General features: G+C 44.0%; 2 protein-coding genes and 11 long non-coding RNA genes across 24 annotated transcripts; 7 read left to right on the forward strand and 6 right to left on the reverse strand.

The window, feature by feature from the left end:
• Positions 1-106784: 106784 nt before the first annotated feature.
• On the reverse strand, positions 106785-829348 carry LOC140701209 (trafficking protein particle complex subunit 9-like). Of its 5 annotated transcripts, XM_072976650.1 has the most exons (13): positions 829152-829348; positions 827588-827757; positions 807523-807614; positions 807287-807427; positions 806592-806735; positions 805836-805957; positions 805339-805399; positions 804585-804815; positions 798346-798545; positions 797916-798042; positions 768366-768571; positions 748766-748909; positions 242150-242307 (listed from the first exon to the last, which is right to left on the reverse strand). In XM_072976650.1, exons 9-12 carry the CDS (start codon positions 798351-798353, stop codon positions 748906-748908), a joined length of 345 nt encoding a protein of 114 aa, XP_072832751.1. In that variant the 5' UTR covers positions 798354-798545; positions 804585-804815; positions 805339-805399; positions 805836-805957; positions 806592-806735; positions 807287-807427; positions 807523-807614; positions 827588-827757; positions 829152-829348; the 3' UTR covers positions 242150-242307; positions 748766-748905. The 5 variants fall into 5 exon arrangements, with proteins under 5 accessions (XP_072832752.1, XP_072832755.1, XP_072832751.1 ...); XM_072976651.1 differs by lacking the exons at positions 242150-242307; positions 748766-748909; positions 768366-768571; ... (8 more) ...; positions 827588-827757; positions 829152-829348 and adding exons at positions 106785-107307; positions 120480-120550; positions 124268-124447; XM_072976654.1 differs by lacking the exons at positions 242150-242307; positions 748766-748909; positions 768366-768571; ... (8 more) ...; positions 827588-827757; positions 829152-829348 and adding exons at positions 106785-107307; positions 120480-120565; positions 124268-124395.
• Positions 223184-284151, forward strand: LOC140701223 (uncharacterized). The gene is made up of 2 exons (XR_012080185.1): positions 223184-223298; positions 284091-284151. It is a non-coding gene; the product is annotated as an uncharacterized lncRNA (long non-coding RNA).
• LOC140701228 (uncharacterized) lies at positions 350284-353129 on the reverse strand. Its single transcript, XR_012080190.1, has 3 exons — positions 353011-353129; positions 351954-352062; positions 350284-350558 (listed from the first exon to the last, which is right to left on the reverse strand). It is a non-coding gene; the product is annotated as an uncharacterized lncRNA (long non-coding RNA).
• On the reverse strand, positions 362302-364709 carry LOC140701230 (uncharacterized). Its single transcript, XR_012080192.1, has 3 exons — positions 364585-364709; positions 362877-362993; positions 362302-362457 (listed from the first exon to the last, which is right to left on the reverse strand). It is a non-coding gene; the product is annotated as an uncharacterized lncRNA (long non-coding RNA).
• LOC140701221 (uncharacterized) lies at positions 367692-372125 on the forward strand. Its single transcript, XR_012080183.1, has 3 exons — positions 367692-367713; positions 369098-369348; positions 371859-372125. It is a non-coding gene; the product is annotated as an uncharacterized lncRNA (long non-coding RNA).
• Positions 393273-406057, forward strand: LOC140701217 (uncharacterized). Its single transcript, XR_012080179.1, has 5 exons — positions 393273-393441; positions 402684-402809; positions 404063-404121; positions 404842-405006; positions 405783-406057. It is a non-coding gene; the product is annotated as an uncharacterized lncRNA (long non-coding RNA).
• LOC140701234 (uncharacterized) lies at positions 442417-456550 on the forward strand. The gene is made up of 3 exons (XR_012080197.1): positions 442417-442558; positions 442735-442832; positions 456294-456550. It is a non-coding gene; the product is annotated as an uncharacterized lncRNA (long non-coding RNA).
• LOC140701224 (uncharacterized) lies at positions 785682-846641 on the forward strand. Its single transcript, XR_012080186.1, has 2 exons — positions 785682-785796; positions 846581-846641. It is a non-coding gene; the product is annotated as an uncharacterized lncRNA (long non-coding RNA).
• Positions 846642-864431: 17790 nt separating this feature from the next.
• On the reverse strand, positions 864432-905257 carry LOC140701212 (uncharacterized). Of its 8 annotated transcripts, XM_072976658.1 has the most exons (8): positions 905098-905257; positions 901740-901913; positions 871366-871518; positions 870706-870829; positions 866074-866133; positions 865818-865911; positions 865418-865538; positions 864432-864706 (listed from the first exon to the last, which is right to left on the reverse strand). In XM_072976658.1, the coding sequence occupies exons 2-7, from the start codon at positions 901895-901897 to the stop codon at positions 865444-865446; spliced, it is 684 nt and encodes a 227-aa protein (XP_072832759.1). In that variant the 5' UTR covers positions 901898-901913; positions 905098-905257; the 3' UTR covers positions 864432-864706; positions 865418-865443. The 8 variants fall into 8 exon arrangements, 1 of the variants encoding a protein (XP_072832759.1); XR_012080173.1 differs by lacking the exons at positions 866074-866133; positions 870706-870829; positions 871366-871518; positions 905098-905257 and having other exon boundaries at positions 865818-865915; positions 901740-901891; XR_012080174.1 differs by lacking the exons at positions 866074-866133; positions 870706-870829; positions 871366-871518; positions 901740-901913; positions 905098-905257 and adding an exon at positions 900822-900867.
• Positions 905258-912782: 7525 nt separating this feature from the next.
• On the reverse strand, positions 912783-916839 carry LOC140701235 (uncharacterized). Its single transcript, XR_012080198.1, has 4 exons — positions 916802-916839; positions 916331-916527; positions 914453-914561; positions 912783-913057 (listed from the first exon to the last, which is right to left on the reverse strand). It is a non-coding gene; the product is annotated as an uncharacterized lncRNA (long non-coding RNA).
• Positions 916840-919663: 2824 nt separating this feature from the next.
• Positions 919664-921341, reverse strand: LOC140685513 (uncharacterized). Its single transcript, XR_012058762.1, has 3 exons — positions 921255-921341; positions 920761-920920; positions 919664-919880 (listed from the first exon to the last, which is right to left on the reverse strand). It is a non-coding gene; the product is annotated as an uncharacterized lncRNA (long non-coding RNA).
• A 34421-nt stretch (positions 921342-955762) lies between these two features.
• On the forward strand, positions 955763-968454 carry LOC140701236 (uncharacterized). Its single transcript, XR_012080199.1, has 4 exons — positions 955763-955931; positions 965173-965298; positions 967331-967495; positions 968272-968454. It is a non-coding gene; the product is annotated as an uncharacterized lncRNA (long non-coding RNA).
• LOC140701237 (uncharacterized) lies at positions 968455-1004908 on the forward strand. Its single transcript, XR_012080200.1, has 5 exons — positions 968455-968558; positions 971110-971224; positions 976157-976241; positions 999267-999342; positions 1004865-1004908. It is a non-coding gene; the product is annotated as an uncharacterized lncRNA (long non-coding RNA).
• Positions 1004909-1153433: the final 148525 nt, after the last annotated feature.

The following is a 1153433-nucleotide window of genomic DNA, read 5'->3' on the forward strand; positions in this document are numbered from 1 at the left end:
AGGCCCCCTTTGCCAGGGAATCTGACCTCTTCCTATGTTCTGGGGATAAGGACATAGACATATTGGGGGGGAACATTTTTCTACCTACCACACTAACCATTTTAAGATAATTTCTGGCTTTGAGTTTCTGTTTTCATGAAACTGTTGAACTCTCTTCTGTCTTGCCTTCCACACAAGCATTCTGCTCCTGGTCAACCTAACTGCAGAGCTCGCCCCTCTCTGTGGTGTCCCCCAAAACCACTTACACAAGCAGGTCTTACTGTTGTTTGGAGAATGGGGGAGAAACTCAAACAACTTGAATTTTGAAATAAAAAACCTCCATCATTTTAAAATCTTCCATGCCACTATAAAAATATTTATTTTTTTAAATTTGCTTTTTAATTTTTAAACTATTTTAAAATTTGTAACTTTTTTAAACTTTATTTTTTTCTTATCATCCTTCATTGTAGGCTCCAGAAACCTGCTCTTCTGCCCACCGCATCCAAGTTCCCTTTCATTGTTTCTCCTCCCTTCACTAACCTTCCTTCTCTCGCGCTTATTACCAAGTTTCTGTCCATTCTCTTTATAGGGCAGTTAAATTATTCTTTCTTTCTTTCTTTCTTTCTTTCTTTCTTTCTTTCTTTCTTTCTTTCTTTCTTTCTTTCTTTCTTTCTTTCTTTCTTTCTTTCTTTCTTTCTTTCTTTCTTTCTTTCTTTCTTTCTGTTTTTGCAGAGTGAACACTTTTGCGTGTCAGTGTGTCATTCCACATTTCTTCATAATGGCTTCATCTTTCAGCTTCAGTATGGATTACTGGGGTCTGTCTCAAAACAAAGACATTTCCCTTGTCCCCCAGCTCACCACGCCCCTCAAAAAAAGATTCTGATCTTCGCTGTGAAATGAATCTTCTTTTTCCCTACTGTGCAGTAGACAATCCGTACCCTGAGCTCACAGTCAGATATTTCCAGAGAAGTAAAAGTAGGTCATGTGCAAATAATACTACTTTTCTCTGTGAAAAGAAATACAGCAGATAGAGGAAATACTTAACTCAGATTACTCAAAAGCATTTCCTGAAGGAAATAAGTAAATTATTTAACAATAAATTTTGTTGAATCTGGTTATCTGTGAGCTATTTTTACCAATCAAGGAGGATATATTTCCTAAACTGGTACTGAGCAATTCATGTGAAATGAAACTTGCTCACATGAACTAGTTTAAAGTAAAGGATGGATTATAGTATCTGTGGTCTGTTTATACCTTCGCTTAAGTAAGCACATTGTTCTAGGTTCCAGTGAGCTGAACTTTGCCTCCATGTATTTCTACTATGGGCTAAAATATTTAGGGAATTTATTTTGAATTTTGTTTCCCTTTTTTGAAAACCAGGAATTCTGAATTGTAGCCAAGTTCAAGGGTGGCTTTTTTTTCCCTCACTGCCTCTTCTCTTTGTATAAGTGCAGTTTCCTTCTTAATTTTTCATATAAAATCCTAACATACCAAAGATCTATCAATTACTCTTGCTGCACCAAAACTATACCCATCCTCAAAAATACATAGGAAGGGAAAAGAAAACTTATCAAAATTAGCTACTATTTTCATGCTATTTAAATATGTCTAAAGGAACATAATGAAATGAATTTCACCATATCTCACCTGCCTCCACCCCCCAATCCCATGTGGGGTTCTTGAGTAGGATTCTGGGAGCAAATGAAGGAAAGTGATGCCGTGATCCAGGCTCCCTCTGGGGTCTCCCCAGCACTTGGATTGGCACTGGTATAAAATAGGTCTCAGTCCGAGCCAGCTGAGTGAGTGAGTGACTCACAGGCATCGAATGCGTAAAATCAGTGAATTAACAGCATTCTTTGTAGGACTCAGAGAATAAGCTGAGTGCCCTGTGGCCTTCCCACCCTCACAAACTATTTTGATGTTGGGGTCATTTCTGGGAATGTTATTCTGTACTGGACAAAAGGCTAGTACAATTCCAGGGTTAAGCAACTTTCCTAGGGAAATTTTATGATAAAATATTAAGAAAAATAGTTAAATGCCCCAAATGACATAGCATTGTCCTTTGGTGTTTAGATAATGTATGGCTGTAATTTTCTTACTTTATATGTTTTCTACATTTTCCACTGTGTGTATGCACTACTATATAATAAGAAAAACAAATGTTTAAAAGAGAAAATCTCTCTTCTCCAGATATGATTTGGTTAGAGGATGAGTCACATACATATAATAAGAGAATCTTAATTACATGTGTCCATAATTCACTCTTTAAATTCAGGAACAGGAAACTCAGGAATGAAAGAGATTAAGAGAATCAAAGATACTTGTATTCAAGATTAGCAAGTAGGAGTGTCCTCAACAGAAAAGGTGATAATCAATAATGCAGGGATTAAATGTGATAATGAAGGTACAAAGACAACATGAAGTAGAAAATGCCACGTGGCAAGCACAGAGTAAAGGGCAATTTACTATGATTATGCCAATATGTGTGGTCAATTCCCAAGCAAATGATTGTGTAACCCCTGCTAGAGGGAGAAAGCTTCCAGCCTTGGCTGGAGAGGGGGGAGGATCCAGTGTCTGTATTTTTTAAAATGTCTACAGTTGCTTCTCATTTGCAAATTGATATCCCTGCACGAGAACCTTAAACCAACAGAAAGCCCAAAAGACCGTGGACAATGATGGGTAAACGACAGCCCAAGCTTTTCTGCCACAGATGAGTGGTTCCACTCAGGAACACTGAGCAAGAGACTCAGAGTCTTAACTAAGGACAAGCAAGTTGGGACTTCTAATATTACCTAATGCCACCGACGTGGGAGGGCAGTTCAGCACAAGAAGGAAGCGACAGGTGAGTTAACATGGAAGTTTCATCATGGATCCAAACCGTGATGGATTTGGGTCACGGAGGGTAAAAGCCCTTCTTCCCTGGGGCATGGACTGGATTCCACAAGTGGCTGAGACAGGAAGTATGAGGCAGAGAAAAATTCCCCCAGGAGAATCCCGAGTCTGGGTGCCAGGGAGGGTGATGGACGAGCGCGGTCCCAGCGCCATCCGCACCGCAGGGCTCCGAGGGGCTGTGGAGTTGCGCGCCCCTGGCCGGACCACAGACCTGCCTGCAGCGCTCCGGGCTGCGGCCTGGGGAGCGGCTTCAGCAGCAGGCTGGCCCCGTCATTCTCGTAGGTGCTGCAGTGACCCCCACCCCTGTGGCCACGGTGATCCCAAGCCAAGGGTCTAAGTGACTTCAACCCTATTTACAGGTGACCACAGCCGGATAGCCAGTGCTGCTCAAAAGGAAGATCCCACATGGGGTCTTGCTGTGTCAGGGGGGTTGCTAATACCTGGCCTGCTTTGAATCGTTTCATCGTGACAGCAGTCTGGGCAGTGGAAGTTTCATCTCTCAATTTTATTTCAACTTTTTTTGTTGAAAGTATAGTTGGTTTACAATATTGTGCTAATTCTTGGTGTACAGCATAGTGGCTCATATATATATATATATATTCCTTGTCATATACTTTTCCACTAAAGGCTATTAAAAGTTATTGAGTGTAGTTCCCTGTGCTATACAGAAGGATCTTGTTGTTTGAAACAAAAATTACTAAACAAAGTAACAAAGTAAGCAGACTAAACCTAGCCATGTATATGACACAGCTGAGTTTATCTAAGGATTTAAATGTGGTTTTGATCTCCAGGATCTCTTTATCCAAGTATCATATGTAAAGTGCCTGTGGAACACTTCTCAGAAAAATGTTTTAAAATCATAATATATAGAGAATAAAGAAGAAAGATAATTATACTGAAAAGCAGATATCAAAATATAGAAATGGGCATTTGTGATACAGTAATATCTGAAATATTGGAAGAACGTGTTGAATAAGAGGATCCAGTGGTGAGTCTACTAACCGCAACATTCTGCCATAGCAGTGAGTGTAAATCATCTTCTGAGATCTGCAACAATTGCATTTTGAATGTAAATAAAGTTAAATAACAAATAAGCCATGAAGTGTGGATTCAGATTCAGGGGTATCTCGAGTCCATATCCCCAGCATTTCCCAGGGCTCCCTGCTCTTCCCCTAATGTCATTGAAAGAAGTGGGGAACGTTTGTGAAGCGAAGGGCATGTTCCATTGCAAAGAAATCTCGTAGCAAACCTGGGAGCATGGCCAGTGAAAGGTTAATGCTGAAATTAGAGGCCGTGGGAAACCAAGCAGAGGCAGCTCTTTACAAGTCACATCATATGCTCTGTGTGTGTCTACGTGTGTATGCATACAGACGTGTGGGCATGTATGATGTATACACCTGCCTTTCGTGTGAAGCCGCCTCACTGTCCAAATTTGAAATCCGTCCAAACATGCAGTGCAGTCAGCCGAAACTCAGCCAGATGCTAAGTTGTCTGTTGTTGCTCTGTCTCTTCTGCTGAACTCCACGAGTAAACCACGCGCCAGCTGTTGCTTTCAGGGACAACAGCTCTGTAGGCTACAGGTCCATGCCTTGTTTCACTGCCAACTCTGATTTCCTTTCAGGATAAATTGCCATTTGAAAAGGGGGAAGCATTCAGTTGGCCCACAAGCCTCTGAGTGAGGAAAAAACATAACTTTAGAGACAGCTCTGTGGGACAGCATCCAGAAGGGGACAGAGCATTGGGCTGGGAGTCGAGGCTGTGTTTCTTTCAAGCTCTGCACTGAATTTGAGGTGGCATGTCACTTCTTTGTCCCTTGATTTGTTCAGCTTATATTAGGGTCTTGGACCTGTTCTATCCAACATTAGAGTATCACATTTTTGCTCGGTGACCCTCCATGGCTCTGCAATTCCTTCAAAGGGAAAAATGCCCACATCCTCACGGCAGACTCTAAGGCTCCACCCCCAAAACCACCACTTATTTCCTATTCGCTGTGGCCCACACCAGTCTCCATGCTGTCTGTCCAGCGTGAGGGACCTCCAGGCCTGTGATCACTGTTTCCTCTGCCCCTCCTCTGCCCACCCCTTTGCTTCAGTCTTTGCCTTATTCAAAGGTCACTGCCCCATCCCCACTCCTCCCTAGCACACATTCTTCGCTCTCCTTTATTTTCCTCCACAGCACTTATCACCAGCTCACAGAACCTGTATTTCTTTCTTTTACTTATTTTCTCTGACGACTTTCAGACTGGAAAGGCCATGGTGGATAATAGGAGAGAAGTGGGGGTAAAAAAGACAAATGAGGGAAGGCATCTTCTAAAAGCTAAAATGCCCACCTGAAAAGGAGGTAGGAGATAAAGTAGTAGTAGTCGTTACACTTTTGGTAAACCCAAGGCACGTAGTCAGGACTAGTTTTCACAATATTTGAGGGTAGGGAGGCAGCAATAAAAAGAAATTTATCCTGAAAACAAGAAATTAAATTCTTGGGAAGATGATGTGTTCAGCTTGAGATATCAGTAATACCTTTATGACCTTGGTCTGATAATATCCTGCCTTATAATTTGATCTGTTTGACAGCTGGATCATGAATCTAATGATGCCACAGTTTTGGGAGCAGAACAGACCAACCCACGATGGGAACAGGAAAACCATCTGTATCCCATGGGCAAACTGGGGTTATTTTATGAATACCCTGAACTGAGTAAGTCATCAATGGAGATTTCTGTGCTGTCGGTTATACTAGAGTATGCTTTGGGTCTCAGAAGCATTGGTTACCGAGCCAAACAATGTCCTAGCATACCGAAACGGAGCCCGCTTTTCTCCATTAGATGCAATTATGCAGTCAGGCTTTCAAATAGGGTGCCTGTGTGTATCTTTGTCAATATTTATGTTGCACAAAGCTGAAGATTTACTGCCAAGGAATGAAATGGAATACTCATTCAGATACGTCTCCTCCATTGATTTTCAGATCCTTCTGGTCATGTCGTCTAAGGATGAACTCAGAACCGTTACTAGATGTGACTCAGCTCAGGCTGTAGCCCGTGTGGCACAGCTGTTGGCTGATATCCTTCTAAATAGAGTCATGTGAGCCAGCCAGCCTGTGCAGAAAGCCCGCAAGCACATCCTGCCTCATTGCAGCAAGGTTCACAGGGCCACCCCTTCCACATCTCACACCTGCCTTTGATATTGTTCCTATTTCTTCTGGCTCATGGTTTCTGCCTGATTCCTTGAGTGACATCATGTCACATCACTGGCTTGAATTCAGGATGAATTTGCTGATCTGGAGTATCGGTAGAACACAGATCCCCTCCTTCTCCAATGACTTTGTCCATTTCTGTACATTTGCTTGGGCTCTGTTCCTCTTTGGTTGAACTTGGTTTTGAGCTCTCAGTTGCCTTTAAATTGTTGAATCTCAAAATAGATTTCCATAGGAAACGTTATCTTTTCTATTATGCATGGCGCACTTTTATCTACTAGAAGGCTGATGATGTGCACGTTTTGTATCTGAGCCCTTTCAGCTCACCACTGCCTTGAAGTAGTTTGTTTTTTTTTAAGCTTAGGAGACAGGAAAGGATTTTTGTCAGTACGCTTTGCATTTATGCATGCAGGTTCTTGTTGGCAAAGGCACCCCTTTGTGCTTCCTGTTTATAAGTCTACAGATGGAGTTTTCTTTTTCCTAAATTGCATTCTATATATAAAATAATTGCTTTTAACAATATACATTATACATAGAAACGCATCTGGTTCCCTCGGTGAATGAAAGGTCATCTTGTGGCATCTTCAGTCAGCTATGCTTTGTGGCCTGGTGTCTGATTTGAGTTTCATCTTTGCTTTTGTTGTGTTTAGTGACCAGGTTCCATTAAGGGTGCAGCTGCTGTCCCTGGTGTAGAAATTATGTTCGTTTATTCTTCTTATTTTCAAAAGGACTTTAAACCAATGACCTGTTATTCCAAAATGAGTCATAATTGTAAATATGTCTTATTGGGGCTATTATCAGTATGAATAATAACAACAACATTCTGGGGGCAGCATATCATTAGGTATTTTAATACACACAAAAAAAGCCTTGGAAAAAAGTTATTCTAATTAAGTCAAATAAATGTCATGAAAGGAAAAGCTGTACGCTTTTGGGAGAAATTGATAAGGCTTTTAGAAATTTATAGTCTCATTAAAATATCAATTAAATAATTCAGCCTAACTCTACCCTACATAACAGGATGGAGTAACAGCTATTCTAGAGAGATTGTTCAGATTTATTCGTTTTCCTATTATCTAAATAATCCCTGATGAATTAGAAAATTCAATCCATTTCTGAGAGTAGGCAGTCTGTTATTCTGTATTCAACGCTGGAGTGAAACTTATTTTGTGTTCTTTTCGTTCATGGGAGATAGAATTTCCAAGTGCTTTTTGAATTATTTTTGTTCCTCTAAAATAAATTGCCTTTGGTGGTGATCTCCTGACCTCAATTTCCTCCTCCCAGTTTTCCCCATGATCATTAATGACACCCCACCTGCCGTTTTAGTTATGCCTCTTAGCTGCTGAAGGGGAACAGCTACTGACAGATGACCCTGGAGCCCTCCACCCGTGCTTCGTTAGGCCTTGCACCCAGCCACCAACCCTAGTCTCCTTCGCCTGAATTATATTTCTCTGCTTTTGTGCCTGGAAGGACACTTGCCAAGCCTTGGCAGGGACCCCTCCACTATTTAGAGATTATCTGCTCTCCTGTCTAGGCATGAATTGCACTTGATTCTTGTCTTGATGGTGTGTGATCGTGTCCATGTCCATTGTACTCCCCGACTGGACTGATCCTGTTGGAGGCAGTAGTCAGGCTTTTCATCTTCCCGTCCATGTCTGGAGCACCACAGCCTGGACCCTGGTTCTCCTACTTGTTTAAGTGACTTGAGCTTGGAGTTTCAACACACTCAAATAAAACTGTTAGATGAGGTGGCGGTAACATTGCCCCCAATGCCCCCACAAAGTTCTATATGACATATGGTTTTTTCTGAGTGAAATTTCTCTTTTATTTGTTTTCATGAATTCCCCACTGTCCTTTGAGATTATTAGAGTAACCCTGAGTTGTTAACCACAATATCTCTCCCCCCACCAGCGAATGATCCTGCTGCCTGAGAACTCAGACATGGGACATAAGAGAAATTATCTATCAGTCTTAAAATCTGGAAGCCATAAGATACCGTTTTGTACTTAGAGCACCCACAGCACAAACACCAGTCTCTCAAGAATTTGACACTGCCTTCACAGAGGGCAGGTGCCATAAGTGAAATGCTGTGAGGGATGAAGTGGGAGCTCTTCATCTCTGGTACTGCCTTTTCCACCCTTGCTTTGTTAACTTGATTTTCCCTTCATATATTATGTTCTCCATTTAATTTACTGCATTTAATATCAGTTGTTCTTCAACATCTCCTTGCACCCGCCCCCTCCATTCCCTCTCTCTCCAGTGCTCTCCCACCCACGCCTATCCTGCGCTCTCCAGGACCAGGCCTGTCTCCCCCACGCCCTCACCACTGTTCTGTCTGCCCACCACCTGCACTCACATTTCCTTAACTCCGCAGAATGAACTTCCCAAAATGGCAGCTGAGTAACTGGGGGCGATTGTAGACCTCTCATCTCTTTACTGATTCATTCATTTATCCAACCAACAAACATTGAGCACTGCTATGCCAAACACTGTATCAACTGCTGGGGAGACCAAAACAGGTAAGACTTGGTGTCTGCACTCCCCAGGCTAGGCGAGGCATGGCGAGTAGTTGATGGATTGCTAAGCAGGTGAACACAAATTGGACTCCCTAGAGCTGGAAATATTTGAACTGAATCTTGAAAGGTGAAAGGAAGTTAGCTCTCTATTTTGTGGTAGAGGGAGTGGACACTTCATGCAGAGAGGTGGGGACATATATGTGTACACAGCATGAAGTGGCTTGGCCAGACTGAAGAACAACAAGTAGGGCTAGAACAAAGGATCCATAGGTGGGAATGTCAGGTGCACAAGGCCTCTGTCACGATGGGCCTTGTGTGCTTAGACTTCAATGTATCCTTAAGGAAGCAGGGATATATTGGATTATTTGTAAGTAAGAGAATTGCATAATGTTTATGTTGCAGAATATCTGGTTTTTCTGGCAGCAGAATGGAAGATACTATTTTAGGGGGAGAGGCCCATATTTTGGGGGAAAGGATATTTTGGGGACCAACGCAGGTAACCCAGACAACAAGTGGCACACGCCTGCTGAGAGGCCGTGGGCAGAAAGAGAGAGACATGGGCAGCAGAAGTGGTGACTGCTGCAGTGGGGATTGGAGGGCCGGGGCGGCGGGCCGCAGAGCTGCTGAGGTGACTTTCCAGTGACCCATCCGGAGAGCAGATCTGCAGGGGGAGTGTAAGGAGAGGAGCTGGTTTCGAGGAGATGGTTCTGTGTGTGACATTTTGAGTGCGAAGTGTCTATGGGACATATAAGGAGTGATGTCCGTTGTTAAGCTGGATTCACCAGTCAGGAGCTCAGAGGAGCTGTGGGTGAGGCCGTGGGGGCGATTCAGTCCTGCCAGGTGGAGGACTGAAGATGAGGCCCTGGGGAAAAGGGCCATGTACATGGCAAATGGGAGAAGAGAGGTCCACCAAGAGAAAGAAGAATAGCAGTGCAGTTGAGAGAAAATGATTTGAGGCAACACAGAGAAGGCTGTAACCTGGCTTAAGAGGAATTTGAACACTGACTAAAAGGAGCGAAGTGAGAAAGGGGGGTGTGTGGGGCATAAAAGCAAGGGCTAAAGCCCACCTTTAATTGTCTAAACTGAGGAAAAGGCGGAGTTGGACTACACTAATGTAGCCTTTAAAAAACAGATCTGTGTGTATCTGTGTGTGTGCATATGTGCACACACACTTTTCTGCCTGGGCTTTTAAAATTTATTTAAGTAAAACAAAAATGAAGGGGGGAAAATATTCCACTGAAAGGAAAATATTTGTCCACGGCAAAAGCTACCTGGTAATCAAATAAACAGGAGCTGAGAATGCCCACTGGTTTGAAACACGCAGCCACCGGCAGTGCAACTCCTGTATCAGTGCCGTGGTGGGGCTGTGGGGGATGCAGGGCTCTGAGCCCTGGAGGAGTCATCAGCGCAGGCACTTCTCCAAGAAACTGGACTTTAAAGGGAAGAAGAAAGTATAGAAAGTATCAGAGAGCAATACAGGTCCGTGAGAGAGGGTTGGGCGAGGGTCAGCTTTGTTTTACAGGGGGCGTTTCTGGCCTTGCTGAGTTGCTAGGCCTTTGCTCTTGTTGGTCTTTGTTCCAAAAGCTTTTTTGAAAGTTCTTCTCGCTTGAATATCTGAACAGATTAAATCATGTTGGGTTATTTCTAGTGTTTTATTTTTAATTAAAAATTTTCTGGAATTTATTTTAATGTCAAAATTGAGGACAGTGTACCAGGCCTTCTAATGATTTAGCTAATTACACCAGTACCTGAATCCACTGATTTTAAGTGTCAGTTTTATAATATTTCTAAAATCTCTTAAATATCCACGTCTATTCTTGAAATGTATTCTATTTCATTCATTCTCTCAGTGCACTATTTCTATACTGTTTCCATGACCATAGATTAATATCTCCTACAGTTGGTCCTATTTTATCCTTTTCCAGAATGTCCCTAATATTACAAATTCAAACATCCCTCCTCATTATTTTATTTGTATATTTGTGTATATTTCTGGAAGAAATTTAGGATCACCTTTCAGAATTTTTTCTTAAATCCATTCAGGATTATTAACTAAATTTGCATTCAGATACTAAATTTATTTTGGAGAAAAAATGTTCAAGTCCCCCAAATTTGAGTCTGCCAACTGAAGAGGATGGTGCATTCTACTGTTCATTCAATTATCATTTTTTTCTTTTTTTAAGTCATTTATCAGAATCATTTTAACATTTTTCATTAATTTATTTCTGAATAGTCTGTGCCTTTGTTGTCATTATAAATGATATCTTTTCTGGGTTTGAAGAGGGATGATTGCTAATGAAGTCTTAATTTCTGGTTTCTCTTGAATAAGAAAGGGATCTGACAGTGTGGGGCCCTCTTTCCAATATGGTGACTGTGAGCAGTGCATTTCATTAAGATGTCCACTTGCCAATTTGCCAGTGGCTGCACCCACTCCACATATTTCTGCTACTTACCTGCCCCCTGTAGGCAGATGTGCTCATGTAGGGTTAGGTGGGTTATGGAAACATATGCTGATATCACTGCTGCCACGCTGCTGACCCTGTGGCATCACTAACTCTGGTTCTTTCTCTGTGACCTCCCTGAATATGACAGCTCCTTTTAGGCTGTGGACATGAGGCTTCTTTCCAGCACTGTCGGTTTTTCTGCAACACACCCCTGCCTCTCAGGTCAGAAGCAAATGTCAGCTCCTCCTACCCATCCACCCAATCCACTGTCTTGCCATTCCTGGCCAGAGTGGTCCCTATCCCTTGACTGAGCAGTAACACTGAAGGGACTACAAACTTGCCTCTCATCCACTGTCTTAGTTACATACCTGTGCTAGTTTACTTAAAAGTCTGCCAGTTAGGGTCTAAAAGTCTTTAAGATCACTGGCCTTATCATTTCTAACTGCTCCCCCACCCCATGGAACAGCTTACCGCAGATCTCTGCTGCCCCATCTGTAGCAATGTCCTGTAAATTACAGACAGAGAGAAAAGAACTTCTAAGCCACCACCATAACTTTGACTTCCTGTGACCACACAGACCATAGAAATATCAAGATAAAAATTCCTGAAGAAGGATATTTTGCTTAGGAAGACACTTTAATTGCATACCTTTCTGTGACTTGTAATAACTTCATAGACTCTCTGAATGTGCTGCACTCACCTTCCCAGACTCAAGGGAGCTTGCTCACTTGCCTATTTTCAGTTCATTTCCTCCAACATTCTCTATGCAGAGCTTTCCCAAAAGTACATTCCTTATTCCTTTTTAAATTCTTATATACAACCACAGTATTCTTTTTCTTAATCCTCAATGACAAATCATCTTCCAAGATTGTATTATCAACACTGAGAGTGAATAATATGCTTCAAGATTCCCAAGTTTATTACCAGCAAATAACTATGATTGGTTGAAGATTTTTAAGTATGTTATTCCTACTAAGGTTATATACGTGAAAGAAACAGTTTGTAATGAGTCTTCTTCCGAGAGATTTTATATTTGCCTTTTGTTTGGATTCTTTCACTGTTGAATATTATTATTACCATGAATGTCTTTTCTCTTTGGGATTTAGTTCACCATTTGCCCCTCTCTCTTTACAGGAGTAGAGGAATTGTTGTTGTCCTTCCATCCATCCACCACTCCATGTTGTGTGTCCATTCCTTCAACAGGTATTCAGTTTGGGTTCACCACCTTATCTGTGGCCTCTTTCCAGTGGCCCCTCCGTTGGCTCTGGAGAACAATATATTGCAAATCAGAGTGGGTATGTGGAAACTTGACTACCCAGTATAGACGCATGGTGCCAGAAAAAGCCCAGGACATCGCAGCGTGGCAGCCCACCATGCAAGGAACAGCAATTCTGGCTGTGGTGGACCAATGTGAGTAAAAAGGCCTCATGGGCTGAAGACTTTGAAAAGTCCAAACATGCATTGGCATTGCTTCCTAAGGAATCCAGTGTTGGGTATTGTTTAATATGAGAGGGAGATGCTAACACTATCATCGCTATAAACAACATATTTGTTGTAACTGTAATTGTTATTATTTTAATATATTTTCTTTATAATTTTTATTTGTGACTTACAAGAGCTCTTACAGAGGCAGTTGTTAAGAAGCGTGGCCATTATACTGTTGCTGAAATGTTAATTCAGTAGAAGCATGGTAATAGTATTAATAAGTACTCACTCGTTTGATCCTCACATGGCTCTAAAGGTTACCCAGCAGTGCTTGTATAATGGAGATAGAAATCCATCCGTTTAAGTGTTTGCAGAACCTAAAATAAGAGCAGTCATTCCACCGTATTTTACCATATATTCCAGACTATCATTTTAAAGTAGGAACTACCTGATGAGGCCATATAAACCCTTTGTGAATCCCCAATCATTCATTACATTCCTGGACCCTGGGGCAGAGGTTCTTCTAGAAGGTGGTCCCATCTCTCCTCCCCACCCCACTCTTGGGCTTTGCTACCCACTGTTGGTCATTAGCTAAGCATCCTCATGTCCTGCATGTGTCTGAGCTGTGAGGGAACAGACCTCAGCTCTTTACAAACTGTAGTGACTTTGACCAGTCTGAACAGTCTCTCTCCTTCCCTGCCCACTCCCACACAGGGCAACAGGGGGCTCACAACCACAGCGATTCCCATGCCAGCCCATTAGGGAGCCTTCTTCCCTAGAAATGTTCTTACAACCAGGGCTGTTTCCTCCCTTACTTCACTGACAGTTTCACTCCCAGCTTACAGTCCCCAACAAAAGTCTATCCCAGTTTGAATTCCTTAATCAAGTCATATTTACGCTAAGTCCATGGCACTTTCCCATGAGCACTCATAGAAACAGAACAGGGCCTGGCAGTGGCTGTGGGCCAGGTTCCTGAGTGAGGGGACTTGCTGGGCCCTTCAGGTTCTGTAGTCTGGCCCGAGCTTAGTTCCCAGCCTGGCATCTTCCCATCTGCATGATTTCGGGCAAGGTTTCAACACTTTAGAGCTTCATTTTATCTCTGCTTCATATTTTAAGACTGTTATGTACCAAAAAGTGTGCTTAGGGAATTCAGTGAGTCAATGAATGGATGTCACATAAGATGGTCCTCAGGGAAGGTTAGTTATTTTCATTATGCACCATCGATAAAATTGGCTGCACAGACTTGGCCAGGTATCACAGCTACAGGCACAAGAATTTGACAATGTGTCACTGTGGATCATAGTCACTATTTTACACAGTAAAACAGCTACCTGAGACCACCCAGCTGTCAGCCCACCTGACTCCCCACCCCACGATCCCTGAATTTATCTGATTTGCTTGCTACCCCTACTTTTTGGAGAAAGTTGGCAAATCACACACAGTCAATGACTGCTAGGTTATGTCCATTCCCATTCACTCAATTTGCCCCATTTTCAGTATCCACTGTGCTGCAAAACATAGACTAATATTCAGAATATGACAGCAAGGCCTTTCCCATTCCACAGTCAGAGAAGCATAAATCTGTCATGTTTAATATGGCATATGACACTAAGCAAGGCAGGAAAACAGGCTCCTGTGCTTTAAGAACATTTTTAATAATGACGTTTGAAACTAAAAGTGTTTTTGTTTGACCTTCAGCAAACCAGAAAATTCAATTGACTCCTATTACCCATTCCTCAGATGTCCTGATTTGATTGTATTAGGCACTTTTTCCTCATCTCCCCAGCATGACTTTGCTCCATCAGCACAGATGGAGTGTCTCCAAGGCTGCTCCGTGTGCATGGGCATGTGTGTGCACACATGTGCCCCCACTGGTTGGTGCCACTGATTCATATCCAGGGGTTGTTCTGTCTTATAACTCAGGCATTGCTTTATTATATCCTAGAAAACTGCTTTTAGATCTTTGATTGAACTATAGACCATCCTCTTGCCCACATTAGGAAGTGACGTCTTCCAAGACACAGGTCCTCTGTGCTTGTATTTATGTATAAATAAGAATTAAATATGCATGTCATCCCCTCATATATTTAATTTGTGCCTTCCCAATTGAATGTGCACAGTAAGGGCTAACTCCATAACAGGAGAACTTTTAGGAAGAAAGAAGAAGGAATTAGCCACAAGGGAGAAGACAGGACATCAAGCAGGAGTTTGGTATAAAGTCATTTACTCTAAAGCTGCTCTGGCTCAATAAATAAGTGGAATTGACATTGTTGTATCATGCCAGAGCATCTGCTGTTGAAGACCGATTTTAATTTACTTTGATATAACTGGAAAATTGTGTTGGAACAACATGGGAAATGAAGCACACTGCATCAATCTGTACTCCTGAAGTGTGTCTCACAGCTACTTAGTTTTGAAGAAAAGTATCTTGTCTGGAGACAATACAATTATTTTCATTGTTGGAATTTTTCTGGCTTCCAGAAGCACATCTGCAGGTGATTCTGTAAAAGTCTAGATTTGACTTAAATAGCAGGAAATTTTAGCCTATTGAAATCAGGAGAAGTGAAATATTTTTGCCTACCACCACCACCACCACCAGGCAAGCACGTGTACACCCAGAGAGATTTCACATCAGATGGAACGACAAAGCTGGTTCTGTTACCGAGGCCAAACTTGTTCTGCTCACTACACAACAGTGATACAAAAATAAATCAGGAGACAAGGTTTTGGAGCAAGGTATAGTAACTTTATTCAGAAAGCTGGCAGACCAAGAAGATGGGGGACTAATGTCCTGGAGAATCATCTTGCCCAAGTCAGAATTCAGGCCCCTTTTAAGCTAAAAAGGGGAGGGAGTGTGGTTGGCTGTGCAAACTTCTTGCTGCAGGCATTCTTTGTTCTTGCAGTCATCCATGTGGGTCAGGCTGTGGTGTCCCTTTAAACCTCCAACAAAACAAAGGTTATTCTCTATTTTGCAACTTGCCATCCTTGCATAAGTGCAGAAGTGCTAACATCATTAAAGGTCAGAGCCCCGAGAATAGGCTTTCCTGTAGGTTTTAGGCTAAAGGCAACGTTGTTTTACAAAAGGTGCAGAGCCAGCAAGTTTAAGCCTGGAAAACAGGGCACAGTGCTTCAAACTAAAGGAACAGATCCAATGTGGTGTCAGATTTGTTCTCTATTACAGTTCGATTTAGGGGAAATTTTGCAGTAGAAAGTCCCCTCAGTTTTTTTTCTTGCTTTACCTGACATCTTGTTTGTTGGCTTGTGGTCTCATGGTGTCTAAACCGTATGTTCAGATGAATAATATTAAAATCATATGGTGCAGAAAACATATCTGTTCCGCTTCAAAAAATGACTGAAACATTTAGCTTTGTTTATTCCCATAGAATTTGGATTGAATCATTTCTCGACTTTCTTCTTCCTTCAAACCAGTATTTTATTGGAGGGTTTAAAGCCCAAATTAAAGAATTTTGCAGGGAAATATACACAAAATGTTATGATAACTCACAGAGAAAAAATGTGATAATGAGTGTGTATATGTCCATGAATGACTGAAAAATTGTGCTGAACACTGGAATTAGACACAACATTGTAAAATGATTATAAATCAATAAAAAATGTTTAAAAAAAGAATTTTGGAGAAGACTCATGTAATTCATAACAGCTTTACATCCGAATTTAAGGCTGACCCATATTTATACTTTTAATCAAGGAACACAATAAACTTTCTTAGTGGATCATTTATGGAGTTTTTAACTTTGTCCATGTAATCGTTTGGAAGTTAAGAGGCCTAGACAGCTGATCTAACAAAACAGGAATCATTGCTTGACTCTGTGAATGAAAGAATCCCAGTATAGTTTCCTGCAAGTATATTTTATTAAAAATAATAAGGAATTCTTGCTCTCTAATAAAGCAACAGACAGAAGAACATTCTGAGTGTTTAAAATAAATCAGACTATGGGTTAACTTATCTAAACAAGTCAAGATAGTTTAGGGAAAAAAGTATGAACTTGAAGGAAAATACATACTGTGTAATTAATATCCTATTTTTAAGAAGCAAATGATAAAAAAACCCAAAATTTAATCATTTATTTAAAAAGTAGTTATATAAAGCCAACTTATTTTCATAAGTTACATAAATAAGAGGGCTATCAAAATCTACATTATTAAAGATTAAATTATACCAAATAGATCACCAAGGTTGATTGATTTTCATGATATAAATAATTTTTGAAAATATAACTTACATATAACATATCCAAGCAGCCCTTCAGTTATCCACAGTACCCTAGTCTACAGTTGTTCTTACTGTACTTAAAACAATTAATAGGCAAGGTTCAGGCCCTTTCATTTGAACTGCCACTGGAATTCTGGATATTCCCTTAGTTTAAAGACCAAAAGCAAAGTAACAATTCTAGTTTAAAGCAGTTGCTAAAAGACTATAAAACATTCACTATCTATATCCAGTTACAGGAAAGAATTAAGTTTTCTGAACCATAAAAAAAGAAATCTGCTGAAAATGAAATTCTGTCATGTATGCTGACCATAACTATACAGGCTCTTAATTAATGCTCCCTTTACTGTTTTAATACCAACATAGGTCATTATAATCGCTTTCAAATTCCACTTATGCTAGATGAACGAACGCCTCTCCACATGCTCAATTCTGACAGCTGAGTGTGTGTGAAAGCCGTCAATCACCTAGCTAGTTGGGAACACACAGTTTCTTTTCAGTGGGAAAACACACGACATAAATATATATGGGGAGGTACTAGCTCCAACTCGGTTTAACAGAGAAAAGTGCATGAACTTGAAACTGACACTAAGAAGCATACTGAGAAATCACATTAAGTGTTTCTATGGCTCCTCAATCCCTTTATGCTACATTAACGAACGCGTCTCCACATGCTCAATTCTGAGAGTTGAATGTGCGTGTAATCGGTCAATGACCTATCTTGTTGTGAACACACAGTTTCTTTAGAGTGTGGAACTAAAGTACATATATATATATGGATAGGTAGTAGCTCCAACATGGTTTTACACTGAAAACTGCATGAACTTTAAACCGGCACTAGAAAACATATGTACAAATCGCAGTAAGTGTTTCTAAAGTTACAAAATCCATTTATGCTACATGAACGAAAGCCTCTACACATGTTCAATTCTGAGAGTTGAATGTGTGTGAAAGCCATCAAACAACTAGCTTGTTGGGAAAACACAGTTTCTTTTCTATTGGAAACTACACAATATCTATATGGTGAGATACTAGCAACAACCTGGTTTTACAGAGGAAATTGCATGAAATTCAAACCGGACTTTGGAAAAATAATGAGAAACCAGACTAAGTGTTTCTACTGCAACCCATTGCCCTCATCCTAGATGAATGAACGCCTCTCTCCATGCTCAGTTCTGAGAGATGAATGTGTTCAAAAGCCTTCTATCGGTTAGCTTGTAGGGAACACACAGATTCTTTTGAGTGGGGAAAAACAATACATACATATATGTGGGAGGTAATATTTCCAAGTCGACTTTACAGTGAAAAGTGCATGAAATTCAAACCAGCACTAGGAACGAAACTGAGAAACCAGAGTAAGTGTTTCTAATGCAACCCATTCCCTTTATGGTAGATGAATGAACGTATCTTAAAATGCTCTATTCTGAGACTTAAGTGTGCGTGAAAGCCATCAATCACCTAGCTTTTTGGGAACACACAGTTTCTTTTGAGTTGGGAATAACACTATATAAATATATATGGGGAGGTACTAGCTCCAACTCTGTTTCACAGTGAAAAATGCATGAAATTCAAACTGGCATGAGGAAATATACTGAGAAACCATAGTAAGTGTTTCTACGGCAAATCATTCCCTTCATCCTAGATGAACGAACGTCTCTCCACAGGCTCAGTTCTGAGGGTTGAATGTGTGCAAAATCATCTATCACTAGTCTTGTAGGGAACACACAGTTTCTTTTGACTGGGGAACTACACTACATACATATATATGGGGAGGTACTAGCTCCAAGTCGATTTTACAGTGAAAACTGCATGAAATTCAAACCGGCACTAGGAAATATACTGAGAAATCAGAGTAAGTGTTTCTTATGCTACCCATTCCCTTTATGCTAGATGAACGAACCAGACTCCACATGCTCAATTCTGAGAGTTAAGTGTGTGTGAAAGCCGACAGTCAACTAGCTTGTTGGAAACAAACATATTCTTTTGAGTGGAAAACTACAATACATTCGTATATATGGAGAGGTACTAGGTCCAACTGTACTAGGTCCAACTGTTTCACCGTGAAACCTGCAGCAAATTTACCGACACTAGGAAACATACTAAGAAACAAGAGTAATTATTTCTAGTGCAAACCATTCCCTTTATACTAGACGAACGAAAGCCTGTCCACATGCTCTGTTCTGAGTTTAATGCTAGTGAATACCATCTATCACTTAGCTTGTAGGGAACACAGTTTCTTTTGAGTGCCGAACTAACTACATACATATATATGGGGAGGTACTAGCCCGAAGTCAATTTTACAATGAAAACTGAATGAACTTCAAACTGGCACTAGGAAACATAACTGAAAATCCAGATAAGTGTTTCAACTGCAACCCATTCCCTTCATCCTAGATGAACTAACGCTTCACCCCATGCTCAGTTCTGAGAGTTAACTCTGTGTGAAAGCCATCTATCACTTAGCTTGTAGGGAACACACAGTTACTTTTGATTGGGGAAATACACTACATACGTATAAATGAGGAGGTACTAGTTCCAAGTCGGTTCAAAAGTGCAAAATGCATGAAGTTCAGACCGGCACTAGTTAATATACTGAGAAACCAGAGTAAGTGTTTCTATTGCTAACTATTCCCTTTATGCTATATGAATGAATGTCTCTACACATGCTCAATTCTGAGAGTTAAATGAGTATAAAATCCGTTAGTAAGCTAACTTTTTGGGAACACACAAATTCTTTTCAGTGGGAAACAACACTAAATACCTATATATGGGGAGGTACTAGTTCCAAATCGGTTTTACAGTTAAAACTGCATGAACTTCAAACCCAAAATAGGAAACATACTGAGAAAACAGAGAAAGTGTTTCTACTGCAAATCATTCCCTTTAAGCTAGTTGAAAGAATGCCTCTCCACATGCTCAGTTCTGAGTGTTGAATATGTTCGAATGTAAACTGTAACTTAGCTTGTAGGGAAAACATAGTTTCCTTTGAGTGGGGAAATACACTACATATATCTATATTGGAAGGTAATAGCTCCAAGTCGTTTTTACACTGAAAACTGCATGAATTTCAAACCGCCACTAGGAAACATACTGAGAAACCAGAGTAGTTATTTCAAGTGTTACCTCTTCTCTTTATGCTAGATGAAAGAACGTATCTTAACATGCTCAATTCTGAGAGTAAGTGAGTGTGAAAGCCATCAAACACCTAGCTTGTTGGGGAAACACAATCTTTTTCATGGGGAAAATACATGACATGATTTTATATGGGGAGGTACTAGCCTCAACACGGTTTTACGGTGAGAACTGCATGAACTTCAAACCGGCACGATGAAACAGACTGAGAAACCCGTGTAAGTGTTTCAACAGCAAACAATTCCCTTTATCCTAATTGAATGAAAGCCTCTACACATGCTCAGTTTTGAGGGATGAATGTGTGCATATGTAAAACATAACTTAGCTTGTAGGGAAAACATAGTTTCTAAAGAGTGCAGAACAACACTACATATACATATATATATATATATTGGGGTAATACCTCCAACTCGGGTTTACAGTGAAAAATACATGAACTTTAAACGGAAACTAAGAAACATCCTGACAAACCAGGGTAGTTCTTTCTACTGCAAACCATTATCTTTTGGCTAAAAGAACGAACGTCTCTCCACATGCTCAATTCTGAGAATTAATTGTGTGTGAAAGCCGTCAATCATCTAGCAACTTGGGAACACACACATTCTATCCAGTGGGAAACTACTCTCTTTCTATATATATATATATATATATATATATATATATATATATATAGGGAGGTACAAGCTCCAACTCGTGTCTAAAGTGAAAAGTGTATGAACTTCAAAACGGCAATAGGAAACATACTGAGAAACCAGAGTAAATGTTTCAACTGCAACACATTCCCTTCATGTTAGATGAAAAAACGTCACAACTCAAGCTCAATTCTGAGATTTAAGAGTGTGTGAAAGCCGTCAACCAACTATCTTGTTTGGAACACACACTTCCTTTACACTGGAAAACTACACCATATAAATATATATGGGGAGGTAATATTTCCAACTCGGTTTTACAGTGAAAACTGCATGAAATTCAAACCATCACTAGGAAACATACTGAGAAACCAAGTTAGCGTTTCTACTACAAACCATTCCCTTTAGGTTAGATGAACTAAACTCTATCCACATGCTAAATTCTGAGATTTAGGTCAGTGTAAAAGTCATCAATTACCTAGCTTTTTGGGAAAACAAAGTTTTATTGAGTGGGAAACTACACTGTATATATATATATATATATGGGATCATACTAGCTCCAACTCAGTTTTACAGTGAAAAATGCATCAATTTGAAACCAGAATAAGGAAACATACTCAGACCCCACAGTAAGTGTATATACAGCAATCCATTCTGTTTAGTGTAGATGAACGAATCCCTCCTCATATAGTCAGTTTCAAAAATTGAATGTGTGTGAAAGCCGAAAATCAAAAATCTTATCGGGATCACATAGTTTGTTTACAGTGAGGAACACACTACATAAATATATATCGGCAGGTACATTTTCCAACTAGGTTTTACAGTGAAAACTTCATGAAGTTCAAACCAAAAATATTAAAAATACAGCGAAACCAGAGTATGAGTTTCTAGTGGCACCTACTCTTTTTATGCTATATGAACAAATGTCTCTCCACTTGCTAAGTACTGAGAGTTCAGACGGTGTGGAAGCCATCAAAAAAATAGCATGAAGGGAACACAGACTTTCATTCAGTGGGAAAACAATCTACATACATAAATAGGGGGGTAATAGCTCAACTCGGTTTTACAGTGAAAATTGCATGAACTTCAAGTTGACACTAAAAAACATACTGAGAAAACAGAGTAAGTGAATCTACTGCAACCCATTCACTTTCGGTTAGATGAATGGACGACTGTTCACATACTGAACTCCGACAATAAAGTTTGTGTGAAATCCGTGATAACCTAGCTTGTTGGGAACATATAGTTCTTTCTACTGGAAAAAAACTATATACATATATATGGGGAGGTAAAAGTCAAACTCGATTTAACACTGAAAACTGCATGAACATCTAAGCAGCTCTAGGAAACATAATGAGAAAAAAGAGTAAGTGTTATAACTGACACCCATTCACTTAATGATAGATAGACGAACGACACTACACATGCTCAAATATGACAGAGAAGTGTGTGTGAAAACCAACAATCACCAAGCATTTTGGGAACACAAAGATTCTTTTCATTTGGAAACCACATTACAATCATATATATGGGGAGGACTATGCTACAACTCTGTTTATATTCAAAATTGCAGGAAATTAAAATCAGAAATAGGAAACAGACTGAGAAACCAGGTTGAGGGTTCTAACAGAAACGAGTTTCAATTGTGCTAGATGAAAAAAAGTCTCTCCAAATGTGAAACGTTAAACTGAAAAGAAAGTTTGTGTTCCCAAAAAGCTAGTTGAAGGACGGCTTTCACACACACTTATTTCTCAGAACTGAGCATGTGGAGAGACGTTCGCTCTCCAAGAACAAAGAAATGGGTTAGGAGAAACACTTACTCTGGTTTCTTAGTCTGTTTCCTAGTGCCAGTTAGAAATACCTGAACATTTCACTGTAAACCAGAGTTGGAACATGTACTTCCACATAAATATATATGTAGTGGAGTTTGCAACTGAAAATGAATATTGCGTTCCCACAAGCTAGGTGAAGGACCGTTTACACACATTACCTCTCAGAAATGAGCATGTGGATAGACGTTCATTCATCAAGAACCAAGGGAAAGTGTTGCAGGAGAAACACATACTCAGGTTTCTCAGTCAGTTTCCTACTGCCGTTTATAAGTTCCTGCAATATTCAGTCTAAAAAAGGGTTAGAGAATGTACCTAGCCATATATAAGTATGCAGTGGGGTTTGATAGTGAAAAGAAACCCTGTGTTCCCAACAAGCTGGATGAAGGATGAGTTTCACATACACTTATCTCCCAGAATTGAGTATGAGGAGAGATGTTCGTTCATCCAGCACCAAGGGAACGGGTTGCAGGAGAAACACTTACTCTGGTTTCTCAGTCTGTATCCTAGTGCCGGTTTGAAGTGCCTGTCGTTTTCACTGTAAAATCGAGTTGGAGGTTGTACCTCCCCATATATATGTATGGAGTGGAGTTGGCAACTGAAAAGAAACTTTGTGTTCCCTTCAAGCTAGGTGAAGGACGGCTTTCACACACACGTATCTCTCAGAACTGAGCATGTGGAGAGACGATCGATCATCCAGCACCAAGGGAACGGGTTGCAGGAGAAACACTTACTCTGGTTTCTCAGTCTGTTTCCTAGTGCCGGTTTGAAGTGCCTGCCGTTTTCACTGTAAAACCGAGTTGGAGCTTGTACCTCCCCATATATATGTATGGAGTGCAGTTGGCAACTGAAAAGAAACTTTGTGTTCCCTTCAAGCTAGGTGAAAGACGGCTTTCACACACATTTATCTCTCAGAACTGAGCATGTGGAGAGACGTTCGTTCATCCAGCACCAAGGGAACGGGTTGCAGGGGAAACACTTACTCTGGTTTCTGAGTCTGTTTCCTAGTGCCTGTTTGAAGTGCCTGCCGTTTTCACTGTAAAACCGAGTTGGAGCTTGTACCTCCCCATATATATGTATGGAGTGGAGTTGGCAACTGAAAAGAAACTTTGTGTTCCCTTCAAGCTAGGTGAAGGACGGCTTTCACACACACTTATCTCTCAGAACTGAGCATGTGGAGAGACGTTCGTTCATCCAGCACCAAGGGAACGGGTTGCAGGAGAAACACTTACTCTGGTTTCTCAGTATGTTTCCTAGTCCCGGGTTGAAGTGCCTGCCGTTTTCACTGTAAAACCGAGTTGGAGCTTGTACCTCCCCATATATATGTATGGAGTGGAGTTGGCAACTGAAAAGAAACTTTGTGTTCCCTTCAATCTAGGTGAAGGACGGCTTTCACACAGACATTTCTCTCAGAATTGAGCATGAGGAGAGACGTTCGTTCATCCAGCACCAAGGGAACGGGTTGCAGGAGAAACACTTACTCTGGTTTCTGAGTCTGTTTCCTAGTGCCGGTTTGAAGTGCCTGCCGTTTTCACTGTAAAACCGAGTTGGAGCTTGTACCTCCCCATATATATGTATAGAGTGGAGTTGGCAAATGAAAAGAAACTTTGTGTTCCCTTCAAGCTTGGTGAAGGACGGCTTTAACACACACTTATCTCTCAGAACTGAGCATGTGGAGAGACGTTCGTTCATCGAGCACCAAGGGAACGGGTTGCAGGAGAAACAGTTACTCTGGTTTCTCAGTCTGTTTCCTACTGCCGGTTTGAAGTGCCTGCCGTTTTCACTGTAAAACCGAGTTGGAGCTTGTACCTCCCCATATATATGTATGGAGTGGAGTTGGCAACTGAAAAGAAACTTTGTGTTCCCTTCAAGCTAGGTGAAGGACGGCTTTTACACTCACTTATCTCTCAGAACTGAGCATGTGGAGAGACGTTCGTTCATCCAGCACCAAGGGAACGGATTGCAGGAGAAACACTTACTCTGGTTTCTGAGTCTGTTTCCTAGTGCCGGTTTGAATTGCCTGCAGTTTTCACTGTAAAACCGAGTTGGAGCTTGTACCACCCCATATATATGTATGGAGTGGAGTTGGTAACTGAAAAGAAACTTTGTGTTCCCTTCAAGCTAGGTGAAGGACGGCTTTCACACACACATATCTCTCAGAACTGAGCATGTGGAGAGACGTTCGTTCATCCAGGACCAAGGGAATGCGTTGCATTAGAAACAATTACTCTGTTTTCTGATTCTGTTTCCTAGTGCCGGTTTGAAGTGCCTGCCTTTTTCACTGTAAAATCGAGTTGGAGCTTGTACCTCCCCATATATATGTATGGAGTGGATTTGGAAACTGAAAAGAAATTTTGTGTTCCCTTCAAGCTAGGTGAAGGACGGCTTTCACACACACTTATCTCTCAGAACTGAGCATGTGGAGAGACGTTCGTTCATCCAGCACCAAGGGAACGGGTTACAGGAGAAACACTTAGTCGGATTTCTGAGTCTGTTTCATAGTGCCGGTTAGAAGTGCCTGCCGTTTTCACTGTAAAACCGAGTTGGAGCTTGTACCTCCCCATATATATGTATGGAGTGGAGTTGGCAACTGAAAAGAAACTTTGTGTTCCCTTCAAGCTAGGTGAAGGACGGCTTTCACACACAATTATCTCTCAGAACTGAGCATGTGGAGAGACGTTCGTTCATCCAGCACCAAGGGATCGGTTTGCAGGAGAAACAGTTACTCTGGTTTCTGAGTCTGTTTCCTAGTGCCGGTTTGAAGTGCCTGCCGTTTTCACTGTAAAACCGAGTTTGGGCTTGTACCTCCCCATATATATGTATGGAGTGGAGTTGGCAACTGAAAAGAAACTTTGTGTTCCCTTCAAGCTAGGTGAAGGAAGGCTTTCACACACACTTATCTCTCAGAACTGAGCATGTGGAGAGACGTTCGTTCATCCAGCACCAAGGGAACGGGTTGCCGGAGAAACACTTACTCTGGTTTCTCAGTCTGTTTCGTAGTGCCGGTTTGAAGTGCCTGCCGTTTTCACTGTAAAACCGAGTTGGAGATTGTACCTCCCCATATATATGTATGGAGTGGATTTGGCAACTGAAAAGAAACTTTGTGTTCCCTTCAAGCTAGGTGAAGGACGGCTTTCACACACACTTTTCTCTCAGAACTGAGCATGTGGAGAGACGTTCGTTCATCCAGCACCAAGGGAACGGGTTGCAGGAGAAACAATTCCTCTGGTTTCTCAGTCTGTTTCTTAGTGCCGGTTTGAAGTGCCTGCCGTTTTCACTGTAAAACCGAGTTGGAGCTTGTACCTCCCTATATATATGTATGGAGTGGAGTTGGCAACTGAAAAGAAACTTTGTGTTCCCTTCAAGCTAGGTGAAGGACGGCTTTCACACACACTTATCTCTCAGAACTGAGCATGTGGAAAGACGTTCGTTCATCCAGCACCAAGGGAACGGGTTGCAGGAGAAACACTTACTCTGGTTTCTCAGTCTGTTTCCTATTTCCGGTTTGAAGTGCCTGCCGTTTTCACTGTAAAACCGAGTTGGAGGTTGTACCTCCCCATATACATATATGGAGTGGAGTTGGCAACTGAAAAGAAACTTTATGTTCCCTTCAAGCTAGGTGAAGGACGGCTTTCACACACAGTTATCTCTCAGAACTGAGCATGTGGAGAGACGTTCGTTCATCCAGCACCAAGGGAACGGGTTGCAGGTGAAACACTTACTCTGGTTTCTGTGTCTGTTTCCTAGTGCCGGTTTGAAGTGCCTGCAGTTTTCACTGTAAAACAGAGTTTGAGCTTGTACCTCCCCATATATATGTATGGAGTGGAGTTGGCAACTGAAAAGAAACTTTGTGTTCCCTTCAAGCTAGGTGAAGGACGGCTTTCACACACACTTATCTCTCAGAACAGAGCATGTGGAGAGACGTTCGTTCATCCAGCACCAAGGGAACGGGATGCAGGAGAAACACTTTCTCTGGTTTCTCAGTCTGTTTCCTAGTGCCGGTTTGAAGTGCCTGCCGTTTTCACTGTAAAACCGAGTTGGAGCTTGTACCTCCCCATATATATGTATGGAGTGGAGTTGCCAACTGAAAAGAAACTTTGTGTTCCCTTCAAGCTAGGTGAAGGACGGCTTTCACACACACTTATCTCTCAGAACTGAGCATGTGGAGAGACGTTCGTTCATCCAGCACCAATGGAACGGGTTGCAGGAGAAACACTTCCTCTGGTTTCTCAGTCTGTTTCCTAGTGCCGGTTTGAAGTGCCTGCCGTTTTCACTGTAAATCCGAGTTGGATCTTGTACCTCCCCATATATATGTATGGAGTGGAGTTGGCAACTGAAAAGAAACTTTGTGTTCCCTTCAAGCTAGGTGAAGGACGGCTTTCACACACACTTATATCTCAGAACTTAGCATGTGGAGTGACGTTCGTTCATCCAGCACCAAGGGAACGGGTTGCAGGAGAAACACTTACTCTGGTTTCTCAGTCTGTTTCCTAGTGCCGGTTTGAAGTGCCTGCCGTTTTCACTGTAAAACCGAGTTGGAGCTTGTACCTCCCCATATATATGTATGGAGTGGAGTTGGCAACTGAAAAGAAACTTTGTGTTCCCTTCAAGCTAGGTGAAGGACGGCTTTCACACACACTTATCTCTTAGAACTGAGCATGTGGAGAGACGTTCGTTCATCCAGCACCAAGGGAACGGGTTGCAGGAGAAACACTTACTCTGGTTTCTGAGTCTGTTTCCTAGTGCCGGTTTGAAGTTCCTGCCGTTTTCACTGAAAACGAGTTGGAGCTTGTACCTCCCCATATATATGTATGGAGTGGAGTTGGCAACTGAAAAGAAACTTTGTGTTCCCTTCAAGCTAGGTGAAGGACGGCTTTCACACACACATATCTCTCAGAACTGAGCATGTGGAGAGACGTTCGTTCATCCAGGACCAAGGAAATGCGTTGCATTAGAAACAATTACTCTGTTTTCTGAGTCTGTTTCCTAGTGCCGGTTTGAAGTGCCTGCCGTTTTCACTGTAAAATCGAGTTGGAGCTTGTACCTCCCCATATATATGTATGGAGTGGATTTGGAAACTGAAAAGAAATTTTGTGTTCCCTTCAAGCTAGGTGAAGGACGGCTTTCACACACACTTATCTCTCAGAACTGAGCATGTGGAGAGACGTTCGTTCATCCAGCACCAAGGGAACGGGTTGCAGGAGAAACAATTCCTCTGGTTTCTCAGTCTGTTTCTTAGTGCCGGTTTGAAGTGCCTGCCGTTTTCACTGTAAAACCGAGTTGGAGCTTGTACCTCCCCATATATATGTATGGAGTGGAGTTGGCAACTGAAAAGAAACTTTGTGTTCCCTTCAAGCTAGGTGAAGGACGGCTTTCACACACAATTATCTCTCAGAACTGAGCATGTGGAGAGACGTTCGTTCATCCAGCACCAAGGGATCGGTTTGCAGGAGAAACAGTTACTCTGGTTTCTGAGTCTGTTTCCTAGTGCCGGTTTGAAGTGCCTACCGTTTTCACTGTAAAACCGAGTTTGGGCTTGTACCTCCCCATATATATGTATGGAGTGGAGTTGGCAACTGAAAAGAAACTTTGTGTTCCCTTCAAGCTAGGTGAAGGAAGGCTTTCACACACACTTATCTCTCAGAACTGAGCATGTGGAGAGACGTTCGTTCATCCAGCACCAAGGGAACGGGTTGCCGGAGAAACACTTACTCTGGTTTCTCAGTCTGTTTCGTAGTGCCGGTTTGAAGTGCCTGCCGTTTTCACTGTAAAACCGAGTTGGAGCTTGTACCTCCCCATATATATGTATGGAGTGGATTTGGCAAATGAAAAGAAACTTTGTGTTCCCTTCAAGCTAGGTGAAGGACGGCTTTCACACACACTTATCTCTCAGAACTGAGCATGTGGAGAGACGTTCGTTCATCCAGCACCAAGGGAACGGGTTGCAGGAGAAACACTTACTCTGGTTTCTCAGTCTGTTTCTTAGTGCCGGTTTGAAGTGCCTGCCGTTTTCACTGTAAAACCGAGTTGGAGCTTGTACCTCCCCATATATATGTATGGAGTGGAGTTGGCAACTGAAAAGAAACTTTGTGTTCCCTTCAAGCTAGGTGAAGGACGGCTTTCACACACACTTATCTCTCAGAACTGAGCATGTGGAGAGACGTTCGTTCATCCAGCACCAAGGGAACGGGTTGCAGGAGAAACACTTCCTCTGGTTTCTCAGTCTGTTTCCTAGTGCCGGTTTGAAGTGCCTGCCGTTTTCACTGTAAATCCGAGTTGGATCTTGTACCTCCCCATATATATGTATGGAGTGGAGTTGGCAACTGAAAAGAAACTTTGTGTTCCCTTCAAGCTAGGTGAAGGACGGCTTTCACACACACTTATATCTCAGAACTTAGCATGTGGAGTGACGTTCGTTCATCCAGCACCAAGGAACGGGTTGCAGGAGAAACACTTACTCTGGTTTCTGAGTCTGTTTCCTAGTGCCGGTTTGAAGTTCCTGCCGTTTTCACTGTAAAACGAGTTGGAGCTTGTACCTCCCCATATATATGTATGGAGTGGAGTTGGCAACTGAAAAGAAACTTTGTGTTCCCTTCAAGCTAGGTGAAGGACGGCTTTTACACACACTTATCTCTCAGAACTGAGCATGTGGAGAGAAGTTCGTTCATCCAGCACCAAGGGAATGGGTTGCAGGAGAAACACTTACTATGGTTTCTCAGTCTGTTTCCTAGTGCCGGTTTGAAGTGCCTGCCGTTTTCACTGTAAAACCGAGTTGGAGCTTGTACCTCCCCATATATATGTATGGAGTGGAGTTGGCAACTGAAAAGAAACTTTGTGTTCCCTTCAAGCTAGTTTAAGGACGGCTTTCACACACACTTATCTCTCAGAACTGAGCATGTGGAGAGACGTTCATTCATCCAGCACCAAGGGAACGGGTTGCAGGAGAAACACTTCCTCTGGTTTCTCAGTCTGTTTCCTAGTGCCGGTTTGAAGTGCCTGCCGTTTTCACTGTAAATCCGAGTTGGAGCTTGTACCTCCCCATATATATGTATAGAGTGGATTTGGCAACTGAAATGAAACTTTGTGTTCCCTTCAAGCTAGGTGAAGGGCGGCTTTCACACACACTTATCTCTCAGAACTGAGCATGTGGAGAGACGTTCGTTCATCCAGCACCAAGGGAACGGGTTGCAGGAGAAACAGTTACTCTGGTTTCTCAGTCTGTTTCCTAGTGCCGGTTTGAAGTGCCTGCCGTTTTCACTGTAAAACCGAGTTGGAGCTTGTACCTCCCCATATATATGTATGGAGTGGAGTTGGCAACTGAAAAGAAACTTTGTGTTCCCTTCAAGCTAGGTGAAGGACGGCTTTCACACACAATTATCTCTCAGAACTGAGCATGTGGAGAGACGTTCGTTCATCCAGCACCAAGGGAACGGGTTGCAAGAGAAACACTTACTCTGGTTTCTCAGTCTGTTTCCTAGTGCCGGTTTGAATTGCCTGACGTTTTCACTGTAAAACCGAGTTGGAGCTTGTACCTCCCCATATATATGTATGGTGTGGAGTTGGCAACTGAAAAGAAACTTTGTGTTCCCTTCAAGCTAGGTGAAGGATGGCTTTCACACACACTTATCTCTCAGAACTGAGCATGTGGAGAGACGTTCGTTCATCCAGCACCAAGGGAATGGTTTGCATTAGAAACACTTACTCTGTTTTCTGAGTCTGTTTCCTAGTGCCGGTTTGAAGTGCCTGCCGTTTTCACTGTAAAACCGTGTTGGAGCTTGTACCTCCCCATATATATGTATGGAGTGGAGTTGGAAACTGAAATGAAATTTTGTGTTCCCTTCAAGCTAGGTGAAGGACGGCTTTCAAACACACTTATCTCTCAGAACTGAGCATGTGGAGAGACGTTCGTTCATCCAGTACCAAGGGAACGGGTTGCAGGAGAAACACTTACTCTGGTTTCTCAGTCTGTTTCCTAGTGCCGGTTTGAAGTGTCTGCCGTTTTCACTGTAAAACCGAGTTGGAGATTGTACCTCCCCATATACATATATGGAGTGGAGTTGGCAACTGAAAAGAAACTTTATGTTCCCTTCAAGCTAGGTGAAGGACGGCTTTCACACACACTTATCTCTCAGAACTGAGCATGTGGAGAGACCTTCGTTCATCCAGCACCAAGGGAACCGGTTGCAGGAGAAACACTTACTCTGGTTTCTCAGTCTGTTTCCTAGTGCCGGTTTGAAGTGCCTGCCGTTTTCACTGTAAAACCGAGTTGGAGCTTGTACCTCCCCATATATATGTATGCAGTGGAGTTGGCAACTGAAAAGAAACTTTGTTTTCCCTTCAAGCTAGGTGAAGGACGGCTTTCACACACACTTATCTCTCAGAACTGAGCATGTGGAGAGACGTTCGTTCATCCAGCACCAAGGGAACGGGTTGCAAGGGAAACACTTACTCTGGTTTCTCAGTCTGTTTCCTAGTGCCGGTTTGAAGTGCCTGCCGTTTTCACTGTAAAACCGAGTTGGATCTTGTACCTCCCCATATATATGTATGGAGTGGAGTTGGCAACTGAAAAGAAACTTTGTGTTCCCTTCAAGCTAGGTGAAGGATGGCTTTCACACACACATATCTCTCAGAACTGAGCATGTGGAGAGAAGTTCGTTCATCCAGCACCAAGGGAATGGGTTGCAGGAGAAACACTTACTTTGATTTCTGAGTCTGTTTCCTAGTGCCGGTTTGAAGTGCCTGCCGTTTTCACTGTAAAACCGAGTTGGAGCTTGTACCTCCCCATATATATGTATGGAGGGGAGTTGGCAACTGAAAAGAAACTTTGTGTTCCCTTCAAGCTAGGTGAAGGACGGCTTTCACACACAATTATCTCTCAGAACTGAGCATGTGGAGAGACGTTCGTTCATCCAGCACCAAGGGAACGGGTTGCAGGAGAAACACTTACTCTGGTTTCTGAGTCTGTTTCCTAGTGCCGGTTTGAAGTGCCTGCCGTTTTCACTGTAAAACCGAGTTGGAGCTTGTACCACCCCATATATTTGTATGGAGTGGAGTTGGCAACTGAAAAGAAACTTTGTGTTCCCTTCAAGCTAGGTGAAGGACGGCTTTCACACACACTTATCTCTCAGAACTGAGCATGTGGAGTGACGTTCGTTCATCCAGCACCAAGGGAACGGTTTGCCGAGAAACACTTACTCTGGTTTCTCAGTCTGTTTCCTAGTGCCGGTTTGAAGTGCCTGCCGTTTTCACTGTAAAACCGAGTTGGAGCTTGTACCTCCCCATATATATGTATGGAGTGGAGTTGGCAACTGAAAAGAAACTTTGTGTTCCCTTCAAGCTAGGTGAAGGACGGCTTTCACACACACTTATCTCTCAAAACTGAGCATGTGGAGAGACGTTCGTTCATCCAGCACCAAGGGAACGGTTGCAGGAGAAACACTTACTCTGGTTTCTCAGTCTGTTTCCTAGTGCCGGTTTGAAGTGCCTGCCGTTTTCACTGTAAAACCGAATTGGAGCTTGTACCACCCCATATATATGTATGGAGTGTAGGTGGCAACTGAAAAGAATCTTTGTGTTCCCTTCAAGCTAGGTGAAGGACGGCTTTCACACACACTTATCTCTCAGAACTGAGCATGTGGAGAGACGTTCGTTCATCCAGCACCAAGGGAACGGGTTGCAGGAGAAACACTTACTCTGGTTTCTGAGTCTGTTTCCTAGTGCCGGTTTGAAGTGCCTGCCGTTTTCACTGTAAAACCGAGTTGGAGCTTGTACCTCCCCATATATATGTATGGAGGGGAGTTGGCAACTGAAAAGAAACTTTGTGTTCCCTTCAAGTTAGGTGAAGGACGGCTTTCACACACAATTATCTCTCAGAACTGAGCATGTGGAGAGACGTTCGTTCATCCAGCACCAAGGGAACGGGTTGCAGGAGAAACACTTACTCTGGTTTCTGAGTCTGTTTCCTAGTGCCGGTTTGAAGTGCCTGCCGTTTTCACTGTAAAACCGAGTTGGAGCTTGTACCACCCCATATATTTGTATGGAGTGGAGTTGGCAACTGAAAAGAAACTTTGTGTTCCCTTCAAGCTAGGTGAAGGACGGCTTTCACACACACTTATCTCTCAGAACTGAGAATGTGGAGTGACGTTCGTTCATCCAGCACCAAGGGAACGGTTTGCCGAGAAACACTTACTCTGCTTTCTCAGTCTGTTTCCTAGTGCCGGTTTGAAGTGCCTGCCGTTTTCACTGTAAAACCGAGTTGGAGCTTGTACCTCCCCATATATATGTATGGAGTGGAGTTGGCAACTGAAAAGAAACTTTGTGTTCCCTTCAAGCTAGGTGAAGGACGGCTTTCACACACACTTATCTCTCAGAACTGAGCATGTGGAGAGACGTTCGTTCATCCAGCACCAAGGGAACGGTTGCAGGAGAAACACTTACTCTGGTTTCTCAGTCTGTTTCCTAATGCCGGTTTGAAGTGCCTGCCGTTTTCACTGTAAAACCGAATTGGAGCTTGTACCACCCCATATATATGTATGGAGTGTAGGTGGCAACTGAAAAGAAACTTTGTGTTCCCTTCAAGCTAGGTGAAGGACGGCTTTCACACACACTTATCTCTCAGAACTGAGCATGTGGAGAGACGTTCGTTCATCCAGCACAAAGGGAACGGGTTGCAGGAGAAACACTTACTCTGGTTTCTCAGTCTGTTTCCTAGTGCCGGTTTGAAGTGCCTGCCGTTTTCACTGTAAAACCGAGTTGGAGCTTGTACATCCCCATATATATGTATGGAGTGGAGTTGGCAACTGAAAAGAAACTTTGTGTTCGCTTCAAGCTAGGTGAAGGACGGCTTTCACACACACTTATCTCTCAGAACTGAGCATGTGGAGAGACGTTCGTTCATCCAGCACCGAGGGAACGGGTTGCAGGAGAAACACTTCCTCTGGTTTCTCAGTCTGTTTCCTAGTGCCGGTTTGAAGTGCCTGCCGTTTTCACTGTAAATCAGAGTTGGATCTTGTACCTCCCCATATATATGTATGAAGTGGAGTTGGCAACTGAAAGAAACTTTGTGTTCCCTTCAAGCTAGGTGAAGGACGGCTTTCACACACACTTATCTCTCAGAACTTAGCATGTGGAGTGACGTTCGTTCATCCAGCACCAAGGGAACGGTTTGTAGGAGAAACACTTACTCTGGTTTCTCAGTCTGTTTCCTAGTGCCGGTTTGAAGTGCCTGCCGTTTTCACTGTAAAACCGAGTTGGAGCTTGTACCTCCCCATATATATATATGGAGTGGAGTTGGCAACTGAAAAGAAACATTGTGTTCCCTTCAAGCTAGGTGAAGGACGGCTTTCACACACACTTATCTCTCAGAACTGAGCATGTGGAGAGACGTTCGTTCATCCAGCACCAAGGGAACGGGTTGCAGGAGAAACACTTACTCTGGTTTCTCAGTCTGTTTCCTAGTGCCGGTTTGAAGTGCCTGCCGTTTTCACTGTAAATCCGAGTTGGATCTTGTACCTCCCCATATATATGTATGGAGTGGAGTTGCCAACTGAAAAGAAACTTTGTGTTCCCTTCAAGCTAGGTGAAGGACGGCTTTCACACACAATTATCTCTCAGAACTGAGCATGTGGTGTGACGTTCGTTCATCCAGCACCAAGGGAACGGGTTGCAGGAGAAACACTTACTCTGGTTTCTCAGTCTGTTTCCTAGTGCCGGTTTAAAGTGCCTGCCGTTTTCACTGTAAAACCGAGTTGGAGGTTGTACCTCCCCATATATATGTATGGAGTGGATTTGGAAACTGAAAAGAAATTTTGTGTTCCCTTCAAGCTAGGTGAAGGACGGCTTTCACACACACTTATCTCTCAGAACTGAGCATGTGGAGAGACGTTCGTTCATCCAGCTCCAAGGGAACGGGTTGCAGGAGAAACACTTACTCTGGTTTCTGAGTCTGTTTCCTAGTGCCGGTTTGAAGTGCCTGCCGTTTTCACTGTAAAACCGAGTTGGAGCTTGTACTTCCCCATATATTTGTATGGAGTGGAGTTGGCAAGTGAAAAGAAACTTTGTGTTCCCTTCAAGCTAGGTGAAGGACGGCTTTCACACACACTTATCTCTCAGAACTGAGCATGTGGAGTGACGTTCGTTCATCCACACCAAGGGAACGGTTGCAGGAGAAACACTTACTCTGGTTTCTCAGTCTGTTTCCTAGTGCCGGTTTGAAGTGCCTGCCGTTTTCACTGTAAAACCGAGTTGGAGCTTGTACCTCCCCATATATATGTATGGAGTGTAGTTGGCAACTGAAAAGAAACTTTGTGTTCCCTTCAAGCTAGGTGAAGGACGGCTTTCACACACACTTTTCTCTCAGAACTGAGCATGTGGAGAGACGTTCGTTCATCCAGCACCAAGGGAACGGGTTGCAGGAGAAACACTTACTCTGGTTTCTCAGTCTGTTTCCTAGTGCCGGTTTGAAGTGCCTGCCGTTTTCACTGTAAAACCGAGTTTGGGCTTGTACCTCCCCATATACATATATGGAGTGGAGTTGGCAACTGAAAAGAAACTTTATGTTCCCTTCAAGCTAGGTGAAGGACGGCTTTCACACACAATTATCTCTCAGAACTGAGCATGTGGAGAGACGTTCGTTCATCCAGCACCAAGGGAACGGGTTGCAGGAGAAACACTTACTCTGGTTTCTCAGTCTGTTTCCTAGTGCCGGTTTGAGGTGCTTGCCGTTTTCACTGTAAAACCGTGTTGGAGCTTGTACCTCCCCATATATATGTATGGAGTGGAGTTGGCAACTGAAAAGAAACTTTGTGTTCCCATCAAGCTAGGTGAAGGACGGCTTTCACACACACTTATCTCTCAGGAATGAGCATGTGGAGAGACGTTCGTTCATCCAGCACCAAGGGATCGGGTTGCAGGAGGAACAGTAACTCTGGTTTCTGAGTCTGTTTCCTAGTGCCGGTTTAAAGTGCCTGCCTTTTTCACTGTAAAACCGAGTTTGGGCTTGTACCTCCCCATATATATGTATGGAGTGGAGTTGGCAACTGAAAAGAAACTTTGTGTTCCCTTCAAGCTAGGTGAAGGACGGCTTTCACACACACTTATCTCTCAGAACTGAGCATGTGGAGAGACGTTCCTTCATCCAGCACCAAGGGAACGGGTTGCAGGAGAAACAGTTACTCTGGTTTCTCAGTCTGTTTCCTAGTGCCGGTTTGAAGTGCCTGCCGTTTTCACTGTAAAACCGAGTTGGAGCTTGTACCTCCCCATATATATGTATGGAGTGGAGTTGGCAACTGAAAAGAAACTTTGTGTTCCCTTCAAGCTAGGTGAAGGACGGCTTTCACACACACTTTTCTCTCAGAACTGAGCATGTGGAGAGACGTTCGTTCATCCAGCACCAAGGGAACGGGTTGCAGGAGAAACACTTACTCTGGTTTCTGAGTCTGTTTCCGAGTGCCGGTTTGAAGTGCCTGCCGTTTTCACTGTAAAACCGAGTTTGGGCTTGTACCTCCCCATATACATATATGGAGTGGAGTTGGCAACTGAAAAGAAACTTTATGTTCCCTTCAAGCAAGGTGAAGGACGGCTTTCACACACACTTATCTCTCAGAACTGAGCATGTGGAGAGACTTTCGTTCATGCAGCACCAAGGGAACGGGTTGCAGGAGAAACACTTACTCTGGTTTCTGAGTTTGTTTCCTAGTGCCGGTTTGAGGTGCCTGCCGTTTTCACTGTAAAACCGTGTTGGAGCTTGTACCTCCCCATATATATGTATGGAGTGGAGTTGGCAACTGAAAAGAAACTTTGTGTTCCCTTCAATCTAGGTGAAGGACGGCTTTCACACACACTTATCTCTCAGAACTGAGCATGTGGAGAGACGTTCGTTCATCCAACACCATGGGATCGGGTTGCAGGAGAAACAGTAACTCTGGTTTCTGAGTCTGTTTCCTAGTGCCGGTTTGAAGTACCTGCCGTTTTCACTGTAAAACCGAGTTTGGGCTTGTACCTCCCCATATATATGTATGGAGTGGAGTTGGCAACTGAAAAGAAACTTTGTGTTCCCTTCAAGCTAGGTGAAGGACGGCTTTCACACACACTTATCTCTCAGAACTGAGCATGTGGAGAGACGTTCTTTCATCCAGCAAAAAGGGAAAGGGTTGCAGGAGAAACACTTACTCTGGTTTCTGAGTCTGTTTCCTAGTGCCGGTTTGAAGTGCCTGCCGTTTTCACTGTAAAACCGAGTTGGAGCTTGTACCTCCCCATATATATGTATGGAGTGGAGTTGGCAACTGAAAAGAAACTTTGTGTTCCCTTCAAGCTAGGTGAAGGACGGCTTTCACACACACTTTTCTCTCAGAACTGAGCATGTGGAGAGACGTTCGTTCATCCAGCAACAAGGGAACGGGTTGCAGGAGAAACACTTACTCTGGTTTCTCAGTCTGTTTCCTAGTGCCGGTTTGAAGTGCCTGCCGTTTTCACTGTAAAACCGAGTTTGGGCTTGTACCTCCCCATATATATATATGGAGTGGAGTTGGCAACTGAAAAGAAACTTTATGTTCCCTTCAAGCTAGGTGAAGGACGGCTTTCACACACACTTATCTCTCAGAACTGAGCATGTGGAGAGACGTTCGTTCATCCAGCACCAAGGGAACGGGTTGCAGGAGAAACACTTACTCTGGTTTCTGAGTCTGTTTCCTAGTGTCGGTTTGAAGTGCCTGCCGATTTCACTGTAAAACCGAGTTGGAGCTTGTACCTCCCCATATATATGTATGGAGTGGAGTTGGCCACTGAAAAGAAACTTTGTGTTCCCTTCAAGCTAGGTGAAGAACGGCTTTCACACACACTTATCTCTCAGAACTGAGCATGTGGAGAGACGTTCGTTCATCCAGCACCAAGGGAACGGGTTGCAGGAGAAACACTTACTCTGGTTTCTCAGTCTGTTTCCTAGTGCCGGTTTGAAGTGCCTGCCGTTTTCACTGTAAAACCGAGTTGGAGCTTGTACCTCCCCATATATATGTATGGAGTTGAGTTGGCAACTGAAAAGAAACTTTGTGTTCCCTTCAAGCTAGGTGAAGGACGGCTTTAACACACACTTATCTCTCAGAACTGAGCATGTGGAGAGACGTTCGTTCATCCAGCACCAAGGGAACGGGTTGCAGGAGAAACACTTACTCTGGTTTCTCAGTCTGTTTCCTAGTGCCGGTTTGAAGTGCCTGCCGTTTTCACTGTAAAACCGAGTTGGAGCTTGTACCTCCCCATATATATGTATGGAGTGGAGTTGGCAACTGAAAAGAAACTTTGTTTTCCCTTCAAGCTAGGTGAAGGACGGCTTTCACACACACTTATCTCTCAGAACTGAGCATGTGGAGAGACGTTCGTTCATCCAGCACCAAGGGAACGGGTTGCAAGGGAAACACTTACTCTGGTTTCTCAGTCTGTTTCCTAGTGCCGGTTTGAAGTGCCTGCCGTTTTCACTGTAAAACCGAGTTGGATCTTGTACCTCCCCATATATATGTATGGAGTGGAGTTGGCAACTGAAAAGAAACTTTGTGTTCCCTTCAAGCTAGGTGAAGGATGGCTTTCACACACACATATCTCTCAGAACTGAGCATGTGGAGAGACGTTGTTTCATCCAGCACCAAGGGAATGGGTTGCAGGAGAAACACTTACTTTGATTTCTGAGTCTGTTTCCTAGTGCCGGTTTGAAGTGCCTGCCGTTTTCACTGTAAAACCGAGTTGGAGCTTGTACCTCCCCATATATATGTATGGAGGGGAGTTGGCAACTGAAAAGAAACTTTGTGTTCCCTTCAAGCTAGGTGAAGGACGGCTTTCACACACAATTATCTCTCAGAACTGAGCATGTGGAGAGACGTTCGTTCATCCAGCACCAAGGGAACGGGTTGCAGGAGAAACACTTACTCTGGTTTCTGAGTCTGTTTCCTAGTGCCGGTTTGAAGTGCCTGCCGTTTTCACTGTAAAACCGAGTTGGAGCTTGTACCACCCCATATATTTGTATGGAGTGGAGTTGGCAACTGAAAAGAAACTTTGTGTTCCCTTCAAGCTAGGTGAAGGACGGCTTTCACACACACTTATCTCTCAGAACTGAGCATGTGGAGTGACGTTCGTTCATCCAGCACCAAGGGAACGGTTTGCCGAGAAACACTTACTCTGGTTTCTCAGTCTGTTTCCTAGTGCCAGTTTGAAGTGCCTGCCGTTTTCAATGTAAAACCGAGTTGGAGCTTGTACCTCCCCATATATATGTATGGAGTGGAGTTGGCAAATGAAAAGAAACTTTGTGTTCCCTTCAAGCTAGGTGAAGGACGGCTTTCACACACACTTATCTCTCAAAACTGAGCATGTGGAGAGACGTTCGTTCATCCAGTACCAAGGGAACGGTTGCAGGAGAAACACTTACTCTGGTTTCTCAGTCTGTTTCCTAGTGCCGGTTTGAAGTCCCTGCCTTTTTCACTGTAAAACCGAATTGGAGCTTGTACCACCCCATATATATGTATGGAGTGTAGGTGGCAACTGAAAAGAAACTTTGTGTTCCCTTCAAGCTAGGTGAAGGACGGCTTTCACACACACTTATCTCTCAGAACTGAGCATGTGGAGAGACGTTCGTTCATCCAGCACCAAGGGAACGGGTTGCAGGAGAAACACTTCCTCTGGTTTCTCAGTCTGTTTCCTATTGCCGGTTTGAAGTGCCTGCCGTTTTCACTGTAAAACCGAGTTGGAGCTTGTACATCCCCATATATATGTATGGAGTGGAGTTGGCAACTGAAAAGAAACTTTGTGTTCCCTTCAAGCTAGGTGAAGGACGGCTTTCACACACACTTATCTCTCAGAACTGAGCATGTGGAGAGACGTTCGTTCATCCATCACCAAGGGAACGGGTTGCAGGACAAACGCTTACTCTGGTTTCTCAGTCTGTTTCCTAGTGCCGGTTTGAAGTGCCTGCCGTTTTCACTGTAAAACCGAGTTGGAGCTTGTACCTCCCCATATACATGTATGGAGTGGAGTTGGCAACTGAAAAGAAACATTGTGTTCCCTTCAAGCTAGGTGAAGGACGGCTTTCACACACACTTATCTCTCAGAACTGAGCATGTGGAGAGACTTTCGTTCATCCAGCACCAAGGGAACGGTTGCAGGAGAAACACTTACTCTGGTTTCTGACTCTGTTTCCTAGTGCCGGTTTGAAGTGAATGCCGTTTTCACTGTAAAACCGAGTTGGAGCTTGTACCTCCCCATATATATGTATGGAGTGTAGGTGGCAACTGAAAAGAAACTTTGTGTTCCCTTCAAGCTACGTGAAGGACGGCTTTCACACACACTTATCTCTCAGAAATGAGAATGTGGAGAGACTTTCGTTCATCCAGCACCAAGGGAACGGGTTGCAGGAGAAACACTTCCTCTGGTTTCTCAGTCTGTTTCCTAGTGCCGGTTTGAAGTGCCTGCCGTTTTCACTGTAAAACCGAGTTGGAGCTTGTACCTCCCCATATATATGTATGGAGTGGAGTTGGCAACTGAAAAGAAACTTTGTGTTCCCTTCAAGCTAGGTGAAGGACGGCTTTCACACACAATTATCTCTCAGAACTGAGCATGTGGAGAGACCTTCGTTCATCCAGCACCAAGGGAACGGGTTGCAAGAGAAACACTTACTCTGGTTTCTCAGTCTGTTTCCTAGTGCCGGTTTGAAGTGCCTGCCGTTTTCACTGTAAAACCGAGTTGGAGCTTGTACCTTCCCATATATATGTATGGTTTGGAGTTGGCAACTGAAAAGAAACTTTGTGTTCCCTTCAAGCTAGGTGAAGGATGGCTTTCACACACAGTTATCTCTCAGAACTGAGCATGTGGAGAGACGTTCGTTCATCCAGCACCAAGGGAATGGGTTGCATTAGAAACACTTACTCTGTTTTCTGAGTCTGTTTCCTAGTGCCGGTTTAAAGTGCCTGCCGTTTTCACTGTAAAACCGATTTGGAGGTTGTACCTCCCCATATATATGTATGGAGTGGATTTGGAAACTGAAAAGAAATTTTGTGTTCCCTTCAAGCTAGGTGAAGGACGGCTTTCACACACACTTATCTCTCAGAACTGAGCATGTGGAGAGACGTTCGTTCATCCAGCTCCAAGGGAACGGGTTGCAGGAGAAACACTTACTCTGGTTTCTGAGTCTGTTTCCTAGTGCCGGTTTGAAGTGCCTGCCGTTTTCACTGTAAAACCGAGTTGGAGCTTGTACTTCCCCATATATTTGTATGGAGTGGAGTTGGCAACTGAAAAGAAACTTTGTGTTCCCTTCAAGCTAGGTGAAGGACGGCTTTCACACACACTTATCTCTCAGAACTGAGCATGTGGAGTGACGTTCGTTCATCCAACACCAAGGGAACGGTTGCAGGAGAAACACTTACTCTGGTTTCTCAGTCTGTTTCCTAGTGCCGGTTTGAAGTGCCTGCCGTTTTCACTGTAAAACCGAGTTGGAGCTTGTACCTCCCCATATATATGTATGGAGTGTAGTTGGCAACTGAAAAGAAACTTTGTGTTCCCTTCAAGCTAGGTGAAGGACGGCTTTCACACACACTTTTCTCTCAGAACTGAGCATGTGGAGAGAGGTTCGTTCATCCAGCACCAAGGGAACGGGTTGCAGGAGAAACACTTACTCTGGTTTCTCAGTCTGTTTCCTAGTGCCTGTTTGAAGTGTCTGCCGTTTTCACTGTAAAACCGAGTTTGGGCTTGTACCTCCCCATATACATATATGGAGTGGAGTTGGCAACTGAAAAGAAACTTTATGTTCCCTTCAAGCTAGGTGAAGGGCGGCTTTCACACACAATTATCTCTCAGAACTGAGCATGTGGAGAGACGTTCGTTCATCCAGCACCAAGGGAACGGGTTGCAGGAGAAACACTTACTCTGGTTTCTCAGTCTGTTTCCTAGTGCCGGTTTGAGGTGCCTGCCGTTTTCACTGTAAAATCGTGTTGGAGCTTGTACCTCCCCATATATATGTATGGAGTGGAGTTGGCAACTGAAAAGAAACTTTGTGTTCCCATCAAGCTAGGTGAAGGACGGCTTTCACACACACTTATCTCTCAGGAATGAGCATGTGGAGAGACGTTCGTTCATCAGGCACCAAGGGATCGGGTTGCAGGAGGAACAGTAACTCTGGTTTCTGAGTCTGTTTCCTAGTGCCGGTTTAAAGTGCCTGCCTTTTTCACTGTAAAACCGAGTTTGGGCTTGTACCTCCCCATATATATGTATGGAGTGGAGTTGGCAACTGAAAAGAAACTTTGTGTTCCCTTCAAGCTAGGTGAAGGACGGCTTTCACACACACTTATCTCTCAGAACTGAGCATGTGGAGAGACGTTCCTTCATCCAGCACCAAGGGAACGGGTTGCAGGAGAAACAGTTACTCTGGTTTCTCAGTCTGTTTCCTAGTGCCGGTTTGAAGTGCCTGCCGTTTTCACTGTAAAACCGAGTTGGAGCTTGTACCTCCCCATATATATGTATGGAGTGGAGTTGGCAACTGAAAAGAAACTTTGTGTTCCCTTCAAGCTAAGTGAAGGACGGTTTTCACACACACTTTTCTCTCAGAACTGAGCATGTGGAGAGACGTTCGTTCATCCAGCACCAAGGGAACGGGTTGCAGGAGAAACACTTACTCTGGTTTCTCAGTCTGTTTCCTAGTGCCGGTTTGAAGTGCCTGCCGTTTTCACTGTAAAACCGAGTTTGGGCTTGTACCTCCCCATATATATATATGGAGTGGAGTTGGCAACTGAAAAGAAACTTTATGTTCCCTTCAAGCTAGGTGAAGGACGGCTTTCACACACACTTATCTCTCAGAACTGAGCATGTGGAGAGACGTTCGTTCATCCAGCACCAAGGGAACGGGTTGCAGGAGAAACACTTACTCTGGTTTCTGAGTCTGTTTCCTAGTGTCGGTTTGAAGTGCCTGCCGATTTCACTGTAAAACCGAGTTGGAGCTTGTACCTCCCCATATATATGTATGGAGTGGAGTTGGCCACTGAAAAGAAACTTTGTGTTCCCTTCAAGCTAGGTGAAGAACGGCTTTCACACACACTTATCTCTCAGAACTGAGCATGTGGAGAGACGTTCGTTCATCCAGCACCAAGGGAACGGGTTGCAGGAGAAACACTTACTCTGGTTTCTCAGTCTGTTTCCTAGTGCCGGTTTGAAGTGCCTGCCGTTTTCACTGTAAAACCAAGTTGGAGCTTGTACCTCCCCATATATATGTATGGAGTTGAGTTGGCAACTGAAAAGAAACTTTGTGTTCCCTTCAAGCTAGGTGAAGGACGGCTTTAACACACACTTATCTCTCAGAACTGAGCATGTGGAGAGACGTTCGTTCATCCAGCACCAAGGGAACGGGTTGCAGGAGAAACACTTACTCTGGTTTCTCAGTCTGTTTCCTAGTGCCGGTTTGAAGTGCCTGCCGTTTTCACTGTAAAACCGAGTTGGAGCTTGTACCTCCCCATATATATGTATGGAGTGGAGTTGGCAACTGAAAAGAAACTTTGTTTTCCCTTCAAGCTAGGTGAAGGACGGCTTTCACACACACTTATCTCTCAGAACTGAGCATGTGGAGAGACGTTCGTTCATCCAGCACCAAGGGAACGGGTTGCAAGGGAAACACTTACTCTGGTTTCTCAGTCTGTTTCCTAGTGCCGGTTTGAAGTGCCTGCCGTTTTCACTGTAAAACCGAGTTGGATCTTGTACCTCCCCATATATATGTATGGAGTGGAGTTGGCAACTGAAAAGAAACTTTGTGTTCCCTTCAAGCTAGGTGAAGGATGGCTTTCACACACACATATCTCTCAGAACTGAGCATGTGGAGAGACGTTGTTTCATCCAGCACCAAGGGAATGGGTTGCAGGAGAAACACTTACTTTGATTTCTGAGTCTGTTTCCTAGTGCCGGTTTGAAGTGCCTGCCGTTTTCACTGTAAAACCGAGTTGGAGCTTGTACCTCCCCATATATATGTATGGAGGGGAGTTGGCAACTGAAAAGAAACTTTGTGTTCCCTTCAAGCTAGGTGAAGGACGGCTTTCACACACAATTATCTCTCAGAACTGAGCATGTGGAGAGACGTTCGTTCATCCAGCACCAAGGGAACGGGTTGCAGGAGAAACACTTACTCTGGTTTCTGAGTCTGTTTCCTAGTGCCGGTTTGAAGTGCCTGCCGTTTTCACTGTAAAACCGAGTTGGAGCTTGTACCACCCCATATATTTGTATGGAGTGGAGTTGGCAACTGAAAAGAAACTTTGTGTTCCCTTCAAGCTAGGTGAAGGACGGCTTTCACACACACTTATCTCTCAGAACTGAGCATGTGGAGTGACGTTCGTTCATCCAGCACCAAGGGAACGGTTTGCCGAGAAACACTTACTCTGGTTTCTCAGTCTGTTTCCTAGTGCCAGTTTGAAGTGCCTGCCGTTTTCAATGTAAAACCGAGTTGGAGCTTGTACCTCCCCATATATATGTATGGAGTGGAGTTGGCAAATGAAAAGAAACTTTGTGTTCCCTTCAAGCTAGGTGAAGGACGGCTTTCACACACACTTATCTCTCAAAACTGAGCATGTGGAGAGACGTTCGTTCATCCAGTACCAAGGGAACGGTTGCAGGAGAAACACTTACTCTGGTTTCTCAGTCTGTTTCCTAGTGCCGGTTTGAAGTCCCTGCCTTTTTCACTGTAAAACCGAATTGGAGCTTGTACCACCCCATATATATGTATGGAGTGTAGGTGGCAACTGAAAAGAAACTTTGTGTTCCCTTCAAGCTAGGTGAAGGACGGCTTTCACACACACTTATCTCTCAGAACTGAGCATGTGGAGAGACGTTCGTTCATCCAGCACCAAGGGAACGGGTTGCAGGAGAAACACTTCCTCTGGTTTCTCAGTCTGTTTCCTATTGCCGGTTTGAAGTGCCTGCCGTTTTCACTGTAAAACCGAGTTGGAGCTTGTACATCCCCATATATATGTATGGAGTGGAGTTGGCAACTGAAAAGAAACTTTGTGTTCCCTTCAAGCTATGTGAAGGACGGCTTTCACACACACATATCTCTCAGAACTGAGCATGTGGAGAGACGTTCGTTCATCCATCACCAAGGGAACCGGTTGCAGGACAAACGCTTACTCTGGTTTCTCAGTCTGTTTCCTAGTGCCGGTTTGAAGTGCCTGCCGTTTTCACTGTAAAACCGAGTTGGAGCTTGTACCTCCCCATATACATGTATGGAGTGGAGTTGGCAACTGAAAAGAAACATTGTGTTCCCTTCAAGCTAGGTGAAGGACGGCTTTCACACACACTTATCTCTCAGAACTGAGCATGTGGAGAGACTTTCGTTCATCCAGCACCAAGGGAACGGTTGCAGGAGAAACACTTACTCTGGTTTCTGAGTCTGTTTCCTAGTGCCGGTTTGAAGTGAATGCCGTTTTCACTGTAAAACCGAGTTGGAGCTTGTACCTCCCCATATATATGTATGGAGTGTAGGTGGCAACTGAAAAGAAACTTTGTGTTCCCTTCAAGCTACGTGAAGGACGGCTTTCACACACACTTATCTCTCAGAAATGAGAATGTGGAGAGACTTTCGTTCATCCAGCACCAAGGGAACGGGTTGCAGGAGAAACACTTCCTCTGGTTTCTCAGTCTGTTTCCTAGTGCCGGTTTGAAGTGCCTGCCGTTTTCACTGTAAAACCGAGTTGGAGCTTGTACCTCCCCATATATATGTATGGAGTGGAGTTGGCAACTGAAAAGAAACTTTGTGTTCCCTTCAAGCTAGGTGAAGGACGGCTTTCACACACAATTATCTCTCAGAACTGAGCATGTGGAGAGACCTTCGTTCATCCAGCACCAAGGGAACGGGTTGCAAGAGAAACACTTACTCTGGTTTCTCAGTCTGTTTCCTAGTGCCGGTTTGAAGTGCCTGCCGTTTTCACTGTAAAACCGAGTTGGAGCTTGTACCTTCCCATATATATGTATGGTTTGGAGTTGGCAACTGAAAAGAAACTTTGTGTTCCCTTCAAGCTAGGTGAAGGATGGCTTTCACACACAGTTATCTCTCAGAACTGAGCATGTGGAGAGACGTTCGTTCATCCAGCACCAAGGGAATGGGTTGCATTAGAAACACTTACTCTGTTTTCTGAGTCTGTTTCCTAGTGCCGGTTTAAAGTGCCTGCCGTTTTCACTGTAAAACCGATTTGGAGGTTGTACCTCCCCATATATATGTATGGAGTGGATTTGGAAACTGAAAAGAAATTTTGTGTTCCCTTCAAGCTAGGTGAAGGACGGCTTTCACACACACTTATCTCTCAGAACTGAGCATGTGGAGAGACGTTCGTTCATCCAGCTCCAAGGGAACGGGTTGCAGGAGAAACACTTACTCTGGTTTCTGAGTCTGTTTCCTAGTGCCGGTTTGAAGTGCCTGCCGTTTTCACTGTAAAACCGAGTTGGAGCTTGTACTTCCCCATATATTTGTATGGAGTGGAGTTGGCAACTGAAAAGAAACTTTGTGTTCCCTTCAAGCTAGGTGAAGGACGGCTTTCACACACACTTATCTCTCAGAACTGAGCATGTGGAGTGACGTTCGTTCATCCAACACCAAGGGAACGGTTGCAGGAGAAACACTTACTCTGGTTTCTCAGTCTGTTTCCTAGTGCCGGTTTGAAGTGCCTGCCGTTTTCACTGTAAAAGCGAGTTGGAGCTTGTACCTCCCCATATATATGTATGGAGTGTAGTTGGCAACTGAAAAGAAACTTTGTGTTCCCTTCAAGCTAGGTGAAGGACGGCTTTCACACACACTTTTCTCTCAGAACTGAGCATGTGGAGAGAGGTTCGTTCATCCAGCACCAAGGGAACGGGTTGCAGGAGAAACACTTACTCTGGTTTCTCAGTCTGTTTCCTAGTGCCTGTTTGAAGTGTCTGCCGTTTTCACTGTAAAACCGAGTTTGGGCTTGTACCTCCCCATATACATATATGGAGTGGAGTTGGCAACTGAAAAGAAACTTTATGTTCCCTTCAAGCTAGGTGAAGGGCGGCTTTCACACACAATTATCTCTCAGAACTGAGCATGTGGAGAGACGTTCGTTCATCCAGCACCAAGGGAACGGGTTGCAGGAGAAACACTTACTCTGGTTTCTCAGTCTGTTTCCTAGTGCCGGTTTGAGGTGCCTGCCCTTTTCACTGTAAAATCGTGTTGGAGCTTGTACCTCCCCATATATATGTATGGAGTGGAGTTGGCAACTGAAAAGAAACTTTGTGTTCCCATCAAGCTAGGTGAAGGACGGCTTTCACACACACTTATCTCTCAGGAATGAGCATGTGGAGAGACGTTCGTTCATCAGGCACCAAGGGATCGGGTTGCAGGAGGAACAGTAACTCTGGTTTCTGAGTCTGTTTCCTAGTGCCGGTTTAAAGTGCCTGCCTTTTTCACTGTAAAACCGAGTTTGGGCTTGTACCTCCCCATATATATGTATGGAGTGGAGTTGGCAACTGAAAAGAAACTTTGTGTTCCCTTCAAGCTAGGTGAAGGACGGCTTTCACACACACTTATCTCTCAGAACTGAGCATGTGGAGAGACGTTCCTTCATCCAGCACCAAGGGAACGGGTTGCAGGAGAAACAGTTACTCTGGTTTCTCAGTCTGTTTCCTAGTGCCGGTTTGAAGTGCCTGCCGTTTTCACTGTAAAACCGAGTTGGAGCTTGTACCTCCCCATATATATGTATGGAGTGGAGTTGGCAACTGAAAAGAAACTTTGTGTTCCCTTCAAGCTAAGTGAAGGACGGTTTTCACACACACTTTTCTCTCAGAACTGAGCATGTGGAGAGACGTTCGTTCATCCAGCACCAAGGGAACGGGTTGCAGGAGAAACACTTACTCTGGTTTCTCAGTCTGTTTCCTAGTGCCGGTTTGAAGTGCCTGCCGTTTTCACTGTAAAACCGAGTTTGGGCTTGTACCTCCCCATATATATATATATGGAGTGGAGTTGGCAACTGAAAAGAAACTTTATGTTCCCTTCAAGCTAGGTGAAGGACGGCTTTCACACACACTTATCTCTCAGAACTGAGCATGTGGAGAGACGTTCGTTCATCCAGCACCAAGGGAACGGGTTGCAGGAGAAACACTTACTCTGGTTTCTGAGTCTGTTTCCTAGTGTCGGTTTGAAGTGCCTGCCGATTTCACTGTAAAACCGAGTTGGAGCTTGTACCTCCCCATATATATGTATGGAGTGGAGTTGGCCACTGAAAAGAAACTTTGTGTTCCCTTCAAGCTAGGTGAAGGACGGCTTTCACACACACTTATCTCTCAGAACTGAGCATGTGGAGAGACGTTCGTTCATCCAGCACCAAGGGAACGGGTTGCAGGAGAAACAATTACTCTGGTTTCTCAGTCTGTTTCCTAGTGCCGGTTTGAAGTGCCTGCCGTTTTCACTGTAAAACCGAGTTGGAGCTTGTACCTCCCCATATATATGTATGGAGTGGAGTTGGCAACTGAAAAGAAACTTGGTGTTCCCTTCAAGCTAGGTGAAGGACGGCTTTCACACACACTTATCTCTCAGAACTGAGCATGTGGAGAGACGTTCGTTCATCCAGCACCAAGGGAACGGGTTGCAGGAGAAACAGTTACTCTGGTTTCTGAGTCTGTTTCCTAGTGCCGGTTTGAAGTGCCTGCCGTTATCACTGTAAAACCGAGTTTGGGCTTGTACCTCCCCATATATTTGTATGGAGTGGAGTTGGCAACTGAAAAGAAACTTTGTGTTCCCTTCAAGCTAGGTGAAGGACGGCTTTCACACACACTTATCTCTCAGAACTGAGCATGTGGAGAGACGTTCGTTCATCCAGCACCAAGGGAACGGGTTGCAGGAGAAACACTTACTCTGGTTTCTCAGTCTGTTTCATAGTGCCGGTTTGAAGTGCCTGCCGTTTTCACTGTAAAACCGAGTTGGAGCTTGTACCTCCCCATATATATGTATGGAGTGGAGTTGGCAACTGAAAAGAAACTTTGTTTTCCCTTCAAGATAGGTGAAGGCCGGCTTTCACACCCACTTATCTCTCAGAACTGAGCATGTGGAGAGACGTTCGTTCATCCAGCACCAAGGGAACGGGTTGCAAGGGAAACACTTACTCTGGTTTCTCAGTCTGTTTCCTAGTGCCGGTTTGAAGTGCCTGCTGTTTTCACTGTAAAACCGAGTTGGATCTTGTACCACCCCATATATATGTATGGAGTGGAGTTGGCAACTGAAAAGAAACTTTGTGTTCCCTTCAAACTAGGTGAAGGATGGCTTTCACACACACATATCTCTCAGAACTGAGCATGTGGAGAGACGTTGTTTCATCCAGCACCAAGGGAATGGGTTGCAGGAGAAACACTTACTTTGATTTCTGAGTCTGTTTCCTAGAGCCGGTTTGAAGTGCCTGCCCTTTTCACTGTAAAACCGAGTTGGAGCTTGTACCTCCCCATATATATGTATGGAGGGGAGTTGGCAACTGAAAAGAAACTTTGTGTTCCCTTCAAGCTAGGTGAAGGACGGCTTTCACACACAATTATCTCTCAGAACTGAGCATGTGGAGAGACGTTCGTTCATCCAGCACCAAGGGAACGGGTTGCAGGAGAAACACATACTCTGGTTTCTGAGTCTGTTTCCTAGTGCCGGTTTGAAGTGCCTGCCGTTTTCACTGTAAAACCGAGTTGGAGCTTGTACCACCCCATATATTTGTATGGAGTGGAGTTGGCAACTGAAAAGAAACTTTGTGTTCCCTTCAAGCTAGGTGAAGGACGGCTTTCACACACACTTATCTCTCAGAACTGAGCATGTGGAGTGACGTTCGTTCATCCAGCACCAAGGGAACGGTTTGCCGAGAAACACTTACTCTGGTTTCTCAGTCTGTTTCCTAGTGCCGGTTTGAAGTGCCTGCCGTTTTCACTGTAAACCCGAGTTGGAGCTTGTACCTCCCCATATATATGTATGGAGTGGAGTTGGCAACTGAAAAGAAACTTTGTGTTCCCTTCAAGCTAGGTGAAGGACGGCTTTCACACACACTTATCTCTCAAAACTGAGCATGTGGAGAGACGTTCGTTCATCCAGCACCAAGGGAACGGTTGCAGGAGAAACACTTACTCTGGTTTCTCAGTCTGTTTCCTAGTGCCGGTTTGAAGTGCCTGCCGTTTTCACTGTAAAACCGAGTTGGATCTTGTACCTCCCCATATACATGTATGGAGTGGAGTTGGCAACTGAAAAGAAACTTTGTGTTCCCTTCAAACTAGGTTAAGGATGGCTTTCACACACACATATCTCTCAGAACTGAGCATGTGGAGAGACGTTGTTTCATCCAGCACCAAGGGAATGGGTTGCAGGAGAAACACTTACTTTGATTTCTGAGTCTGTTTCCTAGTGCCGGTTTGAAGTGCCTGCCGTTTTCACTGTAAAACCGAGTTGGAGCTTGTACCTCCCCATATATATGTATGGAGGGGAGTTGGCAACTGAAAAGAAACTTTGTGTTCCCTTCAAGCTTGGTGAAGGACGGCTTTCACACACAATTATCTCTCAGAACTGAGCATGTGGAGAGACGTTCGTTCATCCAGCACCAAGGGAACGGGTTGCAGGAGAAACACTTACTCTGGTTTCTGAGTCTGTTTCCTAGTGCCGGTTTGAAGTGCCTGCCGTTTTCACTGTAAAACCGAGTTGGAGCTTGTACCACCCCATATATTTGTATGGAGTGGAGTTGGCAACTGAAAAGAAACTTTGTGTTCCCTTCAAGCTAGGTGAAGGACGGCTTTCACACACACTTATCTCTCAGAACTGAGCATGTGGAGTGACGTTCGTTCATCCAGCACCAAGGGAACGGTTTGCCGAGAAACACTTACTCTGGTTTCTCAGTCTGTTTCCTAGTGCCGGTTTGAAGTGCCTGCCGTTTTCACTGTAAAACCGAGTTGGAGCTTGTACCTCCCCATATATATGTATGGAGTGGAGTTGGCAACTGAAAAGAAACTTTGTGTTCCCTTCAAGCTAGGTGAAGGACGGCTTTCACACACACTTATCTCTCAAAACTCAGCATGTGGAGAGACGTTCGTTCATCCAGCACCAAGGGAACGGGTTGCAGGAGAAACACTTACTCTGGTTTCTCAGTCTGTTTCCTAGTGCCGGTTTGAAGTGCCTGCCGTTTTCACTGTAAAACCGAGTTGGAGCTTGTACATCCCCATATATATGTATGGAGTGGAGTTGGCAACTGAAAAGAAACTTTGTGTTCCCGTCAAGCTAGGTGAAGTACGGCTTTCACACACACTTATCTCTCAGAACTGAGCATGTGGAGAGACGTTCGTTCATCCATCACCAAGGGAACGGGTTGCAGGACAAACGCTTACTCTGGTTTCTCAGTCTGTTTCCTAGTGCCGGTTTGAAGTGCCTGCCGTTTTCACTGTAAAACCGAGTTGGAGCTTGTACCACCCCATATATTTGTATGGAGTGGAGTTGGCAACTGAAAAGAAACTTTGTGTTCCCTTCAAGCTAGGTGAAGGACGGCTTTCACACACACTTATCTCTCAGAACTGAGCATGTGGAGTGACGTTCGTTCATCCAGCACCAAGGGAACGGTTTGCCGAGAAACACTTACTCTGGTTTCTCAGTCTGTTTCCTAGTGCCGGTTTGAAGTGCCTGCCGTTTTCACTGTAAACCCGAGTTGGAGCTTGTACCTCCCCATATATATGTATGGAGTGGAGTTGGCAACTGAAAAGAAACTTTGTGTTCCCTTCAAGCTAGGTGAAGGACGGCTTTCACACACACTTATCTCTCAAAACTGAGCATGTGGAGAGACGTTCGTTCATCCAGCACCAAGGGAACGGTTGCAGGAGAAACACTTACTCTGGTTTCTCAGTCTGTTTCCTAGTGCCGGTTTGAAGTGCCTGCCGTTTTCACTGTAAAACCGAGTTGGATCTTGTACCTCCCCATATACATGTATGGAGTGAAGTTGGCAACTGAAAAGAAACTTTGTGTTCCCTTCAAACTAGGTTAAGGATGGCTTTCACACACACATATCTCTCAGAACTGAGCATGTGGAGAGACGTTGTTTCATCCAGCACCAAGGGAATGGGTTGCAGGAGAAACACTTACTTTGATTTCTGAGTCTGTTTCCTAGTGCCGGTTTGAAGTGCCTGCCGTTTTCACTGTAAAACCGAGTTGGAGCTTGTACCTCCCCATATATATGTATGGAGGGGAGTTGGCAACTGAAAAGAAACTTTGTGTTCCCTTCAAGCTAGGTGAAGGACGGCTTTCACACACAATTATCTCTCAGAACTGAGCATGTGGAGAGACGTTCGTTCATCCAGCACCAAGGGAACGGGTTGCAGGAGAAACACTTACTCTGGTTTCTGAGTCTGTTTCCTAGTGCCGGTTTGAAGTGCCTGCCGTTTTCACTGTAAAACCGAGTTGGAGCTTGTACCACCCCATATATTTTTATGGAGTGGAGTTGGCAACTGAAAAGAAACTTTGTGTTCCCTTCAAGCTAGGTGAAGGACGGCTTTCACACACACTTATCTCTCAGAACTGAGCATGTGGAGTGACGTTCGTTCATCCAGCACCAAGGGAACGGTTTGCCGAGAAACACTTACTCTGGTTTCTCAGTCTGTTTCCTAGTGCCGGTTTGAAGTGCCTGCCGTTTTCACTGTAAAACCGAGTTGGAGCTTGTACCTCCCCATATATATGTATGGAGTGGAGTTGGCAACTGAAAAGAAACTTTGTGTTCCCTTCAAGCTAGGTGAAGGACGGCTTTCACACACACTTATCTCTCAAAACTGAGCATGTGGAGAGACGTTCGTTCATCCAGCACCAAGGGAACGGGTTGCAGGAGAAACACTTACTCTGGTTTCTCAGTCTGTTTCCTAGTGCCGGTTTGAAGTGCCTGCCGTTTTCACTGTAAAACCGAGTTGGAGCTTGTACATCCCCATATATATGTATGGAGTGGAGTTGGCAACTGAAAAGAAACTTTGTGTTCCCGTCAAGCTAGGTGAAGTACGGCTTTCACACACACTTATCTCTCAGAACTGAGCATGTGGAGAGACGTTCGTTCATCCATCACCAAGGGAACGGGTTGCAGGACAAACGCTTACTCTGGTTTCTCAGTCTGTTTCCTAGTGCCGGTTTGAAGTGCCTGCCGTTTTCACTGTAAAACCGAGTTGGAGCTTGTACCTCCCCATATACATGTATGGAGTGGAGTTGGCAACTGAAAAGAAACATTGTGTTCCCTTCAAGCTAGGTGAAGGACGGCTTTCACACACACTTATCTCTCAGAACTGAGCATGTGGAGAGACTTTCGTTCATCCAGCACCAAGGGAACGGTTGCAGGAGAAACACTTACTCTGGTTTCTGAGTCTGTTTCCTATTGCCGGTTTGAAGTGAATGCCGTTTTCACTGTAAAACCGAGTTGGAGCTTGTACCTCCCCATATATATGTATGGAGTGTAGGTGGCAACTGAAAAGAAACTTTGTGTTCCCTTCAAGCTACGTGAAGGACGGCTTTCACACACACTTATCTCTCAGAACTGAGAATGTGGAGAGACTTTCGTTGATCCAGCACCAAGGGAACGGGTTGCAGGAGAAACACTTCCTCTGGTTTCTCAGTCTGTTTCCTAGTGCCGGTTTGAAGTGCCTGCCGTTTTCACTGTAAAACCGAGTTGGAGCTTGTACCTCCCCATATATATGTATGGAGTGGAGTTGGCAACTGAAAAGAAACTTTGTGTTCCCTTCAAGCTAGGTGAAGGACGGCTTTCACACACACTTAATCTCTCAGAACTGAGCATGTGGAGAGACGTTCGTTCATCCAGCACCAAGGGAACGGGTTGCAGGAGAAACACTTACTCTGGTTTCTCATTCTGTTTCCTAGTGCCGGTTTGAAGTGCCTGCCGTTTTCACTGTAAACCGAGTTGGAGCTTGTACCTCCCCATATACATATATGGAGTGGAGTTGGCAACTGAAAAGAAACTATATGTTCCCTTCAAGCTAGGTGAAGGACGGCTTTCACACACACTTATCTCTCAGAAATGAGCATGTGGAGAGACGTTCGTTCATCCAGCACCAAGGGATCGGGTTGCAGGAGAAACAGTAACTCTGGTTTCTGAGTCTGTTTCCTAGTGCCGGTTTGAAGTGCCTGCCGTTTTCACTGTAAAACCGAGTTTGGGCATGTACCTCCCCATATATATGTATGGAGTGGAGTTGGCAACTGAAAAGAAACTTTGTGTTCCCTTCAAGCTAGGTGAAGGACGGTTTTCACACACACTTATCTCTCAGAACTGAGCATGTGGAGAGACGTTCGTTCATCCAGCACCAAGGGATCGGTTTGCAGGAGAAACAGTTACTCTGGTTTCTGAGTCTGTTTCCTAGTGCCGGTTTGACGTGCCTGCCATTTTCACTGTAAAACCGAGTTTGGACTTGTACATCCCCATATATATGTATGGAGTTGGGTTGGCAACTGAAAAGAAACTTTGTGTTCCCTTCAAGCTAGGTGAAGGAAGGCTTTCACACACACTTATCTCTCAGAACTGAGCATGTGGAGAGACGTTCTTTCATCCAGCACCAAGGGAACGGGTTGCCGGAGAAACACTTACTCTGGTTTCTCAGTCTGTTTCCTAGTGCCGGTTTGAAGTGCCTGCCGTTTACACTGTAAAACCGAGTTGGAGCTTGTACCTCCCCATATATATGTATGGAGTGGAGTTGGCAACTGAAAAGAAACTTTGTGTTCCCTTCAAGCTAGGTGAAGGACGGCTTTCACACACACTTATCTCTCAGAACTGAGCATGTGGAGAGACGTTCGTTCATCCAGCACCAAGGGAACGGGTTGCAGGAGAAACACTTACTCTGGTTTCTCAGTCTGTTTCCTAGTGCCGGTTTGAAGTGCCTGCCGTTTTCACTGTAAAACCGAGTTGGAGCTTGTACCTCCCCATACATATGTATGGAGTGGAGTTGGCAACTGAAAAGAAACTTTGTGTTCCCTTCAAGCTAGGTGAAGGACGGCTTTCACACACACTTATCTCTCAGAACTGAGCATGTGGAGAGACGTTCGTTCATCCAGCACCAAGGGAACGGTTTGCAGGAGAAACACTTACTCTGGTTTCTCAGTCTGTTTCCTAGTGCCTGTTTGAAGTGCCTGCCGTTTTCACTGTAAAACCGAGTTGGCGCTTTTACCTCCCCATATACATATATGGAGTGGAGTTGGCAACTGAAAAGAAACTTTATGTTCCCTTCAAGCTAGGTGAAGGACGGCTTTCACACACACTTATCTCTCAGAACTGAGCATGTGGAGAGACGTTCGTTCATCCAGCACCAAGGGAACGGGTTGCAGGAGAAACACTTACTCTGGTTTCTGAGTCTGTTTCCTAGTGCCGGTTTGAAGTGCCTGCCGTTTTCACTGTAAAACCGAGTTGGAGCTTGTACCTCCCCATATATATGTATGGAGTGGAGTTGGCAACTGAAAAGAAACTTTGTGTTCCCTACAAGCTAGGTGAAGGACGGCTTTCACACACACTTATCTCTCAGAACTGAGCATGTGGAGAGACGTTCGTTCATCCAGCACCAAGGGAACGGGTTGCAGGAGAAACACTTACTCTGGTTTCTCAGTCTGTTTCCTAGTGCCGGTTTGAAGTGCCTGGCGTTTTCACTGTAATACCGAGTTGGAGTTTGTACTTCCCCATATATATGTATGGAGTGGTGTTGGCAAGTTAAAAGAAACTTTGTGTTCCCTTCAAGCTAGGTGAAGGACGGCTTTCACACACACTTATCTCTCAGAACTGAGCATGTGGAGTGACGTTCGTTCATCCAGCACCAAGGGAACGGTTTGCCGAGAAACACTTACTCTGGTTTCTCAGTCTGTTTCCTAGTGCCGGTTTGAAGTGCCTGCCGTTTTCACTGTAAAATCGCGTTGGAGCTTGTACCTCCCCATATATATGTATGGAGTGGAGTTGGCAACTGAAAAGAAACTTTGTGTTCCCTTCAAGCTAGGTGAAGTACGGCTTTTACACACACTTATCTCTCAGAACTGGGCATGTGGAGAGACTTTCGTTCATCCAGCACCAAGGGAACGGGTTGCCGGAGAAACACTTACACTGGTTTCTGTGTCTGTTTCCTAGTGCCGGTTTGAAGTGCCTGCAGTTTTCACTGTAAAACCGAGTTGGAGCTTGTACCTCCCCATATATATGTATGGAGTGGAGTTGGCAACTGAAAAGAAACTTTGTGTTCCCTTCAAGCTAGGTGAAGGACGGCTTTCACACACACATATCTCTCAGAACTGAGCATGTGGAGAGACGTTGTTTCATCCAGCACCAAGGGAATGGTTTGCAGGAGAAACACTTACTTTGATTTCTGAGTCTGTTTCCTAGTGCCGGTTTGAAGTGCCTGCCGTTTTCACTGTAAAACCGAGTTGGAGCTTGTACCTCCCCATATATATGTATGGAGGGGAGTTGGCAACTGAAAAGAAACTTTGTGTTCCCTTCAAGCTAGGTGAAGGACGGCTTTCACACACAATTATCTCTCAGAACTGAGCATGTGGAGAGACGTTCGTTCATCCAGCACCAAGGGAACGGGTTGCAGGAGAAACACTTACTCTGGTTTCTGAGTCTGTTTCCTAGTGCCGGTTTGAAGTGCCTGCCGTTTTCACTGTAAAACCGAGTTGGAGCTTGTACCACCCCATATATTTGTATGGAGTGGAGTTGGCAACTGAAAAGAAACTTTGTGTTCCCTTCAAGCTAGGTGAAGGACGGCTTTCACACACACTTATCTCTCAGAACTGAGCATGTGGAGTGACGTTCGTTCATCCAGCACCAAGGGAACGGTTTGCCGAGAAACACTTACTCTGGTTTCTCAGTCTGTTTCCTAGTGCCGGTTTGAAGTGCCTGCCGTTTTCACTGTAAAACCGAGTTGGAGCTTGTACCTCCCCATATATATTTATGGAGTGGAGTTGGCAACTGTAAAGAAACTTTGTGTTCCCTTCAAGCTAGGTGAAGGACGGCTTTCACACACACTTATCTCTCAAAACTGAGCATGTGGAGAGACGTTCGTTCATCCAGCACCAAGGGAACGGTTGCAGGAGAAACACTTACTCTGGTTTCTGAGTCTGTTTCCTAGTGCCGGTTTGAAGTGAATGCCGTTTTCACTGTAAAACCGAGTTGGAGCTTGTACCTCCCCATATATATGTATGGAGTGTAGGTGGCAACTGAAAAGAAACTTTGTGTTCCCTTCAAGCTACGTGAAGGACGGCTTTCACACACACTTATCTCTCAGAACTGAGAATGTGGAGAGACTTTCGTTGATCCAGCACCAAGGGAACGGGTTGCAGGAGAAACACTTCCTCTGGTTTCTCAGTCTGTTTCCTAGTGCCGGTTTGAAGTGCCTGCCGTTTTCACTGTAAAACCGAGTTGGAGCTTGTACCTCCCCATATATATGTATGGAGTGGAGTTGGCAACTGAAAAGAAACTTTGTGTTCCCTTCAAGCTAGGTGAAGGACGGCTTTCACACACACTTAATCTCTCAGAACTGAGCATGTGGAGAGACGTTCGTTCATCCAGCACCAAGGGAACGGGTTGCAGGAGAAACACTTACTCTGGTTTCTCATTCTGTTTCCTAGTGCCGGTTTGAAGTGCCTGCCGTTTTAACTGTAAACCGAGTTGGAGCTTGTACCTCCCCATATACATATATGGAGTGGAGTTGGCAACTGAAAACAAACTAAATGTTCCCTTCAAGCTAGGTGAAGGACGGCTTTCACACACACTTATCTTTCAGAAATGAGCATGTGGAGAGACGTTCGTTCATCCAGCACCAAGGGATCGGGTTGCAGGAGAAACAGTAACTCTGGTTTCTGAGTCTGTTTCCTAGTGCCGGTTTGAAGTGCCTGCCGTTTTCACTATAAAACCGAGTTTGGGCATGTACCTCCCCATATATATGTATGGAGTGGAGTTGGCAACTGAAAAGAAACTTTGTGTTCCCTTCAAGCTAGGTGAAGGACGGTTTTCACACACACTTATCTCTCAGAACTGAGCATGTGGAGAGACGTTCGTTCATCCAGCACCAAGGGATCGGTTTGCAGGAGAAACAGTTACTCTGGTTTCTGAGTCTGTTTCCTAGTGCCGGTTTGACGTGCCTGCCATTTTCACTGTAAAACCGAGTTTGGGCTTGTACATCCCCATATATATGTATGGAGTTGGGTTGGCAACTGAAAAGAAACTTTGTGTTCCCTTCAAGCTAGGTGAAGGAAGGCTTTCACACACACTTATCTCTCAGAACTGAGCATGTGGAGAGACGTTCTTTCATCCAGCACCAAGGGAACGGGTTGCCGGAGAAACACTTACTCTGGTTTCTGAGTCTGTTTCCTAGTGCCGGTTTGAAGTGCCTGCCGTTTTCACTGTAAAACCGAGTTGGAGCTTGTACCACCCCATATATTTGTATGGAGTGGAGTTGGCAACTGAAAAGAAACTTTGTGTTCCCTTCAAGCTACGTGAAGGACGGCTTTCACACACACTTATCTCTCAGAACTGAGCATGTGGAGTGACGTTCGTTCATCCAGCACCAAGGGAACGGTTTGCCGAGAAACACTTACTCTGGTTTCTCAGTCTGTTTCCTAGTGCCGGTTTGAAGTGCCTGCCGTTTTCACTGTAAAACCGAGTTGGAGCTTGTACCTCCCCATATATATGTATGGAGTGGAGTTGGCAACTGAAAAGAAACTTTGTGTTCCCTTCAAGCTAGGTGAAGGACGGCTTTCACACACACTTATCTCTCAAAACTGAGCATGTGGAGAGACGTTCGTTCATCCAGCACCAAGGGAACGGTTGCAGGAGAAACACTTACTCTGGTTTCTGAGTCTGTTTCCTAGTGCCGGTTTGAAGTGCCTGCCGTTTTCACTGTAAAACCGAATTGGAGCTTGTACCACCCCATATATATGTATGAAGTGTAGGTGGCAACTGAAAAGAAACTTTGTGTTCCCTTCAAGCTAGGTGAAGGACGGCTTTCACACACACTTATCTCTCAGAACTGAGCATGTGGAGAGACGTTCGTTCATCCAGCACAAAGGGAACGGGTTGCAGGAGAAACACTTACTCTGGTTTCTCAGTCTGTTTCCTAGTGCCGGTTTGAAGTGCCTGCCGTTTTCACTGTAAAACCGAGTTGGAGCTTGTACATCCCCATATATATGTATGGAGTGGAGTTGGCAACTGAAAAGAAACTTTGTGTTCCCTTCAAGCTAGGTGAAGGACGGCTTTCACACACACTTATCTCTCAGAACTGAGCATGTGGAGAGACGTTCGTTCATCCAGCACCAAGGGAACGGGTTGCAGGACAAACGCTTACTCTGGTTTCTCAGTCTGTTTCCTAGTGCCGGTTTGAAGTGCCTGCCGTTTTCACTGTAAAACCGAGTTGGAGCTTGTACCTCCCCATATACATGTATGGAGTGGAGTTGGCAACTGAAAAGAAACATTGTGTTCCCTTCAAGCTAGGTGAAGGACGGCTTTCACACACACTTATCTCTCAGAACTGAGCATGTGGAGAGACGTTCGTTCATCCAGCACCAAGGGAACGGGTTGCAGGAGAAACACTTACTCTGGTTTCTCAGTCTGTTTCCTAGTGCCGGTTTGAAGTGCCTGCCGTTTTCACTGTAAAACCGAGTTGGAGCTTGTACCTCCCCATACATATGTATGGAGTGGAGTTGGCAACTGAAAAGAAACTTTGTGTTCCCTTCAAGCTAGGTGAAGGACGGCTTTCACACACACTTATCTCTCAGAACTGAGCATGTGGAGAGACGTTCGTTCATCCAGCACCAAGGGAACGGTTTGCAGGAGAAACACTTACTCTGGTTTCTCAGTCTGTTTCCTAGTGCCTGTTTGAAGTGCCTGCCGTTTTCACTGTAAAACCGAGTTGGCGCTTTTACCTCCCCATATACATATATGGAGTGGAGTTGGCAACTGAAAAGAAACTTTATGTTCCCTTCAAGCTAGGTGAAGGACGGCTTTCACACACACTTATCTCTCAGAACTGAGCATGTGGAGAGACGTTCGTTCATCCAGCACCAAGGGAACGGGTTGCAGGAGAAACACTTACTCTGGTTTCTGAGTCTGTTTCCTAGTGCCGGTTTGAAGTGCCTGCCGTTTTCACTGTAAAACCGAGTTGGAGCTTGTACCTCCCCATATATATGTATGGAGTGGAGTTGGCAACTGAAAAGAAACTTTGTGTTCCCTACAAGCTAGGTGAAGGACGGCTTTCACACACACTTATCTCTCAGAACTGAGCATGTGGAGAGACGTTCGTTCATCCAGCACCAAGGGAACGGGTTGCAGGAGAAACACTTACTCTGGTTTCTCAGTCTGTTTCCTAGTGCCGGTTTGAAGTGCCTGCCGTTTTCACTGTAATACCGAGTTGGAGTTTGTACTTCCCCATATATATGTATGGAGTGGTGTTGGCAAGTTAAAAGAAACTTTGTGTTCCCTTCAAGCTAGGTGAAGGACGGCTTTCACACACACTTATCTCTCAGAACTGAGCATGTGGAGTGACGTTCGTTCATCCAGCACCAAGGGAACGGTTTGCCGAGAAACACTTACTCTGGTTTCTCAGTCTGTTTCCTAGTGCCGGTTTGAAGTGCCTGCCGTTTTCACTGTAAAACCGAGTTGGAGCTTCTACCTCTCCATATATATGTATGGATTGGAGTTGGCAACTGAAAAGAAACTTTGTGTTCCCTTCAAGCTTGGTGAAGGACGGCTTTCACACACACTTATCTCTCAGAACTGAGCATGTGGAGAGACGTTCGTTCATCCAGCACCAAGGGAAAGGTTGCAGGAGAAACACTTACTCTGTTCTCTGAGTCTGTTTCCTAGTGCCGGTTTGAATTGCCTGCCGTTTTCACTGTAAAACCGAGATGGAGCTTGTACCTCCCCATATATATGTATGGAGTGTAGGTGGCAACTGAAAAGAAACTTTGTGTTCCCTTCAAGCTAGGTGAAGGACGGCTTTCACACACAATTATCTCTCAGAACTGAGCATGTGGAGAGACGTTCGTTCATCCAGCACCAAGGGAACGGGTTGCATTAGAAACAATTACTCTGTTTTCTGAGTCTGTTTCCTTGTGCCGGTTTGAAGTGCCTGCCGTTTTCACTGTAAAACCGAGTTGGAGCTTGTACCTCCCCATATATATGTATGGAGTGGAGTTGGCAACTGAAAAGAAACTTTGTGTTCCCTTCAAGCTAGGTGAAGTACGGCTTTTACACACACTTATCTCTCAGAACTGAGCATGTGGAGAGACGTTCGTTCATCCAGCACCAAGGGAACGGGTTGCAGGAGAAACACTTACTCTGGTTTCTCATTCTGTTTCCTAGTGCCGGTTTGAAGTGCCTGCCGTTTTCACTGTAAAATCGCGTTGGAGCTTTACCTCCCCATATATATGTATGGAGTGGAGTTGGCAACTGAAAAGAAACTTGGTGTTCCCTTCAAGCTAGGTGAAGTACGGCTTTTACACACACTTATCTCTCAGAACTGAGCATGTGGAGAGACGTTCGTTCATCCAGCACCAAGGGAACGGGTTGCCGGAGAAACACTTACACTGGTTTCTGTGTCTGTTTCCTAGTGCCGGTTTGAAGTGCCTGCAGTTTTCACTGGAAAAGCGAGTTGGAGCTTGTACCTCCCCATATATATGTATGGAGTGGAGTTGGCAACTGAAAAGAAACTTTGTGTTCCCTTCAAGCTAGGTGAAGGTTGGCTTTCACACACACATATCTCTCAGAACTGAGCATGAGGAGAGACGTTGTTTCATCCAGCACCAAGGGAATGGGTTGCAGGAGAAACACTTACTTTGATTTCTGAGTCTGTTTCCTAGTGCCGGTTTGAAGTGCCTGCCGTTTTCACTGTAAAACCGAGTTGGAGCTTGTACCTCCCCATATATATGTATGGAGGGGAGTTGGCAACTGAAAAGAAACTTTGTGTTCCCTTCAAGCTAGGTGAAGGACGGCTTTCACACACAATTATCTCTCAGAACTGAGCATGTGGAGAGACGTTCGTTCATCCAGCACCAAGGGAACGGGTTGCAGGAGAAACACTTACTCTGGTTTCTGAGTCTGTTTCCTAGTGCCGGTTTGAAGTGCCTGCCGTTTTCACTGTAAAACCGAGTTGGAGCTTGTACCACCCCATATATTTGTATGGAGTGGAGTTGGCAACTGAAAAGAAACTTTGTGTTCCCTTCAAGCTAGGTGAAGGACGGCTTTCACACACACTTATCTCTCAGAACTGAGCATGTGGAGTGACGTTCGTTCATCCAGCACCAAGGGAACGGTTTGCCGAGAAACACTTACTCTGGTTTCTCAGTCTGTTTCCTAGTGCCGGTTTGAAGTGCCTGCCGTTTTCACTGTAAAACCGAGTTGGAGCTTGTACCTCCCCATATATATGTATGGAGTGGAGTTGGCAACTGAAAAGAAACTTTGTGTTCCCTTCAAGCTAGGTGAAGGACGGCTTTCACACACACTTATCTCTCAAAACTGAGCATGTGGAGAGACGTTCGTTCATCCAGCACCAAGGGAACGGTTGCAGGAGAAACACTTACTCTGGTTTCTCAGTCTGTTTCCTAGTGCCGGTTTGAAGTGCCTGCCGTTTTCACTGTAAAACCGAATTGGAGCTTGTACCACCCCATATATATGTATGGAGTGTAGGTGGCAACTGAAAAGAAACTTTGTGTTCCCTTCAAGCTAGGTGAAGGACGGCTTTCACACACACTTATCTCTCAGAACTGAGCATGTGGAGAGACGTTCGTTCATCCAGCACAAAGGGAACGGGTTGCAGGAGAAACACTTACTCTGGTTTCTCAGTCTGTTTCCTAGTGCCGGTTTGAAGTGCCTGCCGTTTTCACTGTAAAACCGAGTTGGAGCTTGTACATCCCCATATATATGTATGGAGTGGAGTTGGCAACTGAAAAGAAACTTTGTGTTCCCTTCAAGCTATGTGAAGGACGGCTTTCACACACACATATCTCTCAGAACTGAGCATGTGGAGAGACGTTCGTTCATCCATCACCAAGGGAACCGGTTGCAGGACAAACGCTTACTCTGGTTTCTCAGTCTGTTTCCTAGTGCCGGTTTGAAGTGCCTGCCGTTTTCACTGTAAAACCGAGTTGGAGCTTGTACCTCCCCATATACATGTATGGAGTGGAGTTGGCAACTGAAAAGAAACATTGTGTTCCCTTCAAGCTAGGTGAAGGACGGCTTTCACACACACTTATCTCTCAGAACTGAGCATGTGGAGAGACTTTCGTTCATCAAGCACCAAGGGAACGGTTGCAGGAGAAACACTTACTCTGGTTTCTGAGTCTGTTTCCTAGTGCCGGTTTGAAGTGAATGCCGTTTTCACTGTAAAACCGAGTTGGAGCTTGTACCTCCCCATATATATGTATGGAGTGTAGGTGGCAACTGAAAAGAAACTTTGTGTTCCCTTCAAGCTACGTGAAGGACGGCTTTCACACACACTAATCTCTCAGAACTGAGAATGTGGAGAGACTTTCGTTGATCCAGCAGCAAGGGAAAGGGTTGCAGGAGAAACACTTCCTCTGGTTTCTCAGTCTGTTTCCTAGTGCCGGTTTGAGGTGCCTGCCGTTTTCACTGTAAAACCGAGTTGGAGCTTGTACCTCCCCATATATATGTATGGAGTGGAGTTGGCAACTGAAAAGAAACTTTGTGTTCCCTTCAAGCTAGGTGAAGGACGGCTTTCACACACACTTAATCTATCAGAACTGAGCATGTGGAGAGACGTTCGTTCATCCAGCACCAAGGGAACGGGTTGCAGGAGAAACACTTACTCTGGTTTCTCATTCTGTTTCCTAGTGCCGGTTTGAAGTGCCTGCCGTTTTCACTGTAAACCGAGTTGGAGCTTGTACCTCCCCATATACATATATGGAGTGGAGTTGGCAACTGAAAAGAAACTATATGTTCCCTTCAAGCTAGGTGAAGGACGGCTTTCACACACACTTATCTCTCAGAAATGAGCATGTGGAGAGACGTTCGTTCATCCAGCACCAAGGGATCGGGTTGCAGGAGAAACAGTAACTCTGGTTTCTGAGTCTGTTTCCTAGTGCCGGTTTGAAGTGCCTGCCGTTTTCACTGTAAAACCGAGTTTGGGCATGTACCTCCCCATATATATGTATGGAGTGGAGTTGGCAACTGAAAAGAAACTTTGTGTTCCCTTCAAGCTAGGTGAAGGACGGTTTTCACACACACTTATCTCTCAGAACTGAGCATGTGGAGAGACGTTCGTTCATCCAGCACCAAGGGAACGGGTTGCAGGAGAAACACTTACTCTGGTTTCTCAGTCTGTTTCCTAGTGCCGGTTTGAAGTGCCTGCCGTTTTCACTGTAAAACCGAGTTGGAGCTTGTACCTCCCCATACATATGTATGGAGTGGAGTTGGCAACTGAAAAGAAACTTTGTGTTCCCTTCAAGCTAGGTGAAGGACGGCTTTCACACACACTTATCTCTCAGAACTGAGCATGTGGAGAGACGTTCGTTCATCCAGCACCAAGGGAACGTTTTGCAGGAGAAACACTTACTCTGGTTTCTCAGTCTGTTTCCTAGTGCCTGTTTGATGTGCCTGCCGTTTTCACTGTAAAACCGAGTTGGCGCTTTTACCTCCCCATATACATATATGGAGTGGAGTTGGCAACTGAAAAGAAACTTTGTGTTCCCTTCAAGCTAGGTGAAGGACGGCTTTCACACACACTTATCTCTCAGAACTGAGCATGTGGAGAGACGTTCGTTCATCCAGCACCAAGGGAACGGGTTGCAGGAGAAACACTTACTCTGGTTTCTCAGTCTGTTTCCTAGTGCCGGTTTGAAGTGCCTGCCGTTTTCACTGTAAAACCGAGTTGGAGCTTGTACCTCCCCATACATATGTATGGAGTGGAGTTGGCAACTGAAAAGAAACTTTGTGTTCCCTTCAAGCTAGGTGAAGGACGGCTTTCACACACACTTATCTCTCAGAACTGAGCATGTGGAGAGACGTTCGTTCATCCAGCACCAAGGGAACGGTTTGCAGGAGAAACACTTACTCTGGTTTCTCAGTCTGTTTCCTAGTGCCTGTTTGAAGTGCCTGCCGTTTTCACTGTAAACCCGAGTTGGCGCTTTTACCTCCCCATATACATATATGGAGTGGAGTTGGCAACTGAAAAGAAACTTTATGTTCCCTTCAAGTTAGGTGAAGGACGGCTTTCACACACACTTATCTCTCAGAACTGAGCATGTGGAGAGACGTTCGTTCATCCAGCACCAAGGGAACGGGTTGCAGGAGAAACACTTACTCTGGTTTCTGAGTCTGTTTCCTAGTGCCGGTTTGAAGTGCCTGCCGTTTTCACTGTAAAACCGAGTTGGAGCTTGTACCTCCCCATATATATGTATGGAGTGGAGTTGGCAACTGAAAAGAAACTTTGTGTTCCCTACAAGCTAGGTGAAGGACGGCTTTCACACACACTTATCTCTCAGAACTGAGCATGTGGAGAGACGTTCGTTCATCCAGCACCAAGGGAACGGGTTGCAGGAGAAACACTTACTCTGGTTTCTCAGTCTGTTTCCTAGTGCCGGTTTGAAGTGCCTGGCGTTTTCACTGTAATACCGAGTTGGAGTTTGTACTTCCCCATATATATGTATGGAGTGGTGTTGGCAAGTTAAAAGAAACTTTGTGTTCCCTTCAAGCTAGGTGAAGGACGGCTTTCACACACACTTATCTCTCAGAACTGAGCATGTGGAGTGACGTTCGTTCATCCAGCACCAAGGGAACGGTTTGCCGAGAAACACTTACTCTGGTTTCTCAGTCTGTTTCCTAGTGCCGGTTTGAAGTGCCTGCCGTTTTCACTGTAAAACCGAGTTGGAGCTTCTACCTCTCCATATATATGTATGGAGTGGAGTTGGCAACTGAAAAGAAACTTTGTGTTCCCTTCAAGCTTGGTGAAGGACGGCTTTCACACACACATATCTCTCAGAACTGAGCATGTGGAGAGACGTTCGTTCATCCAGCACCAAGGGAAAGGTTGCAGGAGAAACACTTACTCTGTTCTCTGAGTCTGTTTCCTAGTGCCGGTTTGAATTGCCTGCCGTTTTCACTGTAAAACCGAGTTGGAGCTTGTACCTCCCCATATATATGTATGGAGTGTAGGTGGCAACTGAAAAGAAACTTTGTGTTCCCTTCAAGCTAGGTGAAGGACGGCTTTCACACACAATTATCTCTCAGAACTGAGCATGTGGAGAGACGTTCGTTCATCCAGCACCAAGGGAACGGGTTGCATTAGAAACAATTACTCTGTTTTCTGAGTCTGTTTCCTTGTGCCGGTTTGAAGTGCCTGCCGTTTTCACTGTAAAACCGAGTTGGAGCTTGTACCTCCCCATATATATGTATGGAGTGGAGTTGGCAACTGAAAAGAAACTTTGTGTTCCCTTCAAGCTAGGTGAAGGAAGGCTTTCACACACACTTATCTCTCAGAACTGAGCATGTGGAGAGACGTTCTTTCATCCAGCACCAAGGGAACGGGTTGCCGGAGAAACACTTACTCTGGATTCTCAGTCTGTTTCCTAGTGCCGGTTTGAAGTGCCTGCCGTTTACACTGTAAAACCGAGTTGGAGCTTGTACCTCCCCATATATATGTATGGAGTGGAGTTGGCAACTGAAAAGAAACTTTGTGTTCCCTTCAAGCTAGGTGAAGTACGGCTTTTACACACACTTATATCTCAGAACTGAGCATGTGGAGAGACGTTCGTTCATCCAGCACCAAGGGAACGTGTTGCCGGAGAAACACTTACACTGGTTTCTGTGTCTGTTTCCTAGTGCCGGTTTGAAGTGCCTGCAGTTTTCACTGTAAAAGCGAGTTGGAGCTTGTACCTCCCCATATATATGTATGGAGTGGAGTTGGCAACTGAAAAGAAACTTTGTGTTCCCTTCAAGCTAGGTGAAGGTTGGCTTTCACACACACATATCTCTCAGAACTGAGCATGTGGAGAGACGTTGTTTCATCCAGCACCAAGGGAATGGGTTGCAGGAGAAACACTTACTTTGATTTCTGAGTCTGTTTCCTAGTGCCGGTTTGAAGTGCCTGCCGTTTTCACTGTAAAACCGAGTTGGAGCTTGTACCTCCCCATATATATGTATGGAGGGGAGTTGGCAACTGAAAAGAAACTTTGTGTTCCCTTCAAGCTAGGTGAAGGACGGCTTTCACACACAATAATCTCTCAGAACTGAGCATGTGGAGAGACGTTCGTTCATCCAGCACCAAGGGAACGGGTTGCAGGAGAAACACTTACTCTGGTTTCTGAGTCTGTTTCCTAGTGCCGGTTTGAAGTGCCTGCCGTTTTCACTGTAAAACCGAGTTGGAGCTTGTACCACCCCATATATTTGTATGGAGTGGAGTTGGCAACTGAAAAGAAACTTTGTGTTCCCTTCAAGCTAGGTGAAGGACGGCTTTCACACACACTTATCTCTCAGAACTGAGCATGTGGAGTGACGTTCGTTCATCCAGCACCAAGGGAACGGTTTGCCGAGAAACACTTACTCTGGTTTCTCAGTCTGTTTCCTAGTGCCGGTTTGAAGTGCCTGCCGTTTTCACTGTAAAACCGAGTTGGAGCTTGTACCTCCCCATATATATGTATGGAGTGGAGTTGGCAACTGAAAAGAAACTTTGTGTTCCCTTCAAGCTAGGTGAAGGACGGCTTTCACACACACTTATCTCTCAAAACTGAGCATGTGGAGAGACGTTCGTTCATCCAGCACCAAGGGAACGGTTGCAGGAGAAACACTTACTCTGGTTTCTGTGTCTGTTTCCTAGTGCCGGTATGAAGTGCCTGCCGTTTTCACTGTAAAACCGAATTGGAGCTTGTGCCACCCCATATGTATATATGGAGTGTAGGTGGCAACTGAAAAGAAACTTTGTGTTCCCTTCAAGCTAGGTGAAGGACGGCTTTCACACACACTTATCTCTCAGAACTGAGCATGTGGAGAGACGTTCGTTCATCCAGCACAAAGGGAACGGTTTGCAGGAGAAACACTTACTCTGGTTTCTCAGTCTGTTTCCTAGTGCCGGTTTGAAGTGCCTGCCGTTTTCACTGTAAAACCGAGTTGGAGCTTGTACATCCCCATATATATGTATGGAGTGGAGTTGGCAACTGAAAAGAAACTTTGTGTTCCCTTCAAGCTATGTGAAGGACGGCTTTCACACACACTTATCTCTCAGAACTGAGCATGTGGAGAGACGTTCGTTCATCCATCACCAAGGGAACCGGTTGCAGGACAAACGCTTACTCTGGTTTCTCAGTCTGTTTCCTAGTGCCGGTTTGAAGTGCCTGCCGTTTTCACTGTAAAACCGAGTTGGAGCTTGTACCTCCCCATATACATGTATGGAGTGGAGTTGGCAACTGAAAAGAAACATTGTGTTCCCTTCAAGCTAGGTGAAGGACGGCTTTCACACACACTTATCTCTCAGAACTGAGCATGTGGAGAGACTTTCGTTCATCCAGCACCAAGGGAACGGTTGCAGGAGAAACACTTACTCTGGTTTCTGTGTCTGTTTCCTAGTGCCGGTTTGAAGTGAATGCCGTTTTCACTGTAAAACCGAGTTGGAGCTTGTACCTCCCCATATATATGTATGGAGTGTAGGTGGCAACTGAAAAGAAACTTTGTGTTCCCTTCAAGCTACGTGAAGGACGGCTTTCACACACACTTATCTCTCAGAACTGAGAATGTGGAGAGACTTTCGTTGATCCAGCAGCAAGGGAACGGGTTGCAGGAGAAACACTTCCTCTGGTTTCTCAGTCTGTTTCCTAGTGCCGGTTTGAGGTGCCTGCCGTTTTCACTGTAAAACCGAGTTGGAGCTTGTACCTCCCCATATATATGTATGGAGTGGAGTTGGCAACTGAAAAGAAACTTTGTGTTCCCTTCAAGCTAGGTGAAGGACGGCTTTCACACACACTTAATCTCTCAGAACTGAGCATGTGGAGAGACGTTCGTTCATCCAGCACAAAGGGAACGGGTTGCAGGAGAAACACTTACTCTGGTTTCTCATTCTGTTTCCTAGTGCCGGTTTGAAGTGCCTGCCGTTTTCACTGTAAACCGAGTTGGAGCTTGTACCTCCCCATATACATATATGGAGTGGAGTTGGCAACTGAAAAGAAACTATATGTTCCCTTCAAGCTAGGTGAAGGACGGCTTTCACACACACTTATCTCTCAGAAATGAGCATGTGGAGAGACGTTCGTTCATCCAGCACCAAGGGATCGGGTTGCAGGAGAAACAGTAACTCTGGTTTCTGAGTCTGTTTCCTAGTGCCGGTTTGAAGTGCCTGCCGTTTTCACTGTAAAACCGAGTTTGGGCATGTACCTCCCCATATATATGTATGGAGTGGAGTTGGCAACTGAAAAGAAACTTTGTGTTCCCTTCAAGCTAGGTGAAGGACGGCTTTCACACACAATTATCTCTCAGAACTGAGCATGTGGAGAGACGTTCGTTCATCCAGCACCAAGGGAACGGGTTGCAGGAGAAACACTTACTCTGGTTTCTCAGTCTGTTTCCTAGTGCCGGTTTGAAGTGCCTGCCGTTTTCACTGTAAAACCGAGTTGGAGCTTGTACCTCCCCATACATATGTATGGAGTGGAGTTGGCAACTGAAAAGAAACTTTGTGTTCCCTTCAAGCTAGGTGAAGGACGGCTTTCACACACACTTATCTCTCAGAACTGAGCATGTGGAGAGACGTTCGTTCATCCAGCACCAAGGGAACGGTTTGCAGGAGAAACACTTACTCTGGTTTCTCAGTCTGTTTCCTAGTGCCTGTTTGATGTGCCTGCCGTTTTCACTGTAAAACCGAGTTGGCGCTTTTACCTCCCCATATACATATATGGAGTGGAGTTGGCAACTGAAAAGAAACTTTGTGTTCCCTTCAAGCTAGGTGAAGGACGGCTTTCACACACACTTATCTCTCAGAACTGAGCATGTGGAGAGACGTTCGTTCATCCAGCACCAAGGGAACGGGTTGCAGGAGAAACACTTACTCTGGTTTCTCAGTCTGTTTCCTAGTGCCGGTTTGAAGTGCCTGCCGTTTTCACTGTAAAACCGAGTTGGAGCTTGTACCTCCCCATACATATGTATGGAGTGGAGTTGGCAACTGAAAAGAAACTTTGTGTTCCCTTCAAGCTAGGTGAAGGACGGCTTTCACACACACTTATCTCTCAGAACTGAGCATGTGGAGAGACGTTCGTTCATCCAGCACCAAGGGAACGGTTTGCAGGAGAAACACTTACTCTGGTTTCTCAGTCTGTTTCCTAGTGCCTGTTTGAAGTGCCTGCCGTTTTCACTGTAAAACCGAGTTGGCGCTTTTACCTCCCCATATACATATATGGAGTGGAGTTGGCAACTGAAAAGAAACTTTATGTTCCCTTCAAGCTAGGTGAAGGACGGCTTTCACACACACTTATCTCTCAGAACTGAGCATGTGGAGAGACGTTCGTTCATCCAGCACCAAGGGAACGGGTTGCAGGAGAAACACTTACTCTGGTTTCTGAGTCTGTTTCCTAGTGCCGGTTTGAAGTGCCTGCCGTTTTCACTGTAAAACCGAGTTGGAGCTTGTACCTCCCCATATATATGTATGGAGTGGAGTTGGCAACTGAAAAGAAACTTTGTGTTCCCTACAAGCTAGGTGAAGGACGGCTTTCACACACACTTATCTCTCAGAACTGAGCATGTGGAGAGACGTTCGTTCATCCAGCACCAAGGGAACGGGTTGCAGGAGAAACACTTACTCTGGTTTCTCAGTCTGTTTCCTAGTGCCGGTTTGAAGTGCCTGGCGTTTTCACTGTAATACCGAGTTGGAGTTTGTACTTCCCCATATATATGTATGGAGTGGTGTTGGCAAGTTAAAAGAAACTTTGTGTTCCCTTCAAGCTAGGTGAAGGACGGCTTTCACACACACTTATCTCTCAGAACTGAGCATGTGGAGTGACGTTCGTTCATCCAGCACCAAGGGAACGGTTTGCCGAGAAACTCTTACTCTGGTTTCTCAGTCTGTTTCCTAGTGCCGGTTTGAAGTGCCTGCCGTTTTCACTGTAAAACCGAGTTGGAGCTTCTACCTCTCCATATATATGTATGGAGTGGAGTTGGCAACTGAAAAGAAACTTTGTGTTCCCTTCAAGCTTGGTGAAGGACGGCTTTCACACACACTTATCTCTCAGAACTGAGCATGTGGAGAGACGTTCGTTCATCCAGCACCAAGGGAAAGGTTGCAGGAGAAACACTTACTCTGTTCTCTGAGTCTGTTTCCTAGTGCCGGTTTGAATTGCCTGCCGTTTTCACTGTAAAACCGAGTTGGAGCTTGTACCTCCCCATATATATGTATGGAGTGTAGGTGGCAACTGAAAAGAAACTTTGTGTTCCCTTCAAGCTAGGTGAAGGACGGCTTTCACACACAATTATCTCTCAGAACTGAGCATGTGGAGAGACGTTCGTTCATCCAGCACCAAGGGAACGGGTTGCATTAGAAACAATTACTCTGTTTTCTGAGTCTGTTTCCTTGTGCCGGTTTGAAGTGCCTGCCGTTTTCACTGTAAAACCGAGTTGGAGCTTGTACCTCCCCATATATATGTATGGAGTGGAGTTGGCAACTGAAAAGAAACTTTGTGTTCCCTTCAAGCTAGGTGAAGGAAGGCTTTCACACACACTTATCTCTCAGAACTGAGCATGTGGAGAGACGTTCTTTCATCCAGCACCAAGGGAACGGGTTGCCGGAGAAACACTTACTCTGGTTTCTCAGTCTGTTTCCTAGTGCCGGTTTGAAGTGCCTGCCGTTTACACTGTAAAACCGAGTTGGAGCTTGTACCTCCCCATATATATGTATGGAGTGGAGTTGGCAACTGAAAAGAAACTTTGTGTTCCCTTCAAGCTAGGTGAAGTACGGCTTTTACACACACTTATATCTCAGAACTGAGCATGTGGAGAGACGTTCGTTCATCCAGCACCAAGGGAACGTGTTGCCGGAGAAACACTTACACTGGTTTCTGTGTCTGTTTCCTAGTGCCGGTTTGAAGTGCCTGCAGTTTTCACTGTAAAAGCGAGTTGGAGCTTGTACCTCCCCATATATATGTATGGAGTGGAGTTGGCAACTGAAAAGAAACTTTGTGTTCCCTTCAAGATAGGTGAAGGTTGGCTTTCACACACACATATCTCTCAGAACTGAGCATGTGGAGAGACGTTGTTTCATCCAGCACCAAGGGAATGGGTTGCAGGAGAAACACTTACTTTGATTTCTGAGTCTGTTTCCTAGTGCCGGTTTGAAGTGCCTGCCGTTTTCACTGTAAAACCGAGTTGGAGCTTGTACCTCCCCATATATATGTATGGAGGGGAGTTGGCAACTGAAAAGAAACTTTGTGTTCCCTTCAAGCTAGGTGAAGGACGGCTTTCACACACAATTATCTCTCAGAACTGAGCATGTGGAGAGACGTTCGTTCATCCAGCACCAAGGGAACGGGTTGCAGGAGAAACACTTACTCTGGTTTCTGAGTCTGTTTCCTAGTGCCGGTTTGAAGTGCCTGCCGTTTTCACTGTAAAACCGAGTTGGAGCTTGTACCACCCCATATATTTGTATGGAGTGGAGTTGGCAACTGAAAAGAAACTTTGTGTTCCCTTCAAGCTAGGTGAAGGACGGCTTTCACACACACTTATCTCTCAGAACTGAGCATGTGGAGTGACGTTCGTTCATCCAGCACCAAGGGAACGGTTTGCCGAGAAACACTTACTCTGGTTTCTCAGTCTGTTTCCTAGTGCCGGTTTGAAGTGCCTGCCGTTTTCACTGTAAAACCGAGTTGGAGCTTGTACCTCCCCATATATATGTATGGAGTGGAGTTGGCAACTGAAAAGAAACTTTGTGTTCCCTTCAAGCTAGGTGAAGGACGGCTTTCACACACACTTATCTCTCAAAACTGAGCATGTGGAGAGACGTTCGTTCATCCAGCACCAAGGGAACGGTTGCAGGAGAAACACTTACTCTGGTTTCTCAGTCTGTTTCCTAGTGCCGGTTTGAAGTGCCTGCCGTTTTCACTGTAAAACCGAATTGGAGCTTGTGCCACCCCATATGTATATATGGAGTGTAGGTGGCAACTGAAAAGAAACTTTGTGTTCCCTTCAAGCTAGGTGAAGGACGGCTTTCACACACACTTAATCTCTCAGAACTGAGCATGTGGAGAGACGTTCGTTCATCCAGCACCAAGGGAACGGGTTGCAGGAGAAACACTTACTCTGGTTTCTCATTCTGTTTCCTAGTGCCGGTTTGAAGTGCCTGCCGTTTTCACTGTAAACCGAGTTGGAGCTTGTACCTCCCCATATACATATATGGAGTGGAGTTGGCAACTGAAAAGAAACTATATGTTCCCTTCAAGCTAGGTGAAGGACGGCTTTCACACACACTTATCTCTCAGAAATGAGCATGTGGAGAGACGTTCGTTCATCCAGCACCAAGGGATCGGGTTGCAGGAGAAACAGTAACTCTGGTTTCTGAGTCTGTTTCCTAGTGCCGGTTTGAAGTGCCTGCCGTTTTCACTGTAAAACCGAGTTTGGGCATGTACCTCCCCATATATATGTATGGAGTGGAGTTGGCAACTGAAAAGAAACTTTGTGTTCCCTTCAAGCTAGGTGAAGGACGGCTTTCACACACAATTATCTCTCAGAACTGAGCATGTGGAGAGACGTTCGTTCATCCAGCACCAAGGGAACGGGTTGCAGGAGAAACACTTACTCTGGTTTCTCAGTCTGTTTCCTAGTGCCGGTTTGAAGTGCCTGCCGTTTTCACTGTAAAACCGAGTTGGAGCTTGTACCTCCCCATACATATGTATGGAGTGGAGTTGGCAACTGAAAAGAAACTTTGTGTTCCCTTCAAGCTAGGTGAAGGACGGCTTTCACACACACTTATCTCTCAGAACTGAGCATGTGGAGAGACGTTCGTTCATCCAGCACCAAGGGAACGGTTTGCAGGAGAAACACTTACTCTGGTTTCTCAGTCTGTTTCCTAGTGCCTGTTTGATGTGCCTGCCGTTTTCACTGTAAAACCGAGTTGGCGCTTTTACCTCCCCATATACATATATGGAGTGGAGTTGGCAACTGAAAAGAAACTTTGTGTTCCCTTCAAGCTAGGTGAAGGACGGCTTTCACACACACTTATCTCTCAGAACTGAGCATGTGGAGAGACGTTCGTTCATCCAGCACCAAGGGAACGGGTTGCAGGAGAAACACTTACTCTGGTTTCTCAGTCTGTTTCCTAGTGCCGGTTTGAATTGCCTGCCGTTTTCACTGTAAAACCGAGTTGGAGCTTGTACCTCCCCATACATATGTATGGAGTGGAGTTGGCAACTGAAAAGAAACTTTGTGTTCCCTTCAAGCTAGGTGAAGGACGGCTTTCACACACACTTATCTCTCAGAACTGAGCATGTGGAGAGACGTTCGTTCATCCAGCACCAAGGGAACGGTTTGCAGGAGAAACACTTACTCTGGTTTCTCAGTCTGTTTCCTAGTGCCTGTTTGAAGTGCCTGCCGTTTTCACTGTAAAACCGAGTTGGCGCTTTTACCTCCCCATATACATATATGGAGTGGAGTTGGCAACTGAAAAGAAACTTTATGTTCCCTTCAAGCTAGGTGAAGGACGGCTTTCACACACACTTATCTCTCAGAACTGAGCATGTGGAGAGACGTTCGTTCATCCAGCACCAAGGGAACGGGTTGCAGGAGAAACACTTACTCTGGTTTCTGAGTCTGTTTCCTAGTGCCGGTTTGAAGTGCCTGCCGTTTTCACTGTAAAACCGAGTTGGAGCTTGTACCTCCCCATATATATGTATGGAGTGGAGTTGGCAACTGAAAAGAAACTTTGTGTTCCCTACAAGCTAGGTGAAGGACGGCTTTCACACACACTTATCTCTCAGAACTGAGCATGTGGAGAGACGTTCGTTCATCCAGCACCAAGGGAACGGTTTGCCGAGAAACACTTACTCTGGTTTCTCAGTCTGTTTCCTAGTGCCGGTTTGAAGTGCCTGCCGTTTTCACTGTAAAACCGAGTTGGAGCTTCTACCTCTCCATATATATGTATGGATTGGAGTTGGCAACTGAAAAGAAACTTTGTGTTCCATTCAAGCTTGGTGAAGGACGGCTTACACACACACTTATCTCTCAGAACTGAGCATGTGGAGAGACGTTCGTTCATCCAGCACCAAGGGAAAGGTTGCAGGAGAAACACTTACTCTGTTCTCTGAGTCTGTTTCCTAGTGCCGGTTTGAATTGCCTGCCGTTTTCACTGTAAAACCGAGTTGGAGCTTGTACCTCCCCATATATATGTATGGAGTGTAGGTGGCAACTGAAAAGAAACTTTGTGTTCCCTTCAAGCTAGGTGAAGGACGGCTTTCACACACAATTATCTCTCAGAACTGAGCATGTGGAGAGACGTTCGTTCATCCAGCACCAAGGGAACGGGTTGCATTAGAAACAATTACTCTGTTTTCTGAGTCTGTTTCCTTGTGCCGGTTTGAAGTGCCTGCCGTTTTCACTGTAAAACCGAGTTGGAGCTTGTACCTCCCCATATATATGTATGGAGTGGAGTTGGCAACTGAAAAGAAACTTTGTGTTCCCTTCAAGCTAGGTGAAGGAAGGCTTTCACACACACTTATCTCTCAGAACTGAGCATGTGGAGAGACGTTCTTTCATCCAGCACCAAGGGAACGGGTTGCCGGAGAAACACTTACTCTGGTTTCTCAGTCTGTTTCCTAGTGCCGGTTTGAAGTGCCTGCCGTTTACACTGTAAAACCGAGTTGGAGCTTGTACCTCCCCATATATATGTATGGAGTGGAGTTGGCAACTGAAAAGAAACTTTGTGTTCCCTTCAAGCTAGGTGAAGGACGGCTTTCACACACACTTATCTCTCAGAACTGAGCATGTGGAGAGACGTTCGTTCATCCAGCACCAAGGGAACGGGTTGCAGGAGAAACACTTACTCTGGTTTCTCAGTCTGTTTCCTAGTGCCGGTTTGAAGTGCCTGCCGTTTTCACTGTAAAACCGAGTTGGAGCTTGTACCTCCCCATACATATGTATGGAGTGGAGTTGGCAACTGAAAAGAAACTTTGTGTTCCCTTCAAGCTAGGTGAAGGACGGCTTTCACACACACTTAATCTCTCAGAACTGAGCATGTGGAGAGACGTTCGTTCATCCAGCACCAAGGGAACGGTTTGCAGGAGAAACACTTACTCTGGTTTCTCAGTCTGTTTCCTAGTGCCTGTTTGAAGTGCCTGCCGTTTTCACTGTAAAACCGAGTTGGCGCTTTTACCTCCCCATATACATATATGGAGTGGAGTTGGCAACTGAAAAGAAACTTTATGTTCCCTTCAAGCTAGGTGAAGGACGGCTTTCACACACACTTATCTCTCAGAACTGAGCATGTGGAGAGACGTTCGTTCATCCAGCACCAAGGGAACGGGTTGCAGGAGAAACACTTACTCTGGTTTCTGAGTCTGTTTCCTAGTGCCGGTTTGAAGTGCCTGCCGTTTTCACTGTAAAACCGAGTTGGAGCTTGTACCTCCCCATATATATGTATGGAGTGGAGTTGGCAACTGAAAAGAAACTTTGTGTTCCCTACAAGCTAGGTGAAGGACGGCTTTCACACACACTTATCTCTCAGAACTGAGCATGTGGAGAGACGTTCGTTCATCCAGCACCAAGGGTACGGGTTGCAGGAGAAACACTTACTCTGGTTTCTCAGTCTGTTTCCTAGTGCCGGTTTGAAGTGCCTGGCGTTTTCACTGTAATACCGAGTTGGAGTTTGTACTTCCCCATATATATGTATGGAGTGGTGTTGGCAAGTTAAAAGAAACTTTGTGTTCCCTTCAAGCTAGGTGAAGGACGGCTTTCACACACACTTATCTCTCAGAACTGAGCATGTGGAGTGACGTTCGTTCATCCAGCACCAAGGGAACGGTTTGCCGAGAAACACTTACTCTGGTTTCTCAGTCTGTTTCCTAGTGCCGGTTTGAAGTGCCTGCCGTTTTCACTGTAAAACCGAGTTGGAGCTTCTACCTCTCCATATATATGTATGGAGTGGAGTTGGCAACTGAAAAGAAACTTTGTGTTCCCTTCAAGCTTGGTGAAGGACGGCTTTCACACACACTTATCTCTCAGAACTGAGCATGTGGAGAGACGTTCGTTCATCCAGCACCAAGGGAAAGGTTGCAGGAGAAACACTTACTCTGTTCTCTGAGTCTGTTTCCTAGTGCCGGTTTGAATTGCCTGCCGTTTTCACTGTAAAACCGAGTTGGAGCTTGTACCTCCCCATATATATGTATGGAGTGTAGGTGGCAACTGAAAAGAAACTTTGTGTTCCCTTCAAGCTAGGTGAAGGACGGCTTTCACACACAATTATCTCTCAGAACTGAGCATGTGGAGAGACGTTCGTTCATCCAGCACCAAGGGAACGGGTTGCATTAGAAAAAATTACTCTGTTTTCTGAGTCTGTTTCCTTGTGCCGGTTTGAAGTGCCTGCTGTTTTCACTGTAAAACCGAGTTGGAGCTTTTACCTCCCCATATATATGTATGGAGTGGAGTTGGCAACTGAAAAGAAACTTGGTGTTCCCTTCAAGCTAGGTGAAGGACGGCTTTCACACACACTTATCTCTCAGAACTGAGCATGTGGAGAGACGTTCGTTCATCCAGCACCAAGGGAACGGGTTGCAGGAGAAACACTTACTCTGGTTTCTCATTCTGTTTCCTAGTGCCGGTTTGAAGTGCCTGCCGTTTTCACTGTAAAATCGCGTTGGAGATTGTACCTCCCCATATATATGTATGGAGTGGAGTTGGCAACTGAAAAGAAAATTTTTGTTCCCTTCAAGCTAGGTGAAGTACGGCTTTTACACACACTTATCTCTCAGAACTGAGCATGTGGAGAGACGTTCGTTCATCCAGCACCAAGGGAACGGGTTGCCGGAGAAACACTTACACTGGTTTCTGTGTCTGTATCCTAGTGCCGGTTTGAAGTGCCTGCAGTTTTCACTGTAAAACCGAGTTGGAGCTTGTACCTCCCCATATATATGTATGGAGTGGAGTTGGCAACTGAAAAGAAACTTTGTGTTCGCTTCAAGCTAGGTGAAGGACGGCTTTCACACACACTTATCTCTCAGAACTGAGCATGTGGAGAGACGTTCGTTCATCCACCCCCGAAGGAACGGGTTGCAGGAGAAACACTTCCTCTGGTTTCTCAGTCTGTTTCCTAGTGCCGGTTTGAAGTGCCTGCCGTTTTCACTGTAAAATCGCGTTGGAGCTTGTACCTCCCCATATATATGTATGGAGTGGAGTTGGCAACTGAAAAGAAACTTTGTGTTCCCTTCAAGCTAGGTGAATGAGGCTTTTACACACACTTATCTCTCAGAACTGAGCATGTGGAGAGACGTTCGTTCATCCAGCACCAAGGGAACGGGTTGCAGGAGAAACACTTACTCTGGTTTCTCAGTCTGATTCCTAGTGCCGGTTTGAAGTGCCTGCCGTTTTCACTGTAAAATCGCGTTGGAGCTTGTACCTCCCCATATATATGTATGGAGTGGAGTTGGCAACTGTAAAGAAACTTTGTGTTCCCTTCAAGCTAGGTGAAGGACGGCTTTCACACACAATTATCTCTCAGAACTGAGCATGTGGAGAGACGTTCGTTCATCCAGCACCAAGGGAACGGTTTGCAGGGGAAACATTTCCTCTGGTTTCTCAGTCTGTTTCCTAGTGCCGGTTTGAAGTGCCTGCCGTTTTCACTGTAAATCCAAGTTGGAGCTTGTACCTCCCCATATATATGTATGGAGTGGAATTGGCAACTGAAATGAAACTTTGTGTTCCCTTCAAGCTAGGTGAAGGACGGCTTTCACACACACTTATCTCTCAGAAATGAGCATGTGGAGAGACGTTCGTTCATCCAGCACCAAGGGAACGGGTTGCAGGGGAAATACTTACTCTGGTTTCTGAGTCTGTTTCCTAGTGTCGGTTTAAAGTGCCTGCCGTTTTCACTGTAAAACCGAGTTTGGGCTTGTACCTCCCCATATATATGTATGGAGTGGAGTTGGCAACTGAAAAGAAACTTTGTGTTCCCTTCAAGCTAGGTGAAGGAAGGCTTTCACACACACTTATCTCTCAGAACTGAGCATGTGGAGAGACGTTCGTTCATCCAGCACCAAGGGATCGGCTTGCAGGAGAAACAATTTCTCTGGGTTCTGAGTCTGTTTCCGAGTGCCGGTTTGAAGTGCCTACCTTTTTCACTGTAAAACCGATTTGGAGCTTGTACCTCCCCATATATATGTATGGATTGGAGTTGGCAACTAAAAAGAAACTTTGTGTTCCCTTCAAGCTAGGTGAAAGACGGCTTTCACACACACTAATCTCTCAGAACTGAGCATGTGGAGAGACGTTCGTTTATCCAGCACCAAGGGATCGGGTTACAGAAGAAACAGTAACTCTGGTTTCTGAGTCTGTTTCCTAGTGCCGGTTTGAAGTGCCTGCCGTTTTCACTGTAAAACCGAGTTTGGGCTTGTACCTCCCCATATATATGTATGGAGTGGAGTTGGCAACTGAAAAGAAACTTTGTGTTCCCTTCAAGCTAGGTGAAGGAAGGCTTTCACACACACTTATCTCTCAGAACTGAGCATGTGGAGAGACGTTCGTTCATCCAGCACCAAGGGAACGGGTTGCAGGAGAAACACTTACTCTGGTTTCTCAGTCTGTTTCCTAGTGCCGGTTTGAAGTGCCTGCCGTTTTCACTGTAAAACCGAGTTGGAGCTTGTACCTCCCCATATATATGTATGGAGTGGAGTTGGCAACTGAAAAGAAACTTTGTGTTCCCTTCAAGATAGGTGAAGGAAGGCTTTCACACACAATTATCTCTCAGAACTGAGTATGTGGAGAGACCTTCGTTCATCCAGCACCAAGGGAACGGGTTGCAAGAGAAACAATTACTCTGGTTTCTCAGTCTGTTTCCTAGTGCCGGTTTGAAGTGCCTGCCGTTTTCACTGTAAAACCGAGTTGGAGCTTGTACCTTCCCATATATATGTATGGTTTGGAGTTGGCAACTGAAAAGAAACTTTGTGTTCCCTTCAAGCTAGGTGAAGGATGGCTTTCACACACAGTTATCTCTCAGAACTGAGCATGTGGAGAGACGTTCGTTCATCCAGCACCAAGGGAATGGGTTGCATTAGAAACACTTACTCTGTTTTCTGAGTCTGTTTCCTAGTGCCGGTTTAAAGTGCCTGCCGTTTTCACTGTAAAACCGAGTTGGAGGTTGTACCTCCCCATATATATGTATGGAGTGGATTTGGAAACTGAAAAGAAATTTTGTGTTCCCTTCAAGCTAGGTGAAGGACGGCTTTCACACACACTTATCTCTCAGAACTGAGCATGTGGAGAGACGTTCGTTCATCCAGCTCCAAGGGAACGGGTTGCAGGAGAAACACTTACTCTGGTTTCTGAGTCTGTTTCCTAGTGCCGGTTTGAAGTGCCTGCCGTTTTCACTGTAAAACCGAGTTGGAGCTTGTACTTCCCCATATATTTGTATGGAGTGCAGTTGGCAACTGAAAAGAAACTTTGTGTTCCCTTCAAGCTAGGTGAAGGACGGCTTTCACACACACTTATCTCTCAGAACTGAGCATGTGGAGTGACGTTCGTTCATCCAACACCAAGGGAACGGTTGCAGGAGAAACACTTACTCTGGTTTCTCAGTCTGTTTCCTAGTGCCGGTTTGAAGTGCCTGCCGTTTTCACTGTAAAACCGAGTTGGAGCTTGTACCTCCCCATATATATGTATGGAGTGTAGTTGGCAACTGAAAAGAAACTTTGTGTTCCCTTCAAGCTAGGTGAAGGACGGCTTTCACACACACTTTTCTCTCAGAACTGAGCATGTGGAGAGACGTTCGTTCATCCAGCACCAAGGGAACGGGTTGCAGGAGAAACACTTACTCTGGTTTCTCAGTCTGTTTCCTAGTGCCTGTTTGAAGTGCCTGCCGTTTTCACTGTAAAACCGAGTTTGGGCTTGTACCTCCCCATATACATATATGGAGTGGAGTTGGCAACTGAAAAGAAACTATGTGTTCCCTTCAAGCTAGGTGAAGGACGGCTTTCACACACAATTATCTCTCAGAACTGAGCATGTGGAGAGACGTTCGTTCATCCAGCACCAAGGGAACGGGTTGCAGGAGAAACACTTACTCTGGTTTCTCAGTCTGTTTCCTAGTGCCGGTTTGAGGTGCCTGCAGTTTTCACTGTAAAACCGTGTTGAAGCTTGTACCTCCCCATATATATGTATGGAGTGGAGTTGGCAACTGAAAAGAAACTTTGTGTTCCCATCAAGCTAGGTGATGGACGGCTTTCACACACACTTATCTCTCAGAACTGAGCATGTGGAGAGACGTTCCTTCATCCAGCACCAAGGGAACGGGTTGCAGGAGAAACAGTTACTCTGGTTTCTCAGTCTGTTTCCTAGTGCCGGTTTGAAGTGCCTGCCGTTTTCACTGTAAAACCGAGTTGGAGCTTGTACCTCCCCATATATATGTATGGAGTGGAGTTGGCAACTGAAAAGAAACTTTGTGTTCCCTTCAAGCTAGGTGAAGGACGGCTTTCACACACACTTTTCTCTCAGAACTGAGCATGTGGAGAGACGTTCGTTCATCCAGCACCAAGGGAACGGGTTGCAGGAGAAACACTTACTCTGGTTTCTGAGTCTGTTTCCGAGTGCCGGTATGAAGTGCCTGCCGTTTTCACTGTAAAACCGAGTTTGGGCTTGTACCTCCCCATATACATATATGGAGTGGAGTTGGCAACTGAAAAGAAACTTTATGTTCCCTTCAAGCTAGGTGAAGGACGGCTTTTACACACACTTATCTCTCAGAACTGAGCATGTGGAGAGACTTTCGTTCATCCAGCACCAAGGGAACGGGTTGCAGGAGAAACACTTACTCTGGTTTCTCAGTCTGTTTCCTAGTGCCGGTTTGAAGTGCCTGCCGTTTTCACTGTAAAACCGAGTTGGAGCTTGTACCTCCCCATATATATGTATGGAGTGTAGTTGGCAACTGAAAAGAAACTTTGTGTTCCCTTCAAGCTAGGTGAAGGACGGCTTTCACACACACTTTTCTCTCAGAACTGAGCATGTGGAGAGACGTTCGTTCATCCAGCACCAAGGGAACGGGTTGCAGGAGAAACACTTACTCTGGTTTCTCAGTCTGTTTCCTAGTGCCTGTTTGAAGTGCCTGCCGTTTTCACTGTAAAACCGAGTTTGGGCTTGTACCTCCCCATATACATATATGGAGTGGAGTTGGCAACTGAAAAGAAACTATGTGTTCCCTTCAAGCTAGGTGAAGGACGGCTTTCACACACAATTATCTCTCAGAACTGAGCATGTGGAGAGAAGTTCGTTCATCCAGCACCAAGGGAACGGGTTGCAGGAGAAACACTTACTCTGGTTTCTCAGTCTGTTTCCTAGTGCCGGTTTGAGGTGCCTGCCGTTTTCACTGTAAAACCGTGTTGAAGCTTGTACCTCCCCATATATATGTATGGAGTGGAGTTGGCAACTGAAAAGAAACTTTGTGTTCCCATCAAGCTAGGTGAAGGACGGCTTTCACACACACTTATCTCTCAGGAATGAGCATGTGGAGAGACGTTCGTTCATCCAGCACCAAGGGATCGGGTTGCAGGAGGAACAGTAACTCTGGTTTCTGAGTCTGTTTCCTAGTGCCGGTTTAAAGTGCCTGCCTTTTTCACTGTAAAACCGAGTTTGGACTTGTACCTCCCCATATATATGTATGGAGTGGAGTTGGCAACTGAAAAGAAACTTTGTGTTCCCTTCAAGCTAGGTGAAGGACGGCTTTCACACACACTTATCTCTCAGAACTGAGCATGTGGAGAGACGTTCCTTCATCCAGCACCAAGGGAACGGGTTGCAGGAGAAACAGTTACTCTGGTTTCTCAGTCTGTTTCCTAGTGCCGGTTTGAAGTGCCTGCCGTTTTCACTGTAAAACCGAGTTGGAGCTTGTACCTCCCCATATATATGTATGGAGTGGAGTTGGCAACTGAAAAGAAACTTTGTGTTCCCTTCAAGCTAGGTGAAGGACGGCTTTCACACACACTTTTCTCTCAGAACTGAGCATGTGGAGAGACGTTCGTTCATCCAGCACCAAGGGAACGGGTTGCAGGAGAAACACTTACTCTGGTTTCTGAGTCTGTTTCCGAGTGCCGGTTTGAAGTGCCTGCCGTTTTCACTGTAAAACCGAGTTTGGGCTTTTACCTCCTCATATACATATATGGAGTGGAGTTGGCAACTGAAAAGAAACTTTATGTTCCCTTCAAGCTAGGTGAAGGACGGCTTTTACACACACTTATCTCTCAGATCTGAGCATGTGGAGAGACTTTCGTTCATCCAGCACCAAGGGAACGGGTTGCAGGAGAAACACTTACTCTGGTTTCTGAGTTTGTTTCCTAGTGCCGGTTTGAGGTGTCTGCCGTTTTCACTGTAAAACCGTGTTGGCGCTTGTACCTCCCCATATATATGTATGGAGTGGAGTTGGCAACTGAAAAGAAACTTTGTGTTCCCTTCAAGCTAGGTGAAGGACGGCTTTCACACACACTTATCTCTCAGAACTGAGCATGTGGAGAGACGTTCGTTCATCCAGCACCAAGGGATCGGGTTGCAGGAGAAACAGTAACTCTGGTTTCTGAGACTGTTTCCTAGTGCCGGTTTGAAGTACCTGCCGTTTTCACTGTAAAACCGAGTTTGGGCTTGTACCTCCCCATATATATGTATGGAGTGGAGTTGGCAACTGAAAAGAAACTTTGTGTTCCCTTCAAGCTAGGTGAAGGAAGGCTTTCACACACACTTATCTCTCAGAACTGAGCATGTGGAGAGACGTTCGTTCATCCAGCACCAAGGGAACGGGTTGCAGGAGAAACACTTACTCTGGTTTCTGAGTCTGTTTCCTAGTGCCGGTTTGAAGTGCCTGCCGTTTTCACTGTAAAACCGAGTTGGAGCTTGTACCTCCCCATATATATGTATGGAGTGGAGTTGGCAACTGAAAAGAAACTTTGTGTTCCCTTCAAGCTAGGTGAAGGACGGCTTTCACACACAATTATCTCTCAGAACTGAGCATGTGGAGAGACCTTCGTTCATCCAGCACCAAGGGAACGGGTTGCAAGAGAAACAATTACTCTGGTTTCTCAGTCTGTTTCCTAGTGCCGGTTTGAAGTGCCTGCCGTTTTCACTGTAAAACCGAGTTGGAGCTTGTACCTTCCCATATATATGTATGGTTTGGAGTTGGCAACTGAAAAGAAACTTTGTGTTCCCTTCAAGCTAGGTGAAGGATGGCTTTCACACACAGTTATCTCTCAGAACTGAGCATGTGGAGAGACGTTCGTTCATCCAGCACCAAGGGAATGGGTTGCATTAGAAACACTTACTCGGTTTTCTGAGTCTGTTTCCTAGTGCCGGTTTGAAGTGCCTGCCGTTTTCACTGTAAAACCGAGTTGGAGCTTGTACTTCCCCATATATTTGTATGGAGTGCAGTTGGCAACTGAAAAGAAACTTTGTGTTCCCTTCAAGCTAGGTGAAGGACGGCTTTCACACACACTTATCTCTCAGAACTGAGCATGTGGAGTGACGTTCGTTCATCCAACACCAAGGGAACGGTTGCAGGAGAAACACTTACTCTGGTTTCTCAGTCTGTTTCCTAGTGCCGGTTTGAAGTGCCTGCCGTTTTCACTGTAAAACCGAGTTGGAGCTTGTACCTCCCCATATATATGTATGGAGTGTAGTTGGCAACTGAAAAGAAACTTTGTGTTCCCTTCAAGCTAGGTGAAGGACGGCTTTCACACACACTTTTCTCTCAGAACTGAGCATGTGGAGAGACGTTCGTTCATCCAGCACCAAGGGAACGGGTTGCAGGAGAAACACTTACTCTGGTTTCTCAGTCTGTTTCCTAGTGCCTGTTTGAAGTGCCTGCCGTTTTCACTGTAAAACCGAGTTTGGGCTTGTACCTCCCCATATACATATATGGAGTGGAGTTGGCAACTGAAAAGAAACTATGTGTTCCCTTCAAGCTAGGTGAAGGACGGCTTTCACACACAATTATCTCTCAGAACTGAGCATGTGGAGAGACGTTCGTTCATCCAGCACCAAGGGAACGGGTTGCAGGAGAAACACTTACTCTGGTTTCTCAGTCTGTTTCCTAGTGCCGGTTTGAGGTGCCTGCATTTTTCACTGTAAAACCGTGTTGAAGCTTGTACCTCCCCATATATATGTATGGAGTGGAGTTGGCAACTGAAAAGAAACTTTGTGTTCCCATCAAGCTAGGTGATGGACGGCTTTCACACACACTTATCTCTCAGGAATGAGCATGTGGAGAGACGTTCGTTCATCCAGCACCCAGGGATCGGGTTGCAGGAGGAACAGTAACTCTGGTTTCTGAGTCTGTTTCCTAGTGCCGGTTTAAAGTGCCTGCCTTTTTCACTGTAAAACCGAGTTTGGGCTTGTACCTCCCCATATATATGTATGGAGTGGAGTTGGCAACTGAAAAGAAACTTTGTGTTCCCTTCAAGCTAGGTGAAGGACGGCTTTCACACACACTTATCTCTCAGAACTGAGCATGTGGAGAGACGTTCCTTCATCCAGCACCAAGGGAACGGGTTGCAGGAGAAACAGTTACTCTGGTTTCTCAGTCTGTTTCCTAGTGCCGGTTTGAAGTGCCTGCCGTTATCACTGTAAAACCGAGTTGGAGCTTGTACCTCCCCATATATATGTATGGAGTGGAGTTGGCAACTGAAAAGAAACTTTGTGTTCCCTTCAAGCTAGGTGAAGGACGGCTTTCACACACACTTTTCTCTCAGAACTGAGCATGTGGAGAGACGTTCGTTCATCCAGCACCAAGGGAACGGGTTGCAGGAGAAACACTTACTCTGGTTTCTGAGTCTGTTTCCGAGTGCCGGTTTGAAGTGCCTGCCGTTTTCACTGTAAAACCGAGTTTGGGCTTGTACCTCCCCATATACATATATGGAGTGGAGATGGCAACTGAAAAGAAACTTTATGTTCCCTTCAAGCTAGGTGAAGGACGGCTTTTACACACACTTATCTCTCAGAACTGAGCATGTGGAGAGACTTTCGTTCATCCAGCACCAAGGGAACGGGTTGCAGGAGAAACACTTACTCTGGTTTCTGAGTCTGTTTCCTAGTGCCGGTTTGAAGTGCCTGCCGTTTTCACTGTAAAACCGAGTTGGAGCTTGTACCTCCCCATATATATGTATGGAGTGTAGTTGGCAACTGAAAAGAAACTTTGTGTTCCCTTCAAGCTAGGTGAAGGACGGCTTTCACACACACTTTTCTCTCAGAACTGAGCATGTGGAGAGACGTTCGTTCATCCAGCACCAAGGGAACGGGTTGCAGGAGAAACACTTACTCTGGTTTCTCAGTCTGTTTCCTAGTGCCTGTTTGAAGTGCCTGCCGTTTTCACTGTAAAACCGAGTTTGGGCTTGTACCTCCCCATATACATATATGGAGTGGAGTTGGCAACTGAAAAGAAACTATGTGTTCCCTTCAAGCTAGGTGAAGGACGGCTTTCACACACAATTATCTCTCAGAACTGAGCATGTGGAGAGAAGTTCGTTCATCCAGCACCAAGGGAACGGGTTGCAGGAGAAACACTTACTCTGGTTTCTCAGTCTGTTTCCTAGTGCCGGTTTGAGGTGCCTGCCGTTTTCACTGTAAAACCGTGTTGAAGCTTGTACCTCCCCATATATATGTATGGAGTGGAGTTGGCAACTGAAAAGAAACTTTGTGTTCCCATCAAGCTAGGTGAAGGACGGCTTTCACACACACTTATCTCTCAGGAATGAGCATGTGGAGAGACGTTCGTTCATCCAGCACCAAGGGATCGGGTTGCAGGAGGAACAGTAACTCTGGTTTCTGAGTCTGTTTCCTAGTGCCGGTTTAAAGTGCCTGCCTTTTTCACTGTAAAACCGAGTTTGGACTTGTACCTCCCCATATATATGTATGGAGTGGAGTTGGCAACTGAAAAGAAACTTTGTGTTCCCTTCAAGCTAGGTGAAGGACGGCTTTCACACACACTTATCTCTCAGAACTGAGCATGTGGAGAGACGTTCCTTCATCCAGCACCAAGGGAACGGGTTGCAGGAGAAACAGTTACTCTGGTTTCTCAGTCTGTTTCCTAGTGCCGGTTTGAAGTGCCTGCCGTTTTCACTGTAAAACCGAGTTGGAGCTTGTACCTCCCCATATATATGTATGGAGTGGAGTTGGCAACTGAAAAGAAACTTTGTGTTCCCTTCAAGCTAGGTGAAGGACGGCTTTCACACACACTTTTCTCTCAGAACTGAGCATGTGGAGAGACGTTCGTTCATCCAGCACCAAGGGAACGGGTTGCAGGAGAAACACTTACTCTGGTTTCTGAGTCTGTTTCCGAGTGCCGGTTTGAAGTGCCTGCCGTTTTCACTGTAAAACCGAGTTTGGGCTTTTACCTCCTCATATACATATATGGAGTAGAGTTGGCAACTGAAAATAAACTTTATGTTCCCTTCAAGCTAGGTGAAGGACGGCTTTTACACACACTTATCTCTCAGATCTGAGCATGTGGAGAGACTTTCGTTCATCCAGCACCAAGGGAACGGGTTGCAGGAGAAACACTTACTCTGGTTTCTGAGTTTGTTTCCTAGTGCCGGTTTGAGGTGTCTGCCGTTTTCACTGTAAAACCGTGTTGGCGCTTGTACCTCCCCATATATATGTATGGAGTGGAGTTGGCAACTGAAAAGAAACTTTGTGTTCCCTTCAAGCTAGGTGAAGGACGGCTTTCACACACACTTATCTCTCAGAACTGAGCATGTGGAGAGACGTTCGTTCATCCAGCACCAAGGGATCGGGTTGCAGGGAAACAGTAACTCTGGTTTCTGAGACTGTTTCCTAGTGCCGGTTTGAAGTACCTGCCGTTTTCACTGTAAAACCGAGTTTGGGCTTGTACCTCCCCATATATATGTATGGAGTGGAGTTGGCAACTGAAAAGAAACTTTGTGTTCCCTTCAAGCTAGGTGAAGGACGGCTTTCACACACACTTATCTCTCAGAACTGAGCATGTGGAGAGACGTTCTTTCATCCAGCAAAAAGGGAAAGGTTTGCAGGAGAAACACTTACTCTGGTTTCTGAGTCTGTTTCCTAGTGTCGGTTTGAAGTGCCTGCCGATTTCACTGTAAAACAAAGTTGGAGCTTGTACCTCCCCATATATATGTATGGAGTGGAGTTGGCCACTGAAAAGAAACTTTGTGTTCCCTTCAAGCTAGGTGAAGAACGGCTTTCACACACACTTATCTCTCAGAACTGAGCATGTGGAGAGACGTTCGTTCATCCAGCACCAAGGGAACGGGTTGCAGGAGAAACACTTACTCTGGTTTCTCAGTCTGTTTCCTAGTGCCGGTTTGAAGTGCCTGCCGTTTTCACTGTAAAACCGAGTTGGAGCTTGTACCTCCCCATATATATGTATGGAGTTGAGTTGGCAACTGAAAAGAAACTTTGTGTTCCCTTCAAGCTAGGTGAAGGACGGCTTTAACACACACTTATCTCTCAGAACTGAGCATGTGGAGAGACGTTCGTTCATCCAGCACCAAGGGAACGGGTTGCAGGAGAAACAGTTACTCTGGTTTCTGAGTCTGTTTCCTAGTGCCGGTTTGAAGTGCCTGCCGTTTTCACTGTAAAACCGAGTTTGGGCTTGTACCTCCCCATATATATGTATGGAGTGGAGTTGGCAACTGAAAAGAAACTTTGTGTTCCCTTCAAGCTAGGTGAAGGAAGGCTTTCACACACACTTATCTCTCAGAACTGGGCATGTGGATAGACGTTCGTTCATCCAGCACCAAGGGAACGGGTTGCAGGAGAAACACTTACTCTGGTTTCTCAGTCTGTTTCCTAGTGCCGGTTTGAAGTGCCTGCCGTTTTCACTGTAAAACCGAGTTGGAGCTTGTACCTCAACATATATATGTATGGAGTGGAGTTGGCAACTGAAAAGAAACTTTGTTTTCCCTTCAAGCTAGGTGAAGGACGGCTTTCACACACACTTATCTCTCAGAACTGAGCATGTGGAGAGACGTTCGTTCATCCAGCACCAAGGGAACGGGTTGCAATGGAAACACTTACTCTGGTTTCTCAGTCTGTTTCCTAGTGCCGGTTTGAAGTGCCTGCCGTTTTCACTGTAAAACCGAGTTGGATCTTGTACCTCCCCATATATATGTATGGAGTGGAGTTGGCAACTGAAAAGAAACTTTGTGTTCCCTTCAAGCTAGTTGAAGGATGGCTTTCACACACACATATCTCTCAGAACTGAGCATGTGGAGAGACGTTGTTTCATCCAGCACCAAGGGAATGGGTTGCAGGAGAAACACTTACTTTGATTTCTGAGTCTGTTTCCTAGTGCCGGTTTGAAGTGCCTGCCGTTTTCACTGTAAAACCGAGTTGGAGCTTGTACCTCCCCATATATATGTATGGAGGGGAGTTGGCAACTGAAAAGAAACTTTGTGTTCCCTTCAAGCTAGGTGAAGGACGGCTTTCACACACAATTATCTCTCAGAACTGAGCATGTGGAGAGACGTTCGTTCATCCAGCACCAAGGGAACGGGTTGCAGGAGAAACACTTACTCTGGTTTCTGAGTCTGTTTCCTAGTGCCGGTTTGAAGTGCCTGCCGTTTTCACTGTAAAACCGAGTTGGAGCTTGTACCACCCCATATATTTGTATGGAGTGGAGTTGGCAACTGAAAAGAAACTTTGTGTTCCCTTCAAGCTAGGTGAAGGACGGCTTTCACACACACTTATCTCTCAGAACTGAGCATGTGGAGTGACGTTCGTTCATCCAGCACCAAGTGAACGGTTTGCCGAGAAACACTTACTCTGGTTTCTCAGTCTGTTTCCTAGTGCCGGTTTGAAGTGCCTGCCGTTTTCACTGTAAAACCGAGTTGGAGCTTGTACCTCCCCATATATATGTATGGAGTGGAGTTGGCAACTGAAAAGAAACTTTGTGTTCCCTTCAAGCTAGGTGAAGGACGGCTTTCACACACACTTATCTCTCAAAACAGAGCATGTGGAGAGACGTTCGTTCATCCAGCACCAAGGGAACGGTTGCAGGAGAAACACTTACTCTGGTTTCTCAGTCTGTTTCCTAGTGCCGGTTTGAAGTGCCTGCCGTTTTCACTGTAAAACCGAATTGGAGCTTGTACCACCCCATATATATGTATGGAGTGTAGGTGGCAACTGAAAAGAAACTTTGTGTTCCCTTCAAGCTAGGTGAAGGACGGCTTTCACACACACTTATCTCTCAGAACTGAGCATGTGGAGAGACGTTCATTCATCCAGCACAAAGGGAACGGGTTGCAGGAGAAACACTTACTCTGGTTTCTCAGTCTGTTTCCTAGTGCCGGTTTGAAGTGCCTGCCGTTTTCACTGTAAAACCGAGTTGGAGCTTGTACATCCCCATATATATGTATGGAGTGAAGTTGGCAACTGAAAAGAAACTTTGTGTTCCCTTCAAGCTAGGTGAAGGACGGCTTTCACACACACTTATCTCTCAGAACTGAGCATGTGGAGAGACGTTCGTTCATCCATCACCAAGGGAACGGGTCGCAGGACAAACGCTTACTCTGGTTTCTCAGTCTGTTTCCTAGTGCCGGTTTGAAGTGCCTGCCGTTTTCACTGTAAAACCGAGTTGGAGCTTGTACCTCCCCATATATATGTATGGAGTGGAGTTGGCAACTGAAAAGAAACTTTGTGTTCCCTTCAAGCTAGGTGAAGGACGTCTTTCACACACACTTATCTCTCAGAATTGAGCATGTGGAGAGACGTTCGTTCATCCAGCACCAAGGGAACGGGTTGCAGGAGAAACACTTACTCTGGTTTCTGAGTCTGTTTCCTAGTGTCGGTTTGAAGTGCCTGCCGATTTCACTGTAAAACCGAGTTGGAGCTTGTAACACCCCATATATATGTATGGAGTGGAGTTGGCCACTGAAAAGAAACTTTGTGTTCCCTTCAAGCTAGGTGAAGGACGGCTTTCACACACACTTATCTCTCAGAACTGAGCATGTGGAGAGACGTTCGTTCATCCAGCACCAAGGGAACGGGTTGCAGGAGAAACACTTACTCTGGTTTCTCAGTCTGTTTCCTAGTGCCGGTTTGAAGTGCCTGCCGTTTTCACTGTAAAACCGAGTTGGAGCTTGTACCTCCCCATATATATGTATGGAGTGGAGTTGGCAACTGAAAAGAAACTTTGTGTTCCCTTCAAGCTAGGTGAAGGACGGCTTTCACACACACTTATCTCTCAGAACTGAGCATGTGGAGAGACGTTCGTTCATCCAGCTCCAAGGGAACGGGTTGCAAGGGAAACACTTACTCTGGTTTCTCAGTCTGTTTCCTAGTGCCGGTTTGAAGTGCCTGCCGTTTTCACTGTAAAACCGAGTTGGAGCTTGTACCTCCCCATATATATGTATGGAGTGGAGTTGGCAACTGAAAAGAAACTTTGTGTTCCCTTCAAGCTAGGTGAAGGACGGCTTTCACTGACACTTATCTCTCAGAACTGAGCATGTGGAGAGACGTTCGTTCATCCAGCACCAAGGGATCGGTTTGCAGGAGAAACTGTAACTCTGGTTTCTGAGTCTGTTTCCTAGTGCCGGTTTGAAGTGCCTGCCGTTTTCACTGTAAAACCGAGTTTGGGCTTGTACCTCCCATATATATGTATGGAGTGGAGTTGGCAACTGAAAAGAAACTTTGTGTTCCCTCAAGCTAGGTGAAGGAAGGCTTTCACACACACTTATCTCTCAGAACTGAGCATGTGGAGAGACGTTCGTTCATCCAGCACCAAGGGAATGGGTTGCAGGAGAAACACTTACTCTGTTTTCTGAGTCTGTTTCCTAGTGCCGGTTTGAAGTGCCTGCCGTTTTCACTGTAAATCCGAGTTGGAGCTTGTACCTCCCCATATATATGTATGGAGTGGAGTTGGCAACTGAAAAGAAACTTTGTGTTCCCTTCAAGCTAGGTGAAGGACGGCTTTCACACACACTTATCTCTCAGAACTGAGCATGTGGAGAGACGTTCGTTCATCCAGCACCAAGGGAACGGGTTGCAGGGGAAACACTTCCTCTGGTTTCTCAGTCTGTTTCCTAGTGCCGGTTTGAAGTGCCTGCCGTTTTCACTGTAAATGCGAGTTGGATCTTGTACCTCCCCATATATATGTATGGAATGGAGTTGTCAACTGAAAAGAAACTTTGTGTACCCTTCAAGCTAGGTGAAGGACGGCTTTCACACACACTTATCTCTCAGAACTGAGCATGTGGAGAGACGTTCATTCATCCAGCACCAAGGGAACGGGTTGCAGGAGAAACACTTACTCTGGTTTCTGAGTCTGTTTCCTAGTGCCGGTTTGAAGTGCCTGCCGTTTTCACTGTTAAACCGAGTTTGAGCTTGTACCTCCCCACATATATGTATGGAGTGGAGTTGGCAACTGAAAAGAAACTTTGTGTTCCCTTCAAGCTAGGTGAAGGACGGCTTTAACACACACTTATCTCTCAGAACTGAGCATGTGGAGAGACGTTCGTTCATCCAGCACCAAGGGAACGGGTTGCAGGAGAAACACTTACTATGGTTTCTCAGTCTGTTTCCTAGTGCCGGTTTGAATTGCCTGCCGTTTTCACTGTAAAATCGCGTTGGAGCTTGTACCTCCCCATATATATGTATGGAGTGGAGTTGGCAACTGAAAAGAAACTTTGTGTTCCCTTCAAGCTAGGTGAAGGACGGCTTTCACACACATTTATCTCTCAGAACTGAGCATGTGGAGAGACGTTCGTTAATCCAGCACGAAGGGATCGGGTTACAGGAGAAACAGTAACTCTGGTTTCTGAGTCTGTTTCCTAGTGCCGGTTTGAAGTGCCTGCCGTTTTCACTGTAAAACCGAGTTTGGGCTTGTACCTCCCCATATATATGTATGGAGTGGAGTTGGCAACTGAAAAGAAACTTTGTGTTCCCTTCAAGCTAGGTGAAGGAAGGCTTTCACACACACTTATCTCTCAGAACTGAGCATGTGGAGAGACGTTCGTTCATCCAGCACCAAGGGAACGGGTTGCAGGAGAAACACTTACTCTGGTTTCTCAGTCTGTTTCCTAGTGCCGGTTTGAAGTGCCTGCCGTTTTCACTGTAAAACCGAGTTGGAGCTTGTACCTCCCCATATATATGTATGGAGTGGAGTTGGCAACGGAAAAGAAACTTTGTGTTCCCTTCAAGCTAGGTGAAGGACGGCTTTCACACACACTTGTCTCTCAGAACTGAGCATGTGGAGAGACGTTCGTTCATCCAGCACCAAGGGAACGGGTTGCAGGAGAAACACTTACTCTGGTTTCTCAGTCTGTTTCCTACTGCCGGTTTGAATTACCTGCCGTTTTCACTGTAAAACCGAGTTGGAGCTTGTACCACCCCATATATATGTATATTGTGGAGTTGGCAACTGAAAAGAAACTTTGTGTTCCCTTCAAGTTAGGTGAAGGATGGCTTTCACACACACTTATCTCTCAGAACTGAGCATGTGGAGAGACGTTCGTTCATCCAGCACCAAGGGAATGGGTTGCATTAGAAACACTTACTCTGTTTTCTGAGTCTGTTTCCTAGTGCCGGTTTGAAGTGCCTGCCGTTTTCACTGTAAAACCGAGTTGGAGCTTGTACCTCCCCTTATATATGTATGGAGTGGAGATGGAAACTGAAAAGAAATTTTGTGTTCCCTTCAAGCTAGGTGAAGGACGGCTTTCACACACACTTATCTCTCAGAAATGAGCATGTGGAGAGACGTTCGTTCATCCAGCACCAAGGGAACGGTTTGCAGGAGAAACACTTACTCTGGTTTCTGAGTCTGTTTCCTAGTGCCGGTTTGAAGTGCATGCCTTTTTCACTGTAAAACCGAGTTGGAGATTGTACCTCCCCATATACATATATGGAGTGGACTTGGCAACTGAAAAGAAACTTTATGTTCCCTTCAAGCTAGGTGAAGGACGGCTTTCACACACACTTATCTCTCAGAACTGAGCATGTGGAGAGACGTTCGTTCATCCAGCACCAAGGGAACCGGTTGCAGGAGAAACACTTACTCTGGTTTCACAGTCTGTTTCCTAGTGCCGGTTTGAAGTGCCTGCCGTTTTCACTGTAAAACCGAGTTGGAGCTTGTACCTCCCCATATATATGTATGGAGTGGAGTTGGCAACTGAAAAGAAACTTTGTGTTCCCTTCAAGCTAGGTGAAGGACGGCTTTCACACACACTTATCTCTCAGAACTGAGCATGTGGAGAGACGTTCGTTTATCCAGCACCAAGGGAACGGGTTGCAGGGGAAACACTTCCTCTGGTTTCTCAGTCTGTTTCCTAGTGCCGGTTTGAAGTGCCTGCCGTTTTCACTGTAAATCCGAGTTGGATCTTGTACCTCCCCATATATATGTATGGAATGGAGTTGTCAACTGAAAAGAAACTTTGTGTACCCTTCAGGCTAGGTGAAGGACGGCTTTCACACACACTTATCTCTCAGAACTGAGCATGTGGAGAGACGTTCGTTCATCCAGCACCAAGGGAACGGGTTGCAGGAGAAACACTTACTCTGGTTTCTGAGTCTGTTTCCTAGTGCCGGTTTGAAGTGCCTGCCGTTTTCACTGTTAAACCGAGTTGGAGCTTGTACCTCCCCATATATATGTATGGAGTGGAGTTGGCAACTGAAAAGAAACTTTGTGTTCCCTTCAAGCTAGGTGAAGGACGGCTTTAACACACACTTATCTCTCAGAACTGAGCATGTGGAGAGACGTTCGTTCATCCAGCACCAAGGGAACGGGTTGCAGGAGAAACACTTACTATGGTTTCTCAGTCTGTTTCCTAGTGCCGGTTTGAATTGCCTGCCGTTTTCACTGTAAAATCGCGTTGGAGCTTGTACCTCCCCATATATATGTATGGAGTGGAGTTGGCAACTGAAAAGAAACTTTGTGTTCCCTTCAAGCTAGGTGAAGGACGGCTTTCACACACACTTATCTCTCAGAACTGAGCATGTGGAGAGACGTTCGTTAATCCAGCACGAAGGGATCGGGTTACAGGAGAAACAGTAACTCTGGTTTCTGAGTCTGTTTCCTAGTGCCGGTTTGAAGTGCCTGCCGTTTTCACTGTAAAACCGAGTTTGGGCTTGTACCTCCCCATATATATGTATGGAGTGGAGTTGGCAACTGAAAAGAAACTTTGTGTTCCCTTCAAGCTAGGTGAAGGAAGGCTTTCACACACACTTATCTCTCAGAACTGAGCATGTGGAGAGACGTTCGTTCATCCAGCACCAAGGGAACGGGTTGCAGGAGAAACACTTACTCTGGTTTCTCAGTCTGTTTCCTAGTGCCGGTTTGAAGTGCCTGCCGTTTTCACTGTAAATCCGAGTTGGAGCTTGTACCTCCCCATATATATGTATGGAGTGGAGTTGGCAACGGAAAAGAAACTTTGTGTTCCCTTCAAGCTAGGTGAAGGACGGCTTTCACACACACTTGTCTCTCAGAACTGAGCATGTGGAGAGACGTTCGTTCATCCAGCACCAAGGGAACGGGTTGCAGGAGAAACACTTACTCTGGTTTCTCAGTCTGTTTCCTACTGCCGGTTTGAATTGCCTGCCGTTTTCACTGTAAAACCGAGTTGGAGCTTGTACCACCCCATATATATGTATGGTGTGGAGTTGGCAACTGAAAAGAAACTTTGTGTTCCCTTCAAGTTAGGTGAAGGATGGCTTTCACACACACTTATCTCTCAGAACTGAGCATGTGGAGAGACGTTCGTTCATCCAGCACCAAGGGAATGGGTTGCATTAGAAACACTTACTCTGTTTTCTGAGTCTGTTTCCTAGTGCCGGTTTGAAGTGCCTGCCGTTTTCACTGTAAAACCGAGTTGGAGCTTGTACCTCCCCATATATATGTATGGAGTGGTGATGGAAACTGAAAAGAAATTTTGTGTTCCCTTCAAGCTAGGTGAAGGACGGCTTTCACACACACTTATATCTCAGAAATGAGCATGTGGAGAGACGTTCGTTCATCCAGCACCAAGGGAACGGGTTGCAGGAGAAACAGTAACTCTGGTTTCTGAGTCTGTTTCCTAGTGCCGGTTTGAAGTGCATGCCTTTTTCACTGTAAAATCGAGTTGGAGATTGTACCTCCCCATATACATATATGGAGTGGAGTTGGCAACTGAAAAGAAACTTTATGTTCCCTTCAAGCTAGGTGAAGGACGGCTTTCACACACACTTATCTCTCAGAACTGAGCATGTGGAGAGACGTTCGTTCATCCAGCACCAAGGGAACGGGTTGCAGGAGAAACACTTACTCTGGTTTCACAGTCTGTTTCCTAGTGCCGGTTTGAAGTGCCTGCCGTTTTCACTGTAAAACCGAGTTGGAGCTTGTACCTCCCCATATATATGTATGGAGTGGAGTTGGCAACTGAAAAGAAACTTTGTGTTCCCTTCAAGCTAGGTGAAGGACGGCTTTCACACACACTTATCTCTCAGAACTGAGCATGTGGAGAGACGTTCGTTCATCCAGCACCAAGGGAACGGGTTGCAGGTGAAACAGTAACTATGATTTCTGAGTCTGTTTCCTAGTGCCGGTTTGAAGTGCCTGCCGTTTTCACTGTAAAACCGAGTTTGGGCTTGTACCTCCCCATATATATGTATGGAGTGGAGTTGGTAACTGAAAAGAAACTTTGTGTTCCCTTCAAGCTAGGTGAAGGAAGGCTTTCACACACAATTATCTCTCAGAACTGAGCATGTGGAGAGACGTTCGTTCATCCAGCACCAAGGGAACGGGTTGCAGGAGAAACACTTACTATGGTTTCTCAGTCTGTTTCCTAGTGCCGGTTTGAAGTGCCTGCCGTTTTCACTGTAAAACCGAGTTGGAGCTTGTACCTCCCCATATATATGTATGGAGTGGAGTTGGCAACTGAAAAGAAACTTTGTGTTCCCTTCAAGCTAGGTGAAGGACGGCTTTCACACACACTTATCTCTCAGAACTGAGCATGTGGAGAGACGTTCGTTCATCCAGCACCAAGGGAACGGGTTGCAGGAGAAACACTTACTCTGGTTTCTCAGTCTGTTTCCTAGTGCCGGGTTGAAGTGCCTGCCGTTTTCACTGTAAAACCGAGTTGGAGCTTGTACCTCCCCATATACATATATGGAGTGGAGTTGGCAACTGAAAAGAAACTTTGTGTTCCCTTCAAGCTAGGTGAAGGACGGCTTTCACACACACTTATCTCTCAGAACTGAGCATGTGGAGAGACGTTCCTTCATCCAGCACCAAGGGAACGGGTTGCAGGAGAAACACTTACTCTGGTTTCTCAGTCTGTTTCCTAGTGCCGGTTTGAAGTGCCTGCCGTTTTCACTGTAAAACCTTGTTGGAGCTTGTACCTCCCCATATATATGTATGGATTGGAGTTGGAAATTGAAAAGAAATTTTGTGTTCCCTTCAAGCTAGGTGAAGGACGGCTTTCACACACACTTATCTCTCAGAATTGAGCATGTGGAGAGACGTTCGTTCATCCAGCACCAAGGGAACGGGTTGCAGGAGAAACTCTTACTTTGGTTTCTGAGTCTGTTTCCTAGTGCCGGTTTGAAGTGCCTGCCGTTTTCACTGTAAATCCGAGTTGGAGCTTGTACCTCCCCATATATATGTATGGAGTGGAGTTGGCAACTGAAAAGAAACTTTGTGTTCCCTTCAAGCTAGGTGTAGGACGGCTTTCACACACACTTATCTCTCAGAACTGAGCATGTGGAGAGACGTTCGTTCATCCAGCACCAAGGGAACGGTTTGCAGGGGAAACACTTACTCTGGTTTTTCAGTCTGTTTCCTAGTACCGGTTTGAAGTGCCTGCCGTTTTCACTGTAAAACCGAGTTGGAGCTTGTACCTCCCCATATATATGTATGGAGTGGAGCTGGCAACTGAAAAGAAACTTTATTTTCCCTTCAAGCTAGGTGAAGGACGGCTTTCACACACACTTATCTCTCAGAACTGAGCATGTGGAGAGACGTTCGTTCATCCAGCACCAAGGGATCGGGTTGCAGGAGAAACAGTTACTCTGGTTTCTGAGTCTGTTTCCTAGTGCCGGTTTGAAGTGCCTGCCGTTTTCACTGTAAAACCGAGTTTGGGCTTGTACCTCCCCATTTACATTTATGGAGTGGAGTTGGCAACTGAAAAGAAACTTTGTGTTCCCTTCAAGCTAGGTGAAGGAAGGCTTTCACACACACTTATCTCTCAGAACTGAGCATGTGGAGAGACGTTCGTTCATCCAGCACCAATGGAACGGGTTGCAGGAGAAACATTTACTCTGGTTTCTCACTCTGTTCCCTAGTGCCGGTTTGAAGTGCCTGCCGTTTTCACTGTAAAGCCGAGTTGGAGCTTGTACCTCCCCATATATATGTATGGAGTGGAGTTGGCAACTGAAAAGAAGCTTTGTGTTCCCTTCAAGCTAGGTGAAGGACGGCTTTCACTCACACTTATCTCTCAGAACTGAGCATGTGGAGAGACGTTCGTTCATCCAGCACCAAGGGATCGGGGTGCAGGAGAAACAGTAACTCTGGTTTCTGAGTCTGATTCCTAGTGCCGGTTTGAAGTGCCTGCCGTTTTCACTGTAAAACCGAGTTTGGGCTTGTACCTCCCATATATATGTATGGAGTGGAGTTGGCAACTGAAAAGAAACTTTGTGTTCCCTTCAAGCTAGGTGAAGGAAGGCTTTCACACACACTTATCTCTCAGAACTGAGCATGTGGAGAGACGTTCGTTCATCCAGCACCAAGGGAATGGGTTGCAGGAGAAACACTTACTCTGTTTTCTGAGTCTGTTTCCTAGTGCCGGTATGAAGTGCCTGCCGTTTTCACTGTAAAACCGAGTTGGAGCTTGTACCTCCCCATATATATGTATGGAGTGGAGTTGGAAATTGAAAAGAAATTTTGTGTTCCCTTCAAGCTAGGTGAAGGACGGCTTTCACACACACTTATCTCTCAGAACTGAGCATGTGGAGAGACGTTCGTTCATCCAGCACCAAGGGAACGGGTTGCAGGAGAAACACTTACTCTGGTTTCTCAGTCTGTTTCCTAGTGCCGGTTTGAAGTGCCTGCCGTTTTCACTGTAAATCCGAGTTGGAGCTTGTACCTCCCCATATATATGTATGGAGTGGAGTTGGCAACTGAAAAGAAACTTTATGTTCCCTTCAAGCTAGGTGAAGGACGGCTTTCACACACACTTATCTCTCAGAACTGAGCATGTGGAGAGACGTTCGTTCATCCAGCACCAAGGGATCGGGTTGCAGGAGAAACAGTTACTCTGATTTCTGAGTCTGTTTCCTAGTGCCGGTTTGAAGTGCCTGCCGTTTTCACTGTAAAACCGAGTTTGGGCTTGTACCTCCCATATATATTTATGGAGTGGAGTTGGCAACTGAAAAGAAACTTTGTGTTCCCTTCAAGCTAGGTGAAGGAAGGCTTTCACACACACTTATCTCTCAGAACTGAGCATGTGGAGAGACGTTCGTTCATCGAGCACCAAGGGAACGGGTTGCAGGAGAAACACTTACTCTGGTTTCTGAGTCTGTTTCCTAGTGCCGGTTTGAAGTGCCTGCCGTTTTCACTGTAAATCCGAGTTGGAGCTTGTACCTCCCCATATATATGTATGGAGTGGAGTTGGCAACTGAAAAGAAACTTTGTGTTCCCTTCAAGCTAGGTGAAGGACGGCTTTTACACACACTTATCTCTCAGAACTGAGCATGTGGAGAGACGTTCGTTCATCCAGCACCAAGGGAACGGGTTGCAGGAGAAACACTTACTATGGTTTCTCAGTCTGTTTCCTAGTGCCGGTTTGAAGTGCCTGCCGTTTTCACTGTAAAACCGAGTTGGAGCTTGTACCTCCCCATATATATGTATGGAGTGGAGTTGGCAACTGAAAAGAAACTTTGTGTTCCCTTCAAGCTAGGTGAAGGACGGCTTTCACACACACTTATCTCTCAGAACTGAGCATGTGGAGAGACGTTCGTTCATCCAGCACCAAGGGAACGGGTTGCAGGAGAAACACTTACTCTGGTTTCTGAGTCTGTTTCCTAGTGCCGGTTTGAAGTGCCTGCCGTTTTCAATGTAAAACCGAGTTGGAGCTTGTACCTCCCCATTTACATGTATGGAGTGGAGTTGGCAACTGAAAAGAAACTTTGTGTTCCCTTCAAGCTAGGTGAAGGAAGGCTTTCACACACACTTATCTCTCAGAACTGAGCATGTGGAGAGACGTTCGTTCATCCAGCACCAAGGGAACGGGTTGCAGGAGAAACACTTACTCTGGTTTCTCAGTCTGTTTCCTAGTGCCGGTTTGAAGTGCCTGCCATTTTCACTGTAATACCGAGTTGGAGCTTGTACCTCCCCATATATATGTATGGAGTGGAGTTGGCAACTGAAAAGAAACTTTGTGTTCCCTTCAAGCTAGGTGAAGGACGGCTTTCACACACACTTATCTCTCAGAACTGAGCATGTGGAGAGACGTTCGTTCATCCAGCACCAAGGGAACGGGTTGCAGGAGAAACACTTACTATGGTTTCTCAGTCTGTTTCCTAGTGCCGGTTTGAAGTGCCTGCCGTTTTCATTGTAAAACCGAGTTGGAGCTTGTACCTCCCCATATATATGTATGGAGTGGATTTGGCAACTGAAAAGAAACTTTGTGTTCCCTTCAAGCCAAGTGAAGGACGGCATTCACACACACTTATCTCTCAGAACTGAGCATGTGGAGAGACGTTCGTTCATCCAGCACCAAGGGATCGGGTTGCAGGGAAACATTAACTCTGGTTTCTGAGTCTGTTTCCTAGTGCCGGTTTGAAGTGCCTGCCGTTTTCAGTGTAAAACCGAGTTTGGGCTTGTACCTCCCCATATATATGTATGGATTGGAGTTGGCCACTGAAAAGAAACTTTGTGTTCCCTTCAAGCTAGGTGAAGGACGGCTTTCACACACACTTATCTCTCAGAACTGAGCATGTGGAGAGACGTTCGTTCATCCAGCACCAAGGGAACGGGTTGCAGGAGAAACACTTACTCTGGTTTCTGAGTCTGTTTCCTAGTGCCGGTTTGAAGTGCCTGCCGTTTTCACTGTAAACCCGATTTGGAGCTTGTAGTTCCGCATATATATGTATGGAGTAGATTTGGCAACTGAAAAGAAATTTTGTGTTCCCTTCAAGCTAGGTGAAGGACGGCTTTCACACACACTTATCTCCCAGAACTGAGCATGTGGAGAGACTTTCTTTCATCCAGCACCAAGGGATCGGGTTGCAGGAGAAACAGTTACTCTGGTTTCTGAGTCTGTTTCTTAGTGCCGGTTTGAAGTGCCTGCCGTTTTCACTGTAAAACCGAGTTTGGGCTTGTACCTCCCCTTATGTATGTATGAATTGGAGTTGGCAACTGAAAAGAAAATTTGTGTTCCCTTCAAGCTAGGTGAAGGAAGGCTTTCACACACACTTATCTCTCAGAACCGAGCATGTGGAGAGACGTTCGTTCATCCAGCACCAAGGGAACGGGTTGCAGGAGAAACAGTTACTCTGGTTTCTCAGTCTGTTTCCTAGTGCCGGTTTGAAGTGCCTGCCGTTTTCACTGTAAAACCGAGTTGGAGCTCGTACCTCCCCATATATATGTATGGAGTGTAGTTGGCAACTGAAAAGAAACTTTGTGTTCCCTTCAAGCTAGGTGAAGGACGGCTTTAACACACACTTATCTCTCAGAACTGAGCATGTGGAGAGACGTTCGTTCATCCAGCACCAAGGGAACGGGTTGCAGGAGAAACACTTACTCTGGTTTCTGAGTCTGTTTCCTAGTGCCGGTTTGAAGTGCCTGCCGTTTTCACTGTAAAACCGAGTTGGAGCTTGTACCTCCACATATATATGTATGGAGTGGAGTTGGCAACTGAAAAGAAACTTTGTGTTCCCTTCAAGCTAGGTGAAGGACGGCTTTCACACACACTTATCTCTCAGAACTGAGCATGTGGAGAGACGTTCGTTCATCCAGCACCAAGGGAACGGGTTGCAGGAGAAACACTTACTCTGGTTTCTCAGTCTGTTTCCTAGTGCCGGTATGAAGTGCCTGCCGATTTCACTGTAAAACCGAGTTGGAGCTTGTACCTCCCCATATACATATATGGAGTGGATTTGGCAACTGAAAAGAAACTTTATGTTCCCTTCAAGCTAGGTGAAGGACGGCTTTCACACTCACTTATCTCTCAGAACTGAGCATGTGGAGAGACGTTCGTTCATCCAGCACCAAGGGATCGGGTTGCAGGGAAACATTAACTCTGGTTTCTGAGTCTGTTTCCTAGTGCCGGTTTGAAGTGCCTGCCGTTTTCAGTGTAAAACCGAGTTTGGGCTTGTACCTCCCCATATATATGTATGGATTGGAGTTGGCCACTGAAAAGAAACTTTGTGTTCCCTTCAAGCTAGGTGAAGGACGGCTTTCACACACCCTTATCTCTCAGAACTGAGCATGTGGAGAGACGTTCGTTCATCCAGCACCAAGGGAACGGGTTGCAGGAGAAACACTTACTCTGGTTTCTGAGTCTGTTTCCTAGTGCCGGTTTTATGTGCCTGCCGTTTTCACTGTAAACCCGAGTTGGAGCTTGTAGCTCCGCATATATATGTATGGAGTAGAGTTGGCAACTGAAAAGAAACTTTGTGTTCCCTTCAAGCTAGGTGAAGGACGGCTTTCACACACACTTATCTCCCAGAACTGAGCATGTGGAGAGACGTTCTTTCATCCAGCACCAAGGGATCGGGTTGCAGGAGAAACAGTTACTCTGGTTTCTCAGTCTGTTTCTTAGTGCCGGTTTGAAGTGCCTGCCGTTTTCACTGTAAAACCGAGTTTGGGCTTGTACCTCCCCTTATGTATGTATGAATTGGAGTTGGCAACTGAAAAGAAAATTTGTGTTCCCTTCAAGCTAGGTGAAGGAAGGCTTTCACACACACTTATCTCTCAGAACTGATCATGTGGAGAGACGTTCGTTCATCCAGCACCAAGGGAACTGGTTGCAGGAGAAACACTTCCTCTGGTTTCTCAGTCTGTTTCCTAGTGCCGGTTTGAAGTGCCTGCCGTTTTCACTGTAAAACCGATTTGGAGCTTGTACCTCCCCATATATATGTATGGAGTGGAGTTGGCAACTGAAAAGAAACTTTGTGTTCCCTTCAAGCTCGGTGAAGTACGGCTTTCACACACACTTATCTCTCAGAACTGAGCATGTGGAGAGAATCTCGTTCATCCAGCACCAAGGGAACGGGTTGCAGGAGAAACACTTTCTCTGGTTTCTCAGTCTGTTTCCTAGTGCCGGTTTGAAGTGCCTGCCGTTTTCACTGTAAAACCGAGTTGGAGCTTGTACCTCCCCATATATATGTATGGAGTGGTGTTGGCAACTGAAAACAAACTTTGTGTTCCCTTCAAGCTAGGTGAAGGACGGCTTTCACACACACTTATCTCTCAGAACTGAGCATGTGGAGAGACGTTCGTTCATCCAGCACCAAGGGAACGGGTTGCAGGAGGAACACTTACTCTGCTTTCTGAGTCTGTTTCCTAGTGCCGGTTTGAAGTGCCTGCCGTTTTCACTGTAAAACCGAGTTGGAGCTTGTACCTCCCCATATACATATATGGAGTGGATTTGGCAACTGGAAGAAACTTTATGTTCCCTTCAAGCTAGGTGAAGGACGGCTTTCACACACACTTATCTCTCAGAACTGAGCATGTGGAGAGACGTTCCTTCATCCAGCACCAACGGAACGGGTTGCAGGAGAAACACTTACTCTGGTTTCTCAGTCTGTTTCCTAGTGCCGGTTTGAAGTGCCTGCCGTTTTCACTGTAAAACCGAGTTGGAGCTTGTACCTCCCCATATATATGTATGGAGTGGAGTTGGCAACTGAAAAGAAACTTTGTGTTCCCTTCAAGCTAGGTGAAGGACGGCTTTCACACACACTTATCTCTCAGAACTGAGCATGTGGAGAGACGTTCGTTCATCCAGCACCAAGGGAACGGGTTGCAGGAGAAACACTTACTCTGGTTTCTCAGTCTGTTTCCTAGTGCCGTTTTGAAGTGCCTGCCGTTTTCACTGTAAAACCGAGTTGGAGCTTGTACCTCCCCATATACATATATGGAGTGGAGTTGGCAACTGAAAAGAAACTTTATGTTCCCTTCAAGCTAGGTGAAGGACGGCTTTCACACACACTTATCTCTCAGAACTGAGCATGTGGAGAGACGTTCTTTCATCCAGCACCAAGGGAACGGGTTGCAGGAGATACACTTACTGTGGTTTCTGAGTCTGTTTCCTAGTGCCGGTTTGAAGTGCCTGCCGTTTTCACTGTAAAACCGAGTTGGAGCTTGTACCTCCCCATATATATGTATGGAGTGGAGTTGGCAACTGAAAAGAAACTTTGTGTTCCCTTCAAGCTAGGTGAAGGACGGCTTTCACACTCACTTATCTCTCAGAACTGAGCATGTGGAGAGACGTTCGTTCATCCAGCACCAAGGGATCGGTTTGCAGGAGAAACATTAACTCTGGTTTCTGAGTCTGTTTCCTAGTGCCGGTTTGAAGTGCCTGCCGTTTTCACTGTAAAACCGTGTTTGGGCTTGTACCTCCCCATATATATGTATGGAGTGGAGTTGGCAACTGAAAAGAAACTTTGTGTTCCCTTTAAGCTAGGTGAAGGAAGGCTTTCACACACACTTATCTCTCAGAACTGAGCATGTGGAGAGACTTTCGTTCATCCAGCTCCAAGGGAACGCGTTGCAGGAGAAATACTTACTCTGGTTTCTCAGTCTGTTTCCTAGTGCCAGTTTGAAGTGCCTGCCGTTTTCACTGTAAGTCCAGTTTGGAGTTTATACCTCCCCAGATATTTGTATGGAGTGGATTTTGCAACTGAAAATATTTTGTGTTCTCTTCAATCTAGGTGAAGGACGACTTTCACACACACTTATCTCTCAGTACTGAGCATGTGGAGGGACGTTCGTTCATCCATCACAAAAGAAACTGGTTGCAGGGAAACACTTACTCTGGTTTCTCAGTCTGTTTCCTAGTGCCGGTTTGAAGTGCCTGCCTTTTTCACTGTAAAACCGCATTGGAGCTTGTACCTCCCCATATATATGTATGGACCATAGGCCGACACAAAAGAAGAGATTATAGAAAATATATAGAGCCTGAAATCATTGTCTGGAAAACCTAGCTAAGTTTCCTAAATGGCCCAACTTAACTAACCACAGGACTGCCACATCAATTATGGGGCAAATTGTTCCTAGTGGATTTTTTTTAATAAATAAATAATGATCAACTTCCTATCACAGGGAATTATGATAAGACTGAGTATATGTTCTAACAACAAATAGTGTAGAATTTATAATTTCTACTTTATTCAAACTGCTTCTTCTATAAAATTTTGAATCTTTTTTCTTAAGACTGATTTGTTCTATATGACCTCGTGATAAAATTTTCAACAGGTTTTATTAAAAAATTTCACCATAGTGAGATTTTATTACATCAACTATTCCTTTATGGGAAACCCATGTGCCTTGTCACTCTCTTTCATAAGATTTCCTGTGGAAAATTCAATCCTTCATTCAGAATAATGCTGAGCAATATATCTCATGGAAAACCGTCATAAACTGCCACACAAGAAAATGAAAATGACACTGAGCAGCCCGTGAACCCGTCAGACACACACAGTTCACTGCTGTGTTCCCGCCTCGAATTTCTGTAACCAGCAGGGAAATGTGCATCTCTAGAAATAGACATAAACAATTTTCAGTACCTAAGCACACAATTTCCCTTTCAGGGTTTAGTGGGCTTCCATTTAATTCTATGAGAAATGTTTAAAACAACCGAACAACAGCTGAGATAGGGTTTAAAGTAACTTTTATGTCAGTGAAAATAAAGCCAACTGACAGTTATCATTTTTACTTTATTTGATCTCACTCTCTTACTTTACCTCCCCGACCTCCTCCACAAAATGATGGTGAACATCCCCTCCTGGGTCAGAAATCTAAGTAGAAATTACCAATCACATTGAGGTGTGCTTTGTTGTTTTATTTTTCAAAACAACACAGTTTCATTCATATGATTTAATAATTAAGATCAGAAACAAAGTCTAATCAATAAATGGTAGACAACACATGTCGTCATATCTGCTCATCAGGTTTGGCCCCACGTTACACACTTTTACATGGACATGTGCCATGTGCTGTCATGGGAAACGGTGAGTGGGGACAGGGCCTCTGCTCTCACAGGGCACACAGCCTGGTGGGGCAGGCGGTGTTCAATCATTGCCCTTTTCTCTTTAATGTACTTACAAATTATGGGAAATGCTATTTAAAAAGAACAAAATGAGTCAATGAAAGTGAAAAATACAAGGACAGTATTTAGGCTGAGGGAAGACAGGGAATCTCTTTGAATATCTGACACTCCACTGAGACCCAAAGGACAACTCTGGCACTGCAGGTGAAGGGCAGGGACACACTGATAAAGGGCTGAAATCCGGAATATACCAAAATTTCTTTACACTCAACAAGAAGGATGAATAACCTGATTAAAAAATGAGCAAAATGCCTGAACACACACCTCATCAAAGAAGAAATCTAGATGCCAAAGAAGCCTTTGGAAAGATGCTCCACAGCACCTGTCATCAAGGGGATGCAGACTGAAACAGCGAGATACCACTGCACACCTGTCAGAACTGCCAAAATGCAGAACACTGACAGCACCGAATGCTGGTGAGGATGTGGAGCACCAGAAATTATAATGCATTGTTGGTGGGAATGAAAAATGGCCCAGGTACATTGGAAGACGGTCTGGCAAATTTTTACAGAGCTAGACGTAATTCTAACATATGATCCGGCAACTGTGCTCCTTGGTGTTTACTCGATGAAATTGAAACTTATGTTCACACACAAATCTGCATACAGATGTTAATAGCAGCTTTATTCATACTCAACAGAATTCAGAAGCAACTAAGCTCTTCTTCAGTAGGTGAATGGATAAATAAACTGTGGTCCCGCCAGAAAATGGACTATTATTTGGTGCTAAAATGAAATGAGTTATCAAGGAATGGAAAGACATGGAGGAACCTTAAATGCATATTACCAAGTGAAAGAAGCCAATCTGGGAAGTTTCAGCAACTGTCTGATTCCAAATGTATGGTGTTCTGGGAAATGGAAAAACACAGAGACTGAAAGATCAGTGGCTGCCAGAGGCTAGAGGGGAAAGAGCAATGAATGTGGTGCAGCACGGAGCATTTTAAGGTCACTAAGACAGACGACTCTGTATGATGCTGTGATGGTGGATACATGTCATTGTACATCTGTCCAAACCCACAGAGTGCACAACACAATGTGTAAATCCTAGTGTCAACTGTGGGCTATGGGTGATGATGACGTGTCAGTGTAGGTTCACCCATTGTCACAAATGTACACTCTGGTGCAGGTGTCAATATTGAGGAGGCTGTGGGGACAAACTGCAGTTCATACACCCAATCCAGCCCCAGCCACCGCTGTTAATAAAGCTCTATGGGTGTGTGGACTGTCTGGCTGTTCTGGCATCTAAACAGCAGAGCTGAGCAGCTGCACCAGAGATCAGGAGGTTTTCAGACCCTGAAATATTTACCCCCAAGCCCTTGAAAGGAAAAGTCTGCTGAGCCCTGTTCTAAATGAATCAAAATTCACCCTGATGAGGCAGGACAGCAGGGCCCAAACCAGGCATGGTTAATGGGGCTGAAGCAATGTTTTAGTTCCAACACATTTGCTGAAGTCCTGCAGGTCCAGCGACAGACTGTAGCCAGGAAGCATCTGCAGGAGGAGTCGGGAGCAGGCCTTCCCGCCAGGCTCTGGGATGCCGGGGGCCGCGTGCCGCACGGGGGCCACCCGCTTGAAGAAGGTGGACTTGCAGTGGAAGCCGATCAACTCGTAGAGCTCGGAGAGGATGCTGCACGGCTGAATTCTCTCCTCGGAACGCTGAAGCACAGGGAGAAAAGCAACAAGCATCTGAATGAAACACGTAAGTGAAAAAAGACCCATAAAAATGGTTTTCCCTTAAAACAGAGACCCGATGACACAGGAAGGAAGAGGAAGGCTGACTTAGTGCACTGATGGGACCGGATGCAGAAACGCAGGGAAGCAGCACTGTGCAGACACTCCAGACCCCCTCTGGGCCCCACCTCTCCGCATTCCACCTGTCCCTTTACTAGAAAAGCCCGTATTCCCTGAAATAGAGGAATCTGCTACCTAAACATGGGACACAGAGAAGGGAAAGAGGAAAAGGAAGGGAAAGTAAAAGAACAACAGTTCATCTAGACCCTAGGGTCTGGGCGGGACTTTCACCAAACACACAACTTCTCAAAGCACAGAGCGCACAGGGAGAGGCTGACAGAGTGACTGCGACTTCTGCTCCTAAAGCACCCAGCTACCTGTCAGCACACGCTGCGCCCGTTACTGAATCATTACAATCATCTCAGAAACAACTACTACCCCGGCTCACAGGCAAGGAAATCTGAAACTCGGGGAGGAATTATTATCATCCTGGACAAAGTCCCACAGCCCAGTAGTCTCAGAGCCTCCGGCAGACCCTGGGCTAAAATGCTCCTCATCACCACGGGCCCTGAGACTCAGGCTGAGGCCACGTCAGGTCTGCACGGGCCCAGAGCACAGTCTGTGGGACAGGGAATGCTCCCACTCGAAGTGCCAGGTCAAGGCCCTCAGGAACTTGTGTAATGAAACCAAATCCCCAAACTCATTTCCAACCCACTGCCCTGTCCGGGAGGACTGCTCGGCACAACTGCGCTGTCACCTGTGCACAGGCTGAGCAAGGGGCCCAGACAGTGATGTGACATCCCAGTGGAAGTGGCTCGGAGACCACTTCATCACAGGACAGATTCTCCCGGCTTCCAACGTTAACTCTCCATTCCATTTCCAACTGGAAAGTAAGTTTAGACTTGTTTTCCTCTCTTAGAAACAAAGAGAGCAGTAACATCAGAGGGAAACTCAAGACTGAGGAAGAGTCTCCTGGTCATTTGCAAGGATAGGCTGGGGAGGGAACAGAGACAGGGATCAGAAAGACCCGTGTTCCAGTCCAAAGTCTGCATGTCACTCGCTTTGACAGTTTCCTTTTTAATACAGGTGATAAAATCTAATTATGATTGTTGGGAAAACTAAATGAAATAACGTATTCCACTAGCATAGGTGTAAAATCCTCCATGAGTGTTCCAGAAATGGACGTGATCGTGGTTAGTTACTGTCTGCCAATTCTTGTGTTCTCAGCTCACATCACCCAACCAGAGATGTGCGAGAGAATGCCTCACCAGCCAGCAGCCTTCTCCAACTTGGAAACTTACAGTGTCCGAAGAGCAGGCAGTGTTGGATGCTTTGCGGCACTCTGGAGGTAGCACTCCAGTGATGACTTTAAAAAGCTGGGGAGAATTTAGGGGACCATACAGTTCAAATACAGAGTACTCATTCCATGTCTACAAATATTCATCTCTAGCCATGATGATTAAGAGAGGAAATACATATTCAAACATACATCATTTTCCCACATAAGTGCATCAAAACAATTTGGAAAGAGTGTAACTTTCTTCTCTAGATCACACAGCGGGGATTACAAGGTTTGTACTGACAGCCCTACTTGTAAATCATCTGCAAACGTAACTGGGTCCACTATCAGTCATCATAATTTGAAGGGAATGTTAGAAAAGAAAAAAGCCAAGCTAATACTCTCCAGTCTTTTGTTTGGTTACGATGTCACAGAGGAGATGGACAGCTCAATAAGGAACCACTCTGCCGTGATCACGGAGCCGGGGAGCGGGATGTGCGGCAAGATGTATGACGCAGCCGCAACTGTGCCCATGCTTCTAGGCAGGTACCCAAAGTCACCTTGACAAGGTGTGAAACGTTTATGCCCACTTCCTCATAACCTGACATGTATTAAAGAGAAATGGAAACTTATAAACGGCCAATACCCTTGGTGGATACACCGTCCAAAGAGCAAAGTCACAGTTTGACAACTGGCCATCCCGGTACCTTGGGATTCATTCTTGAAGAACCTTAAAAACCACTCCTCTGTACTCAAGAAGTGCTGCCTACTAGTCCTATCTTTGGCTCATGGATACCGCATGTTGAAGTGAACTTCAATGTCTGCACAGATTTGACTGTCTTTCTCCAGGTTCACTTGTCCATTCTGAAGAGGCCTGAGTTAAGTCCAAATTCCTTAAGATTAATTCCCTCCAGTGACAACTCAACGAGCCTGTAATTACAAGCCAACTGAACAGGACTGTCCTCAGCGAAAAATGTCACCAACCCTTCACTGCTTTCTTAAACTCCTCTCCTGGTTAATTGCAATATACTAACACCACCCTCCACCAAGTTCCCCAACTATGTCAAATAGAAAGTAAGGTCCATAAAAGAGGAGACAACTCCATAGTCACCTTTGAATTCCTAGCATAAAGTAATGTCAATAAATAGAACTATGATTATGGCTTCTTTCCTTTAAAACCTTTCTGGTTATTTAAGTGAGACCATGGAAGGGAGGTGTTTGAGTCCAGTATCTTGATCCAGAAGACTCTGGAGGCCTTTTTCAGAATGGCTGTCCACTGATTCATTCAAAACACACCTTCTCTTTCCGGGAGGAGCTGTGATTTTCTGCCATGGGTTTGTGGTCACTCTCATGCCAGAACAGCTTTAAACTAAATCCTTACTTTGGATATGTTATTTTTTCCCGCTTCCAAAAAATTTTACTTTCCTTACTTCCTTGCCTTGAGGAATGCTTTTATTCTTTTCTTTCTAATTCAACCTTTTATAAAGCAGGATTCTCAGGATGTGCTTGGCCTTACATAAGAACAGCCATCCAACTCCCAGTGTGAGAGGCCACAGGCTCACCTCCTGCCCTCCTGCCAGGGCAACTGAAACTCAGTTCAGGAGCCAACCGGCACCCCAGGGCTTCTAAGGCTCACGTATCTCCCAGAATCCCTGCTTTCTGGTTTGTCTTGGCTTCTGAGAATTTCCCCTCACTTTCTTGACAATTAGCTGTGCAGCTTGAAAGATGAGGAAGGAAGGTTTTATTTCTTAATCAGAATTTAAAGGAACTTATGTAATGAAGCTTTTCACGAGTTTCTAGAACCCTCCATTGCTGAGACAGAAAACACACAAGATATTTTCTAAATTTAGCTATCATGTGCATTTTTCTTTGCTTTTGTTTTGTTAACTGCTAATAGACATTTTTTAATTAAAAAATAAAATAAGGTCCCAAATAAGATAGAAAATTGAAGGGGCAAACAAAATTAAAGAGCAAAGACAGAAAAATGATAAGTACTCTACAAAGTTAATAGAATAAATACACTATGGATCAGACCAGCAATTCTCAGTAACAGCTAATTGAAACCTGACCATGAGGTAAAACGTCTCTCCTGTCAGGAGATGACCAACAGAAAATAGAATTAAATCAACAACCTAAAATTCTAAGTCTGGTGAGGTATAGAAGTCTACCAGCTAAATGTGTCTTCTTCTGGAAAAGAGGGAGACTCACCAGCTCTTTTCTGTGGAGCCTGAGCCCAGGAGAGGACAGTGAAGTGTGTTCTGTAAGTACCCAATTAGCAATGTGAGTGATGAATAAAGAGATGTGAGCTTTGATGAGAGATGATACTACTATTCACTTGTCCTGTAAAGTATGCCTTCGCGTTCAGAGATCAATATCTCGGCAGGAAAATGCACAGCCCGGGACCAGACCACTTCTGTGATTGTGACACTGCACTTAGATGTCTCAAGGGCACCTCCAACTCCACCTGCAAAGAGCTAACTTCACGGTGTTCCTCCCATAGCCATCCTGCCCAGGGCCCCTGGTCGGGGGCAAGGTCTCCCTGCCTCTCCCAGCTCAGGCCAATCACTCACAGATGTGACAAGACCCCTCCTTCAGGGACAAATTTCCTCAGTCAACGAGATCCACCACCCACACCTGTCCTACCAGGTACTCACTGGCACTCCCTCAGCACTGACTCTGTGCTGGGGACCATGCTGCACACTGTGCACACGTTATCTCACTGGATCTACACAGCAGCCCTGGGAGTTCGGTACATCACTGCTTCTATTGATTAGATAAATTGTTTCACTTCCTTGGGTGTGTCATCCAAAGTGACACGGCTACTGAGCCACAAACCTGGGACTGAAAATCACTTGAAAATTGAACACTGCTACACCTCGCAGCCACCCTACTCTGACTCATCACATCACCTCCTGCCGAGCCTTCTAAATGTTTCTAAGCATTCTACAAGACAAAAGTGATCTACGAGAGCACCGCACTAGCCTACTTAAAATCTGTCATTGACGGTCCACTGCTCTTAGGAGAAAGCCCCACCGGGCCTGAGCACAGCCCAACGGCCCGGCATCCGCTTTCCCTGCGCGGCCGCGCCGCCTCACCCACCACGCAGCTCTACACGTGCAGCGTCCAGGACAGGGATGCTGACTCCGTACAACCCGGGACTCGTCTCACTCATACAATGATCACCCTCTTCAGTGGTTACCTTCTTCAATACTGAATCTCAGAAAAATATTTTCTCTGGATGAATCAATATCTTTTTCCTTACAACTTCCCATCATTGATAATGAGCTCCCCCCAAAAGAGAGAAGACCTAATCCTCAGTCTTCTTATCTGTAAAGTGCAAATAACAGGGAAATATGAGAGGTTTTATTAGAAGTAATATTCATGTGAGGCTGAGGGACAATTCCCAACATACAGTAAGTACTCAATATGTGCTTACTTAATAGTAATAAGAATAGATTACATTCCAGCAACCTTAAATCAATGCTTTATGGCTTTGTCTAAAAGACTACTGACAAACTGTTGGACGAACTGTTTTGAGCAGATCAGCACAAGTGTACTGGGCGAGGTAAGCGCTGACTCCAGTTACAGCTGCAACCAACCAGCACTACGGGGCGGGAGCAGTTTGCTCAAACTCTTACATGTTGCTTGAGGATTTAGTTGTAGTTATTGAATGAAGACAGGTATTATTTACTCAAAGCTCCTGAAACATAAATCTTCAAAGATTGATGCAAATTATGTTCCAAGTACAACACTCTCACTAGAAATTACTTGAAAATTATAGTCTTAGCTCCTCCGCACATCAAAAGAGCATTTTCCTAATGTATCTGACTATATACTCTGAAAGGATTGTTTAAAAGAAATTAAGATGAAGCCATCCTGAATAAGATCTCAGTATCATCTACACAAACCCCACCCAAAGGTCTCATTTCTCACTTCCACATAGGTGTTCAGATGGCTTAAGCTGGGTCTTGGTTTCTTATGACACGGGGGTGGGAAGAATTGTGGATAGATCAATGTAGCAAATATAAACCTAGTGTATTTGCTATGTAGGAATCCTAGAAATAAATAAATTGATATATATAGCCCCACCCTTATGAAGCTAAGCCTTTCCATTTACAACAGCATAAAAAATAAAATGAGAGATACATTTAACAAAAGTTTACAAGGTTTGTACATTGAATATTTTGAAGTATCACCAAAAAAAATTTAAAATATCTTCATATATGGAAGGCATCAAATGATCATGCAATGGTAGAAAATATTGTTAAAAATGTTAAGACTTCCCAAAGTAATCTACATATTTAATGAATTTCCTATCAAAATTCCAGCTGACTTCTTTGCAAAAATTGAAAAACTGATCCCAAAATTCATATTGAAAGCAAGGGACCCAGGTCAGCCAAAACAATCTTGAAAAAGAAGAGCAAATTTGGAGGACTCACTCAAAGGTTACAGCAAATCTATAGCACTCAAGTCATTATGCTTCTGTCATAAGTTTGGATGCAGAAATCTATGAGACACAATAAAAAATCCTGGGGGGAAACTTACATTTACAGTTAGTTTTCCAGAAATGTGCCAACAACACTCCATTGAAAGTATAGTCTATTCAACAAATGGAGCAGAGACACCTGGGTATCTGAAGGCAAAAGAATGTATCTGGAATCTGGACCCCGTATTTTATATAACAAATATTAATTCAAAATGGATCACAGACAGAAACGTAAAAACTAAATGTATGAACTTTCTAAAAGAAGACATAGTATGAATCTTTGTGGTCATAGGATAGGCTATGGCTTCCTAGATACAATACCAAGAGCACAAGTGATAAAACAAAATAGATAAAATGGACTTCATCAAATTAAAATCATTTGTTACAAAGGACATCATCAAGAGTGTGAAATGAAAGGGGAAAGGGGTAGCTCAAATGATAGAGTGCGTGCTAAGGAAGAAAAACAAAATGAATAAATCTAATTGCCCCCCCTATAAAGAAATTGTTTTAATGTTTAAAAAAATTAAAGTGAAATGACAATCTGCAGAATAGGAGAAAAATCTTGCAAAGCATATATCTAATAAGAGACTAGTATCCAGGATATAAAACAAATGCTTACAACTGAACAATACAAAGAAAATCGACCCAATTTTTTAATTTGCCAAGGATTTAAATAGATACACAATTGGCCAATAAGCATCTGAAAAGATGCTCAGCATCACTAGCGAAATCAAAATCAAAATGAGATCTCATTTTAAACTCACTAGGATGGTTATAATCAAAACATGGACAATAACAAGTGTCAGTCAGGAGGCAGAGAAATGGATACCCTCAATATGCAGCCGTTGGAAAGGGGCAATGGTGCAGCTTCTTTGGAAAAGCCCGATGTTTCCTCAAAAGGTTAGAGTTATGTGGCTGAGCAATTCCACTCCTACATGTAGAGTCATCCTTCAGTGTCCTCGGGGGGTTGGTTTCAGGAACCCCCCACCCTGGATACCATAATCCAAGGATGATCAAGTCCCTTTGCAATCAGCCATCTGGATCCATGAAGTGGAAACTACAGATATGGTGGGCCAACTGTACAGCCAACAGAATGGAAATGTATTCTCACAAAAACTTGCACATCAATATTCATAGCAGTATCATTCAGAGTAGCTAAAAGTCACTAAAAATATCCATCCATCAATGAATGGATAAACAAAATTACCAAGAATAGTCCCACAAACTTTTGGTAATTGAATCTTTGACAAAGGAGGTGAGAACATACAATGGAGTAAAGACAGCCTCTTCAGCAAATGGTGCAGGGAAAACTGCACAGCTGCATGTAAATCAATGAAGTTAGACTACCCCCTCACAACATACAAAAAAATGAATTCAAAATGGCTTAAAGACTTAAAATTGTAGACAAGACACTATAAACCTCTTAGAAGAAGACATAGGCAAAACATCTGACATATATCTCAACAATGTTTTCCAAGAGCAGTCTACTCAAGCAATAGAAATACAAGCAAAAATATACAAGTGGGTTCTAATTAAACTTACAAGCTTTTGCACAGAAAAGAAAACAAAAATTAAAGCAAAAAGACAACCTATGGAATGGGAGAAAATAGTTGCATTAAATGAAAGTGACAAGGGCTTAATTCCCAGAATATGTAAACAGCTTTTACACTTGATAAAAAAGAAAAACAAACAATTCAATCCAAAAATGGGCAGAAGACCTAAAGAAACATTTCTCCAATGAAGACATACAAATGGCCAATAGGCACATGAAAAAATGCTCAATATCATTATCAGAGAAATGCAAATCAAAACTGCAATCAAGTATCACCTTTCACCAGTCAGAATAGCCATCATTCATAAGTTCATAGACACTAAATGCTGGAGAGGCTGTGGAGAATTTGGAACACTCCTACACTGTGGTGGGAATGCAGTTTGGTGGAGCCATTGTGGAAAACTGTATAGAGGTTCCTCAAAAGACAAAACCTTGGGGGCCCAGATGACACAGCAATCCCACTCCAGGGCATATATCCGTAAGGAACCGTAATTCAAAAAGACACTTTCACCCCAATGTTCACAGCAGCACTATTTACAATATCAAGACATGGAAACAACCTAAATGTCCACTGACAGACGACTGGATAAAGAGGTTGTAGTATATATGTCCAATAGACTACTATTCAGCAATAAAATAATAATAAAATAATGCCATTTGCAGCAATATGAATGGACCAGGAGAATGTGATTCTAAGTGAAATAAGCCAGAAAGAGAAAGAAAAATACCATATGAGATCGCTCACATGTGGAATCTAAAACAAACAAAAACAAAAACAAAAACAAAGAAACAAAAAGATAAACTTATCTACGGAACAGAAACAGACACAGAGACATAGAACCCAAACTATGGTTACCAGAGGGGAGAGGGTGTGGAAGGAATAAATTGGGAGTTCAAGAATTGCAGGTGCTGAGTATGTATACAATAAACAGCAAGTTTATACTGTATAGCACAGGAGAATATATTTAATAACTTATAGTAACTTATGTTTAAAAAGAATATGAAAATGAATACAGGTATGTTCCTATTTAACTGAAGTTTTGTGCTGTATACAAGAAACTGACGCAACACTATAAACTGACTAGACTTCAATGAAAATATTTTTAAATAGACCAAAAATGAAAAAAAAGGAAAAGGATATTATCAAACAAAAAGAATAAAGTACTGATTCAGGCTACAATATGAATGAACCTTGAAAATTTATGCTAAAATAAGCCCGTCACAAAAGGGCAAATAGTGCCCTTTAAGGTGAACTGTATCTAAGCATTTATTGTACTACTCCTGTAAATTTTCCGGAGTTTTGAAGTCTATCAATATCAAAATAAAATGTATTATACATTAAAAACTTAAAACGCTTCCTCACAGGAGGGCTTTAATTATTAAATGCAGAAAAGCATGTAAAACTCTTGGAACAACAATTTTCACGTCCACACACAGTCACTGCTGTCACTGCCACTCAGAGTGTGGTGCCAGCGCTGATGAGAGCTGCCTCCACTCGCTCCCCTGCAGACAGGAGTGAAGGCCTGAGCTTTGACAGGCAGGGTTTGCGTGAACCTGGGTCAGCCACAGCCACGTCCCAGACTCTGCGTTACCCAAATTTCTTATACAAACTGCAACATGTAATGTAAACACTCTAGAGGGATGTATCTTACAACACAGGGAATACAGACAATGTTTTACAGTAACTATAAATGGAGCATCTATTGTACACCTGAAACATATATTTTAAATCAGCTATGTCTGTATAAAAAATTAAAAAATAATTTAAAAATGTTATCCCTTTAATATTCAATTTGGTTTTTAATTAACTACTAAACAGCTTAGAATATATAAAAGCATTTAAGTGTGATGTTTGTTTACATATTTATTTACTTCAGCCTCCTGCTAAAAGAGAAATTAAACAATTTTTTAAACACAGCTTAACAACCATAACAACAAAAAGGCAAAACTGAGAGTGAAGAGAAAATGGAGATTCAATACTTAAATGAAACCAGGGGGAGGTAAACTCATAAAAATGGATTCCATGAAGTCAGGGCAAGTGTTAAAGGCCGACTAGAAATTCAGCTGTAAGATTCTTCGCAGCTAAACCAAAAAGAAAAAGATGATGGGGCAGGTGGTAGAGCGTGTGCTTAGTGTGCACGGGGTCCTGGGTTCAAGCCCCAGGGCCTCCACTAACAGATAAATATACCTAATTACCTACCCCCCAAAAGAGCCCCAAAGAAAAGAAAAAGAGAAATTTCTTTCCAAAAAAATCCTGATATTAAATTTGGATTAAATACTTTAAAAAAAAAAGAAAAATAGAAAAGATGAGTGACACTGTGAACAAAAACCCCAGCTGGGCTAACAAGCTAAGTCACAAATCTAAGTGTGATACGTGTCGGTTTACTGATCTAAGTTTTGCTGGGCTAACTCCTAAATCTGAAGTTCAGTGTCAGTTTACTGGGCTAACATGCTAACTCGTAAATCCAAGGTCAACAATTGTCAGTAACGTGATCTGTTCCAAATTGATAAGCTTCAGTGTACTGATTCCTTGCTTTTTGTTGTTTGAGCCTTATTGGCTAAAAGCCCCATACTTGTAATTAACCCTATAAAACCTCATGTGCACGTCTTGGAGGTAGGTGCTCAGGGCTTGGGAACAGAAGCCCCTCTGAGCCCGCTGGCATAATAAATCTCAGTACTCCCACCCTCTGAGTGGTGCTTATTTCTTGGCTGGCCTGTTTTTTCCGTAACAACACAAGCGATAATGCCCGTGAGATAAATCTGCGATGGCTGCTGGCAGGTCCCCATGTCTCATGTGGGAAAATCTGAAACATTTCTCACCACTCAGAGTCATCCTCAGCCCACCCCACATCTCCCGCTGTTAAATGCAGGAACACACGCAGGGCCCGGCCTTTGCTCTCTCTGTGTCATCACAGTGAGACAGGATGGAAGGGGGCAGAGCAAGCCATTCAAGAAAGACCACAGCAATTAACATCAAAATGGTGAAGAATTCAACCCCCAATAGGTCTTGAGGCTCAGGATGAAGAGATTTAACTTCTAGCAGATCTTGAGCTTCATTATACACCCATTGTAATAGTAACATGGTGAATAACACGGCCCCAGGCACCATGGCAGTCACAAGGCTAGCCACAAAATGTCAAAGGGTGGGAAATGGCCAACTCCCTGGAATCCCAGTCCCTTGCCCTAAGGCTGGTCCTTCTACTTATTAGCATATGAAACCACGAAGCCCAAGAAAAGGAGCAACACAGAGCCACCTCCCAGGAACCCCTCTCTCTACCTCTTCGGAGAAGGCCCACACTATTTCTGTGGAGTGTGTGCCTACTTTTAATCTGAGCATCAAACCCCCATACTTCGTGACGTTTCTCATGCCTGTCAATGTATCTCTCTGAATAAATCTACCTTTACTCAACACTGGCTTGTTCTTGAATTCTTTACTGCATGAAGCCAAGGAACAAAATCTGGTGGGGCACATCCCAGGGGCTCAACGGAAGCCTGGGACACAGCCCTTCTCATGCCCCACATATTTTTTCTTGTATCAAGAGGACTGGGATATGAAGTGAGGTCTGAGGCCCCAGCTAAGGGACAGAAGCAGCCTCCAGGTCTCCAATTGGTGGGCAGCCTCTCCCCCATCAGGGGCCATGGGGTCTGCCCGGTTCTCTGTGTTTTTTTGTTGTGCTGACTCCCCAGTCAGAGAGATTTCTCCTTAGGCCTGGCTCCACAAAACCCTTCTCTCCAAAATACAAGCACATCATGTCACAATCCTCTTGTTCAACCATGAATTGTTCAGCCAACTTTTTCCTTCCCCAGTTAAGTACCTAAATGTCCTCCCTGCCATCCCACCACTTCTTTCTTTTTGAGAACTCTGCACTCCCCACACACCATCCTGAACGCAGGTGACTTGCTGGCTGGGACCGAGATGTTTCAGTCTCAAACATCCTGAGTCCTTTCTCTTTCCACTTTCTAACTTAAAAAGGCCTTCCTGTGTCTCCCACCGCTCTGATTCTGAACGTCAAAAAATGCTCAGGTTACATTCACTATGGGAATACCTCCCAGGTTTTGGCTAGGTTTCCTTCCCAAGATCTTCATTAAGGAGCTGCATCAAGAAGTTTAAAGGGGCTATTCTTACATTTGAGTGGAGGAGCCTGCAAGAAATTTAAATGGCTTTGAAGAGAGAGTTAAGCAGGGACAGAGAGGTCGCAGGTCCTAGTCAACAGTGTCATGAGGCAAAATGTTCTTCAAAGGCTCAGAGTGGCTTCTGAACACGGAGTCCTCAGGGAGGAGGTGACAGGCAGTGAGTGGGGTGAGTGACACAGGGTACGGTCCCCCAGCAGGGGAAGAATTGGTTATTTTCTAGTTTTGCAATTTCTTACTAACTTTTTCTCTTATTGTCACATACCATTTCCTACGAATTAAGCATATCAATGTCAGTCATTTGGGCCACTTGGGAGAAGCTACACGATGCCATTCACAAGGCTGGGACATGACAGCCACACCAGTCTAGGTTGAAAGACCAGTGGGGGTATATCCATGGTAATCAGGGGCATGCAGCAAACTCCCCAGATTCAAAGACCTCCTCTCAAAGTTGGCGCCAATAAAACTACCAAGCAAAATGCGTGATGATTATGGCCAACATCTGTTTATTAGTTAAGTGCCTGTGACACCTGCCACTTAATAGGGAATGAGTACGATCAACGAGGCCCTGTCTACCTGGCCACACGCGCCCTGCCTTCCTGCCTTGGTGCAGCAGCAGAGCTTGTTTAGCTGAGATGAGAACCCCCAGAGCAGCCCCGATGGGAAAGCTCCCAGCTCTGCACGGCCAGACGTGTTCCTTTCCTTCTTAGAGCTGATCACAATTTGCTGTCATCTATTTTTATGTTTATCCCTTTTGTAACTGCCTCTCCTCCGGAGATTTTGCTCAAGCAGCACAGGACCAGGTGTGTCTTGTGGCCTGCCGGATATTCTGGGCTGGGAAACAGCCGAGCCCACATCTGGCTCTGGTGCTGAACGGAGAGAGCAGAAGGCCCAGGAGCCCATGCTGAAACGAGGCCCCTGCACACAAAATTATGGTCTGACTTTGGGCAAATTACAGTCTTTTTTAACCTGAGATTCCTCATCTGTCCATAAAAATAACTGCCCATGGCACACAGAGTTACAAGTATTAAAGGAAATCACCAAATTCACAAACTAGCCAAGGGGCTACCAGTGCATCCTAAACAGACACATGCTGCCTTTAAGGCTCTGACACACACCAAGCGTGGTGGTCGAACAAAGTGTACACTGCTAAGTGTCAGTGTGTTAAGTGCTTCATGTGTGCTATAATAATCTTCAGAACTTACAACAATCCCAGGAAGTAACGAATATTATCATGCCCATTTCACAGATTCACCATCAGTTTAAGAGAGGTTACATTCAAGTCCAAGGCGCTATGGTGAGTAAATGGCGATTTCAACGTGAATATGGCCCCAGGCCTGGGCTCCATCTCTGTCCCATACACCTGACCACTGCCTATGAATTCCACCTGTCCAATACCCAAGTTGAAGCCAGCCAGCTCTTAAATGCAATGTGTGTAACCGTTTGTCAATGTTGGTTCATTACCATAAACAGTTCTCAGAAAGCACTTCAGAAAGGAAAGTTGGACTCACATACCTGCCCACAAAGAAGAGGAATTCTGCCTTGCCTTCTCCTGTAACGTGCAGAAACCCTTCCCATTCACTACCGAATCCTTTTGTATGCTTCCTCCGTGTTCATGTTTACACATGGCTTATTAAAGTAGAAGTTACCTGCAGTAATTCCATCTCGGTTCCATTCCAAGCTTCCAGATTATCCATAATCAGGGTAATATCATAATTTTCTGTGAATGAAATTACTACAAATTGAATGAAAATATTGCAACCATGTCACTAAACAAAGAATGCTGAAAACAAGTCATCAGCGGCTGCCGCCACCCCCCAGTGAAGACAGGCCTGCAGCCACTCACAACGGTGCCCTCTGAGCAGACTCAGAATAAGAAAGGACAGATTACTGGCCCTAGATAGCTAGGTGCTTGTCTAAAGTATATATTCAGTCAGCCCAAATGTTGGCTTCCTTCCATATATTGAAAAGCATTAAATTCATGAACTTGAGATACCTGGCTTTCTTTAGATAACAAGCAATGTTTTATTGTTCCGACTACCTGGTCTTTGTTGTAAAGCTCCTATATAATCCTAGCTTCTCCCTTACTCTTGGGAGCAGTCCCTCAGAGTGTTCCGAGAGGCGGTCATCCTGGCTCGAGTCCTCCTGACAAATAAAACATAACTCTTAACATTCAGGCTGCACGTTTATTCCAATCAAGTCCCAGAATAGACACAACTCATCAATTCTGTAATGGGACACACTGGATCAGGAGCCAAAAGAGTGTAGTAGTCCCGAAGAACTACGGCTCCCTCTTTCTTCCTGTCATTATACAATCCCACCAGAACTCATTACTTTGCTGTCTGCTCCTCTGGCAACCAAACTCAGAGAAGAGTCAACTCAGCAGAGCGTCCTGCTGGGGAGAACCCCCGCAGCAGCACTGCAGGCTGCCTGCCCTCCCGCACGCTCTGACGACCGCTAGTGTCCTCCGTGGAAACCAGGCCAACAGAGCTGTTCCCTACAGCTACAAAGTCCCAAATATTAAATAAAACCTTTCATTTTATACTATATGTTACATATATACCCATCTCTGAAAACAGCTTTGCCAGAAGCCCAAATCTTCAACATTAATCTGCAAAGGCAAATCAGGTCCCCAAGGGAAAACAAGTCTTAAGACGATGCTAAGACCTCCAAAGTCCTCTCCACGACCATAAACCAAACTGCCTGTAGGTCTGCAGCTGCAGGAGGCTACATGTCTGCTTTTAAGCAACCCCTTCCTGCCCTCGGGTGCTACAATGCCCTTCTACGCCCTCCCATCTCAGGGTAAGAGCAGCCACTGCAGAACCTTGCAGGGCAGCACTGACAGGACTGGACAAAGAGGATCAGAGCTAAACTAAGCCTTCTGATGACACGAGTTGTCACTCTGTCACTTTACAGATGAAGATATATATAGAGAGTGGTGGGGTGATATTTTTCAAAGTCACACAGATAAAAAGTGACAAAGTCTATAACTCTGCTCCTCCCACTGGTGTGACGCCCCAACTGGGACAACCACAGGGTTCTCTTGTGCCTGCCTGACCAGTTCCTTCCTATCACTCATGACCCACCACAGGGTCTGAAATTAGCCTGCATTTGCAGCATCTTTTCCCTCCAGTTTCTCAGGAACAAGGCTGTTCGGGCCACTTTATGACTTCCAGGTCCCCGAAATCTCCGTGCTCAGGCTGCTCTTGCCTGTGCATCCGGCCCGCTGCTCAGAGGCTCTTCCTCCCCTGCAGGAGGACGTTTCTACTCTTCACAGGGACACTCCTTTAGGGGATCCCTCCTCTCGCCCTCAGCATGGCAGGTGTCCCAGGCCACATCGCGAGATGCCCCAATAGGACTGCATCTGCCCAGGTCTGCTAGTCAGACCAGCAGCCTCAGAGCCAGGGATTATGCCCAGGTCACACTGCAAACCTACTGCCCGCCTCACAGCCCCCAGCCAGCAGGTCACCTGGAAGTCACAGCAAGTGCCCCACCCAATCCAGAAGCCTCTTCATTTCCCAGCACCACTGATGACTGGTTTCCAAACTTTGGTCAGTTTCGCACAAAACAACACCTTCTACTGTGAAGCGGGTGGTTTTCACTTCTGCGCCCCATTCTTACTGAAAACGTTAAGGGAAACCAAAAAGCCTCTTCTCAACCCTTTTCTGATGATACCCTCCCACCCACAATATACATATGCTCAAGAGATTTGGATCCACGTGATTTTGTTTCCCTTACGGTAAGTGGCTCAAAACACTGCGGGATTATTTCTCCTTTGAGGGTATTAGGACTCAGTTTCTCGGCTTTAATCTGTTTTTGTCTCTGTCTTCTTTGTTCCTAGCAGTTGCCACCTCTTACTCCCTTCAGCAGCCTCCCTCCCAACTTCTAGTCTAGGAAATCAGCTGTGATGAGGGGCCCGGGGGCATTCACAGAAGATGCAACAAAGGCAAAGAGAGGCTACATAATTTGCCAAAGATATCACCTTCAACCCCCAACAGAGTGTGTCATGTCCCTGTGTTTAACTCTTATTCTAAGCAAGTTAACTTTTTGTAGATTATGTTTATAAACAGATGAGAAATCAAAATACATACAAGGACACACATCAACTCTAAGATATTCATTAACTCCACTATTTTGTTTCTATTTATTTTATTTGTATTAAAAAATTAAGAACCCCTGCAATCAATATAGCAAAATGTTACTGGGTTTTAAATACAGAATATAGAGGGGTTAAGTGTGTCATTACTCATCCTTATATGTATGTTCACAAGATAAAATTATTTGAGTCTCTCTCCCCACTCCCTACTCACTACTGGCTCTCACCTGATCTCCCAGACCACACATCTAACAACCTTTCACTTTACCCACAGCTGAACTCATCAGTTTTCCCCCAGAAATCCCTCTGCAGCTTTCCCTCCTTAGAACACAGCAGGACCATCATTTAACTCATTAATCCACCCAGAAACCTGGGCCTTACTCCATCCTACCTTCACAGACAGCTTTAATTCTTTCTTTTTACCATCTAAACATGCCTTCAATCTGTTCGCTTTTACCCACTATCCTACCGCTCAAGTGGAAGCCACCAACACTGCCCACCTGGACTCACGAGTCTCCCAAGTGGCCCCACAGCCACTCTCCCCTACTTGAGACAAATGGGATTGTGTCACTCCCACGCTTTTTGGGCTCTTTTCAGACCCACTGTTCATAGAAGAAACTCCAATTTCTTCACCTGGTGAAGGTGTTTGCCATGAAACTGTCAGCTCATGGAGGGCAGGGCACGCCCTCTCCCCTCAACCCCACTCTCTGGCAGAGCATCAGCTTGGGAGGACCTGCTGAGCTACATCAGCCTGTATCCTAAACCTGGTCTTGAGTTCTTAGCAAACTGCTTCACTTATCCATACATATCCAAGGTAGATAAGAAAGATTTTGGATGTTGAGCTAGGCTATTCATTTGGGGATTTTGCACTGGCAACCTGCAAGTATATGTTCTAATGATTGTGTCTTGTTAAAAACACACCCAGATTAAAGGAGTATTTGTGGAATGTCTTTGGAGTAAAAGGGTTCTGTACTTTTACAGATATTATGTTTTATAACATGAATAACCCGGACAGGGTCACAAATGGAACCGCCTCACAAGTGACAGAAGACAGGTGAGACGCATATAGCAACAGGTCACAAAGATGGTAAGAGCAAAGTTGTTTCTCCAAACCCCCAAAAAATTCCTCCAAGAACAGAAAACTCAGAATTTTGAAAGTAAAATACTATCATATAAGGAAAGAAAATAAATAATCCTCTTCATCAGGGTTTCAAGATCTGACTGCAGAGTTATTAGCAGGCTATACTGAATCCTAGCACAGAAAAATCAGATGGACTAGTGGTGAGTAAGTTCCAGGAAAATGGCAGTAATTCCTCCACTTGAAAGAGGACACACACTCACTTGTTCAAGGTGATTGTAAACAACATTCTGCAGAAATTCAGAATATTCAGGCACCGCTTCTAGATGGTGATGACATGGAAGGATGGCTTGGATGCATGCTTCTAACTGAGTCACCGGCATTCTTACACTGCAGGGGGAAACGGAGGCCCTCAGCCAAGAGCAGAGATGTTCCTGTCATGTATCCCAGGCCGTGCCTCGGGGACTCAGTGTCCTGTAGCAGTCCGGGCCCAGGCGAGGACCAGCAGCGTGGCCCACCCAAGCAGGAAGGGCACTGTGCTTGAGAAAGCCCACACCAGATGGGAGCAAGAGTGGTTGGTGGGGTTTTGTGAACCTATGAATGCTCATAGAAAAACACCTGCATACATTCAAGTGATACAATTAACAGTAGCATTCTTTTTAACAAAATTTCAAATGTCAGTGTTAATTTTACCATTCCTTTTCTCTTGTCCCCTGCACTCTGAGACAGGCTTACGCTCTCTCACACTTGCAGCTCTGATGCAATAGTTGTGAATTTATTTTACTTTACTGCAAGTGTTTTCGCTCCCAGTGTCGCTGTGACTGTCGTCTCTTAACACAGTCAGATGTCTTCCTGGATCTCTCCATGAGTTCCTTGCTCCTCCTTCTCAGATCCTGAGATAAAGAACAGGTGAAGGCACATGACTGGAAAAGTCAATGTGGACTTGAGCAAAGTCCTCAGTGACCCCCTAGGTGAGTGTTGACCACCCCTTAGCTTCGATTCTCAAAGTTCTGCCCAGGGTGACATCCAGACAGGAGGGAGTCCTGGGCCCAATTCAAAGCTGTGTGGCTTGGGTGCGGGGAAAGGTGCAGGAGCTGGTTCCGTAGCCGGGACCCTCCACACCTCTGCTCCTCTCTCTCCCGAGGCCCCGTTGCCAAGCCCCCAGGTTCCCTGATCTTCTGTCCTTCTCTTCTACTCTACTTCAAGCCCTTTTCCTCTTCCTTTATTCCCTGATTATCCCCAGCTGGAGTGATTTTTCCATCACAAAATCTGAAAAAATTTCCTGCAGCTGAAAAAGAGGTCTCCAGAGGTCAATGCCCATATGGTGGTTCCTGAAGAGAGCCCCTGGTTAGGGGGACCCTCACCAACACTCACGGGACATCAGGCATGTTGCAGGGTCGACCACCCCCAACAAGAGTTTGCTGTGACCCCAAGGCACGCACAGCATCCCTGCTCACTAAAGTGTAGTTGTAATCCGTTATTAAGAAGCAAAAATAAAAAAAATTTCTCATGTTTCTTACTAAAATTATTTATGAGTTAGAAAAAGAAATTGTAATAGAAAAGGACAAATTTGACTCCATGTTAGATGTGTTCGTTTGGCTTTAAACCTGTACCTTGTTTTCTAGGCTCCGACTTGCTATCTCTGCACCTTTTGTAAAAAAGTTGCCTTTAGCCTGAAATATCCAGGACAGCCTATTCTCCGGGCTCTGATCTTTAAGGATATTAGCTCTTCTACACTTATGTACAGATGGCAAGTTGCAAAATAGAGAATAACCTTTCTTTTATTTGGAGGTTTTAAGGGGGCACCTTAAGTTGACCCACATGGACAGCTGCAGGAACAAAGGATTACAAGGACAAACAATTCATACAGCGAGAAGTTTGCAACAACCAACCACATCCCCGTCGCTTTTTTGTATAAAAGGAGACTGAATTCTGCTTTGGGGAAGAGAGTTCTACTGGATATCAATATGCCATTTTCTGGGTCTGCCAGATTTTCAAATAAAGTCACTATTCCTTACTCCAACATCTCATCTCCCCATTTTTTGGCCTGTCATGCAGCAAGCAGAACGAGTTTGGACTTGGTAACAAAATGACTGCATTAGAGGTAGTATGTCTCCACTGTTTCCTCATTTCCAGTATGTCACAACCTATCAATTTTATATGCTGTTTAACAACATGACAAAAAACCTATTATACGGAATTGATTCCACAGAAATAAAATTATTTCTACTCCCTCAAAACTTTTTTCTTTTCTATTTTATTTTGTTTTGCTTATTGACAAGAAAATAAAAGTCAAATCATTTTATTTCACGTATTTTTTATAGCAACATAATGTAAATACTACAAAAATATTAAAATTGCAATAAAAATTGTTCATATATTTGTATAAAGATATATAAACAATCAATGCAGATTAGGAAAGGAGTAGATATTTACTAAAAATCCACTGCACATCCAGTCTTTTACAAGCATATCCTGGAATATAAGCTCTATTATCCAGGGGTCCCCCACCCCCATTCTCACTGCTGATTCCCTAAGTAATCAACTACCAAGGCACCAGCATAGAACCATGTGATCACTATTTTAGGTATAAATGAAGGAATTAGCTCATTCAATTCTAAAACAGAAACCTTAAAATAAATACTGAACTTATTTACAGATAAACATATTTGGACACAAAAAAGTACAGTTTCTCCCCAAGACACAAAGATAATAATTGGTGAAGGCAAGATTTGAACTAATCTGCCTGATTATAAAGCTAAGGTGGAAATCCCCTTCAACTGTGTAGGTCCAGCAGCACAGCCCATCACCCTATCTTTGTTCAGATCTGGCTTTAGACAGCCTGAGACAGCACCCCATTCCTATGGAACTCGAGGGCAAACAATAACAATAAGGATTTTATATTCAGTAGTTTCTTAGGTCTCAATTATATAAAGTGTCAGCAGGTCAGCAGAAAACTCTGGGAAATATGAGTGGGTCCAGAGCTTTTCGCTGATAAGAAACTGGATCTATCAGGACAGAGTGACCTTCCCATGAGTGGCCTCATGAACATAAACTAAAGGCAGCTGAAATGAAAACTAGCAAGAACACGGAAGTGAAGCAGGAAGGATCCCTACTATCCCCTGCCCAGTTGCCTCTTCACCTGCGTGGACAAGATGGCAGAAGACCCAGGTTCTTGTCCAAGTTACAACATCATGGATTCTCACCCATAAAATTTTGCGACTCTATGCTGTCTTAAGTCCTTTACAACTAAAATATGATGACACCAATATCTCAGCGGAATGTCTAGGTCTCCACTTTCTCTCTTCTATTAGGAGACTATATGGCCACAAACAGAAATTCAATTAAAAACACCATGCACGAAGCCTGGTGAAAGTCTGTGTAAGAGACATTGTTCTCACACTCTGTGAATGAAAACTCAGAAAAAGTGGACCTTCTCCCTCTGCAAGTGGGAGGTAGACTGATTTTGTGTGTGTGTGTGTTTGCACGCACATGTGTGTGTGTAAATCAAATAAAATATATTCTGGGATGTGCACAGTTTTTTTTTTATGATACTATCATTTCATGAGGATGAGCCAACCTTTAAAGTAATTTGAACCTACTTTTCTGAGAGGCTCTTTTGGTGGAGGATGGGAAAGTGGAAAGGAAAGGAGGAAAGAAGTAAATGAAGCAAAGCTGTAAGAGTACTGCTAGGGAAAGGCAAGACATTAATTTTGTTCCTACTTGCATCACACACAAATTAGGGACTGGCTTTCCCCCATGTCTTGTCAAGCACTGAGCTGCAGAAGAACAGGCGACAGCCCATTTCTCACTGAGCTTGTGACTGTACGTGGCATCTTATAGACACAAATCATTTACCCTGATCAAACACTCTAGCAGCAGGCTGTAATTCTCCTAATTTGAGAGACAAGAAAACAGGAAGTGAAAGAGGGTATATAGCTTGACCAAAGTCAGAGGACAAGTAAACTAAAGAGGATGAATTCAAACTCAGATCTGAATGCAGAGTCTGATATTCCCACTCCCAGGGCTGGAAAATCCTTAACACAAGGCTCCCCAGCTCCTCTGCATTGTTCCTGGCACCAAGCATTTCCCATGGCGATGGTCTCCAGTTCTCAGACACAGTGCTCTGTGCAGCCAATAACCTCCATTCGACCTTGATCATCTACCTGCCACGCCTACCAGGCTTCACCATACAGGCAGGAAAGCTGGATTTCAAGTGCATACAAAGCCACCCTGGTTTAAGCTGGACTGTTTATCAGCTTTTCCAGCATAAAGGCAGCCATGAAAGGGCTCACAGTTTGTACATGAGCCACACTACCTCTCTCCATCTGTCTCCCCACCTATACTACTTAGCTATGACCATTTTGAGAATCTTGGAAACAAATTTTTAAAAACAGAAAAGAAAGGATTCTGTAACAAGTACTTAATACTTACAATTTTAAATGAGAAGTTACAAAGTGAGTATTTACAAACCGAATCTGCCTTCCTAGGTGTCAGTTTTAACAGTTAAAAAATATAATAGCAAAAATTTCTCACTTAAAAAATTAACAAAAACATCAACAATAATCTGGAATAAACTCAAAAACAATGCCCATGTTGTACATGGAGAAAGTACAGGACTGTACTGAGGGGTAAAGTAAGAAGTGTGAAAGTAGAGACATCAACATATTGTATGGAGGAAAGCAGTTTTAAAGATGTACGTTCTCCTAAAGATAATTCAAAATTACTAAAAAATCCCATGACAACACTTATCTGTTTTTTTTTAACTTGAAAAAATTATATTAGAATTCTTCAGGAATAATAAAAGTCATAATACAAGCCAAGAAATTTAGGGATCGAAAAAAGAATCAAAAAATTCACACTGTAATATATTAAATAAATTTTTACAATATGTAAGATATAGTGCTAGAGTAAGAAAGTAAGATTGACAGAAATAAATCATGAGCTCAAAAAGAGACTCTAGTGTACATAAGTATTTTTTACAGGTGGGATTTCAAATTAAAAAAACAAAGTATGAATTTAATAATTGTCTTGTTACAATCAGAGAATACCTGGAAAAAACAAATTCTATTCCAGTCAAAATGACCGCAAGAAAAATTAGAGAAAGTGATGTAAATATTAGAAAGTACTAATAAGAGCAAATACAACTCTTTGCTCATATCAATTCAGCTTCTCCTCACTGTAACAAGTACCATTATCATCTCCATCTTAGAGATTAAAAAACCTACAGAAGAAATTTATACCATTATAAGAAAGCATTTCTAAGAATAAAACCCAAAAAGAAGACATTTACTATCTTAAGATTATTTTGGGCCACAACAGTAATGAACCTACTGAACAAAATGAAAGGCAAGAAATGACAAGTAAAAGCTCTCTGATACATGTTGATGAAGACAAGGGGTTAATGTTCATAATATACATTGAGCTGTCACAAAGCAACAAGAAGCTCCCCCACTTAAATGTTTGCAAAGGACAAAAGGGATCATTCACTTTTTAAAAGTCAGATGGCTAATGAGTGAAAAATGCTCAAAACCTCACTGGTCATCAAGTGCAAACTAAAATAATGAAAATCATTTTGCTCGTCATATTGGCAAATATGTTTAAAAGATATTATAGCTAGTGTCCATCTTTGAGACAACAAACTGTGAGCGATCTTTTGGAGGATGACATGTCAATGGATATGTAAACTCTGAAAAACGTGTGTGCACACAGGCTGAACTCCACTTTTAGGAATCGTTACATTTAGAAAAAATCAGTTCAAAAAGATGTACTCATCAGAACATTTACACAGCACTGTTTACATTGGTGGGAAGAAAAGCTGAAGTGAAATCATATCCAGTGATATAGAATTGGTTACATAATTTATTCCACATCTTTTCATTCCCCACAGGAGAAGGAATTTCTAGATTCACTTGAAAGGATCCTGTGATGTATGAAGTTGTCACATCCAAGGACTAAATTTCCAGAAACCTTAGCTAAAGGAATACTCATACAAGATCACAGGAATGTTTGTACAAGAAGGATTCCAGTCAAACACCCTTTCTGACAGTGAAAAATGGAGAAAACTTAAGTGTTCACCATCAAGACAATGATGCGGTAAATCACGGCGAGCTGTGGGCACTAAAGTTGCGGCGTTTCGGCATGGTCCAAGGCCTTGTCCACAGTACTCTCCCACGAAAGGTGTCGTTACACAAGAGACCAAACCTGCACATCAGGGGACCCCTTTACTCTATCTGAAAGGACCGGGTGAGTCTGGAGGGGGAGGACGTCTATGATATATACGTTAGTGAATAAACCGAGCTGCAGAAAACATATAGTATGGCCTTATTTTTCAATAAAGCATATATACACACACATATACATAGATTTCTCATATACGTGTATGTATGTATGTATATATATATGACAAAGGCATAAAGGTCATGAAATATATACTCCACATTGTCAGCAGCTTTTACACTCAGGAAAAAAGGGGAAGGGAAGTAGGGGACTTTCGGTACCACCACAGTTCTCTTTTCAGAATTTCAATTAAGTATACTTGGAATTTAAAAGTTTACTTAAGTACAAAGTAAAATGGACGATGCCTCCACAAAACAGAATGCTATACTGGTCATTAAAAATCATGTCAGGGGAGATAGAATATTGTAGAAAAATGTGTAATAAGCCGAATGTAAAATGGAGGTCTCCACACAGTAAACAGGCACACAGTGCTCGCTGGTTTTTATGACAGAGCTGATACACACTGATGAAAAGAACAGAAAATAGATGTTAAAGTGTTAATTATTATCTCTGAGTACTGGGACCAGGATAGACCCTTTTGACTCTTTTTTCAGACTTTTATATTAAATACACATTATTTTTCATCTGAAAAATGCATTTTTAGATGTCTAGTACCACACATTGGAAAAAATACATGAGTAGTTACAGAAACAAATAACTAGGAGACACCGCAGCACCGTCACACAGTGTAGAAAGGGCGATCCTGAATAACCCCACGCAGTTACATAAGGACCCACAAAGTGAGAGCACCCACTATAACAGGCCGCGGCTCCCTTCTATTTGTCAGTTGTGTCTTCAGGGCTGAGGCATTTCTGAGCACGGCCAGTGTCAGTGCTGGTGTCTGGATGGATGCCACTGGAGGTGAGGGCACCTGCAAGCCGAGAGGAAGAACAGAAATCATCCTCTGCTTTTTCTGTCTTGTTTCTTTGTTACTTTTAAAGAGAGGCGTAAATAAGTTAAACTGAATCTTCCTTACTGAAATTTCAGTAATGAAGCCATTTTTAAAGTGTTCACAACTTATATTCTGCCTATAACTGTCTTTTCAAAAAAGCCTCATATTTATTAAATGTTAATTAACTCAGTTAATTAACTACCTGTTGAAACCTTTTAAAAAACATGAAATGAACTATGTGAAAGCACCACACATGCAGTGACTAGCTCAGCTGTCTTTACGGCAGTGCAGTCAGCCCCCACCATCCCGAGACACTGAGCTCCTGATGCTGGGAAGAGAGCATGCTGCTTCCTCAGATGGAGAGAAATGGTAAAAGCATTTTCTGAAATCTACAGCACTGACAAAACATAACTGACAAATCCCAGGCTCCTTTGAGGCTGTCATTTTCCGTTTCTGGCCAACACCCGTCAATGAGCAGAACCACCCCATTCCCGAGTCATGGGACTCACGTGAGCAGCAGTTTTGGAGAAATTTCCAGTTATAGAATGTTAACCAACTATACATAAAACTCTGAAAAAGAAAAGATGAAATACTCAGATTTTGGAAGACACTCAAAATATTCTCCTAAGTCTTAGTAGTTGGAAAGGCTGGGCTTCTCCTAAGCCACTTATTTATTTCACAGCCAGTGAGCATCTCCCACAAACCCTGCTTCCCTGTGTGTGCTGGGAGCCTCAGGCACATTGATGCTGTCTATCTTATAAGTCACAAGGCAGAGGCGTGTGTCTCACGCCTGCAACTCTCACACAGGCTCAACCCTGAGCCTCAATTTGTGAACTTGGCCCCATTTTCTCACCTGTTTATTTGGTATCTGTTCTTCTGTACGCTGCCTGAAGTGCTTCTCGGAACAAGTTAGAAGAATGAGTGGGTAGAGAAATGGACAGATGGACAGGTGAGAGATGGGCAGACAAACAGGGAGACTCCAAGAGAAGGGGAGCAAACAAAATTTCCTATGCAAAACCCTCTTCTAGTCAAGGAAGAAAACCATCACGAAGAAGTGTGAAGAGGCAGGTGGCTTAGGACTGTTTCCTGGATTCCATCAAAAGTCACACCACGTGATGAGAGGGTAGAAGTATAAATAATAAAAGAAAAAAAAGCATGCATGTTTGAAAAATATATCTACATTATGTACTTTCTAAAGAATAGATTTATATCAGCAAGGCTCAATAACACAATCTTTGGGTATTTACAGAAGTGAGAATCCCATCTCCAATCCGCAAGACATCCCTTCGGAGCACTGAGAGTCTACAAGGTGCGATCATAAAGCCGTCACCGCAAAAGCTGTGCTATCCTGCACTTACGAGGAACGGGCAGCTGTGCTCGGCCTGCCCACGCGCGTCATTTACAACCCACAGCACCTCTACGGGGGAGGGATGACTAGCGAGCCCTGTCTCTGCAGGACAGAAAAAAAGTCCGGGAGAGGCTAAGCCAACCTACAAGTTCTCCATCTCACAGGACTTGTCACTCCAGACCCGGACTCGAACTCGGCCCACGTTTGTAACCACAGTACTACCGTACTTTATGTGCTTTTTGTGTGTATAATACATTTGTTTCTGGCATGAAAGGGTATTTAATAAATGATCGGTTGTCTTGTATATTTCATTAGCTCACAATTTTTATATTTTTGAATTGTACTCTTCCCCTGGAGAAATGAACAGAAAGAGCAGTGGTCAGAATGAGGTGGGGCTCCATTCTTTATCTGTTACCTCATCTCATCCAAGTCCCCAAGCAGGGAGAAGGAGCAAATGTTCTCTTCATCTTTTAAAGAGAGGGCTCCAGTGATGGTGATTTACTCAACTCCAAAACTAAGTCTGGGGGAAGGGCACATGCAGCAACGAGAGCAGTATCACCTGTAGGAAGGCGAAAAGAGCTCAGGGGATGGCTCAATGGGTCAGCCTGATTTAATTTCAATTGATAATTCAATAACACACTCTAAAAATACTAGCATGCAATGGATTTGCTCTTTCTTGACATCTAGCAAGTTTCCACAGCCGACATGTAACATTATCATGAACTAGTGAAAGGAAGAGTCCACAGACAAGGAAAATCAATGCCACAGGCAGGCTGAAACCCAGGCTGGAGGAAAGGAAGAGAAAGGGCATATTTAAGAAGAGGGGAAAGTCTGGGAAAAAGACATCATCACAAGGACTCTCAAGCATCATCCAGCAATCATATAATCATTCTTTCAAGAGAGAGTTACTTAGGTCCTATTTTGTGCGAGATTTTACAAAGGGCAAAGAGAGACCGCAGCGTCCATGGTGGCAGCAAGTTGTGGGGCTATATTACAATTCTAATCCTGGTAACTTGCACAGTTGTCCTCAGTATAAAGGCAAAAATTAAAGTAAAATAATACTATGTAAACCATACACATTGCTGAAATAAATTAAAGAAGACCTAAATACCTGGAAAGAAAAACCACGCAAATTCCTGGATCAGATGACAATATTCTTGGGATGGCAGTGCTCCCCAGAGTGAAGCACACATACAACGTGGTCTCGATCACAATCCCAGTGGGCTCCTCTGCAATAACTGACTAGCTTCTGCTACAATTTATATGGGAATTCGAGGGTCTCAGTAACCAAAACGTACTTGAAAGAGTAGAACAAAGTGAGAGGACTTGTAATTCTCAATTTCAAACTTTACAACTGTATCTACAAGTGAGATTAGAGGCCATTTTTAAGTTATTATTGTGTTTATCCTTATTTTCTAAATTCTGTACAACGAATATACCTGTTAGAATAAGAAAAATAAAAAGTAAGGTATCTTTTAAAACATGCACACCGATTCATTCATTGGGGAAAAATTATTTTAACTATAAAGAGGTAAACAAATATCTAGTGAAAAAGGACTACTTAAAAACAAGTGTGCATTTACAATTTTCATAAATTCAAAACTGAAAAGCACAAACACATCAAGTTTCTAGGGAGACTGATGAAACATATTAATAATTATTTTCAAAAATTCTAATTGCACAATGAAAACACAAGAAAGGGAAAATCGTGATTGACAGGAAACTGCGAACACGTGGAGAGCAAAGGCCTTGAAATCACTGTTCCTTTAACTCTGCTACTAGCTCAATAGGAGAGGAAATTCCTCACTGAGGGGACAGTGGAATCCCATGCATAAGATAGGATACACAGTACAAACTGCAGTAGTATCGGGAGTGAATATGTTAGAAGAATTCTGAAGTTACAACATTGCTGAAAAACTATAAAAACACTGACAGACAGATTAAAACACACAGTCATACATATTATATAGAAACATGAACTCTGCTCCCATGTTGCATAGAAATACAAACATATTTGTTCATTTATGGGCACTGATTACTTTATCCCAGGTAGAATATTTCAACTAAAACAAATAATCAATATTACACTCCTATTGTCAAATGTACTTGATAAGTTACTCTGCTATGTAACCATATGTGTCTAAGATAGATCTAAAATTAGTGAAAAAGAGCTTTGTATGGTTTCTTGAATTCTTCTCAAAATTCCAAGCTTAATTTTGAAATAGATCTGAGCAGTATTTCTATATTATCTTTTCCCTTGTGAAATGAACAACACAGTCTGTTGTCAAAATTCTGTCCTTACAATGATTCACGAGCACCGTATCCTCACAAAACTGCTGGACAGCAAGTCACTATCCAGACACTGTGACCAAATAAATGAAACAGAAGGAAGACAGTGACCCTATTCTGGAGGGCTTATAGTCTGTGTCAACACTGGGGTTTTTACTTGATTGGTTTGATTGGGTAGCAAAATAAAATCAATCAAGTACTTTCTTTGAGCATTCTATAAGTCATGACTGTTTTTAGTGTCATTAGCAGGAAAGACTTAAGCATGACTTGGTTAGGTCAACTAACAACAATCATCACTGGAGAGTGAGTAATAAAGAAGTTAACTGATAGCAATGCTTCTGCCTACATGAGACCTAAAATAAATCTACACTGATATCCGAAAGGAAAATAAGGAGATGAGGTCCCCAATGAGAAAACAAGCAAACAAGAAATCAAAAAATGAAAGTCATTTTCATTAACGATTCCAGGCAGTAGTGGAGCATGGTGGTGAAGATCACAAATGCTGGGGACAAACATGAGGGTCTGAAATCCCACAGCACTAGGTAGATGTGACACTGATATTTCAGTGAAATTTTCTGCATCTCAGTCTCCTATCCATAGACTGGGGACAACAACTGCACCCATCTCCTATAACGGTCCTAAGAATTAAGTTATTTTATATATAAAAGCTTAAATAAAATACCTCAGAGTTTAAATAATACCCCAAAAGCACAAGAAACAAAGAAAACAGAGACAAATTGCAGTTCATCAAAATTTAAAACTTTGCTTCAAAGGGCACCATCCAGAAAGTGAAACAACAACACAGAGGAGAAAATTTTTTCAAATCACTTATCTGGTAAGGAATTTGTATCTCAAAATGAAAAAAAAAAATACCCTACAACTCAACAATAAAAAGGCAACTCAATTAAAAGGTTAATAAAGTATCTGAAAAGGTATTTTTCAAGGAAAATATACAAATGTCCATAAAGCACAATGTAATGATGTTCAATAGCATTAGCTGTAAGGGAAATCAAGTCAAAACCACTAGGAGAAACCGCTTCACACTCACTACAATAGGGTATAATAAAAAAAAAAGGGTAACAATCACTAAAGAGGACACAGAGGAAGTGGAGCACGCAGCCCTTGCTGGTGAGGATGTAACACAGCGTGGCCACTTTGGAAAACAGCCTGGCAGGGCCTCAGAGAGCTGAACATTTCATTTCTGACTTACCCAGCAATTCTGCTCCCTGGGCACACACGTAAGAGAACTGAAAACAAATATCCACATAAATAATACCACATGAGTGTTCACGGCGACATTACTCATCACAGCCAAAAACAGAAACAACCCAAATGCGTATCACCTGATGAATGGGTAAACAGTGGGGCCCAGCCATAGAGTGGAATGTTATTCAGCAATAGCATAGCATAGAACAGTGAATAAGGCCACAACATGAGCAAACATTGAAAACGTTACTCAGTGTGAAAGAAGTCAGTCACAATAGACGTTTCCACTTATATGAAGTGACTCGATTTACATGAAATGTCCAGCACAGGCAAATCCACAGAGAGAAAAGTGGCTCCTTGGGGCTGGGGGAGGATGAGGAAGATGGGAATGTCTGTTTATGCGTACGGGGCTTCCTGTTGGGGGGATGAAAATATTCTAAGATTGAATGGGATGCACAATTCTGGGCATAGAGTAAAAACCGCTGTACTTTTTAATGGGTGAATTGTATTAAAACTCTTAAGAACAAAAGGACCTTGGGCCAGTATCTTCCATAGTAAATGCAAATTGCTAACTTTTATTAGAGGAAAAAGAAACTGCTCTCAGCATGAAAGCAGGAGATTAGCAAATGTGAGTTAACCGAAATTGGACAAGAGCATTTCACTTGAAACAATTGCTGAGTGTACACGAAATATTCAGAAATAGGAAAATCACCTTGACATCACGAGGAAGCATTCTGTTTCAAATACAGATCAAGGATTCGGCAAGCCCAGCTGCCAGAAATGACCAGAGAAGAATCCTGGTTTATAAAACTAGCACCAGAGACAACAAGGAATGGTGATGAGGAAAGCAGGCAGCGAATATCTGGAACAGTTCGCTACAAATAATTTCTCCACCAAAAATTGAAAAATAAAATGAAAGTGATGAAATGCTCTGTTGACCTCTCGAGAATGGGCTTCCTTCGGTGCTCGACTGTTCTGTAACCCCGATTGAGAGACTCAGGAGAATCAGCATGGCTCCTGGGGGTCCCCAAAGGACTGCCCACCAGCACGCTGACCACCATCACATCTGCCAGGTTTGAATTGCAGAGAAGAGACCAAGTTCTGAAAGGCACAGGAAATATTGACAAGGGAAGAAAACGCTGAGGTCAGTCCTGGGACAGAGGCCCTCTGAGCAGAGGCCAGAAGGCTGCAGGTGAACTGCAGTAGACCTGGGGCAGGAAGGGATCACGGGGGAGCATATCTCAATTCTCTTCTGTCTCTGCCTCCGGTAGGAGAGATAAAGCCTGCATCCTTCTCACCTGGAACTGTGGGTTCTGGCTGGCAGAAGTCTTACTGACACGGAATGATTATTCAAGACTCTGTGGAAAAAGTCAAGAAATCGAGAGGGAGTAGGGAGCCATCTCCATGAGCCTCTCAAATGCTCCCATATTTATAGGGTATAATCAAAGGAAAACTTCGTTAACAGTTGTGAGATAGTAAGGAGGAAATTCGGGAAAGACAGGATGAGGCAGAGATTGTAGAATACACAATGAGTACAAAGGATTAGTGTATCTTTAGGGAAGTCATGGGGTGAGGGGAACAAGATACATTTTTAGATATGTTCATTAAAAAGCAGACCACCAGACCAGCCAGGTCCTTGTTTTGGGGATAATACACTATCTAACAACACACAAGCCCAGCGTTTATAGCTGAGGGTCTCGGTCCTTGCTTTACAACCAGCAGAGTGCTATCTAAAACCTCAACTACACAAGCAAAGCATTGTCTCTGCTTTTTAAGGCAAGGAGTCTGCAGTGAGGATGCACAGGAACTTGCTTGTAAAGCAGTATCAAAGCATATTTTTTCTTCTTAAAATTCAGAGGCGACTGGGGTGTGTTACAATTTGTTAACCCAATCATCTGCTTCCACATGGAACCATTATGGAGGACACCCTAGGATGAAAATCCTGGATGTGGTTCTTTTCCTGCCATCTTCAGCCACTCTATCAGTGTCTAGGCACATCCGTGAATAACGATCCTACAGTACCACTCACTCTCTTAACTCCTGGTGCTTGAAACTTAATTTTAGCTCTACACAGCTTAACGTAGAAAAGTTTCAGCAATAAAATATATAATATTCCATTTATATCTCATCATATTACTGATTTTCTGATTGCTCTAAGCTGCTTCTACTTGGTAAAGCACCTCATTCTGAAGCTGAATTCAGTAATTTCCATTGTGCATTTCTAGCCAGTTTGGGCTCGTTAACTTCTTTTGGTCAAATATCGATACACTTATTTGATTTCCTTGTTTATCAATTTCAGCCAGGAGGAGAGGGAGTGTCACTCGTTTCCTCAGCCCACCCTCAACTCTTTTCCCATCAACTCAGGCCTCCTGAAAACAAAACAAAGTATTTTTTTCCCTTCTACTCTTTCCACAAACCCAACAGGAAAAATCAGCCTGGAGAAAGAATTCAACACAAATGTTAAAACAAAAATCTATAAACCTGAAACAATACCATCTCCGAATCATGATACACAATGACATGAGAGTAAGTGTGTCAGGCACAAAGCATGCGGGAGCCTGACTACTGATTTCTATTCTTCAAAGGAAGGAAGGTTTTCGTATTTTTTATTATCATTCTTGGTCATTGTTTCTGATTATGCCAAAAAATAATTTATGAAATAATTATGCACTGCAATAACTGATTTTTATTGTATCAATTTTAGAAGGCATTCAGAGGGGATAGGAAAACCCACCTCTGTAAAAAATGCAAAATTTCTTCCCCTGTTAAGAACACGTATACAAAATGCAACAGAGAATTCAAATTCTTGTGGAGAGGAGCAAAAGCCACAGAATCAAATCAAAGTCATTACAATGAGTCAATTTAAAATTCACTGGACAAACATGCTCAATGCATACAAATAATTTTAAAGGCACACTGCAAACCATTCACTTAATGATCTGCAGGCTAGAGGAAGAATTTCACTCTTTAACAGACAACAGAAATCAATAGGGTGCCCCACCAAACAAGGAGCAGTGAACAATCAGGTTTTTAACAGTTCTGATAAATCAGCATGTTCTAAAGATCAAAATCCAGAAATTTTAAACATTCATTCAAACCACAATGAAAAAAGCACTTAAAGAAAAAAAAAAGAACGTAAGCACATAGATCATTTCAACAGAACAATGAGAATTTCTTGTACTGCTGGAAGAAAGAACAGGCTATAGCCCTTTACTTGAAAAGAGACTACTTTTAAAAATAACTGCTAAAACACATTTCATCATTCATGTTGCCTTTAAAAATCTGAGGTACATGTATCTGATTAGAAAAGCAGTTCTGAGTAATAGTATGTTACAATTCAGTGCCAGTTTGCTTTAGAAGAAAAGAGAAAATTTACTGTTTCTAATTCTGCACAAAGTTTAAAGAACCTCCCTGCCTCTATCTCCTCCCATTTCCTAAGCTCATGCTCCCTAACCCTTCTGAAACAAGTATGAGAAAGTCTTATTCCCAATATGCCAAATGACAACTGAATATCAATTTGTTAGTGTAAATATATGCCAACACCTTGAAATGGAGGAGAAAGGTATCAGAAGTCTATATGGAATTTCTTTCTACCTTCCTGAAATCACACACACCAACGTTCACACAGACACAGACACAGACACAGACACATACCCCCTGGATTACTGGGCACTTCACAAGCTTAGTACTTACAACTTGTAGAAGGTAACTTTGTAGTTACTTTAAAATACAAAACTGTCAGCTTTTGAAAGCCTTCATCATCTGCTAAACCATCCAAATATCAAAGAGACCCAATTAGCCTTCTCTGTAGAATGTAATTTTCCTTGATGGCAAAACAGACTCTAAGAAGTACTGGATCAAAGATTCGTGTTTATCACTACCTATGATCGTTTTTAAGCACATTAACAGATTCAGAAATGTATGTCTCAAAAACATTTATTCCTATTGAAATAGTATACGTGTTCAATTGTCTATACAGTGACTAGGTCCCATGATGGTGTTTAAGAGCTATTTTGTGTATAGCAATATTTACTTTCAAGTACAGAAAAGGAGGGTATGTATTACTCAGTTGTAGAGCACCTGCTTAGCATGCACAATGTCCTGGCTTCAGTCCCCAGTACCTCCAAAAAAAATAAATAAAAATAAGTGCATATTTAAAAATAAGAATAAAGTTATAAAAAATGCAGACTAAAAACCACTGCAATCTAGGTGCTACAATTATACTACAAAAACAAGTGTTTCTATCAAATATTAACTATATGCCAATCACAGAGACAACCACAAGTCACACCTGAAGCATCACGTGTGATTCTCAGCAACCCTACTAAGTAGACACGGATGAGAAACCCGGCTCTGCGGATGAGGAGACGGAGCTCGGAGGAGCCGGGGACGCGGACCGTCCTGCTCCCCGTGACACAGCGTCAGCCCAGGGCAAGCGATGACAGAGCTGCACTGAGGGGACACCCAGCTGCATGGAACCTTGGGGTACTGGGGAGCCCCAGAAAACACTAAAAACTTTTCAGTGAAAAACCAGCTAAAATATATTACACTGTGCTGCATCCTTTAAACAGGGAAAGTGACTGAGACCTTTTTGATGCCTCCGTGTCCTTTCTGCCATTATCAGTTACTTGCCCTCACAGTGCGACCAGTGATGATCTGGACCCCATATGAAGTGCACTCAGATGGCAGAGCTTTTAAAGCTGTTTTATGAAGTTTGTAAGACTCTGTCTATGCTTCACAGTGGCGGTCATCCATCACTTCTCACCAGTGTGGACGTACCACCTGAAATCATTCCTTTCTGCTTTTTAAAATCCCTTCATCTACTCCAGAATTTTCAACAGCAAAGAAGCAGCTCAACCACAGACACTGGATAGCTTTTCACCAAATGGACTCGAACAGCCCATCTGACTACCTGGAAGCCCTTGTCTTCTATTAAACCCACTTCCAGGTACTTCATCATTTTCTGATTGGTGGACTCGGCCTCTGACTGGCCTACTCAGAGAGCTCCCAACCTCACATCCAGGGGTGGGAGAGGACCCTGCTGTTGGGGAAAATCAGTGAGGAAGGTGGAAATACTTCAGCCACGTCTGCACGGGTAGAAGTGCCACAGCGTGCTCAGAAATTATACCGTCATCACCCCTGGGCTCCCATGGACTGGTTTCACATTAACCAAACTCATGAGACACTGATGCAAGAAAACCAGAAACTTAGCTTATTAATGTAACAGAAGACGTGAATCTATGAACCAGACTGAAATATCAGAGTTCAACCATGAGTACATTTTCTCCTCCACGGCCCAATCACGGGCAGGCAGTCACATGGCAAGCATGGACAGAAACGGAGCAGGAAGGGTTTCTAGATTAATTCAATATTTCTATTATATGAACAGATCTACTGCCCAGAAGTCAATTAACGCCAATCACGGTGCACTCTCCGTGGACAGTGGCCAAGACATGACTATGAGCTCCTGTGTAACACTCCTTTCCCTGTCCTTTCTAGGCTAACTGATGCACAGAGGTACAAAGATTCAGGGATGCCGATAACGCTAAACACCCAAAGCCCATCTCTGGGAACCTCAAAACCAGACAGCCAGGGTTTAAATACCAGCTCTGCCAATTACTAGTTCTGTGATTTTGCCAACTTACTTACCCTCTGTGTGCCTCAATTTCCACACTGTAAAACTGGGATAACAATCAAACCTTCCTTACTCGCTTGTTGAGAAGATTGAAGGATTCATTTCTGTAAACCTCTCTGAAAAGAATGTAGCACATTTTGGGTGTTCAACAAATGTCAACTTAATATCAAATTGTTTTACAAGTCTCCCCTCTAATCATCTTATGTGTTTCCTGGCTAGCCTAAGTCCCAAATAACATCCTTATTTCTCCTTTTATACACTCTTGGGGAGCACCCTTATGTTCCATCCAACCACCTGTTTAAACTGAGGGAGTGGATGTCTCCTAACCACTCCTCTGGGCCATGGAGGGTGCTTCTCCCTTCACACTCCTGGCCCCCTGGCCCACAGTTAGCACTCATTACACTAACAGAGTGAGGTGTGAGTCCGGGGAGACAAGTGGGGCATGTGAAACCCTTCCTTTCACTCCAGTGTTGGTCACCATTGGGAAGCACACGGGATGCTCAGCTCCATGGCAGGAAAGCCCTGTGCATGAAAGGGCAGGTCTTCTCAAGGAAAGGCTCGCTGTGGCCCAGAGCTACATGGGACAGGGTGATTCTGTATTTCTGGAACACAGTATCATGACACGCATTTTCCCACAGCCTTGAAGTTCATGGAGAATGTGGCTTCATCAGTAACAAAGAAGACATTTATTGCCTGTCTACTCTTTTGTGTCATCTCTCAGTAGGCTGCTGGAGACAACATGTGTATAAGTATTGGGTCTCCTTAAACCCCAAAATATATGAAGTAACAAATAATCCTGTGGCTTAACGTTGGTTTAGGGCGACTGTGTAACAGTTCTGACTCTGCTGATGCTAAATTATGGGTATAGGAACTATGGAACCTCCTCATATATCTTTCATCATAAAACCATCTCTTCTTATTTTCCTGTTTCTTAGTAATTGCCAAAGACTCTCAAATGATGGCTTCACACAAAACAGCAGCTAAAGTTTAAGAGCCCTCTTGACATACACACTGTGGTAAACACTGCACATAATTTCTAATTCTCCCAATTCTACAAATCAGAAATGAATGTCCCCATCTCACAGATGAGGGAAAATCTCAAAACGAACTGACTCAGGCTCAAGTGGCTCAGTGGCAGCGCGTGCAGTCAAACCATATCAAAAACTACACCCCTTCGTATATGTACCAAATCTCCTACCACCAATTAACACACAGCGGCGGGGTCAAAACTCAGGGAACTCAATACACTTTTCACCTTTAAGGTCCTCCAGATGCCGCTTCTAGCTGTTTTATAAAATCCCGGCTCACTGGTTTCTAACACTAGAAGAAAAGCCCGATTTTGCTATTGTTTGCACAGCAAGTCTGAAATGTTCACAGTGAGATGACAGAATAAATCTAAGATATAAGCAGAATAACTTTTCCAGTTAGACAGACATAATGGACATTGGGCGATTCTGAAGCATTAAGTAAAGTAATCAAAATAAAATAACGTTGTTTAAGCCTTCTTTTACAAACAGGAAAGTTAAGACTGTAAGAAGGTGCAACAGTGCCACCTATAGCTAAAATGACCTTCCAGGTTACCGGGAAAGATGCAACACAAAAATTGCCTGTAGGATCAGTAACGAGAATCAGATAAATAAAACTTATGTAGCACATGCTGCACTTTGATTCGGGGGAAAGGAGGGATATTCAGTATTTAATCTGATATTGCTAATACTCCTGAATATAAACAGAAGACATAGGCTCATGGAAACTCATCTTAGAAGAGGAAAGAATCCAGTTCAGCCACTTCATTTTACAGGAGGGGAAACTGAGACATGGGATCTGTCCTCCTGGCAATCAGCAGCAAAGCTCTCCTATGCCTCATGTCTTGCACTGTAGCAAAAACCAACAGATCTGTACTAGGCCTATATTCATAAAATTCACGTTTGTATTTTTCCAACAGTAGGTTATCTAAGTATCTTGCAAAATACTAAAAGAGCCAGGATATCATACAATTTTATTGCCATACAAAAACATTTATTTACATAATAAAACAGCATGAGCTTTATTCTCTCTATTAAAAAAGTGACATGTCAAATCAATGTTTTGATATTTTAAACCTGTTAAGAATGTAGAAAAAAATCAAAATTTTCTTTAATCACAAAATAGAGGAGCTTATTCCCTGAAAATGATCAATATGGATTTTACTAAACTTAACGGATCTGGTCAGAATCCCACGAATTTAAATGTCTGAGTGGATGGTTACACGGCAACATAAATTCTGATTTGTAACAATACGTATTCTGTGTAAATAATCTTCAAGGTCATCTGATTAAGGCAATTTAACTAGTCCCTGTCTCACTAGAATGATACAGATTTCATTAAAACTTCATACTACACCAAAAAAAAAAATGAATCCTTGTTACTTTAAACCATATTCAAATATATCATAAAATACATATTGAATATGTATCAGAAATAAGCGACACTCTTTAGTATTCAGAGTTGATCCTTCTAAAATATCTGTCATTGTGACAGCACACTTTTATTAAGCACCTCTTGGGTTCTTTGTATACAAGGCATCTACCTCTCACAGTCAGACAAATTAAACGATATTACTCAAATTTCACAAGTGAGGAAATGTACTTAAGCCATGAAAATAACGTACATATTCATCAACAGGAAAGAAAAGAGTAAAGACTTTTCTTACAATATTCACTGACAATCTTTTCTTCCATATTAAAACTACATAAAACCAATTCAGTCTTTGTAAGTATTTCTGTCAAAAAGGGCCACAAGAGAAAAACAAGCAACATCATTAGCAGTGGTTAGACTTTAAGAGCTCACTTCTCTTTTGCACTATAATTATTTTTAATGTTTTGTTTTTAGTGCTTACAGAGCACTAAAATAAAAAAAATAACTTTTTATGTAATTACCTGAGAATTAAAAATTTGTGAAAATGAACAATTTTAATTTCTGTCACTCTGTCTCAACTTCTCAATGGTGTCTCTCCTTTCAAGGCCTCATCAGTCTGAGATCACTAAACTCGGCCATTTATGGAGTCACAGGTGTTCGGGTAACCACTTAACGGGAGGCTGATAAGAGGAGCAATTAAGAATGCATTCTGTGCAGCCTGGGTTCCAGCACCGAGCTAGCCACAGCCTGCTGCGTGTAATTTGGGACAAGCTGCCCCATCTCTCAATCCCTCAGCTGCAAAAAAGGAGACACTGATACCTACAATCAAACACCTGCTATGAAGTAAAACATGAGGAAAGCATTTTAGCCTTAGGTAGGTGTCCACTCACAGAGAGTTTGGTCATTATGATGATGAGGATGGCTGTTAACAAATTAAGCCAGACCAAACAGGAGAAATCACCTTAAAGGAGAAATATTTTAAGTCAATGAGCATTTCCTTTTGGATGAATTGCAGAATATTCTAATGATTTTTTAATAAACCAAATTTTGTCCATTAATTATAGATTTACAGGTTCATGGACAAGTCTCCAGAAAAAGAATTAGAGGCCTCTTACCTCTGTAAACTAAGAAAGTAAATTTTAAAAAAAATCACGGAGGAGATTATACCTCATTTGGGAGAGTATGTGCTTAGCATGCATGAGGCACTCAGTTCAGTCCCCATTAACTCCATTTAAAAACATTGTTTTTTAGGAAATGGAAAATTAAAGCAAAAAGATGGAGGAATACAGAATTTTTTAGAGACTCATCTCAGATTTAAGATGGGGAAGAAACCATCCATTTCTCAGAAGAAATCTTGAGGACTATGTAAACTGGATCTGAGATGTCTAGTCCTTTAACATTATTCAAGAATTCATATTACCAAGTCTTAAAATTACCTGATAACGCACAGTGGTGATACTGATCATAACAGCTGCCATCACGGATCGAGCTCCGGCTAGGACTGCTCTGTTCTGACATCTCTGCCCCTCAGGCCTCACCAGGCTGAGAGCACTAAATTCGGTCATTCAAGAGCATCTTTTGTAAGTCCTCCATTTGTGCTTCTCACTCTCCCCTCACCAGCTCCTCTGAGGGAAGCACTGTTATCATCTTCCCCACTCACAGATAAGGCCACTGAGGCACAGAGACTAAACCCATTCCAGGTCACATTGGCATTAAAGGACGTCTGTATTTCTGCTGTTTGCTTTTGACAAAGGAATCTGAGATATCAATTCAAGGCAGACTGTTAAATAATCAAGTCTGTCAGGTCTTCACCTCAAAGAGCAGATACTATAAATTCCTGATGTAGGATGAGGCTGCCGCCACAAACTGACTCAGCTTGAAATTAATATCCAAGATGAAGCAGCGGATACACGTAAATATTCACAATTGTCAACTCTGCTCACGGGTCTGGGCCCTTCACTGCCTGAACGGGGGTGGAATCCCCACCCGTGTCTGGGAGAGAAGCGCGGCTCTTCCCCGGCTCACCCAGGCTTCACGGGGTATTTCCCCCCACAGACTGGCCTCAACGATTAAAAGATCTCAAGATTTTTACACCATGCAAATCTAAAAGACATTTCTGCAGATGGAGCACTTTCTCAGGCTTAAATCTTTTTTGCCTACACTCAGCCAGGGGGAAAAAAGAAACATGACTCTACAAAGTCTCTGACCTGCACCACTCACAGGAATAGAACGGCCACAGCAGAAGATGGTTATTCACATTGCAGGATGAGAAAAAAATAAAGATGCCCCGACAACAGGCACTCCCAGAGACAGTGCTTAGCAGTCTTCTGCACACTCACGGTTGTGCAGCCCTAATCACCTTCTATATCCAGAACACTTCACCAGCCCAAAAGAATCCCCCTATCACTAGCAGTCACTCCCTAATCCCCCTCCAACCAGCTCCTTCCAACCATCACCTGCTCTCTGCCTCTGCATGTGCCTATGCTGGGCTTTTCATATCACTGAAATCTACAATATGTGGCCATTTGTTTCTGCTTCCTTTCAATTAACATGCTATCAAGTCTTGTATATTTTGAAGTGGTATCAGCATCTCTTTCTTTTTTTTTTTTTGAAAACTTTAAAGATTATTAGAAGGTGGTAAGTACTATCAAAAAGAGTAGAGTGGAGCATAAGTGATTGGGTTTCAAAGGGAAAAGTGTGGGTTGAACAGTCAAAGTGGACTTCCCAAAACAGGTGGCATTTTTCATTTTCCTCTTCTTTTTTGTCTTTTTTATTCACTCTTACATGTGAATAATGTTCCACTACATGGAGATACTACATTCTGTTCATCCATTCAGCAGCTATTTATTGACGAGGCCAGAAAAATGAGTGTAAGAGGTGACTAGCATGGATGGCATTTAAGCAAAGGGCAAAATGTGCTTTCAAAAAAATCCAACAAAGAGAGGCACAAGGAAATTCAGTGTGTTTCTGAGCAAAGTGCTTGCTTGCTTCGGCAGGACTACCGTGCACGGCTGGGGTGGATATTGGCAGGAGTCACGGTGAGGGAGTCAACTAAGACTCCCCACTGCAAGCAGCTCAGCCAATCCTCCTCCCTCATCCTGTATTGTTAGAGAAATGTTTCTAGGTTACTCTTATTTCAAGTAATAGCATTTGAACTGCACATCTGTTCATCTCCATCAGACCACATTATCTCCAAGCCACAGAAAATCATTCACTGACCGGAGCAGCTCCAAGACATAAAGGTGAATGATCAGGGAGTCCTGCAGCATTCCAGCCTGCAGGCACAAACCCCACATGTGCCCTGGTGATGTCCAGAAAATAAAATGCATGGAAATTTCTCACTGCTGGTACACGACATCTGCCCTCAAATTGCCCCAAAATCATGCTGGCAAAGCACTACTCAACCCTCTCACTATAAAAATCCAAAAAGCTAAGAAGGCAAATTTAGGCTCTTCCATTGAAAACCAGCAACCATCACTGCCAGTATCTGAGCAGGAATGCTCCTGACTTCGAAAACCACTGCGCAGATACTTTTCAAACGTGAAACTCATATATGTATTCCAAATAGATGATATTGCAGTAGGATTTTTCTTTTCAAAATTTCCACTTGCAACATTAGCACAAGAAAATTTATGTTTAGGCTTTAAAAAAATCATTTATCCTCCACTTTCTTAGTTTTGAACTTATTATTATTTTATAAATGGAGTTATGCTGTGTATTATAAACCGTTTGATTTCTGAAAACAAGACCTTTATGACCTCACTATTTCAGAGCAAACTTTAACGATTCTTTGAGAGGTGGGACCTGGGGCGCTCACTAACAGCTCTTTAAATACTGACAAGGATGTGCTATTAAGTAATGCAAAGTCTCTAACTCCACATTAGCTCAGAAAGCAAAGAAACTACACCAAAGACTTCCTTAAATATTTTATATATTCGTATTCTTTTGAATATTAAAATTCTTAAAAGATGATTTTTTTTGAAAAAGAAAACAGCTGTATTAAATTTCCTCTCACCAAGAAAGCAATCTTTATGAAGAAAAACACCCCTATGGAAATCGAAATGACAGGACGTTTCTAGCTAAGTGAACATCCAGATCTGAACACAACCCTAAATCCAATCAGATCTCACTCGAACGAGCTCAACAAAGTCCTGGGCAACCCTGGAAACTAGCTCTTTTGTTCCAAATGTTGGCTGAGCTAAGATCATCAAACAAGGAAGGGAAAGAGAGAAGACGAAAGTCCACCTGGCAGCCTCCATCAGTTTTCTTCCAGCCACAAGGTGCCTCTAGGGCGGCCCCGCTAACAAGCCCCCCATAAAGAAAGCCGGCATCCACACTGCCCCTGCCGTCCCCAAGTAGCCCCAATGCCCATATTCCAGCCTGTGAATGGTCTTCTAATGATCCCCCAGTTGGTGGCACCCACCCCCTCATTCCCGCTACACACACAGAGCCACGGCAGCCTTCCCAATTCACAAATTTGATTACATCAACCCCACTTCAAATGCTTCAGAGGCTCCCTGTTAGAGTTCTAGCCCCACCCCAGACCCTGCTTGCCCAGCCTCACCTCAGTACACAGGTTCCCAGTGACCTCATGGGTCCCCTGACATGCTCCTACATCTCACTTGCCTCCAGGCTCATTTTGACTGTTTCCCAAGGAAGCCTTCCCTCCCTCCAACCTCCACAATTTGTTCCTCTCTTCCTAGAGCTTTCCAGGCTAAGTCAACTTCTGACAATGCTAAGCTCTCAAGAAGCAAATACATTTTGCTTATTATCGTGGCTACACCCTCTCTCCCCTATACTCACAGAAGTGCACGTGTTATGAATAAATGAATGACGGGTTGGATCTCAAAGGGACAGACATACCTGCTCTCACCCATCCCGATCCTTCTGTCTGTAGAATATCAGAAGCAAAACCTGAAGTACCTTTCCTGAGGGTCACTTTCTGTTGACACCCTTCACTGCCTACTGTGTCAGTTCTAGTAAAACTCAACTTATTCCAAAGCCCTACACCCCAGACTCTCTCCAGTGTCCTCCCCAGCAGGGGCTCCCTCCACCCTGGACTGCACAGGGCACTCTCCCCGGGTCCCCACGCCAAAAGCCTCCAGGCCTCTGCCCGGGCTGCACCTGCGACCTGAGCCACATTCTTGACTCCTTCTCCTGGCTGACTCTTACTCTGTCCTCACAACTGAATTTAGAGCCCATTTCTTCCAGGAAGTCCTCTCTGAAAATGTCCTTAAGTCTTGTCTGGGCTCTATCTATAGCAGCAATATATGGAGACCAACTGGGTGCCTGCTCCTAATAAGACCACAAACCCTTGTGGGCCACGTGGGAAGGAGTGAGAGATTACAAGACGGGTGGGGGAATCAAAAAGCAAAAATCACAGCCCAAGTCCCAAATTCAAGGATACATTCTGAGAAAAAAGTATAAACTATTTCACACGTGTCCAATTTGGCTACTATTTTTGTGGCTTGTGGACAGCAAGGACTTGGTGTTCTAGTCCAAAACCTAGGTTACATGCAAAGAAATGTATATATTCATATCCAAAGGAAACCAGAGCTGCTCAACAACAGTTTGCAGTTAGAACTGAAAGGAAATTTGATAAAGGCAATCTCTCTCTCTCTCTTCTTTCTTTTCTGGAATCATATAATTTTAGAAGTATTTGCGTGACTAACAGATGGCTACAGCCCGTGATTTTGCACAGGAGTGTATGGGGCTTAAGAAGCCCAGATTAGATTCACTCTGTAAATGAAATCACACCAACAAACTGATAGGTGCCGTGGTGGTGGAGCTGATGTTCCAAAGCAGGCAACCTTATTCTGTAAGAGAACTCTAAATAGAAAGCAAGAAATGCAATGTCTTATACTGAAATTCATTTGCTATATGGGTCATTAACTGATCGTATATCTTGACTAATGGAACCCAAAAATAAGTTGTCAACGTCGGTTTTCTTCATCTGACCGTTTTATGCTAACTTTGGATATTAAACACTCACTCCATACGGAAAGCTCAGGCTTACGCTGCAGCACAGTTACATCCCGCGGAAGAAAGCTGACCAAGGGAGAACTGGAGAGTTTCCGTTCAGAAGCTGCAAAGTCTGGTTTTGCACCTGTACATCATTTGCAACCACGTCATCTTCAAAGGAGTTAGACGTTACCTCTGTGGGGCGAAAAGCACTGCGTGCTTCAGAATCATCAAAGAACGCTGAGCTTTGTGAAACAGTCCTGAGGCACTTAAATCATACTTTTTCTGAAAGGCTCCAAAACTGACCCACTTCACCATTCCAGGTTTAACAGGCAAGTACTGGAAAGAGTAGAGAGAACATGCCCTTGAAGTCTGACAAGGTCCTGCTTGAATCCTGCTACAGCATTTACTAGCCGCTAAACAGACCAATTCCTTAACCCCTCTGAGAAGGCTTCCCAATCTGCAAAAGGGGGCTGCCACCGCCCACCTGGGAGTCATGGATGTGAATGAAATACGCAAGTAGGGCGGCCGATGGTACCTGACACGGGGCCTGGCTAGTTTCCCTCCGCTGCCCTTCTCCCCATTTAAACTTGCACTGTTCCCCCGGTAACGATCAAGCCCCCAGAACAGACTACCCGTATCTTCTGTGTATCCCTGGATACATTCCTTACCCTTAGGAGGCCAGAAAAACAACTGCCTCCTCCCAAGTCACTAACAATGTTCTTAAGAGTCTGGGTATTTTTAACTCTAATTTTCAGGGAGACTACTCCAGAACTTTCCAAGCACCATTCTCCAGGTTGGCTCCCCTCCCTTTGCCCATCCCTTCTCACCTCAGATCCTCAGTCTGACTGCCTTCTGTTCATGGGAAAGAGAGTCCAGTAAGGTGGGGACTCCCTAGGCCTCCCTCCCTCCCTCCCTCACAGGTGACTGTGACTACATTCTCCCCACTCCCCACTCCAACTTCAGCTTCTGAGGACTCTACCCTCCCAGACCCTGCAGCCTCTGCACCTTCCCAAGACGCACATGTGGCCACGATCCTCCCTGCAGATTTCTTCCTGGCTAGCCCTGCCCACACCCCGGCCCCTTAAGGATAAATAGCATTGCTCTGAAAATGGCAAACTCCGCTAACTGACACACCAAAGCTGCATGGTCTGGGCTTTCCTCCAACCCAGGCACAGCCCTGCCCCCCTCAGCCTCAGTCTGCAGCCCTCAAGATGATCTAATTCACATGCAAGGCTGTGAACACCAGCTAAGAATGACGACTCCCAACGTGTATCTCAAGTCCGGCTCCTTCACTTGAGCCCCAGTCTCATAGAGCCGAGTGCCTCTTTGAAGTCCTAACTTGGATGAAAAATGGCATCTTAAAAATGCCTCATGTCCACCATTTACTCTGGAATTTGATTCCTGGCAGGTATCTCCCAGACTCCCATTTTAGCAACAGCCCCAGCACCCACCTAGTTGTCTGAGGTCACATTCAAATTCCACTCTTCCCTCCCCCCGGCCCTGCCCTGCAATCAGTCCTGTTATTTATGACAATAAGTCCATCTCAAGTGTGGTTCTGCAGGGACCATGGCCAGAACCCCAAAAGCTCACAGCATGGTGCACTGAATAACAGTCCTCCGTAGGGTGCTCCCTGGAGGGGGAGGCATCTCCTGCCACTGGCCACCTCAGAAGGCACTGGATTCTCACACAGGAGGCCCAGGAGAAGGGACTGAAGGTTCTCCCGTGGTCTGAGTTTGAAGGGCCCGAGGTCTTGGGGAGCTCCTATTTAGCAGACACACTTGAAAGTGAGCAGATGAGGATGTGGGAACCCAGGCAAGGCTGTTCTCACTCCAACTCCTGGGCTCATGGGAGCCACGGGAAAGGCCTGTGTCCAGGGTACAGCCCGGCCATCACAGATCCCAGCCTGCAATTGCCAACCCGGACAGCCTAGACTCCATCTACTTGTGACATTTACTTCTGTTCTGTTCACCACCCAGAATGTGATGGACTCATTCAGATATTCTGGCCTGTCTCAAGTGAGACAAATTCAGTGAAAAATTAAGTGTCCACATTTGGACCAGAGCATGAAAGGAGAAACAAGGCCTCATGTTCAGCATGATGGTGGTGGCCACACCCTTTCACCGGGTGAGATGAACCATGGTGAGGGTGAGAATCCAAGGTCCTAGGTCGGCCAAATCATCTTCCTTCACGGTTGTCTGGGGTGTTGGAGACTGACTACCACAAACTAATGACACGGCCGTCAGTGGTGGACGTCAGCTGCAACAGAAACGGATTCAGCTATTTACTACCAACATGGGTTAAAAGTAAATCCCTGGGTAGGGAGGTCTGCACGGCTGCTGAGGCAAACCACAGACCCAGCTCTGAATGCCCACTGGCTGAAGCAGAGAGGAAGCTGTGGCCCTTTTAGCTGTCCCTGTGTCCAACAGATCCAGGTGAGCCAGCTACTTAGGAGAAGGCCATGTTGTCCTGATACTCAGAAAAACCAGCCTCGTAAAGGGAACAAAATAGTGGCATGGATTTTAGACACAATTTGGCCCCTTTATGAAGGCAAAGTAAAGTAAATGGCACGGGGAAGTTGAATGCAAAAAAAAAAAAAATTAAAGAACCAAACGGTGACTGCTTCCTCCAACAGCGTCCCCTGCAGATGCTCACCCCCGAGCCGGCCACTTCCTCACCAGTGACCGCCGGCCAGGAAGCGCCGTCACGCACGTCACACAGCGACAGCCAGGAACCGCGTGCCGAGCACGTTTGTATAAAAGCAGGAATCGTGCAAGTTGCCGCAGAATTTGACTTTACAAGTTTAAATACTCCATGAAAAGAATCCCTCAGCAGCTGCCTAAATCAATTCGCATCTCACTTCTTCAAAACAATGAAACAAATTTAATAAGGGCGCATTTGTCACCAAATAAAAGTAGGACCAAACAGGTTCCTCAAAGCAAGGATTTTAACAGGTATCAAAAACCAGTGGGTAATGTGCAAACAAAGTAAATATTCCAAAAATTAAGAAAATACAAAATGACGAGGATAATACATGGATCAAGACAGCTGTTAAGTTTTTGCTTTTTAAAACGATTGAGACAGCACGGATGGCAATCTGGCTATTTCCAATGCAGGATGTGCACAGCCCACATTTTCAGATGCAACAACATGCTCACTGGGCAGTACAAGTGAAAAAGGAATAAAGAAAAAGAAAAGATGAAGACGAGAAAATTAGAAACACACAAGAACAAAAATGATTTTGACAGCATGTACAAGAATTTACGTGAGTGTGTGAGGCCAGGGACGCGGGGATGGTGAAACCCACCCTCACCTCTTGCTCCAGGGAAAGCAGGGGCCTGAGGGGAGCAGTGCTGCCGGACGACCCCAACGTGGTCAGCACCCCTAACCCAAATTCCACCTACAAGCGTCTAGGCAGATTTTGAGCTACAAATTGTGGTCGCATTTCATTCTGGACCGTTTTACTCACTTCCACCAAGAGTAGCAGGAGAGAATTAGGCTCTGCTCCTGCACCAAAGCATTGTTTAAAAAACTAATGACTGTGCAATACTAAAAGCAACAATGGGGTAAAAGTGACTGGAGGAGAATGTGCTTGACCCGAGCTCACTGGCCGCGTTATCTCACTGACGTTCAGATGCTGGCTGAGCTCTTATGGTACCAGGACAGACAGACCCAAGAGGAGGGAGGTTTAATGCGCTGCTGTATTTTGATGCCGGGAGCCATGCCTGGTACATGAGGTTCTGGGTAATCAATGGTGACAGTGTCAAACACTGTGGACTAAGTACACATTCGGCTACTCCGCCAAGTCCCAAGGGCAGACTTTAAAAGACAAAAACAAGGTGGCATTCTTTGGTGGCTCTGCAGACACAGAGACAAGCGTTTGTTGAGTAAAAATGTCACCAGTGACTCCTATGACAAAAGAGGAGGCACTGGCGTGGGGGCTGGGGCAGGGCTCAAGGCTTCCACTGCTCACTCACCAGTCTGTCCAGGGGGAGAAGGTGGTCCCTGCTTACGTTGCACCGATGCACCTACCTTGACTAATGCCTGGGGCCTCAGCAGGTGTTGACAGGTGAGGTGAACAGAGCCAGACTCGGTGTAGCACGGTGCTGGGAGCTATGCCCTCAGCAGTGCCCAGGCTCCTAAACATACCAGCACATCCCCAAGAAGCAGAAGGGGAGTGCGGGCATGTAGATCACAGGGCCCTGTGAGGACAAGCACAGATCATGGCCACGAGAAGCCTCTCCCCTTCCTTAAGCCATACAGGTATATCTGGAAGGAACAGTAAATTCATCCAGAGACCGCTAGGTGGGCTCTAGCAGGTGGGACTCGGGTCCACTTCTCTTCTCACTCACAGGGCTGGTCTAGACATTCTTTTTATCAATTCTCTAGAATCTTCTCCTCCAACTTACCAACAACCAGAAAGTAGGATCTGATCTTAGGTAAGTTCAAGAATCACAGAGCACTGCCTTCACGGCGGGCCCAGCAGCATGTGCCAGGTTCTCTGACCGTCACCTGTGGGACCACCATGAGACCTCTCCAGACTCAAGGACAGAGGCCGTAGGACGGGGGGACACAGCTTCCCTCACTCTCCCCAGCAAAGGGGGACCACTTCTAGGCAAAGACATCTCACCCTCTTCTGCCTGAGAGACAGCACGATAGATACACCGGGAAACAGAGCAGAAGGTGGGGGGGTAGGCAGCCCAAAAGAGCTCGTCTGTACTTCCTAGGCAAAGTGGGGCCTTTGACTTAATCACAGGGACAAACTGAGATTGAACATTTCCCTGCTCTGTCCCATACACCGTGATACGCCTTTCCCTGCATAAGGAGTTCATTCGGAAGTCCCTGGCGGTGTTTCTGATGTCCTAACTTGACATGGTGGCTGTCGGGCAAGAAGAGAGGGCCTGAGCCGAACAGGTGCTGGGCCTGGGAGGCAGGAGACACCGGCTCCAGCCCCAGCTCAACCAGCGCCTCGTTCCGCCTCTCGGGGTTAAGCATCTCATCCAAAAGCAAAGGGATGAGACTGTCCCAGGACAGGCTGCCCAACAGAAATGAAATGAGAGCCATGTAAAGAAAGTTTCCCAGTTGCCACGTTTAAAATAGTAAACAAAGAAACAAACCAACAAACAAAAAACAAATACTAGAAACTGATTTTAAGAACAGATATTACTTAATCAACTGTATGTAAAATACTATCATTTTGACATGTAATCAATGTAGGAAGTAAAGAGATAGTTTACATACTTTTGCTAGACAAGCCTCAGCGTCTGATGTGCATTTGACCTACAGCATATCTCAGCTCAGTCCAGCCTCCTCCCCAGTGCTCCTAGCATCAGTGGCTTTGGCTAATTTATTGGACAGCAATTCCAGGGTTCCCACCATGGTCCTGGCTGTAAAGCGGGAGTAAGTGTCCACACTAACACTAAAAGGATCTCTCTGAAACAAAGGCGGATTCACTTTGAAATGTCTGTAAACCAGCGGGCTGCACCTCCCTCCCCCCTTGGCTACAAGACAGACTTCTTCCTTGCTGATCCCTTTCTGGATGTAGGGAAGAAATCCGGCACACAGCCAGGGTGGGCTGGCCTCCAGGTAAACTTACCTGCTGTCTGTGTCCAGTCCCATGATGTCCTCCTTCTCAAACGGGATGCAGAGGAGGGGAATCTTGCCCCAAAATTCTTGTGGCCACCATCCAGCCACTTGGACTTGAGCAAGATGAAGAGTGACTCAGTGAAGTTCTCGATCCTCTTCTCCACCACCCTGCAGTCCTCGTAGATTGAAGGACACGTCGGTGAACGGCTGCTCGGCTACCTCCCCATGCAGCACAAAGACAAAAAGCTGAGAGTCATTAAGCGCGGTGCCATACAGCCCCTCTGCACGTGCAGCTTCTCCAAGGCCTTGGCAGAGAGAGAGTTGGTAATGGTGACAAGGCCCACGACTTTGCGGTGTGTCTGGAAGACGCTCCACCCATTCTCGGGCACATAGTGGTGCCTGTAGTGGATACAGAATGTCCACTGGGAGCCGCATGGGGTGGCTCACCGAGGTGAGTAGCTGATAGATGCAAAAGAAATTCTCCTCTGAGATGATCTCCATTGGTTGGACCACAACGGGAAGTGTCTGGTGGTCCTCAGCACACTGCACGTAGTCAGGGATGCTCATGTTGCTGGCCCTGCTGAGAAGGGTGAGGAGATCAAGGTACATAATCTGCTGTGTGCTACGGGCCCATCTGGGTTGCTGTGACCTGGTGTGTACCAGCCAGAAGGCAAGGGAAGCCAAAGCAAATCCGGGGGTACAGTTTGTCCTCAGAGTCTGCACATGGCTAATGTATCTCAGATCATATTACCCAGCTTTTGGTCTAGGCTTCCTGCCTCTGCAGAGAAGGGTCATTTCTTATTTTCTATTTCCAAGCACCTAGCAAGGCCCTGATGCAAAGTCACTGCTCAAAAATGCTGAATAAAAAATGAACAAAGAAAATGCTTTCCCCAAACCCCCTCAGCAGAATATAAAGAAAAGGACCACAGTAGGATTAAAAGATCTGGATTTCTATCCAAATTATTTGAACCCCTAAGCTTCATAATAATGGATAAGAAAACTTGCCTAGGGGAAGAGGATACAGTTCAGTGGTACAGCACATGTTTACCATGTACGAGGTCCTGGGTTCAAAACCCAGTACCTCATTTTAAAAAATGAAACAAATAAATACACCTAATTACCCTCCTGAAAAAGTATTTTTTAATTCAAAAGTCAAAAAACACCTTGCAATTGACACAACATTGTAAACTGGACTATACTTCAATTAAAAAAAAAATCCTTGCCTTACAAGAATATATCTGAATTACGGATGTTTGCAAATGTAAAATGTCTAGGGTACCACCTGCATAAAAAGAGGTGACTGTACAAATGTACTATCCCTCCTTAATGAGCTATACTTCCTTTGGGGGGGTTATAACCTCTCAGAGCTAATTTTCTCAGATTAAAAAATATAAACATTGCCTGATTCTCAGTAGTGATGAATAATCAGATAAGCCAAAGAAAGCATATGACCCACAGAGTTTACTCAATAAATGTTTGTTGAATGAATGAATAAACAAGCAAGTGAATGCTGCTCCCTGCCACAGACCACCATAATGGTACTGCCTGGAAATCCCAAGCCCACGTTCACCCAACTCTGCACTAACAAAGTGGGTGACCTGGGTAGGCCTGTGTGCTTCTCTAAGCCCCAGTTTAATCATGAATAGAAATGAGGGCAATAACACAAACCTCAAATTGTTAGTGAGTCAGTAATGAATTGTACCTCACCATTGCAAGATGGAACCATGAAGGAAAACTGGGCAAAAGGATCCATAAGCCCTTTCCATATAATCTCTTACTACCACATGGGAATCAACATTACATCTCAAAATAAATAGTCTAACTTTTTAAAGAGGTTATTGAGGTTAGTTGAGCTCACTCTCTCAAATTAGGAACACACAGTACAAATAGGTCAATGCCCAGCCCATGAGATACACTCAGTTATCATTCCCACTGAACCCACTGGTACCTCCAACTTCAGAGCAAGAGAATGGGTCCTCGTGGCAACACGCCACAGCACCTGAAGCTAACAAAGCTAATGGTGTCCATTTCAAAGAGCCCCTGAAACCACCCTTGTTCTAAATTACTATTTGTAATTTTTTTCCTTTTCATTAAATAGAAACTCCCAATTCCATAGAATTCTTACCAGATATCATGATGGCAGCCCTTCAAAGCCTGACCAAAGAGATCATGATGGCAGAACTTCTTGGTGAAACAATAAAATGAAAAGCTATTTCCACAAGACCTCTGAGTAAATCTACAAGGGAACTTCATCCTGGACTGAGGAAGAGGACTGGGGAGGAGGGGTTAATCTGGGGCACAGAGAACTATGGGCCACCTGTCCCACGATGGGCTTTAGACTCACCCTCACCCTCCAGGAACTTAAAATACACACAGACAGTCTGCTATGGACAAGATTTTTTTTAAACAAATCCCTGAATCCCTAGCAGGTCTTGTTTCTACCGAGACACAAATGGCTTATGTGTATAATGTTTCACAAAAGCCTTAAAATATTATCACCCCAACTTGACCCATCAAGAAACTGAGGTAGAGAAGTTTATCACATTCTACAAGATTAGAGAGAGTCCACGTCAGTCACCATATTTAAATCCAAGCCCCTGCTCCAGTGCTCACACTAGAAAATGTGACATAATGCCCCTTTCCTGCCCTCTCCCTGCAATCAATCTCTGAAGAGTCTTTTCTGTATCACCTGGGATCACAATCACATTCATTTTCCACAAAGAGCTATGTCACTCCTTGGAGGACTTATCAAAATCTAAAGGGTTGGGCTGAGAGGAGAGATTTGCATTTTCTGTTTCTCAAAGGAAACATGGCTTTAAAAGAAACTGAAAAGTACTTATCTAGTCTAAGCCCTCATTGTGCAGAGAAAGGACCGGAGGCTCAGATGAGAAGAGGAAAGGGCCTTATTAACAAATACTGCCTCAGCGCAGCACCAAGCCAGCCCTGGGCCCTTCTGGGGGAGGATCTGGGAGGCCCAGGAGAATGAGTGTAATAAAACAGAAAGAGAAGAAGCATACAAGGCCCTGTCTCTACACCACCATACCATGAATTTCCACCAAATTACCCAGTATGGGTGCAGCCAATATTAAGGTTGTCTAAACAGGTTATGGAACCCTGGAATTCTCAACCATAGTTGAAATTCCAAAATTTACTGTGCCTTTTTCCCAGTTCAAGCATCAATTCAGTGGGCACTCTGTACCAGGGACTACAGAGGCCTGAATTTCTCCCAAATACAGATCTCTATTACCACGTGTGCAAGCCACATAAAGGCCACCAGAATAAAAGCACCCACAGATAAGATGAAATTACTGAAACTGAAAGCAGCCAAAGAGCATATATTACTAGGAAAAACGGTGCTCCTAGAAATGGACTCATGGACATAGAAAGCAAACTGTGTTTAGCAGGCAGGAAAGGGGGGATGAACAGATACAAATTAGTAAATATAAAATAAATGACAAGGACCTGCTGTATAACACAGGGAACTATATTCAATTTCTTGTAATGAGTTATACTAAAAACAATCTAAAACATATATATACATATGCATATGTTTATAACTGAATCTCTGCTGTACACCTGAAACTAACATTGTAAATTGACTACACTTAAATAAAAATAATTTAAAAAAATAAGTAAAAATAAAAGCAACGCCATTAAGAAAAAATAAAAGAACACTCTAATCCCCTTAACTGTATGTGGTGGAGAATTCTGGTTGCAAGCACCAAGTCCACTAGATCACTTCAGCACTGGCTGTCACTCTTTCTTACCATCAGAGAGTCACTTGCTTCACTGAGGTTACTTTTCTCTTCTGTGAAAGGCTACATTTGCAACTAACGATGTATAGAATCTCATCATTCACAAATACAACATGTAGTGAGGACTTCCCATGGGCCAGGCACTGGACAGATGAAAAGATAGGGTCCCAGATATATTCATGGGTAGAAGAAGTTTATGCCATAAAGACATTAATTCTTCCAGTTTTGATAGACAGATTCATTGCAATTCTGATTAGAATTCCTACCAGATTTTTCTTGGAATGTAACAAGTTAATTTATGATCATGAATAGCCAAGAAATTTCTTTAGAACCACCACTGGGGAGGGGTGGATAGGTCATTCATTTCCACTGGTCTTTCTGAAGTGATGAAAACGTTCTGGAATAATAATGGTTGCACCACTGTGAATATGCTAAAAGCTGCTGAATTGTCCCATTTAAATGGATGGAATTCATGGTGTGTGAACTATATCACAATAACACTGTTACATGAAGAAATATTCCTTGACAATTATTTTTCTGTTTATACCACTAGTCTATCACACAATTTAAGAAAAACAAAAAACCAAAACAAACCAAACTGTGCCAGGAGCTCTTTAGGACTGCAATATCCCTGGGTCTCCAAGGCCTCTGGTGGTGCTGTTCCTCTTAACACACACTAGCTGGGCTGGGCTAGTTAGGGACTGTAACTATCTTTTTAAAATCGAGGATCACTCCTTTCACCCTGGGAGAGGGAAGGAAGGAGGATGTCACAGCCTCATGCCTTCAGCTCATTTTTAACAGAACCAAGCCCTGCTTTCACCACTGTAATCACTCTCACTATAAAAACACGTGACATCAACAAGCACAGCCATGATAACACCTGAAAGTGTTAAAAGTACTTACCTGCAGCAGAAAAACTGAGGGAGGAGACAGAAGCTCGCTCAGCACTGAGGCTCCCTTTTCCCGACTCCAACTGGAGAAGCAGGGCGTTACAGCCGGAGGTTCTCAGCCCAGGGAACAGTGCCCAGGCCACTGAGCTGGTGCTCCGGGAGCGGGAAAGGGAGAGGAGGGCTTTCCCGGGGGGGAGGGAAAGGGGAGGGACGCGGGCTGCAGCCCTGCTCGGAGGCCAGCCCCAGCCTCAGCCCCAGCCCCCCGCCCCGTCCGGGTCCGCAGTCCCCGCCCACCCGGACACAGCCCTCCCAGGGACGTGAACAGGCCGGCGGCCAAGGAGAGGAAGCCAGGGAGGGGAGGACTCGCGGGCGGGAGAGGGGAAGGGGACGCCAGCCGCGGACTGAGGGGATCCCGGCTGGGTGAGAGGTGGCAGGTGCACACCTGGCCCTTGGCAGCTGTGGCCGGGGCGCCGGGGCAGGTGGCGCGGGTAGAGGGGTCTGGACTGAGCAATTCATCTGAACACGGGCTGACTGGCGCCCTTGGGGACTGTGACAGGCGGACCGCCCTCCCGCAACCGCCTGACCACTTTTCCGGGAGCCCCCCACCTTGCACTTCCACAGCCAGAGGCCCCGGCCCCAGACAGGAACCAAAGGCCTACCGGGCGACAGAGTTGAGAAAACTTTGGGCCCGATCCCCGGCTAGGATATGGAGCTTCCAACCAGCGGACCACTTGGCACTGACTGCGCATGCGCAGGAGGGCCAGCGATCCTCTCTGGGTTCTGTGAGAGAAGGTGGGACAGGGAGGGAGGGAGAAGATGGGAGCGGGTGGAGAGGACGGGAAAATTGGAGAGATACAGATGGACACGATGAGCAGAGAGAAGGGAGGGATCTGGAGAGGGGAGGGTCTTAGCGGAGTTGGAGAGAAAAAGCTTTAACTCTGGGGCAGCCCTAGGCGGCAGACCCGCCTCTGTACCCTTCTGTAACCCTTCAAGTCCCGCAGCTCAAGTTTTACCTCCCTGATCCAGCCCTCCATCATATGCTTCTGCAGAAACCCTATGGGGATCACACCCATTGCCCCCACGCGGACCTGGGTTTCCTCTTGCTCTGAGAACCAAGCACCCGCAGGTGTTGTCGCTCAGAACTACCTTGGGAAAGGTACATAATCCCCTTTTACACGCTGGGAAACAGACAGGCAGGATCACTGCCTTAGCTCCACTGTCCCAGGTGTTGGGCTGGCGGGGAGCGGGATGGTACAAGATCAGAGCCCCAGACAGAGCAGACTGCCTGAGTGTTGGTGCATAGTCCCCATCCCTCCTGGGTAAACCATACCCCACCCTAGTGGAAACATCAAGGGCTCACAGTAGTTCCCTGGGTGTGGGAGAGCTGTCCCCATGTGAAGGAAAAGTCCAGCTGGGCTAACAAGCTAAGTCACAAATCTAAGTGTGATTAGTGTCGGTTTAATGATCTAAATTCTGCTGGGCTATCTCATATATCTGAAGTTTAGTGTCAGTTTATTGGGCTAACAACCTAACTCGTAATTCCAAGCTCAACAAGTGTCAGTAATGTGATCTACTACAAATTGATAAGCTCCAGTGTACTGATTCCTTGCTTTTTGTTCTTTGAGCCTTATTGGCTAATTCCCCCTTACTTGTAATTAAGCCTTTAAAACCTCATGTGCACGTCTTGGAGGTGCTCAGAACTTCGGAGCAGGAGCCCCTCTGAGCCCACCGGCATAATACTCCTGAGTACACCAACACCCCGATTGGTGCTTTTCTTGGCTGGCCTGTTTCCATAACACTCAGCTCCAGTGCCCAGCTTTCTAGGTAGATAGGAGTGTTACCAAGTCGAAATTCTTTCTCCTCAGTGCAGAACAGGACAATAAATTGGGAGACCAGATGTTGGGGCATGGAATAGCAAGTTTCTGTAGGCCTAGATGGCAAAATAATGTCCTGGAAAACCATCTCCCCAAGTCACAATTCAGGCTCCTTTCCTATGTGCTTGGTTGTTGCAATCTTCTTAGTGTAGGAATTCCTTCTTGTTAGAATCCTTTCTTCTTGCAGCTATCTGCGTGGGTCAGATCCCTGCAAACCTCCAACAAAACAAACGTTATTTTCTATTCTGTAATTTGCTATCTTTAAATGAATGAAAAAGTGTTAAATATCCTTAAAGGTCAGAGGCTTCAGAATACAGCAGCCATGGAATCACTGAGTCATCACTTTTGATTTAAGCCAGAAAACATTTATTGACTCTCTCCAATGTGCAGTCGTGTTTTAAGAATTCTTTTAATATAATTATTATTATTATTATTACTACTACTACTGCTACTACTATTAATATTAATATTATTACTATTATTTTATGAAATAATAACACGGTTTTTCTCACCCCTGCCCATGGCTGGTGAAAAACCAACTGAGTTTTTCTTGAGTTGTTTTCCAAGGAGTAGAGATGAGTTTATAAACAGAACACATCTTCAGGGTAAAACAGGCAGAGTCCTTTTCCAGCAGACCAGACAGCTATGAAGGATTTTCAACAGAGGCGCCCAGAAGCTGAGAGAGAAAGCCTCCAGGACACTACAAAAAGCTGCCCAAACTGCCTTCTCCATGGCACTACTGAAATAGGAAAGAACAAATCTGACTCCATATTTGATCTGTACCTTTGACTTTAACAAAGCCAAGTTAATATGCTCCGGTCTTTTCATGGGTTATGATGTCACAGAGGAGATGGACAGGTCAACAAGGAACCACTCTACCGTGATTACAGAGCCGGAAAAAGGGATGGGCTGCAAGATGTATGACGCAGCTGCAACTGTGCCTGTGCTTGTAGGCAGGTATCCAAAATCGCCTCGACAATGTGTCAAACACTTGTGCCCACGTCCTCATCAACAGACATGTATTAAAGACAAATGGAACCATATAAAAGGCCAATACCCTTGCTGGGTACACCGTCCAAAGAACAAAGTCTCAGTTTGACAACTGGCCATCTCGGTTCCCTGGGATTCATTCTTGAAGAACCTTAAAAACCACTCCTCTGTCCTCAAGAAGTGCTGCATATTTGTCCTATCTTTGGCTCAGGGATGGAACACGTTCAAATGAACTTTAATGTCTGCACAGATTTGACTGTCTTTCTCCAGGTTCACTTGTCCATTCCAAAGAGGCCTGAGCTAAGTCCATCCTCCGTAAGATCTATGAGTGACAGCTCATTGAGCCTGCAATTAAAAGCCAAGTGAACAAGACTGTCCTCAGCTAAAAAGTTCACCCACCCTTCACTGTTTTCTTAATATCCTCTCCTGGCTAATTGCAACAGACTAACCCCTCCCTCCACCAAGATACCCAACTGTGTCATTTTGTCTCCCCAAAGAGAAAGTAAGGTCCATAAAAGAGGAGACAACTACATAGTCACCTCTGAATTCTTAGCATATAGTAATGTCAATAAATAGAACTCAGATTATTGCTACTTTCCTTTAAAACCATTCTGGTTATTTGAATGAGACCTTGGAAGAGAGGTGTTTGCTGTCCAGTATCTTGATCCACAAGACTCTGGAGGCCTTTTTCGGAATAGCTGTTCACTGATTCATTCAAAACACAACTTATCAATCAAGGAGTAGCTGTGGTTTTCTGCCAGGAGTTTGTGGTCACTCTCATGCCAGAACAGCTTTAAACTATATCCTTACTTTGGATTTGTTATTTTTCCCCTCTTCCAAAAAATTGACTTTCCTTACTTTCTTGTCTTGAGGAATTTTTTTTTTCCTCTTTCACCCTTTAGTAAACCAAGATTCTCAGGATGGGCTAGGCCCATTATATGATCACCCATCCAACTCCTAGTGTGAGATGCCTGGGGCTAACTTCCTGCCCTCCTGTCAAGGCAACTGAAAATCAGTTCAGGAGCCAACCAGCACACCACGGATTCTAACGCTCACGTATCTCCCAGAATCCCTGTTTTCTCCTTTGTCTTGGCTTCTGAGAATTTCCCCTTTCTTGACAATTAGTTGTGCAGCTTGAAAGATGAGGAAGGAAGGTTTTATTTCTCAATCAGCATTTTAAGAAACTTGTCTAATGAAGGTTTCCAAGAGTTTCTACAACCCTCCATTGCCGAGACAGAAAACACACTAGACATTTTCTAAATTTAGGTCTCATGTGCATTTTTTCTTTGCTTTTGTTTTCTTAACTGCTAACAGACATTATTTAATTGAAAAAAAATAAGGCCCCAAAAAGGATATAACACTGAAGGGGCAAACAAAATTAAAGGGCAAAGACAGAAAAATGATAACTACTCTACAAATTTAATATAATACATACACTATGTATCAGATCAGAAATTCTCAGTAACAGCTAATTGAAACATGACCATGATGTAAAATTTCTCTCCTGTCAGGACATGACCAACAGAAAATACAATTAAACCAACAAACTAATATCCTAAGTCTGGCAAGGTACAGAAGGCTACAAGCTAAATGTGTCTTCTTCTGGAAAAGAGGGAGACTCACCAGCACTTCTCTGTGGAGCCTGAGCCCACGGGAGGACGGTGAAGTGAGCTCTGTAAGTACCCAATTAGCAAAGTGAGTGATGAATAAATAGACGTGAGCTTTGTTGACAGTGATAATACTACTATTCATTTGTCCTTTAAAATATGACTTCACTTTCAGTGATCAATACTTCGGCGTCCTCAGGAGTTGAGATTTTTGGAAAATGTACATCCTGGGCCCAGACCTCCTCTTTAAGCTCGTGACTCTGCACGTAGGTATCTCAAGGGCACTCCCAACTCAACCTGCAAAGAGCTGACTTCACAGTGCTCCTCCCATAGCCGTCCTGCCCAGGGCCTCTGTTCAGGGGGTAAGGTCTCCCTGCGTTTACCAACTCAGGCCCATTACTCACAGATGTGTATGGACCCCTCCTTCAGGGACCAGATATCCTCTGTCACAGAGTACCACCACCCTCAACTGACCTACCAGATACTCACTGGCACTCACTCAGCACTGAATCTGTGCTGGAGACCACGCTGCACACTGCACAGTGTATCTTCCTGGATCTCCACAACAGTCCTGGGAATTGGGTACATCACTGCTTCAATTGATTAGATAAACTGTTTCAATTCCTTGCGTGTGTCATTCAAACTGACACGGCTACTAAGCCACAAGCCTGGGCCTGAAAACCACTTGAAAATTGAACACTGCTACACCTCGCAGCCACCCTACTCTGACTCATCACATCACCTGCTGCCAAGCCTTCTAAACTTTTCCAAGCATTCTACAAGACAAATGTGAACTACGAGAGCACCCTACTCTCCTACTTAAAATCTGTCAATGATGGTGCACTGCCCTTAGGAGAAAGCCCCACCGGGCTTGAGCACAGCCTAAGACCCCAGCATCCGCTTTCCCTGCGTGGCCGCGCTGCCTCACCCACCACGCAGCTCTACACGTGCCGTGTCCAGGACAGGGATGCTGACTCCGCACAACCCAGGGCTTGTCTCACTCGAACAATGATCACTTTCTTCAGTGTTCATCTTCATTGCTGACTCTCACAAAAATGTTTTCTCATGATGAATCAATATCTTTTTCCTTACAACTTCCCATCATTGATAATGAGCTCCCCCCAAAAGAGAGAAGACCTAATTCTCAGTCTCCTTATCTGTAAAGTGAGAATAACAAGGAAATATATGAGGTTTTAAGAGAAATAATATTCATGTGAGGCTGAGGGACAATTCCATCATACAGTAAGCACTCAATGTGTGCTTACTTAATATTAGTAAGAATATATTGCATTCTAGCAACCTTCAATCAATGTTTTATGACTTTGTCCAACAGACTACTGACAAACTGTTGGACGAACCACTTTGAGCAGATCAGCACTAGCGTACTGGGAGAGGTAAGCGCTGACTCCAGTTACAGCTGCAGCCACCCAGCACTACGGGACGGGGGCAGTTTGCTCAAACTCTTAAATGTTGCTTGAGCATTTAGTCCTCGTTATAGAATAAAGATAGGTGTTCTATAGTCAAATCTCCTGAAACATAAATCTTCAAAGATTGATGCAAAAAGGTTTCAAGTACAACACTCTCACTAGAATTTATTTGAAAATTATAGTCTTAGCTACTCCGCACATCAAAAGGGCATAATCTTAATGTATCTGACTAAATACACTGAAAGGGTTGTTTAAAAGAAATTAAGAAGAAGCCATTCTGAATAAGCTCTCAGTATCATCTGCACAAAGCCCCACCCATGGGTCTCATTTCTCACTTCCACATAGGTGTTTTCAAGTAGCTTACCTTGGGTCTTGGTTTCTTATAACACGGGGCGGGGAATAGTTGTGGATAGATTTATGTAGCAAATATATACCTAGGGTATTTGCTGTGAAGGAATTCTAGAAATAAGAAGATTGATATATAGTCCCACCCATAAGAAACTCAGCCTTTCCATTTACAACAGCATTAAGAATAAAGTGAGAGATACATTTAACAAAAATTTACAAGATTTGTACATTGAACTTTTTGAAGTATCACCAAAATAAATTTTAAAAGATCTACATATATGGAAGACATTCCATTTTCATGGAATGATTGACAATATTATTAAAAATGTTAAGACTCCTCAAAGTGATCTATATATTCAGTGGAATCCCTATCAAAATTCCAGCTAACTTCATTGCAAAAATTGAAAAACTGAACCCAAAATTCATATGGACGTGCAAGGGGCCCAGGACAGCAAAAACAACCTTGAAAAAGAAGAGTAAAGTTGGAGGACTCACTTTAAAGTGTACTAAAATGCTATAGCACGAAGTCAGTATGAAACTGGCATAAGTTTGGATAAATAAATTAAAGAGACACAATAAAAACCCACGGGGAAAACTTTCATTTACAGACAGTTTTCCACTAGGGGGCCAAAAACACTCCATTGAAAGAATAGTCTATTCAACAAATGGTGCAGGGACAGCTGGGTGTCTGCAGGCAAAAGAATCAATCTGGAATCTGAACACCCATATTTTATATAACAAATAAAATTAATTCATAATAGATCACAGACAGAAATGTAAAAATTAAACTTATAAACTTTCTAAAAGAAGACACAGTATAAATCTTTGTGGGCCTAGGATAGGCTTTGGTTTCCTAGATACAAAACCAAGAGCACAAGTGATAGAAGAAAAAAGCAGATAAACTGGACTTCATCAAAATTAAAATCTTTTTATTACAAAGGACATCATCAAGAAAGTGAAATGAGAGGGGAAGTAGTTATCTCAAGTCAGAGAGGGCGTGCTTAGCAAGAAAAATAAAATAAATCATTTCATCTATCTACCTCCCCTGTAAAGAAATTGTTTTAATGTTTAAAAAAAATATAGTGAAAAGACAGTTTGCAGAATAGAAGAAAAATTATGCAAAGCATGTATCTAATAAAAGAGTAGTATCCAGGATATATAACGAATGCTTTCAACTGAACAATACAAGGAAATAGACACAATTTTTAAATTTACCATGAATTTAAATAGATATACAAACGGCCAATAAGCATATGAAACGATGCTCAGCATCACTAGTGAAATCAAGAACAAAATGAGATCTCATTTTACACCCACTAGGATGGTTATAACCAAAACATGGACAATAACAAATGTCATTCAGGAGGCAGAAAAACCTCATATGCGGCCAGGGGAAAGGGACAATGGTGCAGCTTCTTTGGAGAAGTCTGGTATTTCCTCAAAAGCTTAGAGTTATATGGCTCAGCAATTCCACTCCTATATGTAGAGTCATCCCTCAATACCCTTGGGTGGTTGGTTTCAGGAACCCCACACCCTGGATACCATAATCCAAGGATGTTCGAGTCCCTTTACAATCAGCCATCTGGATCCATGTAGTGGAAACTACAGATATGGCGGGCCAAATGTACAGCCAACAGAATGAAAACATATTCTCATAAAAAATTTCACATCAATATTCATAGCAGTATCATTCAGAGTAGCCAAAAGTTACTAACAATATCCATCCATCAATGAACGGATAAACAAAATTACCAAGAATAGGCCCACAAACTTTTGGCCATTGAAACTTTGACAAAGGAGGTGACAACATACAATGGAGTAAAGACAGCCTCTTCAGCAAATGGTGTAGGGAAAACTGCACAGCTGCATGTAAATCATTGAAGCTAGACTACTGCCACACTGCATACACAAAAAAGAATTAAAAATGTGTTAAAGACTTAAACATGTAGAGAAGACACTATAAACCTCTTAGAAGCAACCATAGGCAAAACATCTGACATACATCTCAGCAATGTTTTCCTAGAGCAGTCTACTCAAGCAATAGAAAAACAACCAAAAATATACAAGAGGGATCTAATTAAACTTACAAACTTTTACACAGCTAAGAAAACAGTAAGCAAAACAAAAAGACAACCAACCTATGGAATGGGAGAAAATATTTGCAATAAATGAAACTGCTAGGGGCTTAATTCCCAGAATATGTAAGCAGCTTTTACAGTTAATATGAAAAAAAACAAACAATCAATTCAAAAATTGGCAGAAGTCCTAAAGAAACATTTCTCCAATGAAGACGTACAAATGGCCAGTAGCCACATGAAAAAATGTTCAATATCTTTATCAGAGAAATGCAAATCAAAACTGCAATCAAGTATCACCTCTCACCAGTCAGAATAGGCATCATTCAGAAGTTCACTGACAATAAATACTGGAGAGGCTGCGGAGAATTGGGAACACTCCTACACTGTGGAGGGAATTCAGTTTGGTGGAGCCATTGTGGAAAAGTGTATAGATGTTCCTCTAAAGACAAAAAATTGACCTCCCATATGAACTAGCAATGCCACTCCTGGGCATATATCCAGAAGGAACCCTAATTCAAAAAGACACCTACACCCCAATCTTCACAGCAGCACTATTTACAATAGCAAGACATGGAAACAACCGAAATGTCCACTGAGAGATGACTGGATAAAAAGGTTGTAGCATATTTGTCCAATAGACTACTATTCAGCCATAAAATAATAATAAATTAATGCAATTTGTAGCAACATCAATGGACCTGGAGAATGTCATTCTAAGTGAAGTAAGCTATAAAGAGAAAGGAAAATACCATATGAGATTGCTCACATGTGGAATCTAAAAAAAAAGAAAGAAACAAAAAGATAAACTTATCTACAGAACAGAAACAGACACAGAGTCATAGAAACCAAACTATGGTTACCAGAGGGGAGAGGGTGTGGGAAGGAATAAATTGGGAGTTCAAGATTTGCAGATACTGAGTATGTAACAAATAAACAGCAAGTTTATACTGTATAGCACAGGAGAATATATTTAATATCTTATAGTATCTTGTGTTTAAAAAGAGTATGAAAATGAATACAGGTATGTTCCTATTTAACTGAAGTGTTGTGCTGCACACAAGAAACTGACACAAAATTATAAACTGACTAGACTTCAATGAAAATATTTTTAAATAGACCAAAAACGAAAAAAAGGAAAATGATATTATCAAACAAAAAGAATAAAGTACTAATTCAGGCTACAATATGGATGAACCTTGAAACTTTATGCTAAAAAGCCAGACACAAAAAGTCAAATAGTGCCCTTTAAGGTGAAATGTATCTAAGCTTTTATTTTACTACTCCTGTAAATTTTCCGGTGGTTTGAAATCTATCAATATCAAAATAAGATGTATTATACATTAAAAGCTTAAAACGCTTCCTCACAGCAGGGCTTTTATTATTAAATTCAGAAACGCATATAAAGCTCTTGGAAAAACACTTTGCACCTCCACACACAATCACTGCTGTCACTGCCACTCAAAGGGTGGTGCCAGCACTGATGAGAGCTGCCTCCACTCGCTCCCCTGCAGAAAGGAGTGAAGGCCTGAGCTCTGACAGGCAGGGTGAGCGTGAACCTGGGTCAGACACAGCCATGTCCCAGGGTCTGCGTTACCCAACTTTCTTATAAAAACTGCAACATGAGATGTAAACATGCTAGAGGGATGTATCTTACAACACTGGGAATACAGACAATGTTTTACAGTAACTATAAATGGAGCATCTATTGTACACCTGAAACTAATATCATATTTTAAATCAGCTATATCTTTCTAAAAAATTAAAAAATATTTCTAAAATGTTATCACTTTAATATTCAATTTGGTTTTTAAGTAACTACTAAACAGCTTAGAATGTATAAAAGCATTTAATTGTGCTGTTTGTTTACATATTTATTCACATTCAGCCTCTTGCTAAAGAGAATTTAAACAATTCTTTTAAAAACAGCTTAACAACCTTAACAACAAGAAGGCAAACCTGAGAGTGAAGAGAAAATGGATATTCAATACTTAAATGAAACCAGGGGGAGATAAACTCATAAAAATTGATTCCATGAAGTCAGAGCAAGTGTTAAAGGCTGACTAGATATTCAGCTGTAGGATTCTTGGCAGCTAAACCAAAAAGAAAAGATGATGGGGCGGGTGGTAGAGCGTGTGCTTAGCGTGCACGGGGTCCTGGGTTGAAGCCCCAGGGCTTCCACTAACAGATAAATACATCTAATTACCTGCCCCCATAAAAGATCACCAAAGAAAAGAAAAAGAGAAATTTCTTTCCCAAAAAACCCTGATATTAAATTTGGATTAAATACTTAAAAAAAGCAAAAAAGAAAAATAGAAAAGATAAGTGACACTGTGAAGGAAAACCACAGCTGGTCTAACAAGCTAAGTCACAAATCTAAGTGTGATAAGTGTCGGTTTACTGATCTAAGTTTTGCTGGGATACCTGGTAAATCTGAAGTTTAGTGTCAGTTTACTGGGCTAATAAGCTAACCCGAAAATCCAAGGTCAACAATTGTCAGTAACGGGATCTGTTCCAAATTGATAAGCTTCAGTGTACTGATTCCTTGCTTTTTGTTGTTTGAGCCTTATTGGCTAATAGCCCCATACTTGTAATTAACCGTATAAAACATCATGTGCACATCTTGGAGGGGCTCAGAGCTTTGGAAAAGAAGCCCCTCTGAGCCCGCCAATGTAATAAATCTCAGTACTCCAACCCTCTGAGTGATTCTTGTTTCTTGGCTGGCCTGTTGTTTCCATAACAACACAAGGGATAATGCCCGTGAGATAAATCTGCAGTGGCTGCTGGCAGGTCCCCATGTCTCACGTGGGAAAATCTGAAACATCCTTCTCAACACTCAGAGTCATCATAAGCCCACCCCAAACCTGCAGCCTTTAAATGCAGGAGCACAGGTAGGGCCTGGCCTTTGCTGTCTCTGTGTCATCACAGTGAGACAGGATGGAAGGGGGAAGAGCACAGCCATTCAAGGAAGGCCACCGCAATTAACAAAAAAATGGTGAAGGATTCAAACCCCAATAGGTCTTGAGGCTCAGGATGAAGAGATTTAACTTCTAGCAGATCTTGAGATTCAGTAAACACCCATTGTAATAGTAACGTGGTGAATAACATGCCCCAGGCAACATGGCAGTCCCAATGATAGCCACAAAAGGTCAAAGGGTGGGAAATGGCCAACTCCCTGGAAATCCCAGCCCCTTGCCCTAAGGCTGGTCCTTCTACTTATTAGCATATGAAACCACCAAGCCCAAGAAAACAAGCAACACAGCGCCACCTCGCGGTCACCACTCTCTTTCCCTCTTTGGTGAAGGCCCACACTCTGTCTGTGAAGTGTGTACCTACTTCTAATCTGAGCATCAAACCCCGACACCTCGTGAAGTTTCTCTTGCCTATCAATGTATCTCTCTGAATAAATATACCTTTACTCAACACTGGCTTGCTCTTGAATTCTTTACTGCATGAAGTCAAGGAACAAAATCTGGTGGGGCACATCCCAGGGACTCAACAAAAGCCTGGGACACAGCCCTTCTCATGCCCAATGTTTTTTTATTCTTGTATCAACAGGACTGGTCTGTGAAGGGAGGTCTGAGACCCCAGCTAAGGGACAGAACCAGCCTCCAGGGCTCCAGCTTGCAGGCAGCCTCTCCCCCAGCATGGGTCTTGGGGTCTGCCCGGTTCTCTGTGTTTCTCTGTTGTGCTGACTCCCCAGCCAGACAGCGTACTCCTAGGCCTGTCCCCACAAAACCCTTCTCTCCAAAATACAAGCACATCATGTCACAATCCTCTTGTTCAACCAGGAAATGTTAGCCCACTTTTTTCCTCCCCAATAAAGTACCCAACTGTCCTCCCTCCCATCACATCACTTCTTTTTTTGTGAGAAATCTGCACTCGCCACACCCCATCCTGAACACAGGTGTCTTGCTGGCTGTGACCGAGATGTTTCTTTCTCACATAGCCTGCGTCCTTTCTCTTTCCCCTTATTACCTTAAAAAAGCCTTTCCTGAGTCACCCACCCCACTGATTCTGAACTCACAAAGTGCTGAGGTTGCAGTCACTATGTGCATACCTCCCAGGTTTTGGCCAGGTTTCCATCGCAAGATCTTCATTAAGGAGCTGCATCAAGAAGTTTAAAGAGGCTATTCTTACATCTGAGTGGAGGAGCCTGCAAAAGATTTACATGGCTTTGAAGAGAGAGTTAACCAGGGACAGAGAAGTCACGGGTCCTAGTCAAAAGTTTCATGAGGCAAAATGTTCTCCCAAGGCTCAGAGTGGCTTCTGAACATGGAGTCGGCAGGAAGGAGGTGACAGGCAGTGAGTAGGGTGGGTGATACAGGGTACGCTCCCCCAGCCGGGAAAGAATAGGTTTTTTTCTAGTTTTCCAAACAATTTCTTACTGCCTTTTTTCCCTTATTACCACATACCATTTCCTACGAATTAAGCATATCAAGGTAAGTCATTTGGGCCACTTGGGAGAAGCTACATGATGCCATTCACAGGGCCGGGACATGACAGCCACACCAGTCAAGGTTGAAAGACCAGTGGGAATATTTCCATGGTAATCATGGGCATGCAGCAAACTCCCCAGCTTCAATGACCTCCTCTCAAAGTTGGCGCCAATAAAGCTACCAGTCAAAATGCGTGATGATTATGGCCAACATCTGTTTATTAGTTAAGTGCCCGAGACAGCTGTCGCTTAATGAGGAATGAGTAAGATCAATGAGGCCCTGTCTACCTGGCCACACGCGCCCTGCCTTCCTGCCTTGGTGCAGCAGCAGAGTTAGTTAAGCTGAGATGAACGCCCCCAGAGCAGCCCGACGGGAAAGCTCCCAGCTCTGCACGGCGAGACGTGTTCCTTTCCTTCTCAGGGCTGATCACAGTTTGCTGTCGTCTGTTTTTATGTTTATCCCTTTTGTAACTGCCTCTCCTCCGGAGATTTTGCTCAAGCAGCACGGGGCCAGTTGTGTCTTGCGGCCTGCCGGATATTTTGGGCAGGGAAACAGCCGAGCCCACTTCTGGCTCTGGTGCTGAACGGAGAAGGCACAAGGCCCAGGGGCCCATGCTGAACCGAGGCCCCTGCACCCAAAATTATGGTCTGAATTTGGGCAAATTACATAGTCTTTTTTACCCTGAGATTCCTCATCTGTCTATGAAAATAACTGCCCATGGAACACAGAGTTACAAGTATTAAAGGAAATCACCAAATTCACAACCTAGCCAAGGGGCTACCAGTGCATCCTCAACAGATAAATACTGCCTTTACGGCTCTGACACACGCCAAGCTTGGTGGCCGCACAAAGTGTAAACTGCTAAGTGCCAGTGTGTTAAGTGTTTCATGTGTGCTATAATACCCTTTAGAACTTACAACAATCCCAGGAAGTAACGAATATTATCATGCCCATTTCACAGATTCACCAACAGGTTAAGAGTGGTTACATTCTAGTCCAAGGCGCTATGGTGAGGTAATGGCGATTTCAACGTGAATATGGCCCCAGGCCTGGGCTCCATCTCTGTCTCATCCACCTGACCACTTGCCTATGAAATCCACCTGTCCAATACCCAAGTTTGAAGCCGGGCAGCTCTTAAATGCAATGTGTGCCACCGTTTGTCTATGTTCCTTAATTACCATAAACAGTTCTCAGAAAGCACTTCAGAAAGGAAAGTTGGACTCACGTCCCTGCCCACAAAGAAGAGGAATTCTGCCTTGCCTTCTCCTGTAACGTGCAGAAACCCTTCCCATTCACCACCGAATCCTTTTGTATGCTTCCTCCGTGTTCATGTTTGCACACGGCTTATTAAAGTAGAAGTTACCTGCAGTAATTCCATCTCGGTTCCTTTCCAAGGTTCCAGATTATCCATAATCAGGGTAATATCATAATTTTCTGTGAACGAAAATACTACAATGTGAATGAAAATACTGCAACCATGTCACTAAACAAAGAATGCTGAAAACAAGTCATCAGCGACTGCTGCCGCACCCCAGTGAAAACAGGCCTGCAGCCACTCACAACGGTGCCCTCTGAGCAGACTCAGAATAAGAAAGGACAGATTACTGGCCCTAGATAGCTAGGTGCTTGTCTAAAGAATATATTCAGTGAGCCCAAAGGTTGGCTTCCTCCCATATATTGAAAAGCACTAAATTCTTGAACGTGAGATACCTGGCTTTCTTTAGATAGCAAGCAATGTTTTATTGTTCTAACTACCTGGTCTTTGTTGTAAAGCTCCTGTATAATCCTAGCTTCTCCCCTACTCTTGGGAGCAGTCCCTCAGAGTGTTCCGAGAGGCGGTCATCCTGGCTCGAGTCCTCCTGACAAATAAAACATAACTCTTAACATTCAGGCTGCACGTTTATTTCAATCAAGTCCCAGAATAGACACAACTCATCAGTTCTGTAATGGGACACACTGGATCAGGAACCAAAAGAGTGTAGTAGTCCCGAAGAACTACGGCTCCCTCTTTCTTCCTGTCATTATACAATCCCACCAGAACTCATTACTTTGCTGTCTGCCCCTCTGGCAACCAAACTCATAGAAGAGTGAACTCAGCAGAGCACCATGCTGGGGAGAACCCCCCGCAGCAGCACTGCAGGCTGCCTGCCCTCCCGCACGCTCTGCCGACCGCTAGTGTCCTCCGTGGAGACCAGGTCAAAAGAGCTGTTCCCAACAACTGCAAAGTCCCACATATTAAATAAAAACATTTTATTTTATACGATATGTTACGTATATACCCATCTCTGAAAACAGCTTTGCCAGAAGCCCAAACCTTCAATATTAATATGCAAAGGCAAACCCGGTCCCCAAGGGAAAACAAGTCTTAAGACGACGCTAAGGCCTCCAAAGTCCTCTCCACGACAATGAACCAAACTGCCTGCAGGTCTGCAGCTGCAGGAGGCTACATGTCTGCTTTTAAAGCAGCCCCTTCCTGCCCTCGTGTGCTACAATGCCCTTTTATGCCCTCCCATCGCAGGGCAAGAGCAGCCGCTGCAGAAACTTGCAGGGGCCTCAGAGCCAGGGAATATGCCCAGGTCACACTGCAAACCTACTGCCCGCCTCACAGCCCCCAGCCAGCAGGTCACCTGGAAGTCACAGCAAGTGCCCCAATCCAGAAGTCTCTTCATTTGCCAGCACAACTGATCACTGGTCTCCAACCTTCGTCAGTTTTGCACAAAACAGCACCTTCTACTGTGAAGCGGGTGGTTTTCGCTTCTGTGCCCCATCCTTACTGGAAACGTTAAGGGAAACCAAAAGGCCTCTTCTCAACCCTTTTCTGATGACACCCTCCCACCCACAATACTCATATGCTCAAGAGTTTGGATCCACGTGATTTTGTTTCCCTTATGCTAAGTGGCTCAAAACACTGCGAGATTCTTTCTCCTTTGAGTGTATTAGCACTCCGTTTCTCGGCTTTAATCTGTTTTTGTCTCTCTCTTCAGTGTCCCTAGCAGTTGCCACCTCTTACTCCCTTCAGCAGCCTCTCTCCCAACATCTATTCTAGGGAATCAGCTGTGATGAGGGGCCCGAGGGCAGTCACAGAAGATGCAACTAAGGCACAGAGAGGCTACATAATTTGCCCAAGAAATCACCTTGAGCCACCAACAGAGTGTGTCACGTCCCTCTATTTAACAGTTATGCTAAGCAAGTTAACTTTTTGTAGATTATGTTTATAAACAGATGAGAAATCAAAATACATACAAGGACACACATCAACTCTAAGATGTTCATTAACTCCACTGTTTTGTTTCAATTTATTTTATTTCTATTAAAAAATTGAGAACCCCTGCAGCCTATATAGCAAAATGTTACTGGGGTTTAAATCCAGAATATAGAGGGGTTATGTCATTACTCATTCTTATATGTATGTTCAGAAGACAAAATGATTTGAAAGTCTCTCTCCCCACCCCCTACTCACTACTGGCTCTCACCAGAGCTCCCAGATCACACATCTAATACCTTTTCACTTTACCCACAGCTGAACTCATCAGTTTTCCCCCAGAACTCCCTCTGCAGCTTTCCGTCCTCAGAACACAGCAGGACCATCATTTAACTCATTAATCCACCCAGAAACCTGGGCCTTACTCCATCCTACCTTCACAGACAGCATTGATCCTTTCATTTTAACCATCAAAACATGCCTTCAATCTGTTCGCTTTTACCCACTGACTGTCCCACCGCTCAAGTGGAAGCCACCAACACTGCCCACCTGGACTCACGAGTCTCCCAAGTGGCCCCACAGCCACTCTTTAGACAAATGGGATTGTGTCACTCCCGCGCTTTTTGGACTCTTCAGACCCAATTTTCTTAGAAGAAACTTCAATTTCTTCACCTGGTGAAGGTCTTTGCCATGAAACTGTCAGCTCAGGGAGGGCAGGACCCGCCCTCTCCCCTTGGCCCCGCCCTCTGGCAGAGCTTCAGCTTGGGAGGACCTGCTGAGCTAAATCAGCCTGTATCCTAAACCTGGTCTTGAGTTCTTAGCAAACAACTTCACTTATCCATACAAATCCAACGTAGATTACAAAGATTTTAGATGTTGAGCTAGACAATTGATTTGGGGATTTTGCACTGGCAACCTGCAAGTATATGTTCTAATGATTGTGTCTTGTTAAAACCACACACAGATTAAAGGAGTATTTGTGGAATGTCTTCGGAGTAAAAGGGACTGTACTTTTACAGATTTTATGTTTTATTACATGAACAACCAGGACAGGGTCACAATTGGAACCGCCTCACAAGTGACAGAAGACAGGTGAGACGCATATAGCAACAGGTCACAAAGATGGTAAGAGTAAAGTTGTTTATCCAACCCCCGAAAAAATTCCTCCAAGAACAGAAAACTCAGAATTTTGAAAATAAAATTCTATCATCTAAAGAAAGAAAATAAATAATCCTCTTCATCAGGGTTTCTAGATCTGACTGCAGAGTTATTAGCAGGCCATACTGAATCCTAGCACAGAAAAATCAGATGGACTAGTGGTGAGTAAGTTCCAGGAAAATGGCAGTAATTCCTCCACTTGAAAGAGGACACACACTCACTTGTTGAAGGTGACTGTAAACCGCATTCTGCAGAAATTCAGAAGATTGAGACACCGCTTCTACATGATGATGACACGGAAGGACGGCTTGGATGCATGCTTCTAACTGAGTCACCGGCATTCTTACACAGCAGGGTGAAACGGAGGCCCTCAGCCAAGAGCACAGATGTTCCTGTCATGTATCCCAGATCGTGCCTCGGGGACTCAGTGTCCTGTAGCAGTGCGGCCCCAGGCGAGGACCCGCAGCATGGCCCACGCAAGCAGGAGGGGCACTATGCTTGAGAAATCCCAACCCCGATGGGGGCAAGACGGGCTGGTGGGGTTGTGTGAACCTATAAATGCTCATAGAAATAAACCTGCATACATTCACGTGATAAAATTAACTGTAGCAGGCTATTTAACAAAATTTCAATTATCAGTGTTAATTTTACCATTCCTTTCCTCTTGTCCCCTGCACTCTGAGACAGGCTTAGGCTCTCTCACACATGCAGCTCTGATGCAATAGTTGTGAATTTATTTTATTTTGCTACAAGTGTTTTCGCTCCCAGTGTCGCTGTGACTGTCGTCTCTTAACACAGTCAGATGTCTTCCTGGATCTCTCCCTGTGTTCCTTGCTCCTGCTTCTCAGATCCTGAGATAAAGAACAGGTGAAGGCATATGACTGGGAATGTCAATGTGGACTTGATCAAAGTCCTCAGTGACCCCCTAGGTGAGTGCTGCCCACCCCTTACCTTCGATTCTCAAGGTTCTGCCCAGGGTGACATCCAGACAGGAGATATTCCTGGGCCCAATTAAGAGCTGTGTGGCTTGGGTGCGGGGAAAGGTGCAGGAGCTGGTTCCGTAGCCGGTCACTTCCATATCTCTGCTACTCTCTCTCCCGAGGCCCCGCTGCCAAGCCCCCAGGCTCCCTGATATTCTGTCCTTCTCTTCTACTCTAATTCAAGCCCTTTTCCTCTTCCTTTACTCCCTGATTATCCCCAGCTGGAGTGATTTTCCCATCACAGATTCTGAAAAATTTTCCTGCAGCTGAAAAACAGGTCTCCAGAGGTCAATGCCCATATGGTGGTTCCTGAAGAGAGCCCCTGGTTAGGGGGACCCTCACCAACAATCACGGGACATCAGGCATGTTGCAGGGTCGACCACCCCCAACAAGAGTTTGCTGTGACCCCAAAGCACGCACAGCATCCCTGCTCACTAAAGTGTAGTTTTAGTCGTTTATTAAGAAGCAAAAATAAAAAAATTGCTCATGTTTCTTACTAAAATTATTTATGAGGTAGAAAAAGTAATTCTAATAGAAAAGAACAAATTTCACTCCATGTTAGATGTGTTCGTCTGACTTTAAACCTGTACCTTGTTTTCTAGGCTCAGACTTGCTGTTTCTGCACCTTTTGTAAAAGAATGTTGCCTTTAGCCTGAAATACCCAGGAGGGCCTATTCTCCAGGCTCTGATCTTTAAGGATATTAGCTCTTCTACACTTATGTACAGATGGCAAGTTGCAAAATAGAGAATAACCTTTCTTTTTTTTGGAGGTTATACGGGGGCACCATAATTTGACCCACATGGACAGCTGCAGGAACAAAGGATTCCAAGGAGAAACAATTCGTACAGCAAGAAGTTTGCAACAACCAGCCACATCCCCGCCGCTTTTTAGTATAAAAGGAGACTGAATTCTGCCTTGGGGAAGAGAGTTCTACTGGATATCAATATGCCATTTTCTGGGTCTGCCGTCTTTTCAAATAAAGTCACTATTCCTTACTCCAACATCTCATCTCCCGATTTATTGGCCTGTCATGCAGCAAGCAGAACGAGTTTGGACTTGGTAACAAAGTGACTGCATTAGAGGTAGTATGTCTCCACTGTTTCCTCATTTCCAGAATGTCACAACCTATCAGTTTTATATGCTGTTGAACAACACGAACAAACAACCTATTATACAGAACTGATTCCAAGAAATAAAATTATTTCTACTCCTTCAAACATTTTTTTCTTTTTTTTGTTTTGTTATGCTTATTGAAAAGAAAAGTCAAATCATTTTATTTCACGTATTTTTTAAAGCTACATATTGTAAGTACTACAAAGATATTTAAATTGCAATAAAATTGTTCATATATTAGTATAAAGATATATACACAATCAATGCAGATTAGGAAAGGAGTAGATATTTACTAAAAATCCACTGCACATCCAGTCTTTTACAAGCATATCCTGGAATATAAACTCTATTATCCCGGAGTCCCCCACCCCAATTCTCACTGCGGAGTCCCTTAGTAATCAACTACCAAGGCACCAGCATAGAACCATGCAATCACTATTTTAGGTATAAATGAGTGTATTAGCTCATTCAATTCTAAAACAGAAACCTTAAAATAAATACTGAACTTATTTACAGATAAACAAATTTGGACACAAAAAAATACAGTTTCTCCCCCAAGACACAAAGATAATAATTGGTAAAGGCAAGATTTGAACTAATCTGCCTGATTCTAAAAGCTAAGGTGGGAATCCCCTTTGACTTTGGAGGTACAGCAGCACAACCTATCACCCTATCTTTGTTCAGATCTAGCTTTAGACAGCCTGAGACAGCACCCCATTCCAATGGAACTCGAGGGCAAACAATAACAATAAGGATTTTATATTCAGTATTTTCTTAAGTCTCAATTATATAAAGTGTCAGCAGATCAGCAGAAAACTCTGGGAAATATGAGTGGGTCCAGAGCTTTTTGCTGATAAGAAACTCATTCTATCAGGACAGAGTGACCTTCCCATGAGAGGCCTCATGTACATAAACTAAAGGCAGCTGAGCAATGAAAACTAGCAAGAACATGGAACTCAAGCAAGAAGGATGCCTGCCATCCCCTGCCCAGTTGCCTCTTCACCCACGTGGACAAGATGGCAGAAGATCCAGGTTCTTGTCCAAGTGACAACATAATGGACTCTCACCCATGAAATGTTATGACTCTATGCTGTCTTAAGTCCTTTCCAACTAAAATATGATGACACCAATATCTCAGCAGAATGTCTATGTCTCCACTTTCTCTCTTCTATTAGGAGACTATATCTATGGCTACAAAGCAGAAATTCAATTAAAAACACCATGCACGAAGCCTGGTGAAAGTCTGTGTAAGAGACATTGTTCTCACGCTCAGTGAGTGAAAACTCAGAAAAAGTGGTCCTTCTCCCTCTGCAAGTGGGAGGTAGCCTGATTGTGTGTGTGTGTGTGTGCACACGTGTGTGTGTGTAAATCAAATACAACGTATTCTGGGATGTGCACAGATTTTTTTTTATGTTACTATTATTTCGTGAGAATGAGTCTACCTTTAAATTAATTTGAATCTATTATTCTGAGAGAGTCTCAGGCTCTTTTGGTGGAGGATGGGAAAGGGGAAAGGAAAGGAGGAAAGAAGTAAATGAAGCAAAGCTGTAAGAGTACTGCTAGGGAAAGGCAAGACATTAATTTTGTTCCTACTTGCATCACACACAAATTAGGGACTGGCTTTCCCCCATGTCTTGTCAAGCACTGAGTTGCAGAAGAACAGGCAACAGCCCTTTTCTCACTGAGCTTGTGACTGTACGTGACATCTTATAGACACAAATTATTTAACCTGATCAAACACTCTAGCAGCAGGATGTAATTCTCCTACTTTGAGAGACAAGGAAACAGGAAGTGAAAGAGTGTATATAGCTTGACCAAAGTCAGAGGACAAGTAAACTAAAGAGGATGAATTCAAACTCAGATCTGAATGCAGAGTCTGATCTTCCCACTACTAGGGCTGGAAAATCCTTAACACACAGGGTCCCCAGCTCCTCTGCATTGTTCCTGGCACCAAGCATTTCCCATGGCGATGGTCTCCAGTTCTCAGACACAGCGCTCTGTGCAGCCAATAACCTCCATTCGACCTTGATCATCTACCTGCCACGCCCACCAGGCTTCACCATACAGGCAGGAAAGCTGGCTTTCAAGTGCATACAAAGCCACCCCTGGTCTAACCTGGACTCTTCAGCAGCTTTTCCAGCATAAAGGCAGCCATGAAAGTGCTCAAAGTTTGTACATGAGCCACACTACCTCTCTCCATCTGTCTCCCCACGTATACTACTTAGCTATGACCATTTTGAGAGTCTTGGAAACAAATTTTTAAAAACAGAAAAGAAAGGATTCTGTAACAAGTACTTAATACTTTCAATTTTAAATGAGAAGTTACAAAGTGAGTATTTACAAACCGAATCTGCCTTCCTAGGTGTCAGTTTTAACAGTTAAATAATATAATAGCAAAAATTTCTCACTTAAAAAGTTAACAAAAACATCAACAATAATCTGGAATAAACTCAAAAACAATGCCCATGTTGTATATGGAGGAAGTACAGGACTGTACTGAGGGGTAAAGTAAGAAGTGTGAAAGTAGAGACATCAACCTTTTGTATGGAGGAAAGCAGTTTTGTAAAGATGTACGTTCTCCTAAAGATAATTCAAAATTACTAAAAAATCCCATGACAACACTTATCCTTTTTTTAACTTGAAAAAATTATATCAGAATTCTTCAGGAAAAATGAAGTCATAATAATAGCAAAGAAAAATAGGGATCGAAAAGCAAATCAAAAAATTGCACTGTCAGATATTAAATAAATTTTTACAATATGTAAGATATAGTGCTAGAGTAAGAAAGTAAGATTGACAGAAATAAATCATGAGCTCAAAAAGAGACTCTAGTGTACATAAGTATTTTTTACAGGTGGGATTTCAAATTAAAAAGCAAAGTATGAATTCAATAATTGTCTTGGTACAATCAGAGAATCCCTGGAAAAAACAAATTCTTTTCCAGTCATAATGACCACAAGAAAAATTACTGAAAGTGATGTAAATATTAGAAAGTACTAATAAGAGCAAATACAACTCTTTGCTCATATCAATTCAGCTTCTCCTCACTGTAACAAGTACCATTACCATCTCCATCTTAGAGATTAAAAAAAGCTACAGAAGAAATTTATACCATTATAAGAAAGCATTTCTAAGAATAATATCAAGAATAAAACCCAAAAAGAAGACATTTACTATCTAAAGGTTATTTTGGGCCACAACAAAAATGAACCTACTGAACAAATTGAAAGGCAAAAATGACAAGGGAAAGCTCTGTGATACATGTTGATGAAGACAAGGGGCTAATGTTCATAATATTCATAGAGCTGTCACAAAGCAACAAGAAGCTCCCTCACTTAAATATTTGCAAAGGACAAAAGGGATCATTCACTTTTTAAAAGTTAGGTGGCTAATGAGTGAAAAATGCTCAATAGCACATTGGTCATAAAGTGCAAACTAAAACAATGAAAATCATTTTGCTCATCATATTGGCAAATATTTGTAAAAGATATTCTAGCTAGTGTCCATTTTTGAGACAACAAACTGTGAGCGATCTTTTGGAGGATGACATGTCAATGGATATATAAACCCTGGAAAACGTGTGTACACACAGGCTGAACTTCACTTTTAGTAATCGTTTATTTACGAAAAGAATCAGTTCAAAAAGATGTACTCATCAGAGCATTTACACAGCACTGTTTACATTGGTGGGAAGAAATGCTGAAGTGGAATCTTACCCAGGGATAGAGAATTGGTTACAAAATTTATTCTACATCTTTTCATTCCCCACAGGAGAAGGAATTTCTAGATTCACTTGAAAGGAGCCTGTGATTTATGTAGTTGTCACATCCAAGGACTAAATTTCCAGAAACCTTAACTAAAGGAATACTCATACAAGATCACAGGAATGTTTGTACAAGAAGGATGCCAGTCAGACACCCTTTCTGACAGTGGAAAATGGAGAAAACTTAAGTGTCCACCATCAAGACAATGATGCGGTAAATCACGGTGAGCTGTGGCCACTAAAGTTCCGGTGTTTCGGCGTGGTCCAAGGCCTTGTCCACAGTACTCTCCCACGAAAGGTGTCCTTACACAAGAGACCAAACCTGCACATCAGGAGACCACTCTACTCTATCTGAAAGGACCAGGTGAGTCTGGAGGGAGAGGACGTCTGTGATATATACCTTAGTGAATAAACCGAGCTGCAGAAAACATATAGTATGGCCTTATTTTTCAATAAAGCTTATATACACACACATATACATAGATTTCTCATATACGTTTATGTATGTGTATATATATATGACATAGGCCTAAAGGTCATGAAATATATACTCCACATTGTCAGCAGTTTTTACTCTCAGGAAAAAAGGGGAAGGGAAATAGAGGACTTTCGGTACCACCACAGTTCTCTTTTCAGTATTCCAGTTAAGTTTACTTGGAATTTAAAAGTTTACTTAAGTCCAAAGTAAAATGGACGGGGATTCCACAACACAGAATGCTATAATGGTCATTAAAAATCATGCCAGCAGAGATAGAATACTGTAAAAAAAATTGTAATAAGCCGAATGGAAAATGGAGGTCTCCATACAGCAAACAGGCACACAGTGCTCGCTGGTTTTTATGACAGAGTTAATACACACTGATGAAAAGAACAGAAAATAGATTTTAAAGTGTTAATTATTATCTCTGAATACTGGGAACAGGATAGACCCTTTTGACCCTTTTTTCAGACTTTTATATTTAATACACATTATTTTTCATCTGAAAAATGCATTTTTAGATGTCTAGTACCACACATTGGAAAAAATACATGAGTACTTACAGAAACAAATAACTAGGAGACACCGCAGCACCATCACACAGTGCAGAATGGGTGATCCTGAATAACACCACGCAGTTACATAAGGACCCAAAAAGTGAAAGCACCCGCTGTAACAGGGTGCGGCCCCCTTCTATTTGTCAGTTGTGCCTTCAGGGCTGAGGCAGTTCTGAGCACGGCCAGTGTCAGTGCTGGTGTCTGGATGGATGCCACTGGAGGTGAAGGCACCTGCAAGCCGAGAGAAAGAACAGAAATCATCCTCTGCTTTTTCTGTCTTGTTCCTTTTTCACTTTTAAAGAGAGGCGGAAATAAGATAAACTGAATCTTCCCTACTGAAATTTCAGTATTGAGACAGTTTTATATTGTTCACAACTTATATTCTGCCTATAATTGTCTTTTCAACAAACCATTATATTTATTAAATGTTAATTAACTCAGTTAATTAACTACCTGTTGAAACCTATTAAAGAACATAACATGCACTACGTGAAAGCACCACACCTGCAGTGACTAGCACAGCTGTCTTGACGACAGTGTAGTCAGCCCCCACCATCCCGTGGCCCTGAGCTCCTGATGCTGGGAAGAGAGCACGCTGCCGCCTCAGGCGGAGAAATATGGTAAAAGCATTTTCTGAAATCTACAGCACTGACAAAACATAACTGATTAATCCCAGGCTCCTTTGAGGCTGTCATTTTCCGTTTCTGGCCAACACAAGTCAATGAGCAGAACCACCCCATTCCCGAGTCATGGGACTCACGTGGGCAGCAGTTTTGGAGAAATTTCCAGGTATAGAATGTAAACCAACTATACATAAAACTCTGAAAAAGAAAAGATGCAATAATATGATTTTGGAAGACACTCAATATATTCTCCTAAGCCTTAGTAGTTGGAAAGGCTGGGCTTCTCCTAAGCCACTTATTTATTTCACAGACATTGAGCATCTCCCACAAACCCTGTTTCCCTGTGTGTTGGGAGCCTCAGGCACATTGATGCTGTCTATCTTATAAGTCACAAGGCAGAGGCGTGTGTCTCACGCCTGCAAATCTCACACAGGCTCAACTCTGAGCTTCACTGTCTGATATTGGCCCCATTTTCTCACCTGTTTATTTGGTATCTGTTCTTCTGTAAGCTGCCTGAAATGCTTCTTGAAACAAGTCAGAAGAATGAGTGGGTAGAGAAATGGACAGATGGACAGGTGAGAGATGGGCAGACAAACAGGGAGACTCCAAGAGAAGGGGAGCAAACAAAATTTCCTATGCAAAACCCTCTTCTAGTCAAGGAAGAAAACCATCACGAAGAAGTGTGAAGAGGCAGGTGGCTTAGGACTGTTTCCTGGATTCCATCAAAAGTCACACCACGTGATGAGAGGGTAGAAGTATAAATAATAAAAGAAAAAAAGCATGCATGTTTGAAAAATATATCTACATTATGTACTTTCTAAAGAATAGATTTATATCAGCAAGGCTCAATAACACAATCTTTGGGTATTTACAGAAGTGAGAATCCCATCTCCAATCCGCAAGACATCCCTTCGGAGCACTGAGAGTCTACAAGGTGCGATCATAAAGCCGTCACCGCAAAAGCTGTGCTATCCTGCACTTGCGAGGAATGAGCAGGTGTGCTCGGGCTGCACACTCGCATCATTTACACCCCACAGCACCTCTACGGGGTAGGGAGGCCTAGCGAGCCCCGTCTCTGCAGGACAGAAAATCAGTCCTGGAGAGGCTAAGCCGATCTACCAGTTCTCCATCTCACAATACTTGTCACTCCAGAGCAGGACTCGAACTCGGACCCACGTTTGTAACCACAGTACTACCGTACTTTATGTGCTTTTTGTGTGTATAATACATTTGTTTCTGGCATGAAAGGGTATTTAATAAATGATTGGTTGTCTTGTCTATCTCATTATCTCACAATCTTTATATTTTTGAATTGTACACTTCCCCTGGAGAAATGAACGGAAAGAGCAGTGGTCAGAATGAGGTGGGGCTCCATTCTTTATCTGTTACCTCATCTCATCCAAGTCCCCAAACATGGAGAAGGAGCAAAGGTTTTCTTCATCATTTAAAGAGAGGGCTCCAGTGATGGTGACTTACTCAACTCCAAAACCGAGTCTGGGGGAAGGGCACATGCAGCAACGAGAACAGTATCAACTGTAGGAAAGTGAAAAGAGCTCAGGGGATGGTCAATGGGTCAGCCTGATTTAATTTCAATCGATAATACAATAACACACTCTAAAAATACTAGCATGCAACGGATTTGATCTTTCTTGGCATCTAGCAAGTTTCCACAGCCCACATGTAACATTATCATGAACTAGTGAAAGGATGAGTCCACAGACAAGAAAAATCAATGCCACAGGCAGGCTGAAACCCAGGCTGGAAGAAAGGAAGGGAAAGGGCATAGTTAAGAAGAGGGGAAAGTCTGGGAAAAAGACATCATCACAAGGACTCTCAAGCATCATCCAGCAATCATATAATCATTCTTTCAAGAGAGAGTTACTTAGGTCCTATTTTGTGCGAGATTTTACAAAGAGCAGAGAGACCCCAGCGTCCATGGTGGCAGCAATTTGCGGGGCTATATTACAATTCAAATCCCGGTAACTTGCAACTTGTACTCAGTATAAAGGGAAAAAATAAAGTAAAATAATACTATGTAAACTCTACACATTGCTGAAAAAAAATTAAAGAAGACCTAAATACCTGGACACACAACGCAGATTCCTGGATCAGATTACAACATTCCTGGGATGGCAATGGTCCCCAGAGCGATGCAAACATACAACGTGGTCTCGATCACAATCCCAGTGGGCTCCTCTGCAGAAACTGACTAGCTGCTGCTACAATTCCTATGGGAATTTGAGGGTCTCAGTAACCAAAACGTACTTGAAATAGAAGAACAACGTGAGAGGACTTGTAATTCTCAATTTCAAACCTTACAGCTGTATCTCCAAGTGAGATTAGAGGCCATTTTTAAGTTATTATTTTGTTTATCCTTATTTTCTAAATTCTGTACAATGAATATACCTGTTAGAATAAGAAAAATAAAAAGTAAGGTATCTTTTAAAACTTGCACACCGATTCATTTATTGGGAAAAAATTATTTTAACTCTAAAGAAGTAAACAAATATCTAGTGAAAAAGGACTACTTAAAAACAAGTGTGCATTTACAATTTTCATAAATTGAAAACTGAAAAGCACAAACACATCAAGTTTCTAGGGAGACTCGTGAAAAATATTAATAATTATTTTCAAAAATTCTAATTGAAAAATGAAAACTCAAGAAAGGGAAATTCGTGATTGATAGGCAACTGCGAACACGTGGAGAGCAAAGGCCTTGAAATCACTGTTCCTTTAACTCTGCTACTAGCTCAATAGGAGAGGAAATTCCTCACTGAGGGGACAGTGGAATCCCATGCATAAGATAGGATACACAGTACAAACTGCAGTAGTATCGGGAGTGAATATGTTAGAAGAATTCTGAAGTTACAACATTGCTGAAAAACTATAAAAACACTGACAGACAGATTAAAACACACAGTCATACATATTATATAGAAACATGAACTCTGCTCCCATGTTGCATAGAAATACAAACATATTTGTTCATTTATGGGCACTGATTACTTTATCCCAGGTAGAATATTTCAACTAAAACAAATAATCAATATTATACTCCTATTGTCAAATGTACTTGATAAGTTACTCTGCTATGTAACCATATGTGTCTAAGATAGATCTAAAATTAGTGAAAAAGAGCTTTGTATGGTTTCTTGAATTCTTCTCAAAATTCCAAGCTTAATTTTAAAATAGATCTGAGCAGTATTTCTATATTATCTTTTCCCTTGTGAAATGAACAACACAGTCTTTTTTCAAAATTCTGTCCTTACAATCATTCACGAGCACAGTATCCTCACAAAACTGCTGGACAGCAGAGCACTATCCAGACACTGTGACCAAATAAATGAAACAGAAGGAAGACAGTGACCCTATTCTGGAGGGCTTATAGTCTGTGTCAACACTGGGGTTTTTACTTGATTGGTTTGATTGGGTAGCAAAATAAAATCAATCAAGTACTTTCTTCTTTGAGCATTCTATAAGTCATGACTGTTTTTAGTGTCATTAGCAGGAAAGACTTAAGCATGACTTGGTTAGGTCAACTAGCAACAATCATCACTGGAGAGTGAGTAATAAAGAAGTTAACTGATAGCAATGCTTCTGCCTACATGAGACCTAAAATAAATCTACACTGACATCCGAAAGGAAAATAAGGAGATGAGGTCCCCAATGAGAAAACAAACTAACAAGAAATCAAAAAAGGAAAGATGTATTCATTAACGATTCCAGGCAGTAGTGGAGCATGGTGGTGAAGATCACAGATTCTGGGGACAAACATGAGGGTCTGAACTCCCACAGCACTGGGTAGCTGTGACACTGATATTTCAGGGAAATTTTCTGCATCTCAGTCTCCTATCCATAGACTGGGGACAACAACCGTACCCATCTCCTAGAATGTTCCTACAAATTTAGATATTTTATACATAAAAGTTTAAATAAAATACTTCAGATTTTAAATAATACCCCAAAAGCAGAAGGAACAAAGAAAACAGAGATAAATTGGAGTTCATCAAAATTTAAAATTTGCTTCAAAGGGAACCATACAGAAAGTGAAAAAACAACACACTGGAGAAAATTTTTTCAGATCATTTATCTAACAAGGAATTTGTATCTCCAAATGAAGAAAAAACAACCCTACAACTCAACAATAAAAAGGCAACTCAATTAAAAGGTTAATAAAGTATCTGAGAAGGTATTTTTCAAGAAAAATATAGAAATGTCAAATAAGCACAATGAAATGATGTTCAATAGCATTAGCTATAAGCGAAATGAAGTCAAAACCACTAGGAGAAACAGCTTCACACTCACAACAATAGGTTATAATAAAAAAAAAAGGGTAACAAGCACTAATGAGGACACAGAGGAAGCGGAGCGCACAGCCATTGCTGGTGGGGACGTAACACAGCGTGGCCACTTTGGAAAACAGCCTGGCAGGGCCTCAGAGACTTGAACATTTGGTTTCTGTCTGACCCAGCAATTCTGCTCTCTGGGCACACACGTAAGAGAACTGAAAACAAATATCCACATAAATAATACCACATGAGTGTTCACGGCGACATTACTCATCACAGACAAAAAGCAGAAACAACCCAAATGCCTATCACCTGGTGAATGGGTAAACAGAGGGGCCCAGCCATACAGTGGAAAGTTATTCAGCAATAGCAAAGAATAGAATAGTGACTCAGGCCACAACATGGACAAACATTGAAAACGTTACTGAGTGTGAAAGAAGTCAGTCACAATAGACGGTTCCACTTATATGAAGTGACTCGATTTACATGAAATGTCCGGCACAGGCAAATCCACAGATAGAAAAGTGGCTCCTTAGGGCTGGGGGAGGATGGGGAAGATGGGAATGTCTGCTTATGCATACGGGGCTTCCTGTTGGGGGGATGAAATTGTTCTAAGATAGACTGCGATGCACAATTCTGGGCATAGAGTAAAAACCGCTGTACATTTTAATGGGTGAATTGTATTAAAACTGTTAAGAACAAAAGCACCTCGGGCCAGTACCTTCCATTGTAAATGCAAATTGCTAACTTTTATTAGAGGAAAAAGAAACTGCCCTCAGCATGAAAGCAGGAGATTAGCAAATGTGAGTTAACCGAAATTGGACAAGAGCATTTCACTTGAAAGAGTTGCTGAGTGTACACGAAATATTCAGAAATAGGAAAATCACCTTGACATCACAAAGAACATTCTGCTTCAAATGCAGATCAAGAATTCGGCAAGCCCAGCTGCCGGAAATGACCAGAGAAGAATCCTGGTTCATAAAACTAGCACCAGAGCCAACAAGGAATTGGTGGTGAGGAAAGTAGGTGGTGAATATCTGGAACAGTTTGCTGCAAATAATTTCTCCACCGAAAATATAAAAATAAAATGAAAGTGATGAAATGGTCTGTTGACATCACGTGAATGGGCTTCCTTTGGTGCTCGACTGTTCTGTAACCCAGATTGAGAGATTCAGGAGAATCAGCATGGCTCCTGGGGGTCCCCAAAGGACTGCCCACCAGCACGCTGACCACCATCACATCTACCAGGGTTGAATTGCAGGGAAGAGACCAAGTTCTGAAAGGTACAGGAAATGTTGACAAGGGAAGAAAAGGCTGAGTTCAGTCCTGGGACAGAGGCCCGCTGAGCAGAGGCCAGAAGGCTGCAGGTGATCTGCTGTAGCCCTGGGGCAGGAAGGGATCACGGGGGAGCATATCTCAATTCTCTTCTCTCTCTCCCTCCAGTAGGAGAGCTAAAGCCTGCATCCTCCTCACCTGGAACTGTGGGTTCTGGCTGGCGGAAGTCTTACAGACACGGAATGATTATTCAAGACTCTGTGGAAAAAGTCAAGAAATCGAGAGGGAGTAGGGAGCCATCTCCATGAGCCTCTCAAATGTTCCCATATTTATTGTGTATAATCAAAGGGAAAATTCGTTAACAGTTGTGAGAGAGTAAGGAGGAAATTCGGGAAAGACAGTATGAGGCAGAGATTGTAGAATACACAATGAGTACAAAGGATTAGTGTATCTTTAGGGAAGTCATGGGGTGAGGGGAACAAGATACATTTTTTATATGTTCATTACAAAGCAGACCACCAGACAAGCCAGGTCCTTGTTTTGGGGATTATAGACTATCTAACAGCACACAAGCCCAGCGTTTATAGCTGAGGGTCTCGGTCCTTTGCAACCAGCAGAGTGCTATCTAAAACCTCAACTACACAAGCAAAGCATTGTCTCTGCTTTTTAAGGCAACGAGACTGGAGTGAGGATGCACCGGCACTTGCTTGCAAAGCAGTATCAAAGCATATTTTTTCTTCTTAAAGTTCAGAGGCGACTGGGCTGTGTTATAAATTGTTAACCCAATCATGGGCTCCCACATGGAACCATTATGGAGGACACCCTAGGATGACAAATCCTGGATGTGGGTCTTTTCCTGCCATCTTCAGCCACTCTAGCAGGGTCTAGGCACATCCGAGAATAACGATCCTACGGAACCACCCACTCTCTTAACTCCTGGTGCTTGAAACTTAATTTTAGCTCTACACAACTTAACGTAGAAAAGTTTCAGAAATAAAAGATATAATATTCCTTTTATATCTCATCATATTACTGATTTTTCTGATTGCTCTATGCTGCTTCTACTTGGTAAAACACCTCATTCTGCAGGTGAATTCAGTAATTTCCATTGTGCATTTCCAGCCAGTTTGGGCTCGCTAACTTCTATTGGTCAAATATCGATACACTTAATTGATTTCTTTGTTTATCAATTTCAGCCAGGTGGAGAGGGATTGTCACTCGTTTCCTCAGCTCAACCTCAACTCTTTTCTCATCAACTCAGGCCTCCTGAAAACAAAACAAAGTATTTGTTTCCCTTCTACTCTTTCCACAAACCCAACAGGAAACAGCCTGGAGAAAGAATTCAACACAAATGTTAAAACAAAAATCTATAAACCTGAAACAATACCATCTCTGAATCATGATACACAATGACATGAGAGTAATTGTGTCAGCCACAAAGCATGAGGGAGCCTGACTACCTGATTTCCTATTCTTCAAAGGAAGGAAGGAAGGTTTTCGTATTTTTTATTATCATTCTTGGTCATTGTTTCTGATTATGCCAAAAAATAGTTTATGAAATAATTATGCACTGCAATAACAGATTTTTAATGTATCAATTTTAGAAGGCATTCAGAGGGGATAGGAAAACCCACCTCTGTAAAACATGCAAAATTTCTTCCCCTGTTAAGAACACGAATACAAATTGCAACAGAGAATTCAAATTCTTGTGGAGAGGAGCAAAAGCCACAGAATCAAATCAAAGTCATTACAATGAGTCAATTTAAAATTCACTGGACAAACATGCTCAATGCATACAAATAATTTCAAAGGCACACTGCAAACCATTCACTTAATGATCTGCAGGCTAGAGGAAGAATTTCCCTCTTTAACAGACAACAGAAATCATTAGGGTGCCCCACCAAACCTGGAGCAGAGAACAATCAGGTTTTTAACAGTTCTGATAAATCAGCATGTTCTAAAGATCAAAATCCAGAAATTTTAAACATTCATTCAAACCACAATGAACCAAGCACTTAAAGAAAAAAAAAAACACAAAGAAACTAAGCACAGAGATCATTTAGATAGATCAATGAGAATTTCTTGTACTGCTGGAAGAAAGAACAGGCTATAACCTTTTACTTGAAAAATAAAACTTCTTTTAAAGATAAATGCTAAAACACATTTCATCATTCATGTTGCCTTTAAAAATCTGAGGTACTTGTATCTGATCAGAAAAGCAATTCTGAGTAATAGTATGTTACAATTCAGTGCCAGTTTGCTTTAGAAGAAAAGAGAAAAATTACTGTTTCTCATTCTGCACAAAGTTTAAAGTACCTCCCTGCCTCTATCTCCTACCATTTCCTAAACTCAATCTCCCTAAACTTTCTGAAACAAGTATGAGAAAGTCTTATTCTCAATATGCCAAATGACAAAAGAATATCAATTTATTTGTGTAAATATATGCCTACACCTTGAAATGGAGGCGAAAGTTATCAGAAGTCTATATGGAACTTCTTTCTACCTTCCTGAAATCACACACACAAACGTTCACACAGACACAGACACATACCCCCTGGATTACTGGGCACTTCACAAGCTTAGTACTTACAACTTGTAGAAGATAACTTTATACTTAATTTAAAATACAAATCTGTCAGCTTTTGAAAGTCTTCATCATCTGCTAAACCATCTAATATCAAAGAGACCCAATTAGCCTTCTCTGTAGAATGTAATTTCCTATGATGGCAAAACAGACCTTAAGAATTACTGGATTAAAGATTCATGTTTATCACTACCTATGATCGTTTTTAAGCACATTAACAGATTCAGAAATGTATGTCTCATCAACATTTATTCCTATAGAAATAGCATATGTGTTCAATTGTCTATAAAGTGACTAGTTCCCATGATGGTGTTTAAGAGCTATTTTGTGTATAGCAATATTTATATTCAAGTGCAGAAAAGGAGGGTGTGTATTACTCAGTTGTAGAGCACTGGATTAGCATGCACAATGTCCTGGCTTCAGTCCCCAGTACCTCCAAAAATATAAATAAACTAAGTGCATATTTAAAAATAAGAATAAACACAGGGAAATATACACAAAATGTTATGATATATCACAGAGAAAAAATGTGACAATGAGTGTGTATATATCCATGAATGACTGAAAAATTGTGCTGAACACTGGAATTTGACCCAACACTGTAAAATGATTATAAATCAATAAAAATGTTAAAAAAATAAAAATAAAAATAAATAAATAAAGTTGCAAAACAAAAAAAAATAAGAATAAAGTTATAAAAAAATGCAGACTAAAAACCACTGCAACCTAGGTGCTACAATTATACTAAAAAAACAAGTGTTTCTATCAAATATTCACTATATGCCAATCACAGAGACAACCACAAGTCACACCTGGAGCATCACGTGTGATTCTCAACAACCCTACTAAGTAGACACGGATGAGAAACCCGGCTCTGAGGATGAGGAGACGGAGCTCGGAGGAGCCGGGGACGCTGACCGTCCTGCTCCGTGTGACACCGCGTCAGCCCAGGGCAAGCACTGACAGTGCTGCACTGAGGGGACACCCAGCTGCATGGACCCTTGGGGTACTGGGGAGCCCCAGAAAACACTAAAAATTTTTCAGTGAAAAACCAGCTAAAATATATTACACTGTGCCGCATCCCTTAAACAGGGAACGTGAATGAGACCTTTTTGATGCCTCCGTGTCCTTTCTGCCATCATCAGTTACTTGCCCTCACAGCGCGACCAGTGAGGATCTGGATCCCATATGAAGTGCACTCAGATGGCAGAGCTTTTAAAGCTGTTTTATGAAGTTTGTAAGACTCTGTCTATGCTTCACAGTGGCGGTCATCCATCACTTCTCACCAGTGTGGACGTACCACCTGAAATCATTCCTTTCTGCTTTTTAAAATCCCTTCATCTACTCCAGAATTTTCAACAGCAAAGAAGCAGCTCAACCACAGACACTGGATAGCTTTTCACCAAATGGACTCGAACAGCCCATCTGACTACCTGGAAGCCCTTGTCTTCTATTAAACCCACTTCCAGGTACTTCATCATTTTCTGATTGGTGGACTCGGCCTCTGACTGGCCTACTCAGAGAGCTCCCAACCTCACATCCAGGGGTGGGAGAGGACCCTGCTGTTGGGGAAAATCAGTGAGGAAGGTGGACATACTTCAGCCACGTCTGCACGGGTAGAAGTGCCACAGCGTGCTCAGAAATTATACCGTCATCACCCCTGGGCTCCCATGGACTGGTTTCACATTAACCAAACTCATGAGACACTGATGCAAGAAAACCAGAAACTTAGCTTATTAATGTAACAGAAGACGTGAATCTATGAACCAGACTGAAATATCAGAGTTCAACCATGAGTACATTTTCTCCTCCACGGCCCAATCACGGGCAGGCAGTCACATGGCAAGCATGGACAGAAACGGAGCAGGAAATGTTTCTAGATTAACTCAATGGACTAAATTTCTATTATACGAACAGATCTACTGCCCAGAAGTCAATTAACGCCATTCACGGTGCACTCTCCGTGGACAGTGGCAAGACATGACAATGAGCACCCGTGTAACTCTCCTTTCCCTGTCCTTTATTGGCTAACTGATGCACAGAGGTACAAAGATTCAGGGATGCTGATAACGCTAAACACCAAAAGCCCATCTCTGGGAGCATCAAAACCAGACAGCCAGGGTTTAAATACCAGCTCTGTCAATTACTAGTTCTGTGATTTTGCCAACTTACTTACCCTCTGTGTGCCTCAATTTCCACACTGTAAAACTGGGATAATAATCAAACCTTCCTTACTCGCTTGTTGAGAAGATTGAAGGATTCATTTCTGTAAAACACTCAGAAAAGAATGTAGCACATTTTGGGTGTTCAACTAATGTCAACTTAATATCAAAGTGATTTACAAATCTCCCCTCTAATCATCTTATGTGTTTCCTGGCTAGCCTAAGTCCCAAAGAACATCCTTATTTCTCCTTTTATAAACTCTTGGGGAGTACCCTTATGATCCATCCAACCACCTGTTTAAACTGAGGGAGGGGATGCCTCCTAAACACTCCTCTGGGCCATGGAGTGTGCTTCTCCCTTCACACCCCTGGCCCCTGGCCCACAGCTAGCACTCATCACACTAACAGAGTGAGGTGTGAGTCCGGGGAGACAAGTGGGGCATGTGAAACCCTTCCTTTCACTCCAGTGTTGGTCACCATTGGGAAGCACCTGGGATGCTCAGCTTCATGGCAGGAAAGCCCTATGCATGAAGGGGCACGTCTTCTCAAGGGAAGGCTCGCTGTGGCCCAGAGCTTCATGGGACAGGGTGAGTCTCTATTTCTGGGACACAGTATCATGACACGCATTTTCCCACAGCCTTGAAGTTCATGGAGAACGTGGCTTCATCAGTAACAAAGAAGACATTTATCGCCTGTCTACTCTTTTGTGTCATCTCTCAGTTGGCTGCTGGAGACAACATGTGTATAAGTATTGGGTCTCCTTAAGCCCCAAAATATATGAAGTAACAAATAATTCTGTGGCTTAACATTGGTTCAGGGTGACTGTGTAACAGTTTTTACTCTGCTGATGCTAAATTATGGGTATAGGAACTATGGAACCTCCTCAAATATCTTTCATCATAAAAACAGCTCTTCTTATTTTCCTTATTTTCCTGTATATTCCTGTCTTCACCACAAAGAGCAGATACTATAAATTCCTGATGTAGGATGAGGCTGCCGCCACAAACTGACTCAGCTTGAAATTAATATCCAAGATGAAGCAGCGGATACACGTAAATATTCACGATTGTCAAGTCTGCTCACGGGTCTGGGCCCTTCACTGCCTGAACGGGGGTGAAATCCCCACCCGTGTCTGGGAGAGATACACGGCTCTTCCCGGGGTCACCCAGGCTTCACGGGCTATTTCCCCCCACAGACTGGCTTCAACGATTAAAAGCTCTCAAGGTATTTACACCATGCAAAACTAAAAGACATTTCTGCAGATGGAGCACTTCTCAGGCTTAAAACTTTTTTTGCCTACAATCACCCAGGGGGAAAAAAGAAACATGACTCTGCAAAGTCTCTGACCCTCACCACTCACAGGAGTAGAACGGCCACAGCAGAAGATGGCACTTCACATTGCAGGATGAGAACAAAATAAAGACGCCCCAACAGGCACTCCCAGAGACAGCGCTCAGCAGTCTTCTGCACAATCACGGTTGTGCAGCCCTCATCACCTTCTATTTCCAGAACACTTCACCAGCCCAAAAGAATCCCCCTATCACTAGCATTCACTCCCTAATCCCCCTCCACTCAGCCCCTTCCAACCATCACCTGCTCTCTGCCTCTGCATGTGCCTATTCTGGGCATTTCAGATCACTGAAATCAACAATTTGTGACCGTTTGTGTCTGCTTCCTTTCAAGTAACAAGCTGTTATCAAGGCTTGTACATTTTGAAGTGGTATCAGCATCTCTTTCTTTTTTTTTTTTTGAAAACTTTAAAGATTATTAGAAGGTGGTAAGTACTATCAAAAAGAGTAGAGTGGAGCATAAGTGATTGGGTTTCAAAGGGAAAAGTGTGGGTTGAATAGTCAGGGTGGACTTCCAAAAACAGGTGGCCTTTTTCATTTTCCTCTTTTTTTTTCTTTTTAATTCGTTCTTACGTGTGAATAATGTTCCACTACATGGAGATACTACATTCTCTTCATCCATTCAGCAGCTATTTATGGACGAGGTCCAGAAAAATGAGTGTAAGAGGTGACTAGCATGGATGGCATTTAAGCAAAAGCAAAAAGTGCTTTCAAAAAAAGCCAACAAACAGAGGCACAAGGAAATTCAGTGCGTTTCTGAGCAAAGTGCTTGCTTGCTTCGGCAGGACTACCATGCAGGACTGTGGCGGATATTGGCAGGAGTCATGGTGTGGGAGTCACCTGAGAAGACACCCTACTGCAAGTAGCTCAGCCAATTCTCCTCCCTCATCCTGTATTGTTAGAGCAATGTTTCTAGGTTACTCTTATTTCAAGTAATAGCACTTTAACTGCATATCTGATCATCTCCATCAGACCACCTTAACTCCAAGCCACAGAAAATCATTCACTGACCGGAGCAGCTCCAGGACATAATGGTGACGGATTAGGGAGTCCTGTAGCATTCCAGCCTGCAGGCACAAACCCCACATGTGCCCTGGTGATGTCCAGAAAATAAAATGCATGGAAATATCTCACTGTTTGTACACGACACCTGCCCTCAAATTGCCCCAAAATCATGCTGGCAAAGCACTACTCAACCCTCTCACTACAAAAAAAAAAAAAGCTAAGAAGGCAAATTTAGGCTCTTCCATTGAAAACCAGCAACCATCACTGCCAGTATCTGAGCTGGAATGCTCCTGACTTCGAAAACCACTACGCAGTTACTTTTCAAGCATGAAACTCATAGATGTATTCCATGTAGATGATATTGCAGTAGGATTTTTGTTTTCAAAATTTCCACTTGCAACATTAGCACAAGAAAGTTTATGTTTAGGCTTTAAAAAAATCAATTATCCTCCACTTTCTTAATTTTGAACTTATTATTATTTTATCAATTGGGCTATGCTACGTATTTCAAACCATTTGATTTCTGAAAACAAGACCTTTATGACCTCACTATTTCAGAGAAAACATTAACGATTCTTTGAGAGGTGGGGCCTGGGGCGCCCACTAACAGCTCTTTAAATACTGACAAGGATGTGCTATTAAGTAATGCAAAGGCTCTAACTCCACATTAGCTCAGAAAGCAAAGAAAATACACCAAAGACATCCTTAAATATTTTATATACTCCTATTCTTTTGAATATTAAATTTCTTAAAAGATATGATTTTTTTGAAAAAGAAAACAGCTGTATTAAATTTCCTCTCACCAAGAAAGCAATCTTTATGAAGAAAAACACCCCTATGTAAATCGAAATGCCAGGACGTTTCTATCTAAGTGAACATCCAGATCTGAACAGAAACCTAAATCCAATCAGATCTCACTCGAAGGAGCTCAACAAAGTCCTGGGCAACTCTGGAAATTAGCTCTTTTGTTCCAAATGTTGGCTGAGCTAAGATCATCACACTAGGCAGGGAAGGAGAGAAGAGGACAGTCCACCTGGTGGCCACCATCCGTTTTCTTCCAGGCACAAAGTGCCTCTAGGGCGGCCCCGCTAACAAGCCCCCCATAAGAAAAGCCGGCATCCACACTGCCCCTGCCGTCCTCAAGAAGCCCCGATGCCCATATTCCAGCCTGTGAAAGGTCTTCTAATGATCCCCCATTTGGTGGCACCCACCGCCTCTTCGCCGCTACACAAACACACAGAGCCACGGCAGCCTTCCCAAATCACAAATTTGATTACATCAACCCCCACTTCAAATGCTTCAGAGGCTCCCTGGTAGAGTTCTAGCCCCACCCCAGACCCTGCTCGCCCAGCCTCACCTAAGTACACAGGTCCTCAGTGTCCTCAGGGGCCCCCTGACCTGCTCCTACTTCCCACTTGCCTCCAGGCTCATTTTGACTGTTTCCCAAGGAAGCCTTCCCTCCCTCCAACCTCCACAATTTGTTCCTCTCTTCCTAGAACATTCTAGGCTAAGTCAACTTCTGACAATGCTAAGCTCTCAAGAAGCAAATACATTTAGCTTACTAATGTGGCTACACTCTGTCTCCCCTAGACTCACAGAAGTGCACGTGTAATGAATAAATGAATGACGGGTTGGGTCTCAAAGGGACAGACATACATGCTCTCTCCTGTCCCGACCCATCTGTCTGTAGAATATCAGAAGCAAAACCAGAAGTTCCTTTCCTGAGGGTCACTTCTGTTGACACCCTTCACTGCCTACTGTGTCAGTATTAGTAAAACTCAACTTATTCCAAAGCCCTACATCCCGGACTCTCTCCAGTGTCCTCCCCAGCAGGGGCTCCCTCCACCCTGGACCACATAGGGCACTCTACCCGGGTCCCCACGCCAAAAGCTTCCAGGCCTCTGCCCGGGCTGCACCTGCGACCTGAGCCACATTCTTGACTCCTTCTCCTGGCTGACTCTTACTCTGTCCTCACAAATGAATGTAGAGCCCATTTCTTCCAGGAAGTCCTCTCTGATAATGTCCTTTATGTCTTGTCTGGCCTCTATCTATAGCAGCAGTACATGGTGACCAACTGGGTGTTTGCCCGCTCCTTTGAGACCACGAACCCTTGGGGACAACGTGGGAAGGAGTGAGAGATTACAAGACGGTTGAGGGAAGCAAAAAGCAGAAATCACAGTCCAAGTCCCAAATTCAAGGATACTTTCTCATAAAAAAGTATAAACTATTTCACACGTGTGCAATTTGGCTACTATTTTTGTGGCTTGTGGACAGCAAAAACTTGGTGTTCTAGTCCAAAACCCAGGTTACATGCAAAGAAATGTATATATTCATATCCAAAGGAAACCAGAGCTGCTCAACAACAGTTTGCAGTTAGAACTGAAAGGAATTTTGATAAAGGCAATCTCTCTCTCTCTCTCCTTTCTTTTCTGGAATCATATAATTTTAGAAGTATTTGCGTGACTAACAGATGGCTACAGCCCGTGATTCTGCACTGGAGTGTATGGGGCTGAGGAAGACCAGATTACATTCACTCTGTAAGTGCAATCACACCAACACACTGATAGGTGCCGTGGTCGTGCAGCTGATGTTCCAAAGCAGGCAACCTTATTCGGTAAGAGAACTCTAAATAGAAAGGAAGAAATGCAATGTCCTATACTGAATTTCATTTGCTATATGCTGATAGTATATCTTGACTAATGAAACCCAAAAATAAATTGTCAAGTCGGGTTTCTTCATCTGACTGTTTTATGCTAACATCGGATATTAAACCCTCACTCCATATGGAAAGCTCAGGCCTACGCTGCAGCACGGTTACATCACGTGGAAGAAAGCCGACCAAGGGAGAATTGGAGAGTTCCCTGTAAAAGCTGCGAAGTGTGGTTTTGAACCTATACATCATTTGCAACCACATAACCGACAATGGAGTTAGACGTTACCTTTGTGGGTCGAAAAGCACTGCATGCTTCAGAACCATCAAAGAACGCTGAGCTTTGTGAAACAGTCCTGAGGCACTTAAATCATACTTTTTCTGAAAGGCTCCTAATCTGACCCACTTCACCATTACAGGTATTAGAGGGAAGTACTGGAAACAGTAGAGAGAACATGCCCTTGAAGTCTGACAAGGTCCTGCTTGAATCCTGCTACAGCATTTACCAACCGCTAAGCAGACCAATTCCTTAACCCCTCTGAGAAGGCTTCCCAATCTGCAAAAGGGGGCTGCCACCGCCCACCTGGGAGTCATGGATGTGAATGAAATACGCAAGTAGGGCGGCCGACTGGTACCTGACACGGGGCCTGGCTAGTTTCCCTCCGCTGCCCTTCTCCCCCTTTAAACTTGCACTGATCCCCCTGGTAAGGATCAAGCCCCCGGAACAGACTGCCCCTATCTTCTGTGTATCCCTGGATACATGCCTTACCCTTAGGAGGCCAGAAAAACAACTGCCTCCTCCCAAGTCACTAACAATATTCTTAAGAGTCTGGGTATTTTTAACTCTAGTTTTCAAGGAGACTATTCCAGAACTTTCCAAGCACCATTCTCCAGGTTGGCTCCCCTCCCAGTGCCCATCCTTCTCACCTCAGATCCTCTGTCTGACTGCCTTCTGTTCATGGGAAAGAGAGTCCGGTAGGGTGGGGACTCCCTAGGCCTCCCTCCCTCCCTCACAGGTGACTGTGACTACCTTCTCCCCACTCCAACTCCAGCTTCTGAGGATTCTAACCTCCCGTATCCTGCAGCCTCTACATCTTCTCAAGACGCACAAGTGGCCACGACCCTCCCTTCAGATTTCTTTCTGGCTGGCCCTGCCGACCCCCAGGCCCCTTAAGGATAAATGGCATTGCTCTGAAAATGGCAAACACCGCTGACTGACACACCAAAGCTGCATGGTCTGGGCTTTCCTCCAACCCAGGCACAGCCCTGCCCCCCCTCAGCCTCAGTCTGCAGCCCTCGAGAAGATCTAATTCACATGCAAGGCTGTGAACACCAGCTAAGAATGACGACTCCCAACGTGTATCTCTAGTCCGGCTCCTTCACTTGAGCCCCAGTCTCATAGAGCCGAGTGCCTCTTTGAAGTCCTAACTTGGATGAAAAATGGCATCTTAAAAATGCCTCATGTCCACCATTTACTCTGGAATTTGATTCCTGGCAGTTACCTCCCTGACTCTTCATTTTAGTTACAGCGCCAGCACCCACCTAGATGTCTGAGGTCACATTCAAATTCCACTGTTCCCTACCCCTGTCCCTGCCCTGGAATCAGTCCTGTTATTTCCGACAATAAGCCCATCTCAAGTGTGGTTCTGCAGGGACCATGGCCAGAACCCCACAAGCTCACAGCATGGTGCACTGAATAACAGTCCTCCGTAGGGTGCTCCCTGGAGGGGGAGGCATCTCCTGCCGCTGGTCACCTCAGAAGGCATGGATTCTCACACAGGAGGCCCAGGAGAAGGGACTCAAGGTTTTCCCGTGGTCTGAGCTTTGAAGGGCCCGAGGTCTGGGGGAGCTCCTAGTTAGCAGACACACTTGCCAGTGAGTAGATGAGGATGGGGGAACCCAGGCAAGGCTGTCCTCACTCCAACTCCTGGGCTCTCGGGAGCCACGGGAAAGGCCTGTGTCCAGGGTACAGCCCGGCCATCACAGATCCCAGCCTGCAATTGCCAACCTGGACAGCCTAGACTCCATCTACTTGAGACACTTATTTCTGTTCTGTTCCCCACCCAGAATGTGATGGACTCATTCAGATATTGTGGCCTGTCTCAAGCGAGACAAATTCAGTGAAAAATGAAGTGTCCATATTGGACCAGAGCATGAAAGGAGAAACAAGGCCTCATGGTCAGCATGATGGTGGTGGCCACACCCTTTCACCGGGTGAGATGAACCATGGTGAGGGTGAGAATCCAAGGTCCTAGGTCGGTCAAATCATCTTCCTTCACGGTTGTCTGGGGTGTTGGAGACTGACTAACACAAACTAACGACACCGCTATCAGTGGTGGACGTCAGCTGCAACAGAAACTGTTTCAGCTCTTTACTGCCAGCATGGGTTAAAAGTAAATGCCGGGGCAGGGAGGTCTGCACGGCTGCTGGGGCAAACCACAGACCCAGCTCTGAATGCCCACTGACTGGAACAGAGAGGAAGCTACGGCCCTTTTAGCTGTCCCTGTGTCCAACAGATCCAGGTGAGCCAGCTACTTAGGAGAAGGCCATGTATTCCTGATACTCAGAAAAACCAGCCTCGTAAAGGGAACAAATAGTGGCATGGATTTTAGAACCTATTCTGCCCCTTTATGTAGGCAAAGTAAAGTAAATGGCACGGGGAAGTTGAATGCAAAAAAAAAAAAATTAAAGAACCAAACGGTGACTGCTTCCTCCAACAGCATCCCCTGCAGCTGCTCACCCCCGAGACGGCCACTTCCTCACCAGTGACCGCCGGCCAGGAAGCGAAGTCACGCACTTCACACAGAGACAGCCAGGAATAGCGGGCCGAGCACGTTTCTGTAAAAGCAAGAATCGAGCAAGATGCTGCAGAATTTGACTTAACAAGTTTAAATACTCCATGAAAAGAATCCCTCAGCAGCCGCCTAAATCAATTCGCATCTCACTTTTTCAAAACAATCAAATTTAATAAGGACGCATTTGTCACCAAATAAAAGTAGGACCAAACAGGTTCCTCAAAGCAAGGATTTTAACAGGTATCAAACACCAGTGGGTAATGTGCTAACAAAGTAAATATTCCAAAATATTAGAAAATAAAAAATTACTAGGATAATACATGGATCAAGACAGCTGTTAAGTTTTTGCTTTTAAAAGCGATTGAGACAGCACGGATGGTAATCTGTCTATTTCCAATGCAGGGTGTGCACAGCCCACATATCCAGATGCAACAACATGCTCACTGGGCAGTACAAGTGAAAAAGGAATAAAGAAAAAGGAAAAGAGGAACAAGAGAAAATTAGAAACACACAAGAACAAAAATGATTTTGACAGCATGTACAAGAATTTACGTGAGTCTGTGAGGCCAGGAACGCGGGGATGGTGAGACTCAACCACACCTCCTGCTCCAGGGAAAGCAGGGGCCTGAGGGGAGCGGCGCTGCCCGTGGACCCCAACGTGTTCAGCGCCCCTAACCAAAATTCCACCTACAAGAGTCTAGGCAGATTTTGAGCTACAAATTGTGGTCGCATTTCAGTCTGGACCGTTTTACTCACTTCCACCAAGAGTAGCAGGAGAGAATTAGGCTCTGCTCCTGCAACATATCATTGTTTAAAAAATTAATGACTGTGGAATACTAAAAGCAACAATGGGGTAAAAGTGACTGGAGGAGAATGTGCTTGACCCGAGCTCACTGGCCGCATTATCTCACAGACGTTCAGATGCTGGCTGAGCTCTTATGGTACCAGAACAGACAGACCCAAGAGGAGGGAGGTTTAATGCGCTGTTATATTTTGATGCCGGGAGCCATGCCTGGTACACGAGGTTCTGGGTAATCAATGGTGACAGTGCCAATCACTGTGGGCTAAGTACACATTCGGCTACTCCGCCAAGTCCCAAGGGCAGACTTCAAAAGACAAAAACAAGGTGGCATTCTCTGGTGGGTCTGCAGACTCAGAGACAAGCATTTGTTGAGCAAAAATGTCACCAGTGCCTCCTATGACAACAGAGGAGGCACTGGCGTGGGGGCTGGAGCAGGGTTCCAGGCTTCCACTGCTCACTCACCAGTCTGTCCAGGGGGAGAAGGTGGTCCCTGCTTACGTTGCACCGATGCACCTACCTTGACTAATGCCTGGGGCCTCAGCAGGAGTTGACAGGTGAGGGGAACGGAGCCAGACTCTGTGTACCACGGTGCTGGCAGCTATGCCCTCAGCAGTGCCCAGGCTCCTAAACATGCTAGCTCATCCCCAAGAAGCAGATGGGGAGTGCGGGCATGTAGATCACAGGGCCCTGAGAGGACAAGTACAGATCATGGCCACGACATGCCTCTCCCCTTCCTTAAGCCATTGAGGTATTACTGGGAGGAACAGAAAATTCATCCAGAACCCGCTAGGTTGTCTCTCGCAGGTGGAACTCGTGTCCTCTGTGCTTCTCACTCACAGGGCTGGTCTAGACATTCTTTTTTATCAATTCTCTAGCATCTTCTCCTCCAACTTATCAACAACCAGAAAGTAGGATCTGATCTTAGGTAAGTTCAAGAATCACAGAGCACTTCCTTCACGGTGGTCCCAGCAGCATGTGCCAGGTTCTGCGACAGTTACCTGTGGGACCACCATGAGCCCTCTCCAGACTCAAGGACAGAGGCCGTAGGATGGGGGGACACAGCTTCCCTCACTCTCCCCAGCAAATGTGTCCATGTCTCGGCAAAGACATCTCACCCTCTTCTGCCTGAGAGACAGCACGATAGATACACCGGGAAACAGAGCAGAAGGTGGGGGGGTAGGCAGCCCAGAAGAGCTCGTCTGTATTTCCGAGGCAAAGTGGGGTCTTTGACTTAATCACAGGGACAAACTGAGAATGAACATTTCCCTGCTCTGTCCCAAACACCGTGATACGCCTTTCCCTGCATAAGGAGTTCATTCGGAAGTCCCTGGCGGTGTTTCTGATGTCCTAACTTGACATGGTGGCTGTCGGGCAGGAAGAGAGGGCTTGAGCAGAACAGGTGCTGGTCCTGGGAGGCAGGAGACACCGGCTCCAGCCCCAGCTCAACCAGCGCCTCGTTCCGCCTCTCGGGGTTCAGCATCTCATCTATAAGCAAAGGGATGAGACTGTCCCAGGGCAGGCTGCCCAACAGAAATGAAATGAGAGCCATGTAAAGAAAGTTTCCCAGTTGCCACGTTTAAAATGGTAAACAAAGCAACAAACCAACAAACAAAAACCAATACTAGAAACTGATTTTAAGAACAGATCTTACTTAATCTACTGTATGTTAAATACTATCATTTTGACATGTAATCAATATAGGAAGTAAAGAGATAGTTTATATACTTTTACTAGACAAGCCTCAGCGTCTGATGTGCATTTGACCTACAGCACATCTCAGCTCAGCCCAGCCTCCTACCCAGTGCTCCTAGCATCCGTGGATTTGGCTACTTTATTGGACAGGCAACTCCAGGGTTCTCACCATGGTCCTGGCTGTAAAGCAGGAGTAAGTGTCCACACTAACCCTAAAAGGATCTCTCTGAAACAAAGGCGGATTCACTTTGAAATATCTGTAAACCAGCGGGCTGCACCTCCCTCCCCCCTTGGCTACAAGACAGACTTCTTCCTTGCTGATCCCTTTCTGGATGTATGGAAGCAATCCGGCACACAGCCAGGGTGGACTGTCCTCCAGGTAAACTTACCTGCTCTCTGTGTCCAGTCTCATGAATTCCTCCTTCTCAAACGGGATGCAGAGGAGGGGGATCTTGTCCCTAGATTTCTTGGGGCCACCAGCCAGCCACTTGGACTTGAGCAAGATGAAGAGTGACTCAGTGAATTTCTCGATCTTCTTCTCCACCACCCTGCAGTCCTCGTAGTTTGAAGGCAAAGTCGGTACGTGGCTGCTCGACTACTCCACATGCAGTACAAAGACAAAAAGCTGAGTCAATATCGAGGTGCCATACAGCTCCTCTGCACGTGGAGCTTCTCGAAGGCCTTGGCAGAGAGACAGTCGGTAATGGTGACAAGACCCACAACATTGCGGTGGGTCTGGAAGATGCTCCACCCAATATCGGGAACATAGTGGTGCCTGTAGTGGATACAGAGTGTCCACTGGGAGCCAAATGGGCTGATATGGCTCACCAAGGTGAGTAGCTGATAGATGCAAAAGAAATTCTCCTCTGACATGATCTCTAAGTATTGGACCACAACGGGACGAGTCTGGTGGTCCTCAGCACACTGCACGTAGTCAGGGATGCTCATGTTGCAGGCCCTGCCGAGAGGGGAGAGGATATCGAGGTACATAATCTGCTGTGTGCTAAGGGCCCATCTGGGTTGCTGTGACCTGGTGTGTACCAGCCAGAAGGCAAGGGAAGCCAAAGCAAATCCAACGATACAGTTTGTTCTCAGAGTCTGCACATGGCTACTGTAGCTCGGATCACATTACCCAGCTTTTGGTCTAGGCTTCCTGCCTCTGCAGAGAAGGGTCACTTCTTATTTTATATTTCCAAGCACCTAGCAAGGCCCTGATGCAAAGTCACGGCTCAAAAATGCTGAATAAAAAATGAACAAAGGAAATGCTTTCCCCAATCCCCTTCAGCAGAATATAAAGAAAAGGACCACAGTAGGATCAAAAGATCTGGATTTCTATCCAATTTATTTGAACTCCTAAGCTTCATAATAATGGATAAGAAAACTTGCCTTGGGGAAGAGTGTACAGTTCAGTGGTAGAGCACATGCTTAGCATGTACGACGTCCTGGGTTCAAACCCCACTACCTCATTAAAAAAAAATGACACAAATAAATACACCTAATTACCCAGCTGAAAAAGTATTTTTTAATTCAAAACTCAAAAAAAACCTTGCAACTGACACAACATTGTGAACTTGACTATACTTCAATTAAAAAAAAATCCTTGCCTTACAAGAATATATCTGGATTACGGATGTTTGAAAATGTAATATGCCTAGGGTACCACCTGCATAAAAGGAGGTGACTGTACAAATGTTCTATCCCTCCTTTATGAGATATATTTCCTTTGGGTGGGTTATAACCTCTCAGAGCTAATTTTCTCAGATTAAAAATATAAATATTACCAGATTCTCAGTACTGCTGAAGAATCAGATAACCCTAAGAAAGCATCTGACCCACAGAGATTACTCAATAAATGTTTGTTGAATGAATGAATAAACAATCAAAGTGAATGCTGCTCCCTGCCACAAACCATCATAATGGTACTGCCTGGAATTCCCAAGCCCATGTACACCCGACTCTGCACTAACAATGTGGGTGACCTGGGCAGGCCTGTGTTCTTCTCTAAGCCCCAGTTTAATCATGAATAGAAATAAGGGCAATAACACAAACCCCAAATTGTTAGTGAGCCAGTAATGAATTGTACCCCAACACTGCAAGATGGAACCATTAAGAAACCTGGGCAAAGGGTCCATATGCCCTCTCCATATAATCTCTTACTACCACATGGGAATCTACATTACATCTCAAAATAAGAAGTCTAATATTTTAAAGAGGTCATTGAGGTTAGGTGAGCTCACTGTCTCAAATAAGGAACACACTGTACAAATAGGACAATGCCCAGCCCATGAGATACACTCAGTTAACATTCCCACTGAACCCACTAGTCCCTCCAACTTCAGAGCAAGAGGATGGGTCCTCGTGGCAACAGGCCACAGCACCTGAATCTAACAAAGATAATGGTGTCCACTTCCAAGAGCCCCTGTCACCAACCTTGTTCTAATTTTCTATTTGTAATTTTTTACTTTTCATTAAATTGAAACTCCCAATTGCATAGAATTCTTACCAGATATCATGATGGCAGCCCTTCAAAACCTGACCACAGAGATCATGATGGCAGCCCTTCTTGGTGAAACAATAAAATGAAAAGCCATTTCCACAAGACCTCTGTGTAAATCTACTAGGAGACTTCATCCTGGACTGAGGAAGAGGACTGGGGACTAGCGGGTAAACTGGGGTACGGAGAACTATGGGCCACCTGTCCCACGATGGACTTTAGACTCACCCTCACCCTCCAGGAACTTCAAAATACACACAGACAGAGTGCTATGGACAAGAATTTTTTTTTTAATCAAATTCCTGAATCCCTAGCAGATCTTGTTTCTACCGAGACACAAATGGCTTATGTGTATAATGTTTCACAAAAACCTTAAAATATTATCACCCCAACTTGACCCATCAAGAAACTGAGGTAGAGAAGTTTATCACATTCTACAAGATTAGAGAGAGGCCACGTCAGACACCGTATTTAAATCCAAGTCCCTGCTCCAGTGCTCACACTAGAAAGTGTCACATACTGCCCCTTTCCTGCCCTCTCCCTGCAATCAATCTCTGAAGAGTCTTTTCTGTGTCACCTGGAATCAAAATCACATCAATTTTTCACAAAGATCTATGTAACTCCTTAGAGGACTTATCAAAATCTAAAGGGTTGGGTTGAGAGGAGAGATTTGCAATTTCTGTTTCTCAAAGGAAACATGGCTTTAAAAGAAACTGAAAAGTACTTATCTAGTCTAAGCCCTCATTGTGCAGAGAAAGAAACGGAGGCTCAGAGGAGAAGATGAAACGGTGTTATTAACAAATATTGCCTCAGCGCAGCACCAAGCCAGCCCTGGGCACTTCTGGGGGAGGATCTGGAAGGCCCAGGAGAATGAGTGTTAGAAAATAGAAAGAGAAGAAGCATATAAGGCCCCGTCTCTACACCACCATACCATGAATTTCCACCAAATTACCCAGTATGGGTGCAGCCAATATTAAGGTTGTCTAAACAGGTTATTGAAACCTGGAATTCTCAACCATAGTGGAAATTCCAGCATTTACTGTGCTTTTTTCCCAGTCCAACCATCAATTCAGTGGACACTCTGTACCGGGGACTACACGAGCCCTGGGGTTCTCACAAATAAAGATCTCTATTACCACGTGTGCAAGCCACATAAAGGCTACCAGAAGAAAAGCGCCCACAGATAAGATGGAATTACTGAAACCTAAAGCATCCAAAGGGCATATATTACTAGGAAAAATGGTGCTCCTAGAAATGGACTCATGGACATAGAAAGCAAACTGTGTTTAGCAGGCAGGAAAGGGGGGATTAACAGATACAAATTGGTAAATATAAAATAAATGACAAGGACCTGCTATATAACACAGGGAAATATATTCAATTTCTTGTAATGAGTTATACTAAGAACAATCTAAAACATATGTATATACATATGCATATGTTTATAACTGAATCTCTGCTGTACACCTGAAACTAACATTGTAACTTGACTACACTTAAATAAAAAATAATTTAAAAAATAAGTAAAAATAAAAGCAACGCCGTTAAGAAAAAATAAAAGAACACTCTAATCCCCTTAGCTGTAGGTGGTGAAGAATTCTGGTTGCAAGCACCAAGTCCATTGGATCACTCCAGCCCTGGCTGTCACTCTTTCTGAACATCAGGGAGTCACTTGCTTCACTGAGGTTTCTTTTCTCTTCTGTGAAAGGATACAGTTGCAACTAACGATGTATAGAATCTCATCATTCACAAGTACAACAAATACTGAAGACTTCCCATGGGCCAGGCACTGGACAGATGAAAAGATAGGGTCCCAGATATATTCATGGGTAGAAGAAGTTTATGCCATAAAGACAATAAATCTTCCTGTTTTGATAGACAGATTCTTTGCAATTCTGATTAGAATTCCTTCAAGGTTTTTCTTGGAATGTAACAAGTGAATTTATGGTCAGAAATAGCCAAGAAATTTCTTTAGAACCACCACTGGGGAGGGGTGGATGGGTCATTAATTTCCACTGCTCTTTCTGAAGTGATAAAAACGTTCTGGAATAATAATGGTTGCACCACTGTGAATATGCTAAAAGCTGCTGAATTGTACCATTTAAATGGAAGGACTTCATGGTGTGTGAACTATATCACAATAACGCTGTTACATGAAAAAATATTTCTTGACAAATATTTTTCTGTTTATACCACGAGTGTGTCCCACAATTTAAGAAAAGCAAAAAACCAAAACAAACCAAACTGTGCCAGGAGCTTTTTAGGACTTCAATATCCCTGGGTCTCCAAGGCCTCTGGTGGTGCTGTTCCTGTTAACACACACTAGCTGGGCTGGGCTAGTTAGGGACTGTAACTATCTTTTTAAAATCGATGATCACTCCTTTCATCCTGGTAGAGGGAAGGAAGGAGAATGTCTCAGCCTCATACCTTCAGCTCATTTTTAACAGAACCAAGCCCTGCTTTCACCACTGTAATCCCTCTCACTATAAAAACACGTGACATCAACAAGCACCGCCATCATAACACCTGAAAGTGTTCAAAGTACTTACATGCAGCAGAAATACTGAGGGAGGAGACAGAAACTCCCTCAGCACTGAGGCTCCCTTTTCCCAACTCCAACTGGAGTAGCAGGGCGTTACAGCCTGAGGCTCTCAGCCCAGGGAGCAGTGCCCACGCCACTGAGCTGGTCCTCCGGGAGCGGGAAAGGGAGAGAAGGGCAGCCCCGGGTGGGAGGGAAAGAGGGGGGGACGCGGGCTGCAGGCCCGCTCAGAGGCCAGCCCGAGACCCAGCCACAGCCGCCCTCCCCGTCCGGGTCCGCAGTCCCCGCCCGCCCAGACACAGCCCTCCCAGGGGCGTGAATAGGCCAGCGGCCAAGGAGAGGAAGCCAGGGAGGAGAGGACTAGCGGGCGGGAGAGGTGAAGGGGACGCCAGCCGCGGACTGAGGGGTTCCGGCTGGGTGAGAGGTGGCAGGTGCACACCTGGCCCTGGACAGCTGTGGCCGGGGCGCCGGGGCAGGTGGCGTTGTGAGAGGGGCTGGCCTGGGCAATTCAGCTGAACACAAGCTGACTGGCGCCCTGGGGGACTGTGACAGGCTGACCGCCCTCCCGCAGCCGCCTGATCCCTTTCCCGGGAGCCCCCCACCTTGCACTTCCACAGTCAGAGGCCCCAGCCCCAGGCAGGAACCAAAGGCCTAATGGGCCACAGAGTTGAGAAGCCTTTGGGCCCGATCCCCGGCTCGGATATGGAGCTTCCAACCAGCGGACCACCTGGCACTACTGCGCATGCGCAGGAGGGCCAGGGATCCTCTCTGAGTTCTGTGAGAGAAGGTGGGACAGCGAGGGAGGTAGAAGATGGGAGCAGGTGGAGCAGAGGGGAAAAGTGGAGGGATACAGATGGACAGGATGAGCAGAGAGTAGGGAGGGATATGGAGAGGGGAGGGTGGTAGCGGTGTTGGAGAGAAAAAGCTTAACCTCTGGGGCACCCAGAGGTGGCAGACCTGCCTCGGTACCATTCTGTAACCCTTCAAGTCCCGCAGCTCAAGTTTTACCTCCCTGATCCAGCCCTCCAACCGATGATTCTGCAGAAGCCCTATGGGGATCACACCCATTGCCCCCACGCGGACCTGGGTTTTCTGTTGCTCTGAGAACCAAGCACCTGCAGGTGTTGTCGCTCAGAACTACCTTGGGAAAGGTACATAATCCCCTTTTACACGCTGGGAAACAGGCAGGCAGGATCACTGCCTTAGCTCCACTGTCCCAGGTGTTGGGCTGGCGGGGAGCGGGATGATACAAGATCAGAGCCCCAGACAGAGCAGACTGCCTGAGTGTTGGTGCATAGTCCCCATATCTCCTTGGTAAACCATACCCAACCCTAGTGGAAACATCAAGGGCTCACAGTAGTTCCCTGGGTGTGGGAGAGCTGTCCTCATGTGAAGGAAAAGTCCAGCTGGGCTAACAAGCTAAGTCACAAATCTAAGTGTGGTAAGTGTCAGTTTACTGATCTAAATTCTGCTGGGCTATCTCATATATCTGAAGTTTAGTGTCAGTTTATTGGGCTAACAACCTTACTCGTAATTCCAAGCACAACAGGTGTCAGTAATGTGATCTATTACAAATTGATAAGCTCCAGTGTACTGATTCCTTGCTTATTGTTCTTTGAGCCTTATTGGCTAATTCCCCCTTACTTGTAATTAAGCCTTTAAAACCTCATGTGCACGTCTTGGAGGTGCTCAGAACTTCGGAGCAGGAGCCCCTCTGAGCCCACCGGCATAATATTTCTGAGTACACCAACACCCCGATTGGTGCTTTTCTTGGCTGGCCTGTTTCCATAACACTCAGCTCCAGTGCCCAGCTTTCTAAGTAGATAGGAGTGTTACCAAGTCGAAATTCTTTCTCCTCAGTGCAGGACAGGACAATAAATTGGGAGACCAGATGTTGGGGCATGGAATTGCAGGTTTCTGTAGACCTAGATCACAAACTAATGTCCTGGAAAACCATCTCCCAAAGTCACAATTCAGGCTCCTTTCCTATGTGCTTGGTTGTTGCAAACTTCTTAGTGTAGGAATTCCTTCTTGTTAGAATCCTTTCTTCTTGCAGCTATCTGCGTGGGTCAGATCCCTGCAATCCTCCAACAAAACAAAAGTTATTTTCTATTATGCAATTTGCTATCTTTTAATGAATGAAAAAGTGTTAAATATCCTTAAAGGTCAGAGCCTTCAGAAAAGGATCTCCTGTTTATTTCAGGCTCTAGGCAACATTGTTTTACAAGCCAGATGAAGCCTAGGAAACAGAGCATAGGGTTAAATTCAAAGGAACGGATCTAATATGGAGTCAGATTTGTTCTGTTCTATTACCCGGCCAGAAGCCACTTGAGGATTTAAATCCCTTTAAGTTAAAAATAACTAAAATTTTAAAGGAATTTACATACATAGGTGGGAACGTGCAAAGCATATCTGGAAAAGCACCCAATGGATAGTAAACAGTGGCATCTCCAGAGAGGGCCGAAAGAACAGAGGATGAGGGAAATCTCCTTTCACTTGTGTATTTTTGTGCTCTGTTTGAGTTTTTTTTTTTAACCATTTGCTTGTATTTCTTTTTCAGTTAATAAAATGTGTAATGGAGCAAAGGAGTAACTAGCTTAGCAAATAGAGCAGCCATGAAATCACTGAGTCATCACGTTTGATTTAAGCCAGAAAGCATTTATTGACTCTCTCCAATGTGCTCAGTCCTGTTTTAAGACTCCTTTTAATATTCTTATTATTATTATTACTACTAATACTACTAATATCACAATTAATATTATTACTATTATTTTATGAAATAATAACACTGTTTACCTCACCCCTGCCCATGGCTGGTGGAAAACCAACTGAGTTTCTATTGAGTTGTTTTCCAAGTAGTAGTGATGAGTTTATAAACAGAACACATCTTCAGGGTAAAATAGGCAGAGTGCTTTTCCATCAGGCCAGACAGCTATGAAGGGTTTTCAACAGAGGTGCCCAGAAGCTGAGAGAGAAAGCCTCCAGGACACTACAAAAAGCTGACCAAACTGTCTTCTCCATGGCACTACTGAAATAGGAAAGAACAAATCTGACTCCATATTTGATCTGTACCTTTGACTTTAACAAAGCCAAGTTAATATGCTCCGGTCCTTTCATGGGTTATGATGTCACTTAGGAGATGGACAGGTCAACAAGGAACCACTCTGCCGTGGTTATGGAGCCGGGGAAAGGGATGGGCTGCAAGATGTATGACGCAGCGGCAACTGTACCCGTGCTTCTAGGCAGGTATCCAAAATCGCCTCGACAATGTGTCAAACACTTGTGACCACGCCCTCATCAACAGACATGTATTAAAGACAAATGGAAACATATAAAAGGCCAATACCCTTGATGGGTACACCGTCCAAAGAGCAAAATCTCAGTTTGACAACTGGCCATCTCGGTTCCCTGGGATTCATTCTTGAAGAACCTTAAAAACCACTCCTCTGTCCTCAAGAAGTGCTGCATATTTGTCCTATCTTTGGCTCAGGGATGGAGCACGTTCAAGTGAACTTTAATGTCTGCACAGATTTGACAGTCTTTCTCCAGGTTCACTTGTCCATTCCAATGAGGCCTGAGCTAAGTCCATCCTCCGTATGATCTATTCCCTCCAGTGACAGCTCATTGAGCCTGCAATTAAAAGCCAAGTGAACAAGACTGTCCTCAGCTAAAATGTTCACCCACCCTTCACTGATTTCTTAATCTCCTCTCCTGGCTAATTGCAACAGACTAACACCTCCCTCCACCAAGATACACAACTATGTCATTTTGTCCCCCCAAAGAGAAAGTAAGGTCCATAAAAGAGGAGACAACTACATAGTCACCTCTGAATTCCAAGCATATAGTAATGTCAATAAATAGAACTCAGATTATTGATAGTTTCCTTTAAAACCTTTCTGGTTATTTGAATGAGACCTTGGAAGTGAGGTGTTTGCTGTCCAGTATATTGATCCACAAGACTCTGGAGGCCTTTTTCGGAATGGCTGTTCACTGATTCATTCAAAACACAACTTATCAATCAAGGAGTAGCTGTGGTTTTCTGCCAGGAGTTTGTGGTCACTCTAATGCCAGAACAGCTTTAAACTATATCCTTACTTTGGATTTGTTATTTTTCCCTACTTCCAACAAAATTGACTTTCCTTACTTTCTTGCCTTGAGGAATATTTTTCCTCTTTCACCCTTTAGTAAACCAAGATTCTCAGGATTGGCTAGGCCCATAATATGATCACCCATCCAACTCCTATTTTGAGAGGCCTGGGGCTCATCTCCTCCCCTCCTGTCAAGGCAACTGAAAATAAGTTCAGGAGCCAAGCAGCACCCCACGGCTTCTAACGCTCACGTATCTCCCAGAATCCCTGCTTTCTCGTTTGTCTTGGCTTCTGAGAATTTCCCCTCACTTTCTTGACAATTAGTTGTGCAGCTTGAAAGATGAGGAAGGAAGGTTTTATTTGTTAATCAGCATTTTAAAGCACTTGTCTAATGAAGGTTTCTAAGAGTTTCTAGAACCATCCATTGCCGAGGCAGAAACCACACTAGACATTTTCTAAATTTAGCTCTCATGTGCATTTTTTCTTTGCCTTTGTTTTCTTAACTGCTAACAGACATTATTTAATTAAAAAAAAATAAGGCCCCAAAAAGGATATAACACTGAAGGGGCAAACAAAATTAAAGGGCAAAGACAGAAAAATGATAACTACTCTACAAAGTTAATATAATACATACACTATGTATCAGATCAGCACTTCTCAGTAACAGCTAATTGAAACATGACCATGAGGTAAAATTACTCTCCTGTCAGGACATGGCCAACAGAAAATACAATTAAACCAACACACTAATATCCTAAGTCTGGCAAGGTACAGAACGCTACAAGCTAAATGTGTCTACTTCTTGAAATGAGGGAGACTCACCAGCTCTTCTCTGTGGAGCCTGAGCCCACGGGAGGACGGTGAAGTGAGCTCTGTAAGTACCCAATTAGCAAAGTGAGTGATGAATAAATAGACGTGAGCTTTGATGACAGAGATGATACTACTCTTCATTTGTCCTTTAAAGTATGACTTCACTTTCAGTGATCAATACTTCGGCGTCTTCAGGATTTGAGATTTTAGGAAAATGCACAGCCTGGGCCAAGACCTCCTATTTAAGCTCGTGACACTGCATGTAGATGTTTCAAGGGCACCTCCAACTCCACCTGCAAAGAGCTGTCTTCACGGTGCCCCTCCCATAGCCGTCCTGCCCAGGGCCTCTGGTAGGGGGGTAAGGTCTCCCTGCGTTTACCAACTCAGGCCCATCACTCACAGATGCGAATGGACCCCTCCTTCAAGGATCAGATATCCTCAGTCACCGAGTCCCACCACCCTAAACTGACCTACCAGATACTCACTGGCACTCACTCAGCACTGACTCTGTGCTGGAGACCATGCTGCATACTGCACAGTGTATCTCACTGGATCTCCAAACAGACCTGGGAATTGGGTACATCACTGCTTCAATTGACTAGATAAACTGTTTCAATTCCTTGCATGTGTCATTCAAACTGACACGGCTACTAAGCCATAAGCCTGGGCCTGAAAACCACTTGAAAATTGAACACTGCTACACCTCGCAGTCACCCTACACTGACTCATCACATCACCTCCTGCCAAGCCTTCTAAATGTTTCCAAGCATTCTACAAGACAAATGTGAACTACGAGAGCACCCCACTCTCCTACTTAAAATCTGTCAATGATGGTCCACTGCCCTTAGGAGAAAGCCCCACCGGGCTTGAGCACAGCCTAAGGCCCCAGCATCCGCATTCCCTGCGCGGCCGCGCCACCTCACCCACCACGCAGCCCTACACATACCGTGTCCAGGACAGGGATGTTGACTCCGCACAACCCAGGGCTTGTCTCACTCGAACAATGATCACTTTCTTCAGTGTTCATCTTCTTCATTGCTGACTCTCACAAAAATGTTTTCTCATGATGAATCAATATCTTTTTCCTTACAAATTCTCATCATTGATAATGAGCTCCCCCCAAAAGAGAGAAGACATAATTCTCAGTCTCCTTATTTGTAAAGTGAGAATAACAAGGAAATATGAGAGGTTTTAAGAGAAATAATATTCATGTGAGGCTGAGGGACAATTCCATCATACAGTAAGCACTCAATATGTACTTACTTAATATTAATAAGTATATATTGCATTCCAGCAACCTTCAATCAATGTTTTATGACATTGTCTAACAGACTACTGACAAACTGTTGGACGAGCCACTTAGAGCAGATCACCACAAGCATACTGGGAGAGGTAAGCGCTGACTCAGTTACAGCTGCAGCCACCCAGCACTACGGGGCGGGGGCAGTTTGCTCAAACTCTTACATGTTGCTTGAGCATTTAGTTCTCGTTATTGAATAAAGACAGGTGTTCTTTAGTCAAATCTCCTGAAACATAAATCTTCAAAGATTGATGCAAATTAGGTTTCAATTACAACACTCTCACTAGAATTTATTTGAAAATTATAGTCTTAGCTACTCCGCACATCAAAAGGGCATAATCTTAATGTATCTGACTAAATACACTGAAAGGGTTGTTCAAAAGAAATTAAGAAGAAGCCATTCTGAATAAGCTCTCAGTATCATCTGCACAAAGCCCCACCCATGGGTCTCATTTCTCACTTCCACATAGGTGTTTTCAAGTAGCTTACCTTGGGTCTTGGTTTCTTATAACACGGGGCGGGGAATAGTTGTGGATAGATTTATGTAGCAAATATATACCTAGGGTATTTGCTGTGAAGGAATTCTAGAAATAAGAAGATTGATATATAGTCCCACCCATAAGAAACTCAGCCTTTCCATTTACAACAGCATTAAGAATAAAGTGAGAGATACATTTAACAAAAATTTACAAGATTTGTACATTGAACTTTTTGAAGTATCACCAAAATAAATTTTAAAAGAACTACATATATGGAAGACATTCCATTTTCATGGAATGATTGACAATATTATTAAAAATGTTAAGGCTCCTCAAAGTGATCTATATATTCAGTGGAATCCCTATCAAAATTCCAGCTAACATCATTGCAAAAATTGAAAAACTGAACCCAAAATTCATATGGACGTGCAAGGGGCCCAGGACAGCAAAAACAACCTTGAAAAAGAAGAGTAAAGTTGGAGGACTCACTTTAAAGTGTACTAAAATGCTATAGTACTAAGTCAGTATGATACTGGCATAAGTTTGGATAAATATATCTAAGAGACACAATAAAAACCCACGGGGAAAACTTACATTTACAGACAGTTTTCCACTAGGGGGCCAAAAACACTCCATTGAAAGAATAGTCTATTCAACAAATGGTTCAGGGACAGCTGGGTGTCTGCAGGCAAAAGAATCAATCTGGAATCTGAACACCCATATTTTATATAACAAATAAAATTAATTCATAATAGATCACAGACAGAAATGTAAAAATTAAACCTATACACTTTCTAAAAGAAAACACAGTATAAATCTTTTTGGGCCTAGGATAGGCTTTGGTTTCCTAGATACAAAACCAAGAGCACAAATGATAGAAGAAAAAAGCAGATAAACTGGACTTCATCAAAATTAAAATCTTTTTCTTACAAAGGACATCATCAAGAAAGTGAAATGAGAGGGAAAATGGGTATCTCAAGTTAGAGAGTGCATGCTTAACAAGAAAAATAAAATAAATCTTTACATAACTACCTCCCCTGTAAAGAAATTGTTTTAATGTTTAAAAAAAAATAGTGAAAGGACAATGTGCAGAATAGATGAAAAATTTTGCAAAGCATTTATCTAATAAGAGAGTATTATCCAGGATATATAACGAATGCTTTCAACTGAACAATACAAGGAAATAAGCCCAATTTTTAAATTTACCACGAATTCAAATAGATAAACAAATGGCCAATAAGCATATGAAAAGATGCTCAGCATCACTAGGGAAATCAAAAACAAAATGAGATCTCATTTTACACCCACTAGGATGGTTATAACCAAAACATGGACAATAACAAATGTCATTCAGGAGGCAGAGTAACCTCTTATGCGGCCAGAGGAAAGGGGCAATGGTGCAGCTTCTTTGGAGAAGTCTGTTATTTCCTCAAAAGCTTAGAGTTATATGGCTCAGCAATTCCACTCCTATATGTAGAGTCATCCCTCAATACCCTTGGGTGGTTGGTTTCAGGAACCCCACACCCTGGATACCATAATCCAAGGATGTTCGAGTGCCTTTACAATCAGCCATCTGGATCCATGTAGTGGAAACTACAGATATGGCGGGCCAAATGTACAGCCAACAGAATGAAAACATATTCTCATAAAAAATTTCACATCAATATTCATAGCAGTATCATTTAGAGTAGCCAAAAGTTACTAACAATATCCACCCATCAATGAACGGATAAACAAAATTATCAAGAATAGGCCCACAAACATTTGGTCATTGAAACTTTGACAAAGGAGGTCACAGCATGGAATGGAGTAAAGACAGCCTCTTCAGCAAATGGTGTAGGGAAAACTGAACAGCTGAATGTAAATCATTGAAGTTAGACTACTTCCTCACAGCATACACAAAAATGAATTCAAAATGTGTTAAAGACTTAAACATGTAGACAAGACAGTATAAACCTCTTAGAAACAACCATAGGCAAAACATCTGACATACATCTCAGCAATGTTTTCCTAGAGCAGTCTACTCAAGCAATAGAAAAACAACCAAAAATATACAAGAGGGATCTAATTAAACTTACAAACTTTTACACAGCTAAGAAAACAGTAAGCAAAACAAAAAGACAACCAACCTATGGAATGGGAGAAAATATTTGCAATAAATGAAACTGCTAGGGGCTTATTCCCAGAATATGAAAACAGCTTTTACATTTAATAAGAAAAACAAACAAACAATTCAATTCAAAAATTTGCGGAAGTCCTAAAGAAACATTTCTCCAATGAAGACGTACAAGTGGCCAGTAGGCACATGAAAAAATGTTCAATATCATTATCAGAGAAATGCAAATCAAAACTGCAATTAAGTGTCACCTCTCACCAGTCAGAATAGCCATCTTTCAGAAGTTCACTGTCAATAAATACTGGAGAGTCTCTGGAGAATTGGGAACACACCTACACTGTGGTGGGAATTCAGTTTGGTGGAGCCATTGTGGAAAACTGTATAGATGTTCCTCTAAAGACAAAATATTGACCTCCCATATGAACCAGCAATTCCACTCCTGGGCATATATCCAGAAGGAACCCTAATTCAAAAAGACACCTACACCCCAATTTTCACAGCAGCACTATTTACAATAGCAAGACATGGAAACAACCGAAATGTCCACTGACAGATGGCTGGATAAAGAGGTTGTAGCATATTTGTCCAATAGACTACTATTCAGCCATAAAATAATAATAAAATAATGCAATTTGTAGCAACATCAATGGACCTGGAGAATGTCATTCTAAGTGAAGTAAGCCAGAAAGAGAAAGGAAAATACCATATGAGATTGCTCACATGTGGAATCTAAAAAAAAAAGAAAGAAAGAAAAAAAAAAACTTATCTACAGAACAGAAACAGACACAGAGACTTAGAAACCAAACTATGGTTACCAGTGGGGAGAGGGTGTGGGAAGGAATAAATTGGGAGTTCAAGATTTGCAGATACTGAGTATGTAAAGAATAAACAGCAAGTTTATACTGTATAGCACAGGAGAATATATTTAATATCTTATAGTAACTTATGTTTAAAAAGAGTATGAAAATGACTACAGGTATGTTCCTATTTAACTGAAATGTTGTGCGGTACACAAGAAACTGACACAACATTATAAACTAACAAGACTTCAATGAAAATATTTTTAAATAGACCAAAAACAAAAAAAAATGGAAAATGATGTTATCAAACAAAAAGAATTAAAGTACTGATTCAGGCTACAATATGGATGAACCTTGAAACTTTATGCTAAAATAAGCCAGACACAGAAAGCCAAATAGTGCCCTTTAAAGTGAACTGTATCTAAGCATTTATTTTACTACTCCTGTAAATTTTCCAGAGGTTTGAAATCCATCAATATCAAAATAAAATGTATTATACATTAAAAACTTATAACGCTTCCTCACAGGAGGGCTTTTATTATTAAATGCAGAAACGCATATAAAGCTCTTGGAAAAATACTTTGCACCTCCACACAAAATCATTGCTGTCACTGCCACTCAGAGGGTGGTGCCAGCACTGATGAGAGCTGCCTCCACTCGCTCCCGTGCAGACAGTTGTGAAGGCGTGAGCTCTGACAGGCAGGATGAGCGTGAACCTGGGTCAGACACAGCCACGTCCCAGGCTCTGCGTTACCCAACTTTCTTATACAAACTGCAACATGTAATGTAAACACGCTAGATGGATGTATCTTACAACACAGGGAATACAGACAATGTTTTACAGTAACTATAAATGGAGCATCTATTGTACACCTGAAACTAATATCATATTTTAAATCAGCTATATTTTTATAAAAAATTAAAAAATATTTCTAAAATGTTATCACTTTAATATTCAATTCGGTTTTTAAGTAACTACTAAACAGCTCAGAATGTATAAAAGCATTTAATTGTGCTGTTTGTTTACATATTTATTTACATTCAGCCTCTTGCTAAAAGAGAATTTTAACAATTCTTTTATAAACAGCTTAAGAACCATAACAACAAAAAGGCAAAACTGAGAGTGAAGAGAAAATGGATATTCAATACTTAAATGAAACCAGGGGGAGATAAACTCATAAAAATGGATTCCATGAAGTCAGGGCAAGTGTTAAAGGCTGACTAGAAATTCAGCTGTAGGATTCTTGGCAGCTAAATCAAAAAGAATAGATGATGGAGCGGGTGGTAGAGCGTGTGCTTAGCGTGCATGGGGTCCTGGGTTGAAGCCCCAGGGCTTCCATTTACAGATAAATACATCTAATTACCTGCCCCTCAAAAGAGCCCCAAAGAAAAGAAAAAGAGAAATTTCTTTCCCAAAGAACCCTGATATTAAATTTGGATTAAATATTTAAAAAAAGAAAAAAGAAAAATACAAAAGATAAGTGACACTGTGAAGGAAAACCACAGCTGGGCTAACAAGCTAAGTCACAAATCTAAGTGTGATAAGTGTCGGTTTAGTGATGTAATTTTTGCTGGGCTACCTGGTAAATCTGAAGTTTAGTGTCAGTTTACTGGGCTAATAAGTTAACCCGAAAATCCAAGGTCAACATTTGTCACTAACGTGATCTGTTCCAAGTTGATAAGCTTCAGTGTACTGATTCCTTGCTTTTTGTTGTTTGAGCCTTATTGGCTAATAGCCCCATACTTGTAATTAACCTTATAAAACCTCATGTGCACATCTTGGAGGTGCTCAGAGCTTTGGAAAAGAAACCCTTCTGAGCCTGCCAGCGTAATAAATCTCAGTACTCCAACCCTCTGTGTGACTCTTGTTTCTTGGCTGGCCTGTTGTTTCCATAACAACACAAGCGATAATGCCCGTGAGATAAATCTGGGGAGGCTGCTGGCAGATCCCCATGTCTCACGTGAGAAAATCTGAAACATCCTTCTCACCACTCAGAGTCATCATAAGCCCACCCCACACTTCCCGCCGTTAAATGCAGGAGCACGGTTAGGGCCCAGCCTTTACTGTCTTTGTGTCATCACAGTGATACAGGATGGAAGGGGAAAGAGCACAGCCATTCAAGGAAGGCCGCAGCCATTGACATCAAAATGGTGAAGGATTCAACCCCCAAAAGGCCTTGAGGCTCAGGATGAAGAGATTTAACTTCTAGCAGATCTTGAGATTCAGTAAACACCCATTGTAATAGTAACGTGGTGAATAACATGCCCCAGGCAACATGGTAGTCCCATGGCTAGCCACAAAAGATCAAAGGGTGGGAAATGGCCAACTCCCTGGGAATCCCAGCCCCTTGCCTTTAGGCTGGTCCTTCTACTTATTAGCATATGAAACCACCAAGCCCAAGAAAACAAGCAACACAGCGCCACCTCGCGGTCACCACTCTCTCTCCCTCTTTGGAGAAGGCCCACACTCTGTCTGTGGAGTGTGTACCTACTTCTAATTTGTGCATCAAACCCCCACACCTCTTGACGTTTCTCTTCCATTTCAATGTATCTCTCTGAATATATATACCTTTACTCAACACTGGCTTGCTCTTGAATTCTTTACTGCATGAAGTCAAAGAACAAAATCTGGTGGGGCACATTCCAGGGGCTAAACGAAAGGGTGGGGCACAGCCCTTCTCATGCCCAACGCTTTTTATTCTTGTATCAACAGGACTGGGCTGTGAAGCGAAGTCTGAGTCCCCAGCTAAGGGACAGAACCAGCCTCCAGGGCTCCAATTTGCGGACAGCCTCTCGCCAGCTTGGGCCTTGGGGTCTGCCAGGATCTCTGTGTTTCTCTGTTGTGCTGACTCCCCAGCCAGACAGCGTACTCCTAGGCCTATCCCCACAAAACCCTTCTCTCCAAAATACAAGCACATCATGTCACAATCCTCTTGTTCAACCAGGAAATGTTCAGCCCACTTTTTTCTCCCCAATAAAGTACCCAACTGTCCTCCCTCCCATCACATCACTTCTTTATTTGTGAGAACTCTGCACTCGTCACACCCCATCCTGAACACAGGTGTCCTGTTGGCTTTGACCGAGATGTTTCTTTCTCAAACAGCCTGCATCCTTTCACTTTCCCCTTGTTACCTTAAAAAAGCCTTTCCTGAGTCACCCACCCCTCTGATTATGAACTCACAATGTGCTGAGGTTGCAGTCACTGTGCATACATCCCAGTTTTGGTTAGGTTTCCATCGCAAGATCTTCATTAAGGAGCTGCATCAAGAAGTTTAAGAGACTATTCTTACATCTGAGTGGAGGAGACTGCAAAAAATTTAAATGGCTTTGAAGAGAGAGTTAACCAGGGACAGAGATGTCGCGGGTCCTAGTCAAAAGTGTCATGAGGAAAAATGTTCTCCCAAGGCTCAGAGTGGCTTCTGAACACGGAGTCAGCAGGGAGGAGGTGACAGGCAGTGATTAGGGTGGGTGATACAGGTTACGCTCCCCCAGCCGGGAAAGAATAGGTTTTTTTCTAGTTTTCCAAACAATTTCTTACTGCCTTTTTTCCCTTACTACCACATACCATTTCCTACGAATTAAGCATATCAATGTAAGTCATTTGGGGCACTTGGGAGAAGCTACATGATGCCATTCACAGGGCTGGGGCATGACAGCCACACCAGTCTAGATTGAAAGAACAGTTGGGGTATTTGCAAGGTAATCACGGGCATGCAGCAAACTCCCCAGGTTCAATGACCTCATCTCAAAGCTGGGGTCAATAAAACTACCAAGCAAAGTGCGTGATGATTATGGCCAATGTTTACTAGGTAAGTGCCCGTGAAAGCTGCCGCTTAATGGGGAATGAGTACGATCAATAAGGCCCTGTCTACCTACCCACACGCGCCCTGCCTTCCTACCTTGCTGCAAAAGCAGAGCTTGTTTAGCTGAGATGAACGCACCCAGACCAGCCCAGAAGGGAAAGCTCCCAGCTCTGCATGGCGAGATGTGTTCCCTTCCTTCTCAGGGCTGATCACAGTTTACTCTCGTCTGTTTTTATGTTTATCCCTTTTGTAACTGCCTCTCCTCCGGAGTTTTTGCTCAAGCAGCACAGGGCCAGGTGTGTCTTGCCGCCTGCCGGATATTCTGGGCAGTGAAACAGCCAACTCCATATCTGGCTCTGGTGCTGAATGGAGAGAGCAGAAGGCCCAGGGGCCCATGCTGAACCGAAGCCCCTGCACCCAAAATTATGGTCTGACTTTGGGCAAATTACACAGTCTTCTTTACCCTGAGATTCCTCATCTGTCCATGAAAATAAGTGCCCATATCACACAGAGTTACAAGTATTAAAGGAAATCAGCAAATTCACAACCTAGCCAAGGGGCTACAAGTGCGTCCTCAACAGACAAATGCTGCCTTTACGGCTCTGACACATGCTAAGCGGGGCGGCCCCACACAGTGAACACTGCTAAGTGCCAGTGTGTAAAATGCTTCATGTGTGCTATAATACTCTTTAGATCTTACAACAATCCCAGGAAGAAACGAATATTTTCATGCCCATTTCACAGATTCACCAACAGGTTAAGAGAGTATGCATTCTATTCCAAGGCCCTATGTTGAAGAAATGGTGATTTAAACCGGAATCTGGGCCCAGGCCTTGGCTCCATCTCTCTCCCATCCACCTGACAACTTGCCTATGAATTCCACCTGTCCAATATACAAGTTTGCAGCCAGCCATCTCTTAAATGCAATGTGTGCCACATTTGTCAATGTTGTTTAATTACCATAAAATGTTCTCAGAAACCACTACAGTAAAGGAACGTGGACTTAAGGAATTCTGCATTGCGTTCTCCTGTAATGTGCAGAATCCCTTCCCTACACCTCCAAATCCAAGTATATGCTTCCTCCATGTTTATGTTTGCACACGGCTTATTAAAGCAGAAGGTATCTGCACTAATTCCATCTCGGTTGCTTTCCAAGTTTGCAGATTATCCATAATCGGTCTGTGAACGAAAATACTACAATGTGAATGAGAATACTGCAACCATATCAGTAAACAAAGAATACTGATACCAAGTCATTAAAGGCTGCCGCCACCCCCCAGCGAGGACAGGCCTGGAGCCCAGCCACAGCAGCAAATCACAATGGTGCCCTCTGAGCAGACTCAGAATAAGAAAGGACAGGCTACTGGCCTGAGATAGCTAGGTGCTTGTCTAAAAAATGAATTCAGTGAGTCCTAATATTTGCTTCTTCCCATTCATACAAAATCACTAAATTCGTGAACTTGAGACACCTGGCTTTCTTTAGATAACAAGTAATCTTTTATTGTTCCAACAACCTGGTCTTTGTTGTAAAGCTCCTATGTATCCTAGCTCTTCCTCAACCTTTTGGAAGCAGTCCCTCAGAGAGTTCTGAAAGGCTGTCATCCCGGCTCGAGTCCTCCCACCAAATAAAACAAAACTCTTAACTTTTAAGCTGCACATGTATTTCAGTCAACAGTTTTGGACACCATGAAGGGACCCACAGCAGATTTCTCTCCACCTGAACTCTCCAAGTAACCGAAGCCTTGCTACCAGCACTGGCCCTTTGTGCCCATCCGCCTCCTCGGGGAGTCCAGATGAATTTTGCTGAGTCTCTCCTGGTTCTCAGATCTCACATATTGGTTGATGATCCTAAGTTTTATCTGGCGGTGTATCCAGGTGCGTGGCCCTCCAGTTGAAAGAAACTGAGGTGAATTACCCACCCAGTGGAGACATACTGGGTGGGGCCTGTTTGAAAGATAACAGGAAATACCCACCTTGAGGATATGTCCAAAGTGGGGCTGGTGGAAACATATGAGGGAAATACTCACCCAGTGGAGACATCCCGAGTGGGTCCAAGTTGAAAGACACTGGGTTCAGGACTGAGTGGTTAGGTAAGTGGCTGGTCTAATATTTTCCTCAATTTGGTTACCTCCATTGAATTTTTCAGGATAAAAGTAAAACTCTTATGAGGAAATTTTCAACTCAAAAATTCGGACCATCCTCCTGGCTGGTAACAGCATTCTCGGGTGACAGAGAATCTTCCAGGAGTGGTAGAGACAAAGGCTTCATGCCACAGAGTTGTCCCTGTGGGAAATCTTACTAGCAAATTTATTGTGAGAACCCGACCTTACAATGGGGAATAGAACTTTCAAAAAAAATAAAGAACAAAAAAGAAAAGAAAAAGAAATGACAGATTGCCAGTCTCCAACTACTACCCCAGCCAGATTTATGTACATACAAAACTTACAACATTAATCGGGAATAAGAAAAAAAAAAAACTCACTCTGAAAATAACCAGGCCTGATAAAAATATTTTTTGGAATTCTGAACTTATAAAAACAAAATCCCCTTTAGGGGGAACTTGGATTTCTCTTCCTGTGTCCTTGAAATGTAAATGTTTTATCTTTCTCTGGGTGTTTTAAGTGTGTGTATGTAAGTATATATATGTTTAGTTTAGTTTTTAAAGGAAACCTTGGACTCTGCTGTACAAAGTTTCAAGTATTGTGTACATATGGTGGCCACACAAATAAATTGGGATTCTAAGCAATTCTTTGATTGTACCAATTTTCAGATATTTTGCCATCTTAAACTTTGCTGCATCAGCCTGGACCACGAAGGCTTTAAGCTTTTGGAGAGTAAACCTTTGAATTTTATTTAGGCAACACCCCGACTCTCATGTGGAAGGGCCTCTTCACCTTATTGGTTTAAAATCACTATATATATATATAAATTGGTGGCCATATGATGGATTTTTTAATTTGGAAAAACTTTTTAATTGGTGAAAGTTTAAAGAGATCTCATTATAAACAGCTGTTTTATTGGTACCTATTAAAATAAAGTTTAAATGCAGAAAATTATATCTAATGGTTAACCTAAGAACTCAGATAAAAAAATATAACTGGTTTGAAAAGCTACATTTGTGTTTTTCCTTTCTGATAAATGTTTCTATAGATGCTAATAAAAACTTAGAATAATTAATGTTAATTAGGTTGAATAACTGGAAAAATGATTGTAAAAATGTCGAAAAAACAGATAAGTAGCTTATCCCAAAACGATAAATATTTTTATATGGTTATTTTGAATGAGATAAATAAAATGGACATTTTTGGATTTACATACAGGGTTTTGATACTACACTACGTAAAGTTAAAAAAAAAAAGGACCAAAGAGATCACCTACTCCCCCTCAACATTAAAGTTTAAACAAGTCCGTTTTATTTACCACAGTTAAAAATATATTTATATGTAGACTGAAATACTTGATCAATGATTGGGACAACAGACCAATAAATGAAATTAAAAATCGAGAAGGGCCTAAGCTCTTTGGCTGAAACTTGGGCATCCTAGAGACTTCTATAAAATTATATACAATGCAAACACACAAAAAAAAGGTTTCTGGCACTCCTTCTAGAAAAAAGAATTATTGATTAAACTTAATAAATATAAAAATTAAAGGTATAAGATTTAATAAAATTGAGATAAAAGTTTGTGAAATTGGTATATTTAAATGGTCTTTATATAAACCTTTTGCTTATGTTGTCGGATAGATATGTTTCAGTGGAAAAACGCTTCCCCTTCTTGGTATTATAAGGCTGGGCACATATCTGTCCCTCTGAAAATATTAATTGAACAAATTAAAGGAAACCAATATAGTTACATGAGCCATCCAATATAACGTAAAACTAAAAACTAATTTGAGTGGCTAATAAAAAAATATAGGTTTACCCTGGGTTTAACTTATAACTCAAGGAAAAGAGACCTTAATAAATGACTTATGCAAGCTTTGGAAGACATAATAAAGAAAACCTTAAAGTTTTATTACATGGAATTCTTTGTTTACAGCTCTTCTCACTGATACAAAAATGCCAATTAAGGAGGTAAAATTGGGTCTGGGTGACAGAGCAGTTCTCTGGGGACATGGAAGAGAGTGTCTTTGTCTTGAAGATCAGAAATATAAATACAACAAACAGTGACCTAGGACTGAGCTTAATTAGCTCAACGAAATAAAACTTGAGGCCAAGAAATTTTTGGCATTTTAGAACTCAGAACTCTGACGGGTCCTTCAGACTTTGTGAAGAAATCTTAACTATCTGTTTCATAAATAGTAAGCCTTAGTGATTTGAGCAAGCAAATTCAGCTTACTCCAACTATTATTATAAATATCTTATAAGTAAGTTTTTAAGTGAATCTATGAGATCTCTAGCTTTTGTCTGTTCATAAGCCTGCATACAGATTATAGAAGTGAGATATTTCTACTGCTAAAAAAAAAAATTCAAAGTCAAAGAGCTCTGCTTAATTGACGTAAAAATATACGAGCTTAAAAATTAAGTATTTTTATAATAAAAACTTAACAAATTGACTTTCAGCATCATGTGAATTGGAAAATATTCAATATTAAGATAATATTTGATATTGTTTAGTTTAAGTATGTTCTAATTAATATAGACATCTTTAAAGTCATCAATATTATGTATAATACCTTTACTGTACCTAGGTTTAATGAAAGTCAAATAAGATCCTGTTATATCTGTTGCAGATTTGTCAAAAAAAAAATAACAGTAATGTGCTGTGGTAAAATTTTAAGTAAATTAAATGCAAATGAGATGAGAGCTTTGGGTAAATATTTAAAATATATTTTTAAAATGTATGCTTAAAATAATGTCTAAATGTTTGTTATCTTTAAATTCTAGAGTTGTGCTAAATTAAGTTAAATGACAAGATTTTATTAAATATCTATGCCATTGTCAGATAAAATAAGATTGAAATATGAATTACTTAACATTTAACTTCCTCTTACAGTGAAACTAAAGGTGTTTAGAAATATTAATCAATGGTTGGTGCCACACAGAAATGGTCTCTATTAGTAAGGGAATGATCTCAGTATCCTAGGAAAGTAATATAAATGTGTAAAGGAAGATGTAAGAATGGAATTATACTTTGTTAATGAAAAATAGTGACTTTCTCCTGAAGCTGGTTACTTCTGAATGGAAGACAAAATAAGGGACACATCTGTGGAAGGCTTGTGGAAAAGGAACCCCGAGGAAAGTTTTGTACGTGGTCAGAATTGGCTAAGTTTAGAATCAAATTGGGCAACGCAAATGAATCTTAGAAGTAAGCTGGTACAAGATTAGATTTGGTTTTCTCTCTGTTAAGAGGAAAAAATTTTCTTAAAATATTAATCCACCTTCAGTAACAGATTGTAAAACTTCTTATACCACTTAGCTGACCTGTTCTGCCTTTACGTTGACATATTTTCTTGTTAATGAATTAGTACTACTTTACAATGATCTATATGTTTCTCTGATCAAGTGTTCTGAAATCTTTCAAAAAGCTCCCCAAATATAAAATTATAATTAATTACATTAAAATTAATTTAATTAATTAAAATTCTTTTAATCTCTAGTTAAGTTCGGGATGCTACAGAAGGCCCCTGAAACATCCCAAAGAGAGATTTTTAACTATAAGGTTTCATTTGGCATTTTAAATAACATGGAATTGTCAAATGAATCATAAAACTTCTAAGGTTATATTGAATGAGAAATATTATTAATATAGGTATTGTAGAAATTATATGGACTCCCTAAAATTCTGGTTTATCTGAAATGTTACCAGTGATAATTATGGGTATAGTGAACAGGTTTCTTTATTGATTATAGTGTAACGGTGTTTAACCATGCTTTTAAATATTTTGTCATTTATAGACAGTTAATTGTTTTCTTCTGATGGTTTTGCAAAATGCTTTCTCTTCAAGGAGATTTACTGATTTCTAATAAATTTCAAACTACAGCACTGAACTAAACTGGGTAAGAAATTTTAAAGTTCTAATGAAAACTCTCATTAAAAGAATTAGTTACATGGGACTGAGTAACCTGGTGAATATGGTTATAATTTTTGATATTGTTTGAAATACTACTGGCTTTTAACCTGTTTCCAAGACATAAAGAATCTCTTCTCCTTAAGCTAGTTATGGTTCACAGCAATTTGATAAATTATACCTATGTATACAGACTTGGAACAGTTATCTTTTCTCTCTATCTGATCCCTCAAAAGACTAAAAATACTTAGGTCCCCAGTGGCTCTATCAGACAAATTAGAGAGATCATCTCCTAAGAGATATAGGAGTATAAAGGTATTTTAAGGATTTTAAAGAGAAAAGAATTTACCGAAATCTGTAAGGCAAAAATCCATGAAAAGCCTTGACGTGGCTTTCTTGGTCTTAGAAAACCTTATTAATATTTTACCCTGAGACTCCGTATTAAAACTTCCAACACAGTCAATTTAAAAAGCCTATATGATCAAATAATCAGATTTAACTTGTAAAGAAAGTAATCTTGATTTGGCTATATTTGAGAAAACTGAGGGTAACTTTAGAGAGAAAAAAATTATATTTTAGTGGATATTAAATTCTAGTTTTGTTAATTGAGGTCCATATTTACTAAGACAAGTGTCCCAGATCATTCCTTGCTGTTATGTCACTTTACTGTACAGTTTAATTGAATTATGAAAAGAATAATCTAGGTTTGTTTCTGAAGCTCAGTAATCTATCCTTGGGTAAAGTTCCAATGCCCCATGACCTGCAGCCAGGGGATTATACATACTGCAACAGGCATGACTTAAAGAACTGTCTCCAACCTGAATGGAAAGACCCTTTTTCAGGTACTCTTAACTAGACCATACAAACCAAAGCTGAAGGAAACGGAGTCTCGGATTCATTTCCTATCTGAAACATCCCCTGCAGTGCACTGGCCTATCGAGCGCTGCTCACCTTAAAACAATGCCCAAATGGAGAAAAAGCTTCCAGACCAGGATGAGAAGAAGACGTCATCTGAGCTAGACAGCTGACCCAAGACACCGGACCAGGACTGTATACCAACTACTTTGATAATTTATCCAACCTTTGATTATGAACTACTCCACTTGTTAAGTTTATGATAAATTACCTATGTCTAGTACTTCTGTGTTACCTTGGTGGGTTTCCCTACTCCAAGGCTCTAACTAGATAGCCCTCAGAAACGTTATTCTAAAAAGAAATTATAGTTCTGTTTAGGCCACTGTTGATCTTACAAGGTGGGAGATTTCACCTGGCCAATTAATACCTGCCCTGACCCTGACCATAATTATGAACTTTCTCATAGGATCAAACTCAGAAACACAAGCAAAATTTTAACCCAAAATTACAACTTCTCGACTATTAAATTCTTACTCATGACTTTATTATCGTTACTAGCATTATTACTTATATCCTGTCTATTTTATAAAATTGTTGTCTGTTACATTTCCCAATGTGTAACTAGGCCCACAAGATTGATGATGGCTAAACATCTTGAAGAAACAGATGAAATTTATAACCCTGAATAAAATAAATATAATAGTGTGATTCTAGGTATGGAAATGAGCAAAGAAGTTTAAACACTTCCTGGATCATAATAGACTAGTAAGACAGGTGATCCAGAGAACTTTTAGTATCAACAGGGCCTGATAAAAAAACTAACACCTTGAATGGCAACTCAGAAGATTCTTCACCTGAACTAGGAATGAGCCATCCTAGCACCGTGGGACAAAATTGGTCATGAAATGTCTCTCAAAATATTGGTCGAATTTAGGACCAAGGGGGACCACTGTGAATGAAAATACTACAATGTGCATGAAAATACTGCAACCATGTCAGTAAACAAAGAATGCTGAATCCAAGTCATCAGCGGCTGCTGCCAACCCCCAGCGAGTACATGCCTGCAGCCCGGCCTGTCAACCACTCACAGTGGTGCCCACTGAGCAGACTCAGAGCAAGAAAGGACAGGATACTGGCCCTAGATAGCCAGGTGCTTGCCAAAGGAATGAATTCAATGACCCAAATGTTTGCTTCCCACCATACATAGAAAAGCAGTAAATACTTGAACTTGAGATATCTGGTTTTCTTTAGATAACAAGCAATATTTTATTGTTCCAATTACCTGGTCTTTGTTGTAAAGATTCTATATATCCTAGCTCCTCCCCTACCTCTTGGGAGCAGTTCCTCAGAGTGATCTGAGATGCTGTCATCCCGGCTCGAGTCCTCCAGCCAAATAAATCAAAGCCCTTAACATTTAGGCTGAACGTTTATTTCAATGACGTTCCAGAATAGACACAACTCATCAATTCTGTAATGGAACACACTGAATCAGGAACCAAAAGCGTGTTTTAGTCCGGAAAATCTCCAGGTTCCTATTTCTTCCTGTCATTATACAATCCCTCCAGAACTCATTACTTTGCTGTCTGCTCCTCTGGCAACCAAACTCAGAGAAGAGTCAACTCAGCAGAGCACCATGCTGGGGAGAACACCCCGCAGAAGCACTGCAGGCTGCCTTCCCTCCCGCATGCTCTGCTGATCCTTGGTGTCCTCCGTGGAGACCAGGCCAACAGAGCTGTTCCCAACAGCTGCAAAGTCGCACACGTTAAATAAATCATTTTATTTTATATGATATTATACGTATATACCCATCCCTGAAAACAGCTTTGCCAGAAGCCCAAATCTTCAACAATAATCTGCAAAGGCAAATCAGGTCCCCAAGGGAAAACATGTCTTAAGTCGATGCAAAGGCCTCCAAAGTCCTCTCCAAGAATATAAACCAAACTGCCTGCAGGTCTGCAGCTGCAGGCGGTTACATGTCTGCTTTTAAAGCAACCCCTTCCTGCCCTCGGGTGCTACAATGCCCTTTTATGCCCTCCCATCGCAGGGCAAGAGCAGCCGCTGCAGAACCTTGCAGGGCAGCACTGACAGGACTGGACAAAGAGGATCAGAGCTAAACTAAGCCTTCTGATGACACGAGTTGTCACTCTGTCACTTTACAGATGAAGATATATATAGAGAGAGGTGGGGTGATAATGCTCAAAGTCACACAGCTAATAAGTGACAAAGTATATAACTCTGCTCCTCCCTCCTGTGTGACGCCCAACTGGGACACCCACAGGGTTCTCTCGTGGCTGCCTGAACAGTCTTTTCCTATCACTCATGACACACCACAGTGTCTGAACTTAGCATGCTTTTGCAGCATCTTTTCCCTCCAGTTTCTCAGGAACAAGGCTGTTCGGGCCTGTATGAATTCCGGCTTCCTGAAATCTCCATGCTCAGGCTGGTCTTGCCTGTGCATCTGGCATGCTGCTCAGAGGCTTTTCCTCCCCTGCAGGAGGACGTTTCTAATCTTCACAGGGACACAACCTCAGGGGAGCTCTCCTCTCGCCCTCAGCACGGCAGGTGTCCCAGACCTCATCCCGAGCAGCCCCATTAGGACGGTGTCTGCCCAGCTCTGCTAGTCAGAACAGCAGCCTCAATGCCAGGGATTATGCCCAGGTCACACTGCAAACCTACTGCCCGCCTCACAGCCCCCAGCCAGCAGGTCACCTGGAAGTCACAGCAAGTGCCCCACCCAATCCAGAAGTCTCTCCTTTTGCCAGCACCACTGATGACTGGTTTCCAACCTTTGGTCAGTTTCGCACAAAAGAGCACCTTCTACAGTGAAGCGGGTGGTTTTTCTTCTGCACCTCATCCTTACTGGAAACGTAAAGGGAAACCAAAAGGCCTTTTCTCAACCCTTTTCTGATGAAACCCTCCCACCCACAATACTCATATGCTCAAGAGCTTTGGATCCACATGATTTTCTTTCCCTTATGCTAAGTGGCTCAAAAAACTGAGGGATTCTTTCTCCTTTGAGGGTATTAGCACTCAGTTTCTCGGCTTTAATCTGTTTTTGTCTCTCTCTTCAGTGACCCTAGCAGTTGCCACCTCTTACTCCCTTCAGCAGCCTCCCTCCCAACATCTAGTCCAGGAAATCAGCTGTGATGAGGGGCCCGGGGGCCGTCACAGAAGATGCAACTAAGGCAGAGAGAGGCTACATAATTTGCCTAAGAAATCACCTTGAACCACCAACAGAGTGTGTCACCTCCCTCTGTTTAACTCTTATGCTAAGCAAGTTAACTTTTTGTAGATTATGTTTATAAACAGATGAGGTATGAAAATACATACAAGAGCACACATCAACTCTAAGATATTCATTAACTCCACTATTTTGTTTCTATTTATTTTATTTCTATTAAAAAATTAAGAACCCCTGCAGTCAATATAGCAAAATGTTACTGGGTTTTAAATCCAGAATATAGAGGGGTTGTGTCATTACTTATTCTTATATGTATATTCACAAGACAAAATGATTTGAAAGTCTCTCTCCTCGCCCCCTACTCACTATTGGCTCTTACCAGAGCTCCCAGACCACACATCTAAGAGCCTTTCACTTTACCAACAGCTGAACTCATCAGTTTTCCCCCAGAACTCCCTCTGCAGCTTTCCCTCCTCAGAACACAGCAGGACCATTATTTAACTCATTAATCCACCCAGAAACCTGGGCCTTACTCCATCCTACCTTCACAGAAAGCATTGACCCTTTCCTCTTTACCATCTAAACATGCCTTCAATATGTTCGCTTTTACCCACTGACCGTCCCACCGCTCAAGTGGAAGCCAACAACACTGCCCACCTGGACTCATGAGTCTCCCAAGTGGCCCCACAGCCACTCTCCCCTACTTGAGACAAATGGGATTGTGTCACTCCCACGCTTTTTGGACTCTTTTCAGACCCTCTGTTCTTAGAAGAAACTTCAATTTCTTCACCTGGTGAAGGTCTTTGCCATGAAACTATCAGCTCAGGAAGGGCAGGACATGCCCTCGTTCCTCGGCCACACCATCTGGCAGAGCATCAGCTTGGGAGGATTGAGTTCTTAGCAAACTAATTCACTTATCCATACAAACCCATGGTACATTAGAAAGATTTTAGATGTTGAGCTCGACTATTAATTTGGGGATTTTGCACTGGCAACCTGCAAGTATATATTCTAATCATTGTGTCTTCTTAAAACCACACCCAGATAAAAGGAGTATTTGTGGAATGTCTTCGGAGTAAAAGGGACTGTACTTTTACAGATTTTATGTTTTATACTATGAACAACCCGGACAGGGTCACAAATGGAACCGCCTCACAAGTGACAGAAGACAGGTGAGACGCATATAGCAAAAGGTCACAAAGATGGTAAGAGCAAAGTTGTTTCTCCAACCCCCGAAAAAATTCCTCCAAGAACTGAAAACTAAGAATTTTGAAAGTAAAATGCTATCATATAAAGAAAGAAAATAAATAATCCTCTTCATCAGGGTTTCTAGATCTGACTGCAGAGTTATTAGCAGGCCATACTGAATCCTAGAACAGAAAAATCAGATGGACTAGTGGTAAGTTCCAGGAAAACGGCAGTAATTCCTCCACTTGAAAGAGGACACACACTCACTTGTTGAAGGTGATTGTAAACCACATTCTGCAGAAATTCAGAAGATTCAGGCACCGCTTCTAGATGGTGATGACACGGAAGGACGGCTTGGATGCATGCTTCTAACTGAGTCACCGGCATTCTTACACTGCAGGGGGAAATGGAGGCCCTCAGCCAAGAGCAAAGATGTTCCTGTCATGTATCCCAGGCCGTGCCTCGGGGACTCAGTGTCCTGTAGCAGGCCGTCCCCAGGCGAGGACCCGCAGCGTGGCCCAAGCAAGCAGGAGGGGCACTGTGCTTGAGAAATCCCATCCCCCATGGGGGCAAGAGGGGCTGGTGGGGTTGTGTGAACCTATAAATGCTCATAGAAATACACCTGCATACATTCAAGTGATAAAATTAAAAGTAGCAGGCTATTTAACAAAATTTCAATTGTCAGTGTTAATTTTACCATTCCATTCCGCTTGTCCCCTGCACACTGAGACAGGCTTAGGCTCTCTCACACCTGCAGCTCTGATGCAATAGTTGTGAATTTATTTTACTTTGCTGCAAGTGTCTTCGCTCCCAGTGTCACTGTGAATGTCGTCTCTTAACACAGTCAGGTATCTTCCTGGATCTCTCCCTGAGTTCCTTGCTCCTGCTTCTCAGATCCTGAGATAAAGAACAGGTGAAGGCACATGACTGGAAAAGTCAATGTGGACTTGACCAAAGTCCTCAGTGACCCCCTAGGTGAGTGCTGCCCACCCCTTACCTTCAATTCTCAAGGTTCTGCCCAGAGTGACATCCAGACAGGAGAGAGTCCTGGGCCCTATTAAAAGCTGTGTGGCTTGGGTGCAGGGAAAGCAGCAGGAGCTTGTTCCGTAGCCGGTCCCATCCACACCTCTGCTCCTCTCTCTCCCGAGGCCCCGCTGCCAAGCCCCCAGGCTCCCTGAGCTTCTGTCCTTCTCTTCTACTCTACTTCAAGCCCATTTCCTCTTCCTTTATTCCCTGATTATCCCCAGCTGGAGTGATTTTTCTATCATAGAATCTGAAAAAATTTCCTGCAGCTGAAAAAGAGGTGCCAGAGGTCAACGCCCATATGGTGGTTCCTGAAGAGAGCCCCTTGTTAGGGAGACCCTCACCAACACTCACAGGGCATCAGGCATGTTGCAGGGTGGACCACCCCCAATAAGAGTTTGCTGTGACCCCAAGGCACGCACAGCATCCCTGCTCACTAAAATATAGTTGTAGTCCTTTATTAAGAAGCAAAAATAAAAAAATTGCTCATGTTTCTTAGTAGAATTATTTATGAGGGAGAAAAAGAAATTGTAATAGAAAGAACAAATTTCACTCCATGTTAGATGTGTTCGTTTGGCTTTAATCCTGTACCTTGTTTTCTAGGCTCAGACTTGCTGTTTCTGCACCTTTTGTAAAAGAAAGTTGCCTTTAGCCTGAAATATCCAGGAGGGCCTATTCTCCCGGCTCTGATCTTTAAGAATATTTGCTCTTCTACACTTATGTATAGATGGCAAGTTGTAAAATAGTGAATAACCTTTCTTTTTTTTGGAGGTTATACGGGGGCACCATAATTTGACCCACATGGACAGCTGCAGGAACAAAGGATTTCAAGGACAAACAATTCATACAACAAGAAGATTGCAACAACCAGCCACATCCCTGCCCCTTTTTGGTATAAAAGGAGACTGAATTCTGCCCTGGGGATGAGAGTTCTACTGGATAACAATATGCCATTTCCTGGGCCTGCCAGCTTTTCAAATAAAGTCTCTTTCCCTTACTCCAACATCTCATCTCCCGATTTATTGGCCTGTCATGCAGCAAGCAGAACGAGTTTGGACTTGGTAACAAATTGACTGCCTTAGAGGTAGTATGTCTCCACTGTTTCCTCATTTCCAGTATGTCACAATCTATCAATTTTATATGCTTTTTAACAACACGAACAAAAAACCTATTATAAGGAATTGATTCCACAGAAATAAAATTATTTCTACTCCTTCAAAACTTTTTTCTATTTTAGTTTGTTTTGCTTATTGAAAAGAAAATAAATTCAAATCATTTTATATCATGTATTTTTATAGCTAGATATTGTAAATACTACAAAGGTATTTAAATTGCAATAAAAATTGTTCATATATTAGTATAAAGATATATACACAATCAATGCAGATTAGGAAAGGAGTAGATATTTACTAAAAATCCACTGCACATCCAGTCTTTTACAAGCATATCCTGGAATATAAGCTCTATTATCCAGGGGCCCCCCACCCCCATTCTCACTGCCGTGTCCCTTAGTAATCAACTACCAAGGCACCAGCATAGAACCATGCGATCGCTATTTTAGGTGTAAATGAGGGAATTAGCTCATTCAATTCTAAAACAGAAACCTTAAAATAAATACTGAACTTATTTACAGATAAACAAATTTGGACACAAGAAAGTACAGTTTCTCCCCAAATTCACAAAGATAATAACTGGTAAAGGCAAGATTTGAACTCATCTGCCTTGAATATAAAGCTAAGGTGGAAATCCCCTTCGACTGTGGAGGAACAGCAGCACAACCTGTCACCTTATCTTTGTTCGGATCTGGCTTTAGACAGCCTGAGACAGCACCCCATTCCTATGGAACTTGAGGGCAAACAATAACAATAAGGATTTTATATTCAGTATTTTCTTAAGTCTCAATTATATAAAGTGTCAGCAGGTCAGCAGAAAACTCTGGGAAATATGAGTGGGTCCAGAGCTTTTTGCTGATAAGAAACTCAATCTATCAGGACAGAGTGACCTTCCCATGAGAGGCCTCATGTACATAAACTAAAGGCAGCTGAGCAATGAAAACTAGCAAGAACATGGAACTCAAGCAAGAAGGATCCCTACCATTCCCTGCCCAGTTGCCTCTTCACCCTTGTGGACAAGATGGCAGAAGGTCCAGGTTCTTGTCCAAGTTACAACATCATGGATTCTCACCCATAATATATTACGACTCTATTCTGTCTTAAGTCCTTTCCAACTAAAATATGATGACACCAATATCTCAGCAGAATGTCTATGTCTCCACTTTCTCTCTTCTATTAGGAGACTATATCTATGGCTACAAAGCAGAAATTCAATTAAAAACACCATGCACGAAGCCTGGTGAACGTCTGTGTAAGAGACACTGTTCTCACGCTCAGTGAGTGAAAACTCAGAAAAAGTGGTCCTTCTCCCTCTGCAAGTGGGAGGGAGGCTGATTGTGTGTGTGTGTGTGTGCACGCGTGTGTTTGTAAATCAAATACAATGTATTCTGGGATGTGCACAGATTTTCTTTATGTTACTATCATTTCATGAGGATGAGCCAACCTTTAAATTAATTTGAATCTAGTATTCTGAGAGAGTCTCAGGCTCTTTTGGTGGAGGATGGGAAAGGGGAAAGGAAAGGAGGAAAGAAGTAAATGAAGCAAAGTTGTAAGAATACTGCTAGGGAAAGGCAAGTCATTAATTTTGTTCCTACTTGCATCACACACAAATTAGGGACTGGCTTTCCCCCATGTCTTGTCAAGCACTGAGTTGCAGAAGAACAGCCGACAGCCCATTTCTCACTGAGCTTGTGACTGTACGTGGCATCTTATAGACGCTAATTATTTAACCTGACCAAACAATCTAGCAGCAGGCTGTAATTCTCCTATTTTGAGAGATAAGAAAACAGGAAGTGAAAGAGGGTATATAGCTTGACAAAAGTCAGAGGACAAGTAAACTAAAGAGGATGAATTCAAACTCAGATCTGAATGCAGAGTCTGATCTTCCCACTCCCAGGGCTGGAAAATCCTTAACACACAGGGTCCCCAGCTCCTCTGCATTGTTCCTGGCACCAAGCATTTCCCATGGTGATATTCTCCAGTTCTCAGACACAGCGCTCTGTGCAGCCAATAACCTCCATTCGACCTTGATCATCTACCTGCCATGCCCACCAGACTTCACCAGGCAGGAAAGCTGGCTTTCAACTGCATACAAAGCCACCCCTGGTTTATCCTGGACTCTTCAGTGGCTTTTCCAGCGTAAAGGCAGCCATGAAAGTGCTCACAGTTTGTACATGAGCCACACTACCTCTCTCCATCTGTCTCCTCATCTATACTACTTTGCTATGACCATTTTGAGAATCTTGGAAACAAATTTTTAAAAACAGAAAAGAAAGGATTCTGTAACTAGTACTTAATACTTACAATTTTAAATGAGAAGTTACAAAGTGAGTATTTACAAACCGAATCTTCCTTCCTAGGTGTCAGTTTTAACAGTTAAAAAATATAATAGCAAAAAATTCTCACTTAAAAAATTAACAAAATCATCAACAATAATCTGGAATAAACTCAAAAACAATGCCCATGTTGTACATGGAGAAAGTACAGGACTGTACTGTGGGGTAAAGTAAGAGGTGTGAAAGTAGAGACATCAACATTTTGTATGGAGGAAAGCAGTTTTGAAAAAATGTACGTTCTCCTAAATATAATTCAAAATTACTAAAAAATCCCATGACAACACTTCTTTTTTTTTTAACTTGAAAAATTATATTAGAATTCTTCAGGAATAATAAAGTCATAATACTAGCCAAGAAAATATGGGATGGTAAAGAGAATCAAAAAAAATCGCACTGTCAGATATTAAATATATTTTTACAATATGTAAGATATAGTGCTAGAGTAAGAAAGTAAGATTGACAGAAATAAACCATGAGCTCAAAAAGAGACTCTAGTGTACATAAGTATTCTTTACAGGTGTGATTTCAAGTTAAAAAGCAAAGTATGAATTCAATAATTGTCTTGGGACAATCAGAGAATCCCCTGGAAAGAACAAATTCTATTCCAGTCATAATGACCGCAAGAAAAATTACAGAAAGTGATGTGAATATTAGAAAGTACTAATAACAGCGAATATAATTCTTTGCTCATATTAATTCAACTTCTCCTCACTATAACAAGTACCATTATCATCTCCATCTTAGAGATTAAAAAAACCTACAGAAGAAATTTATACCGTTATAAGAAAGTATTTCTAAGAATAATATCAAGGATAAAACCCAAAAAGAAGACATTTACTATCTTAAGATTATTTTGGGCCACAACAAAAATGAACCTACTGAACAAAATGAAAGGCAAAAAATGACAAGGAAAAGCTCTCTGATACATCTTGATGAAGACAAGGGGTTAATGTTCATAATATATATAGAGCTGTCACAAAGCAACAAGAAGCTCCCTCACTTAAATGTGTTCAACGGACAAAAGAGATCATTCACTTTTTAAAAGTCAGATGGCTAATGAGTGAAAAATGCTCAATACCTCACTGGTCATCAAGTGTAAATTAAAACAATGAAAAAGTACTTTTGCTCATCATATTGGCACATATTTTTAAAAGATATTCTAGCTAGTGTCCATGTTTGAGAGAACAAACTGTGAGCGATCTTCTGGAGGACGACATGTCAATGGATATGTAAACTCTGAAAAACGTGTGTACACACAGGCTGAACTCCACTTTTAGGAATCGTTTCATTTAGAAAAAATCAGTTCAAAAAGATGTACTCATCAGAGCATTTACACAGCACTGTTTAAAATGGTGAGAAGAAAAGCTGAAGTGAAATCATATCCAGCGATAGAGAATTGGTTACATAAGTTATTCTACATCTTTTCATTCCCCAAAGGAGAAGGAATTTCTAGATTCACTTGAAAGGAGCCTGTGATTTATGTAGTTGTCACATCCAAGGACTAAATTTCCAGAAACCTTAACTAGAGAAATACTTATACAAGATCGCAGGAATGTTTGTATAAGAAGGATTCCAGTCAAACACCCTTTCTGACAGTGGAAGATGGAGAAAACTTAAGTGTCTACCATCAAGACAATGATGCGGTAAATCACGGCGAGCTGTGGGCACTAAAGTTCCGGCGTTTCGGCGTGGTCCAAGGCCTTGTCCACAGTACTCTCCCACGAAAGGTGTCCTTACACGAGACCAAACCTGCACATCAGGAAAACCCTCTACTCTATCTGAAAGGACCGGGTGAGACTAGAGGGGGAAGAAGTCAATGATATATACCTGAGTGAATAAACCGAGCTGCAGAAAACATATAGTATGGCCTTATTTTTCAATAAAGCATATATACACTCACATATACATAGATTTCTCATATTCGTGATGTATGTGTATATATATATGACATAGGCATAAAGGTCATGAAATACATACTCCATATTGTCAGCAGTTTTTACTCTCTGGAAATAAGGGGAAGGGAAGTAGGGGACTTTCGGTACCACCACAGTTCTCTTTTCAGTATTTCAGTTAAGTATACTTGGAGTTTAAAAGTTTATTTAAGTCCAAAGTAAAATGGACGATGCCTCCACAAGACAGAATGCTATACTGGTCATTAAAAATCATGCCAGTGGAGATAGAATATTGTAGAAAAATGTGTAATAAGCCGAATGGAAAATGGAGGTCTCCATACAGAAAACAGGCACACAGTGCTCGCTGGTTTTTATGACAGAGGTAATACACACTGATGAAAAGAACAGAAAATAGATGTTAAAGTGTTAATTATTATCTCTGAGTACTGGGAACAAGATAGACACTTTTGACACTTTTTTCAGACTTTTATATTAAATACACACTATTTTTCACCTGAAAAAAGCATTTTTTGATGTCTAGTACCACACATTGGAAAAAACACACGAGTACTTACATAAACAAATAACTAGGAGACACCGCAGCACCGTCACGCAGTGTAGAAAGGGCGATCCTGAATAACACCACGCAGTTACATAAGGACCCACAAAGTGAGAGCACCCCCTGTAACAGGGCGCCCCCCCTTCTATTTGTCAGTTGTGTCTTCAGGGCTGAGGCAATTCTGAGCACGGCCAGTGTCAGTGCTGGTGTCTGGATGGATGCCACTGGAGGTGAAGGCACCTGCAAGCTGAGAGGAAGAACAGAAATCATCCTCTGCTTTTTCTGTCTTGTTTCTTTGTTACTTTTAAAGAGAGGCGTAAATAAGATAAACTGAATCTTCCCTACTGAAATTTCAGTAATGAAACCGTTTTTAAAGTGTTCACAACTTATATTCTGCCTATGACTGTCTTTTCAACAAAGCATCATATTTATTAAATGTTAATTAACTCAGTTAATTAACTACTTGTTGAAACCAATTAAAGAACATGAAATGCACTACGTGAAAGCACCAAGCCTGCAGTGACTAGCTCAGCTGTCTTGACGTCAGTGCAGTCAAACCCCACCATCCCGTGGCCCTGAGCTTCTGATGCTGGTAAGAGAGCACGCTGCTGCCTCAGATGGAGAGAAACGGTGAAAGCATTTTCTGAAATCTACAGCACTGAAAAAACATAACTGATAAATCCCAGGCTCCTTTGAGGCTGTCATTTTCCGTTTCTGGCCAACACCCGTTAATGAGCAGAACCACCCCATTCCCGAGTCATGGGACTCACGTGGGCAGAAGTTTTGGAGAATTTTCCAGGTATAGAATGTAAACCAACTATACATAAGACTCTGAAAAAGAAAAGATGCAATACTTTGATTTTGGAAGACACTAAAATATTCTCCTAATCCTTAGTATTTGGAAAGGTTGGGCTTCTACTAAGCCACTTATTTATTTCACAGCCAATGAGCATCTTCCACAAACCCTGTTTCCCTGTGTCTGCTGGGAACTTCAGGCACATTGATGCTGTCTATCTTATAAGTCACAAGGCAGAGGCGTGTGTCTCACGCCTGCAAATCTCACACAGACTCAACTCCTAGCCTCACTGTATGAACTTGGCCCCATTTTCTCACCTGTTTATTTGGTATCTGTTCTTCTGTAAGCTGCCTGAAATGCTTCTTGGAACAAGTCAGAAGAATGAGTGGGTAGAGAAATGGACAGATGGACAGGTGAGAGATGGGCAGACAAACAGAGAGTCTCCAAGAGAAGGGGAGCAATCAAAATTACCTATGCAAAACCCTCTTCTAGTCAGGGAAGGAAACCACCACGGAGAAGTGTGAAGAGGCAGGTAGCTTAGGACTGTTTCCTGGATTCCATGAAAAGTCACACCAAGAGATGAGAGGGTAGAAGTATAAATAATAAAAGAAAAAAAGCATGCATGTTTGAAAAATATATCTACATTATGTACTTTCTAAAGAATAGAGTCAAATCAGCAAGGCCCAATAACACAGTCCTTGGGTATTTACAGAAGTGAGAATCCCATCTCCAATTCGCAAGGCATCCCTTCGGAGCACTGAGAATCTACACGGTGTGGTCATAAAGCCATCACCGCAAAAGCTATGCTATCCTGCACTTACGAGGAAAGAGCAGCTGTGCTCGGTCTGCCTACACGCGTCTTTTACAGCCCTCAGCACCTCTACGGGGGAGGGACGCCTAGCGAGCCCCATCTCTGCAGGACAGAAAACAAGTCCAGGAGAGGCTAAGCCGACCCACCAATTCTCCATCTCACAGGACTTGTCACTCCAGACCCGGACTCGAACTCGGACCCACGTTTGTAACCACAGTACTACAGTACTTTATGTGCTTTTTGTGTGTATAATACATTTGTTTCTGGCATGAAAGGGTATTTAATAAATGATCGGTTGTCTTGTCTATCTCATTAGCTCACAATCTTTATATTTTTGTATTGTACTCTTCCCCTGGAGAAAGGAACGGAAAGAGCGGGGGTCAGAATGAGGTGGGGCTCCATTCTTTATCTGTTACCTCATCTCATCCAAGTCCCCAAACAGGGAGAAAGAGCAAGTGTTCTCTTCATCATTTAAAGAGAGGGCTCCAGTGATGGTGACTTACTCAACTCCAAAACCAAGTCTGGGGGAAGGGCACATGCAGCAACGAGAGCAGTATCACCTGTAGGAAGGCAAAAAGAGCTCAGGGGATGGCTCAATGGGTCAGCCTGATTTAATTTCAATCGATAAAACAATAACACACTCTAAAAATATTAGCATACAATGGATTTGCTCTTTCTTGACATCTAGCAAGTTTCCACATCTCACATGTAACATTATCATGAACTAGTGAAAGGAAGAGTCCACAGACAAGGAAAATCAATGCCACAGGCAGACTGAAACCCAGGCTGGAGGAAAGGAAGAGAAAGGGCATAGTTAAGAAGAGGGGAAATTCTGGGAAAAATACATCATCACAAGGACTCTCAAACATCATCCAGCAATCATATAATCATTCTTTCAAGAGAGAGTTACTTAGGTCCTATTTTGTGCAGCATTGTACAGTGGGCGAAGCAAGAGCACAGCGTCCGGTGGCAGCAAGTTGCGGAGCTCCAATACACTTCTGATCCCGGTACCTTGCACACTTGTCCTCAGTATAAAGGCAAAAAATATAGTAAAATAATCCAATGTAAACTCTATGCAATGCTGAAAAAAAATTAAAGAAGACCTAAATACCTGGACAGACACACCACGCACATTCCTGGATCAAATGACAGCATTCTTGGTATGGCAGTGCTCCCCAGAGCGATCCATATATTCAACGTGGACTCGATCACAATCCCAGCGGGTTGCTCTGCAGAAACTGACTATCTGCTCCTACAATTCATATGGGAATTCGAGGATCTCAGTAACCAAACCGTAGTTGAAATAGAAGAACAATTTGAGAGGACTTGTAATTCTCAATTTCAAACCTTACAACTGTATCTCCAGGTGAGATTAGAGGCCATTTTTAAGTTATAATTGTGTTTATCCTTATTTTCTAAATTCTGTACAATGAATATACCTGTTAGAATAAGAAATATAAAAAGTAAGGTATTTTTTAAAACATGCAAACCGATTCATTCATTGGGAAAAAAATATTTTGACTATAAAGATGAAAACAAATATCTAGTGAAAAAGGACTATTTAAAAACAAGAGTGCATTTACATTTTTCGTAAATTGGAACCTGAAAAGCACAAACACATCAAGTTTCTAGGGAGAGTGTTGCAACATATTAATTGTTATTTCCAAAATTCTAATTGAACAATGAAAACTCAAGAAAGGGAAAATCTTGATTGACAGCCAACTGCAAACACATGGAGATCAAAGGCCTAGAAATCATAGTTCCTTTAACTCTGCTACTAACTCAATAGGAGAGGAAATTCCTCACAGAGGGGACAGTGGAATCCCATGCATAAGACAGGATACACACTACAAACTGCACTAGAATTTGGGGTGGTTTCCTTAGAAGAATTCTAAAGTTACAACATTGCTGAAAAACTATAAAAACACTGACAGACAGATTAAAACACACAGTCATATATATTATATAGAAAGATATGAAGTCTGCTCCCATGTTGCATAGAAATACGAACATATTTGTTCATTTATGGGCACTGATTACTTTATCCCAGGTAGAATATTTCAACTAAAATAGATAATCAATAATACACTCCTCTTGTCAAGGCTAGTTGATAAGTTACTCTGCTATGTAAGCATAATGTGTCTAAGATAGATTTAAAATTAGTGAAAAAGATTTTTGTATGGTTTCTTGAACCCTTCTCAAAACACCAAGCTTAATTTTAAAATAAATCTGAGCAGTATTTCTATATGATCTTTTCCCTCGTGAAACGAACAACACAGTCTGTTGTCAAAATTCTTTCCTTACAATGATTCACGAGCACCGTATCCTCACAAAACTGCTGGACAGCAAGGCACTATCCAGACACTGTGACAAAAGAAATGAAACACAAGGAAGACAGTGACCCTATTCTGCAGGGCTAATAATCTGTTCCAACACCGGGTTTTTATTTGATTGGTTTGATTGGTTAGAAAAATAAAATCACTCAAGTACATTCTTCTTTGAGCATTATGTAAATCATGACTCTCTTTTTAGTGTCATGAGCAGGAAAGACTTGAGCATGAATTGATTAGATCAACTAGGCACAATCATCACTGGAGCCTGAGTAATAAATAAGTACATGAGACCTAAAATAAACCTACACAGATCTCTACAAGGAAAATGAAGAGGTGAGTTCCCCAATGAGAAAACAAACAATCAAGAAATCAAAAAAGGAAAACTTTTTCATTAACGATTCCAGGCAGTAGTGGAGCATGGTGGTGAAGATCACAAATGCTGGGGACAAACATGAGGGTCTGAAATCCCACAGCACTGGGTAGCTGTGACACTGATATTTCAGTGAAATTTTCTGCAACTCAGTCTCCTATCCATAGACTGTGGACAACCACAGCACCCATCTCCTAGAACGGTCTTAAGAATTAAGTTATTTTTTATATAAAAGTTTAAATAAAATACCTCAGATTTTAATTACCCCAAAAGCTCAAGGAACAAAGAAAACAGTGATAAATTGGAGTTCATCAAATGTTAAAAATTTGCTTCAAAGGACACCATCCAGAAAGTGAAAAAACAACAGAGAGGAGAAAATTTTTTCAAATTATTTATCTGATTAAGTATTCAGATAAAATAAAAGAAAAAACTCCTACAACTCAAGAAAAAGAGAACTCAATTAAAATGTGAATAAAGTATCTGAAAATGTATTTTTCAAAGAAAATATACAAATGGCCAATAATCACAATCAAACGATGTTCAATATCATTAGCTGTAAAAGAAATCAAGTCAAAACCACTAGGAGAAACCGCTTCACACTCACTACAATAGGTTATAATAAAAAAATGTGTAACAAGCACTAATGAAGACACAGAGGAAGCGGAGCGCGCAGCCCTTACTGGTGAGGATGTAACACAGCGTGGCCACTTTAGAAAACAGCCTGGCAGGTCCTCAGAGAGTTGAACATTTGGTTTATGAATGACCCAGCATTTCTGCTCTCTGGTCACACAAGTAAGAGAACTGAAAACAAATGTCCACATAAAAACTCCTACAGGAGTATTCACGGTGCCATTACTCTTCACACCCAAAAAGCAGAAACAACACAAATGACTATCACCTGATGAATGGGTAAACAGTGGGGCCCGGATATACAGTAGAATATAATTCAGCAATAGCAAAGCATAGAGTACTGACCCAGGCCACAACCTGGAAAAACATTGAAAAAGTTACTCAGTGTGAAAGAAGTCAGTCACAATAGACAGTTCCATTTACATGAAATAACTTGTTTTACATGAAATGTCCAGCACAGGCAAATCCACAGAGAGAGAACAGTGGCTGCCTGGGGCTGGGGGAGGATGAGGAAGATGGGAATGACTGCTTGTGCATACAGGGCTTCCTGTTGGGGGATGAAAATATTCTAAGATTGACTGCGATGCACAATTCTGGGCATTGAGTAAAAACCGCTGTACATTTTAATGGGTGAATTGTATTAAAACTGTTAAGGACAAAAGCACCTAGGGCCAGAACCTTCAAATAGTAAATGCAAATTGCTAACTTTTATTACAGGAAGAAGAAACTGCCCTCAGCATGAAAGCAGGAGATCGGCAAATGTGGGTTAACAGAATTGGACAAGAGCATTTCACTTGAAAGAGTTGCTGAGTGTACACGAAATATTCAGAAATAGGAAAATCAGCTTGACATCACGAAGAAGCATTCTGCTTCAAATGCAGATCAAGGATTCGGCAAGCCCAGCTGCTAGAAATAACCAGAGAAGAAACCTGGTTCTTAAAACAAGCACCAGAGCCAACAAGGAAATGGTGGTGAGGAAAGCAGGCAGCCAAAAATCTGGAACAGTTTGCTACAAATAATTTCTCCATTGAAAATTCAAAAATAAAATGAAAGTGATGCAATGCTGAGCTGGCCTCAAGTTAAAGGGCTTCCTCTGTTGCTCGACAGTACTGTAACCCCGAATATGAGACTCAGGAGAATCAGCATGGCTCCTGGCAGTCCCCAAGTGACTGCCCACCAGCACGCTTACCACCATCACATCTGCCAGGGTTGTATTGCACAGAAGAGACCAACTTCTAAAAGGCCCAGGAAATGTTGACAAGGGAAGAAAAGGCTGCTGTCAGTCCTGGGACAGAGGCCCTGTGAGCAGAGGCCAGAAGGCTGCAGGTGAACTGGAGTAGACCTGGGGCAGGAAGGGACCACGGAAGAGCAGATCTCAATTTTCTACTCTCTCTCCCTCGGGTAGGAGAGATAAAGCCTGCATCCTTCTCACCTGGAACTGTGGGTTCTGGCTGGCAGAAGTCTTACGTACAGGGAATGAATACTCAAGACTCTGTGGAAAAAGTCAAGAAAGCGAGAGGGCGTAGGGACCCAACTCCACGATTCTCTCAAATGCTCTCACATTTATTGTGTATAATCAAAGGAAAACGTCATTAACAGTTGTGTGATAGTAAGCAGGAACTTGGGGAAAGAAGGATGAGACAGAGATTGTAGAATCCACCATGAGTACAAAGGCTTAGTGTATCTTTAGGGAAGTCATGGGGTGAGGGGAATAAGATACATTCTTTAGACATGTGAATTACAAAGCAGACCACCAGACCAGCTAGGTCCTTGTTTGGGGGATAATAGAGTATCTAACTGCACACAAGCCCAGCCTTTATAGCTGAGGGCCTGGGTCATTGCTTTGCGATGAGCAGAGTGCTATCTAAAACCTCATCTACGCAAGCAAAGCATTATCTCTGCTTTTTAAGGCAAGGAGACAGGAGTGAGTATGCACAGGGCCCTGCTTGCAAAGCAGTTACTAAGTATATGTTTTCTTCTTAAATTTGACAGGCGGCTGGGGTCTGTTAAAATTTGTTAACCCAATCATGGGCTCCCACATGGAACCATTATGGAGGACACCCTAGGGTGACAAATCCTGGCTCTGGGTCTTTTCCTGCCAGCTTCAGCCACTCTAGCAGAGTCTAGGCACATTCCTGAATAATGATCATACAGAACCACCCACACTGTTAACCCCTGGTGCTTGAAACTTAATTTTAGCTCTACACAACTTAACGTAGAAAAGTTTCAGAAATAAAAGATATTATATTTATTTTATATCTCATCATAGGACTGATTTTTCTGATTGCTCTAAGCTGCTTCTTCTTGGTAAAGCACCTAATTCTGCAGGTGAATTCAGTACTTTCTTTGGGCATAACTAGCCAGTTTGGGCTCGCTAACTTCTATTGGTCAAATACCGATACACTTAATTGATTTCATTGTTAATCAATTTCAGCTGGGAGCAGATGGAGTGTCACTCTGTTCCTCAGCCCACCCTCAACTCTTTATCATCAGCAACTCAGGCCTCCGGAAACCAAAAAAAGCTTTTGTTTCCCTTCTACAGTTTCAACAAACCCAACAGGATACATAAGCCTGGAGAAAGAATTCAAAACAAATGTTAAAACAAAAAATCAATAAACCTGAAGCAACTCCATCTCCGAATCATGATACACAATGACATGAGATTAAGTGTGTCAGGCACAAAGCATGGGTGAGCCTGACCACCTGATTTCTATTCTTCAAAGGAAGGAAAGTTTTCCTATTTTTTATTATCACTCTGTCATTGTTTCTGATTAAGCCAAAAACTAGTTTATGAAATAATTAAGCATTGAAATAACAGATTTTGGTTGTATCAATTACAGAAGGCATTCAGAGGTGTTAGGAAAAACCACCTCTGTAAAAAATGTCTTCCACTGTGAAGAACACGTATACAAAATGCAACAGAGAATTCAAGCTCTTGTGGAGAGGAGTAAAAGCCACAGAAACAAAGCAAAGTCATTACTATGAGTCAACTCAAAATTCACTGGACAATCATGTTCAATGCATTCAATGAAATTTAAAGGCATACTGCAAACCATACACTTAATGATCTGCAGGCTAGAGGAAGAATTTCTCTCTTTAACACACAAGATTAATCAACAGGGTGCCCCACCAAACAAGGACCAAAGAACAATCAGGTTTTTAACAATTCTGAAATATCAGCATTTTCTAAAGATCAAAATCCAGAAATTTTAAACATTCATTCACACCACAATGAAACAAGCACTTAAAAAAAAAACCCAAAGAAAATAAGCACGTAGAACATGTACATAGATCAATGAGTATTTCTTGTGACGCTGGAAGAAACAGGCTATAGTCTTTTGCTTGAGAAATAAAACTACTTTTAAAGATAAATGCTAAAACACATTTCATCATTCATGTTGCCTTGAAAAATCTGAGGCACTTGTATCTGATTAGAAAAGCAATTCTGAGTAATAGTGTGTTACAATTCAGTGCCAGTTTGCTTTAGAAGAAAAGAGAAAAGAAAAGCTACTGTTTCTCATATCCTGCACAAAGTGTGAAGTGTCTCCCTGCCTCTTTCTCCTCCCGTTTTCTAAGCTCATGCTTCCCAACCCTTCTGAAACAACTATGAGAACCTCTTATTCCCGCCAATATGCCAAATGACAAAAGAAAATCAATTTATTTGTGTAAGTATATGCTTATACCTTGAACTGGAAGAGAAAGATATCAGAAGTCTATATGGAACTTATTTCTACATTCCTGAAATCACACACACAAACGTTCACACAGACACAGACACAGACACATACCCCCTGGATTACTGGGAAATTCACAAGGTTATGATTTCCATCTTCTAGAAGATAACTTTGTAGTTAGATTAAAATACAAAACTGTCAGCTTTGGAAAGCCTTGATCACCTGCTAAACCATCCAAATATCAAAGAGACCCAATTAGCCTTCTCGGTAGAATGTAATTTCCCATGATGGCAAAACATACCCTAAGAAGTACTGGATCCAAGTCTCGTGTTTATCACTAGCTATGATCGTTTTTAAGCACATTAACAGATTCAGAAACCTATGTCTCAACAGCATTTATTCTTATTGAAATAGTATACGTGTTCAATTGCCTATACAGAGACCAGGTCCCATGATGGAGTTTAAGAGCTATTTTGTGTATTGCAATATTTATTTTTAAGTGCAGACAAGGAGGGTGGGTATTACTCAGTTGTAGAGCACCTGCATAGCATGCACAATGTCCTTGCTTCAGTCCCCAGTACCTCAAAAAAATAAAATAAAATAAGGGCATATTTAAAAATGAGTAAAGTTATAAAAAAATGCAGACTAAAAACCACTGCAATCTAGGAGACACAATTACAATAAAAAAACAAGAGTTTCTATCAATTATTGGCTATTTGCCAGTCACAGAGACAACCAGAAATCACACGATGATTCTCAGCAACCCTACTAAGTAGACACGGATGAGAAACCAGGCTCTGCGGATGAGGAGACGGAGCTCAGAGGAGCTGGGGACGCTGACCGTCCTGCTTCCCATGACACCACATCAGCCCAGGGCAAGCGCTGATGAAGCTGCAATGAGGGGACACCCAGCTGCATGGAACCTTGGGGCACTGGGGAGTCCCAGAAAACACTAAAAACTGTTCAGTGAAAAACCAGCTCAAATATAATACACTGTGCCACATTCTTTAAACAGGGAACATGACTGAGAACTTTTTGATGCCTCCGTGTCCTTTCTGCCATCGTCAGTTACTTGCCCTCACAGCGTGACCAGTGATGAACTGGACCCCATATGAAGTGCACTCAGATGGCAGAGCATTTGAAGCTGTTTTATGAAGTTTGTAAGACTCTGTCTATGCTTCACAGTGGCGGTCATCCATCACTTCTCACCGGTGTGGACGTACCACCTGAAATCACTCCTTTCTGCTTTTTAAAATCCCTTCATCTACTCCAGACTTTTCAACAGCAAAGAAGCAGCTAAACCACAGACAGTGGACAGCTTTTCACCAAATTTCTTGAACAGCCCATCGGACTACCTGGAAGCCCTTTACTTTTATTAAACCCACTTCCAGGTACTTCATCATTTTCTGATTGGTGGACTTGGCCTCTGACTGAGCTACTCAGAGAGCTCCCAGCCTCACATCCGTGAGAGGACCCTGCTGTTGGGAGAAATCAGTGAGAAAGGCGTACATCCCCCAGTCAGGTCTGCACAGCTAGAAGTGCCACAACGTGCTAAAAATTTATACCGTCATAACCCCTGGGCTCCCATGGACTGGTTTCACATTAACCAAACTCATGAGACACAGATACAAGAAACCAGAAATTTAACTTTTTAATGTAACAGAAGACGTGAAACTATGAACCAGACTACAATATCAGAGTTCAACCATGAGTATATGTTCTCCTCCACGGCACAATCACGGGCAGGCAGTCACATGGCAAGTGTGGACAGAAGCAGAGCAGGAAGGATTTCTAGATTAATTCAATGGACTAAATTTCTGTTATACCAACAGATCTGCTGCCTGGAAAACAATTAATGCTAATCACGGTGCACTCTTCGTGGACAGTTGCCGAGACACGACTGTGAGCACCTGTGTAACTCTCCTTTCCCTGTCCTTTCTGGGCTAATTGAGGCACAGACGTACAGAAATCGAGGGATGCAGATACATCTAAACACCCAAAGCCCATTCTGGGAGCCACAATACCATACAGCCAGGGTTAAAATACTTGCTCTGCCACTTACTGGTTCTGTGACCTTGGCCAACTTACCCTCTGTGTGCCTCAATTTCCACACTGTAAAACTGGGATAACAATCAAACCTTCCTTACTCGCTTGTTGAGAAGATTGAAGGATTCATTTCTGTAAAACGCTCAGAAAAGAGTGTAGCACATTTTTGGTGCTCAACAAATGTCAAATTAATATTACAGTGGTTTACAAGTCTCCTTCCTAATCATCTTCTGTGTTTCCTGGCTAGACTAATACCAAAAGGAAATTTTTATTTCTCCTTTTATAAACTCTTGGGGTGCACCCTTCTGTTCCATCCCACCACCTGTTTAAACTGATGGAAGGGATACCTCCTCCCCACTCCTCTGGGCCATGCAGAGTGCTACTCCCTTCACAGCCCTGACCCCTGGCCCACAGCTAGCCCTCCTCACATTAACAGATTGAGTTGTGATTCCAGGGAGACAAGCAGGGCATGTGAAACCCTTCCTTTCCCTCCAGTGTTGGCCACCCTAGGGAAGCACCCTGGATGCTCAGCTCCATGGCAGAACAGCCCTGTGCATGATGGGGCAGATTCTCTCAAGGGAAGGCTTGTTGTGGCCCAGAGATACCTGGGACAGGGTGAGTCTCTACTTCTGGGACACAGTATCATGACACTCATTTACCCACAGCCCTGAAGTTCATGGAGAACGTGTCTTCATCAGTAACAAAGAAGACATTTAACGCCTGCCTACTCTTTTGTGTCACCTCTCAGTTGGCTGCTGGAGACAACATGTGTATAAGTATTGGTTCCCCTTAGGCCCCAACATATATGAAGTAACAAAAATTTCTGTGGCTTAACGTTGGTCCAGGGCGACTGTGTAACAGTTCTGACTCTGCTGATGCTAAATTATGGGTGTAGGAATTATGGAACCTCCTCAAATATCTTTCATCATAAAATCAGCTTTTCTTATTTTCTTGTTTCTTTGTAATTACCAAAGACTATAAAATGATGGCTTCACACAAAACAGCAGCTAAAGTTTATGAGTTCTCTTGACGTACCCACTGTGTTAAACACGTTACATAATTACTAATTCTCACAATTCTACAAAGCAGATATGAGCGTCCCCTTCTCACAGACGAGGGGAAAACTCAGAACGAGCTGACTCAGGATCATGTGGTTCAGTGGCAGCACGTGCAGGCAAACCCAAGTCAAGAAACTACACCCCTTCATATATGTACCAAATCAACTGCCACCAATTAACACATAGCGGCGGGGTCAATACTCAGGGAACTCAACACACTTTTCAGCTTTATGGTGCTCCAGAGGCAGCTTCTAGCTGTTTTATAAAATCCCGGCTCACTGGTTTCTAACACTAGAAGAAAAGGCCGATTTTGCCATTGTTTGCACAGCAAGTCTGAAATGTTCACAGCGAGATAACAGAATAAAACTATGATATAAGCAGAAAAATTTTTCCAGGTAGAAAGACATAATGGACATTGTGCTATTCTGAAGCATTAAGCAAAGAAATCAAAATAAAATCACATTGTTTAAGCCTTATTTTACAAACAGAAAAATTAAGACTGTAAAAAGTTGCAACAGCGCCACCTATGGCTAAAAAGACCTTCCAGGTTGCCGGGAAACATGCAACACAAAAATTGACTGTAGGATGAGAAACGAGAATCAGATAACTAGAAGCTTATGTAGCATATACTGCACTTTGCTTCGGGGGAATGGACGGGTATTCAGTATTTAATCTGATATTGCTAATACTCCTAAATATAAACAAAAGACATAGGCTCATGAAAATTCATCTTAGAAGTGGAAAGATTCCAGTCCAGCCACTTCATTTTACACGAGGGGAGACTGAGACCTGAGATCTATCCTCCTGGCAATCAGCAGCAAAGCTCTCCTAGGTCTCATGTCTTGCACTGTAGTAAAAACCAACAGAACTGTACTACACCTATATTCATAAAAGTCACGTCTGTATTTTTCCAACAGTAGGTAATCTAAGTATCTTGCAAAATAGTTCTCAAAGAGCCAGGAAATGATACAAGTTTTTTGAAATACAAAAACATTTATTTACATATTAAAACAGCATGAGCTTTATTCTCTCTATTAAAAAAGTGACATGTCAAATCAAAATTTTGAAATTTTAAAACCTGAAAAGAGTGCAGAAAAAAATCAAAATATTCTTTAATCACAAAAGAGAGAAGCTTATTCCCAGAAAATAATCAATGTGGATTTTTCTAAACTTAATGGTTCTGGTCAGAATCCGGAGAAATTAAATGTCTGATGGATGGTTACACGGCAACATGAATTCTGAGCTGTAACAATACACATTCTGTGTAAATAATCTTCAAGGTCGTCTGCTTAAGGCAATTTAAGTAGTCCCTGTCTCACTAGAATGACACAGATTTCAATAAAGCTTCATACTGCACTTAAAAAAACTGAATCCTAGTTACTTTAAGCCATATTAATGTATATCATATATATACATATTGAATATGCATCAGAAATAAGCTACCCTTTTTAGTATTCAGAGTTGATACTTCTAAACTATCAGTCACTGTGACAGCACATTTTTATTAAGCACCTATACGGTGCCTTGTATACAAGGCGTCCAGCTCTCACAGTCAGACAAGGTAAACCATATTACTCAGATTTCACAAATGACGAAATATACTTAAGCCAGGTAAACAACTAAGATATTCATCATCAGGAAAGAAAAGAGTAAGGATTTTACTTACAATACTCACTGACAAAGTTTTCTTTCATACTAAGACTATATAAAACAAATTCAGTGTTTGGAAATTTTTCAGTAAATAAACACCACTAGAAAAAAAAAGTAACATCATTAGCAACAGTTGGACTTTCAAAGACCACTTCTCTCTTGCACAATAGTTATTTTAAATGTTTTGTTTTTAGTTCTCACAAAGCACTAAATTAAAAAAATATTACCTTTAAAGTCATTACCTGAGAATAAAACATTTGTGAAAATGTACAATTTTAATTTATGTCACTCTGCCTCACATTCTCACTGGTGTCTCTCCTTTGAAGACCTCATCAGGCTGAGATAGCTAAAATCGGTCATTTATGGACTCACAGGAGTTCGGGAAAACACTCAACAGGAGGCTGATTAGAGGAGCAATTGAGAATTCATCCTGTGCAGCCTGGATTCCAGCATCGAGCTAGCCACCGCCAGCTGCGTGTGATTTGGGGCAAGCTGGCCCATCTCTCAATCCCTCAGCTACAAAAAAGGAGACACTGATACCTACAATCAAACACCTGCTATGAAGTAAAATATGAGCAAAGCATTTTAGCCTCAGTTAGGCGTCCACTCACAGCGAGTTTGGTCATTATGATGATGAGGATGGCAGTTAATAAATTAAGCTCGACCAAACAGGAGATATCACCTTAAAGGAGAAACATTCTAAGTCCATGAGAATTTCCTTTTGGATGGATTGCAGAATATTCTATAGATTTTTTTTTAATAAAACAAATTTTGTCCATTAATTGTAGATTTACAGGTTCATGGACAAGTCTCCAGAAAAAGAATTAGAGGCCTCTAACCTCTGAAAACTAAGATGTAAATTTAAAAAAAAATCAGGGAAGAGATTATACCTCATTTGGGAGAGTATGTGCTTAGCATGCATGAGGCCCTCAGTTCAGTCCCCAGTAACTCCATCTAAAAACTTTGTTTTTTAAGAAATAGAGAATTAAAGCAAAAAGATGGAGGAATAGGGAATTTTTTAGAGACTCATCTCAGATTTAAGATGGGGAAGAAACCATCCAATTCTCAGAAGAAATCTTGAGGACTATGTAAACTGGATCTGAGATGTCTAGTCTTTTAACATTATTCATGAAATCATATTACCAAGTCTTAAAACTACCTGATAACCCACAGTGGTGATACTGATCATAACAGCTACCATCACGTATTGAGCTCCGGCTAGGACTGCTCTGTTCTGACATCTCTGCCCCTGAGGCCTCACCAGGCGGAGAGCACTAAATTCGGTCATTTATGAGCATCTCGTGTAAGTCCTCCATTTGTGCTTCTCACTCTCCCCTCACCAGCTCCTCTGAGGGAAGCACTGTTATCATCTTCCCCACCCACAGATAAGGCCACTGAGGCACAGAGACTAAACCTGTTCCAGGCCACATTGGCATTAAAGGACGTCTGTATTTCTGCTGTTTTGCTTTTCACAAAGGAATCTGATATATCAATTCAAGGCAGACTGTTAAATAATCAAGTCTGTCAGGTCTTCACCTCAAAGAGCAGATACTATAAATTCCTGATGTAGGATGAGGCTGCCGCCACAAACTGACTCAGCTTGAAATTAATATCCAAGATGAAGCAGCGGATACACGTAAATATTCACAATTGTCAACTCTGCTCACGGGTCTGGGCCCTTCACTGCCTGAAAGGGGGTGAAATCCCCACCCGTGTCTGGGAGGGAAGCCCGGCTCTTCCCGGGCTCACCCAGGCTTCATGGGCTATTTACCCCCACAGACTAGCCTCAACGGTTAAAAGCTCTCAAGATTTTTACACCAGGCAAAACTGAAAGACATTTCTGCAGATGGAGCACTTTCTCAGGCTTAAATTTTTTTGCCTACACTCAGCCAGAGGGAGAAAAGGAACAGAACTCTACAAAGTCTCTGACCCTCACCACTCACAGGAGTAGAATGACCACAGCAGAAGATGGCACTTCACATTGCAGGATGAGAACAAAATAAAGATGCCCCAACAACAGGCACTCCCAGACACAGCGCTCAGCAGTCTTCTGCACAATCACGGTTGTGCAGCCCTCATCACCTTCTATTTCCAGAACACTTCACCAGCCCAAAAGAATCCCCCTATCACTAGCATTCACTCCTTAATCCCCCTCCACTCAGCCCCTTCCAACCATCACCTGCTCTCTGCCTCTGCATGTGCCTATTCTGGGCATTTCAGATCACTGAAATCAACAATTTGTGACCGTTTGTGTCTGCTTCCTTTCAAGTAACATGCTGTTATCAAGGCTTGTATATTTTGAAGTGGTATCAGCATCTCTTTCTTTTTTTTTTTTGGAATCGTTAAAGATTATTAGAAGGTGGTATGTACTATCAAAAAGAGTAGAGTGGAGCATAAGTGATTGGGTTTCAAACGGAAAAGTGTGGGTTGAACAGTCAGGGTGGAATTCCCAAAACAGGTGGCTTTTTCATTCTCCTCTTTTTTTTTCTTTTTTACTCACTCTTAAGTGTGAATAATGTTCCACTACATGGAGATACTACATTCTGTTCATCCATTCAGCAGCTATTTATGGACGAGGTCCAGAAAAATGAGTGTAAGAGGTGACTAGCATGGATGGCATTTAAGCAAAGGGCAAAATGTGCTTTCAAAAAAAAAGCCAACAAACAGAGGCACAAGGAAATTCAGGGCGTTTCTGAGCAAAGTGCTTGCTTGCTTCAGCAGGACTACCGTGCAGGGCTGGGGCGGATATTGGCAGGAATCACGGTGAGGGAGTCAACTGAGAAGACACCCCACTGCAAGCAGCTCAGCCAATCCTCCTCCCTCATCCTGTATTGTTAGAGCAATGTGTCTAGGTTACTCTTATTTCAATTAATAGCACTTTAACTGCACATCTGATCATCTCCATCAGACCACATTACCTCCAAGTCACAGAAAATCATTCACTGACTGGAGCAGCACCAGGACATAACGGTGATGGATCAGGGAGTCCTACAGCATTCCAGCCTGCAGGCACAAACCCCACATGTGCCCTGGTGATGTCCAGAAAATAAAATGCATGGAAATATCTCACTGCTGGTACACGACATCTGACCTCAAATTGCCCGAAAATCATGCTGGCAAAGCACTACTCAACCTTCTCAGTACAAAAAAAAAAAAAGCTAAGAAGGCAAATTTAGGCTCTTCCATTGAAAACCAGCAGCCACCACTGCCAGTATTTCAGCTGGAATGCTCCTGACGTTGAAAACCACTGCGCAGTTACTTTTCAAACGTGAAACTCATATATATATATACCACGTAGATGATATTGCAGTAGGATTTTTCTTTTCAAAATTTCCAGTTGCAAGATTAGCACAAGAAAGTTTATGTTTAGGCTTTAAAAAAAATCAATTATCCTCCACTTTCTTAATTATGAACTTATTATTATTTTATAAATGGAGCTATGGTGCGTATTTAAAACCTTTTGATTTCTGAAAACAAGACCTTTATGACCTCACTATTTCAGAGCAAACTTTAACGATTCTGAGAGGTGGGGCCTGGGGCGCTCACTAACAGCGCTTTAAATACTGGCAAGGATGTGCTACTAAGTAATGCAATGGCTCTAACTCCACATTAGCTCAGAAAGCAAAGAAACCACACCAATGTCTTCCTTAAATATTTTTATATTCCTATTCTTTTGAATATTAAAGTTCTTAAAATATATGATTTTTTTTGAAAAAGACAACAGCTGTATTAATTTTCCTCTCACCAAGAAAGCAGTCTTTATCAGGAATAAAAACCCCTATGGAAATCGAAATGACAGGACGTTTCTAGCTAAGTGAACATCCAGATATGAACACAAACCTAAATCCTACCAGATCTCACTCGAAGGAGCTCAACAAAGGCCTGGGCAACCCGGGAGATTAGCTCTTTTGTTTCAAATGTTGGCTGAGCTAAGATCATCACACTAGGCATGGAAGGAGAGAAGAGGAATGTCCACCTGGCGGCCTCCATCAGTTTTCTTCCAGCCACAAGGTGCCTCTAGGGCAGCCCTGCTAACAAGCCCCACATAAGGAAAGCCGGCATCCACACTGCCCCTGCCATCCCGAAGTAGCCCTGATGCCCATATTCCAGCCTGTGAATGGTCTTCTAATAATCCCCCAGTTGGTGGCACCCTCCCCCTCTTCCCCGCTACACACAGATACACAGAGCCACGACAGCCTTCCCAAAGCACAAATTTGATTACATCAACCCCACTTCAAACACTTCAGAGGCTCCCTGGTAGAGTTCTAGCCCCACCCCAGACCCTTCTCGCCCAGTCTCATCTCAGTACATAGGTCCCCAGTGACCTCAGGAGCCCCCTGACCTGCTCCTACTTCCCACTTGCCTCCAGGCTCATTTTGACTGTTTCCCAAGGAAGCCTTCCCTCCCTCCAACCTCCACAATTTGTTCCTCTCTTCCTAAAACATTCTAGGCTAAGTCAACTTCTGACAATGCTAAGTTCTCAAGAAGCAAATACATTTTGCTTACTAATGTGGCTACACTCTGTCTCCCCTAGACTCACTGAAGTGCACGTGTTATGAATAAATGAATGACGGGTTGGGTCTCAAAGGGACCAACATACCTGCTCTCGCCCGTCCCGACCCTTTTGTCTGTAGTATATCAGAAGCAAAACCAGAAGTACCTTTCCTGAGGGTCACTTTTTGTTGACACCCTTCACTGCCTACTGTGTCAGTATTAGTAAAACTCAACTTATTCCAAAGCCCTACATCCCGGACTCTCTCCAGTGTCCTCCCCAGCAGGGGCTCCCTCCACCCTGGACCACACAGGGCACTCTCCCCGGGTCCCCACGCCAAAAGCTTCCAGGCCTCTACCCGGGCTGCACCTGCGACCTGAGCCACATTCTTGACTCCTTCTCCTGGCTGACTCTTACTCTGTCCTCACAACTGAATGTAGAGCCCATTTCTTCCAGGAAGTCCTCTCTGATAATGTCCTTTATGTCTTGTCTGGCCTCTATCTATAGCAGCAGTACATGGTGACCAACTGGGTGTTTGCCTGCTCCTTTGAGTCCACGAACCCTTGGGGGCCACGTGGGAAGGAGTGAGAGATTGCAAGACGGGTGGGGGAAGCAAAAAGCAAAAATCACAGCCCAAGTCCCAAATTCAAGGATACTTTCTCAGAAAAAAGTATAAACTATTTCACACGGGTCCAATTTGGCTACTATTTTTGTGGCTTGTGGACAGCAAAAACTTGGTGTTCTAGTCCAAAACCCAGGTTACATGCAAAGAAATGTATATATTCATATCCAAAGGAAACCAGAGCTGCTCAACAACAGTTTGCAGTTAGAACTGAAAGGAAATTTGATAAAATCAATCTCTCTCTCTCTCTTCTTCCTTTTCTAGCATCATATAATTTTAGAAGTATTTGCGTGACTAACAGATGGCTACAGCCCGTGATTCTGCACTGAAGTGTTTGGGGCTGAGGAAGACCAGATTACATTCACTCTGTAAATGCAATCACACCAACACACTGATAGGTGCCGTGAGTGGTGCAGCTGATGTTCCAAAGCAGGCAACAATATTCTGTAAGAGAACTCTAAATAGAAAGGAAGAAATGCAATGTCCTGTACTCAATTTCATTTGTAATATGGGCCATTAACTGATAGTATATTTTGACAAATGAAACCCAAAAATAAATTGTCAACGTCGATTTTCTTCATCTGACTGTTTTATGCTAACATCGGATAATAAACCCTCACTCCATACGGAAAGCTCAGGCCTATGCTGCAGCACAGTTACATCCTGTGGAAGAAAGCCGACCAAGGGAGAATTGGAGAGTTTCCCTTCAGAAGCTGCGAAGTGTGGTTTTGAACCTGTCCATCATTTGCAACCACGACATCGACAAAGGAGTTAGACGTTACCTCTGTGGGGCGAAAATCACTGCGTGCTTCAGAACCATCAAAGAACGCTGAGCTTTGTAAAACAGTCCAGAGGCGCTTAAATCATACTTTTTCTGAAAGGATCCAAAACTGACCCACTTCACCATTCCAGGTATAACAGGGAAGTACTGGAAACAGTAGAGAGAACATGCCCTTGAAGTCTGACAAGGCCCTGCTTGAATCCTGCTACAGCATTTACTAGCCGCTAAATGGACCAATTCCTTAACCCCTCTGAGAAGGCTTCCCAAACCGCAAAAGGGGGCTGCCACCGCCCACCTGGGAGGCATGGATGTGAATGCAACACGCAAGTAGGGCGGCCGACTGGTACCTGACACGGGGCCTGGCTAGTTTCCCTCCTCTGCCCTTCTCCCCCTTTAAACTTGCACTGTTCCCCCGGTAACGATCAAGCCCCTGAAACAGACTACCCGTATCTTCTGTGTATCCCTGGATACATGCCTTACCCTTAGGAGGCCAGAAAAACAACTGCCTCCTCCCAAGTCACTAACAATGTTCTTAAGAGTCTGGGTATTTTTAACTCTATTTTTCAGGGAGACTATTCCAGAACTTTCCAAGCACCATTCTCCAGGTTGGCTCCCCTCCCAGTGCCCATCCCTTCTCACCTCAGATCCTCTGTCTAACTGCCTTCTGTTCATGGGAAAACCAGTCCAGTAGGGTGGGGCTCCCAAGGCCTCCCTCCCTCCCTCACAGGTGATTGTGACAAACTTCTCCCCACTCCTCACTCCAACTCTAGCTTCTGAGGAGTCTACCCTCCCGGACCCTGCAGACTCTGCACCTTCCCAAGACGCACACGTGGCCACGACCCTCCCTTCAGATTTCTTCCTGGCTGGTCCTGCCCAGCCCCCGGCCCCTTAAGGATAACTGGCATTGCTTTGACAATGGCAAACGCCACTGACTGACACACCAAAGCTGCATGGTCTGGGCTTTCCTCCAATCCAGACACAGCCCTGCCCCACCTCAGCCTCAGTCTGCAGCCCTCAAGATGATCTAATTCACATGCAAGGCTGTGAACAGCAGCTAAGAATGTATCTCTAGTACGGCTCCTTCACCTGAGCCCCAGGCTCATCGACCCGAGTGCCTCTTTGAAGTCCTAACTTGGATGACAAATGGCATCTTAAAAATGCCTCATGTCCACCATTTACTCTGGAATTCCATTCCTGGCAGGTATCTCCCAGACTCCCCATTTTAGTAACAGCCCCAGCACCCACCGAGGTGTCTGAGGTCACATTCAATTTCCACTGTTCCCTCCCCCCAGCCCTGCCCTGGAATCAGTCCTGTTATTTCCGTCAATAAGCCCATCTCAAGTGTAGTTCTGCAGGGACCATGGCCGGAAACACACAAACTCACAGCATGGTGCACTAACAGTCCTCCGTAGGGTGCTCCCTGGAGGGGGAGGCATCTCCTGCCGCTGTTCACCTCAGAAGGCACTGGATTCTCACACAGGAGGCCCAGGAGGAGGGACTCAAGGTTCTCCCGTGGTCTGAGCTTTGAAGGGCCCGAGGTCTGGGGGAGCTCCTAATTAGCAGACACACTTGCCAATGAGCAGATGAGGATGAGGGAACCCATGCAAGGCTGTTATCACTTCAACTCATGGGCTCTCAGGGGCCACGGGAAAGGCCTGTGTCCAAGGTACAGACCGGCCTTCACAGATCCCAGCCTGCATTTGCCAACCCGGACAGCCTAGACTCCATCTACTTGTGACACTTACTTCTGTTCTGTTCCCCACCCAGAATGTGATGGACTCATTCAGATATTCTGGCTTGTCTCAAGCAAGACAAATTCAGTGAAAAATGAAGTGTCCACATTTGGACCAGAGCATGAAAGGAGAAACAAGGCCTCATGGTCAGCATGATGGTGGTGACCAAACAATTCCGCCAGGTGAGATGAACCAGGGTAGGGGTGAGAATCCAAGGTCCTAGGTCGGCCAAATCATCTTCTTTCACGGTTGTCTGGGGTGTTGGGGACTGACTAACACAAACTAACGACACGGCCGTCAGTGGTGGACGTCAGCTGCAACAGAAACGGATTCAGCTCTTTACTGCCAACATGGGTTAAAAGTAAAGGCCGAGGCAGGGAGGTCTGCACGGCTGCTGAGGCAAACCACAGACCCAGCTCTGAATGCCCACTGGCTGGAGCAGAGAGGAAGCTACGGCCCTTTTAGCAGTCCCTGTGTCCAACAGATCCAGGTAAGCTAGCTACTTAGGAGAAGGCCATGTTGTCCTGATACTCAGAAAAACCAGCCTCGTAAAGGGAACAAAATAGTGGCATGGATTTTAGACCCAATTCTGCCCCTTTATGAAGGCAAAGTAATGTAAATGGCACGGGGAAGTTGAATGCAAAAAAAAAAAATATTAAAGAACCAAACGTTGACCGCTTCCTCCAACAGCGTCCCCTGCAGCTGTCACCTCCGTGGCGGCCACTTCCTCACCAGTGACCGCCAGCCAGGAAGCGCCGTCACGCACGTCACACAGCGACAGCCAGGAACTGCGTGCCGAGCACGTTTGTGTAAAAGCAGGAATCGAGCAAAATGCTGCAGAATTAGACCTTACAAGTTTAAATACTCCATGAAAAGAATCCCTCAGCAGCCACCTAAATCAAATCGCATCTTACTTCTACAAAACAATCAAACAAATTTAATAAGAGCGCATTTGTCACCAAATAAAAGGACGACCAAACATGTTCCTCAAAAGCAAGGATTTCAACAGGTATAAAACACCATTGGGTGATGAGCTAACAAAGCAAATATTCCAAAAAATTAGAAAATTAAAAAATGACTAAGGTAATAGATGGATCAAAACAGCTGTTAAGTTGTTGCTTTTTAAAGCAATGGAGACGTACGGAGGGCAATCTGGCTATTTCCAATGCAGGGTGTGCACAGCCCACATTTTCAGAAGCAACAACATGCTCACTGGGCAGTACAAGTGAAAAAGGAATAAAGAAAAAGGAAAAGAGGAACAAGAGAAAATTAGAAACACACAAGAACAAAAATGATTTTGACTGCATGTACAAGAATTTACGTGAGTGTGTGAGGTCAGGGATGCGGGGATGGTGAGACCCACCCTCACCTCCTGCTCCAGGGAAAGCAGGGGCCTGAGGGGAGCGGCGCTGCCAGGGGACCACAACGTGTTCAGCGCCCCTAACCAAAATTCCACCTACAAGCGTCGAGGCAGCTTTTGAGCTACAAATTGTGGTCGCATTTCAGTCTGGACAGATTTAGTCACTGCCACCAAGAGTAGCAGGAAAGAATGAGGCTCTGCTCCTGCACCAAGGCATTGTTTAAAAAATTAATGACTGTGGAATAGTAAAAGCAACAATGGAGTAGAAGTGACTGGAGGAGAATGTGCTTGACCCTCGCTCACTGGCCGCGTTATCTCACTGACGTTCAGATGCTGGCTGAGCCCTTATGGTACCAGAACAGACAGACCCACAAGGAGGGAAGATTAATGCGCTGAACCACTGTGGGCTAAGTACACATCCAGCTACTACGCTAAGTCCCAAGGGCAGACTTCAAAAGGCAAAAACAAGCTGGCATTCTCTGGTGGGTCTGCAGACTCAGAGACAAGCATTTGTTGAGCAAAAATGTCACCAGTGCCTCCTATGGCAAAGAAGTGGCACTGGCGTGGGGTCTGGGGCAAGGCTCCAGGCTTCCACTGCTCACTCACCAGTCTGTCCAGGGGGAGAAGAAGTTCCCTGCTTAGGTTTCGCTGATGAACCTACCTTGACTAATGTCTGGGGCCTCAGCAGGAGTTGACAGATGAGGTGAACGGAGCCAGACTCTGTGTAGCACGGTGCTGGCAGCTATGCCCTCAGCAGTGCCCAGGCTCCTAAACATGTCAGCTCATCTCCAAGAAGTAGATGGGGATTGCGGGCATGTAGATCATAGGGCCCTGTGAGGACAAGTACAGATCATGGCCACGACATGCCTCTCCTCTTCCTTAAGCCATAGAGGTATGTCCTGGGAGGAACAGAATATTCATCCAGAGCCTGCTAGGAGGGCTCTCGCAGGTGGGACTCGGGTCCCCCGTGCTTTTCACTCACAGGGCTGGTCTAGACATTCTATTTATCAATTCTCTAGCATCTTCTCCTCCAACTTACCAACAACCAGAAAGTAGGATCTGATCTTACGTAAGTTCAAGAATCACAGAGCACCTCCTCCAAAGTGGGCCTGGTAGCACATGCCAGGTCCTCCGACCGTCACCTGTGGGACCACCATGAGCCCTCTCCAGACCCAAGGACAGAGGCCGTAGGCTGGGGGGACACAGCTTCCCTCACTCACCCCAGAAAAGGGGGACCACGTCTCGGCAAAGGCATCTCACCCTCTTCTGCCCGAGGGACAGCACGATATATACACCGGGAAACAGAGCAGAAGGTGGGGGGGAAGGCAGCCCAGAAGAGCTCGTCTGTACTTCCGAGGCAAAGTGGGGCCTTTGACTTAATCACAGGGACAAACTGAGAATGAATATTTCCCTGCTCTGTCCCAAACACCGTGATACGCCTTTCCCTGCATAAGGAGTTCATTCAGAAGTCCCTGACGGTGTTTCTGATGTCCTAACATGGCATGGTGGCTGTCGGGCAGGAAGAGACTGCCTGAGCTGAAAAGGTGCTGGGCCTGGGAGGCAGGTGATAGCGGATCCAGCAGCAGCTCAACCAGCGCCTCGTTTTGCCTCTCGGGGTTCAGCATCTCATCTAAAAGCAAAGGGATGAGCATGTCCCAGGACAGGCTGCCCAACAGAAATGAAATGAGAGCCATGTAAAGAAAGTTTCCCAGTTGCCACGTTTAAAATTTTAAACAAAGAAACAAACCAATAAACAAAAAACAAATACTAGAATGTGATTTTAAGAACAGATTTTACTTAATCTACTGTATGTTCAATACTATCATTTTGACATGTAATCAATATAGGAAGTAAAGAGATAGTTTATGTACTTTTACTAGACAAGCCTCAGCGTCTGATATGCATTTGACCTACAGCACATCTCAGCTCAGTCCAGCCTCCTCCCCAGTGCTCCTAGCATCAGTGGCTTTGGCTACTTTCTTGGACAGCAACTCCAGGGTTCCCACCATGGTCCTGGCTGTAAAGCGGGAGTAAGTGTCCACACTAACCCTAAAAGGATCTCTCTGAAACAAAGGCGGATTCTCTTTGAAATGTCTGTAAAGCGGCGGGCTGCACCTCCCCTCCCCTTGGCTACAAGACAGACTTCTTCCTTGCTGATCCCTTTCTGGATGTAGGGAAGCAATCCGGCACACAGCCAGGGTGGACTGTCCTCCAGGTAAACTTACCTGCTCTCTGTGTCCAGTCTCATGAATTCCTCCTTCTCAAACGGGATGCAGAGGAGGGGGATCTTGTCCCCAGATTTCTTGGGGCCACCATCCAGCCACTTGGACTTGAGCAAGATGAAGAGTGAGTCAGTGAAGTCCTCGATCCTCTTCTCCACCACCCTGCAGTCCTCTTAGTTTGAAGGCAACGTCGGTGCGTGGCTGCTCGGCTACCTCCCCATGCTGCACAAAGACAAAAAGCTAAGAGTCATTAAACGAGGTGCCATAGAGCTCCTCTGCACGTGGAGCTTCTCGAAGGCCTTGGCAGAGAGACAGTCGGTAATGGTGACAAGGCCCACGACCTTGCGGTGGGTCTGGAAGATGCTCCACCCATTGTCGGGCACATAGTGGTGCCTGTAGTGGATACAATGTGTCCACTGGGAGCCAAATGGGCTGATATGGCTCACCAAGGTGAGTAGCTGATAGATGCAAAGAAATTCTCCTCTGAGATGATCTCTATGGATTGGACCACAACGGGACGAGTCTGGTGGTCCTCAGCACACTGCACGTAGTCAGGGATGCTCATGTTGCAGGCCCTGCCAAGAGGGGAGAGGAGATCGTGGTACTACTCTGCTGTGTGCTACGGGCCCATCTGGGTTGCTGTGACCTGGTGTGTACCAGCCAGAAGGCAAAGGAAGCCAAAGCAAATCCAACGGTACAGTTTGTCCTCAGAGTCTGCACATGGCCACTGTAGCTCGGATCACATTACCCAGCTTTTGGTCTAGGCTTCCTGCCTCTGCAGAGAAGGGTCACTTCTTATTTTCTATTTCCAAGCACCTAGCAAGGCCCTGATGCAAAGTCACTGCTCAAAAATGCTGAATAAAGAAATGAACAAAGGAAATGCTTTCCCCAACCCCCTTCAGCAGAATATAAAGAAAAGGACCACAGTAGGATCAAAAGATCTGGATTTCTATCCAATTTATTTGAACTCTTAAGCTTCATAATAATGGATAAGAAAACTTGCCTTGGGGAAGAGTGTACAGTTCAGTGGTAGAGCACATGCTTAGCATGTACGAGGTCCTGGGTTCAAACCCCACTACCTCATTTTAAAAATGAAACAAATAAATACACCTAATTACCCAGCTGAAAATGTATTTTTTAATTCAAAAGTCTAAAAACACCTTGCAATTGACACAACATTGTAAACTTGACTATACTTCATTTAAAAAAAAAATCTTTGCCTTACAAGAATATATCTGGATTACGGATGTTTTCAAATGTAAAATGCCTAGGGTACCACCTGCATAAAAGGAGGTGACTGTACAAATGTTCTATCCCTCCTTTATGAGATATACTTCCTTTGGGTGGGTTATAAACTCTCAGAGCTAATTTTCTCAGATTAAAAATATAAATATTACCTGATTCTCAGTACTGCTGAAGAATCAGATAACCCTAAGAAAGCTTCTGACACACAGAGATTACTCAATAAATGTTTGTTGAATGAATGAATAAACAATCAAAGTGAATGCTGCTCCCTGCCACAAGCCATCATAATGGTACTGCCTGGAAATCCCAAGCCCACGTTCACCCGACTCTGCACTAACAATGTGGGATACCTGGGCAGGCTTGTGTGCTTCTCTAAGCCCCAGTTTAATCATGAATAGAAATAAGGGCAATAACACAAACCTCAAATTGTTAGTGAGTCAGTAATTAATTGTACCCCAACACTGCAAGATGGAACCATTAAGAAAACTGGGCAAAGTGTCCACATGCCCTCTCCATATAATCTTTTACTACCACATGGGAATCTACATTACATCTCAAAATAAGAAGTCTAATATTTTAAAGAGGTCATTGAGGTTAGGTGAGCTCACTGTCTCAAATAAAGAACACACAGTACAAATAGGACAATGCCCAGCCCATGAGATACACTCAGTTAAAATTCCCACTGAACCCACTAGTCCCTCCAACTTCAGAGCAAGAGGATGGGTCCTCGTGGCAACAGGCCGCAGCACCTGAAGCTAACAAAGCTAATGGTGTCCACTTAAAAGAGCCCCTGTCACCACCCTTGTTCTAATTTTCTATTTGTAATCTTTTTCTATTCATTAAATTGAAACTCCCAATTGCATAGAATTCTTACCAGATATCATGATGGCAGCCCTTCAAAACCTGACCACAGAGATCATGATGGCAGCCCTTCTTGGTGAAACAATAAAATGAAGAGCCATTTCCACAAGACCTCTGTGTAAATCTACTAGGGAACTTCATCCTGGACTGAGGAAGAGGACTGGGGAGTAGCGGGTAAACTGGGGCACAGAGAAATAGGGGCCACCTGTCCCACGATGGACTTTAGACTCACCCTCACCCTCCAGGAACTTCAAAATACACACAGACAGAGTGCTATGGACAAGAATTTTTTTTAAACAAATCCCTGAATCCCTAGCAGATCTTGTTTCTACCGAGACACAAATGGCTTATGTGTATAATGTTTCACAGAAGCCTTAAAATATTATCACCCCAACTTGACCCATCAAGAAACTGAGGTAGAGAAGTTTATCACATTCTACAAGATTAGAGAGAGGCCACGTCAGACACCGTATTTAAATCCAAGTCCCTGCTCCAGTGCTCACACTAGAAAATGTCACATACTGCCTCTTTCCTGCCCTCTCCCTGCAATAAATCCCTGAAGAGTCATTTCTGTGTCACCTGGAATCAAACTCACATCAATTTTTCACAAAGAGCTATGTAACTCCTTAGAGGATTTATCAAAATCTAAAGGGTTGGGTTGATAAGAGAAATTTGCATGTTCTGTTTCTCAAAGGAAACATGGCTTTAAAAGAAACTGAAAAGTACTTATCTAGTCTAAGCCCTCATTGTGCACAGAAAGAAACGGAGGCTCAGAGGAGAAGAGGAAAGGGCGTTATTAAGAAATATTGCCTCAGCGCGGCACCAAGCCAGCCCTGGGCCCTTCTGGGGGAGGATCTGGAAGGCCCAGGAGAATGAGTGTTAGAAAATAGAAAGAGAAGAAGCATATAAGGCCCCGTCTCTACACCACCATACCATGAATTTCCACCAATTACCCAGTATGGGTGCAGCCAATATTAAGGTTGTCTGAACAGGTTATTGAAACCTGGAATTCTCAACCATAGTGGAAATTCCAGCATTTACTGTGCTTTTTTCCCAGTTCAAGCATCAATTCAGTGGGCACTCTGTACCAGGGACTACACGAGGCCTGGAGTTCTCCCAATTACAAATCTCTATTACCACGTGTGCAAAGCACATAAAGGCCAGCAGAAGAAAAGTGCCCACAGATAAGATGGAATTACTGAAACCGAAAGCAGCCAAAGAGCATATATTACTAGGAAAAACGGTGCTCCTAGAAATGGACTCATGGACATAGAAAGCAAACTGTGTTTAGCAGGCAGGAAAGGGGGGATTAACAGATACAAATTAGTAAATATAAAATAAATGACAAGGACCTGCTATATAACACAGGGAACTATATTCAATTTCTTGTAATGAGTTATACTAAAAACAATCTAAAACATATGTATATACATATGCATATGTTTATAACTGAATCTCTGCTCTACACCTGAAACTAACATTGTAAATTGACTACACTTAAATAGAAAATAATTTAAAAAATAAGTAAAAATAAAAGCAATGCCGTTAAGAAAAAATAAAAGAACACTCTAATCCCCTTAGCTGTATGTGGTGGAGAATTCTGGTTGCAAGCACCAAGTCCACTGGATCACTCCAGCACTGGCTGTCACTCTTTCTGACCATCAGAGAGTCCCTTGCTTCACTGAGGTTACTTTTCTCTTCTGTGAAAGAAAGGCTACAGCTGCAACTAACGATGTATAGAATCTCATCATTCACAAGCCCAACAAGTAGTGAGGACTTCCCGTGGGCCCGGCTCTGGACAGAGGAAAAGATAGGGTCCGAGATATATTCATGGGTAGAAGAAGTTTATGCCTTAAAGACATTAATTCTTCCTGTTTTGATAGACAGATTCATTGCAATTCTGATTAGAATTCCTACCAGATTTTTCTTGGAATGTAACAAGTGAATTTATGGTCAAGAATAGCCAAGAAATTTCTTTAGAACCACCACTGGGGAGGGGTGGATAGGTCATTAATTTCCACTGCTCTTTCTGAAGTGATAAAAACGTTCTGGAATAATAATGGTTGCACAACTGTGAATATGCTAAAAGCTGCTGAATTTTACCATTTAAATGGATGGACTTCATGGTGTGTGAACTATATCACAATAACGCTGTTATATGAAAAAATATTTCTTGAGAAATATTTTTCTTTTTATACCACTACTCTGTCCCACAATTTAAGAAAAACAAGAAACCAATACAAACCAAACTCTGCCAGGAGCTCTTTAGGACTGCAATATCCCTGGGTCTCCAAGGCCTCTGGTGGTGCTGTTCCTGTTAACACACACTAGCTGGGCTGGGCAAGTTAGGGACTGTAACGATCTTTTAAAAATCGACGGTCACACGTTTCACCCTTGGAGAGGGAAGGAAGGAGGATATTACAGCTTCATGCCTTCAGCTCATTTTTAACAGAACCAAGCCCTGCTTGCACCACTGTAATCCCTCTCACTATAAAAACACGTGACATCAACAAACATCGCCATCATAACACCTGAAAGTGTTCAAGGTACTTACCTGCGGCAGAAACACTGAGGGAGGAGACAGAAGCTTGCTCAGCACTCATGCTCCGTTTTCCCGACTCCACCAGGTGAAGCTGGGCGATACAGCCAGAGGCTCTCAGCCCGGGGAGCAGCACACACGCCACTGAGCTGGTCCTGAGGGAGGGTGAAAGGGAAAGGAGGGCAGCCCCTGGGGGGAGGGAAAGCGGGGGGGGGGGGACGCGGGCTGCAGGCCCGCTCAGAGGCCAGCCCGAGACCCAGCCACAGCCGCCCTCCCCGTCCGGGTCCGCAGTCCCCGCCCGCCCAGACACAGCCCTCCCAGGGGCGTGAATAGGCCAGCGGCCAAGGAGAGGAAGCCAGGGAGGAGAGGACTAGCGGGCGGGAGAGGTGAAGGGGACGCCAGCCGCGGACTGAGGGGTTCCGGCTGGGTGAGAGGTGGCAGGTGCACACCTGGCCCTGGACAGCTGTGGCCGGGGCGCCGGGGCAGGTGGCGTTGTGAGAGGGGCTGGCCTGGGCAATTCAGCTGAACACAAGCTGACTGGCGCCCTGGGGGACTGTGACAGGCTGACCGCCCTCCCGCAGCCGCCTGATCCCTTTCCCGGGAGCCCCCCACCTTGCACTTCCACAGTCAGAGGCCCCAGCCCCAGGCAGGAACCAAAGGCCTAATGGGCCACAGAGTTGAGAAGCCTTTGGGCCCGATCCCCGGCTCGGATATGGAGCTTCCAACCAGCGGACCACCTGGCACTACTGCGCATGCGCAGGAGGGCCAGGGATCCTCTCTGAGTTCTGTGAGAGAAGGTGGGACAGCGAGGGAGGTAGAAGATGGGAGCAGGTGGAGCAGAGGGGAAAAGTGGAGGGATACAGATGGACAGGATGAGCAGAGAGTAGGGAGGGATATGGAGAGGGGAGGGTGGTAGCGGTGTTGGAGAGAAAAAGCTTAACCTCTGGGGCACCCAGAGGTGGCAGACCTGCCTCGGTACCATTCTGTAACCCTTCAAGTCCCGCAGCTCAAGTTTTACCTCCCTGATCCAGCCCTCCAACCGATGATTCTGCAGAAGCCCTATGGGGATCACACCCATTGCCCCCACGCGGACCTGGGTTTTCTGTTGCTCTGAGAACCAAGCACCTGCAGGTGTTGTCGCTCAGAACTACCTTGGGAAAGGTACATAATCCCCTTTTACACGCTGGGAAACAGGCAGGCAGGATCACTGCCTTAGCTCCACTGTCCCAGGTGTTGGGCTGGCGGGGAGCGGGATGATACAAGATCAGAGCCCCAGACAGAGCAGACTGCCTGAGTGTTGGTGCATAGTCCCCATATCTCCTTGGTAAACCATACCCAACCCTAGTGGAAACATCAAGGGCTCACAGTAGTTCCCTGGGTGTGGGAGAGCTGTCCTCATGTGAAGGAAAAGTCCAGCTGGGCTAACAAGCTAAGTCACAAATCTAAGTGTGATTAGTGTCGGTTTAATGATCTGAATTCTGCTGGGCTATCTCATATATCTGAAGTTTAGTGTCAGTTTATTGGGCTAACAACCTAACTCGTAATTCCTTGCTCAACAAGTGTCAGTAACGTGATCTATTACAAATTTATAAGCTCCAGTGTACTGATTCCTTGCTTTTTGTTCTTTGAGCTTTATTGGCTAATACCCCCTTACTTGTATTTAAGCCTTTAAAACCTCATGTGCACGTCTTGAAGGTGCTCAGAATTTCGGAGCAGGAGCCCCTCTGAGCCCACCGGCATAATAATTCTGAGTACTCCATCACTCAGATTGGTGCTTGTTTCTTGGCTGGCCTGTTTCCATAACACTCAGCTCCAGTGCCCAGCTTTCTAGGTAGATAGGAGTGTTACCAAGTACAAATTCATTCTCTTCAGTGCAGGACAGGCCAATAAGTTTGGAAACAAGATGTTGGGGCATGGATTTGCAAGTTTCTGTAGACCTAGTTGGCAAACTAATGTCCTGGAAAACCATCTCCCCAAGTCACAATTCAGGCTCCTTTCCTACGTGCTTGGTTGTTACAAACTTCTTAGTGTAAAAATTCCTTATTGTTAGAATCCTTTCTTCTTGCAGCTATCTGCGTGGGTCAGATCCCTGTAAACCTCCAACAAAAGAAACGTTATTGTCTATTCTGCAATTTGCTATCTTTTAATGAATGAAAAAGTGTTAAATATCCTTAAAGGTCAGAGCCTTCAGAATAAGCTCTCCTGTGTATTTCAGGCTCTAGGCAACGATTTTTTACAAGCAAGATGAAGCCTAGGAGACAGAGCATATGGTTAAAGTCAAAGGAACAGATCTAATATGGAGTCAGATTTTTTCTGTTCTATTACCCGGGCAGAAGCCACTTGAGGATTTAAATCTCTTTAAGTTAAAAATAACTAAAATTTTAAAGGAATTTACATACATAGGTGGGAATGTGCAAAGCATATCTGGAGAAGCACCCAAAGGATAGTAAACAGTGGCATCTCCAGACAGGGCTGAAAGAACAGAGGATGAGGGAAAACTTCTTTCAATTGTGTATTCTTGTGCTCTATATGAGTTTATTTTTTTTAACCATTTGCTTGCATTTCTTTTTCAGTTAAAAATTGTGTAATGGAGCAAAGGAGTAACTAGCTTAGCAAATACAGCAGCCATGGAATCACTAAGTCATCACTTTTGATTTAAGCCAGAAAGCATTTATTGACTCTCTCCAATGTGCTCAGTCCTGTTTTAAGACTTCTTTTATTATTATTATTATTATTATTATTATTATTATTATTATTATTATTATTTCTAGTACTATTACTATTACTATTATTTTATGAAATAATAACATGGTATACCTCACCCCTGCCCATGGCTGGTGGAAAACCAACTGAGTTTTTATTGAGTTGTTTTCCAAGGAGTAGAGATAAGTTTATAAACAGAACACATCTTCAGGGCAAAACAGGCAGTGTGCTTTACCAGCAGGCCAGACAGCAATGAAGGGTTTTCAACAGAGGCGCCCAGAAGCTGAGAGAGAAAGCCTCCAGGACACTACAAAAAGCTGACCAAACTGCCTTCTCCATGGCACTACTGAAATAGGAAAGAACAAATCTGACTCCATATTTGATCTGTTCCTTTGACTTTAACAAAGCCAAGTTAATATGCTCCGGTCTTTTCATGTGTTATGATGTCACAGAGGAAACGGACAGGTCAACAAGGAACCACTCTGCCGTGATCAAGGAGCCGGGGAAAGGGATGGGCTGCAAGATGTATGAAGCAGCCGCATCTGTGCCCGTGCTTCTAGGCAGGTATCCAAAATCGCCTCGACAAGGTGTCAAACATTTGTGCCCACGTCCTCATCAACAGACATGTATTAAAGACAAATGGAAACATATAAAAGGCCAATACCCTTGCTGGGTACACCGTCCAAAGTGCAAAGTCTCAGTTTGACAACTGGCCATCTCGGTTCCCTGGGATTCATTCTTGGAGAACCTTAAAAACCACTTTTCTGTCTTCAAGAACTGCTGCATATTTGTCCTATCTTTGGCTCAGTGATGCAGCACGTTCAAGTGAACTTTAATGTCTGCACAGATTTGACTGTCTTTCTCCAGGTTCATTTGTCCATTCCAATGAGGCCTGAGCTAAGTTCATCCTCTGTAAGGTCTATTCCCTCCAGGGACAGCTCATTGAGCCTGCAATTAAAAGCCAAGTGAACAAGACTGTCCTCAGCTAAAAAGTTCACCCACCCTTCAGTGTTTCTTAATCTCCTCTCCTGACTAATTGCAACAGACTAACACCTCCCTCACCAAGATAACCAACTATGTCATTTTGTCTCCCCAAAGAGAAAGTAAGGTCCATAAAAGAGGAGACAACTACATAGTCACCTCTGAATTCGTAGCATATAGAAATGTCAATAAATAGAACTATGATTATGGCTTCTTTCCTTTAAAACCTTTCAGGTTATTTGAATGAGACCTTGGAAGAGAGGTGTTTGCTGTCCAGTATCTTGATCCACAAGACTCTGGAGGCCTTTTTCAGAATGGCTGTTCACTGATTCATTCAAAACACAACTTATCAATCAAGGAGTAGCTGTGGTTTTCTGCCAGGAGTTTGTGGTCACTCTCATGCCAGAACAGCTTCAAACTATATCCTTACTTTGGATTTGTTATTTTTCCCCTCTTCCAACAAAATTGACTTTCCTTACTTTCTTGTCTTGAGGAATTTTTTTTTTCCTATTTCACCCTTTAGTAAACCAAGATCCTCAGGATGGGCTTGGCCCATAATATGAACCCCCATCCAACTCCTAGTGTGAGAGGCCTGGGGCTCACATCTTGCCCTCCTGTCAAGGCAACTGAAAATCAGTTCAGGAGCGAACTAGCACCCGAGGGATTCTAAGGCTCGCATATCTCCCAGAAACCCTGCTTTCTCATTTTTCTTGGCTTCTGAGAATTTCCCCTCACTTTCTTGACAATTAGTTGTGCAGCTTGAAAGATGAGGAAGGAAGGTTTTATTTCTTAATCAGCATTTTAAGGAACTTGTGTAATGAAACTTTTCACGAGTTTCTAGAACCCTCCATTGCCAAGATAGAAAACACACTAGACATTTTCTAAATTTAGCTCTCATGTGCATTTTTTCTTTGCTTTTGTTTTCTTAACTGTTAACAGACATTTTTTAATTAAAAAAATATAAGGCCCCAAAAAGGATAGAACACTGAAGGGGCAAACAAAATTAAAGGGCAAAGACAGAAAAATGATAACTACTCTAAAAATTTAATATAATACATACACTATGTATCAGATCAGCACTTCTCAGTAACAGCTAATTGAAACATGACCATGAGGTAAAATTACTCTCCTGTCAGGACATGGCCAACAGAAAAAACAATTAAACCAACAAACTAATATCCTAAGTCTGGCAAGGTACAGAAGGCTACAAGCTAAATGTGTCTTCTTCTGGAAAAGAGGGAGATACACCGGCTCTTTTCTGTGGAGCCTGAGCCCACGGGAGGACGGTGAAGTGAGCTCTGTAAGTACCCAATTAGCAAACTGAGTGATGAATAAATAGACGTGAGCTTTGATGACAGAGCTGATACTAATATTCATTTGTCCTGTAAAGTATGACTTCCGTTCAGTGATCAATACTTCGGAATCCTCAGGAGTTGACATTATGGGAAAATGCACAGCCTGGGCCCAGACCTCCTCTTTCATCTCGTGACACTGCACTTAGATGTCACAAGGACACCTCCAACTCCACCTGCAAAGAGCTGACTTCATGGTGCTCCTCCCATAGCCGTCCTGCCCAGGGCCTCTGGTAGGGGGATAAGGTCTCCATGCCTCTCCCAACTCAGGCCCATCACTCACAGATGTGAATGGACCCCTCCTTCAGGGCCCAGATATCCTCAGTCACCGAGTCCCACCACCCACACCTGAGCTACCAGATACTCACTGACACTCACTCAGCACTGACTCTGTGCTGGGGACCACGCTGCACACTGCAAACGTTATCTCACTGGATCTCCAAAACAGTCCTGGGAATTGGGTACATCACTGCTCCAATTGATTAGATAAATTGTTTCACTTCCTTGCGTGCGTCATTCAAACTGACACGGCTACTGAGCCACAAGCCTGGGCCTGAAAACAACTTGAAACTTGAACACTGCTACACCTCGCAGCCACCCTACTCTGACTCATCACATCACCTCCTGCCAAGCCTTCTAAATGTTTCTAAGCATTCTACAAGACAAAAGTGAACTACGAGATCACCCCACTCTCCTACTTAAAATCTGTCAATGATGGTCCACTGCCCTTAGGAGAAAGCCCCACCGGGCCTGAGCAAAGCCCAACGGCCCAGCATCCGCGTTCCCTGCGCGGCCGCGCCGCCTCACCCACTACGCAGCTCTACACGTGCCTTGTCTAGGACAAGGATGCTGACTCCGCACAACCCAGGGCTTGTCTCACTAGAACAATGATCATCTTCTTCAGTGTTCATCTTCTTCTTTGCTGACCCTCAGAAAAATGTTTTCTCATGATGAATCAATATCTTTTTCCTTATAACTTCCCATCATTGATAATGAGCTCCCCCCAAAAGAGAGAAGACCTAATTGTCAGTCTCCTTATCTGTAAAGTGAGAATAACAAGGAAATATGTGAGGTTTTATGAGAAATAATATTCATGTGAGGCTGAGGGACAATTCCATCATACAATAAGCACTCAATATGTGCTTAATTAATATTAATAAGAATATATTGCATCTAGCAACCTTCAATCAATGTTTTATGACATTGTCCAACAGACTACTGACAAACTGTTGGACGATCCCCTTTGAGCAGATCAGCACAAGCGTACTGGGAGAGGTAAGCGCTGACTCCAGTTGCAGCTGCAGCCATCCAGCACTATGGGGCGGGGGCAGTTTGCTCAAGCTCTTACATGTTGCTTGAGCATTTAGTTGTCGTTATTGATTAAAGACAGGTGTTCTTTAGTCAAAGCTCCTGAAACTTAAATCTTCAATGATTGATGCAAATTAGGTTTCAAGAACAATACTCTCACTAGAAATTATTTGAAAATCATAGTCTTAGCTACTCCGCACATCAAAAGGGCATGTTCTTAATGTATCTGACTAAATACACCAAAAGGGTTGTTTAAAAGAAATTACGATGAAGCCATCCTGAATAAGCTCCAGTATCATCTGCACAAAGCCCCACCCAAGGGTCTCATTTCACATTTCCACATAGGTGTTCAGGTAGCTTAACTTGGGTCTTGGTTTCTTATAACACGGGGTGGGGAATAGTTGTGGATAGATTTATGTAGCAAATATATACCTAGGGTTTTTGCTGTTAAGGACTTCTAGAAATAAGAAGATTGATATATAGTCCCACCCATAAGAAACTCAGCATTTCCATTTACAGCAGCATTAAAAATAAAATGAGAGATACATTTAACAAAAATTTACAAGATTTGTACATTGAAATATTTGAAGTATCACCAAAATAAATTTTAAAAGATCTACATATATGGAAGACATCCCATTTTCATGGAATGATAGACAATATTATTAAAAATGTTAAGACTCCTCAAAATGATCTACATATACAGTGGAATCCCTAGCAAAATTCCAGCTGACTTCTTTGCAAAAATTGAAAAACTGATCCCAAAATTCATATGGACGTGCAAGGGGCCCAGGATAGCCAAAACAAGCTTGCAAAACAAGAGTAAAGTTGGAGGACTCACTTTGAAGGGTAATAAAATTCTATAGTAATATGTCACTATGATACTGGCATAAGTTTGGATAAATAAATCTATGAGACACAATAAAAACCCAGGGGGAAAAACTTACACTTACAGACAGTTTTCCACAAGGGGGCCAAAAACACCCCATTGAAAGAATAGTCTATTCAACAAATGGTGCAGGGACAGCTGGGTATCTGCAGGCAAAAGAATCAATCTGGAATCTGAACACCCATATTTTATATAACAAATAAAAATTAAAACAAAATAGATCACAGACAGAAATGTAAAAATTAAACCTATAAACTTTCTAAAAGAAGACACAGTATAAATCTTTGTGGTCCTAGGATAGGCTTTGGTTTCCTGGATGCAATACCAAGAGCACAATTGATAGAAGAAAAAAGCAGATAAACTGGACTTCATCAAAATTAAAACCTTTTTCTTACAAAGGATATCATCAAGAAAGTGAAATGACGGGGGAAAAGGGTGTCTCAAGTCAGAGAGTGCGTGCTTAGCAAGAAAAATAAAATAAATCATTACATCTAACTACATCCCCTGTAAAGAAATTGTTTTAATGTTTAAAAATATATAGTGAAAGACAATGTGCAGAATGGAAGAAAAATTTTGCAAAGCATGTATCTAATAAGAGAGTAGCATCCAGGATATATAATGAATGCTTACAACTGAACAATACAATAAAATAGACCCAATTTTTAAATTTACCACGAATTTAGATACATATACAAATGGCCAATAAGCATATGAAAAGATGCTCAGCATCACTAGCCAAATCAAAATCAAAATGAGATCTCATTTTACACCCACTAGGATGGTTATAACCAAAACATGGACAATAACAAATGTCATTCAGGAGGCAGAGAAACCTCATATGCGGCCAGGGGAAAGGGACAATGGTGCAGCTTCTTTGGAGAAGTCTGTTATTTCCTCAAAAGCTTAGAGTTATATGGCTCAGCAATTCCACTCCTATATGTAGAGTCATCCCTCAATACCCTTGGGTGGTTGGTTTCAGGAACCCCACACCCTGGATACCATAATCCAAGGATGTTCGAGTCCCTTTACAATCAGCCATCTGGATCCATGTAGTGGAAACTACAGATATGGCGGGCCAAATGTACAGCCAACAGAATGAAAACATATTCTCATAAAAAATTTCACATCAATATTCATAGCAGTATCATTCAGAGTAGCCAAAAGTTACTAACAATATCCATCCATCAATGAACGGATAAACAAATTTACCAAGAATAGACCCACAAACTTTTGGTCATTGAAACTTTGACAAAGGAGGTGAGAACATACAATGGAGTAAAGACAGCCTCTTCAGCAAATGGTGTAGGGAAAACTGCACAGCTGCATGTAAATCATTGAAGTTAGACTACTCCCTCACAGCATACACAAAAATGAATTCAAAATGTGTTAAAGAATTAAACATGTAGACAAGACACTATAAACCTCTTAGAAACAACCATAGGCAAAACATCTGACATACATCTCAGCAATGTTTTCCTAGAGCAGTCTACTCAAGCAATAGAAAAACAACCAAAAATATACAAGAGGGATCTAATTAAACTTACAAACTTTTACACAGCTAAGGAAACCGTAAGCAAAACAAAAAGACAACCAACCTATGGAATGGGACAAAATATTTGCAATAAATGAAACAGCTAGGGGCTTAATTCCCAGAATATGTAAACCGCTTTTACACTTAATAAGAAAGAATAACAAACAATTCAATTCAAAAATTAGCAGAAGTCCTAAAGAAACATTTCTCCAATGAAGACGCACAAATGGCCAGTAGGCACATGAAAAAATGTTCAATATCATTATCAGAGAAATGCAAATCAAAACTGCTATCAAGTATCACCTCTCACTAGTCAGAATAGCCATCATTCAGAAGTTCACAGACAATAAATACTGGAGAGGCTGCGGAGAATTGGGAACCCTCCTACACTGTGGTGGGAATGCAGTTTGGTGGAGCCATTGTGGAAAAATATATAGAGGTTCATCAAAAGACAAAACCTTGACCTCCCAGGTGACCCAGCAATCCCACTCCTGGGCATATATCCAGAAGGAACCCTAATTCAAAAAGACACCTACGCCCCAATCTTCACAGCAGCACTATTTACAATAGCAAGACATGGAAACAACCGAAATGTCCACTGACAGATGGCTGGATAAAGAGGTTGTAGCATATTTGTCCAATAGACTACTATTCAGCCATAAAATAATAATAAAATAATGCCATTTGCAGCAACATCAATGGACATGGAGAATGTCATTCTAAGTGAAGTAAGCCAGAAAGAGAAAGGAAAATACCATATGAGATTGCTCACATGTGGAATCTAAAAAAAAAAAAAAAAGAAACAAAAAGATAAATTTATCTACAGAACAGAAACAGACACAGAGTCACAGAAACCAAACTATGGTTACCAGAGGGGGGAGGGTGTGGGAAGGAATAAATTGGGAGATCAAGATTTGCAGATACTGAGTATGTAAAGAATAAACAGCAAGTTTATACTGTATAGCACAGGGGAATATATTTAATATCTTAAAATAACTTATGTTTAAAAACAGTATGAAAATGAATGCAGGTATGTTCCTATTTAACTGAAGTGTTGTGCTGTAGACAAGTAACTGACACAACATTATAAACTGACTAGACTTCAATGAAAATATTTTTAAATAGACTAAAACCAAAAAAAATGGAAAAGGATATTATCAAACAAAAAGAATAAAGTACTGATGCAGGGTACAATATGGATGAACCTTGAAATTTTATGCTAAAATAAGCCAGACACAAAAAGCCAAATAGTGCCCTTTAAGGTGAACTGTATCTAAGCGTTTACTGTACTACTCCTGTAAATTTTCCGGAGATTTGAAATCTATCAATATCTAAATAAATTGTATTATGCATTAAAAACTTAAAACGCTTCCTCACAGGAGGGCTTTAATTATTAAATTTAGAAACGCATATAAAGCTCTTGGAACAACAATTTGCAAGTCCACACACAGTCACTGCTGTCACTGCCACTCAGAGGGTGGTGCCAGCGCTGATGAGAGCTGCCTCCACTGACTCCCCTGCAGAAAGGAGTGAAGGCCTGAGCTCTGACAGGCAGGGTGAGCGTGAACCTGAGTCAGACACAGCCACGTCCCAGACTCTGCGTTACCCAACTTTCTTAAACAAACTGCAACATGTAATGTAAACACGCTAGAGGGATGTATCTTACAACACAGGGAATACAGACAATGTTTTACAGTAACTATAAATGGAGCATTTTTGTACACCTGAAACTAATATCATATTTTAAATCAGCTATATCTCTATAAAAAATTAAAAAATATTTTTAAAATGTTATCACTTTAATATTCAATTCGGTTTTTATGTAACTACTAAACAGCTTAGAATATATAAAAGCATTTATTTGTGCTGTTTGTTTACATATTTATTTACATTCAGACTCTTGCTAAAAGAGAATTTAAACATTTTTTTAAACACAGCTTAACAACCATAACAACAAAAATGCAAAACGGAGAGTGAAGAGAAAATGGACATTCAATACTTAAGTGAAACCAGGGGGAGATAAACTCGTAAAAATGGATTCCATGAAGTCAGGGCAAGTGTTAAAGGCCGACTAGAAATTCAGCTGTAAGATTCTTGGCAGCTAAAGCAAAAAGATGATGGGGCGGGTGGTAGAGCATGTGCTTAGCGTGCACGGGGTCCTGGGTTCAAGCCCCAGGGCCTCCACTAACAGATAAATACATCTAATTACCTGCCCCCCAAAAGAGCCCCAAAGAAAAGATAAAGAGAAATTTCTTTCCCAAAAAACTCTGATATTAAATTTGGATTAAATACTTAAATAAAAGATAAAAAGAAAAATAAAAAAGATAAGTGACACTGTGAAGGAAAACCCCAGCTCGGCTAACAAGCTAAGTCACAAATCTAAGTGTGATAAGTGTCGGTTTACTGATCTAAGTTTTGCTGGGCTACCTGGTAAACCTGAAGTTTAGTGTCAGTTTACTGGGCTAATAAGCTAACATGTAAATCCAAGGACAACAATTGTCAGTAACGGGATCTGTTCCAAATTGATAAGCTTAAGTGTACTGATTCCTTGCTTTTTGTTGTTTGAGCCTTATTGGCTAATAACCCCATACTTGTAATTAACCCTATAAAACCTCATGTGCACGTCTTGGAGGTGCTCAGAGCTTTGGAAAAGAAGCCCCTCTGAGCGCGCCAGCGTAATAAATCTCAGTACTCCAACCCTCTGAGTTATTCTTTTTTCTTGGCTGGCCTGTTGTTTCCATAACAACACAAGCGATAATGCCCATGAGATAAATCTGCGGAGGCTGCTGTCAGGTCCCCATGTCTCACGTAGGAAAATCTGAAACATCTTTCTCACCACTCAGAGTCATCATAAGCCCACCCCACACCTCCCGCCGTTAAATGCAGGAGCACAGGTAGAGCCCGACCTTTGCTGTCTTTGTGTCATCACAGTGAGACAGGATGGAAGGGGAAGAGCACAGCCATTCAAGGAAGGCCACAGCAATTAACATCAAAATGTTAAAGGATTCAACCCCCAATAGGCCTTGAGGCTCAGGATGAAGAGATTTAACTTCTAGCAGATCTTGAGATTCAGTAAACATCCATTGTAATAGTAACGTGGTGAATAACATGCCCCAGGCACATGGCAGTCCCAATGATAGCCACAAAAGGTCAAAGGGTGGGAAATTGCCAACTCCCTGGGAATCCCAGCCCCTTGCCCTAGGGCTGGCCCTTCTACTTATTAGCATATGAAACCACCAAGCCCAAGAAAACAAGCAACACAGCGCCACCTCGCGGTCACCACTCTCTCTCCCTCTTTGGGGAAGGCCCAAAATCTGTGGAGTGTGTACCTACTTCTAATATGAGCATCAAACCCCCACACATCTTGACGTTTCTCTTGCATTTCAATGTATCTCTCTGAATAAATCTACCTTTACTCAACACTGGCTTGCTCTTGAATTCTTTACTGCATGAAGTTAAGGAACAAAATCTGGTGGGGCACATCCCAGGGGCTCAACGAAAGCCTGGGACACACCCCGTCTCATGCCCAACGTTTTTTATTCTTGTATCAACAGGACTGGGCTGTGAAGCGAGGTCTGAGGCCACAGCTAAGGGACAGGATCAGCCTCCAGGGCTCCAGTTGGTGCGCAGTCTCTCCCCCAGCATGGGTCTTGGGGTCTGCCCAGTTCTCTGTGTTTCTCTGTTGTGCTGACTCCCCAGCCATACAGCATACTCCTAGGCCTGTCCCCACAAAACCCCTGTCTCCAAAATACAAGCACATCTTGTCACAATCCTCTTGTTCAACAAGGAAATGTACAGCCCACTTTTTTTCCTCCCCAATAAAGTACCCAACTGTCCTCGCTCCCATCACACCACTCTTTTCTTAGTGAGAACTCTGCACTCGCCACACCCCATCCTGAACACAGGTGCCTTGCTGGCTGTGACCGAGATGTTTCTTTCTCACACAGCCTGCGTCCTTTCACTTTCCCCTTGTTACTTTAAAAAAGCCTTTCCTGAGTCACTCACCCCTCTGATTCTGAACTAACAAAGTGCTGAGTTTGCAGTCACTATGTGCATAACTCCCAGGTTTTGGCTATGTTTCCTTCGCAAGATCTTCATTACGGAGCTGCATCAAGAAGTTTAAAGAGGCTATTCTTACATCTGAGTGGAGGAGCCTGCAAAAAATTTAAATGGCTTTGAAGAGAGAGTTAACCAGGGACAGAGATGTCGCGGGTCCTAGTCAAAAGTGTCATGAGGCAAAATGTTCTCCCAAGGCTCAGAGTGGCTTCTGAACACGGAGTCGGCAGGGAGGAGGTGACAGGCAGTGAGTAGGGTGAATGATACAGGTTACGCTCCCCCAGCTGGGGAAGAATAGGTTTTTTCCAGTTTTCCAAACAATTTCTTACCACCTTTTTCTATTATTGTCACATACCATTTCCAACGAATTAAGCATATCAATGTCAGTCATTTGGGCCACTTGGGAGAAGCTACACGATGCCATTCACAGGGCTGGGGCATGACAGCCACACCAGTCTAGATTGAAAGAACAGTTGGGGTATTTGCAAGGTAATCACGGGCATGCAGCAAACTCCCCAGCTTCAATGACCTCATTTCAAAGCTGGGGCAAATAAAACTACCAAGCAAAGTGCGTGATGATTATGGCCCACATCTGTTTACTAGGTAAGTGCCTGTGAAAGCTGCCGCTTAATGGGGAATGAGTACGATCAATGAGGCCCTGTCTACCTGGCCACACGCGCCCTGCCTTCCTGCCTTGGTGCAGCAGCAGAACTTGTTTAGCTGAGATGAACACCCCCAGAGCAGCCCCGACGGGAAAGCTCCCAGCTCTGCACGGCGAGACGTGTTCCTTTCCTTCTCAGAGCTGATCACAATTTGCTGTCGTCTGTTTTTATGTTTATCACTTTTGTAACTGTCTCTCCTCGGAGTTTTTGCTCAAGCAGCACAGGGCCAGATGTGTCTTGCGGCCTGCCGGATACCCTGGGCAGGGAAACAGCCGACTCCATATCTGGCTCTGGTGCTGAACAGAGAGGGGAGAAGGCCCAGGGGCCCATGCTGAACCGAGGCCACTGAACCCAAAATTATGGTCTGATTTTGGGCAAATTATACAATCTTTTTACCATGAGATTCCTCATCTGTCCATGAAAATAACTGTCCATGGCACATAGAGTTACAAGGATTAAAGGAAATCACCAAATTCATAACCTAGCCAAGGGGCTACAAGTGCATCCTCAACAGACAAATGCTGCCTTTACGGCTCTGACACATGCTAAGCGGGGTGGCCCCACACAGTGAACGCTGCTAACTGTCAGTGAGTTAAGTGCTTCATGTGTGCTATAATACTCTTTAGATCTTACAACAATCCCAGGAAGAAACGAATATTTTCATGCCCATTTCACAGATTCACCAACAGGTTAAGAGAGTTTGCATTCTATTCCAAGGCCCTGTGGTGAAGAAATGGCGATTTAAACCGGAATTTGGGCCCAGGCCTTGGCTCCATCTCTCTCCCATCCACCTGACCACTTGCCTATGAATTCCACCTGTCCAATATACAAGTTTGCAGCCAGCCAGCTCTTAAATGCAATGTGTGCCACCGTTTGTCAATGTTGGTTAAATATCATAAACTGTTCTCAGAAACCACTACAGTAAAGAAAGCTGGACTTAAGGACTTCTGCATTGCGTTCTCCTGTAATGTGCAGAAACCCTTCCCTACACCTCCAAATCCAAGTGTATGCTTCCTCCATGTTTATGTTTGCACACGGCTTATTAAAGCAGAAGGTACCTGCAGTAATTCCATCTCGGTTGCTTTCCAAGGTTGCAGATTATCCATAATCGGTCTGTGAACGAAAATACTACAATGTGAATGAGAATACTGCAACCATGACAGTAAACAAAGAATACTGAAACCAAGTCATTAAAGGCTGCCACCACCCCCCAGCTAGGACAGGCCTGCAGCCCAGCTGCTACAGCAACTCACAATGGTGTCATCTGAGCAGACTCAGAATAAGAAAGGACAGGCTACTGGCCCGAGATAGCTAGGTGCTTGTCTAAAAAATGAATTCAGTGAGTCCAAATATTTGCTTCCTCTCATACATACAAAAGTACTAAATCCTTGAACTTGAGATACCTGGCTTTCTTTAGATAACAAGCAATCTTTTATTGTTCCAACAACCTGGTCTTTGTTGTAAAGCTCCTATATATCCTAGCTCTTCCTCAACCTCTTGGGAACAGTCCCTCATAGAGTTCTGTGTGACTGTCCGCTCAGCTCGAGTCCTCCCGCCAAATAAAACATAACTCTTAACTTTTAGACTGCACATGTATTTCAGTCAACAGTTTTGGACACCATGAAGCACCACAGCAGATTTCTCTCCACCTGAACTCTCCGAGTAACCGGAGCCTTGGTACCAGCAGTGGCCCTTTGTGCCCATCCGCCTCCTCGGGGAGTCCAGATGAATTTGGGTGAGTCTCTCCTGGTTCTCGGATCTCACATATTGGTTGATGATCCTAAGTTTTATCTGGCGGTGTATCCAGGTACGTGGCCCTCCAGTTGAAAGAAACTGAGGTGAATTACCCACCCAGTGGAGACATACTGGGTGGGGCCTGGTTGAAAGGTAATAGGAAATACCCACCTTGAGGATATGTCCAAAGGGGGGCTGGTGGAAACATATGAGGAAAATATTCACCCAGTGGAGACATCCCGAGTGAGTCCAAGTTGAAAGACACTGGGTTCAGGACTGAGTGGTTAGGTAAGAGTCTGGTCTAATATTTTCCTCAATTTGGTTACCTCCATTGAATTTTTCAGGATAAAAGTAAAACTCTTATGAGGAAACTTTCAACTCCAAAATTCGGAACATCCTCCTGGCTGGTGACAGCTTTCTCGGGTGACAGAGAGTCTTCCAGGATTGGTAGAGACAAAGGCTTCATGCCACAGAGTTGTCCCTGTGGGAAATCTTACTAGCAAATTTATTTTGAGAACCCGACCTTACAATGGGGAATAGAACTTTCAAAAAAAAATAAAGAACAGAAACGAAAAGAAAAGAAAAAGAAATGACAGATTGCCAGTCTCCAACTATTACCCCAGCCAGGTTTATGTACATACAAAACTTACAACATTAATTGGGAATAAGGAAAAAAAAAACTTACTCTGAAAATAACTAACCAGGACTGATAAAAGCATTTTTTGGAATTCTGAACTTATAAAAACAAAATCCCCTTTAGGGGGAACTTGGATTTCTCTTCCTGTGTCCTTGAAATGTAAATGTTTTATCTTTCTCTGTGTGTTTTAAGTGTGTGTATGTATGTATATATATGTTTAGTTTATTTTTTAAAGGAAACCTTGGACTCCGCCATACAAAAGTTTCAAGTATTGTGTACATATGGTGGCCACGCAAATAAATTGGGATTCTAAGCAATTCTTTGATTGTACCAATTTTCAGATATTTTGTCATCTTAAACTTTGTTGCATCAGCTTGGACCACAAAGTCTTTTAGCTTTTGGAGAGTAAACCTTTGAATTTCATTTAGGCAACACCCCGACTCTCATGTGGAAGGGCCTCTTCATCTTATTGGTTTAAAATCACTATATATATATATATATATTTGTATATAATTTGATGGCCATATGATGGATTTTTTAATTTGGAAAAACTTTTTAATTGGTGAAAGTTTAAAGAGATCTCATTATAAACAGCTGTATTATTGGTATCTATTAAAATCAAGTTTAAATGTAGAAAAATATATCTAATGGTTAACCTAAGAACTTAGTTAAAAAAAAAAACTGGTTTGAAAAGCTACATTTGTGTTTTTCCTTCCCGATAAATGTTTCTAGATATGCTAATAAAAATTTAGGATAATTAATGTTAATTATGTTGAATAACTGGAAAAATGATTGTAAAAATGTCGAAAAAAAATAAGTGGCTTATCCCAAAAGGATAAATATTTTTATATGGTTATTTTGAATCAAATAAATAAAATGAACATTTTTGGATTTACAAACAAGGTTTTGATACTACACAACGTAAAGTTAAAAAAAAAGGGCCAAAGAGTTCACCTACTCCCCCCCAAGATTAAAGTTCAAACAAGTCCATTTTATTTACCACAGTTTAAAATATATGTATATATAGACTGAAATACTTGATCAATAATTGGGATAACAGACCAATTAATGAAATTAAAAACTGAGAAGTGCCTAAGCTCTTTGGCTGAAACTTGGGCATCCTAGAGACTTCTATAAAATTATATACAATGCACAAAAAAAAAAAAAAGGTTTCTTGCACTCCTTCTAGAAATAAGAATTATTGATTAAACTTAATAAATATAAAAATTAAAGGTATAAGATTTAATAAAATTGAGATAAAAGTTTGTGAAATTGGTATATTTAAATGGTCTTTATACAAAACTTTTGCTTATGTTGTGGGATACATATGTTTCAGAGGAAAAACGTTTCTCCTTCTTGGTATTATGAGGCTGGGCACATATCTGTCCCTCTGAAAATATTAATTGAACAAATTAAAATAAACCAATATAGTTACATAAGCCTTCCAATATAATGTAAAACTAAAAACTAATTTGAGTGGCTAATAAAAAAATACAGGTTTACCCTGGGTTTAACTTATAACACAAGGAAAAGGGACCTTACTAAATGCATTATGCAAGTTTTGGAAGACATAATTAAGTAAACCTTAAAGTTTTATTACATGGAATTCTTTGTTTACAGCTCTTCTCACTGATACAAAAATGCCAATTAAGGAGGTAAAATTGGGTCTGGGTGACAGAGCAGTTATCTGGGGACCTGGAAGTCAGTGTCTTTGTCTTGCAGATCAGAAATATAAATACAACAAACAGTGACCTAGAACTGAGCCTAAATAGCTCAACGAAATAAAACTTAAGGCCAAGAAATTTTTGGCATATTAGAACTCAGAACTCTGACGGGTCCTTCAGACTTTGTGAAGAAATTTTAACTGTCTGTTTCATAAATAGTAAGCCTTAGTGATTTGAGCAAGCAAATTCAGCTTACTCCAACTATTATTATACCTATCTTATAAGTAAGTTTTAAAGTGAAGCTATGAGATCTCTAGCTTTTGTCTGATTATAAGCCTGTGTACACATTATAGAAGTGAGATATTTCTACTGCTAAAGAAAAAAAAATCAAAGTCAAAGAGCTCTGCTTAATTGACATAAAAATATAAGAGCTTAAACATTAAGAATTTTTATAATAAAAACTGAACAAATTGACTTTCAGCGTCATGTGAATTGGAAAATATTCAATATTAAGATAATATTTGATATTGTTTAGTTTAAGTATGTTCTAATTAATATAGACATCTTTAAAGTCATCAATATTATGTATAATACCTTTACTGTACCTAGGTTTAATGAAAGTCAAATAAGATCCTGTTATATCTGTTGCAGATTTGTTAAAAAAAATAAAAGTAATGTGCTGTGGTAACATTTTAAGTAAATTAAATGCAAATGAGATGAGAGCTTTGGGTAAATATTTAAAATATATTTTTAAAATGTATGCTTAAGATAATCTCTAAATGTTTGGTATCTTTAGATTCTAGTGTTGTGCTAAATTAAGTTAAATTACAAGATTTTATTAAATAGCTATGCCATTTTCAGATAAAATAACATTGAAATACGAATTAGTTAACATTTAACTTCCTCTTACAGTGAAACTAAAGGTGTATAGAAATATTAATATATGATTGGTGCCACACGGAAATAGTCTCTATTAGTAAGGGAATGATCTCAGTATCTTAGGAAAGTAATATAAATATGTAAAGGAAGATATAAGAATGGAATTATATTTTGTTAATGAAAAATAGTGACTTTCTCCTGAACCTGGTTACTTCTGAATGGAAGAAAAATAAGGGACACACTAATATAACTATAGAAAGCTGTGGAAGGCTTGTGGAAAAGGAACCCCGAGGAAAGAGTTTTGTACATGGTCAGAATTGGCTAAGTTTAGAAACAAATTGGGCAACGTAAATGAATCTTAGAAGTAAGCTGGTACAAGATTAGAATTGTTTTTCTCTCTGTTAAGAGGAAAAAATTTTCTTAAAATGTTAATCCACCTTCAGTAACAGATTGTAAAACTTCTTATACCACTTAGCTGATCTGTTCTGCCTTTACATTTGACGTATTTTCTTGTTAATGAATTAGTACTACTTTACAGTGATCTATATGTTTATCTGACCAAGTGTTCTGAAATCTTTCAAAAAGCTCCCCAAATATAAAATTCTAATTAATTAAATAAAAATTAATTTAATTAATTAAAATTCTTTTAATCTCCAGTTAAGTTTGGGATGCTACAGAAGGCCCCTGAAATATCCCAAAGAGAGATTTTAAACTATAAATTTTCATTTGGCATTTTAAATAACATGGAATTGTCAAATGAATCATAAAACTTCTAAGGTTATATTGAATGAGACAATATTATTAATATAGATATTGTAGAAATTATATGGACTCCCTAAAATTCTGGTATATCTGAAATGTTACCAGTGATAATTATGGGTATAGTGAACATGTTTCTTTATTGATTATAGTGTAATGGTGTTTAACCATGCTTTTAAATCTTTTGTCATTTATAGACAGTTAATTGTTTTCTTCTGATGGTTTTGCAAAATGCTTTCTCTTCAAGGAGATTTACTGATTTCTAATAAATTTCACACTATAGCAGTGAACTAAACTGGGTAAGACATTTTAAAGTTCTAATGAAAACTCTCATTAAAAGAATTAGTTACATGGGACTGATTAACCTGTTGAATATGGTTATAATTTTTGATATTGTTTGAAATACTACTGGATTTTAACCTGTTTCCCAGACATAAAGAATCTCTTCTCCTTAAGCTAGTTACGGTTCACAGCAATTTGATAAATTATACCTATGTAATCACACTTGGAACAGTTATCTTTTCTCTCTATCTGATCCCTCAAGAGACTAAAACACTTAGGTCCCCAGTGGCTTTATCAAATTAGGGAGATCATCTCCTAACAGATATAGGAGTATAAAGGTATTTTAAGGATTTTAAAGAGAAAAGAATTTACCTAAATCTGTAAGGCAGAAACCCATGAAAAGCCTTGACGTGGCTTTCTTGGCCTTAGCAAACCTTAACATTCTACCCTGAGACTCCGTATTAAAACTTCCAACACAGCCAATTTAAAAAAGCCTATATGATCAAATAATCAGACTTAACTTGGAAAAACTTAATCTTGATTTGGCTATATTTGAGAAAACTGAGGGTAACTTAAGAGAGAAAAAAATTATATTTTAGTGGATATTAAATTCTAGTTTTGTTAATTGAGGTCCATATTTACTAAGACACTTCCCAGATCATTCCTTGCTGTTATGTCACATTACTGTACAGTTTAATTGAATTATGAAAAGGATACTCTAGGTTTGTTCTGAAGCTCAGTAATCTATCCTTGGGTAAAGTTCCAATGCCTCATGACCTGCAGCCAGGGGATTATACATACTGCAACAGGCATGACTTAAAGAACTGTCTCCAACCTGAATGGAAGGACCCTTTTTCAGGTACTCTTAACTAGACCATACAAACCAAAGCTGAAGGAAACGGAGTCTCGGATTCATTTCCTATCAGAAACATCCCCTGCAGTGCACTGGCCTATCGAGCGCTGCTCACCTTAAAACAATGCCCAAATGGAGAAAAAGCTACCAGACCAGGATGAGAAGAAGACGTCATCTGAGCTAGACAGCTGACCCAAGACACCGGACCAGGACTGTATACCAACTACTTTGATAATTTATCCAACCTTTGATTATGAACTACTCCACTTGTTAAGTTTATGATAAATTACCTATGTCTAGTACTTCTGTGTTACCTTAGTGGGTTTCCCTACTCCAAGGCTCTAACTAGATAGCCCTCAGAAACGTTATTCTAAAAAGAAATTATAGTTCTGTTTAGGCCACTGTTGATCTTACAAAGTGGGAGATTTCACCTGGCCAATTAATACCTGCTCTGACCCTGACCATAAATATGAACTTTCTCATAGGATCAAACTCAGAAACACAAGCAAAATTTTAACCCAAAAATACAACTTCTCGACTATTAAATTCTTACTCGTGACTTTATTAACATTACTAGCTGTATTATTTATATTCTGTCTATTTTACAAAATTGTTGTCTGTTACATTTCCCAATGTGTAACTAGGCCCACAAGATTGATGATGGCTAAACATCTTGAAGAAACAGATGAAATTTATAACCCTGAATAAAATAAATATAATAGTGTGATTCTAGGTATGGAAATGAGCAAAGAAGGGTTAACACTTTCTGGATCATAATAGACTAGTAAGACAGGTGATCCAGATAACTTTTAGTATCAACAGGGCCTGATAAAAAAACTAACACCTTGAGTGGCAACTCAGAAGATTCTTCACCTGAACTAGGAATGAGCCATCCTAGCACCGTGGGACAAAATTGGTCATGAAATGTCTCTCAAAATATTGGTCGAATTTAGGACCAAACGGGAGCACTGTGAATGAAAATACCACAATGTGCATGAAAATACTGCATCCATGACAGTAAACAAAGAATGCTGAATCCAAGTCATCAGCGGCTGCTGCCAACCCCCAGCGAGTACATGCCTGCAGCCCGGCCTGTCAGCCACTCACAGTGGTGCCATCTGAGCAGACTCAGAGTAAGAAAGGACAGGATACTGGCCCTAGATAGCCAGGTGCTTGCCAAAAGAATGAATTCAATGACCCAGATGTTTGCTTCTCACCATACATAGAAAAGCAGTAAATACTTGAACTTGAGATATCTGGTTTTCTTTAGATAACAAGCAATATTTTATTATTCCAATTACCTGGTCCTTGTTGTATGCTTCTATATATCCTAGCTCCTCCCCTACCTCTTGGGAGCAGTCCCTCAGAGTGATCTGAGAGGCTGTCATCCCGGCTCGAGTCCTCCAGCCAAATAAAAAAAGCCCTTAACATTTAGGCTGAACGTTTATTTCAATGACGTTCCAGAATAGACACAACTCATCAATTCTGTAATGGAACACACTGAATCAGGAACCAAAAGCGTGTTTTAGTCCGGAAAATCTCCAGGTTCCTATTTCTTCCTGTCATTATACAATCCCTCCAGAACTCATTAATTTGCTGTCTGCTCCTCTGGCAACCAAACTCATAGAAGACTCAACTCAGCAGAGCGCCCTGCTGGGGAGAACACCCCACAGAAGCACTGCAGGCTGCCTGCCCTCCTGCACGCTCTGCTCACCCTTGGTGTCCACCGTGGAGACCAGGCCAACAGAGCTGTTCCTAACAGCTACAAAGTCAGACACGTTAAATAAATCATTTTATTTTATATGATATTTTACGTATATACACATCTCTGAAAACAGCTTTGCAGAAGCTCAAATCTTCAACATCAATCCCCAAAGGCAAATCCGGTCCCCAAGGGGAAACAAGACTTAAGACGACGCTAAGGCCTCCAAAGTCCTCTCAAGGACCGTCAACCAAACTGCCTGCAGGTCTGCAGCTGCAGGCGGTTACATGTCTGCTTTTAAAGCAACCCCTTCCTGCCCTCGGGTATTACAATGTCCCTCTAAGCCCTCCCGTCTCAGGGTAAAAGCAGCCGTTGCAGAACCTTGCAGGGAAGCACTGACAGGACTGGACAAAGAGGATCAGAGCTAAGCTAATACTTCTGATGACACGACCTTGTCACTGTGTCACTTTACAGATGAATATATATAGAGAGAGATGTGGGGTGATATTGCTCAAAGTCACACAGCTAATAAGTGGCAAAGTCTATAACTCTGTTCTTCCCTTTGGCGTGACACCCCAGCTGGGACGCCCACAGGGTTCTCTCATGCCTGCCTGAACAGTCCTCTCCTGTCACTCATAACCCACCACAGGGTCTGACCCTAGCCTGCCTTTTCAGCATCTATTCCCTCCAGTCTCTCAGGAACAAGGCCGTTTGGGCCACTGTATGACTTCCGGCTCCCGGAAACCTCATTGCTCAGGCTGGTCTTGCCTGTGCATCCGGCCCGCTGCTCAGAGGCTCTTCCTCCCCTGCAGGTGTAGGTTTCCAATCTCCGCAGGGACACCCCCTCAGGGGAGCCCTCTTCTCGCTCTCAGCACGACAGGTGTCCCAGGCCACATCCCGAGCTGCCCCATTAGGACAGTGTGCGCCCAGATCTGTTAATCAGACCAGCAGCATCAGAGCCAGGGATTATGCCCGGGCCACCCTGCAAAACTACTGCCCGCCTCACAGCCCCCAGCCAGCAGGTCACCTGGAAGTCACAGCAAGTGCCCCACCCAATCCAGAAGCCTCTTCATTTGCCAGCATCGCTGATGACTGGTTTCCAAACTTTGGTCAGTTTCGCACAAAACAGCACCTTCAACTGTGAAGCAGAGGGTTTCGCTTCTGCTCCCCATCCTTACTGGTTATGTCAAGGAAAACAAAGAGGCCTTTTCTCAACACTTTTATAAAGACACCCTCCCACCCACAATACTCATATGCTCAAGAGCTTTGGATCCACGTGATTTTTTTTCTCTTATGATAAGCGGCTCAAAACACTGCAGGATTCCTTCTATTTAGATGGTATTTGTACTCAGTTTATCGGCTTTAATCTGTTTTTGTCTCTCTTTTCAATATCCCTAGCAGTTGCCACCTCTTAATCCCTTCAGCAGCCTCCCTCCCAACATCTACTCTAGGAAATCAGCTGTGATGAGGGGCCCTGGGGCAGTCACAGACGATGCAACTAAGGCAAAGAGAGGGTCCATAATTTGCCCGAGAAGATCAGCTTCAACCCCCAACAATGTGTGTCACGTCCCTGTGTTTAACTCTTATGCTAAGCAAGATAACTTTTCGTAGATTATGGTTATAAACAGATGAGGTATAAAAATACATACAAGGACACATATCTACTCTAAGATGCTCACTAACTCCACTATTTTGTTTCTACTTATTTCTATTAAAAAATATTAAGAGCCTCTGCAGTCAGTATAGCAAAATGTTACTGGGCTTTAAATCCAGAATATAGAGGTGTTAATTGTGTCCTTACTCATACTTATTTGTATGTTCACAAGACAGAATTATTTGAAAGTCCCTCTCACCTCCCCCTATTCACTACTGGCTCTCACCTGAGCTCCCAGACCACACATCTAACAACCTTTCACTTTACCCACAGCTGAACTCATCAGTTTTCCGCAGAACTCCCTCTGCAGCTTTCCCTCCTCAGAGCACAGAAGGACCATCATTTAACTCATTAATCCACCCAGAAACCTGGGCCTTACTCCATCCTGCATTCACAGACAGCCTTCATCCTTTCCTTTTTGCCATCTAAACATGCCTTCAATATGTTCGCTTTTAAACACTGACCGTCCCACCGCTCAAGTGGAAGCCACCAACACTGCCCACCTGGACTCATGAGTCTCCTAAGTGGCCCCACAGCCGCTCTCCCTTACTTGAGACAAATGGGACTGTGTCACTCCCGCGCTTTTTGGACTCTTTTCAGACCCACTCTTCTTAGAAGAAACTCCAAGTTCTTCACCAGGTGAAAGTCTTTGCCATGAAATTGTCACCTCAGGGAGGGCAGGACCCGCCCTCTCCCCTCGGCCCCGCCCTCTGGCAGAGCATCAGCTTGGGAGGACCTGCTGAGCTACACCAGCCTGTATTCTAAACCTGGTCTGAGTTCTTAGCAAACTGCTTCACTTATCCATACAATTCCAAGGTAAATTAGAAAGATTTTAGATGTTGAGCTAGACTATTGATTTTGGGATTTTGCACTAGCAACCTGCAAGGACATATTCTAAAGATTCTGTCTTCTTAAAACCACACCCAGGTTAAAGGAGTATTTGTGGAATGTCTTCGGAGGAAAAGGGACTGTACTTTTACAGGCTTTATGTTTTATAACATGAACAACCCGGACAGGGTCACAAATGGAACCGCCTCACAAGTGACAGGAGACAGGTGAGAGGCACAAAGCAACAGGTCGCAAAGTTGATTCTCCAGCCCCCCCAAAAAATTCCTGAAACAACCAAAAATTCTGAATTTTAAAAGTAAAAGAGTATCATATAGAGAAATGAAATAAATAATGCTCTTCATCAGGGTTTCAAGATCTCACTCCAGAGTTTTTAGCAGGCCATACTGAATCCTAGCACAGAAAAATCAAATGGACTTGTAGTGAGAAAGTTCCAGGAAAACTGCAGTAATTCCTCCACTTGTGTAAAGACATACACTCACCTGCTGAAGGTGAATGTAGACCGCATTCTGGATAAATTCTGAAGCTTCCAGTCTCCGCTTCTGGATGCCAAGGACATGGACAGCTTGGAAGCATGCTTCTAACTCAGTCACCGGCATTTTTACACTGCAGGGGAAACAGAGGCACCCAGTCAAGGGCAGAGATGTTCCTGTCGTGTCTCACAGGCCGTGCCTCGGGGATTCAGTGCCCTGCAGCAGCCCGGCCCCAGGCAAGGACCAGCAGCGTTTTCCACCCAAGCAGGAGGGGCACTGTGCTTGAGAAAGCCCTTCTCCGATGGGGGCAAGAGGGGCTGGTGGGGTTGAGTGAACCTATAAATGCCCACAGAAATATGCCTGCATTCATTCAAGTGATGCAAACAAATGTAGCAGGCTATTTAACAAAATTTCAACTGTCAGTGGAAATTTTGCCATTCCTTTCCGCATGTCCACTGCACTCTGAGACAGGCTTAGGCTCTCTTACACCTGCAGCTCTGTGCAATAGTTGTGAAGTCATTTTACTTTACAGATACCACGGTTCTGCCCAGGGTGATATCCAGCCCAGAGAGGTGGCCCAGGCCAATTTAAAGCTATGTGGCTTGGGCGCGGGGACAATTACAGGAGCTGGTTCCGGAGCCAGGCCCCTCCCCACCTCTGCTCCCCTCTCTCCCGAGGCCCCGCTGCCAAGCACTCAGGCTCCATGAACTTATGTCCTACTCTTCTACTCTACTCCAAACCCTTTTCCTTTTCTTTTTTTCCCTAATTATTCCCAGCTGGAGTGATTTTTCAATCTCAATATCTGAAAAAAATTCCTGCAGCCGAAAAAGAGGTCTCCAGAGGTCAATGCCCATATGCTGGTTCCTGAAGAGAGCCCCTGGCTACAGGGACCCTCACCAACACTCACGGGGCATCAGAGATGTTGCAGGGTCGGCCACCCCCAACAAGAGTTTGCTGTCACCCCAATGCCTGCACAGCACCCCTGCTCACAAAATATAGTTGGTCCACTTATCGGTTATTAAGAAGCAAAAATACAAAATTGCTCATGTTTCTTACTAAAATTATCTATGAAGCTGGAGAGGGAATTGTAATAAAATATAACTGTTTTTACCCTATGTTAGATCTGTTCCTTTGGGTTTAAACCTGTGCCCTGTTTCCTAGGCTCAGACTTGGTAGCTCTGCACCATTTGAAAAAGAAAGTTGCCTTTAGCCTGAAATCTACAGGAAAGCCTATTCTCCTGGCCCTGATCTTTAAAAATGTTAGCTCATCTGCACTTCTGTAGAGATGGCAAGTTGCATACTAGAGAATAGCCTTTGTTTTTTTGGAGGTTTTACAGGGGTACCATGATTTGATCCACGTGGACAGCTGCAAGAACAGCGGATTCAAAGGACAAACAATTCATAAAGCAAGAAGTATGCAACAACCAACCACAACCCCGCCCCTTTTTAGTATAAAAGGAGACTGAATTCTTACTTGGGGAAGATAGTTCTCCAGGACATCAGTGTGCCGTCTTCTGGGTCTGCCAGTGTTGCAAGTGAAGTCACTATTCCTTGCTCCAACACCTCATCTCCCGGTTTATTGGCCTGTCATGCGGCTAGCAGAACGAGTTTGGACTCGGTAACAAAATGACTGCATTGGAGGTAGTATGTCTCCAATGTTTCCTTGTTTCCAATATGTAACATGCACATCATTTATGATCTAGTGCAAATAATTCATCAAAGACAACCACAAAAAGAAACTATACTCACCTAGCTATCAACATTGAAGTCACAACCTGTCAATTTTATATGCTGTTGAACAACACAATGGAAAAACTTAACATAGGGAGTTGATTCCACGGAAATAAAATTATTTCTACTCCTTCAATACTTTTTCTTTTCTTTTCTATTTTATTTTGTTTTGCTTATTGAAAGGAAAATAAAAGTCAAGTCATTTTATTTCACGTATTTTTGTTATAGCTACATTCTTTAAATACTACAAAGAGATTTAAATTGCAAAAAAATTGTTCATATATTAGTATAAAGATATATACACAATCAATGGGGATTAGGAAAGGAATGGACATTTACTAAAAATCCACTGCAATCCTGTCTTTTACAAGCATATCCTGGAATATAAGCTGTATGATCCAGGGGCCCCACCCCCATTCTCACTGTTGTGTCCCTTAGTAATCAACTACTAAGGCACCAGCATAGAATCATGTGATCAGTATTTTAGGAATAAATTAGGGAATTAGCTCATTCAATTCTAAAACAAAAACCCTAAAATAAATACTGAACTTATTTACAGATAAAGAAAATTGGAACCAAAAAGTAGTTATTTCCCCAAGGTCACAAAGCTAATAACTGATAAAGACAAGATTTGAACTCATCTGCCTGATTCTAAAAACTAAGGTGGAAATCCCATTTGACTGGGGAGGGTCCAGCAGCACAGCCTATCACCCTATCTTTGTTCAGATCTAGCCTTAGACAGCCTGAGACAGCACCCCATTCCTATTGAACTTGAGGGCAAATGATAACAATAAGGATTTTATATCCAGTAGTTTGTTAGATCTCATTTATATAAAGTGTCAGCAGGTCAGCAGAAAAACTCTGGAAAATATGAGTGGGTCCAGAGCTTTCTGCTGATTAGTAACTCAGTCTCTCAGGACATAGTGACCTTCCCATGAGAGGCCTCATGGACATAAACTAAAGGCAGCTGAGCAATGAAAACTAACAAGAACCTGGAACTCAAGCAAGAAGGTTCCCTGCCATCCCCCACCCAGTTGCCTCTTCACCCGCGTGGACACGATGGCAGGAGACCCAGGTTCTTGTCCAAGGTACATCATCATGGATTCTCATCCATAAAAATTTATGACTCTATGCTGTCTTATGTCCATTAAAACTCAAATATGATAACACCAATATCTCAGCAGACTATCTATGTCTCCACTTCCTGTCTTCTAATAGGAGAATAGTTTTATGGACAAAAAGCAGAAATCCAATTTAAAAAACCATGCACGAAGCCAGGTGAAATTCTGCTTAAGAGACTGCTCTCACGCTCAGTAAATGAAAACTCAGTAAAAGTGGTGCTTCTCCCTCAGCAAATGGGAGGTAGCCTGATGTGTGTGTGTGTGTGCACGTGTGTGTGTGTAAATCAAATACAATGAATTCTGGGATGTGTACAGTTTTTTTTAAGTCACTGTCATTTCATGGGAATGAGCCAACATTTAAATAATTTGAATCTAGTGTTCTGAGAGAGTCTCAGGCTCTTGGTGGAGGAGGTGAAAGGGGAGAGTGAAGGAGAAAAGAGGTACATGAAGCAAAGAAGTAAGAATACTGCCAGGGAAAGGCAAGACGTTAGTTTTGTTCTTCCTTGCACCACATACAATTTAGGGACTCGCTTTCCGCTGATGACTTATCGAGCATTGAGTTGCAGGAGAAGAGGGGACAGCTCATTGCTCACTGAGCTTGTGACTGTATGTGGCATCTTATAGACACAAATCATTTACCCTGATCAAACACTCTAGCAGCAGGCTGTAATTCTCCTGTTTTGAGAGACAACAAAGCAGGAGTTCAAACAGGTTGCATAACTTGACAAAAGTCAGAGGTCCAGTAAATTAAAGAGGATTAATTCAAACTCACATCTGAATGCAGAGTCTGATCTTCCCACTCCCAGGACTGGAAAATCCTTAACACAGGCTCCCCAGCTCCCCTGCTTTGTTCCTGGCACCAAGCATTTCCCATGGCAATGGTCACCATTTCTCACAGACACAGCGCTCTGTGCAGCAAATGACCTTGATCAGACCTTGATCATCTACCTGCCACGCCCACCAGGCTTCACCATACAGGTAGGAAAGCTGGCTTTCAAGTGCATACAAAGCCATTCCTTGTCTAACCTGGGCTCTTCTGTGGTTTCTCCAGCCTAAAGGCAGCCATGACACTGCTCACAGTTTGTACATGAGCCACACTACCTCTCTCCATCTGTCTCCCCACCTATACTACTTAGCTATGACCATTTTGAGAATCTTTGACACAAATTTTTAAAAACAAAAAAGAAAGGATTCTGGAACAACTACTTAATACTTACAATTTTAAATGACAAATTACAAAGTGAGTATTTACAAACCGAATCTTCCTTTCTAAATTTCAGTTTTAAGCATTTAAAAATATAATAGCAAAAAATTTTCACTTACAAAATTGACAAAAACAGAAACAATAATCTGGAATAAGTTAAAAAATAATGCCCATGTTCTAAATGGAGAAACTTCAGGACTGTACTGAGGGGTAAAGTAAGAGGTGAGAATGTAGAGACATAAACAAATTGCATGGAGGAAAGCAGTTTTGTAAAGATGTAAGTTCTCATCAGAATAATTCAAAACTTACTAAAAAATCCCATGACAACTCCAATCTGATTTTTTTTAACTTGAACAAAATATTTTGGAATTCTTCAGGAATAATAAAATCATAATACTAGACAAGAAAATTTGGGATGGAAGAAAAGAATCAAAAAAAATTCAGACTGCCAATTATTAAATAAATTTTTACAATATGTAAGTTATGGTGCTGGAGTAAGAAAGACAGATTGACAGAAGGGAACCATGAGCTCAAAAAGAGACTCTAGTGTATATAAGTATTTTGTAAAGGTGGGATTTCAAATCAAAGAGAAAAGTATGACTTCTATAATTGTCCTGAGACAATCTGAGAATCACCTGGAAAGAATAAATACTATTCCTCTCATAAGGACCACAAGATAAATTACAGACAGTGATGTAAATATTAAAAAGTACTAATAACAGCAAATACAACACTTTGCTCTTATTAACTCAACTTACCCTTACATTAACAAGCACTATTATCATCTCCATCTTAGAGATTAAAAAAAACCTACAGAGGAGATTTATTCCAGTATAAGAAATTATTTTTAAGAATAATGTCAAAGATAAAACCCATAAGGAATACATTTATTATCATAAGAATATTTTGAGACACTACCAAAATAAAAATCCTCCTAAACAAAATGAAAGGCAAGAAATGACAAGAAAAAGCTCTGTGATACATGTTGTTGAAGACAAGAAGTTAATGTTCATAACATACAAAGAGCTTCACAAAGCAACAAGAAGCTCCCCCACTTAAATGTGTGCAAAGGATAAAAGGAATCATTCATTTTAAAAAAGTCAAATGGCTGATGAGTGAAAAATGCTCAATACCTCACTGGTCATCAAATGCAAACTAAAACAATGAAAAAGCACTTTTGCTCATCATATTGGCAAATATTTTTAAAAGATATTCTAGCTAGTGTCCATCTGTGGGAGAAGAAACCATGAGCGACATTTTCAGAGGACGACATGTCAATGGATATGTAAACTCTGAAAAACGTACGTACACACTGACTCAACACCACTTCTACGAATCGTTTCCTTTAGGAAAAAACAAATTTAGTCCAAAAAGATGTACCCATCAGGGCATTTACACAGCACTGTTTACAATGGTGGGAAGAAAAACTGAAGTGAAATCATATCCAGCAATAGAGAATTCGTTACATAAGTAATTGTGCATCTTTTCATTCCCCTATGGAAGGAATTTCTAGAGTCACTTGAAAGGAGTCTGTGATGAATGTAAATGTCACATCCAGGGACTGAATTTCCAGAAGCCTTAACTAAAGGAATACTCATAAAAGATCACAGGAATGTCTGTACAAGAAGGATGCCAGTCAAATATCCTTTCTGACAGTGGAAAATGGAGAAAACTTAACTGTCCACCATCAAGACAATGATGCGGTAAATCACGACGAGCTGCGAGCAATGAGGGAGCCGGCGTTTTGCCGTGGTCCAGGGCCTTGTCCACAGCATTCTCTCACCAAAGGTGTGCGTGGGAAAGAGACCACACCCGCAAATCAGGAGACCCCTCCACTCTATCTGAAAGGACCGGGTGAGTCTGGAGTGGGAGGACGTCTATGATATACACCTGAGTGATTAAAGCGAGCTGCAGATAAACATATAGTATGGTCTCATTTTTAAATAAAGCATATATACACACACGTATACATGGAATTCTCATATGTGTGTATATATGTATGTCATAGGCATAAAGGTCATGAAATATATATACCAAATTTTCAACAGCTTTTAATCTTCGGAAATAAGGGGAAGGGAGGTAGGGCCTTCCTGTACCACCACAGTTCTCTTTTCAGTATTTCAGTTAAGTATACTTGGAATTTAAAAGTTTATTTAAGTCCGAAGTAAAATGGACGATGCCTCCACAAGACAGAATGCTATACTGGTCATCAAAAATCATCCCAGAGGAGATAGAATATTGTAGAAAAACATATAAAAAGCCGAATGGAAAATGGAGGTGTCCACACAGTAAACAATCACAGAGTGCTCTCTGGTTTTTTATGACAGAGGTGATACACACTGACGAAAATATACGTTAACGTGTTAATTATTATCTTTGAATAGCGGGACAAGGAAAGCCTCTTTTGCCCACTTTTTCAGACTTATTATTTTAAATGCACATTCTTTTTCATCTGAAAAAAAGCATTTTTAGGTGTGTAGTACTACGCATTGGAGAATAATACAAGAATACTTAGAGAAACAAGTAACTAGGAGACAAGGCAGCAGCATCACAAAATGTAGGACGGGCGATCCTGATTAACACCATGCAGTTACATAAGGACCCACAAATTGAGAGCACCTGCTGTAACAGGGCATGATCCCCTTCTATTTGTCAGCAGTGTCTTCAGGCCTGAGGCAGTTCTGAGCACGGCCAGTGTCAGTGCTGGTGTCTGGATTGATGCTACTGGGGGTGAGGGCACCTGCAAGCCGAGAGGAAGAACAGAAATCATCCTCTGCCTTTTCTGTCTTGTTTCTTTGTTACTTTAAAAGAGAGGCATATATAAGATAAACTGTGTATCTACCCAAATGAAATTTCAGTAATGAAATCGTTTTTAAAGACTTCACAGCTTATATTCTGCCTATAACTGTCTTTTCAACAAAGCATCATATTTATTAAATGTTAATTAACTCAGTTAATTAACTCCCTGTTGAAACATTCTAGTAAAGAACATGAAATGCAGTATGTAAAAGAACCACACCTGCAGTGACTAGCTCAGCTGTCTTGACGGCAGTGCAGTCAACCCCCACCATCTTGTGGCCCTGAGCTCCTGATGCTGGTAAGACATCACGCTGCTGCCTCAGATGGAGAGAAATGGTGAAAGCATTTCTTGAACCCTACAGCACTGACAAAACATAACTGACAAATCCCAGGCTCCTTTGAGGCTCTCATTTTCTGTTTCTGGCCAACCCCCGTCAATGAGCAGAACCACCGAATTCCTGAGCCATGGGACTCACGTGGGAAGGAGTTTTGGAGAAATTTCCAGGTATAGAATGTAACCAACTATACATAGAACTCTGAAAAAAGAAAAGATGCCATACTCTGATTTTGGAAGACACCCAAAATATTCTCCTGAGCCTTAGTAGCTGGAAAGGCTGAGCTTCTCCTAAGCCACTTATTTATTTCACAGCCAGTAAGCATCTCCCACAAACCCTGCTTCCCTGTGTCTGCTGGGAGCTTGAAGCACACTGCTGCTGTCGATCTTATAAGTCACAGGGCAGAGGCGTGTGTCTCACGCCTGCAACCCTCACACAGGCTCGCCTCCTAGCCTCACTGTCTGAACTTGGCTCCATTTTCTCACCTGTTTATTTAGTATCTGTTCTTCTGTAAGCTGCCTGAAATGCGTTTTGGAACATGTCAGAAGAATCAGTGGGTTGAGAAATGGACAGATTGAGAGGTGAGAGATGGGCAGACAGAGAGAGAGACTCCAAGAAAAGGGGAAAAAATAAAATTTCCTATGCAAACCCTCTTCTAATCAGGGAAGGAAACCACCACGGAAAAGTGTGAAGAGGCAGGTAGCTTAGGACTGTTTCCTGGATTCCATGAAAAGTCACACCAAGAGATGAGAGGGTAGAACTTTAAATAGTAAAAGAAAAAAGTATGCATGCTTGAAAAATATATCTACAATATGTACTTTCTAAAGAATAGACTCAAATCAGCAAGGCCCAATAACACTATACTTGGGTATTTACAGAAGTGAGAATCCCATCTCCAAACCACAAGGCATCCCTTCGGAACACTGACAGTCTACATGGGGCGGTCATAAAGCCGTCACTGCAAAAGCTATGCTACCCTGCACTTATGAGGAACGAGCAGCTGTGCTCAGGCTGCCCACGCGCGTCACTTACACCCCACAGCACCTCTACGGGGGGGGACGCCTAGCGAGCCCCGTCTCTGCAGGACAGAAAATCAGTTCTGGAGAGGCTAAGCCAACCTACCAGTTCTCCATCACACAGGACTTGTCACTCCAGAGCAGGAATCGAACTCGGTCCCACGAATGTAACCATGGTACTACCGTGCTTTGTGTGCTGTTTGTGTGTATAATACATTTGTTTCTATCATGAAAGGGTATTTAATAAATGATCGGTTGTCTTGTCTATCTCATTAGCTTACAATTAATCTTTATACTGTTGAATAGTACTCTTTTCCCGTGAAGAAATGAACGGAAAGAGCGGAGGTCAGAATGAGGTGGGGCTCCATTCTTTATCTGGGATCTCATCTCATCGAAGTCCCCAAACAGGGAGAAGGAGCAAATGTTCTCTTTATCTTTTAAAGAGAGGGCTCCAGTGATGGTGACTTATTCAATTCCAAAACCAAAGCTGGGGAAAGGGCACATGCAGCAATTAGAGCAGTATCAGCTGTAGGAAGGCGAAAAGAGCTCACGGGAGGGCTCAGGGGGCAGCCTCATTTAATTTCAATCGATAAAACAATAACACACTCTAAAAATATTAGCATACAATGGATTTGCTCTTTCTTGACATCTAGCAAGTTTCCACAGCCCACATGTAACATTATCGTGAACTAGTGAAAGGAAGAGTCCACAAACAGGGAAAATCAATGCCACAGGCAGGCTGAAACCCAGGCTGGAGTTTAGGAAGGGAAAGGACATAGTTAAGGACTGAGGAAAGGCTGGGGGAAAGAATCATCACAATGACTCTCAAGCATCATCCAACAATCATATAATCATTCATTCAAGAGAGAGTTACTGAGGTCGTATTCTGTGCAAGATTGTACAGCGGGCGAAGCAAGAGCGCAGCATCCATGGTGGCAGCAAGTTGCGGGGCTCAAATACATTTCTGATCCCGGTAACTTGCACACTTGTCCTCAGTATAAAGGCAAAGATAAAAAAAGTAAAATAGTACTCTGTAAACTCAAAGCATAGTTGAAAAAAAAGTTAAGAAGACCTAAATACAAGGACAGACACTCCACACACATTCCTCTATCAAAAGACAGTGCTCTTGGAATGGCAGTGCTCCCCAGAGCGATTCGTATATTCAACGTGGTCTCGATCACAATCCCAGCGGGCTCCTCTGCAGAAACTGACTACCTGCTGCTACAATTCATTTGGAAATTCGAGGATCTCAGTAAACAAAACGTACTTGAAAAAGAACAATTTGAGAGGACTTGTAATTCTCAATTTCAAACCTTACAACTGTACCTCCAGGTGAGATTAGAGGCCATTGTGAAGTTATTACTGTGTTTATCCTTATTTACTAAATTCTCTACAATGAATATTACTGTTACAATAAGAAAAATAAAAAATAAGTTATCCTTTAAAACATGCACACAGATTCATTCATTGGGAAAACATTATTTTATCAATAAAGAGATAAACAAATATCTAGTGAAAAAGGACAACTTAAAAACAAGAGTGCATTTGCATTTTTCATAAATTGAAAACTGAAAAGCACTAAGACGTCAAGTTTCTAGGGAGACCAATGCAACATATTAATAGTTATTTTCAGAAATCCTAATATAACAATGAAAACTCAGGAAAGGGAAAATCGTGACTGACAGCCAACTGCAAACACATGGAGAGCAAAGGCCTAGAAATCACAGTTCCTTTAACTCTGCTACTAACACAATAGGAGAGAAATTCCTCACTGAGGGGACAGTGGAATCCCATGCATAAGACAGGATACACAGTACAAACTGCACTAGAATCGGGGGTGATTTTCTTAGAAGAATTCTAAAGTTACAAAATTGCTGAAAAACTATTAAAACACTGACAGAAAGATTAAAACACACAGTCATATATATTATATAGAAACATATGAAGTCTGCTCCCATGTTGCATAGAAATACAAACATATTTGTTCATTTATAGGCACTGATTACTTTATCCCAGGTAGAATATTTCAATTAAAACAAATAATCAATATTACACTCCTCTTGTCAAATCTACTTGATAAGTTACTCTGCTATGTAAACATAATGTGTCTAAGATAGATCTAAAATTAGTGAAAAAAATCTTTTTATGGTTTCTTGAACTATTCTCAAAATTCAAAGCTTAATTTTAAAACAGATCTGAGAAGTAATTCTATACTACCTTTTCCCTCATGAAATAAACAACAGTCTATTGTCAAAATTCTGTCCTTAAAATGATTCACGAGCACCGTATCCTCACAAAACTGCTGGACAGCAAGGCACTATCCAGACACTGTGACCCAACAAATGAAACACAAGGAAGACAGTGACCCTATTCTGGAGGGCTTATAGTCTGTGTCAACACTGGGGTTTTTATTTGATTGATTCGATTGGGTAGCAAAATAAAATCAGTCAAGTACTTTCTTCTTTGAGCATTCTATAAGTCATGACTCTGCTGTTAGTGTCATGAGCAGGAAAGACTTAAGCATGACTTGATTAGGTCAACTAGTAACAATCATCACTGGAGAGTGAGTAATAAAGAAGTTAACTGATAGCAATGCTTCTCCATATATGAGACCTAAAATAAATCTACACTGATATCCAAAAGTAAAATGAGCAGATGAGGTCCCCAATGAGAAAAAAATCTAACAAGAAATCAAAAAAGTAAAGACTTTTTCTTTAACGATTCCTGGAAAGAGTGGAGCATAGTGGTGAAGAGCTCAGATGCTAGGGGAAAATATGAGGGTCTGAATTCCCACAGCACTGGGAAGCTTTGACACTGATATGTCAGTGAAATTCTCTGCATCTCAGTCTCCGATGCATAGACTGGGGACAACAACAGTACCCATCTCCTAGAACGGTCTAAGAATTAAGTTATTTTAAATATACAAGTTTAAATAAAATACATCAGATATTTAATATTACCCCAAAAGCACAAGGAAAAATGAAAACAGAGATAAATTGGAGTTCATTAAAATTTAAAACTTTGCTTCAAAAGACACCATCCAGAAAGTGAAAAAACAACACTCAGGAGAAAATTTTTTCAAATCATTTATCTGATTAGGAATTTGTGTATCAAAAATAAAATTCCACAGCTCAACAATAAAAAGACAACTCAATTAAAAAATGAATAAAGGATCTGAAAATATATTTTTCAAGGAAAATATACAAATGGCCAATAAGCACAATGAAACGATGTTGAATAACATTAGCTCTAAAGGAAATCAAGTCAAAACAACTAGGAGAAACCGCTTCACACTCACTACAATAGATTATAATCAAAAAAAGATTAACAAGCATTAATGAGGACACAGAGGAAGTGGAGCTCGCAGCCCTTGCTCGTGAGAACATAACACAGCGTGGCCTCTTTGGAAAACATCCTGGCATGTCCTCAGAGAATTGAATATTTGGTTTCTGAATGATCCAGCAATTCTGCTTCCTGGGCACAGAAGTAAGAGAACTGAAAACAAATATTCACATAAAAACTCCTACAGAAATTTTCACCATTACTTTTCTCCATTACTTTTCAGAGCCAAAAAACAGAAACAACCCAAATGTCTATCACGTGATGAATGGGTAAACAGAGGGGCCCAGCCATACAGTGGAATATTATTCAGCAATAGCAAAGCATAGAGTACTGACCCAGGGCCACAAGGTGGACAAATATTGAAAACGTTACTCAGTGTGAAAGAAGTCAGTCAAAATAGACGGTTCCACTTACATGAAGTGACTCGATTTGCATGAAATGTTCAGCACACGCAAATCCACAGAGACAGAAGAGTGGCTCCCTGGGGCTTGGGGAGAATGGGGAAGTTGATAATGTCTGCTTATGCGTACTGGGTTTCCTGTTGGGGGGATGAAAATGTTCTAAGATTGACTGGGATGCACATTTCTGGGCATAGAGTAAAATCCGCTGTACATTTTAATGGGTGATTTGTATTAAAACTATTAAGAACAAAAGCACCTTGGGCTAGTACCTTCCATAGTAAATGCAAATTGCTAACATTTATTACAGGAAGAAGAAACTGCCCTCAGCATGAAAGCAGGAGATCAGCAAATATTAGTTAACCGAAATTGGACAAGAGCATTTCACTTGAAACTGTTACTGAGTGTACACGAAATATTCAGACATGACAAGGAAAATCAGTTTGACATCACGAAGAAGCATTCTGCTTCAAATGCAATTCAAGGATTCGGCAAGCCCAGCTGCTACAAATGACCAGAGAAGAAACCTGGTTCTTAAAACAAGCACCAGAGCCAACAAGGAAATGGTGGTGAGGAAAGCAGGCGGCCTAAAATCTGGAACAGTGTGCTACAAATAATTTCTCCACTGAAAATTCAAAAATAAAATGAAAGTGATGTAATGCTGTGTTGAACTCACGTGAATGGCCTTCCTGCAGTGCTTGACAGTTCTGTAACCCCGAATGACTCAGGAGAATCAGCATGGCTCCTGGGATTCCCCAAGTAACTGCCCACAAGCACGCTGACCACCATCATATCTGCCAGGGTTGAATTGCAGAGAAGAGACCAACCTCTGAAAGGCACAGGGAATGTTGACAAGGGAATAAAAGGCTGCAGTCAATCCTGGGACAGAGGCCCTGTGAGCAGAGGCCAAAAGGCTGCAGGTGAACTGGAGTGGCCCTGGGGCAGGAAGGGACCACAGGGAAGCATATCTCAATTATCTACTCTCTCTCCCTCGGGTAGGAGGGATAAAGCCTGCATCCTTCTCACCTGGAACTGTGGGTTCTGGCTGGTGGAAGTCTTACCGACAAGGAATGAATTACTCAAGACTGCGGAAAAAGGAAAGAAAGCGAGAGGGATTAGGGAGCCAACTCCACGAGTCTCTCAAATGCTCCCATATTTATTGTGTATAATCAAAGGAAAAAGTCATTAACAGTTGTGAGATAGTAGGCAGGAACTTGGGGAAAGAAGGGATGAGACAGAGATTGTAGACTCCACGATGAGTACTAAGGCTTAGTTTACCTTTAGGGAAGTCATAGGGTGAGGGGAACAAGGTACATTTTTTAGACATGTTTATTACAAAGCAGACCATCAGACCAGCCTGGTCCCTGTTTTGGGGATAATAGACTATCTAACACCAAGCAGGCCCGGCGTTTATAGCTGAGGGCCTGGGTCATTGCTGTGCAATAAGCAGAGTGCTATCTATACCCTCAAATATGTAAGCAAGGCATTGTCTCTCCTTTTTATGGCAAGGAGACAGAAGTGAGGATGCACAGGTGCTTGCTTTAAAGCAGTTACTAAGCACATTTTTTCTTCTTAAAGTTGACAGTCGGCTGGGATGTGTTACAATTTGTTAACCCAACCATGGGCTCCCACATGGAACCATTATGGAGGACATCCTAGGATGACAAATCCTGGCTCTGGGTCTTTTCCTGCCAGCTTCGGCCACTCCAGCAGGGTCTAGACACATCCCTGAATAACGATCCCACAGAACCACCTAAACTCTTAACTCCTGGTGCTTGAAAATTAATTTTAGCTCTACACAACTTTCCGTAGAAAAGTTTCAGAAATAAAAGATATTGTATTCTTTTTATATCTCATCATAAGACTGATTTTTCTGATTGCTCTAAGCTGCTTCTACATGGAAAAGCACCTAATTCTGCAGGTGAATTCAGTACTTTCCTTTGGGCATAACTAGACAGTCTGGGCTGTCTGACTTCTATTAGTCAAATACCGATACACTTAATTGATTTCTTTGTTCATCAATTTCAGCCTGGAGGTGAGGGTCTGTCACTATTTTCCTCAGCCCACCCTCTACTCTTTTCTCATCAACATCTCAGGCCTCCTGAAAACAAAACAAAGCATTTGTTTCCCTTCATCTACACTTTCCACAAAGGCAACAGGAATCATCATGCCTAGAGAATGAATTCAACACAAATGTTACAACAAAAATCTATAAACCTGAAGCAACTCCATCTCCAAATCATGATACACAATGACATGAGAGTAAGTGTGTCAGGTACAAAGCACGTGTGAGCCTGAACACCTCATTTCTATTCTTCAAAGGAAGGAAGGTTTTCATATTTTTTCTTATCATTCTTTGTCATTGTTTCTGATTAAGCCAAAAATTTTTTTATGAAATAATTAAGCACTGCAATAACAGATTTTCGCTGTATCAATTACAGAAGGAATTCAGAGGGGATAGGAAAACCCACCTCTGTAAAATATGCAAAATTCCTTCCCCTGTTAAGAACACGAATACAAAATTCAACAGAGAATTCAAATTCTTGTGGAGAGGACAAAAGCCACAGAATCAAAGCAAAGTCATTATTATGACTCAATCCAAAATTCACTGGACAAACATGCTCAATGCATTCAAATAATTTTTAAGGCACACTGCAAACCATTCACTTAATTATCTACAGGCTAGAGGAAGAATTTCCCTCTATAACAGACAACATAAATCAATAGGTTGCCCCACCAAACAAGGAACAAACATCAGGTTTTTAGCAGTTCTGATAAATCAGCAAGTTTTAAAGATCAAAATCCAGAAATTTTAAACATTCATTCACACCAGAATGAATCAAGCACTTTAAAAAAAAATAACCCAAAGAAACTAAACACATTGATCACGTACCTGGATCAATGAGAAATTCTTGTACAGCTGGAAAAAAAAAAAACAGGCTATAGCCTTTTACTTGAAAAATAAAGCTACTTTTAAAGATAACTGCTAAAACACATTTCATCATTCATGTTGCCTTGAAAAATCTGAGGAACTTGTCTCTGATCAGAAAAGCAATTCTGAGTATTAGTATTTTACAATTCAGTGCCAGTTTGCTTTAGAAGAAAAAAGAAAAGCTACTGTTTCTCATCTTGCACAAAGTTTAAAGAACCTCCCTGCCTCTATCTCCTCTCATTTTCTAAGCTCATGCTCCCCAACCCTTCTGAAACAATTATGGGAACCTCTTACTCCCACCAATATGCCAAATCACAAAAGAGTATCAATTTATTTGTGTAAATATATATTTACACCTTGAACTGGAGGAGAAAGGTTTCAGAAGGCTATATGGAACTTATTGCTACATTCCTGAAATCACACACATACACGTTCAGAGACACAGACATATACAAACTGAATTACTGGGCACTTCACAAGCTAAGGACTTACAACTTCTAGAAGATAACTTTGTAGTTAGTTTAAAATACAAAACGGTCAGCTTTTGAAAGCCTTGAAGATTGCAAAATCATCCAAATATCAATGAGATCCAATTAGCCTTCTCTGTAGAATGTAATTCCCCATGATGGCAAAGCAGACACTAAGAAGTAGTGGATCCAAGACTCGTGTTTTTCACTAGCTATGATCGTTTTAAAACACGTTAACAGATTTAGAAAAGTATGTCCCTACGACATTTATTCGTATTGAGATGGCATATGTATTCAATTGTCTATGCAGAAAATAGGACCCATGATGGTGTTTAAGAAATATTTTGTGTATTGAAATATTTATTTTAAAGTGCAGACAAGGAGGGTGGGTATTACTCCGTTGTAGAGGACCTGTTGAGCATGCATATGTTCCTGGCTTCAATCCCCAGTACCTTCATGAAAATAAATAAATACAAGTGTTTATTTAAAAATAAGAATAAATTTATATAAAAACATAAATGCAGACTAAAAACCACTGCAATCTAGGAGCCACAATTATAATAAAAAACAAGTGTTTCTATCAAATATTGACTAAACGCCAATCACAGAGACAACCACAAATCACACCTGACAAGCATCACGTGTGATTCTCAGCAACCCTACTAAGTAGACACGGATGAGAAACCAGGCTCTGCGGATGAGGAGACGGAGCTCAGAGGAGCCAGGGACGCTGACCGTCCTGCTTCCCGTGACACCACATCAGCCCAGGGAAAGCGCTGACAGAGCTGCACTGAGGGGACACCCAGCTGCATGGAACCTTGGGGGATTGGGGAGTCCTAGAAAATACTCTAAAGTGTTCAGTGAAAAACCAGCTCAAATATATTACACTGTGCTCCATCCTCTAAACACGGAACATGACTGAGACCTTTTTGATGCCTCCGTGTCCTTCCTGCCATCATCAGTTACGTGCCCTCTCAGCGCGACCAGTCATGAACTGGACCCCGTACGAAGTGCACCCCATATGCAGAGCTTTTAAAGCTGTTTTATGAAGTTTGTAAGACTCCGTCTATTCCTCACAAAGGCGGTCATCCAGCACTAGTCACCGGTGCGGATGTACCACCTGAAATCACACCTTTCTGCTTTTTAAAATCCCTTCATGTAATACAGAGTTTTAAACAGCAAAGAAGCAGCTAAACCACAGACAGTGGACAGCTTTTCACCAAACGGACTCGAACAGCCCATCGGAATACCTGGAAGCCCTTTTCTTCTATTAAACCCACTTCCAGGTACTTCATCTGATTGGTGGACTCGGCCTCTGACTGACCTACTCAGAGAGATCCCATCCTCACATCCGGGGGTGGGAGAGGACCCTGCTGCTGGGAGAAATCAGTGAGGAAGGTGGATATCGTCCAGCCACATCTGCACGGGTAGAAATGCCACATGCTCAGAAATTATACCGTCAGCACCCCTGGGCTCCCATGGACTGGTTTCACATTAACTAAACTTATGACACACTGATGCAAGAAAACCAGAAATTCAATTTATTAATGTAACAGGAGATGTGAAACTACAAAAGAGATTGAAATATCAGAGTTCAACCATGAGTACAGATTCTCCTCCATGGCCCAATCTCGGGCAGGCAGTCACATGGCAAGCTTGGACAGAAGCAGAGCAGGAAGAGTTTCTAGATTAACTCAATGGACTAAATTTCTGTTATAAGAACAGATCTACTGCCTGGAAAACAATTAACGCCAATCACGGGGCACACTTCATGGGCAGTGGCTGAGACACGACTGTGAGCCCCTGTATAACTCCCCTTTCCCTGTCCTTTCTGGTCTAACTGATGCAGAGGTACAGAGATCCAGGGATGCAGATACCTCTAAACTCCCAAAGCTCATCCCTGGGAGCCTGGAAACCAGATAGCCAGGGTTTAAACCCCAGCTCTGCCACTTACTAGCTCTGTTACCTTGGCCAAATTACTTACCCTCTGTGTGCCTCAATTTCCACACTGTAAACCTGGGATAACAATCAAATCTTTCTTACTCACTTGTTGTGAAGATTGAAGGATTCATTTCTGTAAAACTCTCAGAAAAGAATGTAGCATATTTTTGGTGCCCAACAAATGTCAATTTAATAAGAAAGTGATTTACAAGTCTCCCATCTAATCATCTTCTGTGTTTCATGGCTAGTCTGAGTCCCAAAGGAAATCCTTATTTCCCCTCTTATAAACTCTTGAGGAGCACCCTTCTCTTTCAAGCCACCACCTGTTTAAACTGAGGGAGGGGATCCCTCCTCCCCACTCCTCTGGTCCATGGGAGACTGCTTCTCCCTTCACACCCCTGACCACTGGCCCACGGCTAGACCTCCTCACACTAACAGATTGAGGTGTGAGTCCGGGGAGACAAGCAGGGCATATGAAACCTTTCCTTTCCCTCCAGTGTTGGCCACCAATAGGAAGCAGCTGGGATGCTCAGCTCCATGGCAAGACACTCCTGTGCATTATGGGCCAGATCCTCTCAAGGGAATGCTCGCTGTGGCCCAGAGTTACCTGGGACTGCGTGAGTCTCTAATTCTGGGACATAGTGTCATGACACTCACTCTCCCACAGCCCTGAATTTCATGGAGAATGTGGCTTCATCAGTAATAAAGGAGACATTTATCGCCTGCCTGTTCTTCTTTGTCATCTCTCAGTTGGCTGCTGGACACAACATGTGTATAAGTATTGGGTCCCCTTAAGCCCCAACATATATGAAGTAACAAAAAATTCTGTGGCTTAACATTGGTTCAGGGCGACTGTGTAACGGTCCTGACTCTGCTGATGCTAAATTATGTGTTTAGGAACTATGGAACTTCCTCAAATATCTTTCATCATAAAGCCAGCTTTCCTTATTTTCCTGTTTCTCAGTAATTGCCAAAGACTATCAAATGATGGCTTCACACCAAACAGCAGTTAAGTTTATGAGCCCTCTTGACATACACACTGTGCTAAACACTTTACATAATTTCTTATTCTCACAATTCTACAAAGCAGAAATGAGTGTCCCCATCTCACAGACGAGGGAAAAACTCCGAACGAACTGACTCAGGATCACTTAGCTCAGTGGCAGCGCGTGCACGCAAACCCAAGTCAAAACACTACACCCCTTCGTATATGTACCAAATCTCCTACCACCCATTGACACACAGCGGTGGGGATAATACTTAGGGAACTCAGTACACTTTTCAGCTTTAAGGTGCTCCAGAGGCCTCTTCTAGCTCTTTTATAAAATCCCGGCTCACTGGTTTCTAACACTGCAAGAGAAGTCCGATGTTCGGAGCGCCGGCCAGGGCGGAGCGCCGGCGCAGAGCACGCAGCCGCACAGAGCAGCGGAGCTACCGGCGGCGCAGGCAGGGGGAGAGCGGCCCCCCGCCTGTCGGGCAGGAACACAACCCCTGACCGAGGTGCTGGGAGGGGGCACGACCCGCCATCATGCCTGTCCAGTCTGCAACATCTGACTGCGGCATCCGGAGGGGCAGTGACCCGCCCGCCCGCAGCAAAAGAGAGCTGCATCTGACCCCGTGTTAGGAGGAGGCGCGATCTGCTTGCCGACAAGTGCTGGGAGCAGCACAGAAGAGGGCGCCAACGGAGGGCCTATGAAAACAAGCTGAGCTTCCAAAACAGGACGAAGACAGAAGGACTTCACATTAAAAGCACACAGACTCCAGGAGAACAACGACAACAACCCTTTTTTTTTGTTTGTTTTGTTTTGTTTTTTGTTTTTTGGTTTTTGGTTTTTGTTTTTGTTTTGTTTTTAATCTGTTTTTACCTGTTCTATTTTCAATTACTCTCTTAATTTTTACTTCTTAATTCATTTCTATTTCTCTTGGATTTTGATGTCCTGTTATTGATTAGACACAGGCTTCAAACACATATATTCATCTCCCCACCCCCCTTTTTTATTTTTTAAAGGTTTTAAAAGGACGTCTCCACCCGATTAATACTCTACTTCAACCCGCTCTTCTATTATTCATTATACAATGTTTTCAAACCCTCTTTCTCCCTTCTTTTAAAAATCTTTCTCTCTCTCTCTTATTTTTTTCTCTTTTTTTTTATTTTCTTTTTTCTTTTTTTTCTAAGTTCTATTCCTAAATAGGCATTAGATAGATAAAATTCTTAAGATCCAAAATAGAGAACTGATACTCCATAAACCACAATGCCAGAGAGGTATGAGCAAGATGAAGAAGCAGAGAAACCTTTCCCAATTAAAAGAACAAGAGGAATCCCCTGAAAGAAAGCTCAATGAAATAGACTTAAATAGCCAACTAGATCAAGATTTCAAAAAAGGAGTGGTCAAATTGCTGAAGGAATTAAAAGAGATAGTGCTTAGAGAAATAAAATATGCCAAAGATGAAATTGAAGCTATAAAGAAGAGCCAAGCAAAATGGGAAAACTCATTGACAGAGATGAGGAATGATCTAACAGCTGTGCAAAGCCGACTAGTTAATGCAGAGGAACGAATTAGTGATCTAGAAGACAGGGCAACAGAAAGCACCCATTCAGAAGAACTACAAGATAAGCAAATAAAAAATAATGATAATAGCATAAGGGACCTATGGGATAATATAAAGCATCCCAATCTTCGCATAATAGGGGTCCCAGAAGGGGAAGAAGGATCAAAGGGGATTGAAAAGGTTTTTGAAGAAATCATGACTGAAAACTTCCCAAACTTAAAGAAGGAATCAGATATCCAAGTACAGGAAGCTCAGAGGGTCCCAAACAGGAAGAACCCAAATACACCCACACCAAGACATATCATAATCAAGATGGCCAGAGTCAAGGATAAAGAAATGATTATAAAGGCAGCAAGAGCAAAGCAAAGAGTGAATTACAAGGGAACCCCCATAAGGCTCTCAGCTGATTTCTCTACACAAACACTACAGGCCAGAAGGGAGTGGCAAGATATATTCAAAGCCCTGAATGAAAAAAAAGATGCAGCCTATGAAACTTTATCCAGCAAGGCTACCCTTTAGGATAGAAGGAGAAATAAAGAGTTTCACAGACAAAAAAAAAAAAAGCTGCAAGAGTTTAGCAACACTAAACCCATGCTAAAAGAAATATTGAAATGGCTATTCTAAATTGAAAAGCAGCAGGATGCTACAGAAATGAGAAACGTACAGCTGGAAAGGTGATAACCCATGAATTACAAATAAAGAAAACACGAAATTATAAAAGAAGACATACAAATCACTGAGAGTGGGAGAGGGAGGCAGGGAAATATAGAATCTTTTTTTCTTTCTTTTTTAAATTTTTTTAACAGAAGGATGGGTTTGAGATCATGTTATTATCAGTTTAATAAAACCGGGTATAGGTTAATAGATTTACAAAAAAGGGTAACCACAAGTCAAAAATTTACAAGGGAGTCACAAAAATTAAATAAAATCCATGATAATAGAAAGGAAAATTACCAAACCACAAAAGGAAGAAGAAAGGAACAAAGAGGATATATCAATTCAACTGCAAAGATAAGTTCAAAATGGCAATAAACACACATCTATCATTAATTACTGTAAATGTTAATGGACTAAATGCTCCAGTCAAAAGACATAGAGTGGCAGAGTGGATAATAAAGCAAGAACCTTCAATATGCTGCATAAAAGAGACCCACTTTAGGGAGGACACATATAGATTGAGAGTGAAAGGATGGAAAAGGATATTCCATGCAAATGGAAAAGCCAAAAAAGCAGGTGTTGCAGTACTGATTTCAGACAAAATAGACTTTAAAACAAAGGCCATAAATAAAGATAAAGAGGGACATTTTATAATGATTAAAGGAGTGATACAAGATGAAGACATTACACTCGTTAATATATATGCACCCAATATAGGAGCACCTAAGTACATACAAGAATTACTAACAGAGATAAAGGGGGATATTGATGGGGATACAATCATAGTTGGAGATTTTAACACTGCATTAACATCACTAGACAGATCTTCCAGACAGAAAATAAACAAGGCAACAGAGAAATTAAATACTACAATAGAAAAACTAGATTTGGTGGATATTTTCAGAGCTTTACACCCCCCAAAAATAGAATATACATTCTTTTCAAGTGCACATGGAACATTTTCCAGGATCAATCATGTACTTGGGCACAAAAGAAACCTCAACAATATTAAGAAGATAGAAATTATCTCAAGCATCTTTACTGACCACAATGCCATGAAACTGGAAATCAACAACAGAGAAACAAAAGAGAAAAAAAGAAAAGCATGGACATTAAACAATATGTTATTGAAAAAAAAATGGATCAATGAGGAAATCAAAGCTGAAATTAAAAAATGCCTTGAGAAAAATGATAATGAAAGCACAACCACTCAAAACCTATGGGACAGCAAAGGCAGTGCTAAGAGGGAAGCTTATACCAATACAGGCCTTCCTCAAAAAAGAACAATCTCAAATAAACAAGTTAACCCAACACCTGAATGAATTAGAAAAAGAACAAAAAGCCCCAAAAAGCAGCAGAAGGAAGGAAATAATAAAGATCAGAGAGGAATTAAATACAATGGAGATTAACAAGACCATAGGAAAAATCAACAGAATCAAAAGCTGTTTTTTTGGAAAAGTAAATAAAGTCCACAAACCTCTGGCCAAACTCACAAAGAAGAAAAAAGAGAAAGCACAAATTAGCAAAATAAGAAAGGAAAATGGAGAAATTACAACAAACAAAATAGAAATATAGAATATCATATGAAAATATTATGAAAAAGTATATGGAACCAAACTGGATAACCTAGAGGAGATGGACAAATTTCTGGAAACATACTGTCCACCAAAACTGAATCAAGAAGAAACTGAACACTTAAACAATCCGATCACTAGAAAGGAAATAGAAATAGCAATTAAAAACCTCCCTACAAATAAAAGTCCAGGACCGGATGGCTTCACCAGGGAATTCTACCAAACATAAAAGAAGAACTCACACCAGCCCTTCTCAAACTCTTCCAGATGATTGAAAAGGAGGGAATTCTCCCAAACTCATTCTATGAAGCCACCATCACCCTGATACAAAACCAGGCAAAGACACTACAAAAAAAAAGAGAATTATAGGCCAATGTCACTGATGAACATAAACGCCAAAATCCTCACCAAAATTTTAGCAAATAGAATTCAACAACACATAAAAAAGATTATACATCATGACCAAGTGAGGTTCATCGCAGGGACACAAGGCTGGTTCAACATACGCAAATCAATCAATGTAATACATCACATCAACAAGAGAAAGGACAAAAACCACATGATCATCTCAATCGATGCAGAAAAAGCATTTTATAAAATTCAACATCCATTTATGATAAAAACTCTCGCCAAAGTGGGTATAGAGGGAACATATCTCAACATAATAAAAGCTATATATGACAAACCTACAGCCAGCATAGTACTCAACGGTGAAAATCTCAAAAGCTTCCCAATAAAATCTGGGACAAGACAAGGATGCCCACTATCACCACTCCTATTCAAAATAGTCCTGGAAGTCCTAGCCACAGTAGTCAGGCAAGAGAAAGAAATAAAAGGGATCCAAATTGGAAAAGAAGAGTTAAAAGTGTCATTATATGCTGATGACATGTTACTATATATAGAAAACCCTAAAAGGTCCACACAAAAGTTTCTAGAGCTGATTGAAGAATTCAGCAAGGTAGCAGGTTACACAATTAACGTTCAAAAACCAGTTGCCTTTCTTTACACTAACGATAAATCAACTGAAAAAGAAAGTAAAGAAACACTCCCCTTTAAAATAGCACCCAAAGTAATAAAATATCTGGGAATAAATCTAACCAAGGAGGTGAAAGAATTATACACAGAAAACTATAAACCACTGATGAAGGAAATTAAAGAAGACTTTAAAAAATGGAAAGATATTCCATGCTCCTGGATTGGAAGAATCAATATTGTTAAAATGGTCACACGGCCCAAGGCAATCTACAGATTTAATGCAATCCCTATCCAATTACCCAGGACATATTTCACAGAACTAGAACAAATCATAATAAAATTTATATGGAATCATCAAAGACCTAGAATTGCCAAAGAATTACTGAAGAGAAAGAAAGAGGCTGAAGGAATAACTCTCCCAGACTTCAGACAATACTATAGAGCTACAGTCATCAAGACAGCATGGTATTGGTACCAAAACAGACATATAGACCAATGGAACAGAATAGAGAGCCCAGAAATGAACCCACAAACTTTTGGTCAACACATCTCGACAAAGGAGGCAAGAATATACAATGGAATAAAGACAGTCTCTTCAGCAAATGGTGTTGGGAAACCTGGACAGCAGCATGTAAAACAATGAAGCTAGAACACTCCCTTACACCATATACAAAAATCAACTCAAAATGGATTAAAGACTTTAACATAAGAAAAGATACAATGAAACTCCTAGAGGAATACATAGGCAAAACATTATCTGACATACATTTCAAAAATTTTCTCCTAGAAGAAATTAAAGCAAGAATAAACAAATGGGACCTAATGAAACTTACAAGCTTCTGCAGAGCAAAGGAAACCAGAAGTAACGGAAGAAGAAAACCTATGGAATGGGAGAAAATTTTTGCAAATGTAACCGACAAAGGCTTGATCTCCAGAATATATAAGCAGCTCATACATCTCAATAAGAAAAAAATAAACAACCCAATCCAAAAATGGGCAGAAGACCTAAACAAGCAATTCTCCAAGAAAGACATACAAATGATCAAAAAGCACATGAAAAAATGCTCAATATCACTAATTATCAGAGAAATGCAAATCAAAACTACAATGAGATATCACCTCACACCAGGCAGAATGGCCGTCATTCAAAAATCCACAAATGACAAATGCTGGAGAGTCTGTGGAGAAAGGGGAACCCTCCTGCACTGCTGGTGGGAATGCAGTTTGGTGCAGCCACTGTGGAAAACAGTGTGGATATTCCTCAAAAGACTAGGAATAGACTTACCATATGGCCCAGGAATCCCACTCCTGTGCTTGTATCCAGAAGGAAATCTACTTCAGGATGACACCTGCACTCCAATGTTCATAGCAGCACTATTTACAATAGCCAAAACATGGAAACAGCCTAAATGTCCAACAACAGGTGACTGGATAAAGAAGATATGGTATGTTTATACAATGGAATACTACTCAGCCATAAAACCGACAACATAACACCATTTGCAGCAACATAGATGCTCTTTGAGAATGTCATTCTAAGTGAAGTAAGCCAGAAAGAGAAAGAAAAATACCATATGAGATCGCTATTGTGTGGAATCTAAAAAACCAAAACAAACAAACAAACAAAAACAAAGCATAAATACAGGACAGAAATAGACTCATGGACAGAGAATACAGACTTGTGGTTACCGGGGAGGGGGTAGAGGGTGGGAAGGGATAGACTGGTATTTCAAAGTTGTAGAATAGATAAACAAGATTGCACTGTATAGCACAGGGAAATATACACAAAATGTTATGATAAATCACAGAGAAAAAAATGTGACAATGAGTGTGTATATGTCCATGAATGACTGAAAAATTGTGCTGAACACTGGAATTTGACACAACACTGTAAAATGATTATGAATCAATAAAAAATGTAAAAAAAAAAAAAGAAAAGTCCGATGTTGCCACTGTTTGCACAGGAAGTCTGAAATGTTCACAGCGAGATCAGAGAATAAAACTAAGACGTAAGCAGAATAATATTTCCAGGTAGTCAGACATAATGGACAATTTGCTACCCTGAAGCACTAAGCAAAGGAATAAAAAAAAATAACGTTGTTTAAGACTTCCTTTACAAACAGGAAAGTTAAGACTGTAAGAAAGTGCAACAGCGCCACCTATGGCTTAAAAGGCCTTCCAGGTTGCCTGGAAAGATGCAACACAAAAATTGTCTGTGGATCAGAAACAAGAATCAGATAACTAAATGCTTATGTAGCACATACTGCACTTCGCTTCAGGAAAGGGAGGGGTATTCAGTACTTAATCAGATATTGCTAATACTCCTGAATATATACAAAAGACACAGGCTCATGGAAACTCATCTTTGAAGAGGAAAGAATCCAGTCCAGCCACTTCATTTTACAGGAGGGGAGACTGAGATCTGGGATCTGTCCTCCTGGCCATCAGCAGCAAAGCTCTCCTAGTCCTCATGTCTTGCACTGTAGCAAAAACCAACAGACCTGTATTAGCCCTATATTCATAAATGTCATGTCTGTATTTTTTCCAACAGTAGGTAATCTAAGTATCTTGCAAAATACTTCTCAAAGAGCCAGGAAGTCATAGAAGTGTATTGAAATACAAAAACATTTATTTACATATTAAAACAGCATGAGCTTTTTTCTATTAAAAAAGCTGACATGTCAAATCAATGTTTTGATATTTTAAAACCTATTAAGAGTGCAGAAAAATAAATCAAAATTTTCTTTAATCACAAAAGAGAGAAGCTTATTCCCTGAAAATGATCAATGTGGATTTTTCTAAACTTAATGCTTCTGGTCAGATTCCTACGAATTTAAATGTCTGAGTGTATAGTTACACGGCAGCATGTACACTGAGTTGTAACAATACACATTCTGTGTAAATAATCTTCAAGGTCGTCTGCTTAAGTCAATTTAACTAGTCCCTGTCTCAATAGAATGATACAGATTTCATTAAAACTTCATACTGCACGCACACACACACACAAAACCCTGAATCCTTGTTACTTTAAGCCATATTCATATATATCCATATTGAATATGCATCAGAAACAAGCCACCCTCTTTAGTATTCACAGTTGATCCTTCTAAACTATCTGTCATTGTGACAGCACATTTTTACTAAGCAGCTCTTGGATGCTTTGTATACAAGGCATCTACCTCTCACAGTCAGACACGGTAAATGGCATCACTCAAATTTCACAAATGAGGAAATATACTTAAGCCATGGAAACAACGTACATATTTATCATCAGGACAGAAAAGAGTAAAGATTTTACTTTCAATATTCACTGACAAACTTTTCCTCCATACTAAGACTACATACATAAAATAAATTCAGTCACTGTAAATTATTCTGTCAAAAAACACCACTAGAGAAAAACAAGCAACATCATTAGCAATGATTGGACTTTCAAAGCCCACTCCTATTTTGCACTATAATAATTTTTAACGTTTTGTTTTTAGTGCTTACATAGCACTAAAATAAAGAAAACATAAACTATTTAAGTCATTACCTGAGAATGCAACATTTGTGAAAATGTACAATTTTAATTTATGCCACTCTGTCTCACATTCTCAATGGTGTCTCTCCTCTGAAGGCCTCATCAGGCTGAGATCGCAAAAATCGGTCATTTATGGACTCACAGGTGTTCTGGAAACCACTCAACGAGAGGCTGATCAGAGGAGAAATTGAGAATGCATCCTGTGCAGCCTGGGTTCCAGCACCGAGCTAGGCACCGCCAGCTGCGTTTGATTTGGGACAAGCTGCCCACCTCTCAATCCCTCAGCTGCAAAAAGGAGACATTTATACCTATCGTCAAATACCTGCTTTGAAGTAAAACATGAGAAAAACAGTTTAGCTTTTGGTAGGTGTCCACTCACAGCAAGCTTGGTCATTATGATGATGAGGATTACTTTTAATAAGTTAAGCTAGACCAAAAATTAGAAATCACCATAAAGGAGAAACATTTTAACTCAATAAGCATTTCCTTTTGAATGGATTGAAGAAAGTTCTAATGATTTTTTTAATAAACCAAATTTTGTCCATTAATTTTAGATTTACAGGTTTATAGACAAGTCTCCAAAAAAAGAATTAGAGGCCTCTAACCTCTGCATACTAAGAAAGTAAAGTTTAAAAAAATTATGGGTGAGAGTATACCTCAGTTGAGATAGTATGTGCTCAGCACGCGTGAGGCCCTCAGTTCAGTCCCCAGTAACTCCATTTAAAAACTTTTTTTTTTAAAAAAGGAGAATTAAAGGAAAAAGATGGAGGACTACGGAATTTTTTTAGAGAATCCACTCAGATTTAAGATGGGGAAAAAATATCCATTTCTCACAGGAAATCTTGAGAACTATGTAAACCGGATCTGAGTTGTCTAGTCTGTAACATTATTCATGAATTCATATTACCAAGTCTTAAAACTACCTGATAACCCACAGTGGTGATAGTGATCATAAAACCTGCCAATGCGGATCGAACTCCGGCTAGGGCTGCTCTGTTCTGACATCTCTGTCCCTGAGGCCTCACCAGGCTGACAGCACTAAATATTGTCATTCATGAGCATCTCGTGTAAGTCTTCCATTTGTGCTTCTCAGTCTCCTCTCACCAGCCCCTCTGAGGGAAGCACTGTTATAAACTTCCCCACCCACAGATAAGGCCACTGAGGCACAGAAACTAAACCTGCTCCAGGTCGCATCGGCATTAAAGGACGTCTGTATTTCTGCTGTTTTGCGATTGACAAGGGAATTTGAGATATCAATACAAGATAGACTGTTAAATAATCAAGTCTGTCAGGTCTTCACCTCAAAGAGCAGATACTATAAATTCCTGATGTAGGAAGAGTCTACCGCCACAAAATGACTCAGCTAGAAATTAATATCCAAGATGAAGCAGCGGATACACATAAATATTCACGACTGTCAACTTCACTCATGGGTCTTGGCCCTTCACTGCCTGAACGGGGGTGAAATCCCCACCCGTGTCTGGGAGGGAAGAGTGGCTCTTCCAGGTCTCACCCAGGCTTCACGGGCTGTTTCCCCCTACAGACTGTCCTAAACGATTAAAAAGCTCTCAAGATTTTTACACCAGGCAAAACTGAAAGACATTTCTGCATATGGAGCACTTTCTCAGGCTTAAACCATTTTTGCCTACACTCAGCAAGGGGGAAAAAAGAAACATGACTCTGCAAAGTCTCTTAGCCTTACCACTCACAGGAGTTGAATGATCTCAGCACAAGATGACCCTTCACATTACAGGATGAGAACAAAATAAAGCCGCCCCAACAACAGGCACTCCCAGAGACAGCGCTCAGTAGTCTTCTGCACTCTCACGGTTGTGCAGCCCTCACCACCATCTATTTCCAGAACACTTCATCACCCCAATAGAACACCCCTGTCACTAGCAGTCACTCCACAACCCTCCTCCACCCAGCCCCTTGCAACCATCATCTGCTCTCTGCCACTGCATGAGCCTATTCTGGGCATTTCAGATCACTGAAATCAACAATATGCGGCCGTTTGTGTCTGGTTCCTTTCAATTAACGTGCTGTTATCAAGGCTTTCCCATGTTGAAGTGGTATCAGCATGTCTCTTTTCTTTTGAAAATGTTAAACATTATTAGAAGGTGGTAAATACTATCAAAAATAGTAGAGAGGGGTATAAGGGATGGGGTTTCAAAGGGAAAAGGCCGGGTTGAGCAGTCAGGGTGGACTTCCCAGAGCAGATGGATTTTTCATATTCCCCTTTATTTATTTTTTCTTTTTTATTCACTCTTATGTCTGAATAATGTTCCGCTAAATGGAGATACTACATTTTGTTCATCCATTCAGCAGCTATATATGGACGAGGTCCAGAAGAATGAGTGTAAGTGGTGGCTAGCAAGGCCGGCATTTAAGCAAAGGGCAAGATGTGCTTTCAAAAAAAAAAAAAGCGAACAATCAGAGGCACAAGGAAATTCAGCGCGTTTCTGAGAAAGTGCATGGTTGCTTCAGTAGGACTGCCGTGCAGGGCTGTGGGGGAGAGTGACAGGAGACACAGTGAGGGAGTCACCTGAGAATATTCCCCTCTGCAAGCAGCTCAGCCAATTCTCCTCCCTCATCCTGTATTTTAGAGACATTTTTGCTAGCTTTTCTCTTATTTCAAGTAACAGTACTTTAGTTACACATCTGATCATCTGCATCAGACCACATTAGCTCCAAGCCACAGAAAATCATTCACTGACCGGAGCAGCTCCAAGACATAACATTGATGGACCAGGGAGTCCTGCAGCATCGCATCCTGCAGGCACAAACCACACATGTTCCCTGGTGATGTCCGGAAAGTAAAAGGCATGGAAATATCTCACTGCTGCTGCACGACATCTGCCCCCAAATTGCCCCCAAATCATGCTGGCACAGCACTACTCAACCCTCGCACTACCCAAAAAAAAAAAGAGAGAGAGAAAAGGAAAGAAAAGAAAAGAAAAGAAAAGAAAAGAAAAGAAAAGAAAAGAAAAGAAAAGAAAAAGAAAAGAATAAAGCTAAGAAAGCAAATTTAGGTTCTTCCATTGAAAACCAGCAAACATCACTGCCAGTATCTGAGCTGGAATGATCCTGACTTCAAAAACCACTGTGCAGTTACTATTCAAACGTGACAGACATATATGTATTTCACGTAGATGATATTACAGTGGGATTTTTCTTTTCGAAATTTCCAGTTGCAACATTAGCACAAGAAAGTTTATGTTTCAGTTTTTTAAAAAATCAATTATTTTCCACTTTCTTAATTTTGAACCTATTATTATTTTATAAAGGGAGCTATGCTGCAGATTATAAACCAAATATCTGGCTTCTGCAAAAAAGACCTATATGACTTCACTATTTCAGAGCAAGCTTTAATGATGCTTTCAAAAGTGGGGTCTAGGGCGCTCACTAACAGCTCTTTAAATACTGACAAAGATGTGCTATTATGTAATGCAAAGGGTCTACCTACACATCAACTCAGAAACCGAAGAAACTACACGAAAGCCTTAGTTTATCATTTTAAAATATTCCTATTATTTTGAATATTAAATTTCTTAAAAGATAAGATTTTTTTTTTGAGAAAGACATCAGTTGTATTAAATTTCCTCTCACCAAGAAAGCAATCTTTATCAAGAATTAATACCCCTATGGAAATCCAAATGACGGGACGTTTCTAGCTAAGTTAACCTACAGATCTCAACACAAGACTAAATCCTATCAAATCTCACTTGAACGAGCTCAGCAAAGTCCTGGGCTACTCTGGAACTTAGCTCTTCTTTTCCATATGTTGGCAGAGCTAAGATCATCATACAAAGCAGGGAAGGAGAGAAGAGGTAAGTCCACCTGGCGGCCTCCATCTGTTTACTTCCAGCCACAAGGTGTCGCTAGAGCGACCCCGCTAACAAGCCCTCCCCATAAGGAAATCCGGCATCCACACTGCCCCTGCGGTCCCCAAGCAGCCCCGACGCCCCTCTCCCACTGGTGACCTCCGAGCCTGTGAATGGTCTTCTAATGACCCTCCCAGTTGGTGACATCCTCCCCCTCTTCCCTGCTACACACACACACACACACACACAGCCAAGGCAGCCTTCCCAAAGCACAAATTTGATTACATCTCCCCCACTTCAAACCCTTCAGAGTCTCCCTGGTAGAGTTCTAGCCCCACCCCCAACCCTGCTTGCCTATCCTCACCTCAGTACCAGGTCCCCAGTTACCTCAGGGGCCCTGTGACCTGCTGCTACTTCCCACTAGCCTCCAGGCTCATTTTGACTGTTTGTCAAGGAAGCCTTCCTTCCCTCCAACCTCCGCACTTTGGATTAGGTGCCCTGCTGTGTTAATAGAACATTTTAATCTAAGTCAACTTCTGACACTGCTAAGCTCTCAAGAAGCAAGTACATTTTGCTTACTACTGTGGGTCCACCCCCTCTCCCCTAGGCACTCAGAATTGCGTGTGTTATGAATAAAAGAATGAAGGGGTGGGACTCAAAAGGACAGGTAGAGCTGCTCTCCTAAGGGTCACTTCCTGCTGACACCATTCACTGCCTCCTCTGTGTCAGTTCTAGTAAAAACCAAGCTCCTCCAAAGCCCTCCACCCCTAGGCCCTCTCCAGTGTCCTTCAAAGCAGGGTCACCCACCACCCTGGACCACACAGGGCAGTCTCCCCGAGTCCCCACCCCACAAGCCTCCAGGCCTCTACCCGGGCTGCTCCTGCCTCCTGAGTCACCCTCTTGATTCCTTCTCATGGCTGACTCTTACTCTGTCCTCAGAACTGAATGTAGAGCCAATTTCTTCCAGGAAGTCCTCCCTGATGATGTCCTTTAGCTCTTGGCTGGGCTCCGTCTACAGCAGCACTTCTTGGCGACCAACTGGTATTTGTCCACCTGCTCCTTTGAGACCATGAACTCTTGGAGGCCATGTGGGAAAAAGGAGTGAGGTGACAAGAGGGGTGGGAAGAGCAAACAGCAAAATCACAGCTCAAGTCCCAAATTCAAGGATTCTGTCTCAGATAAAAAGAATAAAATGTTTCATAGGTGTGTCATTTGGCTATGATTTTTGTGGCTCATGGAAAACAAGAGCTTGGTGTTCAAGCCTAAAATCCAAGTTACATGCAAAGAAATGTATATATTCATAGCCAAAGGAAACCAGAGCTGCTCAACAACACTTTGCAGTTAAAATCCAAAGGAACTTTGATAAAGGCAATCTCCCTCTCTCTCTTTATTTTTATATATTTTCTTTTGGTATCATATAGTTTTAGAAGTATTTGTATAACTAAGTGATGGCTGCAGCCTATGATTCTGCACTGGAGTGTTTGGGGCTAAGGAAGCCCAGATTACATGCACTGTGTAAATGCAATCACACCAACACAATGACAGGCGCCCTAGTGGCAGAGCTGAAGTTCCAAAGCAGAGAATCTTATGTTGGAAGACATCTCTCAGTAGAAAGTAAGAAATGCAATGTTCTGTACTCAATTTCATTTGCTTTATGGGCCATTAACAGATAGTATATCTTGTCTAATGAAACCCGAAAATATATTGTCATCTTCGATTTTCTCCATCTGACTGTTTTATGTTAAATTTGGATATCAAACCCTCACTCCATACGGAAAGCTCAGGCCTACGCTGCAGCACAGTTACATCCCGTGGAAGAAAGCGGATCAAGGGAGAACTGGAGAGTTTCCCTTCAGAAGCTGCTAAGTGTGGTTTTGCACCTGTACGTCATTTACAACCACACCATCGTCAAAAGAGTAAGACCTTACATCTGTGGAGCAAAAAGCACTGCGGTGCTTCCGAACCACCAAAGAACACTGAGCTTTGTGCAACAGTCCTGAGGCACTTAAAGCGTACTTTCTCTGAAAGGCTCCGAAACTGACTCACTTCACCATTTCAGGTACAACGGGGAGGTACCGGAATTAGTAGAGAGAACATGCCCTTGAAGTCTGACAAGGCCCTGCTTGAATCCTGCTACAGCATTTACTAGCCGCTAAACGGACCAATTCCTTAACCCCTCTGAGAAGGCTTCCCAATCTTCAAAACAGGGCTGCCACCGCCCATTTGGGAGGCATGGATGTGAATGCAACACGCAAGTAGGGCGGCCGACTGGTACATGACACGGGGCCTGGCTAGTTTCCCTCCGCTGCCCTTCTCCCCCTTTAAACTTGCACTTTTCCCCCTGGTACGGGTGAAGCCCCCGGAACAGACTGCCCGATTCTTCTGTGTATCCCTGGATACATACCTTACCCTTAGGAGGCCAGAAAAACAACTGCCTCCTCCCCAGTCACTATCAATATTCTTAAGAGTCTGGGTTTTTTTAACTCTACGTTTCAGGGAGACTACTCCAGAATTGTTCAACCACCTTTCTCCAGGTTGGCTCCTCTCCCAGCGCCCATCCCTTCTCACTTCAAATCTTCTGTCTGATTGCCTTTTGTTCGTGGGAAAGAGTCCGCTAGGGTGCGGACTCCCGAGGCCTCCCTCCCTTCCTCACAGGAGAGTGTGACTACATTCTCCCAACTCCCCACTGCGACTCCAGCTTCTGAGGAGTTTCCCCTTGTGGACCCTGCAGCCTCTGGATCGTCCCAAGATGCGCACACGTGGCCAAAACCCTCCCTTCAGATTTCTTCCTGGGTGGCCCTGCCCACCCCCCAGAACCTTAAGGATAAATGCCATTGCTCTGAAAATCACAAACACCGCTGGCTGACACACCAAAGCTGCATGGTCTGGGCTTTCCTCCAAACCAGGCACAGCCCTGCCCCCACCAGCCACAGTCTGCACCTCTTGAGATGAGCTGATCCACTTGCACGGCTGTGAACACCAGCTAAGAATGACAAATCCTAACGTGTATCTCTAGTCCGGCTCCTTCACCTGAGCCCCAGGCTCATAGACCCGAGTGCCTCTTGGAAGTCCTAACTTGGATGACAAATGGCATCTTAAAAATGCCTTATGTCAAAAAAAAAAAAAGCCTTATGACCACCATTTACTCTAGACTTCGATTCCTGGCAGGTACCTCCCAGGCTCCCCATTTTAGTAACAGCCCCATCACCCACCTAGGTTTTTGAGGTCACATTCAATTTCCACTGTTCCCTCCACCTGGCCCTGCCCTGGAATCAGTCTTGTCATTTCTGTCACTAAGCCAGTCTCAAGTCTGGTTCTGCAGGGAGCACGGATGGAAACCGTTAAGCTCACAGCAAGGTGCACTGAGTCACAGTCCTCCGATGGGAGTTCCCTGGAGGGATAGGCATCTCCTGCTGCCGGTCACCTCAGAAGGCACTGGATTCTCACAAAGAAGGACCAGGAGAAGGGACTCAAGGATCTCCCGTGGTCTGAGCTTTGAAGGGCCCGAGGTTTGGGGGAGCTCCTCGTTAGCTGACACTCATGTCAGTGAGTAGATGAGGATGGTAGGAACCCAGGCAAGTCTGTTCTCGCTCCGACCCCCTTTCTCTCGGGAGCCACGGGAAAGGCCTGTTTCCAGGGCACAGACCAGACATCACAGATCCCAGCCTGCATTTGCCAACCCAGACAGCCTAGACTCCTTAAGAGTCTAGTAAGTACTTGTGACTCTTACTTTTGTTCTGTTCCCCCCCCCAGAATGTGATGGACTCTTTCAGAAAGTCTGGACTGTCTCAAGCAAGACCAAGTCAGTGAAGGATGAAGTGTCCACATTTGGACCAGAGCATGAAAGGAGAAACAAGGCCTCATGTCCAGCATGACGGTGGTGGCCAAACCCTTCCCCTGGGTGAGATGAAACAGGGTCGGGGTGAGAATGCAAGGTCCCTTCACGGCTGACAGGGGTGTTGGAGACTCACTACCGCAAAATAACGACATGGCCGTCAGTGGTGGACATCAGCTGCAACAGACACAGAGTCAGCTATTAACTGCCAAAAAGGGGTAAAAGTAAAGGCCGGTGCAGGGAGGCCTGCACGGCTGCTGAGGCAAACCACAGACCCGGCTCTGAATACCCACTGGCTGAAGAAGAGAGGAAGCTACGGTCCCCTTTAGCGGTCCCTGTGTCCACCAGATCCAAGTGAACCAGCTCCTTAGGACAAGGCAATGTTTTCCTGATACTTAGAAAAACCAGCCTCATAAAGGGAACAAAAGAGTGGCATGGTTTTAGACCCGCTCCTGCCCCTCTATGAATGCAAAATAAAGTAAATGGCTCTGGGAAGGTGAATGCAAAAATAAAACGAAAAAAACAAAAAACTGGTGACTGCTTCCTCCAACAGAGTCCACTGCAGCTGCTCACCCCCGAGCCGGCCACTTCCTCACCAGTGACCGCCGGCCAGGAAGTGCCGTCACGCACGTCACACAGCGACAGCCAGGAACCGTGTGCCGAGCACGTTTGTGTAAAAGCCAGAATCAAGCAAGGTGCTGCAGATTTTGACTTTCCAAGTTTAAATACTCCATGAAAAAAATCCCTCAGCAGCCGCCTAAATCAATTCGCATCTCTCTTCTTCAAAACAAATAAACAAAATTAGTGAGAGAGCATTTGTTACCAAATATAAGGAGGAACAAACAGGTTCCTCAAAGCAAGGACTTTAACAGGTATCAAACTCCAGTGGGTGATGTGCTAACAGAGCAAAAATTCCAAAAAACTAGAAAATAAGAAGATGACTAGGATAATATATGAATCATGGCAACTTTTAAGTTTTTGCTTTTTAAAGCGATGGAGACAGCACAGAGGGCGATCTGGCTATTCCAATGCAGGGTGTGCACAGCCCACATTTTCAGACCCAACAACATGCTCACAGGGTGGTATAAGAGAAAAAGGAAAATAGAAACAGGAAAAGAGGAAAAGCGAAAATAAGAAACACACAAGAACAAAAATAACTGACAGCATTTGCAAGAAATTACGTGAGTGTGATGAGGACAGGGACGCGGGGACGGTGAGACCCACCCTCACCTCCTGATCCAGGGAAGGCAGGGGCCTGAGGGGAGCGGTGCTGCCGGGGGACCCCAACGTGGTCAGCGCCCCAAACCAAAACTTCACCTAGTTGCGTGTAGACAGCTTTTGGGCTACAAAATGTGTTCACATTTCAAGCTGGACAATGTTACTCACTCCCACCAAGAGGAACAGGGGAGAATTAGGTTCTGCTCCTGAACCAAAGCATTGTTTAAAAAATTAATGACTGTGGAATAGTAAAAGCAACTATGGAGTAAAAGTGACTGGAGGAGAACGTGCTTGACCTGAGCTCACTGGCCGCGTTATCTCACTGACGTTCAGATGCTGGCTGAGCCCTTGTGGTACCAAAACAGACAGACCCACAAGGAGGGAGGTTTAATGCGCTGCTGTATTTTGATGCCTGGAGCCATGCCTGGTACACGAGGTTCTGGGTAAACAATGGTGACAGTGTCAACCACTATGGGCTAAGCACACATCCAGCTACTCCACCAAATCCCAAGGGCAGACTTCAAAAGGCAAAAACAATCTGGCATTCTCTGGTGGGTCTGCAGACTCAAAGCCAAGCAGTTGCTGAGCAAAAATGTCACCAGTGCCTCCTTTGACAAAAGAGGAGTCACTGGCCTGGGGGCTGGTGCAGGGCTCCGGGCTTCCACTGCTCACCCACCAGTCTGTCCAGGGCGAGAAGGTGGTCCCTGCTTACATTGCACCGATGCACCTACCTTGAATGACGCCTTGGGACTCAACAGGAGGTGACAGGTGAGGTGAACGGAGCCAGCCTTGGTGTAGCACGGTTCTGGCAGCTATGCCCTCAGCAGTGCCCAGTTTCCTAAACCTGACACCTCATCTCCAAGGAGCAGAAGGGTAGTGTGGGCATGTAGATCACAGGACCATGTGAGGACAAGTACAGATCATGGCCACGACATGCCTCTCCCCTTCCTTAAGCCATAGAGGAATGTCCGGGGAGGAAGTGAAAATTAATCCAGAGCCCGCCAGGCACCACACGCAGGTGGGACACGGATCCCCTGTGTCTGTCATTCACAGGACTGGTGTGGATTTTCTTTTTATCAATTCTCTGGCATCTTCTCCTCCATCTTACCAACAACAAGAAAGGAGAATCTGACCTTAGAATCAGACAATCACAGAGCCCCTCCTGCACAGCGGGCCCGGCAGCACGTGTCATGTCCTCCGACCGTCACCTGTGGGACCGCCATGAATGCTCTCGAGACTCAAGGCCCGAGACCGCAGGCCGGGGGGGACACAGCTCCCCTCAATCTCCCCAGTAAAGGGGGACCACCTCTCGGCAAAGACATCTCACCCTCTTCTGCCCGAGGGACAGCTTGAAAGATACACAGGGAAACATAGTAGAGGGTGAGGGGGTAGGCAGCCCAGAAGAGCTCGTCTGCCCTTCCAAGGCAGAGTGGGGCCTTTGACATAATCACAGGGACAAAGTGAGGACGAATTTTTCCCTGCTCTGTTCCATTCTCCGTGACACGCCTTTCCCTGCATAAGGAGCTCATTCGGATGCCCCTGGCAGTGTTTCTGATGTCCTAAATTGGCATGGTGGCTGTCAGGCAGGGGAGAGGGCCTGAGCCGTGCTGGTGCTGGGCCTGGGATGCAGGAGACACCGGCTCCACCCCGAGCTCAACCAGCACCTCGTTCTGCGTCTCGGGAATCAGAGTCTCATCTATAAGCAAAGGGATGAAACTGTCCCAGGACAGGCTGTCCAACAGGAATGAAATGAGAGTCATGTAAATAACGTTTCCCAGTTGCCACGTTTAAAATGTAAAAAAAAAAAAAAAAAACAAGTAACTGATTTTAAGAACAGACCTTACTTATTCTACTGTATGTAAAATACTATCATTTTGACATGTAATCAATATAGAAAATAACAAGATAGTTTATATTCTTTTTACTAGACAAGTTTCAGCGTCTGATGTGCATTTGACCTACAGCACATCTCAGCTCAGACCAGCCTCCTCCCCAGCACTCCTAACATGAGTGGCTGTGGCTACTCTATTGGACAGCAACTCCAGGGGTCCCACCAAGTTTCCTGGCTGAAAAGGGGGAGTAAGTGTCCACACTAACCCTAAAAGTATCTCTCTGAAACAAAAGCAGATTCACTTTTAAACGTCTGAAAACCGGCGGGCTGCACCTCCTTCCCGCCTTGGCTACAAGACAGCCCTCCTCCTTGCTGATCCCATTCTGGATGTAGGGAAGCAGTCTTTCACACAGCCAGGGTGGCCCGGCCTTCAGGTTGACTTGCCTTCTGTCTGTGTCCAGTCCCACGATGTCCTTCTACTCAAATAGGATGTAGAGGAGGGGGGTCTTCTCCCCAGAATTTTCGGGGGCCCCATCCAGCCACTTGGACTTGGGCAAGATGAAGAGTGACTCAGTGAAGTCGTCGATCCTCTTCTCCACCACCCTGCAGTCCTCGTAGATTGAAGGCCACGTCGGTGCGCGGCTGCTCGGCCACCTCCCCATACAGCACAAAGACAAAGAGCTGAGAGTCGTAGAGCGTGGTGCCATACAGCTCCTCTGTGCGTGGAGCTTCTAGAAGGTCTTGGCCAAGAGGCAGTTGGTAATGGTGACAAGGCCCACGACATTGCGGTGGGTCTGGGAGTCACTCCATCCATTCTCGGGCACATAGTGATACCTATAGTAGATACAGAGTGCCCACTGGGAGCCGCACGGTCTGATTTGGCTCACCAAGGAGATTCCATTATAGATGCAAAAGAAATTCTCTAAGATGATCCCCACGGGTTGGACCACAACGGGGAGAGTCTGGTGGTCCTCAGCACACTGCACGTAGTCAGGGGCGCTCATGTTGCAGTCCCTGCCGAGAAGGGAGGGTAAATCGATGTACATACTGTGCTGTGGGCTGCGGGCCTCACTGGGTTGCAGCGACCTGGTGTGCACCAGCCAGAAGGCAAGGGAAGTCCAAGCAAATCATGGATAAGTTTGTCCTCAGCGTCTGCACATGGCTACTGAAGCTCAGATCACATTACCCAGCTTTTGGTCTAGGCTTCCATCCCCTGCAGAAAAGGGTCATTTCTTGTTTTCTGTTTCCAACCACCTAGGCAGGCCCTGATGCAGTCGGTGCTCAAAACTGCTGAATAAAGGAATGAAAAAAGGAACTGCTTCCCCACCCCTCAGCAGGATATAATGCAAAGAACCATAGTAGGATCAAAATATCTGGATTTCAACTCCAATTTATTTGAACTCCTAAGGTGCAGAATAATGGGTAAGAAAACTTGCTTTGGGGAGGAGGGTACAGTTCAGTGGTAGAGCATGTGCTTAGCATGTTCAAGGACCTAGGCTCAATCCTCAGTACCTCATTTTAGAACAATGAAACAAATAAATAAACTTAATTAACCCCCTCAAAAAATATTTTCTCAATTCAAAATTCAAAAAAAAAACCCACCTTGCAATTGACACAACATTGTAAACTTGACTATAATTCAATTAAAAAAAAACTCCTTGCCTTACAAGAATATATCTGGATTATGGAATTATGCAGATGTAAAATGCCTAGGGTACCACCTGCATAAGAAGAAGGAACTGTACAAGTGTACTATCCCTCATTTATGAGCTATTTTTCCTTTGGGGAGGTTATAACCTCTCAGAGATATTTTTCTCATATTAAAAAAAAAAAAAAGAAAATATTACCTGATTCTCCATACTGCTGAAGAATCAGATAACCCTATGAAAGCATCTGAACCACAGAGTTTATTCAATAAATGTTTGTTGAATGAATGAATAAACAAGCAAAGTGAATGCTGCTCCCTGCCACAGACCATCATAATGGTACTGCTTGGAAATGCCAAGCCCACGTTCCACCCAAATCTATACTAACCACGTGGTTGACCTGGGCAGACCTGTGTGCTTCTCTAAACACCAGTTTATTCATAAATAGAAATGAGGGCAATAACACAAACCTAAAAGGGTTAGTGAGTCACGAATGAATAGTACCCCAACTTTGCAAGATGGAACCATTAAAGAAAATTGGGCAAAGAGTCCATAGGCCCTCTCCATATTATCTCTTACAACTACATGGGAATCTACATTACATCTAAAAATAAAAAGTCTAATATTTTAAAGAGGCTATTGTGTTTAAATGAGCTCACTGTCTCAAATAAGGAACACACAGTACAATTAAAACAATGCACAGCCCATGAGATGCACTCAGTAAATATTCCCACTGAACCCACTGGTCCCTCCAACTTCAGAGCATGAGGATGTGTCCTCGTGGCCAGAGGCCACTGCACCTGAAGCTAACAAAGCTAATGGTCCCCACTTTCAAAAGCCCCTGCCACCAACCTAGGTCTAATTTTGTATTTGTAATTTTTTTTCTTTTTATTAAATAGAAATCCCCAATTGCATAGCCTTCAGGTCACCAAAACCTGACCACAGAGATCATGATGGCAACCCTCCTTGGTGAAACAATACAATGAAGAGCCATTTCCACAAGACCTCTGTGTAAATCTACTAGGGAACTTCATCCTGGACTGAGAGGAAGAGGACTGGGGAGGAGGGGGAAATCTGAGGCACACAGACCCATGGGCCACCTGTCCCACGATGGACATTACACTCAACCCTCACCCTCCAGGAACTTCAAAATACACACAGACAGAGTGCTGTGGACAATATATATGTATTTTTAAAGAAATTCCGACTCTCTAGCAGGTCTTGTATCTACAGAGACACAAATGGCTTATGTGTATAATGTTTCACAAAAGCCTTAAAATATTACCACCCCAACTTGACACATTAAGAAACTAGGGATAGAGGTTTATCACATTGTGCAAGATTAGAGAGATGCCACATCAGACACCGTATTTAAACCCAAGCCTTTGCTCCAGTGCTCACACAAGAAAGTGTTACATACTGCCCTTTTCCTGCCCTCTCCCTGCAATCAATCTCTGAAGAGTCTTTTCTGTGCCACGTGGAATCACAATCACATCAATTTACCACAAAGAGCTATGTGACTCCTTGGAGGACGCGTCAAAATCTAAAGGGTTGGGATGGGAGGAGAGATTTGCATTTTCTGTTTCTCAAAGGAAACATGGCTTTAAAAGAAACTGAAAAGCACTTATCTAGTCTAAGCCCTCATTGTGCAGAGAAGGAAATGGAGGCTCAGAAGAGATGAGGAAAGGGCCTTATTAACAAATATTGCCTAAGTGCAGCACCAAGCCAGCCCTGGGCCCTTCTGGGGGAGTACCTGGAAGGCCCAGGAGAATGACTGTTAGAAAAAGGAAAGAGAAGAAGCATACAAGGCCCTGTCTCTATACCACCATACCATGAAGTTCCACCAAATTATCCAGTATGGGTGCAGCCAAAATTTAGGTGGGCTAAACAGGTTATAGAAACCTGGAAGTCTCAACCATAGTGGAAATTCCAACTTTTACTGTTTTCTTCCAAGTTCAAGCATCAGTTCAGTGGGCGCTCCATACGAGGGACTACACAAGGCCTGGAGTCCTCCCAAATACAGATCTCTATTATCACGTGTGCACACCACACACAGGCCCACCAGAAGAAAAACGCCCACACATAAGATGGAATTACTGAAACAGAAAAGAGCCAACCAGCATATATTGCTAGCAAAAACGGTGCTGCTAGAAATAGACTCATGGACATAGAAAGCAAACTGTTGTTAGCAGGCAGGAAAGGGAGGATTAACAGATACACATTAATAAATATAAAATAAATGACAAGGACCTACTATATAGCACAGGGTACTATTTTCAATTACTTGTAATGAGTTGTACTAAAAACAATCTGAAAAACATTTATATACATATTCATAAGCTTATAACTGAATCTCTGCTGTACATCTGAAGCTAACATGGTAAATTGACTACACTTCAATAAAAAATAATTTTATATAATAAGTAAAAATAAAAGTAATGCCATAAAAAAAAAGTAAAAGAACACGGTAATCCCCTTAGCTGTAGGTGGTGGAGAACTCTGCAAGCACCAAGTCCACTCGAACACTCCAGCACTGGCGGTCACTCATTCTAACCATCAGAGAATCACTTGGCTTCTACGAGGTTACTTTTCTCTTCAGTGAAAGGCTACAGTTGCATCTAATGATGTATTGAACCTCATCATTCACAAACCCAAGAATTAATGAGGATTTCCCATAGGCCTGGCTCTGGATAGATGAAAAGATAGGGTCCCAGATATATTCATGTGTAGAAAAAGTTTATGCCATAAAGACATTAATTCTTCCTGCTTTGATAGACAGATTCATTGCAATTCTGATTAGAATTCCTCCTAGATATTTCATGGAATGTAACAAGTTAATTTATGGTCAGGAACAGCCAAGAAACTTCTTTAGAACCACCACTGGGAAGGGGTGGATAGGTCATGCATTTCAACTGCTCTTTCTGATGTGATGAAAACGTTCTGGAATAATAATGGTTGCACAAATGTGAATATGCTAAAAGCTGCTGAATTGTAACATTTAAGTGGGTGGACTTCATGGTGTGTGAACAATATCACAATAAAGCTGTTATATGAAAAAATCCTTCTTGCCAATTATTTTTCCCTCTATACTACTAGTCTGTCCCACAATTTAAGAAAAACAAAGAAAAACAAAACAAAACAAAACAAACCAGATTTTGCCAGGAGCTCTTTAGGAGTGCAGTGTCACTGGGTCTCCAACCCCTCGGGTTGTGTTGTTCCTGATAACACACAATAGCTGGGCTGGACTAGTTAGGGACTATAAGTATCTTTTTAAGATCAACGGTCTCACGTTTCACCCTGGGAGAGTGAAGGATGGAGGATGAGACAGCCTCATGCCTTCAGCTCATTTTTAACTGAACCAAGCCCTGCTTTCACCACTGTAATTCCACTCAGTATAAAAACACGTGACATCAACAAGCACCGCCATCATAACACCTGAAAGAGTTCAAGGTACTTACCTGGGGCAGAAATACTGATCAAGGAGACAGAAGCTCCCTCAGCACTGCTGCTCCATTTTCCCGACTCCACCAGGAGAAGCTGGGCGTTACAGCCGCGGGCTGTCAGCCCAGGGAGCAGCGCCCACGCCGCTAATCTTGACCTCAGGGATCGGGAAAGGGAGAGGAAGGCAGCCCCGGTGTCGCGGGGCAGGGAGAGCGGGGTGGGGGACGCGGGCTGCAGCCCCGCGCTCGGAGGCCAGCCCCAGCCCCAGCCCAAGCCGCCCGCCCCGTCTGGGTGTGCAGACCCCGCCCGCCCGGGACACAGCCCGCCCAGTGGTGGGGACGGGTCGGCGGCCAAGGAGAGGAAGCCCGGGAGGAGAGGACTCGAGGGAGGGAGAGGGGAAGGGGACGCCAGCCGCGGACTGAGGGGAGCCCGGCTGGGCCAAGAGGCGGCAGGGGCACACCTGGCCCTGGAAAGCTGTGGCCGGGGCGCCGGGGCAGGTGGCGCGGGCAGAGGGGCCTGGCCCGAGCAATCCAGCTGAACACACGCTGACTGGCGCCCTGGGGGGCTGTGACACGCCGACCGCCCTCCCGCAGCCGCCTCACCCCTTTCCCGATATCCCCTCACCTTGCACTTCCACAGTCAGAGGCCCCGGCCCCAGGCAGGAGCCAAAGGCCTACAGGGCGACAGAGCTGAGAAGCCATTGGGGCAGATCCCCGGCTCGGAGCTGGAGCTTCCAAACCGCGGTCCAGCTGGCAGCGACTGCGCATGCGCAGGAGGGCCATCGATCTGCTCTGGGTCCTGAGAGAGAAGGGGAACCGAGGGAGGGAGAAGAGGGGAGGAGGAGGGGAGGAGGGGAAAAGTGGAGGGAGACACATGGACAGGAGGAGCAGAGAGAAGGCAGTTATCTGGAATTGGGAGGGGAGTAGCAGAGATGGGGAGAAAGCGTTTTACCTCTTGGGGCATCCCGAAGGAGGCAGCAGTCCTGCCTATACACCCTTCTCTAACCCGTCATTACCCACAGCTCATATTTTACGTCCCTGGCCCAGCCCTCCAGCTAAGGTCTCTGCAGAAACCCTACGGGTATCACACCTGTTGCCCCCACAAGGAGCTAGGTTTACTGTTGCTCCGGGAACCAAGCACCCGCAGGTGTTGTTTCTCAGAACTACCTTGGGAAGAGTACATATTCCCCTTTTACACACTGGGAAACAGGCAGGCACGATCTCTGCCTTAGCTCCACTTTCCCAAGTGTTGGGCTGGCAGGGAGCGGGAGGTAAAATGTCAGAGCCCCAGAAGGATCAGACTGCCTGAGTGTTGGTGTATAGTCCCCATCCCTCCTGGGTAAACCACACCCCAACCTCTGGGAATAATCAAGGGCTCACGGTAGGCCCCTGTGTGTGGGAGAGCTGCCCTCAGTCCCAGTACCCAGCTTGCTAGGTAGGTAGAAGTGTTATTGAGTCCAAATTCATTCTCCTCAGTGCAGGACAGGCCAGTAAGTTGGGAGACCAAGTGTTGGGGCATGGAATAGCAAGTTTCTGTAGACCTAGATGGCAAACTAATGTCCTAGAAAACCATCTCCCCAAGTCAGAATTCAGGCTGCTTTCCTATGTGCTTGGTTTTTGCAAACTTCTTGGTGTAGGAATTCCTTCTTGTTAGAATCCTTTGTTCTTGCAGCTATCTCCCGGGGTCAGATCCCTGTAAACCTCCAACAAAACAAACGTTATTTTCTATTCTGCAACTTGTTATCTTTATATGATTGGAAAAGTGTTAAATACCCTTAAAGGTCAGAGCCTTCCGAATAGGCTCTCCTGTATATTTTAGGCTCTAGGCAACATTGTTTTACAAGCAAGATGAAGCCTAGGAGACAGAGCACAGGGTTAAAGTCAAAGGAACAGATCTAATATGGAGTCAGATTTCTTCTTTTCTATTACTGTGGCAGAAGCCACTTGAGGATTTAAGTCCCTTTAAGTTAAAAATAAGTAAAACTTTAAAGGAATTTACATACATTGGTGGGAACGTGCATAGCATATCTGGAAAAGCACACAAAGGATTGTAAACATTGGCATCTCCAGGGAGGCGTGTAAGAACAGAGGATGAGGGAAAACTTCTTTCACTTGAGTATTTTTTGCTCTGTTTGAATTTTTTTATCCATATGCATATATTTCTTTTTCAGTTAAAATAAATGTGTAATGGAGCAAAGGAGTAACTAGCTCAGCAAATACAGCAGCCATAGACTCACTGAGTCATCACTTTTGATTTAAGCCAGGAAGCATTGTTTGTCTCTCTCCTATGTGTCCAGTGTTGTTTTAAAACTTCTTTTATATTTTTTTTTATAAAATAATAACATGCTATCCCTCACCCCTGCCCAGGGCTGGTGGAAAACCAACTGAGTCTTTACTGAGTTGTTTTCCAAGGAGTAGAGATGAGTTATAAACAGAACACAACTTCAGGGCAAAACAGGCGGAGTGGTTTTCCAGCAGGCCAATAGCGATGACCGGTTTTCAATAGAGGTGCACAGAGGCTGAGAGAGAAAGCCTCCAGGACCCTACAGAAAGCTGCCCAAAGTGCCTTCCCCATGGCACTACTGAAATAGGAAAGAAGAAATCTGACTCCATATTAGATCTGTTCCTTTGACTTTAACCCTGTGCCCTGTGTCCTAGGCTTAGTCTTGTTGTTTCTGCACCTTTTGTGAAACAATGTAGCCTAGATCCTGAAATATACAGGAGACCCTATTCTCAAGGCTCTGACTTTGAAGGATATTAACACTTTTCCATTCGTATAAAGATAACAAGATACAGAATAGAAAATAACATTTGCTTGTTGGAGGTTTACACGGATCTGACCCAGGTGAAGAGCTGCAAGAACAAAGGATTCTAACAACAAAGAATTCATACACCAAGTTTGCAACAACCAAGCATTCCCGCTTCCCCTTTTTAATATAAGAGCCTGAATTCAGATTTGGGATGATGGTTCTCCAGGACATTGGTCTACCATCTTCTCCGCTGGCTTTACAAATTTAAGCCGCTCTTTCTTGCCCCAAATCCTTGTCTCCTGATGTGTTGGCCTGTAATACACGAGTAGAACAAGCCTGGACTCGGAAACACAAACATACATTGAAAGTACGCATTTGGTATATTAAATGACATGCTTCCACTCGTATTCCTGAGGTTTTCTTCTCTTGACCACTCCTACTATATTTTTGAAAAACCTGTCATGTGGACACATTTCCATCTCTAGCCACTACCCTTCCAGGTAAGAACTGATGCCAAGAAGGTAATGAAAGTTGCTAGAAGGTATTACCTCGCCAAAAAAGAGCAGAAGTGGGTTCTGGCTGATGTTCAGGAGCAGGCCGGGGCACCTGACAAGATGTCGTAAGTACGGATAGACATCTGGGCACCAAAGGAGAAGCTTCTAAACTTCCATGAGGGACTTGTTGGATAGGAAGGAACAGTCCCAGACTATAGTTCTGATCCCACCACGAGCTTCCTGGGCAAGGCTGGGCAAGTTATTTAAATTCTCTAGACCCGTGCTGTCCAACACGGGAGCCACCAGCCACATGCAGGATTATGATGTTATTCTGTAGCCAGACAGAATTATAAATAAACACTTTATTGCAAAGGGTCAGCAGGTATAATATTTAAAAACATTATTGGTTATCTTGCCCTAACAAGTTATTTTTGTATGTCTAGCTTTCTGTGGTTTGTAATGCCTGCAACTAATGATTCCCTTACAGTGAGGTATTTTGAAATTATAAGTTACTGGACACAGTACACTCATATCACAGTTGAAAAAAACTGATCCAAATAAGCAAGGTGATCTGACTTATTAGTTATGAGCAGGGGCTCTGGGGCCAGCCTGCATAAGTATTAATTCTCACTCTACCTCCAGGGAGTTCTGTGTGAATCTTGGACAAACTATTGTTGTTGTTGTTGTTGTTGTTGTTGTTGTCGTTGTCTTTGTTATTATTTGTGCCTCTTTTTCCTTACCTTTTAAATAGCGAGGAATATGTTGACTCTATCCCCTACAGTGTTGGCAGGATTAAATGAGTAAACGTCTGTGCTGCCCACTTCCCTGGGTTTCAGCATTCTCCAGGCAATCAGTGCCAAACGCAGTGGCATTCTCCACTGTCTTCGTCAGTCTGGGATTCTGTAACAAATTACCGTGGGTAGGGTGGCTTAAACAACCAGCATATTCCTTACGGTTTGGAGGCTGAGGCTTTCAAGGTCAATGTATCTGGGAGAGGATTGCCAGCTCGAAGATGGCTGTCTTCCCACTATCTTCACGGCCCAGAGAGGAGAGAGAAGCAAGCACTTTGGGGCCCTGTATAAGAACACTAATACCATTCATGAGGGCTCTACTCTCATGACCTCATTTTATCCTACTAATCACCTCCCAAAGGCCCCGCCTCCCTGTACCATCACCCTGGGAGATGAGGTTTCGACAGATGGATTTTGAGGGGATGCATTCAGTCCACACATCGGCTAATTCTCCCAAACATGCAGTCATCAAACCTGTAGCTAGTTTCAAAATAATGTTTATATCTCTCTACCCATTTCCATTCCTACATCTACTAACACTGAAGCCCTGTTACATTTTATTTCTTATTTTCCTTGTAGAGGTTTAATTGATTCCTCTAACTCCAAGGCTTCGCTCGCTCCAGTCTGCTTGACAGCCCTGCCAGGTAGGTCTTCCTTAAATCACCTTCCCACTTCACCTGGTTGTTTTTTAGGTGTAAATGTCAGAATTCTCTCCACACCCGATCCTACACCTTTAATCCCTTACACTACCGCTCACTATGTTATTTTCCTATTACCACTGTAACAAATTCCCATAAGCTTAATAGCTTAAACTAGCACAGAATTTTCAGCTTATGGCTGTGTAGGTCAGAGAACCAACAGAGTTCTCATTGGGCTAAATTCAAGGTACCAGCAGGTTTCCTTCCTTCTAGAGGGTCTAGAAGAGAATGTTTCCTTTTTTTTCCCCCCAGTTTACAGAGGTCACCCACCTTCCATAGCTTGTGCCCCTCAACTTCCTCCATTTTCATGGTCAGCAGCCTTTCTGAACATTGCTCCATCGCTACACCTCCCTCTGATTTTAAACTCAGCTGGGAAATATCCTCGATTTTAAGGACACCTGTGATTACATTGGGCCCACCTGGACAGTCCGGGCTACTCACCCTATTGTCTCATCTCAGGATCCCCTTGTCCCATCCCACTCAGTCAGTATGTATGTGGCTGTGACATTCACCTTGTGTAACATTTTCTCTCATGAGCAATTTATGGTTCAAGGCACTTATAAGTGCCTTTTTGTTTTTCTTCCTTATCCTTTCTACATTCAGTATGTCTGGTGAGATTATATGAATCCTTTTTATTTGTGCCCCTGCACTAATCTTTAATAATGTATCATGGGTTTAAAAGGCTAACTAATAGACAATTTAGGAGACAGAAATCCTCTAAGATTTTTATCCTAAAATATCTGTCATCCCTTTTGCCATGTACAGTAACATGTCACAGGTGGCTACCCTGTGGCCGGGGAGGGACATGATTCTGCCATCACACTCCTCTCATTCTCACCAATGTGCTGATCAACTAACCAAGGACCTATGCTCTCAACTTCACTCACTTCCTCCTCCTTTCCATTGACTATCCTGTTCCCACCGCTTCCTTCATTCACCACATCAGGATTTCATGACCACATTCTTCTCTAAATGAAATGGGTATCTTGCATCTAATGTCTGACAGCTGTTCTTATTGTATATGCACACACTGTCCTACACATAATCCCGTCCATCTCTTTATTTTCCTAGAATCATCCAGAAGAATCAGTTCCATGATGATGATGACGATAGTGACAATGATGACAGGGGCCTCTCAAGGATTCTGATAAAGAGGGAATCAATAAAGGGAGGGAATCATTGCAAAATTGCCCCAGAAACAGGCTTAAAGGTAAATAACTCTTATAGTGTTTAATGAAATTGACTAATATTTAACTATTTTTAAGACTTTATATCACTGAATTTAAAATTTTAACGGGAATTTTCATTCACCACTAACCAAGATTCAACTCTAGGACCAAAATCCAAGGATTTCTGTCTTCTAAAAAATTGCCCACTAGCCTTTTAAACACGTGATCCTTTTAAAAAGTTTAGTGCTGGGCTGACAATAAGCAGGATTCATATAATCTCACGAGACACAGTGAATGTGGAAAGACTAAGAAATAAAAACAAAAAGCCATTCATAACGTCTTGAACTTTACGTTGCTCATAGGAGAAAATGTTTGCCAATGTGAGTGTCACATCAACATGATGACTGAGTGGGATGGGGAAGCTGATCTTCCTCATCAGTCATTTATGCTGATTTGTTAGATGCCAAAACAGTTTCCTCATTGAAATTGCTTCTAACAAATATGGAAGAATTTAGGTTCTACCAAAAGCAGGCTAAACATTTTCCCCTGCTTTCAGGTCTCTGGACTGAATGTCCCCACAAGAAGGACATGATTATGTTTCATAGGGAAGTCTTCCTGAGAAGCAACAGGCTTTCCTAGGGCAGAACTGCAGGGCCCCCCATGGAGGGCTGGAGGAGGGCTAGAGGGGACACTGGAAAAACAGCAGGAGTGAGTTCGGATACTGCTGCTCAGGTCGCCAAAGTCAGCATTGCTATCTCTAAGGGTATGACATTCTCCCAAATGTTCCATGAGTGAAGGAGCCTGTGAACACTAAGCAGGTTGTTAAGACACAGCAGCACATAACTTGCGTGACAACACAATTAGAGTATGATTTGATATTTGGAAAATAATTAGCCCATTGTTCTTTGAAACTGCAGCAGTAGCAATAGAAATAAAAAAGACTGAGCCGTCTTGGAGACAACAATCAATAAACAATTCTAAATCTGCAGAATTCCTTGACAATATTCAAGCAATGAGCTAGATGTGTGCTGCAGATACCTCTTACTGCAGGGCTCACTCCTGCAAAGCATAGAACTAGTTTCTCAGCACACAGAGGGAACCAAGTCAAGATTCCTAATCCTTTGAGATTTACTATATGGCTGGAAAGATCAGACAAGTACATACAGCCAAATATGATTAAATGTAATCAAATATTATCAAATGTGATTTGAGCACAGACAAAAGTGAAATTCCTTTCACCTGGGATGTAGAGAGACTTCTTCAGAAAATGTGGCTTTGGAGACGGCCAAAGACATGGGTGGAATTTTGGCGGAACAGGATGTAAGGAATTTAAAAGCTTATTCTAAAATTCATATAAAAATTCAAAGGATCCAAATATCCAAAACAACTTTGAACAAGAAAAACAAAGTTGGAAGACTTGCACTATCTGATTTTCAGACTTTATTTTATAAAGCTACAGTAATCAGAAATTATGGTGTTGGTGTAAAACAGGAAAATAGAATAATGGAACACAATAGAATGTTCAAAACTAAACCAACACTTATACAGACAATTGATTCTCAAAAAGGATGCTGTGGAGAAAGGGTCTTTTCAACATGTAGTGCTGGAACAATTAGATAGTGATACACAAAAAAAAAAATGAACTTTGATCCACACCTCACAAAATATACAAAATTTACCTCAAAATGGATCATAGATCTTAATAGGAAATCTAAAACTATAAAACAGCTAGGAGAACAAGCATAGGCTTAAGCTTTATGGCCTTGGGTTTGGCAAATATTTCTTTGCTATGACACCAAAAGTATCATCTATTTTAAAAAGAAACTGATAGAGTGAACTTTGTCAACATGAAGACTCTTCAAAGCTCTTCTAAACACTGCTAAGCAAATGAAAAGACAAGCCATAGACAGAAGCTATTTGCAGATCATAAATCTGATAAAGGTCTCTCTTTCTATCTGATCCAGAATAAAGAGGTCTCAAAATTCAATAATAATTCAAACACCTGAAAGAATGAATGAGGCCAGAAAACACACTTCAGTAAAGATATCCAGATGGATAATAAGCATATGAAAAGATGCTGATTAAAGATGTCATTAGTCATTAGAGAAATACTTTTAAAAGCCACAGTAAGATACTAGTTCACATACATACTAGAAAGAATACGATTAGAAAGACTGACCTTACAAGGTGCTGGCAAGGAAGTAGAGCAACCAGAACTCATACACACCACGAGGAATTTACAATAGTACAACCATTTTAGAAAAGTCTTTAACAGATTCTTTTAAAAAGGTAAACACCTATGTATCATATAACCCAGACATTCCTCATCTGGTGCTTTAGAAAGGAAACTCATATGTCCATACAAAGACTTGTAACCAAATATTCACTGCTATTTTATTTATAACAGCTCAAGTTGTAAATAACCCATGCATCCATCAAGAAGTAAATGCAGAAAGAAATGATGGTCTATACAAACACTGCTCACAATAAACTCTTCAGTAAAAAATCAGCACTAAACAATACTCTACTATAAGACAAATAAGCTATTAATACAGCAACACAGATGATTCTCAAAATAATTACACTGAATGAAAGAAGTCAGACAACATAGAGTAGATAATGCATGAATCCATTCATATAAGGATCTTGAAAATGCAAACCAATATGTTGTGATAGAAAGCAGATCAATGGTTCCCAGGGGAAGAGACGGGGAGGGAGGGAGGGACAACAAAAGGCAGGAGAGAAGCTTTGTGGGTGATGGGTATGTTCACTCTCTTGAGTGTGGTCATGGTTTCTTGGGGATATTCTTATGTCAAAACGTATTAAGCTGTACACTTTAAACGTGTGAAAATTATTTTGCCAAGTATACCTCAAAGCTGTTTTAAAAAAAAAGGCACTTTAGTCCTGATCCACCTCAGCGCCTGATTGGAGTGACATGATCAGTCCCTCACACTGTCTGCCTAACGGGAAGGTAGAAAAGCTCTCACGGAAGATAACATGGATTTTTCATTTGCAATGTCTGCCATGTTATTACATGCAACATGTCCAGACTATATGACAGATAACATGAGAATAAGGAGCATTAGACAAAGGATGCAAACCCCCAGGTGATGTAGGCATCAGAGCTACCAATAGAGGCTATAAAATACTTTTAATATATTCAAGAAAATAAGGAAATGATGGGAGAATAGATAACAGGGTAGAGACTTTCACCAGAGAAATATACTGGAATGTATTTTTAAGAAAAATCAAACAGATACTCTAGAACTGAAGCTTTCAGCTCTGGAAACAGGTAAACAGAGCTAATTAGGATCTCTTTTAAGTAAAACTTTCAGTAATTCCGGGTAAAATATAACAACAATGTAACACAGAGCTAACTATGGAGAGAGAAGTTCCCTGATGACAAAACAAAGAGGACACTTAAAGCCCAGAGTGGTCATCTTGTGAGCTGATGCCACCGCACCCTGGAGGGAAGGGGTTTTCATCTGCACATAAATAGGGATACAATGTCCATTTAGGAAAAAGGGTCCATACCAGATGTAGAAGACTCTTCCTCTATATCTATATAGTCAGAGACAGAGATGTAAAGTGGCAGCAGAGGTCACAGTGACACAGGGCCCTGGGCCAAGGAGTGTGAGCACCTCTGCAAGCTGGGAAAGGTAGGAAGACGAATCCCTCCCAAGAGCCTCGGTGTGGAACTTAGCCTTGGCCACTCGTTGGTTTTAGCAACTGACATTGACCTTGCACTTCTGCACCCTAGAACAGTGGGAAGATGAATGTGTATTGCTTTAAGCCACTGAGTCTGTGGTCCTTTGTTACAACAGCAATAGGAAAGGAACTCAGGAACCAATATGAACTTGAACCACAGGCTGCCTGCTGTGCTGGCTGGAAGTCCTTTGTCTCTGATCCTGGGGGAGTGTCCTGTCCTCTGGCAGCATCCACAAACTACCTCATGCTAACTTGGCAGTTTGCAGAGGGTTAAATCTTAACCCTGCACAGTTCTTGATATTTAGTTAATAAAAATGATGGTGTCATCATGGGTATTTTTCCATCTTTTAAATAACCTTCAGTCTTCTAATAAAGCTACTTCTAATTAAGAGACTGTGTAAATAGTTTTCAATCTTCATAATAAATAACTGTGGTTTTATCTGGTTACTTAAATTATGAATAATAATGTTCACATTTGTAAAAGTTATTAAAATCAACATTGTTTAATGAAAATATCATTTTTTTGCATGAACATGTATTAACTACAAGAAATGTTCCATGCTTTGTTCTACGATTTACTGTTAGAGCCTTAAAGAATAATATTTTCCTCAAAAGATATTACGACAAAGGGATTTCTTTTGGTGGAACAGTTCCGGCATCAAATCTGGTGCATGTCTCAGGCCACTGGCAACACAGAGATGATAGAAATTAGGAGGCATTATAAACACAGAATCATTTTTAAAGGAATTAAAAAAAACTGGATGTGTGTAAACAAAGAATCAGAGGATATTCTGGTGAAACAAATGTATTTTTCAGCTTAAGCAAGACACGGGGTGAATAAATCTGAAATGAAAAAAACACCCAGAGATTAGCAGCGAGTCATGCATGCAGTGTGAATGATCAAAACCAAGTTGTTTCCAAACCAGTGTGCAGGCTTGATGCCTTCATGAATCAAATCTGTGTGGCAACAGGCCACCTCGAATACATGTTGATGAGGTATTTATAAGCCCTTCACCATCCCAAATCAAAGCCCACGCATGAGCCACAAGACCATCACCTACACATTTGGAAAACACACAACATGGTGAATAGCACTTTTCTTGTTCAGTAGCCGGTGGCCGCGAACTGTGAGCAGACAGAGATACAGGGACACAGAGGCACCTCCCCTCACTCAGCTGATAAACTTCCGTGCATTCCTGGGGACAGGATTGTCATAAAATGCACCATGGATTGATCCTCCTCCTAGGAAAGGAACTGTAGGGCTGTCATTAGGTTTGAGCAGGGGTGGGTGGAGGATCTCAGAAGAGTTGTTTCAGCACAACCAATAGAATTCTTGGCCACCGTGACCACGAAAGACAAGTCCCCTGCCATCCCAGTAGGCACTTGGGCTCCTGACAAAAGCTGGGCTCAGTAAAGGGTTGAGTAGAAGGCACAGGCCTGAGGGATGCCCCAGCAATAGGCAGGAGGTAGGGCCTGGTTTATACTGCTCTAGGTGTATCCCAGCCTCATCTGAATACGAAATCAGAAATTTGCAAAACAGCAGAGTTGGGGTGGATCATCCACTCCAGACTCCTCACCTTACAGTTAAAAGGGTGGCAGCCCTGACAGGCAAAGCAACGTGCTAAAGGCAGAGCGTGGAAGTGGCAGCGCCAGATGAAACGCAGCGTGAAACCCCCGTTCAAGGCCGCTGACTCTGACGACGGGGCCAAGGTTTCCAACGAGGAGAATAAGACACCGTAAATACTTTGTTCCCCCTAAAACCCCAAATGTTTTTTAAAGGCACAAAAACTCACCTTAACTAGCTCTCTTCTGAGGGGGCTCTCTTCTGCTTCTTCGTCTTTCTGTCTCCATTTCCCTCTCTCAGACACAAACACATTCAGTTTTGTGAAAGGGGACTTCCTGCCATACAAAGACAGACTTCACATCTTCAGAAAGATACCTGACAAAGCACGTTTCTCAATTCAAGTCTTTGTGTGAGTTCTGGGCAACTGGCTTATTTTCTAGAACAATCGGTAGTTACAAAATCAGGAAATCATTTTCCACAAAGGAAGAGTTCTGGTCCGTGTTGATAAAGTTGGGGATGTCACATTTCATGAGTCTGTTCGGCTCCTCCTCTGGCCACCTGCTGCTTCTGATGGCTTCCTGGAGCAGAATATCACTGTAAAGGGCTATGGTAGGGATACCAGCTTTGGCCTTGTCCAAGTGGTCCACTCCATTGATGTAGCAGTGAAAGAGGGACCTAGATTCGTGATTGCACTGCCAGAGAACACCTTGGGCAGCAGCCATCTTCCAAAGCTGTTCAGTCTGAATCTCTTCTCGGGAGACTCTGCATTGCTATAAAGAAAACCAAAATAAAATATCGTTCACACTTTAGCTCGGTGACCTGAAGAATCAGTTTTTGCCATCTACTGAGAGCAAATCCCTGCACAGAGCATACTGACATGCACTGGAAGTGAAAGACATCACTTCTGAACACATACAATTAAACCCAAGGCAAAAGTCTAAAGTGAGGGCCCTTGGACCAACCTGAAAAGACATCGTTCCCTGAGAATCCTCAATATTGGTGTCTCGCACACCAGTGTTTCTCCGTGGGACACTCAGATCTCTTCATCAGGATTCGTTAAAGTGCTTCTTAAAATGCAGAATTCTGGGGTGCACACCCTCAGAGTCTCCAGAGGTAGCGACTGGTAGTCTGTATTTTCATAGCCACCAGGATCACTAAACATGCTCAGGTTTAGCACCGCGGTCTACATCGGGTCACCTGAGCATCGACAATTCTGCCTCACGGGGTGGGGGGTGCCATGTGTGTCAGGGTGCTGTCCTACCCACGTGTCTCCCCTGATTCTCAGAACTGACAGTGCTGCCCCATTGGGCACGAAATACCACCATTTCACAATGCATACGCAGGGCGCCCGACTGACAGATACAATCAGTGATAGGACAGGGGACAAAACTCAGCTTCCTGATACCTACTTTCACTTACTGTGGGACGAGTGATCAATTCAAGGGTAATAAATCAGTGAATGAGTGAATAACATGACTCTCGTTAGTCCCACGAGTGCCTGGAAGAGCAAGCCTGGGCACACTGAGAACCATAACAGCCCATCTACTTAAATGTCATCCTCCACAGATCTATGTAAAGGTTACTTCCATCCAGGCAGTGACTCCAGAAGGGCAAGAATCATGTATGAACACACTCTCAAATCCAGAACAGAACCTGACAACAATTAGGCTCTGGAGTCTGTGTTTAGCGAGTGTGGAATCTCAGTGATTCCAGCTCTTACACATTGTCTTCCCATCCCACCCCTCATGATATGGCCCCTATGACCAGTTCTCCCAGGGCTGGGGCCACGGAACCCATTTATAGGACTGGAAGAATCTGATCATATAAACCATCCCCCAGATTATCATCAAGAGTCACCTGCATTTCAGGGATCAGTAATCCCAGAAGCTTTGCAGTTCAGGCAGCTGAGGGATTTTTATATCAGCTCTGTCTTCTACTGTGACTGCCTGGGTGACATCAGACAAGGAATTCTGAAAAGCCTGAACTTTTCCTTTCAGGAATAATCTAATTAACAAATCTCGTTGACCACTCAAGAAATGTGATGTGAAGATCAATGATTTACACAGGAGTACAACATTCACTAGGTCGTGGATTTAGAATCAGAGAAAAATCATTTGAGAAAGATTGACAGAATGTAGCTTTAATGCGAATTTAAGTAGTCTTACCTTTCAGTAAATCATCTTCCCCTACTTATCACTTCACCCAAGTTTAAAAATATTTGAGAACAGGGATGAGTGTGCCAGCAATCTGAGACCCAATAACCTAAAATGTCACCTAGGAAAAAGAGGGGAGTAACATATTTTTAAAAAGCATGGTGAGGATGGCGGGGCCATCACCAACCCCAGACTAAGAAGCTCTGAGTAATAGCTTTCCTGCCTGCCTGGGACATCAGCTGATATGAAAATCCACCCAGAAAACTCACTGTCCAGCAGCTCTTCCGTAACACAGGATACACTTTCTCAGAATTAAGAATTGCGTCCAGTAACCACTTTGCTGAAGAATAAAGACAAAGGAGAACAAGAGATTTCTGCCCCTCCCAAGGGAGAGCCCAGACCTCGGGCTGCATGCACTGCGCCCACCTCCCTGGAGAAGAATAAACTGGACAAGGGCGTTCTGCGAAACTGGGGCAGCAAATGTTGAGATGGGAACAAATTGATCAGCTGGCCAGGGACAGCCCCCTCCGTCGCTGCCTTGGCGGCTGCCTCAGCGCTCTCAGCCCATCCTGCCCACCTCTGGTGGCTAAGCTGTCAGGGAAACTGCTTTGCGACCTGGAGCAAGAGAGGCTGCCCTCAGGCCAAGCTGTGGAAAAGATGGGAGCTAAACCCCCTGCTCCCAAGCGGCAGGCTCCATACCCCCGCCAACACCCCGCGGCCCCCGCACCCTACTGCAACCCCAGGGAAATATGACCCGAAGAAGTGTGACCTGGGAACGAGGGGCAGCAGAGGCCGCCCCCACGTCAGGCCTCCAGAGAGATTGGTGCTTATCCTCCAGCTCTCCAGGGGCAGCCCCCTGTCCTCTCCACCTCCTGATCTCACTGCGCCCACCTCCCAGGAGCAATCAGACCGGGTGTGGGGTGTCAGGCGAATCTTGCGCCAGAGAGGACGTCCCCAGGCCAGGTCAGGGGAGAGGAGAAGAAGTGGCCCCATTAGGCGGGGCAGCCGGCCGTCGCAACTGCCTCTGCCCCTCGACCGCATCGGGCCCGTCTCCCAGGAGCAAGCTGACCTGGAGACGGGCATCCGGCTTCTTGGGCAGCAGAGGACGCCCCCAGGATTGGTCGTGGGGAAGAGGAGAGCAAATTGACAGGCTCCGCGCTGCAGGTCTTCTACCTCCGCCATCGCCACCCCGGCACCTTAAAGGCACCGCCCAGGGCGCCCCTCCCCCAGCAGGCTGAGTGGGACAGGTGCGTCTGGTGATCTGGGGCAGGAGTGGCCACTCCCACACTAGGCCATCGGGGAGACGGGAGCCAATCCACCAGCTCCCCAAGGCAGCCCCTACCCCCGCAGCAGCCACCACTCTTGCCCATGACCTCACAGTGGCCTCCTCTAGGGAGCAGGCTGACCTGGAGATGGACGTCCGGCGAACTTGGGACAACAGAGACCGCCCCCAGGGCAAACCATGGGGGGAAGTGGGAGCAAATGGATAAGCTCCATTGGAAAACCTGCCGCTGCTGCCACCACCCCCAAAGTACCAAGTCCAACTCCCGGGGTCAGGCCGACTAGGATACACGCTTCTCGTAACACAGGGCAACAGCGACCACCCCCAGGACAAGACGCGGGGAAGATGGGAGCAAATGGGCCGCTCCCCCGCTGCAGGCCGCCGACCACCGCCACCCCTGCACCCTGACTACCCTGCCTCCCGCCCCCAGCAGGCAAAGTGGGACAGGGGTGTCCCGGGACCTGGAGCAGCAGAGGCCGCCTTCAGGCCACGCAGTGCAGACATGGAGCTAATCCACAAGCTCCTCCGGGGCAGCCTCCCTATGCCCGCAGCCACCACCTTACCAGCCCCCTGACCGCACCGCACCCATCTCCCAGGAGCAAGCTCACCTGGAGTCGGACCTCAGGCAAATCTCCGGCGGCAGAGGTCGCCCCCAAGCCAGGCCGCGGGGGAGAGAAGAAATGGAGCAGCTCCCTGGAACACATCCCCTGCCCCTGCCGCCTCCGCCGCCGCCTCCCAGGAGCAAGCTCATCTGGAGAACCGCGTCCCGCCTCTAGGGCAGCAGAAGCCGCCCCTCGCTCCGCCGCTGGGGAGAGCGGAGCGAATTGACTGGCTCCCCCGCGGCAGCCCCCCTCCCCCCGTGGGCCCCGCACCTTAACGGCCCCGCCCCCACTCCGCACTCAGCAAGCTGAGTGGGACAGGAGTGTCCGGCTACCTGGGGAAGCAGAGGCCGCTCCCAGGCCCAGCAGCCGGGAAATGGCAGCTATTCCACCCGTTCGCCAGGGGTAGCCCCGCTCCGCCCCTCTACCGCTGCCGCCGCCCGCTGACCTAACCGCCCCACCTCCCAGGAGCAAGCTTACCTGGAGTCCAACATCTGGCGAATCTCCGCCGGCCAAGCCCCACCCCAGGCCAGGCTGGAGGGAAGAGAAGAAATCGACCGGCTTGCCCGGGCAGCCTCCCAACCGCCACCGCCGCCTCCGCCGCCGCCGCCGCCCCAAAGCATTGCAATAGCCTCCCGGGGTCAGGCTGACTGCAAGGATGTGCACTTGCCTTCTAATCCTGGCCACGTCCCTGAGCACCTCCCTGCATCCCTACACTCCCTGCACCTCTGAACCCCTGCTACACTCTGCAATTCTGCATCCCTCCACCCCCACATCCCCTGAAATGCCTGCGCCCTCCACAGCCCCTGCACCCCTGTCACCAGTTACACTTTTGCACTGCTTACAATCCTGCACCCCTGCATGTCCCACACACCACCTCTTGGGCCTTTGGCAGAGTCTCTGCTGTTAGACCAATGCACAGGGACTCACTCTTTGCCAGTACATGATGCATCAGTGGACGTCAGGGGTTGCCTGCAGGAAGGTACATGTTCCCGGTCACTAGCCTGGGCCACTAGGGTGATCTCTGTGAGGTCACCCAGGATGGGTTCAGAGATGCTGTTCTCTGGGAAGAGAGGAGTTGAAACCGGTCTTGAGGGCAGAGCTGTGCTCACCAGGCCGTCCACGCTTCATGTTTTACACAGGGCTTCGGAGAAGTGAAATGGATCCAGCCAAGTAAGACCGGCCTGCTGTGCGCCCACCTCAGTCCTGGGCTCTGAGTCAGACCGACAGGCTCCCACACTCAGGGCCCAGTTTGGGCACCTGAATTGTCCCTTTGAGGCATCCCATCAGTTCTCAGGATGAAGTCTGGCTGCTTCCACCCCATGGCCCTCCCTCCTACTGTGCTGGCCTCAGGAAGGTTCATTATTTGGGGAAGAAGGCAGCCCACACCTTACCCCACCCCTCACGTTTCTCTAACCCAGGCTGGTGCTCTCTCTGCCCCTCAGAGTCTGGGAAGCCATCCCTCTTCAGTTATGTCCCTTCTGAGATGGACTTGCTTCCACTCAATTCTAGGCGAGGATGCACCATGGAATGCACTGAGTAAGAGAACCAAAATAAATAATTTCTTCTGTGAGGTTGTCTGTTTATCTACTGGGGCTGGGCTGTGTGTAGTTTGCTACAGCTATTGGTGTGAGAGGCTAAAACAGCCTGTGTGTCCTTGTTTTCATCTCCCCGCTGTCTTTGGGTTTTCCCTAGACACTCCTGAGACATTTACTTCTTTTAGTTTTACTCCTGTTATTACACACGGGCCCTACTGACATGGAGGTAAGGTGTTGGGGGAGCGGGACAGAGCAGGGCATCTGCAGTCCTGTGATTAGTTCTCATTGAGCCTGTGCCCTGAGCTGTGACCTCCACAAGTGTGTCTCTTTCCCCCACCCCAATTTGGGTGACACAGAAGGGATTTCCCTTCTCCCAGGTTGGTTAGGCTCTGGTAAAATTATTTCTCATTAAAAAAACAAACAAACAAAAAACAACTTCCCCCAATGAAACGGAATGTTCTGGGTGTATTTCAATACAGTTATTTTCTCCTTTCCAAGCAGGAAGAATGAGGAGTTATCCTCTGACCTTCATTCTGAGAACAGGACACGGTCCTGGATGTAAAATACATGAAAAAGAGCATGGGGCCCCTCTGACTGGCCCCCTGGAGTTGTCACACTCTGATTTCCCCACACTGAGCCTCCTGCTGGCCTCAGGGACCTGTTAAATCTACCTGCCCCCGGGATTCTTATAAAAGCAGGTTCTGCCTTGGGAGCTGTGACTCTCCAAGCCTGCCCGCTGTTCCCTTTGCAATCTCTCTGGGTTGGGAGCAGCTTTCCCCCTCAGTTTTCTGGGATCTAAGAAGAGCAGTGGGTTTGCAGCTCCCTCAGATCTGGTGTTATTTTCAGGACAGGAGGAAGAACTTCTGAGCTGCACACGAGCTGGACCAGAGGCTGGAATCCTCCCTTCCTCTGCCACTGTGCAATCAGTGGCTGTGGTTCTAGCCGAGTTTCTGAAGATGTGGACTTAAACACACATATCCCAGCCCCCACAGGAGCACACAGTCCCATAAATCCACTTAGTTTCCACTGGTAACTATGGAGCCGATGGGGACACGGGTTTCGGGACCACAGAGGCCTGACTGCACGACTTGCTCCGTGGCCTATTTACGTGGTTGCTCTGGGCCTTGTCTGAAGTGGCTTGCTTACCACACCTGGTACGTGGGAAACACAAAATAAGTACTAGAACCTTCACTTTTTCTCCCTCCAGGGCCTTCAAACATAGAAAGTAATAAGTGAACTCAGACAGCCTAGTCACCACAATGAGGTCCGTCCAGCCTGGCTCTCCTGAGTGATGGGCACTGACTTGCACCTTAACTCGGAACAGTAGAGGAACCGCCTTCCTCTAACTGGGCCTCTCCCCACACCAGGCACACCCGCAGCTCAGACGGGGCCAGCTGCCCCACTGAGGTGTGTGCTGGTGGCTTCAGTGTGACCTGGCCCTGCCGGGACATGAACCTGCAGTGAGTGAGGTGGAGGGTCGGGTGGAGGGGGGTCCCTTCTGGGGTGGCAGGGGCCCGGTAGCACCCCTCCCAGCCTGGTGCCTGGGGCTCCCTAACACCTCCTACAACTCCTGGGTTGGCTCCGGTCCTGGCCACTCCACACACCCTCCCAGTATCTTTTCATTATGTCCCTTTTCTGCTTTTATCAGCGAGAAGTGGCTTCTGTTGCTTGTTCAGTGAAACAGTACATCGGTAAACCAGACTACTTCTAATATCAGTAAAATACCAACCTCGGTCAGCTCGCCGGGCAGACCGTGCAGCACAAAGGCCTGAACAGGGCTGTGCGAACGGCTTACGTGAAGGGTCCTCATCATCTGTCTTCAGAGATACAGAAGCTGATGGTTCAGGTAAAACCTCAGGGTGGGATTGAGGAATCCAAAGCTGGTTGGTTTCAAAGGCTAACTGGTCAGACCAGACCCCTGAGCTGTGGTCAGAAGTCTGGCTCAAAATCACGCAGACTCAGCGTCCTAAGTGCTGGGTGCTGTTCCCTTTGCAGGCTCTCGTTGGGGATTCACTGTAGCCCCTTAAATACAGCAGAAATTCCAGCCCCATTAGCCCCCACCCTGAGTGTTCCATGACACAAATCCCGGGAGTGTTTAATTTTCATCTTTGTTTAGGAGGATGAAGGTGGTTCAAGAGAAGACATAAATTCACACTTAGTGACACAAGGTCACAGCCAGTACTTCCTCCACGGAGAGCTATGTGCTCCCACAGTGGTGGCTGGGGGCTGGGCAGAGACTATCTGCTGGTCCCAGAGGGACTCGCTCCTCTGGCCACAACTCATGGGTCGGACAACAGATCCAGAGGGTGACAGAGCATCTTTCCTGGGAATTTGGAACTGACACATAGAAATCAAGTTCACTCATCTGGGGATTGGTGGAGGGGAGGGGCGGTGGTTGGAAATCAAATGAAACCAGAGCATGAGAGAAAGTTAGAAGTGAAAGAGCGAGAGACAGAGAGACTGAGCTTGTGAGAGCAAAGAGTCAGAAAGAAGGCAAACAATCAGGGGACAGAGGAATTCCAGCTCCTGACTGTCTAGTCTGTCCCAGCCCATCAACGACCCCGTGAGATGTTTAAAAACATTCCAGTTTTGCAGATTAGGAAACAGGCTGAAAGAGGTGGGGGCTGGGTTTGGGTGCACAGTTAATTCAATTGCCGCTGGACCCCACACTTCCCATTGCCTGAAGGCCCCCTAATCCTCACTGGGACCCCTGTGGTCCCCTGACAGCCCAGCACCCTGATCAAAGGGCCCCTGCGGGAGTGGGAACCCCTCTTGAGTGTGGAGAGTTCCCTGACCCAAGATGCCATGCATCAGCAGGCTCCCGCTCACCCCAGGTTAACATCAGCCCAGCTGTACAGTCTCCCGACCCGCTTCCCTCCCTGCCAGGCACCCCCATCCTTACCACCGAGTGTACTGCAGGAATTCAGGCACAGGGATGCCCAAATCAACTCGAGCCCACCGGCTATAGAAACAGCAGACTCCCAGCCCCACCTGGGTTGCGAGGGGACAGAAGGTGTCCTCAACTTTCATGTGTCTAAGACAATCTTCTTCAGCTGGAGGTTCTAGAGAAAAATAAAAGGTCCAAAACATAGTTCAGTGAGGAATTCCTCCAAGGACCTGACTCCAGTGTCTACAACCATGTGTACCTACCCCCAGACTTGGGGTGAAGGTGGATTATTGATCAGCACAACCCCTGGTGGCCCAGCTCCTTGGCTTGGCTGCCCAGAGGGGGCTGGGGGAATGGGTAAGGCCAGGGCAATCAGGAAAAGCACAGAGGACCTGACCTCTCCCTTCTGCACTCGTAAACCCTTCCCCAAATCTCAAGGCATTGGACAGAGAGCCGCCACAATAATGAGATGCTCCCATCTCTTCACTCACTCCTGTCGGTTCACTTACATGCTGAGCATCCACTGGGTCCCAGGACATGACACATAGGATGGCTGATGGGACAGGCTTGGTCCTTCCCCCTGGAACCTGTTCAATCTGATCAAAGAATGATCACTCATAAAGAGTTTCTCAAAATTATACAGAGACCAAAGACCAACTGCAGAGTGAACCAAATTTAAAAATATATATGAAGATACCCCAGTCTCCCCGCCTAAGGTTAACAGCATAAAGCAAAAAATTCTTGCCTTTAATCACCAAGGAAGTTGTCACCCCCTCTCAGGTGGAAAGGAGAGTTATTCTTTGAGCACGTCACAGAAGTGCTCCATCGGATTGGACCAGGGCACCTACATTCATTCAGCAAATGTGTATAAGCTCCTACTATGTACGGGAATCTCCTAACTAGACCGTTCCCAAGGCTCTCGGGCTTTATCAGTCAACAAAATAGACATGACTCCCCATCACTGGGGGCTCAGAATTTTAGCAGAGGAAACAGGCAGCATGTTGGGGTAGCAAGAGTTTGGAAAAATTTTTAAAAAAGAGTGATATGAGCAAACTCGGGTGATGGCGGTGGGGTGGGAGGCAGGCAGGAGGGAATAAGGCAATCCTGGCAGATCTCACGGAGTAATGAACTTGAAGCAGAATAGATCCGGAGGAAGAAGGAAGAGCCGGAGCCAGAGGCCCCCAGAGTGAGGGGGAGAGTGTGGGCAGAGAGGCAGAACACGCCGGGTCCTGAGGCCTTTGTGACGACTTTGGCTCCTAATGACATGGTGAACCGTTTAGTGAGTTTTGAGGGGAGGGGTGATGTAGTCCAACTTATGCTTTTGTGTTTGTGTTTTTTGGGGGGAGGTAATTTATTTATTTTAATGAATGTGCTGGGGATTGAACCCAGGATCTCAAGCATGCTAAGCATGCGGCCTACCACTGAGCTACACCCACCACCCCCAATTTATGTTTTTACAGGCTCCCTCTGACTCTGTGTGGATGAGAGATTGTAGGAAAGCAAAGATGGAAACAGGAGGCTATTGGTATCCAGGAAGGGCTGAAGGTGGCTCTTAGGAGGGCGGGGAGCAGAGAGCAGGTATTTAATTAAGACAAAATATCCAGAATTTTCTAACAAGCTGGATTTGCTATCTGTGAGTGTAAAAGAAAGAGAGAGAAAGGACATGGTTCCAACATCTGGGCCTGGACAATGGGAGGGATGTCCTCTCCGGATGGGAAAGGGGATGGGAAAAGGTGGGGCTGAGCAGGTGGAAAGGGGCTGGTATCAGCTCAGTTCTTCAATGTCATGGTTAAGGGGTGTATTACATATTGCCACAGAAGTGCCTAGTAGGTAGAGGAATCTGTTTTCTTTTTCTTTTTAACATTTAAAAAATATAATTTAAACATATTAATTGTATTATGTGAATGATTTGGGAATTTTGTTTCATGCCAAGGTATAAGTTATATATAGCCAAATGGAACATATATCAAAAAAGGGGAGAAATGAGGGCTTTCACATAAACTGACTGTCCGTAACGTAGGTAAAATTTCAATAAAACCAGTCTTCAGGGCAAAAACCTCATCTCGGTGTTACATAAAAATAAATGAAAAACGACTATGTTGATGTACCATTATTTCATGTTACATAATAGCCCCAAACTAACACAGTGTTTAACTATGAGGCTTGTAGAAATACTATTCGCTTTATTCACATAAATACAGAAGTGCAGAAATGTTCTAAGGTAGAATTAGCATCTTAGTGGAAATAATACATATTTGAGCATTTTACATGATATATATGTACTGATTCAAAATTTGGAAAAGTAATTACATAGTAGAACATATGTATGAATGAGAAAGCAAGATGAATGAAAGGAAAAGAATGTGATGTGAGTCTCAGGGATAAAGGCTCAGATGGAAAGGGGAAATCAGGGAATTTTGGAGAAATCGAGAAATTGATGGCATGCCAATTTCCAAGGCTGGGTTGCTTCCACCAAAGGAATAGCAGAGAGAGAGAGGAGAGGCCCAGGAACCCACCCTGGGGAACACCCACAGTATATGTTTGGAAAAAACAGGAGACATTGGCAAAGGACCAGCCAGCAGGCCAAAAGCAGAAACAGACAGAGCGATGGGCTGGAGGTTGAATGAAGCAGGAACACGGGGTAGGAGGGATGGAAGAGCTGGGTCAAATGCTGCCGAGGGGCCAAGCATGATGAGGAGTCAAAATTGACCACTATATTTAGCAACATGGGGTCACTGATGGCCTTGACAGGGCAGTTTCCAAAGAGCGAGGGATCAGGCGAAAAGCCAGAGTGGGTGTAAAAGGGGATGGCTCAAGAGAAGATGCAGACAGTGAGTTTAAACAACTCCTTAAAGATTTGCTGCAAAGACACAGGGTGGCAATTGGTGGGGGTGAATTAGGGTCAAGGAGTGCTGTTTGTTTAAGAGGATGGACGTTTATATACTGATGGTGCCAACTAGCAGGAGAACAAAATAGATGAGGCAGTGAAAGAGAGGATGGTTTTGGGAGTGACAACCCAGAGAAGATGGGAGGGATGGGGCCTCGGGGACTTTTGGAGGAACTGCCTTTCGATGCCAATTTTAATAAGCAGTGGGGCACCGAGAGTGAGGTCACAGACATCAGAAGGCGAGCGGATGTGCTGGGAGTTGCTTGTGAAATTTCTCTTCTGTTGGCTTGTTTGCTTGTTCAAAATATAAAACAAATGTTACCAGCTGAGGAACAAGGAGGAAGAAAGAGTTACTGGAGCCATGAGCAGAAGATAAGAAAGAGCCTTCCAGGGAGAATGGGACAGTAAAAAGGGCAGGGGGAGGCGGGGGAGTGAGCTCCCAGAAAGTTACATTTTCTCTTTGACGTCCCCAAATGTGTGATGTGTTATTACCCTTCCTGCTGTCTACAAAATAAAAATTAATTATATTTCAGAGGAAATGCTATTTCATTCTAAGAGGCTGCCTGTTTCTCAGGAATGGTCATCTTAAACTGCAAATATTACAAACAACGTTGAAAAGATGAACCTGTGTACCTAGAATCCCCTATTTTCTATTAATCTGTTTACTACTTATTTCCCCTATCAATAACACATAACAAATACTGCCATGATGGAGGTTCATCGATGCTTAAAAGGAAATGAAATCTGTATCCTTTTGCTAAATTCCATGGCTTCCTTAATATGCAGTTCCACTTGGAATTTAGGAATGTCTGGTATAAGAAGTGAGAAACAGTTTGAGAAAATCCCGGCTCAGAATTATACATCACAACCACATCTCACAAGTATATACAGCCGTAAAAATGTTTAAAAGCAAAACTCCGTAACTACTCTTAAAGAACTTTGCAAACCTGGGCCTGCCAAGATGTTTCCAAACTGGAAAGGAACTCCAATCTCTTGCCTGGTACCGGAACAGAGGCTGGCCAGCCTTTTCTGTAAAAGCGAGAGAGTAAATATTTTCAGTTTTGCAGATCATTTTGTTGTAACCATGCAGGTAGGCAATAAGAAAGCTAAGAGCCCTGGGAGACAGGAAACAAATGGGCATGCCCACACTCTCCCTTCCACTCAGGGCAGCTTCTCTGTGGTGGGGAGCTTTGCCACAATCACTTGCTTCTTTGTTTCCATTGGTTTCTTTGTTTCCACCTTACTGCTCAAGCTCAGAACTTCAGGTGGGCCTGGTCCTTCAGCATCCATGCAGAGAAGGCTGAGCGGGGTTGGGAACCCCACCTGATGGAGAAGAGAGATTACTGGGAGGGACATTGTGGAGGCCACCATGACACGAGACAATCACACCTTCCGCAGTGAAAGGGAACGAAGACAAGGGAAGGACACAGTAGTGGGACCCCTAGGTCGCCTGCCAGGCTTGTTCTCCCTCCACGGCAACCATGGGGGCCTGGGGAGTGTTGGGCTTCAGCTACGGTGATTAGGATGAAGGGACTCAATATAAAGGACCCTCCACCTCCTCACTAGGTTCCAAACGCAGCCCCTCTAAGTCCACCCTCTGAGTTTCTGGAACTCTGCTGGAAGAATACATGAGCAGGCCAGAGCCAGAGCCCAAGCCAAACATGACAGGGGTCTCGTGGGGCTGTAACCCCATGCTCAGTGGTCGGGGACTCCTTGCAAATCTGCATAAATCCCTGTTCCACCTCATTCCTGGGAGAAACCCCAGATCTCCTCCTGCTCTGTCTGTTCTTCTCTTGAGGCTATTGTCCTGGAGGGATGCTGAGTCCTTGAACCTGGTCCTCCAAACGTACATAAGCAGCCTGTTCAATAAAACAAATTATGCACTTTTTCACATTTGCCAGTTTTTTGATTCCAGAAAGGCTGTGGGACTCATTCTCACAGTCTCCTGTGCCGCCACCACATGGTGACCCTCTGCTCATGTAAACACGATTTCCCACAACTGCACCCTGCCTCCCAGCTTGTCAGAGGGGAGTGTCCCACAAAGACACAGGTGTTTGGGAGGATCCTGTCCCCCAGCAGAAAGCCTGCTCCTGGAGCCACGGACAGGGATCTGGCCTCCTAAGCCGCTCAGCTCTAATTCAAAGCCTAAAGTGGGGGCCCCGAACATTGCTGAATGACTTTCTGAATCACCTGGACTGGAGGGGACTGATTTTCTTTCCAGGAATGGAGGTAGCGTAGCCTCCATTTTCAGGGCTGACCTTGACGATGGATCTAGTTCCCCCGACTGCACCGCAGGAAGGAGAGGCCCTTCCATCCCACAGCTTGGAAACCCAACCCAAGGGAGTACTGAAGCAGTACATTGCTGCCAGGTCCAGCATCCCTGCAGAGTGGCCTCTGCCCTTGAATGAGCCCCTTCCCAGGGCCTTTCTTGCCTGGACACGACCACACCCCAGACTGTGCCAGAGCTCTGGGGCTCTGCGTGTCCAGGGCACACAGGTGGGACCTGAGCCAGGTGTCCCCTGGGCCTCAAGGGAGAGAGGTCTGCTTCTGCATCAGGGGAAGGTGACCCCACAAGGCTGGCAGGACACTCTCAATATGGACCTCCAGGAGCCCTGAGAGCAGTTTCCCTGCAGGTGTGAAGAGCCATCATCAGGAGGGCAGGCCCCTCTTTATGCAGACCATCCAGCAGTGCTGGGCCCACGTGCTGACCTCAGAAATCTACATGCCCCCAGGATACCCCAGGCAACCTCACAACTTCGTCACTTGGTGACCTGGGTACCACGAGCTCCTTGGCCATCCCATGAGGGTGGTCCTTGCAGGCATGGTCTCCAGGTTCTCCCGTTGAGAAATCCCCCTGGGTTTCTGTGGTCACAGAGCACACACCAGAAGATTCTAGTCCTGCAGTGACCCCCACAGCAGTCAGCTCCCCTGTGCATGTCCAGGGACAAATGACAGCAATTTATTGCCAGGAACCGTGATGAACAAGGGGGTGGGATTCCATACTAAGTTCAGGATTCTGGTAACTCACTCTGCACCCCAAAAAGCTTCCATGAGAAATGTGTGTATTGGGATGTCTGTGCCCCTAGAAGAGCTGTTCCTGAGGGTTCCTGGGACCCTCCAGCCCCTCTCAAGGTTCTCAGATCCTGGGTCTAAATTTCTATCTGCCTCTTTTGGTGTACGGCACCTGTGTCTCGTGGTCACAGGTCACTTTATTGCATGACTTGGCATGTTCTTAGTGCTCGTCCTCCACCCCTGCACTAGACTCCCAAGATGTTCCCACTGACCCTTGGCTCCCTGGGTGGCTTGGGGGGCCCTAAGTCTGCACACTTCACTCTCCTCCTCTACCCCCACCTCTGGGGCCACCCCTAGGTGGACTTGGAGGTGTTTGTAAATGAGTCTTACACAAGGACATGTCTGGACAAAGCAGGACCCCACCCCCGGAAAACTCACCTGCTCCCTTCTCAGAAGAGGACCCCACAGCCCCACATTGCCTCCCAGGGGTCTACTCAGGACACAGTCCTCCAGTTATGGGCAAGGTGTCTCCCTGGAATCCTTGCTTCCAGGAAGAGTCTCTCTGTCCTTCTTCAGAGTTTAGAGGCGTTCCCATGTCCCTGACCACCAAGATGCCCAGCACAGTCCCTTCAGTGACCTGGAGAGACAAGGAACTTATGTGGCCACAGGTCTCACAGGACACACCTGCAGGGACCCCAGACTAAAGGGCTGTCCTTCTGCCTTCTCAGGTGTGGCTCCTGTGGTACCTTTTTGCAGGGGGTCCAAACGGGGAGTGTGGCCCAAAGCAGTTCATGGGGCTCTCTGGGCAGGGAAGACTTGGGCCAGGTGGCCTTGCCTGGTTTCCCTGCTGGGCCACTCTGAAAACCCCCGCTCCTCTGGCTGTGGCTGGAGGACCCCCAAACCTCAGGGCGGGGCCCTTTCTCTCAGCCTCCACTGACTCCAAAGCCACGCTGGTGCTGGCGAGGGGAAAGAGCTTTCTTGCCTTCTTTTGGCCAAGTTGCCACAGGTGGATGCTGCGGGAGGCTGGAGAGAGAGGTAGCACTTGCTCAGATGTGAGTGGTTAAGCAATTTGACACCCTGTCAACTAGCCTTAAACATTGGAATGAGGACTTTCCCGGTAAAGCTGGAAGTTACTTTCAGTAACTTGTCTAAAGATTTCTTTCTTTTTTTTCCACTTAAAGACTCATAAAATCTCTCCCAGGTCATTCCTGGTATGGACCATTATCCAGGGATCAATCAGGAAATGCAGGAGGAGAGGGGTGGGGGTGGGGGAGAGGGGAGGTTAGATCAGAGCCCACGGAGAGGAGATGCCCCTCCCAGGAGCCACACACTGGGCTGTGGCTTCTGGCATCCAGCTCTCCTGTTCTCAGGCCCATTCCATCTGCGGAGTTTTCCAAAAAAACAATGGTGGAAGGGCCATGGAGGACACCTAGACCTTCCAGAATAGACAGGGGGAGCAGAGTCACCATGCTGGCCCTGGGTTTGGAGACAGACCTGCAGTGGAGACCACAGGCTTCTAAGAAGCCAGTTTCGAAATAAAGGCAGTATGCGCTGAAATACCCGGTTCTAGCGAGTTCTTCATCATAGACATGTAATTTACATAGTTCTCACCACGAAATTCTGTGTTCCCAACACGCTACATGAATGACGGCTTCAACACACATTCATTTCTGAGATGTGAACAAGTGTAGAGCCGCTCTTTCATCCAGCATAATGGGCATGGCTACACCTAAGAACACTTACCAAGATTTCTCAGCAAGAGCCAATTTCGAAATAAAGGCAGTTTGTGCAGGAAAAGCCTGTTGGAGTGAGGGCTTCCCCATACACATGTAAGTTATATAGTTCCTCTCACCATGAAACGCTGTTCCCAACATGCTACATGCATGAAGGCTTCGACACACATTCAGTTCTAAGATGTAAGCATGTGGAGAGCCGCTCTTTCATTCAGCACAAAAGGCATGGTTACACCCAGGAAGATTTACCCAGATTTCTCAGCTGCTTCCTTCAGCCAGATTCAAAATAAAGGCAGTTTGTGCTGGGAAAGCCTGTTGGAGCGTGTTCAGAGCTGTTTCGGGCTCTGTCCCAGCTGGAGGGTGCAAAGCCCAACCTCCAGAAAGAGGGACCAGGACCCCACCCGCCAGGTGGTGTTGCCTTTGTTGGGGAACAGTGATCTTTGGGTAAGATATTTTGCGGCTCTCTCTAAAAACTGATTTGACTTAAGTTTGCATCCTAGCCACCAGTTCCAGGACAACAGAAAAGGCATACCCTACATCCCTTTGCACTCAACTCTTCCCAAAAGAGCAAATATTTGTCCATGAAAATACCAGCTGCTCTTCTAAGGCCCACTAAATACCCAGCAGTGTGGGCGGCGCACTCTTGATCAGGGACAGGAGGAGAGGGAACAGCGGTCCTCCGGCAGGCTTGGCCTGGTGTGGCAGCTGCGCTGTGGGTGCGTGGTGGGGAGGGAATGCAGGGAATCCTGTTTGAGGGGCCTCTGTGCACGCCTGCATTATAGTCTGAGGTTTCATACAAAGGCTCCAGGCATCCTAACTGATCAGATACAGCCCCCACCCTTGGGCTGGAACCACCAGGAGATAAGTACCTGTAACAGGGACACTGCCTGGTGTGGGGAGAGGTCATGGGACACTCCGGGGGCAGGGGCGGTGGTGCTGGGGAAGGCAGGGGATGCAGTGAAGGGTGGAGGGAGCAGGGTCCTTTGCTTGGGGGTGCGAGTTCTTTGGGAGACCACAGGGCATGGCACACATCATCCCCACCCTATACCCCAAATTCCTAGCCCCGCCAAAACAGGGGCTGCTCTGCACCCTCTCAACGTGGCTCTCCTGTAAGACCGCACCCAACCAGGCATCTGGCACCCTGCCCTACCTCCCCTCTTGGGACAGATCCCTTCTTCTTGGAAACTGCCTAGCAGCGCGTATTCAAGGCCGGCAGTCGGCCTGGCGGATCTGCACTTCAGGTGCCCTACCTGGCCAGCCGTGCCTGCCTGGGCTCAGTCCTCTATCTTGCCCACCGGTAGCCTGGGTCCACTTCCGGTGCAAGCGGAGGCCCCGGAGCCCAGGCTGAGCCCCGCACACAGACAGGTGAGGGTGCCCCCGCCCCGCTGCCCCGCCGCCCCGCCGCCCCGCCCACTGATGGCAGCACTGCCCCAGCCTCCGGCCGGTGCCACCTGCAGGTGAGGACGTCCGCGCGGCCCCGCCCGCCCCGGCCCCGCCCAGCTGCCCCATAAGCCTCCCCCCACCCCCGTCCTGGCCGCGCCCTGGCTCCCATTGGCTCCGAAAGTTCTGCCCTCGCACGTCTAGCCTCGGGAGGACGCAGACGCAAGCGCTAGGGGAGGGCCCCGCGGCGTTGCCATGGATACAGACGCCGCGCTCCTCGCGGGCCGGCGTGCGCTTCTGGGGCAGGCAGCGGGCTCCGGAAGTGTGCAGCTGCCCGGGACCATGGCGGTGTTTGCTGCTGGGGATGGCGGCTTGCTTGGCCGGGCCACTAGTTCTGGCCGCGTCAGTCGGCGGCCGACATCCTTTCTGGGGCGGCGTCTCACAGACGGTAAACGTACGGCCGCGCCGTTGGCGGGGCCAGTGGACATGGACCGGGGTGGGATCCGGGTTGGTGTGGCGGCCGGGGAGTGCTGTGGTGCCGGGGAGCGGGTTGGGGCGGGGGGGACAGGGCTGGGGCACAGCCTCTGGCTTTCCTCCCCCTCGGGCTCTGGGGCTTGGACCGCGAGTCCGGGTAGCCCTGCGTGGCCGCGGCCTCCCAGAACCCCTGGGAAGGGCAGGTGGAGGACCCGTCTTTTATGAAGCGGGGCCTTACCCGGGTTTTGAAGAGCCCCAAAATCAGATGTTGGAATAGGGTGGTTTATCAGCCTTGTATATCAGCAGGGAAATTTCAGTTCCATCCAGATGTTGGCTCCTTCGATAAAACTCAGGAGTAAGACAAGGGTCAGTGTCAATTAGCAGTTATCTAGGGCTTGACTCAAAATAGACTGTGCGGGGTGTAGAGATGGTAGATGGGCCCTCCCTTTCAAGGTTGGTAGTCTTCTGGAATTAGAGGCCTCAGTTGAGGATTACATCCTCATCTGCAGTAATGGAGGTTGTGGGAAACATTAACACAGAGAAGGGAGGGGTGTTGCTGCGGTAACTCATTAAAGAAGCCAGGACACTTGCCTGGCTCTTGTGTAGGAGAGTCTCGCCTAGGGTAGGGCAGCAGTTATCAAAGTGAGTCCGAGGCCCCTGAGATGCAAGACTATTTTCGTAGAAACGCCGGGAAGTCACCTGCCTTTTGCACACTCTTGCACTCCCGAGTTTCCTGTGGGGTTTTCCAGGGAAAACCTGGTCTGTGATATCACAAAACAGGTAATGTAGAGGCAGATAGAATTAAGCTCTCACCAGTCCAAAAGAGATTTTCAGAAATTAAAATCACTGCTATTCCTCTCATTAATGATTTTTGTTTAGAAAAATATACTTATTTTTTGCTTAAGAGTATTAATGGTATCATGTAGTAGGTTGTTATTATTTTTAAGTGAACTCATAAGCATTTTTTAAAGTTCTTATTTAACTTCTAACACAGGAACTATTGATAGATTTAACCTACATAAACAGCAGCCTTTTGAAGTCCTCAGTAATTAAGAGTGTACAGGGGTCTTTAGGCCAAGAAGTTTGAGAGCCCCTGGAGAACGGGTGCTCAGGTACTAGTCAGGTGCTTAGCATTGATAGACAGATGCCAAGATGTCTTCTGCATGTGCTCCCGGACTCGAAATAATTGGCCACACAGAGATCAGTGGGCAGTGCCTCCACTATACAAACCAGAAGCTGCTGAACGTGTCTTGAGTCTAGGCCATGTGCTGTGCAGAGATTCCCATTGTATCTGTTCTATCTAAGCCGGGATTCCTGTGCAGAGACCTGGCCCTGAAGACCCGCTCTCCTTTGCTCCCTGCCAGGTACCTTCTGTGTTATGTCAACCCTCCGGAGGGCTTCAGCCTCCGTAGGGGCGTCTGTATCCACATCGCCTTCCTCCTGAAGACCCTGCTGAAAATGGAGGAGTCGGTGCTGGTGATACCCCCTTGGGGCCACCTCTACCATTGGCAGAGCCTGGACATCCACCAGGTCCGGATTCCCTGGCCTGACTTTTTTGATCTCTCAAGTCTCAACAGAAACATCCCTGACACTGAGTATGAACAGTTCATTGCAGGTGAGATGGTGATCGTTTAACTGGGGCCAGACGGTTTTTGTTCTGGTTCCGATGTGAACATCGGGCCGTCTTGCTTCGGGCTTGTCAGTCTGCTTAGGGGCCGTGCTCATGTTTCCTGCACTGCAGGTGAATTTGGTCTTTCCACAGTTTTTCTCAGGAAATATATCTGAAGTGTAAGAGCTCTGTGTTCCCTCCCCTCTGAAAACCCTGGCCTTCTGGTGAGATGGAGCGGTGACAAGGAGGCCACTGCCACAGAGGCCTTGTCCCAGCAGGACTCACTCCCTGGGCAGTAAGGGCCATTCTTACCTGAAGGAAAACACGATGTATGTGTACCATGGGCCACGTGCTGGAGAAGGTATGTAACCTCTCATTCAGTATAATTTGGTCCTGCTCAAGCTTCCCATTTTACTTTTTGTAGGAGGTAAGAGTTGAAGATTTTCTTTGAATACAGCTATTTAGAGCTTATCTTTTTTTCTAAATTGAAATGTGGTTGATTTACAATGTTTAGTTAGTTTCAGATATACAGCTGTTTTGTTAGTTTCAGGTATACAGCATAGTGATTCAGTTGTACATATACATAGTCTATTCTTTTTCAGGTTCTTTTCCATTATAGGTTGCAAGATACTGAACATTTTCCCCTGTGTTCTACAGTGAATCCTTGCTGTTTGTCTGTTTTACATATAGTAGTTTGTAATTGTTAATCCCAAACTCCTAAGTTTGTTTTCTAAGTCTGTGAGTCTGTTTTTGTTTTGTAAATAAGTTTATTTGTATCTTTTTTAAAAATTCCACATATAAGTGATATCATTATGTTACTTGTCTTTCTCTGTCTGAGTTATTTCACTTTAGTGTGATAATCTCCAAGTCCATCCATGTTGCTGTAAATGGCATTATTTCCTTCTTTGTTACAACTGAGTAATATTCTTTTATATCTAAATACTACATCTGTATCCAGTCATTTGTCAGTGGGCGTTTAGGTTGCTTCTATCTCTTGGTCATTGAAAACAATGCTGCTGTGAACATTGGGGTGCAGGTATATTTTGAAATTAAGGTTCCCTCTGGATATATGCCCAGGAGTGGGATTGCTGGATCAAATGATGTCTTTTTTTAGTCTTTTGAGGAATCTCCATACTGTTTTCCACATTGGCTTCACCAAAATACATTCCCAGCAATAATGTAGGAGGGTTCCCTTTTCTCCAAGCCTCTCCAGCATTTATGGTGAGTGGATGTTTGAATGGTGGCCATTCTGAGTAGTGTGAGATGATAGCTTATTGTAGTTTTGATTTGCATTTCTCAGATAATTAACGATATTGTGCCTTTTTTTCATATGCCTATTGGCCATTTGTATATCTTCATTGGAGAATTGCTTGTTTAGTTGTTCTGCCCATTTTTGGATTGGGTTCTTTATTTTTTTTTCTTATAAAGTTGTATGAACTATTTTTATAGTCTACAAGTTAAGCCATGTTCAGTCTCATCTTTTGCAAATATTTTCTCACATTCCATAGGTTGTCTTTTCGTTTTGCTTATGGTTTCTATTGCTTTGAAATAGCTGATAGGTGTAACTAGGTCCCATTTGTTTATTTTGGCTTTTATTTTCTGTTGCTTGGGTGGATTGCCCTAGGAAAACACTGCTGATATATATGTCAAATAATGTTTTGCCTATGTTTTCTTCTGAGAGTTTTTTAGCGTCTTGTCTAATGTTTAAGTCTTTAAGCCATTTAGAGTTTGTTTCTTTTTTGGGTTTTTTTTTTCAACTCTATTATATTCTTTCTATTTGTGGTTACCCTATTTTTCAAGTATATCAACCCATTATCATATCTATTTCCTTTAGACTGATAATCACGTAGGCTCCAACACATCCTAAGAATAATGAGAAAAAGGAAAAAGAAAGAGAAAAAAAATCTATCTTTTCTTGCTACCGTCTCCCTTTCCCACCTTTTTGTATTTTGATGTACTTTTTCTTTTTTACATCTTCATGTTTATTGTCTTGTAACTCGTTATTTCATTTCCAATGATGGTTTTCCCATTTCTATAGCATCCTGCTTCCTTTCTGTTTAGAGTAGAACCTTTTAATGTCTCTGTTTGGTTCCATAATGCTGAATTATCTCCCTAACCCCCTCCCTCCTGAGCCTCTGAATACTCAGTACAGGGAAGCCAAACCATCCTAGCCTTCATCGGTCTTGGGATGCAATCTTCAGAGTGGGAAAGAAGAATCATTGAAAAATAATATTCTGTTTGTTGCTTTCTACCCTTGCCCAGAGAGTGAGAATCACCTCTGAAGGCGGAGGAAGAAAGATGGGGGCACGGGGCACAAAGTCTTTTCTCCTTTTGCTACTGAAAAAATGATTTCTTTTGTAATTAGTGATGATGCCCTTTAAATTGGTAAGATCGAGATTCCACAGCTTCAGCGCCTGTGAATAACCAGCTGGGAGAAAGCTCTCCAGGGCCCCTGCAGTGGGAAAGGCAGCCCCTCTGAGCACCTGTTGTTCTGTATTCTTCCTGCCTCCACACAGGTTCACTAGGCACTGTGCAGGATGATGCAGTTCCCCAAGGTGGAGGACTGGGAGACCCCTGCTTGGTGGCGAGCCACAGGAGCCCACACTTGAAGGACAAAGTGAAGAGTAGTGGGGCGGGCATAGGAACAGAGGATGGTTGAGACCCAGGATAGTTTCCTGGAGGCCAGCAGGTGAGACTGGTGGGGCAGATGGGGCCCTGGTGCATGGGCAGTCCTTGAGGGATCTGAAGCAAAGATATGAACCAAGATACTGGATTCGTGTGGGGGTAAATCTCCCCCTGGAGGCTACGTGGCAGTGCAGCGAGCCCAGGAGGAGCGGGCATTTCCCCAAAGTTGGGTTGACAGATCACAACCAACTCACTGGGAACCGAGAGGTACAGAGATATTGTTAACTTTTTGTCCCTCTTCCTGGAAAAAAATTGCTTCCTGTTGAATAGCCTGTGTAGTTAGTGAGAATTAAAGACATGAAGTAACATTTCCTCAAAAGTCATCCATTGTGTAGTTGTTAATAAGGGTCAAATGCAAACTTGAATAGATTAAATCAAACAGTCATCATCATATTTTAAAATCTTTTAAAATAAAAAATCTTGCTGTCTTTGTTCTTCATTTCAGGGTTCACTTGGTGATAATAGTAACAAAAGCAACAGCAAACCTTTAAAGAATTCTGTCCTGCTGTTCCAGGAACTCTGTGTTCATGACAAACCAATGAGGTGGCACTTTACAGGAAGGACAGTCATTAATCACACAGCTAGTAAATGGCAGGGGTGGGACTTGAACCCAAGCTGTCTGGCCCCAGAGCCCCCTCTCAGGCCCTTCAGTGCAGCTCATCACTTGGTATGCCCAACAGAGGCCAGCATTAAAGAGCAGTGTGACCTTGGCCAAGGCTGCTTCACTGCTTGGCCTCTGTTTCTTCATCTGTAGAATGGGGGTGTGGGCAGTGAACTCTGTGAGCTCAGTGGTCACTTCCTCCAGCTCTGCTATTCTACTGCTTTGAGTTAATTTAAGAAGTATCCGAGCCCCTGAATGGCCCACCCATAGGCTGGCGCTTTGCTAGGCCGTGGCTTACGGAGAAAAATAAGATCAGCCTGCTTCTCCGAGGAGCCTGTGTCCCTCCACGGCAAACGGCTGTGAGGCCCAGGCTCCCTCGCTGGCAGTCGGGGACTGGGCAGGAATGTCTGATAGAAGATGGAGGCAGAGCCCCTCCGGGAACAGTGGTGGCCACAGAGCTATCAGGAGCGGGAGCATCTGTCCAGGCTGCTGAGAGGGGGGCCCTCATGAGGCCAGTAGCCCCCCCAAACTAAGCCCTCAGGACAAAGATCCAGCCATTCCTGCAGTGTCACAACAGAGCCAGTCCATCCTCATCACTGTGCCCCTGTGCTCCTTTGTCCTGGGGCCTCTCTTCCCCCTACACCCAGAAGACTCTTCTCCCTCTCTTCTCTGAGTGTCCCCTCACTTCACCCATGGTCCCTGCTTCCTGGGCCACCATCTATGGAGTTGACGATTTGCCCCCTCACACCCTCCGTTTGATCAGGAGCCTGGGTTGACCCTCTTATGCTCACTTTCCCCCATGAGGTGATTTCTCCTCCTCTCTTGGGAACACCTGGAAAACCCAGTCCATTCCTAGCAGTGCCTGCCACCCTGGCCTCCCTGCTCATCTGCCTCAGTCAGGAGCAGCTGGACCACCAACTCTGTATTGCCTCACCACCTACCATCAAGACGTCAATGTTGATTCTCCCTCCACCACCCAGTATGGTCATTGTAGGGTCTTCTTCTCCGTCAGACTGAGCCAGACACCTCCCATTCACCCTACCCCCGGGCTCATACCTGGGCGTGTCTCCACCCCAGGTCCAGCCTCTCTCCTTTATGTGCCCAACTCTAGCCATCCAGCTGCTTCTCCACCAGCCTCCTTGGCCCTCCTTCACCCTCACTGGGGCATCATGCACTGATTCCTCTGCTTTCCTACCTGTCCATGTTCCTCTTACTTCCACTTCCCCACCTTCCAGCTCTGCATCCACTGTCAGCACTCTCTTTATGACAAACAAAACTCCCTTGACCCTTGATCTTTTCATTTCCTCACCAGGACGACTTCCATCTCGGTTCACCCAGCTCTATTTGTTCTGAGCCTGCAGGCAGCAGGCTCTCCCAGCACAGATTTCTAAGACTACAAATCAATGCCCAGCATGTTGCCACTGCCAGGCAATCCTCCAGGATTTCTCTAGTGAGCACATTTCCCCACTTGCCACACAGTGGTGTCAACATTCTATGCTCTCTGCACACCTCTAAGCTTCCCTCTGTCTCTTCCCTGACTCCCAGCAGATGGCCTTGCCTCCTGCTTCAGAGAGAATGACATGTTACTGGAAAGGAACTCGCTCACCTGCAGCAAATCTGCTCACCTCACCTTTTATCTGTCCCTCTCCCACCTGGACTCTAGCTGTAGTTGTTCTTAATTTAGTGAGTTTAGTTGACATATATATTATACACAGTTAAAAGCTTAGCACACTATAGGCTACCTTCTTGGGCTTACTTTTTCAATTTAACAGAGTGTATGATGCATCCACTTCGTTGCATGTACCTGCAGTTCATTTGTTTTAACTGATCTTAAATGTTGTGTGTGTGAAAGTAACACAAGGCAAGTGTAAGCCAGGATTCAGGATGCTGGTTACTTCCTGTGAGAAGAGGCCTAGGGCAGGATAGGACACAGTATGTCACTGTCAATAGTCCTGTTCTGGTGCTGGGTGATAGGTTCACAACTGTTTCTTATAATATTAATTTTAATACATAAATACTTCTGACAGGCACATAAGGTGAGAATGTGTCATGAGCCAAGATATACAATGGATAATATTACATCATTATTGTTATGTAATCTTGTTATAAAATATATTAATCATAATCCTACATTGTTATGTGTTATATATTATATAGATGCATGAATTATATATTATGTATATAAATAACTACATATGTATTATATACTATCTGATAATAAATAAACAGAACATAACATGCTAGTATATCTACTATTATGTATTATTTAATAAATAATATACAATATCCTGTTATATGACATGGCACCTAATCTTTAATCAAATAAAAATATGTCACTATATGTAATGGTAATTAATAAAATTAAATGAAAATGCCCTCAGCTTTTAACGCCAACACCGCTCCAGCTGTCACTGTCTATCTTCTTCCCTTTCATGGTCGAGGTCCTCACGGTGCTATCTGTTCCCCTTTTCATCTCGTTATCCTGAACCTTCCTCCCCCTCCCATCCCATGCTGCCTTCTTCCCCGTGGTCCCTCTAGTCACCAGCGGCCTCTGGGGCACTGATTTCCAGGCAGTGTCTCAGGCCCAAACTCACCAGCCTGTCCTCCGCCTCTGCCACCGCTGGTGGGGACGGGTCAGGGGGCAGAGTGCACCTGTTGTCCTGGAAGAGAATGCAGCACAGACTCCGTGACCAGCAGGAGGTGTGGCCGGGACCTGCAGGACTGGGGGAGAGCCAGACTGTCTGCATCCAGACTGGGGGCACTTGGAGTGTGAAGAAGCCCAGTCCTCACTGCCCCTGAAGTGAGGAAAACACCCTCAGGTGAGTTAAAGTGCTTATGACCTAGGTCTGTTGGCTGCAAAGGACAAAGGGGTCTCTAAGGGGAGGTTAGTTGATGTTCCAGGCCCCACCAAGGCCCTAAGGGCTGGCGGGGAAGCAGGCTGGATGCTCCACTGGACCCAGTGTCCCCTCGGGGGTGGGACCTTCTGGAACAAGCAGAAAGCCCTCAGTCTCTGGGGGAACGCGGCAGTGTGGGAGCATCCCTGCAGTGAGTCAAGTGACGTCAGGGCCTGTGGGATCCGTTTTTATGGCCACATTGAGCCACAGCAGGAGTGGATTCCTGTCTCTCCAGCTGACATCCTCGTGTCTGAGTGCCAGGTTTCAGACCCGATCCCCTGGGGCGCTAGGACAGTTATACACAGAGGCGGCTCGGGGAGGCCTCAAGAGGGCTGTACTGGCCTTGCTGCCAACACCATTACACAAAGATCAAACAATCCATCGATGGGAAGAAAATAAGAACCATGGTCACATCTGGACCGCAAGCTCAGATGTGGTATATGGGTGATATTTATCGACAATCTGGCGAGGATCTGGTCAAAGCTAGAGGCCAAGGCAGCAAACCGGTAGTGACACTAAGGAACATCGTGGTGCAGAGGCTGGACTGGGGGTCTGCAGGCTCCTCCCAGGAGGAGCCTCAGTGTTTGGGAGGTGGCTAACGTGCCTGCTTCATGTCACTAGCAAGTGATGCCACCTGCGGAAAATCAGCTATAATCCTGAGCCGGGTCAGCCCTGGGTGATGTGATAAAGGCTCCTACAAGAGGAGGCGCCAGACGGATAGTGAACCAACCAACAGGCTGATGAGTTTCTGGCCTGTGTTTACCGTGCTTTCGCAGCCAAGAATGAGGAGAGAGTTGAGTGGCTCACCATGAAGATTTTAACAACTTAAGAGAGTTCCGTGTCTCACTGCATTTCAGTGTCACCCAGAGGAATTCAGGAGGTGTTTAGACCCAGAGGGGACTAACGGCCTCTTGGTTCCTCATCAACCTGACAAACCCACCAGCCCTCTATGGCCAGACCTTGGCAAGTGCCTTCCCTTGTTCTAACAAATCCCTTTCCACTCACGCCTGTGGTATGCTTTTATTTTTGTTTAATTAATGGGAATGAAGATACCTTACAGCCTCTTCAGACCTTTCCTTAGGCCTTCTGCTCTTAGACCCCGGCAAGGGGGCCCGCTGCCCTGGGTCCTGCACTGCAGAGGGTCCCTCTGGCCCTGACACTTCCTCTGGCCACGCCCTCCATGGGGTGGAGTCAGCAGGGCCAAGGGGACAGGGTCATTGGCTCCATCCCGTGCTCTAGAAACCCAGGACCCCAGATGCCCTGTCTCAGCAGCCCCTGACCCATTCCTAGTGCCTGCACCGGCTCTCCCGGAAGCTCAGATTCCCAGGACTCACAGAGAGGCCAAAGGGCAGCTGTATGTATGGAGGGTATGAGCAGATCCCGGATGTGAGTTTTGAGTGTTCCCCTGTGCACATCCAAGGCCCCTTGTGGCAAGGGATGGACCCAGCATTGGGAAGAAAAGGATCAGGCTAGTGGTCAGAGACTGGGAATCAGCTCTCCCCACACGCTCACTTTCTTTGCTGGACTCCCTTTGTCTTGGAATTCTAAATTTGAACCTGGCCTTCCCCCTTATAATGAACGTATATTTGTAAAGGCAGGACTTTAGAACCTACTGCACTTAACATGTTTACATGTATAGGATGTGAGTTCCCAGGTATGCTCTGGCCCTGCACTTCCAAAGGTCCAGAGCAGTTATGTTGGCTCTACTGAGACTGTAATTGGTAAAGACCATCTCCAGAGAGGAGGGCTCCTGCTTCACGCTCCAAAGTCAGGATCTTCTGAGTGGATAAAACAATGGACACTGGACCCTCAATTGTAAATTGATTTAGAATAACGCCAAAGTGTGTAAGACGTGTGTGTGTGCACGCACGCACCTTGGGACGTGTGTTGTACATGACTGTGTGTTTGTGTGTGCTCACGTGCACCTGGGGATGTATGTGGTTCTGTATGTTATGTGTGTGTGTGCGCCTGAGGACGTGTGTGGTTGTGTGTATGTTATGGGTGTGTGGGTGGTACATGACTCCATGTGTGTGTGCCCGTGGGGATGTATGTGGACCAGAGCAAGTGTGTCTGCACGTGTGTTTGTGTGTATGTACATGCATTACTTTTAATAGTAGAAGCTGTCCTTTAGAAATACGATGTAGTAAAAATTGTATGATGTCCTTTGCTGTATAAATCAAAATTAAAATTATCTTCAATCACCAGAAATTTAGTCCCCCTCAGATTCTGTTTTTTTTTCCATATTGATTATGTCCTCATTTTACTGATGAGGAAACTGTAGCTTAGAGATGTTAACTGACTCAACCAAGGGCATGGAGCTCGCGCGCCCAGGGCCAGGACCCAGTCCAAGCCGCGCTGCTCCAGAGGCCTGGAGCCCTGCTCACGATCATGCGTGGCCTCTTGGTGGGGGAACAGATTCTGATGAGCTGTGGCCAGCGTGCAGGCTGCCCGTGCCAGGGACTCGGGAAGCCGAGTGGAGAGTACCAGACAGCAGACAAGAGTGAAGGGCTGCTCAGAAGTCAGATAGTTTCCTAGGTCTTGGATGAGGAAGGAGGCTCACTGCTCATCCTTGATCCCTTTGCTGGTGGCCAAAAGGGACCAAGGCCCACGAGAGCACTTCTGGGAGCTGCCTGCCAACACCTGGAAAATGACTGCTCAGGACTGGCTCTGCAGTAGGAGCAGAGGAAGGAAATGTTGCCTCCTGGTGGACATCCTTTGTGATGGCAGTAGGAGGCCTAGGAGCCTTGGTATCGAGGTGGCAAGGCAAGGTCCTAGTGGATGATCGTTTCCACGTGTCTTAAAAATCATTGCTTCATATATTTTATCCATTTTGTTGTTTATTTTAGGGTGGTAAATATGGTCAGTGTTACTCCATATTACCTAGATTAATTAATTTTTTATTGTTAATTTTCTCTTCAGTGATTTGGAAGCTATATTGCCTCTTAAAGAAAATTCTCTCTAAATCTTTATAAATCATCTCTAAGTTCATATATTTATATGCAATTGGACCAGTATTCCTTTAAGTGTCTCAAAAATGAAATAATCTATTAGATCCTGTTCCTCAATAATGATAAATTTAGCATATTTTACCTCTCTGTTGTTCTAAATTGTGTGTGTGTGTGTTTGTGTGCTCCAGTTACTACTTTTTAGACAGTTGCTTTAAGTTTGTTACATTAACAAAGAAAATATAGGTATATACATCTTGGATTTCATTGCTCACTACCACTATTTAATCCCATGTCTTTCCCACTTTTGAGTTATTTACTTATTGGGATTTCCCAATCAACTGGACACATGATTGACTAATTGTTTTTGAGTGGTGGACTTGGAACACTTACATATCTATATGCAGATTTATGTTCTCCTCATCAACAACTCTCAGAGTGTTGTTGATGGCCCAAGCCTTGTTTTAAATTAAGACATTGTTTTTCATCACCAAAAAAAAAAAATTATTAATTTAAGGTGCTGTCTTTTTATGGCTGGCTAGTCTTTTATGGTGAATGGATATTAATAGAGATTTCCTTAACCTTCCTCCTTCTTTTTGCCATAACTCGTATTCATTGAGAAGCATGTTTTTACCATTTCTCAGATTGGCTTCAACTTTGACTTCTGCTTTAAACCATCACCCAACTCTTTTTCTCCATGCTTATTCCTGAAAAAGTGAGCTCTCTATTGGTTTATAGGTGGTTCCCGTCAAAGATGTGTGACTCCCTGTCCAAAGTTCCAAAGGAAGAGAAAAGGAAAGATTCCTGTTTCTGGTGGTTACATTTTGTCAGGTTAGAGATCTAGTTATCCGTGTGGCTGCGGTGGAATCTGCAATATCTTGGCTCAGAGTTTCCTTTTTCTGGCTTACTGGGGGAACCGCATTAGCTGGGGTCACGTCGCTGTGGCCGTTGTCAGGATCCTGGGACTGAGGCAGCCCCTTTCCCTCCTTGTTATTTTGATCTTGCAAACTGGGTCCCAGCTATGTGATCCCTGCACCTGGTGTCCAGGATCGCCCCACACGTGACGTGTACCCAGTTCCTTGGCGTTCCTCACTGCTATCAGCTAGTTCCAGTAAGTGTACGTGATGGCTTCCACTACTGTCCTTCCTCCATCCTCTCCAGGCAGGCCCTCCTTTCCCACTAGTTGGCCCTAAGCCTTCTCTCCTGCGCTACATACGCTGACGGAATTCCTCAGGGTTTCCAGCAGGTAGATGGGTCTCTTCTATGTTTGGAACCCTTCAGTGCTTGCAGTGAAAATATAGGATGTGGGAAGGAGGAGCTTGGGGCTTCTCCGTATCTAGGGGCTCCCTATCCAGCAGATTCAACTAACGGTGGATTGAAAATATTGTTGAAAAAACAGAAAGTTTCAAAAAGCAACACTTGAATTTGCCATACACTGGCAACTACTTACATAGCATTCATGTTGTATTAGATACCATGAGTAATCTAGAGATAATTTAAAGTACACAGGAGGACACAGTGAAAGAGAAAGTGACAACAAATATATGTGTATATTCATGTATAACTGAAAACTTGTGCTGTATGCTGGAATTTGATACAACTTTGCAAAATGACTATAACTCAATAAAAAAAGTTTGTATATATATATAAAAGTAGATGGGAGGATGTACATGAGTCCCATGCAAGTCCTATGTCATTTTATACAAGAGGCGTCAGCATCCATGGATGTTGACTTCAGGGTGAGTCCTGGAACCAGTGCCCCATGGTTACCAAGGGATTACTGGAAGTCCAGGCTCCTTATCCCAGCCTGCCATGTCCCCACATGGTCTGACTCCTACCTGTACCACACTTCCCTTGTCACTCTCCTCCAGCCCTGGCAGACTGCCCTCTGATTCTTGAACAGGCCACACTCACTGCGCATCATGTCTGGCCTTTAGAAATACCCGTTACTTTCTGAGCATGGCTCTGCTTTCACAAGATGGGCTGCATTGTCACTAGAGAAGTCAGTGTGGAGGTTCCTTTAAAAACTGAAAATGGACTTAACTCATGATCCAGCCTTCCCACTCCCGGGCATATGTCAGAAGAAAACTCTAATTCAAAAAGTCACATGCACCTCAATGCTCACAGAAGCAGTATTTATAATAGCCAGGTCATGGCAACAACCCAAATGTCCATTGACAGGTGACTGGATAAAGAAGTAGTAGTATATTTATACAATGGAATACTACTGAGCCATGAAAAAACAAATAATGTCATTTGCAGCAACATGGATGGACGTAGAGATAGTCATTCTAAGTGAAGTAAACCAGAAAAAGAGAAAAATGCCATATGATATCACTTATATGTGGAATCAAAAAAAGACACAAATGAACTTAAATACAGAAGAGAAACAGACCCACAGACATAGAGAAACAAACTTACGGTTCACAGGGAGAGAAGGGGATGGGAAGGGATAAATATGGGGATTCGAATAGTGCCCCTCTTGGGGAGTGATGGAAATGTTAGCTATCTTGATAATGGTTTTGGTTTTCTGGGTGTAGACATTTATCAAATTCACCAAGTAGTACATGTGAAATATGTGAATTTTATTGTACAGGTATCATACCACAATAAAGGTGCCCTTAAAAAAACCAGGAAAACACTGTCAGCATTTTGTCCTACGTTTTTATGTGTCTTAAGTGAGTGGGTCTTCAAGATTCTGGTCTGCCATATATTCTGAACCAGAAGTGCCCTCCTTCCCTTTTCTTTGGTAAACTGTCAGTGGGTGGCATTTATTCCCGTGGCTTCAACTGCTCTCTGTCCAATGATTAACTGTCAAATCTTTTCCAACATGGACATCTCAGTTCAGTCCCAGAAATATACTTCTAATTGACAAGTAGACATTCACATTTGATTAGCCCATAAAAATCTCAAGCTCTGTTTGTCTGGATTTACACTCGCTCAGAACTAGTTTTACTTTTTCAAACAATGGCATCACTATCCCATCTCTTTTCTGTGCCAAACATCTGGGAGTTTTCCTTTACTTTTCCACTCCCTCACCCCCATCAGTACTAAAATTCTATTCCTTAATGTCCCCCAACTAAGTCCCTGCTCCTCGCTCCCCACTGCATTAATTCCCCCCCTTGCTAGTCTCCCCAGTGCTGTACTTTAGAGTGAACAATCCACTTTGCTCACTTTTAATGACTAATCTGTGTCACTCTCCTCTTATAACCCCAAAGAATTCCACGCTGCGTGTGTGAGGAAGTCCACGCTCCCTGATTTAACGTCACACCTTCTCATCACCTAGTTGCTGCTTTTTTTCAGCCTCAGCTTCCGTTAGTTCCTCACAGCCTCTAGCCTCACTGACGTTCCTTCCCTAAGTGCAAAGTGCTCTTAGACATGACCAGGGGTCTGCACGAGACACGCAAGCTGCTGAGAATCCCGTCCCCACCATGCACTCTCCTGGTCTAGAGATTTGCTGGAATCCGCCAGATGTCAGTGCAGAAAGCATTTCCTCTCTGACACCTTCCCTATCTTCTAGAACACAGCCCCAGGCAGTGCAAGAGCCCCTCTGAACATATAGTATATATGATGCAAAGTGACTCTTACCACATTGTTTTGAAAATCTATTTAAATTTGTATCTTCCACGACACACTGTGATCTCCTTGAGGGATGGGGGGCTGTGTGGTATTTGTCTAGACAGCTAATGTCTGGCATAGACCCCGGGCCATCGGAAACAGTGTGCTGACTCATCAAGAAGACTTGTCGTCTTTGCGATGTACGAAAGACTACATGCTCTCTGATCTTACACCATCCGGCAAGGGTCAAAATAATTTCACATAGAACTACAGAGGCAAAATATGTGTATTCTTTTCCTCTTTGTGAGCCCGAGATCATAGGCATCCTGGAACGGAGGTGTCACTCAAAGCTGTCTGTCCCCTAGGCTGTTACGCCCAGATTCAACATATTTTTTGAAGTTGTAGGGATACGTGTACATCACTCCGTCTTAGAGCAAATGGTGCTTCAGCCTGACCAAGTTTAATGTCCATATAAAAATCAGAAATCTTCCAAACTGAAGCCTGAAGAAACATTTCCCTTTTCTCCTTCCAGTCTGTGTGTCATCTGCACCCCACATCCCCACTGCTCATCTGCGTCAGGCCACGTTCTATCTAGAAACATTTCCGGTGGGACACTTGGACAAGAACTAATTACAGCAGTAATGAAACTGGTCCCATGAACGTAGGCTCTGCACAACAAGGATGTTTGACGGGAGGCCTCAGCCGCGGCCTGCAGGGTCTGTTCACGTTTTCTGCCTGGCTTCCCTGCAGATGTTGTGCAGAAAATGAAGCCTGCAGTTAAAGTCATAGAAGGCCCAAGAAATCCAGAAAAAATGGAGTGAGATTCATCTCCTTGGGAATATTTTTGAAAACCATCCACTAATAAGAAGAAGAGATTTAAGAGGTACGTTTCAGACCAGATGATGTCCAACTGCAGGTGGGTCAGTTTTGTCATTGTTGCTCGCTAGTTGGCTTTCTGCTGCTTCTAACATGCCGCTTGTAAGAGAAGTGGCCTGAGTCGGCCCTCAGAGCAGAAAGGTGAGCTGGGCCTGGAGACAGCCAAGCTCCTCTGCTGTGTAGTGACCCGCTGAGAAGGAAGGGTTGGCCCAGGGCTTCCTCTGACTCTCTCCCTCAGTTATAAACTCTATGAAGGGAAAATGGAACAAAAATCTTAATTCAATATGGTATTGTCAAAGTATAAAAATAATTGTCTTTGGAGGGGATGGTATAGTTCAAGGGGTAGATTACATGCTGGATTCAATTTGCGGTACCTCAATGTAAAAAAATAATTAAAAAAATCTTTAAAAAAAGAAAAATAATGAAGAAGAAAAGAGATCTCAAACAACCCCAGTTTAAAAAGAAAAAAATCCTTTAAAAATAGTAGTCAGCTAGGTCTTTTGCTAGACTAGGAGTTTGGGATTAACAGGTACACACTACTATGTATAAAATAAATAACCAACTCTCAGGTCCTTAATAAATTATTTCAACCTGAATCCTTTTTCTTTTTTCCCCTAAGCAACCCATGGAAGCCTCTGAAATTCTCATCTTATAAAAGAATTCATTTAAAGGTGGTTTGAAAGTTACTGGTTAGAACAGTTATTTGTGGTTCCATGAATATAGGTCTAGTAAGAAAGACAGACAGTAAACCAGTAAGCAAATAAATATATGATGTACTGCCAGGTACTAATAATTGCCACAAAGAAACATAAAGCATATTAGGAGAGAAAATGTTTGAATAGGAAATATGTGTGTGCTATTTTAAATAATCTGGTCAGATAAGTCCTCTCTGAGGGTAAATAATTTGAACAAAGTCCTGAATAAAGCAAAAGAATAAGCCACGTAGGTAACAGACAAGAAAAGCCTCCCAGGCCGGAAGAAGTGTAAGTACTAGACTTGGAGTTAGAAACGCAGCTCTCCTGGTGGGGACCATCGGGGCGGTGAAGATGGGCTGGAGCAGAACGGTGAGAGCTAAGGCTGCAGAGATCGGTGAGGACCCGGATCACATAGGGCCTTGGTAGGGACTCTGGATATCCTTCTGAATACAATGGAAAATCACGAAAGTATTTTGCAATGCGGAACAACTTGATCTGATTCATACTTTAATAAGACCGTTGTGGGTAACGTATGGGGAATAAGCAATGGAAACAGGGCAAGGTAAGCTGATGGGAAGCCAGTGGGAAGAGTGCTGCTGACCTGGAGAGAGACACCGAGGTTGGACTGGGATGATGGCGGGAGACGGGCAGAAAGGGGGACACGATTTAACAGTAACGGTCACAGGCCTTAATGCTCGAATTGGACACAGACACAGAGTGGTACAGGGTGATGGGTATGTGATATTTGGGGATGAGCCACAGTTTTTGTGCAGAGACCTGACAGGAGAATAAAGTGGGGACGTTGACGTCGGTAAGAAAGGTTGGTGGGTTTTGAATTCCCCCTAGAGTCGCGTCTGTTTCTCTGTACATGACGTCAGCAGAGCAGGGATGGGTGTTCCTACTTCTGCAGAGAATTGCGTGTCCTCCTCATCGACTAATTCGAGAGGCCGACCTGCCCATCCAATTGCAACATCTTGAATCTGCTTCTTTCTATCCAGGAGGAGATTTCCAACTAAGATGCCAATCAAAAATTCCCGTGTCCAGAGTTAGAGATTTGTGCCCTTGGGGGGGTCTCAGAGATGCCTCCACAGAGGCTCGGTGTGCTCTCTCTCCCTCAGAGAACACAGTTACCTTCAGTCCGCTGGGTCTCAGCAGAGAAGATTTCACACATAGCCCCTCTCAGGCCCTGGGGACCAACCTCCCGCTTGGCCGAGCTCTGAAAATGAGAACGAGTTCCGGGCAAAGGGCCTTCTCCAGGGGGCCATCTGGCAGATTACATGAGGACAGTGTACAAAAGGGTGGGAGGGTTGATGGTATAAATGCATTTTAATTTTTGCTCTGATCTGAAACTGATTCTGTCCTTCCGTTTTGTTAAGCAAGTGTTCTTAGGCCAGACATGATTCTCCTTTTTTCTTTATATTTGATCATCCAAGAGGTTTAGATAGGGGATTTGTTTTAGGGTAAGAATCTTTAAAAAAAAAACCCTTGCAAATAGCGTCTTGTTAGGCATTTTGACAAGTGAATTCTCCAGGCAGTATTGAACCCCCTTGTTCCTCCAGGGGATCTCCAAAGGTATACATGTTCCAAATCTGACCCAAAACCAATGAGACTTTTCTTTTTTTTAAGAACTTCACCATGGACAAAAGATGTCACTAAAGAAGGTGAGAAAAGAGCAGGTCCCCATAATCCAGAGTCCCTCCCAAAGAGCCCACAGAAGTAAAGAGGAGATGAACGAGAGAAACGTTTTATTTATGCACACGCAGGAGCCAACCAGAAAAGTAACTACCATGTTAAATGGTGAAAGTTAAAGGCTTTTTTATCAACCTAACTTAATAGGGAAAAGGGAAAGGAGAGAATTGGCTTCCATGACAGGTTTTCTTCTGCATCTTTTGAATCTCACTTATCTTCAGCTTAAAGAGGTTTTGTATTAACCGTGGGTTCCATCTGACTTTCCATTCCTCGAACTTTGTTCTTCTTTTTCAAGATTCACTCATGTATTCTGACCTCCTGGATTTTCCACGTGAATTTTAGATTGATTGTCAATTCCTGCAAAATACCACCTGGGATTTGGGTAGGCATTCTTTGAATCCTTAGATCTATTCGTGTACCTTTGTCATCTTAGTAGAATGAAGCCTTCTGCTCCATGAATATGGGATTATTCTCTTTGAATATAGGTCTTAATTTCTCTCAATACACTCTCTCATCTATTGTAGTCTTCAGTGTCCAAGTCGGGTACTTCTTGCTCACCTGTATTGGATGCTGATTCAGAAGAGACACGACCTCCTGGAGAACCTCTGCTTCCACTGAGCTGACATGGAACTGAGTCCTGAGAAGGCTTTAAATTCTTTTAAAAATAGGATTAATGTACTTTAATTACTCCATAGATGAGTAATGAATGGGTCACATTAGCATAGGATTTTAATCCTTTTAGAATTAGTAGAGTAATACAGACACAGTACAAAAAATTGAAATATTGCCTAAAAAAGAAGTGATTTGTAATTCCCACCCACAGCGGTGTCTGTCATGAATGATTTGGTGCTTATGTCTCAGTCTCTGTGTCTCTCAGTATGTCTCTCTCCATCTCTGTCTCTCACACACTCACAATCAGATCAATTTCCATCTGTATTGATTTCACACACATGTGGTCGTGCAGATGGGACCCTGGATGCAGAGAGTGGGTCTGCATACTTCGACCCTGAGGCCTCCCTTGACATTGGGTTGAGACCAGGCACCCACTTTTCCAACTGAACAACATTCATTCATCCACATGAACCAGAACGAATGGACCCCATCCCCTCTCCATCAATATTAGTGTTGCCTTAATTCCGACTGTTTCAACCAGTGCTGTGATGGACACCCTTGAAAAGGCATCTTTGAATAGGTGTGTAAGGATTTTAATGGGATGAACTGTAAGTATCAGATCTTCTGAGGAAGAGATGCATCTGTGGCCCTTTGATGCGTCCTGCACCCTGTTCTCCTGAAGAGGAGCGTCCCTTCACTCTTCCCTCCAGGGGATCTGCTGGAGCCTCTGCCTGCTTACATTGTCACCAGGGCTGGTTGTCACCTGACTAAAGAACTGCCAGTGTGATGGTGACCGATGCTGTCTCTGCAGTGTTTCTCTCTGCCTCTGTTCTCACCTGAGAGGTCAAGCATCTCTAACACACACTGGCCACCTGCATTGCCTCTCATTGGAACTGCCCATGCCTGTTCTGTTTCTGTTTAGAACACTGAGTTTCAAAAGGATTTTGGACTACAGGGATGGGAAAAATTTCTCCAACTTTGGGTTATGAGGAATGAATTTTCCAGGTTGTGGTTTGCCTTTCAAGCAATTTTTCTGGGCTTTTACTAATTTTTTTGATTCGTTTGGTTTTGTTTTTGCCACAGGAAGAGCTAAGCATCTCCCTTGTGTCTTCTGGCTGTGGTGTCACAGGGGGAACAGCAGTGTCTACCCTGAGATTATGCACAGAGTTACCAAAAGGGCTTCATTTTGTGCATCACATCTTTAATCCCCCTGGATATCCCCTGAAAATAATAAAAATGCTGTTTCAAGTGAAAACAAACAAAAATCCTCAGCCCCAGGTGAAAACATGTGGGCAGGAAGGAAAAAATCCTTTTTTAAAATTTCATTGGCAGGGAACAACCAGTAGAGGTAAAGACACGCAAAGAGAAAGAGGACTTGGGGTTGTCAGGGGCTGGGTGAGGAGGGAGGGGAGTGCATGCTCTGGATCCAAGGTTTCACTTTGAGGAAAGAAATAGTGTGACACTAGATGGTAGTGATGGTCGCACAACATTGTGAATGCCCCTAATGCTCCTGAATTGCACAATTTAAAAGGGGAAAAGTCTATATTTTATTACATGAAACTCTAAAAAGAAAAATAAAGGATGTCATAAATGATGTGAAACAAGCAAAGGAAACTAAAGAAAATGAAACAAAAACATCTCCAGCGGAAGGGACGTCAAGTTTGTGGGGGGACTGACGGTGGGATTTTGGAAAACATTTTGGAGAAGAAGGTGTGGGTGGGTGCAGAGGGGGCTCTACCCCAGGTGGTGGTGATGCCTGAACTGGTTCTCCGTTGCCCAGCAGTCCAGCTGCAGATGCAGGTTCAGGAAGAGCTGCAGGAGTGGCAGGAGGTAGCTCGAGGTCTCCTGCAGGATCCAGTTCGTCCCATTTTTGGTCTCTGACATCTTCCCCTGCCCCTGCCTCCTCTGTAACTATTGGAAGTGGAGAGAGTTTTAAGTCTTGTGGAAGACCTCATGCTGTGAGAGAGGAAAATTTTACGCACCTGCCTCCCTTTCCATGTGCCTCTACAAGGACAGAAATCTTCCCAGAGCTTTCCAGACAGCTCCCACCCAGAAAGTGCCCACAGGATGTGTTCTGTGACTGAATTTTTCCAGACAGGTGGTCTGAGGCCATTCTTTTTTCTGGTCCCAACAGTAGCCTCTAGGGACACCTCCCTGTGTGGCCCAGCCTACTCCCCACCCTCACCTACACACATACACCAGCCCTGCCTTTTTGACCTTTGGTCTCTGCTTCAGGGGCTCCTGGTCCTCCACCTGACTTGCAGCGAAGTGGGCACGGTGCTCCAGGTCAGACCAGGGTGTGCTGAGCTACCCGTCAGCCCCGGGTAGGTCCCTGGGAGAGCCCTGGGTGATGTCAGGGTCGGAGGCCTGCCCCACTGATTTGTGGGCCATGGTGGTGGGGACCCCTCCATATCCAGACCCACCAGGAGTCTGCACTGGCCCTCAGAAGAGTGACACACCAGCCCTTCACTTGGGGAGGGGGCGTTGGTGTTCTTATTCATCAGCTTCTTTTCAATATGTGGTATCTGGCTCTGCAATGATAGTGACCAGCAGCTGACCCAGCATGGAAGTCTCAGAGTCCTTCCCGGCCAGGAACACTCCTGATTCTGTAGACTCTACCCTCTGCTGCTAGATCAGACCAGAACCTTGTTCAGCTCAGACATCCGGGAGGGAAAATACATACCCAGAGAGCATGGGCTCCACCTCGGGCAGCAGGACCGTTCCCGGGCTCTCCACATCTCAGCCAGCCAGCTTTGTCCTGGGCTGTCTATGTGACCGGGCCCCCCAGGCCTCTGTCCTGCTCTTTCTTGAGGCAGATACCCATCCCCAACATGACTGCTCCACCTCCACCAGGCAGGATGGGGCCGTGTGGCTACCTGGATGGGATCTGAGTGGTGGCCCAGCCTGGAGGGGCCTGCCCTGGGCCTCCCTGTGTTACCTTTGGGTCTCTCTGGCCAAAAGGCCAGAGGTGCCTTGGGTGAGACCTGACCCAGTGCCGGCAGCGTTGGTAGAGACCCTCACTGCGGGCTTTCCGGGGCCTGCGGCCTCAGGATAATGGAATGCAGCAGAACATGCCTCTGTCTCCAACCAGGTGAGCTGAGTAGGGACTTCTCTACAGAGTGGGTGCCTGGTGACTTCGGTTCCAAGTTCTGTTGGGCTCTATTGCCAGGGAAGTGAGGTCACTTCCTGGGGTCCACTTCTCCAAGCTTCCTCCTGACACAAAGCTCCTCAAGGGCCTTTCTGGGCTTCCAATCTCTCATTTCTCACTCCATGCCATGTCCACACACAGTGACACCAACTCAGCCCCCCCCCATAGCCCTGGGGAGGCCTGGATGCAACCAGTGCCGCAGCTCTGAAGACACAGCTGGGTTCAGACCTGTCTCCCCCTACTCAGCAGTCTTATCATCCTGGACAAGCCATGTGCCTCTCAGGGTCTCCCCAATCCCCCATCAGCACAGTGGGGATCATTCTGGCCCCTGCTTCCTAGAGAAGCCATCCTGTCTCTAGACCTAGAAACACCTATTGCATCTGTCACCCCCATGGGCTGGCATCACAGGGAGATCGTGCACAGACTCAGCAAAGGAAGGACCCCACAGAGGGCTGGCAGAGTGCAAAGCACACCCCACACAGGCCGGGGTCTGCCCTGGGGTCTGGAGAAAGTCACTTTCCTTGCTGCTTGCTTCCCCGCTCCCAGTCGTGAGACTGAAATTAAATACAACTCTGACATCGTCCGCTCTGGCATACAACCTCCTAGGTCATTCTGTCATGTTGACATACAGGCCCAGTGTCCCATCTCGGCCTCTGTGGTGGGCTGCCCCACAATGGCTTCCTATTTTTTGCCTTCTGTTCCCACACCCTTGTGGGATCCCCACACCCTCCCCTGGAGGGTGGATCGACTTTGGGACCAGGTGCTGACACATAGACTGACTTGTGAAAATGTATGTGAGTTCCACTCATTACCAGCTCCAGTGTTCTTTCTCTCGGTCTCTGTCTCTCAGTGCCTCTCTGAGTTGTCTCTCTCTCTGTTTCTCTGCCTCCCCCTGCTTCTCTGTGTTTCAGTCTGTCTGTCTCTTTTCCTGTATGTATGTGTGTATATATTTATGTGTATATGTGTGTATTTATGTGTGTGTATTGTACGGGTCCAGGGCAGGTCACTTCTGAAAATCCCTTGATGACATATTGATTATTTTGAATTCATGTTACTGAAGAAACATTATCTTTGAAAATTGTGCAAGCACTTTGGTGGGATCTTCTCTAAGGCTCAGCACTGCTAGGGAAGGGATGCACCTGTGGCACTTTGATGTATCCTACACCTTGTTCTGCTGGAGAGGAGCGTCCATTTGCTCTTCCTTCCAGGGTACCTCCTGGGGCCTCTGCCTGCTCACGTTGTCACCAGGGCTGGTAGTCACTGGGCTAAAGACCTGCCAGGGTGATGGTGGCCAATGCTGTCTCTGCAGTCTGTCTGTCTGCCTGTGTCCTCACCTGAGAGGTCGAGCATCTCCAGCACAAACCGGCCACCTGCACTGCCTCTCGTTGGAACTGACTCTGTGTGTTTTGTTTCTTTTCAGAACACTGGGCTTCAAGAGCTTTTTGGACCACAGGGATGTGAAGCTTTTTTCCGACCTTGGGTCATGAGGAAAGGTTTTTCCAGGCTGTGGTTTGTCTTTCCAGCTGTCTTTCTTGGCCTTTGTTTTCTGCTTTTGTTTGGTTTTATTTTGCCACTGTTTGGTTTTATTTTACCACAAGAAGAGCTAAGCATCTCCCTTCTGGCTCTGATTTCACACTTAGAACAGCAGTGCCTACCCCGAGATTATACACAGAGTTACTAAAAGGGCTTCATATGGTACGTCTCATCTTTAATCCATCTGGACTTTCCTCTCAAAATACAAAAATGCTAATTCATGTGAAAAAAAAATAATTCACCCGTCCCTACTTAAGATATGTGGGCAGACAAACCAAAAAAAAAAGCCACCTTTTATACGATTTCATTGATAGGGAACCTCCAGGATAGGTAAAGACATAGAGAGAGAAAGGAGATTAGGGCTTGTCATGGGCTGGGGGAGGTAGGACGTGGGGTGCTCTTTGTATACAAGCTTTTACTTTGAGGAAGGAAATAGTCTGAAACAAGTGGTGCTTGTCTCACAGCACTGTGAATGCAATTAATGCTCCTTAAAATTGCACAATTTAAAATGGGAAAAGGCTAAACTTTATTCTTATATACTTAAAACAAAAATAGAATATAGTATAATAGAAAAGAAAAAAATCTGACTCCATAGAAGATCTGTCCTTTTGGCTTTAACCCTTTGCTCTCTTTTCTAGGCTTAGTTTTACTAGCTCTGCACCTTTTGTAAAACAATGTTGCCTTTAGCCTTAAATATACAGGAGAGCCTACTTTCAAGGCTCTGATTTTTAAGGATATTAACACTTTTGCACTTATATAAAGACAACAGGTTGCAGACTAGAAAACTACTTTTGTTTTGTTAGAGGATTTACAGAGGCACTATGACCTGGTCTACGTAAACAGCTGTAAACCAAGATAATGGCGGACTAATATCTTGGAGAACCATCTTCCACATGTCAACTTCAGGCTCCTATTCTGCTAAAAAGTGGAGGGGCTGTGGTTGGTTGTTGCAAACTTGTTGGTGTAGAAATTCCTTGTTCTTGGAATCCTTTGCAGCTGTCCACGTGGGTCAGATCATGGTGTTCCTGCAAAACCTGCAACAAAACTAACTTTTTCTATTCTGCAACTTGTTATCTTTATAGGATTGCAAAGTGTTAATATCCTTAAAGCTCAGACTTTTGAGAATAGGCTCTTCTGTTTATTTCAGGCTAAAGGCAACACTGTTTTACAAAAAGTGCAGAGCTAGCAAGTCTAAGCCTAGAAAACACTGCAGAGGGTTAAAGAAAAGGAACAGATCCAATATGGAGTCAGATTTGTTCTTCTCTATTACAGTGACTTTTGGTGAGAGCTAAGTGGATGATTCCTGGGTGGGTCCTCCACTGTCCCAGGCTGGATTTCAGGCAGGATCCCTGCCAGATTCACCATGATTTTGGACCTAATCTACTGCAGAGAAACTGACAATTATTGGATTAAAATTACCTTTCAAAGTCCCTTCAATTGCCTGTAAACTATACCACAGCAGGGGATGTCTCATTGGCCAGTCAACTGCCAGTCTCCCCTGATGCAAGGGACAAGCGCCGCGGCGAGATCCATGGTGGCCTGGCCAGTGCACCTTCCTACTTTGCTCTAAAGCTTTGGATTCCTCACTTTGACACTTTAAAAACTCCCTTTCCTCTTCCCTCTGGCCTGGTGTGAATGAACAAGGTCCCTGCACCCACCTGTGCTGAGTCCATGCCATGCACATAGCCCCATGCACACAGCCCACCATCTGCTGTGTAACCCTGGGATCAAGTGCAAACTCTGAACTCCCCCACACCAAAGGTCCGCGTGCCCAGTGCCTCCGCCCTAGGGGTCCAAATCACCATCAGTACCATCAACCACCCAAAGCCCAAGGCCAGTGGCTGGCAGCCTGGGATCAACCTGACCCATCGGGTCAGTTGAGGCACAGGCTGCGGGGATCAGGGTGCCAAGGCGGGAATTGGAACCACCTTCAGCCCAGCCTGCCTCACCCTGTAGTCTCAGACATTAACTATGAAGGTGCACACTAGGCTCGATCCCCCACTGGTGGCAGTAGTCATCATTACTGGAGCACGGATTTCCCCACCCCAGCCACAAGGTGAGGGGTGAGTGAGTGAGCTCAGAGTAGGGGTGCACTCAGATTGAAGGGGATCCCATGGTGTGGGGGTACAGGTTGAGAGGTGTGGGGCCCGATCAGAGTGGAAATGACCTGGCTGAGAGGTGAGGGCGATAATTTCAGGTTGTTGGGTGTCCTGTGTTGAGGCATGAGGGGTAAGCTTGTGGGTGTAGGGGCCATAGGTTAGGACCTAGCAGGATGGAGTGTCAGGGCAGGGACAATGGTGTGAGGAGAAGGAGCCCTGTCTTCAAGGTCTGGTGGGAGACTGGGCCTGGCCAGTGGTGGGAGGGTAGTAACAGGGAGGGGAAGTTGATCAGGGGAAGTGGGGCTGGGTGGGTGAGGCCTGGCCTAGGGCAGTCGTGGTTCTAGTTCTGTGCCAGGACACAGTCGGTGGCTGGGTGAAGGCTCTGGGGATGGAGACCCGGCGGGACAAGCAGGAGGGGCCCCACCTGGCTCCTCCCGGCCCCAGCGGTCAGGGCCGGTAAAGCAGGAGACCCACCCGAGCAGTTTGCGCTGCGGGCGGGAGGAGGAGGGGCGCGCATGCGCAGACGGACAGACGCGCGGACGCCGGAACCCACCCAGAACGCATGGAAGCTGGCGGCAGCCGGTTGCTCCTGGACCAGCTCCTGGAAGAGGAACACGGCCTGGGGTCTGGGCCGCCGCTTGCCCGCGGCTCGGCTGCCGCTGCCGGACAGTTAAGAGGGCGCTGGTAGGGGCGCGCTTCTCGGGGACCCGGCGGGTGACGCCTGGGCTGTGCAGCTGAGGATGCGCCCAGGGAGGGGTGCGGAGGTGAGGTCCCGGCCGCGCGTCCCGTTAGGACCCTGAGGCGGGTCCCAGCCGCCGCTGTGGTTCGTGGTAACCCCAGTATTAGTAGTTCCTGAACACCGCGTTTTTGCCGCCGCTTCTACCCGGGTTTAGGAGAGCAGGTACAGCCCCGGGAGTTGGGAGGGCGCGTGGACGGTTCCAGAGCATCTCCGACTGGCCCTCAGACGATGGCCTGCTCCTGGCAGGCGGGTGCGGTGCAGTCGCGGGGCCTCGGATGAAATGGGGACTGCCCCATGAGAGCCCCTGGATTTGCTCCCATCTTACCCGCGGCCTGACCTTGGGGGCGGCCTCTAAAGACCCAGGTTAGTGGGACTCAGGTTACAGGTCAGTCTGCTCCTGGGAGATGGGCTCGGTGCGATCAGTGTGCTGGGATGGCTGCAGCAGCAGCGGGAAATTGTTGCAACCCCCGCGCTCTCACAGGGCAGCCCCAATCCCGCCATCGCAGCTGCCGCCTTTCCCTGACAGCACAGCACCCGCCTTCCAGGAGCAGGCTGACCTGTAACCTGAGTTCCACGGACCTGAGGCAGCAGAGGCCAAGCTTAGGCCATGCGCTGGGGAGTTTGAAGCAAATCCAAGGGCTCCCATGGGCAGACCCCATAACCCGCCACTGCCTTTGACCACACCGTGCCCTCCTCCCGAGAGCAGGCTGACCTGCGGACCGTGCCTGGAGCAGCAGAGGCCGAGCCCTTGACAGGCCGTGGGGGAGATGGGGGCAAATCTACCAGCTTGCCAGGTCGCTGCCCATCTCCCTGCCGCTGCCCCAGGTTCGTGGACCACTTGTTTTCAAGTCAGTGGTTTCCTGAGAGGCAGGCGTGGTGCAGTCAGGTGGCGGGGGCTGCAGGGAGGGGTGCTGCCCCAAGGGGAGCAGGTGGACTTGCTCCCATCTCCCCTAGGGCCAGACCTGGGGACGGCCTCTGCTGCCCCAGGTTTGCAGGACGCATGTCATGTCAGCCTGTCCCTGGGAGGAAAGCTCAGTGTACTCGGGGCAGCCTCAGTGGCTGACAAGGATTTTAGAAGTGGGCTCTAGCCCAGCATAACTAACTCTCCTTTCTTCTCTTGCTTCCTCAGTTGGTGGCTGTATCGGCTTTTTCATTACAGGTTATTGCTAGATAATGAACATAGGTTTCTGTGCTATATAGAAGAAACTTAACTTAAAATCTCTTTTTATATATAGTGGCTGACATTTGTAAATCTCGAACTCCCAAATTTATCCCTTCCTATCCCCTTTCCCTGGTAACCTTGACTGTTTACTAAGTCTGCAAGTCTGTTTCTGTTCTGTAGATGAGTTCACAGTGTCTTTTTCTCTTTTTTTACATTGCACATATGAGTGGTATCATTTGGTATTTTTCTGTTTCTGGCTGCTTTCACTTAGAATGACGATCTCTAGCTCCATCCATGTTGCTGCAAATGGTTTTATTTTGTCCTATTCATGGTAGAGTAGTATTCCAGTGTATAAATATGCCACAACTTCTTTATCCAGTCATCTGTTGCTACATTTAGCTTTCCTCCATGTCTCGGCTATTGTATACAGTGGTGCTGTGAATACTGGTGTGCAGGTATCTTTTCACATTGGAGTTCTTTCCAGTTATATACCCAGATGTGGGATTGCTGGGTCATAGGGTAAGTCTACTTTTAGTTTTTTCAGGGATTTCCATGCTTTCCATAATGACTACACCAAACTAGATTCCCACCAGCAGTGTAAGAGGGTACCCTTCACTCTACAGCCTCTCTAGCATTTATCATTCATGAACTGCTGAGCGATGGCCATTCTGACTGATGGGAGCTGATACTTCATTATAGTTTTGATTTGAATTTCTCAGTTTATTAGTGATATCGAGCATTCTTTCATGTGCCTATTGGCCATTTGTGTCTTCATTGGAGAAATGCTTCTTTAGGTCTTCTGCCTATTTTAAGATTGAGTTGTTTGTTTTTTTGTTATTAAGTTGTATGAGCTGTTTATATATTCTGAAAATTAAGCCTCTGTTAGTCGTATCATTTGCAAATATTTTCTCCCATTCGTAGGTTGTTGTTTCCTTTTGTTTTACTTATGGTTGTCTTTGCTGTGAAGAAATTTATGAGTTTAATTACGTCCCTTTTGTTTATTTTTTTCTCTTATTTCCATTGCCTGGGTAGATTACCCTAGGAGAATGTTGCTAAGATTTATGTCAGATAATGTTTTGCCTATGTTTTCTTTTAGGAGATTTATCATGTCTTGTCCATCTGCATCTTAAGTCTGTACTCAACATCTGTGCTTCAGTTTTGAATTTTGAGCTTCTTAGAGAAAACCTACTCTTAGCTCATACGTCAGATTCAACATGTCTAAAGCTGATTTCATAATCTTTTTTCTTGCAGCGTCTCCACTTATTCAGTGGGATAATCATTCTTCCGGTCTTGAATACACAAAGGCTTGGAGTGGTCTTTGATTTATCTTTCTCTCACCACCCTCCACATTTTGTCAGCTTCTTGAACTGTATGTTGTTGGTTTCAAGTGTCTATTCTGATTGCTGATACTCTGATGAAGAGCTTTCATCCCTGATACATGAATTTTTCCTTCTGCTGAATTCTTGGATATTCTCTCCCCCCCTTTCAGTCAACCTAGAGTTTTGGTGCTCCAACATCTACAGTCAAGTCAAAGACTTAACACAACCAGATCTCAGCCAGGGAGTCTCGACCCTTCATCATTTTGGACTTACCTTATTTGTTCCAATCATTATGTAACTTAGCCTCCTAGGGTAACCTGTGCCTTATTAAAAACCAGGAGTCACCAGCCTTTTCCTATCCAGTCCTCAGTTAAAAGAGCTTAGAATTGCCCTGAGAACTAGTTGGAGCCCCATCCCCTTCATAGAGTCTTCCCTATTTATTCCAAATACTTCTAGCTCCTCTTTGTATTCCTGTACTGTTTATGATCAGTAGCCTGTAATCTTGGATTTGAGTACTGACTTGGTACCATTCCTGGGTGATTTCCAATGTGTCTCCTCACTTAGCTGGTAACTGGAGAAGACTCACTTGTTCAGCCTCCTTTATAACCCTCACACTGCTTAGCATCGGGCAATAACAGGCATCCAGGCAGTGCTTGCCTTCTTTATTTATTCGCAGTGGTGGTGGTGTGGATTATAGCTAATAACTATTAATTCAGTGTTGCAGTTAAAAAAGAAAGCCAAGAAAATCCAAAAAACTTTATCTCCATGTTCAGTTTAGTGCTTTACCTCAATAGTTTTCTTAAGACTGTGTTTACATTCACATAGTGTTCAGTGCTTGTACAGTTCCCTGAGGCAAGCAGGTGAGATGTCATTATGTTTGACTTTCACGTTACATTTCATATTGGATATATTTGTGTAATGACAAAACCTTATTTTATAAGTAAACAGCCGGAAGCCCAGAGAGACTAAGAGCTTAACCCAGGATCACCTGGTTAGTGTTTGGCACAGGCCAGGACCGCAGTGCACATCTTCCAGCTGATCCTCTTCCAGTGCCTTTTCATTCCACTGCTGGGAAATGTAGCCCCATCAGCCAAACGGCCAAGTCACATTGCTGCCCCTTTACCTGCCAGTGATGGCAGTGCTACAAAAAGTGGCAAAGGAAAGGTCAGAAATAGGAGTGATAAAAGACATGGAAGTGCTGGAAATGGATCCTCAACCTCCTCCTCCCTACTTGAGTGCCTCATAAGTGTCCCACTCTGAGAGTGCTGTTCATTGTTTATAACATAGCCTTAAAATCAGACTGATCTTTTATAGGACATGCTTTTATCCTGGTCCCTTTCCTGCTAGTAGTCACCGTCATGGGCAGAAAGTGCCTGGCTGTGCTCTGTTGGTCACATAGGTGGGAGGGAAAGTGGGAGAGGGAGTTGGTTGAACTGAAGCCGAGGTTTTTACAGCTCTGTTGTTCTAGGACCAGAGCAGTTCCACTCTTTCTTTCATCACCTCTCCACCTCCGAGTCCCAGCCACCCATTCCTGCCTGCTTCCCCACATGCCACGTCCTGGGGGAGGACAGAGTGGTGAGCAATGCCCCCTCTGCCCTCTGTTCTGGGAGGTACAGGAGTCTGCTTTAACTTTTGAGCTGTTTTGGTAATTGGGCATTTCCAGCTTTTCTAGACATCTCCTTTCCAGCTCTGAGAAATTGGAGATGTAACTTAACCATACATGGACTATACTAATATATTCAGTGACATTAGTGTCATGTTGTCTGTAATTGTGTTCTGTGACTGGATAGGAGGTTTTTTATCTCACAGGATGCTTCACATCCAATTCTAAAGGCCTAGAGGCTGCAGGTGTAATCCAAGTCCTTACATGTCTGTAAGGTAGACATGAACATTATTTGATAATATGACCATATGTTCATAGATTACGGTTAGTCCACCGGCTCTGTATCTAATGAAAGTTTAAATATCAAACGCTTGAAGAAAATTTGCGGGCCATGTCTTTTTGCCTGTAAGTAGTTGCAAAAACTGAAATCACAACTCTACCACAAGCCACAGTGTTTCCCAGTAGAGAAAGCCCTCTAATTTTACAACCTCTAAGTAATGCAGTGGTTCTTTGAGTGAGATGAGGGATGCCAGAGTATTTTTTGGGACACTAGAGTGGCATGACAAGTATTCTGGGACTGGTTACAGTTGAATCTCTACTTCCTATATCCTGGACTGATTACAGAGGCAATGTTAGTGCGGTAACCATCTTGTGGATGCAAGTGTAGCTAGGAAGACAACAGAGAAAATAGAAGGGATATAAAGTAATGGAGGGACTTCATAGCAGTACAAATGGTGACTTTGACACCACCAGCTGCTGATGTGAACTTGGCAAGAATTTGTGAGAAGTGGTGGGTGTCATTGCAAGCAGGAGAGTTCTGCAGCTTTTGGGGAGAACAGGCAAAGGGGAGAGCAGATATGGTGGCTATCCAGGGGCTGTTTTTGTCCTGAATGTGAAAATGTCCAGTCCCCTGTTCAATTTTGCAGCCACAACTTCACATGACTCAGGGCATTATTTCCACCAGAATACCATAAAAATATAAACAACCTGTTTCCCAAAGTGTTTGTTCTCGATCTGAGATGATTGTCCTGTGGTGGTAGGTAAGTGGGCGATGGGGCCTATTACATCACCCCCTTTCACTAGAAGTCTACCTTGCTACTTTTCACCCTACTCCTAGAGGTCCTGTCATTCTGTTACACCTAGGCCTGTGAGACGGGCTTGCCTGAATCCTCACGTGAAAAGGTATGGTTATGTGCAGTTTTAAAAAATTGCTTGGGTCATGTGGTCCTTTGTTCCTTCCAATGGAAATCACTATTCCAGAGCAAATAGTATGCCTCTATAGAAAGTATATTGTTTGTAAGTTGTCTTCAGAGGCTTTGCAGTTGGTTTAAATATTTGCTTGGTGATGGCATCTTGATTGATTGAAGGAGGCAACCCTCACTAGGGGCATTGTGTGCTTTCTGTCTGAGAGTTCCTTTACTGGCAGCAGAGTGTTCGTAGGCAGAGTTAGAAAGTTACCTGGTCTGAGAAGCCGAATTTGCCCGCAGCTGGGAATTGGCAGAAGAGTCTGTTATGGAAGGAAAGCTTTAGGATTATCTGGTAACAGAGTTCTGGGATCCAAACCCTGGGAAACCTCAGCTTTTGTAGAGTATGTTCTGTAACAATAGGCTATAGGATAATTTTTACACTTGTTATAGGATGTAGAGTTGGGGAAAGGCTTAAAAGTGAAAGAACCTTAAAAGAGAATCTCCGAATATTTTAAAGAAGACAGTTTTCAGAATGAGAGCTTTTCTGGAAAAGACTAGCTCTTCACTTCACAGGGGAAGCAGGGAGCAGGTGTAACTGCACTTATGGTAACTTAAAAGGTAAACCTTACCCTCCCACTTAGCTGTTTCCTGGTGTAGGTTCATCTCCCACATCTGTAGTTTTAGACCTGATGTGTCATTTTCTGGTACTCCATTCTGCTTCTTAGTGAGAGACTGACCCAAAGTCACATAGCAATTGAAAAATTGCACAAAGGTCTTTATTGTTAAAAATGTAGACCTGTGGCAGGGTGCTGCATTTGCAATTGACTTTCAGTACAGAGAACACTGAAAAGAATGCAGTGTTATTTCTTTTTTTATTCCTTTAAGCCTTTGAATAGAAGGTTTTCTTTGCAGAGTTTCTGGAGTACATCAGAACAAGCAGAAACTAAAATAGCTTTAAGAAAGCTCCAGTATAGACTTTGCTTATAGTGTGGTATCTGTCTTATGTTAATTCTTTAAAGCAGGAAGTTGTAACTCTCAATTTCTTAAGCAAATATAAACATTCTTGACTCTTATTGACATTCTTTGTGGGGTGAAGCTGCTTTTGCTTCCATTCTGAGCATTGAAAGGCCTTCTATGATACTTCTACCAGTCCTCAGTATTTTATTTTCCCTCTGTTGTGAATTTGTTTTTAAATTTGAAGCAGATATAAATATCATTAACTTGCTACATATGTAGATATTCAGTGTTACATAGTCAGAAAGTTTGTGTACATCACACGTATCTACATAATTCCCCCCTTTCCAACTGTGTTCCTGATGAAAGGATGGTGGGAAATGGCATTATGGGGATATGTCTTACAGTACACAGTGTTTCCCCTGTTCCCTCTACCATATCTGGATGTTCTTTCATCTTTCAGCTTCTAGACTTACTTGCTCTTTTTCTTAAGCCAGGTGTATCTCATCCCCCTGCGCACACACACATGTGTACACACACACACATTCTACCGTAGGGAGTAGCGTGCACCATCCAATTCTCCCACTCCAGCTCTGGACCCACCCACTGGAGGCAGTGTCTTGCATGAATTCATTTGTAAGTTGCTTTTTAAAACTCGAGTGGTCAGGAATTAGGACTGATATCCACACCTACTAGGCAGGCCCTCAAGGACAACTTCTATGGTTAATGCCAGGTTATCTTAATGTTTGACTACCTGGGTTTCATGTCTTCCTGTGCCACCTGTGTGACCCATGATTCCCACATTTCTGTCTCCTGCTAGAATTTTTCTCTCCAACTCTGGACTCTTACAATCTTCTACTGATTTGACATCTTCAATTGAAACTCTGATATCTTAAAAGCAACATGTGTAAAAACTGAGCTCTTTGTTCTCCTACCCCCCAAACTGGTTCTTCCTGCAACCTCCCCCATTCAGTTAGTGGAAACTTAATCCATCCAGCTGCTTGGGTTAAAAAGCTTAGAGTTACTCTGACTTTCACTGACATACCACATGAATTCTGTCAATAGATCTGGTTTAACACTGCCTTTAAACCATATCCAGAACCCAGCCACTTCTCACCATGGCTCCTGCCTCCACTGCTGCTTCCCTGCCCTGAGCCACTGTCCTCTCCTCCTGCACAGCCCTTTTCAGAGGCTTCCCACCTTTCATTTCTGACCCGTTTCGACTATTCTCACCCGGCAGTCAAGTGAGCCTCGAAAACCTAAGTTAGATAGTGTCGTCCTTTGGCAGTGCCTCCCCATTTCACTCTGGGTAAAAGCCACAGTCCTTACAACGTCCTCCAAGGCCATACAGGACCTGCACTGACCCTTCTCCGCAGCTCCAGCCGTGCCCCCATTCTGGAACATGCGAGGTGCGCGCTGCCCTTGGTGATGGTTATTCCGTCCACCTGGGACTTCTTACCTCCAAGTCTTAGTTCTAACCTCAGTCCTCAGTGTGGCCTGCTCTGGTATTTAATACAACATCACCCTCATCCCATACCCTCAACTCTCTTTACCTTGCCCTTTTTTGATTTTTCCATGGTTCCTCTTTCCTAACATGCCACCTCCTCTGCTGCTCTGTTGTGTGAATTGTCATCTCCACCCCCATCCCAGCTAGACTCCAACCAAGCTCCGTGAGGACAGGAATTTTGTTTTGTTTATTGATCTATTCCAAGTGCCTAGACTAGTCCTGGGTACATAGTAGGCAGTCAAAAATTATTTGCTGAATAAAGTTAAAGACTATTTTAAAAATGAATCATCCTTTCAGGAACGGGTGAGGATCGGAAGCTGCATGAAGGAAAATGGTGCAGTAAATAATGATATTTGCCTGTTGTTCTTTGTGTGATATATATATGTGTTTTAGTCTTAATTTGGTATCCCAGTTTCTTAATTTAATAGCTGTATTAAGGTGTAATTTACAGGCCATAAAATTCACACATTATAATTGTACAAGTCAGCCATTTATCTATTTCTAGATTTGTGCAACTTTGTCCTCATAAAGTCCCCTTGTGTCCGTCCATATGCAGTTTGCCCTCCCCTCAGTGGCACCCTGATTTTATTTCTTTTTTTTTTTTGGCAATCACATCTCAAATGGATAATTTACACAGCAGTACTAATATAGCTTTGCACTTTTTGAAATGACACACTTAAATATGAAATTAGCGGTCATTGCTGAATGTAGGTAGCATATCCGACATTGGTGAGAAGAATGGACTTGAGTGTCAGACTGGCTGCAGTCTTACTCAGCTCCACCATTTACCAAGTTACCCAAATTATTTTCTGCCTCAAGCTCTTTATCTGTTATATGGGGGTAATAATAGCAGCTTACAGAGTTGTTGTGAGGATTAAGCAAACAGGGAAAAAAAATTTAGTATAGTGGCCTGCTTATGTTATTACCTAAGAAATAGCCTTGCAGGTAAAGGGCAAAATTCAAATCAGTTTCTAAAGTATATGTAAAATATAATCCAGTTCCTGCCTGGTTTGTAAACACGTATGCCTACTGAAGAATTTAAAAGCAGGCTAATTTCCAACAGAAAAGATCATTTCTCAGCATTTCTTTCAAAGATAGCTGCAAAATCACTTACTAAATGTTCCATGCCCAACTCTTACAGAAATTTGACACCATGGACGTAATTATCTACATTTTTGTTAAAATGATTCTGACCATCAGGAAGTGTTCTCAATTATATTTTAGCCTTTATGCTGAGAAATACTGTGAGACTTCTTCTAAATTAATGGGTGGGGGCATTCATCGTAGCTCTTGTAGCCTGATAAGCCTGCACTAAATTATCTTTTTTTAACTTTTAATTAAAGTAATAAATTAATTTTTCGCTGGGGGGTGGTAATTAGGTTTTTATTTATTTATTTTATTTTTAGAAGAAGTACTGGGAATTGAACCCAGGCCCTTGGGCATGCTAAGAACATGATCGTCCACTTGAGCTATACCCTCCCCCCTAAATTATCTTAAATAAGGTCTTTTTCTCTGTTTTGTTAATTTATGTACAGATGCGCAAAGCAGGGTCATCAGAAGCCTCTCAATCACGAAGATGATAATAGTGAAAAACATTGCGCAGTGACAGTGAATCCTTGGCATATGAAGAAAGATTGTAAAGTCCTGAATGAATTAAGAAGGTACTGTTACATTAACATACATGTAAGCATGGCTCTCTTACCTTTATTTTTCACTTTATAATGAAGATAATCCCCACCCGTCAAGGTTGCTTTGTTTGATAGAGGGCATATCTAAACCCTTTTCTGCAAGTTTTTTAAATAAGAAAGAGCAGCTAATTTATCAGAAGTGTGAATGGTGTAATCTGGTCTGTCTAGTATGGTAGCCACGAGCCACATGTGGCTATTGTGAATTGAGATGTTCTATAAGTGGAAAATACATAATAGATTTTCAAGACTTTGTACAACAAAGATAATGTAAAATATTATTAATAAGTTTTAAAAATGTCAATCACACTTTTGAAATGATAGTGTATTGGATATTTTGGGATAAATGTAATTATTACTGGAATTAATTTCACTTATTCCTTTTTATTTTCTAAATGGAATTACTGGAAAATTGTGACTTGCACTATGTTTCTATTGACAGTGCTGGCTTCTAACTTATTGCAAATAATATGAAAAGAAAACTTTGATTAAAATTTTTGTAATTGAGTCGTTGATTTACATCATATTAGTTTCAGGTGTACAAAATAGAGGCTCAACATTTTCATAGATTATATTCCATTTAAAGTCACCATAAAATAATGGCTATATTTCCCTGTGCTGTATGATACAGCCCTGTAACCTATCCATTTTATACATAGTACTTTTTACCTCTCAATCCCCTAACCCCTTCCTGCCTCCCCTCTTCTCCTTCTCCCCATTGGTAACCACCAGTCTGTTCTGTGTACCTGTGAGTCGATTTCTGTTTTATTATAGTCATTAATTTGTTTTATTTTTTAGATATACATATAAGTTAATACATAGAATATTTGTTTATCTTTCTCTGACTTATTTCACTTAGCATAATACCCTGTAGGTCCATCCATGTTATTGAAAATGGCATTATTTTATTTTTTAATGGCTGAACAGTATTCCATTTGTGTGTGTGTTCATGGTATGTATATATGTGTGTGTATATATATGTATACATGTATATATACATATATATATATTTATAATATACCACAACTTCTTTATCCAGTCATCTGTCAGTGAACATTTGGGTTGTTTCAGTGTCTTGGCTATTTTAAATAGTGCTGCTGTGAACATTGGGGTGCATGTGTCTTTTTGAATTAAATTTTTCTCCAAACATATACCCATGAATGGGATTGCTGGATCACACGGAAGTCTATTTTCATTTTTTTATGGAACCTCTCTTCTGTCCTCCATAGAGGCTGCACCAATTTACATTCCCACCAATCGAGTAGGAGGGTTCCTTTTTCCTTAAAAGGTAAAAAATTCTCTACATTTACCTACCTTCCTTTCAGTTTAGGACACAGTTTGGCAAAAACCAGATAGAATTTAATAGGAGTAAATGCAGTATTTATTTTGAATGTCCATGCATTATGGATAGATATGTTATTGATGAGTTGGTTCCCTATTTTTGTAGGTGCAGATGTTTTTATAGCTTCACAGACATTTCAGTCTTGCAGAGAGGAAAATTTCTTTTTATTTTGCTGAACTTGTCCGGGTGTCTTTATCGGACTTGGCCCAGGCCTGCAGAGGTGAATACACATCCAAACCTGAACCATTTGAATGTCTGCAAGATTTTAAGAGTCTAGAATATCAGATCTGGACTGTAACTCTGGTAAATGACATCAGTGACTGGACTCAAGAAAACTCCATTTGAGGACAAAACCTTTCATAAGCCAAAAAGGCTTTGAAATTGTGGCAAAGCCAGAGACTTTTGTGCACCACTTATGGCCACAAACCCATGAGGACAACCACAGGCCTTCTGGAGTGCCAAGGGAATTCCATGTGAGGAGTCCAGCACTCACAGGAATCCAACAAGTCCCTGTCTGCCAGAGCACTTTCATTGCTACTGTGCTGTTTTGAGTAAATGTCTTTTCATCAGGTTCAAATTGGTTTGTTGTTATTTTTTTGCATAAAAAAAAACTTCTTGTTCCCTGGTGAAAGTAAAAGCCTAACATTTTCTGATTTCTTTTGACAGAGAAAACATGAGCCTGTGGATCTAACCTCATCTGTGATGGTCTGCAGCTGGGAGCAACCAGATCAGTGTCAGTCCCCTTGCAGCCATTGGCTGGGAGCCTGCATGTTCCTTGGAATGGTATTTGAAACATGTCACACTAGCCGTGCCTTCGCTGTGGGCTGGGAGGTGTGTCAGTCAGAATCTGCATTATGGAATGTATGTTTCAGATCTACAGTTAGGAGATCTTTTTTAATAGCCAGAGAATATAGTCATAAATATATCTATTAATGTATTTATGCAAGAACCTTTTTAAAGATTTTTTTATTATAAAAAGTTACCCCCCAGAATTGAAAATGAAAGAACAGTGGAATTAAAAATCATCTGTACCTTAATTATACATAAAGAATCATAAAATCCTTCTAAACTTTTTTTGTTCAAATGAAGATATTTTTCCCTTCCAAAAAGGAAAATTATTATTTCACATTTTTTTGCTTTCTCATTTTATTATATATTCCATATCAATAAATATAAATCTTTTAAATCCCTTTTAATGGCTGTTTAACACTATATTGAACAGATATGTAAATAGTCCTAGGTTTCAGAAATTTAAAAAATTGTCATTACAATACCACTGCAAAGAATATTTTGGTGTTTCTATTTTTAGTTACTAACTTGGACTAAAAATTAACAAGTTTGCTTTTCTTCATCTAAAACATTGGTTATTTGATGAAGGAACTGTAAGGATTTTAAATAACTTTTCAGTAATTTCAACAAAGAAATTATCTTTAAGGCAAAAATGTATGATGGATTGCAAATCTATTTTTATTATATCTTCACTTTTACCAGTGTGACATATGTGTGTGTTTACACAAGTGCTTTAACTACCAGCAACGTAAGAAAAATCTGTGTACTAAAAATGTGAAAATACTTTCCCGGTTTGTGTTTTCATTCTCCCAATATAGGTTTTGGATGACAAGCTTGTATTTGCAAAAGTACACCCCCTGTGGGAGGTGTTCTGTACATACGCTGAGATACTGCACATAATATTGCCTCTGAAGCCCAATGATCTGAAAACCCGGTCCTCAGCCTTTGATAACTTCAGATGTTTTATGAAAGTCCTCCAAGTGGATGAAAGTATCAACAACCGGAACAAGAGCTTTTCTTTGCCCTATTTGAGAAGAGCTCAGTGAATGACTTTTATATTCAGCATAGAGATACATCCTCCAATCCAACCACCAGAAACCGCATTGTAAGTCTAAACCGAGTTTAGCTGCTGTCTTGGGGGTGATTTAGAACCTGCTGTTGAATTATCAGTGATTTGGTTTGGTTGGTTTGATTTGGTTTTTAAAAGCTGCCCATAAAAAGGAAAAAAGAGAAAGAAAAGAAATATGCCTACAGATTCCTGTTAGGATAGTAAACAGTGGCTGGTTAGTTACCTTGTATAAACCACAAGCTCTCTTAGAACATTTTTAGGTTTACTTCATCCTTTCTCAGATCAAGTATCAAGTAAGGGACAGTGTTAAAAAAAATTCAGGATTAACAGGTTTGTGAGCTCCAGGATTTGCAAGGCAGCTTTCCCTCCCCATGGTGTAAGTCAAATGGCAGAATTGAAATAAAGCACCTCATGTATCCTCCAGTGTTAACAGGAAAAGGCTAATCTTCTTGACCTTGTTTCTTCCTGGGTAAAATGAAGATAATATATCAGGAGGCGACAAGCTCATTTAAGGCAGGAAGCATGTTGTCTTGTTCACTGCTGAATCACAGGCACCGGGAAGGCTGAGTTTAATGAGCGAATGAATGAACTGTACTTCCCCCACAGTTACCATGTGGGACAGTGAGGATTAGAAGCTAAGAGCATAGACTCTAGAGGGTAGGGCACAGCTCAAGTGATGGGGTGCATGCTTAGCAAGCATAAGGTCCTGGGTTCAGCCCCCATCACGTCCTCTAAAATAGACATATAACCCTAATTACCTCCCCACCCCCCACCAGAATTACCTTATTATCTCCCCACCACCAAAAAAAAAAAAGAGAAGTGGCCAAGAGCGTAGACTCAAGCTGGAACACCTGTGTTGGCTTCTCGCTGTCAACCTTGTAAATGTCATTTACCCTCTGTGTCTATCAAGTTCCTCACCAATAAAATGGGGATAATTGTAGTACCAACCTCGTAGAGATGCTATGGGGATTAATGAATCTGTGTCAGTGATACAACAGCCCTGGCTTATATTAAGTACTATGCATCTGTCAGCTCTTTTCATAATTACTGACAGATGTTATTATGGACAAAAGACGTATTAGTTCTTTGAAAGAGAAATGCATGTTAGACCATTTCATTTATCACTTTCTGTAATTCAGGCTTTTCCCTCTGAAATACCATCTTATGTCTGTGCACTAGAAAGCCACAGGGCTTTCCAAATTTCATCTGTCTGGGTTCTTGTCATGACGGCAATACTGCAGATTGCTGACATGTTTTGGGACTCCGTCTGAGATGACAGCAACCCCTCAAATTTAGGAGCGCTTCTCTAACTGATAGCATCTCGCTAGAAATGAAGTTTTTATAATGTAACAGCTTCAGACGATTAATGATGCCATAAATGCAAGGATGTTATATCTAAGCTCTTTAAATAAATCCTGTCATTGAAATAAAGGAAATACTATATTATAGCCCTCTATGACTTTGTTATCTTTGCTATCTGTTTATCTGACTCTCTAAGACCAAAGAAAGCAAATACTAAGATTGATCATTACTACTGTGTGGTACACGTATTTGTGGATGAAGACAATATTGAAATGCACTGTTTAAGATATTAAAATGGACACTAAACAGCTTCTTGATGCACATGCATGAACAGAACAGGGAGCTGGGTGCAGGGAGCAGACACTGAGCTTCCTGGATTAGAGACCCAGCTTAGCAGTCCAGCCCAGCAGTCCACATGTTTCATATTTATGTTCCAGCAAAATTAGCAGTGAGAGTCTGAAATGAACTTTGGGGACACTTGCAAACAGCTGTCATGATTACTAATGTGGGACACCAGGATTCTACAGTGTTTAGTTGGCATCTGTGCATAACCAGTTCTTTTCCACTAAAGCTTCTTGTAATTGCTGGTCCCACATCCAGGTTGAGGAATCATCTCATGTGGTGTTTGGGAGGGAGGTAAGTGGAGTCAGGACCCATGTTAAGGCTGGGTGGGTAATAATCTGGTGCTAGTACAAGAGAAAGGAAAGTAGGTCAGGTGGGAAGGAGAATGACTGGATTTAAACTTTGTTTCTTGAGTAAGCTAAATATATGACATCATGTCAAGTTACTTTGTTGTTTATATTCCATGTGCTGTCACCGAATAACTACTGAATTGTGGGGACAAAAATGCCTGGGTTTTAGAATTGACCCTGCCTCTAACCTGCCAGAGTCCAGGTTCCTCTGGGTGCCCAAAGAGCGGGCTGGACCATCAGGTGTCCCTCCACTGCAGCAGTTTGGGCACTTGGGTGGCCTAGATTTTTGCTGTGGAAGACTGGCCCGGTTGTAGGACATTAAGCATCTGCAAGGCTCTCACTAGGTACCCACGGTGGTCCCAGGACTGTGACATCCAATTGTTCCTTTCCACCCACGTTTGCAAATGACCCTCAAGGGGTTAATATTAATCCTGGGTGAAAATTATGAAAAATTATATTGTACCTCCATCGCTCCTGGCAAGTGAGGGCCCCTTATTTACAAATGACCACAGAGTGTTAGCACCAGATTTTATCAACAGAACATGTGAACATTTTGTGACAGTGACACTCACCTGTTTGCTTCTGATTCCCAGTGCCACTTCAGCCTCTGTCAGAGGACTTCAGCTGCCCCAGTGATCAGAGCCTTCTGTACAGGGAATGGGCTCCTCCTCGAAGCACAGACAAGCAGCAGCCCTTAGGTCTCATCAGGTGAGCTCTTGTGGAGAGCACTCCAGTGGGAAGGGCTCAGGGTTGTCCTCATGGCATCTGAGTGTGACAGTCCTCCAAGAGTGTTAACAACCAGGAAGCTCACAGGAGCTCTGAGCTTCGTTGCCCCAAGTTTTTACTGCAGGCTTTATTACAAAGCCATGATTTATTGGGTCACTACCGACATGGCTATCCCAAACCCTAACTGTAAGTCAAACCTTTCCTTAGCCCTAAACTTTGAGCCCCTTCCTCTCCTGGTGGCCACTCACTTGTCACAAAGCTTAAAGCCCCACTCCTCTAATCACATGGTTGGTGTCTCTGGCTGGCCAGTCCCCATCCTGAGTCATCTCATGAACACAAGCCATCCAAGGTTCCACCATGAATAGCATAGACACTCCTATCTTGGGAAATTTCGAGGCTTTAGCGGTTGCTGCCTAGGAACTGGGAAAAAAGACCTACCAAATCCTTCATTAAATAGGAGTAAATGTTATATTTCATTTAAATTATAAAATAAGAGAGAAATTCTCACTGCTTTTCTGTATCTGCTGTTCGACACCGTTTCACTACACCACGTGATTGTAATGTCGCGCTCAGCATGTGTCTTCTCAGAGCACCAGCGCCAGCTGCTCCCCGGGAGCTTATGCTGTTTGGGCAAGGCTGCTGGGGGGATGGAGGCCAAGGACAACCGAGAAAACAAAAATAATCGGGCAAATAAGGAAACAATGTCAGATTGAAATGAAGAAATAACACAGTGTTGAGATGGGAGACTTGGGGGGAAGTGAGTTAAGAAAGCTATCTTTGTGTAGGTTACATGTGAGCTGAGATGGCGATAAGGAGGCTGGAATTTGAAGATCTGGGAAAAGTCACCCATGGAATAGAGGCAGCTTGTCCATTGGCCCTGAGGCACAAATGTGCTCAGCAGGTTTGAGGAGATACTGGAGCCAGAGCTGGTGAGAGTGATGAGACGCGAGGTTTAGAAGGGCATCAGGAGCACGGAAAGGAGTGTAGGCTCTAAGCGCAGTGAGAAGCAGTCATGATTGCTTAAGCACTAAAGTAATTTTCTCTCACTCACATTTTGCAAAGATAATGTGGAGAATGTATGGCAGTGACCCAGGAAGCAGGGAGGCCAGGTAGGAGGCTCTTGGATTGGGCCAGATGAGAGGTGGTGGGAGCCAATGAGGAATGCGTTTGGGGAGTGGGGCTGACAGGATGCAGTTATGGGCTGGCTTTGGATGGTTAGGAGAAGAGGAGGGTCAAGGTAGCCCCAGGCCGGTCTGGAGGCAGGTGTCTGTTCTTTCTTTTCTCAGTGCCCCATGCAGTTGCCCACCTACTTGGGCAAACCTCTTAACCTTCAAAGTGAGGGTTTTAAAACACTGAAGTCTATTTGTTGTTTCACATTTTATGGAAAGATTCAAACATGTACAGAAATAGAGAGAACAGTACAGCCAGCCTGCCTGTATCAGTCACCCAGCTCCAGAATTATAAACTCAGAGTCACTGTTGTTGCATCTTTCATCTCCATCTCCTCCCCTCCCCCACTATGGGGTCATTTTGAAGACAATCCTACATAGCTTAACCTTTCATTAGTGAAATGACAAGGTCTCTTTCAAATAAAATTGGAATATTCCTTTTTTTTAGGGTTACAAAATAATTCCCTGCTTGTCACAAAAATACACTTTTAAGTAGTTTTGGGGTTGAAATCAAGATCCATACAAGATTCAGACATTGCAGCTAGCATATCTCTCAAGTGCGTTCTAATCTATAATTTTCCTGTTTCTCATTTTCCTTGAAATTGCTGAGGGGTTTCTCTATTTCCTGTTTGGCTGATTTCATTCTCCCCTATGGTGTTAGACTTGTTTCTCCATCCTATGTATTGGCTTTAGCTAAGTGATTTAATCCTCCCCTAAAAGCTTGGTCTGATTGAGGTTCAACATTGTGCAAAAATATTTGTTATGTGAAGTTTTGTACTCCTGTCATAAGGTACATAATATTACAGTTGACTCTCTTTTTTGTGATGACAGCAGCCAAAAATGATTGTCACCCGGGATCATTATTTCATATGGAATTTTATTTCATGTGGTCATACTCTAATTTCCTCCCTCAATTATCAGCAGGATCAGTCACGAAGAGGCACTTTCTCCTTAACCCGGGTTATCCTTTAGAACACAGTTTTAAAGGAGGATATTTGTTAATATGTAAATATTTAAAATTGATAATTTTTTTTCTTTTTAATTTTTTTTTCTAATGGAGGTACTGAAGATTGAATCTAGGACCTTATGCATGCTGAGCACACACTCTGCCACTGAGTGTACCCAATCCCACTTGAGATTCATATTGATTTGATATCTTCCTTCTGTTATTTTTGTTTTGTGTTATACAGAATTTGAAGGCAGGGCAATGGGTTTGACTGCTCTTTAATCATTCTTTATGGTCTTTTGGGGTTTGTGTGTGTGTTTGTGTTTGTAAAGAAAACAATTTTCCCACTATTTTAAGTATGTATTGCTAAGGCAATTATGTTGATTTTTTCCCTGCTCCTGGTCCATGTATTCCCTTGTTACTTCCCACTAGTGGCCCCTTGAGCTCTGTGACAAGACTAGCATGTCGTTAATCCATGTGGAAGGAAATCTGAAGAGATTTAATCAAGGAGATGAAATTTGTAGACAATGTATTGGAAAGTATTGTGAAAGTTGTTCGTTAAGAGAAGGTCTGAGGTTGAATTGTTAAGTGCACAGAAATCTAAGCTATGAACCACCAAGACAATTATTAACTCCAGGAAAACAAAGTAGGGAAGAAAAGGTAAGACTAGCACAAATTGCTACAGCTTTGAATAGTCTGTACAGAGTAATAATAATGTAAAGCAAGGATACTGAGCTGATGAAAATTATAATGTAATTGTATTAAAAGGTTGGAAGAAAGAAGGTTTGGGTATGTAGATGAGATGGGGTTTGAAAGAGATCTGAATCCTCATTTTCCAAAATAGAAAGTTAAATAGGTGATACATAAAGCTGAAAAAGTCAGTAGGCTGTGTTACAAGGATATTAGTCAGAGAAAGGGAGTAAGTATTCCAAGAGTCAGCAGTAGGAGCTGAACGTGGTTGTTTCTGGCCAGGAAATGGGGCAGTTGTTGGGAACTGCTCCTTTTTACAATCGGTGTTCGAGAACTGTTCGACTCTTTATTGAATGTATGGCATTAGTTTGATGAAAAGAAATCAAAGCTGAATTTTGAAAAATTTATGTTAAGAATTGGGATGCTTTTGCAGAGAGAGATAACAATCAGCAAAACTACATTTGAAGGGATCCTCATTATTCCTTGCATTTCAGCAAGGACTAGGAGGCAGACATCTGTTTAAGGTTCAAAAATTCTGTCTGACCTTCCTGCCGACTTGTAACCTTTGGAAGTAATGAACTCCCCGTCACTATAAATATCTAGGCAGAGGCTGCCTGACCAGCTCTCTAACTGTAGCAGGGTGTGTTTACCATTGGGCAGTTAGAGCAGGCAACTTCTAACATTCTTTCAGTTTTGAATTTGGCATTTTCAGGATGGATAGTTGATAAGAATACAAAAAGCTTAACAAGAGAGTCCAAGACATCTCAAACCCATTGCCAGGGTTTTCTCTGCCAGACACCATCCTGAGCCTGCCACCCGTGAGCCAGGCCACAAAGCCCAGTCACATAAGAATGAACACACTTTGTCGCTCCTATCTGATTTGGCATCGGGCTCAGCCCTTTTCCCCATGGAATGGTCCACGCCCATGTCTCTGACGATGGAGCTGGTCTCACAGCAGCCCTGTGAGCGCTGGTCCAGCCCAAGGGATTCCTGCGTGAAGTTTTCCAGGATTCCAGGCTATTCTCAGAGCTGAGTCCCCCTTAGGCTAAGCACACGGAACTCATCTCAGCTCCAGACTGAGCCGGAAGCCTCAGAGAGAACTCAGAGCTGAGGAAATCCACAGGTTTTACCCAGCACTGCCGAGTCAGCAGTGAGCCAGTTGAGGGAAGGATCAGCAACAGCAAGACACACCTGAGCCGCCGTCTCATTGTTCCGCCTCATCCCTAAACCCTCTGTGTCTGCCTGTCTGTGTCGGTCTCCCTTTTAGGATCAGCCTGGCACCACTTCATGCCCTGCCTCCTTCCTTCTAATCTTGCCTCCCTGGCCTGTTCCATCTACTCCAGTTTAACTGAGAAGAGGTTTTAAAACCTAGGAACAACAGACGTGCTAGATACAAAGAATACAAGGCAGTGTCTTCCTCAGTCACATCCCTCCTGCCCTCTCCCATTCCCACAATGAGTTTTATAAATATTTTGTCAGACAGACATTGCACTCCCAGTTGTTATCATTATCAGCCATTTCCTTATTATCTGTGGTTTACGATGCATTTGCTCCAGGGTCTTCCCCGAGATAAGGCAGGAGCAGATGACTGAGCCACTTGTTGATGTCCACTTGTGTCAAGCCTGTTAAGAATGATCTTTGGGGGGATTTGTTGAATGTGCCAGACTGTCCAGTGAGTGGTGATGATCCCCTGCATCTGCTCTGGAGTCGGCCTCGTCCCCTCCTTTGCTCTGTTCTCATTTATCTCTCTTCAGCAGGTGAGCCAGTGATCTGTACTTCTATGATACATAAAACACTTCTTATTTCACGGTAGATTATGGGGCTGCTATGAAAACGCATATGTTTTAAGAGTGAATTGAGTCGGAGGTTTAAACTTAAAGCCCCCTTGATTTAGAATCAGAAATTAATATGATGGAGGGAGGGTAGAGCTCAGTGGTAGAGTGCATGTCTAGCATGCATGAGGTCCTGGGTTCAATCCCCAATGCCTCCATTTAAAAACAAATAAATAAACCTAATTATGCCCCCCAAAAAAGAAAAAATAAATTAACATGAGGATGAAGCTACAGAGTGATTATTTGTGTCTTCTGAAACTTCCTTCTGTCTTTCTGCAGGAAATTCTAAGGAGAGAAGTTCGGAATCTACATTGCTTGGCTGGGCTATTACACTCAGATGCTCCTCCTGGCAGCAGTCGTGAGGGTGACTTGCTTACTGTGTGGATATTTTAATCAAAATAACTGTACCTGTGGGTAACTTGTCTTTATTCCTTGTTACCGTGCTTACTTAACTTAGAATGACATTCTCCAGGAGCATCCATGTTGCTGCAAATGGCCCTATATTGTCAGTTTATATGGCCGAGTAGTATTCCATTGTATAAATATACCACTTCTTTAGCCAGTCATCCGCTGATGGACATTTAGGCTGTATCCATGTCTTGGCTACTGTAAATAGTGCTTCTATGAACATTGGGATGCAGGTGTCATCCTGAAGTAGGGTTCCTTCAGGATACATGCCCAGGAGCAGGATTCCTGGGTCATATGGCAAGTCTATTCCTAGACATTTGAGGGAACTCAATACTGTTTTCCACAGTGGCTGCACCAAACTGCATTCCCACCAGAAGTGTAGGAGGTTCCCCTTTCTCCACAGCCTCTCTAGCATTTGTCATTTGTGGATATTTGAATGATGGCCATTATGACTGGCTTGAGGTGATACCTCATTGTAGTTTTGATTTGCATTTCTCTGATAATTAGTGACATTGAGCATTTTTTCATGTGCCCATTGATCATTTGTATGTCTTCCTTGGAGAATTGCTTGTTTAGGTCTTCTGCCCATTTTTGGATTAGGTTATTTGGTTGTTTCTTATTAAGTCATTTGAGCTGCTTATATATTCTGGAGATCAAGCCTTTGTCAGTTTCATTTGCAAAAATATTCTCCCATTCTGTAGGTTGTCTTTTTTTTTTTACTTATGGTGTCCTTTGCTGTGCAGAAGCTTGTAAGTTTCTTTAGGTCCCATTTGTTTATTCTTGCTTTTATTTCTATTGCTTGGGTAGACTGACCTAAGGGAACATTTCTGAGATGTATGTCAGATATTTTGCCTGTATTTTCTTCTAGGAGGTTTATTGTATCTTGTCTTATGTTTATCTTGCTGAAGAGACTGTCTTTATTCCATTGTATATTCTTGCCTCCTTTGTCGAAGATTAGTTGACCAAAAGTTTGTGGGTTCATTTCTGGGCTCTCTATTCTGTTCCATTGGTCTATATGTATGTTTTTGTACCAATACCATGCTGTTTTGATGACTGTAACTCTATAGTATTGTCTGAAGTCTGGGAGAGTTATTCCTCCAGGCTCTTTCTTTTTTTTCTTCAGTAATACCCTGGAATTTCTATGTCTTTGATGGTTCCATATAAATTTTATTGTGATTTGTTCTAGTTCTATGAAATATGTCTTGGGTAATTTTACAGGGATTGCATTAAATCTGTATATTGCCCTGGGCAGTGTGACCATTTTAACAATATTGATTCTTGCAATCCAAGAGCATGAGATACCTTTCCATTTTTTAAAGTCTTCTTCAATTACCTTCACCAATGGTTTATAGTTTTCTGTGTATAATTCTCTCACCTCTGTGGTTAGATTTATTCCTAGAAATTTTATTACTTTGGGTGCTATTTTAAAGTGTTTTATTTCTTTACTTCTTTTTTCTGTTGATTCATCATTAGTGTAAAGAAATGCAACTGATTTTTGAACATTAATCTTGTAACCTGCTACCTTGTTAAATTCTTCGATCAGCATTAGTAGTTTTGGTGTGGACCTTTTAGGGTTTTCTATAAATAGTGTCGTGTCATCTGCATGTAGTGACACTTTTACCTCTTCTTTTCCAATTTAGACCCCTTTTACTTCTCTTACTTGCCTGATTGCTATGGTCAGGACTTCCAAGCCTATGTTGAATAGGAGTGGTGATAGTGGCATCCTTGTCTTGTCCCGGAATTTAGTGAGAAGCTTTTGAGGTTTTCACCATTTAGTGCTATGCTGGCTGTAGGTTTGTCTTATATAGCTTTCATGATGTTGAGTTATGTTCCCTCAATACCCACTTTGGTGAGAATTTTTATCATAAATGGGTGTTGAATTTTATCAAAAGCTTTTATGCATCTATTGAGATGATCATGTGGTTTTAGTCCTTTCTCTTGTTGATGTGAAGTATTACATTGATTGATTTGCATATGTTGAACCACCTTTGTGTCCCTGAGATGAACCCCATTTGAGCATGTTGTATAATCTTTTTTATGTGCTGTGGAATTCTATTTGCTAGTATTTTGGTAAGGACTTTTTTGCATCTGTGTTCATCAGTGATATTGGTCTGTAATTCTCTTTTTTGGTGGTGTCTTTGCCTGGTTTTGGTATCAGGGTGATTGTGGCTTCATAGAATGAGTTTGGGAATATTCCTTCATTTCAGTCTTCTGGAAGAGTTTGAGAAGGACTGGTATGAGTACTTCTTTGTATGTGTGGCAGAATTCCCTGGTGAAGCTGTCCAGTTCTGGATTTTACTTGTAGGGATTCTTTTTTAATTGTTAATTCGATTTCATTCCTAGTGATCGGTTTGTTCAAGTGGTCAGTTTCTTCTTGATTCAGTTTTAGTGGACTGTATGTTTCCAGAAACTTGTCCATCTCCTCTAGGTTATCCCTGTTTTTATGTAGTTTTTCATGATATTCTCATATGATATTCTATATTTCTATGTTATTTGTTGTAATTTCTCCATTTTCCTTTCTTATTTTGCAAATTTGTGCTCTCTCTTTTTTCTTCTTTGTGAGTTTGGCCAGAGGTTCTCGATTTTATTTACTCTTTCAAAAAATTGCTTTTGGTTTGATTGATTATTTTCTCTATTTCTTTTAATCTCTATTTTATTTATTTCCTCCCAGATCTTAATTATTTCCTTTCTTCTGCTGACTTTTGGGTGTTTTTACTCTTTAGTTTCTAGTTCTTTTAACTGGTGGGTTAGATTGTTTTTTTTTTTTTGATATTGTTCTTCTTTTTTGAGGAAGGCCTGTATCACTCTAAACTTTCCTCTTAGCACTGCTTTTGCTTTGTCCCATAAGTTTTTGTGGTTGTTTTCATTTTCATTTGTCTCAAGGTATTCCTTAATTTCAACTTTGATTTCATCATTGACCCATTTTTTTTTAATAGCATGTTGTTTAATCTCTATGCTTTCCTTTTTTTTATGCTTTGTTTCTCTGAAGTTGTTTTCTAGTTTCAATGGCATTGTGGTCAGTAAGGATGCTTGAGATAATTTCTATCTTCTTAAAATTTTTGAGGCTTCTTTTGTGACCAAGTACATGATGAATCCTAGAAAATGTTCCACGCACACTTGAAAAGAATGTATATCCTATTTTGGGGGGTTGTAATGCTCTGCAAATATCCATTAAATCTAATTTTTCTATTGTATCATTTAATTTCTCTGTTGCATTATTTATTTTTTGTGTGGAAGATCTGTCTAGTGATGTTAATGTGGTGTTAAAACTTCTGACAATGATTGTATTCCCATCAATTTCCCCGTTTATCTCTGTTAGTAGTTGTTTTATGTACTTAGGTGCTCATGTTGGATGCATATATATTAATGATTGTAATATCCTCATCTTGTATTGCTCCTTTAATCATTATAAAATGCCTTTATTTATCTTTCTTTATGGCCCTTGTTTTAAAGTCTATTTAGTCTGAAATCAGAACTGCTACACCTGCTTTTTTGGAGTTTCCATTTGCATGGAATATCCTTTTCCGTCCATTCACTCTCAATCTCTATGTGTCCTTCTCCCTAAAGTGTGTCTCTTGTATGCAGTTTATTGAAGTTTCTTGCTTTATTATCCAGTCTGCCACTCTGTCTTTTGACTGGAGCATTTAGTCCATTATCATTTAGAGTAATTAATGATAAATGAGTGTTTATTGCTATTTGAACTTATATTTGCAGTTGATTTCATATTTCTTCTTTGTTCCTTTCTTCTTCCTTTTGTGGTATGGTAATTTTCCTTTGTGTTATCTTGGATTGTATTTAGTTTTTGTTACTCACTTGTAAGTTTTTGGCTTGTGGTTACACTTTTTTGTAAGTCTGTTAACCAATTACTGTAACTGTGTACTAAACAGATAGTAATGTAATCTCAAACCCATCCTACCGAGAACAAAAAATTTAAGAAAAAAGAAGAAAGAAAAAATACTCTGTATTTTCTTGCTTCCCTCTCCCACTCAATGATTTAGATGTCTTCTTTTACAATTTCATGTTTATTCTATTTGTAATTCATGGTAGTTATCACCTTTCCAGTTATAAGCTCTCATTTCTGTATCATCCTGCTTCTTTTTTATTTAGAGTGTACCTTACAATATTTCTTTTAGCATGGATTTAGTGTTGCTAAAGTCTTTTAGTTTTTCTTCTCTGTGAAATTCATTACCTCTCCCTCTGTTCTAAAGGATAGCCTTGCTGCAGAAAGTATCCTAGGCTGCATCTGTTTTTTCATTCAGGACTTTGAATATATCTTTCCACTCCCTTCTGGCCTGTAGTGTTTCTGTAGAGAAATCAGCTGAGAGCCATCTCTTGTAACTCACTCTTTGTTTTTCTCTTGCTGCCTTTAGGATCATTTCTTTATCCTTCAGTCTGGCCATCTTGATTTTGTTGTCTTGGTGTGAGTCTCTTTAGGCTGTTCCTGTTTGGGAACCTCTGAGCCTCCTGTACTTGGGTGTCTGATTCTTTCTTTATGTTTGGGAATTTTTCAGTTATGATTTCTTTAAATACCTTCTCCATCCCCTTTGTTCTTTCTTCCCCTTCTGGAACTCTTATGATGCATAGATTGGCATGCTTTATATTATCCCATAGGTTCCTTATATTGTTTTCATTGTTTTTTATTTTTTTCTCTCAACTGTTCTGATTGTGTGCTTTCTGTTGTCCTGTCTTCTAGGTCACTTATTCGTTCCTCTGCATTATCTAGCCTGCATTGTACTGCCTTTAGGTCAGATCTCATTTCAGCCAATGAAATTACCAATTTTACTTGGCTCTTCTTTATAGCTACTATTTTGTTTTTGACATATTTTATGTCTCTAAACACTATCTCTTTTAATTCCTTCAGTAATTCGATCACTTCTTTTTAGAAATCTTGATCTAATAGGCCATTAATATCTATTTCATTGATCGTTCTTTCAGGGGATTTCTCTTTCTCTTTTAATTGGGAATACTTCCTCTGCTTCTTCAACTGCTCATATCTCTCTGACACTGTGGCTTAAGGAGTATCAGTTATCTATTGTGACCCTTAAAGGGGTTTATTTCTTTATCTATCTAAGGCCTATGCTGGAATAAAACTTAAAAACGAGAGAGAGAAATAGAATTTTAAAAGAATGGAGAAAAAGAAGGTTTGAAAACAGTGCATAATCAATAATAGAAGAGCAAGTTGAAGAAGAATAGGAATCGAGTTGAGATGTCTTTTTAAAACCTTAACAAAAAGAAGAAAAAAATCAAAACACAGTATTTAAAACCTGTGAATAATCAATAACAGATCAAATCCAAGAGAATTAAAAATGAAATGAGAATTGTAAACATATAGAACTGTTTAAAAAGTAAAGATTAAAAAGCTAATAGAAAATAAAACAGGTATAAAAAGATTTTAAAAACAAAGATGTGTTCTCCTAGAGACTGAATGCTCTTAATGGTTTTATTGAGAGGTCTTTGTGTCTTCGCCCTGTTTCATGAACTCAGCCTGCTCTGTTGGCCCCCTCGTCTGTGCTGCTCACAGTGTCCATTGGCAAGAAGATTGCACCCCTCCAACACTGGGTCAGGTGCTGCTCTCCTTCGCGGTGGGCGGGTGGATCACTCCCCATCCAGATGCCACAGTCAGTGCTGTGTCAGTTGCTCCAAAGGTAGGCTCAGCTTCAAGAATAACAGGTTTATGGAGATATAATTCACATACCATAAAATGCAGCCATTGAAAGTGTGCATTAGGGTTTTATGTACATTTCAGGGTTGTGTAGCCATCACCCCCAAAAGGAACCAGTACCCTTTAGTAAGTCAGTCCCTAACCTTCCTTTCCCTTAGCCCTCAACAGCCACCACTCTACTTTCTGCCTCTATGGGTTTGCCTGTTCTAGGCATTTCATATAAATAGAACCATACAGTATGCTGTCTTTTTTGATTATCGTCTTTCATTTAGTGTGACGTTGTCAAGGCTCATCCATCGTGTAGCATATATCAATACCCAAATTCCTTTTTGTATTCATATAATATGCCATATTTATAAATACACCACATTGCTTATCCATCCATCAGTTGATGATGAATAATTCTGCTGTAAATGCTCATGGACAAGTTTTTGTGTGAACACATATTTTCACTTCTCTTCAGGATATATCAAAAAATGGAATCGCTGGGATGTATTCTACTTTTAAATTTTTGAGGAATTGCTAATATAGCTTTTAAAGTGACTGAAGCATTGTATATTTCCAGAAATAATGTATGAGGAGTCCAGTTTCTCCACATCCTCATCTACACTTTTTATTACTGGGTTTATAGATTCATATTTATATATCATATATCATATATATATGTCATCCTAGTTGGTATGAAGTGGTATGTCATTGTGATTTTGATTTCTGTTTCCCTAATGCCTACTGATGTTGAACATCTTTTTATGTGCTTAGTTCCCATTCGTATGTCTTCTTTGGAGAAACACCTATTCAAATTCTTTGCCCATTTTAATTATATTTGTCTTTGTATTGTCATGTTTTAAGTCTTCTTTGTCTATTCTGGATAAAAGTCCCTTATCAGGGAAAATTTTGGAAATATTTTCATCCATCCTGTGGATTGTCTTCTTACTTTCTTGATGAAGTCCTTTGAAGCACAGAAGTTTTTAATTTTACTGAAGTCCAGTTTACTTGATTGTTTTTCTTTTGTTGTTTGTGCTTTTGGTGTCATATATTACAAGTATTTGTAATCCAAAGTCCTGAAGATTTTCTCATTGTTCATTTTCTAAATGTTTCATAGTTTCAGGTCTGTGATTTATTTTGAGTTAATTTCCATAAATGGTGTTAAGATAAAAGTTCAGTTTTCTTTCTTTCCAGGTGTATGTACAGGTGTCCCAGCATCATTTTTGTAAAGATTATTTTTTCCCCATTGGATTGTCATGGCACCTTTGTCAAAAATTAAATGGCTGTGTGTAAGACTTTGTTTATGGTCTCTTAGTTCTTTTCTCTCAATCTATTTTTCTGTCCTTTCTGCAAGTATCACACTGTATGGATCACAGTTTTGTTAGTGAGTTTTGAATTTGGAAACTTCAAAACTTTGTGTTCTTTTTCAAGATTGTTTTGACTATATTGGGTATCTTGCATTTCCATATTAGTTTTAGGATCAGCTTGTTCATTTCTGCCAAAAAGCCAGAGCTGCATTGAATGTATAGGTCATTTTGAGGACAATGGCCATCCTAACAATAATAAGGCTTCTGATCCATGAACACAGAAGAGCTTTCCATTTATTTTAGGTCATTTTTAACTTCTATCACTAGTATTTTAGTTTTCAATATACAAGTTTCAGATATTTTTCTCAGTATTCCACATATTTTTCTTAATATTATAATTATTTTATTCTTTTTGATGCTATTGTAAATGAAAAGGTTTCCTTCATTTTATTTTTAGATTATTCACTGCTGTTGAATAGAAATGTAATTAATTTTTGTATATTCATTTGTGTCTTACAATTTTGGTCAGACTGGGTTATTAATTCTAAGAGGATTTTTTTTTCTTTTCTCTCTATTTTTCCTTTGTGGATTCCTTGTGATTTCAATATATAATATCATATCATCTGGAATCAAAACAGTTTTGTTTCTTTCTTTCTAATCTAGAGGCTTTATTTTCTTTGTCTGATTGATTTGACTAGAACTTCTAGTACAATGTTGATTTTGGGAGGGAATAATTCAGTGCTTCTGCATTATGTATGATCTTTGCTTCAGGTTTTTCATAGATGTTCTCTGTCAAGTTGAGGAAGTTCTCTTCTATTCCTAGTTTTTATCCATTATTCTATTAATATGGTGTATTACATGAATTGACTTTTGTATGTTGTACTGCCTTTGCATACCTGGATACATCCCACTTAATTGTGGTCTATTTTATATGTTACTGTTTTGGATTTGCTTGTATTCTGTTGAGGATTTTTGCATTTATATTCATAAGAGATAGTCTTTAGTTTTCTTGTGATGCCTTTGTCTGGTTTTCCTATCAGTGTGATACTAGTCTCATTGAATGAATTGGGAAGTGTGCCCACCTCTTTATTTTCAGACGAATTTGTGAAGCATTTTTTGTTTGTTTTTGTTTTTGTTTTTTCTTTAAGTAGTTGATGGAATTCACCAGCAAAGCCATACGGGCCTAGCATTTCTTTGTGTGAATGTTTTGGATTGCTATTTCAGTCACTACTTACTGTAGGATTATTTGAGTTTTCTATTTCTCCTTGAATTAGCTTCAGTCATTTATGTCCTTCTAGGAATTTATCCATTTCATCTAGATTATCTCATTTATTGGCTATATAATTATCCATGGTATTCCCTTATATTCCTTGTTATTTTTGTAAGGGCAGTAGTGACATCCTTCCTTTCATTTCTCATTTTAGTAATTTGAATCTTCTCTCTCTTTTTTTCAGTACTAGATAAAATTTGTCAATTTTACTGATCTTTTCAAAGAACCAACTATTCCTTTTGTTGATTATTCTCTGTTGTTCATCTATTGTCTATTCCATTTATTTCTGCCTTTAGTATTTTGATTAGAATGTTTAATTCATTTATATTAATGTAATTTCTTATCAGATTGAAGTTACAACTGCTGTCTACTTTCTATATGTCTTTTTTTCCCATTCCTCTATTACTACACATTTTTGTACAAAGTAAGCATTTTCAAGTGTGCCATTTTAATTTGTTTATTTTATCTTTTTCTTCTCCTCCTCCTACTCTTCCTCCTCCTCCTTCTCTTCCATTGCCCTGGAGATTATAATTAACATCTTGTTTTAAAGCAATCTAGTTCACATGAATACCAACTTAATTTCAACAGTACACAAAAACTTTGCTTTGGTATCAGTCTTTTCCCTCCCCCTCCTCATGCTGTCACTGTCATACAAATTGCACCTTTATGCATTTATAAGCTCATCTACACAGTTTCATAAGTATTGTTTTATGCAGTTGTCCTTTACATCAAATAGAGCAAAACATTTACATGTAATACCCGATTTATACTGTTTTATTTTTTTACTCATGTAGTAGTGCTTTTTATTTTTCAAGCGAGTGTCCTTTCATTTACACCTGTTGGACTATCCTTAGTATTTCTTGTAGGGCAGGCCTGCTAGCAATGGATTCTTTCAGATTTTGTTTTTGTAGGAGTGTCTTAATTTTTCCTTTAATTTTTTTGAAGAATCATTTTGCTGGCTATAAAATACTTGGTGACAGTCTTTTCCTTTTATCTCTTTGACGATACCATCCACTGCCTTCTGGTCTTCATGGTTTTTGATGAGAAATCAACTGTCTTACTGAGGAGCCTTTCTATATGTTGAGCCACTTTTGTCTTTCGGCTGTCAAGATACTTTATTCTTGTCTTTTGACACACTGAATCTGATGTGCCTATTTTAGATGTCTCTACGTTTATACCACGTGGAGTTTGTTGAGCTGCTGGGATGTACAAATTAATGTTTTCATCAAATTTGGGAAGTTTTCAGCCATTATTTCTTTATATATTCTTTCTGCCCCTTTTTTTCTCTCCCTCCTTCTGGCGCTCCCATTATGTGTGTATTGGTATTGTTGATGGTGTCCCACCTATCTCTGACACAGTGTTCATTTTTTTTTTTCATTCCTTTTTCTTTCTGTTCCACAGACAGGATAATCTCAGTAGTTTTAATTTAACTGACTTTTTCTTCAACAAGTTCATATCTACAGAGAAACCACTTATTGAAGTTTTTATTTTAGTCATTATATTTGTATCTCTAAAATTTCTAGTTGTTTTTTATTATAAATTTTATTTATTGTTATTCTCTGTACAATGAGATGAGCACATAATTTAATCCTTTAGGCATGGTTTCTGTTAGTATTTTGAACATATGTGTAATTGCTTATTTATGTCTTTGTCTAGTATGTCCAGTGTCTGGGCTACCTCAGGGAGTTTCTGTTGACTACTTTTTCCCCGTCTGTTATGACCAAACTTTTCTGTTTCTTTGTACATCTTCTAATTTTCTGTTGAAAACTGGACATTTAAAATATTACAATGTGGCAGATCTGAAAGCCTGATTTTCCTCATCTCCAGGGTTTATCATTGCTTTCATTGTCATTGCTGCTGCTGCTATTTATTTAGTTACTTTCCTGAACAAATTCTGTAAAGTCTGTTTTCTTTATCATGCATGACCATGAGATCAGTGTGTGTGAAGAAAGCCTAGTTGTCATCACTGTAGTAATGATTGGACAGTGATTTCTTTCAATGCCTGGAGCCAATCGTTTGAGCTGTTGCCAGGTGGCTGTGTGTCCACGTGCTGAGGGATGCCCTCAGCACCGGCATGCAGTCAGCAGCTCTTCCGTAGCCTTTAGTTCTTGCTTATGCAGAACCTCAAGTTCAGCCAGAGTTGAAGGCTTAGGATTTTCTCAGATCTTTCCTTGCCATGTGCCACACATGTATATTGCCTTCTACAATTCTCAGAATTTTTTGGAGCTTTTTAACCCTACCTTCACCCCCAGAAAGTCTCATTACTCAATTTTGCCTTCTAAGTTTCCTAGTCAGCACCTAGTTAGCCTCTACTGGTCCCACTGCCTCAGACAGTTGTAATGTTAGATACTCACTGCTGTTTCCCACACACACTCTGGGGACAGGCTGTTTGCACAGCATGAGTCTGTGATAGGTCACATAGTGACAGCTCTCTGGGGGCGGATTTTTTGGGTAACTTTAAATCACTTCTGCCCCTACCTTGATTGTGAGACTATTGCTTATAAAGGCCACCATTTAGGTGAGGATACAGGGATGGGGTAGATCAAGTTACAATGCCTCAAAACTCACTATCTTTATGGAGATTTAGCTGGGTTTTTTTTCTCAAATAAAGACTCCCCGGATTGCTGGAAGTCTTGGTTTAATTTCCAGAGTTCTACAGAGGTTAATTTTGACAAATTTTGCCATTGTCATTGCTTCATAGAGGAGTAAGTTTTCCAAGATGTTTACTCAGATAGTCTAGAAGTGTATCCCATTTGCATTTGTGTTCAACTGAGTTACTTGCAAGACTAACTAATTCTACAGCTCCAGCTCCATTCACGTAAGAGTCCATCTGCATGGATTCTCCTACAGCAGTGTACAACCTGTTGTCAGATTGTTGTTTTTCTTATTAAAGTGTAGGGGTTTTTAAAAATATGCTCATGAATAGCCTTTTGTCATTTTTACACATTACAAAACTTCCACTAGTCTGTAGCTATTTTTTCCCCTCACTTATTGTTGCTTTAATGAAGTTCTCACTTTTAAGGATTTTCAGTATAGCAGTTTGTGAATGCTGATCACACGGGTGAGGCATTTAACTACTGTCTAAACCTCAGTCTTTGCTCTGATTCACTGTCTGGAACATCTGAACACATCTACTGAACCCCGTATACCAATGGATGCTGACAGACCTAATTAAAAAAATGCTTTTTAAGTAAAGCAAAGAATATTAACTTTGACACTGGAAACGACAAATCTCAAATTTCCTAGCTGATCTTGCTTTCTGTGATCATGAGCTACATCATGTTTTTAGAGCCGACAGGCATATTGAACTACTGATTTTACTTCATCGGATTTTAGAATGCAGAACACATTTCAGGCCCACTTATAGCAACATATGTGTATCTTAAAGGATATGTACATATGATGATGTCTTTATTATAAGTACCTTATTTTATTTTAGGTACCTACTGCTGTGCACCTCATTAAGGAAAGCTTGAAACTGCACTACTGAAATTTTTCATACCACCATCATCCCATAGCATCACTTTTGCACTTAGATGTTGTGTGGCAGAGTATTTTTCTGCTCCCTAGAAATGATCAATGTTGAAGGGGGAAAAAAAAACCCTCCTCAAATAAATATACTCCAAATCACACACTTATCTGAACAATGGCCACCATTTTAGTCCATAGTCCACACCAATCCATCTACTCATACTGACTCAGAGTACTCAACATAGACAATCCACCCCTGAATTCAGGGCCCTCAACACACGTTCTATCCCCTCCCCATTCCTTGTTGATTCTGACCTACTTTTGTCCAACGCGTCCTGCCAGTCTCTTTGCTACCTGACTGCACTTTTTAATTTTTACCTTTGAGTTCCAGGCTGCGCCTAGTGATTCCCAGAGAAACGCCAGACACTTGGCTCAACAGGAGGGGCGGTGAGGATTTCAGAAAGCTGTTAACCTAACTCACTTTCAGATCAGTGAGTGGCTGTTGTGAGCATTCCTTCTAGATCTCTGCCATACCGGCTGCATCCACCCCAGCAAAATAACGTAGCTCCTCCAACCACCTCTGCCTCCATTCATCTGGGTTTCTGCTTTCAGTGACACTCAGATGCTGCTGATGGGCATTATATATATATATATTTTTTTTTTTTTAATTAAAGTATAGTCAGTTACAATGTGTCAATTTCTGATGTACAGCACAATGTTCCAGTCCTTCATATTCACATATATATGTATGAATTCCTTTTCATATTTTTTTACTAAAGTTTATTCCAAGATATTAAATATTGTTCCATGTGCTATACAGAAGAAATTTAGTTTTTTAGCTATTTTTAAATATAGTAGTTAATATTTGCAAATCTCAATCTCTGATGGAAATATTTAAAGCCACATCTGGAACCCTTGTTGTGGAAGTGTCTGAGAAATATATTTTCGACCTCATAGACTTTTGGTTAGGAAGTTGGAATAAAGGCTGACCTGGCTCACCTAACTTGTCTGCCTTTGTGAGTAAAGAGGTCTGGAGTTTCAAGTCCCAATGAAATGTCCCAGCCCTTCAGTAGCAATCTCTTAAAGCAACCAAAATGCTCCCATCTACCAGAGCATGACTTGTCCTTAGACACTGCTGGACATAACCACCGACGCTGTCTAAGGCGTCGTCTTCATCTGGTGCACACTTTCTTTAGATGTGTAATATCCTGATTAACAGGACAAGTTAGTTTGGATTCCCAAGTCCACAGGCAGCCTTCTGCCTGACTTTGGAGTATATATGTTCATTGAAGAGTCCTCTTTCAGATCAGCTAGAGCTGTCTGGTGTGTGGTGTCCCAGAGAATGTGGGTGCAGTGCTCCCCACCAGAGTCCTACCAGTTGTTTTATTGCAGGAAGAGAGAGAGCAAAAGAGACAGAACAGGAAGTTCTTGTCCAGCCTCAAACACAGTCACCCCCTCCCAGGGCTCTTGCTCTGGGACAGACAGCAGTGCAGGTCAGCAACGATGTGGCCCCGGTGTACTCCAAAACATGGTGTGGTTTTACTGGGCTATCTGTGTCTTTCATGGGCCCTGCAAAGTTCTCGGCTTTGTGAAATGGGGAACTAAGGAACTCCCACCCATGGCTGTAACTCCCAGGGTTTGCACCCTTACGGGTTTTGAGGATTTGCTGGCAACTCTTTCTTTTTCACTGGGTCATGTCTCGGTTACACCTGCAGTCCTGTGACTTCCTTATCAGAACTGCTCCTTACGTTCGGGATTTAGTGAAAGATGCCATTTTAGCCTGTAAGTTCATGTTCAGGGAGGAGGAGGAAGAAGCACAGATCAGAATTGCTCTTTTGCTTTTTTTTATTATTGTTTTCATAAGCCATCTCCTGTTGTCGAATGGACACTGAGCCAATGAATGACTGTTACACCCCCATTTGAATGATGAGAAAAATGACACTCAGGGAGAGGAGGCAAACTTCCTGAGGTTCCAAAGACCAAAAGGGATGAGCACAGAATAAGATCCCTGCAAATTTCTTGTCTGTCATTCGCCTTTAGGTCAATGACAGAGTGCCGTGTGTAGTAGTAAAGTTGTAACATGCTTTTAAAAGGGTGCAGATGTTCTTGTTTTGTTTATAAAATCACAGTGTTTTGTCTGAGACTCTGAAAAAGAGAAATGGGTTAGTAAATGTTGGTTTCTCATCCTTGGTCCTTCCTCCCCTTCACAGATATGGACCCTTCCATCTGTAGCAGGAATAAGACAGCCCCAGCCTTCCCGTCTCATGAGATCAGTACTCATTCATTTCATTCCTGCCCACCAGTAGGTGATAAAGCACAGCGAGATTTTCATGTCCTGCTTCACTGATTCTTGTGAAATTAGGTGTTTGAAGATAGAAACTCATGAAAGGAAGCTGCTTTTTTTTATATAAAGTGCAGTAATTTTCCTAGCAGAGAAGGAAATTGAGGATTTTCTTCATTGAAAATTAATAGAGATTTCAAGAGCATCTGTATTTCTGATGCATAGATTAAAATGACAAAATCTAGAGGGATTACAGAAACACAAGGAAGATACCAAAAGTGCCTTTAAAGAGCTTTTCTAAGACTGGGCTTGTAAAGAGACTGTTAGTTGACAGAGACCCTCTTCTCACCCATAGTCCCTCTCCTTAGGTTGGAAAGGGCCAGCGCTTCCCATGTGTGCAGTCCTGGTGCTTCAAGTGAGTTGTAGGGTAGGGCAGTGCTTATGGTGCTCCCTTCAGTTTGTCCATCCTAAGTAACCCCTGGCAGTCAGGGCGAGTGTGTTGCAACTACGTGAACCATTCACCATGCTCTCCGTGGTGTGTGCTCATCTCAGCTCATCCAGCCTCAGGTGATGGCAGAGCAGAGAGTGGTGGCAATAGGTCAGCCATGAGTAAGAGGGAGCCACTGGAGTCAGCTGGGGCCCAAGTGGCTAGGAGTTCCAGGTTGAATTCCCAGGACTTCCCACAGCTTATTCATTCAGCTAATACTTCTCCAGCACCTGTCATGTGCTGGTGCTTCCATTGTGAACAGAACCAAATCCCTGTCCTCATGAAGATGACGTTCTAGTGGACATAAGAAATGATAAACGCAGAAGCAGATCCAGGTCAGGACACATGAGTGCTGTCTACTTTGGAGTGCACAAGGTGAGATCCTTTGGGAAGGAATGTATGATACAGGAAAATGTGGGGGAGAGGATGGCCGTATCCCAGGTCTTATTTGGGTCCCTGAGATGCACCTCGTGATGTGTGGGTATTTGGTTTGCACAGGAACGAATCCAAGAGAGAGCCACAATTCAGTAAATGTAGATTTATTCAGAGAGATATATACTCCACAGACAGAATGGGCTGTTTCAGAAGGCAAGAGAAAGGCCATGAGGAGTGAGGGTTGGGTGCTCCAGTTTAAAGTAAAAGTAGATACACACTCCACAGACATAGTGTGGGCTGTCTCCCTCAGCAGAGAGAGCAGCCACGAGGTGTGGTTGTTAGTTTTTATGCACTCAGTATCTTCATATGCTAATAAGTGGGAGGAATATTCCAACCGCTTTGGGGAAGGTGTTGCGATTACCAGAAATTGGGCCACCACTCACCCTTTGACCTTTCATGGTCAGCCTTGAACCTGTCCTGGCACCTGTGGGAGTGCCAGTTAGCATCCTGCTGTATTTCAGTGAGTGTGTATTGAAGCTCAAGATCTACTGGGAGTTGACTTTTCCACCGTCACGGTGCTAATGGCTGTGCCATGCTATTAATGGCTGTGCCCGGCCCCCTTCCCTCCTGTCTCATGAAGGAGCTCTGGACTGATTGCACAATTGCAGAGCAGGGGATAGAGTGGAAAGAACTTCATAAGTGGAAGGTGGAAGGCAGTGTTTGTAGTAGAATTCTCAAGTCAATTATAAAGTAAGGGTCTTCTGTTTGCTGGGATTACCTGGTGTCACATTAGGGAGCTGTGAGCCTTGGGGACTTCAGTGAGTGGGTGGCTCACTGTATATACTGTGTTGCTTCTTAGGCGGCTCGAGAACAGTTGGCTTATATGTGACCCATTCACTCAAGCAGGGGTCTTTTTGGGGATTTTCTGCACTTGAGGCTAACATGGGTCACATGGGGGGGCAGGACCGGCCAGTCACAGCTTGGTCCACAGTCACCTAGTGCCCTCGTGGCTTTCATCCCATGGATGTGTCCCCTCCCCCTCAATGGGGACAAGGTCAAAAGTGGTGGGGCAGCTTCTCAGTGGCGAAGGCATTGCACTCCAGACCCAACACTCAACAGCATGGACCCCTGGTGTTGGCCACAGTCTTAGCTAGATGAGGCTGTTGAGTAGCTGAGCTCATGAGACGTGGGTGCCATGCTTCCACTCTCACCAAGAGCTCTACTTTTGAAGGTTCTGATCAGACAGCCACAAATACTCCCTAGCCCATAAACAAGGAACAGTCCCTTTCACCCGGGGAAGGGCACACAGAAGGAGAATGGATCATCCCGAGAGCAGGAGAGGCCAAATCAGTCCTGCCCTCAGGGGTCTGACAGACGAGCCAGCTCAGTTCCTCTTACTAGTTGTTTACTTGGAGGATGTGGGGTATTTTGGTGACCTGCAAGTGTCAGGAAATAGTACACGAGGGCTTTGTAGATTTTCTGGTCCGGTGTTAACTCACCCCATTGTAGCTGTTGTGCAAGGAAACAAAACTTGGTGGACAACAGGCCATGGCCTCTGCTCCCTGGTGGAGCCAGGAGATTACAATGTTAAGAACGACTGCAGGGGCATCATTTCTATGTTGAGAGGCCAGATGGCCTTACATATCTCTCATGCTGGATGCCTAAGTTGCAAAGGGAAACTGGAATTCATCCAGCTCTCCAGCCAAGGAGGAGGCCACAAGTGGCCTCCCCCACCAACTGTGAGCTCTTTGCCTCCACTGACAGCAGCATGTATAGCAAAAAGCTGGGCTGCCACCTGCGTTTCCGTGTAAACATCCGAGTAGCCACAACAATGGCCTCGTGAGCGATGGTGTGCCCAAGGAAGCGCTGTGTGGGACAGAGGGAGGAGTGCCGGGGTCAGACCCCGGGAGGGCAGGCAGGCAGTGAGGACATCTGTGCAGCGCAGGTGCCATGGAACTGAGCCAAAGGGAGGCTGGTTTTGGAGCAGGGAGCCTGGGCAGTGCCGTGTTGTTCGTAAGAAGATCCTGGGCTCTGGATCCAAGAAGTCATTGGCTTGATTCCTGACCTCAACCCTCATCTTGGGCAAATGTTTGAAGCTTTCTGTGCCTCTGTTTCTTGGTGTCCCAGTTGGGGACAATAGTAGCAATTACTTCTGAGAGTCAGGAGTGCCTTTATAGATGTCATTTCATTACGCTCACATCAGCCCACGAGCACAGTGCTAGGTCCCCCATTTTACACATGGCAGACAAGTAACTTTTAATCAGTAATCACGCAGCTAATAATGGTCATAATCAGCATTTGAATTTGATCCCTGTGTCCAGATAATTTCTATTCTCACTCAGTATTACTGGAAAACTAGTAAAGTCAGAACAAACACTGCTGAGAAGTGGGTGCTTGAAACATGTTTGTCATCTTTGCCATTGGGGAGTGTTGAGTTCACATTCCTCACAGCACTTCTGAGGCTCCCTGCATCTCCGCTGCCCCTGGTGGGGTCTACAGGGCTCTGGGCAGCTTCTCCTTGTTCTCTAACCCCAAGGCTCTCTGCTCTCTGCAGGTTGATTCTCAACCCTGACTGCTCGGTAGAGCTAGTGTCTAAAAACAAAAAAATGTGGGGAGGGTACGGCTCAGTGGTAGAGCACGTGCTTAGCATGCAAGAGGTCCTGGGTTCAATTCCCAGTACCTCCATTAAAATAAATAATGCTCAATACTCCCCACAAAAAGAAAAGAAGTATTTAAAAAATAATAAACAGTACAAAGGCCCCACTCCAGGCTGTGGTGCACTATTGTTTAAAGGCTCCCAAATGCATCCCATATGCAGGAGGGTGAGAGCTATCCCTATACACTTCTTGTGAGCTTGTCCACTCACACCCATTAGCCTCTTGAAACAGTAAAACTACTTGGCTCAGCCTAGAACTTTCTCCCGATTTCTAGAGTTTTATTTTACTACTGCACATCTCTCCTGGAGCCCACAGGAACTCAGCCAGAACTGAATCAGTTGTCTCTTCTCATGACTTGCCCCTCTTCCTGCCCTTCTTTTTTTTTTAACATTTTTTATTCATTTATAATCATTTTACAATGTTGTGTCAAATTCCAGTGTTCAGCACAATTTTTCAGTCATTCATGGACATATACACACTCATTGGCACAATTTTTCTCTGTGATTTATCATAACACTTTGTGTATATTTCCCTGTGCTATACAGTGTAATCTCGTTTATCTAGTCTACAATTTTGAAATCCCAGTCTATCCCTTCCCACCGTCTACCCCCCTGGTAAACACAAGTCTGTATTCTCTGTCCATGAGTCTATTTCTGTCCTGTATTTATGCTTTGCTTTTGTTTGTTTGTTTGTTTTTGTTTTTTAGATTCCACATAATAGCGATCTCATATGGTATTTTTCTTTCTCTTTCTGGCTTACTTCACTTAGAATGACATTCTCCAGGAGCAACCATGTTGCTGCAAATGACATTATGTTGTCGGTTTTTATGGCTGAGTAGTATTCCATTGTATAAATATACCACATCTTCTTTATCCAGTCACCTGTTGATAGACATTTAGGCTGTTTCCATGTTTTGGCTATTGTAAATAGTGCTGCTATGAACATTGGGGTGCAGGTGTCATCCTGAAGTAGATTTCCTTCTGGATTCAAGCCCAGGAGTGGAATTCCTGGGTCATATGGTAAGTCTATTCCTAGTCTTTTGAGGAATCTCCACACTGTTTTCCATAGTGGCTGCACCAAACTGCATTCCCACCAGCAGTGTAGGAGGGTTCCCCTTTCTCCACAGCCTCTCCAGCATTTGTCATTTGTGGATTTTTGAATGACGGCCATTCTGACTGGTGTGAGGTGATACCTCACTGTAGTTTTGATTTGCATTTCTCTGATGATTAGTGATATTGAACATTTTTTATGTGCTTTTTGATCATTTGAATGTCTTCCTTGGAGAATTGCTTGTTTAGGTATTCTGCCCATTTTTGGATTGGGTTGTTTATTTTTCTCTTATTGAGTTGTATGAGCTGCTTATATATTTTGGAGATCAAGCCTTTGTCGGTTTCACTTGCAAAAATTTTCTCCCATTCCGTAGGTTTTCTTCTTGTTTTATTTCTGGTTTCCTTTGCTCTGAAGAAGCTTGTAAGTTTCATTAGGTCCCATTTGTTTATTCTTGCTTTTATTTCTTCTAGGAGAAAATTTTTGAAATGTATGTCAGATAATGTTTTGCCTATGTTTTCCTCTAGGAGGTTCTTGCCCTTCTTATTTCAGGGAATGGCACTATAATTTAGACACTGCCAAAGCCAGAAAGCTGGCCGGCATCTTTGACCTCTTCCTGCCCTTCCATCACACCTGTGGCCAATCCGTCCACCTGCTGAAATGTTTTCTTCTCTCTCCTCCTGGCAGGGCCTCAGCAGGACTTCACATGAACCTGCCAATTGTCCTCCCTGACACTATCTTGTCTCTTTCTAGATCACTTTGCATGTCTCCTCTACCTTGGAGGCACACAGAGTCCTTTGTGATGTACACCTGTGATCTCCCCACCTGGTTGTCTCATCTGCCTCCCACACCCTGTGCTCGCTTGTAGACTATTTGCAGTTCCTGGAAGGGACCTGGCTCTCTTTGGCCTCCCACCATTGCATGCGCAGCTCCCCAGGGAGAAATGGCCTTAACATTATAAGTTCACCTGATCAATTCTAGGGCATCTCAGAGCTCACCACAGTGGTTCTCTCCTCTGGGAGAGCCTTGGCTACAGTTTCGGCTCCCTGCCCCGAGCACCCTCTGCTGACTGTTATCCAAGCCCTCTTAACATGCCTCCTCAGCCATTATTTCACGATGAGTCCTGTGCACCTAGGAGCTCCCAGAAGCAGGGACTGTGTCTTTTTCCTCTTTATTCTCAGAGCATTGTAGAGACTCAGGTATAACGGTGGAGGGCACAGTGGTTATTCTGCAATTTCTCTAGAGTTGGGGCCTAGGGGTAACAGTCTGGTGGGAAGAAGGGCTTAGGGGATTTACCCTGAAGCCACATTTTCAATTAACATTTCATGTTGTTTTTGTCTACTATTTAAAGTTACGAGTCTTAAAACACAATGACGATTTCTAAAAATTACATTACCGATGATTGAGAAAAATGGCAGTTTTCCATATTTAAGAATATTATTTTAAGTTTGTGTGACTGGGGTGGTGGAAAATAGAAATGCAGGGGCTACTAAAGCATTCTCATCCCCTTCCCCACCCTCAGGTCCTTTGGACAGAAGAGACAGAGGGATGTGAGGAGAAGGCTTGGAGGGTGAACCGTGCAGTGCTTTTAAATTGTGACAGTTACTTGTGCTTTTTTTACTTTTTTTTTAATGGAGGTAATGGGGCTTGAACCCAGGACCTTGTACATGCTTAGCACGTGCTCTATCACTGAGCTATACCCACCCTTCCCCCCGATATTTGTGTTTTTAGTGGGCATAATGTGCTGGTAGCAGGTACGTTAGCATCAGACACAGTCACCTGCCTCTGACCATCACGTTAATACCTTTCCCTTGAGCTAGAGAACTAGTCTGTTTCCAAAAGTTCAATAAATTATCTACATTTTCTTTTTTCTTAAACAAAAGGTATTAACTCATTTTTTTCTTTAGTATCGCCTATAAATAAAATGTGATTTTATTAACCATTTACCAAAGTGTTAAGTGTAATAAATATTAAGTACAGATTTCTGAAGCATCAGGCATCACTGAAGATCCACATTCTTCTGTTCTGTCTCTCTGTTAGTCACCTTACTTTTGGAGTTCTGGAAGCGGTGCCAGGCAGAACTTGAGTACAAATGGGAGACGGTTGGGCAGGAAGAACAAGTCCGGCCAGAATAGGAGGCGAGGTGTCCCCACGTGGAGATAGATGAGATTACCCAGGAAAAGCGGGCGCTGTTTAGATGCACTTTATTCTGTTTACTTCTGGACTTGTCAGCCTTGGCTGCATGTTGGAATCACCAGGGGACCTTAAAAAATGTTGGTGCCTGGGTTCCATCACTGCAAACTCTGATTGTACTTAGTGGCCTGGGGTGCATTCTGGCATAGGGAAGTTTTTAAAGCTCCTCTGGTTATTCTAATGTGCAGCCAAGTTGAAGGAGCACTGCCTGGAATGGTGGACACAGAAGAGAAGTGAGGTCCTTCCTTCATAATAACAGTAAAAAGGGGGAAAAGAAAAAGACTGGTATAAGTGTATATGTAAAGAGGCATTGATTTGTATCCTTTCATGACACCAATAAAAAATGCAAAATATAAATTAGCTGCAATGACATAGATGTAGAAGGAAAGACAAATTGGTTTTTATAGTTGACTCCCATTTTTTTAAATGCGCCTTCATTATTGTGGCCTCCTTTTCATCATAGACTAGGTGCCCCTTTGTCTTGAACTAAGTCCCGGTCACTGCTCCCCCTTCCTACTGGGATGTGCACAAAGCAGCATGGCTCTCATCCTAAAGTCAGAGAAAGGGTAGAAGAAGCAGGGAAACATTTGTTGAGGTGCCATCAGTGTTTGAGCAGTGTTTGAGCTAGTCATTTTACATAACTGGAAATGTAAATTTATTGCTGCCACTCCTGCTGCAAAATTAAAAAAATAAAACTGTATATCTTTGTATCAACATTCCAGAGCTATGAAAAGATGATTTTTGAGTCATTTGTATTATTGCTTCTTTCCATCAGCTGAGATAATTTAGAGCTGATGGTGCTTGCAGTCAGCAGCAGCAGGACAGTAGGTTGTGAGAATGAATAACTCTTGGGAAAAAAAGGCTTTTACTAGGAGTATCTGAAAATGTCTCCAAATATAGATTTAATAAATTGAATCACAGATCTACAGAATGTTGGCACTGAAAAGATATGGAGGGAGCAGGTCAAACTCCTCTTTTTATAAATGGAAAAAAATGAGGTTCAGCTACCAATAGAAAGTGACATTTGTCTTTTACAATGTAATAAGCTTCTAATAATCCCCATTATGAATAGTTCCCATTGTTTACAACTGAAGATGGGGGTAAAAGCATATGTTGGTGAAAGACTGTACATTCAGAGATGAAAGCTGAATCTTAGACAAAATTAGATGTTCATAATGCTTTTGAGTCATGAAAAACAAAAACTTATCATATTGGCAGCATACAAAAAATACTGAAGAGAAGTTTTTTGGTCATTTAAACTGCCAAGTTTAAATTTAAATTTGCAAGCTAATAAGTTTAAATTTTCATTGGAACATGCTTGTTGAAAAATTGAAGATGAAGACTCATTTAACTTTATCATTCTTCCTTATTTAAAAAATTGCCTTATTATTTTTTTAGTTTTTTATTTGAAGTATTTTACTTTACTTGAGAAAGCATGCTCCATTGTTTAGAGAGGCCAGCATTGTGGTAGTGAGATCTTGTGAATGAAGTTGCCTAAATTCATATTTGAACACAGCAGCTTGCTTCCTGAGTGATCTTGGACAACTTAACTTCTCTGTGCCATAGTTTCCTATAAAATAAGAATAAGAGAGTTGCTTCTTCATGACAGTGGTAAGGAAGGGTCAAAGTAATGTATAGAATCTACTTGGAAGGCTTCCTGGCACAGAGGAAGGGCCATGTACTTAGTTACAGCTATTATTATACTATATCTGGTTTTATAATCCAGTTAAATCTTGATTCTTGCTGATTTCATCTATTAAAAAATTCTAAATATAAACTCTAAAATGGAAACTCTTAAACTTCATAGTTGTAGCTAATTAACACATAAAGCTCAACCAAGAAACACACAGTGGACACCAGTTAGCTGCAGACAACTGTGATTCTTTCTGTCCTGCACAGACCCTAAGCTGTCACTACCTTCACTTCTGAAATCAAAGGCAAGCTAAGGAATAGAGCTTTAAATCTTGGCCTCGTCAGGTGCTCAGACCATGGCAGGGAAACAGTTTACTGTTCACATGTGCATTTTCAAAAAATAGTATTAAAACGAACACTGTACATATTTTGTTGTGTGTTTGACATCGTTAACAGAAAAGAAAAGAAAAAAAAAACAGGAAAAAACCCATGCATTTACAAACAAGGAGGCTATGTCTGAAATTTTTTTTTTATATTATGTTTAGGATTTACTGACCAGTTAGGAGAAATATCATTTCATTGGTGTAATCCCTTGATTGACTAAACTTGTTTTTTTAATTAGGAAGAAGAGCGTGTTCCCTTTACCACCTGGGGAAAGTGTATACATATAACCCTTTGTGCAAGTGCTCTTTTTCTGGGTAAGAACCTGCCACAGACTTTTAAAATCTAATGTGAAATGCTGAGAAAACTGAAAGTCAAGCTGGGAACTATGTAGTCTCATAGAGGAAACTTTTTCCAGAGAACATCTGAGCCAATGCAGGGCGCCGCTCTGGAGGTTCCACAGTCTCTTCTGCTCACAGTGCTTCCCCCAATTCTTTTCACCTCATTTGTTCAAATCAGATCAGTGGTTTAGGATTCTCCAGGGTCTGATTAAGAGACCAGATGGAGGCATTAAATTTCTAAAATTTTCCAAGTGTAACAACCTAGGTAAAATGTCTAAGAATAGCCTAACAAAAGGATAGTAGGAACTATCAAAAAATAAAAGTAAAAACTACTGAAAGATATAAAAGGTGCTTTAATCACATGATTCTAGATTAAAAGATCATATCTCCAAAATATCAGAAGTTATAAAATTGATTTGGGTTTATTGTGAATAAAATCATATTAGTAATATAAAAATTAATAAGATAATGAGAGTTTTACTAGTTCAAGAATAGCCAGATTATAAAATAAGGCAGGAAGTCCAGATATGGGCTCTGATATCAATAATAATTGAATATAAGAGATGGAAGGCATTACAAATCAGGGAGATAAATAAAGTTTATTCAGTGAATGGAACACTTGTTAGCTACTTGGGGGAAAAGAAAAGATTGAAATCATACAGTGAACCATATATTGTGATAAATTCCAGAAACATTTAAAAAGTAACACAATTAGAAAAAAACTACAAATAAATATGGATGAGTATACAACCTCTAGATGGACAGTAAGTATCAGAGGAAATTATACAAAGATTTCCATGCATCAGAGCATCCTAATTTTAAACAAAACACCAGAGAATGTTATTTGCTTACAAATCCGACAAGGGGCTAATTCCTTCAATACATAGAGAGTTCAGATCACTTCAAAGGTAACATCAAAATATCTCAGAAGCGTAGAAGGCAGAGAAGATGAACACACATTCACAAAAGAAAAAATAGATGTCACACTTCAATGGTAATTCACTCAGTGCACATCAAAATGAAATAGTTTTCCACCTCTCAAGTGACACAGCTCTGTTTATGAGGATGAATTGCCAGTGATCACCAATCCCATGCCTAGGTTCCTGGATAATTTTTGTGAAGTATGGTTGATTTACAATGCTGTGTTAATTTCTGGTGTACTCCTCAAGCCTTCTTAGAAAGCAGTCTGGCAGTTGATATCAAGAGTCAAAAATATTCATATGTTTTAATCCACTAATTCAGCTTTGAAAAACTTTTAATCAGGAATTATTTCAAAATGGCAGGGAAAAGTCAGTATGGATGCAAGTCACAGACATACTTTTATATGTGTATATATATATATAAAATCTCAGCCAAAATATTCTTCCAACTCTTCACAAAGTAGAATAGTATGCAGTCATGAAAAAGTGTGTCCATGAAAATATTTTATGACATGTCAAAGTGTTATGCTTATGATAGATTGGAGAATTAAATTAATATAAAAAATGATTTGTAATATACAAACAATGCACCATTCTGAAGGAATTATGTCTATAGGTTGAAGCATTATTCTTATTTTATTTTTTATTCATTTTCAGAGTTGGAGTCTTTTGATTGTAGGTGACAAAATCAATCTCCAATGTGTTTAAACAACAACCAAAAAATGGGGATCCATGGGATTCATTGGTTCCTGTAAATGAAAACCTCAGGTCTGAGGTCTGGCTTCAGTCAAGGAGAGATACTCTAGCCCAGATGATGTCAAGGGCTGCTTTTGTCCTGTCTTCATTCTGTGTCCAAAGATGTCTCAGCATGATGCTTCTAGGCACGCAGCATCCCAGATCATCCATCCAAACCAAGACAGGTCTCTTTTGGCAGCTTCCTCTCTTGATAGAGGAAGCTTATGATTCACATGGGCACCAGCATGTATCTCCTCACATAATAGTGGCTCTTCCTGGGTTATTTGCCAATTCTCCAATCATGTGCGAGGCCAATACAATGAGGGGTATTATTTGTCTTAAACCAGCTGAGATCTACTTCTGGTGCTTCAGAAAGAGTGGGTCAATTGAGGTTAAATCACAGGACTAAAAACAAAAGGGAGGTTATTTATCCTAAAGCAAGTTCTGGGTCCTCTTCTAAGACTGGGGACAGATCCAGGACAGCAGTTCTGTCCACTACTGAGTACTTTCAAATTTTCTTTAATGAGCAAATGTTAAATTTATGATCAGAAAAGATGATAAATAAGAAACTTGAGGAAGGAGAACGGAAAGCTTTCCTGTTTCTTAAGAAATAGTGAACCCATTAAGTGCTTGGAAGAAAAATGGAAATGTGTCAAGTTTGTAAAAGTTCTGAAATGAATTAGAATTGATTTTACAGACCATGTAGGAGACAGTGCTATACAGTTAGTGTGTCTTTGGGCTCTTTGAGTATTTCAGTACTTTCACTTAATAGTTGCTTCATTTGGGGCAAATTGCAACATCTCCACGTGGCTCTATTTCCACATCTGTAAAAGAGATATAATATTACCTTCCCCACAGGGTGATTGTGAGGATTTTGAAAAATAGATGTGTGCTGAAGCAATAGTAAGTATTTAAGCATTCTTAACTATTATGTTTACTTAATACATAATTAAAAAATTACTATGCAGACTTTTAAAAAATGCATACTATTTAAATGGCCTATATGAGCTGTACAAGAGAGGAAGGCTTAATATACCTTCTATAATACATTTTTCTCAGCCTTAACTAATTTTCACATTTAATCACACACACACCAAAAAGTTATTCCTTTCACAAGCATGAAGACTTAACTGTGAAGAAAAGGATGATGAAAGAGAGTAGAGGAGAAAATAAAATGCTTTCTCTACAAACTGATGGCTTAAAAACTAAGAAAAAACACCTTTTTAAGACTTTGGTCACCATATTCATAGCTTATACTTAGGTAGAGTTTTTCACATGCCTGCGGTTAATGTTCCAATTGTTTTCACAATTAGTAAATAATTGACTCATCACAATAGTCCTATAAATTGCTATTATTATCCCCCCATTATATGGGTGAGGAGATTGGAGCCCCTAGAGGTTAAGAAATTTGCACAAGGCCCCACAGCTAGCATCAGAGCTGGGATCCAGATGCAGGAGTGTGGCTCCAGGAGGGGCTTGTAAACACTCCCTCTGCTCTCCCATGCAGGTGCAAGCCAGCCACCTGCTATTACTGTAAATAACATGATGTGGTTCACTTAGTCCTGAAATTCACATTCTTTGTAGCTTTCTCTCTGGGGCACCCATCAGGAGCAGCCAGGGACACTGAGTACATGCTTCTGGACTATGACCAAGAAGGTAGATGGAAGGAAAACTGTTTAAAAATGGGATCTTTAATGTTCATTCTTCAGTGGCCAGGAAAAAAACCTGCCTAGTGAGGAACTGAAACCCTATTAGCCACGTGCAAATTATGCTTCAGACACCCCCGCTGCCCTTGGGTCCACACAGTCAAAACTACAGTGGATTAGGGACATGAATCTTGTGCAAATGCAGGGAGTAGGAATACCTGCCATTTTAAGATCTCAAGGAGTATGAAAAGCATGTGAAGCTTTCATCAGCAGAGACCTGCTGTCACTTCCACTGTTTCCCTCAGGGCATGTCCACAGCTTCACTGGTCCTATTCAGAATGAAGACGACAGCTAGCACCTGCTGACCCCTGAATCAGTGATAGGTTCTCCCTTGAAAGGAAGCATATCCCCTTCATGGGTTACAACTAGTTCATAACCTAAGTAATTCTACAGATGTAGAAGGGATACTTTCATTGGTTCTGCTATCACAGACTTCCCTCCAAAAGATCATGCCACCAGTTACCCCATTTTCACCCATTAAAATATAGTTAACAGGCTTCCTTCTTTAGTGCAGTTTTAGGTTTACAGAAAAATTCACAGAAAGTGGAGTTCCCATATATTCCCTATGCCCTGCACACAGCTGCTCCTGCTGCCAGCGTGTTACATTAGTGGATGCACTCATTCTTTTTGACATCTTTCATTCCTCCTCCCCTAAAATTTAACATGACTGATATTCACGTCTCTTATGGCATTTACGTGTGATTTATATCACTTCTCACGTTTATGTGAAGTTTACAACACATGCATGTTTTCTGTTTAAGCTGGGTTGGGGGCAAGTTTTCTGTGTAAAAATACGATCATTAGTGAGTCTCATGCTGCTGGGTTTTTGGGTTGTCAGGTCCTGTTAACCATTGTTTCAGTTATTGGGATCATTGTCTACGGACTTTCAGTGTTCATTGTATTTCCTGCAAAACTTCCCAAGAACCTGAATGGAACAGACACAATCCAAAAGTACCTGACTGTGCAGGTGGGCCACGCCAATCACTGCTTCCCTTATCAGTTTTATCATCATGGTGACCCTGAACGCCATATATGAGAAAGTGGCAATCATGATGACTGACTCTGGTAAGCTCCTCCTGCAGCTGAGATAATTTCTACACCAGTTTTAGAACCAGGTCAAAACAGAGACTATCTTTTAGGCACTTCAATTGCAGTACATTACAGTCTTTAGTTAACTTCAACTGCAAACCTATTTTCTCTAGCCTATATGAGAAGTGAATTAGCTCCATTTTTGCATTAGTAAAAGGGACAAAGGAAGCTTTAGAATGTCCAAGCTCTGTGTAAATATGTCAGTGCTTAATAATAATTTCAATTACATTAGATAATGTACCCTGTTGTTGAAAGTAAATAGTCTCTGTATTGCAAATAAGTGGAAGAGGGTCGTGGTTCCAGTGGCAGATTTGCTTGCGCGTTACGGAGAGGACAAGTAATCACACTGTTATGTGTCTTCCCCCCATGCTGTTCCTGTTAGTGTAGCTCCATTCTCATCAGCTGCGGCTTCTATAATAAATGTTTCTTCTCTCTGGCTTGTATCCCACCCAGCGGCTTAGCGGCCTAAGTTAAGTGCTTCCCACACATTGCATGTGGCTGGGTGGTCCTCCCAGTGGTCTGCTCAGTGGTCATCTTCTGAAAATACTAAGACCAATTCAAATTCTGAACTAGGAGGATGACCCGTTTTATGTTCCCCAAATGCTTCTAGCAAGTTGCCCCGTGTTTTGTTTGTCTTCTTCAATAGTCCTACCTTACTGCCTTTCAGGGAGACAAGAGAATATTATCTAGCAGGATGTTTAGAAGTAGCTTTCTTTCAAATTACACCTGACAGAGGACAGTTCTTGCCCATTGGATACTGTTGTGCTTATAAATTTTAAGGAACAGGTGACTTTTTTTTTTGCCTTGTGGGATATCACTTTCTTAGTGGGAGAAACTCTTACAACAGTGTGTACAGTTGGAATTAACATAGTGGATATGTTAAGAAATTCAAAACAGCTGGTATGAAAACAGTGTGAATTGTGTGTGTGTGTGTGTATATACATATACATATATATATATTAAATGTGTTAACTCATGTGTCCGTGGCTTTGATTAGGGTCTCAAAGCCGTTCACAGTTTTACAGACTTACCTTTTCTTTATTCTAGCTGGAGAGCTCCCAAGGACCAGACTGACTATGAGAACAACCCAGCCATGAAGGTTTTCTTGTTCCATTTTGTCAACTACTACTCCTCGTGTTTCTACATCACATTCTTTAAGGGCAGATTTGTGACTTATCCATGAGATCTGGTGTATTGGCTGTAAAAATACAGAAATGAAGAGGTGTGAATACAGCTTTGTGTTCTGACAGTCTAACCTGTTTCAGGTTTTCTCTTAGTTGCCCAATGGAGAGTGTCTTTACTCTCTGCTCCTTAGATTTTTTTAGGCATAAAATAATGACTTTATTTCATGTTAGAGCTATCTAAAATTTAAATGAGATTTTCTTTCTAATATTCCAGTGTGACCCAAGTGGTTGTCTCCTTGAACTGATGACACAGCTGACAATAATCATGGGAGGACAACCCATCTGTAATAACATACAAGAGGTGTTAATTCCGTGAGTACTCAGTCATGTGATCTTGGGTGGGTGAGAATGGCCCACCCACCCACATCATTTTCCTGCGTGCCCATCTCTAGAACAGTGGAGACTCTCTGCTTATTAAAGCTCTCCAGATAAGATGATCCAGCCAACAGTATAAACGTACCTGATGTTTAATAATTATGTTTAAATACCTTCCTTTTTATGTTTAACATAAATCCTCAAGTGCTATAGTCTCTGCTTATTAGCCCACCACTGGGGACTGACTGATCAGAGCCCATTGAGAGATGGCCCTTTTTGGGGCCATGAACTTAGTTTTCCCACAATTTCCTGCAAATTTCTCCTCCTTTTATATATGCATTTAAAAATCCATAACAGGAATTTGTTGAGTGCCTAGTATGTGCTAGTCACTGTATTAAATGTTGTACCTATATGTGTGTGTGTGTGTGTGTGTGTACAAGTTAATCACCCAAACAATCCTTATTCTTATCTTCCTTTTGCAAATGAAGATCCTGTGGCTTAAAGAGGGTAACTGATATGCCCAAGCTCTCATTGCCAATAAGAGACCACTGTGGGACTCAGATGTAAGACACTATCTCTCTGAATCCATGTTCTTCTAAGAAGAGACTCTCTTAGGGTCCTAAGGCACAGGGTTACATAAAGTTTTAAGAGACACTTGTCTAAAATAATAACAACAGAGGTTTTGACTTACTGTTCTCTTCCTAAAAATGAGAAAAGCAGATGTTAGCAAAGGTCACACTGTCCTTTTGATTTTCACATAAGCCCAATCCCACATCAAAGTGGACAGTCCAGTGTTATCTGCAATTTCTGAACATTTCAAGGAGCTTACTCTATTCACTTTCTGTTGCTGTTGTAACAAGTATCCCCAAACGTCATGGTAGTAGGAAGAGAAAAGAAAAAGTCTCTACTAAACAACACAAATTTAAACTTGTAGTTTTCTTGAACGCAGAAGCCTGCTGAAGTCAAAGTGTTGGCACGGCTCTTTCTGAAGGCCTCAGGGGAACCTGTATCTGACTTTTCTGGATTCCAGAGACCACCTGCGTCTCTTGGCCTGTGACCACTTTTCTCATTCTCAAGGTCAGCATGGTTGTGTGCCTCTGACTCTGAACCTGTGTTCAGATCTCCTCTCCTCTCTCCCCTCTTCTGCCTCTTTCTTCCTCCTTTAACGACCCTGGTGATTACACTGGGCCCAAATCTATAATCCAGCTGGTCTCTCTTAGAGTCAACTGGTTAGCAACCTTAACCACATCTGCAACCATAGGCCCCCTTTGCCAGGGAATCTGACCTCTTCCTATGTTCTGGGGATAAGGACATAGACATATTGGGGGGGAACATTTTTCTACCTACCACACTAACCATTTTAAGATAATTTCTGGCTTTGAGTTTCTGTTTTCATGAAACTGTTGAACTCTCTTCTGTCTTGCCTTCCACACAAGCATTCTGCTCCTGGTCAACCTAACTGCAGAGCTCGCCCCTCTCTGTGGTGTCCCCCAAAACCACTTACACAAGCAGGTCTTACTGTTGTTTGGAGAATGGGGGAGAAACTCAAACAACTTGAATTTTGAAATAAAAAACCTCCATCATTTTAAAATCTTCCATGCCACTATAAAAATATTTATTTTTTTAAATTTGCTTTTTAATTTTTAAACTATTTTAAAATTTGTAACTTTTTTAAACTTTATTTTTTTCTTATCATCCTTCATTGTAGGCTCCAGAAACCTGCTCTTCTGCCCACCGCATCCAAGTTCCCTTTCATTGTTTCTCCTCCCTTCACTAACCTTCCTTCTCTCGCGCTTATTACCAAGTTTCTGTCCATTCTCTTTATAGGGCAGTTAAATTATTTTTTCTTTCTTTCTTTCTTTCTTTCTTTCTTTCTTTCTTTCTTTCTTTCTTTCTTTCTTTCTTTCTTTCTTTCTTTCTTTCTTTCTTTCTTTCTGTTTTTGCAGAGTGAACACTTTTGCGTGTCAGTGTGTCATTCCACATTTCTTCATAATGGCTTCATCTTTCAGCTTCAGTATGGATTACTGGGGTCTGTCTCAAAACAAAGACATTTCCCTTGTCCCCCAGCTCACCACGCCCCTCAAAAAAAGATTCTGATCTTCGCTGTGAAATGAATCTTCTTTTTCCCTACTGTGCAGTAGACAATCCGTACCCTGAGCTCACAGTCAGATATTTCCAGAGAAGTAAAAGTAGGTCATGTGCAAATAATACTACTTTTCTCTGTGAAAAGAAATACAGCAGATAGAGGAAATACTTAACTCAGATTACTCAAAAGCATTTCCTGAAGGAAATAAGTAAATTATTTAACAATAAATTTTGTTGAATCTGGTTATCTGTGAGCTATTTTTACCAATCAAGGAGGATATATTTCCTAAACTGGTACTGAGCAATTCATGTGAAATGAAACTTGCTCACATGAACTAGTTTAAAGTAAAGGATGGATTATAGTATCTGTGGTCTGTTTATACCTTCGCTTAAGTAAGCACATTGTTCTAGGTTCCAGTGAGCTGAACTTTGCCTCCATGTATTTCTACTATGGGCTAAAATATTTAGGGAATTTATTTTGAATTTTGTTTCCCTTTTTTGAAAACCAGGAATTCTGAATTGTAGCCAAGTTCAAGGGTGGCTTTTTTTTCCCTCACTGCCTCTTCTCTTTGTATAAGTGCAGTTTCCTTCTTAATTTTTCATATAAAATCCTAACATACCAAAGATCTATCAATTACTCTTGCTGCACCAAAACTATACCCATCCTCAAAAATACATAGGAAGGGAAAAGAAAACTTATCAAAATTAGCTACTATTTTCATGCTATTTAAATATGTCTAAAGGAACATAATGAAATGAATTTCACCATATCTCACCTGCCTCCACCCCCCAATCCCATGTGGGGTTCTTGAGTAGGATTCTGGGAGCAAATGAAGGAAAGTGATGCCGTGATCCAGGCTCCCTCTGGGGTCTCCCCAGCACTTGGATTGGCACTGGTATAAAATAGGTCTCAGTCCGAGCCAGCTGAGTGAGTGAGTGACTCACAGGCATCGAATGCGTAAAATCAGTGAATTAACAGCATTCTTTGTAGGACTCAGAGAATAAGCTGAGTGCCCTGTGGCCTTCCCACCCTCACAAACTATTTTGATGTTGGGGTCATTTCTGGGAATGTTATTCTGTACTGGACAAAAGGCTAGTACAATTCCAGGGTTAAGCAACTTTCCTAGGGAAATTTTATGATAAAATATTAAGAAAAATAGTTAAATGCCCCAAATGACATAGCATTGTCCTTTGGTGTTTAGATAATGTATGGCTGTAATTTTCTTACTTTATATGTTTTCTACATTTTCCACTGTGTGTATGCACTACTATATAATAAGAAAAACAAATGTTTAAAAGAGAAAATCTCTCTTCTCCAGATATGATTTGGTTAGAGGATGAGTCACATACATATAATAAGAGAATCTTAATTACATGTGTCCATAATTCACTCTTTAAATTCAGGAACAGGAAACTCAGGAATGAAAGAGATTAAGAGAATCAAAGATACTTGTATTCAAGATTAGCAAGTAGGAGTGTCCTCAACAGAAAAGGTGATAATCAATAATGCAGGGATTAAATGTGATAATGAAGGTACAAAGACAACATGAAGTAGAAAATGCCACGTGGCAAGCACAGAGTAAAGGGCAATTTACTATGATTATGCCAATATGTGTGGTCAATTCCCAAGCAAATGATTGTGTAACCCCTGCTAGAGGGAGAAAGCTTCCAGCCTTGGCTGGAGAGGGGGGAGGATCCAGTGTCTGTATTTTTTAAAATGTCTACAGTTGCTTCTCATTTGCAAATTGATATCCCTGCACGAGAACCTTAAACCAACAGAAAGCCCAAAAGACCGTGGACAATGATGGGTAAACGACAGCCCAAGCTTTTCTGCCACAGATGAGTGGTTCCACTCAGGAACACTGAGCAAGAGACTCAGAGTCTTAACTAAGGACAAGCAAGTTGGGACTTCTAATATTACCTAATGCCACCGACGTGGGAGGGCAGTTCAGCACAAGAAGGAAGCGACAGGTGAGTTAACATGGAAGTTTCATCATGGATCCAAACCGTGATGGATTTGGGTCACGGAGGGTAAAAGCCCTTCTTCCCTGGGGCATGGACTGGATTCCACAAGTGGCTGAGACAGGAAGTATGAGGCAGAGAAAAATTCCCCCAGGAGAATCCCGAGTCTGGGTGCCAGGGAGGGTGATGGACGAGCGCGGTCCCAGCGCCATCCGCACCGCAGGGCTCCGAGGGGCTGTGGAGTTGCGCGCCCCTGGCCGGACCACAGACCTGCCTGCAGCGCTCCGGGCTGCGGCCTGGGGAGCGGCTTCAGCAGCAGGCTGGCCCCGTCATTCTCGTAGGTGCTGCAGTGACCCCCACCCCTGTGGCCACGGTGATCCCAAGCCAAGGGTCTAAGTGACTTCAACCCTATTTACAGGTGACCACAGCCGGATAGCCAGTGCTGCTCAAAAGGAAGATCCCACATGGGGTCTTGCTGTGTCAGGGGGGTTGCTAATACCTGGCCTGCTTTGAATCGTTTCATCGTGACAGCAGTCTGGGCAGTGGAAGTTTCATCTCTCAATTTTATTTCAACTTTTTTTGTTGAAAGTATAGTTGGTTTACAATATTGTGCTAATTCTTGGTGTACAGCATAGTGGCTCATATATATATATATATATTCCTTGTCATATACTTTTCCACTAAAGGCTATTAAAAGTTATTGAGTGTAGTTCCCTGTGCTATACAGAAGGATCTTGTTGTTTGAAACAAAAATTACTAAACAAAGTAACAAAGTAAGCAGACTAAACCTAGCCATGTATATGACACAGCTGAGTTTATCTAAGGATTTAAATGTGGTTTTGATCTCCAGGATCTCTTTATCCAAGTATCATATGTAAAGTGCCTGTGGAACACTTCTCAGAAAAATGTTTTAAAATCATAATATATAGAGAATAAAGAAGAAAGATAATTATACTGAAAAGCAGATATCAAAATATAGAAATGGGCATTTGTGATACAGTAATATCTGAAATATTGGAAGAACGTGTTGAATAAGAGGATCCAGTGGTGAGTCTACTAACCGCAACATTCTGCCATAGCAGTGAGTGTAAATCATCTTCTGAGATCTGCAACAATTGCATTTTGAATGTAAATAAAGTTAAATAACAAATAAGCCATGAAGTGTGGATTCAGATTCAGGGGTATCTCGAGTCCATATCCCCAGCATTTCCCAGGGCTCCCTGCTCTTCCCCTAATGTCATTGAAAGAAGTGGGGAACGTTTGTGAAGCGAAGGGCATGTTCCATTGCAAAGAAATCTCGTAGCAAACCTGGGAGCATGGCCAGTGAAAGGTTAATGCTGAAATTAGAGGCCGTGGGAAACCAAGCAGAGGCAGCTCTTTACAAGTCACATCATATGCTCTGTGTGTGTCTACGTGTGTATGCATACAGACGTGTGGGCATGTATGATGTATACACCTGCCTTTCGTGTGAAGCCGCCTCACTGTCCAAATTTGAAATCCGTCCAAACATGCAGTGCAGTCAGCCGAAACTCAGCCAGATGCTAAGTTGTCTGTTGTTGCTCTGTCTCTTCTGCTGAACTCCACGAGTAAACCACGCGCCAGCTGTTGCTTTCAGGGACAACAGCTCTGTAGGCTACAGGTCCATGCCTTGTTTCACTGCCAACTCTGATTTCCTTTCAGGATAAATTGCCATTTGAAAAGGGGGAAGCATTCAGTTGGCCCACAAGCCTCTGAGTGAGGAAAAAACATAACTTTAGAGACAGCTCTGTGAGACAGCATCCAGAAGGGGACAGAGCATTGGGCTGGGAGTCGAGGCTGTGTTTCTTTCAAGCTCTGCACTGAATTTGAGGTGGCATGTCACTTCTTTGTCCCTTGATTTGTTCAGCTTATATTAGGGTCTTGGACCTGTTCTATCCAACATTAGAGTATCACATTTTTGCTCGGTGACCCTCCATGGCTCTGCAATTCCTTCAAAGGGAAAAATGCCCACATCCTCACGGCAGACTCTAAGGCTCCACCCCCAAAACCACCACTTATTTCCTATTCGCTGTGGCCCACACCAGTCTCCATGCTGTCTGTCCAGCGTGAGGGACCTCCAGGCCTGTGATCACTGTTTCCTCTGCCCCTCCTCTGCCCACCCCTTTGCTTCAGTCTTTGCCTTATTCAAAGGTCACTGCCCCATCCCCACTCCTCCCTAGCACACATTCTTCGCTCTCCTTTATTTTCCTCCACAGCACTTATCACCAGCTCACAGAACCTGTATTTCTTTCTTTTACTTATTTTCTCTGACGACTTTCAGACTGGAAAGGCCATGGTGGATAATAGGAGAGAAGTGGGGGTAAAAAAGACAAATGAGGGAAGGCATCTTCTAAAAGCTAAAATGCCCACCTGAAAAGGAGGTAGGAGATAAAGTAGTAGTAGTCGTTACACTTTTGGTAAACCCAAGGCACGTAGTCAGGACTAGTTTTCACAATATTTGAGGGTAGGGAGGCAGCAATAAAAAGAAATTTATCCTGAAAACAAGAAATTAAATTCTTGGGAAGATGATGTGTTCAGCTTGAGATATCAGTAATACCTTTATGACCTTGGTCTGATAATATCCTGCCTTATAATTTGATCTGTTTGACAGCTGGATCATGAATCTAATGATGCCACAGTTTTGGGAGCAGAACAGACCAACCCACGATGGGAACAGGAAAACCATCTGTATCCCATGGGCAAACTGGGGTTATTTTATGAATACCCTGAACTGAGTAAGTCATCAATGGAGATTTCTGTGCTGTCGGTTATACTAGAGTATGCTTTGGGTCTCAGAAGCATTGGTTACCGAGCCAAACAATGTCCTAGCATACCGAAACGGAGCCCGCTTTTCTCCATTAGATGCAATTATGCAGTCAGGCTTTCAAATAGGGTGCCTGTGTGTATCTTTGTCAATATTTATGTTGCACAAAGCTGAAGATTTACTGCCAAGGAATGAAATGGAATACTCATTCAGATACATCTCCTCCATTGATTTTCAGATCCTTCTGGTCATGTCGTCTAAGGATGAACTCAGAACCGTTACTAGATGTGACTCAGCTCAGGCTGTAGCCCGTGTGGCACAGCTGTTGGCTGATATCCTTCTAAATAGAGTCATGTGAGCCAGCCAGCCTGTGCAGAAAGCCCGCAAGCACATCCTGCCTCATTGCAGCAAGGTTCACAGGGCCACCCCTTCCACATCTCACACCTGCCTTTGATATTGTTCCTATTTCTTCTGGCTGATGGTTTCTGCCTGATTCCTTGAGTGACATCATGTCACATCACTGGCTTGAATTCAGGATGAATTTGCTGATCTGGAGTATCGGTAGAACACAGATCCCCTCCTTCTCCAATGACTTTGTCCATTTCTGTACATTTGCTTGGGCTCTGTTCCTCTTTGGTTGAACTTGGTTTTGAGCTCTCAGTTGCCTTTAAATTGTTGAATCTCAAAATAGATTTCCATAGGAAACGTTATCTTTTCTATTATGCATGGCGCACTTTTATCTACTAGAAGGCTGATGATGTGCACGTTTTGTATCTGAGCCCTTTCAGCTCACCACTGCCTTGAAGTAGTTTGTTTTTTTTTAAGCTTAGGAGACAGGAAAGGATTTTTGTCAGTACGCTTTGCATTTATGCATGCAGGTTCTTGTTGGCAAAGGCACCCCTTTGTGCTTCCTGTTTATAAGTCTACAGATGGAGTTTTCTTTTTCCTAAATTGCATTCTATATATAAAATAATTGCTTTTAACAATATACATTATACATAGAAACGCATCTGGTTCCCTCGGTGAATGAAAGGTCATCTTGTGGCATCTTCAGTCAGCTATGCTTTGTGGCCTGGTGTCTGATTTGAGTTTCATCTTTGCTTTTGTTGTGTTTAGTGACCAGGTTCCATTAAGGGTGCAGCTGCTGTCCCTGGTGTAGAAATTATGTTCGTTTATTCTTCTTATTTTCAAAAGGACTTTAAACCAATGACCTGTTATTCCAAAATGAGTCATAATTGTAAATATGTCTTATTGGGGCTATTATCAGTATGAATAATAACAACAACATTCTGGGGGCAGCATATCATTAGGTATTTTAATACACACAAAAAAAGCCTTGGAAAAAAGTTATTCTAATTAAGTCAAATAAATGTCATGAAAGGAAAAGCTGTACGCTTTTGGGAGAAATTGATAAGGCTTTTAGAAATTTATAGTCTCATTAAAATATCAATTAAATAATTCAGCCTAACTCTACCCTACATAACAGGATGGAGTAACAGCTATTCTAGAGAGATTGTTCAGATTTATTCGTTTTCCTATTATCTAAATAATCCCTGATGAATTAGAAAATTCAATCCATTTCTGAGAGTAGGCAGTCTGTTATTCTGTATTCAACGCTGGAGTGAAACTTATTTTGTGTTCTTTTCGTTCATGGGAGATAGAATTTCCAAGTGCTTTTTGAATTATTTTTGTTCCTCTAAAATAAATTGCCTTTGGTGGTGATCTCCTGACCTCAATTTCCTCCTCCCAGTTTTCCCCATGATCATTAATGACACCCCACCTGCCGTTTTAGTTATGCCTCTTAGCTGCTGAAGGGGAACAGCTACTGACAGATGACCCTGGAGCCCTCCACCCGTGCTTCGTTAGGCCTTGCACCCAGCCACCAACCCTAGTCTCCTTCGCCTGAATTATATTTCTCTGCTTTTGTGCCTGGAAGGACACTTGCCAAGCCTTGGCAGGGACCCCTCCACTATTTAGAGATTATCTGCTCTCCTGTCTAGGCATGAATTGCACTTGATTCTTGTCTTGATGGTGTGTGATCGTGTCCATGTCCATTGTACTCCCCGACTGGACTGATCCTGTTGGAGGCAGTAGTCAGGCTTTTCATCTTCCCGTCCATGTCTGGAGCACCACAGCCTGGACCCTGGTTCTCCTACTTGTTTAAGTGACTTGAGCTTGGAGTTTCAACACACTCAAATAAAACTGTTAGATGAGGTGGCGGTAACATTGCCCCCAATGCCCCCACAAAGTTCTATATGACATATGGTTTTTTCTGAGTGAAATTTCTCTTTTATTTGTTTTCATGAATTCCCCACTGTCCTTTGAGATTATTAGAGTAACCCTGAGTTGTTAACCACAATATCTCTCCCCCCACCAGCGAATGATCCTGCTGCCTGAGAACTCAGACATGGGACATAAGAGAAATTATCTATCAGTCTTAAAATCTGGAAGCCATAAGATACCGTTTTGTACTTAGAGCACCCACAGCACAAACACCAGTCTCTCAAGAATTTGACACTGCCTTCACAGAGGGCAGGTGCCATAAGTGAAATGCTGTGAGGGATGAAGTGGGAGCTCTTCATCTCTGGTACTGCCTTTTCCACCCTTGCTTTGTTAACTTGATTTTCCCTTCATATATTATGTTCTCCATTTAATTTACTGCATTTAATATCAGTTGTTCTTCAACATCTCCTTGCACCCGCCCCCTCCATTCCCTCTCTCTCCAGTGCTCTCCCACCCACGCCTATCCTGCGCTCTCCAGGACCAGGCCTGTCTCCCCCACGCCCTCACCACTGTTCTGTCTGCCCACCACCTGCACTCACATTTCCTTAACTCCGCAGAATGAACTTCCCAAAATGGCAGCTGAGTAACTGGGGGCGATTGTAGACCTCTCATCTCTTTACTGATTCATTCATTTATCCAACCAACAAACATTGAGCACTGCTATGCCAAACACTGTATCAACTGCTGGGGAGACCAAAACAGGTAAGACTTGGTGTCTGCACTCCCCAGGCTAGGCGAGGCATGGCGAGTAGTTGATGGATTGCTAAGCAGGTGAACACAAATTGGACTCCCTAGAGCTGGAAATATTTGAACTGAATCTTGAAAGGTGAAAGGAAGTTAGCTCTCTATTTTGTGGTAGAGGGAGTGGACACTTCATGCAGAGAGGTGGGGACATATATGTGTACACAGCATGAAGTGGCTTGGCCAGACTGAAGAACAACAAGTAGGGCTAGAACAAAGGATCCATAGGTGGGAATGTCAGGTGCACAAGGCCTCTGTCACGATGGGCCTTGTGTGCTTAGACTTCAATGTATCCTTAAGGAAGCAGGGATATATTGGATTATTTGTAAGTAAGAGAATTGCATAATGTTTATGTTGCAGAATATCTGGTTTTTCTGGCAGCAGAATGGAAGATACTATTTTAGGGGGAGAGGCCCATATTTTGGGGGAAAGGATATTTTGGGGACCAACGCAGGTAACCCAGACAACAAGTGGCACACGCCTGCTGAGAGGCCGTGGGCAGAAAGAGAGAGACATGGGCAGCAGAAGTGGTGACTGCTGCAGTGGGGATTGGAGGGCCGGGGCGGCGGGCCGCAGAGCTGCTGAGGTGACTTTCCAGTGACCCATCCGGAGAGCAGATCTGCAGGGGGAGTGTAAGGAGAGGAGCTGGTTTCGAGGAGATGGTTCTGTGTGTGACATTTTGAGTGCGAAGTGTCTATGGGACATATAAGGAGTGATGTCCGTTGTTAAGCTGGATTCACCAGTCAGGAGCTCAGAGGAGCTGTGGGTGAGGCCGTGGGGGCGATTCAGTCCTGCCAGGTGGAGGACTGAAGATGAGGCCCTGGGGAAAAGGGCCATGTACATGGCAAATGGGAGAAGAGAGGTCCACCAAGAGAAAGAAGAATAGCAGTGCAGTTGAGAGAAAATGATTTGAGGCAACACAGAGAAGGCTGTAACCTGGCTTAAGAGGAATTTGAACACTGACTAAAAGGAGCGAAGTGAGAAAGGGGGGTGTGTGGGGCATAAAAGCAAGGGCTAAAGCCCACCTTTAATTGTCTAAACTGAGGAAAAGGCGGAGTTGGACTACACTAATGTAGCCTTTAAAAAACAGATCTGTGTGTATCTGTGTGTGTGCATATGTGCACACACACTTTTCTGCCTGGGCTTTTAAAATTTATTTAAGTAAAACAAAAATGAAGGGGGGAAAATATTCCACTGAAAGGAAAATATTTGTCCACGGCAAAAGCTACCTGGTAATCAAATAAACAGGAGCTGAGAATGCCCACTGGTTTGAAACACGCAGCCACCGGCAGTGCAACTCCTGTATCAGTGCCGTGGTGGGGCTGTGGGGGATGCAGGGCTCTGAGCCCTGGAGGAGTCATCAGCGCAGGCACTTCTCCAAGAAACTGGACTTTAAAGGGAAGAAGAAAGTATAGAAAGTATCAGAGAGCAATACAGGTCCGTGAGAGAGGGTTGGGCGAGGGTCAGCTTTGTTTTACAGGGGGCGTTTCTGGCCTTGCTGAGTTGCTAGGCCTTTGCTCTTGTTGGTCTTTGTTCCAAAAGCTTTTTTGAAAGTTCTTCTCGCTTGAATATCTGAACAGATTAAATCATGTTGGGTTATTTCTAGTGTTTTATTTTTAATTAAAAATTTTCTGGAATTTATTTTAATGTCAAAATTGAGGACAGTGTACCAGGCCTTCTAATGATTTAGCTAATTACACCAGTACCTGAATCCACTGATTTTAAGTGTCAGTTTTATAATATTTCTAAAATCTCTTAAATATCCACGTCTATTCTTGAAATGTATTCTATTTCATTCATTCTCTCAGTGCACTATTTCTATACTGTTTCCATGACCATAGATTAATATCTCCTACAGTTGGTCCTATTTTATCCTTTTCCAGAATGTCCCTAATATTACAAATTCAAACATCCCTCCTCATTATTTTATTTGTATATTTGTGTATATTTCTGGAAGAAATTTAGGATCACCTTTCAGAATTTTTTCTTAAATCCATTCAGGATTATTAACTAAATTTGCATTCAGATACTAAATTTATTTTGGAGAAAAAATGTTCAAGTCCCCCAAATTTGAGTCTGCCAACTGAAGAGGATGGTGCATTCTACTGTTCATTCAATTATCATTTTTTTCTTTTTTTAAGTCATTTATCAGAATCATTTTAACATTTTTCATTAATTTATTTCTGAATAGTCTGTGCCTTTGTTGTCATTATAAATGATATCTTTTCTGGGTTTGAAGAGGGATGATTGCTAATGAAGTCTTAATTTCTGGTTTCTCTTGAATAAGAAAGGGATCTGACAGTGTGGGGCCCTCTTTCCAATATGGTGACTGTGAGCAGTGCATTTCATTAAGATGTCCACTTGCCAATTTGCCAGTGGCTGCACCCACTCCACATATTTCTGCTACTTACCTGCCCCCTGTAGGCAGATGTGCTCATGTAGGGTTAGGTGGGTTATGGAAACATATGCTGATATCACTGCTGCCACGCTGCTGACCCTGTGGCATCACTAACTCTGGTTCTTTCTCTGTGACCTCCCTGAATATGACAGCTCCTTTTAGGCTGTGGACATGAGGCTTCTTTCCAGCACTGTCGGTTTTTCTGCAACACACCCCTGCCTCTCAGGTCAGAAGCAAATGTCAGCTCCTCCTACCCATCCACCCAATCCACTGTCTTGCCATTCCTGGCCAGAGTGGTCCCTATCCCTTGACTGAGCAGTAACACTGAAGGGACTACAAACTTGCCTCTCATCCACTGTCTTAGTTACATACCTGTGCTAGTTTACTTAAAAGTCTGCCAGTTAGGGTCTAAAAGTCTTTAAGATCACTGGCCTTATCATTTCTAACTGCTCCCCCACCCCATGGAACAGCTTACCGCAGATCTCTGCTGCCCCATCTGTAGCAATGTCCTGTAAATTACAGACAGAGAGAAAAGAACTTCTAAGCCACCACCATAACTTTGACTTCCTGTGACCACACAGACCATAGAAATATCAAGATAAAAATTCCTGAAGAAGGATATTTTGCTTAGGAAGACACTTTAATTGCATACCTTTCTGTGACTTGTAATAACTTCATAGACTCTCTGAATGTGCTGCACTCACCTTCCCAGACTCAAGGGAGCTTGCTCACTTGCCTATTTTCAGTTCATTTCCTCCAACATTCTCTATGCAGAGCTTTCCCAAAAGTACATTCCTTATTCCTTTTTAAATTCTTATATACAACCACAGTATTCTTTTTCTTAATCCTCAATGACAAATCATCTTCCAAGATTGTATTATCAACACTGAGAGTGAATAATATGCTTCAAGATTCCCAAGTTTATTACCAGCAAATAACTATGATTGGTTGAAGATTTTTAAGTATGTTATTCCTACTAAGGTTATATACGTGAAAGAAACAGTTTGTAATGAGTCTTCTTCCGAGAGATTTTATATTTGCCTTTTGTTTGGATTCTTTCACTGTTGAATATTATTATTACCATGAATGTCTTTTCTCTTTGGGATTTAGTTCACCATTTGCCCCTCTCTCTTTACAGGAGTAGAGGAATTGTTGTTGTCCTTCCATCCATCCACCACTCCATGTTGTGTGTCCATTCCTTCAACAGGTATTCAGTTTGGGTTCACCACCTTATCTGTGGCCTCTTTCCAGTGGCCCCTCCGTTGGCTCTGGAGAACAATATATTGCAAATCAGAGTGGGTATGTGGAAACTTGACTACCCAGTATAGACGCATGGTGCCAGAAAAAGCCCAGGACATCGCAGCGTGGCAGCCCACCATGCAAGGAACAGCAATTCTGGCTGTGGTGGACCAATGTGAGTAAAAAGGCCTCATGGGCTGAAGACTTTGAAAAGTCCAAACATGCATTGGCATTGCTTCCTAAGGAATCCAGTGTTGGGTATTGTTTAATATGAGAGGGAGATGCTAACACTATCATCGCTATAAACAACATATTTGTTGTAACTGTAATTGTTATTATTTTAATATATTTTCTTTATAATTTTTATTTGTGACTTACAAGAGCTCTTACAGAGGCAGTTGTTAAGAAGCGTGGCCATTATACTGTTGCTGAAATGTTAATTCAGTAGAAGCATGGTAATAGTATTAATAAGTACTCACTCGTTTGATCCTCACATGGCTCTAAAGGTTACCCAGCAGTGCTTGTATAATGGAGATAGAAATCCATCCGTTTAAGTGTTTGCAGAACCTAAAATAAGAGCAGTCATTCCACCGTATTTTACCATATATTCCAGACTATCATTTTAAAGTAGGAACTACCTGATGAGGCCATATAAACCCTTTGTGAATCCCCAATCATTCATTACATTCCTGGACCCTGGGGCAGAGGTTCTTCTAGAAGGTGGTCCCATCTCTCCTCCCCACCCCACTCTTGGGCTTTGCTACCCACTGTTGGTCATTAGCTAAGCATCCTCATGTCCTGCATGTGTCTGAGCTGTGAGGGAACAGACCTCAGCTCTTTACAAACTGTAGTGACTTTGACCAGTCTGAACAGTCTCTCTCCTTCCCTGCCCACTCCCACACAGGGCAACAGGGGGCTCACAACCACAGCGATTCCCATGCCAGCCCATTAGGGAGCCTTCTTCCCTAGAAATGTTCTTACAACCAGGGCTGTTTCCTCCCTTACTTCACTGACAGTTTCACTCCCAGCTTACAGTCCCCAACAAAAGTCTATCCCAGTTTGAATTCCTTAATCAAGTCATATTTACGCTAAGTCCATGGCACTTTCCCATGAGCACTCATAGAAACAGAACAGGGCCTGACAGTGGCTGTGGGCCAGGTTCCTGAGTGAGGGGACTTGCTGGGCCCTTCAGGTTCTGTAGTCTGGCCCGAGCTTAGTTCCCAGCCTGGCATCTTCCCATCTGCATGATTTCGGGCAAGGTTTCAACACTTTAGAGCTTCATTTTATCTCTGCTTCATATTTTAAGACTGTTATGTACCAAAAAGTGTGCTTAGGGAATTCAGTGAGTCAATGAATGGATGTCACATAAGATGGTCCTCAGGGAAGGTTAGTTATTTTCATTATGCACCATCGATAAAATTGGCTGCACAGACTTGGCCAGGTATCACAGCTACAGGCACAAGAATTTGACAATGTGTCACTGTGGATCATAGTCACTATTTTACACAGTAAAACAGCTACCTGAGACCACCCAGCTGTCAGCCCACCTGACTCCCCACCCCACGATCCCTGAATTTATCTGATTTGCTTGCTACCCCTACTTTTTGGAGAAAGTTGGCAAATCACACACAGTCAATGACTGCTAGGTTATGTCCATTCCCATTCACTCAATTTGCCCCATTTTCAGTATCCACTGTGCTGCAAAACATAGACTAATATTCAGAATATGACAGCAAGGCCTTTCCCATTCCACAGTCAGAGAAGCATAAATCTGTCATGTTTAATATGGCATATGACACTAAGCAAGGCAGGAAAACAGGCTCCTGTGCTTTAAGAACATTTTTAATAATGACGTTTGAAACTAAAAGTGTTTTTGTTTGACCTTCAGCAAACCAGAAAATTCAATTGACTCCTATTACCCATTCCTCAGATGTCCTGATTTGATTGTATTAGGCACTTTTTCCTCATCTCCCCAGCATGACTTTGCTCCATCAGCACAGATGGAGTGTCTCCAAGGCTGCTCCGTGTGCATGGGCATGTGTGTGCACACATGTGCCCCCACTGGTTGGTGCCACTGATTCATATCCAGGGGTTGTTCTGTCTTATAACTCAGGCATTGCTTTATTATATCCTAGAAAACTGCTTTTAGATCTTTGATTGAACTATAGACCATCCTCTTGCCCACATTAGGAAGTGACGTCTTCCAAGACACAGGTCCTCTGTGCTTGTATTTATGTATAAATAAGAATTAAATATGCATGTCATCCCCTCATATATTTAATTTGTGCCTTCCCAATTGAATGTGCACAGTAAGGGCTAACTCCATAACAGGAGAACTTTTAGGAAGAAAGAAGAAGGAATTAGCCACAAGGGAGAAGACAGGACATCAAGCAGGAGTTTGGTATAAAGTCATTTACTCTAAAGCTGCTCTGGCTCAATAAATAAGTGGAATTGACATTGTTGTATCATGCCAGAGCATCTGCTGTTGAAGACCGATTTTAATTTACTTTGATATAACTGGAAAATTGTGTTGGAACAACATGGGAAATGAAGCACACTGCATCAATCTGTACTCCTGAAGTGTGTCTCACAGCTACTTAGTTTTGAAGAAAAGTATCTTGTCTGGAGACAATACAATTATTTTCATTGTTGGAATTTTTCTGGCTTCCAGAAGCACATCTGCAGGTGATTCTGTAAAAGTCTAGATTTGACTTAAATAGCAGGAAATTTTAGCCTATTGAAATCAGGAGAAGTGAAATATTTTTGCCTACCACCACCACCACCACCAGGCAAGCACGTGTACACCCAGAGAGATTTCACATCAGATGGAACGACAAAGCTGGTTCTGTTACCGAGGCCAAACTTGTTCTGCTCACTACACAACAGTGATACAAAAATAAATCAGGAGACAAGGTTTTGGAGCAAGGTATAGTAACTTTATTCAGAAAGCTGGCAGACCAAGAAGATGGGGGACTAATGTCCTGGAGAATCATCTTGCCCAAGTCAGAATTCAGGCCCCTTTTAAGCTAAAAAGGGGAGGGAGTGTGGTTGGCTGTGCAAACTTCTTGCTGCAGGCATTCTTTGTTCTTGCAGTCATCCATGTGGGTCAGGCTGTGGTGTCCCTTTAAACCTCCAACAAAACAAAGGTTATTCTCTATTTTGCAACTTGCCATCCTTGCATAAGTGCAGAAGTGCTAACATCATTAAAGGTCAGAGCCCCGAGAATAGGCTTTCCTGTAGGTTTTAGGCTAAAGGCAACGTTGTTTTACAAAAGGTGCAGAGCCAGCAAGTTTAAGCCTGGAAAACAGGGCACAGTGCTTCAAACTAAAGGAACAGATCCAATGTGGTGTCAGATTTGTTCTCTATTACAGTTCGATTTAGGGGAAATTTTGCAGTAGAAAGTCCCCTCAGTTTTTTTTCTTGCTTTACCTGACATCTTGTTTGTTGGCTTGTGGTCTCATGGTGTCTAAACCGTATGTTCAGATGAATAATATTAAAATCATATGGTGCAGAAAACATATCTGTTCCGCTTCAAAAAATGACTGAAACATTTAGCTTTGTTTATTCCCATAGAATTTGGATTGAATCATTTCTCGACTTTCTTCTTCCTTCAAACCAGTATTTTATTGGAGGGTTTAAAGCCCAAATTAAAGAATTTTGCAGGGAAATATACACAAAATGTTATGATAACTCACAGAGAAAAAATGTGATAATGAGTGTGTATATGTCCATGAATGACTGAAAAATTGTGCTGAACACTGGAATTAGACACAACATTGTAAAATGATTATAAATCAATAAAAAATGTTTAAAAAAAGAATTTTGGAGAAGACTCATGTAATTCATAACAGCTTTACATCCGAATTTAAGGCTGACCCATATTTATACTTTTAATCAAGGAACACAATAAACTTTCTTAGTGGATCATTTATGGAGTTTTTAACTTTGTCCATGTAATCGTTTGGAAGTTAAGAGGCCTAGACAGCTGATCTAACAAAACAGGAATCATTGCTTGACTCTGTGAATGAAAGAATCCCAGTATAGTTTCCTGCAAGTATATTTTATTAAAAATAATAAGGAATTCTTGCTCTCTAATAAAGCAACAGACAGAAGAACATTCTGAGTGTTTAAAATAAATCAGACTATGGGTTAACTTATCTAAACAAGTCAAGATAGTTTAGGGAAAAAAGTATGAACTTGAAGGAAAATACATACTGTGTAATTAATATCCTATTTTTAAGAAGCAAATGATAAAAAAACCCAAAATTTAATCATTTATTTAAAAAGTAGTTATATAAAGCCAACTTATTTTCATAAGTTACATAAATAAGAGGGCTATCAAAATCTACATTATTAAAGATTAAATTATACCAAATAGATCACCAAGGTTGATTGATTTTCATGATATAAATAATTTTTGAAAATATAACTTACATATAACATATCCAAGCAGCCCTTCAGTTATCCACAGTACCCTAGTCTACAGTTGTTCTTACTGTACTTAAAACAATTAATAGGCAAGGTTCAGGCCCTTTCATTTGAACTGCCACTGGAATTCTGGATATTCCCTTAGTTTAAAGACCAAAAGCAAAGTAACAATTCTAGTTTAAAGCAGTTGCTAAAAGACTATAAAACATTCACTATCTATATCCAGTTACAGGAAAGAATTAAGTTTTCTGAACCATAAAAAAAGAAATCTGCTGAAAATGAAATTCTGTCATGTATGCTGACCATAACTATACAGGCTCTTAATTAATGCTCCCTTTACTGTTTTAATACCAACATAGGTCATTATAATCGCTTTCAAATTCCACTTATGCTAGATGAACGAACGCCTCTCCACATGCTCAATTCTGACAGCTGAGTGTGTGTGAAAGCCGTCAATCACCTAGCTAGTTGGGAACACACAGTTTCTTTTCAGTGGGAAAACACACGACATAAATATATATGGGGAGGTACTAGCTCCAACTCGGTTTAACAGAGAAAAGTGCATGAACTTGAAACTGACACTAAGAAGCATACTGAGAAATCACATTAAGTGTTTCTATGGCTCCTCAATCCCTTTATGCTACATTAACGAACGCGTCTCCACATGCTCAATTCTGAGAGTTGAATGTGCGTGTAATCGGTCAATGACCTATCTTGTTGTGAACACACAGTTTCTTTAGAGTGTGGAACTAAAGTACATATATATATATGGATAGGTAGTAGCTCCAACATGGTTTTACACTGAAAACTGCATGAACTTTAAACCGGCACTAGAAAACATACGTACAAATCGCAGTAAGTGTTTCTAAAGTTACAAAATCCATTTATGCTACATGAACGAAAGCCTCTACACATGTTCAATTCTGAGAGTTGAATGTGTGTGAAAGCCATCAAACAACTAGCTTGTTGGGAAAACACAGTTTCTTTTCTATTGGAAACTACACAATATCTATATGGTGAGATACTAGCAACAACCTGGTTTTACAGAGGAAATTGCATGAAATTCAAACCGGACTTTGGAAAAATAATGAGAAACCAGACTAAGTGTTTCTACTGCAACCCATTGCCCTCATCCTAGATGAATGAACGCCTCTCTCCATGCTCAGTTCTGAGAGATGAATGTGTTCAAAAGCCTTCTATCGGTTAGCTTGTAGGGAACACACAGATTCTTTTGAGTGGGGAAAAACAATACATACATATATGTGGGAGGTAATATTTCCAAGTCGACTTTACAGTGAAAAGTGCATGAAATTCAAACCAGCACTAGGAACGAAACTGAGAAACCAGAGTAAGTGTTTCTAATGCAACCCATTCCCTTTATGGTAGATGAATGAACGTATCTTAAAATGCTCTATTCTGAGACTTAAGTGTGCGTGAAAGCCATCAATCACCTAGCTTTTTGGGAACACACAGTTTCTTTTGAGTTGGGAATAACACTATATAAATATATATGGGGAGGTACTAGCTCCAACTCTGTTTCACAGTGAAAAATGCATGAAATTCAAACTGGCATGAGGAAATATACTGAGAAACCATAGTAAGTGTTTCTACGGCAAATCATTCCCTTCATCCTAGATGAACGAACGTCTCTCCACAGGCTCAGTTCTGAGGGTTGAATGTGTGCAAAATCATCTATCACTAGTCTTGTAGGGAACACACAGTTTCTTTTGACTGGGGAACTACACTACATACATATATATGGGGAGGTACTAGCTCCAAGTCGATTTTACAGTGAAAACTGCATGAAATTCAAACCGGCACTAGGAAATATACTGAGAAATCAGAGTAAGTGTTTCTTATGCTACCCATTCCCTTTATGCTAGATGAACGAACCAGACTCCACATGCTCAATTCTGAGAGTTAAGTGTGTGTGAAAGCCGACAGTCAACTAGCTTGTTGGAAACAAACATATTCTTTTGAGTGGAAAACTACAATACATTCGTATATATGGAGAGGTACTAGGTCCAACTGTACTAGGTCCAACTGTTTCACCGTGAAACCTGCAGCAAATTTACCGACACTAGGAAACATACTAAGAAACAAGAGTAATTATTTCTAGTGCAAACCATTCCCTTTATACTAGACGAACGAAAGCCTGTCCACATGCTCTGTTCTGAGTTTAATGCTAGTGAATACCATCTATCACTTAGCTTGTAGGGAACACAGTTTCTTTTGAGTGCCGAACTAACTACATACATATATATGGGGAGGTACTAGCCCGAAGTCAATTTTACAATGAAAACTGAATGAACTTCAAACTGGCACTAGGAAACATAACTGAAAATCCAGATAAGTGTTTCAACTGCAACCCATTCCCTTCATCCTAGATGAACTAACGCTTCACCCCATGCTCAGTTCTGAGAGTTAACTCTGTGTGAAAGCCATCTATCACTTAGCTTGTAGGGAACACACAGTTACTTTTGATTGGGGAAATACACTACATACGTATAAATGAGGAGGTACTAGTTCCAAGTCGGTTCAAAAGTGCAAAATGCATGAAGTTCAGACCGGCACTAGTTAATATACTGAGAAACCAGAGTAAGTGTTTCTATTGCTAACTATTCCCTTTATGCTATATGAATGAATGTCTCTACACATGCTCAATTCTGAGAGTTAAATGAATATAAAATCCGTTAGTAAGCTAACTTTTTGGGAACACACAAATTCTTTTCAGTGGGAAACAACACTAAATACCTATATATGGGGAGGTACTAGTTCCAAATCGGTTTTACAGTTAAAACTGCATGAACTTCAAACCCAAAATAGGAAACATACTGAGAAAACAGAGAAAGTGTTTCTACTGCAAATCATTCCCTTTAAGCTAGTTGAAAGAATGCCTCTCCACATGCTCAGTTCTGAGTGTTGAATATGTTCGAATGTAAACTGTAACTTAGCTTGTAGGGAAAACATAGTTTCCTTTGAGTGGGGAAATACACTACATATATCTATATTGGAAGGTAATAGCTCCAAGTCGTTTTTACACTGAAAACTGCATGAATTTCAAACCGCCACTAGGAAACATACTGAGAAACCAGAGTAGTTATTTCAAGTGTTACCTCTTCTCTTTATGCTAGATGAAAGAACGTATCTTAACATGCTCAATTCTGAGAGTAAGTGAGTGTGAAAGCCATCAAACACCTAGCTTGTTGGGGAAACACAATCTTTTTCATGGGGAAAATACATGACATGATTTTATATGGGGAGGTACTAGCCTCAACACGGTTTTACGGTGAGAACTGCATGAACTTCAAACCGGCACGATGAAACAGACTGAGAAACCCGTGTAAGTGTTTCAACAGCAAACAATTCCCTTTATCCTAATTGAATGAAAGCCTCTACACATGCTCAGTTTTGAGGGATGAATGTGTGCATATGTAAAACATAACTTAGCTTGTAGGGAAAACATAGTTTCTAAAGAGTGCAGAACAACACTACATATACATATATATATATATATTGGGGTAATACCTCCAACTCGGGTTTACAGTGAAAAATACATGAACTTTAAACGGAAACTAAGAAACATCCTGACAAACCAGGGTAGTTCTTTCTACTGCAAACCATTATCTTTTGGCTAAAAGAACGAACGTCTCTCCACATGCTCAATTCTGAGAATTAATTGTGTGTGAAAGCCGTCAATCATCTAGCAACTTGGGAACACACACATTCTATCCAGTGGGAAACTACTCTCTTTCTATATATATATATATATATATATATATATATATAGGGAGGTACAAGCTCCAACTCGTGTCTAAAGTGAAAAGTGTATGAACTTCAAAACGGCAATAGGAAACATACTGAGAAACCAGAGTAAATGTTTCAACTGCAACACATTCCCTTCATGTTAGATGAAAAAACGTCACAACTCAAGCTCAATTCTGAGATTTAAGAGTGTGTGAAAGCCGTCAACCAACTATCTTGTTTGGAACACACACTTCCTTTACACTGGAAAACTACACCATATAAATATATATGGGGAGGTAATATTTCCAACTCGGTTTTACAGTGAAAACTGCATGAAATTCAAACCATCACTAGGAAACATACTGAGAAACCAAGTTAGCGTTTCTACTACAAACCATTCCCTTTAGGTTAGATGAACTAAACTCTATCCACATGCTAAATTCTGAGATTTAGGTCAGTGTAAAAGTCATCAATTACCTAGCTTTTTGGGAAAACAAAGTTTTATTGAGTGGGAAACTACACTGTATATATATATATATATATGGGATCATACTAGCTCCAACTCAGTTTTACAGTGAAAAATGCATCAATTTGAAACCAGAATAAGGAAACATACTCAGACCCCACAGTAAGTGTATATACAGCAATCCATTCTGTTTAGTGTAGATGAACGAATCCCTCCTCATATAGTCAGTTTCAAAAATTGAATGTGTGTGAAAGCCGAAAATCAAAAATCTTATCGGGATCACATAGTTTGTTTACAGTGAGGAACACACTACATAAATATATATCGGCAGGTACATTTTCCAACTAGGTTTTACAGTGAAAACTTCATGAAGTTCAAACCAAAAATATTAAAAATACAGCGAAACCAGAGTATGAGTTTCTAGTGGCACCTACTCTTTTTATGCTATATGAACAAATGTCTCTCCACTTGCTAAGTACTGAGAGTTCAGACGGTGTGGAAGCCATCAAAAAAATAGCATGAAGGGAACACAGACTTTCATTCAGTGGGAAAACAATCTACATACATAAATAGGGGGGTAATAGCTCAACTCGGTTTTACAGTGAAAATTGCATGAACTTCAAGTTGACACTAAAAAACATACTGAGAAAACAGAGTAAGTGAATCTACTGCAACCCATTCACTTTCGGTTAGATGAATGGACGACTGTTCACATACTGAACTCCGACAATAAAGTTTGTGTGAAATCCGTGATAACCTAGCTTGTTGGGAACATATAGTTCTTTCTACTGGAAAAAAACTATATACATATATATGGGGAGGTAAAAGTCAAACTCGATTTAACACTGAAAACTGCATGAACATCTAAGCAGCTCTAGGAAACATAATGAGAAAAAAGAGTAAGTGTTATAACTGACACCCATTCACTTAATGATAGATAGACGAACGACACTACACATGCTCAAATATGACAGAGAAGTGTGTGTGAAAACCAACAATCACCAAGCATTTTGGGAACACAAAGATTCTTTTCATTTGGAAACCACATTACAATCATATATATGGGGAGGACTATGCTACAACTCTGTTTATATTCAAAATTGCAGGAAATTAAAATCAGAAATAGGAAACAGACTGAGAAACCAGGTTGAGGGTTCTAACAGAAACGAGTTTCAATTGTGCTAGATGAAAAAAAGTCTCTCCAAATGTGAAACGTTAAACTGAAAAGAAAGTTTGTGTTCCCAAAAAGCTAGTTGAAGGACGGCTTTCACACACACTTATTTCTCAGAACTGAGCATGTGGAGAGACGTTCGCTCTCCAAGAACAAAGAAATGGGTTAGGAGAAACACTTACTCTGGTTTCTTAGTCTGTTTCCTAGTGCCAGTTAGAAATACCTGAACATTTCACTGTAAACCAGAGTTGGAACATGTACTTCCACATAAATATATATGTAGTGGAGTTTGCAACTGAAAATGAATATTGCGTTCCCACAAGCTAGGTGAAGGACCGTTTACACACATTACCTCTAAGAAATGAGCATGTGGATAGACGTTCATTCATCAAGAACCAAGGGAAAGTGTTGCAGGAGAAACACATACTCAGGTTTCTCAGTCAGTTTCCTACTGCCGTTTATAAGTTCCTGCAATATTCAGTCTAAAAAAGGGTTAGAGAATGTACCTAGCCATATATAAGTATGCAGTGGGGTTTGATAGTGAAAAGAAACCCTGTGTTCCCAACAAGCTGGATGAAGGATGAGTTTCACATACACTTATCTCCCAGAATTGAGTATGAGGAGAGATGTTCATTCATCCAGCACCAAGGGAACGGGTTGCAGGAGAAACACTTACTCTGGTTTCTCAGTCTGTTTCCTAGTGCCGGTTTGAAGTGCCTGCCGTTTTCACTGTAAAATCGAGTTGGAGGTTGTACCTCCCCATATATATGTATGGAGTGGAGTTGGCAACTGAAAAGAAACTTTGTGTTCCCTTCAAGCTAGGTGAAGGACGGCTTTCACACACACTTATCTCTCAGAACTGAGCATGTGGAGAGACGTTCGATCATCCAGCACCAAGGGAACGGGTTGCAGGAGAAACACTTACTCTGGTTTCTCAGTCTGTTTCCTAGTGCCGGTTTGAAGTGCCTGCCGTTTTCACTGTAAAACCGAGTTGGAGCTTGTACCTCCCCATATATATGTATGGAGTGGAGTTGGCAACTGAAAAGAAACTTTGTGTTCCCTTCAAACTAGGTGAAAGACGGCTTTCACACACACTTATCTCTCAGAACTGAGCATGTGGAGAGACGTTCGTTCATCCAGCACCAAGGGAACGGGTTGCAGGGGAAACACTTACTCTGGTTTCTGAGTCTGTTTCCTAGTGCCTGTTTGAAGTGCCTGCCGTTTTCACTGTAAAACCGAGTTGGAGCTTGTACCTCCCCATATATATGTATGGAGTGGAGTTGGCAACTGAAAAGAAACTTTGTGTTCCCTTCAAGCTAGGTGAAGGACGGCTTTCACACACACTTATCTCTCAGAACTGAGCATGTGGAGAGACGTTCGTTCATCCAGCACCAAGGGAACGGGTTGCAGGAGAAACACTTACTCTGGTTTCTCAGTATGTTTCCTAGTGCCGGTTTGAAGTGCCTGCCGTTTTCACTGTAAAACCGAGTTGGAGCTTGTACCTCCCCATATATATGTATGGAGTGGAGTTGGCAACTGAAAAGAAACTTTGTGTTCCCTTTAATCTAGGTGAAGGACGGCTTTCACACAGACATATCTCTCAGAATTGAGCATGAGGAGAGACGTTCGTTCATCCAGCACCAAGGGAACGGGTTGCAGGAGAAACACTTACTCTGGTTTCTGAGTCTGTTTCCTAGTGCCGGTTTGAAGTGCCTGCCGTTTTCACTGTAAAACAGAGTTGGAGCTTGTACCTCCCCATATATATGTATAGAGTGGAGTTGGCAAATGAAAAGAAACTTTGTGTTCCCTTCAAGCTTGGTGAAGGACGGCTTTAACACACACTTATCTCTCAGAACTGAGCATGTGGAGAGACGTTCGTTCATCCAGCACCAAGGGAACGGGTTGCAGGAGAAACAGTTACTCTGGTTTCTCAGTCTGTTTCCTACTGCCGGTTTGAAGTGCCTGCCGTTTTCACTGTAAAACCGAGTTGGAGCTTGTACCTCCCCATATATATGTATGGAGTGGAGTTGGCAACTGAAAAGAAACTTTGTGTTCCCTTCAAGCTAGGTGAAGGACGGCTTTTACACTCACTTATCTCTCAGAACTGAGCATGTGGAGAGACGTTCGTTCATCCAGCACCAAGGGAACGGATTGCAGGAGAAACACTTACTCTGGTTTCTGAGTCTGTTTCCTAGTGCCGGTTTGAATTGCCTGCAGTTTTCACTGTAAAACCGAGTTGGAGCTTGTACCTCCCCATATATATGTATGGAGTGGAGTTGGTAACTGAAAAGAAACTTTGTGTTCCCTTCAAGCTAGGTGAAGGACGGCTTTCACACACACATATCTCTCAGAACTGAGCATGTGGAGAGACGTTCGTTCATCCAGGACCAAGGGAATGCGTTGCATTAGAAACAATTACTCTGTTTTCTGAGTCTGTTTCCTAGTGCCGGTTTGAAGTGCCTGCCGTTTTCACTGTAAAATCGAGTTGGAGCTTGTACCTCCCCATATATATGTATGGAGTGGAGTTGGCAACTGAAAAGAAATTTTGTGTTCCCTTCAAGCTAGGTGAAGGACGGCTTTCACACACACTTATCTCTCAGAACTGAGCATGTGGAGAGACGTTCGTTCATCCAGCACCAAGGGAACGGGTTACAGGAGAAACACTTAGTCGGATTTCTGAGTCTGTTTCATAGTGCCGGTTAGAAGTGCCTGCCGTTTTCACTGTAAAACCGAGTTGGAGCTTGTACCTCCCCATATATATGTATGGAGTGGAGTTGGCAACTGAAAAGAAACTTTGTGTTCCCTTCAAGCTAGGTGAAGGACGGCTTTCACACACAATTATCTCTCAGAACTGAGCATATGGAGAGACGTTCGTTCATCCAGCACCAAGGGATCGGTTTGCAGGAGAAACAGTTACTCTGGTTTCTGAGTCTGTTTCCTAGTGCCGGTTTGAAGTGCCTGCCGTTTTCACTGTAAAACCGTGTTTGGGCTTGTACCTCCCCATATATATGTATGGAGTGGAGTTGGCAACTGAAAAGAAACTTTGTGTTCCCTTCAAGCTAGGTGAAGGAAGGCTTTCACACACACTTATCTCTCAGAACTGAGCATGTGGAGAGACGTTCGTTCATCCAGCACCAAGGGAACGGGTTGCCGGAGAAACACTTACTCTGGTTTCTCAGTCTGTTTCGTAGTGCCGGTTTGAAGTGCCTGCCGTTTTCACTGTAAAACCGAGTTGGAGCTTGTACCTCCCCATATATATGTATGGAGTGGATTTGGCAACTGAAAAGAAACTTTGTGTTCCCTTCAAGCTAGGTGAAGGACGGCTTTCACACACACTTATCTCTCAGAACTGAGCATGTGGAGAGACGTTCGTTCATCCAGCACCAAGGGAACGGGTTGCAGGAGAAACAATTCCTCTGGTTTCTCAGTCTGTTTCTTAGTGCCGGTTTGAAGTGCCTGCCGTTTTCACTGTAAAACCGAGTTGGAGCTTGTACCTCCCCATATATATGTATGGAGTGGAGTTGGCAACTGAAAAGAAACTTTGTGTTCCCTTCAAGCTAGGTGAAGGACGGCTTTCACACACACTTATCTCTCAGAACTGAGCATGTGGAAAGACGTTCGTTCATCCAGCACCAAGGGAACGGGTTGCAGGAGAAACACTTACTCTGGTTTCTCAGTCTGTTTCCTAGTGCCGGTTTGAAGTGCCTGCCGTTTTCACTGTAAAACCGAGTTGGAGGTTGTACCTCCCCATATACATATATGGAGTGGAGTTGGCAACTGAAAAGAAACTTTATGTTCCCTTCAAGCTAGGTGAAGGACGGCTTTCACACACAGTTATCTCTCAGAACTGAGCATGTGGAGAGACGTTCGTTCATCCAGCACCAAGGGAACGGGTTGCAGGTGAAACACTTACTCTGGTTTCTGTGTCTGTTTCCTAGTGCCCGTTTGAAGTGCCTGCAGTTTTCACTGTAAAAGAGAGTTTGAGCTTGTACCTCCCCATATATATGTATGGAGTGGAGTTGGCAACTGAAAAGAAACTTTGTGTTCCCTTCAAGTTAGGTGAAGTACGGCTTTCACACACACTTATCTGTCAGAACAGAGCATGTGGAGAGACGTTCGTTCATCCAGCACCAAGGGAACGGGATGCAGGAGAAACACTTTCTCTGGTTTCTCAGTCTGTTTCCTAGTGCCGGTTTGAAGTGCCTGCCGTTTTCACTGTAAAACCGAGTTGGAGCTTGTACCTCCCCATATATATGTATGGAGTGGAGTTGCCAACTGAAAAGAAACTTTGTGTTCCCTTCAAGCTAGGTGAAGGACGGCTTTCACACACACTTATCTCTCAGAACTGAGCATGTGGAGAGACGTTCGTTCATCCAGCACCAATGGAACGGGTTGCAGGAGAAACACTTCCTCTGGTTTCTCAGTCTGTTTCCTAGTGCCGGTTTGAAGTGCCTGCCGTTTTCACTGTAAATCCGAGTTGGATCTTGTACCTCCCCATATATATGTATGGAGTGGAGTTGGCAACTGAAAAGAAACTTTGTGCTCCCTTCAAGCTAGGTGAAGGACGGCTTTCACACACACTTATCTCTCAGAACTGAGCATGTGGAGAGACGTTCGTTCATCCAGCACCAAGGGAACGCGTTGCAGGAGAAACTCTTACTCTGGTTTCTGAGTCTGTTTCCTAGTGCCGGTTTGAAGTGCCTGCCGTTTACACTGTAAAACCAAGTTGGAGCTTGTACCACCCCAAATATATGTATAGAGTGGAGTTGGCAACTGTAAAGAAACTTTGTGTTCCCTTCAAGCTAGGTGAAGGACGGCTTTCACACACACTTATCTCTCAGAACTGAGCATGTGGAGAGACGTTCGTTCATCCAGCACCAAGGGAACGGGTTGCAGGAGAAACACTTCCTCTGGGTCCCAGTCTGTTTCCTAGTGCCGGTTTGAAGTGCCTGCCGTTTTCACTGTAAAACCGAGTTGGAGCTTGTACCTCCCCATATATATGTATGGAGTGGAGTTGGCAACTGAAAAGAAACTTTGTGTTCCCTTCAAGCTAGGTGAAGGACGGCTTTCACACACACTTATCTCTCAGAACTGAGCATGTGGAGAGACGTTCGTTCATCCAGCACCAAGGGAACGGGTTGCAGGAGAAACACTTACTCTGGTTTCTCAGTCTGTTTCCTAGTGCCGGTTTGAAGTGCCTGGCGTTTTCACTGTAAAACCGAGTTGGAGCTTGTACCTCCCCATATATATGTATGGAGTGGAGTTGGCAACTTAAAAGAAACTTTGTGTTCCCTTCAAGCTAGGTGAAGGACGGCTTTCACACACACTTATCTCTCAGAACTGAGCATGTGGAGAGACGTTCTTTCATCCAGCACCAAGGGAACGGGTTGCAGGAGAAACACTTACTCTGGTTTCTGAGTCTGTTTCCTAGTGCCGGTTTGAAGTGCCTGCAGTTTTCACTGTAAAACCGAGTTGGAGCTTGTACCTCCCCATATATATGTATGGAGGGGAGTTGGCAACTGAAAAGAATCTTTGTGTTCCCTTCAAGCTAGGTGAAGGACGGCTTTCACACACACTTATCTCTCAGAACTGAGCATGTGGAGAGACGTTCATTCATCCAGCACCAAGGGAACGGTTTGCCGAGAAACACTTACTCTGGTTTCTGAGTCTGTTTCCTAGTGCCGGTTTGAAGTGCCTGCCGTTTTCACTGTAAAACCGAGTTGGAGCTTGTACCTCCCCATATATATGTATGGAGTGGAGTTGGCAACTGAAAAGAAACTTTGTGTTCCCTTCAAGCTAGGTGAAGGACGGCTTTCACACACACTTATCTCTCAGAACTGGGCATGTGCATAGACGTTCGTTCATCCAGCACCGAGGGAACGGGTTGCAGGAGAAACACTTACTCTGGGTTCTCAGTCGGTTTCCTACTGCCGGTTTTAAGTGCCTGCCCTTTTCACTGTAAAACCGAGTTGGAGCTTCTACCTCCACATATATATATGTCAGGAGTGGTGTTGGCAACTGAAAAGAAACTTTGTGTTCCCTTCAAGCTAGGTGAAGGACGGCTTTCACACACACTTATCTCTCAGAACTGAGCATGTGGAGAGACGTTCATTCATCCAGCACCAAGGGAACGGGTTGCAGGAGAAACACTTACTCTGGTTTCTCAGTCTGTTTCCTAGTGCCGGTTTGAAGTGCCTGCCGTTTTCACTGTAAAACCGAGTTGGAGCTTGTACCTCCCCATATATATGTATGGAGTGAAGTTGGCAACTGAAAAGAAACTTTGTGTTCCCTTCAAGCTAGGTGAAGGACGGCTTTCACACACACTTATCTCTCAGAACTGAGCATGTGGAGAGACGTTCGTTCATCCAGCACCAAGGGAACGGGTTGCAGGGGAAACACTTACTCTGATTTCTGAGTCTGTTTCCTAGTGCCGGTTTGAATTGCCTGCCGTTTTCACTGTAAATCCGAGTTGGGGCTTGTACCTCCCCATATATATGTATGGAGTGGAGTTGGCAACTGAAAAGAAACTTTGTGTTCCCTTCAAGCTAGGTGAAGGACGGCTTTCACACACACTTATCTCTGAAAACTGAGCATGTGGAGAGACGTTCGTTCATCCAGCACCAAGGGAACGGGTTGCAGGAGAAACACTTACTCTTGTTTCTGGGACTGTTTCCTAGTGGCGGTTTGAAGTGCCTGCCGTTTTCACTGTAAAAACGAGTTGGAGCTTGTACCTCCACATTATATATGTATGGAGGGGAGTTGGCAAATGAAAAGAAACTTTGTGTTCCCTTCCAGCTAGGTGAAGGACGGCTTTCACACACATTTATCTCTCAGAACTGAGCATGTGAAGAGACGTTCCTTCATCCAGCACCAAGGGAACGGGTTACAGGAGAAACACTTACTCTGGTTTCTCAGTCTGTTTCCTAGTGCCGGTTTGAATTGCCTGCCGTTTTCACTGTAAAACCGAGTTGGAGCTTGTACCTCCCCATATATATGTATGGAGTGGAGTTGGCAACTGAAAAGAAACTTTGTGTTCCCTTCAAGCTAGGTGAAGGACGGCTTTCACACACACTTATCTCTCAGAACTGAGCATGTGGAGAGACGTTCGTTCATCCAGCACCAAGGGAACGGGTTGCAGGAGAAACACTTACTCTGGTTTCTGAGTCTGTTTCCTAGTGCCGGTTTGAAGTGCCTGCCGTTTTCACTGTAAAACCGAGTTGGAGCTTGTACCTCCCCATATATATGTATGGAGGGGAGTTGGCAACTGAAAAGAAACTTTGTGTTCCCTTCAAGCTAGGTGAAGGACGGCTTTCACACACACTTATCTCTCAGAACTGAGCATGTGGAGAGACGTTCGTTCATCCAGCACCAAGGGAACGGGTTGCAGGAGAAACACTTACTCTGGTTTCTCAGTCTGTTTCCTAGTGCCGGTTTGAATTGCCTGCCGTTTTCACTGTAAAACCGAGTTGGAGCTTGTACCTCCCCATATATATGTATGGAGGGGAGTTGGCAACTGAAAAGAAACTTTGTGTTCCCTTCAAGCTAGGTGAAGGACGGCTTTCACACACACTTATCTCTCAGAACTGAGCATGTGGAGAGACGTTCGTTCATCCAGCACCAAGGGAACGGTTTGCCGAGAAACCCTTACTCTGGTTTCTCAGTCTGTTTCCTAGTGCCGGTTTGAAGTGCCTGCCGTTTTCACTGTAAAACCGAGTTGGAGCTTGTACCTCCCCATATATATGTATGGAGTGGAGTTGGCAACTGAAAAGAAACTTTGTGTTCCCTTCAAGCTAGGTGAAGGACGGCTTTCACACACACTTATCTCTCAGAACTGAGCATGTGGAGAGACGTTCGTTCATCCAGCACCAAGGGAACGGGTTGCAGGATAAACACTTACTCTGGATTCTGAGTCTGTTTCCTAGTGCCGGTTTGAAGTGCCTGCCGTTTTCACTGTAAAACCGAGTTGGAGCTTGTACCACCCCATATTTATGTATAGAGTGGAGTTGGCAACTGAAAAGAAACTTTGTGTTCCCTTCAAGCTAGGTGAAGGACGGCTTTCACACACACTTATCTCTTAGAACTGAGCATGTGGAGAGACGTTCGTTCATCCAGCACCAAGGGAACGGGTTGCAGGTGAAACACTTACTCTGGTTTCTCAGTCTGTTTCCTAGTGCCGGTTTGAAGTGCCTGCCTTTTTCACTGTAAAACCGAGTTGGAGCTTGAACCACCCCATATATATGTATGGAGTGGAGTTGGCAACTGAAAAGAAACTTTGTGTTCCCTTCAAGCTAGGTGAAGGACGGCTTTCACACACATTTATCTCTCAGAACTGAGCATGTGCAGAGACGTTCGTTCATCCAGCACCAAGGGAACGGGTTGCAGGAGAAACACTTACTCTGGTTTCTGAGTCTGTTTCCTAGTGCCGGTTTGAAGTGCCTGCCGTTTTCACTGTAAAACCGAGTTGGAGCTTGTACCTCCCTATATATATGTATGGAGGGGAGTTGGCAACTGAAAAGAAACTTTGTGTTCCCTTCAAGCTAGGTGAAGGACGGCTTTCACACACACTTATCTCTCAGAACTGAGCATGTGGAGAGACGTTCGTTCATCCAGGACCAAGGGAACGGGTTGCAGGAGAAACACTTACTCTGGATTCTGAATCTGTTTCCTAGTGCCGGTTTGAAGTGCCTGCCGTTTTAACTGTAAAACCGAGTTGGAGCTTGTACCACCCCATATATATGTATAGAGTGGAGTTGGCAACTGAAAAGAAACTTTGTGTTCCCTTCAAGCTAGGTGAAGGACGGCTTTCACACACACTTATCTCTCAGAACTGAGCATGTGGAGAGACGTTCGTTCATCCAGCACCAAGGGAACGGGTTGCAGGAGAAACACTTACTCTGGTTTCTGAGTCTGTATCCTAGTGCCGGTTTGAATTGCCTGCCGTTTTCACTGTAAAACCGAGTTGGAGCTTGTACCTCCCCATATATATGTATGGAAGGATGTTGGCAACTGAAAAGAAACTTTGTGTTCCCTTCAAGCTAGGTGAAGGACGGCTTTCACACACACTTATCTCTCAGAACTGAGCATGTGGAGAGACGTTCGTTCATCCAGCACCAAGGGAACGTGTTGCAGGAGAAATACTTACTCTGGTTTCTCAGTCTGTTTCCTAGTGCCGGTTTGAAGTGCCTGCCGTTTCCACTGTAAAACCGAGTTGGAGCTTGTACATCCCCATATATATGTACGGAGTTGGGTTGGCAACTGAAAAGAAACTTTGTGTTCCCTACAAGCTAGGTGAAGGACGGCTTTCACACACACTTATCTCTCAGAACTGAGCATGTGGAGAGACGTTCGTTCATCAAGCACCAAGGGAACGGGTTGCAGGATAAACACTTACTCTGGTTTCTGAATCTGTTTCCTAGTGCCGGTTTGAAGTGCCTGCCGTTTTCACTGTAAAACCGAGTTGGAGCTTGTACCTCCCCTTATATATGAATGAAGTGGAGTTGGCAACTGAAAAGAAACTTTGTGTTCCCTTCAAGCCAGGTGAAGGACGGCTTTCACACACACTTATCTCTCAGAACTGAGCATGTGGAGAGACGTTCGTTCATCCAGCACCAAGGGAACGGGTTGCAGGAGAAACACTTACTCTGGTTTCTCAGTCTGTTTCCTAGTGCCGGTTTGAAGTGCCTGCCGTTTTCACTGTAAAACCGAGTTGGAGCTTGTACCTCCCCATATATATGTATGGAGTGGAGTTGGCAACTGAAAAGAAACTTTGTGTTCCCTTCAAGCTAGGTGAAGGACGGCTTTCACACACACTTATCTCTCAAAACTGAGCATGTGGAGAGACGTTCGTTCATCCAGCACCAAGGGAACGGGTTGCAGGAGAAACACTTACTCTGGTTTCTGAGACTGTTTCCTAGTGCCGGTTTGAAGTGCCTGCCGTTTTCACTGTAAAAACGAGTTGGAGCTTGTACCTCCACATTATATATGTATGGAGGGGAGTTGGCAACTGAAAAGAAACTTTGTTTTCCCTTCCAGATAGGTGAAGGACGGCTTTCACACACACTTATCTCTCAGAACTGAGCATGTGAAGAGACGTTCGTTCATCCAGCACCAAGGGAACGGGTTACAGGAGAATCACTTACTCTGGTTTCTCAGTCTGTTTCCTAGTGCCGGTTTGAAGTGCCTGACGTTTTCACTGTAAAACCGAGTTGGAGCTTGTACCTCCCCATATATATGTATGGAGTGGAGTTGGCAACTGAAAAGAAACTTTGTGTTCCCTTCAAGCTAGGTGAAGGACGGCTTTCACACACACTTATCTCTCAGAACTGAGCATGTGGAGAGACGTTCGTTCATCCAGCACCAAGGGAACGGGTTGCAGGATAAACACTTACTCTGGATTCTGAGTCTGTTTCCTAGTGCCGGTTTGAAGTGCCTGCCGTTTTCACTGTAAAACCGAGTTGGAGCTTGTACCACCCCATATTTATGTATAGAGTGGAGTTGGCAACTGAAAAGAAACTTTGTGTTCCCTTCAAGCTAGGTGAAGGACGGCTTTCACACACACTTATCTCTTAGAACTGAGCATGTGGAGAGACGTTCGTTCATCCAGCACCAAGGGAACGGGTTGCAGGTGAAACACTTACTCTGGTTTCTCAGTCTGTTTCCTAGTGCCGGTTTGAAGTGCCTGCCGTTTTCACTGTAAAACCGAGTTGGAGCTTGTACCACCCCATATAAATGTATGGAGTGGAGTTGGCAACTGAAAAGAAACTTTGTGTTCCCTTCAAGCTAGGTGAAGGACGGCTTTCACACACACTTATCTCTCAGAACTGAGCATGTGCAGAGTCGTTCGTTCATCCAGCACCAAGGGAACGGGTTGCAGGAGAAACACTTACTCTGGTTTCTGAGTCTGTTTCCTAGTGCCGGTTTGAAGTGCCTGCCGTTTTCACTGTAAAACCGAGTTGGAGCTTGTACCTCCCTATATATATGTATGGAGGGGAGTTGGCAACTGAAAAGAAACTTTGTGTTCCCTTCAAGCTAGGTGAAGGACGGCTTTCACACACACTTATCTCTCAGAACTGAGCATGTGGAGAGACGTTCCTTCATCCAGGACCAAGGGAACGGGTTGCAGGAGAAACACTTACTCTGGATTCTGAGTCTGTTTCCTAGTGCCGGTTTGAAGTGCCTGCCGTTTTAACTGTAAAACCGAGTTGGAGCTTGTACCACCCCATATATATGTATAGAGTGGGGTTGGCAACTGAAAAGAAACTTTGTGTTCCCTTCAAGCTAGGTGAAGGACGGCTTTCACACACACTTATCTCTCAGAACTGAGCATGTGGAGAGACGTTCGTTCATCCAGCACCAAGGGAACGGGTTGCAGGAGAAACACTTACTCTGGTTTCTGAGTCTGTATCCTAGTGCCGGTTTGAATTGCCTGCCGTTTTCACTGTAAAACCGAGTTGGAGCTTGTACCTCCCCATATATATGTATGGAAGGATGTTGGCAACTGAAAAGAAACTTTGTGTTCCCTTCAAGCTAGGTGAAGGACGGCTTTCACACACACTTATCTCTCAGAACTGAGCATGTGGAGAGACGTTCGTTCATCCAGCACCAAGGGAACGTGTTGCAGGAGAAATACTTACTCTGGTTTCTCAGTCTGTTTCCTAGTGCCGGTTTGAAGTGCCTGCCGTTTTCACTGTAAAACCGAGTTGGAGCTTGTACATCCCCATATATATGTACGGAGTTGGGTTGGCAACTGAAAAGAAACTTTGTGTTCCCTACAAGCTAGATGAAGGACGGCTTTCACACACACTTATCTCTCAGAACTGAGCATGTGGAGAGACGTTCGTTCATCCAGCACCAAGGGAACGGGTTGCAGGAGAAACACTTACTCTGGTTTCTGAATCTGTTTCCAAGTGCCGGTTTGAAGTGCCTGCCGTTTTCACTGTAAAATCGAGTTGGAGCTTGTACCTCCCCTTATATATGTATGAAGTGGAGTTGGCAACTGAAAAGAAACTTTGTGTTCCCTTCAAGCCAGGTGAAGGACGGCTTTCACACACACTTATCTCTCAGAACTGAGCATGTGGAGAGACGTTCGTTCATCCAGCACCAAGGGAACGGGTTGCAGGAGAAACACTTACTCTGGTTTCTCAGTCTGTTTCCTTGTGCCGGTTTGAAGTGCCTGCCGTTTTCACTGTAAAACCGAGTTGGAGCTTGTACCTCCACATTATATATGTATGGAGGGGAGTTGGCAAATGAAAAGAAACTTTGTGTTCCCTTCCAGCTAGGTGAAGGACGGCTTTCACACACACTTATCTCTCAGAACTGAGCATGTGAAGAGACGTTCCTTCATCCAGCACCAAGGGAACGGGTTACAGGAGAAACACTTACTCTGGTTTCTCAGTCTGTTTCCTAGTGCCGGTTTGAAGTGCCTGCCGTTTTCACTGTAAAACCGAGTTGGAGCTTGTACCTCCCCATATATATGTATGGAGTGGAGTTGGCAACTGAAAAGAAACTTTGTGTTCCCTTCAAGCTAGGTGAAGGGCGGCTTTCACACACACTTATCTCTCAGAACTGAGCATGTGGAGAGACGTTCGTTCATCCAGCACCAAGGGAACGGGTTGCAGGAGAAACACTTACTCTGGTTTCTCAGTCTGTTTCCTAGTGCCGGTTTGAAGTGCCTGCCGTTTTCACTGTAAAACCGAGTTGGAGCTTGTACCTCCCCATATATATGTATGGAGGGGAATTGGCAACTGAAAAGAAACTTTGTGTTCCCTTCAAGCTAGGTGAAGGACGGCTTTCACACACACTTATCTCTCAGAACTGAGCATGTGGAGAGACGTTCGTTCATCCAGCACCAAGGGAACGGGTTGCAGGAGAAACACTTACTCTGGTTTCTCAGTCTGTTTCCTAGTGCCGTTTTGAATTGCCTGCCGTTTTCACTGTAAAACCGAGTTGGAGCTTGTACCTCCCCATATATATGTATGGAGGGGAGTTGGCAACTGAAAAGAAACTTTGTGTTCCCTTCAAGCTAGGTGAAGGACGGCTTTCACACACACTTATCTCTCAGAACTGAGCATGTGGAGAGACGTTCGTTCATCCAGCACCAAGGGAACGGGTTACCGAAAAACCCTTACTCTGGTTTCTCAGTCTGTTTCCTAGTGCCGGTTTGAAGTGCCTGCCGTTTTCACTGTAAAACCGAGTTGGAGCTTGTACCTCCCCATATATATGTATGGAGTGGAGTTGGCAACTGAAAAGAAACTTTGTGTTCCCTTCAAGCTAGGTGAAGGACGGCTTTCACACACACTTATCTCTCTGAACTGAGCATGTGGAGAGACGTTCGTTCATCCAGCACCAAGGGAACGGGTTGCAGGATAAACACTTACTCTGGATTCTGAGTCTGTTTCCTAGTGCCGGTTTGAAGTGCCTGCCGTTTTCACTGTAAAACCGAGTTGGAGCTTGTACCATCCCATATTTATGTATAGAGTGGAGTTGGCAACTGAAAAGAAACTTTGTGCTCCCTTCAAGCTAGGTGAAGGACGGCTTTCACACACACTTATCTCTCAGAACTGAGCATGTGGAGAGACGTTCGTTCATCCAGCACCAAGGGAACGCGTTGCAGGAGAAACTCTTACTCTGGTTTCTGAGTCTGTTTCCTAGTGCCGGTTTGAAGTGCCTGCCGTTTACACTGTAAAACCAACTTGGAGCTTGTACCACCCCATATATATGTATAGAGTGGAGTTGGCAACTGAAAAGAAACTTTTGGTTCCCTTCAAGCTAGGTGAAGGACGGCTTTCACACACACTTATCTCTCAGAACTGAGCATGTGGAGAGACGTTCGTTCATCCAGCACCAAGGGAACGGGTTGCAGGAGAAACACTTCCTCTGGGTCCCAGTCTGTTTCCTAGTGCCGGTTTGAAGTGCCTGCCGTTTTCACTGTAAAACCGAGTTGGAGCTTGTACCTCCCCATATATATGTATGGAGTGGAGTTGGCAACTGAAAAGAAACTTTGTGTTCCCTTCAAGCTAGGTGAAGGACGGCTTTCACACACACTTATCTCTCAGAACTGAGCATGTGGAGAGACGTTCGTTCATCCAGCACCAAGGGAACGGGTTGCAGGAGAAACACTTACTCTGGTTTCTCAGTCTGTTTCCTAGTGCCGGTTTGAAGTGCCTGGCGTTTTCACTGTAAAACCGAGTTGGAGCTTGTACCTCCCCATATATATGTATGGAGTGGAGTTGGCAACTGAAAAGAAACTTTGTGTTCCCTTCAAGCTAGGTGAAGGACGGCTTTCACACACACTTATCTCTCAGAACTGAGCATGTGGAGAGACGTTCTTTCATCCAGCACCAAGGGAACGGGTTGCAGGAGAAACACTTACTCTGGTTTCTGAGACTGTTTCCTAGTGCCGGTTTGAAGTGCCTGCAGTTTTCACTGTAAAACCGAGTTGGAGCTTGTACCTCCCCATATATATGTATGGAGGGGAGTTGGCAACTGAAAAGAATCTTTGTGTTCCCTTCAAGCTAGGTGAAGGACGGCTTTCACACACACTTATCTCTCAGAACTGAGCATGTGGAGAGACGTTCATTCATCCAGCACCAAGGGAACGGTTTGCCGAGAAACACTTACTCTGGTTTCTGAGTCTGTTTCCTAGTGCCGGTTTGAAGTGCCTGCCGTTTTCACTGTAAAACCGAGTTGGAGCTTGTACCTCCCCATATATATGTATGGAGTGGAGTTGGCAACTGAAAAGAAACTTTGTGTTCCCTTCAAGCTAGGTGAAGGACGGCTTTCACACACACTTATCTCTCAGAACTGAGCATGTGCATAGACGTTCGTTCATCCAGCACCAAGGGAACGGGTTGCAGGAGAAACACTTACTCTGGGTTCTCAGTCGGTTTCCTACTGCCGGTTTTAAGTGCCTGCCCTTTTCACAGTAAAACCGAGTTGGAGCTTCTAACTCCACATATATATATTTCAGGAGTGGTGTTGGCAACTGAAAAGAAACTTTGTGTTCCCTTCAAGCTAGGTGAAGGACGGCTTTCACACACACTTATCTCTCAGAACTGAGAATGTGGAGAGACGTTCATTCATCCAGCACCAAGGGAACGGGTTGCAGGAGAAACACTTACTCTGGTTTCTCAGTCTGTTTCCTAGTGCCGGTTTGAAGTGCCTGCCGTTTTCACTGTAAAACCGAGTTGGAGCTTGTACCTCCCCATATATATGTATGGAGTGAAGTTGGCAACTGAAAAGAAACTTTGTGTTCCCTTCAAGCTAGGTGAAGGACGGCTTTCACACACACTTATCTCTCAGAACTGAGCATGTGGAGAGACGTTCGTTCATCCAGCACCAAGGGAACGGGTTGCAGGGGAAACACTTACTCTGAATTCTGAGTCTGTTTCCTAGTGCCGGTTTGAATTGCCTGCCGTTTTCACTGTAAATCCGAGTTGGGGCTTGTACCTCCCCATATATATGTATGGAGTGGAGTTGGCAACTGAAAAGAAACTTTGTGTTCCCTTCAAGCTAGGTGAAGGACGGCTTTCACACACACTTATCTCTGAAAACTGAGCATGTGGAGAGACGTTCGTTCATCCAGCACCAAGGGAACGGGTTTCAGGAGAAACACTTACTCTTGTTTCTGAGACTGTTTCCTAGTGCCGGTTTGAAGTGCCTGCCGTTTTCACTGTAAAAACGAGTTGGAGCTTGTACCTCCACATTATATATGTATGGAGGGGAGTTGGCAACTGAAAAGAAACTTTGTGTTCCCTTCCAGCTAGGTGAAGGACGGCTTTCACACACACTTATCTCTCAGAACTGAGCATGTGAAGAGACGTTCCTTCATCCAGCACCAAGGGAACGGGTTACAGGAGAAACACTTACTCTGGTTTCTCAGTCTGTTTCCTAGTGCCGGTTTGAAGTGCCTGCCGTTTTCACTGTAAAGCCGAGTTGGAGCTTGTACCTCCCCATATATATGTATGGAGTGGAGTTTGCAACTGAAAAGAAACTTTGTGTTCCCTTCAAGCTAGGTGAAGGACGGCTTTCACACACACTTATCTCTCAGAACTGAGCATGTGGAGAGACGTTCGTTCATCCAGCACCAAGGGAACGGGTTGCAGGAGAAACACTTACTCTGGTTTCTGAGTCTGTTTCCTAGTGCCGGTTTGAAGTGCCTGCCGTTTTCACTGTAAAACCGAGTTGGAGCTTGTACCTCCCCATATATATGTATGGAGGGGAGTTGGCAACTGAAAAGAAACTTTGTGTTCCCTTCAAGCTAGGTGAAGGACGGCTTTCACACACACTTATCTCTCAGAACTGAGCATGTGGAGAGACGTTCGTTCATCCAGCACCAAGGGAACGGGTTGCAGGAGAAACACTTACTCTGGTTTCTCAGTCTGTTTCCTAGTGCCGGTTTGAATTGCCTGCCTTTTTCACTGTAAAACCGAGTTGGAGCTTGTACCTCCCCATATATATGTATGGAGGGGAGTTGGCAACTGAAAAGAAACTTTGTGTTCCCTTCAAGCTAGGTGAAGGACGGCTTTCACACACACTTATCTCTCAGAACTGAGCATGTGGAGAGACGTTCGTTCATCCAGCACCAAGGGAACGGTTTGCCGAGAAACCCTTACTCTGGTTTCTCAGTCTGTTTCCTAGTGCCGGTTTGAAGTGCCTGCCGTTTTCACTGTAAAACCGAGTTGGAGCTTGTACCTCCCCATATATATGTATGGAGTGGAGTTGGCAACTGAAAAGAAACTTTGTGTTCCCTTCAAGCTAGGTGAAGGACGGCTTTCACACACACTTATCTCTCAGAACTGAGCATGTGGAGAGACGTTCGTTCATCCAGCACCAAGGGAACGGGTTGCAGGATAAACACTTACTCTGGATTCTGAGTCTGTTTCCTAGTGCCGGTTTGAAGTGCCTGCCGTTTTCACTGTAAAACCGAGTTGGGGCTTGTACCACCCCATATTTATGTATAGAGTGGAGTTGGCAAATGAAAAGAAACTTTGTGTTCCCTTCAAGCTAGGTGAAGGACGGCTTTCACACACACTTATCTCTTAGAACTGAGCATGTGGAGAGACGTTCGTTCATCCAGCACCAAGGGAACGGGTTGCAGGTGAAACACTTACTCTGGTTTCTCAGTCTGTTTCCTAGTGCCGGTTTGAAGTGCCTGCCTTTTTCACTGTAAAACCGAGTTGGAGCTTGTACCACCCCATATATATGTATGGAGTGGAGTTGGCAACTGAAAAGAAACTTTGTGTTCCCTTCAAGCTAGGTGAAGGACGGCTTTCACACACACTTATCTCTCAGAACTGAGCATGTGCAGAGACGTTCGTTCATCCAGCACCAAGGGAACGGGTTGCAGGAGAAACACTTACTCTGGTTTCTGAGTCTGTTTCCTAGTGCCGGTTTGAAGTGCCTGCCGTTTTCACTGTAAAACCGAGTTGGAGCTTGTACCTCCCTATATATATGTATGGAGGGGAGTTGGCAACTGAAAAGAAACTTTGTGTTCCCTTCAAGCTAGGTGAAGGACGGCTTTCACACACACTTATCTCTCAGAACTGAGCATGTGGAGAGACGTTCGTTCATCCAGGACCAAGGGAACGGGTTGCAGGAGAAACACTTACTCTGGATTCTGAATCTGTTTCCTAGTGCCGGTTTGAAGTGCCTGCCGTTTTCACTGTAAAACCGAGTTGGAGCTTGTACCACCCCATATATATGTATAGAGTGGAGTTGGCAACTGAAAAGAAACTTTGTGTTCCCTTCAAGCTAGGTGAAGGACGGCTTTCACACACACTTATCTCTCAGAACTGAGCATGTGGAGAGACGTTCGTTCATCCAGCACCAAGGGAACGGGTTGCAGGAGAAACACTTACTCTGGTTTCTGAGTCTGTATCCTAGTGCCGGTTTGAATTGCCTGCCGTTTTCACTGTAAAACCGAGTTGGAGCTTGTACCTCCCCATATATATGTATGGAAGGATGTTGGCAACTGAAAAGAAACTTTGTGTTCCCTTCAAGCTAGGTGAAGGACGGCTTTCACACACACTTATCTCTCAGAACTGAGCATGTGGAGAGACGTTCGTTCATCCAGCACCAAGGGAACGTGTTGCAGGAGAAATACTTACTCTGGTTTCTCAGTCTGTTTCCTAGTGCCGGTTTGAAGTGCCTGCCGTTTTCACTGTAAAACCGAGTTGGAGCTTGTACATCCCCATATATATGTACGGAGTTGGGTTGGCAACTGAAAAGAAACTTTGTGTTCCCTACAAGCTAGGTGAAGGACGGCTTTCACACACACTTATCTCTCAGAACTGAGCATGTGGAGAGACGTTCGTTCATCCAGCACCAAGGGAACGGGTTGCAGGAGAAACACTTACTCTGGTTTCTGAATCTGTTTCCTAGTGCCGGTTTGAAGTGCCTGCCGTTTTCACTGTAAAACCGAGTTGGAGCTTGTACCTACCCTTATATATGTATGAATTGGAGTTGGCAACTGAAAAGAAACTTTGTGTTCCCTTCAAGCCAGGTGAAGGACGGCTTTCACACACACTTATCTCTCAGAACTGAGCATGTGGAGAGACGTTCGTTCATCCAGCACCAAGGGAACGGGTTGCAGGAGAAACACTTACTCTGGTTTCTCAGTCTGTTTCCTAGTGCCGGTTTGAAGTGCCTGCCGTTTTCACTGTAAAACCGAGTTGGAGCTTGTACCTCCCCATATATATGTATGGAGTGGAGTTGGCATCTGAAAAGAAACTTTGTGTTCCCTTCAAGCTAGGTGAAGGACGGCTTTCACACACACTTATCTCTCAGAACTGAGCATGTGGAGAGACGTTCGTTCATCCAGCACCAAGGGAACGGGTTGCAGGAGAAACACTTACTCTGGTTTCTCAGTCTGTTTCCTAGTGCCGGTTTGAAGTGCCTGCCGTTTTCACTGTAAAACCGAGTTGGAGCTTGTACCTCCCCATATATATGTATGGAGGGGAGTTGGCAACTGAAAAGAAACTTTGTGTTCCCTTCAAGCTAGGTGAAGGACGGCTTTCACACACACTTATCTCTCAGAACTGAGCATGTGGAGAGACGTTCGTTCATCCAGCACCAAGGGAACGGTGTGCCGAGAAACACTTACTCTGGTTTCTCAGTCTGTTTCCTAGTGCCGGTTTGAAGTGCCTGCCGTTTTCACTGTAAAACCGAGTTGGAGCTTGTACCTCCCCATATATATGTATGGAGTGGAGTTGGCAACTGAAAAGAAACTTTGTGTTCCCTTCAAGCTAGGTGAAGGACGGCTTTCACACACACTTATCTCTCAGAACTGAGCATGTGGAGAGACGTTCGTTCATCCAGCACCAAGGGAACGGGTTACCGAAAAACCCTTACTCTGGTTTCTCAGTCTGTTTCCTAGTGCCGGTTTGAAGTGCCTGCCGTTTTCACTGTAAAACCGAGTTGGAGCTTGTACCTCCCCATATATATGTATGGAGTGGAGTTGGCAACTGAAAAGAAACTTTGTGTTCCCTTCAAGCTAGGTGAAGGACGGCTTTCACACACACTTATCTCTCTGAACTGAGCATGTGGAGAGACGTTCGTTCATCCAGCACCAAGGGAACGGGTTGCAGGATAAACACTTACTCTGGATTCTGAGTCTGTTTCCTAGTGCCGGTTTGAAGTGCCTGCCGTTTTCACTGTAAAACCGAGTTGGAGCTTGTACCATCCCATATTTATGTATAGAGTGGAGTTGGCAACTGAAAAGAAACTTTGTGCTCCCTTCAAGCTAGGTGAAGGACGGCTTTCACACACACTTATCTCTCAGAACTGAGCATGTGGAGAGACGTTCGTTCATCCAGCACCAAGGGAACGCGTTGCAGGAGAAACTCTTACTCTGGTTTCTGAGTCTGTTTCCTAGTGCCGGTTTGAAGTGCCTGCCGTTTACACTGTAAAACCAACTTGGAGCTTGTACCACCCCATATATATGTATAGAGTGGAGTTGGCAACTGAAAAGAAACTTTTGGTTCCCTTCAAGCTAGGTGAAGGACGGCTTTCACACACACTTATCTCTCAGAACTGAGCATGTGGAGAGACGTTCGTTCATCCAGCACCAAGGGAACGGGTTGCAGGAGAAACACTTCCTCTGGGTCCCAGTCTGTTTCCTAGTGCCGGTTTGAAGTGCCTGCCGTTTTCACTGTAAAACCGAGTTGGAGCTTGTACCTCCCCATATATATGTATGGAGTGGAGTTGGCAACTGAAAAGAAACTTTGTGTTCCCTTCAAGCTAGGTGAAGGACGGCTTTCACACACACTTATCTCTCAGAACTGAGCATGTGGAGAGACGTTCGTTCATCCAGCACCAAGGGAACGGGTTGCAGGAGAAACACTTACTCTGGTTTCTCAGTCTGTTTCCTAGTGCCGGTTTGAAGTGCCTGGCGTTTTCACTGTAAAACCGAGTTGGAGCTTGTACCTCCCCATATATATGTATGGAGTGGAGTTGGCAACTGAAAAGAAACTTTGTGTTCCCTTCAAGCTAGGTGAAGGACGGCTTTCACACACACTTATCTCTCAGAACTGAGCATGTGGAGAGACGTTCTTTCATCCAGCACCAAGGGAACGGGTTGCAGGAGAAACACTTACTCTGGTTTCTGAGACTGTTTCCTAGTGCCGGTTTGAAGTGCCTGCAGTTTTCACTGTAAAACCGAGTTGGAGCTTGTACCTCCCCATATATATGTATGGAGGGGAGTTGGCAACTGAAAAGAATCTTTGTGTTCCCTTCAAGCTAGGTGAAGGACGGCTTTCACACACACTTATCTCTCAGAACTGAGCATGTGGAGAGACGTTCATTCATCCAGCACCAAGGGAACGGTTTGCCGAGAAACACTTACTCTGGTTTCTGAGTCTGTTTCCTAGTGCCGGTTTGAAGTGCCTGCCGTTTTCACTGTAAAACCGAGTTGGAGCTTGTACCTCCCCATATATATGTATGGAGTGGAGTTGGCAACTGAAAAGAAACTTTGTGTTCCCTTCAAGCTAGGTGAAGGACGGCTTTCACACACACTTATCTCTCAGAACTGAGCATGTGCATAGACGTTCGTTCATCCAGCACCAAGGGAACGGGTTGCAGGAGAAACACTTACTCTGGGTTCTCAGTCGGTTTCCTACTGCCGGTTTTAAGTGCCTGCCCTTTTCACTGTAAAACCGAGTTGGAGCTTCTAACTCCACATATATATATTTCAGGAGTGGTGTTGGCAACTGAAAAGAAACTTTGTGTTCCCTTCAAGCTAGGTGAAGGACGGCTTTCACACACACTTATCTCTCAGAACTGAGAATGTGGAGAGACGTTCATTCATCCAGCACCAAGGGAACGGGTTGCAGGAGAAACACTTACTCTGGTTTCTCAGTCTGTTTCCTAGTGCCGGTTTGAAGTGCCTGCCGTTTTCACTGTAAAACCGAGTTGGAGCTTGTACCTCCCCATATATATGTATGGAGTGAAGTTGGCAACTGAAAAGAAACTTTGTGTTCCCTTCAAGCTAGGTGAAGGACGGCTTTCACACACACTTATCTCTCAGAACTGAGCATGTGGAGAGACGTTCGTTCATCCAGCACCAAGGGAACGGGTTGCAGGGGAAACACTTACTCTGAATTCTGAGTCTGTTTCCTAGTGCCGGTTTGAATTGCCTGCCGTTTTCACTGTAAATCCGAGTTGGGGCTTGTACCTCCCCATATATATGTATGGAGTGGAGTTGGCAACTGAAAAGAAACTTTGTGTTCCCTTCAAGCTAGGTGAAGGACGGCTTTCACACACACTTATCTCTGAAAACTGAGCATGTGGAGAGACGTTCGTTCATCCAGCACCAAGGGAACGGGTTTCAGGAGAAACACTTACTCTTGTTTCTGAGACTGTTTCCTAGTGCCGGTTTGAAGTGCCTGCCGTTTTCACTGTAAAAACGAGTTGGAGCTTGTACCTCCACATTATATATGTATGGAGGGGAGTTGGCAACTGAAAAGAAACTTTGTGTTCCCTTCCAGCTAGGTGAAGGACGGCTTTCACACACACTTATCTCTCAGAACTGAGCATGTGAAGAGACGTTCCTTCATCCAGCACCAAGGGAACGGGTTACAGGAGAAACACTTACTCTGGTTTCTCAGTCTGTTTCCTAGTGCCGGTTTGAAGTGCCTGCCGTTTTCACTGTAAAGCCGAGTTGGAGCTTGTACCTCCCCATATATATGTATGGAGTGGAGTTTGCAACTGAAAAGAAACTTTGTGTTCCCTTCAAGCTAGGTGAAGGACGGCTTTCACACACACTTATCTCTCAGAACTGAGCATGTGGAGAGACGTTCGTTCATCCAGCACCAAGGGAACGGGTTGCAGGAGAAACACTTACTCTGGTTTCTGAGTCTGTTTCCTAGTGCCGGTTTGAAGTGCCTGCCGTTTTCACTGTAAAACCGAGTTGGAGCTTGTACCTCCCCATATATATGTATGGAGGGGAGTTGGCAACTGAAAAGAAACTTTGTGTTCCCTTCAAGCTAGGTGAAGGACGGCTTTCACACACACTTATCTCTCAGAACTGAGCATGTGGAGAGACGTTCGTTCATCCAGCACCAAGGGAACGGGTTGCAGGAGAAACACTTACTCTGGTTTCTCAGTCTGTTTCCTAGTGCCGGTTTGAATTGCCTGCCTTTTTCACTGTAAAACCGAGTTGGAGCTTGTACCTCCCCATATATATGTATGGAGGGGAGTTGGCAACTGAAAAGAAACTTTGTGTTCCCTTCAAGCTAGGTGAAGGACGGCTTTCACACACACTTATCTCTCAGAACTGAGCATGTGGAGAGACGTTCGTTCATCCAGCACCAAGGGAACGGTTTGCCGAGAAACCCTTACTCTGGTTTCTCAGTCTGTTTCCTAGTGCCGGTTTGAAGTGCCTGCCGTTTTCACTGTAAAACCGAGTTGGAGCTTGTACCTCCCCATATATATGTATGGAGTGGAGTTGGCAACTGAAAAGAAACTTTGTGTTCCCTTCAAGCTAGGTGAAGGACGGCTTTCACACACACTTATCTCTCAGAACTGAGCATGTGGAGAGACGTTCGTTCATCCAGCACCAAGGGAACGGGTTGCAGGATAAACACTTACTCTGGATTCTGAGTCTGTTTCCTAGTGCCGGTTTGAAGTGCCTGCCGTTTTCACTGTAAAACCGAGTTGGGGCTTGTACCACCCAATATTTATGTATAGAGTGGAGTTGGCAAATGAAAAGAAACTTTGTGTTCCCTTCAAGCTAGGTGAAGGACGGCTTTCACACACACTTATCTCTTAGAACTGAGCATGTGGAGAGACGTTCGTTCATCCAGCACCAAGGGAACGGGTTGCAGGTGAAACACTTACTCTGGTTTCTCAGTCTGTTTCCTAGTGCCGGTTTGAAGTGCCTGCCTTTTTCACTGTAAAACCGAGTTGGAGCTTGTACCACCCCATATATATGTATGGAGTGGAGTTGGCAACTGAAAAGAAACTTTGTGTTCCCTTCAAGCTAGGTGAAGGACGGCTTTCACACACACTTATCTCTCAGAACTGAGCATGTGCAGAGACGTTCGTTCATCCAGCACCAAGGGAACGGGTTGCAGGAGAAACACTTACTCTGGTTTCTGAGTCTGTTTCCTAGTGCCGGTTTGAAGTGCCTGCCGTTTTCACTGTAAAACCGAGTTGGAGCTTGTACCTCCCTATATATATGTATGGAGGGGAGTTGGCAACTGAAAAGAAACTTTGTGTTCCCTTCAAGCTAGGTGAAGGACGGCTTTCACACACACTTATCTCTCAGAACTGAGCATGTGGAGAGACGTTCGTTCATCCAGGACCAAGGGAACGGGTTGCAGGAGAAACACTTACTCTGGATTCTGAATCTGTTTCCTAGTGCCGGTTTGAAGTGCCTGCCGTTTTCACTGTAAAACCGAGTTGGAGCTTGTACCACCCTATATATATGTATAGAGTGGAGTTGGCAACTGAAAAGAAACTTTGTGTTCCCTTCAAGCTAGGTGAAGGACGGCTTTCACACACACTTATCTCTCAGAACTGAGCATGTGGAGAGACGTTCGTTCATCCAGCACCAAGGGAACGGGTTGCAGGAGAAACACTTACTCTGGTTTCTGAGTCTGTATCCTAGTGCCGGTTTGAATTGCCTGCCGTTTTCACTGTAAAACCGAGTTGGAGCTTGTACCTCCCCATATATATGTATGGAAGGATGTTGGCAACTGAAAAGAAACTTTGTGTTCCCTTCAAGCTAGGTGAAGGACGGCTTTCACACACACTTATCTCTCAGAACTGAGCATGTGGAGAGACGTTCGTTCATCCAGCACCAAGGGAACGTGTTGCAGGAGAAATACTTACTCTGGTTTCTCAGTCTGTTTCCTAGTGCCGGTTTGAAGTGCCTGCCGTTTTCACTGTAAAACCGAGTTGGAGCTTGTACATCCCCATATATATGTACGGAGTTGGGTTGGCAACTGAAAAGAAACTTTGTGTTCCCTACAAGCTAGGTGAAGGACGGCTTTCACACACACTTATCTCTCAGAACTGAGCATGTGGAGAGACGTTCGTTCATCCAGCACCAAGGGAACGGGTTGCAGGAGAAACACTTACTCTGGTTTCTGAATCTGTTTCCTAGTGCCGGTTTGAAGTGCCTGCCGTTTTCACTGTAAAACCGAGTTGGAGCTTGTACCTACCCTTATATATGTATGAATTGGAGTTGGCAACTGAAAAGAAACTTTGTGTTCCCTTCAAGCCAGGTGAAGGACGGCTTTCACACACACTTATCTCTCAGAACTGAGCATGTGGAGAGACGTTCGTTCATCCAGCACCAAGGGAACGGGTTGCAGGAGAAACACTTACTCTGGTTTCTCAGTCTGTTTCCTAGTGCCGGTTTGAAGTGCCTGCCGTTTTCACTGTAAAACCGAGTTGGAGCTTGTACCTCCCCATATATATGTATGGAGTGGAGTTGGCATCTGAAAAGAAACTTTGTGTTCCCTTCAAGCTAGGTGAAGGACGGCTTTCACACACACTTATCTCTCAGAACTGAGCATGTGGAGAGACTTTCGTTCATCCAGCATCAAGGGAACGGGTTGCAGGAGAAACACTTACTTTGGTTTCTGAGTCTGTTTCCTAGTGCCGGTTTGAATTGCCTGCCGTTTTCACTGTAAAACCGAGTTGGAGCTTGTACCTCCCCATATATATGTATGGAGGGGAGTTGGCAACTGAAAAGAAACTTTGTGTTCCCTTCAAGCTAGGTGAAGGACGGCTTTCACACACACTTATCTCTCAGAACTGAGCATGTGGAGAGACGTTCGTTCATCCAGCAGCAAGGGAACGGTGTGCCGAGAAACACTTACTCTGGTTTCTCAGTCTGTTTCCTAGTGCCGGTTTGAAGTGCCTGCCGTTTTCACTGTAAAACCGAGTTGGAGCTTGTACCTCCCCATATATATGTATGGAGTGGAGTTGGCAACTGAAAAGAAACTTTGTGTTCCCTTCAAGCTAGGTGAAGGACGGCTTTCACACACACTTATCTCTCAGAACTGAGCATGTGGAGAGACGTTCGTTCATCCAGCACCAAGGGAACGGGTTGCAGGAGAAACACTTACTCTGGTTTCTGAGTCTGTTTCCTAGTGCCGGTTTGAAGTGCCTGCCGTTTTCACTGTAAAACCGAGTTGGAGCTTGTACCTCCCCATATATATGTATGGAGGGGAGTTGGCAACTGAAAAGAAACTTTGTGTTCCCTTCAAGCTAGGTGAAGGACGGCTTTCACACACACTTATCTCTCAGAACTGAGCATGTGGAGAGACGTTCGTTCATCCAGCACCAAGGGAACGGGTTGCAGGAGAAACACTTACTCTGGTTTCTCAGTCTGTTTCCTAGTGCCGGTTTGAATTGCCTGCCTTTTTCACTGTAAAACCGAGTTGGAGCTTGTACCTCCCCATATATATGTATGGAGGGGAGTTGGCAACTGAAAAGAAACTTTGTGTTCCCTTCAAGCTAGGTGAAGGACGGCTTTCACACACACTTATCTCTCAGAACTGAGCATGTGGAGAGACGTTCGTTCATCCAGCACCAAGGGAACGGTTTGCCGAGAAACCCTTACTCTGGTTTCTCAGTCTGTTTCCTAGTGCCGGTTTGAAGTGCCTGCCGTTTTCACTGTAAAACCGAGTTGGAGCTTGTACCTCCCCATATATATGTATGGAGTGGAGTTGGCAACTGAAAAGAAACTTTGTGTTCCCTTCAAGCTAGGTGAAGGACGGCTTTCACACACACTTATCTCTCAGAACTGAGCATGTGGAGAGACGTTCGTTCATCCAGCACCAAGGGAACGGGTTGCAGGATAAACACTTACTCTGGATTCTGAGTCTGTTTCCTAGTGCCGGTTTGAAGTGCCTGCCGTTTTCACTGTAAAACCGAGTTGGGGCTTGTACCACCCAATATTTATGTATAGAGTGGAGTTGGCAAATGAAAAGAAACTTTGTGTTCCCTTCAAGCTAGGTGAAGGACGGCTTTCACACACACTTATCTCTTAGAACTGAGCATGTGGAGAGACGTTCGTTCATCCAGCACCAAGGGAACGGGTTGCAGGTGAAACACTTACTCTGGTTTCTCAGTCTGTTTCCTAGTGCCGGTTTGAAGTGCCTGCCTTTTTCACTGTAAAACCGAGTTGGAGCTTGTACCACCCCATATATATGTATGGAGTGGAGTTGGCAACTGAAAAGAAACTTTGTGTTCCCTTCAAGCTAGGTGAAGGACGGCTTTCACACACACTTATCTCTCAGAACTGAGCATGTGCAGAGACGTTCGTTCATCCAGCACCAAGGGAACGGGTTGCAGGAGAAACACTTACTCTGGTTTCTGAGTCTGTTTCCTAGTGCCGGTTTGAAGTGCCTGCCGTTTTCACTGTAAAACCGAGTTGGAGCTTGTACCTCCCTATATATATGTATGGAGGGGAGTTGGCAACTGAAAAGAAACTTTGTGTTCCCTTCAAGCTAGGTGAAGGACGGCTTTCACACACACTTATCTCTCAGAACTGAGCATGTGGAGAGACGTTCGTTCATCCAGGACCAAGGGAACGGGTTGCAGGAGAAACACTTACTCTGGATTCTGAATCTGTTTCATAGTGCCGGTTTGAAGTGCCTGCCGTTTTCACTGTAAAACCGAGTTGGAGCTTGTACCACCCCATATATATGTATAGAGTGGAGTTGGCAACTGAAAAGAAACTTTGTGTTCCCTTCAAGCTAGGTGAAGGACGGCTTTCACACACACTTATCTCTCAGAACTGAGCATGTGGAGAGACGTTCGTTCATCCAGCACCAAGGGAACGGGTTGCAGGAGAAACACTTACTCTGGTTTCTGAGTCTGTATCCTAGTGCCGGTTTGAATTGCCTGCCGTTTTCACTGTAAAACCGAGTTGGAGCTTGTACCTCCCCATATATATGTATGGAAGGATGTTGGCAACTGAAAAGAAACTTTGTGTTCCCTTCAAGCTAGGTGAAGGACGGCTTTCACACACACTTATCTCTCAGAACTGAGCATGTGGAGAGACGTTCGTTCATCCAGCACCAAGGGAACGTGTTGCAGGAGAAATACTTACTCTGGTTTCTCAGTCTGTTTCCTAGTGCCGGTTTGAAGTGCCTGCCGTTTTCACTGTAAAACCGAGTTGGAGCTTGTACATCCCCATATATATGTACGGAGTTGGGTTGGCAACTGAAAAGAAACTTTGTGTTCCCTACAAGCTAGGTGAAGGACGGCTTTCACACACACTTATCTCTCAGAACTGAGCATGTGGAGAGACGTTCGTTCATCCAGCACCAAGGGAACGGGTTGCAGGAGAAACACTTACTCTGGTTTCTGAATCTGTTTCCTAGTGCCGGTTTGAAGTGCCTGCCGTTTTCACTGTAAAACCGAGTTGGAGGTTGTACCTACCCTTATATATGTATGAATTGGAGTTGGCAACTGAAAAGAAACTTTGTGTTCCCTTCAAGCCAGGTGAAGGACGGCTTTCACACACACTTATCTCTCAGAACTGAGCATGTGGAGAGACGTTCGTTCATCCAGCACCAAGGGAACGGGTTGCAGGAGAAACACTTACTCTGGTTTCTCAGTCTGTTTCCTAGTGCCGGTTTGAAGTGCCTGCCGTTTTCACTGTAAAACCGAGTTGGAGCTTGTACCTCCCCATATATATGTATGGAGTGGAGTTGGCATCTGAAAAGAAACTTTGTGTTCCCTTCAAGCTAGGTGAAGGACGGCTTTCACACACACTTATCTCTCAGAACTGAGCATGTGGAGAGACTTTCGTTCATCCAGCATCAAGGGAACGGGTTGCAGGAGAAACACTTACTTTGGTTTCTGAGTCTGTTTCCTAGTGCCGGTTTGAATTGCCTGCCGTTTTCACTGTAAAACCGAGTTGGAGCTTGTACCTCCCCATATATATGTATGGAGGGGAGTTGGCAACTGAAAAGAAACTTTGTGTTCCCTTCAAGCTAGGTGAAGGACGGCTTTCACACACACTTATCTCTCAGAACTGAGCATGTGGAGAGACGTTCGTTCATCCAGCAGCAAGGGAACGGTGTGCCGAGAAACACTTACTCTGGTTTCTCAGTCTGTTTCCTAGTGCCGGTTTGAAGTGCCTGCCGTTTTCACTGTAAAACCGAGTTGGAGCTTGTACCTCCCCATATATATGTATGGAGTGGAGTTGGCAACTGAAAAGAAACTTTGTGTTCCCTTCAAGCTAGGTGAAGGACGGCTTTCACACACACTTATCTCTCAGAACTGAGCATGTGCAGAGACGTTCGTTCATCCAGCACCAAGGGAACGGGTTGCAGGAGAAACACTTACTCTGGTTTCTGAGTCTGTTTCCTAGTGCCGGTTTGAAGTGCCTGCCGTTTTCACTGTAAAACCGAGTTGGAGCTTGTACCTCCCTATATATGTGTATGGAGGGGAGTTGGCAACTGAAAAGAAACTTTGTGTTCCCTTCAAGCTAGGTGAAGGACGGCTTTCACACACACTTATCTCTCAGAACTGAGCATGTGGAGAGACGTTCGTTCATCCAGCACCAAGGGAACGGGTTGCAGGAGAAACACTTAGTCTGATTTCTGAGTCTGTTTCCTAGTGCCGGTTTGAAGTGCCTGCCGTTTTAACTGTAAAACCGAGTTGGAGCTTGTACCACCCCATATATATGTATAGAGTGGAGTTGGCAACTGAAAAGAAACTTTGTGTTCCCTTCAAGCTAGGTGAAGGACGGCATTCACACACACTTATCTCTCAGAACTGAGCATGTGGAGAGACGTTCGTTCATCCAGCACCAAGGGAACGGGTTGCAGGAGAAACACTTACTCTGGTTTCTGAGTCTGTATCCTAGTGCCGGATTGAATTGTCTGCCGTTTTCACTGTAAAACCGAGTTGGAGCTTGTTCCTCCCCATATATATGTATGGAAGGATGTTGGCAACTGAAAAGAAACTTTGTGTTCCCTTCAAGCTAGGTGAAGGACGGCTTTCACACACACTTATCTCTCAGAACTGAGCATGTGGAGAGACGTTCGTTCATCCAGCACCAAGGGAACGTGTTGCAGGAGAAATACTTACTCTGTTTTCTCAGTCTGTTTCCTAGTGCCGGTTTGAAGTGCCTGCCGTTTTCACTGTAAAACCGAGTTGGAGCTTGTACAACCCCATATATATGTATGGAGGGGAGTTGGCAACTTAATAGAAACTTTGTGTTCCCTTCAAGCTAGGTGAAGGACGGCTTTCACACACACTTATCTCTCAGAACTGAGCATGTGGAGAGACGTTCGTTCATCCAGCACCAAGGGAACGGTTTGCCGAGAAACACTTACTCTGGTTTCTCAGTCTGTTTCCTAGTGCCGGTTTGAAGTGCCTGCCGTTTTCACTGTAAAACCGAGTTGGAGCTTGTACCTCCCCATATATATGTATGGAGTGGAGTTGGCATCTGAAAAGAAACTTTGTGTTCCCTTCAAGCTAGGTGAAGGACGGCTTTCACACACACTTATCTCTCAGAACTGAGCATGTGGAGAGACGTTCGTTCATCCAGCATCAAGGGAACGGGTTGCAGGAGAAACACTTACTTTGGTTTCTGAGTCTGTTTCCTAGTGCCGGTTTGAATTGCCTGCCGTTTTCACTGTAAAACCGAGTTGGAGCTTGTACCTCCCCATATATATGTATGGAGGGGAGTTGGCAACTGAAAAGAAACTTTGTGTTCCCTTCAAGCTAGGTGAAGGACGGCTTTCACACACACTTATCTCTCAGAACTGAGCATGTGGAGAGACGTTCGTTCATCCAGCACCAAGGGAACGGTTTGCCGAGAAACACTTACTCTGGTTTCTCAGTCTGTTTCCTAGTGCCGGTTTGAAGTGCCTGCCGTTTTCACTGTAAAACCGAGTTGGAGCTTGTACCTCCCTATATATGTGTATGGAGGGGAGTTGGCAACTGAAAAGAAACTTTGTGTTCCCTTCAAGCTAGGTGAAGGACGGCTTTCACACACACTTATCTCTCAGAACTGAGCATGTGGAGAGACGTTCGTTCATCCAGCACCAAGGGAACGGGTTGCAGGAGAAACACTTACTCTGATTTCTGAGTCTGTTTCCTACTGACGGTTTGAAGTGCCTGCCGTTTTAACTGTAAAACCGAGTTGGAGCTTGTACCACCCCATATATATGTACAGAGTGGAGTTGGCAACTGAAAAGAAACTTTGTGTTCCCTTCAAGCTAGGTGAAGGACGGCATTCACACACACTTATCTCTCAGAACTGAGCATGTGGAGAGACGTTCGTTCATCCAGCACCAAGGGAACGGGTTGCAGGAGAAACACTTACTCTGGTTTCTGAGTCTGTATCCTAGTGCCTGATTGAATTGTCTGCCGTTTTCACTGTAAAACCGAGTTGGATCTTGTACCTCCCCATATATATGTATGAAAGGATGTTGGCAACTAAAAAGAAACTTTGTGTTCCCTTCAAGCTAGGTGAAGGACGGCTTTCACACACACTTATCTCTCAGAACTGAGCATGTGGAGAGACGTTCGTTCATCCAGCACCAAGGGAACGTGTTGCAGGAGAAATACTTACTCTGTTTTCTCAGTCTGTTTCCTAGTGCCGGTTTGAAGTGCCTGCCGTTTTCACTGTAAAACCGAGTTGGAGCTTGTACCTCCCCATATATATGTACGGAGTTGGGTTGGCAACTGAAAAGAAACTTTGTGTTCCCTACAAGCTAGGTGAAGGACGGCTTTCACACACACTTATCTCTCAGAACTGAGCATGTGGAGAGACGTTCGTTCATCCAGCACCAAGGGAACGGGTTGCAGGAGAAACACTTACTCTGGTTTCTGAATCTGTTTCCTAGTGCCGGTTTGAAGTGCCTGCCGTTTTCACTGTAAAACCGAGTTGGAGCTTGTACCACCCCTTATATATGTATGGAGTGGAGTTGGCAACTGAAAAGAACCTTTGTGTTCCCTTCAAGCCAGGTGAAGGACGGCTTTCACACACACTTATCTCTCAGAACTGAGCATGTGGAGAGACGTTCGTTCATCCAGCACCAAGGGAACGGGTTGCAGGAGAAACACTTACTCTGGTTTCTGAGTCTGTTTCCTAGTGCCGGTTTGAAGTGCCTGCCGTTTTCACTGTAAAACCGAGTTGGAGCTTGTACCTCCCTATATATATGTATGGAGGGGAGTTGGCAACTGAAAAGAAACTTTGTGTTCCCTTCAAGCTAGGTGAAGGACGGCTTTCACACACACTTATCTCTCAGAACTGAGCATGTGGAGAGACGTTCGTTCATCCAGGACCAAGGGAACGGGTTGCAGGAGAAACACTTACTCTGGATTCTGAATCTGTTTCCTAGTGCCGGTTTGAAGTGCCTGCCGTTTTCACTGTAAAACCGAGTTGGAGCTTGTACCACCCCATATATATGTATAGAGTGGAGTTGGCAACTGAAAAGAAACTTTGTGTTCCCTTCAAGCTAGGTGAAGGACGGCTTTCACACACACTTATCTCTCAGAACTGAGCATGTGGAGAGACGTTCGTTCATCCAGCACCAAGGGAACGGGTTGCAGGAGAAACACTTACTCTGGTTTCTGAGTCTGTATCCTTGTGCCGGTTTGAATTGCCTGCCGTTTTCACTGTAAAACCGAGTTGGAGCTTGTACCTCCCCATATATATGTATGGAAGGATGTTGGCAACTGAAAAGAAACTTTGTGTTCCCTTCAAGCTAGGTGAAGGACGGCTTTCACACACACTTATCTCTCAGAACTGAGCATGTGGAGAGACGTTCGTTCATCCAGCACCAAGGGAACGTGTTGCAGGAGAAATACTTACTCTGGTTTCTCAGTCTGTTTCCTAGTGCCGGTTTGAAGTGCCTGCCGTTTTCACTGTAAAACCGAGTTGGAGCTTGTACATCCCCATATATATGTACGGAGTTGGGTTGGCAACTGAAAAGAAACTTTGTGTTCCCTACAAGCTAGGTGAAGGACGGCTTTCACACACACTTATCTCTCAGAACTGAGCATGTGGAGAGACGTTCGTTCATCCAGCACCAAGGGAACGGGTTGCAGGAGAAACACTTACTCTGGTTTCTGAATCTGTTTCCTAGTGCCGGTTTGAAGTGCCTGCCGTTTTCACTGTAAAACCGAGTTGGAGCTTGTACCTACCCTTATATATGTATGAATTGGAGTTGGCAACTGAAAAGAAACTTTGTGTTCCCTTCAAGCCAGGTGAAGGACGGCTTTCACACACACTTATCTCTCAGAACTGAGCATGTGGAGAGACGTTCGTTCATCCAGCACCAAGGGAACGGGTTGCAGGAGAAACACTTACTCTGGTTTCTCAGTCTGTTTCCTAGTGCCGGTTTGAAGTGCCTGCCGTTTTCACTGTAAAACCGAGTTGGAGCTTGTACCTCCCCATATATATGTATGGAGTGGAGTTGGCATCTGAAAAGAAACTTTGTGTTCCCTTCAAGCTAGGTGAAGGACGGCTTTCACACACACTTATCTCTCAGAACTGAGCATGTGGAGAGACTTTCGTTCATCCAGCATCAAGGGAACGGGTTGCAGGAGAAACACTTACTTTGGTTTCTGAGTCTGTTTCCTAGTGCCGGTTTGAATTGCCTGCCGTTTTCACTGTAAAACCGAGTTGGAGCTTGTACCTCCCCATATATATGTATGGAGGGGAGTTGGCAACTGAAAAGAAACTTTGTGTTCCCTTCAAGCTAGGTGAAGGACGGCTTTCACACACACTTATCTCTCAGAACTGAGCATGTGGAGAGACGTTCGTTCATCCAGCAGCAAGGGAACGGTGTGCCGAGAAACACTTACTCTGGTTTCTCAGTCTGTTTCCTAGTGCCGGTTTGAAGTGCCTGCCGTTTTCACTGTAAAACCGAGTTGGAGCTTGTACCTCCCCATATATATGTATGGAGTGGAGTTGGCAACTGAAAAGAAACTTTGTGTTCCCTTCAAGCTAGGTGAAGGACGGCTTTCACACACACTTATCTCTCAGAACTGAGCATGTGCAGAGACGTTCGTTCATCCAGCACCAAGGGAACGGGTTGCAGGAGAAACACTTACTCTGGTTTCTGAGTCTGTTTCCTAGTGCCGGTTTGAAGTGCCTGCCGTTTTCACTGTAAAACCGAGTTGGAGCTTGTACCTCCCTATATATGTGTATGGAGGGGAGTTGGCAACTGAAAAGAAACTTTGTGTTCCCTTCAAGCTAGGTGAAGGACGGCTTTCACACACACTTATCTCTCAGAACTGAGCATGTGGAGAGACGTTCGTTCATCCAGCACCAAGGGAACGGGTTGCAGGAGAAACACTTACTCTGATTTCTGAGTCTGTTTCCTAGTGCCGGTTTGAAGTGCCTGCAGTTTTAACTGTAAAACCGAGTTGGAGCTTGTACCACCCCATATATATGTATAGAGTGGAGTTGGCAACTGAAAAGAAACTTTGTGTTCCCTTCAAGCTAGGTGAAGGACGGCATTCACACACACTTATCTCTCAGAACTGAGCATGTGGAGAGACGTTCGTTCATCCAGCACCAAGGGAACGGGTTGCAGGAGAAACACTTACTCTGGTTTCTGAGTCTGTATCCTAGTGCCGGATTGAATTGTCTGCCGTTTTCACTGTAAAACCGAGTTGGAGCTTGTTCCTCCCCATATATATGTATGGAAGGATGTTGGCAACTGAAAAGAAACTTTGTGTTCCCTTCAAGCTAGGTGAAGGACGGCTTTCACACACACTTATCTCTCAGAACTGAGCATGTGGAGAGACGTTCGTTCATCCAGCACCAAGGGAACGTGTTGCAGGAGAAATACTTACTCTGTTTTCTCAGTCTGTTTCCTAGTGCCGGTTTGAAGTGCCTGCCGTTTTCACTGTAAAACCGAGTTGGAGCTTGTACAACCCCATATATATGTATGGAGGGGAGTTGGCAACTTAATAGAAACTTTGTGTTCCCTTCAAGCTAGGTGAAGGACGGCTTTCACACACACTTATCTCTCAGAACTGAGCATGTGGAGAGACGTTCGTTCATCCAGCACCAAGGGAACGGTTTGCCGAGAAACACTTACTCTGGTTTCTCAGTCTGTTTCCTAGTGCCGGTTTGAAGTGCCTGCCGTTTTCACTGTAAAACCGAGTTGGAGCTTGTACCTCCCCATATATATGTATGGAGTGGAGTTGGCATCTGAAAAGAAACTTTGTGTTCCCTTCAAGCAAGGTGAAGGACGGCTTTCACACACACTTATCTCTCAGAACTGAGCATGTGGAGAGACGTTCGTTCATCCAGCATCAAGGGAACGGGTTGCAGGAGAAACACTTACTTTGGTTTCTGAGTCTGTTTCCTAGTGCCGGTTTGAATTGCCTGCCGTTTTCACTGTAAAACCGAGTTGGAGCTTGTACCTCCCCATATATATGTATGGAGGGGAGTTGGCAACTGAAAAGAAACTTTGTGTTCCCTTCAAGCTAGGTGAAGGACGGCTTTCACACACACTTATCTCTCAGAACTGAGCATGTGGAGAGACGTTCGTTCATCCAGCACCAAGGGAACGGTTTGCCGAGAAACACTTACTCTGGTTTCTCAGTCTGTTTCCTAGTGCCGGTTTGAAGTGCCTGCCGTTTTCACTGTAAAACCGAGTTGGAGCTTGTACCTCCCTATATATGTGTATGGAGGGGAGTTGGCAACTGAAAAGAAACTTTGTGTTCCCTTCAAGCTAGGTGAAGGACGGCTTTCACACACACTTATCTCTCAGAACTGAGCATGTGGAGAGACGTTCGTTCATCCAGCACCAAGGGAACGGGTTGCAGGAGAAACACTTACTCTGATTTCTGAGTCTGTTTCCTACTGACGGTTTGAAGTGCCTGCCGTTTTAACTGTAAAACCGAGTTGGAGCTTGTACCACCCCATATATATGTACAGAGTGGAGTTGGCAACTGAAAAGAAACTTTGTGTTCCCTTCAAGCTAGGTGAAGGACGGCATTCACACACACTTATCTCTCAGAACTGAGCATGTGGAGAGACGTTCGTTCATCCAGCACCAAGGGAACGGGTTGCAGGAGAAACACTTACTCTGGTTTCTGAGTCTGTATCCTAGTGCCTGATTGAATTGTCTGCCGTTTTCACTGTAAAACCGAGTTGGATCTTGTACCTCCCCATATATATGTATGAAAGGATGTTGGCAACTAAAAAGAAACTTTGTGTTCCCTTCAAGCTAGGTGAAGGACGGCTTTCACACACACTTATCTCTCAGAACTGAGCATGTGGAGAGACGTTCGTTCATCCAGCACCAAGGGAACGTGTTGCAGGAGAAATACTTACTCTGTTTTCTCAGTCTGTTTCCTAGTGCCGGTTTGAAGTGCCTGCCGTTTTCACTGTAAAACCGAGTTGGAGCTTGTACCTCCCCATATATATGTACGGAGTTGGGTTGGCAACTGAAAAGAAACTTTGTGTTCCCTACAAGCTAGGTGAAGGACGGCTTTCACACACACTTATCTCTCAGAACTGAGCATGTGGAGAGACGTTCGTTCATCCAGCACCAAGGGAACGGGTTGCAGGAGAAACACTTACTCTGGTTTCTGAATCTGTTTCCTAGTGCCGGTTTGAAGTGCCTGCCGTTTTCACTGTAAAACCGAGTTGGAGCTTGTACCACCCCTTATATATGTATGGAGTGGAGTTGGCAACTGAAAAGAACCTTTGTGTTCCCTTCAAGCCAGGTGAAGGACGGCTTTCACACACACTTATCTCTCAGAACTGAGCATGTGGAGAGACGTTCGTTCATCCAGCACCAAGGGAACGGGTTGCAGGAGAAACACTTACTCTGGTTTCTCAGTCTGTTTCCTAGTGCCGGTTTGAAGTGCCTGCCGTTTTCACTGTAAAACCGAGTTGGAGCTTGTACCTCCACATATATATATGTAAGGAGTGGTGTTGGCAACTGAAAAGAAACTTTGTGTTCCCTTCAAGCAAGGTGAAGGACGGCTTTCACACACACTTATCTCTCAGAACTGAGCATGTGGAGAGACTTTCATTCATCCAGCACCAAGGGAACGGGTTGCAGGAGAAACACTTACTCTGGTTTCTCAGTCTGTTTCCTAGTGCCGGTTTGAAGTGCCTGCCGTTTTCACTGTAAAACCGAGTTGGAGCTTGTACCTCCCCATATATATGTATGGAGTGGAGTTGGCAACTGAAAAGAAACTTTGTGTTCCCTTCAAGCTAGGTGAAGGACGGCTTTCACACACACTTATCTCTCAGAACTGAGCATGTGGAGAGACGATCGTTCATCCAGCACCAAGGGAACGGGTTGCAGGGGAAACACTTACTCTGGTTTCTCAGTCTGTTTCCTAGTGCCGGTTTGAATTGCCTTCCGTTTTCACTGTAAAACCGAGTTGGGGCTTGTACCTCCCCATATATATGTATGGAGTGGAGTTGGCACCTGAAAAGAAACTTTGTGTTCCCTTCAAGCTAGGTGAAGGACGGCTTTCACACACACTTATCTCTCAGAACTGAGCATGTGGAGAGACGTTCGTTCATCCAGCACCAAGGGAACGGGTTGCAGGAGAAACACTTACTCTGGTTTCTGAGACAGTTTCCTAGTGCCGGTTTGAAGTGCCTGCCGTTTTCACTGTAAAAACGAGTTGGAGCTTGTACCTCCACATTATATATGTATGGAGGGGAGTTGGCAACTGAAAAGAAACTTTGTGTTCCCTTCCAGATAGGTGAAGGACGGCTTTCACACACACTTATCTCTCAGAACTGAGCATGTGAAGAGACGTTCGTTCATCCAGCACCAAGGGAACGGGTTACAGGAGAAACACTTACTCTGGTTTCTCAGTCTGTTTCCTAGTGCCGGTTTGAAGTGCCTGCCGTTTTCACTGTAAAACCGAGTTGGAGCTTGTACCTCCCCATATATATGTATGGAGTGGAGTTGGCAACTGAAAAGAAACTTTGTGTTCCCTTCAAGCTAGGTGAAGGACGGCTTTCACACACACATATCTCTCAGAACTGAGCATGTGGAGAGACGTTCGTTCATCCAGCACCAAGGGAACGGGTTGCAGGGAAACACTTACTCTGGGTTCTCAGTCGGTTTCCTACTGCCGGTTTGAAGTGCCTGCCGTTTTCACTGTAAAACCGAGTTGGAGCTTTTACCTCCCCATATATATGTATGGAGTGGAGTTGGCAACTAAAAAGAAACTTTGTGTTCCCTTCAAGCTAGGTGAAGGACGGCTTTCACACACACTTATCTCTCAGAACTGAGCATGTGGAGAGACGTTCGTTCATCCAGCTCCAAGGGAACGGCTTGCAGGAGAAACACTTTCTCTGAATTCTGAGTCTGTTTCCTAGTGCCGGTTTGAAGTGCCTGCCTTTTTCACTGTAAAACCGAGTTGGAGCTTGTACCTCCCCATATATATGTATGGAGTGGAGTTGGCAACTGAAAAGAATCTTTGTGTTCCCTTCAAGCTAGGTGAAGGACGGCTTTCACACACACTTATCTCTCAGAACTGAGCATGTGGAGAGACGTTCGTTCATCCAGCACCAAGGGAACGGGTTGCAGGAGAAACACTTACTCTGGGTTCTCAGTCTGTTTCCTAGTGCCGGTTTGAAGTGCCTGCCGTTTTCACTGTAAAACCGAGTTGGAGCTTGTACCACCCTTATATATGTATGGAGTGGAGTTGGCAACTGAAAAGAAACTTTGTGTTCCCTTCAAGCTAGGTGAAGGACGGCTTACACACACACTTATCTCTCAGAACTGAGCATGTGGAGAGACGTTCGTTCATCAAGCACCAAGGGAACGGGTTGCAGGAGAAACACTTACTCTGGTTTCTCAGTCTGTTTCCTAGTGCCGGTTTGAAGTGCCTGCCGTTTTCACTGTAAAACCGAGTTGGAGCTTGTACCTCCCCATATATATGTATGGAGTGGAGTTGGCAACTGAAAAGAAACTTTGTGTTCCCTTCAAGCTAGGTGAAGGACGGCTTTCACACACACTTATCTCTCAGAACTGAGCATGTGGAGAGACGTTCGTTCATCCAGCACCAAGGGAACGGGTTGCAGGAGAAACACTTACTCTGGTTTCTCAGTTTGTTTCCTAGTGCCGGTTTGAAGTGCCTACCGTTTTCACTGTAAAACCGAGTTGGAGCTTGTACCTCCCCATATATATGTATGGAGTGGAGTTGGCAACTGAAAAGAATCTTTGTGTTCCCTTCAAGCTAGGTGAAGGACGGCTTTCACACACACTTATCTCTCAGAACTGAGCATGTGGAGAGACGTTCTTTCATCCAGCACCAAGGGAACGGCTTGCAGGAGAAACACTTACTCTGGTTTCTGAGTCTGTTTCCTAGTGCCGGTTTCAAGTGCCTGCCGTTTTCACTGTAAAACCGAGTTGGAGCTTGTACCTCCCCATATATATGTATGGAGTGGAGTTGGCAACTGAAAAGAAACTTTGTGTTCCCTTCAAGCTAGGTGAAGGACGGCTTTGACACACACTTATCTCTCAGAACTGAGCATGTGCAGAGACGTTCGTTCATCCAGCACCAAGGGAACGGGTTGCAGGAGAAACACTTACTCTGGGTTCTCAGTCGGTTTCCTACTGCCGGTATGAAGTGCCTGCCGTTTTCACTGTAAAACCGAGTTGGAGCTTGTACCTCCCCATATATATGTATGGAGTGGAGTTGGCAACTAAAAAGAAACTTTGTGTTCCCTTCAAGCTAGGTGAAGGACGGCTTTCACACACACATATATCTCAGAACTGAGCATGTGGAGAGACGTTCGTTCATCCAGCACCAAGGGAACGGGTTGCAGGAGAAACACTTTCTCTGAATTCTGAGTCTGTTTCCTAGTGCCGGTTTGAAGTGCCTGCCGTTTTCACTGTAAAACCGAGTTGGAGCTTGTACCTCCCCATATATATGTATGGAGTGGAGTTGGCAACTGAAAAGAATCTTTGTGTTTCCTTCAAGCTAGGTGAAGGACGGCTTACACACACACTTATCTCTCAGAACTGAGCATGTGGAGAGACGTTCGTTCATCCAGCACCAAGGGAACGGTTTGCAGGGGAAACAATTACTCTTGTTTCTAAGTCTGCTTCCTAGTGCTGGTTTGAAATGCCTGCCGTTTTCACTGTAAAACCGAGTTGGAGCTTGTACCTCCCCATATACATATACGGAGTGGAGTTGGCAACTGAAAAGAAACTTTGTGTTCCCTTCAATCTAGGTGAAGGACGGCTTTCACACACACTTATCTCTCAGAACTGAGCATGTGGAGAGACGTTCGTTCATCCAGCACCAAGGGAACGGGTTGCAGGAGAAACACTTACTCTGGTTTCTCAGTCTGTTTCCTAGTGCCGGTTTGAAGTGCCTGCCGTTTTCACTGTAAAACCGAGTTGGAGCTTGTACCTCCCCATATATATGTATGGAGGGGAGTTGGCAACTGAAAAGAAACTTCGTGTTCCCTTCAAGCTAGGTGAAGGACGGCTGTCACACACACTTATCTCTCAGAACTGAGCATGTGGAGAGACGTTCGTTCATCCAGCACCAAGGAAACGGGTTGCAGGAGAAACACTTACTCTGGATTCTGAGTCTGTTTCCTAGTGCCGGTTTGAAGTGCCTGCCGTTTTCACTGTAAAACCGAGTTGGAGCTTGTACCACCCCATATATATGTATAGGGTGGAGTTGGCAACTGAAAAGAAACTTTGTGTTCCCTTCAAGCTAGGTGAAGGACGGCTTTCACACACACTTATCTCTCAGAACTGAGCATGTGGAGAGACGTTCTTTCATCCAGCACCAAGGGAACGGCTTGGAAGAGAAACACTTACTCTGGTTTCTGAGTCTGTTTCCAAGTGCCGGTTTGAAGTGCCTGCCGTTTTCACTGTAAAACCGAGTTGGAGCTTGTACCTCCCCATATATATGTATGGAGTGGAGTTGGCAACTGAAAAGAAACTTTGTGTTCCCTTCAAGCTAGGTGAAGGACGGCTTTCACACACACTTATCTCTCAGAACTGAGCATGTGCAGAGACGTTCGTTCATCCAGCACCAAGGGAACTTTTTGCAGGAGAAACACTTACTCTGGGTTCTCAGTCGGTTTCCTAGTGTCGGTTTGAAGTGCCTGCCGTTTTCACTGTAAAACCGAGTTGGAGCTTGTACCTCCCCATATATATGTATGGAGTGGAGTTGGCAACTGAAAAGAAACTTTGTGTTCCCTTCAAGCTAGGTGAAGGACGGCTTTCACACACACTTATCTCTCAGAACTGAGCATGTGGAGAGACGTTCGTTCATCCAGCACCAAGGGAACGGGTTGCAGGAGAAACACTTACTCTGGTTTCTGAGTCTGTTTCCTAGTGCCGGTTTGAAGTGCCTGCTGTTTTCACTGTAAAACCGAGTTGGAGCTTGTACCTCCCTATATATATGTATGGAGGGGAGTTGGCAACTGAAAAGAAACTTTGTGTTCCCATCAAGCTAGGTGAAGGACGGCTTTCACACACACTTATATCTCAGAACTGAGCATGTGAAGAGACGTTCGTTCATCCAGCACCAAGGGAACGGGTTGCAGGAGAAACACTTACTCTGGTTTCTAAGTCTGTTTCCTAGTGCTGGTTTGAAGTGCCTGCCGTTTTAACTGTAAAACCGAGTTGGAGCTTGTACCACCCCATATATATGTATAGAGTGGAGTTGGCAACTGAAAAGAAACTTTGTGTTCCCTTCAAGCTAGGTGAAGGACGGCTTTCACACACACTTATCTCTCAGAACTGAGCATGTGGAGAGACGTTCGTTCATCCAGCACCAAGGGAACGGGTTGCAGGAGAAACACTTACTCTGGTTTCTGAGTCTGTATCCTAGTGCCGGTTTGAATTGCATGCCGTTTTCACTGTAAAACCGAGTTGGAGCTTTTACCTCCCTATATATATGTATGGAAGGGTGTTGGCAACTGAAAAGAAACTTTGTGTTCCCTTCAAGCTAGGTGAAGGACGGCTTTCACACACACTTATCTCTCAGAACTGAGCATGTGGAGAGACGTTCGTTCATCCAGCACCAAGGGAACGGTTTGCCGAGAAACACTTACTCTGGTTTCTCAGTCTGTTTCATAGTGCCGGTTTGAAGTGCCTGCCATTTTCACTGTAAAACCGAGTTGGAGCTTGTACCTCCCCATATATATGTATGGAGTGGAGTTGGCAACTGAAAAGGAACTTTGTGTTCCCTTCAAGCTAGGTGAAGGACGGCTTTCACACACACTTATCTCTCAGAACTGAGCATGTGGAGAGACGTTCGCTCATCCAGCACCAATGGAACGGTTTGCCGAGAAACACTTACTCTGGTTTCTGAGTCTGTTTCCTAGAGCCGGTTTGAAGTGCCTGCCGTTTTCACTGTAAAACCGAGTTGGAGCTTGTACCTCCCCATATATATGTATGGAGTTGAGTTGGCAACTGAAAAGGAACTTTGTGTTCCCTTCAAGCTAGGTGAAGGACGGCTTTCACACACACTTATCTCTCAGAACTGAGCATGTGGAGAGACGTTCGTTCATCCAGCACCAAGGGAACTGCTTGCAGGAGAAACACTTTCTCTGAATTCTGAGTCTGTTTCCTAGTGCCGGTTTGAAGTGCCTGCCGTTTTCACTGTAAAACCGAGTTGTAGATTGTACCTCCCCATATAAATGTATGGAGTGGAGTTGGCAACTGAAAAGAATCTTTGTGTTCCCTTCAAGCTAGGTGAAGGACGGCTTTCACACACACTTATCTCTCAGAACTGAGCATGTGGAGAGACGTTCGTTCATCCAGCACCAAGGGAACGGGTTGCAGGAGAAACACTTACTCTGGTTTCTCAGTCTGTTTCCTAGTGCCGGTTTGAAGTGCCTGCCGTTTTCACTGTAAAACCGAGTTGTAGCTTGTACCTCCCCATATACATATACGGAGTGGAGTTGGCAACTGAAAAGAAACTTTATGTTCCCTTCAAGCTAGATGAAGGACGGCTTTAACACACACTTATCTCTCAGAACTGAGCATGTGGAGAGACTTTCTTTCATCAAGCACCAAGGGAACGGTTTGCCGAGAAACACTTACTCTGGTTTCTGAGTCTGTTTCCTAGTGCCGGTTTGAAGTGCCTGCCGTTTTCACTGTAAAGCCGAGTTGGAGCTTGTACCTCCCCATATATATGTATGGAGTGGAGTTGGCAACTGAAAAGAAACTTTGTGTTCCCTTCAAGCTAGGTGAAGGACGTCTTTCACACACACTTATCTCTCAGAACTGAGCATGTGGAGAGACGTTCGTCAATCCAGCACCAAGGGAACGGTTTGCCGAGAAACACTTACTCTGGTTTCTCAGTCTGTTTCCTAGTGCCGGTTTGAAGTGCCTGCCGTTTTCACTGTAAAACCGAGTTGGAGCTTGTACCTCCCCATATATATGTATGGAGTGGAGTTGGCAACTGAAAAAAAACTTTGTGTTCCCTTCAAGCAAGGTGAAGGACGGCTTTCACACACACTTATCTCTCAGAACTGAGCATGTGGAGAGACGTTCGTTCATCCAGCACCAAGGGAACGGGTTGCAGGAGAAACACTTACTCTGGTTTCTGAGTCTGTATCCTAGTGCCGGTTTGAATTGCATGCCGTTTTCACTGTAAAACCGAGTTGGAGCTTTTACCTCCCTATATATATGTATGGAAGGGTGTTGGCAACTGAAAAGAAACTTTGTGTTCCCTTCAAGCTAGGTGAAGGACGGCTTTCACACACACTTATCTCTCAGAACTGAGCATGTGGAGAGACGTTCGTTCATCCAGCACCAAGGGAACGGTTTGCCGAGAAACACTTACTCTGGTTTCTCAGTCTGTTTCATAGTGCCGGTTTGAAGTGCCTGCCATTTTCACTGTAAAACCGAGTTGGAGCTTGTACCTCCCCATATAAATGTATGGAGTGGAGTTGGCAACTGAAAAGAATCTTTGTGTTCCCTTCAAGCTAGGTGAAGGACGGCTTTCACACACACTTATCTCTCAGAACTGAGCATGTGGAGAGACGTTCGTTCATCCAGCACCAAGGGAACGGGTTGCAGGAGAAACACTTACTCTGGTTTCTCAGTCTGTTTCCTAGTGCCGGTTTGAAGTGCCTGCCGTTTTCACTGTAAAACCGAGTTGTAGCTTGTACCTCCCCATATACATATACGGAGTGGAGTTGGCAACTGAAAAGAAACTTTATGTTCCCTTCAAGCTAGATGAAGGACGGCTTTAACACACACTTATCTCTCAGAACTGAGCATGTGGAGAGACTTTCTTTCATCAAGCACCAAGGGAACGGTTTGCCGAGAAACACTTACTCTGGTTTCTGAGTCTGTTTCCTAGTGCCGGTTTGAAGTGCCTGCCGTTTTCACTGTAAAGCCGAGTTGGAGCTTGTACCTCCCCATATATATGTATGGAGTGGAGTTGGCAACTGAAAAGAAACTTTGTGTTCCCTTCAAGCTAGGTGAAGGACGTCTTTCACACACACTTATCTCTCAGAACTGAGCATGTGGAGAGACGTTCGTCAATCCAGCACCAAGGGAACGGTTTGCCGAGAAACACTTACTCTGGTTTCTCAGTCTGTTTCCTAGTGCCGGTTTGAAGTGCCTGCCGTTTTCACTGTAAAACCGAGTTGGAGCTTGTACCTCCCCATATATATGTATGGAGTGGAGTTGGCAACTGAAAAAAAACTTTGTGTTCCCTTCAAGCAAGGTGAAGGACGGCTTTCACACACAATTAACTCTCAGAAATGAGCATGTGGAGAGACGTTCGTTCATCCAGCACCAAGGGAACGGGTTGCAGGAGAAACACTTACTCTGGGTTCTCAGTCGGTTTCCTACTGTCGGTTTGAAGTGCCTGCCGTTTTCACTGTAAAACCGAGTTGGAGCTTGTACTTCCCCATATATATGTATGGAGTTGAGTTGGCAACTGTAAAGAAACTTTGTGTTCCCTTCAAGCTAGGTGAAGGACGGCTTTCACACACACTTATCTCTCAGAACTGAGCATGTGGAGAGACGTTCGTTCATCCAGCACCAAGGGAACTGCTTGCAGGAGAAACACTTTCTCTGAATTCTGAGTCTGTTTCCTAGTGCCGGTTTGAAGTGCCTGCCGTTTTCACTGTAAAACCGAGTTTTAGCTTGTACCTCCCCATATAAATGTATGGAGTGGAGTTGGCAACTGAAAAGAATCTTTGTGTTCCCTTCAAGCTAGGTGAAGGACGGCTTTCACACACACTTATCTCTCAGAACTGAGCATGTGGAGAGACGTTCGTTCATCCAGCACCAAGGGAACGGGTTGCAGGAGAAACAATTACTCTGGTTTCTAAGACTGTTTCCTAGTGCCGGTTTGAAGTGCCTGCCGTTTTCACTGTAAAACCGAGTTGTAGCTTGTACCTCCCCATATACATATACGGAGTGGAGTTGGCAACTGAAAAGAAACTTTATGTTCCCTTCAAGCTAGGTGAAGGACGGATTTCACACACACTTATCTCTCAGAACTGAGCATGTGGAGAGACGTTCGTTCATCCAGCACCAAGGGAACGGTTTGCCGAGAAACACTTACTCTGGTTTCTCAGTCTGTTTCCTAGTGCCGGTTTGAAGTGCCTGCCGTTTTCACTGTAAAACCGAGTTGGAGCTTGTACCTCCCCATATATATGTAAGGAGTGGAGTTGGCAACTGAAAAGAAACTTTGTGTTCCCTTCAAGCTAGGTGAAGGACAGCTTTCACACACACTTATCTCTCAGAACTGAGCATGTGGAGAGACGTTCGTTCATCCAGCACCAAGGGAACGGTTTGCCGAGAAACACTTACTCTGGTTTCTGAGTCTGTTTCCTAGTGCCGGTTTGAAGTGCCTGCCGTTTTCACTGTAAAACCGAGTTGGAGCTTGTACCTCCCCATATATATGTATGGAGTGGAGTTGCCAACTGAAAAGAAACTTTGTGTTCCCTTCAAGCTAGGTGAAGGACGGCTTTCACACACACTTATCTCTCAGAACTGAGCATGTGCAGAGACGTTCGTTCATCCAGCACCAAGGGAACGGTTTGCCGAGAAACACTTACTCTGGTCTCTGAGTCTGTTTCCTAGTGCCGGTTTGAAGTGCCTGCCGTTTTCACTGTAAAACCGAGTTGGAGCTTGTACCTCCCCATATATATGTATGGAGTAGAGTTGGCAACTGAAAAGAAACTTTGTGTTCCCTTCAAGCTAGGTGAAGGACGGCTTTCACACACACTTATCTCTCAGAACTGAGCATGTGGAGAGACGTTCGTTCATCCAGCACCAAGGGAACTGCTTGCAGGAGAAACACTTTCTCTGAATTCTGAGTCTGTTTCCTAGTGCCGGTTTGAAGTGCCTGCTGTTTTCACTGTAAAACCGAGTTGTAGATTGTACCTCCCCATATAAATGTATGGAGTGGAGTTGGCAACTGAAAAGAATCTTTGTGTTCCCTTCAAGCTAGGTGAAGGACGGCTTTCACACACACTTATCTCTCAGAACTGAGCATGTGGAGAGACGTTCGTTCATCCAGCACCAAGGGAACGGGTTGCAGGAGAAACACTTACTCTGGTTTCTCAGTCTGTTTCCTAGTGCCGGTTTGAAGTGCCTGCCGTTTTCACTGTAAAACCGAGTTGTAGCTTGTACCTCCCCATATACATATACGGAGTGGAGTTGGCAACTGAAAAGAAACTTTATGTTCCCTTCAAGCTAGATGAAGGACGGCTTTAACACACACTTATCTCTCAGAACTGAGCATGTGGAGAGACTTTCTTTCATCAAGCACCAAGGGAACGGTTTGCCGAGAAACACTTACTCTGGTTTCTGAGTCTGTTTCCTAGTGCCGGTTTGAAGTGCCTGCCGTTTTCACTGTAAAGCCGAGTTGGAGCTTGTACCTCCCCATATATATGTATGGAGTGGAGTTGGCAACTGAAAAGAAACTTTGTGTTCCCTTCAAGCTAGGTGAAGGACGTCTTTCACACACACTTATCTCTCAGAACTGAGCATGTGGAGAGACGTTCGTCAATCCAGCACCAAGGGAACGGTTTGCCGAGAAACACTTACTCTGGTTTCTCAGTCTGTTTCCTAGTGCCGGTTTGAAGTGCCTGCCGTTTTCACTGTAAAACCGAGTTGGAGCTTGTACCTCCCCATATATATGTATGGAGTGGAGTTGGCAACTGAAAAAAAACTTTGTGTTCCCTTCAAGCAAGGTGAAGGACGGCTTTCACACACAATTAACTCTCAGAAATGAGCATGTGGAGAGACGTTCGTTCATCCAGCACCAAGGGAACGGGTTGCAGGAGAAACACTTACTCTGGGTTCTCAGTCGGTTTCCTACTGTCGGTTTGAAGTGCCTGCCGTTTTCACTGTAAAACCGAGTTGGAGCTTGTACTTCCCCATATATATGTATGGAGTTGAGTTGGCAACTGTAAAGAAACTTTGTGTTCCCTTCAAGCTAGGTGAAGGACGGCTTTCACACACACTTATCTCTCAGAACTGAGCATGTGGAGAGACGTTCGTTCATCCAGCACCAAGGGAACTGCTTGCAGGAGAAACACTTTCTCTGAATTCTGAGTCTGTTTCCTAGTGCCGGTTTGAAGTGCCTGCCGTTTTCACTGTAAAACCGAGTTTTAGCTTGTACCTCCCCATATAAATGTATGGAGTGGAGTTGGCAACTGAAAAGAATCTTTGTGTTCCCTTCAAGCTAGGTGAAGGACGGCTTTCACACACACTTATCTCTCAGAACTGAGCATGTGAAGAGACGTTCGTTCATCCAGCACCAAGGGAACGGGTTGCAGGAGAAACAATTACTCTGGTTTCTAAGACTGTTTCCTAGTGCCGGTTTGAAGTGCCTGCCGTTTTCACTGTAAAACCGAGTTGTAGCTTGTACCTCCCCATATACATATACGGAGTGGAGTTGGCAACTGAAAAGAAACTTTATGTTCCCTTTAAGCTAGGTGAAGGACGGCTTTCACACACACTTATCTCTCAGAACTGAGCATGTGGAGAGACGTTCGTTCATCCAGCACCAAGGGAACGGTTTGCCGAGAAACACTTACTCTGGTTTCTCAGTCTGTTTCCTAGTGCCGGTTTGAAGTGCCTGCCGTTTTCACTGTAAAACCGAGTTGGAGCTTGTACCTCCCCATATATATGTAAGGAGTGGAGTTGGCAACTGAAAAGAAACTTTGTGTTCCCTTCAAGCTAGGTGAAGGACAGCTTTCACACACACTTATCTCTCAGAACTGAGCATGTGGAGAGACGTTCGTTCATCCAGCACCAAGGGAACGGTTTGCCGAGAAACACTTACTCTGGTTTCTGAGTCTGTTTCCTAGTGCCGGTTTGAAGTGCCTGCCGTTTTCACTGTAAAACCGAGTTGGAGCTTGTACCTCCCCATATATATGTATGGAGTGGAGTTGCCAACTGAAAAGAAACTTTGTGTTCCCTTCAAGCTAGGTGAAGGACGGCTTTCACACACACTTATCTCTCAGAACTGAGCATGTGCAGAGACGTTCGTTCATCCAGCACCAAGGGAACGGTTTGCCGAGAAACACTTACTCTGGTCTCTGAGTCTGTTTCCTAGTGCCGGTTTGAAGTGCCTGCCGTTTTCACTGTAAAACCGAGTTGGAGCTTGTACCTCCCCATATATATGTATGGAGTAGAGTTGGCAACTGAAAAGAAACTTTGTGTTCCCTTCAAGCTAGGTGAAGGACGGCTTTCACACACACTTATCTCTCAGAACTGAGCATGTGGAGAGACGTTCGTTCATCCAGCACCAAGGGAACGGTTTGCCGAGAAACACTTACTCTGGTTTCTGAGTCTGTTTCCTAGTGCCGGTTTGAAGTGCCTGCCGTTTTCACTGTAAAACCGAGTTGGAGCTTGTACCTCCCCATATATATGTATGGAGTGGAGTTGGCAACTGAAAAGAAACTTTGTGTTCCCTTCAAGCTAGGTGAAGGACGGCTTTCACACACACTTATCTCTCAGAACTGAGCATGTGCAGAGACGTTCGTTCATCCAGCACCAAGGGAACGGGTTGCAGGAGAAACACTTACTCTGGGTTCTCAGTCGGCTTCCTACTGCCGGTTTGAAGTGCCTGCCGTTTTCACTGTAAAACCGAGTTGGAGCTTGTACCTCCCCATATATATGTATGGAGTTGAGTTGGCAACTGTAAAGAAACTTTGTGTTCCCTTCAAGCTAGGTGAAGGACGGCTTTCACACACACTTATCTCTCAGAACTGAGCATGTGGAGAGACGTTCGTTCATCCAGCACCAAGGGAACTGCTTGCAGGAGAAACACTTTCTCTGAATTCTGAGTCTGTTTCCTAGTGCCGGTTTGAAGTGCCTGCCGTTTTCACTGTAAAACCGAGTTGTAGCTTGTACCTCCCCATATAAATGTATGGATTGGAGTTGGCAACTGAAAAGAATCTTTGTGTTCCCTTCAAGCTAGGTGAAGGACGGCTTTCACACACACTTATCTCTCAGAACTGAGCATGTGGAGAGACGTTCGTTCATCCAGCACCAAGGGAACGGGTTGCAGGAGAAACAATTACTCTGGTTTCTAAGTCTGTTTCCTAGTGCCGGTTTGAAGTGCCTGCCGTTTTCACTGTAAAACCGAGTTGTAGCTTGTACCTCCCCATATACATATACGGAGTGGAGTTGGCAACTGAAAAGAAACTTTATGTTCCCTTCAAGCTAGGTGAAGACGGCTTTCACACACATATCTCTCAGAACTGAGCATGTGGAGAGATGTTCGTTCATCCAGCACCAAGGGAACTGTTTGCCGAGAAACACTTACTCTGGTTTCTCAGTCTGTTTCCTAGTGCCGGTTTGAAGTGCCTGCCGTTTTCACTGTAAAACCGAGTTGGAGCTTGTACCTCCCATATATATGTAAGGAGTGGAGTTGGCAACTGAAAAGAAACTTTGTGTTCCCTTCAAGCTAGGTGAAGGACGGCTTTCACACACACTTATCTCTCAGAACTGAGCATGTGGAGAGACGTTCGTTCATCCAGCACCAAGGGAACGGGTTGCAGGAGAAACACTTACTCTGGTTTCTGAGTCTGTTTCCTAGTGCCGGTTTGAAGTGCCTGCCGTTTTCACTGTAAAACCGAGTTGGAGCTTGTACCTCCCCATATATATGTATGGAGTGGAGTTGGCAACTGAAAAGAAACTTTGTGTTCCCTTCAAGCTAGGTGAAGGACGGCTTTCACACACACTTATCTCTCAGAACTGAGCATGTGCAGAGACGTTCGTTCATCCAGCACCAAGGGAACGGGTTGCAGGAGAAACACTTACTCTGGGTTCTCAGTCTGTTTCCTAGTGCCGGTTTGAAGTGCCTGCCGTTTTCTCTGTAATACCGAGTTGGAGCTTGTACCTCCCCATATATATGTATGGAGTTGAGTTGGCAACTGTAAAGAAACTTTGTGTTCCCTTCAAGCTAGGTGAAGGACGGCTTTCACACACACTTATCTCTCAGAACTGAGCATGTGGAGAGACGTTCGTTCATCCAGCACCAAGGGAACTGCTTGCAGGAGAAACACTTTCTCTGAATTCTGAGTCTGTTTCCTAGTGCCGGTTTGAAGTGCCTGCCGTTTTCACTGTAAACCGAGTTGTAGATTGTACCTCCCCATATAAATATATGGAGTGGAGTTGGCAACTGAAAAGAATCTTTGTGTTCCCTTCAAGCTAGGTGAAGGACGGCTTTCACACACACTTATCTCTCAGAACTGAGCATGTGGAGAGACGTTCGTTCATCCAGCACCAAGGGAACGGGTTGCAGGAGAAACACTTACTCTGGTTTCTCAGTCTGTTTCCTAGTGCCGATATGAAGTGCCTACCGTTTTCACTGTAAAACCGAGTTGGAGCTTGTACCTCCCCTTATATATGTATGGAGTGGAGTTGGCAACTGAAAAGAAACTTTGTGTTCCCTTCAAGCTAGGTGAAGGACGGCTTTCACACACACTTATCTCTCAGAACTGAGCATGTGGAGAGACGTTCGTTCATCCAGCACCAAGGGAACGGGTTGCAGGAGAAACAATTACTCTGGTTTCTAAGTCTGTTTCCTAGTGCCGGTTTGAAGTGCCTGCCGTTTTAACTGTAAAACCGAGTTGTAGCTTGTACCTCCCCATAAACATATACGGAGTGGAGTTGGCAACTGAAAAGAAACTTTATGTTCCCTTCAAGCTAGGTGAAGGACGGCTTTAACACACACTTATCTCTCAGAACTGAGCATGTGGAGAGACGTTCGTTCATCCAGCACCAAGGGAACGGTTTGCCGAGAAACACTTACTCTGGTTTCTCAGTCTGTTTCCTAGTGCCGGTTTGAAGTGCCTGCCGTTTTCACTGTAAAACCGAGTTGGAGCTTGTACCTCCCCATATATATGTATGGAGTGGAGTTGGCAACTGTAAAGAAACTTTGTGTTCCCTTCAAGCTAGGTGAAGGACGTCTTTCACACACACTTATCTCTCAGAACTGAGCATGTGGAGAGACGTTCGTTCATCCAGCACCAAGGGAACGGTTTGCCGAGAAACACTTACTCTGGTTTCTCAGTCTGTTTCCTAGTGCCGGTATGAAGTGCCTACCGTTTTCACTGTAAAACCGAGTTGGAGCTTGTACCTCCCCATATATATGTATGGAGTTGAGTTGGCAACTGAAAAGAAACTTTGTGTTCCCTTCAAGCTAGGTGAAGGACGGCTTTCACACACAATTAACTCTCAGAAATGAGCATGTGGAGAGACGTTCGTTCATCCAGCACCAAGGGAACGGGTTGCAGGAGAAACACTTACTCTGGTTTCTAAGTCTGTTTCCTAGTGCCGGTTTGAAGTGCCTGCCGTTTTAACTGTAAAACCGAGTTGGAGCTTGTACCACCCCATATTTATGTATAGAGTGGAGTTGGCAACTGAAAAGAAACTTTGTGTTCCCTTCAAGCTAGGTGAAGGACGGCTTTCACACACACTTATCTCTCAGAACTGAGCATGTGGAGAGACGTTCGTTCATCCAGCACCAAGGGAACGGGTTGCAGGAGAAACACTTACTCTGGTTTCTGAGTCTGTATCCTAGTGCCGGTTTGAATTGCCTGCCGTTTTCACTGTAAAACCGAGTTGGAGCTTGTACCTCCCCATATATATGTATGGAAGGGTGTTGGCAACTGAAAAGAAACTTTGTGTTCCCTTCAAGCTAGGTGAAGGGCGGCATTCACACACACTTATCTCACAGAACTGAGCATGTGGAGAGACGTTCGTTCATCCAGCACCAAGGGAACGGTTTGCCGAGAAACACTTAATCTGTTTTCTCAGTCTGTTTCCTAGTGCCGGTTTGAAGTGCCTGCCGTTTTCACTGTAAAACCGAGTTGGAGCTTGTACCTCCCCATATATATGTATGGAGTGGAGTTGGCAACTGAAAAGAAACTTTGTGTTCCCTTCAAGCTAGGTGAAGGACGGCTTTCACACACACTTATCTCTCAGAACTGAGCATGTGCAGAGACGTTCGTTCATCCAGCACCAAGGGAACGGGTTGCAGGAGAAACACTTACTCTGGGTTCTCAGTCGGTTTCCTAGTGCCGGTTTGAAGTGCCTGCCGTTTTCACTGTAAAACCGAGTTGGAGCTTGTACCTCCCCATATATATGTATGGAGTTGAGTTGGCAACTGTAAAGAAACTTTGTGTTCCCTTCAAGCTAGGTGAAGGACGGCTTTCACACACACTTATCTCTCAGAACTGAGCATGTGGAGAGACGTTCGTTCATCCAGCACCAAGGGAACTGCTTGCAGGAGAAACACTTTCTCTGAATTCTGAGTCTGTTTCCTAGTGCCGGTTTCAAGTGCCTGCCGTTTTCACTGTAAAACCGAGTTGTAGCTTGTACCTCCCCATATAAATGTATGGAGTGGAGTTGGCAACTGAAAAGAATCTTTGTGTTCCCTTCAAGCTAGGTGAAGGACGGCTTTCACACACACTTATCTCTCAGAACTGAGCATGTGGAGAGACGTTCGTTCATCCAGCACCAAGGGAACGGGTTGCAGGAGAAACAATTACTCTAGTTTCTAAGTCTGTTTCCTAGTGCCGGTTTGAAGTGCCTGCCGTTTTCACTGTAAAACCGAGTTGTAGCTTGTACCTCCCCATATACATATACGGAGTGGAGTTGGCAAATGAAAAGAAACTTTATGTTCCCTTCAAGCTAGGTGAAGGACGGCTTTCACACACACTTATCTCTCAGAACTGAGCATGTGGAGAGACGTTCGTTCATCCAGCACCAAGGGAACGGTTTGCCGAGAAACACTTACTCTGGTTTCTCAGTCTGTTTCCTAGTGCCGGTTTGAAGTGCCTGCCGTTTTCACTGTAAAACCGAGTTGGAGCTTGTACCTCCCCATATATATGTATGGAGTGGAGTTGGCAACTGAAAAGAAACTTTGTGTTCCCTTCAAGCTAGGTGAAGGACGGCTTTCACACACACTTATCTCTCAGAACTGAGCATGTGGAGAGACGTTCGTTCATCCAGCACCAAGGGAACGGTTTGCCGAGAAACACTTACTCTGGTTTCTGAGTCTGTTTCCTAGTGCCGGTTTGAAGTGCCTGCCGTTTTCACTGTAAAACCGAGTTGGAGCTTGTACCTCCCCATATATATGTATGGAGTGGAGTTGCCAACTGAAAAGAAACTTTGTGTTCCCTTCAAGCTAGGTGAAGGACGGCTTTCACACACACTTATCTCTCAGAACTGAGCATGTGCAGAGACGTTCGTTCATCCAGCACCAAGGGAACGGGTTGCAGGAGAAACACTTACTCTGGGTTCTCAGTCGGTTTCCTACTGCCGGTTTGAAGTGCCTGCCGTTTTCACTGTAATACCGAGTTGGAGCTTGTACCTCCCCATATATATGTATGGAGTTGAGTTGGCAACTGTAAAGAAACTTTGTGTTCCCTTCAAGCTAGGTGAAGGACGGCTTTCACACACACTTGTCTCTCAGAACTGAGCATGTGGAGAGACGTTCGTTCATCCAGCACCAAGGGAACGGCTTGCAGGAGAAACACTTTCTCTGAATTCTGAGTCTGTTTCCTAGGGCCGGTTTGAAGTGCCTGCCGTTTTCACTGTAAAACCGAGTTGTAGCTTGTACCTCCCCATATAAATGTATGGAGTGGAGTTGGCAACTGAAAAGAATCTTTGTGTTCCCTTCAAGCTAGGTGAAGGACAGCTTTCACACACACTTATCTCTCAGAACTGAGCATGTGGAGAGACGTTCGTTCATCCAGCACCAAGGGAACGGGTTGCAGGAGAAACACTTACTCTGGTTTCTCAGTCTGTTTCCTAGTGCCGGTTTGAAGTGCCTGCCGTTTTCACTGTAAAACCTAGTTGGAGATTGTACCTCCCCTTATATATGTATGGAGTGGAGTTGGCAACTGAAAAGAAACTTTGTGTTCCCTTCAAGCTAGGTGAAGGACGGCTTACACACACACTTATCTCTCAGAACTGAGCATGTGGAGAGACGTTCGTTCATCCAGCACCAAGGGAACGGTTTGCCGAGAAACTCTTACTCTGGTTTCTCAGTCTGTTTCCTAGTGCCGGTTTGAAGTGCCTGCCGTTTTCACTGTAAAACCGAGTTGGAGCTTGTACCTCCCCATATATATGTATGGAGTGGAGTTGGCAACTGAAAAGAAACTTTGTGTTCCCTTCAAGCTAGGTGAAGGACGGCTTTCACACACACTTATCTCTCAGAACTGAGCATGTGGAGAGACGTTCGTTCATCCAGCACCAAGGGAACGGTTTGCCGAGAAACACTTACTCTGGTTTCTGAGTCTGTTTCCTAGTGCCGGTTTAAAGTGCCTGCCGTTTTCAGTGTAAAACCGAGTTGGAGCTTGTACCTCCCCATATATATGTATGGAGTGGAGTTGGCAACTGAAAAGAAACTTTGAGTTCCCTTCAAGCTAGGTGAAGGACGGCTTTCACACACACTTATCTCTCAGAACTGAGCATGTGCAGAGACGTTCGTTCATCCAGCACCAAGGGAACGGGTTGCAGGAGAAACACTTACTCTGGGTTCTCAGTCGGTTTCCTACTGCCGGTTTGAAGTGCCTGCCGTTTTCACTGTAAAACCGAGTTGGAGCTTGTACCTCCCCATATATATGTATGGAGTTGAGTTGGCAACTGAAAAGAAACTTTGTGTTCCCTTCAAGCTAGGTGAAGGACGGCTTACACACACACTTATCTCTCAGAACTGAGCATGTGGAGAGACGTTCGTTCATCCAGCACCAAGGGAACTGCTTGCAGGAGAAACACTTTCTCTGAATTCTGAGTCTGTTTCCTAGTGCCGGTTTGAAGTGCCTGCCGTTTTCACTGTAAAACCGAGTTGTAGCTTGTATCTCCCCATATAAATGTATGGATTGGAGTTGGCAACTGAAAAGAATCTTTGTGTTCCCTTCAAGCTAGGTGAAGGACGGCTTTCACACACACTTATCTCTCAGAACTGAGCATGTGGAGAGACTTTCGTTCATCCAGCACCAAGGGAATGGGTTGCAGGAGAAACACTTACTCTGGTTTCTCAGTCTGTTTCCTAGTGCCGGTATGAACTGCCTACCGTTTTCACTGTAAAACCGAGTTGGAGCTTGTACCTCCCCTTATATATGTATGGAGTGGAGTTGGCAACTGAAAAGAAACTTTGTGTTCCCTTCAAGCTAGGTGAAGGACGGCTTTCACACACACTTATCTCTCAGAACTGAGCATGTGGAGAGACGTTCGTTCATCCAGCACCAAGGGAACGGGTTGCAGGAGAAACAATTACTCTGGTTTCTAAGTCTGTTTCCTAGTGCCGGTTTGAAGTGCCTGCCGTTTTCACTGTAAAACCGAGTTGTAGCTTGTACCTCCCCATATACATATACGGAGTGGAGTTGGCAACTGAAAAGAAACTTTATGTTCCCTTCAAGCTAGGTGAAGGACGGCTTTCACACACACTTATCTCTCAGAACTGAGCATGTGGAGAGACTTTCGTTCATCCAGCACCAAGGGAACGGTTTGCCGAGAAACACTTACTCTGGTTTCTCAGTCTGTTTCCTAGTGCCGGTTTGAAGTGCCTGCCGTTTTCACTGTAAAACCGAGTTGGAGCTTGTACCTCCCCATATATATGTATGGAGTGGAGTTGGCAACTGAAAAGAAACTTTGTGTTCCCTTCAAGCTAGGTGAAGGACGTCTTTCACACACACTTATCTCTCAGAACTGAGCATGTGGAGAGACGTTCGTTCATCCAGCACCAAGGGAACGGTTTGCCGAGAAACACTTACTCAGTTTCTCAGTCTGTTTCCTAGTGCCGGTTTGAAGTGCCTGCCGTTTTCACTGTAAAACCGAGTTGGAGCTTGTACCTCCCCATATATATGTATGGAGTGGAGTTGGCAACTGAAAAGAAACTTTGTGTTCCCTTCAAGCTAGGTGAAGGACGGTTTTCACACACACTTAACTCTCAGAAATGAGCATGTGGAGAGACGTTCGTTCATCCAGCACCAAGGGAACGGGTTGCAGGAGAAACACTTACTCTGGTTTCTGAGTCTGTTTCCTAGTGCCGGTTTGAAGTGCCTGCCGTTTTCACTGTAAAACCGAGTTGGAGCTTGTACCTCCCTATATATATGTATGGAGGGGAGTTGGCAACTGAAAAGAAACTTTGTGTTCCCTTCAAGCTAGGTGAAGGACGGCTTTCACACACACTTATCTCTCAGAACTGAGCATGTGGAGAGACGTTCGTTCATCCAGCACCAAGGGAACGGGTTGCAGGAGAAACACTTACTCTGGTTTCTAAGTCTGTTTCCTAGTGCCGGTTTGAAGTGCCTGTCGTTTTAACTGTAAAACCGAGTTGGAGCTTGTACCACCCCATATATATGTATAGAGTGGAGTTGGCAACTGAAAAGAAACTTTGTGTTCCCTTCAAGCTAGGTGAAGGACAGCTTTCACACACACTTATCTCTCAGAACTGAGCATGTGGAGAGACGTTCGTTCATCCAGCACCAAGGGAACGGGTTGCAGGAGAAACACTTACTCTGGTTTCTGAGTCTGTATCCTACTGTCGGTTTGAAGTGCCTGCCGTTTTCACTGTAAAACCGAGTTGGAGCTTGTACCTCCCCATATATATGTATGGAAGGGTGTTGGCAACTGAAAAGAAACTTTGTGTTCCCTTCAAGCTAGGTGAAGGACGTCTTTCACACACACTTATCTCTCAGAACTGAGCAAGTGGAGAGACGTTCGTTCATCCTGCACCAAGGGAACGGTTTGCCGAGAAACACTTACTCTGGTTTCTCAGTCTGTTTCCTAGTGCCGGTTTGAAGTGCCTGCCGTTTTCACTGTAAAACCGAGTTGGAGCTTGTACCTCCCCATATATATGTATGGAGTGGAATTGGCAACTGAAAAGAAACTTTGTGTTCCCTTCAAGCTAGGTGAAGGACGGCTTTCACACACACTTATCTCTCAGAACTGAGCATGTGGAGAGACGTTCGTTTATCCAGCACCAAGGGAACGGTTTGCCGAGAAACACATACTCTGGTTTCTGAGTCTGTTTCCTAGTGCCGGTTTGAAGTGCCTGCCGTTTTCACTGTAAAACCGATTTGGAGCTTGTACCTCCCCATATATATGTATGGAGTAGAGTTGGCAACTGAAAAGAAACTTTGTGTTCCCTTCAAGCTAGGTGAAGGACGGCTTTCACACACACTTATCTCTCAGAACTGAGCATGTGCAGAGACGTTCGTTCATCCAGCACCAAGGGAACTGGTTGCAGGAGAAACACTTACTCTGGGTTCTCAGTCGGTTTCCTACTGCCGGTTTGAAGTGCCTGCCGTTTTCACTGTAAAACCGAGTTGGAGCTTGTACCTCCCCATATATATGTATGGAGTTGAGTTGGCAACTGAAAAGAAACTTTGTGTTCCCTTCAAGCTAGGTGAAGGACGGCTTTCACACACACTTATCTCTCAGAACTGAGCATGTGGAGAGACGTTCGTTCATCCAGCACCAAGGGAACTGCTTGCAGGAGAAACACTTTCTCTGAATTCTGAGTCTGTTTCCTAGTGCCGGTTTCAAGTGCCTGCCGTTTTCACTGTAAAACCGAGTTGTAGCTTGTACCTCCCCATATAAATGTATGGAGTGGAGTTGGCAACTGAAAAGAATCTTTGTGTTCCCTTCAAGCTAGGTGAAGGACGGCTTTCACACACACTTATCTCTCAGAACTGAGCATGTGGAGAGACGTTCGTTCATCCAGCACCAAGGGAACGGGTTGCAGGAGAAACAATTACTCTAGTTTCTAAGTCTGTTTCCTAGTGCCGGTTTGAAGTGCCTGCCGTTTTCACTGTAAAACCGAGTTGTAGCTTGTACCTCCCCATATACATATACGGAGTGGAGTTGGCAAATGAAAAGAAACTTTATGTTCCCTTCAAGCTAGGTGAAGGACGGCTTTCACACACACTTATCTCTCAGAACTGAGCATGTGGAGAGACGTTCGTTCATCCAGCACCAAGGGAACGGTTTGCCGAGAAACACTTACTCTGGTTTCTCAGTCTGTTTCCTAGTGCCGGTTTGAAGTGCCTGCCGTTTTCACTGTAAAACCGAGTTGGAGCTTGTACCTCCCCATATATATGTATGGAGTGGAGTTGGCAACTGAAAAGAAACTTTGTGTTCCCTTCAAGCTAGGTGAAGGACGGCTTTCACACACACTTATCTCTCAGAACTGAGCATGTGGAGAGACGTTCGTTCATCCAGCACCAAGGGAACGGTTTGCCGAGAAACACTTACTCTGGTTTCTGAGTCTGTTTCCTAGTGCCGGTTTGAAGTGCCTGCCGTTTTCACTGTAAAACCGAGTTGGAGCTTGTACCTCCCCATATATATGTATGGAGTGGAGTTGCCAACTGAAAAGAAACTTTGTGTTCCCTTCAAGCTAGGTGAAGGACGGCTTTCACACACACTTATCTCTCAGAACTGAGCATGTGCAGAGACGTTCGTTCATCCAGCACCAAGGGAACGGGTTGCAGGAGAAACACTTACTCTGGGTTCTCAGTCGGTTTCCTACTGCCGGTTTGAAGTGCCTGCCGTTTTCACTGTAATACCGAGTTGGAGCTTGTACCTCCCCATATATATGTATGGAGTTGAGTTGGCAACTGTAAAGAAACTTTGTGTTCCCTTCAAGCTAGGTGAAGGACGGCTTTCACACACACTTATCTCTCAGAACTGAGCATGTGGAGAGACGTTCGTTCATCCAGCACCAAGGGAACGGCTTGCAGGAGAAACACTTTCTCTGAATTCTGAGTCTGTTTCCTAGGGCCGGTTTGAAGTGCCTGCCGTTTTCACTGTAAAACCGAGTTGTAGCTTGTACCTCCCCATATAAATGTATGGAGTGGAGTTGGCAACTGAAAAGAATCTTTGTGTTCCCTTCAAGCTAGGTGAAGGACAGCTTTCACACACACTTATCTCTCAGAACTGAGCATGTGGAGAGACGTTCGTTCATCCAGCACCAAGGGAACGGGTTGCAGGAGAAACACTTACTCTGGTTTCTCAGTCTGTTTCCTAGTGCCGGTTTGAAGTGCCTGCCGTTTTCACTGTAAAACCTAGTTGGAGATTGTACCTCCCCTTATATATGTATGGAGTGGAGTTGGCAACTGAAAAGAAACTTTGTGTTCCCTTCAAGCTAGGTGAAGGACGGCTTACACACACACTTACCTCTCAGAACTGAGCATGTGGAGAGACGTTCGTTCATCCAGCACCAAGGGAACGGTTTGCCGAGAAACTCTTACTCTGGTTTCTCAGTCTGTTTCCTAGTGCCGGTTTGAAGTGCCTGCCGTTTTCACTGTAAAACCGAGTTGGAGCTTGTACCTCCCCATATATATGTATGGAGTGGAGTTGGCAACTGAAAAGAAACTTTGTGTTCCCTTCAAGCTAGGTGAAGGACGGCTTTCACACACACTTATCTCTCAGAACTGAGCATGTGGAGAGACGTTCGTTCATCCAGCACCAAGGGAACGGTTTGCCGAGAAACACTTACTCTGGTTTCTGAGTCTGTTTCCTAGTGCCGGTTTAAAGTGCCTGCCGTTTTCAGTGTAAAACCGAGTTGGAGCTTGTACCTCCCCATATATATGTATGGAGTGGAGTTGGCAACTGAAAAGAAACTTTGTGTTCCCTTCAAGCTAGGTGAAGGACGGCTTTCACACACACTTATCTCTCAGAACTGAGCATGTGCAGAGACGTTCGTTCATCCAGCACCAAGGGAACGGGTTGCAGGAGAAACACTTACTCTGGGTTCTCAGTCGGTTTCCTACTGCCGGTTTGAAGTGCCTGCCGTTTTCACTGTAAAACCGAGTTGGAGCTTGTACCTCCCCATATATATGTATGGAGTTGAGTTGGCAACTGAAAAGAAACTTTGTGTTCCCTTCAAGCTAGGTGAAGGACGGCTTTCACACACACTTATCTCTCAGAACTGAGCATGTGGAGAGACGTTCGTTCATCCAGCACCAAGGGAACTGCTTGCAGGAGAAACACTTTCTCTGAATTCTGAGTCTGTTTCCTAGTGCCGGTTTCAAGTGCCTGCCGTTTTCACTGTAAAACCGAGTTGTAGCTTGTACCTCCCCATATAAATGTATGGAGTGGAGTTGGCAACTGAAAAGAATCTTTGTGTTCCCTTCAAGCTAGGTGAAGGACGGCTTTCACACACACTTATCTCTCAGAACTGAGCATGTGGAGAGACGTTCGTTCATCCAGCACCAAGGGAACGGGTTGCAGGAGAAACAATTACTCTAGTTTCTAAGTCTGTTTCCTAGTGCCGGTTTGAAGTGCCTGCCGTTTTCACTGTAAAACCGAGTTGTAGCTTGTACCTCCCCATATACATATACGGAGTGGAGTTGGCAAATGAAAAGAAACTTTATGTTCCCTTCAAGCTAGGTGAAGGACGGCTTTCACACACACTTATCTCTCAGAACTGAGCATGTGGAGAGACGTTCGTTCATCCAGCACCAAGGGAACGGTTTGCCGAGAAACACTTACTCTGGTTTCTCAGTCTGTTTCCTAGTGCCGGTTTGAAGTGCCTGCCGTTTTCACTGTAAAACCGAGTTGGAGCTTGTACCTCCCCATATATATGTATGGAGTGGAGTTGGCAACTGAAAAGAAACTTTGTGTTCCCTTCAAGCTAGGTGAAGGACGGCTTTCACACACACTTATCTCTCAGAACTGAGCATGTGGAGAGACGTTCGTTCATCCAGCACCAAGGGAACGGTTTGCCGAGAAACACTTACTCTGGTTTCTGAGTCTGTTTCCTAGTGCCGGTTTGAAGTGCCTGCCGTTTTCACTGTAAAACCGAGTTGGAGCTTGTACCTCCCCATATATATGTATGGAGTGGAGTTGCCAACTGAAAAGAAACTTTGTGTTCCCTTCAAGCTAGGTGAAGGACGGCTTTCACACACACTTATCTCTCAGAACTGAGCATGTGCAGAGACGTTCGTTCATCCAGCACCAAGGGAACGGGTTGCAGGAGAAACACTTACTCTGGGTTCTCAGTCGGTTTCCTACTGCCGGTTTGAAGTGCCTGCCGTTTTCACTGTAATACCGAGTTGGAGCTTGTACCTCCCCATATATATGTATGGAGTTGAGTTGGCAACTGTAAAGAAACTTTGTGTTCCCTTCAAGCTAGGTGAAGGACGGCTTTCACACACACTTATCTCTCAGAACTGAGCATGTGGAGAGACGTTCGTTCATCCAGCACCAAGGGAACGGCTTGCAGGGGAAACACTTTCTCTGAATTCTGAGTCTGTTTCCTAGGGCCGGTTTGAAGTGCCTGCCGTTTTCACTGTAAAACCGAGTTGTAGCTTGTACCTCCCCATATAAATGTATGGAGTGGAGTTGGCAACTGAAAAGAATCTTTGTGTTCCCTTCAAGCTAGGTGAAGGACAGCTTTCACACACACTTATCTCTCAGAACTGAGCATGTGGAGAGACGTTCGTTCATCCAGCACCAAGGGAACGGGTTGCAGGAGAAACACTTACTCTGGTTTCTCAGTCTGTTTCCTAGTGCCGGTTTGAAGTGCCTGCCGTTTTCACTGTAAAACCTAGTTGGAGATTGTACCTCCCCTTATATATGTATGGAGTGGAGTTGGCAACTGAAAAGAAACTTTGTGTTCCCTTCAAGCTAGGTGAAGGACGGCTTACACACACACTTATCTCTCAGAACTGAGCATGTGGAGAGACGTTCGTTCATCCAGCACCAAGGGAACGGTTTGCCGAGAAACTCTTACTCTGGTTTCTCAGTCTGTTTCCTAGTGCCGGTTTGAAGTGCCTGCCGTTTTCACTGTAAAACCGAGTTGGAGCTTGTACCTCCCCATATATATGTATGGAGTGGAGTTGGCAACTGAAAAGAAACTTTGTGTTCCCTTCAAGCTAGGTGAAGGACGGCTTTCACACACACTTATCTCTCAGAACTGAGCATGTGGAGAGACGTTCGTTCATCCAGCACCAAGGGAACGGGTTGCAGGAGAAACAATTACTCTGGTTTCTAAGTCTGTTTCCTAGTGCCGGTTTGAAGTGCCTGCCGTTTTCACTGTAAAACCGAGTTGTAGCTTGTACCTCCCCATATACATATACGGAGTGGAGTTGGCAACTGAAAAGAAACTTTATGTTCCCTTCAAGCTAGGTGAAGGACGGCTTTCACACACACTTATCTCTCAGAACTGAGCATGTGGAGAGACTTTCGTTCATCCAGCACCAAGGGAACGGTTTGCCGAGAAACACTTACTCTGGTTTCTCAGTCTGTTTCCTAGTGCCGGTTTGAAGTGCCTGCCGTTTTCACTGTAAAACCGAGTTGGAGCTTGTACCTCCCCATATATATGTATGGAGGGGAGTTGGCAACTGAAAAGAAACTTTGTGTTCCCTTCAAGCTAGGTGAAGGACGGCTTTCACACACACTTATCTCTCAGAACTGAGCATGTGGAGAGACGTTCGTTCATCCAGCACCAAGGGAACGGGTTGCAGGAGAAACACTTACTCTGGTTTCTAAGTCTGTTTCCTAGTGCCGGTTTGAAGTGCCTGTCGTTTTAACTGTAAAACCGAGTTGGAGCTTGTACCACCCCATATATATGTATAGAGTGGAGTTGGCAACTGAAAAGAAACTTTGTGTTCCCTTCAAGCTAGGTGAAGGACAGCTTTCACACACACTTATCTCTCAGAACTGAGCATGTGGAGAGACGTTCGTTCATCCAGCACCAAGGGAACGGGTTGCAGGAGAAACACTTACTCTGGTTTCTGAGTCTGTATCCTACTGTCGGTTTGAAGTGCCTGCCGTTTTCACTGTAAAACCGAGTTGGAGCTTGTACCTCCCCATATATATGTATGGAAGGGTGTTGGCAACTGAAAAGAAACTTTGTGTTCCCTTCAAGCTAGGTGAAGGACGTCTTTCACACACACTTATCTCTCAGAACTGAGCATGTGGAGAGACGTTCGTTCATCCTGCACCAAGGGAACGGTTTGCCGAGAAACACTTACTCTGGTTTCTCAGTCTGTTTCCTAGTGCCGGTTTGAAGTGCCTGCCGTTTTCACTGTAAAACCGAGTTGGAGCTTGTACCTCCCCATATATATGTATGGAGTGGAATTGGCAACTGAAAAGAAACTTTGTGTTCCCTTCAAGCTAGGTGAAGGACGGCTTTCACACACACTTATCTCTCAGAACTGAGCATGTGGAGAGACGTTCGTTTATCCAGCACCAAGGGAACGGTTTGCCGAGAAACACATACTCTGGTTTCTGAGTCTGTTTCCTAGTGCCGGTTTGAAGTGCCTGCCTTTTTCACTGTAAAACCGATTTGGAGCTTGTACCTCCCCATATATATGTATGGAGTAGAGTTGGCAACTGAAAAGAAACTTTGTGTTCCCTTCAAGCTAGGTGAAGGACGGCTTTCACACACACTTATCTCTCAGAACTGAGCATGTGGAGAGACGTTCGTTCATCCAGCACCAAGGGAACGGTTTGCCGAGAAACACTTACTCTGGTTTCTGAGTCTGTTTCCTAGTGCCGGTTTGAAGTGCCTGCCGTTTTCACTGTAAAACCGAGTTGGAGCTTGTACCTCCCCATATATATATATGGAGTGGTGTTGGAAACTGAAAAGAAACTTTGTGTTCCCTTCAAGCTAGGTGAAGAACGGCTTTCACACACACTTATCTCTCAGAACTGAGCATGTGCAGAGACGTTCGTTCATCCAGCACCAAGGGAACGGGTTGCAGGAGAAACAGTAACTCTGGTTTCTGAGTTGGTTTCCTAGTGCCAGTTTGAATTGAATGCCGTTTTCACTGTAAAACCGAGTTTGGGCTTGTACCTCCCCATATATATGTATGGAGTGGAGTTGGCAACTGAAAAGAAACTTTGTGTTCCCTTCAAGCTAGGTGAAGGAATGCTTTCACACACACTTATCTCTCAGAACTGAGCATGTGGAGAGACGTTCGTTCATCCAGCACCAAGGGAACGGGTTGCAGGAGAAACACTTACTCTGGTTTCTCAGTCTGTTTCCTAGTGCCGGTTTGAAGTGCCTGCCGTTTTCACTATAAAACCGAGTTGGAGCTTGTACCTCCCCATATATATGTATGGAGTGGAGTTGGCAACTGAAAAGAAACTTTGTGTTCCCTTCAAGCTAGGTGAAGGACGGCTTTCACACACACTTATCTCTCATAACTGAGCATGTGGAAAGACGTTCGTTCATCCAGCACCAAAGGAACGGATTGCAGGAGAAACACTTACTCTGTTTTCTGAGTCTGTTTCCAAGTGCCGGTTTGAAGTGCCTGCCGTTTTCACTGTAAAACCGAGTTGGAGCTTGTACCTCCCCATATATATGTATGGAGTGGAGTTGGAAACTGAAAAGAATCTTTGTGTTCCCTTCAAGCTAGGTGAAGGAAGGCTTTCACACACACTTATCTCTCAGAACTAAGCATGTGGAGAGACGTTCGTTCATCCAGCACCAAGGGAACGGGTTGCAGGAGAAACACTTACTCTGGATTCTGAGTCTGTTTCCTAGTGCCGGTTTGAAGTGCCTGCCGTTTTCACTGTAAAACCGAGTTGGAGCTTGTACCCCCCATTATATATGTATAGATTGGAGTTGGCAACTGAAAAGAAACTTTGTGTTCCCTTCAAGCTAGGTGAAGGACGGCTTTCACACACACTTATCTCTCAGAACTGAGCATGTGGAGAGACGTTCGTTCATCCAGCACCAAGGGAACGGGTTGTAGGTGAAACACTTACTCTGGTTTCTGAGTCTGTTTCCTAGTGCCGGTTTGAAGTGCCTGCCGTTTTCATTGTAAAACCGAGTTGGAGCTTGTACCTCCCCATATACATATATGGAGTGGAGTTGGCAACTGAAAAGAAACTTTATGTTCCCTTCAAGCTAGGTGAAGGACGGCTTTCACACACACTTATCTCTCAGAACTGAGCATGTGGAGAGACGTTCGTTCATCCAGCACCAAGGTATCGGGTTGCAGGAGAAACAGTAACTCTGGTTTCTGAGTTGGTTTCCTAGTGCCAGTTTGAATTGAATGCCGTTTTCACTGTAAAACCGAGTTTGGGCTTGTACCTCCCCATATATATGTATGGAGTGGAGTTGGCATCTGAAAAGAAACTTTGTGTTCCCTTCAAGCTAGGTGAAGGAAGGCTTTCACACACACTTATCTCTCAGAACTGAGCATGTGGAGAGACTTTCGTTCATCCAGCACCAAGGGAACGGGTTGCAGGAGAAACACTTACTCTGGTTTCTCAGTCTGTTTCCTAGTGCCGGTTTGAAGTGCCTGCCGTTTTCACTGTAAAACCGAGTTGGAGCTTGTACCTCCCCATATATATGTATGGAGTGGAGTTGGCAACTGAAAAGAAACTTTATGTTCCCTTCAAGCTAGGTGAAGGACGGCTTTCACACACACTTATCTCTCAGAACTGAGCATGTGGAAAGACGTTCGTTCATCCAGCACCAAAGGAACGGATTGCAAGAGAAACACTTACTCTGTTTTCTGAGTCTGTTTCCAAGTGCCGGTTTGAAGTGCCTGCCGTTTTCACTGTAAAACCGAGTTGGAGCTTGTACCTCCCCATATATATGTATGGAGTGGAGTTGGAAACTGAAAAGAAACTTTGTGTTCCCTTCAAGCTAGGTGAAGGAAGGCTTTCACACACACTTATCTCTCAGAACTGAGCATGTGGAGAGACGTTCGTTCATCCAGCACCAAGGGAACGGGTTGCAGGAGAAACACTTACTCTGGATTCTGAGTCTGTTTCCTAGTGCCGGTTTGAAGTGCCTGCCGTTTTCACTGTAAAACAGAGTTGGAGATTGTACCCCCCCATATATATGTATAGATTGGAGTTGGCAACTGAAAAGAAACTTTGTGTTCCCTTCAAGCTAGGTGAAGGACGGCTTTCACACACACTTATCTCTCAGAACTGAGCATGTGGAGAGACGTTCGTTCATCCAGCACCAAGGGAACGGGTTGTAGGAGAAACACTTTCTCTGGTTTCTGAGTCTGTTTCCTAGTGCCGGTTTGAAGTGCCTGCCGTTTTCATTGTAAAACCGAGTTGGAGCTTGTACCTCCCCATATACATATATGGAGTGGAGTTGGCAACTGAAAAGAAACTTTATGTTCCCTTCAAGCTAGGTGAAGGACGGCTTTCACACACACTTATCTCTCAGAACTGAGCATGTGGAGAGACGTTCGTTCATCCAGCACCAAGGGAACGGGTTGCAGGAGAAACACTTACTCTGGATTCTGAGTCTGTTTCCTAGTGCCGGTTTGAAGTGCCTGCCGTTTTCACTGTAAAACCGAGTTGGAGCTTGTACCCCCCCATATATATGTATAGATTGGAGTTGGCAACTGAAAAGAAACTTTGTGTTCCCTTCAAGCTAGGTGAAGGACGGCTTTCACACACATTTATCTCTCAGAACTGAGCATGTGGAGAGACGTTCGTTCATCCAGCACCAAGGGAACGGGTTGTAGGAGAAACACTTACTCTGGTTTCTGAGTCTGTTTCCTAGTGCCGGTTTGAAGTGCCTGCCGTTTTCATTGTAAAACCGAGTTGGAGCTTGTACCTCCCCATATACATATATGGAGTGGAGTTGGCAACTGAAAAGAAACTTTATGTTCCCTTCAAGCTAGGTGAAGGACGGCTTTCACACACACTTATCTCTCAGAACTGAGCATGTGGAGAGACGTTCGTTCATCCAGCACCAAGGGAACGGGTTGCAGGAGAAACACTTACTCTGGTTTCTGAGTCTGTTTCCTAGTGCCGGTTTGAAGTGCCTGCCGTTTTCACTGTAAAACCGAGTTGGAGCTTCTACCTCCCCATATGTATGTATGGAGTGGAGTTGGCAACTGAAAAGAAACTTGGTGTTCCCTTCAAGCTAGGTGAAGGACGGCTTTCACACACACTTATCTCTCAGAACTGAGCATGTGGAGAGACGTTCGATCATCCAGCACCTAGGGAACGGGTTGCAGGAGAAACACTTACTCAGGTTTCTCAGTCTATTTCCTAGTGCCGGTTTGAAGTGCCTGCCGTTTTCACTGTAAAACCGAGTTGGAGCTTGTACCTCCCCATATATATGTATGGAGTGGAGTTGGCAACTGAAAAGAAACTTTGTGTTCCCTTCAAGCTAGGTGAAGGACGGCTTTCACACACACTTATCTCTCAGAACTGAGCATGTGGAGAGACTTTCTTTCATCCAGCACCAAGGGAACGGTTTGCAGGAGAAACACTTACTCTGGATTCTGATTCTGTTTCCTAGTGCCGGTTTGAAGTGCCTGCCGTTTTCACTGTAAAACAGAGTTGGAGCTTGTACCACCCCATATATATGTATAGAGTGGAGTTGGCAACTGAAAAGAAACTTTGTGTTCCCATCAAGCTAGGTGAAGGACGGCTTTCACACACACTTATCTCTCAGAACTGAGCATGTGGAGAGACGTTCGTTCATCCAGCACCAAGGGAACGGTTTGCCGAGAAACACTTACTCTGGTTTCTGAGTCTGTTTCTTAGTGCCGGTTTGAATTGCCTGCCGTTTTCACTGTAAAACCGAGTTGGAGCTTGTACCACCCCATATATATGTATGGAGGGGAGTTGGCAATTGAAAAGTAACTTTGTGTTCCCTTCAAGCTAGGTGAAGGACGGCTTTCACACACACTTATCTCTCAGATCTGAGCATGTGGAGAGACGTTCGTTCATCCAGCACCAAGGGAACGGGTTGCAGGAGAAACACTTACTCTGGATTCTGAGTCTGTTTCCTAGTGCCGTTTTGAAGTGCCTGCCGTTTTCACTGTAAAACCGAGTTGGAGCTTGTACCCCCCCATATATATGTATAGATTGGAGTTGGCAAATGAAAAGAAACTTTGTGTTCCCTTCAAGCTAGGTGAAGGACGGCTTTCACACACACTTATCTCTCAGAACTGAGCATGTGGAGAGACGTTCGTTCATCCTGCACCAAGGGAACGGGTTGCAGGAGAAACACTTACTCTGGTTTCTGAGTCTGTTTCCTAATGCCGGTTTGAAGTGCCTGCCGTTTTCATTTTAAAACCGAGTTGGAGCTTGTACTTCCCCATATACATATATGGAGTGGAGTTGGCAACTGAAAAGAAACTTTGTGTTCCCTTCAAGCTAGGTGAAGGACGGCTTTCACACACACTTATCTCTCAGAACTGAGCATGTGGAGAGACGTTCGTTCATCCAGCACCAAGGGAACGGGTTGCAGGAGAAACACTTACTCTGGTTTCTGAGTCTGTTTCCTAGTGCCGGTTTGAAGTGCCTGCCGTTTTCACTGTAAATCCGAGTTGGAGCTTGTACCTACCCATATATATGTATGGAGTGGATTTGGCAACTGAAAAGAAACTTTGTGTTCCCTTCAAGCTAGGTGAAGGACGGCTTTCACACACACTTATCTATCAGAACTGAGCATGTGGAGAGACGTTCGTTCATCCAGCACCAAGGGAACGGTTTGCAGGAGAAACACATACTCTGGTTTCTGAGTCTGTTTCCTAGTGCCGGTTTGAAGTGCCTGCCGTTTTCACTGTAAATCCGATTTGGAGCTTGTACCTCCCCATATATATGTATGGAGTGGAGTTGGCATCTGAAAAGAAACTTTGTGTTCCCTTCAAGCTAGGTGAAGGACGGCTTTCACACACACTTATCTCTCAGAACTGAGCATGTGGAGAGACGTTCGTTCATCCAGCACCAAGGGAACGGGTTGCAGGAGAAACACTTACTCTGGATTCTGAGTCTGTTTCCTAGTGCCGGTTTGAAGTGCCTGCCGTTTTCACTGTAAAACCGAGTTGGAGCTTGTACCACCCCATATATATGTATAGATTGGAGTTGGCAACTGAATAGAAACTTGGTGTTCCCTTCAAGCTAGGTGAAGGACGGCTTTCACACACACTTATCTCTCAGAACTGAGCATGTGGAGAGACGTTCGTTCATCCTGCACCAAGGGAACGGGTTGCAGGAGAAACACTTACTCTGGTTTCTGAGTCTGTTTCCTAGTGCCGGTTTGAAGTGCCTGCCGTTTTCATTGTAAAACCGAGTTGGAGCTTGTACCTCCCCATATACATATATGGTGTGGAGTTGGCAACTGAAAAGAAACTTTATGTTCCCTTCAAGCTAGGTGAAGGACGGCTTTCACACACACATATCTCTCAGAACTGAGCATGTGGAGAGACGTTCGTTCATCCAGCACCAAGGGAACGGGTTGCAGGAGAAACACTTACTCTGGTTTCTCAGTCTGTTTCCTAGTGCCGGTTTGAAGTGCCTGCCGTTTTCACTGTAAATCCGAGTTGGAGCTTGTACATCCCCATATATATGTATGGAGTGGAGTTGGCAACTGAAAGAAACTTGGTGTTCCCTTCAAGCTAGGTGAAGGACGGCTTTCACACACACTTATCTCTCACAATTGAGCATGTGGAGAGACGTTCGTTCATCCAGCACCAAGGGATCGGGTTGCAGGAGAAACACTTACTCTGGTTTCTGAGTCTGTTTCCTAGTGCCGGTTTGAAGTGCCTGCCGTTTTCACTGTAAAACCGAGTTGGAGCTTGTACCTCCCCATATAGATGTATGGAGTGGAGTTGGAAACTGAAAAGAAATTTTGTGTTCCCTTCAAGCTAGGTGAAGGCCGGCTTTCACACACACTTATCTCTCAGAACTGAGCATGTGGAGAGACGTTCGTTCATCCAGCACCAAGGGAACGGGTTGCAGGAGAAACACATACTCTGGTTTCTGAGTCTGTTTCCTAGTGCCGGTTTGAAGTGCCTGCCGTTTTCACTGTAAATCCGAGTTGGAGCTTGTACCTCCCCATATATATGTATGGAGTGGAGTTGGCAACTGAAAAGAAACTTTGTGTTCCCTTCAAGCTAGGTGAAAGACGGCTTTCACACACACTTATCTCTCAGAACTGAGCATGTGGAGAGACGTTCGTTCATCCAACACCAAGGGAACGGGTTGCAGGAGAAACACTTACTCTGGATTCTGAGTCTGTTTCCTAGTGCCGGTTTGAAGTGCCTGCCGTTTTCACTGTAAAACCGAGTTGGAGCTTGTACACCCCCTTATACATGTATAGATTGGAGTTGGCAACTGAAAAGAAACTTTGTGTTCCCTTCAAGCTAGGTGAAGGACGGCTTTCACACACACTTATCTCTCAGAACTGAGCATGTGGAGAGACGTTCGTTCATCCAGCACCAAGGGAACGGGTTGTAGGAGAAACACTTACTCTGGTTTCTGAGTCTGTTTCCTAGTGCCGGTTTGAAGTGCCTGCCGTTTTCACTGTAAAACCGAGTTGGAGCTTCAACCTCCCCATATGTATGTATGGAGTGGAGTTGGCAACTGAAAAGAAACTTTGTGTTCCCTTCAAGCTAGGTGAAGGACGGCTTTCACACACACTTATCTCTCAGAACTGAGCATGTGGAGAGACGTTCGATCATCCAGCACCAAGGGAACGGGTTGCAGGAGAAACACTTACTCAGGTTTCTTAGTCTATTTCCTAGTGCCGGTTTGAAGTGCCTGCCGTTTTCACTGTAAAACCGAGTTGGAGCTTGTACCTCCCCATATATATGTATGGAGTGGAGTTGGCAACTGAAAAGAAACTTTGTGTTCCCTTCAAGCTAGGTGAAGGACGGCTTTCACACACACTTATCTCTCAGAACTGAGCATGTGGAGAGACGTTCTTTCATCCAGCACCAAGGGAACGGTTTGCAGGAGAAACACTTACTCTGGATTCTGAGTCTGTTTCCTAGTGCCGGTTTGAAGTGCCTGCCGTTTTCACTGTAAAACAGAGTTGGAGCTTGTACCACCCCATATATATGTATAGAGTGGAGTTGGCAACTGAAAAGAAACTTTGTGTTCCCATCAAGCTAGGTGAAGGACGGCTTTCACACACACTTATCTCTCAGAACTGAGCATGTGGAGAGACGTTCGTTCATCCAGCACCAAGGGAACGGGTTGCAGGAGAAACACTTACTCTGGTTTCTGAGTCTGTTTCCTAGTGCCGGTTTGAATTGCCTGCCGTTTTCACTGTAAAACCGAGTTGGAGGTTGTACCACCCCATATATATGTATGGAGGGGAGTTGGCAATTGAAAAGTAACTTTGTGTTCCCTTCAAGCTAGGTGAAGGACGGCTTTCACACACACTTATCTCTCAGATCTGAGCATGTGGAGAGACGTTCGTTCATCCAGCACCAAGGGAACGGGTTGCAGGAGAAACACTTACTCTGGATTCTGAGTCTGTTTCCTAGTGCCGGTTTGAAGTGCCTGCCGTTTTCACTGTAAAACCGAGTTGGAGCTTGTACCCCCCCATATATATGTATAGATTGGAGTTGGCAACTGAAAAGAAACTTTGTGTTCCCTTCAAGCTAGGTGAAGGACGGCTTTCACACACACTTATCTCTCAGAACTGAGCATGTGGAGAGACGTTCGTTCATCCTGCACCAAGGGAACGGGTTGCAGGAGAAACACTTACTCTGGTTTCTGAGTCTGTTTCCTAGTGCCGGTTTGAAGTGCCTGCCGTTTTCATTGTAAAACCGAGTTGGAGCTTGTACCTCCCCATATACATATATGGTGTGGAGTTGGCAACTGAAAAGAAACTTTATGTTCCCTTCAAGCTAGGTGAAGGACGGCTTTCACACACACTTATCTCTCAGAACTGAGCATGTGGAGAGACGTTCGTTCATCCAGCACCAAGGGAACGGGTTGCAGGAGAAACACTTACTATGGTTTCTCAGTCGGTTTCCTACTGCCGGTTTGAAGTGCCTGCCGTTTTCACTGTAAAACCGATTTGGAGCTTCTACCTCCCCATATGTATTTATGGAGTGGAGTTGGCAACTGAAAAGATACTTGGTGTTCCCTTCAAGCTAGGTGAAGGACGGCTTTCACACACAATTATCTCTCACAACTGAGCATGTGGAGAGACGTTCGTTCATCCAGCACCAAGGGAACGGGTTGCAGGAGAAACACTTACTCTGGTTTCTCAGTCTGTTTCCTAGTGCCGGTTTGAAGTGCCTGCCGTTTTCACTGTAAAACCGAGTTGGAGCTTGTACCTCCCCATATATATGTATGGAGTGGAGTTGGCAACTGAAAAGAAACTTTGTGTTCCCTTCAAGCTAGGTGAAGGACGGCTTTCACACACACTTATCTCTCAGAACTGAGCATGTGGAGAGACGTTCTTTCATCCAGCACCAAGGGAACGGTTTGCAGGAGAAACTCTTACTCTGGATTCTGAGTCTGTTTCCTAGTGCCGGTTTGAAGTGCCTGCCGTTTTCACTGTAAAACAGAGTTGGAGCTTGTACCTCCCCATATATATGTATAGAGTGGAGTTGGCAACTGAAAAGAAACTTTGTGTTCCCATCAAGCTAGGTGAAGGACGGCTTTCACACACACTTATCTCTCAGAACTGAGCATGTGGAGAGACGTTCGTTCATCCAGCACCAAGGGAACGGGTTACAGGAGAAACACTTACTCTGGTTTCTGAGTCTGTTTCCTAGTGCCGGTTTGAAGTGCCTGCCGTTTTCACTGTAAAACCGAGTTGGAGCTTGTACCACCCCATATATATGTATGGAGGGGAGTTGGCAATTGAAAAGTAACTTTGTGTTCCCTTCAAGCTAGGTGAAGGACGGCTTTCACACACACTTATCTCTCAGAACTGAGCATGTGGAGACACGTTCGTTCATCCAGCACCAAGGGAACGGGTTGCAGGAGAAACACTTACTCTGGTTTCTCAGTCTGTTTCCTAGTGCCGGTTTGAAGTGCCTGACGTTTTCACTGTAAATCCGAGTTGGAGCTTGTACCTATCCATATATATATATGGAGTGGATTTGGAAACTGAAAAGAAATTTTGTGTTCTCTTCAAGCTAGGTGAAGGACGGCTTTCACACACACTTATCTCTCAGAACTGAGCATGTGGAGAGACGTTCGTTCATCCAGCACCAAGGGAACGGGTTGCAGGAGAAACAGTATCTCTGGTTTCTGAGTCTGTTTCCTAGTGCCGGTTTGAAGTGCCTGCCGTTTTCTTTGTAAAATCGAGTTGGGGCTTGTACCTCCCCATATACATATATGGAGTGGATTTGGCAACTGAAAATAAACTTGATGATCTCTTCAAGCTAGGTGAAGTACGGCTTTCACACACACTTATCTCTCAGAACTGAGCATGTGGAGAGACGTTCGTTCATCCAGCACCAAGGGAACGGGTTGCAGGAGAAACACTTACTCTGGTTTCTGAGTCTGTTTCCTAGTGCCGGTTTGAAGTGCCTGCCGTTTTCTTTGTAAAACCGTGTTGGAGTTTGTACCTCCCCATATAAATATATGGAGTGGATTTGGCAACTGAAAAGAAACTTGATGATCCCTTCAAGCTAGGTGAAGTACGGCTTTCACACACACTTATCTCTCAGAACTGAGCATGTGGAGAGACGTTCGTTCATCCAGCACCAAGGGAACGGGTTGCAGGAGAAACACTTACTCTGGTTTCTGAGTCTGTTTCCTAGTGCCGGTTTGAAGTGCCTGCCGTTTTCACTGTAAAACCGAGTTGGAGCTTGTACCTCCCCATATACATATATGGAGTGGATTTGGCAACTGAAAAGAAACTTTATGTTCCCTTCAAGCTAGGTGAAGTACAGCTTTCACACACACTTATCTCTCAGAACTGAGCATGTGGAGAGACGTTCGTTCATCCAGCACCAAGGGAACGGGTTGCAGGAGAAACACTTACTCTGGTTTCTGAGTCTGTTTCCTAGTGCCGGTTTGAAGTGCCTGCCGTTTTCACTGTAAAACCGAGTTGGAGCTTCTACGTCCCCATATGTATGTATGGATTGGAGTTGGCAACTGAAAAGAAACTTGGTGTTCCCTTCAAGCTAGGTGAAGTACTGCTTTCACACACACTTATCTCTCACAACTGAGCATGTGGAGAGACGTTCGTTCATCCAGCACCAAGGGAACGGATTGCAGGAAAAACACTTACTCTGGTTTCTCAGTCTGTTTCCTAGTGCCGGTTTGAAGTGCCTGCCGTTTTCACTGTAAAACCGAGTTGGAGCTTGTACCTCCCCATATATATGTATGGAGTGGAGTTGGCAACTGAAAAGAAACTTTGTGTTCCCTTCAAGCTAGGTGAAGGACGGCTTTCACACACTCTTATCTCTCAGAACTGAGCATGTGGAGAGACGTTCGTTCATCCAGCACCAAGGGAACGGTTTGCAGGAGAAACTCTTACTCTGGATTCTGAGTCTGTTTCCTAGTGCCGGTTTGAAGTGCCTGCCGTTTTCTTTGTAAAACCGAGTTGGAGTTTGTACCTCCCCATATAAATATATGGAGTGGATTTGGCAACTGAAAAGAAACTTGTTGATCCCTTCAAGCTAGGTGAAGTACGGCTTTCACACACACTTATCTCTCAGAACTGAGCATGTGGAGAGACGTTCGTTCATCCAGCACCAAGGGAACGGGTTGCAGGAGAAACACTTACTCTGGTTTCTGAGTCTGTTTCCTAGTGCCGGGTTGAAGTGCCTGCCGTTTTCACTGTAAAACCGAGTTGGAGCTTCTACCTCCCCATATGTATGTATGGAGTGGAGTTGGCAACTGAAAAGAAACTTTGTGTTCCCTTCAAGCTAGGTGAAGGACGGCTTTCACACACACTTATCTCTCAGAACTGAGCATGTGGAGAGACGTTCGTTCATCCAGCACCAAGGGAACTGGTTGCAGGAAAAACACTTACTCTGGTTTCTGAGTCTGTTTCCTAGTGCCGGTTTGAAGTGCCTGCCGTTTTCACTGTAAAACCGAGTTGGAGCTTGTACCTCCCCATATATATGTATGGAGTGGAGTTGGCAACTGAAAAGAAACTTTGTGTTCCCTTCAAGCTAGGTGAAGGACGGCTTTCACACACACTTATCTCTCAGAACTAAGCATGTGGAGAGACGTTCGTTCATCCAGCACCAAGGGAACGGGTTGCAGGAGAAACACTTACTCTGGTTTCTCAGTCTGTTTCCTAGTGCCGGTTTGAAGTGCCTGCCGTTTTCACTGTAAAACCGAGTTGGAGCTTGTACCTCCCCATATATATGTATGGAGTGGAGTTGGCAACTGAAAAGAAACTTTGTGTTCCCTTCAAGCTAGGTGAAGGACGGCTTTCACACACACTTATCTCTCAGAACTAAGCATGTGGAGAGACGTTTGTTCATCCAGCACCAAAGGAACGGATTGCAGGAGAAACACTTACTCTGTTTTCTGAGTCTGTTTCCAAGTGCCGGTTTGAAGTGCCTGCCGTTTTCACTGTAAAATCGAGTTGGAGCTTGTACCTCCCCATATATATGTATGGAGTGGAGTTGGAAACTGAAAAGAAACTTTGTGTTCCCTTCAAGCTAGGTGAAGGACGGCTTTCACACACACTTATCTCTCAGAACTGAGCATGTGGAGAGACGTTCGTTCATCCAGCACCAAGGGAACGGGTTGCAGGAGAAACACTTACTCTGGATTCTGAGTCTGTTTCCTAGTGCCGGTTTGAAGTGCCTGCCGTTTTCACTGTAAAACCGAGTTGGAGCTTGTACCTCCCAATATACATATACGGAGTGGAGTTGGCAACTGAAAAGAAACTTTATGTTCCCTTCAAGCTAGGTGAAGGACGGCTTTAACACACACTTATCTCTCAGAACTGAGCATGTGGAGAGACGTTCGTTCATCCAGCACCAAGGGAACGGGTTGCAGGAGAAACACATACTCTGGTTTCTGAGTCTGTTTCCTAGTGCCGGTTTGAAGTGCCTGCCGTTTTCACTGTAAATCCGATTTGGAGCTTGTACCTCCCCATATATATGTATGGAGTGGAGTTGGCAACTGAAAAGAAACTTTGTGTTCCCTTCAAGCTAGGTGAAGGACGGCTTTCACACACACTTATCTCTCAGAACTGAGCATGTGGAGAGACGTTCGTTCATCCAGCACCAAGGGAACGGGTTGCAGGAGAAACACTTACTCTGGTTTCTCAGTCTGTTTCCTAGTGCCGGTTTGAAGTGCCTGCCGTTTTCACTGTAAAACCGAGTTGGAGCTTGTACCTCCCCATATATATGTATGGAGGGAAGTTGGCAACTGAAAAGAAACTTTGTGTTCCCTTCAAGCTAGGTGAAGGACGGCTTTCACACACACTTATCTCTCAGAACTGAGCATGTGGAGAGACGTTCGTTCATCCAGCACCAAGGGAACGGTTTGCCGAGAAACACTTACTCTGGTTTCTCAGTCTGTTTCCTAGTGCCGGTTTGAAGTGCCTGCCGTTTTCACTGTAAAACCGAGTTGGAGCTTGTACCTCCCCATATATATGTATGGAGTGGAGTTGGCAACTGAAAAGAAACTTTGTGTTCCCTTCAAGCTAGGTGAAGGACGGCTTTCACACACACTTATCTCTCAGAACTGAGCATGTGCAGAGACGTTCGTTCATCCAGCACCAAGGGAACGGGTTGCAGGAGAAACACTTACTCTGGGTTTTCAGTCGGTTTCCTAGTGCCGATTTGAAGTGCCTGCCGTTTTCACTGTAAAACCGAGTTGGAGCTTGTACCTCCCCATATATATGTATGGAGGAGAGTTGGCAATTGAAAAGTAATTTTGTGTTCCCTTCAAGCTAGGTGAAGGACGGCTTTCACACACACTTATCTCTCAGAACTGAGCATGTGGAGAGACGTTCGTTCATCCAGCACCAAGGGAACGGGTTGCAGGAGGAACACTTACTCTGGTTTCTGAGTCTGTTTCCTAGTGCCGGTTTGAAGTGCCTGCCGTTTTCACTGTAAATCCGAGTTGGAGCTTGTACCTACCCATATATATGTATGGAGTGGAGTTGGTAACTTAAAAGAAACTTTGTGTTCCCTTCAAGCTAGGTGAAGGACGGCTTTCACACACACTTATCTCTCAGAACTGAGCATGTGGAGAGAAGTTCGTTCATCCAGCACCAAGGGAACGGGTTGCAGGAGAAACACTTACTCAGGTTTCTCAGTCTGTTTCCTAGTGCCGGTTTGAAGTGCCTGCCGTTTTCACTGTAAAACCGAGTTGGAGCTTGTACCTCCCCATATATATGTATGGAGTGGAGTTGGCAACTGAAAAGAAACTTTGTGTTCCCTTCAAGCTAGGTGAAGGACGGCTTTCACACACACTTATCTCTCAGAACTGAGCATGTGGAGAGACGTTCTTTCATCTAGCACCAAGGGAAAGGTTTGCAGGAGAAACAATTACTCTGGATTCTGAGTCTGTTTCCTAGTGCCGGTTTGAAGTGCCTGCCGTTTTCACTGTAAAACAGAGTTGGAGCTTGTACCACCCCATATATATGTATAGAGTGGAGTTGGCAACTGAAAAGAAACTTTGTGTTCCCATCAAGCTAGGTGAAGTACGGCTTTCACACACACATATCTCTCAGAACTGAGCATGTGGAGAGACGTTCGTTCATCCAGCACCAAGGGAACGGGTTGCAGGAGAAACACTTACTCTTGTTTCTGAGTCTGTTTCCTAGTGCCGGTTTGAATTGCCTGCCGTTTTCACTGTAAAACCGAGTTGGAGCTTGTACCACCCCATATATATGTATGGAGGGGAGTTGACAATTGAAAAGTAACTTTGTGTTCCCTTCAAGCTAGGTGAAGGACGGCTTTCACACACACTTATCTCTCAGAACTGAGCATGTGGAGAGACGTTCGTTCATCCAGCACCAAGGGAACGGGTTGCAGGGGAAACACATACTCTGGTTTCTGAGTCTGTTTCCTAGTGCCGGTTTGAAGTGCCTGCCGTTTTCACTGTAAATCCGATTTGGAGCTTGTACCTCCCCATATATATGTATGGAGTGGAGTTGGCAACTGAAAAGAAACTTTGTGTTCCCTTCAAGCTAGGTGAAGGACGGCTTTCACACACACTTATCTCTCAGAACTGAGCATGTGGAGAGACGTTCGTTCATCCAGCACCAAGGGAACGGGTTGCAGGAGAAACACTTACTCTGGATTCTGAGTCTGTTTCCTAGTGCCGGTTTGAAGTGCCTGCCGTTTTCACTGTAAAACCGAGTTGGAGCTTGTACCTCCCCATATATATGTATGGAGGGGAGTTGGCAACTGAAAAGAAACTTTGTGTTCCCTTCAAGCTAGGTGAAGGAAGGCTTTCACACACACTTATCTCTCAGAACGGAGCATGTGGAGAGACGTTCGTTCATCCAGCACCAAGGGAACGGTTTGCCGAGAAACACTTACTCTGGTTTCTCAGTCTGTTTCCTAGTGCCGGTTTGAAGTGCCTGCCGTTTTCACTGTAAAACCGAGTTGGAGCTTGTACCTCCCCATATATATGTATGGAGTGGAGTTGGCAACTGAAAAGAAACTTTGTGTTCCCTTCAAGCTAGGTGAAGGACGGCTTTCACACACACTTATCTCTCAGAACTGAGCATGTGCAGAGACGTTCGTTCATCCAGCACCAAGGGAACGGGTTGCAGGAGAAACACTTACTCTGGGTTCTCAGTCGGTTTCCTACTGCCGATTTGAAGTGCCTGCCGTTTTCACTGTAAAACCGAGTTGGAGCTTGTACCTCCCCATATATATGTATGGAGGGGAGTTGGCTATTGAAAAGTAATTTTGTGTTCCCTTCAAGCTAGGTGAAGGACGGCTTTCACACACACTTATCTCTCAGAACTGAGCATGTGGAGAGACGTTCGTTCATCCAGCACCAAGGGAACGGGTTGCAGGAGAAACACTTACTCTGGTTTCTGAGTCTGTTTCCTAGTGCCGGTTTGAAGTGCCTGCCGTTTTCACTGTAAATCCGAGTTGGAGCTTGTACCTACCCATATATATGTATGGAGTGGAGTTGGTAACTTAAAAGAAACTTTGTGTTCCCTTCAAGCTAGTTGAAGGACGGCTTTCACACACACTTATCTCTCAGAACTGAGCATGTGGAGAGACGTTCGTTCATCCAGCACCAAGGGATCGGGTTGCAGGAGAAACAGTATCTCTGGATTCTGAGTCTGTTTCCTAGTGCCGATTTGAAGTGCCTGCCGTTTTCACTGTAAAACCGAGTTGGAGCTTGTACCTCCCCATATATATGTATGGAGTGGAGTTGACAACTGAAAAGAAACTTTGTGTTCCCTTCAAGCTAGGTGAAGGACGGCTTTCACACACACTTATCTCTCAGAACTGAGCATGTGGAGAGACGTTCTTTCATCCAGAACCAAGAGAACGGGTTGCAGGTGAAACATTTACTCTGGTTTCTCAGTCTGTTTCCTAGTGCCGGTTTGAATTGCATGCCTTTTTCACTGTTAAACCGAGTTGGAACTTGTACCTCCCAATATACATATACGGAGTGGAGTTGGCAACTGAAAAGAAACTTTATGTTCCCTTCAAGCTAGGTGAAGGACGGCTTTAACACACACTTATCTCTCAGAACTGAGCATGTGGAGAGACGTTCGTTCATCCAGCACCAAGGGAACGGGTTGCAGGAGAAACACATACTCTATTTTCTGAGTCTGTTTCCTAGTGCCGGTTTGAAGTGCCTGCCGTTTTCACTGTAAATCCGATTTGGAGCTTGTACCTCCCCATATATATGTATGGAGTGGTGTTGGCAACTGAAAAGAAACTTTGTGTTCCCTTCAAGCTAGGTGAAGGACGGCTTTCACACACACTTATCTCTCAGAACTGAGCATGTGGAGAGACGTTCGTTCATCCAGCACCAAGGGAACGGGTTGCAGGAGAAACACTTACTCTGGATTCTGAGTCTGTTTCCTAGTGCCGGTTTGAAGTGCCTGCCGTTTTCACTGTAAAACCGAGTTGGAGCTTGTACCTCCCCATATATATGTATGGAGGGGAGTTGGCAACTGAAAAGAAACTTTGTGTTCCCTTCAAGCTAGGTGAAGGACGGCTTTCACACACACTTATCTCTCAGAACTGAGCATGTGGAGAGACGTTCGTTCATCCAGCACCAAGGGAACGGTTTGCCGAGAAACACTTACTCTGGTTTCTCAGTCTGTTTCCTAGTGCCGGTTTGAAGTGCCTGCCGTTTTCACTGTAAAACCGAGTTGGAGCTTGTACCTCCCAATATATATGTATGGAGTGGAGTTGGCAACTGAAAAGAAACTTTGTGTTCCCTTCAAGCTAGGTGAAGGACGGCTTTCACACACACTTATCTCTCAGAACTGAGCATGTGCAGAGACGTTCGTTCATCCAGCACCAAGGGAACGGGTTGCAGGAGAAACACTTACTCTGGGTTCTCAGTCGGTTTCCTACTGCCGATTTGAAGTGCCTGCCGTTTTCACTGTAAAACCGAGTTGGAGCTTGTACCTCCCCATATATATGAATGGAGGGGAGTTGGCAATTGAAAAGTAATTTTGTGTTCCCTTCAAGCTAGGTGAAGGACGGCTTTCACACACACTTATCTCTCAGAACTGAGCATGTGGAGAGACGTTCGTTCATCCAGCACCAAGGGAACGGGTTGCAGGAGGAACACTTACTCTGGTTTCTGAGTCTGTTTCCTAGTGCCGGTTTGAAGTGCCTGCCGTTTTCACTGTAAATCCGAGTTGGAGCTTGTACCTACCCATATATATGTATGGAGTGGAGTTGGTAACTTAAAAGAAACTTTGTGTTCCCTTCAAGCTAGGTGAAGGACGGATTTCACACACACTTATCTCTCAGAACTGAGCATGTGGAGAGAAGTTCGTTCATCCAGCACCAAGGGAACGGGTTGCAGGAGAAACACTTACTCAGGTTTCTCAGTCTGTTTCCTAGTGCCGGTTTGAAGTGCCTGCCGTTTTCACTGTAAAACCGAGTTGGAGCTTGTACCTCCCCATATATATGTATGGAGTGGAGTTGGCAACTGAAAAGAAACTTTGTGTTCCCTTCAAGCTAGGTGAAGGACGGCTTTCACACACACTTATCTCTCAGAACTGAGCATGTGGAGAGACGTTCTTTCATCTAGCACCAAGGGAAAGGTTTGCAGGAGAAACAATTGCTCTGGATTCTGAGTCTGTTTCCTAGTGACGGTTTGAAGTGCCTGCCGTTTTCACTGTAAAACAGAGTTGGAGCTTGTACCACCCCATATATATGTATAGAGTGGAGTTGGCAACTGAAAAGAAACTTTGTGTTCCCATCAAGCTAGTGAAGTACGGCTTTCACACACACATATCTCTCAGAACTGAGCATGTGGAGAGACGTTCGTTCATCCAGCACCAAGGGAACGGGTTGCAGGAGAAACACTTACTCTGGTTTCTGAGTCTGTTTCCTAGTGCCGGTTTGAATTGCCTGCCGTTTTCACTGTAAAACCGAGTTGGAGCTTGTACCACCCCATATATATGTATGGAGGGGAGTTGGCAATTGAAAAGTAACTTTGTGTTCCCTTCAAGCTAGGTGAAGGACGGCTTTCACACACACTTATCTTTCAGAACTGAGCATGTGGAGAGACGTTCGTTCATCCAGCACCAAGGGAACGGGTTGCAGGGGAAACACATACTCTGGTTTCTGAGTCTGTTTCCTAGTGCCGGTTTGAATTGCCTGCCGTTTTCACTGTAAATCCGATTTGGAGCTTGTACCTCCCCATATATATGTATGGAGTGGAGTTGGCAACTGAAAAGAAACTTTGTGTTCCCTTCAAGCTAGGTGAAGGACGGCTTTCACACACACTTATCTCTCAGAACTGAGCATGTGGAGAGACGTTCGTTCATCCAGCACCAAGGGAACGGGTTGCAGGAGAAACACTTACTCTGGATTCTGAGTCTGTTTCCTAGTGCCGGTTTGAAGTGCCTGCCGTTTTCACTGTAAAACCGAGTTGGAGCTTGTACCTCCCCATATATATGTATGGAGTGGAGTTGGCAACTGAAAAGAAACTTTGTGTTCCCTTCAAGCTAGGTGAAGGACGGCTTTCACACACACTTATCTCTCAGAACTGAGCATGTGGAGAGACGTTCGTTCATCCAGCACCAAGGGAACGGGTTGCAGGAGGAACACTTACTCTGGTTTCTGAGTCTGTTTCCTAGTGCCGGTTTGAAGTGCCTGCCGTTTTCACTGTAAATCCGAGTTGGAGCTTGTACCTACCCATATATATGTATGGAGTGGAGTTGGTAACTTAAAAGAAACTTTGTGTTCCCTTCAAGCTAGGTGAAGGACGGCTTTCACACACACTTATCTCTCAGAACTGAGCATGTGGAGAGACGTTCGTTCATCCAGCACCAAGGGATCGGGTTGCAGGAGAAACAGTATCTCTGAATTCTGAGTCTGTTTCCTAGTGCCGGTTTGAAGTGCCTGCCGTTTTCACTGTAAAACCGAGTTGGAGCTTGTACCTCCCCATATATATGTATGGAGTGGAGTTGGCAACTGAAAAGAAACTTTGTGTTCCCTTCAAGCTAGGTGAAGGACGGCTTTCACACACACTTATCTCTCAGAACTGAGCATGTGCAGAGACGTTCGTTCATCCAGCACCAAGGGAACGGGTTGCAGGAGAAACACTTACTCTGGATTCTGAGTCTGTTTCCTAGTGCCGGTTTGAAGTGCCTGCCGTTTTCACTGTAAAACCGAGTTGGAGCTTGTACCTCCCCATATATATGTATGGAGGGGAGTTGGCAACTGAAAAGAAACTTTGTGTTCCCTTCAAGCTAGGTGAAGGAATGCTTTCACACACACTTATCTCTCAGAACTGAGCATGTGGAGAGACGTTCGTTCATCCAGCACCAAGGGAACGGTTTGCCGAGAAACACTTACTCTGGTTTCTCAGTCTGTTTCCTAGTGCCGGTTTGAAGTGCCTGCCGTTTTCACTGTAAAACCGAGTTGGAGCTTGTACCTCCCCATATATATGTATGGAGTGGAGTTGGCAACTGAAAAGAAACTTTGTGTTCCCTTCAAGCTAGGTGAAGGACGGCTTTCACACACACTTATCTCTCAGAACTGAGCATGTGGAGAGACGTTCGTTCATCCAGCACCAAGAGAACGGGTTGCAGGAGGAACACTTACTCTGGTTTCTGAGTCTGTTTCCTAGTGCCGGTTTGAAGTGCCTGCCGTTTTCACTGTAAATCCGAGTTGGAGCTTGTACCTACCCATATATATGTATGGAGTGGAGTTGGTAACTTAAAAGAAACTTTGTGTTCCCTTCAAGCTAGGTGAAGGACGGCTTTCACACACACTTATCTCTCAGAACTGAGCATGTGGAGAGACGTTCGTTCATCCAGCACCAAGGGATCGGGTTGCAGGAGAAACAGTATCTCTGAATTCTGAGTCTGTTTCCTAGTGCCGGTTTGAAGTGCCTGCCGTTTTCACTGTAAAACCGATTTGGAGCTTGTACCTCCCCATATATATGTATGGAGTGGAGTTGGCAACTGAAAAGAAACTTTGTGTTCCCTTCAAGCTAGGTGAAGGACGGCTTTCACACACACTTATCTCTCAGAACTGAGCATGTGGAGAGACGTTCTTTCATCCAGCACCAAGAGAACGGGTTGCAGGTGAAACATTTTCTCTGGTTTCTCAGTCTGTTTCCTAGTGCCGGTTTGAATTGCCTGCCTTTTTCACTGTAAAACCGAGTTGGAACTTGTACCTCCCAATATACATATACGGAGTGGAGTTGGCAACTGAAAAGAAACTTTATGTTCCCTTCAAGCTAGGTGAAGGACGGCTTTAACACACACTTATCTCTCAGAACTGAGCATGTGGAGAGACGTTCGTTCATCCAGCACCAAGGGAACGGGTTGCAGGGGAAACACATACTCTGGTTTCTGAGTCTGTTTCCTAGTGCCGGTTTGAATTGCCTGCCTTTTTCACTGTAAATCCGATTTGGAGCTTGTACCTCCCCATATATATGTATGGAGTGGAGTTGGCTACTGAAAAGAAACTTTGTGTTCCCTTCAAGCTAGGTGAAGGACGGCTTTCACACACACTTATCTCTCAGAACTGAGCATGTGGAGAGACGTTCGTTCATCCAGCACCAAGGGAACGGGTTGCAGGAGAAACACTTACTCTGGATTCTGAGTCTGTTTCCTAGTGCCGGTTTGAAGTGCCTGCCGTTTTCACTGTAAAACCGAGTTGGAGCTTGTACCTCCCCATATATATGTATGGAGGGGAGTTGGCAACTGAAAAGAAACTTTGTGTTCCCTTCAAGCTAGGTGAAGGAATGCTTTCACACACACTTATCTCTCAGAACTGAGCATGTGGAGAGACGTTCGTTCATCCAGCACCAAGGGAACGGTTTGCCGAGAAACACTTACTCTGGTTTCTCAGTCTGTTTCCTAGTGCCGGTTTGAAGTGCCTGCCGTTTTCACTGTAAAACCGAGTTGGAGCTTGTACCTCCCCATATATATGTATGGAGTGGAGTTGGCAACTGAAAAGAAACTTTGTGTTCCCTTCAAGCTAGGTGAAGGACGGCTTTCACACACACTTATCTCTCAGAACTGAGCATGTGGAGAGACGTTCGTTCATCCAGCACCAAGGGAACGGGTTGCAGGAGGAACACTTACTCTGGTTTCTGAGTCTGTTTCCTAGTGCCGGTTTGAAGTGCCTGCCGTTTTCACTGTAAATCCGAGTTGGAGCTTGTACCTACCCATATATATGTATGGAGTGGAGTTGGTAACTTAAAAGAAACTTTGTGTTCCCTTCAAGCTAGGTGAAGGACGGCTTTCACACACACTTATCTCTCAGAACTGAGCATGTGGAGAGACGTTCGTTCATCCAGCACCAAGGGATCGGGTTGCAGGAGAAACAGTATCTCTGAATTCTGAGTCTGTTTCCTAGTGCCGGTTTGAAGTGCCTGCCGTTTTCACTGTAAAACCGAGTTGGAGCTTGTACCTCCCCATATATATGTATGGAGTGGAGTTGGCAACTGAAAAGAAACTTTGTGTTCCCTTCAAGCTAGGTGAAGGACGGCTTTCACACACACTTATCTCTCAGAACTGAGCATGTGGAGAGACGTTCGTTCATCCAGCACCAAGGGAACGGGTTGCAGGAGAAACACTTACTCTGGTTTCTCAGTTTGTTTCCTAGTGCCGGTTTGAAGTGCCTGCCGTTTTCACTGTAAAACCGAGTTGGAGCTTGTACCTCCCCATATATATGTATGGAGTGGAGTTGGCAACTGAAAAGAAACTTTGTGTTCCCTTCAAGCTAGGTGAAGGACGGCTTTCACACACACTTATCTCTCAGAACTGAGCATGTGGAGAGACGTTCGTTCATCCAGCACCAAGGGAACGGGTTGCAGGAGAAACACTTACTCAGGTTTCTCAGTCTGTTTCCTAGTGCCGGTTTGAAGTGCCTGCCGTTTTCACTGTAAAACCGAGTTGGAGCTTGTACCTCCCCATATATATGTATGGAGTGGAGTTGGCAACTGAAAAGAAACTTTGTGTTCCCTTCAAGCTAGGTGAAGGACGGCTTTCACACACACTTATCTCTCAGAACTGAGCATGTGGAGAGACGTTCTTTCATCTAGCACCAAGGGAAAGGTTTGCAGGAGAAACACTTACTCTGGATTCTGAGTCTGTTTCCTAGTGCCGGTTTGAAGTGCCTGCCGTTTTCACTGTAAAACCGAGTTGGAGCTTGTACCTCCCCATATATATGTATGGAGGGGAGTTGGCAACTGAAAAGAAACTTTGTGTTCCCTTCAAGCTAGGTGAAGGAATGCTTTCACACACACTTATCTCTCAGAACTGAGCATGTGGAGAGACGTTCGTTCATCCAGCACCAAGGGAACGGTTTGCCGAGAAACACTTACTCTGGTTTCTCAGTCTGTTTCCTAGTGCCGGTTTGAAGTGCCTGCCGTTTTCACTGTAAAACCGAGTTGGAGTTTGTACCTCCCCATATATATGTATGGAGTAGAGTTGGCAACTGAAAAGAAACTTTGTGTTCCCTTCAAGCTAGGTGAAGGACGGCTTTCACACACACTTATCTCTCAGAACTGAGCATGTGGAGAGACGTTCGTTCATCCAGCACCAAGGGAACGGGTTGCAGGAGGAACACTTACTCTGGTTTCTGAGTCTGTTTCCTAGTGCCGGTTTGAAGTGCCTGCCGTTTTCACTGTAAATCCGAGTTGGAGCTTGTACCTACCCATATATATGTATGGAGTGGAGTTGGTAACTTAAAAGAAACTTTGTGTTCCCTTCAAGCTAGGTGAAGGACGGCTTTCACACACACTTATCTCTCAGAACTGAGCATGTGGAGAGACGTTCGTTCATCCAGCACCAAGGGATCGGGTTGCAGGAGAAACAGTATCTCTGAATTCTGAGTCTGTTTCCTAGTGCCGGTTTGAAGTGCCTGCCGTTTTCACTGTAAAACCGAGTTGGAGCTTGTACCTCCCCATATATATGTATGGAGTGGAGTTGGCAACTGAAAAGAAACTTTGTGTTCCCTTCAAGCTAGGTGAAGGACGGCTTTCACACACACTTATCTCTCAGAACTGAGCATGTGGAGAGACGTTCTTTCATCCAGCACCAAGAGAACGGGTTGCAGGTGAAACATTTTCTCTGGTTTCTCAGTCTGTTTCCTAGTGCCGGTTTGAATTGCCTGCCTTTTTCACTGTAAAACCGAGTTGGAACTTGTACCTCCCAATATACATATACGGAGTTGAGTTGGCAACTGAAAAGAAACTTTATGTTCCCTTCAAGCTAGGTGAAGGACGGCTTTAACACACACTTATCTCTCAGAACTGAGCATGTGGAGAGACGTTCTTTCATCCAGCACCAAGGGAAAGGCTTGCATTAGAAACACTTACTCTGGTTTCTCAGTCTGTTTCCTAGTGCCGGTTTGAAGTGCCTGCCGTTTTCACTGTAAAACCGAGTTGGAGCTTGTACCTCCCCATATATATGTATGGAGTGGAGTTGGCAACTGAAAAGAAACTTTGTGTTCCCTTCAAGCTAGGTGAAGGACGGCTTTCACACACACTTATCTCTCAGAACTGAGCATGTGGAGAGACGTTCGTTCATCCAGCACCAAGGGAACGGGTTGCAGGAGAAACACTTACTCTGGTTTCTGAGTCTGTTTCCTAGTGCCGGTTTGAAGTGCCTGCCGTTTTCACTGTAAATCCGAGTTGGAGCTTGTACCTCCCCATATATATGTATGGAGTGGAGTTGGCAACTGAAAAGAAACTTTGTGTTCCCTTCAAGCTAGGTGAAGGACGGCTTTCACACACACTTATCTCTCAGAACTGAGCATGTGGAGAGACGTTCGTTCATCCAGCACCAAGGGAACGGGTTGCAAGAGAAACACTTACTCTGGATTCTGAGTCTGTTTCCTAGTGCCGGTTTGAAGTGCCTGCCGTTTTCACTGTAAAACCGAGTTGGAGCTTGTACACCCCCTTATATATGTATAGATTGGATTTGGCAACTGAAAAGAAACTTTGTGTTCCCTTCAAGCTAGGTGAAGGACGGCTTTCACACACACTTATCTCTCAGAACTGAGCATGTGGAGAGACGTTCGTTCATCCTGCACCAAGGGAACGGGTTGCAGGAGAAACACTTACTCTGGTTTCTGAGTCTGTTTCCTAGTGCCGGTTTGAAGTGCCTGCCGTTTTCATTGTAAAACCGAGTTGGAGCTTGTACCTCCCCATATACATATATGGAGAGGAGTTGGCAACTGAAAAGAAACTTTATGTTCCCTTCAAGCTAGGTGAAGGACGGCTTTCACACACACTTATCTCTCAGAACTGAGCATGTGGAGAGACGTTCGTTCATCCAGCACCAAGGGAACGGGTTGCAGGAGAAACACTTACTCTGGTTTCTCAGTCTGTTTCCTTGTGCCGGTTTGAAGTGCCTGCCGTTTTCACTGTAAAACCGAGTTGGAGCTTCTACCTCCCCATATGTATGTATGGAGTGGAGTTGGCAACTGAAAAGAAACTTTGTGTTCCCTTCAAGCTAGGTGAAGGACGGCTTTCACACACACTTATCTCTCAGAACTGAGCATGTGGAGAGACGTTCGTTCATCCAGCACCAAGGGATCGGGTTGCAGGAGAAACACTTACTCTGGTTTCTGAGTCTGTTTCCTAGTGCCGGTTTGAAGTGCCTGCCGTTTTCACTGTAAAACAGAGTTTGTGCTTGTACCTCCCCATATATAAGTATGGAGTGGAGTTGGCAACTGAAAAGAAACTTTGTGTTCCCTTCAAGCTAGGTGAAGGAAGGCTTTCACACACACTTATCTCTCAGAACTGAGCATGTGGAGAGACGTTCGTTCATCCAGAACCAAGGGAACGGGTTGCAGGGGAAACACTTACTCTGGTTTCTGAGTCTGTTTCCTAGTGCCGGTTTGAACTGCCTGCCGTTTTCACTGTAAAACCGAGTTGGAGCTTGTACATCCCCATATATATGTATGGAGTGGTGTTGGCAACTGAAAAGAAACTTTGTGTTCCCTTCAAGCTAGGTGAAGGACGGCTTTCACACACACTTATCTCTCAGAACTGAGCATGTGGAGAGACTTTCGTTCATCCAGCACCAAGGGAACGGGTTGCAGGAGAAACACTTACTCTGGTTTCGGAGTCTGTTTCTAGTTCCGTTTTGAAGTGCCTGCCGTTTTCACTGTAAAACCGAGTTTGGGCTTGTACCTCCCCATATATATGTATGGAGTGGAGTTGGCAACTGTAAAGAAACTTTGTGTTCCCTTCAAGCTAGGTGAAGGACGGCTTTCACACACACTTATCTCTCAGAACTGAGCATGTGGAGAGACGTTCGTTCATCCAGCACCAAGGGAACGGTTTGCAGGAGAAACACTTACTCTGGTTTCTGAGTCTGTTTCCTAGTGCTGGTTTGAAGTGCCTGCCGTTTTCACTGTAAAACCGAGTTGGAGCTTGTACCTCCCCATATATATGTATGGAGTGGAGTTGGCAACTGAAAAGAAACTTTGTGTTCCCTTCAAGCTAGGTGAAGGACGGCTTTCACACACACTTATCTCTCAGAACTGAGCATGTGGAGAGACGTTCGTTCATCCAGCACCAAGGGAACGGGTTGCAGGAGAAACACTTACTCTGGTTTCTGAGTCTGTTTCCTAGTGCCGGTTTGAAGTGCCTGCCGTTTTCACTGTAAATCCGAGTTGGAGCTTGTACCTCCCCATATATATGTATGGAGTGGAGTTGGCAACTGAAAAGAAACTTTGTGTTCCCTTCAAGCTAGGTGAAGGACGGCTTTCACACACACTTATCTCTCAGAACTGAGCATGTGGAGAGACGTTCGTTCATCCAGCACCAAGGGAACGGGTTGCAAGAGAAACACTTACTCTGGATTCTGAGTCTGTTTCCTAGTGCCGGTTTGAAGTGCCTGCCGTTTTCACTGTAAAACCGAGTTGGAGCTTGTACACCCCCTTATATATGTATAGATTGGATTTGGCAACTGAAAAGAAACTTTGTGTTCCCTTCAAGCTAGGTGAAGGACGGCTTTCACACACACTTATCTCTCAGAACTGAGCATGTGGAGAGACGTTCGTTCATCCTGCACCAAGGGAACGGGTTGCAGGAGAAACACTTACTCTGGTTTCTGAGTCTGTTTCCTAGTGCCGGTTTGAAGTGCCTGCCGTTTTCATTGTAAAACCGAGTTGGAGCTTGTACCTCCCCATATACATATATGGAGAGGAGTTGGCAACTGAAAAGAAACTTTATGTTCCCTTCAAGCTAGGTGAAGGACGGCTTTCACACACACTTATCTCTCAGAACTGAGCATGTGGAGAGACGTTCGTTCATCCAGCACCAAGGGAACGGGTTGCAGGAGAAACACTTACTCTGGTTTCTCAGTCTGTTTCCTTGTGCCGGTTTGAAGTGCCTGCCGTTTTCACTGTAAAACCGAGTTGGAGCTTCTACCTCCCCATATGTATGTATGGAGTGGAGTTGGCAACTGAAAAGAAACTTTGTGTTCCCTTCAAGCTAGGTGAAGGACGGCTTTCACACACACTTATCTCTCAGAACTGAGCATGTGGAGAGACGTTCGTTCATCCAGCACCAAGGGATCGGGTTGCAGGAGAAACACTTACTCTGGTTTCTGAGTCTGTTTCCTAGTGCCGGTTTGAAGTGCCTGCCGTTTTCACTGTAAAACAGAGTTTGTGCTTGTACCTCCCCATATATAAGTATGGAGTGGAGTTGGCAACTGAAAAGAAACTTTGTGTTCCCTTCAAGCTAGGTGAAGGAAGGCTTTCACACACACTTATCTCTCAGAACTGAGCATGTGGAGAGACGTTCGTTCATCCAGAACCAAGGGAACGGGTTGCAGGGGAAACACTTACTCTGGTTTCTGAGTCTGTTTCCTAGTGCCGGTTTGAACTGCCTGCCGTTTTCACTGTAAAACCGAGTTGGAGCTTGTACATCCCCATATATATGTATGGAGTGGTGTTGGCAACTGAAAAGAAACTTTGTGTTCCCTTCAAGCTAGGTGAAGGACGGCTTTCACACACACTTATCTCTCAGAACTGAGCATGTGGAGAGACTTTCGTTCATCCAGCACCAAGGGAACGGGTTGCAGGAGAAACACTTACTCTGGTTTCGGAGTCTGTTTCTAGTTCCGTTTTGAAGTGCCTGCCGTTTTCACTGTAAAACCGAGTTTGGGCTTGTACCTCCCCATATATATGTATGGAGTGGAGTTGGCAACTGTAAAGAAACTTTGTGTTCCCTTCAAGCTAGGTGAAGGACGGCTTTCACACACACTTATCTCTCAGAACTGAGCATGTGGAGAGACGTTCGTTCATCCAGCACCAAGGGAACGGTTTGCAGGAGAAACACTTACTCTGGTTTCTGAGTCTGTTTCCTAGTGCTGGTTTGAAGTGCCTGCCGTTTTCACTGTAAAACCGAGTTGGAGCTTGTACCTCCCCATATATATGTATGGAGTGGAGTTGGCAACTGAAAAGAAACTTTGTGTTCCCTTCAAGCTAGGTGAAGGACGGCTTTCACACACACTTATCTCTCAGAACTGAGCATGTGGAGAGACTTTCGTTCATCCAGCACCAAGGGAACGGGTTGCAGGAGAAACATTTACTCTGGTTTCTCAGTCTGTTTCCTAGTGCCGGTTTGAAGTGCCTGCCGTTTTCACAGTAAAATCGAGTTGGAGCTTGTACCTCCCCATATACATATATGGAGAGGAGTTGGCAACTGAAAAGAAACTTTATGTTCCCTTCAAGCTAGGTGAAGGACGGCTTTCACACACACTTATCTCTCAGAACTGAGCATGTGGAGAGACGTTCGTTCATCCAGCACCAAGGGAACGGGTTGCAGGAGAAACACTTACTCTGGTTTCTGAGTCTGTTTCCTAGTGCCGGTTTGAAGTGCCTGCCGTTTTCACTGTAAAACCGAGTTTGGGCTTGTACCTTCCCATATATATTTATGGAGTGGAGTTGGCAACTGAAAAGAAACTTTGTGTTCCCTTCAAGCTAGGTGAAGGAAGGCTTTCACACACACTTATCTCTCAGAACTGAGCATGAGTGAGACGTTCGTTCATCCAGCACCAAGGGAACCGGTTGCAGGAGAAACACTTACTCTGGTTTCTCAGTCTGTTTCCTAGTGCCGGTTTGAAGTGCCTGCCGTTTTCACTGTAAAACCGAGTTGGAGCTTGTACCTCCCCATATATATGTATGGAGTGGAGTTGGCAACTGAAAAGAAACTTTGTGTTCCCTTCAAGCTATGTGAAGGATGGCTTTCACACACACTTATCTCTCAGAACTGAGCATGTGGAGAGACGTACGTTCATCCAACACCAAGGGAACGGGTTGCATGAGAAACACTTACTCTGGTTTCTCAGTCTGTTTCATAGTGCCGGTTTGAAGTGCCTGCCGTTTTCACTGTAAAACCGAGTTTGGGCTTGTACCTCCCCATATATAAGTATGGAGTGGAGTTGGCAACTGAAAAGAAACTTTGTGTTCCCTTCAAGCAATGTGAAGGAAGGCTTTCACACACAATTATCTCTCAGAACTGAGCATGTGGAGAGACGTTCGTTCATCCAGCACCAAGGGAACGGGTTGCAGGAGAAACACTTACTCTGCTTTCTGAGTCTGTTTCCTAGTGCCGGTTTGAAGTGCCTGCCGTTTTCACTGTAAAACCGAGTTGGAGCTTGTACATCCCCATATATATTTATGGAGTGGAGTTGGCAACTGAAAAGAAACTTTGTGTTCCCTTCAAGCTAATTGAAGGACGGCTTTCACACACACTTATCTCTCAGATCTGAGCATGTGGAGAGACTTTCGTTCATCCAGCACCAAGGGATCGGGTTGAAGGAGAAACAGTATCTCTGGTTTCTTAGTCTGTTTCCTAGTGCCGGTTTGAAGTGCCTGCCGTTTTCACTGTAAAACCGAGTTTGGGCTTGTACCTTCCCATATATATGTATGGATTGGAGTTGGCAACTGAAAAGAAACTTTGAGTTCCCTTCAAGCTAGGTGAAGGAAGGCTTTCACACACACTTATCTCTCAGAACTGAGCATGAGGAGAGACGTTCGTTCATCCAGCACCAAGGGAACGGGTTGCAGGAGAAACACTTACTCTGGTTTCTGAGTCTGTTTCCTAGTGCCGGTTTGAAGTGCCTGCCGTTTTCACTGTAAAACCGAGTTGGAGCTTGTACCTCCCCATATATATGTATGGAGTGGAGTTGGCAACTGAAAAGAAACTTTGTGTTCCCTTCAACCTAGGTGAAGGAAGGCTTTCACACACACTTATCTCTCAGAACTGAGCATGTGAGAGACGTTCGTTCATCCAGCACCAAGGGATCGGGTTGCAGGAGAAACACTTACTCTGGTTTCTCAGTCTGTTTCCTAGTGCCGGTTTGAACTGCCTGCCGTTTTCACTGTAAAACCGAGTTTGGGCTTGTACCTCCCCATATATATGTGTGGAGTGGAGTTGGCAACTGAAAAGAAACTTAGTGTTCCCTTCAAGCTAGGTGAAGGAAGGCTTTCACACACACTTATCTCTCAGAACTGAGCATGTGGAGAGACGTTCGTTCATCCAGCACCAAGGGAACGGGTTGCAGGAGAAACACTTACTCTGGTTTCTGAGTCTGTTTCCTAGTGCCGGTTTGAAGTGCCTGCCGTTTTCACTGTAAAACCGAATTGGAGCTTGTACCTCCCAATATACATATATGGAGTGGAGTTGGCATCTGAAAAGAATCTTTATGTTCCCTTCAAGCTAGGTGAAGGACGGCTTTCACACACACTTATCTCTCAGAACTGAGCATGTGGAGATACTTTCGCTCATCCAGCACCAAGGGAACGGGTTGCAGGAGAAACATTTACTCTGGTTTCTGAGTCTGTTTCTTATTGCCGGTTTGAAGTGCCTGCCGTTTTCTCTGTAAAACCGAGTTGGAGCTTGTACCTCCCCATATATATGTATGGAGTGGAGTTGGCAACTGAAAAGAAACTTTGTGTTCCCTTCAAGCTAGGTGAAGGACGGCTTTCACACACACTTATATCTCAGAACTGAGCATGTGGAGAGACGTTCGTTCATCCAGCACCAAGGGAACGGGTTGCAGGAGAAACACTTACTCTGGATTCTGAGTCTGTTTCCTAGTGCCGGTATGAGGTGCCTGCCTTTTTCACTGTAAAACAGTGTTGGAGCTTGTACCACCCCATATATATGTATAGAGTGGAGTTGGCAACTGAAAAGAAACTTTGTGTTCCCTTCAAGCTAGGTGAAGGACGGCTTTCACACACACTTATCTCTCAGAACTGAGCATGTGGTGAGACGTTCGTTCATCCAGCACCAAGGGAACGGGTTGCAGGAGAAACACTTACTCTGGTTTCTGAGTCTGTTTCCTAGTGCCGGTTGGAAGTGCCTGCCGTTTTCACTGTAAAACCGAGTTGGAGCTTGTACCTCCCCATATACATATATGGAGTGGAGTTGGCAACTGAAAAGAAACTTTATGTTCCCTTCAAGCTAGGTGAAGGACGGCTTTCACACACACTTATCTCTCAGAACTGAGCATGTGGAGAGACATTCGTTCATCCAGCACCAAGGGAACGCGTTGCAGGAGAAACATTCACTCTGGTTTCTGAGTCTGTTTCCTAGTGCCGGTTTGAAGTGCCTGCCGTTTTCACTGTAAACCCGAGTTGGAGCTTGTACATCCCCATATATATGTATGGAGTGGAGTTGGCAACTGAAAAGAAACTTTGTGTTCCCTTCAAGCTAGGTGAAGGAAGGCTTTCACACACACTTATCTCTCAGAATTGAGCATGTGGAGAGACGTTCGTTCATCCAGCACCAAGGGATCGGGTTGCAGGAGAAACAGTTACTCTGGTTTCTGAGTCTGTTTCCTAGTGCCGGTTTGAAGTGCCTGCCGTTTTCACTGTAAAACCGAGTTTGGGCTTGTACCTCCCCATATATATGTATGGAGTGGAGTTGGCAACTGAAAAGAAACTTTGTGTTCCCTTCAAGTTAGGTGAAGGACGGCTTTCACACACACTTATCTCTCAGAACTGAGCATGTGGAGAGACGTTCTTTCATCCAGCACCAAGGGAACGGGTTGCAGGAGAAACACTTACTCTGGATTCTGAGTCTGTTTCTTAGTGCCGGTTTGAAGTACCTGCCATTTTCACTGTAAAACCGAGTTGGAGCTTGTACCACCCCATATATATGTATAGAGTGGAGTTGGCAACTGAAAAGAAACTTTGTGTTCCCTTCAAGCTAGGTGAAGGACGGCTTTCACACACACTTATCTCTCAGAACTGAGCATGTGGAGAGACTTTCGTTCATCCAGCACCAAGGGAACGGGTTGCAGGAGAAACAGTTACTCTGGTTTCTGAGTCTGTTTCCTAGTGCCGGTTTGAATTGCCTGCCGTTTTCACTGTAAAACCGAGTTGGAACTTGTACCTCCCCATATATATGTAGGGATGGGAGTTGGCAACTGAAAAGAAACTTTGTGTTCCCTTCAAGCTAGGTGAAGGACGGCTTTCACACACACTTATATCTCAGAACTGAGCATGTGGAGAGACGTTCGTTCATCCAGCACCAAGGGAACGGGTTGCAGGAGAAACACTTACTCTGGATTCTGAGTCTGTTTCCTAGTGCCGGTATGAGGTGCCTGCCTTTTTCACTGTAAAACCGTGTTGGAGCTTGTACCACCCCATATATATGTATAGAGTGGAGTTGGCAACTGAAAAGAAACTTTGTGTTCCCTTCAAGCTAGGTGAAGGACGGCTTTCACACACACTTATCTCTCAGAACTGAGCATGTGGTGAGACGTTCGTTCATCCAGCACCAAGGGAACGGGTTGCAGGAGAAACACTTACTCTGGTTTCTGAGTCTGTTTCCTAGTGCCGGTTGGAAGTGCCTGCCGTTTTCACTGTAAAACCGAGTTGGAGCTTGTACCTCCCCATATACATATATGGAGTGGAGTTGGCAACTGAAAAGAAACTTTATGTTCCCTTCAAGCTAGGTGAAGGACGGCTTTCACACACACTTATCTCTCAGAACTGAGCATGTGGAGAGACATTCGTTCATTCAGCACCAAGGGAACGCGTTGCAGGAGAAACATTCACTCTGGTTTCTGAGTCTGTTTCCTAGTGCCGGTTTGAAGTGCCTGCCGTTTTCACTGTAAACCCGAGTTGGAGCTTGTACATCCCCATATATATGTATGGAGTGGAGTTGGCAACTGAAAAGAAACTTTGTGTTCCCTTCAAGCTAGTTGAAGGAAGGCTTTCACACACACTTATCTCTCAGAGCTGAGCATGTGGAGAGACGTTCGTTCATCCAGCACCAAGGGATCGGGTTGCAGGAGAAACAGTTACTCTGGTTTCTGAGTCTGTTTCCTAGTGCCGGTTTGAAGTGCCTGCCGTTTTCACTGTAAAACCGAGTTTGGGCTTGTACCTCCCCATATATATGTATGGAGTGGAGTTGGCAACTGAAAAGAAACTTTGTGTTCCCTTCAAGTTAGGTGAAGGACGGCTTTCACACACACTTATCTCTCAGAACTGAGCATGTGGAGAGACGTTCTTTCATCCAGCACCAAGGGAACGGGTTGCAGGAGAAACACTTACTCTGGATTCTGAGTCTGTTTCTTAGTGCCGGTTTGAAGTGCCTGCCATTTTCACTGTAAAACCGAGTTGGAGCTTGTACCACCCCATATATATGTATAGAGTGGAGTTGGCAACTGAAAAGAAACTTTGTGTTCCCTTCAAGCTAGGTGAAGGACGGCTTTCACACACACTTATCTCTCAGAACTGAGCATGTGGAGAGACTTTCGTTCATCCAGCACCAAGGGAACGGGTTGCAGGAGAAACACTTACTCTGGTTTCTGAGTCTGTTTCCTAGTGCCGGTTTGAATTGCCTGCCGTTTTCACTGTAAAACCGAGTTGGAACTTGTACCTCCCCATATATATGTAGGGATGGGAGTTGGCAACTGAAAAGAAACTTTGTGTTCCCTTCAAGCTAGGTGAAGGACGGCTTTCACACACACTTATCTCTCAGAACTGAGCATGTGGAGAGACATTCGTTCATCCAGCACCAAGGGAACGGGTTGCAGGAGAAACACTTACTCTGGGTTCTCAGTCGGTTTCCTACTGCCGGTTTGAAATGCCTGCCGTTTTCACTGTAAAACCGAGTTGGAGCTTGTACCTCCCAATATATATGTATGGAGTTGAGTTGGCAACTGTAAAGAAACTTTGTGTTCCCTTCAAACAAGGTGAAGGATGGCTTTCACACACACTTATCTCTCAGAACTGAGCATGTGGAGAGACGTTCGTTAATCCAGCACCAAGGGAACGGCTTGCAGGAGAAACACTTTCTCTGAATTCTGAGTCTGTTTCCTAGTGCCGGTTTGAAGTGCCTGCCGTTTTCACTGTAAAACCGATTTGGAGCTTGTACCTCCCCATATAAATGTATGGAGTGGAGTTGGCAACTGAAAAGAATCTTTGTGTTCCCTTCAAGCTAGGTGAAGGGCGGCTTACACACACACTTATCTCTCAGAACTGAGCATGTGGAGAGACGTTCGTTCATCCAGCACCAAGGGAACGGGTTGCAGGAGAAACACTTACCCTGGTTTCTAAGTCTGTTTCCTAGTGCCGGTTTGAAGTGCCTGCCGTTTTCACTGTAAAACCGAGTTGGAGCTTGTACCTCCCCATATACATATACAGAGTGAAGTTGACAACTGAAAAGAAACTTTATGTTCCCTTCAAGCTAGTTGAAGGACGGCTTTCACACACACTTATCTCACAGAACTGAGCATGTGGAAAGACGTTCGTTCATCCAGCACCAAGGGAACGGCTTGCAGGAGAAACACTTTCTCTGGTTTCTGAGTCTGTTTCCTAGTGCCGGTTTGAAGTGCCTGCCGTTTTCACTGTAAAACCGAGGTGGAGCTTGTAACTCCCCATATATATGTATGGAGTGGGGTTGGCAACTGAAAAGAAACTTTGTGTTCCGTTCAAGCTATGTGAAGGACGGCTTTCACACACACTTATCTCTCAGAACTGAGCATGTGGAGAGACGTTCGTTCATCCAGCACCAAGGAATCGGGTTGCAGGAGAAACAGTAACTCTGGTTTCTGAGTCGGTTTCCTAGTGCCGGTTTGAAGTGCCTGCCGTTTTCACTGTAAAACCGAGTTTGGGCTTGTACCTCCCCATATATATGTATGGAGTGGAGTTGGCAACTGAAAAGAAACTTTGTGTTCCCTTCAAGCTAGGTGAAGGAAGGCTTTCACACACACTTATCTCTCAGAACTGAGCATGTGGAGAGACGTTCGTTCATCCAGCACCAAGGGAACCAGTTGCAAGAGAAACACTTACTCTGGTTTCTGAGTCTGTTTCCTAGTGCCGGTTTGAAGTGCCTGCCGTTTTCACTGTAAAACCGAGTTGGAGCTTGTACCTCCCCATATATATGTATGGAGTGGAGTTGGCAACTGAAAAGAAACTTTGTGTTCCCTTCAAGCTAGGTGAAGGACGGCTTTCACACACACTTATCTCTCAGAACTGAGCATGTGGAGAGACGTTCGTTCATCCAGCACCAAGGGAACGGGTTGCAGGAGAAACACTTACTCTGGATTCTGAGTCTGTTTCCTAGTGCCGGTTTTAAGTGCCTGCCTTTTTCACTGCAAAACCGAGTTGGAGCTTGTACCTCCCCATATATATGTATGGAGGGGAGTTGGCAACTGAAAAGAAACTTTGTGTTCCCTTCAAGCTAGGTGAAGGACGGCTTTCACACACACTTATCTCTCAGAACTGAGCATGTGGAGAGACGTTCGTTCATCCAGCACCAAGGGATCGGGTTGCCGGGAAACACTTACTCTGGTTTCTCAGTCTGTTTCCCAGTGCCGGTTTGAAGTGCCTGCCGTTTTCACTGTAAAACCGAGTTGGAGCTTGTACCTCCCCATATATATGTATGGAGTGGAGTTGGCAACTGAAAAGAAACTTTGTGTTCCCTTCAAGCTAGGTGAAGGACGGCTTTCACACACACTTATCTCTCAGAACTGAGCTTATGGAGAGACGTTCGTTCATCCAGCACCAAGGGAACGGGTTGCAGGAGAAACACTTACTCTGGATTCTGAGTCTGTTTCCTAGTGCCGGTTTGAAGTTCCTGCCGTTTTCACTGTAAAACCGAGTTGGAGCTTGTACCTCCCCATATATATTTATGGAGGGGAGTTGGCAACTGAAAAGAAATTTGTGTTCCATTCAAGCTAGGTGAAGGACGGCTTTCACACACACTTATCTCTCAGAACTGAGCATGTGGAGAGACTTTCATCATCCAGCACCAAGGGAACGGTTTGCCGAGAAACACTTACTCTGGTTTCTCAGTCTGTTTCCTAGTGCCGGTTTGAAGTGCCTGCCGTTTTCACTGTAAAACCGAGTTGGAGCTTGTACCTCCCCATATATATGTATGGAGTGGAGTTGGCAACTGAAAAGAAACTTTGTGTTCCTTCAAGCTAGGTGAAGGACGGCTTTCACACACACTTATCTCTCAGAACTGAGCATGTGCAGAGACGTTCGTTCATTCAGCACCAAGGGAACGGGTTGCAGGAGAAACACTTACTCTGGGTTCTCAGTCGGATTCCTACTGCCGGTTTGAAGTGCCTGCCGTTTTCACTGTAAAACCGAGTTGGAGCTTGTACGTCCCCATATATATGTATGGAGTGGAGTTGGCATCTAAAAAGAAACTTTGTGTTCCCTTCAAGCTAGGTGAAGGACGGCTTTCACACACACTTATCTCTCAGAACTGAGCATGTAGAGAGACGTTCGTTCATCCAGCACCAAGGGAACGGGTTGCAGGAGAAACACTTACTCTGGATTCTGAGTCTGTTTCCTAGTGCCGGTTTGAAGTGCCTGCCTTTTTCACTGTAAAAGGGAGTTGGAGCTTGTACCTCCCCATATATATGTATGGAGTGGAGTTGGCAACTGAAAAGTAACTTTGTGTTCCCTTCAATTTGGTGAAGGATGGCTTTCACACACACTTATCTCTCAGAACTGAGCATTTGGAGAGACATTCGTTCATCCAGCACCAAGGGAATGGGTTGCAGGAGAAACACTTACTCTGTTTTCTGAGTCTGTTTCCTAGTGCCGGTTTGAAGTGCCTGCCGTTTTCACTGTAAAACCGTGTTGGAGCTTGTACCTCCCCATATATATGTATGGATTGGAGTTGGAAACTGAAAAGAAATTTTGTGTTCCATTCAAGCTAGGTGAAGGACGGCTTTCACACACACTTATCTCTCAGAACTGAGCATGTGGAGAGACGTTCGTTCATCCAGCACCAAGGGATCGGGTTGCAGGAGAAACAGTAACTCTGGTTTCTGAGTCGGTTTCCTAGTGCCGGTTTGAAGTGCCTGCCGTTTTCACTGTAAAACCGAGTTTGGGCTTGTACCTCCCCATATATATGTATGGAGTGGAGTTGGCAACTGAAAAGAAACTTTGTGTTCCCTTCAAGCTAGGTGAAGTACGGCTTTCACACACACTTACCTCTGAGAACTGAGCATGTGGAGAGACGTTCGTTCATCCAGCACCAAGGGAACGGTTTGCCGAGAAACACTTACTCTGGTTTCTCAGTCTGTTTCCTAGTGCCGGTTTGAAGTGCCTGCCTTTTTCACTGTAAAACCGAGTTGGAGCTTGTACCTCCCCATATATATGTATGGAGTGGAGTTGGCAACTGAAAAGAAACTTTGTGTTCCCTTCAAGCTAGGTGGAGGATGGCTTTCACACACACTTATCTCTCAGAACTGAGCATGTGGAGAGACGTTCGTTCATCCAGCACCAAGGGAATGGGTTGCAGGAGAAACACTTACTCTGTTTTCTGAGTCTGTTTCCTAGTGCCGGTTTGAAGTGCCTGACGTTTTCACTGTAAAACCGAGTTGGAGCTTGTACCTCCCCATATATATGTATGGAGTGGTGTTGGAAACTGAGAAGAAATTTTGTGTTCCCTTCAAGCTAGGTGAAGGACGGCTTTCACACACACTTATCTCTCAGAACTGAGCATGTGGAGAGACGTTCGTTCATCCAGCACCAAGGGAACGGGTTGCAGGAGAAACACTTACTCTGGTTTCTCAGTCTGTTTCCTAGTGCCGGTTTGAAGTGCCTGCCGTTTTCACTGTAAAACCGAGTTGGAGCTTGTACCTCCCCATATACATATATGGAGGGGAGTTGGCAACTGAAAAGAAACTTTATGTTCCCTTCAAGCTAGGTGAAGGACGGCTTTCACACACACTTATCTCTCAGAACTGAGCATGTGGAGAGACGTTCGTTCATCCAGCACGAACGGAACGGGTTGCTGGAGAAACACTTACTCTGGTTTCTCAGTCTGTTTCCTAGTGCCGGTTTGAAGTGCCTGCCGTTTTCACTGTAAAACCGAGTTGGAGGTTGTACCTCCCCATATATATGTATGGAGTGGAATTGGCAACTGAAAAGAAACTTTGTGTTCCCTTTAAGCTAGGTGAAGGACGGCTTTCACACACACTTATCTCTCAGAACTGAGCATGTGGAGAGTAGTTCGTTCATCCAGCACCAAGGGATCGGGTTGCAGTAGAAACAGTTACTCTGGTTTCTGAGTCTGTTTCCTAGTGCCGGTTTGAAGTGCCTGTCGTTTTCACTGTAAAACCGTGTTTGGGCTTGTACCTCCCCATATATATGTATGGAGTGGAGTTGGCAACTGAAAAGAAACTTTGTGTTCCCTTCAAGCTAGGTGAAGGAAGGCTTTCACACACACTTATCTCTCAGACCTGAGCATGTGGAGAGACGTTCGTTCATCCAGCACCAAGGGAACGGGTTGCAGGAGAAACACTTCCTCTGGGTCCCAGTCTGTTTCCTAGTGCCGGTTTGAAGTGCCTGCCGTTTTCACTGTAAAACCGAGTTGGAGCTTGTACCTCCCCATATATATGTATGCAGTGGAGTTGGCAAATGAAAAGAAACTTTGTGTTCCCTTCAAGCTAGGTGAAGGACGGCTTTCACACACACTTATCTCTCAGAACTGAGCATGTGGAGAGACTTTCGTTCATCCAGCACCAAGGGAACGGGTTGCAGGAGAAACACTTACTCTGGTTTCTCAGTCTGTTTCCTAGTGCCGGTTTGAAGTGCCTGCCGTTTTCACTGTAAAACCGAGTTGGAGCTTGTACCTCCCCATATACATATATGGAGTGGAGTTGGCAACTGAAAAGAAACTTTATGTTCCCTTCAAGCTAGGTGAAGGACGGCTTTCACACACACTTATCTCTCAGAACTGAGCATGTGGAGAGACGTTCGTTCATCCAGCACCAAGGGAACGGGTTGCTGGAGAAACACTTACTCTGGTTTCTCAGTCTGTTTCCTAGTGCCGGTTTGAAGTGCCTGCCGTTTTCACTGTAAAACCGAGTTGGAGGTTGTACCTCCCCATATATATGTATGGAGTGGAGTTGGCAACTGAAAAGAAACTTTGTGTTCCCTTCAAGCTAGGTGAAGGACGGCTTTCACACACACTTATCTCTCAGAACTGAGCATGTGGAGAGACGTTCGTTCATCCAGCACCAAGGGATCGGGTTGCAGGAGAAACACTTACTCTGGTTTCTGAGTCTGTTTCCTAGTGCCGGTTTGATGTGCCTGTCGTTTTCACTGTAAAACCGTGTTTGGGCTTGTACCTCCCCATATATATGTATGGAGTGGAGTTGGCAACTGAAAAGAAACTTTGTGTTCCCTTCAAGCTAGGTGAAGGAAGGCTTTCACACACACTTATCTCTCAGACCTGAGCATGTGGAGAGACGTTCGTTCATCCAGCACCAAGGGAACGGGTTGCAGGAGAAACACTTACTCTGGTTTCTCAGTCTGTTTCCTAGTGCCGGTTTGAATTGCCTGCCGTTTTCACTGTAAAACCGAGTTGGAGCTTGTTCCTCCACATATATATGTATGGAGTGGAGTTGGCAACTGAAAAGAAACTTTGTGTTCCGTTCAAGCTAGGTGAAGGATGGCTTTCACACACACTTATCTCTCAGAACTGAGCATGTGGAGAGACGTTCGTTCATCCAGCACCAATGGAACGGTTTTCCGAGAAACACTTACTCTGGTTTCTCAGTCTGTTTCCTAGTGCCGGTTTGAAGTGCCTGCCGTTTTCACTGTAAAACCGAGTTGGAGCTTGTACCTCCCCATATATATGTATGGAGTGGTGTTGGCAACTGAAAAGAAACTTTGTGTTCCCTTCACGCTAGGTGAAGGACGGCTTTCACACACACTTAACTCTCAGAACTGAGCATGTGGAGAGACGTTCGCTCATCCAGCACCAAGGGATCGGGTTGCAAGAGAAACACTTACTCTGGTTTCTCAGTCTGTTTCCTAGTGCCGGTTTGAAGTGCCTGCCGTTTTCACTGTAAAACCGAGTTGGAGGTTGTACCTCCCCATATATATGTATGGAGTGGAATTGGCAACTGAAAAGAAACTTTGTGTTCCCTTCAAGCTAGGTGAAGGACGGCTTTCACACACACTTATCTCTCAGAACTGAGCATGTGGAGAGACGTTCGTTCATCCAGCACCAAGGGAACGGGTTGCAGGAGAAACACTTACTCTGGTTTCTCAGTCTGTTTCCTAGTGCCGGTTTGAATTGCCTGCCGTTTTCACTGTAAAACCGAGTTGGAGCTTGTTCCTCCACATATATATGTATGGAGTGGAGTTGGCAACTGAAAAGAAACTTTGTGTTCCCTTCAAGCTAGGTGAAGGACGGCTTTCACACACACTTATCTCTCAGAACTGAGCATGTGGAGAGACGTTCGTTCATCCAGCACCAAGGGAACGGTTTTCCGAGAAACACTTACTCTGGTTTCTCAGTCTGTTTCCTAGTGCCGGTTTGAAGTGCCTGCCGTTTTCACTGTAAAACCGAGTTTGGGCTTGTACCTCCCCATATATATGTATGGAGTGGAGTTGGCAACTGAAAAGAAACTTTGTGTTCCCTTCAATCTAGGTGAAGGAAGGCTTTCACACACACTTATCTCTCAGAACTGAGCATGGGGAGAGACGTTCGTTCATCCAGCACCAAGGGAACGGGTTGCAGGAGAAACACTTACTCTGGTTTCTCAGTCTGTTTCCTAGTGCCGGTTTGAAGTGCCTGCCGTTTTCACTGTAAAACCGAGTTGGAGATTGTACCTCCCCTTATACATGTATGGAGTGGAGTTGGCAACTGAAAAGAAACTTTGTGTTCCCTTCAAGCTAGGTGAAGGACGGCTTTCACACACACTTATCTCTCAGAACTGAGCATGTGGAGAGACGTTCCTTCATCCAGCACCAAGGGAACGGGTTACATGAGAAACAATTACTCTGGTTTCTCAGTCTGTTTCCTAGTGCCGGTTTGAAGTGCCTGCCGTTTTCACTGTAAAACCGAGTTGGAGCTTGTACCTCCCCATATACATATACGCAGTGGAGTTGGCAACTGAAAAGAAACTTTATGTTCCCTTCAAGCTAGGTGAAGTACGGCTTTTACACACACTTATCTATCAGAACTGAGCATGTGGAAAGACGTTCGTTCATCCAGCACCAAGGGAACGGCTTGCAGGAGAAACACTTTCTCTGGGTTCTGAGTCTGTATCCTAGTGCCGGTTTGAAGTGCCTGCCGTTTTCACTGTAAAACCGAGTTGGAGCTTGTACCTCCCCATATATATGTATGGAGTGGTGTTGACAACTGAAAAGAAACTTTGTGTTCCCTTCAAGCTAGGTGAAGGACGGCTTTCACACACACTTATCTCTCAGAACTGAGCATGTGTAGAGACGTTCGTTCATCCAGCACCAACGGATCGGGTTGCAGGAGAAACAGTAACTCTGGTTTCTGAGTCGGTTTCCTAGTGCCGGTTTGAAGTGCCTGCCGTTTTCACTGTAAAACCGAGTTGGAGCTTGTACCTCCCCATATATATGTATGGAGTGGAGTTGGCAACTGAAAAGAAACTTTGTGTTCCCTTCAAGCTAGGTGAAGGACGGCTTTCACACACACTTATCTCTCAGAACTGAGCATGTGGAGAGACTTACGTTCATCCAGCACCAAGGGAACGGGTTGCAGGAGAAACACTTACTCTGTTTTCTGAGTCTGTTTCCTAGTGCCGGTTTGAAATGCCTGCCGTTTTCACTGTAAAACCGAGTTGGAGCTTGTACCTCCCCATATATATGTATGGAGTGGAGTTGGAAACTGAAAAGAAATTTTGTGTTCCCTTCAAGCTAGGTGAAGGACGGTTTTCACACACACTTATCTCTCAGAACTGAGCATGTGGAGAGACGTTTGTTCATCCAGCACCAAGGGAACGGGTTGCAGGAGAAACACTTACTCTGGTTTCTCAGTCTGTTTCCTAGTGCCGGTTTGAAGTGCCTGCATTTTTCACTGTAAAACCGAGTTGGAGCTTGTACCTCCCCATATATATGTATGGAGTGGAGTTGGCAACTGAAAAGAAACTTTGTGTTCCCTTCAAGCTAGGTGAAGGACGGCTTTCACACACACTTATCTCTCAGAAATGAGCATGTGGAGAGACGTTCGTTCATCCAGCACCAAGGGAGCGGGTTGCAGGTGAAACAGTTACTCTGGTTTCTGAGTCTGTTTCCTAGTGCCGGTTTGAAGTGCCTGCCGTTTTCACTGTAAATCCGAGTTTGGGCTTGTACCTCCCCATATATATGTATGGAGTGGAGTTGGCAACTGAAAAGAAACTTTGTGTTCCCTTCAAGCTAGGTGAAGGAAGGCTTTCACACACACTTATCTCTCAGAACTGAGCATGTGGAGAGACGTTCGTTCATCCAGCACCAAGGGAACGGCTTGCAGGAGAAACACTTACTCTGGTTTCTGACTCTGTTTCCTAGTGCCGGTTTGAAGTGCCTGCCTTTTTCACTGTAAAACCGAGTTTGGGCTTCTACCTCCCCATATATATGTATGGAGTGGAGTTCGCAACTGAAAAGAAACTTTGTTTTCCCTTCAAGCTAGGTGAAGGACGGCTTTCACAAACACTTATCTCTCAGAACTGAGCATGTGGAGAAACGTTCGTTCATCCAGCTCCAAGGGATCGGGAAGCAGGAGAAACAGTATCTCTGGTTTCTGAGTCTGTTTCCTAGTGCCGGTTTGAAGTGCCTGCCGTTTTCACTGTAAATCCGAGTTTGGGCTTGTACCTCCCCAAATATATTTATGGAGTGGAGTTGGCAACTGAAAAGAAACTTTGTGTTCCCTTCAAGCTAGGTGAAGGAAGGCTTTCACACACACTTATCTCTCAGAACTGAGCATGTGGAGAGACGTTCGTTCATCCAGCACCAAGGGAACGGGTTGAAGGAGAAACACTTACTCTGGATTCTGAGTCTGTTTCCTAGTGCCGGTTTGAAGTTCCTGCCGTTTTCACTGTAAAACCGAGTTGGAGCTTGTACCTCCCCATATATATTTATGGAGGGGAGTTGGCAACTGAAAAGAAACTTTGTGTTCCATTCAAGCTAGGTGAAGGACGGCTTTCACACACACTTATCTCTCAGAACTGAGCATGTGGAGAGACTTTCATCATCCAGCACCAAGGGAACGGTTTGCCGAGAAACACTGACTCTGGTTTCTCAGTCTGTTTCCTAGTGCCGGTTTGAAGTGCCTGCCGTTTTCACTGTAAAACCGAGTTGGAGCTTGTACCTCCCCATATATATGTATGGAGTGGAGTTGGCAACTGAAAAGAAACTTTGTGTTCCTTCAAGCTAGGTGAAGGACGGCTTTCACACACACTTATCTCTCAGAACTGAGCATGTGCAGAGACGTTCGTTCATTCAGCACCAAGGGAACGGGTTGTAGGAGAAACACTTACTCTGGGTTCTCAGTCGGTTTCCTACTGCCGGTTTGAAGTGCCTGCCGTTTTCACTGTAAAACCGAGTTGGAGCTTGTACGTCCCCATATATATGTATGGAGTGGAGTTGGCATCTAAAAAGAAACTTTGTGTTCCCTTCAAGCTAGGTGAAGGACGGCTTTCACACACACTTATCTCTCAGAACTGAGCATGTAGAGAGACGTTCGTTCATCCAGCACCAAGGGAACGGGTTGCAGGAGAAACACTTACTCTGGATTCTGAGTCTGTTTCCTAGTGCCGGTTTGAAGTGCCTGCCGTTTTCACTGTAAAACCGAGTTGGAGCTTGTACCTCCCCATATATATGTATGGAGTGGAGTTGGCAAATGAAAAGAAACTTTGTGCTCCCTTCAAGCTAGGTGAAAGACGGCTTTCACACACACTTATCTCTCAGAACCTAGCATGTGGAGAGAAGGTCGTTCATCCAGCACCAAGGGAACGGGTTGCAAAAGAAACACTTACTCTGGTTTCTCAGTCTGTTTCCTAGTGCCGGTTTGAAGTGCCTGCCTTTTTCACTGTAAAAGGGAGTTGGAGCTTGTACCTCCCCATATATATGTATGGAGTGGAGTTGGCAACTGAAAAGTAACTTTGTGTTCCCTTCAATTTGGTGAAGGATGGCTTTCACACACACTTATCTCTCAGAACTGAGCATGTGGAGAGACGTTCGTTCATCCAGCACCAAGGGAACGGGTTGCTGGAGAAACACTTACTCTGGTTTCTCAGTCTGTTTCCTAGTGCCGGTTTGAAGTGCCTGCCGTTTTCACTGTAAAACCGAGTTGGAGGTTGTACCTCCCCATATATATGTATGGAGTGGAATTGGCAACTGAAAAGAAACTTTGTGTTCAATTTAAGCTAGGTGAAGGACGGCTTTCACACACACTTATCTCTCAGAACTGAGCATGTGGAGAGTCGTTCGTTCATCCAGCACCAAGGGATCGGGTTGCAGTAGAAACAGTTACTCTGGTTTCTGAGTCTGTTTCCTAGTGCCGGTTTGAAGTGCCTGTCGTTTTCACTGTAAAACCGTGTTTGGGCTTGTACCTCCCCATATATATGTATGGAGTGGAGTTGGCAACTGAAAAGAAACTTTGTGTTCCCTTCAAGCTAGGTGAAGGAAGGCTTTCACACACACTTATCTCTCAGAACTGAGCATGTGGAGAGACGTTCGTTCATCCAGCACCAAGGGAACGGGTTGCAGGAGAAACACTTCCTCTGGGTCCCAGTCTGTTTCCTAGTGCCGGTTTGAAGTGCCTGCCGTTTTCACTGTAAAACCGAGTTGGAGCTTGTACCTCCCCATATATATGTATGCAGTGGAGTTGGCAAATGAAAAGAAACTTTGTGTTCCCTTCAAGCTAGGTGAAGGACGGCTTTCACACACACTTATCTCTCAGAACTGAGCATGTGGAGAGACTTTCGTTCATCCAGCACCAAGGGAACGGGTTGCAGGAGAAACACTTACTCTGGTTTCTCAGTCTGTTTCCTAGTGCCGGTTTGAAGTGCCTGCCGTTTTCACTGTAAAACCGAGTTGGAGCTTGTACCTCCCCATATACATATATGGAGTGGAGTTGGCAACTGAAAAGAAACTTTATGTTCCCTTCAAGCTAGGTGAAGGACGGCTTTCACACACACTTATCTCTCAGAACTGAGCATGTGGAGAGACTTTCGTTCATCCAGCACCAAGGGAACGGGTTGCTGGAGAAACACTTACTCTGGTTTCTCAGTCTGTTTCCTAGTGCCGGTTTGAAGTGCCTGCCGTTTTCACTGTAAAACCGAGTTGGAGCTTGTACCTCCCCATATATATGTATGGAGTGGAGTTGGCAACTGAAAAGAAACTTTGTGTTCCCTTCAAGCTAGGTGAAGGACGGCTTTCACACACACTTATCTCTCAGAACTGAGCATGTGGAGAGACGTTCGTTCATCCAGCACCAAGGGATCGGGTTGCAGGAGAAACACTTACTCTGGTTTCTGAGTCTGTTTCCTAGTGCCGGTTTGAAGTGCCTGTCGTTTTCACTGTAAAACCGTGTTTGGGCTTGTACCTCCCCATATATATGTATGGAGTGGAGTTGGCAACTGAAAAGAAACTTTGTGTTCCCTTCAAGCTAGGTGAAGGAAGGCTTTCACACACACTTATCTCTCAGACCTGAGCATGTGGAGAGACATTCGTTCATCCAGCACCAAGGGAACGGGTTGCAGGAGAAACACTTCCTCTGGGTCGCAGCCTGTTTCCTAGTGCCGGATTGAAGTGCCTGCCGTTTTCACTGTAAAACCGAGTTGGAGCTTGTACATCCCCATATATATGTATGCAGTGGAGTTGGCAACTGAAAAGAAACTTTGTGTTCCATTCAAGCTAGGTGAAGGACGGCTTTCACACACACTTATCTCTCAGAACTGAGCATGTGGAGAGACGTTCGTTCATCCAGCACCAAGGGAACGGGTTGCAGGAGAAACACTTACTCTGGTTTCTCAGTCTGTTTCCTAGTGCCGGTTTGAATTGCCTGCCGTTTTCACTGTAAAACCGAGTTGGAGCTTGTTCCTCCACATATATATGTATGGAGTGGAGTTGGCAACTGAAAAGAAACTTTGTGTTCCCTTCAAGCTAGGTGAAGGATGGCTTTCACACACACTTATCTCTCAGAACTGAGCATGTGGAGAGACGTTCGTTCATCCAGCACCAATGGAACGGTTTTCCGAGAAACACTTACTCTGGTTTCTCAGTCTGTTTCCTAGTGCCGGTTTGAAGTGCCTGCCGTTTTCACTGTAAAACCGAGTTGGAGCTTGTACCTCCCCATATATATGTATGGAGTGGAGTTGGCAACTGAAAAGAAACTTTGTGTTCCCTTCACGCTAGGTGAAGGACGGCTTTCACACACACTTAACTCTCAGAACTGAGCATGTGGAGAGACGTTCGCTCATCCAGCACCAAGGGATCGGGTTGCAAGAGAAACACTTACTCTGGTTTCTCAGTCTGTTTCCTAGTGCCGGTTTGAAGTGCCTGCCGTTTTCACTGTAAATCCGAGTTGGAGGTTGTACCTCCCCATATATATGTATGGAGTGGAATTGGCAACTGAAAAGAAACTTTGTGTTCCCTTCAAGCTAGGTGAAGGACGGCTTTCACACACACTTATCTCTCAGAACTGAGCATGTGGAGAGACGTTCGTTCATCCAGCACCAAGGGAACGGGTTGCAGGAGAAACACTTACTCTGGTTTCTCAGTCTGTTTCCTAGTGCCGGTTTGAAGTGCCTGCCGTTTTCACTGTAAAACCGAGTTGGAGCTTGTACCTCCCCATATACATATATGGAGTGGAGTTGGCAACTGAAAAGAAACTTTATGTTCCCTTCAAGCTAGGTGAAGGACGGCTTTCACACACACTTATCTCTCAGAACTGAGCATGTGGAGAGACGTTCGTTCATCCAGCACCAAGGGAACGGGTTGCTGGAGAAACACTTACTCTGGTTTCTCAGTCTGTTTCCTAGTGCCGGTTTGAAGTGCCTGCCGTTTTCACTGTAAAACCGAGTTGGAGGTTGTACCTCCCCATATATATGTATGGAGTGGAGTTGGCAACTGAAAAGAAACTTTGTGTTCCCTTCAAGCTAGGTGAAGGACGGCTTTCACACACACTTATCTCTCAGAACTGAGCATGTGGAGAGACGTTCGTTCATCCAGCACCAAGGGATCGGGTTGCAGGAGAAACACTTACTCTGGTTTCTGAGTCTGTTTCCTAGTGCCGGTTTGAAGTGCCTGTCGTTTTCACTGTAAAACCGTGTTTGGGCTTGTACCTCCCCATATATATGTATGGAGTGGAGTTGGCAACTGAAAAGAAACTTTGTGTTCCCTTCAAGCTAGGTGAAGGAAGGCTTTCACACACACTTATCTCTCAGACCTGAGCATGTGGAGAGACGTTCGTTCATCCAGCACCAAGGGAACGGGTTGCAGGAGAAACACTTCCTCTGGGTCGCAGCCTGTTTCCTAGTGCCGGATTGAAGTGCCTGCCGTTTTCACTGTAAAACCGAGTTGGAGCTTGTACCTCCCCATATATATGTATGCAGTGGAGTTGGCAACTGAAAAGAAACTTTGTGTTCCATTCAAGCTAGGTGAAGGACGGCTTTCACACACACTTATCTCTCAGAACTGAGCATGTGGAGAGACGTTCGTTCATCCAGCACCAAGGGAACGGGTTGCAGGAGAAACACTTACTCTGGTTTCTCAGTCTGTTTCCTAGTGCCGGTTTGAATTGCCTGCCGTTTTCACTGTAAAACCGAGTTGGAGCTTGTTCCTCCACATATATATGTATGGAGTGGAGTTGGCAACTGAAAAGAAACTTTGTGTTCCCTTCAAGCTAGGTGAAGGATGGCTTTCACACACACTTATCTCTCAGAACTGAGCATGTGGAGAGACGTTCGTTCATCCAGCACCAATGGAACGGTTTTCCGAGAAACACTTACTCTGGTTTCTCAGTCTGTTTCCTAGTGCCGGTTTGAAGTGCCTGCCGTTTTCACTGTAAAACCGAGTTGGAGCTTGTACCTCCCCATATATATGTATGGAGTGGAGTTGGCAACTGAAAAGAAACTTTGTGTTCCCTTCACGCTATGTGAAGGACGGCTTTCACACACACTTAACTCTCAGAACTGAGCATGTGGAGAGACGTTCGCTCATCCAGCACCAAGGGATCGGGTTGCAAGAGAAACACTTACTCTGGTTTCTCAGTCTGTTTCCTAGTGCCGGTTTGAAGTGCCTGCCATTTTCACTGTAAAACCGAGTTGGAGGTTGTACCTCCCCATATATATGTATGGAGTGGAATTGGCAACTGAAAAGAAACTTTGTGTTCCCTTCAAGCTAGGTGAAGGACGGCTTTCACACACACTTATCTCTCAGAACTGAGCATGTGGAGAGACGTTCGTTCATCCAGCACCAAGGGAACGGGTTGCAGGAGAAACACTTACTCTGGTTTCTCAGTCTGTTTCCTAGTGCCGGTTTGAAGTGCCTGCCGTTTTCACTGTAAAACCGAGTTGGAGCTTGTACCTCCCCATATACATATATGGAGTGGAGTTGGCAACTGAAAAGAAACTTTATGTTCCCTTCAAGCTAGGTGAAGGACGGCTTTCACACACACTTATCTCTCAGAACTGAGCATGTGGAGAGACGTTCGTTCATCCAGCACCAAAGGAACGGGTTGCTGGAGAAACACTTACTCTGGTTTCTCAGTCTGTTTCCTAGTGCCGGTTTGAAGTGCCTGCCGTTTTCACTGTAAAACCGAGTTGGAGGTTGTACCTCCCCATATATATGTATGGAGTGGAGTTGGCAACTGAAAAGAAACTTTGTGTTCCCTTCAAGCTAGTTGAAGGACGGCTTTCACACACACTTATCTCTCAGAACTGAGCATGTGGAGAGACGTTCGTTCATCCAGCACCAAGGGATCGGTTGCAGGAGAAACACTTACTCTGGTTTCTGAGTCTGTTTCCTAGTGCCGGTTTGAAGTGCCTGTCGTTTTCACTGTAAAACCGTGTTTGGGCTTGTACCTCCCCATATATATGTATGGAGTGGAGTTGGCAACTGAAAAGAAACTTTGTGTTCCCTTCAAGCTAGGTGAAGGAAGGCTTTCACACACACTTATCTCTCAGACCTGAGTATGTGGAGAGACGTTCGTTCATCCAGCACCAAGGGAACGGGTTGCAGGAGAAACACTTCCTCTGGGTCGCAGCCTGTTTCCTAGTGCCGGTTTGAAGTGCCTGCCGTTTTCACTGTAAAACCGAGTTGGAGCTTGTTCCTCCCCATATATATGTATGCAGTGGAGTTGGCAACTGAAAAGAAACTTTGTGTTCCCTTCAAGCTAGGTGAAGGACGGCTTTCACACACACTTATCTCTCAGAACTGAGCATGTGGAGAGACGTTCGTTCATCCAGCACCAAGGGAACGGGTTGCAGGAGAAACACTTACTCTGGTTTCTCAGTCTGTTTCCTAGTGCCGGTTTGAATTGCCTGCCGTTTTCACTGTAAAACCGAGTTGGAGCTTGTTCCTCCACATATATATGTATGGAGTGGAGTTGGCAACTGAAAAGAAACTTTGTGTTCCCTTCAAGCTAGGTGAAGGACGGCTTTCACACACACTTATCTCTCAGAACTGAGCATGTGGAGAGACGTTCGTTCATCCAGCACCAAGGGAACGGTTTTCCGAGAAACACTTACTCTGGTTTCTCAGTCTGTTTCCTAGTGCCGGTTTGAAGTGCCTGCCGTTTTCACTGTAAAACCGAGTTTGGGCTTGTACCTCCCCATATATATGTATGGAGTGGAGTTGGCAACTGAAAAGAAACTTTGTGTTCCCTTCAATCTAGGTGAAGGAAGGCTTTCACACACACTTATCTCTCAGAACTGAGCATGTGGAGAGACGTTCGTTCATCCAGCACCAAGGGAACGGGTTGCAGGAGAAACACTTACTCTGGTTTCTCAGTCTGTTTCCTAGTGCCGGTTTGAAGTGCCTGCCGTTTTCACAGTAAAACCGAGTTGGAGATTGTACCTCCCCTTATACATGTATGGAGTGGAGTTGGCAAATGAAAAGAAACTTTGTGTTCCCTTCAAGCTAGGTGAAGGACGGCTTTCACACACACTTATCTCTCAGAACTGAGCATGTGGAGAGACGTTCCTTCATCCAGCACCAAGGGAACGGGTTACAGGAGAAACAATTACTCTGGTTTCTCAGTCTGTTTCCTAGTGCCGGTTTGAAGTGCCTGCCGTTTTCACTGTAAAACCGAGTTGGAGCTTGTACCTCCCCATATACATATACGCAGTGGAGTTGGCAACTGAAAAGAAACTTTATGTTCCCTTCAAGCTAGGTGAAGTACGGCTTTTACACACACTTATCTATCAGAACTGAGCATGTGGAAAGACGTTCGTTCATCCAGCACCAAGGGAACGGCTTGCAGGAGAAACACTTTCTCTGGGTTCTGAGTCTGTATCCTAGTGCCGGTTTGAAGTGCCTGCCGTTTTCACTGTAAAACCGAGTTGGAGCTTGTACCTCCCCATATATATGTATGGAGTGGTGTTGACAACTGAAAAGAAACTTTGTGTTCCCTTCAAGCTAGGTGAAGGACGGCTTTCACACACACTTATCTCTCAGAACTGAGCATGTGTAGAGACGTTCGTTCATCCAGCACCAACGGATCGGGTTGCAGGAGAAACAGTAACTCTGGTTTCTGAGTCGGTTTCCTAGTGCCGGTTTGAAGTGCCTGCCGTTTTCACTGTAAAAACGAGTTGGAGCTTGTACCTCCCCATATATATGTATGGAGTGGAGTTGGCAACTGAAAAGAAACTTTGTGTTCCCTTCAAGCTAGGTGAAGGACGGCTTTCACACACACTTATATCTCAGAACTGAGCATGTGGAGAGACTTTCGTTCATCCAGCACCAAGGGAACGGGTTGCAGGAGAAACACTTACTCTGTTTTCTGAGTCTGTTTCCTAGTGCCGGTTTGAAATGCCTGCCGTTTTCACTGTAAAACCGAGTTGGAGCTTGTACCTCCCCATATATATGTATGGAGTGGAGTTGGAAACTGAAAAGAAATTTTGTGTTCCATTCAAGCTAGGTGAAGGACGGTTTTCACACACACTTATCTCTCAGAACTGAGCATGTGGAGAGACGTTCGTTCATCCAGCACCAAGGGAACGGGTTGCAGGAGAAACACTTACTCTGGTTTCTCAGTCTGTTTCCTAGTGCCGGTTTGAAGTGCCTGCATTTTTCACTGTAAAACCGAGTTGGAGCTTGTACCTCCCCATATATATGTATGGAGTGGAGTTGGCAACTGAAAAGAAACTTTGTGTTCCCTTCAAGCTAGGTGAAGGACGGCTTTCACACACACTTATCTCTCAGAAATGAGCATGTGGAGAGACGTTCGTTCATCCAGCACCAAGGGAGCGGGTTGCAGGTGAAACAGTTACTCTGGTTTCTGAGTCTGTTTCCTAGTGCCGGTTTGAAGTGCCTGCCGTTTTCACTGTAAATCCGAGTTTGGGCTTGTACCTCCCCATATATATGTATGGAGTGGAGTTGGCAACTGAAAAGAAATTTTGTGTTCCCTTCAAGCTAGGTGAAGGAAGGCTTTCACACACACTTATCTCTCAGAACTGAGCATGTGGAGAGACGTTCGTTCATCCAGCACAAAGGGAACGGCTTGCAGGAGAAACACTTACTCTGGTTTCTGACTCTGTTTCCTAGTGCCGGTTTGAAGTGCCTGCCTTTTTCACTGTAAAACCGAGTTTGGGCTTGTACCTCCCCATATATATGTATGGAGTGGAGTTCGCAACTGAAAAGAAACTTTGTGTTCCCTTCAAGCTAGGTGAAGGACGGCTTTCACAAACACTTATCTCTCAGAACTTAGCATGTGGAGAGACGTTCCTTCATCCAGCTCCAAGGGATCGGGAAGCAGGAGAAACAGTATCTCTGGTTTCTGAGTCTGTTTCCTAGTGCCGGTTTGAAGTGCCTGCCGTTTTCACTGTAAATCCGAGTTTGGGCTTGTACCTCCCCAAATATATTTATGGAGTGGAGTTGGCAACTGAAAAGAAACTTTGTGTTCCCTTCCAACTAGGTGAAGGAAGGCTTTCACACACACTTATCTCTCAGAACTGAGCATGTGGAGAGACGTTCGTTCATCCAGTACCAAGGGAACGGGTTGCATGAGAAACACTTACTCTGGTTTCTCAGTCTGTTTCCTAGTGCCGGTTTGAAGTGCCTGCCGTTTTCACTGTAAAACCGAGTTGGAGCTTGTACCTCCCCATATATATGTATGGAGTGGAGTTGGCAACTGGAAAGAAACTTTGTGTTCCCTTCAAGCTAGGTGAAGGATGGCTTTCACACACACTTATCTCTCAGAACTGAGCATGTGGAGAGACGTTCGTTCATCCAGCACCAAGGGAATGTGTTGCAGGAGAACAATTACTCTGGTTTCTCAGTCTGTTTCCTACTGCCGTTTTGAAGTGCCTGCCGTTTTCACTGTAAAACCGAGTTGGAGCTTGTACCTCCCCATATATATGTATGGAGTGGTGTTGGCAACTGAAAAGAAATTTTGTGTTCCCTTCAAGCTAGGTGAAGGACGGCTTTCACACACACTTATCTCTCAGAACTGAGCATGTGGAGAGACGTTCGTTCATCCAGCACCAAGGGAACGGGTTGCAGGAGAAACACTTACTCTGGATTCTCAGTCTGTTTCCTAGTGCCGGTTTGAAGTGCCTGCCGTTTTCACTGTAAAACCGAGGTGGAGCTTGTACCTCCCCATATACATATATGGAGTGGAGTTGGCAACTGAAAAGAAACTTTGTGTTCCCTTCAAGCTAGGAGAAGGACGGCTTTCACACACACTTATCTCTCAGAACTGAGCATGTGGAGAGACGTTCGTTCATCCAGCACCAAGGGAACGGGTTGCAAGAGAAACACTTACTCTGGTTTCTCAGTCTGTTTCCTAGTGCGGGTTTGAAGTGCCTGCCTTTTTCACTGTAAAACCGAGTTGGAGCTTGTACCTCCCCATATATATGTATGGAGTGGTGTTGGCAACTGAAAAGAAACTTTGTGTTCCCTTCAAGCTAGGTGAAGGACGGCTTTCACACACACTTATCTCTCAGAACTGAGCATGTGGAGAGACGTTCGTTCATCCAGCACCAACGGATCGGGTTGCAGGAGAAACAGTAACTCTGGTTTCTGAGTCGGTTTCCTAGTGCCGGTTTGAAGTGCCTGCCGTTTTCACTGTAAAAACGAGTTGGAGCTTGTACCTCCCCATATATATGTATGGAGTGGAGTTGGCAACTGAAAAGAAACTTTGTGTTCCCTTCAAGCTAGGTGAAGGACGGCTTTCACACACACTTATCTCTCAGAACTGAGCATGTGGAGAGACTTTCGTTCATCCAGCACCAAGGGAACGGGTTGCAGGAGAAACACTTACTCTGTTTTCTGAGTCTGTTTCCTAGTGCCGGTTTGAAATGCCTGCCGTTTTCACTGTAAAACCGAGTTGGAGCTTGTACCTCCCCATATATATGTATGGAGTGGAGTTGGCAACTGAAAAGATACTTTGTGTTCCCTTCAAGCTAAGTGAAGGATGGCTTTCACACACACTTATCTCTCAGAACTGAGCATGTGGAGAGACGTTCGTTCATCCAGCACCAAGGGAACGCGTTGCAGGAGAAACACTTACTCTGGTTTCTCAGTCTGTTTCCTAGTGCCGGTTTGAAGTGCCTGCATTTTTCACTGTAAAACCGAGTTGGAGCTTGTACCTCCCCATATATATGTATGGAGTGGAGTTGGCAACTGAAAAGAAACTTTGTGTTCCCTTCAAGCTAGGTGAAGGACGGCTTTCACACACACTTATCTCTCAGAACTGAGCATGTGGAGAGACGTTCGTTCATCCAGCACCAAGGGAACGGGTTGCAGGTGAAACAGTTACTCTGGTTTCTGAGTCTGTTTCCTAGTGCCGGTTTGAAGTGCCTGCCGTTTTCACTGTAAATCCGAGTTTGGGCTTGTACCTCCCCATATATATGTATGGAGTGGAGTTGGCAACTGAAAAGAAACTTTGTGTTCCCTTCAAGCTAGGTGAAGGAAGGCTTTCACACACACTTATCTCTCAGAACTGAGCATGTGGAGAGACTTTCGTTCATCCAGCACCAAGGGAACGGCTTGCAGGAGAAACACTTACTCTGGTTTCTGACTCTGTTTCCTAGTGCCGGTTTGAAGTGCCTGCCTTTTTCACTGTAAAACCGAGTTTGGGCTTGTACCTCCCCATATATATGTATGGAGTGGAGTTGGCAACTGAAAAGAAACTTTGTGTTCCCTTCAAGCTAGTTGAAGGACGGCTTTCACAAACACTTATCTCTCAGAACTGAGCATGTGGAGAGACGTTCGTTCATCCAGCTCGAAGGGATCGGGTTGCAGGAGAAACTGTATCTCTGGTTTCTGAGTCTGTTTCCTAGTGCCGGTTTGAAGTGCCTGCCGTTTTCACTGTAAAACTGAGTTTTGGCTTGTACCTCCCCATATATATGTATGGAGTGGAGTTGGCAACTGAAAAGAAACTTTGTTTTCCCTTCAAGCTAGGTGAAGGAAGGCTTTCACACACACTTATTTCTCAGAACTGAGCATGTGGAGAGACTTTCGTTCATCCAGCACCAAGGGAACGGTTTGCAGAGAAACACTTACTCTGGTTTCTCAGTCTGTTTGCTAGTGCCGGTTTGAAGTGCCTGCCGTTTTCACTGTAAAACCGAGTTGGAGCTTGTACCTCCCCATATATATGTATGGAGTCGTGTTGGCAACTGAAAAGAAACTTTTTGTTCCTTCAAGCAAGGTGAAGGACGGCTTTCACACACACTTATCTCTCAGATCTGAGCATGTGGAGAGACTTTCGTTCATGCAGTACCAAGGGAACGGGTTGCAGGAGAAACATTTACTCTGGTTTCTCAGTCTGTTTCCTAGTGCCGGTTTGAAGTGCCTGCCGTTTTCACAGTAAAACCGAGTTGGAGCTTGTACCTCCCCATATACATATATGGAGAGGAGTTTGCAACTGAAAAGAAACTTTATGTTCCCTTCAAGCTAGGTGAAGGACGGCTTTCACACACACTTATCTCTCAGAACTGAGCATGAGGGAGACGTTCGTTCATCCAGCACCAAGGGAACCGGTTGCAGGAGAAACACTTACTCTGGTTTCTCAGTCTGTTTCCTAGTGCCGGTTTGAAGTGCCTGCCGTTTTCACTGTAAAACCGAGTTGGAGCTTGTACCTCCCCATATATATGTATGGAGTGGAGTTGGCAACTGAAAAGAAACTTTGTGTTCCCTTCAAGCTAGGTAAAGGACGGCTTTCACACACACTTATCTCTCAGAACTGAGCATGTGGAGAGACGTTCGTTCATCCAGTACCAAGGGAACGGGTTGCATGAGAAACACTTACTCTGGTTTCTCAGTCTGTTTCCTAGTGCCGGTTTGAAGTGCCTGCCGTTTTCACTGTAAAACCGAGTTGGAGCTTGTACCTCCCCATATATATGTATGGAGTGGAGTTGGCAACTGGAAAGAAACTTTGTGTTCCCTTCAAGCTAGGTGAAGGATGGCTTTCACACACACTTATCTCTCAGAACTGAGCATGTGGAGAGACGTTCGTTCATCCAGCACCAAGGGAATGTGTTGCAGGAGAAACAATTACTCTGGTTTCTCAGTCTGTTTCCTAGTGCCGGTTTGAAGTGCCTGCCGTTTTCACTGTAAAACCGAGTTGGAGCTTGTACCTCCCCATATATATGTATGGAGTGGAGTTGGAAACTGAAAAGAAATTTTGTGTTCTCTTCAAGCTAGGTGAAGGACGGCTTTCACACACACTTATCTCTCAGAACTGAGCATGTGGAGAGACGTTCATTCATCCAGCAGCAAGGGAACGGGTTGCAGGAGAAACACTTACTCTGGATTCTCAGTCTGTTTCCTAGTGCCGGTTTGAAGTGCCTGCCGTTTTCACTGTAAAACCGAGTTGGAGCTTGTACCTCCCCATATACATATATGGAGTGGAGTTGGCAACTGAAAAGAAACTTTGTGTTCCCTTCAAGCTAGGAGAAGGACGGCTTTCACACACACTTATCTCTCAGAACTGAGCATGTGGAGAGACGTTCGTTCATCCAGCACCAAGGGAACGGGTTGCAAGAGAAACACTTACTCTGGTTTCTCAGTCTGTTTCCTAGTGCGGGTTTGAAGTGCCTGCCTTTTTCACTGTAAAACCGAGTTGGAGCTTGTACCTCCCCATATATATGTATGGAGTGGTGTTGGCAACTGAAAAGAAACTTTGTGTTCCCTTCAAGCTAGGTGAAGGACGGCTTTCACACACACTTATCTTTCAGAACTGAGCATGTGGAGAGACGTTCGTTCATCCAGCACCAAGGGATCGGGTTGCAGGAGAAACACTTACTCTGGTTTCTGAGTCTGTTTCCTAGTGCCGGTTTGAAGTGCCTGCCGTTTTCACTGTAAAACCGAGTTGGAGATTGTACCTCCCCATATATATGTATGGAGTGGAGTTGGCAACTGAAAAGAAACTTTGTGTTCCCTTCAAGCTAGTTGAAGGACGGCTTTCACACACACTTATCTCTCAGAACTGAGCATGTGGAGAGACGTTCGTTCATTCAGCACCAAGGGATCGGGTTGCAGGAGAAACAGTTACTCTGGTTTCTGAGTCTGTTTCCTAGTGCCGGTTTGAAGTGCCTGCCTTTTTCACTGTAAAACCGAGTTTGGGCTTGTACCTCCCCATATATATGTATGGAGTGGAGTTGGCAACTGAAAAGAAACTTTGTGTTCCCTTCAAGCTAGGTGAAGGAAGGCTTTCACACACACTTATCTCTCAGAACTGAGCATGTGGAGAGACGTTCGTTCATCCAGCACCAAGGGAACGGGTTGCAGGAGAAACAATTACTCTGGTTTCTCAGTCTGTTTCCTAGTGCCGGTTTGAAGTGCCTGCCGTTTTCACTGTAAAACCGAGTTGGAGCTTGTACCTCCCCATATATATGTATGGAGTGGAGTTGGCAACTGGAAAGAAACTTTGTGTTCCCTTCAAGCTAGGTGAAGGACGGCTTTCACACACACTTATCTCTCAGAACTGAGCATGTGGAGAGACGTTCGTTCATCCAGCGCCAAGGGAACGGGTTGCAGGAGAAACAGTTACTCTGGTTTCTGAGTCTGTTTCCTAGTGCCGGTTTGAAGTGCCTGCCGTTTTCACTGTAAAACCGAGTTGGAGCTTGTACCTCCCCATATACATATATGGAGTGGAGTTGGCAACTGAAAAGAAACTTTATGTTCCCTTCAAGCTAGGTGAAGGACGGCTTTCACACACACTTATCTCTCAGAACTGAGCATGTGGAGAGACGTTCGTTCATCCAGCACCAAGGGAACGGGTTGCTGGAGAAACACTTACTCTGGTTTCTCAGTCTGTTTCCTAGTGCCGGTTTGAAGTGCCTGCCGTTTTCACTGTAAAACCGAGTTGGAGGTTGTACCTCCCCATATATATGTATGGAGTGGAGTTGGCAACTGAAAAGAAACTTTGTGTTCCCTTCAAGCTAGGTGAAGGACGGCTTTCACACACACTTATCTCTCAGAACTGAGCATGTGGAGAGACGTTCGTTCATCCAGCACCAAGGGATCGGGTTGCAGGAGAAACACTTACTCTGGTTTCTGAGTCTGTTTCCTAGTGCCGGTTTGAAGTGCCTGTCGTTTTCACTGTAAAACCGTGTTTGGGCTTGTACCTCCCCATATATATGTATGGAGTGGAGTTGGCAACTGAAAAGAAACTTTGTGTTCCCTTCAAGCTAGGTGAAGGAAGGCTTTCACACACACTTATCTCTCAGACCTGAGCATGTGGAGAGACGTTCGTTCATCCAGCACCAAGGGAACGGGTTGCAGGAGAAACACTTCCTCTGGGTCGCAGCCTGTTTCCTAGTGCCGGTTTGAAGTGCCTGCCGTTTTCACTGTAAAACCGAGTTGGAGCTTGTACCTCCCCATATATATGTATGGAGTGGAGTTGGCAACTGAAAAGAAACTTTGTGTTCCCTTCAAGCTAGGTGAAGGACGGCTTTCACACACATTTAACTCTCAGAACTGAGCATGTGGAGAGACGTTCGCTCATCCAGCACCAAGGGATCGGGTTGCAAGAGAAACACTTACTCTGGTTTCTCAGTCTGTTTCCTAGTGCCGGTTTGAAGTGCCTGCCGTTTTCACTGTAAAACCGAGTTGGAGGTTGTACCTCCCCATATATATGTATGGAGTGGAATTGGCAACTGAAAAGAAACTTTGTGTTCCCTTCAAGCTAGGTGAAGGACGGCTTTCACACACACTTATCTCTCAGAACTGAGCAAGTGGAGAGACGTTCGTTCATCCAGCACCAAGGGAACGGGTTGCAGGAGAAACACTTACTCTGGTTTCTCAGTCTGTTTCCTAGTGCCGGTTTGATGTGCCTGCCGTTTTCACTGTAAAACCGAGTTGGAGCTTGTACCTCCCCATATACATATATGGAGTGGAGTTGGCAACTGAAAAGAAACTTTATGTTCCCTTCAAGCTAGGTGAAGGACGGCTTTCACACACACTTATCTCTCAGAACTGAGCATGTGGAGAGACGTTCGTTCATCCAGCACCAAGGGAACGGGTTGCTGGAGAAACACTTACTCTGGTTTCTCAGTCTGTTTCCTAGTGCCGGTTTGAAGTGCCTGCCGTTTTCACTGTAAAACCGAGTTGGAGGTTGTACCTCCCCATATATATGTATGGAGTGGAGTTGGCAACTGAAAAGAAACTTTGTGTTCCCTTCAAGCTAGGTGAAGGACGGCTTTCACACACACTTATGTCTCAGAACTGAGCATGTGGAGAGACGTTCGTTCATCCAGCACCAAAGGATCGGTTGCAGGAGAAACACTTACTCGGGTTTCTGAGTCTGTTTCCTAGTGCCGGTTTGAAGTGCCTGTCGTTTTCACTGTAAAACCGTGTTTGGGCTTGTACCTCCCCATATATATGTATGGAGTGGAGTTGGCAACTGAAAAGAAACTTTGTGTTCCCTTCAAGCTAGGTGAAGGAAGGCTTTCACACACACTTATCTCTCAGACCTGAGCATGTGGAGAGACGTTCGTTCATCCAGCACCAAGGGAACGGGTTGCAGGAGAAACACTTCCTCTGGGTCGCAGCCTGTTTCCTAGTGCCGGTTTGAAGTGCCTGCCGTTTTCACTGTAAAACCGAGTTGGAGCTTGTACCTCCCCATATATATGTATGCAGTGGAGTTGGCAACTGAAAAGAAACTTTGTGTTCCCTTCAAGCTAGGTGAAGGACGTCTTTCACACACACTTATCTCTCAGAACTGAGCATGTGGAGAGACGTTCGTTCATCTTGCACCAAGGGAACGGGTTGCAGGAGAAACACTTACTCTGGTTTCTCAGTCTGTTTCCTAGTGCCGGTTTGAATTGCCTGCCGTTTTCACTGTAAAACCGAGTTGGAGCTTGTTCCTCCACATATATATGTATGGAGTGGAGTTGGCAACTGAAAAGAAACTTTGTGTTCCCTTCAAGCTAGGTGAAGGACGGCTTTCACACACACTTATCTCTCAGAACTGAGCATGTGGAGAGACGTTCGTTCATCCAGCATCAAGGGAACGGTTTTCCGAGAAACACTTACTCTGGTTTCTCAGTCTGTTTCCTAGTGCCGGTTTGAAGTGCCTGCCGTTTTCACTGTAAAACCGAGTTTGGGCTTGTACCTCCCCATATATATGTATGGAGTGGAGTTGGCAACTGAAAAGAAACTTTGTGTTCCCTTCAAGCTAGGTGAAGGACGGCTTTCACACACACTTAACTCTCAGAACTGAGCATGTGGAGAGACGTTCGCTCATCCAGCACCAAGGGATCGGGTTGCAAGAGAAACACTTACTCTGGTTTCTCAGTCTGTTTCCTAGTGCCGGTTTGAAGTGCCTGCCGTTTTCACTGTAAAACCGAGTTTGGGCTTGTACCTCCCCATATATATGTATGGAGTGGAGTTGGCAACTGAAAAGAAACTTTGTGTTCCCTTCAATCTAGGTGAAGGAAGGCTTTCACACACACTTATCTCTCAGAACTGAGCATGTGGAGAGACGTTCGTTCATCCAGCACCAAGGGAACGGGTTGCAGGAGAAACACTTACCCTGGTTTCTCAGTCTGTTTCCTAGTGCCGGTTTGAAGTGCCTGCCGTTTTCACTGTAAAACCGAGTTGGAGATTGTACCTCCCCTTATACATGTATGGAGTGGAGTTGGCAACTGAAAAGAAACTTTGTGTTCCCTTCAAGCTAGGTGAAGGACGGCTTTCACACACACTTATCTCTCAGAACTGAGCATGTGGAGAGACGTTCGTTCATCCAGCACCAAGGGAACGGGTTACAGGAGAAACAATTACTCTGGTTTCTCAGTCTGTTTCCTAGTGCCGGTTTGAAGTGCCTGCCGTTTTCACTGTAAAACCGAGTTGGAGCTTGTACCTCCCCATATACATATACGCAGTGGAGTTGGCAACTGAAAAGAAACTTTATGTTCCCTTCAAGCTAGGTGAAGGACGGCTTTTACACACACTAATCTATCAGAACTGAGCATGTGGAAAGACGTTCGTTCATCCAGCACCAAGGGAACGGCTTGCAGGAGAAACACTTTCTCTGGGTTCTGAGTCTGTATCCTAGTGCCGGTTTGAAGTGCCTGCCGTTTTCACTGTAAAACCGAGTTGGAGCTTGTACCTCCCCATATATATGTATGGAGTGGTGTTGGCAACTGAAAAGAAACTTTGTGTTCCCTTCAAGCTAGGTGAAGGACGGCTTTCACACACACTTATCTCTCAGAACTGAGCATGTGGAGAGACGTTCGTTCATCCAGCACCAAGGGAACGGGTTACAGGAGAAACAATTACTCTGGTTTCTCAGTCTGTTTCCTAGTGCCGGTTTGAAGTGCCTGCCGTTTTCACTGTAAAACCGAGTTGGAGCTTGTACCTCCCCATATACATATACGCAGTGGAGTTGGCAACTGAAAAGAAACTTTATGTTCCCTTCAAGCTAGGTGAAGGACGGCTTTTACACACACTAATCTATCAGAACTGAGCATGTGGAAAGACGTTCGTTCATTCAGCACCAAGGGAACGGCTTGCAGGAGAAACACTTTCTCTGGGTTCTGAGTCTGTATCCTAGTGCCGGTTTGAAGTGCCTGCCGTTTTCACTGTAAAACCGAGTTGGAGCTTGTACCTCCCCATATATATGTATGGAGTGGTGTTGGCAACTGAAAAGAAACTTTGTGTTCCCTTCAAGCTAGGTGAAGGACGGCTTTCACACACACTTATCTCTCAGAACTGAGCATGTGTAGAGACGTTCGTTCATCCAGCACCAACGGATCGGGTTGCAGGAGAAACAGTAACTCTGGTTTCTGAGTCGGTTTCCTAGTGCCGGTTTGAAGTGCCTGCCGTTTTCACTGTAAAAACGAGTTGGAGCTTGTACCTCCCCATATATATGTATGGAGTGGAGTTGGCAACTGAAAAGAAACTTTGTTTTCCCTTCAAGCTAGGTGAAGGAAGGCTTTCACACACACTTATTTCTCAGAACTGAGCATGTGGAGAGACTTTCGTTCATCCAGCACCAAGGGAATGGTTTGCAGAGAAACACTTACTCTGGTTTCTCAGTCTGTTTGCTAGTGCCGGTTTGAAGTGCCTGCCGTTTTCACTGTAAAACCGAGTTGGAGCTTGTACCTCCCCATATATATGTATGGAGTCGTGTTGGCAACTGAAAAGAAACTTTGTGTTCCTTCAAGCTAGGTGAAGGACGGCTTTCACACACACTTATCTCTCAGATCTGAGCATGTGGAGAGACTTTCGTTCATCCAGTACCAAGGGAACGGATTGCAGGAGAAACATTTACTCTGGTTTCTCAGTCTGTTTCCTAGTGCCGGTTTGAAGTGCCTGCCGTTTTCACAGTAAAACCGAGTTGGAGCTTGTACCTCCCCATATACATATATGGAGAGGAGTTTGCAACTGAAAAGAAACTTTATGTTCCCTTCAAGCTAGGTGAAGAACGGCTTTCACACACACTTATCTCTCAGAACTGAGCATGAGGGAGACGTTCGTTCATCCAGCACCAAGGGAACCGGTTGCAGGAGAAACACTTACTCTGGTTTCTCAGTCTGTTTCCTAGTGCCGGTTTGAAGTGCCTGACGTTTTCACTGTAAAACCGAGTTGGGGCTTGTACCTCCCCATATATATGTATGGAGTGGAGTTGGCAACTGAAAAGAAACTTTGTGTTCCCTTCAAGCTAGGTAAAGGACGGCTTTCACACACACTTATCTCTCAGAACTGAGCATGTGGAGAGACGTTCGTTCATCCAGTAACAAGGGAACGGGTTGCATGAGAAACACTTACTCTGGTTTCTCAGTCTGTTTCCTAGTGCCGGTTTGAAGTGCCTGCCGTTTTCACTGTAAAACCGAGTTGGAGCTTGTACCTCCCCATATATATGTATGGAGTGGAGTTGGCAACTGGAAAGAAACTTTGTGTTCCCTTCAAGCTAGGTGAAGGATGGCTTTCACACACACTTATCTCTCAGAACTGAGCATGTGGAGAGACGTTCGTTCATCCAGCACCAAGGGAACGGGTTACAGGAGAAACATTTACTCTGGTTTCTCAGTCTGTTTCCTAGTGCCGGTTTGAAGTGCCTGCCGTTTTCACTGTAAAACCGAGTTGGAGCTTGTACCTCCCCATATACATATACGCAGTGGAGTTGGCAACTGAAAAGAAACTTTATGTTCCCTTCAAGCTAGGTGAAGGACGGCTTTTACACACACTAATCTATCAGAACTGAGCATGTGGAAAGACGTTCGTTCATTCAGCACCTAGGGAACGGCTTGCAGGAGAAACACTTTCTCTGGGTTCTGAGTCTCTATCCTAGTGCCGGTTTGAAGTGCCTGCCGTTTTCACTGTAAAACCGAGTTGGAGCTTGTACCTCCCCATATATATGTATGGAGTGGTGTTGGCAACTGAAAAGAAACTTTGTGTTCCCTTCAAGCTAGGTGAAGGACGGCTTTCACACACACTTATCTCTCAGAACTGAGCATGTGTAGAGACGTTCGTTCATCCAGCACCAACGGATCGGGTTGCAGGAGAAACAGTAACTCTGGTTTCTGAGTCGGTTTCCTAGTGCCGGTTTGAAGTGCCTGCCGTTTTCACTGTAAAAACGAGTTGGAGCTTGTACCTCCCCATATATATGTATGGAGTGGAGTTGGCAACTGAAAAGAAACTTTGTGTTCCCTTCAAGCTAGGTGAAGGACGGCTTTCACACACACTTATCTCTCAGAACTGAGCATGTGGAGAGACGTTCGTTCATCCAGCACCAAGGGAACGGGTTGCAGGAGAAACACTTACTCTGTTTTCTGAGTCTGTTTCCTAGTGCCGGTTTGAAATGCCTGCCGTTTTCACTGTAAAACCGAGTTGGAGCTTGTACCTCCCCATATATATGTATGGATTGGAGTTGGAAACTGAAAAGAAATTTTGTGTTCCCTTCAAGCTAGGTGAAGGACGGTTTTCACACACACTTATCTCTCAGAACTGAGCATGTGGAGAGACGTTCGTTCATCCTGCACCAAGGGAACGGGTTGCAGGAGAAACACTTACTCTGGTTTCTCAGTCTGTTTCCTAGTGCCGGTTTGAATTGCCTGCCGTTTTCACTGTAAAACCGAGTTGGAGCTTGTTCCTCCACATATATATGTATGGAGTGGAGTTGGCAACTGAAAAGAAACTTTGTGTTCCCTTCAAGCTAGGTGAAGGACGGCTTTCACACACACTTATCTCTCAGAACTGAGCATGTGGAGAGACGTTCGTTCATCCAGCACCAAGGGAACGGTTTTCCGAGAAACACTTACTCTGGTTTCTCAGTCTGTTTCCTAGTGCCGATTTGAAGTGCCTGCCGTTTTCACTGTAAAACCGAGTTTGGGCTTGTACCTCCCCATATATATGTATGGAGTGGAGTTGGCAACTGAAAAGAAACTTTGTGTTCCCTTCAAGCTAGGTGAAGGACGGCTTTCACACACACTTAACTCTCAGAACTGAGCATGTGGAGAGACGTTCGCTCATCCAGCACCAAGGGATCGGGTTGCAAGAGAAACACTTACTCTGGTTTCTCAGTCTGTTTCCTAGTGCCGGTTTGAAGTGCCTGCCGTTTTCACTGTAAAACCGAGTTTGGGCTTGTACCTCCCCATATATATGTATGGAGTGGAGTTGGCAACTGAAAAGAAACTTTGTGTTCCCTTCAATCTAGGTGAAGGAAGGCTTTCACACACACTTATCTCTCAGAACTGAGCATGTGGAGAGACGTTCGTTCATCCAGCACCAAGGGAACGGGTTGCAGGAGAAACACTTACCCTGGTTTCTCAGTCTGTTTCCTAGTGCCGGTTTGAAGTGCCTGCCGTTTTCACTGTAAAACCGAGTTGGAGATTGTACCTCCCCTTATACATGTATGGAGTGGAGTTGGCAACTGAAAAGAAACTTTGTGTTCCCTTCAAGCTAGGTGAAGGACGGCTTTCACACACACTTATCTCTCAGAACTGAGCATGTGGAGAGACGTTCGTTCATCCAGCACCAAGGGAACGGGTTACAGGAGAAACAATTACTCTGGTTTCTCAGTCTGTTTCCTAGTGCCGGTTTGAAGTGCCTGCCGTTTTCACTGTAAAACCGAGTTGGAGCTTGTACCTCCCCATATACATATACGCAGTGGAGTTGGCAACTGAAAAGAAACTTTATGTTCCCTTCAAGCTAGGTGAAGGACGGCTTTTACACACACTAATCTATCAGAACTGAGCATGTGGAAAGACGTTCGTTCATCCAGCACCAAGGGAACGGCTTGCAGGAGAAACACTTTCTCTGGGTTCTGAGTCTGTATCCTAGTGCCGGTTTGAAGTGCCTGCCGTTTTCACTGTAAAACCGAGTTGGAGCTTGTACCTCCCCATATATATGTATGGAGTGGTGTTGGCAACTGAAAAGAAACTTTGTGTTCCCTTCAAGCTAGGTGAAGGACGGCTTTCACACACACTTATCTCTCAGAACTGAGCATGTGGAGAGACGTTCGTTCATCCAGCACCAAGGGAACGGGTTACAGGAGAAACAATTACTCTGGTTTCTCAGTCTGTTTCCTAGTGCCGGTTTGAAGTGCCTGCCGTTTTCACTGTAAAACCGAGTTGGAGCTTGTACCTCCCCATATACATATACGCAGTGGAGTTGGCAACTGAAAAGAAACTTTATGTTCCCTTCAAGCTAGGTGAAGGACGGCTTTTACACACACTAATCTATCAGAACTGAGCATGTGGAAAGACGTTCGTTCATTCAGCACCAAGGGAACGGCTTGCAGGAGAAACACTTTCTCTGGGTTCTGAGTCTGTATCCTAGTGCCGGTTTGAAGTGCCTGCCGTTTTCACTGTAAAACCGAGTTGGAGCTTGTACCTCCCCATATATATGTATGGAGTGGTGTTGGCAACTGAAAAGAAACTTTGTGTTCCCTTCAAGCTAGGTGAAGGACGGCTTTCACACACACTTATCTCTCAGAACTGAGCATGTGTAGAGACGTTCGTTCATCCAGCACCAACGGATCGGGTTGCAGGAGAAACAGTAACTCTGGTTTCTGAGTCGGTTTCCTAGTGCCGGTTTGAAGTGCCTGCCGTTTTCACTGTAAAAACGAGTTGGAGCTTGTACCTCCCCATATATATGTATGGAGTGGAGTTGGCAACTGAAAAGAAACTTTGTGTTCCCTTCAAGCTAGGTGAAGGACGGCTTTCACACACACTTATCTCTCAGAACTGAGCATGTGGAGAGACGTTCGTTCATCCAGCACCAAGGGAACGGGTTGCAGGAGAAACACTTACTCTGTTTTCTGAGTCTGTTTCCTAGTGCCGGTTTGAAATGCCTGCCGTTTTCACTGTAAAACCGAGTTGGAGCTTGTACCTCCCCATATATATGTATGGAGTGGAGTTGGAAACTGAAAAGAAATTTTGTGTTCCCTTCAAGCTAGGTGAAGGACGGTTTTCACACACACTTATCTCTCAGAACTGAGCATGTGGAGAGACGTTCGTTCATCCAGCACCAAGGGAACGGGTTGCAGGAGAAACACTTACTCTGGTTTCTCAGTCTGTTTCCTAGTGCCGGTTTGAAGTGCCTGCATTTTTCACTGTAAAACCGAGTTGGAGCTTGTACCTCCCCATATATATTTATGGAGTGGAGTTGGCAACTGAAAAGAAACTTTGTGTTCCCTTCAAGCTAGGTGAAGGAAGGCTTTCACACACACTTATCTCTCAGAACTGAGCATGTGGAGAGACGTTCGTTCATCCAGCACCAAGGGAACGGCTTGCAGGAGAAACACTTACTCTGGTTTCTGACTCTGTTTCCTAGTGCCGGTTTGAAGTGCCTGCCTTTTTCACTGTAAAACCGAGTTTGGGCTTCTACCTCCCCATATATATGTATGGAGTGGAGTTGGCAACTGAAAAGAAACTTTGTGTTCCCTTCAAGCTAGGTGAAGGACGGCTTTCACAAACACTTATCTCTCAGAACTGAGCATGTGGAGAGACGTTCGTTCATCCAGCTCCAAGGGATCGGGTTGCAGGAGAAACAGTATCTCTGGTTTCTGAGTCTGTTTCCTAGTGCCGGTTTGAAGTGCCTGCCGTTTTCACTGTAAAACTGAGTTTTGGCTTGTACCTCCCCATATATATGTATGGAGTGGAGTTGGCAACTGAAAAGAAACTTTGTTTTCCCTTCAAGCTAGGTGAAGGAAGGCTTTCACACACACTTATTTCTCAGAACTGAGCATGTGGAGAGACTTTCGTTCATCCAGCACCAAGGGAATGGTTTGCAGAGAAACACTTACTCTGGTTTCTCAGTCTGTTTGCTAGTGCCGGTTTGAAGTGCCTGCCGTTTTCACTGTAAAACCGAGTTGGAGCTTGTACCTCCCCATATATATGTATGGAGTCGTGTTGGCAACTGAAAAGAAACTTTGTGTTCCTTCAAGCTAGGTGAAGGACGGCTTTCACACACACTTATCTCTCAGATCTGAGCATGTGGAGAGACTTTCGTTCATCCAGTACCAAGGGAACGGGTTGCAGGAGAAACATTTACTCTGGTTTCTCAGTCTGTTTCCTAGTGCCGGTTTGAAGTGCCTGCCGTTTTCACAGTAAAACCGAGTTGGAGCTTGTACCTCCCCATATACATATATGGAGAGGAGTTTGCAATTGAAAAGAAACTTTATGTTCCCTTCAAGCTAGGTGAAGGACGGCTTTCACACACACTTATCTCTCAGAACTGAGCATGAGGGAGACGTTCGTTCATCCAGCACCAAGGGAACCGGTTGCAGGAGAAACACTTACTCTGGTTTCTCAGTCTGTTTCCTAGTGCCGGTTTGAAGTGCCTGCCGTTTTCACTGTAAAACTGAGTTGGAGCTTGTACCTCCCCATATATATGTATGGAGTGGAGTTGGCAACTGAAAAGAAACTTTGTGTTCCCTTCAAGCTAGGTAAAGGACGGCTTTCACACACACTTATCTCTCAGAACTGAGCATTTGGAGAGACGTTCGTTCATCCAGTACCAAGGGAACGGGTTGCATGAGAAACACTTACTCTGGTTTCTCAGTCTGTTTCCTAGTGCCGGTTTGAAGTGCCTGCCGTTTTCACTGTAAAACCGAGTTGGAGCTTGTACCACCCCATATATATGTATGGAGTGGAGTTGGCAACTGGAAAGAAACTTTGTGTTCCCTTCAAGCTAGGTGAAGGATGGCTTTCACACACACTTATCTCTCAGAACTGAGCATGTGGAGAGACGTTCGTTCATCCAGCACCAAGGGAACGGGTTACAGGAGAAACAATTACTCTGGTTTCTCAGTCTGTTTCCTAGTGCCGGTTTGAAGTGCCTGCCGTTTTCACTGTAAAACCGAGTTGGAGCTTGTACCTCCCCATATACATATACGCAGTGGAGTTGGCAACTGAAAAGAAACTTTATGTTCCCTTCAAGCTAGGTGAAGGACGGCTTTTACACACACTTATCTCTCAGAACTGAGCATGTGGAAAGACGTTCGTTCATTCAGCACCAAGGGAACGGCTTGCAGGAGAAACACTTTCTCTGGGTTCTGAGTCTGTATCCTAGTGCCGGTTTGAAGTGCCTGCCGTTTTCACTGTAAAACCGAGTTGGAGCTTGTACCTCCCCATATATATGTATGGAGTGGTGTTGGCAACTGAAAAGAAACTTTGTGTTCCCTTCAAGCTAGGTGAAGGACGGCTTTCACACACACTTATCTCTCAGAACTGAGCATGTGTAGAGACGTTCGTTCATCCAGCACCAACGGATCGGGTTGCAGGAGAAACAGTAACTCTGGTTTCTGAGTCGGTTTCCTAGTGCCGGTTTGAAGTGCCTGCCGTTTTCACTGTAAAAACGAGTTGGAGCTTGTACCTCCCCATATATATGTATGGAGTGGAGTTGGCAACTGAAAAGAAACTTTGTGTTCCCTTCAAGCTAGGTGAAGGACGGCTTTCACACACACTTATCTCTCAGAACTGAGCATGTGGAGAGACGTTCGTTCATCCAGCACCAAGGGAACGGGTTGCAGGAGAAACACTTACTCTGTTTTCTGAGTCTGTTTCCTAGTGCCGGTTTGAAATGCCTGCCGTTTTCACTGTAAAACCGAGTTGGAGCTTGTACCTCCCCATATATATGTATGGAGTGGAGTTGGAAACTGAAAAGAAATTTTGTGTTCCCTTCAAGCTAGGTGAAGGACGGTTTTCACACACACTTATCTCTCAGAACTGAGCATGTGGAGAGACGTTCGTTCATCCAGCACCAAGGGAACGGGTTGCAGGAGAAACACTTACTCTGGTTTCTCAGTCTGTTTCCTAGTGCCGGTTTGAAGTGCCTGCATTTTTCACTGTAAAACCGAGTTGGAGCTTGTACCTCCCCATATATATGTATGGAGTGGAGTTGGCAACTGAAAAGAAACTTTGTGTTCCCTTCAAGCTAGGTGAAGGAAGGCTTTCACACACACTTATCTCTCAGAACTGAGCATGTGGAGAGACGTTCGTTCATCCAGCACCAAGGGAACGGCTTGCAGGAGAAACACTTACTCTGGTTTCTGACTCTGTTTCCTAGTGCCGGTTTGAAGTGCCTGCCTTTTTCACTGTAAAACCGAGTTTGGGCTTGTACCTCCCCATATATATGTATGGAGTGGAGTTGGCAACTGAAAAGAAACTTTGTGTTCCCTTCAAGCTAGGTGAAGGACGGCTTTCACAAACACTTATCTCTCAGAACTGAGCATGTGGAGAGACGTTCGTTCATCCAGCTCCAAGGGATCGGGTTGCAGGAGAAACAGTATCTCTGGTTTCTGAGTCTGTTTCCTAGTGCCGGTTTGAAGTGCCTGCCGTTTTCACTGTAAAACTGAGTTTTGGCTTGTACCTCCCCATATATATGTATGGAGTGGAGTTGGCAACTGAAAAGAAACTTTGTTTTCCCTTCAAGCTAGGTGAAGGACGGCTTTCACACACACTTATCTCTCAGATCTGAGCATGTGGAGAGACTTTCGTTCATCCAGTACCAAGGGAACGGGTTGCAGGAGAAACATTTACTCTGGTTTCTCAGTCTGTTTCCTAGTGCCGGTTTGAAGTGCCTGCCGTTTTCACAGTAAAACCGAGTTGGAGCTTGTACCTCCCCATATACATATATGGAGAGGAGTTTGCAACTGAAAAGAAACTTTATGTTCCCTTCAAGCTAGGTGAAGGACGGCTTTCACACACACTTATCTCTCAGAACTGAGCATGAGGGAGACGTTCGTTCATCCAGCACCAAGGGAACCGGTTGCAGGAGGAACACTTACTCTGGTTTCTCAGTCTGTTTCCTAGTGCCGGTTTGAAGTGCCTGCCGTTTTCACTGTAAAACCGAGTTGGAGCTTGTACCTCCCCATATATATGTATGGAGTGGAGTTGGCAACTGAAAAGAAACTTTGTGTTCCCTTCAAGCTAGGTAAAGGACGGCTTTCACACACACTTATCTCTCAGAACTGAGCATGTGGAGAGACGTTCGTTCATCCAGTACCAAGGGAACGGGTTGCATGAGAAACACTTACTCTGGTTTCTCAGTCTGTTTCCTAGTGCCGGTTTGAAGTGCCTGCCGTTTTCACTGTAAAACCGAGTTGGAGCTTGTACCTCCCCATATATATGTATGGAGTGGAGTTGGCAACTGGAAAGAAACTTTGTGTTCCCTTCAAGCTAGGTGAAGGATGGCTTTCACACACACTTATCTCTCAGAACTGAGCATGTGGAGAGACGTTCGTTCATCCAGCACCAAGGGAATGTGTTGCAGGAGAACAATTACTCTGGTTTCTCAGTCTGTTTCCTAGTGCCGGTTTGAAGTGCCTGCCGTTTTCACTGTAAAACCGAGTTCGAGCTTGTACCTCCCCATATATATGTATGGAGTGGTGTTGGCAACTGAAAAGAAATTTTGTGTTCCCTTCAAGCTAGGTGAAGGACGGCTTTCACACACACTTATCTCTCAGAACTGAGCATGTGGAGAGACGTTCGTTCATCCAGCACCAAGGGAACGGGTTGCAGGAGAAACACTTACTCTGGATTCTCAGTCTGTTTCCTAGTGCCGGTTTGAAGTGCCTGCCGTTTTCACTGTAAAACCGAGTTGGAGCTTGTACCTCCCCATATACATATATGGAGTGGAGTTGGCAACTGAAAAGAAACTTTGTGTTCCCTTCAAGCTAGGAGAAGGACGGCTTTCACACACACTTATCTCTCAGAACTGAGCATGTGGAGAGACGTTCGTTCATCCAGCACCAAGGGAACGGGTTGCAAGAGAAACACTTACTCTGGTTTCTCAGTCTGTTTCCTAGTGCGGGTTTGAAGTGCCTGCCTTTTTCACTGTAAAACCGAGTTGGAGCTTGTACCTCCCCATATATATGTATGGAGTGGTGTTGGCAACTGAAAAGAAACTTTGTGTTCCCTTCAAGCTAGGTGAAGGACGGCTTTCACACACACTTATCTCTCAGAACTGAGCATGTGGAGAGACGTTCGTTCATCCAGCACCAACGGATCGGGTTGCAGGAGAAACAGTAACTCTGGTTTCTGAGTCGGTTTCCTAGTGCCGGTTTGAAGTGCCTGCCGTTTTCACTGTAAAACCGAGTTGGAGCTTGTACCTCCCCATATATATGTATGGAGTGGAGTTGGCAACTGAAAAGAAACTTTGTGTTCCCTTCAAGCTAGGTGAAGGACGGCTTTCACACACACTTATCTCTCAGAACTGAGCATGTGGAGAGACGTTCGTTCATCCAGCACCAAGGGAACGGGTTGCAGGAGAAACACTTACTCTGTTTTCTGAGTCTGTTTCATAGTGCCGGTTTGAAATGCCTGCCGTTTTCACTGTAAAACCGAGTTGGAGCTTGTACCTCCCCATATATATGTATGGAGTGGAGTTGGCAACTGAAAAGAAATTTTGTGTTCCCTTCAAGCTAGGTGAAGGACGGTTTTCACACACACTTATCTCTCAGAACTGAGCATGTGGAGAGACGTTCGTTCATCCAGCACCAAGGGAACGGGTTGCAGGAGAAACACTTACTCTGGTTTCTCAGTCTGTTTCCTAGTGCCGGTTTGAAGTGCCTGCATTTTTCACTGTAAAACCGAGTTGGAGCTTGTACCTCCCCATATATATTTATGGAGTGGAGTTGGCAACTGAAAAGAAACTTTGTGTTCCCTTCAAGCTAGTTGAAGGACGGCTTTCACACACACTTATCTCTCAGAACTGAGCATGTGGAGAGACGTTCGTTCATCCAGCACCAAGGGAGCGGGTTGCAGGTGAAACAGTTACTCTGGTTTCTGAGTCTGTTTCCTAGTGCCGGTTTGAAGTGCCTGCCGTTTTCACTGTAAATCCGAGTTTGGGCTTGTACCTCCCCATATATATGTATGGAGTGGAGTTGGCAACTGAAAAGAAACTTTGTGTTCCCTTCAAGCTAGGTGAAGGAAGGCTTTCACACACACTTATCTCTCAGAACTGAGCATGTGGAGAGACGTTCGTTCATCCAGCACCAAGGGAACGGGTTACAGGAGAAACAATTACTCTGGTTTCTCAGTCTGTTTCCTAGTGCCGGTTTGAAGTGCCTGCCGTTTTCACTGTAAAACCGAGTTGGAGCTTGTACCTCCCCATATACATATACGCAGTGGAGTTGGCAACTGAAAAGAAACTTTATGTTCCCTTCAAGCTAGGTGAAGGACGGCTTTTACACACACTAATCTATCAGAACTGAGCATGTGGAAAGACGTTCGTTCATTCAGCACCAAGGGAACGGCTTGCAGGAGAAACACTTTCTCTGGGTTCTGAGTCTCTATCCTAGTGCCGGTTTGAAGTGCCTGCCGTTTTCACTGTAAAACCGAGTTGGAGCTTGTACCTCCCCATATATATGTATGGAGTGGTGTTGGCAACTGAAAAGAAACTTTGTGTTCCCTTCAAGCTAGGTGAAGGACGGCTTTCACACACACTTATCTCTCAGAACTGAGCATGTGTAGAGACGTTCGTTCATCCAGCACCAACGGATCGGGTTGCAGGAGAAACAGTAACTCTGGTTTCTGAGTCGGTTTCCTAGTGCCGGTTTGAAGTGCCTGCCGTTTTCACTGTAAAAACGAGTTGGAGCTTGTACCTCCCCATATATATGTATGGAGTGGAGTTGGCAACTGAAAAGAAACTTTGTGTTCCCTTCAAGCTAGGTGAAGGACGGCTTTCACACACACTTATCTCTCAGAACTGAGCATGTGGAGAAACGTTCGTTCATCCAGCACCAAGGGAACGGGTTGCAGGAGAAACACTTACTCTGTTTTCTGAGTCTGTTTCCTAGTGCCGGTTTGAAATGCCTGCCGTTTTCACTGTAAAACCGAGTTGGAGCTTGTACCTCCCCATATATATGTATGGAGTGGAGTTGGAAACTGAAAAGAAATTTTGTGTTCCCTTCAAGCTAGGTGAAGGACGGTTTTCACACACACTTATCTCTCAGAACTGTGCATGTGGAGAGACGTTCGTTCATCCAGCACCAAGGGAACGGGTTGCAGGAGAAACACTTACTCTGGTTTCTCAGTCTGTTTCCTAGTGCCGGTTTGAAGTGCCTGCATTTTTCACTGTAAAACCGAGTTGGAGCTTGTACCTCCCCATATATATGTATGGAGTGGAGTTGGCAACTGAAAAGAAACTTTGTGTTCCCTTCAAGCTAGGTGAAGGACGGCTTTCACACACACTTATCTCTCAGAACTGAGCATGTGGAGAGACGTTCGTTCATCCAGCACCAAGGGAGCGGGTTGCAGGTGAAACAGTTACTCTGGTTTCTGAGTCTGTTTCCTAGTGCCGGTTTGAAGTGCCTGCCGTTTTCACTGTAAATCCGAGTTTGGGCTTGTACCTCCCCATATATATGTATGGAGTGGAGTTGGCAACTGAAAAGAAACTTTGTGTTCCCTTCAAGCTAGGTGAAGGAAGGCTTTCACACACACTTATCTCTCAGAACTGAGCATGTGGAGAGACGTTCGTTCATCCAGCACCAAGGGAACGGCTTGCAGGAGAAACACTTACTCTGGTTTCTGACTCTGTTTCCTAGTGCCGGTTTGAAGTGCCTGCCTTTTTCACTGTAAAACCGAGTTTGGGCTTGTACCTCCCCATATATATGTATGGAGTGGAGTTGGCAACTGAAAAGAAACTTTGTGTTCCCTTCAAGCTAGGTGAAGGACGGCTTTCACAAACACTTATCTCTCAGAACTGAGCATGTGGAGAGACGTTCGTTCATCCAGCTCCAAGGGATCGGGTTGCAGGAGAAACAGTATCTCTGGTTTCTGAGTCTGTTTCCTAGTGCCGGTTTGAAGTGCCTGCCGTTTTCACTGTAAAACTGAGTTTTGGCTTGTACCTCCCCATATATATGTATGGAGTGGAGTTGGCAACTGAAAAGAAACTTTGTTTTCCCTTCAAGCTAGGTGAAGGAAGGCTTTCACACACACTTATTTCTCAGAACTGAGCATGTGGAGAGACTTTCGTTCATCCAGCACCAAGGGAATGGTTTGCAGAGAAACACTTACTCTGGTTTCTCAGTCTGTTTGCTAGTGCCGGTTTGAAGTGCCTGCCGTTTTCACTGTAAAACCGAGTTGGAGCTTGTACATCCCCATATATATGTATGGAGTCGTGTTGGCAACTGAAAAGAAACTTTGTGTTCCTTCAAGCTAGGTGAAGGACGGCTTTCACACACACTTATCTCTCAGATCTGAGCATGTGGAGAGACTTTCGTTCATCCAGTACCAAGGGAACGGTTTGCAGGAGAAACATTTACTCTGGTTTCTCAGTCTGTTTCCTAGTGCCGGTTTGAAGTGCCTGCCGTTTTCACAGTAAAACCGAGTTGGAGCTTGTACCTCCCCATATACATATATGGAGAGGAGTTTGCAACTGAAAAGAAACTTTATGTTCCCTTCAAGCTAGGTGAAGGACGGCTTTCACACACACTTATCTCTCAGAACTGAGCATGAGGGAGACGTTCGTTCATCCAGCACCAAGGGAACCGGTTGCAGGAGAAACACTTACTCTGGTTTCTCAGTCTGTTTCCTAGTGCCGGTTTGAAGTGCCTGCCGTTTTCACTGTAAAACCGAGTTGGAGCTTGTACCTCCCCATATATATGTATGGAGTGGAGTTGGCAACTGAAAAGAAACTTTGTGTTCCCTTCAAGCTAGGTAAAGGACGGCTTTCACAGACACTTATCTCTCAGAACTGAGCATGTGGAGAGACTTTCGTTCATCCAGTACCAAGGGAACGGGTTGCATGAGAAACACTTACTCTGGTTTCTCAGTCTGTTTCCTAGTGCCGGTTTGAAGTGCCTGCCGTTTTCACTGTAAAACCGAGTTGGAGCTTGTACCTCCCCATATATATGTATGGAGTGGAGTTGGCAACTGGAAAGAAACTTTGTGTTCCCTTCAAACAAGGTGAAGGATGGCTTTCACACACACTTATCTCTCAGAACTGAGCATGTGGAGAGACGTTCGTTCATCCAGCACCAAGGGAATGTGTTGCAGGAGAACAATTACTCTGGTTTCTCAGTCTGTTTCCTAGTGCGGGTTTGAAGTGCCTGCCTTTTTCACTGTAAAACCGAGTTGGAGCTTGTACCTCCCCATATATATGTATGGAGTGGTGTTGGCAACTGAAAAGAAACTTTATGTTCCCTTCAAGCTAGGTGAAGGACGGCTTTCACACACACTTATCTCTCAGAACTGAGCATGTGGAGAGACGTTCGTTCATCCAGCACCAACGGATCGGGTTGCAGGAGAAACAGTAACTCTGGTTTCTGAGTCGGTTTCCTAGTGCCGGTTTGAAGTGCCTGCCGTTTTCACTGTAAAACCGAGTTGGAGCTTGTAACTCCCCATATATATGTATGGAGTGGAGTTGGCAACTGAAAAGAAACTTTGTGTTCCCTTCAAGCTAGGTGAAGGACGGCTTTCACACACACTTATCTCTCAGAACTGAGCATGTGGAGAGACGTTCGTTCATCCAGCACCAAGGGAACGGGTTGCAGGAGAAACACTTACTCTGTTTTCTGAGTCTGTTTCATAGTGCCGGTTTGAAATGCCTGCCGTTTTCACTGTAAAACCGAGTTGGAGCTTGTACCTCCCCATATATATGTATGGAGTGGAGTTGGCAACTGAAAAGAAATTTTGTGTTCCCTTCAAGCTAGGTGAAGGACGGTTTTCACACACACTTATCTCTCAGAACTGAGCATGTGGAGAGACGTTCGTTCATCCAGCACCAAGGGAACGGGTTGCAGGAGAAACACTTACTCTGGTTTCTCAGTCTGTTTCCTATTGCCGGTTTGAAGTGCCTGCATTTTTCACTGTAAAACCGAGTTGGAGCTTGTACCTCCCCATATATATGTATGGAGTGGAGTTGGCAACTGAAAAGAAACTTTGTGTTCCCTTCAAGCTAGGTGAAGGACGGCTTTCACACACACTTATCTCTCAGAACTGAGCATGTGGAGAGACGTTCGTTCATCCAGCACCAAGGGAGCGGGTTGCAGGTGAAACAGTTACTCTGGTTTCTGAGTCTGTTTCCTAGTGCCGGTTTGAACTGCCTGCCGTTTTCACTGTAAATCCGAGTTTGGGCTTGTACCTCCCCATATATATGTATGGAGTGGAGTTGGCAACTGAAAAGAAACTTTGTGTTCCCTTCAAGCTAGGTGAAGGAAGGCTTTCACACACACTTATCTCTCAAAACTGAGCATGTGGAGAGACGTTCGTTCATCCAGTACCAAGGGAACGGGTTGCATGAGAAACACTTACTCTGGTTTCTCAGTCTGTTTCCTAGTGCCGGTTTGAAGTGCCTGCCGTTTTCACTGTAAAACCGTGTTGGAGCTTGTACCTCCCCATATATATGTATGGAGTGGAGTTGGCAACTGGAAAGAAACTTTGTGTTCCCTTCAAGCTAGGTGAAGGATGGCTTTCACACACACTTATCTCTCAGAACTGAGCATGTGGAGAGACGTTCGTTCATCCAGCACCAAGGGAATGTGTTGCAGGAGAACAATTACTCTGGTTTCTCAGTCTGTTTCCTAGTGCCGGTTTGAAGTGCCTGCAGTTTTCACTGTAAAACCGAGTTGGAGCTTGTACCTCCCCATATATATGTATGGAGTGGTGTTGGCAACTGAAAAGAAATTTTGTGTTCCCTTCAAGCTAGGTGAAGGACGGCTTTCACACACACTTATCTCTCAGAACTGAGCATGTGGAGAGACGTTCGTTCATCCAGCACCAAGGGAACGGGTTGCAGGAGAAACACTTACTCTGGATTATCAGTCTGTTTCCTAGTGCCGGTTTGAAGTGCCTGCCGTTTTCACTGTAAAACCGAGTTGGAGCTTGTACCTCCCCATATACATATATGGAGTGGAGTTGGCAACTGAAAAGAAACTTTGTGTTCCCTTCAAGCTAGGAGAAGGACGGCTTTCACACACACTTATCTCTCAGAACTGAGCATGTGGAGAGACGTTCGTTCATCCAGCACCAAGGGAACGGGTTGCAAGAGAAACACTTACTCTGGTTTCTCAGTCTGTTTCCTAGTGCGGGTTTGAAGTGCCTGCCTTTTTCACTGTAAAACCGAGTTGGAGCTTGTACATCCCCATATATATGTATGGAGTGGTGTTGGCAACTGAAAAGAAACTTTGTGTTCCCTTTAAGCTAGGTGAAGGACGGCTTTCACACACACTTATCTCTCAGAACTGAGCATGTGGAGAGACGTTCGTTCATCCAGCACCAACGGATCGGGTTGCAGGAGAAACAGTAACTCTGGTTTCTGAGTCGGTTTCCTAGTGCCGGTTTGAAGTGCCTGCCGTTTTCACTGTAAAACCGAGTTGGAGCTTGTACCTCCCCATATATATGTATGGAGTGGAGTTGGCAACTGAAAAGAAACTTTGTGTTCCCTTCAAGCTAGGTGAAGGACGGCTTTCACACACACTTATCTCTCAGAACTGAGCATGTGGAGAGACGTTCGTTCATCCAGCACCAAGGGAACGGGTTGCAGGAGAAACACTTACTCTGTTTTCTGAGTCTGTTTCCTAGTGCCGGTTTGAAATGCCTGCTGTTTTCACTGTAAAACCGAGTTGGAGCTTGTACCTCCCCATATATATGTATGGAGTGGAGTTGGAAACTGAAAAGAAATTTTGTGTTCCCTTCAAGCTAGGTGAAGGACGGTTTTCACACACACTTATCTCTCAGAACTGAGCATGTGGAGAGACGTTCGTTCATCCAGCACCAAGGGAACGGGTTGCAGGAGAAACACTTACTCTGGTTTCTCAGTCTGTTTCCTAGTGCCGGTTTGAAGTGCCTGCATTTTTCACTGTAAAACCGAGTTGGAGCTTGTACCTCCCCATATATATGTATGGAGTGGAGTTGGCAACTGAAAAGAAACTTTGTGTTCCCTTCAAGCTAGGTGAAGGACGGCTTTCACACACACTTATCTCTCAGATCTGAGCATGTGGAGAGACGTTCGTTCATCCAGCACCAAGGGAGCGGGTTGCTGGTGAAACAGTTACTCTGGTTTCTGAGTCTGTTTCCTAGTGCCGGATTGAAGTGCCTGCCGTTTTCACTGTAAATCCGAGTTTGGGCTTGTACCTCCCCATATATATGTATGGAGTGGAGTTGGCAACTGAAAAGAAACTTTGTGTTCCCTTCAAGCTAGGTGAAGGAAGGCTTTCACACACACTTATCTCTCAGAACTGAGCATGTGGAGAGACGTTCGTTCATCCAGCACCAAGGGAACGGCTTGCAGGAGAAACACTTACTCTGGTTTCTGACTCTGTTTCCTAGTGCCGGTTTGAAGTGCCTGCCTTTTTCACTGTAAAACCGAGTTTGGGCTTGTACCTCCCCATATATATGTATGGAGTGGAGTTGGCAACTGAAAAGAAACTTTGTGTTCCCTTCAAGCTAGTTGAAGGACGGCTTTCACAAACACTTATCTCTCAGAACTGAGCATGTGGAGAGACGTTCGTTCATCCAGCTCGAAGGGATCGGGTTGCAGGAGAAACTGTATCTCTGGTTTCTGAGTCTGTTTCCTAGTGCCGGTTTGAAGTGCCTGCCGTTTTCAATGTAAAACTGAGTTTTGGCTTGTACCTCCCCATATATATGTATGGAGTGGAGTTGGCAACTGAAAAGAAACTTTGTTTTCCCTACAAGCTAGGTGAAGTAAGGCTTTCACACACACTTATTTCTCAGAACTGAGCATGTGGAGAGACTTTCGTTCATCCAGCACCAAGGGAACGGTTTGCAGAGAAACACTTACTCTGGTTTCTCAGTCTGTTTGCTAGTGCCGGTTTGAAGTGCCTGCCGTTTTCACTGTAAAACCGAGTTGGAGCTTGTACCTCCCCATATATATGTATGGAGTCGTGTTGGCAACTGAAAAGAAACTTTGTGTTCCTTCAAGCAAGGTGAAGGACGGCTTTCACACACACTTATCTCTCAGATCTGAGCATGTGGAGAGACTTTCGTTCATCCAGTACCAAGGGAACGGGTTGCAGGAGAAACATTTACTCTGGTTTCTCAGTCTGTTTCCTAGTGCCGGTTTGAAGTGCCTGCCGTTTTCACAGTAAAACCGAGTTGGAGCTTGTACCTCCCCATATACATATATGGAGAGGAGTTTGCAACTGAAAAGAAACTTTATGTTCCCTTCAAGCTAGGTGAAGGACGGCTTTCACACACACTTATCTCTCAGAACTGAGCATGAGGGAGACGTTCGTTCATCCAGCACCAAGGGAACCGGTTGCAGGAGAAACACTTACTCTGGTTTCTCAGTCTGTTTCCTAATGCCGGTTTGAAGTGCCTGCCGTTTTCACTGTAAAACCGAGTTGGAGCTTGTACCTCCCAATATATATGTATGGAGTGGAGTTGGCAACTGAAAAGAAACTTTGTGTTCCCTTCAAGCTAGGTAAAGGACGGCTTTCACACACACTTATCTCTCAGAACTGAGCATGTGGAGAGACGTTCGTTCATCCAGTACCAAGGGAACGGGTTGCATGAGAAACACTTACTCTGGTTTCTCAGTCTGTTTCCTAGTGCCGGTTTGAAGTGCCTGCCGTTTTCACTGTAAAACCGAGTTGGAGCTTGTACCTCCCCATATATATGTATGGAGTGGAGTTGGCAACTGGAAAGAAACTTTGTGTTCCCTTCAAGCTAGGTGAAGGATGGCTTTCACACACACTTATCTCTCAGAACTGAGCATGTGGAGAGACGTTCGTTCATCCAGCACCAAGGGAATGTGTTGCAGGAGAAACAATTACTCTGGTTTCTCAGTCTGTTTCCTAGTGCCGGTTTGAAGTGCCTGCCGTTTTCACTGTAAAACCGAGTTGGAGCTTGTACCTCCCCATATATATGTATGGAGTGGAGTTGGAAACTGTAAAGAAATTTTGTGTTCCCTTCAAGCTAGGTGAAGGACGGCTTTCACACACACTTATCTCTCAGAACTGAGCATGTGGAGAGACGTTCGTTCATCCAGCACCAAGGGAACGGGTTGCAGGAGAAACACTTACTCTGGATTCTCAGTCTGTTTCCTAGTGCCGGTTTGAAGTGCCTGCCGTTTTCACTGTAAAACCGAGTTGGAGCTTGTACCTCCCCATATACATATATGGAGTGGAGTTGGCAACTGAAAAGAAACTTTGTGTTCCCTTCAAGCTAGGAGAAGGACGGCTTTCACACACACTTATCTCTCAGAACTGAGCATGTGCAGAGACGTTCGTTCATCCAGCACCAAGGGAACGGGTTGCAAGAGAAACACTTACTCTGGTTTCTCAGTCTGTTTCCTAGTGCGGGTTTGAAGTGCCTGCCTTTTTCACTGTAAAACCGAGTTGGAGCTTGTACCTCCCCATATATATGTATGGAGTGGTGTTGGCAACTGAAAAGAAACTTTGTGTTCCCTTCAAGCTAGGTGAAGGACGGCTTTCACACACACTTATCTTTCAGAACTGAGCATGTGGAGAGACGTTCGTTCATCCAGCACCAAGGGATCGGGTTGCAGGAGAAACACTTACTCTGGTTTCTGAGTCTGTTTCCTAGTGCCGGTTTGAAGTGCCTGCCGTTTTCACTGTAAAACCGAGTTTGGGCTTGTACCTCCCCATATATAAGTATGGAGTGGAGTTGGCAACTGAAAAGTAACTTTGTGTTCCCTTCAAGCTAGGTGAAGGAAGGCTTTCACACACACTTATCTCTCAGAACTGAGCATGTGGAGAGACGTTCGTTCATCCAGCACCAAGGGAACGGGTTGCAGGAGAAACACTTACTCTGGTTTCTCAGTCTGTTTCCTAGTGCCGGTTTGAAGTGCCTGCCGTTTTCACTGTAAAACCGAGTTGGAGCTTATACCACCCCATATATATGTATGGGGTGGAGTTGGCAACTGAAAAGAAACTTTGTGTTCCCTTCAAGTTAGGTGAAGGACGGCTTTCACACACACTTTTCTCTCAGAACTGAGCATGTGGAGAGACGTTCGTTCATCCAGAACCAAGGGAACGGGTTGCAGGAGAAACACTTACTCTGGTTTCTGAGTCTGTTTCCTAGTGCCGGTTTGAAGTGCCTGCCGTTTTCACTGTAAAACCGAGTTGGAGCTTGTACATCCCCATATATATGTATGGAGTGGTGTTGGCAACTGAAAAGAAACTTTGTGTTCCCTTCAAGCTAATTGAAGGACGGCTTTCACACACACTTATCTCTCAGATCTGAGCATGTGGAGAGACTTTCGTTCATCCAGCAACAAGGGATCGGGTTGCAGGAGAAACAGTATCTCTGGTTTCTGAGTCTGTTTCCTAGTGCCGGTTTGAAGTGCCTGCCTTTTTCACTGTAAAACCGAGTTTGGGCTTGTAAATTCACATATATATGTATGGAGTGGAGTTGGCAACTGAAAAGAAACTTTGTGTTCCCTTCAAGCTAGGTGAAGGAAGGCTTTCACACACACTTATCTCTCAGAACTGAGCATGAGGAGAGACGTTCGTTTAACCAGCACCAAGGGAACGGGTTGCAGGAGAAACACTTACTCTTGTTTCTGAGTCTGTTTCCTAGTGCCGGTTTGAAGTGCCTGCCGTTTTCACTGTAAAACCGAGTTGGAGATTGTACCTCCCCTTATATATGTATGGAGTGGAGTTGGCAACTGAAAAGAAACTTTGTGTTCCCTTCAAGCTAGGTGAAGGACGGCTTTCACACACACTTATCTCTCAGAAGTGAGCATGTGGAGAGACGTTCGTTCATACAAAACCAAGGGATCGGGTTGCAGGAGAAACAGTATCTCTGAATTCTGAGTCTGTTTCCTACTGCCGTTTGGAAGTGCCTGCCGTTTTCACTGTAAAACCGAGTTTGGGCTTGTACATCCCCATATATATGTATGGAGTGGAGTTGGCAACTGAAAAGAAACTTTGTGTTCCCTTAAGCTAGGTGAAGGACGGCTTTCACACACACTTATCTCTCAGAACTGAGCATGTGGAGAGACGTTCGTTCATCCAGCACCAAGGGAACGGGTTGCATGAGAAACACTTACTCTGGTTTCTCAGTCTGTTTCCTAGTGCCGGTTTGAAGTGCCTGCCGTTTTCACTGTAAAACCGAGTTGGAGCTTGTACCTCCCCATATATATGTATGGAGAGGAGTTGGCAACTGAAAAGAAACTTTGTGTTCCCTTCAAGCTAGGTGAAGGATGGCTTTCACACACACTTATCTCTCAGAACTGAGCATGTGGAGAGACGTTCGTTCATCCAGCACCAAGGGAATGGGTTGCAGGAGAAACACTTACTCTGTTTTCTGAGTCTGTTTCCTAGTGCCGGTTTGAAGTGCCTGCCGTTTTCACTGTAAAACCGCGTTGGAGCTTGTACCTCCCCATATATATGTATGGAGTGGAGTTGGAACCTGAAAAGAAATTTTGTGTTCCCTTCAAGCTAGGTGAAGGACGGCTTTCACACAAACTTATCTCTCAGAACTGAGCATGTGGAGAGACGTTCGTTCATCCAGCACCAAGGGAACGGGTTGCAGAAGAAACACTTATTCTGGTTTCTCAGTCTGTTTCCTAGTGCCGGTTTGAAGTGCCTGCCGTTTTCACTGTAAAACCGTGTTGGAGCTTGTACCTCCCCATATACATATATGGAGTGGAGTTGGCAACTGAAAAGAAACTTTGTTTTCCCTTCAAGCTAGGTGAAGGACGGCTTTCACACACACTTATCTCTCAGAACTGAGCATGTGGAGAGACGTTCGTTCATCCAGCACCAAGGGAACGGGTTGCAAGAGAAACACTTACTCTGGTTTCTCAGTCTGTTTCCTAGTGCCGGTTTGAAGTGCCTGCCGTTTTCACTGTAAAACCGAGTTGGAGCTTGTACCTAACCATATATATGTATGTAGTGGAGTTGGCAACTGAAAAGAAACTTTGTGTTCCCTTCAAGCTAGGTGAAGGACGGCTTTCACACACACTTATCTCTCAGAACCGAGCATGTGGAGAGACGTTCGTTCATCCAGCACCTAGGGTATGGGTTGCAGGAGAAACACTTACTCTGGTTTCTGAGTCTGTTTCCTAGTGCCGGTTTGAAGTGCCTGCCGTTTTCACTGTAAAACCGAGTTTGGGCTTGTACCTCCCCATATGTAAGTATGGATTGGCGATGGCAACTGAAAAGAAACTTTGTGTTCCCTTCAAGCTAGGTGAAGGACGGCTTTCACACACACTTATCTCTCAGAACTGAGCATGTGGAGAGACGTTTGTTCATCCAGCACCAAGGGAACGGGTTGCAGGAGAAACACTTACACTGGTTTCTGAGTCTGTTTCCTAGTGCCGGTTTGAAGTGCCTGCCGTTTTCACTGTAAAACCGAGTTGGAGCTTGTACCACCCCATATATATGTATGGAGTGGTGTTGGCAACTGAAAAGAAACTTTGTGTTCCCTTCAAGCTAGGTGAAGGACGGCTTTCACACACACTTATCTCTCAGAACTGAGCATGTGGAGAGACTTTCGTTCATCCAGCACCAAGGGATCGGGTTGCAGGAGAAACAGTATCTCTGGTTTCTGAGTCTGTTTCCTAGTGCCGGTTTGAAGTGCCTGCCGTTTTCACTGTAAAACCGAGTTTGGGCTTGTACCTTCCCATATATATGTATGGAGTGGAGTTGGCAACTGAAAAGAAACTTTGTGTTCCCTTCAAGCTAGGTGAAGGAAGGCTTTCACACACACTTATCTCTCAGAACTGAGCATGAGGAGAGACGTTCGTTCATCCAGCACCAAGGGAACGGGTTGCAGGAGAAACACTTACTCTGGTTTCTGAGTCTGTTTCCTAGTGCAGGTTTGAAGTGCCTGCCGTTTTCACTGTAAAACCGACTTGGAGCTTGTACCTCGCCATATATATGTATGGAGTGGAGTTGGCAACTGAAAAGAAACTTTGTGTTCCCTTCAAGCTATGTGAAGGACGGCTTTCACACACACTTATCTCTCAGAACTGAGCATGTGGAGAGACGTTCGTTCATCCAGCACCAAGGGATCGGGTTGCAGGAGAAACACTTACTCTGGTTTCTGAGTCTGTTTCCTAGTGCCGGTTTGAAGTGCCTGCCGTTTTCACTGTAAAACCGAGTTTGGGCTTGTACCTCCCCATATATATGTATGGAGTGGAGTTGGCAACTGAAAAGAAACTTTGTGTTCCCTTCAAGCTAGGTGAAGGAAGGCTTTCACACACACTTATCTCTCAGAACTGAGCATGTGGAGAGACGTTCGTTCATCCAGCACCAAGGGAACGGGTTGCAGGAGAAACACTTACTCTGGTTTCTGAGTCTGTTTCCTAGTGCCGGATTGAAGTGCCTGCCTTTTTCACTGTAAAACCGAGTTGGAGCTTGTACCTCCCCATATATATGTATGGAGTGGAGTTAGCAACTGAAAAGAAACTTTGTGTTCCCTTCAAGCTAGGTGAAGGACGGCTTTCACACACACTTATCTCTCAGAACTGAGCATGTGGAGAGACGTTCGTTCATCCAGCACCAAGGGAACGGGTTGCAGGAGAAACACTTACTCTGGTTTCTGAGTCTGTTTCCTAGTGCAGGTTTGAAGTGCCTGCCGTTTTCACTGTAAAACCGACTTGGAGCTTGTACCTCCCCATATATATGTATGGAGTGGAGTTGGCAACTGAAAAGAAACTTTGTGTTCCCTTCAAGCTTGGTGAAGGCGGCTTTCACACACACTTATCTCTCAGAACTGAGCATGCGGAGAGACGTTCGTTCATCCAGCACCAAGGGAGCGGGTTGCAGGAGAAACACTTACTCTGGTTTCTGAGTCTGTTTCCTAGTGCCGGTTTGAAGTGCCTGCCGTTTTCACTGTAAAACCGAGTTGGAGTTTGTACCTCCCCATATACATATATGGAGTGGAGTTGGCAACTGAAAAGAAACTTTATGTTCCCTTCAAGCTAGGTGAAGGACGGCTTTCACACACACTTATCTCTCAGAACTGAGCATGTGGAGAGACGTTCGTTCATCCAGCACCAAGGGAACGGGTTGCAGGAGTAACACTTACTCTGGTTTCTTTGTCTGTTTCCTAGTGCCGGTTTGAAGTGCCTGCCGTTTTCACTGTAAAACCGAGTTGGAGCTTGTACCTCCCCATATACATATATGGAGTGGAGTTGGCAACTGAAAAGAAACTTTGTGTTCCCTTCAAGCTAGGTGAAGGACGGCTTTCACACACACTTATCTCTCAGAAATGAGCATGTGGAGAGACGTTAGTTCATCCAGCACCAAGGGAACGGGTTACAGGAGAAACACTTACTCTGGTTTCTCAGTCTGTTTCCTAGTGCCGGTTTGAAGTGCCTGCCGTTTTCACTGTAAAACCGAGTTGGAGCTTGTACCTCCCCATATATATGTATGGAGTGGAGTTGGCAACTGAAAAGAAACTTTGTGTTCCCTTCAATCTAGGTGAAGGACGGCTTTCACACACACTTATCTCTCAGAACTGAGCATGTGGAGAGACGTTCGTTCATCCAGCACCAAGGGATCGGGTTGCAGGAGAAACACTTACTCTGGTTTCTGAGTCTGTTTCCTTGTGCCGGTTTGAAGTGCCTGCCGTTTTCACTGTAAAACCGAGTTTGGGCTTGTACCTCCCCATATATATGTATGGAGTGGAGTTGGCAACTGAAAAGAAACTTTGTGTTCCCTTCAAGCTAGGTGAAGGAAGGCTTTCACACACACTTATCTCTCAGAACTGAGCATGTGGAGAGACGTTCTTTCATCCAGCACCAAGGGAACGGGTTGCAGGAGAAACACTTACTCTGGTTTCTCAGTCTGTTTCCTAGTGCCGGTTTGAAGTGCCTGCCGTTTTCACTGTAAAACCGAGTTGGAGCTTGTACCTCCCCATATATATGTATGGAGTGGAGTTGGCAACTGAAAAGAAACTTTGTGTTCCCTTCAAGCTAGGTGAAGGACGGCTTTCACACACACTTATCTCTCAGAACTGAGCATGTGGAGAGACGTTCGTTCATCCAGCACCAAGGGAACGGGTTGCAGGAGAAACACTTACTCTGGTTTCTGAGTCTGTTTCCTAGTGCCGGTTTGAAGTGCCTGCCGTTTTCACTGTAAAACCAAGTTGGAGCTTGTACCTCCCCATATACATATATGAAGTTGTGTTGGCAACTGAAAAGAAACTTTATGTTCCCTTCAAGCTAGGTGAAGGACGGCTTTCACACACACTTATCTCTCAGAACTGAGCATGTGGAGAGACGTTCGTTCATCCAGCACCAAGGGAACGGTTTGCAGGAGAAACAATTACTCTGGTTTCTGAGTCTGTTTCCTAGTGCCGGTTTGAAGTGCCTGCCGTTTTCACTGTAAAACCGAGTTTGGGCTTGTACCTCCCCATATATATGTATGGAGTGGAGTTGGCAACTGAAAAGAAACTTTGTGTTCCCTTCAAGCTAGGTGAAGGACGGCTTTCACACACACTTATCTCTCAGAACTGAGCATGTGGAGAGACGTTCGTTCATCCAGCACCAAGGGAACGGGTTGCATGAGAAACACTTACTCTGGTTTCTCAGTCTGTTTCCTAGTGCCGGTTTGAAGTGCCTGCCGTTTTCACTGTAAAACCGAGTTGGAGCTTGTACCTCCCCATATATATGTATGGAGAGGAGTTGGCAACTGAAAAGAAACTTTGTGTTCCCTTCAAGCTAGGTGAAGTATGGCTTTCACACACACTTATCTCTCAGAACTGAGCATGTGGAGAGACGTTCGTTCATCCAGCACCAAGGGAATGGGTTGCAGGAGAAACACTTACTCTGTTTTCTGAGTCTGTTTCCTAGTGCCGGTTTGAAGTGCCTGCCGTTTTCACTGTAAAACCGCGTTGGAGCTTGTACCTCCCCATATATATGTATGGAGTGGAGTTGGAACCTGAAAAGAAATTTTGTGTTCCCTTCAAGCTAGGTGAAGGACGGCTTTCACACAAACTTATCTCTCAGAACTGAGCATGTGGAGAGACGTTCGTTCATCCAGCACCAAGGGAACGGGTTGCAGGAGAAACACTTATTCTGGTTTCTCAGTCTGTTTCCTAGTGCCGGTTTGAAGTGCCTGCCGTTTTCACTGTAAAACCGTGTTGGAGCTTGTACCTCCCCATATACATATATGGATTGGAGTTGGCAACTGAAAAGAAACTTTGTTTTCCCTTCAAGCTAGGTGAAGGACGGCTTTCACACACACTTATCTCTCAGAACTGAGCATGTGGAGAGACGTTCGTTCATCCAGCACCAAGGGAACGGGTTGCAAGAGAAACACTTACTCTGGTTTCTCAGTCTGTTTCCTAGTGCCGGTTTGAAGTGCCTGCCGTTTTCACTGTAAAACCGAGTTGGAGCTTGTACCTAACCATATATATATGTAGTGGAGTTGGCAACTGAAAAGAAACTTTGTGTTCCCTTCAAGCTAGGTGAAGGACGGCTTTCACACACACTTATCTCTCAGAACCGAGCATGTGGAGAGACGTTCGTTCATCCAGCACCTAGGGTATGGGTTGCAGGAGAAACACTTACTCTGGTTTCTGAGTCTGTTTCCTAGTGCCGGTTTGAAGTGCCTGCCGTTTTCACTGTAAAACCGAGTTTGGGCTTGTACGTCCCCATATGTAAGTATGGATTGGAGATGGCAACTGAAAAGAAACTTTGTGTTCCCTTCAAGCTAGGTGAAGGACGGCTTTCACACACACTTATCTCTCAGAACTGAGCATGTGGAGAGACGTTTGTTCATCCAGCACCAAGGGAACTGGTTGCAGGAGAAACACTTACACTGGTTTCTGAGTCTGTTTCCTAGTGCCGGTTTGAAGTGCCTGCCGTTTTCACTGTAAAACCGAGTTGGAGCTTGTACCTCCCCATATATATGTATGGAGTGGAGTTGGCAACTGAAAAGAAACTTTGTGTTCCCTTCAAGCTAGGTGAAGGACGGCTTTCACACACACTTATCTCTCAGAACTGAGCATGTGGAGAGACTTTCGTTCATCCAGCACCAAGGGATCGGGTTGCAGGAGAAACAGTATCTCTGGTTTCTGAGTCTGTTTCCTAGTGCCGGTTTGAAGTGCCTGCCGTTTTCACTGTAAAACCGAGTTTGGGCTTGTACCTTCCCATATATATGTATGGAGTGGAGTTGGCAACTGAAAAGAAACTTTGTGTTCCCTTCAAGCTAGGTGAAGGAAGGCTTTCACACACACTTATCTCTCAGAACTGAGCATGAGGAGAGACGTTCGTTCATCCAGCACCAAGGGAACGGGTTGCAGGAGAAACACTTACTCTGGTTTCTGAGTCTGTTTCCTAGTGCAGGTTTGAAGTGCCTGCCGTTTTCACTGTAAAACCGACTTGGAGCTTGTACCTCGCCATATATATGTATGGAGTGGAGTTGGCAACTGAAAAGAAACTTTGTGTTCCCTTCAAGCTATGTGAAGGACGGCTTTCACACACACTTATCTCTCAGAACTGAGCATGTGGAGAGACGTTCGTTCATCCAGCACCAAGGGATCGGGTTGCAGGAGAAACACTTACTCTGGTTTCTGAGTCTGTTTCCTAGTGCCGGTTTGAAGTGCCTGCCGTTTTCACTGTAAAACCGAGTTTGGGCTTGTACCTCCCCATATATATGTATGGAGTGGAGTTGGCAACTGAAAAGAAACTTTGTGTTCCCTTCAAGCTAGGTGAAGGAAGGCTTTCACACACACTTATCTCTCAGAACTGAGCATGTGGAGAGACGTTCGTTCATCCAGCACCAAGGGAACGGGTTGCAGGAGAAACACTTACTCTGGTTTCTGAGTCTGTTTCCTAGTGCCGGATTGAAGTGCCTGCCGTTTTCACTGTAAAACCGAGTTGGAGCTTGTACCTCCCCATATATATGTATGGAGTGGAGTTGGCAACTGAAAAGAAACTTTGTGTTACCTTCAAGCTAGGTGAAGGACGGCTTTCACACACACTTATCTCTCAGAACTGAGCATGTGGAGAGACGTTCGTTCATCCAGCACCAAGGGAACGGGTTGCAGGAGTAACACTTACTCTGGTTTCTTTGTCTGTTTCCTAGTGCCGGTTTGAAGTGCCTGCCGTTTTCACTGTAAAACCGAGTTGGAGCTTGTACCTCCCCATATACATATATGGAGTGGAGTTGGCAACTGAAAAGAAACTTTGTGTTCCCTTCAAGCTAGGTGAAGGACGGCTTTCACACACACTTATCTCTCAGAAATGAGCATGTGGAGAGACGTTCGTTCATCCAGCACCAAGGGAACGGGTTACAGGAGAAACACTTACTCTGGTTTCTCAGTCTGTTTCCTAGTGCCGGTTTGAAGTGCCTGCCGTTTTCACTGTAAAACCGAGTTGGAGCTTGTACCTCCCCATATATATGTATGGAGTGGAGTTGGCAACTGAAAAGAAACTTTGTGTTCCCTTCAAGCTAGGTGAAGGACGGCTTTCACACACACTTATCTCTCAGAACTGAGCATGTGGAGAGACGTTCGTTCATCCAGCACCAAGGGATCGGGTTGCAGGAGAAACACTTACTCTGGTTTCTGAGTCTGTTTCCTTGTGCCGGTTTGAAGTGCCTGCCGTTTTCACTGTAAAACCGAGTTTGGGCTTGTACCTCCCCATATATATGTATGGAGTGGAGTTGGCAACTGAAAAGAAACTTTGTGTTCCCTTCAAGCTAGGTGAAGGAAGGCTTTCACACACACTTATCTCTCAGAACTGAGCATGTGGAGAGACGTTCTTTCATCCAGCACCAAGGGAACGGGTTGCAGGAGAAACACTTACTCTGGTTTCTCAGTCTGTTTCCTAGTGCCGGTTTGAAGTGCCTGCCGTTTTCACTGTAAAACCGAGTTGGAGCTTGTACCTCCCCATATATATGTATGGAGTGGAGTTGGCAACTGAAAAGAAACTTTGTGTTCCCTTCAAGCTAGGTGAAGGACGGCTTTCACACACACTTATCTCTCAGAACTGAGCATGTGGAGAGACGTTCGTTCATCCAGCACCAAGGGAACGGGTTGCAGGAGAAACACTTACTCTGGTTTCTGAGTCTGTTTCCTAGTGCCGGTTTGAAGTGCCTGCCGTTTTCACTGTAAAACCAAGTTGGAGCTTGTACCTCCCCATATACATATATGAAGTTGTGTTGGCAACTGAAAAGAAACTTTATGTTCCCTTCAAGCTAGGTGAAGGACGGCTTTCACACACACTTATCTCTCAGAACTGAGCATGTGGAGAGACGTTCGTTCATCCAGCACCAAGGGAACGGTTTGCAGGAGAAACAATTACTCTGGTTTCTGAGTCTGTTTCCTAGTGCCGGTTTGAAGTGCCTGCCGTTTTCACTGTAAAACCGAGTTTGGGCTTGTACCTCCCCATATATATGTATGGAGTGGAGTTGGCAACTGAAAAGAAACTTTGTGTTCCCTTCAAGCTAGGTGAAGGACGGCTTTCACACACACTTATCTTTCAGAACTGAGCATGTGGAGAGACGTTCGTTCATCCAGCACCAAGGGAACGGGTTGCAGGAGAAACACTTACTCTGGTTTCTGAGTCTGTTTCCTAGTGCCGGTTTGAAGTGCCTGTGGTTTTCACTGTAAAACCGAGTTGGAGCTTGTACCTCCCCATATACATATATGGAGTGGAGTTGGCAACTGAAAAGAAACTTTATGTTCCCTTCAAGCTAGGTGAAGGACGGCTTTCACACACACTTATCTCTCAGAACTGAGCATGTGGAGAGACGTTCGTTCATCCAGCACCAAGGGAACGGGTTGCAGGAGAAACACTTACTCTGGTTTCTGAGTCTGTTTCCTAGTGCCGGTTTGAAGTGCCTGCCGTTTTCACTGTGAAACCTAGTTGGAGCTTGTACCATCCCATATATATGTATAGAGTGGAGTTGGCAAATGAAAAGAAACTTTGTGTTCCCTTCAAGCTAGGTGAAGGACGGCTTTCACACACACTTATCTCTCAGAGCTGAGCATGTGGAGAGACGTTCGTTCATCCAGCACCAAGGGAACGGGTTGCAGGAGAAACATTTACTCTGGTTTCTGAGTCTGTTTCCTAGTGCCGGTTGGAAGTGCCTGCCGTTTTCACTGTAAAACCGAGTTGGAGCTTGTACCTCCCCATATACATATATGGAGTGGAGTTGGCAACTGAAAAGAAACTTTATGTTCCCTTCAAGCTAGGTGAAGGACGGCTTTCACACACACTTATCTCTCAGAACTGAGCATGTGGAGAGACATTCGTTCATCCAACACCAAGGGAACGGGTTGCAGGAGAAACATTTACTCTGGTTTCTGAGTCTGTTTCCTAGTGCCGGTTTGAAGTGCCTGCCGTTTTCAGTGTAAAACAGAGTTGGAGCTTGTACATCCCCATATATATGTATGGAGTGGAGTTGGCAACTGAAAAGAAACTTTGTGTTCCCTTCAAGCTAGGTGAAGGAAGGCTTTCACACACACTTATCTCTCAGAACTGAGCATGTGGAGAGACGTTCGTTCATCCAGCACCAAGGGATCGGGTTGCAGGAGAAACAGTTACTCTGGTATCTGAGTCTGTTTCCTAGTGCCGGTTTGAAGTGCCTTCCGTTTTCACTGTAAAACCGAGTTTGGGCTTGTACCTCCCCATATATATGTATAGAGTGGAGTTGGCAACTGAAAAGAAACTTTGTGTTCCCTTCAAGCTAGGTGAAGGAAGGCTTTCACACACACTTATCTCTCAGAACTGAGCATGAGGAGAGACGTTCGTTCATCCAGCACCAAGGGAACGGGTTGCAGGAGAAACACTTACTCTGGTTTCTGAGTCTGTTTCCTAGTGCAGGTTTGAAGTGCCTGCCGTTTTCACTGTAAAACCGACTTGGAGCTTGTACCTCGCCATATATATGTATGGAGTGGAGTTGGCAACTGAAAAGAAACTTTGTGTTCCCTTCAAGCTATGTGAAGGACGGCTTTCACACACACTTATCTCTCAGAACTGAGCATGTGGAGAGACGTTCGTTCATCCAGCACCAAGGGATCGGGTTGCAGGAGAAACACTTACTCTGGTTTCTGAGTCTGTTTCCTAGTGCCGGTTTGAAGTGCCTGCCGTTTTCACTGTAAAACCGAGTTTGGGCTTGTACCTCCCCATATATATGTATGGAGTGGAGTTGGCAACTGAAAAGAAACTTTGTGTTCCCTTCAAGCTAGGTGAAGGAAGGCTTTCACACACAATTATCTCTCAGAACTGAGCATGTGGATAGACGTTCTTTCATCCAGCACCAAGGGAACGGGTTGCAGGAGAAACACTTACTCTGGTTTCTCAGTCTGTTTCCTAGTGCCGGTTTGAAGTTCCTGCAGTTTTCACTGTAAAACCGAGTTGGAGCTTGTACCTACCCATATACATATATGGAGTGGAGTTGGCAACTGAAAAGAAACTTTATGTTCCCTTCAAGCTAGGTGAAGGACGGCTTTCACACACACTTATCTCTCAGAACTGAGCATGTGGAGAGACGTTCGTTCATCCAGCACCAAGGGAACGGGTTGCAGGAGTAACACTTACTCTGGTTTCTTTGTCTGTTTCCTAGTGCCGGTTTGAAGTGCCTGCCGTTTTCACTGTAAAACCGAGTTGGAGCTTGTACCTCCCCATATACATATATGGAGTGGAGTTGGCAACTGAAAAGAAACTTTGTGTTCCCTTCAAGCTAGGTGAAGGACGGCTTTCACACACACTTATCTCTCAGAAATGAGCATGTGGAGAGACGTTCGTTCATCCAGCACCAAGGGAACGGGTTACAGGAGAAACACTTACTCTGGTTTCTCAGTCTGTTTCCTAGTGCCGGTTTGAAGTGCCTGCCGTTTTCACTGTAAAACCGAGTTGGAGCTTGTACCTCCCCATATATATGTATGGAGTGGAGTTGGCAACTGAAAAGAAATTTTGTGTTCCCTTCAAGCTAGGTGAAGGACGGCTTTCACACACACTTATCTCTCAGAACTGAGCATGTGTAGAGACGTTCGTTCATCCAGCACCAAGGGAACGGGTTGCAGGAGAAACACTTACTCTGGTTTCTGAGTCTGTTTCCTAGTGCCGGTTTGAAGTGCCTGCCGTTTTCACTGTAAAACCGAGTTTGGGCTTGTACCTCCCCATATATATGTATGGAGTGGAGTTGGCAACTGAAAAGAAACTTTGTGTTCCCTTCAAGCTAGGTGAAGGAAGGCTTTCACACACACTTATCTCTCAGAACTGAGCATGTGGAGAGACGTTCGTTCATCCAGCACCAAGGGAACGGGTTGCAGGAGTAACACTTACTCTGGTTTCTTTGTCTGTTTCCTAGTGCCGGTTTGAAGTGCCTGCCGTTTTCACTGTAAAACCGAGTTGGAGCTTGTACCTCCCCATATACATATATGGAGTGGAGTTGGCAACTGAAAAGAAACTTTGTGTTCCCTTCAAGCTAGGTGAAGGACGGCTTTCACACACACTTATCTCTCAGAAATGAGCATGTGGAGAGACGTTCGTTCATCCAGCACCAAGGGAACGGGTTACAGGAGAAACACTTACTCTGGTTTCTCAGTCTGTTTCCTAGTGCCGGTTTGAAGTGCCTGCCGTTTTCACTGTAAAACCGAGTTGGAGCTTGTACCTCCCCATATATATGTATGGAGTGGAGTTGGCAACTGAAAAGAAACTTTGTGTTCCCTTCAAGCTAGGTCAAGGACGGCTTTCACACACACTTATCTCTCAGAACTGAGCATGTGGAGAGACGTTCGTTCATCCAGCACCAAGGGATCGGGTTGCAGGAGAAACACTTACTCTGGTTTCTGAGTCTGTTTCCTAGTGCCGGTTTGAAGTGCCTGCCGTTTTCACTGTAAAACCGAGTTTGGGCTTGTACCTCCCCATATATATGTATGGAGTGGAGTTGGCAACTGAAAAGAAACTTTGTGTTCCCTTCAAGCTAGGTGAAGGAAGGCTTTCACACACACTTATCTCTCAGAACTGAGCATGTGGATAGACGTTCTTTCATCCAGCACCAAGGGAACGGGTTGCAGGAGAAACACTTACTCTGGTTTCTCAGTCTGTTTCCTAGTGCCGGTTTGAAGTGCCTGCAGTTTTCACTGTAAAACCGAGTTGGAGCTTGTACCTCCCCATATACATATATGGAGTGGAGTTGGCAACTGAAAAGAAACTTTATGTTCCCTTCAAGATAGGTGAAGGACGGCTTTCACACACACTTATCTCTCAGAACTGAGCATGTGGAGAGACGTTCGTTCATCCAGCACCAAGGGAACGGGTTGCAGGAGTAACACTTACTCTGGTTTCTTTGTCTGTTTCCTAGTGCCGGTTTGAAGTGCCTGCCGTTTTCACTGTAAAACCGAGTTGGAGCTTGTACCTCCCCATATACATATATGGAGTGGAGTTGGCAACTGAAAAGAAACTTTGTGTTCCCTTCAAGCTAGGTGAAGGACGGCTTTCACACACACTTATCTCTCAGAACTGAGCATGTGGAGAGACGTTCGTTCATCCAGCACCAAGGGAACGGGTTACAGGAGAAACACTTACTCTGGTTTCTCAGTCTGTTTCCTAGTGCCGGTTTGAAGTGCCTGCCGTTTTCACTGTAAAACCGAGTTGGAGCTTGTACCTCCCCATATATATGTATGGAGTGGAGTTGGCAACTGAAAAGAAATTTTGTGTTCCCTTCAAGCTAGGTGAAGGACGGCTTTCACACACACTTATCTCTCAGAACTGAGCATGTGGAGAGACGTTCGTTCATCCAGCACCAAGGGATCGGGTTGCAGGTGAAACACTTACTCTGGTTTCTGAGTCTGTTTCCTAGTGCCGGTTTGAAGTGCCTGCCGTTTTCACTGTAAAACCGAGTTTGGGCTTGTACCTCCCCATATATATGTATGGAGTGGAGTTGGCAACTGAAAAGAAACTTTGTGTTCCCTTCAAGCTAGGTGAAGGACGGCTTTCACACACACTTATCTCTCAGAACTGAGCATGTGGATAGACGTTCTTTCATCCAGCACCAAGGGAACGGGTTGCAGGAGAAACACTTACTCTGGTTTCTCAGTCTGTTTCCTAGTGCCGGTTTGAAGTGCCTGCCGTTTTCACTGTAAAACCGAGTTGGAGCTTGTACCTCCCCATATATATGTATGGAGTGGAGTTGGCAACTGAAAAGAAACTTTGTGTTCCCTTCAAGCTAGGTGAAGGACGGCTTTCACACACACTTATCTCTCAGAACTGAGCATGTGGAGAGACGTTCGTTCATCCAGCACCAAGGGAACGGGTTGCAGGAGAAACACTTACTCTGGTTTCTGAGTCTGTTTCCTAGTGCCGGTTTGAAGTGCCTGCCGTTTTCACTGTAAAACCGAGTTGGAGCTTGTACCTCCCCATATACATATATGGAGTTGTGTTGGCAACTGAAAAGAAACTTTATGTTCCCTTCAAGCTAGGTGAAGGACGGCTTTCACACACACTTATCTCTCAGAACTGAGCATGTGGAGAGACGTTCGTTCATCCAGCACCAAGGGAACGGTTTGCAGGTGAAACAATTACTCTGGTTTCTGAGTCGGTTTCCTAGTGCCGGTTTGAAGTGCCTGCCGTTTTCACTGTAAAACCGAGTTGGAGCTTGTACCTCCCCATATATATGTATGGAGTGGAGTTGGCAACTGAAAAGAAACTTTGTGTTCCCTTCAAGCTAGGTGAAGGACGGCTTTCACACACACTTATCTCTCAGAACTGAGCATGTGGAGAGACGTTCGTTCATCCAGCACCAAGGGAACGGGTTGCAGGAGAAACACTTACTCTGGTTTCTGAGTCTGTTTCCTAGTGCCGGTTTCAAGTGCCTGCCGTTTTCACTGTAAAACCGAGTTGGAGCTTGTACCTCCCATTTACATATATGGAGTGGAGTTGGCAACTGAAAAGAAACTTTATGTTCCCTTCAAGCTAGGTGAAGGACGGCTTTCACACACACTTATCTCTCAGAACTGAGCATGTGGAGAGACGTTCGTTCATCCAGCACCAAGGGAACGGGTTGCAGGAGAAACACTTACTCTGGTTTCTGAGTCTGTTTCCTAGTGCCGGTTTGAAGTGCCTGCCGTTTTCACTGTGAAACCTAGTTGGAGCTTGTACCATCCCATATATATGTATAGAGTGGAGTTGGCAAATGAAAAGAAACTTTGTGTTCCCTTCAAGCTAGGTGAAGGACGGCTTTAACACACACTTAACTCTCAGAGCTGAGCATGTGGAGAGACGTTCGTTCATCCAGCACCAAGGGAACGGGTTGCAGGAGAAACATTTACTCTGGTTTCTGAGTCTGTTTCCTAGTGCCGATTGGAAGTGCCTGCCGTTTTCACTGTAAAACCGAGTTGGAGCTTGTACCTCCCCATATACATATATGGAGTGGAGTTGGCAACTGAAAAGAAACTTTATGTTCCCTTCAAGCTAGGTGAAGTACGGCTTTCACACACACTTATCTCTCAGAACTGAGCATGTGGAGAGACATTCGTTCATCCAGCACCAAGGGAACGGGTTGCAGGAGAAACATTTACTCTGGTTTCTGAGTCTGTTTCCTAGTGCCGGTTTGAAGTGCCTGCCGTTTTCAGTGTAAAACAGAGTTGGAGCTTGTACATCCCCATATATATGTATGGAGTGGAGTTGGCAACTGAAAAGAAACTTTGTGTTCCCTTCAAGCTAGGTGAAGGAAGGCTTTCACACACACTTATCTCTCAGAACTGAGCATGTGGAGAGACGTTCTTTCATCCAGCACCAAGGAATCGGGTTGCAGGAGAAACAGTTACTCTGGTATCTGAGTCTGTTTCCTAGTGCCGGTATGAAGTGCCTTCCGTTTTCACTGTAAAACCGAGTTTGGGCTTGTACCTCCCCATATATATGTATGGAGTGGAGTTGGCAACTGAAAAGAAACTTTGTGTTCCCTTCAAGTTAGGTGAAGGACGGCTTTCACACACACTTATCTCTCAGAACTGAGCATGTGGAGAGACGTTCTTTCATCCAGCACGAAGGGAACGGGTTGCAGGAGAAACACTTACTCTGGATTCTGAGTCTGTTTCCTAGTGCCGGTTTGAAGTGCCTGCCATTTTCACTGTAAAACCGAGTTCGAGCTTGTACCACCCCATATATATGTATAGAGTGGAGTTGGCAACTGAAAAGAAACTTTGTGTTCCCTTCAAGCTAGGTGAAGGACGGCTTCACACACACTTATCTCTCAGAACTGAGCATGTGGAGAGACGTTCGTTCATCCAGCACCAAGGGAACGGGTTGCAGGAGAAACACTTACTCTGGTTTCTGAGTCTGTTTCCTAGTGCCGGTTTGAATTGCCTGCCGTTTTCACTGTAAAACCGAGTTGGAACTTGTACCTCCCCATATATATGTATGGATGGGAGTTGGCAACTGAAAAGAAACTTTGTGTTCCCTTCAAGCTAGGTGAAGGACGGCTTTCACACACACTTATCTCTCAGAACTGAGCATGTGGAGAGACGTTCGTTCATCCAGCACCAAGGGCACGGGTTGCAGGGAAACACTTACTCTGGTTTATCAGTCTGTTTCCTAGTGCAGGTTTGAAGTGAATGCCGTTTTCACTGTAAAACCGAGTTGGAGCTTGTACCACCCCATATATATGTATGAAGTTGGGTTGGCAACTGAAAAGAAACTTTGTGTTCCCTTAAAGCTAAGTGAAGGACGGCTTTCACACACATTTATCTCTCAGAACTGAGCATGTGGAGAGACGTTCGCTCATCAAGCACCAAGGGATCGGGTTGCAGGAGAAACAGTAACTCTGGTTTCTGAGTCTGTTTCCTAGTGCCGGTTTGAAGTGCCTGCCGTTTTCACTGTAAAACCGAGTTGGAGCTTGTACCTCCCCAAATATATGTATGGAGTGGAGTTGGCAACTGAAAAGAAACTATGTGTTCCCTTCAAGCTAGGTGAAGGACGCCTTTCACACACACTTATCTCTCAGAACTGAGCATGTGGAGAGACATTCGTTCATCCAGCACCAAGGGAACGGGTTGTAAGAGAAAAACTTACTCTGGTTTCTCAGTTTGTTTCCTAGTGCCGGTTTGAATTGTCTGCCGTTTTCACTGTAAAACCGAGTTGCAGCTTGTACCTCCCCATATATTTTTATGGAGTGGAATTGGCAACTGAAAAGAAACTTTGTGTTCCCTTCCAGCTTGGTGAAGGATGGATTTCACACACATTTATCTCTCAGAACTGAGCATGTGGAGAGACGTTCGTTCATCCAGCACCAAGGGAATGGGTTGCAGGAGAAACACTTACTCTGTTTTCTGAGTCTATTTCCAAGTGCCGGTTTGAAGTGCCTGCCGTTTTCACTGTAAAACCGAGTTGGAGCTTGTACCTCCCCATATATATGTATGGAGTGAAGTTGGCAACTGAAAAGAAATTTTGTGTTCCCTTCAAGCTAGGTGAAGGACGGCTTTCACACACACTTATCTCTCAGAACTGAGCATGTGGAGAGACGTTCGTTCATCCAGCACCAAGGGAACGGTTTGCAGGAGAAACACTTACTCTGGTTTCTCAGTCTGTTTCCTAGTGCCGGTTTGAAGTGCCTGCCGTTTTCACTGTAAAACCGAGTTGGACCTTGTACCTCCCCATATATATGTATGGAGTGGAGTTGGCAACTGAATATAAACTTTTTGTTCCCTTCAAGCTAGGTGAAGGATGGCTTTCACACACACTTATCTCTCAGAACTGAGCATGTGGAGAGACGTTCGTTCATCCAGTCCCAAGGGAATTGGTTGCAGGAGAAACACTTACTCTGTTTTCTGAGTCTGTTTCCTAGTGCCGGTTTGAAGTGCCTGCAGTTTTCACTGTAAAACCGAGTTGGAGCTTGTACCTCCCCATATATATGTATGGAGTGGAGTTGGCAACTGAAAAGAAATTTTGTGTTCCCTTCAAGCTAGGTGAAGGACGGCTTTCACACACACTTATCTTTCAGAACTGAGCATGTGTAGAGACGTTCGTTCATCCAGCACCAAGGGAACGGGTTGCAGGAGAAACACTTACTCTGGTTTCTGAGTCTGTTTCCTAGTGCCGGTTTGAAGTGCCTGCCGTTTTCACTGTAAAACCGAGTTTGGGCTTGTACCTCCCCATATATATGTATGGAGTGGAGTTGGCAACTGAAAAGAAACTTTGTGTTCCCTTCAAGCTAGGTGAAGGAAGGCTTTCACACACACTTATCTCTCAGAACTGAGCATGTGGAGAGACGTTCGTTCATCCAGCACCAAGGGAACGGGTTGCAGGAGTAACACTTACTCTGGTTTCTTTGTCTGTTTCCTAGTGCCGGTTTGAAGTGCCTGCCGTTTTCACTGTAAAACCGAGTTGGAGCTTGTACCTCCCCATATACATATATGGAGTGGAGTTGGCAACTGAAAAGAAACTTTGTGTTCCCTTCAAGCTAGGTGAAGGACGGCTTTCACACACACTTATCTCTCAGAACTGAGCATGTGGAGAGACGTTCGTTCATCCAGCACCAAGGGAACGGTTTGCAGGAGAAACACTTACTCTGGTTTCTCAGTCTGTTTCCTAGTGCCGGTTTGAAGTGCCTGCCGTTTTCACTGTAAAACCGAGTTGGACCTTGTACCTCCCCATATATATGTATGGAGTGGAGTTGGCAACTGAATATAAACTTTTTGTTCCCTTCAAGCTAGGTGAAGGATGGCTTTCACACACACTTATCTCTCAGAACTGAGCATGTGGAGAGACGTTCGTTCATCCAGTCCCAAGGGAATTGGTTGCAGGAGAAACACTTACTCTGTTTTCTGAGTCTGTTTCCTAGTGCCGGTTTGAAGTGCCTGCAGTTTTCACTGTAAAACCGAGTTGGAGCTTGTACCTCCCCATATATATGTATGGAGTGGAGTTGGCAACTGAAAAGAAATTTTGTGTTCCCTTCAAGCTAGGTGAAGGACGGCTTTCACACACACTTATCTCTCAGAACTGAGCATGTGTAGAGACGTTCGTTCATCCAGCACCAAGGGAACGGGTTGCAGGAGAAACACTTACTCTGGTTTCTGAGTCTGTTTCCTAGTGCCGGTTTGAAGTGCCTGCCGTTTTCACTGTAAAACCGAGTTTGGGCTTGTACCTCCCCATATATATGTATGGAGTGGAGTTGGCAACTGAAAAGAAACTTTGTGTTCCCTTCAAGCTAGGTGAAGGAAGGCTTTCACACACACTTATCTCTCAGAACTGAGCATGTGGAGAGACGTTCGTTCATCCAGCACCAAGGGAACGGGTTGCAGGAGTAACACTTACTCTGGTTTCTTTGTCTGTTTCCTAGTGCCGGTTTGAAGTGCCTGCCGTTTTCACTGTAAAACCGAGTTGGAGCTTGTACCTCCCCATATACATATATGGAGTGGAGTTGGCAACTGAAAAGAAACTTTGTGTTCCCTTCAAGCTAGGTGAAGGACGGCTTTCACACACACTTATCTCTCAGAAATGAGCATGTGGAGAGACGTTCGTTCATCCAGCACCAAGGGAACGGGTTATAGGAGAAACACTTACTCTGGTTTCTCAGTCTGTTTCCTAGTGCCGGTTTGAAGTGCCTGCCGTTTTCACTGTAAAACCGAGTTGGAGCTTGTACCTCCCCATATATATGTATGGAGTGGAGTTGGCAACTGAAAAGAAACTTTGTGTTCCCTTCAAGCTAGGTCAAGGACGGCTTTCACACACACTTATCTCTCAGAACTGAGCATGTGGAGAGACGTTCGTTCATCCAGCACCAAGGGATCGGGTTGCAGGAGAAACACTTACTCTGGTTTCTGAGTCTGTTTCCTAGTGCCGGTTTGAAGTGCCTGCCGTTTTCACTGTAAAACCGAGTTTGGGCTTGTACCTCCCCATATATATGTATGGAGTGGAGTTGGCAACTGAAAAGAAACTTTGTGTTCCCTTCAAGCTAGGTGAAGGAAGGCTTTCACACACACTTATCTCTCAGAACTGAGCATGTGGATAGACGTTCTTTCATCCAGCACCAAGGGAACGGGTTGCAGGAGAAACACTTACTCTGGTTTCTCAGTCTGTTTCCTAGTGCCGGTTTGAAGTGCCTGCAGTTTTCACTGTAAAACCGAGTTGGAGCTTGTACCTCCCCATATACATATATGGAGTGGAGTTGGCAACTGAAAAGAAACTTTATGTTCCCTTCAAGATAGGTGAAGGACGGCTTTCACACACACTTATCTCTCAGAACTGAGCATGTGGAGAGACGTTCGTTCATCCAGCACCAAGGGAACGGGTTGCAGGAGTAACACTTACTCTGGTTTCTTTGTCTGTTTCCTAGTGCCGGTTTGAAGTGCCTGCCGTTTTCACTGTAAAACCGAGTTGGAGCTTGTACCTCCCCATATACATATATGGAGTGGAGTTGGCAACTGAAAAGAAACTTTGTGTTCCCTTCAAGCTAGGTGAAGGACGGCTTTCACACACACTTATCTCTCAGAACTGAGCATGTGGAGAGACGTTCGTTCATCCAGCACCAAGGGAACGGGTTACAGGAGAAACACTTACTCTGGTTTCTCAGTCTGTTTCCTAGTGCCGGTTTGAAGTGCCTGCCGTTTTCACTGTAAAACCGAGTTGGAGCTTGTACCTCCCCATATATATGTATGGAGTGGAGTTGGCAACTGAAAAGAAATTTTGTGTTCCCTTCAAGCTAGGTGAAGGACGGCTTTCACACACACTTATCTCTCAGAACTGAGCATGTGGAGAGACGTTCGTTCATCCAGCACCAAGGGATCGGGTTGCAGGTGAAACACTTACTCTGGTTTCTGAGTCTGTTTCCTAGTGCCGGTTTGAAGTGCCTGCCGTTTTCACTGTAAAACCGAGTTTGGGCTTGTACCTCCCCATATATATGTATGGAGTGGAGTTGGCAACTGAAAAGAAACTTTGTGTTCCCTTCAAGCTAGGTGAAGGACGGCTTTCACACACACTTATCTCTCAGAACTGAGCATGTGGATAGACGTTCTTTCATCCAGCACCAAGGGAACGGGTTGCAGGAGAAACACTTACTCTGGTTTCTCAGTCTGTTTCCTAGTGCCGGTTTGAAGTGCCTGCCGTTTTCACTGTAAAACCGAGTTGGAGCTTGTACCTCCCCATATATATGTATGGAGTGGAGTTGGCAACTGAAAAGAAACTTTGTGTTCCCTTCAAGCTAGGTGAAGGACGGCTTTCACACACACTTATCTCTCAGAACTGAGCATGTGGAGAGACGTTCGTTCATCCAGCACCAAGGGAACGGGTTGCAGGAGAAACACTTACTCTGGTTTCTGAGTCTGTTTCCTAGTGCCGGTTTGAAGTGCCTGCCGTTTTCACTGTAAAACCGAGTTGGAGCTTGTACCTCCCCATATACATATATGGAGTTGTGTTGGCAACTGAAAAGAAACTTTATGTTCCCTTCAAGCTAGGTGAAGGACGGCTTTCACACACACTTATCTCTCAGAACTGAGCATGTGGAGAGACGTTCGTTCATCCAGCACCAAGGGAACGGTTTGCAGGTGAAACAATTACTCTGGTTTCTGAGTCGGTTTCCTAGTGCCGGTTTGAAGTGCCTGCCGTTTTCACTGTAAAACCGAGTTGGAGCTTGTACCTCCCCATATATATGTATGGAGTGGAGTTGGCAACTGAAAAGAAACTTTGTGTTCCCTTCAAGCTAGGTGAAGGACGGCTTTCACACACACTTATCTCTCAGAACTGAGCATGTGGAGAGACGTTCGTTCATCCAGCACCAAGGGAACGGGTTGCAGGAGAAACACTTACTCTGGTTTCTGAGTCTGTTTCCTAGTGCCGGTTTCAAGTGCCTGCCGTTTTCACTGTAAAACCGAGTTGGAGCTTGTACCTCCCATTTACATATATGGAGTGGAGTTGGCAACTGAAAAGAAACTTTATGTTCCCTTCAAGCTAGGTGAAGGACGGCTTTCACACACACTTATCTCTCAGAACTGAGCATGTGGAGAGACGTTCGTTCATCCAGCACCAAGGGAACGGGTTGCAGGAGAAACACTTACTCTGGTTTCTGAGTCTGTTTCCTAGTGCCGGTTTGAAGTGCCTGCCGTTTTCACTGTGAAACCTAGTTGGAGCTTGTACCATCCCATATATATGTATAGAGTGGAGTTGGCAAATGAAAAGAAACTTTGTGTTCCCTTCAAGCTAGGTGAAGGACGGCTTTAACACACACTTAACTCTCAGAGCTGAGCATGTGGAGAGACGTTCGTTCATCCAGCACCAAGGGAACGGGTTGCAGGAGAAACATTTACTCTGGTTTCTGAGTCTGTTTCCTAGTGCCGATTGGAAGTGCCTGCCGTTTTCACTGTAAAACCGAGTTGGAGCTTGTACCTCCCCATATACATATATGGAGTGGAGTTGGCAACTGAAAAGAAACTTTATGTTCCCTTCAAGCTAGGTGAAGTACGGCTTTCACACACACTTATCTCTCAGAACTGAGCATGTGGAGAGACATTCGTTCATCCAGCACCAAGGGAACGGGTTGCAGGAGAAACATTTACTCTGGTTTCTGAGTCTGTTTCCTAGTGCCGGTTTGAAGTGCCTGCCGTTTTCAGTGTAAAACAGAGTTGGAGCTTGTACATCCCCATATATATGTATGGAGTGGAGTTGGCAACTGAAAAGAAACTTTGTGTTCCCTTCAAGCTAGGTGAAGGAAGGCTTTCACACACACTTATCTCTCAGAACTGAGCATGTGGAGAGACGTTCTTTCATCCAGCACCAAGGAATCGGGTTGCAGGAGAAACAGTTACTCTGGTATCTGAGTCTGTTTCCTAGTGCCGGTATGAAGTGCCTTCCGTTTTCACTGTAAAACCGAGTTTGGGCTTGTACCTCCCCATATATATGTATGGAGTGGAGTTGGCAACTGAAAAGAAACTTTGTGTTCCCTTCAAGTTAGGTGAAGGACGGCTTTCACACACACTTATCTCTCAGAACTGAGCATGTGGAGAGACGTTCTTTCATCCAGCACGAAGGGAACGGGTTGCAGGAGAAACACTTACTCTGGATTCTGAGTCTGTTTCCTAGTGCCGGTTTGAAGTGCCTGCCATTTTCACTGTAAAACCGAGTTCGAGCTTGTACCACCCCATATATATGTATAGAGTGGAGTTGGCAACTGAAAAGAAACTTTGTGTTCCCTTCAAGCTAGGTGAAGGACGGCTTCACACACACTTATCTCTCAGAACTGAGCATGTGGAGAGACGTTCGTTCATCCAGCACCAAGGGAACGGGTTGCAGGAGAAACACTTACTCTGGTTTCTGAGTCTGTTTCCTAGTGCCGGTTTGAATTGCCTGCCGTTTTCACTGTAAAACCGAGTTGGAACTTGTACCTCCCCATATATATGTATGGATGGGAGTTGGCAACTGAAAAGAAACTTTGTGTTCCCTTCAAGCTAGGTGAAGGACGGCTTTCACACACACTTATCTCTCAGAACTGAGCATGTGGAGAGACGTTCGTTCATCCAGCACCAAGGGCACGGGTTGCAGGGAAACACTTACTCTGGTTTATCAGTCTGTTTCCTAGTGCAGGTTTGAAGTGAATGCCGTTTTCACTGTAAAACCGAGTTGGAGCTTGTACCACCCCATATATATGTATGAAGTTGGGTTGGCAACTGAAAAGAAACTTTGTGTTCCCTTAAAGCTAAGTGAAGGACGGCTTTCACACACATTTATCTCTCAGAACTGAGCATGTGGAGAGACGTTCGCTCATCAAGCACCAAGGGATCGGGTTGCAGGAGAAACAGTAACTCTGGTTTCTGAGTCTGTTTCCTAGTGCCGGTTTGAAGTGCCTGCCGTTTTCACTGTAAAACCGAGTTGGAGCTTGTACCTCCCCAAATATATGTATGGAGTGGAGTTGGCAACTGAAAAGAAACTATGTGTTCCCTTCAAGCTAGGTGAAGGACGCCTTTCACACACACTTATCTCTCAGAACTGAGCATGTGGAGAGACATTCGTTCATCCAGCACCAAGGGAACGGGTTGTAAGAGAAAAACTTACTCTGGTTTCTCAGTTTGTTTCCTAGTGCCGGTTTGAATTGTCTGCCGTTTTCACTGTAAAACCGAGTTGCAGCTTGTACCTCCCCATATATATTTATGGAGTGGAATTGGCAACTGAAAAGAAACTTTGTGTTCCCTTCCAGCTTGGTGAAGGATGGATTTCACACACATTTATCTCTCAGAACTGAGCATGTGGAGAGACGTTCGTTCATCCAGCACCAAGGGAATGGGTTGCAGGAGAAACACTTACTCTGTTTTCTGAGTCTATTTCCAAGTGCCGGATTGAAGTGCCTGCCGTTTTCACTGTAAAACCGAGTTGGAGCTTGTACCTCCCCATATATATGTATGGAGTGAAGTTGGCAACTGAAAAGAAATTTTGTGTTCCCTTCAAGCTAGGTGAAGGACGGCTTTCACACACACTTATCTCTCAGAACTGAGCATGTGGAGAGACGTTCGTTCATCCAGCACCAAGGGAACGGTTTGCAGGAGAAACACTTACTCTGGTTTCTCAGTCTGTTTCCTAGTGCCGGTTTGAAGTGCCTGCCGTTTTCACTGTAAAACCGAGTTGGACCTTGTACCTCCCCATATATATGTATGGAGTGGAGTTGGCAACTGAATATAAACTTTTTGTTCCCTTCAAGCTAGGTGAAGGATGGCTTTCACACACACTTATCTCTCAGAACTGAGCATGTGGAGAGACGTTCGTTCATCCAGTCCCAAGGGAATTGGTTGCAGGAGAAACACTTACTCTGTTTTCTGAGTCTGTTTCCTAGTGCCGGTTTGAAGTGCCTGCAGTTTTCACTGTAAAACCGAGTTGGAGCTTGTACCTCCCCATATATATGTATGGAGTGGAGTTGGAAACTGAAAAGTAATTTTGTGTTCCCTTCAAGCTAGGTGAAGGACGGCTTTCACACACACTTATCTCTCAGAACTGAGCATGTGGAGAGACGTTCGTTCATCCAGCACCAATGGAACGGGTTGCAGGAGAAACACTTACTCTGGTTTCTCAGTCTGTTTCCTAGTGCCCGATTGAAGTGCCTGCCGTTTTCACTGTAAAACCGAGTTGGAGCTTGTACCTCGCCATATACATATATGGAGTGGAGTTGGCAACTGAAAAGAAACTTTATGTTCCCTTCAAGCTAGGTGAAGGACGGCTTTCACACACACTTATCTCTCAGAACTGAGCATGTGGAGAGACGTTCGTTCATCGAGCACCAAGGGATCGGGTTGCAGGAGAAACAGTTACTCTGGTTTCTGAGTCTGCTTCCTAGTGCCGGTTTGAAGTGCCTGCCGTTTTCACAGTAAAATCGAGTTTGGGTTTGTACCTCCCCATATATATGTATGGAGTGGAGTTGGCAACTGAAAAGAAACTTTGTGTTCCCTTCAAGCAAGGTGAAGGACGGCTTTCACACACACTTATCTCTCAGAACTGAGCATGTGGAGTGACGTTCGTTCATCCAGCACCAATGGAACTGTTTGCAGAAAAACACTTACTCTGGTTTCTCAGTCTGTTTCCTAGTGCCGGTTTGAAGTGCCTGCCGTTTTCACTCTAATACCGAGTTGGAGCTTGTATCTCCCCATATATATGTATGGAGTGGAGTTGGCAACTGAAAAGAAACTTTGCGTTCCTTTCAAGCTAGGTGAAGGACGGCTTTCAGACACACTTATCTCTCAGAACTGAGCATGTGGAGAGACGTTCGTTCATCCAGCACCAAGAGAACGGGTTGCAGGAGAAACACTTACTCTGGTTTCTCAGTCGGTTTCCTACTGCCGGTTTGAAGTGCCTGCCATTTTCACTGTAAAACCGAGTTGGAGCTTGTACCTCCCCATATATATGTATGGAGTGGAGTTGGCAACTGAAAATAAACTTTGTGTTCCATTCAAGCTAGGTGAAGGAAGGCTTTCACACACACTTATCACTCAGAACTTAGCATGTGGAGAGACGTTCGTTCATCCAGCACCAAAGGAACGGGTTGCAGGAGTAACACTTACTCTGGTTTCTCAGTCTGTTTCCTAGTGCCGGTTTGAAGTGCCTGCCGTTTTCACTGTAAAACCGAGTTGGAGCTTGTACCTCCCCAAATATATGTATGGAGTGGAGTTGGCAACTGAAAAGAAACTATGTGTTCCCTTCAAGTTAGGTGAAGGACGGCTTTCACACACACTTATCTCTCAGAACTGAGCATGTGGAGAGACGTTCGTTCATCCAGCACCAAGGGAACGGGTTGTAAGAGAAACACTTACTCTGGTTTCTCAGTTTGTTTCCTAGTGCCGGTTTGAATTGCCTGCCGTTTTCACTGTAAAACCGAGTTGGAGCTTGTAACTCCCCATATATATGTATGGAGTGGATTTGGCAACTGAAAAGAAACTTTGTGTTCCCTTCAAGCTAGGTGAAGGATGGCTTTCACACACACTTATCTCTCAGAACTGAGCATGTGGAGAGACGTTCGTTCATCCAGCACCAAGGGAATGGGTTGCAGGAGAAACACTACTCTGTTTTCTGAGTCTATTTCCAAGTGCCGGTTTGAAGTGCCTGCCGTTTTCACTGTAAATCCGAGTTGGAGCATGTACCTCCCCATATATATGTATGGAGTGGAGTTGGAAACTGAAAAGAAATTTTGTGTTCCCTTCAAGCTAGGTGAAGAACGGCTTTCACACACACTTATCTCTCAGAACTGAGCATGTGGAGAGACGTTCGTTCATCCAGCACCAATGGAACGGGTTGCAGGAGAAACACTTACTCTGGTTTCTCAGTCTGTTTCCTAGTGCCCGTTTGAAGTGCCTGCCGTTTTCACTGTAAAACCGAGTTGGAGCTTGTACCTCCCCATATACATATATGGAGTGGAGTTGGCAACTGAAAAGAAACTTTATGTTCCCTTCAAGCTAGGTGAAGGACGGCTTTCACACACACTTATCTCTCAGAACTGAGCATGTGGAGAGACGTTCGTTCATCCAGCACCAAGGGATCGGGTTGCAGGAGAAACACTTACTCTGGTTTCTGCGTCTGTTTCCTAGTGCCGGTTTGAAGTGCCTGCCGTTTTCACTGTAAAACCGAGTTTGGGCTTGTACCTCCCCATATATATGTATGGAGTGGAGTTGGCAACTGAAAAGAAACTTTGTGTTCCCTTCAAGCTAGGTGAAGGACGGCTTTCACACACACTTATCTCTCAGAACAGAGCATGTGGAGTGACGTTCGTTCATCCAGCACGAAGGGAACTGTTTGCAGAGAAACACTTACTCTGGTTTCTCAGTCTGTTTCCTAGTGCCGGTTTGAAGTGCCTGCCGTTTTCACTGTAAAACCGAGTTGGAGCTTGTACCTCCCCATATATATGTATGGAGTGGAGTTGGCAACTGAAAAGAAACTTTGTGTTCCTTTCAAGCTAGGTGAAGGACGGCTTTCACACACACTTATCTCTCAGAACTGAGCATGTGGAGAGACGTTCGTTCATCCAGCACCAAGGGAACGGGTTGCAGGAGAAACACTTACTCTGGTTTCTCAGTCGGTTTCCTACTGCCGGTTTGAAGTGCCTGCCGTTTTCACTGTAAAACCGAGTTGGAGCTTGTACCTCCCCATATATATGTATGGATTGGAGTTGGCAACTAAAAAGAAACTTTGTGTTCCCTTCAAGCTATGTGAAGGATGGCTTTCACACACACTTATCTCTCAGAACTGAGCATGTGGAGAGACGTTCATTCATCCAGCACCAAGGGAACGGGTTGCAGGAGAAACACTTACTATGGATTCTGAGTCTGATTCCTAGTGCCGGTTTGAAGTGCCTGCCGTTTTCACTGTAAAACCGAGTTGGAGCTTGTACCTCCCCATATATATGTATTGAGTGGAGTTGGCAATTGAAAAGAAACTTTGTGTTCCCTTCAAGCTAGGTGAAGGACGGCTTTCACACACACTTATCTCTCAGAACTCAGCATGTGGAGAGACGATCGTTCATCCAGCACCAAGGGAACGGTTTGCAGGAGAAACATTTACTCTGGTTTCTCAGTCTGTTTCCTAGTGCCGGTTTGAAGTGCCTGCCGTTTTCACTGTAAAACCGAGTTGGAGCTTGTACCTCCCCATATATATGTATGGAGTGGAGTTGGCAACTGAAAAGAAACTTTGTGTTCCCTTCAAGCTAAGTGAAGGATGGCTTTCACACACACTTATCTCTCAGAACTGAGCATGTGGAGAGACGTTCGTTCATCCAGCACCAAGGGAACGGGTTGCAGGAGAAACACTTACTCTGTTTTCTGAGTCTGTTTCCTAGTGCCGGTTTGAAGTGCCTGCCGTTTTCACTGTAAAACCGAGTTGGAGCTTGTACCTCTCCATATATATGTATGGAGTGGAGTTGGCAACTGAAAAGAAACTTTGTGTTCCCTTCAAGCTAGGTGAAGGACGGCTTTCACACACACTTATCTCTCAGAACTGAGCATGTGGAGAGACATTCGTTCCTCCAGCACCAAGGGAACGGGTTGCAAGAGAAACATTACTCTGCTTTCTCAGTCTGTTTCCTAGTGCCGGTTTGAAGTGCCTGCCGTTTTCACTGTAAAACCGAGTTGGAGCTTGTACCTCCCCATATATATGTATGGAGTGGAGTTGGCAACTGAAAAGAAACTTTGTGTTCCCTTCAAGCTAAGTGAAGGATGGCTTTCACACACACTTATCTCTCAGAACTGAGCATGTGGAGAGACGTTCGTTCATCCAGCACCAAGGGAACGGGTTGCAGGAGAAACACTTACTCTGTTTTCTGAGTCTGTTTCCTAGTGCCGGTTTGAAGTGCCTGCCGTTTTCACTGTAAAACCGAGTTGGAGCTTGTACCTCTCCATATATATGTATGGAGTGGAGTTGGCAACTGAAAAGAAACTTTGTGTTCCCTTCAAGCTAGGTGAAGGACGGCTTTCACACACACTTATCTCTCAGAACTGAGCATGTGGAGAGACATTCGTTCCTCCAGCACCAAGGGAACGGGTTGCAAGAGAAACATTACTCTGCTTTCTCAGTCTGTTTCCTAGTGCCGGTTTGAAGTGCCTGCCGTTTTCACTGTAAAACCGAGTTGGAGCTTGTACCTCCCCATATATATGTATGGAGTGGAGTTGGCAACTGAAAAGACACTTTGTGTTCCCTTCAAGCTAGTTGAAGGATGACTTTCACACACAGTTATATCTCAGAACTGAGCATGTGGAGAGACGTTCGTTCATCCAGCACCAAGGGAATGGGTTGCAGGAGGAACACTTACTCTGTTTTCTGAGTCTATTTCCTAGTGCCGGTTTGAAGTGCCTGCCGTTTTCACTGTAATACCGAGTTGGAGCTTGTATCTCCCTATATATTTGTATGGAGTGAAGTTGGAAACTGAAAAGAAATTTTGTGTTCCCTTCAAGCTAGGTGAAGGACGGCTTTCACACACACTTATCTCTCAGAACTGAGCATGTGGAGAGACGTTCGTTCATCCAGCACCAAGGGAACGGGTTGCAGGAGAAACACTTACTCTGGTTTCTCAGTGTGTTTCCTAGTGCCGGTTTGAATTGCCTGCCGTTTTCACTGTAAAACCGAGTTGGAGCTTGTACCTCCCCATATATATGTATGGAGGGGAGTTGGCAACTGAAAAGAAACTTTGTGTTCCCTTCAAGCTAGGTGAAGGACGGCTTTCACACACACTTATCTCTCAGAACTGAGCATGTGGAGAGACGTTCTTTCATCCAGCACCAAGGGATCGGGATGCAGGAGAAACACTTACTCTGGTTTCTGAGTCTGTTTCCTAGTGCAGGTTTGAAGTGAATGCCGTTTTCACTGTAAAACCGAGTTGGAGCTTGTACTTCCCCATATATATATATGGAGTGGAGTTGGCAACTGAAAAGAAACTTTGTGTTCCCTTCAACCTAGGTGAAGGACGGATTTCACACACACTTATCTCTCAGAACTGAGCATGTGGAGAGACGTTCGTTCATCCAGCACCAAGGGAACGGGTTGCAGGAGAAACACTTACTCTGGTTTCTCAGTCGGTTTCCTACTGACGGTTTGAAGTGCCTGCCGTTTTCACTGTAAAACCGAGTTGGAGCTTGTACCTCCCCATATATATGTATGGAGTGGAGTTGGCAACTAAAAAGAAACTTTGTGTTCCCTTCAAGCTAGGTGAAGGACGGCTTTCACACACACTTATCTCTCAGAACTGAGCATGTGGATAGACGTTCATTCATCCAGCACCAAGGGATCGGGTTGCATGAGAAACACTTACTCTGGATTCTGAGTCTGTTTCCTAGTGCCGGTTTGAAGTGCCTGCCGTTTTCACTGTAAAACCGAGTTTGGGCTTGTACCTCCCCATATATATGTATGGAGTGGAGTTGGCAACTGAAAAGAAACTTTGTGTTCCCTTCAAGCTAGGTGAAGTACGGCTTTCACACACACTTATGTCTCAGAACTGAGCATGTGGAGAGACGTTCGTTCATCCAGCACCAAGGGATCGGGTTGCAGGAGAAACAGTAACTCTGGTTTCTGAGTCGGTTTCCTATTGCCGGTTTGAAGTGCCTGCCGTTTTCACTGTAAAACCGAGTTTGGGCTTGTACCTCCCCATATATATGTATGGAGTGGAGTTGGCAACTGAAAAGAATCTTTGTGTTCCCTTCAAGCTAGGTGAAGGAAGGCTTTCACACACACTTATCTCTCAGAACTGAGCATGTGGAGAGACGTTCTTTCATCCAGCACCAAGGGAACGGGTTGCAGGAGAAACACTTACTCTGGTTTCTCAGTCTGTTTCCTAGTGCCGGTTTGAAGTGCCTGCCGTTTTCATTGTAAAACTGAGTTGGTGCTTGTACCTCCCCATATATATGTATGGAGTGGAGTTGGCAACTGAAAAGAAACTTTTTGTTCCCTTTAAGATAGGTGAAGGACGGCTTTCACACACACTTATCTCTCAGAACTTAGCATGTGGAGAGACGTTCGTTCATCCAGCACCAAGGAAACGGGTTGCAAGAGAAACACTTACTCTGGTTTCTCAGTCTGTTTCCTAGTGTCGGTTTGAAGTGCCTGCCTTTTTCACTGTTAAACCGATTTGGAGCTTGTACCTCCCCATATATATGTATGGAGTGGAGTTGGCAACTGAAAAGAAACTTTGTGTTCCCTTCAAGCTAGGTGAAGGATGGCTTTCACACACACTTATCTCTCAGAATTGAGCATGTGGTGAGACTTTCGTTCATCCAGCACCAAGGGAATTGGTTGCAGAAGAAACACTTACTCAGTTTCCTGAGTTTGTTTCTTAGTGCCGGTTTGAAGTGCCTGCCGTTTTCACTGTAAAACCGAGTTGGAGCTTGTACCTCCCCATATATATGTATGGAGTCGGGTTGGCAACTGAAAAGAATCTTTGTGTTCCCTTCAAGCTAGGTGAAGGACGGCTTTCACACACACTTATCTCTCAGAACTGAGCATGTGGAGAGACGTTCGTTCATCCAGCACCAAGGGAACGGGCTGCAAGGGAAACACTTTCTCTGGTTTCTCAATGTTTCCTAGTGCCGGTTTGAAGTGCCTGCCGTTTTCACTGTAAAACCGAGTTGGAGCTTGTACCTCCCCATATATATGTATGGAGTGGAGTTGGCAACTGAAAAGAAACTTTGTGTTCCCTTCAAGCTAGGTGAAGGACGGCTTTCACACACAATTATCTCTCAGAACTGAGCATGTGGAGAGACGTTCGTTCATCCAGCACCAATGGAACGACTTGCAGGAGAAACACTTTCTCTGGTTTCTGAGTCTGTTTCCTAGTGCCGGTTTGAATTGCCTGCCGTTTTCACTGTAAAACCGAGTTTGGGCTTGTACCTCCCCATATATATGTATGGAGTGGAGTTGGCAACTGAAAAGAAACTTTGTGTTCCCTTCAAGCTAGGTGAAGAACGGCTTTCACACACACTTATCTCTCAGAACTGAGCATGTGGAGAGACGTTCGTTCATCCAGCACCAATGGAACGGGTTGCAGGAGAAACACTTACTCTGGTTTCTCAGTCTGTTTCCTAGTGCCGGTTTGAAGTGCCTGCCGTTTTCACTGTAAAACCGAGTTGGAGCTTGTACCTCCCCATATATATGTATGGAGTGGTGTTGGCAACTGAAAAGAAACTTTGTGTTCCCTTCAAGGTAGTTGAAGGATGGCTTTCACACACAGTTATCTCTCAGAACTGAGCATGTGGAGAGACGTTCGTTCATCCAGCACCAAGGGAATGGGTTGCAGGAGGAACACTTACTCTTTTTTCTGAGTCTATTTCCTAGTGCCGGTTTGAAGTGCCTGCCGTTTTCACTGTAATACCGAGTTGGAGCTTGTATCTCCCCATATATTTGTATGGAGTGAAGTTGGAAACTGAAAAGAAATTTTGTGTTCCCTTCAAGCTAGGTGAAGGACGGCTTTCACACACACTTATCTCTCAGAAATGAGCATGTGGAGAGACGTTCGCTCATCCAGCACCAAGGGATCGGGTTGTAGGAGAAACAGTAACTCTGGTTTCTGAGTCTGTTTCCTAGTGCCGGTTTGAATTGCCTGCCGTTTTCACTGTAAAACCGAGTTTGGGCTTGTACCTCCCCATATATATGTATGGAGTGGAGTTGGCAACTGAAAAGAAACTTTGTGTTCCCTTCAAGCTAGGTGAAGGACGGCTTTCACACACACTTATCTCTCAGAACTGAGCATGTGGAGAGACGTTCGTTCATCCAGCACCAATGGAACGGGTTGCAGGAGAAACACTTACTCTGGTTTCTCAGTCTGTTTCCTAGTGCCGGTTTGAAGTGCCTGCCGTTTTCACTGTAAAACCGAGTTGGAGCTTGTACCTCCCCATATATATGTATGGAGTGGTGTTGGCAACTGAAAAGAAACTTTGTGTTCCCTTCAAGGTAGTTGAAGGATGGCTTTCACACACAGTTATCTCTCAGAACTGAGCATGTGGAGAGACGTTCGTTCATCCAGCACCAAGGGAATGGGTTGCAGGAGGAACACTTACTCTGTTTTCTGAGTCTATTTCCTAGTGCCGGTTTGAAGTGCCTGCCGTTTTCACTGTAATACCGAGTTGGAGCTTGTATCTCCCCATATATTTGTATGGAGTGAAGTTGGAAACTGAAAAGAAATTTTGTGTTCCCTTCAAGCTAGGTGAAGGACGGCTTTCACACACACTTATCTCTCAGAAATGAGCATGTGGAGAGACGTTCGTTCATCCAGCACCAAGGGAACGGGTTGCAGGAGAAACACTTACTCTGGTTTCTCAGTGTGTTTCCTAGTGCCGGTTTGAAGTGCCTGCCGTTTTCACTGTAAAACCGAGTTGGAGCTTGTACCTCCCCATATATATGTATGGAGGGGAGTTGGCAACTGAAAAGAAACTTTGTGTTCCCTTCAAGCTAGGTGAAGGACGGCTTTCACTCACACTTATCTCTCAGAACTGAGCATGTGGAGAGACGTTCTTTCATCCAGCACCAAGGGATCGGGATGCAGGAGAAACACTTACTCTGGTTTCTGAGACTGTTTCCTAGTGCAGGTTTGAAGTGAATGCCGTTTTCACTGTAAAACCGAGTTGGAGCTTGTACCTCCCCATATATATATATGGAGTGGAGTTGGCAACTGAAAAAAACTTTGTGTACCCTTCAACCTAGGTGAAGGACGGCTTTCACACACACTTATCTCTCAGAACTGAGCATGTGGAGAGACGTTCGTTCATCCAGCACCAATGGAACGGGTTGCAGGAGAAACACTTACTCTGGTTTCTCAGTCGGTTTCCTACTGACGGTTTGAAGTGCCTGCCGTTTTCACTGTAAAACCGAGTTGGAGCTTGTACCTCCCCATATATATGTATGGAGTGGAGTTGGCAACTAAAAAGAAACTTTGTGTTCCCTTCAAGCTAGGTGAAGGACGGCTTTCACACACACTTATCTCTCAGAACTGAGCATGTGGATAGACGTTCATTCATCCAGCACCAAGGGAACGGGTTGCATGAGAAACACTTACTCTGGATTCTGAGTCTGTTTCCTAGTGCCGGTTTGAAGTGCCTTCCGTTTTCACTGTAAAACCGAGTTTGGACTTGTACCTCCCCATATATATGTATGGAGTGGAGTTGGTAACTGAAAAGAAACTTTGTGTTCCCTTCAAGCTAGGTGAAGGACGGCTTTCACACACACTTATCTCTCAAAACTGAGCATGTGGAGAGACGTTCGTTCATCCAGCACCAAGGGATCGGGTTGCAGGAGAAACAGTAACTCTGGTTTCTGAGTCGGTTTCCTAGTGCCGGTTTGAAGTGCCTGCCGTTTTCACTGTAAAACCGAGTTTGGGCTTGTACCTCCCCATATATATGTATGGAGTGGAGTTGGCAACTGAAAAGAATCTTTGTGTTCCCTTCAAGCTAGGTGAAGGAAGGCTTTCACACACACTTCTCTCTCAGAACTGAGCATGTGGAGAGACGTTCGTTCATCCAGCACCAAGGGAACGGGTTGCAGGAGAAACACTTACTCTGGTTTCTCAGTCTGTTTCCTAGTGCCGGTTTGAAGTGCCTGCCGTTTTCACTGTAAAACCGAGTTGGAGCTTGTACCTCCCCATATATATGTATGGAGTGGAGTTGGCAACTAAAAAGAAAGTTTGTGTTCCCTTCAATCTAGGTGAAGGACGGCTTTCACACACACTTATCTCTCAGAACTGAGCATGTGGAGAGACGTTCTTTCATTAAGCACCAAGGGAACGGGTTGCAGGAGAAACACTTACTCTGGATTCTGAGTCTGTTTCCTAGTGCCGGTTTGAAGTGCCTGCCGTTTTCACTGTAAAACCGAGTTGGAGCTTGTACCTCCCCATATATTTGTATGGAGTGGAGTTGGCAACTGAAAAGAAACTTTGTGTTCCCTTCAAGCTAGGTGAAGGACGGCTTTCACACACACTTATCTCTTAGAAATGAGCATGTGGAGAGACGTTCGCTCATCCAGCACCAAGGGATCGGGTTGCAGGAGAAACAGTAACTCTGGTTTCTGAGTCTGTTTCCTAGTGCCGGTTTGAAGTGCCTGCCGTTTTCACTGTAAAACCGATTTTGGGCTCGTACCTCCCCATATATATGTATGGAGTGGAGTTGGCAACTGAAAAGAAACTTTGTGTTCCCTTCAAGCTAGCTGAAGGAAGGCTTTCACACACACTTATCTCTCAGAACTGAGCATGTGGAGAGACGTTCGTTCATCCAGCACCAAGGGAACGGGTTGCAGGAGAAACACTTACTCTGGTTTCTCAGTCTGTTTCCTAGTGCCGGTTTTAAGTGCCTGCCGTTTTCACTGTAAAACCGAGTTGGAGCTTGTACCTCCCCATATATATCTATGGAGTGGAGTTGGCAACTGAAAAGAAACTTTGTGTTCCCTTCAAGATAGGTGAAGGACGGCTTTCACACACACTTATCTCTCAGAACTGAGCATGTGGAGTGACGTTCGTTCATCCAGCACCAAGGGAACGGTTTGCAGAGAAACACTTACTCTGGTTTCTCAGTGTGTTTCCTAGTGCCGGTTTGAAGTGCCTGCCGTTTTCACTGTAAAACCGAGTTGGAGCTTGTACCTCCCCATATATATGTATGGAGTGGAGTAGGCAACTGAAAAGAAACTTTGTGTTCCCTTCAAGCTAGGTGAAGGACGGCTTTCACACACACTTATCTCTCAGAACTGAACATGTGGAGAGACTATCGTTCATCCAGCACCAAGGGAACGGGTTGCAGGGGAAACACTTACTCTGGTTTCTCAGTCTGATTCCTAGTGCCGGTTTGATGTGCCGGCCGTTTTCACTGTAAAACCGAGTTGGAGCTTGTACCTCCCCATATATATGTATGGAGTGGAGTTGGCAACTAAAAAGAAAACTTGTGTTCCCTTCAAGCTAGGTGAAGGACGGCTATCACGCACACTTATCTCTCAGAACTGAGCATGTGGAGAGACGTTCGTTCATCCAGCACCAAGGGAACGGGTTGCAGAAGAAACACTTACTCTGGATTCTGAGTCTGTTTCCTAGTGCCGGTTTGAAGTGCCTGCCGTTTTCACTGTAAAACCGAGTTGGAGCTTGTACCTCCCCATATATATGTATGGAGTGGAGTTGGCAACTGAAAAGAAACTTTGTGTTCCCTTCAAGCTAGGTGAAGGACGGCTTTCACACACACTTATCTCTTAGAACTGAGCATGTGGAGAGACGTTCGCACATCCAGCACCAAGGGAACGGGTTGCAGGTGAAATAGTAACTCTGGTTTCTGAGTCTGTTTCCTAGTGCCGGTTTGAAGTGCCTGCCGTTTTCACTGTAAAACCGAGTTTGGGCTTGTACCTCCCCATATATATGTATGGAGTGGAGTTGGCAACTGAAAAGAAACTTTGTGTTCCCTTCAAGCTTGGTGAAGGAAGGCTTTCACACACACTTATCTCTCAGAACTGAGCATGTGGAGAGACGTTCGTTCATCCAGCACCAAGGGAACGGGTTGCAGGAGAAACACTTACTCTGGTTTCTCAGTCTGTTTCCTAGTGCCGGTTTGAAGTGCCTGCCGTTTTCACTGTAAAACCGAGTTGGAGCTTGTACCTCCCCATATATATGTATGGAGTGGAGTTGGCAACTGAAAAGAAACTTTGTGTTCCCTTCAAGCTAGGTGAAGGACGGCTTTCACACACACTTATCTCTCAGAACTGAGCATGTGGAGACTTTCGTTCATCCAGCACCAAGGGAACGGGTTGCAGGGGAAACACTTACTCTGGTTTCTCAGTCTGATTCCTAGTGCCGGTTTGATGTGCCTGCCGTTTTCACTGTAAAACCGAGTTGGAGCTTGTACCTCCTCATATATATGTATGGAGTGGAGTTGGCAACTAAAAAGAAATCTTGTGTTCCCTTCAAGCTAGGTGAAGGACGGCTATCACGCACACTTATCTCTCAGAACTGAGCATGTGGAGAGACGTTCGTTCATCCAGCACCAAGGGAACGGGTTGCAGAAGAAACACTTACTCTGGATTCTGAGTCTGTTTCCTAGTGCCGGTTTGAAGTGCCTGCCGTTATCACTGTAAAACCGAGTTGGAGCTTGTACCTCCCCATATATATGTATGGAGTGGAGTTGGCAACTGAAAAGAAACTTTGTGTTCCCTTCAAGCTAGGTGAAGGACGGCTTTCACACACACTTATCTCTTAGAACTGAGCATGTGGAGAGACGTTCGCACATCCAGCACCAAGGGAACGGTTTGCAGGTGAAATATTAACTCTGGTTTCTGAGTCTGTTTCCTAGTGCCGGTTTGAAGTGCCTGCCGTTTTCACTGTAAAACCGAGTTTGGGCTTGTACCTCCCCATATATATGTATGGAGTGGAGTTGGCAACTGAAAAGAAACTTTGTGTTCCCTTCAAGCTTGGTGAAGGAAGGCTTTCACACACACTTATCTCTCAGAACTGAGCATGTGGAGAGACGTTCGTTCATCCAGCACCAAGGGAACGGGTTGCAAGAGAAACACTTACTCTGGTTTCTCAGTCTGTTTCCTAGTGCCGGTTTGAAGTGCCTGCCGTTTTCACTGTAAAACCGAGTTGGAGCTTGTACCTCCCCATATATATGTATGGAGTGGAGTTGGTAACTGAAAAGAAACTTTGTGTTCCCTTCAAGCTAGTTGAAGGATGGCTTTCACACACAGTTATCTCTCAGAACTGAGCATGTGGAGAGACGTTCGTTCATCCAGCACCAAGGGAATGGGTTGCAGGAGGAACAATTACTCTGTTTTCTGAGTCTATTTCCTAGTGCCGGTTTGAAGTGCCTACCGTTTTCACTGTAATACCGAGTTGAAGCTTGTATCCCCCCATATATTTGTATGGAGTGAAGTTGGAAACTGAAAAGAAATTTTGTGTTCCCTTCAAGCTAGGTGAAGGACGGCTTTCACACACACTTATCTCTCAGAACTGAGCATGTGGAGAGACGTTCGTTCATCCAGCACCAAGGGAACGGGTTGCAGGAGAGACACTTACTCTGGTTTCTCAGTGTGTTTCCTAGTGCCGGTTTGAATTGCCTGCCGTTTTCACTGTAAAACCGAGTTGGAGCTTGTACCTCCCCATATATATGTATGGAGGGGAGTTGGCAACTGAAAAGAAATTTTGTGTTCCCTTTAAGCTAGGTGAAGGACGGCTTTCACACACACTTATCTCTCAGAACTGAGCATGTGGAGAGACGTTCTTTCATCCAGCACCAAGGGATCGGGATGCAGGAGAAACACTTACTCTGGTTTCTCAGTCTGTTTCCTAGTGCAGGTTTGAAGTGAATGCCGTTTTCACTGTAAAACCGAGTTGGAGCTTGTACTTCCCCATATATATATATGGAGTGGAGTTGGCAACTGAAAAGAAACTTTGTGTTCCCTTCAAGCTAGGTGAAGGACGGCTTTCACACACACTTATCTCTCAGAACTGAGCATGTGGAGAGACGTTCGTTCATCCAGCACCAAGGGAACGGGTTGTAGGAGAAACACTTACTCTGCTTTCTCAGTCTGTTTCCTAGAGTCGGTTTGAAGTGCTTGCCGTTTTCACTGTAAAACCGAGTTGGTGATTGTACCTCCCCATATATATGTATGGAGTGGAGTTGGCAACTGAAAAGAAACTTTTTGTTCCCTTCAAGCTAGGTGAAGGACGGCGTTCACACACACTTATCTCTCAGAACTGAGCATGTGGAGAGACGTTCGTTCATCCAGCACGAAGGGAACGGGTTGCAAGAGAACCACTTACTCTGGATTCTCAGACTGTTTCCTAGTGCCGGTTTGAATTGCCTGCCGTTTTCACTGTAAAACCGAGTTGGAGCTTGTACCTCCCCATATATATGTATGGAGTGGAGTTGGCAACTGAAAAGAAACTTTGTGTTCCCTTCAAGATAGGTGAAGGGTGGCTTTCACACACACTTATCTCTCAGAACTGAGCATGTGGAGAGACTTTCGTTCATCCAGCACCAAGGGAATTGGTTGCAGGAGAAACACTTACTCAGTTTCCTGAGTCTGTTTCCTAGTGCCAGTTTGAAGTGCCTGCCGTTTTCACTGTAAATCCGAGTTGGAGCTTGTACCTCCCCATATATATGTATGGAGTGGTGTTGGCAACTGAAAAGAAACTTTGTGTTCCCTTCAAGCTAGGTGAAGGACGGCTTTCACACACACTTATCTCTCATAACTGAGCATGTGGAGAGACGTTCGTTCATACAGCACCAACGGATCGGGTTGCAGGAGAAACAGTTACTCTGGTTTCTGAGTCTGTTTCCTAGTGCCGGTTTGAAGTGCCTGCCGTTTTCACTGTAAAACCGAGTTATAGCTTGTACCTCCCCATATATATGTATGGAGTGGAGTTGGCAACTGAAAAGAAACTTTGTGTTCCCTTCAAGCTAGGTGAAGGACGGCTTTCACACACACTTATATCTCAGAACTGAGCATGTGGAGAGACGTTCGTTCATCCAGCAACAAGGGATCGGGTTGCAGGAGAAACAGTAACTCTGGTTTCTGAGTCGGTTTCCTAGTGCCGGTTTGAAGTGCCTGCCGTTTTCACTGTAAAACCGAGTTTGGGCTTGTTCCTCCCCATATATATGTATGGAGTGGAGTTGGCAACTGAAAAGAATCTTTGTGTTCCCTTCAAGCTAGGTGAAGGAAGGCTTTCACACACACTTATCTCTCAGAACTGAGCATGTGGAGAGACGTTCGTTCATCCAGCACCAAGGGAACGGGTTGCAGGAGAAACACTTACTCTGCTTTCTCAGTCTGTTTCCTAGAGTCGGTTTGAAGTGCCTGCCGTTTTCACTGTAAAACCGAGTTGGTGATTGTACCTCCCCATATATATGTATGGAGTGGAGTTGGCAACTGAAAAGAAACTTTGTGTTCCCTTCAAGCTAGGTGAAGGATGGCTTTCACACACACTTATCTCTCAGAACTGAGCATGTGGAGAGACTTTCGTTCATCCAGCACCAAGGGAATTGGTTGCAGGAGAAACAATTACTCAGTTTCCTGAGTCTGTTTCCTAGTGCCAGTTTGAAGTGCCTGCCGTTTTCACTGTAAATCCGAGTTGGAGCTTGTACCTCCCCATATATATGTATGGAGTGGAGTTGGCAACTGAAAAGAAACTTTGTGTTCCCTTCAAGCTAGGTGAAGGACGGCTTTCACACACACTTATCTCTCAGAACTGAGCATGTGGAGAGACGTTCGTTCATCCAGCACCAAGGGATCGGGTTGCAGGAGAAACAGTTACTCTGGTTTCTGAGTCTGTTTCCTAGTGCCGGTTTGAAGTGCCTGCCGTTTTCACTGTAAAACCGAGTTGGAGCTTGTACCTCCCCATATATATGTATGGAGTGGAGTTGGCAACTGAAAAGAAACTTTGTGTTCCCTTCAAGCTAGGTGAAGGACGGCTTTCACACACACTTATCTCTCAGAACTGAGCATGTGTAGAGACGTTCGTTCATCCAGCACCAAGGGAACGGGTTGCAGGAGAAACACTTACTCTGGTTTCTGAGTTTGTTTCCTTGTGCCGGTTTGAAGTGCCTGCCGTTTTCACTGTAAAACCGAGTTGGAGCTTGTACCTCCCCATATATATGTATGGACTGGAGTTGGCAACTGAAAAGAAACTTTGTGTTCCCTTCAAGCTAGGTGAAGGACGGCTTTCACACACATTTATCTCTCAGAACTGAGCATGTGGAGAGACGTTCGTTCATCCAGCACCAAGGGAACGGGTTGCAGGAGAAACAGTATCTCTGGTTTCTCAGTCAGTTTCCTAGTGCTTGTTTGAAGTGCCTGCCGTTTTCACTGTAAACCCGAGGTGGAGGTTGTACCTCCCCATATATATGTATGGAGTGGAGTTGGCAACTGAAAAGAAACTTTGTGTTCCCTTCAAGCTAGGTGAAGGATGGCTTTCACACACACTTATCTCTCAGAACTGAGCATGTGGAGAGACGTTCGTTCATCCAGCACCAAGGGAATGGGTTGAAAGAGAAACACTTACTCAGTTTTCTGAGTCTGTTTCCTAGTGCCGGTTTGAAGTGCCTGCCTTTTTCACTGTAAAACTGAGTTGGAGCTTGTACCTCCCCATATATATGTATGGATTGGAGTTGGAAACTGAAAAGAAATTTTGTGTTCCCTGCAAGCTTGGTGAAGGACGGCTTTCACACACATTTATCTCTCAGAACTGAGCATGTGGAGAGACGTTCGTTCATCCAGCACCAAGGGAACGGGTTGCAGGAGAAACACTTACTCTGGTTTCTCAGTCTGTTTCCTAGTGCCGGTTTGAAGTGCCTGCCGTTTTTACTGTAAAACCGAGTTGGAGCTTGAACCTCCCCATATATATGTATGGAGTGGGTTTGGCAACTGAAAAGAATCTTTGTGTTCCCTTCAATCTAGGTGAAGGTCGGCTTTCACACACATTTATCTCTTAGAACTGAGCATGTGGAGAGACGTTCGTTCATCCAGCACCAAGGGAACGGGTTGCAGGAGAAACACTTACTCTGGTTTCTGAGTCTGTTTCCTAGTGCCGGTTTGAAGTGCCTGCCGTTTTCACTGTAAAACCGGGTTGGAGCTTGTACCTCCCCATATATAGGTATGGAGTGGAGTTGGCAACTGAAAAGAAACTTTGTGTTCCCTTCAATCAAGGTGAAGGACGGCTTTCACACACACTTATCTCTCAGAACTGAGCATGTGGAGAGGCGTTCGTTCATCCAGCACCAAGGGAACGGGTTGCAGGAGAAACACTTACTCTGGTTTCTGAGTCTGTTTCCTAGTGCCGGTTTGAAGTGCCTGCCGTTTTCACTGTAAAACCGAGTTTGGGCTTGTACCACCCCATATATATGTATGGAGTGGAGTTGGCAACTGAAAAGAAACTTTGTGTTCCCTTCAAGCTAGGTGAAGGAAGGCTTTCACACACACTTATCTCTCAGAACTGAGCATGTGGAGAGACGTTCGTTCATCCAGCACCAAGGGATCGGGTTGCAGGAGAAACACTTACTCTGGTTTCTGAGTCTGTTTCCGAGTGCCGGTTTGAAGTGCCTGCCGTTTTCACTGTAAAACCGAGTTTGGGCTTGTACCTCCCCATATATATGTATGGAGTGGAGTTGGCAACTGAAAAGAAACTTTGTGTTCCCTTCAAGCTAGGTGAAGGAAGGCTTTCACACACACTTATCTCTCAGAACTGAGCATGTGGGAGACGTTCATTCATCCAGCACCAAGGGAACGTGTTGCAGGAGAAACACTTACTATGGTTTCTCAGTCTGTTTCCTAGTACCGGTTTGAAGTGCCTGCCGTTTTCACTGTAAAACCGTGTTTGGGCTTCTACCTCCCCATATATATGTATGGAGCGGAGTTGGCAAATGAAAAGAAACTTTTTGTTCCCTTCAAGCTAGGTGAAGGAAGGCTTTCACACACACTTATCTCTCAGAACTGAGCATGTGGAGATACGTTCGTTCATCCAGCACCAAGGGATCGGGTTGCAGGATAAACAATTACTCTGGTTTCTGAGTCTGTTTCCTAGTGCCGGTTTGAAGTGCCTGCCGTTTTCACTTTAAAACCGAGTTTGGGCTTGTACCTCCCCATATATATGTATAGAGTGGAGTTGGCAACTGAAAAGAAACTTTGTGTTCCCTTCAAGCTAGGTGAAGGAAGGCTTTCACACACACTTAACTCTCAGAAATGAGCATGTGGAGAGACGTTCGTTCATCCAGCACCAAGGGAACGTGTTGCAGGAGAAACACTTACTCTGGTTTCTCAGTCTGTTTCCTAGTGCCAGTTTGAAGTGCCTGCCGTTTTCACTGTAAAACCGAGTTGGAGCTTGTACCTCCCCATATATATGTATGGAGTGGAGTTGGAAACTGAAAAGAAACTTTGTGTTCCCTTCAAGCTAGGTGAAGGACGGCTTTCACACACACTTATCTCTCAGAACTTAGCATGTGGAGAGACGTTCGTTCATCCAGCACCAAGGGAACGGGTTGCAGGAGAAACACTTACTCTGGTTTCTCAGTCTGTTTCCTAGTGCCGGTTTGAAGTGCCTGCCGTTTTCACTGTAAAACCGAGTTGGAGCTTGTACCTCCCCATATATATGTATGGAGTGGAGTTGGCAAATGAAAAGAAACTTTGTGTTCCCTTCAAGCTAGGTGAAGGACGGCTTTCACACACACTTATTTCTCAGAACTGAGCATGTGGAGAGACGTTCGTTCATCCAGCACCAAGGGAACGGGTTGCAGGAGAAACACTTACTCTGGTTTCTCAGTCTGTTTCCTAGTGCCGGTTTGAAGTGCCTGCCGTTTTCACTGTAAAACCGAGTTGGAGCTTGTACCTCCCCATATATATGTATGGAGTGGAGTTTGCAACTGAAAAGAAACTTTGTGTTCCCTTCAAGCTAGGTGAAGGACGGCTTTCACACACACTTATCTCTCAGAACTGAGCATGTGGAGAGACGTTCGTTCATCCAGCACCAAGGGAACGGGTTGCAAGGGAAACACTTACTCTGGTTTCTCAGTCAGTTTCCTACTGACGGTTTGAAGTGCCTGCCGTTTTCACTGTAAACCCGAGGTGGAGGTTGTACCTCCCCATATATATGTATGGAGTGGAGTTGGCAACTGAAAAGAAACTTTGTGTTCCCTTCAAGCTAGGTGAAGGACGGCTTTCACACACACTTATCTATCAGAACTGAGCATGTGGAGAGACGTTCGTTCATCCAGCACCAAGGGAACGGGTTGCAGGAGAAACACTTACTCTGGTTTCTCATTCTGTTTCCTAGTGCCGGTTTGAAGTGCCTGCCGTTTTCACTGTAAAACCGAGTTGGAGCTTGTACCTCCCCATATATATGTATGGAGTGGAGTTGGCAACTGAAAAGAAACTTTGTGTTCCCTTCAATCTAGGTGAAGGTCGGCTTTCACACACACTTATCTCTTAGAACTGAGCATGTGGAGAGACGTTCGTTCATCCAGCACCAAGGGAACGGGTTGCAGGAGAAACACTTACTCTGGTTTCTGAGTCTGTTTCCTAGTGCCGGTTTGAAGTGCCTGCCGTTTTCACTGTAAAACCGGGTTGGAGCTTGTACCTCCCCATATATAGGTATGGAGTGGAGTTGGCAACTGAAAAGAAACTTTGTGTTCCCTTCAATCAAGGTGAAGGACGGCTTTCACACACACTTATCTCTCAGAACTGAGCATGTGGAGAGACGTTCGTTCATCCAGCACCAAGGGAACGGGTTGCAGGAGAAACACTTACTCTGGTTTCTGAGTCTGTTTCCTAGTGCCGGTTTGAAGTGCCTGCCGTTTTCACTGTAAAACCGAGTTTGGGCTTGTACCACCCCATATATATGTATGGAGTGGAGTTGGCAACTGAAAAGAAACATTGTGTTCCCTTCAAGCTAGGTGAAGGAAGGCTTTCACACACACTTATCTCTCAGAACTGAGCATGTGGAGAGACGTTCGTTCATCCAGCACCAAGGGATCGGGTTGCAGGAGAAACACTTACTCTGGTTTCTGAGTCTGTTTCCGAGTGCCGGTTTGAAGTGCCTGCCGTTTTCACTGTAAAACCGAGTTTGGGCTTGTACCTCCCCATATATATGTATGGAGTGGAGTTGGCAACTGAAAAGAAACTTTGTGTTCCCTTCAAGCTAGGTGAAGGAAGGCTTTCACACACACTTATCTCTCAGAACTGAGCATGTGGGAGACGTTCATTCATCCAGCACCAAGGGAACGTGTTGCAGGAGAAACACTTACTATGGTTTCTCAGTCTGTTTCCTAGTACCGGTTTGAAGTGCCTGCCGTTTTCACTGTAAAACCGTGTTTGGGCTTCTACCTCCCCATATATATGTATGCAGCGGAGTTGGCAAATGAAAAGAAACTTTTTGTTCCCTTCAAGCTAGGTGAAGGAAGGCTTTCACACACACTTATCTCTCAGAACTGAGCATGTGGAGATACGTTCGTTCATCCAGCACCAAGGGATCGGGTTGCAGGATAAACAATTACTCTGGTTTCTGAGTCTGTTTCCTAGTGCCGGTTTGAAGTGCCTGCCGTTTTCACTTTAAAACCGAGTTTGGGCTTGTACCTCCCCATATATATGTATAGAGTGGAGTTGGCAACTGAAAAGAAACTTTGTGTTCCCTTCAAGCTAGGTGAAGGAAGGCTTTCACACACACTTAACTCTCAGAAATGAGCATGTGGAGAGACGTTCGTTCATCCAGCACCAAGGGAACGTGTTGCAGGAGAAACACTTACTCTGGTTTCTCAGTCTGTTTCCTAGTGCCGGTTTGAAGTGCCTGCCGTTTTCACTGTAAAACCGAGTTGGAGCTTGTACCTCCCCTTATATATGTATGGAGTGGAGTTGGCAACTGAAAAGAAACTTTGTGTTCCCTTCATGCTAGGTGAAGGACGGCTTTCACACACACTTATCTCTCAGAACTGAGCATGTGGAGAGACGTTCGTTCATCCAGCACCAAGGGAATGGGTTGCAGGAGAAACACTTACTCTGGTTTCTCAGTCTGTTTCCTAGTGCCAGTTTGAAGTGCCTGCCGTTTTCACTGTAAAACCGAGTTGGAGCTTGTACCTCCCCATATATATGTATGGAGTGGACTTGGCAACTGAAAAGAAACTTTGTGTTCCCTTCAAGCTAGGTGAAGGACGGCTTTCACACACACTTATCTCTCAGAACTGACCATGTGGAGAGACGTTCGTTCATCCAGCACCAAGGGAACGGGTTGCAGGAGAAACACTTACTCTGGTTTCTGAGTCTGTTTCCTAGTGCCGGTTTGAAGTGCCTGCCGTTTTCACTGTAAAACGAAGTTGGAGGTTGTACCTCCCCATATATATGTATGGAGTGGAGTTGGCAACTGAAAAGAAACTTTGTGTTCCCTTCAAGCTAGGTGAAGGACGGCTTTCACACACACTTATTTCTCAGAACTGAGCATGTGGAGAGACGTTCGTTCATCCAGCACCAAGGGAACGGGTTGCAGGAGAAACACTTACTCTGGTTTCTCAGTCTGTTTCCTAGTGCCGGTTTGAAGTGCCTGCCGTTTTCACTGTAAAACCGAGTTGGAGCTTGTACCTCCCCATATATATGTATGGATTGGAGTTTGCAACTGAAAAGAAACTTTGTGTTCCCTTCAAGCTAGGTGAAGGACGGCTTTCACACACACTTATCTCTCAGAACTGAGCATGTGGAGAGACGTTCGTTCATCCAGCACCAAGGGAACGGGTTGCAAGGGAAACACTTACTCTGGTTTCTCAGTCAGTTTCCTACTGACGGTTTGAAGTGCCTGCCGTTTTCACTGTAAACCCGAGGTGGAGGTTGTACCTCCCCATATATATGTATGGAGTGGAGTTGGCAACTGAAAAGAAACTTTGTGTTCCCTTCAAGCTAGGTGAAGGACGGCTTACACACACACTTATCTATCAGAACTGAGCATGTGGAGAGACGTTCGTTCATCCAGCACCAAGGGAACGGGTTGCAGGAGAAACACTTACTCTGGTTTCTCAGTCTGTTTCCTAGTGCCGGTTTTAAGTGCCTGCCGTTTTCACTGTAAAACCGAGTTGGAGCTTGTACCTCCCCATATATATGTATGGAGTGGAGTTGGCAACTGAAAAGAAACTTTGTGTTCCCTTCAATCTAGGTGAAGGTCGGTTTTCACACACACTTATCTCTTAGAACTGAGCATGTGGAGAGACGTTCGTTCATCCAGCACCAAGGGAACGGGTTGCAGGAGAAACACTTACTCTGGTTTCTGAGTCTGTTTCCTAGTGCCGGTTTGAAGTGCCTGCCGTTTTCACTGTAAAACCGGGTTGGAGCTTGTACCTCCCCATATATAGGTATGGAGTGGAGTTGGCAACTGAAAAGAAACTTTGTGTTCCCTTCAATCAAGGTGAAGGACGGCTTCCACACACACTTATCTCTCAGAACTGAGCATGTGGAGAGACGTTCGTTCATCCAGCACCAAGGGAACGGGTTGCAGGAGAAACAATTACTCTGGTTTCTCAGTCTGTTTCCTAGTGCCGGTTTGAAGTGCCTGCCGTTTTCACTGTAAAACCGAGTTGGAGCTTGTACCTCCCCATATACATATACGGAGTGGAGTTGGCAACTGAAAAGAAACTTTATGTTCCCTTCAATCTAGGTGAAGGACGGCTTTGACACACACTTATCTCTCAGAACTGAGCATGTGCATAGACGTTCGTTCATCCAGCACCAAGGGAACGGGTTGCAGGAGAAACACTTACTCTGGTTTCTGAGTCTGTTTCCTTGTGCCGGTTTGAAGTGCCTGCCGTTTTCACTGTTAAACCGAGTCGGAGCTTGTACCTCCCCATATATATGTATGGAGTGGAGTTGGCAACTGAAAAGAAACTTTGTGTTCCCTTCAAGCTAGGTGAAGGACGGCTTTCACACACATTTATCTCTCAGAACTGAGCATGTGGAGAGACGTTCGTTCATCCAGCACAAAGGGATCGGGTTACAGGAGAAACAGTATCTCTGGATTCTGAGTCTGTTTCCTAGTGCTGGTTTGAAGTGCCTGCCGTTTTCACTGTAAAACTGAGTTTGGGCTTGTACCTCCCCATATATATGTATGGAGTGGAGTTGGCAACTGAAAAGAAACTTTGTGTTCCCTTCAAGCTAGGTGAAGGAAGGCTTTCACACACACTTATCTCTCAGAAATGAGCATGTGGAGAGACGTTCGTTCATCCAGCACCAAGGGAACGGGTTGCAGGAGAAACATTACTCTGGTTTCTCAGTCTGTTTCCTAGTGCCGGTTTGAAGTGCCTGCCGTTTTCACTGTAAAACCGAGTTGGAGCTTGTACCTCCCCATATATATGTATGGAGTGGAGTTGGCAACTGAAAAGAAACTTTGTGTTCCCTTCAAGCTAGGTGAAGGATGGCTTTCACACACACTTATCTCTCAGAACTGAGCATGTGGAGAGACGTTCGTTCATCCAGCACCAAGGGAATGGGTTGCAGGGGAAACACTTACTCAGTTTTCTGAGTCTGTTTCCTAGTGCCGGTTTGAAGTGCCTGCCGTTTTCACTGTAAAACCGAGTTGGAGCTTGTACCTCCCCATATATATGTATGGATTGGAGTTGGAAACTGAAAAGAAATTTTGTGTTTCCTGCAAGCTAGGTGAAGGACGGCTTTCACACACATTTATCTCTCGGAACTGAGCATGTGGAGAGACGTTCGTTCATCCAGCACCAAGGGAACGGGTTGCAGGAGAAACACTTTCTCTGGTTTCTCAGTCTGTTTCCTATTGCCGGTTTGAAGTGCCTGCCGTTTTCACTGTAAAACCGAGTTGGAGCTTGTAACTCCCCATATATATGCATGGAGTGGAGTTGGCAACTGAAAAGGATCTTTGTGTTCCCTTCAAGCTAGGTGAAGGACGGCTTTCACACACACTTTTCTCTCAGAACTGAGCATGTGGAGAGACGTTCGTTCATCCAGCACCAAGGGAACGGGTTGCAAGAGAAACACTTACTCTGGTTTCTCAGTCTGTTTCCTAGTGCCGGTTTGAATTGTCTGCCGTTTTCACTGTAAAACCGAGTTGGAGCTTGTACCTCCCCATATATATGTATGGAGTGGAGTTGGCAACTGAAAAGAAACTTTGTGTTCCCTTCAAGCTAGGTGAAAGATGGCTTTAACACACACTTATCTCTCAGATCTGAGCATGTGGAGAGACGTTCGTTCATCCAGCACCAAGGGATTGGGTTGCAGGAGAAACACTTACTCAGTTTTCTGAGTCTGTTTCATAGTGCCGGTTTGAAGTGCCTGCCGTTTTCACTGTAAAACCGAGTTGGAGCTTGTACCACCCTAATTTATATGTAAGGAGTGGAGTAGGAAACTGAAAAGAAATTTTGTGTTCCCTTCAAGCTAGGTGAAGGACGGCTTTCACACACACTTATCTCTCAGAACTGAGCATGTGGAGAGACGTTCGTTCATTCAGCAACAAGGGAACGGTTTGCAGGAGAAACACTTACTCTGGTTTCTCAGTCTGTTTCCTAGTGCCGGTTTGAAGTGCCTGCCGTTTTCACTGTAAAACCGAGTTGGAGCTTGTACCTCCCCATATATATGTATGGAGCGGAGTTGGCAACTGAAAAGAAACTTTGTGTTCCCTTCAAGCTAGGTGAAGGACGGCTTTCACACACACTTATCTCTCAGAACTGAGCATGTGGAGAGACGTTCGTTCATCCAGCACCAAGGGAACGTGTTGCAGGAGAAACAATTACTCTGGTTTCTCAGTGTCTTTCCTAATGCCCGTTTGAAGTGCCTGCCGTTTTCACTGTAAAACCGAGTTGGAGCTTGTACCTCCCCATATACATATATGGAGTGGAGTTTGCAACTGAAAAGAAACTTTGTGTTCCCTTCAAGCTAGGTGAAGGCCGGCTTTCACACACACTTATCTCTCAGAACTGAGCATGTGGAGAGACGTTCGTTCATCCAGCACCAAGGGATCGGGATGCAGGAGAAACACTTACTCTGGTTTCTGAGTCTGTTTCCTAGTGCCGGTTTGAAGTGCCTGCCGTTTTCACTGTAAAACCGAGTTTGGGCTTGTACCTCCCCATATATATGTATGGAGCGGAGTTGGCAACTGAAAAGAAACTTTGTGTTCCCTTCAAGCTAGGTGAAGGAAGGCTTTCACACACACTTATCTCTCAGAACTGAGCATGTGGAGATACGTTCGTTCATCCAGCACCAAGGGATCGGGTTGCAGGAGAAACACTTACTCTGGTTTCTGAGTCTGTTTCCTAGTGCCCGTTTGAAGTGCCTGCCGTTTTCACTGTAAAACCGAGTTTGGGCTTGTACCTCCCCATATATATGTATGGAGTGGAGTTGGCAACTGAAAAGAAACTTTGTGTTCCCTTCAAGCTAGGTGAAGGACGGCATTCACACACACTTATCTCTCAGAACTGAGCATGTGGAGAGACGTTCGTTCATCCAGCACCAAGGGAACGGGTTGCAGGAGAAACACTTACTCTGTTTTCGCAGTCTGTTTCCTAGTGCCGGTTTGAAGTGCCTGCCGTTTTCACTGTAAAACCGAATTGGAGCTTGTACCTCCCCATATATATGTATGGAGGGGAGTTGGCAACTGAAAAGAAACTTTGTGTTCCCTTCAAGCTAGGTGAAGGACGGCTTTCACACACACTTATCTCTCAGAACTGAGCATGTGGAGAGACGTTCGTTCATCCAGCACCAAGGGATCGGTTTGCAGGAGAAACACTTACTCTGGTTTCTGAGTCTCTTTCCTAGTGCCGGTTTGAAGTGCCTGCCGTTTTCACTGTAAAACCGAGTTTGGGCTTGTACCTCCCCATATATATGTATGGAGCGGAGTTGGCAACTGAAAAGAAACTTTGTGTTCCCTTCAAGCTAGGTGAAGGAAGGCTTTCACACACACTTATCTCTCAGAACTGAGCATGTGGAGAGACGTTCGTTCATCCAGCACCAAGGGATCGGGTTGCAGGAGAAACACTTACTCTGGTTTCTGAGTCTGTTTCCTAGTGCCGGTTTGAAGTGCCTGCCGTTTTCACTCTAAAACCGATTTGGAGCTTGTACCTCCCCTTATATATGTATGGAGTGGAGTTGGCAACTGAAAAGAAACTTTGTGTTCCCTTCAAGCCAGGTGAAGGACGGCTTTCACACACACTTATCTCTCAGAACTGAGCATGTGGAGAGACGTTCGTTCATCCAGCACCAAGGGAACCGGTTGCAGGAGAAACACTTACTCTGGTTTCTCAGTCTGTTTCCTAGTGCCGGTTTGAAGTGCCTGCCGTTTTCACTGTAAAACCGAGTTGGAGCTTGTACCTCCCCATATATATGTATAGAGTGGAGTTGGCAACTGAAAAGAAACTTTGTGTTCCCTTTAAGCTAGGTGAAGGAAGGCTTTCACACACACTTATCTCTCAGAACTGAGCATGTGGAGAGACGTTCGTTCATCCAGCACCAAGGGAACGTGTTGCAGGAGAAACACTTACTCTGGTTTCTCAGTCTGTTTCCTAGTGCCGGTTTGAAGTGCCTGCCGTTTTCACTGTAAACCCGAGTTGGAGCTTGTACCTCCCCATATATATGTATGGAGCGGAGTTGGCAACTAAAAAGAAACTTTGTGTTCCCTTCAAGCTAGGTGAAGGAAGGCTTTCACACACACTTATCTCTCAGAACTGAGCATGTGGAGAGACGTTCGTTCATCCAGCACCAAGGGATCGGGTTGCAGGAGAAACACTTACTCTGGTTTCTGAGTCTGTTTCCTAGTGACGGTTTGAAGTGCCTGCCGTTTTCACTGTAAAACCGAGTTTGGGCTTGTACCTCCCCATATATATGTATGGAGTGGAGTTGGCAACTGAAAAGAAACTTTGTGTTCCCTTCAAGCTAGGTGAAGGAAGGCTTTCACACACACTTAACTCTCAGAAATGAGCATGTGGAGAGACGTTCGTTCATCCAGCACCAAGGGAACGGGTTGCAGGAGAAACACTTACTCTGGTTTCTCAGTCTGTTTCCTAGTGCCGGTTTGAAGTGCCTGCCGTTTTCACTGTAAAACCGAGTTGGAGCTTGTACCTCCCCATATATATGTATGGAGTGGAGTTGGCAACTGAAAAGAAACTTTGTGTTCCCTTCAAGCTAGGTGAAGGACGGCTTTCACACACACTTATCTCTCATAACTGAGCATGTGGAGAGACGTTCGTTCATCCAGCACCAAGGGAACGGGTTGCAGGAGAAACACTTACTCTGTTTTCTCAGTCTGTTTCCTAGTGCCGTTTTGAAGTGCCTGCCGTTTTCACTGTAAAACCGATTTGGAGCTTGTACCTCCCCTTATATATGTATGGAGTGGAGTTGGCAACTGAAAAGAAACTTTGTGTTCCCTTCAAGCTAGGTGAAGGACGGCTTTCACACACACTTATCTCTCAGAACTGAGCATGTGGAGAGACGTTCGTTCATCCAGCACCAAGGGAACGGGTTGCAGGTGAAACACTTACTCTGGTTTCTCAGTCTGTTTCCTAGTGCCGGTTTGAAGTGCCTGCCGTTTTCACTGTAAAACCGAGTTTGGGCTTGTACCTCCCCATATATATGTATAGAGTGGAGTTGGCAACTGAAAAGAAACTTTGTGTTCCCTTCAGGCTAGGTGAAGGAAGGCTTTCACACACACTTATCTCTCAGAACTGAGCATGTGGAGAGACGTTCGTTCATCCAGCACCAAGGGAACGTGTTGCAGGAGAAACACTTACTCTGGTTTCTCAGTCTGTTTCCTAGTGCCGGTTTGAAGTGCCTGCCTTTTTCACTGTAAAACCGAGTTGGAACTTGTACCTCCCCAAATATATGTATGGAGTGGAGTTGGCAACTGGAAAGAAACTTTGTGTTCCCTTCAAGCTAGGTGAAGGACGGCTTTCACACACACTTATCTCTCAGAACTGAGCATGTGGAGAGACTTTCGTTCATCCAGCACCAAGGGATCGGTTTGCAGGAGAAACACTTACTCTGGTTTCTGAGTCTCTTTCCTAGTGCCGGTTTGAAGTGCCTGCCGTTTTCACTGTAAAACCGAGTTTGGGCTTGTACCTCCCCATATATATGTATGGAGCGGAGTTGGCAACTGAAAAGAAACTTTGTGTTCCCTTCAATCTAGGTGAAGGAAGGCTTTCACACACACTTATCTCTCAGAACTGAGCATGTGGAGAGACGTTCGTTCATCCAGCACCAAGGGATCGGGTTGCAGGAGAAACACTTACTTTGGTTTCTGAGTCTGTTTCCTAGTGCCGGTTTGAAGTGCCTGCCGTTTTCACTGTAAAACCGAGTTTGGGCTTGTACCTCCCCATATATATGTATGGAGTGGAGTTGGCAACTGAAAAGAAACTTTGTGTTCCCTTCAAGCTAGGTGAAGGAAGGCTTTCACACAAACTTTTCTCTCAGAACTGAGCATGTGGAGAGACGTTCGTTCATCCAGCACCAAGGGAACGTGTTGCAGGAGAAACACTTACTCTGGTTTCTCAGTCTGTTTCCTAGTGCCGTTTTGAAGTGCCTGCCGTTTTCACTGTAAAACCGATTTGGAGCTTGTACCTCCCCTTATATATGTATGGAGTGGAGTTGGCAACTGAAAAGAAACTTTGTGTTCCCTTCATGCTAGGTGAAGGACGGCTTTCACACACACTTATCTCTCAGAACTGAGCATGTGGAGAGACGTTCGTTCATCCAGCACCAAGGGAACGTGTTGCAGGAGAAACACTTACTCTGGTTTCTGAGTCTGTTTCCTAGTGCCGGTTTGAAGTGCCTGCCGTTTTCACTGTAAAACCGAGTTTGGGCTTGTACCTCCCCATATATATGTATGGAGTGGAGTTGGCAACTGAAAAGAAACTTTGTGTTCCCTTCAAGCTAGGTGAAGGAAGGCTTTCACACACACTTAACTCTCAGAAATGAGCATGTGGAGAGACGTTCGTTCATCCAGCACCAAGGGAACGTGTTGCAGGAGAAACACTTACTCTGGTTTCTCAGTCTGTTTCCTAGTGCCGGTTTGAAGTGCCTGCCGTTTTCACTGTAAAACCGAGTTGGAGCTTGTACCTCCCTTTATATATGTATGGAGTGGAGTTGGCAACTGAAAAGAAACTTTGTGTTCCCTTCAAGCTAGGTGAAGGACGGCTTTCACACACACTTATCTCTCAGAACTGACCATGTGGAGAGACGTTCGTTCATCCAGCACCAAGGGAACGGGTTGCAGGAGAAACACTTACTCTGGTTTCTGAGTCTGTTTCTTAGTGCCGGTTTGAAGTGCCTGCAGTTTTCACTGTAAAACCGAGTTGGAGCTTGTACCTCCCCATATATATGTATGGAGTGGAGTTGGCAACTGAAAAGAAACTTTGTGTTCCCTTCAAGCTAGGTGAAGGACGGCTTTCACACACACTTATCTCTCAGAACTGAGCATGTGGAGAGACGTTCGTTCATCCAGCACAAAGGGAACGGTTTGCAGGAGAAACACTTACTCTGGTTTCGCAGTCTGTTTCCTAGTGCCGGTTTGAAGTGCCTGCCGTTTTCACTGTAAAACCGAGTTGGAGCTTGTACCTCCCCATATATATGTATGGAGTGGAGTTGGCAACTGAAAAGAAACTTTTTGTTCCCTTCAAGCTAGGTGAAGGACGGCTTTCACACACACTTATCTCTCAGAACTGAGCATGTGGAGAGACGTTCGTTCATCTAGCACCAAGGGAACGGGTTGCAGGAGAAACACTTACTCTGGTTTCTGAGTCTGTTTCCTAGTGCCGGTTTGAAGTGCCTGCCGTTTTCACTGTAAAACCGAGTTGGAGCTTGTACCTCCCCATATATATGTATGGAGTGGAGTTGGCAACTGAAAAGAAACTTTGTGTTCCCTTCAAGCTAGGTGAAGGACGGCTTTCACACACACTTATCTCTCAGAACTGAGCATGTGGAGAGACGTTCGTTCATCCAGCACCAAGGGAACGGGTTGCAGGAGAAACACTTACTCTGGTTTCGCAGTCTGTTTCCTAGTGCCTGTTTGAAGTGCCTGCCGTTTTCACTGTAAAACCGAGTTTGAGCTTGTACCTCCCCATATATATGTATGGAGTGGAGTTGGCAACTGAAAAGAAACTTTGTGTTCCCTTCAAGCTAGGTGAAGGACGGCTTTCACACACAATTATCTCTCAGAACTGAGCATGTGGAGAGACGTTCGTTCATCCAGCACCAAGGGAACGGGTTGCAGGAGAAACACTTACTCTGGTTTCTCAGTCTGTTTCCTAGTGCCGGTTTGAAGTGCCTGCCTTTTTCACAGTAAAACCGAGTTGGAACTTGTACCTCCCCATATATATGTATGGAGTGGAGTTGGCAACTGGAAAGAAACTTTGTGTACCCTTCAAGCTAGGTGAAGGACGGCTTTCACACACACTTATCTCTCAGAACTGAGCATGTGGAGAGATGTTCGTTCATCCAGCACCAAGGGAACGTGTTGCAGGAGAAACAATTACTCTGGTTTCTCAGTCTGTTTCCTAGTGCCGGTTTGAAGTGCCTGCCGTTTTCACTGTAAAACCGAGTTGGAGCTTGTACCTCCCCATATATATGTATGGAGTGGAGTTGGCAACTGAAAAGAAACTTTGTGTTCCCTTCAAGCTAGGTGAAGGACGGCTTTCACACACACTTATCTCTCAGAACTGAGCATGTGGAGAGACGTTCGTTCATCCAGCACCAAGGGATCGGGTTGCAGGAGAAACACTTACTCTGGTTTCTGAGTCTCTTTCCTAGTGCCGGTTTGAAGTGCCTGCCGTTTTCACTGTAAAACCGAGTTTGGGCTTGTACCTCCCCATATATATGTATGGAGCGTAGTTGGCAACTTAAAAGAAACTTTGTGTTCCCTTCAAGCTTGGTGAAGGAAGGCTTTCACACACACTTATCTCTCAGAACTGAGCATGTGGAGAGACGTTCGTTCATCCAGCACCAAGGGATCGGGTTGCAGGAGAAACACTTACTCTGGTTTCTGAGTCTGTTTCCTAGTGCCGGTTTGAAGTGCCTGCCGTTTTCACTGTAAAACCGAGTTTGGGCTTGTACCTCCCCATATATATGTATGGAGTGGAGTTGGCAACTGAAAAGAAACTTTGTGTTCCCTTCAAGCTAGGTGAAGGAAGGCTTTCACACAAACTTTTCTCTCAGAAATGAGCATGTGGAGAGACGTTCGTTCATCCAGCACCAAGGGAACGTGTTGCAGGAGAAACACTTACTCTGGTTTCTCAGTCTGTTTCCTAGTGCCGTTTTGAAGTGCCTGCCGTTTTCACTGTAAAACCGAGTTGGAGCTTGTACCTCCCCTTATATATGTATGGAGTGGAGTTGGCAACTGAAAAGAAACTTTGTGTTCCCTTCAAGCTAGGTGAAGGACGGCTTTCACACACACTTATCTCTCAGAACTGAGCATGTGGAGAGACGTTCGTTCATCCAGCACCAAGGGAACGGGTTGCAGGAGAAACACTTACTCTGGTTTCTCTGTCTGTTTCCTTGTGCCGGTTTGAAATGCCTGCCGTTTTCACTGTAAAACCGAGTTTGGGCTTTTACCTCCCCATATATATGTATGGAGTGGAGTTGGCAACTGAAAAGAAACTTTGTGTTCCCTTCAAGCTAGTGAAGGAAGGCTTTCACACAAACTTTTCTCTCAGAAATGAGCATGTGGAGAGACGTTCGTTCATCCAGCACCAAGGGAACGTGTTGCAGGAGAAACACTTACTCTGGTTTCTCAGTCTGTTTCCTAGTGCCGTTTTGAAGTGCCTTCCGTTTTCACTGTAAAACCGTTTTGGAGCTTGTACCACCCCTTATATATGTATGGAGTGGAGTTGGCAACTGAAAAGAAACTTTGTGTTCCCTTCAAGCTAGGTGAAGGACGGCTTTCACACACACTTATCTCTCAGAACTTAGCATGTGGAGAGACGTTCGTTCATCCAGCACCAAGGGAACGGGTTGCAGGAGAAACACTTACTCTGGTTTCTCAGTCTGTTTCCTAGTGCCGGTTTGAAGTGCCTGCCTTTTTCACTGTAAAACCGAGTTGGAACTTGTACCTCCCCATATATATGTATGGAGTGGAGTTGGCAACTGGAAAGAAACTTTGTGTTCCCTTCAAGCTAGGTGAAGGACGGCTTTCACACACACTTATCTCTCAGAACTGAGCATGTGGAGAGACGTTCGTTCATCCAGCACCAAGGGAACGTGTTGCAGGAGAAACAATTATTCTGGTTTCTCAGTCTGTTTCCTAGTGCCGGTTTGAAGTGCCTGCCGTTTTCACTGTAAAACCGAGTTGGAGCTTGTACCTCCCCATATATATGTATGGAGTGGAGTTGGCAACTGAAAAGAAACTTTGTGTTCCCTTCAAGCTAGGTGAAGGACGGCTTTCACACACACTTATCTCTCAGAACTGAGCATGTGGAGAGACGTTCGTTCATCCAGCACCAAGGGATCGGGTTGCAGGAGAAACACTTACTCTGGTTTCTGAGTCTCTTTCCTAGTGCCGGTTTGAAGTGCCTGCCGTTTTCACTGTAAAACCGAGTTTGGGCTTGTACCTCCCCATATATATGTATGGAGCGGAGTTGGCAACTGAAAAGAAACTTTGTGTTCCCTTCAAGCTAGGTGAAGGACGGCTTTCACACACTCTTATCTCTCAGAACTGAGCATGTGGAGAGACTTTCGTTCATCCAGCACCAAGGGAACGGGTTGCAGGTGAAACACTTACTCTGGTTTCTGAGTCTGTTTCCTAGTGCCAGTTTGAAGTGCCTGCCGTTTTCACTATAAGTCCATGTTGGAGTTTATACCTCCCCAGATATTTGTATGGAGTGGATTTTGCAACTGAAAAAATTTTGTGTTCTCTTCAATCTAGGTGAAGGACGACTTTCACACACACTTATCTCTCAGTACTGAGCATGTGGAGGGACGTTCGTTCATCCATCACAAAAGAAACTGTTTGCAGGCAAACACTTACTCTGGTTTCTCAGTCTGTTTCGTAGTGCCGGTTTGAAGTGCCTGCCTTTTTCACTGTAAAACCGCATTGGAGCTTGTACCTCCCCATATATATGTATGGACCATAGGCCGACACCAAAGAAGAGATTATAGAAAATATAGAGAGCCTGAAATTATTGTCTGGAAAACCTAGCTAAGATTCCTAAATGGCCCAACTTAACTAACCACAGGACTGCCACATCAATTATGGGGCAAATTGTTCCTAGTGGATTTTTTTTAATAAATAAATAATGATCCACTTCCTATCACAGGGAATTATGATAAGACTGAGTATATGTTCTAACAACAAATAGTGTAGAAATTATAATTTCTACTTTATTCAAACTGCTTCTTCTATAAATTTTTGAATCTTTTTTCTTAAGACTGATTTGTTCCATATGACCTCGTGATAAAATTTTCAACAGGTTTTATTAAAAAATTTCACCATAGTGAGAGTTTATTACATCAACTATTCCTTTATGGGAAACCCATGTGCCTTGTCACTCTCTTTCATAAGATTTCCTGTGGAAAATTCAATCCTTCATTCAGAAAAATGCTGAGCAATATATCTCATGGAAAACCGTCATAAACTGCCACACAAGAAAATGAAAATGACACTGAGCAGCCCGTGAACCCGTCAGACACACACAGTTCACTGTTGTGTTCCCGCCTCGAATTTCTGTAACCAGCAGGGAAATGTGCATCTCTAGAAATAGACATAAACAATTTTCAGTACCTGAGCACACAATTTCCCTTTCAGGGTTTAGTGGGCTTCCATTTAATTCTATGAGAAATGTTTAAAACAACCGAACAACAGCTGAGATAGGGTTTAAAGTAACTTTTATGTCAGTGAAAATAAAGCCAACTGACAGTTATCATTTTTACTTTATTTGATCTCACTCTCTTACTTTACCTCCCCGACCTCCTCCACAAAATGATGGTGAACATCCCCTCCTGGGTCAGAAATCTAAGTAGAAATTACCAATCACATTGAGGTGTGCTTTGTTGTTTTATTTTTCAAAACAACACAGTTTCATTCATATGATTTAATAATTAAGATCAGAAACAAAGTCTAATCAATAAATGGTAGACAACACATGTCGTCATAGCTGCTCATCAGGTTTGGCCCCACGTTACACACTTTTACATGGACATGTGCCATGTGCTGTCATGGGAAACGGTGAGTGGGGACAGGGCCTCTGCTCTCACAGGGCACACAGCCTGGTGGGGCAGGCGGTGTTCAATCATTGCCCTTTTCTCTTTAATGTACTTACAAATTATGGGAAATGCTATTTAAAAAGAACAAAATGAGTCAATGAAAGTGAAAAATACAAGGATAGTATTTAGGCTGAGGGAAGACAGGGAATCTCTTTGAATATCTGACACTCCACTGAGACCCAAAGGACAACTCTGGCACTGCAGGTGAAGGGCAGGGACACACTGATAAAGGGCTGAAATCCGGAATATACCAAAATTTCTTTACACTCAACAAGAAGGATGAATAACCTGATTAAAAAATGAGCAAAATGCCTGAACACACACCTCATCAAAGAAGAAATCTAGATGCCAAAGAAGCCTTTGGAAAGATGCTCCACAGCACCTGTCATCAAGGGGATGCAGAGTGAAACAGCGAGATACCACTGCACACCTGTCAGAACTGCCAAAATGCAGAACACTGACAGCACCGAATGCTGGTGAGGATGTGGAGCACCAGAAAATATAATGCATTGTTGGTGGGAATGAAAAATGGCCCAGGTACATTGGAAGACGGTCTGGCAAATTTTTACAGAGCTAGACGTAATTCTAACATATGATCTGGCAACTGTGCTCCTTGGTGTTTACTCGATGAAATTGAAACTTATGTTCACACACAAATCTGCATACAGATGTTAATAGCAGCTTTATTCATACTCAACAGAATTCAGAAGCAACTAAGCTCTTCTTCAGTAGGTGAATGGATAAATAAACTGTGGTCCCGCCAGAAAATGGACTATTATTTGGTGCTAAAATGAAATGAGTTATCAAGGAATGGAAAGACATGGAGGAACCTTAAATGCATATTACCAAGTGAAAGAAGCCAATCTGGGAAGTTTCAGCAACTGTCTGATTCCAAATGTATGGTGTTCTGGGAAATGGAAAAACACAGAGACTGAAAGATCAGTGGCTGCCAGAGGCTAGAGGGGAAAGAGCAATGAATGTGGTGCAGCACGGAGCATTTTAAGGTCACTAAGACAGACGACTCTGTATGATGCTGTGATGGTGGATACATGTCATTGTACATCTGTCCAAACCCACAGAGTGCACAACACAATGTGTAAATCCTAGTGTCAACTGTGGGCTATGGGTGATGATGACGTGTCAGTGTAGGTTCACCCATTGTCACAAATGTACACTCTGGTGCAGGTGTCAATATTGAGGAGGCTGTGGGGACAAACTGCAGTTCATACACCCAATCCAGCCCCAGCCACCGCTGTTAATAAAGCTCTATGGGTGTGTGGACTGTCTGGCTGTTCTGGCATCTAAACAGCAGAGCTGAGCAGCTGCACCAGAGATCAGGAGGTTTTCAGACCCTGAAATATTTACCCCCAAGCCCTTGAAAGGAAAAGTCTGCTGAGCCCTGTTCTAAATGAATCAAAATTCACCCTGATGAGGCAGGACAGCAGGGCCCAAACCAGGCATGGTTAATGGGGCTGAAGCAATGTTTTAGTTCCAACACATTTGCTGAAGTCCTGCAGGTCCAGCGACAGACTGTAGCCAGGAAGCATCTGCAGGAGGAGTCGGGAGCAGGCCTTCCCGCCAGGCTCTGGGATGCCGGGGGCCGCGTGCCGCACGGGGGCCACCCGCTTGAAGAAGGTGGACTTGCAGTGGAAGCCGATCAACTCGTAGAGCTCGGAGAGGATGCTGCACGGCTGAATTCTCTCCTCGGAACGCTGAAGCACAGGGAGAAAAGCAACAAGCATCTGAATGAAACACGTAAGTGAAAAAAGACCCATAAAAATGGTTTTCCCTTAAAACAGAGACCCGATGACACAGGAAGGAAGAGGAAGGCTGACTTAGTGCACTGATGGGACCGGATGCAGAAACGCAGGGAAGCAGCACTGTGCAGACACTCCAGACCCCCTCTGGGCCCCACCTCTCCGCATTCCACCTGTCCCTTTACTAGAAAAGCCCGTATTCCCTGAAATAGAGGAATCTGCTACCTAAACATGGGACACAGAGAAGGGAAAGAGGAAAAGGAAGGGAAAGTAAAAGAACAACAGTTCATCTAGACCCTAGGGTCTGGGCGGGACTTTCACCAAACACACAACTTCTCAAAGCACAGAGCGCACAGGGAGAGGCTGACAGAGTGACTGCGACTTCTGCTCCTAAAGCACCCAGCTACCTGTCAGCACACGCTGCGCCCGTTACTGAATCATTACAATCATCTCAGAAACAACTACTACCCCGGCTCACAGGCAAGGAAATCTGAAACTCGGGGAGGAATTATTATCATCCTGGACAAAGTCCCACAGCCCAGTAGTCTCAGAGCCTCCGGCAGACCCTGGGCTAAAATGCTCCTCATCACCACGGGCCCTGAGACTCAGGCTGAGGCCACGTCAGGTCTGCACGGGCCCAGAGCACAGTCTGTGGGACAGGGAATGCTCCCACTCGAAGTGCCAGGTCAAGGCCCTCAGGAACTTGTGTAATGAAACCAAATCCCCAAATTCATTTCCAACCCACTGCCCTGTCCGGGAGGACTGCTCGGCACAACTGCGCTGTCACCTGTGCACAGGCTGAGCAAGGGGCCCAGACAGTGATGTGACATCCCAGTGGAAGTGGCTCGGAGACCACTTCATCACAGGACAGATTCTCCCGGCTTCCAACGTTAACTCTCCATTCCATTTCCAACTGGAAAGTAAGTTTAGACTTGTTTTCCTCTCTTAGAAACAAAGAGAGCAGTAACATCAGAGGGAAACTCAAGACTGAGGAAGAGTCTCCTGGTCATTTGCAAGGATAGGCTGGGGAGGGAACAGAGACAGGGATCAGAAAGACCCGTGTTCCAGTCCAAAGTCTGCATGTCACTCGCTTTGACAGTTTCCTTTTTAATACAGGTGATAAAATCTAATTATGATTGTTGGGAAAACTAAATGAAATAACGTATTCCACTAGCATAGGTGTAAAATCCTCCATGAGTGTTCCAGAAATGGACGTGATCGTGGTTAGTTACTGTCTGCCAATTCTTGTGTTCTCAGCTCACATCACCCAACCAGAGATGTGCGAGAGAATGCCTCACCAGCCAGCAGCCTTCTCCAACTTGGAAACTTACAGTGTCCGAAGAGCAGGCAGTGTTGGATGCTTTGCGGCACTCTGGAGGTAGCACTCCAGTGATGACTTTAAAAAGCTGGGGAGAATTTAGGGGACCATACAGTTCAAATACAGAGTACTCATTCCATGTCTACAAATATTCATCTCTAGCCATGATGATTAAGAGAGGAAATACATATTCAAACATACATCATTTTCCCACATAAGTGCATCAAAACAATTTGGAAAGAGTGTAACTTTCTTCTCTAGATCACACAGCGGGGATTACAAGGTTTGTACTGACAGCCCTACTTGTAAATCATCTGCAAACGTAACTGGGTCCACTATCAGTCATCATAATTTGAAGGGAATGTTAGAAAAGAAAAAAGCCAAGCTAATACTCTCCAGTCTTTTGTTTGGTTACGATGTCACAGAGGAGATGGACAGCTCAATAAGGAACCACTCTGCCGTGATCACGGAGCCGGGGAGCGGGATGTGCGGCAAGATGTATGACGCAGCCGCAACTGTGCCCATGCTTCTAGGCAGGTACCCAAAGTCACCTTGACAAGGTGTGAAACGTTTATGCCCACTTCCTCATAACCTGACATGTATTAAAGAGAAATGGAAACTTATAAACGGCCAATACCCTTGGTGGATACACCGTCCAAAGAGCAAAGTCACAGTTTGACAACTGGCCATCCCGGTACCTTGGGATTCATTCTTGAAGAACCTTAAAAACCACTCCTCTGTACTCAAGAAGTGCTGCCTACTAGTCCTATCTTTGGCTCATGGATACCGCATGTTGAAGTGAACTTCAATGTCTGCACAGATTTGACTGTCTTTCTCCAGGTTCACTTGTCCATTCTGAAGAGGCCTGAGTTAAGTCCAAATTCCTTAAGATTAATTCCCTCCAGTGACAACTCAACGAGCCTGTAATTACAAGCCAACTGAACAGGACTGTCCTCAGCGAAAAATGTCACCAACCCTTCACTGCTTTCTTAAATTCCTCTCCTGGTTAATTGCAATATACTAACACCACCCTCCACCAAGTTCCCCAACTATGTCAAATAGAAAGTAAGGTCCATAAAAGAGGAGACAACTCCATAGTCACCTTTGAATTCCTAGCATAAAGTAATGTCAATAAATAGAACTATGATTATGGCTTCTTTCCTTTAAAACCTTTCTGGTTATTTAAGTGAGACCATGGAAGGGAGGTGTTTGAGTCCAGTATCTTGATCCAGAAGACTCTGGAGGCCTTTTTCAGAATGGCTGTCCACTGATTCATTCAAAACACACCTTCTCTTTCCGGGAGGAGCTGTGATTTTCTGCCATGGGTTTGTGGTCACTCTCATGCCAGAACAGCTTTAAACTAAATCCTTACTTTGGATATGTTATTTTTTCCCGCTTCCAAAAAATTTTACTTTCCTTACTTCCTTGCCTTGAGGAATGCTTTTATTCTTTTCTTTCTAATTCAACCTTTTATAAAGCAGGATTCTCAGGATGTGCTTGGCCTTACATAAGAACAGCCATCCAACTCCCAGTGTGAGAGGCCACAGGCTCACCTCCTGCCCTCCTGCCAGGGCAACTGAAACTCAGTTCAGGAGCCAACCGGCACCCCAGGGCTTCTAAGGCTCACGTATCTCCCAGAATCCCTGCTTTCTGGTTTGTCTTGGCTTCTGTGAATTTCCCCTCACTTTCTTGACAATTAACTGTGCAGCTTGAAAGATGAGGAAGGAAGGTTTTATTTCTTAATCAGAATTTAAAGGAACTTATGTAATGAAGCTTTTCACGAGTTTCTAGAACCCTCCATTGCTGAGACAGAAAACACACAAGATATTTTCTAAATTTAGCTATCATGTGCATTTTTCTTTGCTTTTGTTTTGTTAACTGCTAATAGACATTTTTTAATTAAAAAATAAAATAAGGTCCCAAATAAGATAGAAAATTGAAGGGGCAAACAAAATTAAAGAGCAAAGACAGAAAAATGATAAGTACTCTACAAAGTTAATAGAATAAATACACTATGGATCAGACCAGCAATTCTCAGTAACAGCTAATTGAAACCTGACCATGAGGTAAAACGTCTCTCCTGTCAGGAGATGACCAACAGAAAATAGAATTAAATCAACAACCTAAAATTCTAAGTCTGGTGAGGTATAGAAGTCTACCAGCTAAATGTGTCTTCTTCTGGAAAAGAGGGAGACTCACCAGCTCTTTTCTGTGGAGCCTGAGCCCAGGAGAGGACAGTGAAGTGTGTTCTGTAAGTACCCAATTAGCAATGTGAGTGATGAATAAAGAGATGTGAGCTTTGATGAGAGATGATACTACTATTCACTTGTCCTGTAAAGTATGCCTTCGCGTTCAGAGATCAATATCTCGGCAGGAAAATGCACAGCCCGGGACCAGACCACTTCTGTGATTGTGACACTGCACTTAGATGTCTCAAGGGCACCTCCAACTCCACCTGCAAAGAGCTAACTTCACGGTGTTCCTCCCATAGCCATCCTGCCCAGGGCCCCTGGTCGGGGGCAAGGTCTCCCTGCCTCTCCCAGCTCAGGCCAATCACTCACAGATGTGACAAGACCCCTCCTTCAGGGACAAATTTCCTCAGTCAACGAGATCCACCACCCACACCTGTCCTACCAGGTACTCACTGGCACTCCCTCAGCACTGACTCTGTGCTGGGGACCATGCTGCACACTGTGCACACGTTATCTCACTGGATCTACACAGCAGCCCTGGGAGTTCGGTACATCACTGCTTCTATTGATTAGATAAATTGTTTCACTTCCTTGGGTGTGTCATCCAAAGTGACACGGCTACTGAGCCACAAACCTGGGACTGAAAATCACTTGAAAATTGAACACTGCTACACCTCGCAGCCACCCTACTCTGACTCATCACATCACCTCCTGCCGAGCCTTCTAAATGTTTCTAAGCATTCTACAAGACAAAAGTGATCTACGAGAGCACCGCACTAGCCTACTTAAAATCTGTCATTGACGGTCCACTGCTCTTAGGAGAAAGCCCCACCGGGCCTGAGCACAGCCCAACGGCCCGGCATCCGCTTTCCCTGCGCGGCCGCGCCGCCTCACCCACCACGCAGCTCTACACGTGCAGCGTCCAGGACAGGGATGCTGACTCCGTACAACCCGGGACTCGTCTCACTCATACAATGATCACCATCTTCAGTGGTTACCTTCTTCAATACTGAATCTCAGAAAAATATTTTCTCTGGATGAATCAATATCTTTTTCCTTACAACTTCCCATCATTGATAATGAGCTCCCCCCAAAAGAGAGAAGACCTAATCCTCAGTCTTCTTATCTGTAAAGTGCAAATAACAGGGAAATATGAGAGGTTTTATTAGAAGTAATATTCATGTGAGGCTGAGGGACAATTCCCAACATACAGTAAGTACTCAATATGTGCTTACTTAATAGTAATAAGAATAGATTACATTCCAGCAACCTTAAATCAATGCTTTATGGCTTTGTCTAAAAGACTACTGACAAACTGTTGGACGAACTGTTTTGAGCAGATCAGCACAAGTGTACTGGGCGAGGTAAGCGCTGACTCCAGTTACAGCTGCAACCAACCAGCACTACGGGGCGGGAGCAGTTTGCTCAAACTCTTACATGTTGCTTGAGGATTTAGTTGTAGTTATTGAATGAAGACAGGTATTATTTACTCAAAGCTCCTGAAACATAAATCTTCAAAGATTGATGCAAATTATGTTCCAAGTACAACACTCTCACTAGAAATTACTTGAAAATTATAGTCTTAGCTCCTCCGCACATCAAAAGAGCATTTTCCTAATGTATCTGACTATATACTCTGAAAGGATTGTTTAAAAGAAATTAAGATGAAGCCATCCTGAATAAGATCTCAGTATCATCTACACAAACCCCACCCAAAGGTCTCATTTCTCACTTCCACATAGGTGTTCAGATGGCTTAAGCTGGGTCTTGGTTTCTTATGACACGGGGGTGGGAAGAATTGTGGATAGATCAATGTAGCAAATATAAACCTAGTGTATTTGCTATGTAGGAATCCTAGAAATAAATAAATTGATATATATAGCCCCACCCTTATGAAGCTAAGCCTTTCCATTTACAACAGCATAAAAAATAAAATGAGAGATACATTTAACAAAAGTTTACAAGGTTTGTACATTGAATATTTTGAAGTATCACCAAAAAAAATTTAAAATATCTTCATATATGGAAGGCATCAAATGATCATGCAATGGTAGAAAATATTGTTAAAAATGTTAAGACTTCCCAAAGTAATCTACATATTTAATGAATTTCCTATCAAAATTCCAGCTGACTTCTTTGCAAAAATTGAAAAACTGATCCCAAAATTCATATTGAAAGCAAGGGACCCAGGTCAGCCAAAACAATCTTGAAAAAGAAGAGCAAATTTGGAGGACTCACTCAAAGGTTACAGCAAATCTATAGCACTCAAGTCATTATGCTTCTGTCATAAGTTTGGATGCAGAAATCTATGAGACACAATAAAAAATCCTGGGGGGAAACTTACATTTACAGTTAGTTTTCCAGAAATGTGCCAACAACACTCCATTGAAAGTATAGTCTATTCAACAAATGGAGCAGAGACACCTGGGTATCTGAAGGCAAAAGAATGTATCTGGAATCTGGACCCCGTATTTTATATAACAAATATTAATTCAAAATGGATCACAGACAGAAACGTAAAAACTAAATGTATGAACTTTCTAAAAGAAGACATAGTATGAATCTTTGTGGTCATAGGATAGGCTATGGCTTCCTAGATACAATACCAAGAACACAAGTGATAAAACAAAATAGATAAAATGGACTTCATCAAATTAAAATCATTTGTTACAAAGGACATCATCAAGAGTGTGAAATGAAAGGGGAAAGGGGTAGCTCAAATGATAGAGTGCGTGCCAAGGAAGAAAAACAAAATGAATAAATCTAATTGCCCCCCCTATAAAGAAATTGTTTTAATGTTTAAAAAAATTAAAGTGAAATGACAATCTGCAGAATAGGAGAAAAATCTTGCAAAGCATATATCTAATAAGAGACTAGTATCCAGGATATAAAACAAATGCTTACAACTGAACAATACAAAGAAAATCGACCCAATTTTTTAATTTGCCAAGGATTTAAATAGATACACAATTGGCCAATAAGCATCTGAAAAGATGCTCAGCATCACTAGCGAAATCAAAATCAAAATGAGATCTCATTTTAAACTCACTAGGATGGTTATAATCAAAACATGGACAATAACAAGTGTCAGTCAGGAGGCAGAGAAATGGATACCCTCAATATGCAGCCGTTGGAAAGGGGCAATGGTGCAGCTTCTTTGGAAAAGCCCGATGTTTCCTCAAAAGGTTAGAGTTATGTGGCTGAGCAATTCCACTCCTACATGTAGAGTCATCCTTCAGTGTCCTCGGGGGGTTGGTTTCAGGAACCCCCCACCCTGGATACCATAATCCAAGGATGATCAAGTCCCTTTGCAATCAGCCATCTGGATCCATGAAGTGGAAACTACAGATATGGTGGGCCAACTGTACAGCCAACAGAATGGAAATGTATTCTCACAAAAACTTGCACATCAATATTCATAGCAGTATCATTCAGAGTAGCTAAAAGTCACTAAAAATATCCATCCATCAATGAATGGATAAACAAAATTACCAAGAATAGTCCCACAAACTTTTGGTAATTGAATCTTTGACAAAGGAGGTGAGAACATACAATGGAGTAAAGACAGCCTCTTCAGCAAATGGTGCAGGGAAAACTGCACAGCTGCATGTAAATCAATGAAGTTAGACTACCCCCTCACAACATACAAAAAAATGAATTCAAAATGGCTTAAAGACTTAAAATTGTAGACAAGACACTATAAACCTCTTAGAAGAAGACATAGGCAAAACATCTGACATATATCTCAACAATGTTTTCCAAGAGCAGTCTACTCAAGCAATAGAAATACAAGCAAAAATATACAAGTGGGTTCTAATTAAACTTACAAGCTTTTGCACAGAAAAGAAAACAAAAATTAAAGCAAAAAGACAACCTATGGAATGGGAGAAAATAGTTGCATTAAATGAAAGTGACAAGGGCTTAATTCCCAGAATATGTAAACAGCTTTTACACTTGATAAAAAAGAAAAACAAACAATTCAATCCAAAAATGGGCAGAAGACCTAAAGAAACATTTCTCCAATGAAGACATACAAATGGCCAATAGGCACATGAAAAAATGCTCAATATCATTATCAGAGAAATGCAAATCAAAACTGCAATCAAGTATCACCTTTCACCAGTCAGAATAGCCATCATTCATAAGTTCATAGACACTAAATGCTGGAGAGGCTGTGGAGAATTTGGAACACTCCTACACTGTGGTGGGAATGCAGTTTGGTGGAGCCATTGTGGAAAACTGTATAGAGGTTCCTCAAAAGACAAAACCTTGGGGGCCCAGATGACACAGCAATCCCACTCCAGGGCATATATCCGTAAGGAACCGTAATTCAAAAAGACACTTTCACCCCAATGTTCACAGCAGCACTATTTACAATATCAAGACATGGAAACAACCTAAATGTCCACTGACAGACGACTGGATAAAGAGGTTGTAGTATATATGTCCAATAGACTACTATTCAGCAATAAAATAATAATAAAATAATGCCATTTGCAGCAATATGAATGGACCAGGAGAATGTGATTCTAAGTGAAATAAGCCAGAAAGAGAAAGAAAAATACCATATGAGATCGCTCACATGTGGAATCTAAAACAAACAAACAAAAAAAAACAAAAACAAAGAAACAAAAAGATAAACTTATCTACGGAACAGAAACAGACACAGAGACATAGAACCCAAACTATGGTTACCAGAGGGGAGAGGGTGTGGAAGGAATAAATTGGGAGTTCAAGAATTGCAGGTGCTGAGTATGTATACAATAAACAGCAAGTTTATACTGTATAGCACAGGAGAATATATTTAATAACTTATAGTAACTTATGTTTAAAAAGAATATGAAAATGAATACAGGTATGTTCCTATTTAACTGAAGTTTTGTGCTGTATACAAGAAACTGACGCAACACTATAAACTGACTAGACTTCAATGAAAATATTTTTAAATAGACCAAAAATGAAAAAAAAGGAAAAGGATATTATCAAACAAAAAGAATAAAGTACTGATTCAGGCTACAATATGAATGAACCTTGAAAATTTATGCTAAAATAAGCCCGTCACAAAAGGGCAAATAGTGCCCTTTAAGGTGAACTGTATCTAAGCATTTATTGTACTACTCCTGTAAATTTTCCGGAGTTTTGAAGTCTATCAATATCAAAATAAAATGTATTATACATTAAAAACTTAAAACGCTTCCTCACAGGAGGGCTTTAATTATTAAATGCAGAAAAGCATGTAAAACTCTTGGAACAACAATTTTCACGTCCACACACAGTCACTGCTGTCACTGCCACTCAGAGTGTGGTGCCAGCGCTGATGAGAGCTGCCTCCACTCGCTTCCCTGCAGACAGGAGTGAAGGCCTGAGCTTTGACAGGCAGGGTTTGCGTGAACCTGGGTCAGCCACAGCCACGTCCCAGACTCTGCGTTACCCAAATTTCTTATACAAACTGCAACATGTAATGTAAACACTCTAGAGGGATGTATCTTACAACACAGGGAATACAGACAATGTTTTACAGTAACTATAAATGGAGCATCTATTGTACACCTGAAACATATATTTTAAATCAGCTATGTCTGTATAAAAAATTAAAAAATAATTTAAAAATGTTATCCCTTTAATATTCAATTTGGTTTTTAATTAACTACTAAACAGCTTAGAATATATAAAAGCATTTAAGTGTGATGTTTGTTTACATATTTATTTACTTCAGCCTCCTGCTAAAAGAGAAATTAAACAATTTTTTAAACACAGCTTAACAACCATAACAACAAAAAGGCAAAACTGAGAGTGAAGAGAAAATGGAGATTCAATACTTAAATGAAACCAGGGGGAGGTAAACTCATAAAAATGGATTCCATGAAGTCAGGGCAAGTGTTAAAGGCCGACTAGAAATTCAGCTGTAAGATTCTTCGCAGCTAAACCAAAAAGAAAAAGATGATGGGGCAGGTGGTAGAGCGTGTGCTTAGTGTGCACGGGGTCCTGGGTTCAAGCCCCAGGGCCTCCACTAACAGATAAATATACCTAATTACCTACCCCCCAAAAGAGCCCCAAAGAAAAGAAAAAGAGAAATTTCTTTCCAAAAAAATCCTGATATTAAATTTGGATTAAATACTTTAAAAAAAAAAGAAAAATAGAAAAGATGAGTGACACTGTGAACAAAAACCCCAGCTGGGCTAACAAGCTAAGTCACAAATCTAAGTGTGATACGTGTCGGTTTACTGATCTAAGTTTTGCTGGGCTAACTCCTAAATCTGAAGTTCAGTGTCAGTTTACTGGGCTAACATGCTAACTCGTAAATCCAAGGTCAACAATTGTCAGTAACGTGATCTGTTCCAAATTGATAAGCTTCAGTGTACTGATTCCTTGCTTTTTGTTGTTTGAGCCTTATTGGCTAAAAGCCCCATACTTGTAATTAACCCTATAAAACCTCATGTGCACGTCTTGGAGGTAGGTGCTCAGGGCTTGGGAACAGAAGCCCCTCTGAGCCCGCTGGCATAATAAATCTCAGTACTCCCACCCTCTGAGTGGTGCTTATTTCTTGGCTGGCCTGTTTTTTCCGTAACAACACAAGCGATAATGCCCGTGAGATAAATCTGCGATGGCTGCTGGCAGGTCCCCATGTCTCATGTGGGAAAATCTGAAACATTTCTCACCACTCAGAGTCATCCTCAGCCCACCCCACATCTCCCGCTGTTAAATGCAGGAACACACGCAGGGCCCGGCCTTTGCTCTCTCTGTGTCATCACAGTGAGACAGGATGGAAGGGGGCAGAGCAAGCCATTCAAGAAAGACCACAGCAATTAACATCAAAATGGTGAAGAATTCAACCCCCAATAGGTCTTGAGGCTCAGGATGAAGAGATTTAACTTCTAGCAGATCTTGAGCTTCATTATACACCCATTGTAATAGTAACATGGTGAATAACACGGCCCCAGGCACCATGGCAGTCACAAGGCTAGCCACAAAATGTCAAAGGGTGGGAAATGGCCAACTCCCTGGAATCCCAGTCCCTTGCCCTAAGGCTGGTCCTTCTACTTATTAGCATATGAAACCACGAAGCCCAAGAAAAGGAGCAACACAGAGCCACCTCCCAGGAACCCCTCTCTCTACCTCTTCGGAGAAGGCCCACACTATTTCTGTGGAGTGTGTGCCTACTTTTAATCTGAGCATCAAACCCCCATACTTCGTGACGTTTCTCATGCCTGTCAATGTATCTCTCTGAATAAATCTACCTTTACTCAACACTGGCTTGTTCTTGAATTCTTTACTGCATGAAGCCAAGGAACAAAATCTGGTGGGGCACATCCCAGGGGCTCAACGGAAGCCTGGGACACAGCCCTTCTCATGCCCCACATATTTTTTCTTGTATCAACAGGACTGGGATATGAAGTGAGGTCTGAGGCCCCAGCTAAGGGACAGAAGCAGCCTCCAGGTCTCCAATTGGTGGGCAGCCTCTCCCCCATCAGGGGCCATGGGGTCTGCCCGGTTCTCTGTGTTTTTTTGTTGTGCTGACTCCCCAGTCAGAGAGATTTCTCCTTAGGCCTGGCTCCACAAAACCCTTCTCTCCAAAATACAAGCACATCATGTCACAATCCTCTTGTTCAACCATGAATTGTTCAGCCAACTTTTTCCTTCCCCAGTTAAGTACCTAAATGTCCTCCCTGCCATCCCACCACTTCTTTCTTTTTGAGAACTCTGCACTCCCCACACACCATCCTGAACGCAGGTGACTTGCTGGCTGGGACCGAGATGTTTCAGTCTCAAACATCCTGAGTCCTTTCTCTTTCCACTTTCTAACTTAAAAAGGCCTTCCTGTGTCTCCCACCGCTCTGATTCTGAACGTCAAAAAATGCTCAGGTTACATTCACTATGGGAATACCTCCCAGGTTTTGGCTAGGTTTCCTTCCCAAGATCTTCATTAAGGAGCTGCATCAAGAAGTTTAAAGGGGCTATTCTTACATTTGAGTGGAGGAGCCTGCAAGAAATTTAAATGGCTTTGAAGAGAGAGTTAAGCAGGGACAGAGAGGTCGCAGGTCCTAGTCAACAGTGTCATGAGGCAAAATGTTCTTCAAAGGCTCAGAGTGGCTTCTGAACACGGAGTCCTCAGGGAGGAGGTGACAGGCAGTGAGTGGGGTGAGTGACACAGGGTACGGTCCCCCAGCAGGGGAAGAATTGGTTATTTTCTAGTTTTGCAATTTCTTACTAACTTTTTCTCTTATTGTCACATACCATTTCCTACGAATTAAGCATATCAATGTCAGTCATTTGGGCCACTTGGGAGAAGCTACACGATGCCATTCACAAGGCTGGGACATGACAGCCACACCAGTCTAGGTTGAAAGACCAGTGGGGGTATATCCATGGTAATCAGGGGCATGCAGCAAACTCCCCAGATTCAAAGACCTCCTCTCAAAGTTGGCGCCAATAAAACTACCAAGCAAAATGCGTGATGATTATGGCCAACATCTGTTTATTAGTTAAGTGCCTGTGACACCTGCCACTTAATAGGGAATGAGTACGATCAACGAGGCCCTGTCTACCTGGCCACACGCGCCCTGCCTTCCTGCCTTGGTGCAGCAGCAGAGCTTGTTTAGCTGAGATGAGAACCCCCAGAGCAGCCCCGATGGGAAAGCTCCCAGCTCTGCACGGCCAGACGTGTTCCTTTCCTTCTTAGAGCTGATCACAATTTGCTGTCATCTATTTTTATGTTTATCCCTTTTGTAACTGCCTCTCCTCCGGAGATTTTGCTCAAGCAGCACAGGACCAGGTGTGTCTTGTGGCCTGCCGGATATTCTGGGCTGGGAAACAGCCGAGCCCACATCTGGCTCTGGTGCTGAACGGAGAGAGCAGAAGGCCCAGGAGCCCATGCTGAAACGAGGCCCCTGCACACAAAATTATGGTCTGACTTTGGGCAAATTACAGTCTTTTTTAACCTGAGATTCCTCATCTGTCCATAAAAATAACTGCCCATGGCACACAGAGTTACAAGTATTAAAGGAAATCACCAAATTCACAAACTAGCCAAGGGGCTACCAGTGCATCCTAAACAGACACATGCTGCCTTTAAGGCTCTGACACACACCAAGCGTGGTGGTCGAACAAAGTGTACACTGCTAAGTGTCAGTGTGTTAAGTGCTTCATGTGTGCTATAATAATCTTCAGAACTTACAACAATCCCAGGAAGTAACGAATATTATCATGCCCATTTCACAGATTCACCATCAGTTTAAGAGAGGTTACATTCAAGTCCAAGGCGCTATGGTGAGTAAATGGCGATTTCAACGTGAATATGGCCCCAGGCCTGGGCTCCATCTCTGTCCCATACACCTGACCACTGCCTATGAATTCCACCTGTCCAATACCCAAGTTGAAGCCAGCCAGCTCTTAAATGCAATGTGTGTAACCGTTTGTCAATGTTGGTTCATTACCATAAACAGTTCTCAGAAAGCACTTCAGAAAGGAAAGTTGGACTCACATACCTGCCCACAAAGAAGAGGAATTCTGCCTTGCCTTCTCCTGTAACGTGCAGAAACCCTTCCCATTCACTACCGAATCCTTTTGTATGCTTCCTCCGTGTTCATGTTTACACATGGCTTATTAAAGTAGAAGTTACCTGCAGTAATTCCATCTCGGTTCCATTCCAAGCTTCCAGATTATCCATAATCAGGGTAATATCATAATTTTCTGTGAATGAAATTACTACAAATTGAATGAAAATATTGCAACCATGTCACTAAACAAAGAATGCTGAAAACAAGTCATCAGCGGCTGCCGCCACCCCCCAGTGAAGACAGGCCTGCAGCCACTCACAACGGTGCCCTCTGAGCAGACTCAGAATAAGAAAGGACAGATTACTGGCCCTAGATAGCTAGGTGCTTGTCTAAAGTATATATTCAGTCAGCCCAAATGTTGGCTTCCTTCCATATATTGAAAAGCATTAAATTCATGAACTTGAGATACCTGGCTTTCTTTAGATAACAAGCAATGTTTTATTGTTCCGACTACCTGGTCTTTGTTGTAAAGCTCCTATATAATCCTAGCTTCTCCCTTACTCTTGGGAGCAGTCCCTCAGAGTGTTCCGAGAGGCGGTCATCCTGGCTCGAGTCCTCCTGACAAATAAAACATAACTCTTAACATTCAGGCTGCACGTTTATTCCAATCAAGTCCCAGAATAGACACAACTCATCAATTCTGTAATGGGACACACTGGATCAGGAGCCAAAAGAGTGTAGTAGTCCCGAAGAACTACGGCTCCCTCTTTCTTCCTGTCATTATACAATCCCACCAGAACTCATTACTTTGCTGTCTGCTCCTCTGGCAACCAAACTCAGAGAAGAGTCAACTCAGCAGAGCGTCCTGCTGGGGAGAACCCCCGCAGCAGCACTGCAGGCTGCCTGCCCTCCCGCACGCTCTGACGACCGCTAGTGTCCTCCGTGGAAACCAGGCCAACAGAGCTGTTCCCTACAGCTACAAAGTCCCAAATATTAAATAAAACCTTTCATTTTATACTATATGTTACATATATACCCATCTCTGAAAACAGCTTTGCCAGAAGCCCAAATCTTCAACATTAATCTGCAAAGGCAAATCAGGTCCCCAAGGGAAAACAAGTCTTAAGACGATGCTAAGACCTCCAAAGTCCTCTCCACGACCATAAACCAAACTGCCTGTAGGTCTGCAGCTGCAGGAGGCTACATGTCTGCTTTTAAGCAACCCCTTCCTGCCCTCGGGTGCTACAATGCCCTTCTACGCCCTCCCATCTCAGGGTAAGAGCAGCCACTGCAGAACCTTGCAGGGCAGCACTGACAGGACTGGACAAAGAGGATCAGAGCTAAACTAAGCCTTCTGATGACACGAGTTGTCACTCTGTCACTTTACAGATGAAGATATATATAGAGAGTGGTGGGGTGATATTTTTCAAAGTCACACAGATAAAAAGTGACAAAGTCTATAACTCTGCTCCTCCCACTGGTGTGACGCCCCAACTGGGACAACCACAGGGTTCTCTTGTGCCTGCCTGACCAGTTCCTTCCTATCACTCATGACCCACCACAGGGTCTGAAATTAGCCTGCATTTGCAGCATCTTTTCCCTCCAGTTTCTCAGGAACAAGGCTGTTCGGGCCACTTTATGACTTCCAGGTCCCCGAAATCTCCGTGCTCAGGCTGCTCTTGCCTGTGCATCCGGCCCGCTGCTCAGAGGCTCTTCCTCCCCTGCAGGAGGACGTTTCTACTCTTCACAGGGACACTCCTTTAGGGGATCCCTCCTCTCGCCCTCAGCATGGCAGGTGTCCCAGGCCACATCACGAGATGCCCCAATAGGACTGCATCTGCCCAGGTCTGCTAGTCAGACCAGCAGCCTCAGAGCCAGGGATTATGCCCAGGTCACACTGCAAACCTACTGCCCGCCTCACAGCCCCCAGCCAGCAGGTCACCTGGAAGTCACAGCAAGTGCCCCACCCAATCCAGAAGCCTCTTCATTTCCCAGCACCACTGATGACTGGTTTCCAAACTTTGGTCAGTTTCGCACAAAACAACACCTTCTACTGTGAAGCGGGTGGTTTTCACTTCTGCGCCCCATTCTTACTGAAAACGTTAAGGGAAACCAAAAAGCCTCTTCTCAACCCTTTTCTGATGATACCCTCCCACCCACAATATACATATGCTCAAGAGATTTGGATCCACGTGATTTTGTTTCCCTTACGGTAAGTGGCTCAAAACACTGCGGGATTATTTCTCCTTTGAGGGTATTAGGACTCAGTTTCTCGGCTTTAATCTGTTTTTGTCTCTGTCTTCTTTGTTCTTAGCAGTTGCCACCTCTTACTCCCTTCAGCAGCCTCCCTCCCAACTTCTAGTCTAGGAAATCAGCTGTGATGAGGGGCCCGGGGGCATTCACAGAAGATGCAACAAAGGCAAAGAGAGGCTACATAATTTGCCAAAGATATCACCTTCAAACCCCAACAGAGTGTGTCATGTCCCTGTGTTTAACTCTTATTCTAAGCAAGTTAACTTTTTGTAGATTATGTTTATAAACAGATGAGAAATCAAAATACATACAAGGACACACATCAACTCTAAGATATTCATTAACTCCACTATTTTGTTTCTATTTATTTTATTTGTATTAAAAAATTAAGAACCCCTGCAATCAATATAGCAAAATGTTACTGGGTTTTAAATACAGAATATAGAGGGGTTAAGTGTGTCATTACTCATCCTTATATGTATGTTCACAAGATAAAATTATTTGAGTCTCTCTCCCCACTCCCTACTCACTACTGGCTCTCACCTGATCTCCCAGACCACACATCTAACAACCTTTCACTTTACCCACAGCTGAACTCATCAGTTTTCCCCCAGAAATCCCTCTGCAGCTTTCCCTCCTTAGAACACAGCAGGACCATCATTTAACTCATTAATCCACCCAGAAACCTGGGCCTTACTCCATCCTACCTTCACAGACAGCTTTAATTCTTTCTTTTTACCATCTAAACATGCCTTCAATCTGTTCGCTTTTACCCACTATCCTACCGCTCAAGTGGAAGCCACCAACACTGCCCACCTGGACTCACGAGTCTCCCAAGTGGCCCCACAGCCACTCTCCCCTACTTGAGACAAATGGGATTGTGTCACTCCCACGCTTTTTGGGCTCTTTTCAGACCCACTGTTCATAGAAGAAACTCCAATTTCTTCACCTGGTGAAGGTGTTTGCCATGAAACTGTCAGCTCATGGAGGGCAGGGCACGCCCTCTCCCCTCAACCCCACTCTCTGGCAGAGCATCAGCTTGGGAGGACCTGCTGAGCTACATCAGCCTGTATCCTAAACCTGGTCTTGAGTTCTTAGCAAACTGCTTCACTTATCCATACATATCCAAGGTAGATAAGAAAGATTTTGGATGTTGAGCTAGGCTATTCATTTGGGGATTTTGCACTGGCAACCTGCAAGTATATGTTCTAATGATTGTGTCTTGTTAAAAACACACCCAGATTAAAGGAGTATTTGTGGAATGTCTTTGGAGTAAAAGGGTTCTGTACTTTTACAGATATTATGTTTTATAACATGAATAACCCGGACAGGGTCACAAATGGAACCGCCTCACAAGTGACAGAAGACAGGTGAGACGCATATAGCAACAGGTCACAAAGATGGTAAGAGCAAAGTTGTTTCTCCAAACCCCAAAAAAATTCCTCCAAGAACAGAAAACTCAGAATTTTGAAAGTAAAATACTATCATATAAGGAAAGAAAATAAATAATCCTCTTCATCAGGGTTTCAAGATCTGACTGCAGAGTTATTAGCAGGCTATACTGAATCCTAGCACAGAAAAATCAGATGGACTAGTGGTGAGTAAGTTCCAGGAAAATGGCAGTAATTCCTCCACTTGAAAGAGGACACACACTCACTTGTTCAAGGTGATTGTAAACAACATTCTGCAGAAATTCAGAATATTCAGGCACCGCTTCTAGATGGTGATGACATGGAAGGATGGCTTGGATGCATGCTTCTAACTGAGTCACCGGCATTCTTACACTGCAGGGGGAAACGGAGGCCCTCAGCCAAGAGCAGAGATGTTCCTGTCATGTATCCCAGGCCGTGCCTCGGGGACTCAGTGTCCTGTAGCAGTCCGGGCCCAGGCGAGGACCAGCAGCGTGGCCCACCCAAGCAGGAAGGGCACTGTGCTTGAGAAAGCCCACACCAGATGGGAGCAAGAGTGGTTGGTGGGGTTTTGTGAACCTATGAATGCTCATAGAAAAACACCTGCATACATTCAAGTGATACAATTAACAGTAGCATTCTTTTTAACAAAATTTCAAATGTCAGTGTTAATTTTACCATTCCTTTTCTCTTGTCCCCTGCACTCTGAGACAGGCTTACGCTCTCTCACACTTGCAGCTCTGATGCAATAGTTGTGAATTTATTTTACTTTACTGCAAGTGTTTTCGCTCCCAGTGTCGCTGTGACTGTCGTCTCTTAACACAGTCAGATGTCTTCCTGGATCTCTCCATGAGTTCCTTGCTCCTCCTTCTCAGATCCTGAGATAAAGAACAGGTGAAGGCACATGACTGGAAAAGTCAATGTGGACTTGAGCAAAGTCCTCAGTGACCCCCTAGGTGAGTGTTGACCACCCCTTAGCTTCGATTCTCAAAGTTCTGCCCAGGGTGACATCCAGACAGGAGGGAGTCCTGGGCCCAATTCAAAGCTGTGTGGCTTGGGTGCGGGGAAAGGTGCAGGAGCTGGTTCCGTAGCCGGGACCCTCCACACCTCTGCTCCTCTCTCTCCCGAGGCCCCGTTGCCAAGCCCCCAGGTTCCCTGATCTTCTGTCCTTCTCTTCTACTCTACTTCAAGCCCTTTTCCTCTTCCTTTATTCCCTGATTATCCCCAGCTGGAGTGATTTTTCCATCACAAAATCTGAAAAAATTTCCTGCAGCTGAAAAAGAGGTCTCCAGAGGTCAATGCCCATATGGTGGTTCCTGAAGAGAGCCCCTGGTTAGGGGGACCCTCACCAACACTCACGGGACATCAGGCATGTTGCAGGGTCGACCACCCCCAACAAGAGTTTGCTGTGACCCCAAGGCACGCACAGCATCCCTGCTCACTAAAGTGTAGTTGTAATCCGTTATTAAGAAGCAAAAATAAAAAAAATTTCTCATGTTTCTTACTAAAATTATTTATGAGTTAGAAAAAGAAATTGTAATAGAAAAGGACAAATTTGACTCCATGTTAGATGTGTTCGTTTGGCTTTAAACCTGTACCTTGTTTTCTAGGCTCCGACTTGCTATCTCTGCACCTTTTGTAAAAAAGTTGCCTTTAGCCTGAAATATCCAGGACAGCCTATTCTCCGGGCTCTGATCTTTAAGGATATTAGCTCTTCTACACTTATGTACAGATGGCAAGTTGCAAAATAGAGAATAACCTTTCTTTTATTTGGAGGTTTTAAGGGGGCACCTTAAGTTGACCCACATGGACAGCTGCAGGAACAAAGGATTACAAGGACAAACAATTCATACAGCGAGAAGTTTGCAACAACCAACCACATCCCCGTCGCTTTTTTGTATAAAAGGAGACTGAATTCTGCTTTGGGGAAGAGAGTTCTACTGGATATCAATATGCCATTTTCTGGGTCTGCCAGATTTTCAAATAAAGTCACTATTCCTTACTCCAACATCTCATCTCCCCATTTTTTGGCCTGTCATGCAGCAAGCAGAACGAGTTTGGACTTGGTAACAAAATGACTGCATTAGAGGTAGTATGTCTCCACTGTTTCCTCATTTCCAGTATGTCACAACCTATCAATTTTATATGCTGTTTAACAACACGACAAAAAACCTATTATACGGAATTGATTCCACAGAAATAAAATTATTTCTACTCCCTCAAAACTTTTTTCTTTTCTATTTTATTTTGTTTTGCTTATTGACAAGAAAATAAAAGTCAAATCATTTTATTTCACGTATTTTTTATAGCAACATAATGTAAATACTACAAAAATATTAAAATTGCAATAAAAATTGTTCATATATTTGTATAAAGATATATAAACAATCAATGCAGATTAGGAAAGGAGTAGATATTTACTAAAAATCCACTGCACATCCAGTCTTTTACAAGCATATCCTGGAATATAAGCTCTATTATCCAGGGGTCCCCCACCCCCATTCTCACTGCTGATTCCCTAAGTAATCAACTACCAAGGCACCAGCATAGAACCATGTGATCACTATTTTAGGTATAAATGAAGGAATTAGCTCATTCAATTCTAAAACAGAAACCTTAAAATAAATACTGAACTTATTTACAGATAAACATATTTGGACACAAAAAAGTACAGTTTCTCCCCAAGACACAAAGATAATAATTGGTGAAGGCAAGATTTGAACTAATCTGCCTGATTATAAAGCTAAGGTGGAAATCCCCTTCAACTGTGTAGGTCCAGCAGCACAGCCCATCACCCTATCTTTGTTCAGATCTGGCTTTAGACAGCCTGAGACAGCACCCCATTCCTATGGAACTCGAGGGCAAACAATAACAATAAGGATTTTATATTCAGTAGTTTCTTAGGTCTCAATTATATAAAGTGTCAGCAGGTCAGCAGAAAACTCTGGGAAATATGAGTGGGTCCAGAGCTTTTCGCTGATAAGAAACTCGATCTATCAGGACAGAGTGACCTTCCCATGAGTGGCCTCATGAACATAAACTAAAGGCAGCTGAAATGAAAACTAGCAAGAACACGGAAGTGAAGCAGGAAGGATCCCTACTATCCCCTGCCCAGTTGCCTCTTCACCCGCGTGGACAAGATGGCAGAAGACCCAGGTTCTTGTCCAAGTTACAACATCATGGATTCTCACCCATAAAATGTTGCGACTCTATGCTGTCTTAAGTCCTTTACAACTAAAATATGATGACACCAATATCTCAGCGGAATGTCTAGGTCTCCACTTTCTCTCTTCTATTAGGAGACTATATGGCCACAAACAGAAATTCAATTAAAAACACCATGCACGAAGCCTGGTGAAAGTCTGTGTAAGAGACATTGTTCTCACACTCTGTGAATGAAAACTCAGAAAAAGTGGACCTTCTCCCTCTGCAAGTGGGAGGTAGACTGATTTTGTGTGTGTGTGTGTTTGCACGCACATGTGTGTGTGTAAATCAAATAAAATATATTCTGGGATGTGCACAGTTTTTTTTTTATGATACTATCATTTCATGAGGATGAGCCAACCTTTAAAGTAATTTGAACCTACTTTTCTGAGAGGCTCTTTTGGTGGAGGATGGGAAAGTGGAAAGGAAAGGAGGAAAGAAGTAAATGAAGCAAAGCTGTAAGAGTACTGTTAGGGAAAGGCAAGACATTAATTTTGTTCCTACTTGCATCACACACAAATTAGGGACTGGCTTTCCCCCATGTCTTGTCAAGCACTGAGCTGCAGAAGAACAGGCGACAGCCCATTTCTCACTGAGCTTGTGACTGTACGTGGCATCTTATAGACACAAATCATTTACCCTGATCAAACACTCTAGCAGCAGGCTGTAATTCTCCTAATTTGAGAGACAAGAAAACAGGAAGTGAAAGAGGGTATATAGCTTGACCAAAGTCAGAGGACAAGTAAACTAAAGAGGATGAATTCAAACTCAGATCTGAATGCAGAGTCTGATATTCCCACTCCCAGGGCTGGAAAATCCTTAACACAAGGCTCCCCAGCTCCTCTGCATTGTTCCTGGCACCAAGCATTTCCCATGGCGATGGTCTCCAGTTCTCAGACACAGTGCTCTGTGCAGCCAATAACCTCCATTCGACCTTGATCATCTACCTGCCACGCCTACCAGGCTTCACCATACAGGCAGGAAAGCTGGATTTCAAGTGCATACAAAGCCACCCTGGTTTAAGCTGGACTGTTTATCAGCTTTTCCAGCATAAAGGCAGCCATGAAAGGGCTCACAGTTTGTACATGAGCCACACTACCTCTCTCCATCTGTCTCCCCACCTATACTACTTAGCTATGACCATTTTGAGAATCTTGGAAACAAATTTTTAAAAACAGAAAAGAAAGGATTCTGTAACAAGTACTTAATACTTACAATTTTAAATGAGAAGTTACAAAGTGAGTATTTACAAACCGAATCTGCCTTCCTAGGTGTCAGTTTTAACAGTTAAAAAATATAATAGCAAAAATTTCTCACTTAAAAAATTAACAAAAACATCAACAATAATCTGGAATAAACTCAAAAACAATGCCCATGTTGTACATGGAGAAAGTACAGGACTGTACTGAGGGGTAAAGTAAGAAGTGTGAAAGTAGAGACATCAACATATTGTATGGAGGAAAGCAGTTTTAAAGATGTACGTTCTCCTAAAGATAATTCAAAATTACTAAAAAATCCCATGACAACACTTATCTGTTTTTTTTTAACTTGAAAAAATTATATTAGAATTCTTCAGGAATAATAAAAGTCATAATACAAGCCAAGAAATTTAGGGATCGAAAAAAGAATCAAAAAATTCACACTGTAATATATTAAATAAATTTTTACAATATGTAAGATATAGTGCTAGAGTAAGAAAGTAAGATTTACAGAAATAAATCATGAGCTCAAAAAGAGACTCTAGTGTACATAAGTATTTTTTACAGGTGGGATTTCAAATTAAAAAGCAAAGTATGAATTTAATAATTGTCTTGTTACAATCAGAGAATACCTGGAAAAAACAAATTCTATTCCAGTCAAAATGACCGCAAGAAAAATTAGAGAAAGTGATGTAAATATTAGAAAGTACTAATAAGAGCAAATACAACTCTTTGCTCATATCAATTCAGCTTCTCCTCACTGTAACAAGTACCATTATCATCTCCATCTTAGAGATTAAAAAACCTACAGAAGAAATTTATACCATTATAAGAAAGCATTTCTAAGAATAAAACCCAAAAAGAAGACATTTACTATCTTAAGATTATTTTGGGCCACAACAATAATGAACCTACTGAACAAAATGAAAGGCAAGAAATGACAAGTAAAAGCTCTCTGATACATGTTGATGAAGACAAGGGGTTAATGTTCATAATATACATTGAGCTGTCACAAAGCAACAAGAAGCTCCCCCACTTAAATGTTTGCAAAGGACAAAAGGGATCATTCACTTTTTAAAAGTCAGATGGCTAATGAGTGAAAAATGCTCAAAACCTCACTGGTCATCAAGTGCAAACTAAAATAATGAAAATCATTTTGCTCGTCATATTGGCAAATATGTTTAAAAGATATTATAGCTAGTGTCCATCTTTGAGACAACAAACTGTGAGCGATCTTTTGGAGGATGACATGTCAATGGATATGTAAACTCTGAAAAACGTGTGTGCACACAGGCTGAACTCCACTTTTAGGAATCGTTACATTTAGAAAAAATCAGTTCAAAAAGATGTACTCATCAGAACATTTACACAGCACTGTTTACATTGGTGGGAAGAAAAGCTGAAGTGAAATCATATCCAGTGATATAGAATTGGTTACATAATTTATTCCACATCTTTTCATTCCCCACAGGAGAAGGAATTTCTAGATTCACTTGAAAGGATCCTGTGATGTATGAAGTTGTCACATCCAAGGACTAAATTTCCAGAAACCTTAGCTAAAGGAATACTCATACAAGATCACAGGAATGTTTGTACAAGAAGGATTCCAGTCAAACACCCTTTCTGACAGTGAAAAATGGAGAAAACTTAAGTGTTCACCATCAAGACAATGATGCGGTAAATCACGGCGAGCTGTGGGCACTAAAGTTGCGGCGTTTCGGCATGGTCCAAGGCCTTGTCCACAGTACTCTCCCACGAAAGGTGTCGTTACACAAGAGACCAAACCTGCACATCAGGGGACCCCTTTACTCTATCTGAAAGGACCGGGTGAGTCTGGAGGGGGAGGACGTCTATGATATATACGTTAGTGAATAAACCGAGCTGCAGAAAACATATAGTATGGCCTTATTTTTCAATAAAGCATATATACACACACATATACATAGATTTCTCATATACGTGTATGTATGTATGTATATATATATGACAAAGGCATAAAGGTCATGAAATATATACTCCACATTGTCAGCAGCTTTTACTCTCAGGAAAAAAGGGGAAGGGAAGTAGGGGACTTTCGGTACCACCACAGTTCTCTTTTCAGAATTTCAATTAAGTATACTTGGAATTTAAAAGTTTACTTAAGTACAAAGTAAAATGGACGATGCCTCCACAAAACAGAATGCTATACTGGTCATTAAAAATCATGTCAGGGGAGATAGAATATTGTAGAAAAATGTGTAATAAGCCGAATGTAAAATGGAGGTCTCCACACAGTAAACAGGCACACAGTGCTCGCTGGTTTTTATGACAGAGCTGATACACACTGATGAAAAGAACAGAAAATAGATGTTAAAGTGTTAATTATTATCTCTGAGTACTGGGACCAGGATAGACCCTTTTGACTCTTTTTTCAGACTTTTATATTAAATACACATTATTTTTCATCTGAAAAATGCATTTTTAGATGTCTAGTACCACACATTGGAAAAAATACATGAGTAGTTACAGAAACAAATAACTAGGAGACACCGCAGCACCGTCACACAGTGTAGAAAGGGCGATCCTGAATAACCCCACGCAGTTACATAAGGACCCACAAAGTGAGAGCACCCACTATAACAGGCCGCGGCTCCCTTCTATTTGTCAGTTGTGTCTTCAGGGCTGAGGCATTTCTGAGCACGGCCAGTGTCAGTGCTGGTGTCTGGATGGATGCCACTGGAGGTGAGGGCACCTGCAAGCCGAGAGGAAGAACAGAAATCATCCTCTGCTTTTTCTGTCTTGTTTCTTTGTTACTTTTAAAGAGAGGCGTAAATAAGTTAAACTGAATCTTCCTTACTGAAATTTCAGTAATGAAGCCATTTTTAAAGTGTTCACAACTTATATTCTGCCTATAACTGTCTTTTCAAAAAAGCCTCATATTTATTAAATGTTAATTAACTCAGTTAATTAACTACCTGTTGAAACCTTTTAAAAAACATGAAATGAACTATGTGAAAGCACCACACATGCAGTGACTAGCTCAGCTGTCTTTACGGCAGTGCAGTCAGCCCCCACCATCCCGAGACACTGAGCTCCTGATGCTGGGAAGAGAGCATGCTGCTTCCTCAGATGGAGAGAAATGGTAAAAGCATTTTCTGAAATCTACAGCACTGACAAAACATAACTGACAAATCCCAGGCTCCTTTGAGGCTGTCATTTTCCGTTTCTGGCCAACACCCGTCAATGAGCAGAACCACCCCATTCCCGAGTCATGGGACTCACGTGAGCAGCAGTTTTGGAGAAATTTCCAGTTATAGAATGTTAACCAACTATACATAAAACTCTGAAAAAGAAAAGATGAAATACTCAGATTTTGGAAGACACTCAAAATATTCTCCTAAGTCTTAGTAGTTGGAAAGGCTGGGCTTCTCCTAAGCCACTTATTTATTTCACAGCCAGTGAGCATCTCCCACAAACCCTGCTTCCCTGTGTGTGCTGGGAGCCTCAGGCACATTGATGCTGTCTATCTTATAAGTCACAAGGCAGAGGCGTGTGTCTCACGCCTGCAACTCTCACACAGGCTCAACCCTGAGCCTCAATTTGTGAACTTGGCCCCATTTTCTCACCTGTTTATTTGGTATCTGTTCTTCTGTACGCTGCCTGAAGTGCTTCTCGGAACAAGTTAGAAGAATGAGTGGGTAGAGAAATGGACAGATGGACAGGTGAGAGATGGGCAGACAAACAGGGAGACTCCAAGAGAAGGGGAGCAAACAAAATTTCCTATGCAAAACCCTCTTCTAGTCAAGGAAGAAAACCATCACGAAGAAGTGTGAAGAGGCAGGTGGCTTAGGACTGTTTCCTGGATTCCATCAAAAGTCACACCACGTGATGAGAGGGTAGAAGTATAAATAATAAAAGAAAAAAAAGCATGCATGTTTGAAAAATATATCTACATTATGTACTTTCTAAAGAATAGATTTATATCAGCAAGGCTCAATAACACAATCTTTGGGTATTTACAGAAGTGAGAATCCCATCTCCAATCCGCAAGACATCCCTTCGGAGCACTGAGAGTCTACAAGGTGCGATCATAAAGCCGTCACCGCAAAAGCTGTGCTATCCTGCACTTACGAGGAACGGGCAGCTGTGCTCGGCCTGCCCACGCGCGTCATTTACAACCCACAGCACCTCTACGGGGGAGGGATGACTAGCGAGCCCTGTCTCTGCAGGACAGAAAAAAAGTCCGGGAGAGGCTAAGCCAACCTACAAGTTCTCCATCTCACAGGACTTGTCACTCCAGACCCGGACTCGAACTCGGCCCACGTTTGTAACCACAGTACTACCGTACTTTATGTGCTTTTTGTGTGTATAATACATTTGTTTCTGGCATGAAAGGGTATTTAATAAATGATCGGTTGTCTTGTATATTTCATTAGCTCACAATTTTTATATTTTTGAATTGTACTCTTCCCCTGGAGAAATGAACGGAAAGAGCAGTGGTCAGAATGAGGTGGGGCTCCATTCTTTATCTGTTACCTCATCTCATCCAAGTCCCCAAGCAGGGAGAAGGAGCAAATGTTCTCTTCATCTTTTAAAGAGAGGGCTCCAGTGATGGTGATTTACTCAACTCCAAAACTAAGTCTGGGGGAAGGGCACATGCAGCAACGAGAGCAGTATCACCTGTAGGAAGGCGAAAAGAGCTCAGGGGATGGCTCAATGGGTCAGCCTGATTTAATTTCAATTGATAATTCAATAACACACTCTAAAAATACTAGCATGCAATGGATTTGCTCTTTCTTGACATCTAGCAAGTTTCCACAGCCGACATGTAACATTATCATGAACTAGTGAAAGGAAGAGTCCACAGACAAGGAAAATCAATGCCACAGGCAGGCTGAAACCCAGGCTGGAGGAAAGGAAGAGAAAGGGCATATTTAAGAAGAGGGGAAAGTCTGGGAAAAAGACATCATCACAAGGACTCTCAAGCATCATCCAGCAATCATATAATCATTCTTTCAAGAGAGAGTTACTTAGGTCCTATTTTGTGCGAGATTTTACAAAGGGCAAAGAGAGACCGCAGCGTCCATGGTGGCAGCAAGTTGTGGGGCTATATTACAATTCTAATCCTGGTAACTTGCACAGTTGTCCTCAGTATAAAGGCAAAAATTAAAGTAAAATAATACTATGTAAACCATACACATTGCTGAAATAAATTAAAGAAGACCTAAATACCTGGAAAGAAAAACCACGCAAATTCCTGGATCAGATGACAATATTCTTGGGATGGCAGTGCTCCCCAGAGTGAAGCACACATACAACGTGGTCTCGATCACAATCCCAGTGGGCTCCTCTGCAATAACTGACTAGCTTCTGCTACAATTTATATGGGAATTCGAGGGTCTCAGTAACCAAAACGTACTTGAAAGAGTAGAACAAAGTGAGAGGACTTGTAATTCTCAATTTCAAACTTTACAACTGTATCTACAAGTGAGATTAGAGGCCATTTTTAAGTTATTATTGTGTTTATCCTTATTTTCTAAATTCTGTACAACGAATATACCTGTTAGAATAAGAAAAATAAAAAGTAAGGTATCTTTTAAAACATGCACACCGATTCATTCATTGGGGAAAAATTATTTTAACTATAAAGAGGTAAACAAATATCTAGTGAAAAAGGACTACTTAAAAACAAGTGTGCATTTACAATTTTCATAAATTCAAAACTGAAAAGCACAAACACATCAAGTTTCTAGGGAGACTGATGAAACATATTAATAATTATTTTCAAAAATTCTAATTGCACAATGAAAACACAAGAAAGGGAAAATCGTGATTGACAGGAAACTGCGAACACGTGGAGAGCAAAGGCCTTGAAATCACTGTTCCTTTAACTCTGCTACTAGCTCAATAGGAGAGGAAATTCCTCACTGAGGGGACAGTGGAATCCCATGCATAAGATAGGATACACAGTACAAACTGCAGTAGTATCGGGAGTGAATATGTTAGAAGAATTCTGAAGTTACAACATTGCTGAAAAACTATAAAAACACTGACAGACAGATTAAAACACACAGTCATACATATTATATAGAAACATGAACTCTGCTCCCATGTTGCATAGAAATACAAACATATTTGTTCATTTATGGGCACTGATTACTTTATCCCAGGTAGAATATTTCAACTAAAACAAATAATCAATATTACACTCCTATTGTCAAATGTACTTGATAAGTTACTCTGCTATGTAACCATATGTGTCTAAGATAGATCTAAAATTAGTGAAAAAGAGCTTTGTATGGTTTCTTGAATTCTTCTCAAAATTCCAAGCTTAATTTTAAAATAGATCTGAGCAGTATTTCTATATTATCTTTTCCCTTGTGAAATGAACAACACAGTCTGTTGTCAAAATTCTGTCCTTACAATGATTCACGAGCACCGTATCCTCACAAAACTGCTGGACAGCAAGTCACTATCCAGACACTGTGACCAAATAAATGAAACAGAAGGAAGACAGTGACCCTATTCTGGAGGGCTTATAGTCTGTGTCAACACTGGGGTTTTTACTTGATTGGTTTGATTGGGTAGCAAAATAAAATCAATCAAGTACTTTCTTTGAGCATTCTATAAGTCATGACTGTTTTTAGTGTCATTAGCAGGAAAGACTTAAGCATGACTTGGTTAGGTCAACTAACAACAATCATCACTGGAGAGTGAGTAATAAAGAAGTTAACTGATAGCAATGCTTCTGCCTACATGAGACCTAAAATAAATCTACACTGATATCCGAAAGGAAAATAAGGAGATGAGGTCCCCAATGAGAAAACAAGCAAACAAGAAATCAAAAAATGAAAGTCATTTTCATTAACGATTCCAGGCAGTAGTGGAGCATGGTGGTGAAGATCACAAATGCTGGGGACAAACATGAGGGTCTGAAATCCCACAGCACTAGGTAGATGTGACACTGATATTTCAGTGAAATTTTCTGCATCTCAGTCTCCTATCCATAGACTGGGGACAACAACTGCACCCATCTCCTATAACGGTCCTAAGAATTAAGTTATTTTATATATAAAAGCTTAAATAAAATACCTCAGAGTTTAAATAATACCCCAAAAGCACAAGAAACAAAGAAAACAGAGACAAATTGCAGTTCATCAAAATTTAAAACTTTGCTTCAAAGGGCACCATCCAGAAAGTGAAACAACAACACAGAGGAGAAAATTTTTTCAAATCACTTATCTGGTAAGGAATTTGTATCTCAAAATGAAAAAAAAAAATACCCTACAACTCAACAATAAAAAGGCAACTCAATTAAAAGGTTAATAAAGTATCTGAAAAGGTATTTTTCAAGGAAAATATACAAATGTCCATAAAGCACAATGTAATGATGTTCAATAGCATTAGCTGTAAGGGAAATCAAGTCAAAACCACTAGGAGAAACCGCTTCACACTCACTACAATAGGTTATAATAAAAAAAAAAGGGTAACAATCACTAAAGAGGACACAGAGGAAGTGGAGCACGCAGCCCTTGCTGGTGAGGATGTAACACAGCGTGGCCACTTTGGAAAACAGCCTGGCAGGGCCTCAGAGAGTTGAACATTTCATTTCTGACTTACCCAGCAATTCTGCTCCCTGGGCACACACGTAAGAGAACTGAAAACAAATATCCACATAAATAATACCACATGAGTGTTCACGGCGACATTACTCATCACAGCCAAAAACAGAAACAACCCAAATGCGTATCACCTGATGAATGGGTAAACAGTGGGGCCCAGCCATAGAGTGGAATGTTATTCAGCAATAGCATAGCATAGAACAGTGACTAAGGCCACAACATGAGCAAACATTGAAAACGTTACTCAGTGTGAAAGAAGTCAGTCACAATAGACGTTTCCACTTATATGAAGTGACTCGATTTACATGAAATGTCCAGCACAGGCAAATCCACAGAGAGAAAAGTGGCTCCTTGGGGCTGGGGGAGGATGAGGAAGATGGGAATGTCTGTTTATGCGTACGGGGCTTCCTGTTGGGGGGATGAAAATATTCTAAGATTGAATGGGATGCACAATTCTGGGCATAGAGTAAAAACCGCTGTACTTTTTAATGGGTGAATTGTATTAAAACTCTTAAGAACAAAAGGACCTTGGGCCAGTATCTTCCATAGTAAATGCAAATTGCTAACTTTTATTAGAGGAAAAAGAAACTGCTCTCAGCATGAAAGCAGGAGATTAGCAAATGTGAGTTAACCGAAATTGGACAAGAGCATTTCACTTGAAACAATTGCTGAGTGTACACGAAATATTCAGAAATAGGAAAATCACCTTGACATCACGAGGAAGCATTCTGTTTCAAATACAGATCAAGGATTCGGCAAGCCCAGCTGCCAGAAATGACCAGAGAAGAATCCTGGTTTATAAAACTAGCACCAGAGACAACAAGGAATGGTGATGAGGAAAGCAGGCAGTGAATATCTGGAACAGTTCGCTACAAATAATTTCTCCACCAAAAATTGAAAAATAAAATGAAAGTGATGAAATGCTCTGTTGACCTCTCGAGAATGGGCTTCCTTCGGTGCTCGACTGTTCTGTAACCCCGATTGAGAGACTCAGGAGAATCAGCATGGCTCCTGCGGGTCCCCAAAGGACTGCCCACCAGCACGCTGACCACCATCACATCTGCCAGGTTTGAATTGCAGAGAAGAGACCAAGTTCTGAAAGGCACAGGAAATATTGACAAGGGAAGAAAACGCTGAGGTCAGTCCTGGGACAGAGGCCCTCTGAGCAGAGGCCAGAAGGCTGCAGGTGAACTGCAGTAGACCTGGGGCAGGAAGGGATCACGGGGGAGCATATCTCAATTCTCTTCTGTCTCTGCCTCCGGTAGGAGAGATAAAGCCTGCATCCTTCTCACCTGGAACTGTGGGTTCTGGCTGGCAGAAGTCTTACTGACACGGAATGATTATTCAAGACTCTGTGAAAAAAGTCAAGAAATCGAGAGGGAGTAGGGAGCCATCTCCATGAGCCTCTCAAATGCTCCCATATTTATAGGGTATAATCAAAGGAAAACTTCGTTAACAGTTGTGAGATAGTAAGGAGGAAATTCGGGAAAGACAGGATGAGGCAGAGATTGTAGAATACACAATGAGTACAAAGGATTAGTGTATCTTTAGGGAAGTCATGGGGTGAGGGGAACAAGATACATTTTTAGATATGTTCATTAAAAAGCAGACCACCAGACCAGCCAGGTCCTTGTTTTGGGGATAATACACTATCTAACAACACACAAGCCCAGCGTTTATAGCTGAGGGTCTCGGTCCTTGCTTTACAACCAGCAGAGTGCTATCTAAAACCTCAACTACACAAGCAAAGCATTGTCTCTGCTTTTTAAGGCAAGGAGTCTGGAGTGAGGATGCACAGGAACTTGCTTGTAAAGCAGTATCAAAGCATATTTTTTCTTCTTAAAATTCAGAGGCGACTGGGGTGTGTTACAATTTGTTAACCCAATCATGGGCTCCCACATGGAACCATTATGGAGGACACCCTAGGATGAAAATCCTGGATGTGGTTCTTTTCCTGCCATCTTCAGCCACTCTATCAGGGTCTAGGCACATCCGTGAATAACGATCCTACAGTACCACTCACTCTCTTAACTCCTGGTGCTTGAAACTTAATTTTAGCTCTACACAGCTTAACGTAGAAAAGTTTCAGCAATAAAATATATAATATTCCATTTATATCTCATCATATTACTGATTTTCTGATTGCTCTAAGCTGCTTCTACTTGGTAAAGCACCTCATTCTGAAGCTGAATTCAGTAATTTCCATTGTGCATTTCTAGCCAGTTTGGGCTCGTTAACTTCTTTTGGTCAAATATCGATACACTTATTTGATTTCCTTGTTTATCAATTTCAGCCAGGAGGAGAGGGAGTGTCACTCGTTTCCTCAGCCCACCCTCAACCCTTTTCCCATCAACTCAGGCCTCCTGAAAACAAAACAAAGTATTTTTTTCCCTTCTACTCTTTCCACAAACCCAACAGGAAACATCAGCCTGGAGAAAGAATTCAACACAAATGTTAAAACAAAAATCTATAAACCTGAAACAATACCATCTCCGAATCATGATACACAATGACATGAGAGTAAGTGTGTCAGGCACAAAGCATGCGGGAGCCTGACTACTGATTTCTATTCTTCAAAGGAAGGAAGGTTTTCGTATTTTTTATTATCATTCTTGGTCATTGTTTCTGATTATGCCAAAAAATAATTTATGAAATAATTATGCACTGCAATAACTGATTTTTATTGTATCAATTTTAGAAGGCATTCAGAGGGGATAGGAAAACCCACCTCTGTAAAAAATGCAAAATTTCTTCCCCTGTTAAGAACACGTATACAAAATGCAACAGAGAATTCAAATTCTTGTGGAGAGGAGCAAAAGCCACAGAATCAAATCAAAGTCATTACAATGAGTCAATTTAAAATTCACTGGACAAACATGCTCAATGCATACAAATAATTTTAAAGGCACACTGCAAACCATTCACTTAATGATCTGCAGGCTAGAGGAAGAATTTCACTCTTTAACAGACAACAGAAATCAATAGGGTGCCCCACCAAACAAGGAGCAGTGAACAATCAGGTTTTTAACAGTTCTGATAAATCAGCATGTTCTAAAGATCAAAATCCAGAAATTTTAAACATTCATTCAAACCACAATGAAAAAAGCACTTAAAGAAAAAAAAAAGAACGTAAGCACATAGATCATTTCAACAGAACAATGAGAATTTCTTGTACTGCTGGAAGAAAGAACAGGCTATAGCCCTTTACTTGAAAAGAGACTACTTTTAAAAATAACTGCTAAAACACATTTCATCATTCATGTTGCCTTTAAAAATCTGAGGTACATGTATCTGATTAGAAAAGCAGTTCTGAGTAATAGTATGTTACAATTCAGTGCCAGTTTGCTTTAGAAGAAAAGAGAAAATTTACTGTTTCTAATTCTGCACAAAGTTTAAAGAACCTCCCTGCCTCTATCTCCTCCCATTTCCTAAGCTCATGCTCCCTAACCCTTCTGAAACAAGTATGAGAAAGTCTTATTCCCAATATGCCAAATGACAACTGAATATCAATTTGTTAGTGTAAATATATGCCAACACCTTGAAATGGAGGAGAAAGGTATCAGAAGTCTATATGGAATTTCTTTCTACCTTCCTGAAATCACACACACCAACGTTCACACAGACACAGACACAGACACAGACACATACCCCCTGGATTACTGGGCACTTCACAAGCTTAGTACTTACAACTTGTAGAAGGTAACTTTGTAGTTACTTTAAAATACAAAACTGTCAGCTTTTGAAAGCCTTCATCATCTGCTAAACCATCCAAATATCAAAGAGACCCAATTAGCCTTCTCTGTAGAATGTAATTTTCCTTGATGGCAAAACAGACTCTAAGAAGTACTGGATCAAAGATTCGTGTTTATCACTACCTATGATCGTTTTTAAGCACATTAACAGATTCAGAAATGTATGTCTCAAAAACATTTATTCCTATTGAAATAGTATACGTGTTCAATTGTCTATACAGTGACTAGGTCCCATGATGGTGTTTAAGAGCTATTTTGTGTATAGCAATATTTACTTTCAAGTACAGAAAAGGAGGGTGTGTATTACTCAGTTGTAGAGCACCTGCTTAGCATGCACAATGTCCTGGCTTCAGTCCCCAGTACCTCCAAAAAAAATAAATAAAAATAAGTGCATATTTAAAAATAAGAATAAAGTTATAAAAAATGCAGACTAAAAACCACTGCAATCTAGGTGCTACAATTATACTACAAAAACAAGTGTTTCTATCAAATATTAACTATATGCCAATCACAGAGACAACCACAAGTCACACCTGAAGCATCACGTGTGATTCTCAGCAACCCTACTAAGTAGACACGGATGAGAAACCCGGCTCTGCGGATGAGGAGACGGAGCTCGGAGGAGCCGGGGACGTGGACCGTCCTGCTCCCCGTGACACAGCGTCAGCCCAGGGCAAGCGATGACAGAGCTGCACTGAGGGGACACCCAGCTGCATGGAACCTTGGGGCACTGGGGAGCCCCAGAAAACACTAAAAACTTTTCAGTGAAAAACCAGCTAAAATATATTACACTGTGCTGCATCCTTTAAACAGGGAAAGTGACTGAGACCTTTTTGATGCCTCCGTGTCCTTTCTGCCATCATCAGTTACTTGCCCTCACAGTGCGACCAGTGATGATCTGGACCCCATATGAAGTGCACTCAGATGGCAGAGCTTTTAAAGCTGTTTTATGAAGTTTGTAAGACTCTGTCTATGCTTCACAGTGGCGGTCATCCATCACTTCTCACCAGTGTGGACGTACCACCTGAAATCATTCCTTTCTGCTTTTTAAAATCCCTTCATCTACTCCAGAATTTTCAACAGCAAAGAAGCAGCTCAACCACAGACACTGGATAGCTTTTCACCAAATGGACTCGAACAGCCCACCTGACTACCTGGAAGCCCTTGTCTTCTATTAAACCCACTTCCAGGTACTTCATCATTTTCTGATTGGTGGACTCGGCCTCTGACTGGCCTACTCAGAGAGCTCCCAACCTCACATCCAGGGGTGGGAGAGGACCCTGCTGTTGGGGAAAATCAGTGAGGAAGGTGGACATACTTCAGCCACGTCTGCACGGGTAGAAGTGCCACAGCGTGCTCAGAAATTATACCGTCATCACCCCTGGGCTCCCATGGACTGGTTTCACATTAACCAAACTCATGAGACACTGATGCAAGAAAACCAGAAACTTAGCTTATTAATGTAACAGAAGACGTGAATCTATGAACCAGACTGAAATATCAGAGTTCAACCATGAGTACATTTTCTCCTCCACGGCCCAATCACGGGCAGGCAGTCACATGGCAAGCATGGACAGAAACGGAGCAGGAAGGGTTTCTAGATTAATTCAATATTTCTATTATACGAACAGATCTACTGCCCAGAAGTCAATTAACGCCAATCACGGTGCACTCTCCGTGGACAGTGGCCAAGACATGACTATGAGCTCCTGTGTAACACTCCTTTCTCTGTCCTTTCTAGGCTAACTGATGCACAGAGGTACAAAGATTCAGGGATGCCGATAACGCTAAACACCCAAAGCCCATCTCTGGGAACCTCAAAACCAGACAGCCAGGGTTTAAATACCAGCTCTGCCAATTACTAGTTCTGTGATTTTGCCAACTTACTTACCCTCTGTGTGCCTCAATTTCCACACTGTAAAACTGGGATAACAATCAAACCTTCCTTACTCGCTTGTTGAGAAGATTGAAGGATTCATTTCTGTAAACCTCTCTGAAAAGAATGTAGCACATTTTGGGTGTTCAACAAATGTCAACTTAATATCAAATTGTTTTACAAGTCTCCCCTCTAATCATCTTATGTGTTTCCTGGCTAGCCTAAGTCCCAAATAACATCCTTATTTCTCCTTTTATACACTCTTGGGGAGTACCCTTATGATCCATCCAACCACCTGTTTAAACTGAGGGAGTGGATGTCTCCTAACCACTCCTCTGGGCCATGGAGGGTGCTTCTCCCTTCACACTCCTGGCCCCCTGGCCCACAGTTAGCACTCATTACACTAACAGAGTGAGGTGTGAGTCCGGGGAGACAAGCAGGGCATGTGAAACCCTTCCTTTCACTCCAGTGTTGGTCACCATTGGGAAGCACACGGGATGCTCAGCTCCATGGCAGGAAAGCCCTGTGCATGAAAGGGCAGGTCTTCTCAAGGAAAGGCTCGCTGTGGCCCAGAGCTACATGGGACAGGGTGATTCTGTATTTCTGGAACACAGTATCATGACACGCATTTTCCCACAGCCTTGAAGTTCATGGAGAATGTGGCTTCATCAGTAACAAAGAAGACATTTATTGCCTGTCTACTCTTTTGTGTCATCTCTCAGTAGGCTGCTGGAGACAACATGTGTATAAGTATTGGGTCTCCTTAAACCCCAAAATATATGAAGTAACAAATAATCCTGTGGCTTAACGTTGGTTTAGGGCGACTGTGTAACAGTTCTGACTCTGCTGATGCTAAATTATGGGTATAGGAACTATGGAACCTCCTCATATATCTTTCATCATAAAACCATCTCTTCTTATTTTCCTGTTTCTTAGTAATTGCCAAAGACTCTCAAATGATGGCTTCACACAAAACAGCAGCTAAAGTTTAAGAGCCGTCTTGACATACACACTGTGGTAAACACTGCACATAATTTCTAATTCTCCCAATTCTACAAATCAGAAATGAATGTCCCCATCTCACAGATGGGGGAAAATCTCAAAACGAACTGACTCAGGCTCAAGTGGCTCAGTGGCAGCGCGTGCAGGCAAACCATATCAAAAACTACACCCCTTCGTATATGTACCAAATCTCCTACCACCAATTAACACACAGCGGCGGGGTCAAAACTCAGGGAACTCAATACACTTTTCACCTTTAAGGTCCTCCAGATGCCGCTTCTAGCTGTTTTATAAAATCCCGGCTCACTGGTTTCTAACACTAGAAGAAAAGCCCGATTTTGCTATTGTTTGCACAGCAAGTCTGAAATGTTCACAGTGAGATGACAGAATAAATCTAAGATATAAGCAGAATAACTTTTCCAGTTAGACAGACATAATGGACATTGGGCGATTCTGAAGCATTAAGTAAAGTAATCAAAATAAAATAACGTTGTTTAAGCCTTCTTTTACAAACAGGAAAGTTAAGACTGTAAGAAGGTGCAACAGTGCCACCTATGGCTAAAATGACCTTCCAGGTTACCGGGAAAGATGCAACACAAAAATTGCCTGTAGGATCAGTAACGAGAATCAGATAAATAAAACTTATGTAGCACATGCTGCACTTTGATTCGGGGGAAAGGAGGGATATTCAGTATTTAATCTGATATTGCTAATACTCCTGAATATAAACAGAAGACATAGGCTCATGGAAACTCATCTTAGAAGAGGAAAGAATCCAGTTCAGCCACTTCATTTTACAGGAGGGGAAACTGAGACATGGGATCTGTCCTCCTGGCAATCAGCAGCAAAGCTCTCCTATGCCTCATGTCTTGCACTGTAGCAAAAACCAACAGATCTGTACTAGGCCTATATTCATAAAATTCACGTTTGTATTTTTCCAACAGTAGGTTATCTAAGTATCTTGCAAAATACTAAAAGAGCCAGGATATCATACAATTTTATTGCCATACAAAAACATTTATTTACATAATAAAACAGCATGAGCTTTATTCTCTCTATTAAAAAAGTGACATGTCAAATCAATGTTTTGATATTTTAAACCTGTTAAGAATGTAGAAAAAAATCAAAATTTTCTTTAATCACAAAATAGAGGAGCTTATTCCCTGAAAATGATCAATATGGATTTTACTAAACTTAACGGATCTGGTCAGAATCCCACGAATTTAAATGTCTGAGTGGATGGTTACACGGCAACATAAATTCTGATTTGTAACAATACGTATTCTGTGTAAATAATCTTCAAGGTCATCTGATTAAGGCAATTTAACTAGTCCCTGTCTCACTAGAATGATACAGATTTCATTAAAACTTCATACTACACCAAAAAAAAAAATGAATCCTTGTTACTTTAAACCATATTCAAATATATCATAAAATACATATTGAATATGTATCAGAAATAAGCGACACTCTTTAGTATTCAGAGTTGATCCTTCTAAAATATCTGTCATTGTGACAGCACACTTTTATTAAGCACCTCTTGGGTTCTTTGTATACAAGGCATCTACCTCTCACAGTCAGACAAATTAAACGATATTACTCAAATTTCACAAGTGAGGAAATGTACTTAAGCCATGAAAATAACGTACATATTCATCAACAGGAAAGAAAAGAGTAAAGACTTTTCTTACAATATTCACTGACAATCTTTTCTTCCATATTAAAACTACATAAAACCAATTCAGTCTTTGTAAGTATTTCTGTCAAAAAGGGCCACAAGAGAAAAACAAGCAACATCATTAGCAGTGGTTAGACTTTAAGAGCTCACTTCTCTTTTGCACTATAATTATTTTTAATGTTTTGTTTTTAGTGCTTACAGAGCACTAAAATAAAAAAAATAACTTTTTATGTAATTACCTGAGAATTAAAAATTTGTGAAAATGAACAATTTTAATTTCTGTCACTCTGTCTCAACTTCTCAATGGTGTCTCTCCTTTCAAGGCCTCATCAGTCTGAGATCACTAAACTCGGCCATTTATGGAGTCACAGGTGTTCGGGTAACCACTTAACGGGAGGCTGATAAGAGGAGCAATTAAGAATGCATTCTGTGCAGCCTGGGTTCCAGCACCGAGCTAGCCACAGCCTGCTGCGTGTAATTTGGGACAAGCTGCCCCATCTCTCAATCCCTCAGCTGCAAAAAAGGAGACACTGATACCTACAATCAAACACCTGCTATGAAGTAAAACATGAGGAAAGCATTTTAGCCTTAGGTAGGTGTCCACTCACAGAGAGTTTGGTCATTATGATGATGAGGATGGCTGTTAACAAATTAAGCCAGACCAAACAGGAGAAATCACCTTAAAGGAGAAATATTTTAAGTCAATGAGCATTTCCTTTTGGATGAATTGCAGAATATTCTAATGATTTTTTAATAAACCAAATTTTGTCCATTAATTATAGATTTACAGGTTCATGGACAAGTCTCCAGAAAAAGAATTAGAGGCCTCTTACCTCTGTAAACTAAGAAAGTAAATTTTAAAAAAAATCACGGAGGAGATTATACCTCATTTGGGAGAGTATGTGCTTAGCATGCATGAGGCACTCAGTTCAGTCCCCATTAACTCCATTTAAAAACATTGTTTTTTAGGAAATGGAAAATTAAAGCAAAAAGATGGAGGAATACAGAATTTTTTAGAGACTCATCTCAGATTTAAGATGGGGAAGAAACCATCCATTTCTCAGAAGAAATCTTGAAGACTATGTAAACTGGATCTGAGATGTCTAGTCCTTTAACATTATTCAAGAATTCATATTACCAAGTCTTAAAATTACCTGATAACGCACAGTGGTGATACTGATCATAACAGCTGCCATCACGGATCGAGCTCCGGCTAGGACTGCTCTGTTCTGACATCTCTGCCCCTCAGGCCTCACCAGGCTGAGAGCACTAAATTCGGTCATTCAAGAGCATCTTTTGTAAGTCCTCCATTTGTGCTTCTCACTCTCCCCTCACCAGCTCCTCTGAGGGAAGCACTGTTATCATCTTCCCCACTCACAGATAAGGCCACTGAGGCACAGAGACTAAACCCATTCCAGGTCACATTGGCATTAAAGGACGTCTGTATTTCTGCTGTTTGCTTTTGACAAAGGAATCTGAGATATCAATTCAAGGCAGACTGTTAAATAATCAAGTCTGTCAGGTCTTCACCTCAAAGAGCAGATACTATAAATTCCTGATGTAGGATGAGGCTGCCGCCACAAACTGACTCAGCTTGAAATTAATATCCAAGATGAAGCAGCGGATACACGTAAATATTCACAATTGTCAACTCTGCTCACGGGTCTGGGCCCTTCACTGCCTGAACGGGGGTGGAATCCCCACCCGTGTCTGGGAGAGAAGCGCGGCTCTTCCCCGGCTCACCCAGGCTTCACGGGGTATTTCCCCCCACAGACTGGCCTCAACGATTAAAAGATCTCAAGATTTTTACACCATGCAAATCTAAAAGACATTTCTGCAGATGGAGCACTTTCTCAGGCTTAAATCTTTTTTGCCTACACTCAGCCAGGGGGAAAAAAGAAACATGACTCTACAAAGTCTCTGACCTGCACCACTCACAGGAATAGAACGGCCACAGCAGAAGATGGTTATTCACATTGCAGGATGAGAAAAAAATAAAGATGCCCCGACAACAGGCACTCCCAGAGACAGTGCTTAGCAGTCTTCTGCACACTCACGGTTGTGCAGCCCTAATCACCTTCTATATCCAGAACACTTCACCAGCCCAAAAGAATCCCCCTATCACTAGCAGTCACTCCCTAATCCCCCTCCAACCAGCTCCTTCCAACCATCACCTGCTCTCTGCCTCTGCATGTGCCTATGCTGGGCTTTTCATATCACTGAAATCAACAATATGTGGCCATTTGTTTCTGCTTCCTTTCAATTAACATGCTATCAAGTCTTGTATATTTTGAAGTGGTATCAGCATCTCTTTCTTTTTTTTTTTTTGAAAACTTTAAAGATTATTAGAAGGTGGTAAGTACTATCAAAAAGAGTAGAGTGGAGCATAAGTGATTGGGTTTCAAAGGGAAAAGTGTGGGTTGAACAGTCAAAGTGGACTTCCCAAAACAGGTGGCATTTTTCATTTTCCTCTTCTTTTTTGTCTTTTTTATTCACTCTTACATGTGAATAATGTTCCACTACATGGAGATACTACATTCTGTTCATCCATTCAGCAGCTATTTATTGACGAGGCCAGAAAAATGAGTGTAAGAGGTGACTAGCATGGATGGCATTTAAGCAAAGGGCAAAATGTGCTTTCAAAAAAATCCAACAAAGAGAGGCACAAGGAAATTCAGTGTGTTTCTGAGCAAAGTGCTTGCTTGCTTCGGCAGGACTACCGTGCACGGCTGGGGTGGATATTGGCAGGAGTCACGGTGAGGGAGTCAACTAAGACTCCCCACTGCAAGCAGCTCAGCCAATCCTCCTCCCTCATCCTGTATTGTTAGAGAAATGTTTCTAGGTTACTCTTATTTCAAGTAATAGCATTTGAACTGCACATCTGTTCATCTCCATCAGACCACATTATCTCCAAGCCACAGAAAATCATTCACTGACCGGAGCAGCTCCAAGACATAAAGGTGAATGATCAGGGAGTCCTGCAGCATTCCAGCCTGCAGGCACAAACCCCACATGTGCCCTGGTGATGTCCAGAAAATAAAATGCATGGAAATTTCTCACTGCTGGTACACGACATCTGCCCTCAAATTGCCCCAAAATCATGCTGGCAAAGCACTACTCAACCCTCTCACTATAAAAATCCAAAAAGCTAAGAAGGCAAATTTAGGCTCTTCCATTGAAAACCAGCAACCATCACTGCCAGTATCTGAGCAGGAATGCTCCTGACTTCGAAAACCACTGCGCAGATACTTTTCAAACGTGAAACTCATATATGTATTCCAAATAGATGATATTGCAGTAGGATTTTTCTTTTCAAAATTTCCACTTGCAACATTAGCACAAGAAAATTTATGTTTAGGCTTTAAAAAAATCATTTATCCTCCACTTTCTTAGTTTTGAACTTATTATTATTTTATAAATGGAGTTATGCTGTGTATTATAAACCGTTTGATTTCTGAAAACAAGACCTTTATGACCTCACTATTTCAGAGCAAACTTTAACGATTCTTTGAGAGGTGGGACCTGGGGCGCTCACTAACAGCTCTTTAAATACTGACAAGGATGTGCTATTAAGTAATGCAAAGTCTCTAACTCCACATTAGCTCAGAAAGCAAAGAAACTACACCAAAGACTTCCTTAAATATTTTATATATTCGTATTCTTTTGAATATTAAAATTCTTAAAAGATGATTTTTTTTGAAAAAGAAAACAGCTGTATTAAATTTCCTCTCACCAAGAAAGCAATCTTTATGAAGAAAAACACCCCTATGGAAATCGAAATGACAGGACGTTTCTAGCTAAGTGAACATCCAGATCTGAACACAACCCTAAATCCAATCAGATCTCACTCGAACGAGCTCAACAAAGTCCTGGGCAACCCTGGAAACTAGCTCTTTTGTTCCAAATGTTGGCTGAGCTAAGATCATCAAACAAGGAAGGGAAAGAGAGAAGACGAAAGTCCACCTGGCAGCCTCCATCAGTTTTCTTCCAGCCACAAGGTGCCTCTAGGGCGGCCCCGCTAACAAGCCCCCCATAAAGAAAGCCGGCATCCACACTGCCCCTGCCGTCCCCAAGTAGCCCCAATGCCCATATTCCAGCCTGTGAATGGTCTTCTAATGATCCCCCAGTTGGTGGCACCCACCCCCTCATTCCCGCTACACACACAGAGCCACAGCAGCCTTCCCAATTCACAAATTTGATTACATCAACCCCACTTCAAATGCTTCAGAGGCTCCCTGTTAGAGTTCTAGCCCCACCCCAGACCCTGCTTGCCCAGCCTCACCTCAGTACACAGGTTCCCAGTGACCTCATGGGTCCCCTGACATGCTCCTACATCTCACTTGCCTCCAGGCTCATTTTGACTGTTTCTCAAGGAAGCCTTCCCTCCCTCCAACCTCCACAATTTGTTCCTCTCTTCCTAGAGCTTTCCAGGCTAAGTCAACTTCTGACAATGCTAAGCTCTCAAGAAGCAAATACATTTTGCTTATTATCGTGGCTACACCCTCTCTCCCCTATACTCACAGAAGTGCACGTGTTATGAATAAATGAATGACGGGTTGGATCTCAAAGGGACAGACATACCTGCTCTCACCCATCCCGATCCTTCTGTCTGTAGAATATCAGAAGCAAAACCTGAAGTACCTTTCCTGAGGGTCACTTTCTGTTGACACCCTTCACTGCCTACTGTGTCAGTTCTAGTAAAACTCAACTTATTCCAAAGCCCTACACCCCAGACTCTCTCCAGTGTCCTCCCCAGCAGGGGCTCCCTCCACCCTGGACTGCACAGGGCACTCTCCCCGGGTCCCCACGCCAAAAGCCTCCAGGCCTCTGCCCGGGCTGCACCTGCGACCTGAGCCACATTCTTGACTCCTTCTCCTGGCTGACTCTTACTCTGTCCTCACAACTGAATTTAGAGCCCATTTCTTCCAGGAAGTCCTCTCTGAAAATGTCCTTAAGTCTTGTCTGGGCTCTATCTATAGCAGCAATATATGGAGACCAACTGGGTGCCTGCTCCTAATAAGACCACAAACCCTTGTGGGCCACGTGGGAAGGAGTGAGAGATTACAAGACGGGTGGGGGAATCAAAAAGCAAAAATCACAGCCCAAGTCCCAAATTCAAGGATACATTCTGAGAAAAAAGTATAAACTATTTCACACGTGTCCAATTTGGCTACTATTTTTGTGGCTTGTGGACAGCAAGGACTTGGTGTTCTAGTCCAAAACCTAGGTTACATGCAAAGAAATGTATATATTCATATCCAAAGGAAACCAGAGCTGCTCAACAACAGTTTGCAGTTAGAACTGAAAGGAAATTTGATAAAGGCAATCTCTCTCTCTCTCTTCTTTCTTTTCTGGAATCATATAATTTTAGAAGTATTTGCGTGACTAACAGATGGCTACAGCCCGTGATTTTGCACAGGAGTGTATGGGGCTTAGGAAGCCCAGATTAGATTCACTCTGTAAATGAAATCACACCAACAAACTGATAGGTGCCGTGGTGGTGGAGCTGATGTTCCAAAGCAGGCAACCTTATTCTGTAAGAGAACTCTAAATAGAAAGCAAGAAATGCAATGTCTTATACTGAAATTCATTTGCTATATGGGTCATTAACTGATCGTATATCTTGACTAATGGAACCCAAAAATAAGTTGTCAACGTCGGTTTTCTTCATCTGACCGTTTTATGCTAACTTTGGATATTAAACACTCACTCCATACGGAAAGCTCAGGCTTACGCTGCAGCACAGTTACATCCCGCGGAAGAAAGCTGACCAAGGGAGAACTGGAGAGTTTCCGTTCAGAAGCTGCAAAGTCTGGTTTTGCACCTGTACATCATTTGCAACCACGTCATCTTCAAAGGAGTTAGACGTTACCTCTGTGGGGCGAAAAGCACTGCGTGCTTCAGAATCATCAAAGAACGCTGAGCTTTGTGAAACAGTCCTGAGGCACTTAAATCATACTTTTTCTGAAAGGCTCCAAAACTGACCCACTTCACCATTCCAGGTTTAACAGGCAAGTACTGGAAAGAGTAGAGAGAACATGCCCTTGAAGTCTGACAAGGTCCTGCTTGAATCCTGCTACAGCATTTACTAGCCGCTAAACAGACCAATTCCTTAACCCCTCTGAGAAGGCTTCCCAATCTGCAAAAGGGGGCTGCCACCGCCCACCTGGGAGTCATGGATGTGAATGAAATACGCAAGTAGGGCGGCCGATGGTACCTGACACGGGGCCTGGCTAGTTTCCCTCCGCTGCCCTTCTCCCCATTTAAACTTGCACTGTTCCCCCGGTAACGATCAAGCCCCCAGAACAGACTACCCGTATCTTCTGTGTATCCCTGGATACATTCCTTACCCTTAGGAGGCCAGAAAAACAACTGCCTCCTCCCAAGTCACTAACAATGTTCTTAAGAGTCTGGGTATTTTTAACTCTAATTTTCAGGGAGACTACTCCAGAACTTTCCAAGCACCATTCTCCAGGTTGGCTCCCCTCCCTTTGCCCATCCCTTCTCACCTCAGATCCTCAGTCTGACTGCCTTCTGTTCATGGGAAAGAGAGTCCAGTAAGGTGGGGACTCCCTAGGCCTCCCTCCCTCCCTCACAGGTGACTGTGACTACATTCTCCCCACTCCCCACTCCAACTTCAGCTTCTGAGGACTCTACCCTCCCAGACCCTGCAGCCTCTGCACCTTCCCAAGACGCACATGTGGCCACGACCCTCCCTGCAGATTTCTTCCTGGCTAGCCCTGCCCACACCCCGGCCCCTTAAGGATAAATAGCATTGCTCTGAAAATGGCAAACTCCGCTAACTGACACACCAAAGCTGCATGGTCTGGGCTTTCCTCCAACCCAGGCACAGCCCTGCCCCCCTCAGCCTCAGTCTGCAGCCCTCGAGATGATCTAATTCACATGCAAGGCTGTGAACACCAGCTAAGAATGACGACTCCCAACGTGTATCTCTAGTCCGGCTCCTTCACTTGAGCCCCAGTCTCATAGAGCCGAGTGCCTCTTTGAAGTCCTAACTTGGATGAAAAATGGCATCTTAAAAATGCCTCATGTCCACCATTTACTCTGGAATTCGATTCCTGGCAGGTATCTCCCAGACTCCCATTTTAGCAACAGCCCCAGCACCCACCTAGTTGTCTGAGGTCACATTCAAATTCCACTCTTCCCTCCCCCCGGCCCTGCCCTGCAATCAGTCCTGTTATTTATGACAATAAGTCCATCTCAAGTGTGGTTCTGCAGGGACCATGGCCAGAACCCCAAAAGCTCACAGCATGGTGCACTGAATAACAGTCCTCCGTAGGGTGCTCCCTGGAGGGGGAGGCATCTCCTGCCACTGGCCACCTCAGAAGGCACTGGATTCTCACACAGGAGGCCCAGGAGAAGGGACTGAAGGTTCTCCCGTGGTCTGAGTTTGAAGGGCCCGAGGTCTTGGGGAGCTCCTATTTAGCAGACACACTTGAAAGTGAGCAGATGAGGATGTGGGAACCCAGGCAAGGCTGTTCTCACTCCAACTCCTGGGCTCACGGGAGCCACGGGAAAGGCCTGTGTCCAGGGTACAGCCCGGCCATCACAGATCCCAGCCTGCAATTGCCAACCCGGACAGCCTAGACTCCATCTACTTGTGACATTTACTTCTGTTCTGTTCACCACCCAGAATGTGATGGACTCATTCAGATATTCTGGCCTGTCTCAAGTGAGACAAATTCAGTGAAAAATGAAGTGTCCACATTTGGACCAGAGCATGAAAGGAGAAACAAGGCCTCATGTTCAGCATGATGGTGGTGGCCACACCCTTTCACCGGGTGAGATGAACCATGGTGAGGGTGAGAATCCAAGGTCCTAGGTCGGCCAAATCATCTTCCTTCACGGTTGTCTGGGGTGTTGGAGACTGACTACCACAAACTAATGACACGGCCGTCAGTGGTGGACGTCAGCTGCAACAGAAACGGATTCAGCTATTTACTACCAACATGGGTTAAAAGTAAATCCCTGGGTAGGGAGGTCTGCACGGCTGCTGAGGCAAACCACAGACCCAGCTCTGAATGCCCACTGGCTGAAGCAGAGAGGAAGCTGTGGCCCTTTTAGCTGTCCCTGTGTCCAACAGATCCAGGTGAGCCAGCTACTTAGGAGAAGGCCATGTTGTCCTGATACTCAGAAAAACCAGCCTCGTAAAGGGAACAAAATAGTGGCATGGATTTTAGACACAATTTGGCCCCTTTATGAAGGCAAAGTAAAGTAAATGGCACGGGGAAGTTGAATGCAAAAAAAAAAAAAATTAAAGAACCAAACGGTGACTGCTTCCTCCAACAGCGTCCCCTGCAGATGCTCACCCCCGAGCCGGCCACTTCCTCACCAGTGACCGCCGGCCAGGAAGCGCCGTCACGCACGTCACACAGCGACAGCCAGGAACCGCGTGCCGAGCACGTTTGTATAAAAGCAGGAATCGTGCAAGTTGCCGCAGAATTTGACTTTACAAGTTTAAATACTCCATGATAAGAATCCCTCAGCAGCTGCCTAAATCAATTCGCATCTCACTTCTTCAAAACAATGAAACAAATTTAATAAGGGCGCATTTGTCACCAAATAAAAGTAGGACCAAACAGGTTCCTCAAAGCAAGGATTTTAACAGGTATCAAAAACCAGTGGGTAATGTGCAAACAAAGTAAATATTCCAAAAATTAAGAAAATACAAAATGACGAGGATAATACATGGATCAAGACAGCTGTTAAGTTTTTGCTTTTTAAAACGATTGAGACAGCACGGATGGCAATCTGGCTATTTCCAATGCAGGATGTGCACAGCCCACATTTTCAGATGCAACAACATGCTCACTGGGCAGTACAAGTGAAAAAGGAATAAAGAAAAAGAAAAGATGAAGACGAGAAAATTAGAAACACACAAGAACAAAAATGATTTTGACAGCATGTACAAGAATTTACGTGAGTGTGTGAGGCCAGGGACGCGGGGATGGTGAAACCCACCCTCACCTCTTGCTCCAGGGAAAGCAGGGGCCTGAGGGGAGCGGTGCTGCCGGACGACCCCAACGTGGTCAGCGCCCCTAACCCAAATTCCACCTACAAGCGTCTAGGCAGATTTTGAGCTACAAATTGTGGTCGCATTTCATTCTGGACCGTTTTACTCACTTCCACCAAGAGTAGCAGGAGAGAATTAGGCTCTGCTCCTGCACCAAAGCATTGTTTAAAAAACTAATGACTGTGCAATACTAAAAGCAACAATGGGGTAAAAGTGACTGGAGGAGAATGTGCTTGACCCGAGCTCACTGGCCGCGTTATCTCACTGACGTTCAGATGCTGGCTGAGCTCTTATGGTACCAGGACAGACAGACCCAAGAGGAGGGAGGTTTAATGCGCTGCTGTATTTTGATGCCGGGAGCCATGCCTGGTACATGAGGTTCTGGGTAATCAATGGTGACAGTGTCAAACACTGTGGACTAAGTACACATTCGGCTACTCCGCCAAGTCCCAAGGGCAGACTTTAAAAGACAAAAACAAGGTGGCATTCTTTGGTGGCTCTGCAGACACAGAGACAAGCGTTTGTTGAGTAAAAATGTCACCAGTGACTCCTATGACAAAAGAGGAGGCACTGGCGTGGGGGCTGGGGCAGGGCTCAAGGCTTCCACTGCTCACTCACCAGTCTGTCCAGGGGGAGAAGGTGGTCCCTGCTTACGTTGCACCGATGCACCTACCTTGACTAATGCCTGGGGCCTCAGCAGGTGTTGACAGGTGAGGTGAACAGAGCCAGACTCGGTGTAGCACGGTGCTGGGAGCTATGCCCTCAGCAGTGCCCAGGCTCCTAAACATACCAGCACATCCCCAAGAAGCAGAAGGGGAGTGCGGGCATGTAGATCACAGGGCCCTGTGAGGACAAGCACAGATCATGGCCACGAGAAGCCTCTCCCCTTCCTTAAGCCATACAGGTATATCTGGAAGGAACAGAAAATTCATCCAGAGACCGCTAGGTGGGCTCTAGCAGGTGGGACTCGGGTCCACTTCTCTTCTCACTCACAGGGCTGGTCTAGACATTCTTTTTATCAATTCTCTAGAATCTTCTCCTCCAACTTACCAACAACCAGAAAGTAGGATCTGATCTTAGGTAAGTTCAAGAATCACAGAGCACTGCCTTCACGGCGGGCCCAGCAGCATGTGCCAGGTTCTCTGACCGTCACCTGTGGGACCACCATGAGACCTCTCCAGACTCAAGGACAGAGGCCGTAGGACGGGGGGACACAGCTTCCCTCACTCTCCCCAGCAAAGGGGGACCACTTCTAGGCAAAGACATCTCACCCTCTTCTGCCTGAGAGACAGCACGATAGATACACCGGGAAACAGAGCAGAAGGTGGGGGGGTAGGCAGCCCAAAAGAGCTCGTCTGTACTTCCTAGGCAAAGTGGGGCCTTTGACTTAATCACAGGGACAAACTGAGATTGAACATTTCCCTGCTCTGTCCCATACACCGTGATACGCCTTTCCCTGCATAAGGAGTTCATTCGGAAGTCCCTGGCGGTGTTTCTGATGTCCTAACTTGACATGGTGGCTGTCGGGCAAGAAGAGAGGGCCTGAGCCGAACAGGTGCTGGGCCTGGGAGGCAGGAGACACCGGCTCCAGCCCCAGCTCAACCAGCGCCTCGTTCCGCCTCTCGGGGTTAAGCATCTCATCCAAAAGCAAAGGGATGAGACTGTCCCAGGACAGGCTGCCCAACAGAAATGAAATGAGAGCCATGTAAAGAAAGTTTCCCAGTTGCCACGTTTAAAATAGTAAACAAAGAAACAAACCAACAAACAAAAAACAAATACTAGAAACTGATTTTAAGAACAGATATTACTTAATCAACTGTATGTAAAATACTATCATTTTGACATGTAATCAATGTAGGAAGTAAAGAGATAGTTTACATACTTTTGCTAGACAAGCCTCAGCGTCTGATGTGCATTTGACCTACAGCATATCTCAGCTCAGTCCAGCCTCCTCCCCAGTGCTCCTAGCATCAGTGGCTTTGGCTAATTTATTGGACAGCAATTCCAGGGTTCCCACCATGGTCCTGGCTGTAAAGCGGGAGTAAGTGTCCACACTAACCCTAAAAGGATCTCTCTGAAACAAAGGCGGATTCACTTTGAAATGTCTGTAAACCAGCGGGCTGCACCTCCCTCCCCCCTTGGCTACAAGACAGACTTCTTCCTTGCTGATCCCTTTCTGGATGTAGGGAAGAAATCCGGCACACAGCCAGGGTGGGCTGGCCTCCAGGTAAACTTACCTGCTGTCTGTGTCCAGTCCCATGATGTCCTCCTTCTCAAACGGGATGCAGAGGAGGGGAATCTTGCCCCAAAATTCTTGTGGCCACCATCCAGCCACTTGGACTTGAGCAAGATGAAGAGTGACTCAGTGAAGTTCTCGATCCTCTTCTCCACCACCCTGCAGTCCTCGTAGATTGAAGGACACGTCGGTGAACGGCTGCTCGGCTACCTCCCCATGCAGCACAAAGACAAAAAGCTGAGAGTCATTAAGCGCGGTGCCATACAGCCCCTCTGCACGTGCAGCTTCTCCAAGGCCTTGGCAGAGAGAGAGTTGGTAATGGTGACAAGGCCCACGACTTTGCGGTGTGTCTGGAAGACGCTCCACCCATTCTCGGGCACATAGTGGTGCCTGTAGTGGATACAGAATGTCCACTGGGAGCCGCATGGGGTGGCTCACCGAGGTGAGTAGCTGATAGATGCAAAAGAAATTCTCCTCTGAGATGATCTCCATTGGTTGGACCACAACGGGAAGTGTCTGGTGGTCCTCAGCACACTGCACGTAGTCAGGGATGCTCATGTTGCTGGCCCTGCTGAGAAGGGTGAGGAGATCAAGGTACATAATCTGCTGTGTGCTACGGGCCCATCTGGGTTGCTGTGACCTGGTGTGTACCAGCCAGAAGGCAAGGGAAGCCAAAGCAAATCCGGGGGTACAGTTTGTCCTCAGAGTCTGCACATGGCTAATGTATCTCAGATCATATTACCCAGCTTTTGGTCTAGGCTTCCTGCCTCTGCAGAGAAGGGTCATTTCTTATTTTCTATTTCCAAGCACCTAGCAAGGCCCTGATGCAAAGTCACTGCTCAAAAATGCTGAATAAAAAATGAACAAAGAAAATGCTTTCCCCAAACCCCCTCAGCAGAATATAAAGAAAAGGACCACAGTAGGATTAAAAGATCTGGATTTCTATCCAAATTATTTGAACCCCTAAGCTTCATAATAATGGATAAGAAAACTTGCCTAGGGGAAGAGGATACAGTTCAGTGGTACAGCACATGTTTACCATGTACGAGGTCCTGGGTTCAAAACCCAGTACCTCATTTTAAAAAATGAAACAAATAAATACACCTAATTACCCTCCTGAAAAAGTATTTTTCAATTCAAAAGTCAAAAAACACCTTGCAATTGACACAACATTGTAAACTGGACTATACTTCAATTAAAAAAAAAATCCTTGCCTTACAAGAATATATCTGAATTACGGATGTTTGCAAATGTAAAATGTCTAGGGTACCACCTGCATAAAAAGAGGTGACTGTACAAATGTACTATCCCTCCTTAATGAGCTATACTTCCTTTGGGGGGGTTATAACCTCTCAGAGCTAATTTTCTCAGATTAAAAAATATAAACATTGCCTGATTCTCAGTAGTGATGAATAATCAGATAAGCCAAAGAAAGCATATGACCCACAGAGTTTACTCAATAAATGTTTGTTGAATGAATGAATAAACAAGCAAGTGAATGCTGCTCCCTGCCACAGACCACCATAATGGTACTGCCTGGAAATCCCAAGCCCACGTTCACCCAACTCTGCACTAACAAAGTGGGTGACCTGGGTAGGCCTGTGTGCTTCTCTAAGCCCCAGTTTAATCATGAATAGAAATGAGGGCAATAACACAAACCACAAATTGTTAGTGAGTCAGTAATGAATTTTACCTCACCATTGCAAGATGGAACCATGAAGGAAAACTGGGCAAAAGGATCCATAAGCCCTCTCCATATAATCTCTTACTACCACATGGGAATCAACATTACATCTCAAAATAAAAAGTCTAACTTTTTAAAGAGGTTATTGAGGTTAGTTGAGCTCACTCTCTCAAATTAGGAACACACAGTACAAATAGGTCAATGCCCAGCCCATGAGATACACTCAGTTATCATTCCCACTGAACCCACTGGTACCTCCAACTTCAGAGCAAGAGAATGGGTCCTCGTGGCAACACGCCACAGCACCTGAAGCTAACAAAGCTAATGGTGTCCATTTCAAAGAGCCCCTGAAACCACCCTTGTTCTAAATTACTATTTGTAATTTTTTTTCCTTTTCATTAAATAGAAACTCCCAATTCCATAGAATTCTTACCAGATATCATGATGGCAGCCCTTCAAAGCCTGACCAAAGAGATCATGATGGCAGAACTTCTTGGTGAAACAATAAAATGAAAAGCTATTTCCACAAGACCTCTGAGTAAATCTACAAGGGAACTTCATCCTGGACTGAGGAAGAGGACTGGGGAGGAGGGGTTAATCTGGGGCACAGAGAACTATGGGCCACCTGTCCCACGATGGGCTTTAGACTCACCCTCACCCTCCAGGAACTTAAAATACACACAGACAGTCTGCTATGGACAAGATTTTTTTTAAACAAATCCCTGAATCCCTAGCAGGTCTTGTTTCTACCGAGACACAAATGGCTTATGTGTATAATGTTTCACAAAAGCCTTAAAATATTATCACCCCAACTTGACCCATCAAGAAACTGAGGTAGAGAAGTTTATCACATTCTACAAGATTAGAGAGAGTCCACGTCAGTCACCATATTTAAATCCAAGCCCCTGCTCCAGTGCTCACACTAGAAAATGTGACATAATGCCCCTTTCCTGCCCTCTCCCTGCAATCAATCTCTGAAGAGTCTTTTCTGTATCACCTGGGATCACAATCACATTCATTTTCCACAAAGAGCTATGTCACTCCTTGGAGGACTTATCAAAATCTAAAGGGTTGGGCTGAGAGGAGAGATTTGCATTTTCTGTTTCTCAAAGGAAACATGGCTTTAAAAGAAACTGAAAAGTACTTATCTAGTCTAAGCCCTCATTGTGCAGAGAAAGGACCGGAGGCTCAGATGAGAAGAGGAAAGGGCCTTATTAACAAATACTGCCTCAGCGCAGCACCAAGCCAGCCCTGGGCCCTTCTGGGGGAGGATCTGGGAGGCCCAGGAGAATGAGTGTAATAAAACAGAAAGAGAAGAAGCATACAAGGCCCTGTCTCTACACCACCATACCATGAATTTCCACCAAATTACCCAGTATGGGTGCAGCCAATATTAAGGTTGTCTAAACAGGTTATGGAACCCTGGAATTCTCAACCATAGTTGAAATTCCAAAATTTACTGTGCCTTTTTCCCAGTTCAAGCATCAATTCAGTGGGCACTCTGTACCAGGGACTACAGAGGCCTGAATTTCTCCCAAATACAGATCTCTATTACCACGTGTGCAAGCCACATAAAGGCCACCAGAATAAAAGCACCCACAGATAAGATGAAATTACTGAAACTGAAAGCAGCCAAAGAGCATATATTACTAGGAAAAACGGTGCTCCTAGAAATGGACTCATGGACATAGAAAGCAAACTGTGTTTAGCAGGCAGGAAAGGGGGGATTAACAGATACAAATTAGTAAATATAAAATAAATGACAAGGACCTGCTGTATAACACAGGGAACTATATTCAATTTCTTGTAATGAGTTATACTAAAAACAATCTAAAACATATATATACATATGCATATGTTTATAACTGAATCTCTGCTGTACACCTGAAACTAACATTGTAAATTGACTACACTTAAATAAAAATAATTTAAAAAAATAAGTAAAAATAAAAGCAACGCCATTAAGAAAAAATAAAAGAACACTCTAATCCCCTTAACTGTATGTGGTGGAGAATTCTGGTTGCAAGCACCAAGTCCACTAGATCACTTCAGCACTGGCTGTCACTCTTTCTGACCATCAGAGAGTCACTTGCTTCACTGAGGTTACTTTTCTCTTCTGTGAAAGGCTACAGTTGCAACTAACGATGTATAGAATCTCATCATTCACAAATACAACATGTAGTGAGGACTTCCCATGGGCCAGGCACTGGACAGATGAAAAGATAGGGTCCCAGATATATTCATGGGTAGAAGAAGTTTATGCCATAAAGACATTAATTCTTCCAGTTTTGATAGACAGATTCATTGCAATTCTTATTAGAATTCCTACCAGATTTTTCTTGGAATGTAACAAGTTAATTTATGATCATGAATAGCCAAGAAATTTCTTTAGAACCACCACTGGGGAGGGGTGGATAGGTCATTCATTTCCACTGGTCTTTCTGAAGTGATGAAAACGTTCTGGAATAATAATGGTTGCACCACTGTGAATATGCTAAAAGCTGCTGAATTGTCCCATTTAAATGGATGGAATTCATGGTGTGTGAACTATATCACAATAACACTGTTACATGAAGAATTATTTCTTGACAATTATTTTTCTGTTTATACCACTAGTCTATCACACAATTTAAGAAAAACAAAAAACCAAAACAAACCAAACTGTGCCAGGAGCTCTTTAGGACTGCAATATCCCTGGGTCTCCAAGGCCTCTGGTGGTGCTGTTCCTCTTAACACACACTAGCTGGGCTGGGCTAGTTAGGGACTGTAAATATCTTTTTAAAATCGAGGATCACTCCTTTCACCCTGGGAGAGGGAAGGAAGGAGGATGTCACAGCCTCATGCCTTCAGCTCATTTTTAACAGAACCAAGCCCTGCTTTCACCACTGTAATCACTCTCACTATAAAAACACGTGACATCAACAAGCACAGCCATGATAACACCTGAAAGTGTTAAAAGTACTTACCTGCAGCAGAAAAACTGAGGGAGGAGACAGAAGCTCGCTCAGCACTGAGGCTCCCTTTTCCCGACTCCAACTGGAGAAGCAGGGCGTTACAGCCGGAGGTTCTCAGCCCAGGGAACAGTGCCCAGGACACTGAGCTGGTGCTCCGGGAGCGGGAAAGGGAGAGGAGGGCTTTCCCGGGGGGGAGGGAAAGGGGAGGGACGCGGGCTGCAGCCCTGCTCGGAGGCCAGCCCCAGCCTCAGCCCCAGCCCCCCGCCCCGTCCGGGTCCGCAGTCCCCGCCCGCCCGGACACAGCCCTCCCAGGGACGTGAACAGGCCGGCGGCCAAGGAGAGGAAGCCAGGGAGGGGAGGACTCGCGGGCGGGAGAGGGGAAGGGGACGCCAGCCGCGGACTGAGGGGATCCCGGCTGGGTGAGAGGTGGCAGGTGCACACCTGGCCCTTGGCAGCTGTGGCCGGGGCGCCGGGGCAGGTGGCGCGGGTAGAGGGGTCTGGACTGAGCAATTCATCTGAACACGGGCTGACTGGCGCCCTTGGGGACTGTGACAGGTGGACCGCCCTCCCGCAACCGCCTGACCACTTTTCCGGGAGCCCCCCACCTTGCACTTCCACAGCCAGAGGCCCCGGCCCCAGACAGGAACCAAAGGCCTACCGGGCGACAGAGTTGAGAAAACTTTGGGCCCGATCCCCGGCTAGGATATGGAGCTTCCAACCAGCGGACCACTTGGCACTGACTGCGCATGCGCAGGAGGGCCAGCGATCCTCTCTGGGTTCTGTGAGAGAAGGTGGGACAGGGAGGGAGGGAGAAGATGGGAGCGGGTGGAGAGGACGGGAAAATTGGAGAGATACAGATGGACACGATGAGCAGAGAGTAGGGAGGGATCTGGAGAGGGGAGGGTCTTAGCGGAGTTGGAGAGAAAAAGCTTTACCTCTGGGGCAGCCCTAGGCGGCAGACCCGCCTCTGTACCCTTCTGTAACCCTTCAAGTCCCGCAGCTCAAGTTTTACCTCCCTGATCCAGCCCTCCATCATATGCTTCTGCAGAAACCCTATGGGGATCACACCCATTGCCCCCACGCGGACCTGGGTTTCCTCTTGCTCTGAGAACCAAGCACCCGCAGGTGTTGTCGCTCAGAACTACCTTGGGAAAGGTACATAATCCCCTTTTACACGCTGGGAAACAGACAGGCAGGATCACTGCCTTAGCTCCACTGTCCCAGGTGTTGGGCTGGCGGGGAGCGGGATGGTACAAGATCAGAGCCCCAGACAGAGCAGACTGCCTGAGTGTTGGTGCATAGTCCCCATCCCTCCTGGGTAAACCATACCCCACCCTAGTGGAAACATCAAGGGCTCACAGTAGTTCCCTGGGTGTGGGAGAGCTGTCCCCATGTGAAGGAAAAGTCCAGCTGGGCTAACAAGCTAAGTCACAAATCTAAGTGTGATTAGTGTCGGTTTAATGATCTAAATTCTGCTGGGCTATCTCATATATCTGAAGTTTAGTGTCAGTTTATTGGGCTAACAACCTAACTCGTAATTCCAAGCTCAACAAGTGTCAGTAATGTGATCTACTACAAATTGATAAGCTCCAGTGTACTGATTCCTTGCTTTTTGTTCTTTGAGCCTTATTGGCTAATTCCCCCTTACTTGTAATTAAGCCTTTAAAACCTCATGTGCACGTCTTGGAGGTGCTCAGAACTTCGGAGCAGGAGCCCCTCTGAGCCCACCGGCATAATACTCCTGAGTACACCAACACCCCGATTGGTGCTTTTCTTGGCTGGCCTGTTTCCATAACACTCAGCTCCAGTGCCCAGCTTTCTAGGTAGATAGGAGTGTTACCAAGTCGAAATTCTTTCTCCTCAGTGCAGAACAGTACAATAAATTGGGAGACCAGATGTTGGGGCATGGAATAGCAAGTTTCTGTAGGCCTAGATGGCAAAATAATGTCCTGGAAAACCATCTCCCCAAGTCACAATTCAGGCTCCTTTCCTATGTGCTTGGTTGTTGCAATCTTCTTAGTGTAGGAATTCCTTCTTGTTAGAATCCTTTCTTCTTGCAGCTATCTGCGTGGGTCAGATCCCTGCAAACCTCCAACAAAACAAACGTTATTTTCTATTCTGTAATTTGCTATCTTTAAATGAATGAAAAAGTGTTAAATATCCTTAAAGGTCAGAGGCTTCAGAATACAGCAGCCATGGAATCACTGAGTCATCACTTTTGATTTAAGCCAGAAAACATTTATTGACTCTCTCCAATGTGCAGTCGTGTTTTAAGAATTCTTTTAATATAATTATTATTATTATTATTACTACTACTACTGCTACTACTATTAATATTAATATTATTACTATTATTTTATGAAATAATAACACGGTTTTTCTCACCCCTGCCCATGGCTGGTGAAAAACCAACTGAGTTTTTCTTGAGTTGTTTTCCAAGGAGTAGAGATGAGTTTATAAACAGAACACATCTTCAGGGTAAAACAGGCAGAGTCCTTTTCCAGCAGACCAGACAGCTATGAAGGGTTTTCAACAGAGGTGCCCAGAAGCTGAGAGAGAAAGCCTCCAGGACACTACAAAAAGCTGCCCAAACTGCCTTCTCCATGGCACTACTGAAATAGGAAAGAACAAATCTGACTCCATATTTGATCTGTACCTTTGACTTTAACAAAGCCAAGTTAATATGCTCCGGTCTTTTCATGGGTTATGATGTCACAGAGGAGATGGACAGGTCAACAAGGAACCACTCTACCGTGATTACAGAGCCGGAAAAAGGGATGGGCTGCAAGATGTATGACGCAGCTGCAACTGTGCCTGTGCTTGTAGGCAGGTATCCAAAATCGCCTCGACAATGTGTCAAACACTTGTGCCCACGTCCTCATCAACAGACATGTATTAAAGACAAATGGAACCATATAAAAGGCCAATACCCTTGCTGGGTACACGGTCCAAAGAACAAAGTCTCAGTTTGACAACTGGCCATCTCGGTTCCCTGGGATTCATTCTTGAAGAACCTTAAAAACCACTCCTCTGTCCTCAAGAAGTGCTGCATATTTGTCCTATCTTTGGCTCAGGGATGGAACACGTTCAAATGAACTTTAATGTCTTCACAGATTTGACTGTCTTTCTCCAGGTTCACTTGTCCATTCCAAAGAGGCCTGAGCTAAGTCCATCCTCCGTAAGATCTATGAGTGACAGCTCATTGAGCCTGCAATTAAAAGCCAAGTGAACAAGACTGTCCTCAGCTAAAAAGTTCACCCACCCTTCACTGTTTTCTTAATATCCTCTCCTGGCTAATTGCAACAGACTAACCCCTCCCTCCACCAAGATACCCAACTGTGTCATTTTGTCTCCCCAAAGAGAAAGTAAGGTCCATAAAAGAGGAGACAACTACATAGTCACCTCTGAATTCTTAGCATATAGTAATGTCAATAAATAGAACTCAGATTATTGCTACTTTCCTTTAAAACCATTCTGGTTATTTGAATGAGACCTTGGAAGAGAGGTGTTTGCTGTCCAGTATCTTGATCCACAAGACTCTGGAGGCCTTTTTCGGAATAGCTGTTCACTGATTCATTCAAAACACAACTTATCAATCAAGGAGTAGCTGTGGTTTTCTGCCAGGAGTTTGTGGTCACTCTCATGCCAGAACAGCTTTAAACTATATCCTTACTTTGGATTTGTTATTTTTCCCCTCTTCCAAAAAATTGACTTTCCTTACTTTCTTGTCTTGAGGAATTTTTTTTTTCCTCTTTCACCCTTTAGTAAACCAAGATTCTCAGGATGGGCTAGGCCCATTATATGATCACCCATCCAACTCCTAGTGTGAGATGCCTGGGGCTAACTTCCTGCCCTCCTGTCAAGGCAACTGAAAATCAGTTCAGGAGCCAACCAGCACACCACGGATTCTAACGCTCACTTATCTCCCAGAATCCCTGTTTTCTCCTTTGTCTTGGCTTCTGAGGATTTCCCCTTTCTTGACAATTAGTTGTGCAGCTTGAAAGATGAGGAAGGAAGGTTTTATTTCTCAATCAGCATTTTAAGAAACTTGTCTAATGAAGGTTTCCAAGAGTTTCTACAACCCTCCATTGCCGAGACAGAAAACACACTAGACATTTTCTAAATTTAGGTCTCATGTGCATTTTTTCTTTGCTTTTGTTTTCTTAACTGCTAACAGACATTATTTAATTGAAAAAAAATAAGGCCCCAAAAAGGATATAACACTGAAGGGGCAAACAAAATTAAAGGGCAAAGACAGAAAAATGATAACTACTCTACAAATTTAATATAATACATACACTATGTATCAGATCAGAAATTCTCAGTAACAGCTAATTGAAACATGACCATGATGTAAAATTTCTCTCCTGTCAGGACATGACCAACAGAAAATACAATTAAACCAACAAACTAATATCCTAAGTCTGGCAAGGTACAGAAGGCTACAAGCTAAATGTGTCTTCTTCTGGAAAAGAGGGAGACTCACCAGCACTTCTCTGTGGAGCCTGAGCCCACGGGAGGACGGTGAAGTGAGCTCTGTAAGTACCCAATTAGCAAAGTGAGTGATGAATAAATAGACGTGAGCTTTGTTGACAGTGATGATACTACTATTCATTTGTCCTTTAAAATATGACTTCACTTTCAGTGATCAATACTTCGGCGTCCTCAGGAGTTGAGATTTTAGGAAAATGTACATCCTGGGCCCAGACCTCCTCTTTAAGCTCGTGACTCTGCACGTAGGTATCTCAAGGGCACTCCCAACTCAACCTGCAAAGAGCTGACTTCACAGTGCTCCTCCCATAGCCGTCCTGCCCAGGGCCTCTGGTCAGGGGGTAAGGTCTCCCTGCGTTTACCAACTCAGGCCCATTACTCACAGATGTGTATGGACCCCTCCTTCAGGGACCAGATATCCTCTGTCACAGAGTACCACCACCCTCAACTGACCTACCAGATACTCACTGGCACTCACTCAGCACTGAATCTGTGCTGGAGACCACGCTGCACACTGCACAGTGTATCTTCCTGGATCTCCACAACAGTCCTGGGAATTGGGTACATCACTGCTTCAATTGATTAGATAAACTGTTTCAATTCCTTGCGTGTGTCATTCAAACTGACACGGCTACTAAGCCACAAGCCTGGGCCTGAAAACCACTTGAAAATTGAACACTGCTACACCTCGCAGCCACCCTACTCTGACTCATCACATCACCTGCTGCCAAGCCTTCTAAACTTTTCCAAGCATTCTACAAGACAAATGTGAACTACGAGAGCACCCTACTCTCCTACTTAAAATCTGTCAATGATGGTGCACTGCCCTTAGGAGAAAGCCCCACCGGGCTTGAGCACAGCCTAAGACCCCAGCATCCGCTTTCCCTGCGTGGCCGCGCTGCCTCACCCACCACGCAGCTCTACACGTGCCGTGTCCAGGACAGGGATGCTGACTCCGCACAACCCAGGGCTTGTCTCACTCGAACAATGATCACTTTCTTCAGTGTTCATCTTCATTGCTGACTCTCACAAAAATGTTTTCTCATGATGAATCAATATCTTTTTCCTTACAACTTCCCATCATTGATAATGAGCTCCCCCCAAAAGAGAGAAGACCTAATTCTCAGTCTCCTTATCTGTAAAGTGAGAATAACAAGGAAATATATGAGGTTTTAAGAGAAATAATATTCATGTGAGGCTGAGGGACAATTCCATCATACAGTAAGCACTCAATGTGTGCTTACTTAATATTAGTAAGAATATATTGCATTCTAGCAACCTTCAATCAATGTTTTATGACTTTGTCCAACAGACTACTGACAAACTGTTGGACGAACCACTTTGAGCAGATCAGCACTAGCGTACTGGGAGAGGTAAGCGCTGACTCCAGTTACAGCTGCAGCCACCCAGCACTACGGGACGGGGGCAGTTTGCTCAAACTCTTAAATGTTGCTTGAGCATTTAGTCCTCGTTATAGAATAAAGATAGGTGTTCTTTAGTCAAATCTCCTGAAACATAAATCTTCAAAGATTGATGCAAAAAGGTTTCAAGTACAACACTCTCACTAGAATTTATTTGAAAATTATAGTCTTAGCTACTCCGCACATCAAAAGGGCATAATCTTAATGTATCTGACTAAATACACTGAAAGGGTTGTTTAAAAGAAATTAAGAAGAAGCCATTCTGAATAAGCTCTCAGTATCATCTGCACAAAGCCCCACCCATGGGTCTCATTTCTCACTTCCACATAGGTGTTTTCAAGTAGCTTACCTTGGGTCTTGGTTTCTTATAACACGGGGCGGGGAATAGTTGTGGATAGATTTATGTAGCAAATATATACCTAGGGTATTTGCTGTGAAGGAATTCTAGAAATAAGAAGATTGATATATAGTCCCACCCATAAGAAACTCAGCCTTTCCATTTACAACAGCATTAAGAATAAAGTGAGAGATACATTTAACAAAAATTTACAAGATTTGTACATTGAACTTTTTGAAGTATCACCAAAATAAATTTTAAAAGATCTACATATATGGAAGACATTCCATTTTCATGGAATGATTGACAATATTATTAAAAATGTTAAGACTCCTCAAAGTGATCTATATATTCAGTGGAATCCCTATCAAAATTCCAGCTAACTTCATTGCAAAAATTGAAAAACTGAACCCAAAATTCATATGGACGTGCAAGGGGCCCAGGACAGCAAAAACAACCTTGAAAAAGAAGAGTAAAGTTGGAGGACTCACTTTAAAGTGTACTAAAATGCTATAGCACTAAGTCAGTATGAAACTGGCATAAGTTTGGATAAATAAATTAAAGAGACACAATAAAAACCCACGGGGAAAACTTTCATTTACAGACAGTTTTCCACTAGGGGGCCAAAAACACTCCATTGAAAGAATAGTCTATTCAACAAATGGTGCAGGGACAGCTGGGTGTCTGCAGGCAAAAGAATCAATCTGGAATCTGAACACCCATATTTTATATAACAAATAAAATTAATTCATAATAGATCACAGACAGAAATGTAAAAATTAAACTTATAAACTTTCTAAAAGAAGACACAGTATAAATCTTTGTGGGCCTAGGATAGGCTTTGGTTTCCTAGATACAAAACCAAGAGCACAAGTGATAGAAGAAAAAAGCAGATAAACTGGACTTCATCAAAATTAAAATCTTTTTATTACAAAGGACATCATCAAGAAAGTGAAATGAGAGGGGAAGTAGTTATCTCAAGTCAGAGAGGGCGTGCTTAGCAAGAAAAATAAGATAAATCATTTCATCTATCTACCTCCCCTGTAAAGAAATTGTTTTAATGTTTAAAAAAAATATAGTGAAAAGACAGTTTGCAGAATAGAAGAAAAATTATGCAAAGCATGTATCTAATAAAAGAGTAGTATCCAGGATATATAACGAATGCTTTCAACTGAACAATACAAGGAAATAGACACAATTTTTAAATTTACCATGAATTTAAATAGATATACAAACGGCCAATAAGCATATGAAACGATGCTCAGCATCACTAGTGAAATCAAGAACAAAATGAGATCTCATTTTACACCCACTAGGATGGTTATAACCAAAACATGGACAATAACAAATGTCATTCAGGAGGCAGAAAAACCTCATATGCGGCCAGGGGAAAGGGACAATGGTGCAGCTTCTTTGGAGAAGTCTGGTATTTCCTCAAAAGCTTAGAGTTATATGGCTCAGCAATTCCACTCCTATATGTAGAGTCATCCCTCAATACCCTTGGGTGGTTGGTTTCAGGAACCCCACACCCTGGATACCATAATCCAAGGATGTTCGAGTCCCTTTACAATCAGCCATCTGGATCCATGTAGTGGAAACTACAGATATGGCGGGCCAAATGTACAGCCAACAGAATGAAAACATATTCTCATAAAAAATTTCACATCAATATTCATAGCAGTATCATTCAGAGTAGCCAAAAGTTACTAACAATATCCATCCATCAATGAACGGATAAACAAAATTACCAAGAATAGGCCCACAAACTTTTGGCCATTGAAACTTTGACAAAGGAGGTGACAACATACAATGGAGTAAAGACAGCCTCTTCAGCAAATGGTGTAGGGAAAACTGCACAGCTGCATGTAAATCATTGAAGCTAGACTACTGCCACACTGCATACACAAAAAAGAATTAAAAATGTGTTAAAGACTTAAACATGTAGAGAAGACACTATAAACCTCTTAGAAGCAACCATAGGCAAAACATCTGACATACATCTCAGCAATGTTTTCCTAGAGCAGTCTACTCAAGCAATAGAAAAACAACCAAAAATATACAAGAGGGATCTAATTAAACTTACAAACTTTTACACAGCTAAGAAAACAGTAAGCAAAACAAAAAGACAACCAACCTATGGAATGGGAGAAAATATTTGCAATAAATGAAACTGCTAGGGGCTTAATTCCCAGAATATGTAAGCAGCTTTTACAGTTAATATGAAAAAAAACAAACAATCAATTCAAAAATTGGCAGAAGTCCTAAAGAAACATTTCTCCAATGAAGACGTACAAATGGCCAGTAGCCACATGAAAAAATGTTCAATATCTTTATCAGAGAAATGCAAATCAAAACTGCAATCAAGTATCACCTCTCACCAGTCAGAATAGGCATCATTCAGAAGTTCACTGACAATAAATACTGGAGAGGCTGCGGAGAATTGGGAACACTCCTACACTGTGGAGGGAATTCAGTTTGGTGGAGCCATTGTGGAAAAGTGTATAGATGTTCCTCTAAAGACAAAAAATTGACCTCCCATATGAACTAGCAATGCCACTCCTGGGCATATATCCAGAAGGAACCCTAATTCAAAAAGACACCTACACCCCAATGTTCACAGCAGCACTATTTACAATAGCAAGACATGGAAACAACCGAAATGTCCACTGAGAGATGACTGGATAAAAAGGTTGTAGCATATTTGTCCAATAGGCTACTATTCAGCCATAAAATAATAATAAATTAATGCAATTTGTAGCAACATCAATGGACCTGGAGAATGTCATTCTAAGTGAAGTAAGCTATAAAGAGAAAGGAAAATACCATATGAGATTGCTCACATGTGGAATCTAAAAAAAAAGAAAGAAACAAAAAGATAAACTTATCTACAGAACAGAAACAGACACAGAGTCATAGAAACCAAACTATGGTTACCAGAGGGGAGAGGGTGTGGGAAGGAATAAATTGGGAGTTCAAGATTTGCAGATACTGAGTATGTAACAAATAAACAGCAAGTTTATACTGTATAGCACAGGAGAATATATTTAATATCTTATAGTATCTTGTGTTTAAAAAGAGTATGAAAATGAATACAGGTATGTTCCTATTTAACTGAAGTGTTGTGCTGCACACAAGAAACTGACACAAAATTATAAACTGACTAGACTTCAATGAAAATATTTTTAAATAGACCAAAAACGAAAAAAAGGAAAATGATATTATCAAACAAAAAGAATAAAGTACTAATTCAGGCTACAATATGGATGAACCTTGAAACTTTATGCTAAAAAGCCAGACACAAAAAGTCAAATAGTGCCCTTTAAGGTGAAATGTATCTAAGCTTTTATTTTACTACTCCTGTAAATTTTCCGGTGGTTTGAAATCTATCAATATCAAAATAAGATGTATTATACATTAAAAGCTTAAAACGCTTCCTCACAGCAGGGCTTTTATTATTAAATTCAGAAACGCATATAAAGCTCTTGGAAAAACACTTTGCACCTCCACACACAATCACTGCTGTCACTGCCACTCAAAGGGTGGTGCCAGCACTGATGAGAGCTGCCTCCACTCGCTCCCCTGCAGAAAGGAGTGAAGGCCTGAGCTCTGACAGGCAGGGTGAGCGTGAACCTGGGTCAGACACAGCCATGTCCCAGGGTCTGCGTTACCCAACTTTCTTATAAAAACTGCAACATGAGATGTAAACATGCTAGAGGGATGTATCTTACAACACTGGGAATACAGACAATGTTTTACAGTAACTATAAATGGAGCATCTATTGTACAACTGAAACTAATATCATATTTTAAATCAGCTATATCTTTCTAAAAATTTAAAAAATATTTCTAAAATGTTATCACTTTAATATTCAATTTGGTTTTTAAGTAACTACTAAACAGCTTAGAATGTATAAAAGCATTTAATTGTGCTGTTTGTTTACATATTTATTCACATTCAGCCTCTTGCTAAAGAGAATTTAAACAATTCTTTTAAAAACAGCTTAACAACCTTAACAACAAGAAGGCAAACCTGAGAGTGAAGAGAAAATGGATATTCAATACTTAAATGAAACCAGGGGGAGATAAACTCATAAAAATGGATTCCATGAAGTCAGAGCAAGTGTTAAAGGCTGACTAGATATTCAGCTGTAGGATTCTTGGCAGCTAAACCAAAAAGAAAAGATGATGGGGCGGGTGGTAGAGCGTGTGCTTAGCGTGCACGGGGTCCTGGGTTGAAGCCCCAGGGCTTCCACTAACAGATAAATACATCTAATTACCTGCCCCCATAAAAGATCACCAAAGAAAAGAAAAAGAGAAATTTCTTTCCCAAAGAACCCTGATATTAAATTTGGATTAAATACTTAAAAAAAGCAAAAAAGAAAAATAGAAAAGATAAGTGACACTGTGAAGGAAAACCACAGCTGGTCTAACAAGCTAAGTCACAAATCTAAGTGTGATAAGTGTCGGTTTACTGATCTAAGTTTTGCTGGGATACCTGGTAAATCTGAAGTTTAATGTCAGTTTACTGGGCTAATAAGCTAACCCGAAAATCCAAGGTCAACAATTGTCAGTAACGGGATCTGTTCCAAATTGATAAGCTTCAGTGTACTGATTCCTTGCTTTTTGTTGTTTGAGCCTTATTGGCTAATAGCCCCATACTTGTAATTAACCGTATAAAACATCATGTGCACATCTTGGAGGGGCTCAGAGCTTTGGAAAAGAAGCCCCTCTGAGCCCGCCAATGTAATAAATCTCAATACTCCAACCCTCTGAGTGATTCTTGTTTCTTGGCTGGCCTGTTGTTTCCATAACAACACAAGGGATAATGCCCGTGAGATAAATCTGCAGTGGCTGCTGGCAGGTCCCCATGTCTCACGTGGGAAAATCTGAAACATCCTTCTCAACACTCAGAGTCATCATAAGCCCACCCCAAACCTGCAGCCTTTAAATGCAGGAGCACAGGTAGGGCCTGGCCTTTGCTGTCTCTGTGTCATCACAGTGAGACAGGATGGAAGGGGGAAGAGCACAGCCATTCAAGGAAGGCCACCGCAATTAACAAAAAAATGGTGAAGGATTCAAACCCCAATAGGTCTTGAGGCTCAGGATGAAGAGATTTAACTTCTAGCAGATCTTGAGATTCAGTAAACACCCATTGTAATAGTAACGTGGTGAATAACATGCCCCAGGCAACATGGCAGTCCCAATGATAGCCACAAAAGATCAAAGGGTGGGAAATGGCCAACTCCCTGGAAATCCCAGCCCCTTGCCCTAAGGCTGGTCCTTCTACTTATTAGCATATGAAACCACCAAGCCCAAGAAAACAAGCAACACAGCGCCACCTCGCGGTCACCACTCTCTTTCCCTCTTTGGTGAAGGCCCACACTCTGTCTGTGAAGTGTGTACCTACTTCTAATCTGAGCATCAAACCCCGACACCTCGTGAAGTTTCTCTTGCCTATCAATGTATCTCTCTGAATAAATATACCTTTACTCAACACTGGCTTGCTCTTGAATTCTTTACTGCATGAAGTCAAGGAACAAAATCTGGTGGGGCACATCCCAGGGACTCAACAAAAGCCTGGGACACAGCCCTTCTCATGCCCAACGTTTTTTTATTCTTGTATCAACAGGACTGGTCTGTGAAGGGAGGTCTGAGACCCCAGCTAAGGGACAGAACCAGCCTCCAGGGCTCCAGCTTGCAGGCAGCCTCTCCCCCAGCATGGGTCTTGGGGTCTGCCCGGTTCTCTGTGTTTCTCTGTTGTGCTGACTCCCCAGCCAGACAGCGTACTCCTAGGCCTGTCCCCACAAAACCCTTCTCTCCAAAATACAAGCACATCATGTCACAATCCTCTTGTTCAACCAGGAAATGTTAGCCCACTTTTTTCCTCCCCAATAAAGTACCCAACTGTCCTCCCTCCCATCACATCACTTCTTTTTTTGTGAGAAATCTGCACTCGCCACACCCCATCCTGAACACAGGTGTCTTGCTGGCTGTGACCGAGATGTTTCTTTCTCACATAGCCTGCGTCCTTTCTCTTTCCCCTTATTACCTTAAAAAAGCCTTTCCTGAGTCACCCACCCCACTGATTCTGAACTCACAAAGTGCTGAGGTTGCAGTCACTATGTGCATACCTCCCAGGTTTTGGCCAGGTTTCCATCGCAAGATCTTCATTAAGGAGCTGCATCAAGAAGTTTAAAGAGGCTATTCTTACATCTGAGTGGAGGAGCCTGCAAAAGATTTACATGGCTTTGAAGAGAGAGTTAACCAGGGACAGAGAAGTCACGGGTCCTAGTCAAAAGTTTCATGAGGCAAAATGTTCTCCCAAGGCTCAGAGTGGCTTCTGAACATGGAGTCGGCAGGAAGGAGGTGACAGGCAGTGAGTAGGGTGGGTGATACAGGGTACGCTCCCCCAGCCGGGAAAGAATAGGTTTTTTTCTAGTTTTCCAAACAATTTCTTACTGCCTTTTTTCCCTTATTACCACATACCATTTCCTACGAATTAAGCATATCAAGGTAAGTCATTTGGGCCACTTGGGAGAAGCTACATGATGCCATTCACAGGGCCGGGACATGACAGCCACACCAGTCAAGGTTGAAAGACCAGTGGGAATATTTCCATGGTAATCATGGGCATGCAGCAAACTCCCCAGCTTCAATGACCTCCTCTCAAAGTTGGCGCCAATAAAGCTACCAGTCAAAATGCGTGATGATTATGGCCAACATCTGTTTATTAGTTAAGTGCCCGAGACAGCTGTCGCTTAATGAGGAATGAGTAAGATCAATGAGGCCCTGTCTACCTGGCCACACGCGCCCTGCCTTCCTGCCTTGGTGCAGCAGCAGAGTTAGTTAAGCTGAGATGAACGCCCCCAGAGCAGCCCGACGGGAAAGCTCCCAGCTCTGCACGGCGAGACGTGTTCCTTTCCTTCTCAGGGCTGATCACAGTTTGCTGTCGTCTGTTTTTATGTTTATCCCTTTTGTAACTGCCTCTCCTCCGGAGATTTTGCTCAAGCAGCACGGGGCCAGTTGTGTCTTGCGGCCTGCCGGATATTTTGGGCAGGGAAACAGCCGAGCCCACATCTGGCTCTGGTGCTGAACGGAGAAGGCACAAGGCCCAGGGGCCCATGCTGAACTGAGGCCCCTGCACCCAAAATTATGGTCTGAATTTGGGCAAATTACATAGTCTTTTTTACCCTGAGATTCCTCATCTGTCTATGAAAATAACTGCCCATGGAACACAGAGTTACAAGTATTAAAGGAAATCACCAAATTCACAACCTAGCCAAGGGGCTACCAGTGCATCCTCAACAGATAAATACTGCCTTTACGGCTCTGACACACGCCAAGCTTGGTGGCCGCACAAAGTGTAAACTGCTAAGTGCCAGTGTGTTAAGTGTTTCATGTGTGCTATAATACCCTTTAGAACTTACAACAATCCCAGGAAGTAACGAATATTATCATGCCCATTTCACAGATTCACCAACAGGTTAAGAGTGGTTACATTCTAGTCCAAGGCGCTATGGTGAGGTAATGGCGATTTCAACGTGAATATGGCCCCAGGCCTGGGCTCCATCTCTGTCTCATCCACCTGACCACTTGCCTATGAAATCCACCTGTCCAATACCCAAGTTTGAAGCCGGGCAGCTCTTAAATGCAATGTGTGCCACCGTTTGTCTATGTTCCTTAATTACCATAAACAGTTCTCAGAAAGCACTTCAGAAAGGAAAGTTGGACTCACGTCCCTGCCCACAAAGAAGAGGAATTCTGCCTTGCCTTCTCCTGTAACGTGCAGAAACCCTTCCCATTCACCACCGAATCCTTTTGTATGCTTCCTCCGTGTTCATGTTTGCACACGGCTTATTAAAGTAGAAGTTACCTGCAGTAATTCCATCTCGGTTCCTTTCCAAGGTTCCAGATTATCCATAATCAGGGTAATATCATAATTTTCTGTGAACGAAAATACTACAATGTGAATGAAAATACTGCAACCATGTCACTAAACAAAGAATGCTGAAAACAAGTCATCAGCGACTGCTGCCGCACCCCAGTGAAAACAGGCCTGCAGCCACTCACAACGGTGCCCTCTGAGCAGACTCAGAATAAGAAAGGACAGATTACTGGCCCTAGATAGCTAGGTGCTTGTCTAAAGAATATATTCAGTGAGCCCAAAGGTTGGCTTCCTCCCATATATTGAAAAGCACTAAATTCTTGAACGTGAGATACCTGGCTTTCTTTAGATAGCAAGCAATGTTTTATTGTTCTAACTACCTGGTCTTTGTTGTAAAGCTCCTGTATAATCCTAGCTTCTCCCCTACTCTTGGGAGCAGTCCCTCAGAGTGTTCCGAGAGGCGGTCATCCTGGCTCGAGTCCTCCTGACAAATAAAACATAACTCTTAACATTCAGGCTGCACGTTTATTTCAATCAAGTCCCAGAATAGACACAACTCATCAGTTCTGTAATGGGACACACTGGATCAGGAACCAAAAGAGTGTAGTAGTCCCGAAGAACTACGGCTCCCTCTTTCTTCCTGTCATTATACAATCCCACCAGAACTCATTACTTTGCTGTCTGCCCCTCTGGCAACCAAACTCATAGAAGAGTGAACTCAGCAGAGCACCATGCTGGGGAGAACCCCCCGCAGCAGCACTGCAGGCTGCCTGCCCTCCCGCACGCTCTGCCGACCGCTAGTGTCCTCCGTGGAGACCAGGTCAAAAGAGCTGTTCCCAACAACTGCAAAGTCCCACATATTAAATAAAAACATTTTATTTTATACGATATGTTACGTATATACCCATCTCTGAAAACAGCTTTGCCAGAAGCCCAAACCTTCAATATTAATATGCAAAGGCAAACCCGGTCCCCAAGGGAAAACAAGTCTTAAGACGACGCTAAGGCCTCCAAAGTCCTCTCCACGACAATGAACCAAACTGCCTGCAGGTCTGCAGCTGCAGGAGGCTACATGTCTGCTTTTAAAGCAGCCCCTTCCTGCCCTCGTGTGCTACAATGCCCTTTTATGCCCTCCCATCGCAGGGCAAGAGCAGCCGCTGCAGAAACTTGCAGGGGCCTCAGAGCCAGGGAATATGCCCAGGTCACACTGCAAACCTACTGCCCGCCTCACAGCCCCCAGCCAGCAGGTCACCTGGAAGTCACAGCAAGTGCCCCAATCCAGAAGTCTCTTCATTTGCCAGCACAACTGATCACTGGTCTCCAACCTTCGTCAGTTTTGCACAAAACAGCACCTTCTACTGTGAAGCGGGTGGTTTTCGCTTCTGTGCCCCATCCTTACTGGAAACGTTAAGGGAAACCAAAAGGCCTCTTCTCAACCCTTTTCTGATGACACCCTCCCACCCACAATACTCATATGCTCAAGAGTTTGGATCCACGTGATTTTGTTTCCCTTATGCTAAGTGGCTCAAAACACTGCGAGATTCTTTCTCCTTTGAGTGTATTAGCACTCCGTTTCTCGGCTTTAATCTGTTTTTGTCTCTCTCTTCAGTGTCCCTAGCAGTTGCCACCTCTTACTCCCTTCAGCAGCCTCTCTCCCAACATCTATTCTAGGGAATCAGCTGTGATGAGGGGCCCGAGGGCAGTCACAGAAGATGCAACTAAGGCACAGAGAGGCTACATAATTTGCCCAAGAAATCACCTTGAGCCACCAACAGAGTGTGTCACGTCCCTCTATTTAACAGTTATGCTAAGCAAGTTAACTTTTTGTAGATTATGTTTATAAACAGATGAGAAATCAAAATACATACAAGGACACACATCAACTCTAAGATGTTCATTAACTCCACTGTTTTGTTTCAATTTATTTTATTTCTATTAAAAAATTGAGAACCCCTGCAGCCTATATAGCAAAATGTTACTGGGGTTTAAATCCAGAATATAGAGGGGTTATGTCATTACTCATTCTTATATGTATGTTCAGAAGACAAAATGATTTGAAAGTCTCTCTCCCCACCCCCTACTCACTACTGGCTCTCACCAGAGCTCCCAGATCACACATCTAATACCTTTTCACTTTACCCACAGCTGAACTCATCAGTTTTCCCCCAGAACTCCCTCTGCAGCTTTCCGTCCTCAGAACACAGCAGGACCATCATTTAACTCATTAATCCACCCAGAAACCTGGGCCTTACTCCATCCTACCTTCACAGACAGCATTGATCCTTTCATTTTAACCATCAAAACATGCCTTCAATCTGTTCGCTTTTACCCACTGACTGTCCCACCGCTCAAGTGGAAGCCACCAACACTGCCCACCTGGACTCACGAGTCTCCCAAGTGGCCCCACAGCCACTCTTTAGACAAATGGGATTGTGTCACTCCCGCGCTTTTTGGACTCTTCAGACCCAATTTTCTTAGAAGAAACTTCAATTTCTTCACCTGGTGAAGGTCTTTGCCATGAAACTGTCAGCTCAGGGAGGGCAGGACCCGCCCTCTCCCCTTGGCCCCGCCCTCTGGCAGAGCTTCAGCTTGGGAGGACCTGCTGAGCTAAATCAGCCTGTATCCTAAACCTGGTCTTGAGTTCTTAGCAAACAACTTCACTTATCCATACAAATCCAACGTAGATTACAAAGATTTTAGATGTTGAGCTAGACAATTGATTTGGGGATTTTGCACTGGCAACCTGCAAGTATATGTTCTAATGATTGTGTCTTGTTAAAACCACACACAGATTAAAGGAGTATTTGTGGAATGTCTTCGGAGTAAAAGGGACTGTACTTTTACAGATTTTATGTTTTATTACATGAACAACCAGGACAGGGTCACAATTGGAACCGCCTCACAAGTGACAGAAGACAGGTGAGACGCATATAGCAACAGGTCACAAAGATGGTAAGAGTAAAGTTGTTTATCCAACCCCCGAAAAAATTCCTCCAAGAACAGAAAACTCAGAATTTTGAAAATAAAATTCTATCATCTAAAGAAAGAAAATAAATAATCCTCTTCATCAGGGTTTCTAGATCTGACTGCAGAGTTATTAGCAGGCCATACTGAATCCTAGCACAGAAAAATCAGATGGACTAGTGGTGAGTAAGTTCCAGGAAAATGGCAGTAATTCCTCCACTTGAAAGAGGACACACACTCACTTGTTGAAGGTGACTGTAAACCGCATTCTGCAGAAATTCAGAAGATTGAGACACCGCTTCTACATGATGATGACACGGAAGGACGGCTTGGATGCATGCTTCTAACTGAGTCACCGGCATTCTTACACAGCAGGGTGAAACGGAGGCCCTCAGCCAAGAGCACAGATGTTCCTGTCATGTATCCCAGATCGTGCCTCGGGGACTCAGTGTCCTGTAGCAGTGCGGCCCCAGGCGAGGACCCGCAGCATGGCCCACGCAAGCAGGAGGGGCACTATGCTTGAGAAATCCCAACCCCGATGGGGGCAAGACGGGCTGGTGGGGTTGTGTGAACCTATAAATGCTCATAGAAATAAACCTGCATACATTCACGTGATAAAATTAACTGTAGCAGGCTATTTAACAAAATTTCAATTATCAGTGTTAATTTTACCATTCCTTTCCTCTTGTCCCCTGCACTCTGAGACAGGCTTAGGCTCTCTCACACATGCAGCTCTGATGCAATAGTTGTGAATTTATTTTATTTTGCTACAAGTGTTTTCGCTCCCAGTGTCGCTGTGACTGTCGTCTCTTAACACAGTCAGATGTCTTCCTGGATCTCTCCCTGTGTTCCTTGCTCCTGCTTCTCAGATCCTGAGATAAAGAACAGGTGAAGGCATATGACTGGGAATGTCAATGTGGACTTGATCAAAGTCCTCAGTGACCCCCTAGGTGAGTGCTGCCCACCCCTTACCTTCGATTCTCAAGGTTCTGCCCAGGGTGACATCCAGACAGGAGATATTCCTGGGCCCAATTAAGAGCTGTGTGGCTTGGGTGCGGGGAAAGGTGCAGGAGCTGGTTCCGTAGCCGGTCACTTCCATATCTCTGCTACTCTCTCTCCCGAGGCCCCGCTGCCAAGCCCCCAGGCTCCCTGATATTCTGTCCTTCTCTTCTACTCTAATTCAAGCCCTTTTCCTCTTCCTTTACTCCCTGATTATCCCCAGCTGGAGTGATTTTCCCATCACAGATTCTGAAAAATTTTCCTGCAGCTGAAAAACAGGTCTCCAGAGGTCAATGCCCATATGGTGGTTCCTGAAGAGAGCCCCTGGTTAGGGGGACCCTCACCAACAATCACGGGACATCAGGCATGTTGCAGGGTCGACCACCCCCAACAAGAGTTTGCTGTGACCCCAAAGCACGCACAGCATCCCTGCTCACTAAAGTGTAGTTTTAGTCGTTTATTAAGAAGCAAAAATAAAAAAATTGCTCATGTTTCTTACTAAAATTATTTATGAGGTAGAAAAAGTAATTCTAATAGAAAAGAACAAATTTCACTCCATGTTAGATGTGTTCGTCTGACTTTAAACCTGTACCTTGTTTTCTAGGCTCAGACTTGCTGTTTCTGCACCTTTTGTAAAAGAATGTTGCCTTTAGCCTGAAATACCCAGGAGGGCCTATTCTCCAGGCTCTGATCTTTAAGGATATTAGCTCTTCTACACTTATGTACAGATGGCAAGTTGCAAAATAGAGAATAACCTTTCTTTTTTTTGGAGGTTATACGGGGGCACCATAATTTGACCCACATGGACAGCTGCAGGAACAAAGGATTCCAAGGAGAAACAATTCGTACAGCAAGAAGTTTGCAACAACCAGCCACATCCCCGCCGCTTTTTAGTATAAAAGGAGACTGAATTCTGCCTTGGGGAAGAGAGTTCTACTGGATATCAATATGCCATTTTCTGGGTCTGCCGTCTTTTCAAATAAAGTCACTATTCCTTACTCCAACATCTCATCTCCCGATTTATTGGCCTGTCATGCAGCAAGCAGAACGAGTTTGGACTTGGTAACAAAGTGACTGCATTAGAGGTAGTATGTCTCCACTGTTTCCTCATTTCCAGAATGTCACAACCTATCAGTTTTATATGCTGTTGAACAACACGAACAAACAACCTATTATACAGAACTGATTCCAAGAAATAAAATTATTTCTACTCCTTCAAACATTTTTTTCTTTTTTTTGTTTTGTTATGCTTATTGAAAAGAAAAGTCAAATCATTTTATTTCACGTATTTTTTAAAGCTACATATTGTAAGTACTACAAAGATATTTAAATTGCAATAAAATTGTTCATATATTAGTATAAAGATATATACACAATCAATGCAGATTAGGAAAGGAGTAGATATTTACTAAAAATCCACTGCACATCCAGTCTTTTACAAGCATATCCTGGAATATAAACTCTATTATCCCGGAGTCCCCCACCCCAATTCTCACTGCGGAGTCCCTTAGTAATCAACTACCAAGGCACCAGCATAGAACCATGCAATCACTATTTTAGGTATAAATGAGTGTATTAGCTCATTCAATTCTAAAACAGAAACCTTAAAATAAATACTGAACTTATTTACAGATAAACAAATTTGGACACAAAAAAATACAGTTTCTCCCCCAAGACACAAAGATAATAATTGGTAAAGGCAAGATTTGAACTAATCTGCCTGATTCTAAAAGCTAAGGTGGGAATCCCCTTTGACTTTGGAGGTACAGCAGCACAACCTATCACCCTATCTTTGTTCAGATCTAGCTTTAGACAGCCTGAGACAGCACCCCATTCCAATGGAACTCGAGGGCAAACAATAACAATAAGGATTTTATATTCAGTATTTTCTTAAGTCTCAATTATATAAAGTGTCAGCAGATCAGCAGAAAACTCTGGGAAATATGAGTGGGTCCAGAGCTTTTTGCTGATAAGAAACTCATTCTATCAGGACAGAGTGACCTTCCCATGAGAGGCCTCATGTACATAAACTAAAGGCAGCTGAGCAATGAAAACTAGCAAGAACATGGAACTCAAGCAAGAAGGATGCCTGCCATCCCCTGCCCAGTTGCCTCTTCACCCACGTGGACAAGATGGCAGAAGATCCAGGTTCTTGTCCAAGTGACAACATAATGGACTCTCACCCATGAAATGTTATGACTCTATGCTGTCTTAAGTCCTTTCCAACTAAAATATGATGACACCAATATCTCAGCAGAATGTCTATGTCTCCACTTTCTCTCTTCTATTAGGAGACTATATCTATGGCTACAAAGCAGAAATTCAATTAAAAACACCATGCACGAAGCCTGGTGAAAGTCTGTGTAAGAGACATTGTTCTCACGCTCAGTGAGTGAAAACTCAGAAAAAGTGGTCCTTCTCCCTCTGCAAGTGGGAGGTAGCCTGATTGTGTGTGTGTGTGTGTGCACACGTGTGTGTGTGTAAATCAAATACAACGTATTCTGGGATGTGCACAGATTTTTTTTTATGTTACTATTATTTCGTGAGAATGAGTCTACCTTTAAATTAATTTGAATCTATTATTCTGAGAGAGTCTCAGGCTCTTTTGGTGGAGGATGGGAAAGGGGAAAGGAAAGGAGGAAAGAAGTAAATGAAGCAAAGCTGTAAGAGTACTGCTAGGGAAAGGCAAGACATTAATTTTGTTCCTACTTGCATCACACACAAATTAGGGACTGGCTTTCCCCCATGTCTTGTCAAGCACTGAGTTGCAGAAGAACAGGCAACAGCCCTTTTCTCACTGAGCTTGTGACTGTACGTGACATCTTATAGACACAAATTATTTAACCTGATCAAACACTCTAGCAGCAGGATGTAATTCTCCTACTTTGAGAGACAAGGAAACAGGAAGTGAAAGAGTGTATATAGCTTGACCAAAGTCAGAGGACAAGTAAACTAAAGAGGATGAATTCAAACTCAGATCTGAATGCAGAGTCTGATCTTCCCACTACTAGGGCTGGAAAATCCTTAACACACAGGGTCCCCAGCTCCTCTGCATTGTTCCTGGCACCAAGCATTTCCCATGGCGATGGTCTCCAGTTCTCAGACACAGCGCTCTGTGCAGCCAATAACCTCCATTCGACCTTGATCATCTACCTGCCACGCCCACCAGGCTTCACCATACAGGCAGGAAAGCTGGCTTTCAAGTGCATACAAAGCCACCCCTGGTCTAACCTGGACTCTTCAGCAGCTTTTCCAGCATAAAGGCAGCCATGAAAGTGCTCAAAGTTTGTACATGAGCCACACTACCTCTCTCCATCTGTCTCCCCACGTATACTACTTAGCTATGACCATTTTGAGAGTCTTGGAAACAAATTTTTAAAAACAGAAAAGAAAGGATTCTGTAACAAGTACTTAATACTTTCAATTTTAAATGAGAAGTTACAAAGTGAGTATTTACAAACCGAATCTGCCTTCCTAGGTGTCAGTTTTAACAGTTAAATAATATAATAGCAAAAATTTCTCACTTAAAAAGTTAACAAAAACATCAACAATAATCTGGAATAAACTCAAAAACAATGCCCATGTTGTATATGGAGGAAGTACAGGACTGTACTGAGGGGTAAAGTAAGAAGTGTGAAAGTAGAGACATCAACCTTTTGTATGGAGGAAAGCAGTTTTGTAAAGATGTACGTTCTCCTAAAGATAATTCAAAATTACTAAAAAATCCCATGACAACACTTATCCTTTTTTTAACTTGAAAAAATTATATCAGAATTCTTCAGGAAAAATGAAGTCATAATAATAGCAAAGAAAAATAGGGATCGAAAAGCAAATCAAAAAATTGCACTGTCAGATATTAAATAAATTTTTACAATATGTAAGATATAGTGCTAGAGTAAGAAAGTAAGATTGACAGAAATAAATCATGAGCTCAAAAAGAGACTCTAGTGTACATAAGTATTTTTTACAGGTGGGATTTCAAATTAAAAAGCAAAGTATGAATTCAATAATTGTCTTGGTACAATCAGAGAATCCCTGGAAAAAACAAATTCTTTTCCAGTCATAATGACCACAAGAAAAATTACTGAAAGTGATGTAAATATTAGAAAGTACTAATAAGAGCAAATACAACTCTTTGCTCATATCAATTCAGCTTCTCCTCACTGTAACAAGTACCATTACCATCTCCATCTTAGAGATTAAAAAAAGCTACAGAAGAAATTTATACCATTATAAGAAAGCATTTCTAAGAATAATATCAAGAATAAAACCCAAAAAGAAGACATTTACTATCTAAAGGTTATTTTGGGCCACAACAAAAATGAACCTACTGAACAAATTGAAAGGCAAAAATGACAAGTAAAAGCTCTGTGATACATGTTGATGAAGACAAGGGGCTAATGTTCATAATATTCATAGAGCTGTCACAAAGCAGCAAGAAGCTCCCTCACTTAAATATTTGCAAAGGACAAAAGGGATCATTCACTTTTTAAAAGTTAGGTGGCTAATGAGTGAAAAATGCTCAATAGCACATTGGTCATAAAGTGCAAACTAAAACAATGAAAATCATTTTGCTCATCATATTGGCAAATATTTGTAAAAGATATTCTAGCTAGTGTCCATTTTTGAGACAACAAACTGTGAGCGATCTTTTGGAGGATGACATGTCAATGGATATATAAACCCTGGAAAACGTGTGTACACACAGGCTGAACTTCACTTTTAGGAATCGTTTATTTACGAAAAGAATCAGTTCAAAAAGATGTACTCATCAGAGCATTTACACAGCACTGTTTACATTGGTGGGAAGAAATGCTGAAGTGGAATCTTACCCAGGGATAGAGAATTGGTTACAAAATTTATTCTACATCTTTTCATTCCCCACAGGAGAAGGAATTTCTAGATTCACTTGAAAGGAGCCTGTGATTTATGTAGTTGTCACATCCAAGGACTAAATTTCCAGAAACCTTAACTAAAGGAATACTCATACAAGATCACAGGAATGTTTGTACAAGAAGGATGCCAGTCAGACACCCTTTCTGACAGTGGAAAATGGAGAAAACTTAAGTGTCCACCATCAAGACAATGATGCGGTAAATCACGGTGAGCTGTGGCCACTAAAGTTCCGGTGTTTCGGCGTGGTCCAAGGCCTTGTCCACAGTACTCTCCCACGAAAGGTGTCCTTACACAAGAGACCAAACCTGCACATCAGGAGACCACTCTACTCTATCTGAAAGGACCAGGTGAGTCTGGAGGGAGAGGACGTCTGTGATATATACCTTAGTGAATAAACCGAGCTGCAGAAAACATATAGTATGGCCTTATTTTTCAATAAAGCTTATATACACACACATATACATAGATTTCTCATATACGTTTATGTATGTGTATATATATATGACATAGGCCTAAAGGTCATGAAATATATACTCCACATTGTCAGCAGTTTTTACTCTCAGGAAAAAAGGGGAAGGGAAATAGAGGACTTTCGGTACCACCACAGTTCTCTTTTCAGTATTCCAGTTAAGTTTACTTGGAATTTAAAAGTTTACTTAAGTCCAAAGTAAAATGGACGGGGATTCCACAACACAGAATGCTATAATGGTCATTAAAAATCATGCCAGCAGAGATAGAATACTGTAAAAAAAATTGTAATAAGCCGAATGGAAAATGGAGGTCTCCATACAGCAAACAGGCACACAGTGCTCGCTGGTTTTTATGACAGAGTTAATACACACTGATGAAAAGAACAGAAAATAGATTTTAAAGTGTTAATTATTATCTCTGAATACTGGGAACAGGATAGACCCTTTTGACCCTTTTTTCAGACTTTTATATTTAATACACATTATTTTTCATCTGAAAAATGCATTTTTAGATGTCTAGTACCACACATTGGAAAAAATACATGAGTACTTACAGAAACAAATAACTAGGAGACACCGCAGCACCATCACACAGTGCAGAATGGGTGATCCTGAATAACACCACGCAGTTACATAAGGACCCAAAAAGTGAAAGCACCCGCTGTAACAGGGTGCGGCCCCCTTCTATTTGTCAGTTGTGCCTTCAGGGCTGAGGCAGTTCTGAGCACGGCCAGTGTCAGTGCTGGTGTCTGGATGGATGCCACTGGAGGTGAAGGCACCTGCAAGCCGAGAGAAAGAACAGAAATCATCCTCTGCTTTTTCTGTCTTGTTCCTTTTTCACTTTTAAAGAGAGGCGGAAATAAGATAAACTGAATCTTCCCTACTGAAATTTCAGTATTGAGACAGTTTTATATTGTTCACAACTTATATTCTGCCTATAACTGTCTTTTCAACAAACCATTATATTTATTAAATGTTAATTAACTCAGTTAATTAACTACCTGTTGAAACCTATTAAAGAACATAACATGCACTACGTGAAAGCACCACACCTGCAGTGACTAGCACAGCTGTCTTGACGACAGTGTAGTCAGCCCCCACCATCCCGTGGCCCTGAGCTCCTGATGCTGGGAAGAGAGCACGCTGCCGCCTCAGGCGGAGAAATATGGTAAAAGCATTTTCTGAAATCTACAGCACTGACAAAACATAACTGATTAATCCCAGGCTCCTTTGAGGCTGTCATTTTCCGTTTCTGGCCAACACAAGTCAATGAGCAGAACCACCCCATTCCCGAGTCATGGGACTCACGTGGGCAGCAGTTTTGGAGAAATTTCCAGGTATAGAATGTAAACCAACTATACATAAAACTCTGAAAAAGAAAAGATGCAATAATCTGATTTTGGAAGACACTCAATATATTCTCTTAGTAGTTGGAAAGGCTGGGCTTCTCCTAAGCCACTTATTTATTTCACAGACATTGAGCATCTCCCACAAACCCTGTTTCCCTGTGTGTTGGGAGCCTCAGGCACATTGATGCTGTCTATCTTATAAGTCACAAGGCAGAGGCGTGTGTCTCACGCCTGCAAATCTCACACAGGCTCAACTCTGAGCTTCACTGTCTGATATTGGCCCCATTTTCTCACCTGTTTATTTGGTATCTGTTCTTCTGTAAGCTGCCTGAAATGCTTCTTGAAACAAGTCAGAAGAATGAGTGGGTAGAGAAATGGACAGATGGACAGGTGAGAGATGGGCAGACAAACAGGGAGACTCCAAGAGAAGGGGAGCAAACAAAATTTCCTATGCAAAACCCTCTTCTAGTCAAGGAAGAAAACCACCACAAAGAAGTGTGAAGAGGCAGGTGGCTTAGGACTGTTTCCTGGATTCCATGAAAAGTCACACCAAGAGATGAGAGGGTAGAAGTATAAATAATAAAAGAAAAAAGCATGCATGTTTGAAAAATATATCTACATTAAGTACTTTCTAAAGAATAGATTCAAATCAGCAAGGCCCAATAACCCAATCCTTGGATATTAACAGAAGTGAGAATCCCTTCTCCAATCAGCAAGGCATCCATTCGGAGCACTGAGAGTCTACACGGTGTGGTCATAAAGGCGTCACCGCAAAAGCTGTGCTATCCTGCACTTGCGAGGAATGAGCAGGTGTGCTCGGGCTGCACACTCGCATCATTTACACCCCACAGCACCTCTACGGGGTAGGGAGGCCTAGCGAGCCCCGTCTCTGCAGGACAGAAAATCAGTCCTGGAGAGGCTAAGCCGATCTACCAGTTCTCCATCTCACAATACTTGTCACTCCAGAGCAGGACTCGAACTCGGACCCACGTTTGTAACCACAGTACTACCGTACTTTATGTGCTTTTTGTGTGTATAATACATTTGTTTCTGGCATGAAAGGGTATTTAATAAATGATTGGTTGTCTTGTCTATCTCATTATCTCACAATCTTTATATTTTTGAATTGTACACTTCCCCTGGAGAAATGAACGGAAAGAGCAGTGGTCAGAATGAGGTGGGGCTCCATTCTTTATCTGTTACCTCATCTCATCCAAGTCCCCAAACATGGAGAAGGAGCAAAGGTTTTCTTCATCATTTAAAGAGAGGGCTCCAGTGATGGTGACTTACTCAACTCCAAAACCGAGTCTGGGGGAAGGGCACATGCAGCAACGAGAACAGTATCAACTGTAGGAAAGCGAAAAGAGCTCAGGGGATGGTCAATGGGTCAGCCTGATTTAATTTCAATCGATAATACAATAACACACTCTAAAAATACTAGCATGCAACGGATTTGATCTTTCTTGGCATCTAGCAAGTTTCCACAGCCCACATGTAACATTATCATGAACTAGTGAAAGGATGAGTCCACAGACAAGAAAAATCAATGCCACAGGCAGGCTGAAACCCAGGCTGGAAGAAAGGAAGGGAAAGGGCATAGTTAAGAAGAGGGGAAAGTCTGGGAAAAAGACATCATCACAAGGACTCTCAAGCATCATCCAGCAATCATATAATCATTCTTTCAAGAGAGAGTTACTTAGGTCCTATTTTGTGCGAGATTTTACAAAGAGCAGAGAGACCCCAGCGTCCATGGTGGCAGCAATTTGCGGGGCTATATTACAATTCAAATCCCGGTAACTTGCAACTTGTACTCAGTATAAAGGGAAAAAATAAAGTAAAATAATACTATGTAAACTCTACACATTGCTGAAAAAAAATTAAAGAAGACCTAAATACCTGGACACACAACGCAGATTCCTGGATCAGATTACAACATTCCTGGGATGGCAATGGTCCCCAGAGCGATGCAATCATACAACGTGGTCTCGATCACAATCCCAGTGGGCTCCTCTGCAGAAACTGACTAGCTGCTGCTACAATTCCTATGGGAATTTGAGGGTCTCAGTAACCAAAACGTACTTGAAATAGAAGAACAACGTGAGAGGACTTGTAATTCTCAATTTCAAACCTTACAGCTGTATCTCCAAGTGAGATTAGAGGCCATTTTTAAGTTATTATTTTGTTTATCCTTATTTTCTAAATTCTGTACAATGAATATACCTGTTAGAATAAGAAAAATAAAAAGTAAGGTATCTTTTAAAACTTGCACACCGATTCATTTATTGGGAAAAAATTATTTTAAATCTAAAGAAGTAAACAAATATCTAGTGAAAAAGGACTACTTAAAAACAAGTGTGCATTTACAATTTTCATAAATTCAAAACTGAAAAGCACAAACACATCAAGTTTCTTGGGAGACTCGTGAAAAATATTAATAATTATTTTCAAAAATTCTAATTGAAAAATGAAAACTCAAGAAAGGGAAATTCGTGATTGATAGGCAACTGCGAACACGTGGAGAGCAAAGGCCTTGAAATCACTGTTCCTTTAACTCTGCTACTAGCTCAATAGGAGAGGAAATTCCTCACTGAGGGGACAGTGGAATCCCATGCATAAGATAGGATACACAGTACAAACTGCAGTAGTATCGGGAGTGAATATGTTAGAAGAATTCTGAAGTTACAACATTGCTGAAAAACTATAAAAACACTGACAGACAGATTAAAACACACAGTCATACATATTATATAGAAACATGAACTCTGCTCCCATGTTGCATAGAAATACAAACATATTTGTTCATTTATGGGCACTGATTACTTTATCCCAGGTAGAATATTTCAACTAAAACAAATAATCAATATTATACTCCTATTGTCAAATGTACTTGATAAGTTACTCTGCTATGTAACCATATGTGTCTAAGATAGATCTAAAATTAGTGAAAAAGAGCTTTGTATGGTTTCTTGAATTCTTCTCAAAATTCCAAGCTTAATTTTAAAATAGATCTGAGCAGTATTTCTATATTATCTTTTCCCTTGTGAAATGAACAACACAGTCTTTTTTCAAAATTCTGTCCTTACAATCATTCACGAGCACAGTATCCTCACAAAACTGCTGGACAGCAGAGCACTATCCAGACACTGTGACCAAATAAATGAAACAGAAGGAAGACAGTGACCCTATTCTGGAGGGCTTATAGTCTGTGTCAACACTGGGGTTTTTACTTGATTGGTTTGATTGGGTAGCAAAATAAAATCAATCAAGTACTTTCTTCTTTGAGCATTCTATAAGTCATGACTGTTTTTAGTGTCATTAGCAGGAAAGACTTAAGCATGACTTGGTTAGGTCAACTAGCAACAATCATCACTGGAGAGTGAGTAATAAAGAAGTTAACTGATAGCAATGCTTCTGCCTACATGAGACCTAAAATAAATCTACACTGACATCCGAAAGGAAAATAAGGAGATGAGGTCCCCAATGAGAAAACAAACTAACAAGAAATCAAAAAAGGAAAGATGTATTCATTAACGATTCCAGGCAGTAGTGGAGCATGGTGGTGAAGATCACAGATTCTGGGGACAAACATGAGGGTCTGAACTCCCACAGCACTGGGTAGCTGTGACACTGATATTTCAGGGAAATTTTCTGCATCTCAGTCTCCTATCCATAGACTGGGGACAACAACCGTACCCATCTCCTAGAATGTTCCTACAAATTTAGATATTTTATACATAAAAGTTTAAATAAAATACTTCAGATTTTAAATAATACCCCAAAAGCAGAAGGAACAAAGAAAACAGAGATAAATTGGAGTTCATCAAAATTTAAAATTTGCTTCAAAGGGAACCATACAGAAAGTGAAAAAACAACACACTGGAGAAAATTTTTTCAGATCATTTATCTAACAAGGAATTTGTATCTCCAAATGAAGAAAAAACAACCCTACAACTCAACAATAAAAAGGCAACTCAATTAAAAGGTTAATAAAGTATCTGAGAAGGTATTTTTCAAGAAAAATATAGAAATGTCAAATAAGCACAATGAAATGATGTTCAATAGCATTAGCTATAAGCGAAATGAAGTCAAAACCACTAGGAGAAACAGCTTCACACTCACAACAATAGGTTATAATAAAAAAAAAAGGGTAACAAGCACTAATGAGGACACAGAGGAAGCGGAGCGCACAGCCATTGCTGGTGGGGACGTAACACAGCGTGGCCACTTTGGAAAACAGCCTGGCAGGGCCTCAGAGACTTGAACATTTGGTTTCTGTCTGACCCAGCAATTCTGCTCTCTGGGCACACACGTAAGAGAACTGAAAACAAATATCCACATAAATAATACCACATGAGTGTTCACGGCGACATTACTCATCACAGACAAAAAGCAGAAACAACCCAAATGCCTATCACCTGGTGAATGGGTAAACAGAGGGGCCCAGCCATACAGTGGAAAGTTATTCAGCAATAGCAAAGAATAGAATAGTGACTCAGGCCACAACATGGACAAACATTGAAAACGTTACTGAGTGTGAAAGAAGTCAGTCACAATAGACGGTTCCACTTATATGAAGTGACTCGATTTACATGAAATGTCCAGCACAGGCAAATCCACAGATAGAAAAGTGGCTCCTTAGGGCTGGGGGAGGATGGGGAAGATGGGAATGTCTGCTTATGCATACGGGGCTTCCTGTTGGGGGGATGAAATTGTTCTAAGATAGACTGCGATGCACAATTCTGGGCATAGAGTAAAAACCGCTGTACATTTTAATGGGTGAATTGTATTAAAACTGTTAAGAACAAAAGCACCTCGGGCCAGTACCTTCCATTGTAAATGCAAATTGCTAACTTTTATTAGAGGAAAAAGAAACTGCCCTCAGCATGAAAGCAGGAGATTAGCAAATGTGAGTTAACCAAAATTGGACAAGAGCATTTCACTTGAAAGAGTTGCTGAGTGTACACGAAATATTCAGAAATAGGAAAATCACCTTGACATCACAAAGAACATTCTGCTTCAAATGCAGATCAAGAATTCGGCAAGCCCAGCTGCCGGAAATGACCAGAGAAGAATCCTGGTTCATAAAACTAGCACCAGAGCCAACAAGGAATTGGTGGTGAGGAAAGTAGGTGGCGAATATCTGGAACAGTTTGCTGCAAATAATTTCTCCACCGAAAATATAAAAATAAAATGAAAGTGATGAAATGGTCTGTTGACATCACGTGAATGGGCTTCCTTTGGTGCTCGACTGTTCTGTAACCCAGATTGAGAGATTCAGGAGAATCAGCATGGCTCCTGCGGGTCCCCAAAGGACTGCCCACCAGCACGCTGACCACCATCACATCTACCAGGGTTGAATTGCAGGGAAGAGACCAAGTTCTGAAAGGTACAGGAAATGTTGACAAGGGAAGAAAAGGCTGAGTTCAGTCCTGGGACAGAGGCCCGCTGAGCAGAGGCCAGAAGGCTGCAGGTGATCTGCTGTAGCCCTGGGGCAGGAAGGGATCACGGGGGAGCATATCTCAATTCTCTTCTCTCTCTCCCTCCAGTAGGAGAGCTAAAGCCTGCATCCTCCTCACCTGGAACTGTGGGTTCTGGCTGGCGGAAGTCTTACAGACACGGAATGATTATTCAAGACTCTGTGGAAAAAGTCAAGAAATCGAGAGGGAGTAGGGAGCCATCTCCATGAGCCTCTCAAATGTTCCCATATTTATTGTGTATAATCAAAGGGAAAATTCGTTAACAGTTGTGAGAGAGTAAGGAGGAAATTCGGGAAAGACAGTATGAGGCAGAGATTGTAGAATACACAATGAGTACAAAGGATTAGTGTATCTTTAGGGAAGTCATGGGGTGAGGGGAACAAGATACATTTTTTATATGTTCATTACAAAGCAGACCACCAGACAAGCCAGGTCCTTGTTTTGGGGATTATAGACTATCTAACAGCACACAAGCCCAGCGTTTATAGCTGAGGGTCTCGGTCCTTTGCAACCAGCAGAGTGCTATCTAAAACCTCAACTACACAAGCAAAGCATTGTCTCTGCTTTTTAAGGCAACGAGACTGGAGTGAGGATGCACCGGCACTTGCTTGCAAAGCAGTATCAAAGCATATTTTTTCTTCTTAAAGTTCAGAGGCGACTGGGCTGTGTTATAAATTGTTAACCCAATCATGGGCTCCCACATGGAACCATTATGGAGGACACCCTAGGATGACAAATCCTGGATGTGGGTCTTTTCCTGCCATCTTCAGCCACTCTAGCAGGGTCTAGGCACATCCGAGAATAACGATCCTACGGAACCACCCACTCTCTTAACTCCTGGTGCTTGAAACTTAATTTTAGCTCTACACAACTTAACGTAGAAAAGTTTCAGAAATAAAAGATATAATATTCCTTTTATATCTCATCATATTACTGATTTTTCTGATTGCTCTATGCTGCTTCTACTTGGTAAAACACCTCATTCTGCAGGTGAATTCAGTAATTTCCATTGTGCATTTCCAGCCAGTTTGGGCTCGCTAACTTCTATTGGTCAAATATCGATACACTTAATTGATTTCTTTGTTTATCAATTTCAGCCAGGTGGAGAGGGATTGTCACTCGTTTCCTCAGCTCAACCTCAACTCTTTTCTCATCAACTCAGGCCTCCTGAAAACAAAACAAAGTATTTGTTTCCCTTCTACTCTTTCCACAAACCCAACAGGAAACAGCCTGGAGAAAGAATTCAACACAAATGTTAAAACAAAAATCTATAAACCTGAAACAATACCATCTCCGAATCATGATACACAATGACATGAGAGTAATTGTGTCAGCCACAAAGCATGAGGGAGCCTGACTACCTGATTTCCTATTCTTCAAAGGAAGGAAGGAAGGTTTTCGTATTTTTTATTATCATTCTTGGTCATTGTTTCTGATTATGCCAAAAAATAGTTTATGAAATAATTATGCACTGCAATAACAGATTTTTAATGTATCAATTTTAGAAGGCATTCAGAGGGGATAGGAAAACCCACCTCTGTAAAACATGCAAAATTTCTTCCCCTGTTAAGAACACGAATACAAATTGCAACAGAGAATTCAAATTCTTGTGGAGAGGAGCAAAAGCCACAGAATCAAATCAAAGTCATTACAATGAGTCAATTTAAAATTCACTGGACAAACATGCTCAATGCATACAAATAATTTCAAAGGCACACTGCAAACCATTCACTTAATGATCTGCAGGCTAGAGGAAGAATTTCCCTCTTTAACAGACAACAGAAATCATTAGGGTGCCCCCACCAAACCTGGAGCAGAGAACAATCAGGTTTTTAACAGTTCTGATAAATCAGCATGTTCTAAAGATCAAAATCCAGAAATTTTAAACATTCATTCAAACCACAATGAACCAAGCACTTAAAGAAAAAAAAAAACACAAAGAAACTAAGCACAGAGATCATTTAGATAGATCAATGAGAATTTCTTGTACTGCTGGAAGAAAGAACAGGCTATAACCTTTTACTTGAAAAATAAAACTTCTTTTAAAGATAAATGCTAAAACACATTTCATCATTCATGTTGCCTTTAAAAATCTGAGGTACTTGTATCTGATCAGAAAAGCAATTCTGAGTAATAGTATGTTACAATTCAGTGCCAGTTTGCTTTAGAAGAAAAGAGAAAAATTACTGTTTCTCATTCTGCACAAAGTTTAAAGTACCTCCCTGCCTCTATCTCCTACCATTTCCTAAACTCAATCTCCCTAAACTTTCTGAAACAAGTATGAGAAAGTCTTATTCTCAATATGCCAAATGACAAAAGAATATCAATTTATTTGTGTAAATATATGCCTACACCTTGAAATGGAGGCAAAAGTTATCAGAAGTCTATATGGAACTTCTTTCTACCTTCCTGAAATCACACACACAAACGTTCACACAGACACAGACACATACCCCCTGGATTACTGGGCACTTCACAAGCTTAGTACTTACAACTTGTAGAAGATAACTTTATAGTTAATTTAAAATACAAATCTGTCAGCTTTTGAAAGTCTTCATCATCTGCTAAACCATCTAAATATCAAAGAGACCCAATTAGCCTTCTCTGTAGAATGTAATTTCCTATGATGGCAAAACAGACCTTAAGAATTACTGGATTAAAGATTCATGTTTATCACTACCTATGATCGTTTTTAAGCACATTAACAGATTCAGAAATGTATGTCTCATCAACATTTATTCCTATAGAAATAGCATATGTGTTCAATTGTCTATAAAGTGACTAGTTCCCATGATGGTGTTTAAGAGCTATTTTGTGTATAGCAATATTTATATTCAAGTGCAGAAAAGGAGGGTGTGTATTACTCAGTTGTAGAGCACTGGATTAGCATGCACAATGTCCTGGCTTCAGTCCCCAGTACCTCCAAAAATATAAATAAACTAAGTGCATATTTAAAAATAAGAATAAACACAGGGAAATATACACAAAATGTTATGATATATCACAGAGAAAAAATGTGACAATGAGTGTGTATATATCCATGAATGACTGAAAAATTGTGCTGAACACTGGAATTTGACCCAACACTGTAAAATGATTATAAATCAATAAAAATGTTAAAAAAATAAAAATAAAAATAAATAAATAAAGTTGCAAAACAAAAAAAATAAGAATAAAGTTATAAAAAAATGCAGACTAAAAACCACTGCAACCTAGGTGCTACAATTATACTAAAAAAACAAGTGTTTCTATCAAATATTCACTATATGCCAATCACAGAGACAACCACAAGTCACACCTGGAGCATCACGTGTGATTCTCAACAACCCTACTAAGTAGACACGGATGAGAAACCCGGCTCTGAGGATGAGGAGACGGAGCTCGGAGGAGCCGGGGACGCTGACCGTCCTGCTCCATGTGACACCGCGTCAGCCCAGGGCAAGCACTGACAGTGCTGCACTGAGGGGACACCCAGCTGCATGGACCCTTGGGGTACTGGGGAGCCCCAGAAAACACTAAAAATTTTTCAGTGAAAAACCAGCTAAAATATATTACACTGTGCCGCATCCCTTAAACAGGGAACGTGAATGAGACCTTTTTGATGCCTCCGTGTCCTTTCTGCCATCATCAGTTACTTGCCCTCACAGCGCGACCAGTGAGGATCTGGATCCCATATGAAGTGCACTCAGATGGCAGAGCTTTTAAAGCTGTTTTATGAAGTTTGTAAGACTCTGTCTATGCTTCACAGTGGCGGTCATCCATCACTTCTCACCAGTGTGGACGTACCACCTGAAATCATTCCTTTCTGCTTTTTAAAATCCCTTCATCTACTCCAGAATTTTCAACAGCAAAGAAGCAGCTCAACCACAGACACTGGATAGCTTTTCACCAAATGGACTCGAACAGCCCATCTGACTACCTGGAAGCCCTTGTCTTCTATTAAACCCACTTCCAGGTACTTCATCATTTTCTGATTGGTGGACTCGGCCTCTGACTGGCCTACTCAGAGAGCTCCCAACCTCACATCCAGGGGTGGGAGAGGACCCTGCTGTTGGGGAAAATCAGTGAGGAAGGTGGACATACTTCAGCCACGTCTGCACGGGTAGAAGTGCCACAGCGTGCTCAGAAATTATACCGTCATCACCCCTGGGCTCCCATGGACTGGTTTCACATTAACCAAACTCATGAGACACTGATGCAAGAAAACCAGAAACTTAGCTTATTAATGTAACAGAAGACGTGAATCTATGAACCAGACTGAAATATCAGAGTTCAACCATGAGTACATTTTCTCCTCCACGGCCCAATCACGGGCAGGCAGTCACATGGCAAGCATGGACAGAAACGGAGCAGGAAATGTTTCTAGATTAACTCAATGGACTAAATTTCTATTATACGAACAGATCTACTGCCCAGAAGTCAATTAACGCCAATCACGGTGCACTCTCCGTGGACAGTGGCAAGACATGACAATGAGCACCCGTGTAACTCTCCTTTCCCTGTCCTTTATTGGCTAACTGATGCACAGAGGTACAAAGATTCAGGGATGCTGATAACGCTAAACACCCAAAGCCCATCTCTGGGAGCATCAAAACCAGACAGCCAGGGTTTAAATACCAGCTCTGTCAATTACTAGTTCTGTGATTTTGCCAACTTACTTACCCTCTGTGTGCCTCAATTTCCACACTGTAAAACTGGGATAATAATCAAACCTTCCTTACTCGCTTGTTGAGAAGATTGAAGGATTCATTTCTGTAAAACACTCAGAAAAGAATGTAGCACATTTTGGGTGTTCAACTAATGTCAACTTAATATCAAAGTGATTTACAAATCTCCCCTCTAATCATCTAATGTGTTTCCTGGCTAGCCTAAGTCCCAAAGAACATCCTTATTTCTCCTTTTATAAACTCTTGGGGAGTACCCTTATGATCCATCCAACCACCTGTTTAAACTGAGGGAGGGGATGCCTCCTAAACACTCCTCTGGGCCATGGAGTGTGCTTCTCCCTTCACACCCCTGGCCCCTGGCCCACAGCTAGCACTCATCACACTAACAGAGTGAGGTGTGAGTCCGGGGAGACAAGTGGGGCATGTGAAACCCTTCCTTTCACTCCAGTGTTGGTCACCATTGGGAAGCACCTGGGATGCTCAGCTTCATGGCAGGAAAGCCCTATGCATGAAGGGGCACGTCTTCTCAAGGGAAGGCTCGCTGTGGCCCAGAGCTTCATGGGACAGGGTGAGTCTCTACTTCTGGGACACAGTATCATGACACGCATTTTCCCACAGCCTTGAAGTTCATGGAGAACGTGGCTTCATCAGTAACAAAGAAGACATTTATCGCCTGTCTACTCTTTTGTGTCATCTCTCAGTTGGCTGCTGGAGACAACATGTGTATAAGTATTGGGTCTCCTTAAGCCCCAAAATATATGAAGTAACAAATAATTCTGTGGCTTAACATTGGTTCAGGGTGACTGTGTAACAGTTTTTACTCTGCTGATGCTAAATTATGGGTATAGGAACTATGGAACCTCCTCAAATATCTTTCATCATAAAAACAGCTCTTCTTATTTTCCTTATTTTCCTGTATATTCCTGTCTTCACCACAAAGAGCAGATACTATAAATTCCTGATGTAGGATGAGGCTGCCGCCACAAACTGACTCAGCTTGAAATTAATATCCAAGATGAAGCAGCGGATACACGTAAATATTCACAATTGTCAACTCTGCTCACGGGTCTGGGCCCTTCACTGCCTGAACGGGGGTGGAATCCCCACCCGTGTCTGGGAGAGATACACGGCTCTTCCCGGGGTCACCCAGGCTTCACGGGCTATTTCCCCCCACAGACTGGCTTCAACGATTAAAAGCTCTCAAGGTATTTACACCATGCAAAACTAAAAGACATTTCTGCAGATGGAGCACTTCTCAGGCTTAAAACTTTTTTGCCTACAATCACCCAGGGGGAAAAAAGAAACATGACTCTGCAAAGTCTCTGACCCTCACCACTCACAGGAGTAGAACGGCCACAGCAGAAGATGGCACTTCACATTGCAGGATGAGAACAAAATAAAGACGCCCCAACAGGCACTCCCAGAGACAGCGCTCAGCAGTCTTCTGCACAATCACGGTTGTGCAGCCCTCATCACCTTCTATTTCCAGAACACTTCACCAGCCCAAAAGAATCCCCCTATCACTAGCATTCACTCCCTAATCCCCCTCCACTCAGCCCCTTCCAACCATCACCTGCTCTCTGCCTCTGCATGTGCCTATTCTGGGCATTTCAGATCACTGAAATCAACAATTTGTGACCGTTTGTGTCTGCTTCCTTTCAAGTAACAAGCTGTTATCAAGGCTTGTACATTTTGAAGTGGTATCAGCATCTCTTTCTTTTTTTTTTTTTGAAAACTTTAAAGATTATTAGAAGGTGGTAAGTACTATCAAAAAGAGTAGAGTGGAGCATAAGTGATTGGGTATCAAAGGGAAAAGTGTGGGTTGAATAGTCAGGGTGGACTTCCAAAAACAGGTGGCCTTTTTCATTTTCCTCTTTTTTTTTCTTTTTAATTCGTTCTTACGTGTGAATAATGTTCCACTACATGGAGATACTACATTCTGTTCATCCATTCAGCAGCTATTTATGGACGAGGTCCAGAAAAATGAGTGTAAGAGGTGACTAGCATGGATGGCATTTAAGCAAAAGCAAAAAGTGCTTTCAAAAAAAGCCAACAAACAGAGGCACAAGGAAATTCAGTGCGTTTCTGAGCAAAGTGCTTGCTTGCTTCGGCAGGACTACCATGCAGGACTGTGGCGGATATTGGCAGGAGTCATGGTGTGGGAGTCACCTGAGAAGACACCCTACTGCAAGTAGCTCAGCCAATTCTCCTCCCTCATCCTGTATTGTTAGAGCAATGTTTCTAGGTTACTCTTATTTCAAGTAATAGCACTTTAACTGCATATCTGATCATCTCCATCAGACCACCTTAACTCCAAGCCACAGAAAATCATTCACTGACCGGAGCAGCTCCAGGACATAATGGTGACGGATTAGGGAGTCCTGTAGCATTCCAGCCTGCAGGCACAAACCCCACATGTGCCCTGGTGATGTCCAGAAAATAAAATGCATGGAAATATCTCACTGTTTGTACACGACACCTGCCCTCAAATTGCCCCAAAATCATGCTGGCAAGGCACTACTCAACCCTCTCACTACAAAAAAAAAAAAAAGCTAAGAAGGCAAATTTAGGCTCTTCCATTGAAAACCAGCAACCATCACTGCCAGTATCTGAGCTGGAATGCTCCTGACTTCGAAAACCACTGCGCAGTTACTTTTCAAGCATGAAACTCATAGATGTATTCCATGTAGATGATATTGCAGTAGGATTTTTGTTTTCAAAATTTCCACTTGCAACATTAGCACAAGAAAGTTTATGTTTAGGCTTTAAAAAAATCAATTATCCTCCACTTTCTTAATTTTGAACTTATTATTTTATCAATTGGGCTATGCTACGTATTTCAAACCATTTGATTTCTGAAAACAAGACCTTTATGACCTCACTATTTCAGAGAAAACATTAACGATTCTTTGAGAGGTGGGGCCTGGGGCGCCCACTAACAGCTCTTTAAATACTGACAAGGATGTGCTATTAAGTAATGCAAAGGCTCTAACTCCACATTAGCTCAGAAAGCAAAGAAACTACACCAAAGACTTCCTTAAATATTTTATATACTCCTATTCTTTTGAATATTAAATTTCTTAAAAGATATGATTTTTTTGAAAAAGAAAACAGCTGTATTAAATTTCCTCTCACCAAGAAAGCAATCTTTATGAAGAAAAACACCCCTATGTAAATCGAAATGCCAGGACGTTTCTATCTAAGTGAACATCCAGATCTGAACACAAACCTAAATCCAATCAGATCTCACTCGAAGGAGCTCAACAAAGTCCTGGGCAACTCTGGAAATTAGCTCTTTTGTTCCAAATGTTGGCTGAGCTAAGATCATCACACTAGGCAGGGAAGGAGAGAAGAGGACAGTCCACCTGGTGGCCACCATCCGTTTTCTTCCAGGCACAAAGTGCCTCTAGGGCGGCCCCGCTAACAAGCCCCCCATAAGAAAAGCCGGCATCCACACTGCCCCTGCCGTCCTCAAGAAGCCCCGATGCCCATATTCCAGCCTGTGAATGGTCTTCTAATGATCCCCCATTTGGTGGCACCCACCGCCTCTTCGCCGCTACACAAACACACAGAGCCACGGCAGCCTTCCCAAATCACAAATTTGATTACATCAACCCCCACTTCAAATGCTTCAGAGGCTCCCTGGTAGAGTTCTAGCCCCACCCCAGACCCTGCTCGCCCAGCCTCACCTAAGTACACAGGTCCTCAGTGACCTCAGGGGCCCCCTGACCTGCTCCTACTTCCCACTTGCCTCCAGGCTCATTTTGACTGTTTCCCAAGGAAGCCTTCCCTCCCTCCAACCTCCACAATTTGTTCTTCTCTTCCTAGAACATTCTAGGCTAAGTCAACTTCTGACAATGCTAAGCTCTCAAGAAGCAAATACATTTAGCTTACTAATGTGGCTACAATCTGTCTCCCCTAGACTCACAGAAGTGCACGTGTAATGAATAAATGAATGACGGGTTGGGTCTCAAAGGGACAGACATACATGCTCTCTCCTGTCCCGACCCATCTGTCTGTAGAATATCAGAAGCAAAACCAGAAGTTCCTTTCCTGAGGGTCACTTCTGTTGACACCCTTCACTGCCTACTGTGTCAGTATTAGTAAAACTCAACTTATTCCAAAGCCCTACATCCCGGACTCTCTCCAGTGTCCTCCCCAGCAGGGGCTCCCTCCACCCTGGACCACATAGGGCACTCTACCCGGGTCCCCACGCCAAAAGCTTCCAGGCCTCTGCCCGGGCTGCACCTGCGACCTGAGCCACATTCTTGACTCCTTCTCCTGGCTGACTCTTACTCTGTCCTCACAAATGAATGTAGAGCCCATTTCTTCCAGGAAGTCCTCTCTGATAATGTCCTTTATGTCTTGTCTGGCCTCTATCTATAGCAGCAGTACATGGTGACCAACTGGGTGTTTGCCCGCTCCTTTGAGACCACGAACCCTTGGGGACAACGTGGGAAGGAGTGAGAGATTACAAGACGGTTGAGGGAAGCAAAAAGCAGAAATCACAGTCCAAGTCCCAAATTCAAGGATACTTTCTCATAAAAAAGTATAAACTATTTCACACGTGTGCAATTTGGCTACTATTTTTGTGGCTTGTGGACAGCAAAAACTTGGTGTTCTTGTCCAAAACCCAGGTTACATGCAAAGAAATGTATATATTCATATCCAAAGGAAACCAGAGCTGCTCAACAACAGTTTGCAGTTAGAACTGAAAGGAAATTTGATAAAGGCAATCTCTCTCTCTCTCTCCTTTCTTTTCTGGAATCATATAATTTTAGAAGTATTTGCGTGACTAACAGATGGCTACAGCCCGTGATTCTGCACTGGAGTGTATGGGGCTGAGGAAGACCAGATTACATTCACTCTGTAAGTGCAATCACACCAACACACTGATAGGTGCCGTGGTCGTGCAGCTGATGTTCCAAAGCAGGCAACCTTATTCGGTAAGAGAACTCTAAATAGAAAGGAAGAAATGCAATGTCCTATACTGAATTTCATTTGCTATATGCTGATAGTATATCTTGACTAATGAAACCCAAAAATAAATTGTCAAGTCGGGTTTCTTCATCTGACTGTTTTATGCTAACATCGGATATTAAACCCTCACTCCATATGGAAAGCTCAGGCCTACGCTGCAGCACGGTTACATCACGTGGAAGAAAGCCGACCAAGGGAGAATTGGAGAGTTCCCTGTAAAAGCTGCGAAGTGTGGTTTTGAACCTATACATCATTTGCAACCACATAATCGACAATGGAGTTAGACGTTACCTTTGTGGGGCGAAAAGCACTGCATGCTTCAGAACCATCAAAGAACGCTGAGCTTTGTGAAACAGTCCTGAGGCACTTAAATCATACTTTTTCTGAAAGGCTCCTAATCTGACCCACTTCACCATTCCAGGTATAAGAGGGAAGTACTGGAAACAGTAGAGAGAACATGCCCTTGAAGTATGACAAGGTCCTGCTTGAATCCTGCTACAGCATTTACCAACCGCTAAGCAGACCAATTCCTTAACCCCTCTGAGAAGGCTTCCCAATCTGCAAAAGGGGGCTGCCACCGCCCACCTGGGAGTCATGGATGTGAATAAAATACGCAAGTAGGGCGGCCGACTGGTACCTGACACGGGGCCTGGCTAGTTTCCCTCCGCTGCCCTTCTCCCCCTTTAAACTTGCACTGATCCCCCTGGTAAGGATCAAGCCCCCGGAACAGACTGCCCCTATCTTCTGTGTATCCCTGGATACATGCCTTACCCTTAGGAGGCCAGAAAAACAACTGCCTCCTCCCAAGTCACTAACAATATTCTTAAGAGTCTGGGTATTTTTAACTCTAGTTTTCAAGGAGACTATTCCAGAACTTTCCAAGCACCATTCTCCAGGTTGGCTCCCCTCCCAGTGCCCATCCTTCTCACCTCAGATCCTCTGTCTGACTGCCTTCTGTTCATGGGAAAGAGAGTCCGGTAGGGTGGGGACTCCCTAGGCCTCCCTCCCTCCCTCACTGGTGACTGTGACTACCTTCTCCCCACTCGAACTCCAGCTTCTGAGGATTCTAACCTCCCGTATCCTGCAGCCTCTACATCTTCCCAAGACGCACAAGTGGCCACGACCCTCCCTTCAGAATTTTTCTGGCTGGCCCTGCCGACCCCCAGGCCCCTTAAGGATAAATGGCATTGCTCTGAAAATGGCAAACGCCGCTGACTGACACACCAAAGCTGCATGGTCTGGGCTTTCCTCCAACCCAGGCACAGCCCTGCCCCCCCTCAGCCTCAGTCTGCAGCCCTCGAGAAGATCTAATTCACATGCAAGGCTGTGAACACCAGCTAAGAATGACGACTCCCAACGTGTATCTCTAGTCCGGCTCCTTCAATAGAGCCCCAGTCTCATAGAGCCGAGTGCCTCTTTGAAGTCCTAACTTGGATGAAAAATGGCATCTTAAAAATGCCTCATGTCCACCATTTACTCTGGAATTTGATTCCTGGCAGTTACCTCCCAGACTCTTCATTTTAGTTACAGCCCCAGCACCCACCTAGATGTCTGAGGTCACATTCAAATTCCACTGTTCCCTACCCCTGTCCCTGCCCTGGAATCAGTCCTGTTATTTCCGACAATAAGCCCATCTCAAGTGTGGTTCTGCAGGGACCATGGCCAGAACCCCACAAGCTCACAGCATGGTGCACTGAATAACAGTCCTCCGTAGGGTGCTCCCTGGAGGGGGAGGCATCTCCTGCCGCTGGTCACCTCAGAAGGCATGGATTCTCACACAGGAGGCCCAGGAGAAGGGACTCAAGGTTTTCCCGTGGTCTGAGCTTTGAAGGGCCCGAGGTCTGGGGGAGCTCCTAGTTAGCAGACACACTTGCCAGTGAGTAGATGAGGATGGGGGAACCCAGGCAAGGCTGTCCTCACTCCAACTCCTGGGCTCTCGGGAGCCACGGGAAAGGCCTGTGTCCAGGGTACAGCCCGGCCATCACAGATCCCAGCCTGCAATTGCCAACCCGGACAGCCTAGACTCCATCTACTTGAGACACTTATTTCTGTTCTGTTCCCCACCCAGAATGTGATGGACTCATTCAGATATTGTGGCCTGTCTCAAGCGAGACAAATTCAGTGAAAAATGAAGTGTCCACATTGGACCAGAGCATGAAAGGAGAAACAAGGCCTCATGGTCAGCATGATGGTGGTGGCCACACCCTTTCACCGGGTGAGATGAACCATGGTGAGGGTGAGAATCCAAGGTCCTAGGTCGGTCAAATCATCTTCCTTCACGGTTGTCTGGGGTGTTGGAGACTGACTAACACAAACTAACGACACCGCTATCAGTGGTGGACGTCAGCTGCAACAGAAACTGTTTCAGCTCTTTACTGCCAGCATGGGTTAAAAGTAAATGACGGGGCAGGGAGGTCTGCACGGCTGCTGGGGCAAACCACAGACCCAGCTCTGAATGCCCACTGACTGGAACAGAGAGGAAGCTACGGCCCTTTTAGCTGTCCCTGTGTCCAACAGATCCAGGTGAGCCAGCTACTTAGGAGAAGGCCATGTATTCCTGATACTCAGAAAAACCAGCCTCGTAAAGGGAACAAATAGTGGCATGGATTTTAGAACCTATTCTGCCCCTTTATGTAGGCAAAGTAAAGTAAATGGCACGGGGAAGTTGAATGCAAAAAAAAAAAAATTAAAGAACCAAACGGTGACTGCTTCCTCCAACAGCATCCCCTGCAGCTGCTCACCCCCGAGACGGCCACTTCCTCACCAGTGACCGCCGGCCAGGAAGCGACGTCACGCACTTCACACAGACACAGCCAGGAATAGCGGGCCGAGCACGTTTCTGTAAAAGCAAGAATCGAGCAAGATGCTGCAGAATTTGACTTAACAAGTTTAAATACTCCATGAAAAGAATCCCTCAGCAGCCGCCTAAATCAATTCGCATCTCACTTTTTCAAAACAATCAAATTTAATAAGGACGCATTTGTCACCAAATAAAAGTAGGACCAAACAGGTTCCTCAAAGCAAGGATTTTAACAGGTATCAAACACCAGTGGGTAATGTGCTAACAAAGTAAATATTCCAAAATATTAGAAAATAAAAAATTACTAGGATAATACATGGATCAAGACAGCTGTTAAGTTTTTGCTTTTAAAAGCGATTGAGACAGCACGGATGGTAATCTGTCTATTTCCAATGCAGGGTGTGCACAGCCCACATATCCAGATGCAACAACATGCTCACTGGGCAGTACAAGTGAAAAAGGAATAAAGAAAAAGGAAAAGAGGAACAAGAGAAAATTAGAAACACACAAGAACAAAAATGATTTTGACAGCATGTACAAGAATTTACGTGAGTCTGTGAGGCCAGGAACGCGGGGATGGTGAGACTCAACCACACCTCCTGCTCCAGGGAAAGCAGGGGCCTGAGGGGAGCGGCGCTGCCCGTGGACCCCAACGTGTTCAGCGCCCCTAACCAAAATTCCACCTACAAGAGTCTAGGCAGATTTTGAGCTACAAATTGTGGTCGCATTTCAGTCTGGACCGTTTTACTCACTTCCACCAAGAGTAGCAGGAGAGAATTAGGCTCTGCTCCTGCAACATATCATTGTTTAAAAAATTAATGACTGTGTAATACTAAAAGCAACAATGGGGTAAAAGTGACTGGAGGAGAATGTGCTTGACCCGAGCTCACTGGCCGCATTATCTCACAGACGTTCAGATGCTGGCTGAGCTCTTATGGTACCAGAACAGACAGACCCAAGAGGAGGGAGGTTTAATGCGCTGTTATATTTTGATGCCGGGAGCCATGCCTGGTACACGAGGTTCTGGGTAATCAATGGTGACAGTGCCAATCACTGTGGGCTAAGTACACATTCGGCTACTCCGCCAAGTCCCAAGGGCAGACTTCAAAAGACAAAAACAAGGTGGCATTCTCTGGTGGGTCTGCAGACTCAGAGACAAGCATTTGTTGAGCAAAAATGTCACCAGTGCCTCCTATGACAACAGAGGAGGCACTGGCGTGGGGGCTGGAGCAGGGTTCCAGGCTTCCACTGCTCACTCACCAGTCTGTCCAGGGGGAGAAGGTGGTCCCTGCTTACGTTGCACCGATGCACCTACCTTGACTAATGCCTGGGGCCTCAGCAGGAGTTGACAGGTGAGGGGAACGGAGCCAGACTCTGTGTACCACGGTGCTGGCAGCTATGCCCTCAGCAGTGCCCAGGCTCCTAAACATGCTAGCTCATCCCCAAGAAGCAGATGGGGAGTGCGGGCATGTAGATCACAGGGCCCTGAGAGGACAAGTACAGATCATGGCCACGACATGCCTCTCCCCTTCCTTAAGCCATTGAGGTATTACTGGGAGGAACAGAAAATTCATCCAGAACCCGCTAGGTTGTCTCTCGCAGGTGGAACTCGTGTCCTCTGTGCTTCTCACTCACAGGGCTGGTCTAGACATTCTTTTTTATCAATTCTCTAGCATCTTCTCCTCCAACTTATCAACAACCAGAAAGTAGGATCTGATCTTAGGTAAGTTCAAGAATCACAGAGCACTTCCTTCACGGTGGTCCCAGCAGCATGTGCCAGGTTCTGCGACAGTTACCTGTGGGACCACCATGAGCCCTCTCCAGACTCAAGGACAGAGGCCGTAGGATGGGGGGACACAGCTTCCCTCACTCTCCCCAGCAAATGTGTCCATGTCTCGGCAAAGACATCTCACCCTCTTCTGCCTGAGAGACAGCACGATAGATACACCGGGAAACAGAGCAGAAGGTGGGGGGGTAGGCAGCCCAGAAGAGCTCGTCTGTATTTCCGAGGCAAAGTGGGGTCTTTGACTTAATCACAGGGACAAACTGAGAATGAACATTTCCCTGCTCTGTCCCAAACACCGTGATACGCCTTTCCCTGCATAAGGAGTTCATTCGGAAGTCCCTGGCGGTGTTTCTGATGTCCTAACTTGACATGGTGGCTGTCGGGCAGGAAGAGAGGGCTTGAGCAGAAGAGGTGCTGGTCCTGGGAGGCAGGAGACACCGGCTCCAGCCCCAGCTCAACCAGCGCCACGTTCCGCCTCTCGGGGTTCAGCATCTCATCTATAAGCAAAGGGATGAGACTGTCCCAGGGCAGGCTGCCCAACAGAAATGAAATGAGAGCCATGTAAAGAAAGTTTCCCAGTTGCCACGTTTAAAATGGTAAACAAAGTAACAAACCAACAAACAAAAACCAATACTAGAAACTGATTTTAAGAACAGATCTTACTTAATCTACTGTATGTTAAATACTATCATTTTGACATGTAATCAATATAGGAAGTAAAGAGATAGTTTATATACTTTTACTAGACAAGCCTCAGCGTCTGATGTGCATTTGACCTACAGCACATCTCAGCTCAGTCCAGCCTCCTACCCAGTGCTCCTAGCATCCGTGGATTTGGCTACTTTATTGGACAGGCAACTCCAGGGTTCTCACCATGGTCCTGGCTGTAAAGCAGGAGTAAGTGTCCACACTAACCCTAAAAGGATCTCTCTGAAACAAAGGCGGATTCACTTTGAAATGTCTGTAAACCGGCGGGCTGCACCGCCCTCCCATCTTGGCTACAAGACAGACTTCTTCCTTGCTGATCCCTTTCTGGATGTATGGAAGCAATCCGGCACACAGCCAGGGTGGACTGTCCTCCAGGTAAACTTACCTGCTCTCTGTGTCCAGTCTCATGAATTCCTCCTTCTCAAACGGGATGCAGAGGAGGGGGATCTTGTCCCTAGATTTCTTGGGGCCACCAGCCAGCCACTTGGACTTGAGCAAGATGAAGAGTGACTCAGTGAATTTCTCGATCTTCTTCTCCACCACCCTGCAGTCCTCGTAGTTTGAAGGCAAAGTCGGTACGTGGCTGCTCGACTACTCCACATGCAGTACAAAGACAAAAAGCTAAGAGTCAATATCGAGGTGCCATACAGCTCCTCTGCACGTGGAGCTTCTCGAAGGCCTTGGCAGAGAGACAGTCGGTAATGGTGACAAGACCCACAACATTGTGGTGGGTCTGGAAGATGCTCCACCCAATATCGGGAACATAGTGGTGCCTGTAGTGGATACAGAGTGTCCACTGGGAGCCAAATGGGCTGATATGGCTCACCAAGGTGAGTAGCTGATAGATGCAAAAGAAATTCTCCTCTGACATGATCTCTAAGTATTGGACCACAACGGGACGAGTCTGGTGGTCCTCAGCACACTGCACGTAGTCAGGGATGCTCATGTTGCAGGCCCTGCCGAGAGGGGAGAGGAGATCGAGGTACATAATCTGCTGTGTGCTAAGGGCCCATCTGGGTTGCTGTGACCTGGTGTGTACCAGCCAGAAGGCAAGGGAAGCCAAAGCAAATCCAACGATACAGTTTGTTCTCAGAGTCTGCACATGGCTACTGTAGCTCGGATCACATTACCCAGCTTTTGGTCTAGGCTTCCTGCCTCTGCAGAGAAGGGTCACTTCTTATTTTATATTTCCAAGCACCTAGCAAAGCCCTGATGCAAAGTCACGGCTCAAAAATGCTGAATAAAGAAATGAACAAAGGAAATGCTTTCCCCAACCCCCTTCAGCAGAATATAAAGAAAAGGACCACAGTAGGATCAAAAGATCTGGATTTCTATCCAATTTATTTGAACTCCTAAGCTTCATAATAATGGATAAGAAAACTTGCCTTGGGGAAGAGTGTACAGTTCAGTGGTAGAGCACATGCTTAGCATGTACGACGTCCTGGGTTCAAACCCCACTACCTCATTAAAAAAAAATGACACAAATAAATACACCTAATTACCCAGCTGAAAAAGTATTTTTTAATTCAAAACTCAAAAAAAACCTTGCAACTGACACAACATTGTGAACTTGACTATACTTCAATTAAAAAAAAATCCTTGCCTTACAAGAATATATCTGGATTACGGATGTTTGAAAATGTAATATGCCTAGGGTACCACCTGCATAAAAGGAGGTGACTGTACAAATGTTCTATCCCTCCTTTATGAGATATATTTCCTTTGGGTGGGTTATAACCTCTCAGAGCTAATTTTCTCAGATTAAAAATATAAATATTACCAGATTCTCAGTACTGCTGAAGAATCAGATAACCCTAAGAAAGCATCTGACCCACAGAGATTACTCAATAAATGTTTGTTGAATGAATGAATAAACAATCAAAGTGAATGCTGCTCCCTGCCACAAACCATCATAATGGTACTGCCTGGAATTCCCAAGCCCATGTACACCCGACTCTGCACTAACAATGTGGGTGACCTGGGCAGGCCTGTGTTCTTCTCTAAGCCCCAGTTTAATCATGAATAGAAATAAGGGCAATAACACAAACCCCAAATTGTTAGTGAGCCAGTAATGAATTGTACCCCAACACTGCAAGATGGAACCATTAAGAAACCTGGGCAAAGGGTCCATATGCCCTCTCCATATAATCTCTTACTACCACATGGGAATCTACATTACATCTCAAAATAAGAAGTCTAATATTTTAAAGAGGTCATTGAGGTTAGGTGAGCTCACTGTCTCAAATAAGGAACACACTGTACAAATAGGACAATGCCCAGCCCATGAGATACACTCAGTTAACATTCCCACTGAACCCACTAGTCCCTCCAACTTCAGAGCAAGAGGATGGGTCCTCGTGGCAACAGGCCACAGCACCTGAATCTAACAAAGCTAATGGTGTCCACTTCCAAGAGCCCCTGTCACCAACCTTGTTCTAATTTTCTATTTGTAATTTTTTACTTTTCATTAAATTGAAACTCCCAATTGCATAGAATTCTTACCAGATATCATGATGGCAGCCCTTCAAAGCCTGACCACAGAGATCATGATGGCAGCCCTTCTTGGTGAAACAATAAAATGAAAAGCCATTTCCACAAGACCTCTGTGTAAATCTACTAGGAGACTTCATCCTGGACTGAGGAAGAGGACTGGGGAGTAGCGGGTAAACTGGGGTACGGAGAACTATGGGCCACCTGTCCCACGATGGACTTTAGACTCACCCTCACCCTCCAGGAACTTCAAAATACACACAGACAGAGTGCTATGGACAAGAATTTTTTTTTTAATCAAATTCCTGAATCCCTAGCAGATCTTGTTTCTACCGAGACACAAATGGCTTATGTGTATAATGTTTCACAAAAGCCTTAAAATATTATCACCCCAACTTGACCCATCAAGAAACTGAGGTAGAGAAGTTTATCACATTCTACAAGATTAGAGAGAGGCCACGTCAGACACCGTATTTAAATCCAAGTCCCTGCTCCAGTGCTCACACTAGAAAGTGTCACATACTGCCCCTTTCCTGCCCTCTCCCTGCAATCAATCTCTGAAGAGTCTTTTCTGTGTCACCTGGAATCAAAATCACATCAATTTTTCACAAAGATCTATGTAACTCCTTAGAGGACTTATCAAAATCTAAAGGGTTGGGTTGAGAGGAGAGATTTGCAATTTCTGTTTCTCAAAGGAAACATGGCTTTAAAAGAAACTGAAAAGTACTTATCTAGTCTAAGCCCTCATTGTGCAGAGAAAGAAACGGAGGCTCAGAGGAGAAGATGAAACGGTGTTATTAACAAATATTGCCTCAGCGCAGCACCAAGCCAGCCCTGGGCACTTCTGGGGGAGGATCTGGAAGGCCCAGGAGAATGAGTGTTAGAAAATAGAAAGAGAAGAAGCATATAAGGCCCCGTCTCTACACCACCATACCATGAATTTCCACCAAATTACCCAGTATGGGTGCAGCCAATATTAAGGTTGTCTAAACAGGTTATTGAAACCTGGAATTCTCAACCATAGTGGAAATTCCAGCATTTACTGTGCTTTTTTCCCAGTCCAACCATCAATTCAGTGGACACTCTGTACCGGGGACTACACGAGCCCTGGGGTTCTCACAAATAAAGATCTCTATTACCACGTGTGCAAGCCACATAAAGGCTACCAGAAGAAAAGCGCCCACAGATAAGATGGAATTACTGAAACCTAAAGCATCCAAAGGGCATATATTACTAGGAAAAATGGTGCTCCTAGAAATGGACTCATGGACATAGAAAGCAAACTGTGTTTAGCAGGCAGGAAAGGGGGGATTAACAGATACAAATTGGTAAATATAAAATAAATGACAAGGACCTGCTATATAACACAGGGAAATATATTCAATTTCTTGTAATGAGTTATACTAAGAACAATCTAAAACATATGTATATACATATGCATATGTTTATAACTGAATCTCTGCTGTACACCTGAAACTAACATTGTAACTTGACTACACTTAAATAAAAAATAATTTAAAAAATAAGTAAAAATAAAAGCAACGCCGTTAAGAAAAAATAAAAGAACACTCTAATCCCCTTAGCTGTAGGTGGTGAAGAATTCTGGTTGCAAGCACCAAGTCCATTGGATCACTCCAGCCCTGGCTGTCACTCTTTCTGAACATCAGGGAGTCACTTGCTTCACTGAGGTTTCTTTTCTCTTCTGTGAAAGGATACAGTTGCAACTAACGATGTATAGAATCTCATCATTCACAAGTACAACAAATAGTGAAGACTTCCCATGGGCCAGGCACTGGACAGATGAAAAGATAGGGTCCCAGATATATTCATGGGTAGAAGAAGTTTATGCCATAAAGACAATAAATCTTCCTGTTTTGATAGACAGATTCTTTGCAATTCTGATTAGAATTCCTTCAAGGTTTTTCTTGGAATGTAACAAGTGAATTTATGGTCAGAAATAGCCAAGAAATTTCTTTAGAACCACCACTGGGGAGGGGTGGATGGGTCATTCATTTCCACTGGTCTTTCTGAAGTGATAAAAACGTTCTGGAATAATAATGGTTGCACCACTGTGAATATGCTAAAAGCTGCTGAATTGTACCATTTAAATGGAAGGACTTCATGGTGTGTGAACTATATCACAATAACGCTGTTACATGAAAAAATATTTCTTGACAAATATTTTTCTGTTTATACCACGAGTGTGTCCCACAATTTAAGAAAAGCAAAAAACCAAAACAAACCAAACTGTGCCAGGAGCTTTTTAGGACTTCAATATCCCTGGGTCTCCAAGGCCTCTGGTGGTGCTGTTCCTGTTAACACACACTAGCTGGGCTGGGCTAGTTAGGGACTGTAACTATCTTTTTAAAATCGATGATCACTCCTTTCATCCTGGTAGAGGGAAGGAAGGAGGATGTCTCAGCCTCATACCTTCAGCTCATTTTTAACAGAACCAAGCCCTGCTTTCACCACTGTAATCCCTCTCACTATAAAAACACGTGACATCAACAAGCACCGCCATCATAACTCCTGAAAGTGTTCAAAGTACTTACATGCAGCAGAAATACTGAGGGAGGAGACAGAAACTCCCTCAGCACTGAGGCTCCCTTTTCCCAACTCCAACTGGAGTAGCAGGGCGTTACAGCCTGAGGCTCTCAGCCCAGGGAGCAGTGCCCACGCCACTGAGCTGGTCCTCCGGGAGCGGGAAAGGGAGAGAAGGGCAGCCCCGGGTGGGAGGGAAAGAGGGGGGGACGCGGGCTGCAGGCCCGCTCAGAGGCCAGCCCGAGACCCAGCCACAGCCGCCCTCCCCGTCCGGGTCCGCAGTCCCCGCCCGCCCAGACACAGCCCTCCCAGGGGCGTGAATAGGCCAGCGGCCAAGGAGAGGAAGCCAGGGAGGAGAGGACTAGCGGGCGGGAGAGGTGAAGGGGACGCCAGCCGCGGACTGAGGGGTTCCGGCTGGGTGAGAGGTGGCAGGTGCACACCTGGCCCTGGACAGCTGTGGCCGGGGCGCCGGGGCAGGTGGCGTTGTGAGAGGGGCTGGCCTGGGCAATTCAGCTGAACACAAGCTGACTGGCGCCCTGGGGGACTGTGACAGGCTGACCGCCCTCCCGCAGCCGCCTGATCCCTTTCCCGGGAGCCCCCCACCTTGCACTTCCACAGTCAGAGGCCCCAGCCCCAGGCAGGAACCAAAGGCCTAATGGGCCACAGAGTTGAGAAGCCTTTGGGCCCGATCCCCGGCTCGGATATGGAGCTTCCAACCAGCGGACCACCTGGCACTACTGCGCATGCGCAGGAGGGCCAGGGATCCTCTCTGAGTTCTGTGAGAGAAGGTGGGACAGCGAGGGAGGTAGAAGATGGGAGCAGGTGGAGCAGAGGGGAAAAGTGGAGGGATACAGATGGACAGGATGAGCAGAGAGTAGGGAGGGATACGGAGAGGGGAGGGTGGTAGCGGTGTTGGAGAGAAAAAGCTTAACCTCTGGGGCACCCAGAGGTGGCAGACCTGCCTCGGTACCATTCTGTAACACTTCAAGTCCCGCAGCTCAAGTTTTACCTCCCTGATCCAGCCCTCCAACCGATGATTCTGCAGAAGCCCTATGGGGATCACACCCATTGCCCCCACGCGGACCTGGGTTTTCTGTTGCTCTGAGAACCAAGCACCTGCAGGTGTTGTCGCTCAGAACTACCTTGGGAAAGGTACATAATCCCCTTTTACACGCTGGGAAACAGGCAGGCAGGATCACTGCCTTAGCTCCACTGTCCCAGGTGTTGGGCTGGCGGGGAGCGGGATGATACAAGATCAGAGCCCCAGACAGAGCAGACTGCCTGAGTGTTGGTGCATAGTCCCCATATCTCCTTGGTAAACCATACCCAACCCTAGTGGAAACATCAAGGGCTCACAGTAGTTCCCTGGGTGTGGGAGAGCTGTCCTCATGTGAAGGAAAAGTCCAGCTGGGCTAACAAGCTAAGTCACAAATCTAAGTGTGGTAAGTGTCAGTTTACTGATCTAAATTCTGCTGGGCTATCTCATATATCTGAAGTTTAGTGTCAGTTTATTGGGCTAACAACCTTACTCGTAATTCCAAGCACAACAGGTGTCAGTAATGTGATCTATTACAAATTGATAAGCTCCAGTGTACTGATTCCTTGCTTTTTGTTCTTTGAGCCTTATTGGCTAATTCCCCCTTACTTGTAATTAAGCCTTTAAAACCTCATGTGCACGTCTTGGAGGTGCTCAGAACTTCGGAGCAGGAGCCCCTCTGAGCCCACCGGCATAATATTTCTGAGTACACCAACACCCCGATTGGTGCTTTTCTTGGCTGGCCTGTTTCCATAACACTCAGCTCCAGTGCCCAGCTTTCTAATTAGATAGGAGTGTTACCAAGTCGAAATTCTTTCTCCTCAGTGCAGGACAGGACAATAAATTGGGAGACCAGATGTTGGGGCATGGAATAGCAGGTTTCTGTAGACCTAGATCACAAAGTAATGTCCTGGAAAACCATCTCCCCAAGTCACAATTCAGGCTCCTTTCCTATGTACTTGGTTGTTGCAAACTTCTTAGTGTAGGAATTCCTTCTTGTTAGAATCCTTTCTTCTTGCAGCTATCTGCGTGGGTCAGATCCCTGCAATCCTCCAACAAAACAAAAGTTATTTTCTATTATGCAATTTGCTATCTTTTAATGAATGAAAAAGTGTTAAATATCCTTAAAGGTCAGAGCCTTCAGAAAAGGATCTCCTGTTTATTTCAGGCTCTAGGCAACATTGTTTTACAAGCCAGATGAAGCCTAGGAAACAGAGCATAGGGTTAAATTCAAAGGAACGGATCTAATATGGAGTCAGATTTGTTCTGTTCTATTACCCGGCCAGAAGCCACTTGAGGATTTAAATCCCTTTAAGTTAAAAATAACTAAAATTTTAAAGGAATTTACATACATAGGTGGGAACGTGCAAAGCATATCTGGAAAAGCACCCAATGGATAGTAAACAGTGGCATCTCCAGAGAGGGCTGAAAGAACAGAGGATGAGGGAAATCTCCTTTCACTTGTGTATTTTTGTGCTCTGTTTGAGTTTTTTTTTTTAACCATTTGCTTGTATTTCTTTTTCAGTTAAAAAATGTGTAATGGAGCAAAGGAGTAACTAGCTTAGCAAATAGAGCAGCCATGAAATCACTGAGTCATCACGTTTGATTTAAGCCAGAAAGCATTTATTGACTCTCTCCAATGTGCTCAGTCCTGTTTTAAGACTTCTTTTAATATTCTTATTATTATTATTACTACTAATACTACTAATATCACAATTAATATTATTACTATTATTTTATGAAATAATAACACTGTTTACCTCACCCCTGCCCATGGCTGGTGGAAAACCAACTGAGTTTCTATTGAGTTGTTTTCCAAGTAGTAGTGATGAGTTTATAAACAGAACACATCTTCAGGGTAAAATAGGCAGAGTGCTTTTCCATCAGGCCAGACAGATATGAAGGGTTTTCAACAGAGGCGCCCAGAAGCTGAGAGAGAAAGCCTCCAGGACACTACAAAAAGCTGACCAAACTGTCTTCTCCATGGCACTACTGAAATAGGAAAGAACAAATCTGACTCCATATTTGATCTGTTCCTTTGACTTTAACAAAGCCAAGTTAATATGCTCCGGTCCTTTCATGGGTTATGATGTCACTTAGGAGATGGACAGGTCAACAAGGAACCACTCTGCCGTGGTTATGGAGCCGGGGAAAGGGATGGGCTGCAAGATGTATGACGCAGCGGCAACTGTACCCGTGCTTCTAGGCAGGTATCCAAAATCGCCTCGACAATGTGTCAAACACTTGTGACCACGCCCTCATCAACAGACATGTATTAAAGACAAATGGAAACATATAAAAGGCCAATACCCTTGATGGGTACACCGTCCAAAGAGCAAAATCTCAGTTTGACAACTGGCCATCTCGGTTCCCTGGGATTCATTCTTGAAGAACCTTAAAAACCACTCCTCTGTCCTCAAGAAGTGCTGCATATTTGTCCTATCTTTGGCTCAGGGATGGAGCACGTTCAAATGAACTTTAATGTCTGCACAGATTTGACAGTCTTTCTCCAGGTTCACTTGTCCATTCCAATGAGGCCTGAGCTAAGTTCATCCTCCGTATGATCTATTCCCTCCAGTGACAGCTCATTGAGCCTGCAATTAAAAGCCAAGTGAACAAGACTGTCCTCAGCTAAAATGTTCACCCACCCTTCACTGATTTCTTAATCTCCTCTCCTGGCTAATTGCAACAGACTAACACCTCCCTCCACCAAGATACACAACTATGTCATTTTGTCCCCCCAAAGAGAAAGTAAGGTCCATAAAAGAGGAGACAACTACATAGTCACCTCTGAATTCCAAGCATATAGTAATGTCAATAAATAGAACTCAGATTATTGATAGTTTCCTTTAAAACCTTTCTGGTTATTTGAATGAGACCTTGGAAGAGAGGTGTTTGCTGTCCAGTATATTGATCCACAAGACTCTGGAGGCCTTTTTCGGAATGGCTGTTCACTGATTCATTCAAAACACAACTTATCAATCAAGGAGTAGCTGTGGTTTTCTGCCAGGAGTTTGTGGTCACTCTCATGCCAGAACAGCTTTAAACTATATCCTTACTTTGGATTTGTTATTTTTCCCTACTTCCAACAAAATTGACTTTCCTTACTTTCTTGCCTTGAGGAATATTTTTCCTCTTTCACCCTTTAGTAAACCAAGATTCTCAGGATTGGCTAGGCCCATAATATGATCACCCATCCAACTCCTATTTTGAGAGGCCTGGGGCTCATCTCCTCCCCTCCTGTCAAGGCAACTGAAAATAAGTTCAGGAGCCAAGCAGCACCCCACGGCTTCTAACGCTCACGTATCTCCCAGAATCCCTGCTTTCTCGTTTGTCTTGGCTTCTGAGAATTTCCCCTCACTTTCTTGACAATTAGTTGTGCAGCTTGAAAGATGAGGAAGGAAGGTTTTATTTGTTAATCAGCATTTTAAAGCACTTGTCTAATGAAGGTTTCTAAGAGTTTCTAGAACCATCCATTGACGAGGCAGAAACCACACTAGACATTTTCTAAATTTAGCTCTCATGTGCATTTTTTCTTTGCCTTTGTTTTCTTAACTGCTAACAGACATTATTTAATTAAAAAAAAATAAGGCCCCAAAAAGGATATAACACTGAAGGGGCAAACAAAATTAAAGGGCAAAGACAGAAAAATGATAACTACTCTACAAAGTTAATATAATACATACACTATATATCAGATCAGAAATTCTCAGTAACAGCTAATTGAAACATGACCATGAGGTAAAATTACTCTCCTGTCAGGACATGGCCAACAGAAAATACAATTAAACCAACACACTAATATCCTAAGTCTGGCAAGGTACAGAACGCTACAAGCTAAATGTGTCTACTTCTTGAAATGAGGGAGACTCACCAGCTCTTCTCTGTGGAGCCTGAGCCCACGGGAGGACGGTGAAGTGAGCTCTGTAAGTACCCAATTAGCAAAGTGAGTGATGAATAAATAGACGTGAGCTTTGATGACAGAGATGATACTACTCTTCATTTGTCCTTTAAAGTATGACTTCACTTTCAGTGATCAATACTTCGGCGTCTTCAGGATTTGAGATTTTAGGAAAATGCACAGCCTGGGCCAAGACCTCCTATTTAAGCTCGTGACACTGCATGTAGATGTTTCAAGGGCACCTCCAACTCCACCTGCAAAGAGCTGTCTTCACGGTGCCCCTCCCATAGCCGTCCTGCCCAGGGCCTTTGGTAGGGGGGTAAGGTCTCCCTGCGTTTACCAACTCAGGCCCATCACTCACAGATGCGAATGGACCCCTCCTTCAAGGATCAGATATCCTCAGTCACCGAGTCCCACCACTCTAAACTGACCTACCAGATACTCACTGGCACTCACTCAGCACTGACTCTGTGCTGGAGACCATGCTGCATACTGCACAGTGTATCTCACTGGATCTCCAAACAGACCTGGGAATTGGGTACATCACTGCTTCAATTGACTAGATAAACTGTTTCAATTCCTTGCATGTGTCATTCAAACTGACACGGCTACTAAGCCATAAGCCTGGGCCTGAAAACCACTTGAAAATTGAACACTGCTACACCTCGCAGTCACCCTACACTGACTCATCACATCACCTCCTGCCAAGCCTTCTAAATGTTTCCAAGCATTCTACAAGACAAATGTGAACTACGAGAGCACCCCACTCTCCTACTTAAAATCTGTCAATGATGGTCCACTGCCCTTAGGAGAAAGCCCCACCGGGCTTGAGCACAGCCTAAGGCCCCAGCATCCGCGTTCCCTGCGCGGCCGCGCCACCTCACCCACCACGCAGCCCTACACATACCGTGTCCAGGACAGGGATGTTGACTCCGCACAACCCAGGGCTTGTCTCACTCGAACAATGATCACTTTCTTCAGTGTTCATCTTCTTCATTGCTGACTCTCACAAAAATGTTTTCTCATGATGAATCAATATCTTTTTCCTTACAAATTCTCATCATTGATAATGAGCTCCCCCCAAAAGAGAGAAGACATAATTCTCAGTCTCCTTATTTGTAAAGTGAGAATAACAAGGAAATATGAGAGGTTTTAAGAGAAATAATATTCATGTGAGGCTGAGGGACAATTCCATCATACAGTAAGCACTCAATATGTACTTACTTAATATTAATAAGAATATATTGCATTCCAGCAACCTTCAATCAATGTTTTATGACATTGTCTAACAGACTACTGACAAACTGTTGGACGAGCCCCTTAGAGCAGATCACCACAAGCATACTGGGAGAGGTAAGCGCTGACTCAGTTACAGCTGCAGCCACCCAGCACTACGGGGCGGGGGCAGTTTGCTCAAACTCTTAGATGTTGCTTGAGCATTTAGTTCTCGTTATTGAATAAAGACAGGTGTTCTTTAGTCAAATCTCCTGAAACATAAATCTTCAAAGATTGATGCAAATTAGGTTTCAAGTACAACACTCTCACTAGAATTTATTTGAAAATTATAGTCTTAGCTACTCCGCACATCAAAAGGGCATAATCTTAATGTATCTGACTAAATACACTGAAAGGGTTGTTTAAAAGAAATTAAGAAGAAGCCATTCTGAATAAGCTCTCAGTATCATCTGCACAAAGCCCCACCCATGGGTCTCATTTCTCACTTCCACATAGGTGTTTTCAAGTAGCTTACCTTGGGTCTTGGTTTCTTATAACACGGGGCGGGGAATAGTTGTGGATAGATTTATGTAGCAAATATATACCTAGGGTATTTGCTGTGAAGGAATTCTAGAAATAAGAAGATTGATATATAGTCCCACCCATAAGAAACTCAGCCTTTCCATTTACAACAGCATTAAGAATAAAGTGAGAGATACATTTAACAAAAATTTACAAGATTTGTACATTGAACTTTTTGAAGTATCACCAAAATAAATTTTAAAAGATCTACATATATGGAAGACATTCCATTTTCATGGAATGATTGACAATATTATTAAAAATGTTAAGGCTCCTCAAAGTGATCTATATATTCAGTGGAATACCTATCAAAATTCCAGCTAACATCATTGCAAAAATTGAAAAACTGAACCCAAAATTCATATGGACGTGCAAGGGGCCCAGGACAGCAAAAACAACCTTGAAAAAGAAGAGTAAAGTTGGAGGACTCACTTTAAAGTGTACTAAAATGTTATAGTACTAAGTCAGTATGATACTGGCATAAGTTTGGATAAATATATCTAAGAGACACAATAAAAACCCACGGGGAAAACTTACATTTACAGACAGTTTTCCACTAGGGGGCCAAAAACACTCCATTGAAAGAATAGTCTATTCAACAAATGGTTCAGGGACAGCTGGGTGTCTGCAGGCAAAAGAATCAATCTGGAATCTGAACACCCATATTTTATATAACAAATAAAATTAATTCATAATAGATCACAGACAGAAATGTAAAAATTAAACCTATACACTTTCTAAAAGAAAACACAGTATAAATCTTTGTGGGCCTAGGATAGGCTTTGGTTTCCTAGATACAAAACCAAGAGCACAAATGATAGAAGAAAAAAGCAGATAAACTGGACTTCATCAAAATTAAAATCTTTTTATTACAAAGGACATCATCAAGAAAGTGAAATGAGAGGGAAAATGGGTATCTCAAGTTAGAGAGTGCATGCTTAACAAGAAAAATAAAATAAATCTTTACATAACTACCTCCCCTTTAAAGAAATTGTTTTAATGTTTAAAAAAAAATAGTGAAAGGACAATGTGCAGAATAGATGAAAAATTTTGCAAAGCATTTATCTAAGAAGAGAGTATTATCCAGGATATATAACGAATGCTTTCAACTGAACAATACAAGGAAATAAGCCCAATTTTTAAATTTACCACGAATTCAAATAGATATACAAATGGCCAATAAGCATATGAAAAGATGCTCAGCATCACTAGGGAAATCAAAAACAAAATGAGATCTCATTTTACACCCACTAGGATGGTTATAACCAAAACATGGACAATAACAAATGTCATTCAGGAGGCAGAGTAACCTCTTATGCGGCCAGAGGAAAGGGGCAATGGTGCAGCTTCTTTGGAGAAGTCTGTTATTTCCTCAAAAGCTTAGAGTTATATGGCTCAGCAATTCCACTCCTATATGTAGAGTCATCCCTCAATACCCTTGGGTGGTTGGTTTCAGGAACCCCACACCCTGGATACCATAATCCAAGGATGTTCGAGTCCCTTTACAATCAGCCATCTGGATCCATGTAGTGGAAACTACAGATATGGCGGGCCAAATGTACAGCCAACAGAATGAAAACATATTCTCATAAAAAATTTCACATCAATATTCATAGCAGTATCATTTAGAGTAGCCAAAAGTTACTAACAATATCCACCCATCAATGAACGGATAAACAAAATTATCAAGAATAGGCCCACAAACTTTTGGTCATTGAAACTTTGACAAAGGAGGTCACAGCATAGAATGGAGTAAAGACAGCCTCTTCAGCAAATGGTGTAGGGAAAACTGAACAGCTGAATGTAAATCATTGAAGTTAGACTACTTCCTCACAGCATACACAAAAATGAATTCAAAATGTGTTAAAGACTTAAACATGTAGACAAGACAGTATAAACCTCTTAGAAACAACCATAGGCAAAACATCTGACATACATCTCAGCAATGTTTTCCTAGAGCAGTCTACTCAAGCAATAGAAAAACAACCAAAAATATACAAGAGGGATCTAATTAAACTTACAAACTTTTACACAGCTAAGAAAACAGTAAGCAAAACAAAAAGACAACCAACCTATGGAATGGGAGAAAATATTTGCAATAAATGAAACTGCTAGGGGCTTATTCCCAGAATATGTAAACAGCTTTTACACTTAATAAGAAAAACAAACAAACAATTCAATTCAAAAATTTGCGGAAGTCCTAAAGAAACATTTCTCCAATGAAGACGTACAAGTGGCCAGTAGGCACATGAAAAAATGTTCAATATCATTATCAGAGAAATGCAAATCAAAACTGCAATCAAGTGTCACCTCTCACCAGTCAGAATAGCCATCTTTCAGAAGTTCACTGTCAATAAATACTGGAGAGTCTCTGGAGAATTGGGAACACACCTACACTGTGGTGGGAATTCAGTTTGGTGGAGCCATTGTGGAAAACTGTATAGATGTTCCTCTAAAGACAAAATATTGACCTCCCATATGAACCAGCAATTCCACTCCTGGGCATATATCCAGAAGGAACCCTAATTCAAAAAGACACCTACACCCCAATCTTCACAGCAGCACTATTTACAATAGCAAGACATGGAAACAACCGAAATGTCCACTGACAGATGGCTGGATAAAGAGGTTGTAGCATATTTGTCCAATAGACTACTATTCAGCCATAAAATAATAATAAAATAATGCAATTTGTAGCAACATCAATGGACCTGGAGAATGTCATTCTAAGTGAAGTAAGCCAGAAAGAGAAAGGAAAATACCATATGAGATTGCTCACATGTGGAATCTAAAAAAAAAAGAAAGAAAGAAAAAAAAAACTTATCTACAGAACAGAAACAGACACAGAGACTTAGAAACCAAACTATGGTTACCAGTGGGGAGAGGGTGTGGGAAGGAATAAATTGGGAGTTCAAGATTTGCAGATACTGAGTATGTAAAGAATAAACAGCAAGTTTATACTGTATAGCACAGGAGAATATATTTAATATCTTATAGTAACTTATGTTTAAAAAGAGTATGAAAATGACTACAGGTATGTTCCTATTTAACTGAAATGTTGTGCGGTACACAAGAAACTGACACAACATTATAAACTAACAAGACTTCAATGAAAATATTTTTAAATAGACCAAAAACAAAAAAAAATGGAAAATGATGTTATCAAACAAAAAGAATTAAAGTACTGATTCAGGCTACAATATGGATGAACCTTGAAACTTTATGCTAAAATAAGCCAGACACAGAAAGCCAAATAGTGCCCTTTAAAGTGAACTGTATCTAAGCATTTATTTTACTACTCCTGTAAATTTTCCAGAGGTTTGAAATCCATCAATATCAAAATAAAATGTATTATACATTAAAAACTTATAACGCTTCCTCACAGGAGGGCTTTTATTATTAAATGCAGAAACGCATATAAAGCTCTTGGAAAAATACTTTGCACCTCCACACAAAATCACTGCTGTCACTGCCACTCAGAGGGTGGTGCCAGCACTGATGAGAGCTGCCTCCACTCGCTCCCGTGCAGACAGTTGTGAAGGCGTGAGCTCTGACAGGCAGGATGAGCGTGAACCTGGGTCAGACACAGCCACGTCCCAGGCTCTGCGTTACCCAACTTTCTTATACAAACTGCAACATGTAATGTAAACACGCTAGATGGATGTATCTTACAACACAGGGAATACAGACAATGTTTTACAGTAACTATAAATGGAGCATCTATTGTACACCTGAAACTAATATCATATTTTAAATCAGCTATATTTTTATAAAAAATTAAAAAATATTTCTAAAATGTTATCACTTTAATATTCAATTCGGTTTTTAAGTAACTACTAAACAGCTCAGAATGTATAAAAGCATTTAATTGTGCTGTTTGTTTACATATTTATTTACATTCAGCCTCTTGCTAAAAGAGAATTTAAACAATTCTTTTATAAACAGCTTAAGAACCATAACAACAAAAAGGCAAAACTGAGAGTGAAGAGAAAATGGATATTCAATACTTAAATGAAACCAGGGGGAGATAAACTCATAAAAATGGATTCCATGAAGTCAGGGCAAGTGTTAAAGGCTGACTAGAAATTCAGCTGTAGGATTCTTGGCAGCTAAATCAAAAAGAATAGATGATGGAGCGGGTGGTAGAGCGTGTGCTTAGCGTGCATGGGGTCCTGGGTTGAAGCCCCAGGGCTTCCATTTACAGATAAATACATCTAATTACCTGCCCCTCAAAAGAGCCCCAAAGAAAAGAAAAAGAGAAATTTCTTTCCCAAAGAACCCTGATATTAAATTTGGATTAAATATTTAAAAAAAGAAAAAAGAAAAATACAAAAGATTAGTGACACTGTGAAGGAAAACCACAGCTGGGCTAACAAGCTAAGTCACAAATCTAAGTGTGATAAGTGTCGGTTTAGTGATGTAATTTTTGCTGGGCTACCTGGTAAATCTGAAGTTTAGTGTCAGTTTACTGGGCTAATAAGCTAACCCGAAAATCCAAGGTCAACATTTGTCACTAACGTGATCTGTTCCAAGTTGATAAGCTTCAGTGTACTGATTCCTTGCTTTTTGTTGTTTGAGCCTTATTGGCTAATAGCCCCATACTTGTAATTAACCTTATAAAACCTCATGTGCACATCTTGGAGGTGCTCAGAGCTTTGGAAAAGAAACCCTTCTGAGCCTGCCAGCGTAATAAATCTCAGTACTCCAACCCTCTGTGTGACTCTTGTTTCTTGGCTGGCCTGTTGTTTCCATAACAACACAAGCGATAATGCCCGTGAGATAAATCTGGGGAGGCTGCTGGCAGATCCCCATGTCTCACGTGAGAAAATCTGAAACATCCTTCTCATCACTCAGAGTCATCATAAGCCCACCCCACAATTCCCGCCGTTAAATGCAGGAGCACGGTTAGGGCCCAGCCTTTACTGTCTTTGTGTCATCACAGTGATACAGGATGGAAGGGGGAAGAGCACAGCCATTCAAGGAAGGCCGCAGCCATTGACATCAAAATGGTGAAGGATTCAACCCCCAAAAGGCCTTGAGGCTCAGGATGAAGAGATTTAACTTCTAGCAGATCTTGAGATTCAGTAAACACCCATTGTAATAGTAACGTGGTGAATAACATGCCCCAGGCAACATGGTAGTCCCATGGCTAGCCACAAAAGATCAAAGGGTGGGAAATGGCCAACTCCCTGGGAATCCCAGCCCCTTGCCTTTAGGCTGGTCCTTCTACTTATTAGCATATGAAACCACCAAGCCCAAGAAAACAAGCAACACAGCGCCACCTCGCGGTCACCACTCTCTCTCCCTCTTTGGAGAAGGCCCACACTCTGTCTGTGGAGTGTGTACCTACTTCTAATTTGTGCATCAAACCCCCACACCTCTTGACGTTTCTCTTCCATTTCAATGTATCTCTCTGAATATATATACCTTTACTCAACACTGGCTTGCTCTTGAATTCTTTACTGCATGAAGTCAAAGAACAAAATCTGGTGGGGCACATTCCAGGGGCTAAACGAAAGGGTGGGGCACAGCCCTTCTCATGCCCAACGCTTTTTATTCTTGTATCAACAGGACTGGGCTGTGAAGCGAAGTCTGAGTCCCCAGCTAAGGGACAGAACCAGCCTCCAGGGCTCCAATTTGCGGACAGCCTCTCGCCAGCTTGGGCCTTGGGGTCTGCCAGGATCTCTGTGTTTCTCTGTTGTGCTGACTCCCCAGCCAGACAGCGTACTCCTAGGCCTATCCCCACAAAACCCTTCTCTCCAAAATACAAGCACATCATGTCACAATCCTCTTGTTCAACCAGGAAATGTTCAGCCCACTTTTTTCTCCCCAATAAAGTAACCCAACTGTCCTCCCTCCCATCACATCACTTCTTTATTTGTGAGAACTCTGCACTCGTCACACCCCATCCTGAACACAGGTGTCCTGTTGGCTGTGACCGAGATGTTTCTTTCTCAAACAGCCTGCATCCTTTCACTTTCCCCTTGTTACCTTAAAAAAGCCTTTCCTGAGTCACCCACCCCTCTGATTATGAACTCACAATGTGCTGAGGTTGCAGTCACTGTGCATACATCCCAGTTTTGGTTAGGTTTCCATCGCAAGATCTTCATTAAGGAGCTGCATCAAGAAGTTTAAGAGGCTATTCTTACATCTGAGTGGAGGAGACTGCAAAAAATTTAAATGGCTTTGAAGAGAGAGTTAACCAGGGACAGAGATGTCGCGGGTCCTAGTCAAAAGTGTCATGAGGAAAAATGTTCTCCCAAGGCTCAGAGTGGCTTCTGAACACGGAGTCAGCAGGGAGGAGGTGACAGGCAGTGATTAGGGTGGGTGATACAGGTTACGCTCCCCCAGCCGGGAAAGAATAGGTTTTTTTCTAGTTTTCCAAACAATTTCTTACTGCCTTTTTTCCCTTACTACCACATACCATTTCCTACGAATTAAGCATATCAATGTAAGTCATTTGGGGCACTTGGGAGAAGCTACATGATGCCATTCACAGGGCTGGGGCATGACAGCCACACCAGTCTAGATTGAAAGAACAGTTGGGGTATTTGCAAGGTAATCACGGGCATGCAGCAAACTCCCCAGGTTCAATGACCTCATCTCAAAGCTGGGGTCAATAAAACTACCAAGCAAAGTGCGTGATGATTATGGCCAATGTTTACTAGGTAAGTGCCCGTGAAAGCTGCCGCTTAATGGGGAATGAGTACGATCAATAAGGCCCTGTCTACCTACCCACACGCGCCCTGCCTTCCTACCTTGCTGCAAAAGCAGAGCTTGTTTAGCTGAGATGAACGCACCCAGACCAGCCCAGAAGGGAAAGCTCCCAGCTCTGCATGGCGAGATGTGTTCCTTTCCTTCTCAGGGCTGATCACAGTTTGCTCTCGTCTGTTTTTATGTTTATCCCTTTTGTAACTGCCTCTCCTCCGGAGTTTTTGCTCAAGCAGCACAGGGCCAGGTGTGTCTTGCCGCCTGCCGGATATTCTGGGCAGTGAAACAGCCAACTCCATATCTGGCTCTGGTGCTGAATGGAGAGAGCAGAAGGCCCAGGGGCCCATGCTGAACCGAAGCCCCTGCACCCAAAATTATGGTCTGACTTTGGGCAAATTACACAGTCTTCTTTACCCTGAGATTCCTCATCTGTCCATGAAAATAAGTGCCCATATCACACAGAGTTACAAGTATTAAAGGAAATCAGCAAATTCACAACCTAGCCAAGGGGCTACAAGTGCGTCCTCAACAGACAAATGCTGCCTTTACGGCTCTGACACATGCTAAGCGGGGCGGCCCCACACAGTGAACACTGCTAAGTGCCAGTGTGTAAAATGCTTCATGTGTGCTATAATACTCTTTAGATCTTACAACAATCCCAGGAAGAAACGAATATTTTCATGCCCATTTCACAGATTCACCAACAGGTTAAGAGAGTATGCATTCTATTCCAAGGCCCTATGTTGAAGAAATGGTGATTTAAACCGGAATCTGGGCCGAGGCCTTGGCTCCATCTCTCTCCCATCCACCTGACAACTTGCCTATGAATTCCACCTGTCCAATATACAAGTTTGCAGCCAGCCATCTCTTAAATGCAATGTGTGCCACCATTTGTCAATGTTGTTTAATTACCATAAAATGTTCTCAGAAACCACTACAGTAAAGGAACGTGGACTTAAGGAATTCTGCATTGCGTTCTCCTGTAATGTGCAGAATCCCTTCCCTACACCTCCAAATCCAAGTATATGCTTCCTCCATGTTTATGTTTGCACACGGCTTATTAAAGCAGAAGGTATCTGCACTAATTCCATCTCGGTTGCTTTCCAAGGTTGCAGATTATCCATAATCGGTCTGTGAACGAAAATACTACAATGTGAATGAGAATACTGCAACCATATCAGTAAACAAAGAATACTGATACCAAGTCATTAAAGGCTGCCGCCACCCCCCAGCGAGGACAGGCCTGGAGCCCAGCCACAGCAGCAAATCACAATGGTGCCCTCTGAGCAGACTCAGAATAAGAAAGGACAGGCTACTGGCCTGAGATAGCTAGGTGCTTGTCTAAAAAATGAATTCAGTGAGTCCTAATATTTGCTTCTTCCCATTCATACAAAATCACTAAATTCGTGAACTTGAGACACCTGGCTTTCTTTAGATAACAAGCAATCTTTTATTGTTCCAACAACCTGGTCTTTGTTGTAAAGCTCCTATGTATCCTAGCTCTTCCTCAACCTTTTGGAAGCAGTCCCTCAGAGAGTTCTGAAAGGCTGTCATCCTGGCTCGAGTCCTCCCACCAAATAAAACAAAACTCTTAACTTTTAAGCTGCACATGTATTTCAGTCAACAGTTTTGGACACCATGAAGGGACCCACAGCAGATTTCTCTCCACCTGAACTCTCCAAGTAACCGAAGCCTTGCTACCAGCACTGGCCCTTTGTGCCCATCCGCCTCCTCGGGGAGTCCAGATGAATTTTGCTGAGTCTCTCCTGGTTCTCAGATCTCACATATTGGTTGATGATCCTAAGTTTTATCTGGCGGTGTATCCAGGTGCGTGGCCCTCCAGTTGAAAGAAACTGAGGTGAATTACCCACCCAGTGGAGACATACTGGGTGGGGCCTGTTTGAAAGATAACAGGAAATACCCACCTTGAGGATATGTCCAAAGTGGGGCTGGTGGAAACATATGAGGGAAATACTCACCCAGTGGAGACATCCCGAGTGGGTCCAAGTTGAAAGACACTGGGTTCAGGACTGAGTGGTTAGGTAAGTGGCTGGTCTAATATTTTCCTCAATTTGGTTACCTCCATTGAATTTTTCAGGATAAAAGTAAAACTCTTATGAGGAAATTTTCAACTCAAAAATTCGGACCATCCTCCTGGCTGGTAACAGCATTCTCGGGTGACAGAGAATCTTCCAGGAGTGGTAGAGACAAAGGCTTCATGCCACAGAGTTGTCCCTGTGGGAAATCTTACTAGCAAATTTATTGTGAGAACCCGACCTTACAATGGGGAATAGAACTTTCAAAAAAAATAAAGAACAAAAAAGAAAAGAAAAAGAAATGACAGATTGCCAGTCTCCAACTACTACCCCAGCCAGATTTATGTACATACAAAACTTACAACATTAATCGGGAATAAGAAAAAAAAAAAACTCACTCTGAAAATAACCAGGCCTGATAAAAATATTTTTTGGAATTCTGAACTTATAAAAACAAAATCCCCTTTAGGGGGAACTTGGATTTCTCTTCCTGTGTCCTTGAAATGTAAATGTTTTATCTTTCTCTGGGTGTTTTAAGTGTGTGTATGTAAGTATATATATGTTTAGTTTAGTTTTTAAAGGAAACCTTGGACTCTGCTGTACAAAGTTTCAAGTATTGTGTACATATGGTGGCCACACAAATAAATTGGGATTCTAAGCAATTCTTTGATTGTACCAATTTTCAGATATTTTGCCATCTTAAACTTTGCTGCATCAGCCTGGACCACGAAGGCTTTAAGCTTTTGGAGAGTAAACCTTTGAATTTTATTTAGGCAACACCCCGACTCTCATGTGGAAGGGCCTCTTCACCTTATTGGTTTAAAATCACTATATATATATATATATATAAATTGGTGGCCATATGATGGATTTTTTAATTTGGAAAAACTTTTTAATTGGTGAAAGTTTAAAGAGATCTCATTATAAACAGCTGTTTTATTGGTACCTATTAAAATAAAGTTTAAATGCAGAAAATTATATCTAATGGTTAACCTAAGAACTCAGATAAAAAAATATAACTGGTTTGAAAAGCTACATTTGTGTTTTTCCTTTCTGATAAATGTTTCTATAGATGCTAATAAAAACTTAGAATAATTAATGTTAATTAGGTTGAATAACTGGAAAAATGATTGTAAAAATGTCGAAAAAACAGATAAGTAGCTTATCCCAAAACAATAAATATTTTTATATGGTTATTTTGAATGAGATAAATAAAATGGACATTTTTGGATTTACATACAGGGTTTTGATACTACACTACGTAAAGTTAAAAAAAAAAGGACCAAAGAGATCACCTACTCCCCCTCAACATTAAGGTTTAAACAAGTCCGTTTTATTTACCACAGTTAAAAATATATTTATATGTAGACTGAAATACTTGATCAATGATTGGGACAACAGACCAATAAATGAAATTAAAAATCGAGAAGGGCCTAAGCTCTTTGGCTGAAACTTGGGCATCCTAGAGACTTCTATAAAATTATATACAATGCAAACACACAAAAAAAAGGTTTCTGGCACTCCTTCTAGAAAAAAGAATTATTGATTAAACTTAATAAATATAAAAATTAAAGGTATAAGATTTAATAAAATTGAGATAAAAGTTTGTGAAATTGGTATATTTAAATGGTCTTTATATAAACCTTTTGCTTATGTTGTCGGATAGATATGTTTCAGTGGAAAAACGCTTCCCCTTCTTGGTATTATAAGGCTGGGCACATATCTGTCCCTCTGAAAATATTAATTGAACAAATTAAAGGAAACCAATATAGTTACATGAGCCATCCAATATAACGTAAAACTAAAAACTAATTTGAGTGGCTAATAAAAAAATATAGGTTTACCCTGGGTTTAACTTATAACTCAAGGAAAAGAGACCTTAATAAATGCCTTATGCAAGCTTTGGAAGACATAATAAAGAAAACCTTAAAGTTTTATTACATGGAATTCTTTGTTTACAGCTCTTCTCACTGATACAAAAATGCCAATTAAGGAGGTAAAATTGGGTCTGGGTGACAGAGCAGTTCTCTGGGGACATGGAAGAGAGTGTCTTTGTCTTGAAGATCAGAAATATAAATACAACAAACAGTGACCTAGGACTGAGCTTAATTAGCTCAACGAAATAAAACTTGAGGCCAAGAAATTTTTGGCATTTTAGAACTCAGAACTCTGACGGGTCCTTCAGACTTTGTGAAGAAATCTTAACTATCTGTTTCATAAATAGTAAGCCTTAGTGATTTGAGCAAGCAAATTCAGCTTACTCCAACTATTATTATAAATATCTTATAAGTAAGTTTTTAAGTGAATCTATGAGATCTCTAGCTTTTGTCTGTTCATAAGCCTGCATACAGATTATAGAAGTGAGATATTTCTACTGCTAAAAAAAAAAATTCAAAGTCAAAGAGCTCTGCTTAATTGACGTAAAAATATACGAGCTTAAAAATTAAGTATTTTTATAATAAAAACTTAACAAATTGACTTTCAGCATCATGTGAATTGGAAAATATTCAATATTAAGATAATATTTGATATTGTTTAGTTTAAGTATGTTCTAATTAATATAGACATCTTTAAAGTCATCAATATTATGTATAATACCTTTACTGTACCTAGGTTTAATGAAAGTCAAATAAGATCCTGTTATATCTGTTGCAGATTTGTCAAAAAAAAAAATAACAGTAATGTGCTGTGGTAAAATTTTAAGTAAATTAAATGCAAATGAGATGAGAGCTTTGGGTAAATATTTAAAATATATTTTTAAAATGTATGCTTAAAATAATGTCTAAATGTTTGTTATCTTTAAATTCTAGAGTTGTGCTAAATTAAGTTAAATGACAAGATTTTATTAAATATCTATGCCATTGTCAGATAAAATAAGATTGAAATATGAATTACTTAACATTTAACTTCCTCTTACAGTGAAACTAAAGGTGTTTAGAAATATTAATCAATGGTTGGTGCCACACAGAAATGGTCTCTATTAGTAAGGGAATGATCTCAGTATCCTAGGAAAGTAATATAAATGTGTAAAGGAAGATGTAAGAATGGAATTATACTTTGTTAATGAAAAATAGTGACTTTCTCCTGAAGCTGGTTACTTCTGAATGGAAGACAAAATAAGGGACACATCTGTGGAAGGCTTGTGGAAAAGGAACCCCGAGGAAAGTTTTGTACGTGGTCAGAATTGGCTGAGTTTAGAATCAAATTGGGCAACGCAAATGAATCTTAGAAGTAAGCTGGTACAAGATTAGATTTGGTTTTCTCTCTGTTAAGAGGAAAAAATTTTCTTAAAATATTAATCCACCTTCAGTAACAGATTGTAAAACTTCTTATACCACTTAGCTGACCTGTTCTGCCTTTACGTTGACATATTTTCTTGTTAATGAATTAGTACTACTTTACAATGATCTATATGTTTCTCTGATCAAGTGTTCTGAAATCTTTCAAAAAGCTCCCCAAATATAAAATTATAATTAATTACATTAAAATTAATTTAATTAATTAAAATTCTTTTAATCTCTAGTTAAGTTTGGGATGCTACAGAAGGCCCCTGAAACATCCCAAAGAGAGATTTTTAACTATAAGGTTTCATTTGGCATTTTAAATAACATGGAATTGTCAAATGAATCATAAAACTTCTAAGGTTATATTGAATGAGAAATATTATTAATATAGGTATTGTAGAAATTATATGGACTCCCTAAAATTCTGGTTTATCTGAAATGTTACCAGTGATAATTATGGGTATAGTGAACAGGTTTCTTTATTGATTATAGTGTAACGGTGTTTAACCATGCTTTTAAATATTTTGTCATTTATAGACAGTTAATTGTTTTCTTCTGATGGTTTTGCAAAATGCTTTCTCTTCAAGGAGATTTACTGATTTCTAATAAATTTCAAACTACAGCACTGAACTAAACTGGGTAAGAAATTTTAAAGTTCTAATGAAAACTCTCATTAAAAGAATTAGTTACATGGGACTGAGTAACCTGGTGAATATGGTTATAATTTTTGATATTGTTTGAAATACTACTGGCTTTTAACCTGTTTCCAAGACATAAAGAATCTCTTCTCCTTAAGCTAGTTATGGTTCACAGCAATTTGATAAATTATACCTATGTATACAGACTTGGAACAGTTATCTTTTCTCTCTATCTGATCCCTCAAAAGACTAAAAATACTTAGGTCCCCAGTGGCTCTATCAGACAAATTAGAGAGATCATCTCCTAAGAGATATAGGAGTATAAAGGTATTTTAAGGATTTTAAAGAGAAAAGAATTTACCGAAATCTGTAAGGCAAAAATCCATGAAAAGCCTTGACGTGGCTTTCTTGGTCTTAGAAAACCTTATTAACATTTTACCCTGAGACTCCATATTAAAACTTCCAACACAGCCAATTTAAAAAAGCCTATATGATCAAATAATCAGATTTAACTTGTAAAGAAAGTAATCTTGATTTGGCTATATTTGAGAAAACTGAGGGTAACTTTAGAGAGAAAAAAATTATATTTTAGTGGATATTAAATTCTAGTTTTGTTAATTGAGGTCCATATTTACTAAGACACTTCCCAGATCATTCCTTGCTGTTATGTCACTTTACTGTACAGTTTAATTGAATTATGAAAAGAATACTCTAGGTTTGTTTCTGAAGCTCAGTAATCTATCCTTGGGTAAAGTTCCAATGTCTCATGACCTGCAGCCAGGGGATTATACATACTGCAACAGGCATGACTTAAAGAACTGTCTCCAACCTGAATGGAAAGACCCTTTTTCAGGTACTCTTAACTAGACCATACAAACCAAAGCTGAAGGAAACGGAGTCTCGGATTCATTTCCTATCAGAAACATCCCCTGCAGTGCACTGGCCTATCGAGCGCTGCTCACCTTAAAACAATGCCCAAATGGAGAAAAAGCTTCCAGACCAGGATGAGAAGAAGACGACATCTGAGCCAGACAGCTGACCCAAGACACCAGACCAGGCCTGTATAAAAATTACTTTGATAATTTCTCCAACCTTTGATTATGAACTACTCCACTTGTTAAGTTTATGATAAATTACCTATGTCTAGTACTTCTGTGTTACCTTGGTGGGTTTCCCTACTCCAAGGCTCTAACTAGATAGCCCTCAGAAACGTTATTCTAAAAAGAAATTATAGTTCTGTTTAGGCCACTGTTGATCTTACAAGGTGGGAGATTTCACCTGGCCAATTAATACCTGCCCTGACCCTGACCATAATTATGAACTTTCTCATAGGATCAAACTCAGAAACACAAGCAAAATTTTAACCCAAAAATACAACTTCTCGACTATTAAATTCTTACTCATGACTTTATTAACGTTACTAGCTTTATTACTTATATCCTGTCTATTTTATAAAATTGTTGTCTGTTACATTTCCCAATGTGTAACTAGGCCCACAAGATTGATGATGGCTAAACATCTTGAAGAAAGAGATAAAATTTATAACCCTGAATAAAATAAATATAATAGTGTGATTCTAGGTATGGAAATGAGCAAAGAAGTTTAAACACTTCCTGGATCATAATAGACTAGTAAGACAGGTGATCCAGAGAACTTTTAGTATCAACAGGGCCTGATAAAAAAACTAACACCTTGAATGGCAACTCAGAAGATTCTTCACCTGAACTAGGAATGAGCCATCCTAGCACCGTGGGACAAAATTGGTCATGAAATGTCTCTCAAAATATTGGTCGAATTTAGGACCAAGGGGGAACACTGTGAATGAAAATACTACAATGTGCATGAAAATACTGCAACCATGTCAGTAAACAAAGAATGCTGAATCCAAGTCATCAGCGGCTGCTGCCAACCCCCAGCGAGTACATGCCTGCAGCCCGGCCTGTCAACCACTCACAGTGGTGCCCTCTGAGCAGACTCAGAGCAAGAAAGGACAGGATACTGGCCCTAGATAGCCAGGTGCTTGCCAAAGGAATGAATTCAATGACCCAAATGTTTGCTTCCCACCATACATAGAAAAGCAGTAAATACTTGAACTTGAGATATCTGGTTTTCTTTAGATAACAAGCAATATTTTATTGTTCCAATTACCTGGTCTTTGTTGTAAAGATTCTATATATCCTAGCTCCTCCCCTACCTCTTGGGAGCAGTTCCTCAGAGTGATCTGAGATGCTGTCATCCCGGCTCGAGTCCTCCAGCCAAATAAATCAAAGCCCTTAACATTTAGGCTGAACGTTTATTTCAATGACGTTCCAGAATAGACACAACTCATCAATTCTGTAATGGAACACACTGAATCAGGAACCAAAAGCGTGTTTTAGTCAGGAAAATCTCCAGGTTCCTATTTCTTCCTGTCATTATACAATCCCTCCAGAACTCATTACTTTGCTGTCTGCTCCTCTGGCAACCAAACTCAGAGAAGAGTCAACTCAGCAGAGCACCATGCTGGGGAGAACACCCCGCAGAAGCACTGCAGGCTGCCTTCCCTCCCGCATGCTCTGCTGATCCTTGGTGTCCTCCGTGGAGACCAGGCCAACAGAGCTGTTCCCAACAGCTGCAAAGTCGCACACGTTAAATAAATCATTTTATTTTATATGATATTATACGTATATACCCATCCCTGAAAACAGCTTTGCCAGAAGCCCAAATCTTCAACAATAATCTGCAAAGGCAAATCAGGTCCCCAAGGGAAAACATGTCTTAAGTCGATGCAAAGGCCTCCAAAGTCCTCTCCAAGAATATAAACCAAACTGCCTGCAGGTCTGCAGCTGCAGGCGGTTACATGTCTGCTTTTAAAGCAACCCCTTCCTGCCCTCGGGTGCTACAATGCCCTTTTATGCCCTCCCATCGCAGGGCAAGAGCAGCCGCTGCAGAACCTTGCAGGGCAGCACTGACAGGACTGGACAAAGAGGATCAGAGCTAAACTAAGCCTTCTGATGACACGAGTTGTCACTCTGTCACTTTACAGATGAAGATATATATAGAGAGAGGTGGGGTGATAATGCTCAAAGTCACACAGCTAATAAGTGACAAAGTATATAACTCTGCTCCTCCCTCCTGTGTGACGCCCAACTGGGACACCCACAGGGTTCTCTCGTGGCTGCCTGAACAGTCTTTTCCTATCACTCATGACACACCACAGTGTCTGAACTTAGCATGCTTTTGCAGCATCTTTTCCCTCCAGTTTCTCAGGAACAAGGCTGTTCGGGCCTGTATGAATTCCGGCTTCCTGAAATCTCCATGCTCAGGCTGGTCTTGCCTGTGCATCTGGCATGCTGCTCAGAGGCTTTTCCTCCCCTGCAGGAGGACGTTTCTAATCTTCACAGGGACACAACCTCAGGGGAGCTCTCCTCTCGCCCTCAGCACGGCAGGTGTCCCAGACCTCATCCCGAGCAGCCCCATTAGGACGGTGTCTGCCCAGCTCTGCTAGTCAGAACAGCAGCCTCAATGCCAGGGATTATGCCCAGGTCACACTGCAAACCTACTGCCCGCCTCACAGCCCCCAGCCAGCAGGTCACCTGGAAGTCACAGCAAGTGCCCCACCCAATCCAGAAGTCTCTCCTTTTGCCAGCACCACTGATGACTGGTTTCCAACCTTTGGTCAGTTTCGCACAAAAGAGCACCTTCTACAGTGAAGCGGGTGGTTTTTCTTCTGCACCTCATCCTTACTGGAAACGTAAAGGGAAACCAAAAGGCCTTTTCTCAACCCTTTTCTGATGAAACCCTCCCACCCACAATACTCATATGCTCAAGAGCTTTGGATCCACATGATTTTCTTTCCCTTATGCTAAGTGGCTCAAAAAACTGAGGGATTCTTTCTCCTTTGAGGGTATTAGCACTCAGTTTCTCGGCTTTAATCTGTTTTTGTCTCTCTCTTCAGTGACCCTAGCAGTTGCCACCTCTTACTCCCTTCAGCAGCCTCCCTCCCAACATCTAGTCCAGGAAATCAGCTGTGATGAGGGGCCCGGGGGCCGTCACAGAAGATGCAACTAAGGCAGAGAGAGGCTACATAATTTGCCTAAGAAATCACCTTGAACCACCAACAGAGTGTGTCACCTCCCTCTGTTTAACTCTTATGCTAAGCAAGTTAACTTTTTGTAGATTATGTTTATAAACAGATGAGGTATGAAAATACATACAAGGGCACACATCAACTCTAAGATATTCATTAACTCCACTATTTTGTTTCTATTTATTTTATTTCTATTAAAAAATTAAGAACCCCTGCAGTCAATATAGCAAAATGTTACTGGGTTTTAAATCCAGAATATAGAGGGGTTGTGTCATTACTTATTCTTATATGTATATTCACAAGACAAAATGATTTGAAAGTCTCTCTCCTCGCCCCCTACTCACTATTGGCTCTTACCAGAGCTCCCAGACCACACATCTAAGAGCCTTTCACTTTACCAACAGCTGAACTCATCAGTTTTCCCCCAGAACTCCCTCTGCAGCTTTCCCTCCTCAGAACACAGCAGGACCATTATTTAACTCATTAATCCACCCAGAAACCTGGGCCTTACTCCATCCTACCTTCACAGAAAGCATTGACCCTTTCCTCTTTACCATCTAAACATGCCTTCAATATGTTCGCTTTTACCCACTGACCGTCCCACCGCTCAAGTGGAAGCCAACAACACTGCCCACCTGGACTCATGAGTCTCCCAAGTGGCCCCACAGCCACTCTCCCCTACTTGAGACAAATGGGATTGTGTCACTCCCACGCTTTTTGGACTCTTTTCAGACCCTCTGTTCTTAGAAGAAACTTCAATTTCTTCACCTGGTGAAGGTCTTTGCCATGAAACTATCAGCTCAGGAAGGGCAGGACATGCCCTCGTTCCTCGGCCACACCATCTGGCAGAGCATCAGCTTGGGAGGATTGAGTTCTTAGCAAACTAATTCACTTATCCATACAAACCCATGGTACATTAGAAAGATTTTAGATGTTGAGCTCGACTATTAATTTGGGGATTTTGCACTGGCAACCTGCAAGTATATATTCTAATCATTGTGTCTTCTTAAAACCACACCCAGATAAAAGGAGTATTTGTGGAATGTCTTCGGAGTAAAAGGGACTGTACTTTTACAGATTTTATGTTTTATACTATGAACAACCCGGACAGGGTCACAAATGGAACCGTCTCACAAGTGACAGAAGACAGGTGAGACGCATATAGCAAAAGGTCACAAAGATGTAAGAGCAAAGTTGTTTCTCCAACCCCCGAAAAAATTCCTCCAAGAACTGAAAACTAAGAATTTTGAAAGTAAAATGCTATCATATAAAGAAAGAAAATAAATAATCCTCTTCATCAGGGTTTCTAGATCTGACTGCAGAGTTATTAGCAGGCCATACTGAATCCTAGCACAGAAAAATCAGATGGACTAGTGGTAAGTTCCAGGAAAACGGCAGTAATTCCTCCACTTGAAAGAGGACACACACTCACTTGTTGAAGGTGATTGTAAACCACATTCTGCAGAAATTCAGAAGACTCAGGCACCGCTTCTAGATGGTGATGACACGGAAGGACGGCTTGGATGCATGCTTCTAACTGAGTCACCGGCATTCTTACACTGCAGGGGGAAATGGAGGCCCTCAGCCAAGAGCAAAGATGTTCCTGTCATGTATCCCAGGCCGTGCCTCGGGGACTCAGTGTCCTGTAGCAGGCCGTCCCCAGGCGAGGACCCGCAGCGTGGCCCAAGCAAGCAGGAGGGGCACTGTGCTTGAGAAATCCCATCCCCCATGGGGGCAAGAGGGGCTGGTGGGGTTGTGTGAACCTATAAATGCTCATAGAAATACACCTGCATACATTCAAGTGATAAAATTAAAAGTAGCAGGCTATTTAACAAAATTTCAATTGTCAGTGTTAATTTTACCATTCCATTCCGCTTGTCCCCTGCACACTGAGACAGGCTTAGGCTGTCTCACACCTGCAGCTCTGATGCAATAGTTGTGAATTTATTTTACTTTGCTGCAAGTGTCTTCGCTCCCAGTGTCACTGTGACTGTCGTCTCTTAACACAGTCAGGTATCTTCCTGGATCTCTCCCTGAGTTCCTTGCTCCTGCTTCTCAGATCCTGAGATAAAGAACAGGTGAAGGCACATGACTGGAAAAGTCAATGTTGACTTGACCAAAGTCCTCAGTGACCCCCTAGGTGAGTGCTGCCCACCCCTTACCTTCGATTCTCAAGGTTCTGCCCAGAGTGACATCCAGACAGGAGAGAGTCCTGGGCCCTATTAAAAGCTGTGTGGCTTGGGTGCAGGGAAAGCAGCAGGAGCTTGTTCCGTAGCCGGTCCCATCCACACCTCTGCTCCTCTCTCACCCGAGGCCCCGCTGCCAAGCCCCCAGGCTCCCTGAGCTTCTGTCCTTCTCTTCTACTCTACTTCAAGCCCATTTCCTCTTCCTTTATTCCCTGATTATCCCCAGCTGGAGTGATTTTTCTATCATAGAATCTGAAAAAATTTCCTGCAGCTGAAAAAGAGGTGCCAGAGGTCAACGCCCATATGGTGGTTCCTGAAGAGAGCCCCTTGTTAGGGAGACCCTCACCAACACTCACGGGGCATCAGGCATGTTGCAGGGTGGACCACCCCCAATAAGAGTTTGCTGTGACCCCAAGGCACGCACAGCATCCCTGCTCACTAAAATATAGTTGTAGTCCTTTATTAAGAAGCAAAAATAAAAAAATTGCTCATGTTTCTTAGTAGAATTATTTATGAGGGAGAAAAAGAAATTGTAATAGAAAGAACAAATTTCACTCCATGTTAGATGTGTTCGTTTGGCTTTAATCCTGTACCTTGTTTTCTAGGCTCAGACTTGCTGTTTCTGCACCTTTTGTAAAAGAAAGTTGCCTTTAGCCTGAAATATCCAGGAGGGCCTATTCTCCCGGCTCTGATCTTTAAGAATATTTGCTCTTCTACACTTATGTATAGATGGCAAGTTGTAAAATAGTGAATAACCTTTCTTTTTTTTGGAGGTTATACGGGGGCACCATAATTTGACCCACATGGACAGCTGCAGGAACAAAGGATTTCAAGGACAAACAATTCATACAACAAGAAGATTGCAACAACCAGCCACATCCCTGCCCCTTTTTGGTATAAAAGGAGACTGAATTCTGCCCTGGGGATGAGAGTTCTACTGGATAACAATATGCCATTTCCTGGGCCTGCCAGCTTTTCAAATAAAGTCTCTTTCCCTTACTCCAACATCTCATCTCCCGATTTATTGGCCTGTCATGCAGCAAGCAGAACGAGTTTGGACTTGGTAACAAATTGACTGCCTTAGAGGTAGTATGTCTCCACTGTTTCCTCATTTCCAGTATGTCACAATCTATCAATTTTATATGCTTTTTAACAACACGAACAAAAAACCTATTATAAGGAATTGATTCCACAGAAATAAAATTATTTCTACTCCTTCAAAACTTTTTTCTATTTTAGTTTGTTTTGCTTATTGAAAAGAAAATAAATTCAAATCATTTTATATCATGTATTTTTATAGCTAGATATTGTAAATACTACAAAGATATTTAAATTGCAATAAAATTGTTCATATATTAGTATAAAGATATATACACAATCAATGCAGATTAGGAAAGGAGTAGATATTTACTAAAAATCCACTGCACATCCAGTCTTTTACAAGCATATCCTGGAATATAAGCTCTATTATCCAGGGGCCCCCCACCCCCATTCTCACTGCCGTGTCCCTTAGTAATCAACTACCAAGGCACCAGCATAGAACCATGCGATCGCTATTTTAGGTGTAAATGAGGGAATTAGCTCATTCAATTCTAAAACAGAAACCTTAAAATAAATACTGAACTTATTTACAGATAAACAAATTTGGACACAAAAAAGTACAGTTTCTCCCCAAATTCACAAAGATAATAACTGGTAAAGGCAAGATTTGAACTCATCTGCCTTGAATATAAAGCTAAGGTGGAAATCCCCTTCGACTGTGGAGGAACAGCAGCACAACCTGTCACCTTATCTTTGTTCGGATCTGGCTTTAGACAGCCTGAGACAGCACCCCATTCCTATGGAACTCGAGGGCAAACAATAACAATAAGGATTTTATATTCAGTAGTTTCTTAGGTCTCAATTATATAAAGTGTCAGCAGGTCAGCAGAAAACTCTGGGAAATATGAGTGGGTCCAGAGCTTTTTGCTGATAAGAAACTCAATCTATCAGGACAGAGTGACCTTCCCATGAGAGGCCTCATGTACATAAACTAAAGGCAGCTGAGCAATGAAAACTAGCAAGAACATGGAACTCAAGCAAGAAGGATCCCTACCATTCCCTGCCCAGTTGCCTCTTCACCCTTGTGGACAAGATGGCAGAAGGTCCAGGTTCTTGTCCAAGTTACAACATCATGGATTCTCACCCATAATATATTACGACTCTATTCTGTCTTAAGTCCTTTCCAACTAAAATATGATGACACCAATATCTCAGCAGAATGTCTATGTCTCCACTTTCTCTCTTCTATTAGGAGACTATATCTATGGCTACAAAGCAGAAATTCAATTAAAAACACCATGCACGAAGCCTGGTGAACGTCTGTGTAAGAGACACTGTTCTCACGCTCAGTGAGTGAAAACTCAGAAAAAGTGGTCCTTCTCCCTCTGCAAGTGGGAGGGAGGCTGATTGTGTGTGTGTGTGTGTGCACGCGTGTGTTTGTAAATCAAATACAATGTATTCTGGGATGTGCACAGATTTTCTTTATGTTACTATCATTTCATGAGGATGAGCCAACCTTTAAATTAATTTGAATCTAGTATTCTGAGAGAGTCTCAGGCTCTTTTGGTGGAGGATGGGAAAGGGGAAAGGAAAGGAGGAAAGAAGTAAATGAAGCAAAGTTGTAAGAATACTGCTAGGGAAAGGCATGTCATTAATTTTGTTCCTACTTGCATCACACACAAATTAGGGACTGGCTTTCCCCCATGTCTTGTCAAGCACTGAGTTGCAGAAGAACAGCCGACAGCCCATTTCTCACTGAGCTTGTGACTGTACGTGGCATCTTATAGACACTAATTATTTAACCTGACCAAACAATCTAGCAGCAGGCTGTAATTCTCCTATTTTGAGAGATAAGAAAACAGGAAGTGAAAGAGGGTATATAGCTTGACAAAAGTCAGAGGACAAGTAAACTAAAGAGGATGAATTCAAACTCAGATCTGAATGCAGAGTCTGATCTTCCCACTCCCAGGGCTGGAAAATCCTTAACACACAGGGTCCCCAGCTCCTCTGCATTGTTCCTGGCACCAAGCATTTCCCATGGTGATATTCTCCAGTTCTCAGACACAGCGCTCTGTGCAGCCAATAACCTCCATTCGACCTTGATCATCTACCTGCCATGCCCACCAGACTTCACCAGGCAGGAAAGCTGGCTTTCAACTGCATACAAAGCCACCCCTGGTTTATCCTGGACTCTTCAGCGGCTTTTCCAGCGTAAAGGCAGCCATGAAAGTGCTCACAGTTTGTACATGAGCCACACTACCTCTCTCCATCTGTCTCCTCATCTATACTACTTTGCTATGACCATTTTGAGAATCTTGGAAACAAATTTTTAAAAACAGAAAAGAAAGGATTCTTTAACTAGTACTTAATACTTACAATTTTAAATGAGAAGTTACAAAGTGAGTATTTACAAACCGAATCTTCCTTCCTAGGTGTCAGTTTTAACAGTTAAAAAATATAATAGCAAAAAATTCTCACTTAAAAAATTAACAAAATCATCAACAATAATCTGGAATAAACTCAAAAACAATGCCCATGTTGTACATGGAGAAAGTACAGGACTGTACTGTGGGGTAAAGTAAGAGGTGTGAAAGTAGAGACATCAACATTTTGTATGGAGGAAAGCAGTTTTGAAAAAATGTACGTTCTCCTAAGTATAATTCAAAATTACTAAAAAATCCCATGACAACACTTCTTTTTTTTTTAACTTGAAAAATTATATTAGAATTCTTCAGGAATAATAAAGTCATAATACTAGCCAAGAAAATATGGGATGGTAAAGAGAATCAAAAAAAATCGCACTGTCAGATATTAAATATATTTTTACAATATGTAAGATATAGTGCTAGAGTAAGAAAGTAAGATTGACAGAAATAAACCATGAGCTCAAAAAGAGACTCTAGTGTACATAAGTATTCTTTACAGGTGTGATTTCAAGTTAAAAAGCAAAGTATGAATTCAATAATTGTCTTGGGACAATCAGAGAATCCCCTGGAAAGAACAAATTCTATTCCAGTCATAATGACCGCAAGAAAAATTACAGAAAGTGATGTGAATATTAGAAAGTACTAATAACAGCGAATATAATTCTTTGCTCATATTAATTCAACTTCTCCTCACTATAACAAGTACCATTATCATCTCCATCTTAGAGATTAAAAAAACCTACAGAAGAAATTTATACCGTTATAAGAAAGTATTTCTAAGAATAATATCAAGGATAAAACCCAAAAAGAAGACATTTACTATCTTAAGATTATTTTGGGTCACAACAAAAATGAACCTACTGAACAAAATGAAAGGCAAAAAATGACAAGGAAAAGCTCTCTGATACATCTTGATGAAGACAAGGGGTTAATGTTCATAATATACATAGAGCTGTCACAAAGCAACAAGAAGCTCCCTCACTTAAATGTGTTCAACGGACAAAAGAGATCATTCACTTTTTAAAAGTCAGATGGCTAATGAGTGAAAAATGCTCAATACCTCACTGGTCATCAAGTGTAAATTAAAACAATGAAAAAGTACTTTTGCTCATCATATTGGCACATATTTTTAAAAGATATTCTAGCTAGTGTCCATGTTTGAGAGAACAAACTGTGAGCGATCTTCTGGAGGACGACATGTCAATGGATATGTAAACTCTGAAAAACGTGTGTACACACAGGCTGAACTCCACTTTTAGGAATCGTTTCATTTAGAAAAAATCAGTTCAAAAAGATGTACTCATCAGAGCATTTACACAGCACTGTTTAAAATGGTGAGAAGAAAAGCTGAAGTGAAATCATATCCAGCGATAGAGAATTGGTTACATAAGTTATTCTACATCTTTTCATTCCCCAAAGGAGAAGGAATTTCTAGATTCACTTGAAAGGAGCCTGTGATTTATGTAGTTGTCACATCCAAGGACTAAATTTCCAGAAACCTTAACTAGAGAAATACTTATACAAGATCACAGGAATGTTTGTATAAGGATTCCAGTCAAACACCCTTTCTGACAGTGGAAGATGGAGAAAACTTAAGTGTCTACCATCAAGACAATGATGCGGTAAATCACGGCGAGCTGTGGGCACTAAATTTCCGGTGTTTCGGCGTGGTCCAAGGCCTTGTCCACAGTACTCTCCCACGAAAGGTGTCCTTACACAAGAGACCAAACCTGCACATCAGGAAAACCCTCTACTCTATCTGAAAGGACCGGGTGAGTCTAGAGGGGGAAGAAGTCAATGATATATACCTGAGTGAATAAACCGAGCTGCAGAAAACATATAGTATGGCCTTATTTTTCAATAAAGCATATATACACTCACATATACATAGATTTCTCATATTCGTGATGTATGTGTATATATATATGACATAGGCATAAAGGTCATGAAATACATACTCCATATTGTCAGCAGTTTTTACTCTTTGGAAATAAGGGGAAGGGAAGTAGGGGACTTTCGGTACCACCACAGTTCTCTTTTCAGTATTTCAGTTAAGTATACTTGGAGTTTAAAAGTTTATTTAAGTCCAAAGTAAAATGGACGATGCCTCCACAAGACAGAATGCTATACTGGTCATTAAAAATCATGACAGTGGAGATAGAATATTGTAGAAAAATGTGTAATAAGCCGAATGGAAAATGGAGGTCTCCATACAGAAAACAGGCACACAGTGCTCGCTGGTTTTTATGACAGAGGTAATACACACTGATGAAAAGAACAGAAAATAGATGTTAAAGTGTTAATTATTATCTCTGAGTACTGGGAACAAGATAGACACTTTTGACACTTTTTTCAGACTTTTATATTAAATACACACTATTTTTCACCTGAAAAAAGCATTTTTTGATGTCTAGTACCACACATTGGAAAAAACACACGAGTACTTACATAAACAAATAACTAGGAGACACCGCAGCACCGTCACGCAGTGTAGAAAGGGCGATCCTGAATAACACCACGCAGTTACATAAGGACCCACAAAGTGAGAGCACCCCCTGTAACAGGGCGCCCCCCCTTCTATTTGTCAGTTGTGTCTTCAGGGCTGAGGCAATTCTGAGCACGGCCAGTGTCAGTGCTGGTGTCTGGATGGATGCCACTGGAGGTGAAGGCACCTGCAAGCTGAGAGGAAGAACAGAAATCATCCTCTGCTTTTTCTGTCTTGTTTCTTTGTTACTTTTAAAGAGAGGCGTAAATAAGATAAACTGAATCTTCCCTACTGAAATTTCAGTAATGAAACCGTTTTTAAAGTGTTCACAACTTATATTCTGCCTATGACTGTCTTTTCAACAAAGCATCATATTTATTAAATGTTAATTAACTCAGTTAATTAACTACTTGTTGAAACCAATTAAAGAACATGAAATGCACTACGTGAAAGCACCAAGCCTGCAGTGACTAGCTCAGCTGTCTTGACGTCAGTGCAGTCAAACCCCACCATCCCGTGGCCCTGAGCTTCTGATGCTGGTAAGAGAGCACGCTGCTGCCTCAGATGGAAAGAAACGGTGAAAGCATTTTCTGAAATCTACAGCACTGACAAAACATAACTGATTAATCCCAGGCTCCTTTGAGGCTGTCATTTTCCGTTTCTGGCCAACACCCGTTAATGAGCAGAACCACCCCATTCCCGAGTCATGGGACTCACGTGGGCAGAAGTTTTGGAGAAATTTCCAGGTATAGAATGTAAACCAACTATACATAAGACTCTGAAAAAGAAAAGATGCAATACTTTGATTTTGGAAGACACTAAAATATTCTCCTAATCCTTAGTATTTGGAAAGGCTGGGCTTCTACTAAGCCACTTATTTATTTCACAGCCAATGAGCATCTTCCACAAACCCTGTTTCCCTGTGTCTGCTGGGAACTTCAGGCACATTGATGCTGTCTATCTTATAAGTCACAAGGCAGAGGCGTGTGTCTCACGCCTGCAAATCTCACACAGACTCAACTCCTAGCCTCACTGTATGAACTTGGCCCCATTTTCTCACCTGTTTATTTGGTATCTGTTCTTCTGTAAGCTGCCTGAAATGCTTCTTGGAACAAGTCAGAAGAATGAGTGGGTAGAGAAATGGACAGATGGACAGGTGAGAGATGGGCAGACAAACAGAGAGTCTCCAAGAGAAGGGGAGCAATCAAAATTACCTATGCAAAACCCTCTTCTAGTCAGGGAAGGAAACCACCACGGAGAAGTGTGAAGAGGCAGGTAGCTTAGGACTGTTTCCTGGATTCCATGAAAAGTTACACCAAGAGATGAGAGGGTAGAACTATAAATAATAAAAGAAAAAAAGCATGCATGTTTGAAAAATATATCTACATTATGTACTTTCTAAAGAATAGAGTCAAATCAGCAAGGCCCAATAACACAGTCCTTGGGTATTTACAGAAGTGAGAATCCCATCTCCAATTCGCAAGGCATCCCTTCGGAGCACTGAGAATCTACACGGTGTGGTCATAAAGCCATCACCGCAAAAGCTATGCTATCCTGCACTTACGAGGAAAGAGCAGCTGTGCTCGGTCTGCCTACACGCGTCTTTTACAGCCCTCAGCACCTCTACGGGGGAGGGACGCCTAGCGAGCCCCATCTCTGCAGGACAGAAAACAAGTCCAGGAGAGGCTAAGCCGACCCACCAATTCTCCATCTCACAGGACTTGTCACTCCAGACCCGGACTCGAACTCGGACCCACGTTTGTAACCACAGTACTACAGTACTTTATGTGCTTTTTGTGTGTATAATACATTTGTTTCTGGCATGAAAGGGTATTTAATAAATGATCGGTTGTCTTGTCTATCTCATTAGCTCACAATCTTTATATTTTTGTATTGTACTCTTCCCCTGGAGAAAGGAACGGAAAGAGCGGGGGTCAGAATGAGGTGGAGCTCCATTCTTTATCTGTTACCTCATCTCATCCAAGTCCCCAAACAGGGAGAAAGAGCAAGTGTTCTCTTCATCATTTAAAGAGAGGGCTCCAGTGATGGTGACTTACTCAACTCCAAAACCAAGTCTGGGGGAAGGGCACATGCAGCAACGAGAGCAGTATCACCTGTAGGAAGGCAAAAAGAGCTCAGGGGATGGCTCAATGGGTCAGCCTGATTTAATTTCAATCGATAAAACAATAACACACTCTAAAAATATTAGCATACAATGGATTTGCTCTTTCTTGACATCTAGCAAGTTTCCACATCTCACATGTAACATTATCATGAACTAGTGAAAGGAAGAGTCCACAGACAAGGAAAATCAATGCCACAGGCAGGCTGAAACCCAGGCTGGAGGAAAGGAAGAGAAAGGGCATAGTTAAGAAGAGGGGAAATTCTGGGAAAAATACATCATCACAAGGACTCTCAAACATCATCCAGCAATCATATAATCATTCTTTCAAGAGAGAGTTACTTAGGTCCTATTTTGTGCAGCATTGTACAGTGGGCGAAGCAAGAGCACAGCGTCCGGTGGCAGCAAGTTGCGGAGCTCCAATACACTTCTGATCCCGGTACCTTGCACACTTGTCCTCAGTATAAAGGCAAAAAATATAGTAAAATAATCCAATGTAAACTCTATGCAATGCTGAAAAAAAATTAAAGAAGACCTAAATACCTGGACAGACACACCACGCACATTCCTGGATCAAATGACAGCATTCTTGGTATGGCAGTGCTCCCCAGAGCGATCCATATATTCAACGTGGACTCGATCACAATCCCAGCGGGTTGCTCTGCAGAAACTGACTATCTGCTCCTACAATTCATATGGGAATTCGAGGATCTCAGTAACCAAACCGTAGTTGAAATAGAAGAACAATTTGAGAGGACTTGTAATTCTCAATTTCAAACCTTACAACTGTATCTCCAGGTGAGATTAGAGGCCATTTTTAAGTTATAATTGTGTTTATCCTTATTTTCTAAATTCTGTACAATGAATATACCTGTTAGAATAAGAAATATAAAAAGTAAGGTATTTTTTAAAACATGCAAACCGATTCATTCATTGGGAAAAAAATATTTTGACTATAAAGATGAAAACAAATATCTAGTGAAAAAGGACTATTTAAAAACAAGAGTGCATTTACATTTTTCGTAAATTGGAACCTGAAAAGCACAAACACATCAAGTTTCTAGGGAGAGTGTTGCAACATATTAATTGTTATTTCCAAAATTCTAATTGAACAATGAAAACTCAAGAAAGGGAAAATCTTGATTGACAGCCAACTGCAAACACATGGAGATCAAAGGCCTAGAAATCATAGTTCCTTTAACTCTGCTACTAACTCAATAGGAGAGGAAATTCCTCACAGAGGGGACAGTGGAATCCCATGCATAAGACAGGATACACACTACAAACTGCACTAGAATTTGGGGTGGTTTCCTTAGAAGAATTCTAAAGTTACAACATTGCTGAAAAACTATAAAAACACTGACAGACAGATTAAAACACACAGTCATATATATTATATAGAAAGATATGAAGTCTGCTCCCATGTTGCATAGAAATACGAACATATTTGTTCATTTATGGGCACTGATTACTTTATCCCAGGTAGAATATTTCAACTAAAATAGATAATCAATAATACACTCCTCTTGTCAAGGCTAGTTGATAAGTTACTCTGCTATGTAAGCATAATGTGTCTAAGATAGATTTAAAATTAGTGAAAAAGATTTTTGTATGGTTTCTTGAACCCTTCTCAAAACACCAAGCTTAATTTTAAAATAAATCTGAGCAGTATTTCTATATGATCTTTTCCCTCGTGAAACGAACAACACAGTCTGTTGTCAAAATTCTTTCCTTACAATGATTCACGAGCACCGTATCCTCACAAAACTGCTGGACAGCAAGGCACTATCCAGACACTGTGACAAAAGAAATGAAACACAAGGAAGACAGTGACCCTATTCTGCAGGGCTAATAATCTGTTCCAACACCGGGTTTTTATTTGATTGGTTTGATTGGTTAGAAAAATAAAATCACTCAAGTACATTCTTCTTTGAGCATTATGTAAATCATGACTCTCTTTTTAGTGTCATGAGCAGGAAAGACTTGAGCATGAATTGATTAGATCAACTAGGCACAATCATCACTGGAGCCTGAGTAATAAATAAGTACATGAGACCTAAAATAAACCTACACAGATCTCTACAAGGAAAATGAAGAGGTGAGTTCCCCAATGAGAAAACAAACAATCAAGAAATCAAAAAAGGAAAACTTTTTCATTAACGATTCCAGGCAGTAGTGGAGCATGGTGGTGAAGATCACAAATGCTGGGGACAAACATGAGGGTCTGAAATCCCACAGCACTGGGTAGCTGTGACACTGATATTTCAGTGAAATTTTCTGCAACTCAGTCTCCTATCCATAGACTGTGGACAACCACAGCACCCATCTCCTAGAACGGTCTTAAGAATTAAGTTATTTTTTATATAAAAGTTTAAATAAAATACCTCAGATTTTAATTACCCCAAAAGCTCAAGGAACAAAGAAAACAGTGATAAATTGGAGTTCATCAAATGTTAAAAATTTGCTTCAAAGGACACCATCCAGAAAGTGAAAAAACAACAGAGAGGAGAAAATTTTTTCAAATTATTTATCTGATTAAGTATTCAGATAAAATAAAAGAAAAAACTCCTACAACTCAACTAGAAAAAGAGAACTCAATTAAAATGTGAATAAAGTATCTGAAAATGTATTTTTCAAAGAAAATATACAAATGGCCAATAAGCACAATCAAACGATGTTCAATATCATTAGCTGTAAAAGAAATCAAGTCAAAACCACTAGGAGAAACCACTTCACACTCACTACAATAGGTTATAATAAAAAAAATGTGTAACAAGCACTAATGAAGACACAGAGGAAGCGGAGCGCGCAGCCCTTACTGGTGAGGATGTAACACAGCGTGGCCACTTTAGAAAACAGCCTGGCAGGTCCTCAGAGAGTTGAACATTTGGTTTATGAATGACCCAGCATTTCTGCTCTCTGGTCACACAAGTAAGAGAACTGAAAACAAATGTCCACATAAAAACTCCTACAGGAGTATTCACGGTGCCATTACTATTCACACCCAAAAAGCAGAAACAACACAAATGACTATCACCTGATGAATGGGTAAACAGTGGGGCCCGGATATACAGTAGAATATAATTCAGCAATAGCAAAGCATAGAGTACTGACCCAGGCCACAACCTGGAAAAACATTGAAAAAGTTACTCAGTGTGAAAGAAGTCAGTCACAATAGACAGTTCCATTTACATGAAATAACTTGTTTTACATGAAATGTCCAGCACAGGCAAATCCACAGAGAGAGAACAGTGGCTGCCTGGGGCTGGGGGAGGATAAGGAAGATGGGAATGACTGCTTGTGCATACAGGGCTTCCTGTTGGGGGATGAAAATATTCTAAGATTGACTGCGATGCACAATTCTGGGCATTGAGTAAAAACCGCTGTACATTTTAATGGGTGAATTGTATTAAAACTGTTAAGGACAAAAGCACCTAGGGCCAGAACCTTCAAATAGTAAATGCAAATTGCTAACTTTTATTACAGGAAGAAGAAACTGCCCTCAGCATGAAAGCAGGAGATCGGCAAATGTGGGTTAACAGAATTGGACAAGAGCATTTCACTTGAAAGAGTTGCTGAGTGTACACGAAATATTCAGAAATAGGAAAATCAGCTTGACATCACGAAGAAGCATTCTGCTTCAAATGCAGATCAAGGATTCGGCAAGCCCAGCTGCTAGAAATAACCAGAGAAGAAACCTGGTTCTTAAAACAAGCACCAGAGCCAACAAGGAAATGGTGGTGAGGAAAGCAGGCAGCCAAAAATCTGGAACAGTTTGCTACAAATAATTTCTCCATTGAAAATTCAAAAATAAAATGAAAGTGATGCAATGCTGAGCTGGCCTCAAGTTAAAGGGCTTCCTCTGTTGCTCGACAGTTCTGTAACCCCGAATATGAGACTCAGGAGAATCAGCATGGCTCCTGGCAGTCCCCAAGTGACTGCCCACCAGCACGCTTACCACCATCACATCTGCCAGGGTTGTATTGCACAGAAGAGACCAACTTCTAAAAGGCCCAGGAAATGTTGACAAGGGAAGAAAAGGCTGCTGTCAGTCCTGGGACAGAGGCCCTGTGAGCAGAGGCCAGAAGGCTGCAGGTGAACTGGAGTAGACCTGGGGCAGGAAGGGACCACGGAAGAGCAGATCTCAATTTTCTACTCTCTCTCCCTCGGGTAGGAGAGATAAAGCCTGCATTCTTCTCACCTGGAACTGTGGGTTCTGGCTGGCAGAAGTCTTACGTACAGGGAATGAATACTCAAGACTCTGTGGAAAAAGTCAAGAAAGCGAGAGGGCGTAGGGACCCAACTCCACGATTCTCTCAAATGCTCTCACATTTATTGTGTATAATCAAAGGAAAACGTCATTAACAGTTGTGTGATAGTAAGCAGGAACTTGGGGAAAGAAGGATGAGACAGAGATTGTAGAATCCACCATGAGTACAAAGGCTTAGTGTATCTTTAGGGAAGTCATGGGGTGAGGGGAATAAGATACATTCTTTAGACATGTGAATTACAAAGCAGACCACCAGACCAGCTAGGTCCTTGTTTGGGGGATAATAGAGTATCTAACTGCACACAAGCCCAGCCTTTATAGCTGAGGGCCTGGGTCATTGCTTTGCGATGAGCAGAGTGCTATCTAAAACCTCATCTACGCAAGCAAAGCATTATCTCTGCTTTTTAAGGCAAGGAGACAGGAGTGAGTATGCACAGGGCCCTGCTTGCAAAGCAGTTACTAAGTATATGTTTTCTTCTTAAATTTGACAGGCGGCTGGGGTCTGTTAAAATTTGTTAACCCAATCATGGGCTCCCACATGGAACCATTATGGAGGACACCCTAGGGTGACAAATCCTGGCTCTGGGTCTTTTCCTGCCAGCTTCAGCCACTCTAGCAGAGTCTAGGCACATTCCTGAATAATGATCATACAGAACCACCCACACTGTTAACCCCTGGTGCTTGAAACTTAATTTTAGCTCTACACAACTTAACGTAGAAAAGTTTCAGAAATAAAAGATATTATATTTATTTTATATCTCATCATAGGACTGATTTTTCTGATTGCTCTAAGCTGCTTCTTCTTGGTAAAGCACCTAATTCTGCAGGTGAATTCAGTACTTTCTTTGGGCATAACTAGCCAGTTTGGGCTCGCTAACTTCTATTGGTCAAATACCGATACACTTAATTGATTTCATTGTTAATCAATTTCAGCTGGGAGCAGATGGAGTGTCACTCTGTTCCTCAGCCCACCCTCAACTCTTTATCATCAGCAACTCAGGCCTCCGGAAACCAAAAAAAGCTTTTGTTTCCCTTCTACAGTTTCAACAAACCCAACAGGATACATAAGCCTGGAGAAAGAATTCAAAACAAATGTTAAAACAAAAAATCAATAAACCTGAAGCAACTCCATCTCCGAATCATGATACACAATGACATGAGATTAAGTGTGTCAGGCACAAAGCATGGGTGAGCCTGACCACCTGATTTCTATTCTTCAAAGGAAGGAAAGTTTTCCTATTTTTTATTATCACTCTGTCATTGTTTCTGATTAAGCCAAAAACTAGTTTATGAAATAATTAAGCATTGAAATAACAGATTTTGGTTGTATCAATTACAGAAGGCATTCAGAGGTGTTAGGAAAAACCACCTCTGTAAAAAATGTCTTCCACTGTGAAGAACATGTATACAAAATGCAACAGAGAATTCAAGCTCTTGTGGAGAGGAGTAAAAGCCACAGAAACAAAGCAAAGTCATTACTATGAGTCAACTCAAAATTCACTGGACAATCATGTTCAATGCATTCAATGAAATTTAAAGGCATACTGCAAACCATACACTTAATGATCTGCAGGCTAGAGGAAGAATTTCTCTCTTTAACACACAAGATTAATCAACAGGGTGCCCCACCAAACAAGGACCAAAGAACAATCAGGTTTTTAACAATTCTGAAATATCAGCATTTTCTAAAGATCAAAATCCAGAAATTTTAAACATTCATTCACACCACAATGAAACAAGCACTTAAAAAAAAAACCCAAAGAAAATAAGCACGTAGAACATGTACATAGATCAATGAGTATTTCTTGTGATGCTGGAAGAAACAGGCTATAGTCTTTTGCTTGAGAAATAAAACTACTTTTAAAGATAAATGCTAAAACACATTTCATCATTCATGTTGCCTTGAAAAATCTGAGGCACTTGTATCTGATTAGAAAAGCAATTCTGAGTAATAGTGTGTTACAATTCAGTGCCAGTTTGCTTTAGAAGAAAAGAGAAAAGAAAAGCTACTGTTTCTCATATCCTGCACAAAGTGTGAAGTGTCTCCCTGCCTCTTTCTCCTCCCGTTTTCTAAGCTCATGCTTCCCAACCCTTCTGAAACAACTATGAGAACCTCTTATTCCCGCCAATATGCCAAATGACAAAAGAAAATCAATTTATTTGTGTAAGTATATGCTTATACCTTGAACTGGAAGAGAAAGATATCAGAAGTCTATATGGAACTTATTTCTACATTCCTGAAATCACACACACAAACGTTCACACAGACACAGACACAGACACATACCCCCTGGATTACTGGGAAATTCACAAGGTTATGATTTCCATCTTCTAGAAGATAACTTTGTAGTTAGATTAAAATACAAAACTGTCAGCTTTGGAAAGCCTTGATCACCTGCTAAACCATCCAAATATCAAAGAGACCCAATTAGCCTTCTCGGTAGAATGTAATTTCCCATGATGGCAAAACATACCCTAAGAAGTACTGGATCCAAGTCTCGTGTTTATCACTAGCTATGATCGTTTTTAAGCACATTAACAGATTCAGAAACCTATGTCTCAACAGCATTTATTCTTATTGAAATAGTATACGTGTTCAATTGCCTATACAGAGACCAGGTCCCATGATGGAGTTTAAGAGCTATTTTGTGTATTGCAATATTTATTTTTAAGTGCAGACAAGGAGGGTGGGTATTACTCAGTTGTAGAGCACCTGCATAGCATGCACAATGTCCTTGCTTCAGTCCCCAGTACCTCAAAAAAATAAAATAAAATAAGGGCATATTTAAAAATGAGTAAAGTTATAAAAAAATGCAGACTAAAAACCACTGCAATCTAGGAGACACAATTACAATAAAAAAACAAGAGTTTCTATCAATTATTGGCTATTTGCCAGTCACAGAGACAACCAGAAATCACACGATGATTCTCAGCAACCCTACTAAGTAGACACGGATGAGAAACCAGGCTCTGCGGATGAGGAGACGGAGCTCAGAGGAGCTGGGGACGCTGACCGTCCTGCTTCCCATGACACCACATCAGCCCAGGGCAAGCGCTGATGAAGCTGCAATGAGGGGACACCCAGCTGCATGGAACCTTGGGGCACTGGGGAGTCCCAGAAAACACTAAAAACTGTTCAGTGAAAAACCAGCTCAAATATAATACACTGTGCCACATTCTTTAAACAGGGAACATGACTGAGAACTTTTTGATGCCTCCGTGTCCTTTCTGCCATCGTCAGTTACTTGCCCTCACAGCGTGACCAGTGATGAACTGGACCCCATATGAAGTGCACTCAGATGGCAGAGCATTTGAAGCTGTTTTATGAAGTTTGTAAGACTCTGTCTATGCTTCACAGTGGCGGTCATCCATCACTTCTCACCGGTGTGGACGTACCACCTGAAATCACTCCTTTCTGCTTTTTAAAATCCCTTCATCTACTCCAGACTTTTCAACAGCAAAGAAGCAGCTAAACCACAGACAGTGGACAGCTTTTCACCAAATTTCTTGAACAGCCCATCGGACTACCTGGAAGCCCTTTACTTTTATTAAACCCACTTCCAGGTACTTCATCATTTTCTGATTGGTGGACTTGGCCTCTGACTGAGCTACTCAGAGAGCTCCCAGCCTCACATCCGTGAGAGGACCCTGCTGTTGGGAGAAATCAGTGAGAAAGGCGTACATCCCCCAGTCAGGTCTGCACAGCTAGAAGTGCCACAACGTGCTAAAAATTTATACCGTCATAACCCCTGGGCTCCCATGGACTGGTTTCACATTAACCAAACTCATGAGACACAGATACAAGAAACCAGAAATTTAACTTTTTAATGTAACAGAAGACGTGAAACTATGAACCAGACTACAATATCAGAGTTCAACCATGAGTATATGTTCTCCTCCACGGCACAATCACGGGCAGGCAGTCACATGGCAAGTGTGGACAGAAGCAGAGCAGGAAGGATTTCTAGATTAATTCAATGGACTAAATTTCTGTTATACCAACAGATCTGCTGCCTGGAAAACAATTAATGCTAATCACGGTGCACTCTTCGTGGACAGTTGCCGAGACACGACTGTGAGCACCTGTGTAACTCTCCTTTCCCTGTCCTTTCTGGGCTAATTGAGGCACAGACGTACAGAAATCGAGGGATGCAGATACATCTAAACACCCAAAGCCCATTCTGGGAGCCACAATACCATACAGCCAGGGTTAAAATACTTGCTCTGCCACTTACTGGTTCTGTGACCTTGGCCAACTTACCCTCTGTGTGCCTCAATTTCCACACTGTAAAACTGGGATAACAATCAAACCTTCCTTACTCGCTTGTTGAGAAGATTGAAGGATTCATTTCTGTAAAACGCTCAGAAAAGAATGTAGCACATTTTTGGTGCTCAACAAATGTCAAATTAATATTACAGTGGTTTACAAGTCTCCTTCCTAATCATCTTCTGTGTTTCCTGGCTAGACTAATACCAAAAGGAAATTTTTATTTCTCCTTTTATAAACTCTTGGGGTACACCCTTCTGTTCCATCCCACCACCTGTTTAAACTGATGGAAGGGATACCTCCTCCCCACTCCTCTGGGCCATGCAGAGTGCTACTCCCTTCACAGCCCTGACCCCTGGCCCACAGCTAGCCCTCCTCACATTAACAGATTGAGTTGTGATTCCAGGGAGACAAGCAGGGCATGTGAAACCCTTCCTTTCCCTCCAGTGTTGGCCACCCTAGGGAAGCACCCTGGATGCTCAGCTCCATGGCAGAACAGCCCTGTGCATGATGGGGCAGATTCTCTCAAGGGAAGGCTTGTTGTGGCCCAGAGATACCTGGGACAGGGTGAGTCTCTACTTCTGGGACACAGTATCATGACACTCATTTACCCACAGCCCTGAAGTTCATGGAGAACGTGTCTTCATCAGTAACAAAGAAGACATTTAACGCCTGCCTACTCTTTTGTGTCACCTCTCAGTTGGCTGCTGGAGACAACATGTGTATAAGTATTGGTTCCCCTTAGGCCCCAACATATATGAAGTAACAAAAATTTCTGTGGCTTAACGTTGGTCCAGGGCGACTGTGTAACAGTTCTGACTCTGCTGATGCTAAATTATGGGTGTAGGAATTATGGAACCTCCTCAAATATCTTTCATCATAAAATCAGCTTTTCTTATTTTCTTGTTTCTTTGTAATTACCAAAGACTATAAAATGATGGCTTCACACAAAACAGCAGCTAAAGTTTATGAGTTCTCTTGACGTACCCACTGTGTTAAACACGTTACATAATTACTAATTCTCACAATTCTACAAAGCAGATATGAGCGTCCCCTTCTCACAGACGAGGGGAAAACTCAGAACGAGCTGACTCAGGATCATGTGGTTCAGTGGCAGCACGTGCAGGCAAACCCAAGTCAAGAAACTACACCCCTTCATATATGTACCAAATCAACTGCCACCAATTAACACATAGCGGCGGGGTCAATACTCAGGGAACTCAACACACTTTTCAGCTTTATGGTGCTCCAGAGGCAGCTTCTAGCTGTTTTATAAAATCCCGGCTCACTGGTTTCTAACACTAGAAGAAAAGGCCGATTTTGCCATTGTTTGCACAGCAAGTCTGAAATGTTCACAGCGAGATAACAGAATAAAACTATGATATAAGCAGAAAAATTTTTCCAGGTAGAAAGACATAATGGACATTGTGCTATTCTGAAGCATTAAGCAAAGAAATCAAAATAAAATCACATTGTTTAAGCCTTATTTTACAAACAGAAAAATTAAGACTGTAAAAAGTTGCAACAGCGCCACCTATGGCTAAAAAGACCTTCCAGGTTGCCGGGAAACATGCAACACAAAAATTGACTGTAGGATGAGAAACGAGAATCAGATAACTAGAAGCTTATGTAGCATATACTGCACTTTGCTTCGGGGGAATGGACGGGTATTCAGTATTTAATCTGATATTGCTAATACTCCTAAATATAAACAAAAGACATAGGCTCATGAAAATTCATCTTAGAAGTGGAAAGATTCCAGTCCAGCCACTTCATTTTACACGAGGGGAGACTGAGACCTGAGATCTATCCTCCTGGCAATCAGCAGCAAAGCTCTCCTAGGTCTCATGTCTTGCACTGTAGTAAAAACCAACAGAACTGTACTACACCTATATTCATAAAAGTCACGTCTGTATTTTTCCAACAGTAGGTAATCTAAGTATCTTGCAAAATAGTTCTCAAAGAGCCAGGAAATGATACAAGTTTTTTGAAATACAAAAACATTTATTTACATATTAAAACAGCATGAGCTTTATTCTCTCTATTAAAAAAGTGACATGTCAAATCAAAATTTTGAAATTTTAAAACCTGAAAAGAGTGCAGAAAAAAATCAAAATATTCTTTAATCACAAAAGAGAGAAGCTTATTCCCAGAAAATAATCAATGTGGATTTTTCTAAACTTAATGGTTCTGGTCAGAATCCGGAGAAATTAAATGTCTGATGGATGGTTACACGGCAACATGAATTCTGAGCTGTAACAATACACATTCTGTGTAAATAATCTTCAAGGTCGTCTGCTTAAGGCAATTTAAGTAGTCCCTGTCTCACTAGAATGACACAGATTTCAATAAAGCTTCATACTGCACTTAAAAAAACTGAATCCTAGTTACTTTAAGCCATATTAATGTATATCATATATATACATATTGAATATGCATCAGAAATAAGCTACCCTTTTTAGTATTCAGAGTTGATACTTCTAAACTATCAGTCACTGTGACAGCACATTTTTATTAAGCACCTATACGGTGCCTTGTATACAAGGCGTCCAGCTCTCACAGTCAGACAAGGTAAACCATATTACTCAGATTTCACAAATGACGAAATATACTTAAGCCAGGTAAACAACTAAGATATTCATCATCAGGAAAGAAAAGAGTAAGGATTTTACTTACAATACTCACTGACAAAGTTTTCTTTCATACTAAGACTATATAAAACAAATTCAGTGTTTGGAAATTTTTCAGTAAATAAACACCACTAGAAAAAAAAAGTAACATCATTAGCAACAGTTGGACTTTCAAAGACCACTTCTCTCTTGCACAATAGTTATTTTAAATGTTTTGTTTTTAGTTCTCACAAAGCACTAAATTAAAAAAATATTACCTTTAAAGTCATTACCTGAGAATAAAACATTTGTGAAAATGTACAATTTTAATTTATGTCACTCTGCCTCACATTCTCACTGGTGTCTCTCCTTTGAAGACCTCATCAGGCTGAGATAGCTAAAATCGGTCATTTATGGACTCACAGGAGTTCGGGAAAACACTCAACAGGAGGCTGATTAGAGGAGCAATTGAGAATTCATCCTGTGCAGCCTGGATTCCAGCATCGAGCTAGCCACCGCCAGCTGCGTGTGATTTGGGGCAAGCTGGCCCATCTCTCAATCCCTCAGCTACAAAAAAGGAGACACTGATACCTACAATCAAACACCTGCTATGAAGTAAAATATGAGCAAAGCATTTTAGCCTCAGTTAGGCGTCCACTCACAGCGAGTTTGGTCATTATGATGATGAGGATGGCAGTTAATAAATTAAGCTCGACCAAACAGGAGATATCACCTTAAAGGAGAAACATTCTAAGTCCATGAGAATTTCCTTTTGGATGGATTGCAGAATATTCTATAGATTTTTTTTTAATAAAACAAATTTTGTCCATTAATTGTAGATTTACAGGTTCATGGACAAGTCTCCAGAAAAAGAATTAGAGGCCTCTAACCTCTGAAAACTAAGATGTAAATTTAAAAAAAAATCAGGGAAGAGATTATACCTCATTTGGGAGAGTATGTGCTTAGCATGCATGAGGCCCTCAGTTCAGTCCCCAGTAACTCCATCTAAAAACTTTGTTTTTTAAGAAATAGAGAATTAAAGCAAAAAGATGGAGGAATAGGGAATTTTTTAGAGACTCATCTCAGATTTAAGATGGGGAAGAAACCATCCAATTCTCAGAAGAAATCTTGAGGACTATGTAAACTGGATCTGAGATGTCTAGTCTTTTAACATTATTCATGAAATCATATTACCAAGTCTTAAAACTACCTGATAACCCACAGTGGTGATACTGATCATAACAGCTACCATCACGTATTGAGCTCCGGCTAGGACTGCTCTGTTCTGACATCTCTGCCCCTGAGGCCTCACCAGGCGGAGAGCACTAAATTCGGTCATTTATGAGCATCTCGTGTAAGTCCTCCATTTGTGCTTCTCACTCTCCCCTCACCAGCTCCTCTGAGGGAAGCACTGTTATCATCTTCCCCACCCACAGATAAGGCCACTGAGGCACAGAGACTAAACCTGTTCCAGGCCACATTGGCATTAAAGGACGTCTGTATTTCTGCTGTTTTGCTTTTCACAAAGGAATCTGATATATCAATTCAAGGCAGACTGTTAAATAATCAAGTCTGTCAGGTCTTCACCTCAAAGAGCAGATACTATAAATTCCTGATGTAGGATGAGGCTGCCGCCACAAACTGACTCAGCTTGAAATTAATATCCAAGATGAAGCAGCGGATACACGTAAATATTCACAATTGTCAACTCTGCTCACGGGTCTGGGCCCTTCACTGCCTGAAAGGGGGTGAAATCCCCACCCGTGTCTGGGAGGGAAGCCCGGCTCTTCCCGGGCTCACCCAGGCTTCATGGGCTATTTACCCCACAGACTAGCCTCAACGGTTAAAAGCTCTCAAGATTTTTACACCAGGCAAAACTGAAAGACATTTCTGCAGATGGAGCACTTTCTCAGGCTTAAATTTTTTTGCCTACACTCAGCCAGAGGGAGAAAAGGAACAGAACTCTACAAAGTCTCTGACCCTCACCACTCACAGGAGTAGAATGACCACAGCAGAAGATGGCACTTCACATTGCAGGATGAGAACAAAATAAAGATGCCCCAACAACAGGCACTCCCAGACACAGCGCTCAGCAGTCTTCTGCACAATCACGGTTGTGCAGCCCTCATCACCTTCTATTTCCAGAACACTTCACCAGCCCAAAAGAATCCCCCTATCACTAGCATTCACTCCTTAATCCCCCTCCACTCAGCCCCTTCCAACCATCACCTGCTCTCTGCCTCTGCATGTGCCTATTCTGGGCATTTCAGATCACTGAAATCAACAATTTGTGACCGTTTGTGTCTGCTTCCTTTCAAGTAACAAGCTGTTATCAAGGCTTGTATATTTTGAAGTGGTATCAGCATCTCTTTCTTTTTTTTTTTTGGAATCGTTAAAGATTATTAGAAGGTGGTATGTACTATCAAAAAGAGTAGAGTGGAGCATAAGTGATTGGGTTTCAAACGGAAAAGTGTGGGTTGAACAGTCAGGGTGGAATTCCCAAAACAGGTGGCTTTTTCATTCTCCTCTTTTTTTTTCTTTTTTACTCACTCTTAAGTGTGAATAATGTTCCACTACATGGAGATACTACATTCTGTTCATCCATTCAGCAGCTATTTATGGACGAGGTCCAGAAAAATGAGTGTAAGAGGTGACTAGCATGGATGGCATTTAAGCAAAGGGCAAAATGTGCTTTCAAAAAAAAAGCCAACAAACAGAGGCACAAGGAAATTCAGGGCGTTTCTGAGCAAAGTGCTTGCTTGCTTCAGCAGGACTACCGTGCAGGGCTGCGGCGGATATTGGCAGGAATCACGGTGAGGGAGTCAACTGAGAAGACACCCCACTGCAAGCAGCTCAGCCAATCCTCCTCCCTCATCCTGTATTGTTAGAGCAATGTGTCTAGGTTACTCTTATTTCAATTAATAGCACTTTAACTGCACATCTGATCATCTCCATCAGACCACATTACCTCCAAGTCACAGAAAATCATTCACTGACTGGAGCAGCACCAGGACATAACGGTGATGGATCAGGGAGTCCTACAGCATTCCAGCCTGCAGGCACAAACCCCACATGTGCCCTGGTGATGTCCAGAAAATAAAATGCATGGAAATATCTCACTGCTGGTACACGACATCTGACCTCAAATTGCCCGAAAATCATGCTGGCAAAGCACTACTCAACCTTCTCAGTACAAAAAAAAAAAAAGCTAAGAAGGCAAATTTAGGCTCTTCCATTGAAAACCAGCAGCCACCACTGCCAGTATTTCAGCTGGAATGCTCCTGACGTTGAAAACCACTGCGCAGTTACTTTTCAAACGTGAAACTCATATATATATATACCACGTAGATGATATTGCAGTAGGATTTTTCTTTTCAAAATTTCCAGTTGCAAGATTAGCACAAGAAAGTTTATGTTTAGGCTTTAAAAAAAATCAATTATCCTCCACTTTCTTAATTATGAACTTATTATTATTTTATAAATGGAGCTATGGTGCATATTTAAAACCTTTTGATTTCTGAAAACAAGACCTTTATGACCTCACTATTTCAGAGCAAACTTTAACGATTCTGATAGGTGGGGCCTGGGGCGCTCACTAACAGCGCTTTAAATACTGGCAAGGATGTGCTACTAAGTAATGCAATGGCTCTAACTCCACATTAGCTCAGAAAGTAAAGAAACCACACCAATGTCTTCCTTAAATATTTTTATATTCCTATTCTTTTGAATATTAAAGTTCTTAAAATATATGATTTTTTTTGAAAAAGACAACAGCTGTATTAATTTTCCTCTCACCAAGAAAGCAGTCTTTATCAGGAATAAAAACCCCTATGGAAATCGAAATTACAGGACGTTTCTAGCTAAGTGAACATCCAGATATGAACACAAACCTAAATCCTACCAGATCTCACTCGAAGGAGCTCAACAAAGGCCTGGGCAACCCGGGAGATTAGCTCTTTTGTTTCAAATGTTGGCTGAGCTAAGATCATCACACTAGGCATGGAAGGAGAGAAGAGGAATGTCCACCTGGCGGCCTCCATCAGTTTTCTTCCAGCCACAAGGTGCCTCTAGGGCAGCCCTGCTAACAAGCCCCACATAAGGAAAGCCGGCATCCACACTGCCCCTGCCATCCCGAAGTAGCCCTGATGCCCATATTCCAGCCTGTGAATGGTCTTCTAATAATCCCCCAGTTGGTGGCACCCTCCCCCTCTTCCCCGCTACACACAGATACACAGAGCCACGACAGCCTTCCCAAAGCACAAATTTGATTACATCAACCCCACTTCAAACACTTCAGAGGCTCCCTGGTAGAGTTCTAGCCCCACCCCAGACCCTTCTCGCCCAGTCTCATCTCAGTACATAGGTCCCCAGTGACCTCAGGAGCCCCCTGACCTGCTCCTACTTCCCACTTGCCTCCAGGCTCATTTTGACTGTTTCCCAAGGAAGCCTTCCCTCCCTCCAACCTCCACAATTTGTTCCTCTCTTCCTAAAACATTCTAGGCTAAGTCAACTTCTGACAATGCTAAGTTCTCAAGAAGCAAATACATTTTGCTTACTAATGTGGCTACACTCTGTCTCCCCTAGACTCACTGAAGTGCACGTGTTATGAATAAATGAATGACGGGTTGGGTCTCAAAGGGACCGACATACCTGCTCTCGCCCGTCCCGACCCTTTTGTCTGTAGTATATCAGAAGCAAAACCAGAAGTACCTTTCCTGAGGGTCACTTTCTGTTGACACCCTTCACTGCCTACTGTGTCAGTTCTAGTAAAACTCAACTTCTTCCAAAGCCCTACACCACGGACTCTCTCCAGTGTCCTCCCCAGCAGGGGCTCCCTCCACCCTGGACCGCACAGGGCACTCTCCCCGGGTCCCCACGCCAAAAGCTTCCAGGCCTCTACCCGGGCTGCACCTGCGACCTGAGCCACATTCTTGACTCCTTCTCCTGGCTGACTCTTACTCTGTCCTCACAACTGAATGTAGAGCCCATTTCTTCCAGGAAGTCCTCTCTGATAATGTCCTTTATGTCTTGTCTGGCCTCTATCTATAGCAGCAGTACATGGTGACCAACTGGGTGTTTGCCTGCTCCTTTGAGTCCACGAACCCTTGGGGGCCACGTGGGAAGGAGTGAGAGATTGCAAGACGGGTGGGGGAAGCAAAAAGCAAAAATCACAGCCCAAGTCCCAAATTCAAGGATACTTTCTCAGAAAAAAGTATAAACTATTTCACACGGGTCCAATTTGGCTACTATTTTTGTGGCTTGTGGACAGCAAAAACTTGGTGTTCTAGTCCAAAACCCAGGTTACATGCAAAGAAATGTATATATTCATATCCAAAGGAAACCAGAGCTGCTCAACAACAGTTTGCAGTTAGAACTGAAAGGAAATTTGATAAAATCAATCTCTCTCTCTCTCTTCTTCCTTTTCTAGCATCATATAATTTTAGAAGTATTTGCGTGACTAACAGATGGCTACAGCCCGTGATTCTGCACTGAAGTGTTTGGGGCTGAGGAAGCCCAGATTACATTCACTCTGTAAATGCAATCACACCAACACACTGATAGGTGCCGTGAGTGGTGCAGCTGATGTTCCAAAGCAGGCAACATTATTCTGTAAGAGAACTCTAAATAGAAAGGAAGAAATGCAATGTCCTGTACTCAATTTCATTTGTAATATGGGCCATTAACTGATAGTATATTTTGACAAATGAAACCCAAAAATAAATTGTCAACGTCGATTTTCTTCATCTGACTGTTTTATGCTAACATCGGATAATAAACCCTCACTCCATACGGAAAGCTCAGGCCTATGCTGCAGCACAGTTACATCCTGTGGAAGAAAGCCGACCAAGGGAGAATTGGAGAGTTTCCCTTCAGAAGCTGCGAAGTGTGGTTTTGAACCTGTCCATCATTTGCAACCACGACATCGACAAAGGAGTTAGACGTTACCTCTGTGGGGCGAAAATCACTGCGTGCTTCAGAACCATCAAAGAACGCTGAGCTTTGTAAAACAGTCCAGAGGCGCTTAAATCATACTTTTTCTGAAAGGCTCCAAAACTGACCCACTTCACCATTCCAGGTATAACAGGGAAGTACTGGAAACAGTAGAGAGAACATGCCCTTGAAGTCTGACAAGGCCCTGCTTGAATCCTGCTACAGCATTTACTAGCCGCTAAATGGACCAATTCCTTAACCCCTCTGAGAAGGCTTCCCAAACCGCAAAAGGGGGCTGCCACCGCCCATCTGGGAGGCATGGATGTGAATGCAACACGCAAGTAGGGCGGCCGACTGGTACCTGACACGGGGCCTGGCTAGTTTCCCTCCTCTGCCCTTCTCCCCCTTTAAACTTGCACTGTTCCCCCGGTAACGATCAAGCCCCTGAAACAGACTACCCGTATCTTCTGTGTATCCCTGGATACATGCCTTACCCTTAGGAGGCCAGAAAAACAACTGCCTCCTCCCAAGTCACTAACAATGTTCTTAAGAGTCTGGGTATTTTTAACTCTATTTTTCAGGGAGACTATTCCAGAACTTTCCAAGAACCATTCTCCAGGTTGGCTCCCCTCCCAGTGCCCATCCCTTCTCACCTCAGATCCTCTGTCTAACTGCCTTCTGTTCATGGGAAAACCAGTCCAGTAGGGTGGGGCTCCCAAGGCCTCCCTCCCTCCCTCACAGGTGATTGTGACAAACTTCTCCCCACTCCTCACTCCAACTCTAGCTTCTGAGGAGTCTACCCTCCCGGACCCTGCAGACTCTGCACCTTCCCAAGACGCACACGTGGCCACGACCCTCCCTTCAGATTTCTTCCTGGCTGGTCCTGCCCAGCCCCCGGCCCCTTAAGGATAACTGGCATTGCTTTGACAATGGCAAACGCCACTGACTGACACACCAAAGCTGCATGGTCTGGGCTTTCCTCCAATCCAGACACAGCCCTGCCCCACTTCAGCCTCAGTCTGCAGCCCTCAAGATGATCTAATTCACATGCAAGGCTGTGAACAGCAGCTAAGAATGTATCTCTAGTACGGCTCCTTCACCTGAGCCCCAGGCTCATCGACCCGAGTGCCTCTTTGAAGTCCTAACTTGGATGACAAATGGCATCTTAAAAATGCCTCATGTCCACCATTTACTCTGGAATTCCATTCCTGGCAGGTATCTCCCAGACTCCCCATTTTAGTAACAGCCCCAGCACCCACCGAGGTGTCTGAGGTCACATTCAATTTCCACTGTTCCCTCCCCCCAGCCCTGCCCTGGAATCAGTCCTGTTATTTCCGTCAATAAGCCCATCTCAAGTGTAGTTCTGCAGGGACCATGGCCGGAAACACACAAACTCACAGCATGGTGCACTAACAGTCCTCCGTAGGGTGCTCCCTGGAGGGGGAGGCATCTCCTGCCGCTGTTCACCTCAGAAGGCACTGGATTCTCACACAGGAGGCCCAGGAGGAGGGACTCAAGGTTCTCCCGTGGTCTGAGCTTTGAAGGGCCCGAGGTCTGGGGGAGCTCCTAATTAGCAGACACACTTGCCAATGAGCAGATGAGGATGAGGGAACCCATGCAAGGCTGTTATCACTTCAACTCATGGGCTCTCAGGGGCCACGGGAAAGGCCTGTGTCCAAGGTACAGCCCGGCCTTCACAGATCCCAGCCTGCATTTGCCAACCCGGACAGCCTAGACTCCATCTACTTGTGACACTTACTTCTGTTCTGTTCCCCACCCAGAATGTGATGGACTCATTCAGATATTCTGGCTTGTCTCAAGCAAGACAAATTCAGTGAAAAATGAAGTGTCCACATTTGGACCAGAGCATGAAAGGAGAAACAAGGCCTCATGGTCAGCATGATGGTGGTGACCAAACAATTCCGCCAGGTGAGATGAACCAGGGTAGGGGTGAGAATCCAAGGTCCTAGGTCGGCCAAATCATCTTCTTTCACGGTTGTCTGGGGTGTTGGGGACTGACTAACACAAACTAACGACACGGCCGTCAGTGGTGGACGTCAGCTGCAACAGAAACGGATTCAGCTCTTTACTGCCAACATGGGTTAAAAGTAAAGGCCGAGGCAGGGAGGTCTGCACGGCTGCTGAGGCAAACCACAGACCCAGCTCTGAATGCCCACTGGCTGGAGCAGAGAGGAAGCTACGGCCCTTTTAGCAGTCCCTGTGTCCAACAGATCCAGGTAAGCTAGCTACTTAGGAGAAGGCCATGTTGTCCTGATACTCAGAAAAACCAGCCTCGTAAAGGGAACAAAATAGTGGCATGGATTTTAGACCCAATTCTGCCCCTTTATGAAGGCAAAGTAATGTAAATGGCACGGGGAAGTTGAATGCAAAAAAAAAAATATTAAAGAACCAAACGTTGACCGCTTCCTCCAACAGCGTCCCCTGCAGCTGTCACCTCCGTGGCGGCCACTTCCTCACCAGTGACCGCCAGCCAGGAAGCGCCGTCACGCACGTCACACAGCGACAGCCAGGAACTGCGTGCCGAGCACGTTTGTGTAAAAGCAGGAATCGAGCAAAATGCTGCAGAATTAGACCTTACAAGTTTAAATACTCCATGAAAAGAATCCCTCAGCAGCCACCTAAATCAAATCGCATCTTACTTCTACAAAACAATCAAACAAATTTAATAAGAGCGCATTTGTCACCAAATAAAAGGACGACCAAACATGTTCCTCAAAAGCAAGGATTTCAACAGGTATAAAACACCATTGGGTGATGAGCTAACAAAGCAAATATTCCAAAAAATTAGAAAATTAAAAAATGACTAAGATAATAGATGGATCAAAACAGCTGTTAAGTTGTTGCTTTTTAAAGCAATGGAGACGTACGGAGGGCAATCTGGCTATTTCCAATGCAGGGTGTGCACAGCCCACATTTTCAGAAGCAACAACATGCTCACTGGGCAGTACAAGTGAAAAAGGAATAAAGAAAAAGGAAAAGAGGAACAAGAGAAAATTAGAAACACACAAGAACAAAAATGATTTTGACTGCATGTACAAGAATTTACGTGAGTGTGTGAGGTCAGGGATGCGGGGATGGTGAGACCCACCCTCACCTCCTGCTCCAGGGAAAGCAGGGGCCTGAGGGGAGCGGCGCTGCCAGGGGACCACAACGTGTTCAGCGCCCCTAACCAAAATTCCACCTACAAGTGTCGAGGCAGCTTTTGAGCTACAAATTGTGGTCGCATTTCAGTCTGGACAGATTTAGTCACTGCCACCAAGAGTAGCAGGAAAGAATGAGGCTCTGCTCCTGCACCAAGGCATTGTTTAAAAAATTAATGACTGTGGAATAGTAAAAGCAACAATGGAGTAGAAGTGACTGGAGGAGAATGTGCTTGACCCTCGCTCACTGGCCGCGTTATCTCACTGACGTTCAGATGCTGGCTGAGCCCTTATGGTACCAGAACAGACAGACCCACAAGGAGGGAAGATTAATGCGCTGAACCACTGTGGGCTAAGTACACATCCAGCTACTACGCTAAGTCCCAAGGGCAGACTTCAAAAGGCAAAAACAAGCTGGCATTCTCTGGTGGGTCTGCAGACTCAGAGACAAGCATTTGTTGAGCAAAAATGTCACCAGTGCCTCCTATGGCAAAGAAGTGGCACTGGCGTGGGGTCTGGGGCAAGGCTCCAGGCTTCCACTGCTCACTCACCAGTCTGTCCAGGGGGAGAAGAAGTTCCCTGCTTAGGTTTCGCTGATGAACCTACCTTGACTAATGTCTGGGGCCTCAGCAGGAGTTGACAGATGAGGTGAACGGAGCCAGACTCTGTGTAGCACGGTGCTGGCAGCTATGCCCTCAGCAGTGCCCAGGCTCCTAAACATGTCAGCTCATCTCCAAGAAGTAGATGGGGATTGCGGGCATGTAGATCATAGGGCCCTGTGAGGACAAGTACAGATCATGGCCACGACATGCCTCTCCTCTTCCTTAAGCCATAGAGGTATGTCCTGGGAGGAACAGAATATTCATCCAGAGCCTGCTAGGAGGGCTCTCGCAGGTGGGACTCGGGTCCCCCGTGCTTTTCACTCACAGGGCTGGTCTAGACATTCTATTTATCAATTATCTAGCATCTTCTCCTCCAACTTACCAACAACCAGAAAGTAGGATCTGATCTTACGTAAGTTCAAGAATCACAGAGCACCTCCTCCAAAGTGGGCCTGGTAGCACATGCCAGGTCCTCCGACCGTCACCTGTGGGACCACCATGAGCCCTCTCCAGACCCAAGGACAGAGGCCGTAGGCTGGGGGGACACAGCTTCCCTCACTCACCCCAGAAAAGGGGGACCACGTCTCGGCAAAGGCATCTCACCCTCTTCTGCCCGAGGGACAGCACGATATATACACCGGGAAACAGAGCAGAAGGTGGGGGGGAAGGCAGCCCAGAAGAGCTCGTCTGTACTTCCGAGGCAAAGTGGGGCCTTTGACTTAATCACAGGGACAAACTGAGAATGAATATTTCCCTGCTCTGTCCCAAACACCGTGATACGCCTTTCCCTGCATAAGGAGTTCATTCAGAAGTCCCTGACGGTGTTTCTGATGTCCTAACATGGCATGGTGGCTGTCGGGCAGGAAGAGACTGCCTGAGCTGAAAAGGTGCTGGGCCTGGGAGGCAGGTGATAGCGGATCCAGCAGCAGCTCAACCAGCGCCTCGTTTTGCCTCTCGGGGTTCAGCATCTCATCTAAAAGCAAAGGGATGAGCATGTCCCAGGACAGGCTGCCCAACAGAAATGAAATGAGAGCCATGTAAAGAAAGTTTCCCAGTTGCCACGTTTAAAATTTTAAACAAAGAAACAAACCAATAAACAAAAAACAAATACTAGGATGTGATTTTAAGAACAGATTTTACTTAATCTACTGTATGTTCAATACTATCATTTTGACATGTAATCAATATAGGAAGTAAAGAGATAGTTTATGTACTTTTACTAGACAAGCCTCAGCGTCTGATATGCATTTGACCTACAGCACATCTCAGCTCAGTCCAGCCTCCTCCCCAGTGCTCCTAGCATCAGTGGCTTTGGCTACTTTCTTGGACAGCAACTCCAGGGTTCCCACCATGGTCCTGGCTGTAAAGCGGGAGTAAGTGTCCACACTAACCCTAAAAGGATCTCTCTGAAACAAAGGCGGATTCTCTTTGAAATGTCTGTAAAGCGGCGGGCTGCACCTCCCCTCCCCTTGGCTACGAGACAGACTTCTTCCTTGCTGATCCCTTTCTGGATGTAGGGAAGCAATCCGGCACACAGCCAGGGTGGACTGTCCTCCAGGTAAACTTACCTGCTCTCTGTGTCCAGTCTCATGAATTCCTCCTTCTCAAACGGGATGCAGAGGAGGGGGATCTTGTCCCCAGATTTCTTGGGGCCACCATCCAGCCACTTGGACATGAGCAAGATGAAGAGTGAGTCAGTGAAGTCCTCGATCCTCTTCTCCACCACCCTGCAGTCCTCTTAGTTTGAAGGCAACGTCGGTGCGTGGCTGCTCGGCTACCTCCCCATGCTGCACAAAGACAAAAAGCTAAGAGTCATTAAACGAGGTGCCATACAGCTCCTCTGCACGTGGAGCTTCTCGAAGGCCTTGGCAGAGAGACAGTCGGTAATGGTGACAAGGCCCACGACCTTGCGGTGGGTCTGGAAGATGCTCCACCCATTGTCGGGCACATAGTGGTGCCTGTAGTGGATACAGTGTGTCCACTGGGAGCCAAATGGGCTGATATGGCTCACCAAGGTGAGTAGCTGATAGATGCAAAGAAATTCTCCTCTGAGATGATCTCTATGGATTGGACCACAACGGGACGAGTCTGGTGGTCCTCAGCACACTGCACGTAGTCAGGGATGCTCATGTTGCAGGCCCTGCCAAGAGGGGAGAGGAGATCGTGGTACTACTCTGCTGTGTGCTACGGGCCCATCTGGGTTGCTGTGACCTGGTGTGTACCAGCCAGAATGCAAAGGAAGCCAAAGCAAATCCAACGGTACAGTTTGTCCTCAGAGTCTGCACATGGCCACTGTAGCTCGGATCACATTACCCAGCTTTTGGTCTAGGCTTCCTGCCTCTGCAGAGAAGGGTCACTTCTTATTTTATATTTCTAAGCACCTAGCAAGGCCCTGATGCAAAGTCACTGCTCAAAAATGCTGAATAAAGAAATGAACAAAGGAAATGCTTTCCCCAACCCCCTTCAGCAGAATATAAAGAAAAGGACCACAGTAGGATCAAAAGATCTGGATTTCTATCCAATTTATTTGAACTCTTAAGCTTCATAATAATGGATAAGAAAACTTGCCTTGGGGAAGAGTGTACAGTTCAGTGGTAGAGCACATGCTTAGCATGTACGAGGTCCTGGGTTCAAACCCCAGTACCTCATTTTAAAAATGAAACAAATAAATACACCTAATTACCCAGCTGAAAATGTATTTTTTAATTCAAAAGTCTAAAAACAACTTGCAATTGACACAACATTGTAAACTTGACTATACTTCATTTAAAAAAAAAATCTTTGCCTTACAAGAATATATCTGGGTTACGGATGTTTTCAAATGTAAAATGCCTAGGGTACCACCTGCATAAAAGGAGGTGACTGTACAAATGTTCTATCCCTCCTTTATGAGATATACTTCCTTTGGGTGGGTTATAAACTCTCAGAGCTAATTTTCTCAGATTAAAAATATAAATATTACCTGATTCTCAGTACTGCTGAAGAATCAGATAACCCTAAGAAAGCTTCTGACACACAGAGATTACTCAATAAATGTTTGTTGAATGAATGAATAAACAATCAAAGTGAATGCTGCTCCCTGCCACAAGCCATCATAATGGTACTGCCTGGAAATCCCAAGCCCACGTTCACCCGACTCTGCACTAACAATGTGGGATACCTGGGCAGGCTTGTGTGCTTCTCTAAGCCCCAGTTTAATCATGAATAGAAATAAGGGCAATAACACAAATCTCAAATTGTTAGTGAGTCAGTAATTAATTGTACCCCAACACTGCAAGATGGAACCATTAAGAAAACTGGGCAAAGTGTCCACATGCCCTCTCCATATAATCTTTTACTACCACATGGGAATCTACATTACATCTCAAAATAAGAAGTCTAATATTTTAAAGAGGTCATTGAGGTTAGGTGAGCTCACTGTCTCAAATAAAGAACACACAGTACAAATAGGACAATGCCCAGCCCATGAGATACACTCAGTTAAAATTCCCACTGAACCCACTAGTCCCTCCAACTTCAGAGCAAGAGGATGGGTCCTCGTGGCAACAGGCTGCAGCACCTGAAGCTAACAAAGCTAATGGTGTCCACTTAAAAGAGCCCCTGTCACCACCCTTGTTCTAATTTTCTATTTGTAATCTTTTTCTATTCATTAAATTGAAACTCCCAATTGCATAGAATTCTTACCAGATATCATGATGGCAGCCCTTCAAAACCTGACCACAGAGATCATGATGGCAGCCCTTCTTGGTGAAACAATAAAATGAAGAGCCATTTCCACAAGACCTCTGTGTAAATCTACTAGGGAACTTCATCCTGGACTGAGGAAGAGGACTGGGGAGTAGCGGGTAAACTGGGGCACAGAGAAATAGGGGCCACCTGTCCCACGATGGACTTTAGACTCACCCTCACCCTCCAGGAACTTCAAAATACACACAGACAGAGTGCTATGGACAAGAATTTTTTTTAAACAAATCCCTGAATCCCTAGCAGATCTTGTTTCTACCGAGACACAAATGTCTTATGTGTATAATGTTTCACAGAAGCCTTAAAATATTATCACCCCAACTTGACCCATCAAGAAACTGAGGTAGAGAAGTTTATCACATTCTACAAGATTAGAGAGAGGCCACGTCAGACACCGTATTTAAATCCAAGTCCCTGCTCCAGTGCTCACACTAGAAAATGTCACATACTGCCTCTTTCCTGCCCTCTCCCTGCAGTAAATCCCTGAAGAGTCATTTCTGTGTCACCTGGAATCAAACTCACATCAATTTTTCACAAAGAGCTATGTAACTCCTTAGAGGATTTATCAAAATCTAAAGGATTGGGTTGATAGGAGAAATTTGCATGTTCTGTTTCTCAAAGGAAACATGGCTTTAAAAGAAACTGAAAAGTACTTATCTAGTCTAAGCCCTCATTGTGCACAGAAAGAAACGGAGGCTCAGAGGAGAAGAGGAAAGGGCGTTATTAAGAAATATTGCCTCAGCGCGGCATCAAGCCAGCCCTGGGCCCTTCTGGGGGAGGATCTGGAAGGCCCAGGAGAATGAGTGTTAGAAAATAGAAAGAGAAGAAGCATATAAGGCCCCGTCTCTACACCACCATACCATGAATTTCCACCAATTACCCAGTATGGGTGCAGCCAATATTAAGGTTGTCTGAACAGGTTATTGAAACCTGGAATTCTCAACCATAGTGGAAATTCCAGCATTTACTGTGCTTTTTTCCCAGTTCAAGCATCAATTCAGTGGGCACTCTGTACCAGGGACTACACGAGGCCTGGAGTTCTCCCAATTACAGATCTCTATTACCACGTGTGCAAAGCACATAAAGGCCAGCAGAAGAAAAGTGCCCACAGATAAGATGGAATTACTGAAACCGAAAGCAGCCAAAGAGCATATATTACTAGGAAAAACGGTGCTCCTAGAAATGGACTCATGGACATAGAAAGCAAACTGTGTTTAGCAGGCAGGAAAGGGGGGATTAACAGATACAAATTAGTAAATATAAAATAAATGACAAGGACCTGCTATATAACACAGGGAACTATATTCAAATTCTTGTAATGAGTTATACTAAAAACAATCTAAAACATATGTATATACATATGCATATGTTTATAACTGAATCTCTGCTCTACACCTGAAACTAACATTGTAAATCGACTACACTTAAATAGAAAATAATTTAAAAAATAAGTAAAAATAAAAGCAATGCCGTTAAGAAAAAATAAAAGAACACTCTAATCCCCTTAGCTGTATGTGGTGGAGAATTCTGGTTGCAAGCACCAAGTCCACTGGATCACTCCAGCACTGGCTGTCACTCTTTCTGACCATCAGAGAGTCCCTTGCTTCACTGAGGTTACTTTTCTCTTCTGTGAAAGAAAGGCTACAGCTGCAACTAACGATGTATAGAATCTCATCATTCACAAGCCCAACAAGTAGTGAGGACTTCCCGTGGGCCCGGCTCTGGACAGAGGAAAAGATAGGGTCCGAGATATATTCATGGGTAGAAGAAGTTTATGCCTTAAAGACATTAATTCTTCCTGTTTTGATAGACAGATTCATTGCAATTCTGATTAGAATTCCTACCAGATTTTTCTTGGAATGTAACAAGTGAATTTATGGTCAAGAATAGCCAAGAAATTTCTTTAGAACCACCACTGGGGAGGGGTGGATAGGTCATTAATTTCCACTGCTCTTTCTGAAGTGATAAAAACGTTCTGGAATAATAATGGTTGCACAACTGTGAATATGCTAAAAGCTGCTGAATTTTACCATTTAAATGGATGGACTTCATGGTGTGTGAACTATATCACAATAACGCTGTTATATGAAAAAATATTTCTTGAGAAATATTTTTCTTTTTATACCACTACTCTGTCCCACAATTTAAGAAAAACAAGAAACCAATACAAACCAAACTCTGCCAGGAGCTCTTTAGGACTGCAATATCCCTGGGTCTCCAAGGCCTCTGGTGGTGCTGTTCCTGTTAACACACACTAGCTGGGCTGGGCAAGTTAGGGACTGTAACGATCTTTTAAAAATCGACGGTCACACGTTTCACCCTTGGAGAGGGAAGGAAGGAGGATATTACAGCTTCATGCCTTCAGCTCATTTTTAACAGAACCAAGCCCTGCTTGCACCACTGTAATCCCTCTCACTATAAAAACACGTGACATCAACAAACATCGCCATCATAACACCTGAAAGTGTTCAAGGTACTTACCTGCGGCAGAAACACTGAGGGAGGAGACAGAAGCTTGCTCAGCACTCATGCTCCGTTTTCCCGACTCCACCAGGTGAAGCTGGGCGATACAGCCAGAGGCTCTCAGCCCAGGGAGCAGCACACACGCCACTGAGCTGGTCCTGAGGGAGGGTGAAAGGGAAAGGAGGGCAGCCCCTGGGGGGAGGGAAAGCGGGGGGGGGACGCGGGCTGCAGCCCCGCTCGGAGGCCAGCCCCAGCCCCACCATAAGCAGCCCGCTCCCGTCCGGGTCCGTAGACCACGCCAGCCCGGGACACAGCCCGCCCATTGGTGGGGACGGGCAGGCGGCCAAGGAGAGGAAGCCCGGGAGGAGAGGACTCGCGGGCGGGAGAGGGGAAGGGGACGTCAGCCTTGGACTGAGGGGATCCCGGCTGGGTGAGAGGTGGCAGGTGCACACCTGGACCTGGACAGCTGTGCCAGGGGCGCCGGGGCAGGTGGTGCTGTCACAGGGGTCTGGCCGGAGCAATTCAGCTGAACACGGGCTGACTGGCGCCCTTGGGGGCTGTGAAAGGCGGACCACCCTCCCGCAGCCGCCTGACCCCTTTCCCGGGAGCCCCCCACCTTGCACTTCCACAGCCAGAAGCCCCGGCCGCAGGCAGGAACCAAAGGCCTACCGGGCGACAGAGTTGAGAAGCATTTGGAGCCAATCCCTGGCTCGGACATGGAGCTTTCAACCAGCGGACCACCTGGCACTGACTGCGCATGCGCAGGAGGGCCATCGATCCTCTCTGGGTTCTGCAAGAGAAGGTGGGACAGCGAGGGAGGGAGAAGATGGGAGCGGGTGGAGAGGAGGGGAAAAGTGGAGGGATACAGATGGACAGGAAGAGCAGAGAAGGGATGGATCTGGATAGGGGAGTGTCGTAGCGGAGTTGGAGAGATAAAGCTTTACCTCTGGGGCACCCCGAGACGGCAGACCTGCCTCTGTACCATTCTGTAACCATTGAAGTCCCGCAGCTCATGTTTTACCTCCCTGATCCAGCCCTCTATCAGATGCTTCTGCAGAAACCCTATGGGGATAACACCCGTTGCCCCCAAGCGGAGCTGGGTTTTCTGTTGCTCTGAGAACCAAGCACCCGCAGGTGTTGTCGCTCAGAACTACCTTGGGAAGAGTACATATTCCACTTTTACACACTGGGGAACAGGCAGGAAGGATCTCTGCCTTAGCTCCACTGTCCCAGGTGTTGGGCTGGCAGGGAGCGGTGTGGTACAAGATCAGAGCTCCAGACAGAGCAGACTGCCTGAGTGTTGGTGCATAGTCCCCATCCCTCCTGGGTAAACCATACCTCACCCTAGTGGAAACATCAAGGGCTCACAGTAGTTCCCTGGGTGTGGGAGAGCTGTCTTCATGTGAAGGAAAAGTCCAGCTGGGCTAACAAGCTAAGTCACAAATCTAAGTGTGATTAGTGTCGGTTTAATGATCTGAATTCTGCTGGGCTATCTCATATATCTGAAGTTTAGTGTCAGTTTATTGGGCTAACAACCTAACTCGTAATTCCTTGCTCAACAAGTGTCAGTAACGTGATCTATTACAAATTTATAAGCTCCAGTGTACTGATTCCTTGCTTTTTGTTCTTTGAGCTTTATTGGCTAATACCCCCTTACTTGTATTTAAGCCTTTAAAACCTCATGTGCACGTCTTGAAGGTGCTCAGAATTTCGGAGCAGGAGCCCCTCTGAGCCCACCGGCATAATAATTCTGAGTACTCCATCACTCAGATTGGTGCTTGTTTCTTGGCTGGCCTGTTTCCATAACACTCAGCTCCAGTGCCCAGCTTTCTAGGTAGATAGGAGTGTTACCAAGTACAAATTCATTCTCTTCAGTGCAGGACAGGCCAATAAGTTTGGAAACAAGATGTTGGGGCATGGATTTGCAAGTTTCTGTAGACCTAGTTGGCAAACTAATGTCCTGGAAAACCATCTCCCCAAGTCACAATTCAGGCTCCTTTCCTACGTGCTTGGTTGTTACAAACTTCTTAGTGTAAAAATTCCTTATTGTTAGAATCCTTTCTTCTTGCAGCTATCTGCGTGGGTCAGATCCCTGTAAACCTCCAACAAAAGAAACGTTATTGTCTATTCTGCAATTTGCTATCTTTTAATGAATGAAAAAGTGTTAAATATCCTTAAAGGTCAGAGCCTTCAGAATAAGCTCTCCTGTGTATTTCAGGCTCTAGGCAACGATTTTTTACAAGCAAGATGAAGCCTAGGAGACAGAGCATATGGTTAAAGTCAAAGGAACAGATCTAATATGGAGTCAGATTTTTTCTGTTCTATTACCCGGGCAGAAGCCACTTGAGGATTTAAATCTCTTTAAGTTAAAAATAACTAAAATTTTAAAGGAATTTACATACATAGGTGGGAATGTGCAAAGCATATCTGGAGAAGCACCCAAAGGATAGTAAACAGTGGCATCTCCAGACAGGGCTGAAAGAACAGAGGATGAGGGAAAACTTCTTTCAATTGTGTATTCTTGTGCTCTATATGAGTTTATTTTTTTTAACCATTTGCTTGCATTTCTTTTTCAGTTAAAAATTGTGTAATGGAGCAAAGGAGTAACTAGCTTAGCAAATACAGCAGCCATGGAATCACTAAGTCATCACTTTTGATTTAAGCCAGAAAGCATTTATTGACTCTCTCCAATGTGCTCAGTCCTGTTTTAAGACTTCTTTTATTATTATTATTATTATTATTATTATTATTATTATTATTATTATTATTTCTAGTACTATTACTATTACTATTATTTTATGAAATAATAACATGGTATACCTCACCCCTGCCCATGGCTGGTGGAAAACCAACTGAGTTTTTATTGAGTTGTTTTCCAAGGAGTAGAGATAAGTTTATAAACAGAACACATCTTCAGGGCAAAACAGGCAGTGTGCTTTACCAGCAGGCCAGACAGCAATGAAGGGTTTTCAACAGAGGCGCCCAGAAGCTGAGAGAGAAAGCCTCCAGGACACTACAAAAAGCTGACCAAACTGCCTTCTCCATGGCACTACTGAAATAGGAAAGAACAAATCTGACTCATATTTGATCTGTTCCTTTGACTTTAACAAAGCCAAGTTAATATGCTCCGGTCTTTTCATGTGTTATGATGTCACAGAGGAAACGGACAGGTCAACAAGGAACCACTCTGCCGTGATCAAGGAGCCGGGGAAAGGGATGGGCTGCAAGATGTATGAAGCAGCCGCATCTGTGCCCGTGCTTCTAGGCAGGTATCCAAAATCGCCTCGACAAGGTGTCAAACATTTGTGCCCACGTCCTCATCAACAGACATGTATTAAAGACAAATGGAAACATATAAAAGGCCAATACCCTTGCTGGGTACACCGTCCAAAGTGCAAAGTCTCAGTTTGACAACTGGCCATCTCGGTTCCCTGGGATTCATTCTTGGAGAACCTTAAAAACCACTTTTCTGTCTTCAAGAAGTGCTGCATATTTGTCCTATCTTTGGCTCAGTGATGCAGCACGTTCAAGTGAACTTTAATGTCTGCACAGATTTGACTGTCTTTCTCCAGGTTCATTTGTCCATTCCAATGAGGCCTGAGCTAAGTTCATCCTCTGTAAGGTCTATTCCCTCCAGGGACAGCTCATTGAGCCTGCAATTAAAAGCCAAGTGAACAAGACTGTCCTCAGCTAAAAAGTTCACCCACCCTTCAGTGTTTCTTAATCTCCTCTCCTGACTAATTGCAACAGACTAACACCTCCCTCACCAAGATAACCAACTATGTCATTTTGTCTCCCCAAAGAGAAAGTAAGGTCCATAAAAGAGGAGACAACTACATAGTCACCTCTGAATTCGTAGCATATAGAAATGTCAATAAATAGAACTATGATTATGGCTTCTTTCCTTTAAAACCTTTCAGGTTATTTGAATGAGACCTTGGAAGAGAGGTGTTTGCTGTCCAGTATCTTGATCCACAAGACTCTGGAGGCCTTTTTCAGAATGGCTGTTCACTGATTCATTCAAAACACAACTTATCAATCAAGGAGTAGCTGTGGTTTTCTGCCAGGAGTTTGTGGTCACTCTCATGCCAGAACAGCTTCAAACTATATCCTTACTTTGGATTTGTTATTTTTCCCCTCTTCCAACAAAATTGACTTTCCTTACTTTCTTGTCTTGAGGAATTTTTTTTTTCCTATTTCACCCTTTAGTAAACCAAGATCCTCAGGATGGGCTTGGCCCATAATATGAACCCCCATCCAACTCCTAGTGTGAGAGGCCTGGGGCTCACATCTTGCCCTCCTGTCAAGGCAACTGAAAATCAGTTCAGGAGCGAACTAGCACCCGAGGGATTCTAAGGCTCGCATATCTCCCAGAAACCCTGCTTTCTCATTTTTCTTGGCTTCTGAGAATTTCCCCTCACTTTCTTGACAATTAGTTGTGCAGCTTGAAAGATGAGGAAGGAAGGTTTTATTTCTTAATCAGCATTTTAAGGAACTTGTGTAATGAAACTTTTCACGAGTTTCTAGAACCCTCCATTGCCAAGATAGAAAACACACTAGACATTTTCTAAATTTAGCTCTCATGTGCATTTTTTCTTTGCTTTTGTTTTCTTAACTGTTAACAGACATTTTTTAATTAAAAAAATATAAGGCCCCAAAAAGGATAGAACACTGAAGGGGCAAACAAAATTAAAGGGCAAAGACAGAAAAATGATAACTACTCTAAAAATTTAATATAATACATACACTATGTATCAGATCAGCACTTCTCAGTAACAGCTAATTGAAACATGACCATGAGGTAAAATTACTCTCCTGTCAGGACATGGCCAACAGAAAAAACAATTAAACCAACAAACTAATATCCTAAGTCTGGCAAGGTACAGAAGGCTACAAGCTAAATGTGTCTTCTTCTGGAAAAGAGGGAGATACACCGGCTCTTTTCTGTGGAGCCTGAGCCCACGGGAGGACGGTGAAGTGAGCTCTGTAAGTACCCAATTAGCAAACTGAGTGATGAATAAATAGACGTGAGCTTTGATGACAGAGCTGATACTAATATTCATTTGTCCTGTAAAGTATGACTTCCGTTCAGTGATCAATACTTCGGAATCCTCAGGAGTTGACATTATGGGAAAATGCACAGCCTGGGCCCAGACCTCCTCTTTCATCTCGTGACACTGCACTTAGATGTCACAAGGACACCTCCAACTCCACCTGCAAAGAGCTGACTTCATGGTGCTCCTCCCATAGCCGTCCTGCCCAGGGCCTCTGGTAGGGGGATAAGGTCTCCATGCCTCTCCCAACTCAGGCCCATCACTCACAGATGTGAATGGACCCCTCCTTCAGGGCCCAGATATCCTCAGTCACCGAGTCCCACCACCCACACCTGAGCTACCAGATACTCACTGACACTCACTCAGCACTGACTCTGTGCTGGGGACCACGCTGCACACTGCAAACGTTATCTCACTGGATCTCCACAACAGTCCTGGGAATTGGGTACATCACTGCTCCAATTGATTAGATAAATTGTTTCACTTCCTTGCGTGCGTCATTCAAACTGACACGGCTACTGAGCCACAAGCCTGGGCCTGAAAACAACTTGAAACTTGAACACTGCTACACCTCGCAGCCACCCTACTCTGACTCATCACATCACCTCCTGCCAAGCCTTCTAAATGTTTCTAAGCATTCTACAAGACAAAAGTGAACTACGAGATCACCCCACTCTCCTACTTAAAATCTGTCAATGATGGTCCACTGCCCTTAGGAGAAAGCCCCACCGGGCCTGAGCAAAGCCCAACGGCCCAGCATCCGCGTTCCCTGCGCGGCCGCGCCGCCTCACCCACTACGCAGCTCTACACGTGCCTTGTCTAGGACAAGGATGCTGACTCCGCACAACCCAGGGCTTGTCTCACTAGAACAATGATCATCTTCTTCAGTGTTCATCTTCTTCTTTGCTGACCCTCAGAAAAATGTTTTCTCATGATGAATCAATATCTTTTTCCTTATAACTTCCCATCATTGATAATGAGCTCCCCCCAAAAGAGAGAAGACCTAATTGTCAGTCTCCTTATCTGTAAAGTGAGAATAACAAGGAAATATGTGAGGTTTTATGAGAAATAATATTCATGTGAGGCTGAGGGACAATTCCATCATACAATAAGCACTCAATATGTGCTTAATTAATATTAATAAGAATATATTGCATCTAGCAACCTTCAATCAATGTTTTATGACATTGTCCAACAGACTACTGACAAACTGTTGGACGATCCCCTTTGAGCAGATCAGCACAAGCGTACTGGGAGAGGTAAGCGCTGACTCCAGTTGCAGCTGCAGCCATCCAGCACTATGGGGCGGGGGGCAGTTTGCTCAAGCTCTTACATGTTGCTTGAGCATTTAGTTGTCGTTATTGATTAAAGACAGGTGTTCTTTAGTCAAAGCTCCTGAAACTTAAATCTTCAATGATTGATGCAAATTAGGTTTCAAGAACAATACTCTCACTAGAAATTATTTGAAAATCATAGTCTTAGCTACTCCGCACATCAAAATGGCATGTTCTTAATGTATCTGACTAAATACACCAAAAGGGTTGTTTAAAAGAAATTACGATGAAGCCATCCTGAATAAGCTCCAGTATCATCTGCACAAAGCCCCACCCAAGGGTCTCATTTCACATTTCCACATAGGTGTTCAGGTAGCTTAACTTGGGTCTTGGTTTCTTATAACACGGGGCGGGGAATAGTTGTGGATAGATTTATGTAGCAAATATATACCTAGGGTTTTTGCTGTTAAGGACTTCTAGAAATAAGAAGATTGATATATAGTCCCACCCATAAGAAACTCAGCATTTCCATTTACAGCAGCATTAAAAATAAAATGAGAGATACATTTAACAAAAATTTACAAGATTTGTACATTGAAATATTTGAAGTATCACCAAAATAAATTTTAAAAGATCTACATATATGGAAGACATCCCATTTTCATGGAATGATAGACAATATTATTAAAAATGTTAAGACTCCTCAAAATGATCTACATATACAGTGGAATCCCTAGCAAAATTCAAGCTGACTTCTTTGCAAAAATTGAAAAACTGATCCCAAAATTCATATGGACGTGCAAGGGGCCCAGGATAGCCAAAACAAGCTTGCAAAACAAGAGTAAAGTTGGAGGACTCACTTTGAAGGGTAATAAAATTCTATAGTAATATGTCACTATGATACTGGCATAAGTTTGGATAAATAAATCTATGAGACACAATAAAAACCCAGGGGGAAAAACTTACACTTACAGGGGGGGCCAAAAACACCCCATTGAAAGAATAGTCTATTCAACAAATGGTGCAGGGACAGCTGGGTATCTGCAGGCAAAAGAATCAATCTGGAATCTGAACACCCATATTTTATATAACAAATAAAAATTAAAACAAAATAGATCACAGACAGAAATGTAAAAATTAAACCTATAAACTTTCTAAAAGAAGACACAGTATAAATCTTTGTGGTCCTAGGATAGGCTTTGGTTTCCTGGATGCAATACCAAGAGCACAATTGATAGAAGAAAAAAGCAGATAAACTGGACTTCATCAAAATTAAAACCTTTTTCTTACAAAGGATATCATCAAGAAAGTGAAATGACGGGGGAAAAGGGTGTCTCAAGTCAGAGAGTGCATGCTTAGCAAGAAAAATAAAATAAATCATTACATCTAACTACATCCCCTGTAAAGAAATTGTTTTAATGTTTAAAAATATATAGTGAAAGACAATGTGCAGAATGGAAGAAAAATTTTGCAAAGCATGTATCTAATAAGAGAGTAGCATCCAGGATATATAATGAATGCTTACAACTGAACAATACAATAAAATAGACCCAATTTTTAAATTTACCACGAATTTAGATACATATACAAATGGCCAATAAGCATATGAAAAGATGCTCAGCATCACTAGCCAAATCAAAATCAAAATGAGATCTCATTTTACACCCACTAGGATGGTTATAACCAAAACATGGACAATAACAAATGTCATTCAGGAGGCAGAGAAACCTCATATGCGGCCAGGGGAAAGGGACAATGGTGCAGCTTCTTTGGAGAAGTCTGGTATTTCCTCAAAAGCTTAGAGTTATATGGCTCAGCAATTCCACTCCTATATGTAGAGTCATCCCTCAATACCCTTGGGTGGTTGGTTTCAGGAACCCCACACCCTGGATACCATAATCCAAGGATGTTCGAGTCCCTTTACAATCAGCCATCTGGATCCATGTAGTGGAAACTACAGATATGGCGGGCCAAATGTACAGCCAACAGAATGAAAACATATTCTCATAAAAAATTTCACATCAATATTCATAGCAGTATCATTCAGAGTAGCCAAAAGTTACTAACAATATCCATCCATCAATGAACGGATAAACAAATTTACCAAGAATAGACCCACAAACTTTTGGTCATTGAAACTTTGACAAAGGAGGTGAGAACATACAATGGAGTAAAGACAGCCTCTTCAGCAAATGGTGTAGGGAAAACTGCACAGCTGCATGTAAATCATTGAAGTTAGACTACTCCCTCACAGCATACACAAAAATGAATTCAAAATGTGTTAAAGAATTAAACATGTAGACAAGACACTATAAACCTCTTAGAAACAACCATAGGCAAAACATCTGACATACATCTCAGCAATGTTTTCCTAGAGCAGTCTACTCAAGCAATAGAAAAACAACCAAAAATATACAAGAGGGATCTAATTAAACTTACAAACTTTTACACAGCTAAGAAAACCGTAAGCAAAACAAAAAGACAACCAACCTATGGAATGGGACAAAATATTTGCAATAAATGAAACAGCTAGGGGCTTAATTCCCAGAATATGTAAACCGCTTTTACACTTAATAAGAAAGAATAACAAACAATTCAATTCAAAAATTAGCAGAAGTCCTAAAGAAACATTTCTCCAATGAAGACGCACAAATGGCCAGTAGGCACATGAAAAAATGTTCAATATCATTATCAGAGAAATGCAAATCAAAACTGCTATCAAGTATCACCTCTCACTAGTCAGAATAGCCATCATTCAGAAGTTCACAGACAATAAATACTGGAGAGGCTGCGGAGAATTGGGAACCCTCCTACACTGTGGTGGGAATGCAGTTTGGTGGAGCCATTGTGGAAAAATATATAGAGGTTCATCAAAAGACAAAACCTTGACCTCCCAGGTGACCCAGCAATCCCACTCCTGGGCATATATCCAGAAGGAACCCTAATTCAAAAAGACACCTACGCCCCAATCTTCACAGCAGCACTATTTACAATAGCAAGACATGGAAACAACCGAAATGTCCACTGACAGATGGCTGGATAAAGAGGTTGTAGCATATTTGTCCAATAGACTACTATTCAGCCATAAAATAATAATAAAATAATGCCATTTGCAGCAACATCAATGGACATGGAGAATGTCATTCTAAGTGAAGTAAGCCAGAAAGAGAAAGGAAAATACCATATGAGATTGCTCACATGTGGAATCTAAAAAAAAAAAAAAAAGAAACTAAAAGATAAATTTATCTACAGAACAGAAACAGACACAGAGTCACAGAAACCAAACTATGGTTACCAGAGGGGGGAGGGTGTGGGAAGGAATAAATTGGGAGTTCAAGATTTGCAGATACTGAGTATGTAAAGAATAAACAGCAAGTTTATACTGTATAGCACAGGGGAATATATTTAATATCTTAAAATAACTTATGTTTAAAAACAGTATGAAAATGAATGCAGGTATGTTCCTATTTAACTGAAGTGTTGTGCTGTAGACAAGTAACTGACACAACATTATAAACTGACTAGACTTCAATGAAAATATTTTTAAATAGACTAAAACCAAAAAAAATGGAAAAGGATATTATCAAACAAAAAGAATAAAGTACTGATGCAGGGTACAATATGGATGAACCTTGAAATTTTATGCTAAAATAAGCCAGACACAAAAAGCCAAATAGTGCCCTTTAAGGTGAACTGTATCTAAGCGTTTACTGTACTACTCCTGTAAATTTTCCGGAGATTTGAAATCTATCAATATCTAAATAAATTGTATTATGCATTAAAAACTTAAAACGCTTCCTCACAGGAGGGCTTTAATTATTAAATTTAGAAACGCATATAAAGCTCTTGGAACAACAATTTGCAAGTCCACACACAGTCACTGCTGTCACTGCCACTCAGAGGGTGGTGCCAGCGCTGATGAGAGCTGCCTCCACTGACTCCCCTGCAGAAAGGAGTGAAGGCCTGAGCTCTGACAGGCAGGGTGAGCGTGAACCTGAGTCAGACACAGCCACGTCCCAGACTCTGCGTTACCCAAATTTCTTAAACAAACTGCAACATGTAATGTAAACACGCTAGAGGGATGTATCTTACAACACAGGGAATACAGACAATGTTTTACAGTAACTATAAATGGAGCATTTTTGTACACCTGAAACTAATATCATATTTTAAATCAGCTATATCTCTATAAAAAATTAAAAAATATTTTTAAAATGTTATCACTTTAATATTCAATTCGGTTTTTATGTAACTACTAAACAGCTTAGAATATATAAAAGCATTTATTTGTGCTGTTTGTTTACATATTTATTTACATTCAGACTCTTGCTAAAAGAGAATTTAAACATTTTTTTAAACACAGCTTAACAACCATAACAACAAAAATGCAAAACGGAGAGTGAAGAGAAAATGGACATTCAATACTTAAGTGAAACCAGGGGGAGATAAACTCGTAAAAATGGATTCCATGAAGTCAGGGCAAGTGTTAAAGGCCGACTAGAAATTCAGCTGTAAGATTCTTGGCAGCTAAAGCAAAAAGATGATGGGGCGGGTGGTAGAGCATGTGCTTAGCGTGCACGGGGTCCTGGGTTCAAGCCCCAGGGCCTCCACTAACAGATAAATACATCTAATTACCTGCCCCCCAAAAGAGCCCCAAAGAAAAGATAAAGAGAAATTTCTTTCCCAAAAAACTCTGATATTAAATTTGGATTAAATACTTAAATAAAAGATAAAAAGAAAAATAAAAAAGATAAGTGACACTGTGAAGGAAAACCCCAGCTCGGCTAACAAGCTAAGTCACAAATCTAAGTGTGATAAGTGTCGGTTTACTGATCTAAGTTTTGCTGGGCTACCTGGTAAACCTGAAGTTTAGTGTCAGTTTACTGGGCTAATAAGCTAACATGTAAATCCAAGGACAACAATTGTCAGTAACGGGATCTGTTCCAAATTGATAAGCTTAAGTGTACTGATTCCTTGCTTTTTGTTGTTTGAGCCTTATTGGCTAATAACCCCATACTTGTAATTAACCCTATAAAACCTCATGTGCACGTCTTGGAGGTGCTCAGAGCTTTGGAAAAGAAGCCCCTCTGAGCGCGCCAGCGTAATAAATCTCAGTACTCCAACCCTCTGAGTTATTCTTGTTTCTTGGCTGGCCTGTTGTTTCCATAACAACACAAGCGATAATGCCCATGAGATAAATCTGCGGAGGCTGCTGTCAGGTCCCCATGTCTCACGTAGGAAAATCTGAAACATCTTTCTCACCACTCAGAGTCATCATAAGCCCACCCCACACCTCCCGCCGTTAAATGCAGGAGCACAGGTAGAGCCCGACCTTTGCTGTCTTTGTGTCATCACAGTGAGACAGGATGGAAGGGGAAGAGCACAGCCATTCAAGGAAGGCCACAGCAATTAACATCAAAATGTTAAAGGATTCAACCCCCAATAGGCCTTGAGGCTCAGGATGAAGAGATTTAACTTCTAGCAGATCTTGAGATTCAGTAAACATCCATTGTAATAGTAACGTGGTGAATAACATGCCCCAGGCACATGGCAGTCCCAATGATAGCCACAAAAGGTCAAAGGGTGGGAAATTGCCAACTCCCTGGGAATCCCAGCCCCTTGCCCTAGGGCTGGCCCTTCTACTTATTAGCATATGAAACCACCAAGCCCAAGAAAACAAGCAACACAGCGCCACCTCGCGGTCACCACTCTCTCTCCCTCTTTGGGGAAGGCCCAAAATCTGTGGAGTGTGTACCTACTTCTAATATGAGCATCAAACCCCCACACATCTTGACGTTTCTCTTGCATTTCAATGTATCTCTCTGAATAAATCTACCTTTACTCAACACTGGCTTGCTCTTGAATTCTTTACTGCATGAAGTTAAGGAACAAAATCTGGTGGGGCACATCCCAGGGGCTCAACGAAAGCCTGGGACACACCCCGTCTCATGCCCAACGTTTTTTATTCTTGTATCAACAGGACTGGGCTGTGAAGGGAGGTCTGAGGCCACAGCTAAGGGACAGGATCAGCCTCCAGGGCTCCAGTTGGTGCGCAGTCTCTCCCCCAGCATGGGTCTTGGGGTCTGCCCAGTTCTCTGTGTTTCTCTGTTGTGCTGACTCCCCAGCCATACAGCATACTCCTAGGCCTGTCCCCACAAAACCCCTGTCTCCAAAATACAAGCACATCTTGTCACAATCCTCTTGTTCAACAAGGAAATGTACAGCCCACTTTTTTTCCTCCCCAATAAAGTACCCAACTGTCCTCGCTCCCATCACACCACTCTTTTCTTAGTGAGAACTCTGCACTCGCCACACCCCATCCTGAACACAGGTGCCTTGCTGGCTGTGACCGAGATGTTTCTTTCTCACACAGCCTGCGTCCTTTCACTTTCCCCTTGTTACTTTAAAAAAGCCTTTCCTGAGTCACTCACCCCTCTGATTCTGAACTAACAAAGTGCTGAGTTTGCAGTCACTATGTGCATAACTCCCAGGTTTTGGCTATGTTTCCTTCGCAAGATCTTCATTACGGAGCTGCATCAAGAAGTTTAAAGAGGCTATTCTTACATCTGAGTGGAGGAGCCTGCAAAAAATTTAAATGGCTTTGAAGAGAGAGTTAACCAGGGACAGAGATGTCGCGGGTCCTAGTCAAAAGTGTCATGAGGCAAAATGTTCTCCCAAGGCTCAGAGTGGCTTCTGAACACGGAGTCGGCAGGGAGGAGGTGACAGGCAGTGAGTAGGGTGAATGATACAGGTTACGCTCCCCCAGCTGGGGAAGAATAGGTTTTTTCCAGTTTTCCAAACAATTTCTTACCACCTTTTTCTATTATTGTCACATACCATTTCCAACGAATTAAGCATATCAATGTCAGTCATTTGGGCCACTTGGGAGAAGCTACACAATGCCATTCACAGGGCTGGGGCATGACAGCCACACCAGTCTAGATTGAAAGAACAGTTGGGGTATTTGCAAGGTAATCACGGGCATGCAGCAAACTCCCCAGCTTCAATGACCTCATCTCAAAGCTGGGGCAAATAAAACTACCAAGCAAAGTGCGTGATGATTATGGCCCACATCTGTTTACTAGGTAAGTGCCTGTGAAAGCTGCCGCTTAATGGGGAATGAGTACGATCAATGAGGCCCTGTCTACCTGGCCACAGGCGCCCTGCCTTCCTGCCTTGGTGCAGCAGCAGAACTTGTTTAGCTGAGATGAACACCCCCAGAGCAGCCCCGACGGGAAAGCTCCCAGCTCTGCACGGCGAGACGTGTTCCTTTCCTTCTCAGAGCTGATCACAATTTGCTGTCGTCTGTTTTTATGTTTATCACTTTTGTAACTGTCTCTCCTCGGAGTTTTTGCTCAAGCAGCACAGGGCCAGATGTGTCTTGCGGCCTGCCGGATACCCTGGGCAGGGAAACAGCCGACTCCATATCTGGCTCTGGTGCTGAACAGAGAGGGGAGAAGGCCCAGGGGCCCATGCTGAACCGAGGCCACTGAACCCAAAATTATGGTCTGATTTTGGGCAAATTATACAGTCTTTTTACCATGAGATTCCTCATCTGTCCATGAAAATAACTGTCCATGGCACATAGAGTTACAAGGATTAAAGGAAATCACCAAATTCATAACCTAGCCAAGGGGCTACAAGTGCATCCTCAACAGACAAATGCTGCCTTTACGGCTCTGACACATGCTAAGCGGGGCGGCCCCACACAGTGAACGCTGCTAACTGTCAGTGAGTTAAGTGCTTCATGTGTGCTATAATACTCTTTAGATCTTACAACAATCCCAGGAAGAAACGAATATTTTCATGCCCATTTCACAGATTCACCAACAGGTTAAGAGAGTTTGCATTCTATTCCAAGGCCCTGTGGTGAAGAAATGGCGATTTAAACCGGAATTTGGGCCCAGGCCTTGGCTCCATCTCTCTCCCATCCACCTGACCACTTGCCTATGAATTCCACCTGTCCAATATACAAGTTTGCAGCCAGCCAGCTCTTAAATGCAATGTGTGCCACCGTTTGTCAATGTTGGTTAAATATCATAAACTGTTCTCAGAAACCACTACAGTAAAGAAAGCTGGACTTAAGGAATTCTGCATTGCGTTCTCCTGTAATGTGCAGAAACCCTTCCCTACACCTCCAAATCCAAGTGTATGCTTCCTCCATGTTTATGTTTGCACACGGCTTATTAAAGCAGAAGGTACCTGCAGTAATTCCATCTCGGTTGCTTTCCAAGGTTGCAGATTATCCATAATCAGTCTGTGAACGAAAATACTTCAATGTGAATGAGAATACTGCAACCATGACAGTAAACAAAGAATACTGAAACCAAGTCATTAAAGGCTGCCACCACCCCCCAGCTAGGACAGGCCTGCAGCCCAGCTGCTACAGCAACTCACAATGGTGTCATCTGAGCAGACTCAGAATAAGAAAGGACAGGCTACTGGCCCGAGATAGCTAGGTGCTTGTCTAAAAAATGAATTCAGTGAGTCCAAATATTTGCTTCCTCTCATACATACAAAAGTACTAAATCCTTGAACTTGAGATACCTGGCTTTCTTTAGATAACAAGCAATCTTTTATTGTTCCAACAACCTGGTCTTTGTTGTAAAGCTCCTATATATCCTAGCTCTTCCTCAACCTCTTGGGAACAGTCCCTCATAGAGTTCTGTGTGACTGTCCGCTCAGCTCGAGTCCTCCCGCCAAATAAAACATAACTCTTAACTTTTAGACTGCACATGTATTTCAGTCAACAGTTTTGGACACCATGAAGCACCACAGCAGATTTCTCTCCACCTGAACTCTCCGAGTAACCGGAGCCTTGGTACCAGCAGTGGCCCTTTGTGCCCATCCACCTCCTCGGGGAGTCCAGATGAATTTGGGTGAGTCTCTCCTGGTTCTCGGATCTCACATATTGGTTGATGATCCTAAGTTTTATCTGGCGGTGTATCCAGGTACGTGGCCCTCCAGTTGAAAGAAACTGAGGTGAATTACCCACCCAGTGGAGACATACTGGGTGGGGCCTGGTTGAAAGGTAATAGGAAATACCCACCTTGAGGATATGTCCAAAGGGGGGCTGGTGGAAACATATGAGGAAAATATTCACCCAGTGGAGACATCCCGAGTGAGTCCAAGTTGAAAGACACTGGGTTCAGGACTGAGTGGTTAGGTAAGAGTCTGGTCTAATATTTTCCTCAATTTGGTTACCTCCATTGAATTTTTCAGGATAAAAGTAAAACTCTTATGAGGAAACTTTCAACTCCAAAATTCGGAACATCCTCCTGGCTGGTGACAGCTTTCTCGGGTGACAGAGAGTCTTCCAGGATTGGTAGAGACAAAGGCTTCATGCCACAGAGTTGTCCCTGTGGGAAATCTTACTAGCAAATTTATTTTGAGAACCCGACCTTACAATGGGGAATAGAACTTTCAAAAAAAAATAAAGAACAGAAACGAAAAGAAAAGAAAAAGAAAGGACAGATTGCCAGTCTCCAACTATTACCCCAGCCAGGTTTATGTACATACAAAACTTACAACATTAATTGGGAATAAGGAAAAAAAAAACTTACTCTGAAAATAACTAACCAGGACTGATAAAAGCATTTTTTGGAATTCTGAACTTATAAAAACAAAATCCCCTTTAGGGGGAACTTGGATTTCTCTTCCTGTGTCCTTGAAATGTAAATGTTTTATCTTTCTCTGTGTGTTTTAAGTGTGTGTATGTATGTATATGTATGTTTAGTTTATTTTTTAAAGGAAACCTTGGACTCCACCATACAAAAGTTTCAAGTATTGTGTACATATGGTGGCCATGCAAATAAATTGGGATTCTAAGCAATTCTTTGATTGTACCAATTTTCAGATATTTTGTCATCTTAAACTTTGTTGCATCAGCTTGGACCACAAAGTCTTTTAGCTTTTGGAGAGTAAACCTTTGAATTTCATTTAGGCAACACCCCGACTCTCATGTGGAAGGGCCTCTTCATCTTATTGGTTTAAAATCACTATATATATATATATATATTTGTATATAATTTGATGGCCATATGATGGATTTTTTAATTTGGAAAAACTTTTTAATTGGTGAAAGTTTAAAGAGATCTCATTATAAACAGCTGTATTATTGGTATCTATTAAAATCAAGTTTAAATGTAGAAAAATATATCTAATGGTTAACCTAAGAACTTAGTTAAAAAAATAAAACTGGTTTGAAAAGCTACATTTGTGTTTTTCCTTCCCGATAAATGTTTCTAGATATGCTAATAAAAATTTAGGATAATTAATGTTAATTATGTTGAATAACTGGAAAAATGATTGTAAAAATGTCGAAAAAAAATAAGTGGCTTATCCCAAAAGGATAAATATTTTTATATGGTTATTTTGAATCAAATAAATAAAATGAACATTTTTGGATTTACAAACAAGGTTTTGATACTACACAACGTAAAGTTAAAAAAAAAGGGCCAAAGAGTTCACCTACTCCCCCCCAAGATTAAAGTTCAAACAAGTCCATTTTATTTACCACAGTTTAAAATATATGTATATATAGACTGAAATACTTGATCAATAATTGGGATAACAGACCAATTAATGAAATTAAAAACTGAGAAGTGCCTAAGCTCTTTGGCTGAAACTTGGGCATCCTAGAGACTTCTATAAAATTATATACAATGCACAAAAAAAAAAAAAGGTTTCTTGCACTCCTTCTAGAAATAAGAATTATTGATTAAACTTAATAAATATAAAAATTAAAGGTATAAGATTTAATAAAATTGAGATAAAAGTTTGTGAAATTGGTATATTTAAATGGTCTTTATACAAAACTTTTGCTTATGTTGTGGGATACATATGTTTCAGAGGAAAAACGCTTCCCCTTCTTGGTATTATAAGGCTGGGCACATATCTGTCCCTCTAAAAATATTAATTGAACAAATTAAAATAAACCAATATAGTTACATAAGCCTTCCAATATAATGTAAAACTAAAAACTAATTTGAGTGGCTAATAAAAAAATACAGGTTTACCCTGGGTTTAACTTATAACACAAGGAAAAGGGACCTTACTAAATGCATTATGCAAGTTTTGGAAGACATAATTAAGTAAACCAAGTTTTAAAACATGGAATTCTTTGTTTACAGCTCTTCTCACTGATACAAAAATGCCAATTAAGGAGGTAAAATTGGGTCTGGGTGACAGAGCAGTTATCTGGGGACCTGGAAGTCAGTGTCTTTGTCTTGCAGATCAGAAATATAAATACAACAAACAGTGACCTAGAACTGAGCCTAAATAGCTCAACGAAATAAAACTTAAGGCCAAGAAATTTTTGGCATATTAGAACTCAGAACTCTGACGGGTCCTTCAGACTTTGTGAAGAAATTTTAACTGTCTGTTTCATAAATAGTAAGCCTTAGTGATTTGAGCAAGCAAATTCAGCTTACTCCAACTATTATTATACCTATCTTATAAGTAAGTTTTAAAGTGAAGCTATGAGATCTCTAGCTTTTGTCTGATTATAAGCCTGTGTACACATTATAGAAGTGAGATATTTCTACTGCTAAAGAAAAAAAAATCAAAGTCAAAGAGCTCTGCTTATTTGACATAAAAATATAAGAGCTTAAACATTAAGAATTTTTATAATAAAAACTGAACAAATTGACTTTCAGCGTCATGTGAATTGGAAAATATTCAATATTAAGATAATATTTGATATTGTTTAGTTTAAGTATGTTCTAATTAATATAGACATCTTTAAAGTCATCAATATTATGTATAATACCTTTACTGTACCTAGGTTTAATGAAAGTCAAATAAGATCCTGTTATATCTGTTGCAGATTTGTTAAAAAAAATAAAAGTAATGTGCTGTGGTAACATTTTAAGTAAATTAAATGCAAATGAGATGAGAGCTTTGGGTAAATATTTAAAATATATTTTTAAAATGTATGCTTAAGATAATCTCTAAATGTTTGGTATCTTTAGATTCTAGTGTTGTGCTAAATTAAGTTAAATTACAAGATTTTATTAAATAGCTATGCCATTTTCAGATAAAATAACATTGAAATACGAATTACTTAACATTTAACTTCCTCTTACAGTGAAACTAAAGGTGTATAGAAATATTAATATATGATTGGTGCCACACGGAAATAGTCTCTATTAGTAAGGGAATGATCTCAGTATCTTAGGAAAGTAATATAAATATGTAAAGGAAGATATAAGAATGGAATTATATTTTGTTAATGAAAAATAGTGACTTTCTCCTGAACCTGGTTACTTCTGAATGGAAGAAAAATAAGGGACACACTAATATAACTATAGAAAGCTGTGGAAGGCTTGTGGAAAAGGAATCCCGAGGAAAGAGTTTTGTACATGGTCAGAATTGGCTAAGTTTAGAAACAAATTGGGCAACGTAAATGAATCTTAGAAGTAAGCTGGTACAAGATTAGAATTGTTTTTCTCTCTGTTAAGAGGAAAAAATTTTCTTAAAATGTTAATCCACCTTCAGTAACAGATTGTAAAACTTCTTATACCACTTAGCTGATCTGTTCTGCCTTTACATTTGACGTATTTTCTTGTTAATGAATTAGTACTACTTTACAGTGATCTATATGTTTATCTGACCAAGTGTTCTGAAATCTTTCAAAAAGCTCCCCAAATATAAAATTCTAATTAATTAAATAAAAATTAATTTAATTAATTAAAATTCTTTTAATCTCCAGTTAAGTTTGGGATGCTACAGAAGGCCCCTGAAATATCCCAAAGAGAGATTTTAAACTATAAATTTTCATTTGGCATTTAAATAACATGGAATTGTCAAATGAATCATAAAACTTCTAAGGTTATATTGAATGAGACAATATTATTAATATAGATATTGTAGAAATTATATGGACTCCCTAAAATTCTGGTATATCTGAAATGTTACCAGTGATAATTATGGGTATAGTGAACATGTTTCTTTATTGATTATAGTGTAATGGTGTTTAACCATGCTTTTAAATCTTTTGTCATTTATAGACAGTTAATTGTTTTCTTCTGATGGTTTTGCAAAATGCTTTCTCTTCAAGGAGATTTACTGATTTCTAATAAATTTCACACTATAGCAGTGAACTAAACTGGGTAAGACATTTTAAAGTTCTAATGAAAACTCTCATTAAAAGAATTAGTTACATGGGACTGATTAACCTGTTGAATATGGTTATAATTTTTGATATTGTTTGAAATACTACTGGATTTTAACCTGTTTCCCAGACATAAAGAATCTCTTCTGCTTAAGCTAGTTACGGTTCACAGCAATTTGATAAATTATACCTATGTAATCACACTTGGAACAGTTATCTTTTCTCTCTATCTGATCCCTCAAGAGACTAAAACACTTAGGTCCCCAGTGGCTTTATCAAATTAGGGAGATCATCTCCTAACAGATATAGGAGTATAAAGGTATTTTAAGGATTTTAAAGAGAAAAGAATTTACCTAAATCTGTAAGGCAGAAACCCATGAAAAGCCTTGACGTGGCTTTCTTGGCCTTAGCAAACCTTAACATTCTACCCTGAGACTCCGTATTAAAACTTCCAACACAGCCAATTTAAAAAAGCCTATATGATCAAATAATCAGACTTAACTTGGAAAAACTTAATCTTGATTTGGCTATATTTGAGAAAACTGAGGGTAACTTAAGAGAGAAAAAAATTATATTTTAGTGGATATTAAATTCTAGTTTTGTTAATTGAGGTCCATATTTACTAAGACACTTCCCAGATCATTCCTTGCTGTTATGTCACATTACTGTACAGTTTAATTGAATTATGAAAAGGATACTCTAGGTTTGTTCTGAAGCTCAGTAATCTATCCTTGGGTAAAGTTCCAATGCCTCATGACCTGCAGCCAGGGGATTATACATACTGCAACAGGCATGACTTAAAGAACTGTCTCCAACCTGAATGGAAGGACCCTTTTTCAGGTACTCTTAACTAGACCATACAAACCAAAGCTGAAGGAAACGGAGTCTCGGATTCATTTCCTATCAGAAACATCCCCTGCAGTGCACTGGCCTATCGAGCGCTGCTCACCTTAAAACAATGCCCAAATGGAGAAAAAGCTACCAGACCAGGATGAGAAGAAGACGTCATCTGAGCTAGACAGCTGACCCAAGACACCGGACCAGGACTGTATACCAACTACTTTGATAATTTATCCAACCCTTGATTATGAACTACTCCACTTGTTAAGTTTATGATAAATTACCTATGTCTAGTACTTCTGTGTTACCTTAGTGGGTTTCCCTACTCCAAGGCTCTAACTAGATAGCCCTCAGAAACGTTATTCTAAAAAGAAATTATAGTTCTGTTTAGGCCACTGTTGATCTTACAAAGTGGGAGATTTCACCTGGCCAATTAATACCTGCTCTGACCCTGACCATAAATATGAACTTTCTCATAGGATCAAACTCAGAAACACAAGCAAAATTTTAACCCAAAAATACAACTTCTCGACTATTAAATTCTTACTCGTGACTTTATTAACATTACTAGCTGTATTATTTATATTCTGTCTATTTTATAAAATTGTTGTCTGTTACATTTCCCAATGTGTAACTAGGCCCACAAGATTGATGATGGCTAAACATCTTGAAGAAACAGATGAAATTTATAACCCTGAATAAAATAAATATAATAGTGTGATTCTAGGTATGGAAATGAGCAAAGAAGGGTTAACACTTTCTGGATCATAATAGACTAGTAAGACAGGTGATCCAGATAACTTTTAGTATCAACAGGGCCTGATAAAAAAACTAACACCTTGAGTGGCAACTCAGAAGATTCTTCACCTGAACTAGGAATGAGCCATCCTAGCACCGTGGGACAAAATTGGTCATGAAATGTCTCTCAAAATATTGGTCGAATTTAGGACCAAACGGGAGCACTGTGAATGAAAATACCACAATGTGCATGAAAATACTGCATCCATGACAGTAAACAAAGAATGCTGAATCCAAGTCATCAGCGGCTGCTGCCAACCCCCAGCGAGTACATGCCTGCAGCCCGGCCTGTCAGCCACTCACAGTGGTGCCATCTGAGCAGACTCAGAGTAAGAAAGGACAGGATACTGGCCCTAGATAGCCAGGTGCTTGCCAAAAGAATGAATTCAATGACCCAGATGTTTGCTTCTCACCATACATAGAAAAGCAGTAAATACTTGAACTTGAGATATCTGGTTTTCTTTAGATAACAAGCAATATTTTATTGTTCCAATTACCTGGTCCTTGTTGTATGCTTCTATATATCCTAGCTCCTCCCCTACCTCTTGGGAGCAGTCCCTCAGAGTGATCTGAGAGGCTGTCATCCCGGCTCGAGTCCTCCAGCCAAATAAAAAAAGCCCTTAACATTTAGGCTGAACGTTTATTTCAATGACGTCCCAGAATAGACACAACTCATCAATTCTGTAATGGAACACACTGAATCAGGAACCAAAAGCGTGTTTTAGTCCGGAAAATCTCCAGGTTCCTATTTCTTCCTGTCATTATACAATCCCTCCAGAACTCATTAATTTGCTGTCTGCTCCTCTGGCAACCAAACTCATAGAAGACTCAACTCAGCAGAGCGCCCTGCTGGGGAGAACACCCCACAGAAGCACTGCAGGCTGCCTGCCCTCCTGCACGCTCTGCTCACCCTTGGTGTCCACCGTGGAGACCAGGCCAACAGAGCTGTTCCTAACAGCTACAAAGTCAGACACGTTAAATAAATCAGTTTATTTTATATGATATTTTACGTATATACACATCTCTGAAAACAGCTTTGCAGAAGCTCAAATCTTCAACATCAATCCCCAAAGGCAAATCCGGTCCCCAAGGGGAAACAAGACTTAAGACGACGCTAAGGCCTCCAAAGTCCTCTCAAGGACCGTCAACCAAACTGCCTGCAGGTCTGCAGCTGCAGGCGGTTACATGTCTGCTTTTAAAGCAACCCCTTCCTGCCCTCGGGTATTACAATGTCCCTCTAAGCCCTCCCGTCTCAGGGTAAAAGCAGCCGTTGCAGAACCTTGCAGGGAAGCACTGACAGGACTGGACAAAGAGGATCAGAGCTAAGCTAATACTTCTGATGACACGACCTTGTCACTGTGTCACTTTACAGATGAATATATATAGAGAGAGATGTGGGGTGATATTGCTCAAAGTCACACAGCTAATAAGTGGCAAAGTCTATAACTCTGTTCTTCCCTTTGGCGTGACACCCCAGCTGGGACGCCCACAGGGTTCTCTCATGCCTGCCTGAACAGTCCTCTCCTGTCACTCATAACCCACCACAGGGTCTGACCCTAGCCTGCCTTTTCAGCATCTATTCCCTCCAGTCTCTCAGGAACAAGGCCGTTTGGGCCACTGTATGACTTCCGGCTCCCGGAAACCTCATTGCTCAGGCTGGTCTTGCCTGTGCATCCGGCCCGCTGCTCAGAGGCTCTTCCTCCCCTGCAGGTGTAGGTTTCCAATCTCCGCAGGGACACCCCCTCAGGGGAGCCCTCTTCTCGCTCTCAGCACGACAGGTGTCCCAGGCCACATCCCGAGCTGCCCCATTAGGACAGTGTGCGCCCAGATCTGTTAATCAGACCAGCAGCATCAGAGCCAGGGATTATGCCCGGGCCACCCTGCAAAACTACTGCCCGCCTCACAGCCCCCAGCCAGCAGGTCACCTGGAAGTCACAGCAAGTGTCCCACCCAATCCAGAAGCCTCTTCATTTGCCAGCATCGCTGATGACTGGTTTCCAAACTTTGGTCAGTTTCGCACAAAACAGCACCTTCAACTGTGAAGCAGAGGGTTTCGCTTCTGCTCCCCATCCTTACTGGTTATGTCAAGGAAAACAAAGAGGCCTTTTCTCAACACTTTTATAAAGACACCCTCCCACCCACAATACTCATATGCTCAAGAGCTTTGGATCCACGTGATTTTTTTTCTCTTATGATAAGCGGCTCAAAACACTGCAGGATTCCTTCTATTTAGATGGTATTTGTACTCAGTTTATCGGCTTTAATCTGTTTTTGTCTCTCTTTTCAATATCCCTAGCAGTTGCCACCTCTTAATCCCTTCAGCAGCCTCCCTCCCAACATCTACTCTAGGAAATCAGCTGTGATGAAGGGCCCTGGGGCAGTCACAGACGATGCAACTAAGGCAAAGAGAGGGTCCATAATTTGCCCGAGAAGATCAGCTTCAACCCCCAACAATGTGTGTCACGTCCCTGTGTTTAACTCTTATGCTAAGCAAGATAACTTTTCGTAGATTATGGTTATAAACAGATGAGGTATAAAAATACATACAAGGACACATATCTACTCTAAGATGCTCACTAACTCCACTATTTTGTTTCTACTTATTTCTATTAAAAAATATTAAGAGCCTCTGCAGTCAGTATAGCAAAATGTTACTGGGCTTTAAATCCAGAATATAGAGGTGTTAATTGTGTCCTTACTCATACTTATTTGTATGTTCACAAGACAGAATTATTTGAAAGTCCCTCTCACCTCCCCCTATTCACTACTGGCTCTCACCTGAGCTCCCAGACCACACATCTAACAACCTTTCACTTTACCCACAGCTGAACTCATCAGTTTTCCGCAGAACTCCCTCTGCAGCTTTCCCTCCTCAGAGCACAGAAGGACCATCATTTAACTCATTAATCCACCCAGAAACCTGGGCCTTACTCCATCCTGCATTCACAGACAGCCTTCATCCTTTCCTTTTTGCCATCTAAACATGCCTTCAATATGTTCGCTTTTAAACACTGACCGTCCCACCGCTCAAGTGGAAGCCACCAACACTGCCCACCTGGACTCATGAGTCTCCTAAGTGGCCCCACAGCCGCTCTCCCTTACTTGAGACAAATGGGACTGTGTCACTCCCGCGCTTTTTGGACTCTTTTCAGACCCACTCTTCTTAGAAGAAACTCCAAGTTCTTCACCAGGTGAAAGTCTTTGCCATGAAATTGTCACCTCAGGGAGGGCAGGACCCGCCCTCTCCCCTCGGCCCCGCCCTCTGGCAGAGCATCAGCTTGGGAGGACCTGCTGAGCTACACCAGCCTGTATTCTAAACCTGGTCTGAGTTCTTAGCAAACTGCTTCACTTATCCATACAATTCCAAGGTAAATTAGAAAGATTTTAGATGTTGAGCTAGACTATTGATTTTGGGATTTTGCACTAGCAACCTGCAAGGACATATTCTAAAGATTCTGTCTTCTTAAAACCACACCCAGGTTAAAGGAGTATTTGTGGAATGTCTTCGGAGGAAAAGGGACTGTACTTTTACAGGCTTTATGTTTTATAACATGAACAACCCGGACAGGGTCACAAATGGAATCGCCTCACAAGTGACAGAAGACAGGTGAGAGGCACAAAGCAACAGGTCGCAAAGTTGATTCTCCAGCCCCCCCAAAAAATTCCTGAAACAACCAAAAATTCTGAATTTTAAAAGTAAAAGAGTATCATATAGAGAAATGAAATAAATAATGCTCTTCATCAGGGTTTCAAGATCTCACTCCAGAGTTTTTAGCAGGCCATACTGAATCCTAGCACAGAAAAATCAAATGGACTTGTAGTGAGAAAGTTCCAGGAAAACTGCAGTAATTCCTCCACTTGTGTAAAGACATACACTCACCTGCTGAAGGTGAATGTAGACCGCATTCTGGATAAATTCTGAAGCTTCCAGTCTCCGCTTCTGGATGCCAAGGACATGGACAGCTTGGAAGCATGCTTCTAACTCAGTCACCGGCATTTTTACACTGCAGGGGAAACAGAGGCACCCAGTCAAGGGCAGAGATGTTCCTGTCGTGTCTCACAGGCCGTGCCTCGGGGATTCAGTGCCCTGCAGCAGCCCGGCCCCAGGCAAGGACCAGCAGCGTTTTCCACCCAAGCAGGAGGGGCACTGTGCTTGAGAAAGCCCTTCTCCGATGGGGGCAAGAGGGGCTGGTGGGGTTGAGTGAACCTATAAATGCCCACAGAAATATGCCTGCATTCATTCAAGTGATGCAAACAACTGTAGCAGGCTATTTAACAAAATTTCAACTGTCAGTGGAAATTTTGCCATTCCTTTCCGCATGTCCACTGCACTCTGAGACAGGCTTAGGCTCTCTTACACCTGCAGCTCTGTGCAATAGTTGTGAAGTCATTTTACTTTACAGATACCACGGTTCTGCCCAGGGTGATATCCAGCCCAGAGAGGTGGCCCAGGCCAATTTAAAGCTATGTGGCTTGGGCGCGGGGACAATTACAGGAGCTGGTTCCGGAGCCAGGCCCCTCCCCACCTCTGCTCCCCTCTCTCCCGAGGCCCCGCTGCCAAGCACTCAGGCTCCATGAACTTATGTCCTACTCTTCTACTCTACTCCAAACCCTTTTCCTTTTCTTTTTTTCGCTAATTATTCCCAGCTGGAGTGATTTTTCAATCTCAATATCTGAAAAAAATTCCTGCAGCCGAAAAAGAGGTCTCCAGAGGTCAATGCCCATATGCTGGTTCCTGAAGAGAGCCCCTGGCTACAGGGACCCTCACCAACACTCACGGGGCATCAGAGATGTTGCAGGGTCGGCCACCCCCAACAAGAGTTTGCTGTCACCCCAATGCCTGCACAGCACCCCTGCTCACAAAATATAGTTGGTCCACTTATCGGTTATTAAGAAGCAAAAATACAAAATTGCTCATGTTTCTTACTAAAATTATCTATGAAGCTGGAGAGGGAATTGTAATAAAATATAACTGTTTTTACCCTATGTTAGATCTGTTCCTTTGGGTTTAAACCTGTGCCCTGTTTCCTAGGCTCAGACTTGGTAGCTCTGCACCATTTGAAAAAGAAAGTTGCCTTTAGCCTGAAATCTACAGGAAAGCCTATTCTCCTGGCCCTGATCTTTAAAAATGTTAGCTCATCTGCACTTCTGTAGAGATGGCAAGTTGCATACTAGAGAATAGCCTTTGTTTTTTTGGAGGTTTTACAGGGGTACCATGATTTGATCCACATGGACAGCTGCAAGAACAGCGGATTCAAAGGACAAACAATTCATAAAGCAAGAAGTATGCAACAACCAACCACAACCCCGCCCCTTTTTAGTATAAAAGGAGACTGAATTCTTACTTGGGGAAGATAGTTCTCCAGGACATCAGTGTGCCGTCTTCTGGGTCTGCCAGTGTTGCAAGTGAAGTCACTATTCCTTGCTCCAACACCTCATCTCCCGGTTTATTGGCCTGTCATGCGGCTAGCAGAACGAGCTTGGACTCGGTAACAAAATGACTGCATTGGAGGTAGTATGTCTCCAATGTTTCCTTGTTTCCAATATGTAACATGCACATCATTTATGATCTAGTGCAAATAATTCATCAAAGACAACCACAAAAAGAAACTATACTCACCTAGCTATCAACATTGAAGTCACAACCTGTCAATTTTATATGCTGTTGAACAACACAATGGAAAAACTTAACATAGGGAGTTGATTCCACGGAAATAAAATTATTTCTACTCCTTCAATACTTTTTCTTTTCTTTTCTATTTTATTTTGTTTTGCTTATTGAAAGGAAAATAAAAGTCAAGTCATTTTATTTCACGTATTTTTGTTATAGCTACATTCTTTAAATACTACAAAGAGATTTAAATTGCAAAAAAATTGTTCATATATTAGTATAAAGATATATACACAATCAATGGGGATTAGGAAAGGAATGGACATTTACTAAAAATCCACTGCAATCCTGTCTTTTACAAGCATATCCTGGAATATAAGCTGTATGATCCAGGGGCCCCACCCCCATTCTCACTGTTGTGTCACTTAGTAATCAACTACTAAGGCACCAGCATAGAATCATGTGATCAGTATTTTAGGAATAAATTAGGGAATTAGCTCATTCAATTCTAAAACAAAAACCCTAAAATAAATACTGAACTTATTTACAGATAAAGAAAATTGGAACCAAAAAAGTAGTTATTTCCCCAAGGTCACAAAGCTAATAACTGATAAAGACAAGATTTGAACTCATCTGCCTGATTCTAAAAACTAAGGTGGAAATCCCATTTGACTGGGGAGGGTCCAGCAGCACAGCCTATCACCCTATCTTTGTTCAGATCTAGCCTTAGACAGCCTGAGACAGCACCCCATTCCTATTGAACTTGAGGGCAAATGATAACAATAAGGATTTTATATCCAGTAGTTTGTTAGATCTCATTTATATAAAGTGTCAGCAGGTCAGCAGAAAAACTCTGGAAAATATGAGTGGGTCCAGAGCTTTCTGCTGATTAGTAACTCAGTCTCTCAGGACATAGTGACCTTCCCATGAGAGGCCTCATGGACATAAACTAAAGGCAGCTGAGCAATGAAAACTAACAAGAACCTGGAACTCAAGCAAGAAGGTTCCCTGCCATCCCCCACCCAGTTGCCTCTTCACCCGCGTGGACACGATGGCAGGAGACCCAGGTTCTTGTCCAAGGTACATCATCATGGATTCTCATCCATAAAAATTTATGACTCTATGCTGTCTTATGTCCATTAAAACTCAAATATGATAACACCAATATCTCAGCAGACTATCTATGTCTCCACTTCCTGTCTTCTAATAGGAGAATAGTTTTATGGACAAAAAGCAGAAATCCAATTTAAAAAACCATGCACGAAGCCAGGTGAAATTCTGCTTAAGAGACTGCTCTCACGCTCAGTAAATGAAAACTCAGTAAAAGTGGTGCTTCTCCCTCAGCAAATGGGAGGTAGCCTGATGTGTGTGTGTGTGTGCACGTGTGTGTGTGTAAATCAAATACAATGAATTCTGGGATGTGTACAGTTTTTTTTAAGTCACTGTCATTTCATGGGAATGAGCCAACATTTAAATAATTTGAATCTAGTGTTCTGAGAGAGTCTCAGGCTCTTGGTGGAGGAGGTGAAAGGGGAGAGTGAAGGAGAAAAGAGGTACATGAAGCAAAGAAGTAAGAATACTGCCAGGGAAAGGCAAGACGTTAGTTTTGTTCTTCCTTGCACCACATACAATTTAGGGACTCGCTTTCCGCTGATGACTTATCGAGCATTGAGTTGCAGGAGAAGAGGGGACAGCTCATTGCTCACTGAGCTTGTGACTGTATGTGGCATCTTATAGACACAAATCATTTACCCTGATCAAACACTCTAGCAGCAGGCTGTAATTCTCCTGTTTTGAGAGACAACAAAGCAGGAGTTCAAACAGGTTGCATAACTTGACAAAAGTCAGAGGTCCAGTAAATTAAAGAGGATTAATTCAAACTCACATCTGAATGCAGAGTCTGATCTTCCCACTCCCAGGACTGGAAAATCCTTAACACAGGCTCCCCAGCTCCCCTGCTTTGTTCCTGGCACCAAGCATTTCCCATGGCAATGGTCACCATTTCTCACAGACACAGCGCTCTGTGCAGCAAATGACCTTGATCAGACCTTGATCATCTACCTGCCACGCCCACCAGGCTTCACCATACAGGTAGGAAAGCTGGCTTTCAAGTGCATACAAAGCCATTCCTTGTCTAACCTGGGCTCTTCTGTGGTTTCTCCAGCCTAAAGGCAGCCATGACACTGCTCACAGTTTGTACATGAGCCACACTACCTCTCTCCATCTGTCTCCCCACCTATACTACTTAGCTATGACCATTTTGAGAATCTTTGACACAAATTTTTAAAAACAAAAAAGAAAGGATTCTGGAACAACTACTTAATACTTACAATTTTAAATGACAAATTACAAAGTGAGTATTTACAAACCGAATCTTCCTTTCTAAATTTCAGTTTTAAGCATTTAAAAATATAATAGCAAAAAATTTTCACTTACAAAATTGACAAAAACAGAAACAATAATCTGGAATAAGTTAAAAAATAATGCCCATGTTCTAAATGGAGAAACTTCAGGACTGTACTGAGGGGTAAAGTAAGAGGTGAGAATGTAGAGACATAAACAAATTGCATGGAGGAAAGCAGTTTTGTAAAGATGTAAGTTCTCATCAGAATAATTCAAAACTTACTAAAAAATCCCATGACAACTCCAATCTGATTTTTTTTAACTTGAACAAAATATTTTGGAATTCTTCAGGAATAATAAAATCATAATACTAGACAAGAAAATTTGGGATGGAAGAAAAGAATCAAAAAAAATTCAGACTGCCAATTATTAAATAAATTTTTACAATATGTAAGTTATGGTGCTGGAGTAAGAAAGACAGATTGACAGAAGGGAACCATGAGCTCAAAAAGAGACTCTAGTGTATATAAGTATTTTGTAAAGGTGGGATTTCAAATCAAAGAGAAAAGTATGACTTCTATAATTGTCCTGAGACAATCTGAGAATCACCTGGAAAGAATAAATACTATTCCTCTCATAAGGACCACAAGATAAATTACAGACAGTGATGTAAATATTAAAAAGTACTAATAACAGCAAATACAACACTTTGCTCTTATTAACTCAACTTACCCTTACATTAACAAGCACTATTATCATCTCCATCTTAGAGATTAAAAAAAACCTACAGAGGAGATTTATTCCAGTATAAGAAATTATTTTTAAGAATAATGTCAAAGATAAAACCCATAAGGAATACATTTATTATCATAAGAATATTTTGAGACACTACCAAAATAAAAATCCTCCTAAACAAAATGAAAGGCAAGAAATGACAAGAAAAAGCTCTGTGATACATGTTGTTGAAGACAAGAAGTTAATGTTCATAACATACAAAGAGCTTCACAAAGCAACAAGAAGCTCCCCCACTTAAATGTGTGCAAAGGATAAAAGGAATCATTCATTTTAAAAAAGTCAAATGGCTGATGAGTGAAAAATGCTCAATACCTCACTGGTCATCAAATGCAAACTAAAACAATGAAAAAGCACTTTTGCTCATCATATTGGCAAATATTTTTAAAAGATATTCTAGCTAGTGTCCATCTGTGGGAGAAGAAACCATGAGCGACATTTTCAGAGGACGACATGTCAATGGATATGTAAACTCTGAAAAACGTACGTACACACTGACTCAACACCACTTCTACGAATCGTTTCCTTTAGGAAAAAACAAATTTAGTCCAAAAAGATGTACCCATCAGGGCATTTACACAGCACTGTTTACAATGGTGGGAAGAAAAACTGAAGTGAAATCATATCCAGCAATAGAGAATTCGTTACATAAGTAATTGTGCATCTTTTCATTCCCCTATGGAAGGAATTTCTAGAGTCACTTGAAAGGAGTCTGTGATGAATGTAAATGTCACATCCAGGGACTGAATTTCCAGAAGCCTTAACTAAAGGAATACTCATAAAAGATCACAGGAATGTCTGTACAAGAAGGATGCCAGTCAAATATCCTTTCTGACAGTGGAAAATGGAGAAAACTTAACTGTCCACCATCAAGACAATGATGCGGTAAATCACGACGAGCTGCGAGCAATGAGGGAGCCGGCGTTTTGCCGTGGTCCAGGGCCTTGTCCACAGCATTCTCTCACCAAAGGTGTGCGTGGGAAAGAGACCACACCCGCAAATCAGGAGACCCCTCCACTCTATCTGAAAGGACCGGGTGAGTCTGGAGTGGGAGGACGTCTATGATATACACCTGAGTGATTAAAGCGAGCTGCAGATAAACATATAGTATGGTCTCATTTTTAAATAAAGCATATATACACACACGTATACATGGAATTCTCATATGTGTGTATATATGTATGTCATAGGCATAAAGGTCATGAAATATATATACCAAATTTTCAACAGCTTTTAATCTTCGGAAATAAGGGGAAGGGAGGTAGGGCCTTCCTGTACCACCACAGTTCTCTTTTCAGTATTTCAGTTAAGTATACTTGGAATTTAAAAGTTTATTTAAGTCCGAAGTAAAATGGACGATGCCTCCACAAGACAGAATGCTATACTGGTCATCAAAAATCATCCCAGAGGAGATAGAATATTGTAGAAAAACATATAAAAAGCCGAATGGAAAATGGAGGTGTCCACACAGTAAACAATCACAGAGTGCTCTCTGGTTTTTTATGACAGAGGTGATACACACTGACGAAAATATACGTTAAAGTGTTAATTATTATCTTTGAATAGCGGGACAAGGAAAGCCTCTTTTGCCCACTTTTTCAGACTTATTATTTTAAATGCACATTCTTTTTCATCTGAAAAAAAGCATTTTTAGGTGTGTAGTACTACGCATTGGAGAATAATACAAGAATACTTAGAGAAACAAGTAACTAGGAGACAAGGCAGCAGCATCACAAAATGTAGGACGGGCGATCCTGATTAACACCATGCAGTTACATAAGGACCCACAAATTGAGAGCACCTGCTGTAACAGGGCATGATCCCCTTCTATTTGTCAGCAGTGTCTTCAGGCCTGAGGCAGTTCTGAGCACGGCCAGTGTCAGTGCTGGTGTCTGGATTGATGCTACTGGGGGTGAGGGCACCTGCAAGCCGAGAGGAAGAACAGAAATCATCCTCTGCCTTTTCTGTCTTGTTTCTTTGTTACTTTAAAAGAGAGGCATATATAAGATAAACTGTGTATCTACCCAAATGAAATTTCAGTAATGAAATCGTTTTTAAAGACTTCACAGCTTATATTCTGCCTATAACTGTCTTTTCAACAAAGCATCATATTTATTAAATGTTAATTAACTCAGTTAATTAACTCCCTGTTGAAACATTCTAGTAAAGAACATGAAATGCAGTATGTAAAAGAACCACACCTGCAGTGACTAGCTCAGCTGTCTTGACGGCAGTGCAGTCAACCCCCACCATCTTGTGGCCCTGAGCTCCTGATGCTGGTAAGACATCACGCTGCTGCCTCAGATGGAGAGAAATGGTGAAAGCATTTCTTGAACCCTACAGCACTGACAAAACATAACTGACAAATCCCAGGCTCCTTTGAGGCTCTCATTTTCTGTTTCTGGCCAACCCCCGTCAATGAGCAGAACCACCGAATTCCTGAGCCATGGGACTCACGTGGGAAGGAGTTTTGGAGAAATTTCCAGGTATAGAATGTAACCAACTATACATAGAACTCTGAAAAAAGAAAAGATGCCATACTCTGATTTTGGAAGACACTCAAAATATTCTCCTGAGCCTTAGTAGCTGGAAAGGCTGAGCTTCTCCTAAGCCACTTATTTATTTCACAGCCAGTAAGCATCTCCCACAAACCCTGCTTCCCTGTGTCTGCTGGGAGCTTGAAGCACACTGCTGCTGTCGATCTTATAAGTCACAGGGCAGAGGCGTGTGTCTCACGCCTGCAACCCTCACACAGGCTCGCCTCCTAGCCTCACTGTCTGAACTTGGCTCCATTTTCTCACCTGTTTATTTAGTATCTGTTCTTCTGTAAGCTGCCTGAAATGCGTTTTGGAACATGTCAGAAGAATCAGTGGGTTGAGAAATGGACAGATTGAGAGGTGAGAGATGGGCAGACAGAGAGAGAGACTCCAAGAAAAGGGGAAAAAATAAAATTTCCTATGCAAAACCCTCTTCTAATCAGGGAAGGAAACCACCACGGAAAAGTGTGAAGAGGCAGGTAGCTTAGGACTGTTTCCTGGATTCCATGAAAAGTAACACCAAGAGATGAGAGGGTAGAACTTTAAATAGTAAAAGAAAAAAGTATGCATGCTTGAAAAATATATCTACAATATGTACTTTCTAAAGAATAGACTCAAATCAGCAAGGCCCAATAACACTATACTTGGGTATTTACAGAAGTGAGAATCCCATCTCCAAACCACAAGGCATCCCTTCGGAACACTGACAGTCTACATGGGGCGGTCATAAAGCCGTCACTGCAAAAGCTATGCTACCCTGCACTTACGAGGAACGAGCAGCTGTGCTCAGGCTGCCCACGCGCGTCACTTACACCCCACAGCACCTCTACGGGGGGGGACGCCTAGCGAGCCCCGTCTCTGCAGGACAGAAAATCAGTTCTGGAGAGGCTAAGCCAACCTACCAGTTCTCCATCACACAGGACTTGTCACTCCAGAGCAGGAATCGAACTCGGTCCCACGAATGTAACCATGGTACTACCGTGCTTTGTGTGCTGTTTGTGTGTATAATACATTTGTTTCTATCATGAAAGGGTATTTAATAAATGATCGGTTGTCTTGTCTATCTCATTAGCTTACAATTAATCTTTATACTGTTGAATAGTACTCTTTTCCCGTGAAGAAATGAACGGAAAGAGCGGAGGTCAGAATGAGGTGGGGCTCCATTCTTTATCTGGGATCTCATCTCATCGAAGTCCCCAAACAGGGAGAAGGAGCAAATGTTCTCTTTATCTTTTAAAGAGAGGGCTCCAGTGATGGTGACTTATTCAATTCCAAAACCAAAGCTGGGGAAAGGGCACATGCAGCAATTAGAGCAGTATCAGCTGTAGGAAGGCGAAAAGAGCTCACGGGAGGGCTCAGGGGGCAGCCTCATTTAATTTCAATCGATAAAACAATAACACACTCTAAAAATATTAGCATACAATGGATTTGCTCTTTCTTGACATCTAGCAAGTTTCCACAGCCCACATGTAACATTATCGTGAACTAGTGAAAGGAAGAGTCCACAAACAGGGAAAATCAATGCCACAGGCAGGCTGAAACCCAGGCTGGAGTTTAGGAAGGGAAAGGACATAGTTAAGGACTGAGGAAAGGCTGGGGGAAAGAATCATCACAATGACTCTCAAGCATCATCCAACAATCATATAATCATTCATTCAAGAGAGAGTTACTGAGGTCGTATTCTGTGCAAGATTGTACAGCGGGCGAAGCAAGAGCGCAGCATCCATGGTGGCAGCAAGTTGCGGGGCTCAAATACATTTCTGATCCCGGTAACTTGCACACTTGTCCTCAGTATAAAGGCAAAGATAAAAAAAGTAAAATAGTACTCTGTAAACTCAAAGCATTGTTGAAAAAAAAGTTAAGAAGACCTAAATACAAGGACAGACACTCCACACACATTCCTCTATCAAAAGACAGTGCTCTTGGAATGGCAGTGCTCCCCAGAGCGATTCGTATATTCAACGTGGTCTCGATCACAATCCCAGCGGGCTCCTCTGCAGAAACTGACTACCTGCTGCTACAATTCATTTGGAAATTCGAGGATCTCAGTAAACAAAACGTACTTGAAAAAGAACAATTTGAGAGGACTTGTAATTCTCAATTTCAAACCTTACAACTGTACCTCCAGGTGAGATTAGAGGCCATTGTGAAGTTATTACTGTGTTTATCCTTATTTACTAAATTCTCTACAATGAATATTACTGTTACAATAAGAAAAATAAAAAATAAGTTATCCTTTAAAACATGCACACAGATTCATTCATTGGGAAAACATTATTTTATCAATAAAGAGATAAACAAATATCTAGTGAAAAAGGACAACTTAAAAACAAGAGTGCATTTGCATTTTTCATAAATTGAAAACTGAAAAGCACTAAGACGTCAAGTTTCTAGGGAGACCAATGCAACATATTAATAGTTATTTTCAGAAATCCTAATATAACAATGAAAACTCAGGAAAGGGAAAATCGTGACTGACAGCCAACTGCAAACACATGGAGAGCAAAGGCCTAGAAATCACAGTTCCTTTAACTCTGCTACTAACACAATAGGAGAGAAATTCCTCACTGAGGGGACAGTGGAATCCCATGCATAAGACAGGATACACAGTACAAACTGCACTAGAATCGGGGGTGATTTTCTTAGAAGAATTCTAAAGTTACAAAATTGCTGAAAAACTATTAAAACACTGACAGAAAGATTAAAACACACAGTCATATATATTATATAGAAACATATGAAGTCTGCTCCCATGTTGCATAGAAATACAAACATATTTGTTCATTTATAGGCACTGATTACTTTATCCCAGGTAGAATATTTCAATTAAAACAAATAATCAATATTACACTCCTCTTGTCAAATCTACTTGATAAGTTACTCTGCTATGTAAACATAATGTGTCTAAGATAGATCTAAAATTAGTGAAAAAAATCTTTTTATGGTTTCTTGAACTATTCTCAAAATTCAAAGCTTAATTTTAAAACAGATCTGAGAAGTAATTCTATACTACCTTTTCCCTCATGAAATAAACAACAGTCTATTGTCAAAATTCTGTCCTTAAAATGATTCACGAGCACCGTATCCTCACAAAACTGCTGGACAGCAAGGCACTATCCAGACACTGTGACCCAACAAATGAAACACAAGGAAGACAGTGACCCTATTCTGGAGGGCTTATAGTCTGTGTCAACACTGGGGTTTTTATTTGATTGATTCGATTGGGTAGCAAAATAAAATCAGTCAAGTACTTTCTTCTTTGAGCATTCTATAAGTCATGACTCTGCTGTTAGTGTCATGAGCAGGAAAGACTTAAGCATGACTTGATTAGGTCAACTAGTAACAATCATCACTGGAGAGTGAGTAATAAAGAAGTTAACTGATAGCAATGCTTCTCCATATATGAGACCTAAAATAAATCTACACTGATATCCAAAAGTAAAATGAGCAGATGAGGTCCCCAATGAGAAAAAAATCTAACAAGAAATCAAAAAAGTAAAGACTTTTTCTTTAACGATTCCTGGAAAGAGTGGAGCATAGTGGTGAAGAGCTCAGATGCTAGGGGAAAATATGAGGGTCTGAATTCCCACAGCACTGGGAAGCTTTGACACTGATATGTCAGTGAAATTCTCTGCATCTCAGTCTCCGATGCATAGACTGGGGACAACAACAGTACCCATCTCCTAGAACGGTCTAAGAATTAAGTTATTTTAAATATACAAGTTTAAATAAAATACATCAGATATTTAATATTACCCCAAAAGCACAAGGAAAAATGAAAACAGAGATAAATTGGAGTTCATTAAAATTTAAAACTTTGCTTCAAAAGACACCATCCAGAAAGTGAAAAAACAACACTCAGGAGAAAATTTTTTCAAATCATTTATCTGATTAGGAATTTGTGTATCAAAAATAAAATTCCACAGCTCAACAATAAAAAGACAACTCAATTAAAAAATGAATAAAGGATCTGAAAATATATTTTTCAAGGAAAATATACAAATGGCCAATAAGCACAATGAAACGATGTTGAATAACATTAGCTCTAAAGGAAATCAAGTCAAAACAACTAGGAGAAACCGCTTCACACTCACTACAATAGATTATAATCAAAAAAAGATTAACAAGCATTAATGAGGACACAGAGGAAGTGGAGCTCGCAGCCCTTGCTCGTGAGAACATAACACAGCGTGGCCTCTTTGGAAAACATCCTGGCATGTCCTCAGAGAATTGAATATTTGGTTTCTGAATGATCCAGCAATTCTGCTTCCTGGGCACAGAAGTAAGAGAACTGAAAACAAATATTCACATAAAAACTCCTACAGAAATTTTCACCATTACTTTTCTCCATTACTTTTCAGAGCCAAAAAACAGAAACAACCCAAATGTCTATCACGTGATGAATGGGTAAACAGAGGGGCCCAGCCATACAGTGGAATATTATTCAGCAATAGCAAAGCATAGAGTACTGACCCAGGGCCACAACGTGGACAAATATTGAAAACGTTACTCAGTGTGAAAGAAGTCAGTCAAAATAGACGGTTCCACTTACATGAAGTGACTCGATTTGCATGAAATGTTCAGCACACGCAAATCCACAGAGACAGAAGAGTGGCTCCCTGGGGCTTGGGGAGAATGGGGAAGTTGATAATGTCTGCTTATGCGTACTGGGTTTCCTGTTGGGGGGATGAAAATGTTCTAAGATTGACTGGGATGCACATTTCTGGGCATAGAGTAAAATCCGCTGTACATTTTAATGGGTGATTTGTATTAAAACTATTAAGAACAAAAGCACCTTGGGCTAGTACCTTCCATAGTAAATGCAAATTGCTAACATTTATTACAGGAAGAAGAAACTGCCCTCAGCATGAAAGCAGGAGATCAGCAAATATTAGTTAACCGAAATTGGACAAGAGCATTTCACTTGAAACTGTTACTGAGTGTACACGAAATATTCAGACATGACAAGGAAAATCAGTTTGACATCACGAAGAAGCATTCTGCTTCAAATGCAATTCAAGGATTCGGCAAGCCCAGCTGCTACAAATGACCAGAGAAGAAACCTGGTTCTTAAAACAAGCACCAGAGCCAACAAGGAAATGGTGGTGAGGAAAGCAGGCGGCCTAAAATCTGGAACAGTGTGCTACAAATAATTTCTCCACTGAAAATTCAAAAATAAAATGAAAGTGATGTAATGCTGTGTTGAACTCACGTGAATGGCCTTCCTGCAGTGCTTGACAGTTCTGTAACCCCGAATGACTCAGGAGAATCAGCATGGCTCCTGGGATTCCCCAAGTAACTGCCCACAAGCACGCTGACCACCATCATATCTGCCAGGGTTGAATTGCAGAGAAGAGACCAACCTCTGAAAGGCACAGGGAATGTTGACAAGGGAATAAAAGGCTGCAGTCAATCCTGGGACAGAGGCCCTGTGAGCAGAGGCCAAAAGGCTGCAGGTGAACTGGAGTGGCCCTGGGGCAGGAAGGGACCACAGGGAAGCATATCTCAATTATCTACTCTCTCTCCCTCGGGTAGGAGGGATAAAGCCTGCATCCTTCTCACCTGGAACTGTGGGTTCTGGCTGGTGGAAGTCTTACCGACAAGGAATGAATTACTCAAGACTGCGGAAAAAGGAAAGAAAGCGAGAGGGATTAGGGAGCCAACTCCACGAGTCTCTCAAATGCTCCCATATTTATTGTGTATAATCAAAGGAAAAAGTCATTAACAGTTGTGAGATAGTAGGCAGGAACTTGGGGAAAGAAGGGATGAGACAGAGATTGTAGACTCCACGATGAGTACTAAGGCTTAGTTTACCTTTAGGGAAGTCATAGGGTGAGGGGAACAAGGTACATTTTTTAGACATGTTTATTACAAAGCAGACCATCAGACCAGCCTGGTCCCTGTTTTGGGGATAATAGACTATCTAACACCAAGCAGGCCCGGCGTTTATAGCTGAGGGCCTGGGTCATTGCTGTGCAATAAGCAGAGTGCTATCTATACCCTCAAATATGTAAGCAAGGCATTGTCTCTCCTTTTTATGGCAAGGAGACAGAAGTGAGGATGCACAGGTGCTTGCTTTAAAGCAGTTACTAAGCACATTTTTTCTTCTTAAAGTTGACAGTCGGCTGGGATGTGTTACAATTTGTTAACCCAACCATGGGCTCCCACATGGAACCATTATGGAGGACATCCTAGGATGACAAATCCTGGCTCTGGGTCTTTTCCTGCCAGCTTCGGCCACTCCAGCAGGGTCTAGACACATCCCTGAATAACGATCCCACAGAACCACCTAAACTCTTAACTCCTGGTGCTTGAAAATTAATTTTAGCTCTACACAACTTTCCGTAGAAAAGTTTCAGAAATAAAAGATATTGTATTCTTTTTATATCTCATCATAAGACTGATTTTTCTGATTGCTCTAAGCTGCTTCTACATGGAAAAGCACCTAATTCTGCAGGTGAATTCAGTACTTTCCTTTGGGCATAACTAGACAGTCTGGGCTGTCTGACTTCTATTAGTCAAATACCGATACACTTAATTGATTTCTTTGTTCATCAATTTCAGCCTGGAGGTGAGGGTCTGTCACTATTTTCCTCAGCCCACCCTCTACTCTTTTCTCATCAACATCTCAGGCCTCCTGAAAACAAAACAAAGCATTTGTTTCCCTTCATCTACACTTTCCACAAAGGCAACAGGAATCATCATGCCTAGAGAATGAATTCAACACAAATGTTACAACAAAAATCTATAAACCTGAAGCAACTCCATCTCCAAATCATGATACACAATGACATGAGAGTAAGTGTGTCAGGTACAAAGCACGTGTGAGCCTGAACACCTCATTTCTATTCTTCAAAGGAAGGAAGGTTTTCATATTTTTTCTTATCATTCTTTGTCATTGTTTCTGATTAAGCCAAAAATTTTTTATGAAATAATTAAGCACTGCAATAACAGATTTTCGCTGTATCAATTACAGAAGGAATTCAGAGGGGATAGGAAAACCCACCTCTGTAAAATATGCAAAATTCCTTCCCCTGTTAAGAACACGAATACAAAATTCAACAGAGAATTCAAATTCTTGTGGAGAGGACAAAAGTCACAGAATCAAAGCAAAGTCATTATTATGACTCAATCCAAAATTCACTGGACAAACATGCTCAATGCATTCAAATAATTTTTAAGGCACACTGCAAACCATTCACTTAATTATCTACAGGCTAGAGGAAGAATTTCCCTCTATAACAGACAACATAAATCAATAGGTTGCCCCACCAAACAAGGAACAAACATCAGGTTTTTAGCAGTTCTGATAAATCAGCAAGTTTTAAAGATCAAAATCCAGAAATTTTAAACATTCATTCACACCAGAATGAATCAAGCACTTTAAAAAAAAATAACCCAAAGAAACTAAACACATTGATCACGTACCTGGATCAATGAGAAATTCTTGTACAGCTGGAAAAAAAAAAACAGGCTATAGCCTTTTACTTGAAAAATAAAGCTACTTTTAAAGATAACTGCTAAAACACATTTCATCATTCATGTTGCCTTGAAAAATCTGAGGAACTTGTCTCTGATCAGAAAAGCAATTCTGAGTATTAGTATTTTACAATTCAGTGCCAGTTTGCTTTAGAAGAAAAAAGAAAAGCTACTGTTTCTCATCTTGCACAAAGTTTAAAGAACCTCCCTGCCTCTATCTCCTCTCATTTTCTAAGCTCATGCTCCCCAACCCTTCTGAAACAATTATGGGAACCTCTTATTCCCACCAATATGCCAAATCACAAAAGAGTATCAATTTATTTGTGTAAATATATATTTACACCTTGAACTGGAGGAGAAAGGTTTCAGAAGGCTATATGGAACTTATTGCTACATTCCTGAAATCACACACATACACGTTCAGAGACACAGACATATACAAACTGAATTACTGGGCACTTCACAAGCTAAGGACTTACAACTTCTAGAAGATAACTTTGTAGTTAGTTTAAAATACAAAACGGTCAGCTTTTGAAAGCCTTGAAGATTGCAAAATCATCCAAATATCAATGAGATCCAATTAGCCTTCTCTGTAGAATGTAATTCCCCATGATGGCAAAGCAGACACTAAGAAGTAGTGGATCCAAGACTCGTGTTTTTCACTAGCTATGATCGTTTTAAAACACGTTAACAGATTTAGAAAGGTATGTCCCTACGACATTTATTCGTATTGAGATGGCATATGTATTCAATTGTCTATGCAGAAAATAGGACCCATGATGGTGTTTAAGAAATATTTTGTGTATTGAAATATTTATTTTAAAGTGCAGACAAGGAGGGTGGGTATTACTCCGTTGTAGAGGACCTGTTGAGCATGCATATGTTCCTGGCTTCAATCCCCAGTACCTTCATGAAAATAAATAAATACAAGTGTTTATTTAAAAATAAGAATAAATTTATATAAAAACATAAATGCAGACTAAAAACCACTGCAATCTAGGAGCCACAATTATAATAAAAAACAAGTGTTTCTATCAAATATTGACTAAACGCCAATCACAGAGACAACCACAAATCACACCTGACAAGCATCACGTGTGATTCTCAGCAACCCTACTAAGTAGACACGGATGAGAAACCAGGCTCTGCGGATGAGGAGACGGAGCTCAGAGGAGCCGGGGACGCTGACCGTCCTGCTTCCCGTGACACCACATCAGCCCAGGGAAAGCGCTGACAGAGCTGCACTGAGGGGACACCCAGCTGCATGGAACCTTGGGGGATTGGGGAGTCCTAGAAAATACTCTAAAGTGTTCAGTGAAAAACCAGCTCAAATATATTACACTGTGCTCCATCCTCTAAACACGGAACATGACTGAGACCTTTTTGATGCCTCCGTGTCCTTTCTGCCATCATCAGTTACGTGCCCTCTCAGCGCGACCAGTCATGAACTGGACCCCGTACGAAGTGCACCCCATATGCAGAGCTTTTAAAGCTGTTTTATGAAGTTTGTAAGACTCCGTCTATTCCTCACAAAGGCGGTCATCCAGCACTAGTCACCGGTGCGGATGTACCACCTGAAATCACACCTTTCTGCTTTTTAAAATCCCTTCATGTAATACAGAGTTTTAAACAGCAAAGAAGCAGCTAAACCACAGACAGTGGACAGCTTTTCACCAAACGGACTCGAACAGCCCATCGGAATACCTGGAAGCCCTTTTCTTCTATTAAACCCACTTCCAGGTACTTCATCTGATTGGTGGACTCGGCCTCTGACTGACCTACTCAGAGAGATCCCATCCTCACATCCGGGGGTGGGAGAGGACCCTGCTGCTGGGAGAAATCAGTGAGGAAGGTGGATATCGTCCAGCCACATCTGCACGGGTAGAAATGCCACATGCTCAGAAATTATACCGTCAGCACCCCTGGGCTCCCATGGACTGGTTTCACATTAACTAAACTTATGACACACTGATGCAAGAAAACCAGAAATTCAATTTATTAATGTAACAGGAGATGTGAAACTACAAAAGAGATTGAAATATCAGAGTTCAACCATGAGTACAGATTCTCCTCCATGGCCCAATCTCGGGCAGGCAGTCACATGGCAAGCTTGGACAGAAGCAGAGCAGGAAGAGTTTCTAGATTAACTCAATGGACTAAATTTCTGTTATAAGAACAGATCTACTGCCTGAAAAACAATTAACGCCAATCACGGGGCACACTTCATGGGCAGTGGCTGAGACACGACTGTGAGCCCCTGTATAACTCCCCTTTCCCTGTCCTTTCTGGTCTAACTGATGCAGAGGTACAGAGATCCAGGGATGCAGATACCTCTAAACTCCCAAAGCTCATCCCTGGGAGCCTGGAAACCAGATAGCCAGGGTTTAAACCCCAGCTCTGCCACTTACTAGCTCTGTTACCTTGGCCAAATTACTTACCCTCTGTGTGCCTCAATTTCCACACTGTAAACCTGGGATAACAATCAAATCTTTCTTACTCACTTGTTGTGAAGATTGAAGGATTCATTTCTGTAAAACTCTCAGAAAAGAATGTAGCATATTTTTGGTGCCCAACAAATGTCAATTTAATAAGAAAGTGATTTACAAGTCTCCCATCTAATCATCTTCTGTGTTTCATGGCTAGTCTGAGTCCCAAAGGAAATCCTTATTTCCCCTCTTATAAACTCTTGAGGAGCACCCTTCTCTTTCAAGCCACCACCTGTTTAAACTGAGGGAGGGGATCCCTCCTCCCCACTCCTCTGGTCCATGGGAGACTGCTTCTCCCTTCACACCCCTGACCACTGGCCCACGGCTAGACCTCCTCACACTAACAGATTGAGGTGTGAGTCCGGGGAGACAAGCAGGGCATATGAAACCTTTCCTTTCCCTCCAGTGTTGGCCACCAATAGGAAGCAGCTGGGATGCTCAGCTCCATGGCAAGACACTCCTGTGCATTATGGGCCAGATCCTCTCAAGGGAATGCTCGCTGTGGCCCAGAGTTACCTGGGACTGCGTGAGTCTCTAATTCTGGGACATAGTGTCATGACACTCACTCTCCCACAGCCCTGAATTTCATGGAGAATGTGGCTTCATCAGTAATAAAGGAGACATTTATCGCCTGCCTGTTCTTCTTTGTCATCTCTCAGTTGGCTGCTGGACACAACATGTGTATAAGTATTGGGTCCCCTTAAGCCCCAACATATATGAAGTAACAAAAAATTCTGTGGCTTAACATTGGTTCAGGGCGACTGTGTAACGGTCCTGACTCTGCTGATGCTAAATTATGTGTTTAGGAACTATGGAACTTCCTCAAATATCTTTCATCATAAAGCCAGCTTTCCTTATTTTCCTGTTTCTCAGTAATTGCCAAAGACTATCAAATGATGGCTTCACACCAAACAGCAGTTAAGTTTATGAGCCCTCTTGACATACACACTGTGCTAAACACTTTACATAATTTCTTATTCTCACAATTCTACAAAGCAGAAATGAGTGTCCCCATCTCACAGACGAGGGAAAAACTCCGAACGAACTGACTCAGGATCACTTAGCTCAGTGGCAGCGCGTGCACGCAAACCCAAGTCAAAACACTACACCCCTTCGTATATGTACCAAATCTCCTACCACCCATTGACACACAGCGGTGGGGATAATACTTAGGGAACTCAGTACACTTTTCAGCTTTAAGGTGCTCCAGAGGCCTCTTCTAGCTCTTTTATAAAATCCCGGCTCACTGGTTTCTAACACTGCAAGAGAAGTCCGATGTTCGGAGCGCCGGCCAGGGCGGAGCGCCGGCGCAGAGCACGCAGCCGCACAGAGCAGCGGAGCTACCGGCGGCGCAGGCAGGGGGAGAGCGGCCCCCCGCCTGTCGGGCAGGAACACAACCCCTGACCGAGGTGCTGGGAGGGGGCACGACCCGCCATCATGCCTGTCCAGTCTGCAACATCTGACTGCGGCATCCGGAGGGGCAGTGACCCGCCCGCCCGCAGCAAAAGAGAGCTGCATCTGACCCCGTGTTAGGAGGAGGCGCGATCTGCTTGCCGACAAGTGCTGGGAGCAGCACAGAAGAGGGCGCCAACGGAGGGCCTATGAAAACAAGCTGAGCTTCCAAAACAGGACGAAGACAGAAGGACTTCACATTAAAAGCACACAGACTCCAGGAGAACAACGACAACAACCCTTTTTTTTTGTTTGTTTTGTTTTGTTTTTTGTTTTTTGGTTTTTGGTTTTTGTTTTTGTTTTGTTTTTAATCTGTTTTTACCTGTTCTATTTTCAATTACTCTCTTAATTTTTACTTCTTAATTCATTTCTATTTCTCTTGGATTTTGATGTCCTGTTATTGATTAGACACAGGCTTCAAACACATATATTCATCTCCCCACCCCCCTTTTTTATTTTTTAAAGGTTTTAAAAGGACGTCTCCACCCGATTAATACTCTACTTCAACCCGCTCTTCTATTATTCATTATACAATGTTTTCAAACCCTCTTTCTCCCTTCTTTTAAAAATCTTTCTCTCTCTCTCTTATTTTTTTCTCTTTTTTTTTTATTTTCTTTTTTCTTTTTTTTCTAAGTTCTATTCCTAAATAGGCATTAGATAGATAAAATTCTTAAGATCCAAAATAGAGAACTGATACTCCATAAACCACAATGCCAGAGAGGTATGAGCAAGATGAAGAAGCAGAGAAACCTTTCCCAATTAAAAGAACAAGAGGAATCCCCTGAAAGAAAGCTCAATGAAATAGACTTAAATAGCCAACTAGATCAAGATTTCAAAAAAGGAGTGGTCAAATTGCTGAAGGAATTAAAAGAGATAGTGCTTAGAGAAATAAAATATGTCAAAGATGAAATTGAAGCTATAAAGAAGAGCCAAGCAAAATGGGAAAACTCATTGACAGAGATGAGGAATGATCTAACAGCTGTGCAAAGCCGACTAGTTAATGCAGAGGAACGAATTAGTGATCTAGAAGACAGGGCAACAGAAAGCACCCATTCAGAAGAACTACAAGATAAGCAAATAAAAAATAATGATAATAGCATAAGGGACCTATGGGATAATATAAAGCATCCCAATCTTCGCATAATAGGGGTCCCAGAAGGGGAAGAAGGATCAAAGGGGATTGAAAAGGTTTTTGAAGAAATCATGACTGAAAACTTCCCAAACTTAAAGAAGGAATCAGATATCCAAGTACAGGAAGCTCAGAGGGTCCCAAACAGGAAGAACCCAAATACACCCACACCAAGACATATCATAATCAAGATGGCCAGAGTCAAGGATAAAGAAATGATTATAAAGGCAGCAAGAGCAAAGCAAAGAGTGAATTACAAGGGAACCCCCATAAGGCTCTCAGCTGATTTCTCTACACAAACACTACAGGCCAGAAGGGAGTGGCAAGATATATTCAAAGCCCTGAATGAAAAAAAAGATGCAGCCTATGATACTTTATCCAGCAAGGCTACCCTTTAGGATAGAAGGAGAAATAAAGAGTTTCACAGACAAAAAAAAAAAAAAGCTGCAGGAGTTTAGCAACACTAAACCCATGCTAAAAGAAATATTGAAATGGCTATTCTAAATTGAAAAGCAGCAGGATGCTACAGAAATGAGAAACGTACAGCTGGAAAGGTGATAACCCATGAATTACAAATAAAGAAAACACGAAATTATAAAAGAAGACATACAAATCACTGAGAGTGGGAGAGGGAGGCAGGGAAATATAGAATCTTTTTTTCTTTCTTTTTTAAATTTTTTTAACAGAAGGATGGGTTTGAGATCATGTTATTATCAGTTTAATAAAACCGGGTATAGGTTAATAGATTTACAAAAAAGGGTAACCACAAGTCAAAAATTTACAAGGGAGTCACAAAAATTAAATAAAATCCATGATAATAGAAAGGAAAATTACCAAACCACAAAAGGAAGAAGAAAGGAACAAAGAGGATATATCAATTCAACTGCAAAGATAAGTTCAAAATGGCAATAAACACACATCTATCATTAATTACTGTAAATGTTAATGGACTAAATGCTCCAGTCAAAAGACATAGAGTGGCAGAGTGGATAATAAAGCAAGAACCTTCAATATGCTGCATAAAAGAGACCCACTTTAGGGAGGACACATATAGATTGAGAGTGAAAGGATGGAAAAGGATATTCCATGCAAATGGAAAAGCCAAAAAAGCAGGTGTTGCAGTACTGATTTCAGACAAAATAGACTTTAAAACAAAGGCCATAAATAAAGATAAAGAGGGACATTTTATAATGATTAAAGGAGTGATACAAGATGAAGACATTACACTCGTTAATATATATGCACCCAATATAGGAGCACCTAAGTACATACAAGAATTACTAACAGAGATAAAGGGGGATATTGATGGGGATACAATCATAGTTGGAGATTTTAACACTGCATTAACATCACTAGACAGATCTTCCAGACAGAAAATAAACAAGGCAACAGAGAAATTAAATACTACAATAGAAAAACTAGATTTGGTGGATATTTTCAGAGCTTTACACCCCCCAAAAATAGAATATACATTCTTTTCAAGTGCACATGGAACATTTTCCAGGATCAATCATGTACTTGGGCACAAAAGAAACCTCAACAATATTAAGAAGATAGAAATTATCTCAAGCATCTTTACTGACCACAATGCCATGAAACTGGAAATCAACAACAGAGAAACAAAAGAGAAAAAAAGAAAAGCATGGACATTAAACAATATGTTATTGAAAAAAAAATGGATCAATGAGGAAATCAAAGCTGAAATTAAAAAATGCCTTGAGAAAAATGATAATGAAAGCACAACCACTCAAAACCTATGGGACAGCAAAGGCAGTGCTAAGAGGGAAGCTTATACCAATACAGGCCTTCCTCAAAAAAGAACAATCTCAAATAAACAAGTTAACCCAACACCTGAATGAATTAGAAAAAGAACAAAAAGCCCCAAAAAGCAGCAGAAGGAAGGAAATAATAAAGATCAGAGAGGAATTAAATACAATGGAGATTAACAAGACCATAGGAAAAATCAACAGAATCAAAAGCTGTTTTTTTGGAAAAGTAAATAAAGTCCACAAACCTCTGGCCAAACTCACAAAGAAGAAAAAAGAGAGAGCACAAATTAGCAAAATAAGAAAGGAAAATGGAGAAATTACAACAAACAAAATAGAAATATAGAATATCATATGAAAATATTATGAAAAAGTATATGGAACCAAACTGGATAACCTAGAGGAGATGGACAAATTTCTGGAAACATACTGTCCACCAAAACTGAATCAAGAAGAAACTGAACACTTAAACAATCCGATCACTAGAAAGGAAATAGAAATAGCAATTAAAAACCTCCCTACAAATAAAAGTCCAGGACCGGATGGCTTCACCAGGGAATTCTACCAAACATAAAAGAAGAACTCACACCAGCCCTTCTCAAACTCTTCCAGATGATTGAAAAGGAGGGAATTCTCCCAAACTCATTCTATGAAGCCACCATCACCCTGATACAAAACCAGGCAAAGACACTACAAAAAAAAAGAGAATTATAGGCCAATGTCACTGATGAACATAAACGCCAAAATCCTCACCAAAATTTTAGCAAATAGAATTCAACAACACATAAAAAAGATTATACATCATGACCAAGTGAGGTTCATCGCAGGGACACAAGGCTGGTTCAACATACGCAAATCAATCAATGTAATACATCACATCAACAAGAGAAAGGACAAAAACCACATGATCATCTCAATCGATGCAGAAAAAGCATTTTATAAAATTCAACATCCATTTATGATAAAAACTCTCGCCAAAGTGGGTATAGAGGGAACATATCTCAACATAATAAAAGCTATATATGACAAACCTACAGCCAGCATAGTACTCAACGGTGAAAATCTCAAAAGCTTCCCACTAAAATCTGGGACAAGACAAGGATGCCCACTATCACCACTCCTATTCAAAATAGTCCTGGAAGTCCTAGCCACAGTAGTCAGGCAAGAGAAAGAAATAAAAGGGATCCAAATTGGAAAAGAAGAGTTAAAAGTGTCATTATATGCTGATGACATGTTACTATATATAGAAAACCCTAAAAGGTCCACACAAAAGTTTCTAGAGCTGATTGAAGAATTCAGCAAGGTAGCAGGTTACACAATTAACGTTCAAAAACCAGTTGCCTTTCTTTACACTAACGATAAATCAACTGAAAAAGAAAGTAAAGAAACACTCCCCTTTAAAATAGCACCCAAAGTAATAAAATATCTGGGAATAAATCTAACCAAGGAGGTGAAAGAATTATACACAGAAAACTATAAACCACTGATGAAGGAAATTAAAGAAGACTTTAAAAAATGGAAAGATATTCCATGCTCCTGGATTGGAAGAATCAATATTGTTAAAATGGTCACACGGCCCAAGGCAATCTACAGATTTAATGCAATCCCTATCCAATTACCCAGGACATATTTCACAGAACTAGAACAAATCATAATAAAATTTATATGGAATCATCAAAGACCTAGAATTGCCAAAGAATTACTGAAGAGAAAGAAAGAGGCTGAAGGAATAACTCTCCCAGACTTCAGACAATACTATAGAGCTACAGTCATCAAGACAGCATGGTATTGGTACCAAAACAGACATATAGACCAATGGAACAGAATAGAGAGCCCAGAAATGAACCCACAAACTTTTGGTCAACACATCTCGACAAAGGAGGCAAGAATATACAATGGAATAAAGACAGTCTCTTCAGCAAATGGTGTTGGGAAACCTGGACAGCAGCATGTAAAACAATGAAGCTAGAACACTCCCTTACACCATATACAAAAATCAACTCAAAATGGATTAAAGACTTTAACATAAGAAAAGATACAATGAAACTCCTAGAGGAATACATAGGCAAAACATTATCTGACATACATTTCAAAAATTTTCTCCTAGAAGAAATTAAAGCAAGAATAAACAAATGGGACCTAATGAAACTTACAAGCTTCTGCAGAGCAAAGGAAACCAGAAGTAACGGAAGAAGAAAACCTATGGAATGGGAGAAAATTTTTGCAAATGTAACCGACAAAGGCTTGATCTCCAGAATATATAAGCAGCTCATACATCTCAATAAGAAAAAAATAAACAACCCAATCCAAAAATGGGCAGAAGACCTAAACAAGCAATTCTCCAAGAAAGACATACAAATGATCAAAAAGCACATGAAAAAATGCTCAATATCACTAATTATCAGAGAAATGCAAATCAAAACTACAATGAGATATCACCTCACACCAGGCAGAATGGCCGTCATTCAAAAATCCACAAATGACAAATGCTGGAGAGTCTGTGGAGAAAGGGGAACCCTCCTGCACTGCTGGTGGGAATGCAGTTTGGTGCAGCCACTGTGGAAAACAGTGTGGATATTCCTCAAAAGACTAGGAATAGACTTACCATATGGCCCAGGAATCCCACTCCTGTGCTTGTATCCAGAAGGAAATCTACTTCAGGATGACACCTGCACTCCAATGTTCATAGCAGCACTATTTACAATAGCCAAAACATGGAAACAGCCTAAATGTCCAACAACAGGTGACTGGATAAAGAAGATATGGTATGTTTATACAATGGAATACTACTCAGCCATAAAACCGACAACATAACACCATTTGCAGCAACATAGATGCTCTTTGAGAATGTCATTCTAAGTGAAGTAAGCCAGAAAGAGAAAGAAAAATACCATATGAGATCGCTATTGTGTGGAATCTAAAAAACCAAAACAAACAAACAAACAAAAACAAAGCATAAATACAGGACAGAAATAGACTCATGGACAGAGAATACAGACTTGTGGTTACCGGGGAGGGGGTAGAGGGTGGGAAGGGATAGACTGGTATTTCAAAGTTGTAGAATAGATAAACAAGATTGCACTGTATAGCACAGGGAAATATACACAAAATGTTATGATAAATCACAGAGAAAAAAATGTGACAATGAGTGTGTATATGTCCATGAATGACTGAAAAATTGTGCTGAACACTGGAATTTGACACAACACTGTAAAATGATTATGAATCAATAAAAAATGTAAAAAAAAAAAAAGAAAAGTCCGATGTTGCCACTGTTTGCACAGGAAGTCTGAAATGTTCACAGCGAGATCAGAGAATAAAACTAAGACGTAAGCAGAATAATATTTCCAGGTAGTCAGACATAATGGACAATTTGCTACCCTGAAGCACTAAGCAAAGGAATAAAAAAAAATAACGTTGTTTAAGACTTCCTTTACAAACAGGAAAGTTAAGACTGTAAGAAAGTGCAACAGCGCCACCTATGGCTTAAAAGGCCTTCCAGGTTGCCTGGAAAGATGCAACACAAAAATTGTCTGTTTATCAGAAACAAGAATCAGATAACTAAATGCTTATGTAGCACATACTGCACTTCGCTTCAGGAAAGGGAGGGGTATTCAGTACTTAATCAGATATTGCTAATACTCCTGAATATATACAAAAGACACAGGCTCATGGAAACTCATCTTTGAAGAGGAAAGAATCCAGTCCAGCCACTTCATTTTACAGGAGGGGAGACTGAGATCTGGGATCTGTCCTCCTGGCCATCAGCAGCAAAGCTCTCCTAGTCCTCATGTCTTGCACTGTAGCAAAAACCAACAGACCTGTATTAGCCCTATATTCATAAATGTCATGTCTGTATTTTTTCCAACAGTAGGTAATCTAAGTATCTTGCAAAATACTTCTCAAAGAGCCAGGAAGTCATAGAAGTGTATTGAAATACAAAAACATTTATTTACATATTAAAACAGCATGAGCTTTTTTCTATTAAAAAAGCTGACATGTCAAATCAATGTTTTGATATTTTAAAACCTATTAAGAGTGCAGAAAAATAAATCAAAATTTTCTTTAATCACAAAAGAGAGAAGCTTATTCCCTGAAAATGATCAATGTGGATTTTTCTAAACTTAATGCTTCTGGTCAGATTCCTACGAATTTAAATGTCTGAGTGTATAGTTACACGGCAGCATGTACACTGAGTTGTAACAATACACATTCTGTGTAAATAATCTTCAAGGTCGTCTGCTTAAGTCAATTTAACTAGTCCCTGTCTCAATAGAATGATACAGATTTCATTAAAACTTCATACTGCACGCACACACACACACAAAACCCTGAATCCTTGTTACTTTAAGCCATATTCATATATATCCATATTGAATATGCATCAGAAACAAGCCACCCTCTTTAGTATTCACAGTTGATCCTTCTAAACTATCTGTCATTGTGACAGCACATTTTTACTAAGCAGCTCTTGGATGCTTTGTATACAAGGCAACTACCTCTCACAGTCAGACACGGTAAATGGCATCACTCAAATTTCACAAATGAGGAAATATACTTAAGCCATGGAAACAACGTACATATTTATCATCAGGACAGAAAAGAGTAAAGATTTTACTTTCAATATTCACTGACAAACTTTTCCTCCATACTAAGACTACATACATAAAATAAATTCAGTTACTGTAAATTATTCTGTCAAAAAACACCACTAGAGAAAAACAAGCAACATCATTAGCAATGATTGGACTTTCAAAGCCCACTCCTATTTTGCACTATAATAATTTTTAACGTTTTGTTTTTAGTGCTTACATAGCACTAAAATAAAGAAAACATAAACTATTTAAGTCATTACCTGAGAATGCAACATTTGTGAAAATGTACAATTTTAATTTATGCCACTCTGTCTCACATTCTCAATGGTGTCTCTCCTCTGAAGGCCTCATCAGGCTGAGATCGCAAAAATCGGTCATTTATGGACTCACAGGTGTTCTGGAAACCACTCAACGAGAGGCTGATCAGAGGAGAAATTGAGAATGCATCCTGTGCAGCCTGGGTTCCAGCACCGAGCTAGGCACCGCCAGCTGCGTTTGATTTGGGACAAGCTGCCCACCTCTCAATCCCTCAGCTGCAAAAAGGAGACATTTATACCTATCGTCAAATACCTGCTTTGAAGTAAAACATGAGAAAAACAGTTTAGCTTTTGGTAGGTGTCCACTCACAGCAAGCTTGGTCATTATGATGATGAGGATTACTTTTAATAAGTTAAGCTAGACCAAAAATTAGAAATCACCATAAAGGAGAAACATTTTAACTCAATAAGCATTTCCTTTTGAATGGATTGAAGAAAGTTCTAATGATTTTTTTAATAAACCAAATTTTGTCCATTAATTTTAGATTTACAGGTTTATAGACAAGTCTCCAAAAAAAGAATTAGAGGCCTCTAACCTCTGCATACTAAGAAAGTAAAGTTTAAAAAAATTATGGGTGAGAGTATACCTCAGTTGAGATAGTATGTGCTCAGCACGCGTGAGGCCCTCAGTTCAGTCCCCAGTAACTCCATTTAAAAACTTTTTTTTTAAAAAAAGGAGAATTAAAGGAAAAAGATGGAGGACTACGGAATTTTTTTAGAGAATCCACTCAGATTTAAGATGGGGAAAAAATATCCATTTCTCACAGGAAATCTTGAGAACTATGTAAACCGGATCTGAGTTGTCTAGTCTGTAACATTATTCATGAATTCATATTACCAAGTCTTAAAACTACCTGATAACCCACAGTGGTGATAGTGATCATAAAACCTGCCAATGCGGATCGAACTCCGGCTAGGGCTGCTCTGTTCTGACATCTCTGTCCCTGAGGCCTCACCAGGCTGACAGCACTAAATTTTGTCATTCATGAGCATCTCGTGTAAGTCTTCCATTTGTGCTTCTCAGTCTCCTCTCACCAGCCCCTCTGAGGGAAGCACTGTTATAAACTTCCCCACCCACAGATAAGGCCACTGAGGCACAGAAACTAAACCTGCTCCAGGTCGCATCGGCATTAAAGGACGTCTGTATTTCTGCTGTTTTGCTTTTCACAAAGGAATCTGATATATCAATTCAAGGCAGACTGTTAAATAATCAAGTCTGTCAGGTCTTCACCTCAAAGAGCAGATACTATAAATTCCTGATGTAGGAAGAGTCTACCGCCACAAAATGACTCAGCTAGAAATTAATATCCAAGATGAAGCAGCGGATACACATAAATATTCACGACTGTCAACTTCACTCATGGGTCTTGGCCCTTCACTGCCTGAACGGGGGTGAAATCCCCACCCGTGTCTGGGAGGGAAGAGTGGCTCTTCCAGGTCTCACCCAGGCTTCACGGGCTGTTTCCCCCTACAGACTGTCCTAAATGATTAAAAAGCTCTCAAGATTTTTACACCAGGCAAAACTGAAAGACATTTCTGCAGATGGAGCACTTTCTCAGGCTTAAACCATTTTTGCCTACACTCAGCAAGGGGGAAAAAAGAAACATGACTCTGCAAAGTCTCTTAGCCTTACCACTCACAGGAGTTGAATGATCTCAGCACAAGATGACCCTTCACATTACAGGATGAGAACAAAATAAAGCCGCCCCAACAACAGGCACTCCCAGAGACAGCGCTCAGTAGTCTTCTGCACTCTCACGGTTGTGCAGCCCTCACCACCATCTATTTCCAGAACACTTCATCACCCCAATAGAACACCCCTGTCACTAGCAGTCACTCCACAACCCTCCTCCACCCAGCCCCTTGCAACCATCATCTGCTCTCTGCCACTGCATGAGCCTATTCTGGGCATTTCAGATCACTGAAATCAACAATATGCGGCCGTTTGTGTCTGGTTCCTTTCAATTAACGTGCTGTTATCAAGGCTTTCCCATGTTGAAGTGGTATCAGCATGTCTCTTTTCTTTTGAAAATGTTAAACATTATTAGAAGGTGGTAAATACTATCAAAAATAGTAGAGAGGGGTATAAGGGATGGGGTTTCAAAGGGAAAAGGCCGGGTTGAGCAGTCAGGGTGGACTTCCCAGAGCAGATGGATTTTTCATATTCCCCTTTATTTATTTTTTCTTTTTTATTCACTCTTATGTCTGAATAATGTTCCGCTAAATGGAGATACTACATTTTGTTCATCCATTCAGCAGCTATATATGGACGAGGTCCAGAAGAATGAGTGTAAGTGGTGGCTAGCAAGGCCGGCATTTAAGCAAAGGGCAAGATGTGCTTTCAAAAAAAAAAAAAAGCGAACAATCAGAGGCACAAGGAAATTCAGCGCGTTTCTGAGAAAGTGCATGGTTGCTTCAGTAGGACTGCCGTGCAGGGCTGTGGGGGAGAGTGACAGGAGACACAGTGAGGGAGTCACCTGAGAATATTCCCCTCTGCAAGCAGCTCAGCCAATTCTCCTCCCTCATCCTGTATTTTAGAGACATTTTTGCTAGCTTTTCTCTTATTTCAAGTAACAGTACTTTAGTTACACATCTGATCATCTGCATCAGACCACATTAGCTCCAAGCCACAGAAAATCATTCACTGACCGGAGCAGCTCCAAGACATAACATTGATGGACCAGGGAGTCCTGCAGCATCGCATCCTGCAGGCACAAACCACACATGTTCCCTGGTGATGTCCGGAAAGTAAAAGGCATGGAAATATCTCACTGCTGCTGCACGACATCTGCCCCCAAATTGCCCCCAAATCATGCTGGCACAGCACTACTCAACCCTCGCACTACCCAAAAAAAAAAAAAGAGAGAGAGAAAAGGAAAGAAAAGAAAAGAAAAGAAAAGAAAAGAAAAGAAAAGAAAAGAAAAGAAAAGAAAAAGAAAAAGAAAAGAATAAAGCTAAGAAAGCAAATTTAGGTTCTTCCATTGAAAACCAGCAAACATCACTGCCAGTATCTGAGCTGGAATGATCCTGACTTCAAAAACCACTGTGCAGTTACTATTCAAACGTGACAGACATATATGTATTTCACGTAGATGATATTACAGTGGGATTTTTCTTTTCGAAATTTCCAGTTGCAACATTAGCACAAGAAAGTTTATGTTTCAGTTTTTTAAAAAATCAATTATTTTCCACTTTCTTAATTTTGAACCTATTATTATTTTATAAAGGGAGCTATGCTGCAGATTATAAACCAAATATCTGGCTTCTGCAAAAAAGACCTATATGACTTCACTATTTCAGAGCAAGCTTTAATGATGCTTTCAAAAGTGGGGTCTAGGGCGCTCACTAACAGCTCTTTAAATACTGACAAAGATGTGCTATTATGTAATGCAAAGGGTCTACCTACACATCAACTCAGAAACCGAAGAAACTACACGAAAGCCTTAGTTTATCATTTTAAAATATTCCTATTATTTTGAATATTAAATTTCTTAAAAGATAAGATTTTTTTTTTTGAGAAAGACATCAGTTGTATTAAATTTCCTCTCACCAAGAAAGCAATCTTTATCAAGAATTAATACCCCTATGGAAATCCAAATGACGGGACGTTTCTAGCTAAGTTAACCTACAGATCTCAACACAAGACTAAATCCTATCAAATCTCACTTGAACGAGCTCAGCAAAGTCCTGGGCTACTCTGGAACTTAGCTCTTCTTTTCCATATGTTGGCAGAGCTAAGATCATCATACAAGGCAGGGAAGGAGAGAAGAGGTAAGTCCACCTGGCGGCCTCCATCTGTTTACTTCCAGCCACAAGGTGTCGCTAGAGCGACCCCGCTAACAAGCCCTCCCCATAAGGAAATCCGGCATCCACACTGCCCCTGCGGTCCCCAAGCAGCCCCGACGCCCCTCTCCCACTGGTGACCTCCGAGCCTGTGAATGGTCTTCTAATGGCCCTCCCAGTTGGTGACATCCTCCCCCTCTTCCCTGCTACACACACACACACACACACACAGCCAAGGCAGCCTTCCCAAAGCACAAATTTGATTACATCTCCCCCACTTCAAACCCTTCAGAGTCTCCCTGGTAGAGTTCTAGCCCCACCCCCGACCCTGCTTGCCTATCCTCACCTCAGTACCAGGTCCCCAGTTACCTCAGGGGCCCTGTGACCTGCTGCTACTTCCCACTAGCCTCCAGGCTCATTTTGACTGTTTGTCAAGGAAGCCTTCCTTCCCTCCAACCTCCGCACTTTGGATTAGGTGCCCTGCTGTGTTAATAGAACATTTTAATCTACGTCAACTTCTGACACTGCTAAGCTCTCAAGAAGCAAGTACATTTTGCTTACTACTGTGGGTCCACCCCCTCTCCCCTAGGCACTCAGAATTGCGTGTGTTATGAATAAAAGAATGAAGGGGTGGGACTCAAAAGGACAGGTAGAGCTGCTCTCCTAAGGGTCACTTCCTGCTGACACCATTCACTGCCTCCTCTGTGTCAGTTCTAGTAAAAACCAAGCTCCTCCAAAGCCCTCCACCCCTAGGCCCTCTCCAGTGTCCTTCAAAGCAGGGTCACCCACCACCCTGGACCACACAGGGCAGTCTCCCCGAGTCCCCACCCCACAAGCCTCCAGGCCTCTACCCGGGCTGCTCCTGCCTCCTGAGTCACCCTCTTGATTCCTTCTCATGGCTGACTCTTACTCTGTCCTCAGAACTGAATGTAGAGCCAATTTCTTCCAGGAAGTCCTCCCTGATGATGTCCTTTAGCTCTTGGCTGGGCTCCGTCTACAGCAGCACTTCTTGGCGACCAACTGGTATTTGTCCACCTGCTCCTTTGAGACCATGAACTCTTGGAGGCCATGTGGGAAAAAGGAGTGAGGTGACAAGAGGGGTGGGAAGAGCAAACAGCAAAATCACAGCTCAAGTCCCAAATTCAAGGATTCTGTCTCAGATAAAAAGAATAAAATGTTTCATAGGTGTGTCATTTGGCTATGATTTTTGTGGCTCATGGAAAACAAGAGCTTGGTGTTCAAGCCTAAAATCCAAGTTACATGCAAAGAAATGTATATATTCATAGCCAAAGGAAACCAGAGCTGCTCAACAACACTTTGCAGTTAAAATCCAAAGGAACTTTGATAAAGGCAATCTCCCTCTCTCTCTTTATTTTTATTTATTTTCTTTTGGTATCATATAGTTTTAGAAGTATTTGTATAACTAAGTGATGGCTGCAGCCTATGATTCTGCACTGGAGTGTTTGGGGCTAAGGAAGCCCAGATTACATGCACTGTGTAAATGCAATCACACCAACACAATGACAGGCGCCCTAGTGGCAGAGCTGAAGTTCCAAAGCAGAGAATCTTATGTTGGAAGACATCTCTCAGTAGAAAGTAAGAAATGCAATGTTCTGTACTCAATTTCATTTGCTTTATGGGCCATTAACAGATAGTATATCTTGTCTAATGAAACCCGAAAATATATTGTCATCTTCGATTTTCTCCATCTGGCTGTTTTATGTTAAATTTGGATATCAAACCCTCACTCCATACGGAAAGCTCAGGCCTACGCTGCAGCACAGTTACATCCCGTGGAAGAAAGCGGATCAAGGGAGAACTGGAGAGTTTCCCTTCAGAAGCTGCTAAGTGTGGTTTTGCACCTGTACGTCATTTACAACCACACCATCGTCAAAAGAGTAAGACCTTACATCTGTGGAGCAAAAAGCACTGCGGTGCTTCCGAACCACCAAAGAACACTGAGCTTTGTGCAACAGTCCTGAGGCACTTAAAGCGTACTTTCTCTGAAAGGCTCCGAAACTGACTCACTTCACCATTTCAGGTACAACGGGGAGGTACCGGAATTAGTAGAGAGAACATGCCCTTGAAGTCTGACAAGGCCCTGCTTGAATCCTGCTACAGCATTTACTAGCCGCTAAACGGACCAATTCCTTAACCCCTCTGAGAAGGCTTCCCAATCTTCAAAACAGGGCTGCCACCGCCCATTTGGGAGGCATGGATGTGAATGCAACACGCAAGTAGGGCGGCCGACTGGTACATGACACGGGGCCTGGCTAGTTTCCCTCAGCTGCCCTTCTCCCCCTTTAAACTTGCACTTTTCCCCCTGGTACGGGTGAAGCCCCCGGAACAGACTGCCCGATTCTTCTGTGTATCCCTGGATACATACCTTACCCTTAGGAGGCCAGAAAAACAACTGCCTCCTCCCCAGTCACTATCAATATTCTTAAGAGTCTGGGTTTTTTTAACTCTACGTTTCAGGGAGACTATTCCAGAATTGTTCAACCACCTTTCTCCAGGTTGGCTCCTCTCCCAGCGCCCATCCCTTCTCACTTCAAATCTTCTGTCTGATTGCCTTTTGTTCGTGGGAAAGAGTCCGCTAGGGTGCGGACTCCCGAGGCCTCCCTCCCTTCCTCACAGGAGAGTGTGACTACATTCTCCCAACTCCCCACTGCGACTCCAGCTTCTGAGGAGTTTCCCCTTGTGGACCCTGCAGCCTCTGGATCGTCCCAAGATGCGCACACGTGGCCAAAACCCTCCCTTCAGATTTCTTCCTGGGTGGCCCTGCCCACCCCCCAGAACCTTAAGGATAAATGCATTGCTCTGAAAATCACAAACACCACTGACTGACACACCAAAGCTGCATGGTCTGGGCTTTCCTCCAAACCAGGCACAGCCCTGCCCCCACCAGCCACAGTCTGCACCTCTTGAGATGAGCTGATCCACTTGCACGGCTGTGAACACCAGCTAAGAATGACAAATCCTAACGTGTATCTCTAGTCCGGCTCCTTCACCTGAGCCCCAGGCTCATAGACCCGAGTGCCTCTTGGAAGTCCTAACTTGGATGACAAATGGCATCTTAAAAATGCCTTATGTCAAAAAAAAAAAAAAGCCTTATGACCACCATTTACTCTAGACTTCGATTCCTGGCAGGTACCTCCCAGGCTCCCCATTTTAGTAACAGCCCCATCACCCACCTAGGTTTTTGAGGTCACATTCAATTTCCACTGTTCCCTCCACCTGGCCCTGCCCTGGAATCAGTCTTGTCATTTCTGTCACTAAGCCAGTCTCAAGTCTGGTTCTGCAGGGAGCACGGATGGAAACCGTTAAGCTCACAGCAAGGTGCACTGAGTCACAGTCCTCCGATGGGAGTTCCCTGGAGGGATAGGCATCTCCTGCTGCCGGTCACCTCAGAAGGCACTGGATTCTCACAAAGAAGGACCAGGAGAAGGGACTCAAGGATCTCCCGTGGTCTGAGCTTTGAAGGGCCCGAGGTTTGGGGGAGCTCCTCGTTAGCTGACACTCATGTCAGTGAGTAGATGAGGATGGTAGGAACCCAGGCAAGTCTGTTCTCGCTCCGACCCCCTTTCTCTCGGGAGCCACGGGAAAGGCCTGTTTCCAGGGCACAGACCAGACATCACAGATCCCAGCCTGCATTTGCCAACCCAGACAGCCTAGACTCCTTAAGAGTCTAGTAAGTACTTGTGACTCTTACTTTTGTTCTGTTCCCCCCCCCCCCCAGAATGTGATGGACTCTTTCAGAAAGTCTGGACTGTCTCAAGCAAGACCAAGTCAGTGAAGGATGAAGTGTCCACATTTGGACCAGAGCATGAAAGGAGAAACAAGGCCTCATGTCCAGCATGACGGTGGTGGCCAAACCCTTCCCCTGGGTGAGATGAAACAGGGTCGGGGTGAGAATGCAAGGTCCCTTCACGGCTGACAGGGGTGTTGGAGACTCACTACCGCAAAATAACGACATGGCCGTCAGTGGTGGACATCAGCTGCAACAGACACAGAGTCAGCTATTAACTGCCAAAAAGGGGTAAAAGTAAAGGCCGGTGCAGGGAGGCCTGCACGGCTGCTGAGGCAAACCACAGACCCGGCTCTGAATACCCACTGGCTGAAGAAGAGAGGAAGCTACGGTCCCCTTTAGCGGTCCCTGTGTCCACCAGATCCAAGTGAACCAGCTCCTTAGGACAAGGCAATGTTTTCCTGATACTTAGAAAAACCAGCCTCATAAAGGGAACAAAAGAGTGGCATGGTTTTAGACCCGCTCCTGCCCCTCTATGAATGCAAAATAAAGTAAATGGCTCTGGGAAGGTGAATGCAAAAATAAAACGAAAAAAACAAAAAACTGGTGACTGCTTCCTCCAACAGAGTCCACTGCAGCTGCTCACCCCCGAGCCGGCCACTTCCTCACCAGTGACCGCCGGCCAGGAAGTGCCGTCACGCACGTCACACAGCGACAGCCAGGAACCGTGTGCCGAGCACGTTTGTGTAAAAGCCAGAATCAAGCAAGGTGCTGCAGATTTTGACTTTCCAAGTTTAAATACTCCATGAAAAAAATCCCTCAGCAGCCGCCTAAATCAATTCGCATCTCTCTTCTTCAAAACAAATAAACAAAATTAGTGAGAGAGCATTTGTTACCAAATATAAGGAGGAACAAAGGTTCCTCAAAGCAAGGACTTTAACAGGTATCAAACTCCAGTGGGTGATGTGCTAACAGAGCAAAAATTCCAAAAAACTAGAAAATAAGAAGATGACTAGGATAATATATGAATCATGGCAACTGTTAAGTTTTTGCTTTTTAAAGCGATGGAGACAGCACAGAGGGCGATCTGGCTATTCCAATGCAGGGTGTGCACAGCCCACATTTTCAGACCCAACAACATGCTCACAGGGTGGTATAAGAGAAAAAGGAAAATAGAAACAGGAAAAGAGGAAAAGCGAAAATAAGAAACACACAAGAACAAAAATAACTGACAGCATTTGCAAGAAATTACGTGAGTGTGATGAGGACAGGGACGCGGGGACGGTGAGACCCACCCTCACCTCCTGATCCAGGGAAGGCAGGGGCCTGAGGGGAGCGGTGCTGCCGGGGGACCCCAACGTGGTCAGCGCCCCAAACCAAAACTTCACCTAGTTGCGTGTAGACAGCTTTTGGGCTACAAAATGTGTTCACATTTCAAGCTGGACAATGTTACTCACTCCCACCAAGAGGAACAGGGGAGAATTAGGTTCTGCTCCTGAACCAAAGCATTGTTTAAAAAATTAATGACTGTGGAATAGTAAAAGCAACTATGGAGTAAAAGTGACTGGAGGAGAACGTGCTTGACCTGAGCTCACTGGCCGCGTTATCTCACTGACGTTCAGATGCTGGCTGAGCCCTTGTGGTACCAAAACAGACAGACCCACAAGGAGGGAGGTTTAATGCGCTGCTGTATTTTGATGCCTGGAGCCATGCCTGGTACACGAGGTTCTGGGTAAACAATGGTGACAGTGTCAACCACTATGGGCTAAGCACACATCCAGCTACTCCACCAAATCCCAAGGGCAGACTTCAAAAGGCAAAAACAATCTGGCATTCTCTGGTGGGTCTGCAGACTCAAAGCCAAGCAGTTGCTGAGCAAAAATGTCACCAGTGCCTCCTTTGACAAAAGAGGAGTCACTGGCCTGGGGGCTGGTGCAGGGCTCCGGGCTTCCACTGCTCACCCACCAGTCTGTCCAGGGCGAGAAGGTGGTCCCTGCTTACATTGCACCGATGCACCTACCTTGAATGACGCCTTGGGACTCAACAGGAGGTGACAGGTGAGGTGAACGGAGCCAGCCTTGGTGTAGCACGGTTCTGGCAGCTATGCCCTCAGCAGTGCCCAGTTTCCTAAACCTGACACCTCATCTCCAAGGAGCAGAAGGGTAGTGTGGGCATGTAGATCACAGGACCATGTGAGGACAAGTACAGATCATGGCCACGACATGCCTCTCCCCTTCCTTAAGCCATAGAGGAATGTCCGGGGAGGAAGTGAAAATTAATCCAGAGCCCGCCAGGCACCACACGCAGGTGGGACACGGATCCCCTGTGTCTGTCATTCACAGGACTGGTGTGGATTTTCTTTTTATCAATTCTCTGGCATCTTCTCCTCCATCTTACCAACAACAAGAAAGGAGAATCTGACCTTAGAATCAGACAATCACAGAGCCCCTCCTGCACAGCGGGCCCGGCAGCACGTGTCATGTCCTCCGACCGTCACCTGTGGGACCGCCATGAATGCTCTCGAGACTCAAGGCCCGAGACCGCAGGCCGGGGGGGACACAGCTCCCCTCAATCTCCCCAGTAAAGGGGGACCACCTCTCGGCAAAGACATCTCACCCTCTTCTGCCCGAGGGACAGCTTGAAAGATACACAGGGAAACATAGTAGAGGGTGAGGGGGTAGGCAGCCCAGAAGAGCTCGTCTGCCCTTCCAAGGCAGAGTGGGGCCTTTGACATAATCACAGGGACAAAGTGAGGACGAATTTTTCCCTGCTCTGTTCCATTCTCCGTGACACGCCTTTCCCTGCATAAGGAGCTCATTCAGATGCCCCTGGCAGTGTTTCTGATGTCCTAAATTGGCATGGTGGCTGTCAGGCAGGGGAGAGGGCCTGAGCCGTGCTGGTGCTGGGCCTGGGATGCAGGAGACACCGGCTCCACCCCGAGCTCAACCAGCACCTCGTTCTGCGTCTCGGGAATCAGAGTCTCATCTATAAGCAAAGGGATGAAACTGTCCCAGGACAGGCTGTCCAACAGGAATGAAATGAGAGTCATGTAAATAACGTTTCCCAGTTGCCACGTTTAAAATGTAAAAAAAAAAAAAAAAACAAGTAACTGATTTTAAGAACAGACCTTACTTATTCTACTGTATGTAAAATACTATCATTTTGACATGTAATCAATATAGAAAATAACAAGATAGTTTATATTCTTTTTACTAGACAAGTTTCAGCGTCTGATGTGCATTTGACCTACAGCACATCTCAGCTCAGACCAGCCTCCTCCCCAGCACTCCTAACATGAGTGGCTGTGGCTACTCTATTGGACAGCAACTCCAGGGGTCCCACCAAGTTTCCTGGCTGAAAAGGGGGAGTAAGTGTCCACACTAACCCTAAAAGTATCTCTCTGAAACAAAAGCAGATTCACTTTTAAACGTCTGAAAACCGGCGGGCTGCACCTCCTTCCCGCCTTGGCTACAAGACAGCCCTCCTCCTTGCTGATCCCATTCTGGATGTAGGGAAGCAGTCTTTCACACAGCCAGGGTGGCCCGGCCTTCAGGTTGACTTGCCTTCTGTCTGTGTCCAGTCCCACGATGTCCTTCTACTCAAATAGGATGTAGAGGAGGGGGGTCTTCTCCCCAGAATTTTCGGGGGCCCCATCCAGCCACTTGGACTTGGGCAAGATGAAGAGTGACTCAGTGAAGTCGTCGATCCTCTTCTCCACCACCCTGCAGTCCTCGTAGATTGAAGGCCACGTCGGTGCGCGGCTGCTCGGCCACCTCCCCATACAGCACAAAGACAAAGAGCTGAGAGTCGTAGAGCGTGGTGCCATACAGCTCCTCTGTGCGTGGAGCTTCTAGAAGGTCTTGGCCAAGAGGCAGTTGGTAATGGTGACAAGGCCCACGACATTGCGGTGGGTCTGGGAGTCACTCCATCCATTCTCGGGCACATAGTGATACCTATAGTAGATACAGAGTGCCCACTGGGAGCCGCACGGTCTGATTTGGCTCACCAAGGAGATTCCATTATAGATGCAAAAGAAATTCTCTAAGATGATCCCCACGGGTTGGACCACAACGGGGAGAGTCTGGTGGTCCTCAGCACACTGCACGTAGTCAGGGGCGCTCATGTTGCAGTCCCTGCCGAGAAGGGAGGGTAAATCGATGTACATACTGTGCTGTGGGCTGCGGGCCTCACTGGGTTGCAGCGACCTGGTGTGCACCAGTCAGAAGGCAAGGGAAGTCCAAGCAAATCATGGATAAGTTTGTCCTCAGCGTCTGCACATGGCTACTGAAGCTCAGATCACATTACCCAGCTTTTGGTCTAGGCTTCCATCCCCTGCAGAAAAGGGTCATTTCTTGTTTTCTGTTTCCAACCACCTAGGCAGGCCCTGATGCAGTCGGTGCTCAAAACTGCTGAATAAAGGAATGAAAAAAGGAACTGCTTCCCCACCCCTCAGCAGGATATAATGCAAAGAACCATAGTAGGATCAAAATATCTGGATTTCAACTCCAATTTATTTGAACTCCTAAGGTGCAGAATAATGGGTAAGAAAACTTGCTTTGGGGAGGAGGGTACAGTTCAGTGGTAGAGCATGTGCTTAGCATGTTCAAGGACCTAGGCTCAATCCTCAGTACCTCATTTTAGAACAATGAAACAAATAAATAAACTTAATTAACCCCCTCAAAAAATATTTTCTCAATTCAAAATTCAAAAAAAAAACCCACCTTGCAATTGACACAACATTGTAAACTTGACTATAATTCAATTAAAAAAAAACTCCTTGCCTTACAAGAATATATCTGGATTATGGAATTATGCAGATGTAAAATGCCTAGGGTACCACCTGCATAAGAAGAAGGAACTGTACAAGTGTACTATCCCTCATTTATGAGCTATTTTTCCTTTGGGGAGGTTATAACCTCTCAGAGATATTTTTCTCATATTAAAAAAAAAAAAAAGAAAATATTACCTGATTCTCCATACTGCTGAAGAATCAGATAACCCTATGAAAGCATCTGAACCACAGAGTTTATTCAATAAATGTTTGTTGAATGAATGAATAAACAAGCAAAGTGAATGCTGCTCCCTGCCACAGACCATCATAATGGTACTGCTTGGAAATGCCAAGCCCACGTTCCACCCAAATCTATACTAACCACGTGGTTGACCTGGGCAGACCTGTGTGCTTCTCTAAACACCAGTTTATTCATAAATAGAAATGAGGGCAATAACACAAACCTAAAAGGGTTAGTGAGTCACGAATGAATAGTACCCCAACTTTGCAAGATGGAACCATTAAAGAAAATTGGGCAAAGAGTCCATAGGCCCTCTCCATATTATCTCTTACAACTACATGGGAATCTACATTACATCTAAAAATAAAAAGTCTAATATTTTAAAGAGGCTATTGTGTTTAAATGAGCTCACTGTCTCAAATAAGGAACACACAGTACAATTAAAACAATGCACAGCCCATGAGATGCACTCAGTAAATATTCCCACTGAACCCACTGGTCCCTCCAACTTCAGAGCATGAGGATGTGTCCTCGTGGCCAGAGGCCACTGCACCTGAAGCTAACAAAGCTAATGGTCCCCACTTTCAAAAGCCCCTGCCACCAACCTAGGTCTAATTTTGTATTTGTAATTTTTTTTCTTTTTATTAAATAGAAATCCCCAATTGCATAGCCTTCAGGTCACCAAAACCTGACCACAGAGATCATGATGGCAACCCTCCTTGGTGAAACAATACAATGAAGAGCCATTTCCACAAGACCTCTGTGTAAATCTACTAGGGAACTTCATCCTGGACTGAGAGGAAGAGGACTGGGGAGGAGGGGGAAATCTGAGGCACACAGACCCATGGGCCACCTGTCCCACGATGGACATTACACTCAACCCTCACCCTCCAGGAACTTCAAAATACACACAGACAGAGTGCTGTGGACAATATATATGTATTTTTAAAGAAATTCCGACTCTCTAGCAGGTCTTGTATCTACAGAGACACAAATGGCTTATGTGTATAATGTTTCACAAAAGCCTTAAAATATTACCACCCCAACTTGACACATTAAGAAACTAGGGATAGAGGTTTATCACATTGTGCAAGATTAGAGAGATGCCACATCAGACACCGTATTTAAACCCAAGCCTTTGCTCCAGTGCTCACACAAGAAAGTGTTACATACTGCCCTTTTCCTGCCCTCTCCCTGCAATCAATCTCTGAAGAGTCTTTTCTGTGCCACGTGGAATCACAATCACATCAATTTACCACAAAGAGCTATGTGACTCCTTGGAGGACGCGTCAAAATCTAAAGGGTTGGGATGGGAGGAGAGATTTGCATTTTCTGTTTCTCAAAGGAAACATGGCTTTAAAAGAAACTGAAAAGCACTTATCTAGTCTAAGCCCTCATTGTGCAGAGAAGGAAATGGAGGCTCAGAAGAGATGAGGAAAGGGCCTTATTAACAAATATTGCCTAAGTGCAGCACCAAGCCAGCCCTGGGCCCTTCTGGGGGAGTACCTGGAAGGCCCAGGAGAATGACTGTTAGAAAAAGGAAAGAGAAGAAGCATACAAGGCCCTGTCTCTATACCACCATACCATGAAGTTCCACCAAATTATCCAGTATGGGTGCAGCCAAAATTTAGGTGGGCTAAACAGGTTATAGAAACCTGGAAGTCTCAACCATAGTGGAAATTCCAACTTTTACTGTTTTCTTCCAAGTTCAAGCATCAGTTCAGTGGGCGCTCCATACGAGGGACTACACAAGGCCTGGAGTCCTCCCAAATACAGATCTCTATTATCACGTGTGCACACCACACACAGGCCCACCAGAAGAAAAACGCCCACACATAAGATGGAATTACTGAAACAGAAAAGAGCCAACCAGCATATATTGCTAGCAAAAACGGTGCTGCTAGAAATAGACTCATGGACATAGAAAGCAAACTGTTGTTAGCAGGCAGGAAAGGGAGGATTAACAGATACACATTAATAAATATAAAATAAATGACAAGGACCTACTATATAGCACAGGGTACTATTTTCAATTACTTGTAATGAGTTGTACTAAAAACAATCTGAAAAACATTTATATACATATTCATAAGCTTATAACTGAATCTCTGCTGTACATCTGAAGCTAACATGGTAAATTGACTACACTTCAATAAAAAATAATTTTATATAATAAGTAAAAATAAAAGTAATGCCATAAAAAAAAGTAAAAGAACACGGTAATCCCCTTAGCTGTAGGTGGTGGAGAACTCTGCAAGCACCAAGTCCACTCGAACACTCCAGCACTGGCGGTCACTCATTCTAACCATCAGAGAATCACTTGGCTTCTACGAGGTTACTTTTCTCTTCAGTGAAAGGCTACAGTTGCATCTAATGATGTATTGAACCTCATCATTCACAAACCCAAGAATTAATGAGGATTTCCCATAGGCCTGGCTCTGGATAGATGAAAAGATAGGGTCCCAGATATATTCATGTGTAGAAAAAGTTTATGCCATAAAGACATTAATTCTTCCTGCTTTGATAGACAGATTCATTGCAATTCTGATTAGAATTCCTCCTAGATATTTCATGGAATGTAACAAGTTAATTTATGGTCAGGAACAGCCAAGAAACTTCTTTAGAACCACCACTGGGAAGGGGTGGATAGGTCATGCATTTCAACTGCTCTTTCTGATGTGATGAAAACGTTCTGGAATAATAATGGTTGCACAAATGTGAATATGCTAAAAGCTGCTGAATTGTAACATTTAAGTGGGTGGACTTCATGGTGTGTGAACAATATCACAATAAAGCTGTTATATGAAAAAATCCTTCTTGCCAATTATTTTTCCCTCTATACTACTAGTCTGTCCCACAATTTAAGAAAAACAAAGAAAAACAAAACAAAACAAAACAAACCAGATTTTGCCAGGAGCTCTTTAGGAGTGCAGTGTCACTGGGTCTCCAACCCCTCGGGTTGTGTTGTTCCTGGGATAACACACAATAGCTGGGCTGGACTAGTTAGGGACTATAAGTATCTTTTTAAGATCAACGGTCTCACGTTTCACCCTGGGAGAGTGAAGGATGGAGGATGAGACAGCCTCATGCCTTCAGCTCATTTTTAACTGAACCAAGCCCTGCTTTCACCACTGTAATTCCACTCAGTATAAAAACACGTGACATCAACAAGCACCGCCATCATAACACCTGAAAGAGTTCAAGGTACTTACCTGGGGCAGAAATACTGATCAAGGAGACAGAAGCTCCCTCAGCACTGCTGCTCCATTTTCCCGACTCCACCAGGAGAAGCTGGGCGTTACAGCCGCGGGCTGTCAGCCCAGGGAGCAGCGCCCACGCCGCTAATCTTGACCTCAGGGATCGGGAAAGGGAGAGGAAGGCAGCCCCGGTGTCGCGGGGCAGGGAGAGCGGGGTGGGGGACGCGGGCTGAAGCCCCGCGCTCGGAGGCCAGCCCCAGCCCCAGCCCAAGCCGCCCGCCCCGTCCGGGTGTGCAGACCCCGCCCGCCCGGGACACAGCCCGCCCAGTGGTGGGGACGGGTCGGCGGCCAAGGAGAGGAAGCCCGGGAGGAGAGGACTCGAGGGAGGGAGAGGGGAAGGGGACGCCAGCCGCGGACTGAGGGGAGCCCGGCTGGGCCAAGAGGCGGCAGGGGCACACCTGGCCCTGGAAAGCTGTGGCCGGGGCGCCGGGGCAGGTGGCGCGGGCAGAGGGGCCTGGCCCGAGCAATCCAGCTGAACACACGCTGACTGGCGCCCTGGGGGGCTGTGACACGCCGACCGCCCTCCCGCAGCCGCCTCACCCCTTTCCCGATATCCCCTCACCTTGCACTTCCACAGTCAGAGGCCCCGGCCCCAGGCAGGAGCCAAAGGCCTACAGGGCGACAGAGCTGAGAAGCCATTGGGGCAGATCCCCGGCTCGGAGCTGGAGCTTCCAAACCGCGGTCCAGCTGGCAGCGACTGCGCATGCGCAGGAGGGCCATCGATCTGCTCTGGGTCCTGAGAGAGAAGGGGAACCGAGGGAGGGAGAAGAGGGGAGGAGGAGGGGAGGAGGGGAAAAGTGGAGGGAGACACATGGACAGGAGGAGCAGAGAGAAGGCAGTTATCTGGAATTGGGAGGGGAGTAGCAGAGATGGGGAGAAAGCGTTTTACCTCTTGGGGCATCCCGAAGGAGGCAGCAGTCCTGCCTATACACCCTTCTCTAACCCGTCATTGCCCACAGCTCATATTTTACGTCCCTGGCCCAGCCCTCCAGCTAAGGTCTCTGCAGAAACCCTACGGGTATCACACCTGTTGCCCCCACAAGGAGCTAGGTTTACTGTTGCTCCGGGAACCAAGCACCCGCAGGTGTCGTTTCTCAGAACTACCTTGGGAAGAGTACATATTCCCCTTTTACACACTGGGAAACAGGCAGGCACGATCTCTGCCTTAGCTCCACTTTCCCAAGTGTTGGGCTGGCAGGGAGCGGGAGGTAAAATGTCAGAGCCCCAGAAGGATCAGACTGCCTGAGTGTTGGTGTATAGTCCCCATCCCTCCTGGGTAAACCACACCCCAACCTCTGGGAATAATCAAGGGCTCACGGTAGGCCCCTGTGTGTGGGAGAGCTGCCCTCAGTCCCAGTACCCAGCTTGCTAGGTAGGTAGAAGTGTTATTGAGTCCAAATTCATTCTCCTCAGTGCAGGACAGGCCAGTAAGTTGGGAGACCAAGTGTTGGGGCATGGAATAGCAAGTTTCTGTAGACCTAGATGGCAAACTAATGTCCTAGAAAACCATCTCCCCAAGTCAGAATTCAGGCTGCTTTCCTATGTGCTTGGTTTTTGCAAACTTCTTGGTGTAGGAATTCCTTCTTGTTAGAATCCTTTGTTCTTGCAGCTATCTCCCGGGGTCAGATCCCTGTAAACCTCCAACAAAACAAACGTTATTTTCTATTCTGCAACTTGTTATCTTTATATGATTGGAAAAGTGTTAAATACCCTTAAAGGTCAGAGCCTTCCGAATAGGCTCTCCTGTATATTTTAGGCTCTAGGCAACATTGTTTTACAAGCAAGATGAAGCCTAGGAGACAGAGCACAGGGTTAAAGTCAAAGGAACAGATCTAATATGGAGTCAGATTTCTTCTTTTCTATTACTGTGGCAGAAGCCACTTGAGGATTTAAGTCCCTTTAAGTTAAAAATAAGTAAAACTTTAAAGGAATTTACATACATTGGTGGGAACGTGCATAGCATATCTGGAAAAGCACACAAAGGATTGTAAACATTGGCATCTCCAGGGAGGCGTGTAAGAACAGAGGATGAGGGAAAACTTCTTTCACTTGAGTATTTTTTGCTCTGTTTGAATTTTTTTATCCATATGCATATATTTCTTTTTCAGTTAAAATAAATGTGTAATGGAGCAAAGGAGTAACTAGCTCAGCAAATACAGCAGCCATAGACTCACTGAGTCATCACTTTTGATTTAAGCCAGGAAGCATTGTTTGTCTCTCTCCTATGTGTCCAGTGTTGTTTTAAAACTTCTTTTATATTTTTTTTATAAAATAATAACATGCTATCCCTCACCCCTGCCCAGGGCTGGTGGAAAACCAACTGAGTCTTTACTGAGTTGTTTTCCAAGGAGTAGAGATGAGTTATAAACAGAACACAACTTCAGGGCAAAACAGGCGGAGTGGTTTTCCAGCAGGCCAATAGCGATGACCGGTTTTCAATAGAGGTGCACAGAGGCTGAGAGAGAAAGCCTCCAGGACCCTACAGAAAGCTGCCCAAAGTGCCTTCCCCATGGCACTACTGAAATAGGAAAGAAGAAATCTGACTCCATATTAGATCTGTTCCTTTGACTTTAACCCTGTGCCCTGTGTCCTAGGCTTAGTCTTGTTGTTTCTGCACCTTTTGTGAAACAATGTAGCCTAGATCCTGAAATATACAGGAGACCCTATTCTCAAGGCTCTGACTTTGAAGGATATTAACACTTTTCCATTCGTATAAAGATAACAAGATACAGAATAGAAAATAACATTTGCTTGTTGGAGGTTTACACGGATCTGACCCAGGTGAAGAGCTGCAAGAACAAAGGATTCTAACAACAAAGAATTCATACACCAAGTTTGCAACAACCAAGCATTCCCGCTTCCCCTTTTTAATATAAGAGCCTGAATTCAGATTTGGGATGATGGTTCTCCAGGACATTGGTCTACCATCTTCTCCGCTGGCTTTACAAATTTAAGCCGCTCTTTCTTGCCCCAAATCCTTGTCTCCTGATGTGTTGGCCTGTAATACACGAGTAGAACAAGCCTGGACTCGGAAACACAAACATACATTGAAAGTACGCATTTGGTATATTAAATGACATGCTTCCACTGGTATTCCTGAGGTTTTCTTCTCTTGACCACTCCTACTATATTTTTGAAAAACCTGTCATGTGGACACATTTCCATCTCTAGCCACTACCCTTCCAGGTAAGAACTGATGCCAAGAAGGTAATGAAAGTTGCTAGAAGGTATTACCTCGCCAAAAAAGAGCAGAAGTGGGTTCTGGCTGATGTTCAGGAGCAGGCCGGGGCACCTGACAAGATGTCGTAAGTACGGATAGACATCTGGGCACCAAAGGAGAAGCTTCTAAACTTCCATGAGGGACTTGTTGGATAGGAAGGAACAGTCCCAGACTATAGTTCTGATCCCACCACGAGCTTCCTGGGCAAGGCTGGGCAAGTTATTTAAATTCTCTAGACCCGTGCTGTCCAACACGGGAGCCACCAGCCACATGCAGGATTATGATGTTATTCTGTAGCCAGACAGAATTATAAATAAACACTTTATTGCAAAGGGTCAGCAGGTATAATATTTAAAAACATTATTGGTTATCTTGCCCTAACAAGTTATTTTTGTATGTCTAGCTTTCTGTGGTTTGTAATGCCTGCAACTAATGATTCCCTTACAGTGAGGTATTTTGAAATTATAAGTTACTGGACACAGTACACTCATATCACAGTTGAAAAAAACTGATCCAAATAAGCAAGGTGATCTGACTTATTAGTTATGAGCAGGGGCTCTGGGGCCAGCCTGCATAAGTATTAATTCTCACTCTACCTCCAGGGAGTTCTGTGTGAATCTTGGACAAACTATTGTTGTTGTTGTTGTTGTTGTTGTTGTTGTCGTTGTCTTTGTTATTATTTGTGCCTCTTTTTCCTTACCTTTTAAATAGCGAGGAATATGTTGACTCTATCCCCTACAGTGTTGGCAGGATTAAATGAGTAAACGTCTGTGCTGCCCACTTCCCTGGGTTTCAGCATTCTCCAGGCAATCAGTGCCAAACGCAGTGGCATTCTCCACTGTCTTCGTCAGTCTGGGATTCTGTAACAAATTACCGTGGGTAGGGTGGCTTAAACAACCAGCATATTCCTTACGGTTTGGAGGCTGAGGCTTTCAAGGTCAATGTATCTGGGAGAGGATTGCCAGCTCGAAGATGGCTGTCTTCCCACTATCTTCACGGCCCAGAGAGGAGAGAGAAGCAAGCACTTTGGGGCCCTGTATAAGAACACTAATACCATTCATGAGGGCTCTACTCTCATGACCTCATTTTATCCTACTAATCACCTCCCAAAGGCCCCGCCTCCCTGTACCATCACCCTGGGAGATGAGGTTTCGACAGATGGATTTTGAGGGGATGCATTCAGTCCACACATCAGCTAATTCTCCCAAACATGCAGTCATCAAACCTGTAGCTAGTTTCAAAATAATGTTTATATCTCTCTACCCATTTCCATTCCTACATCTACTAACACTGAAGCCCTGTTACATTTTATTTCTTATTTTCCTTGTAGAGGTTTAATTGATTCCTCTAACTCCAAGGCTTCGCTCGCTCCAGTCTGCTTGACAGCCCTGCCAGGTAGGTCTTCCTTAAATCACCTTCCCACTTCACCTGGTTGTTTTTTAGGTGTAAATGTCAGAATTCTCTCCACACCCGATCCTACACCTTTAATCCCTTACACTACCGCTCACTATGTTATTTTCCTATTACCACTGTAACAAATTCCCATAAGCTTAATAGCTTAAACTAGCACAGAATTTTCAGCTTATGGCTGTGTAGGTCAGAGAACCAACAGAGTTCTCATTGGGCTAAATTCAAGGTACCAGCAGGTTTCCTTCCTTCTAGAGGGTCTAGAAGAGAATGTTTCCTTTTTTTTTTCCCCCAGTTTACAGAGGTCACCCACCTTCCATAGCTTGTGCCCCTCAACTTCCTCCATTTTCATGGTCAGCAGCCTTTCTGAACATTGCTCCATCGCTACACCTCCCTCTGATTTTAAACTCAGCTGGGAAATATCCTCCATTTTAAGGACACCTGTGATTACATTGGGCCCACCTGGACAGTCCGGGCTACTCACCCTATTGTCTCATCTCAGGATCCCCTTGTCCCATCCCACTCAGTCAGTATGTATGTGGCTGTGACATTCACCTTGTGTAACATTTTCTCTCATGAGCAATTTATGGTTCAAGGCACTTATAAGTGCCTTTTTGTTTTTCTTCCTTATCCTTTCTACATTCAGTATGTCTGGTGAGATTATATGAATCCTTTTTATTTGTGCCCCTGCACTAATCTTTAATAATGTATCATGGGTTTAAAAGGCTAACTAATAGACAATTTAGGAGACAGAAATCCTCTAAGATTTTTATCCTAAAATATCTGTCATCCCTTTTGCCATGTACAGTAACATGTCACAGGTGGCTACCCTGTGGCCGGGGAGGGACATGATTCTGCCATCACACTCCTCTCATTCTCACCAATGTGCTGATCAACTAACCAAGGACCTATGCTCTCAACTTCACTCACTTCCTCCTCCTTTCCATTGACTATCCTGTTCCCACCGCTTCCTTCATTCACCACATCAGGATTTCATGACCACATTCTTCTCTAAATGAAATGGGTATCTTGCATCTAATGTCTGACAGCTGTTCTTATTGTATATGCACACACTGTCCTACACATAATCCCGTCCATCTCTTTATTTTCCTAGAATCATCCAGAAGAATCAGTTCCATGATGATGATGACGATAGTGACAATGATGACAGGGGCCTCTCAAGGATTCTGATAAAGAGGGAATCAATAAAGGGAGGGAATCATTGCAAAATTGCCCCAGAAACAGGCTTAAAGGTAAATAACTCTTATAGTGTTTAATGAAATTGACTAATATTTAACTATTTTTAAGACTTTATATCACTGAATTTAAAATTTTAACGGGAATTTTCATTCACCACTAACCAAGATTCAACTCTAGGACCAAAATCCAAGGATTTCTGTCTTCTAAAAAATTGCCCACTAGCCTTTTAAACACGTGATCCTTTTAAAAAGTTTAGTGCTGGGCTGACAATAAGCAGGATTCATATAATCTCACGAGACACAGTGAATGTGGAAAGACTAAGAAATAAAAACAAAAAGCCATTCATAACGTCTTGAACTTTACGTTGCTCATAGGAGAAAATGTTTGCCAATGTGAGTGTCACATCAACATGATGACTGAGTGGGATGGGGAAGCTGATCTTCCTCATCAGTCATTTATGCTGATTTGTTAGATGCCAAAACAGTTTCCTCATTGAAATTGCTTCTAACAAATATGGAAGAATTTAGGTTCTACCAAAAGCAGGCTAAACATTTTCCCCTGCTTTCAGGTCTCTGGACTGAATGTCCCCACAAGAAGGACATGATTATGTTTCATAGGGAAGTCTTCCTGAGAAGCAACAGGCTTTCCTAGGGCAGAACTGCAGGGCCCCCCATGGAGGGCTGGAGGAGGGCTAGAGGGGACACTGGAAAAACAGCAGGAGTGAGTTCGGATACTGCTGCTCAGGTCGCCAAAGTCAGCATTGCTATCTCTAAGGGTATGACATTCTCCCAAATGTTCCATGAGTGAAGGAGCCTGTGAACACTAAGCAGGTTGTTAAGACACAGCAGCACATAACTTGCGTGACAACACAATTAGAGTATGATTTGATATTTGGAAAATAATTAGCCCATTGTTCTTTGAAACTGCAGCAGTAGCAATAGAAATAAAAAAGACTGAGCCGTCTTGGAGACAACAATCAATAAACAATTCTAAATCTGCAGAATTCCTTGACAATATTCAAGCAATGAGCTAGATGTGTGCTGCAGATACCTCTTACTGCAGGGCTCACTCCTGCAAAGCATAGAACTAGTTTCTCAGCACACAGAGGGAACCAAGTCAAGATTCCTAATCCTTTGAGATTTACTATATGGCTGGAAAGATCAGACAAGTACATACAGCCAAATATGATTAAATGTAATCAAATATTATCAAATGTGATTTGAGCACAGACAAAAGTGAAATTCCTTTCACCTGGGATGTAGAGAGACTTCTTCAGAAAATGTGGCTTTGGAGACGGCCAAAGACATGGGTGGAATTTTGGCGGAACAGGATGTAAGGAATTTAAAAGCTTATTCTAAAATTCATATAAAAATTCAAAGGATCCAAATATCCAAAACAACTTTGAACAAGAAAAACAAAGTTGGAAGACTTGCACTATCTGATTTTCAGACTTTATTTTATAAAGCTACAGTAATCAGAAATTATGGTGTTGGTGTAAAACAGGAAAATAGAATAATGGAACACAATAGAATGTTCAAAACTAAACCAACACTTATACAGACAATTGATTCTCAAAAAGGATGCTGTGGAGAAAGGGTCTTTTCAACATGTAGTGCTGGAACAATTAGATAGTGATACACAAAAAAAAAATGAACTTTGATCCACACCTCACAAAATATACAAAATTTACCTCAAAATGGATCATAGATCTTAATAGGAAATCTAAAACTATAAAACAGCTAGGAGAACAAGCATAGGCTTAAGCTTTATGGCCTTGGGTTTGGCAAATATTTCTTTGCTATGACACCAAAAGTATCATCTATTTTAAAAAGAAACTGATAGAGTGAACTTTGTCAACATGAAGACTCTTCAAAGCTCTTCTAAACACTGCTAAGCAAATGAAAAGACAAGCCATAGACAGAAGCTATTTGCAGATCATAAATCTGATAAAGGTCTCTCTTTCTATCTGATCCAGAATAAAGAGGTCTCAAAATTCAATAATAATTCAAACACCTGAATGAATGAATGAGGCCAGAAAACACACTTCAGTAAAGATATCCAGATGGATAATAAGCATATGAAAAGATGCTGATTAAAGATGTCATTAGTCATTAGAGAAATACTTTTAAAAGCCACAGTAAGATACTAGTTCACATACATACTAGAAAGAATACGATTAGAAAGACTGACCTTACAAGGTGCTGGCAAGGAAGTAGAGCAACCAGAACTCATACACACCACGAGGAATTTACAATAGTACAACCATTTTAGAAAAGTCTTTAACAGATTCTTTTAAAAAGGTAAACACCTATGTATCATATAACCCAGACATTCCTCATCTGGTGCTTTAGAAAGGAAACTCATATGTCCATACAAAGACTTGTAACCAAATATTCACTGCTATTTTATTTATAACAGCTCAAGTTGTAAATAACCCATGCATCCATCAAGAAGTAAATGCAGAAAGAAATGATGGTCTATACAAACACTGCTCACAATAAACTCTTCAGTAAAAAATCAGCACTAAACAATACTCTACTATAAGACAAATAAGCTATTAATACAGCAACACAGATGATTCTCAAAATAATTACACTGAATGAAAGAAGTCAGACAACATAGAGTAGATAATGCATGAATCCATTCATATAAGGATCTTGAAAATGCAAACCAATATGTTGTGATAGAAAGCAGATCAATGGTTCCCAGGGGAAGAGACGGGGAGGGAGGGAGGGACAACAAAAGGCAGGAGAGAAGCTTTGTGGGTGATGGGTATGTTCACTGTCTTGAGTGTGGTCATGGTTTCTTGGGGATATTCTTATGTCAAAACGTATTAAGCTGTACACTTTAAACGTGTGAAAATTATTTTGCCAAGTATACCTCAAAGCTGTTTTAAAAAAAAAGGCACTTTAGTCCTGATCCACCTCAGCGCCTGATTGGAGTGACATGATCAGTCCCTCACACTGTCTGCCTAACGGGAAGGTAGAAAAGCTCTCACGGAAGATAACATGGATTTTTCATTTGCAATGTCTGCCATGTTATTACATGCAACATGTCCAGACTATATGACAGATAACATGAGAATAAGGAGCATTAGACAAAGGATGCAAACCCCCAGGTGATGTAGGCATCAGAGCTACCAATAGAGGCTATAAAATACTTTTAATATATTCAAGAAAATAAGGAAATGATGGGAGAATAGATAACAGGGTAGAGACTTTCACCAGAGAAATATACTGGAATGTATTTTTAAGAAAAATCAAACAGATACTCTAGAACTGAAGCTTTCAGCTCTGGAAACAGGTAAACAGAGCTAATTAGGATCTCTTTTAAGTAAAACTTTCAGTAATTCCGGGTAAAATATAACAACAATGTAACACAGAGCTAACTATGGAGAGAGAAGTTCCCTGATGACAAAACAAAGAGGACACTTAAAGCCCAGAATGGTCATCTTGTGAGCTGATGCCACCGCACCCTGGAGGGAAGGGGTTTTCATCTGCACATAAATAGGGATACAATGTCCATTTAGGAAAAAGGGTCCATACCAGATGTAGAAGACTCTTCCTCTATATCTATATAGTCAGAGACAGAGATGTAAAGTGGCAGCAGAGGTCACAGTGACACAGGGCCCTGGGCCAAGGAGTGTGAGCACCTCTGCAAGCTGGGAAAGGTAGGAAGACGAATCCCTCCCAAGAGCCTCGGTGTGGAACTTAGCCTTGGCCACTCGTTGGTTTTAGCAACTGACATTGACCTTGCACTTCTGCACCCTAGAACAGTGGGAAGATGAATGTGTATTGCTTTAAGCCACTGAGTCTGTGGTCCTTTGTTACAACAGCAATAGGAAAGGAACTCAGGAACCAATATGAACTTGAACCACAGGCTGCCTGCTGTGCTGGCTGGAAGTCCTTTGTCTCTGATCCTGGGGGAGTGTCCTGTCCTCTGGCAGCATCCACAAACTACCTCATGCTAACTTGGCAGTTTGCAGAGGGTTAAATCTTAACCCTGCACAGTTCTTGATATTTAGTTAATAAAAATGATGGTGTCATCATGGGTATTTTTCCATCTTTTAAATAACCTTCAGTCTTCTAATAAAGCTACTTCTAATTAAGAGACTGTGTAAATAGTTTTCAATCTTCATAATAAATAACTGTGGTTTTATCTGGTTACTTAAATTATGAATAATAATGTTCACATTTGTAAAAGTTATTAAAATCAACATTGTTTAATGAAAATATCATTTTTTTGCATGAACATGTATTAACTACAAGAAATGTTCCATGCTTTGTTCTACGATTTACTGTTAGAGCCTTAAAGAATAATATTTTCCTCAAAAGATATTACGACAAAGGGATTTCTTTTGGTGGAACAGTTCCGGCATCAAATCTGGTGCATGTCTCAGGCCACTGGCAACACAGAGATGATAGAAATTAGGAGGCATTATAAACACAGAATCATTTTTAAAGGAATTAAAAAAAACTGGATGTGTGTAAACAAAGAATCAGAGGATATTCTGGTGAAACAAATGTATTTTTCAGCTTAAGCAAGACACGGGGTGAATAAATCTGAAATGAAAAAAACACCCAGAGATTAGCAGCGAGTCATGCATGCAGTGTGAATGATCAAAACCAAGTTGTTTCCAAACCAGTGTGCAGGCTTGATGACTTCATGAATCAAATCTGTGTGGCAACAGGCCACCTCGAATACATGTTGATGAGGTATTTATAAGCCCTTCACCATCCCAAATCAAAGCCCACGCACGAGCCACAAGACCATCACCTACACATTTGGAAAACACACAACATGGTGAATAGCACTTTTCTTGTTCAGTAGCCGGTGGCCGCGAACTGTGAGCAGACAGAGATACAGGGACACAGAGGCACCTCCCCTCACTCAGCTGATAAACTTCCGTGCATTCCTGGGGACAGGATTGTCATAAAATGCACCATGGATTGATCCTCCTCCTAGGAAAGGAACCGTAGGGCTGTCATTAGGTTTGAGCAGGGGTGGGTGGAGGATCTCAGAAGAGTTGTTTCAGCACAACCAATAGAATTCTTGGCCACCGTGACCACGAAAGACAAGTCCCCTGCCATCCCAGTAGGCACTTGGGCTCCTGACAAAAGCTGGGCTCAGTAAAGGGTTGAGTAGAAGGCACAGGCCTGAGGGATGCCCCAGCAATAGGCAGGAGGTAGGGCCTGGTTTATACTGCTCTAGGTGTATCCCAGCCTCATCTGAATACGAAATCAGAAATTTGCAAAACAGCAGAGTTGGGGTGGATCATCCACTCCAGACTCCTCACCTTACAGTTAAAAGGGTGGCAGCCCTGACAGGCAAAGCAACGTGCTAAAGGCAGAGCGTGGAAGTGGCAGCGCCAGATGAAATGCAGCGTGAAACCCCCGTTCAAGGCCGCTGACTCTGACGACGGGGCCAAGGTTTCCAACGAGGAGAATAAGACACCGTAAATACTTTGTTCCCCCTAAAACCCCAAATGTTTTTTAAAGGCACAAAAACTCACCTTAACTAGCTCTCTTCTGAGGGGGCTCTCTTCTGCTTCTTCATCTTTCTGTCTCCATTTCCCTCTCTCAGACACAAACACATTCAGTTTTGTGAAAGGGGACTTCCTGCCATACAAAGACAGACTTCACATCTTCAGAAAGATACCTGACAAAGCACGTTTCTCAATTCAAGTCTTTGTGTGAGTTCTGGGCAACTGGCTTATTTTCTAGAACAATCGGTAGTTACAAAATCAGGAAATCATTTTCCACAAAGGAAGAGTTCTGGTCCGTGTTGATAAAGTTGGGGATGTCACATTTCATGAGTCTGTTCGGCTCCTCCTCTGGCCACCTGCTGCTTCTGATGGCTTCCTGGAGCAGAATATCACTGTAAAGGGCTATGGTAGGGATACCAGCTTTGGCCTTGTCCAAGTGGTCCACTCCATTGATGTAGCAGTGAAAGAGGGACCTAGATTCGTGATTGCACTGCCAGAGAACACCTTGGGCAGCAGCCATCTTCCAAAGCTGTTCAGTCTGAATCTCTTCTCGGGAGACTCTGCATTGCTATAAAGAAAACCAAAATAAAATATCGTTCACACTTTAGCTCGGTGACCTGAAGAATCAGTTTTTGCCATCTACTGAGAGCAAATCCCTGCACAGAGCATACTGACATGCACTGGAAGTGAAAGACATCACTTCTGAACACATACAATTAAACCCAAGGCAAAAGTCTAAAGTGAGGGCCCTTGGACCAACCTGAAAAGACATCGTTCCCTGAGAATCCTCAATATTGGTGTCTCGCACACCAGTGTTTCTCCGTGGGACACTCAGATCTCTTCATCAGGATTCGTTAAAGTGCTTCTTAAAATGCAGAATTCTGGGGTGCACACCCTCAGAGTCTCCAGAGGTAGCGACTGGTAGTCTGTATTTTCATAGCCACCAGGATCACTAAACATGCTCAGGTTTAGCACCGCGGTCTACATCGGGTCACCTGAGCATCGACAATTCTGCCTCACGGGGTGGGGGGTGCCATGTGTGTCAGGGTGCTGTCCTACCCACGTGTCTCCCCTGATTCTCAGAACTGACAGTGCTGCCCCATTGGGCACGAAATACCACCATTTCACAATGCATACGCAGGGCGCCCGACTGACAGATACAATCAGTGATAGGACAGGGGACAAAACTCAGCTTCCTGATACCTACTTTCACTTACTGTGGGACGAGTGATCAATTCAAGGGTAATAAATCAGTGAATGAGTGAATAACATGACTCTCGTTAGTCCCACGAGTGCCTGGAAGAGCAAGCCTGGGCACACTGAGAACCATAACAGCCCATCTACTTAAATGTCATCCTCCACAGATCTATGTAAAGGTTACTTCCACCCAGGCAGTGACTCCAGAAGGGCAAGAATCATGTATGAACACACTCTCAAATCCAGAACAGAACCTGACAACAATTAGGCTCTGGAGTCTGTGTTTAGCGAGTGTGGAATCTCAGTGATTCCAGCTCTTACACATTGTCTTCCCATCCCACCCCTCACGATATGGCCCCTATGACCAGTTCTCCCAGGGCTGGGGCCACGGAACCCATTTATAGGACTGGAAGAATCTGATCATATAAACCATCCCCCAGATTATCATCAAGAGTCACCTGCATTTCAGGGATCAGTAATCCCAGAAGCTTTGCAGTTCAGGCAGCTGAGGGATTTTTATATCAGCTCTGTCTTCTACTGTGACTGCCTGGGTGACATCAGACAAGGAATTCTGAAAAGCCTGAACTTTTCCTTTCAGGAATAATCTAATTAACAAATCTCGTTGACCACTCAAGAAATGTGATGTGAAGATCAATGATTTACACAGGAGTACAACATTCACTAGGTCGTGGATTTAGAATCAGAGAAAAATCATTTGAGAAAGATTGACAGAATGTAGCTTTAATGCGAATTTAAGTAGTCTTACCTTTCAGTAAATCATCTTCCCCTACTTATCACTTCACCCAAGTTTAAAAATATTTGAGAACAGGGATGAGTGTGCCAGCAATCTGAGACCCAATAACCTAAAATGTCACCTAGGAAAAAGAGGGGAGTAACATATTTTTAAAAAGCATGGTGAGGATGGCGGGGCCATCACCAACCCCAGACTAAGAAGCTCTGAGTAATAGCTTTCCTGCCTGCCTGGGACATCAGCTGATATGAAAATCCACCCAGAAAACTCACTGTCCAGCAGCTCTTCCGTAACACAGGATACACTTTCTCAGAATTAAGAATTGCGTCCAGTAACCACTTTGCTGAAGAATAAAGACAAAGGAGAACAAGAGATTTCTGCCCCTCCCAAGGGAGAGCCCAGACCTCGGGCTGCATGCACTGCGCCCACCTCCCTGGAGAAGAATAAACTGGACAAGGGCGTTCTGCGAAACTGGGGCAGCAAATGTTGAGATGGGAACAAATTGATCAGCTGGCCAGGGACAGCCCCCTCCGTCGCTGCCTTGGCGGCTGCCTCAGCGCTCTCAGCCCATCCTGCCCACCTCTGGTGGCTAAGCTGTCAGGGAAACTGCTTTGCGACCTGGAGCAAGAGAGGCTGCCCTCAGGCCAAGCTGTGGAAAAGATGGGAGCTAAACCCCCTGCTCCCAAGCGGCAGGCTCCATACCCCCGCCAACACCCCGCGGCCCCCGCACCCTACTGCAACCCCGGGGAAATATGACCCGAAGAAGTGTGACCTGGGAACGAGGGGCAGCAGAGGCCGCCCCCACGTCAGGCCTCCAGAGAGATTGGTGCTTATCCTCCAGCTCTCCAGGGGCAGCCCCCTGTCCTCTCCACCTCCTGATCTCACTGCGCCCACCTCCCAGGAGCAATCAGACCGGGTGTGGGGTGTCAGGCGAATCTTGCGCCGGAGAGGACGTCCCCAGGCCAGGTCAGGGGAGAGGAGAAGAAGTGGCCCCATTAGGCGGGGCAGCCGGCCGTCGCAACTGCCTCTGCCCCTCGACCGCATCGGGCCCGTCTCCCAGGAGCAAGCTGACCTGGAGACGGGCATCCGGCTTCTTGGGCAGCAGAGGACGCCCCCAGGATTGGTCGTGGGGAAGAGGAGAGCAAATTGACAGGCTCCGCGCTGCAGGTCTTCTACCTCCGCCATCGCCACCCCGGCACCTTAAAGGCACCGCCCAGGGCGCCCCTCCCCCAGCAGGCTGAGTGGGACAGGTGCGTCTGGTGATCTGGGGCAGGAGTGGCCACTCCCACACTAGGCCATCGGGGAGACGGGAGCCAATCCACCAGCTCCCCAAGGCAGCCCCTACCCCCGCAGCAGCCACCACTCTTGCCCATGACCTCACAGTGGCCTCCTCTAGGGAGCAGGCTGACCTGGAGATGGACGTCCGGCGAACTTGGGACAACAGAGACCGCCCCCAGGGCAAACCATGGGGGGAAGTGGGAGCAAATGGATAAGCTCCATGGGAAAACCTGCCGCTGCTGCCACCACCCCCAAAGTACCAAGTCCAACTCCCGGGGTCAGGCCGACTAGGATACACGCTTCTCGTAACACAGGGCAACAGCGACCACCCCCAGGACAAGACGCGGGGAAGATGGGAGCAAATGGGCCGCTCCCCCGCTGCAGGCCGCCGACCACCGCCACCCCTGCACCCTGACTACCCTGCCTCCCGCCCCCAGCAGGCAAAGTGGGACAGGGGTGTCCCGGGACCTGGAGCAGCAGAGGCCGCCTTCAGGCCACGCAGTGCAGACATGGAGCTAATCCACAAGCTCCTCCGGGGCAGCCTCCCTATGCCCGCAGCCACCACCTTACCAGCCCCCTGACCGCACCGCACCCATCTCCCAGGAGCAAGCTCACCTGGAGTCGGACCTCAGGCAAATCTCCGGCGGCAGAGGTCGCCCCCAAGCCAGGCCGCGGGGGAGAGAAGAAATGGAGCAGCTCCCTGGAACACATCCCCTGCCCCTGCCGCCTCCGCCGCCGCCTCCCAGGAGCAAGCTCATCTGGAGAACCGCGTCCCGCCTCTAGGGCAGCAGAAGCCGCCCCTCGCTCCGCCGCTGGGGAGAGCGGAGCGAATTGACTGGCTCCCCCGCGGCAGCCCCCCTCCCCCCGTGGGCCCCGCACCTTAACGGCCCCGCCCCCACTCCGCACTCAGCAAGCTGAGTGGGACAGGAGTGTCCGGCTACCTGGGGAAGCAGAGGCCGCTCCCAGGCCCAGCAGCCGGGAAATGGCAGCTATTCCACCCGTTCGCCAGGGGTAGCCCCGCTCCGCCCCTCTACCGCTGCCGCCGCCCGCTGACCTAACCGCCCCACCTCCCAGGAGCAAGCTTACCTGGAGTCCAACATCTGGCGAATCTCCGCCGGCCAAGCCCACCCCAGGCCAGGCTGGAGGGAAGAGAAGAAACCGACCGGCTTGCCCGGGCAGCCTCCCAACCGCCACCGCCGCCTCCGCCGCCGCCGCCGCCCCAAAGCATTGCAATAGCCTCCCGGGGTCAGGCTGACTGCAAGGATGTGCACTTGCCTTCTAATCCTGGCCACGTCCCTGAGCACCTCCCTGCATCCCTACACTCCCTGCACCTCTGAACCCCTGCTACACTCTGCAATTCTGCATCCCTCCACCCCCACATCCCCTGAAATGCCTGCGCCCTCCACAGCCCCTGCACCCCTGTCACCAGTTACACTTTTGCACTGCTTACAATCCTGCACCCCTGCATGTCCCACACACCACCTCTTGGGCCTTTGGCAGAGTCTCTGCTGTTAGACCAATGCACAGGGACTCACTCTTTGCCAGTACATGATGCATCAGTGGACATCAGGGGTTGCCTGCAGGAAGGTACATGTTCCCGGTCACTAGCCTGGGCCACTAGGGTGATCTCTGTGAGGTCACCCAGGATGGGTTCAGAGATGCTGTTCTCTGGGAAGAGAGGAGTTGAAACCGGTCTTGAGGGCAGAGCTGTGCTCACCAGGCCGTCCACGCTTCATGTTTTACACAGGGCTTCGGAGAAGTGAAATGGATCCAGCCAAGTAAGACCGGCCTGCTGTGCGCCCACCTCAGTCCTGGGCTCTGAGTCAGACCGACAGGCTCCCACACTCAGGGCCCAGTTTGGGCACCTGAATTGTCCCTTTGAGGCATCCCATCAGTTCTCAGGATGAAGTCTGGCTGCTTCCACCCCATGGCCCTCCCTCCTACTGTGCTGGCCTCAGGAAGGTTCATTATTTGGGGAAGAAGGCAGCCCACACCTTACCCCACCCCTCACGTTTCTCTAACCCAGGCTGGTGCTCTCTCTGCCCCTCAGAGTCTGGGAAGCCATCCCTCTTCAGTTATGTCCCTTCAGAGATGGACTTGCTTCCACTCAATTCTAGGCGAGGATGCACCATGGAATGCACTGAGTAAGAGAACCAAAATAAATAATTTCTTCTGTGAGGTTGTCTGTTTATCTACTGGGGCTGGGCTGTGTGTAGTTTGCTACAGCTATTGGTGTGAGAGGCTAAAACAGCCTGTGTGTCCTTGTTTTCATCTCCCCGCTGTCTTTGGGTTTTCCCTAGACACTCCTGAGACATTTACTTCTTTTAGTTTTACTCCTGTTATTACACACGGGCCCTACTGACATGGAGGTAAGGTGTTGGGGGAGCGGGACAGAGCAGGGCATCTGCAGTCCTGTGATTAGTTCTCATTGAGCCTGTGCCCTGAGCTGTGACCTCCACAAGTGTGTCTCTTTCCCCCACCCCAATTTGGGTGACACAGAAGGGATTTCCCTTCTCCCAGGTTGGTTAGGCTCTGGTAAAATTATTTCTCATTAAAAAAACAAACAAACAAAAAACAACTTCCCCCAATGAAACGGAATGTTCTGGGTGTATTTCAATACAGTTATTTTCTCCTTTCCAAGCAGGAAGAATGAGGAGTTATCCTCTGACCTTCATTCTGAGAACAGGACACGGTCCTGGATGTAAAATACATGAAAAAGAGCATGGGGCCCCTCTGACTGGCCCCCTGGAGTTGTCACACTCTGATTTCCCCACACTGAGCCTCCTGCTGGCCTCAGGGACCTGTTAAATCTACCTGCCCCCGGGATTCTTATAAAAGCAGGTTCTGCCTTGGGAGCTGTGACTCTCCAAGCCTGCCCGCTGTTCCCTTTGCAATCTCTCTGGGTTGGGAGCAGCTTTCCCCCTCAGTTTTCTGGGATCTAAGAAGAGCAGTGGGTTTGCAGCTCCCTCAGATCTGGTGTTATTTTCAGGACAGGAGGAAGAACTTCTGAGCTGCACACGAGCTGGACCAGAGGCTGGAATCCTCCCTTCCTCTGCCACTGTGCAATCAGTGGCTGTGGTTCTAGCCGAGTTTCTGAAGATGTGGACTTAAACACACATATCCCAGCCCCCACAGGAGCACACAGTCCCATAAATCCACTTAGTTTCCACTGGTAACTATGGAGCCGATGGGGACACGGGTTTCGGGACCACAGAGGCCTGACTGCACGACTTGCTCCGTGGCCTATTTACGTGGTTGCTCTGGGCCTTGTCTGAAGTGGCTTGCTTACCACACCTGGTACGTGGGAAACACAAAATAAGTACTAGAACCTTCACTTTTTCTCCCTCCAGGGCCTTCAAACATAGAAAGTAATAAGTGAACTCAGACAGCCTAGTCACCACAATGAGGTCCGTCCAGCCTGGCTCTCCTGAGTGATGGGCACTGACTTGCACCTTAACTCGGAACAGTAGAGGAACCGCCTTCCTCTAACTGGGCCTCTCCCCACACCAGGCACACCCGCAGCTCAGACGGGGCCAGCTGCCCCACTGAGGTGTGTGCTGGTGGCTTCAGTGTGACCTGGCCCTGCCGGGACATGAACCTGCAGTGAGTGAGGTGGAGGGTCGGGTGGAGGGGGGTCCCTTCTGGGGTGGCAGGGGCCCGGTAGCACCCCTCCCAGCCTGGTGCCTGGGGCTCCCTAACACCTCCTACAACTCCTGGGTTGGCTCCGGTCCTGGCCACTCCACACACCCTCCCAGTATCTTTTCATTATGTCCCTTTTCTGCTTTTATCAGCGAGAAGTGGCTTCTGTTGCTTGTTCAGTGAAACAGTACATCGGTAAACCAGACTACTTCTAATATCAGTAAAATACCAACCTCGGTCAGCTCGCCGGGCAGACCGTGCAGCACAAAGGCCTGAACAGGGCTGTGCGAACGGCTTACGTGAAGGGTCCTCATCATCTGTCTTCAGAGATACAGAAGCTGATGGTTCAGGTAAAACCTCAGGGTGGGATTGAGGAATCCAAAGCTGGTTGGTTTCAAAGGCTAACTGGTCAGACCAGACCCCTGAGCTGTGGTCAGAAGTCTGGCTCAAAATCACGCAGACTCAGCGTCCTAAGTGCTGGGTGCTGTTCCCTTTGCAGGCTCTCGTTGGGGATTCACTGTAGCCCCTTAAATACAGCAGAAATTCCAGCCCCATTAGCCCCCACCCTGAGTGTTCCATGACACAAATCCCGGGAGTGTTTAATTTTCATCTTTGTTTAGGAGGATGAAGGTGGTTCAAGAGAAGACATAAATTCACACTTAGTGACACAAGGTCACAGCCAGTACTTCCTCCACGGAGAGCTATGTGCTCCCACAGTGGTGGCTGGGGGCTGGGCAGAGACTATCTGCTGGTCCCAGAGGGACTCGCTCCTCTGGCCACAACTCATGGGTCGGACAACAGATCCAGAGGGTGACAGAGCATCTTTCCTGGGAATTTGGAACTGACACATAGAAATCAAGTTCACTCATCTGGGGATTGGTGGAGGGGAGGGGCGGTGGCTGGAAATCAAATGAAACCAGAGCATGAGAGAAAGTTAGAAGTGAAAGAGCGAGAGACAGAGAGACTGAGCTTGTGAGAGCAAAGAGTCAGAAAGAAGGCAAACAATCAGGGGACAGAGGAATTCCAGCTCCTGACTGTCTAGTCTGTCCCAGCCCATCAACGACCCCGTGAGATGTTTAAAAACATTCCAGTTTTGCAGATTAGGAAACAGGCTGAAAGAGGTGGGGGCTGGGTTTGGGTGCACAGTTAATTCAATTGCCGCTGGACCCCACACTTCCCATTGCCTGAAGGCCCCCTAATCCTCACTGGGACCCCTGTGGTCCCCTGACAGCCCAGCACCCTGATCAAAGGGCCCCTGCGGGAGTGGGAACCCCTCTTGAGTGTGGAGAGTTCCCTGACCCAAGATGCCATGCATCAGCAGGCTCCCGCTCACCCCAGGTTAACATCAGCCCAGCTGTACAGTCTCCCGACCCGCTTCCCTCCCTGCCAGGCACCCCCATCCTTACCACCGAGTGTACTGCAGGAATTCAGGCACAGGGATGCCCAAATCAACTCGAGCCCACCGGCTATAGAAACAGCAGACTCCCAGCCCCACCTGGGTTGCGAGGGGACAGAAGGTGTCCTCAACTTTCATGTGTCTAAGACAATCTTCTTCAGCTGGAGGTTCTAGAGAAAAATAAAAGGTCCAAAACATAGTTCAGTGAGGAATTCCTCCAAGGACCTGACTCCAGTGTCTACAACCATGTGTACCTACCCCCAGACTTGGGGTGAAGGTGGATTATTGATCAGCACAACCCCTGGTGGCCCAGCTCCTTGGCTTGGCTGCCCAGAGGGGGCTGGGGGAATGGGTAAGGCCAGGGCAATCAGGAAAAGCACAGAGGACCTGACCTCTCCCTTCTGCACTCGTAAACCCTTCCCCAAATCTCAAGGCATTGGACAGAGAGCCGCCACAATAATGAGATGCTCCCATCTCTTCACTCACTCCTGTCGGTTCACTTACATGCTGAGCATCCACTGGGTCCCAGGACATGACACATAGGATGGCTGATGGGACAGGCTTGGTCCTTCCCCCTGGAACCTGTTCAATCTGATCAAAGAATGATCACTCATAAAGAGTTTCTCAAAATTATACAGAGACCAAAGACCAACTGCAGAGTGAACCAAATTTAAAAATATATATGAAGATACCCCAGTCTCCCCGCCTAAGGTTAACAGCATAAAGCAAAAAATTCTTGCCTTTAATCACCAAGGAAGTTGTCACCCCCTCTCAGGTGGAAAGGAGAGTTATTCTTTGAGCACGTCACAGAAGTGCTCCATCGGATTGGACCAGGGCACCTACATTCATTCAGCAAATGTGTATAAGCTCCTACTATGTACGGGAATCTCCTAACTAGACCGTTCCCAAGGCTCTCGGGCTTTATCAGTCAACAAAATAGACATGACTCCCCATCACTGGGGGCTCAGAATTTTAGCAGAGGAAACAGGCAGCATGTTGGGGTAGCAAGAGTTTGGAAAAATTTTTAAAAAAGAGTGATATGAGCAAACTCGGGTGATGGCGGTGGGGTGGGAGGCAGGCAGGAGGGAATAAGGCAATCCTGGCAGATCTCACGGAGTAATGAACTTGAAGCAGAATAGATCCGGAGGAAGAAGGAAGAGCCGGAGCCAGAGGCCCCCAGAGTGAGGGGGAGAGTGTGGGCAGAGAGGCAGAACACGCCGGGTCCTGAGGCCTTTGTGACGACTTTGGCTCCTAATGACATGGTGAACCGTTTAGTGAGTTTTGAGGGGAGGGGTGATGTAGTCCAACTTATGCTTTTGTGTTTGTGTTTTTTGGGGGGAGGTAATTTATTTATTTTAATGAATGTGCTGGGGATTGAACCCAGGATCTCAAGCATGCTAAGCATGCGGCCTACCACTGAGCTACACCCACCACCCCCAATTTATGTTTTTACAGGCTCCCTCTGACTCTGTGTGGATGAGAGATTGTAGGAAAGCAAAGATGGAAACAGGAGGCTATTGGTATCCAGGAAGGGCTGAAGGTGGCTCTTAGGAGGGCGGGGAGCAGAGAGCAGGTATTTAATTAAGACAAAATATCCAGAATTTTCTAACAAGCTGGATTTGCTATCTGTGAGTGTAAAAGAAAGAGAGAGAAAGGACATGGTTCCAACATCTGGGCCTGGACAATGGGAGGGATGTCCTCTCCGGATGGGAAAGGGGATGGGAAAAGGTGGGGCTGAGCAGGTGGAAAGGGGCTGGTATCAGCTCAGTTCTTCAATGTCATGGTTAAGGGGTGTATTACATATTGCCACAGAAGTGCCTAGTAGGTAGAGGAATCTGTTTTCTTTTTCTTTTTAACATTTAAAAAATATAATTTAAACATATTAATTGTATTATGTGAATGATTTGGGAATTTTGTTTCATGCCAAGGTATAAGTTATATATAGCCAAATGGAACATATATCAAAAAAGGGGAGAAATGAGGGCTTTCACATAAACTGACTGTCCGTAACGTAGGTAAAATTTCAATAAAACCAGTCTTCAGGGCAAAAACCTCATCTCGGTGTTACATAAAAATAAATGAAAAACGACTATGTTGATGTACCATTATTTCATGTTACATAATAGCCCCAAACTAACACAGTGTTTAACTATGAGGCTTGTAGAAATACTATTCGCTTTATTCACATAAATACAGAAGTGCAGAAATGTTCTAAGGTAGAATTAGCATCTTAGTGGAAATAATACATATTTGAGCATTTTACATGATATATATGTACTGATTCAAAATTTGGAAAAGTAATTACATAGTAGAACATATGTATGAATGAGAAAGCAAGATGAATGAAAGGAAAAGAATGTGATGTGAGTCTCAGGGATAAAGGCTCAGATGGAAAGGGGAAATCAGGGAATTTTGGAGAAATCGAGAAATTGATGGCATGCCAATTTCCAAGGCTGGGTTGCTTCCACCAAAGGAATAGCAGAGAGAGAGAGGAGAGGCCCAGGAACCCACCCTGGGGAACACCCACAGTATATGTTTGGAAAAAACAGGAGACATTGGCAAAGGACCAGCCAGCAGGCCAAAAGCAGAAACAGACAGAGCGATGGGCTGGAGGTTGAATGAAGCAGGAACACGGGGTAGGAGGGATGGAAGAGCTGGGTCAAATGCTGCCGAGGGGCCAAGCATGATGAGGAGTCAAAATTGACCACTATATTTAGCAACATGGGGTCACTGATGGCCTTGACAGGGCAGTTTCCATAGAGCGAGGGATCAGGCGAAAAGCCAGAGTGGGTGTAAAAGGGGATGGCTCAAGAGAAGATGCAGACAGTGAGTTTAAACAACTCCTTAAAGATTTGCTGCAAAGACACAGGGTGGCAATTGGTGGGGGTGAATTAGGGTCAAGGAGTGCTGTTTGTTTAAGAGGATGGACGTTTATATACTGATGGTGCCAACTAGCAGGAGAACAAAATAGATGAGGCAGTGAAAGAGAGGATGGTTTTGGGAGTGACAACCCAGAGAAGATGGGAGGGATGGGGCCTCGGGGACTTTTGGAGGAACTGCCTTTCGATGCCAATTTTAATAAGCAGTGGGGCACCGAGAGTGAGGTCACAGACATCAGAAGGCGAGCGGATGTGCTGGGAGTTGCTTGTGAAATTTCTCTTCTGTTGGCTTGTTTGCTTGTTCAAAGTATAAAACTAACGTTACCAGCTGAGGAACAAGGAGGAAGAAAGAGTTACTGGAGCCATGAGCAGAAGATAAGAAAGAGCCTTCCAGGGAGAATGGGACAGTAAAAAGGGCAGGGGGAGGCGGGGGAGTGAGCTCCCAGAAAGTTACATTTTCTCTTTGACGTCCCCAAATGTGTGATGTGTTATTACCCTTCCTGCTGTCTACAAAATAAAAATTAATTATATTTCAGAGGAAATGCTATTTCATTCTAAGAGGCTGCCTGTTTCTCAGGAATGGTCATCTTAAACTGCAAATATTACAAACAACGTTGAAAAGATGAACCTGTGTACCTAGAATCCCCTATTTTCTATTAATCTGTTTACTACTTAGTTCCCCTATCAATAACACATAACAAATACTGCCATGATGGAGGTTCATCGATGCTTAAAAGGAAATGAAATCTGTATCCTTTTGCTAAATTCCATGGCTTCCTTAATATGCAGTTCCACTTGGAATTTAGGAATGTCTGGTATAAGAAGTGAGAAACAGTTTGAGAAAATCCCGGCTCAGAATTATACATCACAACCACATCTCACAAGTATATACAGCCGTAAAAATGTTTAAAAGCAAAACTCCGTAACTACTCTTAAAGAACTTTGCAAACCTGGGCCTGCCAAGATGTTTCCAAACTGGAAAGGAACTCCAATCTCTTGCCTGGTACCGGAACAGAGGCTGGCCAGCCTTTTCTGTAAAAGCGAGAGAGTAAATATTTTCAGTTTTGCAGATCATTTTGTTGTAACCATGCAGGTAGGCAATAAGAAAGCTAAGAGCCCTGGGAGACAGGAAACAAATGGGCATGCCCACACTCTCCCTTCCACTCAGGGCAGCTTCTCTGTGGTGGGGAGCTTTGCCACAATCACTTGCTTCTTTGTTTCCATTGGTTTCTTTGTTTCCACCTTACTGCTCAAGCTCAGAACTTCAGGTGGGCCTGGTCCTTCAGCATCCATGCAGAGAAGGCTGAGCGGGGTTGGGAACCCCACCTGATGGAGAAGAGAGATTACTGGGAGGGACATTGTGGAGGCCACCATGACACGAGACAATCACACCTTCCGCAGTGAAAGGGAACGAAGACAAGGGAAGGACACAGTAGTGGGACCCCTAGGTCGCCTGCCAGGCTTGTTCTCCCTCCACGGCAACCATGGGGGCCTGGGGAGTGTTGGGCTTCAGCTACGGTGATTAGGATGAAGGGACTCAATATAAAGGACCCTCCACCTCCTCACTAGGTTCCAAACGCAGCCCCTCTAAGTCCACCCTCTGAGTTTCTGGACCTCTGCTGGAAGAATACATGAGCAGGCCAGAGCCAGAGCCCAAGCCAAACATGACAGGGGTCTCGTGGGGCTGTAACCCCATGCTCAGTGGTCGGGGACTCCTTGCAAATCTGCATAAATCCCTGTTCCACCTCATTCCTGGGAGAAACCCCAGATCTCCTCCTGCTCTGTCTGTTCTTCTCTTGAGGCTATTGTCCTGGAGGGATGCTGAGTCCTTGAACCTGGTCCTCCAAACGTACATAAGCAGCCTGTTCAATAAAACAAATTATGCACTTTTTCACATTTGCCAGTTTTTTGATTCCAGAAAGGCTGTGGGACTCATTCTCACAGTCTCCTGTGCCACCACCACATGGTGACCCTCTGCTCATGTAAACACGATTTCCCACAACTGCACCCTGCCTCCCAGCTTGTCAGAGGGGAGTGTCCCACAAAGACACAGGTGTTTGGGAGGATCCTGTCCCCCAGCAGAAAGCCTGCTCCTGGAGCCACGGACAGGGATCTGGCCTCCTAAGCTGCTCAGCTCTAATTCAAAGCCTAAAGTGGGGGCCCCGAACATTGCTGAATGACTTTCTGAATCACCTGGACTGGAGGGGACTGATTTTCTTTCCAGGAATGGAGGTAGCGTAGCCTCCATTTTCAGGGCTGACCTTGACGATGGATCTAGTTCCCCCGACTGCACCGCAGGAAGGAGAGGCCCTTCCATCCCACAGCTTGGAAACCCAACCCAAGGGAGTACTGAAGCAGTGCATTGCTGCCAGGTCCAGCATCCCTGCAGAGTGGCCTCTGCCCTTGAATGAGCCCCTTCCCAGGGCCTTTCTTGCCTGGACACGACCACACCCCAGACTGTGCCAGAGCTCTGGGGCTCTGCGTGTCCAGGGCACACAGGTGGGACCTGAGCCAGGTGTCCCCTGGGCCTCAAGGGAGAGAGGTCTGCTTCTGCATCAGGGGAAGGTGACCCCACAAGGCTGGCAGGACACTCTCAATATGGACCTCCAGGAGCCCTGAGAGCAGTTTCCCTGCAGGTGTTAAGAGCCATCATCAGGAGGGCAGGCCCCTCTTTATGCAGACCATCCAGCAGTGCTGGGCCCACGTGCTGACCTCAGAAATCTACATGCCCCCAGGATACCCCAGGCAACCTCACAACTTCGTCACTTGGTGACCTGGGTACCACGAGCTCCTTGGCCATCCCATGAGGGTGGTCCTTGCAGGCATGGTCTCCAGGTTCTCCCGTTGAGAAATCCCCCTGGGTTTCTGTGGTCACAGAGCACACACCAGAAGATTCTAGTCCTGCAGTGACCCCCACAGCAGTCAGCTCCCCTGTGCATGTCCAGGGACAAATGACAGCAATTTATTGCCAGGAACCGTGATGAACAAGGGGGTGGGATTCCATACTAAGTTCAGGATTCTGGTAACTCACTCTGCACCCCAAAAATCTTCCATGAGAAATGTGTGTATTGGGATGTCTGTGCCCCTAGAAGAGCTGTTCCTGAGGGTTCCTGGGACCCTCCAGCCCCTCTCAAGGTTCTCAGATCCTGGGTCTAAATTTCTATCTGCCTCTTTTGGTGTACGGCACCTGTGTCTCGTGGTCACAGGTCACTTTATTGCATGACTTGGCATGTTCTTAGTGCTCGTCCTCCACCCCTGCACTAGACTCCCAAGATGTTCCCACTGACCCTTGGCTCCCTGGGTGGCTTGGGGGGCCCTAAGTCTGCACCCTTCACTCTCCTCCTCTACCCCCACCTCTGGGGCCACCCCTAGGTGGACTTGGAGGTGTTTGTAAATGAGTCTTACACAAGGACATGTCTGGACAAAGCAGGACCCCACCCCCGGAAAACTCACCTGCTCCCTTCTCAGAAGAGGACCCCATAGCCCCACATTGCCTCCCAGGGGTCTACTCAGGACACAGTCCTCCAGTTATGGGCAAGGTGTCTCCCTGGAATCCTTGCTTCCAGGAAGAGTCTCTCTGTCCTTCTTCAGAGTTTAGAGGCGTTCCCATGTCCCTGACCACCAAGATGCCCAGCACAGTCCCTTCAGTGACCTGGAGAGACAAGGAACTTATGTGGCCACAGGTCTCACAGGACACACCTGCAGGGACCCCAGACTAAAGGGCTGTCCTTCTGCCTTCTCAGGTGTGGCTCCTGTGGTACCTTTTTGCAGGGGGTCCAAACGGGGAGTGTGGCCCAAAGCAGTTCATGGGGCTCTCTGGGCAGGGAAGACTTGGGCCAGGTGGCCTTGCCTGGTTTCCCTGCTGGGCCACTCTGAAAACCCCCGCTCCTCTGGCTGTGGCTGGAGGACCCCCAAACCTCAGGGCGGGGCCCTTTCTCTCAGCCTCCACTGACTCCAAAGCCACGCTGGTGCTGGCGAGGGGAAAGAGCTTTCTTGCCTTCTTTTGGCCAAGTTGCCACAGGTGGATGCTGCGGGGAGCTGGAGAGAGAGGTAGCACTTGCTCAGATGTGAGTGGTTAAGCAATTTGACACCCTGTCAACTAGCCTTAAACATTGGAATGAGGACTTTCCCGGTAAAGCTGGAAGTTACTTTCAGTAACTTGTCTAAAGATTTCTTTCTTTTTTTTCCACTTAAAGACTCATAAAATCTCTCCCAGGTCATTCCTGGTATGGACCATTATCCAGGGATCAATCAGGAAATGCAGGAGGAGAGGGGTGGGGGTGGGGGAGAGGGGAGGTTAGATCAGAGCCCACGGAGAGGAGATGCCCCTCCCAGGAGCCACACACTGGGCTGTGGCTTCTGGCATCCAGCTCTCCTGTTCTCAGGCCCATTCCATCTGCGGAGTTTTCCAAAAAAAACAATGGTGGAAGGGCCATGGAGGACACCTAGACCTTCCAGAATAGACAGGGGGAGCAGAGTCACCATGCTGGCCCTGGGTTTGGAGACAGACCTGCAGTGGAGACCACAGGCTTCTAAGCAGCCAGTTTCGAAATAAAGGCAGTATGCGCTGAAATACCCGGTTCTAGCGAGTTCTTCATCATAGACATGTAATTTACATAGTTCTCACCACGAAATTCTGTGTTCCCAACACGCTACATGAATGACGGCTTCAACACACATTCATTTCTGAGATGTGAACAAGTGTAGAGCCGCTCTTTCATCCAGCATAATGGGCATGGCTACACCTAAGAACACTTACCAAGATTTCTCAGCAAGAGCCAATTTCGAAATAAAGGCAGTTTGTGCAGGAAAAGCCTGTTGGAGTGAGGGCTTCCCCATACACATGTAAGTTATATAGTTCCTCTCACCATGAAACGCTGTTCCCAACATGCTACATGCATGAAGGCTTCGACACACATTCAGTTCTAAGATGTAAGCATGTGGAGAGCCGCTCTTTCATTCAGCACAAAAGGCATGGTTACACCCAGGAAGATTTACCCAGATTTCTCAGCTGCTTCCTTCAGCCAGATTCAAAATAAAGGCAGTTTGTGCTGGGAAAGCCTGTTGGAGCGTGTTCAGAGCTGTTTCGGGCTCTGTCCCAGCTGGAGGGTGCAAAGCCCAACCTCCAGAAAGAGGGACCAGGACCCCACCCGCCAGGTGGTGTTGCCTTTGTTGGGGAACAGTGATCTTTGGGTAAGATATTTTGCGGCTCTCTCTAAAAACTGATTTGACTTAAGTTTGCATCCTAGCCACCAGTTCCAGGACAACAGAAAAGGCATACCCTACATCCCTTTGCACTCAACTCTTCCCAAAAGAGCAAATATTTGTCCATGAAAATACCAGCTGCTCTTCTAAGGCCCACTAAATACCCAGCAGTGTGGGCGGCGCACTCTTGATCAGGGACAGGAGGAGAGGGAACAGCGGTCCTCCGGCAGGCTTGGCCTGGTGTGGCAGCTGCGCTGTGGGTGCGTGGTGGGGAGGGAATGCAGGGAATCCTGTTTGAGGGGCCTCTGTGCACGCCTGCATTATAGTCTGAGGTTTCATACAAAGGCTCCAGGCATCCTAACTGATCAGATACAGCCCCCACCCTTGGGCTGGAACCACCAGGAGATAAGTACCTGTAACAGGGACACTGCCTGGTGTGGGGAGAGGTCATGGGACACTCCGGGGGCAGGGGCGGTGGTGCTGGGGAAGGCAGGGGATGCAGTGAAGGGTGGAGGGAGCAGGGTCCTTTGCTTGGGGGTGCGAGTTCTTTGGGAGACCACAGGGCATGGCACACATCATCCCCACCCTATACCCCAAATTCCTAGCCCCGCCAACACAGGGGCTGCTCTGCACCCTCTCAACGTGGCTCTCCTGTAAGACCGCACCCAACCAGGCATCTGGCACCCTGCCCTACCTCCCCTCTTGGGACAGATCCCGTCTTCTTGGAAACTGCCTAGCAGCGCGTATTCAAGGCCGGCAGCCGGCCTGGCGGATCTGCACTTCAGGTGCCCTACCTGGCCAGCCGTGCCTGCCTGGGCTCAGTCCTCTATCTTGCCCACCGGTAGCCTGGGTCCACTTCCGGTGCAAGCGGAGGCCCCGGAGCCCAGGCTGAGCCCCGCACACAGACAGGTGAGGGTGCCCCCGCCCCGCCGCCCCGCCGCCCCGCCCACTGATGGCAGCACTGCCCCAGCCTCCGGCCGGTGCCACCTGCAGGTGAGGACGTCCGCGCGGCCCCGCCCGCCCCGGCCCCGCCCAGCTGCCCCATAAGCCTCCCCCCACCCCCGTCCTGGCCGCGCCCTGGCTCCCATTGGCTCCGAAAGTTCTGCCCTCGCACGTCTAGCCTCGGGAGGACGCAGACGCAAGCGCTAGGGGAGGGCCCCGCGGCGTTGCCATGGATACAGACGCCGCGCTCCTCGCGGGCCGGCGTGCGCTTCTGGGGCAGGCAGCGGGCTCCGGAAATGTGCAGCTGCCCGGGACCATGGCGGTGTTTGCTGCTGGGGATGGCGGCTTGCTTGGCCGGGCCACTAGTTCTGGCCGCGTCAGTCGGCGGCCGACATCCTTTCTGGGGCGGCGTCTCACAGACGGTAAACGTACGGCCGCGCCGTTGGCGGGGCCAGTGGACATGGACCGGGGTGGGATCCGGGTTGGTGTGGCGGCCGGGGAGTGCTGTGGTGCCGGGGAGCGGGTTGGGGCGGGGGGGACAGGGCTGGGGCACAGCCTCTGGCTTTCCTCCCCCTCGGGCTCTGGGGCTTGGACCGCGAGTCCGGGTAGCCCTGCGTGGCCGCGGCCTCCCAGAACCCCTGGGAAGTGCAGGTGGAGGACCCGTCTTTTATGAAGCGGGGCCTTACCCGGGTTTTGAAGAGCCCCAAAATCAGATGTTGGAATAGGGTGGTTTATCAGCCTTGTATATCAGCAGGGAAATTTCAGTTCCATCCAGATGTTGGCTCCTTCGATAAAACTCAGGAGTAAGACAAGGGTCAGTGTCAATTAGCAGTTATCTAGGGCTTGACTCAAAATAGACTGTGCGGGGTGTAGAGATGGTAGATGGGCCCTCCCTTTCAAGGTTGGTAGTCTTCTGGAATTAGAGGCCTCAGTTGAGGATTACATCCTCATCTGCAGTAATGGAGGTTGTGGGAAACATTAACACAGAGAAGGGAGGGGTGTTGCTGCGGTAACTCATTAAAGAAGCCAGGACACTTGCCTGGCTCTTGTGTAGGAGAGTCTCGCCTAGGGTAGGGCAGCAGTTATCAAAGTGAGTCCGAGGCCCCTGAGATGCAAGACTATTTTCGTAGAAACGCCGGGAAGTCACCTGCCTTTTGCACACTCTTGCACTCCCGAGTTTCCTGTGGGGTTTTCCAGGGAAAACCTGGTCTGTGATATCACAAAACAGGTAATGTAGAGGCAGATAGAATTAAGCTCTCACCAGTCCAAAAGAGATTTTCAGAAATTAAAATCACTGCTATTCCTCTCATTAATGATTTTTGTTTAGAAAAATATACTTATTTTTTGCTTAAGAGTATTAATGGTATCATGTAGTAGGTTGTTATTATTTTTAAGTGAACTCATAAGCATTTTTTAAAGTTCTTATTTAACTTCTAACACAGGAACTATTGATAGATTTAACCTACATAAACAGCAGCCTTTTGAAGTCCTCAGTAATTAAGAGTGTACAGGGGTCTTTAGGCCAAGAAGTTTGAGAGCCCCTGGAGAACGGGTGCTCAGGTACTAGTCAGGTGCTTAGCATTGATAGACAGATGCCAAGATGTCTTCTGCATGTGCTCCCGGACTCGAAATAATTGGCCACACAGAGATCAGTGGGCAGTGCCTCCACTATACAAACCAGAAGCTGCTGAACGTGTCTTGAGTCTAGGCCATGTGCTGTGCAGAGATTCCCATTGTATCTGTTCTATCTAAGCCGGGATTCCTGTGCAGAGACCTGGCCCTGAAGACCCGCTCTCCTTTGCTCCCTGCCAGGTACCTTCTGTGTTATGTCAACCCTCCGGAGGGCTTCAGCCTCCGTAGGGGCGTCTGTATCCACATCGCCTTCCTCCTGAAGACCCTGCTGAAAATGGAGGAGTCGGTGCTGGTGATACCCCCTTGGGGCCACCTCTACCACTGGCAGAGCCTGGACATCCACCAGGTCCGGATTCCCTGGCCTGACTTTTTTGATCTCTCAAGTCTCAACAGAAACATCCCTGACACTGAGTATGAACAGTTCATTGCAGGTGAGATGGTGATTGTTTAACTGGGGCCAGACGGTTTTTGTTCTGGTTCCGATGTGAACATCGGGCCGTCTTGCTTCGGGCTTGTCAGTCTGCTTAGGGGCCGTGCTCATGTTTCCTGCACTGCAGGTGAATTTGGTCTTTCCACAGTTTTTCTCAGGAAATATATCTGAAGTGTATGAGCTCTGTGTTCCCTCCCCTCTGAAAACCCTGGCCTTCTGGTGAGATGGAGCGGTGACAAGGAGGCCACTGCCACAGAGGCCTTGTCCCAGCAGGACTCACTCCCTGGGCAGTAAGGGCCATTCTTACCTGAAGGAAAACACGATGTATGTGTACCATGGGCCACGTGCTGGAGAAGGTATGTAACCTCTCATTCAGTATAATTTGGTCCTGCTCAAGCTTCCCATTTTACTTTTTGTAGGAGGTAAGAGTTGAAGATTTTCTTTGAATACAGCTATTTAGAGCTTATCTTTTTTTTTAAATTGAAATGTGGTTGATTTACAATGTTTAGTTAGTTTCAGATATACAGCTGTTTTGTTAGTTTCAGGTATACAGCATAGTGATTCAGTTGTACATATACATAGTCTATTCTTTTTCAGGTTCTTTTCCATTATAGGTTGCAAGATACTGAACATTTTCCCCTGTGTTCTACAGTGAATCCTTGCTGTTTGTCTGTTTTACATATAGTAGTTTGTAATTGTTAATCCCAAACTCCTAAGTTTGTTTTCTAAGTCTGTGAGTCTGTTTTTGTTTTGTAAATAAGTTTATTTGTATCTTTTTTAAAAATTCCACATATAAGTGATATCATTATGTTACTTGTCTTTCTCTGTCTGAGTTATTTCACTTTAGTGTGATAATCTCCAAGTCCATCCATGTTGCTGTAAATGGCATTATTTCCTTCTTTGTTACAACTGAGTAATATTCTTTTATATCTAAATACTACATCTGTATCCAGTCATTTGTCAGTGGGCGTTTAGGTTGCTTCTATCTCTTGGTCATTGAAAACAATGCTGCTGTGAACATTGGGGTGCAGGTATATTTTGAAATTAAGGTTCCCTCTGGATATATGCCCAGGAGTGGGATTGCTGGATCAAATGATGTCTTTTTTTAGTCTTTTGAGGAATCTCCATACTGTTTTCCACATTGGCTTCACCAAACTACATTCCCAGCAATAATGTAGGAGGGTTCCCTTTTCTCCAAGCCTCTCCAGCATTTATGGTGAGTGGATGTTTGAATGGTGGCCATTCTGAGTAGTGTGAGATGATAGCTTATTGTAGTTTTGATTTGCATTTCTCAGATAATTAACGATATTGTGCCTTTTTTTCATATGCCTATTGGCCATTTGTATATCTTCATTGGAGAATTGCTTGTTTAGTTGTTCTGCCCATTTTTGGATTGGTTTCTTTATTTTTTTTTCTTATAAAGTTGTATGAACTATTTTTATAGTCTACAAGTTAAGCCATGTTCAGTCTCATCTTTTGCAAATATTTTCTCACATTCCATAGGTTGTCTTTTCGTTTTGCTTATGGTTTCTATTGCTTTGAAATAGCTGATAGGTGTAACTAGGTCCCATTTGTTTATTTTGGCTTTTATTTTCTGTTGCTTGGGTGGATTGCCCTAGGAAAACACTGCTGATATATATGTCAAATAATGTTTTGCCTATGTTTTCTTCTGAGAGTTTTTTAGCGTCTTGTCTAATGTTTAAGTCTTTAAGCCATTTAGAGTTTGTTTCTTTTTTGGGTTTTTTTTTTTCAACTCTATTATATTCTTTCTATTTGTGGTTACCCTATTTTTCAAGTATATCAACCCATTATCATATCTATTTCCTTTAGACTGATAATCACGTAGGCTCCAACACATCCTAAGAATAATGAGAAAAAGGAAAAAGAAAGAGAAAAAAATCTATCTTTTCTTGCTACCGTCTCCCTTTCCCACCTTTTTGTATTTTGATGTACTTTTTCTTTTTTACATCTTCATGTTTATTGTCTTGTAACTCGTTATTTCATTTCCAATGATGGTTTTCCCATTTCTATAGCATCCTGCTTCCTTTCTGTTTAGAGTAGAACCTTTTAATGTCTCTGTTTGGTTCCATAATGCTGAATTATCTCCCTAACCCCCTCCCTCCTGAGCCTCTGAATACTCAGTACAGGGAAGCCAAACCATCCTAGCCTTCATCGGTCTTGGGATGCAATCTTCAGAGTGGGAAAGAAGAATCATTGAAAAATAATATTCTGTTTGTTGCTTTCTACCCTTGCCCAGAGAGTGAGAATCACCTCTGAAGGCGGAGGAAGAAAGTTGGGGGCACGGGGCACAAAGTCTTTTCTCCTTTTGCTACTGAAAAAATGATTTCTTTTGTAATTAGTGATGATGCCCTTTAAATTGGTAAGATCGAGATTCCACAGCTTCAGCGCCTGTGAATAACCAGCTGGGAGAAAGCTCTCCAGGGCCCCTGCAGTGGGAAAGGCAGCCCCTCTGAGCACCTGTTGTTCTGTATTCTTCCTGCCTCCACACAGGTTCACTAGGCACTGTGCAGGATGATGCAGTTCCCCAAGGTGGAGGACTGGGAGACCCCTGCTTGGTGGCGAGCCACAGGAGCCCACACTTGAAGGACAAAGTGAAGAGTAGTGGGGCGGGCATAGGAACAGAGGATGGTTGAGACCCAGGATAGTTTCCTGGAGGCCAGCAGGTGAGACTGGTGGGGCAGATGGGGCCCTGGTGCATGGGCAGTCCTTGAGGGATCTGAAGCAAAGATATGAACCAAGATACTGGATTCGTGTGGGGGTAAATCTCCCCCTGGAGGCTACGTGGCAGTGCAGCGAGCCCAGGAGGAGCGGGCATTTCCCCAAAGTTGGGTTGACAGATCACAACCAACTCACTGGGAACCGAGAGGTACAGAGATATTGTTAACTTTTTGTCCCTCTTCCTGGAAAAAAATTGCTTCCTGTTGAATAGCCTGTGTAGTTAGTGAGAATTAAAGACATGAAGTAACATTTCCTCAAAAGTCATCCATTGTGTAGTTGTTAATAAGGGTCAAATGCAAACTTGAATAGATTAAATCAAACAGTCATCATCATATTTTAAAATCTTTTAAAATAAAAAATCTTGCTGTCTTTGTTCTTCATTTCAGGGTTCACTTGGTGATAATAGTAACAAAAGCAACAGCAAACCTTTAAAGAATTCTGTCCTGCTGTTCCAGGAACTCTGTGTTCATGACAAACCAATGAGGTGGCACTTTACAGGAAGGACAGTCATTAATCACACAGCTAGTAAATGGCAGGGGTGGGACTTGAACCCAAGCTGTCTGGCCCCAGAGCCCCCTCTCAGGCCCTTCAGTGCAGCTCATCACTTGGTATGCCCAACAGAGGCCAGCATTAAAGAGCAGTGTGACCTTGGCCAAGGCTGCTTCACTGCTTGGCCTCTGTTTCTTCATCTGTAGAATGGGGGTGTGGGCAGTGAACTCTGTGAGCTCAGTGGTCACTTCCTCCAGCTCTGCTATTCTACTGCTTTGAGTTAATTTAAGAAGTATCCGAGCCCCTGAATGGCCCACCCATAGGCTGGCGCTTTGCTAGGCCGTGGCTTACGGAGAAAAATAAGATCAGCCTGCTTCTCCGAGGAGCCTGTGTCCCTCCACGGCAAACGGCTGTGAGGCCCAGGCTCCCTCGCTGGCAGTCGGGGACTGGGCAGGAATGTCTGATAGAAGATGGAGGCAGAGCCCCTCCGGGAACAGTGGTGGCCACAGAGCTATCAGGAGCGGGAGCATCTGTCCAGGCTGCTGAGAGGGGGGCCCTCATGAGGCCAGTAGCCCCCCCAAACTAAGCCCTCAGGACAAAGATCCAGCCATTCCTGCAGTGTCACAACAGAGCCAGTCCATCCTCATCACTGTGCCCCTGTGCTCCTTTGTCCTGGGGCCTCTCTTCCCCCTACACCCAGAAGACTCTTCTCCCTCTCTTCTCTGAGTGTCCCCTCACTTCACCCATGGTCCCTGCTTCCTGGGCCACCATCTATGGAGTTGACGATTTGCCCCCTCACACCCTCCGTTTGATCAGGAGCCTGGGTTGACCCTCTTATGCTCACTTTCCCCCATGAGGTGATTTCTCCTCCTCTCTTGGGAACACCTGGAAAACCCAGTCCATTCCTAGCAGTGCCTGCCACCCTGGCCTCCCTGCTCATCTGCCTCAGTCAGGAGCAGCTGGACCACCAACTCTGTATTGCCTCACCGCCTACCATCAAGACGTCAATGTTGATTCTCCCTCCACCACCCAGTATGGTCATTGTAGGGTCTTCTTCTCCGTCAGACTGAGCCAGACACCTCCCATTCACCCTACCCCCGGGCTCATACCCGGGCGTGTCTCCACCCCAGGTCCAGCCTCTCTCCTTTATGTGCCCAACTCTAGCCATCCAGCTGCTTCTCCACCAGCCTCCTTGGCCCTCCTTCACCCTCACTGGGGCATCATGCACTGATTCCTCTGCTTTCCTACCTGTCCATGTTCCTCTTACTTCCACTTCCCCACCTTCCAGCTCTGCATCCACTGTCAGCACTCTCTTTATGACAAACAAAACTCCCTTGACCCTTGATCTTTTCATTTCCTCACCAGGACGACTTCCATCTCGGTTCACCCAGCTCTATTTGTTCTGAGCCTGCAGGCAGCAGGCTCTCCCAGCACAGATTTCTAAGACTACAAATCAATGCCCAGCATGTTGCCACTGCCAGGCAATCCTCCAGGATTTCTCTAGTGAGCACATTTCCCCACTTGCCACACAGTGGTGTCAACATTCTATGCTCTCTGCACACCTCTAAGCTTCCCTCTGTCTCTTCCCTGACTCCCAGCAGATGGCCTTGCCTCCTGCTTCAGAGAGAATGACATGTTACTGGAAAGGAACTCGCTCACCTGCAGCAAATCTGCTCACCTCACCTTTTATCTGTCCCTCTCCCACCTGGACTCTAGCTGTAGTTGTTCTTAATTTAGTGAGTTTAGTTGACATATATATTATACACAGTTAAAAGCTTAGCACACTATAGGCTACCTTCTTGGGCTTACTTTTTCAATTTAACATAGAGTGTATGATGCATCCACTTCGTTGCATGTACCTGCAGTTCATTTGTTTTAACTGATCTTAAATGTTGTGTGTGTGAAAGTAACACAAGGCAAGTGTAAGCCAGGATTCAGGATGCTGGTTACTTCCTGTGAGAAGAGGCCTAGGGCAGGATAGGACACAGTATGTCACTGTCAATAGTCCTGTTCTGGTGCTGGGTGATAGGTTCACAACTGTTTCTTATAATATTAATTTTAATACATAAATACTTCTGACAGGCACCTAAGGTGAGAATGTGTCATGAGCCAAGATATACAATGGATAATATTACATCATTATTGTTATGTAATCTTGTTATAAAATATATTAATCATAATCCTACATTGTTATGTGTTATATATTATATAGATGCATGAATTATATATTATGTATATAAATAACTACATATGTATTATATACTATCTGATAATAAATAAACAGAACATAACATGCTAGCATATCTACTATTATGTATTATTTAATAAATAATATACAATATCCTGTTATATGACATGGCACCTAATCTTTAATCAAATAAAAATATGTCACTATATGTAATGGTAATTAATAAAATTAAATGAAAATGCCCTCAGCTTTTAACGCCAACACCGCTCCAGCTGTCACTGTCTATCTTCTTCCCTTTCATGGTCGAGGTCCTCACGGTGCTATCTGTTCCCCTTTTCATCTCGTTATCCTGAACCTTCCTCCCCCTCCCATCCCATGCTGCCTTCTTCCCCGTGGTCCCTCTAGTCACCAGCGGCCTCTGGGGCACTGATTTCCAGGCAGTGTCTCAGGCCCAAACTCACCAGCCTGTCCTCCGCCTCTGCCACCGCTGGTGGGGACGGGTCAGGGGGCAGAGTGCACCTGTTGTCCTGGAAGAGAATGCAGCACAGACTCCGTGACCAGCAGGAGGTGTGGCCGGGACCTGCAGGACTGGGGGAGAGCCAGACTGTCTGCATCCAGACTGGGGGCACTTGGAGTGTGAAGAAGCCCAGTCCTCACTGCCCCTGAAGTGAGGAAAACACCCTCAGGTGAGTTAAAGTGCTTATGACCTAGGTCTGTTGGCTGCAAAGGACAAAGGGGTCTCTAAGGGGAGGTTAGTTGATGTTCCAGGCCCCACCAAGGCCCTAAGGGCTGGCGGGGAAGCAGGCTGGATGCTCCACTGGACCCAGTGTCCCCTCGGGGGTGGGACCTTCTGGAACAAGCAGAAAGCCCTCAGTCTCTGGGGGAACGCGGCAGTGTGGGAGCATCCCTGCAGTGAGTCAAGTGACGTCAGGGCCTGTGGGATCCGTTTTTATGGCCACATTGAGCCACAGCAGGAGTGGATTCCTGTCTCTCCAGCTGACATCCTCGTGTCTGAGTGCCAGGTTTCAGACCCGATCCCCTGGGGCGCTAGGACAGTTATACACAGAGGCGGCTCGGGGAGGCCTCAAGAGGGCTGTACTGGCCTTGCTGCCAACACCATTACACAAAGATCAAACAATCCATCGATGGGAAGAAAATAAGAACCATGGTCACATCTGGACCGCAAGCTCAGATGTGGTATATGGGTGATATTTATCGACAATCTGGTGAGGATCTGGTCAAAGCTAGAGGCCAAGGCAGCAAACCGGTAGTGACACTAAGGAACATCGTGGTGCAGAGGCTGGACTGGGGGTCTGCAGGCTCCTCCCAGGAGGAGCCTCAGTGTTTGGGAGGTGGCTAACGTGCCTGCTTCATGTCACTAGCAAGTGATGCCACCTGCGGAAAATCAGCTATAATCCTGAGCCGGGTCAGCCCTGGGTGATGTGATAAAGGCTCCTACAAGAGGAGGCGCCAGACGGATAGTGAACCAACCAACAGGCTGATAAGTTTCTGGCCTGTGTTTACCGTGCTTTCGCAGCCAAGAATGAGGAGAGAGTTGAGTGGCTCACCATGAAGATTTTAACAACTTAAGAGAGTTCCGTGTCTCACTGCATTTCAGTGTCACCCAGAGGAATTCAGGAGGTGTTTAGACCCAGAGGGGACTAACGGCCTCTTGGTTCCTCATCAACCTGACAAACCCACCAGCCCTCTATGGCCAGACCTTGGCAAGTGCCTTCCCTTGTTCTAACAAATCCCTTTCCACTCACGCCTGTGGTATGCTTTTATTTTTGTTTAATTAATGGGAATGAAGATACCTTACAGCCTCTTCAGACCTTTCCTTAGGCCTTCTGCTCTTAGACCCCGGCAAGGGGGCCCGCTGCCCTGGGTCCTGCACTGCAGAGGGTCCCTCTGGCCCTGACACTTCCTCTGGCCACGCCCTCCATGGGGTGGAGTCAGCAGGGCCAAGGGGACAGGGTCATTGGCTCCATCCCGTGCTCTAGAAACCCAGGACCCCAGATGCCCTGTCTCAGCAGCCCCTGACCCATTCCTAGTGCCTGCACTGGCTCTCCCGGAAGCTCAGATTCCCAGGACTCACAGAGAGGCCAAAGGGCAGCTGTATGTATGGAGGGTATGAGCAGATCCCGGATGTGAGTTTTGAGTGTTCCCCTGTGCACATCCAAGGCCCCTTGTGGCAAGGGATGGACCCAGCATTGGGAAGAAAAGGATCAGGCTAGTGGTCAGAGACTGGGAATCAGCTCTCCCCACACGCTCACTTTCTTTGCTGGACTCCCTTTGTCTTGGAATTCTAAATTTGAACCTGGCCTTCCCCCTTATAATGAACGTATATTTGTAAAGGCAGGACTTTAGAACCTACTGCACTTAACATGTTTACATGTATAGGATGTGAGTTCCCAGGTATGCTCTGGCCCTGCACTTCCAAAGGTCCAGAGCAGTTATGTTGGCTCTACTGAGACTGTAATTGGTAAAGACCATCTCCAGAGAGGAGGGCTCCTGCTTCACGCTCCAAAGTCAGGATCTTCTGAGTGGATAAAACAATGGACACTGGACCCTCAATTGTAAATTGATTTAGAATAACGCCAAAGTGTGTAAGACGTGTGTGTGTGCACGCACGCACCTTGGGACGTGTGTTGTACATGACTGTGTGTTTGTGTGTGCTCACGTGCACCTGGGGATGTATGTGGTTCTGTATGTTATGTGTGTGTGTGCGCCTGAGGACGTGTGTGGTTGTGTGTATGTTATGGGTGTGTGGGTGGTACATGACTCCATGTGTGTGTGCCCGTGGGGATGTATGTGGACCAGAGCAAGTGTGTCTGCACATGTGTTTGTGTGTATGTACATGCATTACTTTTAATAGTAGAAGCTGTCCTTTAGAAATACGATGTAGTAAAAATTGTATGATGTCCTTTGCTGTATAAATCAAAATTAAAATTATCTTCAATCACCAGAAATTTAGTCCCCCTCAGATTCTGTTTTTTTTTCCATATTGATTATGTCCTCATTTTACTGATGAGGAAACTGTAGCTTAGAGATGTTAATTGACTCAACCAAGGGCATGGAGCTCGCGCGCCCAGGGCCAGGACCCAGTCCAAGCCGCGCTGCTCCAGAGGCCTGGAGCCCTGCTCACGATCATGCGTGGCCTCTTGGTGGGGGAACAGATTCTGATGAGCTGTGGCCAGCGTGCAGGCTGCCCGTGCCAGGGACTCGGGAAGCCGAGTGGAGAGTACCAGACAGCAGACAAGAGTGAAGGGCTGCTCAGAAGTCAGATAGTTTCCTAGGTCTTGGATGAGGAAGGAGGCTCACTGCTCATCCTTGATCCCTTTGCTGGTGGCCAAAAGGGACCAAGGCCCACGAGAGCACTTCTGGGAGCTGCCTGCCAACACCTGGAAAATGACTGCTCAGGACTGGCTCTGCAGTAGGAGCAGAGGAAGGAAATGTTGCCTCCTGGTGGACATCCTTTGTGATGGCAGTAGGAGGCCTAGGAGCCTTGGTATCGAGGTGGCAAGGCAAGGTCCTAGTGGATGATCGTTTCCACGTGTCTTAAAAATCATTGCTTCATATATTTTATCCATTTTGTTGTTTATTTTAGGGTGGTAAATATGGTCAGTGTTACTCCATATTACCTAGATTAATTAATTTTTTATTGTTAATTTTCTCTTCAGTGATTTGGAAGCTATATTGCCTCTTAAAGAAAATTCTCTCTAAATCTTTATAAATCATCTCTAAGTTCATATATTTATATGCAATTGGACCAGTATTCCTTTAAGTGTCTCAAAAATGAAATAATCTATTAGATCCTGTTCCTCAATAATGATAAATTTAGCATATTTTACCTCTCTGTTGTTCTAAATTGTGTGTGTGTGTGTTTGTGTGCTCCAGTTACTACTTTTTAGACAGTTGCTTTAAGTTTGTTACATTAACAAAGAAAATATAGGTATATACATCTTGGATTTCATTGCTCACTACCACTATTTAATCCCATGTCTTTCCCACTTTTGAGTTATTTACTTATTGGGATTTCCCAATCAACTGGACACATGATTGACTAATTGTTTTTGAGTGGTGGACTTGGAACACTTACATATCTATATGCAGATTTATGTTCTCCTCATCAACAACTCTCAGAGTGTTGTTGATGGCCCAAGCCTTGTTTTAAATTAAGGCATTGTTTTTCATCACCAAAAAAAAAAATTATTAATTTAAGGTGCTGTCTTTTTATGGCTGGCTAGTCTTTTATGGTGAATGGATATTAATAGAGATTTCCTTAACCTTCCTCCTTCTTTTTGCCATAACTCGTATTCATTGAGAAGCATGTTTTTACCATTTCTCAGATTGGCTTCAACTTTGACTTCTGCTTTAAACCATCACCCAACTCTTTTTCTCCATGCTTATTCCTGAAAAAGTGAGCTCTCTATTGGTTTATAGGTGGTTCCCGTCAAAGATGTGTGACTCCCTGTCCAAAGTTCCAAAGGAAGAGAAAAGGAAAGATTCCTGTTTCTGGTGGTTACATTTTGTCAGGTTAGAGATCTAGTTATCCGTGTGGCTGCGGTGGAATCTGCAATATCTTGGCTCAGAGTTTCCTTTTTCTGGCTTACTGGGGGAACCGCATTAGCTGGGGTCACGTCGCTGTGGCCGTTGTCAGGATCCTGGGACTGAGGCAGCCCCTTTCCCTCCTTGTTATTTTGATCTTGCAAACTGGGTCCCAGCTATGTGATCCCTGCACCTGGTGTCCAGGATCGCCCCACACGTGACGTGTACCCAGTTCCTTGGCGTTCCTCACTGCTATCAGCTAGTTCCAGTAAGTGTACGTGATGGCTTCCACTACTGTCCTTCCTCCATCCTCTCCAGGCAGGCCCTCCTTTCCCACTAGTTGGCCCTAAGCCTTCTCTCCTGCGCTACATACGCTGACGGAATTCCTCAGGGTTTCCAGCAGGTAGATGGGTCTCTTCTATGTTTGGAACCCTTCAGTGCTTGCAGTGAAAATATAGGATGTGGGAAGGAGGAGCTTGGGGCTTCTCCGTATCTAGGGGCTCCCTATCCAGCAGATTCAACTAACGGTGGATTGAAAATATTGTTGAAAAAACAGAAAGTTTCAAAAAGCAACACTTGAATTTGCCATACACTGGCAACTACTTACATAGCATTCATGTTGTATTAGATACCATGAGTAATCTAGAGATAATTTAAAGTACACAGGAGGACACAGTGAAAGAGAAAGTGACAACAAATATATGTGTATATTCATGTATAACTGAAAACTTGTGCTGTATGCTGGAATTTGATACAACTTTGCAAAATGACTATAACTCAATAAAAAAAGTTTGTATATATATATAAAAGTAGATGGGAGGATGTACATGAGTCCCATGCAAGTCCTATGTCATTTTATACAAGAGGCGTCAGCATCCATGGATGTTGACTTCAGGGTGAGTCCTGGAACCAGTGCCCCATGGTTACCAAGGGATTACTGGAAGTCCAGGCTCCTTATCCCAGCCTGCCATGTCCCCACATGGTCTGACTCCTACCTGTACCACACTTCCCTTGTCACTCTCCTCCAGCCCTGGCAGACTGCCCTCTGATTCTTGAACAGGCCACACTCACTGCGCATCATGTCTGGCCTTTAGAAATACCCGTTACTTTCTGAGCATGGCTCTGCTTTCACAAGATGGGCTGCACTGTCACTAGAGAAGTCAGTGTGGAGGTTCCTTTAAAAACTGAAAATGGACTTAACTCATGATCCAGCCTTCCCACTCCCGGGCATATGTCAGAAGAAAACTCTAATTCAAAAAGTCACATGCACCTCAATGCTCACAGAAGCAGTATTTATAATAGCCAGGACATGGCAACAACCCAAATGTCCATTGACAGGTGACTGGATAAAGAAGTAGTAGTATATTTATACAATGGAATACTACTGAGCCATGAAAAAACAAATAATGTCATTTGCAGCAACATGGATGGACGTAGAGATAGTCATTCTAAGTGAAATAAACCAGAAAAAGAGAAAAATGCCATATGATATCACTTATATGTGGAATCAAAAAAAGACACAAATGAACTTAAATACAGAAGAGAAACAGACCCACAGACATAGAGAAACAAACTTACGGTTCACAGGGAGAGAAGGGGATGGGAAGGGATAAATATGGGGATTCGAATAGTGCCCCTCTTGGGGAGTGATGGAAATGTTAGCTATCTTGATAATGGTTTTGGTTTTCTGGGTGTAGACATTTATCAAATTCACCAAGTAGTACATGTGAAATATGTGAATTTTATTGTACAGGTATCATACCACAATAAAGGTGCCCTTAAAAAAACCAGGAAAACACTGTCAGCATTTTGTCCTACGTTTTTATGTGTCTTAAGTGAGTGGGTCTTCAAGATTCTGGTCTGCCATATTTTCTGAACCAGAAGTGCCCTCCTTCCCTTTTCTTTGGTAAACTGTCAGTGGGTGGCATTTATTCCCGTGGCTTCAACTGCTCTCTGTCCAATGATTAACTGTCAAATCTTTTCCAGCATGGACATCTCAGTTCAGTCCCAGAAATATACTTCTAATTGACAAGTAGACATTCACATTTGATTAGCCCATAAAAATCTCAAGCTCTGTTTGTCTGGATTTACACTCGCTCAGAACTAGTTTTACTTTTTCAAACAATGGCATCACTATCCCATCTCTTTTCTGTGCCAAACATCTGGGAGTTTTCCTTTACTTTTCCACTCCCTCACCCCCGTCAGTACTATAATTCTATTCCTTAATGTCCCCCAACTAAGTCCCTGCTCCTCGCTCCCCACTGCATTAATTCCCCCCCTTGCTAGTCTCCCCAGTGCTGTACTTTAGAGTGAACAATCCACTTTGCTCACTTTTAATGACTAATCTGTGTCACTCTCCTCTTATAACCCCAAAGAATTCCACGCTGCGTGTGTGAGGAAGTCCACGCTCCCTGATTTAACGTCACACCTTCTCATCACCTAGTTGCTGCTTTTTTTCAGCCTCAGCTTCCGTTAGTTCCTCACAGCCTCTAGCCTCACTGACGTTCCTTCCCTAAGTGCAAAGTGCTCTTAGACATGACCAGGGGTCTGCACGAGACACGCAAGCTGCTGAGAATCCCGTCCCCACCATGCACTCTCCTGGTCTAGAGATTTGCTGGAATCCGCCAGATGTCAGTGCAGAAAGCATTTCCTCTCTGACACCTTCCCTATCTTCTAGAACACAGCCCCAGGCAGTGCAAGAGCCCCTCTGAACATATAGTATATATGATGCAAAGTGACTCTTACCACATTGTATTGAAAATCTATTTAAATTTGTATCTTCCACGACACACTGTGATCTCCTTGAGGGATGGGGGGCTGTGTGGTATTTGTCTAGACAGCTAATGTCTGGCATAGACCCCGGGCCATCGGAAACAGTGTGCTGACTCATCAAGAAGACTTGTCGTCTTTGCGATGTACGAAAGACTACATGCTCTCTGATCTTACACCATCCGGCAAGGGTCAAAATAATTTCACATAGAACTACAGAGGCAAAATATGTGTATTCTTTTCCTCTTTGTGAGCCCGAGATCATAGGCATCCTGGAACGGAGGTGTCACTCAAAGCTGTCTGTCCCCTAGGCTGTTACGCCCAGCTTCAACATATTTTTTGAAGTTGTAGGGATACGTGTACATCACTCCGTCTTAGAGCAAATGGTGCTTCAGCCTGACCAAGTTTAATGTCCATATAAAAATCAGAAATCTTCCAAACTGAAGCCTGAAGAAACATTTCCCTTTTCTCCTTCCAGTCTGTGTGTCATCTGCACCCCACATCCCCACTGCTCATCTGCGTCAGGCCACGTTCTATCTTGAAACATTTCCGGTGGGACACTTGGACAAGAACTAATTACAGCAGTAATGAAACTGGTCCCATGAACGTAGGCTCTGCACAACAAGGATGTTTGACGGGAGGCCTCAGCCGCGGCCTGCAGGGTCTGTTCACGTTTTCTGCCTGGCTTCCCTGCAGATGTTGTGCAGAAAATGAAGCCTGCAGTTAAAGTCATAGAAGGCCCAAGAAATCCAGAAAAAATGGAGTGAGATTCATCTCCTTGGGAATATTTTTGAAAACCATCCACTAATAAGAAGAAGAGATTTAAGAGGTACGTTTCAGACCAGATGATGTCCAACTGCAGGTGGGTCAGTTTTGTCATTGTTGCTCGCTAGTTGGCTTTCTGCTGCTTCTAACATGCCGCTTGTAAGAGAAGTGGCCTGAGTCGGCCCTCAGAGCAGAAAGGTGAGCTGGGCCTGGAGACAGCCAAGCTCCTCTGCTGTGTAGTGACCCGCTGAGAAGGAAGGGTTGGCCCAGGGCTTCCTCTGACTCTCTCCCTCAGTTATAAACTCTATGAAGGGAAAATGGAACAAAAATCTTAATTCAATATGGTATTGTCAAAGTATAAAAATAATTGTCTTTGGAGGGGATGGTATAGTTCAAGGGGTAGATTACATGCTGGATTCAATTTGCGGTACCTCAATGTAAAAAAATAATTAAAAAAATCTTTAAAAAAAGAAAAATAATGAAGAAGAAAAGAGATCTCAAACAACCCCAGTTTAAAAAGAAAAAATTCCTTTAAAAATAGTAGTCAGCTAGGTCTTTTGCTAGACTAGGAGTTTGGGATTAACAGGTACACACTACTATGTATAAAATAAATAACCAACTCTCAGGTCCTTAATAAATTATTTCAACCTGAATCCTTTTTCTTTTTTCCCCTAAGCAACCCATGGAAGCCTCTGAAATTCTCATCTTATAAAAGAATTCATTTAAAGGTGGTTTGAAAGTTACTGGTTAAAACAGTTATTTGTGGTTCCATGAATATAGGTCTAGTAAGAAAGACAGACAGTAAACCAGTAAGCAAATAAATATATGATGTACTGCCAGGTACTAATAATTGCCACAAAGAAACATAAAGCATATTAGGAGAGAAAATGTTTGAATAGGAAATATGTGTGTGCTATTTTAAATAATCTGGTCAGATAAGTCCTCTCTGAGGGTAAATAATTTGAACAAAGTCCTGAATAAAGCAAAAGAATAAGCCACGTAGGTAACAGACAAGAAAAGCCTCCCAGGCCGGAAGAAGTGTAAGTACTAGACTTGGAGTTAGAAACGCAGCTCTCCTGGTGGGGACCATCGGGGCGGTGAAGATGGGCTGGAGCAGAACGGTGAGAGCTAAGGCTGCAGAGATCGGTGAGGACCCGGATCACATAGGGCCTTGGTAGGGACTCTGGATATCCTTCTGAATACAATGGAAAATCACGAAAGTATTTTGCAATGCGGAACAACTTGATCTGATTCATACTTTAATAAGACCGTTGTGGGTAACGTATGGGGAATAAGCAATGGAAACAGGGCAAGGTAAGCTGATGGGAAGCCAGTGGGAAGAGTGCTGCTGACCTGGAGAGAGACACCGAGGTTGGACTGGGATGATGGCGGGAGACGGGCAGAAAGGGGGACACGATTTAACAGTAACGGTCACAGGCCTTAATGCTCGAATTGGACACAGACACAGAGTGGTACAGGGTGATGGGTATGTGATATTTGGGGATGAGCCACAGTTTTTGTGCAGAGACCTGACAGGAGAATAAAGTGGGGACGTTGACGTCGGTAAGAAAGGTTGGTGGGTTTTGAATTCCCCCTAGAGTCGCGTCTGTTTCTCTGTACATGACGTCAGCAGAGCAGGGATGGGTGTTCCTACTTCTGCAGAGAATTGCGTGTCCTCCTCATCGACTAATTCGAGAGGCCGACCTGCCCATCCAATTGCAACATCTTGAATCTGCTTCTTTCTATCCAGGAGGAGATTTCCAACTAAGATGCCAATCAAAAATTCCCGTGTCCAGAGTTAGAGATTTGTGCCCTTGGGGGGGTCTCAGAGATGCCTCCACAGAGGCTCGGTGTGCTCTCTCTCCCTCAGAGAACACAGTTACCTTCAGTCCGCTGGGTCTCAGCAGAGAAGATTTCACACATAGCCCCTCTCAGGCCCTGGGGACCAACCTCCCGCTTGGCCGAGCTCTGAAAATGAGAACGAGTTCCGGGCAAAGGGCCTTCTCCAGGGGGCCATCTGGCAGATTACATGAGGACAGTGTACAAAAGGGTGGGAGGGTTGATGGTATAAATGCATTTTAATTTTTGCTCTGATCTGAAACTGATTCTGTCCTTCCGTTTTGTTAAGCAAGTGTTCTTAGGCCAGACATGATTCTCCTTTTTTCTTTATATTTGATCATCCAAGAGGTTTAGATAGGGGATTTGTTTTAGGGTAAGAATCTTTAAAAAAAAACCCTTGCAAATAGCGTCTTGTTAGGCATTTTGACAAGTGAATTCTCCAGGCAGTATTGAACCCCCTTGTTCCTCCAGGGGGTCTCCAAAGGTATACATGTTCCAAATCTGACCCAAAACCAATGAGACTTTTCTTTTTTTTAAGAACTTCACCATGGACAAAAGATGTCACTAAAGAAGGTGAGAAAAGAGCAGGTCCTCATAATCCAGAGTCCCTCCCAAAGAGCCCACAGAAGTAAAGAGGAGATGAACGAGAGAAACGTTTTATTTATGCACACGCAGGAGCCAACCAGAAAAGTAACTACCATGTTAAATGGTGAAAGTTAAAGGCTTTTTTATCAACCTAACTTAATAGGGAAAAGGGAAAGGAGAGAATTGGCTTCCATGACAGGTTTTCTTCTGCATCTTTTGAATCTCACTTATCTTCAGCTTAAAGAGGTTTTGTATTAACCGTGGGTTCCATCTGACTTTCCATTCTTCGAACTTTGTTCTTCTTTTTCAAGATTCACTCATGTATTCTGACCTCCTGGATTTTCCACGTGAATTTTAGATTGATTGTCAATTCCTGCAAAATACCACCTGGGATTTGGGTAGGCATTCTTTGAATCCTTAGATCTATTCGTGTACCTTTGTCATCTTAGTAGAATGAAGCCTTCTGCTCCATGAATATGGGATTATTCTCTTTGAATATAGGTCTTAATTTCTCTCAATACACTCTCTCATCTATTGTAGTCTTCAGTGTCCAAGTCGGGTACTTCTTGCTCACCTGTATTGGATGCTGATTCAGAAGAGACACGACCTCCTGGAGAACCTCTGCTTCCACTGAGCTGACATGGAACTGAGTCCTGAGAAGGCTTTAAATTCTTTTAAAAATAGGATTAATGTACTTTAATTACTCCATAGATGAGTAATGAATGGGTCACATTAGCATAGGATTTTAATCCTTTTAGAATTAGTAGAGTAATACAGACACAGTACAAAAAATTGAAATATTGCCTAAAAAAGAAGTGATTTGTAATTCCCACCCACAGCGGTGTCTGTCATGAATGATTTGGTGCTTATGTCTCAGTCTCTGTGTCTCTCAGTATGTCTCTCTCCATCTCTGTCTCTCACACACTCACAATCAGATCAATTTCCATCTGTATTGATTTCACACACATGTGGTCGTGCAGATGGGACCCTGGATGCAGAGAGTGGGTCTGCATACTTCGACCCTGAGGCCTCCCTTGACATTGGGTTGAGACCAGGCACCCACTTTTCCAACTGAACAACATTCATTCATCCACATGAACCAGAACGAATGGACCCCATCCCCTCTCCATCAATATTAGTGTTGCCTTAATTCCGACTGTTTCAACCAGTGCTGTGATGGACACCCTTGAAAAGGCATCTTTGAATAGGTGTGTAAGGATTTTAATGGGATGAACTGTAAGTATCAGATCTTCTGAGGAAGAGATGCATCTGTGGCCCTTTGATGCGTCCTGCACCCTGTTCTCCTGAAGAGGAGCGTCCCTTCACTCTTCCCTCCAGGGGATCTGCTGGAGCCTCTGCCTGCTTACATTGTCACCAGGGCTGGTTGTCACCTGACTAAAGAACTGCCAGTGTGATGGTGACCGATGCTGTCTCTGCAGTGTTTCTCTCTGCCTCTGTTCTCACCTGAGAGGTCAAGCATCTCTAACACACACTGGCCACCTGCATTGCCTCTCATTGGAACTGCCCATGCCTGTTCTGTTTCTGTTTAGAACACTGAGTTTCAAAAGGATTTTGGACTACAGGGATGGGAAAAATTTCTCCAACTTTGGGTTATGAGGAATGAATTTTCCAGGTTGTGGTTTGCCTTTCAAGCAATTTTTCTGGGCTTTTACTAATTTTTTTGATTCGTTTGGTTTTGTTTTTGCCACAGGAAGAGCTAAGCATCTCCCTTGTGTCTTCTGGCTGTGGTGTCACAGGGGGAACAGCAGTGTCTACCCTGAGATTATGCACAGAGTTACCAAAAGGGCTTCATTTTGTGCATCACATCTTTAATCCCCCTGGATATCCCCTGAAAATAATAAAAATGCTGTTTCAAGTGAAAACAAACAAAAATCCTCAGCCCCAGGTGAAAACATGTGGGCAGGAAGGAAAAAATCCTTTTTTAAAATTTCATTGGCAGGGAACAACCAGTAGAGGTAAAGACACGCAAAGAGAAAGAGGACTTGGGGTTGTCAGGGGCTGGGTGAGGAGGGAGGGGAGTGCATGCTCTGGATCCAAGGTTTCACTTTGAGGAAAGAAATAGTGTGAAACTAGATGGTAGTGATGGTCGCACAACATTGTGAATGCCCCTAATGCTCCTGAATTGCACAATTTAAAAGGGGAAAAGTCTATATTTTATTACATGAAACTCTAAAAAGAAAAATAAAGGATGTCATAAATGATGTGAAACAAGCAAAGGAAACTAAAGAAAATGAAACAAAAACATCTCCAGCGGAAGGGACGTCAAGTTTGTGGGGGGACTGACGGTGGGATTTTGGAAAACATTTTGGAGAAGAAGGTGTGGGTGGGTGCAGAGGGGGTTCTACCCCAGGTGGTGGTGATGCCTGAACTGGTTCTCCGTTGCCCAGCAGTCCAGCTGCAGATGCAGGTTCAGGAAGAGCTGCAGGAGCGGCAGGAGGTAGCTCGAGGTCTCCTGCAGGATCCAGTTCGTCCCATTTTTGGTCTCTGACATCTTCCCCTGCCCCTGCCTCCTCTGTAACTATTGGAAGTGGAGAGAGTTTTAAGTCTTGTGGAAGACCTCATGCTGTGAGAGAGGAAAATTTTACGCACCTGCCTCCCTTTCCATGTGCCTCTACAAGGACAGAAATCTTCCCAGAGCTTTCCAGACAGCTCCCACCCAGAAAGTGCCCACAGGATGTGTTCTGTGACTGAATTTTTCCAGACAGGTGGTCTGAGGCCATTCTTTTTTCTGGTCCCAACAGTAGCCTCTAGGGACACCTCCCTGTGTGGCCCAGCCTACTCCCCACCCTCACCTACACACATACACCAGCCCTGCCTTTTTGACCTTTGGTCTCTGCTTCAGGGGCTCCTGGTCCTCCACCTGACTTGCAGCGAAGTGGGCACGGTGCTCCAGGTCAGACCAGGGTGTGCTGAGCTACCCGTCAGCCCCGGGTAGGTCCCTGGGAGAGCCCTGGGTGATGTCAGGGTCGGAGGCCTGCCCCACTGATTTGTGGGCCATGGTGGTGGGGACCCCTCCATATCCAGACCCACCAGGAGTCTGCACTGGCCCTCAGAAGAGTGACACACCAGCCCTTCACTTGGGGAGGGGGCGTTGGTGTTCTTATTCATCAGCTTCTTTTCAATATGTGGTATCTGGCTCTGCAATGATAGTGACCAGCAGCTGACCCAGCATGGAAGTCTCAGAGTCCTTCCCGGCCAGGAACACTCCTGATTCTGTAGACTCTACCCTCTGCTGCTAGATCAGACCAGAACCTTGTTCAGCTCAGACATCCGGGAGGGAAAATACATACCCAGAGAGCATGGGCTCCACCTCGGGCAGCAGGACCGTTCCCGGGCTCTCCACATCTCAGCCAGCCAGCTTTGTCCTGGGCTGTCTATGTGACCGGGCCCCCCAGGCCTCTGTCCTGCTCTTTCTTGAGGCAGATACCCATCCCCAACATGACTGCTCCACCTCCACCAGGCAGGATGGGGCCGTGTGGCTACCTGGATGGGATCTGAGTGGTGGCCCAGCCTGGAGGGGCCTGCCCTGGGCCTCCCTGTGTTACCTTTGGGTCTCTCTGGCCAAAAGGCCAGAGGTGCCTTGGGTGAGACCTGACCCAGTGCCGGCAGCGTTGGTAGAGACCCTCACTGCGGGCTTTCCGGGGCCTGCGGCCTCAGGATAATGGAATGCAGCAGAACATGCCTCTGTCTCCAACCAGGTGAGCTGAGTAGGGACTTCTCTACAGAGTGGGTGCCTGGTGACTTCGGTTCCAAGTTCTGTTGGGCTCTATTGCCAGGGAAGTGTGGTCACTTCCTGGGGTCCACTTCTCCAAGCTTCCTCCTGACACAAAGCTCCTCAAGGGCCTTTCTGGGCTTCCAATCTCTCATTTCTCACTCCATGCCATGTCCACACACAGTGACACCAACTCAGCCCCCCCCATAGCCCTGGGGAGGCCTGGATGCAACCAGTGCCGCAGCTCTGAAGACACAGCTGGGTTCAGACCTGTCTCCCCCTACTCAGCAGTCTTATCATCCTGGACAAGCCATGTGCCTCTCAGGGTCTCCCCAATCCCCCATCAGCACAGTGGGGATCATTCTGGCCCCTGCTTCCTAGAGAAGCCATCCTGTCTCTAGACCTAGAAACACCTATTGCATCTGTCACCCCCATGGGCTGGCATCACAGGGAGATCGTGCACAGACTCAGCAAAGGAAGGACCCCACAGAGGGCTGGCAGAGTGCAAAGCACACCCCACACAGGCCGGGGTCTGCCCTGGGGTCTGGAGAAAGTCACTTTCCTTGCTGCTTGCTTCCCCGCTCCCAGTCGTGAGACTGAAATTAAATACAACTCTGACATCGTCCGCTCTGGCATACAACCTCCTAGGTCATTCTGTCATGTTGACATACAGGCCCAGTGTCCCATCTCGGCCTCTGTGGTGGGCTGCCCCACAATGGCTTCCTATTTTTTGCCTTCTGTTCCCACACCCTTGTGGGATCCCCACACCCTCCCCTGGAGGGTGGATCGACTTTGGGACCAGGTGCTGACACATAGACTGACTTGTGAAAATGTATGTGAGTTCCACTCATTACCAGCTCCAGTGTTCTTTCTCTCGGTCTCTGTCTCTCAGTGCCTCTCTGAGTTGTCTCTCTCTCTGTTTCTCTGCCTCCCCCTGCTTCTCTGTGTTTCAGTCTGTCTGTCTCTTTTCCTGTATGTATGTGTGTATATATTTATGTGTATATGTGTGTATTTATGTGTGTGTATTGTACGGGTCCAGGGCAGGTCACTTCTGAAAATCCCTTGATGACATATTGATTATTTTGAATTCATGTTACTGAAGAAACATTATCTTTGAAAATTGTGCAAGCACTTTGGTGGGATCTTCTCTAAGGCTCAGCACTGCTAGGGAAGGGATGCACCTGTGGCACTTTGATGTATCCTACACCTTGTTCTGCTGGAGAGGAGTGTCCATTTGCTCTTCCTTCCAGGGTACCTCCTGGGGCCTCTGCCTGCTCACGTTGTCACCAGGGCTGGTAGTCACTGGGCTAAAGACCTGCCAGGGTGATGGTGGCCAATGCTGTCTCTGCAGTCTGTCTGTCTGCCTGTGTCCTCACCTGAGAGGTCGAGCATCTCCAGCACAAACCGGCCACCTGCACTGCCTCTCGTTGGAACTGACTCTGTGTGTTTTGTTTCTTTTCAGAACACTGGGCTTCAAGAGCTTTTTGGACCACAGGGATGTGAAGCTTTTTTCCGACCTTGGGTCATGAGGGAAGGTTTTTCCAGGCTGTGGTTTGTCTTTCCAGCTGTCTTTCTTGGCCTTTGTTTTCTGCTTTTGTTTGGTTTTATTTTGCCACTGTTTGGTTTTATTTTACCACAAGAAGAGCTAAGCATCTCCCTTCTGGCTCTGATTTCACACTTAGAACAGCAGTGCCTACCCCGAGATTATACACAGAGTTACTAAAAGGGCTTCATATGGTACGTCTCATCTTTAATCCATCTGGACTTTCCTCTCAAAATACAAAAATGCTAATTCATGTGAAAAAAAAATAATTCACCCGTCCCTACTTAAGATATGTGGGCAGACAAACCAAAAAAAAAAGCCACCTTTTATACGATTTCATTGATAGGGAACCTCCAGGATAGGTAAAGACATAGAGAGAGAAAGGAGATTAGGGCTTGTCATGGGCTGGGGGAGGTAGGACGTGGGGTGCTCTTTGTATACAAGCTTTTACTTTGAGGAAGGAAATAGTCTGAAACAAGTGGTGCTTGTCTCACAGCACTGTGAATGCAATTAATGCTCCTTAAAATTGCACAATTTAAAATGGGAAAAGGCTAAACTTTATTCTTATATACTTAAAACAAAAATAGAATATAGTATAATAGAAAAGAAAAAAATCTGACTCCATAGAAGATCTGTCCTTTTGGCTTTAACCCTTTGCCCTCTTTTCTAGGCTTAGTTTTACTAGCTCTGCACCTTTTGTAAAACAATGTTGCCTTTAGCCTTAAATATACAGGAGAGCCTACTTTCAAGGCTCTGATTTTTAAGGATATTAACACTTTTGCACTTATATAAAGACAACAGGTTGTAGACTAGAAAACTACTTTTGTTTTGTTAGAGGATTTACAGAGGCACTATGACCTGGTCTACGTAAACAGCTGTAAACCAAGATAATGGCGGACTAATATCTTGGAGAACCATCTTCCACATGTCAACTTCAGGCTCCTATTCTGCTAAAAAGTGGAGGGGCTGTGGTTGGTTGTTGCAAACTTGTTGGTGTAGAAATTCCTTGTTCTTGGAATCCTTTGCAGCTGTCCACGTGGGTCAGATCATGGTGTTCCTGCAAAACCTGCAACAAAACTAACTTTTTCTATTCTGCAACTTGTTATCTTTATAGGATTGCAAAGTGTTAATATCCTTAAAGCTCAGACTTTTGAGAATAGGCTCTTCTGTTTATTTCAGGCTAAAGGCAACACTGTTTTACAAAAAGTGCAGAGCTAGCAAGTCTAAGCCTAGAAAACACTGCAGAGGGTTAAAGAAAAGGAACAGATCCAATATGGAGTCAGATTTGTTCTTCTCTATTACAGTGACTTTTGGTGAGAGCTAAGTGGATGATTCCTGGGTGGGTCCTCCACTGTCCCAGGCTGGATTTCAGGCAGGATCCCTGCCAGATTCACCATGATTTTGGACCTAATCTACTGCAGAGAAACTGACAATTATTGGATTAAAATTACCTTTCAAAGTCCCTTCAATTGCCTGTAAACTATACCACAGCAGGGGATGTCTCATTGGCCAGTCAACTGCCAGTCTCCCCTGATGCAAGGGACAAGCGCCGCGGCGAGATCCATGGTGGCCTGGCCAGTGCACCTTCCTACTTTGCTCTAAAGCTTTGGATTCCTCACTTTGACACTTTAAAAACTCCCTTTCCTCTTCCCTCTGGCCTGGTGTGAATGAACAAGGTCCCTGCACCCACCTGTGCTGAGTCCATGCCATGCACACAGCCCCATGCACACAGCCCACCATCTGCTGTGTAACCCTGGGATCAAGTGCAAACTCTGAACTCCCCCACACCAAAGGTCCGCGTGCCCAGTGCCTCCGCCCTAGGGGTCCAAATCACCATCAGTACCATCAACCACCCAAAGCCCAAGGCCAGTGGCTGGCAGCCTGGGATCAACCTGACCCATCGGGTCAGTTGAGGCACAGGCTGCGGGGATCAGGGTGCCAAGGCGGGAATTGGAACCACCTTCAGCCCAGCCTGCCTCACCCTGTAGTCTCAGACATTAACTATGAAGGTGCACACTAGGCTCGATCCCCCACTGGTGGCAGTAGTCATCATTACTGGAGCACGGATTTCCCCACCCCAGCCACAAGGTGAGGGGTGAGTGAGTGAGCTCAGAGTAGGGGTGCACTCAGATTGAAGGGGATCCCATGGTGTGGGGGTACAGGTTGAGAGGTGTGGGGCCCGATCAGAGTGGAAATGACCTGGCTGAGAGGTGAGGGCGATAATTTCAGGTTGTTGGGTGTCCTGTGTTGAGGCATGAGGGGTAAGCTTGTGGGTGTAGGGGCCATAGGTTAGGACCTAGCAGGATGGAGTGTCAGGGCAGGGACAATGGTGTGAGGAGAAGGAGCCCTGTCTTCAAGGTCTGGTGGGAGACTGGGCCTGGCCAGTGGTGGGAGGGTAGTAACAGGGAGGGGAAGTTGATCAGGGGAAGTGGGGCTGGGTGGGTGAGGCCTGGCCTAGGGCAGTCGTGGTTCTAGTTCTGTGCCAGGACACAGTCGGTGGCTGGGTGAAGGCTCTGGGGATGGAGACCCGGCGGGACAAGCAGGAGGGGCCCCACCTGGCTCCTCCCGGCCCCAGCGGTCAGGGCCGGTAAAGCAGGAGACCCACCCGAGCAGTTTGCGCTGCGGGCGGGAGGAGGAGGGGCGCGCATGCGCAGACGGACAGACGCGCGGACGCCGGAACCCACCCAGAACGCATGGAAGCTGGCGGCAGCCGGTTGCTCCTGGACCAGCTCCTGGAAGAGGAACACGGCCTGGGGTCTGGGCCGCCGCTTGCCCGCGGCTCGGCTGCCGCTGCCGGACAGTTAAGAGGGCGCTGGTAGGGGCGCGCTTCTCGGGGACCCGGCGGGTGACGCCTGGGCTGTGCAGCTGAGGATGCGCCCAGGGAGGGGTGCGGAGGTGAGGTCCCGGCCGCGCGTCCCGTTAGGACCCTGAGGCGGGTCCCAGCCGCCGCTGTGGTTCGTGGTAACCCCGGTATTAGTAGTTCCTGAACACCGCGTTTTTGCCGCCGCTTCTACCCGGGTTTAGGAGAGCAGGTACAGCCCCGGGAGTTGGGAGGGCGCGTGGACGGTTCCAGAGCATCTCCGACTGGCCCTCAGACGATGGCCTGCTCCTGGCAGGCGGGTGCGGTGCAGTCGCGGGGCCTCGGATGAAATGGGGACTGCCCCATGAGAGCCCCTGGATTTGCTCCCATCTTACCCGCGGCCTGACCTTGGGGGCGGCCTCTAAAGACCCAGGTTAGTGGGACTCAGGTTACAGGTCAGTCTGCTCCTGGGAGATGGGCTCGGTGTGATCAGTGTGCTGGGATGGCTGCAGCAGCAGCGGGAAATTGTTGCAACCCCCGCGCTCTCACAGGGCAGCCCCAATCCCGCCATCGCAGCTGCCGCCTTTCCCTGACAGCACAGCACCCGCCTTCCAGGAGCAGGCTGACCTGTAACCTGAGTTCCACGAACCTGAGGCAGCAGAGGCCAAGCTTAGGCCATGCGCTGGGGAGTTTGAAGCAAATCCAAGGGCTCCCATGGGCAGACCCCATAACCCGCCACTGCCTTTGACCACACCGTGCCCTCCTCCCGAGAGCAGGCTGACCTGCGGACCGTGCCTGGAGCAGCAGAGGCCGAGCCCTTGACAGGCCGTGGGGGAGATGGGGGCAAATCTACCAGCTTGCCAGGTCGCTGCCCATCTCCCTGCCGCTGCCCCAGGTTCGTGGACCACTTGTTTTCAAGTCAGTGGTTTCCTGAGAGGCAGGCGTGGTGCAGTCAGGTGGCGGGGGCTGCAGGGAGGGGTGCTGCCCCAAGGGGAGCAGGTGGACTTGCTCCCATCTCCCCTAGGGCCAGACCTGGGGACGGCCTCTGCTGCCCCAGGTTTGCAGGACGCATGTCATGTCAGCCTGTCCCTGGGAGGAAAGCTCAGTGTACTCGGGGCAGCCTCAGTGGCTGACAAGGATTTTAGAAGTGGGCTCTAGCCCAGCATAACTAACTCTCCTTTCTTCTCTTGCTTCCTCAGTTGGTGGCTGTATCGGCTTTTTCATTACAGGTTATTGCTAGATAATGAACATAGGTTTCTGTGCTATATAGAAGAAACTTAACTTAAAATCTCTTTTTATATATAGTGGCTGACATTTATAAATCTCGAACTCCCAAATTTATCCCTTCCTATCCCCTTTCCCTGGTAACCTTGACTGTTTACTAAGTCTGCAAGTCTGTTTCTGTTCTGTAGATGAGTTCACAGTGTCTTTTTCTCTTTTTTTACATTGCACATATGAGTGGTATCATTTGGTATTTTTCTGTTTCTGGCTGCTTTCACTTAGAATGACGATCTCTAGCTCCATCCATGTTGCTGCAAATGGTTTTATTTTGTCCTATTCATGGTAGAGTAGTATTCCAGTGTATAAATATGCCACAACTTCTTTATCCAGTCATCTGTTGCTACATTTAGCTTTCCTCCATGTCTCGGCTATTGTATACAGTGGTGCTGTGAATACTGGTGTGCAGGTATCTTTTCACATTGGAGTTCTTTCCAGTTATATACCCAGATGTGGGATTGCTGGGTCATAGGGTAAGTCTACTTTTAGTTTTTTCAGGGATTTCCATGTTTTCCATAATGACTACACCAAACTAGATTCCCACCAGCAGTGTAAGAGGGTACCCTTCACTCTACAGCCTCTCTAGCATTTATCATTCATGAATTTCTGAGCGATGGCCATTCTGACTGATGGGAGCTGATACTTCATTATAGTTTTGATTTGAATTTCTCAGTTTATTAGTGATATCGAGCATTCTTTCATGTGCCTATTGGCCATTTGTGTCTTCATTGGAGAAATGCTTCTTTAGGTCTTCTGCCTATTATAAGATTGAGTTGTTTGTTTTTTTGTTATTAAGTTGTATGAGCTGTTTATATATTCTGAAAATTAAGCCTCTGTTAGTCGTATCATTTGCAAATATTTTCTCCCATTCGTAGGTTGTTGTTTCCTTTTGTTTTACTTATGGTTGTCTTTGCTGTGAAGAAATTTATGAGTTTAATTACGTCCCTTTTGTTTATTTTTTTCTCTTATTTCCATTGCCTGGGTAGATTACCCTAGGAGAATGTTGCTAAGATTTATGTCAGATAATGTTTTGCCTATGTTTTCTTTTAGGAGATTTATCATGTCTTGTCCATCTGCATCTTAAGTCTGTACTCAACATCTGTGCTTCAGTTTTGAATTTTGAGCTTCTTAGAGAAAACCTACTCTTAGCTCATACGTCAGATTCAACATGTCTAAAGCTGATTTCATAATCTTTTTTCTTGCAGCGTCTCCACTTATTCAGTGGGATAATCATTCTTCCGGTCTTGAATACACAAAGGCTTGGAGTGGTCTTTGATTTATCTTTCTCTCACCACTCTCCACATTTTGTCAGCTTCTTGAACTGTATGTTGTTGGTTTCAAGTGTCTATTCTGATTGCTGATACTCTGATGAAGAGCTTTCATCCCTGATACATGAATTTTTCCTTCTGCTGAATTCTTGGATATTCTCTCCCCCCCTTTCAGTCAACCTAGAGTTTTGGTGCTCCAACATCTACAGTCAAGTCAAAGACTTAACACAACCAGATCTCAGCCAGGGAGTCTCGACCCTTCATCATTTTGGACTTACCTTATTTGTTCCAATCATTATGTAACTTAGCCTCCTAGGGTAACCTGTGCCTTATTAAAAACCAGGAGTCACCAGCCTTTTCCTATCCAGTCCTCAGTTAAAAGAGCTTAGAATTGCCCTGAGAACTAGTTGGAGCCCCATCCCCTTCATAGAGTCTTCCCTATTTATTCCAAATACTTCTAGCTCCTCTTTGTATTCCTGTACTGTTTATGATCAGTAGCCTGTAATCTTGGATTTGAGTACTGACTTGGTACCATTCCTGGGTGATTTCCAATGTGTCTCCTCACTTAGCTGGTAACTGGAGAAGACTCACTTGTTCAGCCTCCTTTATAACCCTCACACTGCTTAGCATCGGGCAATAACAGGCATCCAGGCAGTGCTTGCCTTCTTTATTTATTCGCAGTGGTGGTGGTGTGGATTATAGCTAATAACTATTAATTCAGTGTTGCAGTTAAAAAAGAAAGCCAAGAAAATCCAAAAAACTTTATCTCCATGTTCAGTTTAGTGCTTTACCTCAATAGTTTTCTTAAGACTGTGTTTACATTCACATAGTGTTCAGTGCTTGTACAGTTCCCTGAGGCAAGCAGGTGAGATGTCATTATGTTTGACTTTCACGTTACATTTCATATTGGATATATTTGTGCAATGACAAAACCTTCTTTTATAAGTAAACAGCCGGAAGCCCAGAGAGACTAAGAGCCTAACCCAGGGTCACCTGGTTAGTGTTTGGCACAGGCCAGGACCGCAGTTCACATCTTCCAGCTGATCCTCTTCCAGTGCCTTTTCATTCCACTGCTGGGAAATGTAGCCCCATCAGCCAAACGGCCAAGTCACATTGCTGCCCCTTTACCTGCCAGTGATGGCAGTGCTACAAAAAGTGGCAAAGGAAAGGTCAGAAATAGGAGTGATAAAAGACATGGAAGTGCTGGAAATGGATCCTCAACCTCCTCCTCCCTACTTGAGTGCCTCACAAGTGTCCCACTCTGAGAGTGCTGTTCATTGTTTATAACATAGCCTTAAAATCAGACTGATCTTTTATAGGACATGCTTTTATCCTGGTCCCTTTCCTGCTAGTAGTCACCGTCATGGGCAGAAAGTGCCTGGCTGTGCTCTGTTGGTCACATAGGTGGGAGGGAAAGTGGGAGAGGGAGTTGGTTGAACTGAAGCCGAGGTTTTTACAGCTCTGTTGTTCTAGGACCAGAGCAGTTCCACTCTTTCTTTCATCACCTCTCCACCTCCGAGTCCCAGCCACCCATTCCTGCCTGCTTCCCCACATGCCACGTCCTGGGGGAGGACAGAGTGGTGAGCAATGCCCCCTCTGCCCTCTGTTCTGGGAGGTACAGGAGTCTGCTTTAACTTTTGAGCTGTTTTGGTAATTGGGCATTTCCAGCTTTTCTAGACATCTCCTTTCCAGCTCTGAGAAATTGGAGATGTAACTTAACCATACATGGACTATACTAATATATTCAGTGACATTAGTGTCATGTTGTCTGTAATTGTGTTCTGTGACTGGATAGGAGGTTTTTTATCTCACAGGATGCTTCACATCCAATTCTAAAGGCCTAGAGGCTGCAGGTGTAATCCAAGTCCTTACATGTCTGTAAGGTAGACATGAACATTATTTGATAATATGACCATATGTTCATAGATTACGGTTAGTCCACCGGCTCTGTATCTAATGAAAGTTTAAATATCAAACGCTTGAAGAAAATTTGCGGGCCATGTCTTTTTGCCTGTAAGTAGTTGCAAAAACTGAAATCACAACTCTACCACAAGCCACAGTGTTTCCCAGTAGAGAAAGCCCTCTAATTTTACAACCTCTAAGTAATGCAGTGGTTCTTTGAGTGAGATGAGGGATGCCAGAGTATTTTTTGGGACACTAGAGTGGCATGACAAGTATTCTGGGACTGGTTACAGTTGAATCTCTACTTCCTATATCCTGGACTGATTACAGAGGCAATGTTAGTGCGGTAACCATCTTGTGGATGCAAGTGTAGCTAGGAAGACAACAGAGAAAATAGAAGGGATATAAAGTAATGGAGGGACTTCATAGCAGTACAAATGGTGACTTTGACACCACCAGCTGCTGATGTGAACTTGGCAAGAATTTGTGAGAAGTGGTGGGTGTCATTGCAAGCAGGAGAGTTCTGCAGCTTTTGGGGAGAACAGGCAAAGGGGAGAGCAGATATGGTGGCTATCCAGGGGCTGTTTTTGTCCTGAATGTGAAAATGTCCAGTCCCCTGTTCAATTTTGCAGCCACAACTTCACATGACTCAGGGCATTATTTCCACCAGAATACCATAAAAATATAAACAACCTGTTTCCCAAAGTGTTTGTTCTCGATCTGAGATGATTGTCCTGTGGTGGTAGGTAAGTGGGCGATGGGGCCTATTACATCACCCCCTTTCACTAGAAGTCTACCTCGCTACTTTTCACCCTACTCCTAGAGGTCCTGTCATTCTGTTACACCTAGGCCTGTGAGACGGGCTTGCCTGAATCCTCACGTGAAAAGGTATGGTTATGTGCAGTTTTAAAAAATTGCTTGGGTCATGTGGTCCTTTGTTCCTTCCAATGGAAATCACTATTCCAGAGCAAATAGTATGCCTCTATAGAAAGTATATTGTTTGTAAGTTGTCTTCAGAGGCTTTGCAGTTGGTTTAAATATTTGCTTGGTGATGGCATCTTGATTGATTGAAGGAGGCAACCCTCACTAGGGGCATTGTGTGCTTTCTGTCTGAGAGTTCCTTTACTGGCAGCAGAGTGTTCGTAGGCAGAGTTAGAAAGTTACCTGGTCTGAGAAGCCGAATTTGCCCGCAGCTGGGAATTGACAGAAGAGTCTGTTATGGAAGGAAAGCTTTAGGATTATCTGGTAACAGAGTTCTGGGATCCAAACCCTGGGAAACCTCAGCTTTTGTAGAGTATGTTCTGTAACAATAGGCTATAGGATAATTTTTACACTTGTTATAGGATGTAGAGTTGGGGAAAGGCTTAAAAGTGAAAGAACCTTAAAAGAGAATCTCCGAATATTTTAAAGAAGACAGTTTTCAGAATGAGAGCTTTTCTGGAAAAGACTAGCTCTTCACTTCATAGGGGAAGCAGGGAGCAGGTGTAACTGCACTTACGGTAACTTAAAAGGTAAACCTTACCCTCCCACTTAGCTGTTTCCTGGTGTAGGTTCATCTCCCACATCTGTAGTTTTAGACCTGATGTGTCATTTTCTGGTACTCCGTTCTGCTTCTTAGTGAGAGACTGACCCAAAGTCACATAGCAATTGAAAAATTGCACAAAGGTCTTTATTGTTAAAAATGTAGACCTGTGGCAGGGTGCTGCATTTGCAATTGACTTTCAGTACAGAGAACACTGAAAAGAATGCAGTGTTATTTCTTTTTTTATTCCTTTAAGCCTTTGAATAGAAGGTTTTCTTTGCAGAGTTTCTGGAGTACATCAGAACAAGCAGGAACTAAAATAGCTTTAAGAAAGCTCCAGTATAGACTTTGCTTATAGTGTGGTATCTGTCTTATGTTAATTCTTTAAAGCAGGAAGTTGTAACTCTCAATTTCTTAAGCAAATATAAACATTCTTGACTCTTATTGACATTCTTTGTGGGGTGAAGCTGCTTTTGCTTCCATTCTGAGCATTGAAAGGCCTTCTATGATACTTCTACCAGTCCTCAGTATTTTATTTTCCCTCTGTTGTGAATTTGTTTTTAAATTTGAAGCAGATATAAATGTCATTAACTTGCTACATATGTAGATATTCAGTGTTACATAGTCAGAAAGTTTGTGTACATCACACGTATCTACATAATTCCCCCCTTTCCAACTGTGTTCCTGATGAAAGGATGGTGGGAAATGGCATTATGGGGATATGTCTTACAGTACACAGTGTTTCCCCTGTTCCCTCTACCATATCTGGATGTTCTTTCATCTTTCAGCTTCTAGACTTACTTGCTCTTTTTCTTAAGCCAGGTGTATCTCATCCCCCTGCGCACACACACATGTGTACACACACACACATTCTACCGTAGGGAGTAGCGTGCACCATCCAATTCTCCCACTCCAGCTCTGGACCCACCCACTGGAGGCAGTGTCTTGCATGAATTCATTTGTAAGTTGCTTTTTAAAACTCGAGTGGTCAGGAATTAGGACTGATATCCACACCTACTAGGCAGGCCCTCAAGGACAACTTCTATGGTTAATGCCAGGTTATCTTAATGTTTGACTACCTGGGTTTCATGTCTTCCTGTGCCACCTGTGTGACCCATGATTCCCACATTTCTGTCTCCTGCTAGAATTTTTCTCTCCAACTCTGGACTCTTACAATCTTCTACTGATTTGACATCTTCAATTGAAACTCTGATATCTTAAAAGCAACATGTGTAAAAACTGAGCTCTTTGTTCTCCTACCCCCCAAACTGGTTCTTCCTGCAACCTCCCCCATTCAGTTAGTGGAAACTTAATCCATCCAGCTGCTTGGGTTAAAAAGCTTAGAGTTACTCTGACTTTCACTGACATACCACATGAATTCTGTCAATAGATCTGGTTTAACACTGCCTTTAAACCATATCCAGAACCCAGCCACTTCTCACCATGGCTCCTGCCTCCACTGCTGCTTCCCTGCCCTGAGCCACTGTCCTCTCCTCCTGCACAGCCCTTTTCAGAGGCTTCCCACCTTTCATTTCTGACCCGTTTCGACTATTCTCACCCGGCAGTCAAGTGAGCCTCGAAAACCTAAGTTAGATAGTGTCGTCCTTTGGCAGTGCCTCCCCATTTCACTCTGGGTAAAAGCCACAGTCCTTACAACGTCCTCCAAGGCCATACAGGACCTGCACTGACCCTTCTCCGCAGCTCCAGCCGTGCCCCCATTCTGGAACATGCGAGGTGCGCGCTGCCCTTGGTGATGGTTAATCCGTCCACCTGGGACTTCTTACCTCCAAGTCTTAGTTCTAACCTCAGTCCTCAGTGTGGCCTGCTCTGGTATTTAATACAACATCACCCTCATCCCATACCCTCAACTCTCTTTACCTTGCCCTTTTTGATTTTTCCATGGTTCCTCTTTCCTAACATGCCACCTCCTCTGCTGCTCTGTTGTGTGAATTGTCATCTCCACCCCCATCCCAGCTAGACTCCAACCAAGCTCCGTGAGGACAGGAATTTTGTTTTGTTTATTGATCTATTCCAAGTGCCTAGACTAGTCCTGGGTACATAGTAGGCAGTCAAAAATTATTTGCTGAATAAAGTTAAAGACTATTTTAAAAATGAATCATCCTTTCAGGAACGGGTGAGGATCGGAAGCTGCATGAAGGAAAATGGTGCAGTAAATAATGATATTTGCCTGTTGTTCTTTGTGTGATATATATATGTGTTTTAGTCTTAATTTGGTATCCCAGTTTCTTAATTTAATAGCTGTATTAAGGTGTAATTTACAGGCCATAAAATTCACACATTATAATTGTACAAGTCAGCCATTTATCTATTTCTAGATTTGTGCAACTTTGTCCTCATAAAGTCCCCTTGTGTCCGTCCATATGCAGTTTGCCCTCCCCTCAGTGGCACCCTGATTTTATTTCTTTTTTTTTTTTGGCAATCACATCTCAAATGGATAATTTACACAGCAGTACTAATATAGCTTTGCACTTTTTGAAATGACACACTTAAATATGAAATTAGCGGTCATTGCTGAATGTAGGTAGCATATCCGACATTGGTGAGAAGAATGGACTTGAGTGTCAGACTGGCTGCAGTCTTACTCAGCTCCACCATTTACCAAGTTACCCAAATTATTTTCTGCCTCAAGCTCTTTATCTGTTATATGGGGGTAATAATAGCAGCTTACAGAGTTGTTGTGAGGATTAAGCAAACAGGGAAAAAAAATTTAGTATAGTGGCCTGCTTATGTTATTACCTAAGAAATAGCCTTGCAGGTAAAGGGCAAAATTCAAATCAGTTTCTAAAGTATATGTAAAATATAATCCAGTTCCTGCCTGGTTTGTAAACACGTATGCCTACTGAAGAATTTAAAAGCAGGCTAATTTCCAACAGAAAAGATCATTTCTCAGCATTTCTTTCAAAGATAGCTGCAAAATCACTTACTAAATGTTCCATGCCCAACTCTTACAGAAATTTGACACCATGGACGTAATTATCTACATTTTTGTTAAAATGATTCTGACCATCAGGAAGTGTTCTCAATTATATTTTAGCCTTTATGCTGAGAAATACTGTGAGACTTCTTCTAAATTAATGGGTGGGGGCATTCATCGTAGCTCTTGTAGCCTGATAAGCCTGCACTAAATTATCTTTTTTTAACTTTTAATTAAAGTAATAAATTAATTTTTCGCTGGGGGGTGGTAATTAGGTTTTTATTTATTTATTTTATTTTTAGAAGAAGTACTGGGAATTGAACCCAGGCCCTTGGGCATGCTAAGAACATGATCGTCCACTTGAGCTATACCCTCCCCCCTAAATTATCTTAAATAAGGTCTTTTTCTCTGTTTTGTTAATTTATGTACAGATGCGCAAAGCAGGGTCATCAGAAGCCTCTCAATCACGAAGATGATAATAGTGAAAAACATTGCGCAGTGACAGTGAATCCTTGGCATATGAAGAAAGATTGTAAAGTCCTGAATGAATTAAGAAGGTACTGTTACATTAACATACATGCAAGCATGGCTCTCTTACCTTTATTTTTCACTTTATAATGAAGATAATCCCCACCCGTCAAGGTTGCTTTGTTTGATAGAGGGCATATCTAAACCCTTTTCTGCAAGTTTTTTAAATAAGAAAGAGCAGCTAATTTATCAGAAGTGTGAATGGTGTAATCTGGTCTGTCTAGTATGGTAGCCACGAGCCACATGTGGCTATTGTGAATTGAGATGTTCTATAAGTGGAAAATACATAATAGATTTTCAAGACTTTGTACAACAAAAATAATGTAAAATATTATTAATAAGTTTTAAAAATGTCAATCACACTTTTGAAATGATAGTGTATTGGATATTTTGGGATAAATGTAATTATTACTGGAATTAATTTCACTTATTCCTTTTTATTTTCTAAATGGAATTACTGGAAAATTGTGACTTGCACTATGTTTCTATTGACAGTGCTGGCTTCTAACTTATTGCAAATAATATGAAAAGAAAACTTTGATTAAAATTTTTGTAATTGAGTCGTTGATTTACATCATATTAGTTTCAGGTGTACAAAATAGAGGCTCAACATTTTCATAGATTATATTCCATTTAAAGTCACCATAAAATAATGGCTATATTTCCCTGTGCTGTATGATACAGCCCTGTAACCTATCCATTTTATACATAGTACTTTTTACCTCTCAATCCCCTAACCCCTTCCTGCCTCCCCTCTTCTCCTTCTCCCCATTGGTAACCACCAGTCTGTTCTGTGTACCTGTGAGTTGATTTCTGTTTTATTATAGTCATTAATTTGTTTTATTTTTTAGATATACATATAAGTTAATACATAGAATATTTGTTTATCTTTCTCTGACTTATTTCACTTAGCATAATACCCTGTAGGTCCATCCATGTTATTGAAAATGGCATTATTTTATTTTTTAATGGCTGAACAGTATTCCATTTGTGTGTGTGTTCATGGTATGTATATATGTGTGTGTATATATATGTATACATGTATATATACATATATATATATTTATAATATACCACAACTTCTTTATCCAGTCATCTGTCAGTGAACATTTGGGTTGTTTCAGTGTCTTGGCTATTTTAAATAGTGCTGCTGTGAACATTGGGGTGCATGTGTCTTTTTGAATTAAATTTTTCTCCAAACATATACCCATGAATGGGATTGCTGGATCACACGGAAGTCTATTTTCATTTTTTTATGGAACCTCTCTTCTGTCCTCCATAGAGGCTGCACCAATTTACATTCCCACCAATCGAGTAGGAGGGTTCCTTTTTCCTTAAAAGGTAAAAAATTCTCTACATTTACCTACCTTCCTTTCAGTTTAGGACACAGTTTGGCAAAAACCAGATAGAATTTAATAGGAGTAAATACAGTATTTATTTTGAATGTCCATGCATTATGGATAGATATGTTATTGATGAGTTGGTTCCCTATTTTTGTAGGTGCAGATGTTTTTATAGCTTCACAGACATTTCAGTCTTGCAGAGAGGAAAATTTCTTTTTATTTTGCTGAACTTGTCCGGGTGTCTTTATCGGACTTGGTCCAGGCCTGCAGAGGTGAATACACATCCAAACCTGAACCATTTGAATGTCTGCAAGATTTTAAGAGTCTAGAATATCAGATCTGGACTGTAACTCTGGTAAATGACATCAGTGACTGGACTCAAGAAAACTCCATTTGAGGACAAAACCTTTCATAAGCCAAAAAGGCTTTGAAATTGTGGCAAAGCCAGAGACTTTTGTGCACCACTTATGGCCACAAACCCATGAGGACAACCACAGGCCTTCTGGAGTGCCAAGGGAATTCCATGTGAGGAGTCCAGCACTCACAGGAATCCAACAAGTCCCTGTCTGCCAGAGCACTTTCATTGCTACTGTGCTGTTTTGAGTAAATGTCTTTTCATCAGGTTCAAATTGGTTTGTTGTTATTTTTTTGCATAAAAAAAACCTTCTTGTTCCCTGGTGAAAGTAAAAGCCTAACATTTTCTGATTTCTTTTGACAGAGAAAACATGAGCCTGTGGATCTAACCTCATCTGTGATGGTCTGCAGCTGGGAGCAACCAGATCAGTGTCAGTCCCCTTGCAGCCATTGGCTGGGAGCCTGCATGTTCCTTGGAATGGTATTTGAAACATGTCACACTAGCCGTGCCTTCGCTGTGGGCTGGGAGGTGTGTCAGTCAGAATCTGCATTATGGAATGTATGTTTCAGATCTACAGTTAGGAGATCTTTTTTAATAGCCAGAGAATATAGTCATAAATATATCTATTAATGTATTTATGCAAGAACCTTTTTAAAGATTTTTTTATTATAAAAAGTTACCCCCCAAAATTGAAAATGAAAGAACAGTGGAATTAAAAATCATCTGTACCTTAATTATACATAAAGAATCATAAAATCCTTCTAAACTTTTTTTGTTCAAATGAAGATATTTTTCCCTTCCAAAAAGGAAAATTATTATTTCACATTTTTTTGCTTTCTCATTTTATTATATATTCCATATCAATAAATATAAATCTTTTAAATCCCTTTTAATGGCTGTTTAACACTATATTGAACAGATATGTAAATAGTCCTAGGTTTCAGAAATTTAAAAAATTGTCATTACAATACCACTGCAAAGAATATTTTGGTGTTTCTATTTTTAGTTACTAACTTGGACTAAAAATTAACAAGTTTGCTTTTCTTCATCTAAAACATTGGTTATTTGATGAAGGAACTGTAAGGATTTTAAATAACTTTTCAGTAATTTCAACAAAGAAATTATCTTTAAGGCAAAAATGTATGATGGATTGCAAATCTATTTTTATTATATCTTCACTTTTACCAGTGTGACATATGTGTGTGTTTACACAAGTGCTTTAACTACCAGCAACGTAAGAAAAATCTGTGTACTAAAAATGTGAAAATACTTTCCCGGTTTGTGTTTTCATTCTCCCAATATAGGTTTTGGATGACAAGCTTGTATTTGCAAAAGTACACCCCCTGTGGGAGGTGTTCTGTACATACGCTGAGATACTGCACATAATATTGCCTCTGAAGCCCAATGATCTGAAAACCCGGTCCTCAGCCTTTGATAACTTCAGATGTTTTATGAAAGTCCTCCAAGTGGATGAAAGCATCAACAACCGGAACAAGAGCTTTTCTTTGCCCTATTTGAGAAGAGCTCAGTGAATGACTTTTATATTCAGCATAGAGATACATCCTCCAATCCAACCACCAGAAACCGCATTGTAAGTCTAAACCGAGTTTAGCTGCTGTCTTGGGGGTGATTTAGAACCTGCTGTTGAATTATCAGTGATTTGGTTTGGTTGGTTTGATTTGGTTTTTAAAAGCTGCCCATAAAAAGGAAAAAAGAGAAAGAAAAGAAATATGCCTACAGATTCCTGTTAGGATAGTAAACAGTGGCTGGTTAGTTACCTTGTATAAACCACAAGCTCTCTTAGAACATTTTTAGGTTTACTTCATCCTTTCTCAGATCAAGTATCAAGTAAGGGACAGTGTTAAAAAAAATTCAGGATTAACAGGTTTGTGAGCTCCAGGATTTGCAAGGCAGCTTTCCCTCCCCATGGTGTAAGTCAAATGGCAGAATTGAAATAAAGCACCTCATGTATCCTCCAGTGTTAACAGGAAAAGGCTAATCTTCTTGACCTTGTTTCTTCCTGGGTAAAATGAAGATAATATATCAGGAGGCGACAAGCTCATTTAAGGCAGGAAGCATGTTGTCTTGTTCACTGCTGAATCACAGGCACCGGGAAGGCTGAGTTTAATGAGCGAATGAATGAACTGTACTTCCCCCACAGTTACCATGTGGGACAGTGAGGATTAGAAGCTAAGAGCATAGACTCTAGAGGGTAGGGCACAGCTCAAGTGATGGGGTGCATGCTTAGCAAGCATAAGGTCCTGGGTTCAGCCCCCATCACGTCCTCTAAAATAGACATATAACCCTAATTACCTCCCCACCCCCCACCAGAATTACCTTATTATCTCCCCACCACCAAAAAAAAAAAAGAGAAGTGGCCAAGAGCGTAGACTCAAGCTGGAACACCTGTGTTGGCTTCTCGCTGTCAACCTTGTAAATGTCATTTACCCTCTGTGTCTATCAAGTTCCTCACCAATAAAATGGGGATAATTGTAGTACCAACCTCGTAGAGATGCTATGGGGATTAATGAATCTGTGTCAGTGATACAACAGCCCTGGCTTATATTAAGTACTATGCATCTGTCAGCTCTTTTCATAATTACTGACAGATGTTATTATGGACAAAAGACGTATTAGTTCTTTGAAAGAGAAATGCATGTTAGACCATTTCATTTATCACTTTCTGTAATTCAGGCTTTTCCCTCTGAAATACCATTTTATGTCTGTGCACTAGAAAGCCACAGGGCTTTCCAAATTTCATCTGTCTGGGTTCTTGTCATGACGGCAATACTGCAGATTGCTGACATGTTTTGGGACTCCGTCTGAGATGACAGCAACCCCTCAAATTTAGGAGCGCTTCTCTAACTGATAGCATCTCGCTAGAAATGAAGTTTTTATAATGTAACAGCTTCAGACGATTAATGATGCCATAAATGCAAGGATGTTATATCTAAGCTCTTTAAATAAATCCTGTCATTGAAATAAAGGAAATACTATATTATAGCCCTCTATGACTTTGTTATCTTTGCTATCTGTTTATCTGACTCTCTAAGACCAAAGAAAGCAAATACTAAGATTGATCATTACTACTGTGTGGTACACGTATTTGTGGATGAAGACAATATTGAAATGCACTGTTTAAGATATTAAAATGGACACTAAACAGCTTCTTGATGCACATGCATGAACAGAACAGGGAGCTGGGTGCAGGGAGCAGACACTGAGCTTCCTGGATTAGAGACCCAGCTTAGCAGTCCAGCCCAGCAGTCCACATGTTTCATATTTATGTTCCAGCAAAATTAGCAGTGAGAGTCTGAAATGAACTTTGGGGACACTTGCAAACAGCTGTCATGATTACTAATGTGGGACACCAGGATTCTACAGTGTTTAGTTGGCATCTGTGCATAACCAGTTCTTTTCCACTAAAGCTTCTTGTAATTGCTGGTCCCACATCCAGGTTGAGGAATCATCTCATGTGGTGTTTGGGAGGGAGGTAAGTGGAGTCAGGACCCATGTTAAGGCTGGGTGGGTAATAATCTGGTGCTAGTACAAGAGAAAGGAAAGTAGGTCAGGTGGGAAGGAGAATGACTGGATTTAAACTTTGTTTCTTGAGTAAGCTAAATATATGACATCATGTCAAGTTACTTTGTTGTTTATATTCCATGTGCTGTCACCGAATAACTACTGAATTGTGGGGACAAAAATGCCTGGGTTTTAGAATTGACCCTGCCTCTAACCTGCCAGAGTCCAGGTTCCTCTGGGTGCCCAAAGAGGGGGCTGGACCATCAGGTGTCCCTCCACTGCAGCAGTTTGGGCACTTGGGTGGCCTAGATTTTTGCTGTGGAAGACTGGCCCGGTTGTAGGACATTAAGCATCTGCAAGGCTCTCACTAGGTACCCACGGTGGTCCCAGGACTGTGACATCCAAGTGTTCCTTTCCACCCACGTTTGCAAATGACCCTCAAGGGGTTAATATTAATCCTGGGTGAGAATTATGAAAAATTATATTGTACCTCCATCGCTCCTGGCAAGTGAGGGCCCCTTATTTACAAATGACCACAGAGTGTTAGCACCAGATTTTATCAACAGAACATGTGAACATTTTGTGACAGTGACACTCACCTGTTTGCTTCTGATTCCCAGTGCCACTTCAGCCTCTGTCAGAGGACTTCAGCTGCCCCAGCGATCAGAGCCTTCTGTACAGGGAATGGGCTCCTCCTCGAAGCACAGACAAGCAGCAGCCCTTAGGTCTCATCAGGTGAGCTCTTGTGGAGAGCACTCCAGTGGGAAGGGCTCAGGGTTGTCCTCATGGCATCTGAGTGTGACAGTCCTCCAAGAGTGTTAACAACCAGGAAGCTCACAGGAGCTCTGAGCTTCGTTGCCCCAAGTTTTTACTGCAGGCTTTATTACAAAGCCATGATTTATTGGGTCACTACCGACATGGCTAACCCAAACCCTAACTGTAAGTCAAACCTTTCCTTAGCCCTAAACTTTGAGCCCCTTCCTCTCCTGGTGGCCACTCACTTGTCACAAAGCTTAAAGCCCCACTCCTCTAATCACATGGTTGGTGTCTCTGGCTGGCCAGTCCCCATCCTGAGTCATCTCATGAACACAAGCCATCCAAGGTTCCACCATGAATAGCATAGACACTCCTATCTTGGGAAATTTCGAGGCTTTAGCGGTTGCTGCCTAGGAACTGGGAAAAAAGACCTACCAAATCCTTCATTAAATAGGAGTAAATGTTATATTTCATTTAAATTATAAAATAAGAGAGAAATTCTCACTGCTTTTCTGTATCTGCTGTTCGACACCGTTTCACTACACCACGTGATTGTAATGTCGCGCTCAGCATGTGTCTTCTCAGAGCACCAGCGCCAGCTGCTCCCCGGGAGCTTATGCTGTTTGGGCAAGGCTGCTGGGGGGATGGAGGCCAAGGACAACCGAGAAAACAAAAATAATCGGGCAAATAAGGAAACAATGTCAGATTGAAATGAAGAAATAACACAGTGTTGAGATGGGAGACTTGGGGGGAAGTGAGTTAAGAAAGCTATCTTTGTGTAGGTTACATGTGAGCTGAGATGGCGATAAGGAGGCTGGAATTTGAAGATCTGGGAAAAGTCACCCATGGAATAGAGGCAGCTTGTCCATTGGCCCTGAGGCACAAATGTGCTCAGCAGGTTTGAGGAGATACTGGAGCCAGAGCTGGTGAGAGTGATGAGACGCGAGGTTTAGAAGGGCATCAGGAGCACGGAAAGGAGTGTAGGCTCTAAGCGCAGTGAGAAGCAGTCATGATTGCTTAAGCACTAAAGTAATTTTCTCTCACTCACATTTTGCAAAGATAATGTGGAGAATGTATGGCAGTGACCCAGGAAGCAGGGAGGCCAGGTAGGAGGCTCTTGGATTGGGCCAGATGAGAGGTGGTGGGAGCCAATGAGGAATGCGTTTGGGGAGTGGGGCTGACAGGATGCAGTTATGGGCTGGCTTTGGATGGTTAGGAGAAGAGGAGGGTCAAGGTAGCCCCAGGCCGGTCTGGAGGCAGGTGTCTGTTCTTTCTTTTCTCAGTGCCCCATGCAGTTGCCCACCTACTTGGGCAAACCTCTTAACCTTCAAAGTGAGGGTTTTAAAACACTGAAGTCTATTTGTTGTTTCACATTTTATGGAAAGATTCAAACATGTACAGAAATAGAGAGAACAGTACAGCCAGCCTGCCTGTATCAGTCACCCAGCTCCAGAATTATAAACTCAGAGTCACTGTTGTTGCATCTTTCATCTCCATCTCCTCCCCTCCCCCACTATGGGGTCATTTTGAAGACAATCCTACATAGCTTAACCTTTCATTAGTGAAATGACAAGGTCTCTTTCAAATAAAATTGGAATATTCCTTTTTTTTAGGGTTACAAAATAATTCCCTGCTTGTCACAAAAATACACTTTTAAGTAGTTTTGGGGTTGAAATCAAGATCCATACAAGATTCAGACATTGCAGCTAGCATATCTCTCAAGTGCGTTCTAATCTATAATTTTCCTGTTTCTCATTTTCCTTGAAATTGCTGAGGGGTTTCTCTATTTCCTGTTTGGCTGATTTCATTCTCCCCTATGGTGTTAGACTTGTTTCTCCATCCTATGTATTGGCTTTAGCTAAGTGATTTAATCCTCCCCTAAAAGCTTGGTCTGATTGAGGTTCAACATTGTGCAAAAATATTTGTTATGTGAAGTTTTGTACTCCTGTCATAAGGTACATAATATTACAGTTGACTCTCTTTTTTGTGATGACAGCAGCCAAAAATGATTGTCACCCGGGATCATTATTTCATATGGAATTTTATTTCATGTGGTCATACTCTAATTTCCTCCCTCAATTATCAGCAGGATCAGTCACGAAGAGGCACTTTCTCCTTAACCCGGGTTATCCTTTAGAACACAGTTTTAAAGGAGGATATTTGTTAATATGTAAATATTTAAAATTGATAATTTTTTTTCTTTTTAATTTTTTTTTCTAATGGAGGTACTGAAGATTGAATCTAGGACCTTATGCATGCTGAGCACACACTCTGCCACTGAGTGTACCCAATCCCACTTGAGATTCATATTGATTTGATATCTTCTTCTGTTATTTTTGTTTTGTGTTATACAGAATTTGAAGGCAGGGCAATGGGTTTGACTGCTCTTTAATCATTCTTTATGGTCTTTTGGGGTTTGTGTGTGTGTTTGTGTTTGTAAAGAAAACAATTTTCCCACTATTTTAAGTATGTATTGCTAAGGCAATTATGTTGATTTTTTCCCTGCTCCTGGTCCATGTATTCCCTTGTTACTTCCCACTAGTGGCCCCTTGAGCTCTGTGACAAGACTAGCATGTCGTTAATCCATGTGGAAGGAAATCTGAAGAGATTTAATCAAGGAGATGAAATTTGTAGACAATGTATTGGAAAGTATTGTGAAAGTTGTTCGTTAAGAGAAGGTCTGAGGTTGAATTGTTAAGTGCACAGAAATCTAAGCTATGAACCACCAAGACAATTATTAACTCCAGGAAAACAAAGTAGGGAAGAAAAGGTAAGACTAGCACAAATTGCTACAGCTTTGAATAGTCTGTACAGAGTAATAATAATGTAAAGCAAGGATACTGAGCTGATGAAAATTATAATGTAATTGTATTAAAAGGTTGGAAGAAAGAAGGTTTGGGTATGTAGATGAGATGGGGTTTGAAAGAGATCTGAATCCTCATTTTCCAAAATAGAAAGTTAAATAGGTGATACATAAAGCTGAAAAAGTCAGTAGGCTGTGTTACAAGGATATTAGTCAGAGAAAGGGAGTAAGTATTCCAAGAGTCAGCAGTAGGAGCTGAACGTGGTTGTTTCTGGCCAGGAAATGGGGCAGTTGTTGGGAACTGCTCCTTTTTACAATCGGTGTTCGAGAACTGTTCGACTCTTTATTGAATGTATGGCATTAGTTTGATGAAAAGAAATCAAAGCTGAATTTTGAAAAATTTATGTTAAGAATTGGGATGCTTTTGCAGAGAGAGATAACAATCAGCAAAACTACATTTGAAGGGATCCTCATTATTCCTTGCATTTCAGCAAGGACTAGGAGGCAGACATCTGTTTAAGGTTCAAAAATTCTGTCTGACCTTCCTGCCGACTTGTAACCTTTGGAAGTAATGAACTCCCCGTCACTATAAATATCTAGGCAGAGGCTGCCTGACCAGCTCTCTAACTGTAGCAGGGTGTGTTTACCATTGGGCAGTTAGAGCAGGCAACTTCTAACATTCTTTCAGTTTTGAATTTGGCATTTTCAGGATGGATAGTTGATAAGAATACAAAAAGCTTAACAAGAGAGTCCAAGACATCTCAAACCCATTGCCAGGGTTTTCTCTGCCAGACACCATCCTGAGCCTGCCACCCGTGAGCCAGGCCACAAAGCCCAGTCACATAAGAATGAACACACTTTGTCGCTCCTATCTGATTTGGCATCGGGCTCAGCCCTTTTCCCCATGGAATGGTCCACGCCCATGTCTCTGACGATGGAGCTGGTCTCACAGCAGCCCTGTGAGCGCTGGTCCAGCCCAAGGGATTCCTGCGTGAAGTTTTCCAGGATTCCAGGCTATTCTCAGAGCTGAGTCCCCCTTAGGCTAAGCCCACGGAACTCATCTCAGCTCCAGACTGAGCCGGAAGCCTCAGAGAGAACTCAGAGCTGAGGAAATCCACAGGTTTTACCCAGCACTGCCGAGTCAGCAGTGAGCCAGTTGAGGGAAGGATCAGCAACAGCAAGACACACCTGAGCCGCCGTCTCATTGTTCCGCCTCATCCCTAAACCCTCTGTGTCTGCCTGTCTGTGTCGGTCTCCCTTTTAGGATCAGCCTGGCACCACTTCATGCCCTGCCTCCTTCCTTCTAATCTTGCCTCCCTGGCCTGTTCCATCTACTCCAGTTTAACTGAGAAGAGGTTTTAAAACCTAGGAACAACAGACGTGCTAGATACAAAGAATACAGGGCAGTGTCTTCCTCAGTCACATCCCTCCTGCCCTCTCCCATTCCCACAATGAGTTTTATAAATATTTTGTCAGACAGACATTGCACTCCCAGTTGTTATCATTATCAGCCATTTCCTTATTATCTGTGGTTTACGATGCATTTGCTCCAGGGTCTTCCCCGAGATAAGGCAGGAGCAGATGACTGAGCCACTTGTTGATGTCCACTTGTGTCAAGCCTGTTAAGAATGATCTTTGGGGGGATTTGTTGAATGTGCCAGACTGTCCAGTGAGTGGTGATGATCCCCTGCATCTGCTCTGGAGTCGGCCTCGTCCCCTCATTTGCTCTGTTCTCATTTATCTCTCTTCAGCAGGTGAGCCAGTGATCTGTACTTCTATGATACATAAAACACTTCTTATTTCATGGTAGATTATGGGGCTGCTATGAAAACGCATATGTTTTAAGAGTGAATTGAGTCGGAGGTTTAAACTTAAAGCCCCCTTGATTTAGAATCAGAAATTAATATGATGGAGGGAGGGTAGAGCTCAGTGGTAGAGTGCATGTCTAGCATGCATGAGGTCCTGGGTTCAATCCCCAATGCCTCCATTTAAAAACAAATAAATAAACCTAATTATGCCCCCCAAAAAAGAAAAAATAAATTAACATGAGGATGAAGCTACAGAGTGATTATTTGTGTCTTCTGAAACTTCCTTCTGTCTTTCTGCAGGAAATTCTAAGGAGAGAAGTTCGGAATCTACATTGCTTGGCTGGGCTATTACACTCAGATGCTCCTCCTGGCAGCAGTCGTGAGGGTGACTTGCTTACTGTGTGGATATTTTAATCAAAATAACTGTACCTGTGGGTAACTTGTCTTTATTCCTTGTTACCGTGCTTACTTAACTTAGAATGACATTCTCCAGGAGCATCCATGTTGCTGCAAATGGCCCTATATTGTCAGTTTATATGGCCGAGTAGTATTCCATTGTATAAATATACCACTTCTTTAGCCAGTCATCCGCTGATGGACATTTAGGCTGTATCCATGTCTTGGCTACTGTAAATAGTGCTTCTATGAACATTGGGATGCAGGTGTCATCCTGAAGTAGGGTTCCTTCAGGATACATGCCCAGGAGCAGGATTCCTGGGTCATATGGCAAGTCTATTCCTAGACATTTGAGGGAACTCAATACTGTTTTCCACAGTGGCTGCACCAAACTGCATTCCCACCAGAAGTGTAGGAGGTTCCCCTTTCTCCACAGCCTCTCTAGCATTTGTCATTTGTGGATATTTGAATGATGGCCATTATGACTGGCTTGAGGTGATACCTCATTGTAGTTTTGATTTGCATTTCTCTGATAATTAGTGACATTGAGCATTTTTTCATGTGCCCATTGATCATTTGTATGTCTTCCTTGGAGAATTGCTTGTTTAGGTCTTCTGCCCATTTTTGGATTAGGTTATTTGGTTGTTTCTTATTAAGTCATTTGAGCTGCTTATATATTCTGGAGATCAAGCCTTTGTCAGTTTCATTTGCAAAAATATTCTCCCATTCTGTAGGTTGTTTTTTTTTTACTTATGGTGTCCTTTGCTGTGCAGAAGCTTGTAAGTTTCTTTAGGTCCCATTTGTTTATTCTTGCTTTTATTTCTATTGCTTGGGTAGACTGACCTAAGGGAACATTTCTGAGATGTATGTCAGATATTTTGCCTGTATTTTCTTCTAGGAGGTTTATTGTATCTTGTCTTATGTTTATCTTGCTGAAGAGACTGTCTTTATTCCATTGTATATTCTTGCCTCCTTTGTCGAAGATTAGTTGACCAAAAGTTTGTGGGTTCATTTCTGGGCTCTCTATTCTGTTCCATTGGTCTATATGTATGTTTTTGTACCAATACCATGCTGTTTTGATGACTGTAACTCTATAGTATTGTCTGAAGTCTGGGAGAGTTATTCCTCCAGGCTCTTTCTTTTTTTTCTTCAGTAATACCCTGGAATTTCTATGTCTTTGATGGTTCCATATAAATTTTATTGTGATTTGTTCTAGTTCTATGAAATATGTCTTGGGTAATTTTACAGGGATTGCATTAAATCTGTATATTGCCCTGGGCAGTGTGACCATTTTAACAATATTGATTCTTGCAATCCAAGAGCATGAGATACCTTTCCATTTTTTAAAGTCTTCTTCAATTACCTTCACCAATGGTTTATAGTTTTCTGTGTATAATTCTCTCACCTCTGTGGTTAGATTTATTCCTAGAAATTTTATTACTTTGGGTGCTATTTTAAAGTGTTTTATTTCTTTACTTCTTTTTTCTGTTGATTCATCATTAGTGTAAAGAAATGCAACTGATTTTTGAACATTAATCTTGTAACCTGCTACCTTGTTAAATTCTTCGATCAGCATTAGTAGTTTTGGTGTGGACCTTTTAGGGTTTTCTATAAATAGTGTCGTGTCATCTGCATGTAGTGACACTTTTACCTCTTCTTTTCCAATTTAGACCCCTTTTACTTCTCTTACTTGCCTGATTTCTATGGTCAGGACTTCCAAGCCTATGTTGAATAGGAGTGGTGATAGTGGCATCCTTGTCTTGTCCCAGAATTTAGTGAGAAGCTTTTGAGGTTTTCACCATTTAGTGCTATGCTGGCTGTAGGTTTGTCTTATATAGCTTTCATGATGTTGAGTTATGTTCCCTCAATACCCACTTTGGTGAGAATTTTTATCATAAATGGGTGTTGAATTTTATCAAAAGCTTTTATGCATCTATTGAGATGATCATGTGGTTTTAGTCCTTTCTCTTGTTGATGTGAAGTATTACATTGATTGATTTGCATATGTTGAACCACCTTTGTGTCCCTGAGATGAACCCCATTTGAGCATGTTGTATAATCTTTTTTATGTGCTGTGGAATTCTATTTGCTAGTATTTTGGTAAGGACTTTTTTGCATCTGTGTTCATCAGTGATATTGGTCTGTAATTTTCTTTTTTGGTGGTGTCTTTGCCTGGTTTTGGTATCAGGGTGATTGTGGCTTCATAGAATGAGTTTGGGAATATTCCTTCATTTCAGTCTTCTGGAAGAGTTTGAGAAGGACTGGTATGAGTACTTCTTTGTATGTGTGGCAGAATTCCCTGGTGAAGCTGTCCAGTTCTGGATTTTACTTGTAGGGATTCTTTTTTAATTGTTAATTCGATTTCATTCCTAGTGATCGGTTTGTTCAAGTGGTCAGTTTCTTCTTGATTCAGTTTTAGTGGACTGTATGTTTCCAGAAACTTGTCCATCTCCTCTAGGTTATCCCTGTTTTTATGTAGTTTTTCATGATATTCTCATATGATATTCTATATTTCTATGTTATTTGTTGTAATTTCTCCATTTTCCTTTCTTATTTTGCAAATTTGTGCTCTCTCTTTTTTCTTCTTTGTGAGTTTGGCCAGAGGTTCTCGATTTTATTTACTCTTTCAAAAAATTGCTTTTGGTTTGATTGATTATTTTCTCTATTTCTTTTAATCTCTATTTTATTTATTTCCTCCCAGATCTTAATTATTTCCTTTCTTCTGCTGACTTTTGGGTGTTTTTACTCTTTAGTTTCTAGTTCTTTTAACTGGTGGGTTAGATTGTTTTTTTTTTTTGATATTGTTCTTCTTTTTTGAGGAAGGCCTGTATCACTCTAAACTTTCCTCTTAGCACTGCTTTTGCTTTGTCCCATAAGTTTTTGTGGTTGTTTTCATTTTCATTTGTCTCAAGGTATTCCTTAATTTCAACTTTGATTTCATCATTGACCCATTTTTTTTTAATAGCATGTTGTTTAATCTCTATGCTTTCCTTTTTTTTATGCTTTGTTTCTCTGAAGTTGTTTTCTAGTTTCAATGGCATTGTGGTCAGTAAGGATGCTTGAGATAATTTCTATCTTCTTAAAATTTTTGAGGCTTCTTTTGTGACCAAGTACATGATGAATCCTAGAAAATGTTCCACGCACACTTGAAAAGAATGTATATCCTATTTTGGGGGGTTGTAATGCTCTGCAAATATCCATTAAATCTAATTTTTCTATTGTATCATTTAATTTCTCTGTTGCATTATTTATTTTTTGTGTGGAAGATCTGTCTAGTGATGTTAATGTGGTGTTAAAACTTCTGACAATGATTGTATTCCCATCAATTTCCCCGTTTATCTCTGTTAGTAGTTGTTTTATGTACTTAGGTGCTCATGTTGGATGCATATATATTAATGATTGTAATATCCTCATCTTGTATTGCTCCTTTAATCATTATAAAATGCCTTTATTTATCTTTCTTTATGGCCCTTGTTTTAAAGTCTATTTAGTCTGAAATCAGAACTGCTACACCTGCTTTTTTGGAGTTTCCATTTGCATGGAATATCCTTTTCCGTCCATTCACTCTCAATCTCTATGTGTCCTTCTCCCTAAAGTGTGTCTCTTGTATGCAGTTTATTGAAGTTTCTTGCTTTATTATCCAGTCTGCCACTCTGTCTTTTGACTGGAGCATTTAGTCCATTATCATTTAGAGTAATTAATGATAAATGAGTGTTTATTGCTATTTGAACTTATATTTGCAGTTGATTTCATATTTCTTCTTTGTTCCTTTCTTCTTCCTTTTGTGGTATGGTAATTTTCCTTTGTGTTATCTTGGATTGTATTTAGTTTTTGTTACTCACTTGTAAGTTTTTGGCTTGTGGTTACACTTTTTTGTAAGTCTGTTAACCAATTACTGTAACTGTGTACTAAACAGATAGTAATGTAATCTCAAACCCATCCTACCGAGAACAAAAAATTTAAGAAAAAAGAAGAAAGAAAAAATACTCTGTATTTTCTTGCTTCCCTCTCCCACTCAATGATTTAGATGTCTTCTTTTACAATTTCATGTTTATTCTATTTGTAATTCATGGTAGTTATCACCTTTCCAGTTATAAGCTCTCATTTCTGTATCATCCTGCTTCTTTTTTATTTAGAGTGTACCTTACAATATTTCTTTTAGCATGGATTTAGTGTTGCTAAAGTCTTTTAGTTTTTCTTCTCTGTGAAATTCATTACCTCTCCCTCTGTTCTAAAGGATAGCCTTGCTGCAGAAAGTATCCTAGGCTGCATCTGTTTTTTCATTCAGGACTTTGAATATATCTTTCCACTCCCTTCTGGCCTGTAGTGTTTCTGTAGAGAAATCAGCTGAGAGCCATCTCTTGTAACTCACTCTTTGTTTTTCTCTTGCTGCCTTTAGGATCATTTCTTTATCCTTCAGTCTGGCCATCTTGATTTTGTTGTCTTGGTGTGAGTCTCTTTAGGCTGTTCCTGTTTGGGAACCTCTGAGCCTCCTGTACTTGGGTGTCTGATTCTTTCTTTATGTTTGGGAATTTTTCAGTTATGATTTCTTTAAATACCTTCTCCATCCCCTTTGTTCTTTCTTCCCCTTCTGGAACTCTTATGATGCATAGATTGGCATGCTTTATATTATCCCATAGGTTCCTTATATTGTTTTCATTGTTTTTTATTTTTTTCTCTCAACTGTTCTGATTGTGTGCTTTCTGTTGTCCTGTCTTCTAGGTCACTTATTCGTTCCTCTGCATTATCTAGCCTGCATTGTACTGCCTTTAGGTCAGATCTCATTTCAGCCAATGAAATTACCAATTTTACTTGGCTCTTCTTTATAGCTACTATTTTGTTTTTGACATATTTTATGTCTCTAAACACTATCTCTTTTAATTCCTTCAGTAATTCGATCACTTCTTTTTAGAAATCTTGATCTAATAGGCCATTAATATCTATTTCATTGATCGTTCTTTCAGGGGATTTCTCTTTCTCTTTTAATTGGGAATACTTCCTCTGCTTCTTCAACTGCTCATATCTCTCTGACACTGTGGCTTAAGGAGTATCAGTTATCTATTGTGACCCTTAAAGGGGTTTATTTCTTTATCTATCTAAGGCCTATGCTGGAATAAAACTTAAAAACGAGAGAGAGAAATAGAATTTTAAAAGAATGGAGAAAAAGAAGGTTTGAAAACAGTGCATAATCAATAATAGAAGAGCAAGTTGAAGAAGAATAGGAATCGAGTTGAGATGTCTTTTTAAAACCTTAACAAAAAGAAGAAAAAAATCAAAACACAGTATTTAAAACCTGTGAATAATCAATAACAGATCAAATCCAAGAGAATTAAAAATGAAATGAGAATTGTAAACATATAGAACTGTTTAAAAAGTAAAGATTAAAAAGCTAATAGAAAATAAAACAGGTATAAAAAGATTTTAAAAACAAAGATGTGTTCTCCTAGAGACTGAATGCTCTTAATGGTTTTATTGAGAGGTCTTTGTGTCTTCGCCCTGTTTCATGAACTCAGCCTGCTCTGTTGGCCCCCTCGTCTGTGCTGCTCACAGTGTCCATTGGCAAGAAGATTGCACCCCTCCAACACTGGGTCAGGTGCTGCTCTCCTTCGCGGTGGGCGGGTGGATCACTCCCCATCCAGATGCCACAGTCAGTGCTGTGTCAGTTGCTCCAAAGGTAGGCTCAGCTTCAAGAATAACAGGTTTATGGAGATATAATTCACATACCATAAAATGCAGCCATTGAAAGTGTGCATTAGGGTTTTATGTACATTTCAGGGTTGTGTAGCCATCACCCCCAAAAGGAACCAGTACCCTTTAGTAAGTCAGTCCCTAACCTTCCTTTCCCTTAGCCCTCAACAGCCACCACTCTACTTTCTGCCTCTATGGGTTTGCCTGTTCTAGGCATTTCATATAAATAGAACCATACAGTATGCTGTCTTTTTTGATTATCGTCTTTCATTTAGTGTGACGTTGTCAAGGCTCATCCATCGTGTAGCATATATCAATACCCAAATTCCTTTTTGTATTCATATAATATGCCATATTTATAAATACACCACATTGCTTATCCATCCATCAGTTGATGATGAATAATTCTGCTGTAAATGCTCATGGACAAGTTTTTGTGTGAACACATATTTTCACTTCTCTTCAGGATATATCAAAAAATGGAATCGCTGGGATGTATTCTACTTTTAAATTTTTGAGGAATTGCTAATATAGCTTTTAAAGTGACTGAAGCATTGTATATTTCCAGAAATAATGTATGAGGAGTCCAGTTTCTCCACATCCTCATCTACACTTTTTATTACTGGGTTTATAGATTCATATTTATATATCATATATCATATATATATGTCATCCTAGTTGGTATGAAGTGGTATGTCATTGTGATTTTGATTTCTGTTTCCCTAATGCCTACTGATGTTGAACATCTTTTTATGTGCTTAGTTCCCATTCGTATGTCTTCTTTGGAGAAACACCTATTCAAATTCTTTGCCCATTTTAATTATATTTGTCTTTGTATTGTCATGTTTTAAGTCTTCTTTGTCTATTCTGGATAAAAGTCCCTTATCAGGGAAAATTTTGGAAATATTTTCATCCATCCTGTGGATTGTCTTCTTACTTTCTTGATGAAGTCCTTTGAAGCACAGAAGTTTTTAATTTTACTGAAGTCCAGTTTACTTGATTGTTTTTCTTTTGTTGTTTGTGCTTTTGGTGTCATATATTACAAGTATTTGTAATCCAAAGTCCTGAAGATTTTCTCATTGTTCATTTTCTAAATGTTTCATAGTTTCAGGTCTGTGATTTATTTTGAGTTAATTTCCATAAATGGTGTTAAGATAAAAGTTCAGTTTTCTTTCTTTCCAGGTGTATGTACAGGTGTCCCAGCATCATTTTTGTAAAGATTATTTTTTCCCCATTGGATTGTCATGGCACCTTTGTCAAAAATTAAATGGCTGTGTGTAAGACTTTGTTTATGGTCTCTTAGTTCTTTTCTCTCAATCTATTTTTCTGTCCTTTCTGCAAGTATCACACTGTATGGATCACAGTTTTGTTAGTGAGTTTTGAATTTGGAAACTTCAAAACTTTGTGTTCTTTTTCAAGATTGTTTTGACTATATTGGGTATCTTGCATTTCCATATTAGTTTTAGGATCAGCTTGTTCATTTCTGCCAAAAAGCCAGAGCTGCATTGAATGTATAGGTCATTTTGAGGACAATGGCCATCCTAACAATAATAAGGCTTCTGATCCATGAACACAGAAGAGCTTTCCATTTATTTTAGGTCATTTTTAACTTCTATCACTAGTATTTTAGTTTTCAATATACAAGTTTCAGATATTTTTCTCAGTATTCCACATATTTTTCTTAATATTATAATTATTTTATTCTTTTTGATGCTATTGTAAATGAAAAGGTTTCCTTCATTTTATTTTTAGATTATTCACTGCTGTTGAATAGAAATGTAATTAATTTTTGTATATTCATTTGTGTCTTACAATTTTGGTCAGACTGGGTTATTAATTCTAAGAGGATTTTTTTTTCTTTTCTCTCTATTTTTCCTTTGTGGATTCCTTGTGATTTCAATATATAATATCATATCATCTGGAATCAAAACAGTTTTGTTTCTTTCTTTCTAATCTAGAGGCTTTATTTTCTTTGTCTGATTGATTTGACTAGAACTTCTAGTACAATGTTGATTTTGGGAGGGAATAATTCAGTGCTTCTGCATTATGTATGATCTTTGCTTCAGGTTTTTCATAGATGTTCTCTGTCAAGTTGAGGAAGTTCTCTTCTATTCCTAGTTTTTATCCATTATTCTATTAATATGGTGTATTACATGAATTGACTTTTGTATGTTGTACTGCCTTTGCATACCTGGATACATCCCACTTAATTGTGGTCTATTTTATATGTTACTGTTTTGGATTTGCTTGTATTCTGTTGAGGATTTTTGCATTTATATTCATAAGAGATAGTCTTTAGTTTTCTTGTGATGCCTTTGTCTGGTTTTCCTATCAGTGTGATACTAGTCTCATTGAATGAATTGGGAAGTGTGCCCACCTCTTTATTTTCAGACGAATTTGTGAAGCATTTTTTGTTTGTTTTTGTTTTTGTTTTTTCTTTAAGTAGTTGATGGAATTCACCAGCAAAGCCATACGGGCCTAGCATTTCTTTGTGTGAATGTTTTGGATTGCTATTTCAGTCACTACTTACTGTAGGATTATTTGAGTTTTCTATTTCTCCTTGAATTAGCTTCAGTCATTTATGTCCTTCTAGGAATTTATCCATTTCATCTAGATTATCTCATTTATTGGCTATATAATTATCCATGGTATTCCCTTATATTCCTTGTTATTTTTGTAAGGGCAGTAGTGACATCCTTCCTTTCATTTCTCATTTTAGTAATTTGAATCTTCTCTCTCTTTTTTTCAGTACTAGATAAAATTTGTCAATTTTACTGATCTTTTCAAAGAACCAACTATTCCTTTTGTTGATTATTCTCTGTTGTTCATCTATTGTCTATTCCATTTATTTCTGCCTTTAGTATTTTGATTAGAATGTTTAATTCATTTATATTAATGTAATTTCTTATCAGATTGAAGTTACAACTGCTGTCTACTTTCTATATGTCTTTTTTTCCCATTCCTCTATTACTACACATTTTTGTACAAAGTAAGCATTTTCAAGTGTGCCATTTTAATTTGTTTATTTTATCTTTTTCTTCTCCTCCTCCTACTCTTCCTCCTCCTCCTTCTCTTCCATTGCCCTGGAGATTATAATTAACATCTTGTTTTAAAGCAATCTAGTTCACATGAATACCAACTTAATTTCAACAGTACACAAAAACTTTGCTTTGGTATCAGTCTTTTCCCTCCCCCTCCTCATGCTGTCACTGTCATACAAATTGCACCTTTATGCATTTATAAGCTCATCTACACAGTTTCATAAGTATTGTTTTATGCAGTTGTCCTTTACATCAAATAGAGCAAAACATTTACATGTAATACCCGATTTATACTGTTTTATTTTTTTACTCATGTAGTAGTGCTTTTTATTTTTCAAGCGAGTGTCCTTTCATTTACACCTGTTGGACTATCCTTAGTATTTCTTGTAGGGCAGGCCTGCTAGCAATGGATTCTTTCAGATTTTGTTTTTGTAGGAGTGTCTTAATTTTTCCTTTAATTTTTTTGAAGAATCATTTTGCTGGCTATAAAATACTTGGTGACAGTCTTTTCCTTTTATCTCTTTGATGATACCATCCACTGCCTTCTGGTCTTCATGGTTTTTGATGAGAAATCAACTGTCTTACTGAGGAGCCTTTCTATATGTTGAGCCACTTTTGTCTTTCGGCTGTCAAGATACTTTATTCTTGTCTTTTGACACACTGAATCTGATGTGCCTATTTTAGATGTCTCTACGTTTATACCACGTGGAGTTTGTTGAGCTGCTGGGATGTACAAATTAATGTTTTCATCAAATTTGGGAAGTTTTCAGCCATTATTTCTTTATATATTCTTTCTGCCCCTTTTTTTCTCTCCCTCCTTCTGGCGCTCCCATTATGTGTGTATTGGTATTGTTGATGGTGTCCCACCTATCTCTGACACAGTGTTCATTTTTTTTTTTTCATTCCTTTTTCTTTCTGTTCCACAGACAGGATAATCTCAGTAGTTTTAATTTAACTGACTTTTTCTTCAACAAGTTCATATCTACAGAGAAACCACTTATTGAAGTTTTTATTTTAGTCATTATATTTGTATCTCTAAAATTTCTAGTTGTTTTTTATTATAAATTTTATTTATTGTTATTCTCTGTACAATGAGATGAGCACATAATTTAATCCTTTAGGCATGGTTTCTGTTAGTATTTTGAACATATGTGTAATTGCTTATTTATGTCTTTGTCTAGTATGTCCAGTGTCTGGGCTACCTCAGGGAGTTTCTGTTGACTACTTTTTCCCCGTCTGTTATGACCAAACTTTTCTGTTTCTTTGTACATCTTCTAATTTTCTGTTGAAAACTGGACATTTAAAATATTACAATGTGGCAGATCTGAAAGCCTGATTTTCCTCATCTCCAGGGTTTATCATTGCTTTCATTGTCATTGCTGCTGCTGCTATTTATTTAGTTACTTTCCTGAACAAATTCTGTAAAGTCTGTTTTCTTTATCATGCATGACCATGAGATCAGTGTGTGTGAAGAAAGCCTAGTTGTCATCACTGTAGTAATGATTGGACAGTGATTTCTTTCAATGCCTGGAGCCAATCGTTTGAGCTGTTGCCAGGTGGCTGTGTGTCCACGTGCTGAGGGATGCCCTCAGCACCGGCATGCAGTCAGCAGCTCTTCCGTAGCCTTTAGTTCTTGCTTATGCAGAACCTCAAGTTCAGCCAGAGTTGAAGGCTTAGGATTTTCTCAGATCTTTCCTTGCCATGTGCCACACATGTATATTGCCTTCTACAATTCTCAGAATTTTTTGGAGCTTTTTAACCCTACCTTCACCCCCAGAAAGTCTCATTACTCAATTTTGCCTTCTAAGTTTCCTAGTCAGCACCTAGTTAGCCTCTACTGGTCCCACTGCCTCAGACAGTTGTAATGTTAGATACTCACTGCTGTTTCCCACACACACTCTGGGGACAGGCTGTTTGCACAGCATGAGTCTGTGATAGGTCACATAGTGACAGCTCTCTGGGGGCGGATTTTTTGGGTAACTTTAAATCACTTCTGCCCCTACCTTGATTGTGAGACTATTGCTTATAAAGGCCACCATTTAGGTGAGGATACAGGGATGGGGTAGATCAAGTTACAATGCCTCAAAACTCACTATCTTTATGGAGATTTAGCTGGGGTTTTTTTCTCAAATAAAGACTCCCCGGATTGCTGGAAGTCTTGGTTTAATTTCCAGAGTTCTACAGAGGTTAATTTTGACAAATTTTGCCATTGTCATTGCTTCATAGAGGAGTAAGTTTTCCAAGATGTTTACTCAGATAGTCTAGAAGTGTATCCCATTTGCATTTGTGTTCAACTGAGTTACTTGCAAGACTAACTAATTCTACAGCTCCAGCTCCATTCACGTAAGAGTCCATCTGCATGGATTCTCCTACAGCAGTGTACAACCTGTTGTCAGATTGTTGTTTTTCTTATTAAAGTGTAGGGGTTTTTAAAAATATGCTCATGAATAGCCTTTTGTCATTTTTACACATTACAAAACTTCCACTAGTCTGTAGCTATTTTTTCCCCTCACTTATTGTTGCTTTAATGAAGTTCTCACTTTTAAGGATTTTCAGTATAGCAGTTTGTGAATGCTGATCACACGGGTGAGGCATTTAACTACTGTCTAAACCTCAGTCTTTGCTCTGATTCACTGTCTGGAACATCTGAACACATCTACTGAACCCCGTATACCAATGGATGCTGACAGACCTAATTAAAAAAATGCTTTTTAAGTAAAGCAAAGAATATTAACTTTGACACTGGAAACGACAAATCTCAAATTTCCTAGCTGATCTTGCTTTCTGTGATCATGAGCTACATCATGTTTTTAGAGCCGACAGGCATATTGAACTACTGATTTTACTTCATCGGATTTTAGAATGCAGAACACATTTCAGGCCCACTTATAGCAACATATGTGTATCTTAAAGGATATGTACATATGATGATGTCTTTATTATAAGTACCTTATTTTATTTTAGGTACCTACTGCTGTGCACCTCATTAAGGAAAGCTTGAAACTGCACTACTGAAATTTTTCATACCACCATCATCCCATAGCATCACTTTTGCACTTAGATGTTGTGTGGCAGAGTATTTTTCTGCTCCCTAGAAATGATCAATGTTGAAGGGGGAAAAAAAAACCCTCCTCAAATAAATATACTCCAAATCACACACTTATCTGAACAATGGCCACCATTTTAGTCCATAGTCCACACCAATCCATCTACTCATACTGACTCAGAGTACTCAACATAGACAATCCACCCCTGAATTCAGGGCCCTCAACACACGTTCTATCCCCTCCCCATTCCTTGTTGATTCTGACCTACTTTTGTCCAACGCGTCCTGCCAGTCTCTTTGCTACCTGACTGCACTTTTTAATTTTTACCTTTGAGTTCCAGGCTGCGCCTAGTGATTCCCAGAGAAACGCCAGACACTTGGCTCAACAGGAGGGGCGGTGAGGATTTCAGAAAGCTGTTAACCTAACTCACTTTCAGATCAGTGAGTGGCTGTTGTGAGCATTCCTTCTAGATCTCTGCCATACCGGCTGCATCCACCCCAGCAAAATAACGTAGCTCCTCCAACCACCTCTGCCTCCATTCATCTGGGTTTCTGCTTTCAGTGACACTCAGAAGCTGCTGATGGGCATTATATATATATATTTTTTTTTTAATTAAAGTATAGTCAGTTACAATGTGTCAATTTCTGATGTACAGCACAATGTTCCAGTCCTTCATATTCACATATATATGTATGAATTCCTTTTCATATTTTTTTACTAAAGTTTATTCCAAGATATTAAATATTGTTCCATGTGCTATACAGAAGAAATTTAGTTTTTTAGCTATTTTTAAATATAGTAGTTAATATTTGCAAATCTCAATCTCTGATGGAAATATTTAAAGCCACATCTGGAACCCTTGTTGTGGAAGTGTCTGAGAAATATATTTTCGACCTCATAGACTTTTGGTTAGGAAGTTGGAATAAAGGCTGACCTGGCTCACCTAACTTGTCTGCCTTTGTGAGTAAAGAGGTCTGGAGTTTCAAGTCCCAATGAAATGTCCCAGCCCTTCAGTAGCAATCTCTTAAAGCAACCAAAATGCTCCCATCTACCAGAGCATGACTTGTCCTTAGACACTGCTGGACATAACCACCGACGCTGTCTAAGGCGTCGTCTTCATCTGGTGCACACTTTCTTTAGATGTGTAATATCCTGATTAACAGGACAAGTTAGTTTGGATTCCCAAGGCCACAGGCAGCCTTCTGCCTGACTTTGGAGTATATATGTTCATTGAAGAGTCCTCTTTCAGATCAGCTAGAGCTGTCTGGTGTGTGGTGTCCCAGAGAATGTGGGTGCAGTGCTCCCCACCAGAGTCCTACCAGTTGTTTTATTGCAGGAAGAGAGAGAGCAAAAGAGACAGAACAGGAAGTTCTTGTCCAGCCTCAAACACAGTCACCCCCTCCCAGGGCTCTTGCTCTGGGACAGACAGCAGTGCAGGTCAGCAACGATGTGGCCCCGGTGTACTCCAAAACATGGTGTGGTTTTACTGGGCTATCTGTGTCTTTCATGGGCCCTGCAAAGTTCTCGGCTTTGTGAAATGGGGAACTAAGGAACTCCCACCCATGGCTGTAACTCCCAGGGTTTGAACCCTTACGGGTTTTGAGGATTTGCTGGCAACTCTTTCTTTTTCACTGGGTCATGTCTCGGTTACACCTGCAGTCCTGTGACTTCCTTATCAGAACTGCTCCTTACGTTCGGGATTTAGTGAAAGATGCCATTTTAGCCTGTAAGTTCATGTACAGGGAGGAGGAGGAAGAAGCACAGATCAGAATTGCTCTTTTGCTTTTTTTTATTATTGTTTTCATAAGCCATCTCCTGTTGTCGAATGGACACTGAGCCAATGAATGACTGTTACACCCCCATTTGAATGATGAGAAAAATGACACTCAGGGAGAGGAGGCAAACTTCCTGAGGTTCCAAAGACCAAAAGGGATGAGCACAGAATAAGATCCCTGCAAATTTCTTGTCTGTCATTCGCCTTTAGGTCAATGACAGAGTGCCGTGTGTAGTAGTAAAGTTGTAACATGCTTTTAAAAGGGTGCAGATGTTCTTGTTTTGTTTATAAAATCACAGTGTTTTGTCTGAGACTCTGAAAAAGAGAAATGGGTTAGTAAATGTTGGTTTCTCATCCTTGGTCCTTCCTCCCCTTCACAGATATGGACCCTTCCATCTGTAGCAGGAATAAGACAGCCCCAGCCTTCCCGTCTCATGAGATCAGTACTCATTCATTTCATTCCTGCCCACCAGTAGGTGATAAAGCACAGCGAGATTTTCATGTCCTGCTTCACTGATTCTTGTGAAATTAGGTGTTTGAAGATAGAAACTCATGAAAGGAAGCTGCTTTTTTTTATATAAAGTGCAGTAATTTTCCTAGCAGAGAAGGAAATTGAGGATTTTCTTCATTGAAAATTAATAGAGATTTCAAGAGCATCTGTATTTCTGATGCATAGATTAAAATGACAAAATCTAGAGGGATTACAGAAACACAAGGAAGATACCAAAAGTGCCTTTAAAGAGCTTTTCTAAGACTGGGCTTGTAAAGAGACTGTTAGTTGACAGAGACCCTCTTCTCACCCATAGTCCCTCTCCTTAGGTTGGAAAGGGCCAGCGCTTCCCATGTGTGCAGTCCTGGTGCTTCAAGTGAGTTGTAGGGTAGGGCAGTGCTTATGGTGCTCCCTTCAGTTTGTCCATCCTAAGTAACCCCTGGCAGTCAGGGCGAGTGTGTTGCAACTACGTGAACCATTCACCATGCTCTCCGTGGTGTGTGCTCATCTCAGCTCATCCAGCCTCAGGTGATGGCAGAGCAGAGAGTGGTGGCAATAGGTCAGCCATGAGTAAGAGGGAGCCACTGGAGTCAGCTGGGGCCCAAGTGGCTAGGAGTTCCAGGTTGAATTCCCAGGACTTCCCACAGCTTATTCATTCAGCTAATACTTCTCCAGCACCTGTCATGTGCTGGTGCTTCCATTGTGAACAGAACCAAATCCCTGTCCTCATGAAGATGACGTTCTAGTGGACATAAGAAATGATAAACGCAGAAGCAGATCCAGGTCAGGACACATGAGTGCTGTCTACTTTGGAGTGCACAAGGTGAGATCCTTTGGGAAGGAATGTATGATACAGGAAAATGTGGGGGAGAGGATGGCCGTATCCCAGGTCTTATTTGGGTCCCTGAGATGCACCTCGTGATGTGTGGGTCCTTGGTTTGCACAGGAACGAATCCAAGAGAGAGCCACAATTCAGTAAATGTAGATTTATTCAGAGAGATATATACTCCACAGACAGAATGGGCTGTTTCAGAAGGCAAGAGAAAGGCCATGAGGAGTGAGGGTTGGGTGCTCCAGTTTAAAGTAAAAGTAGATACACACTCCACAGACATAGTGTGGGCTGTCTCCCTCAGCAGAGAGAGCAGCCACGAGGTGTGGTTGTTAGTTTTTATGCACTCAGTATCTTCATATGCTAATAAGTGGGAGGAATATTCCAACCGCTTTGGGGAAGGTGTTGCGATTACCAGAAATTGGGCCACCACTCACCCTTTGACCTTTCATGGTCAGCCTTGAACCTGTCCTGGCACCTGTGGGAGTGCCAGTTAGCATCCTGCTGTATTTCAGTGAGTGTGTATTGAAGCTCAAGATCTACTGGGAGTTGACTTTTCCACCGTCACGGTGCTAATGGCTGTGCCATGCTATTAATGGCTGTGCCCGGCCCCCTTCCCTCCTGTCTCATGAAGGAGCTCTGGACTGATTGCACAATTGCAGAGCAGGGGATAGAGTGGAAAGAACTTCATAAGTGGAAGGTGGAAGGCAGTGTTTGTAGTAGAATTCTCAAGTCAATTATAAAGTAAGGGTCTTCTGTTTGCTGGGATTACCTGGTGTCACATTAGGGAGCTGTGAGCCTTGGGGACTTCAGTGAGTGGGTGGCTCACTGTATATACTGTGTTGCTTCTTAGGCGGCTCGAGAACAGTTGGCTTATATGTGACCCATTCACTCAAGCAGGGGTCTTTTTGGGGATTTTCTGCACTTGAGGCTAACATGGGTCACATGGGGGGGCAGGACCGGCCAGTCACAGCTTGGTCCACAGTCACCTAGTGCCCTCGTGGCTTTCATCCCATGGATGTGTCCCCTCCCCCTCAATGGGGACAAGGTCAAAAGTGGTGGGGCAGCTTCTCAGTGGCGAAGGCATTGCACTCCAGACCCAACACTCAACAGCATGGACCCCTGGTGTTGGCCACAGTCTTAGCTAGATGAGGCTGTTGAGTAGCTGAGCTCATGAGACGTGGGTGCCATGCTTCCACTCTCACCAAGAGCTCTACTTTTGAAGGTTCTGATCAGACAGCCACAAATACTCCCTAGCCCATAAACAAGGAACAGTCCCTTTCACCCGGGGAAGGGCACACAGAAGGAGAATGGATCATCCCGAGAGCAGGAGAGGCCAAATCAGTCCTGCCCTCAGGGGTCTGACAGACGAGCCAGCTCAGTTCCTCTTACTAGTTGTTTACTTGGAGGATGTGGGGTATTTTGGTGACCTGCAAGTGTCAGGAAATAGTACACGAGGGCTTTGTAGATTTTCTGGTCCGGTGTTAACTCACCCCATTGTAGCTGTTGTGCAAGGAAACAAAACTTGGTGGACAACAGGCCATGGCCTCTGCTCCCTGGTGGAGCCAGGAGATTACAATGTTAAGAACGACTGCAGGGGCATCATTTCTATGTTGAGAGGCCAGATGGCCTTACATATCTCTCATGCTGGATGCCTAAGTTGCAAAGGGAAACTGGAATTCATCCAGCTCTCCAGCCAAGGAGGAGGCCACAAGTGGCCTCCCCCACCAACTGTGAGCTCTTTGCCTCCACTGACAGCAGCATGTATAGCAAAAAGCTGGGCTGCCACCTGCGTTTCCGTGTAAACATCCGAGTAGCCACAACAATGGCCTCGTGAGCGATGGTGTGCCCAAGGAAGCGCTGTGTGGGACAGAGGGAGGAGTGCCGGAGTCAGACCCCGGGAGGGCAGGCAGGCAGTGAGGACATCTGTGCAGCGCAGGTGCCATGGAACTGAGCCAAAGGGAGGCTGGTTTTGGAGCAGGGAGCCTGGGCAGTGCCGTGTTGTTCGTAAGAAGATCCTGGGCTCTGGATCCAAGAAGTCATTGGCTTGATTCCTGACCTCAACCCTCATCTTGGGCAAATGTTTGAAGCTTTCTGTGCCTCTGTTTCTTGGTGTCCCAGTTGGGGACAATAGTAGCAATTACTTCTGAGAGTCAGGAGTGCCTTTATAGATGTCATTTCATTACGCTCACATCAGCCCACGAGCACAGTGCTAGGTCCCCCATTTTACACATGGCAGACAAGTAACTTTTAATCAGTAATCACGCAGCTAATAATGGTCATAATCAGCATTTGAATTTGATCCCTGTGTCCAGATAATTTCTATTCTCACTCAGTATTACTGGAAAACTAGTAAAGTCAGAACAAACACTGCTGAGAAGTGGGTGCTTGAAACATGTTTGTCATCTTTGCCATTGGGGAGTGTTGAGTTCACATTCCTCACAGCACTTCTGAGGCTCCCTGCATCTCCGCTGCCCCTGGTGGGGTCTACAGGGCTCTGGGCAGCTTCTCCTTGTTCTCTAAACCCAAGGCTCTCTGCTCTCTGCAGGTTGATTCTCAACCCTGACTGCTCGGTAGAGCTAGTGTCTAAAAACAAAAAAATGTGGGGAGGGTACGGCTCAGTGGTAGAGCACGTGCTTAGCATGCAAGAGGTCCTGGGTTCAATTCCCAGTACCTCCATTAAAATAAATAATGCTCAATACTCCCCACAAAAAGAAAAGAAGTATTTAAAAAATAATAAACAGTACAAAGGCCCCACTCCAGGCTGTGGTGCACTATTGTTTAAAGGCTCCCAAATGCATCCCATATGCAGGAGGGTGAGAGCTATCCCTATACACTTCTTGTGAGCTTGTCCACTCACACCCATTAGCCTCTTGAAACAGTAAAACTACTTGGCTCAGCCTAGAACTTTCTCCCGATTTCTAGAGTTTTATTTTACTACTGCACATCTCTCCTGGAGCCCACAGGAACTCAGCCAGAACTGAATCAGTTGTCTCTTCTCATGACTTGCCCCTCTTCCTGCCCTTCTTTTTTTTTTAACATTTTTTATTCATTTATAATCATTTTACAATGTTGTGTCAAATTCCAGTGTTCAGCACAATTTTTCAGTCATTCATGGACATATACACACTCATTGGCACAATTTTTCTCTGTGATTTATCATAACACTTTGTGTATATTTCCCTGTGCTATACAGTGTAATCTCGTTTATCTAGTCTACAATTTTGAAATCCCAGTCTATCCCTTCCCACCGTCTACCCCCCTGGTAAACACAAGTCTGTATTCTCTGTCCATGAGTCTATTTCTGTCCTGTATTTATGCTTTGCTTTTGTTTGTTTGTTTGTTTTTGTTTTTTAGATTCCACATAATAGCGATCTCATATGGTATTTTTCTTTCTCTTTCTGGCTTACTTCACTTAGAATGACATTCTCCAGGAGCAACCATGTTGCTGCAAATGACATTATGTTGTCGGTTTTTATGGCTGAGTAGTATTCCATTGTATAAATATACCACATCTTCTTTATCCAGTCACCTGTTGATAGACATTTAGGCTGTTTCCATGTTTTGGCTATTGTAAATAGTGCTGCTATGAACATTGGGGTGCAGGTGTCATCCTGAAGTAGATTTCCTTCTGGATTCAAGCCCAGGAGTGGAATTCCTGGGTCATATGGTAAGTCTATTCCTAGTCTTTTGAGGAATCTCCACACTGTTTTCCATAGTGGCTGCACCAAACTGCATTCCCACCAGCAGTGTAGGAGGGTTCCCCTTTCTCCACAGCCTCTCCAGCATTTGTCATTTGTGGATTTTTGAATGACGGCCATTCTGACTGGTGTGAGGTGATACCTCACTGTAGTTTTGATTTGCATTTCTCTGATGATTAGTGATATTGAACATTTTTTATGTGCTTTTTGATCATTTGAATGTCTTCCTTGGAGAATTGCTTGTTTAGGTATTCTGCCCATTTTTGGATTGGGTTGTTTATTTTTCTCTTATTGAGTTGTATGAGCTGCTTATATATTTTGGAGATCAAGCCTTTGTCGGTTTCACTTGCAAAAATTTTCTCCCATTCCGTAGGTTTTCTTCTTGTTTTATTTCTGGTTTCCTTTGCTCTGAAGAAGCTTGTAAGTTTCATTAGGTCCCATTTGTTTATTCTTGCTTTTATTTCTTCTAGGAGAAAATTTTTGAAATGTATGTCAGATAATGTTTTGCCTATGTTTTCCTCTAGGAGGTTCTTGCCCTTCTTATTTCAGGGAATGGCACTATAATTTAGACACTGCCAAAGCCAGAAAGCTGGCCGGCATCTTTGACCTCTTCCTGCCCTTCCATCACACCTGTGGCCAATCCGTCCACCTGCTGAAATGTTTTCTTCTCTCTCCTCCTGGCAGGGCCTCAGCAGGACTTCACATGAACCTGCCAATTGTCCTCCCTGACACTATCTTGTCTCTTTCTAGATCACTTTGCATGTCTCCTCTACCTTGGAGGCACACAGAGTCCTTTGTGATGTACACCTGTGATCTCCCCACCTGGTTGTCTCATCTGCCTCCCACACCCTGTGCTCGCTTGTAGACTATTTGCAGTTCCTGGAAGGGACCTGGCTCTCTTTGGCCTCCCACCATTGCATGCGCAGCTCCCCAGGGAGAAATGGCCTTAACATTATAAGTTCACCTGATCAATTCTAGGGCATCTCAGAGCTCACCACAGTGGTTCTCTCCTCTGGGAGAGCCTTGGCTACAGTTCCGGCTCCCTGCCCCGAGCACCCTCTGCTGACTGTTATCCAAGCCCTCTTAACATGCCTCCTCAGCCATTATTTCACGATGAGTCCTGTGCACCTAGGAGCTCCCAGAAGCAGGGACTGTGTCTTTTTCCTCTTTATTCTCAGAGCATTGTAGAGACTCAGGTATAACGGTGGAGGGCACAGTGGTTATTCTGCAATTTCTCTAGAGTTGGGGCCTAGGGGTAACAGTCTGGTGGGAAGAAGGGCTTAGGGGATTTACCCTGAAGCCACATTTTCAATTAACATTTCATGTTGTTTTTGTCTACTATTTAAAGTTACGAGTCTTAAAACACAATGACGATTTCTAAAAATTACATTACCGATGATTGAGAAAAATGGCAGTTTTCCATATTTAAGAATATTATTTTAAGTTTGTGTGACTGGGGTGGTGGAAAATAGAAATGCAGGGGCTACTAAAGCATTCTCATCCCCTTCCCCACCCTCAGGTCCTTTGGACAGAAGAGACAGAGGGATGTGAGGAGAAGGCTTGGAGGGTGAACCGTGCAGTGCTTTTAAATTGTGACAGTTACTAGTGCTTTTTTTACTTTTTTTTTAATGGAGGTAATGGGGCTTGAACCCAGGACCTTGTACATGCTTAGCACGTGCTCTATCACTGAGCTATACCCACCCTTCCCCCCGATATTTGTGTTTTTAGTGGGCATAATGTGCTGGTAGCAGGTACGTTAGCATCAGACACAGTCACCTGCCTCTGACCATCACGTTAATACCTTTCCCTTGAGCTAGAGAGCTAGTCTGTTTCCAAAAGTTCAATAAATTATCTACATTTTCTTTTTTCTTAAACAAAAGGTATTAACTCATTTTTTTCTTTAGTATCGCCTATAAATAAAATGTGATTTTATTAACCATTTACCAAAGTGTTAAGTGTAATAAATATTAAGTACAGATTTCTGAAGCATCAGGCATCACTGAAGATCCACATTCTTCTGTTCTGTCTCTCTGTTAGTCACCTTACTTTTGGAGTTCTGGAAGCGGTGCCAGGCAGAACTTGAGTACAAATGGGAGACGGTTGGGCAGGAAGAACAAGTCCGGCCAGAATAGGAGGCGAGGTGTCCCCACGTGGAGATAGATGAGATTACCCAGGAAAAGCGGGCGCTGTTTAGATGCACTTTATTCTGTTTACTTCTGGACTTGTCAGCCTTGGCTGCATGTTGGAATCACCAGGGGACCTTAAAAAATGTTGGTGCCTGGGTTCCATCACTGCAAACTCTGATTGTACTTAGTGGCCTGGGGTGCATTCTGGCATAGGGAAGTTTTTAAAGCTCCTCTGGTTATTCTAATGTGCAGCCAAGTTGAAGGAGCACTGCCTGGAATGGTGGACACAGAAGAGAAGTGAGGTCCTTCCTTCATATTAACAGTAAAAAGGGGGAAAAGAAAAAGACTGGTATAAGTGTATATGTAAAGAGGCATTGATTTGTATCCTTTCATGACACCAATAAAAAATGCAAAATATAAATTAGCTGCAATGACATAGATGTAGAAGGAAAGACAAATTGGTTTTTATAGTTGACTCCCATTTTTTTAAATGCGCCTTCATTATTGTGGCCTCCTTTTCATCATAGACTAGGTGCCCCTTTGTCTTGAACTAAGTCCCGGTCACTGCTCCCCCTTCCTACTGGGATGTGCACAAAGCAGCATGGCTCTCATCCTAAAGTCAGAGAAAGGGTAGAAGAAGCAGGGAAACATTTGTTGAGGTGCCATCAGTGTTTGAGCAGTGTTTGAGCTAGTCATTTTACATAACTGGAAATGTAAATTTATTGCTGCCACTCCTGCTGCAAAATTAAAAAAATAAAACTGTATATCTTTGTATCAACATTCCAGAGCTATGAAAAGATGATTTTTGAGTCATTTGTATTATTGCTTCTTTCCATCAGCTGAGATAATTTAGAGCTGATGGTGCTTGCAGTCAGCAGCAGCAGGACAGTAGGTTGTGAGAATGAATAACTCTTGGGAAAAAAAGGCTTTTACTAGGAGTATCTGAAAATGTCTCCAAATATAGATTTAATAAATTGAATCACAGATCTACAGAATGTTGGCACTGAAAAGATATGGAGGGAGCAGGTCAAACTCCTCTTTTTATAAATGGAAAAAAATGAGGTTCAGCTACCAATAGAAAGTGACATTTGTCTTTTACAATGTAATAAGCTTCTAATAATCCCCATTATGAATAGTTCCCATTGTTTACAACTGAAGATGGGGGTAAAAGCATATGTTGGTGAAAGACTGTACATTCAGAGATGAAAGCTGAATCTTAGACAAAATTAGATGTTCATAATGCTTTTGAGTCATGAAAAACAAAAACTTATCATATTGGCAGCATACAAAAAATACTGAAGAGAAGTTTTTTGGTCATTTAAACTGCCAAGTTTAAATTTAAATTTGCAAGCTAATAAGTTTAAATTTTCATTGGAACATGCTTGTTGAAAAATTGAAGATGAAGACTCATTTAACTTTATCATTCTTCCTTATTTAAAAAATTGCCTTATTATTTTTTTAGTTTTTTATTTGAAGTATTTTACTTTACTTGAGAAAGCATGCTCCATTGTTTAGAGAGGCCAGCATTGTGGTAGTGAGATCTTGTGAATGAAGTTGCCTAAATTCATATTTGAACACAGCAGCTTGCTTCCTGAGTGATCTTGGACAACTTAACTTCTCTGTGCCATAGTTTCCTATAAAATAAGAATAAGAGAGTTGCTTCTTCATGACAGTGGTAAGGAAGGGTCAAAGTAATGTATAGAATCTACTTGGAAGGCTTCCTGGCACAGAGGAAGGGCCATGTACTTAGTTACAGCTATTATTATACTATATCTGGTTTTATAATCCAGTTAAATCTTGATTCTTGCTGATTTCATCTCTTAAAAAATTCTAAATATAAACTCTAAAATGGAAACTCTTAAACTTCATAGTTGTAGCTAATTAACACATAAAGCTCAACCAAGAAACACACAGTGGACACCAGTTAGCTGCAGACAACTGTGATTCTTTCTGTCCTGCACAGACCCTAAGCTGTCACTACCTTCACTTCTGAAATCAAAGGCAAGCTAAGGAATAGAGCTTTAAATCTTGGCCTCGTCAGGTGCTCAGACCATGGCAGGGAAACAGTTTACTGTTCACATGTGCATTTTCAAAAAATAGTATTAAAACGAACACTGTACATATTTTGTTGTGTGTTTGACATCGTTAACAGAAAAGAAAAGAAAAAAAAAACAGGAAAAAACCCATGCATTTACAAACAAGGAGGCTATGTCTGAAATTTTTTTTTTATATTATGTTTAGGATTTACTGACCAGTTAGGAGAAATATCATTTCATTGGTGTAATCCCTTGATTGACTAAACTTGTTTTTTTAATTAGGAAGAAGAGCGTGTTCCCTTTACCACCTGGGGAAAGTGTATACATATAACCCTTTGTGCAAGTGCTCTTTTTCTGGGTAAGAACCTGCCACAGACTTTTAAAATCTAATGTGAAATGCTGAGAAAACTGAAAGTCAAGCTGGGAACTATGTAGTCTCATAGAGGAAACTTTTTCCAGAGAACATCTGAGCCAATGCAGGGCGCCGCTCTGGAGGTTCCACAGTCTCTTCTGCTCACAGTGCTTCCCCCAATTCTTTTCACCTCATTTGTTCAAATCAGATCAGTGGTTTAGGATTCTCCAGGGTCTGATTAAGAGACCAGATGGAGGCATTAAATTTCTAAAATTTTCCAAGTGTAACAACCTAGGTAAAATGTCTAAGAATAGCCTAACAAAAGGATAGTAGGAACTATCAAAAAATAAAAGTAAAAACTACTGAAAGATATAAAAGGTGCTTTAATCACATGATTCTAGATTAAAAGATCATATCTCCAAAATATCAGAAGTTATAAAATTGATTTGGGTTTATTGTGAATAAAATCATATTAGTAATATAAAAATTAATAAGATAATGAGAGTTTTACTAGTTCAAGAATAGCCAGATTATAAAATAAGGCAGGAAGTCCAGATATGGGCTCTGATATCAATAATAATTGAATATAAGAGATGGAAGGCATTACAAATCAGGGAGATAAATAAAGGTTATTCAGTGAATGGAACACTTGTTAGCTACTTGGGGGAAAAGAAAAGATTGAAATCATACAGTGAACCATATATTGTGATAAATTCCAGAAACATTTAAAAAGTAACACAATTAGAAAAAAACTACAAATAAATATGGATGAGTATACAACCTCTAGATGGACAGTAAGTATCAGAGGAAATTATACAAAGATTTCCATGCATCAGAGCATCCTAATTTTAAACAAAACACCAGAGAATGTTATTTGCTTACAAATCCGACAAGGGGCTAATTCCTTCAATACATAGAGAGTTCAGATCACTTCAAAGGTAACATCAAAATATCTCAGAAGCGTAGAAGGCAGAGAAGATGAACACACATTCACAAAAGAAAAAATAGATGTCACACTTCAATGGTAATTCACTCAGTGCACATCAAAATGAAATAGTTTTCCACCTCTCAAGTGACACAGCTCTGTTTATGAGGATGAATTGCCAGTGATCACCAATCCCATGCCTAGGTTCCTGGATAATTTTTGTGAAGTATGGTTGATTTACAATGCTGTGTTAATTTCTGGTGTACTCCTCAAGCCTTCTTAGAAAGCAGTCTGGCAGTTGATATCAAGAGTCAAAAATATTCATATGTTTTAATCCACTAATTCAGCTTTGAAAAACTTTTAATCAGGAATTATTTCAAAATGGCAGGGAAAAGTCAGTATGGATGCAAGTCACAGACATACTTTTATATGTGTATATATATATATAAAATCTCAGCCAAAATATTCTTCCAACTCTTCACAAAGTAGAATAGTATGCAGTCATGAAAAAGTGTGTCCATGAAAATATTTTATGACATGTCAAAGTGTTATGCTTATGATAGATTGGAGAATTAAATTAATATAAAAAATGATTTGTAATATACAAACAATGCACCATTCTGAAGGAATTATGTCTATAGGTTGAAGCATTATTCTTATTTTATTTTTTATTCATTTTCAGAGTTGGAGTCTTTTGATTGTAGGTGACAAAATCAATCTCCAATGTGTTTAAACAACAACCAAAAAATGGGGATCCATGGGATTCATTGGTTCCTGTAAATGAAAACCTCAGGTCTGAGGTCTGGCTTCAGTCAAGGAGAGATACTCTAGCCCAGATGATGTCAAGGGCTGCTTTTGTCCTGTCTTCATTCTGTGTCCAAAGATGTCTCAGCATGATGCTTCTAGGCACGCAGCATCCCAGATCATCCATCCAAACCAAGACAGGTCTCTTTTGGCAGCTTCCTCTCTTGATAGAGGAAGCTTATGATTCACATGGGCACCAGCATGTATCTCCTCACATAATAGTGGCTCTTCCTGGGTTATTTGCCAATTCTCCAATCATGTGCGAGGCCAATACAATGAGGGGTATTATTTGTCTTAAACCAACTGAGATCTACTTCTGGTGCTTCAGAAAGAGTGGGTCAATTGAGGTTAAATCACAGGACTAAAAACAAAAGGGAGGTTATTTATCCTAAAGCAAGTTCTGGGTCCTCTTCTAAGACTGGGGACAGATCCAGGACAGCAGTTCTGTCCACTACTGAGTACTTTCAAATTTTCTTTAATGAGCAAATGTTAAATTTATGATCAGAAAAGATGATAAATAAGAAACTTGAGGAAGGAGAACGGAAAGCTTTCCTGTTTCTTAAGAAATAGTGAACCCATTAAGTGCTTGGAAGAAAAATGGAAATGTGTCAAGTTTGTAAAAGTTCTGAAATGAATTAGAATTGATTTTACAGACCATGTAGGAGACAGTGCTATACAGTTAGTGTGTCTTTGGGCTCTTTGAGTATTTCAGTACTTTCACTTAATAGTTGCTTCATTTGGGGCAAATTGCAACATCTCCACGTGGCTCTATTTCCACATCTGTAAAAGAGATATAATATTACCTTCCCCACAGGGTGATTGTGAGGATTTTGAAAAATAGATGTGTGCTGAAGCAATAGTAAGTATTTAAGCATTCTTAACTATTATGTTTACTTAATACATAATTAAAAAATTACTATGCAGACTTTTAAAAAATGCATACTATTTAAATGGCCTATATGAGCTGTACAAGAGAGGAAGGCTTAATATACCTTCTATAATACATTTTTCTCAGCCTTAACTAATTTTCACATTTAATCACACACACACCAAAAAGTTATTCCTTTCACAAGCATGAAGACTTAACTGTGAAGAAAAGGATGATGAAAGAGAGTAGAGGAGAAAATAAAATGCTTTCTCTACAAACTGATGGCTTAAAAACTAAGAAAAAACACCTTTTTAAGACTTTGGTCACCATATTCATAGCTTATACTTAGGTAGAGTTTTTCACATGCCTGCGGTTAATGTTCCAATTGTTTTCACAATTAGTAAATAATTGACTCATCACAATAGTCCTATAAATTGCTATTATTATCCCCCCATTTATATGGGTGAGGAGATTGGAGCCCCTAGAGGTTAAGAAATTTGCACAAGGCCCCACAGCTAGCATCAGAGCTGGGATCCAGATGCAGGAGTGTGGCTCCAGGAGGGGCTTGTAAACACTCCCTCTGCTCTCCCATGCAGGTGCAAGCCAGCCGCCTGCTATTACTGTAAATAACATGATGTGGTTCACTTAGTCCTGAAATTCACATTCTTTGTAGCTTTCTCTCTGGGGCACCCATCAGGAGCAGCCAGGGACACTGAGTACATGCTTCTGGACTATGACCAAGAAGGTAGATGGAAGGAAAACTGTTTAAAAATGGGATCTTTAATGTTCATTCTTCAGTGGCCAGGAAAAAAACCTGCCTAGTGAGGAACTGAAACCCTATTAGCCACGTGCAAATTATGCTTCAGACACCCCCGCTGCCCTTGGGTCCACACAGTCAAAACTACAGTGGATTAGGGACATGAATCTTGTGCAAATGCAGGGAGTAGGAATACCTGCCATTTTAAGATCTCAAGGAGTATGAAAAGCATGTGAAGCTTTCATCAGCAGAGACCTGCTGTCACTTCCACTGTTTCCCTCAGGGCATGTCCACAGCTTCACTGGTCCTATTCAGAATGAAGACGACAGCTAGCACCTGCTGACCCCTGAATCAGTGATAGGTTCTCCCTTGAAAGGAAGCATATCCCCTTCATGGGTTACAACTAGTTCATAACCTAAGTAATTCTACAGATGTAGAAGGGATACTTTCATTGGTTCTGCTATCACAGACTTCCCTCCAAAAGATCATGCCACCAGTTACCCCATTTTCACCCATTAAAATATAGTTAACAGGCTTCCTTCTTTAGTGCAGTTTTAGGTTTACAGAAAAATTCACAGAAAGTGGAGTTCCCATATATTCCCTATGCCCTGCACACAGCTGCTCCTGCTGCCAGCGTGTTACATTAGTGGATGCACTCATTCTTTTTGACATCTTTCATTCCTCCTCCCCTAAAATTTAACATGACTGATATTCACGTCTCTTATGGCATTTACGTGTGATTTATATCACTTCTCACGTTTATGTGAAGTTTACAACACATGCATGTTTTCTGTTTAAGCTGGGTTGGGGGCAAGTTTTCTGTGTAAAAATACGATCATTAGTGAGTCTCATGCTGCTGGGTTTTTGGGTTGTCAGGTCCTGTTAACCATTGTTTCAGTTATTGGGATCATTGTCTACGGACTTTCAGTGTTCATTGTATTTCCTGCAAAACTTCCCAAGAACCTGAATGGAACAGACACAATCCAAAAGTACCTGACTGTGCAGGTGGGCCACGCCAATCACTGCTTCCCTTATCAGTTTTATCATCATGGTGACCCTGAACGCCATATATGAGAAAGTGGCAATCATGATGACTGACTCTGGTAAGCTCCTCCTGCAGCTGAGATAATTTCTACACCAGTTTTAGAACCAGGTCAAAACAGAGACTATCTTTTAGGCACTTCAATTGCAGTACATTACAGTCTTTAGTTAACTTCAACTGCAAACCTATTTTCTCTAGCCTATATGAGAAGTGAATTAGCTCCATTTTTGCATTAGTAAAAGGGACAAAGGAAGCTTTAGAATGTCCAAGCTCTGTGTAAATATGTCAGTGCTTAATAATAATTTCAATTACATTAGATAATGTACCCTGTTGTTGAAAGTAAATAGTCTCTGTATTGCAAATAAGTGGAAGAGGGTCGTGGTTCCAGTGGCAGATTTGCTTGCGCGTTACGGAGAGGACAAGTAATCACACTGTTATGTGTCTTCCCCCCATGCTGTTCCTGTTAGTGTAGCTCCATTCTCATCAGCTGCGGCTTCTATAATAAATGTTTCTTCTCTCTGGCTTGTATCCCACCCAGCGGCTTAGCGGCCTAAGTTAAGTGCTTCCCACACATTGCATGTGGCTGGGTGGTCCTCCCAGTGGTCTGCTCAGTGGTCATCTTCTGAAAATACTAAGACCAATTCAAATTCTGAACTAGGAGGATGACCCGTTTTATGTTCCCCAAATGCTTCTAGCAAGTTGCCCCGTGTTTTGTTTGTCTTCTTCAATAGTCCTACCTTACTGCCTTTCAGGGAGACAAGAGAATATTATCTAGCAGGATGTTTAGAAGTAGCTTTCTTTCAAATTACACCTGACAGAGGACAGTTCTTGCCCATTGGATACTGTTGTGCTTATAAATTTTAAGGAACAGGTGACTTTTTTTTTTGCCTTGTGGGATATCACTTTCTTAGTGGGAGAAACTCTTACAACAGTGTGTACAGTTGGAATTAACATAGTGGATATGTTAAGAAATTCAAAACAGCTGGTATGAAAACAGTGTGAATTGTGTGTGTGTGTGTGTATATACATATACATATATATATATTAAATGTGTTAACTCATGTGTCCGTGGCTTTGATTAGGGTCTCAAAGCCGTTCACAGTTTTACAGACTTACCTTTTCTTTATTCTAGCTGGAGAGCTCCCAAGGACCAGACTGACTATGAGAACAACCCAGCCATGAAGGTTTTCTTGTTCCATTTTGTCAACTACTACTCCTCGTGTTTCTACATCACATTCTTTAAGGGCAGATTTGTGACTTATCCATGAGATCTGGTGTATTGGCTGTAAAAATACAGAAATGAAGAGGTGTGAATACAGCTTTGTGTTCTGACAGTCTAACCTGTTTCAGGTTTTCTCTTAGTTGCCCAATGGAGAGTGTCTTTACTCTCTGCTCCTTAGATTTTTTTAGGCATAAAATAATGACTTTATTTCATGTTAGAGCTATCTAAAATTTAAATGAGATTTTCTTTCTAATATTCCAGTGTGACCCAAGTGGTTGTCTCCTTGAACTGATGACACAGCTGACAATAATCATGGGAGGACAACCCATCTGTAATAACATACAAGAGGTGTTAATTCCGTGAGTACTCAGTCATGTGATCTTGGGTGGGTGAGAATGGCCCACCCACCCACATCATTTTCCTGCGTGCCCATCTCTAGAACAGTGGAGACTCTCTGCTTATTAAAGCTCTCCAGATAAGATGATCCAGCCAACAGTATAAACGTACCTGATGTTTAATAATTATGTTTAAATACCTTCCTTTTTATGTTTAACATAAATCCTCAAGTGCTATAGTCTCTGCTTATTAGCCCACCACTGGGGACTGACTGATCAGAGCCCATTGAGAGATGGCCCTTTTTGGGGCCATGAACTTAGTTTTCCCACAATTTCCTGCAAATTTCTCCTCCTTTTATATATGCATTTAAAAATCCATAACAGGAATTTGTTGAGTGCCTAGTATGTGCTAGTCACTGTATTAAATGTTGTACCTATATGTGTGTGTGTGTGTGTGTGTGTGTACAAGTTAATCACCCAAACAATCCTTATTCTTATCTTCCTTTTGCAAATGAAGATCCTGTGGCTTAAAGAGGGTAACTGATATGCCCAAGCTCTCATTGCCAATAAGAGACCACTGTGGGACTCAGATGTAAGACACTATCTCTCTGAATCCATGTTCTTCTAAGAAGAGACTCTCTTAGGGTCCTAAGGCACAGGGTTACATAAAGTTTTAAGAGACACTTGTCTAAAATAATAACAACAGAGGTTTTGACTTACTGTTCTCTTCCTAAAAATGAGAAAAGCAGATGTTAGCAAAGGTCACACTGTCCTTTTGATTTTCACATAAGCCCAATCCCACATCAAAGTGGACAGTCCAGTGTTATCTGCAATTTCTGAACATTTCAAGGAGCTTACTCTATTCACTTTCTGTTGCTGTTGTAACAAGTATCCCCAAACGTCATGGTAGTAGGAAGAGAAAAGAAAAAGTCTCTACTAAACAACACAAATTTAAACTTGTAGTTTTCTTGAACGCAGAAGCCTGCTGAAGTCAAAGTGTTGGCACGGCTCTTTCTGAAGGCCTCAGGGGAACCTGTATCTGACTTTTCTGGATTCCAGAGACCACCTGCGTCTCTTGGCCTGTGACCACTTTTCTCATTCTCAAGGTCAGCATGGTTGTGTGCCTCTGACTCTGAACCTGTGTTCAGATCTCCTCTCCTCTCTCCCCTCTTCTGCCTCTTTCTTCCTCCTTTAACGACCCTGGTGATTACACTGGGCCCAAATCTATAATCCAGCTGGTCTCTCTTAGAGTCAACTGGTTAGCAACCTTAACCACATCTGCAACCATAGGCCCCCTTTGCCAGGGAATCTGACCTCTTCCTATGTTCTGGGGATAAGGACATAGACATATTGGGGGGGAACATTTTTCTACCTACCACACTAACCATTTTAAGATAATTTCTGGCTTTGAGTTTCTGTTTTCATGAAACTGTTGAACTCTCTTCTGTCTTGCCTTCCACACCAGCATTCTGCTCCTGGTCAACCTAACTGCAGAGCTCGCCCCTCTCTGTGGTGTCCCCCAAAACCACTTACACAAGCAGGTCTTACTGTTGTTTGGAGAATGGGGGAGAAACTCAAACAACTTGAATTTTGAAATAAAAAACCTCCATCATTTTAAAATCTTCCATGCCACTATAAAAATATTTATTTTTTTAAATTTGCTTTTTAATTTTTAAACTATTTTAAAATTTGTAACTTTTTTAAACTTTATTTTTTTCTTATCATCCTTCATTGTAGGCTCCAGAAACCTGCTCTTCTGCCCACCGCATCCAAGTTCCCTTTCATTGTTTCTCCTCCCTTCACTAACCTTCCTTCTCTCACGCTTATTACCAAGTTTCTGTCCATTCTCTTTATAGGGCAGTTAAATTATTTTTTCTTTCTTTCTTTCTTTCTTTCTTTCTTTCTTTCTTTCTTTCTTTCTTTCTTTCTTTCTTTCTTTCTTTCTGTTTTTGCAGAGTGAACACTTTTGCGTGTCAGTGTGTCATTCCACATTTCTTCATAATGGCTTCATCTTTCAGCTTCAGTATGGATTACTGGGGTCTGCCTCAAAACAAAGACATTTCCCTTGTCCCCCAGCTCACCACGCCCCTCAAAAAAAGATTCTGATCTTCGCTGTGAAATGAATCTTCTTTTTCCCTACTGTGCAGTAGACAATCCGTACCCTGAGCTCACAGTCAGATATTTCCAGAGAAGTAAAAGTAGGTCATGTGCAAATAATACTACTTTTCTCTGTGAAAAGAAATACAGCAGATAGAGGAAATACTTAACTCAGATTACTCAAAAGCATTTCCTGAAGGAAATAAGTAAATTATTTAACAATAAATTTTGTTGAATCTGGTTATCTGTGAGCTATTTTTACCAATCAAGGAGGATATATTTCCTAAACTGGTACTGAGCAATTTATGTGAAATGAAACTTGCTCACATGAACTAGTTTAAAGTAAAGGATGGATTATAGTATCTGTGGTCTGTTTATACCTTCGCTTAAGTAAGCACATTGTTCTAGGTTCCAGTGAGCTGAACTTTGCCTCCATGTATTTCTACTATGGGCTAAAATATTTAGGGAATTTATTTTGAATTTTGTTTCCCTTTTTTGAAAACCAGGAATTCTGAATTGTAGCCAAGTTCAAGGGTGGCTTTTTTTTCCCTCACTGCCTCTTCTCTTTGTATAAGTGCAGTTTCCTTCTTAATTTTTCATATAAAATCCTAACATACCAAAGATCTATCAATTACTCTTGCTGCACCAAAACTATACCCATCCTCAAAAATACATAGGAAGGGAAAAGAAAACTTATCAAAATTAGCTACTATTTTCATGCTATTTAAATATGTCTAAAGGAACATAATGAAATGAATTTCACCATATCTCACCTGCCTCCACCCCCCAATCCCATGTGGGGTTCTTGAGTAGGATTCTGGGAGCAAATGAAGGAAAGTGATGCCGTGATCCAGGCTCCCTCTGGGGTCTCCCCAGCACTTGGATTGGCACTGGTATAAAATAGGTCTCAGTCCGAGCCAGCTGAGTGAGTGAGTGACTCACAGGCATCGAATGCGTAAAATCAGTGAATTAACAGCATTCTTTGTAGGACTCAGAGAATAAGCTGAGTGCCCTGTGGCCTTCCCACCCTCACAAACTATTTTGATGTTGGGGTCATTTCTGGGAATGTTATTCTGTACTGGACAAAAGGCTAGTACAATTCCAGGGTTAAGCAACTTTCCTAGGGAAATTTTATGATAAAATATTAAGAAAAATAGTTAAATGCCCCAAATGACATAGCATTGTCCTTTGGTGTTTAGATAATGTATGGCTGTAATTTTCTTACTTTATATGTTTTCTACATTTTCCACTGTGTGTATGCACTACTATATAATAAGAAAAACAAATGTTTAAAAGAGAAAATCTCTCTTCTCCAGATATGATTTGGTTAGAGGATGAGTCACATACATATAATAAGAGAATCTTAATTACATGTGTCCATAATTCACTCTTTAAATTCAGGAACAGGAAACTCAGGAATGAAAGAGATTAAGAGAATCAAAGATACTTGTATTCAAGATTAGCAAGTAGGAGTGTCCTCAACAGAAAAGGTGATAATCAATAATGCAGGGATTAAATGTGATAATGAAGGTACAAAGACAACATGAAGTAGAAAATGCCACGTGGCAAGCACAGAGTAAAGGGCAATTTACTATGATTATGCCAATATGTGTGGTCAATTCCCAAGCAAATGATTGTGTAACCCCTGCTAGAGGGAGAAAGCTTCCAGCCTTGGCTGGAGAGGGGGGAGGATCCAGTGTCTGTATTTTTTAAAATGTCTACAGTTGCTTCTCATTTGCAAATTGATATCCCTGCACGAGAACCTTAAACCAACAGAAAGCCCAAAAGACCGTGGACAATGATGGGTAAACGACAGCCCAAGCTTTTCTGCCACAGATGAGTGGTTCCACTCAGGAACACTGAGCAAGAGACTCAGAGTCTTAACTAAGGACAAGCAAGTTGGGACTTCTAATATTACCTAATGCCACCGACGTGGGAGGGCAGTTCAGCACAAGAAGGAAGCGACAGGTGAGTTAACATGGAAGTTTCATCATGGATCCAAACCGTGATGGATTTGGGTCACGGAGGGTAAAAGCCCTTCTTCCCTGGGGCATGGACTGGATTCCACAAGTGGCTGAGACAGGAAGTATGAGGCAGAGAAAAATTCCCCCAGGAGAATCCCGAGTCTGGGTGCCAGGGAGGGTGATGGACGAGCGCGGTCCCAGCGCCATCCGCACCGCAGGGCTCCGAGGGGCTGTGGAGTTGCGCGCCCCTGGCCGGACCACAGACCTGCCTGCAGCGCTCCGGGCTGCGGCCTGGGGAGCGGCTTCAGCAGCAGGCTGGCCCCGTCATTCTCGTAGGTGCTGCAGTGACCCCCACCCCTGTGGCCACGGTGATCCCAAGCCAAGGGTCTAAGTGACTTCAACCCTATTTACAGGTGACCACAGCCGGATAGCCAGTGCTGCTCAAAAGGAAGATCCCACATGGGGTCTTGCTGTGTCAGGGGGGTTGCTAATACCTGGCCTGCTTTGAATCGTTTCATCGTGACAGCAGTCTGGGCAGTGGAAGTTTCATCTCTCAATTTTATTTCAACTTTTTTTGTTGAAAGTATAGTTGGTTTACAATATTGTGCTAATTCTTGGTGTACAGCATAGTGGCTCATATATATATATATATATTCCTTGTCATATACTTTTCCACTAAAGGCTATTAAAAGTTATTGAGTGTAGTTCCCTGTGCTATACAGAAGGATCTTGTTGTTTGAAACAAAAATTACTAAACAAAGTAACAAAGTAAGCAGACTAAACCTAGCCATGTATATGACACAGCTGAGTTTATCTAAGGATTTAAATGTGGTTTTGATCTCCAGGATCTCTTTATCCAAGTATCATATGTAAAGTGCCTGTGGAACACTTCTCAGAAAAATGTTTTAAAATCATAATATATAGAGAATAAAGAAGAAAGATAATTATACTGAAAAGCAGATATCAAAATATAGAAATGGGCATTTGTGATACAGTAATATCTGAAATATTGGAAGAACGTGTTGAATAAGAGGATCCAGTGGTGAGTCTACTAACCGCAACATTCTGCCATAGCAGTGAGTGTAAATCATCTTCTGAGATCTGCAACAATTGCATTTTGAATGTAAATAAAGTTAAATAACAAATAAGCCATGAAGTGTGGATTCAGATTCAGGGGTATCTCGAGTCCATATCCCCAGCATTTCCCAGGGCTCCCTGCTCTTCCCCTAATGTCATTGAAAGAAGTGGGGAACGTTTGTGAAGCGAAGGGCATGTTCCATTGCAAAGAAATCTCGTAGCAAACCTGGGAGCATGGCCAGTGAAAGGTTAATGCTGAAATTAGAGGCCGTGGGAAACCAAGCAGAGGCAGCTCTTTACAAGTCACATCATATGCTCTGTGTGTGTCTACGTGTGTATGCATACAGACGTGTGGGCATGTATGATGTATACACCTGCCTTTCGTGTGAAGCCGCCTCACTGTCCAAATTTGAAATCCGTCCAAACATGCAGTGCAGTCAGCCGAAACTCAGCCAGATGCTAAGTTGTCTGTTGTTGCTCTGTCTCTTCTGCTGAACTCCACGAGTAAACCACGCGCCAGCTGTTGCTTTCAGGGACAACAGCTCTGTAGGCTACAGGTCCATGCCTTGTTTCACTGCCAACTCTGATTTCCTTTCAGGATAAATTGCCATTTGAAAAGGGGGAAGCATTCAGTTGGCCCACAAGCCTCTGAGTGAGGAAAAAACATAACTTTAGAGACAGCTCTGTGGGACAGCATCCAGAAGGGGACAGAGCATTGGGCTGGGAGTCGAGGCTGTGTTTCTTTCAAGCTCTGCACTGAATTTGAGGTGGCATGTCACTTCTTTGTCCCTTGATTTGTTCAGCTTATATTAGGGTCTTGGACCTGTTCTATCCAACATTAGAGTATCACATTTTTGCTCGGTGACCCTCCATGGCTCTGCAATTCCTTCAAAGGGAAAAATGCCCACATCCTCACGGCAGCCTCTAAGGCTCCACCCCCAAAACCACCACTTATTTCCTATTCGCTGTGGCCCACACCAGTCTCCATGCTGTCTGTCCAGCGTGAGGGACCTCCAGGCCTGTGATCACTGTTTCCTCTGCCCCTCCTCTGCCCACCCCTTTGCTTCAGTCTTTGCCTTATTCAAAGGTCACTGCCCCATCCCCACTCCTCCCTAGCACACATTCTTCGCTCTCCTTTATTTTCCTCCACAGCACTTATCACCAGCTCACAGAACCTGTATTTCTTTCTTTTACTTATTTTCTCTGACGACTTTCAGACTGGAAAGGCCATGGTGGATAATAGGAGAGAAGTGGGGGTAAAAAAGACAAATGAGGGAAGGCATCTTCTAAAAGCTAAAATGCCCACCTGAAAAGGAGGTAGGAGATAAAGTAGTAGTAGTCGTTACACTTTTGGTAAACCCAAGGCACGTAGTCAGGACTAGTTTTCACAATATTTGAGGGTAGGGAGGCAGCAATAAAAAGAAATTTATCCTGAAAACAAGAAATTAAATTCTTGGGAAGATGATGTGTTCAGCTTGAGATATCAGTAATACCTTTATGACCTTGGTCTGATAATATCCTGCCTTATAATTTGATCTGTTTGACAGCTGGATCATGAATCTAATGATGCCACAGTTTTGGGAGCAGAACAGACCAACCCACGATGGGAACAGGAAAACCATCTGTATCCCATGGGCAAACTGGGGTTATTTTATGAATACCCTGAACTGAGTAAGTCATCAATGGAGATTTCTGTGCTGTCGGTTATACTAGAGTATGCTTTGGGTCTCAGAAGCATTGGTTACCGAGCCAAACAATGTCCTAGCATACCGAAACGGAGCCCGCTTTTCTCCATTAGATGCAATTATGCAGTCAGGCTTTCAAATAGGGTGCCTGTGTGTATCTTTGTCAATATTTATGTTGCACAAAGCTGAAGATTTACTGCCAAGGAATGAAATGGAATACTCATTCAGATACGTCTCCTCCATTGATTTTCAGATCCTTCTGGTCATGTCGTCTAAGGATGAACTCAGAACCGTTACTAGATGTGACTCAGCTCAGGCTGTAGCCCGTGTGGCACAGCTGTTGGCTGATATCCTTCTAAATAGAGTCATGTGAGCCAGCCAGCCTGTGCAGAAAGCCCGCAAGCACATCCTGCCTCATTGCAGCAAGGTTCACAGGGTCACCCCTTCCACATCTCACACCTGCCTTTGATATTGTTCCTATTTCTTCTGGCTGATGGTTTCTGCCTGATTCCTTGAGTGACATCATGTCACATCACTGGCTTGAATTCAGGATGAATTTGCTGATCTGGAGTATCGGTAGAACACAGATCCCCTCCTTCTCCAATGACTTTGTCCATTTCTGTACATTTGCTTGGGCTCTGTTCCTCTTTGGTTGAACTTGGTTTTGAGCTCTCAGTTGCCTTTAAATTGTTGAATCTCAAAATAGATTTCCGTAGGAAACGTTATCTTTTCTATTATGCATGGCGCACTTTTATCTACTAGAAGGCTGATGATGTGCACGTTTTGTATCTGAGCCCTTTCAGCTCACCATTGCCTTGAAGTAGTTTGTTTTTTTTTAAGCTTAGGAGACAGGAAAGGATTTTTGTCAGTACGCTTTGCATTTATGCATGCAGGTTCTTGTTGGCAAAGGCACCCCTTTGTGCTTCCTGTTTATAAGTCTACAGATGGAGTTTTCTTTTTCCTAAATTGCATTCTATATATAAAATAATTGCTTTTAACAATATACATTATACATAGAAACGCATCTGGTTCCCTCGGTGAATGAAAGGTCATCTTGTTGCATCTTCAGTCAGCTATGCTTTGTGGCCTGGTGTCTGATTTGAGTTTCATCTTTGCTTTTGTTGTGTTTAGTGACCAGGTTCCATTAAGGGTGCAGCTGCTGTCCCTGGTGTAGAAATTATGTTCATTTATTCTTCTTATTTTCAAAAGGACTTTAAACCAATGACCTGTTATTCCAAAATGAGTCATAATTGTAAATATGTCTTATTGGGGCTATTATCAGTATGAATAATAACAACAACATTCTGGGGGCAGCATATCATTAGGTATTTTAATACACACAAAAAAAGCCTTGGAAAAAAGTTATTCTAATTAAGTCAAATAAATGTCATGAAAGGAAATGCTGTACGCTTTTGGGAGAAATTGATAAGGCTTTTAGAAATTTATAGTCTCATTAAAATATCAATTAAATAATTCAGCCTAACTCTACCCTACATAACAGGATGGAGTAACAGCTATTCTAGAGAGATTGTTCAGATTTATTCGTTTTCCTATTATCTAAATAATCCCTGATGAATTAGAAAATTCAATCCATTTCTGAGAGTAGGCAGTCTGTTATTCTGTATTCAACGCTGGAGTGAAACTTATTTTGTGTTCTTTTCGTTCATGGGAGATAGAATTTCCAAGTGCTTTTTGAATCATTTTTGTTCCTCTAAAATAAATTGCCTTTGGTGGTGATCTCCTGACCTCAATTTCCTCCTCCCAGTTTTCCCCATGATCATTAATGACACCCCACCTGCCTTTTTAGTTATGCCTCTTAGCTGCTGAAGGGGAACAGCTACTGACAGATGACCCTGGAGCCCTCCACCCGTGCTTCGTTAGGCCTTGCACCCAGCCACCAACCCTAGTCTCCTTCGCCTGAATTATATTTCTCTGCTTTTGTGCCTGGAAGGACACTTGCCAAGCCTTGGCAGGGACCCCTCCACTATTTAGAGATTATCTGCTCTCCTGTCTAGGCATGAATTGCACTTGATTCTTGTCTTGATGGTGTGTGATCGTGTCCATGTCCATTGTACTCCCCGACTGGACTGATCCTGTTGGAGGCAGTAGTCAGGCTTTTCATTTTCCCGTCCATGTCTGGAGCACCACAGCCTGGACCCTGGTTCTCCTACTTGTTTAAGTGACTTGAGCTTGGAGTTTCAACACACTCAAATAAAACTGTTAGATGAGGTGGCGGTAACATTGCTCCCAATGCCCCCACAAAGTTCTATATGACATATGGTTTTTTCTGAGTGAAATTTCTCTTTTATTTGTTTTCATGAATTCCCCACTGTCCTTTGAGATTATTAGAGTAACCCTGAGTTGTTAACCACAATATCTCTCCCCCCACCAGCGAATGATCCTGCTGCCTGAGAACTCAGACATGGGACATAAGAGAAATTATCTATCAGTCTTAAAATCTGGAAGCCATAAGATACCGTTTTGTACTTAGAGCACCCACAGCACAAACACCAGTCTCTCAAGAATTTGACACTGCCTTCACAGAGGGCAGGTGCCATAAGTGAAATGCTGTGAGGGATGAAGTGGGAGCTCTTCATCTCTGGTACTGCCTTTTCCACCCTTGCTTTGTTAACTTGATTTTCCCTTCATATATTATGTTCTCCATTTAATTTACTGCATTTAATATCAGTTGTTCTTCAACATCTCCTTGCACCCGCCCCCTCCATTCCCTCTCTCTCCAGTGCTCTCCCACCCACGCCTATCCTGCACTCTCCAGGACCAGGCCTGTCTCCCCCACGCCCTCACCACTGTTCTGTCTGCCCACCACCTGCACTCACATTTCCTTAACTCCGCAGAATGAACTTCCCAAAATGGCAGCTGAGTAACTGGGGGCGATTGTAGACCTCTCATCTCTTTACTGATTCATTCATTTATCCAACCAACAAACATTGAGCACTGCTATGCCAAACACTGTATCAACTGCTGGGGAGACCAAAACAGGTAAGACTTGGTGTCTGCACTCCCCAGGCTAGGCGAGGCATGGCGAGTAGTTGATGGATTGCTAAGCAGGTGAACACAAATTGGACTCCCTAGAGCTGGAAATATTTGAACTGAATCTTGAAAGGTGAAAGGAAGTTAGCTCTCTATTTTGTGGTAGAGGGAGTGGACACTTCATGCAGAGAGGTGGGGACATATATGTGTACACAGCATGAAGCGGCTTGGCCAGACTGAAGAACAACAAGTAGGGCTAGAACAAAGGATCCATAGGTGGGAATGTCAGGTGCACAAGGCCTCTGTCACGATGGGCCTTGTGTGCTTAGACTTCAATGTATCCTTAAGGAAGCAGGGATATATTGGATTATTTGTAAGTAAGAGAATTGCATAATGTTTATGTTGCAGAATATCTGGTTTTTCTGGCAGCAGAATGGAAGATACTATTTTAGGGGGAGAGGCCCATATTTTGGGGGAAAGGATATTTTGGGGACCAACGCAGGTAACCCAGACAACAAGTGGCACACGCCTGCTGAGAGGCCGTGGGCAGAAAGAGAGAGACATGGGCAGCAGAAGTGGTGACTGCTGCAGTGGGGATTGGAGGGCCGGGGCGGCGGGCCGCAGAGCTGCTGAGGTGACTTTCCAGTGACCCATCCGGAGAGCAGATCTGCAGGGGGAGTGTAAGGAGAGGAGCTGGTTTCGAGGAGATGGTTCTGTGTGTGACATTTTGAGTGCGAAGTGTCTATGGTACATATAAGGAGTGATGTCCGTTGTTAAGCTGGATTCACCAGTCAGGAGCTCAGAGGAGCTGTGGGTGAGGCCATGGGGGCGATTCAGTCCTGCCAGGTGGAGGACTGAAGATGAGGCCCTGGGGAAAAGGGCCATGTACATGGCAAATGGGAGAAGAGAGGTCCACCAAGAGAAAGAAGAATAGCAGTGCAGTTGAGAGAAAATGATTTGAGGCAACACAGAGAAGGCTGTAACCTGGCTTAAGAGGAATTTGAACACTGACTAAAAGGAGCGAAGTGAGAAAGGGGGGTGTGTGGGGCATAAAAGCAAGGGCTAAAGCCCACCTTTAATTGTCTAAACTGAGGAAAAGGCGGAGTTGGACTACACTAATGTAGCCTTTAAAAAACAGATCTGTGTGTATCTGTGTGTGTGCATATGTGCACACACACTTTTCTGCCTGGGCTTTTAAAATTTATTTAAGTAAAACAAAAATGAAGGGGGGAAAATATTCCACTGAAAGGAAAATATTTGTCCACGGCAAAAGCTACCTGGTAATCAAATAAACAGGAGCTGAGAATGCCCACTGGTTTGAAACACGCAGCCACCGGCAGTGCAACTCCTGTATCAGTGCCGTGGTGGGGCTGTGGGGGATGCAGGGCTCTGAGCCCTGGAGGAGTCATCAGCGCAGGCACTTCTCCAAGAAACTGGACTTTAAAGGGAAGAAGAAAGTATAGAAAGTATCAGAGAGCAATACAGGTCCATGAGAGAGGGTTGGGCGAGGGTCAGCTTTGTTTTACAGGGGGCGTTTCTGGCCTTGCTGAGTTGCTAGGCCTTTGCTCTTGTTGGTCTTTGTTCCAAAAGCTTTTTTGAAAGTTCTTCTCGCTTGAATATCTGAACAGATTAAATCATGTTGGGTTATTTCTAGTGTTTTATTTTTAATTAAAAATTTTCTGGAATTTATTTTAATGTCAAAATTGAGGACAGTGTACCAGGCCTTCTAATGATTTAGCTAATTACACCAGTACCTGAATCCACTGATTTTAAGTGTCAGTTTTATAATATTTCTAAAATCTCTTAAATATCCACGTCTATTCTTGAAATGTATTCTATTTCATTCATTCTCTCAGTGCACTATTTCTATACTGTTTCCATGACCATAGATTAATATCTCCTACAGTTGGTCCTATTTTATCCTTTTCCAGAATGTCCCTAATATTACAAATTCAAACATCCCTCCTCATTATTTTATTTGTATATTTGTGTATATTTCTGGAAGAAATTTAGGATCACCTTTCAGAATTTTTTCTTAAATCCATTCAGGATTATTAACTAAATTTGCATTCAGATACTAAATTTATTTTGGAGAAAAAATGTTCAAGTCCCCCAAATTTGAGTCTGCCAACTGAAGAGGATGGTGCATTCTACTGTTCATTCAATTATCATTTTTTTCTTTTTTTAAGTCATTTATCAGAATCATTTTAACATTTTTCATTAATTTATTTCTGAATAGTCTGTGCCTTTGTTGTCATTATAAATGATATCTTTTCTGGGTTTGAAGAGGGATGATTGCTAATGAAGTCTTAATTTCTGGTTTCTCTTGAATAAGAAAGGGATCTGACAGTGTGGGGCCCTCTTTCCAATATGGTGACTGTGAGCAGTGCATTTCATTAAGATGTCCACTTGCCAATTTGCCAGTGGCTGCACCCACTCCACATATTTCTGCTACTTACCTGCCCCCTGTAGGCAGATGTGCTCATGTAGGGTTAGGTGGGTTATGGAAACATATGCTGATATCACTGCTGCCACGCTGCTGACCCTGTGGCATCACTAACTCTGGTTCTTTCTCTGTGACCTCCCTGAATATGACAGCTCCTTTTAGGCTGTGGACATGAGGCTTCTTTCCAGCACTGTCGGTTTTTCTGCAACACACCCCTGCCTCTCAGGTCAGAAGCAAATGTCAGCTCCTCCTACCCATCCACCCAATCCACTGTCTTGCCATTCCTGGCCAGAGTGGTCCCTATCCCTTGACTGAGCAGTAACACTGAAGGGACTACAAACTTGCCTCTCATCCACTGTCTTAGTTACATACCTGTGCTAGTTTACTTAAAAGTCTGCCAGTTAGGGTCTAAAAGTCTTTAAGATCTCTGGCCTTATCATTTCTAACTGCTCCCCCACCCCATGGAACAGCTTACCGCAGATCTCTGCTGCCCCATCTGTAGCAATATCCTGTAAATTACAGACAGAGAGAAAAGAACTTCTAAGCCACCACCATAACTTTGACTTCCTGTGACCACACAGACCATAGAAATATCAAGATAAAAATTCCTGAAGAAGGATATTTTGCTTAGGAAGACACTTTAATTGCATACCTTTCTGTGACTTGTAATAACTTCATAGACTCTCTGAATGTGCTGCACTCACCTTCCCAGACTCAAGGGAGCTTGCTCACTTGCCTATTTTCAGTTCATTTCCTCCAACATTCTCTATGCAGAGCTTTCCCAAAAGTACATTCCTTATTCCTTTTTAAATTCTTATATACAACCACAGTATTCTTTTTCTTAATCCTCAATGACAAATCATCTTCCAAGATTGTATTATCAACACTGAGAGTGAATAATATGCTTCAAGATTCCCAAGTTTATTACCAGCAAATAACTATGATTGGTTGAAGATTTTTAAGTATGTTATTCCTACTAAGGTTATATACGTGAAAGAAACAGTTTGTAATGAGTCTTCTTCCGAGAGATTTTATATTTGCCTTTTGTTTGGATTCTTTCACTGTTGAATATTATTATTACCATGAATGTCTTTTCTCTTTGGGATTTAGTTCACCATTTGCCCCTCTCTCTTTACAGGAGTAGAGGAATTGTTGTTGTCCTTCCATCCATCCACCACTCCATGTTGTGTGTCCATTCCTTCAACAGGTATTCAGTTTGGGTTCACCACCTTATCTGTGGCCTCTTTCCAGTGGCCCCACCGTTGGCTCTGGAGAACAATATATTGCAAATCAGAGTGGGTATGTGGAAACTTGACTACCCAGGATAGACGCATGGTGCCAGAAAAAGCCCAGGACATCGCAGCGTGGCAGCCCACCATGCAAGGAACAGCAATTCTGGCTGTGGTGGACCAATGTGAGTAAAAAGGCCTCATGGGCTGAAGACTTTGAAAAGTCCAAACATGCATTGGCATTGCTTCCTAAGGAATCCAGTGTTGGGTATTGTTTAATATGAGAGGGAGATGCTAACACTATCATCGCTATAAACAACATATTTGTTGTAACTGTAATTGTTATTATTTTAATATATTTTCTTTATAATTTTTATTTGTGACTTACAAGAGCTCTTACAGAGGCAGTTGTTAAGAAGCGTGGCCATTATACTGTTGCTGAAGTGTTAATTCAGTAGAAGCATGGTAATAGTATTAATAAGTACTCACTTGTTTGATCCTCACATGGCTCTAAAGGTTACCCAGCAGTGCTTGTATAATGGAGATAGAAATCCATCCGTTTAAGTGTTTGCAGAACCTAAAATAAGAGCAGTCATTCCACCGTATTTTACCATATATTCCAGACTATCATTTTAAAGTAGGAACTACCTGATGAGGCCATATAAACCCTTTGTGAATCCCCAATCATTCATTACATTCCTGGACCCTGGGGCAGAGGTTCTTCTAGAAGGTGGTCCCATCTCTCCTCCCCACCCCACTCTTGGGCTTTGCTACCCACTGTTGGTCATTAGCTAAGCATCCTCATGTCCTGCATGTGTCTGAGCTGTGAGGGAACAGACCTCAGCTCTTTACAAACTGTAGTGACTTTGACCAGTCTGAACAGTCTCTCTCCTTCCCTGCCCACTCCCACACAGGGCAACAGGGGGCTCACAACCACAGCGATTCCCATGCCAGCCCATTAGGGAGCCTTCTTCCCTAGAAATGTTCTTACAACCAGGGCTGTTTCCTCCCTTACTTCACTGACAGTTTCACTCCCAGCTTACAGTCCCCAACAAAAGTCTATCCCAGTTTGAATTCCTTAATCAAGTCATATTTACGCTAAGTCCATGGCACTTTCCCATGAGCACTCATAGAAACAGAACAGGGCCTGGCAGTGGCTGTGGGCCAGGTTCCTGAGTGAGGGGACTTGCTGGGCCCTTCAGGTTCTGTAGTCTGGCCCGAGCTTAGTTCCCAGCCTGGCATCTTCCCATCTGCATGATTTCGGGCAAGGTTTCAACACTTTAGAGCTTCATTTTATCTCTGCTTCATATTTTAAGACTGTTATGTACCAAAAAGTGTGCTTAGGGAATTCAGTGAGTCAATGAATGGATGTCACATAAGATGGTCCTCAGGGAAGGTTAGTTATTTTCATTATGCACCATCGATAAAATTGGCTGCACAGACTTGGCCAGGTATCACAGCTACAGGCACAAGAATTTGACAATGTGTCACTGTGGATCATAGTCACTATTTTACACAGTAAAACAGCTACCTGAGACCACCCAGCTGTCAGCCCACCTGACTCCCCACCCCACGATCCCTGAATTTATCTGATTTGCTTGCTACCCCTACTTTTTGGAGAAAGTTGGCAAATCACACACAGTCAATGACTGCTAGGTTATGTCCATTCCCATTCACTCAATTTGCCCCATTTTCAGTATCCACTGTGCTGCAAAACATAGACTAATATTCAGAATATGACAGCAAGGCCTTTCCCATTCCACAGTCAGAGAAGCATAAATCTGTCATGTTTAATATGGCATATGACACTAAGCAAGGCAGGAAAACAGGCTCCTGTGCTTTAAGAACATTTTTAATAATGACGTTTGAAACTAAAAGTGTTTTTGTTTGACCTTCAGCAAACCAGAAAATTCAATTGACTCCTATTACCCATTCCTCAGATGTCCTGATTTGATTGTATTAGGCACTTTTTCCTCATCTCCCCAGCATGACTTTGCTCCATCAGCACAGATGGAGTGTCTCCAAGGCTGCTCCGTGTGCATGGGCATGTGTGTGCACACATGTGCCCCCACTGGTTGGTGCCACTGATTCATATCCAGGGGTTGTTCTGTCTTATAACTCAGGCATTGCTTTATTATATCCTAGAAAACTGCTTTTAGATCTTTGATTGAACTATAGACCATCCTCTTGCCCACATTAGGAAGTGACGTCTTCCAAGACACAGGTCCTCTGTGCTTGTATTTATGTATAAATAAGAATTAAATATGCATGTCATCCCCTCATATATTTAATTTGTGCCTTCCCAATTGAATGTGCACAGTAAGGGCTAACTCCATAACAGGAGAACTTTTAGGAAGAAAGAAGAAGGAATTAGCCACAAGGGAGAAGACAGGACATCAAGCAGGAGTTTGGTATAAAGTCATTTACTCTAAAGCTGCTCTGGCTCAATAAATAAGTGGAATTGACATTGTTGTATCATGCCAGAGCATCTGCTGTTGAAGACCGATTTTAATTTACTTTGATATAACTGGAAAATTGTGTTGGAACAACATGGGAAATGAAGCACACTGCATCAATCTGTACTCCTGAAGTGTGTCTCACAGCTACTTAGTTTTGAAGAAAAGTATCTTGTCTGGAGACAATACAATTATTTTCATTGTTGGAATTTTTCTGGCTTCCAGAAGCACATCTGCAGGTGATTCTGTAAAAGTCTAGATTTGACTTAAATAGCAGGAAATTTTAGCCTATTGAAATCAGGAGAAGTGAAATATTTTTGCCTACCACCACCACCACCACCAGGCAAGCACGTGTACACCCAGAGAGATTTCACATCAGATGGAACGACAAAGCTGGTTCTGTTACCGAGGCCAAACTTGTTCTGCTCGCTACACAACAGTGATACAAAAATAAATCAGGAGACAAGGTTTTGGAGCAAGGTATAGTAACTTTATTCAGAAAGCTGGCAGACCAAGAAGATGGGGGACTAATGTCCTGGAGAATCATCTTGCCCAAGTCAGAATTCAGGCCCCTTTTAAGCTAAAAAGGGGAGGGAGTGTGGTTGGCTGTGCAAACTTCTTGCTGCAGGCATTCTTTGTTCTTGCAGTCATCCATGTGGGTCAGGCTGTGGTGTCCCTTTAAACCTCCAACAAAACAAAGGTTATTCTCTATTTTGCAACTTGCCATCCTTGCATAAGTGCAGAAGTGCTAACATCATTAAAGGTCAGAGCCCCGAGAATAGGCTTTCCTGTAGGTTTTAGGCTAAAGGCAACGTTGTTTTACAAAAGGTGCAGAGCCAGCAAGTTTAAGCCTGGAAAACAGGGCACAGTGCTTCAAACTAAAGGAACAGATCCAATGTGGTGTCAGATTTGTTCTCTATTACAGTTCGATTTAGGGGAAATTTTGCAGTAGAAAGTCCCCTCAGTTTTTTTTCTTGCTTTACCTGACATCTTGTTTGTTGGCTTGTGGTCTCATGGTGTCTAAACCATATGTTCAGATGAATAATATTAAAATCATATGGTGCAGAAAACATATCTGTTCCGCTTCAAAAAATGACTGAAACATTTAGCTTTGTTTATTCCCATAGAATTTGGATTGAATCATTTCTCGACTTTCTTCTTCCTTCAAACCAGTATTTTATTGGAGGGTTTAAAGCCCAAATTAAAGAATTTTGCAGGGAAATATACAAAAAATGTTATGATAACTCACAGAGAAAAAATGTGATAATGAGTGTGTATATGTCCATGAATGACTGAAAAATTGTGCTGAACACTGGAATTAGACACAACATTGTAAAATGATTATAAATCAATAAAAAATGTTTAAAAAAAGAATTTTGGAGAAGACTCATGTAATTCATAACAGCTTTACATCCGAATTTAAGGCTGACCCATATTTATACTTTTAATCAAGGAACACAATAAACTTTCTTAGTGGATCATTTATGGCGTTTTTAACTTTGTCCATGTAATCGTTTGGAAGTTAAGAGGCCTAGACAGCTGATCTAACAAAACAGGAATCATTGCTTGACTCTGTGAATGAAAGAATCCCAGTATAGTTTCCTGCAAGTATATTTTATTAAAAATAATAAGGAATTCTTGCTCTCTAATAAAGCAACAGACAGAAGAACATTCTGAGTGTTTAAAATAAATCAGACTATGGGTTAACTTATCTAAACAAGTCAAGATAGTTTAGGGAAAAAAGTATGAACTTGAAGGAAAATACATACTGTGTAATTAATATCCTATTTTTAAGAAGCAAATGATAAAAAAACCCAAAATTTAATCATTTATTTAAAAAGTAGTTATATAAAGCCAACTTATTTTCATAAGTTACATAAATAAGAGGGCTATCAAAATCTACATTATTAAAGATTAAATTATACCAAATAGATCACCAAGGTTGATTGATTTTCATGATATAAATAATTTTTGAAAATATAACTTACATATAACATATCCAAGCAGCCCTTCAGTTATCCACAGTACCCTAGTCTACAGTTGTTCTTACTGTACTTAAAACAATTAATAGGCAAGGTTCAGGCCCTTTCATTTGAACTGCCACTGGAATTCTGGATATTCCCTTAGTTTAAAGACCAAAAGCAAAGTAACAATTCTAGTTTAAAGCAGTTGCTAAAAGACTATAAAACATTCACTATCTATATCCAGTTACAGGAAAGAATTAAGTTTTCTGAACCATAAAAAAAGAAATCTGCTGAAAATGAAATTCTGTCATGTATGCTGACCATAACTATACAGGCTCTTAATTAATGCTCCCTTTACTGTTTTAATACCAACATAGGTCATTATAATCGCTTTCAAATTCCACTTATGCTAGATGAACGAACGCCTCTCCACATGCTCAATTCTGACAGCTGAGTGTGTGTGAAAGCCGTCAATCACCTAGCTAGTTGGGAACACACAGTTTCTTTTCAGTGGGAAAACACACGACATAAATATATATGGGGAGGTACTAGCTCCAACTCGGTTTAACAGAGAAAAGTGCATGAACTTGAAACTGACACTAAGAAGCATACTGAGAAATCACATTAAGTGTTTCTATGGCTCCTCAATCCCTTTATGCTACATTAACGAACGCGTCTCCACATGCTCAATTCTGAGAGTTGAATGTGCGTGTAATCGGTCAATGACCTATCTTGTTGTGAACACACAGTTTCTTTAGAGTGTGGAACTAAAGTACATATATATATATGGATAGGTAGTAGCTCCAACATGGTTTTACACTGAAAACTGCATGAACTTTAAACCGGCACTAGAAAACATACGTACAAATCGCAGTAAGTGTTTCTAAAGTTACAAAATCCATTTATGCTACATGAACGAAAGCCTCTACACATGTTCAATTCTGAGAGTTGAATGTGTGTGAAAGCCATCAAACAACTAGCTTGTTGGGAAAACACAGTTTCTTTTCTATTGGAAACTACACAATATCTATATGGTGAGATACTAGCAACAACCTGGTTTTACAGAGGAAATTGCATGAAATTCAAACCGGACTTTGGAAAAATAATGAGAAACCAGACTAAGTGTTTCTACTGCAACCCATTGCCCTCATCCTAGATGAATGAACGCCTCTCTCCATGCTCAGTTCTGAGAGATGAATGTGTTCAAAAGCCTTCTATCGGTTAGCTTGTAGGGAACACACAGATTCTTTTGAGTGGGGAAAAACAATACATACATATATGTGGGAGGTAATATTTCCAAGTCGACTTTACAGTGAAAAGTGCATGAAATTCAAACCAGCACTAGGAACGAAACTGAGAAACCAGAGTAAGTGTTTCTAATGCAACCCATTCCCTTTATGGTAGATGAATGAACGTATCTTAAAATGCTCTATTCTGAGACTTAAGTGTGCGTGAAAGCCATCAATCACCTAGCTTTTTGGGAACACACAGTTTCTTTTGAGTTGGGAATAACACTATATAAATATATATGGGGAGGTACTAGCTCCAACTCTGTTTCACAGTGAAAAATGCATGAAATTCAAACTGGCATGAGGAAATATACTGAGAAACCATAGTAAGTGTTTCTACGGCAAATCATTCCCTTCATCCTAGATGAACGAACGTCTCTCCACAGGCTCAGTTCTGAGGGTTGAATGTGTGCAAAATCATCTATCACTAGTCTTGTAGGGAACACACAGTTTCTTTTGACTGGGGAACTACACTACATACATATATATGGGGAGGTACTAGCTCCAAGTCGATTTTACAGTGAAAACTGCATGAAATTCAAACCGGCACTAGGAAATATACTGAGAAATCAGAGTAAGTGTTTCTTATGCTACCCATTCCCTTTATGCTAGATGAACGAACCAGACTCCACATGCTCAATTCTGAGAGTTAAGTGTGTGTGAAAGCCGACAGTCAACTAGCTTGTTGGAAACAAACATATTCTTTTGAGTGGAAAACTACAATACATTCGTATATATGGAGAGGTACTAGGTCCAACTGTACTAGGTCCAACTGTTTCACCGTGAAACCTGCAGCAAATTTACCGACACTAGGAAACATACTAAGAAACAAGAGTAATTATTTCTAGTGCAAACCATTCCCTTTATACTAGACGAACGAAAGCCTGTCCACATGCTCTGTTCTGAGTTTAATGCTAGTGAATACCATCTATCACTTAGCTTGTAGGGAACACAGTTTCTTTTGAGTGCCGAACTAACTACATACATATATATGGGGAGGTACTAGCCCGAAGTCAATTTTACAATGAAAACTGAATGAACTTCAAACTGGCACTAGGAAACATAACTGAAAATCCAGATAAGTGTTTCAACTGCAACCCATTCCCTTCATCCTAGATGAACTAACGCTTCACCCCATGCTCAGTTCTGAGAGTTAACTCTGTGTGAAAGCCATCTATCACTTAGCTTGTAGGGAACACACAGTTACTTTTGATTGGGGAAATACACTACATACGTATAAATGAGGAGGTACTAGTTCCAAGTCGGTTCAAAAGTGCAAAATGCATGAAGTTCAGACCGGCACTAGTTAATATACTGAGAAACCAGAGTAAGTGTTTCTATTGCTAACTATTCCCTTTATGCTATATGAATGAATGTCTCTACACATGCTCAATTCTGAGAGTTAAATGAGTATAAAATCCGTTAGTAAGCTAACTTTTTGGGAACACACAAATTCTTTTCAGTGGGAAACAACACTAAATACCTATATATGGGGAGGTACTAGTTCCAAATCGGTTTTACAGTTAAAACTGCATGAACTTCAAACCCAAAATAGGAAACATACTGAGAAAACAGAGAAAGTGTTTCTACTGCAAATCATTCCCTTTAAGCTAGTTGAAAGAATGCCTCTCCACATGCTCAGTTCTGAGTGTTGAATATGTTCGAATGTAAACTGTAACTTAGCTTGTAGGGAAAACATAGTTTCCTTTGAGTGGGGAAATACACTACATATATCTATATTGGAAGGTAATAGCTCCAAGTCGTTTTTACACTGAAAACTGCATGAATTTCAAACCGCCACTAGGAAACATACTGAGAAACCAGAGTAGTTATTTCAAGTGTTACCTCTTCTCTTTATGCTAGATGAAAGAACGTATCTTAACATGCTCAATTCTGAGAGTAAGTGAGTGTGAAAGCCATCAAACACCTAGCTTGTTGGGGAAACACAATCTTTTTCATGGGGAAAATACATGACATGATTTTATATGGGGAGGTACTAGCCTCAACACGGTTTTACGGTGAGAACTGCATGAACTTCAAACCGGCACGATGAAACAGACTGAGAAACCCGTGTAAGTGTTTCAACAGCAAACAATTCCCTTTATCCTAATTGAACGAAAGCCTCTACACATGCTCAGTTTTGAGGGATGAATGTGTGCATATGTAAAACATAACTTAGCTTGTAGGGAAAACATAGTTTCTAAAGAGTGCAGAACAACACTACATATACATATATATATATATATATATATATATATATATATATATATATATATATATATATATATATATTGGGGTAATACCTCCAACTCGGGTTTACAGTGAAAAATACATGAACTTTAAACGGAAACTAAGAAACATCCTGACAAACCAGGGTAGTTCTTTCTACTGCAAACCATTATCTTTTGGCTAAAAGAACGAACGTCTCTCCACATGCTCAATTCTGAGAATTAATTGTGTGTGAAAGCCGTCAATCATCTAGCAACTTGGGAACACACACATTCTATCCAGTGGGAAACTACTCTCTTTCTATATATATATATATATATAGGGAGGTACAAGCTCCAACTCGTGTCTAAAGTGAAAAGTGTATGAACTTCAAAACGGCAATAGGAAACATACTGAGAAACCAGAGTAAATGTTTCAACTGCAACACATTCCCTTCATGTTAGATGAAAAAACGTCACAACTCAAGCTCAATTCTGAGATTTAAGAGTGTGTGAAAGCCGTCAACCAACTATCTTGTTTGGAACACACACTTCCTTTACACTGGAAAACTACACCATATAAATATATATGGGGAGGTAATATTTCCAACTCGGTTTTACAGTGAAAACTGCATGAAATTCAAACTGTCACTAGGAAACATACTGAGAAACCAAGTTAGCGTTTCTACTACAAACCATTCCCTTTAGGTTAGATGAACTAAACTCTATCCACATGCTAAATTCTGAGATTTAGGTCAGTGTAAAAGTCATCAATTACCTAGCTTTTTGGGAAAACAAAGTTTTATTGAGTGGGAAACTACACTGTATATATATATATATATATATATATGGGATCATACTAGCTCCAACTCAGTTTTACAGTGAAAAATGCATCAATTTGAAACCAGAATAAGGAAACATACTCAGACCCCACAGTAAGTGTATATACAGCAATCCATTCTGTTTAGTGTAGATGAACGAATCCCTCCTCATATAGTCAGTTTCAAAAATTGAATGTGTGTGAAAGCCGAAAATCAAAAATCTTATCGGGATCACATAGTTTGTTTACAGTGAGGAAAACACTACATAAATATATATCGGCAGGTACATTTTCCAACTAGGTTTTACAGTGAAAACTTCATGAAGATCAAACCAAAAATATTAAAAATACAGCGAAACCAGAGTATGAGTTTCTAGTGGCACCTACTCTTTTTATGCTATATGAACAAATGTCTCTCCACTTGCTAAGTACTGAGAGTTCAGACGGTGTGGAAGCCATCAAAAAAATAGCATGAAGGGAACACAGACTTTCATTCAGTGGGAAAACAATCTACATACATAAATAGGGGGGTAATAGCTCAACTCGGTTTTACAGTGAAAATTGCATGAACTTCAAGTTGACACTAAAAAACATACTGAGAAAACAGAGTAAGTGAATCTACTGCAACCCATTCACTTTCGGTTAGATGAATGGACGACTGTTCACATACTGAACTCCGACAATAAAGTTTGTGTGAAATCCGTGATAACCTAGCTTGTTGGGAACACATAGTTCTTTCTACTGGAAAAAAACTATATACATATATATGGGGAGGTAATAGTCAAACTCGATTTAACACTGAAAACTGCATGAACATTTAAGCAGCTCTAGGAAACATAATGAGAAACAAGAGTAAGTGTTATAACTCACACCCATTCACTTAATGATAGATAGACGAACGACACTACACATGCTCAAATATGACAGAGAAGTGTGTGTGAAAACCAACAATCACCAAGCATTTTGGGAACACAAAGATTCTTTTCATTTGGAAACCACATTACAATCATATATATGGGGAGGACTATGCTACAACTCTGTTTATATTCAAAATTGCAGGAAATTAAAATCAGAAATAGGAAACAGACTGAGAAACCAGGTTGAGGGTTCTAAAAGAAACGAGTTTCAATTGTGCTAGATGAAAAAAAGTCTCTCCAAATGTGAAACGTTAAACTGAAAAGAAAGTTTGTGTTCCCAAAAAGCTAGTTGAAGGACGGCTTTCACACACACTTATCTCTCAGAACTGAGCATGTGGAGAGACGTTCGCTCTCCAAGAACAAAGAAATGGGTTAGGAGAAACACTTACTCTGGTTTCTTAGTCTGTTTCCTAGTGCCAGTTAGAAATACCTGAACATTTCACTGTAAACCAGAGTTGGAACATGTACTTCCCCATAAATATATATGTAGTGGAGTTTGCAACTGAAAATCAATATTGCGTTCCCACAAGCTAGGTGAAGGACCGCTTACACACATTACCTCTCAGAAATGAGCATGTGGATAGACGTTCATTCATCAAGAACCAAGGGAAAGTGTTGCAGGAGAAACACATACTCAGGTTTCTCAGTCAGTTTCCTACTGCCGTTTATAAGTTCCTGCAATATTCAGTCTAAAAAAGGGTTAGAGATTGTACCTAGCCATATATAAGTATGCAGTGGGGTTTGATAGTGAAAAGAAACCCTGTGTTCCCAACAAGCTGGATGAAGGATGAGTTTCACATACACTTATCCCCCAGAATTGAGTATGAGGAGAGATGTTCGTTCATCAAGCACAAGGGAACGGGTTACAGGAGAAACAATTACTCTGGTTTCCCAGTATGTTTCCAGTGCCAATTTGAACTTCCTGAAGATTTCACTGTAAAATAGAGTTAGAGCTTGAACCTCCGCATATATAAGTATGCATTGGAGTATGCATCTAAAAAGAAACTTTGTGTTCCCAACAAGCTAGATGAAGGAAGGCTTTAACACACACTTATCTCTCAAAACTAAGCATGTGGAGAGACGTACGTTCATCTAGCACAAAGGGAACGGGTTGCAGGAGAAACACTTACTCTGGTTTCTCAGTCTGTTTCCTAGTGCTGGTTTGAAGATTCTGCAGTTTTCACTGTAAAACTGAGTTGGAATTTGAGCTTCCCCATATATATGTATGTAGTGGAATTAGCAAATGAAATGAGTTTTTGTGTTCCCAACAAGCTAGGTGAAGGACAGATTTCACACACCCTTTTCTCTCAGAACTGAGCATGTGGAGGAACATTCTTTCATCTAGCATAAAAGGAATGGGGGGCAGTAAAAAACTTACTGTATTTTCTCAGTGTGTTTCCTAGTGCCTGTTTGAAGATCCTAGAGTTGTCACTGTAAAACCGTGTTGGAGAGTGTACCTCCGGATATATATGTATGAATTGCAGTTTGAAACATATAAGAAACTTTGTGTTTCCAACCAGTTAGCTGAAGGTCTGCTTACACGCCCTCTTATCTCTCACAATTGAGCATGAGGAGAGATGTTCGTTCATCTACCACAAATGGAACGGTTTGCAGGAGAAATAATTAATCTAGATTCTGAGTTTGTTTTCTGGTGCTGGTTGGAAATTCCCGCAGATTTCACTGTAAAACCGAGATGGATCTTGTACCTCCAAATATATATGCATGCAGTTGAATTTGCAACTGCAAAGAAACTTTGTGTTCCAAACAAACTAAGTGAAGGATGTCATTTACACGCACTAATTTCGGAGAACTGAGCATGTGGAGAGATTTTCGTTCATCTTGCAAAAAGGGGAAGGATTGAAGGAGAAACACATACTATAGATTCTCGGTCTGATCTTAGTACCGGTTTCAAGTTCCTGCAATTTTCACTGAAAGTCCAATTTGGAGCTTGTAAACTCTCTCTATACATATATGCATTGGACATTATAACTGAAAGGAAACTGTTCAAAAAGCTAGGTGAAGGATGGCTTTTGCACACAATTATTTCTAAGAACAGAGTTTGTGGAGAGACGTTGATTTATCTAGCAAAAAGGGACACAGATGCAGAGGAAACACTCTGGGTTCTCAGGATTTTTCTACAGCTGGTCTGAAGTTACTGCATTTTTCACTGTAAAACAGATTTCGAGCTTTTACTTTCCCATATATATGTATGAAGTGGAGTTTGCAACTGAAAAGAAAAATTGTGTTACCAACAAGCTTGGTTAAGCGCGGCATTCACAGACACAACTCTCAGAACTGAGCATATGGAGAAACTTAAGTTCATCTAGTCTAAAGGGAACGGGTGGCAGGAGAAACACTTACTCTGGTTTCTGAGTCTGTTTCCTAGTGCCGGATTGAAGTGCCTGCCGTTTTCAGTGTAAAACCGAGTTGGAGCTTGTACCTCACCATATATATGTATGGAGTGGAGTTGGCAACTGAAAAGAAACTTTGTGTTCCCTTCAAGCTAGGTGAAGGACGGCTTTCACACACACTTATATCTCAGAACTGAGCATGTGGAGAGACGTTCGTTAATCCAGCACCAAGGGAACGGGTTGCAGGAGAAACAATTACTCTGGTTTCTCAGTCTGTTTCCTAGTGCCGGTTTCAAGTGCCTGCCGTTTTCACTGTAAAACCGATTTGGAGCTTGTACCTCCCCATATATATGTATGGAGTGGAGTTGGCAACTGAAAGAAACATTGTTTTCCCTTCAAGCTAGGTGAAGGACGGCTTTCACACACACTAATATCTCATAACTGAGCATGTGGAGAGACGTTCTTTCATCCAGTACAAAGAGAACGTGTTGCAACAGAAACACTTACTCTGGTTTCTCAGTCTGTTTCCTAGTGCCGGTTTGAAGTGCCTGCCGTTTTCCCTGTAAAACCGAGTTGGAGCTTGTACCTCCCCATATATATGTATGGAGTGGAGTTGGCAACTGAAAAGGAACTTTGTGTTCCTTTCAAGCGAGGTGAAGGACGGCTTTCACACAGATTTATCTCTCAGAACTGAGCATATGGAGAGACGTTCGTTCATCCAGCACCAAGGGAACGCGTAGCAGGTGAAACACTTACTCTGGTTTCTCAGTTTATTTCCTAGTGCCGGTTTGAAATGCCTGCCGTTTTCACTGTAAAACCGAGTTGGAGCTTATACCTCCCCATATATATGTATGGTGTGGAGATGGCAACTGAAAAGAAACTTTGTGTTCCTTCAAGCTAGGTGAAGGTCGGCATTCACACACACATATCTCTCAGAACTGAGCATGTGGATAGACGTTCGTTCATCCAGCACCAAGGGAACGGGTTGCAGGAGAAATACTTACTCAGGTTTCTCAGTCTGTTTCCAAGTGCCGGTTTGAAGTGCCTGCCGTTTTCACTGTAAAACCGAGTTGGAGCTTGTACCCCCCCATATATAAGTATGGAGTGGAGTTGGCAACTGAAAAGGAACTTTGTGTTCCTTTCAAGCTAGGTGAAGGACGGCTTTCACACACACATATCTCTCAGAACTGAGCATGTGGAGAGACGTTCGTTCATCCAGCACCAAGGGAACGGGTTGCAGTAGAAACACATACCCTGGTTTCTCAGTCTGTTTCCTAGTGCCGGTTTGAAGTGCCTGCCGTTTTCACTGTAAAACCGAGTTGTAGCTTGTACCTCCCCATATATATGTATGGAGTGGAGTTGGCAACCGAAAAGAAACTTTGTGTTCCCTTCAAGCTAGGTGAAGGACGGCTTTCACACACACTTATCTCTCAGAACTGAGCATGTGGAGAGACGTTCGTTCATCCAGCACCAAGGGAACGGGTTGCAGGAGAAACCCTTACTCTGGTTTCTGAGTCTCTTTCCTAGTGCCGTTTTGAAGTGCCTGCCGTTTTCACTGTAAAACCGAGTTGGAGCTTGTACCTCCCCATATATATGTATGGAGTGGAGTTGGCAACTGAAAAGAAACTTTGTGTTCCCTTCAAGCTAGGTGAAGGACGGATTTCACACACACTTATCTCTCAGAACTGAGCATATGGAGAGACGTTCGTTCATCCAGCACCAAGGGAACGGGTTGCAGGAGAAACACTTACTCTGGTTTCTGAGTCTGTTTCCTAGTGCCGGTTTGAAGTGCCTGCCGTTTTCACTGTAAATCCGAGTTGGAGCTTTACCTCCCCAAATATATGTATGGAGTGGAGTTGGCAACTGAAAAGAAACTTTGTGTTCCCTTCAAGCTAGGTGAAGGACGGCTTTCACACACACTTATCTCTCAGAACTGAGCATGTGGAGAGACGTTCGTTCATCCAGCACCAAGGGAACGGGTTGCAGGAGAAACACTTACTCTGGTTTCTGAGTCTGTTTCCTAGTGCCGGTTTGAGTTCCTGCCGTTTTCACTGTTAAACCGAGTTGGAGCTTGTACCTCCCCATATATAGGTATGGAGTGGAGTTGGCAACTGAAAAGAAACTTTGTGTTCCCTTCAAGTTAGGTGAAGGACGGCTTTCACACACACTTATCTCTCAGAACTGAGCATGTGGAGAGACGTTCGTTCATCCAGCACCAAGGGAACGGGTTGCAGGAGAAACCCTTACTCTGGTTTCTCAGTCTGTTTCCTAGTGCCGGTTTGAAGTGCCTGCCGTTTTCCCTGTATAACCGAGTTGGAGCTTGTACCTTCCCATATATATGTATGGAGTGGAGTTGGCAACTGAAAAGAAACTTTGTGTTCCCTTCAAGCTAGGAGAATGACGGCTTTCACACACACTTATCTCTCAGAACTGAGCATGTGGAGAGACGTTCGTTCATCCAGCACCAAGGGAACGGGTTGCAGGAGAAACAATTACTCTGGTCTCTCAGTCTGTTTCCTAGTGCCGGTTTGAAGTGCCTGCCGTTTTCACTGTAAACCCGAGTTGGAGCTTGTACCTCCCCATATATATGTATGGAGTGGAGTTGGCAACTGAAAAGAAACTTTGTGTTCCCTTCAAGCTAGGTGAAGGACGGCTTTCACACACACTTATCTCTCAGAACTGAGCATGTGGAGAGACGTTCGTTCATCCAGCACCAAGGGAACGTGTTGCAGGAGAAACACTCTGGTTTCTGAGTCTGTTTCCAAGTGCCGGTTTGAAGTGCCTGCCGTTTTCACTGTAAAACCGAGTTGGAGCTTGTACCTCCCCATATATATGTATGGAGTGGAGTTGGCAACTGAAAAGAAACTTTGTGTTCCCTTCAAGCTAGGTGAAGGACGGCTTTCACACACACTTATCTCTCAGAACTGAGCATGTGGAGAGACGTTCGTTCATCCAGCACCAAGGGAACGGGTTGCAGGAGAAACACTTACTCTGATTTCTGAGACTGTTTCCTAGTGCCGGTTTGAAGTGCCTGCCGTTTTCACTGTAAACCCGAGTTGGAACTTGTACCTCCCCATATATATGTATGGAGTGGAGTTGGCAACTGAAAAGAAACTTTGTGTTCCCTTCAAGCTAGGTGAAGGACGGCATTCACACACACTTATCTCTCAGAACTGAGCATGTGGAGAGATGTTCGTTCATCCAGCACCAAGGGAACGGGTTGCAGGAGAAACACTTACTCTGGTTTCTCAGTCTGTTTCCTAGTGCCGGTTTGAAGTGCCTGCCGTTTTCACTGTAAAACAGAGTTGGAGATTGTACCTCCCCTTATATATGTATGGAGGGGTGTTGGCTACTGAAAAGAAACTTTGTGTTCCCTTCAAGCTAGGTGAAGGACGGCTTTCACACACACTTATCTCTCAGAACTGAGCATGTGGAAAGACTTTCGTTCATCCAGCACCAAGGGAACGGGTTGCAGGAGATACACTTACTCTGGTTTCTGAGTCTGTTTCCTAGTGCCGGTATGTAGTGCCTGCCGTTTTCACTGTAAAACCGAGTTTGAGCTTGTACCTCCCCATATATATGTATGGAGTGGAGTTGCCAACTGAAAAGGAACTTTGTGTTCCCTTCAAGCTAGGTGAAGGACGGCTTTCACACACACTTACCTCTCAGAACTGAGCATGTGGAGAAACGTTCGTTCATCCAGCACCAAGGGAACGGGTTGCAGGAGAAACACTTACTCTGGTTTCTGAGTCTGTTTCCTAGTGCCGGTTTGAAGTGCCTGCCGTTTTCACTGTAAAACCGAGTTGGAGCTTGTACCTCCCCATATATATGTATGGAGTGGAGTTGGCAACTGAAAAGAAACTTTGTGTTCCCTTCAAGCTAGGTGAAGGACGGCTTTCACACACACTTATCTCTCAGAACTGAGCATGTGGAGAGACGTTCGTTCATCCAGCACCAAGGGAACGGGTTGCAGGAGAAACACTCTGGTTTCTCAGTCTGTTTCCTAGTGCCGGTTTGAAGTGCCTGCCGTTTTCCCTGTAAAACCGAGTTGGAGCTTGTACCTCCCCATAAATATGTATGGAGTGGAGTTGGCAACTGAAAAGAAACTTTGTGTTCCCTTCAAGCTAGGTGAAGGACGGCTTTCACACACACTTATCTCTCAGAACTGAGCATGTGGAGAGACGTTCGTTCATCCAGCACCAAGGGAACTGGTTGCAGGAGAAACACTTACTCTGGTTTCTCAGTCTGTTTCCTAGTGCCGGTTTGAAGTGCCTGCCGTTTTCACTGTAAAACCGAGTTGGAGCTTGTACCTCCCCATATATATGTATGGAGTGGAGTTGGCAACTGAAAAGAAATTTTGTGTTCCCTTCAAGCTAGGTGAAGGACGGCTTTCACACACAATTATCTCTCAGAACTGAGCATGTGGAGAGACGTTCGTTCATCCAGCACCAAGGGAACGGGTTGCAGGAGAAACACTTAATCTGGTTTCTGAGTCTGTTTCCTAGTGCCGGTTTGAAGTGCCTGCCGTTTTCACTGTAAAACCGAGTTGGAGCTTGTACCTCCCCGTATATATGTATGGAGTGGAGTTGGCAACTGAAAAGAAACATGTGTTCCCTTCAAGCTAGTTGAAGGACGGCTTTCACACACACTTATCTCTCAGAACTGAGCATGTGGAGAGACGTTCGTTCATCCAGCACCAAGGCAACGGGTTGCAGGAGAAACACTTACTCTGGTTTCTGAGTCTGTTTCCTAGTGCCGGTTTGAAGTGCCTGCCGTTTTCCCTGTAAAACCGAGTTGGAGCTTGTACCTCCCCATATATATGTATGGAGTGGAGTTGGCAAATGAAAAGAAACTTTGTGTTCCCTTCAAGCTAGGTGAAGGACGGCTTTCACACACACTTATCTCTCAGAACTGAGCATGTGGAGAGACGTTCGTTCATCCAGCACCAAGGGAACTGGTTGCAGGAGAAACACTTACTCTGGTTTCTGAGTCTGTTTCCTAGTGCCGGTTTGAAGTGCCTGCCGTTTTCACTTTAAAACCGAGTTGCAGCTTTTACCTACCCATATATATGTATGGAGTGGAGTTGCAACTGAAAAGAAACTTTGTGTTCCCTTCAAGCTAGGTGAAGGACGGCATTCACACACACTTATCTCTCAGAACTGAGCATGTGGAGAGACGTTCGTTCATCCAGCACCAAGGGAACGGGTTGCAGGGAAACACTTACTCTGGTTTCTGAGTCTGTTTCCTAGTGCGGGTTTGAAGTGCCTGCCTTTTTCACTGTAAATCCGAGTTGGAGCTTGTACCTCCCCATATATATGTATGGGGTGGAGTTGGCAACTGAAAAGAAACTTTGTGTTCCCTTCAAGCTAGGTGAAGGACGGCTTTCACACACACTTATCTCTCAGAACTGAGCATGTGGAGAGACGTTCGTTCATCCAGCACCAAGGGAACGGGTTGCAGGAGAAACACTTACTCTGGTTTCTGAGTCTGTTTCCTAGTGCCGGTTTGAAGTTCCTGCCGTTTTCACTGTTAAACCGAGTTGGAGCTTGTACCTCCCCATATATAGGTATGGAGTGGAGTTGGCAAATGAAAAGAAACTTTGTGTTCCCTTCAAGTTAGGTGAAGGACGGCTTTCACACACACTTATCTCTCAGAACTGAGCATGTGGAGAGACGTTCGTTCATCCAGCACCAAGGGAACGGGTTGCAGGAGAAACCCTTACTCTGGTTTCTCAGTCTGTTTCCTAGTGCCGGTTTGAAGTGCCTGCCGTTTTCCCTGTATAACCGAGTTGGAGCTTGTACCTTCCCATATATATGTATGGAGTGGAATTGGCAACTGAAAAGAAACTTTGTGTTCCCTTCAAGCTAGGAGAATGACGGCTTTCACACACACTTATCTCTCAGAACTGAGCATGTGGAGAGACGTTCGTTCATCCAGCACCAAGGGAACGGGTTGCAGGAGAAACAATTACTCTGGTCTCTCAGTCTGTTTCCTAGTGCCGGTTTGAAGTGCCTGCCGTTTTCACTGTAAACCCGAGTTGGAGCTTGTACCTCCCCATATATATGTATGGAGTGGAGTTGGCAACTGAAAAGAAACTTTGTGTTCCCTTCAAGCTAGTTGAAGGACGGCTTTCACACACACTTTTCTCTCAGAACTGAGCATGTGGAGAGACGTTCGTTCATCCAGCACCAAGGGAACGTGTTGCAGGAGAAACACTCTGGTTTCTGAGTCTGTTTCCAAGTGCCGGTTTGAAGTGCTTGCCGTTTTCACTGTAAACCCGAGTTGGAGCTTGTACCTCCCCATATATATGTATGGGGTGGAGTTGGCAACTGAAAAGAAACTTTGTGTTCCCTTCAAGCTAGGTGAAGGACGGCTTTCACACACACTTATCTCTCAGAACTGAGCATGTGGAGAGACGTTCGTTCATCCAGCACCAAGGGAACGGGTTGCAGGAGAAACACTTACTCTGGTTTCTGAGTCTGTTTCCTAGTGCCGGTTTGAAGTTCCTGCCGTTTTCACTGTTAAACCGAGTTGGAGCTTGTACCTCCCCATATATAGGTATGGAGTGGAGTTGGCAAATGAAAAGAAACTTTGTGTTCCCTTCAAGTTAGGTGAAGGACGGCTTTCACACACACTTATCTCTCAGAACTGAGCATGTGGAGAGACGTTCGTTCATCCAGCACCAAGGGAACGGGTTGCAGGAGAAACCCTTACTCTGGTTTCTCAGTCTGTTTCCTAGTGCCGGTTTGAAGTGCCTGCCGTTTTCCCTGTATAACCGAGTTGGAGCTTGTACCTTCCCATATATATGTATGGAGTGGAATTGGCAACTGAAAAGAAACTTTGTGTTCCCTTCAAGCTAGGAGAATGACGGCTTTCACACACACTTATCTCTCAGAACTGAGCATGTGGAGAGACGTTCGTTCATCCAGCACCAAGGGAACGGGTTGCAGGAGAAACAATTACTCTGGTCTCTCAGTCTGTTTCCTAGTGCCGGTTTGAAGTGCCTGCCGTTTTCACTGTAAACCCGAGTTGGAGCTTGTACCTCCCCATATATATGTATGGAGTGGAGTTGGCAACTGAAAAGAAACTTTGTGTTCCCTTCAAGCTAGTTGAAGGACGGCTTTCACACACACTTTTCTCTCAGAACTGAGCATGTGGAGAGACGTTCGTTCATCCAGCACCAAGGGAACGTGTTGCAGGAGAAACACTCTGGTTTCTGAGTCTGTTTCCAAGTGCCGGTTTGAAGTGCTTGCCGTTTTCACTGTAAAACCGAGTTGGAGCTTGTACCTCCCCATATATATGTATGGAGTGGAGTTGGCAACTGAAAAGAAACTTTGTGTTCCCTTCAAGCTAGGTGAAGGACGGCTTTCACACACACTTATCTCTCAGAACTGAGCATGTGGAGAGACGTTCGTTCATCCAGCACCAAGGGAACGGGTTGCAGGAGAAACACTTACTCTGATTTCTGAGACTGTTTCCTAGTGCCGGTTTGAAGTGCCTGCCGTTTTCACTGTAAACCCGAGTTGGAACTTGTACCTCCCCATATATATGTATGGAGTGGAGTTGGCAACTGAAAAGAAACTTTGTGTTCCCTTCAAGCTAGGTGAAGGACGGCATTCACACACACTTATCTCTCAGAACTGAGCATGTGGAGAGACGTTCGTTCATCCAGCACCAAGGGAACGGGTTGCAGGAGAAACACTTACTCTGGTTTCTCAGTCTGTTTCCTAGTGCCGGTTTGAAGTGCCTGCCGTTTTCACTGTAAAACAGAGTTGGAGACTGTACCTCCCCTTATATATGTATGGAGGGGTGTTGGCTACTGAAAAGAAACTTTGTGTTCCCTTCAAGCTAGGTGAAGGACGGCTTTCACACACACTTATCTCTCAGAACTGAGCATGTGGAAAGACTTTCGTTCATCCAGCACCAAGGGAACGGGTTGCAGGAGATACACTTACTCTGGTTTCTGAGTCTGTTTCCTAGTGCCGGTATGTAGTGCCTGCCGTTTTCACTGTGAAACCGAGTTTGAGCTTGTACCTCCCCATATATATGTATGGAGTGGAGTTGCCAACTGAAAAGGAACTTTGTGTTCCCTTCAAGCTAGGTGAAGGCGGCTTTCACACACACTTACCTCTCAGAACTGAGCATGTGGAGAAACGTTCGTTCATCCAGCACCAAGGGAACGGGTTGCAGGAGAATCACTTACTCTGGTTTCTGAGTCTGTTTCCTAGTGCCGGTTTGAAGTGCCTGCCGTTTTCACTGTAAAACCGAGTTGGAGCTTGTACCTCCCCATATATATGTATGGAGTGGAGTTGGCAACTGAAAAGAAACATTGTGTTCCCTTCAAGCTAGTTGAAGGACGGCTTTCACACACACTTATCTCTCAGAACTGAGCATGTGGAGAGACGTTCGTTCATCCAGCACCAAGGGAACGGGTTGCAGGAGAAACACTCTGGTTTCTCAGTCTGTTTCCTAGTGCCGGTTTGAAGTGCCTGCCGTTTTCCCTGTAAAACCGAGTTGGAGCTTGTACCTCCCCATAAATATGTATGGAGTGGAGTTGGCAACTGAAAAGAAACTTTGTGTTCCCTTCAAGCTAGGTGAAGGACGGCTTTCACACACACTTATCTCTCAGAACTGAGCATGTGGAGAGACGTTCGTTCATCCAGCACCAAGGGAACGGGTTGCAGGAGAAACACTTACTCTGGTTTCTCAGTCTGTTTCCTAGTGCCGGTTTGAAGTACCTGCCGTTTTCACTTTAAAACCGAGTTGGAGATTGTACCTCCCCATATATATGTATGGAGTGGAGTTGGCAACTGAAAAGAAACTTTGTGTTCCCTTCAAGCTAGGTGAAGGACGGCTTTCACACACACTTATCTCTCAGAACTGAGCATGTGGAGAGACGTTCGTTCATCCAGCACCAAGGGAACGGGTTGCAGGAGAAACCCTTACTCTGGTTTCTGAGTCTGTTTCCTAATGCCGGTTTGAAGTGCCTGCCGTTTTCACTGTAAAACCGAGTTGGAGCTTGTACCTCCCCATATATATGTATGGAGTGGAGTTGGCAACTGAAAAGAAACTTTGTGTTCCCTTCAAGCTAGGTGAAGGACGGCTTTCACACACACTTATCTCTCAGAACTGAGCATGTGGAGAGACGTTCGTTCATCCAGCACCAAGGGAACGGGTTGCAGGAGAAACACTTACTCTGGTTTCTGAGTCTGTTTCTTAGTGCCGGTTTGAAGTGCCTGCCGTTTTCACTGTAAAACCGAGTTGGAGCTTGTACCTCCCCATATATATGTATGGAGTGGAGTTGGCAACTGAAAAGAAACTTTGTGTTCCCTTCAAGCTAGGTGAAGGACGGCTTTCACACACACTTATCTCTCAGAACTGAGCATGTGGAGAGACGTTTGTTCATCCAGCACCAAGGGAACGGGTTGCAGGAGAAACACTTACTCTGGTTTCTGAGTCTGTTTCCTAGTGCCGGTTTGAAGTGCCTGCCGTTTTCACTGTAAAACCGAGTTGGAGCTTGTACCTCCCCATATATATGTATGGAGTGGAGTTGGCAACTGAAAAGAAACTTTGTGTTCCCTTCAAGCTAGGTGAAGGACGGCTTTCACACACACTTATCTCTCAGAACTGAGCATGTGGAGAGACGTTTGTTCATCCAGCACCAAGGGAACGGGTTGCAGGAGAAACACTTACTCTGGTTTCTGAGTCTGTTTCCAAGAGCCGGTTTGAAGTGCCTGCCGTTTTCACTGTAAAACCGAGTTGGAGCTTGTACCTCCCCATATATATTTATGGAGTGGAGTTGGCAACTGAAAAGAAACTTTGTGTTCCCTTCAAGCTAGGTGAAGGACGGCTTTCACACACACTTATCTCTCAGAACTGAGCATGTGGAGAGACGTTCGTTCATCCAGCACCAAGGGAACGGGTTGCAGGAGAAACACTTACTCTGGTTTCTGAGTCTGTTTCCTAGTGCCGGTTTGAAGTGCCTGCCGTTTTCACTGTAAAACCGAGTTGGAGCTTGTACCTCCCCATATATATGTATGGAGTGGAGTTGGCAACTGAAAAGAAACTTTGTGTTCCCTTCAAGCTAGGTGAAGGACGGCTTTCACACACACTTATCTCTCAGAACTGAGCATGTGGAGAGACGTTCGTTCATCCAGCACCAAGGGAACGGGTTGCAGGAGAAACACTTACTCTGGTTTCTGAGTCTGTTTCCTAGTGCCGGTTTGAAGTGCCTGCCGTTTTCACTGTAAAACCGAGTTGGAGCTTGTACCTCCCCATATATATGTATGGAGTGGAGTTGGCAACTGAAAAGAAACTTTGTGTTCCCTTCAAGCTAGGTGAAGGACGGCTTTCACACACTTATCTCTCAGAACTGAGCATGTGGAGAGACGTTCGTTCATCCAGCACCAAGGGAACGGGTTGCAGGAGAAACACTTACTCTGGCTTCTCAGTCTGTTTCCTAGTGCCGGTTTGAAGTGCCTGCCGTTTTCACTGTAAACCCGAGTTGGAGATTGTACCTCCCCTTATATATGTATGGAGGGGTGTTGGCTACTGAAAAGAAACTTTGTGTTCCCTTCAAGCTAGGTGAAGGACGGCTTTAACACACACTTACCTCTCAGAACTGAGCATGTGGAGAAACGTTCGTTCATCCAGCACCAAGGGAACGGGTTGCAGGAGAATCACTTACTCTGGTTTCTGAGTCTGTTTCCTAGTGCCGGTTTGAAGTGCCTGCCGTTTTCACTGTAAAACCGAGTTGGAGCTTGTACCTCCCCATATATATGTATGGAGTGGAGTTGGCAACTGAAAAGAAACATTGTGTTCCCTTCAAGCTAGTTGAAGGACGGCTTTCACACACACTTATCTCTCAGAACTGAGCATGTGGAGAGACGTTCGTTCATCCAGCACCAAGGGAACGGGTTGCAGGAGAAACACTCTGTTTTCTCAGTCTGTTTCCTAGTGCCGGTTTGAAGTGCCTGCCGTTTTCCCTGTAAAACCGAGTTGGAGCTTGTACCTCCCCATAAATATGTATGGAGTGGAGTTGGCAACTGAAAAGAAACTTTGTGTTCCCTTCAAGCTAGGTGAAGGACGGCTTTCACACACACTTATCTCTCAGAACTGAGCATGTGGAGAGACGTTCGTTCATCCAGCACCAAGGGAACGGGTTGCAGGAGAAACACTTACTCTGGTTTCTCAGTCTGTTTCCTAGTGCCGGTTTGAAGTACCTGCCGTTTTCACATTAAAACCGAGTTGGAGATTGTACCTCCCCATATATATGTATGGAGTGGAGTTGGCAACTGAAAAGAAACTTTGTGTTCCCTTCAAGCTAGGTGAAGGACGGCTTTCACACACACTTATCTCTCAGAACTGAGCATGTGGAGAGACGTTCGTTCATCCAGCACCAAGGGAACGGGTTGCAGGAGAAACACTTACTCTGGTTTCTGAGTCTGTTTCCTGGTGCCGGTTTGAAGTGCCTACCGTTTTCACTGAAAAACCGAGTTGGAGCTTGTACCTCCCCATATATATGTATGGAGTGGATTTGGCAACTGAAAAGAAACTTTGTGTTCCCTTCAAGCTAGGTGAAGGACGGCTTTCACACACACTTATCTCTCAGAACTGAGCATGTGGAGAGACGTTCGTTCATCCAGCACCAAGGGAACGGGTTGCAGGAGAAACAATTACTCTGGTCTCTCAGTCTGTTTCCTAGTACTGGTTTGAAGTGCCTGCCGTTTTCACTGTAAAACCGAGTTGGAGCTTGTACCTCCCCATATATATGTATGGAGTGGAGTTGGCAACTGAAAAGGAACTTTGTGTTCCCTTCAAGCTAGGTGAAGGACGGCTTTCACACACACTTATCTCTCAGAACTGAGCATGTGGAGAGACGTTCGTTCATCCAGCACCAAGGGAACGGGTTGCAGGAGAAACCCTTACTCTGGTTTCTGAGTCTGTTTCCTAATGCCGGTTTGAAGTGCCTGCCGTTTTCACTGTAAAACCGAGTTGGAGCTTGTACCTCCCCATATATATGTATGGAGTGGAGTTGGCAACTGAAAAGAAACTTTGTGTTCCCTTCAAGCTAGGTGAAGGACGGCTTTCTCACACACATATCTCTCAGAACTGAGCATGTGGAGAGACGTTCGTTCATCCAGCACCAAGGGAACGGGTTGCAGGAGAAACACTTACTCTGGTTTCTCAGTCTGTTTCCTAGTGCCGGTTTGAAGTGCCTGCCGTTTTCACTTTAAAATCGAGTTGGAGCTTGTACCTCCCCATATATATGTATGGAGTGGAGTTGGCAACTGAAAAGAAACTTTGTGTTCCCTTCAAGCTAGGTGAAGGACGGCTTTCACACACACTTATCTCTCAGAACTAAGCATGTGGAGAGACGTTCGTTCATCCAGCACCAAGGGAACGGGTTGCAGGAGAAACACTTACTCTGGTTTCTCAGTCTGTTTCCTAGTGCCGGTTTGAAGTGCCTGCCGTTTTCACTGTAAAACCGAGTTGGAGCTTGTACCTCCCCATATATATGTATGGAGTGGAGTTGGCAACTGAAAAGAAACTTTGTGTTCCCTTCAAGCTAGGTGAAGGACGGCTTTCACACACACTTATCTCTCAGAACTGAGCATGTGGAGAGACGTTCGTTCATCCAGCACCAAGGGAACGGGTTGCAGGAGAAACACTTACTCTGGTTTCTGAGTCTGTTTCCTAGTGCCGGTTTGAAGTGCCTGCCGTTTTCACTGTAAAACCGAGTTGGAGCTTGTACCTCCCCATATATATGTATGGAGTGGAGTTGGCAACTGAAAAGAAACTTTGTGTTCCCTTCAAGCTAGGTGAAGGACGGCTTTCACACACACTTATCTCTCAGAACTGAGCATGTGGAGAGACGTTCGTTCATCCAGCACCAAGGGAACGGGTTGCAGGAGAAACACTTACTCTGGTTTCTGAGTCTGTTTCTTAGTGCCGGTTTGAAGTGCCTGCCGTTTTCACTGTAAAACCGAGTTGGAGCTTGTACCTCCCCATATATATGTATGGAGTGGAGTTGGCAACTGAAAAGAAACTTTGTGTTCCCTTCAAGCTAGGTGAAGGACGGCTTTCACACACACTTATCTCTCAGAACTGAGCATGTGGAGAGACGTTCGTTCATCCAGCACCAAGGGAACGGGTTGCAGGAGAAACACTTACTCTGGTTTCTGAGTCTGTTTCCTAGTGCCGGTTTGAAGTGCCTGCCGTTTTCACTGTAAAACCGAGTTGGAGCTTGTACCTCCCCATATATATGTATGGAGTGGAGTTGGCAACTGAAAAGAAACTTTGTGTTCCCTTCAAGCTAGGTGAAGGACGGCTTTCACACACACTTATCTCTCAGAACTGAGCATGTGGAGAGACGTTTGTTCATCCAGCACCAAGGGAACGGGTTGCAGGAGAAACACTTACTCTGGTTTCTGAGTCTGTTTCCAAGAGCCGGTTTGAAGTGCCTGCCGTTTTCACTGTAAAACCGAGTTGGAGCTTGTACCTCCCCATATATATTTATGGAGTGGAGTTGGCAACTGAAAAGAAACTTTGTGTTCCCTTCAAGCTAGGTGAAGGACGGCTTTCACACACACTTATCTCTCAGAACTGAGCATGTGGAGAGACGTTCGTTCATCCAGCACCAAGGGAACGGGTTGCAGGAGAAACACTTACTCTGGTTTCTGAGTCTGTTTCCTAGTGCCGGTTTGAAGTGCCTGCCGTTTTCACTGTAAAACCTAGTTGGAGCTTGTACCTCCCCATATATATGTATGGAGTGGAGTTGGCAACTGAAAAGAAACTTTGTGTTCCCTTCAAGCTAGGTGAAGGACGGCTTTCACACACACTTATCTCTCAGAACTGAGCATGTGGAGAGACGTTCGTTCATCCAGCACCAAGGGAACGGGTTGCAGGAGAAACACTTACTCTGGTTTCTGAGTCTGTTTCCTAGTGCCGGTTTGAAGTGCCTGCCGTTTTCACTGTAAAACCGAGTTGGAGCTTGTACCTCCCCATATATATGTATGGAGTGGAGTTGGCAACTGAAAAGAAACTTTGTGTTCCCTTCAAGCTAGGTGAAGGACGGCTTTCACACACTTATCTCTCAGAACTGAGCATGTGGAGAGACGTTCGTTCATCCAGCACCAAGGGAACGGGTTGCAGGAGAAACACTTACTCTGGCTTCTCAGTCTGTTTCCTAGTGCCGGTTTGAAGTGCCTGCCGTTTTCACTGTAAACCCGAGTTGGAGATTGTACCTCCCCTTATATATATATGGAGGGGTGTTGGCTACTGAAAAGAAACTTTGTGTTCCCTTCAAGCTAGGTGAAGGACGGCTTTAACACACACTTACCTCTCAGAACTGAGCATGTGGAGAAACGTTCGTTCATCCAGCACCAAGGGAACGGGTTGCAGGAGAATCACTTACTCTGGTTTCTGAGTCTGTTTCCTAGTGCCGGTTTGAAGTGCCTGCCGTTTTCACTGTAAAACCGAGTTGGAGCTTGTACCTCCCCATATATATGTATGGAGTGGAGTTGGCAACTGAAAAGAAACATTGTGTTCCCTTCAAGCTAGTTGAAGGACGGCTTTCACACACACTTATCTCTCAGAACTGAGCATGTGGAGAGACGTTCGTTCATCCAGCACCAAGGGAACGGGTTGCAGGAGAAACACTCTGGTTTCTCAGTCTGTTTCCTAGTGCCGGTTTGAAGTGCCTGCCGTTTTCCCTGTAAAACCGAGTTGGAGCTTGTACCTCCCCATAAATATGTATGGAGTGGAGTTGGCAACTGAAAAGAAACTTTGTGTTCCCTTCAAGCTAGGTGAAGGACGGCTTTCACACACACTTATCTCTCAGAACTGAGCATGTGGAGAGACGTTCGTTCATCCAGCACCAAGGGAACGGGTTGCAGGAGAAACACTTACTCTGGTTTCTCAGTCTGTTTCCTAGTGCCGGTTTGAAGTACCTGCCGTTTTCACTTTAAAACCGAGTTGGAGATTGTACCTCCCCATATATATGTATGGAGTGGAGTTGGCAACTGAAAAGAAACTTTGTGTTCCCTTCAAGCTAGGTGAAGGACGGCTTTCACACACACTTATCTCTCAGAACTGAGCATGTGGAGAGACGTTCGTTCATCCAGCACCAAGGGAACGGGTTGCAGGGGAAACACTTACTCTGGTTTCTGAGTCTGTTTCCTGGTGCCGGTTTGAAGTGCCTACCGTTTTCACTGTAAAACCGAGTTGGAGCTTGTACCTCCCCATATATATGTATGGAGTGGATTTGGCAACTGAAAAGAAACTTTGTGTTCCCTTCAAGCTAGGTGAAGGACGGCTTTCACACACACTTATCTCTCAGAACTGAGCATGTGGAGAGACGTTCGTTCATCCAGCACCAAGGGAACGGGTTGCAGGAGAAACAATTACTCTGGTCTCTCAGTCTGTTTCCTAGTGCTGGTTTGAAGTGCCTGCCGTTTTCACTGTAAAACCGAGTTGGAGCTTGTACCTCCCCATATATATGTATGGAGTGGAGTTGGCAACTGAAAAGGAACTTTGTGTTCCCTTCAAGCTAGGTGAAGGACGGCTTTCACACACACTTATCTCTCAGAACTGAGCATGTGGAGAGACGTTCGTTCATCCAGCACCAAGGGAACGGGTTGCAGGAGAAACCCTTACTCTGGTTTCTGAGTCTGTTTCCTAATGCCGGTTTGAAGTGCCTGCCGTTTTCACTGTAAAACCGATTTGGAGCTTGTACCTCCCCATATATATGTATGGAGTGGAGTTGGCAACTGAAAAGAAACTTTGTGTTCCCTTCAAGCTAGGTGAAGGACGGCTTTCTCACACACATATCTCTCAGAACTGAGCATGTGGAGAGACGTTCGTTCATCCAGCACCAAGGGAACGGGTTGCAGGAGAAACACTTACTCTGGTTTCTCAGTCTGTTTCCTAGTGCCGGTTTGAAGTGCCTGCCGTTTTCACTTTAAAATCGAGTTGGAGCTTGTACCTCCCCATATATATGTATGGAGTGGAGTTGGCAACTGAAAAGAAACTTTGTGTTCCCTTCAAGCTAGGTGAAGGACGGCTTTCACACACACTTATCTCTCAGAACTGAGCATGTGGAGAGACGTTCGTTCATCCAGCACCAAGGGAACGGGTTGCAGGAGAAACACTTACTCTGGTTTCTCAGTCTGTTTCCTAGTGCCGGTTTGAAGTGCCTGCCGTTTTCACTGTAAAACCGAGTTGGAGCTTGTACCTCCCCATATATATGTATGGAGTGGAGTTGGCAACTGAAAAGAAACTTTGTGTTCCCTTCAAGCTAGGTGAAGGACGGCTTTCACACACACTTATCTCTCAGAACTGAGCATGTGGAGAGACGTTCGTTCATCCAGCACCAAGGGAACGGGTTGCAGGAGAAACACTTACTCTGGTTTCTGAGTCTGTTTCCAAGTGCCGGTTTGAAGTGCCTGCCGTTTTCACTGTAAAACCGAGTTGGAGCTTGTACCTCCCCATATATATTTATGGAATGGAGTTGGCAACTGAAAAGAAACTTTGTGTTCCCTTCAAGCTAGGTGAAGGACGGCTTTCACACACACTTATCTCTCAGAACTGAGCATGTGGAGAGACGTTCGTTCATCCAGCACCAAGGGAACGGGTTGCAGGTGAAACACTTACTCTGGTTTCTGAGTCTGTTTCCTAGTGCCGGTTTGAAGTGCCTGCCGTTTTCCCTGTAAAACCGAGTTGGAGCTTGTACCTCCCCATATATATGTATGGAGTGGAGTTGGCAACTGAAAAGAAACTTTGTGTTCCCTTCAAGCTAGGTGAAGGACGGCTTTCACACACACTTATCTCTCAGAACTGAGCATGTGGAGAGACGTTCGTTCATCCAGCACCAAGGGAACGGGTTGCAGGAGAAACACTTACTCTGGTTTCTGAGTCTGTTTCCTAGTGCCGGTTTGAAGTGCCTGCCGTTTTCACTGTAAAACCGAGTTGGAGCTTGTACCTCCCCATATATATGTATGGAGTGGAGTTGGCAACTGAAAAGAAACTTTGTGTTCCCTTCAAGCTAGGTGAAGGACGGCTTTCACACACACTTATCTCTCAGAACTGAGCATGTGGAGAGACGTTCGTTCATCCAGCACCAAGGGAACGGGTTGCAGGAGAAACACTTACTCTGGTTTCTGAGTCTGTTTCCTAGTGCCGGTTTGAAGTGCCTGCCGTTTTCACTGTAAAACCGAGTTGGAGCTTGTACCTCCCCATATATATGTATGGAGTGGAGTTGGCAACTGAAAAGAAACTTTGTGTTCCCTTCTAGCTAGGTGAAGGACGGCTTTCACACACACTTATCTCTCAGAACTGAGCATGTGGAGAGACGTTTGTTCATCCAGCACCAAGGGAACGGGTTGCAGGAGAAACACTTACTCTGGTTTCTGAGTCTGTTTCCAAGTGCCGGTTTGAAGTGCCTGCCGTTTTCACTGTAAAACCGAGTTGGAGCTTGTACCTCCCCATATATATTTATGGAGTGGAGTTGGCAACTGAAAAGAAACTTTGTGTTCCCTTCAAGCTAGGTGAAGTACGGCTTTCACACACACTTATCTCTCAGAACTGAGCATGTGGAGAGACGTTCGTTCATCCAGCACCAAGGGAACGGGTTGCAGGAGAAACACTTACTCTGGTTTCTGAGTCTGTTTCCTAGTGCCGGTTTGAAGTGCCTGCCGTTTTCACTGTAAAACCGAGTTGGAGCTTGTACCTCCCCATATATATGTATGGAGTGGAGTTGGCAACTGAAAAGAAACTTTGTGTTCCCTTCAAGCTAGGTGAAGGACGGCTTTCACACACACTTATCTCTCAGAACTGATCATGTGGAGAGACGTTCGTTCATCCAGCACCAAGGGAACGGGTTGCAGGAGAAACACTTACTCTGGTTTCTGAGTCTGTTTCCTAGTGCCGGTTTGAAGTGCCTGCCGTTTTCACTGTAAAACCGAGTTGGAGCTTGTACCTCCCCATATATATGTATGGAGTGGAGTTGGCAACTGAAAAGAAACTTTGTGTTCCCTTCAAGCTAGGTGAAGGACGGCTTTCACACACTTATCTCTCAGAACTGAGCATGTGGAGAGACGTTCGTTCATCCAGCACCAAGGGAACGGGTTGCAGGAGAAACACTTACTCTGGCTTCTCAGTCTGTTTCCTAGTGCCGGTTTGAAGTGCCTGCCGTTTTCACTGTAAAACCGAGTTGGAGCTTGTACCTCCCCATATATATGTATGGAGTGGAGTTGGCAACTGAAAAGAAACTTTGTGTTCCCTTCAAGCTAGGTGAAGAACGGCTTTCACACACACTTATCTCTCAGAACTGAGCATGTGGAGAGACGTTCGTTCATCCAGCACCAAGGGAACGGGTTGCAGGAGAAACACTTACTCTGGTTTCTGAGTCTGTTTCCTAGTGCCGGTTTGAAGTGCCTGCCGTTTTCACTGTAAAACCGAGTTGGAGCTTGTACCTCCCCATATATATGTATGGAGTGGAGTTGGCAACTGAAAAGAAACTTTGTGTTCCCTTCAAGCTATGTGAAGGACGGCTTTCACACACACTTATCTCTCAGAACTGAGCATGTGGAGAGACGTTCGTTCATCCAGCACCAAGGGAACGGGTTGCAGGAGAAACACTTACTCTGGTTTCTCAGTCTGTTTCCTAGTGCCGGTTTGAAGTGCCTGCCGTTTTCACTGTAAAACCGAGTTGGAGCTTGTACCTCCCCTTATATATGTATGGAGTGGAGTTGGCAACTGAAAAGAAACTTTGTGTTCCCTTCAAGCTAGGTGAAGGACGGCTTTCACACACACTTATCTCTCAGAACTGAGCATGTGGAGAGACGTTCGTTCATCCAGCACCAAGGGAACGGGTTGCAGGAGAAACACTTACTCTGGTTTCTCAGTCTGTTTCCTAGTGCCGGTTTGAAGTGCCTGCCGTTTTCACTGTAAAACCTAGTTGGAGCTTGTACCTCCCCTTATATATGTATGGAGTGGAGTTGGCAACTGAAAAGAAACTTTGTGTTCCCTTCAAGCTAGGTGAAGGACGGCTTTCACACACACTTATCTCTCAGAACTGAGCATGTGGAGAGACGTTCGTTCATCCAGCACCAAGGGAACGGGTTGCAGGAGAAACACTTACTCTGGTTTCTGAGTCTGTTTCCTAGTGCCGGTTTGAAGTGCCTGCCGTTTTCACTGTAAAACCGAGTTGGAGCTTGTACCTCCCCATATATATGTATGGAGGGGAGTTGGCAACTGAAAAGAAACTTTGTGTTCCCTTCAAGCTAGGTGAAGGACGGCTTTCACACACACTTATCTCTCAGATCTGAGCATGTGGAGAGACGTTCGTTCATCCAGCACCAAGGGAACGGGTGCAGGAGAAACACTTACTCTGGTTTCTGAGTCTGTTTCCTAGTGCCGGTTTGAAGTGCCTGCCGTTTTCACTGTGAAACCGAGTTGGAGCTTGTACCTCCCCATATATATGTATGGAGTGGAGTTGGCAACTGAAAAGAAACTTTGTGTTCCCTTCAAGCTAGGTGAAGGACGGCTTTCACACACACTTATCTCTCAGAACTGATCATGTGGAGAGACGTTCGTTCATCCAGCACCAAGGGAACGGGTTGCAGGAGAAACACTTACTCTGGTTTCTGAGTCTGTTTCCTAGTGCCGGTTTGAAGTGCCTGCCGTTTTCACTGTAAAACCGAGTTGGAGCTTGTACCTCCCCATATATATGTATGGAGTGGAGTTGGCAACTGAAAAGAAACTTTGTGTTCCCTTCAAGCTAGGTGAAGGACGGCTTTCACACACTTATCTCTCAGAACTGAGCATGTGGAGAGACGTTCGTTCATCCAGCACCAAGGGAACGGGTTGCAGGAGAAACACTTACTCTGGCTTCTCAGTCTGTTTCCTAGTGCCGGTTTGAAGTGCCTGCCGTTTTCACTGTAAAACCGAGTTGGAGCTTGTACCTCCCCATATATATGTATGGAGTGGAGTTGGCAACTGAAAAGAAACTTTGTGTTCCCTTCAAGCTAGGTGAAGAACGGCTTTCACACACACTTATCTCTCAGAACTGAGCATGTGGAGAGACGTTCGTTCATCCAGCACCAAGGGAACGGGTTGCAGGAGAAACACTTACTCTGGTTTCTCAGTCTGTTTCCTAGTGCCGGTTTGAAGTGCCTGCCGTTTTCACTGTAAAACCGAGTTGGAGCTTGTACCTCCCCTTATATATGTATGGAGTGGAGTTGGCAACTGAAAAGAAACTTTGTGTTCCCTTCAAGCTAGGTGAAGGACGGCTTTCACACACACTTATCTCTCAGAACTGAGCATGTGGAGAGACGTTCGTTCATCCAGCACCAAGGGAACGGGTTGCAGGAGAAACACTTACTCTGGTTTCTCAGTCTGTTTCCTAGTGCCGGTTTGAAGTGCCTGCCGTTTTCACTGTAAAACCTAGTTGGAGCTTGTACCTCCCCTTATATATGTATGGAGTGGAGTTGGCAACTGAAAAGAAACTTTGTGTTCCCTTCAAGCTAGGTGAAGGACGGCTTTCACACACACTTATCTCTCAGAACTGAGCATGTGGAGAGACGTTCGTTCATCCAGCACCAAGGGAACGGGTTGCAGGAGAAACACTTACTCTGGTTTCTGAGTCTGTTTCCTAGTGCCGGTTTGAAGTGCCTGCCGTTTTCACTGTAAAACCGAGTTGGAGCTTGTACCTCCCCATATATATGTATGGAGGGGAGTTGGCAACTGAAAAGAAACTTTGTGTTCCCTTCAAGCTAGGTGAAGGACGGCTTTCACACACACTTATCTCTCAGATCTGAGCATGTGGAGAGACGTTCGTTCATCCAGCACCAAGGGAACGGGTGCAGGAGAAACACTTACTCTGGTTTCTGAGTCTGTTTCCTAGTGCCGGTTTGAAGTGCCTGCCGTTTTCACTGTGAAACCGAGTTGGAGCTTGTACCTCCCCATATATATGTATGGAGTGGAGTTGGCAACTGAAAAGAAACTTTGTGTTCCCTTCAAGCTAGGTGAAGGACGGCTTTCACACACACTTATCTCTCAGAACTGAGCATGTGGAGAGACGTTCATTCATCCAGCACCAAGGGAACGGGTTGCAGGAGAAACTCTTACTCTGGTTTCTGAGTCTGTTTCCTAGTGTCGGTTTGAAGTGCCTGCCTTTTTCACTGTAAAACCGAGTTGGAGCTTTACCTCCCCATATATATGTATGGAGTGGAGTTGGCAACTGAAAAGAATCTTTGTGTTCCCTTCAAGCTAGGTGAAGGACGGCTTTCACACACACTTATCTCTCAGAACTGAGCATGTGGAGAGACGTTCGTTCATCCAGCACCAAGGGAACGGGTTGCAGGAGAAACCCTTACTCTGGTTTCTGAGTCTGTTTCCTAATGCCGGTTTGAAGTGCCTGCCGTTTTCACTGTAAAACCGAGTTGGAGCTTGTACCTCCCCATATATATGTATGGAGTGGAGTTGGCAACTGAAAAGAAACTTTGTGTTCCCTTCAAGCTAGGTGAAGGACGGCTTTCACACACTTATCTCTCAGAACTGAGCATGTGGAGAGACGTTCGTTCATCCAGCACCAAGGGAACGGGTTGCAGGAGAAACACTTACTCTGGCTTCTCAGTCTGTTTCCTAGTGCCGGTTTGAAGTGCCTGCCGTTTTCACTGTAAACCCGAGTTGGAGATTGTACCTCCCCTTATATATGTATGGAGGGGTGTTGGCTACTGAAAAGAAACTTTGTGTTCCCTTCAAGCTAGGTGAAGGACGGCTTTCACACACACTTAACTCTCAGAACTGAGCATGTGGAAAGACTTTCGTTCATCCAGCACCAAGGGAACGGGTTGCAGGAGATACACTTACTCTGGTTTCTGAGTCTGTTTCCTAGTGCCGGTATGTAGTGCCTGCCGTTTTCACTGTGAAACCGAGTTTGAGCTTGTACCTCCCCATATATATGTATGGAGTGGAGTTGCCAACTTAAAAGGAACTTTGTGTTCCCTTCAAGCTAGGTGAAGGACGGCTTTCACACACACTTACCTCTCAGAACTGAGCATGTGGAGAAACATTCGTTCATCCAGCACCAAGGGAACGGGTTGCAGGAGAATCACTTACTCTGGTTTCTGAATCTGTTTCCTAGTGCCGGTTTGAAGTGCCTGCCGTTTTCCCTGTAAAACCGAGTTGGAGCTTGTACCTCCCCATAAATATGTATGGAGTGGAGTTGGATACTGAAAAGAAACATTGTGTTCCCTTCAAGCTAGTTGAAGGACGGCTTTCACACACACTTATCTCTCAGAACTGAGCATGTGGAGAGACGTTCGTTCATCCAGCACCAATGGAACGGGTTGCAGGAGAAACACTCTGGTTTCTCAGTCTGTTTCCTAGTGCCGGTTTGAAGTGCCTGCCGTTTTCCCTGTAAAACCGAGTTGGAGCTTGTACCTCCCCATAAATATGTATGGAGTGGAGTTGGCAACTGAAAAGAAACTTTGTGTTCCCTTCAAGCTAGGTGAAGGACGGCTTTCACACACACTTATCTCTCAGAACTGAGCATGTGGAGAGACGTTCGTTCATCCAGCACCAAGGGAACGGGTTGCAGGAGAAACACTTACTCTGGTTTCTCAGTCTGTTTCCTAGTGCCGGTTTGAAGTACCTGCCGTTTTCACTTTAAAACCGAGTTGGAGATTGTACCTCCCCATATATATGTATGGAGTGGAGTTGGCAACTGAAAAGAAACTTTGTGTTCCCTTCAAGCTAGGTGAAGGACGGCTTTCACACACACTTATCTCTCAGAACTGAGCATGTGGAGAGACGTTCGTTCATCCAGCACCAAGGGAACGGGTTGCAGGAGAAACACTTACTCTGGTTTCTGAGTCTGTTTCCTGGTGCCGGTTTGAAGTGCCTACCGTTTTCACTGTAAAACCGAGTTGGAGCTTGTACCTCCCCATATATATGAATGGAGTGGATTTGGCAACTGAAAAGAAACTTTGTGTTCCCTTCAAGCTAGGTGAAGGACGGCTTTCACACACACTTATTTCTCAGAACTGAGCATGTGGAGAGACGTTCGTTCATCCAGCACCAAGGGAACGGGTTGCAGGAGAAACAATTACTCTGGTCTCTCAGTCTGTTTCCTAGTGCTGGTTTGAAGTGCCTGCCGTTTTCACTGTAAAACCGAGTTGGAGCTTGTACCTCCCCATATATATGTATGGAGTGGAGTTGGCAACTGAAAAGGAACTTTGTGTTCCCTTCAAGCTAGGTGAAGGACGGCTTTCACACACACTTATCTCTCAGAACTGAGCATGTGGAGAGACGTTCGTTCATCCAGCACCAAGGGAACGGGTTGCAGGAGAAACCCTTACTCTGGTTTCTGAGTCTGTTTCCTAATGCCGGTTTGAAGTGCCTGCCGTTTTCACTGTAAAACCGATTTGGAGCTTGTACCTCCCCATATATATGTATGGAGTGGAGTTGGCAACTGAAAAGAAACTTTGTGTTCCCTTCAAGCTAGGTGAAGGACGGCTTTCTCACACACATATCTCTCAGAACTGAGCATGTGGAGAGACGTTCGTTCATCCAGCACCAAGGGAACGGGTTGCAGGAGAAACACTTACTCTGGTTTCTCAGTCTGTTTCCTAGTGCCGGTTTGAAGTGCCTGCCGTTTTCACTTTAAAATCGAGTTGGAGCTTGTACCTCCCCATATATATGTATGGAGTGGAGTTGGCAACTGAAAAGAAACTTTGTGTTCCCTTCAAGCTAGGTGAAGGACGGCTTTCACACACACTTATCTCTCAGAACTGAGCATGTGGAGAGACGTTCGTTCATCCAGCACCAAGGGAACGGGTTGCAGGAGAAACACTTACTCTGGTTTCTCAGTCTGTTTCCTAGTGCCGGTTTGAAGTGCCTGCCGTTTTCACTGTAAAACCGAGTTGGAGCTTGTACCTCCCCATATATATGTATGGAGTGGTGTTGGCAACTGAAAAGAAACTTTGTGTTCCCTTCAAGCTAGGTGAAGGACGGCTTTCACACACACTTATCTCCCAGAACTGAGCATGTGGAGAGACGTTCGTTCATCCAGCACCAAGGGAACGGGTTGCAGGAGAAACAATTACTCTGGTCTCTCAGTCTGTTTCCTAGTGCCGGTTTGAAGTGCCTGCCGTTTTCACTGTAAACCCGAGTTGGAGCTTGTACCTCCCCATATATATGTATGGAGTGGAATTGGCAACTGAAAAGAAACTTTGTGTTCCCTTCAAGCTAGGTGAAGGACGGCTTTCACACACACTTATCTCTCAGAACTGAGCATGTGGAGAGACGTTCGTTCATCCAGCACCAAGGGAACGGGTTGCAGGAGAAACACTTACTCTGGTTTCTGAGACTGTTTCCTAGTGCCGGTTTGAAGTGCCTGCCGTATTCACTGTAAAACCGAGTTGGAGCTTGTACCTCCCCATATATATGTATGGAGTGGAGTTGGCAACTGAAAAGAAACTTTGTGTTCCCTTCAAGCTACGTGAAGTACGGCTTTCACACACTTATCTCTCAGAACTGAGCATGTGGAGAGACGTTCGTTCATCCAGCACCAAGGGAACGGGTTGCAGGAGAAACACTTACTCTGGCTTCTGAGTCTGTTTCCTAGTGCCGGTTTGAAGTGCCTGCCGTTTTCACTGTAAAACCTAGTTGGAGCTTGTACCTCCCCATATATATGTATGGAGGGGAGTTGGCAACTGAAAAGAAACTTTGTGTTCCCTTCAAGCTAGGTGAAGGACGGCTTTCACACACACTTATCTCTCAGAACTGAGCATGTGGAGAGACGTTCGTTCATCCAGCACCAAGGGAACGGGTTGCAGGAGAAACACTTACTCTGGTTTCTCAGTCTGTTTCCTAGTGCCGGTTTGAAATGCCTGCCGTTTTCACTTTAAAACCGAGTTGCAGCTTTTACCTACCCATATATATGTATGGAGTGGAGTTGCAAATGAAAAGAAACTTTGTGTTCCCTTCAAGCTCGGTGAAGGACGGCTTTCACACACACTTATCTCTCAGAACTGAGCATGTGGAGAGACGTTCGTTCATCCAGCACGAAGGTAAAGAATTGCAGGAGAAACACTTACTCTGGCTTCTCAGTCTGTTTCCTAGTGCCGGTTTGAAGTGCCTGCCGTTTTCACTGTAAAACCTAGTTGGAGCTTGTACCTCCCCATATATATGTATGGAGTGGAGCTGGCAACTGAAAAGAAACTTTGTGTTCCCTTCAAGCTAGGTGAAGGACGGCTTTCACACACACTTATCTCTCAGAACTGAGCATGTGGAGAGACGTTCGTTCATCCAGCACCAAGGGAACGGGTTGCAGGAGAAACACTTACTCTGGTTTCTCAGTCTGTTTCCTAGTGCCGGTTTGAAGTGCCTGCCGTTTTCACTGTAAAACCTAGTTGGAGCTTGTACCTCCCCATATATATGTATGGAGTGGAGTTGGCAACTGAAAAGAAACTTTGTGTTCCCTTCAAGCTAGGTGAAGGACGGCTTTCACACACACTTATCTCTCAGAACTGAGCATGTGGAGAGACGTTCGTTCATCCAGCACCAAGGGAACGGGTTGCAGGAGAAACACTTACTCTGGTTTCTGAGTCTGTTTCCTAGTGCCGGTTTGAAGTGCCTGCCGTTTTCACTGTAAAACCGAGTTGGAGCTTGTACCTCCCCATATATATGTATGGAGTGGAGTTGGCAACTGAAAAGAAACTTTGTGTTCCCTTCAAGCTAGGTGAAGGACGGCTTTCACACACACTTATCTCTCAGAACTGAGCATGTGGAGAGACGTTCGTTCATCCAGCACCAAGGGAACGGGTTGCAGGAGAAACACTTACTCTGGTTTCTCAGTCTGTTTCCTAGTGCCGGTTTGAAGTGCCTGCCGTTTTCACTGTAAAACCGAGTTGGAGCTTGTACCTCCCCATATATATGTATGGAGTGGAGTTGGCAACTGAAAAGAAACTTTGTGTTCCCTTCAAGCTAGGTGAAGGACGACTTTCACACACTTATCTCTCAGAACTGAGCATGTGGAGAGACGTTCGTTCATCCAGCACCAAGGGAACGGGTTGCAGGAGAAACACTTTCTCTGGTTTCTCAGTCTGTTTCCTAGTGCCGGTTTGAAGTGCCTGCCGTTTTCACTGTAAATCCTAGTTGGAGCTTGTACCTCCCCATATATATGTATGGAGTGGAGTTGGCAACTGAAAAGAAACTTTGTGTTTCCTTCAAGCTAGGTGAAGGACGGCTTTCACACACACTTATCTCTCAGAACTGAGCATGTGGAGAGACGTTCGTTCATCCAGCACCAAGGGAACGGGTTGCAGGAGAAACACTTACTCTGGTTTCTGAGTCTGTTTCCTAGTTCCGGTTTGAAGTGCCTGCCGTTTTCACTGTAAAACCGAGTTGGAGCTTGTACCTTCCCATATATATGTATGGAGTGGAGTTGGCAACTGAAAAGAAACTTTGTGTTCCCTTCAAGCTAGGTGAAGGACGGCTTTCACACACACTTATCTCTCAGAACTGAGCATGTGGAGAGACGTTCGTTCATCCAGCACCAAGGGAACGGGTTGCAGGAGAAACACTTACTCTGGTTTCTCAGTCTGTTTCCTAGTGCCGGTTTGAAGTGCCTGCCGTTTTCACTGTAAAACCGAGTTGGAGCTTGTACCTCCCCATATATATGTATGGAGTGGAGTTGGCAACTGAAAAGAAACTTTGTGTTCCCTTCAAGCTAGGTGAAGGACGGCTTTCACACACTTATCTCTCAGAACTGAGCATGTGGAGAGACGTTCGTTCATCCAGCACCAAGGGAACGGGTTGCAGGAGAAACACTTACTCTGGCTTCTCAGTCTGTTTCCTAGTGCCGGTTTGAAGTGCCTGCCGTTTTCACTGTAAATCCTAGTTGGAGCTTGTACCTCCCCATATATATGTATGGAGTGGAGTTGGCAACTGAAAAGAAACTTTGTGTTCCCTTCAAGCTAGGTGAAGGACGGCTTTCACACACACTTATCTCTCAGAACTGAGCATGTGGAGAGACGTTCGTTCATCCAGCACCAAGGGAACGGGTTGCAGGAGAAACACTTACTCTGGTTTCTGAGTCTGTTTCCTAGTGTCGGTTTGAAGTGCCTGCCTTTTTCACTGTAAAACCGAGTTGGAGCTTTACCTCCCCATATATATGTATGGAGTGGAGTTGCCAACTGAAAAGGAACTTTGTGTTCCCTTCAAGCTAGGTGAAGGACGGCTTTCACACACACTTATCTCTCAGAACTGAGCATGTGGAGAGACGTTCTTTCATCCAGCACCAAGGGAACGGGTTGCAGGAGAAACCCTTACTCTGGTTTCTGAGTCTGTTTCCTAATGCCGGTTTGAAATACCTGCCGTTTTCACTGTAAAACCGAGTTGGAGCTTGTACCTCCCCATATATATGTATGGAGTGGAGTTGGCAACTGAAAAGAAACTTTGTGTTCCCTTCAAGCTAGGTGAAGGACGGCTTTCACACACACTTATCTCTCAGAACTGAGCATGTGGAGAGACGTTCGTTCATCCGGCACCAAGGGAACGGGTTGCAGGAGAAACACTTACTCTGTTTTCTCAGTCTGTTTCCTAGTGCCGGTTTGAAGTGCCTGCCGTTTTCACTGTAAAACCGAGTTGGAGCTTGTACCTCCCCATATATATGTATGGAGTGGAGTTGGCAACTGAAAAGAAACTTTGTGTTCCCTTCAAGCTAGGTGAAGGACGGCTTTCACACACACTTATCTCTCAGAACTGAGCATGTGGAGAGACGTTCGTTCATCCAGCACCAAGGGAACGGGTTGCAGGAGAAACACTTACTCTGGTTTCTGAGTCTGTTTCCTAGTGCCGGTTTGAAGTGCCTGCCGTTTTCACTGTAAAACCGAGTTGGAGCTTGTACCTCCCCATATATATGTATGGAGTGGAGTTGGCAACTGAAAAGAAACTTTGTGTTCCCTTCAAGCTAGGTGAAGGACGGCTTTCACACACACTTATCTCTCAGAACTGAGCATGTGGAGAGACGTTCGTTCATCCAGCACCAAGGGAACGGGTTGCAGGAGAAACACTTACTCTGGTTTCTGAGTCTGTTTCCAAGTGCCGGTTTGAAGTGCCTGCCGTTTTCACTGTAAAACCGAGTTGGAGCTTGTACCTCCCCATATATATTTATGGAGTGGAGTTGGCAACTGAAAAGAAACTTTGTGTTCCCTTCAAGCTAGGTGAAGGACGGCTTTCACACACACTTATCTCTCAGAACTGAGCATGTGGAGAGACGTTCGTTCATCCAGCACCAAGGGAACGGGTTGCAGGAGAAACACTTACTCTGGTTTCTGAGTCTGTTTCCTAGTGCCGGTTTGAAGTGCCTGCCGTTTTCACTGTAAAACCTAGTTGGAGCTTGTACCTCCCCATATATATGTATGGAGTGGAGTTGGCAACTGAAAAGAAACTTTGTGTTCCCTTCAAGCTAGGTGAAGGACGGCTTTCACACACACTTATCTCTCAGAACTGAGCATGTGGAGAGACGTTCGTTCATCCAGCACCAAGGGAACGGGTTGCAGGAGAAACACTTACTCTGGTTTCTCAGTCTGTTTCCTAGTGCCGGTTTGAAGTGCCTGCCGTTTTCACTGTAAAACCGAGTTGGAGCTTGTACCTCCCCATATATATGTATGGAGTGGAGTTGGCAACTGAAAAGAAACTTTGTGTTCCCTTCAAGCTAGGTGAAGGACGGCTTTCACACACTTATCTCTCAGAACTGAGCATGTGGAGAGACGTTCGTTCATCCAGCACCAAGGGAACGGGTTGCAGGAGAAACACTTACTCTGGCTTCTGAGTCTGTTTCCTAGTGCCGGTTTGAAGTGCCTGCCGTTTTCACTGTAAAACCGAGTTGGAGCTTGTACCTCCCCATATATATGTATGGAGTGGAGTTGGCAACTGAAAAGAAACTTTGTGTTCCCTTCAAGCTATGTGAAGGACGGCTTTCACACACACTTATCTCTCAGAACTGAGCATGTGGAGAGACGTTCGTTCATCCAGCACCAAGGGAACGGGTTGCAGGAGAAACACTTACTCTGGTTTCTCAGTCTGTTTCCTAGTGCCGGTTTGAAGTGCCTGCCGTTTTCACTGTAAAACCGAGTTGGAGCTTGTACCTCCCCATATATATGTATGGAGTGGAGTTGGCAACTGAAAAGAAACTTTGTGTTCACTTCAAGCTAGGTGAAGGACGGCTTTCACACACACTTATCTCTCAGAACTGAGCATGTGGAGAGACGTTCGTTCATCCAGCACCAAGGGAACGGGTTGCAGGAGAAACACTTACTCTGGCTTCTGAGTCTGTTTCCTAGTGCCGGTTTGAAGTGCCTGCCGTTTTCACTGTAAAACCGAGTTGGAGCTTGTACCTCCCCTTATATATGTATGGAGTGGAGTTGGCAACTGAAAAGAAACTTTGTGTTCCTTTCAAGCTAGGTGAAGGACGGCTTTCACACACACTTATCTCTCAGAACTGAGCATGTGGAGAGACGTTCGTTCATCCAGCACCAAGGGAACGGGTTGCAGGAGAAACACTTACTCTGGTTTCTCAGTCTGTTTCCTAGTGCCGGTTTGAAGTGCCTGCCGTTTTCACTGTAAAACCGAGTTGGAGCTTGTACCTCCCCATATATATGTATGGAGTGGAGTTGGCAACTGAAAAGAAACTTTGTGTTCACTTCAAGCCAGGTGAAGGACGGCTTTCACACACACTTATCTCTCAGAACTGAGCATGTGGAGAGACGTTCGTTCATCCAGCACCAAGGGAACGGGTTGCAGGAGAAACACTTACTCTGGCTTCTGAGTCTGTTTCCTAGTGCCGGTTTGAAGTGCCTGCCGTTTTCACTGTAAAACCGAGTTGGAGCTTGTACCTCCCCTTATATATGTATGGAGTGGAGTTGGCAACTGAAAAGAAACTTTGTGTTCCTTTCAAGCTAGGTGAAGGACGGCTTTCACACACACTTATCTCTCAGAACTGAGCATGTGGAGAGACGTTCGTTCATCCGGCACCAAGGGAACGGGTTGCAGGAGAAACACTTACTCTGGTTTCTGAGTCTGTTTCCTAGTGCCGGTTTGAAGTGCCTGCCGTTTTCACTGTAAAACCGAGTTGGAGCTTGTACCTCCCCATATATATGTATGGAGTGGAGTTGGCAACTGAAAAGAAACTTTGTGTTCCCTTCAAGCTAGGTGAAGGACGGCTTTCACACACACTTATCTCTCAGAACTGAGCATGTGGAGAGACGTTCGTTCATCCAGCACCAAGGGAACGGGTTGCAGGAGAAACACTTACTCTGGTTTCTGAGTCTGTTTCCTAGTGCCGGTTTGAAGTGCCTGCCGTTTTCACTGTAAAACCGAGTTGGAGCTTGTACCTCCCCATATATATGTATGGAGTGGAGTTGGCAACTGAAAAGAAACTTTGTGTTCCCTTCAAGCTATGTGAAGGACGGCTTTCACACACACTTATCTCTCAGAACTGAGCATGTGGAGAGACGTTCGTTCATCCAGCACCAAGGGAACGGGTTGCAGGAGAAACACTTACTCTGGTTTCTCAGTCTGTTTCCTAGTGCCGGTTTGAAGTGCCTGCCGTTTTCACTGTAAAACCGAGTTGGAGCTTGTACCTCCCCATATATATGTATGGAGTGGAGTTGGCAACTGAAAAGAAACTTTGTGTTCCCTTCAAGCTAGGTGAAGGACGGCTTTCACACACACTTATCTCTCAGAACTGAGCATGTGGAGAGACGTTCGTTCATCCAGCACCAAGGGAACGGGTTGCAGGAGAAACACTTACTCTGGATTCTCAGTCTGTTTCCTAGTGCCGGTTTGAAGTGCCTGCCGTTTTCACTGTAAAACCGAGTTGGAGCTTGTACCTCCCCATATATATGTATGGAGTGGAGTTGGCAACTGAAAAGAAACTTTGTGTTCCCTTCAAGCTAGGTGAAGGACGGCTTTCACACACACTTATCTCTCAGAACTGAGCATGTGGAGAGACGTTCGTTCATCCGGCACCAAGGGAACGGGTTGCAGGAGAAACACTTACTCTGGTTTCTCAGTCTGTTTCCTAGTGCCGGTTTGAAGTGCCTGCCGTTTTCACTGTAAAACCGAGTTGGAGCTTGTACCTCCCCATATATATGTATGGAGTGGAGTTGGCAACTGAAAAGAAACTTTGTGTTCCCTTCAAGCTAGGTGAAGGACGGCTTTCACACACACTTATCTCTCAGAACTGAGCATGTGGAGAGACGTTCGTTCATCCAGCACCAAGGGAACGGGTTGCAGGAGAAACACTTACTCTGGTTTCTGAGTCTGTTTCCTAGTGCCGGTTTGAAGTGCCTGCCGTTTTCACTGTAAAACCGAGTTGGAGCTTGTACCTCCCCATATATATGTATGGAGTGGAGTTGGCAACTGAAAAGAAACTTTGTGTTCCCTTCAAGCTAGGTGAAGGACGGCTTTCACACACACTTATCTCTCAGAACTGAGCATGTGGAGAGACGGTCGTTCATCCAGCACCAAGGGAACGGGTTGCAGGAGAAACACTTACTCTGGTTTCTGAGTCTGTTTCCAAGTGCCGGTTTGAAGTGCCTGCCGTTTTCACTGTAAAACCGAGTTGGAGCTTGTACCTCCCCATATATATTTATGGAGTGGAGTTGGCAACTGAAAAGAAACTTTGTGTTCCCTTCAAGCTAGGTGAAGGACGGCTTTCACACACACTTATCTCTCAGAACTGAGCATGTGGAGAGACGTTCGTTCATCCAGCACCAAGGGAACGGGTTGCAGGAGAAACACTTACTCTGGTTTCTGAGTCTGTTTCCTAGTGCCGGTTTGAAGTGCCTGCCGTTTTCACTGTAAAACCTAGTTGGAGCTTGTACCTCCCCATATATATGTATGGAGTGGAGTTGGCAACTGAAAAGAAACTTTGTGTTCCCTTCAAGCTAGGTGAAGGACGGCTTTCACACACACTTATCTCTCAGAACTGAGCATGTGGAGAGACGTTCGTTCATCCAGCACCAAGGGAACGGGTTGCAGGAGAAACACTTACTCTGGTTTCTCAGTCTGTTTCCTAGTGCCGGTTTGAAGTGCCTGCCGTTTTCACTGTAAAACCGAGTTGGAGCTTGTACCTCCCCATATATATGTATGGAGTGGAGTTGGCAACTGAAAAGAAACTTTGTGTTCCCTTCAAGCTAGGTGAAGGACGGCTTTCACACACTTATCTCTCAGAACTGAGCATGTGGAGAGACGTTCGTTCATCCAGCACCAAGGGAACGGGTTGCAGGAGAAACACTTACTCTGGCTTCTGAGTCTGTTTCCTAGTGCCGGTTTGAAGTGCCTGCCGTTTTCACTGTAAAACCGAGTTGGAGCTTGTACCTCCCCATATATATGTATGGAGTGGAGTTGGCAACTGAAAAGAAACTTTGTGTTCCCTTCAAGCTATGTGAAGGACGGCTTTCACACACACTTATCTCTCAGAACTGAGCATGTGGAGAGACGTTCGTTCATCCAGCACCAAGGGAACGGGTTGCAGGAGAAACACTTACTCTGGTTTCTCAGTCTGTTTCCTAGTGCCGTTTTGAAGTGCCTGCCGTTTTCACTGTAAAACCGAGTTGGAGCTTGTACCTCCCCATATATATGTATGGAGTGGAGTTGGCAACTGAAAAGAAACTTTGTGTTCACTTCAAGCTAGGTGAAGGACGGCTTTCACACACACTTATCTCTCAGAACTGAGCATGTGGAGAGACGTTCGTTCATCCAGCACCAAGGGAACGGGTTGCAGGAGAAACACTTACTCTGGCTTCTGAGTCTGTTTCCTAGTGCCGGTTTGAAGTGCCTGCCGTTTTCACTGTAAAACCGAGTTGGAGCTTGTACCTCCCCTTATATATGTATGGAGTGGAGTTGGCAACTGAAAAGAAACTTTGTGTTCCTTTCAAGCTAGGTGAAGGACGGCTTTCACACACACTTATCTCTCAGAACTGAGCATGTGGAGAGACGTTCGTTCACCCAGCACCAAGGGAACGGGTTGCAGGAGAAACACTTACTCTGGTTTCTCAGTCTGTTTCCTAGTGCCGGTTTGAAGTGCCTGCCGTTTTCACTGTAAAACCGAGTTGGAGCTTGTACCTCCCCATATATATGTATGGAGTGGAGTTGGCAACTGAAAAGAAATTTTGTGTTCACTTCAAGCTAGGTGAAGGACGGCTTTCACACACACTTATCTCTCAGAACTGAGCATGTGGAGAGACGTTCGTTCATCCAGCACCAAGGGAACGGGTTGCAGGAGAAACACTTACTCTGGCTTCTGAGTCTGTTTCCTAGTGCCGGTTTGAAGTGCCTGCCGTTTTCACTGTAAAACCGAGTTGGAGCTTGTACCTCCCCTTATATATGTATGGAGTGGAGTTGGCAACTGAAAAGAAACTTTGTGTTCCTTTCAAGCTAGGTGAAGGACGGCTTTCACACACACTTATCTCTCAGAACTGAGCATGTGGAGAGACGTTCGTTCATCCGGCACCAAGGGAACGGGTTGCAGGAGAAACACTTACTCTGGTTTCTGAGTCTGTTTCCTAGTGCCGGTTTGAAGTGCCTGCCGTTTTCACTGTAAAACCGAGTTGGAGCTTGTACCTCCCCATATATATGTATGGAGTGGAGTTGGCAACTGAAAAGAAACTTTGTGTTCCCTTCAAGCTAGGTGAAGGACGGCTTTCACACACACTTATCTCTCAGAACTGAGCATGTGGAGAGACGTTCGTTCATCCAGCACCAAGGGAACGGGTTGCAGGAGAAACACTTACTCTGGTTTCTGAGTCTGTTTCCTAGTGCCGGTTTGAAGTGCCTGCCGTTTTCACTGTAAAACCGAGTTGGAGCTTGTACCTCCCCATATATATGTATGGAGTGGAGTTGGCAACTGAAAAGAAACTTTGTGTTCCCTTCAAGCTATGTGAAGGACGGCTTTCACACACACTTATCTCTCAGAACTGAGCATGTGGAGAGACGTTCGTTCATCCAGCACCAAGGGAACGGGTTGCAGGAGAAACACTTACTCTGGTTTCTCAGTCTGTTTCCTAGTGCCGGTTTGAAGTGCCTGCCGTTTTCACTGTAAAACCGAGTTGGAGCTTGTACCTCCCCATATATATGTATGGAGTGGAGTTGGCAACTGAAAAGAAACTTTGTGTTCCCTTCAAGCTAGGTGAAGGACGGCTTTCACACACACTTATCTCTCAGAACTGAGCATGTGGAGAGACGTTCGTTCATCCAGCAACAAGGGAACGGGTTGCAGGAGAAACACTTACTCTGGATTCTCAGTCTGTTTCCTAGTGCCGGTTTGAAGTGCCTGCCGTTTTCACTGTAAAACCGAGTTGGAGCTTGTACCTCCCCATATATATGTATGGAGTGGAGTTGGCAACTGAAAAGAAACTTTGTGTTCCCTTCAAGCTAGGTGAAGGACGGCTTTCACACACACTTATCTCTCAGAACTGAGCATGTGGAGAGACGTTCGTTCATCCGGCACCAAGGGAACGGGTTGCAGGAGAAACACTTACTCTGGTTTCTCAGTCTGTTTCCTAGTGCCGGTTTGAAGTGCCTGCCGTTTTCACTGTAAAACCGAGTTGGAGCTTGTACCTCCCCATATATATGTATGGAGTGGAGTTGGCAACTGAAAAGAAACTTTGTGTTCCCTTCAAGCTAGGTGAAGGACGGCTTTCACACACACTTATCTCTCAGAACTGAGCATGTGGAGAGACGTTCGTTCATCCAGCACCAAGGGAACGCGTTGCAGGAGAAACACTTACTCTGGTTTCTGAGTCTGTTTCCTAGTGCCGGTTTGAAGTGCCTGCCGTTTTCACTGTAAAACCGAGTTGGAGCTTGTACCTCCCCATATATATGTATGGAGTGGAGTTGGCAACTGAAAAGAAACTTTGTGTTCCCTTCAAGCTAGGTGAAGGACGGCTTTCACACACACTTATCTCTCAGAACTGAGCATGTGGAGAGACGGTCGTTCATCCAGCACCAAGGGAACGGGTTGCAGGAGAAACACTTACTCTGGTTTCTGAGTCTGTTTCCTAGTGCCGGTTTGAAGTGCCTGCCGTTTTCACTGTAAAACCGAGTTGGAGCTTGTACCTCCCCATATATATGTATGGAGTGGAGTTGGCAACTGAAAAGAAACTTTGTGTTCCCTTCAAGCTAGGTGAAGGACGGCTTTCACACACACTTATCTCTCAGAACTGAGCATGTGGAGAGACGTTCGTTCATCCAGCACCAAGGGAACGGGTTGCAGGAGAAACACTTACTCTGGTTTCTCAGTCTGTTTCCTGGTGCCGGTTTGAAGTGCCTGCCGTTTTCACTGTAAAACCGAGGTGGAGCTTGTACCTCCCCATATATATGTATGGAGTGGAGTTGGCAACTGAAAAGAAACTTTGTGTTCCCTTCAAGCTAGGTGAAGGACGGCTTTCACACACTTATCTCTCAGAACTGAGCATGTGGAGAGACGTTCGTTCATCCAGCACCAAGGGAACGGGTTGCAGGAGAAATACTTACTTTGGCTTCTCAGTCTGTTTCCTAGTGCCGGTTTGAAGTGCCTGCCGTTTTCACTGTAAAACCTAGTTGGAGCTTGTACCTCCCCATATATATGTATGGAGTGGAGTTGGCAACTGAAAAGAAACTTTGTGTTCCCTTCAAGCTAGGTGAAGGACGGCTTTCACACACACTTATCTCTCAGAACTGAGCATGTGGAGAGACGTTCGTTCATCCAGCACCAAGGGAACGGGTTGCAGGAGAAACCCTTACTCTGGTTTCTGAGTCTGTTTCCTAGTGCCGGTTTGAAGTGCCTGCCGTTTTCACTGTAAAACCGAGTTGGAGCTTGTACCTCCCCATATATATGTATGGAGTGGAGTTGGCAACTGAAAAGAAACTTTGTGTTCCCTTCAAGCTAGGTGAAGGACGGCTTTCACACACACTTATCTCTCAGAACTGAGCATGTGGAGAGACGTTCGTTCATCCAGCACCAAGGGAACGGGTTGCAGGGGAAACACTTACTCTGGTTTCTCAGTCTGTTTCCTAGTGCCGGTTTGAAGTGCCTGCCGTTTTCACTGTAAAACCGAGTTGGAGCTTGTACCTCCCCATATATATGTATGGAGTGGAGTTGGCAACTGAAAAGAAACTTTGTGTTCCCTTCAAGCTAGGTGAAGGACGGCTTTCACACACAATTATCTCTCAGAAATGAGCATGTGGAGAGACGTTCGTTCATCCAGCACCAAGGGAACGGGTTGCAGGAGAAACACTTACTCTGGTTTCTGAGTCTGTTTCCTAGTGCCGGTTTGAAGTGCCTGCCGTTTTCACTGTAAAACCGAGTTGGAGCTTGTACCTCCCCATATATATGTATGGAGTGGAGTTGGCAACTGAAAAGAAACTTTGTGTTCCCTTCAAGCTAGGTGAAGGACGGCTTTCACACACACTTATCTCTCAGAACTGAGCATGTGTAGAGACGTTCGTTCATCCAGCACCAAGGGAACGGGTTGCAGGAGAAACACTTACTCTGGTTTCTGAGTCTGTTTCCTAGTGCCGGTTTGAAGTGCCTGCCGTTTTCACTGTAAAACCGAGTTGGAGCTTGTACCTCCCCATATATATGTATGGAGTGGAGTTGGCAACGGAAAAGAAACTTTGTGTTCCCTTCAAGCTATGTGAAGGACGGCTTTCACACACACTTATCTCTCAGAACTGAGCATGTGGAGAGACGTTCGTTCATCCAGCACCAAGGGAACGGGTTGCAGGAGAAACACTTACTCTGGTTTCTGAGTCTGTTTCCTAGTGCCGGTTTGAAGTGCCTGCCGTTTTCACTGTAAAACCGAGTTGGAGCTTGTACCTCCCCATATATATGTATGGAGTGGAGTTGGCAACTGAAAAGAAACTTTGTGTTCCCTTCAAGCTAGGTGAAGGACGGCTTTCACACACACTTATCTCTCAGAACTGAGCATGTGGAGAGACGTTCGTTCATCCAGCACCAAGGGAACGGGTTGCAGGAGAAACACTTACTCTGGTTTCTCAGTCTGTTTCCTAGTGCCGGTTTGAAGTGCCTGCCGTTTTCACTGTAAAACCGAGTTGGAGCTTGTACCTCCCCATATATATGTATGGAGTGGAGTTGGCAACTGAAAAGAAACTTTGTGTTCCCTTCAAGCTAGGTGAAGGACGGCTTTCACACACACTTATCTCTCAGAACTGAGCATGTGGATAGACGTTCGTTCATCCAGCACCAACGAACGGGTTGCAGGAGAAACACTTACTCTGGTTTCTCAGTCTGTTTCCTAGTGCCGGTTTGAAGTGCCTGCCGTTTTCACTGTAAAACCGAGTTGGAGCTTGTACCTCCCCATATATATGTATGGAGTGGAGTTGGCAACTGAAAAGAAACTTTGTGTTCCCTTCAAGCTAGGTGAAGGACGGCTTTCACACACACTTATCTCTCAGAACTGAGCATGTGGAGAGACGTTCGTTCATCCAGCACCAAGGGAACGGGTTGCAGGAGAAACACTTACTCTGGTTTCTGAGTCTGTTTCCTAGTGCCGGTTTGAAGTGCCTGCCGTTTTCACTGTAAAACCGAGTTGGAGCTTGTACCTCCCCATATATATGTATGGAGTGGAGTTGGCAACTGAAAAGAAACTTTGTGTTCCCTTCAAGCTAGGTGAAGGACGGCTTTCACACACACTTATCTCTCAGAACTGAGCATGTGGAGAGACGTTCGTTCATCCAGCACCAAGGGAACGGGTTGCAGGAGAAACACTTACTCTGGTTTCTCAGTCTGTTTCCTAGTGCCGGTTTGAAGTGCCTGCCGTTTTCACTGTAAAACCGAGTTGGAGCTTGTACCTCCCCATATATATGTATGGAGTGGAGTTGGCAACTGAAAAGAAACTTTGTGTTCCCTTCAAGCTAGGTGAAGGACGGCTTTCACACACACTTATCTCTCAGAACTGAGCATGTGGAGAGACGTTCGTTCATCCAGCACCAAGGGAACGGGTTGCAGGAGAAACACTTTCTCTGGCTTCTGAGTCTGTTTCCTAGTGCCGGTTTGAAGTGCCTGCCGTTTTCACTGTAAAACCGAGTTGGAGCTTGTACCTCCCCATATATATGTATGGAGTGGAGTTGGCAACTGAAAAGAAACTTTGTGTTCCCTTCAAGCTAGGTGAAGGACGGCTTTCACACACACTTATCTCTCAGAACTGAGCATGTGGAGAGACGTTCGTTCATCCAGCACCAAGGGAACGGGTTGCAGGAGAAACACTTACTCTGGTTTCTGAGTCTGTTTCCTAGTGCCGGTTTGAAGTGCCTGCCGTTTTCACTGTAAAACCGAGTTGGAGCTTGTACCTCCCCATATATATGTATGGAGTGGAGTTGGCAACTGAAAAGAAACTTTGTGTTCCCTTCAAGCTAGGTGAAGGACGGCTTTCACACACACTTATCTCTCAGAACTGAGCATGTGGAGAGACGTTCGTTCATCCAGCACCAAGGGAACGGGTTGCAGGAGAAACACTTACTCTGGTTTCTGAGTCTGTTTCCTAGTGCCGGTTTGAAGTGCCTGCCGTTTTCACTGTAAAACCGAGTTGGAGCTTGTACCTCCCCATATATATGTATGGAGTGGAGTTGGCAACTGAAAAGAAACTTTGTGTTCCCTTCAAGCTAGGTGAAGGACGGCTTTCACACACACTTATCTCTCAGAACTGAGCATGTGGAGAGACGTTCGTTCATCCAGCACCAAGGGAACGGGTTGCAGGAGAAACACTTACTCTGGTTTCTCAGTCTGTTTCCTAGTGCCGGTTTGAAGTGCCTGCCGTTTTCACTGTAAAACCGAGTTGGAGCTTGTACCTCCCCATATATATGTATGGAGTGGAGTTGGCAACTGAAAAGAAACTTTGTGTTCCCTTCAAGCTAGGTGAAGGACGGCTTTCACACACACTTATCTCTCAGAACTGAGCATGTGGAGAGACGTTAGTTCATCCAGCACCAAGGGAACGGGTTGCAGGAGAAACACTTACTCTGGCTTCTCAGTCTGTTTCCTAGTGCCGGTTTGAAGTGCCTGCCGTTTTCACTGTAAAACAGAGTTGGAGCTTGTACCTCCCCATATATATGTATGGAGTGGAGTTGGCAACTGAAAAGAAACTTTGTGTTCCCTTCAAGCTAGGTGAAGGACGGCTTTCACACACACTTATCTCTCAGAACTGAGCATGTGGAGAGACGTTCGTTCATCCAGCACCAAGGGAACGGGTTGCAGGAGAAACACTTACTCTGGTTTCTCAGTCTGTTTCCTAGTGCCGGTTTGAAGTGCCTGCCGTTTTCACTGTAAAACCGAGTTGGAGCTTGTACCTCCCCATATATATGTATGGAGTGGAGTTGGCAACTGAAAAGAAACTTTGTGTTCCCTTCAAGCTAGGTGAAGGACGGCTTTCACACACACTTATCTCTCAGAACTGAGCATGTGGAGAGACGTTCGTTCATCCAGCACCAAGGGAACGGGTTGCAGGAGAAACACTTACTCTGGTTTCTGAGTCTGTTTCCTAGTGCCGGTTTGAAGTGCCTGCCGTTTTCACTGTAAAACCGAGTTGGAGCTTGTACCTCCCCATATATATGTATGGAGTGGAGTTGGCAACTGAAAAGAAACTTTGTGTTCCCTTCAAGCTAGGTGAAGGACGGCTTTCACACACACTTATCTCTCAGAACTGAGCATGTGGAGAGACGTTCGTTCATCCAGCACCAAGGGAACGGGTTGCAGGAGAAACACTTACTCTGGTTTCTCAGTCTGTTTCCTAGTGCCGGTTTGAAGTGCCTGCCGTTTTCACTGTAAAACCGAGTTGGAGCTTGTACCTCCCCATATATATGTATGGAGTGGAGTTGGCAACTGAAAAGAAACTTTGTGTTCCCTTCAAGCTAGGTGAAGGACGGCTTTCACACACACTTATCTCTCAGAACTGAGCATGTGGAGAGACGTTCGTTCATCCAGCACCAAGGGAACGGGTTGCAGGAGAAACACTTACTCTGGTTTCTCAGTCTGTTTCCTAGTGCCGGTTTGAAGTGCCTGCCGTTTTCACTGTAAAACCGAGTTGGAGCTTGTACCTCCCCATATATATGTATGGAGTGGAGTTGGCAACTGAAAAGAAACTTTGTGTTCCCTTCAAGCTAGGTGAAGGACGGCTTTCACACACACTTATCTCTCAGAACTGAGCATGTGGAGAGACGTTCGTTCATCCAGCACCAAGGGAACGGGTTGCAGGAGAAACACTTACTCTGGTTTCTCAGTCTGTTTCCTAGTGCCGGTTTGAAGTGCCTGCCGTTTTCACTGTAAAACCGAGTTGGAGCTTGTACCTCCCCATATATATGTATGGAGTGGAGTTGGCAACTGAAAAGAAACTTTGTGTTCCCTTCAAGCTAGGTGAAGGACGGCTTTCACACACACTTATCTCTCAGAACTGAGCATGTGGAGAGACGTTCGTTCATCCAGCACCAAGGGAACGGGTTGCAGGAGAAACACTTACTCTGGTTTCTCAGTCTGTTTCCTAGTGCCGGTTTGAAGTGCCTGCCGTTTTCACTGTAAAACCGAGTTGGAGCTTGTACCTCCCCATATATATGTATGGAGTGGAGTTGGCAACTGAAAAGAAACTTTGTGTTCCCTTCAAGCTAGGTGAAGGACGGCTTTCACACACACTTATCTCTCAGAACTGAGCATGTGGAGAGACGTTCGTTCATCCAGTACCAAGAGAACGCATTGCAGGAGAAACACTTACTCTGGTTTCTGAGTCTGTTTCCTAGTGCCGGTTTGAAGTGCCTGCCGTTTTCACTGTAAAACCGAGTTGGAGCTTGTACCTCCCCATATATATGTATGGAGTGGAGTTGGCAACTGAAAAGAAACTTTGTGTTCCCTTCAAGCTAGGTGAAGGACGGCTTTCACACACACTTATCTCTCAGAACTGAGCATGTGGATAGACGTTCGTTCATCCAGCACCAAGGGAACGGGTTGCAGGAGAAACACTTACTCTGGTTTCTCAGTCTGTTTCCTAGTGCCGGTTTGAAGTGCCTGCCGTTTTCACTGTAAAACCTAGTTGGAGCTTGAACCTCCCCATATATATGTGTGGAGTGGAGTTGGCAACTGAAAAGAAACTTTGTGTTCCCTTCAAGCTAGGTGAAGGACGGCTTTCACACACACTTATCTCTCAGAACTGAGCATGTGGAGAGACGTTCGTTCATCCAGCACCAAGGGAACGGGTTGCAGGAGAAACACTTACTCTGGTTTCTGAGTCTGTTTCCTAGTGCCGGTTTGAAGTGCCTGCCGTTTTCACTGTAAAACCGAGTTGGAGCTTGTACCTCCCCATATATATGTATGGAGTGGAGTTGGCAACTGAAAAGAAACTTTGTGTTCCCTTCAAGCTAGGTGAAGGACGGCTTTCACACACACTTTTCTCTCAGAACTGAGCATGTGGAGAGACGTTCGTTCATCCAGCACCAAGGGAACGGGTTGCAGGAGAAACACTTACTCTGGTTTCTCAGTCTGTTTCCTAGTGCCGGTTTGAAGTGCCTGCCGTTTTCACTGTAAAACCGAGTTGGAGCTTGTACCTCCCCATATATATGTATGGAGTGGAGTTGGCAACTGAAAAGAAACTTTGTGTTCCCTTCAAGCTAGGTGAAGGACGGCTTTCACACACACTTATCTCTCAGAACTGAGCATGTGGAGAGACGTTCGTTCATCCAGCACCAAGGGAACGGGTTGCAGGAGAAACACTTACTCTGGCTTCTGAGTCTGTTTCCTAGTGCCGGTTTGAAGTGCCTGCCGTTTTCACTGTAAAACCGAGTTGGAGCTTGTACCTCCCCATATATATGTATGGAGTGGAGTTGGCAACTGAAAAGAAACTTTGTGTTCCCTTCAAGCTAGGTGAAGGACGGCTTTCACACACACTTATCTCTCAGAACTGAGCATGTGGAGAGACGTTCGTTCATCCAGCACCAAGGGAACGGGTTGCAGGAGAAACACTTACTCTGGTTTCTCAGTCTGTTTCCTAGTGCCGGTTTGAAGTGCCTGCCGTTTTCACTGTAAAACCGAGTTGGAGCTTGTACCTCCCCATATATATGTATGGAGTGGAGTTGGCAACTGAAAAGAAACTTTGTGTTCCCTTCAAGCTAGGTGAAGGACGGCTTTCACACACACTTATCTCTCAGAACTGAGCATGTGGAGAGACGTTCGTTCATCCAGCACCAAGGGAACGGGTTGCAGGAGAAACACTTACTCTGGTTTCTGAGTCTGTTTCCTAGTGCCGGTTTGAAGTGCCTGCCGTTTTCACTGTAAAACCGAGTTGGAGCTTGTACCTCCCCATATATATGTATGGAGTGGAGTTGGCAACTGAAAAGAAACTTTGTGTTCCCTTCAAGCTAGGTGAAGGACGGCTTTCACACACACTTATCTCTCAGAACTGAGCATGTGGAGAGACGTTCGTTCATCCAGCACCAAGGGAACGGGTTGCAGGAGAAACACTTACTCTGGTTTCTCAGTCTGTTTCCTAGTGCCGGTTTGAAGTGCCTGCCGTTTTCACTGTAAAACCGAGTTGGAGCTTGTACCTCCCCATATATATGTATGGAGTGGAGTTGGCAACTGAAAAGAAACTTTGTGTTCCCTTCAAGCTAGGTGAAGGACGGCTTTCACACACACTTATCTCTCAGAACTGAGCATGTGGAGAGACGTTCGTTCATCCAGCACCAAGGGAACGGGTTGCAGGAGAAACACTTACTCTGGTTTCTCAGTCTGTTTCCTAGTGCCGGTTTGAAGTGCCTGCCGTTTTCACTGTAAAACCGAGTTGGAGCTTGTACCTCCCCATATATATGTATGGAGTGGAGTTGGCAACTGAAAAGAAACTTTGTGTTCCCTTCAAGCTAGGTGAAGGACGGCTTTCACACACACTTATCTCTCAGAACTGAGCATGTGGAGAGACGTTCGTTCATCCAGCACCAAGGGAACGGGTTGCAGGAGAAACACTTACTCTGGCTTCTCAGTCTGTTTCCTAGTGCCGGTTTGAAGTGCCTGCCGTTTTCACTGTAAAACCGAGTTGGAGCTTGTACCTCCCCATATATATGTATGGAGTGGAGTTGGCAACTGAAAAGAAACTTTGTGTTCCCTTCAAGCTAGGTGAAGGACGGCTTTCACACACACTTATCTCTCAGAACTGAGCATGTGGAGAGACGTTCGTTCATCCAGCACCAAGGGAACGGGTTGCAGGAGAAACACTTACTCTGGTTTCTCAGTCTGTTTCCTAGTGCCGGTTTGAAGTGCCTGCCGTTTTCACTGTAAAACCGAGTTGGAGCTTGTACCTCCCCATATATATGTATGGAGTGGAGTTGGCAACTGAAAAGAAACTTTGTGTTCCCTTCAAGCTAGGTGAAGGACGGCTTTCACACACACTTATCTCTCAGAACTGAGCATGTGGAGAGACGTTCGTTCATCCAGCACCAAGGGAACGGGTTGCAGGAGAAACACTTACTCTGGTTTCTCAGTCTGTTTCCTAGTGCCGGTTTGAAGTGCCTGCCGTTTTCACTGTAAAACCGAGTTGGAGCTTGTACCTCCCCATATATATGTATGGAGTGGAGTTGGCAACTGAAAAGAAACTTTGTGTTCCCTTCAAGCTAGGTGAAGGACGGCTTTCACACACACTTATCTCTCAGAACTGAGCATGTGGAGAGACGTTCGTTCATCCAGCACCAAGGGAACGGGTTGCAGGAGAAACACTTTCTCTGGTTTCTCAGTCTGTTTCCTAGTGCCGGTTTGAAGTGCCTGCCGTTTTCACTGTAAAACCGAGTTGGAGCTTGTACCTCCCCATATATATGTATGGAGTGGAGTTGGCAACTGAAAAGAAACTTTGTGTTCCCTTCAAGCTAGGTGAAGGACGGCATTCACACACACTTATCTCTCAGAACTGAGCATGTGGATAGACGTTCGTTCATCCAGCACCAAGGGAACGGGTTGCAGGAGAAACACTTACTCTGGTTTCTCAGTCTGTTTCCTAGTGCCGGTTTGAAGTGCCTGCCGTTTTCACTGTAAAACCGAGTTGGAGCTTGTACCTCCCCATATATATGTATGGAGTGGAGTTGGCAACTGAAAAGAAACTTTGTGTTCCCTTCAAGCTAGGTGAAGGACGGCTTTCACACACACTTATCTCTCAGAACTGAGCATGTGGAGAGACGTTCGTTCATCCAGCACCAAGGGAACGGGTTGCAGGAGAAACACTTACTCTGGTTTCTCAGTCTGTTTCCTAGTGCCGGTTTGAAGTGCCTGCCGTTTTCACTGTAAAACCGAGTTGGAGCTTGTACCTCCCCATATATATGTATGGAGTGGAATTGGCAACTGAAAAGAAACTTTGTGTTCCCTTCAAGCTAGGTGAAGGACGGCTTTCACACACACTTATCTCTCAGAACTGAGCATGTGGAGAGACGTTCGTTCATCCAGCACCAAGGGAACGGGTTGCAGGAGAAACACTTACTCTGGTTTCTCAGTCTGTTTCCTAGTGCCGGTTTGAAGTGCCTGCCGTTTTCACTGTAAAACCGAGTTGGAGCTTGTACCTCCCCATATATATGTATGGAGTGGAGTTGGCAACTGAAAAGAAACTTTGTGTTCCCTTCAAGCTAGGTGAAGGACGGCTTTCACACACACTTATCTCTCAGAACTGAGCATGTGGAGAGACGTTCGTTCATCCAGCACCAAGGGAACGGGTTGCAGGAGAAACACTTACTCTGGTTTCTCAGTCTGTTTCCTAGTGCCGGTTTGAAGTGCCTGCCGTTTTCACTGTAAAACCGAGTTGGAGCTTGTACCTCCCCATATATATGTATGGAGTGGAGTTGGCAACTGAAAAGAAACTTTGTGTTCCCTTCAAGCTAGGTGAAGGACGGCTTTCACACACACTTATCTCTCAGAACTGAGCATGTGGAGAGACGTTCGTTCATCCAGCACCAAGGGAACGGGTTGCAGGAGAAACACTTACTCTGGTTTCTCAGTCTGTTTCCTAGTGCCGGTTTGAAGTGCCTGCCGTTTTCACTGTAAAACCGAGTTGGAGCTTGTACCTCCCCATATATATGTATGGAGTGGAGTTGGCAACTGAAAAGAAACTTTGTGTTCCCTTCAAGCTAGGTGAAGGACGGCTTTCACACACACTTATCTCTCAGAACTGAGCATGTGGAGAGACGTTCGTTCATCCAGCACCAAGAGAACGCATTGCAGGAGAAACACTTACTCTGGTTTCTGAGTCTGTTTCCTAGTGCCGGTTTGAAGTGCCTGCCGTTTTCACTGTAAAACCGAGTTGGAGCTTGTACCTCCCCATATATATGTATGGAGTGGAGTTGGCAACTGAAAAGAAACTTTGTGTTCCCTTCAAGCTAGGTGAAGGACGGCTTTCACACACACTTATCTCTCAGAACTGAGCATGTGGAGAGACGTTCGTTCATCCAGCACCAAGGGAACGGGTTGCAGGAGAAACACTTACTCTGGTTTCTCAGTCTGTTTCCTAGTGCCGGTTTGAAGTGCCTGCCGTTTTCACTGTAAAACCTAGTTGGAGCTTGAACCTCCCCATATATATGTGTGGAGTGGAGTTGGCAACTGAAAAGAAACTTTGTGTTCCCTTCAAGCTAGGTGAAGGACGGCTTTCACACACACTTATCTCTCAGAACTGAGCATGTGGAGAGACGTTCGTTCATCCAGCACCAAGGGAACGGGTTGCAGGAGAAACACTTACTCTGGTTTCTCAGTCTGTTTCCTAGTGCCGGTTTGAAGTGCCTGCCGTTTTCACTGTAAAACCGAGTTGGAGCTTGTACCTCCCCATATATATGTATGGAGTGGAGTTGGCAACTGAAAAGAAACTTTGTGTTCCCTTCAAGCTAGGTGAAGGACGGCTTTCACACACAATTATCTCTCAGAACTGAGCATGTGGAGAGACGTTCGTTCATCCAGCACCAAGGGAACGGGTTGCAGGAGAAACACTTACTCTGGTTTCTCAGTCTGTTTCCTAGTGCCGGTTTGAAGTGCCTGCCGTTTTCACTGTAAAACCGATTTGGAGCTTGTACCTCCCCATATATATGTATGGAGTGGAGTTGGCAACTGAAAAGAAACTTTGTGTTCCCTTCAAGCTAGGTGAAGGACGGCTTTCACACACACTTATCTCTCAGAACTGAGCATGTGGAGAGACGTTCGTTCATCCAGCACCAAGGGAACGGGTTGCAGGAGAAACACTTACTCTGGTTTCTCAGTCTGTTTCCTAGTGCCGGTTTGAAGTGCCTGCCGTTTTCACTGTAAAACCGAGTTGGAGCTTGTACCTCCCCATATATATGTATGGAGTGGAGTTGGCAACTGAAAAGAAACTTTGTGTTCCCTTCAAGCTAGGTGAAGGACGGCTTTCACACACACTTATCTCTCAGAACTGAGCATGTGGAGAGACGTTCGTTCATCCAGCACCAAGGGAACGGGTTGCAGGAGAAACACTTACTCTGGTTTCTCAGTCTGTTTCCTAGTGCCGGTTTGAAGTGCCTGCCGTTTTCACTGTAAAACCGAGTTGGAGCTTGTACCTCCCCATATATATGTATGGAGTGGAGTTGGCAACTGAAAAGAAACTTTGTGTTCCCTTCAAGCTAGGTGAAGGACGGCTTTCACACACACTTATCTCTCAGAACTGAGCATGTGGAGAGACGTTCGTTCATCCAGCACCAAGGGAACGGGTTGCAGGAGAAACACTTACTCTGGTTTCTCAGTCTGTTTCCTAGTGCCGGTTTGAAGTGCCTGCCGTTTTCACTGTAAAACCTAGTTGGAGCTTGAACCTCCCCATATATATGTGTGGAGTGGAGTTGGCAACTGAAAAGAAACTTTGTGTTCCCTTCAAGCTAGGTGAAGGACGGCTTTCACACACACTTATCTCTCAGAACTGAGCATGTGGAGAGACGTTCGTTCATCCAGCACCAAGGGAACGGGTTGCAGGAGAAACACTTACTCTGGTTTCTCAGTCTGTTTCCTAGTGCCGGTTTGAAGTGCCTGCCGTTTTCACTGTAAAACCGAGTTGGAGCTTGTACCTCCCCATATATATGTATGGAGTGGAGTTGGCAACTGAAAAGAAACTTTGTGTTCCCTTCAAGCTAGGTGAAGGACGGCTTTCACACACACTTATCTCTCAGAACTGAGCATGTGGAGAGACGTTCGTTCATCCAGCACCAAGGGAACGGGTTGCAGGAGAAACACTTACTCTGGTTTCTCAGTCTGTTTCCTAGTGCCGGTTTGAAGTGCCTGCCGTTTTCACTGTAAAACCGAGTTGGAGCTTGTACCTCCCCATATATATGTATGGAGTGGAGTTGGCAACTGAAAAGAAACTTTGTGTTCCCTTCAAGCTAGGTGAAGGACGGCTTTCACACACACTTATCTCTCAGAACTGAGCATGTGGAGAGACGTTCGTTCATCCAGCACCAAGGGAACGGGTTGCAGGAGAAACACTTACTCTGGTTTCTCAGTCTGTTTCCTAGTGCCGGTTTGAAGTGCCTGCCGTTTTCACTGTAAAACCTAGTTGGAGCTTGAACCTCCCCATATATATGTGTGGAGTGGAGTTGGCAACTGAAAAGAAACTTTGTGTTCCCTTCAAGCTAGGTGAAGGACGGCTTTCACACACACTTATCTCTCAGAACTGAGCATGTGGAGAGACGTTCGTTCATCCAGCACCAAGGGAACGGGTTGCAGGAGAAACACTTACTCTGGTTTCTCAGTCTGTTTCCTAGTGCCGGTTTGAAGTGCCTGCCGTTTTCACTGTAAAACCGAGTTGGAGCTTGTACCTCCCCATATATATGTATGGAGTGGAGTTGGCAACTGAAAAGAAACTTTGTGTTCCCTTCAAGCTAGGTGAAGGACGGCTTTCACACACAATTATCTCTCAGAACTGAGCATGTGGAGAGACGTTCGTTCATCCAGCACCAAGGGAACGGGTTGCAGGAGAAACACTTACTCTGGTTTCTCAGTCTGTTTCCTAGTGCCGGTTTGAAGTGCCTGCCGTTTTCACTGTAAAACCGATTTGGAGCTTGTACCTCCCCATATATATGTATGGAGTGGAGTTGGCAACTGAAAAGAAACTTTGTGTTCCCTTCAAGCTAGGTGAAGGACGGCTTTCACACACACTTATCTCTCAGAACTGAGCATGTGGAGAGACGTTCGTTCATCCAGCACCAAGGGAACGGGTTGCAGGAGAAACACTTACTCTGGTTTCTCAGTCTGTTTCCTAGTGCCGGTTTGAAGTGCCTGCCGTTTTCACTGTAAAACCGAGTTGGAGCTTGTACCTCCCCATATATATGTATGGAGTGGAGTTGGCAACTGAAAAGAAACTTTGTGTTCCCTTCAAGCTAGGTGAAGGACGGCTTTCACACACACTTATCTCTCAGAACTGAGCATGTGGAGAGACGTTCGTTCATCCAGCACCAAGGGAACGGGTTGCAGGAGAAACACTTACTCTGGTTTCTCAGTCTGTTTCCTAGTGCCGGTTTGAAGTGCCTGCCGTTTTCACTGTAAAACCGAGTTGGAGCTTGTACCTCCCCATATATATGTATGGAGTGGAGTTGGCAACTGAAAAGAAACTTTGTGTTCCCTTCAAGCTAGGTGAAGGACGGCTTTCACACACACTTATCTCTCAGAACTGAGCATGTGGAGAGACGTTCGTTCATCCAGCACCAAGGGAACGGGTTGCAGGAGAAACACTTACTCTGGATTCTCAGTCTGTTTCCTAGTGCCGGTTTGAAGTGCCTGCCGTTTTCACTGTAAAACCGAGTTGGAGCTTGTACCTCCCCATATATATGTATGGAGTGGAGTTGGCAACTGAAAAGAAACTTTGTGTTCCCTTCAAGCTAGGTGAAGGACGGCTTTCACACACACTTATCTCTCAGAACTGAGCATGTGGAGAGACGTTCGTTCATCCAGCACCAAGGGAACGGGTTGCAGGAGAAACACTTACTCTGGTTTCTCAGTCTGTTTCCTAGTGCCGGTTTGAAGTGCCTGCCGTTTTCACTGTAAAACCGAGTTGGAGCTTGTACCTCCCCATATATATGTATGGAGTGGAGTTGGCAACTGAAAAGAAACTTTGTGTTCCCTTCAAGCTAGGTGAAGGACGGCTTTCACACACACTTATCTCTCAGAACTGAGCATGTGGATAGACGTTCGTTCATCCAGCACCAAGGGAACGGGTTGCAGGAGAAACACTTACTCTGGTTTCTCAGTCTGTTTCCTAGTGCCGGTTTGAAGTGCCTGCCGTTTTCACTGTAAAACCTAGTTGGAGCTTGAACCTCCCCATATATATGTGTGGAGTGGAGTTGGCAACTGAAAAGAAACTTTGTGTTCCCTTCAAGCTAGGTGAAGGACGGCTTTCACACACACTTATCTCTCAGAACTGAGCATGTGGAGAGACGTTCGTTCATCCAGCACCAAGGGAACGGGTTGCAGGAGAAACACTTACTCTGGTTTCTCAGTCTGTTTCCTAGTGCCGGTTTGAAGTGCCTGCCGTTTTCACTGTAAAACCGAGTTGGAGCTTGTACCTCCCCATATATATGTATGGAGTGGAGTTGGCAACTGAAAAGAAACTTTGTGTTCCCTTCAAGCTAGGTGAAGGACGGCTTTCACACACACTTATCTCTCAGAACTGAGCATGTGGAGAGACGTTCGTTCATCCAGCACCAAGGGAACGGGTTGCAGGAGAAACACTTACTCTGGTTTCTCAGTCTGTTTCCTAGTGCCGGTTTGAAGTGCCTGCCGTTTTCACTGTAAAACCGAGTTGGAGCTTGTACCTCCCCATATATATGTATGGAGTGGAGTTGGCAACTGAAAAGAAACTTTGTGTTCCCTTCAAGCTAGGTGAAGGACGGCTTTCACACACACTTATCTCTCAGAACTGAGCATGTGGAGAGACGTTCGTTCATCCAGCACCAAGGGAACGGGTTGCAGGAGAAACACTTACTCTGGTTTCTCAGTCTGTTTCCTAGTGCCGGTTTGAAGTGCCTGCCGTTTTCACTGTAAAACCGAGTTGGAGCTTGTACCTCCCCATATATATGTATGGAGTGGAGTTGGCAACTGAAAAGAAACTTTGTGTTCCCTTCAAGCTAGGTGAAGGACGGCTTTCACACACACTTATCTCTCAGAACTGAGCATGTGGAGAGACGTTCGTTCATCCAGCACCAAGGGAACGGGTTGCAGGAGAAACACTTACTCTGGTTTCTCAGTCTGTTTCCTAGTGCCGGTTTGAAGTGCCTGCCGTTTTCACTGTAAAACCGAGTTGGAGCTTGTACCTCCCCATATATATGTATGGAGTGGAGTTGGCAACTGAAAAGAAACTTTGTGTTCCCTTCAAGCTAGGTGAAGGACGGCTTTCACACACACTTATCTCTCAGAACTGAGCATGTGGAGAGACGTTCGTTCATCCAGCACCAAGGGAACGGGTTGCAGGAGAAACACTTACTCTGGTTTCTCAGTCTGTTTCCTAGTGCCGGTTTGAAGTGCCTGCCGTTTTCACTGTAAAACCGAGTTGGAGCTTGTACCTCCCCATATATATGTATGGAGTGGAGTTGGCAACTGAAAAGAAACTTTGTGTTCCCTTCAAGCTAGGTGAAGGACGGCTTTCACACACACTTATCTCTCAGAACTGAGCATGTGGAGAGACGTTCGTTCATCCAGCACCAAGGGAACGGGTTGCAGGAGAAACACTTACTCTGGTTTCTCAGTCTGTTTCCTAGTGCCGGTTTGAAGTGCCTGCCGTTTTCACTGTAAAACCGAGTTGGAGCTTGTACCTCCCCATATATATGTATGGAGTGGAGTTGGCAACTGAAAAGAAACTTTGTGTTCCCTTCAAGCTAGGTGAAGGACGGCTTTCACACACACTTATCTCTCAGAACTGAGCATGTGGAGAGACGTTCGTTCATCCAGCACCAAGGGAACGGGTTGCAGGAGAAACACTTACTCTGGTTTCTGAGTCTGTTTCCTAGTGCCGGTTTGAAGTGCCTGCCGTTTTCACTGTAAAACCGAGTTGGAGCTTGTACCTCCCCATATATATGTATGGAGTGGAGTTGGCAACTGAAAAGAAACTTTGTGTTCCCTTCAAGCTAGGTGAAGGACGGCTTTCACACACACTTATCTCTCAGAACTGAGCATGTGGAGAGACGTTCGTTCATCCAGCACCAAGAGAACGCGTTGCAGGAGAAACACTTACTCTGGTTTCTGAGTCTGTTTCCTAGTGCCGGTTTGAAGTGCCTGCCGTTTTCACTGTAAAACCGAGTTGGAGCTTGTACCTCCCCATATATATGTATGGAGTGGAGTTGGCAACTGAAAAGAAACTTTGTGTTCCCTTCAAGCTAGGTGAAGGACGGCTTTCACACACACTTATCTCTCAGAACTGAGCATGTGGAGAGACGTTCGTTCATCCAGCACCAAGGGAACGGGTTGCAGGAGAAACACTTACTCTGGTTTCTCAGTCTGTTTCCTAGTGCCGGTTTGAAGTGCCTGCCGTTTTCACTGTAAAACCGAGTTGGAGCTTGTACCTCCCCATATATATGTATGGAGTGGAGTTGGCAACTGAAAAGAAACTTTGTGTTCCCTTCAAGCTAGGTGAAGGACGGCTTTCACACACACTTATCTCTCAGAACTGAGCATGTGGAGAGACGTTCGTTCATCCAGCACCAAGGGAACGGGTTGCAGGAGAAACACTTACTCTGGTTTCTGAGTCTGTTTCCTAGTGCCGGTTTGAAGTGCCTGCCGTTTTCACTGTAAAACCGAGTTGGAGCTTGTACCTCCCCATATATATGTATGGAGTGGAGTTGGCAACTGAAAAGAAACTTTGTGTTCCCTTCAAGCTAGGTGAAGGACGGCTTTCACACACACTTATCTCTCAGAACTGAGCATGTGGAGAGACGTTCGTTCATCCAGCACCAAGGGAACGGGTTGCAGGAGAAACACTTACTCTGGTTTCTGAGTCTGTTTCCTAGTGCCGGTTTGAAGTGCCTGCCGTTTTCACTGTAAATCCTAGTTGGAGCTTGAACCTCCCCATATATATGTGTGGAGTGGAGTTGGCAACTGAAAAGAAACTTTGTGTTCCCTTCAAGGTAGGTGAAGGACGGCTTTCACACACACTTATCTCTCAGAACTGAGCATGTGGAGAGACGTTCGTTCATCCAGCACCAAGGGAACGGGTTGCAGGAGAAACACTTACTCTGGTTTCTGAGTCTGTTTCCTAGTGCCGGTTTGAAGTGCCTGCCGTTTTCACTGTAAAACCGAGTTGGAGCTTGTACCTCCCCATATATATGTATGGAGTGGAGTTGGCAACTGAAAAGAAACTTTGTGTTCCCTTCAAGCTAGGTGAAGGACGGCTTTCACACACACTTATCTCTCAGAAATGAGCATGTGGAGAGACGTTCGTTCATCCAGCACCAAGAGAACGCGTTGCAGGAGAAACACTTACTCTGGTTTCTGAGTCTGTTTCCTAGTGCCGGTTTGAAGTGCCTGCCGTTTTCACTGTAAATCCTAGTTGGAGCTTGAACCTCCCCATATATATGTGTGGAGTGGAGTTGGCAACTGAAAAGAAACTTTGTGTTCCCTTCAAGCTAGGTGAAGGACGGCTTTCACACACACTTATCTCTCAGAACTGAGCATGTGGAGAGACGTTCGTTCATCCAGCACCAAGGGAACGGGTTGCAGGAGAAACACTTACTCTGGTTTCTGAGTCTGTTTCCTAGTGCCGGTTTGAAGTGCCTGCCGTTTTCACTGTAAAACCGAGTTGGAGCTTGTACCTCCCCATATATATGTATGGAGTGGAGTTGGCAACTGAAAAGAAACTTTGTGTTCCCTTCAAGCTAGGTGAAGGACGGCTTTCACACACACTTATCTCTCAGAACTGAGCATGTGGAGAGACGTTCGTTCATCCAGCACCAAGGGAACGGGTTGCAGGAGAAACACTTACTCTGGTTTCTGAGTCTGTTTCCTAGTGCCGGTTTGAAGTGCCTGCCGTTTTCACTGTTAAACCTAGTTGGAGCTTGAACCTCCCCATATATATGTGTGGAGTGGAGTTGGCAACTGAAAAGAAACTTTGTGTTCCCTTCAAGCTAGGTGAAGGACGGCTTTCACACACACTTATCTCTCAGAACTGAGCATGTGGAGAGACGTTCGTTCATCCAGCACCAAGGGAACGGGTTGCAGGAGAAACACTTACTCTGGTTTCTGAGTCTGTTTCCTAGTGCCGGTTTGAAGTGCCTTCCGTTTTCACTGTAAAACCGAGTTGGAGCTTGTACCTCCCCATATATATGTATGGAGTTGAGTTGGCAACTGAAAAGAAACTTTGTGTTCCCTTCAAGCTAGGTGAAGGACGGCTTTCACACACACTTATCTCTCAGAACTGAGCATGTGGAGAGACGTTCGTTCATCCATCACCAAGGGAACGCGTTGCAGGAGAAACACTTACTCTGGTTTCTCAGTCTGTTTCCTAGTGCCGGTTTGAAGTGCCTGCCGTTTTCACTGTAAAACCGAGTTGGAGCTTGTACCTCCCCATATATATGTATGGAGTGGAGTTGGCAACTGAAAAGAAACTTTGTGTTCCCTTCAAGCTAGGTGAAGGACGGCTTTCACACACACTTATCTCTCAGAACTGAGCATGTGGAGAGACGTTCGTTCATCCAGCACCAAGGGAACGGGTTGCAGGAGAAACACTTACTCTGGTTTCTGAGTCTGTTTCCTAGTGCCGGTTTGAAGTGCCTGCCGTTTTCACTGTAAAACCTAGTTGGAGCTTGAACCTCCCCATATATATGTGTGGAGTGGAGTTGGCAACTGAAAAGAAACTTTGTGTTCCCTTCAAGCTAGGTGAAGGACGGCTTTCACACACACTTATCTCTCAGAACTGAGCATGTGGAGAGACGTTCGTTCATCCAGCACCAAGGGAACGGGTTGCAGGAGAAACACTTACTCTGGTTTCTCAGTCTGTTTCCTAGTGCCGGTTTGAAGTGCCTGCCGTTTTCACTGTAAAACCGAGTTGGAGCTTGTACCTCCCCATATATATGTATGGAGTGGAGTTGGCAACTGAAAAGAAACTTTGTGTTCCCTTCAAGCTAGGTGAAGGACGGCTTTCACACACACTTATCTCTCAGAACTGAGCATGTGGAGAGACGTTCGTTCATCCAGCACCAAGGGAACGCGTTGCAGGAGAAACACTTACTCTGGTTTCTGAGTCTGTTTCCTAGTGCCGGTTTGAACTGCCTGCCGTTTTCACTGTAAAACCTAGTTGGAGCTTGTACCTCCCCATATATATGTATGGAGTGGAGTTGGCAACTGAAAAGAAACTTTGTGTTCCCTTCAAGCTAGGTGAAGGACGGCTTTCACACACACTTATCTCTCAGAACTGAGCATGTGGAGAGACGTTCGTTCATCCAGCACCAAGGGAACGGGTTGCAGGAGAAACACTTACTCTGGTTTCTGAGTCTGTTTCCTAGTGCCGGTTTGAAGTGCCTGCCGTTTTCACTGTAAAACCTAGTTGGAGCTTGAACTTCCCCATATATATGTGTGGAGTGGAGTTGGCAACTGAAAAGAAACTTTGTGTTCCCTTCAAGCTAGGTGAAGGACGGCTTTCACACACACTTATCTCTCAGAACTGAGCATGTGGAGAGACGTTCGTTCATCCAGCACCAAGGGAACGGGTTGCAGGAGAAACACTTACTCTGGTTTCTCAGTCTGTTTCCTAGTGCCGGTTTGAAGTGCCTGCCGTTTTCACTGTAAAACCGAGTTGGAGCTTGTACCTCCCCATATATATGTATGGAGTGGAGTTGGCAACTGAAAAGAAACTTTGTGTTCCCTTCAAGCTAGGTGAAGGACGGCTTTCACACACACTTATCTCTCAGAACTGAGCATGTGGAGAGACGTTCGTTCATCCAGCACCAAGGGAACGGGTTGCAGGAGAAACACTTACTCTGGTTTCTCAGTCTGTTTCCTAGTGCCGGTTTGAAGTGCCTGCCGTTTTCACTGTAAAACCGATTTGGAGCTTGTACCACCCCATATATATGTATGGAGTGGAGTTGGCAACTGAAAAGAAACTTTGTGTTCCCTTCAAGCTAGGTGAAGGACGGCTTTCACACACACTTATCTCTCAGAACTGAGCATGTGGAGAGACGTTCGTTCATCCAGCACCAAGGGAACGGGTTGCAGGAGAAACACTTACTCTGGTTTCTCAGTCTGTTTCCTAGTGCCAGTTTGAAGTGCCTGCCGTTTTCACTGTAAAACCGAGTTGGAGCTTGTACCTCCCCATATATATGTATGGAGTGGAGTTGGCAACTGAAAAGAAACTTTGTGTTCCCTTCAAGCTAGGTGAAGGACGGCTTTCACACACACTTATCTCTCAGAACTGAGCATGTGGAGAGACGTTCGTTCATCCAGCACCAAGGGAACGCGTTGCAGGAGAAACACTTACTCTGGTTTATGAGTCTGTTTCCTAGTGCCGGTTTGAAGTGCCTGCCGTTTTCACTGTAAAACCGAGTTAGAGCTTGTACCTCCCCATATATATGTATAGAGTGGAGTTGGCAACTGAAAAGAAACTTTGTGTTCCCTTCAAGCTAGGTGAAGGACGGCTTTCACACACACTTATCTCTCAGAACTGAGCATGTGGAGAGACGTTCGTTCATCCAGCACCAAGGGAACGGGTTGCAGGAGAAACACTTACTCTGGTTTCTGAGTCTGTTTCCTAGTGCCGGTTTGAAGTGCCTGCCGTTTTCACTGTAAAACCTAGTTGGAGCTTGAACCTCCCCATATATATGTGTGGAGTGGAGTTGGCAACTGAAAAGAAACTTTGTGTTCCCTTCAAGCTAGGTGAAGGACGGCTTTCACACACACTTATCTCTCAGAACTGAGCATGTGGAGAGACGTTCGTTCATCCAGCACCAAGGGAACGGGTTGCTGGAGAAACACTTACTCTGGTTTCTCAGTCTGTTTCCTAGTGCCGGTTTGAAGTGCCTGCCGTTTTCACTGTAAAACCGAGTTGGAGCTTGTACCTCCCCATATATATGTATGGAGTGGAGTTGGCAACTGAAAAGAAACTTTGTGTTCCCTTCAAGCTAGGTGAAGGACGGCTTTCACACACACTTATCTCTCAGAACTGAGCATGTGGAGAGACGTTCGTTCATCCAGCACCAAGGGAACGGGTTGCAGGAGAAACACTTACTCTGGTTTCTCAGTCTGTTTCCTAGTGCCGGTTTGAAGTGCCTGCCGTTTTCACTGTAAAACCGATTTGGAGCTTGTACCACCCCATATATATGTATGGAGTGGAGTTGGCAACTGAAAAGAAACTTTGTGTTCCCTTCAAGCTAGGTGAAGGACGGCTTTCACACACACTTATCTCTCAGAACTGAGCATGTGGAGAGACGTTCGTTCATCCAGCACCAAGGGAACGGGTTGCAGGAGAAACACTTACTCTGGTTTCTCAGTCTGTTTCCTAGTGCCGGTTTGAAGTGCCTGCCGTTTTCACTGTAAAACCGAGTTGGAGCTTGTACCTCCCCATATATATGTATGGAGTGGAGTTGGCAACTGAAAAGATACTTTGTCTTCCCTTCAAGCTAGGTGAAGGACGGCTTTCACACACACTTATCTCTCAGAACTGAGCATGTGGAGAGACGTTCGTTCATCCAGCACCAAGAGAACGCGTTGCAGGAGAAACAATTACTCTGGTTTCTGAGTCTGTTTCCTAGTGCCGGTTTGAAGTGCCTGCCGTTTTCACTGTAAAACCGAGTTGGAGCTTGTACCTCCCCATATATATGTATGGAGTGGAGTTGGCAACTGAAAAGAAACTTTGTGTTCCCTTCAAGCTAGGTGAAGGACGGCTTTCACACACACTTATCTCTCAGAACTGAGCATGTGGAGAGACGTTCGTTCATCCAGCACCAAGGGAACGGGTTGCAGGAGAAACACTTACTCTGGTTTCTGAGTCTGTTTCCTAGTGCCGGTTTGAAGTGCCTGCCGTTTTCACTGTAAAACCGAGTTGGAGATTGTACCTCCCCATATATGTGTATGGAGTGGAGTTGACAACTGAAAAGAAACTTTGTGTTCCCTTCAAGCTAGGTGAAGGACGGCTTTCACACACACTTATCTCTCAGAACTGAGCATGTGGAGAGACGTTCGTTCATCCAGCACCAAGGGAACGGGTTGCAGGAGAAACACTTACTCTGGTTTCTCAGTCTGTTTCCTAGTGCCGGTTTGAAGTGCCTGCCGTTTTCATTGTAAAACTGAGTTGGAGCTTGTACCTCCCCATATATATGTATCGAGTGGAGTTGGCAACTGAAAAGAAACTTTGTGTTCCCTTCAAGCTAGGTGAAGGACGGCTTTCACACACACTTATCTCTCAGAACTGAGCATGTGGAGAGACGTTCGTTCATCCAGCACCAAGAGAACGCGTTGCAGGAGAAACAATTACTCTGGTTTCTGAGTCTGTTTCCTAGTGCCGGTTTGAAGTGCCTGCCGTTTTCACTGTAAAACCGAGTTGGAGCTTGTACCTCCCCATATATATGTATGGAGTGGAGTTGGCAACTGAAAAGAAACTTTGTGTTCCCTTCAAGCTAGGTGAAGGACGGCTTTCACACACACTTATCTCTCAGAACTGAGCATGTGGAGAGACGTTCGTTCATCCAGCACCAAGGGAACGGGTTGCAGGAGAAACACTTACTCTGGTTTCTCAGTCTGTTTCCTAGTGCCGGTTTGAAGTGCCTGCCGTTTTCACTGTAAAACCGAGTTGGAGCTTGTACCTCCCCATATATATGTATGGAGTGGAGTTGGCAACTGAAAAGAAACTTTGTGTTCCCTTCAAGCTAGGTGAAGGACGGCTTTCACACACACTTATCTCTCAGAACTGAGCATGTGGAGAGACGTTCGTTCATCCAGCACCAAGGGAACGGGTTGCAGGAGAAACACTTACTCTGGTTTCTCAGTCTGTTTCCTAGTGCCGGTTTGAAGTGCCTGCCGTTTTCACTGTAAAACCGATTTGGAGCTTGTACCACCCCATATATATGTATGGAGTGGAGTTGGCAACTGAAAAGAAACTTTGTGTTCCCTTCAAGCTAGGTGAAGGACGGCTTTCACACACACTTATCTCTCAGAACTGAGCATGTGGAGAGACGTTCGTTCATCCAGCACCAAGGGAACGGGTTGCAGGAGAAACACTTACTCTGGTTTCTGAGTCTGTTTCCTAGTGCCGGTTTGAAGTGCCTGCCGTTTTCACTGTAAAACCGAGTTGGAGCTTGTACCTCCCCATATATATGTATGGAGTGGAGTTGGCAACTGAAAAGATACTTTGTGTTCCCTTCAAGCTAGGTGAAGGACGGCTTTCACACACACTTATCTCTCAGAACTGAGCATGTGGAGAGACGTTCGTTCATCCAGCACCAAGAGAACGCGTTGCAGGAGAAACAATTACTCTGGTTTCTGAGTCTGTTTCCTAGTGCCGGTTTGAAGTGCCTGCCGTTTTCACTGTAAAACCGAGTTGGAGCTTGTACCTCCCCATATATATGTATGGAGTGGAGTTGGCAACTGAAAAGAAACTTTGTGTTCCCTTCAAGCTAGGTGAAGGACGGCTTTCACACACACTTATCTCTCAGAACTGAGCATGTGGAGAGACGTTCGTTCATCCAGCACCAAGGGAACGGGTTGCAGGAGAAACACTTACTCTGGTTTCTGAGTCTGTTTCCTAGTGCCGGTTTGAAGTGCCTGCCGTTTTCACTGTAAAACCGAGTTGGAGATTGTACCTCCCCATATATGTGTATGGAGTGGAGTTGACAACTGAAAAGAAACTTTGTGTTCCCTTCAAGCTAGGTGAAGGACGGCTTTCACACACGCTTATCTCTCAGAACTGAGCATGTGGAGAGACGTTCGTTCATCCAGCACCAAGGGAACGGGTTGCAGGAGAAACACTTACTCTGGTTTCTCAGTCTGTTTCCTAGTGCCGGTTTGAAGTGCCTGCCGTTTTCATTGTAAAACTGAGTTGGAGCTTGTACCTCCCCATATATATGTATCGAGTGGAGTTGGCAACTGAAAAGAAACTTTGTGTTCCCTTCAAGCTAGGTGAAGGACGGCTTTCACACACACTTATCTCTCAGAACTGAGCATGTGGAGAGACGTTCGTTCATCCAGCACCAAGGGAACGGGTTGCAGGAGAAACACTTACTCTGGTTTCTGAGTCTGTTTCCTAGTGCCGGTTTGAAGTGCCTGCCGTTTTCACTGTAAAACCGAGTTGGAGCTTGTACCTCCCCATATATATGTATGGAGTGGAGTTGGCAACTGAAAAGAAACTTTGTGTTCCCTTCAAGCTAGGTGAAGGACGGCTTTCACACACACTTATCTCTCAGAACTGAGCATGTGGAGAGACGTTCGTTCATCCAGCACCAAGAGAACGCGTTGCAGGAGAAACACTTACTCTGGTTTCTGAGTCTGTTTCCTAGTGCCGGTTTGAAGTGCCTGCCGTTTTCACTGTAAAACCGAGTTGGAGCTTGTACCTCCCCATATATATGTATGGAGTGGAGTTGGCAACTGAAAAGAAACTTTGTGTTCCCTTCAAGCTAGGTGAAGGACGGCTTTCACACACACTTATCTCTCAGAACTGAGCATGTGGAGAGACGTTCGTTCATCCAGCACCAAGGGAACGGGTTGCAGGAGAAACACTTACTCTGGTTTCTCAGTCTGTTTCCTAGTGCCGGTTTGAAGTGCCTGCCGTTTTCACTGTAAAACCGAGTTGGAGCTTGTACCTCCCCATATATATGTATGGAGTGGAGTTGGCAACTGAAAAGAAACTTTGTGTTCCCTTCAAGCTAGGTGAAGGACGGCTTTCACACACACTTATCTCTCAGAACTGAGCATGTGGAGAGACGTTCGTTCATCCAGCACCAAGAGAACGGGTTGCAGGAGAAACACTTACTCTGGTTTCTGAGTCTGTTTCCTAGTGCCGGTTTGAAGTGCCTGCCGTTTTCACTGTAAAACCGAGTTGGAGCTTGTACCTCCCCATATATATGTATGGAGTGGAGTTGGCAACTGAAAAGAAACTTTGTGTTCCCTTCAAGCTAGGTGAAGGACGGCTTTCACACACACTTATCTCTCAGAACTGAGCATGTGGAGAGACGTTCGTTCATCCAGCACCAAGGGAACGGGTTGCAGGAGAAACACTTACTCTGGTTTCTCAGTCTGTTTCCTAGTGCCGGTTTGAAGTGCCTGCCGTTTTCACTGTAAAACCGAGTTGGAGCTTGTACCTCCCCATATATGTGTATGGAGTGGAGTTGACAACTGAAAAGAAACTTTGTGTTCCCTTCAAGCTAGGTGAAGGACGGCTTTCACACACACTTATCTCTCAGAACTGAGCATGTGGAGAGACGTTCGTTCATCCAGCACCAAGGGAACGGGTTGCAGGAGAAACACTTACTCTGGTTTCTGAGTCTGTTTCCTAGTGCCGGTTTGAAGTGCCTGCAGTTTTCACTGTAAAACCGAGTTGGAGCTTGTACCTCCCCATATATATGTATCGAGTGGAGTTGGCAACTGAAAAGAAACTTTGTGTTCCCTTCAAGCTAGGTGAAGGACGGCTTTCACACACACTTATCTCTCAGAACTGAGCATGTGGAGAGACGTTCGTTCATCCAGCACCAAGGGAACGGGTTGCAGGAGAAACACTTACTCTGGTTTCTGAGTCTGTTTCCTAGTGCCGGTTTGAAGTGCCTGCCGTTTTCACTGTAAAACCTAGTTGGAGCTTGAACCTCCCCATATATATGTGTGAAGTGGAGTTGGCAACTGAAAAGAAACTTTGTGTTCCCTTCAAGCTAGGTGAAGGACGGCTTTCACACACACTTATCTCTCAGAACTGAGCATGTGGAGAGACGTTCGTTCATCCAGCACCAAGGGAACGGGTTGCAGGAGAAACACTTACTCTGGTTTCTGAGTCTGTTTCCTAGTGCCGGTTTGAAGTGCCTGCCGTTTTCACTGTAAAACCGAGTTGGAGCTTGTACCTCCCCATATATATGTATGGAGTGGAGTTGGCAACTGAAAAGAAACTTTGTGTTCCCTTCAAGCTAGGTGAAGGACGGCTTTCACACACACTTATCTCTCAGAACTGAGCATGTGGAGAGACGTTCGTTCATCCAGCACCAAGGGAACGGGTTGCAGGAGAAACACTTACTCTGGTTTCTGAGTCTGTTTCCTAGTGCCGGATTGAAGTGCCTGCCGTTTTCACTGTAAAACCGAGTTGGAGCTTGTACCTCCCCATATATATGTATGGAGTGGAGTTGGCAACTGAAAAGAAACTTTGTGTTCCCTTCAAGCTAGGTGAAGGACGGCTTTCACACACACTTATCTCTCAGAACTGAGCATGTGGAGAGACGTTCGTTCATCCAGCACCAAGAGAACGCGTTGCAGGAGAAACACTTACTCTGGTTTCTGAGTCTGTTTCCTAGTGCCGATTTGAAGTGCCTGCCGTTTTCACTGTAAAACCGAGTTGGAGCTTGTACCTCCCCATATATATGTATGGAGTGGAGTTGGCAACTGAAAAGAAACTTTGTGTTCCCTTCAAGCTAGGTGAAGGACGGCTTTCACACACACTTATCTCTCAGAACTGAGCATGTGGAGAGACGTTCGTTCATCCAGCACCAAGGGAACGGGTTGCAGGAGAAACACTTACTCTGGTTTCTCAGTCTGTTTCCTAGTGCCGGTTTGAAGTGCCTGCCGTTTTCACTGTAAAACCGAGTTGGAGCTTGTACCTCCCCATATATATGTATGGAGTGGAGTTGGCAACTGAAAAGAAACTTTGTGTTCCCTTCAAGCTAGGTGAAGGACGGCTTTCACACACACTTATCTCTCAGAACTGAGCATGTGGAGAGACGTTCGTTCATCCAGCGCCAAGGGAACGGGTTGCAGGAGAAACGCTTACTCTGGTTTCTGAGTCTGTTTCCTAGTGCCGGTTTGAAGTGCCTGCCGTTTTCACTGTAAAACCGAGTTGGAGCTTGTACCTCCCCATATATATGTATGGAGTGGAGTTGGCAACTGAAAAGAAACTTTGTGTTCCCTTCAAGCTAGGTGAAGGACGGCTTTCACACACACTTATCTCTCAGAACTGAGCATGTGGAGAGACGTTCGTTCATCCAGCGCCAAGGGAACGGGTTGCAGGAGAAACGCTTACTCTGTTTTCTGAGTCTGTTTCCTAGTGCCGGTTTGAAGTGCCTGCCGTTTTCACTGTAAAACCGAGTTGGAGCTTGTACCTCCCCATATATATGTATGGAGTGGAGTTGGCAACTGAAAAGAAACTTTGTGTTCCCTTCAAGCTAGGTGAAGGACGGCTTTCACACACACTTATCTCTCAGAACTGAGCATGTGGAGAGACGTTCGTTCATCCAGCACCAAGGGAACGGGTTGCAGGAGAAACACTTACTCTGGTTTCTGAGTCTGTTTCCTAGTGCCGGTTTGAAGTGCCTGCCGTTTTCACTGTAAAACCGAGTTGGAGCTTGTACCTCCCCATATATATGTATGGAGTGGAGTTGGCAACTGAAAAGAAACTTTGTGTTCCCTTCAAGCTAGGTGAAGGACGGCTTTCACACACACTTATCTCTCAGAACTGAGCATGTGGAGAGACGTTCGTTCATCCAGCACCAAGGGAACCGGTTGCAGGAGAAACACTTACTCTGGTTTCTCAGTCTGTTTCCTAGTGCCGGTTTGAAGTGCCTGCCGTTTTCACTGTAAAACCGAGTTGGAGCTTGTACCTCCCCATATATATGTATGGAGTGGAGTTGGCAACTGAAAAGAAACTTTGTGTTCCCTTCAAGCTAGGTGAAGGACGGCTTTCACACACACTTATCTCTCAGAACTGAGCATGTGGAGAGACGTTCGTTCATCCAGCACCAAGAGAACGGGTTGCAGGAGAAACACTTACTCTGGTTTCTGAGTCTGTTTCCTAGTGCCGGTTTGAAGTGCCTGCCGTTTTCACTGTAAAACCGAGTTGGAGCTTGTACCTCCCCATATATATGTATGGAGTGGAGTTGGCAACTGAAAAGAAACTTTGTGTTCCCTTCAAGCTAGGTGAAGGACGGCTTTCACACACACTTATCTCTCAGAACTGAGCATGTGGAGAGACGTTCGTTCATCCAGCACCAAGGGAACGGGTTGCTGGAGAAACACTTACTCTGGTTTCTGAGTCTGTTTCCTAGTGCCGGTTTGAAGTGCCTGCCGTTTTCACTGTAAAACCGAGTTGGAGCTTGTACCTCCCCATATATATGTATGGAGTGGAGTTGGCAACTGAAAAGAAACTTTGTGTTCCCTTCAAGCTAGGTGAAGGACGGCTTTCACACACACTTATCTCTCAGAAATGAGCATGTGGAGAGACGTTCGTTCATCCAGCACCAAGAGAACGCGTTGCAGGAGAAACACTTACTCTGGTTTCTGAGTCTGTTTCCTAGTGCCGGTTTGAAGTGCCTGCCGTTATCACTGTAAAACCGAGTTGGAGCTTGTACCTCCCCATATATATGTGTGGAGTGGAGTTGGCAACTGAAAAGAAACTTTGTGTTCCCTTCAAGCTAGGTGAAGGACGGCTTTCACACACACTTATCTCTCAGAACTGAGCATGTGGAGAGACGTTCGTTCATCCAGCACCAAGGGAACGGGTTGCAGGAGAAACACTTACTCTGGTTTCTCAGTCTGTTTCCTAGTGCCGGTTTGAAGTGCCTGCCGTTTTCACTGTAAAACCGAGTTGGAGCTTGTACCTCCCCATATATATGTATGGAGTGGAGTTGGCAACTGAAAAGAAACTTTGTGTTCCCTTCAAGCAAGGTGAAGGACGGCTTTCACACACACTTATCTCTCAGAACTGAGCATGTGGAGAGACGTTCGTTCATCCAGCACCAAGGGAACGGGTTGCAGGAGAAACACTTACTCTGGTTTCTGAGTCTGTTTCCTAGTGCCGGTTTGAAGTGCCTGCCGTTATCACTGTAAAACCGAGTTGGAGCTTGTACCTCCCCATATATATGTGTGGAGTGGAGTTGGCAACTGAATAGAAACTTTGTGTTCCCTTCAAGCTAGGTGAAGGACGGCTTTCACACACACTTATCTCTCAGAACTGAGCATGTGGAGAGACGTTCGTTCATCCAGCACCAAGGGAACGGGTTGCAGGAGAAACACTTACTCTGGTTTCTCAGTCTGTTTCCTAGTGCCGGTTTGAAGTGCCTGCCGTTTTCACTGTAAAACCGAGTTGGAGCTTGTACCTCCCCATATATATGTATGGAGTGGAGTTGGCAACTGAAAAGAAACTTTGTGTTCCCTTCAAGCTAGGTGAAGGACGGCTTTCACACACACTTATCTCTCAGAACTGAGCATGTGGAGAGACGTTCGTTCATCCAGCACCAAGGGAACGGGTTGCAGGAGAAACACTTACTCTGGTTTCTGAGTCTGTTTCCTAGTGCCGGTTTGAAGTGCCTGCCGTTTTCACTGTAAAACCGAGTTGGAGCTTGTACCTCCCCATATATATGTATGGAGTGGAGTTGGCAACTGAAAAGAAACTTTGTGTTCCCTTCAAGCTAGGTGAAGGACGGCTTTCACACACACTTATCTCTCAGAACTGAGCATGTGGAGAGACGTTCGTTCATCCAGCACCAAGGGAACGGGTTGCAGGAGAAACACTTACTCTGGTTTCTCAGTCTGTTTCCTAGTGCCGGTTTGAAGTGCCTGCCGTTTTCACTGTAAAACCGAGTTGGAGCTTGTACCTCCCCATATATATGTATGGAGTGGAGTTGGCAACTGAAAAGAAACTTTGTGTTCCCTTCAAGCTAGGTGAAGGACGGCTTTCACACACACTTATCTCTCAGAACTGAGCATGTGGAGAGACGTTCGTTCATCCAGGACCAAGAGAACGCGTTGCAGGAGAAACACTTACTCTGGTTTCTGAGTCTGTTTCCTAGTGCCGGTTTGAAGTGCCTGCCGTTATCACTGTAAAACCGAGTTGGAGCTTGTACCTCCCCATATATATGTGTGGAGTGGAGTTGGCAACTGAAAAGAAACTTTGTGTTCCCTTCAAGCTAGGTGAAGGACGGCTTTCACACACACTTATCTCTCAGAACTGAGCATGTGGAGAGACGTTCGTTCATCCAGCACCAAGGGAACGGGTTGCAGGAGAAACACTTACTCTGGTTTCTGAGTCTGTTTCCTAGTGCCGGTTTGAAGTGCCTGCCGTTTTCACTGTAAAACCGAGTTGGAGCTTGTACCTCCCCATATATATGTATGGAGTGGAGTTGGCAACTGAAAAGAAACTTTGTGTTCCCTTCAAGCTAGGTGAAGGACGGCTTTCACACACACTTATCTCTCAGAACTGAGCATGTGGAGAGACGTTCGTTCATCCAGCACCAAGAGAACGCGTTGCAGGAGAAACACTTACTCTGGTTTCTGAGTCTGTTTCCTAGTGCCGGTTTGAAGTGCCTGCCGTTATCACTGTAAAACCGAGTTGGAGCTTGTACCTCCCCATATATATGTGTGGAGTGGAGTTGGCAACTGAAAAGAAACTTTGTGTTCCCTTCAAGCTAGGTGAAGGACGGCTTTCACACACACTTATCTCTCAGAACTGAGCATGTGGAGAGACGTTCGTTCATCCAGCACCAAGGGAACGGGTTGCAGGAGAAACACTTACTCTGGTTTCTCAGTCTGTTTCCTAGTGCCGGTTTGAAGTGCCTGCCGTTTTCACTGTAAAACCGAGTTGGAGCTTGTACCTCCCCATATATATGTATGGAGTGGAGTTGGCAACTGAAAAGAAACTTTGTGTTCCCTTCAAGCTAGGTGAAGGACGGCTTTCACACACACTTATCTCTCAGAACTGAGCATGTGGAGAGACGTTCGTTCATCCAGCACCAAGAGAACGCGTTGCAGGAGAAACACTTACTCTGGTTTCTGAGTCTGTTTCCTAGTGCCGGTTTGAAGTGCCTGCCGTTATCACTGTAAAACCGAGTTGGAGCTTGTACCTCCCCATATATATGTGTGGACTGGAGTTGGCAACTGAAAAGAAACTTTGTGTTCCCTTCAAGCTAGGTGAAGGACGGCTTTCACACACACTTATCTCTCAGAACTGAGCATGTGGAGAGACGTTCGTTCATCCAGCACCAAGGGAACGGGTTGCAGGAGAAACACTTACTCTGGTTTCTCAGTCTGTTTCCTAGTGCCGGTTTGAAGTGCCTGCCGTTTTCACTGTAAAACCGAGTTGGAGCTTGTACCTCCCCATATATATGTATGGAGTGGAGTTGGCAACTGAAAAGAAACTTTGTGTTCCCTTCAAGCTAGGTGAAGGACGGCTTTCACACACACTTATCTCTCAGAACTGAGCATGTGGAGAGACGTTCGTTCATCCAGCACCAAGGGAACGGGTTGCAGGAGAAACACTTACTCTGGTTTCTCAGTCTGTTTCCTAGTGCCGGTTTGAAGTGCCTGCCGTTTTCACTGTAAAACCGAGTTGGAGCTTGTACCTCCCCATATATATGTATGGAGTGGAGTTGGCAACTGAAAAGAAACTTTGTGTTCCCTTCAAGCTAGGTGAAGGACGGCTTTCACACACACTTATCTCTCAGAACTGAGCATGTGGAGAGACGTTCGTTCATCCAGCACCAAGGGAACGGGTTGCAGGAGAAACACTTACTCTGGTTTCTGAGTCTGTTTCCTGGTGCCGGTTTGAAGTGCCTGCCGTTTTCACTGTAAAACCGAGTTGGAGCTTGTACCTCCCCATATATATGTATGGAGTGGAGTTGGCAACTGAAAAGAAACTTTGTGTTCCCTTCAAGCTAGGTGAAGGACGGCTTTCACACACACTTATCTCTCAGAACTGAGCATGTGGAGAGACGTTCGTTCATCCAGCACCAAGGGAACGGGTTGCAGGAGAAACACTTACTCTGGTTTCTGATTCTGTTTCCTAGTGCCGGTTTGAAGTGCCTGCCGTTTTCACTGTAAAACCGAGTTGGAGCTTGTACCTCCCCATATATATGTATGGAGTGGAGTTGGCAACTGAAAAGAAACTTTGTGTTCCCTTCAAGCTAGGTGAAGGACGGCTTTCACACACACTTATCTCTCAGAACTGAGCATGTGGAGAGACGTTCGTTCATCCAGCACCAAGAGAACGCGTTGCAGGAGAAACACTTACTCTGGTTTCTGAGTCTGTTTCCTAGTGCCGGTTTGAAGTGCCTGCCGTTTTCACTGTAAAACCGAGTTGGAGCTTGTACCTCCCCATATATATGTATGGAGTGGAGTTGGCAACTGAAAAGAAACTTTGTGTTCCCTTCAAGCTAGGTGAAGGACGGCTTTCACACACACTTATCTCTCAGAACTGAGCATGTGGAGAGACGTTCGTTCATCCAGCACCAAGGGAACGGGTTGCAGGAGAAACACTTACTCTGGTTTCTGAGTCTGTTTCCTGGTGCCGGTTTGAAGTGCCTGCCGTTTTCACTGTAAAACCGAGTTGGAGCTTGTACCTCCCCATATATATGTATGGAGTGGAGTTGGCAACTGAAAAGAAACTTTGTGTTCCCTTCAAGCTAGGTGAAGGACGGCTTTCACACACACTTATCTCTCAGAACTGAGCATGTGGAGAGACGTTCGTTCATCCAGCACCAAGGGAACGGGTTGCAGGAGAAACACTTACTCTGGTTTCTGAGTCTGTTTCCTGGTGCCGGTTTGAAGTGCCTGCCGTTTTCACTGTAAAACCGAGTTGGAGCTTGTACCTCCCCATATATATGTATGGAGTGGTGTTGGCAACTGAAAAGAAACTTTGTGTTCCCTTGAAGCTAGGTGAAGGACGGCTTTCACACACACTTATCTCTCAGAACTGAGCATGTGGAGAGACGTTCGTTCATCCAGCACCAAGGGAACGGGTTGCAGGAGAAACACTTACTCTGGTTTCTCAGTCTGTTTACTAGTGCCGGTTTGAAGTGCCTGCCGTTTTCACTGTGAAACCGAGTTGGAGCTTGTACCTCCCCTTATATATGTATGGAGTTGATTTGGCAACTGAAAAGAAACTTTGTGTTCCCTTCAAGCTAGGTGAAGGACGGCTTTCACACACACTTATCTCTCAGAACTGAGCATGTGGAGAGACGTTCGTTCATCAAGCACCAAGGGAACGGTTTGCAGGAGAAACACTTACTCTGGTTTCTCAGTCTGTTTCCTAGTGCCGGTTTGAAGTGCCTGCCGTTTTCACTGTAAAACGGAGTTGGAGCTTGTACCTCCCCATATATATGTATGGAGTGGAGTTGGCAACTGAAAAGAAACTTTGTCTTCCCTTCAAGCTAGGTGAAGGACGGCTTTCACACACACTTATCTCTCAGAACTGAGCATGTGGAGAGACGTTCGTTCATCCAGCACCAAGGGAACGGGTTGCAGGAGAAACACTTACTCTGGTTTCTCAGTCTGTTTCCTAGTGCCGGTTTGAAGTGCCTGCCGTTTTCACTGTAAAACCGAGTTGGAGCTTGTACCTCCCCATATATATGTATGGAGTGGAGTTGGCAACTGAAAAGAAACTTTGTGTTCCCTTCAAGCTAGGTGAAGGACGGCTTTCACACACACTTATCTCTCAGAACTGAGCATGTGGAGAGACGTTCGTTCATCCAGCACCAAGAGAACGCGTTGCAGGAGAAACACTTACTCTGGTTTCTGAGTCTGTTTCCTAGTGCCGGTTTGAAGTGCCTGCCGTTTTCACTGTAAAACCGAGTTGGAGCTTGTACCTCCCCATATATATGTATGGAGTGCAGTTGGCAACTGAAAAGAAACTTTGTGTTCCCTTCAAGCTAGGTGAAGGACGGCTTTCACACACACTTATCTCTCAGAACTGAGCATGTGGAGAGACGTTCGTTCATCCAGCACCAAGGGAACGGGTTGCAAGAGAAACTCTTACTCTGGTTTCTGAGTCTGTTTCGTAGTGCCGGTTTGAAGTGCCTGCCGTTTTCAGTGTAAAACCGAGTTGGAGCTTGTACCTCCCCATATATATGTATGGAGTTGATTTGGCAACTGAAAAGAAACTTTGTGTTCCCTTCAAGCTAGGTGAAGGACGGCTTTCACACACACTTATCTCTCAGAACTGAGCATGTGGAGAGACGTTCGTTCATCCAGCACCAAGGGAACGGGTTGCAGGAGAAACACTTACTCTGGCTTCTGAGTCTGTTTCTTAGTGCCGGTTTGAAGTGCCTGCCGTTTTCACTGTAAAACCGAGTTGGAGCTTGTACCTCCCCATATATATGTATGGAGTGGAGTTGGCAACTGAAAAGAAACTTTGTGTTCCCTTCAAGCTAGGTGAAGGACGGCTTTCACACACACTTATCTCTCAGAACTGAGCATGTGGAGAGACGTTCGTTCATCCAGCACCAAGGGAACGGGTTGCAGGAGAAACACTTACTCTGGTTTCTCAGTCTGTTTCCTAGTGCCGGTTTGAAGTGCCTGCCGTTTTCACTGTAAAACCGAGTTGGAGCTTGTACCTCCCCTTATATATGTATGGAGTTGATTTGGCAACTGAAAAGAAACTTTGTGTTCCCTTCAAGCTAGGTGAAGGACGGCTTTCACACACACTTATCTCTCAGAACTGAGCATGTGGAGAAACGTTCGTTCATCAAGCACCAAGGGAACGGTTTGCAGGAGAAACACTTACTCTGGTTTCTCAGTCTGTTTCCTAGTGCCGGTTTGAAGTGCCTGCCGTTTTCACTGTAAAACCGAGTTGGAGCTTGTACCTCCCCATATATATGTATGGAGTGGAGTTGGCAACTGAAAAGAAACTTTGTGTTCCCTTCAAGCTAGGTGAAGGACGGCTTTCACACACACTTATCTCTCAGAACTGAGCATGTGGAGAGACGTTCGTTCATCCAGCACCAAGGGAACGGGTTGCAGGAGAAACACTTACTCTGGTTTCTCAGTCTGTTTCCTAGTGCCGGTTTGAAGTGCCTGCCGTTTTCACTGTAAAACCGAGTTGGAGCTTGTACCTCCCCATATATATGTATGGAGTGGAGTTGGCAACTGAAAAGAAACTTTGTGTTCCCTTCAAGCTAGGTGAAGGACGGCTTTCACACACACTTATCTCTCAGAACTGAGCATGTGGAGAGACGTTCGTTCATCCAGCACCAAGAGATCGCGTTGCAGGAGAAACACTTACTCTGGTTTCTGAGTCTGTTTCCTAGTGCCGGTTTGAAGTGCCTGCCGTTTTCACTGTAAAACCGAGTTGGAGCTTGTACCTCCCCATATATATGTATGGAGTGGAGTTGGCAACTGAAAAGAAACTTTGTGTTCCCTTCAAGCTAGGTGAAGGACGGCTCTCACACACACTTATCTCTCAGAACTGAGCATGTGGAGAGACGTTCGTTCATCCAGCACCAAGGGAACGGGTTGCAAGAGAAACACTTACTCTGGTTTCTGAGTCTGTTTCGTAGTGCCGGTTTGAAGTGCCTGCCGTTTTCACTGTAAAACCGAGTTGGAACTTGTACCTCCCCATATATATGTATGGAGTTGATTTGGCAACTGAAAAGAAACTTTGTGTTCCCTTCAAGCTAGGTGAAGGACGGCTTTCACACACACTTATCTCTCAGAACTGAGCATGTGGAGAGACGTTCGTTCATCCAGCACCAAGGGAACGTGTTGCAGGAGAAACACTTACTCTGGCTTCTGAGTCTGTTTCTTAGTGCCGGTTTGAAGTGCCTGCCGTTTTCACTGTAAAACCGAGTTGGAGCTTGTACCTCCCCATATATATGTATGGAGTGGAGTTGGCAACTGAAAAGAAACTTTGTGTTCCCTTCAAGCTAGGTGAAGGACGGCTTTCACACACACTTATCTCTCAGAACTGAGCATGTGGAGAGACGTTCGTTCATCCAGCACCAAGGGAACGGGTTGCAGGAGAAACACTTACTCTGGTTTCTCAGTCTGTTTCCTAGTGCCGGTTTGAAGTGCCTGCCGTTTTCACTGTAAAACCGAGTTGGAGCTTGTACCTCCCCTTATATATGTATGGAGTTGATTTGGCAACTGAAAAGAAACTTTGTGTTCCCTTCAAGCTAGGTGAAGGACGGCTTTCACACACACTTATCTCTCAGAACTGAGCATGTGGAGAGACGTTCGTTCATCCAGCACCAAGGGAACGGTTTGCAGGAGAAACACTTACTCTGGTTTCTCAGTCTGTTTCTTAGTGCCGGTTTGAAGTGCCTGCCGTTTTCACTGTAAAACCGAGTTGGAGCTTGTACCTCCCCATATATATGTATGGAGTGGAGTTGGCAACTGAAAAGAAACTTTGTCTTCCCTTCAAGCTAGGTGAAGGACGGCTTTCACACACACTTATCTCTCAGAACTGAGCATGTGGAGAGACGTTCGTTCATCCAGCACCAAGGGAACGGGTTGCAGGAGAAACACTTACTCTGGTTTCTCAGCCTGTTTCCTAGTGCCGGTTTGAAGTGCCTGCCGTTTTCACTGTAAAACCGAGTTGGAGCTTGTACCTCCCCATATATATGTATGGAGTGGAGTTGGCAACTGAAAAGAAACTTTGTGTTCCCTTCAAGCTAGGTGAAGGACGGCTTTCACACACACTTATCTCTCAGAACTGAGCATGTGGAGAGACGTTCGTTCATCCAGCACCAAGAGAACGCGTTGCAGGAGAAACACTTACTCTGGTTTCTGAGTCTGTTTCCTAGTGCCGGTTTGAAGTGCCTGCCGTTTTCACTGTAAAACCGAGTTGGAGCTTGTACCTCCCCATATATATGTATGGAGTGGAGTTGGCAACTGAAAAGAAACTTTGTGTTCCCTTCAAGCTAGGTGAAGGACGGCTTTCACACACACTTATCTCTCAGAACTGAGCATGTGGAGAGACGTTCGTTCATCCAGCACCAAGGGAACGGGTTGCAGGAGAAACACTTACTCTGGCTTCTGAGTCTGTTTCTTAGTGCCGGTTTGAAGTGCCTGCCGTTTTCACTGTAAAACCGAGTTGGAGCTTGTACCTCCCCATATATATGTATGGAGTGGAGTTGGCAACTGAAAAGAAACTTTGTGTTCCCTTCAAGCTAGGTGAAGGACGGCTTTCACACACACTTATCTCTCAGAACTGAGCATGTGGAGAGACGTTCGTTCATCCAGCACCAAGGGAACGGGTTGCAGGAGAAACACTTACTCTGGTTTCTCAGTCTGTTTCCTAGTGCCGGTTTGAAGTGCCTGCCGTTTTCACTGTAAAACCGAGTTGGAGCTTGTACCTCCCCATATATATGTATGGAGTGGAGTTGGCAACTGAAAAGAAACTTTGTGTTCCCTTGAAGCTAGGTGAAGGACGGCTTTCACACACACTTATCTCTCAGAACTGAGCATGTGGAGAGACGTTCGTTCATCCAGCACCAAGGGAACGGGTTGCAGGAGAAACACTTACTCTGGTTTCTCAGTCTGTTTCCTAGTGCCGGTTTGAAGTGCCTGCCGTTTTCACTGTGAAACCGAGTTGGAGCTTGTACCTCCCCTTATATATGTATGGAGTTGATTTGGCAACTGAAAAGAAACTTTGTGTTCCCTTCAAGCTAGGTGAAGGACGGCTTTCACACACACTTATCTCTCAGAACTGAGCATGTGGAGAGACGTTCGTTCATCAAGCACCAAGGGAACGGTTTGCAGGAGAAACACTTACTCTGGTTTCTCAGTCTGTTTCCTAGTGCCGGTTTGAAGTGCCTGCCGTTTTCACTGTAAAACGGAGTTGGAGCTTGTACCTCCCCATATATATGTATGGAGTGGAGTTGGCAACTGAAAAGAAACTTTGTCTTCCCTTCAAGCTAGGTGAAGGACGGCTTTCACACACACTTATCTCTCAGAACTGAGCATGTGGAGAGACGTTCGTTCATCCAGCACCAAGGGAACGGGTTGCAGGAGAAACACTTACTCTGGTTTCTCAGTCTGTTTCCTAGTGCCGGTTTGAAGTGCCTGCCGTTTTCACTGTAAAACCGAGTTGGAGCTTGTACCTCCCCATATATATGTATGGAGTGGAGTTGGCAACTGAAAAGAAACTTTGTGTTCCCTTCAAGCTAGGTGAAGGACGGCTTTCACACACACTTATCTCTCAGAACTGAGCATGTGGAGAGACGTTCGTTCATCCAGCACCAAGAGAACGCGTTGCAGGAGAAACACTTACTCTGGTTTCTGAGTCTGTTTCCTAGTGCCGGTTTGAAGTGCCTGCCGTTTTCACTGTAAAACGGAGTTGGAGCTTGTACCTCCCCATATATATGTATGGAGTGGAGTTGGCAACTGAAAAGAAACTTTGTGTTCCCTTCAAGCTAGGTGAAGGACGGCTTTCACACACACTTATCTCTCAGAACTGAGCATGTGGAGAGACGTTCGTTCATCCAGCACCAAGGGAACGGGTTGCAAGAGAAACACTTACTCTGGTTTCTGAGTCTGTTTCGTAGTGCCGGTTTGAAGTGCCTGCCGTTTTCACTGTAAAACCGAGTTGGAGCTTGTACCTCCCCATATATATGTATGGAGTTGATTTGGCAACTGAAAAGAAACTTTGTGTTCCCTTCAAGCTAGGTGAAGGACGGCTTTCACACACACTTATCTCTCAGAACTGAGCATGTGGAGAGACGTTCGTTCATCCAGCACCAAGGGAACGGGTTGCAGGAGAAACACTTACTCTGGCTTCTGAGTCTGTTTCTTAGTGCCGGTTTGAAGTGCCTGCCGTTTTCACTGTAAAACCGAGTTGGAGCTTGTACCTCCCCATATATATGTATGGAGTGGAGTTGGCAACTGAAAAGAAACTTTGTGTTCCCTTCAAGCTAGGTGAAGGACGGCTTTCACACACACTTATCTCTCAGAACTGAGCATGTGGAGAGACGTTCGTTCATCCAGCACCAAGGGAACGGGTTGCAGGAGAAACACTTACTCTGGTTTCTCAGTCTGTTTCCTAGTGCCGGTTTGAAGTGCCTGCCGTTTTCACTGTAAAACCGAGTTGGAGCTTGTACCTCCCCTTATATATGTATGGAGTTGATTTGGCAACTGAAAAGAAACTTTGTGTTCCCTTCAAGCTAGGTGAAGGACGGCTTTCACACACACTTATCTCTCAGAACTGAGCATGTGGAGAAACGTTCGTTCATCAAGCACCAAGGGAACGGTTTGCAGGAGAAACACTTACTCTGGTTTCTCAGTCTGTTTCCTAGTGCCGGTTTGAAGTGCCTGCCGTTTTCACTGTAAAACGGAGTTGGAGCTTGTACCTCCCCATATATATGTATGGAGTGGAGTTGGCAACTGAAAAGAAACTTTGTCTTCCCTTCAAGCTAGGTGAAGGACGGCTTTCACACACACTTATCTCTCAGAACTGAGCATGTGGAGAGACGTTCGTTCATCCAGCACCAAGGGAACGGGTTGCAGGAGAAACACTTACTCTGGTTTCTCAGTCTGTTTCCTAGTGCCGGTTTGAAGTGCCTGCCGTTTTCACTGTAAAACCGAGTTGGAGCTTGTACCTCCCCATATATATGTATGGAGTGGAGTTGGCAACTGAAAAGAAACTTTGTGTTCCCTTCAAGCTAGGTGAAGGACGGCTTTCACACACACTTATCTCTCAGAACTGAGCATGTGGAGAGACGTTCGTTCATCCAGCACCAAGGGAACGGGTTGCAGGAGAAACACTTACTCTGGTTTCTCAGTCTGTTTCCTAGTGCCGGTTTGAAGTGCCTGCCGTTTTCACTGTAAAACCGAGTTGGAGCTTGTACTTCCCCTTATATATGTATGGAGTTGATTTGGCAACTGAAAAGAAACTTTGTGTTCCCTTCAAGCTAGGTGAAGGACGGCTTTCACACACACTTATCTCTCAGAACTGAGCATGTGGAGAAACGTTCGTTCATCAAGCACCAAGGGAACGGTTTGCAGGAGAAACACTTACTCTGGTTTCTCAGTCTGTTTCCTAGTGCCGGTTTGAAGTGCCTGCCGTTTTCACTGTAAAACCGAGTTGGAGCTTGTACCTCCCCATATATATGTATGGAGTGGAGTTGGCAACTGATAAGAAACTTTGTCTTCCCTTCAAGCTAGGTGAAGGACGGCTTTCACACACACTTATCTCTCAGAACTGAGCATGTGGAGAGACGTTCGTTCATCCAGCACCAAGGGAACGGGTTGCAGGAGAAACACTTACTCTGTTTTCTGAGTCTGTTTCCTAGTGCCGGTTTGAAGTGCCTGCCGTTTTCACTGTAAAACCGAGTTGGAGCTTGTACCTCCCCATATATATGTATGGAGTGGAGTTGGCAACTGAAAAGAAACTTTGTGTTCCCTTCAAGCTAGGTGAAGGACGGCTTTCACACACACTTATCTCTCAGAACTGAGCATGTGGAGAGACGTTCGTTCATCCAGCACCAAGGGAACGGGTTGCAGGAGAAACACTTACTCTGGTTTCTCAGTCTGTTTCCTAGTGCCGGTTTGAAGTGCCTGCCGTTTTCACTGTAAAATCGAGTTGGAGCTTGTACCTCCCCATATATATGTATGGAGTGGAGTTGGCAACTGAAAAGAAACTTTGTGTTCCCTTCAAGCTAGGTGAAGGACGGCTTTCACACACACTTATCTCTCAGAACTGAGCATGTGGAGAGACGTTCGTTCATCCAGCACCAAGAGATCGCGTTGCAGGAGAAACACTTACTCTGGTTTCTGAGTCTGTTTCCTAGTGCCGGTTTGAAGTGCCTGCCGTTTTCACTGTAAAACCGAGTTGGAGCTTGTACCTCCCCATATATATGTATGGAGTGGAGTTGGCAACTGAAAAGAAACTTTGTGTTCCCTTCAAGCTAGGTGAAGGACGGCTTTCACACACACTTATCTCTCAGAACTGAGCATGTGGAGAGACGTTCGTTCATCCAGCACCAAGGGAACGGGTTGCAAGAGAAACACTTACTCTGGTTTCTGAGTCTGTTTCGTAGTGCCGGTTTGAAGTGCCTGCCGTTTTCACTGTAAAACCGAGTTGGAGCTTGTACCTCCCCATATATATGTATGGAGTTGATTTGGCAACTGAAAAGAAACTTTGTGTTCCCTTCAAGCTAGGTGAAGGACGGCTTTCACACACACTTATCTCTCAGAACTGAGCATGTGGAGAGACGTTCGTTCATCCAGCACCAAGGGAACGTGTTGCAGGAGAAACACTTACTCTGGCTTCTGAGTCTGTTTCTTAGTGCCGGTTTGAAGTGCCTGCCGTTTTCACTGTAAAACCGAGTTGGAGCTTGTACCTCCCCATATATATGTATGGAGTGGAGTTGGCAACTGAAAAGAAACTTTGTGTTCCCTTCAAGCTAGGTGAAGGACGGCTTTCACACACACTTATCTCTCAGAACTGAGCATGTGGAGAGACGTTCGTTCATCCAGCACCAAGGGAACGGGTTGCAGGAGAAACACTTACTCTGGTTTCTCAGTCTGTTTCCTAGTGCCGGTTTGAAGTGCCTGCCGTTTTCACTGTAAAACCGAGTTGGAGCTTGTACCTCCCCTTATATATGTATGGAGTTGATTTGGCAACTGAAAAGAAACTTTGTGTTCCCTTCAAGCTAGGTGAAGGACGGCTTTCACACACACTTATCTCTCAGAACTGAGCATGTGGAGAGACGTTCGTTCATCCAGCACCAAGGGAACGGTTTGCAGGAGAAACACTTACTCTGGTTTCTCAGTCTGTTTCCTAGTGCCGGTTTGAAGTGCCTGCCGTTTTCACTGTAAAACCGAGTTGGAGCTTGTACCTCCCCATATATATGTATGGAGTGGAGTTGGCAACTGAAAAGAAACTTTGTCTTCCCTTCAAGCTAGGTGAAGGACGGCTTTCACACACACTTATCTCTCAGAACTGAGCATGTGGAGAGACGTTCGTTCATCCAGCACCAAGGGAACGGGTTGCAGGAGAAACACTTACTCTGGTTTCTCAGTCTGTTTCCTAGTGCCGGTTTGAAGTGCCTGCCGTTTTCACTGTAAAACCGAGTTGGAGCTTGTACCTCCCCATATATATGTATGGAGTGGAGTTGGCAACTGAAAAGAAACTTTGTGTTCCCTTCAAGCTAGGTGAAGGACGGCTTTCACACACACTTATCTCTCAGAACTGAGCATGTGGAGAGACGTTCGTTCATCCAGCACCAAGAGAACGCGTTGCAGGAGAAACACTTACTCTGGTTTCTGAGTCTGTTTCCTAGTGCCGGTTTGAAGTGCCTGCCGTTTTCACTGTAAAACGGAGTTGGAGCTTGTACCTCCCCATATATATGTATGGAGTGGAGTTGGCAACTGAAAAGAAACTTTGTGTTCCCTTCAAGCTAGGTGAAGGACGGCTTTCACACACACTTATCTCTCAGAACTGAGCATGTGGAGAGACGTTCGTTCATCCAGCACCAAGGGAACGGGTTGCAAGAGAAACACTTACTCTGGTTTCTCAGTCTGTTTCGTAGTGCCGGTTTGAAGTGCCTGCCGTTTTCACTGTAAAACCGAGTTGGAGCTTGTACCTCCCCATATATATGTATGGAGTTGATTTGGCAACTGAAAAGAAACTTTGTGTTCCCTTCAAGCTAGGTGAAGGACGGCTTTCACACACACTTATCTCTCAGAACTGAGCATGTGGAGAGACGTTCGTTCATCCAGCACCAAGGGAACGGGTTGCAGGAGAAACACTTACTCTGGCTTCTGAGTCTGTTTCTTAGTGCCGGTTTGAAGTGCCTGCCGTTTTCACTGTAAAACCGAGTTGGAGCTTGTACCTCCCCATATATATGTATGGAGTGGAGTTGGCAACTGAAAAGAAACTTTGTGTTCCCTTCAAGCTAGGTGAAGGACGGCTTTCACACACACTTATCTCTCAGAACTGAGCATGTGGAGAGACGTTCGTTCATCCAGCACCAAGGGAACGGGTTGCAGGAGAAACACTTACTCTGGTTTCTCAGTCTGTTTCCTAGTGCCGGTTTGAAGTGCCTGCCGTTTTCACTGTAAAACCGAGTTGGAGCTTGTACCTCCCCTTATATATGTATGGAGTTGATTTGGCAACTGAAAAGAAACTTTGTGTTCCCTTCAAGCTAGGTGAAGGACGGCTTTCACACACACTTATCTCTCAGAACTGAGCATGTGGAGAAACTTTCGTTCATCAAGCACCAAGGGAACGGTTTGCAGGACAAACACTTACTCTGGTTTCTCAGTCTGTTTCCTAGTGCCGGTTTGAAGTGCCTGCCGTTTTCACTGTAAAACGGAGTTGGAGCTTGTACCTCCCCATATATATGTATGGAGTGGAGTTGGCAACTGAAAAGAAACTTTGTCTTCCCTTCAAGCTAGGTGAAGGACGGCTTTCACACACACTTATCTCTCAGAACTGAGCATGTGGAGAGACGTTCGTTCATCCAGCACCAAGGGAACGTGTTGCAGGAGAAACACTTACTCTGGCTTCTGAGTCTGTTTCTTAGTGCCGGTTTGAAGTGCCTGCCGTTTTCACTGTAAAACCGAGTTGGAGCTTGTACCTCCCCATATATATGTATGGAGTGGAGTTGGCAACTGAAAAGAAACTTTGTGTTCCCTTCAAGCTATGTGAAGGACGGCTTTCACACACACTTATCTCTCAGAACTGAGCATGTGGAGAGACGTTCGTTCATCCAGCACCAAGGGAACGGGTTGCAGGAGAAACACTTACTCTGGTTTCTCAGTCTGTTTCCTAGTGCCGGTTTGAAGTGCCTGCCGTTTTCACTGTAAAACCGAGTTGGAGCTTGTACCTCCCCATATATATGTATGGAGTGGAGTTGGCAACTGAAAAGAAACTTTGTGTTCCCTTCAAGCTAGGTGAAGGACGGCTTTCACACACACTTATCTCTCAGAACTGAGCATGTGGAGAGACGTTCGTTCATCCAGCACCAAGGGAACGGGTTGCAGGAGAAACACTTACTCTGGTTTCTCAGTCTGTTTCCTAGTGCCGGTTTGAAGTGCCTGCCGTTTTCACTGTAAAACCGAGTTGGAGCTTGTACCTCCCCATATATATGTATGGAGTGGAGTTGGCAACTGAAAAGAAACTTTGTGTTCCCTTCAAGCTAGGTGAAGGACGGCTTTCACACACACTTATCTCTCAGAACTGAGCATGTGGAGAGACGTTCGTTCATCCAGCACCAAGAGAACGCGTTGCAGGAGAAACACTTACTCTGGTTTCTGAGTCTGTTTCCTAGTGCCGGTTTGAAGTGCCTGCCGTTTTCACTGTAAAACCGAGTTGGAGCTTGTACCTCCCCATATATATGTATGGAGTGGAGTTGGCAACTGAAAAGAAACTTTGTGTTCCCTTCAAGCTAGGTGAAGGACGGCTTTCACACACACGTATCTCTCAGAACTGAGCATGTGGAGAGACGTTCGTTCATCCAGCACCAAGGGAACGGGTTGCAAGAGAAACACTAACTCTGGTTTCTGAGTCTGTTTCGTAGTGCCGGTTTGAAGTGCCTGCCGTTTTCACTGTAAAACCGAGTTGGAGCTTGTACCTCCCCATATATATGTATGGAGTTGATTTGGCAACTGAAAAGAAACTTTGTGTTCCCTTCAAGCTAGGTGAAGGACGGCTTTCACACACACTTATCTCTCAGAACTGAGCATGTGGAGAGACGTTCGTTCATCCAGCACCAAGGGAACGTGTTGCAGGAGAAACACTTACTCTGGCTTCTGAGTCTGTTTCTTAGTGCCGGTTTGAAGTGCCTGCCTTTTTCACTGTAAAACCGAGTTGGAGCTTGTACCTCCCCATATATATGTATGGAGTGGAGTTGGCAACTGAAAAGAAACTTTGTGTTCCCTTCAAGCTAGGTGAAGGACGGCTTTCACACACACTTATCTCTCAGAACTGAGCATGTGGAGAGACGTTCGTTCATCCAGCACCAAGGGAACGGGTTGCAGGAGAAACACTTACTCTGGTTTCTCAGTCTGTTTCCTAGTGCCGGTTTGAAGTGCCTGCCGTTTTCACTGTAAAACCGAGTTGGACCTTGTACCTCCCCTTATATATGTATGGAGTTGATTTGGCAACTGAAAAGAAACTTTGTGTTCCCTTCAAGCTAGGTGAAGGACGGCTTTCACACACACTTATCTCTCAGAACTGAGCATGTGGAGAGACGTTCGTTCATCAAGCACCAAGGGAACGGTTTGCAGGAGAAACACTTACTCTGGTTTCTCAGTCTGTTTCCTAGTGCCGGTTTGAAGTGCCTGCCGTTTTCACTGTAAAACCGAGTTGGAGCTTGTACCTCCCCATATATATGTATGGAGTGGAGTTGGCAACTGAAAAGAAACTTTGTCTTCCCTTCAAGCTAGGTGAAGGACGGCTTTCACACACACTTATCTCTCAGAACTGAGCATGTGGAGAGACGTTCGTTCATCCAGCACCAAGGGAACGGGTTGCAGGAGAAACACTTACTCTGTTTTCTGAGTCTGTTTCTTAGTGCCGGTTTGAAGTGCCTGCCGTTTTCACTGTAAAACCGAGTTGGAGCTTGTACCTCCCCATATATATGTATGGAGTGGAGTTGGCAACTGAAAAGAAACTTTGTGTTCCCTTCAAGCTAGGTGAAGGACGGCTTTCACACACACTTATCTCTCAGAACTGAGCATGTGGAGAGACGTTCGTTCATCCAGCACCAAGGGAACGGGTTGCAGGAGAAACACTTACTCTGGTTTCTCAGTCTGTTTCCTAGTGCCGGTTTGAAGTGCCTGCCGTTTTCACTGTAAAACCGAGTTGGAGCTTGTACCTCCCCATATATATGTATGGAGTGGAGTTGGCAACTGAAAAGAAACTTTGTGTTCCCTTCAAGCTAGGTGAAGGACGGCTTTCACACACACTTATCTCTCAGAACTGAGCATGTGGAGAGTCGTTCGTTCATCCAGCACCAAGGGAACGGGTTGCAGGAGAAACACTTACTCTGGTTTCTGAGTCTGTTTCCTAGTGCCGGTTTGAAGTGCCTGCCGTTTTCACTGTAAAACCGAGTTGGAGCTTGTACCTCCCCATATATATGTATGGAGTGGAGTTGGCAACTGAAAAGAAACTTTGTGTTCCCTTCAAGCTAGGTGAAGGACGGCTTTCACACACACTTATCTCTCAGAACTGAGCATGTGGAGAGACGTTCGTTCATCCAGCACCAAGGGAACGGGTTGCAGGAGAAACACTTACTCTGGTTTCTGAGTCTGTTTCCTAGTGCCGGTTTGAAGTGCCTGCCGTTTTCACTGTAAAACCGAGTTGGAGCTTGTACCTCCCCATATATATGTATGGAGTGGAGTTGGCAACTGAAAAGAAACTTTGTGTTCCCTTCAAGCTAGGTGAAGGACGGCTTTCACACACACTTATCTCTCAGAACTGAGCATGTGGAGAGACGTTCGTTCATCCAGCACCAAGGGAACGGTTTGCAGGAGAAACACTTACTCTGGTTTCTCAGTCTGTTTCCTAGTGCCGGTTTGAAGTGCCTGCCGTTTTCACTGTAAAACCGAGTTGGAGCTTGTACCTCCCCATATATATGTATGGAGTGGAGTTGGCAACTGAAAAGAAACTTTGTGTTCCCTTCAAGCTAGGTGAAGGACGGCTTTCACACACACTTATCTCTCAGAACTGAGCATGTGGAGAGACGTTCGTTCATCCAGCACCAAGGGAACGGGTTGCAGGGGAAACACTTACTCTGGTTTCTCAGTCTGTTTCCTAGTGCCGGTTTGAAGTGCCTGCCGTTTTCACTGTAAAACCGAGTTGGAGGTTGTACCTCCCCATATATATGTATGGAGTGGAGTTGGCAACTGAAAAGAAACTTTGTGTTCCCTTCAAGCTAGGTGAAGGACGGCTTTCACACACACTTATCTCTCAGAACTGAGCATGTGGAGAGACGTTCGTTCATCCAGCACCAAGGGAACGGGTTGCAAGAGAAACACTTACTCTGGTTTCTCAGTCTGTTTCGTAGTGCCGGTTTGAAGTGCCTGCCGTTTTCACTGTAAAACCGAGTTGGAGCTTGTACCTCCCCATATATATGTATGGAGTTGATTTGGCAACTGAAAAGAAACTTTGTGTTCCCTTCAAGCTAGGTGAAGGACGGCTTTCACACACACTTATCTCTCAGAACTGAGCATGTGGATAGACGTTCGTTCATCCAGCACCAAGGGAACGGGTTGCAGGAGAAACACTTACTCTGGCTTCTGAGTCTGTTTCTTAGTGCCGGTTTGAAGTGCCTGCCGTTTTCACTGTAAAACCGAGTTGGAGCTTGTACCTCCCCATATATATGTATGGAGTGGAGTTGGCAACTGAAAAGAAACTTTGTGTTCCCTTCATGCTAGGTGAAGGACGGCTTTCACACACACTTATCTCTCAGAACTGAGCATGTGGAGAGACGTTCGTTCATCCAGCACCAAGGGAACGGGTTGCAGGAGAAACACTTACTCTGGTTTCTCAGTCTGTTTCCTAGTGCCGGTTTGAAGTGCCTGCCGTTTTCACTGTAAAACCGAGTTGGAGCTTGTACCTCCCCATATATATGTATGGAGTGGAGTTGGCAACTGAAAAGAAACTTTGTGTTCCCTTGAAGCTAGGTGAAGGACGGCTTTCACACACACTTATCTCTCAGAACTGAGCATGTGTAGAGACGTTCGTTCATCCAGCACCAAGGGAACGGGTTGCAGGAGAAACACTTACTCTGGTTTCTCAGTCTGTTTCCTAGTGCCGGTTTGAAGTGCCTGCCGTTTTCACTGTAAAACCGAGTTGGAGCTTGTACCTCCCCTTATATATGTATGGAGTTGATTTGGCAACTGAAAAGAAACTTTGTGTTCCCTTCAAGCTAGGTGAAGGACGGCTTTCACACACACTTATCTCTCAGAACTGAGCATGTGGAGAGACGTTCTTTCATCAAGCACCAAGGGAAGGGTTTGCAGGAGAAACATTTACTCTGGTTTCTCAGTCTGTTTCCTAGTGCCGGTTTGAAGTGCCTGCCGTTTTCACTTTAAAACGGAGTTGGAGCTTGTACCTCCCCATATATATGTAAGGAGTGGAGTTGGCAACTGAAAAGAAACTTTGTCTTCCCTTCAAGCTAGGTGAAGGACGGCTTTCACACACACTTATCTCTCAGAACTGAGCATGTGGAGAGACGTTCGTTCATCCAGCTCCAAGGGAACGGGTTGCAGGAGAAACACTTACTCTGTTTTCTGAGTCTGTTTCCTAGTGCCGGTTTGAAGTGCCTGCCGTTTTCACTGTAAAACCGAGTTGGAGCTTGTACCTCCCCATATATATGTATGGAGTGGAGTTGGCAACTGAAAAGAAACTTGGTGTTCCCTTCAAGCTAGGTGAAGGACGGCTTTCACACACACTTATCTCTCAGAACTGAGCATGTGGAGAGACGTTCGTTCATCCAGCACCAAGGGAACGTGTTGCAGGAGAAACACTTACTCTGGCTTCTGAGTCTGTTTCTTAGTGCCGGTTTGAAGTGCCTGCCTTTTTCACTGTAAAACCGAGTTGGAGCTTGTACCTCCCCATATATATGTATGGAGTGGAGTTGGCAACTGAAAAGAAACTTTGTGTTCCCTTCAAGCTAGGTGAAGGACGGCTTTCACACACACTTATCTCTCAGAACTGAGCATGTGGAGAGACGTTCGTTCATCCAGCACCAAGGGAACGGGTTGCAGGAGAAACACTTACTCTGGTTTCTCAGTCTGTTTCCTAGTGCCGGTTTGAAGTGCCTGCCGTTTTCACTGTAAAACCGAGTTGGAGCTTGTACCTCCCCTTATATATGTATGGAGTTGATTTGGCAACTGAAAAGAAACTTTGTGTTCCCTTCAAGCTAGGTGAAGGACGGCTTTCACACACACTTATCTCTCAGAACTGAGCATGTGGAGAGACGTTCGTTCATCAAGCACCAAGGGAACGTGTTGCAGGAGAAACACTTACTCTGGTTTCTCAGTCTGTTTCCTAGTGCCGGTTTGAAGTGCCTGCCGTTTTCACTGTAAAACGGAGTTGGAGCTTGTACCTCCCCATATATATGTATGGAGTGGAGTTGGCAACTGAAAAGAAACTTTGTCTTCCCTTCAAGCTAGGTGAAGGACGGCTTTCACACACACTTATCTCTCAGAACTGAGCATGTGGAGAGACGTTCGTTCATCCAGCACCAAGGGAACGGGTTGCAGGAGAAACACTTACTCTGTTTTCTGAGTCTGTTTCCTAGTGCCGGTTTGAAGTGCCTGCCGTTTTCACTGTAAAACCGAGTTGGAGCTTGTACCTCCCCATATATATGTATGGAGTGGAGTTGGCAACTGAAAAGAAACTTTGTGTTCCCTTCAAGCTAGGTGAAGGACGGCTTTCACACACACTTATCTCTCAGAACTGAGCATGTGGAGAGACGTTCGTTCATCCAGCACCAAGGGAACGGGTTGCAGGAGAAACACTTACTCTGGTTTCTGAGTCTGTTTCCTAGTGCCGGTTTGAAGTGCCTGCCGTTTTCACTGTAAAACCGAGTTGGAGCTTGTACCTCCCCATATATATGTATGGAGTGGAGTTGGCAACTGAAAAGAAACTTTGTGTTCCCTTCAAGCTAGGTGAAGGACGGCTTTCACACACACTTATCTCTCAGAACTGAGCATGTGGAGAGACGTTCGTTCATCCAGCACCAAGGGAACGGGTTGCAGGAGAAACACTTACTCTGGTTTCTGAGTCTGGTTCCTAGTGCCGTTTTGAAGTGCCTGCCGTTTTCACTGTAAAACCGAGTTGGAGCTTGTACCTCCCCATATATATGTATGGAGTGGAGTTGGCAACTGAAAAGAAACTTTGTGTTCCCTTCAAGCTAGGTGAAGGACGGCTTTCACACACACTTATCTCTCAGAACTGAGCATGTGGAGAGATGTTCGTTCATCCAGCACCAAGGGAACGGGTTGCAGGAGAAACACTTACTCTGGTTTCTGAGTCTGTTTCCTAGTGCCGGTTTGAAGTGCCTGCCGTTTTCACTGTAAAACCGAGTTGGAGCTTGTACCTCCCCATATATATGTATGGAGTGGAGTTGGCAACTGAAAAGAAACTTTGTGTTCCCTTCAAGCTAGGTGAAGGACGGCTTTCACACACACTTATCTCTCAGAACTGAGCATGTGGAGAGACGTTCGTTCATCCAGCACCAAGGGAACGGGTTGCAGGAGAAACACTTACTCTGGTTTCTGAGTCTGTTTCTTAGTGCCGGTTTGAAGTGCCTGCCGTTTTCACTGTAAAACCGAGTTGGAGCTTGTACCTCCCCATATATATGTATGGAGTGGAGTTGGCAACTGAAAAGAAACTTTGTGTTCCCTTCAAGCTAGGTGAAGGACGGCTTTCACACACACTTATCTCTCAGAACTGAGCATGTGGAGAGACGTTCGTTCATCCAGCACCAAGGGAACGGGTTGCAGGAGAAACACTTACTCTGGTTTCTCAGTCTGTTTCCTAGTGCCGGTTTGAAGTGCCTGCCGTTTTCACTGTAAAACCGAGTTGGAGCTTGTACCTCCCCATATATATGTATGGAGTGGAGTTGGCAACTGAAAAGAAACTTTGTGTTCCCTTCAAGCTAGGTGAAGGACGGCTTTCACACACACTTATCTCTCAGAACTGAGCATGTGGAGAGTCGTTCGTTCATCCAGCACCAAGGGAACGGGTTGCAGGAGAAACACTTACTCTGGTTTCTGAGTCTGTTTCCTAGTGCCGGTTTGAAGTGCCTGCCGTTTTCACTGTAAAACCGAGTTGGAGCTTGTACCTCCCCATATATATGTATGGAGTGGAGTTGGCAACTGAAAAGAAACTTTGTGTTCCCTTCAAGCTAGGTGAAGGACGGCTTTCACACACACTTATCTCTCAGAACTGAGCATGTGGAGAGACGTTCGTTCATCCAGCACCAAGGGAACGGGTTGCAGGAGAAACACTTACTCTGGTTTCTGAGTCTGTTTCCTAGTGCCGGTTTGAAGTGCCTGCCGTTTTCACTGTAAAACCGAGTTGGAGCTTGTACCTCCCCATATATATGTATGGAGTGGAGTTGGCAACTGAAAAGAAACTTTGTGTTCCCTTCAAGCTAGGTGAAGGACGGCTTTCACACACACTTATCTCTCAGAACTGAGCATGTGGAGAGACGTTCGTTCATCCAGCACCAAGGGAACGGTTTGCAGGAGAAACACTTACTCTGGTTTCTCAGTCTGTTTCCTAGTGCCGGTTTGAAGTGCCTGCCGTTTTCACTGTAAAACCGAGTTGGAGCTTGTACCTCCCCATATATATGTATGGAGTGGAGTTGGCAACTGAAAAGAAACTTTGTGTTCCCTTCAAGCTAGGTGAAGGACGGCTTTCACACACACTTATCTCTCAGAACTGAGCATGTGGAGAGACGTTCGTTCATCCAGCACCAAGGGAACGGGTTGCAGGGGAAACACTTACTCTGGTTTCTCAGTCTGTTTCCTAGTGCCGGTTTGAAGTGCCTGCCGTTTTCACTGTAAAACCGAGTTGGAGGTTGTACCTCCCCATATATATGTATGGAGTGGAGTTGGCAACTGAAAAGAAACTTTGTGTTCCCTTCAAGCTAGGTGAAGGACGGCTTTCACACACACTTATCTCTCAGAACTGAGCATGTGGAGAGACGTTCGTTCATCCAGCACCAAGGGAACGGGTTGCAAGAGAAACACTTACTCTGGTTTCTCAGTCTGTTTCGTAGTGCCGGTTTGAAGTGCCTGCCGTTTTCACTGTAAAACCGAGTTGGAGCTTGTACCTCCCCATATATATGTATGGAGTTGATTTGGCAACTGAAAAGAAACTTTGTGTTCCCTTCAAGCTAGGTGAAGGACGGCTTTCACACACACTTATCTCTCAGAACTGAGCATGTGGATAGACGTTCGTTCATCCAGCACCAAGGGAACGGGTTGCAGGAGAAACACTTACTCTGGCTTCTGAGTCTGTTTCTTAGTGCCGGTTTGAAGTGCCTGCCGTTTTCACTGTAAAACCGAGTTGGAGCTTGTACCTCCCCATATATATGTATGGAGTGGAGTTGGCAACTGAAAAGAAACTTTGTGTTCCCTTCATGCTAGGTGAAGGACGGCTTTCACACACACTTATCTCTCAGAACTGAGCATGTGGAGAGACGTTCGTTCATCCAGCACCAAGGGAACGGGTTGCAGGAGAAACACTTACTCTGGTTTCTCAGTCTGTTTCCTAGTGCCGGTTTGAAGTGCCTGCCGTTTTCACTGTAAAACCGAGTTGGAGCTTGTACCTCCCCATATATATGTATGGAGTGGAGTTGGCAACTGAAAAGAAACTTTGTGTTCCCTTGAAGCTAGGTGAAGGACGGCTTTCACACACACTTATCTCTCAGAACTGAGCATGTGTAGAGACGTTCGTTCATCCAGCACCAAGGGAACGGGTTGCAGGAGAAACACTTACTCTGGTTTCTCAGTCTGTTTCCTAGTGCCGGTTTGAAGTGCCTGCCGTTTTCACTGTAAAACCGAGTTGGAGCTTGTACCTCCCCTTATATATGTATGGAGTTGATTTGGCAACTGAAAAGAAACTTTGTGTTCCCTTCAAGCTAGGTGAAGGACGGCTTTCACACACACTTATCTCTCAGAACTGAGCATGTGGAGAGACGTTCTTTCATCAAGCACCAAGGGAAGGGTTTGCAGGAGAAACATTTACTCTGGTTTCTCAGTCTGTTTCCTAGTGCCGGTTTGAAGTGCCTGCCGTTTTCACTTTAAAACGGAGTTGGAGCTTGTACCTCCCCATATATATGTAAGGAGTGGAGTTGGCAACTGAAAAGAAACTTTGTCTTCCCTTCAAGCTAGGTGAAGGACGGCTTTCACACACACTTATCTCTCAGAACTGAGCATGTGGAGAGACGTTCGTTCATCCAGCTCCAAGGGAACGGGTTGCAGGAGAAACACTTACTCTGTTTTCTGAGTCTGTTTCCTAGTGCCGGTTTGAAGTGCCTGCCGTTTTCACTGTAAAACCGAGTTGGAGCTTGTACCTCCCCATATATATGTATGGAGTGGAGTTGGCAACTGAAAAGAAACTTGGTGTTCCCTTCAAGCTAGGTGAAGGACGGCTTTCACACACACTTATCTCTCAGAACTGAGCATGTGGAGAGACGTTCGTTCATCCAGCACCAAGGGAACGTGTTGCAGGAGAAACACTTACTCTGGCTTCTGAGTCTGTTTCTTAGTGCCGGTTTGAAGTGCCTGCCTTTTTCACTGTAAAACCGAGTTGGAGCTTGTACCTCCCCATATATATGTATGGAGTGGAGTTGGCAACTGAAAAGAAACTTTGTGTTCCCTTCAAGCTAGGTGAAGGACGGCTTTCACACACACTTATCTCTCAGAACTGAGCATGTGGAGAGACGTTCGTTCATCCAGCACCAAGGGAACGGGTTGCAGGAGAAACACTTACTCTGGTTTCTCAGTCTGTTTCCTAGTGCCGGTTTGAAGTGCCTGCCGTTTTCACTGTAAAACCGAGTTGGAGCTTGTACCTCCCCTTATATATGTATGGAGTTGATTTGGCAACTGAAAAGAAACTTTGTGTTCCCTTCAAGCTAGGTGAAGGACGGCTTTCACACACACTTATCTCTCAGAACTGAGCATGTGGAGAGACGTTCGTTCATCAAGCACCAAGGGAACGTGTTGCAGGAGAAACACTTACTCTGGTTTCTCAGTCTGTTTCCTAGTGCCGGTTTGAAGTGCCTGCCGTTTTCACTGTAAAACGGAGTTGGAGCTTGTACCTCCCCATATATATGTATGGAGTGGAGTTGGCAACTGAAAAGAAACTTTGTCTTCCCTTCAAGCTAGGTGAAGGACGGCTTTCACACACACTTATCTCTCAGAACTGAGCATGTGGAGAGACGTTCGTTCATCCAGCACCAAGGGAACGGGTTGCAGGAGAAACACTTACTCTGTTTTCTGAGTCTGTTTCCTAGTGCCGGTTTGAAGTGCCTGCCGTTTTCACTGTAAAACCGAGTTGGAGCTTGTACCTCCCCATATATATGTATGGAGTGGAGTTGGCAACTGAAAAGAAACTTTGTGTTCCCTTCAAGCTAGGTGAAGGACGGCTTTCACACACACTTATCTCTCAGAACTGAGCATGTGGAGAGACGTTCGTTCATCCAGCACCAAGGGAACGGGTTGCAGGAGAAACACTTACTCTGGTTTCTGAGTCTGTTTCCTAGTGCCGGTTTGAAGTGCCTGCCGTTTTCACTGTAAAACCGAGTTGGAGCTTGTACCTCCCCATATATATGTATGGAGTGGAGTTGGCAACTGAAAAGAAACTTTGTGTTCCCTTCAAGCTAGGTGAAGGACGGCTTTCACACACACTTATCTCTCAGAACTGAGCATGTGGAGAGACGTTCGTTCATCCAGCACCAAGGGAACGGGTTGCAGGAGAAACACTTACTCTGGTTTCTGAGTCTGGTTCCTAGTGCCGTTTTGAAGTGCCTGCCGTTTTCACTGTAAAACCGAGTTGGAGCTTGTACCTCCCCATATATATGTATGGAGTGGAGTTGGCAACTGAAAAGAAACTTTGTGTTCCCTTCAAGCTAGGTGAAGGACGGCTTTCACACACACTTATCTCTCAGAACTGAGCATGTGGAGAGATGTTCGTTCATCCAGCACCAAGGGAACGGGTTGCAGGAGAAACACTTACTCTGGTTTCTGAGTCTGTTTCCTAGTGCCGGTTTGAAGTGCCTGCCGTTTTCACTGTAAAACCGAGTTGGAGCTTGTACCTCCCCATATATATGTATGGAGTGGAGTTGGCAACTGAAAAGAAACTTTGTGTTCCCTTCAAGCTAGGTGAAGGACGGCTTTCACACACACTTATCTCTCAGAACTGAGCATGTGGAGAGACGTTCGTTCATCCAGCACCAAGGGAACGGGTTGCAGGAGAAACACTTACTCTGGTTTCTGAGTCTGTTTCTTAGTGCCGGTTTGAAGTGCCTGCCGTTTTCACTGTAAAACCGAGTTGGAGCTTGTACCTCCCCATATATATGTATGGAGTGGAGTTGGCAACTGAAAAGAAACTTTGTGTTCCCTTCAAGCTAGGTGAAGGACGGCTTTCACACACACTTATCTCTCAGAACTGAGCATGTGGAGAGACGTTCGTTCATCCAGCACCAAGGGAACGGGTTGCAGGAGAAACACTTACTCTGGTTTCTCAGTCTGTTTCCTAGTGCCGGTTTGAAGTGCCTGCCGTTTTCACTGTAAAACCGAGTTGGAGCTTGTACCTCCCCATATATATGTATGGAGTGGAGTTGGCAACTGAAAAGAAACTTTGTGTTCCCTTCAAGCTAGGTGAAGGACGGCTTTCACACACACTTATCTCTCAGAACTGAGCATGTGGAGAGTCGTTCGTTCATCCAGCACCAAGGGAACGGGTTGCAGGAGAAACACTTACTCTGGTTTCTGAGTCTGTTTCCTAGTGCCGGTTTGAAGTGCCTGCCGTTTTCACTGTAAAACCGAGTTGGAGCTTGTACCTCCCCATATATATGTATGGAGTGGAGTTGGCAACTGAAAAGAAACTTTGTGTTCCCTTCAAGCTAGGTGAAGGACGGCTTTCACACACACTTATCTCTCAGAACTGAGCATGTGGAGAGACGTTCGTTCATCCAGCACCAAGGGAACGGGTTGCAGGAGAAACACTTACTCTGGTTTCTGAGTCTGTTTCCTAGTGCCGGTTTGAAGTGCCTGCCGTTTTCACTGTAAAACCGAGTTGGAGCTTGTACCTCCCCATATATATGTATGGAGTGGAGTTGGCAACTGAAAAGAAACTTTGTGTTCCCTTCAAGCTAGGTGAAGGACGGCTTTCACACACACTTATCTCTCAGAACTGAGCATGTGGAGAGACGTTCGTTCATCCAGCACCAAGGGAACGGTTTGCAGGAGAAACACTTACTCTGGTTTCTCAGTCTGTTTCCTAGTGCCGGTTTGAAGTGCCTGCCGTTTTCACTGTAAAACCGAGTTGGAGCTTGTACCTCCCCATATATATGTATGGAGTGGAGTTGGCAACTGAAAAGAAACTTTGTGTTCCCTTCAAGCTAGGTGAAGGACGGCTTTCACACACACTTATCTCTCAGAACTGAGCATGTGGAGAGACGTTCGTTCATCCAGCACCAAGGGAACGGGTTGCAGGGGAAACACTTACTCTGGTTTCTCAGTCTGTTTCCTAGTGCCGGTTTGAAGTGCCTGCCGTTTTCACTGTAAAACCGAGTTGGAGGTTGTACCTCCCCATATATATGTATGGAGTGGAGTTGGCAACTGAAAAGAAACTTTGTGTTCCCTTCAAGCTAGGTGAAGGACGGCTTTCACACACACTTATCTCTCAGAACTGAGCATGTGGAGAGACGTTCGTTCATCCAGCACCAAGGGAACGGGTTGCAAGAGAAACACTTACTCTGGTTTCTCAGTCTGTTTCGTAGTGCCGGTTTGAAGTGCCTGCCGTTTTCACTGTAAAACCGAGTTGGAGCTTGTACCTCCCCATATATATGTATGGAGTTGATTTGGCAACTGAAAAGAAACTTTGTGTTCCCTTCAAGCTAGGTGAAGGACGGCTTTCACACACACTTATCTCTCAGAACTGAGCATGTGGATAGACGTTCGTTCATCCAGCACCAAGGGAACGGGTTGCAGGAGAAACACTTACTCTGGCTTCTGAGTCTGTTTCTTAGTGCCGGTTTGAAGTGCCTGCCGTTTTCACTGTAAAACCGAGTTGGAGCTTGTACCTCCCCATATATATGTATGGAGTGGAGTTGGCAACTGAAAAGAAACTTTGTGTTCCCTTCATGCTAGGTGAAGGACGGCTTTCACACACACTTATCTCTCAGAACTGAGCATGTGGAGAGACGTTCGTTCATCCAGCACCAAGGGAACGGGTTGCAGGAGAAACACTTACTCTGGTTTCTCAGTCTGTTTCCTAGTGCCGGTTTGAAGTGCCTGCCGTTTTCACTGTAAAACCGAGTTGGAGCTTGTACCTCCCCATATATATGTATGGAGTGGAGTTGGCAACTGAAAAGAAACTTTGTGTTCCCTTGAAGCTAGGTGAAGGACGGCTTTCACACACACTTATCTCTCAGAACTGAGCATGTGTAGAGACGTTCGTTCATCCAGCACCAAGGGAACGGGTTGCAGGAGAAACACTTACTCTGGTTTCTCAGTCTGTTTCCTAGTGCCGGTTTGAAGTGCCTGCCGTTTTCACTGTAAAACCGAGTTGGAGCTTGTACCTCCCCTTATATATGTATGGAGTTGATTTGGCAACTGAAAAGAAACTTTGTGTTCCCTTCAAGCTAGGTGAAGGACGGCTTTCACACACACTTATCTCTCAGAACTGAGCATGTGGAGAGACGTTCTTTCATCAAGCACCAAGGGAAGGGTTTGCAGGAGAAACATTTACTCTGGTTTCTCAGTCTGTTTCCTAGTGCCGGTTTGAAGTGCCTGCCGTTTTCACTTTAAAACGGAGTTGGAGCTTGTACCTCCCCATATATATGTAAGGAGTGGAGTTGGCAACTGAAAAGAAACTTTGTCTTCCCTTCAAGCTAGGTGAAGGACGGCTTTCACACACACTTATCTCTCAGAACTGAGCATGTGGAGAGACGTTCGTTCATCCAGCTCCAAGGGAACGGGTTGCAGGAGAAACACTTACTCTGTTTTCTGAGTCTGTTTCCTAGTGCCGGTTTGAAGTGCCTGCCGTTTTCACTGTAAAACCGAGTTGGAGCTTGTACCTCCCCATATATATGTATGGAGTGGAGTTGGCAACTGAAAAGAAACTTGGTGTTCCCTTCAAGCTAGGTGAAGGACGGCTTTCACACACACTTATCTCTCAGAACTGAGCATGTGGAGAGACGTTCGTTCATCCAGCACCAAGGGAACGTGTTGCAGGAGAAACACTTACTCTGGCTTCTGAGTCTGTTTCTTAGTGCCGGTTTGAAGTGCCTGCCTTTTTCACTGTAAAACCGAGTTGGAGCTTGTACCTCCCCATATATATGTATGGAGTGGAGTTGGCAACTGAAAAGAAACTTTGTGTTCCCTTCAAGCTAGGTGAAGGACGGCTTTCACACACACTTATCTCTCAGAACTGAGCATGTGGAGAGACGTTCGTTCATCCAGCACCAAGGGAACGGGTTGCAGGAGAAACACTTACTCTGGTTTCTCAGTCTGTTTCCTAGTGCCGGTTTGAAGTGCCTGCCGTTTTCACTGTAAAACCGAGTTGGAGCTTGTACCTCCCCTTATATATGTATGGAGTTGATTTGGCAACTGAAAAGAAACTTTGTGTTCCCTTCAAGCTAGGTGAAGGACGGCTTTCACACACACTTATCTCTCAGAACTGAGCATGTGGAGAGACGTTCGTTCATCAAGCACCAAGGGAACGTGTTGCAGGAGAAACACTTACTCTGGTTTCTCAGTCTGTTTCCTAGTGCCGGTTTGAAGTGCCTGCCGTTTTCACTGTAAAACGGAGTTGGAGCTTGTACCTCCCCATATATATGTATGGAGTGGAGTTGGCAACTGAAAAGAAACTTTGTCTTCCCTTCAAGCTAGGTGAAGGACGGCTTTCACACACACTTATCTCTCAGAACTGAGCATGTGGAGAGACGTTCGTTCATCCAGCACCAAGGGAACGGGTTGCAGGAGAAACACTTACTCTGTTTTCTGAGTCTGTTTCCTAGTGCCGGTTTGAAGTGCCTGCCGTTTTCACTGTAAAACCGAGTTGGAGCTTGTACCTCCCCATATATATGTATGGAGTGGAGTTGGCAACTGAAAAGAAACTTTGTGTTCCCTTCAAGCTAGGTGAAGGACGGCTTTCACACACACTTATCTCTCAGAACTGAGCATGTGGAGAGACGTTCGTTCATCCAGCACCAAGGGAACGGGTTGCAGGAGAAACACTTACTCTGGTTTCTGAGTCTGTTTCCTAGTGCCGGTTTGAAGTGCCTGCCGTTTTCACTGTAAAACCGAGTTGGAGCTTGTACCTCCCCATATATATGTATGGAGTGGAGTTGGCAACTGAAAAGAAACTTTGTGTTCCCTTCAAGCTAGGTGAAGGACGGCTTTCACACACACTTATCTCTCAGAACTGAGCATGTGGAGAGACGTTCGTTCATCCAGCACCAAGGGAACGGGTTGCAGGAGAAACACTTACTCTGGTTTCTGAGTCTGGTTCCTAGTGCCGTTTTGAAGTGCCTGCCGTTTTCACTGTAAAACCGAGTTGGAGCTTGTACCTCCCCATATATATGTATGGAGTGGAGTTGGCAACTGAAAAGAAACTTTGTGTTCCCTTCAAGCTAGGTGAAGGACGGCTTTCACACACACTTATCTCTCAGAACTGAGCATGTGGAGAGATGTTCGTTCATCCAGCACCAAGGGAACGGGTTGCAGGAGAAACACTTACTCTGGTTTCTGAGTCTGTTTCCTAGTGCCGGTTTGAAGTGCCTGCCGTTTTCACTGTAAAACCGAGTTGGAGCTTGTACCTCCCCATATATATGTATGGAGTGGAGTTGGCAACTGAAAAGAAACTTTGTGTTCCCTTCAAGCTAGGTGAAGGACGGCTTTCACACACACTTATCTCTCAGAACTGAGCATGTGGAGAGACGTTCGTTCATCCAGCACCAAGGGAACGGTTTGCAGGAGAAACACTTACTCTGGTTTCTCAGTCTGTTTCCTAGTGCCGGTTTGAAGTGCCTGCCGTTTTCACTGTAAAACCGAGTTGGAGCTTGTACCTCCCCATATATATGTATGGAGTGGAGTTGGCAACTGAAAAGAAACTTTGTGTTCCCTTCAAGCTAGGTGAAGGACGGCTTTCACACACACTTATCTCTCAGAACTGAGCATGTGGAGAGACGTTCGTTCATCCAGCACCAAGGGAACGTGTTGCAGGAGAAACACTTACTCTGGTTTCTGAGTCTGTTTCCTAGTGCCGGTTTGAAGTGCCTGCCGTTTTCACTGTAAAACCGAGTTGAAGCTTGTACCTCCCCATATATATGTATGGAGTGGAGTTGGCAACTGAAAAGAAACTTTGTGTTCCCTTCAAGCTAGGTGAAGGACGGCTTTCACACACACTTATCTCTCAGAACTGAGCATGTGGAGAGACGTTCGTTCATCCAGCACCAAGGGAACGGGTTGCAAGAGAAACTCTTACTCTGGTTTCTCAGTCTGTTTCGTAGTGCCGGTTTGAAGTGCCTGCCGTTTTCACTGTAAAACCGAGTTGGAGCTTGTACCTCCCCATATATATGTATGGAGTGGAGTTGGCAACTGAAAAGAAACTTTGTGTTCCCTTCAAGCTAGGTGAAGGACGGCTTTCACACACACTTATCTCTCAGAACTGAGCATGTGGAGAGACGTTCGTTCATCCAGCACCAAGGGAACGGGTTGCAGGAGAAACACTTACTCTGGCTTCTGAGTCTGTTTCTTAGTGCCGGTTTGAAGTGCCTGCCGTTTTCACTGTAAAACCGAGTTGGAGCTTGTACCTCCCCATATATATGTATGGAGTGGAGTTGGCAACTGAAAAGAAACTTTGTGTTCCCTTCAAGCTAGGTGAAGGACGGCTTTCACACACACTTATCTCTCAGAACTGAGCATGTGGAGAGACGTTCGTTCATCCAGCACCAAGGGAACGGGTTGCAGGAGAAACACTTACTCTGGTTTCTCAGTCTGTTTCCTAGTGCCGGTTTGAAGTGCCTGCCGTTTTCACTGTAAAACGGAGTTGGAGCTTGTACCTCCCCATATATATGTATGGAGTGGAGTTGGCAACTGAAAAGAAACTTTGTCTTCCCTTCAAGCTAGGTGAAGGACGGCTTTCACACACACTTATCTCTCAGAACTGAGCATGTGGAGAGACGTTCGTTCATCCAGCACCAAGGGAACTGGTTGCAGGAGAAACACTTACTCTGGTTTCTCAGTCTGTTTCCTAGTGCCGGTTTGAAGTGCCTGCCGTTTTCACTGTAAAACCGAGTTGGAGCTTGTACCTCCCCATATATATGTATGGAGTTGATTTGGCAACTGAAAAGAAACTTTGTGTTCCCTTCAAGCTAGGTGAAGGACGGCTTTCACACACACTTATCTCTCAGAACTGAGCATGTGGATAGACGTTCATTCATCCAGCACCAAGGGAACGGGTTGCAGGAGAAACACTTACTCTGGCTTCTGAGTCTGTTTCTTAGTGCCGGTTTGAAGTGCCTGCCGTTTTCACTGTAAAAGCGAGTTGGAGCTTGTACCTCCCCATATATATGTATGGAGTGGAGTTGGCAACTGAAAAGATACTTTGTGTTCCCTTCAAGCTAGGTGAAGGACGGCTTTCACACACACTTATCTCTCAGAACTGAGCATGTGGAGAGACGTTCGTTCATCCAGCACCAAGGGAACGGGTTGCAGGAGAAACACTTACTCTGGTTTCTGATTCTGTTTCCTAGTGCCGGTTTGAAGTGCCTGCCGTTTTCACTCTAAAACCGAGTTGGAGCTTGTACCTCCCCATATATATGTATGGAGTGGAGTTGGCAACTGAAAAGAAACTTGGTGTTCCCTTGAAGCTAGGTGAAGGACGGCTTTCACACACACTTATCTCTCAGAACTGAGCATGTGGAGAGACGTTCGTTCATCAAGCACCAAGGGAACGGGTTGCAGGAGAAACACTTACTCTGGTTTCTCAGTCTGTTTCCTAGTGCCGGTTTTGAAGTGCCTGCCGTTTTCACTGTAAAACCGAGTTGGAGTTTGTACCTCCCCATATATATGTATGGAGTGGAGTTGGCAACTGAAAAGAAACTTTGTGTTCCCTTCAAGCTAGGTGAAGGACGGCTTTCACACACACTTATCTCTCAGAACTGAGCATGTGGAGAGACGTTCGTTCATCCAGCACCAAGGGAACGGGTTGCAGGAGAAACACTTACTCTGGTTTCTCAGTCTGTTTCCTAGTGCCGGTTTGAAGTGCCTGCCGTTTTCACTGTAAAACCGAGTTGGAGCTTGTACCTCCCCTTATATATGTATGGAGTTGATTTGGCAACTGAAAAGAAACTTTGTGTTCCCTTCAAGCTAGGTGAAGGACGGCTTTCACACACACTTATCTCTCAGAACAGAGCATGTGGAGAGACGTTCGTTCATCAAGCACCAAGGGAACGGTTTGCAGGAGAAACACTTACTCTGGTTTCTCAGTCTGTTTCCTAGTGCCGGTTTGAAGTGCCTGCCGTTTTCACTGTAAAACGGAGTTGGAGCTTGTACCTCCCCATATATATGTATGGAGTGGAGTTGGCAACTGAAAAGAAACTTTGTCTTCCCTTCAAGCTAGGTGAAGGACGGCTTTCACACACACTTATCTCTCAGAACTGAGCATGTGGAGAGACGTTCGTTCATCCAGCACCAAGGGAACTGGTTGCAGGAGAAACACTTACTCTGGTTTCTCAGTCTGTTTCCTAGTGCCGGTTTGAAGTGCCTGCCGTTTTCACTGTAAAACCGAGTTGGAGCTTGTACCTCCCCATATATATGTATGGAGTTGATTTGGCAACTGAAAAGAAACTTTGTGTTCCCTTCAAGCTAGGTGAAGGACGGCTTTCACACACACTTATCTCTCAGAACTGAGCATGTGGATAGACGTTCATTCATCCAGCACCAAGGGAACGGGTTGCAGGAGAAACACTTACTCTGGCTTCTGAGTCTGTTTCTTAGTGCCGGTTTGAAGTGCCTGCCGTTTTCACTGTAAAAGCGAGTTGGAGCTTGTACCTCCCCATATATATGTATGGAGTGGAGTTGGCAACTGAAAAGATACTTTGTGTTCCCTTCAAGCTAGGTGAAGGACGGCTTTCACACACACTTATCTCTCAGAACTGAGCATGTGGAGAGACGTTCGTTCATCCAGCACCAAGGGAACGGGTTGCAGGAGAAACACTTACTCTGGTTTCTGATTCTGTTTCCTAGTGCCGGTTTGAAGTGCCTGCCGTTTTCACTCTAAAACCGAGTTGGAGCTTGTACCTCCCCATATATATGTATGGAGTGGAGTTGGCAACTGAAAAGAAACTTGGTGTTCCCTTGAAGCTAGGTGAAGGACGGCTTTCACACACACTTATCTCTCAGAACTGAGCATGTGGAGAGACGTTCGTTCATCAAGCACCAAGGGAACGGGTTGCAGGAGAAACACTTACTCTGGTTTCTCAGTCTGTTTCCTAGTGCCGGTTTTGAAGTGCCTGCCGTTTTCACTGTAAAACCGAGTTGGAGTTTGTACCTCCCCATATATATGTATGGAGTGGAGTTGGCAACTGAAAAGAAACTTTGTGTTCCCTTCAAGCTAGGTGAAGGACGGCTTTCACACACACTTATCTCTCAGAACTGAGCATGTGGAGAGACGTTCGTTCATCCAGCACCAAGGGAACGGGTTGCAGGAGAAACACTTACTCTGGTTTCTCAGTCTGTTTCCTAGTGCCGGTTTGAAGTGCCTGCCGTTTTCACTGTAAAACCGAGTTGGAGCTTGTACCTCCCCTTATATATGTATGGAGTTGATTTGGCAACTGAAAAGAAACTTTGTGTTCCCTTCAAGCTAGGTGAAGGACGGCTTTCACACACACTTATCTCTCAGAACAGAGCATGTGGAGAGACGTTCGTTCATCAAGCACCAAGGGAACGGTTTGCAGGAGAAACACTTACTCTGGTTTCTCAGTCTGTTTCCTAGTGCCGGTTTGAAGTGCCTGCCGTTTTCACTGTAAAACGGAGTTGGAGCTTGTACCTCCCCATATATATGTATGGAGTGGAGTTGGCAACTGAAAAGAAACTTTGTCTTCCCTTCAAGCTAGGTGAAGGACGGCTTTCACACACACTTATCTCTCAGAACTGAGCATGTGGAGAGACGTTCGTTCATCCAGCACCAAGGGAACGGGTTGCAGGAGAAACACTTACTCTGGTTTCTCAGTCTGTTTCCTAGTGCCGGTTTGAAGTGCCTGCCGTTTTCACTGTAAAACCGAGTTGGAGCTTGTACCTCCCCATATATATGTATGGAGTTGATTTGGCAACTGAAAAGAAACTTTGTGTTCCCTTCAAGCTAGGTGAAGGACGGCTTTCACACACACTTATCTCTCAGAACTGAGCATGTGGATAGACGTTCATTCATCCAGCACCAAGGGAACGGGTTGCAGGAGAAACACTTACTCTGGCTTCTGAGTCTGTTTCTTAGTGCCGGTTTGAAGTGCCTGCCGTTTTCACTGTAAAAGCGAGTTGGAGCTTGTACCTCCCCATATATATGTATGGAGTGGAGTTGGCAACTGAAAAGATACTTTGTGTTCCCTTCAAGCTAGGTGAAGGACGGCTTTCACACACACTTATCTCTCAGAACTGAGCATGTGGAGAGACGTTCGTTCATCCAGCACCAAGGGAACGGGTTGCAGGAGAAACACTTACTCTGGTTTCTGATTCTGTTTCCTAGTGCCGGTTTGAAGTGCCTGCCGTTTTCACTCTAAAACCGAGTTGGAGCTTGTACCTCCCCATATATATGTATGGAGTGGAGTTGGCAACTGAAAAGAAACTTGGTGTTCCCTTGAAGCTAGGTGAAGGACGGCTTTCACACACACTTATCTCTCAGAACTGAGCATGTGGAGAGACGTTCGTTCATCAAGCACCAAGGGAACGGGTTGCAGGAGAAACACTTACTCTGGTTTCTCAGTCTGTTTCCTAGTGCCGGTTTTGAAGTGCCTGCCGTTTTCACTGTAAAACCGAGTTGGAGTTTGTACCTCCCCATATATATGTATGGAGTGGAGTTGGCAACTGAAAAGAAACTTTGTGTTCCCTTCAAGCTAGGTGAAGGACGGCTTTCACACACACTTATCTCTCAGAACTGAGCATGTGGAGAGACGTTCGTTCATCCAGCACCAAGGGAACGGGTTGCAGGAGAAACACTTACTCTGGTTTCTCAGTCTGTTTCCTAGTGCCGGTTTGAAGTGCCTGCCGTTTTCACTGTAAAATGGAGTTGGAGCTTGTACCTCCCCATATATATGTATGGAGTGGAGTTGGCAACTGAAAAGAAACTTTGTGTTCCCTTCAAGCTAGGTGAAGGACGGCTTTCACACACACTTATCTCTCAGAACTGAGCATGTGGAGAGACTTTCGTTCATCCAGCACCAAGGGAACGGGTTGCAGGAGAAACACTTACTCTGGTTTCTCAGTCTGTTTCCTAGTGCCGGTTTGAAGTGCCTGCCGTTTTCACTGTAAAACCGAGTTGGAGCTTGTACCTCCCCATACATATGTATGGAGTGGAGTTGGCAACTGAAAAGAAACTTTGTGTTCCCTTCAAGCTAGTTGAAGGACGGCTTTCACACACACTTATCTCTCAGAACTGAGCATGTGGAGAGACGTTCGTTCATCCAGCACCAAGGGAACGGGTTGCAGGAGAAACACTTACTCTGGTTTCTCAGTCTGTTTCCTAGTGCCGGTTTGAAGTGCCTGCCGTTTTCACTGTAAAACCGAGTTGGAGCTTGTACCTCCCCATACATATGTATGGAGTGGAGTTGGCAACTGAAAAGAAACTATGTGTTCCCTTCAAGCTAGTTGAAGGACGGCTTTCACACACACTTATCTCTCAGAACTGAGCATGTGGAGAGACGTTCGTTCATCCAGCACCAAGGGAACGGGTTGCAGGAGAAACACTTACTCTGGTTTCTCAGTCTGTTTCCTAGTGCCGGTTTGAAGTGCCTGCCGTTTTCACTGTAAAACCGAGTTGGAGCTTGTACCTCCCCATATATATGTATGGAGTGGTGTTGGCAACTGAAAAGAAACTTTGTGTTCCCTTCAAGCTAGGTGAAGGACGGCTTTCACACACACTTATCTCTCAGAACTGAGCATGTGGAGAGACGTTCGTTCATCCAGCACCAAGGGAACGGGTTGCAGGAGAAACACTTACTCTGGTTTCTGAGTCTGTTTCCTGGTGCCGGTTTGAAGTGCCTGCGGTTTTCACTGTAAAACCGAGTTGGAGCTTGTACCTCCCCATACATATGTATGGAGTGGAGTTGGCAACTGAAAAGAAACTTTGTGTTCCCTTCAAGCTAGTTGAAGGACGGCTTTCACACACACTTATCTCTCAGAACTGAGCATGTGGAGAGACGTTCGTTCATCCAGCACCAAGGGAACGGGTTGCAGGAGAAACACTTACTCTGGTTTCTCAGTCTGTTTCCTAGTGCCGGTTTGAAGTGCCTGCCGTTTTCACTGTAAAACCGAGTTGGAGCTTGTACCTCCCCATATATATGTATGGAGTGGAGTTGGCAACTGAAAAGAAACTTTGTGTTCCCTTCAAGCTAGGTGAAGGACGGCTTTCACACACACTTATCTCTCAGAACTGAGCATGTGGAGAGACGTTCGTTCATCCAGCACCAAGGGAACGGGTTGCAGGAGAAACACTTACTCTGGTTTCTGAGTCTGTTTCCTGGTGCCGGTTTGAAGTGCCTGCCGTTTTCACTGTAAAACCGAGTTGGAGCTTGTACCTCCCCATATATATGTATGGAGTGGAGTTGGCAACTGAAAAGAAACTTTGTGTTCCCTTCAAGCTAGGTGAAGGACGGCTTTCACACACACTTATCTCTCAGAACTGAGCATGTGGAGAGACGTTCGTTCATCCAGCACCAAGGGAACGGGTTGCAGGAGAAACACTTACTCTGGTTTCTGATTCTGTTTCCTAGTGCCGGTTTGAAGTGCCTGCCGTTTTCACTGTAAAACCGAGTTGGAGCTTGTACCTCCCCATATATATGTATGGAGTGGAGTTGGCAACTGAAAAGAAACTTTGTGTTCCCTTCAAGCTAGGTGAAGGACGGCTTTCACACACACTTATCTCTCAGAACTGAGCATGTGGAGAGACGTTCGTTCATCCAGCACCAAGGGAACGGGTTGCAGGAGAAACACTTACTCTGGTTTCTCAGTCTGTTTCCTAGTGCCGGTTTGAAGTGCCTGCCGTTTTCACTGTAAAACCGAGTTGGAGCTTGTACCTCCCCTTATATATGTATGGAGTGGAGTTGGCAACTGAAAAGAAACTTTGTGTTCCCTTCAAGCTAGGTGAAGGACGGCTTTCACACACACTTATCTCTCAGAACAGAGCATGTGGAGAGACGTTCGTTCATCAAGCACCAAGGGAACGGTTTGCAGGAGAAACACTTACTCTGGTTTCTCAGTCTGTTTCCTAGTGCCGGTTTGAAGTGCCTGCCGTTTTCACTGTAAAACCGAGTTGGAGCTTGTACCTCCCCATATATATGTATGGAGTGGAGTTGGCAACTGAAAAGAAACTTTGTCTTCCCTTCAAGCTAGGTGAAGGACGGCTTTCACACACACTTATCTCTCAGAACTGAGCATGTGGAGAGACGTTCGTTCATCCAGCACCAAGGGAACGGGTTGCAGGAGAAACACTTACTCTGGTTTCTCAGTCTGTTTCCTAGTGCCGGTTTGAAGTGCCTGCCGTTTTCACTGTAAAACCGAGTTGGAGCTTGTACCTCCCCATATATATGTATGGAGTTGATTTGGCAACTGAAAAGAAACTTTGTGTTCCCTTCAAGCTAGGTGAAGGACGGCTTTCACACACACTTATCTCTCAGAACTGAGCATGTGGATAGACGTTCGTTCATCCAGCACCAAGGGAACGGGTTGCAGGAGAAACACTTACTCTGGCTTCTGAGTCTGTTTCTTAGTGCCGGTTTGAAGTGCCTGCCGTTTTCACTGTAAAAGCGAGTTGGAGCTTGTACCTCCCCATATATATGTATGGAGTGGAGTTGGCAACTGAAAAGAAACTTTGTGTTCCCTTCAAGCTAGGTGAAGGACGGCTTTCACACACACTTATCTCTCAGAACTGAGCATGTGGAGAGACGTTCGTTCATCCAGCACCAAGGGAACGGGTTGCAGGAGAAACACTTACTCTGGTTTCTGATTCTGTTTCCTAGTGCCGGTTTGAAGTGCCTGCCGTTTTCACTGTAAAACCGAGTTGGAGCTTGTACCTCCCCATATATATGTATGGAGTGGAGTTGGCAACTGAAAAGAAACTTTGTGTTCCCTTCAAGCTAGGTGAAGGACGGCTTTCACACACACTTATCTCTCAGAACTGAGCATGTGGAAAGACGTTCGTTCATCCAGCACCAAGGGAACGGGTTGCAGGAGAAACACTTACTCTGGTTTCTCAGTCTGTTTCCTAGTGCCGGTTTGAAGTGCCTGCCGTTTTCACTGTAAAACCGAGTTGGAGCTTGTACCTCCCCTTATATATGTATGGAGTGGAGTTGGCAACTGAAAAGAAACTTTGTGTTCCCTTCAAGCTAGGTGAAGGACGGCTTTCACACACACTTATCTCTCAGAACAGAGCATGTGGAGAGACGTTCGTTCATCAAGCACCAAGGGAACGGTTTGCAGGAGAAACACTTACTCTGGTTTCTCAGTCTGTTTCCTAGTGCCGGTTTGAAGTGCCTGCCGTTTTCACTGTAAAACGGAGTTGGAGCTTGTACCTCCCCATATATATGTATGGAGTGGAGTTGGCAACTGAAAAGAAACTTTGTCTTCCCTTCAAGCTAGGTGAAGGACGGCTTTCACACACACTTATCTCTCAGAACTGAGCATGTGGAGAGACGTTCGTTCATCCAGCACCAAGGGAACGGGTTGCAGGAGAAACACTTACTCTGGTTTCTCAGTCTGTTTCCTAGTGCCGGTTTGAAGTGCCTGCCGTTTTCACTGTAAAACCGAGTTGGAGCTTGTACCTCCCCATATATATGTATGGAGTTGATTTGGCAACTGAAAAGAAACTTTGTGTTCCCTTCAAGCTAGGTGAAGGACGGCTTTCACACACACTTATCTCTCAGAACTGAGCATGTGGATAGACGTTCGTTCATCCAGCACCAAGGGAACGGGTTGCAGGAGAAACACTTACTCTGGCTTCTGAGTCTGTTTCTTAGTGCCGGTTTGAAGTGCCTGCCGTTTTCACTGTAAAAGCGAGTTGGAGCTTGTACCTCCCCATATATATGTATGGAGTGGAGTTGGCAACTGAAAAGAAACTTTGTGTTCCCTTCAAGCTAGGTGAAGGACGGCTTTCACACACACTTATCTCTCAGAACTGAGCATGTGGAGAGACGTTCGTTCATCCAGCACCAAGGGAACGGGTTGCAGGAGAAACACTTACTCTGGTTTCTGATTCTGTTTCCTAGTGCCGGTTTGAAGTGCCTGCCGTTTTCACTCTAAAATCGAGTTGGAGCTTGTACCTCCCCATATATATGTATGGAGTGGAGTTGGCAACTGAAAAGAAACTTGGTGTTCCCTTGAAGCTAGGTGAAGGACGGCTTTCACACACACTTATCTCTCAGAACTGAGCATGTGGAGAGACGTTCGTTCATCCAGCACCAAGGGAACGGGTTGCAGGAGAAACACTTACTCTGGTTTCTCAGTCTGTTTCCTAGTGCCGGTTTGAAGTGCCTGCCGTTTTCACTGTAAAACCGAGTTGGAGCTTGTACCTCCCCATACATATGTATGGAGTGGAGTTGGCAACTGAAAAGAAACTTTGTGTTCCCTTCAAGCTAGTTGAAGGACGGCTTTCACACACACTTATCTCTCAGAACTGAGCATGTGGAGAGACGTTCGTTCATCCAGCACCAAGGGAACGGGTTGCAGGAGAAACACTTACTCTGGTTTCTCAGTCTGTTTCCTAGTGCCGGTTTGAAGTGCCTGCCGTTTTCACTGTAAAACCGAGTTGGAGCTTGTACCTCCCCATACATATGTATGGAGTGGAGTTGGCAACTGAAAAGAAACTTTGTGTTCCCTTCAAGCTAGGTGAAGGACGGCTTTCACACACACTTATCTCTCAGAACTGAGCATGTGGAGAGACGTTCGTTCATCCAGCACCAAGGGAACGGGTTGCAGGAGAAACACTTACTCTGGTTTCTCAGTCTGTTTCCTAGTGCCGGTTTGAAGTGCCTGCCATTTTCACTGTAAAACCGAGTTGGAGCTTGTACCTCCCCATATATATGTATGGAGTGGTGTTGGCAACTGAAAGGAAACTTTGTGTTCCCTTCAAGCTAGGTGAAGGACGGCTTTCACACACACTTATCTCTCAGAACTGAGCATGTGGAGAGACGTTCGTTCATCCAGCACCAAGGGAACGGGTTGCAGGAGAAACACTTACTCTGGTTTCTGAGTCTGTTTCCTGGTGCCGGTTTGAAGTGCCTGCCGTTTTCACTGTAAAACCGAGTTGGAGCTTGTACCTCCCCATACATATGTATGGAGTGGAGTTGGCAACTGAAAAGAAACTTTGTGTTCCCTTCAAGCTAGTTGAAGGACGGCTTTCACACACACTTATCTCTCAGAACTGAGCATGTGGAGAGACGTTCGTTCATCCAGCACCAAGGGAACGGGTTGCAGGAGAAACACTTACTCTGGTTTCTCAGTCTGTTTCCTAGTGCCGGTTTGAAGTGCCTGCCGTTTTCACTGTAAAACCGAGTTGGAGCTTGTACCTCCCCATATATATGTATGGAGTGGAGTTGGCAACTGAAAAGAAACTTTGTGTTCCCTTCAAGCTAGGTGAAGGACGGCTTTCACACACACTTATCTCTCAGAACTGAGCATGTGGAGAGACGTTCGTTCATCCAGCACCAAGGGAACGGGTTGCAGGAGAAACACTTACTCTGGTTTCTGAGTCTGTTTCCTGGTGCCGGTTTGAAGTGCCTGCCGTTTTCACTGTAAAACCGAGTTGGAGCTTGTACCTCCCCATATATATGTATGGAGTGGAGTTGGCAACTGAAAAGAAACTTTGTGTTCCCTTCAAGCTAGGTGAAGGACGGCTTTCACACACACTTATCTCTCAGAACTGAGCATGTGGAGAGACGTTCGTTCATCCAGCACCAAGGGAACGGGTTGCAGGAGAAACACTTACTCTGGTTTCTGATTCTGTTTCCTAGTGCCGGTTTGAAGTGCCTGCCGTTTTCACTGTAAAACCGAGTTGGAGCTTGTACCTCCCCATATATATGTATGGAGTGGAGTTGGCAACTGAAAAGAAACTTTGTGTTCCCTTCAAGCTAGGTGAAGGACGGCTTTCACACACACTTATCTCTCAGAACTGAGCATGTGGAGAGACGTTCGTTCATCCAGCACCAAGGGAACGGGTTGCAGGAGAAACACTTACTCTGGTTTCTCAGTCTGTTTCCTAGTGCCGGTTTGAAGTGCCTGCCGTTTTCACTGTAAAACCGAGTTGGAGCTTGTACCTCCCCTTATATATGTATGGAGTGGAGTTGGCAACTGAAAAGAAACTTTGTGTTCCCTTCAAGCTAGGTGAAGGACGGCTTTCACACACACTTATCTCTCAGAACTGAGCATGTGGAGAGACGTTCGTTCATCAAGCACCAAGGGAACGGTTTGCAGGAGAAACACTTACTCTGGTTTCTCAGTCTGTTTCCTAGTGCCGGTTTGAAGTGCCTGCCGTTTTCACTGTAAAACGGAGTTGGAGCTTGTACCTCCCCATATATATGTATGGAGTGGAGTTGGCAACTGAAAAGAAACTTTGTCTTCCCTTCAAGCTAGGTGAAGGACGGCTTTCACACACACTTATCTCTCAGAACTGAGCATGTGGAGAGACGTTCGTTCATCCAGCACCAAGGGAACGGGTTGCAGGAGAAACACTTACTCTGGTTTCTCAGTCTGTTTCCTAGTGCCGGTTTGAAGTGCCTGCCGTTTTCACTGTAAAACCGAGTTGGAGCTTGTACCTCCCCATATATATGTATGGAGTTGATTTGGCAACTGAAAAGAAACTTTGTGTTCCCTTCAAGCTAGGTGAAGGACGGCTTTCACACACACTTATCTCTCAGAACTGAGCATGTGGATAGACGTTCGTTCATCCAGCACCAAGGGAACGGGTTGCAGGAGAAACACTTACTCTGGCTTCTGAGTCTGTTTCTTAGTGCCGGTTTGAAGTGCCTGCCGTTTTCACTGTAAAAGCGAGTTGGAGCTTGTACCTCCCCATATATATGTATGGAGTGGAGTTGGCAACTGAAAAGAAACTTTGTGTTCCCTTCAAGCTAGGTGAAGGACGGCTTTCACACACACTTATCTCTCAGAACTGAGCATGTGGAGAGACGTTCGTTCATCCAGCACCAAGGGAACGTGTTGCAGGGGAAACACTTACTCTGGTTTCTGAGTCTGTTTCCTAGTGCCGGTTTGAAGTGCCTGCCGTTTTCACTCTAAAACCGAGTTGGAGCTTGTACCTCCCCATATATATGTATGGAGTGGAGTTGGCAACTGAAAAGAAACTTGGTGTTCCCTTGAAGCTAGGTGAAGGACGGCTTTCACACACACTTATCTCTCAGAACTGAGCATGTGGAGAGACGTTCGTTCATCAAGCACCAAGGGAACGTGTTGCAGGAGAAACACTTACTCTGGTTTCTCAGTCTGTTTCCTAGTGCCGGTTTGAAGTGCCTGCCGTTTTCACTGTAAAACCGAGTTGGAGTTTGTACCTCCCCATATATATGTATGGAGTGGAGTTGGCAACTGAAAAGAAACTTTGTGTTCCCTTCAAGCTAGGTGAAGGACGGCTTTCACACACACTTATCTCTCAGAACTGAGCATGTGGAGAGACGTTCGTTCATCCAGCACCAAGGGAACGGGTTGCAGGAGAAACACTTACTCTGGTTTCTCAGTCTGTTTCCTAGTGCCGGTTTGAAGTGCCTGCCGTTTTCACTGTAAAACGGAGTTGGAGCTTGTACCTCCCCATATATATGTATGGAGTGGAGTTGGCAACTGAAAAGAAACTTTGTGTTCCCTTCAAGCTAGGTGAAGGACGGCTTTCACACACACTTATCTCTCAGAACTGAGCATGTGGAGAGACGTTCGTTCATCCAGCACCAAGGGAACGGGTTGCAGGAGAAACACTTACTCTGGTTTCTCAGTCTGTTTCCTAGTGCCGGTTTGAAGTGCCTGCCGTTTTCACTGTAAAACCGAGTTGGAGCTTGTACCTCCCCATACATATGTATGGAGTGGAGTTGGCAACTGAAAAGAAACTTTGTGTTCCCTTCAAGCTAGTTGAAGGACGGCTTTCACACACACTTATCTCTCAGAACTGAGCATGTGGAGAGACGTTCGTTCATCCAGCACCAAGGGAACGGGTTGCAGGAGAAACACTTACTCTGGTTTCTCAGTCTGTTTCCTAGTGCCGGTTTGAAGTGCCTGCCGTTTTCACTGTAAAACCGAGTTGGAGCTTGTACCTCCCCATACATATGTATGGAGTGGAGTTGGCAACTGAAAAGAAACTTTGTGTTCCCTTCAAGCTAGTTGAAGGACGGCTTTCACACACACTTATCTCTCAGAACTGAGCATGTGGAGAGACGTTCGTTCATCCAGCACCAAGGGAACGGGTTGCAGGAGAAACACTTACTCTGGTTTCTGAGTCTGTTTCCTGGTGCCGGTTTGAAGTGCCTGCCGTTTTCACTGTAAAACCGAGTTGGAGCTTGTACCTCCCCATACATATGTATGGAGTGGAGTTGGCAACTGAAAAGAAACTTTGTGTTCCCTTCAAGCTAGTTGAAGGACGGCTTTCACACACACTTATCTCTCAGAACTGAGCATGTGGAGAGACGTTCGTTCATCCAGCACCAAGGGAACGGGTTGCAGGAGAAACACTTACTCTGGTTTCTCAGTCTGTTTCCTAGTGCCGGTTTGAAGTGCCTGCCGTTTTCACTGTAAAACCGAGTTGGAGCTTGTACCTCCCCATATATATGTATGGAGTGGAGTTGGCAACTGAAAAGAAACTTTGTGTTCCCTTCAAGCTAGGTGAAGGACGGCTTTCACACACACTTATCTCTCAGAACTGAGCATGTGGAGAGACGTTCGTTCATCCAGCACCAAGGGAACGGGTTGCAGGAGAAACACTTACTCTGGTTTCTGAGTCTGTTTCCTGGTGCCGGTTTGAAGTGCCTGCCGTTTTCACTGTAAAACCGAGTTGGAGCTTGTACCTCCCCATATATATGTATGGAGTGGAGTTGGCAACTGAAAAGAAACTTTGTGTTCCCTTCAAGCTAGGTGAAGGACGGCTTTCACACACACTTATCTCTCAGAACTGAGCATGTGGAGAGACGTTCGTTCATCCAGCACCAAGGGAACGGGTTGCAGGAGAAACACTTACTCTGGTTTCTGATTCTGTTTCCTAGTGCCGGTTTGAAGTGCCTGCCGTTTTCACTGTAAAACCGAGTTGGAGCTTGTACCTCCCCATATATATGTATGGAGTGGAGTTGGCAACTGAAAAGAAACTTTGTGTTCCCTTCAAGCTAGGTGAAGGACGGCTTTCACACACACTTATCTCTCAGAACTGAGCATGTGGAGAGACGTTCGTTCATCCAGCACCAAGGGAACGGGTTGCAGGAGAAACACTTACTCTGGTTTCTCAGTCTGTTTCCTAGTGCCGGTTTGAAGTGCCTGCCGTTTTCACTGTAAAACCGAGTTGGAGCTTGTACCTCCCCTTATATATGTATGGAGTGGAGTTGGCAACTGAAAAGAAACTTTGTGTTCCCTTCAAGCTAGGTGAAGGACGGCTTTCACACACACTTATCTCTCAGAACAGAGCATGTGGAGAGACGTTCGTTCATCAAGCACCAAGGGAACGGTTTGCAGGAGAAACACTTACTCTGGTTTCTCAGTCTGTTTCCTAGTGCCGGTTTGAAGTGCCTGCCGTTTTCACTGTAAAACGGAGTTGGAGCTTGTACCTCCCCATATATATGTATGGAGTGGAGTTGGCAACTGAAAAGAAACTTTGTCTTCCCTTCAAGCTAGGTGAAGGACGGCTTTCACACACACTTATCTCTCAGAACTGAGCATGTGGAGAGACGTTCGTTCATCCAGCACCAAGGGAACGGGTTGCAGGAGAAACACTTACTCTGGTTTCTCAGTCTGTTTCCTAGTGCCGGTTTGAAGTGCCTGCCGTTTTCACTGTAAAACCGAGTTGGAGCTTGTACCTCCCCATATATATGTATGGAGTTGATTTGGCAACTGAAAAGAAACTTTGTGTTCCCTTCAAGCTAGGTGAAGGACGGCTTTCACACACACTTATCTCTCAGAACTGAGCATGTGGATAGACGTTCGTTCATCCAGCACCAAGGGAACGGGTTGCAGGAGAAACACTTACTCTGGCTTCTGAGTCTGTTTCTTAGTGCCGGTTTGAAGTGCCTGCCGTTTTCACTGTAAAAGCGAGTTGGAGCTTGTACCTCCCCATATATATGTATGGAGTGGAGTTGGCAACTGAAAAGAAACTTTGTGTTCCCTTCAAGCTAGGTGAAGGACGGCTTTCACACACACTTATCTCTCAGAACTGAGCATGTGGAGAGACGTTCGTTCATCCAGCACCAAGGGAACGGGTTGCAGGAGAAACACTTACTCTGGTTTCTGATTCTGTTTCCTAGTGCCGGTTTGAAGTGCCTGCCGTTTTCACTCTAAAACCGAGTTGGAGCTTGTACCTCCCCATATATATGTATGGAGTGGAGTTGGCAACTGAAAAGAAACTTGGTGTTCCCTTGAAGCTAGGTGAAGGACGGCTTTCACACACACTTATCTCTCAGAACTGAGCATGTGGAGAGACGTTCGTTCATCAAGCACCAAGGGAACGTGTTGCAGGAGAAACACTTACTCTGGTTTCTCAGTCTGTTTCCTAGTGCCGGTTTGAAGTGCCTGCCGTTTTCACTGTAAAACCGAGTTGGAGTTTGTACCTCCCCATATATATGTATGGAGTGGAGTTGGCAACTGAAAAGAAACTTTGTGTTCCCTTCAAGCTAGGTGAAGGACGGCTTTCACACACACTTATCTCTCAGAACTGAGCATGTGGAGAGACGTTCGTTCATCCAGCACCAAGGGAACGGGTTGCAGGAGAAACACTTACTCTGGTTTCTCAGTCTGTTTCCTAGTGCCGGTTTGAAGTGCCTGCCGTTTTCACTGTAAAACGGAGTTGGAGCTTGTACCTCCCCATATATATGTATGGAGTGGAGTTGGCAACTGAAAAGAAACTTTGTGTTCCCTTCAAGCTAGGTGAAGGACGGCTTTCACACACACTTATCTCTCAGAACTGAGCATGTGGAGAGACGTTCGTTCATCCAGCACCAAGGGAACGGGTTGCAGGAGAAACACTTACTCTGGTTTCTCAGTCTGTTTCCTAGTGCCGGTTTGAAGTGCCTGCCGTTTTCACTGTAAAACCGAGTTGGAGCTTGTACCTCCCCATACATATGTATGGAGTGGAGTTGGCAACTGAAAAGAAACTTTGTGTTCCCTTCAAGCTAGTTGAAGGACGGCTTTCACACACACTTATCTCTCAGAACTGAGCATGTGGAGAGACGTTCGTTCATCCAGCACCAAGGGAACGGGTTGCAGGAGAAACACTTACTCTGGTTTCTCAGTCTGTTTCCTAGTGCCGGTTTGAAGTGCCTGCCGTTTTCACTGTAAAACCGAGTTGGAGCTTGTACCTCCCCATACATATGTATGGAGTGGAGTTGGCAACTGAAAAGAAACTTTGTGTTCCCTTCAAGCTAGTTGAAGGACGGCTTTCACACACACTTATCTCTCAGAACTGAGCATGTGGAGAGACGTTCGTTCATCCAGCACCAAGGGAACGGGTTGCAGGAGAAACACTTACTCTGGTTTCTGAGTCTGTTTCCTAGTGCCAGTTTGAAGTGCCTGCCGTTTTCACTGTAAAACCGAGTTGGAGCTTGTACCTCCCCATATATATGTATGGAGTGGAGTTGGTAACTGAAAAGAAACTTTGTGTTCCCTTCAAGCTAGGTGAAGGACGGCTTTCACACACACTTATCTCTCAGAACTGAGCATGTGGAGAGACGTTCGTTCATCCAGCACCAAGGGAACGGGTTGCAGGAGAAACACTTACTCTGTTTTCTGAGTCTGTTTCCTGGTGCCGGTTTGAAGTGCCTGCCGTTTTCACTGTAAAACCGAGTTGGAGCTTGTACCTCCCCATATATATGTATGGAGTGGAGTTGGCAACTGAAAAGAAACTTTGTGTTCCCTTCAAGCTAGGTGAAGGACGGCTTTCACACACACTTATCTCTCAGAACTGAGCATGTGGAGAGACGTTCGTTCATCCAGCACCAAGGGAACGGTTTGCAGGAGAAACACTTACTCTGGTTTCTGAGTCTGTTTCCTAGTGCCGGTTTGAAGTGCCTGCCGTTTTTACTGTAAAACCGAGTTGGAGCTTGTACCTCCCCATATATATGTATGGAGTGGAGTTGGCAACTGAAAAGAAACTTTGTCTTCCCTTCAAGCTAGGTGAAGGACGGCTTTCACACACACTTATCTCTCAGAACTGAGCATGTGGAGAGACGTTCGTTCATCCAGCACCAAGGGAACGGGTTGCAGGAGAAACACTTACTCTGGTTTCTGAGTCTGTTTCCTAGTGCCAGTTTGAAGTGCCTGCCGTTTTCACTGTAAAACGGAGTTGGAGCTTGTACCTCCCCATATATATGTATGGAGTGGAGTTGGCAACTGAAAAGAAACTTTGTGTTCCCTTCAAGCTAGGTGAAGGACGGCTTTCACACACACTTATCTCTCAGAACTGAGCATGTGGAGAGACGTTCGTTCATCCAGCGCCAAGGGAACGGGTTGCAGGAGAAACACTTACTCTGGTTTCTGAGTCTGTTTCCTAGTGCCGGTTTGAAGTGCCTGCCGTTTTCACTATAAAACCGAGTTGGAGCTTGTACCTCCCCATATATATGTATGGAGTGGATTTGGCAACTGAAAAGAAACTTTGTGTTCCCTTCAAACTAGGTGAAGGACGGCTTTCACACACACTTATCTCTCAGAACTGAGCATGTGGAGAGACGTTCGTTCATCCAGCACCAAGGGAACGGGTTGCAGGAGAAACACTTACTCTGAATTCTCAGTCTGTTTCTTAGTGCCGGTTTGAAGTGCCTGCCGTTTTCACTGTAAAACCGAGTTGGAGCTTGTACCTCCCCATATATATGTATGGAGTTGATTTGGCAACTGAAAAGAAACTTTGTGTTCCCTTCAAGCTAGGTGAAGGACGGCTTTCACACACACTTATCTCTCAGAACTGAGCATGTGGAGAGACGTTCGTTCATCCAGCACCAAGGGAACGGGTTGCAGGAGAAACACTTACTCTGGTTTCTGAGTCTGTTTCCTAGTGCCGGTTTGAAGTGCCTGCCGTTTTTACTGTAAAACCGAGTTGGAGCTTGTACCTCCCCATATATATGTATGGAGTGGAGTTGGCAACTGAAAAGAAACTTTGTCTTCCCTTCAAGCTAGGTGAAGGACGGCTTTCACACACACTTATCTCTCAGAACTGAGCATGTGGAGAGACGTTCGTTCATCCAGCACCAAGGGAACGGGTTGCAGGAGAAACACTTACTCTGGTTTCTGAGTCTGTTTCCTAGTGCCAGTTTGAAGTGCCTGCCGTTTTCACTGTAAAACGGAGTTGGAGCTTGTACCTCCCCATATATATGTATGGAGTGGAGTTGGCAACTGAAAAGAAACTTTGTGTTCCCTTCAAGCTAGGTGAAGGACGGCTTTAACACACACTTATCTCTCAGAACTGAGCATGTGGAGAGACGTTCGTTCATCCAGCACCAAGGGAACGGGTTGCAGGAGAAACACTTACTCTGGTTTCTCAGTCTGTTTCCTAGTGCCGGTTTGAAGTGCCTGCCGTTTTCACTGTAAAACCGAGTTGGAGCTTGTACCTCCCCATATATATGTATGGAGTGGAGTTGGCAACTGAAAAGAAACTTTGTGTTCCCTTCAAGCTAGGTGAAGGACGGCTTTCACACACACTTATCTCTCAGAACTGAGCATGTGGAGAGACGTTCGTTCATCCAGCACCAAGGGAACGGGTTGCAGGAGAAACACTTACTCTGGTTTCTCAGTCTGTTTCCTAGTGCCGGTTTGAAGTGCCTGCCGTTTTCACTGTAAAACCGAGTTGGAGCTTGTACCTCCCCATACATATGTATGGAGTGGAGTTGGCAACTGAAAAGAAACTTTGTGTTCCCTTCAAGCTAGTTGAAGGACGGCTTTCACACACACTTATCTCTCAGAACTGAGCATGTGGAGAGACGTTCGTTCATCCAGCACCAAGGGAACGGGTTGCAGGAGAAACACTTACTCTGGTTTCTCAGTCTGTTTCCTAGTGCCGGTTTGAAGTGCCTGCCGTTTTCACTGTAAAACCGAGTTGGAGCTTGTACCTCCCCATACATATGTATGGAGTGGAGTTGGCAACTGAAAAGAAACTTTGTGTTCCCTTCAAGCTAGGTGAAGGACGGCTTTCACACACACTTATCTCTCAGAACTGAGCATGTGGAGAGACGTTCGTTCATCCAGCACCAAGGGAACGGGTTGCAGGAGAAACACTTACTCTGGTTTCTCAGTCTGTTTCCTAGTGCCGGTTTGAAGTGCCTGCCATTTTCACTGTAAAACCGAGTTGGAGCTTGTACCTCCCCATATATATGTATGGAGTGGTGTTGGCAACTGAAAGGAAACTTTGTGTTCCCTTCAAGCTAGGTGAAGGACGGCTTTCACACACACTTATCTCTCAGAACTGAGCATGTGGAGAGACGTTCGTTCATCCAGCACCAAGGGAACGGGTTGCAGGAGAAACACTTACTCTGGTTTCTGAGTCTGTTTCCTGGTGCCGGTTTGAAGTGCCTGCCGTTTTCACTGTAAAACCGAGTTGGAGCTTGTACCTCCCCATACATATGTATGGAGTGGAGTTGGCAACTGAAAAGAAACTTTGTGTTCCCTTCAAGCTAGTTGAAGGACGGCTTTCACACACACTTATCTCTCAGAACTGAGCATGTGGAGAGACGTTCGTTCATCCAGCACCAAGGGAACGGGTTGCAGGAGAAACACTTACTCTGGTTTCTCAGTCTGTTTCCTAGTGCCGGTTTGAAGTGCCTGCCGTTTTCACTGTAAAACCGAGTTGGAGCTTGTACCTCCCCATATATATGTATGGAGTGGAGTTGGCAACTGAAAAGAAACTTTGTGTTCCCTTCAAGCTAGGTGAAGGACGGCTTTCACACACACTTATCTCTCAGAACTGAGCATGTGGAGAGACGTTCGTTCATCCAGCACCAAGGGAACGGGTTGCAGGAGAAACACTTACTCTGGTTTCTGAGTCTGTTTCCTGGTGCCGGTTTGAAGTGCCTGCCGTTTTCACTGTAAAACCGAGTTGGAGCTTGTACCTCCCCATATATATGTATGGAGTGGAGTTGGCAACTGAAAAGAAACTTTGTGTTCCCTTCAAGCTAGGTGAAGGACGGCTTTCACACACACTTATCTCTCAGAACTGAGCATGTGGAGAGACGTTCGTTCATCCAGCACCAAGGGAACGGGTTGCAGGAGAAACACTTACTCTGGTTTCTGATTCTGTTTCCTAGTGCCGGTTTGAAGTGCCTGCCGTTTTCACTGTAAAACCGAGTTGGAGCTTGTACCTCCCCATATATATGTATGGAGTGGAGTTGGCAACTGAAAAGAAACTTTGTGTTCCCTTCAAGCTAGGTGAAGGACGGCTTTCACACACACTTATCTCTCAGAACTGAGCATGTGGAGAGACGTTCGTTCATCAAGCACCAAGGGAACGGTTTGCAGGAGAAACACTTACTCTGGTTTCTCAGTCTGTTTCCTAGTGCCGGTTTGAAGTGCCTGCCGTTTTCACTGTAAAACGGAGTTGGAGCTTGTACCTCCCCATATATATGTATGGAGTGGAGTTGGCAACTGAAAAGAAACTTTGTCTTCCCTTCAAGCTAGGTGAAGGACGGCTTTCACACACACTTATCTCTCAGAACTGAGCATGTGGAGAGACGTTCGTTCATCCAGCACCAAGGGAACGGGTTGCAGGAGAAACACTTACTCTGGTTTCTCAGTCTGTTTCCTAGTGCCGGTTTGAAGTGCCTGCCGTTTTCACTGTAAAACCGAGTTGGAGCTTGTACCTCCCCATATATATGTATGGAGTTGATTTGGCAACTGAAAAGAAACTTTGTGTTCCCTTCAAGCTAGGTGAAGGACGGCTTTCACACACACTTATCTCTCAGAACTGAGCATGTGGAGAGACGTTCGTTCATCCAGCACCAAGGGAACGGGTTGCAGGAGAAACACTTACTCTGGTTTCTCAGTCTGTTTCCTAGTGCCGGTTTGAAGTGCCTGCCGTTTTCACTGTAAAACCGAGTTGGAGCTTGTACCTCCCCATACATATGTATGGAGTGGAGTTGGCAACTGAAAAGAAACTTTGTGTTCCCTTCAAGCTAGGTGAAGGACGGCTTTCACACACACTTATCTCTCAGAACTGAGCATGTGGAGAGACGTTCGTTCATCCAGCACCAAGGGAACGGGTTGCAGGAGAAACACTTACTCTGGTTTCTCAGTCTGTTTCCTAGTGCCGGTTTGAAGTGCCTGCCATTTTCACTGTAAAACCGAGTTGGAGCTTGTACCTCCCCATATATATGTATGGAGTGGTGTTGGCAACTGAAAGGAAACTTTGTGTTCCCTTCAAGCTAGGTGAAGGACGGCTTTCACACACACTTATCTCTCAGAACTGAGCATGTGGAGAGACGTTCGTTCATCCAGCACCAAGGGAACGGGTTGCAGGAGAAACACTTACTCTGGTTTCTGAGTCTGTTTCCTGGTGCCGGTTTGAAGTGCCTGCCGTTTTCACTGTAAAACCGAGTTGGAGCTTGTACCTCCCCATACATATGTATGGAGTGGAGTTGGCAACTGAAAAGAAACTTTGTGTTCCCTTCAAGCTAGTTGAAGGACGGCTTTCACACACACTTATCTCTCAGAACTGAGCATGTGGAGAGACGTTCGTTCATCCAGCACCAAGGGAACGGGTTGCAGGAGAAACACTTACTCTGGTTTCTCAGTCTGTTTCCTAGTGCCGGTTTGAAGTGCCTGCCGTTTTCACTGTAAAACCGAGTTGGAGCTTGTACCTCCCCATATATATGTATGGAGTGGAGTTGGCAACTGAAAAGAAACTTTGTGTTCCCTTCAAGCTAGGTGAAGGACGGCTTTCACACACACTTATCTCTCAGAACTGAGCATGTGGAGAGACGTTCGTTCATCCAGCACCAAGGGAACGGGTTGCAGGAGAAACACTTACTCTGGTTTCTGAGTCTGTTTCCTGGTGCCGGTTTGAAGTGCCTGCCGTTTTCACTGTAAAACCGAGTTGGAGCTTGTACCTCCCCATATATATGTATGGAGTGGAGTTGGCAACTGAAAAGAAACTTTGTGTTCCCTTCAAGCTAGGTGAAGGACGGCTTTCACACACACTTATCTCTCAGAACTGAGCATGTGGAGAGACGTTCGTTCATCCAGCACCAAGGGAACGGGTTGCAGGAGAAACACTTACTCTGGTTTCTGATTCTGTTTCCTAGTGCCGGTTTGAAGTGCCTGCCGTTTTCACTGTAAAACCGAGTTGGAGCTTGTACCTCCCCATATATATGTATGGAGTGGAGTTGGCAACTGAAAAGAAACTTTGTGTTCCCTTCAAGCTAGGTGAAGGACGGCTTTCACACACACTTATCTCTCAGAACTGAGCATGTGGAGAGACGTTCGTTCATCCAGCACCAAGGGAACGGGTTGCAGGAGAAACACTTACTCTGGTTTCTCAGTCTGTTTCCTAGTGCCGGTTTGAAGTGCCTGCCGTTTTCACTGTAAAACCGAGTTGGAGCTTGTACCTCCCCTTATATATGTATGGAGTGGAGTTGGCAACTGAAAAGAAACTTTGTGTTCCCTTCAAGCTAGGTGAAGGACGGCTTTCACACACACTTATCTCTCAGAACTGAGCATGTGGAGAGACGTTCGTTCATCAAGCACCAAGGGAACGGTTTGCAGGAGAAACACTTACTCTGGTTTCTCAGTCTGTTTCCTAGTGCCGGTTTGAAGTGCCTGCCGTTTTCACTGTAAAACGGAGTTGGAGCTTGTACCTCCCCATATATATGTATGGAGTGGAGTTGGCAACTGAAAAGAAACTTTGTCTTCCCTTCAAGCTAGGTGAAGGACGGCTTTCACACACACTTATCTCTCAGAACTGAGCATGTGGAGAGACGTTCGTTCATCCAGCACCAAGGGAACGGGTTGCAGGAGAAACACTTACTCTGGTTTCTCAGTCTGTTTCCTAGTGCCGGTTTGAAGTGCCTGCCGTTTTCACTGTAAAACCGAGTTGGAGCTTGTACCTCCCCATATATATGTATGGAGTTGATTTGGCAACTGAAAAGAAACTTTGTGTTCCCTTCAAGCTAGGTGAAGGACGGCTTTCACACACACTTATCTCTCAGAACTGAGCATGTGGATAGACGTTCGTTCATCCAGCACCAAGGGAACGGGTTGCAGGAGAAACACTTACTCTGGCTTCTGAGTCTGTTTCTTAGTGCCGGTTTGAAGTGCCTGCCGTTTTCACTGTAAAAGCGAGTTGGAGCTTGTACCTCCCCATATATATGTATGGAGTGGAGTTGGCAACTGAAAAGAAACTTTGTGTTCCCTTCAAGCTAGGTGAAGGACGGCTTTCACACACACTTATCTCTCAGAACTGAGCATGTGGAGAGACGTTCGTTCATCCAGCACCAAGGGAACGTGTTGCAGGGGAAACACTTACTCTGGTTTCTGAGTCTGTTTCCTAGTGCCGGTTTGAAGTGCCTGCCGTTTTCACTCTAAAACCGAGTTGGAGCTTGTACCTCCCCATATATATGTATGGAGTGGAGTTGGCAACTGAAAAGAAACTTGGTGTTCCCTTGAAGCTAGGTGAAGGACGGCTTTCACACACACTTATCTCTCAGAACTGAGCATGTGGAGAGACGTTCGTTCATCAAGCACCAAGGGAACGTGTTGCAGGAGAAACACTTACTCTGGTTTCTCAGTCTGTTTCCTAGTGCCGGTTTGAAGTGCCTGCCGTTTTCACTGTAAAACCGAGTTGGAGTTTGTACCTCCCCATATATATGTATGGAGTGGAGTTGGCAACTGAAAAGAAACTTTGTGTTCCCTTCAAGCTAGGTGAAGGACGGCTTTCACACACACTTATCTCTCAGAACTGAGCATGTGGAGAGACGTTCGTTCATCCAGCACCAAGGGAACGGGTTGCAGGAGAAACACTTACTCTGGTTTCTCAGTCTGTTTCCTAGTGCCGGTTTGAAGTGCCTGCCGTTTTCACTGTAAAACGGAGTTGGAGCTTGTACCTCCCCATATATATGTATGGAGTGGAGTTGGCAACTGAAAAGAAACTTTGTGTTCCCTTCAAGCTAGGTGAAGGACGGCTTTCACACACACTTATCTCTCAGAACTGAGCATGTGGAGAGACGTTCGTTCATCCAGCACCAAGGGAACGGGTTGCAGGAGAAACACTTACTCTGGTTTCTCAGTCTGTTTCCTAGTGCCGGTTTGAAGTGCCTGCCGTTTTCACTGTAAAACCGAGTTGGAGCTTGTACCTCCCCATACATATGTATGGAGTGGAGTTGGCAACTGAAAAGAAACTTTGTGTTCCCTTCAAGCTAGTTGAAGGACGGCTTTCACACACACTTATCTCTCAGAACTGAGCATGTGGAGAGACGTTCGTTCATCCAGCACCAAGGGAACGGGTTGCAGGAGAAACACTTACTCTGGTTTCTCAGTCTGTTTCCTAGTGCCGGTTTGAAGTGCCTGCCGTTTTCACTGTAAAACCGAGTTGGAGCTTGTACCTCCCCATACATATGTATGGAGTGGAGTTGGCAACTGAAAAGAAACTTTGTGTTCCCTTCAAGCTAGTTGAAGGACGGCTTTCACACACACTTATCTCTCAGAACTGAGCATGTGGAGAGACGTTCGTTCATCCAGCACCAAGGGAACGGGTTGCAGGAGAAACACTTACTCTGGTTTCTGAGTCTGTTTCCTGGTGCCGGTTTGAAGTGCCTGCCGTTTTCACTGTAAAACCGAGTTGGAGCTTGTACCTCCCCATACATATGTATGGAGTGGAGTTGGCAACTGAAAAGAAACTTTGTGTTCCCTTCAAGCTAGTTGAAGGACGGCTTTCACACACACTTATCTCTCAGAACTGAGCATGTGGAGAGACGTTCGTTCATCCAGCACCAAGGGAACGGGTTGCAGGAGAAACACTTACTCTGGTTTCTCATTCTGTTTCCTAGTGCCGGTTTGAAGTGCCTGCCGTTTTCACTGTAAAACCGAGTTGGAGCTTGTACCTCCCCATATATATGTATGGAGTGGAGTTGGCAACTGAAAAGAAACTTTGTGTTCCCTTCAAGCTAGGTGAAGGACGGCTTTCACACACACTTATCTCTCAGAACTGAGCATGTGGAGAGACGTTCGTTCATCCAGCACCAAGGGAACGGGTTGCAGGAGAAACACTTACTCTGGTTTCTGAGTCTGTTTCCTGGTGCCGGTTTGAAGTGCCTGCCGTTTTCACTGTAAAACCGAGTTGGAGCTTGTACCTCCCCATATATATGTATGGAGTGGAGTTGGCAACTGAAAAGAAACTTTGTGTTCCCTTCAAGCTAGGTGAAGGACGGCTTTCACACACACTTATCTCTCAGAACTGAGCATGTGGAGAGACGTTCGTTCATCCAGCACCAAGGGAACGGGTTGCAGGAGAAACACTTACTCTGGTTTCTGATTCTGTTTCCTAGTGCCGGTTTGAAGTGCCTGCCGTTTTCACTGTAAAACCGAGTTGGAGCTTGTACCTCCCCATATATATGTATGGAGTGGAGTTGGCAACTGAAAAGAAACTTTGTGTTCCCTTCAAGCTAGGTGAAGGACGGCTTTCACACACACTTATCTCTCAGAACTGAGCATGTGGAGAGACGTTCGTTCATCCAGCACCAAGGGAACGGGTTGCAGGAGAAACACTTACTCTGGTTTCTCAGTCTGTTTCCTAGTGCCGGTTTGAAGTGCCTGCCGTTTTCACTGTAAAACCGAGTTGGAGCTTGTACCTCCCCTTATATATGTATGGAGTGGAGTTGGCAACTGAAAAGAAACTTTGTGTTCCCTTCAAGCTAGGTGAAGGACGGCTTTCACACACACTTATCTCTCAGAACAGAGCATGTGGAGAGACGTTCGTTCATCAAGCACCAAGGGAACGGTTTGCAGGAGAAACACTTACTCTGGTTTCTCAGTCTGTTTCCTAGTGCCGGTTTGAAGTGCCTGCCGTTTTCACTGTAAAACGGAGTTGGAGCTTGTACCTCCCCATATATATGTATGGAGTGGAGTTGGCAACTGAAAAGAAACTTTGTCTTCCCTTCAAGCTAGGTGAAGGACGGCTTTCACACACACTTATCTCTCAGAACTGAGCATGTGGAGAGACGTTCGTTCATCCAGCACCAAGGGAACGGGTTGCAGGAGAAACACTTACTCTGGTTTCTCAGTCTGTTTCCTAGTGCCGGTTTGAAGTGCCTGCCGTTTTCACTGTAAAACCGAGTTGGAGCTTGTACCTCCCCATATATATGTATGGAGTTGATTTGGCAACTGAAAAGAAACTTTGTGTTCCCTTCAAGCTAGGTGAAGGACGGCTTTCACACACACTTATCTCTCAGAACTGAGCATGTGGATAGACGTTCGTTCATCCAGCACCAAGGGAACGGGTTGCAGGAGAAACACTTACTCTGGCTTCTGAGTCTGTTTCTTAGTGCCGGTTTGAAGTGCCTGCCGTTTTCACTGTAAAAGCGAGTTGGAGCTTGTACCTCCCCATATATATGTATGGAGTGGAGTTGGCAACTGAAAAGAAACTTTGTGTTCCCTTCAAGCTAGGTGAAGGACGGCTTTCACACACACTTATCTCTCAGAACTGAGCATGTGGAGAGACGTTCGTTCATCCAGCACCAAGGGAACGGGTTGCAGGAGAAACACTTACTCTGGTTTCTGATTCTGTTTCCTAGTGCCGGTTTGAAGTGCCTGCCGTTTTCACTCTAAAACCGAGTTGGAGCTTGTACCTCCCCATATATATGTATGGAGTGGAGTTGGCAACTGAAAAGAAACTTGGTGTTCCCTTGAAGCTAGGTGAAGGACGGCTTTCACACACACTTATCTCTCAGAACTGAGCATGTGGAGAGACGTTCGTTCATCAAGCACCAAGGGAACGTGTTGCAGGAGAAACACTTACTCTGGTTTCTCAGTCTGTTTCCTAGTGCCGGTTTGAAGTGCCTGCCGTTTTCACTGTAAAACCGAGTTGGAGTTTGTACCTCCCCATATATATGTATGGAGTGGAGTTGGCAACTGAAAAGAAACTTTGTGTTCCCTTCAAGCTAGGTGAAGGACGGCTTTCACACACACTTATCTCTCAGAACTGAGCATGTGGAGAGACGTTCGTTCATCCAGCACCAAGGGAACGGGTTGCAGGAGAAACACTTACTCTGGTTTCTCAGTCTGTTTCCTAGTGCCGGTTTGAAGTGCCTGCCGTTTTCACTGTAAAACGGAGTTGGAGCTTGTACCTCCCCATATATATGTATGGAGTGGAGTTGGCAACTGAAAAGAAACTTTGTGTTCCCTTCAAGCTAGGTGAAGGACGGCTTTCACACACACTTATCTCTCAGAACTGAGCATGTGGAGAGACGTTCGTTCATCCAGCACCAAGGGAACGGGTTGCAGGAGAAACACTTACTCTGGTTTCTCAGTCTGTTTCCTAGTGCCGGTTTGAAGTGCCTGCCGTTTTCACTGTAAAACCGAGTTGGAGCTTGTACCTCCCCATACATATGTATGGAGTGGAGTTGGCAACTGAAAAGAAACTTTGTGTTCCCTTCAAGCTAGTTGAAGGACGGCTTTCACACACACTTATCTCTCAGAACTGAGCATGTGGAGA

The sequence above is a fragment of the Vicugna pacos genome, chromosome 14, assembly GCF_048564905.1.
Source record: "Vicugna pacos chromosome 14, VicPac4, whole genome shotgun sequence".
Classification (NCBI taxonomy): domain Eukaryota; kingdom Metazoa; phylum Chordata; class Mammalia; order Artiodactyla; family Camelidae; genus Vicugna; species Vicugna pacos.

Coding starts and splice junctions, on each gene's coding strand:
- LOC140701209 (XM_072976650.1), bottom strand. Junction 768,572..797,915: donor TTTACAATCACCTTCAACAA/GTGAGTGTGTGT, acceptor CATGTGGAGTAG/TCGAGCAGCCACGTACCGAC.
- LOC140701212 (XM_072976658.1), bottom strand. CDS start 901,897: ATGGCCCTCCTGCGCATGCGCAGTCGCTGCCAGCTGGACCGCGGTTTG. Junction 866,134..870,705: donor TGCAAATCGAGTCACTTCAT/GTAAGTGGAACC, acceptor TTCTTTTTTCAG/AGTTCTATGTATAGTTGGTT. Junction 865,539..865,817: donor AGCTGAGCTAGTCACTGCAG/GTGTGGTTCTTT, acceptor CTCGGCTTGCAG/GTGCCCTCACCCCCAGTAGC.